Source organism: Odocoileus virginianus, unplaced genomic scaffold, assembly GCF_023699985.2.
Source record: "Odocoileus virginianus isolate 20LAN1187 ecotype Illinois unplaced genomic scaffold, Ovbor_1.2 Unplaced_Scaffold_3, whole genome shotgun sequence".
NCBI classification, from domain to species: Eukaryota; Metazoa; Chordata; class Mammalia; order Artiodactyla; family Cervidae; genus Odocoileus; species Odocoileus virginianus.
This window is the reverse complement of record NW_027224265.1, coordinates 73,703-1,083,252: the sequence shown is the minus strand read 5'-3', so window position 1 is coordinate 1,083,252 and position 1,009,550 is coordinate 73,703. Positions and strand designations below refer to the sequence as shown.

The 1,009,550-nt window shown below is 41.8% G+C and overlaps 5 protein-coding genes, 2 long non-coding RNA genes and 3 other non-coding genes across 20 annotated transcripts; 3 read left to right on the top strand and 7 right to left on the bottom strand.

Annotated features, from left to right (window-relative positions):
• Window positions 1-24,841: 24,841 nt before the first annotated feature.
• On the bottom strand, window positions 24,842-33,788 carry LOC110136286 (uncharacterized). Its single transcript, XR_002313590.2, has 2 exons — window positions 33,489-33,788; window positions 24,842-26,166 (listed from the first exon to the last, which is right to left on the bottom strand). It is a non-coding gene; the product is annotated as an uncharacterized lncRNA (long non-coding RNA).
• Window positions 32,515-32,586, bottom strand: TRNAC-GCA (transfer RNA cysteine (anticodon GCA)). The gene has a single exon. It is a non-coding gene; the product is annotated as a tRNA-Cys (tRNA).
• A 173,339-nt stretch (window positions 33,789-207,127) lies between the features above and the next one.
• APC (APC regulator of WNT signaling pathway) lies at window positions 207,128-327,729 on the top strand. Of its 6 annotated transcripts, none has more exons than XM_020891891.2 (16): window positions 207,128-207,494; window positions 266,574-266,658; window positions 267,830-268,031; window positions 273,175-273,283; window positions 275,645-275,758; window positions 286,901-286,984; window positions 293,435-293,539; window positions 302,398-302,496; window positions 304,749-304,824; window positions 306,526-306,621; window positions 307,926-307,979; window positions 311,435-311,574; window positions 312,277-312,354; window positions 312,888-313,004; window positions 318,520-318,734; window positions 320,293-327,729. In XM_020891891.2, exons 1-16 carry the CDS (start codon window positions 207,330-207,332, stop codon window positions 326,882-326,884), a joined length of 8,331 nt encoding a protein of 2,776 aa, XP_020747550.2. In that variant the 5' UTR covers window positions 207,128-207,329; the 3' UTR covers window positions 326,885-327,729. The 6 variants fall into 6 exon arrangements, with proteins under 6 accessions (XP_020747550.2, XP_020747544.2, XP_070318431.1 ...); XM_020891885.2 differs by having other exon boundaries at window positions 304,446-304,824; XM_070462328.1 differs by lacking the exon at window positions 207,128-207,494 and adding an exon at window positions 238,417-238,522 and having other exon boundaries at window positions 304,446-304,824.
• LOC139033359 (uncharacterized) lies at window positions 286,825-335,344 on the bottom strand. The gene is made up of 2 exons (XR_011485941.1): window positions 334,977-335,344; window positions 286,825-287,033 (listed from the first exon to the last, which is right to left on the bottom strand). It is a non-coding gene; the product is annotated as an uncharacterized lncRNA (long non-coding RNA).
• Window positions 334,651-342,247, top strand: SRP19 (signal recognition particle 19). Of its 2 annotated transcripts, XM_020891884.2 has the most exons (5): window positions 334,651-334,783; window positions 335,457-335,532; window positions 337,471-337,542; window positions 337,630-337,741; window positions 341,749-342,247. In XM_020891884.2, the coding sequence occupies exons 1-5, from the start codon at window positions 334,743-334,745 to the stop codon at window positions 341,880-341,882; spliced, it is 435 nt and encodes a 144-aa protein (XP_020747543.1). In that variant the 5' UTR covers window positions 334,651-334,742; the 3' UTR covers window positions 341,883-342,247. The 2 variants fall into 2 exon arrangements, with proteins under 2 accessions (XP_020747543.1, XP_020747542.1); XM_020891883.2 differs by lacking the exon at window positions 335,457-335,532 and having other exon boundaries at window positions 341,749-341,858.
• An 8,349-nt stretch (window positions 342,248-350,596) lies between these two features.
• REEP5 (receptor accessory protein 5) lies at window positions 350,597-393,843 on the bottom strand. The gene is made up of 5 exons (XM_070462332.1): window positions 393,537-393,843; window positions 392,807-392,900; window positions 370,150-370,288; window positions 355,262-355,430; window positions 350,597-352,913 (listed from the first exon to the last, which is right to left on the bottom strand). The coding sequence occupies exons 1-5, from the start codon at window positions 393,652-393,654 to the stop codon at window positions 352,864-352,866; spliced, it is 570 nt and encodes a 189-aa protein (XP_070318433.1). The 5' UTR covers window positions 393,655-393,843; the 3' UTR covers window positions 350,597-352,863.
• Window positions 393,844-440,158: 46,315 nt separating this feature from the next.
• Window positions 440,159-488,906, top strand: DCP2 (decapping mRNA 2). 3 transcript variants are annotated; one of them, XM_020901086.2, is made up of 11 exons: window positions 440,161-440,379; window positions 453,166-453,317; window positions 459,840-459,967; window positions 460,380-460,478; window positions 476,388-476,540; window positions 476,651-476,763; window positions 476,858-476,965; window positions 479,736-479,874; window positions 482,346-482,456; window positions 486,793-486,844; window positions 488,492-488,906. In XM_020901086.2, exons 1-11 carry the CDS (start codon window positions 440,327-440,329, stop codon window positions 488,653-488,655), a joined length of 1,272 nt encoding a protein of 423 aa, XP_020756745.1. In that variant the 5' UTR covers window positions 440,161-440,326; the 3' UTR covers window positions 488,656-488,906. The 3 variants fall into 3 exon arrangements, with proteins under 3 accessions (XP_070318473.1, XP_020756745.1, XP_020756746.1); XM_070462372.1 differs by lacking the exon at window positions 476,388-476,540 and having other exon boundaries at window positions 440,159-440,379; XM_020901087.2 differs by lacking the exons at window positions 453,166-453,317; window positions 459,840-459,967 and having other exon boundaries at window positions 440,166-440,379.
• A 10,524-nt stretch (window positions 488,907-499,430) lies between these two features.
• On the bottom strand, window positions 499,431-993,460 carry MCC (MCC regulator of WNT signaling pathway). Of its 3 annotated transcripts, XM_070462369.1 has the most exons (19): window positions 993,255-993,460; window positions 890,848-891,095; window positions 857,287-857,501; window positions 618,950-619,063; window positions 604,417-604,559; window positions 591,678-591,820; window positions 574,624-574,787; window positions 572,032-572,238; window positions 556,162-556,308; window positions 555,404-555,493; window positions 553,792-553,940; window positions 548,980-549,120; window positions 546,109-546,212; window positions 540,758-540,941; window positions 526,024-526,258; window positions 522,249-522,455; window positions 518,129-518,229; window positions 503,410-503,532; window positions 499,431-501,714 (listed from the first exon to the last, which is right to left on the bottom strand). In XM_070462369.1, exons 1-19 carry the CDS (start codon window positions 993,383-993,385, stop codon window positions 501,534-501,536), a joined length of 3,027 nt encoding a protein of 1,008 aa, XP_070318470.1. In that variant the 5' UTR covers window positions 993,386-993,460; the 3' UTR covers window positions 499,431-501,533. The 3 variants fall into 3 exon arrangements, with proteins under 3 accessions (XP_070318470.1, XP_070318471.1, XP_070318472.1); XM_070462370.1 differs by lacking the exons at window positions 857,287-857,501; window positions 890,848-891,095; window positions 993,255-993,460 and adding an exon at window positions 797,601-798,352; XM_070462371.1 differs by lacking the exons at window positions 857,287-857,501; window positions 890,848-891,095; window positions 993,255-993,460 and adding an exon at window positions 765,146-765,321.
• On the bottom strand, window positions 612,598-612,668 carry TRNAG-GCC (transfer RNA glycine (anticodon GCC)). The gene has a single exon. It is a non-coding gene; the product is annotated as a tRNA-Gly (tRNA).
• On the bottom strand, window positions 870,061-870,132 carry TRNAW-CCA (transfer RNA tryptophan (anticodon CCA)). Its single transcript has one exon. It is a non-coding gene; the product is annotated as a tRNA-Trp (tRNA).
• Window positions 993,461-1,009,550: the final 16,090 nt, after the last annotated feature.

Sequence of the window (1,009,550 nt, the reverse complement as noted above, 5' to 3'; positions counted from 1 at the left end):
AAAGCCGCCTGTCAAAGGGGTCAAGGGGCAAGAAAAGAAAGGGACGAGAGCTGCGGGCCCTGCTCGGACCGGGAAGCCCCTAGAAGCCCTGCGGCCCCCTCCACCTACGCCCGCCGCAGCGCAGAGGCAACGCACCGGCCTCGCCTCCGCCTCCGGGGTCCCCAGAGGGCGCGCGTTTCCAGCTCCGACCCCTCCCCGCAGCCCCCGGTTCGGCTCGCCGGCCGCGGAGCACTCCGCTGGTCCTTTGTGTTGGGGTGCCCCCACGACGCCCCGGCCCCGCCGCAGGGGCAGTGGCGAGGGTGGTCACTTAGCCCGCTACCGCCGCCTCCCCGGCCCACCGGCATCGAGAAGCCGGAAAAGGGTCCGAAAGGGTTTCGGGCTCCTTACCGCGACCGGCGAGTGGAGGTCAGCTCGTTGCGGGGCGCAGCTCCCGTCTGGGGATCCCAGAGTTCATCACGGGTCTATGCGTGGCCAACTTGAAGCTTTCCCTTCGAGAGCCCCCTGCCCCGGGCGGCGGGGTGCTGCTTCTCCGGGAAATTCAGAGAAGCGGGCGGTCGGGAGACTGGTGGGCGGAGGAGCCGGCGCCCCGGCGGGGAACGCGGCCGGCGGGCGAGCGGGGTGTGCCTCGGGGCGCGCCAGGCCGCGGCGGCTCCCGGGAAAGTTCTCCCGGCTGTGCGACGGGTGGCGCCCCGGGCGGGAGCGGCCCAGGTGCAGCTGGGCCGGGCCTGGGTGTCTGCAAAAGGCCCGGGAGCCAAGCCGGGACCCAGTGGCCGGGAAGGGGGCGCCCCTTCTGGGGCGGGGTCTCGGCTGGGGATGGAGGGCGGAGCAGAGATGGTCAAATGGCGAGGTGCTGGAAGGTCCGCACGGGAACCGCGCAGCGCGTGAGCGCTCCGCCTCGCGGCCCCGGTCCCGGGCTCTCTTCGCTGTATCGGTTTCCCGGGGAGATCTGGAGGCGTGATCTAGGAAGGGGCAGGGCGCGGCTCCACGCGGACCCCGGCGCTCGACGCTCCCAGTCCCACGCCCTCCGCGCCACTGGCTCTGTCCAGGACGGGCGGGCACAGCAGCTCCGAGGCTGCAGCGCCCCCTGGTGGGCACTCCTGTCCGTGCACAAGCAACCAAGGCTGCGCTGGGTGAGACCGGGCTCCCGCGGGCCTTCTGAGCAGGTGCGATCTGGGAACCAGAAGTGAGTCCATGCAAGTGGAAGTTAGAGGAAGCTCGAGGGAGAACTCGGGGCGTGGCTGACGGCAGGCCTGCCGGAAAGCTTCTCTACTTTATCCTGAGTATTAGAAAGAGCAAGAGTTAGGGCGGCAGACCGTTTTGAGTTCTCTCCTCTACAACTTTTAAGGTACGTAGCACAAGTGTGAACAATTTCCTTAAAGCCTAGGACGCTACTAGTTTGAAGGAAAAAAACAACCACCTGGCCCCCGCAGCACAGTAAAATGGAAATACACAATGCAACTTTGGAAGGAATTTCCTCCCATAGTGATTGGCTACAAAGAACCTTCTGTAGAAAGCCTCTCTGTAAACACGAATTAGCACAACCCCCAAAGGGCAATAAATCCACTATATTTGGTGTGAACTTAACCTAAAGCTAAGAATCAAACCCTGTTTTTTTCTTTCAAGCTCACTGTCAAATTGAAGCAGGTTTTAAGTTCTAACCAAATTGTGTGTCCAGCTTTGGATTGCACTGACAAAGTTTTGCCTCCCATGAGCTGACATCTTATTATTCTAGATTTTAGTGTATTTTCTTGTGGAAGCTTTTATGTCATATAATATTCCTCACCCAAATTACCAAATGTGATTGAAAGATTGATTCTTTCCCACAATATCCAATAGAGCCACCTAAGCTTGAAAAAGCTGGCTTAAAACTCAACATTCAGACAACTAAGATCATGGCATCTGGTCCCATCACTTCATGGCAAATAGATGGGGAAACAATGACAGACTTTATTTTCTTGGGCTCCAAAATCACTGCAGATGGTGACTGTAGCCATAAAATTAAAAGATGCTTGCTCCTTGGAAGAAAAGCTATGACCAACCTAGACAGCATATTAAAAAGCAGAGGCATTACTCTGCCGACAAAGGCCCGTCTTTGACAAAGTCAAAGCTATGGTTTTTCCAGTAGTCATATATGGATGTGAAAGTTGGACTGTAAAGAAAGCTGAGCACCGAAGAACTGGTGCACCCTGCCCCTTCCTAGGTAGAGCACACCTCCAGATCTCCCTGGGGAAACTGATACAGCCAGCAGAGCCAGGGCCTGGAACCTCGGGGCTGTCCACTCGCGTGCCCCGCGGTGCCTGTGGGCCTTCCCACACCTGGTCATCGGGCACTGTGGTGTTGGAGAAGACTCTTGAGAGTCCCTTGGACTGCAAGGAGATCCTAGAGGAGAGCAGTCCTGAGTGTTCATTGGAAGGACTGATGCTGAAGCTGAAACTCCAATACTTTGGCCACTGGATGCGAAGAACGGACTTATTAGAAAAGCCCCTGATGCTGGGAAAGATTGAAGGCAGGAGGAGAAGGGGAGGACAGAGGATGAGATGGTTGGATGGCATCACCGACTCAATGGACGTGAGTTTGAGCAAGCTCTGGGAGTTGGTGATGGTCAGGGAGGCCTGGTGTGCTGCAGTCCATGGGGTCGCAGAGTCAGACACGACTGAGCTGACTGAACTGAACTGAAGCTTGAAAAAACAGAAGATAAGTCCCAAGTGTCCTGATCTGTTTGCCAGTTTTGAGTTTACTGCCATCCGTTTTATATTCTTTAGTGTTGGGATTTTGTTTGCTTTACCTCCAGTGGTAATGGAAAAGCTAGCTTTTTGGGGTGGGATGGAGTTCTGTTCTAGGCTCTCACAAGGGAAAGTTCAAAGCTGTGGAGTCCTGTATATATGACAGCCTTTTCTGGATGAGGTGTTTTCTCTTCCATTATTTATCAAAATGGAGAAAAGAAAATCCACTTAACACAGAGTTGCCCGGAGAAAATAGAAGTGTCACAGGTTTTCTTTGTTTAATAGCCTATGGAGCTACTGAAATGAAGTAGGATACTGAGGGGCCTTCCCAGGAACAGTCCCCACCCTCATGTCTCCTGGCCTCTTGTTTATAGAAAGGCTTTAGCCTCCTAGGCCTTCCAAGTTCCAAAGGGAAAATTTAATCAGAGAAGTGAAAAAATGAAGAAACACAGGAAAACAGTCCAGCGAGACAAAAGAATAATAGTTTAGCCTGGAGACCAAGTCAAGGACTTTTAGTTCCTCCTTGAGGGCTATAGACAATGTTCTGAGCCATATCCTTGAGTTGTTTTGAAGATACTAAAACTCCTACAGGGTGGAAGAAGTTAACTGCTGACCACTAGCATTTAGACTCCAGACCAGTTAGAACTAGAAGATTTATCATGTGAATTTTTGAAACGCCACCCTGATACTTCACCACTAACTAATCAGTAGGAGGTCTGCCTTCTCCCTCACCTAATCTTTATCAAAATCCTTCCCTGAAAGCCACGGGGGAGGGTGGGACTTTTGAGTATGAGTCACTGGTTCTCCTAACCTTGGCCTTATGTCAGGTGCCTTGCAATAAAACATCAAACTTTCCTTCACCACAAACCAATCAGGAGATTGGTTTTACTTCGGCCAGGCTAGCAGACTCATGTTTGGTCCAGAAATACTATAACTGGCCCACAGTAAACTGTGTGTATTTGAAGTACACAGTTTGTAAGTTTTGACTTAGGTATAAGTGAAACCATCATCAGGGTCCATCTAGTAACCCTGTCTGTGATGCTCTAGAGTTGGCTTCTGTATCTTTGTAATCTCTCCCACTCCTCACCACACCTCACCTCCCAGACAACCACGGATCTTTCTGTCACAATCAGCTATCGACACTTTCTAGAGTTTTATATAAATGAAATAACAGTGCCAACTCTTTTCTTTTTGGTCTGCCCTAGTCCCCTTACCATAATTTTTGGATATTTATCCATGTTGTTGTGTATATCAATAGTTTGTTCATTTGTATTACTCAGTAGTATTGCTTTGAACATGTGTATACCACAATTTGCTTATCCGTTCATGTGGTTTCTAGTTTTTTCCTATTACAAATAATATAAATGCTACAAATCCTGCTGTGACTGATTTTCCAAAAGTCAGCCCCAGCTGCCAAGACAAAAGGTTATAGACTGGGTGGCTCATAAACAACAGATGCTTATTTCCTCACAGTTCTGAATGATGGAAGAGTAAGATCAGGATGCCTGCATGATTCTTTCCTGATGAAACCTCTTCCCCTGCATTACATCCCACTGCATGCTCACCTGACCTCTTCTTTGTGAGGAGCTACTGGGGAGAGCGTCAGCTCTGTGTGTCTTCTCTCACAAAAACACTAAACTTGTTCTATCAGAGTCGCACCCGTATGACCCTTTTAACCTTAATTACCTCCTTACAGGTTCTATCTCCACATACAGTTATCTTAGGGGTTAGCGCATCAGCATATACATTTGGGCTTCCCTTGTGGATCAGCTGGTAGAGAACCTTCCTGCAATGCAGGAGACCTGGGTTCGATCCCTGGATTGGGAAGATCCCCTGGGAGAAGGGAAAGGCTACCCACTCCAGTATTCTGGCCTGGAGAATTCCATGGACTATATAGTCCATGGGGTCGCAAAGAGTTGGACACAACTTTCACTTTCATATAAATTTGGAGGAGGCAGAATTCAGTCTATAGCAAGGATCCATGTTTTTGTGTGGACATGTGCTTTTATTTCTTTTGAAATAAGAAAGAGTGGAATCACTGGACCAGAAGATAGACAGATGGCAAATAAGCACATGAAAATATGCTCAGTGCTACTTGTCATTAGGAAAATGAAATTCAGATCAGCATAAAATGCCGTTAGAGTCCTGAGAGAATGGCCACTGCACCAGCACAAGCATTGGCGAGGGCGGGGACAGTTTGTGTTTCCATACCCTGCTGGTGTGAATGTGAGATGGCATCACCTTGGGTAACCCTTTGGTAATGTCTCAAAAATTTGAACATATACTATCTACAGGATTTGGGAGGAAAACTTGCGCTGTCTATCCAGAGATACAAATTAACAACATACTACTAAAACATATTTTTCTCCCCAGGAAAATCATATAGATTTTCAACATGTGCATAACATAATATACTCTATTTAAAGCCTCGTGTCAAAACCTTTGATCTCTCTTCAGAGATTTTTAGGAAAATATTTTCTTTGGTCAAGATGACATTCTGTCATAATAAGCCCATGTAGATGAGTCAAATGACAAACCAATTCAGAGTAGATATAATTTTATAGAAATATGTAGACCATCTGTGATGGACTGCAGGAATCTCATCCTGGAAGAAGCAGTCTCACTATACATTAAACAGGCCCCCACCCTTTGCTGAAATGTGCACTCCAAAATGCCAGACACCACATTCTGTTTAAAGCTCCATATTCCCTTCAGGAAGATGTATTTAAACAATCTATGTCTTCTGTCATCTTTTTATAATTTTACATTTTCCAAACTTCAGAAAGTTAACTAATTTGAAAAAAGAAAAAATACCTTTAAAACATTGACATACATAATTTAATTACTTAAACCCCTGAAGGCTATGCAGAAGAACCACCAGGAAGACTTGTTAAAATACAGATTCTGGCCCCACCCCTAGAGTTTTGAACTCAGTAGGTCTGAAATGGGACCTGAGGAATTGCATTTCCCACAGGTTCCCAGGTGATGCTGATGGTGCTGGGTGGGAAATACACTTTGAGAATCATTGTTTAGAATCCACCTCTCAAAAAAATAAAGTTAATTCTAGTTACCTATGAATAATTTTTTAAAAGGAGACAGTTCATTCTTTACCAGCAGCCTCCCTCTTATTCTACCTCATACATCAAAATAATGCCAGTCAGAAAAAGAAAGTAAGTATTGAAGACCCTGCTAAGCAGGTTACATCAGAAAGAGTAGTTTTTAAGGAAGGGAGAGATTCCTGTTTGAGTTTCATCATAGTACCTACCACCTAGTCTATTTGGATACCCTCCTCATTTTATAAGATATTGAATATATAATAACTTGTGCTATACAGTACATCCTCTTGCTTACCTATTTATGTATGGTAGTTTGTTATTTGTTAATTCCATACTGTTGATTTGTCTTTCCCTCCCTGCCTTCTCCCTTTTAGTAACCATAAGTTTGTTTTCTATGTCTCTGAGTTTCTGTTTTGTATATAAATTAATTTGTATTATTTTTTGTATTCTACATACAAGTGATATCACACAGTATTTGTCTTTCTCTGTCTGATTTACTTCTCTAAACAATATTCTCTAGGTCCATCCATGTTGCTACAAAGGGCAGTGCTTCATTTTTTATGACTGAGTATTCCACTGTGTGTGTCTGTGTGTGTGTGTGAGTGAGAGTGTATGTGTGTGTTTGTGTGAGAGAGAGTGTGTGTGAGAGAGTGTGAGAGTGTGTGTGTGTGAGAGTGTGTGTGTGTGTGTGTGTGTGTGTGTGTGTGTGTGTGTGAGTGTGTGTGTGTGTGTGTGTGAGTGTGTGTGTGAGTGTGTGTGTGTGTGTGTGTGTGTGTGTGTGTGTGTGTGTGTGTGTGTGTGTGTGTGTGTGTGTGTGTGTGTGTGTGAGTGTGTGTGTGTGTGTGTGAGAGTATGTGTGTGAGAGTGTGTGTGTGTGTGTGAGTGTGTGAGAGTGAGTGTGTGTCTCTGTGTGTGAGTGTGTGAGTGTGTGTGTGAGAGAATGCGTGTGTGTGAGTGTATTCGCATGTGAGTGTGTGTGACTGAGTGTGTGAGTGTGTGTGAGTGTGTGTGTGTGAGTGTGTGTGTGTGTGTGTGTGTGTGTGTGTGTGTGAGTGTGTGTGTGTGTGTGTGAGTGTGTGTGTGTGTGTGTGTGTGTGTGTGTGTGTGTGTGTGTGTGTGTGTGTGTGTGTGAGAGAGTGTGTGTGTGTGTGTGTGTGTGTGTGTGTGTGTGTGTGTGTGTGTGAGTGTGTGTGTGTGAGTGTGTGTGTGTGTGTGTGTGTGTGTGTGTGTGTGTGTGTGTGAGAGAGTGTGTGTGTGTGTGTGTGTGTGTGTGTGTGTGTGTGTGTGTGTGTGTGTGTGTGTGTGTGTGTGTGTGTGTGTGTGTGTGTGTGTGTGAGTGTGTGTGTGTGTGTGTGTGTGTGTGTGTGTGTGTGTGTGTGTGTGTGTGTGTGTGAGAGTGTGTGAGTGTGTGTGTGTGTGTGAGTGAGTGAGTGTTACATCTTCTTAGGCCATCTATCTGCTGATGGGCACTTGGGCTGTTTCCGAGTCTGGCCTGTTGTAAGTGCTGCTGCATGGACATTGGGGTGGACGTATCTTTTTGAACTAGTTTTCATCCTTCCTGACTGTATGCCCAGGAATGGGACTGTAGGCCCATATGGTAGCTCCACTTTTAGTTTTCCAAGGAACTTCCATACTGTTTTCCCTACTGCTATACCAGTCAGTATCCTCACGAACAGTGTAAAGGGTTTCCTTTTCTCCACACCCTCTTCAGCACTTACTATTTGTAGACCCTTTGATGATACCATTCTGACCAATGTGAGGTGATAGCTTGTTATAGTTTGACTTGCATTTCTCTTTGAATTAGTGATGTTGAACATAGATTTACGTCCAAAAATATTTTGCCTGTTTTCTAGTTTTGTGTTGTCATGTACTATATTTAGGTCTTTAAACCATTCTGAGCTTATTTTTGTATATGGTGTGAGGGAGTGTTCTAATTTCATTGATTTGCATATAGCTGTCCGGCTTCCCAATATCACTTGTTGAAGGAACTGCCTTTTCTCCATTGTGAATTCCTGCCTTCTTTGTCATAGTTGTGTCAATTACACAGCTATTTTGTGTAACTGACTGTAAGTGTGTGGCTTTATTTCTAGGCTCTCTATTCTGTTCCATTCATCTATATGTTTGTCCTTGTGTTAATATCATGGTGTCTTGGTTACTCTAGTTTTGTGGTATAGTCTAAAGTCTGGAAGGTTTATGTGTCCAGCTTTGTTTTTTCTCAGGATTGCTTCAGCAGTTCTGAGCCACTTGTGGTTGCATATAAATCCTAGGATTGTTTTTTCTAGTTCTGTAAAAAATGACATGGTTATTTTGATTGCATTAAATCTATAGATTGCTTTGGGCAGCATGGCCATTTTAACAATATTAATTCTTCCAATCCAAAAGCTTGAGATATCTTTTCATATCCATGAATCAGCTTTAAATTCCTTTATCAATGTTTTGTAGTTTTCAGCATGTAGGTGTTTTACATCTTTTGTTGTTTGTTACTAGGAATTTTTTGTTGACATGATTTTAAGTGGAATTTTTTTAAATTTCTCTTTCTGTTATTTCCTTGTTAATGTAAAGAAATGCAACAGATTTCTGTATATTAACCTTGTATCCTGCTAACTTGCTGAATTTATTCATTACTTCTAATAGTTTTTGTGTAGAGACTTTAGCATTCTCTATATAGTGTATCAAGTAGTCTGCACACTACATGAAGTTTTACCTCTTCCCTTCCAATTTGTATACCTTTTATTTCTTTTTCTTATCTATGGCTATGGCTAGGAGTTCCAGTACTATGTTAAATAGGGCTGATGAGAGTAGGTATCCTTGTTTTGTTCCTAAATTTAGTAGGAAGGCTTTCAGCTTTCACTGTTGAGTATTATGTTGGCTGTGGGTTTGTCATAAATGGCTTTTATTATGTTGAGATATGTTCCCTCTATACTCACTTTGGTGAGAGTTTTTTTTAGGAAGGGATGTTGAAATTTTTCAGCTGCTTTTTTTTTCTGCATTTATGGAGATGATCATATGGGCTTTGTCTTAACTTTTGTTAAAAGATTAAAAAATAGAAAAGTGGCATATTACATTGATTGATTTGCTTAAGTTGAACCATATCCCTAGGGTGAATCCAACTTGATCATGGCATATGATCCTTTTAATGTATTGTTGGATTTGGTTTGCTAGTATTTTGTTGAGTTTTGCATCCTTATTCATAAAGGTATTGACCCGTCATTTTCTTTCTTTCTCTCTCTGTCTCTCTGGTTTTGGTACAGGATGATGGGAGCTTCACAGATAAATTTGGCAGTATTCCCTCCTCTCTTTAGTTTTTTGGAATAGTTTGAGAAGTATAGGTATAAATTTTTCTTTGTATGTTTGGCAGAACTACTCAGTGAAACCCTCTAGTCCTGGACTTCTGTTTGCACAGTTTTGTTTATTATTATTAAAAATTGTATTTCACTAATGATCTGTTCAAGTTATCTGTTTCTTCTTGACTCAGTTTCAGCAGATTTTATGCTTCTAGAAACTTGCCTATTTCTTCTAGGTTTTCCAGTTTGTTGACATGTAAATGTTCATAGTATTCTCTTATGATTTTTTTTATATTTCTGTGGTAATTGTTGTTATTTCTCCTCTTTCATTTCTTATTTTGTTTATTTGAGTCCTCTCTGTTTTCTTCCGGTGAACCTGGCTAGAAGTTTGTCAGTTTTATTTTCAAAAAAAAAAATCAAGAAAAAAAGAAAATTGCTCTTGGTTTTATTGATCTTTTCTATTTTTTAATCTCTATTTTATTTATTTCTTCTCTGATCTTTATTATTTCTTTTCTTCTGCTGCTTTTGGGTTTGTTTTTTCTTCTTTTTCTAATTATTAAACTAGGTTTAGCAATTAAACTAGGTGATAGTTTAAGTTGCTTACTTGAGATTTTTCTCTTTTATTGAAGAAAGCCTATATCACCACGAACTTCCTTCTTAGACCTACGTTTGTCACATCTTATCAACTGTGTGATGCTGTGCTTCCATTTTCATTCATCTCAAGGTGTTTTCTAATTTCTTCTTTGATTTTGTCATTGACCTAGTAGTTTTTCAGTAGCATGTTGTTAGCCTCCACTGTTCATTCTTTTCCCATTTTTTCCTTCTGTGGTTGATTTCTAGTTTCATGCTGTTGTAGTTAGAAAAAAATGCTTGAAATAATTTCTATCGTCTTTAATTTGTTGAGGCTTGTGTTGTGACCTACTGTGTGATTTATCCTAGAGAATGTTCCATTCATGCTTGAAAAAAAATGTGTCTTCTGGGTTTGGAGGATGGGTCGCTGTTTAGGCATCCCGAGGTTTCAGCTGCCAGTGCAGGGCTCTCTGCACTAGTTATTAGCAAGCCAGCACACATGCACTCTTCTTGAGTAGAGGCTCAGTTTCTCTGACAGTTCTCTTATTGGATTTCTCAGCATATCCACCTGTTCAAACCCTTGTTATTTGTTTTGGGGGTTGCTTGCCTTTTGTTAAAGGTGGCCAAATGTAATCCTGTGTGAAACTCACACCCGTGTTTCTAACTGTATGGGATAGCCAGGAACCAAATAATCAACCTACATACCTATTTTTCAAGGACCACTTGCTTATGAGCTCTATGCCATTTCTTGGAAACAAGTTTTATCTATTTTTAAATGAAAATATTTAGCTTCTATGATTTTGTGTATCCTTAAAATGTGCAAATTCCATTTCTTGGAGAATCTATTTCTAAGAGTTCTTAACTGAAAAAGAATGAGGAGAAAAGAAGGCATTTCTTCCCCTGCAGAAGTCACCGCGGCTGCCGGGAGCCCGCCCTCTCGTTGCCCTTTCTGTGGCCACTCTGGATGTGGGAACAGGAAGGGAGACAAACAATGGTGGGTGAGGGGGTGCTCCAGAGTTACTCCTTGTACCTTGGAAATCGTGGCAACTAGCTTTTCAAAACCCCACAGCCCTTTTCTCCAGGCTTCGTTACATGATGAACTTCACTTAGGTTCTAAGCCTGTGACAGAATCAGGGCCAGGATCACCCTCCCTGTGAGGGTGCGGGGAGGGGCTGTGTGCCATTGGGCATCCTGTTGTTTCCTGCGCACTCACGGGTCTGGCCCGTTAGAGTAAAGACGCTCCTGCTTCAGGTACGGATGAAATAACTCAGAGGTGTGCTCCTCCTCAATCCGATTTAACAAAGGCTCCCAGGGGACCATCAGAGATTACGCAATCAATATCCATCTTCCTTTTCTTTTCTGGGTTTCAGATTTCGCTAGTAGCCTTTGGTGAAAGAATGAACGGGGTGGTGGATTAAAGCACCACCAGGAGAGCCTTGCTGACACTTCAGTCTCTTCCCACACTGTGCTTCTGAGTGACTTAGGCCCTGCTTGCTGGCTGGTGGACCCCCTGACTAATCACACCTGCCAGCACACTTCACTTGGCACCCAGCAAACATATGGTGTCAGGGTCAATATTTACCTTCATTTGACGTGTACAGCACTGCATCTGTTTATTTATTCAGCAGGCAATTAGGCTTCACGGAGCAAAATCCCCTTGTTCTCTACTTGGGTCACTGGCAAAGAGCTTTCAGACAAGACCATACAACCCTTAGTGTGCAGTATTTGTACACCATTGCTATTCCTATGAGAGGAAAAAAGAATATATAGACATGTACACCAAGTATATATTGAGAATATGTTATTAGAATACATTATTAGTAATAAGGTACATATTAACATATATTTTATATATTATTTATATCTTTATATTTAATATATACATTTAGATAGATATTTATATATACAATATGAATATATATTATTTGAGCAACATAATGTTCTTTTTAATTTAGGCATATATCATGTCAGTGTGTTATATGTGGTTTTGGTACCTTGAGAGGCTTTTGCAAATAGGAAAGATTATTTAGGAACTTCATTTTTTAATAAGTTATATGTTAATATTAAAAATGGAAAGTCTAAGCCTTTTTTGAGGTTTTAGTTCACTTACAAATATTATCGTTTGGTTTTTACGGCTAACAAATTTTAACATGACTTTTAAGGAAGGCTTGATTAATATATTAAATTAATGTACAAGCTGAGTTAATTAAAAAAAGAAATACCATCAAACATTTTAAGCTGTATTTATACATTTTATTTCCATGTTAAGTATCTCAACTATCTAACAAACAAGCCAAGTATTTTAAGAATGTAAATTACTCTTATACATGGCTATTAAGCATACTTTTTAATGTTTTAAGATTTCTAATCCTATTTTTAAACTTACTAACATATCCTTATATTTTTCCAACTTAAAGTCACAAGTCACAAATTAACATTCAACTACAAATTTATATTGGAAGCAAGGTTACTTATTTACTCTAATAGGCTCAGTTCCCTTAAATATTTATAGCAAGTACTTCAAGTAGCAAATATGCACAAGTCCCTTAAGACAAGAATTATTGATATCCTAACTTTGTCTCTGTATTTAATTCCAAATCTTCCTGAGAGTAAAAGATGCTTTATAACTAAGAAAACAGTGTCACTGCAAATAATTGGGGGGTTACTGTCTCAATATGCTAACATTTCTTCAATATCAAAAATATTACCTGGAACAAGAGGTTAGAGCTTAGAAATATGTGGCCCCATCTTCCTCCCAGCCCCAACAATCATGCTGAGCCCCTTCTCAGAGTCACTTTGTCAACACCAAGTGACTGGGTTTAAGACTCTCCTGACCCTACAGAGTAGTGGGCTTTAAACAATGGATGTGCTCAACTCTGTTCTCTTCTGCGGTCCCCACCCCTGCATTTGAGGCAGTAACTTGGAAGATGTCTCCTCTCTCTACCTCCATTTATAATCTAGCCAATCCGCAGGTTATTCCATTTCTCCTGCAACCTCTGAAATCTCTCTCAAATCTGCCCCCTTTCCCCTTCTCCTTTTGCCTGACCCAGGCTTCATTATTCCTGCCTCTAGTTACTCAGCAGCCCCCCACCAGTCTCACCTGTCCAGGGGCTCTACCACAAGCCTCCTCCTTCGATCATGTTAGTAAATACTATCCACCATCACCGCCATTTACAAATGCCTTCTGCATACCCGGCAAGGAGCTAGGTGTTCTACCTATGTTTTCACATTGGCTTTCATCAGAGCCCTGCATAAGACAAATTATTCGCTTCATTTTAAAATGAGTATATCAATGCTCAAAAAGTTTAAGTAACTTTTTTGAAACTCTAGAGCTAGTGCAGAGATAAATCAGGATTCAAACTCAATGCTTAGCATTTCCCCAAACAAATCTTGTCTCCATTTTCTACCTGTAACACTCCTACTGTTTTCCAAAACTATATTCATTGATCTCTTCCTTTGAAAAGACTGCCCTACTCCTGACACCCATCTAATTTCGGTGTCTCAGCCTCGATTTTCCATAGCACTTACATACATTCCTTTGTCACTAAACACTAAACACACTTTACTATAAATGATTCACTCATATTTCTTTACCTTTCCAGCACCAAGAAGAATGCCTGCCATGCTGGCATGTAAATGTGAGTGGGGATGGGGGTGGGAAGAGGCAACAGACAGCCCCTTGCTGTGACTCAAGCACAGGTTTTATTTAGAGACCGGAAGATTCCATCTTACCAGTCCAGCGACCTTGGACAAATCATGTAGCCTCTCTAATCTTAACTTAATGATCAAACAAGACTAATGATTCCTCTTACTGGGTTGTGGTGAGAATAAAATTAAAACATATAAATATGAGGCATATTGCTTGACCCGTAAATAGCAAATAGCTTGCCGTTACCATATGACCATTATGATCATATGGTTACTGACTATCGAAGAACTCATTTTTTAGTAGATGATGTGAATGAGGTATATAAAAGTGGAGGATGTTGCAGGCCAAATCTTGGCTTCTCTGGGGACCAGCAATATATTTTTTATTTCAGCATCTGCTGTATCTCTAGAGGCAGCTCCTTTTGAACCCAGTCAGAGGAATCTGAAGCTCTCCTCTTTTCCATGGTTTATTCTAATTGAAATCCAAAGACATTTACTGAGCTGCTATCATGCATCAAATACACAGCCTTGTAGAAGACACTCTAGTTAGACACTCTAACTGCCCTTCTGAATGGTCTAGTGGTTTTCCCTATTTTCTTCAATTTAAGTCTGAATTTGGCAATAAGAATTTCATGATCTGAGCCACAGTCAGCTCCCAGTCTTGTTTTTGCTGACTGTATAGAGCTTCTCCATCTTTGGCTGCAAAGAATATAATCAATCTGATTTCGGTGTTGACCATCTGGTGATGTTCATGTGTAGAGTCTTCTCTTGTGTTGCTGGAAGAGGGTGTTTGCTATGACCAGTGTGTTCTCTTGGCAAAACTCTATTAGCCTTTGCCCTGCTTCATTCTGTACTCCAAGGCCAAATTTGCCTGTTACTCCAGGTGTTATCTTGACTTCCTACTTTTGTATTCCAGTCCCCTATAATGAAAAGGACATCATTTTTGGCCGTTAGTTCTAAAAGTTCTTGTAGGTCTTCATAGAACCATTAAACTTCAGTTTCTTCAGCGTTACTGGTTGGGGCATATGCTTGGATTACTGTGATATTGAATGGTTTGCCTTGAAAGGAACAGAGATCATTCTGTCGTTTTTGAGATTGCATCCAAGTACTGCATTTCAGACTCTTTTGTTGACTATGATGGCTACTCCATTTCTTCTAAGGGATTCTTGCCCACAGTAGTAGATAAAATGGTCATCTGAGTTAAATTCACCCATTCCAGTCCATTTTAGTTCACTGATTCCTAGAATGTCAGCATTCACTCTTGCCATGTCCTGTTTGACCACTTCCAATTTGCCTTGATTCATGGACCTAACGTTCCAATTTCCTATGCAATATTGCTCTGTACAGCATCAGACACTGCTTCTATCACCAGTCACATCCACAACTGGGGTATTGTTTTTGCTTTGGCTCCATCCCTTCATTCTTTCTGGAGTTATTTCTCCACTGAGCTCCAGTAGCATATTGGGCACCTACTGACCTGGGGAGTTCCTCTTTCAGTATCCTATCATTTTGCCTTCTCATACTGTTCATGGGGTTCTCAAGGCAAGAATACTGAAGTGGTTTGCCATTCCCTTCTCCAGTGGACCACATTCTGTCAGACCTCTCCACCATGACCCGTCCATCTTGGGTGGCCCCACACGGCATGGTTTAGTTTCATTGAGTTAGACAAGGCTGTGGTCCATGTGATCAGATTGGTTAGTTTTCTGTGATTATGGTTTCAGTCTGTCTGCCCTCTGATGCCCTCTCGCAACACCTACCGTCTTACTTGGTTTCTACCAGACCACCTGACTTCCCTTTTGAGAAACCTATATGCAGATCAGGAAGCAACAGTTAGAACTGAACATGGAACAACAGACTGGTTCCAAATAGGAAAAGGAGTACATCAAGGCTGTATATTGTCACCCTGCTTATTTAACTTATATGCAGAGTACATCATGAGAAATGCTGGGCTGGAAGAAGCACAAGCTGGAATCAAGATTGCCAGGAGAAATATCAATAACCTCAGATATGCAGATGACACCACCCTTATGGCAGAAAATGAAGAAGAACTAAAAAGCCTCTTGATGAAAGTGGAAGAGGAGAGTGAAAAAGTTGGCTTAAAGCTCAACATTCAGAAAACTAAGATCATGGCATCTGGTCCCATTACTTCATGGCAAATAGATGGGGAAACAGTGGAAACAGTGTCAGACTTTATTTTTCTGGGCTCCAAAATCACTGCAGATGGTGATTGCAGCCATGAAATTAAAAGATGCTTACTCTTTGGAAGGAAAGTTATGACCAACCTAGACAGCATATTAAAAAGCAGAGACATTACTTTGCCAACAAAGGTCTGTCTGGTCAAGGCTATGATTGTTCCAGTGGTCATGTATGAATGTGAGAGTTGGACTATGAAGAAAGCTGAGCGCCAAAGAATTGATGCTTTTGAACTGTGGTGTTGGAGAAGACTCTTGAGAGTCCCTTGGACTGCAAGGAGATCCAACCAGTCCATTCTAAAGGAGATCAGTCCTGGGTGTTCATTGGAAGGACTGATGCTGAAGCTGAAACTCCAGTACTTTGGCCACCTCATGCGAAGAGCTGACTCATTGGAAAAGACCCTGATGCTGGGAGGGATTGGGGGCAGGAGGAGAAGGGGACGACAGAGGATGAGATGGCTGGATGGCATCACCAACTCGATGGACATGAGTTTGAGTAAACTCTGGGAGTTGGTGATGGACAGGGAGGCCTGGCATGCTGCGATTCATGGGGTCACAAAGAGTCGGACATGACTGAGAGACTGAACTGAACTGAACTGAACTGGAGAATACAAAGGGGTAAAGAAAGAGGCAGTCAAATGAGTCACTCATCAGCCTGAAGCAGGTATGGATTGTGGAAAGCCCAAAGCAGCTACAATATGAAATACTGAATTTGTAAACCAAGCTAGAGAGTCGTCAATGTAAACTTCCCATGCTTGGGTACCACAGATTGATATACCTAAACCAAAGTCCTGAAATATACCCAGACTCGGCCATTCTGTATGTGACTTTGTGTAGAGCCAGATAGTGTTGTGACAGACTTGAATCTCTGTTCCACTTTACCCTCTTCTAAACATTTTTTGGTAGATTACTTCATTGGATTCTCATAACCAAACGTGGCACTTTCTCCTGCCATTAAAAAAAAAAATCCTAGTTAATACTCGGTTTTTGCCTGTGTTGTGTGATTTAACAGTCTTGGAGGACATCAATTCCAAAAGCTCTCCACCTCCCAGAAATTTTACCACCACTAGTCTATTTCTTTGGGTTAAAGTGGACTCCAGGAAGGTCACATGTTAAGTTGCTATCTTGTATATTTTGGTGATTTAGTCAATTATCTTAGTAAATATATGAGAGCACAAAATAAGCAAATACTCATTGAGCACCTACTATGTGACAGATAAGCTAGAGGGTGGGGCACAGTAAAGAATGGGATGCACTCCCAGCCCTGTAGCAGCTCACAGCTCAGAGACTTTTGAAGCCTGCAGCACTCCTGAGGGTTGCCCTGTGGTCCAGAGTTCTGGGTCATCCAGGATAGCAGGAGGGCTCAGACCAGAAAGGTAAGAGGAAGAGCTTAATGTAAGGTTGAGCTATCTCACAATTTGATCTAGGGCAGGCTTGTTTCCCGAACCTCTTCAGGCTGTTCTATCTCTGCCTCCTGAGACATCTGCATTGTACCAACCCACAGTTGAGTTCAGTCACTGAGTCATGTCCAACTCTTGTGCGACCCCATGGACTGCAGCATACCAGGCTTACCTGTCCATCACCAACTCCCGGAGCTTACTCAAGACTCATGTCCATCGAGTCGATGATGCCATTGAACCATCTCGTCCTCTGTCCTCCCCTTCTCCTCCTGCCTCCAGTCCCTCCCAGCATCAGGGTCTTTTCCAAAGAGTCAGCTCTTCGCATCATGTGGGCCAAGTATTGGAGTTTCAGCTTCAACATCAGTCCTTCCAATGAATTTTAAGGACTGATCTCCTTTAGGATGGACTGGTTGGATCTCCTTGCAGCCCAAGGGACTCTCAAGAGTCTTCTCCAACACTACAGTTCAAAAGCATCAATTCTTCAGCTCTCAGCTTTCTTTATAGTCCAACTCTCACATCCATACATGACCACTGGAAAAACCATAGCTTTGACTAGACGGACCTTTGTTGGCAAAGTAATGTCTCTGCTTTTTAATATGCTGTCTAGGTTGGTCATAGCTTTTCTTCCAAGGAGCAAGCGTCTTTTAATTTCATGGCTGCAGTCACCATCTGCAGTGATTTTGGAGCCCCCAAAAATAAAGTCTCTCACTGTACCACCCTACTTTTGGGTATTTGTGTGGGTGGCCTGTGACTTTGCATCCTGAGTGCTTTGATAGTACCCACTCCTTTCAGATCACTGGGGTCATTTCAGACCCTCATTTTCTTATGTCTGGACTTGTCTTCACAGCCAGTTACTCATCTCCCTGTCTCCAGCCCTGTGACTGTCCATCACTGTCTACACCACAGCCAGAGAGAGCATCCTTCTGAAGCTCTCCATCTGATCTTCATCACTTTCCACTCCCCAGGTAAGATTCTGCCAGGGGTTCCCATGGCATATACAAGCTCCCCAGCACATACCCAATTCTCACCCTGTGTCCTTTTCCCCACAAACACTCACTCACCTGGTTCTAGCCAAAATGAACCATAGCCCAAGGAAGATATGTGTACTTTTATTTCTAATGGGTCCCTCCGGATTTCTTTCCCCGAAGTTGTAGCAGTTATTTCTCCCCATCCTCACTAGCCTTTTAAAATTCTGCCAGCCTGATGTGTGAAACCATTATCTTGTTGTTTAAATCAGTGTTTTCCTCTGACCTCCAGTGTAGCTGGACATATTTTTATGTTTATTGAGGATTTAGGATTTCCTCCTCTTAAATTGTCTTTCCATAATCCTTGCTCAACTTTCTGTATTTTTCCTTTTCTCATTAATTTGTAGAAGCTCCCTGTGATACTAACTTTTTGATTTTGTAGTAAGCATAATGCGTGCTAAGTCATTTCAGTCATGTCTGACTCTTTGTGACCCCACGGACTGTAGCCCGCCAGACTCCTCTGTCCATGAGATTCTCTAGGCAAGAATACTGGAGTGGGTTGCCATGCCCTCCTCCAGGGGATCTTCCCGACCCAGGGATCAAACCTATGTCTCTTGTGTCTCCTGCATTGGCAGGTAGATTCTTTACCACTAGCACCACCTGGGAAGCCAGTAAACATAATATCTAACCATTATTGAATACTTTTATGTACAAGGCACTGTTTCCCTAGTCAATTCTAGGTCTTTGATCTTGTTCATGTTGTATTTGCCTAAATACAACATGAATTAATAATGTTTAACAAATGTTTAACATTAATAAATGTTTAGGAAATAATGGGTAAAGGAATGAGTGAATGAACTGGATGAATGAAATGCATAAGTTTATTTGCCCTCAGAGACTAGCTTTTTGATCGGGGGCTATTTCATCATAGGATTCTTCTTCATTGTCTTGTGCCCCTCTGTCCCCTTTCGAATCACCCCTCTCTGCCTCTCGCTTGACTAGCTAGTAAGTATACCAGAGAGTCTCAATAACTGCTGTCATAATGAAAAGAATGCCTTTCTCTCCCTTAAATGTTGGGCTTTGGAACAAGGCTCTGGAAACACACTCAGGTGAGAGGAAGAAATGCCTCTTGTTTTGTGAATTGTATAGACAGAGCCATTAATAGTTACCAGAAAATGATATGCCTAGCATATAGGAACATAAACGACCTTGGCAATGAGGCTACTAATATTTTAATGTTATTTCTTTTATATACTGTATCCTTCTGGGAGGAGTTTATAAAATCCTTCCTGGCTTGTTTACCACCAACCAGCCTGCAGAACTCTAGAGGGATTTCTTCCTTGTTTCTACAAGGAAGCAAATCCACAGCAACCGAGCAAAACAGAATGGCCCCAAAATCAGAGAGGTTTCACCTCCAAAGCATGGACTGATGATTTTCTTGTAATTTTAGAAGAGCTTTTCCATTGTATTTACACCAGTATACCCCAGTGTAATTCAAGATTAAGTTATTCTTTCAGGATCCTCTCCCCTTCCTTCTGCTGAGACGGTAAAGCAACCTCAGCCTCCCCTTTCTTGTCTGCTCTTCCCTTCCTCCCCCCTCCCCGGTTTTGCTTTAACAGTGCTTTTCCTTAAATGACTCATAAATTAAAGTCCATACATTTGGGACACATTGTGTGTTATTTGCAGATAAAACACTTAAGTGTTTCATTTGGAATCAAACACAGTTTCCTGAGGAAATAACTGAAATCACAGAATTGTTGAATAAGCTGATAAGCAAAATCAGGTCACTAGGCAAGTTATCTTTTTTCGACCAAAGTATCTAAAGCAGCTTTATAAAGATACATAAACAATAAGGCCTTGGTCCAGAAGTCTCCTAGGTCAGACCTTAAATATAGGACTGCAGGCTGTCAGAAAATAAAGGTTTCAGTAAAAATGAAGAGCAGCACCAGGTCCCACAAGCTCGTCGGGTATTACTGCAAAAACTGTCTCCCTGATCTCAGGGGAAGGGGGGGAGAGAAAATAGCATTGATTAAGCTCTCAGAACAAAGAAGATGGACAAGCTCTATACAGTCAGCAAAATAAGACCAGGAGCTGACTGGCTCAGATCATGAACTCCTTATTGCCAAATTCAGACTGAAATTGAAGAAAGTAGGGAAAACCACTAGACCATTCAGGTATGACCTAAATCAAATCCCTTACAATTATACAGTGGAAGTGACAAATAGATTCAAGGGATTAGATCTGATAGACAGAGTGCCTGAAGAACTATGGACGGAGGTTCATGACATTGTACAGGAGACAGGGATCAAGACCATCCCCAAGGAAAAAACAATGCAAAATGGCTGTCTGAGGAGGCCTTACAAATAGCTGAGAAAAGAAGAGAAGTGAAAGGCAAAGGAGAAAAGGAAAGATATACCCATTTGAATGCAGAGTTCCAAAGAATAGCAAGGAGAGATAAGAAAGCCTTCCTCAGTGATCAGTGCAAAGAAATAGAGGAAAACAATAAAATGGGAAAGACTAGAGATCTCTTCAAGAAAATTAGAGATACCAAGGGAACACTTCATGCAAAGATGGGCTCAATAAAGGACAGAAAAGGTATGGACCTAACAGAAGCAGAAGATATTTTAAAAAGGTGGCAAGAATACACAGAAGAACTGTACAAAAAAGATCTTCACAACCCAGATAACCACGATGGTGTGATCACTCACCTAGAGCCAGACATCCTAGAATGAGAAGTCAAGTGGGCCTTAGGAAGCATCACTATGAACAAAGCTAGTGAAGGTGATGGAATTCCAGTTGAGCTATTTCAAATCCTAAAAGATGATGCTGTGAAAGTGCTGCACTCAATATGCCAGCAAATTTGGAAAACTCAGCAGTGGCCACAGGACTGAAAAAGGTCAGTTTTCACTCCAGTCCCAAAAGAAAGACAATGCCAAAGAATGTTCAAACTACCACACAATTGCATTCATCTCACACGCTAGTAAATTAATGCTCAAAATTCTCCAAGACAGGCTTCAACAGTATGTGAACCGTGAACTTCCAGATGTTCAAGCTGGATTTAGAAAAGGCAGAAGAAGAATTAGAGATCAAATTGCCAACATCTGTTGGATCATGAAAAAAGCAAGAGAGTTCCAGAAAAACATCTACTTCTGTTTTATTGACTATGCCAAAGCCTTTGACTGTGTGGATCACAACAAACTATGGAAAATCGTGAAAGAAATAGGAATACCAGGCCACCTGACCTGCCTCCTGAGAAATCTGTATGCAGGTCAAGAAGCAACAGTTAGAACAGGACATGGAACAACAGACTGGTTCCAAATTGGGAAAGGAGTATGTCAAGGCTGTATACTGTCACCCTGCTTATTTAACTTATATGCACAGCACATCGTGTGAAATTCCAGGCTGGATGAAGCACAAGCTGAAATCAAGATTGCTGGGAGAAATATCAATAACCTTAGATATGCAGATGACACCACCCTTATGGCAGAAAGTGAAGAGGAACTAAAAAGCCTGTTGATGAAAGTGAAAGAGGAGAGTGAAAAAGTTGGCTTAAAACTCAACATTCAGAAAACTAAGATCATGGCATCTGGTCCCATCACTTCATGGCAAATAGATGGAGAAACAGTGGAAACAGTGACAGACTTTATTTTCTTGGGCTCCAAAATCACTGCAGACGGTGACTGCAGCCATGAAATTAAAAAGCACTTGCCCCTTGGAAGAAAACCTATGACCAACCTAGGCAGCGTATTAAAAAGCAGATGTTACTTTGCCAACAAAGGTCCATCTAGTCAAAGCTATAGTTTTTCCAGTAGTCATGTATGGATGTGAGAGTTGGACTATAAAGAAAGCTGAGCACCGAAGAATTGATGCTTTTGAACTGTGGTGTTGAAGAAGACTCTTGAGAGTCCCTTGGACTGCAAGGAGATCCAACCAGTCCATCCTAAAGGAGATCAGTCCTGAGTGTTCATTGGAAGGACTGATGCTGAAGCTGAAACTCCAATACTTTGGCCACCTGATGTGAAGAGCTGACTCATTTGAAAAGACCCTGATGCTGGGAAAGATTGAAGGCAGGAGGAAAAGGGGATGACAGAGGATGAGATGGTTGGATGGCATCACTGGTTCGAATGACATGAGTTTGAGTGAGCTCCTGGAGTTGATGAAGAATAGGAAAGCCTGGCGTGCTGCAGTCCATGGGGTCGCAAGAATCAGACACAACTGAGCAACTGAATTGAACTGAAGCTGGATTCATGACATCTGGCTTCAGAGGTTCGCCTCTCTCCTGGCTGGAAGCAGAGGTTCAGGCAGGTTGATCAAAACACTGGACCATAACTTATTCTAGCCTGATGATGGTCACTGATATCAGGCTGTAGTGAACCCTGAGCAGGATCAGTTTATTCATTCATTCATTATTCAATGACTCTTTATCGAGCGCATACTCTCAGCAATAAAATAGGACCTTATTGCAGTGGACACAGTCCCTATATGAAATCTAACAGGGCTAGTCTAGTCTCGTGCCGATAGGAACTGGCAGGTAATATAAATGATGCCGGATGGGAGGAGCTGGGAACTGTGGTGACCAGAATAATAGAGACTCCATCAAAAAGAGGCTGCCTTAATGGTGCCCCAGCAATGCTTTGAGCCACCATCCTGCCCCTACCCGAGAGAGAAAGAAAAAAAGAAAAGAAAAAAAAGAGGCTGCCTTGACCAAGAAAGACAAGGATCATATATTGTTTTTAAGTGGAGTCTAAAAATGATACAAATGAGCTTATTTACAAAACAAAGGCAGACTCACTGACAGAGAAAACAAATTTATGGTTAGCAAAGGGGAAAGAGGATGGGGATAACTTAGAAGTCTGGGACTCACAGACACACAGTACTATGTATAAAACAGATAATGACAGTAAGGACCCATTTTGGCACAGGGAACTGCACTCAGGATCTTGTAATGATCTACAGTGGAGAAGAACATGTGTACGTATATGAATATACGGAGCTTCTCTGGCCGCTCAGACAGTAGAGAGTCTGCCTGCGGTGCAGGAGACCCAGGTTTCTATCCCTGGGTTGCAGAGGTCCCCTGGAGAAGGGAATGGCTGCCCACTCCTGTAGTCTTGCTGGAGAATCCCATGGACAGAGGAGCCTGGTGGGCTATGGGGTAGGTTCATGGGGTTGCAAAGAGGCGAACACAGCTAGGCAGCTAACACTTTCACTTTTCATATGAGTGTATATATGTATGTGTATGAATAGATACATGCATACCTGGTTCACTTTAATGTACAGCTCAAAATAACACAACATTATACATCAACTACACTTCAGTTTTAAAAAAAAGAGACTGCCTTTATTCAGCTCCATTGAGTATTTTCATAAGGGAGCATGAGCTCAGTATTGTCACATTTTCCAGTTTTCAAAGAAGAAAGCCTCAAATCCCAATTTTATTGTAAAATTTCTTCTGTTTAAAGACTGACAGCTAATTGCAATTTTTAAAAAATACTATGTCAGCAAAATATGACTACAAGGCCAAATTTGACTGAGCAGCCAGATAACAACCTCTGCAATTAACTGCCATATAATATTTAAAATATATAGCAGAAAAAACTGCAAGAAAATCAAAAGAAAGGTAAAAATATATATATATGTAGCAGTGAATTTCACAAAGCATTACCATTTCCCTATTCTTGTCTCCTTAACTTTTAGAAATATCCAAATCATGCAACAGCTACTCTTACAATATGGTGACATAAAATAAGCTTTTTTAAATGTTTGAAATATGATTCTGGAAATCTCCTTCCACCCCAACCCCCTAGCACCATTTGGGACGCCTGGGGTTTCCTATGCAGTGACTGAAAATATAGGAACCTTTTTAATTAAGTGTGCTTATCACCTGTATGTCATTGGTCTTCTTGTGGTGGTTTCCCCCTCCGCATGACTGTCTCAAGATCTACAAGATACTCCTTTGCATATTCTAAAACTCATGCCCTCCCGACACTGCCAACCTCACTGATTTTTACAAAAGGGAAGGTCATTTTTTTCTCTTTAGCCCCAACCAGCCTGTCACATCCAAAATATAGCTAATGCAGCTGTTACTGAAACTGTGCGAATTAGGGAAAGAGAACTTTAACTCCGAAGCTCTTCACTAACATTTGTTGGGAGAGTATCAGAACATGCAGATCTCTGACTTCCTGGTGAATGGGCTCCCTTACAGTTGGCAGCACACAATCTCTACACCAATAAGGGGTGGTCCAGTGTTAGTCCCCTCCAGGGACACTTTCTCACCAATCGACCCTCAAACTCCTTTTGGCATCTCATAAACCCATGGCCCTTGGTTTTCAACTTGCTGTCTTCACAGTTAATCAACAGGCAATAATGAGGGACCTAAACACTGTGTTCCCAGCCCTACGTCTAAATCTTGTAGGGACTGATAAGCAGAGTCACCTTTGTTGGGCTGTGTGAGAGGGATGCTTTGAACAGCTTGGAACAGGGTGGGATGTACCATCTTTCTAAGGATTCTTTCCAGGCTCCAGAAAAGAGACTGAAAATTGATAGCCAGAACTGAAAACTAGTTCAGTCTATCTTAAGACACATATTTTTGTTTACTTTTGTTTTGGCATGTACTTTGTTCCCTAAAACTTGGATTTTAATGCTTTTAAGACTTTAACCATTCCTTTTAATTGACTTACATACTATGTGAATTAAGAAATAGATTCTGCTCATGAAGCAAAAGGACCAAAGTAACTTAAATGGGATGATTTGGGTTTTCTCTCATGCAATGTAGTTCTAGCATGAATAGTACAGAACCAGGGTGACAGGCCCATGATGTCTGGGGCCCAGGCCCCTTCCGTGGTGTTGCTCAGCCAGCCTGAAGTATGGTCCTGATCTGAGTGACCTACGATCTCTGACTACCACCAGGAACAGGGTCGCTGCTGATGAGAAAGAGAAAAGGGAGGGGGACGTGTGTGCATTCTCTGTAACTGCGCAACCCAGAAGTCACACCTGTCATCTCTGCTCATACATCATTGGCCAGAACTTTATTACGTGGTTTCTTATCTTCTCAAGCTGCCGTAGCCGAGTACCACAGGCTGTGCAGGATGAATAACAGAATTTTTTATCTCAGAGTTCTGGAGGCTGGGAAGTCCCAGATCAAGGTGCTGGCTGAATCAATTTCTGGTGATAGTTTTCTTCTTGCCTTGTAGACATGGGTCTTCCCCTGTGACCCCACCTGGTGGAGAAAGGTCTCTTCATCTTCTTAGAGGTTACAGTCCTGTTGGATTAGTGGCCCACCCTTAGATCCTCATCTACCTTTAATTACCTCCTACTGGTCCTTTGTCCAGATACAGTCACACAGCGCTGGTGGGGTAGGGTGGGGGCATATTAGGCTTCAAATTGTGAATTTGGGAGACACGATTCAGTCCATAGCACAAGGCTTCACATAGTTGCAAGGGAGCCTGGGAAGTGCAGTGTGTGTTCTGAGCAGGATGCTGTTACTAATCCTGGAGGTCCGTTAGTTGTCTCCTGGACAACCCAACTTTTACCTGCCTGGTTCTTCTAAGCAGTTCCTTTGGCAACACTGTTTGAATGTCTTTGTTATTTTATTTTCAGTTTTCTGAATCCCAGCAACAGTCATATCTATATTCAGAAATAAATGCACTGTAAAGTCCATATAAGATGTTCTTATTACCCACCACAGATCTCCCCATTGCTGTAGCTGAACGCTACATTCAGCTGAATGTTGATTTAGCTTCTCAGAGAACAAAAGTAGCCAGTGAGCAAATGCTACTTGTATAAGGCTACTTTAATATAAGAAAGCTGTGTAAAACAAAGGAAAGCAGTGCCACCTTTTGTTTCCTTCTAATGACTGAGTCGGCATCTGCTCTGGAGCCTGGTACTGTGACAGGAGTGGGCAGTGCTCAGAGACTCCTCGCTTGACTCAGAGAGCCGACCACATCCTGCAAAATCGGGTTTTACAAACATGCAAACTGAGGTCAAACAACCCCACATCGGAGATTTCATGGCTAATCTGTTCAGACAGCTGCTTCTTGGCCATTAAATTACAAGGTGACTGAGTTCATTAAGATTTTCACACACAACTAACTCCTCAAATTGTGTCTCATACTTTTCTGAGGCTTTCATGGACAAAGCTGGTCAGATGAGCTATGGTTATAGCAGAAAGAGCCAGTCTGTCGCCATTTGTTTTCCAATAGACAAAGAGGCATTATTTTCAGGTTGATTAAAACTGGTCACTCAAGCCAAATTCCAGGATGAGGTCATGAAGATCAGTCACTGTGGGGTTTATTGCCAAAGGCAACTGGGGAAAGAGTCCAGTGTTCTTTGCTGAAAGATATAGTGCCAAAAATTCAAGTTAAACTTTAAAATTATGTTACCTTTATCTGCATTATCCTGCACGCACTAAAAATAACAATATTAAGTGCAGGTCCTTAAATATTAGTCTTATGTAAGGACATTGTTCAAAATTTATACATCACTGGGTTAGATCAGGCGTGGTTTATTATTGTTGCTATTCTCTTTCCTCTTCTCGGACAACTGAAACCTTATTTGTTTTATAAATACATTTATAAGCAAAATAATGTGGAACACATTTTATTCTGCTCATATAATTTATTTAATATTATTTTTTTATTAAATATGAGGGAATTTTAATAAGTGATTACTTCATCACTCTGTCTTTCTCATATGTAGCATGAATTACTTCCATAGAATTGTCTAGCTGATGAATTGAAATTACTTTAAATTCTTAAAGCAACTCTGAGTCTTTTATTAATACTATAAGAATGCCGTGATAAAATCTCACAAATTGCCAACAATAAGGAAATGGCTGTTCTACCAAATGAGCATTCTTAACCACAAAATATTTTTAAAGACAATTTACTCTTAATGTAGCACATATAATATGTAAATAAGGAGTAAAATAAGCTAGTGTTTTTTTGGATAATAAACACAAGCCATTTAATACGAAAATAATGTGTTGCTAAAAATCAAAAGTTGAAGACACAAAGAGCAAATTGTTACTTTACAAGCTCTTGATTTGGAAAATTTTTTAAATTGAACAATTTTGGACTAAACTGCCTTTTCTAACCAGAAAGGCCATAAAATTCACAGTACAAAAATTACTTTCAATCATAATTAATAGGAATCAGTTATAGTTTTGTCAAAAATTTGAAGTGAAATAATCATGAGACTTAAGAGTTCCATTGGTTCTTGGAATATAACCAAACAAATTAAGCTTTAAAATATGTGGAAAGTCCTATCCACATGCTTTGTTATGTATTTAAAAAAAAATGGTTAGTAATCAAAATATCTTTTTTTAGGATGTTCCTTTTTTTAGTCATTTAAAATTACACTCAAAGAAAATGAAATAATTTAGAAAATAGTTATGATATACTGTTAAGTATAAAAAACAAGTTCTTAGAATTTTTTTTTCCTCCTCAAGGAATGAATTACTGAAGTGGGAAATAATTTTGGTTGTCATTGGTAGAAACAATGAGAAAGAGCCATATTTAATGCCTCGTGATCTAACTCTGTGGCCTCCCCAGTGGCTCAGCAGTAAAGAATCTACCTGCAATGCAGGAGCTGCAGGAGACACAGGTTCAGTCCCTGGGTCAGGAAGATCCCCTGGAGGAGGGCATGGCAACCCACTCCAGTATTCTTGCCTGGAGAATCCCATGGACAGAAGGAGCTTGGCAGGCTATGGTCCATGGGGTCACAAAGAGTCAGACATGACTGGAAGTGACTTAGCATGCAGCACAATCTAATGCTGTAATTTTAACAGTGAAATACAACATTGCAAACATCAATTCCGCTGATCTCCAGTGTGGCATTTACTTGAAATCTGTGCATGTTAGCTACTTCTTCCAGTTTCTTCCCAGTATTCCAAATGTAAAAGGTTTGTGGAATATTGTGGACTCCAGGAGGTGCAGGCAGGAAGCACCTTTATTTTTCTCCCACTTGGATCTTCAGACATCTCCCATCAGGTTTCCCTGCTCATCCCCTGGATGAGAGCTTAAGCAGACCCCATAGATTTGCAGTCCCTTTCAGAACTAAAAAGGTTTTATTTTCTAGTACAGTGTTAACAAATCCTGTAAGATAAAATGAAAACTTTGGTCTCTCCAGCCTCTCCCTGCCACCATCCACAGACTAACAGTGGGGAGAGGGGCTTGGTCTGCTTCATGTTTTCACAATTCCCCAGCATGGCTCCTCCACTTTTCTCCTACTCTCTATGCACCCTTTGGTTCCTCCAAGGCTGGAGGAGATAGCAGGGAGAGGAGATAGGTAAGGGATAAACACTGACTGGACAAATGCTGTTGTGACATGGTATTAGTGACCCTTGCATGGCAGATGCACTAAAGCTGGCTCCTTCTTTTGGGAGGTTCTTTGGGAACTCTGCCCTCAATGACACAAGCACTGTGTATGCACTGATGTGGGCAGTGCATTCCCCAGATGACTGCTTACCCCCACCTCCCTAGATCCTGTTTCCAGTAGAATATCTCACACTGGTCGCTCTGGCCCAGGGGATCTACTATCCCTCTAGGGAAGGACAGCCTGCATTACCTCCACTGCAGCAGTTCCCCTTGCCTGCTTCAGGGACAGGCCCAGAGAACCTAAAACCTTAGAGGTTTACAGGCAGGAGTCACGCCCCAGAGCCTAGTCTTCTGTGAACACTCTCACCAGGGGCTGCTCCAGGACCACAGCTTTTTATTAGGGCTTACAGAGGAGCCCACTCACTTGGCTGGAGTTGGGAGGGGGTAACTCTGTCTCCCTTCCGCTGGAACGGGAGACCGTGCCACAGAGTTCAGCACCCACCAAACTTCCAAGAAATCCTTGTTCTCAGTCCTTTTCACTAAACCTAGAAGAGGCAGCAGGGCCAGTTTGGAGTCACCTCTTACTAAGTCCTGTAGAGATGGTCCAGCCCCTCTACTAAAAACGTGGGTCTACTTGCCATGAATTTGTGGCCTCAGTTGAAATGAAAAATCCTGTTTGCTGTTATGCAAAATACCCCTTGCTCATTAATAAATAATATTTCTCTACTATTTCTGCTCAATTCCAATAGATTACCCTAAAAATTAAATGGCAAGTCAGTTTCAAGTAATCTTGGTTTTCTGCTCAATCACTCCAAGATCCTAAGGCTTTTTGAAATAGAGTATATGAATATTCAGGTCAGTCTGTTTTCTGCAGTGACTCATAACTGGGATTCAGACAGGACTAGACTTGTCTGCTGATCTGGTATGGCAGGCCTGCCAGAAGGCTTGCTTTGTTTTGTTGGCTGAAAAAGGAAATAAGCAGGCGCCCAAGTCCCAAAGGGAAGGAGCTGTAGGGTAAAGGGTTAGAATTTCAGTGGCGTTCCTTGGGCAGCCCCATGGATGTGGGGCTGAGTTGATGGAGAGAGTGGCTGCTGGTGGAGACCCTGTTTTTATAGGGGCCTCTGTGTGACACCCTGAGACGTGAGGGTGTAGGTAGTGCCACGTTTATGCCCAGGTAAGGGGAAGCTTCTATTCCTCAGTTAGGCATAGGCCCCATGGGCCTTCACAACTCTGAGGACTCGGGAAAGGGTGGCAGAGCCATTCAATTGCAGCTTTGTAGACCAAGAGGCAGCCCCCTTTGGCCAAGACACCAACAGAGGGCTTCCCTTGTGGCTCACTGGTAAAGAATCTGCCCAGCAGTGCAAGAGACGAGGGTTCGATCCCTGTTCCAGGGAGATCCTACATGCCAAGAAGCAGGTGAGCCCATGTGCCACAAAAATTGAGCCTGTTCTCTAGAGCCCAGGAGCCAAAACTACTGAGCTTACGTGCCACAGTCCCTGAAGCCCGCGCTCTGCAACGAGAGGCGCCACCACAGTGAGGAGCCTGTGCACCAACTAGAGAGGGGCCCCCTCTCTGCAAGCCGGAGAGGGGCCTGCACGGCTGTGAGGACCCAGAGCGGTCAGAACAAACAAACGCACAGAGATCCTACAAAGGAGAAGAACAAGGCCCGACTCAGCCAAAATAAATAAGTAAATATTTCTTAAAGAAGACATCAGGAGAGTCTCAGTGAGCCTCTGTGATAGTGGCAGTGGGTGGTAACAAGCCAGATCTTAGCAAACTCCCCAGGGGAAGTTAAACCATGTCCTCTGTGTGCATCCACCAGCTCCACGTCCAGGTTCTCTGGGCGCTGTACCGTCCCCCTTCACATGTAGCTCTCCATGTTTAACCAAGTCAAGAAACTATTTATAAACAATATTTGTGTTTATTAGTTTTTAAAATATTTCTGTACTTATTTGACTGCACCAGGTCTTAATAGTGGCACACAGGATGTGCAGTCTTCATTGCAGCCTGCAGGATCTTTTAGCTGGGGAGCGTGAACTGTCAATTGCAACGTGTGGGATCTACTTCCCTGACCAGGGGTGGAACCCAGGCCCCCTGCCTTGGGAGTGCAGTCTTAGCCACTGGACCACCAGGAAACTCCTTAATATTATTTTTTAAATAATAATACTTTAATAGTAGAGAGGAAACAGAATAACTTCAGTGACAACTCTCATTTGGGAAAAGAGAGAACACAGAAGTCCCTGGACTATAGCATATATTCGCTTCTGCTGGACAGAAGTAGCAAGGAGTAGCTCAGCTGGTAAAGAATCTGCCTGCAAGGCAGGAGACCTTGGTTTGATTCCTGGGTTGGGAAGATCCCCTGGAGAAGGGATAGGCTACCCACTCCAATATTCTTGGGCTTTCCTGGTGGCTCAGATGGTAAAGAATCCGCCTGCAATGCAAGAGACCTGGGTTCGATCCCTGGGTTGGGAAGATCCCCTGGGGGAGGGCATGGCAACCCACTCCAGTATTCTTGCCTGGAGAATTCCGTGGACAGAGGAGCCTGGTGGGCTACAGTCCATGGAGTCACAAAGAGTCAGACACACCTGAGCGACTGAGCACGCTGTGCCCTGGCTGTCCTTGGTCTACGTGCCAGTTGCCCCAGCTTCTGATCTTGGGGAGTCTCCTTTGCTCATAGATTTTCATGATCACCTCTCCAGCTTTCTGAAGATCTCCCTTGTCTAATAACCTAGAACTACAATGGAAGGCCATTCTGGTGGCTACATATCTTTCGGAGACCCATTTCTGCTGGTGTGAATTTTAGAGGTTCAAGAAAGTTGAGTTGTACTTAGGTGTTTCCTGACTGTGTTATTCATTAGAATAATGTAGTAGGCTTCAATTCATGGGCTATTAACCAATGCCTTAAATTCATTCGAGTCATAGACTTTGGGCATAGAACCTAGAATTCAAAATTTTTTATCCAACCAATAGACTGGGGTGCCTGTGCCAGTTTTATGGTACCCCTTTGGCCTCTACCCCAGGACAATTTAAAACAACAGAAGTAAGACAGCAACCATTGACCTACCCCTCCTCTCTCACCACATCCAAGGTGACATCCATCGTGAGAGTGATCGTGCCTGTTGCAGAGGGCAGGAACTGCTTGAAAGGGCTCAGGGAGTCAAGTTCCTCCCAGGTTCCATATATCTCAACCTGTGGCTCTTGCTTCTCTGCTTTCCTCCACACTGACATCAGATTTGAGAGAGAATCTGGTATTTTCACAAATATTACAGGATTTGGATCTTAAGCTAGACGAAGTAAGTTAGATAGAATAAGCTCTCTCAGAAAAGTTCTGTTTTCTTTCCCCTCTGTTAAAAGGTCATTAATTAGAAAAGTTAAAATGTGAAATTATTAGCATGAATTATTGCCATTCATTTTTATATTTGTGTGATGCAAGTTTTAAATGCAAATATAAGGGCATTTAACTTGTATATGGGATTACTGACATTACACCATTTGTATTTTGTAGTTTATACATGTATATGCATTTTGTACATACCTGAACTGTGGAACACTACCCAAAACTAATTCAGCTCTTTTTATTTTACTTCTTGATACTTACATGTTCTATTAACATTCTTTACCTAAGGCTTCAGCTGAAGGAAGGAAAACTGCAAGGAAAAGCAACTATAGGTTGCCCTATACTTCTCTTTCCTTCTGTGTCATAATTTTCAATGTAGGTTGGTTCAGTTCAGTTCAGTTGCTCAGTCGTGCCCAACTCTTTGTGACCCCATGGACTGCAGCATGCCAGGTTTCCCTGTCCATCACCAACTCAAACTCATGTCCATCGAGTAGGTGATGCCATCCAACCATCTCATCCTCTGTTGTCCCCTTCTCCTCCTACCTTCAATCTTTCCCAGCATCAGGGTCTTTTCCAATGAGTCAGTTCAGTTCTGTCACATCAGGTGACCAAAGTATTGGAGTTTCAGCTTCAGCATCAGTCCTTCCAATGAATATTCAGGATTGATTTCCTTTAGGATTGACTGGTTTGATCTCCTTGCAGTCCAAGGGACTCTCAAGAGTCTTCTCCAACACCACAGTTCAAAAGCATCAATTCTTCAGTGCTCAGCTTTCTTTATAGTCCAACTCTCACATCCATACATGGCTACTGGAAAAACCATAGCTTTGACTAGATGGACCTTTGTTGGCAAAGTAATGTCTCTGCTTTTTAATATGCTGTCTAGGTGTGAGTGAGTGAGTGAAAAGTTGCTCAGTCGTGTCCGACTCTTTGCAACCCCATGGACTGTAGCCCACCAGGCTCCTCCATCCATGGAATTTTCTAGGCAAGAGTACTGGAGTGGGTTGCCATTTCCTTCTCCAGGGGATCTTCCCGACCCAGGGATCGAACCTGGGTCTCCTGCATTGCAGGCAGATGCTTTACCGTCTGAGCCACCAGGGAATCCCTAGTATCTAGGTAGCTGTCTAGGTAGGTCATAGCTTTTCTTCCAAGGAGCAAGCATCTTTTAATTTCATGGCTGCAGTCACCATCTGCAGGGATTGTGGATCCCAAGAAAATAAAGTCTGTCACTGTGTCCACTGTTTCCCCATCTAGTTACCATGAAGTGATGGGATCAGATACCATGAATGTTGAGTTTTAAGCCAGCTTTTTCACTCTCCTCTTTCACTTTCATCAAGAGGCCCTTTAGTTCCTCTTTACTTTCTGCCATAGGGTGGTGTCATCTGCATATCTGAGGTTATTGATATTTCTCCCAGCAATCTTGATTCTGGCTTGTGCTTCATCCAACCCAGCATTTCACATGATGTACTCTGCATATAAGTTAAATAAGCAGGGTGACAATATACAGCTTTGACGTACTCCTTTCCCAGTCTGGCTGGTTAATACCAGTAAAGAAGAAAGATATGATAGAAATCCTTGAAACTGAAAGTTGCTCAGTCATGTCTGACTCTTTGCAACCCCATGGACTATACAGTCCATGGAATTCTCTAGGCCAGAATACTGGAGTGGGTAGCCTTTCCCTTCTCCAGGAGATCTTCCCAACCCAGGGATCGAACCCAGGTCTCCCGCATTGCAGGCAGATTCTTTACCAGCTGAGCCACAAGGGAAGTCCCAAGAATACTGGAGTGGGTAGCCTATCCCTTCTCCAGGGGATCTTCCTGACCCAGGAATCAAACTGGGGTCTCCTGCATTGCAGGTAGATTCTTTACCAGTGAGCTATCAGGGAAGCCCATAGAGTTCCTTGGTTGTTCTTCTTAGAATGGCTTTCCCTTCTTTCTGCATAAAGAAGATTCTGGTTCAAACAGAAAGCATGTTCTCCTGACGCTGTCAATGCCATCACTTACTCCGTTGTAGAAGTAGCATGCCTACTTTGTTCTTGCCTTGAGACTTGATCAACTCCCATGCACAATGGGTGGGTCCATAAGAGCTCTGTGCTCGTGGGGTATCACAGGTCCAACATGCAAATGAGGCAGCAGAGAGTGGAGGAGACACCAGTTTACAAGTACCACCTCTGCCTGTGTGTGCCCTACTGTTCCACCAGAGTTTGTTTGCAATACAAGAATTTAAAGATAAAAGTGTTAAGAATTTCAAGGTGGCAGCAACAGAGCATTAAACCCAGCATGGTGCCCTTCTGAGCACAGGGCCCTGTGTGGCCCCACAGGACTTGTGAAGCCAGCCGTTGTGTTATGCAGTAGGCATTGTTGTCAGCATTTTCCTATTGTGATGCGTTTAACCCTCTCAGTGTGGTGCACAATTCACATGTGGGCTACCTTACAGTGTTGCCCTGAATTAGTTCCCACAAACACCCAGGATTATGAGAGCGCAGGGAGAGCTCATGCACGCTGAGAGAAATGTAGAGTGCATATTTATTGAGAACTTATCTGGCATTCAGTAACAGCTCAGCAAAGTGATAGTAAGGCTTTGAAGATAAGGACGTTTGTTCTGCTTACAGAACAACATCTGCTGAGGCTGACGTGTCAGCCAAGGTATCTGTCTTAAGAGTATGAGAAAGAGCATGTAAGGAAAGACAGAATAGTCTCTAGAAAACAGCCTTGAAAAAGTAACTTTTATATTCCCATAGGTCTATATGATATTCTGTGACTTAACATTTTCATGGTTAGTATTTATCAGAGTATGTCTTTGTCTGAAGCTGTAATGTCAAAATGTCACTTCTTACTGTATATCTGCTTAATGCATTTGGAGTGAAAAAGTTATGAAGACAACAAAAACAACGAAAGGAATCTTAATTCAAAAATGGATGACTTTTAAAGAGCTATATGGTAAAAAAAAAAAAAAAAAAGCACCAACTGCATAGTCATTATATGAGGTGAGTCATTAATTACATTGGCCAAAAATTTTGCTAAGCGTAAGAAGAAAACCAAGCTTCACCTATTGTTTTGCTCTATCATCTTTAGCACAGAAAATTCATCCTAATGGTCAAAAGATAACCATTCCATCATGTTTATAGTCTAAGAAAAAGGACAATAACTCAACCGTAGGGATTTCTAGAAGTCTCTACATTTCAGTACCACAATTATGTTTTCTGTAGCTGCAAGGGAGCCTGAAAGGTGTGTATTTTTAGCTTTTTCTCTCTTTAGTAGAGAAAGGCAAGGAAAGGGTGTTTGTGAAAGGCTCTTGGTCGTCCATCCAGTGTGTCCACCTGAGTCCATCCCCTTAGCCGTGCATAATTCATATGTTTCCTCATTTTCATATATTCATTTCATGTGGAATACATTTACTTCTTCCCCCAAGGAGTACAACTCTAGCTGTGTTCAGGTCAAAGTCCAGTATCTCCACGTGCACTCCAGTCCTCTTCAATAGTTCTGGCTGGGGTTCCGTATGACTTGGTAAACTTAAGTTTGGAAGTAATGATATCTGATCCAGATCCACCCAGTATATGATGATGGAGGAAGAAACAGGGTAACTGCAACTTTAAAAAACTCCCATTTGATAAGGTACAGATGAGAAACTCACAGCCCATATTACATCCTGCTGGACAGTAAGAATAAGAATGAGGCCCTGTGCTTAGGCAGTGGAGTTACTTTCCTCTGACCTTGGCTCTGCCTTCTGGGGAAATCCTCTCTCTTTATTTTCCTTTGTCCCATAGCTGTACGTTTGGAGAAGACCTTCCTGGTGACTGTCTCTTAGGGCCACATCTGACCTAAGCACTTAGGAGGATGCTCTTCCTAGAGGCTTCTCAGCCTCTGAAAATCTTTCTCTATGTTTGAGTCCAGTTAGGGACCAGCTGTCAACCAATCTTGAGTTTGTTTTTTTGTTTCATTGTGTTATTTTTGTTGTTGTAATAATAGAATTTCGCCATAAAATAGTCTTCTACATTTATTTCCCTCCAGAACTGTACTCATCTCAGCCCTGCTCTGTGCTCTGGGAAGCTGACCTGTATGCATGGCCTCGATGATTCTCTTGCTGTCAGGCTTTCTGTTGGGCTTGGTCAATGGTAGGGGGATTCTGGTAAAGACCACCAAGAGGGGAAAGGGAGGTCAGGGTATCTTTCCCCTAGATATCTTTCTGCTGGGTTCCGTGGGCCTGTCGATGGTCATGTGCTGTGCTGTGCTTAGTCGCTCAGTCATGTCCGACTCTTTGCAACCCATGGACTGTAGCCTGCCAGGCTCCTCTGTCCATGGGGATTCTCTAGGCAAGAATACTGGAGTGGGTTGCCATGCCCTCCTCCAGAGGATCTTCCCAATCCAGGGATTGAACCTAGATCTCTTGTATTACCTGTGGATTCTTTACTGTCTGAACCACCAGAGAAGCCCGTCAAAGGTCATGACTCCTGTGAAATGGCCTTCTCTGGAATCTGAGAGCTGCTCCCTCTCCTTGCCCTTCAGGTTTAAGAGTGGCCGTGAACTAACATATGTGCATATGTGTGTGAAACAGCTAGCTAGCGGGTAGCTACTGTGTAACACAGGGAGCTGAGCGGGGTGCTCTGTGATCACCTGGGGATGCAATGGGAGAGCAGGAGGGAGCGTCAGGACGGAGGGGACATATGTATACATGTAGCTGATTCCCGTTGTTGTATAGCAGAAGCTAGCACAGCATTGTAAAGCAATCATCCTCCAATTTTAGAAAAATTTTTTGAAAGAGCGGCACTAGCTCCCTGCCATGACTCCACCCCACTATCCTCTGTGATTTTCCTGTACCCTCTCTGCATCTGTGTCAATAGTCCTTTCTATTTATTTATTTATTTTCGGTTATTACTGTTTTGATTTTGGCTGTGCTGGGCCTTCGCTGTGGCACACAGGCTTTCTCCAGCGGCCATGCAAGGGCTTTTCTTTCTGCAGTGTCTGGTTTAGTTGCCCTGTGCTGTGGGATCTTAGTTCTCTGACAAGGGATCAAACCCATGTTCCCTGCATTAGAACATGGATTCTTATCCACTGGACCATCAGGGAAGTTCCCAATAGTCCTTTTTGAAAACTCTCCTCGAATTACCCAAATGCGTTTTACTCTCCATTTCCTGCCAGAATTCTAATTACTACAACTTCCAGTTTATTTGCTTCTGGTCAAATGTGTTTATAGGTATGTGTGTTTTAGAAAATTGCATAGTGTCATGCTAAGTTGCATGAAAATTTTGAGAAATTTGAAATTTCTCTCATATAGTGGATAGAAAATCAAACCAATTGTGGATCACCATTATCATACAGTTGAGTGTATTATTATTATTATACAGCTAAAGGTCATGTAAATGAAAGTAATAGGATAAGAATGCAATGACGTAAATGCTATAGCATTTAAAAGCATGAGTGGTTTCAGAACTCAGCAAGGTATAGTGTATCATTATTACTTCCACTTTACAGTTGGGGATAGTAAAGTCTCAAGATGTTAAGTAACTTGGCCATTAACAAGCAGCTGCTGCTGCTAAATCACTTCAGTCGTGTCCGACTCTGTGCGACCCCATAGACGGCAGCCCACCAGGCTCCCCCGGTCCCTGGGATTCTCCAGGCAAGAACACTGGAGTGGGTTGCCAATTCCTTCTCCAATGCATGAAAGTGAAAAGTGAAAGTGAAGTCGCTCAGTCGTGTCTGACTCTTAGCGACTCCATGGACTGCAGCCCACCAGGCTCCTCCGTCCATGGGATTTTCCAGGCGAGAGTACTGGAGTGGGGTGCCATTGCCTTCTCTATAACAAGCAGCGGAGCTGAGATTTTAATTCAAGGAGTCTGTCTCCAAATGTTTGCTCTTACCTTCATCCACTGATTCTCAGGAAAGTACCTGGAAATAGTTGGACCTCAGGCAGGTTCAGGTGATTTTAGAAATGCCAGATTGTAAATTTTAAAGCCACGTGGTCAAAACTAAAAATAAATAAATAAATAAAGCCACATCGTGTCCTGTAATTTCTCACAGTTAAGCAAAGAGATCATTTTGGAATGGGAAACAAACTCAGATTTTTTTAAAACCACAGGATTCTGTGACTCTTAGAAACTAGCCAGAACATACAGGTTGAGTTAGGTTCTCCTTTCTCTTTGTTTTCATAACACTATGAACACACCATTGTTACAGCTTTTATTACAGTGTTGTAATTGTTTTTATGTGTCTACCTGCCAGTCTGTGAGTTCGTCAAAGGAAAAAAATTATGTCTTAGTCATCTTCATTAGTGTCCTATAATATGGAATATTTAATGAAAGACAAATTAATATCTAATCTATAAATCCCCACCTAATTATATCTTAATTTAACTCTCTATGCAGCTAGCCACAATGTAGGTGCACTTCTACTGATTTGATTGTCACTAGCCATTACATCTTTTAGGATCCAACTAGTATTTCTACTCTCATCAGTATTGAGACAGTTATTAATGTAATATGGACATATATAAAAAATTAAAAACTAAGCAGCAACAACAAACAACATCAAAAGATTCGAAACCTGATTTCCCTAAGTTGAACTTTAGGAACATGGATCAGAAGAAAGACTATTATTAATTATGTCCTAAAAGTGTTTTGGTTTCTATCCAGCTCAGCTAACCCCTTTAAGGGTCTTCACCCAGACTGGGGAAGCACATAGACAGCACAAGAGATGACAAAGACACTTCTGTTCAGTTCTGGGCACCCCTGGTGGCTCAGAGAGTAAAGAATCTGCCTGCATGCAAGAGACCCAGGTTCAATCCCTGGGGCAGGAAGACACCCCTGGAGAAGGGAATGGCTAACCACTCCAGTATTCTTGCCTAGGAAATCCTGTGGACAGAGGAGCCTGGCAGGCTACAGTCCATGGGGTTTGCAAAGAGTCGGATACAACTGAAGTGACTTAGCGTGCACTCACGCCGTGTTGGAACATTGGATTTTTATAAACTTCCTGCTGAGTTATATTATATCACACCTTTCTTCGCAGCTTCTCCAAGCAGGAGAAGGATTATTGAGATATATACTTTAGCTCATCTCTTCCTTCAGCATTTCAGTGGGGTGACAGGTGGGTTGAAGATGGATTATCTAGGCATGGATATTAGGGCTGCTCTGGCTTGCTTTGTTTCCTCTATCTTCGCCTTGGTAATGGCAGGGATGTTGTCAGTGCTAAAAGTATATCTATTACCCAGATTCCCTCCATCTAGCTTGAGAAATGAAGTCTTATGCTTGTAACTACCTGTCCTAGGCACAGCGAAGCATTCATTCAACAATATTCATTCACCCAGCTATCTTAACACCTTCTTTGTGCAAACTCCATGGCAGAGACCACAGTGGTGAGATAGTCCTTATTCTTAGTAGTTTAAAACCTATTAGGAAGCCAAGATGATCTTACTTGGAACCAATAGTAGACAATAAGGAAGATATTAAAATATATAATAGCTTCTTTTAATTAAGCCTTTTATTTTGAAATAATTGTGGACTCACATGCATTTGTTAGAAAAACCCTTTCTTCCCCATGTCAGTATCTTATCAAGCCATAGTACAAAATCACAGCCAGGATACTGACATTGATATGGTCAAGATACAGAACATTTCCACTATCTCCGTGAGCACGAGCATCCCTCAGGTTTTCTTTTGTAGACATACTCCTTCTCCTCCTGATGTCAGCTCCTCCTTAACCCCTAGCAGACACTAATCTGTAATCCACTTCTAAAACTATATCATTTCAATGGAATCATATAATATGTAACAACTTGAGATTGACTTTTTCACTCAGCATAATTCTTTGTAGATTCATCCAGGTTATTGTGAGTACCAATAGTTTTCTTTTTCTTGATTGGAGGATAACTGCTTTACAGTGTTGTATGGTTTCCTGCTGTACAACAATGTGAATCAGCTGTGAGGGTACAAATGTGCCCTCCCTCCAGAACCTCCCTCCCACCCCACCTCCCATCACACCCCTCTAGGTGGTTCCAGACGCCGGGGGGAGCTCCCCGTGTTACCCAGCGACTTCCCTCTAGCTGTCTGTTTCATACATGGTAGTGTATATGTTTCAGTGCTACTCTCTCTGTTTGTCCCAACCTTCTTTTTCTGCTTCACTGGGTTCCCAAGTCCGTCTCTATTCCTGCCCTGCAAATAGGGCTAGGATATGGTACTAGAAAAATAGTCCAGTTTGTTCTTCTTATTGCTAAGTATATTCTTATGAACATACTTTTCATTTCTCTGGGATACCCAGGAATTGGGTTACTTGGTTATATTGTAGCTACACATTTAGTTTAAGAAACTGCCAAATTGCCTTCCAGAGTAAGTGTACTTTACCTTCTTACCAACAATATATGAATAATCCATTTTGTTTGGTGTTTTCTTTTTGAGTTTGAGAATTCTTGTCATAGTGTAGATACTACTGCTTTGTTTGGATATACGGTTTGCAAATATTTTTTCTTGGTCAGTAGCTTTTTTCTCACCCTCTTACCGGGGTCATGTATAGAGGAAATTTTTAAATTTTTTTTTTCTTATGGCCACACTGTGAGGCTTTCGGGATGTTAGTTCCTCAACCAGGGATTGAACCCAGCCCTGGCAGCAAAAGCACCAAGTCCTAACCACTGGAGTACCAGGGAATTCCTTAAAGTTTTTAATTTTGATGGAGCCAAATTTATCCATTTTTTTTGTCTTATATGGGTCATACTTTTGGTGTCAAGCTAAGAACATTTTGCCAAGTCCTAGTACCAAGGATTTTTTTCCTATGCTTTTTTCCTAGGGCTTTATAATTTTACATTTCACATTTAAGTCATTATCCATTTTGAGTTACTTTTTGTATTAAGCATAAGACTTATGTCGAATTTCTTCTGTTCTCATTTGTTTATTTTTGGCCTATGAATGTCCCCTTGCTCCAGCAGTTTGTTTGCTATCTTTTCTCTGCAGAATTGTTTTTGCACCTTTGTCAAGAAACAATTGAGCATATTATGTAGGTCTATTTCTGAGTTCTCTATTTTGTTCCATTGATCTGTGTTTATCTCTCTTCCAATATCATACTGTCTCGGTTATTTTCATTATGTAATGTCTAGAGATTGGATAGACGTTTCCTCCCACTTTATTGTTCCTTTTGAAAATTTTTCAATTACCTGTTCATGTAGAATTTAGAGGGGGTTTCTCTGGTAGATCAGCTGCAATGCAGGAGACTCCAGTTCAATTCCTGAGTTGGGAAGTTCCCCTGGAGAAGGGATAGTCTACCCACTCCAGTATTCTTGGGCTTCCCTGGTAGCTCAGACAGTAAAGAATCCACCTGCAATGTGGGAGACCTGGGTTGGGAAGATCCCCTGGAGGAGGGCATGGCAACCCAGTTCAGTATTCTTGCCTGGAGAATCCCCATGGACAGAGGAGCCTGGCAGGGCTACAGTTCATGGGGTTGCAAAGAGTCAGACACGACTGAGTGACTAAGCACAGCATAGCACAGCATAGCACAGCATTTGGAACAATTTTGTCTTGGTCTACAGAAAGTCTTACTGGGATTTTGAAGGAATTATGTTAAACATGTATGTCAGTAGGAGAAAACTGACATCTTTATCATGTTGAGTCTTCTAATCCATGTTCATGATTTGTCCCAATACATGTTTTGCTAGGTTTACACCTAAGTGTTTCTTTTCTTTTTTTTCTTTTTGAGCATTTACAAATGGTATTGCATTTTTCATTTTTATTTTCACATGTTCACTGCAACAGGAATGGCCTCATTACTGTTGGGTAGTGATGAAAGTCTTAACTCTGTTCCAGGACTCCTCTGAGACCTGTGCAGGGAAAGGGAGATGGGTGGAAGCCCAGGTTCCCTAGCTGACCTTCTCTGACACCAACCCCCGGGAGTGTTGGGTGTCTCATTACAGCCTTACAAGTGTGGAAGCCAAGGCGCCCCATTTGCCCTTTTCTGGCTTTGGTGAGAGTGAGCCCTAGTGTTTCCTGTGGTATTTGCCTGGAGTAGAGCTGTTATTCTCCAGAAGTTTTCTGTCTTGCCAGATATCCCTTTTCTTGGTCCCTTGGATAAAGAGTCCTTTGGATATAGTCTTTTGTTGTTGTTTTTCTCTGCGTCTTTGGCATTTCTAAATTACTTGTTTCTTCATCTCCAAGTTTGGGATATATGGGGCATAAAGAAAATCCAGTAAACTCAACACAGTATTATTCTTTGTGTCCCTAAGTCTTTAGCTGTTGTGCCTTTTTTCCTCTAATTTTCAGAGTCTTCTGATGTGTTGGAGAAACACATCTATTCCTTTTCCCTGAAAGTGAAATTAACATTTTCAGTATAAATAAAATGCTGTCCACAGAGAAGCAATTTGGGTTAATGAGGATTGAGATGATAGAAACAGGTTTGAATCTAGTTTTCAAAAATGGTAAAGAAGGAAAGAAGAGGAAAGGGAAAAAAGAGAAGAAGAAGGAAAAAAAAGAAAGAAGAGGGAAAGGGGGGAAGCATTTCTAGGAGGATGTGAGACTGGGAATGGATCTCAGTTGTGAGCAGATCAACTTGACTAGAATGGGGAGTATTGGAGTAGAGCAGAAACGATATTAAGAGGCTATTTGTTTGGTACTTAGTACCTTCATGTATTCAGCTAAGAACTTGAGAAATATTGTCTTATTTATCTCTCATGATTCTTTGAGGTGACTTGCATTTTTTAGCTCAGAGAAATAACATAATGCATCCAAGATCACGTATTTAGTAAACAATGAAGCCTGGGTTGAGCTCATTTCTTTTCAATGTCGTAGATCATTTTTTAAAATTACTAGATCTTACCACATAATAAGATAGAGTACTCACACTATAAGCTCATGGAAATCCAAACAATGAGTTTAAAGTCAATGCCTTGGAAGAATGAATAAATTGATAAAATTGATGTTAAAGGAGCTTGATCTATTAGTGGAAGGCACTAATCACTCCCTAGCTATAGAAAACTTACTTGTTCATTTTGCATTTAATTAATTCATTCAATAAATGTTTGTTACATGCTATATTATTAATGATTCCACCAAAGCAACAGAGCCAGTAGGATATAGCCAACAGGAGAAAAAGAGAGACAGAGAGGTACACAAATAGGGTCTTTGCAGATGTAATAAAGCTAAGATGAAGTTACACTGAATTAGAGTGAGTCCTAAATCCAGTGTCCTTATAAGAAGAGAGAAATTTGGACACACCCAGAGACCCAGGTGAGAAGGCCATGTGAGAATGAAGGTGGAGGTTTTAGCGATGCGTCTGAGAGGCGAACCAAGGCAGTGACCCCCCGAAATCAGAAGAGGCAAAGAAGGGCCTTACCAGGAGTCCTGGGAGGCTTTGCCAACACCTTGGTTTTGGACTTCTGGCCTTCAGAACCATGGGGCATTCCATTTCTGTTGTTTTAAAGCACACAGTATGTGGTCATTTCTTACAGGAGCCCTTGGAAACTAGTACAGAAACCAGGTTCAGTGAGTAGTGTGAGAGATGGATGGAGACCCAAGTGGAGAAAGAGCTGAAGGCTAAGGGGCTTCCCTGGAGGATGATGTGGCAATCCACTCCAGTGTTCTTGCCTGGAGAATCCCATGGACAGAGGAGCCTGGCAGGCTACGCCATGGGGTCACAAAGTATCGGACACGACTGAGCAACGAACTCACACACACAGGGGGCTTCCCTGGTGCCTCAGTGGTGAAGAATCCTGCCTGTCAGTGAAGGAGACATAGGTTTGATCCCTGGTCCAGGAAGATCCCACATCTTAGTTATGGAGCAACTAAGCCCATGTGCCACAACTCCTGAGCCCACGTGCCCCAACTACTGAAGCCGGCCACCTAGAGCCCGTGCTCTGCAACGAGAGAAGCCACTGAAACGAGAACCCTGAGCGCCACAGCTGCAGAAAAGCAGCAATAAAGACCCAGCACAGTCAAAAACAAGTATAAATAAGTAAGTAAAAATATTTTAAAACCTGAAAGCTAAGAATGAAGTGGAAATGGCTAGTGCAGGTTGAGGAAGATGTGATGAATCTTCTCGGTAAAGAAATATTAGCACTTCCATGTCTGTGCCTTGCATTATTGTCCTGACTGTTGGTGTGACAGAATAGCTTAAGGTCCAAAGGTCAGCGAAATCAAGGGAATAAGCATTTTTTTTGAAGATTTATATTTAATGGCCTTTAGCAGAGAAGTGTTGGTAAGTAAGGACAGAGGGATGACTGATACCTAGTGTTAATTAGACATTCTAGAAGGGAGGGGAACCATCAGAGGAGACAGAGAAGGGATCCTGAATGAGATGGATAGACAGTGATAATAATTTACTAACACAGGAGATGGGGGAAGAAAGGACAGGGCATCTGTTAACTAGACCATAGCTCCCTGAGGGCAAGATCTTTGTACTTTCAGCAGCCATGAGTGCCTGGTCTAGTCTAGGCATCTAATAAATATTTGCTTTTGTTCAGTCGCTCAGTCATGTCCGACTCTTTGTGACCCCGTGGACTGCAGCATGCCAGGCTTCCCTGTCCATCACCATCTCCCTGGAGTTTGCTCAGATTCGTGTCCATTGAGTCAGTGATGCTATCTAACCGTTTTATCCTCCATCCAATGAGTTGGCTCTTCACATCAGGTTTAATAAATGCTTACCAAATTAATAAAGAGTCATTTTCTAATACAGGAGAAATCAATAAAAATGAGAGAAAAAGGGTGATGACTTAAGCAAATACAAGACCCTAACATCCTAATTTAAAAGTAATCTGCTGATCCTTAACATCAGAAAAAACTCAAAACTTTAAGTAGTCTACCTCTTCATTTTACAGATGAAGAAACTGAGGTCCAGAGAGATTGCTTTTGTGACTCTGGGGTTTTTGCACCAAGATGCCTTCTGTAACCAGCAGATGATTTTGTGTGTTGTAGCTGACACTAGCCCCTTTCAATCATCAGGTTTCTGATTAATTCTTTTTCTATCCTTCAGGGAAAGTATCAGTCAGACATAGATTGTTAAAAGCAAAACTGAGAATTTAGGGGCTAAAGAGCTAAAATATGAAAGTTCTGATTAGTGAAAAGAATGATAAAGGGTTAATCTCATGATAGTAATTTGAGGTCACCAATTAGAACCCAGACTCCTTTTGGAGGATGGATAGGGTCACAGGCAGGGTATTTAACATAACCCTCAGGGCTTATGAGATGAGGATAGCTGGTCTAGAGCTACTTGAGTTTCCAGCCAGAGAGTGAAATTTTAACAATTGAAAGGACTGTTGCTGAAGCGGAAGTTCCAATACTTTGGCCACCTGATGCGAAGAGCCGACTCACTGGATAAGATGGGCAAGGCTGACTCATTAGAAAAGACCCTGGTGGGAAAAATCAAGGGCAGGAGGAGAAGCAGGCTACAGAGAATGAGATGATTAGATAGCATCACCGACTCAATGGACACGAACTTGAGCAAACTCTGGGAGAGAGTAGAGGACAGAGGAGCCTGGCGTGCTGCAGTCCATGGGATCGCAAAGAGTCAGACACGACCTGGCAAAAAGATTCATCCCAAGTTAGATGTTTTCATGGCTCCTTTCTGACATCTTGGCTGGGACTTGCCAAAGTCCCTGCTGCCAAGCAGATCAGCTCGCAGGGGACTGTTAGAGAGCAGGACCTGTAGTGAGCAAGAGGGCACAAACCTGAAGTCCACCAGAGAAGACAGCTCTCAGCTGAGAAAACCCTGCTAGCACAGGTCGGCTGCTGGAGCCAAGCACCGCAGCCCGTTTATTAACTTGCTACAAAAGAGTATAAGCCAGCCTTTGAAATATTTATCGTCTCTCAAGGTGTATTTTTGGACTCCTAGGATTGACTCATCCATTCCTCCATCTTTTTTTCTTTGTTTAGTTTTTCACATCCAGGAGATAGGTTAGTCTGCTCTGATACAAAACTGCAGTGAGTGAATGATCTGACTAATCAGACACTAAAATAGATTCTGCTTACAAAGCAGTTCTAGATTAGAGACTATTATCCCAATCTCGTTTCAATCAAGAATTTCAATTGATTTTGTTTTGAACTTCAGTTTCTTTGATTGGAGGTCTTAAAAAAAAAGAAAGAAAGAAAGAAAAAATAAATAGGCTTAAGGAGGTGTGCTTAGGCTTCTATCTTTCTCAGAAGGCTTTCTGCTTCCTGGAGGCTCCAAAAGCATAGGGCTCTGAAGCCTTGAGGAAGAAAAGGAAGATGCCGATTAAGAGTTTTCTAGGACCACTCAGGGTTTCCCTGGTGGCTCAGACGGTAAAGCGTCTGCCTGCAATGTGGGAGACCCGGGTTCGATCCCTGGGTTGGGAAGATCCCCTGGAGAAGGAAATGGCAACCCACTCCAGTACTCTTACCTGGAAAATTCCATGGACTGAGGAGCCTGGTGGGCTACAGTCCATGGGGTCGCAAAGAGTCGGACACAACTGAGCAACTTCACAGGTCAGGACCACTCATTAAATGAGTTGGTTGGAAGAGAGAAATCTCTAAATGTAACAAATAAAGAACTGCCCCATGAGCACCAAAAGTTCAACTAGGTCCACATGCCAAAAAATACATACAATATTCTATTTTCAAACTTTTTTTGCCGTGTAAGTTATGCAAATTCTGATTTAAGAAACTGTACTCTCTCTTACATTTGGGCTGGATGAAGCACAATCTGGAATCAAGATTGCCGGGAGAAATATCAATAACCTCAGATATGCAGATGACACCACCCTTGTGGCAGAAAGTGAAGAACTAAGGAGCCTCTTGATGAAAGTGAAAGAGAAGAGTGAAAAAGTTGGCTTAAAATTTAACATTCAGAAAACTAAGATCATGGCATCTGGTCCCATCACTTCATGGCAAATAGATGGGAAACAGTGGAAACAGTGACAGAATTTATTTTGGGGGGCTCCAAAATCACTGCAAATGGTGACTGCAGCCATGAAATTAAAAGATGCTTGCTCTGTATTATCTATAGTAAAGCAGATCATCAGCCCAGGTGGGATGCATGAGACAAGTGCTTGGGCCTGGTGCACTGGGAAGACCCAGAGGAATCAGGTGGAGAGGGAAGTGGAAGGGGGGATCGGGATGGGGAATACATGTAACTCCATGGCTGATTCATGTCAATGTATGACAAAACCCACTGCAATGTTGTGAAATAATTAGCCTCCAACTAATAAAAATAAATGAAAAAAATAAATGATGCTTACTCCTTGGAAGAAAAGTTATGACCCACCTAGACAGCATATTAAAAAGCAGAGACATTACTTTGCCAACAAAGGTCTGTCTAGTCAAAGCTATGGTTTTTCCAGTGGTCATGTATGGATGTGAGAGTTGGACTATAAAGAAAGCTGAGTGCCAAAAATTGATGCTTTTGAACTGTGGTGTTGAAGAAGACTCTTGAGAGTCCCTTGGACTGCAAGGAGATCCAACCAGTCCATCCTAAAGGAGATCAGTCCTGAATATTCATTGGAAGGACTGATGCTGAAGCTGAAACTCCAATACTTTGGCCACCTTGATGCGAAGAGCTGACTCATTGGAAAAGACCCTGATGCTGGGAAAGATTGAAGGTGGGAGGGGAAGGGGATGACAGAGGATGAGATGGTTGGATGGCATCACCGACTCAATGAACATGAGTTTGAGTAAACTCCGGGAGTTGGTGATGGACAGGGAGGCCTGGCATGCTGCAGTCTGTGGGGTCGCAAAGAGTCAGACATGACTGAGCAACTGAACTGAACTCTCTCTTCTAAAAGGCAGAAAGAGACACATTCAACTAGTCAAACACCTGGCAACACCTGAATCCATCTTACTGACCCAGAAGGCAACTGTCGCAATCATCACCACCAGAATCCTTAGCATAATAAAAAATGACTTGTGGTTACCAGTTAGAAATATCACATGAAATAATGGAATGATAAGCCCATTCAGGAGAAATTAAAATTGACTGGTAGATTTACAATAGCTACCAGGCTTAATTTTCAGTACGTAACCAGGAATGACCCTATGCGTGCTTCACAGGACAGACCTCTCCCCGTGTCCTCTGCCTGCCTCTTGTAGAAAAACTTTAGCCTCCTAGGCCTTCCCTGAGTTCAAAGAATAAATTTTATCAGAGAAATGAGAAAATGCAGAAAGAAAGGAAAATAGTCAAGCAAGACAAAATAATAATAGGTTAGCCATTAAACAAAGTCAAAGACTTTTAGTTCCTCCTCAAGGGCTACAGATAATATTCTGAGCCATATCCTTTGTGCTGTTTTGCAGAGACTAAAACCCCCACCAGGTGAGAAAAGTTAACTCTATGCTGACCACCAGCAGATAGACCCCACAATGGTTGGAACCTGAAGATTGAGGATGTTTACTTCCAATTACCTCACCATCAACCAATCAGAAGGATATCCACAAGCTGATCACGTACCTCACAACCCCTCTCCCTCACCCCGTCTCTAAAAACCTTTCTCTGAAAGCCATTGGGGACTTTGGGCCTTTTGAAAACTAGGAGTGTCTGCACTCCTTTCTTGGCACCCTGCAATAAACACTGCACTTCGCTTCACCGAAACCCAATGGCGATAGATTGGCTTACCGCTCCCAGGCGAGCAGACCCAAGTTTGCTCTCGTAACAAATACTTGGCTGTATGGAGACCATTGCTGTTTGTTGTTTAAATGAAAGACTAAATTATGTTTAATGTGGTTTATTTTCCAGTACATTGCTTGATTTACCCTAACCCACACAATCATAGCATTTGTCATACATTTTACAAAAAGAACCAATTCATTTTTTTTGGTGTGAAAAGATTTAAATGATCAATAGCTTGGAGCTGAAGAGGCTAATCAGTTTTACAAGTCAAAATAATACCTTGTAAAGCTAAATAGCATCTGTTTCCACAGTTGAATTGTATCAGACTCTATAGCATAAGAAACAGTACATTGCTGGCCTGCTAGATACCTCCTCAGAGCTTTAGATAAATCACTTCAGCTAGAATCTATGGTTCATAATAACAAAAAGAAGTCAAGCATATACAAAGAGGAATGCATATTTCAAGAATGTGCTTCTGGCATTTAATCCAGTAAATTATCTCCTAAACTATTTCTTTGCTATTTTAAGTAGGTGCTTTAGGGACACATCAGTATGATTTGTGGATATTTGAAGCACTTCAGGAAATGACAGGAAGTGCCCTGATTACCTCTAGATGGTTTTTTTTTGCCCCTGAAGTGCTAGAGATAACACTCACAAAATAAGGTTTGTCAGATAAATTAGACCCTTCTCCACCCTCTCTACTGTTGTGTTCTGCACGCCCCAGCCATCTCCTGTAGCCCTAATTTTATGCCTCCATGGCTCCAGCTTTGGCACTGGCCTACCTGTGTCGTCTGTCTCTCTAGGTCACCACTCTGCACGTACCAGGGGGTGCCGGCACACGCATCTTCAAGGACCAGTCGTCAGGTAGAATAGGAAATATCCCAGGGTGTCTAAGGCTCTTAGACCAGTCTTCTGGTGCTTCTGTTTCTAGAACATTAGAGCTCCAAACTCTAACCCCAGTTCAAGGCAGCCTTCACTCCAAAAATTAGAGTGGCAAGACTACCAGACTGAATAAAGAATTAAGTTCCAACCTCTGGGTCATCAGCTCCAGGAAACTCATTTTTCTGTAACCACAGCTCCCTGCATGTGACCTTTAGCATGCGCTTACTTTTTTTATCAGTTTTACTGATGCATAATAAATTTCAAATTTAAACTATAGAAATTGATAAGTTTTATCTGATTATACATCTGTGAAACCAGCACCATAGTGAAGATCATATACATATTTATCACCTCATGCCCTCTTAGCCCCACCTTCCTGCACAGGTAACCACTGATACACTTTCTGTCACCATAGATTGGTCTGCATTTTCTAGAATTCTATATAAATGGAGTTATAAAGTGTACCCTTTTTTTTGAGGTCTGGCCTTTTACTCAAAATAATTATTTTGATGTTCATCCACATTGTAGAACACATCAATAGTTGGCTTCATTTCTGAGTAGTATATGCCATAATTTGTTAACACATTTACCTGTTGATAAATGTTGAGGTTGTCTCCAGTTTGGAACTGTATTCTGTGAATAATCATGTACTAGTCTTCTGTATGGATATGTACTTTCATTTCCCTACAAGTGGGGTGATTGGATCTTTTAGCAGTGCATGTTTAACACTTTAAGCCACTGTCAATATTTTCCAAGGTGATTATGCCATTTGATGAGATCAATGTACTAGTTCCTATGACTACTGAAACAAATTCCTGTGAATTTGGTGTCTTAAAACAATAGAAATTTATTCTCTCATAGTTCTAAAGGCCAGAAGTCCACATCAGTATTGCTGGGTTGAAATCAAGATGTTGGTGGGGCCACATTCCCTCTGCAGCTGGGAGAGAGTCTGCTTCGTGCTTCTTCCACCTTCTCGTGGTTGCCTGCATTCTTTGACCTGTGGCTACATCATCCACGTCCACTTCTGTGGTCACATTTCTTCCTCCTCTTCTGTCTGTGAAATCTCCCTGTGCCTTTCTCTCATAAAAACACTTGTGATGACATTTAGGGCCCACCTAGTTAATCTTCTCAAGGTCATCAACTCAATTACATCTCCGAAGACACCCTTGCCCTTTTATGATCAAGGAGGGTAACAGTCTCAGGTTCCCTGAACTAGGAGGTGGATAGCTTTTGTGAGGGGGCGTTTTTCAGCCTACCCATAGCGAGTCCTTTTATTTTAGCCAGTATAACAGGATTTGTGAGCAGGGTGGCGGGGCGAGGCAGTTGTTATTGTGGGGTTTGTTTTTTTGCCACACTACAAGGTTTGTGGCATCTTAATTCCCCAGCTAGGGATTGAATCCAAGTCCTTGCCAGTAAAAGCATGGTCCTAACCACAGGACCACCAAGGAATTCTCTTCATTGAATGCTTATTGTTCTTTTCTTCCATTAGTTACTCATCTTTTTCATAAGGTCACGTTTGAAAAGCAAAGTTTCTCACATTATTAACATAATTTTAGTGTGGTCTATGTTTTATGTGTGTGTGTGTGTGTGTGTGTGTGTGTGTGTGTGTGTGCTCAGTCATGTCCAGTCTTTGCAACCCCATGGACAGTTGCCCGCTATACTTCTCTATCCATGGGATTTCCCAGACAAGAATACTGGAGCAGGTTGCCATTTCCTACTCCAGGGATCTTCCCAACCCAGGGATTGAACCCGTGTCTCTTGCATCTCCTGCATTGGCAGGCAGGTTCTTTATCACTAGGAACACCTGGGAAGCCCATGCAATATGTTGTTGTTGTTCAGTTGCTCAGTTGTGTCTGACTCTTTGCGACCCCATGGACTGCAGCATGCCAGGCTTCCCTGTCCTTCACCATCTCCCAGAGTTTGCTCAAACTCATGTCCATTGAGTCGGTGATGCCATCCAACCATCTCATCCTCTGTCGTCCCCTTCTCCTCCTGCCCTCAATCTTTCCCAGCATCAGGGTCTTTTCCAATGAGTCAGCTCTTCACATCAGGTGGCCAAAGTATTGGAGTTTCAGCATCAGTCCTTCCAATGAATATTCAGGACTGATCTCCTTTAGGATGGACTGGTTGGATCTCCTTGCAGTCCAAGGGACTCTCAAGAGTCTTCTCCAACACCACAGTTTGAAGGCATCAATTCTTCGGTGCTCAGCCTTTTTTATTGTCCAGCTCTCACATCTGTACATGACTACTGGAAAAATCATAGCTTTGACTATGATTTTTGTATGCAAACTGATATCTCTGTTTTTTTAATACACTAAGTTTGTCATTGCTTTCCTCCCAAGGAGCAAGTGTCTTTTAATTTCATGGCTGCAGTCACCATCCACAGTGATTTTGGAGCCCAAGAAAATGAAGTCTGTCACTGTTTTCATTGTTTCCCCATCTATTTGCCATGAAGTGATGGGACTGGATGCTGTGATCTTTGTTTTTTGAATGTTGAACTTATTTTTTATTGAGATATAATTGGTGGTTTAGTCACTAAGTCATGTCCAGCTCTTGTGACCCCATGGACTGTAGCCCTCCAGGCTTCTCTGTCCATGGGATTTCCAGGCAAGAATACTGGAGTGGGTTGCCATTTCCTTCTCCAGGGGATCTTCCCAACCCAGGAATTGAACCTGGGTGGTCTCCTGCATTGCAGGCAGATTCTTTACTGACTGAGCTATTGAGATATAATTGACAAATCATAAAATTCACCCTCTTAAAGTATATAATTCATAAGGTTGGGCAACAATCACCACTGTCTAATTACAGAACATTTTTATCACCACAGAAAGGAACACCATGCCCATCAGAATCACACCCCATTCCCTTTTCTGCCCTCCCCACTCCATGACCCCTGGCAACATTAATTTACTCCCTGTCTGTCTGGTGTTGCCTATTCTGAACATGTCATACAAAGGAAGTCCTAAGTCCCATGGTCACTATCTACAAGCTGGAGACCCAGGAAAGCCAGTGGGGTAGTTCAGTCTGAATCCGAAGACCTGAGAACCAGTGAAGTCAGTGGTGCAATTTTCAGACCCCGGTCAAGAGAAGAGCAGTGTTTCCATTCACCAGTCAGGCAGAAAAGCAAATTCTTCCTCCCTGTGCCTTCCTGTTCTGTTCAGGCCCTCAGTAGACTGGATGCTGTCCACCCACACTGAGAAGGACAGCCTGCTTTACTCTCTACCAATGCAGATGCTCATCTCACCTGGAAACACTCTCACAGACTCGTGAAAATAATGTCTAGCCATATATCTTGGCACCTTGTGATCCTGTCAAGTTGACATATAAAACCATCATAAAGATCATCCATGTTGTATCATATATTAGTACTTCTTTCCTTTTTATGATTATATGATATTCTGTTATATGCATATACCACATTTTATCCATTCATCAGTTGATGAATATATGGGCTGTTTAGCCACTATGCATGATGATGCTATCAACATTCATGTAAAATTTTTGCTTTAGTATATCTTTTTAATTCTTTTGTGTATATACCTAGAAGTGGAATTGTTGCTTTGTACAGTAATGCTATTGAGGACCTTTCAACTGTTTTCCAAAGTAGCTGTACCATTTTACATTACAATCAGGAATTTTTGAGGGGTTCTATTTCCCTACATTCTCTTCAACATTTATTATTACCTTTTTTATCATGGCCATCCTAATGGGTATGATTCTTTAGATTTGTATATCTCTAACGATTAATGATGGAGAAGGCAATGGCACCCCACTCCAGTACTCTTGCCTGGAAAATCCCATGGACTGGAGGAGCCTGGTAGGCTGCAGTCCATGGGGTCACTAAGAGTCGGACACGACTGAGCAACTTCACTTTCACTTTTCACTTTCATGCATTGGAGAAGGAAATGGCAACCCACTCCAGTGTTCTTGCCTGGAGAATCCCAGGGACAGAGGAGCCTGGTGGGCTGCCGTCTCTGGGGTCACACAGAGTCGGACACAACTGAAGTGACTTAACAGCAACAGCAGCAACGACAAATGATGTTGAACGTCTTTTCACACGTTTATTCATTAATGGCTGATTTGAAGTCTCTGGTGATTTTAACATCTGAGCTTCCCCAGGGACAATTCCTATTATTTGCTACCTTCTTTCCTGTTCAAAGGGCCACGTTTTCTTATTTCTTGGCACACTTGTAAATTTTCGGTTAAAAATTGGAGCATCTAAATAATAAATTGTGGCCACTCTGGAAATCAGATTCTCTCCCCTTTCAACGTTTGTTGTTGCTCTTTGTTTGTTTTAGTGACTTTTCTGAAAAACAAGGTCTGTGTTCTTTGTTGTATGGAGTTGTTGCAGTCTCTGCTCAGTTACCTTAGCAGTCAGGTAATTATTGGGCAGAGATTTCCTTCAATACCTGGAACCAAAATAATCTCCCAGTTTTTGCCAACAGGCTGCCTGTGTGTTGGAGCATGCCTTCAATGCTCACTCAGGAAGTTAACAACTCTGCCTTAGCCTTCACTTTCTATTTCTGCGGGCCCTCAAGGTTATCCAGCGCTGAAGCTAATGGCCTTCTTAGGCCTTGCCACAGCATGCATGGAGTTCTGGGCATAAATAGCCCTGTACATGCGTGACTTTCTAGATTCTTAGGAATATGTTAGAGCTTTTCAAAGTCCCTAGGGACATCTTTCTCCCTATGTTTTCCTTTAAAGCTTTTCAGTTAGCCTACTGTTTATCCCAATTTCATCTATCACCCCTGGTAGTCAAAAAGTTAAACAATTGCCACTGTTTGTACGAACACCCCTGTGGAAAATGCTTTTCCCACTAGATGAATTCCACACCAAGTCATGTCAGATATAGATAGCCTTGCAAGTAGGATCTTCTGGGGACCATCAGACAAAAGTTAGACGATGATAATTCTTTGGAAATGAGGCTTTGAAGGAGGTCCAACTCCATTCTACAACTTCCAGTGGCTTCCAGGTGGCTAATTATCAACATGATTGCAGTCTGTTGGTTTTCAAGGCTACCATGAAGCTAGAGAAGGGGGATTGGAAGAAGGCAAGTTAAAATGCCACAAATCTCACTGTTTTTACTGAGACTGAGCCATTTTTCCTGAATAAACACTCCTCAGATTGCTGCAAGCCTTGAGTTTATATATAGAGTTTGGGAAAAGTTGACTGAAAATTTTTATTCCTTTTATAAAGAATTTTTGGAGTTCCTTAGTCTGCCATTTTCTCTGACATTACTCCTCTGTGGCTTATTTAAGAATGGTTATATCCAAATGCCATATTTTTGCATGGCTAACTCCTATACACCCTTAAGACTCAGCTCAAGAGTCCCTTCTTTAAGCAATGGAACACTTTTTCTGCAAATTAAATCAGATGCAGAAGCTGATTAAGTGAATCAGATGCTAACCCAGCTGCTCTTGTTCATTGAGTGAATGAGGAAAACTGGATCTATGCCAGGTTAGCATTCACTTTCCCCAGTTCCCTCCCACCCACTTCCTTTCTATAGTAGCCCTTGAAACACTGCCTCTGAGAGCCTGGGGCTCTGCAGATCATAGCATGAAATTCTAAAGTGGAGGAATGCTTAGTAAGAATTTCAAAAAGCAAATTCAAGCAATAGGCTGTCATTTGGACTGGATAACATCAAGATCCTTTCTAACTAGAAATTACATGTTTTCTTGAATGCAAAAGATGAGCAGTTACTCTGATGATTCACTAACAAGGTCATAGTATTTTTTTTTTTACAAAATTATAGAAATATGTAAATTACTGATATGTGTCCCTCACAAAGAATAGTCACTACCTACCAGAAATACGAATATCTGAAAAAATTTCTTAATTTATTATGGAGATTCTTGTGGAGAAATGTTGGCTAAGACTTTTGAATACCATTGGCCCAGGTATATCACTATTACCACTGCTTTGGATCACATCTAAATTTTTCAAATTAGACAGTGTGAATCAACCTGAACATCTCCTGGAACGTGTGGATCCTATTTTGGAGACCAAAGCATTACATTTTTTAAAGGAGTGTAGTGTGTTTCTAAGTGGATTTAGAGCATTTTAAATGTACAGAATTAAGAAAATCCGGCATTGTTTGGCTTTATGTAATTTATTATATAATATAACATATGTATAGACTGGTATAACATGTGTTGTGGATAGAAAAACCTGGTGGGAAAACTAATATGAATAGTTGTTAATTATGGCATTGCTGATATTTTAAACAGCTCTCTTCATATACTACTTAGACAAAATATCCAAAAGTATTGACTAATGGGATTATTGTGAAGACATTCATTATTTATACCTGAAGTTCTAAAGCAAAGCAAAGAGAAATTGAGACTGCCCTATTAGCCTGCGAAGTTTTTCACTGAAGAACCCCAGCCTCTGTGACTCAGAGAAAATAAAAAGCTCTTCCTCTAATAACAGATATTTTTGCTCGAATAATTCAAACAACTTTGTTAATATTTCAGTTAGCATTATAAATGAAATCATTTAAGAAGGCTTTAAGCTAGAACCTCTAACTAAGGCATTCAAAACAAAAGATACAACATTTTAAAGCAAAATGAAAATTGGTCACATGACCATTTGAAAAATAGCTTTAGGAACTTCCCCAGCAGTTCAGGGTTTCCATCCCTGGTCTAAGGTCCTATATGTCATATCATGCAGTGTGGGGGGGGGGGGGGAACCTCATATTTTGAAATAGTTTAAGAGTCACAAGAAATTGCAAAAATAGTTCAGAGATGCTCATGTAGACTTCACCAAGCTTCATCCAGTGTTAGTATCTTAGGTAGCCACTATATATGTCAAAACTAGAATTGCGTAATTCAAACTCCTTATCCATGTTGAGCATATGAAAGCATCTAGTTGCTGGAGATCAAAATTAAGGATTTTTTTTAATTAAGGATTTTTGAAGAGTGATACTTCTTTAGAAAGAATTCTGGATGTGCTGTGGGTCCCTCCTAGTGCTCCATGCACAAGTAACCACAGATCTGTAGCAAACAGTATTTTCTACTTCCAAGAGGCCCCAACTGCCTGATCTGAAAAACTGCAAGAGAAAAAAGCCTTGAGGTAACTGTATGGGCTTTGGTTTGGCTTTGGTTTTTTCCTTAAAGATTGGCAGCCTTTACTATTCTGTAATTCAAGGAGAATATTCAACAACAACAACAAATTGTCTCCAGGTAACTGAGATACAAGACTTCAAAGGCAAAATTTCTTTTTCTTTAAACCTCTCATGAGCACATCTCTAACTTTATTTCTACTTTTGTAGCTCTCTCTTTTAGTAAAATTGTCGTTGAAATCTACTAGGGAGTGAAGAGGAATGGCCGTCATGCCCAGCACGGTTTTTACTGCCTGAACACAGGCCCAGTGCCTGCAGGTCTGCACCCTGGCAAGTCACGCTTCGTCTCTGAGCAGCCTTGTGCCTCACTTCCCTGCTCAGCACTTTCCTGGTCCACCTCCTACCAAGCCTGCATCACCCATCTTCTCTCTACATAGCTGAACTTCTTTTGCTCCATCTTTCCAGTTTTGGCTTATTCCTGGGATTTTTGCAATCCCTCAAATCTTAGATTTGGTCCACTAAAATAGGGCATGTATATCTAATATCTTCATTTCATTTCTTTGGAAAAAAGTAGTCATTTTCGTTCTTATGTTAATATTATTGATCTTATTTTCAGTTCATCTTTGCATTTCCCACTTTACCTACTAGAGCGCCTTGGACATAGAAGAAAATGAGTGAATGTCTAATAAATGGATGGAATCCTTCCATAAAGAAAGGAGCTGAAAGGGTGACTAATTAAGGCTATTAGCCAGATAATTTAAAGCAAAACATTTTTTTCTAATATTTGGACATTTCAGCAAGATTTTTTGTTAATTGTACAGATAATTACTTTACTATACCATAGCACTCTTTGCATATGTATAGAACCCAATATTTATATACACATACAGTTTTACAAAAAGTAGATAACTTCAGTTGGATTAAACATCACATTCATGGAATATTTCTAAATGAATACAAAAGTTACTGTTACCAATACTATTTCTGGAGAGTGAGGAAAGGGAGTTGGATCAATGAAGTCACCAGACGTACACTTTTTACTGTATACACTTCTGTTTTTTCTGTGGGGTTTTGGCTTTTTTGTTTTGTTTTGTTTTGGGCCGTGCTGCTCGGCTTGTGGGACCTTAGTTCACTTATCAGGGATTGAACTCAGGCTCTTGCCAGTAAAAGTGCAGAGTCCTAACTACTGGACCACCAGGAAATTTCCACTTCCATATGGTTTTAATTTTTTTATGAGCATGTATTACTTTTCAATATTAATTTTTAAGGTTATATTGACTAAGCAGAAAATTAAGTAGAGGTGCTGTGGTCCTGAACTGTTGAGCTTACAGCCTTCATTAACTCATAGTAGGGGATATACAAAATCAAATGCCCACAGGGCACAGGCAAGTAACATAAGTAAGCGATTTGGGTAGCAAATGGATGAGGAAAGGGGACAGTCCTGTGCTGTCCAAAATAGCCAGGTGCTACCCAACGCTAAGTAACTGCTGCTATGCAGGAACATGGGTCCAGTGTTGTCAGATTCCTCAGTTTTCAAAGGAAGTTAGAGGTCTGGAAAATTTTTGGTGAAGTTTCTTGATTTTTAAATGAAAGTAATTGATTTTAAAGTTTTGTAGTTTAAGATACAGACCAAACAAAACATGTCTAAGGCCCAAATCCAACCTGTGGATCATCAGTTTGCAAACTCTGACTTAGGTGGTAGTCTGGAGTAATTTGTTTGCCTTTTAAAAACAGATGAAGATGTTTCAAGAAATTTGCTCATCTCTTGCCTGTTTTCCTCCTATCCAAACATCAGCCAATGTTCCAAAGCACACACAAGGCTCTAGATATTTCCATGATGACTGAACTTTTAGCACCCAGAAACTGCCAAGCCTTCGCAGGCTTACTAACTGATTGCCAATCAGCATACCATTATGGGGCCAGGCATGAAGAATAAGGTCTCAGGTGTGGTAGCAGCATTTCCTGAGAAGACTGTGAAGGCCAAGAACTGAAATGAGGTTAATAGAAAAAAATCAGATTGGAGTGGTCTTCAAGCCTTCATATAGAGTTATGGCCAGTTGGATTATAAACTTTAAAATAGTAATAAAAGCCAGAATTAGGATATGCCTTATGTGATATTTGGGTATGAGCAAGGGTCAGGACAAGCTCAGATGGTAAGGAATCTGCCTGCAATGCAGGAGACCCGGGTTCAATCCCTGGGTCAGGAAGATCCCCTGGAGAAGGGAATAGCTACCCACTCCAGCATTCTTGCCTGGAGAATTCCATGGACAGGGGAGCGGCAGGTCCATGGGGTTGCAAAGAGTTGGACACCATTGAACAATTAACACATTCCACATAAAGACATTGGGAGGTAGATATACAGGTGAAAAGATGAAGTACCTTCCAGCTTCAGGCTTAGTATTCTAAGTATTACAGGCAAGTTGAGCTGTAAGGGAAGAATAATTCAGAATAGCCCAGTGGAGTTTGATTTTCCACTTAAAATTGTCTGTAACACTATTCAATAAAGACCATGAAAATAATGCAGTTACCCTGCAAATGAATTCTGTCAAGCCACTTTCTTAATTAAGATTTCATACCAAGTATTTTCCCCTTACAAATAACAATATCTGCCATGACACTTACCAGCACTATTAAAAACTTAACTGAAAATCAAGAAACAAGTGAACATTAACCGACAAAAGACCTCAAAGCACCCCAGATCACCTTGGCAAGGCCAAGCAGTAAGGTCCACAAGGCCGACTAGAGGGGCACCTGTCTCTCCGTGCAGCACACATTGAAGTCTAGTTGGCACACAGTGCTGGGAAATGGGCTGGTTCTTCCCTTCAAGGACGTTGGAACCGGCAGACACATACAACAAAGCACTTAGTAGGCACTCCATGCATTAACAAGTGACGAATATGAGCACTGGAAACAAAACCCAGCTAAAACTATCAGCCAACTGCCTGATAGTGAGAAACAAGGCAGATATCCTGAAAAGTTGACACGACTTAAAATAACCCCTTGGTCCGAAGATATTAGGGGTAGGAATACAGCTCTAGAAAGCCTCACTCTACTCTGCACAGTATCAAGCTGCTGCCCTTCCCTGGTTGAGAGGGTCTGCTCTGGGGCCTGGCTGCCTGGGTTCCATTGTTACCAGCTGGCTGGGTGAAATGGGACAAGTAGCTTAACCTCTCTTTTTTTAATAGAAAATTTTTAAAATTGAAGTATAACTGATTTACAATGCTGTGTTAGTTTCAGGTACAGCAAAGTGATTCATTTTATATGTGTATGTGTGTATTTTCTTTTGCAGGGTCTTTTTTTTTCAGGGTCTTTTTCCCTTTTTCAGGGTCTTTTCCCTTATAGGTTATTACAAAATATTGAGTATAGTTTCCTGTGCTATACAGTAAGTCCTTGTTGGTTATCTATTTTATATATATATGGATACATGTGTGTGTTTATTAACCTCTCTTAACTTAGATTTCTTCATCTATAGTTGTCTCATAGGGTTATGAGGATTCAAATGAGTTAACATTTGTAAAAAAAAAAAAAAGTCTTCAAAGATCACCACATACATAAAAAGTACTCAATAAAGTTATCTTAGGATGAGGGTACTGTGTCATCCTTGAAAAAGAGTAGATTATGTTCATTTATGACAAACCTAGATCGAGTATTAACAAGCAAAGACATCACTTTGCTGCCAAAGTCCACTTAGGTCAAAGCTATGGTTTTTCCAGTAGTCATGTACAGATATGAGAGCTGGACCATAAAGAAGGCTGAGTGCTGAAGAATTGATGCTTTCGAATTGTGGTGCTGGAGAAGACTCTTGAGAGTCCCTTGGACAGCAAGGAGATCAAACTAATCAATCCTAAAGGAAATCAACCCTGAATATTCACTGGAAGGACTGCTGATGCTAAAGCTGAAGCTCCAGTACTTTGGCCACCTAACGTGAAGAGCCAACTTATTGGGAAAGACCCTGGCATGCTGCAGTCTATGGGGTTGCAGAGTTGGACATGACTTAGTAACTGAACAGCAACCAAGTATTCAGGATAATCTATTAATTAATAGGCAGGAAGTAAGTAACAAATATAAGGCAAATGTTCTCCCAAAATTATTAAAACAAAAAGTTTTGGTTTGTAGAGAGTTCCTTATTTAGCTGTCTGGAAAAGTCAAGTGAAATACTTCATTGATGAGCGTGTCAGCCCGGCTCAGCTCAGGGCTCCATGGAGCATGGGAAGCAGGCTTCCTGACCCGAGTCTCAGCTGTCATCACCAGCCAAACACTGGCAAGTACTTAAACATGCTTCAGTTTTCTCCTCTATCAAATTAAGATAATAGTGGCATTCTTACTAGAACTGTGTTGTGATTTTCATGGGGTCTGCATAATGGATTTGGTGCTCACCTTGCCTTCCTGTTGTGTCCTGATGTCAGGCTAACTCACTCCTTGGACAGTTATCACCTGCCCTCTTACTAGTGCTGACTGCATCATCTGTGGAGCCCAGTGAAGAATGAAAAGGTGAGTCTTCTTGTTTAAAAAGCAGAAGAGGAACTTGCCTGGTGGTTCAGTGGTTAAGACACTGCTCTTCCACTGTAGTAGGTACAGGTTTGATCTCTGGTCAGGGAACTGAGATCCTGCATACTGCAAGGTGCAGCCAGAAAATAGAAGAAAAGAAAAAGCTTTTTCCGTTTTGTTTTTGTGGTACCTCTCTTGACTTGTCATGGTGTTTTTATTTGCTGATTGATGTTGCAAGCACTCCATCGTGCTTGAGGACACCTGAGGCGTGGGTGTGACACAGTCCCACAACTCAGCAGGTGGCCCCTGTGTGGCATGAGCTTGCCTGACACCAGCCCTTCCTGCTTCACACCCAGGCCCCAACCTGTGGTTGCTGGGGAGGCTGGAGAACTAGGGGGAGTTGGCAGCTATGAAGCAGTTAGCCAGAAGTGGTGAAAAGCAAGATCACTTATGAGCTGAGGCCCCAAGTCCCTGATTCATGCTCCATTGTCCCATCCAACTTCACTTATAAAACAAATTCAAAAATTAAGTTACTAAAAAGTTCAAGATGGTGACCACAGAGAGTTAAACTTGAGGCATGGGGTCCTTCTGAGCAGAAGGCCCCATGCATCTGCACTGGTTGCATGCTCTCAAAGCTTGAGCCCCGCCTGCCGCCTTGGAATTCCAAACCCAGTCTCCTCCTGGGCCCCTCAGCCAGTGCCCCGGTCCTCCGAGAGGAAGTCTGATTCAAACGCTGTCCTTCATGGTGCAAACTCAAGGCCAGAACCCAGTCCGCTGATTCGTGTGCCTTTTGCTTTCCTTGTGTGTCTGGCTTCCCTGGATCCATATACCCAACATGAACAAGTACCTCAAGGCAAGAAATGAATGGGCTATATTTGTCCCATGCTAGTCTGTGCTTTCCTTTCTGGAACCATTTCTAAGCACGTGGGCTCCTAAGAGGAGTCTTGGACCAGATCCCAACACACACATGTAACTAAAAGGACACCCTTCATCCAAGACCTTTTTCTTTTTTTCCTTCTTACCTTTCTCGAGCTCCACCTTCTTACTTATATTTCAAGTTAGGTTGTGTTGAGTATAGGAAGTCACTGTTTATTCTTAAAAGAGGCATTCTGATCCAGCCATTACAAGACAGAGGCTCAAACAGAACCCACTGTAACACCTTTAGAGTAATTCTAGTAGGCTGTATGGATTTTATAAGAGCCATGGGATCTGGCTGCCAGCTCCCAGACCGAATTTCTCTGCTACCAGTAAATATTGGAGAGATCTTTTGCCAATTTTCTGGAGAAATAGAAACAAGATATACTGAGATCAGATATACCATATTTATTTCAGATGAATTGATGGTTGCTTTATCTTGAGGATTTAGAAAAATCTGTTAGTCTCAAAATAATTTGAATTTAAATATGAAAGTTATGTTGTCCTTGGCTAATTAAGTACTGCCTTATCCTTTTATCAGGACCATCATATGGGATCATATCATTTGTCATTTCCTGTCATGGTTTTAAAGTGAGAAAGACCTTGAAATCCTCTCATCTACTCATTTCATTTTACAGATGAGGAAACTGAGACCCAGAGAGGTTATGCCCAGAGTCACACACAGTGTGTTAAGTAGTGTTGGAAGCACAGCTGGAACTGGCTTCTGGCTTCCTGCCAGCTCTGCCCTGACTCCATAGTACAAAGAAGTATCAGTTCAGTTCAGTTCAGCCGCTCAGTCATGTCTGACTCTTTGCGACCTCATGGACTGCAGCATGCCAGGCCTCCCTGTCCATCACCAACTCCTGGAGTTTACTCAAACTCATGTCCATGAGTCAGTGATGCCATCCAACCATCTCATCCTCTGTCATCCCCTTCTCCTCCTGCCCCCAGTCTTTCCCAGCATCAGGGTCTTTTCCAGTGAGTCAGCTCTTCCCATCAAGTGGCCAAAGTATTGGAGTTTCAGCTTCAATGTCAGTCCTTCCAATGAATATTCAGGACTGACTGATTTCCTTTAGGATGGACTGGTTGGATCTCCTTGCAGTCCAAGGGACTCTCAAGAGTCTTCTCCAACACCACAGTTCAAAAACATCAATTCTTTGGCACTCAGCTTTCTTTATAGTCCAACTCTCACATCCATACATGACTATTGGAAAAACCATAGCTTTTGGACTAGATGGACCTTTGTTAGTAAAGTAATGTCTCTGCTTTTTAATGTGCTGTCTAGGTAACTTTTCTTCCAAAGAGCAAGAGTCTTTTAATTTCATGGCTGCAGTCACCATCTGCAGTGATTTTGGAGCCCAAGAAAATAAAGTCTGTCACTGTTTCCCCATCTATTTGCCATGAAGTGATGGGACCAGATGCCATGATCTTAGTTTTCTGAATGTTGAGTTTTAAGCCAACTTTTCACTCTCCTCTTTCACTTTCATCAAGAGGCTCTTTAGTTCTTTGCTTTCTGCCATAAGGGTGGTATCATCTGCATATCTGAGGTTATTGATATTTCTCCCGGCAATCTTGATTCCAGCTTGTGCTTCATCCAGTCCAGCATTTCACATGATGTACTCTGCATATAAATTAAATAAGCAGGGTGACAATATACAGCCTTGACGTACTCCTTTCCCAATTTGGAACCAGTTTGTTGTTCCATGTCCAGTTCTAATTATTGCTTCTGCATACAGATTTCTCAGGAGGCAGGTGAGGTGGTCTGGTATTCCCATCTCTTTCAGAATTTTCCACAGTTTATTGTGATCCACACAGTCAAAGGCTTTGGCATAGTCGACACTGGTATTCAAATAAAACAGAAGAAGGAAATTAGGTCATGTAAATACAAGAGTTAGTACATCTGGCAGCTTTAAGAGACTTTATGACACTGGTAGATTTACAACACCAGGTGAATTCTATTTCAAGTCACAGAAGGAACCAGCAAACATGATTTAGGATACTGTAGTCATCTACAAAAAAACTTGGGATCTGCTAGAATAGTGGAAACAGTTAAAATTTCGTCAATCCTGAAGGAAATCAACCCTGAATATTCATTGGAGAGACTGATACTGAAGTTGAAGCTCCAATACTTTGGCCACCTGATGCAAAGAGCCTACTCATTAGAAAGGGCCACGATGCTGGGAAGGATTGAGGGCAGAAGGAGAAGGGGGCAACAGAGGATGAGATGGGGTTGGATGGCATCATTGACTCAATGGACATGAGTTTGAGCAAACTCAGGGAGATAGTGAAGGACAAGAAGCCTGGCGTGTTGCCGTCCATGTGGTCACAAAGAGTTGGACATGACTGAGGGACTGAACAACAAAACGAGCAACAAAATAGTATACAGATATTTAGTCTTCACATTAATCTCCAGAAAAAATCTCGAATGTTCCTGTGTGTACTTTTATCAACACTGCTGGATTCCCAAGAACGAGCACTTGGAACCAACTAAGCTCATTTACATTCACAAAATGCTCTACCGCATGCTTGTGGGTGAAACAGGGAAATGGCGAATGGATAAGGATCACAGTCTTGGTGTGTAAATTGCTGTTTTGAAAGTAAGGGAAAGGTTTGAGGCACTGTTGGTGCTTGGGCTAGACCCAGTCAGTGGGTTTCAAAAGGCAAATCTGAGTTTTCATCATCACTGCCAGGCAGGCTCCTTCTGTGTTCCCAGGATGATGAGTCCAGGATGGAGTAAAACCAACAAGGAAGAAGTCATCTAGGTGATCCTGAGCATCAGATATGGAAGGTCAGGCAGACCTGAGATTATTAATAAAAAATGAGCTAAATCTATCAGGCTTTGCAGTCACATGTTCCTTTCTAAGAGAGGAGCTCCAGGTTCCTCTGTGCATCCCTGTCTCCAAGTGGTTAGGGCTTCTCTGACGGCTCAGTGGTAAAGAATTCTCCTGCAGTGCAAGAGACGTGGGTTCAATCCCTAGGTCTGGGTCAGGAAGATCCCCTGGAGGAGGAAGTGGCAACCCACTCCAATGTTCTTGCCTAAAAAAGTCCCGCAGACAGGGGAGCCTAGTGGGCTACAGTCCATGGGGTCCCAAAGAGTTGGACACAGGAGAGCATCTGAGCATTCCAGGTGGTTGCGATGGTAACCTCTGTGGTCATTTGTTGGTTTCACCACCAGCACCCATTCCTCCTCTTCTGGCCACAGACAAATTCCTTTGTCTTTCTTTGCAGGAATGTACTCTGCTTCATTCTTTGTGAATATCAAGAGCTCCCACTGCCACTCCCAGCACGGAGTGAGCATGGAATCCAAGCCAGACCAATCTGAGTCTCTCTGCTTATAATTTGATCCCTGAGCAGAGACAAAAGACTAAAGCAGTTGTTGCTGAAACAATAGCAGCACCTTGAAAAGACTGTCCATTGCTTTCTGCTGTTTGGATTCCCAAAGCTGCCTCTTTACTATTCTTTCCAGACCTGATTCTTCCACTGCCCCTTCAATTTACTGAGCTGCTCCATTTGTCTCAAATAGATGCATGCTTTGCCAGGGCTTTTGTTCATTAGTTTGCATGCTTGCAGCTGAGAAATCCTCCCTGACTCCACGATTTGTGCTAGTAAGGGAAAATTCTAAAGCTTCTCTACAAACTGTAGAAGACTCTCCTATAGGAAAAAAAAGCATCAGCCTTGTTCTACATTGTTTCCAGTTGCACATACCCACAGCAAAGATATAGTAAAGCAGATTTTAACTTCTGTACATTCAGGGACTGAGTTCATTTTGTTCGCCACTAAATCTGAAATACCCAGCACAATCGTAGGTGCTAAATAAATATCAGTTACGGGAATAAATGGAAATAGAGAAGGGACTTTCTAGCAATTAGTTTAATAATGGAATTGCTACATCACGGAATAGTGAGTTCCTTGTAACTGCAGAGTTGTTTTTTTTTTTTAATTGGAGTGTAGTTGATTTATAGTGTTGTCTTGTTTCTGGTATACAGCAAAGTGACTCAGTAATACATATACTAATTCTTTTTGAGATTCTTTCCTCACATAAGTTATCACAGAATATTAAGTAGAGTTCCCTGTGCTGTACAATAGGTTCTTGTTGACTATCTATCTTATATTGGATTGGCCAAAAAGTTTGTTAGGGTTTTTTTTGTGTAAGCTGGGTAGGGAAAATCCAAATGAACTTTTTGGCCAACCCGATATATGGTAGTGTGTGTTAACCCCAAATTCCTGATTTATCCATATCACCTACATTTCCCCTTTGGAAACCACGAGTTTGTTTTAGATACCTGTAAGTCTGTTTCTATTTTGTAAATAAATTCACTTGTATCATTTTTTTAAATTAGATTCCACATATGAATGATACCATATGTTTGTCTTTCTCTGTCTGATTTCACTTAGTATGATAATCTCTAGGTTCATCCATGTGCTGCAAATGGCATTATTTCATTTGTATCACATCTTCTTTGTCCATTCATCTGTCGATGGACACTTAGATTGCTTCCAGGTCTTGGCTGTTGTAAACTGTGCTGCAGTGAATATTCGGGTGCATGTATCTATAGGCTTTTGATGATGGCCATTTTGATCGTTGTGAGGTGATACCTCACTGTAGTTTTGATTTGCATTTCTCTGATAATTAGTGATGTTGAGTATCTTTTCATGTGCCTCTTGGCCATCTGTATGTCTTCTTGGGAGCAATGTCTATTGAAGTTTTCTGCCCATTTTTTGATGGGGTTGTTTGCTTTCTTAATATTGAGTTGCATAAACTTTTTATATATTTTGGAGATTAATCCCTTGTCAGTTGTTTCATTTGCAAATATTTTTTCCCATTCTGTGGGTTGTCTTTTCACTTTGTTTATGGTTTCCTTTGCTATGCAAAAGCTTTTTAAGTTTAATCAGGTCCCATTTGTTTATTTTCATTTTCATTACTCTAGGAGATGTATCAAAAAAGATATTGCTGTAATTTATGTCAAGGAGTATTCTGCTTATGTTTTCCCCTAAGAATTTTATAGTGTTTAGCCTTACATTTAGTTCTTTGATCCATTTTGAGTTTATTTTTGTGTGTGGTGTTAGGGAATATTCTAATTTCATAGCTGTCCAGTTTTCCCAGCATCACTTATTGTAAGTACTGTCTTTTCTCCAAGGTGTTATATAGTCTTGCCTCCTTTGTCATAGACTAATTGACCGTAGGTGTGTGGGTTTATTTCTGGGCTTCTGTCCTGTTCCATCGGGCTATGTTTATGACTTTGAGCCAAAAGTCATATACTGTTTGATGGCTGTAGCATTGGAGTATAATCTGAAGTCAAGAAGCCTGATTCCTCCAACTCTGTGTTTTTTCCTCAGGATTGCTTTGGCTATTTGAGGTCTTTTGTGCTTCCATACAAATTTTGAAATTTTTTGTTCTAGTTCTGTGAAAAATGCCATTAGTAATTTGATAGAGATTGCATTGAATCTGTAGATTACTTTGGGTAGTATAGTCATTTTGAGTCTTAGTCATTTGAGTCAATATTGTGTCTTGCAATCTGAGAACACAGTATATCTTTCCATCTGTTTGCATCATATTTAATTTCTTTCATCAGCATCTTATGGTTTTCAGATTACATATCTTTTACCTCCTTCAGTATGTTTATTTCTTTTCGTTGCAGTGGTAAGTGGGGCTATTTCCTTAAATTTTCTATCTGATCTTTTGTTATTAGTATATAGGAATGCAAGAGACTTCTGTGTATTAATTTTGTATCCTACAACTTTGCTGAATTCATTGATGAGCTCTAGTAGTTTTCTGGTAGCATCTTTAGAATTTTCTATGTATAGTATCATGTCATCTGCAAACAGTTTTATTTCTTTTTCAGTTTGGATTTCTTTCCTTTTTCCTCTAATTGCCATGGCTAGGATTTCCAAAACTGTGTTGAATACAAGTGGCAATAGTGGACTTTGCCTTGTTTCTGACTTTAGAGGAAATGCTTAAACTTTTCACAATGAGAACGATGTTAGCTGTGGGCTTGTCATGTATGGCCTTTATTATGTTGAGGTAAGTTCCCTCTTTGCCCACTTTCTGAAAAGTTTTTTATCATAAATGGGTGTTGAATTTTTGTCAGAAGCTCTTCCTGCATCTATTAAGATGAATACATGGTTTTTAAGTAAGTGAAGTGTTAGTCGCTCAGTCGTGCCCGACTCTTTGCAACCCCACGGACTGCAGCCCTGCGTGCTCCTCTGTCCCGTCAGGAAGCATTTAACCAGAGGCTTCCCGTGTGCTGCTTGGATCTGTCAGGAACCCTCTGGCCCTTACTGATTCCTGAATATTCAGGAATTAAGAGGAGAGGCACGCCTTTCCCGGAGCTGAGGAATCCAGGCATTTCTCATTACGGTGATAAGTACCCTCTTCCTTTTTATGAGCCAAATGGTAAAAGGTGATTGTTTGCAACTCTCTCTCTTTGATAGGGATCATCTTATGTTTTGTAAGTCTGGAATTTTAATCTTTGTCTTTGCTGAGAATAACCACCTTGTAAGACAGTATATATGCCCACGCCATGTTGATTAAAACACCTTTGCTCCATCAGAGCTTTGGTCCCCGTGTCTTTCTTTCTTTCTATTCCTTCTTTCTGTCTTTCTCTCTCTCTCTCTTTTCTGGCTAATTCCTTGCAGCGCGGAGGCCCGCTGAGCTCACTTTCTCGCCCGGGCTTCTAAGCCCCTCTCAGAAGGCGCGCTGCGCCTTCACCCACTCGAGAGGCGCCCGGTGCCCACGCGCGGCAGCGCGAGCCCTGAGAACAGGGCTCTATTGGCTTTCCGCGTAAACCAGGGGATATCAGCCTCTTTCTCTCTCTTACTCTCCGGACCACCAGGTTCCAGTCCATTAAAGGACCAACAAGCGCTATCAGCCTCTTTCTCTCTCTTACTTTCTTATTGTCGACTCCGGACCACCAGGTTCCGGTCCATTAAAGGACCAGCACTGTCCATGAGATTTTCCAGGCAAGGATACTGGAGTGGGTAGCCATTTCCTTCTCCAGGGGATCTTCCCAACCCAGGGATCGAACCCAGGTCTCCTGAACTGCAGGCAGATTCTTTACCAACTGAGCTACAAGGGAAGCCCCCATAAAAACATCTCCAGTTCGTTGATGTGGTATATCCCATTGGCTGTTTTGCATATATTGAAGAATCCTTACATCTCTGGGATAAATCCCACGTGATTATGGTATGTAATCTTATTAATGTATTGTTGGGTTCTGTTTGCTAGTATTTTGTTGAGGATTTTTGTGTCTATGTTAATCAGTGAGTTTGGCTCATAATTTTCTTTTTCTGGTAGTTTCTTTATCTGGTTATTAAGGTGATGTGGCCTCATAGAATGAGTTTCAGAGTGTTCCTTCCTCTGCGAGTTTTTGGAATAGTTTCAGAAGGATAGGTATTATCACTGTAGAGATTTAAACAGAGCCTAGATCTCTTAGGATGACAAAAAAAAGAAAAGATACCTGCATTTTCCTGTTTGAGTAGATGGTTTCCAAAAGTTATTCTAATTTTGGCTTTGTAATTTCAGAATTATTTATTCTTAGAAAATACACTTTAAAACAAAGAAAGAACAGTATATGCATTAAGATAATATATAGAGCACAGACTGTATGACTAGAACAAAAGATATATGATACGTTTTCAGTGTTAGGAGAGCATTTCTTCACAGGCCCAGAAAAAAGCTAGCGAAATTTGTAGAAGGAGACATAAACTACTGCTGAAGTTTTTTGCAGTGACCTACACTTGATCTATTTTTAGTCTCAAGGAAAGTGAAATTTCAAAAAAAAAACGAATAGTTTGGTTGCCATGGTTATTCCCATCCACCAACTCATCTCACCACCCATTTTCCATCATTTCTAATAACCTAGTTTCCCGGAGTGGTATTTTAGGAGCTTGTAACCAAGTCTCTTTATTAAATGAGTTCCCTTCATGCCACCCTTACCTGGCCACTTTTCACAGCTTCCCTTTGTCTTAGATTCTTCAGCATGGCTGGAAAATGGGAAATACCCAGCTTAAGGCTACCAAGATTTTTCAGCACAGCTAATCTTGTGCTTGGTTGCAACCACTTAAGGGTTCATGAGTTCCTATACCTTGAGGATGCATCCTTCCTTATGTCACCAGGACGAAAAACAGCTGAGATAGTGGATTGCTGTTTTCTTTAATTTCACTTATTCTATAAGCAGCACATCTTGGCAGAGGAGGCAAGTGGAATTTAAGAAAACACTCTAGAGATTATGCTACTTTGTGAAGCTGAGCTTGACAGCTCTCTTGGTTGCTTGGAATTTCTTTAGTAGCTAACAAAGACAGTATCACAGCTTGGCAGAGGCCCATGAGACTGGAACATTCAAGGCCCTTTAAGAGACATGTTGTGGAGAATTGTGCTCCATTGGTAAATTCTGGTCTATGTTACAGCAGGTTGTGGAAGTGCAGCTTTCTATACGTTTCATTCTTGCCAGTGCCACACAACTACACATCTAACACTAGGTGGCAACCTTGCCTTTTGTGTCACAAGTCATAGCCTTGCTATAAATGCCATAGTAATTAAGGAAATAAGTTATACCACCAAATCTCAGCCTTCCTCTCCCATGATTTAATTTAATATTGCCATCCAGAAATTACAAATTGTCAAAGGCCATTGTTAAAGGCAGAACCAATAATGTATATTCAGTTCAGTTCAGTTCAGTTCAGTCACTCAGTCATGTCCGATTCTTTGCGACCCCATGAACCGCAGCACACCAGGCCTCCCTGTCCATCACCAACTCCCAGAGTCCACCCAAACCCATGTCCATTGAGTCGGTGATGCCATCCAACCATCTCATCCTCCATCGTCCCCTTCTCCTCCTGCCCTCAATCTTTCCCAGCATCAGGGTCTTTTCCAATGAGTCAGCTCTTCGCATCAGGTGGCCAAAGTATTGGAGTTTCAGCTTCAGCATCAGTCCTTCCAGTGAACACCCAGGACTGATCTCCTTTAGGATGGACTGGTTGGATCTCCTTGCAGTCCAAGGGACTCTCAAGAGTCTTCTCCAACACCACAGTTCAAAACCATCAATTTTTTGGTGCTCAGCTTTCTTTATAGTCCAACTCTCACATCCATAACATGACTACTGGAAAAACTATAGCCTTGAGTAGACGGACCTTTGTTAGTAAAGTAATGTCTCTGCTTTTTAATATGCTGTCTAGGTTGGTCATAACTTTTCTTCCAAGGAGTAAGCGTCTTTTAATTTCATGGCTGCAATCACCATCAGCAGTGATTTTGGAGCCCAGAAAAATAAAGTCAGCTACTGTTTCCACTGTTTTCTCATCTATTTGCCATGAAATGATGGGAAAAGATGCCATGATCTTAGTTTTCTATTGAGCTTTAAACCAACTTTTTCACTCTCCTCCTTCACTTTCATCAAGAGGCTCTTTAGTTCTTCTTCACTTTCTGCCATAAGGGTGGTGTCATCTGCATATCTGAGGTTATTGATATTTCTTCTGGCAATCTTGATTCCAGCTTGTGCTTCTTCCAGCCCAGCATTTCTCATGATGTACTCTGCATGTAAGTTAAATAAGCAGGGTGACAATATACAGCCTCGATGTACTCCTTTTCCTATTTGGAACCAGTCTGTTGTTCCATGTCCAGTTCTAACTTTTGCTTTCCAACCTGCATACAGGTTTCTCAACAGACAGGTCAGGAGGTCTGGTATGCCCATCTCTCAGAATTTTCCACAGTTTGTTGTGATCCACACAGTCAAAGGGCTTTGGCATAGTCAATAAAACAGAAGTAGATGTTTTTCTGGAACTCTCTTGCTTTTTTTGATGATCCAGCAAATGTTGGCAATTTGATCTCTGGTTCCTCTGCCTTTTCTAAATCCAGCTTGAACATCTGGAAGTTCACGGTTCACGTATTGCTGAAGCCTGGCTTGGAGAATTTTGAGCATTACTTTACTAGCATGTGAGATGAGTGCAATTGTGTGGTAGTTTGAGCATTCTTTGGCATTGCCTTTCTTTAGGATTGGAATGAAAACACCTTCTCCAGTCCTGTGGCCATGGCTGAGTTTTCCAAATTTGCTGGCATACTGAGGGCAGCACTTTAACAGCATCATCTTTCAGGATTTGAAATAGCTCAACTGGAATTCCATCACCTCCACTAGCTTTGTTCATAGTACTGTGTATAGACTTGATTTTTTGGAAGCATCTGCCTTAATAACTGCAGCCTCTTGATTGTTAGAATTCCCTCACCATTCTGGGTACAGACATTCATGGATTAAACACTTGTCCCAGGAATGAGGGATTCTGTGGTGAACAAGAGACAAGGGCCTTGCTTTTTTTGTGAAGCTTGCATTGAAGTGGAAGAGTCAGTAATGAGAAATGAGCAAGTAAATGAAATTAGAGAATTCCTACAATGGATGTGAGAGTTGGACTATAAAGAAAGCTGAGCACCAAAGAATTGATGCTTTTGGACTGTGGTGTTGGAGAAGACTCTTGAGAATCCCTTGGACTGCAAAGAGATCCAATCAGTCCATCCTAAAGGAGATTAGTCCTGAATATTCATTGGAAGGACTGATGTTGAAGCTGAAACTCCAATACTTTGGCTACCTGATGCAAAGAACTGGCTCATTTGAAAAGACCCTGATGCTGGGAAAGATTGGGAGCAGGAAGAAAAGGGGACGACAGAGGATGATTTGGTTGGATGTCTTCACCGACTCAATGGACATGAGTTTGAGTAAACTCCGGGAGTTGGAGATGGACGGGGAATCCTGGAGTCCTGTCATCCATGGGGTCGCAGAGTCAGACACAACTGAGCGACTGAACTGAACTGAACAATGGAAAAATGAGGCTGTAATGTGAAAAGTTGCATGTAAGTGTAAAGGGATGATGGTCAGGAAAGGCATCTGAGGGGGCGAGTCTGCCACCTGAAGCCAGAAGAGGGAATCAGTCAGCCAGGCCAAGAGCTGGTCCAGGGCTGGGTCAAGCTGTGGTGGGTTGAGAATCAGAAAGAGTCTATCTAAGAACTGGAAAGTAGGCCTGGAGCCCAGAAAGGGGAAGAGTGGGACAGTTTGAGGCTGGAAGACGTGCAGGGGTCAGACTGCATAAGGACAGTTAGTTGTCCAAGGGAGAAGATGAAATCGATTCCAGGCTCAGTAGAGAGCACTAGAGACAGAAGGGCAGAGGGAGCAGAGTTCACTATTAGTGTCATCACCAAAGAGGATGGGCCATACTCTTGGCAGCACTCACAGTGACTAATCATTAGTGAGTCTAATAGATCTGGTTCTCACCCTGGGACCTCCCAACCCAGAACAGGCCCTGGAGGCAGAGCACACCCCAGTGAAGCATCGTTCTGAGTGTGGATCCCTGCAAGGAGAAGGCAGAAGCAGAGGGAAAGAATCAGTTTTTAGAAACACTGAACACTGGGACAAGCATCCATTCGCCTCTGAGGAAGTATTTTAATCCACATTCCGCCTTTATGTGAGAAAGTGAAGTGAAAGAGGTAGATTGTTCCCATTGCGATAGGCAAAGATCCCATTTAGGCTCTAGGACAGCTGAGCTCTGCTTGACTGTCTTTGCCTGGCATCCAACAGTGAAGCTCTATGACAAATGATAATGGCAACAAATTGATAGGATATGGTTTATTTGGTCACTAACTGAGGCATTTTAGTCAGAAAGCAAACATTTTAAAATAAATGCAGCCTTGCTCAGCTAGTCCCAAGACCTTTTTTTTTTTTTTTTTTATGTAGCCACACCCAGAGCTGTTTATGGGCAACTGTGCCCACTTAGCCTCACGGCTTGGCACTGAACAACATCTCAGGAGGCTGTGAGCAGAAGGCCAAGGAAGAGGCTTTGTGCCACCCCCACCCCAACCAAACAAAACAAGGATGCATTTTCCTGCCAACAGCATGCATGCATAAACACATCCGCCACCCTTTTATGTCTCCCCCCATCTCCAGGTTGCTCTATATCAGTGTCATCAGCTGAGAAGCTGGCCCGTTCAAGTAAGGTAAATGTAGAGTGCGTGTCTAGTGGGTCTGTCCAAATGGAGAGGACATGTCCCGCTGGGACGGGACAGCCACTCCCCAGCTCTAGCCAAATGTTTCCAGGCAAGAATGTGGTGCCTGATATTGAATCTCTTTCCATTTTTCTAGAAAACACTGGAAGTCTAGATTTTCATTTGAAGTCTCTTGCCCTTTAAAATGCTTGCAACTGATTGAATTTTTAAGAAGTCTTCCCGGGGTCAACAGCAGTCCCTGCCTGTCTGCTGTCAATCCCCACACTCCAGCGCTCAGCCCCATGCACACTTGAGGACACACGCCCCAGGCTGGCACATGGACACTACCATGTGTACCAGACATTGCTAGTGAGAAGCTGGTGTATAACACGGGGAGCTCATGGGTGGCATTTGATGACCTAGAGGGGTGGGATGGTGGGGATGGAAGGGAGGTTCAAGAGTGAGGGGATATATGTATGCATACAGCTGATTCACACTGCTGCAGCAGAAACTAACATTGTAAAGCAAGTATACACCAATTATTTTTAAAAGTCTTATACAACAAACTAGTGAATACAACAAAGAGAGGCAGACTCAGAGATATGTTTTTGTGGTTCAGTTGCTATGAGTCTCTAACTCTTTGCAACCTCATGGACTGCAGCATGACCCGGCTTCCCTTCTTTCACTATCTCCCGGAGTTTGCTCAGGTTCATGTCCCTTCAGTTGGTCATGCTATCTTACCATCTCATCTGCCATCCTCTTCTATTTTTGGCTTAAACCTTTGCCAGCATAAAGATCTTTTCCAATGGGTTGGCTCTTTGCAACATGAGGCCAAAGTATCAGAGCTTCAGCTTCAAAATCAGTCCTTCTGATGAATATTCACAGTTGATTTTCTTTAGGATTGACTGGTTTGATCTCCTTGCAGTCCAAATGACTCTCAAGAGTCTTCTCCAGCACCACAGTTCAAAAGCATCAATTCTTTGGTGCTCAGCTTTCTTTATAGTCCAACTCTCACATCCATACATGACCACTGGAAAAACCATAGCTTTGACTAGACAGACCTTTGTTGGCAAAGTAATGTCTCTGCTTTTTAATATGCTGTCTAGGTTGGTCATAGCTTTTCTTCCAAGGAGTAAGTGTCTTTTAATTTCATGGCTGCACTCACCATCTGCAGTGATTTTGGATCTAGGAAAATAAGTTTTGTCACTGTTTCCACTGTTTCCCCATCTATTTGCCATGAAGTGATGGGACCAGATGCCATGATCTTAGTTTTCTGGAATGTTGGGTTTTAAGCCAACTTTTTCACTCTCCTCTTTCACTTTCATCAAGAGGCTCTTTAGTTCTTCTTTGCTTTCTGCCATAAGAGTGGTGTCATCTGCGTATCTGAAATTATTGATATTTCTCCTGGCAATTTTGATTCCAGCTTGTGCCTCATCCAGCCCCGGGATTTCACATGATATACTCTGCATATAAGTTAAATAAGCAGGGTGATCAGACTTTTTTTTTAATTTTTAAAAATTTTTATACAGGTTTTTTTTTTGTTTTTTTTTTTTTGTTTGTTTGTTTTTTTTGCTTTTCATACTGGCAAAAAAAACATTGCATTAAAATTTTTTTAAAAAATCTTGATGGCCAAATAAATCATGTCTGGACCATACATGGCCTCTGGGCCACCCATTTATAAACTCTACTTTGGTCATTTATTTCCTAATATTTATTAGGAAAATTTCAAATATGTAGAAATCTTGAAATAATTTTACAATGGATACCTCTGTATACCTATTACCTAGATTGCATTATTGCCTATCTATTCAGTGACTTACTGTAATCAAAGTTTAGCTGTGGAAATTTAAAGGGGCAGGGAAGAAGAAAAGAGAGGGTAAATCCTATAGAGGAGACTCTCATCTATTAACTCATTTCTTAGAATTCACCTTCGAGGGTCGAGAGAAATAGGAAATTGCTAATCAACAGGTATTATGTTTCAGCTGTGCAAAATGAGCAAGTCCTAGAGAACAGCCATACAGCCTTGTACCTAGAGATAGCAACTGTATTGTACACTTAAAAATCTAAGAGGCTAGATCTCATGTTAGGCATTCTTCCCACAATAAAACTAGTAATCATAATGAAAATAATAAATTTTTAAAAATTCAGCTTATTAGCCCAGTTTCTATTTGGCCATGATTTTTTTGTTTTTTAAAAATTTTTCTTCTTTATATTAAAAATTTTTATAATTTTTGAAGGTTACTTCCCATTTACAGTTATTGTAAAATATTGGCTATATTCCCCATGTTATACAATACATCCTTGTAGTCTATCTTATACCCAGTAGTTTATGCCTCCCACCCTTCACCGATAACCACTATCTGTGGTTTGTTCTAGCTGTGAGCCTGCTTCTTTTCTGTTATACTCTGGCTGTGGTTTTAAAATGGACCTTAGAACTTGTTGAAGCAGGTCAGCCCCGGGCAGATCCAGCCTGCCTCTGAAAGTGACGTCGCCAGGAGGGAGCCCCGGGTGCTTCACTGGAGAGAGCAAGCGTTCTTCCGACGCCTCGGAAGTGAGGCCTGGAAGGTCCAGGCGGAGCACTGCCCTCCGTCTAGTCGGAAGGGACCCAAAGACCCCTACCAGGGATCCTGAGCGTGCAGTTAAGGGGCTTCAGTTGCTCTGAGTGCCGGTGAGCTGGCCTCTTTGGACATGAGATGCTCGTTTTGGGTAGGGGGTTAGAGTCAGAAGCCTTGGCTGTGAAAACTGATCATTTTAATGAAGTCCCATGAGACTTGATGCGGAACACTTTTCAAAGGTTGAAAACAGCTTTTCTTAGGACTCCCACCTGTGTGCTGGGACCCAGGAAAGGTATTTCCATCCCAACGGCACCTCTCGTGTTGGCTTGTCTAAAGGGCTTGATGAGCAGCCTGCTCTTGTTCTTTGTGGTGACGGAGTAGCACCCAGGGACGGAGAAGGGAGAAAGCTTTTATACCTACTCCTGTTACCTGACGCTTTCCACCACGTTTAAAGAAAATTACATCCCTAGTGCGGTAGCAGCTATATCATTAGCGGATGGTAATCACCATGGTAACCAAGGATCGTCTGCTACAAGCCAAAGGAAAAAGAAAGAAAACACCATGGAGCCAGAGCTTGCTACACTCACAGTAGCTCAACATGCCCAGGCTTTTAAGTAATGTGGAAAAGGAATACATTTCCTAGACTGACAGCTTGATAGGATTTTAAAATCATTAAACTGTAAAATGAAAGGAGCCTTACAGAATGAGCACGGGTTGCAAGAAAATGCCTTCAGGGTGAGCTGGTCAGGTAAATAATCAGGCTGGTGAGGCCAGGGCAGTGTCACCGTGGGGGTCCGGGGGTGGGGCCTGCACACTGGAGCCAGGCTCTGAATGAAGGGACCGCTGCTTCCGCAGCTGCAGCTAACTTTACCAGTGGGAGAGGCCAGCCCTGTTACGTCACACTGAAATTTTCAAAGGTAGCTGAGAATGCAGATTTTTACGGGAGGTATCCCAGTTTTTACTGAGTAAAGATGATTTCAAGCAGGTCACATGAAGCACATCTATGAGCTCCAGTTTATGACATTTGATTCAATACGTGTGACCCACTCCTTTTCTTAAACCCTGGGGCTACTGAGGTCACGCAGTGAGGGACCTTCTGTAGGTCACATAGTCAGTGAGCAAGTCAGGCCTCTGGGGTCTGGACGCTGGGGACAGCGCTCTTTCTCTTCTAAAATGGGATGACGAGACAGCCTGGCTCAAGGAGGCACAGTTTCACTATAACTGGCCGTAGACTCTGCCGAGAGTCAAGTCTTCTCATAGACGAAAAATGTGAAAACCATAAAAACAGTTCTCAGAAAGTATGAGATGTGTGAATGTATTTTTCATTCCTATCCATTCCTTTTTAGATCATTCCCTGAATGGTTTGTGTTTACTGTTATTGTAAATGGAATTTTTAAAATTAAAACTTTACCATCTGAGCCACCAGGGAAGCCCCTAAAATTAAAAGTTTAATAAGTAGCTATTTACATTTAGAAAGCTATTAGTTGTCTCATTGCATTTGTAATACCCACTGTACTGAACTTTCTTATTTTTCTCTAATCAACTCACTGTGGTGGAATTTCTAAATAAAGAATCAAATCTTCCACAAGTAATTCTTGTCTTACAACTTCATTTCTTTGTCTTTTCATTAATTAATAATTATATAGGATAGTATTATCTAAGAACTAAGAATAGTTTGTGGGCATCTATGTCTTAGTCCCAAATTTAGCAAGAGTTATTCTTTTATCTTGCCTTTAAGTGTGATGCTGGCTTTTTATTTAAAAAATTTTTCTTATTGAAATATATCTAATTTACAATGTTGTTTTCTGGTGTACAGCAGTGATTCAGTTATATATACATGTGGATTTTTTTCATATTGTTTTCTAGATGGTTTATTACAAGATGTTGAATATAGTTCCCTGTACAGTGGGACCTTGTTGTCTGTCTGTATTATACACAATAGTTTGCATCTGCCAATCCCAAACTGCCAATTTATCCCTCCTCCACACCCTTTCCCCTTTGATAACTGTTAAGTTTATTTTCTATGTTTGTGAGTCTGTTTCATAAATAAGGTCATTTTAGATTCCCCAAATAAGTGATATCATGTAATATTTGTCTTTTTCTGTCTGACTTACTTCACTTAGTATGATAATCTCTAGGTCCATCTATGCTGCATCAAATGGCCTTATTTTCTTCTTTATGGCTCAGTCGTATTCCATTGTGGGTATATACCACTTCTTCTTTATCTGGTCATCTGTCAATGGACATTTAAATTGTTTCCATATCTTGGCTGCTGTAAATGATACTGCTGTGAACACGGAGTTGCATGCATCTTTTCAAATTATAGTTTTGCTGAGTATATGCTGAGGAGTGCAGGATCTTAGGGGCCTCCCAGGAGGCTCACTGGTAAAGAATTCACCTGCCAAGCAGGAGACACTGGTTTGATCCCTGGGTCAGGAAGATCCCCTGAAGAAGGAAATGGCCACCCACTCCAGTGTTCTTGCTGGAAAATCCCATGGACAGAGGAGCCTGGCAGGTCCATGATGTCACAAAGAGATGGACACAACTTAGCAACTAAACAGCAGCAGAATCATGTGATAACTCTATTTTTAGTTTTTTTAAGGACATGCCATACTTCTTCCCATAATGGCGACACCAATTTACACTGATGCTGACTTTTTATATATATTTTAAACATATTAACAAAGTTTCTATTCCTATTAGGCACAGTTTAAAAAATAATGAAATATGTCACATTTATCTTTTTTTTTTTTTTTTTAGCACCAATGGTGATGACTAAATGATTTTACTCCTTTGAGAAACATGGGAAATTATATTACTGCATTTCCTAGTATAGAATGATCTTTGCCCTCCTGGAATGAAGTCCATTCTTCTAAAGTTCTGCTGGACTCTGGTGACAGACATTTTGTCTGTGTTGCTTATATTCATATATGGTCTATAGTTCCTTCTGTTTTGATAGCTTTGAAAAGTTTTGTCACAAATATTGTTCTATATAAAATACTTTGGAGCCTTTACTTCCCTCATCTACATGCTTGAATGGTTTAAATACATGTGGATTTCCTGGTCTTTAAAGATCTAATTGACTTAAACTGTTAAACTTTGAAGTCCCCGTGGCTCGTCCAAGTCTTGCTCCCACCCTTGTCAAATGACCAGTTCTCTTTCCTGCAGTAGAGTCTCTGTCCTTCCTGTCCTCCACCCCAGAGTGCCTCCTTGTGCAACAACAGCTGCTTCTCTTCTCCTTTAATCCATTTCTTAATCCTGGTGGCTGAAAACTCCATATTTCCGTCAGAGTGTCTCCCAAGTGGCCTAGGAGACTTTGAAGGAACTGGAATCTACAGCCCAGATGGCCAAGGTGTAAATGTAGATTAGTTTCATTTAGCCTGCCCCTTTCTTTCTGCTTGAAAGAGCACCAGACCTGGGGTTCCTGCTATATTTAATTACTGATCTTCAGTATTTGTTAAAGCCCATGTATTAAGTGTGATTGTACCAGGCCAGCATGGAGATGTATCTTCTATTGCTTTGTCCAATTCTTATTCTCTTCACTTCTTCCCTTACTTTCTTTTCTAGCCCTTTCCTCCTGCTAATGGCAGAGGTATGCATAGATTAGATTCCAAGAGCAAGAGACATTCTGCTCTGTCTTAGCTTAGATTACATCCTGGATTCTAGCTTTTCACCAACATTTTTCTTGTAATAAAATGAGTTCTTTGCACAGTATTTCCTAGTCACCCCAAATGAATCATATCAGAAATGAAACTTAGATAATATCATTTTTTCCCACCATCCTTCACATAGATAAACCATGATTGGAATTAAATACATATGAGCAGAAGAGATCTTTTGCAAAAAGTATCCTGCTTCTCTCAAGCTAACATGCAAGCCCAGGAGTTTTCCTGACCCTGTGAATATTTGTGATGGGAAAGGATGAGGGTCAGAGGAAAAAAGCTCAAGGACTTGATCACATGCATGTTAAACAATTAGTCAGTTCAGTCATTCAGTTGTGTCTGACTCTGCAACCCCATGGGCTGCAGCATGCCAGGCTTCCCTGTCCATTACCAACTCCCAGAGCTTACTCAAACTCATGTCCATCGAGTCAGTGATGCCATCCAACCATCTCATCCTCTGTCGTCCCCTTCTCTTCCTGCCTTCAATCTTTCCCAGCATCAGGGTCTTTTCCAGTGAGTCAGCTCTTCGCATCAGGTGGCCAAAGTATTGGAGTTTCAGCTTCAGCATCAGTCCTTCCAATGAATATTCAGGACTGATTTCCCTTAGGATGGACTCGTTGAATCTCCTTGCAATCCAATGGACTCTCAAGAATCTATTCCAACAGTACAGTTCAAAAGCATCAATTCTTCAGTAATCAGCTTTCTTTATGATCCAGCTCTCACATCCATACATGACTACTGGAAAAACCATAGCCTTGAATAGACGAATCTTTGTTGGTAAAGTAATGTCCCTGCTTTTTAATATGCTATCTAGGTTGGTCATAGCTTTTCTTCCAAGGAGCAAGCATCTTTTAATTTCATGGCTGCAGTCACTATCTGCAGTGAGTTTGGAGCCCCCCAAAATAAAGTCTGTTGCCATTGTTTCCCCATCTATTTGCCATGAAGTGATGGGACCAGATGCAATGATCTTAGTTTATTGAAAGTTGAGTTTTAAGCCAACTTTTTCACTCTACTCTTTCACTTTCATCAACAGGCTCTTTAGTTCTTCTCTTTCTGCCATAAGGGTGGTGTCATCTGTGTATCTGAGGTTATTGATATTTCTCCTGGCAATCTTGATTCCAGCTTGTGCTTCATCCAGCCTGGCATTTCTCATGATGTACTCTGCATATAAGTTAAATAAGCAGGGTGACAATATACAGCCTTGACATACTCCTTTCCCAATTTGGAATCAGTCCATTGTTCCATGTCTGGTTCTAACTGTTGCTTCTTGACCTACATATAGATTTCTCAGGAGGCAGGTCAGGTGGTCTGGTATTCCCATCACTTTCAGAATTTTCCACAGTTTGTTGGGATCCACACAGTCAAAGGCTTTGGCATAGTCAATAAAGCAGAAATAGATGTTTTTCTGTAACTCTCTTGCTTCTTCTGTGATCCAATGGATATTGGCAATTTGGCCTCTGGTTCCTGTTCCTTTTCTAAATCCAGCTTGAACCCCAAGACTCATATTAACCAAATTAACAAAGATCAAACACAAATAACAAATAATAAAAGCAGCAAGGGAGAAACAACAAATAACACACAAAGGGATTCCCATAAGGATAACAGCTGATCTATCAATAGAAACTCTTCAGGTCAGAAAGGAATGGCAGGACATACTTAAAGTGATGAAGGAGAATAACCTACAACCCAGATTACTGTACCCAGCAAGGATCTCATTCAGATACGAAGGAGAACTCAAAAGCTTTACAGACAAGCAAAAGCTGAGAGAATTCAGCACCACCAAACCAGCTCTTCAACAAATGCTAAAGGATCTTCTCTAGACAGGAAACACAGAAAGGCTGTATGAATGCGAACCCAAAACAACAAAGCAAATGGCAGTGGGACCATACCTATCAATAATTACCTTAAATGTAAATGGGTGAATGCCCCAACCAAAAAACAAAGACTGGCTGAATGGATACAAAAACAAGACCCCTATATATGCTGTCTACAAGAGACCCACCTCAAAACAAGGGACACATACAGACTGAAAGTGAAGGGCTGGAAAAAAATATTTCACGCAAACGGAGACCAAAAGAAAGCAGGAGTCGCAATACTCATATCAGATAAAATAGACTTTAAAATAAAGGCTGTGAAAAGAGACAAAGAAGGACACTACATAATGATTAAAGGATCAATCCAAGAAGATATAACAATTATAAATATATATGCACCCAACATAGGAGCACCGCAATATGTAAGGCAAATGCTAACGAGTATGAAAGGGGAAATTAAACAATAACACAATAATAGTGGGAGACTTTAATACCCCACTCACACCTATGCCTAGATCAACTAAACAGAAAATTAACAAGGAAACACAAACTTTAAATGACACAATGGACCAGCTAGACCTAATTGATATCTATAGGACATTTCACCCCAAAACAATCAATTTCACCTTTTTCTCAAGTGCACACGGAACCTTCTCCAGAATAGATCACATCCTGGGCCATAAATCTAGCCTTGGTAAATTCAAAAAAATTGAAATCATTCCAGTCATCTTTTCTGACCACAATGCAGTAAGACTAGATCTCAATTGCAGGAAAAAAACTATTAAAAATTCAAACATATGGAGGCTAAATAACACACTTCTGAATAACCAACAAATCATAGAAGAAATCAAAAAAGAAATCAAAATATGCATAGAAATGAATGAAAATGAAAACACAACAACCCAAAACCTATGGGACACTGTAAAAGCAGTGCTATGGGGAAGGTTCATAGCATAACAGGCTTATCTCAAGAAACAAGAAAAAAGTCGAATAAATAACCTAACTCTACACCTAAAGCAACTAGAGAAGGAAGAAATGAATAACCCCAGGGTTAGTAGAAGGAAAGAAATCTTAAAAATTAGGGTGGAAATAAATGCAAAAGAAACAAAAGAGACCATAGCAAAAATCAACAAAGCTAAAAGCTGGTTTTTTTAAAAGATAACAAAATTGACAAACTGTTAGCAAGACTCATTAAGAAACAAAGGGAGAAGAACCAAATCAACAAAATTAGAAATGAAAATGGAGAGATCACAACAGACAACACTGAAATACAAAGGATCATAAGAGACTACTACCAGCAGCTCTATGCCAATAAAATGGACAACTTGGAAGAAATGGAAAAATTCCTAGAAAAGTATAACTTTCCAAAACTGAACCAGGAAGAAATAGAAGATCTTAACAGACCCATCACAAGCATGGAAATTGAAACTGTAATCAGAAATCTTCCAGCAAACAAAAGCCCAGGACCAGATGGCTTCACAGCTGAATTCTACCAAAAATTTAGAGAAGAGCTAACACCTATCTTACTCAAACTCTTCCAGAAAATTGCAGAAGAAGGTAAACTTCCAAACTCATTCTATGAGGCCACCATCACCCTAATTCCAAAATCAGACAAAGATGCCACAAAAAAAGAAAACTACAGGCCAATATCATTGATGAACATAGAAGCAAAAATCCTTAACAAAATATTAGCAAACAGAATCCAACAACATATTAAAAAGATCATACATCATGACCAAATGGGCTTTATCCCAGGAATGCAAGGATTCTTTAATATCCACAGATCAATCAATGTAATACACCACATTAACAAATTGAAAGACAAAAGCCATATGATTACCTCAATAGATGCAGAAAAAGCCTTCGACAAAATTCAACATCCATTTATGATAAAAACTCTCCAGAAAGCTTGCATAGAAGGAACATACCTCAACATAATAAAAGCTATATATGACAAACCCACAGCAAACATTATCCTCAATGGTGAAAAATTGAAAGCATTTCCCCTAAAATCAGGAACAAGACAAGGGTGCCCACTCTCACCACTACTATTCAACATAGTTTTGGAAGTTTTGGCCACAGCAATCAGAGCAGAAAAAGAAATAAAAGGAATCCAGATAGGAAAAGAAGAAGTGAAACTCTCACTGTTTGCAGATGACATGATCCTCTACATAGAAAACCCTAAAGACTCTACCAGAAAATTACTAGAGCTAATCAATGAATATAGTAAAGTTGCAGGATATAAAATTAACACACAGAAATCTCTTGCATTCCTATACACTAACAATGAGAAAACAGAAATAGAAATTAAGGAAACAATCACCATTGCAACAAAAAGAATAAAATACTTAGGAGTATATCTACTTAAAGAAACAAAAGACCTATACATAGAAAACTATAAAACACTGATGAAAGAAATCAAAGAGGACACAAATAGATGGAGAAATATACCGTGTTCATGGATTGGAAGAATCAATATTGTGAAAATGAGTATACTACCCAAAGCAATCTATAGATTCAGTGCAATCCCTATCAAGCTACCAATGGTATTTTTTACAAAACTAGAACAAATAATTTCACAATTTGTTTGGAAATACAAAAAACCTCGAATAGCCAAATCAATCTTGAGAAAGAAGAATGGAACTGGAGGAATCAACCTGCCCGACTTCAGGCTCTACTACAAAGCCACAGTCATCAAGACAGTATGGTACTGGCACAAAGACAGAAATATAGATCAATGGAACAGAATAGAAAGCCCAGAGATAAATCCACATACCTACAGACACCTTGTCTTTGACAAAGGAGGCAAGAATATATAATGGAAGAAAGACAACCACAACCCCTTTAACAAGTGGTGCTGGGAAAACTGGTCAACCACTTGTAAAAGAATGAAACTAGAACACTTTCTAACACCATACACAAAAATAAACTCAAAATGGATTAAAGATCTAAATGTAAAATCACAGCAAGATCCTCTGTGACACACCTCCCATCATATTGGAAATAAAAGCAAAAATAAACAAATGGGACCCAATGAAACTTAAAAGCTTTTGCACAACAAAGGAAACTATAAACAAGGTGAAAAGACAGTCTTCAGAATGGGAGAAAATAATAGCAAATGAAGAAACAGACAAAGGATTAATCTCAAAAATATACAAGCAACTCCTGCAGCTCAATTCCAGAAAAATAAAAGACCCAATCAAAAAACGGGCCAAAGATCTAAACAGACAGTTCTCCAAAGAAGACATACAGATGGCTAACAAACACATGAAAAGATGCTCAACATCACTCATTATCAGAGAAATGCAAGTCAAAACCACAATGAGGTACCATTACACGCCAGTCAGGATGGCTGCTATCCAAAAGTCTACAAGCAATAAATGCTGGAGAGGGTGTGGAGAAAAGGAAACCCTCCTATACTGTTGGTGGGAATGCAAACTAGTACAGCCACTATGGAGAACAGTGTGGAGATTCCTTAAAAAACTGGAAATAGAACTGCCATATGACCCAGCAATCCCACTCCTGGGCATACACACCGAGGAAACCAGATCTGAAAGAGACATGTGTACCCCAGTGTTCATTGCAGCACTGTTTATAATAGCCAGGACATGGAAGCAACCTAGATGCCCATCAGCAGACGAATGGATAAGGAAGCTGTGGTACATATACACCATGGAATATTACTCAGCCATTAAAAAGAATTCATTTGAATCAGTTCTAATGATATGGATGAAACTGGAGCCCATTTTACAGAGTGAAGTAAGCCAGAAAGATAAAGACCAATACAATATACTAACGCATATGTATGGAATTTAAAAAGATGGTAATGATAACCCTATATGCAAAACAGAAAAAGAGACACAGATGTACAGAACAGACTTTTAGACTCTGTGGGAGAAGGCGAGGGTGGGATGTTCTGAGAGAACAGCACTGAAACAAGTATACTATCAAGGGTGAAACAGATCACCAGCCCAGGTTGGATGCATGAGACAAGTGCTCAGGGCTGGTGCACTCAGAAGACCCAGAGGGATGGGATGGAAAGGGAGGCGGAAGGGGGGATTGGGATGGGGAACACATGTAAATCCATGGCTGATTCATGTCAATATATGGCAAAAACCACTACAATATTGTAAAGTAATTAGCCTCCAACTAATAAAAATAAATGGAAAAAAAAGTAAATAAATCCAGCTTGAACATCTGAAGTTCTCGGTTCACATACTGTTGAAGCCTGGCTTGGAGAATTTTGAGCATTACTTTGCTAGCATGTGAAATGAGTGCAAGCACTGCTACACTCAGTGCCCCTGACCCTGCAGCAGGCCACTGCCGACCCATGCCTCCACTGGAGACTCCTGGACACTCACGGGCAAGTCTGGGTCAGTCTCTTGGGTCAGCCTCTCTCTCATGATCATGATGATATGATCATTCACCTAGAGCCAGACATCCTGGAATGGAAAGTCAAGTGGGCCTTAGGAAGCATCACTACGAACAAAGCTAGTGGGGGTGATGGATTTCCAGTTGAACTATTTCAAATCCTAAAAGATGATGCTGTGAAAGTGCTGCACTCAATATGCTAGCACATTTGGAACACTCAGCAGTGGATACAGGACTGGAAAAGGTCAGTTTTCATTCCAATCCCAAAGAAAGGCAATGCCAAAGAATTCTCAAACTACCACACAATTGCACTCATCTCACACACCAGTAAAGTTGTGCTCAAAATTCTCCAAGCCAGGCTTCAACTGTACATGAACTATGAACTTCCAGATGTTCAAGAATGGATTTAGAAAAGGCAGAGGAACCAGAGATCAAATTGGCATCATCCGTTGGATCATCGAAAAACCAAGAGAGTTCCAAAAAAACATCTACTTCTGCTTTATTGACTATGCCAAGGCCTTTGACTGTGTGAATCACAACAAACTGTGGAAAAGTCTTCAAGAGATGGAAATACCAGACCACCTCACTTGCCTCCTGAGAAATCTGTATGCAGGTCAGGAAGCAACAGTTAGAACTGGACATGGAACAACAGACTGGTTCCAAATCAGGAAAGGAGTATGTCAAGGCTGTATATTGTCACCCTGCTTATTTAACTTATATGCAGAGTACATCATGAGAAATGCTGGGCTGGATGAAGCACAAGCTGGAATCAAGATTGCCAGGAGAAATATTAATAACCTCAGATATGCAGATGACACCACCCTTATGGCAGAAAGTGAAGAAGAACTAAAGAGCCTGTTGATGAAAGTTTAAAAGTTGGCTTAAAACTCAACATTCAGAGAACTAAGATCATGGCCTCTGGTCCCATCACTTCATGGCAAATGGTGGGGAGGAAACAGTTACAGCCTTTATTTTGGAGGACTCCAAAATCACTGCAGATGGTTGAGTGCAGCCATGAAGTGAAAAGACGCTTACTCCTTGGAAGGAAAGTTATGACCAACCTAGACAGCATATTAAAAAGCAGAGGTATATTACTTTGCCTACAAAGGTCTATCTAGTCAAAGCTATAGTTTTTCCAGTAGTCATGTATGGATGTGAGAATTGGACTATAACGAAAGTTTAGCACTGAAGAATTTATGCTTTTGAACTGTGGTGTTGGAGAAGACTCTTGAGAGTTCCTTGGACTGCAAGGAGATCCAACCAGTCCATCCTAAAGAAAATCAATCCTGAATATTCATTGGAAGGACTGATGCTGAAGCTGAAACTCCAGTACTTTGGCCACCTGATGCAAAGAACTGACTCACTGGAAAAGACCCTGGTGCTGGGAAAGATTGGGGGCAGGAGGAGAAGGGGACGACAGAGGATGAGATGGTTGGATGGCATCACCGACTCAATGGACATGAGTTTGAGTAAACTCTGGGGGTTGGTGATGGACAGGAAAGCCTGGCGTGCCGCAGTCCATGAGGTCGCAAAGAGTCAGACACAACTGAGTGACTGAACTGAACTGAGATGAGTGCAATTGTGTGGTAGTTTGAACATTCTTTGTGTTTCCTTTCTTTGGGATTGGAATGAGAACTGACCTTTTCCAGTCCTGTGGCCACTGCTGAGTTTTCCAAATTTGCTGGCATATTGAGTGCAGCACTTTCACAGCATCATCTTTTAGGATTTGAAATAGTTCAACTGGGATTCTGTCACCTCCACTAGCTTTGTTCATAGTGACGCTTCCTAAGGCTCACTTGACTTCGAATTCCAGGATGTCTGGCTCTAGGTGAGTGATCACACCATCGTGATTATCTGTGTCATGAAGATCTTTTCTTGTATAGCTCTTCTTTGTATTCTTGCCACTTCTTAATATCTTCTGGTTCCGTTAGGTCCATACCATTTCTGTCCTTTATTGAGCCCATCTTTGCATGAAACATTCCCTTGGTATCTCTAATTTTCTTGAAAACATCTCTAGTCTTTCCCATTCTATTGTTTTCCTCTACTTCTTTGCACTGATTACTGAGGAAGGCTTTCTTATCTTTCCTTGCTATTCTTTGAAACTCTGCATTCAGATGGGTATATCTTTGCTTTTCTCCTTTGCCTTTCACTTCTCTTCTTTTCTCAGCTATTTTACAGCCTCCTCAAACAACCATTTTGCTTTCTTGCATTTCTTTTTCTTGGGGATGGTCTTGATCCCTGCCTCCTGTACAGTGTCAGGAACTTCTGTCCATAGTTCTTCAGGCACTCTGTCTATCAGATCTAGTCCCTTTAATCTATTTGTCACTTCTACTGTATAATCATAAGGGATTTGATTTAGATCATGCCTGAATGGTCTAATGGTTTTCCCTACTTTCTTCAATTTAAGTCTGAATTTGGCAATAAGGAGTTCATGATCTGAGCCACAGTCAGCTCCTGGTCTTGTTTTTGCTGACTGTATAGAGCTTCTCCATCTTTGGCTGCAAAGAATATAATCAATCTGATTTCAGTATTGACCATCTGGTGATGTCCATGTGTAGAGTCTTCTCTTGTGTTGTTGGAAGAGGGTGTTTGCTAATGACCAGTGCATTCTCTTGGCAAAACTCTGTTAGCCTTTGCCCTGCTTCATTCTGTACTCCAAGGCCAAATTTGCCCATTACTCCAGGTGTTTCTTGACTTCCTACTTTTGCATTCCAGTCCCCTATAATGAAAAGGACATCTTTTTTGGGTGTTAGTTCTAGAAGGTCTTGTAGGTCTTCATAGAACCATTCAACTTCAGCTTCTTCAGCATTACTGGTTGGGGCATAGACTTGGATTACTGTGATATTGAATGGTTTGCCTTGGAAACGAACAGAGATCATTCTGTCGTTTTTGAGATTGCATCCAAGTACTGCATTTCGGATTCTTTTGTTGACTGTGTTAAACAATAGGCACATTGAAAATCCAATGCCCCAAAGGTGAGAACCAGAGTTCTCCTTCCTGCAAGGTCTTACAGGGACTTGATCCTTTCCAGATCAGGCAAAACTGAGGCACACATTTCCAGGGATCTTGGTGCTCAGTGCCATGCTTCTGCCGCCCATCATCCTAGATGAGTTGGGGCAGCATTGCAACCAAGGAAAGAAATTTGCTGATGGCAGGAACATGGTTCTCCCAGGAATAAATGTGAATAGGTGGTTGAGCAGCAGGTTCTTAAATACTGTACCACTACAAGAGAGGGAAAAGAGAAGATGCAACATTTGCATTTGCAAAAATATCCTGCCCTTAATAACTTTACATTGTAAATGCAAATGATATGTTAAACTCATTGGGGGAATGGCATGCTATTGCCACCATTATTTAGTAGGACAATTAAACACTGTTAGCAGGAGCCCAACTGGGCACTTGAATGGTACTTAACACTTTCACAGATCCTGACAGGCAGCAATTCACTGTAAGGCTTTTCATGTGCTTTCTCTGGCCTGACAGTGCTTTAGAAGCATGTAAATAACTCTTTTCCACACAGATACCTTAATGCAGTAGCTAGCTTGATTTATATCCTCAAGTGACAGGTTTTAAAGGTGCTATAACCATGTAGGAGGTCAAATTATGAACTAGTTAGCAACTTAATACTTAGCCTGAGAATCTAACCTTAAGTTATGGAGAATAAATAATTATTTATAATTAATTATATGTATAATATAATTAATATCTCTTCCGAGTTTTCCCTTTTCTGTGCCAACATACCCCATTAATAAAACCCCAGAAAACACAAAATCTTTCATCAGATTTTAGAAATGCATGTGCAGCAACCTTGTCAATAATAAGAAAAGCTTCATGAGCCCAAAAACAGTTTTATCTTTGCTCCCTTTTGCATGGAATTTACCATCCATAGTATCAACAAAATATGTGAAAGAATTCTATAAATGATTTACCACACATTTTTATTGGTTCAAGGCACACCTTTCTTTTGAGAATGATATATCAAGCTCTCTTGGATTATTTTTCATAGTTATTCTGGCTTCCCTGGTGGCTCAGATGGTAAAGAATCTGCCTGCGATGCGGACCTGGGTTCAATCTTTGGGTTGAGAAGATCCCACGAAGGAGGAGGGCATGGCAACCCACTCCAGTATCTTGCCTGGAGAATTCAGTGGGCAGAGGAGCCTGGTGGGCTACAGTCCAGGGGGCCACAAAGAGTCGGGCACGACTGAGCCACTGAGCATAGCACAGTGGTGTTCTTTCTCTCGGTTGTGATAAAGATTCTGTTCTTGATCAAACTTTAGTCAGGCTCCTGAACCTTCTCTAGGCCCAGCTGTAAAATCTAGCTGTGGCCAGAACCCTGCTAGGCCAGTTAGACAAGAGCTCCTCATTGTCCATGTCTGATCACCCTCCGCATCTGATCAGGCTCCCCTTCCTCCCTTATCCTCCAGGACATGTCTGTTCATCCTGGCCCGTCTTCAGCAGAGACCCGGTTATAGGTCAGTTTAGCCAGGATGCCCTTAACCCCTCATGTTGCCCCTCATCCAACGATGGCTATCCTGCTTCTTGGCTATAAATTCCCACTTGTCTGTGATGTATTTAGAACTGAGTTCCAAATACAACGTTTTTACCACGTTACCTTCCATGCACTTCTGGTTTCTCTTTGACCATTAAATAACTACAGTCATATATTTATGGTCCACTTTTAGGAATATTGCTCTAATTAAATATAAATACCTGTGGACAAGTTAGGAAAAAAGACTTTCAATTGTTTTATGCTAAAAAACAGCATTAAAAACATAAATGTTTAAATCAGCACAGCGTTAATTCAGCATTACTTTCTATACACAGAGCATGAGCTAGACCTACAGATACATGGTGAACAAAGTATGATTTCTACCTTTAAATATTTCATCTGGGTGGGGTAAAATGTGTAAGTGGAAAAAAGTATAATGGTGTTTAAAATAGAAATGTGCTATAGAAAGAAAGGAGGAAGGGAAGAAAGACAAAAGAAAGGAAGAAAGAAACAAAGTCTGGAAGACACAAAGGAGAAAACAATTCCTACACTTGGGAGTATAGGGTGAACAGAGAAAGCTAGAGTGAGAAGATATTTTAACACAACTGTGATGGTTAGCTAAGCAGTGAGCAGTTAGGTGAGACTGCTGAGGGAAGGTGGGACCATCTGAGCCACCAGGGGACCCCCAGGCAGAGGGCTGCGGCTGCTGCTGCTAAGTCGCTTCAGTCGTGTCTGACTCTGTGCGACCCCATAGACGGCAGCCCACCAGGTTCCTCTGTCCATGGGGTTTTCAAGGCAAGAACACTGGAGTGGGTTGCCATTGCCTTCTCCCCTGACAGAGGCAGGGTGCCACAAAAGTAAAGATGGAGAATTAGGAAGATGCATGTCACTGCCCCCCAGTAGTCCTGGAACCCAAAGATATGAGCACCGTATGAAGTCAGTGCTCAGAAAGTCTTTGCTGAATGCACAAATGAATGCACGATGGAGGGATTCCAGGGAAGAAACGTAAGCCATTGACCTCAAAATTGAGACAGTCCTGAGAAGCTAAAGTATGTTAAAGTATGTCATTAGACGGAAGGCAGTGGGTGAACTAGTGAGTTTGTCAAAGGCAGATGAGAGGTCTTAGAACTCTAACAGCATTTCTCACTGGATGAAGCTTCTCACCTTGGCAGATTTTCAGCAGAAAGACATTGAAACTGAAAGACATTAGATAGCATCTAGTTCTATCCCAAGAGGTTACAATGGTGGACTCAAGCTCCAGATTCTGTGTCCAGTGGTGGTACTCCCAACAGTCAGCTGATCCTTCACAGCAAGTCCTCTGACCACGCTGAAGGAAAGAAGAACATAGGAAAAAGGAAGAGGGGAGTATAGAAGGAAAAGGCTCAGTGGTAAATAATCTGCCTGCAGTGCAGCAGACATGGGTTCTAGCCCTGGGTCAGAAAGATCCCCTGGAGGAGGAAATGCAACCCACTCCAGTATTCTTGCTGGAGAACCCCATGGACAGAGGAGCCTGGCGGGCCACAGTCCACAGGGTCACAAGGAGTCGGACACGACTGAGGCGACAGCACTCATGCCCGCAGGAGGAGAAGCCGGTGAGCAGGCAGGATGGCTGGCCTGTGGACCCCAGCTGGAGATCTGGCCAGCATTTGGCTTATTCTTCACGTCTTGCTGGAAGGGAAACTCCCTTGAGCCCCGTTCCCATCAGAGCAAAGCAATGGCTTTTCACAGCCTGCTAGACAGAAACAGGCTGCCTTCAGTCCCTCTTGGGGAGGACCGGCTTTTGTGGTGCTTCAGCAGTGTTGTTGGTCCATTTTCCTCCACTTCACCAGTTGCAAGTTTCCAGCCCAGCCCTTCAAACTCTTACAGGAAGTTCCTAGAGACTAATTAGTCTGGCTACAAAGTCTTTGGCAGCTCAGCTCTGAAGCCCTCCTTTGAATTCTAAAGGGACCAGCGGGGGCATCTGGGCTTTCCCCAGCCTTGACCCAGAGAACTGGGGGCGACAGGTTTCCCAAGTGGAACAAAATTGACCTTTGATTGCTTTGCTTCAGCTTTTTCCTACACCAGGTGTCCTGAATTAAATATTCTCCATACAGAAGAGGAGTTGTTTTGTTCTTTTTTTAAACCCAGCGGTTCTTAAACAGTAGCATGCCTCAGAATCACCAGGAAGGTTTGCTAAAGTGCAGAATGCTGGTCCTCGGCCCCAGTTTCTGATTCAGTGGCTTCAAGATAGAGCCTGAATATACATTTTCAACAAGTTCCCAGATCATGCTAATGGTTACGTGTCATGGCCCACCCTTTGAGAATCATTAAATCAGGAATCAGGTCTTGTATTTTTTTTTCTCTTACAAACAAATTGTTTTCTGCCCATCTATACTTCAAAATTGCCCTCTGTCCTTCTCCTTGGAAACAAAATCATTTCCATGAGTAATTACTGCTCAATCTACTTATCGTTGCAACAATTTTATTCCTGGTGTCCAGAGAAATTCCTAATTTTATTTCCTGCCCTTCTTATCTAGAGCAGAATCTTATTTATAACCTCCAGGCCCAAATGCATGTATAATAGGAACAGCAAAACAATACACCCCAGAGAACAATGACAGTGTTCTTTCCTAAGAAATAGGAGCTTCATTTAAAAGCTTATGCAAGTTTTAGACAAAAATGGGATTCTGTGCATGTGTGGTGAAGGTAAATTTCCTGTTTGCATTCTGAGAGGCTCTATTGGGGAGGAAATGTTTTCTCTGGAGAAGGTTAGAAATTGGTGCCAGGATTAATTAAGGCATAAAGGTGAGTGAGTCTTCCTGTGTTGAACAGAGTCTATTCCATGTGGCCTTGCTTGCTCTAGTAATGTCAGACAAGGTACAGTGTGAATTTCCCCACCGGTGCCCTGAACCTTCCTGTAACAGATGCTAGCACAAGGCTCTAATGGGGAGAGAGGGCCACAGATTCCTGTTCATAGTTGTTTTTCATGTGTCGGACTACTTCTGAAGAGGGAAGGAAGAAGCTCCATGGGCAGTATTTCTGACCTCATGAGAAGACACAATTAGAAGCCAGTTTGGAGGTGGTCATTTGGGCCCCTTGGATGGATGACCTGGGGGTGGGGATAGAGGGATGTGGTCCTCTCTAGAGGTTGTATGAGAGTGAAAATATTAGGCACTCAGTTGTGTCCGACTCTTTGCAACCCCATGGACTGTAGCCCACCAGGCTCCTCTGTCCACAGGATTCTCCAGGCCAGAATACTGGAGTGGGTTGCCATTCCCTTCTTCAGGGGATCTTCCCGACCCAAGGATCGAACCCAGGTCTCCTTCTTTGGCAGGCGGATTCTTTAACAACTGAGCCACCAGCTGCTCAGCCACTCCAGATATGACCAGATAACAAAAGCTGCAGTTATTTGCAGATAGCATGGAGCTGGGGGTAGGGCAACAGAATGGGAACTACAGCTTTGTGAAGTGTGGTTTGAACACAGCAGAGAATATCTCCAAGAAAAAGAAAGAAAGAGGGTTGTGGAGAGCTGTGATGGGTAGACATGAATTTTGGGAAGAGACTGTTCAACCTACTAGGGCATGGAGTGGAGGATGAGGCAGACGTTGTCAGCGAACAGAGAAAGTGGCTTGTGGACTGGGTGGGTGAGACATGGGTCATGCTGAAGAGACGTGGTAGGTTACCACCTTAGCTCCACCTTTCTGGATGCAACTTATTCTATGGGGATATTTCACCTAAACTTGAGCATTTTTCAAATTCTGTGCTATAATGGACCAGTTAACAGCCCTGCCATTTTGTTACAAAGCATATTACTCCTTCTTTCCATATGCTTGGTGCTGAGCTTATACAAAAAGTGACTAAAATAAAATCACTAGAGAGAACAAGTGAAAAGGATAAGACTTTTCCACTCTGAGATCAGTATTTGGTTAGGCAGTCTCCATCTTTTATGTGTCTTTGGTTCTCTTTGTTGCCTTACACCTAACTCTATTCTGTTTCTTACCACTTCATTATAGAAATCCAGACATCGGCCTAGAAGCCGAACTCTATGAGGGCTGGACATCTGACTGCTTTGTTCTCAACCGTATACCAGTGCCTAGTGCCTGCCTGGCATAAGTATGTGCTCAGTAAATGTTTGTTGAATGACTAAAGAGGAGGCGAGCAGGGCAAACTGGGGGAAAGGTGAAGGAATGTGTCTAAATAGTGAGTCTGGCCTTGTTTTTGTTGTTTAGTTGTTCAGTTGTTTTGTTGTTTAGTTGTGTCCAACGCTTTGTGACCCCATGGACTGCAGCATGCCAGGCTCCTCTGTTCTCCAGGCAAGAACACTGGGATGGGTTGCCACGCCCCTCTTCAGGGGAGTCGGGCCTAGAGTCTCTTTAACGGGTACTTCCATTTTAGATGATAGAACTTAAATTCTCATAACTGCACCTTGCTCATCTGAAAAATAGGGATAACTAGGCCTGTCTTGCAGGCTTGTTTTGGGGATTTGAAGAATGTATGTAAAATACCTGCCTATGCGCCTGAGGTAGAGTAGGAACTCCATAAATGATAACCGTTATTGTTAGTATTGGTTTGTTTATTCCACACATTCAGTAACTCTGTATGATATTCATGATAGCCTAGAACATCCTAGGAAAGTCAAGCCTACGTTAATCCATGTATAACAGTTTGCATTTTGGTGTTTTTAAACTCAACAATATATTCTCAATTGAAAAAAAGCCCAGAAGCAAAAAAAAACTAGCCATATATGGGTTGGACAGCAATTTTCAACCAGTGCACAGATACTCTGCTTATGCATTTAGCATCCAAGTCAATTGCACACTGGATTTTCAAGCAGACTCCAGGCCTTGTGTATCAGGAGGATTATATTTGCTGTCGACTCTCTCTAGCTGTGCTGCAGTGAGGATTATTGGTTGATATGTATTAAGTACTTTGAGCTGCTGGGAGGAAAATGTGTCACAGGAACACAAAGTAATGTTAAATGCCAGACAAATTGCTTTAACTCAATGGCATGTTGGGGGTTTTAATCCCCCCCTGCCACCCCCACCTCCCCACTAAGAAAAGCGTACAGTGAAAGTCACTCAGCTGTGTCCAACTCTTTGTGACCCCGTGGACTACTACAGTCCGTAGAATTCTCTAGACCAGAATACTGGAGTAGGTAGCCTTTCCCTTCTCCAGGGGAGAAGAAAAAGCATAAAGAAATAATGAATCATAATTTACACAGATCCCTTATGGTTCTTCATGCATGTGTGAATTAATATACAAAATAGAGAATAATTCTAAAATGTATGAATTTGCTCCTGGTTAACCTTTAAATATCTCAAAGCTGATTAGTTGTGTGGTTTTCCTAAGTTCTAATGACAACACTTCATACATATGTTGGATCTTCATAGCACAGTCGAAATTCATCAAATGTGACTGTATTTATGATGAAAGCAAAATGCCTTAATTAAATAAGTAATTAGGAGAGAAATGAATACAAAGTCCAATTAGTAAGTCTTTTAACTGTTCCTCCCAGTGACAAACCAATAACCATTCCTATGTAGTCAGTTGTTTTGATCATGAGAATTACATATGATCCTCTGAAATGCACAACAAAAGTAAAAATGCTAAGGAAAAGTAATGAATACAGTAGTAGAATAACGATTAGACTGGGAGCCAGGAAACCTGAGTTTTGGTTCAGGCTGCTGCTCATAAGCTAGCTGTGTGACGTAGGATAAAGTACCCTAACCTTCCTTGGCCTCAGTTTCCTCAATTATTAGTTATGGAAGCTGGACGACATGAATTCTAAAGTCCTTTCCAGTGCTGACATTTTTCAAGCTTGTGTTGAGGAATTCCTCCCTTTCAATTCTTATTTTGGAAGCCACTTGCTTCCCAGCACCATGCCTGTCAAATAGCATCGCTGCCAGCAACTTACAAGGTAGATCTGTCAGTGCAAGAGAGCGGCTTCTGTCTGATCTAGTTTTGTTTACAGTGGCAGCATTTCAGCACATCCTCTGCGCTTTCAGCAGGAAGCAGCCAGGCAGCAAAATTGCTCTAGCATAAAATAAATCCAGCTGCAGGGCATCTTCAAAATGCTCCCTATGTGTTTTTCAATTTAGCCTACTGTTAAAATTTTAAAGCACAGTTTAGAGCTACAGTGTGCAGTCTTCTGTTACAAAATGAATCCAGGTTTCTCATTACTGGATTTGGGGTGGGGGTGGGGTGGGAGGTAAGGTGCATGTTCAGAGAGAGGAAGTATTTTAGAAAGTGTAGGCTGACTGCCTTCAGTCCCTCCTGTCCCAGCACTCATCACTTGTACTTCATTCAAGGGCTTCAGATCACTTCTTTCTACAATTGGCCAGTTCAGAACAGCAGATGAGCTGCAGACAGGGGATTGGAGCGGGGCCAGCCTGACATGCAGGTGCCGTGGGTGGCTGGGTGAGAGGTCTTATTTGAGAAGCTGTGGGTCTGGGCTTCTGGAGGAGTGGAAGCAGTGGACAGACAGGACATCCTGAGCAGAAGGAACAACGCAGCAAGGCACGGAGGGTGAAAGAGAGCGGTGTATTTGAACAATATAACTGTGTTTAAAGAAGAAAAAAAGAAGGGATGAGATGGAAAGATAGGCAGGGACCCACCCTGTAAAGTCCTCTAGGGCTGTGCCATGCTGCTTAGACACCCGCCCTAGCACCCTATGGCTGGCATTCACCCGAGGTCACAGCCCACCCCAAGGGCCACCAGACCTAATAACTGGTCAGTGTTAGGTGATCAGGCATGTGGAAGGCTCCCAAGGACACTTCCTAAAATATTTCCTACATGCTCACCTGCAAGTCCAGTTCTGCTTCTCAGGGAGCCCAGTCCTCAACACCCTGCAGGAGAGTCTGATGGCACCTCCCTTGGCAATAGTGAGACGCTGAAAGGTGGTAAGCTGGGGTTCACCCTGATAAGATATGCAGTATTTAAGGGTTACTCTGTGGTAGTATATGGAGGCTGTGTTGAAGTGGCAAACACAGAGGAATAGTGTCCTGACTTGGATGTAATGTACCCTCCAAATATACACGCAGGGGAACTCTCCCAGCGGAGCTCTCCCACCCCACAGAACACTCACAGTGCCGAGGAAAAGGCTCAAGCCACACACCTCGCGAAGTCGACCTAAGACACCCAGTGAGAAGCCAGAGGAGGGATGTTAAGAGTCAGGTTAGGCAGCAAGCAAGTGAAAGGATCATGCTAATCAGGTTATGTCCGTCAGCCCTCTCCCGTCTCCTCACCGGCATCAGCCTTTCCCCTGATGGTGTGGTCAAGACAAGGACAAGAGCTGAGGTTGGGGCAGGAGCCCCAGGAGGGAAGCTGCCTGAAGCCAAAGACACACTCACTATACTGAAGGGGAACAGAGCGAGTACATAGGCCAGAGCTGCAGCTTTTCAAACTTGAAGCTACAAGCTTTTTACAAGTTACAAACTTGTAGCTACAAGTTTTCTTCTGCACTTCTACACAGGGTTGGTAGGGATTCATAACCATACTGGGTTTCACCACTGGGTGACTGATTAGGAGTGACATATCATGCTCACCCCACTGAAAGCACTTTCTCTCTGTAAGCCACTCTCTTATTTGTTATATCTCCTATTTATTCTTTGTATCCTCTGCATGTCTCATAGGTTAATAACTTACTATATCTATTTTTAACACATCTGATGAATTCCGGCTTCTCTGGTGGCTCAGATGGTAAAGAATCTGCCTGCAATGCAGGAGACCTGGGTTCGATTCCTGGGTTGGGAAGATCTCCTGGAGAAGGGAATGGCAACCCACTCCAGTATTCTTGCCTGGAGAATCCCATGGACAGAGGAGCCTGGCAGGCTACCTAAGTTTCGCATACTACTTGTTTAATCATTCTCTACTCTTAAACATCCTATGAGTTTTGCCTATATTTCAAAAGTTCTTCCTTTACTTACTATCAATATTTCATCCTTTTTTTTAAAAATAGTTTATTTATTTGGCTGCACCAGGTCTTAGCTTAGGTGCACAGGATCTTCTATCTTTTTTGAGACATGCAGGATATTTAGTTGTAGCACGTGGGGTTTAGTTCCCTGCTGCTGCTGCTGCTAAGTCACATCAGTCGTGTCCAACTCTGTGTGACCCCATAGACGGCAGCCCACCAGGCTCCCGTCCAGTTCCCTGACAAGGGATCAAACCCAGGCCCCCTGCATTGGGAGCATGGAGTCTTAGCCACTGGGCCATCAGGGAAGTCCCAATACTCTATCCTTTTAAGAGTTACATGCATCCAGTTTATTTGTTTTGTCTTTTATAGCAATGGAGAAGGCAATGGCACCCCACTCCAGTACTCTTGCCTGGAAAATCCCATGGATGGAGGAACCTGGTGGGCTGCAGTCCATGGGGTCTCGAAGAGTCGGACACAACTGAGCAATTTCACTTTCACTTTTCACTTTCATGCATTGGAGAAGGAAATGGCAACCCACTCCAGTGCTCTTGCCTGGAGAATCCCAGGGACGGGGGAGCCTGGTGGGCTGCCGTCTATAGGGTCGCACAGAGTCGGACACGACTGAAGTGACTTAGCCGCTTATAGCAAAATTGAACATTCTCAAATACTACAGCAAATGCACACTATGAATAAAGACTGTTCAGGTTTGTTTTCTGTTTGTTTTTGCCAAACTGGAGGCTACAGTGTGGTTTTGATTTAGAGATGTGGCTATGGAAATTCAAGAGCAATTTCATCAGGTGAAGTGAGCAGAAATGATGACTAATTAGCTGTGGTAGGTGAATATGATGGTCGGATGCTATCAGCTGGCTGACCCATTCATTCCATCCCTCTTCTCCCTCCTAGTGTAGAAGCTAGAAAACCTCCATGCTCATGAGCAGACTCTCTTGTTCCTGGAGATGGCCAAAATTCACAATTATAACCTATGAAATATGTATATATGGAAGTCTGCTAAGCAATTTTGTGAAAGTAGTTGCTTCTCTTAATATTAGAAAAGATGGAACTAGCTAGAGCCATCCCTCCCATCATCTTCCTGCCTTACACAAAGACATTGGTGCTTGGGGCTGTGACGGCCGTCATGTTACCTACCATGATGTGGGAAACCACTATGCTAAGAATAGCAAAGTGGAAATATAAGAAGAGCCTGGGACTTGACATATTTGAGTTTCTTCTTCAACCCTGGGCTGCCAGCCTTCAGATCTGTTGTTATGGGAGAAAAAAATGAATGCTATTATTAAACAACCATGAGCTGGGTTTTCTGCTACTAGTAGCCAAATATATTTTAAATTCTCAGTGAAAAGGTGAGAGGAGGCAGGATAACTTAATAAAGCGGCCAGACCTTGATGCAAAGACATTGTGAAATACAGCCTTTGCTTTAGATGACCATGAACCCAACTAGAAATTGGAAAATCTCATACTAATATAAGGGGACAACCAGCAGGATTTTCCACAGGAGGATCCAAGTTGCTGGTGCTCAGGAAAGAAAGTCAGATTTCCCCTCCTCCCTGCTCCTCTATTGTTATTGTTTAGTCACTCAGTTGTGTCCGGCTCTTTGTGACCCCATGGCCTGTAGCCTGCCAGACTCCCCTCTCCATGGGATTTCTCATGCAAGAATACTGGAGTGGATTGCCGTTTTCTTCTCTAGACCATCTTCCCAACCCCGGGATTGAAACCATGTCTCCTACCATGCAGGCAGATTCTGTATTGCTGATCCACCAGAGAAGCCCTCCGGGGGGGTCTCCAGCATCCCGGAGCTGCCGAAGCATCTTGGAAGATTCTAATGAGCACCTCTGCTTTTAATGAAGGTGCCTGTTTGGGGTTAAGAATGCAGCCACCACTTCCTCCTTCTAAACTCTGTGTACTGATGAGCTTAGTCATTTGGGTCTCTGAGCAGAAGTGAGAATCACCAGAACGTTAGGAATTTACAAATCCCTCTTTCCTCCTGTAGAGTCATTATAATACTGTGAATCTTGAACACAAACGATGAGCCCAAGCTTCCTAGAGCATCAAAATGAAGTCAATAGAGTGACATATTGCTATTCTACTATATTTTTCTGTCAACTGTTGGAAGTGTCACCAAAACTCTCATTCATACTCATCCACACAGCAAAGAGAAATCATCCCACTTCTCTCCTTCTGTCTGCAGATTTTTCTATGTCTAGAATCCCTTCTAAGACTGAGGCTTTTTTTAGTTTGTTTCTAGAGTGGAAAACATTTCCAGTCATGCTTTTATCAAAGGCCTTTGCTGGTGTCTCAGTTCAGCTTTATCTTTGTAGTGCTTGTAATATTTCTGACCATAAAATTCAGGTATGCAAAGATGTGAAAACCTATATTTCCATAACTGACTCCAATTTGTCTTGAGGCCCCATTCTACTTGATGGCAGAACTGGAAACAAATCGATTCCAGGTAAACTCAATCCACTCAGGGTTTTCCTCCTTCCCTCCCACCTTTGCCCTGGGGACTTGGAGGGAGATTGATAGAACATCTGGACAGGGAGAGGGCTCGTCTGGTCCTTGGTTCTCATCTGTCCAGGCTGGCATCCTCTGCCATGTCCTCGTTGCTTGGAGTTGCCAATTGTCAGCGTCCCTCCCTGCTGGCGTCCACAGAGGCTGCTGAGTTCCCATCTGGTCTTTGATATCGGGACAGCGCTGACATCTGTTCTTGGGCTACTCTTCCCAGTACGAAGAAGCATCTGTTAGTCTGCCAGGCCTCCTTGAGGTCCTCCTGTATCCGTCTCAGACAAGTGTGGATACACTCCAGGCCACTCTGGGCTCCCAGAGACTCAGGACTAGCCTGCTATGCTGAGATTCCTTCCTCCTGACTCGCCCACAAGGGCAAAGCATGAGACCACCTCAGACCTTCATCATTGCCCTGGGATGCCCCTCGAGAAGACAAGACTCTCAGCCCTTGAGCCCCACTCCATTCCCATTAGCTCGGAGAGGAGCTAGCACAGGGCTGACCCATGAAGACACGCGGCAGTGTTTCCCCTTCTCCCCTCATCCCCAGCCCATGGGATTGTCATCTGTCAGCATAAACAGGAGAAATGCTGGCTCACAGTGTGGCGACAGATGTGGGGCAAAAAACGTTAGTCTTTCAACACATATTAATTAATTCAAGGTTTGCTGAGTAAGTTTAATAATATGCTTTCATTAAACATATTAAACTATTTATGTTAATTAATATTATATTACATTAATTATTTTAAAATATTATTCTACCACATCTTGTTGTACACTGGGGAAGTCTGCCTCCAGTTCACTCATCATCAAGAAAAATTGATGCATTAAAAAACTAGAGACAACAAAATAGTATTATTTTCTATTAATGGGAATATCAATGTTCACTTTTTCTCTTATATCCCCTTTTCTACATTTTTCAAATTTCTACTTCGAGCTTTTTTGCTTTATATTTCTATAGTAAACACATCTGGAAAATTATACAACTAAACATCTGCTGAAGAGAGAAGGCATAAAGCAAAAGACTGATAAATCTGATCACATAATAATGTAAGATTTAAATAAGGCCCCAAAAAACTCTGCATAAACAAAATAAAAAGATGAAGGACAGATTGAAGGAAAGGTTCTCAAAAATGGTACTGTGGAAACTATTTGCAGGGCAGGAATAGAGACGCAGGCATTAAGAACAGACTTGTGGACACAGCAGAGGAGGGAGATGGTGGGATGAACTGAGAGACTAGCATTGAAACATGTACCTCACCATGTGTGAAACAGATGGCCAGTGGGAAGTTTCTGCATAACACAGGGAGCTCAAGTCGGTGCTCTGTGACAACCTAGAGGGGTGGGATGGGGCCGGGGGGATGGGAGAGAGGTTCAAGAGGAGGGATATATGTGTATTTATGGCTGATTCTGACTCGATGGGCATGGGTTTGAGCAAGCTCCGGAAGTTGGTGATGGACAGGGAGGCCTGGTGTGCTGCAGTCCCTGGGGTTGCAAAGAGTCAGACGTGACTGAGTGACTGGGCTGAACTGAACTGATGGGTGATTCACGTTGTTGTACTGCAAAAAGCAACACAATATTGTAAAGCAGTTATCCTCCAATTAAAAATAAATTTTAAAAACTTCTCACATGTAACAGAAAAAGGATTCATGAAAAAATTAATACAGTAGGCACGCTGTATAAAACTGTATAACCTATACAATAGGGTATCAGAAAATAAAAACCGATGGCTGAAAACATAAAAAGAACCTCACTCAATTACAGAAATGCAAGACAAAACTGAGATATCATTATTATGTGGATTTGCAAAGTGAAAAATATATATAAAACACAGTAAATGGTTAGGTCAGATAGGCATTACATTTCTTGGAAATATAAATGAGTAACTTTCTGGGGGAGAAATTTGACAAATTGATCAACATTTTAAATGTATTTCTAGGAACCTCTTGCAAAAGTATGTATACCAACTAAATAATGATATGAACAAGGGTATCAACAAACATGATCATCTCAGGAGTGTCTGCAACAGTAAAATTAAAAAGGATAAAATGGAAGCAAAGGACCATGCAAAGGAGATTGGTTAGATAAATTCTTGTGTGTTGATTTAATCGAATGCCATACAACCATTTGAAACAAGCATGAAGTGATGTGTCATATTCTAATATAGAAAATCCTCCAAAATCTATTGTTGTTTAGGTCGCTAAGTCATGTCCAACTCTTGTGACCCCATGGACTGTAACCCACCAGGCTCCTCTGTCCATGGGATTTCCCAGGCAAGAACACTGGAGTGGGTTGCCATTTCCTTCTCCTCCAATATATGTTAATATTATTAACTGAAAAACCAGTAGGACAGGGTGAATAGTATAATAACTGTTTCCTTGTTAATAGACTATATTATGTAAATATCAGTTTTTATATATTCTCAGAAAATATTTGGGGGGAATAAACAGAACTGTTAATAGTTTCTCTACAGCTTGAAGATTCTAACCAAGTTCACCTTTAAAATTTAATGTTTAATGTCATCCACAATTGCCACAATTCTAATTGTGGAATTACAGATAATTCTCTTTTCATGTAGAATTTCAGTTTAAAAAAATAAGCATTTGGTTCATAAAATGAGCATTCAGTTCATTTAAAAAAAAAGCAATAATATACAGGATTTCATGAAGTGCATCCACCCTGTTCGTTGGCTCTCAATGAATGTGATAAACATTACAGCCCTGAGCTGCCCACTGCGGCAGCCACATGTGGCTGGTGAGCACGTGAAGTGTCTCATCCCAGTTGCGATGGGCTTCATGTGTGTGACGCACCAGATTCTAAAGACTTACTATGAGAAAAAGAAAGTAAATGATCTCTGACTAGTATTCTATATTTAGTACATGCTGAAATAATATTAGGGTATATTGGGTAAATAAAAGTAATTTCACCTGCTTGTTTTGTAGAATGTTGTTATATTGAAACAGAGTTGATCTACAATGTTTAGTTTCTGCACTACAGCAAGTATCTCCGTTGCACATGTACACGTGTGTATTCCTTTCCATTATGATTTATTGTAGGATATTGATTACAGGTACCTGTGCTATACAGGGGACCTCACTGTTTATTCATTCTGCATATGATAGTTTGCATCTGCTGCCCCCAGACTCCCAGTCTGACCCTCGCCTGTCTCCCCTCCCCTTTGACAACCACAAGGCTGTTCTCTAGGTCTGTGAGTCTGTTTCTATTGCATTCGTAAGTTTATTTATCTTATATTTTATATTTCCACTTGTTTTTTTCTTTCTTTTTACTTTTTTTTAAAGGAGTTATTGAAAAATCACAAATTTTCTAAAATTTGAAAATTATGAATGTCATTAACATTATACTTGTAATATTTCTACTGATAGCACTACTATGAAATCTCTCACCATGTGCTCAAGGTGTTATTTACAGTTTCAATGTATGTTCACATTCCCAAGTCCATCCATGTACCCTCAGTTAGATACCCCACTTCAAGTCAGACCCTGACTTGATTCAGGGTCACTGTTATCAACATCCCTTTGGAGCTTGTTTTAGCTGATAATGGATATTTTGGTGACTTCTATCACAGAATCTTTATAGAGTTGTGCATCTGCTAATTATTTTGTTACTCTAGTAACCAGTATTTATCGAGCCTTTCTGTATGCCATGGACAGTTTCAAGTTCTTTTGCATCTCTTACCTTCCTTAATCCTCACAACTTGCTGATGTAAGTGCCATGGTTTTCCCCACTGAGAGTTGAGACACTGTGTTATTGCTCCCAGTGACTGAGCCCACAAAAGGCAGCTCTGACCCAAAAGCTCAAGTTCTGAATCTCCGTACTATCTTTTGTGGATGAACTCTGTGACCAAAGACCCATCCAGGTTTTCCTTTTGGTGATGGCTGCGGAAACCTAGAGCATAAGAAGTACGCAGATGTGGCAGTCTTAGGCTCGCCTCTTCCTGCTGTATTGTATGTCTTTACACTCTCTTTTCCATTGACTATATTCAATTACATGGGAGTGTTGTAATTCATATCACTAGTCCCAGTTTATAGACACAGAAGTTATGTCCAGTCTTTCGCTACTATGAACAACTGGAAGTATCATTGCTGGGTCACCCTGTAGGTGACACCTATTTTGATTGCAGTGTCGAATGCCCTCCAGAGACTTGCACCAGCTTACACTTCCTCCAGGAATACCTGAAGATGTGTATTTCCTCATGCTGTTGCCATTACAATATGTATCAAGCTTTTGAATCATTGTCAGTCTGATAAGCCAAAAATTGTTCTTAGTATATGTTTATTTTATTGTAAATAATATTAAGTATATTTTCCAGTTTTGCGATCCATTTTTCTAACATTTTCTGTAATCAATCTGATACATACTTTGTCCATTTTGCCATTGGATTTTTGGATTTATTGATTTGTAGGATATATTTATGTATTAGGAAAATTGCTCTTCAGGAAAAGCATGAAAGAAGTGAGGGAAACAGGTTGGGGAAGGGGAAAGAATGGAACAAAGGAGGCCTTATGTTGCTCATCCACCTCCTTACAGAGCTGTCTGTCCCCTATTACCACAGACTGTCCTGGTGTTGCAGGAACGGGGACCCATTTCAGGGCCTGAGAGTGGGCTTTTGTCTAACTGTTCCCGAAGACACACGTGCTGCCAAAGCAAACGCCTGGGGCACCTGGGCCAAGAGCAGCAAGGTATGGGAAGGCAGGAGCATCGCCCTGCTGCCTGGTTCACTGTTGCAGGTTTTAGGCGATGGAGTCAGTTTCAGGGTGTGTGGCCATTCATCTTGCTTGGCCCATAATTGGTCTGATTCAGGGTCCTTCCTAGTGGCACGTGCATCTCTCAGCCAAGATGGATTCCAGCATGAGAGTTTCTGGGCAGAACAGGTCATCTCCTCCCTCCTCCATTTGGCCCCTCCCAAATTCTTCTGGGTTAGTTTTACAAGACATATTATGGGCTGGCAACTCCTCCCTGCTTTTGGCCCCTCCAAACTTCTCCTGGTTCATTTTCAAAAGCAGTGCCACCTTCTTTATTGGGACCTCCTGTTATGAGACAACTCAATGCAAACGGTTTTCATTGTGCCTGGCCAAGACGATCCATCCATAATTTCGATCCATGGTTCCCTAAATGGTATCAGTGAGTGGTTGATTTTGAGGATACCTTCCAGGATAAGGTGGGTCACTTCCTCTGAAGGCAGTTTTCCAGATGCTGTGGGCCATCAGCACTCCGTGCTCACAGCAGCTGCGAAAGGGCGCTCTGACCTGCTCACGGGGATTGTGTGACCCACAAAGGAACACCTGCCACAGGAGGTGAAAACAAGTGTCTCAACTTGGACATAATAAGTCTGACATATTTGAGGTATTAAGGGCCAAGTAGTCAGTTGGAATGGAGAAGGAAATGGCAACCCACTCCAGCATTCTTACCTGGGAATTCCCATGGACCAGAGGGGCTACAGTCAGTGGGGTCACCAGGAGTCAGTCACGACTGAGCTGCACGTGTGGCATGGCAAGCAATTGGAAAGTCTATAACTCAGAAAAGAGTCTTTACTTTAGTACAGATTTAGTAATGGTCAGCATACAGATAGTATTTATTAAATTATATGGGTATATCTTTACTGATACAGAAAAAGCTCTAGGATAAAGGGAAAGGGAAAAAAACAGCAAACAGGATAGTGTTTAATTCTGCCTTTTGTGTAAGAAAAGGGAGAAATAAAAATACACACATACTCATATGCATACATTTGCACAAAGAAAAGGAAATACTGAAAGAACACACAAGGAAGAATGCAAAAGGGTTTACCTGAAGACTAAATGGGTAAGAGGAGATGGGGACAGAGGCAGGCTTGAAACTCATTTTAATATAATTTCCATTGTTATGTGATTGCCTAAAATAGATGCAACATTTTTTATTTTTAAAGGAAAGAAAACCATGTGGATAGTTGACATGTTCTGTGAAGAAAGGAGAAGCGAAAAGACCCTAGATCCAAAACCTAAAGAAAATCAACGTTTAGGATTTTGACTGTGAAGGAACAACCAGCAAAATGCACGAAGCAGATAAGAGGTTACAGGAGAAAACTCGGAAAAAGTAGTGTCAGGGTCCGTCCATGGAAGCGGGGCTGTGTGAGCCATTGTTAAACCATGGAGGCCTTGATACTGGCCATGGTGGGAGTATTTATTTACACCGTAAAAAGAGGAAAATGCTCCAAATCAGGGTTTTTCCCCCTACTTGGAGCCAGTTTACCAGGATACAACCAGTGCATGGAAGTCAGGAAACTGCTGAGAATAGGAGAGACTTTTCGGCTAACCAGAGGCCAAATGAGACAAAGACAGAAAAGTATCTACCATTTGCAGGCCCATCAACACAGCAGTCACTGATGATTCAATAAGAGCAGTGTCAGTGCAGAGGTGGGACTGCAAGCTGGCCCTGGAGGAAGAGTGAGTGAGAGGTGAAAGTAGAGACTCTAAGTACAGGCAGCGCTGCTTATCAGTTTCGCTGGAAGTTCAGTCAATTCAGTTCAGTTCAGTTCAGTCACTCAATCATGTCCAACTCTTTGCAACCCCATGGACTGCAGCACGTGAGGCTTCCCCATCCATCACCAACTCCCGGAGTTTACCAAACTCATGTCCACTGAGTCGGTGATGCCATCCAACCATCTCATCTTCTGTCGTCCCCTTCTCCTCCTGCCCTCAATTGCTTTCCCAGCATCAGGGTCTTTTCAAATAAGTCAGCTCTTCGCATCAGGTGGTCAAGTACTGGAGTTTCAGCTTCAGCATCAGTCCTTCCAATGAACAGCCATGACTGATCTCCTTTAGGATGGACTGGCTGGATCTCCTTGCAGTCCAAGGGACTCTCAAGAGTTCTCAACAACACAGTTCAAAAGTATAAATTCTTCGGTGCTCAGCTTTCTTTATAGTCCAACTCTCACATCCATGAATGATCACTGGAAAAACCATAGTCTTGATTAGATGGACCTTTGTTAGTAAAGTAATGTCTCTGCTTTTTAATATGCTGTCTAGGTTGGTCATAACTTTGCTTCCAAGTAGTAAGCGTCTTTTAATTTCATGGCTATAGTCACGATCTGCAGTGCCCCCAAAAATAAAGACTGTCACTGTTTCCACTGTTTCCCCATCTGTTTGCCATGAAGTGATGGGACCAGATGCCATGATCTTAGTTTTCTGAATGTTGAGTTTTAAGCCAACTTTTTCACTCTCCTCTTTCACTTTCATCAAGAGACTCTTTAGTTCTTCTTCACTTTCTGCCATAAGGGTGGTGTCATCTGCATATCTGAGGTTATTGATATTTCTCCTGGCAATCTTGATTCCAGCTTGTGCTTCATCCAGCCCAGTGTTTCTCATGATGTACTCTGCATAGAAGTTAAATAAGCAGGGTGACAATATACAGCCTTGATGTACTCCTTTTCCTATTTGGAACCAGTCTGTTGTTCCATGTCCAGTTCTAACTGTTGCTTCCTGACCTGCATACAGATTTCTCAGGAGGCAGGTGAGGTGGTCTGGTATTCCCATCTCTTTAAGAATTTTCCACAGTTTATTGTGATCCACGTCATCAAAGGCTTTGGCATAGTCAGTAAAGCAGAAATAGATATTTTTCTGGAACTTTCTTGCTTTTTTGATGATCCAGCAGATTTTGGCAATTTGATCTCTGGTTCCACTGCCTTTTCTAAAACTAGCTTAAACATCTGGAAGTTCATGGTTAACATATTGTTGAATCCTGCCTTGGAGAATTTTGAGCATTACTTTACTAGTATGTGAGATGAGTGCAATTGTGCGTAGTATGAGCATTCTTTGGCATTGCCTTTCTTAGGGATTGAAATGAAAACTGACCTTCTCCAGTCCTATGGCCACTGCTGTGTTTTCCAAATTTGCTGTCATATTGAGTGCAGCACTTTCACAGCATCATCTTTTAGGATTTGAAATAGTTTAACTGGAATTCCATCACCTCCACTAGCTTTGTTTAGTGATACTTCCTAAGGCCCACTTGACTTATTATTCCAGGATGTCTGGCTCTAAGTGAGTCATCACACCATCATGATTATCTGGGTTGTGAAGATCTTTTTTGTACAGTTCTTCTGTGTATTCTTGCCACCTCTTCTTAATATCTTCTGCTTCTTTAGGTCCCTACCATTTCTGTCCTTTATTGAGCCCATCTTTGCATGAAATGTTCCCTTGGTATCTCTAATTTTCTTGAAGAGATCTCTAGTCTTTCCCATTCTATTGTTTTCCTCCATTTCTTTGCACTGATCATTAAAGAAGACTGTCTTATCTCTCTTTGCTGTTCTTTGGAACTCTGCATTCAAATGGGTATATCCAAATTTGCTGGCATATTGAGTGCAGCACTTTCAATATGGTATATCCTTTGGTATATCCTTTGGTATATCCTTTTCTCCTTTGCTTTTCAGTTCTCTTCTTTTCACAGCTATTTGTAAGGCCTCCTCAGACAGCCATTTTGCTTTTTGCATTTCTTTTTCTTGGGGATGGTCTTGATCCCTGCTCCTGTACAATGTCACGAACCTCCATCCATAGTTCATCAGGCACTCTATTTATCAGATCTAGCCCCTTAAATCTATTTCTCACTTCCAATGTATAGTCGTAAGGGGTTTGATTTAGGTCATACCTGATTGGTCTAGTGGTTTTTCCCTACTTTCTTCAGTTTCAGTCTGAATTTGGCAATAAGGAGTTCATGATCTGAGCCACAGTCAGCTCCTGGTCTTGTTTTCGCTGACTGTATAGCACTTCTCCATCTTTGGCTGCAAAGAATATAATCAATCTGATTTCAGTGTTGACCATCTGGTGATGTCCATGTGTAGAGTCTTCTCTTGTGTTGTTGGAAGAGGGTGTTTGCTATGATCAGTGCATTCTCTTGGCAAAACTCTATCAGCCTTTGTCCTGCTTCATTCTGTACTCCAAGGCCAAATTTGCCCATTACTCCAGGTGTTTCTTGACTTCCTACTTTTGTGTTCCAGTCCCCTATAATGAAAAGGACAGCTTGTTGACATGTTAATTCTAGAAGATCTTGTAGGTCTTCATAGAACCATTCAACTTCAGCTTCTTCAGCATTACTGGTCGGGGCATAGACTTGGATTACTGTGATATTGAATGGTTTGCCTTGGAAACGAACAGAGATCATTCTGTCATTTTTGAGATTGCATCCAAGTACTGCATTTCAGACTCTTTTGTATTGACTATGATGGCTACTCCATTTTCTAAGGGATTCTTGCCCACAGTAGTAGATATAATGAGCAGCAAGTGGTGCAGTGCTAGAGCAGCCAAAGAGATACCCCTCGTCCAAGAAGCAAGATGGTAGGAGGGGTGAATTCACATTTAGAATCAAACCCCATTCCCGCCAGAGATGCTCAGAGGGCTCAAACAAACCTTGTGTGCACCAGGACCCAGGGACCCCACAGAGACTGAGACAGAACTGTGTTTGAGCATCTCCTGTGGAGGTACGGGTCAGCAGTGGACTGCTGCAGGGGCAGGGGCTCTGGGTGCAGCAGACTTGGGTATGGCATAAGCCCTCTTGGAGGAGGTCACCATTAACCCCCCATAGAGCTGCCAGAACTTATATAGGACTGGGAAATAGACTCTGGGAGGGCACAAACAGAACCTTGTGCACACCAGGATCCAGGAGAAAGGAGCAGTGACCCCACAAGAGACTGACCCAGACTTGCCCAGGAGTGTCCAGGAGTCTCCAGCAGAGGCGTGGGTCGGCAGTGGCCTGCTGCAGGGTCAGGGGCACTGAGTGTAGCAGTGCATGCATGGGACCTTTTGAAGGAGGTCGCCATTATCTTCATTACCTCCACCATAGTTTGGCCCCAGGTAAATAACAGGGAGGGAACACAGCCCCACCCATCAACAGAAAATTGGATTAAAGATTTACTGATCCTGTCCCGCCCCTCAGAACCAGTTTCCCCCTCAATCCCCAGCTCCCATCAGGAAGCTACCATAAACCTCTTATCCTTATCCATCAGAGGGCAGACAGAATGAAAACCACAGTCACAGAAAACTAATCAAACTGATCACATGGACCACAGCCTTGTCTAACTCAGTGAAACTATGAGCCATGCCATGTGGGGCCACCCAAGATGGACAGGTCATGGTGGAGAGTTCTGACAAAACGTGGTCCACTGGAGAAGGGAATGGCAAACCACTTCAGTATTCTTGCCTTGAGAATCCCATGAACAGCATGAAAAGACAAAAAGATAGAACACTGAAAGATGAACTCCCCAGGTCGGTAGGTGCCCAATATGCTACTGGAGATCAGTGGAGAAATAACTCCAGAAAGAATGAAGAAAGTGAAAAAGTGAAAGTGAAGTCGCTCAATCGTGTCCACTCTTTGCAACCCCATGGACTGTAGCCCTCCAGGCTCTTCTGTCCATGGGATTTTCCAGGCAAGAATACTGGAGTGGGTTGCCATTTCCTTCTCCAGAGGATCTTCCCGACCCAGGGATCAAACCCGGGTCTCCCACATTATAGGCAGATGCTTTACCATCTGAGCCACCAGGAAAGCCCTAGAATGAAGAGGAGAATGAAGAGATGGAGCCGAAGCAACAACAACACCCAGATGTGGGTGTGACGGGTGATGGAGGCAAGGTCTGATCCTGTAAAGAGCAATATTGCATGGGAACCTGGAGTGTCAGGTCCATGAATCAAGGCAAATTGGAAGTGGTCAAACAGGAGATGGCAAGACTGAACATCAACATTTCACTGGAAGGGGAGGCATGAAATCAGCCAGTGGGTGATTTGGAATCAAGGAAGAGGAATGTGTGTGTTTTCAGATGAGTAATCTTTTTTTTTTTTTTTTGAAGTGCATTTATTTATTTGACTGTGTCAGATAGTTGAGGCACAGGGGAGCTTCCGTTGCTGTGCATGGACTCTCCAGTCACATCACATGGGCTTCAGCACCAGCTCCACAGCACAAAGTCTCAGGAATTACTATGTGTGGGCCTAGTTGCTCCATGGCATGTGGGATCTTTTCCCTAACCAGGGATTGAACCCATGTCCCCTGCATTGCAAGGAGGATTCTTAATTGCTGGAACATCAGGGAAGTCATCCTGTACTCTGATGTGATTATCCCAGGGGAGAGAATGTTGAAGAGAGAGGGAAAAGACTAGTCCATCATCCTTGAGATAGAAACTCCAGCACACACAGAGGGACTCTCATTTGACAGGAAGGACATTGCTTCCATTAGAGGAGAGGTTTCCAAGCAGCATCTGAGGTGGGGCGGTGCCCAGACACACAGGCCCTTCCAACTCCCTGCCTGCAAGAGTTCATTACCAGCAACCTGACATTATTAAGACAGCGTGTGCACATATGTCTCTCTCTGAAACATGTAACCAATTAGTAAATATATTTCTTCTTGCCTTCAATGTCTCAAAGGAAGCACAAGTACGTACCTAAAAACTCAGAATTCCACCCATGGAAAGAAGAAAACTTGTTAAAGAGTGTAAATAGGCTTCCCTGGTGGCTCAATCGTCAGGAATCCGCCTGCCAACACAGGAGACGCAGGTTCAATCCCCAGGTCAGGAAGATCCCCTGGAGAAGGGAATGGCAACCCACTTCAGTATTCTTGCCTGGAAAATCCCATGGACAGAGGAGCCTGGCAGGTTACAGTCCATGGGGTTGCAAGGAGTCAGACACAACTAGTGACTGACCTCACACTTTCAAAGAGTGTACATATCCTAGGCAAATGAGTTCCCCCAAAAAAGGGTAGAGGCAATTACGTGTCAAGATTTCACTGTCTGCCACTTGTAGATTACAGTTGACTTCAAAAAAGTGCTAATGTTTGATTAGTGCTTTCTTGCTTTCAGTAACTCAGCTAAAAGCACAGCTTCTAGTGAACAAGTGGTATGTTAATTGAAATATAAAAGAAAGAAACTAAAGATGCTTGGGATGAGAAGGAGAAGGGCCTTTAGAAGATGGAACTGATGATTACCTTAATTGTTTCAAAAAGGCAAGGACTGATCATTTAGAGGAAGATGCTCCAGCCATCGTAGCAGTTTCCCACTACCTTCTAACTATTTTGCAGCTGTAGAGACAAATGCCTTTGATGAATCACACTTGAATGGGGTTCTCCCAATGCTCACTGGATGTTCATAGTTATGTAGTGAAAATAACAAGGGTTTTGGATAAAACACCTAGTACCCTTCCTGGGGTGAATAAATACCAACTTTTTAATTACTTTTATTATTTATTCACTTATTTCTGAAAATTCTGTTGTTACTGTTATTACCTAAATGTGTGAGCATGACATGTGACTCACATCCTTTTCCAACCCGTTATCAGAGGTGAATTTTCCAATGGTTAGTATCTGTAACTGTTGCATGAATGATAAGTTCCTATTTGCGACTCAGCTGGATTTTAGTATACTTCCATTCAAATTCAAATGAAGACACCTGTCTGTGTACATTGTATCCAGATCTATGTCTGTTGTAACTGCATCTGACCAGTGGCAACTTCTTACACTTCAAGTGGTGTTTTAAGTGCCTCTGAAGAGTTTTGAATACCTTGTTCTCAATAGCAATGTATCATTAAGGAAGCTATCTCTCACTCTGTTTGGAAAGATATTTTAGGACAGGCTCTTTGGGAGCAAGAGATTCTTACCCAAGCAAGATTCTTGGGTGAGCAATTTGTTGACAGAGTGAGAGAGCAATCTTGGGGAAAGTCTGTAAGGGAGCGAGGGAAGCAGATTGGGGAGGGGAGATTGTTAGGGAAAGGTGTGGTTTCAGGAGACGGCTAGCCTCAGTCTTACCTTTCAGGGAACTCTGGAACATGACTTGACCCTCAGCGTGTTCTGCCTGAGGCACGGGGTTGGACTTGTCTACCACTCTGAGAGGCAGTCACGGGTCGCAGACCACCCTCCCCAGTGGGAGGTGGCTCTGACCTTCGGCTTCTGTGGACAAGGGAGTGCCCACTGGCTAAGGGAAGGTACCCGAATACAGAGGCAGCTGTGAGCTGCTTTCAACAGCCAACACCCGCAGTAAATGCAGGGGGTTGGGAGCTTCAGCCTAGAAAAAGAGGATTTGGGTGGGATACCAATAGCATCTGCCTCAGAGGACAAATGGCAGCAGTGATTCCAATCCAGGAGCAGATCCAGCAGTGAATTCGAGTTCCCTGAAGCCATGCCATTTGGATTGCTGTTGGCAGCTCTTGAATGCTCAGTCATGGGACTTCTCGGTAACGAAAACAGAACTGCCAAGTAATACCAATTGATCCAAGAGCTCCAGTTACAGCGATGTTCAGCCCACAAGCTTACTGTTTCTGCGGCACTGTGTAATGGTTGTGAAACATTTTTTTAAGGGAGCTTTAGGTAGCCAACCACACATCAAATGCGCAATTCTTATTCCGTTAATAGAAATACACCATGCACTTCACAAAGTTTGATGCCATTAGGAGCTGTCCATATAAGAAAATAAGGATGACCTCCTGATTTGAACTTAGCGTCTGTTTGAGACGTATCGTCTCAGAGGGCAAAACCCTGTTAGGATGAGTAATACGGGGAGGGGCACAGGACTGTTTGCTGGGCTCACACCGTTGATTGTTAGAAAGATAAGTACAGTGTGGGCTCTGTGTTGCCAGCGGCCGAAGGTCACTTGAGTCACTGTTTCCCGAGGTTAGCGGGTAAACTTCAGATGAGCGAATAACAAATCAATGCTTGCTTCCCTGGCATATTAATCACAGAGTGAGATTCCCTGCAGATTTCCACCTTCTCATTCTATCTGCTACTGAAAATGCTTTCTCAAGCCATGGAGCTCATGACCTGAAAGGTCCATTATGAAATTTCTTGTTCAAAATCCATGTTCCTGGCTGGGTAGGACTAGGACATTGAATGCAGAACCTGAATTTAGCAACTTGGTCACTGCATAGTTGCTGAGTGGTGGGACTTCCAGGGCAGGCAATACACTGAAGAAGAAACCTGGGCTGAGAGTGCCAGGGTGAATTCAGGGTTGAATAGAGAATGTTTTATCTTGCTTCTAAAAAAGTGCTCTCCATGAGGTAGGAATCAAGTGTTCCAAAGAGAACAAATGGGGAGAAAGATGATTGGCTGCCTAAAGAAATGATAGCAGTCATACCATGAAAGCATTTGGAAGACAAGAACTGTGTCACTTATTTTTCTTAAAACTGCCCATCTCTGCACACGGACGAATCATGCCTAATCAAGCTGGGTCTTTGGCATATTTGACTTTTCCATTGTCTTCCAAAGTGCTTGATGTTTTTAGCAAGAGCTTGCTGTTTAATAAGTACATGTTGACTTACTATTAGGTTGTTATTAATGTTCTGCAGGCCAGTTAGTTTTAACTTATTCAGATTGAAACAGGGGATATTAACTGGGTACCTGTGTGAAAAGATAGCTTTGAGAAATACCATGTTTATAAATCACCTCAAGAAGCCTTTAAGTTTCTGAGTTCTCACCCCTTTAATGAAATGATTCAGTGATAAATTTTTGTTTCCTGGTTTCTTTACAGTTCCAAATTTCTCAGAACAGTTTATTTTTTTTTTACTGTAGGCCAATGTAGCAACTCTGTGGGTGCCAACCTACTGCTCTTTCCACGTTGACAAAAATAGCATGATGATAAATGCTGTAACCCAGTAGTAAGCATGAGCATCTCCTGGAGATCTTGGTAAAATCAGATTTTTAAGAACAATATGATCAGTTATTAGGTCTAGGGTGGGGCTCAAAAATCTCATTCATAAGAAACACTCGTCTAGTTGTTTAGTTGTTATTCTCATTGTATTTATTCATTTATTTTTAAACTTTTTATTTTGTGCTGGGCTGTAGCTGGTTAACAATGTTGTGATAGTCTCAGTGAACAGTGAAGGGACTCAGCCATGCATATACATGCACCCGTCCTCCTCCCACCTCCCCTCCCCTCCAGGCTGGCACGTCACGCCCAGCAGAGTTCCCTGTGCTATGCAGGGGTTCCTTGTTGGTTATGCATTTTAAACACAGCTGTGGAGCATTCGTTTGGTCCTGCGGCAGATGTGTTTCTGTAGGCTATTGCCACAATGACATTGCATCACAAACCACTGAAATCTCAGTGGCAGACGACAGCAAACATCTGCTCCCACTCGTGTGCCCACAGGGAAGTTGGAGTCAGATTAACTAGGCTCCAGGCTCTGGGCTGCGTCCAGACCTGCTTCGTGCATCTCTCATCCTTGAGCCAGCATCCACCTGAGGCAGGCTCTTGTGGAAAAAAGCAGGAGATGAGATGGCGTGCCAAGCTGGCCAAAAGAAGTGACTGATATCCCACTGGCCAAAAGAAGTGACTGAAGCAGAAGCCAAAGGAGGGGAAGTATACAGTTTTCGTGGAATCCTGGTGGAAGAAGTAAATATTTGCTGAATGGTAATCAATCACAAGGTCATACATAACAAATGGTGTCTCTTAACAGAGTTTGAAAAGTTAATTCTTTTATGAAACCTATGGGTGCATTTTAACCAGATATCCCATTACTATATTCCTCAAAATTGGCACATTATTATTACTGATTCACAAGATTGCTTTTTTAATATGCCTTTACACCCTTTAGACCGGGAGAGATTAACTTTCTCTCTCCCTTATCCTAATCATATCAGGCCTCATAAAAGATTTCAGTAGACTATGTTACCTCAAGTTATGCTTAAAAGTCCTGCTACTGCTGCTGCTAAGTCACTTCAGTCGTGTCCTACTCTATGCGACCTCCATAGATGTCAGCCCACCAGGCTCCCCTATCCCTGAGATTCTCCAGACAAGAGTACTGAAATAGGGTTCCATTGCCGTCTCCATAATAGTCCTAGCATTTGTCAAAATTTTGTAGCCAAGGCTTTACGTCCTATGTGACAAAAATTCCCTCATGCATATATCATTAATAATATACTATAGCTACAAAAATGAGAAAGGATATTTTTGACACTGAATGGCTATGATATTCTTTAGACTCCAGTGAAAACTGATGAAAATAAAATCTTTATTGAAATTGCAAAACCGGTTCTTCTTGCACGTGCAGTTAGGAAAAGGTTAACTTGTTAAAATATTTTTTTGGAACTCCAGTTCTGCCTGGGAAACAAAAATAGGCCTAAGAAAAAACCTTAAGTTAACTCTTATCATGTCCTTGGGATACACAGCCCACTCTATCTAGGACTCCAGCAATGAGCAAATTGGTGGAGCTCAAAATAAATAAATAAAACAAAAAGATATTTTAAATTTCAAAGGAGAACTATGTCTATGTATCTAAAATTATCTATGTCTCAATGTATGTCTTTGTTTTTGGATAATATAAAGTTAATAAGCTCTATTTAAATTCAACTTCACATGAACTGAAAAATATTCAATATTAAATATAATGTTTATTTAAATATAAATATAATTTAAATATAATTATTTGTTAATCTAATTAAGACATGTCTTAAGTCATCAACATTATATAATACTTTTATTATGCCTTGGTTTAAGGTAAACTAAATTTGTCAACACATACACAAATTCTGTACATTAAAAAGTGCTAGAATCTCTGGGACCATCCAGTAAAGGTGAATGCAAGGTCACTGTTTGCTTGTAGGTGATTCAGCAAACATTTATCAATGATAACCAAATGCCAGCCAGATGGTTACTAGTTTTTGTTTAATATTGATGTTTAATTAATTAATATTTTGTTTAATATTGATAATAATCAGTTACTGTTTGTCTGTAAGGAGTCCAGTCCAGAGAAAGATAAGTACATAGATAACTACAGGCAACGCTTCTCTAATGGCTCAAGCAGTGAAGAAACTGCCTGCCAATCCAGGAGACCCAGGAGATGCAGGTTCGATTCCTGGGTTGGAAGGATCCCCAGGAGGAGGAAATGGCAACCCACTCCAGTATTCTTGCCTGAGAAACCCCACAGACAGAGGAGCCTGGTGGACTACAGTCTATGGGGTCTTAAAGAGTCAGACATGATTGAGCATGCAGGCAGGTGCAGGGGTGCTAGTTACCAAATAAGAGAAGTAATAAGATTTATTTTTTAGAAGTCTAAAACCAACCTGAGAAGCAAAATGCAATGCTCTCTGTGAGTCAGCAATTGTAAAGTATCCTTAAAATATGGGAAACACATAGAATTGGATTATAAGATGAAATCAGGTCCCAGGGTACTCTCTGGAGAAGACTGCTGAAAGTAATCATAGTGGTTCCTGGAATGTTTCAGGCTCACAGGTTGTAGACACAAAGGCAAGAGAAGGCCTGGGGTACCATCCTCTTAGCAAACAACAAAAGTCTTGGGGATGATGCTGATCGGCCAACATAGGGGCACCATTCCTGTGATGCTAATTGGCCCATATGAATCTTAGTCTGGCTTCTAGATGGAGTTCAGTTCAGTTGCTCAGTCGTGTCTGACTCTTTGCGACCCCATGGACTACAGCACGCCAGGCTTCCCTGTCCATCACCAACTCCTGGAGTTTACTCAAACTCATGTCCATTGCATCGGTGATACCATCCAACCATCTCATCCTCTGTCGTCCCTTTCTCCTCCCGCCTTCAATCTTTCCCAGCATCAGGGTCTTTTCCAATGAGTCATCAGGTGGCCAAAGTATTGGAGTTTCAACTTCAGCATCAGTTCTTCCAATGAATATTAAGGACTGATTTCCTTTAGGATGGACTGGTTGGATCTCCTTGCAGTCCAAGGGACTCTCAAATATCTTCTCCAACACCACAGTTCAAAAGCATCAATTCTTCAGTGCTGAACTCTCATATCCATACAGGACTACTGGAAAAAACCATAGCTTTGACTAGACGTACCTTTGTTGGTAAAGTAATGTCTCTGCTTTTTAATATTCTGTCTAGGTTGGTCTAGATGGAGAAGAGAAGCTTATTAGACCCATGGACAAACAGTACAGGAAGTGGTTTCCTAAGAAAATATCATGATACTGTCAAAAGAAATATGTCCTTCATGCTAAAATACTATGTAGCTAAAATAGAGATTTATTTATTCTGATGTGGAATACCTTTCAGACATATTGTTGGATAAAATAAGAAAGTTCCAGGATATTTTACATGTGGTGTTTATGTGAATTAATCATATATTTCTGTGTATAAATTGTACATATGAAAATGCATCAAAATGTTATAGATACACACCAAAGTCCTAAAAATAGCCCTTACATTGTGGAGGAGCCTGGGATTTGAGGATAAAGTGTAATAGAAAGGAACATTAAGTTTTCCTATATTATCTGAGACTGGTTGCCTTTTTCCTCTCACTGGGTATCCCAAGACAATAGAGACTTGACTTTGACTGTCTTGCTCACTACTGTATCTCTGGAGCTTTGAAGCACACTGGTGTATATTTAGTGAATGCTTAGTAAATATTTATGGAATGAATGAATGGAGAGCATGCACATAGGGATGAAGGTGTGAAGTGTCATGGACCAGTTAGGAAACTTCAAGTAGTTTGACATGATCAGAGTGCTTGGTACAAAAGAAATGGCAGAATGTGAGTCTGAAAAGTCGGCCAGAATCCACTGATATTCGATGCCAAGGAATTGGATTACTCACTGTGAAATAAAGGCATTAGACAGGCTTGAGCCATAGAAGAGTTCATGTTTTAGAAAGGTAACATGTGCACCTGTTTGAAGGGTACAGTGAAAGAAAGCAGGTGGAGAACTAAATACCAGTCAAAGAAAGTCTGTTATCAGAGCCCAGGTGAGAAATGACAGATTCTGAAATAAGGGTGGGGCAGGAGGGATATAGTTGGACTCTAAAGAAGGTTGAGCACTGAAGAATTGATGCTTTTGAACTGTGGTGTTGGAGAAGATTCTTGAGAGTCCCTTGGACTGTAAGGAGATCCAACCAGTCCATCTTAAAGGAAATCAGTCCTGAATATTCATTGGAAGGACTGATGCTGAAGCTGAAACTCCAATATTTTGGCCACCTGATGCGAAAAACTGACTCATTGGAAAAGACCCTGATGCTGGGAAAGATTGAAGGCGGGAGGAGAAGGGGATAACAGAGGATGAGATGGTTGGATGGCATCACCAACTCTATGGACATGAGTTTGAGTAAGCTCCAGGAGTTGGTGATGGACAGGGAGGCCTGGCGTGCTGCAGTCCATGGGGCTGCAAAGAGTCAGACACGACTGAGCCACTGAACTGAGGAGGGATAAAGAGCAGGTGATGGTGTTGAGAGATAGGCAGTCCTTACTGACCTGTGGAATGTGAGCAGGGTGGTGTGGGAGGTGTAGGTAGATTCCAGGTGTCTGGATAAACCATGGGGATACTGGTGCCATTCACCAAGAGAGTGAACATGTGAAAAGAAGTTTGTGGGTGAAGGATATGAGCCCATTTTTTGATAAAGATTGGTTTATTCCCAGTTCCTTATTTTTTCTTTTTTCTCTGTATTTAATTTTTTTTTTCATTTTATATTGGAGTATAGTTGATTTACAATGGTGTGTTAGTTTCAGGTATGTAGCAAAGTGATTCGGTTATACATATACACATATCTATCCTTTTTTAAATTCTTGTCCCATTTAGGTTGTTACAGAACACTGAGCAGAGATGCCTGCACTGCACAGTAGGCCCTTGTTGGCCATCTATGATAAATATAGTAGTGTGTATCTGAACGAGTCCATCTCTGGACATGCTGATTTCCAGTGAACAGTGGAGCCTCCAGGTAAAGATGTCGCATAGAAAACCTGGGGTCTGGAATGAAGTCTCATTTTTCTTCTGCCCAAGGAGAGCGTTTCATATTTCATTAAACATTTTTAAAAGGAGCCAATGCTCAGACAACAGAATGTTCAATGCTTACCAAGTTAACAAAAGAGGGGCAGCCCAACAGGGATGGTTTTTTACCAGGGCCTAGGATTTCAGCTCACCCAGCCCTGTCTAATATACCTATATCCTCCTGCTTCATTAGCCAAAATAACAGTGATTATGCAATTAGCATTGGAGAAGGAAATGGCAACCCACTCCAGCGTTCTTGCCTGGAGAATCTCGGGGACGGGGGAGCCTGGTGGGCTGCCGTCTATGGGGTCTCACAGAGTCGGACACGACTGAAGAGACTTAGCAGCAGCAGTTACAAGGAAAGACTGTAATATGTACGCCTGGAGAGTTAGAAATATTAAGGCACACAGAGAGACGTGTGGGGACACAGGCCACCTCCAGTTTAAAGGGCTGATCTGGCCAGGGGTTGCTAGGGGAGAGACAAAGAACGCACAGCCCCTCAACCGAGGCTCTCATCTGGCCAAAACCCCTGCTTTCCCACATACTCTGAAACCCAGAGCATCTGTTTCTTTCACTGGCCTGTGCATCCTTCTCTTTCATTTGTTTCAAGGCTCAGATTTGGCAGTAGTGATAAACAGTAAGACTCAGGATCAATGGCCGTAAACAGAAAATGATGATCTGACTCCCCTGGGAACCCAGTTCTGCACCTGGCACTTCAGCCAGGAAGCTCAGGAGTACAAAAGAGGCTCTCACCCTGTATTCTTTTTCCCCCGCTCTGAAAAGGTGAGGCCTGGGATGAGGAGAACTTTCTTCTCCCACAACAAAAGCTGAAAACTTAAACCCACCTTGTGCCTAACCACCGGCCTTTCTGGAAAACCTTGCCCTCTTTGTCTCTTTGTGTTTCCCGGCCATTGGAACTGGAGTGCTCAAAGAAGTACCTGACCTTGTTTGTCAGAAAAGAAACAGAAAATGCTGACCCTGAATTCTCTGATTTGCTACTGCTGCTAACCTAGCAGCACTGCAGAATCTCAGACACTTCAGCATCCTCGGCTGGCTGGGGCTGCAGAACAATGAGTGCATAAAGCTCCTTGACAAGAGCCTTCTCTTCCCTCTAGAGGGAGGGAGGCCGCTAGCAAGGAGTGAGCACAAAAGAGAGTGAGTACAGGGGTGCCCAGGATAAAGGCCACTTTCAGCCAATACTGTTTGCCCGACTGGAAGCATCTCTACTCAGAATGGCTTATCTGCTTTGTTGTATTCTCTGGGTCCTGCCATTAACTTTGTCAGAGGGAGAAACCGAGCCCGCAGGGGCAGAGGCAGTATCTCATCCATTGCCAGAACCGAAGACAGAACCTAGATTTAGAGAGGCAGAGATTATGGGGAAGACATCTTTTGCAATTTTGAAAGCTTTTACATTCAATTTGCAGAAGAGAAACACAGGTTTGGAGATGTTAAGAGACTGGTTCAAGACACAAAGCTCATCAATAGCAGTGTCTCAATTGGGCACCTTTGCAGATAAGCATCAGAATATAGCTCTGGCATATTTAACCAAAAAAATGTCATTTATTAGAGGGATAAAAAGAGGATGGAAATCTAGAAACCCAAGTCAGGAAGAAACTCCTGTCCTAATAGGAGTTAGGACAGATATAAGGAGAGAAGGGATTTTCAACCCCCTCACATAGGAGTCAGTTTGAACCAACATTTTTTAGCATCTTTGCCTTCACTCTGCTCAAGCTGGTCCATGTCCTAAAAGAAAGTGCTAGACTGACCAAGCTCAATTCCACATGTCCACCAATTGGAGGTGGTGGGCAAGACCCTGTCTCCAAGATTTAGAGACCCTCAAGTCAACATACAGTGGGGAAAGGTTGTTTCCCAAAAAGAAAATGGGATACTGTTAGAAAGAGAGTATGGGTAAGGAGTGGCTACCAAATGCAAATGTCCTCTAGCTCATGAACATCTAAGACCAAAGTCTGTATTCTTTCTTTCCCTATTCCTGCATGGTATAGGCAGAGGTTCTTAATCAGTGGTAATTTTGTCCTCCTACTCCCAGAGACATTCAGCAATGTCTGAGACATTTTTGGTTGCTGGGAAGAAGTGTGATTGGCATCTAGTGGGCAGCAGCCAGAGATGCTGTTGACAATCCTGTCATGCACACGACAGCCATCCAGAGGAAAGGATAATCCAGCCCACAGTGTCAGTAGACCCAAGCTGGAGAAACTCTGGTATGAGCAGACAGAGAATTGAGATAATGCACAATGTGTTTAAGAAAATTCAATAATTTAATTTGGCGAAAGTATGGGATTACATATAGGAAAGTTGGAGGGGGAAAAACTTTTTAAAAATAGTTTCAGATCAGATTTTGTGGGGTCTTGAATCACAGGTTAAGTTGTCTATAGGCTATATTTAATAGGACTGGGTGTTTTGTAGCCCGAGATGAGATCTTAATTGCCTGGGCCTGGCAGATACATTTTTGTCTGGAGTTTGTCTCTAGGAGACTTTTGGAGAACAGGACTGACTGCTGTGGGACTGTCCATGACAATACTCCGTCAGTGTAACCTACCCTGGACAGACTCTCAGGGCCTGTCCTAAGAGTCTTGCCTCTCTGCGCTTCTCACATCGCTTGGGTGTGTGATTTTGGAAAGGTCATTGCTTCTTAGAGTATATATTCCTGCTAAAGAGATTAGCGCTATTATCAACATTCTTTCAAGTAATACAACTGCCAAATGATCTTTATTATTTCAGAACAAGCTGTTTTAAAAATAGACATATTTCATTGGTTCATTTTTTTTTCACACCTCTGAAATGAGGGTGTACTTACAATCAACAGTGTGTCGTACTTTAATCAGTAGCACTTTTTTCTTTCTCAGGGATATATACAATTATGGCACTTAGATGCCATGATCTTTTAAATTCAATGAAATATGATACATTTATTAATGCTTAAATTTTATTCATACTCATTTCAAAGAACTGGGACTGTATATGGGTATTAGGGTTGAACTCTGGCAGAATACTAAGAACTATACAGAATATCATGATGGAACTGGTCATTCTCTGTCATCATTGTTTTATAATTAGAAATACAGCTCTTACATTGAACAGAAGAGGTTTTGTAACCATGCAACCATCTCCCCAGTGGGAGCATCCAGGGCCTGACCCCAGTGAAATGTTTCATCTGTGTTTCAAAGCTTTTCAAGAGTATTTGACAGAAACATTCATTCAGATCAAATTGCGCTGACATATGCTTTGGGGCTCTTCTTATTTTATACAGACTTCCTTGGTCCATCATTAGATAATTGTATTTGTACAAAGGAAATGGAGTAAAATTTCCTTCTGCATCTTTTCTGTGTTTCTCGTCTTTTTCTCTAAGAGGACTTTCGCCCTTCCTTTGTCATCCGCATCTATCAGGAGATGAATACATAATGAAACCCACCCTCCTGCAGTATTATCAGCCCAAGAAACAAAGGCTTGAACTAAGACTAAAGAAGGGGAGCTGGAAATGAAGAGTGGTGAAGCTTAAGCAACTGTGAATTTCCAGGAAATATTTATGAGCTGATTTAAATACTAATAAGCTGTCGTCTGACAGCAGCAGCAAGAAGATGAAGAAACTGGAGCTCAAAGTCGCAGCTGAGCCCTGGGCTCTCTCATGTCTACACAGCTGCATGGCAGAGCGGCCACATTCCAGGCCTCCTGCTAAACAGACGTTCCAAAATGCTGTTAACTGAGAAATTGACATTTTCCCGCTGATTTCGATTATTTATTTCTGCCATAGTACTTACCAATCAATTTGAATCCCATCTTAAAAAAGTATCTAGGGCCTAAATGTAAAAATTGCTTTGCCCAAACCTTTTATCTCAATGACTACTGTATTAGGAAAAACACTTTCAATTTCCTTTTCTGTAAGAACCTGCCAAATACCCTCTCCTTGCAAGTTCCGATGTAGCAGCATGAACGATGTCTCCAGAGTGTAGCAAGAGGTAATTTATCTGAAAATGTCTCCTGTCCCAGCCTGAATGCAGAAAATACTTCAGTTGCCTATGGGTTAGAAAAGAGAAAAACACTTGCTATTGTAAAAAAATAAATTTAACTTCCAAAGAGCATTTTACATATATTGCCTTGGGTCTGACAATCTGCTGACTTGATCCAAAATAAACAACTGGCTTTCGCATTTCTAAATCATAAGTCAAAGTTCCACACACAAAACTGCTGTCAGGGTTTATTCAGCAGAGATTCTTTGTAGAGGTGGGGTGAGTGAGGGGGTGGGTGTAGGGTGCAGGAGGCTTTTTTCCAAACATGTAGATGCTGAGTAAGGCAAGGAGAAAAATAGAAGGAGGGAACCCAGAATGTTTCTGGAAAATGAGTCACCTTTAGAATTGAGGGGCTGTAAATCCCAACAGTTGGACAGCAGAGAGTCAGGCTGCACCATCTAGAAACTTTGCCCATGACGCTCTGCCCTAGAGATAAGGCGACCACAGTGCCTGGGACTGGAAGAAGGTGAGTGAGCTTCTCAGCTCAGGCACAAAAATTAAGGCAGCACCAAACAACTCAATAATCAAGAAAAATACTATTCTTATGCAACATTTTGAAAAAATCAAGATTAATGCAAAAATAAATAATGAACCTAGCACAATTTTAAATAATAACTGGATTCAACAATGCCGGGCCAAGCCATGTTGAAGCCCGAGGCAAAAGGAATAAAATTGTGCACCTCTATATAAACAGTTTAATGTTTAAAAAAAATTTTTTTGAGATATAGATTGTGAATATATTGCTGATATTTTGCTCCATTAAATACAGGAAAGTAAAATTATAAAACATTCAGCTTGGAATATAAGTCAAATGTTTAAACCTAAAACAATGTGGGTTTTTATACGCCTGTTTTTCCAGTTTTCCATATTTTTTCAATTTCATGAATGTTCTGGTCAAAACTCTGTTGTAGTAGCATTGCACTGAGCTTGCCCAGAAGACAGGTCAGAAACATTAACATGCGAGGCTGAGCAACAAACCTGAAGACACAGTTAGGAACTTTTGTCAAGGATGCTTAGTGTTTGTGTGATGTGAATTTCATATTATGTGCAACATTTGTGGGCCACTGCATTAGGATGCTCCAATTAAAAGACAACTCATTGCTCACTACTAAACAATGAAGAAAATTTATTTTCATCTAACAAGAAGTCCAAAGGAAGAGTGGCTGCAAGTGGTTAATTCAATATCTCGATGACAGCAAGCTGGATTCAGATTCTTTTTATCGTCCTGCTCAGCTAAACACAGCAGGCGCCTTCATCTTCGACAGGCTCCTCTCACAGGTAGAAGGTGTCTGTCTCACTGCCTGGCATGCATGCTAAGTCGCTTCAGTCATGTCCAACTCTTTGCAACCCTATGGACTGTAGCCTGCCAGGCTCCTCTGTCCATGGAATTCTCCAGGCAAGAATATTGGAGTGGGTTGCCATGCCCTTCTCCAGGGATTCTCAAGTAAACACAATGGAGGAAGAGGGATTGTTTTTCTCCCTCTTGGTCTCAGTTTAAAATAGAGGAAAATTTTCTTAGAAGCCTTCCAGCAGAACTTCCCCACATCTCATTGACCAGAAAGAGGTCACATGCCACCACTGAAGCCAGTCCTGGAGAAGAAGAACAGCAGGCTTGGGTTAATGACCCTAACACATCATGGCGGGCGAGTTGTCCAAGCGAAGTTAGGGCCTGTGGCAAGGAATGGAGGCAAGAGCTATCAGCTGGGCAGTCTGTTACAGATGTCAATTATGAATAGAGAGACACTGGGTAGAATATACATCCCAACACTTTGTATCGGGCAAATTATTCATGAGTACAGGAAATGGCCATGATGTTGTATAAGACAAACTGCAGAAATCTTCAGTGAAACTGCATTTGTTGTTCAGTCGCTCAGTCGTGTCTGACTCTTTGTGACCCCATGGACTGCAGCACGCCAGGCTTCCCTGTCCTTCACTATCTCCCTGAGTTTGCTCAAACTCATGTCCATTGAGTCAGTGATGCCATCCAACCATCTCATCCTCTGCTGCCCCCTTCTCCTTTTGCCTTCAGTCTTTCCCAGCATCAGGGTCTTTTCCAGTGAGTCAGCTCTTCGCATCAGGTGGCCAAAGTATTGGAGCTTCAGCTTCAGCATCAGTCCTTCCAATGAATATTCAGGGTTGATTTCCTTTAGGATTGACTGGTTTGATCTCCTTGCAGTCCAAGGGGCTCTCAAGACTCTTCTCCAGCACCGCAGTTGGAAAGCATAGTTAGATTCATACCTCCCAGCTGGCAGCAGGAGAAATTCCAAGTAGATCATAAAATTAAATGTGAAAACTTCACTACTATTAAATGAACACATTGGAGAACTCTATTACAATCTTGGAATAGGAGAAGGCTTCCTAATTTTGACTTAAAATCAAGAAGTTGTAAAGGGAAAAAGAATCAGCATGGAATGAAAACACCAAAAGTCAAGTCTAAAGATAATTGGTTAACTGAGGGGCAGAGATTGTAACTCGAATCCTAAACAATAAGTTCATCTCCCTATTGCATCAAAGCTCCTACAAATCAAGAAAAAAATAAAAGATATCAGCCTATAGAATAACTTAGGATGATAGGCAAAGGAGATAAACATTTTTTTCACTAGGAAAGAAACCCCACAAATGTCCCTTACATATATGAAAAGTTGTTCAGTTTCACCTCATTTATATTAAGAAACATGAAAATTAAAACTATCCTGAAATATTATTTTTCAGCTATCTGGCAAAAGTTTGAAAACACTGTTGACAAGGTTGTATAAAAAGAAAGATCCAGTGAGAATATAAATTGGCATAACACCTATGAAGGACAGTTTGGCAGTTAGTCCAGCAGTTCTGTTTCTGAGACTACATCTGTGGATTCTATAGACTCCACAATCTACAGATACATTTGATTCTATGCAAAAAGATTTTTCATGGCTAATATTTAACTGGAACATACACATAAAAGCCAATTGGTTAGTTCATGGCCAGTATCTCTCCTAAAATGTCGACGTCCCTGTTTGCTTAAATTTGAAAATTTTAAAGATTATTCTTTTGAGTATGTAGAACTCTATTGTTAGTAAAAAAAAAAAAAAAAATTTTTTTTTTAGAGACAATCCAGCCAACAAAAGTGAACTAATTAAATAAGCTTTGGTGATCCTTACAATGGAATGTTGTACATCTGTACAAAAAACAGTATACTGAGGCTTCCCTGGTGGCTCCATGGTAAAGAATTCACCTGCCAACGCAGGAGACACAGGTTCTATCCCTGATCAAGGAAGATCCCGCAGGCCACGGAACAATGAAGCCTGTGTGCTGTGACTTTCGAGCCTGGGCTCTAGAGCCCAGAAGCTGCAACGGCTGAGGTCCGTGAGCCGCCACTACCGAAGCCGCTAGCCTCAGAGCCCATGCTGTGCACCAAGAGCAGCCTTGCAGGGAGGAGCCCAGCACCTCACCTGGGAGAAGCCCAGCCCTGCCAAAAATACATGAATGAGTATGTCAAAATGGAGGGTGGCCATTAAAAAAGATGAGGATGCATATCTGTATGCAGGGATACGGAAAGTTCTCCCAAACATAAAGTTGGAAAAAAAGAAAAGCAAGATGCTGATCAGTACTTGTAATACTCCAGTTCTGTATAAAAAGAAGAATAACCATCATTAATATATCAAAAATATTCATAGTGATATTTGATTATAAAAGTATAAAGAAACTCCGAAGGAAATACTAGAAAAATAACAGTGGTTCCCTGTATTGGGGAGATACAAACTGGGAGGATGAAGAGTCTTCATTATATATCATTTATTTTTCTTTCAGTTTTCAGCTATGGTAATGTATTTGCTCAACATTTTTTTAAAAATGTATTAAACATCTACAATTGTTTACCATCACATACAGTTCTAGTTCCAAATCTTTAACTTGGGATTCAAGACAAATCATAATTTAGCTCAAATCAACCTTTTCATAGTGAATTCCTACTAATTTCTCCTCATGTCTTACTCCCACCCCTACTGCTCCCCACCCTCCACAGAAACACACACACACACACACACACACACACACACAGCATTCCCTGGATCTTCTCCCTAAAGATAATCACTTAACAGTTTTCACTTCAGAAAAAAATGTCATATGCATATACCTACTTTTATATTACCTATATAACATTTTTGAAAAAATGTATTCTTGTGATCGTGTTTTTATTTATTACATGTTTTAAACATTTTTATATAGCATGAGTTTTTTTCCACTTATTTATGTATTTTGTAATTTTTCATGGCTTTTTTAATGGTTCGATAACATTGCATCATCACAAGGATGCATCTTAATTTAGCTTATTTCCCTTACACGATTAGATTGTCTCTATTATATTCATAATCATTGGTACAAGCTATGCTGCAATAAACATCTTGTCATATTTTTGCCATAGTATCAAAGTACAGTTGTTAAGGAAATGTTACATGTTTTTGTAGATTTGATTGATGGTGTCAAATTGACTTCACAATGTATATCATGTACACTTTCAATGAGTATATGAAAGTACTCCTTCTTTCCTCATTCTTTCACCAATATTATTTGAAACTTTCAAGACTTGCCTGATAAACAAAAAAGTATTCTCTTTATTTATGAGGTTGAGTATATTTTTATATGTATATAGGAATTTTTTTTTTTTATGAACTGTCTATTCTACTTTCATGGAGTCAGATGGAACCTGTAGTATGACTTTCTAGTATGACTCCAGGATTTAGAGCTGTGTTAGAAAGGCTTCTCTACTTCCACATGCCTCTCTCATACACACACAGAAGTTCTCCTATATATGCTTTTAGTCTCTTATATATCTTTAAATGTTTAAATCTTTAATCCATCCAGATTTGACAAGAGTGGGAGAGAGCTGGTGTATCCTAAAAAGTAGCATTGTAGTTAATTTTTTTCCCCGAATGTCTCAGTTTAACCTCCTGTACAATCTACACCTTCTCCACTGATTTGAATTACAATATTTGTTACATACTGAACTCCCATAGGCCATATGGGAATTTTAAAAATATTTTTTATTTATCTTATTTGTTAGGCTGCATCAGCTCTTTTTTAAAAAATTTACTTATTTTTTATTGAAGGATAATTGCTTTACAGAGTTTTGTTGTTTTCTGTCAAACCTCAACATGAATCAGCCACAGGTATACACATGTCCCCTCCCTCTTTGAACCTCCCCCCCCCCCCCCATCTCCCTCCCACCCCACCCTCTAGGTTGTTAGAGCCCCTGTTTGCGTTTCCTGAGCCATACAGCACATTCCTGTTGGCTGTCTATTTTACATATGGTAATGTAAGTTTCCATGTTACTCTTTCCATACATCTCACCCTCTCCTCCCCTCTCCCCATGTCCATAAGTCTATTCTCTATGTCTGTTTCTCCATTGTTGCCCTGTAAATAAATTCTTCAGTACCATTTTTCTAGATTCCATATATATATGCATTAGAATATGATATTTATCTTTCTCTTTCTGACTTACTTCACTCTGTATAATAGGTTCTAGGTTCATCCACCTCATTAGAACTGACTCAAATGCATTCCTTTTTATGGCTGAGTAATATTCCATTGTGTATATGTACCACAACTTCTTTATCCATTCATCTGTTGATGGACATCTAGGTTGCTTCCATGTTCTAGCTATTGTAAATAGTGCTGCAGTGAACAATGGGATACATGTGTCTTTTTCAGTTTTGGTTTCCTCAGGGTATATGCCTAGGAGTGGGATTGCTGGGTCATATGGTGGTTTTATTCCTAGTTTTTTTAAGGAATCTCCATACCATCTTCCATAGTGGCTGTATCAATTTACATTCCCACCAACAGTGCAAGAGCATTCCCTTTTCTCCACACCCTCTCCAGCATTTATTGTTTGTAGACTTTTTGATGATGGCCATTCTGACTGGTGTGAGGTGATATCTCATTGTAGTTTTGATTTGCATTTCTCTAATAATGAGCAATGTTGAGCATCTTTTCATGTGTTTGTTAGCCATCTGTATGTCTTCTTTGGAAAATGTCTATTTAGGTCTTTTTCCCACTTTTTGATTGGGTTGTTTGTTTTTCTGGTATTGAGTTGTATGAGCTGCTTATATATTTTGGAAATTAATCCTTTGTCAGTTGTTTCATTTGCTATTATTTTCTCCCATTCTGAGGGTTGTCTTTTCACTGTTTATAGTTTATAGTTTCCTTTGTTGTCCAAAAGCTTTTAAGTTTAGTTAGGTCCCACTTGTTTATTTTTGTTTTTATTTCCATTACTCTAGGAGGTGGGTCATAGAGGATCTTGCTGTGATTTATGTCATTGAGTGTTCTGCCTATGTTTTCCTCTAAGAGTTTTATAGTTTCTGGTCTTACATTTAGGTCTTTAATCCATTTTGAGTTTATCTTTGTGTATGGTGTTAGGAAGTGTTCTAATTTCATTCTTTTACATAGCTGTCCAGTTTTCCCAGCACCATTTATTGAAGAGGCTATCTTTGCCCCATTGTATATTCTTGCATCCTTTGTCAAAAATAAGGTACCTATAGGTGCATGGGTTTATGTCTGGGCTTTTATCTTGTTCCATTGTTCTATATTTCTGTTTTTGTGCCAGTACCATACTGTCTTGATGACTGTAGTTTTGTAGTATAACCTGAAGTCAGGAAGGCTGATTCCTCCAGCTCCATTCTTCTCTCTCAAGACTGCTTTGGCTATTTGGGGCCTTTTGTGTTTCCATATGAATTGTGAAATTTTTTGTTCTAGTTCTGTGAAAAATGCCATTGGTAATTTGATAGGGATTGCATTGAATCTGTAGATTGCATTTGGTAGTATAGTCATTTTCACAATATTGATTCTTCCTACCCAGGAACATGGAATATCTCTCCATCTGTTTATGTCATCTTTGATTTCTTTCATTAGTGTCTTATAATTTTCTGTGTACAGTTCTTTCATCTCCTTAGGTAAGTTTATTCCTAGATATTTAATTCTTTTTGTTGCAATGGTGAATGGGATTGATTCCTTAATTGCCTCTTTCTGATTTTTCATTGTTAGTATATAGAAATGCAAGTGATTTCTATTATTGATTTTGTATCCTGCAACTTTTCTAAATTCACTGATTAGCTCTAGTAATTTTCTGATACTATCTTTAGGGTTTTCTATGTACAGTATCATGTCATCTGCAAACAGTGAGAGCTTTACTTCTTCTTTTCCAATCTGGATTCCTTTTATTTCTTTTTCTTCTCTGATTGCTGTAGCTAGGACTTCCAGAACTATGTTGAATAATAGTGGCAAAAGTGGACACCCTTGTCTTGTTCCTGATCTTAGGGGGAATGCTTTCAGTTTTTCACCATTGAGAATAATGTTTGCTGTAGGCTTATCATATATGGCCTTTACTATGTTGAGGTAGGTTCCTTCTATGCCCATTTTGGGTGCTGAATTTTGTCAAAGGCTTTTTCTGCATCTGTTGAGATTATCATATGGTTTTTATCTTTCAATTTGTTAATATGGTGTATCACATTGATTGATTTTGCATATATTGAAGAATCCTTGCATCCCTGGAATAAACCCAACTTGATCATGGTGTATGAGCTTTTTGATGTGTTGCTGAATTCTGTTTGCTAAAATTTTGTTGAGGATTTTTGCATCTATGTTCATCAGTGATATTGGCCTGTAGTTTTCTTTTTTGTGTGTTGTCTTTGTCTGGTTTTGGTATCAGGGTGATGGTGGCCTTGTAGAATGAGTTCAGTTTTTTGAAAGAGCTTTAGAAGGATAGGCATTAGCTCTTCTCTAAATGTTTGATAGAATTCTCCTGTGAAGCCATCTGGTCCTGGGCTTTTGTTTTTTGAGAGATTTTTGATCACAGCTTCAATTTCAGTGCTTGTAATTGGGTTGTTCATAATTTCTATTTCTTCCTGGTTCAGTCTTGGAAGATTCTTTTTCCCCCAATGTCCCAGTTTAACCTCTTATACAATCTATACCTTCTTCACTGGTTTGAATTACATTATTTATTATATACTGAATTCCCATAGGCCATATGGGAATTTTTAAAATATTTATTTACTTTATTTGTTAGGCTGCATCAGCTCTTCTTTTTTTTTTTAATTTGGAGGATAATTGCTTTACAGTGATGTATTCATCTCTGCCATACAACAATGTGAATTAGCCAAAGAGGGAGGAGATATATATAAACTCATGCACCAGGTCTTGACTTGCGGCATTTGGAATCTGATCAAGGATTGAACCCAGGATGCCTGCATTGGGAGCACAGAGTCTTAGTCACTGGACCACCAGAGAAGTCCCTGTCATATCTATTATGTTCTATTCACTTGAAAATCTCTTCTCACCCAGTATCACAACATTTAACTTACTGTAGCTTTGTAGCATGTTTTTCATCTGGTAAGCCTGTCTGGCCCCTACCTCATAAGTCATTTTTTTTTTTTTCCAAAAAATTCTCAGCTATTGCAGTTCATTTAGTCTCTATAAGAAGAATGTATAGGTTAATTTGAGGGAAAATATATTTTTATAATATGGAGTCCTGACTGTAAGTCCGGTGCTCAAAATGTCACATGAAATCACTAGATAACTACTTAGTGAGCCTGAGACCAGATCCTTGAGGATATTTCTGACCAGATTAGCTGTGTGAGTCATCTGAATGTATGGCATTATTGTGCATTTCTCCCCTTTCTCAGGTAGACCCATGGGGACTACATGGGTATCAAGAAAACCAGGCCCGGAGCAAAAAATAAATAAATACATAGTTCCTCCATATCCTTCAGGAATTCTTTAATAGAAAAATTAATCATTCACATCCTGTCCACAGTGAGAGCGGTGCTCCCGTCACAATCAATACCGCTGCTCATGTGTGCTGCGAGCTGCATGCGTCTTGGGTATAGAATTCCTGGCTTGTGGCCACAACCAATACAGGAATAAATGCCATTTAATTCCACCCAGCTGTTCCTGGGGCCTTCCATGGGTGGGTGTGCTGAGGGGTGTTTCATTCGATTCACAGGAAAAAATGTGCCCCTCAATTGCTTGGCGCAGAGCCAGATTTGCTAGGCCTTTGCAAACACACCACTGTGAGGAAGCCGTGAAGGCTATTCACATCACCGACCAACCAGCCCAGGGTGTGCTCGGGGGCTCCGGCAGTCTGTGGCAGTGCTCTCAGCTTGCGCTTCATTTCCCACCGAAAACCCAGCGCTTTGTGTTCAGTTTAAGATCCTCCCAACGCGAGAGGTTAAGAAGACATCTTTACCTATTTAAATCAATGCAGAATTGGACATGATTAAACAGAAATTATGCTTTACGTAGTATTAAAGGTGACATCCATCTATGTAAATTTAGTGTAATGGAAGACTTAGTTTAAGAATGTAATATTCTTAAATCCAAAAATAAAAACCTGCTTTGCTAGACATAGGTTACTGAATTGATGTTTTGTAGTGTGTTTAGGTGCCAAAAAAGCAACTTTGGTTTCTGCAAAGAAAAGTCATTTTCCAATTCACATCATATAATTCCAGTGTTGTAGGTCAAAACAGATCCTTCTTCCCTTGAAAAACAAAGACAACGGACCCTGTATGGTTTGCTCTTGTGTTGTTTTATTCTGTTTGGATACGTCCCAAGATTATGATGGAGAAGGAAATGGCAACCCACTCCAGTATTCTTCCTGGAGAATCCGATGGACAGAGGAGCCTGGTGGGCTACAGTCCATGGGGGCGCAGAGAGTGAGACACACCTGAGCACAGCACGCAAGATTATGATAGTGTGTTAGTCAGGGCTTCTCTGCTGGCTCAGCTGGTACTGAATCTGCCTGCATGCAGGAGATCCGGCTTCGATCCCTGGGTCAGGAAGACCCCCTGGAGAGGGGAATTGCACCCCTCTCCAGTATTCTTGCCTGGAGAATCCCATTCTCCAGGAACAGAGGAATCTGACGGGCTACCGCCTATGGTGTTGCAAAGAGTCAGACATGACTGAGTGACTGAACACCACACGCACCCTTAGGTAGATTATTATACAGGGTTTAGGAACTGTGTACCATGTTCAGAGTTATACCAAAGAGGCTGAAGTGGCCAAAACCATGTGGCGTAGTAGGATTGGTGGTTCTTTGGAGTTGAAATATGGCTAAATGTGTTTGGGGCAGCCCCAAACCAAGGGGTCCCTCCATCTTTGGCTCTGTTAAGCAGAAACTATATGGGATAGAAGGACAGAGAAAGAATCTTTATTGAGAACCCACTTAATACAAGGTGCATATTTGATCATAGTTTAACCCCCACCAGATCCTGATTTGAGAACTAAGTCTCAGTTTAAATTAGCCCTATGCATGTTAACTGATTCATCGGAGTCAGTTCTAATATGAGAAATCTGTCGATTGGCTAATCCCTATTTTAGGAAAGGAAACACATTCACTGAGCACCTACTGTGTTAAGACCTGTTTTAAGATTGTGGTTCACAATTCCTAGCCCACCATATTAGCTTTTCAGTGTTTCAAATTCTGTGGGAGAAGACAAGGGTGGGATGATTTGAGAGGATAGCATTGAAACATGTATATTACCACATGTGAAACAGATCACCAGTCCAGGTTTGATACATGAGGCAGGGTGCTCAGGGCTGGTGCCCTGGGATGACCCTGAGGGATGGGATGGGGAGGGAGGTGGGAGGGGGTTCAGGATGGGGACACGTGTACACCCATGGCTGATTCATGTCAGCGTATGGCAAAAACCACTACAATATTGTAAAATAATTAGCCTCCAGTTAAAATAAATAAATAAATTTTTAAAATTTAAATATTTTTAAATGTTTAGTTAAAAGGTATATTGCATAATCTATAATACTTTGAGAAAAGAAGGTTGGGAATTTCTCCAAAGGAGTTGTTTTAAATACAGAGAATATCTGTGATCTAGATGCTTTTATTAAAAGGGTTTTAGAATGTTTCTCAAGCTCTACAGGGCAGCACATCATAGGAGGGGATCTTCCTTCTAAGGGACATATTTCAAACAGCAAATAACGAGGTGCTGGAGAGAGACTGGCTTGGATATGGTTGACTTGGATATGGCTGATTGAAGGCTGCTCACCATGCATTCAATCTCACTGTCTGTGCTTCCCCACAGCAGAGGCTAGAAAACTGAAATCTACGTTTTCCAGGCTCTGCTGATGCCAGAGTTCTGGATGCCTCATTGGTGCTGGTGACTGCATGCACTTTGATTTAATTCGGAGTACGAAAGTGAACCTGAGACCATCTTCCTGTGACTTTCTACTGACACACAAGGCAAGCTGTCAAGAGGGCAGGTGGTGGCTGAGCTCAGACTTTGAATTTCTAGGCTTCAGCTAAGGGGACTGGAGAGGAAGTTGTGTTCACTCTGCCAGGGCCTCCTGGTCTCCGGAGCCACACTTCCGCTGCGTGTCCTTGATGTCCATCGTTCAGTGGCCGCCACTGTGTTTGTCGCTCGCTCAGCCATGTCTGACTCTGTGCGATGCCATGGACTGTAGCCCACCAGGCTCCTCTGTCCATGGGATTCTCCAGGCAAGAATACTGGAGAGTGGGTTGCCGTGCCCTCCTCCAGGGGATCTTCCTGACCCAGGGATCAAACCCAGGTCTTCTGCATTGCAGGCAGATTCTTTACCATCTGAGCCAGGGCCAGGAAAACAAGGAAACAGGTTCTCCCCTAGAATCTCCAGAACAGATGTAGCCCTGATAACCCATTTTAGATTTCTGACCCCTAGCGCTGTAAGGGAATAAATTCTCTTATTTTAAGCCACTAAGTTTGTGATCCTTTTTTACAGCAGCAGTAGGAAAGTAGTACAAACATTTCCTAAATAACTATTGAGATCCTGTCATGTGGTGCTGGGATAGTTGTAACAAAACTAAGGTCCTGTCCTGATATTCCAGCTTGCATTCTTGCTCAGAGTGAAGCAGAAGCAGGACCCCAAGCCCAGACCTGTCCCTCTTGCGAGCCCATGCTCTTAACACTGTCCTCCTCCACCCCCACCAGACCAGGCCCCAGGCAGGCGCCCAAGCCTGGGTCTCTTCTGTTCTAAAGGGATCTAATGAGTTTTATTCCTGATTGGATTCTCAGAAGTTGACATAAAACATCTTTTCTCATTTGTAGGAACCTGGATGAGTCTCTTCCTTCTGAGGGTCACTGTGGTACTTTCTGTAGAGAACTCCACCCCCCACCACCACCCCAAGTCCATTTCTAGACCTTTGGTTTGTCTCCTGCATATGAGGGGTTTGTTAAAATGTTCAGTTTCTAGAGTTCTAATTCCACACATCTTTATGGGGCCTGAGGATGTACACTTTCACAGCCCAGGTGATTCTGAGGCACACCAGGGACCTCACCTGGGAAATACTCTTTATATAAAATTATAGAAGAGCCTTACCTTCTGAATGCTTAGAGACACAGTTTCTAACATTCCAATTGCCTTAGTTCTTCTAGAGGTCTTTCAAGCAGTTATTCTTTTCCTGATGACACATTTTGCAATGGCATAGAAAATAGCAGAATCCCACATTGACTAATAATATGGGTTGTATTGTTTCATCTTTTATTTGTGGTACAGTAATGCTACTAGAGTTATCTTTCTTTTTAATATTATAATGATATTATTAATATTACAACTACCAGAAAGTCATGTTGAAATAGCCAATGCATTTCAACATTCTCAGACATACTCCTGTAGGATTGGATTTTTTTTTTAATGTTATTTAAATTCAGTTCCAGATTGTTTCACTGAAATTGCTACTTACTGGTCTGTGATTTAAGAATTCCTTCTAAGTGACAGCTCAGAAGCCAACTTTGCTTCACTGGAAACAACAGATTATACTGGCTTCCTTTAGATATTTACAATATTTCTGTGAACCAGAGAATTTTATTGCTCTAAATAGCACCAGTTATCCAACCCAGCCCTGTCATTTTACAAATGAGGAAAATGAGGTTTAAAGGAGGGAAGTTACTTGCCTACAGTTACGCAAGTAGTTACTGTGAGGTTAGCAGCTGATTTCCTGATTCCTGGTCTATTCATAAGCTCAGTGACTATAATTTTATTTCTAAATCCATTTACAGTATTTTGATCACTTCCAGTATAAGTTGATTTTTTATAGCGGATAATCTGAAGTAGATACATTTTAAATATTCATGTATTTGTTTTGCTAGTTTTTTCTTTGAAGAAATAAATTCACAACCTCTTCTATGTTAACCCCAACTTTTTTTTCTGTAAGTATTCATTATTTAAAATAAGATTATTAAGGACTTAGAAAAATTTTTGTGGCTCTCTATTTCATTAGCCTTGTCTTGATAACTCTCCCATTCAAACAGAAACAATGTTGGGGTGGGCTCCAAATGAGACCTAGAACACCAACCTCGCTCTGTTTAATGCACCATTAATGAAGTATGTCATATCCAGCCCTACCCCCAAATCCTCTCTTTCTTAGCAACAATAAAATGGTTTCACACAATTGACTCGAGCGAAGTTCTTTGAACAGTTGTTAGGGTGGGAAACTCAACACCCCAGAACAGTGATCACAGAGGTGGCAGTGGAACAGCTGGGCGGGTTGCACTACCAGCCACAAGCAGACAAGCTGCGGGTCTGACTCTCAAATCACCATTACTCAGATTTGGATCCAGGAGCAAAAAGCCTAGAACGGTGAACACCTGATTCAGTGTGAAATTCAGAGACAGCCATCCCCCAGTTTAATTAGTATAACCAAATGACCCCTGAAGTCTCGCTGTTTGCTAATTCTCCTGGCCTAAATGCCTTTCCCCTGCCAATGGAAAAGGACGGGGCTGGCCGTGCTGACCAGCAGGGCATGAGTTATACATAGCAACTGGGTTTCAAAGGGTGGAGGGGTCCTCCTAAGAAAGAGGAAGGAGAAGGGAGGTGGGGAGGGCACAGTGCAGCTAATACTGTCTGACTCTGACCTCCATCCTGTTGAAGTCGTGTTTCTAAAACAGCCACACAGGACTTCCGGTTTCAACTCCAATATGCGAAACAGCCATACTCAGATTATCTTGACATGAAGCAGAGCAGGAAATTGAAGTGGGGGAGGGAGTTCTCATTGTGTCTCTTGGCAGCAGGGCTGACAACAGTCAGAGGTGGAGGTAGTAATTTTGTGGGAGAGGCTTAAGATAAGTGTTGTGTGTTTTTACATGTCTTTTACAGATTTTCAGTTCAGGCATGAGAAAAATTGGGTTGACACTTAAGTTTATTGTTGTCTTGAATTCCAGCCCATCTGGGACAGAGTCATCTTTTGGTTTCTGTTTGGTTACATCCCACTGGAAATGTCTTTTTCTTCCTCCAGGACACAGATTTTGTAACAGTTCATTAAGTCACTTGTTTATCCTTTCAACAAACAATTATTTCAATGTACAGTACTTGCTTAGTTCTTAGGATATAGGGGTGATTATAGCTGCCTTCATAAATAAAGCTTAAGGTCTTGTGAGGGAAGCATGCAATCAAATCATGACAATAAAGTGTATTAAGTTTTACAGTAAAGGAAGTGAAGGGATGAATAGTTAAAATACCAATCCTGCCTATTTCCCTACCTGAAGAATGGGCATGATAAAAAGAATATCTACCTCTGGGGCAGGCATGTGGACCAGATGAAATGATGTGGTTAAAATCTCTGTTAAGTGAAATGACTCTTAGTTCTACTTTCTAGTCAAATCCTCTGTTGAAATCATTTAAATACTGCCAAGAAAGATTTGTAAGGACACTTCTCTTATTTTAAGTGTCCAGGCTCTGTTTCCATAAGATCCAAGAGGCTGGTCAGGCATCATCCACCACATGTTAAACAAAGACTTACACCAGCCTGTGTGGATGAGTCACTCCCCATGAAGGCCCTGCCCCACTCTGTGTCCATGTTCCAGAGCCAGCTACATGGACAAAAGCAGGGGCCAGCTAAGTACAAGGCACAGAAGAGTGATGTCCGTGGGTCTGAGCTCACCATGGACCTGCCTGACTCACCTCTACTTTCCTGGCCCTCTGCCTTTCACTCAACGTTTCTCACAGTCGTATTCATCTATTTGTGAGATCATTTTGATCAGTCTCTCTTTTCCCTGGTAGAGAGTGTGCTCCAGTACGACAGAGTCCAGAGCTCTTTTGCTTCCACTATAGATGTCCCTGAATTGGAAGCACTGATGCTGAAGCTGAATCTCCAGTACTTTGGCCACCTGATGCAAAGAGCTGACTCACTGGAGAAGACCCTGATGCTGGGAAAGATTGAGGGTAGGAGGAGAAGAGGGTAACAGAGAATGAGATGGTTGGATGGTATCATCAACTCAGTGAACATGAGTTTGAGCAAGCTCCAGGACATAGTGGAGGAAGCCTAGCATGCTACAATCCATGGAGTTGCAAAGAGTTGGACATGACTGAGCAACTGAACAGCCAACAACATAGATGCCTCAGCCCTAGCTCCAGAAAGGTGAATAGTGCTGCCTGATTATGGTGCCTGAATGAGAGACAGAATGCGTGCTACTTACTCTGACTTATACTCTTAGGAAAGTATCACTTTCTATCTGAACAGTGGTTTCCACTTGACATTACTCTATAATGAAATCCCTATAAGACTGTTCCTAGAAGATGCTAAAGCAGGATGAGGCAGTGACCCAAAGTGAAAGCTCGGGCTGAAAGGGGTCAGGACAGTCACCGAGAGTGCCTGTCAAGTGCTTCCATCAGGATATTCTAAAAAGTCTCACAGCCCACCTTCCGCTGGGAAACATTTCCAGAAAGGAGGGAAATATGTCCTTTTGAAAACAAGGTATTTTATGCCCTTTCAGGTTTGGAGAGGTACTGGGCTCAGCACCCTGTAGTGAGGAGGTTTCTTCATGCCAGAGCTCCCAGTATGTTTTGCAAGGAAAGGATGGACATGCAGCCTCAGCTTCTGGTGTCTATTTTTATGCCCTGGTTGTGTGTAGGGGAAAATGGGAATAGTATGTGTGTTCTTTCCCTGGTGTCTGCTGACTCCCATGGAGGCTGTAAATCCCCAAATCCAAACACAAAAAGTCCATATCAGGAGGCAATGACCCACCACTTTGGACTCCATTCAACATCTACCCAAAGAATATCCTTGGCAAAGAGCAGTGACAGCATAATAGTGGCAAATACAGCAATCATTCTCTCAGCTGTCAACTAAATATTACTCCTAATGGCTGAAGTTCTATAACTAATCAATTTTTTTTGTTCTAATAAAATAGTTTGAAAATCAATGTTACCTTGGACACACAAATTGACTATGATATCAGTTCAGTTCAGTTCAGTCGCTCAGTCGTGTCCAACTCTTTGCAACCCCATGAACTGCAGCACGCCAGGCCTCCCTGTCCATCACCAACTCCCAGAGTCCACCCAAACCCATGTCCATTGAGTCAGTGATGCCATCCAGCCATCTCATCCTCTGTCATCCCCTTCTCCTCCTGCCCCCAATCCCTCCCAGCATCAGGGTCTTTTCCAATGAGTCAGCTCTTCGCATCAGGTGGCCAAAGTACTGGAGTTTCAGCTTCAGCATCAGTCCTTCCAATGAACACCCAGGACTGATCTCCTTTAGGATGGACTGGTTGGATCTCCCTGCAGTCCAAGGGACTCTCAAGAGTCTTCTCCAACACCACAGTTCAAAAGCATCAATTCTTCCATGCTCAGCTTTCTTTATAGTCCAACTCTCACATCCATACATGACCACTGGAAAAACCATAGCCTTGACTAGATGGACCTTTGTTGACAAAGTAATGTCTCTGCTTTTTAATATGCTATCTAGGTTGGTCATAACTTTCCTTCCAAGGAGTAAGCGTCTTTTAATTTCATGGCTGCAATCACCATCTGCAGTGATTTTGGAGCCCAAAAAAATAAAGTCAGCCACTGTTTCCACTGTTTTCCCATCTATTTGCCATGAAGTGATGGGACCAGATGCCATGATCTTTGTTTTCTGAATGTTGAGCTTTAAGCCAACTTTTTCATTCTCCTCTTTCACTTTCATCAAGAGGCTCTTTAGTTCTTCTTCACTTTCTGCTATAAGGGTGGTGTCATCTGCATATCTGAGGTTATTGATTTTTCTCCCGGCAATCTTGATTCCAGCTTGTGCTTCCTCCAGCCCAGCATTTCTCATGATATACTCTGCATATAAATTAAATAAGCAGGGTGACAATATACAGCCTTGACATACTCCTTTTCCTGTTTGGAACCAGTCTGTTGTTCCATGTCCAGTTCTAACTGTTGCTTCCTGACCTGCATACAGGTTTCTCAAGAGGCAGGTCAGGTGCTCTGGTATGCCCATCTCTTTCAGAATTTTCCACAGATATTCCAATTGTCGTATAATTAGTTGTTTTACATATTTATGTTAGAATTTCCAGTGTTCCAATATTTCCTACATGGAGTGAAGGGAGAATAGAATAAATAGAATTTACTGTATACTTTTCTTTCTGTAAGAAATTGTATATTCTGTATACAGTGAAAAAGAGAATGCTGAACAGTCTATAGATAATTTTAAAGAGAAAATGAGTTTAATAAGCAATGGAGAGGACTTCCCGGGTGATCTAGTGGCTAAGACTCCATGCCCCCATGCAGGGGACCTGGGTTCGATCCCTTGTCAGGGAACTAGATCCCACATGCTGCAGCTAAGACCTGGCAAGCCAAATCAGTATTAATAAATAAAACAATGGAGAATATTAGAGCCTTGGTTTCAGGTAAGCCTCCTGGGGGTAAACCAAAGGTTGAAGGGAACTTGAGGTTGCTCAGCTGGCTGCCATGTGGTTTTGTGAAGCTAAGGGAGAGTGGCATGGTTGAAAAGGAATGCTTCAGGAGACCGTTGCCCAGTGAGAACTGTTATTGAAGAGAAGGGAAAGTGATCTAGGATGCACAATGCAGGACAAGGGGCACCGAGCCAGGAGAAGTAAAGTTAAAACTAGAGCCGCTTGGGGAGGGTTGAAAGGCAAGAATTCATGCCCATTGTAGTTCCCTTTTCAAGCTCCTCTAATGAAAAACAGATATGACTGTCATGTCTGCAAGGTTTATTCATTCAAGAACATCAGAATCAACTCTACCTTTCCCCTGAAAGGGGCAATGCATTAAAACTTTGCTCTATACAATTCAACCAGGAGATAGACTCGGCTATATACCATTTTCCCCTATTATACCGCTTTGTGCCTCAAGACATTTTCCTTTACAGCACTATATAGGGGTTGTCATGTGAAATTTACATATATGATTGTTTGATAAAGGTCACTCTCCCCCATTAAACTACAAGTTCCCCAATGGCAAAAATTTTGTCTTCTTTTTTCACTAACAACCGGTTCCTAGTGGCTGGCATGTTGCCTAACACATAGGAGACACTCGTTTATTGAATGAATAGATGAAGCCTACTTGACCTTCCCCTTTTGTCTCCTTTCTGTCTTCCTTTCCTGCTCAGTATTTCCTGGCTTTCCTCTATTCATTTTATTTCCAGATCAAAACCAAAATTCATCTCAACTCTTCCATATATTAGGTTCTTTTCATCAACAGCCCAAAAGAACCCAATAAAGCTAGGAGTAGTCTCTTTTGCCTCCAAACTACTCATATGTCTATCTCTTAGAACAAAAATCAGGAACCTTAGATATTCCTATACCAGCAGCAGTCCTGGGAAAGGGGAACAGCATGGTGGTTCCAAGTGTAGAAATGGGGTTTGAGTTATATTCAGTACAATTCACGAAATGTGATCCTACATGAGCTGTTTAATCTTTCCAAGTTTTAGTTTCTGCAACTATAAAATGAGGATGATAATAAAATCATCCGCTTCCAATGGTTATTTTAATGATATGAAGACTGACTTCACAAACGTTAAGTGTCTGATGCTGGAAGGCCCTGTAAAGTATCAGCTATCATAATCTCAGTGACCACAAGGCCTAAACACGGACCTTGTTATATATTTTTGAATCTGGTTCACAATTTGCACCCCAAAAGTGGACAACAGAGCTAAATGTTAGACCTCTGTCCCCTGCTGCCTGTCATGTCTCACTGGCAGTCTCCTTGCTGAGGTATCCAGGCTGCAGAAATGTCTGCTCTGGGATGGGGGGCTGGGGCAGGGGTCATGGGGTCACAGGGTCATGAAGAACCCCATGAAAATCAGAGCCCAATGGCCAGTTGTTTTCCCAGGGCAGAAGTTTCTTTGTTTCCACTCTTGGTCTTTGGGCATCTCTGGTGGTGGATATGTCTTGTCTCTCCGGGGAAGTCGTCTGTGCCTAGACCGACAGCCTCCTTCTAAGAGCTCACCTCTCTCACAGCCCCCTTCCCAACACCAGCAGTTTCCTGTAGCTGAATTCCTGTGTCACTGGAGAAGGAATGCTTTATAACTCTTCTTCAAGTTTTCTCTCCAAATCTGGAGAGAGAAGGTTTCTGTGATGCACAGCTCAGCAGGCAGAAGTGGTTGGGGCTTTGCAGGGAGGGGAGGTGAGAGGCTGCCCAGAGCAGCTAGGGGACCAGAGTCCCTACACCCACCAGCCACTGCTTGCAAGAGAGCTTTTCTGAGAGAAGTGGGAAAGTGTGGATACACTGTCAGCATTTCTGCATTTTGCTTTCCAGACAAGCCTCAGAAATCAGAATGATAGGGAGAGTTCACTGCTGGGGGAAGTTGGCTCTTAGCAGTCAGCTTAGACGGTTGCAGCGGGGAGGAAAATGGAGTCACCTAGGCCCACGTCTCCTTGTCCAGGAGGTGGGAAGGCGTAGGGAAGAAGCAGCCCTCCAGCCTGTCTCCCAGTGGATGCCCCCGAGACTGGAAACTGCTCCAGGTGAGGAGGGAGGTGGGAGGGAGGGATGGTCAGGATGGGGAACACATGTACACCCATGGCTGATTCATGTCAATGTCTGGCAAAAACCACCACAATAATGTAGAGTAATCAACCTCCAATTAAAAAAATTAAAAAAAAAAACTGCTTGGGGGTAAGACCAGCAATGTCCACAAAGCCGCACTGCAGCTTTCTAGTTGAGGGTCGGTGACTGTAGGGATGGAAACTGAGTTATCAGGGACCCTAGGGGGTGCTTAGAAACCACAGACCAGAAGTGCTGGGAGATGGGGAATGTGCTGAGAGAGCCTGCTTGCAGAATTGCACCAGGAAGAGAAAGCCCACAGAGGTTCTGCCTTCTCAGCCATGATGGGAGGACTGCTGCCAAGGGGCCTGTGCCTTGAAAGCAGGCACCCTGAACTGTGTGTCCAGGCTCAAACGCCAGGGCAGAGAAGTCTTGTGGATCGGTTTTGTGTATGAAGTGTGTAATCAAACTTTCACACAATTACAGAATCTCCTTTTTCACAATCGAGTCATAAGGCAGGAACTCTGTGTTTTCTTAAAATTTCCAGTTTGTAGGAAATGAGAGAGAGGGAAGGAAGAGTTTGTCATAATTTTCATCCCCACCTGGTTTCTCTTCTCTGGGCCTGGTTTCAAAACACGTACATATAATCCTCACCTTTGAAATTAACCTTACTTTCCATTTCTTGGGGCTTCCCTAGTAGCTCATTCGGTAAAGAATCCACCTGCAATGTAGGAGACCCAGGTTCGATTCCTGGGTCAGGAAGATCCCCTGGAGAAGGAAATGGCAACCCACTCCAGTATTCTTGCCTGGAGAATCCCATGGACAGAGGAGCCTGGCAGGCTACAGTCCATGGGGTCACAAGAGTTGGACATGACTGAGTGACTAAACCACCACTTTCATTTCTTACTGTTTTTTTTCTAAGTTGCCATTTAGATAAATCTCTTTCACCAATGGGATGTCTAATGAAAGACGTAGGGGATCTAATTTGGGAACATTTTCTTAATGGCTATACCTCCTGGGAGGAAGGTTGAAAATACTTAAAATACTGGCGAATTTAACATTTTTTTTCCAAAGTTGCCAAATAGAACTCCAAAGCAAAAAAAAAAAAAAAAAAATCTTGGGACTTGGAGAGGGACTCTTACCCTTTATTTAAATGAAAAATTTAATGGAAATTAAATTAATTTCCAGAAGAGAAATTTTAATTTTTGTGGAACACCAGTGTTACTAAAATTACTCCGAAAGTGTTAGTTGCTCAGTTGTGTCCAGCTCTTTGGGACCCTATGGACTGTAGCCTCCAGATGCCTCTGTCCATGGGATTCTCCAGGCCAGAGTACTGGAGTGGGTTGCCATTCCCTCCTCCAGGGGATCTTCCCCACCCAGGGATTGAACCAGGATCTCCCACATTGTGGACAGATTCTTCACCATCTGAGCCACCAGGGAACCTAAACAGAGCTACTAATACTCCAATATTCCTTCCTATCTTTAGTCGATACTGTTGTTAACATTACCATTCTTAGGCAAATACTCTAAAGCCACACTGATTTACTTTAGCAACCATGTACATTTCAAACTTCTGGATCATGAAAACTAAACACTCATTCAAAAATTTTTTTTAGTTTATTTACTTCTAATTGAAAGACGATTGCTTTGCAATATTGTGTTGGTCTTTGCCATACAACAACGTGAATCACCCACAGGTATACACATGCCCCCTTCCTCTTGAACCTCCCTCTCACCTCCCGCCCCAAGCCACCCCTCTAGGTTGTCTGAACACTCTTATTTTTAAAATGTAGTTTTATTTTTGATTGTGCTAGGCCTTTGTTGCTGCTCACGGGCTTTACTGAGCTGTGGTGAGCGGGGACCACCTCAGCTGTGGTGCGGGGGCTTCTCACTGTGGTGGCTCCCCTGTTGCAGAGCACGGACTCTGGGTGCAGGGCCTCGGGAGTTACGGCTCACAGGCGTGGGAGCTCCACAGCAGGCAGCCAGGGACCAGGGGTTCGATCCTGGGGCCAGGGATTAAACCAGTGTCCCCTGCACTGGCAGGTAGATTCTTAACCACTGCGCTACCCGGGGAGCCCCAAACACTCTTATTTTAATAAGGCATTACACTGACGGAGCATTTTCCAATTTTCACCATGCACTTAGATACATTATCTCACATCTATTTCTCAAAATGGTCTTCTGAAAGCAAGCAGTATCATTTTTTGTTTTGTTTTTAACTAGCTTATTTCTTGAAAAATACACTCCCACACACAGCAACAAATTCAAGTAGAAGAGCATAAATAGTAAATTAAATCTCTCTTAACCTGTCCCCACCCATCTCCTCCTGAGAGATAACTACTGTTAAGAGTTTCTCTATGACCTTTTAGAAATTCTTTCCAAGCCAGGCTTCAATGGTATGTGAACCATGAACTTCCAGATGTTCAAGCTGGATTTAGAAAAGGCAGAGGAACCAGAAATCAAATTGCCAACATCCATTGGATCATAGAAAAAGCAAGAGAATTCCAGAAAAACATCTACTTCTGCTTTATTGACTATGCCAAAGCTTTTGACTGTGTGGATCACAACAAACTATGGAAAATTCTTAGAGATGGGAATACCAGACCACCTTACCTGCCTCCTGAGAAATCTGTATGCAGGTCAAGAAGCAACAATTAGAATTTGACATGGAAAAACAGACCGATTCCAAATCAGGAAAGGAGTACGTCAAGGCTGTATATTGTCACCCTGCTTATTTAACTTATATGCAGAGTACATCATGAGAAATGCCAGGCCTGGATGAAGCACAAGCTGGAATCAAGATTGCCAGGAGAAATATCAATAACCTCAGATACACAGATGACACCACCCTTATGGCAGAAAGTGAAGAGGAACTAAAAAGCCTCTTGATGAAAGTGAAAGAGGAGAGTGAAAAAGTTGGCTTAAAGCTCAACATTCAGAAAACTAAGATCATGGCATCCAGTCCCATCACTTCATGGCAAATAGATGGGGAAACAGTGGAAACAGTGTCAGACTTTATTTTTTGGGGCTCCAAAATCACTGCAGATGGTGATTGCAGCCATGAAATTAAAAGACGCTTACTCCTTGGAAGGAAAGTTATGACCAACCTAGATAGCATATTAAAAAGCAGAAACATTACTTTACAACAAAGGTCCATCTAATCAAAGCTATGGTTTTTCCAGTAGTCATGTATGGATGTGAGAGTTGGACTATAAAGAAAGCTGAGTGCATGAAGAATTGATGCTTTTGAACTGTGAAATTGGAGAAGATTCTTGAGAGTCCCTTGGACTGCAAGGAGATCCAACCAGTCCATCGTAAAAGAAATCAGTCCTGGGTGTTCACTGGAAGGACTGATGCTGAAGCTGAAACTCCAATACTTTGGCCACTTGATACAGAAGAGCTGATTCACTGGAAAAGACCCTGATGCTGGGAAAGATTGAGGGCAGGAAGAGAAGGGGATGACAGAGGATGAGATGGTTGGATGGCATCACTGACTCAATGGACATGAGTTTGAGCAAGCTCTGGGAGTTGGTGATGGACAAGGAAGCCTGGTGTGCTGCAGTCCATGGGGTCGCAAAGAATCAGACACGACTGAGCGACTGAACTGATACACGTAGCAGCCCAAGTCTGTGTTCTCTTTAAAGATAAACTCACACACATGGCAGCAGGCTCTTCCCTGGTTTGTGCCTTGCTCTTTTAATTAACCAGTGACTTGGAGATCTTCAATAAGAACATACAGAGCTGTCCCTCATTCTTTTTTGATGGTCTATGTAATTGGTTCCCTGCTGTTTGTAACGGAAAATAGAGTTTTCTGTTACAAACAGTGCTACAATGAGCAATATTAGCAAAAACTTACATAGTTCTTAGTTGGTGTTCTTCATGTACAGAAAGTCAGTTAATCCTCATAACGGTCCTATAACAGAAACTATCATTACTTCATTTAAAGATGACAAAATAGGCAGAAAGATAAGTAATTTGCCCAAAGTCACACAGCTAGTAAGTGGCTTTGATTTGCACATATTTGAATCTAGATAGTCTGGCTCTGAGACTCAAGCACAGTGTCTTGCCGCTCATGTTTCTCCTGTGCATTTAGATCTGAGAAGCCAGGCCACACTTCACGGCCGGGAAGACTGAGCTCAGAGGGGCAGTCTGCTCAGCCAGGCAGCAGCAGAGCCTGGACTGGAGACCAGATCTCCCGGCTCCCAGAGCCAGCTCCTTCACTGCCCGTCACGCCCTGCCACTCCTGCAGAATGTCATCTCTGGATTCCCAAGAACTTCTGAGCACTTCAGGCATAAATAGAGCGACTACATTGAGAAGTGGTTTAGGAAAAGTAGTTTTAGAAGAGACTTGGGACTGTGATGAAGGAGTTCAGTTCTCAGGGTCTTTCTACCATTCACCTTCTGTACTAGTAGATACGTAGTTAAAGGAATGTTGCCACAGAGTATCTGTAATGTAAAAATGTACTTTTTGAGTTGCAAGTTTAGAGATAAATTATGTAAAATTTTATTCAATATTATCCCTCATTTTTTTGTTTTTGTTTTTGCAGTTGCCATGAAAAAACAAAAAGCTGTATTAAATCATGAAAGTTTAGACTGAAGAGAGTATGCCCCCATTTAATCCTACACGGCTACTCATTAACCACAGGGAAAACAGCATGGAACCAACACTCTGCCCCAGCTTGGGAAAGGGACAGCTGTACTCTCTCTGAAACCTGCTTCCAAAGTGCTGGGCAGCCCTGAAGAGCTGTAAGCAAAACTATTTTCAGGCACCACTGGAGTTTAAACAGTTCAAGAATTTCCCATAGATCCTCCCAACACCCTGGCCCTGGCCCTACTTGATTCTGAATGCCTTTGATTCACAGACTAGAAGACTCCTTAGAAGCATCTAGTTTCATCTTTCACCATGATGTGGCCTCACATTTGCCTCATGCTTTACTGTTTTCTGATTATTTTGACATTTTCATGTTTCTGTGACCCCCATGACCACACTGTGAGAGCAGGTTCTTTGTCTTCACAAGTTTTGTATCCCCTTCACCCAGCAGGACTTGACCCAGCATGGAGGCTCTACAAGTGTTGGTTGCATCCTTGCCTGTTTCTCTGTTGCCCTTGAATTTCCCCTACTATTATCCAGCTGTTGCCCAGGAAGCCTGAGCTCTTCCAGAAGCGATGCAGGCTTGATGGAGAACCAGGCTCCTTGGCTTTGCTGCTTAAAGAAAGACTTGGGACAGGTTTCTGGGCTACACATTTAGCTTTATCACTTTTCTTCATTCTTTGTCAATTATGTACGTACTGTGGGCCAGGTATACTGCCAGCGACTGGGTGTACAGAGATGAACAACTCTGTCGGAGTTACCGTCTTGTGTGAATGACCGATTCGGCGTGAAACACACAAATACAGAATCACCACTCCTGGCATGGGCACTGAAGGCGCTATGAGAGAGCCTACCAAAGCAAATAGAACTTAGACTGGGAGGTCAGGGAAGGCAACTCTGAAGAAGTGAAATTTAAACTGAGACCAAAGGCTATGGAAGGGATCCAGGACTCACAGAAGAGGGAGGAGAAGAAGGCGAGTGTAGGGAACCGCATGCACAGAGTCACCAGTGCAAGAAAGAGTTTGAAGGAGGAGACTCTTCTGGTGCCCCATGTTACATCTTCTCAGCCCTCCTCTGTTTCAACCACGGCTATGATGAACACTCCCCTGACAGCTCAAACTTGCATCCATCAGACAGCCACCCACCCCAAGCCTCTGAGCATCTGTCTACTTTCTCTGATAATGGCACAAGTGCAGCCTAGAAACGCCAGGATATTACTGCTGCCCCATCGCCGCCCCTCACCAGGCAACCCTCAACAGTGGGGGACACAGCTGGCATACACATGTCCCAGCTTCCCCTCCTTTAACTGAACATCACTGGGAGGCGTTCTGTATTCTCTGCAGAAGAGAAACGTGTTACTGTTACTTACAACAGCAATCTCCAAAAAACGTGCTCTTTGTTTTTGCCTCTTCTTTTCTTTCTCATTCTTCTCATGCCCTCACTCCTTTCAGATCCCTGGCCTGCCCCCCCACTTCCGATTTGCCCCTAAGTCATTTCAAAGAAACTCAGTCTAGGATATACACACATTAGAGGAACTGGAAGAGGGTCTTAAAGGCAGTGGGCAAAGAGGAGAGCAAAGCAGCGTGGGGCTAGACTGGTAGGGTGGAGCAGGCTACTCAGAGCCGAGAGTGTTGCACTCTGTGGCTCCCTGGTTCTGGGGGCAGACTGGGTTGTAGTAGCTGAGCAAAGCAGGAGGCGCGAACAGTAGCCCAGGCGACAGAAGATATCGGCTTGTAGTGTAAGGTTAGACCTCCCAGGTGGTGCTAGTCGTAGAGAAACTGCCTGCCAATGCAGGAGGCATAAGACACAGGTTTGATCCCTGGGTCGGGAAGATCCCCTGGAGGAGGATCCAGGGCAACTCATTCTAGTATTCTTGCCTGGAGAACCCTCATGGACAGAGGGACCTGGTGGGCTACAGTCCACAAGGTCGCAAAGAGTCAGACTCAACTAAAATGATTTAGCACGCATGCATACACGCACTGTAATGTTGGCAGAGGTGATAAAAAAAGATACAGACAGGACTTCCCTGGTGGTCCAGCAAAGAAGAATCCAGCTACCAATGCAGAAAACACAGGTTCAATCCCTAGATCCCATGTACACAGATCGTACATGCCGCAAGGCAACTAAGCCCAAGTGCCTCAACTACTGAGCCCGTGATCTAGAGTCTGGGAGCCACAACTACTGAACCCACAGGCCAGAGAGCCTGTGCTCTGCAAAGAGGGAAGCCCACACACCTCAACTGAAGAGTGGCCCCTGCTCACCACAACTCCAGAAAGCCCTCACACAGCAACAAAGAGCCAGCACAGAAAAAAAAAAAATTACAGACAGGTTGGAATACGGTTTTTTGGGTTTTTTGGTTGCACTGGGTCTTCACTGATGCTCACAGTCTTTCTCTAGTGGCAACAAGTGGGGGGGCTACTCTTCGTTTTGGTGCACGGACTTCTCACTGCAGTGGCTTCTCTTGTTCCAAAGCACAGGCTGGAGGCACACAGACCTCAGTAGCTGCAGTGTGCAGGCTCTAGAGTGTGCAGCCTTCAGTAGTTGTGGCACATGGGCTGAGTTGCCCCATATAGCATGTGGAATATTCCCAGACCAGGGGTCAAACCCCTGTCCCCTGCATTTGCAGGCAGTTTCTTATCCACTGTACCACATCCCAGGGAAGTCCTGGGATGTGTTTTAAAAGTAGAATGATCTGCACTTGCTGATGGGTTGGGTTAGAGAAAGGAAGGGATCAAGGATGCCTTTGCTTGGGTTACTGAGTGGATGGTGGTAATGTGTAACTGAGAATGGAAGGATGGGTGAAGGAACAAGATTGAGCAGGAAAATTGAGTGTAATTTAGTACTCACAAAATCTAAGATGTCTGTGTGACATCCAGGGAGAAAACGTCAATTATGCATTTGTTTATATGAGTCAGGGGCTCAAGGGAGTGACCAGCAATGTAGATTTGGGGTCACTTGTTTATGCACGGTGTTTAAACCAAGGGACTAGATAGGCAGAGAAGACTAGAGGATTCACAGTGGAGCTCTGAGGAACTCCATCATTTAGAACTTGAAAAGACCCTGATGTTGGGAGAGATTGAAGGCAGGAGCTGCAGGGCATGACAGAGGATGAGATGGTTGGATGGCATCACCAACTCAGTGAACATGAGTTTGAGCAAGCTCCAGGAGATAGTGAAGGACAGGGAAGAGCCTGGTGTGCTGCAGTCCATGGGGTGGCAAAGAGTCAGACATGACTGAGTGACTGAGCAACAAGAAAGGGAGCAAAAGGGCAGCAAATGAAATTCAAAAGTAGCCAGCAGAAACAGAAGAGACTATGGTATCGCACAATCCAAGAGGGGAGAGAGTTTCACGAAGGAAGCACTCTTCTGAATGCTGCTCAGAAGTGGGATAATTTGAGGATGTAAAACTATCATCTTCTCTTATATCTTTCATCAGCATTAATCACAAAAGGCTCACACCCTTAGGCCAGGCGTCCCAAGTGCAACCATAAAAATCGGCAGATGACTGGAGGCAAAAACTAAATGCTTTGTCTGGCTTAGGAGACGTCTCACTCAAAGATCCTTAGATCTGTGTGTCTCCGTCTGCCCTGGTCTCTCTCTTCCTTCCTCAGTTTCCAGGCTGCTGAACTTCTAGATCTGATCCAAGTCCTTGAGTTCTTCTAGCCTTGAGAAAATGACTGTATGAGTTTTATAGAGCACTGTATTAATTTTCTAGGACTGGATGACTTGAACAGCAAACATGTAAACCACTCTGGAGGTTAGAAGTACAAGCACAAGGTGTCAGCAGAGCTGGTTTCATTCTGAGGCCTCTCCTTGGCTTGTAGATGGCCATTTTCTTCCTTGCGTTCATGTGGCCTTCCTTCTGCGTGCATCTGCGTCCTAATCTCTTCTTTTAAGGACACTAGTCATACTGGACAAGGGCCCACCTTAATGACCTTGTTTTACCTTGCTGTTGTTGTTCCAAGTCATGCCCAACTCTTTGCAGCCCCATGGACTGCAGCACACCAGGTTTCCCTGTCCTTCACCATCTCCCGGAGTTTGCTCAAACTCATGTCCATTGAGTCAATGATGCCACCCAACCATCTCATCCTCTGTTGTCCCCTTCTCCTCCCATGATAGGGATTGAATTCTGAGGTGCCGGGGATTAGGACATTAACATATGATTGGGGGGACACAATTCAGCCCATAACTGATATATTAGTCTTTCTTCAAGTCTTACCTTTAAGAATTTTACCATGATAGGCCTACCTTTCCTAGGTCTCAGATCCATTCACTTAGTAAGTTTCTAAACAATCCACTTGACTTCATATCTTTCTCTTACTTAGTGCTTTTTTAAATTCTTTTCTTCTAATTTCTATAATTTTAAAGGTTACTTTCCATTTGCAGTTATTATAAAATATTGGCTATGTTCCCCATGTTATACAGTACATCCTTGAGCCTATCTTACACCCAGTATCCCCCTCCTCACCCTTCTGTTGCCCTCCCACCTTCCACTGGTAACCACCAGTTTGTCCTCTATTGCTGGGAGCTGCTGCTTTCTTGGTACATTCATTTGATTGTTGTATTTTTTTTAGGTTCCACATACAAGCAATACCATACAATATTTATTTTCCTTCGTCTTACTTATTTCAATTACCATAATGCCCTTCAATTCCATTCACGTTGCTGCAAATGACAAAATTTAGTTCTTTTTTATGGCTGAGTAGTATTTCATCATACGGGGCTTCCCAGATGGTGCTAGTGGTAAAGAACCTGCCAGCCAATTCAGGAGACATAAAGAGATGTGGGATCAATCCATGGGTCAGGAAGATCTCCTCGAGGAGGGCATGGCAACCCACTCCAGTATTCTTGCCTGGAGAATCCCATGGACAGAGGAGCCTGGTGAGCCACAGTCCACAGGGTCGCAGAGTCTGACATGACTGAGCGAGCAAGCGAGCATTTCATTGTGTGTGTGTGTGTGTGTGTGTGTGTGTGAGCCGTACCTGCTTTACCTATTTGTCTGCTGATGGACACTGAGGTTGTTTTCATGTCTTAACCACTGTAAATAGTGCCGCTGTGAATGTAGGAATGCACGTGTCCTTTCCAGTTATAGTTTTATCTGGATATATGTCCAGAGTGGGTCATATGGCAACTCTATTGTCAGTTTTCTGAGCCACAGTGGCTGCGCCAATTTACGGTCTCACCATCCCATCCTTGCCAACATTTATTATTTGTAGACTTTTTGATGATGGCCATTCTGACAGGTATGAAGTGATACTTCATTGTGGTTCTGTTTTGTATTTCCCTGATGATTAGCAATGTTGAACATATTTTCATGTAACTATTGGCCATCTGCATTTCCTCTTTGGAAAAATTTCTATTCAGTTCTTCTGCCCATTTTTTAATCAGGCTATTCATTTTTTTGGATGTTGAGTTGTATGAGCTGTTTATATATTTTGGATATTAAATCCCTTATCAGTCATATCATTTGCAAATATTTTCTCCCATTCAGTAGGTTGTCTTTTCATTTTGTTGATGGTTTCCTTTGCTGTGCAAAAGCTTTTAAGTTTAATTAGGTCCCATTTGTTTATTTTTGTTTATATCTCCTTTACTTTAGTAGACAGATTCCAAAAAAAAAAAAAAAATCGCTGTCAGATTGCTGCTGTTGCATGTAGCCTTTAGCTTTGTTTGTTTGGCTGTTGAGACTTGCTTTAATCACTTGGGTTTAATGTTGCCACACCAGTGGCCTCTATGCGCAATAATTCATCAGGAATACACAGACTGGTCCCAGAAAAATTCACTGAGATGCATAGGACCTTTCTTCACTGAAATTTAGTGCTCTACAACTTACGAGGTTAGCTTTCCAGAAGTAGTCCTTCTTTTCCAGCAGCTCTTCAGTTCAGATTAGCCAGGGGTGGCTAATACTCTAAGATTGTTATTGGGGGTGGGGAGATTTCTTCACGGCTATCCCCTGAGAATATATGGTCATGTAATTAGAGAATTGAAAGGATTCACATTGCGCAGCCAGATTTTCAGGACAATTAGAGATGCTCTCCATCTCCCAAGTTACCCCAAGTACCTTTAAAAGCCGACCACCCCTAACCCCCTCAAGTTATATCATTAGATCACGCCTGTGTTCAAACGTTTTGGTGTCTCTTTCTTGCTTGTTTCATCAAGCTTTTCTCCCTTCGTAAGCTAGCCCTGCCAGTCTGCCACGCATATGGTAAAATCAGCCCTCCACGGATGCAGCCCTGTCTCCTCGTGGTTATGGGAGCTGACCTTGCCTCTTCCTGCCTGCCCTGGAGTTCTCACTCGGAAAACCACCCTCCATGCAGGCCCCACCCCTTCCTGGAGCCCTGCCTGCCACTATACATCAGGCTTCACATTATTTCTTCCAAATCCCAGAGGTCTTGATATCCATCCATAATTCAGCCTTTTACCTTACCTTTTCCCCCTTTTTTGTTGAATTATAATTGATTTGCAATATTGTGTTAGTTTCAGATATACAGCAAAATGATTCAGTTATATATATATTCTGATTATTGATTCAGATTATTTTTCATTATAGGTTATTGTAATGTAATTACCTATAGGTTATAAATTATGTGTTTATTATAGGTTATTATATTATAAAATATTGAACATAGTTCCCTGTGTTCTATAGTAAATCGTTGTTGCCTATCTATTTTGTATACAGTCGTTTTTATCTCTTAATTCCATACTCCTAATATGAAGTTAATATGGAGTCCCTTTCCCTCTCCTCTTTGGTAGCCATAAGTTTGTTAGAAAACAAACATGTCTATGAGTTTGTTTCTGTTTGACTAATAGATTAATTTGTATCATTTTTTATATTCCACATATAAGTGATATATAATATTTGTCTTTCTCTGTCTTTCCCTGGTAGCTCAGTCAGTAAAGAATCCTCCTGCAATATAGGAGACCCTAGTTTGATTCCTGGGTTGGGAAGATCCCCTGGAGAAGGGATAGGCTATCCACTCCAATATTCTTGGGCTTCCCTTGTGGCTCAGCTGGTAAAGAATTCACCTGCAATGAGGGAGACCTGGGTTCGATCCTGGGTTGGGAAGAAGGGAACAGCTACCCACCCCAGTATTCTGGCCTGGAGAATTCTGCGGATTGTATAATCCATGGGGCTGCAAAGAGTTGGATACGACTGAGTGACTTGCACTTCTCTGTTTGACCTACCTCACAAAGTTTACCTCACCTTGATTTTCCATCTCATTCTGTACGCTAGTCTGAACTCTTCATCGAAATTATAAAGTCCTGTCTAGTCTTACCACCTGGCACTGACATAGTTCAAGCCCTAAAGCCTCTCACCAGAGTGACTTTAATAATACCTGGCTGGTCTGATGAGTCCCTCCTCTACTTAGAAGTCCTCCACAAGCTCTCAGGATGAGTTAGCCCCCGTAGCCAGCACACACAGCCTCTCGTTCCAGCCTCTCTGGCCTCTGGCTTCACCTCCCAGCCTCGTCCTCCGTCACCACCACACACAGCCCCGGCCCCGGCACACGGAGCCCCTGTTCCCTGAAGCTGCTGGGCAGGCCTGTGCCTCTCACGTGCCACTACCTAACTGTGCTTCCCTGGCTCATTCACCTACCAAGCCCTGCTCATGTTTCGGCTTAGCTAGAGTGAAACCTGGGCTTCCCTGGGAGCTCAGCTGGTAAAGAGTCTGCCTGCAGTGCAGGAGACCCCGGTTCGGATTCCTGGGTCAGGAAGATCCCCTGGAGAAGGGATTGGCTACCCACTCCAGTATTCTTGGGCTTCCCTGGTAACTCAGCTGGTAAAGAATCCGCCTGCAATGCAGGAGACCTGGATTTGATCCCTGGGTTGGGAAGAGCCCCTGGAGGAGAGAATGGCTACCCACTCCATATTTCTTGCCCAGAGGATCCCATGGACAGAGGAGCCTGGCAGGCTACAGTCCGTGGGGTCGCAAAGAGCTGGACACGACTGAGCAACTAACACGGCACAGCATGATACCTCCTCCAGGAAGTCTTCCCTCGTTTATTTGGTTAGTTAGTTATTGAGTTTAGAGAATCTTTTTTTTTTTTTTTTGCAGTTTTTAAAAATTGAAGTATAGTTAATTTACAATGTTGTATTAGTTTCAAGTGTTGAAAAGTTTCAACTTTTCAAGTGAGCAAAGTGATTCAGTTACACAAACACATACACACACACACATGGTTTTTTAGATTTTTTTCCATTGTAGGTCACTGCAAGACACTGAGTATAGTTCATTTAGATCCTGTTTGTACCTCTTTTATTTATAGCGGTATGCACCTGTTAATCCCAACCTCCTAGTTTACCTCCCCCCACCCAGCCTTCCTTTATTTAGATACCCCTGTCCACGCTTCCAAAGCACCCTGTTGCTACCACTCTCAGCACTTGGCCTGCTCTGTAAGCACTGGTTCATTTTAGCAGCAGAGGCAGTCTTCTTTGTATTAGTAACCCGAGTGCCCAGCATTCCAACTGGTATACAATAACAATAAAATATCCCACAAATACTTGTTCAGTGATTAGAACTTACTATTGGTTTCCTGCCTGCTGTTTCTTCTCATTGATTCCCTACATATTGGTGCCACAGTTCCTGTTAGAACAGATACTTTGTATCTCCCCTACCCAAATGCCACTGATGGGTGATGGTGGCTAACAAAATCCATCCTATTCAATTTAGAATTCAAGATCCTTGGCAATCTGATCCCTACTCTGCATAGACCACAATTCTACTTGCCATTTTGTAAGAATGCGTCCTTTGCTTTTCAAACCTGGGAATTATCTCAAACCTGAGTGGCCTGCCTGGAGGGATGTCCTTTTGTTTCCCCTCCTATGTCACCTATCAATGCCGACCAATTCATCCAATCCCATCTCCTCTATAAAAACATTCCCAGATTCCCCCTTTGCATGATTATAATTAATTTTTTCCTCTCCTACTTTTGTAACATTTTGATATCTAATTATAGTATTAATTTCTATTTGCTTTATATGAGGGGAGTGTATATGTGTGTGTGTGTGTGTGTGTGTGTGTGTGTGTGTATGTTCCCCACTAGATTGTGGGTTCCTAGATGAAAAGGCCTCCAGGGTACCTAGGAAGTAGATCATGCTCAGTGAATGTACTAAACCTTTTTGTTGGAAGAAGCCCCAAGCTACATTCTGGCTTCTGTTCCAGGCACAGCTGCTTATAACCTTGTGCAGGTCCTCTAAGTTCTTTTGGCGTCCCTTCCTTCATCTCTAAAATAAGATTAATCATATCAAGGATGCTGTGAAAATTAATTATTTATCATTTTGAAAGTGCCTTGATATCTTTAGAGATTGGCATTTCTATTTTTGTGGCATCCTTCTCACCAGAGCTTGCCATTCTTTTAAAATAAACATGCAAAGGACTGTTCAAAGAACAGTTTTTTCAGAAGCTGAAATAATTACATCCTGTATTTCAGACAAGGTCACCTTTTACCCTTAGTAGCAAATGATGGAGTCTTGAAGAAACCTGTTTTTCCTACTAGTGACTTTAAAGTGATTATAGTATTTATGTACAATTTTTAAAAGATGAATAAAGATTCTATCATGCAGAGAACAGAGATTTCCCTGAGGTAAGAAATAAATGAAGTAAACTTTGAAAACATTCTTAATGTAAATGACCTTTATAGACACAAGTCACCTGTTATACGTCCTGGTCAAGACTAGCAATAGAAACACTTACTTAAGTGTTTATTTCAAGGCATATCCAAAGTCAAGGGCAAAGGAAGCAAAGTCACTGATGTAATAATTCATGTTTCATACACATTAACTCAATTCTCACAGTACTCTCATGAGATACCCAGGGCAGATCTTACTAACCCCTTTTTGTAGTTGAGGAAATTGCAAGCCACTGTGGTTATACAACTTATCCAAGGTCACTCCGTAAACAGCAGAGCCAGAATTCACCTCAATCTTTTGACTCAAGTTCAGTCACCTCACTACATCTCAGCCCTAGTGCTCTGAACTCTGAACAGGACACCGAGGCCGTTGTAGAAGTAGATGCGCTTATTTGCTCAGTCATGTCCGACTCTTTGCGAGCCCGTGGACTGTAGCCCACTAGGCTCCTCTGTCCACAGGATTCTCCAGGCAAGAATACTGGAGTGAATAGTCTTTCCCTTCTCTAGAGGATCTTCCCAACCCAGGGATCAAATCCAGGTCTCCTGCATTGCACGCAGATTCTTTACCATCTGAGCTGCCAGTGAAGTCCACCGAGGCCGCTGGTGAAGGGTAAGACATGAGGGCAAGGAGGACTGGGGACTTCAGAGAGCTTTCTCTGCGGGTCCCTCCCCGCAACCAGCCCCCTTAGCTGCTCCTCAGAGCCAGATGCTAGTACTTTCTTAGGGTGCAGTCCCTTAACCTAAGTCGGACCTCTCCTCTCATTTTCTCCTCTGGGTCATTCTTCTTGTAAAGTTTCCTCCACTCTGGATGTTGTAAACTATATTACATAATCCTCACAACAATCATACAATTCATCTTTTGAGTCAGGTACTATTGCTATCTCCATTTTGCAGGTGAGAAAAATGCAGCTCAAAATGGTGAAAATTGTACATAAAGTGACATAAAAGGTGATAAGTAAGGACACAAACCCGGGTCTCATTGACTCCAAGGCCCATGCTGACCACCACCAGGTCAGACAGCCCCTCATGTGGCCTTGCCCAGGGAGCGGCCGCCAAATGGACATCAGTCTCTCCGGAGTAATTCACTTCACCACTTAAGCTGAGACACAAAAATTTAAGTAAGCCAGTACTTAGGTGTTTTATGTTCATTTGCGAGTTTTATGACGATTGTAACTAACGTTCAGTATTTTAAAGAAGCATAGCAAACACAAATTTCTAAAATGACAAACTTAGCTATTTGTTTTTACTAAATTAAAGACATTATTACATTTTTATCATAGGTGGTCAATTTACAAAGTTTTTTTTTTAATAAAAATCTTTAACTTATAAGTTAAGAAGGAAATATATGTAAGTTCAAAAAGGATTTAGATAAAATAGTATATCCATTGCTGCTGCTGTTGCTAAGTCGCTTCAGTCGTGTCCGACTCTATGCGACCCCATAGACAGCAGCCCACCAGGCTCCCCTGTCCCTGGGATTCTCCAGGCAAGAACACTGGAGTGGGTTGCCATTTCCTTCAATGCATGAAAGTGAAAAGTGAAAGTGAAGTCGCTCGGTCATGTCCAACACTTCACAGACCCCATAGACCGCAGCCTACCAGGCTCCTCCGTCCATGGGGTTTTCCAGGCAAAAGTACTGGAGTGGGGTGCCATTGCCTTCTCCAATATCCATAGTGGTTTATAAAAGACACCAAGGATGTTTATAACAAATATCCTCTTTTAGGATTGTAAATAAAAGTGAAGTGAAACTGAAAGTCACTCAGTCCTGTCTGACCTTTGTGACCCCATGGACTACATAGTCCATGGAATTCTCTAGGTCAGAATACTGGAGTGGGTAGCCTTTCCCTTCTCCAGGGGATCTTCCCAACCCAGGGATCGAACCCAGGTCTCCCACATTGCAGACGGATTCTTTACCAGCTGAGCCACAGGGAAGCCCAAGAAGGAGTCCAATTGGAGTGGGTAACATATCCCTTCTTCAGGGCATCTTTCCGACCCAGGAATCAAACTGGGGTCTCCTGCATTGCAGGTGGATTCTTTACCAACTGAGCTATCAGAGAAGCTGTCAATAAAAGTAATAAATGTTTATTACTGAATACTTGGGAAAAAATTCAGAGCACAAAAAAAACCCACCTACCATGGTCATACCATTAAATCCTCATCTACTGAAACTGACATAGGAAAAGCAGCCAGCCTCTTCCACAATAGGTAGCTGCAGAGATGAAGGTTGGCCTGCAGGTAAGGAAAGTCCTATTCCTAGTGAGGAATTTCTTGAGAATTTTTCAGAAGGGTAGAGCATATGCCCACAGACACTGAAGCAGGGAAACATTTGCTCTAAGAAATCAAGTATCTAGTGCTGATGAGATAGGATCATGAAACTTGGAATTAAAATCTGAGAATGAGGAATAACAGAATCGAGATATTGATACTTGTAAGAAAAAAATGGGATAAAAAAGAGGTGGGTTGATACGTTAGATGAGTTCCAGAAATTTTGAGACTGAAACCATGTTTATTTTTCTGTTTTTTTTTAATTTGTATTTTTAATTATTTTCACTTGCATTTTTAAAGACAGAGATTCTGACCTTTGTAGTAAGTCAGGTCACAGCATGAAATGGGATGTAAGAAAATGAGCCTCAGGTTATTTGTTCATTTGTTTAAAGATGAAAGACCTTACTTCTCCCAAAGCCAGGGGCTTTAAAAAAGCCAGAGCTGGGACTGCTCACCAACTGTGCTCGCCCCAAGCTGCTCACAGACCCACCCAGGTCTTCACTCTCTTCACTCTCTCCCACTCATCACAGGGTACCCGGGCTCCTCCGTGGAGTCAATAGCAGACTTGAATTTAGAACCTTGATCTTCCAAGTGTGGTCCCTGGACCAACAGCTGCACCTGGAAGCTTGTTAGGAATGCAGTCTCAGGCCTCACCCCAAACCTACTGAATCAGAACCCACATGTTAGCAAGATCCTCAGCTCTGTCCCTGGCTTCTCTTGATTATGATTCCTGACACATGACCCTGGTAATCTTTGGAAAATATCTAATTCTTATGATCCAGACTTTGCCCTCCCCCCACAACCCTCAACTCTTTTCCTCCCCAGAGTCAGCCATACCCAGAATGAGTCACTGACCAAACCACTTTCTACGATACTTGTGCTGGGAATATGGCAATGAACAAACATTCCCTACCTACTTGGAGCTTACATTCTGGAGGAGGCAGTGTGCACGCTCGGTCACTAAGTAGTGTCCAACTCTTTGCAACCCCACGGCCTGTAGCCTGCCAGGCTCCTCTGTCCATGGGGTTTTCTAGGCAAGAATACTGGAGTGGGTTGCCATTTTCTTCTCCAGGGGACCTTCCTGATACAGGGATCAAAGCCATATCTCCTGCATTGGCAGGTGGGTTCTTTACCTCTGAGCCACCAGGGAATCCTGAAGGAGGGGAATAGACTGATTTTTTTAAAAACAGATAAAAGAGTGAAAAAGATGAAAAACAAAAACAAACCTAGCCTCTGTGAGATCACCTCTGCTCAAGCACTGAGGTCAGGGCTGGGTGCCCTGGATAGAGATCTACTGCTCTGGTCTGACACTCACCTCCACCCCCTCTCTGCTTGCCAAGAGATGACAAAGACCTTGCTGACTCCAGTGCTCAAATCTGGCGTAAAAGATCAGTGCTCAGCAGCTCCCAGGGCAGATGGGAACAGTTTGACCTTGCCCAGCAACTGGCCCTTCTCCAAGCGTCATTCCTTCTGGAGATAGTCACATTTTTAAAGTTAACCACGTGCGCATCTGTAATACAACCTGTGGTGCTTACTACCTTTTTTAATGAATGGTGTGTAACAGATCAGAGTTTTACAGACAGACCTAATAAGCAGGCCCACTTATTTTTCCAGTCATAAGATGGCTCCACAGCCTGCTTTGCTATCTCTCTTAGGTCATTTCCACACTCAGAGTTATAGATGTGGGAGGAGGAGGCAGGCTGTCATTTCTTAAGAGCCAAAGGTGACAGCAGGCTTAGCCCCTGAGATGCCAGCAAGCTGGTTTGATTTTTAAATTGGGACATACATACCAGGTTTCATTTTTTATAGATTTTATTATCACTATTTTTGTTCAGACAAAATAATTAAACGTCAGCTAATTTGGGGATTTTCTATCGAGAGAGAAGAAAAGGAGATTATAGTGAAATGGGGTTAAGCTGAAAAGTGAAGGAAGCAGAGGGAGTTTTTCCCCAGCACAAGTGCAGTCTCAGCCCAGACGCCTTCCTTCAGCCAGAATGAAAGAATAGTCTCATTCTCTCTCTTTCATAACCCCAGCCCAGTTTACTTTTTAAAATTCTGTAGCACATGTTTACAGAAATCCACCCAAGCATATGTAGTTATATTTCTTTCTTCCGGAAAGATTTCGATTTTACGGTTTCAAAAAGTTTACCTGTAATGTCTCAGCCTAAAGGAAATAGCTGTTTACATTCCTTTAGTTCTCCTAATCTTTTTCCACATATACACATACTTTTCACATGATTCGTATCATAGAGTATGTATGATTTTGTGTTTCTAATGGAGATTTTTTTTTTCAAGTCATCAAGGGTGGCTTGAGACCCTATCCTCTAATTCTTACATTTCAAGAGAAGATTTTGATTTTAAAGTGATTTAAGTTACTATAAAAACTGAGTTGCAAGAAATTTTTTAAAAGTTGAGTTGCAAAAAGGAAAAAAAAACCTGAGTTGCAAGAGTTGTTTCAAGTGGAGTAACTGTTTATTTGGTTTCTGAGTGAGAAGCCTCTGCCGTCATTTCATAAAGTCACAATCTCCCTAGTTGTCTGATTCTGCCCTTTGTTCCGTGTCCTTCATGTGCTATTTCTAAGAGTAAAGAGCCACTGTGAACTTTATAGGAGAAAAATATTTCTTAGAGATTTCAAACAGAGAATATGGAGACTATGAGCCTTGTGATCCAGAAGTGCAATCAATTCCCATCAGCTTGAACCAGAGGGAAGACAGTAGCAGTGCTGGTGCCTGAGAGACTGGACAATCCAGAGGATCCAAGAGGCGTTCTAGAAGCAGATAGAAAAAAGTGAAGAGGTTCTTGGAGACGGCATCGATGGCTTCCTTTGTCTGCTGCTGCTAAGTCGCTTCAGTCGTGTCTGACTCTGTGCGACCCCATAGCCAGCAGCCCACCAGGCTCTGCCGTCCCTGGGATTCTCCAGGCAAGAACACTGGAGTGGGTTGCCATTTCCTTCTCCTTTGTCTAGAACTTGTTAAAGTACCTCTTGTCATTTTTAGATCTCCTCTCTGGATCCTGTCTGGAGTCACAACTGAATCGGAAGATTTTAAGTCTTACCACTTACTAGCATGTGTATAGTTAATACCTAAGTCATTAAATCTAAACTTGACCTTCGATTTGACAATAAAAAGAAAAACAAAAAAAGTACCTCTTGTCAACTAAAAATGTTAACCTGCAACCTTGTTCTCCTTATGGATAAAATGAGAACGGAAAAGACAGACTGGATGGCTTCCCTCTTCGCTGTCGTCCAAGAAATAAAATGATGAACGATTCCCCAGGTTCCTTATGACTTATGTGCAATAGAAAGGAGTAAAAAGCAAAGTTTAGCATATTATGCCATGTTCAAGACAAAAGTCTTAACTCCAGAGGTGTATTATGGTGAATTTAAATTGTGTATTTTAAAAAAGGGAGAGCAAAAAGTAGTGTCATAGCCAGCCCCAAGTTTACCCAAAAGAATCTAACTAGGAAATGGAAAATCTAGCCAATTTTATAATTCATCTATTGCTGCTTAACAAATCACCCCCAAATTTAGTGGCTTAAAATGACATTCCCTTTAAGTTTGGGGGGTCAAGAATCTGGAGACAGCTTACCTGGGTGATTCTGGCTCCAGGTTTTCCATGAAAAGACTTGATGGGGTTGGAAGACCCCCTTCAGCCTCACTCATGCGCTATTGTCTGGAGGCTTCAGTTCCTTGCTGGCTGTTCACAGAATCAGACCCACAGGATCTCTCTATCGGATTGCTGAGCTTGCTCACAATAGGGTGGCTAGCTTCCCTTAGAGTAAATGATGAGAGAGAGAAGAAAGTTAGGATGCCTTTCATGACCTAATCACACAGCATCACTTCCACCATATTCTGTTCATTAGAAGACAATTCAGCCCCACACTTCAGGGGAGAGGGATTTACCTCTGCCTTTTAGGGGAAGGACATTAAAGAATTTGTGGATATAGTTTTAAACTAGGTTACAGCAAACTTTTTAAAATGGGGCAGTTGGAGCTGTAAAGGGCTGCAGAGGGGATACCAGCTTCTCAAACAGAGCATAGAAGCTAGATATACGGGAAAACCCAGCTCCTAAGCTCACTACCACTCCCAGAGACTGAAGACAGTCAGTCACATCCTGAGGAGTCTCACCAATACTCCCAAATCTGGAGAGAAATATATATTGAGTCCATATGTATCTGTCTTTCATCTTCTGACTGAGGATGAGTGGAAATGGATATGGGGAGAAATGGATAAAATAGAGCAGGGGGCAATAGAGTTAACTCTCTGGCAAAGATGAGTGATTCGAGCTCCAGGATGAAGTGGAGAAAAATATCCCAAACCACAGTGTAGGCTTCGCCCACCCTCCTCAGCGTTCATAGTCACCATGTTTGCTTTTCGGGTTTCCGGTGGCAAGCACCTGCAAGTCAGAGTGTTTTGTTTGTTTCTGAGCAGCAGAGTGCACATGGCCTCCTGGGGGGCAGGCAGAAGTGCTGGGGAGTAAACGCCTCCTCCCAGCAAAGCTGACTGACCAGCAGGGCCTCCTCCCTGGCGTGAGCATGCTGCCCGGCTTCGTGTCTGTGCCGGCTCCCGGAGCTCCTGTTGGCCGCCCAGTGAGAACTGACTTTTGCTTTCCCCGGCCTGCCCTCCTGCGTTCTTTCTCCCCCACCAGTGCTTCTTGGGGTCACCTCCCAAAAGCAGCCACTTCTACGCATTGCCTCCCCTCACGTTCTGCTTCTGTGGAGACCCAACCTACAAACCCCTGAAAAGAACAGAACACCCTCTCAAATGAAGAGTGGAAACCCTGGCACGGAGCAGCTAACAGAATCCCAGAAGAGAACCCAGGTAATGATAGACAGTGTAACAGCCGTTATGTATAGTATGACTCCGTTTTTGTGAAAGTTTACTCTTGCTCTCCATCCAGCCAACCAGCTCTTTATTCCTTCCTCTCTTAGTCACCTGTCTATAGAGATGCATGCTGCTGCTGCTGCTAAATCGCTTCAGCCGTGTCCGACTCTGTGCGACCCCATAGATGGCAGCCCACCAGGCTCCCCCGTCCCTGGGATTCTCCAGGCAAGAACACTGGAGTGGGTTGCCGTTTCCTTCTCTAACGCATGCAAAGAAAGATGTCTAAAATCATGCTTTTCTAATGTTAACTCTAATCATTGCTATGTGGTGCAACCCAGGGCTTTTTTTACATTTATACATAACTTTTTCCATAGTATGTATGTTCTTTATAACCAACATGTGCCATTTTAATGAAAACGTGATTTTTTTTCCTTTAAACAACAACGAACAGAAACAGATATGCCAAGAGGTAAGTAGGGGTAGTTTATATGAGACAGTGTGACTACAGATGACTGTGATTTTCTCTTGTTAGGTTTTTAAACTTTTAGTGAGAAATTAATTCCTCTTCCTCATCCCTATCAAATCAATAATGAGTTTTTAAACTGAAAATACATACTGTTTGTAAAAGACAGCAAAATAGGTAATTTTATTTATTGAAAGGCAGAGAGGACTCTTCTTTAATATAGTTCACTGGTAAATTGGCTAAACCTTTCAAGAAGGTGAATTAACAATATAAAGCAGAAGTCTTAAAAAGTATCTATCTTAAAAAATATTTTTTGATCCAGTAATCTGCTTCTATGTATTTAGCCCTAGGCAGTGTTTCCCAGATCGCAGTCCTGGCATCAGAATCTCCTGGACTTCCCCAAAGATGGTGGAATAAAAATATTTGAACATATCTGGATCAGCATCTTTGATTCAGACTGAGATGTGGGAATTTCGCATTAACGAAGCCTCCTGATAGATCTTTTTTCCTTTTGGCCTCGCAGGACAACTTGCGGAATCTTCTTTCTCTGACCAAGTATTGAACCCAGGTCACCGCAGTGAAAGCGCTGGGTCCTACCCACTGGACCACCAGGGAATCTCCCTGATAATTCTTTATTCTCTTATATCATTTAAAAAAATGTTTAACTTTTTAATTTGTATTTGGGTATAGCCCATTACCAATGTTGGGATAGTTTCAGATGGACAGTAAGGGACTAAGCCATACATTTACATTTATCCATTCCCCCCAGACTCCCCTCCATCCAAGCTGCCATCTCACACTGAGCAGAGTTCCATGTTCCCCTGATAATTCTTATATACCTTAAAGCTTCAGCACCACCTGCCTGGGCAAGTGAGGGTCAGTCATTAAAGTTTATTGAGCTCACATTCTCTTCACTGAGGACACAGCAGTAAATAACACAGAAAAATTCTTTGTGCTAGTGGAACTAATTTTTCTTACCCCCCAAATTTTACATTAGTGTATCATTATGGATTATTTATGTTTTGATATAATAATATTTTTAAGATGGCATGGAAAACTGTTCACCAGGTGTTGTCAGAGGAAAATAGCTAAGGTTACTTTTATTGATAAAAAGGCTAAAGGAAATATCAGTATACAAAAATATTAATCTTGATTATCTCTGGAAAACATGATTATAGATTATTTTTATTTCTTTTTCATACTTTTTAGTATTTTCTAAATTTCTAGAATAAATGTGATTTACTGACATAACCAAAAGAAATATTTTTAAAGATCGTTTAAACACCGGAGGAAATGAGAATTTTCCAATGCTGTATTTTAAAATAAATTTTGATTTATTAATATTAATACACAATTTCTTTCATTTAAGAACTAAACCTTAGAACTTTTGTCCCCCAGCCCCACTGCCAGTATCTATTTAGGAGCCCTTTTGCCCCATTTTCTGAGCAGGCAGGGAACTCCTGAGAGGTTGGTCTGGCTTGCTTTTCCTGTATCATCAGCAGCACCCAGGATGCTGGGTGGGACCAGGGGTTTGTGAGGTATCTTAGAACATTTGATTCCATTTCTGGAGCTATTCCATCTTCAATTTCAATCTTACTTAAGGAGATGAGCTTTCAAATTCTCGGTGAAAGGAAGGTGTTTGACTAGCTGATGAACCCAGAGTACTTCCCAGCTCTAACGAATGGAGAACTCAAGAAGAATCTAGACTTTTTTTCTTAAATTTTTATCTTTGTTGCTTTTTCTGGATTTCAGATGTCATACATGATTGTCATGGGAAAATATTAGAGAAATACAGAATGTAGAAAGAGAAAATTACCCATAATTTCAGCTCTGCCCCCCACCCCTAAGATAACTACCTTAAAGGATTTGGTTATGTTTTTTCAGATTATTCATAGATGTGTATATATATATATATATATATATATATATATATATATGCACCCATATAAATCATACATATCATATTTTATGTATGGATTATATATATATATACACACACACATATATATATATAATTTTATTTACTTTAATCCTTTACATACTGGGGCTTCCCTGATAGTTCAGTTGGTAAAGAATCTGCCTGCAATGCAGGAGACCCTGGTTTGATTCCTGGGTCGGGAAGATCTGCTGGAGAAGGGATAGGCTACTCACTCCAATATTCTTGGGCTTCCCTTGTGGCTCAGCTACTAAAGGCTCTGCCTGCAATACAAGAGACGTGGGTTCAGTCCCTGGGTTGGGAAGATCCCCTGGAGAAGGGAAAGGTTACCCACTCCAATATTCTGGCCTAGAGAATTCCATGGACCCCCATGGGGTTGCAAAGAGTTGGACACAACTGAATGATTTCACTTTACATGCTATTTGGACCTTGCTATTTCCTCTTATCAAGTATCTTTCAAATCATTTTATAGAGATCCACTTCCACTTCTTTGTAATGGCTGTATATATTATATTGGATGGACATATGCTGATTTATTTTTTAATTCCTCCTATTTAATCTTTTTTACATCATATTTTATAATTGATTACTGTGATATGTAAGAAACTTACTGGTTTGACCTGCTTATAATTATGCCTGGCCTGCTTACTCATATCCCTCTGTAGACCTCATTGTTTTTTCCTTTGATTGCCTTAAATTTTATATCACTGTCAATAAGAGATCATGACACATTTGTCACTTTCTTTTCAGTATTTCTCTTCCAATTTCTTCCTGCTGTCTTATACTTGGCTGAGACCTCCAGAAACATGATAAATATCACTGGGTGGTAACTATCCTTGTAATTTAGGTAAAAGTTGATCTTTGGGTTCTGGGATTATTGAGAGAGCTAAATTATCTGTATGTACCAAGTCTGTCATTCAAGCACTCCCTTGCTGTCTGTTAACTTGTTGATGTACCCAGAGGATATGGAATTCAAGGTGGATGTTTTCAACTGCAGACAGCAGGGGCAGAATGAGAAGGTGATCGGTGCACTTTTGTAGGTGGTACTCACTTGCAGTTTCCAGCCTCAGATTTATTCCTGTTCTATCTGCAATTTCCTATTTCTGCTAATTTCAGTCACCAGAGAAGAAAATAATTAGGAAACCTCATATTCTGCTCTTTTCATATCTGTCCTGTCCCCAGAAAACTTTCCTCCTAGCTGGACAGTGATAACCTGGGAAGGTAGAGTTGCTGCATCAACTAAGTTGTAGAGGACTTATTGGATACTAGTGTCTCTCCAGGTTTTGGTGGGAGGGATAACTGAACCTAAAGACATTGGTAGAATTACTGATATTGTTAAGCCAGTATAGAAAGTTGCTTTAAATTGAGTGAGGGAGATGGTTAATTTTAAAAAAAAAAAAATTTTTTTCAAGCTAGAAAACTGGAATTATTATGGCTTCAGGGGAGAAAAAGCAAAAACTGTTTGAGGTCAGCACAATTCTGTCAATAACCAAGTTAGGAAAGTTGGAAAGTTATGCTGTTTTTACTTAGCCTCATCTTGTTCTCAGTAATTGCTTCCTTTCAACCATAAAGTTGTTTAGTGTAGGAGAGATGTTCCAAAGCTTCTCTTTATATTCACTGCTGCAGGATCCCATTTTAGCATAATTACAGTCTTGGAGTTGCAGAGACAGGCTCACTCTATCTAACTGTGCAGCTGGCTTTCTCAAATGACAATGGGATGCTCACCAGCTTAGCGAAGTCCAAGGCTCTGCACCAGGGGGAGGCCTCATGCTGAAGTTTTGCCCTTACTTTGTCTGTATTTCCTCCATGAAAATGGGGAAATGGTTTAGAATTATAAAAAGAACAGTTTTTATTCTCTTAGGGCTTTTTAAAGAGATACGCTGAGCTTTAAATGCAGATTTCAGAATCCTAAATCAGAGATTATTCATCTTTACATCTCAGACTGATATTTCAGAGAAAACACAACAAAACAGAAAAATGAATTTTATAGTACTTATCTCCCTGTCCTTCCTCTTATATTTCTCTTTCCTTTTTGCAAGAAAACTAAAGAAAGTCTAAATTTGCTTGCCTTCTTTACCCGCAAGGTGCTTTCCTTTTCAGCTTGCTTATTTTCTGTAGAAGTTGATGATTTGATAACCAATAACTATTCACACTCAACACTCAGTTATCTCTTTAGAGACTTCTGCTTATATATATTTTGATTTCCCTGTTTCTCAGCAAGACCAGGGCCCTTCTGGGTGAACACAGCTCACCCAGATGCATTGTCCTCTGCCCCCAAGTTCCGTACAGTCTTCCCTCACACAAATTCTTGCATTCATCCATTTTCTATTTCACTTAGCATAACTTGGTTCAGGTCTTTATATCTCTTTTCTCATTTATTACAGAAGCTTCCTAAATGGTCCATCTACTTCTAGGCTTTCTCTATCCAACTTTTTAAGGTTTCAAATCAAATTTTTGGCAGCACCATTCGAAGAGGAATGAACAAAAAAGACATACACCATCCATTTTGTATCAGGTGCCAAAACCGATGCTTGGAATACAAAGGTGAAAGATACTATCATGAGTGGACTTTGTGTTCTGATCCAACTGATAACTTTTCTAGCTCAGAGACAGGCTCCATACATCAGTGGTTCTCAAATGCAAGTCATTTTCGATTGTCCCAACTGGGGTGGGGAAGAGGATACTGTCATCCAGTATGTGGAGGCCCGGGATGGTGCCAAGCCTACCACGATGGACAGGACAGCTCCCACAAACAGAATCAGTACGGCACAGAGCGTCAGTACTGCCGGTGGTACCAAGATGGAGAAACTGCATGTGTTAACAGCTAATTCATTCACTGTTCCCTCACTTCAATGCCTCCTATCTCCATGGAGCCAAATCCTACTCAGTCTCCAAAGCTTACTTCAGCTCCACCTCTCCCAGTTCCCTCCCTGAATTCCTGCCCTACTTCTGGTCTGGAGCATTTCCTGTGTGTGTATCATTTTCCTTTGGAGACAGCGCTCTATGCCCCTTGCACCTGTCTTGTCAGGGTGTTGCTGCTGCAAGTCGCTGGTCCACATTCTACTTAATTTCTCCATTTTAACCAGAATTAAGTGTGAAGTTCAGTGATATAAACACTCTCATATTGTTGAGCAACCATCACCACCAGAACTCTTTTCCCTTTGTTTCATTTTGTTTTTGCCTCTCCATGCTGCCTGTGGGATCTTAGTTCCCTGGCCAGGAATTAAACCTAGGTCCCCCTCGGCAATGAAAGCTGCAGTCCTAACCCCTGAATCACCAGGGTATTCCCCAGAACTCTTTTCCTCTTGCAAAACTGAAACTCTATAAAAAATAGAAACTCATTTAAAAAAAAAAAAGCTCCCTTTTCTTCTTTCCTCCACTCCCTATCAACCATTTTTCTATTTTCTGTCTCTATAAATTTGACTACTCTATGTACCCCATAAGAGGAATTTTGCAAGATGTGTCCTTTTGTGACTGGCTTATTTCACTTAGCATAATATCTTCAAGCTTCATCCATGTTGTAGCATGTGTCAAAATTTCTTACTTTTTAAAGGCTGAATAATTTTCCATTGTATGGGAGTGAAGTGAAAGTCGCTCAGTCGTGTCCAACTCTTTGCGACCCCATGGACTGTATAGTCCATGGAATTCTCCAGGCCAGAATACTGGAGTGGGTAGCCTTTCCCTTCTCCAGGGGATCTTCCCAACCCAGGGATCAAACCCAGGTCTCCCGCATTGCAGGCAGATTCTTCACTAGCTGAGCCACCAAGGGAAGCCCTTCCATTATATACCACATTTTGTTGATCCTTTCATCCATCAGTGAACACCTGGGTTGCTTCTACCATTGGTGAAGGAACAAGGGCTTCTCTGGTGGCTCATGGTGGCTCAGTGGTAAAGAACCCACCTACCAATGCAGAAGACGCTGGTTCAATCCCTAATCCAGGAAGATCCCCTGGTGAAGGAAATGGCACCCCAATCTAGTATTCTTGCCTGGAGAATTCCATGGAGAGAGGAGCCTGGCAGGCTACAGTCCGTGGGGTCGCAAAGAGTTAGACATAACTGAGTGACTTTCACTTTGGGAATAAAGCTGCTATGAACATAGACACATAAAAATCTGTTCAAGTCTCTGCTTTCATTTCTTTTGGGTATATACTCAGAAATGGAATTGCTAGGTCATGTGGTAATGCTATTTTTCATTTTTTGAGGGATTGCCATACTGTTTTTCACAGCAGCTGCACCATTCGACATTCCCCAAAACAATGCACAAGGGTTCCAGTTTCTCCACATCCTTGTCAACATGTATTCTTTTCTGTTTTGTTTCGTTTTTTAATAACCATCCTAATGAGTGTGACGTATTATCTTATTGGAAAAGACCCTGATGCTGGGAGTGATTGGGGGCAGGAGGAGAAGGGGACGACAGAGGATGAGATGGCTGGATGGCATCACCGACTCAATGGACATGGGTTTGAGTAAACTCCAGGAGTTGGTGATGGGCAGGGAGGCCTGGTGTGCTGCGATTCATGGGGTCACAAAGAGTCGGACATGACTGAGCAACTGAACTGAACTGAACTGAACTGAACTGAATGACTAATGATTTTGAGCATTCTTGCATATGCTTAACTGGCCATTTGTATATTTTCTTGGACAAGTGTCTGTGCAAATCCTTTCCCCAATGTTTAATCAGGTTCTTTATTTTGTTGTTGTTGAATTACAAGAGTTCTTTATATAATTTAGATATCAATCCCTTATCAGATACACAATTTGCAGATATTTTCTGCCATTCTGTGGGTTGCCTTTTCACTCTGTTGATAGAGTCCTTAGATGCACAAATATTTTTAATTTTGAAGAAGTTCAGTTTATTTATATTTTTTCTTTTGTTGCTTGTGTTTTTAGTTTTACATTGTCAAATATTCTATGTCATGAAAAATTTTCCCAGTTTTTTCTCAGAGTTTTATGGTTTTAGCTCTTATGTTTAGGTCTTTGATTCATTTTGAGTGAATTTTTACATATGGTGTAAGATAAGGGCTCAATTTCATTCTTTTGCATATGGATGTCTAGTTTTCCAACACCATTGATTGAAAAATCTGTCCTTTCTGCATTCAGCATCCTTGGTCTTGGCATCCTTGTAGAAAATCGTTTGACTCTATATGAGAGGATTTATTTCTGAGTTCTGTATTCTGTTTCATTGGTTTATATGTCTGTCATGATTCCAATAATCACACTGTTTTGATTACTGGGATTTTGTAGAAATTGTGAAATCAGGAAATGTGAGACCTCCAACTTTCTTCTTCTTTTTTTTTTTTTCAAGATCGTTTAACTATTTGGGGTCTCTTGAAATCCCACGTGAATTTTCAGATGAATTTTTCTATTTATGAAAATAATGTTCTTGGAATCTTGATAGAGACTGTGTTGAATCTGGATACCACTTTGGGTAGTACTGATGTCTTAACAATATTACACCTTCCAATCCATGAATACTGGATGGCTTTCCATTTACTCATGTCTTCCTTAATTTCTTTCAACAACATTTTATAGTTTTCACAATAGAAGTCAACTGATTCTTTGTATAAGAAATTATTTTTTCAAACAATATAACAAGAACAGTAATTTTAAACTAGGAAATTTTAAACTAGAAATTATTCATCCTAAATCTCACTTCCCAAGAAATCATTTGGCTTCATTTTCACCCATCTTCTTATAGTCTTACCTGCACATATATATATATACATGATATCATTGTAATAGCAGTCATTTCAAGAATCCAATTTTGAACCTTGGTTTATTTACTTATTACTCTATCCTATTCATTCTCCATATAGTCATGTAGTCATGTATGGATGTGAAAGTTGGACTATAAAGAAAGCTGAGCACAGAAGAATTGATGCTTTTGAACTGTGGTGTTGGAGAAGACTCTTGAGAGTCCCTTGGACTGCAAGGAGATCCAACCAGTCCATCCTAAAGGAAATCAGTCCTGAATATTCATTGGAAGGACTGATGCTGAAGCTGAAACTCCAGTACTTTGGCCACCTGATGCAAAGAGCTGACTCATTTGAAAAGACCCTGATGCTGGGAAAGATTGAGGGCAGGAGGAGGAGAAGGGGACGACAGAGGATGAGATGGTTGGATGGCATCACTGACTCAATGGACATGAGTTTGAGTAAACTCCAGGAGTTGGTGATGGACAGGGAGGCCTGGCGTGCTGCAGTCCATGGGGTTGCAAAGAGTCGGACACAACTGAACAACTGAACTGAACCAAACTGATTTCTCTTCCATGTTGTCATATAGTCATTTTAGCAGATTCTGATGATGCTGTATCAATAGCAAACTCTATCTAGAAGGGGGAAGAACAGTAGGGGTTTTATAATTTCATTAAGTAGCAAAAACAAATCCTTCCTTAGCAAATTGAAAGCAAGAGATTTAGAGATTCTTCTTGGGAAACTCCTTTACTGCTCAAATGAAAATAGTCAAAATTTAAGAAAATATATTCACTGACTTTACCAGTGCTATATCTGACCAGGAGCTGACTGTGGCTCAGATCATGAACTCCTTATTGCCAAATTCAGACTTGAAGAAAGTAGAGAAAACCACTAGATCCATTCAGGTATGACCTAAATCAAATCCCTAATGATTATACTGTGGAAGTGAGAAATAGATTTAAGGGACTAGATCTGATAGACAGAATGCCTGATGAACTATGGACAAAGGCTTGTAACATTGTACAGGAAACAGGGATCAAGACCATCCCCATGGAAAAGAAATGCAAAAAGGCAAAATGGCTGTCTGAGGAGGCCTTACAAATAGCTGTGAAAGAAGAGAAGCGAAAAGCAAAGGAGAAAAGGAAAGATATTCCCATTTGAATGCAGGGTTCCAAAGAACAGCAAGGAGAGATAAGAAAGCCTTCCTCAGCGATCAGAACAAAAAATAAAGGAAAACAATAGAATGGGAAAGACTAGAGATCTCTTCAAGAAAATTACAGATACGGAGGGAACATTGCATGCAAAGATGGGCTCAATAAAGGACAGAAGTGCTATGGACCTAACAGAAGCAGAAGATATTAAGAAGAGGTGGCAAGAATACACAGTAGAAAAAAAAGAATACACAGAAGAAATATACAGAAAAGATTTTCATGACGCAGGTAACCACGATGGTGTGATCACTCACCTAGAGCCAGACATCCTGGAATGTGAAGTCAAGTGGGCCTTAGGAAGCATCACTACGAACAAAGCTAGTGGAGGTGATGGAATTCCAGTTGAGCTACTTCAAATCCTAAAAGATGATGCTGTGAAAGTGCTGCACTCAGTATGCCAGCAAATTTGGAAAACTCAGCAGTGGCCACAGGACTGGAAAAGGTCAGTTTTCATTCCAATCCCTAAGAAAGGCAATGCCAAAGAATGCTCAAACTACTGCACAGTTGCACTCATCTCACATACTAGTAAAGTAATGCTCAAAATTCTCCAAGCCAGGCTTCAACAACACGTGAACCATGAGCTTCCAGATGTTCAAGCTGTTTATAGAAAAGGCAGAGGAACCAGAGATCAAATTGCTAACATCCGCTGGATCATCAAAAAAGCAAGAGAATCCAGAAAAACATCTATTTCTGCTTTATTGACTATGCCAAAGCCTTTGACTGTGTGGATCACAACAAACTGTGGAAAATTCTTAAAGAGATGGGAATACCAGACCACCTGACCTGCCTCTTGAGAAATCTGTGTGCAGGTCAAGAAGCAACAGTTAGAACTGGACATGGAACAACAGACTGGTTCCAAATAGGAAAAGGAGTACATCAAGGCTGTATATTGTCACCCTGCTTATTTAACTTATATGCAGAGTACATCATGAGAAACGCTGGGCTGGAGGAAGCACAAGCTGGAATCAAGATTGCCAGGAGAAATATCAATAACCTCAGATATGCAGATGACACCACCCTTATGGCAGAAAGTGAAGAAGAACTGAAGAGCCTCTTGATGAAAGTGAAAGAGGAGAGTGAAAAAGTTGGCTTAAAACTCAACATTCAGAAAACTAAGATCATGGCATCTGGTCCCATCATGTATCTGGTCCCATTCATGGCAAATAGATGGAGAAACAGTGGAAACAGTGGCTGACTTTATTTTTCTGGGCTCCAAAAGCACTGCTGATGGTGACTGCCGCCATGAAATGAAAAGATGCTTACTCCTTGGAAGCAAAGTTATGACCAACCTAGACAGCATATTAAAAAGTAGAGACATTACTTTGCCAACAAAGGTCCATCTAGTCAAGGCTATGGTTTTTCCAGTAGTCATGTATGGATGTGAGAGTTGGACTATAAAGAAAGCTAAGCACCAAAGAATTGATGCTTTTGAACTGTGGTGTTGGAGAAGACTCTTGAGAGTCCCTTGGACTACAAGGAGATCCAACCAGTCCATCCTAAAGGAAATCAGTCCTGAATATTCATTGGAAGGACTGATGCTGAAGCTGAAACTCCAATACTTTGGCCACCTGATGCAAAGAGCTGACTCATTTGAAAAGACCCTGATGCTGGGAAAGATTGAAGGTGGGAGGAGAAGGGGATGACAGAGGATGAGATTGTTGGATGGCATCACTGACTCAATGGACATGAGTTTGAGTAAACTCTGGGAGTTGGTGATGGACAGGGAGGCCTGGCGTGCTGCAGTTCATGGGTTGCAAAGAGTCGGACACGACTGAGTGACAGAACTGAACTGAACTGAACCCTCACTTTAAAATGTAGCACTTAAAATTTGGAATTTTTCTTGAAATAAAAGTCCCAAAGCAATAAGAATATTTATTAGCTACACTTATTACAGTGGATAATTGAAATATTTATATCCATCTGTAAGTTTTAGTTACTCTGTTTTCAATAGCTGCTCAAAAATTTTGTGAAACTGGATAAAATTCCAATAGTTTTTTCCTAAATTTGAAGAGCCATTTTAGTCATATTTGACTTTATCATTTTTCTTGGAATGAAAAACTAAGCTGACAGTGTCAAGTGTTGAACTGGGAGGTATGAATTGGTAAAGACAGGTTTGGGAAGACTCGCTGTGCCAAAGTTTATAATCGGAGTAACCAACATGCCCCTACAGTGAAAGCAGCCTGTCTCCTAGAATTACTGTCCTCAAGTAGTTAGAAGGAACCTGTACATACTTGACTACACCAGTGAAACTCCACTGTTTCACCTTTCCTTTTACAGCATTTATGCCATTTCTTGGATGAATTTAGGGACTGATGAAATATAAGCATGGATCTTGGATTCTTCCTGTCTCTGGCTATGTGCCCTTTTTACTTTTCTTTATTTAGGGACCACACGTTTCTAATCAGTTACTAACAATATCATAGACAAAAATTCTCCCAAGTTTTTCTCCTTCTCCTTCTTCTCCACCTCCTCATTCACCACTATCATTATCATAGATTCTTATTCCAGTTTTCAAACTATTTATGTTGTCTTAATTATGTCACATTTTTCTGCTAGCACCACTTTCTCCAGGTTCAGAAATTGAAACCTGGGTAAAGCAATCACAGTGTTCCTTTTAACTGACTTTTTGTGTTTGCTTTCCCACTCAGTTAAAAATTGAATATTTTTTTAAACTGGAATGTATTTTGACAGTCTGGAACAAAAACTTTTTTTTTTTTTTTTTTTTTACTCCTCGTGACCAGCCCTGAAAAATCTGAGATTTCACTTAAGAGGTTAAAATAACAAATATGCCCACTGACTAGCTCCTGGAGAGCTGGTACTTAACTTTCCAGGCTGGCTGCCCACGGTGGTCTGCTTCCATCCGTGGGGCACACACACCTTATGTAGAGTTCAGAATGCACACACTCTAGTCCGTCACTATCGACATGCATGAGGGAAGTAGACAGCTCTATTAGGCAATGTCAAAGAAGATAAATGTGTCCAAATTAGTAGCCAGAAATGCTTAGTAAGCATCAAATAGATGGGTTCTGCTTTCCAAATTATTAAGTGGACTATTCAGAAGTACCGAAACATTCATTTTTCATTGCAGATTGTTGACCGGAAGTCAGGGACAGCTGTCTTCCTGTAATGGCCCACAGTGACACCCACAGAACTTTTCCCTTCAGTGTTCAACCTGCTAAAATGTGTGAAGAGATGTGCAATCTTTTAGCATCCCTGACATCTAGGATTAGATGCAAGGGTTTCATGCAGAGAAGCGCATGGGTCCTGGAAGGTCAGTTGTCTACCTTTAGATGAATTTGCTTCAGTAAAATCAACTTGTCTGGTTTTCTTTGCATAAAAATACTGAAATGATCACAGTATGTATATGCATTGTGTGCATAAATGTATCGTAGGCTGTCTGTAAGCATCTTTCTGGGAAATGGGCCTTGGATCTGAGTTGTGATGAATTTAAAATGTGAGATTTTGCTTTCATTCTACAAAGGGTAGAGTGGGGACCTCAACCATCTCTAAGGAGCTGTTTGGAAAATGAGGTCCTAGGACTGTCTGCAGCAGAATGATCTGACTTTAATAGCTTCATATTTCAGAGTTTCACCCCAAGTAAGATGTGGGCACCTGCTTTTTGGCAGACACCTAGGGCATTCTGATGCACACGACCCCGTAATCTCTTATCTAACAAACACCACCCTGGGGAAACAGCAGAGTATTCCCTTGGGGGAACTGAGCTCTCTCTCTCTCTCTCTCTTTCTCTCTCTTCTTGGTGAAAGGAAGGACCTGAACATTTATGCTACCGAATTATTTTAGGCAGAACTGGTTATAAAAAGGAAATAAGGGCAGTTAATAGCATTACTTGGACAGCTGTCAACTTCGCCATCTTTTCTCATTCTGGTATTTTCTTCAGTTTTTCACCATGATGATATGAGCCTTTGTAGTCTAGTCAAGGCTCCTCAGTTATTCTCATTTATGCTTTTGTAACTCACTAAAGAGCAGAGAGGTATGGACCGTGGCCACTGTGTTTGGGGCTGATTCAGTCATCAAATGATGATCCGTGTATCAGTAACTAGTAACATGACTAGAATCCTAGCTGGATTTTCCCAGCTGCCCACTAGAATATGTTTAATAGAAAGCATACAATAGGAAGTATAGGAGAATATTAGAGGTATAGGAATATAGTCTTTGAATGGTTTGAAACCATTTCTTAAGAAACTTGTATAAAGTAGGTAAAGTAACTACTTAATGTTTTTTTTAACTGTTTTGGAATCCCCCCATCTCCTCATAAGTTCCTTTAATGAGAACACACAGCTGCCCTCTCCCCTGCGTGCCATCACCCGAGTGCTCCTCATCTTCACTGAGGGACCTCCAACTAAAACTTTCCCTTCTTTCTGTACACAAGAATTTGTTCTACTACCAAACCATGCCTATTCACTTATTAAAATCAATGCAGAAATCATAAAGATTATCAAACAGAATCCAGCAGCACATCAAAGGACTAAATCACCAAGGTCAAGTGGGTTTCATTCCAGAGATGCAAGGGTAAGTCCATTTTAGGGACTCCATTAACTGAATTCATTTTAATAGATCTTATAAGAAAAGTCATCTAATATTACCTACATTGATGCTGGAAGAGCTCTTGAAAACAATATACATCTATTCTTCATAAAAACTCTCAGTCCTTAGCATGATTGAGTAGATCTGCCTTAACCTGAAGCCCACATCATACTTAATGGGAAACCACCAGAAATATTTCCATCAAAGTCAGAAGCAAACAAAGGATACTTATTCAATCACACTTGTTGTAAGAGGTACTTTAGTAAATGGTAAAGTGTGTGGACTTTGGTATTCAACTACCACTATCAAGGTTCAAATCCCAACCTTGCTTAATTTACTTGATATTTCTCTGCTGAGTTTCCCTTTCTGTAAATAGGCATAATTATAATACTTAAATCACAAGATTCCTTGCCATGAGGTATTAATAGCTTGATAGGTATAAAGTAATTGATAGGTTCATGGAAGTGTTTGACAAATATTAGTTACCATTGTTATTATTTAACATTATTTTTGAAGTACTAGACCAAACAGAAAGAAGGGATTTAGAGGTGCTAGAAGAAGAGATAAGATTATCCATATTTTAGTTACTATAATTGTAAAACTTGAAAATCCAGAAAGACTACTGAAAAACTACAACAAATAATAAGAAAATTCTCTAAATAGCAGGGTATAAAATTCTTGTACAGAAATCAATAGAGCTCATGTATACAAAGAAAACTTGAATGGAAAGGAGGCATAGCCTGTTCCTTCGTAGGAAGACTCAACATTGTAATCCTCTCTAAATTAAATTATAAGTTTGACACTGTCATTAATAATATAAGGAATTTTTTAAAAACTGGATAAACTGATTCTAAATTTCATAAGCAGAACACTCATATGGAAAGTTCCAGGGAAATTCTGGGAAAGAAGAGTATAAGTGATAATTCATTCTGCCAGATGTTAAACATAGGCAGATTGAGAATAGAATCTGAGCTCAGAAATGAGCCTGAACTCATACAAAAATCCAGTATACAATTGTCACCTAGAATCAGTCAGCAAAAGAGGAACTGTTCCCTACTTCCAAAAAAAAATAGTACTAGGAAAACAGCCATTGGAAAAAAATGGAGGCAATTCCTGTCAAGAACTGTGATGAGCCTGAGGTTTCCTCCTTCTCGTAAGCTAGCAAGTTAGCCTACCAGGGTTTCATAGATGCTATCAGAAGATGTGACACTCCTAGGTCAGAGACAAAAGACTTTCTTTTGTCTTCATGGAACAGCAAGAAGCATGAGGTTCACAGTTGTGTCAGTTTGTCTTGCTCCCTAAGTAATGCAGAGGTTTGGTCCAGATGGAAGCTACATACACAGTGGGTTTGTGTCATGGGTGAGGAACTCTGAGTTTAGGAAAGTCTCTACCTTATAAGAGGACTGCTAGAAAATCTAATCCAAAGGGGAACATTATATTTATCATCTTGGAAAGCAAACAAATCTGGCCTTTGACATGGAGACACTATTTCTGTCTCCTGTGGCTGAACTGATCTGTAGCTCAGATGGTAAAGAATCTGCCTACAATGCAAGAGACCTGGGTTTGATCCCTGGGTTCAGGAAGAAGATCCCCTGGAGAAGGAAATGGCAACCCATTCCAGTATTCTTGCCTGGAGAATTCCATGGACAGAGGAGCCTGGTGAGCTACAGTCCATGAGGTCGCAGAGTCGGACATGACTGAGTGGTTAACACATACATGGCTGATCACGACACAAACACCCTTGAAAAGATAGTTTGGAACAAAAGCTGTCATAAGATGCAAGATGCACAGAAACATGAGCTATCCATGGAGAATCAACTCATATATCTTTCCCTTATACCAAGATAAATTCCAAATGGATCAAAGGATTAAATGTTGACCAAAAAGTAGTCAACATGATAGTGATAAAATGAGAGAAAATACTCAGAATGATAAAAGCCTTTCTAAATTATAACACAAAAACGTTAAATATATTTTTAAAGTACATACCATAATCACTATAAACAAAGAAAAGAAACAAACTTGAAAAAGGAATTTGCAAATCATATTATAAACACACAGCTTACTAACCTAGTATATAACTGTTAAAAATAAAATGCTGAATGGAAAACCAAAGACCAATAGAAAAATGAACAAAGGAGATAAGTGATTCACCAGAAAAGAAAATATAAATGGCTTCTAAACATATGAAAAAATGTTCAATTAAAATACACTGACAATATTTTTCACCTATTAGATTGGTAAAACCATGAAAATTTGACAATACACTGAATTGGTGCTCTGCAATATAAAAAGTTGTAAATGCTGAACAAGCCTATCTTGGATTTGCTACAGTATCACTGTTTAAAATTCCAAACCACAGGAAAATGATTTAGCTGTTTTTAAAAATTAAAGTAAAATGTTAAAAACTGGAAATTCCCAGTGGTTAGGGCTCCAAGTTTCCACTATAGGGGCAGGCACCGGTTTCAATCCCTGTTCAGGGAACTAAGACCCCACATGCTATGTGATGCAACCAAAAAAAATATTTTTAAACTTACCTATTGTAGCTTATCATGGCTTTATTCATAATTACAAAAATCTAAACAACCCAAACTCACCTGTATTCATCTGCTCAGGCTGCTGTAACAAAATTTGACAGACTAGGTGACTTAAACAACAGAAATTTATTTTCTCACAATTCTTGAAGTTGGCAAGTCCAAGATCCAGGTGCCAGCTGATTCAGTTTCTGGTAAAGACTCTCATCTTGACTTGCGAGCAGCTGCCCTCTCTCTTTGTGCTCACATGCCCTGTCCTAAGTGTGTGTGCTGGCAGAGAGAACTCTTGTCTCTTCCTCTTCTTACGAGGGTACCAGCTCTATTAGGTTAGAGCCCTATCCTTATGACCCCACTTAACCTTAATTAAGGTATAATCAATTTAACCTAAAGGCCTTATCTCCAAATACAATGATATTGTGGGTTAGACATTCAACATATTAATTTGGGGGCGGGGGTGGACACAATCAGTTCATAACAGCCCTTTAAGTGGGCAAAAAATACACAGAAACTGGTGCCTTCACACAGTGAACCTTACTTTATACCATACATAAAAATTTCAGCAGTGTCTGATTCTGCGACCCCATGGACTATAGCTCACCAGGCTCCTCTGTCCATGGGATTCTCCAGGCAGGAATACTGGAGTGGGTTGCCATGCCCTTCTGGGGATCTTCCCAACCCAGAGATCAAACCCACCTCTCCTGTGTGTCCTGCATTGGCAGATGGGTTCTTTACTGCTGAGTCTCCTGGGCTTCCCAAATGATAAAGCCATATTTAAAAGGCTATATACTGTATGTACCCATTTACATGACATTCTGGAAAAGACAAATCTATCAGATCAGAAAACAGATCAGTGGTTGTAAGGAATGGAGAAGGGTTTGACACAAGGAATATAGAGGAATTTTTTTTGCTCTGATGGAAGTGTTCGTTATCACCTTGGTTATGGTACGGTTACATGGCTGTGTGTATTTATAAATGCTTATGAAACTGAATATTAAAAGGGCTGACATTTGCTGAATCTAAATTATATTGAGTTTTAAAAATGAAAAAAAAAAAAACAACACCTATTCTGTATCCTGTACCCTATCAACTTGTCATCATATTATAAGGTAATACTGTCTGATACTAATATAATAGTTCTTTCTACCAAGGATTTCTTATTTTTTTGATTTAAATTTAATAAAGCCTTTCAGGGAAACATAGTGACTTAGCTAAAGCAATGAATCTCAGTGAAAGTTTAGGGAAAGAATTTTTTTTTCCTTGTGGGTTAGGATGTCTTTTGTGTAACAGAGGCCAGGCTCCTCTGTCCATGGAATTTTCCAGGCAAGAATACTGGAGTGGGTTGCCATTTTCTACTCCAGGGGATCTTCCCAACCCAGGGATTGAATCTGCATCTCTTGCATCTCCTGCATTGGAGGCAGATTTTTTATCACTGTGCCACCTGGGGAACCCAACCTTAGATCCTTTCATCAATTCCTCAACAGTCAGCTTTACACACTGTGGAAAGACGGGTGTGAGTCTGTTACCCAAACTATTTCCGAGCTGATGAATTCATCTGAAAAGTAGATGAGAGTGGAATTGGGGATATGTAATGGGCAAGATTCCCGGATGAGCTCTGGACCTCTGTTCCGTGGGACCTGAGCCTCCAGCCCTTGCAGTCTGAGGTCTGTGTCCGCGAGGTCAGCCTGTGTGGGAAGAAAGTGCAGCCGCCGGCAGGAACAGCTCCGCCGGCTCGCTGGTGGTCGGGCCGCTGCGCGTGCTCATTGCCGCTCCGTTACTGCGGCTCGGCCGCAGCGCGCCGGGGCTTCTGTCAGGCCTGGGCTGCTCGACACTCCTCCCCGCCCCTCTCAGCCAGTCACTCAGCCCTATTTTTAGGGTTCCTTAGCAACTGAGCAGCCTGTTATTCTGTAACTAATATTTTGCATTCCTGATTCCATTACTACTGTTAGCACCTCCTGCTCCCCCCAAAACGTATGCCGTACAGTCCCTGTGAGTTCCGCACTCCCGGCCCACTCACAAATGTATGTCTTACTGTTCCTGCAGGTTCTCCAAGGGCAGGAGAAGCGCATTCGGCGTCTCTGCCCTGTGACTCACAACTCCTGGATTCAGGGAATTCTTCTTCTGTCAAGCCTTGAGTGCTTCTGACAGAGTTGAGCCCTATTCCCGGCCCTCCATCTTCACCAGAGTGGAGGAGTGGCCTGTCAACATACCCTCTGTAATAAACTTTCATTTTACTTAATCAGAAACAAGAAAAGCATGATATTTTAAAAAATCAATTCTCTGCTTTGGAAAAATTCAGAGGGCAAGAGAGCTGCATCTGTGACCCCACTATGGGAGGAGGTAAGGAGAGAATTTCTAAGTCCCCAGACCTAAGGAATTCTGCCATTTTTGTTGTAAATCAGAGAAGCATTTGTGTTACTATTACAAGATAATATGACACAATGGAATGGGGTGGGGGAGGAATCTCTGCCTTTTTAAACAGGATCATTTATAATCATTCAGTCTTGGCAGGTCTAGTTTTCATCTATCACTCCCTCTTACTAACAGCTTGTTCCTATTCTTAGCTTGGTGGGAATGTTTGACTATGTGATGTACTTTGGGAAAATAAGCTAGAGTCATTGAATGTACAAAAGAAGAAGCTCATTTTATAGATATTTAAATTAAGATAGTACTAATCTTAAAAATCTAGTCTATCTTCACAATAAAATCCAAATTTAAATTATATATATATATAATGCACATTTCTTTCTAATGAAAAAGAGATTCTACTTGTCTTTTACCATGAGAACTTGACAGTGAGCTTTCACAAGATACCAATGTAGTTTCAAGTTGCACAGTGTGGGTTCTAGGCTCACTGGTGGGAACTCCGTGCTTCTGCTTTCCTGTGGCAGCTGGTATGCTCCTGAAGAATTTGTCCTCTGCGGAGACTGAAGCAGGACATTCTTTGGGGCATGCCCTTCATTTTCTTGCCAACTCTTTGAAACTTTGCCCAGTGCAAAGCTCACATCACTGCAGTACGTAGTGGAATGACAAGATGGAACTTGCATTAGCATAAGCTCTGTGAGCCCATGAATTATAAACTCTTGTGACATTGATTAGAATAATATTAATTAGAAAAACCTTGCTTCAACACCAATTTCAGCCTAATAAACTGAAGATAGAAAGTTAAAGAATGGTGTTGTGGGATTCTGGGTATATTAAAGCCGCCACTTGCCTCAAAGAGCCCCATTTGACTCAGAATATTACATACTTCCTAACAACCCACTGGAGGAAGTCACCATTTTTACTATTACCCCTGAGATTAAGGTATGTGTAGATTTCACACTTTATCACTTTTCCATCAGAGTCTGTCTTTTAGACATTGTCTTCTGCTCTTATTAAATGCTGTGGATAATTATATTCTAACAGCTTCAACCATATTAATATATGTTTTTCCAAAAAAGTTTTTTAATTCTCATCTATACCTACCAAATGATGTAAGTAATTTTTATTGTTATCTAAGATAAGCCAAAAAAGATCACTTTTGCATCAGCCAGCTATATGTTTGAACAAGATTATTTAGGTTATTTGCCTTGATTTTCAGAATCACTTTGTCCAGCTCTCACTCTGGTAGTTTTAGTCACCTGCTGCTTGGGATAACCCCACCCATATGGTTCCCTGGGGACCTTAAGGACCCAGAAGTCTTTGGTCCCCTAAATCTAGAAGCTTTTAGTCAAGGGGCTAGTGAGGCGGAAGTGGAGACTAAACCTGTCCATGCTACCGACCTCTCTGCCGTCCTCCCCTCTGCAAGTTTTTCAGTCCAGGATAAGAGTTCATCTGAGATCTGGCCTCTTTTCTTGGCTTTAGCTCCATGCTCTCTAGGACTGCTTTTCCTAAATTCTAGCATCAGGATTTGAAGGTTCTAAGTAATGGAGCCCTCACACCCTCTTCTTGCCTGCAACTTTCTGCCTCCTCCAACAGGAACAAATGGTGAGCATTGTGTTTCTCCAGACTCAGCCAGAAACAAGTTAAATTCTGGTACCCAGAGGGGCTGTTTTGTTCTTTTACTAAAGGCAAGTCCAGCATCTTCTTTGTTTAATACCTGAAAAGCCAGTTTGTGATAGCAATTTACCAGTAACACACATAGAAACAATATATCTGAGTAATTCCTTATGGTGAGATTTTGCCACAATGTTCTACTTCATTTGTATGTAACTCCTGTGAGTTAATTTATGAAATAAGATTTTGGTCCTAAGCACATTTCTTAGAAGTAAATAAGAAATTTAGGTAAAGATTATGCAAGTTGCTTTGAATCTACTACTGTACTCCCTCATCTATCAATTTTAATAACTGCTTTTAAAACACCGTGGTTTGAAGGGAGCTTTGTTTTTCTCAGCTCCATCTCCCATCTGCTACATTTAGTAACAAAGCCATAATCTGGGGTTTATGATATTAGTTGCTGTGGAAATTAATGTAATGCTATGCTCTCAATGTTTTACTGAGACAGCATGGATCAGTAAAAGGGTTTGAAACATAAACTATAGTAAGCATTTGAGAAAAGTGAAACATTCAATGAATGGAATCAATTTTAGAATTAATATGTGCTCACCTTTGTACTCACATACTGTTTGGTTGCAGGTACAATTTAAAGGATTAGGTGAAAGAAAATTCTGTTAAAAAGGAAAAAACCTATTACTTGGGAAATGAAATTGCACACAAAAGAAAAGATGAAGCTATTGTATTTTAAAGTGGCCTCCATTCTATGTCCCAGGATAAAATGGTTTGACAAAGATAATTGATCTCTCTTCTGCCTCCGAATACTAGATTAGTAACACTTGGTTTGTGTGTGTGTGTGTGTGTGTGTGTGTGTGTGTGTGTGTTAGTTTAGTATTCAGCACTAAAAGAAATAAACTACCAAATCATTAAAAGAGGGGAGGGTGAACTAGTGTAGGAGGAAAGACAGAGTCCTGTTATAGAAGACTTTTCCTGCTTTAATAATTTTCTTAAAGCCTTTTATTCCTGCAACTAGAGTGAAAGGAAGCAATGCCTCTCTTTCTTGGCATGTTTCCCTTAGCCTGCCTTCCCATTCCCTCCAGTTCAAGTCGAACAAGACTAGACCTGAGCCTTCCTCCAAGCTTCTTGCCTCACGAATTTACTAAACCCTGGAAAGTAGTGAGTAGTTTACAACATTCATGTCGAATAACAATAACAAAAAAGGAAAGTCTACTCTTCTCTTGTCCTATAAGCAAAAATAGACGGTAGACATAAATGTATTATACAACTTATAAACTATAAAACTTCTAGAAGAATTCATAGGAAAAACATTTTGTGACCTTGAGTGAGGCAAGCTTTTTTATTTTTTTAATTAATTTATATTTATTTCAATTGGAGGCTAATTACTTTACAATATTGTGGTGGTTTTGCCATACATTGACATGAATCAGCCACGGGTGTACATGTGTCCCCATCCTGAACCCCCTCCCACCTCCCTCCCCATCCCACCCCTCAGGGTCATCCCAGTGCACCAGCCCTGAGCACCCTGTCTCATGCATCGAACCTGGACTGGCGATCTGTTTCACACTTGATAATATACATGTTTCAATGCTATTCTCTCAAATCATCCCACCCTCGCCCTCTCTCCCCACAGAGTCCAAAAGACTGTTCTATACATCTGTGTCTCTTTTGCTGTCTCGCATATAAGGTTATCATTACCATCTTTCTAAATTCCATATATATGTGTTAATATACTGTATTGGTGTTTTTCTTTCTAACTTCACTCTGTATAATAGGCTCCAGTTTCATCCACCTCATTAGAGCTGATTCAAATGAATTCTTTTTAATGGCTGAGTAATATTCCATTGTGTATATGTACCACAGCTTTCTTATCCTGTCATCTGCTGATGGACATCTAGGTTGCTTCATGTCCTAGCTATTATAAACAGTGCTTTGATGAACATTGGGGTACACTTGTCTCTTTCAATTCTGGTTTCCTTGGTATGTATGCCCAGGAGTGGGATTGCTGGGTCATATGGCAGTTCTATTTCCAGTTTTTTAAGGAATCTCCACACTGTTCTCCATAGCGGCTGTACTACTTTGCATTCCCACCAACAGTCTAAGAGGGTTCCCTTTTCTCCACACCCTCTCCAGCATTTATTGCTTGTAGACTTTTGGATAGCAGCCATCCTGACTGGCATGTAATGGTACCTCATTGTGGTTTTGATTTGCATTTCTCTGATAATGAGTGATGTTGAGCATCTTTTCATGTGTTTGTTAGCCATCTGTATGTCTTCTTTAGAGAAATGTCTGTTTAGTTCTTTGGTCCATTTTTTTTTTTGGGTCGTTTATTTTTCTGGAATTGAGCTGCAGGAGCTGCTTGTATATTTTTGAGATTAATTCTTTCTGAGTTGCTTCATTTGCTATTATTTTCTCCCATTCTGAAGGCTGTCATTTCACCAGCAAGTTTTTTTTAGATAGAGCACCAAAAACATATTTTATTAAAAAAACCAACATCTGATCATTTAGACTTCAAAATGTTAAACTTCTCTTCAAAAGAGACTGTTAAAATGAAAATACAAGATACAGACTGGGAGAAAATATTTGTAAAATGCACATCAATTAAAAGATATGTATCCAGGATATGTAAAGAATTCTCTAAACTTAAAAACAAAAGATACAATTGCCACCATATAGCTATTAAAAGGACCAAATCTGGAGTACTGAAAACCCCAAATTTTGGCAAGGATGTAGAACAATAGGAACTCTCATTTATTCTTGATGGAAATACAAAATGGTGCAGCCACTTTGGAAGACAGCTTGGCAGTTTCCTACAAAACTTAACATACTCTTACTATACAATCCATCAGTCATATTGGTATTTATTCAGCAGAGTTGAAAACTTACATCCACACAAAAACCTGCACACAGATGTTTATAGCAGCTTTATTCATAGTTGCCAAAACTTGGAAGCAACCAAGAGGTACTTCAGTAAATAAATGAATAAATTAACTGTAATAATTCATATAACGGAATACTATTCAGCACTAAAAGAAATAAACTACCAAATCATTAACAGACATGAAAGAAACATTATGCTTATAACTAAGTAAGAGATGAGATGGTTGGATGGCATCACCAACTCAATGGACATGGGTTTAGGTGGACTCCAGCAGTTGGTGATGGACAGGGAAGCCTGGCGTGCTGCAGTTCCTGGGGTTGCAAAAACTAGGACACAACTGAGAGACTGAACTGAACTGAAGGAAAAGAAGACAATCTGGAAGAGCTTCATACTATATAATTCCAGCTATATGACATTCTAGAAAAGGCAACTCTGTGGAGAAACATCATTGTTTCTTGAGGGGCGGTGAGGGGGGGTGTGTGTTCAAGTCACTCAGTCATGTCCCAGTCTTTTCGACTCCATGGACTGTATAGCCTGTTTGGATCTTCTGTCCATGGAATTCTCCAGGTGTGAATACTGGAGTGGGTAGCCAATTCCTCCTCCTGGGGATCTTCCTAACTCAGGAGTCAAACCCAGGGCTCCCACATTACAGGCAGATTCTTTACCAGCTGAGCCACCAGGACAGCCCCTGGTGGAGATTCAGGCAAAGCACTGAGTTTTAATGTCCATGAAAATCCTCCGTATGATCTTCTAGTTGTGGCTGTATGTCACGATACATTCGTCCAAACCCACAGAATGACCAAGAATGACCCCTAAGATAAATGCCAACTTTGGGTGGCTGTGCTGTGTCACTGGAGATTCAGACTTGGTAACAAACTTATGTAACATTTTCATGAGTGATGCTAATAATGGGCAAGGTGATTCATGTAGGGAGTACTTGAGGTTATATGGGACATCTCTGTACCGTCCTCTTAGTTTTGTTGTGAGCCTAACTCTGCTCTCTAATACACTGAGTTAAGGGAAAGTAGCTAGCCTCAAAAGGCTACATACTGTATGAGTCCGTCTTCGTGTCATTCTGGGAAACAAAACAAGAGGGTGGGAAAGTGGCTAGAGATGGGGAGAGGGGCTGGCCACAAACAGGCTCGAGTGAATTTGGGGAGATGATGGAAATGTTCTGTGTCTTGATTGCAGTGGTAGTTGTGTGACTGTATGCATTTATCAAAACTCATAGAACTGTACTCTATGCTGACTTTTACTGTATATAAATTATACCTTTTTTTTTTTAATGTGAAAAACAGGCAAAGAACCCTGAAATGACCTCTGACCGAGCGTTAGCATGGTCACTGTTGCTGAAGACTGCTGGCTCCTTAGCTCTCTAAAAATAGGGTCACCCCTGAATCTTTGTGACTCCAGGTCACAATAGTTGTGCAATTGTTTGTCTCTTATCTTGTAGAGAGCTGCTGACTGCTGATGAAAGACAAGTCAGGGAGAACTTTCTTTTTCTTTCTCTTCTTTTTCTTCCTCCATTTTCTGCTTTCCACTAGCTCTTTTCCTTCACTTCTTTTCCCTATTTATCAGTCTGTGTGTAGCTGAAAGGGATCTGCTAGAGGCTATGGTGAGTGGGGCAAACGGAAGCATTTGCTCTGATCAATAGTGTATTAGTAAATGATTAACAGCCAGCTTTGTGAAGCACACATATTAACACGCATGCAGATTTATTTTAAACTCTACTGATATAAAGGGTATAGAACACATAGTTTGCAAATCCTAATAAAATTTACATCATTCTTTAGTGTCAATTCCATATAACCAGTTGATTTCCATCAAATGTTTCACTGATTTTTGCTGAACTTTGGTATCTGTAGGTTTCCCTAGTAGCTCACTTGGTAAAGAATCCGCCTGCAATGCAAGAGACCCTGGTTTGATTCCTGGGTTGGGAAGATCTGCTGGAGAAGGGATAGGCTACCCACTCCAGTATTCTGGCCTAGAGAATTCCATGGACTGTATAGTCCATGGGGTTGCAAAGAGTTGGACATGACTGAGCGACTTTCACTTTCTTATCTGTAGCCAACATACCATTGTAAATAAAAAACAAATGCAGTTTTGCAAGAATCTTGGCTGCTATTTTCATTAACATTAATGCTGGAGATGAAAGTGAAACAACAAGAGATATGTGTTGGATCTTGACTTAATCAGGTCATTAATCAGTGACCTGAGTGACTTGGATTAATTTGATGATTGTTTTTGAGTACTGGAGGAATAGTTCCTTGAACTTTGTGCTGGTCACAGTGCAACAGTTATAGACACAACATTTTACGAATTTTATTCTACATTGTTAACATTTTCTGTGTCACTATACAATCAACAAAAATATGTGAGCCCACATCACTCATTATCAGAGAAATGCAAATCAAAACCACAATGAGGTACCATTATACGCCAGTCAGGATGGCTGCTATCCAAAAGTCTACAAGCAATAAATGCTGGAGAGGGTGTGGAGAAAAGGGAACCCTCTTACACTATTGGTGGGAATGCAAATTAGTACAGCCACTATGGAAAACAGTGTGGAGATTTCTTAAAAACTGGAAATAGAACTGCCATATGACCCAGCAATCCCACTTCTGGGCATACACACCAAGGAAACCAGATCTGAAAGAGACACGTGCACCCCAATGTTCATCGCAGCACTGTTTATAATTGCCAGGACATGGAAGCAACCCAGATGCCCATCAGCAGACGAATGGATGAGGAAGCTGTGGTACATATACACCATGGAATATTACTCAGCCATTAAAAAGAATTCATTTGAATCAGTTCTAATGAGATGGATGAAACTGGAGCCCATTATACAGAGCGAAGTAAGCCAGAAAGATAAAGACCATTACAGTATACTAACACATATATATGGACTTTAGAAAGATGGTAACGATAACCCTATATGCAGAACAGAAAAAGAGACTCAGATGTATAGAACAGACTTGTGGACTCTGGGAGAAGGCGAGGGTGGGATGTTTCAAGAGAACAGCATTGAAACATGTATATTATCTAGGGTGAAACAGATCACCAGCCCAGGTTGGGTGCATGAGACAAGTGCTCGGGCCTGGTGCACTGGGAAGACCCAGAGGGATCGGGTGGAGAGGGAGGTGGGAGGGGGGACCGGGATGGGGAATACATGTAAATCCATGGCTAATTCATTTCAATGTATGACAAAAACTACTGTAATGATGTAAAGTAATTAGCCTCCAACTAATAAAAATAAATGGAAAAAAAAAATATGTGAGCCCAAATTTGGAGCTTTCTTCTGTTTCCGTGATTTAAATACTCTCACCCTGAAGGATCCCAGACTACCGAGGTGAAAACACTGGACGAAGAGACATCCTCCAGCACACCATTATACCCCATTTCCGCAATGTAGATGCAGTAGACAGAAACAGCATCAGGAACACAGGCACCAGCAAAATGCAAATGATTAAAAATGATGACTTGTATGTATATATGACCTTAGCTTTGAATAGAATTTATTTAACTGAAAGCGTACATCCTTTAAGTTTTAATAATGACTTTGTTTTAGAGCTAGCTCACAAAACTCCTGAAATTTAACATCAGTTCTCTGGCACTTCTTTGAGTTGGCTCCAGTTCATTAAGGATTCAAGTGCGAGGCCACGAGCCCCCCGCCACCCCCTACCACGCACACACAGATTCCGCAGCAGCGGAGGCAGTGTGCAGGGAGGGCGGATGCAGACACATGTTGCTTCTCTGAGCCCTGCTACCCTCAGTGTGCTGCCAGGGCTGCTCCGGCCTTACGTGATATTTTCCTGAGCTACTCAGACCGACTGTCAGGGCTAAAATATCCATTGTCATAAGCCAGACTTTATATGAAAAATGGATATGAATTTCAGTGGAATAAATGGTTTGACATTCTTCATTAAATTTCATCCATTAAAATATTGTGTCCTTAATGAGAACTTGTTGTTGAGGGAAAATATTGTTATTCTGAAATTCCTTTTATTTTTAAAGCCAAATCTGAAAAGATTTTCATCAAAATGTGAACAGTTATCTTGGATGGTGAGATTTTATTTTTCCTTCTTGTAATTTTCTGTAGTTTGCAAATTTTCTATAATAAATATGTAACACAATGGTAATATGTAAAAAGAACTGAGACAAATCTTTGTTAACGTGATATGTTAAAGTGCATTAATGTTATCCTTTTAAAGACCAAAACAAAAAATCGCATTTTCAGTAAAAAGAATGCCCTGGGAAACAGACATTACTATGTTCAGTTTCATTTGAAAGCCAGATGTCCAGGAATTGGATATGGCTAATTATCAAATTCTACCCAGATGGAGTGTTTTCTTTTCTTTTTTTCTATCATTAGATGGAAAAGCAAGTATCTCTGGCTGCTTACTTTATTACATTTAATCACTTTAGTTGGAAAACTTTAAAGAATAGATGCAGCTTAGAAAAAGGGCAGTTTATTCTATCATGAATGAAAAGTTGAAACGGGTACAAGAAATAGAAGAAAAAGAATTAAAATGTGTAATTAGTTATGTGATAAAGAATTTTAAGCTTGTTCTTTGGCCAATTCCAGCAGTGTTAGAAATGAAATTGATCCCATCTCTTTTGGGGTCGGTCTTCCTGAATTAATCTATTGCTGTGTAACAAATTACTCTAAGACTTAGCAGCTAAAAACAATAGCGATTATTTCACAGTTTCTGTAGGTCAGGAAAGTTATGACCAACCTAGATAGCATATTTAAAAGCAGAGACATTACTTTGCCAACAAAAGTCCGTCTAGTCAAGGCTATGGTTTTTCCAGTGGTCATGTACGGATGTGAGAGTTGGACGGTGAAGAAAGCTGAGTGCTGAAGAATTGATGCTTTTGAACTGTGGTGTTGGAGAAGACTCTTGAGAGTCCCTTGGGCTGCAAGGAGATCCAACCAGTCCATCCTAAAGGAGATCAATCCTGGGTGTTCATTGGAAGGACTGACACTGAAGCTGAAACTCCAGTACTTTGGCCACCTCATGCGAAGAGTTGACTCATTGGAAAAGACCCTGATGCTGGGAGGGATTGAGGGCAGGAGGAGAAGGGGATGACAGAGGATGAGATGGCTGGATGGCATCACCAACTCGATGGACATGGGTTTGGGTAGACTCCGGGAGTTGGTGATGGACAGGGAGGCCTGGCATGCTGCGATTCATGGGGTCGCAAAGAGTCGGACATGACTGAGTGACCACACTGAACTGAACGGAACTGATAGGTTTCGAAGTTGAGCATGGTTTATGAATTAGTTGGCTGCCTGTGACTCAGGGGGCTTCCCTTGTGGCTCAGCTGGTGAAGAATCTGCCTGCAATGCAGGAGACCAGGTTTGATCCCTGGGTTGGGAAAATCCCCTGGAGAAGGAAAAGGCTACCCACTCCAGTATTCTGGCCTGGAGAATTCCATGGACTGTATAGTCTATAGGGTCCCAAATAGTCAGACACGAATGAGCGACTTTCACTTTCACTATTATTCAGGGTCTTTCTGTGAAGACCAGGGCTGTGGTAGCATCTGAAGGCTTGATGGGAGAAGATCCATTTCCAGGCTCACTCACATGATTGCTGGAGGGATTACATTCCTTGTGACCTGTTGCACTAAGAGCCTCAGTACTTTGCTGGCTTTGGGCCAGGAGCCTCCTCTGTTCTTTGCCATACAGACCCCTGCATAGAGCCTCTCGCAGCGTGGCAGCTGGCCTCCTTGGAGCAAACAAGCCAGAGAAACATCTAAGGCACTTGCTTTCTGCCTTTCAGGCTCACTGTTCTCCACCACCAGGTGTCCAGCACCTCAAAACAAGCAAAAGGCCAAAATCATCGCTTCACACACTTCCCCAGCTTGGGGCTGTTTAAAGCTGGAGGGTGTGCCTGCTACATGCTACTTCATCTTATCCAGAAGTGGAAGCATCTGAAAATCTCTGATAATTCTATCATAGTTCTCTGCTAGAAACAAACTTAATGTCTCGTACTTTTATTTTCATAAGCATAAGGTAATGTTTTAAAATTATTCTTATTGATTAAAGAAAAATTACTAGCACAAAAAGTCACATTTGTTAGAAATCAATGTTGTAATGAGACAGACTGGGGACATTAATAGAGCATTAAGAAATGTTAAATTATTCTTTTGCTTGGCATTCAGGGCAATGAATCTCTGAGAAATGCTTGTTCCTCTTTGGTAAAGTGGTGGGAGAGCTATTGTGAAAATAGAGTTAACCAAGAGCCAATATGTATAAGTCAGGATGCCTTCTCAGGTAAATCAGTTTTAGAGAGAAAGTCATGAAATTTGGTGATCTGAGAATCAGTTTCTTAAAACCACCCCTTACATATACTATTATTTCCCACATGTGCCATGACATAAAAATGGTTGGGGGAAAAAAAATGGTTGGGAAACACTAGTGTTGACAGTGCTGCGTCTCCCATTTCTGCTTGTAACTATGACTAGCAAACCTGTATCTTTGCTAGACTTCTCCAGAAAGTACTAGCAACTACCCCTGCCGTGATCCTTCACCGCAGTCTTCCTGTCTTTCTGTTCTGGGCTGGAGTGTTTGCTCCACCTTGCTCTTCTCTCACTTCTTGTCTTACAGGTATCTGTCAACATCTCTCACAAACTGATGGAACACTCTCCCATTCTTAACCTTCATGGATGTACTCCCTTTTATGAACACTTATTGGCCCCAGGCTTTATCTCGTTGCAGTGAGCAGGGGCTCCTCTTCATGGTGGTTTCTCTCTTTGCAGAGCACAGGCACTAGGGGTCACAGGCTTCAGTAGTTCTGGCACACAGGCTTAGTTGCTCCACAGCATGTAGGATCTTCCTGGACCAAGGATTGAACCTGTGTCCCCTGCATTGGCAGGCAGATTCTTAACTACTGGACCACCAGAGAAGTCTTCTCCCTTTCTTTTCCCAGGGAATTACAGTGACAAGTTCAATTTCTTCAATGGTTATAGGACTACTCTATTTCATCTTGTTTGAGCTTTGGTAGTTTGTAGAATTGGTCTATTCTAAGTTTTTGAATTATAAGTTTGTGATATTCCCTTATTAAAGATTGCAGAAATTATAATGATAAGCCATTTCATTACTGATATTGACGATTTATGTCTTTTCACTTTCTATTTTGCAGTCTTGCTAGAAGTCTATTAATTAGTGTTTTGTTGCATTTGTTTGTTTTATTGTGTTTTCCAATGTCATTGATTTCTGCTCTTTTTTCCTAACTTCTTGAGGTTATTGATATGAGACTTTCCTAATGTAATATGTCACATTTTTCTGAGTAATATTTAATGTGTAACTCACCTTCTTAGTACTACTTTAGCAATAACCCAGAAATTTTGATATGTTGTATTTTTGTTTTCATTCAGTTCTGTGGTTTTTTATTTTTTGTTTATTTTTAAAAATTTTCTTTCAGTCTTCTTTGACAAGGTATATGTGTGTGTGTGTGTGTGTGTGTGTGTGTGTGTGTGTGTGTTTCGGTGTGGCTTGTGGGATCTTAATTCCCCAACCAAGGACTGCACCTAGGCCCTTGGCAGTGAAAGTGGAGTCCTAACCCAGAGACTGCCAGGAAATTCAAACAAAGTATGATTTTAAAGTGTGGTGTTTAATTTCCAACTATTTGGAAAATTTCCAGTTGCCTTTCATTGATTTTTAATTCAATTCCATAAGGGTCAGAGAACATACTTATGTCAATTCTTAAATGTGTTAACATTTGTTTTCTGACCTAGCATTTGGTCTATTATTGGTGCTTGAAGAAAAAAAATGTGCATTCTGCTGTTGTGGGTAGAGTGTTCTATAAATGTCCTTTAGATCCTACTGTTTGATTGTACTGCTTAGGTCTTCTATATCTTTGCTCATTTTATGATTTTTAGTTCTATCAGTTGCTGAGAGAGGGATTTTGAAGTCCCCAGTTATAATTTCAGGGGTCCATGCCTTATGGGAGATGAATTTTTCTGTCCCTATTAAGAGAAAAAATATAAAATGTGAATACAAATTTAAGTATGAAAGTTAAGTATTTATTTAGAGTGAGAAAAGAACCACAACAAATTACACATCTTAGAATGCTAACATAAAATCAACAAATATCACAAAACCCAAGAAAGAACATAATAGGTTTATTATTTTACCACCTGATATAATTTCTATAATACTTTTTTTTTACACTTTTTGTCTAGATGCTCTTTTCTTTTCTTTGCATGTGACAGTTATTTTATCATATTTGTATCAACTGAACAGATCATTCAGTTTTTCTTCAACTATGGTTGATCAAAAAAATTTTTATTGCTGATAGTTTTCATTTTTTTCCCCCCAGCTTGACAACTTGTAATTTTTTTTTAAGATTGTAGTCACATTTGGGGATGCTTCTATTAGGTTTCATTTACAGGAATTATAAAATTTGGAATAATTTCCCACAAATAGCTTCTGGCTCTATACATACTTCTGGTACAGATAACATAGGCTGTGTTCGTATTGCCACAGAACCTCTGGCCCTGCACCTTGGTGTTACAATCCTGGGAGACCAGACAGTGGGCTGGAGGCAGATAGCTGGAAGCTATTTTTCTACAGCAATGGTTAACAATAAAATGCTACTCACATAAGTGAATCATATAAATATCCTCCTACTCAATTCTAACAACTTGTATTTCAAACTCAACTTCCCTTTAACTGGAACCTCAAAATTACTCCAACCACTCTAATACTATCAGACCCAAGGAGAACTGTGATAGAGGAGAAAAAATACAAACACATGAACATATTACTAAGGCACCTTCCAGGACCTTGGAAAGGGCGTGTGTAAATGGGGGCCTTTGAAGCTTAACCCTCATTAGTTTCATTGAAAATTAAGCCCTGCTGCTGACATTTTACTGGGATACATAGAGAAGGACGTAAACACTTGTACTTAGTCGGCTATCTTGAAGCAGAAGTTTCTTGGATGTCTTTTTTAACACTTTTTATTATGAAAAATTCCAATTATACACCAAAGCAGTGAGAATGGTATAACAGATATTCATGGTTTACATCAAGTTCTAAAATGATCAGATTTTGCTGATCTTGTTTACTTGGGTGCTTCCAGTTCAAGAAATTTTAGGGGATAGATACAAAGAATGAGTCACAGGCTCTGCCCTCATGTATGTATCTGATGAGGAAGATGTGGCCTGAGTCCAGCAAACCCTGTCACTGCCCACGGGAGACCTCGGGTCTAGGAAGGAGAGAACACCCTCAACCAGGAATGACCAGTAATGGATTTGAGGATTAAATAAGCTACTTAGAAAACAGGTACCTATTTTAACTTGTCCAAGCTGAAACAGAATTGAAATATCTGAAATACATATTCTGGTTTTCACTCTAGAATCTTCCTCTCAGCTTTGGAGAAAAAGTTCAATCTCTTTGCTATTTACCTAAATCTTTAATACTCAAATTTATTCAGATGTAGAACTTCCCTTTCACTTTCATCAAGAGGCTCTTTAGTTCTTCTTTGCTTTCTGCCATAAGGGTGGTGTCATCTGCATATCTGATGTTATTGATATTTCTCCCAGCAATCTTGATTCCAGCTTGTGCTTCATCCAGCCCAGCATTTCTCATGATGTACTCTGCATATAAGTTAAATAAGTGCAGTGACAATGTATAGCCTTGATGTACTCGTTTCCCTATTTGGAATCAGTCTGTTGTTCCATGTCCAGTTCTAACTGTTGCTTCCTGACCTGCATACAGGTTTCTCAACAGGCAGGTCAGGTGATCTGGTATTCCCATCTCTTTCAGATTTTTCCAGTTTGTTGTGATCCACACAGTCAAACGCTTTGTCATAGTCAATAAAGCAGAAGTAGACATTTTTCTGGTATTCTCTTGCTTTTTCAATGATCCACTGTATGTTGGCAATTTGATCTCTGGTTCCTCTGCCGTTTCTAAAACCAGCTTGAACATCTGGAAGTTCATGGTTCACATATTGTTGAAGCCTGGCTTGGAGAATTTTGAGCATTACTTTACTAATGTGTGAGATGAGTGCAATTGTGCAGTAGTTTGAGCATTCTTTGGGATTGCCTTTCTTTGGGATTGGAATGAAAACTGACCTTTTCCAGTCCTGTGGCCACTGCTGAGTTTTCCAAATTTGCTGGCATATTGAGGGCAGCACTTTCACAGCATCATCTCTTAGGATTTGAAATAGCTCAATTGGAATCCCATCACCTCTACTAGCTTTGTTTGTAGTGATGCTTCCTAAGGCCCTCTTGACTATTCACATTCCAGGATGTCTGGCTCTAGGTGAGTGAGCATACCATCGTGATTATCTGGGTGTGAAGATCTTTTTTGTATAGTTCTTCTGTGTATTCTTTTTTTTTTTTTCTTCTGTGTATTCTTGCCACCTCTTCTTAATATTTTCTGCTTCTGTTAGGTCTATACAATTTTCCTTTATTGTGCCCATCTTTGCATGAAATGTTGCCTTGGTATCTCTGATTTTCTTGAACACATTTCTAGTCTTTCCCATTCTTTTGTTTTCCTCTATTCCTTTGCACTGGTCACTGAAGAAGGCTTTCTTATCTCTCCTTGCTATTCTTTTGAACTCTGCATTCAAATGGGTAACCCTTTCCTTTTCTCCTTTGCCTTTAGCTTCTGTTCTATTCACAGGTATTTGTAAGGCCTCCTCGGACAACCATTTTGCCTTTTTGCATTTCTTTTTCTTGGGAATGGTCTTGATCCCTGCCTCCTATACAATGTCATGAACCTCCGTCCATAGTTCTTCAGGCACTCTTGTCTATCAGATCTAATCCTTGAATCTATTTCTCACTTCCACTGTATAATCGTAAGGGATTTGATTTAGGTCACAGGAGCAGCTGCAAGGAGATAGCCCACGTCCAGGGTCAGAAAAACCCCCGTAAGACGGTAGGCGCTGGAGCAGCTGTGAGGAGATACCCCACGTCCAAGGGCAAAGGAGAAGCCCCAGCAAGACGGTAGGAGGGGCAAATTCACATTTAGAATCAAACCCCATTCCTGCCAGAGACACTCAGAGGGCTCAAACAAACCTTGTGCGCACCAGGACCCAGGGACCCCACAGAGACTGAGACAGAACTGTGTTTGAGCGTCTCCTGTGGAGGTCCGGGTCGGCAGTGGTCTGCCGCAGGGACAGGGGCTCTGGGTGTGGGTATGGCATAAGTCCTCTTGGAGGAGGTCAGCATTGACCCCACCACAGAGCTGCCAGAACTCACACAGGACTGGGAACAGACTCTTGGCGGGCACAGCAGAGCCTTGTGCACTAGGACCCGGGAGGAGGGAACAGTGACCCCACAGGAGACTCGCCTGTGGGTGTCCCGGAGTCTCTGACAAAGGTGTGGGTCGGCGGTGGCCTGCTGCAGGGCTGGGGCATGGACTGCAGCAGTGCATGCATGGGATCTTTTGAGGGAGGTCACCATTATCTTCATTACCTCCACCATAGTTTGGCCCCAGGTAAATAGCAGGGAGGGAACACAGCTCCACCCATCAACAGAAAATTGGATTAAAGATTTACTGAGCATGGCCCTGCCCATCAGAACAAGACCCAGTATCCCCCTCAGTCAGTCTATCCCATCAGGAAGCTTTCATAAGCCTCTTATCCTTCTCCATCAGAGGGCAGATAGACTGAAAACCACAATCACAGAAAACTAACCAATCTAATCACATGGACCACAGCCTTGTCTAACTCAATGAAACTATGAGCCATGCAGGACCATTCATGATGGAGAGTTCTGACAAAACGTGGTCCACTGGAGAAAGGAATGGCAAACCATTTCAGTATTCCTGCCTTGAGAACCCCATGAACAGTGTGAAAAGGCACAAAGATAGGACACTGAAAGATGAACTCCCCAAGTTGGTAGGTGCCCAATATGCTCCTGGAGATCAGTGGAGAAATAACTCCAGAAAGAATGAAGAGATGGAGCCAAAGCAAAAACAACACCCAGTTGTGGATGTGACTGGTGATGGAAGCAAGGTTCGATGCTGTAAAGAGCAATATTGCATAGGAACCTGGAATGTTAGGTCCATGAATCAAGGCAAATTGGAAGTGGTCAAACAGGAGATGGCAAGAAGTGAACATCGACATTTTAGGAATCAGCAAACTAAAATGGACTGGAATGGGTGAATTTAACTCAGATGACCATTATATCTACTACTGTGGGCAGGAATCCCTTAGAAGAAATGTCACAGTCAACAAAAGCACCCGAAATGCTTGGGTGCAGTCTCAAAAATGACAGAATGATCTCTGTTCATTTCCAAGGCAAACCATTCAACATCACAGTAATCCAAGTCTATGCCCCAACCAGGAATGCTGAAGAAGCTGAAGTTGAATGGTTCTATGAAGACCTACAAGACCTTCTAGAACTAACACCCAAAAAAGATGTCCTTTTCATTATAGGGGACTGGAATGCAAAAGTAGGAAGTCAAGAAACACCTGGAGTAACAGGCAAATTTGGCCTTGGAGTACAGAATGAAGCAGGGCAAAGGTTAATAGAGTTCTGCCAAGAGAATGCACTGGTCATAGCAAACTGAGAAGACTCTACACATGGACATCACCAGATAGTCAACACCGAAATCAGATTGATTATATTCTTTGCAGCCAAAGATGGAGAAGCTCTACACAGTCAGCAAAAACAAGACTGGGAGCTGACTGTGGCTCAGATCATGAACTCCTTATTGCCAAATTCAGACTTAAGTTGAAGAAAGTAGGGAAAACCATTAGACCATTCAGGTATGACCTAAATCAAATACCCTTATGACTATACAGTGGAAGTGAGAAATAGATTTAAGGAACTAGATCTGACAGACAGAGTGCCTGATGAACTATGGATGGAGGTTCATGACATTGTACAGGAGACAGGGATCAAGACCATCCCCAAGAAAAAGAAATGCAAAAAGGCAAAATAGTTGTCTGAGGAGGCCTTACAAATAGCTGAGAAAAGAAGAGAAGCCAAAAGCAAAGGAGAAAAGGAAAGATATACCAATTTGAATGCAGAGTTCCAAAGAATAGCAAAGAGAGATAAGGCAGTCTTCCTCAATGATCAGTGCACAGAAACAGAGGGAAACAATAGAATGGGAAAGACTAGAGATCTCTTCAAGAAAATCAGAGATACCAAGGGAATATTTCATGCAAAGATGGGCTCAATAAAGGACAGAAATGGTATGGACCTAACAGAAGCAGAAGATGTTAAGAAGAGGTGGCAAGAATACACAGAAGAATTGTACAAAAAAAGATCTTCACAACCCAGATAATCACCTTGGTGTGATCACTCACCTAGAGCCAGACATCCTGGAATGTGAAGTCAAGTGGGCCTTAGGAAGCATCACTATGAACAAAGCTAGTGGAAGTGATGGAATTCCAGCTGAGCTACTTCAAATCCTAAAAGATGATGCTGCCAAAGTGTTGCACTCAGTATGCCAGCAAATTGAGTGGCCACAGGACTGAAGGTCAGTTTTCATTCCAATCCTTAAGAAAGGCAATCCCAAAGAATGCTCAAAGTACTGCACAATTGCACTCATCTCACACACTAGTAAAGTAATGCTCAAAATTCTCCAAGGCAGGATTCAACAATATGTGAACCATGAACTTCCAGACGTTTAAGCTGGTTTTAGAAAAGGCAGAGGAACCAGAGATCAACTTGCCAACATCTGCTGGATCGTCAAAAAAGCAAGAGGGTTCCAGAAAAACATCTATTTCTGCTTTATTGACTAAGCCAAAGCCTTTGACAGTGTGGACCACAACAAACTGGAAAATTCTGAAAGAGACGAGAATACCAGACCACTTGACTTACCTGTTGAAAAACCTGTATGCAGGTCAGGAAGCAACAGTTAGAACTGGACATGGAACAACAGACTGGTTCCAAATAGGAATAGGAGTACATCGAGGCTGTATCTTGTCAACCTGCTTAGTTAACTTATATGCAGAGTACATCATGAGAAACGCTGGGCTGGATGAAGCATAAGCTGGAATCCAGATTTCTGGGAGAAATATCAATAACATCAGAATGCAGATGACACCCTCCTTATGGCAGAAAGTGAAGAAGAACTAAAGAACCTCTTGATGAAAGTGAAAGAGAAGAGTGAAAAAGGTGGCTTAATGCTCAACACTCAGAAAACAAAGTTCATGGCATCCGGTCCCATCATTTCATGGCAAATAGATGGAGAAACAGTGGAAACAGTGGTAGACTTTATTTTTCTGGGCTCCAAAATCACTGCAGATGGTGACTGCAGCCATGAAATTAAAAGATGCTTACTCCTTGGAAGAAAATTATGACCAACCTAGACAGCATATTAAAAAGCAGAGACATTACTTTGCCAACAAAGGTCTGTCTAGTCAAGGCTATGGTTTTTCCAGTGATCATTCATGGATCTGAGAGCTGGACTACAAAGAAAGTTTAGCACCAAAGAATTGATGCTTTGGAACTGTGGTGTTGGAGAAGACTCTTGAGAGTCCCTTGGACTGCAGGGAGATCCAACCAGTCCATCCTAAAGGAAATCAGTCCTGAATATTCATTGGAAGGACTGATGTTGAAGCTGAAACTCCAGTATTTTGGCCACCTGATGTGAAGAGCTGACTCATTTGAAAAGACCCTGATGCTGGCAAAGATTGAAGGCAGGAAGAGAAGGGGATAACAGAGGATGAGATGGTTGGATGGCATCACCGACTCAGTGGACATGAGTTTGAGTAAACTCCAGGACTTGCTGATGGACAAGCGTGCTGCAGTCCATGGGGTAGCAAAGAGTCGGACATGACTGAGCGACTGAATTGAACTGAACTGAGGGCTTCCTTGGTGGCTCAGATGGTAAAGAATTCGCCTGCAATGCAAGAGACCTGGGTTCGATCCCTGGGTTGGGAAGATCCCTTGGAGGAGGGCATGGCAACCCACTCCAGTAATGCATCACTAGCTGCATTTCAGCGCCACAGGTTTAAATGATATTCTGGATGCATGTGTGCCTGCTAAGTCATCACTTAGCAGACATCTCAGACTCTTTGCGACCCCATGGGCTATTGCCCATCAGGCTCCTTTGCCCGTGGGGTTTTTCCAGAAAGAATACGGGAGTGGGCAGCCCATCCCCATCTCTTTCCTCTGCTTCAAGCCCTGACAGTTTCTTTCCTTTACTTCACGTCCTCACACACACACACACACACACACACACACACATATGAAGACAGAGTGGGGTGTATTAGTTTTTAAGGCCACTATAACAAATTGCCATGAACTGGGTAGCTTAAAACAATGGATATTTATTGTCTCACAGTTTTGGAGCCTCTACATCTGATATCAAGTTGTTGACACGACTGTGTTTCCCCTGAAATCTGTAGAGAAATCCTCACTTGCCTCTTTCTCAGTTTTGGTGGCTGGCCAGCAGTCTTTGGTGTTCCCTGGCTTGCAGGTGCACGACACCAATCTTTGCCTTTGCCATCAAACAGCCTTCTCCCCGTGTGTCTCTTTCTCCATTTGGCTGTCTTCTTAGAAGGACACTAGTTATTGGATTAGGGGTCCACCTACTCCAGTATGACCTCATTTGAACTTAATTACATCGGCAATGATCCTATTCCCGAATAAGTTCATATTGTTGAGTACTTGAGGTTAGGAATTCAACATATCTTTTGAGGAGTGGGAGAATATTCAACCAATAACAGATGGTAACCATGAGGAGAATATTCAACCAATACCACAGAAACCAAAGACATTGCCTTGATTCCAGAATTTATTCCAAGAAGGAGTCCTACTACAGTGGGGTCGAAGATCGAAGAATCTTTTTAAGTATGTATTCCCACCTACTATTTGGTTTGCTTATGGACTAACTGGGTTTGATTGACAGCTGTATGCTATCATGAGTTAATGATATTAAAAAAACGGAATGCCTTCATATAAAGGCTGAATGGCCCTGGATACAGGATAGCGGCCCTATCCTTTCTCGTAGTTTTCCCCAGCTATCCTGTTTGGAGGGAAATGATGGTGTATAATTTTGATGAGTAAATGGGATAAGTGATTGTTGTGATGAGGCTGTCACTCTTTGCCAGAGAACTGTCTTTGATGTCTAAAGTATTACTTGGGACCTAGATGAAAGAGTTAGTCATAAAATAACAAGCCTAACCAAGGGGATGCAGCTAGCATTTAGGAAATGCACCCATTTTTCTGTATCTCCTCTTTTCCTTTGATCAAACTTGTACACATTATTAATAAAAAGAAATACAAATTTTAAAAAGACATGAAAAGGGAATGGTAAAATGAACCCTGCCATAGTCCAAAAGAAAAAAAAAATCACAGCAATTTCACATCAGGCCCTTTGTTGAGATCCTATACAAGAACAGCAGTATGATTGGGATTCTTAAATGGCAGTGGCTGAAATGGCTAATAAAAGCCTGCTAATGACACAGAATCAAATCACCAAACAAACCCATCTCAAAATCCAGTTTCTCTAGAAGGGAAGGGCATGAACTTTATGGTTGGCACTGTCTCTTAATGTAGGACCTTAGGCAAGTGACTTAGTCTCTCTCAAGTTTGCTATGTATAAAACTAAGGATAACTACCTAGCAAGGCTGTAGTGGGAATTAAGTATCTAGCCAAACGCAGGACACATATAACAGGTGCTTCACTAAATTGAAGCCTTCCACCTCCCAGTCCTGCAAATATATGCAAAATACAATCTTTGCCCACTACCCCTCACCTACTCTTCATCTCATTCTCTTCCTCTCTCTCTGCCAAAGTTCTTATTTATAATCTAGCAGAGGGTATATAAACAGGAAATGACTTGCATTTATTTTTAAAAACCAGTGTAAAACAATGTAGTATACCACTGACTACTTAAGTGCCGACAAACTCGACATTCCTAAAAACAGCAAACACATATTGAGTGATCACTCATGCCAGGCATGGTGCTAGGCATGGAGTATTCACTAGTAAGTGAAACATCTTCCCTCCCTGGTGGAGTTCAGTTTAGTGAACTGAATGGTGAAGAAGCAATGAATATATAATTGAAAAATATGCTCAGTGCCCTAAAAGAAATGATCAGGTGCAATGATGGAGACTAATGAAAGGGCAGGTGGGATACTTAGTTTAGGAAGGATGGCCTTTCTGAGGTGACATTTAAACTGAAACCTGAAAGATGAGAAGCTAGATGTGTAAAGAACAAGAGCAAGTGTCTTCAAGACAGTGGAATCAGCATGTGCAGCGAGGCAGTCAGGAGCTAGAAGTGTTTGAGGAGTAGTTCTGGCAGCGTCAACAAGATGGAGGGGCTACCATGAAGTAAAAATCCGGTTCTTACCATGGCCTCAATGTACTACCTAAACTGCCCCTGTCCGCCCCCCGCCCCCCCTCATATCCTCCCCAGGTGTCCACATCACCTAGTCTTTCTGTCCTTTATGTGCTGGTCTCACTCCCACCTCAAGAATGAGAGGTCTGCTGCGTTTGCTGTTCTTCTGTCTAGAACGCTTTGCCTGGATGATTCTCAACTTCTGGCCCCAGTGGTCAGTCAGGCCTCAGATCAAGTGTCATCTCTGGAGAGAGATCGCTAACTACCACCCCTCACCCAATATTAACTTTTGGTGGTTTTTTTCTCTTCCCATCCCTCATCACTATCAAACGTTATTTTGTTGATTTTTTGAAGTTTGCTTTTTTTTTTGGTTTTATACTCTCCCCTAAAATGTAAGTCCCATGAGTTTATTTTCCTTGTCGCTATAACCTAGAATCATATCTAGAATATAAATGAAACTCAAATATTATTTGTTGAATTTACAATGAATGAAATAAAGCTTAAAGAGGTAAGGCGAGGTATTAGAAAAGAACTGACCAAATTGTGTGAGAGGAAGGACTTCCTGGAAGAGGTATGTTTTCAGTTATTAAAATCGAAGGGGCAAGAGAGCAAAGGTGGTGTGCAGGTAAAAAACAAGAGTTGTGGAAATCACTCGTTCATCCCCGTCCTTTTTCACTAGATTAGGAACACCTTTAGCGCTGGACGGAGAAGGCAGTGGCACCCCACTCCAGTGCTCTTGCCTGGAAAATCCCATGGACGGAGGAGCCTGGTGGGCTGCAGTCCATGGGGTCGCTAAGAGTTGGACACGACTGAGCGACTTCACTTTCACTTTTCACTTTCATGCATTGGAGAAGGAAATGGCAACCCACTCCAGTGTTCTTGCCTGGAGACTCCCAGGGACGGGGGAGCCTGGTGAGCTGCCGTCTATGGGGTCGCACAGAGTCGGACATGACTGAAGCGACGCAGCAGCGGTAGCAGTTAGCGCTGGAGCCGCGTTTTACTAATCTTTCACCAGCGCCTGTCCCGGGACCTGGCACATAGATAGGGTTTTACACAATGACTGACTGTGAGGTGCGCAGAAGGGTCTATTAACTCGGCTGCGGTACAGTTTGAGACTGGCCACTAAGCCTGGCAGCACCCGTGCGACGGAGCAGACGGCTTTGCCGAAGCCGGCCTCGACGGGTGGGGGTGGGGGTGGGCAGCGGCTTCCGCGCCTGCGCGTTACGGTTCCCCGCGGCGCGGCGCGGGGAGCCGGCCGCCTCGGCGCGCGCCTGCGCAGTGCGGTCTTCCCGCCTCCGACAAGATGGCGGCGGCCGAGTAGCGCGGGGGCGGGGTGTGGCCGCCGGAAGCCCGGCCGCTGCCGGGGGGAGCCGCGGGCGCAGGCCCGGGCGCAGCGGGCCCAGGCGGGATGCTGTTCCCAGGGAGCGCCGTTGGCCACCGGTGAGGAAGGTCAAGCACAGAGCTGCCTTCCCGAGCCCCCGGCGCCCCCTATGTACACCCCGGTCTGCTCCAGTGCGGTCGCCGCTTTGCCTACTTCGGTACCGCCCTGTGCTGTCGGGTCCCGGAGCTCCGGCGGCGGCAGGGGCTGTGTCCGGCAGGAGAGGAAGCGCCCGGGCTGCGTCCGTGCTTCTGTCCGCGGGGCGAGCGTCTGGCAGGTGGGTGAAGCTGCAAGCTTCGGTGTCTCCTCTTTGGGCAAAGCTTTCTCGGCTTTGCCCCGCTGTGGCTGAGACCCTGGTGGTGCTCAGCCGGACTCCGCCGCTCCCTTGTCTCCACGTCCCGCCCCCTCTCCGCGCCCCGCTCCAGGCCTCCAGCTGGCCCCTGACTTTGCGTGCCCTCCATTCCCACCCGGGGGCCGGGGGTCGCAGCGCCGGCCGCCCTCCGCAACCTTTCCTGCCTCCTGCTGAAGCGTCAGCCCTTGCAAGCGGTCCCTCCTTCGCGTTAGGTGGGTGGGTCGTCTGCCTGTTTTAGTCACCTCCCCATCTTCCTGATTTCGACCTTTTGCTTCCTTGAGAAGTCTTTTAACTGTCTGGAAAGCTTTCCCAGGCTTATAGACTTACAAAGAAAAGCTTGCTATCCAGACGCCAGTGGATTTTGTTCATCTTGTAGGGGGAATCCAGCCCCCAGGAGACTTTGATGGTTTTGGGAATTTGACCATCGAACTCCTGCAAAGTTGAGGAATGGTGCCAGTGACGGCAAGTGATTCTTCATCTAAATTAATCTTTTTCTGACTACAGCAAGTCTTTGGTCTCTAAACTTTTGGGGGGGGGAACGGGGGGACGTATGTATACTAGATCCAGGGAAAGAATTGAGAAGTGGTCCCGGTTTTAAAAGAAGGCTTTATGAAGGTAAGGAATGTAATAGCCCAAGAAAGGATAAGCGATTTTAGTGATTCTTTTATTTACTGTTAGCCTAAATCGTCCATTGAAGCTTCACAATCTTGTGTTGTCCCAAGCCCTTTGTTTTATTTGGAAAGGACTGAAATGGAGAAAACGCTTTTTAAACTTGAAACTAATCAAATTTCTTGGGTTCTCAATTGTTATTAGTACTACTTGACAATCCTTCTGGTACTTGATATTTTCTGCAAAATTTAGGTTGTGCCAGTGTCATTTCTTCTTCATTTATTACTAGGGCAAGAGTAGTCAGAATTAACGGTGTAAAAAGTACAAACTGAAGGAGGGATGTGGTAGTGGAGGTTGCCATGTCTGATTTTTCCCATTTTTTCCTGTAATTGGATAATGTGTCAAGAGCAGAAGAATGGTAAAAAATGAAGTTATGAGTATAAATGGTAGCGTGTCCACTGAGATTGCAATGGGTGGACCTTTTAAAATTAAATTGAGTGATATCCTTTTTTTGAAGCCATGCTAGGTGCTCTCCAGAGTTTCTAAAGCACAAACTGTTGTTGCCTTATTGGAATTTTATGCTAAAACTCTTTTAACAGGTGGGTTACAATTGGCCTGACAGATTTAACTTTTCGTTCTACCTCCTGACACACATCTGCCTTAACCTTTATTGTAGACTTTTATCCTCTTGATGAATTTCTTAAATTTGGAGATAGAATTGTTCATTTTAAAAGGAGAGGAGATACTTTAAATGTTTGATTCCTGTGCGGGCAAATTCATTCACTTGTTTGTTGCTGTGCTAGGCTAAGTCGCTTCAGTCATGTCCATCTCTTTGCAATCCTGTGGACAGCCAGACTCCTCTGTCCATGGGAATTCTCCAGGCAAGAATATTGGAGTGGGTTGCCATTTCCTCCTCCACAGGATCTTCCCGACCTAGGGATCAAACCCACATCTCTTATTTCTCCTGCATTGGCAGGTGGGTTCTTTACCACTAAGCCACCTGGTAAGCCTGTTTGTTTCCTGCACCTGAGGACTGCGTGTTTTTACAGGCACTTGTCTCTCAATGCTGTGCTTTTAGCTGACGGGGTAGTGCTCAGCCCTAGGCAATAGCTCATTGCCTGAGGCATTGTGTCAAGACCTGTCTGACCACAAACAAGCACTCTTCCACACCTATGGAACCCGTTTTCTCTCTCTCTTTCTTCCCCTCTTCCTGTCTTTAGGAACCCTCCCGTCTTTGTGTCTCTCTATTCATTCAATTCATTAGCCTACTGCTCTTTTCATTTGCCTCCCCTAGTCACCAGGATCCCATGGTCATCAGTTTTTACCAGCCCGTCATTGATACCTTAGAATACTTAACTTTATGTCAGTTTATCTTTCTAGTGCCCAGTTCTGAACAGGCCTAATCACTATCTTGATCTCTGAAGGATACAAGAGACAGTTGTGTGAGAATTTTGGATTGTTTTCATACCAGTTAGTGTTCTGTTATCTTCCAGATCTATAATGTCGATTGTGGGTTTTTTTGTCTAACTTCATGAAAGTGTTTATAGCAAATAACTTGATCTTTTCCTTTCCTGAGAAAAATCTCAAACATCTCAGGTATAATCTTTTCTATCCTGATATCATTTCTTTATTTACTCTTATCTGAAAAGAAGGAATTGTCCTTCCTTTTCTTCAAGAGCAACCTTCTCCAGATGTGTCCATGATCATCCCTCTTTATCTTTCTTTCTCAGTAATTATCCGTTATCACTCCTTTTTAAGTCTTGCCCTCTCTAGCCTACATACATGCTTAAATATACCTTTGCCAGGGCTGCCAAACACAGTGCTGTGTGCCGTGCAGCTCACAGAAGCCAGTCTGAATTTTGAGCCTGCTGTGCCACTGTATTTTTATTCTTTAATCCTAGGAGCCTGGAGTAGTTGTTGTTCAGTCGCTCAGTTGTGTCCAACTCTTTGCAGCACCATAAACTGCAGCATGGCAGGCTCCTCTGTCCTCCGTTACCTCCTGGGGTTTGCTCAAATTTATGTTCATTGAGTCAGTGACACTATCTAACCATCTCATCCTCTGCCACCCCCTTCTCCTTTTGCCTTCAGTCTTTCCTAGCATCAGGGTCTTTTCCAGTGAGTTGGCTCTTTCGCATCAGGTGGCCAAAAGTATTGGAGCTTCAGCTTCAGCATCAGTCCTTCCAGTGAACATTCAGGGTTGATTTCCTTTAGGATTGGTTGATCTTTTTGCAGTCCCAGGACTCTTAAGAGCCTTCTCCAGCACCACAATTCTCAATTCTTTGACACTCAGTCTTTATGGTCCAACTCTCACATCCATACGTGACTACTGACCATAATCAAAGACCATAGCTTTGACTATATGTACCTTTGTCAGCAAAGTGATGTCTCTCCTTTTTAGTATGCTGTCTAGGTTTGTCATAGCATTTCTTCCAAGGAGCAAGCATCTTTTAATTTCATGGCTGCAGTCACCATCCACAGTGATTTTGGAGCCCCCCAAAATAAAGTCTGACACTGTTTCCACTGTTTCCCCATCTATTTCCCATGAAGTGATGGGACCAGATGCCATGATCTTAGTTTTCTGAATGTTGAGTTTCAAGCCAACTTTGTCATGCTCTTCTTTAACCCTTATCAAGAGGCTCTTAGTTTCCTCTTCACTTTCTGCCCTTAGAGTGATATCATCTCCATATCTGAGGTTATTGATATTTCTCCCAGCAGTCTTGATTCCAGCTTGTGCTTCATCCAACCCAGCGTTTCTCATGATGCATAGAAGTTAAGTAAGCAGGGTGACAAGATACAGCTTTATTATACTCTTTCCCAGTCAGTTGTTCAATGTCTGATTCTAACTTGCTTCTTGACCTGCATACAGGTTTCTCAGGAGGCAGGTACGGTGGTCTGGTACTGCTGTTTCTTTAAGAATTTTCCACAGTTTGTTATGATCCACACATTCAAAGGCTTTAGCGCAGTCAGTGAAGCAGGAGCAGACGTTTTTCTGGAATTCTGTTACTTTCTCTATAATCTAACAAATGTTGGCAGTTTGCTCCCTGGTTCCTCTGCCTTTTCAAAACCTAGCTTGTACATCTGAAAGTTCTTGGTTCACATTCTGTTGAAGCCTAGCTTGAAGGATTTTGAGCATAACCTTGCTAGCATTGTGAAATGAGTGCAGTTGTATGGTAGTTTGAACATTCTTTGACATTGCCTTTCTTTGGGATTGGAATGAAAACTGTGACCTCTTCCAGCCTTGTAGCCACTACTGAGTTTTCCAAGTTTGTTGACATATTGAGTGCAGCACTTTAACAGCATCATCCTTTAGAATTTTAAATAGCTCACCTGGGATTCCGTCGCCTCCACTAGCTTTGTTGGCAGTGATGTTCCCTAAGGCCCGCTTGACTTCACGCTCCAGGATGTCTGGCTCTGGGTGAGTGACCGCAGTAACTGGTGTACTGTTCTCTGTGTATTCGTGCCACCTCTTCTTAATACCTTTCCTTCTATTAGGTGCTTAACATTTCTGTCCTTTATGGTGTCCATCCTTGCATGAAATGTTCCCTTGATGCCTCCAGTTTTCTTGAGGAGATCCTAGTCTTTCCCATTGTGTTGTTTTCTTCTATTTCTTTGCATTGTTCACTTAAGAAGGGTTTCTTATCTCTCCTGTGCTATTCTCTGGAACTCTGCATTCAGTTGAGTATATCTTTCCCTTTCTCCCTTGCCTTTCACTTCTCTTCTTTCCTCAGCTATTTGTAAAGCCTCCTCAGACAATCACTTTGCCTTCTTGCATTTCTTTTTCTTGGGATAGTTTGGTCACTGCCTCCTATACAATGTTATGAACCTCTTTCCAGTGATGAACCTCATATATAAACTCATATAAAACATAGGAATCTTTTTCAATAAACTCATATATGAACCTCTTTCAGTTTCATGAATCTGGTAGACACTTTCTCTACCAGATCTCACCTCTTGAATCCATTTGTCACCTCCACTGTATAATCATAAGGGATTTAATTTAGGTCGTATCTAAATGACCTAGTCGTTTTCCCTACGTTCTGCACTTTAAACCTGAATTTTGCTATTAGGAGCTCACGACCTGAGCCACAGTCAGCTCCAGGTCTTGTTTTTGCTGTCTGTATAGAGCTTTTCCATCTTCAGCTGCAAAGAACACAATCTGATTTTGGTATTGACCATCTGGTGGTGTCCATGTGTATAGTTGTCTCTTGGTTGTTGGAAACGGGTGTTTGCTATGACTAGTGCGTTCTTTTAACAAAACTCCGTTAGCCTTTGCCCTGCTTTTGCCCTCCAAGGCAAAACTTGCCTATTATTCTGGGCGTCTCTTGGCTTCCTATTTTGTATTCCAATCCCCTGTGATGAAAAGGACATCTTTTTTTGGTGTTTGTTCTAGAAGGTGTAGTTCGAGAACTACAGCAGTTCTACTTCATAGAACTGTTCAGCTTCTTTGGCATTAGTGGTTGGGGCATAGACTTAAGATAACACTGATATTGAACAGTTTGCCTTGGAAGTGAACTGAGATTATTATTATTTTTTTTTTTCTGAGGTTGCACCAAGTACTGCACTTAGAACTCTTGTTGACTATTAAGGGCTACTTCCTTTCTCCTAAGGGATTCTAGCCCACAGTAGTAGATATAACAGTCATCTGAATTAAATTCGCCCATTCCCATCCATATTAGTTCAGTGATTCCTAAGATGTTCATTCTTGCCATCTCCTGCTTCACCACATCCGATTTGCCTTGATTCATGGACCTGACATTCCAGGTTCCCATGCAATACTGCTCTTTACAGCGTCGGACTTGACTTTAACCATCAGACACATCCACACAGCTGAGCGTCATATCCGCTTTGGTCCAGCCACTTCATTCTTTCTGGAACTAACGACTGCCCTCCACTCTTGCCCAGGAGCATGTTGGACACCTTTTGGTTGTGGTGCTCATCTTCGGTGTCTTATTTTTCTGCCTCATGCTGTTCGTGGGGTCCTCGCGGCAGGACTGCTGGCGTGGTTTGCCGTTCCCTCCTCCAATGCACCGTGCTTTGTCGGAACTCTTCACCAGGACCCGTCTGTCTTGGCTGGCCCTGCACAGCATGGCCCATGGCTTCACTGAGTTACACAAGGCCCTTCACCACGACGAGTCTGTGATCCATGAAGGGGTATAGCAGGAAGAACATTTACTTTTAAGCTTCAAAGATCTGATTTTGAAGTCTACTGAAACCAGTTACTGTCTGTGTGGCTGTGGGCAACTTAACTACTCAGGCTGTATTCTTTGTCTGTAAAGTAGAATGTTATATGGGGAGGACATGGCAACCCAATGCAGTATTCTTGTTGGAGAGTCAGCATGGACAGAGGAGCTTGGTGGGCTATAGTCCATGGGGTCACAAAGAGTCGGACAAGACTGAGCGACTAAGGACACCACAGAATGTTATATTTACCTCACGGAGTTGTAATCGACGGAGTTTAACACACGTTACATGTCTTTCCAAGGGTTTGGTGCATTATGGAGTTCTTAAAAGTGTAAATTATTCTTTCCTTTGCACTCTGACTTCCCTTACCATTGCAGCACCGAAATTGCTTTTTAAAAAGTCATCTTGATGATCTAATTACCAAAGCTAACGGCCTTATCTCAATCATCCATGGTTTTCTTAGACCGCTTCTGAAATATACTCCATAGGAATGAAATGATCTGGTTTCTTGTTTCTTGGCTTTATAGTTCCTGATTCTCTTATGTCTCTGAAAGTTTCTTTACATTCCCTGCAATGTCTCGATTTTGCTCTTTCCCCTAAACATAGCTGTTTCCTGTATCAGTTAGGATGCAAATAGAATTTAAAAACAGAAGAAGCGTATTAGCTCAGGTAATTGGCAAGGGCATAGGTAGGATTAGTTTAAAGGGCAGTTTGTGCATAAGCTTGGCTTTGCTCAGTCCTCAGTCTGCACAGAGGTTCTGTGTTTCCGTTTCCTCTAAACTGCCCTCCCATTTGGGTTCATGCTCAGACTGGCTTCCCCTCTAGATTGAATCCAAGTGCTTTCCATCTTTATCTGTAGTGTGGCGACCTTTGTGCTCAGGTTTATCCTTTCATAGTTGCATGTTTCTCTTTCTGCTCCAGGCATCACATTCTGACACAACCACCAAAGACGGGAGGAAGTTTGCCCTCTCATCTCTTGATGAAGCAAGTAAACCTTTTACAGAAAGCCTGTATCAGATTTCATTTTGGCCTTATTACTTATGCCCTAGTTGCAAGGGGACTAGAAAAACCAATATCTAGCATTTCAGTCTAGGAAGAAATTAGATGAATGGCTACAGGGAAGATAACCAACATTGTCAGTGACATATATTGATAATATTGTATGGAGAAGTAAGCTTAAATGAATGAGAATTTTCAGATAGTAGTAGCATTCTTAAAGCACTGCTTATCTCAAGAGCAGATATAAGCTGTGCTTAGGACTGAATCAGTCATTTAGATAGTCATGAATGACTAATTAAAATTGATTACTATATAAAATTAGTATATTTGAGTGGTATATCCCAGTTCTTTTAAGGTTGTTGTTAAGAACATTTACGCATGCACTGTGAGAAATGGATTGATCTGTGGTTCTTCTTGAAGATGAGTGTTGTTTGGAAATCTGTGGGTCTGGTAGAGATGAGATATGCCAAGTGTCCTGTGATGTTTGCCCGCAAAACAAGAATTGTCCCTTCCAGAATACCAATAGTGCCCCTGTACACTGAAAAAACAAATGCTTTGGTTTTTCAAAGAATTCGCTGAGATTCATCTGTATACTTATATTGTAAGTGACAGAAAACCAAATTCAGACTGGCTACACAGTAAAGGGCATGATTAGATCTTGTCCTTGAACTTCATCTGGGGCTTCATCCAGTCTGAAATCATCAAGGACTTGGCTTAGTTTCTCTGGTTCTGCTCTGGCATTCCTCTTGTTTTGGTTTCGCTCTCAAGGGAGCTTATCTCATGGTAGCAAATTACTGTAGCACTTTCAGACTTAATACTCTCATTTCATATGTAAAGTAAAATGAAGTATATCTTTTGTTATTTGATTTTGCAAGTATTTGTTGAATGTCATCACTGTTGAAACTGCCCTGAACACCTGCCCCTAAAAGTGGATTACCTCCTCTGTTATGTTACAACTTCACAGAACTCTGTTACATGCCATATTCTATGGTTATTATGTTTATATGTCTCATGCATTAACTTGTCTTAATTGTCTATGTGTTCTTAATGTGTAGAATACTCTCTGACTTAGTGGTACACAGTAACCATCTATGGATGAATGAGAGGAAGGAAGGATATGGGAAGGGGCAGAGAAACATAAGAAGTCCCCATTCCTTCCTGTTACTGAACCCTGAGTTATGAACGTTGTACTCCTACCACCAAAGTATGTGTGTAATGCTCTTGTGATTGAGAATGAATTCATTTGAAAGCTTTACTGAATTCTAGTAGTGTTCCATCATTATTTTCTCAGCAAAACTAAAACCAGTTACCATCTTTTGTTCTTTCAACGAGTATCTTTGAAAGCCTGCTATTGGCAGGTAATGTGACACAAAGGTAAACAAAATAGAGCTGTGCTTTCTGAGCTTAAATATCAGCGAGGGGCATAGACATTATTCATGTGTGCACACTCAGTCGCACACACACGTCAGGTAGCTCACAGGTTTTGAAGCAGAATACAATAGATTCAGGGGATTAAAAAGTAACAGGATACTGTAATACTTCAGGTAGCTTGGTGAGAAAAGGCTTTTTGAGAAGCCCTTTTCTGAGTGAAGTGGATTAAGCCATGGAACTCTCTGGAAGAAAGTGTTCGGGTAGAGCAAGCAGCAGCTTCTAACGTGGAAATGTCCTTGGCATGTTGGAAGAGCAGCATGTGTGAGGCTGTGGCTGAAGCGGGGGTGGGGGGTGTGTGGCAGGGCAGGTCAGAGGGTGGGTGTGGGCAGGGTAGACCAAGGGGAGCTCTGAAGGTCATTTAAAGACTTGATTTTATTAGCTAGAAAGTCTGGAGAAGGCAATGGCACCCCACTCCAGTACTCTTGCCTGGAAAATCCCATGGATGGAGGAGCCTGGTGGGCTGCAGTCCATGGGGTCGTGAAGAGTCAGACACGACTGAGCGACTTCACTTTCACTTTTCACTTTCATGCACTGGAGAAGGAAATGGCAACCCACTCCAGTGTTCTTGCCTGGAGAATCCCAGGGACGGGGAAGCCTGGTGGGCTGCCGTCTATGGGGTTGCACAGAGTTGGACACGACTGAAGCGACTTAGCAGCAGCAGCAGCAGCTCGCAAAGAGCTGGACACAACTGAGTGACTTCACTTTCACTTTTCACTTTTTAGCTAGAAAATTGGAGATGATATATCTTTGGAAATCTAATTATTATTTTTAAGTTATATTATTTTAAGTACTAATTATGATTAGAAGTTCTCTCTGTGCTAAGTAACTAGCATATGATAGACTTAGCACAATTTAAATGTTAAATAATTTATCTGAATAAAATGATACTGAGATAAAAGTTGAAATTTTAAAGTTACCCTTTGAAGGAACTTTTTAAAATATTTAGGATACTTCATTTAGGTTTGTGATTATTTTCTTCAGCTCTTATGTACCCCATTACTAAAGTTTTCTGTAGTCATTAAAGAAAATTCAGGAAATACCGAAGTACAGGTGACATTCATAAGCTCAACATGTGAAGAAAACCAGTTTAGTTTTCGTCTCTCCCAACCCTTCCCTCCTGCTTTCATTACCCTCTGTCCCTCTCTTCTTCCCCCTGTCTTTCACTTTCTTCTTTGTGCCTATGACTTTTTCCCCCTGTTACAGTGTAAACGTGTATATATCTAATTTTTTAAAAATTAGGTTATATTCATTTCTTGGAATATTTGATAAATCTTATTTTTATTGACTGTATAATCCCATTGTAAAAATTATTTTTCTTAATTGTTTCCTGGAGTTGGTTATTTAGTTTAGGTTTTCTATTTTATTATCATGTGGGCAGTGTATGTCTTAACACATGGATTTTTTTCTCTTTGTCTTTTTCCTTAGAATGAAATGATTGGCACTGGAGTTACTAAATAAGGTTTCATCTTACACATTGTTAAGGTTCATGATACATGTTGCCACATTGTACCATGTCTTGTAACCCCAGTAAATGTTAATTGGTTTGAAGGTAATGGTAACTGGGTGGTGGTGGGGAGGTGAGGACCTACGGAGTTGCCAAGCTTGAGTGATAGGCTAGGTTAGCCTTTTATTTCCAAATATTTCTTTCTTTTTTATCTTTAATATATATTTCAAGGTGTATATAAAAATACCATGAAGAACTTTACATGTTACCGCAAACACACATGACGTTATTCCTCAGGTCAAGACGCACAACGCTGCCGTCACCCCAGAGCTTCTGCCCTTCTGGTTCCTGGTCTTCAAGAGAAAGCTTTCAGCGTTTCACTCCAAGTCTGTTTGCCAAAAGTTTGCTTCGTTTTGTTTCTGTGAAAACCTTTATCATATCTAAGGAAGTTCCCTCCTGTACCCAGTTCACTGAGAATTTTGTGTTTTGTTCTGTTTGAATTTAATGCCTTTTGTTGTTGTTGCAGCTTTTCATCACCGTATGACTTTTCTCCTTCACTATGCTAATATACTGAATTATATATTATTTAAAATCTTAAACCTAACCTGATTTCTGAGATAAACCTAATTTGGTTTTACAGTATTACTCTTTTTATGTATTTCTGAGTTCAGTTTGATATTCTGTTAATAGTTTTGTATCAGTGAGGTGGCCTATATTGTCCTTGTCAGGATTTGAAATCAGCGGTTATCTCATACTAGCCTTATAAAATGAGCTGACCCTCATTTTCTATTCTGAAAAAGTTTAAGTAGGACTGAATTGTTCCATTAAATTTCTGTGAGAATCTGGCCAAGAAGCCATCTGGGCTGGTAATTTTCTTTGTAGAAAGATTTTTAATTACTACTTTGGTTTTTAATTTTTAACCTCAGATTTTCTGTTGATTATTTTGGTAGTTTTCCCCCTAAGAAGTTGTCCTTTTCATCTAAACTTTTTAATTTACTAGCATAAAATTATTTATAATAAATATTAGTATCCATTTAATGGTTGCAGTAAAGAATTATCTTCTTATATCTGTTATAGGCTAAAACTACCTTCTGTTTTTCCTCATTCAGTCTCCCTGGGAATTTAGTAGTCATTCAAAGGAACCAAATTTTGAATCTTGCTGATTCCTTTTTTTTATTATATATTTGTTCTCTATTGCATTGATTTCCGCTCTTTATTTCCTTCCTTCTACTTTTTGGGATTTACTTTTTTGTTCTTTTGCTAACTTCTTGTAGATCACTACTTTTCAGCATTTCTTCCTTTTAAATATATGCATTTAAGGCTAAGCATTTCCCTCTAAGTACTGTTTTAGCTAGCAACATTACTCAAATTTTAATATATAGCACTTTTATAATTCACTTTAAAATGGTTTCTAATTTTCACTGGTATCTACTTTAACACTTGGATAAGTTGAATGTATTATATTTCTCAATTTCTGAACACATGGAGATTTTCTAGTTGTTTTTAAATGTTTTTTATTTCTAACAACATAAGATATGTCATCAGAGAACAATCTCAGTGTTTCAAAGGTCTGTGATTTCAGACCTTTAAAATTTGAGATCTGCACTGTGGCCCCAGTATATTATTTTTTCTCTATAGCTATTGAATGTGGTGTTCTAATATATTTACATTGGATCTTGCTTGTTAATCCTGTATTTCAAATCTTCAGGGTCATAAGTGACCTTTTGTTTGCTTGTATCAATTACACAGACAAGAGTGTATTAAAATATCCCGTTTACCGCTGTAGATATTTCCCCTTGTATTCTCTCAGCTTTTGCTTTATTTATTTGAGACATTGCTCGTAGATGAATATATATGTACACTGTGCTTAGTTGCTCAGTCATGTCTGACGCTTTGCAACCCTTTAGACTGTAGCCCTCCAAACTCCTCTGTCCATGGGATTTTTTAGGCAAGAATACTGGAGTGGGTTGCCATTTCCTTCTCCAGGGGATCTTCTCGACCCAGGGATCGAACCCACATCTCCTGTGTCTCATGCGTTGCCAGCAGATTCTTCCCCTGCTGAGCCATCAGGGGAGCCTAGTCGATGGATAGAAATGTGTGATAGTTATATCTGCTTAGTGACTTACTGTTATGAAGTATTCCACTTTTATTCTGAAAGTGCTTTTTGCATGAAGGTCTAGTTTGTCTGGGATTGATATAACAACACCAGGTTTCTTTTTATTGTTTTCTAAGGCTGATCTACATACATGGTTTAAAAAAATCATATTCTGCTTTTATGTTATCAAAGCCAGATTGTTTCTTGTCATATCATCTTGGCTGTTTCTAGCATTGTAACATGTAACTTGCTTCAAATGTAGGCACTAATAAGATACTGAGATAATGTCTTGGTTGAATTTAAAAAGTAATGAGCATGATTTTGAATAAGTACTGAAGTTGTTTTAGGTTTCTCTTATTTTAAACATTAAAAAATGTAGTTTTGTCAGGAAGAGACTTAAAGATTTATATTCTTGAGCAGATATTACCGGCGTTTAGTATACATATCAAAAACTGCAAGAGAAAACGAAATGAAAATAAATATGCTATCCCTGTCTCTTCCCTGGTGGCTTAGACGGAAAAGAACCTGCCTGCAATGCAGGAGACCCTGGTTCAGTCCCTGGGTTGGGAAGACACCCTGGAAAAGGAATGGCAACCCACTCCAGTATTCTTGTCTGGAGAATTTCCTGGACAGAGGAGTCTGGTGGGCTATAGTCCATGGGGTCACAGAATCGGACACAATTGAACGACTCACACTTTGACTTTTCATCCCTGTCTCTGAGTTACACATGTCCCCTCCACAGAAGCAATCACTGTGTGATTACCACAGGTAACAGTGTAATCACTGTGACCAGTTTCTTGTTTAGCTTTTCAAACTGTAGTCCACGGAAACCCAAATTTCGCAAATACAGCTTGTTAGATGGGCAAATATATATACTACTGTGGTAAACTCTAATTTGTGTCTTCATCACAAGGTAGCATTCTAGAACATGCATTTTAAATCATAATGATAACTTTCATTCAAGCTCCAGAACAGTTTTTTTACTTCAAAAGTTACAAAGCAGATACTGGAAGAGGATAAACAGCTTTCTGCTTCAGTCTGATTAGCCAGTCCTTGAGTTTGGAAATCCTACTGGTTTGGGCTTTAACAGAAGTGGTCCCATGGTTAAGATAATTGGGAACAATCTGACAAGGATGGCTCTTTTGCTAGTTATTCAAGGGGGTGGTTAGGAGGAATTTCTGTTATGGCTTACAGTAAGGTGAAAGAATCTGTGTATTTTGCTTATTCTCTGTCTACGTGAGCAACAAGTGCTGAGTAGGGCTAGAGGATCTGCTTCCGGGGTCATTCACTCACTCATCTGGCTGGCAAGTTGGTAGTCATTGTAAGGACACTCAGGTAACCTTATGGAAAGGCCGTCCTGGGACCCAACTGTTGCCCTTTCCATAAGGTGGCCTGAGTGGCCTGAGGGGCCGTATCACCCAGAGGCTGGCTCCGCAGTAAGCAACCCAGGGGACCAGGGTAGAAGCCGCAGTGTCTTGCAGTGATGCAGCCTCAGAGGTCACCCGCGTCTGCAGTGTCTTACTGGTCGCTCTGTGCGCTTAGTCATGTTCAGTTCTATGTGACCCTGTGACCAGTGGCCCAGCAGGCTCCTTTGCTCTTGGGATTCTCCAGGCAAGAACACTGGAGTGGGTTGCCATGTCCTCTTCCGGGGATCTTCTGACCCAGGGATCAAATTCGAGTCTCCTGCGTCTCCTGCGTTTGCAGGTGGATTCTTCACCCCTGAGCCATTGGGCAGCCATTGGTCACTCAGGTCAGCTCTGTTCAGCATAGGAGAACACTGTGCTAAAGCTTGAATATCAGAATTTAAAGATTATTAAGGATAGTCTTTGAAAGTGACTATGGTACCACTCCCCATTTAAATAAGCTTTGGATCAGCAATCTTACAATTGGTGTTTTTGGTAATCTCAAGGTGAATTTATTCAAAAAAGTAATGCTTTTAGGGTGCTACATACTTTTCTATTATGCATTGCTCAGGAAAATGCCTGTTTGATTGCCAACGTTTTCACAGTGATTTATTTTTTGTTGCATTTGATGCCTGATAAGAACAAAATTCACATAATCTGGGAATATCTAAAGAATTAGTATTCTGGCTTCCTCTTAGAAATTGTAGAATACATCCTCGAGCTTTAATATGGTGCTGAGATCTTGCCTGCCTTATCTATTGATGTTACTGCTTTAATCTAGCCATTGGATCCAGGTGTCATTCAGAACCCTTACTGTATATAGGGCGTTTTTATTCTAATGAATTCCGACTATACTCTTCACAAAATAAGGTGGTGCGAGTGGTAAAGAACCCACCTGCCAGTGTAGGATATGTAAGAGACGTAGGTTCAATCCCTGGGTCGGGAAGATCCCCTGGAGGAGGACATGGCAGCCCACTCCAGTATTCTTGCCTGGAGAATCCCATGGACAGAGGAGCCTGGTGGGCTACAGTCCATGGTGTCGGAAAGAGTCGGACACGACTGAAGTGACTTAGCACATACATACTCAGGCTGCTGTAATAGTGTGGAAGAGCAAGGCTGCCCCTGTAAGAGAAGAAAAAAAAAATTGTCCATGTATTCTTTGTGACAGAAATCTTCAGAGGAGTAAGAATTTGAAGATTTAAGTCTCATAGGGAGAGGGCCAGGAAATTTGTGAATCAGGTACCTGTTTATTTTAAATGTATCCAAGTGAAGTATCAAATAGATAGTTGGATATTCACAGAAGAGGGTTAGGATTTAAATTTGAGATTTAACATCATTCAGTTCAGTTCAGTCACTCAGTTGTGTCCGACTCTTTGCTACCCCATGAACTGCAGCACACCAGGCCTCCCTGTCCATCACCAACTCCCGGAGTCCACCCAAACCCATGTCCATCGAGTCGGTGATGCCATCCAACCATCCCATCCTCTGTCGTCCCCTTCTCCTCCTGCCCCCAATCCCTCCCAGCATCAGGGTCTTTTCAAATGAGTCAGCTCTTCGCATCAGGTGGTCAAAGTATTGGAGTTTCAGGTTCAGCATCAGTCCTTCCAGTGAACACCCAGGGCTGATCTCCTTTAGGATGAACTGGTTGGATCTCCTTGCAGTCCAAGGGACTCTGAAGAGTCTTCTCCAACACCACAGTTCAAAAGTATCAATTTTTCGGTGCTCAGCTTTCTTTATAGTCCAACTCTCACATCCATACATGACCACTGGAAAAACCATAGCCTTGACTAGACGGACCTTGTTGACAAAGTAATGTCTCTTCTTTTTAATAGGCTGTCTAGGTTGGTCATAACTTTCCTTCCAAGGAGCAAGCGTCTTTTAATTTCATGGCTGCAGTCACCATCTGCAGTGATTTTGGAGCCCCCAAAAATAAAGTCAGCCACTGTTTCCACTGTTTCCCCATCTATTTGCCATGAAGTGATGGGACCAGATGCCATGATCTTAGTTTTCTGAATGTTGAGCTTTAAGCCAACTTTTTCACTGTAATCAAGAGGGTCTTTAGTTCTTCCTCACTTTCTGCCATAAGGGTGGTGTCATCTGCAGGCCTGAGGTGACGACGGTAAAGCCTTGGGAGTAGGCGAGAAAACGGTGAGGAGGGAGAGCAGCCCCGGGAGGCCTCAGGCAGTCATGTTTCAGAAGACGCCTGGGGAGACAAAGCGGACAGAGGCAACCAGAGGGAGGAGGAGAGCCAGGAGAGTGAGTGGAGGGCGGAGGAGACCTCCGCCTCCGGCAGAAGGGCGCGGCCCGCGGGGCCCGGTGTTCCGAGGAGCTCACTGTGCTGAGATGAGGGCAGTGGAATTAGGCCGCTGGGTGGTCACTAGTGACCTTGCCGATTGAGTTTCAGGAGATTGTTTAGGATCAGGGTGGGTTAACGAGTAATTAAAGGTGAGAAAATAGAGATAGGAAGTGAAGGCCACTAGACGAAGGAGTTTCGCTGTGAGTAGAACAAAGAAATGGTCATATCTAATTGGTGGGGCGGGGGAGGTGAAGGGGAGCTGAGGTCAGGAGAGGAATTTCCTGACCCAGGGACCGAACCCAGGTCTCCTGCATTGCAGTCAGATTCTTTACCATCTGAGCTATAGGGAAGTCCTACTTCCTACATCTTATTAAGATGCGTAATAATAGAGCACATTTGTTCATGATAGTGGTTCAGTAGAAGAGGAGAAACTGACTATACGGGAGAGAGAGAGGTTAGTCAGTGGTTTTCTTGCAAAGACAGGAGTAGTTGGACTCCATGCCCACGTTAGGGTATTGGTCTTTGATAGAAGCAGTGCTGCTTTTTCTATTTTAATAGAAGAGAAGCAGTGTAGAAGCACTACAATTCTACCGATCTTACGGGACTTGGCAAAGAAAGGTTTTTTAAAGATTTATGAAGTAAATATACAGTTTTAGTTTTAAAAACATGTATCTATATTGAAAGAAGGAATTAAATTTGTTAGTTTGCCTTGATTTTCCTTTCTCTCTTTCACTTTTATAGTGTTAAGTGTTCACGTTGAACTCTTACTGTGATTCACTCTCTCAGTCTCTAAAATGAATCTGTGTATTAGATCTGCTCTGAGTAGTCCAAGTGACCCAGAGGTTTCTGATTTGATTGACACAATCCAGTAATGCCAGGTAGATTTGGTTTTGTCATTTTACTTAAGAATAAATTTGGATTGTTTACCCTATAATAGAAAACATTTATCTTCAGATATTCAGAAATGAAATAATGTTATAGTCTATACATTGCCTTACATGCTAAAATTCAGCATAAAGCAGGAGGGAGGGACGACATTAAAAAAGCAGGAAATGGTAGTATAGAATTAGGCAATGCTATCTGCAGTCAGTATATCGGGTATTGAAAAAGTCATTGTTTTCTCATCCAAGATAAAAACTTGAGGATACCGTGTAAGAATAAAAGTCTTGACCCAAGTATTTGGTTTGAGGTTCTAATAAATAAACATCATTGTTAGGCCATAAATTTATTCTTGCATATACAGTAGATTTTGTTTTTAATGTCAGTTTAATAATTGGACTTTTTCTTATCAAATCAAATATATTTCGAGGGCTCATTTGTGTATTATAAATTGATAAATGATTGGCCAAATGATCTAAGTATTTTAAATGTTAAGATGATGGTAGTTTTAATTATGTTTTGGAAAAAAGGCTATTTTTAAAAAACTCATTCTGTGTGCTCCTTTTTCTTGGATTCACAGTGATACCATAAACATTTGGTGCTGTTTTGGTAATTTAAGTCCCTGAACTCTTTAGTGTTGAAATCTCATCTTTATGGAGGAGGGTTTCTAAGTTTATGTTGTAAATTGTACCTTTGGGAGCAGTGTTATAGCTGTTTTAGGTTTTTAATAAAGATCAAAGCTGAAAACATTAAACAAGACATAATTTTAAAAAGACACATGGGCAGACATAAAATTCTGCTTTAAACATTTAGTTTTTAAAAAATTAATCAGAATTTGATTTTTTTCCTCAGACGAAAGGTAGCTTAAAACATTGGATGACCAGAAAGTGGAATTTTATCAGATTAGAGCACATTAAGAATTTAGGGAAAAAGTTTCCTTTACTAACGAGGAGATGTTTGAATATTTGTTAATTGGGTAAAATGATTGTCAAAGGTGATTTTTTGCTTCTTTGTCTTATTAGAAACATAAATTAGTAAGTATGCTGTCAAAATTGTCAAAATAAGACTAATTAAAACAATTAAGTTTATTATAGAGTGTAAAATTTTGTGTTTTTTTCCTGTTTTTGTTTTTCAATTGAAAAAGTCTGGTCATTAGTTTTAACTATAAATTAGTAGTATATGCATATAATGCCTGGTTATTTCTTCTCTAGAGTAAGAAATATCAACTGGTTTTGTTAATTTTTGTAAATCTTGCCGTAATCATGTATCCTTCCTTATTTGAAATGTCTGTATTTTTCATTGCCTATAAGAAGATGTCTAAAGTTTTTAACCTACCAGACAAAATGTAAAACTGCCCTAAAATTCCTAAATATCTTTAAAGGCTAGTTCTCTTGCTGCTTTCTCTCTGAACTCGTTCTTGATTGGCTAGCCAGAAATTATCAAATTTCTCATCCTTTGATACAGATGTTACCTCGTATTAAAACTTTTCTTGTGCACATTTGTAAGTTGATATCTTCCTCCTCTTTGTATCATCTACGTTCATACATTCAGCAGTGTTACTGGATGTCTGCTGTGCCCCAAACACTGTGTGAAGGCAACAGCAGTGCATGAGAATCCAGGTCCCTGTCCTCATGAAATTTATATTCTAGTTTGGGAATGATAATGAGAGAGACAAAAATTAAATAAATAGATAGATGCCTAGAGCCTTTTAGATCTTAAATGTTTTGAGGAGAAAACAGTATATATGATAGAAGGTTTAAGGACAGTGCCAGTGTTGATTTGATGGTGATGGAAGATCTCTTTGAAGATGTGACATTTATGCCAAAGCTGAACGATAACGGTGGAGAGTCATTTGAAGATTTGGGAGCAGAGTTCTCGAACTGAAAGACAAACAGTGCAAAGGCATTAGAGAGAGGAAAGAATGGGGGAGGTGGGGGAAGAAGGTGGGAATGGAAGCAGGAGGTAGGTTATACAGTCTTGTAAGCAGAGGTAAGGGATTTGAAATTTATTCTAATTTAATTTAGAAGCCTGAGAATTGTTGTTTAGTCGCTAAGTTGTGTCTGACTTTGCAACCCCATAGACTGTAGCCCATCAGGCTCCTCTGTCTGGGATTTCCCAGGCAAGAATACTGAAGTGGCTTCCCATTTCCTTCTCCAGGGCATCTTCCCCACACAGGGATCAAACCTGCATCTCCTACATTGGCAGGCGAATTCTTTACTGCTGAGCCACCAGGGAAGCCCCGCATTTACGGGTTCATGTGATTACATTGGGCTCACCCAGGGCCACCCTCCCCCTCCTTTACTGAGAGTGTACTATACAACCAGCACAGGACTAGGCACTGATGTGTATTGCTGAGCAAGCAAAGATTTTAATCTGAAAGCCACATAAAGACAAGACGGAAGTGACCTCCATTCTCAAGGAAAGTCCATGTCAAAAGGTCCAGGACCATAGTGCTCTGGAATTGGCCTATTTGAATCATAGGAGTTTGACTGTGGTTGTAAGAGTTATTCCTTACAAGTTACAAGGTAACTTTCTCATGTCTCTCAGTTCAGTCACTCGGTCGTGTCCGACTCTGTGTGACCCCATGAACTGCAGCACACCAGGCCTCCCTGTCCATCCCCAAATCCGAGTCCATCCAAACCCACGTCCATCGAGTTGGTGATGCCATCCAACCATCTCATTCTCCATCGTCCCCTTCTCCTCCTGCCCCGAGTCTTTCCCAACATCAGGGTCTTTTCAAATGAGTCAGCTCTTCACATCAGGTGGCCAAGTATTGGAGTTTCAGCTTCAACATCAGTCCTTCCAATGAACACCCAGGACTGATCTCCTTTAGGATGGACTGGTTGGATCTCCTTGCAGTCCAAGGGGCTCTCAAGAGTCTTCTCCAACACCACAGTTCAAAAGCATCAATTCTTTGGTGCTCAGCTTTCTTTATAGTCCAACTCTCACATCCGTACATGACCACTGGAAAAACCATAGCCTTGACTAGATGGACCTTTGTTGACAAAGTAATGTCTCTGCTTTTTAATATGCTGTCTAGGTTGGTCATAACTTTCCTCCCAAGGAGTGAGCGTCTTTTAATTTCATGGCTGCAGTCACCATCTGCAGTGATTTTGGAGCCCAGAAAAATAGTCATCCACTGTTTCCCCATCTGTTTGTCATGAAGTGATGGGACTGGATGCCATGATCTTCGTTTTCTGAATGTTAAGCTTTAAGCCAGCTTTTTCACTCTCCTCTTTTCACTTTCATCAAGAGGCTCTTTAGTTCTTTACTTTCTGCCATAAGGGTGGTATCATCTGCATATCTGAGGTTATTGATATTTCTCCCAGCAGTCTTGATTCCAGCTTGTGCTTCATCCAGCCCAGCATTTCTCATGATGTACTCTGCATATAAGTTAAATAAGCAGGGTGACAATATACAGCTTTGACATACTCCTTTTCCTAATTTTGGAACCAATCTGTTGTTCCATGTCTAGTTCTAACTGTTGCTTCCTGACCTGCATACAGGCTTCTCAAGAGGCAGGTCAGGTAGTCTGGTATTCCCGTCTCTTTCAGAATTTTCCTCAGTTTGTTGTGATCCACACAGTCAAAGGCTTTGGCATAGTCAATAAAGCAGAAATAGATGTTTTTCTGGAACTCTCTTGCTTTTTTGATGATCCAGTGGATGTTGGCAATTTGATCTCTGGTTCCTCTGCCTTTTCTAAAACCAGCTTGAACATCTGGAAGTTCACGGTTCATGTATTGCTGAAGCCTGGCTTGGAGAATTTTGAGCATTATTTTACTAGCGTGTGAGATGAGTGCAATTGTGTGGTAGTTTGAGCATTCTTTGGCATTGCCTTTCTTTGGGATTGGAATGAAAAGGGACCTTTTCCAGTCCTGCAGCCACTGCTGAGTTTTCCAAATTTGCTGGCATACTGAGTGCAGCACTTTGACAGCATCATCTCTTAGGATTTGAAATAGCTCAACTGGAATTCCATCACCTCCACTAGCTTTGTTCATAGTGATGCTTCCTCAGGCCCATTTGACTTCGGACTCCAGGATGTCTGGCTCTAGGTGAGTGATCACACCATCGTGATTATGTGGGTCATGAAGATCTTTTTTCTCATGTCACTACATGGTTCTTTATTGCATCCATACTGGTCTTAACTAAAGCAGATATTTTCAATACCATCATTGGATAAATGTCAGCCAAACAGAGCCAAAACAAATTTTGCCATTTTTCTGAGCTTTAGGGCAAGGGTCACAGTGCTCTGGGGCTCATCTTCCCCATATAAGCTCATTCTTTAGATTGTGTTCCTTCTTTAGGGTTGCAGGCTACCCTATGGCATGCAGAGAAAGTGCCAAATGAGTGACAGTGAATCTTGTCTCCTTTTTTTAAAGTCTGCTAACTAATAACTTTAGTTACATCTGCCAAGTCCTTCTTACCATGTAATATAGCGTACTCACTACCGTAACACCAGGGCATACTTAGCCTAATACATGTTTAACGTATTTAATATCATATAAGAGCAGTGAAGCAGAATTAACTCTGACAGGTAATTTTTGAGTCATTCCATTTTTTTAATTTCTTTTACCTTTACTTATATGCCTACCTTCAAGGATTACCTTGATATGACGCCTGATAGATTAGCCATACTCCATAAGACAACCCGAAACTGTTTATCTTTAGTTTTAGTTATTTAACTAAATAAACATAAAAATGTGGAAATGCCTCTTGCATTTAAAGAGATTTTGTTCTAGATATCTTCCAGAGAAAGCTGTGGTTACTCATTGATAAAAAGTTGTGGGTCAAGAGAATTTTTTATGGATTCCAAATTGATATTGTCTAAGCTGTTTGAGATTTTTTGTTTTCACTTATTCTGATTATTTAAAAAGTGTATTCGCTCAATAAATGTTTATTGAGCAGAGCTAGGTGCTAGGATGATAATAACTGAACACGTAACTTTTTTTGGTAATTAATTTATTTTAATTGGAAGCTAATTACTTTACAGTATTGTAGTGGGTTTTGCCATACATTGACATGAATCAGCCATGGGTGGACATGTGTCCCTGTACCATCCTGAACCCCCCTCCCACCTCCCTCCCCATCCCATCCCTCAGGGTCATCCCAGTGCACCAGCCCCGAGCACCCCGCCTCATGCATCGAGCCTGTACTGGTGATCTGTTTCACATATGATAATATACATGTTTCAATGCTATTCTCTCAAATCATCCCACCCTCGCCTTCTCCCCCAGAGTCCAAAAGTCTGTTCTTTACATATGTGTCTCTTTTGCTGTCTCGCATATAGGGTCATCATTACCATCTTTCTAAATTCCATGTATATGCGTTAGTACACTATATTGGTGTTTTTCTATCTTCACTCTGTATAAATAGGCTCCAGTTTCATCCACCTCATTAGAACTGATTCAAATGCATTCTTTTTAATGGCTGAGTAATATTCCATTGTGTATATGTACCACAGCTTTTTTATCCGTTCATCTGCCGATGGGCATCCAGGTTGCTTCCATGTCCTGGCTATTGTAAACAATGCTGCGATGAACATTGGGGTACATGTGTCTCTTTCAGTTCTGGTTTCCTTGGTGTGTGTGCCCAGGAGTGGGGTTGCTGGGGTGTATGGCAGTTCTATTTCCAGTTTTTTAAGGAATCTCCACACTGTTCTCCACGGTGGCTGTACTAGTTTGCATTCCCACCAACAGTGAAAAGACAGCCTTCAGAATGAGAGAAAATAATAGCAAACAAAGCAACTGACAAAGAATTAATCTCAAAAACATACAAGCAACTCCTGCAGCTCAATTCCAGAAAAATAAACGACCCAATCAAAAAATGGGCCAAAGAACTAAACAGACATTTCTCCAAAGAAGACATACAGATGGCTAACAAACACATGAAAAGATGCTCAACATCACTCATTATCAGAGAAATGCAAATCAAAACCACAATGAGGTATCATCTCACGCTGTCAGAATGGCTGCTATCCAAAAGTCTACAAACAATAAGCGCTGGAGAGAGTGTGGAGAAAAGGGAACCCTCTTACACTGTTGGTGGGAATGCAAACTGAACACGTAACTTTTTAGGAATCATGAGACTCTGAAGGAGAAACAAGCTGTTCTGGGAGATAACACAGTCATCGTTTAGTAACTGTGAGTGGTTGGTTCTGAGACCTTGGAGGATATCAAAACCCAGAGATGCTCAAGTCCCTTTTATTAATATAAAACAGTATAGTATTTACATATAATCTACATATATCCCTCCCATTATACTTTAAATCATCTCTAGGTTTGTTATAATACCTTGTAAGTGCTATGTAAGTAGTTGCCAGGCTGCTTGGCCAATGCAAGTTTTGTCTTTTGGAACTTTCCCCAGATCTTTTCTATATATTTTTGATCCGTGGCTGGTTGAATCCACAGTGGTTGAATGTAGAACCCAAGGATATAGAGCACCTACTGTACGTATATCTAGGTAGATGGTCTAACATGACCTCTCATGAGGATGAAATTTTGACCAACACTGGCTTGCCACTTCACTGTGAGTGGACCTGAATTAATCTTGAAATTTGTTTGAGCCTCAGTTTTCTATGTATGTGAATAGTAATCTTTAATTGGAGTTCCTATGCCCTTTTGCAGTAGCACTAGCAATTTTGAATTAATTTGTATTTTCCTTAAGAAAGGCTCCCCCACAATTTATACATGTACCTGAATCTGCTTTTGGCTACCTTAATTTTTTTCTCTTTCAAATGTGATGATTTCAAATTGTGTCCAAACTAGAGGTACTTAACTTTCAGAAATAATGTGTGTTAGTTGGTAGAAATTTTATAAAATTAAGAAAAACTACGATTTTTATAATTTCTACACCCAGGGAAGACCCTTGACATTTTAGTGATCTTTCAGTCTTCTCTGTGCACATACATAGTTCATTAAAAAAAAGACAAGGCTAGTTGGCTAGATAGTATCATATTACAAATACAGTATGTAATTCACTTTAATACATAATTGTTATAATTTATATACTTTAATAAATTATATAATTATTAAATTATATAAATTATATATCATAATTTATATAATTTAATAAAATATTTATAATATATAATATCTAGTTATAAATATTTATGTATTAATAACTTGATAATTCTGCATTTTCACTTAATGCCACATGAATTATATAATACAATTGTATCTAATTATCTTCTATAAGATAATTTAATTTTTTTCTATGAGATTGACTTTTTATTTAGATTCTTCATATAAGTGATCCCATGCAGTATCTGTCTTTTCTGCTTAGCATATTTCACTTAGCATAATGCCTTCAAGGTCCATCCGTGTTGTCCCAAATAAGTAGGGTTTCCTTTGTTCTCATGACTGAATAATATTCCATTGTGTGTGTGTGTCATCATTTTTATTTATTCATCCATTGATAGGCACTTTTTTCCATGTCTTGGTTATTAACAACATGCTGCAGTAAACATGGGAGTGTAGAACTCTCTTCCACAGCCTGGTTTCATTTTTTGGGGATACATGCCCAGAAGTGGGGTTGCAGAATCATATGGTAGTTGAATTTTAATTTCTTGAAGAACCTCTATGCTGTTTTCCATAGTGGCTGCACCAGTTTACATCCCCACTAACAGTCCACTCGGATTTCCTTTCCTCCACATCCTCCTCAGTATTTGTTATTTCAGACTTTTGGTGATAGCCATTTGAACAGATGTGAGGTGATACCATTCTGGTTTTGATTTTCATTCCCCTGATGATGAGTGATGTTGAACATCTTTTTATGTATTTGCTGGCCTTTTGGGTGTCTTCTTTGGGAAAATGTTTATTCAGTTCCTCTGCCCACTTTTTAATCCAGTTGTTTGGTTTTTTGGCTATTTAGTTGTGTTTTTTTAAATGTAATCAATATTTTGGAATATTAATCCATTAGGTACATGAGTTAGAAATGTTTTCTCCAATTTGATAGTTTGCTTTTTCATTTCATTGATGGTTTCTGCTTCTGTGTAGAAGCTTTTTAGTTTGATGGTGTTCTACTTGTTTGTGTCTGCTTTTATTGTCTTTATTTTTTGGTGTCAAATACAGAAAAATCATTGCTGAGACTGATGTCAAGGAGCTTACACTCTATGTTTTAGGAATTTTACAGTTTCAGGTATTAAAAATAAGCTTCTAATCCATTTTTTGTTGATTTTTATGCACATTGTAAAATAGGGGTCCAGTTTATTCTTTTACATGTGGCTCTCTGGTGTTCCCAATACCATTTATTGAAGAGAGTGTCTTGTCACCATTGTATATACTTAGATCCTTTGTTATCAATTAATTTACCATATTTACAGAGGCTTATTTCTGAGTATTATTGTCTTCCTTGATCTGATGTCTGTTTTTATATTAGTGTATTTTTTGGGTTTTTTTTTTTTTTTTTGAGCATAATTGATTTGAAACTAACCATACTGTTTTGATCACTATAGTTTTATAATATAGTTGGAAATCAAGACATGTGATGCCTCCAGCTTTTTTTTCCCCCAAGATTCCTTTGACTATCTTGGGTCTTTTGTGGTTCCATAGACATTTTAGGATTGTTTGTTCTGTTTCTGTAAAAAATGTTGTTGGAGGTTTGAAAGGGATAACATTGAATCTGTAGATCACTTTGGGTAGTATGGACATTTTAACAGTGTTAATTTTTCCAGTCAGTGAGCTTGGAACATCTTTCCCTTTATTCATGTCTTCAGTTTCTCTCATCACTGACTTACAGTTTTCACTGTGCAGACCTCTCACTTCCTTGGTTTAAGTGTATTCCTGTGGATTTTATCCTTTTATGTTTGGCACAATTTTAACCATCTCTAAGTGTGCCAAAAGTGTAATCAACCAAGCTGCTGTTATCAGTCATTAAGTTTGTTTTTGAAATTTCCTTTGTGGAAATGATACTGAGTATCTTTGCATGTTAATATTTGTATCTGATTGTACGTAAGATCGTTTCTTTTAACTGGACTTACTTCAGTATAACCATTTTACTTTTATGTATTCCTTTATGTATTTTTGGCTGTGCTGGGTCTTCAGTGCTGCATGTAGACTTCCTCTAGTTGCAGCCTGTTGGGGCTACTCTTTGTTGTGGTGCGGGGGCTCCTCGTTGTGGCGGCTCTTCTTGGGTTCTAGGCACACAGGCTTCAGCAGCTCTGGCTTGTGGACTCTGGAACGTGGGCTCAGTAGTTGTGGCGAGCAGGTTTCCTGGCTACGCAGCTTGTGCAATCTTCCCAGACCAGGGATCAAGCCATGTCGCCTGCACTGGCACGCAGATTCTTACTCACTCGACCACCAGGAAAGTCCAGTATAAGCATTTTAAGGACTTTCAGAAGCTACTGCTTATTTTTTTTTTAATGTATCCTCATTGCCCCGCAATATTATTTTAAAATATCATTGTCTACTTAATAGGTGAAAATTATATTCTTTTGTTTTTATTTCTTTGAATCCTTACTGTAGTGGAACAGTTTCTGTATATTAGTTCCTATTGTTTTTCTCATGTTAATTGCTAGTACCTGACTAGGAAGCTTTTTGACAGGAAAAAAGAAGCTTGTTTTTTTCCTCTGTAAGCAAATGCATTAGACTATATAGCACTCAGTTTAAAAACATTTCAAAATGATTTCTCTATTGTAGTGCAGTAGGAGCTTTGATAGCAGAAGCTAGGGTGATGCATGGTGCTTCGCAGTTCTGATAGTAAACACCTATGCCTGGACCTCATCCTCAGAGATTCTGACTTAATGATGTTTTTAAAACTTCTCAGGCTCCTAAAGTGATTCTGTTGTGCAGCCACCTAACCTCAGGAACATAACCCCAAGGCTGCATCACAGTTTTTTCACCTAGAGGGCCTAGGGTTTTTATTTAAAGCATTCTGTTTCATATGTAGATGGTTATATTTTACAGTAATATTCATTATTCAGCATTTGCGCTACTATTATTGCTTGCGGGATCTGCATTGTATGCCCTTTGGAGATTAATTTCAAATCATTCCTTATACTAATAGGACTTAATAAACAGCATATTATGGTATACACCATGAGACGTTCAAGGTACAATCGGGTGTGGCTCTCCCCTAGAATTCCTACAGTCAGCACTAGGAAAGGAGATGTACACAGAGGTACCAATATGTTTGTTCCATAAAAGAGGTAGGGATGGAGGGAAGATGAGGGTGGATTGAGTCTAGGTGGAATGGTCAATTATTTCATGGGAATCTATGTTTAAGCTGAACCTTGATTCAGACCAATAGAGCAATTAATAGTCCTTTACTTGTAAAAAGTGTTTCATAGTCTATAAAGTTTGTCCATACTCACTCATTTGATCCTTATAACAGCTCTATGAAATAAGCTAAACAGTTGTTCTCATTTTACAGATGAAAGAGTAGTCAAGTCAAGTAGAATCAAGTAGAATAGTTGTGACATCCAGAGTCCATAGAGCTACGAAATGAAAGATTCAGAACTTTAAACCTGATTCTTCAGTCTTTGTACGCTGGAGCCTTCTACTGTACCACATTATAGTAAAGGCAGAAAGTTCTGTGTTTAAGGTGAGTTTTAGAATTGGCTAAGTGATTAGTTTGGTGGCTCAGATGATAAAGCGTCTGCCCTACAATGCGGGAGACCTGGGTTCAATCCCTGGGTTGGGAAGATCTCCTGGAGAAGGAGATGGCAACCTTGCCTGAAAAATCCCGTGGATGGAGGAACCTGGTAGGTCCATAGGGTTGCAAAGAGTCGGACACTACTGAGTGACTTCACTTTCACTTTCAAGTGATTAGTTTGATTGGACTGGTATTAGGATGCAAATTTTAGAATAGTTGGAGATAAAGCTTTAGTGCAGTTTAGGCAGAATAATGGCTCCCTAAAGATGTCCACTTCCTAATCCCCAGAACCTGTGAATATGTTGGATTATGTTGCAGAAGGGAGTTAAGGTTGAAGATAGAATAAAGTTGCTAAGGAGATACCCTGAGTTGTCAGATTGTGGAGGTGGGCCAATGTAAGAACAATCTTTAAAGTAAGTCCTTGAGAATGGAAGCAGGAAGAGAAGAGCAAGAGTCAGAGAACGAGCTAATGACGGTGGAAGCAACGTGACAGTGCTCCGAGCTGAGAGGAGCGCAGTCCACACTGCTGGTTTTGAAGGTGGAGGAGAGCGCCCTGGACCCGAGACGGGAGTTGGTCTAGAACCAGGAAAGGGCAAGAAAACAGATTCTTTCTAGAGCCTCCTGGAAGAAGTAAAGCCCCACAGACACCTTGATTTTAGCTGTGAGACCAATTTTGGAACTTGCTTTTTGAAGTAACATAGAACACACATATATGAAGACTGTATATGTATCTCCCACTTAGTCTATACATCACTAAAAATCCCATTGCCTTTACAACATTTCAGCTCCTTCTCGAGTCCTATAAAAACTAGAAAAGAGAGGAGAATTGGTCTTCAGAACCAGTTGGTCTATGAAATGTGACTGACTTTATTTTCTTCTTATGCTTTTTTGTCATACCTAACCCAGTACAAATCTAAAGACTGGAAGGTTGTTAAATGAATTTGAGGTTTATTTAATTGCTTAGCCCCTGGAGAAGCTACACTAGCACATGCCTTTTCAATACATAATAATTATTTTTAAAGAAAAAGACTTTCACTGATCTCTTTGTAGGCATTAATCTACTCTATTCTATTTGAGGTCTCCAGTAAAGAAAGAGTTGAGTATTAACAAAGTGCAGGAGTCGAAATAGCTGAATTCAAAGCACTGGTTTTAACTCATTTTATACTAGCTGATATTGTTGCCCATATTCTTGTCAGTTTTTGAAATCACAAGTGTTAAAGTGGGCCTAACATGTTCATGTCAAAATGGAATGCAAAGTTTAAGATACTAAGAATCCTATTATTTCTATTCAGAATAGAATCCTGTTCTTTCTATTCTATTTTTTTTTTAAGTTACATAAAGTTCAGAGGGGTTTTTTTTGTTTTTTTTAATGTGAACTATGTATTCGTATTTATAAAATTTATTTGAAAAGTGAAAGTGTCGGTCACTCAGTTGTATCCAACACTTTGCAACCCCCTGGCAGATTCTTTACTGTCTGAGCCGCCAGGGAAGCCCTCAACATTTACTTATGAATATTTATAAAAACAGACAAGCTAATCCTAATGAGCACAGATCATTTGAAGTCAGCGACATGTTTGTCGGTATAGTCTCGTGATAGCCTTAATATACAACTTATTTCTGTAAAATTTTGATCAGAAAATATTTTTAATGTATACAGATATATGTAGCCTGAATGATGACATTAATATATAAATAGGGAGGGCAGGAGCTTTATTCTGAGATACATATAAACCTAGTAGCACAAATTAATGTTTCAGTGACCTCCATTGTTTCCAAATTTCTGCCAATACATTTTGATTGTATATGTTTTTAATTGTAGTTTTAAAAATAACAAAGTATACGGAAACACATACATTACCATATGTAAAATAGATAGCCAGTAGGAATTTGCTGTATGATGCAGGGAGCTGGAGATGGGATGGGATGGGAGGTGGGAGGGAGAATCAAGAGGGAGTATACCTGTGTACATATAGGTATACAGATGTACACCTATGACTGATTCATGTTGATGTATGGCAGAAACCAACACAATATTGTAAAGCAATTATCCTTCAATTAAAAAAATAAATAAAAATTTAAAATGGCTAAATATATTGTTATACAAAATTTAAATCAAACTTTTGTGGAATTGCTGAGAAAACTGGTTTGAAAATCTTACTGAAACTCAGTTGAAAACATGTAAAGTTTTTAGATTGGCTTGTTTTTTTATTTGAATTATATTGATTGGTGAATGTATAATGGCCATAGCTTTCTGTAAAATTCTGTCATTTGAATCAGTAACTTTTATAACACATGTAATAAAAATTTAGACAAATATTTTGGCCACAAACTGGTGTACTAAATAATAGTTGGAATCATAGTCGGAGTCAGGATTTGTTTCTTAGGGTACTAAGAAGTTATTTTAGAAGCTTTTAAAATGTCTTCTGTGTTTAGAAGGGTACTTTTTCTTTCCAGAAGCTTTAGGCTTTATGAGGAATTATCTGTTCTGAATTTGTCACAAATAGTTGATGACTAAATAAGTCCCAGTTAATGAATCATGCACTTTCAGTAAGAGAGTCTTGAAAGCCTTTTGTAAAACTAAGTCATCTTGACAAAAGAGATATTTAGGACAGAACCAAGTTGATTAATGTTTCTTTTACTTCAAATATCAAGGGAAAGTATTTCTAAATATATTTAAACTTTTCATTTATTATATATATTTTTCCTAATTGCTAATAATATGTGATTCATTTGTTCATTCAACAAATATTTAGGGAGTATTTGCTATATGGGCATTATAATACAGAGACAAAGAAAAGAAAAAATATCCAAAAGCAGAAGGGAATAGCAGAAATTACTCCATAATCCACCTTCCATGAATAACTACTGTGAATATCCACTCTGTGTACATCTGTGGGCATTTTGCTATTTGTCCATTACTTTTCTAATTTATACCATTTTTATTAAAATGAAATTGCTCCAAATACGCTGTTTGATAGCTTGCTCGGTGCTTTTCTTGCTATTAATTTGAAAAATTAAGATTATAATAAATATATTTCATTTAAAAACCTAAAGTTAAGTATCCTTTTAAATTTGAAATAGATCGTGAAAACTGATTCCCCCCACCCCCCACATTTTAAACCAGATTTTAAATCCTTGGCAATTTGGATTTTGTCCTTCTAACTAATAAAAAATAATTCAAGCTTTACTTGGTTAAATTTAAGTGAAATGTGGAATTTGCATTGAAATATTTGAGTCACAGATTAGTAGTGACTCATAGCATTTACTGTGTCAGGATGTGTTCTGAATACTGCTTCATATATATTAACTCCACTATTCAACATTTCTGTTGCCATTTTGTGGGGGAAATTAAGCACTGAGCCTTTAAGTGACTAAAGTCACACAGCTAGTAAATCACAGGAGCAGAAGATTCAATCCAGACTGTGTGACTCCATGATTTTGGTCTCAACTACTCTTCTGTACTGCCATCATAGCTTTTCTGGAAACTTGGGTTTTTTATTCATACTTCCAGTGATTTACCTAGCAAATCGGTGATTTGCAATGTAACATTATTTGTTTTGATACATTTAGTAGAATTCTTTTTCTCTGTGCTGCAAGCTGGTAAATCTTAGCAAGTCACGAATGAGATGTAATTTGTTCCTCGCTCACCCACCTCTAGTGTCTCGTGCTGATATCTTTCTGCCCATGGACCTCCCCCACCCCAGCGTTTCTGCCTGTCAACTTCCGTGGGCTGCAGTGGGTGGCCCGGGGGTAGCGTCGGTGCGCGCTAGGTGCCGGCCTGGGCTCGGAGCCGTGCGGCGGGGCGGGGCCCTTGCGCTGCTCCTCTGAGTGCGGAGCGCGAGTCGGCGAGAGGCGCGTGGAGCCGCTGTGTAATCGCTGGATGCGGACCAGGGCGCTCCCGTTCCCGTCGGGGACCTGCCGATTGGCTGCGCGCGGGCACATGTGACCGACATGTGGCCGTATTGGCGCAGCCCGCCTGGGTGTCACTGGAGACGGGATGGAGGTGCCGCTGGGCTCGGAAATGGGGTAGGTGCTGGAGCTGCGCTGGCCCGGCTTGCTGCCTGGGTTGAGAGCGGGCGGGGGGCGAGGGGGAGACGCTTTTCTCGCGCACTGTCTAAAGCCGATGGCCTTACCTTGGCACAGGGTCCGCAGCCACATGCCAGGCGAAAAGGCAGGGGCGTCTCCCCCCACCTCCCCCTACTGCAGCACCGGAGATGGATTTCCTGTGCTTCTGATCCTGGGCTTTTGACAGAAGAGGGAGAAGGGGGAGGGGTATGCGTGTTAAGGGGAGACTGGTGAGAGAGCTGTTTTTGAAGCTAGAAAGAGGTTTTGTTTTTATAATGCCTGTTGACAGAGTGGAGTGGAATAACTGTATCTAAGGAAACGGGTAGAGGACAACAAAGAATGGAGCATATTCATGGCAGGAGCGAAAGCTCTAGCCCATTGAAAGGCCTCTTTTCCTCCCTGGCCACGGGGACACACGCAGTGGTAGCCAAGAGAGGGGATACGAAGCTGCTGCTGATGGCTGATGGGGACCTTGTGGAGAGGGCAGCTTGGGAGGGGAGGAGGGGGTGGAGGCAGGCACTGCAGAGCTTGAGTGGTGGCTTTGGTTGATGGGTGAAATTTTGGTTACCAGAGAGCCTGCTCTGGCAAACGGTATGAGTGACTGCCTGTGAATAGGGTGGCAAAAAGATGCCAGTGCCTTTGTTACTCTGAAGTCACAACCCTAGTGCCTTTTTGCAGATGACTGCAGCAACGCTTTCTGCCACCCAGGCTGGAATGGTGACTGCAGAGGAGTAAGAACCCTTGCCCCGGTGCTGTTGGTAGAAGTCTTTCTACAAAAAGCCATAGGTTATCATTACAACCTGTATAGAGAAGTTATTTAGATTTTTAAAACCAGGAAGAATATCTGACTATGAATGTCTTGACAGTGGACTATACCAGACACTTTGATTCTACATCACAGAAGAGATGTTCAAATTCTTTGCTTCAAATAAATCCTGTAGGAAATCTTAATAAATTATGTATGAAGCAGTGGATCTTTTCCTTTGTTAGCATAGCTTTCTGCTATTAATTAGGTTATTCAAGAGTAAATCACTTTATAATGTAAATTACTTTGGGAAAAATTATTGTGATAATTTTTTCATAGGCTTAATATTTAAGATCTGTATTAAGTATTTATAGTACTCTTTGGTCACTTTTAGATATCTTTGAATAAAGTCTATAGGAAAATATTTCAAATTAAAGCACCATGATTTTTCTTTTAGAAATATTTCTGCCTAATGAATACTCATAAGATTTACTCTTGATATCGAGTATTTTCATTGCACTGCTTTTTGTTCCTTTCATTAAATGTCTAAAAACATGTTTTCAGATTGAGTATAGTTTTAAATGCTGCCTTATCTTTATGCATATTTATGGTAGCCAGCTTGTCACACCTCCCTACCCTCTGATCAGGATGGCAGTGGCTTTGTAAAGCACTCCAGGGTCAGTGTATCTTAAGTAGTGTTTATGTATTAGAAAGTCTTGAAAGAACCTTTAATTTTTGTTTTAGAAATTTTTTTTCAAGATAAGGAATTGAACTTGAATAAAACTGGCAGCCTGGTTTTCACTGATAAATAAGCAATTTTGTTCTTTATTTTTAAAACTATTTTTGCTCTAAAAATTATTAATCGTGTATATCAGGGTTAATAGTCCTTAGAATCTCTTTTTAAAATCTGATGAAAATCATACCTAGAATTAAAGATGTTATATTAAATTTTTAAATGAAATTTGTTTGTTTTTTGTAGTATATCTAAATTTTCTAGAAGATCCTTTGAGATATTTTTCCAATAAGTTAAAGAAAATTTTAAGTGAAATTTAATAGCTAATGCCAATCATATCTTTGAACTCATAGTTTTTGACAGTTTATGATTCTTATTTTTATATAAATTATCTTGTTTTACTATTTAAACAGCTTGGTGTAGCATTATTTTCATTTTAAATGATAATTATTCCTAATTACGTTAATTACATATATTGTGACTTTATACAAGGTCATGTATTGTATATAAGGACATGAAGAATGTAAGTCTTCTGTTTTGTTCTAACTGCAAAACTATAATGTCGCTTGTTACATAACATACGAAATAGTATATAACAGAAATTATCTGAAAAACAATATAAATCAACAAGTCATTCATTGAATGAAAAAGAAATCTCGGTTTTGAGTTTTTAGCTATGGTCTAAGAATGCTTTGTAAAATACGTGGTAGCTAAGCAAGTGGAGATGCAGCAGTTTTCATAATGACATTCATAACATACTTTTTAAAGATCATTTTATTAATCAAATTAACATTTGTGCTAAACAGAACAGTATTAGATTGAGATTTTAGAGGGATTAAATAGGAGCTAAAGTACGAAAAGTTGATTTTTTTCCCTTTATATTTATTATGAAATACCTAATATAAGACTATACTGTTGGCTTTAGTGGTCTTTGAAATTATTCATTGTTAATTTATCTGGGTGGCTCAGATGGTAAGGAATCTGCCTGCAATGCAGGAGACCTGGGTTTGATCCCTGGGTTGGAAAGATCCCCTGGAGAAGGAAATGGCTACCCACTCTAGTATTCTTGCCTGAAGAATTCCATGGACAGAGGAGCCTGGCAGGCTACAGTCCGTGGGGTTGCAAAGAGTTGGATACAATTGAGTTTCTGACACTTTTACAATTGATGTAGTCAAAATTGAGCTATTGAGGACTTCAGAAGTTAAAGATTCCTAAGTGTGTCTGTGAAGTGAATCAGAGTTGTTAATTGCGGTCTTCCACGCCTTGCTCTTTAGATTTGTGCCATTTTCTCCGTTTTTAAAAGTGATCTCACATACCTGAGCGGCCTTCTCACATTCAGTGCTCCCTTTCATCTTGGCCTCCCCTGCTTTGTCTCTTACTAACCTCCAAGTGGGAGGAGAGTCATGACCGACCTGGACAGCGTATTAAAAAGCAGGGACGTTACTTTACCAACAAAGGTCCATCTGGTCAAGGCTATAGTTTTTCCAGTGGTCATGTATGGATGTGAGAGTTGGACTATAAAGAAAGCTGAGCGCCGAAGAATTGATGCTTTTGAACTGTGCTGTTGGAGAAGACTCTTGAGAGTCCCTTGGACTGCAAGGAGATCCAACCAGTCCATCCTAAAGGAGATCAGTCCTGGGTGTTCATTGGAAGGACTGATGCTGAAGCTGAAACTCCAATACTTTGGCCACCTGATGCGAAGAGTTGACTCATTGGAAAAGACCCTGATGCTGGGAGGGATTAGGGGCAGGAGGAGAAGGGGATGACAGAGGATGAGATGGCTGGATGTCATCACCAACTTGATAGACATATATTTAAGTAAACTCCAGGAGTTTGTGATGGACAGGGAGGCCTGGAGTGCTGTGATTCATGGAGTCGCAAAGACACGACTGAGGGACTGAACTGAACTGAAGTGTAATTTCACCTAGTACACAGGATAGGATAGGGTAATATGATGTAGAGAAGATGACTTGAGGAAATACATTTACTACGTACTTGAGTAGCTACTAAATGCCAGACAATATAAAGGTACAAGAGAATCAAATAAGACATGGAAACTAACTTCCAAGAAACTTACAATAGAACTAAGTGAAATATTGCTGCTGCGTTGAAAACACTGCTTTGGCTCCTCCTGCAATCTTTAGAGATTTATATCATCTCAAATGTCTTCTGACTTCAAGGAATGTAGTAGTTTGCTGTTTGAAACACAGTGCCTTGTAAAATCTGCTTGGAAATAGCAGATAATCGGAAATTAAATTTCTTTTGACGTATTAAGTGCCTTGAATGTAAAAGATGAAGTGATTTCTAGATCTTCTAGCTATAATAGTCAATAATTTGTGGTTTTTGGTTTCTGTAAGGTTAGAAGGAAAGTTACATAGATCGTTTATTGTTTTGGTATAGGTTGTTAAGTGTCACTCACTTGTTAAGTACCAGGTATGTTCTTTAGAATTATTTTTGTTAATCAAATCATGACATCAGTCCCACAAGGCAAGCTTTCACCCCTTTATTCCCACTCCCCTTATAGGCACTCATTTACATGTGTTCTTAAATATACTTTAATTCTTGTGAAATGTTCAGCATTTTCTGTCTTTTTTGTAGTTAATGAGGGTTTTTTTTTAAATTGTGGTAAAGTATACATACATAAAATTTACCAGCTCAGCCATTTTTAGCTGTATATATAGTTCTGTGGCATTAACTATTGTTGTGAATGTATCACACAGTTCATCTCTAGTTCTTTTTCATGTTCCCAAGCTGAACCTCCACTGAGTAAGCGCTGATTCTCCATTCCCCTCTCCCCAGTTCCTGGCCACCGCCATCCCATTCTCTTTCCCTATGAATTTGACTTCCCTCAGAACCTCAAATAAGGTAAGTCTTCAGGGTTCATCCATGTTGTTGCATCTGTCAGAATTTCCACCTTTGAGGCTGAATAATATTACAGTGTGTGTATACCACATTTGTTTATCCATTCATTTTTTGATGGACACTTGGGTTGTTTTCATCTTTTGGTTTTTATGAATAATGCTGTTCTGAACACGGATATGAAAATACCTATTTGGGTTCCTACTTTTGCTTCTTTGGGGTATTGTACCAAATTTATGTTTTTAATTTGTATAACTTTTTAACATGTTTAACTCAATACTATTTTTTATTTTCTTAATACTATTTTAAAAAATGTGGGGAGGGGAGGCTACCGCATGTAACATGGGGCTTCCCCTGGTGGCTCATTGGTAAAGAATCCGCCTGCAATGCAGGAGACGTGGGTTCCATCCCTGAGTTGGGAAGATCCCCTGGAGGAGAGCATGGCAACCCACTCCAGTGTTCTTGCCTGGGAAATCCCATGGACAGAGGAGCCTAGTGGGCTACAGTCCATAGGGTCGCAAAGAGTCGGACACGACTGAAGTGACTTAGCATACACGCACGCAAACAGCATGTGTAATCTTAGTTTCTCTGCCAGGGAGTGAGCATATGCCCCCTGCATTGGAGTCTTAACCACTGGACTGCCAGCGAAGTCCCTCCATACTGTTTTTAAGATCTATTTTACTTTCTGTCCATCTAGTTTGTGGTACTAAGTCTGCTATATAATGTTCTGTAATATCTATCAGATGGGAATGTCCTTAAGGTTTTTTTTCCAAATCTCTTTTACCACAAACTTTGCTATGGTGTGCATCCTTGTATGGGACTTCTTATCGACTATTTTAGTAACGTATCAGTATATAAGCCGAGTCTTAGTGGCTTAAACAAGAAATACTTAATACTTCAGGGTTTCTCTGCGGTAGAAATTCAGGAGTGTCATAATTGGGTATATGGCTCACAGTCTCTCATAAAGTTAGTTAAGATGTTAGTCAGGCCTGCAGTCGTCTGAAGGTTTGACTAGACTGGAGGATTAACTTCCTAGATGGCTCACTTATGCTGTTTCTCCTGACTGTTGGCAGAAGGCCTCACTTCTTTGCCATGAGCTGCTATAGGGCCAGCTTGAGAGTTTCCATGACACTGCAACTGGCTTCCCCCAGTGACCCCAGAGAGAAAGAGCAGGAAGGAAGCCTTTCATGACATAGTCTTGAAAGTCATACTCCATCACTTCTGCCATAGTCTCTTCATTAGCAGTGAGTCACTTAGTCTAAACCACACAAGAAGAGATGGATTAAGCTACAGTTTTTGAAGGTATAAGACCAAAGAAATTGTGGATGTATTTCAAGATCACTTCACGTCTGGTGAGATTTCACTGGAATTTATCCTTGGAAGAGGGATCACTGGATTATAGGATGTTTTTCATATTGTTGTTGTAACAAATTAGCACAAACTTAGTATTTAAAACAGCCCAAATTTATTATCTTACAACCTTGGAGATCAGAAGTCTGAAATGGTTTTCGTTGGATGAAAATCATGATAGCAGCAGTAGTATGCTTTCTCCAGAGACTGTTTGGTGAATCCATTTACCTGCTTTTTTCAGCTTCTAGAGTCCAGCTGCATTCCTTGGTTTGTGGCCTCTTCTCCAGCTCTATGCAAGCAGCACAGGAAATCTGTCTCTGACCCTCTGTTTCTGTCTTCATGTCTCCTCTGACTTGGACTTTTCTGTTTGCTTCTTATAAGAACCCTTGTGGTTACAGCAGGTCTACCCACATAATTCAGGAAATTTTCCCAATATTAAGAAACTTGACTTGTTCACATCCACAAAGTCCCCTTAGCCATGTAAGGTAACACATTCACTGCTTTCCAGGATTCGTATGTGCCTACTGTACTGTAGGCATACACATCCAGTTCTTTTTCTTTTTTTTTTTTTCAGATGTACACATGCAATTCTGAAGTGGTTTTTTTTTTTTTAAGTTTTATTTTTGTGAATGAATGTTACTTTTTTGAGTAAATTCACATTTCATTTACCAAATTTGTTTATAGTATGGTATATAATAATGGCTAAGATGGTAACCAGATATCCATTGAAGAATATCGAAATATGTGTTCCACTAGCTATTTTTAGAGTCTTGGTTTTGTTATCATTTAATTTATGTCGGTATATTAGCTACTTGGGAATAGAAGCTGAGAAGCATTAAAGCAGTGTGGCTGTGCCTTGTGGTCTCGCTAGACCGTTTCTGTGGGTGCTCTGTCCGAACCTCATCTTCCTCACACTGTGATGTTACCTAGCCACATTGTGGTTCCAGTCCACGTTTATGCAGTTACCTCCGATTGTTTCAGCAAGGCGTGGCTCTCATAAACTCTGTCAGTCTCTTGAACCCAAACTTGGCTTTGAATTGTAGGTAATTTGTATCTTGGGACTTCCCAGGTGGCTCAGTGGTAAAGAATCCACCTGCCAAGCAGGAGACACAGGTTCGATCCTTGGGTTGGGAAGATCCCCTGGAGAAGGAAATGGCAACCGACTCTAGTATTCTTGCCTGGGAAACCCCATGGACAGAGGAGCCTGGCAGGCTATAGTTCATGGGATTGCAAAAGAGTTGGACACGACTTAATGACTAAACAACAACAACAACAACAACAATTTGTGTGCCGGAGTCTCCTGTAAGTTGGAATCTTAAGACAAGACTTGTGTGAAATACTTGCTTTGGGAAATGATCCAGGAACAAGAGTAGTGGCTTAGAAAATGTTAAATAGTGAAGAGGAAAGCCAGTACGTGTTCTCAAGTTGATCACCGCTTCAGACAATTTGGAAAGCCGGGACGACGTTCAGAGGAGCGGTGTAAATTGTTTACCTAAGGAAAAGAATTATACATACTAGCTCCCATTCCCCTTTAGTCCCAACCCGTGTGCACTCTCACATAGGCTGCACGTGCCAGCGTGTCGGGACCCACACTGGAGTGGCACAGAGGGGCAGAAAGCGAGGGTGCCTGGCGCAGTCAGGGCGCTGTCCGCCTGCGTCTTGCACGAGCCGTGTGACGCGGCAGTGACTGCAGTCAGAATGAGCCAAGGGAATGGAAGACGGGACAAGAATGTCTGATTCATTTGTATACAGAGCCTGTTTCCCCTTTCTGCTGGCCTATTAGCCACTTGCTAGGTCATAGATATTGAGAATAAGGAACATGTCAGTTACATTTTCAGTGTTACAGAGCTGCTGTGACCAAGTTCCACATACTCGTGGATTAGAACCATAGAAATGTACTCTCTCACAGTACTGGGGCTTCAAGTACAAAATCACAGTGTCGGCCAAGTTGAAACCTTCTAGAGACTCTGAGACTCCGTTCCCTCCCTTCTCCCTGGCTCGTGGTGGTTGCTGGCGTTCTCCGGCGTTCCTTGGGTTGAAGCTGCCTCACTCCAGTCTCTGCCTCCCTTGTCACTTGGCATTTTCCCCGTGTCCCTGGTCATTTCTTCACATGGCCTCCGTTTAAGGATTCCAGTCATTGGGTTCAGGGCCAGTCCTCATCCCATAGGATGAGGACCTATGAGGACCTTATCTTAATTCGATTACATCTGCAAAGATCCTGTTTCCAAGTGAGGCCGTTTTTCACAACCTCCAGGGATTAGCTACTTGTGACTCAGCATATTTTGGGAAACCTGATTCACCCTATAAAACCTCCCTATAATATCTGCATGGTGTCTTGGGAATAATTAGTTTTCAAATGTTTCTTGATTTGAATGGTACAGAAAGAAATCCATCATCTTACTTGTTTAACGGGAGGGTCATCTTGGACATCTCTGAATTTGTGCTCTCATCTTGCTCTTCTTTGCTCTCCGTGGCCGTTAATTCTTACATGTATTCATCTTTTTGTGACTTGCACTGAGTATTTCGGGAATCACGAAACTATTAGATACAAACCTTGTCTTAAAGGTGGGAAACAAAACTTGCCAAAGTAAAATGGAATAATTAGAAAACAGTTAAACCAAGTTGTGTAGTATTTACTGAACAGTTAGCAGGAAGACTCATCATTGGCTTGTGGGAGACGGGTTTTTTTCTTGTTGTTGTTTAAAAAAACATAGCAATTTAAAGTGACATTTAAACATTAGTAGCTGATGTCATAGTCATAGCCAATATGATTCTTTAAGCATACAATAATTCCTGAGTACATTCATTTTTGCCTTTTTTTTTTTTTTTTTTTGCTAGTTTTAAGTAAGATTGTTTTCCCCTATGACTTATGATATAAATTTAGGAAGGTTTTTGTGTGAGGAAACAGAATTGGGCTTTAAAGTATACCAAAGCAGAGGGGGAAAAAGCTGGAACATTCAAAAAGGAGTTGAATTCTGAGCAGAAGTACAAAATAGTTTGTATGGAAGAATGAAGAGGGAATTAATTAAACAGAAGGGTTATTTTGGAACTTAATAGAAAATAAGTTTGGAACGAAGACTGGTATTAAGTACACTAGATCATGAAAGCTACATAGAGGTAGGAGCATGGCCTTAGGAACATGAGCATTGAGAACAAATATGACTTTAAATTCTGGCTCAGCCATTTGATCTGTGTTTTTAGGAAAGTTACTTGCCATTTTTGAAGTCCCATCTTCCTTAACTCTAAAATAGGAAGTGATACCTGCGTCACAATTGGTGAAGATTAACTGCATACACACACACAAATGCACACAGATATGTATATGGCACTTATATGACCTATTGTAAATATGCAATAAATGGTAGACTTTCTACATTTCGTCAAGTAGAAAGATTAGCAGATATACAGAGGATTTAAATAATGTGCTACAGGTATTAGCATATTATATACCTGTTTTAGAATGTTGTATACTTTTTCCTTTTTTTTTAATTTGAGTCAGCTATTTATGAAAATTAGTCATGTTCTTGATTACAAGGCAAACTTTTAAAAATTCAAAATAATAGCATTTATAGGCAACAGTCTCCAGTCAGACTAATAAACAATAAATCAGTGGCAAGAAAAAGATGACTCACAAGTCATTTTATATAGCTAATAATTGAGAAAAATCTTAAGTATCCCTGAGTCAAAGAAGAAGTATTGAGAAAAATCTTAAGTACCCCTGAGTCAAAGAAGAAGTCAATATTGAAATTATAAATTATCAAGAAATAAAGAGGGAAACACTTCATACTAAAACCTGTGAAATATGGCTAAAGCTATACTGAGAAGAAGCTTAGTATTATACCTTATTATTATTAAAGAAGAAACTGACAAATATGGAAATAAAGGCAGTAAATGGATTACTGTTCATTTTAAATAACTAAAGAACAAAGTAAGCCAGTGGAAAATAAGAGGATATAATTAGTAAAGGTAAATTCAGAAATGAATAAAATAGAATACAAAATAGTGGAAAGGATATATAACACTAAAAGTGGATTTGGGGAGGAGTTAAAGATGAGTAAAATAGATGAAACCCTGTAAAGCCGGGTTAAAGGTAAAAAGAGCATGAATGGGAAAGGAGACAAATTTTTAAAGAGACAGTATACAGCGCTTTGCTTATACTTGAAAAGCTAGAGGAAATGGATAATTTGTGGGTGAACCATTAATGAATCAAACTGATATAGGAAGATGAAGAAAGAATGAAAAGGCTTAACAACAGAACAAGATTTAAAATACTCAAAAATCTTTCTTCTAAACAAGCACCTTGTCATCTGAATTCTAGCTGACTTTGAAAGATGAGATAAGTTGTTTTTCAGACTATTTAGACCGTATAAAATTAGCATAAAGTTAATTTAAATCTATAATTTAAAATACTATAAAAATTTCAGTCATATTATGATTTCTTTCATAAAAATTCCACATGAAATACTGAGCAATGAACAACGTAGTAAAATTAATAAAATATGAACAGGGTTTATTGCAGGAGTGGAGGATGGATCAAAATGAGGAAATATGATAAGTGACAGCATCAGCAAATTAAAAGAAAAACTGTATGTATGGTTATGTTTTATCATAAATAGAGGAAAGCAATAGAATGGGAAAAACTAGAGATCTCTTCAAGAAAATCAGAGATATCAAGGGAACATTTCATGCAAAGATGGGCACAATAAAGGACAGAAACAATATGGAACTAACAGTAGCAGAAGATCTTAAGAAAAGATGGCAAGAATACACAGAAGAACTATAGAAAAAAGATCTTCATTATCCAGATAACCACGATGGTGTGATTACTCACCTAGAGCCAGGCATCCTGGAGTCCGAAGTCAAATGGGCCTTAGGAAGCATCACTATGAACAAAGCTAGTGGAGGTGATGGGATTCCAGTTGAGCTATTTCAAATCCTAAAAGATGATGCTGTGAAAGTGCTGCACTCAGTATGCCAGCAAATTTGGAAAACTCAGCAATGGCTGCAGGACTGGAAAAGGTCAGTTTTCATTCCAATCCCAAAGAAAGGCAATGCCAAAGAATGCTCAAACTACCACACAATTGCACTCATCTCACACACTAGCAAAGTAATGCTCAAAATTCTCCAAGCCAGGCTTCAACAGTACATGAACCAAGAACTTCCAGATGTTCAAGCTGATTTAGAAAAGGCAGAGGAACCAGAGATCAAATTGCCAACATCCACTGGATCATTGAAAAAGCAAGAGAGTTCCAGAAAAACATCTGTTTTATTGACTATGCCAAAGCCTTTGACTGTGTGGATCACAACAAACTGGAAAATTCTTCAAGAGATGAGAATACCAGACCACCTTATCAGCCTCTTGAGAAACCTGTATGCAGGTCAAGAAGTAACAGTTAGAACTGGACATGGAACAACGGACTGATTCCAAATAGGAAAAGGAGTACGTCAAGGCTGTATATTGTCACCCTGCTTATTTAACTTATATGCAGAGTACATCATGTGAAATGCCAGGCTGGATGAAGCACAAGCTGGAATCAAGATTGCCAGGAGAAATATCAATAACCTCAGATATGCAGATGACACCACCCTTATGGCAGAAAGTGAAGAAGAACTAAAGAACCTCTTGATGAAAGTGAAAGAGGAGAGTGAAAAGTTGGCTTAAAGCTCAACATTCAGAAAATGAAGATCATGGCATCCGGTCCCATTACTTCATGGCAAATAGATGGGGAAACAATGGAAAGAGTGAGAGACTTTATTTTCTTGGGCTCCAGAATCACTGCAAATGGTGACTGCAGCCATGAAATTAAAAGACACTTGCTCCTTGGAAGAAAAGCTATGACCAACCTAGACAGCATATTAAAAAGCAGAGATGTTACTTTGCCAACAAAGGTCCGTCTAGTCAAAGCTATGGTTTTTCCAGTAGTCATGTATGGATGTGAGAGTTGGACTATAAAGAAAGCTGAGCACCAAAGAATTGATGCTTTTGAACTGTGGTGTTGGAGAAGACTTTGAGAGTCCCTTGGACTGCAAGGAGACCCAAGGATGCAAGGAGACATCCTAAAGGAAATCATTCCTGAATGTTCATTGGAAGGACTGATGCTGAAGCTGAAGCTCCAATACTTTGGCCACGTGATGTGAAAAACTGACTACTTGGAAAAGACCCTGATTCTGGGAAAGATTGAGGGCAGGAGGAGAAGGGGAATGACAGAGGATGAGATGGTTGGATATCATCAGTGGACATGAGTTTGAGTAAGCTCTGGGAGTTGGTAATGGACAGGGAAGCCTGGCATGCTGCAGTCCATGGGGTCACAAAGAGTCAGACACAACTGAGCGACTGAACTGACTGATGTGTTATCAAAACATGCTATAAAATCATTTAGAAGCCACTCCTAAAAATTTTTTTAAATAAAAGGAAAATACCTGAATGTTAAAAATATTTACTGAAATCTAAGAGTAAGATTTTTAAATCGTGAATTATGAAATCATTCCTGTTAAAATCAGGAATAAGATCACTGTTGTTAAAATATTATTTTGAAGTTGATTCAAGCTAACAATAAGATAAAAGAAATGAGGTCTAATTATTAGGAAAGAAAAGACAAAATTATCACACTTATAGATTATATGATTACATACCCGGAAAATCTATAGGAAAAGACTGTTAGAATTCATAGGATAATTGGTTAAGGTGGTTCCATAAGGGGTATGTATTTTGCAATATTTGGTGTTTCACTCATGGCAAATCAAATAACAAAAAAGCTGGAAATCAATTTGATACAAAATGCACAGGGCCTTTTCTTGAAAAAAAAAAATTGAAAATTTGATTGAATTATTCCTGACTGAGGTAAGATTTTTAATCTATTTCAAATTAATATAAATGTAATACAGTTACATTTCTATGTATATATGAGAATTTAGCATAGTTCAGTGAAAAAGAAATGCTTTAATTAATCATTCTGTAATTGGTTATTCATATGAGAGTCAATTCAGTAAACCACTCATAGTATAAAATAAAAATTCTAAATGAATTAAAAATCTTAATGTAAAAACTAATTTCTGATACAAGCTAGTGAGTTAAAAATCACTTGCGTTTATCACCTCTTTCTCTTAAGACCTTATTGTGACATGATACTAACCAAAAACAATTAAAAAGAATATGTGCTGACAGTATCACAGAATGAAAGGGAGCCAGATCAAGATTGTAACAAATTTATGGAAGAGGAAGAAATCATGGAAATTAAAAATTACTGAAATATAAAGTCCTTAAGACTTTCCTAGGTCTCTTTTCAGGTTACTTCTTATTTAAGAAAAGAATATTAAGGAATTTTCTACTAGTCCAGTAATGAGCACTTGGTGCTTTCACTGCCATGGGCCCATGTTCAACCCCTGGTTTGAGAATTAAGATTCTGCAGACTGCATGGTGCAGACAACAAGTAAATAGTAAAGTACTAATTTTGAAATTTCTCAATAGCCTTTGAAATTATGTGGGCTATCTTAAGGGGCTTGCAAACCAGAATTGTGAATTCATGCTCTGGGCCAGGGGTTAGAAAATTGCTGCTGTTTTTGAAAACAATATTATTGGAACACAGTCATGTGCATTTATTCATGTATTGTCTGTGGCTGCTTTTGTGCTGCAGCAACAAAGTCAAGTAGTTGCGACAGAAATCGTAGAGTTTACAAAGACTTATTATCCAGCCCTTGTAGAAACTTTTCCAACCTCTGTCCCAGGTAGTTTTGGTGGCCATCGTGGAAATTGCCCTCACTCGATATGGACTTTGACAGAGTCCAGCCAATGAACGTAGCCCTTCACAGAATGTAAAGGAAAGGGAGGGTGGGGAAAGGATAGAGCAGATAGGAGACTGATTATCGCTGCCTACCTGGCTTTAGTAGAAAAGAGGGAGAGAAGTAGAATGGAGAGCAGGTACCTCCGTTGGGTGTTAAATAAAGAGCAAAGAATTAAAAATAGGTGAGGTGCAGAATTACTTTTTAAAATCTGACTTGTTAAAGTTTTGTATTTCTTGAGATTTTTGTTTTATTTCTTCATTTTCAGTTATTTCCTTTTTAAAAATTTCCTGTCCTAATTAGAACTTCCAGGATTATGATGTAACGATAGAGAATCCTTATCATGCTTTTGATTTTTAAAAAAATGCCTCTAGTATTAAGAGTGACATTTAATGTTTTTGGCAACTTCTCTCTGTTTCCAATTCATTGAGTTTTTATCTTGAGTAGATAATGTCTTTTTCCAAATGTTTGTTCTTTATTGAGATGATCATATGGTTTTTCCTCTTTAATGTTTTAATGAAGTAAATGACACATATAAATCATCCATTGCTAAACCATCTTTGCGTTCTTGGAGTAAACTCAGCTTGATTCTGCTATAGTTTCTTTATACTTTTGTGTTCTATTTCCTGATACTTTGTTTAGGATATTGTGTCAGTATTCATAAGTGATATTAGCCTATGATTATCTTTTCACAGGACCTTTGACTTTTACATCATGACTATATTAGCCTCATAGAATGGGTTGGGGAGTATTTCTTTTATTTTTATTCTTGGAAAAGTTTGCATAAGGTTGGAATGATGCATTTCTCAAATGTTTGGTAGAAGGTGTTAATAAAACCATTTGAATCTGGTATTTTTTTGTGTTGGACAGAGGAAAGGGGAAACATTTAAACTCCTCTAGCTTTCAGTAGTTGTAGAACTATTAAGATTATCTATTTCTTTCTTGAGTCAATTCCCCCCACCTTTAAATTTTGTTCACTTTATACATTTGGGATCTTGTCTGTCTCTAATATTCAGTCTTTTCAAAAAACTAACCTTTTGCTCTGATCTTCAAACTTTACAAAAACGTATACAATGAAAAGGAAGGCATCTTCTCAGCAGAGCTGAGACCTTTCCAGAGGCAGTCAGTGTACTTTTTTTAAATGACATTTTTATCTTTTTACAACCCTTTTAGTTTTTGCTAAAACAGGATGAACAGTATGAGACATAGTGATCTATACTCTCTTGTTTTCTCTCTTCTTTTTGTTTTTTTTTACATCAACCTCATTTTTAATGCCAGTGTAATATTCCACTTCATGGATGTATCTTGTTTAATTAAAAGTAGTTATGCTTTTTTCCCAGTAAAAACCTGTCCCATTTGTTTGATATAACCTAAGAACTTGATTTATTAACCCTATTGTAGTAATAGACATAATCATTTCAGAGGTCCAACAAGCCTTCCATGTGCCTTACCCTTTCACAAATAAGTTGAAATTAAAATGTTCGTTGCCCTATAATAGCCTCCTTGGAAGAGGGTATGTTCCATTTAAGTATTTTTAATTACAAACACAACTCTCTTCTGTAATCTAAATGCCATGTAATGTTGTTAGCACTTGAACCCCTGTTTCTTCTATAACTTACCCTAATGTGCGGTTTGAGAGATAGGGGCCATCTTATGCTTCCTCACGGCTGCCCTGCTGCCCTTGCCGCTTATTTATTTATTTATTCATTTACTTTTATTAGTTGGAGGCTAATTACTTTACAGTATTGTAGTGAGTTTTGTCATACATTGACATGAATCAGCCATGGATTTACATGCATCCCCCATCCCGATCCCCCCTCCCACCTCCCTCTCCACCCAATCCCCCTGGGTCTTCCCAGTGCACCAGCCCCGAGCACTTGTCTCATGCATCCAGCCTGGGCTGGTGATCTGTTTCATCCTAAATAGTATACATGTTTCGATGCTGTTCTCTCGAAACATCCCACCCTTGCCTTCTCCCACAGAGTCCAAAGGTCTGTTCTGTACATCTGTGTCTCTTTTTCTGTTTTGCATATAGGGTTATCATTACCATCTTTCTAAATTCCACATATATGTGTTAGTATACTGTATTATTCTTTATCTTTCTGGCTTACTTCACTCTGTATAATGGGCTCCAGTTTCATCCATCTCATTAGAACTGATTCAAATGAATTCTTTTTAATGGCTGAGTAATATTCCATGGTATATATGTACCACAGCTTCCTTATCCATTCATCTGCTGATGGGCATCTAGGTTGCTTCCATGTCCTGGCTATTATAAACAGTGCTGTGATAAACATTGGGGTGCACGTGTCTCTTTCAGATCTGGTTTCCTCGGTGTGTATGCCCAGAAGTGGTATTGCTGGGTCATATGCTTGCCGCTTATTTAAAGTTCATCTTCTTACATGTCTTTGAGATGCTACCTTTACTATGACTAACTTTTCATATACTTCTGGAATTTAAAAAAATGTGTTCCCTTGGTTGATCTGCCAGTCTCATAGCTTTTTAAAGTCTTTTTATTTTTAAATGACTTTGTACTTATAAAAGAGAAAAATAAGAGAGTTCCTATGTACCCTTCAGTTAGTTTCTCCTAATGTTAACATCTTATATATCCATAGTATAATGATAAGAGCTAAGAAATTAGCTTACTGATACAGTACATTTAACTTCGTACTGTTTTACTTAGAATGGCTTTGCAGCAATAATTTAATATGTCGTAGGAATACTCTTGCTCTTCCCTTCATATTTTCCCTTTTTTTGCTTGTTTTTTTTTTTTTCCAGTTGTCTAGCTGTAGCAAACAAAATTTAAAAAAATTTTATATAGTATTTATTTTGGGACCATGTAAAATTAACTCAGGGAGAAAGGACATCATTATGCTACTGAATCTTTAGTACACAAACAAGATACGTCTTTCCATTTGTTGAAACTACCTTTGTGTCTCTCAGAAGTGTTCCATAGTTTTTCCCATACATGTTTTGAACTCTTTATTCAGTTTATGCCTGTTTTTTTAAATTCTAGGTAAGATCTTTTCTTTCATTTTATCATTTATCTGGTTTCTCTCTGTACATATAAAGGAAAGATTTCTTTATGCTTTGTACTTCACTAAACTACTAGATTATCTTGTTGTAGTAATATTTAGTTGGTTCTTTTGGATATTCTAGTTATTTCATTGTACCCCTACCAGTAGTATTCCTTTCTAATTTCATTCTCTGTGTTGACTGATAAAAATGAGTAACAGTGGTAAAAATGGGGCTTTCCCTGACTTTAGTAATATAGTATATCTAGTATTTCCTCATTGGGTGGTGCTGGCTTATTGTGGGTCTGAAATATGTTTAACAAGTGTGCTTCTATATCCAGTATTTTCAATGAGAATGGGCATTGAATTTTTAAAGTGTCTTTTCATCACCTTCGCCATGATAATATTTTCTTCTGTGTAGCTCTACTAATGTGTGATTTCAGTTTTACAACAGTGACTTCTGTTGTAAATTTTAGATTTTCCATCTCTTGTGGTTAGTTTTTATCAAAATAGTTTGTATCAAAAATACACTTTCTAGTAAATTATCTATTTCATTTAGTTTTCAAGTTTGTTTACATAGACTTGAGCAAAGTAGTCTTCTATGATTCTTTTGGTTTCTTTTTGTATTGATATTTTCTTTCTTTTTTCATTACCATCTGACAGTACTGACAAATACATCTTTTTTAAAATTCATTAAACCAAAAGAATAAAAGCAGTTTAACTAATTTTTTTAAATCCCAAACTTCTTAATTTATAATAAAGAATCTTTTAGATTTAATTCTAATTGTGTATCCCTTACCTACCTAAACTTTTCTGCCTCCTTGCATTCATGTCTTAGGGTCCTTGTAGATTTGTTTCTAGTGACCATTTGGATAAAAGTCTAGATAACAGTCCTTTTATAAAACTCTCTTCTCCCCTACCCTGCTCTTAAGGGGTGAGAATCCCTTTAGTGCACACCCTGTCTCCCTGGTGACTCAGAAAGAATCCACCTGCAGTGCCGGAGACCTGAGTTCTGTCCCTGGATCGGGAACATCCCCTGAAAAAGAGAATGACTCCCTTCTCCAGTATGCTTGCCTAGAGAATTCCGTCGACAGAGGAGCCTGGTGTGCTACAATCCATGGCTCTCAAAGAGTTGGACAGGACTGAGCAGCTAACCCTTTCGCTTACTGAGAAGCATGTTTAGATCTTTGTATGTTCTCAGTGATGTGAAAGATTCAGAGATTTTTCCCATTTCATCAGATAAATTTTGAGGTTTTTTTTTTTTTTAGTGATGCTGGGTGAGTTGCATTTACGATATATTTGGTATGAAATTCTTGTGATAATTTAAAAGGCTTTCTAAAACAAATTTATGATTTTTTAAATGTTGCATTAAGCAATTTTGACTTAGGTATGGCGGCAACATATTAAAAGGACATAAGGCAAAGTATTACCTCGAAACATCTTATTTTTCTCATAAAATTGTATGAGAACATCCTGTTTTCTAAAGCAGAAATGACTTAAATGTTTTGATTCTGGAGAGAGAGAAAAAAAAATAATGGTATGTTTTAATTGTCCACCTAAAGGGTTGAATTCTTTTTTGTTCCAGTAAAGAGCACTTTTAGTAGTCTCTTGCTCATTTTGTCCATCTGGCTCTTTTTGTGATTGTATGTGGTTATAACCTCTGTGTCTAAACATAATTCCAGTAATTTTCTCTTTCCCTGCATTATTACTTTTTCTCTTATTTATACTATCTTAGTGGAAAATTGCCTGTTAGGATTTTATTTGGAGTGAGGAATCTTAGGGCTTACGTTACTGAACACTGCCAGACTCCCACCTTTGTCACATGATTTTTAATGTGCTGCCTCTTTGTAGGTAGAGCTGCTCTTAGTGGTACGGTATAAAATAGATAGGGCTTCCCAGGTGGCTCAGTAGTAGAGAAACCACTTGCCAGTGCAGGAGACTGGGGTTCAATCCCTGGGTCAGGAAGATACCCTGGAGGAGGAAATGACAACCCACTCCAGTATTCTTGCCTGGATCATCCCATGGACAGGGGAGCCTGGTGGGCTGCAGTCCGTGGAGTTGCAAAGAGTCAGACCCAACTGAGCATGCATGCACACAAAACAGATAAGTGATCCCACCTATGAATTTCTCCTTTGTTTCTGATATACCTTCTCAGTCCTTTTTCAAAAGAGTGAATTACTTCTTCACCTCTTGTCGATTGGTCAGAGGACTAAGGCTTATAACAGTAGATTAACTTTAGGTCTTACTGAAGAGTTACATAGTAAGTATATTTTCATGATTTAACTTACACAGGACTTTTATTTTTAGACCATCCTTTTGTTTCTCAATTCTAACAATATCCCTGTAAATTATATTAGAAAAGGTAGTAAATGTCCATTTTACGAATGGTGAAATGAGTTAAAATTCAGGGGCAAAGGTGAAGGCACGACCCAGACTGAAACTGAGACCCGGATCCCCAAATACTAGTCTAGTGCTCACTCTTTTCAGTCATGAAGGTTTTTGAGGATGATCCCCACCACCCAGGACTCTTGCTTCCTTCCAGATTTATTGTCCCTAGCTGTTGGAGAACAGATGGAGACCTGTGTCACTTGATTTCCCTTGTTAGGGTATCCCTTCCAGTTGCTAAACTACAATATTGTCATGACTAGCCAGTGTTGTAATTTGTCTGCCTTATTTCGTATAGTGGATTTTTACTGCAGAAACATTTTTTTATGTCCAGATCTATTAAGTATTGCTTGAGTACAAACTCTGTTATACTTTTTAACTCTTAAGAGATAGGTAGAATTTTATTTATTCCATAGAAATTAAACTACAAAGAGGATCTGGGTCTTTGGAACTTTGCTAGCCTGAACATAATTTCTAGCATTCTCTAATTCTTCAGGCCAAGGACCTCTTATTACCTGACTATCATCTATATCTTTTTCTCCCCTCTTCTTTCATGATAATGTAATTGATAGCAAGGCTCTGCTTCACTTCTCTTTGACAGTCTCTACTCCTAAAATCATCTGTTTTCTTCAAGTGTCTTTCAGCCTCAAAGTGAGCACAGTGGGTCCCGTGATACATATGCCATAGCATGGCCTATTGTATTCATCCTTTTGGATAAATGTAATAGAATTTATATTAGCAGTTTTTATCATCTTTCTTTCCAAAAGAGTTGAAGTCTCAATCCAATCCTCTCCCTTGTGTCTGTTTTGTTTAATGACTGCCTTTTTAATGAGGCCTTCTTGGAACTTCATATTTCCCCATGGATAATGTTTAAGACTAGCCTTTTATCAAATGAAAAGTGGTAGACTGCAATACCTAATCTCATTAATCCATTTGGGCTATAAAATTATGTGACTGTTGGGCAAAATCCAGAAATAAATTAATATGACCAATATAAATATATTTCTTATCAATAACTGCATTTCCCAAATCTTGTCTGTAAGACCATTTAAAATATCTCTGAAACCTCAAAAAAATTCTAACCTGATAGAAATCTTACCCACCTGTGAAAAGGCAGGTGTTTTTCAAACACTACTGATGTTCTCTTCTATTTTAACTCTTATTTGTCTTTAATTAAACCCCGGTATTTCAGCTTCTCAGAAAGGTGCTGCCACTCACACAGTGTTGTTTTGATACTGAAACTGCTACATTAACACAGTTCTTGTTAAATGTCTCTGAGGTTTTATTTCTTTATCCCTTTCTTTGTAACAAGCAGCCACTCTATTTTTTCAGTAGTGAATTTCAAAATCCTTTTTAACCTTATAGGTCCAGGGGTAGCCAAGGATGGCTGCAGCTTCCTATGATCAGTTGTTAAAGCAAGTTGAGGCCCTGAAGATGGAGAACTCAAATCTTCGACAAGAGCTAGAAGATAATTCCAGTCATCTTACAAAACTGGAAACTGAGGCATCTAATATGAAGGTATCAAGACTGTGACTTTAAATTGTAGTTTATCCGTTTTTATTCCGTGTTTCTTCCTGTAAACTTTGGGTTAGACACTTCACTTACTTAGAAGTGTATTTTTTAAGTTAAGCAGTAATCTGTAAACTCTTTCTTGCAAAAGTTAACATTGATATTTTCAGTGCAAATGTTTTTAATTCATCCAGCAAATCATATAAAGAAAATGGTTATAAAACCACGGTGACTAAGTAGTTAGTCCTTAGTTATTTTTAAGCTTAAAAATGAGAGACCAACTTTACCATCACTATAGTGAGGCTGGGCGTTCTATGTAATTCACAGAAACTAGCCTCACAACTGCCAAATTTATCTTAAGGATTAAAACAAAGCATAGTCATCATCCCCAACCCCCTGCAGACCTTGTCATCACTTAAGTGCTGCAGTGATAGATCGTCAAGAAATTTGGGGTGACCTAATGAGAAGAGTCCCGAAGTGAAGATTAGTACCTGATTCTGTTTCTGGTTTTGCCATAAGCTGAGCTCCAGACTGTCGGGTGCCCTTCTGGAATTAAATTGCTTTATTTGCAAAAGTGGTCCCTGCACTAACAGAAGATGTCCACGACACTCAAGCCCTGAAACTGGTTTGCTGTAGAGCATTGCAAAGCTGTGACAACCTCCATGAAAGTTATAAATATTCAGTTGGGAAAATATGTTCTTATTTCAAAATAATTGCAGTCAAAACTTTAACTGTTTTAATTTCCAGTTGGGCAGATTTTCCTCTCACTGAATTTAATAGAACTAGAGGTCATCAACAAAACTGTTACCTCCTTCTCTTTTAAAAAAATCCTTCTTGCTACGTGTTTTTTCTGCGCCTTGGCCATTTTACCATCTGGGTTTCTGACCCTCTTCTTCCTGTCTGCTTACTGCTCTTATTCCTTATTCATTTATTATTCTCTTCTATTTCTTTTTCCATGCATTTTGAGGTCTCTCTTATTCTTCAAGCTTCTGTGTATTACTGAACTATTGAGCTGCTCCTCTTTTACCTTTTTATTCAGTATCATAGCAGTTTAGCCTTTTACTCATTTGAACCTTTCTTTTTCTCTATTTCTCTCTTTCTCTTCTATGCATAAATCTTTTCTACTGTGTTGCCTATTTCTGTGGCAGTAGCAATGACAGATCTCCAAGATACCTATCTCAGATCCTTCATAAAGAAATATTTTTTTCTGTAGACTATAAAGAAATATTTTTTTTTCTCACCGCAAACCATGAAAACAGCTGAATCAGTTACCTACTAGGTTAAAAAAAGAGTAGTTTGGTATTTTAACACTGATCAACATAATGTATCTAAAATTATTGTACATGACATGTGGTTTTAAAAGTTTAAAGATACAAAATTTAAATTCCCCAGTAAGACTAATGGTTTATCTGCTTCAGAAGTATATTTTGTAGAGAATTCTTCTTCGCACACCTATCTGAATGTCTGTTGTGCAGAATTCTGAGTCCCCTTTTCAAGTTTTTTCTTTTTATAAACTACTTGAGCAAATTGAAACTTCATTTTGGTGAAACATTTTAACATACCTTTAGATCTATCTCCATGGATGGAAATGCTGAAGTGTGGAATGTCTCTCAGAGTAACAATGTAAGTCAGATCCTTAAATTTCTGCAATGGAATACCAGGTTGGCCTCTTAGGAATGAGGTCATGAATATACATCATGAATATTAGTATTTAAGATATGTCTGAATTCCACCATGAATTGATTACTTCTCAGTGAGTGTTTTTACAGACATCCTTGCAAAGCCATCCACATATCTCTTCAGGATTTAGTGTATGGTATCATAGCAGTTATGCCCTTATACTGAAGTTATTTATGTATCTCCTTTCAAGAAGCTTTTTGAAAAAAAAGAAGCAGCATCAGCTTTATAGTACTAACAGGAAACCATGCTCTGTTTATTTTGTCTTAAAATACTGATGTGTGAATGAAGACACTTGGAAACATTGGAACTTACTACATTGGATTAAAGTTAATCCGAAACAATGGTTATTTCTCAAAAAAATAACTTTTTAGACTTTGTAATACATCATATGATCTTGTATTATGTTTACTGATCATTCGTATGTAGTGTGTTCACCCTGTGGATGGCAAGGTGTGTCTCTTTCAACTATATTATTTCAGGATTTCTGAAATTTATACAGTAGTACCATCTAGTGGCAAAAGAGAATACTGCTTTGTTATTGATTACATGTCATTGATAGTATAAAAATATTCTCTGTGTGTGTGACAGTCAGGGAAATATGTGTACAGCAGTTAAGGAAATGTGAGCATTGACTGTATTTGAGAATATTAAGAAAATGTTTATTTTGTAGGTCTAATGATGGCATTGTGGTTGTGTTTAGAAAGAATCCCTTTTTAAATATACATGTAGAATTTTTTTAGAGAAGAAACAGTATGATGACTGAGATTTGTTTTTCAAATGAATTTGGGTTGAGGGGGAATGGAGGAAGTGGTTATAAGCATAGATGAAAGAAGCCCATGAGTTGATAATTTTTGAACTAACGTGAGGATACATAGGAGTTCATTACATTATTCTGTACATTTATGGATATACTTGATGCTTCTGTAATTAAAATAAACTACAGATTTTGTGGGATTTAGAATAAGAATGCAGCAATTATAGCTAAACTTAAGGGAAATTATATAGTATACTTCTTACTCCAGGGCAGGAAGTCAATGTGATTTACTTTAAAATGCTGAGCATCGCAGCATGATAAATATGGTGAAAAGTTAAGTTAGTTGCACAGTCGTATCCGACTCTCTGTGACTCCATGGACTGCACCTGTCCCGCTCCTCTGTCCATGGAATTCTTCAGGCAGGAGGACTGGATTGGTTGCCATTTTCTTCTCCAAAATATGGTGAAGTATGAAGCATTTAAATTGAAAGATTGCATGGTGTAGAAAAATATATCTAGGTAAAATATTAACCAACTGTTTATATCTCTTGTATTTTAGCAAAATGAAGTATTTATAAATTGTTTTAACTATAAAACCATGTATACGGAGAGTATCTTGTATTTTCAGAGTGTAAGAAAAAAATGAGAAGTAAAAATTCAAATTGGCACAGTTCATAATTTATTTTGAAGATTTAATTACCAAGTATACTTCTATCTAGTAATAAAAAATATCAGTAACTGTGACATAGTGAGAAAAACAGAAGTGGATCAAGTTGAAAACTCCCTTGAAATGACACAGTCACTCATTCATATTTTCTATTCACTTATATGACCACAGTATATTTGTCTGTAATAATTAATTCTCTCATGTTTCTAAAATCTTAACTTTTTAAAAATAATGTTTGATTATATGATTAATTTTTTAAAACCAAACTTCCAGAATTTATAAATACAAATGAATATTCTCTCCTTTAAAATTAAATATTAATTTTAAAAACTGTCATTTCTCGAAACATTTTTTGAAATATTTTGTTTGGAATTGCTTTGTAGTTGTGCTGCATCTTTTAAAAACCTCTTTGAAATTAAGGACTTCTTTTTAGGCTGTATTCAGTATGCAACCCCAAGCAATTAATCAGCCCTACCGCAGCAACTAGAAAACACTGGTTGAAAACAAAAACCATTCTTTTAAAGACATTGAAGAACTGGGAAATTATCAAGAACTATATTAACTAAAATTCCTACGAGGAAAGAGCCCTTTCTAGATGAGCTGAGATCACCAGTAATTTTCTTCCCCAGGGGTATTTACTGATTCTGTAACACACTGATAATTAATCCTTGGCACAGGCATTGAGACTCCACTGGGGGAAGGAAACCGTTGGGCAAAGACGTGGACATGTGCGAAGCATTGACGTTTAGCAGGGCTCCAAGTGTATGACTAGTGTCTCACATTCTCTCCAAATGCTTGGGGTGTTAGCTGAGTCTTGTTGGGGGGAGGATGCCCGGGAGGACTAGGAAGCGGATTGTTACGAGGCAGTGTCCTGCTAAAGCAGGTCTCAGCCTCAGTGTAAGGAAGGGATACATTCAGAGAACTCAGCAAACCCAATCAGATGTGAAAGTGAAAGTCGCTCAGTCATGTCCAACTCTTTGCAACCCCATGGACTACACAGTCCGTGGAATTCTCCAGGCCAGAATACTGGAGTGGGTAGCCTTTCCCTTCTCCAGGGGATCTTCCCAACCCAGGGATCGAACCCAGGTCTCCCACATTGCAGGCAGATTCTTCACCAACTGAACTATTAGGGAATCTCATATGAATTTCACTTAAACTGCATCTGCAACCCATTTTCAGTTATTGGTTGAAGGAAATCAGACCCCAGTGGTGGAAAGGGCAAACTCTGTACGGGAAACTCTAATCTCAAGTCTTTCCTGTTCTTGTATGTATAATGACTGGCATACGGTTAAAAGTTACAAGAAATACAAAGAAATAGGAAAATGACTGATAACCAACAGAGCAAATAGTTAATAGAAGCAAATCCCAAGATGATCCACATGTTGTAAGTAAGTAACAGTCAAGGATTTTAACATAATTATTTTAAATGTTTTGATAGAAATGATGGATTAAGTGGATAAAGAGTCAGAAAATCTCAACAGAGAATTGGAATCTATAATTAAGAAGACTCAAACTTAAACCTTGCTGGTAGGAGTATAAAATGGCACAAACACTTTGAAAAACCACTCAGCAGTTTCTTTTAATCACTGTGACTCAGCGTTTGAACCTCCAGATATATATTCAAGAGAAGTGAGTACTGTGTCCACCTGGAGATAAGTGCAAGAATGTACATAGTAGCATTCTTCCTAATAGCCTCCAAACTGGCAACAACCCAAATGCCCATCAAAAGGATAAGGGATGTATCAGTGGAGATCTATTCATACAGTGGACAACTACACATATTAAATAACTAATACATACAACAGCATGGATGAGTGTCATAGAGATTTTGGTGAGCAAAAAACACGAGACACAAAAGACTGTATGATTTCATTTATATGCAATTCACAAGCAGGCTAACTAACTGATAACAAAAATCAGAGTACTGATTACTTCTGGAGAATGAATGTTGATTGGTAAGGGGCAAAAGGGAACCTTCTGAGATACTGGGAATGTTTTGTGTCTTCCCTGGGTGGCAATTACATGGATACTTGGATTATATAAGAAATTTAAGATTGGTGTGCTTTTCATATGTATGTTCTATCTCAGTAAAACAGAAAAGAAATGAGCTTAATTTTTATTATTGAATAGACACAAACTGTTCACAAGAAAGTAGTAATGTAGTCATGCTGGGTGGTGTCATCTTGAGACAGTAACTGGATCTATAAATTAACTGCATATTTTTGAGATTCATAACTCAGAGTTTACAAGAATAATTTAAGAGAACACATTGGAATAAGTAGCTTTTCAAGATAGATGCTTTGAAATTTTAATTTTCTAAACTTTATAAATTTCCATAATTTTATTTACTTTATAGTTATTGCTTTTATCAATAGACTTCTAGCCATATGCACAGAAACTTAAAACTTACAAGTTATGTATATTCACTATTTTTAAAATTTAGGAAATACAAACAAGAAGAGACCAAACTCACCCATTTAAAAAAATTTTTTTAATGTTGGTAACCTCTGATAATGTGTATATTTTTCTCTCTGCATTTTATGCAAGCATGCATTCAATGGGATCATATTTTGCAGCATGCTTTTTAATTTAATATAGCTATCATTTCATGTCATTAAGTATTTTATAGTATTTTCACAGATGTATAATATGCCGTTGTTTGGCTAATGCCATAAATTTATTTAATCCTTTATTGTTGAACATGCAGATTTACATCGCCTTTTCATTTCTGTTGTTGGTGTTATTTTAATTTTTCCTTATTTTTAGTATGTTTTTTAAAAACCAATAATGTGCCATTAATTTTCAAAAATTAAGTATATGTCCTGTGACATATGTACTATGACATATAATTTTCAAAAATTAAGTATATGTCCTATGACATATACAGGGATTTCTTTTAATTGTTGCTTTTGAATTCTTAAATGCTTGTACATTTTCTGAAAACAGTATTTGTTTTGATAATATCTGTTGTTTTAAAGTGAGGAAACCAAAAACAAAAATTGCTTGCAATCCCAACTTCTAGAGAATACTCACTGCTAACACCTTGATGATAGGCTGTAGAGAAGGATCATGTGTAAAGAAAGACCTGATCAGAGCTGTGCTTTAAAAGTCTTATTAATCTGTTAGTTCTATGCAAGGTAGGACCATTTAGGAGATTATTTTAGTAGTTTTGGTGGGGTCAACAGTCAGGATGATGACATAAAAATAGAGAAGAGATGGCTAATAAGAGATATTAAGCCTAGAATGCATACCACTGATAGTTCCTTGAGAAAGGTAGCTGTTGAATTGTGAGCCTGTGAATTGTAAGAAATAGGATAAGATTAAAAGATCATTGAATTACAAGCAGCAGTGGATGGAAGGAGACCCAGGATCCTGAAAACTGCAGGTAGCTTTCAGTGGTAATTCTCAAACTTTGTGGAAGAGAATTGTTTGCTGATGTTTATAGTAATCTACATTCATTCAAGAAAGACATCCCTGTGCAAATTTATTTCCTATCCACAGTTGTGATACACTGACACAATTTCTGACTATAAATAACAGTCACCTCCACGTTCCCACATCTACTTATCTAAGCCTTTTAACTTCCAACATGGTCTTTATTTGAAGGTCAGATCATTAAGGTCACAGGCTATTTCTTATTGTTAACATAGGAATTCTTTTCTTAATGCTTCTAATGTCACTATCAAGGTAAACCACTGACATAGTCTTTACTATATTTACTCTTTTTGACAGATTTTCTTTTCAATCTATTTATGGATCCTTTTTCACATAGAGGAACACTGCCCATAGCTATAGGATTGTAACTGTTCAAATACATTGTTTTGCATTTGGAATCCTACTTGGCCAGCAAAGATTTTGCTGTGAACTAGAATGGGATGCCTCAGAATATGTAAAATGTAAAAATATGTATAAATTATTGTTAAGGAATATACAGAAAAACTAGTAGAAAGTGAAAGTTTTTGACCTTCTCTGACAAAAATTTGTTAAGAGAAGGCTTTAGATGGGAAAGGAAGCAATGGACCAAAAGTCAGGAGACAGCATACAGTCACTTAACTGCTGAGTATAAATCAATGTAGTAGTAGAATGTATATAAATTTAGTATATAACTGCTTGGTATTTATTAGGGTGTTAAATGTGCTAATTTGCTGTCTTTCATGGCCATGTTGGTACAAGCTTAGTTTTTCTGTCTTCAGCAAATCTTTTGAGTCTCAGTTGGTCTGTCTGAAAAATGAGAGTAATCCACCTTGTTGTGTTATTTCAGAAGTTACAAATATCTTAACTATTCCGTGTATACTGTACAGAGACTACTTGTAATCACCATCATCACAAAGTATCACTGTTGTTGTTGGGCTGTAATTTATTATTTATAATTAGTAATAGGTAATATATGTAAAGTACTTTGCATTTTATATGTTTTCAGATAGATCTGAAATAACTTTTTTCCCCCAGCAGACCTAAATGCCAAGAAAGTTAAAATCATATCTTCAAAAAGTCATTTAGAATTTCATCATATTGAGATACTGTGTTCTTTTTTACAGGAAGTACTTAAACAACTACAAGGAAGTATTGAAGATGAAGCTATGGCTTCTTCTGGACAGATTGATTTATTAGAGCGTCTTAAAGGTAAATTTTTAAAAAGTGTTTTAAACTAATTTTTTTAAGCTCCAGTTGTCAGCTTTAGGTGTGTATGTGTCCAAATACAGCTTCTCTTGATTAGAATGTTGGTGTTGGATTTTCTTAGCCTCATGCATTAGGATGTAATTTTTAAAGTACAAATACGTAAAAAGTCTATTTGCTTGTCATTTTTTCATTTAAAACATTTAACTGCCTTTAAATAAACTATTTTAGATACCTTTCTTGACAATTTTCAGCTCTTTCTAAAACGCATTGCTCTTCTGCCAGTCATTAAGTAGGCCTTTATTAAGCTTTATGCTATAGACTGGACCCATTGCTTCATTTGAAGGAGTCAGTGCCCTTCTTTGTTCCATTCAGAATAGAAGTGCTTTATCTTTGCACATATATACACACACATATATACACACAACACTGATTTTAAGCCATTTTTAATAGAATTTTAAAAGAATATCTTTCTTGTTTTATCACTTAAAAATTCAAATGTCAAATCAGTAAGTTTTAATTGTAATTGAAGATGGGCAGAGAAATTACTTTTGGATCCCCAAATATATTATTACTTAGTAGGAATCTAAGAAAGCACATTCTGTCTAATTTTTCTTCAATATACTTTTTCCCCACCAGATTGACTCAAGCTATCTTGGAGGGAAAGTTTAGCTATTCTGTTCATAAATAATTGTTCATTCACTCATATACATTTGTGGCTTTCTCTGATAGAAATCTATAGTTGCAGGCCTCTAAACCAAAAGGTGAACACTTTTTTTTTTTTAATGAACTCAGTATTTGTGTATATTGCAAGATGATCACCACCACAAATGTACCCTTTTATAAGTGCTTTGGCCTGGTGTTTTTTTTTTCTTTTTTTTTTTTTTCAGGACGTTTCTGTTTTAGAACCAGTAGTCAGTGAATTTTTCTGGGCATCAGCATATGAGATAAGGATTTCTTCTGTCCCTGTATAGATCTGCTGCTCAATAACTGCAATAATTTTGTACTCCTGCATACTTTATGTGATATATATATAATGTATTTCAATTATAAAATGGTTTAAAATTTGAGGGCTAAATGTGAACCTAAGGTTTCATTATTAAAAGATAATACATTAGCAATATTTTAGATCATTTAAAGCAGTTGTTTTATAAAAACTTGTCTGTATTTTATTTAGAACTTAACTTAGATAGCAGTAATTTCCCTGGAGTGAAACTACGGTCCAAAATGTCCCTCCGTTCTTACGGAAGCCGAGAAGGATCTGTATCTAGTCGCTCAGGAGAGTGCAGTCCTGTTCCTATGGGTTCATTTCCACGAAGAGGGTTTGTAAATGGAAGCAGAGAAAATACCGGTTATTTAGAAGAACTTGAAAAAGAGAGGTAACATTTCTTCATTAAGTAGTAAACTTTTATGCTCCAATTTTTGCTAGATTTTGTCATTTTGTGGCAATACAGAATAGGAGTTATGAAGCGTGTGTTGGGGGATCACAAGCAGCACTTAGAGAACATTTCCCATTCATTGTCTCAGAGTGATGAATTACTGGGCGTCCTTACCTTACACCTGAAAACGTGAAGGAGGCAGCTTCTTGGGACTCCAGGGCTCAGATGGAGCACTTCTGTACAGTGAATAATGTACGAATAGTATGCATAATCACAGTGGCTAAAATATGTAATGCATTTTGATTGACTTTTTGGTTATCTTTTCAAATGAATTAAAGGACTACCAGATTCAGTATAAGGTGACTGGTTTCCATTATTAAAGACCTATTTCAAGGGGTCACAAAAGAAACAATTTATCAGTTTCGGTTTCTTAAAAAAATGTTGCCTGATAGAGAATCAGTTCTCCTTTCTAAGAGCTAGTGTGTTAATTCTTTTCTTCTTGAAGTTAAAATCATCACACTACAAGTATCAGAATATATAGTTACCAAGCACTTGGTCAAGTATTTTTGTACGTCCTATAAGATTATAAATTCCTTTTGCATGATTAATACCATATTATATTTATATTCCTAAAAGTTCTATTAGACTTTCAAGAAATACTCAAATGTATAAATGTTAATTTGCATAAATGTCCAAATGTATAAATTCTCTGGGACTTTGGTCAAGTCTTTAAATTTTTGTGTCATTTCCTTCTGTAAAATAGGAATATGGTTCTACCTTGTGGAGTTATGAACAATGGATATTAATATATGGAAAATACTCAGCATATCTCATTGAGAGGCAAAAGACCTTTTACTACTTTGTCTCTGGTTTTAGATGTGTACATCTCTAAAAATAACAATAATCATGGGCCAGAAATAGTGTTAAGCTTTCTTTAATCTCTTGAGTTTCAGTGAATCTCTGTTGCATATCTTGAACCAGGACTCTTTCTGAGAGTCTAGGAAACAGTGTCCTGAAAAATCAGAAGCTAACTGGAGTGTACATTCTTCCATCGCTTTGTCCCCTTTGAACTCTGTCAAGAGGCATGTGAGCATGCCAGTTTTCCTAAGAACTTACTTTGCTTTATGTGATAAAGGCCTGATTTTATTCACAAAGAGTGTGTGTGTATGTAGTTGTCAGTACCCTGTGTCCTCCTGGCTCCCACCGTTGTTTGAAGGTAGATTTAGCTCTTGTTTATGGGACAGAATCTGTGTTTTGCTCTCGTACTTGAATGAAAGCTTGACTAGGTCTAGGCTCAAACTCATTTTTCCTTCTTTATAATCAGTGTCACTGATGAGAAACTGCATATCAGTCTAATTCACGTTCCTTTGCAGGAAGCCGTTTTTCTGAAGGTTTTAGATAAACTACCTTGATAGGTGTTTCTTGATTCATCATACTGGATACTACTCACTGTGCCCTTTTGATCTGTAAATTTATTTCCTTCAACTTTTGAAAATTCTGTTATTTCTTTGATGATCTTACCCCCTCTGTTTTTCTGTTCTTTCTTTCTAGACATCCCTTAAGTCAGAGAACTATCTCTGTATCTTTTTTTTCTTGTTCTCTGTATTACCTATAGATACAGTAAGTTTAAGTGAGGTAAGTGTTAGAAAACACTCAAGCCAGAACTCAAGCCCAGATGCATACCCTTTTTCTTTTCTTAATTTATTTTTGTTTTTGACTGTGTTGGGTATTCCTTGCTGCACAGTGCTTTCTCTAGTTGCAGAGAATGGGGTCTTGTTCTGCCACACGGGCTGTAGGGAGCACAGGCTTCAGTGGTTGTGACACGTGGGCTTAGTTACCCTCTGGGCATGTGGGATCTTCCAGGACCGGGGGTCAGACCTGAGTCCCTGCTCTGGCAGGAGGATTCTTAACCGCTCTGCCGCCAGGGAAGCTCCATGACCTTTTTGAACCTCAATTTTCCAGTTAAAAGATGTTGTGAGGATGAAATCAGATATTTTTTAAAAACTCCTTAGTACTCTTATGTCTGATAACACCCAAATAGTTATTGTCATATTAGCCAGTAATACTTTTTAACAAAATGCTTGATACATGTACCATGTTCTTCTAGATGATCCTGAGTTAGCTAGAGGACTAAGAAGACATGAAATTTATGTCAGATCAGTTTATTTATCTTCCTTGGTTCTTGTCTCATCACAGCAAAAATTTGGAGCAATGGACCAAAAGGGAGCATCAGGCAAGTTACAGCTCAGTTCAGCTGGAGCAGACAGACCTGTGATTAGTGAGGTGCTCCCAACGGAGCCCTCCTCATCTCTCCTGTGGGTCCCCCTTGGCTCCCCTTTTACATGTCCAGTCTCCTCCTTTCGGATATGCCTGGTGCAGAGTAGGGCTGTACCCGCCACCAGTCAATGAGAGGGATGCAAATGGTCGTACACTCAAGGCCGATTGACAGTTTCAAGTCATGTAACAGCAGGCTGTGTTGTTTATGTCTTCCCATATGTCTTCCCCGAATTCCGTCTTATAATCAGATGTAGAATATTCATGAGCCCTTAATGGTCCCCTAACTGCCTAAAGTTACTTGGAGAAGCCCCTGTGGTGGTTTTCTGTCCACTGTGTGCCCAGGGCCCCTGTGTTGAAAAGTCTCTGTGGTTATTTTGTAGCATATCTGTGAGCTCTCCTGGGTGTGTCTGGGATGGAGTTTAGAGATCAGCTTGCATCCCTTTCAGCCAGGCCTCCCCTTGTTTATGTCTAACTTCCTAGCTAACATTTACATTTTAAAGAAGACAGTCACTAAATAAGCCTTCAATATGCTAAACAACAAAGACCCACCAGCTTCTGAGTCTGTGCCTTGTTTCAGTTTTGAGCCTTAAATACAGTGATTTGAGTTATAAGATCAGCTCCTATCAGTTAACCACTTGTTATCATGTTGGCTCTTGACTTTGGCTTCCCAAGAGTATTTTGCCAGAGTTCAGTCTTAAAACTTGATAACAACAACTTGGCCCTATTCTCCTTAACATTTTTCTCACTCCAATACCATCACTAAAATTAGCTTATTCATTTGAGCACTTTTAGCACCAGATCTTGATTAAATAGGCAATTTATTGAACATTAATCAGAAGAAATAGCATCTCCCTCTCTCCCTTGTTCCCTTGCCTTGGTCCTAGTGGGTCCTGCAGGTATTCACCAGGGATCATTAGAAAATAGGATCAGATCTCATGTTTTTGCTAGTGGTAATACCCAGCCTGTGGAAGGGGTTCAGGATTTCTGCACTGCTTTCTCCTGCTCCTGTTGTCAAAAATGGAAGGGAGAGGGCAGCTTCTCATTGGTCAGCACCTCTGCCCCAGGTTGGCACATCGTAACCAGGAGCTGTCTTCTTCCCATGAATTCCCCCACTACTGAGGTTGCCACAGCAAAAAGTGAAGGCTTATTCTTATTTTTTAAGTTGCTTCTCAGTAAAGAATGGAAAGTTTAGCAAGAGTAGAACCTTCCACATACATGCATTCTTATTCATCAAGAAAATACAATCAAATAGAATTTTAAGGTATTAATAACAGAGTCAGAGTGGGGAATGACTCGGTAAGAGCAAAGCCCAGAAGCTGTAATAAAAAATATCCTCATATTCAAGTGATTCACTGAGAAAATATATTTATAACTGACAGTACTATCATTCTTAATACAGAAGAGGTCCTATAAATAAGAAAAAGTCACAGAAAAGGAAATAAAAGTGGGTTTTAAACTTGGAAAAATGCTTACCCTTACCTATACTAAAAGAAATCAAATTAAAACCATAGTGATAGGGAATTCCCTTTTGGTCCGGTGATTAGGACTCCGCACTTCTAATGCCATGAGCTGGGGTTCCATCCATGGTCTGGAAACTAAGATCCCACAACCTGTGCAGTGTGGCCGAAAACAAGGAAGTCCATAATGATATACCATTTTTTAAACCCTAGAAATGTAAAAGAATCTAAAAAGTTTGATGAAGCATTTATATTGTCAAAGGTGGCAGAAGCATAAATTGGTACAATATCTAGTAAGGACAGTAAGTTAAAAATTTACATATCCTAGGAATTTGTCATCTACACATGCTTGCATATTTGTACAATGAAGTTATATATAAGTATATTCAATGAAGCACTGTTTATAATAGCAAAAGATTAGAAAGACCCTAAATGCCCTCTAACATAGAACCAGTTATTATTTATTCTTTTATGGATTCATAAATATCTTTGCAGCTAGCAAAAAACCACACGGGACCTTTTTATATTCTGATACAAGAATGATCTCCAAGATAGACTTTTAAGTGGTAAAAAGTTATGACAACACAGATAATAATATGCTATTATTTATGTTTTAAAATGTACATGTACATATGCACACATATATTCTTTCATTTTTATAGAATGTCTCTGGAAATAAATATAAGAGAATAATAGCGGTCGTTTAGGGAAGGAGTCACAAAAAAGGACATAGATCATATACTTCTTGTACCTACTGATTTTTTCCTCTTAACCCTTTATTTTGCATTTATGTTTATATTGATCAGATACGGAGTATTGATATAGAATATTGATATAGGCTGTTATTGAGGACATCATCGATTGGGTTGTCAGAAATTATGTAACAAGTTCATCTTCAGATTCCAAGCCTAAGAAAATGTTTCTGTCCCTCAGAACAATCTCCTGTTATCACACAGTGATAATATATTTCTTATTTTGACTATTAAGAAGCTGAAAGCTATGTGCAATAGTTCCCTATACTCTCAATTTATTTTTTGCGTAATTACTGCTTTTCTTTGCTCCTTTATTATACTTTTTATTCTTATATCTGAGTTTTATTAAATCTGTACTTTTTACTGTATACCAACATCAAATTCTTAGACTCTAAATGTGAAGAAAGCATTTGGTTGAAATGTAAATATTCTAGTAAGAATGGTTGCCATCTTATTTAGCTGAGAAAGTTTAAAACTTAATATTCAAATTTTAATGACTGTAATCTAAGTCCCACCTTCAGAAATCTAAAATTAGTAAAATTCTCACTTATTTATTATATTACTTTAAGTAGAAAACATTACAGTTACAGCTTATGAGAGTTGCTGTTATGTGCTCCGTATTAGCATTGTGTAAACTTAACTTTTTTTGAAAAACAGATCATTGCTTCTTGCTGGCCTTGATAAAGAAGAAAAGGAAAAAGACTGGTATTATGCTCAACTTCAGAATCTCACTAAAAGAATAGATAGCCTTCCTTTAACTGAAAATGTAAGTAACTTGACAAAATAACTTATTTTTATATCTGAAAGTGTATCCAAGTTTATAACTATATAGTTATTTGTAAACTGTAATATGTTTTATCCAACTTCAACATAAATATATAGTCAATGAATTTTGTATATAGAGATGATAAAACTAAAAGATTCAGGATTCAACTAGGTGTTTTATTATTTGACGTGTTGAATTACCAAAGGTACTCTGTAGAAATGTTTATTACCATCTGTCTGTTTTTTGAACTATATTACAGGACTTGTGCCAGATGGTTTTTGCAGTGAAAGTATCTGAGATAACCTTAGTCCTATTCTAGTTATTGTAAATGACAGTAGCTGTTGGCACAGATGTTAGAGCTTTAAAACAATATTTTAGAAATAGGCCAATTAAAATTAATCTTCCACTCTTAGCTTTGATTTTTCATTTTCTAATAAAGTTTTGAGAGGACATTATAAAAGAAAAAGTAACAACGAAGGAAAAACCTTTTCCAGAACACGCAGTTAATCACATTCCTGCTTGGGTGGGCATTGTCTGGCAGGAGCTAGAACTAGAAACTTCAGTGCTCAGCCTACTAAGCACAAACTTATCCAGGTTTGTGAGAGGGAAAGAATCTCCCTTCCTGACAACGTCGTTAACATCCTTTTGGGAGCTAAGGAGACACCACAAATGAAAGAACAGTAGAGAGTGTTGACGTATGAGGATTAGGAACTCAGGAGGGTTTGGAGGGATCGTTGCTTTTATTAAAGCACTGTTTTGCTTAACATTCACTTTGGTAATTAAAATGTACAGTATTTAGAGTCTAGCTGTCTGCATGCAGTTGTGTGTGAAACAGTTCAAGAGCAATTGGTTAATACCTGAAACAAATCAGTTGTCAGCTCATTCCCGTATTAATTTACCATATAGTCAGTCACATTTATTTAAGAGGATATGTAAGACATTGTAGACCATTAGGCAACATTAGCAAATGTAAATTGCTTATATTTCATAAATATTTTTAAATTCACAAAATTTTTATTTTATATTGGGAAGGCAGGTTAAGAATGCTTTCATATGGAAATACTTATCAGGTTACTAGGCATTGCTTAAAACATCAGATATAAACCACGTTATTGTAATATAATGTGTCATCTTCAACCTTTTGTGCAAGGGATTTTTGGAAGTGGAGGACAAATAAGTGTAGTTATAACATGACTCACAGCATGGAGACTATTTCAGCTGTGTTGCAACACATAGCGTGGATATGCCTGTAGGAACGCATTCTGCATGTGTCGTCTGTATACTGCAAGGGAAAAGGGTGAAAGCTCCTCTAACTTGCCTGACAACACAGTTTGGGATTCTTAGGCCTACAGAATGCTATTCTGAGTCAGACACATACACATGCAGCTTTTGTCTGTGTGTGTGTGTGTGTGTGTGTGTGTGTGTGTGTAGGATCTTAGTTTCTGATCAGGGATCAGACCTTCACCCTTGACAGTGAGTGCGTGGAGTCCTAACCCCTGGACCTCCAGGGAATTGTCCACATGCAGCTTTTTATTGGACTTACAGAGCATAAAAAATCTACAGCACTTCCTTATTCCCTTCATGGTCTGTTATAACTGTCAGCGATTATTTTGTCCAGCTGTTCTTTTAGCCTTGGAGCATGTCTTTGTAAGTTTCTTTGCCTTCTCCTTTTCTTCATTTTTTATATCTAGCAGTTACCACAGCATCTGGAATTGTAGTTAGAGGGCTAATAAAGTTTTGAATGTACTAACACCCACTCCATGAAGAAGTACTTTTTTTGGTTTGTTTCAACTTTGGTTCATATTTATATTTTTACCAAAAAGTTTGTGTTATCTTGCAATTTATTATTATATTATATAAAAGCTTTTCTTTATTCTATCTTCTTTATTTTACATGTGGGAAAGTTCTCTCCATTTCGTCTACATGTACATAAGAATCCTGAAGTGAGGTATAAACTTAAGGATGATGGACCTAATTCTTGATTTTTCTATTTTGTACACATTAATATTCTAATTTTTAACAATTCAAAGTAGTGCTTCTTCAGGGCAAAAGAATTGTAAGGTAACTGAAAATAGGCTTACCTTAACTGGATAAATATATATATTTTAAAGAGCTAGTACAATTTAATTAAAACTGTGACTATGGGGCAATAAAAGTGTTTCAACTCTTCACTTCACATCAGAAAGCCAGGCTGAGCCTAGCACTGATGATCAAGTTTTAGGACTTCTTAGAGTAAAAAATAATTTTCTTATGATAACTTACATATTTGTTTATTCATTTTCTTTATGGATACTTATATGCTTTTTTATTTTTACTGATAAACACAAGATATTAACATTTCCATTTTATTTGTGGTTTTAGTTTTCCTTACAAACAGATATGACCAGAAGGCAGTTGGAATACGAGGCAAGGCAAATCAGAGTTGCAATGGAAGAACAACTAGGTACTTGCCAGGATATGGAAAAACGAGCACAGGTAACATATTTATTATTAAACTATGAAACAGTAGTAGCTAGATTTCTATGAAGAATCTAATGCATTACAGCTCTGTTAACTTTGGTTAAGTTTTATTCTTAAAGATATTTTAAAGTCTATCTTTACTTTGGCACTAGTTCAAAATAAGAATAGTTTACTATGGCTGCTGTAAGCATAACCAGTATTCACATAATTCTGCCTTCATATTTCAATTCTCTGATACTGTTCTGCTATGCCTTGGAATTATAAGAGGGAAGAAGAATTAAATTCTGGTCATCATATTAGTTGCTAGCTAACTTCAGTTATCCTTTGATATTTTTACTTCTGTGTTTGTGTAATGAAAAAAGGAAAGTCTCATTCAAGGAGAGAAACATATAAAAAGAACCTTGGGAAGAGAAACAAATGGAGAACATTCCCATGTTTCTACCCTCAACTGTGTAAAGAAAGAATATTGGAATAAGAAAGGATTTCTTAAGACATTAGACTAATTATAAAAACTGGTAAAATTCTACTATTTTAAAATTAAGAATTTATCTTTATTAGGTACCTTAAAGAAAATGAAAAGGGGAAAAAGCATGTTTGGGAATTCCCTGTCTGTCCATTGGTTTGGACTCAGTGCTGTTACTGCCAGGCCCTGAGTTCAGTCTGTGGTCAGAGAACTAAGATCCCACAAGCCAAATGGCACGGCCAAAAGAAGAAAAAAAAAAGGTGAAAAGATAAGTTACATATTGGGAGAAGGTATTTATCACCATATTTAAGTGGTATGGAATCAAGAATATGTAATGAATTTCCAAAGATACTTTAAATTATATGATACAATTAATACAGATTTAGTATTTGTAACAGTTGGTGTTTTCATGAAATTATTTTAAAATACCAGGCAGATTTTCTTTGTTTGTTGATAGAAAAACTATGAGAAATTTTACTCTGGTTTATATGAATTTACGTTTTTAGAATGTGAATTTATGGAATACTGTATACATGTTTTTCTATATCTGTTAATGTGTTTGTTTTTAGAGGTTCTTAAGAAATGAGATGTTGATATGAAAATTTCTGTATTAATGTATAAATATGAATAAGTATATTCCAGACAGCTTACTGTAGAACAGATTAACTTGAGTTCTCTCTTCGCCATTTTGTCCAGATATGTGCAGATGTATTCATTTTAATTTTGTTCTGGAATATAGTGTTCTTTTGCTAGTTAATATTCTAAGGAATTTTTAGTCCATATCTTTATAAATACAGCAAACATTCATTTATTCTGGAAATATATTAAGGTTAGGGCTAAAAAAATATTGTACACAAAGCAAAAATGGAAATATTTGTAGTACATATGAGGAGTTACTATCCCTAATATACAGGGAGCACCTACAAATCAATTGAAAACAAGACAACCAAAGAGGAAAATAATCAGAAGGTATGAGTAGTCCCATCACAAAAGTACAAGTGGTTAATAAATCATTGTTAAAATATACTTAAACGTCACTAGTCATCAGGGAAAAGTAACATACAATAATGTTGTTTTTTGTTAGTGGTGGTGGTTTCTTGTTTGGTTGGTTAATTTTCTGCCTATCAGACTGGCAAAAGCTTTAAAGTTTAGTGTCATGAAATACTGGTGAGATTTTGAGAGATTGTAATACTAAGCATCATCGTCTGCCTGTTGTAAGAATAAACTGGTACAATCCTGAAGGACTCTGTAGCACTACCTGTCAAAGTTAAAATATTTGTACCCTCTGACATAGTAATTCTGTAAGACTCTCAGAATATGTCCTCCAGGAATGTCGAGTTAAAGAAGCAAGAATATAAGTATAGATTTTATGCTATTCGTCACAACACTGTAAGACAGAGAGAGAGACGATTTCAGTGTCCACCATTTGGGTAGTTATTAAATTATTAAATTAGTAGTATACAACTGTTATAAACACTAATAATTAAGTAATGGGAATAATGAAAATAATTGTCCATAGTAATTCTCTCCCTCATAACTGTGCTTGAGTGACTCAACATGTAAGAGTAGAATGGTCAGCTAACGAACATGAAAGTGAATTCCAAGAAGGCCTGAGGCCATGAGAAAAAAATGTGGTACCTCCTTTGCAAGGAAAAGATGGATAAAAATTCCAAGTAAAATAAAAATAGAGTAAAAGTTTTTTAAAAACGATTATGTACCGGAAACAGAAGCCAACATTATATTAGATTGAGAAAATAGAGAAATAATTAGATTATTACCGTTGCAGTCATTAACATGGTTTGCCGCTTGCTCTCATCACTATTACTTAACTTTGTTTGGAGGTTCCACTAATTCAGGTAGAAAGAAAACAAATTGTTTAACTACTGCACTATTTTCCAACTAGAAGGGAAGGGAGCAAATAATTGTCACTTGTAAATTACATTGTTGTCTACCTAGAAAAACCATGGTGAAGAGCCAGAAAGCATTTCAGCTGATGAGAGGACTCAGTAGGGTGGCTGGAGGTAAGATGCATAGGGTTTCTGTTAGCAATGGCTGCCCTTTGGAAATGGAAATGGGGTAGAGTGATCTCTTCATAACGACAGGAAACTTTAAAATACCAAATACAGACCGCATGAAGAAAAATATAAAATTGCTGAAGGACACACTGTGGGGCCCTAAGAGTAGAAAAGTCTGTGTGGCTGTCTGCATTGTGTTTGTGTTATCTGGTTGCAGCGACGCCAGGGGTATCGCAGAAGAGGGGCCAACTGAGATTGTCAGGTGCTGCAGAGTGTGGAGGAGTGAAATGAGCAGTCAGACCACGCTTGCTGTCTGTACATCCTGTGAATGCCTGCTTCCCCTGCACCCTGCATACAAGCCTGACCTTCCCACACACTTGCCCCTGGCCCCAGCTATTGTCTGTGCTGATCACTGGGGCGGTGAAGGGCATTCCCCGTCTGCTGCTTTCCCTGGTAACTGATGAGCCAGCCTGACATCACTGTGTAACTGGCACTCTCCCCTTCCACCCAAGAGGGAAGCCTGCTGCGTGTCCTGCCTGCCATCCGTCACACATGGTAGGGTATCACTCCAGGACTTTGTTTCAGGTGTGTAAGATCCCCCTTCCATTAAACCACTGATGTCTCTGTTGCTAAAAATAAATAAGATCCCTGGGTGAGAAGATTTTAATATCCTAATAATGTCTTTCTTTAAAAAGTTGATATAGAAATATAATATGATTCCAGTCATAATCTTAATTTTTTTAGAGCCCGGAAAAATGATTTTTAAGTTTGTCAAGTAAGAATTTCCAAAAGTATTTAAGAAAATTATAATGAGTGAGGATTTACCTTACCATTTGGTAAAATTTACTGTAAAGGTGTTGCAGTAATCACAGTATGATATTAATAGCACAGGAATAGACGTAGGCAAATAGAACAGAATAGAGACTAGAAAAAGATGTAAGAAAATCTGGAATCTTTTAATGATAGAAGTTGCAAGTTTGGGGCGGGGGGAAATGGCAATAAATAACTCAGTGAGAACATAGATGATAACTGGGAACCTTTCTGGTGGTGGTTGTTTTTTAGTCACTAAGTCATGTCCGATTCTTTCATGACTCTGTGAACTGTAGGCCGTCAGGCTCCTCTGTCCATGGGATTTCTCAGGCAAGAATACTGGAGTGGGTTGCCATTTCCTTCTCCAGGGGATCTTCCTGACCCAGGGATTGAACCCACATCTCTCTGCATTGGCAGGCAGATTCTTTACCACTGAGCCACCAGGGAAGCCCTATCTAGTAGTAGAGAAATTAAATTAGATCCCTACCTCACATCTTGTACATGAACAGTTACAGGTGAGTTAAATATCTAAATGTAAAAAATAAAATTAAGAGAATAAAATATAGGACAAGAGAGATCTTAATTAAGAATGGAAACTCAAAAGCAATAGGAGGGGACAGGATTTATTTTGTAAAATTTTAAAGCATTCATCCTGCAGGAAAAAAAAATACGGGAAACTATTTGTGACACATCAAGGGGGAAAGGTTTAATATCCCTGTACTGTAAGAATTCTACAAACTAAGAAGAAAAGACAACTCTGTTTATATGGGCAGAGGATGTAATCATTCAGTTTATTGAAAAGAAAATGCAGATGACCAATAAAACACATGCAAATGACTGTTGAACAGTTTTAGGGAAATTGAAACAAAATCCACTCTTGCCCATGCCTATTTGAATTAGTCTCTGCCTGTCTCCATTAACAGTTTGGTTATTTATTTATTTATTTGTTTCTTTATTTGTTCAACACAAATTTGGGCTCATAGTATGGTGCTCCCTACTCTCCTCTATGTGTGTAAGAAAAGGTTGGATAAATGCACATCAGCTTATTCATAAGAGCTTTTTCTGGGAGTTGGGGATTGGTAGGACGAACGTTACTTATCCTTCTGTGCTGCTGTAATGTTTTATAAATACATGGATGACACAGTTCTGTGTAGCTTTACCTGTTTTCTGCTTGACATATATTTAGGTGATTTATAATTTCTCACTGTTAAAACAACTCTGATAAACATACTTATCCATATCCTATAAACGTGCACAAAAGTTTTTCTAGGTCAAGAGTCTTTTTCTTAGAGGGCTGTATGGTAAGTAGTTTAGACTTTGTCAGCCATGTGGTCTGTTGCAACTACTCAACTCTGCCTTTGTAGCCAGAAAGCAACCATAGACAACAGTATATGAGCAAATGAGCATGACTGTGTTTCAGTAAAACATGATTCATAAACAGATGACTGGCACACGTTAACTTGCTGACCTCTGCTCTGGTACACATACCTGAAAGCATAATTGCTGGTCCTAAGGTACGAGTGTTCTGAATAGTGTTTGCCAGATTGCACTCAAAATGATTTTATCAGTTTGCGTTCCTCCCAGGAGTATATGAGAATTCTGTTTCCTTTGACTGTTGTTTTCTTTTTTTCCTTCAGAAATTGTGAGTCAAACTTTATAATTAACAATCAATGAGCATATGAAACATTATCTTGTCATTTAGTTTATACTTTCATGAGTGCTACTGAAGTTGAATATCTTTTCATATATGTATTAGACTTTTAAGATTTTCTTTTTGCTGTTTTTTCATATTGTTAGATGTCTTATTCATTTATATTTGAGAGATATTTTAATATACTCTTAATACCTATCTGTTATATGTGATGTATTTCATAACTGTTCCCTGCCAAATCTGTTACCTACTTTAGTTTAATGATAACAAAAAAATTAGTTTTTATTGTAATGCTAAATTAATTATATTGTCGTATTTGTGCTTTCTTCGACCTATTTTTACATCTTTTCCTATCTTTAAATATACCCTCATATTTTTTTCTAGTAAGTCTAATGTTTTATTTTTCAATTAGATCGTTAATTCATCTCAGATTTGCTATCATATATGTCTTAGAGGTCAGTAAGTCAGTTCAGTTGCTCAGTGATGTCCGACTCTTTGCGACCCCATGAACCACAGCACGCCAGGCCTCCCTGTCCATCACCAACTCCCGGAGTCCACCCAAACCCATGTCCATTGAGTCGGTGATGCCATCCAGCTATCTCATCCTCTGTCATCCCCTTCTCCTCCCGCCCTCAATCTTTCCCAGCATCAGGGTCATTTCAAATGACTCAGTTCTTCACATCAGGTGGCCAAAGTATTGGAGTTTCAGCTTCAATATCAGTCCTTCCAATGAATACACAGGACTGATCTCCTTTAGGATGGACTGGTTGGATCTCCTTGCAGTCCAAGGGACTCTCAAGAGTCTTCTCCAGGGAGGTGGGAGGGAGGATCGGGATGGGGAATAAAAAAAAAAGAGTCTTCTCCAACACCACAGTTCAAAAGCATCAATTCTTCGGCACTCAACTTTCTTTATAATCCAACAATCCATACATGACCATTGGAAAAACCATAGCCTTGACTAGACGGATGCTTGTTGGCAAAGTAATGTCTCTGCTTTTTAATATGCTGTCTAGGTTGGTCATAACTTTCCTTCTAAGGAGTAAGTGTCTTTTAATTTCATGGCTGCAATCACCATCTGCAGTGATTTTGGAGGCCAAAAAAATAAACTCAGCCACTGATTACCCAACTATTTTCCATGAAGTGATGGGACCAGTTGCCATGATCTTAGTTTTCTGAATGTTGAGCTTTAAGCCAACTTTTTCACTCTCCTCTTTCACTTTCATCAAGAGGCTCTTTAGTTCTTCATTTTCTGCCATAAGGGTGGTGTCATCTGCATATCTGAGTTTATTGATATTTCTTCCGGCAGTCTTGATTCCAGCTTGTGCTTCATCCAGCCCAGTGTTTCTCATGATGTACTCTGCATATAAGTTAAATAAGCAGGGTGACAATATACAGCCTTGATGTACTCCTTTCCCTATTTGGAGCCAGTCTGTTGTTCCATGTCCAGTTCTAACTGTTGCTTCCTGACCTGCATACAGGTTTCTCAAGAGGCAGGTCAGGTGGTCTGGTATTCCCATCTCTTTCAGAATTTTCCACAGTTTGTGGTGATCTACACAGTAAGAGGCTTTGGCATAGTCAATAAAGCAGAAATAAATGTTTTTTCTGGAACTCTGTTGCTTTTTCGATGAGTCAGCAGGTGTTGGCAATTTGATCTCTGGTTCCTCTGCCTTTTCTAAAACCAGCTTGAACATCTGGAAGTTCACAGTTTACGTATTGTTGAAGCCTGGCTTGGAGAATTTTGAGCATTACTTTAGCCAGTGTTGAGATGAGTGCAATTGTGAGGTAGTTTGAGCATTCTTTGGCATTGCCTTTCTTTGAAATTGGGATGAAAACTGACCTTTTCCAGTCCCGTGGCCACTGCTGAGTTTTCCAGATTTGCTGACATATTGAGTGCAGCACTTTCATAGCATCATCTTTTAGTTTTAGAGGTAGGAATCTAATTTTATGTGTATATATATAAACACTCATGCATATGATTTTTAAATGTGTATATATAGTATATGTTATATGCAGTATAATTTCTATTCGATAATTATATAATTAGTGATATATACAGACATACAGATACACACAGATAGATATATATTTATGTTGTTAACTGAATTTTCCATTAACATTTATTGGATGCATCTCTGTTTCCCCATGGATTAGTAATGCTGTTTTTTGCATATGAGAAGTTATATTTGCTGAATATTTGTGAACTCTGTTCCATTCGTCTGTTTTAGCTTCTCTGGATACCACACTTGTTTTATTTGCTATAATTTTATTAATCTTAAGTCTTGTAGTATGAGTCCTATTTATTTACGTTTGTAAAAATGTGTTTATATTCTGTTTCATTACTCTTTTATTTGAAATTTAGTATCAGCTTATTTTATTCAAGGAAAAACCTTATTGACTTTTGATTAGATATACATTGAATTTATAAATTAATTTCAGGAGAATTTCTATCTTTATAGTATGAAGATTGGATCTTGGTTGAAAGGTTGGTCTCTGGATTCTAATTCCCTGTCACTTATCAGCACAGTGATCTTGTTTAAACTCTGCCTCAGTTTTCTCATTGGTGAAATGTAGAAAATGATTCCCTGTAAAAAATGTAAGGATTAAATGAGTTAATATGCATAAAACCCTTGGAGTTTAGCAAATTCCAAGTAAATATTAGATACTGTTACTCGTTTTGTATCTCTCCATTCATTTGGGTCTTATTTTATGCCCTTCAGAAAAGCTTTATAACATTCTTCATAAAACCCTTGTTGTTCAGTTGTTATGTCATGTCCAGCTCTTTGCAGCCTCATGGACTACAGCATACCAGGCTTCCCTGTCCTTCACTATCTCCCACAGTTTGCTCAAATTCATGTCCATTGAGTCAGTGATTCTATCCAAACGTCTCATCCGCTGTTGCCCATATTCTTCATGATCCTCTTACGCATCTTTTTTTTTCATTTATTCCTAAATATCTTAGTTTTTGTTGCTACTGTGAATGGAATTTTCTCTAGTTTACATTACTAAATTTGATGTGTCTAGGAGTCTTCCTGAACTCTTTTGTTAGATTCTCAGTTTAAGATTTTCTTGGATTTTTCATTTAGATGTTAAATTGTCTCCAAGTATTGACAGTTTTGTCTTTTCCAGTCCTTTTTTCCCTCTTTGTATTATATAAGAAATGTAATACATCTTTGAATAAAGCAATGATAATTGGTCTTCTTCATCTTGCCTTGGCTTTAAAGAGAATTCTGAAATTTCACGATTAAGTATGTTGTTTACTTAAGGTTTTTGATACCATTTATCACGTTAAGGAATTTACCTTCTATTCCTAATTTCTTGAGAGCTGTCCTGAATTCATACTGAACTATTCAGTTCACTTCTGTTCAGTCGCTCAGTTATGTCGGGCTCTGCAACCCCATGGACTGCAGCACACCAGGCCTCCCTGTCCATCACCAGCTCCAGGAGTTTACTCAAGCTCATGTCCATTAAGTCAGTGCTGCCATCCAACCATCTCATCCTCTGCTGTCCCCTTCTCCTCCCGCCTTCAGTCTTTCCAGCATCAGGGTCTTTAAATGAGTCAGTTCTTCGCATCAGGTGGCCAAAGTCTTGGAGTTTCAGCTTCAGCATCAGTCCTTCCAATGAATATTCAGGACTGATCTCCTTTAGGATGAACTGGTTGGATCTCCTTGCAGTCCAAGGGACTCTCAAGAGTCTTCTCCAACACCACAGTTCAAAAGCATCAATTCTTCAGTGCTCAGCTTTCTTTCTTGTTCAAACTCTCACATCCATACACGACCACTGGAAAAATCATAACCTTGACTAGACGGACCTTTGTTGGAAAAGTAATGTCTCTGCTTTTTAATATGCTATGTAGGTTGGTCATAACTTTCCTTCCAAGGAGTAAGCGTCTTTTAATTTCATGGTTGCAATCACCATCTGCAGTGATTTTGGAGCCCAGGAAAATAAAGTCAGCCACTGTTTTCACTGTTTCCCCATCTATTTGCCATGAAGTAATGGGACCAGATGCCATGATCTTAGTTTTCTGAATGTTGAGCTTTAAGCCAACTTTTTCATTCTCCTCTTTCACTTTCATCAAGAGGCTCTTTAGTTCTTCACTTTCTGCCGTAAGGGTGGTGTCATCTGTGTGTCTGAGGTTATTGATATTTCTCCTAGCAATCTGGATTCCAGCTTGTGCTTCTTCCAGCCCAGCGTTTCTGATGATGTACTCTTCATATAAGTTAAATAAGCACAGTGACAATATACAGCCTTGATGTACTCCTTTTCCTATTTGGAACCAGTCTGTTGTTCCATGTTCAGTTCTAACTGTTGCTTCCTGACCTGCATATAGGTTTCTCAAGAGGTGGGTCAGGTGGCCTGGTGTGACCATCTGTTTCAGAATTTTCCACAGTTTTTTGTGATTCACACAGTCAGAGGCTTTGGCATAGTCAATAAAGCAGAAATAGGTGTTTTTCTGGAACTCTCTTGCTTTTTCGATGTTCCAGCAGATGTTGGCAGGTTGATCTCTGGTTCCTCTGCCTTTTCTAAAACCAGCTTGAACATCTGGAAGTTCACAGTTCACGTATTACTGAAGCCTGGCTTGGAGAATTTTCAGCATTACTTTACTAGTGTGTGAGATGAGTGCGATTATTTACCTTAAGTTCACTATTTTCAGAATTGTGATAAAGAATTAGCATAGTTGTAGTGGTACAACGGAGGGACTGAGGGAGGAAGTTTTCTTTTTTGGTGAGCACATCTGTTTTGAGCTTTTCCAAAAAACAGCAACAATAATGATTCCTACTATGGCAATAAAATCATAAGGACATTGTATTTAAACAAAACTATATATGATTCAAGGGTAAGTTTTGTATGTAAGTTTTTTAGCTGTATATACTTAAAGCTATTCATTATAATACTTTAATTATCTATTGAAGTATACATGCTCAAAAATCTTTCATTGATGGGTACATAATCATGAAAAGTTTGCAAATCACTCCGTCTATTTTCTGACACTTTTTCCTCATTGAAACAATTACTCTTTCAATACAGTTTGTTATACCAATGTTACAATGTCAACTATGGAATTCTGGCAGATGATGATACAATATTGGCAGTACTTATTTTTAAAACATATATACTTGAAAACATTTCCCACATTTTTCACTTCCACATTGTTTGATCTGTAGTTACTGCTTTGTGTTCACTTGAAGATCTCAGTATGTGGGGGAAGCAATAACTCCTACCATCATTGTGATCTTTAGTGTTTGGAGTAATGTTTAGCTGAAGTATTTGGGAAAGCTAACTATGAAAGGTACTGCTGACCTGTAATAGGAATAACTTTAGGGAAGATTGTTCTTATTGTTTACATACTGGTGCTTCTTAAAAAAAATCATATGCTCTTTCTCTTTACAGGATGCCATACTTTATATAAACCCATTATACTGTACTGATATCTGAATTAATATAAAAGTTTAAATTCAGATATAATTTTCTTTTTGAAAGTTTTTGAGAACAGCTTTTATATACCAGTTTCACACTGTTATGTATCATTTGTTGTTCAGTTGCTCAGTCATGTCCAGCTCTTTGCAACCCTGTGAACTGCAGCATGCCAGGCTTCCCTGTCCTTCACTGTCTCCCTGAGTTTGCTCAAACTCATGTCCATTGAATCCATGATACCATCTAACCATCTTATCCTCTGTTGTCCCCTTCTCCTTCTGCCTTCAACTTTCCCAGCATCAAGATCTTTTCCAGTGAGTTGGCTCTTCGCATCAGGTGGCCACAGTATTGGAGCTTCAGTTTCAGCATTAGTCCTTCCAGTGAATATTCAGGACTGATTTCCTTTAGGATGGACTGGTTGGATCTCCTTGCAGTCCAAGGGACTCTCAAGAATCTTCTCCAACACCACAGTTCAGAAGCATCAGTTCTTCAGCCCTCACCTTTCTTTATGGTCCAAGTATATACATAACTTGCATTTGTACAGTTTTCCTAAATTTAGGGATCTGTTTTATAAAGTTAGATATGTTAAAAAGTTGAACTGATGCACTGATGTCCTCAGTATATGAATATGTATATGTATATGTATCTAATTCTCACATAAGAATGACTTGGCATAGAAAAAAAGAATGATTTGATATAATCCTACTTTTAAATGGTAACCATAGAGTGGTTAATGTTAAATTAATATTAAAAACTAATGTTTTTTAATAAAAGTAGATCTAATTTGGTTACTTATTTTATTTTAGCGAAGAATAACCAGAATTCAACAAATAGAAAAGGACATACTTCGTATACGACAGCTTTTACAGTCCCAAGCAACCGAAGCAGAGGTTAGTGAATTGTCTCTTTTGTTTGCAGTTATAATGATAGGTGGTTGTTCTAAGGAAAGAAAATATGTATAATTAGCATGGCGTCATTGAAATAGATGCTCTAGAGAATTGAGACACTTGATAAGCTTTTTCATTAAATTAAGTATAGATTTCAAAAATCTATACTAGTATGATTTCTTCATAACTTTTATGCAATTAAAGCTTATAGAGCTGTAAATAGATACCTTACTTCACTTATCTGTTTACATATAATTTGACTACTAACAGTTTGTAAATAAGCTATCTCCTTGTGTAATCCATAGTAAAAGTTGATCATATACATTTATCTGTGCTTAGTTTACAAACTTCATTAAAATGACAGTAAAAGGGTAAAATGAAAAAGCACAAATACCAGGGAAGGTGACAACTAATGAAATTTGGAGAACTGCAAAGCAGATAAGCAAATCATTCTTCTAGATTATGGTAGAGAGCTGACCCCAGAGTGAGCAGTAGGAGGTCACAAAGCAACTCATTTTACACTGTGGAGTCCTGAACGTTTCCAGAGTTGGTTACACTAGGTACTTCTGGATATGAGGATTAAAAAGGGGGTTAAAACCATATTTGTCAGCTCTTCAGCTGAAATTTGGTTTTGATCACTACACAGAAGGATGGTATATAAAAAACCATCCCTTCAGCTATCTGTTTATAGCCACTGGATTTGGGCACTTGTCACTTTGTTTATGGGTAAATAAAAAGAAAACCTACATGGAACTTAAATGAACTATTGCTGAATAAGGAAAAATAGCATGTGGGAGGCTCAGAGAAAATAAAGTATTTCTTCTTAAGTCAACTACAGGATGACCAGTCTCTCTGCAATAAGAGCAAAAAGTGTTGAATAAAAGTCCACATTGAACAATACAGAGTTGTTGCTAGGAAAAATTGGCTCAGTATTTGGGGATATATCAATGCAAAGTTTCTAATTTGCAGCCAGATTGAGACTCACATTCCAGATCATACAGGAAAAAAGAAGAGAATGCAAAGAATGAAATATCAACCTAGTGCTTTATTCTAACTATAATTACTAAAAACATGATGAAGTGCTTGTTGATATTTTTAAATGTTTATGAGATACAAAATAGTATGTACACTTTGATCCCATTTTTTAATTTGCACAAACAAACAGTCTATTAGAAATAATGTGAAAAGGCAGGTAACCATTGCTAATACCTCCTTGTTTTTTTAGTTTGGCCAGTTTTGTAATGTTTTTATAGTAACTGTGCAGCTTTTACAGTGAGAGAAAACTTTTGTATGCGACACAAATCTGACGTGTCCTTTCGTCACCAGCGTGCTTCCCAAGTAGCTCGATGGTAAAGAATCACCTGCCAGCCCAGGAGACGCAGGTTCTATCACTGGGTCGGGAAGATTCCCTGGAGAAGGAAATGGCAACCCACCCCAGTACTCTCCCCTAGGAAATCCAGTAGAAAGAGACACCTGGTGGACTACCGTCCATGGGGTTGCAAAAGAGTCGGACATGACTTGGCAAGTAAACCACAGCAACAGCACTTAGCGCCAGCCCTGAGAATCTGATCGGAAAATGAACAGTTCTGTTCGGAGGCAGAAACTTAGTGCAGGCCCGTTTACACGCAGAGAAGACACCTAATTCTAATGTCAAAAAGTATAATTTTGAAAACAGTGTCTTTTAAGACTCTGGTCATGCATGCCTTGCTTTTTTTTTTTAATTTTTAAAATGTTTTATTTTATTTTTTTTTCCATTTATTTTTATTAGTTGGAGGCTAATTACTTTACATCATCGCAGTGGTTTTTGTCATACACTGAAATGAATTAGCCATGAATTTACATGTATTCCCCATCCCGGTCCCCCCTCCCACCTCCCTCTCCACCCGATCCCTCTGGGTCTTCCCAGTGCACCAGGCCCGAGCACTTGTCTCATGCACCCAACCTGGGCTGGTGATCTGTTTCACCCTAGATAATGTACATGTTTCGATGCTGTTCTCCTGAAACATCCCACCCTCGCCTTCTCCCAGAGTCCACAAGTCTGTTCTATACATCTGAGTCTCTTTTTCTGTTTTGCATATAGGGTTATCATTACCATCTTTCTAAATTGCCTTGCTTTTTAAATATCTTAGAAGCTTTGGCTTCAGTACATTTGAATTTGAAATATGTAGAAACATGTACTTGCTAAGTAGTCAAGTTCAGTGTAATAGTCATATTGCTAAAAGTGGTTTAACCTGGATGTTTTAAGTCAGTATGAACCAAATATTTGTAATATACAGACTGTGTCCTTTTTGCAATATTAACTCTTCAGTACTGTTTTTTTTCTTTCCAAAATAAAACAAAATTATCTCTTTATTCCTTTTTCAATGTCATTGGCATTGCTATATGTGGCATTCTGGTTACTATTGCCCCTTTGGGTTTCCAGGGTAGTTTATCTGTGGTGGTTTTTTTTTTTCCCCCTTGATCAAAATTACTATACTCTATTTTTAAAACTGTTTCTAGAGAGGCACCTTTTGTTTTTTATTGAGCAGCACTGCATTTATATTTTCTTTTTATATATATTTTTTCTGCTTTGAGTGTTTGCTGTTGTTTTTCTAGCTTCTTTAGTTATAGTTAGCTTTTATTCACCATCTTTCTTGTATTATGATTTTTACTGTTTGGCTGCATCAACAGGGTTGTTTTTTTTTAATTTCTAGATCAATATTTACATTTATTTTTTCTACTTGATTGACTCTTTTATGTGTGTTAAATAGCCTTCTTTGCTGTTAGTATTACTGCATGGGGCTTCTTTTGGTCATCATTTGCCTGGTATAATATACTCACTGTCAGTACATTTCCAAACTTTACCAACATTCTGGCCTCTAGAAATTCCTAAGAAAAATTGTCATTTGTTAATAATAGTTCTCATTATCAGCACAATTATAAGTTTATTGCAGGTTGGGGGCTTGTTTGTGTTTTTTTATCTGTTCAAGATTTCATTTATATCATTGGATTTGGGACCAACTGTCTACCACCGTAACCTAGTCTATTCTTGTTTCTTTTTGTTATAAAAATGGCCATATTTTTCATAGCCTTAAGTCGTTACATTTATTCAGTGAATATAAACTAAAAGAAGGTATCATGTCTTATTTAAGAAAGAAAGAGAAGTTTTTAATTTTGCTGTTTGCTGTTTCTTTATTACTATCAGAAGGAGAAACTAGAAAATGGAGAAAACTGGGGATCAGATACTCATAAATTAGTTCACATACAGTATTGAGAAGAAAAGATGTCTGCCAAATAATTTCTCTACCATGAAGCATCTTATAACACTATCTTTGCCCTACCTGCTAACAATTCTGGCTTAAGATCTAGATGCAGGATATAACTCAGATGATATAACTATTGCACTTGATTCAAATCTCAGAAGTTCCAAGAGGGTACATGAGGCAACCAGTCCTACCATTTTCTTTTGTATTCTATAGGTTATTTACTGACAAATGTATACATTTGGGGGGGAGGGGCCCCAAAAGATGGGAGCTGTAAGGAAAATTGTGGCATGATTCAATAATCTCTAGAAAATAGCCAATGAGAAATAGTTTTTAAAATCCCATGCAGAGTACTCTTATAACTCATTAATAAAGAGACAACCCAACTTACAAATGGGCTAAAGATTTGAATACACATTTCGCCAGAAAAATACATAGGGATGGCTAATAAGCACATGAAAATAGGCTCAACATCATTGGATGTTAAGGAGGTCAAGTTAAAACCACAATGCTATATCACTCTATACTCACTAGGATGGCTGTAATCATGAGGAAAACAATAAGCATTGGCAAGGATGTGGATAAATAGAAACTGTCATATGTTGCTGATGGGAATGTAAAATGGTTCAGCCACTTGGAAAAGTTTGGCAGTTATCTAAAGTATTAAAGTATCTGTAACTGGGTCTACAGTTACCATATGACCCAGCAATTCCACTTCTAGCTATCTAAGAGAAATGAGCACATATGTCCACACAGAGACTTTAATTTGAATATTCATGGAAGTATTATTCACAGTAGCCCAAAAGTAGAAAAATGCAAAAGTGTATCAACTGGTAAATCAATAAATAAAATGTATACCGTTACAATGTAATACTACTCAGCAATTCAAAGGAACAAATTGTTGACACACACTATAACTGAGGTGAACCTCAAAAGCATTATACTGAGTAAAAGTAGCTAGACATGTAAGTCCGTATATTCCATTTACAATAAATGTACAGAAAAGACGAGTTTACAGAGCAGAGTCATAGTTACTTGGAGCTGTGAGTGGGAATGGGGATTACCTATAAATGAGCGTGAAGGATCTTTTTAGAATGATGAAAATGGTCTAAAACTGAAATATAGTGCTTCTTGGTAAGTTTATTCAATGTCATTGAGTTGTACACTTAAAGTGGGTGAATTGTCTTAAAGGCATTTTAAATCCATCGTAACCAAAGCACAATTAATGATGGTCTCCTCCTAAGTCTTCCTTGTGACCCCCCACATCCTCCAAATCCTCATTTTCCTTCAGTATTATCTGTCTCCATGAATGGTACCACCATTTTTCAGCTGTGTGAGCTAAGAAACAGAAGAGTAGTTTGTGACCCCGGATCTCTTCTTCCGCTCACTGTATCCAGTCTGTCGTGCAGTCCTTCAGATTGACCTCTGTCTCCACGGCTTTTCTCTGCATCAGTGCTTCCCTGGGTGTAAAGGACTGTCATCTCCCACTTACTTTAATATTTAGTCTGCAAGTTGATCTCTTGTGTTTCCCACCTACTTAGACCATTCAAAATTTGAGTTTAAACGATCAGAATACATGCACCTTTTTCCTTTAGAGTATTGGTTATGTGGGGGCATGAGTGCCATCTGAGAATCACCCTAAAATTCAACAAAATCATTAAGTTCCTTTTTTAACCATCTCTCTGTTCTACTCTTCACACTGTAATTCTTTGATATCCTAGAGCAAACCACGTTCCTCCCATCACAGCTCCTTTGCATATGGTCCTCTATTTCCCTAAATTTTTGCATGTGGTCTCTGTTTCCTTCATCCTCTGTCATATCCCGTTTCCTAGAACTCCTGTTTATATTTTAGATCTCAGTCCAAACAACACTTCCTAAGAGAGCACTTCCCCCGACTCCCACAATGTCTGATGTCCCTCTGTTTTATATATATATAATATATATATATATATAAAGAGCAACTTGTGCTCTTTTTTCAGAGTGCTTGTCAAAGTGTTTAACTTTACTGTCGTTTCTTTCATTATTTGATAGCATCCCTGACTAGACTAATCTGGAAGAGTGCGTTGAACAATGTCTGGGTTTGTCAGTACTGTGTTCTCCAGCCCTATTGCAAGTAATTGACATAGCACATACTCAATAATTACTTTTATACTGACATCTTCAGTGATGTCAGTGTCAAATCTTTGTAGATTTAGTGCTCGTTGATTCATTTTTTCTCTTCACTGACTTTGTATTCTCTGCTTTAGATGATTTTGTTGAATTTTATGGTGTCACTTTCCCAAGGTACTGTTTTTTCTTGTTTCTGAATTATTGGGACTACTTCTCTTTTGCCTATGTATAACTTACACTTGTTTATTGATGGAAATAGTATATGTAAATTATTTTTAAGTCACATATTAAATGGTCTAGGAAAGCTTTATGTTTAAATAAATTCCAGTGGAAGCCATTTTGTAACAAAGTTTTCCACTATTATGTCACACTTTTTAATGTGTAATTTTTAATTTGCCTATAATTTTCCTAGAGGAGGCACACTGGTAACTGTTTCTATAAAAGATACTTGATTATTTTCTTTCTTTGATTCTGTGGTGATATTTTTCAAAGTGACTGCTTTGTACTAGATATAATCTGTCTTGAAATTACTGCTTTTACTGGATATAATCTTGCCCTTTCACTTTACCTAACAGATGGTGGTTACATTAGAAAAGGTTTTGGTTTTACTCATATTAGAATCTAAGAGCTTATCTGTTGGTTTCATATTACTTTTATTAGCAGATGTATATAAAAATATATGTGTGTGTAAGTATAAATATACTTACATAGAAGGTATTTATAAGCTTAGGCAGTAACTGCTATATTTGCAGCTCTATTAAATACCAGAACCATGTGACCTTGTGGAAGAGACAGTTACTTGCTCTAGTTGGGTTATGTCCCCGATAGTGATGTGAGCACAGCTGGTGGAGGATGGTGTTTCCGTGGGTCTCAGAAAACCCTTTGTCTTGTGCGGCCCCAGTGCTCGAGGGACACACTTCACTTTGCTGTGACCGAGACAGGCGGCTGACAGCCTGCTGGAGGCTATGGAGTGCAGCGCCGTGCTTTTGTGAACCTGTGTCATTGAGGCCTTCAGAGCTTTAGAGCAGGAAAGAAGGAAAGCTGTGGGCTGAGAAAGCATGCACTGTTTTTGTATGTACTGATGTTAACTCCATATTAACAGAGGTCATCTCAGAGCAAGCATGAAGCTGGCTCACATGAAGCTGAACGGCAGAATGAAGGTCAAGGAGTGGCAGAAATCAACATGGCAACTGTGGGTAGCGGTCAGGTAAATAATTATTTTATTAATTTTTTTTCTAGTTAACTATTTAAATATTTTAAAAGAAATACTGAGTGAGATGATTCTCACATGACCTATAAATCTTAACTGTTTCCTTAGTCCTAAATGGATATCTCCAGAAGAATTCAGTACTAAAATGCTATGTCATTTTTCTTTATTATATTTAACTATGAAGCTTTCAAATTTCCAAGGATATTTTATAGCTCTAAAGTATGTGTCTCTGTTTTAGCCTAACATGATTAATGTGAGTAGAGTTTCTTTGAAAAATAAATACTAAGCTGCATTTTGGTCATATGTGATTTGACCTAGTTATTACTGCTTGCATTGAATAGATTTGCTCTTTCTCTGTGGCATTCTAAGATATTTTTATGTTTTTTTTAAAAAAATCGTAAAGAGTTAATATTTTCATCTTCAGTTGTATTCCAGGATTATAGAAACCTAGCATTTAAATAAACAATTCTAATGCCCATTAAAATAAAAGTAAATAAATACCCTAGTCATATTTACTGTTATCATCTTTAGCAAAATTATGGAAAACAATTTTTTAAAATGTAGAACATTATCTTGTTGTTCTGCCATCAGTTTTCTATTAGAGTTTGATTGGAATGTATCCTAATGAGTATTTTTCTTTGGAGTGTTCTGTATTCTCCACATTTTTTCAAGCAATATTTTATGTTTTAAATGAATGATTTTTTAAAATACAGTTTCAACTAAGTTGATTTTAAGGAAATTTTCTTACTGTTGATATAAAATATTCCTTTAGTGTCTATAGATTACTTTTAATGATACTATTTATTTAGAAAGAACATGGTTCTATTAGTTCATTAAAATTTAAAGCTTAAAATGTCTCATACTTAATTTAAATATTTAAATTTACCACATTTAAACAAAAATATACTTCATTTTAATATTACTGGTCCACATTGTACTGGGTAATACTCTACAGATGGTAAATTAGGGCAAAAGAAATTATATTCCGATAGTACATTCGGGTTCTTTGTCTACTACTTAGGGAGTTCTCTGGGAATATCATGTGTTCCTACACATATGTAGAAAGAAGTTCTGTCTTCTTGACAAAAACCTTTTTTTTTGCTTTAGGATTAAGACCCACTATTAATACTTTGGGGTCATATTTCAATTATTATATCCTTTAAAGCCTCACCTAGCCAATAAGCTCAATATTTATTTTTTAATTGAATTCTTATCTCATTTCTTATATCAGAATTTAACTCTGAATATATTAGATTTAATGTCAAAAATGAACACTTTAAAAAACAGTTTACTTATTTGCCTATGTTGTGTCTTAGTCGTGGCATGTGAGATCTTCTTCCCTGCGGCACGCGGGATCTTCTGTTATGCCGTGCAGGCCCAGAAGTCGTGGCCCTCGGGCTTAGTTGCCTTGCAGTATGTGGGATCTTAGTTCCCAGACCAGGGGTCAAACTCGCATCCCCTGCATTAGAAGGCAGATTCTTAACCACTGAATCACCAGGGAAGTCCCCCAAGTGAAAACTGTTAGAAATATTAAAAGGTAAGGAAATGAGCATAGAGTTTTTATAATCATGAAGTGAGTAGGAAACCATTAAAGAACCATAGGTTTCATCTAAAAATGTAAGACTTTAGTGTGCGATAAAATCATAACAAACTTACCAGACAAAAACCAAGATCACATTAATGACACTACAGCGACTTCCAGATCTTAATGTAGATAAGAGGTGTGTCTGTGAGACTGTGATCCAGTTATGCCAAAATCCCTTTACCTGTCAGACTCTTGGGGTTTGTTCATTTCTTTTGTTATTTGCTCCAGAGACAAAACAGTTGACACTAACAAAACTGAAAATAATCTCTTTGACTTTCTCAGGATCACAGTAATATGATCCATCAAGCTCCTGCCCTAGTGCCCTTATCTCTACCACTGTGAGGAAGGAAGTTCATTGTACCTCACCTGGTTTCCTGCCCACAGCCACTCTGCCAGAATGATCTTTCACGAGTAAATCACCCTCTTGGTAAAATCCTTTGTTGGCATCCATTGGTTCTCAGAAAAAGACAAGCCTTATTACGACCTGTATAATCTGGCTCCTGCCTAAACTTGCCAGCTGTCTGTCACCCTTTGCTCTCAGCATTTCTGCCACCCTGGCCCTTCAGGGCCTTCGCTTGACGGCTTCCTCTTCTGCAGCCTGCACACCATCCGCACCCGTTCCCTCTTGTGCCTTCTCATCCCGCTTCACTCAGTTAACAGCAGTTTGTGTGTGTCTGAACTTTAGCGTGATTTCTCTCAAGAGGCTTGAACTGTTCACATCCCATTACAGGCTGTCCTCGCTTGTTCTTCTCACTTTGAAGACCACATTTGCAGTTTTATATTTATTTATGTGGTTATTTCTGTTCTCCCTGCTAAATTGTAAGCTCCAGAAAGACAAAGATTCTTTCCAGTTTTATTCATTTTTATATCCCCACAGTCCCTGGTAAATAAATAGTAAATAATAGCAATGAATATATGTAGGTTGGAAGGGATAACTAACATCCCTTCTAGAAAGAGGGATTTTTGATCTGTGATTAATCTCCCTTGAACGTTAAATGAAAAGACAAAGCTAGAAATAAATTATATGGGCTAGATCCCTACTTGCTTAGTATATAACTTTGTGTGTAATTCGTTTATGAACCGATCTCAGCTTTTCCATTTAATGTTTAGAACCAGATCTCTAGTGAGACAACCAGTAAGTAGTGATGAAGTTCAAACAAGACTGGGAAAGAGATGAAATGGTAGGAGAACCTTTTCCACTGCCAATAATATGTTTTTAAACCTGTTATTATGGAAAATTTCAAATATATACAGAGGCAAACAGAGTAATAGAGTAATCTGCAGGTACCCTATATACTTTGTCCTCTGATTTTATTTTTGGAAAAGATCCCAGACATCATCATTTTTTGCTTAAATATTAAATACTTCACTGTGTATTTCCAGAATATAACATTTTTTTAATTGAAATGTAGTTGATTCCTAATATTGTTAGTATCAGGTATACAGCAAAGTGATTCAGTTATATTGTATTTTTTCCAATTCTTTTCCATTTTAGGTTATTACAAGGTATTGAATATAATTCCCTAGGGCTTCCCAGGTGGTGCTAGTGGTAAAGAACTTGCCTGCCAGTGCAGGAGACAAAAGAGATGCGGGTTTGATCCCTGGGTTGGGTAGATCTCGAGGGCGTGGCAGCCCACTTCAGTGTTGTTGCCTAGAGAATCCCACGGACAGAGGAGCCTGGCAGGCTATGGTCCATAGGGTCACAAAGAGCTGGACGTGACTGAAGCGACTTAGCATGCACACATGCACATACTATAAAGTAAATCCTTGTTTATTTTATATATGTCAACGTGTGTATATCTGGTAATCCCACACTCCTAATTTATCCCTCCTCCCATTTCCCCTTTGATAACTATAAGTTTGTTTTCTGTGTCTAAGAATACTTTCTTTTAAATTGAAAATACAATTGATTTACATTATTGTGTTTTAGCTCTAGAGCAAAGTGATTCAGTAACATATACATATTTTTTGGATTATTTGTATCTGTTGATCCTATACCTTTAATTTGTCCTTCTCTGTCGTCTGTGGTAACCGTAAGTTTGTTTTCTGTGTCTGTGAGTCTATTTCTGTTTTGTATGTAGATATATTTGTATTGTTTTTTAGACTGTACGTATAAGTGATCTCATATAATGTCTGTCTCTGTCTGACTCCCTCACTCAGTATGGCATTCTCTAGCTCCATCCATGGTGCTGCACGTGGCAGTGTTTCATTCTTTTTGTGACTTCTTAAACCATTGTATCTTCTTAAAACCATCATCTGTTGATGGGTACTTGGGTTCTTTCCATGTCTTGGTTATTATAAATAGTGTTGCTGTGAACATTTGGGTGCATTTATCTTTTCAGATTAGAGTTTTCATCTTTTTTGAATTTATGCCCAGGAGTGAGATTGCTGGATCATGTGGTAACTCTATTTTTAGTTTTTTAAGAAACCTCCATACCATTTTTCATTGTGGCTGTACCAATTTATATTCCCACTAACAGTGTAGGAGGATTTCCTTTTCTCCACATGCTCTCCAGACTTTTTGCTTTGATGGTGGCCATTTTTAATTTGAATTTCTCAGTAATCAGTGATGTTGAGCGTCTTTTCATGATTTGTTGGCTATCTGTATGCCTTTTGAATGAATGTCTGTTTAGGTCTTCTGTCCATCTTTTGATTTTGTTGCTTTTATTTTTTGATACTGAGTTGTATGAGCTGTTTGTACATTTTGGATATTGACTGTCAATCAAATATTTTCTCCTAGTTTGTAGGCTGTGTTTCTGTTTTGTTGATAGTTTTCTTTACTGGAAAAAATCTTTTAAGTTTGATTAGGTCCCATTTGTTTATTTTTGCTTTTATTTCTTTTGCCTTGGGAGACTGATCTAAGAAAATATTGCTATAATTTGAGACTATGAGACTATTTTGCCTATGTTTTCTTCCAGAAGTTTTATGGTATCATGTCTTATACATATGTCTTTAAAACAATTTGAGGGTTTTTTTTGGCTTGTTTGTTTATGGTGTGAGGGTGTGTGCCGACTTCACTGATTTACATGTAGCTGTCCAGCTTTCCTAGTGTCACTGGCTGAAAAGACCGTCTTTTCTCCGTTGTGTGTTCTTACCTCCTTTGTCAAGGATTAATTGACTGTAGGTATGTGGGTTTACTTCTGGGCTCTCTGTTCTGTTCTTTTGGTCTGTGTGTCTATCTATCATGTTTTTGTACAAATGCCATGCTGTTTTGATTACTGTAGCTTAGTAGTATTGTCTGAAGTCCCAAAGCACTCTGCAGATTTAATGCAATTTCTGTCAAGATGCCTATGACATTTTTCACAGAACTAGAACAAATAATACTAAAATTTCTATGGAACCACAAAAGCAGTTCTGCAGCCAGTGGACACCTAGAATACATAACTCTTATGCCATTATTACACTCCCAAAGAAGCTAACAGTAGTTCCTTGGTAGCATCAGATGACTAGTCAGTATTCAAATTTGCAGTTGTTTCATAAATGTCATAATTTTTAAATTTATTTGACACAAAGGCCAGATAAAGTTCATGCACAGAGATTGGTTAATGTGTCTTTGAAGTTTCTTTTAATCTATAGATTTCTTCTTTGTCTCTTAGATTTTTGCTGTATATTTATTGAATAACCAAAGTTATTTGTCTTCTCAAGTTTTCCATAGTCTGAATTTTGCTAGGAACATCTGCATGGTGAAGTTTGACCTATCTCTCTGTCTTCTGTATTCCCTGTAAATTGGTATTGGGTCTAGCAATGTGATCAGATTTGGTCTCAGACCCTCATTCTATGGCTGAGACTTTCATAGGTAGCATAGTGGTCTTCCACCAGGAAGCACATAACACCTCGTGGACTCTCTTTTTGTGATATTAACAGCATTTATACTTAATGCCTAGCTTTATTAATTCACTAAGGGTTGTAGAATTAGCTGTAGTACTTTAATAAAGAATAACTTCTCATCTACTGTTGGACCACTCCCATGTACCATCTGTATGAAAAAAGGCAAGGTGAGGAGGGTGCTTGCTTCTTTTGCTTCTTCTCCCTCTTACACAGTTTCACAGAGAGTTGGAGACTGTTGCTACCTTTATGGTGAACTTTTTAGTGTCACTTTGTTTTGTTTTCTCAGAAAAATACTGTTTTTGAGTCCCTTCCTAAAGTGAGCAAGCAGATAATAGAAGAGGGATTTGTACCCAGCAAGTGTAGTTGAAATTGACTGTGTCCCAGCTGTACTGATTGAACTGCCAGACATAGTCCTTCTTGGGCCCCTTGGCACACATTTGAGTGCCTCTGGTGGCAGTGGATATTGAAAGGTGGATAAAGGAGGACCAGAAAATAGAGAGGTGCTTGATTCTAATGTGTGTTGAAAAGGAGATGCAGGTCAGAAGCAACAGTTAGAACCAGACATGAAACAACAGACTGGTTCAAAATTGGGAAGGAGTACATCAAGGCTGTATATTGTCACCCTGCTTATTTAACTTATATGCAGAGTACATCATGCGAAATGCCAGGCTAGATGACTCACAAGCTGGAATCAAGATTGCTGGGAGAAATATCAGCAACCTCAGATATGCAGATGATACCACTCTAATGGCAGAAAGTGAAGAGGAACTAAAGAACCTCTTGATGAGGGTGAAAGAGGAGAGTGAAAAAGCTGGCTTAAAATTCAACATTCAAAAAATGAAGATCATGGCATCCAGTCTTATCATTTCATGGCAAATAGATGGGGGAAAGTGGAAACAGTGGCAGATTTTATTTTCTTGGGCTCCAAAATCACTGCTAATGGTGACTGCAGCCATGAAATTACAAGACACTTTGCTCCTTGGAAGAAAAGCTATGACAAACCTAGACAGCATATTAAAAAGCAGAGGTGTCACTTTGCCAACAAAGGTTCATATAGTCAAAGCTATGGTTTTTCTAGTAGTCATATATGGATGTGAGAGTTGGACTGTAAAGAAGGCTGAGCAGTGAAGAATTGATGGTTTTGAACTGTGGTGTTGGAAAGGACTCTTAAGAGTCCCATGGACTGCAAGGAGATCAAACCAGACAATAGTAAATGAAATCAACCCTGAATATTCATTGGAAGAACTGATCTGGAAGCTCCAATACTTTGGCCACCTGATGCAAAGAGGCAAGTCATTGAAAAAGACCCTGATGCTGGGAAAGATTGAGGGCAAGAGGAGAAGGGGACGAAGGAGGATGACATGGTTGGATGGCTTCACCAACTCAAAGGACATGAGTTTGAGTAAACTCCAGGAGATAGTGAAGGACAGGGAAGCTTGGCATGTTGCAGTCCATGGGGTCACAAAGAGTCAGACATGGCTTAGCAACTGAACAATAACCATTTCTTACAGGTTACTGCTTCTCTGGTCCCTCTGAAGGATGTTGCTGCAGACTTAATCATAATAAAAAGGCCCAGGAAAGATTCTCAAGACTCAAGTTCTGGCTTATGGGTAGTATGGGTATGGGAATGTTCTCTTGGAATCTCCTTATAATAAATCCATCTAGGTTTCTAGCTAGAGAGTTGGGGAGAGCAGAGTGGAGAGTGTCCCAAAATCAAGAATCTGTATAGAAAGATACCAAGTCTGAAACTTAAAGGTGATTTGATGTCTACACTGAAATGAATGTCAGAACATGTTTCATCATAGACATGGGTTTTTCCTTGCTTTGTAATGTAACCTCTTGTTTCTCTTCTGTTTCAAGCAATATGTTAGTTATCTATTGCTGCCTGACAGATTTAGCAGCTTAAATCAGCAACCATTTATTATCTCTATAGGTCAGGAATCCTGGTGCAGCTTAGCTGAGTGCCTCTGGTTCAGGGTCTCTCATAGGCTGCGGTCACCATGTTGGCTGGGGCCACAGTCATTTCAAGATTTGATGAGGGGAGGATCTGCTTCTAAACTCACCATATGACTGTTAGCAGGCCTGAGATATCCAGGCTGTCGGCCAGTGGTATCATTTCTTGCCACCAAGGCCTCTACAAAGAGCAGTTCATAGTGTAGTATCTGGCAACCCTCAGAGAAGAACAAGAGAGGGTGTCCAGGATGGAAGCCACAGTCTTTGTAAACTTATCTTGAAAGTGACTTCTCGTCATATCTTTAGCAGTCTGTTCGCTGAAAGCCTTACACAAAATCTGGCCTACACTTAACCACAGGAGTAGTTCATAAGGTGGTGAATTCTAGAAGACAAGGCTCCTTACGGGTTGTGTTACATCCTCACTACCAGAAACAGTCAAAGTCTTTAGATATCCTTAAAGACAGTATGCTTGCTTCAGCATAAGGAGTCATTCATTTCCTCCTGTAGATCAAAAGCAGCCCTTTGCCAAAATTTCCTTAAGTCTCCCACCTGCTCTCTGTATCTTGAGTCTTGGTCCCTCAACTCCATCCTCCTTATTGCAATCAGAAGAAGCTCTTAATCTCCAAGTGAGTCAGCTTCTCTGTGTGTGTGTGTGTGTCTCTCTCTCTCTCTCTCAGGCACACACACATACACATTCTTTGTGACCTGTGCTTAGGGCCTCTGCCTCATCTGAGCTGCTGTGTGGCTAACCCTCCTCTTTTTTAATGAGACACCTCTCTGTCGTTCACAGTCAGACAGCCCTTTACTCTGTAATCCCGAACTGAGTGCCCGCCACTCCTGTTTGCACACCTGTGCTCGTCAAGACACGTGTGTTTACATGTTGAGCAACCTGTCTAGGCTCCGTATGCAGCGAGGGGGGGGGGGGTGTCTTACTCACGTTCCTACAGACTAGCATTGCACCAAGAAAGGACAGAAATGGTATGGACGTAACAAGCAGAAGATGCTAAGAAGAGGTGGCAAGAATACACAGAAGTGCACAAAAAAAGACCTTCATGACCCAGATAACCACGATGCTGTGGTCACTCACCTAGAGCCAGACATCCTAGAGTGTGAAGTCAAGTGGACCTTGGGAAGCATTTCATCACTCAATGGGGCTTTCTTCCAGCCAGTGTGTATTTAACTGAATATGGTTTCATGCCTTTTGATTTGGGAAAGAATATTACTCTTAGAATGTCTTTAGTGTTTGGTTTCTTCTACATTGTACTTTGTCTTTTACAACAGTTTTTTTTTTCCTCCTTCAGTCTTTCTCTAAATTCTAGTCAAGTTTATAGATAAAAATACTCATTTTGAGCAGTTATAAACGTTCACCCTTTGATGGTATATTTAGCTATTTACCCTAAAGACAGTTCATTTGGAGTATCTTAGCATGAAGCTAGCTATATTTATCTATAATCTAAACTACACTGCCTATAATTTGCTTAATTTCTAGGGGTCAAGTACACGAATAGATCATGAAACAGCCAGTGTTCTGAGCTCTAGTAGCACACATTCTGCTCCTCGAAGGCTGACCAGTCATCTGGGAACCAAGGTAACGGATTATAGCGTCTTGTCGCTAGAACTCTGAGTGCTCTACTAAAACATTCTTCATGCTTCTTTTAATTTTGGCTTAAGGATTCTGTTGTTTCCATCATCGCAGTCTCTTAAAGAACTGACAGCCAGGTCTCTGCAAGCATCCTGAGGTGCCGCCCGCAGCTGGCTCGCCCCCCCGAGCCCGCCCTCCCCGTGACTTTCTGCCTGGCCGCCCTGGCTGTGGTGGTGCAGCCCTCCACTTCCCACCCCGCTGCACGGCGACCCTCAGGCTCCTCGCCAGCCTGCAGAGCTCTTCTTGGGCTTTCCTTCTTTACAGAGCGCCTTCCGACCCAGGGCCCTCGTGCCTGCCCATGCAGTCTGTGTCTGCCTCCTTTGAAGCACTGCATTTGGAGCACGGGGACTGTCTTTTAAACAGTATATTTTCTGTTACATTTAAATACTTCCTTGTTTTCATAGCATATTCTACATACTCTTTCTTTACTTTAGTAATATCGTGGCTCTGAGGAAAAGCATTACATAACTAATGTCCATATAAGAAATGAATTTTAGAGTAGCAGTGATACTATTAATATAAAGCTTAATCCTTTTAGTAACTCAAAATAGTTACTACTTGGGATCACTAATATGCCAGTAACTGCTAAGAGTTATACGTAAACTATCTCTGATCTTTTCCAAAACCCTTTGAATGTATTATTCTTGCCCCTCTTTTAAGTGAGAATACTGAAGCCAAAAAGATGGTAATTAAATTAGAATTCTACCCAGTCTGTCCAACATAAGTAGTTTTTACTATAAAGAAAACCTTTAATATTTAAGAGTACTATTACTTGAAAACTGGCAACTTGAATACCATTTCCTTTTGGAGTGATTTTTGCACGATAATATTAAGACCTTACTACATTTTTGAATGCCAGTTACTGTCCTGTATACATGTGTGACTTTACTTAATCTTCACAAAGAAAACCCTATTAGGTAAATTACTCCGTTTTGCAGCTGAGACAGCTGGACCTCAGAGAACTCCGGTAACTTGGTTGTGTCACACAGCTCACTTGCAAATAGTAAGACATTGCCAGAAGAGTCTCAAGGTGGCTAAAGTTGCCCCTGGTTTGGAACCACTAATTTATAGATATGATGCATTTATATAATAGCCTCAACTTTCACGCAGTAGCTCTTGCTTTTAAAAAATGCGGTTGATCACAGGACAGTATGACTGGGTGCTATTTCCTGTTTCTGATCTGCTTCTGAGTAAATTCTTGGAATTTACAGTAAGGGAGTAATGATGCTTACCAGCTGTTTAAAAAAAAAAAATAAGAATATTGACTTTGTATCTCTGTATGATCAGGGATCATCCCTATATGATCCCTTTAGGACAAAATAATTTACATGTATAAGGGAGACATCATAATTTTAACAATATTATAATCTGGTGACGGTTAGCAATTGCTTAGAACCAGTACTTAGTAAATAGTAATTGCTAAAAAACATTTTCTCTTCACTGATTATGGTTGTAGATTTTAAAAAGTAAAATTTTTAATTGTGTGAAGAATTTTAGATAAACCACATGTCTTGCTCTGTATGTGTTGGTAGGGGTGTGTGTGTGTGGTGGGTGGGGGAGATGTGAGAAAGAGAAAAATCAGTTGATTGTCTTTCATTATGATAACAGATTATCACCCACTGATCCAAAAATTGTAGTTTAGGTATACAAGAACCTACTGTCTGCTTATGACTATATACTACCACTACTAATATTTACTCATAAAGAAGATGGTGATAATGATTATAGCAATATGGATTTTGAAATAACGCTCATTACTTCATCCTGGAAAGAGATTTTTGTTTTTGTTTCTGTTTTTGTTTGAGTTACAACTAGTATCCCATTCATCACTTCATTGGTGTTGGCTTTTAGCTATTAAAGTCATAATTTTGTTTCTAAACTCATTTGGCCCACAGGTGGAAATGGTGTATTCATTGTTGTCAATGCTTGGTACTCATGATAAGGATGATATGTCGCGAACTTTGCTAGCTATGTCTAGCTCGCAAGACAGCTGTATATCCATGCGACAGTCTGGATGTCTTCCTCTCCTCATCCAGCTTTTACATGACAGTGACAAAGACTCTGTGTTGTTGGGAAATTCCCGGGGCAGTAAAGAGGCTCGGGCCAGGGCCAGTGCAGCACTCCACAACATCATTCACTCACAGCCTGATGACAAGAGAGGCAGGCGTGAAATCCGAGTCCTTCATCTTTTGGAACAGATACGAGCTTACTGTGAAACCTGTTGGGAGTGGCAGGAAGCCCATGAACAAGGCATGGACCAGGACAAAAATCCAAGTATGTTCCATATGGTGCATGTGACAAAGCAAATGTAAAAGTTTCTGAAATGAAAAGTTTTTTAATTAGGACGGTGTCTTTATGAATCAGAGTGGGAAATTCATATTAGCCACCTGCACTGCTCACATAGTTTAAAGCTTAATTTCTCTATTTCCCTAGAAAAAAAGTTAGCAAAGGAAAATGTTGTGTGCACTACAGTGCAACCAGAAAATAACAGAAAATCAAAGTAGACTTAACCAGTCATAGCATAGTTGATCTAGAAAGAACTTGAGCGATTATGTTCTCCTTCTCTTGAGATTAAGCTCAGGAAAGTGACTACGTAAGTTCCTTCAGCTGTGAGTGACCAAGCCGTTCTCTTATATTTGCATATCGCTTTACTCAGTGGATGCAGAGCTGTGTTATATCTGTTATTTGATCCTTACAACAACCTTGTGAAGTAGGAAGGGAAGTCTCTTCATTTTACAGATGAAGAGACCGAGGTTCAGAGAGGCCAAAAGACTTGCCTGTGGCTACACAGGTAGTGGGTGGGGGATCCAGGACCAGGGCCAGACCCCCCGACCCTCAGCCCAGTGTCCTTCCCACTTCACTATCTGTCTTCAGGCCTTGGGGCCCCAGCTGCTGGCGTGATCAGCCACCCAGCTCTTTTCTCAGGGAGAAACCCTCTCCCCCAGGAGCAGGGGTCATGGGAGTTGGGACCCTTGGGGAGATAAGTTACTTCATTCCTCTAGGAAGAGCCAAAAGCAGTAAGCATATAAGGTAAGACCTCCTTTCACCTGATAAGAACCCACACACAGACATACACACAACAAAGGACTATCGAGTCAATATCTTGATTGGGGGAGCAGGAGAAAGACTGATGATGAGAACTTGATCTATAAAGATTTAGTAGATTTCTCTTAGGGTTAGGTATAAAGGTGAATTTATTTAAAATTAAACATTTTTCAACAGTAAGAATATAGCAGAAATGTCCTTTCTGTTTGTCCTAGGGCTAGGGAGAATTAATAAGTTGCTTTACTTGGAGAACATTATCTTTCTGGATTGTTTTCTTTGGCTGTCCACAATTATGTAATGACTTGTATTGTGTGCTCTTAATACCTGTTCTCAGAAAAGTTAAATAGAATAAATACTATTACTTCTGAAAAATAGACTTGGTTTTTCAATTTTTATTTCAAGTAACAGTTTTGAAACTTTATGCATAACACTAAATGTGCAAGTGCATTTTCTTAGACACTTTTCCTTTAAATTTTTATTTACTATCTGGTGTCTATATAATAAACTTTCTCTACTAGAGTTGTACTAGGTTTCTCTGTACATTTCTATACAGCCATGTGCCTTTCAGCTTTGAAAATAGAAATTATAAATAAAGTTTTATACCAAAATGTTTTTATTATTTCAAATAACCAGTATAATTTTTAAGTTATTAGTTGAATTATAGCATAAACCTACATGGGAGTTAGTCCAGCAGACTTGGTGAAAGGCTGGTGAGGGGTAAACATTTTTACAGAAACAAGAAAAGCCCTTTACCTGTATTTTCCTTTCCATGTGTATAGTAGTTATTCATCTCTTCAGCAAATACTTGTTGATTCACTAAGCTACCATGCATGAGAAGTATATCTGCAAACTCAGTATTTTTTAGGTATAATAAACATCACTACTTTGAGGAAACAAAGCATTACGGTTTATGTCAACTTTATTTTTCAGTGCCAGCTCCTGTTGAACATCAGATCTGTCCTGCTGTGTGTGTTCTAATGAAACTTTCGTTTGATGAAGAGCATAGACATGCAATGAATGAACTTGGTAAGATAAAAATGTTTCTTAATGCCATAGAAGAATCCTGAAGATTTTTCGTCATTGTTGAATTAGGATATAAGGCCACTAACTTCTATTACCATCTGTTTCTTCCTTGTAGCAAGTGACTGGTTTCCAGAGAAGACAATGTCCTAAGTGACAGAAACTGCTACCCTTTTATAGCCTAACTTGGGTTTTTAAAATCTTAGCCAGAGATGGGCAAAAATAAATAAATAAATGGGCCACTCTTGCCAATATTGTCAAGGTAGACTCTGGGTGACAGTTGGTGGGAGGGTAATTTGAATCGTTTTGAGATGTGATGATGTGGAGTTTTGTAATTATTCTTGAACTCAGTCACTTCTGATGGACACAGGAAGGAATTATTATTAAGATTCTCATTTATCTTCATGGTTATCTGTACTTTACTGGATTTTCATGATAAGCAGTGTGGTTGATATCTCTGAAATTTGTTAATAATGGAAAAGAATTATTCTCTAATTTATGTTAGAAAACATTCCATTAATTTTGGAAGGATTACTCTTAGTATGTGTTCTCACATACTCTGAACCTTACAGAACCTGCCTCTGTGGCCCCCATTTTTCATGTGATGGTTTCTCTTTGGTTTCTAGGTTCATTTTGCACATGTGGTATTTGTAAGTTGCATCATGCTGAGCCATCTCATGTGAACCTGGATCGCTGTAGTCGTGCCACAAGCAAGAAGCACGCACTGAGTCTCCATCTTGGTGTAGCTGTGCCCTTGCTTTTTGTGCTGTTTACGTTACCTTTCATTCCAGGCCCCGCTTTGCATCCCTGCCACCCTTACCATTTTCATTCATCATTTATCTTAAAGTGACAAAGTTGTGAGTCTCTTAAGACGCAGAGAACCTGAACAGCGGCTGAGAATGAGTGCTGTCCCCTTGAGACCGTCATTTTGGGAGGCTGTGTGTACTTGGTCTCCGCCTGCCCCCAGCTGTACGTTTCTCCCCACAGGCCCTAGCCCGCTTGATTCTCTTCCCTTATTCCCCAGGTTCCTGTGAAATTGAGTATGCACTTGTGAGTTCTCCCCTCCTCAATACAATCCAGCGTTGGTGAAATTTCAAGTTTGGGTGGTTTTTTTGTTTTTTTTTTAACACTCATAATAATGAGAAAAATAATGAACAAACAGGAAAACTAATCCAGTTTTAAGCTCCCACAAATGTTTTCTCTAAATGTCCCTGTGTTCCAATGAACTGTAGACTAGGACTGACCCACATTAATCGTCTGAATTTCCAAGTGAAATCTAGACTCAGTATTTGTTCCTCTTCCTTCTTCAGGTAGGAAGGCTACCCGGGGCATTTCATCCCAGGAGCTAGGGCAGGGGCTTTCAGGTGAGGAGCAGGATGGGGCCTCTGGGGGTGTGACTGTGGGGATGTAGCCACAGGGGACTACCTTCTCACTCCTAGCCTCTGACTTTGCGCTGGAGCCAAAGAAGAAACAAGGTGTGTAGACTGTGGATAGATGCAGTCAGGTAGCACAAGGGATCTGACAGTGAGGGATAGGAGGAAAGTAGTCCCAAGTAGATGAAGAAAAATTCCTAAGCCCAGTCAGCTAGGACTGTCTCTTGTAGATGCAAGAAAATTCTACAACCATTAGGGTCATTTAAGTTTGAAACTATTAGTGTTGCAAGTTTTAGACTATAATACCAGGAATGTACACATTTATTAATTTCCAACTCCGTCCTAGAAACTGTGCTAGGCACTAGATAACAAAAATGAAATCCAGTAAGTGGCCCAGGTGATTCTTATGATCAGGAAAGTTTGTGAAACTACCAATATATAGAATATTGTTGCTGAACCCTACTTATTTTAGAATGAGGTATTTAATGCTAATGGTGACTGTCTAAACCAAGTAAAAGAAAAGTAATATACTTTTTAAAAATTCTGTCATCTTTCTATTATCTTGTTTTGATAAGTTTAAGAATTTTGGTAAATGTCACCTGAAGACATTGATCATCTACTATCTATAAGGTTATGAGATACCATACGAGATAATATTTGGTTCATCTGGAACACTATTCTCTATAACACATACACGAAGAAAATGTGGAAGGATGTGCTCATGACCTTTACATTACCTTGAAACATCCTAGTATTTCTTAGGGCAACCAATTTTTTTTCCTATCTGTCATGAATTCACATATTTTTGTGAATCCATTTTTAAAGTATATAGATTCTTTGCCTTAAAGTTCACTGGAAGTTTTTTTTGGTTAACTCCTGGAAATCATAAAGGGTCTCTCTCTTTTATCTAATACACTAAGTTTTATTGAATGTTCTTTTTTCATTAGCACGTTCTTCATCATTTTATTGGCATTAATCATGTTGTTCCTTAATCATTGTTTTCAGAATCAAGTCCTAATATTTTTGGTTTTTCCGTACAAAAGTAGTCAAGGGCCTTCTTGGGAGGTTCTTGAGATTATTTCACATGTTACTTTCTTAGAACAGTGTCACATATGCTGCTGTGCCAGGCAGGGTTTTATGAAGGTTGAAGCAGTGTGCTGTGTATGGCTTTGATGGTCCGCTTTGTAACTCTCAATATTTGGTGATCTGATCAGTAACAGGGCCACTGTCTTTAGGTCAGCAGTGACTTCCAGGTCTGTTTCCTAGTCAAGACAACAGTTCCTCCTTTACTGAAGGATTAAATAGTGGAATTTTCTGAAGCTCTGTACTAGGCTTTCTTCCACTCTCCCTAGGCTATGTACTCTACTACATGGCTTCCCTGACCATGTTTTTCAAACTCACATCTTAATCCACGTTCTCTCTCCTGAGATTTACACACATTTTCGTACTGCTCCTCCAGGATTTTCACCGAGATGATTTTTCAGACATTTCTGACTAAAGTGACAGAAACTGAGTCTGTCTCCTCCATCCCCAAAACTGTCTCTTGACCAGGGTTCCTTTTCTCAGACGGTAGCCTTTCCGTCAACCCACTTGCTGAAGCCAGAGTCTTAGGCTCTTGGACTCTATTCCTGTTTCTTGGACTCTACTCGTGTCCCCTGTATCTGCTAACTGCTTTAATTCGGCTCTTAAATGCATCCTGCACCACTGCTACTCTTTTTATCCCCAGCACAAGCAAAGCCTCTTTCTTCACTCCTAGTCTCCCATGGTTTGTCTTACTTGGCTCCCCGCCTCCAATCGTAATCATTCTGTAGCCTTAATCTGTTTAGAACATACATCTGATTATTCTTTTCTCCTGCATTAAATCCTTGGTGAGGCACATAAAGTCTTGTATTACCTGGCATTTCTGTAGCCTCTCCTCGTTGCTGTATGTTAATGTTCCAGGTCCAGCAGTCCTTACACATGCTATTTTATCTGCTTGAAATGCTTCCTTACTGTTTCTCCTCTACCCTTTTTGGACAGTCATTCATCCTTTACGTCTCAAGTTAAGCCTTAGCTCCTCAGCCACTGTCCTGACCCTTCCGGTCTACGTCAGGTCTGCCTCTTTATCGTGCCCCGCGCTTCCCCACAGTCATGACATTAAGTTAGCTGTTCGATGGCTGTCTGTACTGATCTGTAAGCTCCATAGAGACATTGGCTGTTTCATTCATGGGCTATTTATCTTTCCCATTATCATGGGTGGATGGGGAAGAATCTTCCTAAATATGGTTCGGATTTTCCTTAACCAAATTAATTTTTATTTACCTACATTCAGACTTATCTGTCACTGGTGCCAGTTATAAAGATTTACACAAATGTTCCAAGACTTAAATCCCTGGCTTGGCATTCTTGACCAAAAATTGAACTTGGTCTGTTTTGCAAACTTGCTGATTGCTCTGCATACTGATCCTTCTAGATCATTTACAAAAATAATGAATGTACAGATCCTCTTTCAGATTAATGACCTGACAGTTTAGACTTATAGTATCCAAGAATTACCTGTTTATATTCATCATATCTCCGGTTTCATAATGATTAATATTGATGATGAATAATATTTTGAATAACCTTCATATGCATTTTTATTTTTCTTTTTATTCACTCTCTCACCATCTTGCTTCACCTTTTGTCCTGCTGTTTTGTGTTGTCTTTCTGCTACCCCTTCCTTTATGTCTTTTCCTTTCCTTTCCCTTCATTTTTCTCCTTGCCTTCCTACTGTTGACCACTGTGGACATTGTTAAGTATACCCAGTGGTGGAAATCAAGGGGAAAGAAAATACTAAATCCTAGTATTGGTATTTGACATTTTGTGTGTATCAAAGAAAAGTAAGAATTTAAAAAGAAAAAAACATAAAAATGGTTCTATACAGTTTAGTAATAAGTTGAAGAGGTAATTCTTTTTCATAGAAAAAATATAAGCTTTGCTTCATGCACTATTTCACTTAGAAATTTTAGTATTCCTAATGATACTAAAAATTATTTTGGAGATAAAAATATATTAAAGTAATTAGGCCACAGTGTGTGACAGTGAAGAATGTTTATAAAGTCCTAGTAATAAAGTTATCTTTTTCTGCTTACATTCAAGAGGACCTAATAGTAGAAAATAGTCTTCTTATTCCTTGACAGGATAGAGTATATTGCAGTAACCAGAGTATAATATTCATCTTATTCAGTAAGACAGGGGGCTGGAGGGTGGAGAAACTGGCAGAAAATGAAATAGTTGTCACTTGTACTTGATAAGTAAATTACACAAGAGTGCTTCATAACATTTTTTGTAGCTTGTAATTCTGAAGACAGAATTAAACCATGTATTCTCATTCTTTGAGATTTTTCTCTAGTAATTTATAAACTTGGTAACCATTTGTGTTATTTTAGATTACTGTCTTTTTCCTCTTGCCCTTTTTAAATTAGGGGGACTACAGGCCATTGCAGAATTATTGCAAGTGGACTGTGAAATGTATGGGCTTACTAATGACCACTACAGTATTACTCTAAGACGATATGCAGGAATGGCTTTGACAAACTTGACTTTCGGAGATGTAGCCAACAAGGTATGTTTTATAAGATCCATTTCTTAAGATAGCTCTTTTATTCCATACAGACTACTTTTCACTTTCTTTTTTGTCACTCTCCTCATTAAACACTGACTAATAAAAACCTGTACTTTATATTCCACTGCAATATCCTTACTCGTTTGATGTCTAATGCCTAAACAGAGGCAAAGATGGAACCGAGAAGTGAATTTATGTAATCGCACTTAAAGCCCTGTTCCTGGGCAGACTTCCCTGGTGGCCCTGCAGTTAAGACTCCGCTCTTCCACCACAGGGAGCACAGGTTCAGTCCCTGATTGGGGAACTAGGATCCCATGTACCACCTAGTGAGGCCAAAAAGTAATTAAAAAAAAAATACTGTTCTTGGGAATGACAGTAAAAATCTGGAAATCTTGATGATTGGTGCAAGTGTCAGACACATATTAGTTCCATCCAAATAAAAGACTTTATGTTCAAACCCTTTTCTTATCGTTTCTTATCATTTATTCACTTTATTTTTCCAGTTTGCCAAGAAAGGAATGAATATTACAAAGGATTAGGAGGGTATTTGTCTTTCATTTATGTAATTTATGGTTCTAGTTCTTTTATGGCATTAGGATTAAAATGAGACAATTGAAACTTGATTTGACATTTTCTGGTCAAAAATAGAGCACAGCTTCAGGTTGCCTTGTTATTAACCCTGTGTAATCCTTGACGTTACAGGCTACCCTCTGCTCTATGAAAGGCTGCATGAGAGCACTCGTGGCTCAACTAAAATCTGAAAGTGAGGACTTACAGCAGGTACTTCTAAGAATTCCACATGTTTTTCTTGGATATTAGTGGCTTAATACCCTGATTTAGATTAATTTAAGCTGTGACTCAGTATTTAGCACCTCATGTTTAAATTGTGGCTACATTAATACCAGAATAGAGGAAAAGAATTTTATTGTAGACTTCCTTTTGGCTCAGTAGTAGCTTTAAGAAGAAATTTATTTATTAATAGATTTCTACTCTTACTTTTGGGCTTCCCAGGTGGTGCTAGTGGTAAAGAACCCACCTGCCAGTGCAGGAGACGTAAGAGACACGGGTTTGATCCCTGGGTCGGGAAGATCCCCTGGAGGAGGGCATGGCAGTCCACTCCAGTATTCTTGCCTGGAGAATCCCATGGACAGAGGAGCTTGGTGGGCTACAGTCCATAGAGTTGCAAAGAATCAGACACAACTGAAACAACTTAGCGTGCATGCACGCACTCTTACTTTTAACATTAAGGGCAAGAAAGCAACCAGTATAAATAATTTTATAAACAAACTATTCTAAAATTGATCCATTTGCAGGTTATTGCAAGTGTTTTGAGGAATCTGTCTTGGAGAGCAGATGTAAATAGTAAAAAGACTTTGCGTGAAGTTGGAAGTGTGAAAGCACTGATGGAATGTGCTTTGGAAGTGAAAAAGGTACCTTTGAGAACATTTGGTATTTGGCATTTCATCTTTGGATACTTTTTCGCTGCCCTCTCCCACCTCTGAAACTCACTAATTTCTGACCCTCTTAAGAGCTTACCAATCCCTAGACTTAGACTGCTCCAAACTTTGCAAGTATTAAGGCAGACAAGACTGTACAAGATGACCTAGTGTAAATCAGGATTTTTCAGACTCAGCTCTGTTGACACCTTGGACAGGTAAGTCTTTGTCTGGGGGTACTGATGTGTGCCTTGTAGGATGCTCAGCAGCATTCCTGGCCTTTGCCCACTAAACGCTGACATGCCCTCCCCTCTGTCATAATCATCAGAAATGTCTCCATTTATTATCAGACGGCTGTGTAAGGGAAACGGGACAGAACCACCCCTAGATGATTCCTTGCTGCCCAAATCCCAATCTCCCGGAGTCCCCAGATTTTGATAGTCACCTTATAGAGGTAATCAGACCCAAAGATGAAAAATCCATCAAATAATAATTTGTTTACAAAAGGAAGTAATATCCAGGTGGGATATCTACTTTAGAAACTAAGCTGATTTTTTTTTTTAAATTGAAATTTGCAAAGAACTAAGCTAAGCTAGTCTTTTTAGCTAATCTGAGCTTCCTTTCACCCAACCAGCCCTCCTTGACCCAGAGCCTACATTTTTCTCTTCAGAATTTCCTTTTCAGTCTGGGGCTTTTTTTAAAATTTATGTATATTTTCCTAAATTACATCGTTTTATACCTGGAAACTCCCAAGAAAATCAACTGGAAAATTATTAGGAGTAAGAAAAATATTCAGTTAAGTAACTGGCTATAAAGATAATGTTCAAAGGTGGTCAGGAGGTACAAACTTCCAGTTATAAGATAAATACATACTAGAATGTAATATACAATATGATTAATGTTATTAATGCTACCATATCATTATATATGAAAATTCTTAAGAGAGTAAGTCCTGAGTGCTCATCACAAGGAAAAAGTTTTCTATTTCTTTCATTTTTGTGTATGTATATATACATATATATATATATATATGAGATAATAAATGTTCACTAAACTTACTGCGATAATCATTTCATGATGTATGTAAGTTAAATCATTATGCTGTATACCTTAAATAGTGTTACATGTCAGTTATGTCTCAAAACTGGGAGAAAACAATACTGTTCAAATATACTCAGGATTTGCATAAAGGTACCTTTAGAACACTACTGAATCAGCAGAACACTTGTACTTACACTCTAGAAAAAAAGATTATGAATGGTGGCCAGTAAGCACTTGAAAATATACTCAACATCGTTAGTCATCAGGGAAATACAAATTACAACTATGAGATACCATTACACATATTATATTGGTTAAATTTTTTAAAATTGACCATGTGTTGTCAAAGATGTTAAACAGCTGAAATTCTTATGCACTGCTGGCAGAAAAGTTAAATGGTATACAAGCATACTTCACTTTATTGCAGTTTGCAGATACTGTATTTTTGGTAAATTGAAAGTCTGTGGCAACCCTGCACTAAGCAAGTCTTTTAGTGCCATTTTCCCAACAGCATTATTTTTCGGTTAAGGTATGTACATCTTTATACATAATGCTGTTGGACAGTTAATACATTACAGTATAATGTAAATGTAACTTTATATGCACTGAGAAACCAAAAAAATGGTATGACTTGCTTTATTGCAATATTTGCTTTATTGCAGTGGTCTGGAACCATGCAATATCTCTGAGGTCTCTCTGTCCGACTTGAGAGAACTTTTGGCAGTGTTTTAAAATTAACATTTACCTGCCATACAGCCTGGCCACCCATGAGGAACAAAAACTTAAATTTACACAAAGACACACAAATATTCACATAAAGATTATTTGTGATGGCCAAAACCTAGGAAAAAAATTCTAATGTAGTAGGTAAATGGATACATAAATTGTGGAATACTATTTGGCTATATAAAAAAAAAGAATGAACTATTGATACCTGCAATAATCTGTTATGTCAGAAATCAGAACAGTAGTTGCCTGGGGTTGGGGGTGGATTATAAGGGGCATGAGGAAATTGGAGGAGGATCAAAGTACAGTTTATTGGTTGCTGCAATACCTTACTAAAATTATACAAAAAATTAGTGCCATGTACACTTTAAGACTCCTTTCTAGTCAACCTTGTGTATTTTCAGAAGGACGTTTCTGTAAACATCATGTGCGTGTGTTACTGGAGCTCGCACTGCAGCTGAACAGTGCACTGTGGTATCACTTATGGGCCTCAGCGGTCCACAGACAAACCGAGAAAGGCAGAGGGACAGACAGCCCACTGAAAGTGCGAAGATTCTAATGATGTCAAGACGTAGCCTGTTTCGTAAACGAAGAGTAGATCATTTCTCTCTCATAGATGAGAGAGAATCATTAAAGATCATTTCTCCCTGAATTCATCTATGAATTTTTAATGTAAGCCCACACCAAGGAAACCAGAACTGAAAGAGACACGTGTACCCCAGTGTTCATCGCAGCACTGTTTACAATAGCCAGGACATGGAAGCAACCTAGATGCCCATCAGCAGACGAATGGATAAGGAAGCTGTGGTACATATACACAGTGGAATATTACTCAGCTATTAAAAAGAATGTGTTTGAATCCGTTCTAATGAGATGGATGAAACTGGAGCCCATTATACAGAGTGAAGTAAGCCAGAAAGATAAAGAACATTACAGTATACTAATGCATATATATGGAATTTAGAAAGATGGTAACGATGACCCTATATGCGAGACAGCAAAAGAGACACATGTGAAGAACAGACTTTTGGACTCTGTGGGAGAAGGCGAGGGTGGGATGATTTGAGAGAATAGCACTGAAACATGTATATTATCATATGTGAAACAGATCGCCAGTCCAGGTTCGATGCATGAGGCAGGGTGCTCAGGGCTGGTGCACTGGGATGACCCTGAGGGGTGGGATGGGGAGGGAGGTGGGAGGGGGTTCAGGATGGGGACACATGTACACCCGTGGCTGATTCATGTCAGCGTATGGCAGAAACCACCACAATAGTGTAAAGTAATCAGCCTCCAATTAAAATAAATTAATTTAAAAAGTAAAATTTGGACTTCCCTGGTGGCTTAGACGGTAAAGTGTCTGCCTGCAATGTGGGAGACCCGGGTTCAATCCCTGGGTCAGGAAAATCCTCTGGAGAAGGAAATGGCAACCCACTCCAGTACTGTTGCCTGGAAAATCCTGTGGATGGAGGAGCCTGAGAGTGTACAATCCATGGGATTGCAAAGAGTCGGACACGACTGAGCAACTAAACAAAACTAATTAAAAAAAAAATTTTTTTTTTAATGGAAGCCCAATGTTGGAAAAACTAGCCCATCAGAAAGTTATAATACCCAGTTCTAATTTGGTCTTGCTCTGGTTAATAGTATTAGATTTTATTTTTTCCATCTTTTTCTACATTCAGTGCAATAGCCAATATGAACATTCTTTCTCTTTTTAACTTGTCATCTTTTCATTCCCAACTTTATTTACCCCTCACAACCACAAGAACCAAAATTACTTCCATATTCCCCATGTACTGCATCCTTTTCACCTCATTCACTGGCCCTTCCTCTTCCACACAACAGTCTTTCCTTCACCTGCACCCTGTGCTCTGGGCATTGCTGTTTACTCAAAACTGTTCGTCCCTTACTCTTGGCCTACATACTTTCTCTACTGGTCGTAGAGAAGGAGGCTTTTTTAATGTTTCACTTATCTGTAAGAAGCCCAGTGTTTTGAAAATAAAAACAAAAATGTTCATTTTCATTGCTTCTTCCAACTTCCTTCAGAGAGTCTCCTGTAACAGCCAAAGCCCTGAACAAGTAGTCTAGCAGTCATTTCCTTCATTTCTTAACCGGCCATATCTTCCTCAGTCCTTTCTAAATTTGCTGCTAACAGAAATCTAGATTTATAGCCTAACTAAGGTATCACTTTTCTACCTGTACCTGTATTTGATACCTTTTGATCACGTACCTTACTGAATCTCCTCCCTTTGTTTTTACCACCTATACTTCCAACATCTAATCGTTTCATCTTGTCTCCTCTAACTATAAAGCTCCTTTGAAACAAAACCCTTGGCCCCTACATGTAGTCCCAAAGAGAGCAACTTCTGTTTTCCTACCTTCAACTCTCTATCTCTAGGTCAGGTGTAAGTTTAGCTCACTCCTCTAAACTGTTCCCGTTTTTTCCGATCTCAAGATACTTTGTCCCAGTTCCTCAATCACATTGTAATTAAAATTGAGCTATTGTCCTTTTCACATCTTCAATGGTGAAAGCATTTCTTCTCTGCCTCATGGTAAATAGTATCTATTTTATTCATTTAATATCCTGAAGAAGAGAATACAATGGCTCTTGATTGGGTTGAGCCCAAAATGTTTGCCATGACATTCAGGGCCATCTTTGCCCTGTCTGACCTTACTTCCTATGCTGTCCCAACGTGGATTTGACTTCTGTGTCTTCTTTCTGTTACTTACTTTTCCCTTGCTTATTCCCACTTCCATGCCTTTACTCATTCTACTTCCCCTGCTTCCTCTGAATGTACATGTCTTTTTATCTGCAGAGCTGCTCTCCCCCAGAATTATTTCATTTATTTGACTTAAGTTTCCATGGCAGTAATCTTTTCCTTAGAGCCCTTGGTTTTAAGTATAGTGTTACTTTTCTCCCCCAGAGTAAACAGTACCTTCAAAGCAAGTGTCAGTTGCTCTGTTTGCATCCTCTAGAGTCCCTGTAACTGTGACAGGCACAGAGTAGGTTTCTAATGAATGTTCGTCTGTTCCCTGATTGATTTTTAGTAAGAAGAGTGATGTCAGGAGCATGGCAAGTTTTAACCAAACATCCTTAATTGTATACTCAAAGTGCCTTCTCTGGCAGTTATAAATTGACAGTTTACTATGATACTGTACATCAGGGAGTTCTCATTTTTATAATGACTTTGTTTCTTTGAGGATTTTAAGAAGTTGGAGTATTTCCAGTATTCTTCCATTTTAATAAATTGTTACTTTTGCATCAACCACACATAAATATGGATGTGTGTTTTTATACAAACAATATTGTACATACTTCTCTGCAGCTTGCTCTTTTCATTTAATGATAGGTCTGGATATCTTTTCAAATCAGCATATAGAGGGTTTTTTCTAGTTTATAGTATCCTGAAAATGTTATCTTTTCAGAATGCACATCAGTTGTTTCATTTTCTAATATAAACTTCCGTGAGATAAGTGTGCACCATCTAAACATTTCACGTTCATTGTTTAGATGAATGTGATGGTCATTGTTTTAATATTGTGTTCTGCTTGTTTCATAGGGATATCACTGTCTTAAGTTCTGTTTGGTATTTTATGAAAGTTTTTTTAAGTGAGGCGTTCTTAATGCTTTACCAGGGGATGTTTAAAAAAAAGAGAGAGCTTTCTCTATAGAAATAAGCATAGAAGTTCTAAGAGTTATAGTTACAGCTCTTAACTAGATGACATATATTCTGTTTCTTGATAGGAATCAACCCTCAAAAGTGTACTGAGTGCCTTATGGAATCTGTCAGCACACTGCACTGAGAATAAAGCTGACATATGTGCTGTAGGTGGTGCGCTTGCATTTTTGGTTGGCACTCTCACTTATCGCAGCCAGACAAATACTTTAGCCATTATTGAAAGTGGAGGTGGGATATTACGGAATGTATCCAGCTTGATAGCTACAAATGAGGACCACAGGTAAATACAGAGTTTTATGTTACTTTTAAATGAATTTGTAAGATTCATCTTCAGAAAGACTTAACTGAGCAGTGTTTTGTGTAATTATGCAAGTTCTGAGCCAAATTACATTTATGACAATGAAACTGTAACTATTAATACCTGATTTATTCATTAACATTTATGCTAATAAAAGTTCATAGTATCACAAAGATGTCTAAAAATAAACCAGTGATACTTGAGAGATATAACCCATGTGTAGAATAGAAAATGAAAGCCATAAATATTACAGAGAACAAAATCCTTTCCTATATGTAGCGTGGATCAAGGAAATATGAGGTTATAAAAAAAACTTGTGGTTATGATCCAGAAAGTACAATGATTCACATTTTTCTTGTGGAGCCATAATATCAGTAATCAAAATGTTTTTCAGCCAGCAGCCATTCATCCAGTTTATTATAACTGTGAAACCTAACAGAGCACCTCACATGCAAGGCATACATTTTCAGAACTTGAGCTTTGCCTTATCTCAGCAAAAATATAGTATCTTTCACAGTGTATTTATTTATTTTATCCTGTATTGTTCTTCTCTTGTTTAAAAGAAAAAGAAAAGACTATGGGGTACTTGTAGTAAAAGGGCTTTGTAAACAGTGTAAACATCTTTTCTGTAAGTTTCTGATGCACAAACTACAAGCCTTTACAGCCCTTTCCTCTTCTCATGGAAGAACTCTTAAACTTAGTAAGCACTCAGGTGTCTGCTGGACTGCAGAGAGAGAGCTGCCATGCTAAAGCTTATTGTACCTTTTTGCCTATCAGTTTTAAAGCCCACTAGAGCTGACTATGCTCTCATTAAACTTCATTCTACCATGCATTAAATAAGCCATAGCTCTTCAGATCCTAACATTCATTATGCTGACTCTCAACTCTTGTTTTTAAATGTTTTGAAAACTTCCACTTTATTTTTAGAAAAACTACACACACCATTTGCCCAAAAGCACTTACAGTATTGGGAATATCAGTATCACAAATTCAAACCAGAGAGAGATGATCTAAAAGTCATTTTGCTGACCTGAGCTCACAGTGTGCTCCCTGACTTTGTAAAGACCTATCAATTAATTCTTCTCTCTACCTCTTCTGAGATGTCTCTGTTGTCAGCATTGTGGAACCCACCCAGATGTTAAATTACCAGAGTCCCTGTTCAGCTAAGATTTCATAATATATTTATACTCAGTAAACTGAGAAACTCTGTCACTATGTAAAGTAAATATATATTTACTTCAAAAAGTTTTAAAGCTGTTAGGTCAGAATAGGAAATGCAGAATTGATGAAACTGAACATTTTTACCTTTTAGTCTTTGACAGATGAGTACTATAAAACAATAAACATTAAATGAACTAAGGTAAAACAAAAGGAGATGGGCAGTGCTTGAAATTTATAACATAATTTGGTGTAGTTTTATTATGCCTGTTGTTACAAGTTTTAGCAGTTATCTTTAGACTTAAATTTGTTCTCTTTCCTTTTATTTGTCACTGCAAACAGATTTTTACCTTACTTTTGTAATATCTTATTTTTATTTCAGGCAAATCCTAAGAGAGAATAATTGCTTACAGACCTTATTACAACACTTGAAATCTCACAGTTTGACAATAGTTAGTAATGCATGCGGAACCTTGTGGAATCTCTCAGCAAGAAACCCTAAAGACCAGGAAGCATTGTGGGACATGGGAGCAGTCAGCATGCTCAAGAACCTCATTCATTCAAAGCACAAGATGATTGCTATGGGAAGTGCTGCAGCTCTAAGGAATCTCATGGCAAATAGACCTGCAAAGTATAAAGATGCCAATATCATGTCTCCTGGTTCAAGTCTGCCTTCTCTTCATGTCAGGAAACAAAAGGCCCTGGAAGCAGAATTAGATGCTCAGCATTTATCAGAAACTTTTGACAATATTGACAATTTAAGTCCCAAGGCATCTCATCGTAGCAAGCAGAGACACAAGCAAAATCTCTATGGTGACTATGTTTTTGACAGCAATCGACATGATGATAACAGGTCAGACAGTTTTAATACTGGAAACATGACTGTCCTGTCACCGTATTTAAATACTACAGTATTGCCCAGCTCTTCTTCATCAAGGGGAAGTTTAGATAGCTCTCGTTCTGAGAAAGATAGAAGTTTGGAGAGAGAACGAGGTATTAGCCTAGGCAACTACCACCCAGCAACAGAAAATCCAGGAACCTCTTCAAAGCGAGGTTTGCAGATTTCTACCACTGCAGCCCAGATTGCCAAAGTCATGGAAGAAGTATCAGCCATTCATACCTCCCAGGAAGACAGAAGTTCTGGGTCTACCACAGAACTACACTGTGGGACAGATGAGAGGAATGCACTAAGAAGAAGCTCTACCGCCCACACACATGCCAACACTTACAACTTTACCAAGTCAGAAAACTCAAACAGAACATGTCCAATACCATATGCCAAAGTAGAATATAAGAGGTCTTCAAATGATAGTTTAAATAGTGTCAGCAGTAGTGATGGTTATGGTAAAAGGGGTCAGATGAAACCTTCAGTTGAATCCTATTCTGAAGATGATGAAAGTAAATTCTGCAGCTATGGTCAGTATCCAGCTGACCTAGCCCATAAAATACATAGTGCAAATCATATGGATGATAATGATGGAGAACTAGATACACCAATAAATTATAGTCTTAAATATTCTGATGAACAGTTGAACTCTGGGAGGCAGAGCCCTTCACAGAATGAAAGATGGGCAAGACCCAAACATATACTAGAAGATGAAATAAAACCGAATGAGCAGAGACAATCAAGGAGTCAAAGCACAGCTTATCCTGTATATCCTGAGAGCACTGATGATAAACATCTCAAGTTCCAACCACACTTTGGGCAGCAAGAATGTGTTTCCCCATACAGGTCAAGAGCAGCCAATGGATCTGAAACAAATCGAGTAGGCTCTAATCATGGAATTAGTCAAAATGTGAACCAGTCTTTGTGTCAAGAAGATGACTATGAAGATGATAAACCAACCAACTACAGTGAACGTTACTCTGAGGAAGGGCAGCATGAGGAAGAAGAGAGACCAACCAATTATAGCATAAAATACAGTGAAGAAAAACATCACGTGGATCAGCCCATTGATTATAGTTTAAAATACACCACAGACATTCCTTCTTCACAGAAACCGGCATTTTCATTCTCAAAGAATTCATCTGGACAGAGCACAAAAACTGAACACATCTCTTCAAGCAGTGAGAATACTTCCACACCTTCATCTAATGCCAAAAGGCAGAATCAGCTACATCCAAGCTCAGCACAAAGCAGAAGTAGTCAGACCCCAAAAGCCACCTCTTCCTCTTGCAAAGTTCCCTCTATCAACCAAGAAACAATACAGACTTACTGTGTAGAAGATACCCCAATATGTTTTTCGAGATGCAGTTCATTATCATCTTTGTCATCTGCTGAAGATGAAATAGGGTGTGACCAGACCACACAGGAAGCAGATCCCGCTAACTCTCTGCAAATAGCCGAAATCAAGGACAACAGCGGACCTAGGCCAAATGAAGATTCTGTGAGTAAAGTTCCAGCAGTGTCACAGCACGTTAGAACCAAATCCAGCAGACTCCAGGCTTCTGGTCTGTCTTCAGAGTCAGCCAGGCACAAAGCTGTTGAATTTTCTTCAGGGGCCAAATCTCCTTCCAAGAGTGGTGCTCAGACACCCAAAAGTCCACCAGAGCACTACGTTCAGGAGACCCCACTCATGTTTAGCAGATGTACTTCAGTCAGTTCACTCGATAGTTTTGAGAGTCGCTCAATTGCCAGCTCCGTTCAGAGTGAACCCTGCAGTGGAATGGTGAGTGGCATTATAAGCCCCAGTGACCTCCCAGATAGCCCTGGACAAACCATGCCACCAAGCAGAAGTAAAACCCCTCCTCCTCCTCCTCCTCCTCCTCCTCAGACAGTTCAAACGAAGCAAGAAGTACCTAAAAATAAAGCACCTAGTGCTGAAAAGAGAGAAAGTGGACCTAAGCAAGCTGCCGTAAATGCTGCAGTACAGAGGGTCCAGGTTCTTCCAGATGCTGATACTTTGTTACATTTTGCCACAGAGAGTACTCCTGATGGATTTTCTTGTTCATCTAGCCTGAGTGCTCTGAGCCTTGATGAGCCATTTATTCAGAAAGATGTGGAACTAAGAATAATGCCTCCAGTTCAGGAAAATGACAACGGGAATGAAACAGAAAGTGAGCAGCCTGAAGAATCAAATGAAAACCAGGAAAAAGAGGCAGAAAAACCCACTGACTCTGAAAAAGATCTTTTAGATGAGTCAGATGATGATGATATTGAAATACTAGAAGAGTGTATAATTTCTGCCATGCCAACAAAATCTTCACGCAAAGCCAAAAAACCAACCCAGACTACTTCGAAATTACCTCCACCTGTGGCAAGGAAACCAAGTCAGCTGCCTGTATACAAACTTCTGCCATCACAAAACAGGTTACAGGCACAAAAGCATGTTAGTTTTACACCAGGAGATGATATGCCACGGGTGTATTGTGTAGAAGGGACACCTATAAACTTTTCCACAGCTACATCTCTGAGTGATCTAACGATAGAATCCCCTCCAAATGAGTTAGCTGCTGGAGAAGGGGTTAGAGCAGGGGCACAATCAAGTGAATTTGAAAAACGAGATACCATTCCTACTGAAGGCAGAAGTACAGATGAGGCTCAAAGAGGGAAAGCCTCATCTGTCACTGTCCCTGAACTAGATGACAATAAAACAGAAGAAGGTGATATTCTTGCAGAATGCATCAATTCTGCTATGCCCAAAGGAAAAAGTCACAAGCCTTTCCGTGTGAAAAAGATTATGGACCAGGTCCAACAAGCATCTATGTCTTCATCTGGAACTAACAAAAATCAATTAGATGGTAAGACAAAGAAACCTACTTCACCAGTAAAACCTATACCACAAAATACTGAATACAGGACACGTGTAAGAAAAAATACAGACTCAAAAAATAATTTAAATGCCGAAAGAAATTTCTCGGAAAACAAAGATTCAAAGAAACAGCACTTGAAAAATAATTCCAAGGACTTCAATGATAAACTGCCAAATAATGAAGTCAGAGGAAGTTTTACTTTTGATTCACCTCATCATTACACACCCATTGAAGGCACTCCATACTGTTTTTCACGAAATGACTCTTTGAGTTCTCTAGATTTTGATGATGATGATGTTGACCTTTCCAGAGAAAAGGCTGAATTAAGAAAGGGGAAGGAAAATAAAGAATCAGAAGCTAAAGTGACCAACCACACTGAACTAACCTCAAACCAACAATCAGCTAATAAGACACCAGCTGTTACAAAGCAGCCAATAAATAGAGGTCAGTCTAAATCCGTGCTGCAGAAGCAGTCCACTTTTCCCCAGTCCTCCAAAGATATACCAGACAGAGGGGCAGCAACAGATGAGAAATTACAGAATTTTGCTATTGAAAACACTCCAGTTTGCTTTTCTCGAAATTCCTCTCTAAGCTCTCTTAGTGACATTGATCAAGAAAACAACAACAACAAGGAAAATGAACCTATCAAAGAGACAGAGCCCCCTGACTCACAGGGAGAAGCAAGTAAACCACAGGCATCAGGTTATGCTCCTAAGTCATTTCACGTTGAAGATACCCCTGTCTGTTTCTCAAGAAACAGTTCTCTCAGTTCTCTTAGTATTGATTCTGAAGATGACCTGCTGCAGGAATGCATAAGTTCTGCAATGCCAAAAAAGAAAAAGCCTTCAAGGCTCAAGGCTGATAATGAAAAGCATAGTCCCAGAAATATGGGTGGCATATTAGCAGAAGATTTGACACTCGATTTGAAAGATATACAGAGACCAGATTCAGAACATGGTTTATCCCCAGATTCAGAAAATTTTGATTGGAAAGCTATTCAGGAAGGTGCAAATTCCATAGTAAGTAGTTTACATCAAGCTGCTGCTGCCGCATGTTTATCTCGACAAGCTTCGTCTGATTCAGATTCCATCCTTTCACTGAAATCGGGCATCTCTCTGGGATCACCATTTCATCTTACACCTGATCAAGAAGAAAAACCCTTTACGAGTAATAAAGGCCCACGAATTCTAAAACCTGGGGAGAAAAGTACATTGGAAACTAAAAAAATAGAATCTGAAAGTAAAGGAATAAAAGGAGGCAAAAAGGTTTATAAAAGTTTGATTACTGGGAAAGTTCGGTCTAATTCAGAAATTTCGAGCCAAATGAAACAACCCCTTCAAACAAACATGCCTGCAATCTCTCGAGGTAGAACAATGATTCATATTCCAGGAGTTCGGAATAGCTCTTCAAGTACAAGCCCAGTTTCTAAAAAAGGCCCACCCCTCAAGACTCCAGCCTCCAAAAGCCCTAGTGAAGGTCAGGCGGCTACCACCTCTCCCAGAGGAACCAAGCCATCAGTGAAGTCAGAATTAAGCCCTGTTACAAGGCAGGCATCCCAGACAGCAGCATCAAACAAAGGACCTTCTAGATCAGGATCTAGAGATTCCACTCCTTCAAGACCTGCCCAGCAACCATTAAGTAGACCAATGCAGTCTCCAGGGCGAAACTCAATCTCTCCTGGTAGAAATGGAATAAGTCCCCCTAACAAATTATCTCAACTACCAAGGACGTCATCCCCTAGTACTGCTTCAACTAAGTCCTCAGGTTCTGGGAAAATGTCTTACACATCTCCTGGCAGACAGATGAGCCAGCAGAACCTCACCAAACAAACGGGTTTATCCAAGAATGGCAGTGGTATCCCAAGAAGTGAATCTGCCTCCAAAGGGCTAAATCAAATGAGTAACAGTAATGGATCCAATAAAAAAGTGGAACTTTCTAGAATGTCTTCAACAAAGTCAAGTGGAAGTGAATCTGATAGGTCAGAGAGACCTGTATTAGTACGCCAATCAACTTTCATCAAAGAAGCTCCAAGCCCAACCCTAAGGAGAAAACTGGAGGAATCTGCTTCATTTGAATCTCTTTCTCCATCTTCTAGACCCGATTCTCCAACACGGTCCCAGGCACATACTCCAGTTTTAAGTCCTTCCCTTCCTGATATGTCTCTATCTGCACATTCGTCTGTTCAGTCTGGTGGATGGCGAAAACTCCCACCTAACCTCAGTCCCACCATAGAGTATAGTGATGGAAGACCAGGAAAGCGCCATGATATAGCACGCTCTCATTCCGAGAGTCCCTCCAGACTCCCCATCAACAGGTCAGGGACCTGGAAACGTGAGCACAGCAAACACTCATCATCACTGCCTCGCGTAAGCACTTGGAGAAGAACTGGGAGTTCATCCTCAATTCTTTCTGCTTCATCAGAATCTAGTGAAAAGGCAAAAAGTGAGGACGAAAAACATGTGAACTCTATTTCAGGAAGCAAACAAACTAAAGAAAACCAGGTACCCACAAAAGGAACATGGAGAAAAATAAAAGAAAGTGAAATTTCTCCCACGAGTAGTACTTCTCAGACCACTTCTTCAGGTGCTACAAATGGTGCTGAATCAAAGACTCTGATTTATCAAATGGCACCTGCTGTTTCTAAAACAGAGGATGTTTGGGTAAGAATTGAGGATTGCCCTATTAACAACCCTAGATCTGGAAGATCTCCAACAGGAAATACTCCCCCTGTGATTGACACTGTTTCAGAAAAGGGAAACCCGAACCCTAAAGATTCAAAAGATAATCAGGGAAAACAAAATGTGAGCAATGGTAGTGCCCCCACACGCACCATGGGTCTGGAAAACCGCCTGAATTCCTTTATTCAGGTGGATCCCCCAGACCAAAAAGGAACTGAGGCAAAGCCGGGACAAAGTAATAACCCTGTCCCTGCATCCGAGACTAATGAAAGTTCTATAGCTGAGCGTACCCCATTTAGTTCTAGCAGCTCAAGCAAGCACAGTTCACCAAGTGGGACTGTCGCCGCCAGGGTGAGTCCTTTTAATTACAACCCAAGCCCGAGGAAAAGCAGCGCAGATGGCACTTCAGCCCGACCGTCTCAGATCCCAACGCCAGTGAGTAACACCACAAAGAAACGCGACTCAAAGCCCGACAGCACGGAGCCCAGCGGGACTCAGAGTCCTAAACGCCACTCCGGGTCTTACCTTGTGACGTCTGTGTGAGAAGAGCTGGAAGGAGGGAAGTAAGAATGTGACATGTGGTGATTACAACTGCTATGTAGAAATTTTGTTTCAAGTGAAACTGTAAAAGACTGAGAAATTTTGTACATAGGTTTGATTCTTGTTAGAGGGTTTTTGTTCTGGAAGCCATATTTGATAGTATACTTTGTCTTCACTGGTCATATTTTGGGAGGCACTCTTGATAGTTAGGAAGAAAACGGTAAAGCCAAGTATATTTGTACAGTATGTTTTTCATGTATTTAAGTAGCGTCCCATCCCAGCATCCTTTAATTATTGCTTGTCTTAAAATAACACTACAGATAGAAGATATGATATATTGCTGTTATCAATCATTTCTAGATAATAAACTGACTAAACTTACATCAGGGAGAAATTGGTATTTATGCAAAAAACCATTCTGTTTTAGTCCTTGAGAGTCCCATCTAACATCATAATTAATCATGTGGCTGTGAAATTCACAGTAATATGGTTCCCGATGAACAAGTTTATCCAGCCTGCTTTGCTTTACTGCATGAATGAAACTGATGGTTCAATTTCAGAAGTAATGATTAACAGTTCTGTGGTCACATGATGTGCATATAGATAGCTATAGTGTAACAACTTACACTATTTTGTGCGCAAAACAAAAAAATCTGTGTAACTGTCAAACATTGAATGAAACTATTTTACCTGAACATCTGAAAGTAGGTAGAATCTTTGCTATGCTGTAACTTGTTGTATATTCTGGTATTTGAGGTGAGATGGCTGCTCTTTTATTATTGAGACATGAATCGTGTCTCAACAGAAACTAAATGAACATTTCAGAATAAATTATTGCTGTATGTAAACTGTTACTGAAATTGGTATTTGTTTGAAGGGTCTTATTTCACATTTGTATTAATAATTGTCAAAAAGGGCCTCTTTTAAAAGCTTATATAAATTTTTTCTTCAAATTCTATGCATTAAGAGTAAAATTCCTCTTACTGTAATAAAAACAATTGAAGCTGATTGTTGGCATTTAACCATTCCATGCATTGGCACTTAACCTTTCCTGAAAGTTTTTTTAATGTGTGATTAGCACTTCCTGTTTAGTATTTTTCTATTCACTTTTTTTTTCTTACTCCACTGGAGTTGATTTTTTAAATTCATATAATAGCAATGTGAACGGCCTTGTATATGGGCATTGAACACAACAGGCCCGCAAAGAACATTTCTTTTTTCTTAATAGAATTCTGTCCTTGAAAAATTAATTATTCTGAGGTAGAAGGAGTCTCTTCCAAGCCCATCTTTGAATGCCTGTCTTGTCCCTCCTGTTGCTCCTGGGTCTGGGAATGAACACCTGTCATCACCTTTTGTGTTACAGCAAAATTTCAGCAGCCAAATATAATCAGCACCTTGCCATGTTCAGAAAATGCTAAGATATTCAAGAGACTCTTAAGAAACCATTGCCTGTTAACGAAAACTTTGTTTTTGATGAGTAGGGTTGTGGGGTATGTGTTCAAATGCCCCCTTCCTCACACAGCAAGGAGAGGATCCTCCTTCATGAAGGAAGATAGACTGATAAGATTTATTTAAAAAGCTAATATATCTTTCCAGAATTTGTTCTAAATGATCAGAGAGTAAGGATGATGATAAATGTTCACGTATTTGTTGAATAAATGAAATTTTATTTTTTAATGATAAATTTATGCACTCTGCATTTGGGGAAGGGAAAAGATATTTAGATATGGCAGGACACTGGGGAAAGGTGGTGAGGAGTAAGCATGTCTACCTGCTGTCTTTGAAATCACATCATAGAGTGAGTTATCTACTGCTTACCTGTGTATATTAGGTAAGGACTTTTTTTTTTAAGTCATTTCCTAAAATGCCAGTAAATAAGTGCTGTGATTTGAAGAAAGGCATGTGACTCCAAAGCCCATACTCTTTCTACTGCTCATCTTTGGAATATACCTACATTTAAACTTTCGTCAAGTTTTATCTGAGTGAAATCATTTGTAAGTCATAGGACTATTCTGTTTTTCTCAAAGGATGCCTTATCCAACAGGGATATATGAATAGAGGTCATATTTCTTTCCTGTTTAGTCCTGATTTTCTTTTTTTTTTTTTTTAGTTACTACTGCATGCCCATTTTTATAAACCACTTCAAATATTTTATAGGAAAAAACATGGGATATAAGTCAACTAGAATAAAATTACCTTTCTCAAGGAAGGAAAAAGGAAAAAACAAAACACCTCAGTGCTGAAAATGAAAAAAGGATGCCCTCCATATCCCAGAATACTCAGGAATTAAGTAAGCAGCACCTACTGGGAGAAGGTACAGTATACATTGCCCATTGAGGAAAAAGTTCTGTATGAGACCCTCTAGTTAGAGACAACGGCTCTGAATTAGTAAAGGACAAAATCTCAGTTCTAATTTTAGAAGTTCAGGGAGTGCTCCCATAACTGATAACCACCCAAATGGTCCCCAGTTTACGCCTGTGTTACAAATGGCACCCCGAGGCAGTGGTTTCCAAACTTGAGTGCATGCAAATCACCAAAAATGTTTGTTAGAACACATCCCCATCCTTCCTGACTCTGAGTCAGGCCTGGGAACCAGCAGGCGATGCCGATGCTGCTGGTCTGGGACCACTCAGAGTTACTGCCGTGCGCAACTGCAGCAAAGCTGCTCGAGGGGTTGCCTTCCGTTCCAGCTGTTCTTCTCAACACTGGACTCAGCATCTGAGAAAGTACACCAAACTGCCCTCCCCTTTAGGCATGAAAAGATAGGAATATTGAGTTACAATCTGATACAGCCCATCTGAACTCCCAGTAGTCCACAAGTTTACCAGACATGAATGAACAGGTAATTCTATATCTGAGGTATTGACTCATGTTCCCTTTGGAACAGTTATCAAAAAGGCAAAATTTCAGCAAATATCTAATTTGGATTTGCAGTAATATCAAAAGAGACACCAAGAACAGGGCAAAGAAGAGAACTTTGAAGAGAGAGCAAATGGACTTCAGATGAAAGAAAAATGTGCCCAGTTAGTATACAGACAACAACCAATTAACTATGGCAAATTCATATTTGAGAATAAACTTGCACTGACAGGAAAGTTAATGAGAAGGAAATAATGAAATAAAAGATAAGCCCCAAAGAATCCAACTGCATTCTAAGAAGAGTCAAAAAACTTTTTTCCCCATAAACCATGGATTGTTCCCACAAGGTTAATGAACTAAAGGGATGAGTCTTGCTGAAGATGGAAGTGAGTTGCACTATATCTGAATTCATGTTTTCACAGAGTTTCCTTGTATCTAAAATAGAAAAAGAACTGAGTGCCAGAAATGCAAAAAGAAAATTGCTAAGAGCTGAAGAATACTTGAGTAGTCAGATCATTCACAGTTAACCAAACAAAAATAATTTTTCAAGAGTCACAAGGGTCGAAATAGAGTATATAAATTATATTTTAGTTTCTAATTCCTTCATATTAATGCTGACTTTCAAATACTACTTCATAGTGTTGAAACCTATGGACTTTGACACCTACAAACTCCAGGTCTTTTTTCTGCTCTTCTCCTCTCTTCTGTGGTCTATAAAACTATATTCTGGTTTTTGTTAGACCATTGATCCTTCTTTCAACCTGTATGTTTTCTGTGTGTATAATATTCTCGGTGCTAAATACACTTCTGATATTCAGGATAACTCTCTACAATTGTGACTATTTGCTTATTTTCTTGACATTATGAGACTGTTCCTTTTAAAATTAAAAATACTTAACATTGTGCTAGTGAAGGTGACCACTGAATATAAAGCAACATTAGTGAATGTTGCAAAAATTAGCTATTGTTAACAGCTATTGTTGCAGACATGACCTGTCCCACCTGCACAGCCTTTTGGAATCCTGACATACAGTCTCACTGTTTATCACTGAAGCTTGTACTCATTGTTCCACCCGACCATGGCTGTGTCCACCAGCGGGGGATACCTGACCCAGAGGAGACTCATCATTAACTGACTAGTTACCAAAGACTTGTATGGCTTGTCTTTAAAAAAAAAAAATTAGGCCAATTTTAAATAAAGAGTCACAAAATTTCTGGTTGGAGATTGAGTGCTAGATTTGAAAGATCTTGTAGAGTTAAGACTGAAGGTACTCTGGCATCAAGAAGCTAAAATAAGAGAAAGTCGGTCGCTAGAGACAGAAGGAACAGATACGAGAGGGAGCCACACAGCAAGTGTGAGACATACAAGAAAGGCTAGCTCCTGGCATTACCACAGTTCTTGCTGATTCTGGGGCTAGTTCGACTTTTCCTTGTGTTTGGAACATTTGTGACCTTTCAAACCCACTTTGTTTCTGAAGTAACTTGAAACAAAACTATTTAAACACAGTTTAGTGAGGTTTTTTTTAATATAAAGAGAGCTTTCTGAAATCATCTGTGGGGAAAGGGGGATAGGCTGCCTACAGAGAAAAAAAAAAAAACAGACTGGCATCAGATTTCTTCTCTGAAATACTGAATGCCAAAAAAAAAAAAAAAAAAAAAATGGGGCCTTTTGGAAGCAAATGGAAATATTACCTAAGAATTCTGAAACCTGCCAAACTAGCACTTAACTTACCTGAAACACACATCATTCGAGATTCTTGTTACAGTTGTTAACAATAAGATTTTCTCTAAAAGAGGAGACACTCATTTAAGAAATCAGGTAGCTCACAGGAGCTATATGAGGGCCAGAAAATCAGGCTTGGAAACCACTACAGAAACAATACCCAAACCATACTGTGAGACTGCTTCAAAAAGACCCAGTTGTTACCTGTCAACTCTGGAGCCCTCTGACACCACCCTCCCTGTAAGTTAAGAATAGTTTCAGCACTTGCCTCGTCACACCGCTCAATCCTGGACTGGAGTCTTGCTGAATGGACACTGTTGGCAGAAGCTGCGTCATATGCCCGTGGAGCCTGGGAAAGCTCGGTGGTTCAGGTTCTCCACTGAGGAAGCGGGACACCTAGGACAGGAATTCTCCAAACCTACAAAGGGCGTCTCAAATGCACCACTGGGAAACTAGAATCCATGACACACCTCCTACCATAGTGCTCCTGCTGCCTGAGCAAGTAAATGAGAAAGTATTAAGGAGACAGTTTGAGCAATAAAACCTTTGAACTGAATAAATGTGTAAGTAATTGTGGTTAATCTGATAATGAATCTCAATGTGAATGTGCATGTAACTCAGAACTGAAAAGATGAAATGCTTAATAATTTTAAATTCCACATTCCACCCCAAACTGGGAAATGAGGGAGAGAAGACATAAAAGCATGCTAAATTTCTACTCTTTTAAACAGGCAGTGTCAAAAGATACTATTTTACTTTTAACTTGGAAAAATGCAAGTTCAATTGTTCTATTTAGTCCTAACACCAATGTTAAAAAGAAAGCTTTCCATCCAAATCATTAGTGAAAATAACTATGAATACAAGAACACTTGAACAGGATATCAAAGAATAGGGAAAAGGGGAGAGGGAGAATTAGCCACAATAAAGCATAAAGTGACAGTAATATCAAATAATGAGTGGATTAAGCACATATGGTAAAGTTGGAGTAAAAAAAAAAAAAAACTTTACCTATATGCCATTAGTAAAAGAGACACCTAAAATGATCCAGCCTGGAGAAAACTAAAAGCACAGCTACACACAGGCAAATGCAAAGAAAGCAGTATAGGTAAATTTATGTCAAAGTATAATTCTGGATGAAAAGCATCAAACAATGAAAAGAAGATGAAAGACGGTTATGACTTTCTTTGAACATCAAATGATAAAGCATCAGGTGTATGAAACAAAATTACAAACACAAAAGAGATTGACAAAAACTGTGGAACCAGTGACAGGGTCAGTGTTTGACAGATGACTTGGTCTACACACAACCAAAGTAGAGTTATTACTTAAAACCACAACTTCCTTCCAGAAAGGGTGACTCTTGTTAAGATAAAATTCTTGAAAAGTCCTTTTCTTTAGCTGAGGGCCTTGATGAGTTTGGGACCTGTAAAGCCAAGCCTGAAGTTTAGTGGGAGGAGGGTTAGAGAAAATCTCACAGGTGTGCTCAAGAGAGGCAAGAACTCAGGGTTTGGGAGTTACCCAGGAATGAGGGGTTGAGGAGCAGAGATGTGAGCACAAAAGGAGAGATATAACAGAAAAAATGGCAAGAAGTCAAGGTCCTATGAAAACCCCTGATGCAACTGGTAATGATTTTAGAAATAGAGACACACACTATTTCAGTTGAAATCTAAGTTCTTTATAAAATCTGTGTTCAGTAATATTAACTTTTTTTTAATTTTCAGAATCTTTTTAACAATTGCAGTTATCTTCACCATCACTTTATATAAATTATTAAGTTATTTGAATTTACTTAGATGTAAGTGTTCACTGTTTCCTCTATATTGCGTAGTGGAAACACTTTCTTTACTATAATTTGGTTTGGCTCGAGTATGTCCTTAAATAGTGTGTGTTTGTTTTCCAGAAAAGCTAGGCTGGGAATATACTTTCTCAATCCTTGTTTAAAATTGTCTTTCTTTTGCCCTCACACAAAGGATAATTTGAGTCACGACTTTAGTCACAATTCTTTTTCTTCAAAACTCTTCTAATGTTTACTGTGGCTAAAAAGTTCAGATATCAGGCTGAGTTCTTTTCCCCTATAGAAAACTTATTTCCTACCTGGTGTTCTTAGGGTTGTTTTTAATCCTTGAAATAAAGCAATTTTAATAGCATAAGCCCAGCTGTGTGTTTTTTTCCACAGCCCCGTCTTTTAATACCGAGTCTTTTCAATCTTGAGTCTTCAGCTCATTCAATGTTGTCACCTTACTCTTTACAAACCAACCGGATCTACCAAACACTGCTCTCCATTAGACACTAGCCACAAGCTTGGTGGTGCCTAAGCGAGAGGCACCATACTGGGTGCCATCCTGTCAGTTTTTGGTGTCCGAAAGCTGCACTCTGTCCCTACAGAAGTGGGAAGAACACCTGTCCTCCACTTTGGGATTTAGTATAACACTTCCCCTCAGAGTACCAAAGCAGTACTGCTTGTGTTCAAATGCCTCAAAGGATTTGTAGTGAGACAGTTTCACTAAAAGAAATTTTATTTAGTCTTAGTCTACCCTCCTACACCAATATGAAGATCTGAAGAATACTGAAGTGGGTTGTTATTTTCTACTCCAGGGGATCATTCTAACCGACGGATCCAACCCATCTCTTGCACTGGCAAGGAGATTCTTTACCAGAGTTTAATTTTAGGGTAGCGATTTTGAAAAGTGTATAGTCGAGTTCCTAACATTTACACGGAACATTGAAACACAGTGCCAGTAATTTTGCTAGTTCCACCACTATAAAAATCGATTTTTGCCAACTTGAAAGCAAGCTGCGGGGCCCAGGAGCGGTTAAAGATTAAACAAACTGGGCATTTCCTTGCCTACTCTAACAACTTGCTCAGAACTCAGATAACCCGCGGTGTTGAGCCGTACTCTGAGGATGAGAGAAGCATGCACCATCCACACTCAAACCGAAAGTAGCTAAAAAATAGGGGGGGGGGGGGGGGGCGTGAAAGTGTAAACAAATTTTAGCGACGGCGCGAGCTTTCCAAAGGCTGGTTTCTGCAAGCTCACACAGAAAGGAAGGAGTTAGTCACGTTCCTGACGTTCCTGTACCCTCTCGCGAGAGGAAGAGATTTCAACGCCACGTCAGGAACCGGAGAGCCGAGACGAGTAGGCGTTCCGGTGGGCGGGACTTCCGCCGGAAACGGGGTGGTTTGGGAACTCTCAGAGAGGAGCTGCGGCCGGCTTTCTTACCTGCTGGCCCCTCCTAGGGTGCTGTCTGGGCGTGGACGCTGTCTGGACCCGGGTGAAGATGGCTTGCGCCGCGGCGCGGTCCCCGGCCGACCAGGACAGGTGAGTCCGGAAAGAGGAAGCGCCTTGGGGCAAGCCCGCCGGCTCTGCGCCTCCTTCCCAAACCCTAAGGAAAGCTCCTCAGAGGGAGCTAGGCCCTGGCCCTGTTCTCGGGCGTCTGTACCTGCCGGAGGCCCGGCTGCACCGGGGTGTTCGCAGGACCCTAGATTCCAACTTTACGTAGCTCGCTGTTTACCTGAACTGAGACGGAGGCTGTGGGGAGGTCCGTCGGTGCCGTAAGTAGTCACCAAGGACAACGCTCTCCTTTCGCTCTTTGGAGGGTGAGAGACCAGGGCCCGCCCTCAGAGGCTTTTGACAGGCTGCTGTATGTAAATGAACAGTTCCGGTATTGGTTTCTTTTCTTTCTTAAAAAAAGCTTTGTCTGGCAAGTGATGTTTTTTTCATCTAAGGTAATAAGTTAAAGTTCGGTTTTTAAATAGAGGGGAGCATCACCAACTCGATGGACATGAGTTTGAGCAAGCTCCGGGAGTTGGTGATGGACAGGGAAGCCTGGCGTGCTGCAGTCCATGGGGTCGCAGAGTCGGACACGACTGAGCGACTGAACTGAACTGAATAGTATAGGTGCACCGGTGATGCACCGGTGATGATGGTGAAAGAATGAATGAATTTGGGGAATATTGCTCTAATGATACCAGCTGGGCTTTTCCTGTGGCAGGTTCATTTGTATTTATCCTGCTTATTTAAATAACAAGAAGACCATCGCGGAGGGGCGGCGGATCCCCGTAAGTAAGGTAAGCATGCTTTGCCGCGAGGACCTGGGCAGGTTATCCTGTTAGGCCACAAAGACTTCTTTTACTCTGCTGCATTGTTTGAGGCCCAAGGAGAACGAGCAGCCAACGACTAGGCTGCTTTTTTAAGTGATTCTTCCTGAACCTTTGTTTGAAAGAGTTTGGGGGTGGGGTGTTGTAGGGTTTGCACATTTTTTTTTTTAACCAATGTTATGACAATCTTCTTCTTAATAAAGGAAACCAAAATTATGGCACTGCACAATATCATGTCCAGAATGTTAATTGAGTTTTTTATTTTAAACAAGGCTTGCAGAAAATTCAGATGTGTTGAGTTTTACAGTTTTAGGCCCCTTATCATCATCGTCATCCTTTTGACTTGGATTAAGTTACTCTAAAATTAACACTTTTTTAAGGTAGGTATTTGTAGTCTTAAATGATTTCTCGCTTGTGCTTTTTCAATAGAAAAACCCAAGTTCTTAGTTGGCCTTGTGGCTTAAGTTTAGAAAGAGCCTAGAGCCAATTGAAGGGATCTTTGTAGCTTTTTATTTTCACAATTAATGTTATATCCTATTTTCTAAGGCTGATTTACATTTTGTAATCTAATGGATTTGAGGAACTCGGCCTGAAAAAACACATTATTTTTGTGTTATTTCATATCTCCCATTTTGCTGCTTAAATATGTAAAGTCTGCTTCGCTGCTGCAGGGTAAAGGAGAAGATGCCAAAGTGCTGATTCAGAAAAATGCCCAACATCAAGCCTCTGACAGGGGCCTTCAGCAGCAGGCTCTCAGATAATTCGGAGAATGATTGAATTACTTTTAACTTTATTGATAGCTTACATACAGAAACATACACAAATCTTAAGTGTTTTTCTTGATTAATTTTCATGAAGTGAGCACACATGGTTAACCAAGTACCCAAATTAATAAAAAACAAAACATTCTAGCATCCCGAAAGATTCCTTTATGTCCCCCACCACCCCCAGTGTCCCCTGCACATATAGTCATAACAAAGGGATGACCACTGTCCTGACTTCCAATACCATAGATTACTATTGCTTGTTTATTTTATTTAAATGGCATCACACACTATGTGCTTTTATGTCAATGAATGTTAAGCTTATGAGGTTTACCTGCACTTTTGAGTATAGTTTGTTAAATCTCATCCCTCCATCGTAGGGTTTCCCAACAGCAGCACTGTTGACATCTTGAGCCAGATAGTTCACGGTTGTGAGTGCGGTCCTGTGCTGTCTGCGTCGTTTAGCAGCTTCCTTGGCATCTACCCACTGGAAGCCAGTGCCCTACCTCACACTAGGTGTGATGATCAAAAATGTGCCTTCAAGCACTGATAAGGGTCAGGGTGCAAGATTACCTTGCTGAAAACTACTGCTCTGTAGTATTGTGTTGTGTGAATGTACCACAGTCCATTTTACTATTGACAGATAGTTGGGCAGTTTCTAGTTTGAGGCTGTTATAAATAGTGCTTCTTGAGATTGTCTATTTTGTATTTTTGGGGGGGTATATACCTTGCAGTGGAATTGCATGGCCATAAAGAATGCATTTATTTTACTTCCCATAGATTCTGCCAAACAATTTTCTAAAGTTGTATCTGTAATAGTTGTTTGACCAATATTCATTGAACCCCTGCTATGTTCCAAGCATTATGCCAGGTGAATATATTGGTGAACAAAGCAGTCCTTAACCTTGTGAAGTTTATGTTCTCATGGAAGGGAAATGGACACAAAAGTCTGAACATGTGAGTCCCAGGAATTTAAAAATTACAGTTGAAACAACTGTACCTAGTTTGTTGTGTTTTTTTTTTAAGGAAACGAAGGGTCTTGGTATGTGTTTTATTCAGTGTTTGAAATGATTTATACAACAGTGTAGCAGTATCCACATGAAGCTGAGCTATTTAGTGTTTTCATCTTTAATTAACTTTTCAGGCTGTTGAAAATCCTACAGCTACAGAGATTCAAGATGTATGTGCAGCAGTTGGACTTAATGTGTTTCTTGAGGTATGATATAGTTCTTCATTCACTACCATACTCATTTCATTGATGTGATAACTTTCTTAAATCTTGTTTTTCTTTCTTTATGTTAAGAAAAATAAAATGTACTCTAGAGAATGGAATCGTGATCTTCAGTACAGGGGCAGAGTCCGGGTCCAGCTCAAACAGGAAGATGGCAGCCTCTGTCTTGTACAGTTCCCATCACGTAAGCTTTTTAATGAATGAATGAAGTTTGGGATAGGTTATTCCTCTACATTGCCAAAAATGTTCTAAAACTGACATTTTGACAAGTCAGAAACATAATTTGCATTCTGTGAATTAATTTAGAAAAAGGACTACTGCTGATGGAGAGAAACAGTGCTTTTAATTTCTTTTATGTTAAGGACATTTGAGAATTTGATGAAACCTAGTAATCATTTCTCCAAAAAAAAAAAAATAATAATTCTTCCGTGAACATTTTAGGAACCTATGGAAGTCCACTGTTGTTCCCAGGTTAAGAATGAGAAATTATTAAATGGTCAGATATTATTGCTATTTCACATCTAGAAATGCTTGAGGTCTGTTACTGATTTCTAGTACTGATAAATCTAAAAAACTGTATTGAGTGAAAAAAAGCAAGAAGTATGCAGTGTGGTGCTACTAAGGTGTAAATTTAAATACAGAATATTACTATTTATTGATAGATGTGGATGCAGTGTTATTTATTGATATTATATATATGTGTGTGTATCAGTTCAATTGCTCAGTCGTGTCTGACTCTTTGTGACCCCATGGACCACAGCACGCCAGGCCTCCCTGTCCATCACCAACTCCCAGAGTCTACCCAAACCCATGTCCATTGAGTCGGTGATGCCATCCAACCATCTCATCCTCTGTTGTCCCCTTCTCCTCCCACCTTCAATCTTTCCCAGCATCAAGGTCTTTTCAAATGAGTCAGCTCTTCGCATCAGGTGGCCAAAGTATTGGAGTTTCAGCTTCAGCATCAGTCCTTCCAATGAATATTCAGGACTGATTTCCTTTAGGATGGACTGGTTGGATCTCCTTGCAGTCCAAGGGACTCTCAAGAGTCTTCTCCAACACCACAGTTCAAAAGCATCAATCTTTGGTGCTCAGCTTTCTTTATACTCCAACTCTCACATCTGTACATGACTACTGGAAAAACCATAGCCTTGACTAGACGGACCTTTCTTGGCAAAGTAACGTCTCAGCTTTTTAATATGCTGTCTAGGTTGGTCATAACTTTTCTCCCAAGGAGTAAACATCTTTTAATTTCATGGCTGTAGTCACCATCTGCAGTGATTTTGGAGCCCCCAAAAATAGTCTGCCACTGTTTCCACTGTTTCTCCATCTATTTGCCATAAAGTGATGGGACTGGATGCCATGGTCTTAGTTTTCTGAATGTTGAGCTTTAAGCCAACTTTTTCACTCTCCTCTTTAACTTTCATCAAGAGGCTTTTTAGTTCTTCTTCGCTTTCTGCCATAAGGTGATATCATCTGCATATCTGGGGTTATTGATACTTCTCCCAGCAATCTTGATTCCAGCTTGTGCTTCATCCAGCCCACTGTTTCTCATAATGTACTCTGCATATAAGTTAAATAAGTAAGGTGTCAATATACAGCCTTGACATACTCCTTTTCCTATTTGAAACCAGTCTGTTGTTCCATGTCCAGTTCTAACTGTTGCTTCCTGACCTGCATATAGATTTCTCAAGAGGCAGGTCAGGTGGTCTGGTATTCCCATCTCTTGAAGAATTTTTCACAGTTTGTTGTGATCCACACAGTCAAAGGCTTTGGCATAGTCAATAAAGCAGAAGTAGATGTTTTTCTGGAACTCTCTTGCTTTTTTGATGATCCAAAGGATGTTGGCAATTTGATCTTTGGTTCCTCTACCTTTTCTAAATTGAGCTTGAACATCTGGAAATTCACGGTTCATGTATTGTTGAAGCCTGGCTTGGAGAATTTTGAGCATTACTTTACTAGCGTGTGAGATGAGTACAGTTGTGCAGTAGTTTGAGCATTCTTTGGCATTGCCTTTCTTAGGGATTGGAATGAAAAGGGACCTTTTCCAGTCCTGCAGCCACTGCTGAGTTTTCCAAATTTGCTGGCATACTGAGTGCAGCACTTTCACAGCATCATCTTTGAGGATTTGAAATAGCTCAACAGGAATTGCATCACCTCCACTAGATTTGTTCGGAGTGATGCTTCCTAAGGCCCACCTGACTTCACATTCTAGGATGTCTGGCTCTAGTTGAGTGAGCACACATCATGATTTTCTGCATTTTGAAGATCTTTTTTGTACAGTTTTTCTGTGTATTCTTGCCACCTCTTCTTAATATCTTCTGCTTCTGTTAGGTCCATACCATTTCTGTCCTTTATTGAGCCCATCTTTGCAAGAAATGTTCCCTTGGTATCTCTGATTTTCTTGAAGAGATCTCTAGTCTTTCCCATTCTATTGTTTTCCTCTGTTTCTTTGCACTGATCACTGAGGAAGGCTTTCTTATCTCTCCTTGCTATTCTTTGGAACTCTGCATTCAAATGGGTATGTCTTTCCTTTTCTCCTTTGCTTTTTGCTTCTCTTCTTTTCACAGCTATTTGTAAAGCCTCCTCAGACAGTCGTTCTGATTTTTTGGATTTCTTTTTCTTGGGGATGGTCTTGACTGCTGTCTCCTGTACAGTGTCACAAACCTCTGTCCATAGTTCATCAGGCACTCGGTCTATCAGATCTAGTCCCTTAAACCTATTTCTCACTTCCACCGTATCACCATTAGGGATTTGATTTAGGTCATACTTGAATGGTCTAGTGATTTTCCCCACTTTCTTCAATTAAGTCTGAATTTGGCAATAAGGAGTTCACGATCTGAGCCACAGTCAACTTCCAGTCTCGTTTTTGCTGACTGTATAGAGCTTCTCCATCTTTGGATGCAAAGAATATAATCAGTCTAATTTCAGTGTTGACCATCTGGTGATGTCCATGTGTAGAGTCTTCTCTCGTGTTACCGCAAGAGGGAGTTTGCTATGATCAGTGCATTCTCTTGGCAAAACTCTATTAGCCTTTGTCCTGCTTCATTCTGTACTCTAAGGCCAAATTTGCCTGTTACTCCAGGTGTTTCTTGACTTCCTACTTTTGCATTCCAGTCCCCTATAATGAAAAGGACATCTTTTTTGGGTGTTAGTTCTAGAAGGTCTTGTAGGTCTTCATAGAACCGTTCAACTTCAGCTTCTTCAGCATTACTGGTCGGAGCATAGACTTGGATTATTGTGATACTGAATGGTTTGCCTTGGAAACGAACCGAGATCATTCTGTCGTTTTTGAGATTGCATCCAGGTACTGCATTTCGGACTCTCTTGTTGACTATGATGACTACTCCATTTCTTCTAAGGGATTCTTACCCACAGTAGTAGATATAATGGTCATCTGAGTTAAATTCACCCATTCCAGTCCATTTTAGTTCACTGATTCCTAAAATGTCAATGTTCACTCTTGCCATCTCCTGTTTGACCACTTCCAATTTGCCTTGATTTATGGACCTAACATTCCAGGTTCCTATGCAATATTGCTCTTTACATATTGCATCGGACCTTGCTTCCATCACCCGTCACATCCACAACTGGGTGTTGTGTTTGCTTTGGCTCCGTGTGTGTGTGTGTGTGTGTGTGTGTGTGTGTGTTGGAAGAAAACAGCAAGTCTTAAGGTAATGGTTACCCTAATGCAAGCAGGCAGTGAGGAGTGGTGCCAGGGGTGTGGTGGTCAGAGAAGACTGTTGCATTATCTCTAGCATTTTATTCCTTTAAAAAATCTTTTACAGCTTAATGACATTGAATTTTTGTTAGAAGACTCAGAAGCCTTGTGCTTCCTAGCTTAAGATACAATAACAGCCTGATTCCGTTGCCAGCTTGTTATGTTTAGATGTTTCCTTTAGTCTTCAAGTCAATTACTAGGATCAAGGTAAAAATTTTTATTTCAAATAAAGTGTTCTAAATTTTTGTTTTGTTCATTTAAATTTAATTTCTGCATTGCTCTTAATAAATTTTCTCCTGGAAAGGTCCCCATTTTCTGCAAATCATTGTCTTCCTAGTTATTAAATTTTTTCTTTTTAAATTCTTATTTTCTTGATGTGGTGATGACTTCATGAACTTTATGATTTTCAAGTATGATGACCTTTTACATCTTGTTTCTCAGTTTATATACTAAGCCTAACTTCTGGTTCCTAGGTAAGTCAGTAATGTTGTATGCTGCAGAAATGATACCTAAACTGAAAACAAGGACACAAAAAACAGCAGGTGGTGACCAAAGTCTTCAGCAAGGAGAGGGAAGTAAGAAAGGGAAAGGAAAGAAGAAAAAGTGACCCGGTATGGGAATCAAGGATGTGATACTACTGTAAGAGACATGAATGGAGGCTTCTCATTTGTATGTGAGAGAAACAGAAGCTTTTTCTTTGCATCATTTAACTGAGCTGTGAACATTTGTGCCTCCCAGCTTCAACATCAGAGTTGATAATGAAATAAGTATACATCAGAAGTTTGCATCCAGCTCTCATGCAGTATAAAAGAATTTTTTTTTTTTTGCCTCTTAATGCAGAGTTTTTGTGAAAGAAACAAGCATATTCTTAAATGGACAGTGGGCTCTACCATAAGTTACTTGAAATCCTATATCTGTTTGTCCTCTATGTAAACATGTTTCAAATAAATGAGTTTAATAAGATTTGAAAAACATGCTGTCTTTTAAATTAGTGAAATAAAATTCAAACTTGACATCTTGTAGCTTTTGCTTATGGACTAATTAATGCCAGTCGAGGCGATAAAGAGAATAAAACGGGGAGTGGAGCTTAGTGTGAACCGAAAGCCGGGAGGCGCTTACATCATTTTGGAGGTCTGTGAACAGGCAGTCTCTGCGTCATATTCTTTCAATCAGTCATGGTAATTGAGTTCTTTCATCAATTACTAGTTTGTTGACATGTGGAAAGTCCTGAAATTTAAGCTTCAGAATTGCTTATTGTATAAATTGGAGTTCTAAAATTATCTATGCTTTAGCACCTTGAGATAAACTTTTTTAAAAGAAACTAAAGTGGATTGATAATTCTGACTTTATTCCAAAGCACTGTTCTACAAGTGGTGACTTTGTGTAGAATTTAAGAGACTCCTTCTCCAGCCTTATGTTTTTGTCTGCTGAGCATCTCCTGGGGGACTGCCTTTTCTGACTCGGTGTGCTTCTGAAAGAGCTGTCAGTCACAGGACTGCACCCTGACCACAGGATGTGACCAAGGCCAGGCCAGTGGAGTGTTTCTCTCGATTTTATGTCTGGAGTAGAAACACAAGTACAGATGGTGATAGGAGGTAAGATTTGATTCATATCTTCCTGAGGCCTAGTGCAGGCCTTCTGTGAATCCTGAGTGAATTCATAGCCTTCTTTAAATCCCAGTTCCTTTTTTATTGCTCGAGAGCACACAATTCCAAGTGATTACAGAGTAAACAAAGCCAGAGTTTCAGAACTTTAAGAGATTACACACCCAGGCTGTATGAGATGATCCATCGGTGTGTAGGGGCCAAGTATCAGAATTGCTACTTAGGTTTTCTCTCTAACATTTTCTGTTGTTACTATGTCTTACAGTGAACATAATTGTATAGGAGTTTATATATCAGACTTACAAATAAATACAGGGGTGCAAAACATGATTCAGAAAAGCCCTCTTTGGGAAAATGTATCACTTAGGAATATGGCTGTATAACAGAAAAGAATGAGGGACTTAAACAGGAATTAAGTTTTCAAATCACATGAAACTCAAAGGTTACTGTAGGTGTTGATTGAGTTGCTCAGTGATGCCCTCATGACTCTGTACTCCACTGCCTGTGGCATGTTTGCCACATCCATACAGTGGTTAACAAACATGTGAAAGGACTGGTGACAGGCCTGACACCACATCAGAGCTCCACATCTGTCCCCCTTGACGTCACCGTGTGACGTTAGAGAGCTTCAGATTGATCAAGGGTTCATCAGACAGCTTAGAATTGTCGTCATTCACATTTTGCTGTGTCAGGTTTCTGTTCCAACATTGCGTATATTATAAACAGACCTTTATTCTGTAAAATTTTCAAGAAAGAAGCATCATAGAACTTTAAGTGACGAATTTTTCAGTGAATTAGGTAGATGTTTTCTCTGGCTGAGTGACATATGTATTAATACTGTGTCTCAGAAGATGATAGTTCTTCAGAATATAGTTCTGATTCAGATGATGTAATATTAGACCAACAAAAAGACAAAAATCCTTAGTGATTGATTCTGAATGGAAAGTGAAAATGAAATGGTGCTGGAGAATGCTCCTTTGCTTCCAAAGAAGAGTATAGTGTTTCACGAAAATGACTTTACAGGTGTGTTAGGTATAATTGTTGAATGTAATAACCCACAAAGTGTTAGTGAAATAAGTTTTTGGCCAGCCACAGTAAAAATTGCCAGCCACAGGTGTTCAGTCACTCTTGTGTCTGACTCTTTGCAACCCCATGGACTGCACCAGGCTTCCCTGTCCATCACCAACTCCCAGAGTTTACTCAAACTCATCTCCATTGAGTTGGTGATGCCTTCCAATCCAATCATCTCATCCTCTGTTGTCCCCCTCTCCCACCTTCAATCTTTCCCAGCATCAGGGTCTTTTCCAGTGAGTCAGTTCTTCGCATCAGATGGCCAAAGTACTGGAGTTTCTGCTTCAGCATCAGTCCTTCCAATGAATATTCAGGACCAATCTCCTTTAGTATGAACCGGTTGGATCTCCTTGCAGTCCAAGGGACTCTCAAGAGTCTTCTCCAACACCACAGTTCAAAAGCATCAATTCTTCAGTGCTTAGCTTTCTTTATAGTCCAGCTCTCACATCCATACGTGACCACTGGAAAAATCATAGCTTTGACTAGATGGACCTTTGTCGGCAAAGTAATGTCTCTGCTTTTTAATATGCCATCTAGGTTGGTCATAGCTTTTCTGCCAAGGAGCAAGTGTCTTAATTTCATGGCTGCAATCACCATCTGCAGTGACTTTGGAGCCCCAAAAAATAAAGTCTGCTACTGTTTTCACTGTTTCCCCATCTATTTGCCATGAAGTGATGGGACTGGATGCCATGATCTAAGTTTTCTGAATGTTGAGTTTTAGTTGTTAAAAATCACAATTTTGGGTCAATCACAATAAAAAACTGCCGGCCACTGGTGTTAGTCTCTGCAAAAATTTCCTGAACAGCGCATTGAAAGGCAGGGATTTCTCAAAACCTGTCCTGGCCAACTTTCACTTGTTTCATTGTCAAGAACACTGGCACAAAGTGAAATACAACCTTCTCCGTCCTGATAGAGTGGCAGCCAAGGAAATGAGTAGTTGAGAGTGAATACTGGGCAGTCAATGTAAAAGATTTGTCACAGAAAGATGCCTAGAATCTTTGTTTTAGAGATAGGGCAATAGGATTGTCAGAAAAGGTTTCACAACAATTGCTGTACATGTTGCTGTTTGTTCATGTTGCAGTCAGTGAATAATTATCTTCTTTGCCAGCCAAGTGAAAAACAGAGTCATTTCAGTGAATTATGTTCACCTTCTTTGCCCATTTTTTAAGGACTTTATTATTATCAGTTTTATACTTGTACATAATTGAAAGAGCTAGCCAGTTTTAATAGTTTCCATTTAGGCATTAACTTCCATCTCTAGAGGAGGAGGATTTCTTTTTCCTTTCTTTACTCCCAAGACATTCATGCATCTTTCCCATCTTCCCTCCTACCACTGTATTTCATCATTGTAATCACATCTTACCTGACTCCTGAAAAACTTGTATGCAGGTCAAGAAGCAACAGTTAGAACCAGACATGGAACAATGGACTGGTTCAAAATTAGGAAAGGAGTACGTCAAGGCTGTATAGTTGTCACCCTGCTTATTTAACTTACATGCAGAGTATACCATGCATAATGGTGGGCTGGATGAATAACAACCTGGATTAAGAGAAATAGCAATAATTTCAGATATGCAGATGACACCACCCTAATGGCAGAGATCAGAATAACTAAAGAGCCTCTTGATGAAGGTGAAAGAGGAAAGTGAAAAAAACTGGCTTAAAACTCAACATTCAAAAAGCGAAGATCATGACATCTAGCCCCATCACCTCATGTCAAATAGATGGGGAAGCAATGGAAATAGTGAGAGACTTTATTTTCTTGGGATCCAAAATCATTGCAAATGGTGACTGCAGCCATGAAATCAAAAGATGCTTGCTCCTTGGAAGAAAATCTATGACAAACCTAGAAAGCAAAGACATCACTTTGCCAACAAAGGTCTGTCTAGTCAAAGCTATGGTTTTTCCAGTAGTCATGTATGGATATGAGAGCTGGACCATAAAGAAAGCTGAGTACTGAAGAATTGATGCTTTTGAACTGTGGTGCTGGAGTCAGTACCACAGTCCTAAAGGAAATCAACCCTGAATATTCACTGGAAGGACTGATGCTGAAGCTGAAGCTCCAATACTTTGGCCATCTGATGTGAAGAACTGACTCACTGGAAAAGACCCTGATGCTGGGAAAGATTGAAGGCAGGAGGAGAAGAGGGTGACAGAGGATGAGATGGTTGGATGGCATCACTGACTCAGTGAGTTTGAGCAAGCTCTGGGAGATAGTGAAGGACAGGGAAGCCTGGAGTGCTGCAGTCCATGGGGTCACAAAGAGTCGGACACAACTTAGCGACTGAACAACAACAATTTAAAGTTTACGTTGTTGTTCTGTATTTCATTCATAGCTGAATCATGCAGTACCTTTGCTGCTCAATAGTGTGATTGGGGTGCAATGGGACTGGACTCCCCAGGGAGCTTGTGAAAATTTCACACTCTCTGGCCCCAGCCTGGAATTCAGATGCGTTTTGAAGATTTAGCTGATCTCCGGAAACACTCTGGAGTTTGCTGGGTTACTTTTGTTTTCCTTGGAGCTAATTTTCTTTTATTTGCTTAGTTGTATGAATATTTGATGAATTATCAGTTGTCAAAATGTCCTTTAAAAAAGCTTGTCTGTCTCAGGCAGGTGTTTTCTCTCAGGTTGATCTGCTTCCCCAGAGAGAAGTCTGACAAGCTCCCAGGAGGATAAAAATCTGGGCGCCTAGTGGGAGACGGCAGGGTGGGCAAATGGGTCTCGGCATTTGGTCACTCAGTCATGCTTTTAATGCAACTTCCCTCCCTTTACTCTGCCCGTGCCCCCTCTCCAAGGATCCCCCACTCTTTCCAGAGGATAAACCTCTGGTCTGCATGGTTGTGAATAAGGTAGTTCTTCATTAAATCCTTTTTTTAGTTCCCTCCCAAAATTAAGATACTCTTTGCAGTTATTTTGATATTGTGGGTAACGATAATGAAATTTCTATACCCAAAGAGAGAGACTAGGTGGGGTAGGCAGAATATGCTGTTCTCCTGATCATCATCCATCCTCGCAAAAAAAAAAAACAGTAAATATGTTGCTTTCATGGCAAAAAGCTTTGCATGTGAGATTAAGAATCTTGAGCTGGAGAGAGTATCCTGGGCTATCCAGGTGGGCCCAGTGTAATCACAAACAAGCTTATAAAAGGGAAGCAGGGGTCAGTGTACTAGTGGGCTGCAAACGGGGGTATAGGCAGTGTGGAAGCTGAAAGCAGCAAGAAAATGGATTCTCCTGTATCTCCAGAAATAATGCAGCCCTGCCCACCTCTTTCAGATGTCTGACCTTCAGAAGCATATAAGCCGCTAATAATGTGTGGTAATATGTTACAGCAATAACAGGAAACTAACACACTAGCTGAACCCATTAGCTAAGACAAACTCTCCAGACCTTAGGATTCTTGACCTTAGCAGTAGTCTCTAATAGTAGCTGTCATCGAAAAATTAGTCAACCTAAGAAAAATTTGAAGATTTTATTCGAGCCAAATTTGAAGATTATAGCCTGGGAAGAGCACCTCAGAAAGCTCAGAGAGTTGTTCTGCCCATTAAAAGTCAAGACAGTTTATATGTTTTTTGAGATAAAGGGCAGTACATTAAATGATGTATTCGTATTTGAGTTTTCATAATCCAGATGTAATCTGGTGGGTCATCTTGGTGGGTCATGTGACTTTTTACAAGCTCAAAAAGGAATGTTGTCTTTTGAAGAGTTGTCTTCATGCTGAGAGAATGTTGCTGGTTATGGTGGAGCAGGTATTCCTGCTGACGGGGGAGGTTTGGGTCAATGCATAACGTGGATATACAGTGCCCAATTGGGGGAGTGCAGGTTGCTCAGTCATGTCCAGCTCTTTGCGACCCCATAGACTATGCTGCTGCTGCTAAGTCACTTCAGTCGTGTCCGACTCTGTGCGACCCCATAGATGGCAGCCCACCAGGCTCCGCCATCCCTGGGGATTCTCCAGGCAAGAACACTGGAGTGGGTTGCCATTTCCTTCTCCAGTGCGTGAAAGTGAAGTCACTCAGTTGTGTGTGGTTGTGTGTGTGTGTGAGAGTGCCTGGGTACGCCCACATCTGTCCTTCTCAGTGGCTGCTGTGGGCCGGTCCTCGGGGACCCTGGGAGCAGGCCGTCCCAGGTCAGGTCGTTGGTGGCTGAGCAGAGCAAGTAAACGGTTCCCCATCTCTTCCCTCCCAGCCCCTACACCCCGGCCTGGCCCGTTTCTCTTACCGATAGCCTCAAGCCCCACTAGGTGTGCAGCTGCCCCTCCCAAAAGTGTGACCCCAAGGAAACCAGAGGCCTCAGCTTCCCTTTCCTTGGGGAAGTCCATGCAGTGGGTCTGAGCTGTGATCTACCTGTTGCCGCTCGTGAAAAACAGGAGGAGGACGCTTCTCCGGGAAGGCCACAGCCCCAGGCTGGCTGCCTCTCTCCATCTCCCACTCCCCGGAGTCCCCTGGGCCCATCAACACATGTCCTGTGCGGCCGTGCAAAGGGTCCACCCTTCCCTGACCAGGGGCCGCTGCTCCCCGGACCTGGGAGGAGGCTGCCCGGCCGAGAGCCTCAGGGCTGATCCTGCCTATGCCAAGGATTTGTGCTGTGACTTTGGGCAAATCATTCCGAGAGTCGCTGGGCACTCACGACCAGAGAACTCAAGGGCAGGCTCAACGCCCTACCCCTGCGACGCAGCCTGTCCTTCTGTGAAGTCCACCCAGATGAGCCTCCCCTTGGCATCCAGGCGATCGGCAGGGGTCCTCTGCCCAGGCTGGACGAGGCTGCCAGTTGTTCCACGCCTGCCCGAAAGGCCTGATCCACACCCCTCCCATGTTCACTGCCCACCCCCAGCACTGAGCCAGCCAGGGGCAAGCAGGCTGCAGCCCCAGAGGTGAGAAAATGCTCACCTGCTTCTCCCGTCTAAGCCCCCAGTCCCTGATGGCAGGGGACCCTGCCATCTCTTCGGGACCCTGTGGACTGCAGCCCACCAGGCTCCTCTGTCCATGGGGTTTTCCAGGCAAGAGTACTGGAGTGGGTTGCCATTACCTTCTCTGCATGGACTATGCAGTCCATGGAATTCTCCAGGCCAGAATACTGGAGTGCCTTTCCATCTTCCCAACCCAGGGATCAAACCCAGGTCTCCCACATTGCAGGCAGATTCTTTACCAGCTGAGCCACAGGGGAAGCCCAAGAATACTGGAGTGGGTAGCCTATCCCTTCTCCAGTGGATCTTTCCAACCCAGGAATCAAACCGGGGTCTCCTGCATTGCTGGTGGATTCTTTACCATCTGAGATATCACGGAAGCTCAAGTTGGAAGGTGAGGGAAGGCCAAAGGGCAAAGAATTTTTTGTTTAAATTTTTCTCGCCAAAACATGAATTTCATTTCACATTCTTAATCCTGATTATACATTGGAAGAGTTTTAAAATACTGGCACCTGGGTATATAGTGGATGATTAAAATTTCTGGTAGTGGAAGCAAACACTAGTATTTTCTGAAAGCTGCTCAGATGATGGTAATGGACAGCCAGGCTTGAAAACCTCTATACTAAGTGTAAAGAAACCATTAACCTAACAGCGATTTCTTGTCAAAGTGTGGTTTCTGTATCATTAGCATCACCTGGGATCTTGTTCCAAATACAAATGTTTCAGCCCCACCCCAGACTTCCTGAATCAGGGATGAGACCAGCAATCTTTTACCAATTCCTGCCCTCCTCAAAGAAATCCTGATGCACACTAACATTTGAGAACCTCTGATTTGACCAAAGAACCTCTTTATTGCTCTTAATTCTCTGAGGCGTGTGTTACATATTTTATAAGCTAATACTGTAGTAAGCATCCCGAAAAACTTAAGGTCATTCTCAGCTATATTTACTTTCTCCTGCTGTATCATACAGAACTAATATTTGGTTAAGGATGTGAATTGTATCTATTACCCTATAAAACACCATGATTCTAGACATACAGACATGTAAAGGCAGATGTAGGCGAGGATGCTGACCAAAGTACACTCTCCAAAGTAGGTATTTTCAATAAAATCCCCAGTTCTTCTTTTCTTAAGTCTAAAAATATAGAGTGATTTTGAGGCATCTGTGTTTACTATATTAAAATATACGAAATAACAGCACCAACTAGTAGCTGTGTGAGACTGTGTGTAATGCATTATGCCAGCATTAGAGCTGACTCCCTCTCAGTCAACTGTTCGGCGGTAAGTTTGCAGCATCCGGGTATTCAATCAACCACAGATTATATAGTACGTGCTTATTGAAAAAAATCTGTAAGTGAGCCCATGCAGTTCAAACCTGTGTTCAAAGCTCCAGAAGAGTTGAGGCTTCCTCTCCATTTACTGCTAATGATTAGTAGAAACTTTTTGACTGTTTTTTTTTTTCCTGGCTTTTAAAAATTTGTGTATTTTTTTAATTGAAGTATGACTGCTTCACAATGTCATTACAGCTCTGCTCTACAGCTGTACGACAACAGGAATAAGCCGTGTGCAAACACACCCCTGCGTGTTCGCAGGGAAAGTCTGTGCTCTGACAGGCAGCTACCACCATGGCCAGGAGAGAGACAGGGTCAGTCAACAGCAGTGTTAAAGGTTTAGTTATCTGTATTAAGGTTTTTCTTACATTTTCTTTTAAGCCCCATAAAAGAAAATGAACTATAAAAGCTCAATGAGATAACAAAATTTTATTTACATCTATTTCCATTTAATATATCACATCTTCAGGATAGGTGGTAACTTATCTAAAGGTTATGCTCATATTCTTCAGGCTGTGGGTAGAAGACTCCGCAGGGTAGCAGTAACTGTCTTGTTGTAGGAATTCTTTGCCTTCACATATCCCCAAAATACCATTCATGTACAAATAAATACTTGTCTTACAGCTGAACACAGGCTCAATTAGTTTTTCAAACACTCTAGCCACAGCAGTATGTTTTTTGGGAAATCTAAACTGAGACAAGAATTGCTCAACTCATAGCTTCTCCTGTCATTAATATGTACATGCTGACTGCCAAAAAAGAGTAACTAAAATTTCTTACAGAATGTACTGCAAGATAAACCTATAGTAATAAAAAAAAAATTTGCATTCAGAAATTTCTGTCTAAACTGATATTAGCCTGTAAGTAGTTATAAGCAATAGTAACTTTCATGCTTCACCATCTTGCCTGATATTTTGTATACTAAAAGTTACATATTCTCTATACTAACAGTCTGATTATATAGTCTGAATGCTAGAAGTTGCTAATTTTCATTCTTTTACCACCAAGAAAAGCATACTTGATTTATAGGGAAAGGGATTTAAATACTCCCAGAGGTACTTCTAAAACTTTTTAATCTAAGGCTTGATTTTCTTCCAATAACAAGTAGCTGTTTGCTTTCTGAAAGTTGTTATGTTTTAACATAAGCTTAATAAGGTGCTTCACCATCATCACATTCCTCTCTCCCCAAAAAGGCCCTGATCCATATTGTTATATTGGGGTGATATTGTTCCTTATTTTTGATACCTTTGACATTGTTTTTTTTTTAACATTGTGACACATCATTATGACTTTACCTAATTGTTATCTAAAAGGGAACTAATCATCTTTATTTGCCTTAAAATATTTTATAGGCCTGGTTGTTAGTTTTGTAATGCTTTTGTTTTAGTCAGTTTAGTCTAAGAAGGATCCTAGCAGTATGTAAGTGCAAAGCTTAGATTCTCTAGTATGGACAAGTTGTCAGGTCCCTATAAGCCACTTGGCTAATCAAACTAGTAACATTAATTTTAACTTTTTATTTTGTACTTAAACTGCATGTAACCTCATAGTTTATCATCAAAACAAAGCACATAGATGAAAGCATGTAGATGGACTACAATCGATTCTGACTTGTAAACTAGGGAAGCCTCTGTTGTTTGACCTTGAAGTCCAGGGCAAGAAGGTAAAGGTGTTTGTCTTAACCGCTACCAACTAGACTGTGCAGTGTATCGTACTTCTCTGAGAATTGCTCTTAGAGCCTGGTGTCACCATTAGCATGTAGTTGCTAATGATATAAACAAGAATGTACATGTAATTAGAGGTGGGCAAGTCTCTAGAGGTTCCTTAAAGTAGAAGTTTTTAAGAAGACTGGAAAAGAAACAAGACTAAACCAACATGTTACTCAGCTATGAAAGTGAAACCAGGGATGCTTTCCATAACAAAGCTTATCAGCCAGTTTTTTTTTTTAAAGCTACAAGACAATATTACTAGTTCTTCAGAATTGGGAACTGTGATGTGTGTGTACATTTCCCCATTTATCACTTAGCTGACTGCTTTACAAAGTTGTTCTGGTATTCAGCTGCTACAATGTTAGGAAACCACCAGGCCAACCTCTCTTCTGCCTCATTTATCACTTAACTGTTCCCTTGAAACACTGCTCATTTGTATTAATTTTCTCAAGTATTATTCAGCAGATCACACCAACACAATGGAACCCTCAACCTTTGGCTGGTGCTCCCCATGAGCAATATGCAGGCTATAGACAGTAACGTTTCCCTACATGTGTGTATGCACAGATAGGTTAAAAACATTTAAACATTTACTCTTAAAGAGTATCCGAAAATGTAAGTACAGAGAAAATGCATGCAGAGAGAGCCCACTGAAGTACAAAGCCTGTGGGGTATATAATTTTAAGTTTATATTTCCTACAGTATGGTAACATAGGTCTTTTCCTACCCAGAGGCATAATATATTTTCTGAAAACTTGGACACTGCCGATTGCATTAAATGTAACTGCTCCCTAAGTATATAAACAGTAAAAGTAAGCAAAAAACCTTACAACACATTCCTCTTTTTAATATATCAAAAATGTTTCCAAGGCAACATTATTAAAATGACTATATACCACAGTTCCTAATGTAATGTCAAGCTCTAATAGGAGGGTACCGAGAGGCCAGAAGGGTTTCATCCAGTCAGTGGCTTAGGTGCTCTTCTTTTCCTCACCCAGTAAATTCACGGCAGCTTTCTTGGCTGTTAGGAGGAAAAGGAAAATATATCACAGCTATTTGTAACCCAGCTATGTGCCTAATGTAGCTGCTATTGTAGCTAACCCCGTGGATGACTCATGCTCAGAGGAGAACCGCGGAGGTCTGTGGGCGGGGCTAGCAGAGTTTCCAGGGAATGGACACGAGAAAACTCTTCCAGCGCAGATCGTGAGCACGTGAGCAGTTACTGAAGACCTAACCCCTGGGAGTGGCCGTATTGCCTGAGCTCTGTCCTCCTTCAAGTATCGCAAGAAGCAGAGGCTCCTGGACTGCATAGTGTCCTCTGTACAGGCAAGAAATTCCAGGCCCTACCTGCTCTTCCTAATCACCACTTGGCTTGGAGCGTGCTCTAAGAACTCTGTGATGGGTCTGATGGGCCGCAGGGAGGGTTCTGGGAGCCTTGAGGCCCCCCGAGAGTCCCAACCGCAGCTGTTCTCGGCGGAGCCCTGGGCGGGTGCCAGGCAAGGCTGCCCTCCCTGGGCACCAGCTGCCCAACAGCTGTTCTCCATTCACTTAAAACTGTGGATTAAAGGTTACAAAGACACTGCAGGCTCTCAACTAGCTCTTGGCAAAAATGTACTTCCTGGAGAATCCAGAAACAGAGTCTAAAATGTGTCAGCCTCAAAATCCCTCTTATTTTCATTCTTACCCCTCAGTTTATGAATGTAACCTATCAAAGTAAAACAGGGTTTTAGAGTACTGAGATCTAAGAGAATCAAAGGCTGGAAAATGTGGGTAAACGAGACAGAAATGACATCACCAGAGGTTGCTGGTTTGGTTAAGAGCAGAGAGGAACAGTTAAGAAATCTCTTCAGAAGGAACTGGCGATCCCAGAGCGGGAGGGTGTGCAGAAACGTCGAGGCGACCTGAAGGAGGCTGGAGCGGTGTCTGGGAGCAGGGCTTGGGGAGGACGTGGTCTGAGAGGGGGTGGGGGGAGAGCACACACTGGCTGGGGCAGCAGGGCTGCAGGGGACCATCTGGGGTCTTCCTCCCCCAGAGGCCAGCTCACCTCTCGTCTCCCACTTCCTCAGGAGTGTAGAACCCTTTTTTTTTTTTTTTAATTCCCTAGTTCTATGCCCATTGTCTACGGTCTAAAACCCTTACTGTGCCCTCTGAACTTCCAACCCATCATCAGGAAGACCTCCATCCTCACCTGTTTCTCCAAATGGCTTCTTCCTGGTGCTCTCACAGAGCCTGCCTGCCCCTAGGACACTGCCTTCTCAAGTGTCCTCTGTGTTTCCCTTCCATGACCCTGGTGCTGCTGGGTCTGGAGGTCCAGGAAGCACTGTCTTTGATGCTCATGGCTGTGTTCGGAATCTCATGGCATCAGACGACCTTTCCAGCCGCCCATCTTTTTTCCAATTCTCTCTGACCCTTGGGCTGTGCTGCCTCATTTCTTTTAAGATTTTAGCTCCAAACTTAAAATCACTCTCGAGCACTGCTGTTACCTGAATTATCAGTGATTTCAGTATTCCTCCAATATCCCAGCCGCTTGGGTCCCCTCCAGTAAGTAGGATGCTCCACTCTAGCTGCCCTGCGCCTGGCCTCCTTCAGCCCCCTCCAGGCCACCCCCTGCCAGTCCTGCATTCCCCGCTCCCGGCTTCTGCACCTGCTAGTTCTCCTACTGCGGCTTTCTTACCCATGGTTCCCTTAACACTTTCAAATGTGACGCAGTGTTGCCTCCTTTGTGAGGATTTCCTATATCACTGTCACCTTCTCTCCAGCCCCTGGGCACTCCCCATCTTTCGATCTGTTTTATTCTTCTCTGCATCATGTGCTATGCATGTGTGACTACACCACGTAACTTGCTTTTTCATTGTATTCTCTCTGTCTCTCTCAACAAGACTGTAAGCTTCATGGCTTCATGCGGTATGGTCTGCTGGTTTGGTTCCCTGGTTCATGCCCAGTGCTATGAACATGCTTGGCACATAATTAGGTCACCTCAATAAATATTTGTTGAATGAATGGATGAGAAAGGCTGAGAGAGAGGGCATTCTTTCGCACCTCTACCAAAAGCCATTTGAACAGCAGCATAACAAGCAGTTTGAATTAGAGACTGGACTTGTATATAAATACAGATGACCGCTAAAATCTCCACCCACCACAGGAAAGTCGCTTTTCCTAATGTGCTGACTGAACGATGTGTTATACGTGGCAATGGCAGAAGATTGTTGGGAACGGTAAAGGCAACAGGCAAAGCCTTGGTGGAGAAATCCCAGAACAGGCTTGGCTCCGGGCTGAGGAAAGCCACAGGAGTGAAGTGAGGAGGCCCGCCCTCTGGGCCAGTGTGACCCCAGCCTCCCGCACACTGAGCCAGGCTGCCCCTGGCCATACCTTCCTTAGAGATGGCGTCTGCAGTCTCTTTGGCTCTGTCCTTCAGGTCACTCACCACACTGTCCACTTGGGACTCGTGCTTCAGGAAGAAGGGCCGGATGACGCGCTTGTAGAGCAGGTCTGCCCCGTTGGCAGGGCTGGGAGCCATGCACCACAGCAGGAAGCCGCACTGCAGGGAGGAGAACCGCAGGGTTACGGGGCGGCGGCGGCAGACCGCATAGACTGCCGCCTCTGCCCGAGACGGGCCGCCGCCGCTGGCTGCCCCACTGGCATCTCCGGAGTTTCTGCAGGACGCGAGGTGCACTTTTGTTGATGGAGAAAACATGACAAATAATGACCTAGTAAGGAAAGGCTGCCAGGGCTTCCCTGGCGGCTCAGCTGGTAAAGAATCTGCCTGCAATGCAGGAGACCCCACTTTGATTCCTGGGTTGGGAGGATCCCCTGGAGAAGGGATAGGCTACCCACTCCAGTATTCTTGGGCTTCCCTGGTGGCTTAGCTGGTAAGGAATCCATCTGCAATGCGGGAGACTTGGGTTCCATCCCTGAGTTGGGAAGATCCCCTGGAGGAGGGCATGGCAACCCACTCCAGTATTCTTGCCTGGAGAACCCCCATGGACAGAGGAGCCTGGTGGGCTAGGGTCCGGGGGTCGCAAAGAGTCAGAGATGACTGAGCGACTAAGCGCAGAAGGAAACACTGAGGCTGCTAAAGGTCCGGCAGCTTAGCTCCTGCTGACGTGGGGCATTTTCAGGGGTGAGTCACGAGAGCCGAGAGACGCACACCGGGGAAGGGGCCGCCACCTACGGCAGACAGCGTGAGTTAACACGCACACAGAGCGCCAACAAGCGCACTTCCGTGACATCAAAATACGAAACAAAATGCAGCTTCTGACAGATTGTAGGGGGCGAGTTTTGAAAAGGCAGGAGTTAACAGGCTGGATTTAAAAAAAAAAAGAAAAACCCAAACTATGGCTAAATAGTTCTTGCAAGAAACACACCTAAGACAAAACCAATCAGGAACACTGAAAATAAGGAGATGAAAAAAAAAGATGCATCTGACAAATTCCAGCTCTCAAATAGCTCATATAATAATATCAATAGTACATAAACACAAATAAGTGGACAAAATGATAAGGAGGGAAAACAGCTTGTTAGGAAGAATAACTGGCCTAAACCCATGTATCTTTGAGCTATGCAAATTATATATACTTCTGTTTTTGGCTTCCCTGGTAGCTCCAACGGTCATCTACCTGCAGTGCAGGAGACCCAGGTTCAATCCCTGGGTCAGGAAGATCCCCTAGAGAAGAAACGGCAACCCACTCCAGTATTCTTGCCATGGACAGAAGAGTCTGACAGGCTACAGTGTATGGGGTTGCAAAAAGTTGGACACGAATGAGCAACTTCACTTTCTTTTGTTTTGATACTTATATAATTTTAATTTTTATAATTATGTAATTTATAATTATATATAGCTTCTAAATACATAATAGTTTTGAAATGTATAAACTTGAAAGTCAGAATTATATAGATCAATGGACAAATTCCACAATCAACTGCTTTTTAATATTTCCATCAGAAACTGATATATTAAAAAACCAGAAATCAGCAAGAATACATTGCAAAATACATAAAATTTAAAATCTTAATCTAAAGATATATACAGATCTCTTCCCCCAACAATCTGAGATCTAAGAGAACTGTATACTACAATACATACAGGTAAAAGAACTGGGCTCAGAGAAACTGGTTCCAGTCTCGGCTCTGCCACTTACTAGCTGGGCAAAGCTTACACAAGTTGCATAATTGCTTAAGTCTGTTCTGACTCTATAAAAAAAGTATAAATAGAAAAAATTTTAAATCTATTTCATACAGGTTTTGTAAGAAAATAAGAAACATCTGGAGCATCTAACTTTGCAGGGGCCCTGTCCCTGTCCCAAGAATATTGTGTCTTCTACCAACATCCATGAGCTAGAAGCAGGCTGCCTATTAGAGTTTTAAGTCAGGTGAAATCAGATCTCAGGACCAACATACACCCTTTTTAAACAAATATTTTGTTCTTACCTCTTCTTTCACTGAAATGAAATTCAAAGTCATGACATGCTTATGCATACAATTATTTTTTTTAAAAAAAGGTTTCTAACTTGCAAGAATACGAAGAAAGAATAAAGTAAAAGTGTTTTATTTTAAAAATGTATTTTGGACTTCCCTGGTAGTGCAGAGAATAGGAATCTTCCTGCCATCGCAGGGGCCACTGGTTTGATCCCTGGTCCAGGAAAATCCCACCTGCCGTGGAGCAGCTAAACCCAAGCACCACAACTGCCGAGCCCACACGATAGGACCCACGAGCTGCAACTACTGAAGCCCATGTGCCTACAGCCTATGCTTTTCTGATACCCAAACATTCATGTTTTCCATCAGGTGCTTATAAAGATAATGCTAAAATATCCACACACATACCTAAAAGTCAACAGAGCAATTCAATCAAAGTGATGTGCAGGAAAAGTTACATTCTTAACAGAACATCAGAATTTTATGTGAACATTGTGAAGAGAATGCAGTGTGGCGGCCAAGGGGATGTGCCATATACTACTGCATACAAAGAAAATTTCCTACCAACTATATTAACTATTTGAAGAGGAGAACTATTTGGATTTAGCTTTTAGCATCTAACATCCAATATACTTGTTATTTATATCTGGGCATTTTGCTGTATTCATTATTTAGGAGAAGAAGGGGCAACAGAGGATGAGATGGTTGGATGGCATCATCAACTCAATGGACATGAGTTTGAGCAAACTCCAGGAGATAGTGAAGGACAGGGAAGCCTGGTGTGCTGCAGTCCACGGGGTTGCAAAGAGTCAGACACAACTGAGTGACTGAACAATTAATACTTAGGAAATTGGCATGAAGTTTTAAACTGGCATGTGATACATTTTAATTTTTACTATTTAAAACTGTAGAAAATAGTCTCCTGGCTGGTATTTCTGTGTAGAATATCTGAATGTCAGGAATATATTATTGATGTAGACATACGTCTGCATAGCCTCAAAGTGAAGTGGAAAGGACTCACTGGGTTAAGAATCAGGAGAGTTGGGGAGAAGGAAATGGCAGCCCACTCCAGTATTCTTGCCTAGAGAATCCCATGGATAGAGGAGCCTGGCAGGCTACAGTCCTTGGGGTCGCAAGAGTCAGACACAACTTAGCAACTAAACCACCACCCCCAAGGCATGTAAAAGAGCTATTCCAAATATTAAAAAAAAAAAAAAGAAAGAATCAGAGAAGAGTTGGTATCTATTTCATGACTGTAAGTAAATCAAACAACCTCTCAAAGAGTCAATTTTCTCTTCAGGATTTTCTAGGAAACTCAGAAATTAAAAAATATACTTGAAGAAAGTACACAAGATACAGCTAATATTACCAAGTCCTACAGTTCTTACTGTTGTTGAAAATCTCTGAAATGTTGTCTGCCTATACAGATAACAGCCATAAGCAACCCACAAAAGTTGACTTGTTCACCTTTTCTGGAAGAATTTAAGCATGGCTACCTGACAGGACCAGAGCCAAGAGTCTGCATTTCTGTGCCTCTCCAATGTGATTAACTTTATATGCTAAACTCCAGAATGTTCATTTAGTTCTTCCCAGTTCCCTCTAGCTATTGTCTTGAGACTGTAAAATCATTATTGCTCTTTACCTACATCCTGAGCATGTTCCAGTTCTCAAATGAAATAACTTTCTTGTATTAAAAATAAAGTTAACTACAGTTCAACTCTCAAGGGTGATATTCAGCTGCCAGCTTTTACAACTCCCTTTTCTTAACCTATTGTACCTACTCAAGAGCCCAGAAATACATAAATCTGACCATCCTTTTAATCGGGCTATCTCCAAAGTGCCAGCTCACGGTGCTCCCAAGAACAAACACAAGCCCACTCTTACCCGCAGTGCAGATAAAGAGTCCGCGCTATTTCAATTTAACTCTCAGCGCTACCAGCAGTGACATACTAAATCCTTCAATGACAGCAGGCCAGAGAGTTGTGTCTGTGATTCTAATGCTGCCACTATTCAATTTCCCCGTAGAAATGCTTCCAAGGTAGGGATATATTTAATATGCACAGTTTGGCACTAGCCTGATGAGACCTGAGAGTTAATGTCTGAAAAAGATGTATTTCAACACTAGCTTCTGGTATGCTGCAATCAGTTGATCAGAAACAAGTCTTGGGAAGCCTTTGCGACACAGCCACAGGAACAGTAATACTCAACATGCACAAATAAAAGCTAAAAGCAAGCATGTGAAGGGGAAGACTTTTCTATCTTCTTTGCCTCCTACAAAGTTAAGGAGAAAAATGTTATGCTCCCTGCCAGTGGGTCAAACAGTACAGGTGACAGTCTAGATCAGGACTTAAACTAGCCAAAGTTTTTTCAATCTTGTTTGAAAAATCTAGAAACTTATTTAAATGAGAATAAAGATGAGGTGCAAAGGTACTCACTGCAGCATTAGTTATAATAGCAAGATAAATGTCCTAAATGTCTATTAACTGAGGAATGAATGAATTCTTATCTATAATGGATTAGACATCTAGGTCAAAAAATATTGAATAACACGAGAAAATACTCATAATATTGTATTAATCAAAAAAAAGTGAGGTATAGAATCATATATGATATATATGGTCTCAACCATATATAGTTGAGTAAAGCAATAACATACACAATTCACTGTGCGTATATACTGTATCAAGAAATTTATCACATTAAAAACTAGGAAGACTACCCTAAGATGATAACAGTGGGAGTCTTAAAATACTATTTTATTTTCTACATAAAACATGCCCCAACACAAAGGCACACATACACACAACCACAGATGCAAACAGTATAACAGCAAGGATTAATTCACCAAAATCCCCCTGACCTAAAACATATTGTGGCACACAGAGGTTCTAAATAAATATCTGCTGAATAAAGAAGATATACTACTTTCACAATCAGAGAAATTATTTTTAAATAAATACATTTATTTTTAAACCTTCCTGCTCCAAGCAGAGCTCAGATCCAAGCTCTAAACAGGCAGAATCCACTTTTTCTAGGTCAATACATGGAACAGTATCTTCTCAACCAACGTTTGATGCCTAATCATTGGTTCCTCTTACATTCCTTCAATCTGACAGGCTACTTTAGAAAAATGGGGGGAACAGGTCAACAATATTAACTCTACAAAAGATAAAATAGTAAACCAGGCCTTAGCTGCAGGTCTTTTCTTCTTCCCAATCGCCTTGTGATTGTAGCAATAGCAGAGATAAGACCCACTAGTCCTTAAAATGGAATACTCTCACATACTCTGTGAGTCAGAGGCCTCTTCTCGGTCAGTCCCCTGAAGCCCTCAGAATACGCTACTAACACAGAAAGAAGCATTTTATTGACAGCATGATCAATTTTTAACCATCAAGTATATGATCTATTTGGAACACATGGGATAAATCCACTTTTTCTGGACACCATGCGTCATACAGCTGGGCACTCGCCACTAATGGACGCACACTCATTCACGATTGGGGGGAAAACGTGCTGCACAGCAGTTTCTGTAATGCACTTCGCATGTAAATGACTTGCTGGGTATCTTTTATTTTGGAGCCTTTCTCTCTCAAGGGGCCTCCCTCCACTGGCAGCGGTGACCACGAGCAGGCTGCCGTCAGATCGCTCACATTGCGGAAGTTTGAGGGCAGGTGCTGGTGCAGTGGTTCTGCTGACGGGAGACTGCCGGTGGCAAGCAGTGGGGCCCGAGGCAAAAACCCAGTTTCCTGCTGTTAGAGACTGCGGTGTGACATCACTGCCATCAGACAGATCTTAAAGGATTCAAACGTATTTGAAGTCTAAAGTATGAACATCCAAATTAAAGACTGTAAAGCTATTTTTACAAATGCTAAATATATTTGGGTAACAAAAACATGAAAAATCCAGCAGCCTATAAAATCTAAATCTTCCTATAGACCAATTTTTTCCCCATTTCTATTGAAAGGAAAATTCTTTAGCTGTGGTACAAGGCATTCTGTGGTAATATCATTCAAACTTAAAAGAATATCCAGGGACTTCCCTGGTGGTGCAGTGGCTAAGACTCCATGCTCCCAATGCAGGGAGCCTGGGTTCAATCCCTGGTTAGGGAACTAGATCCCACACGTCGCACCTAAGACCCACTGCAGTCAAATAAACAAAGAATTGCTTTTTAAAAAGAATATTCATGTTTTCATTTAAATTTTTAACTATCTAGCTTTTTCTTTACCATAAATGGTTTCATACTGTATATAAGCTATAATTTTTATAAATAATGAATTATGCAAAACTTCTATATCTCTATAAATGAATTATTTTTTTTAACAGTATGGATGTACAATACTATTAATTCATTTAATCATTTACCTGTTGATGGACCCTTCAGGGTTTTTTGTAATTACCAGAATGAGAGAGCTTCCGGTATCTAATTTCCTGTATCTACATTTCTTTAGATAAAAAGTCTAAAAAGAACGTAAACAGAAATGTAAACATTTTAAATAACTGCCAATTTAATGAGGAAGCTATACTATTTGACTATTTTAACTCGCACTTCCCAGACTGCTGACTACTCGTATTTTTTCTCTTATGTGAAATGTCTCTATATGACTTGCTTCATTTTTCTCTTTTTCTTCCTTGTAAGTTTTCCTATATATTCTGGATATTAATTCCATATCCGGTAGGAATGTAAATACATCCTCCTAGTCTGTCATTATTTTTCCTTTGTTTATGCTGCCCACTGTTACATAGAAATTTTTGACTAATTTCTATTCCTCCAAGTTAGAAAACATTCTTCTATACCTTTTTAAAGCAGAAGTCTTGGCACGGAAGTCTTGCCTGGGGAGGGACTGAGCAGCCTGCGCAGTTTCTCCTCGAGCCCCCTGCTCCGAGCCCCAGAGCTGTGCCTGAACACCTAGGAGCACCTGCTTAAGTGCTGCTGGGGAGGGTGACGCCTGCACCCGCGGAGCTATCGTGGGGAGGGAAGGGTGGTTAACCGTGGCTCCTCCGTTGCCTGGGGCCCCCGCCCTAGTTTAGGGTGGGCAGGCTCCCACCTGCCCCCATCCTGAGTTTACCAGAACTAGCATGGATTGGGGTGTGGCCACCTCCACTCCAGCACCCAGTGGAATAGCTGACATGCCTGGAGATAAATGAACTTGCAGGCCAAAATAACAAGGTATGTGAAAAGTATAGCCATTTCCAAACAAAGACAGCACAGTCAACTACAGATCTATCAGCAGCAGAAATTTCAGAAGCGACTGACCAAGAATTTTAAATTAACTACACTAAAAGAAATACAGTGACATGAAAGAACAAAAAAACATAGGAAAGAACCAAGCAAAATTACTAGGAATGAAAAATAAAATAGTTGAAATAAACACAATGTATGGCATAAAGAGCAAATGGGACAAAATTGGAACTGGAAAATCAGATTGAGAAAAACTCCCAGGAAGAAGGAAAACACATATAAATATATTTGAAAAATAGGTAAGGCCAGAGGAAAAGAAAAAATATATCCATAATTACAGATCAAGATAATATCAATGTAGTGGTGGTTGCGGGGAGGGAAATCAAAGAATGACAGAGTTTCTGGTATCTAATTTCCTGTATCTATGTTTCTTTAGATTAAAAAGTCTAAAAAGAGAGAGAGAACAAGATGGTGGAGGAGTAGGTGGATGTGGAGTACATCTCTCTCCATGGATACATCAGGAACCCTCCTTCAGACACAGAAGTGCATGCTAAACACCAGCTGGGACCTGACCAGTGGAAAAGAATACATATAGAAATGCAAAACTCAGTAGGATGAAGGAACTAGGGGGGAAAACAGGAGTGTTAGTAGGACTGGACCTGCCCTCAGTGGGTGGGGGAACTGAAGCAGGGGTCCAATCCCCACATGGGGCAACTGTCTGAGTCAGAGGAGAAACATTTAAGGCTGAGAGTGAAACAGCTGATCTGTGGCAGCCTAAATGGAATGAGAATCAGACAGTCCTTGCTGCAGCCATACATATGCTGGGCAGGAACGCAGGTCTCCTGGAAGGGGCAGTGGCTAGGAGCTGGAGTTTAGGGATTGTGGAGCAATCCCAGCGCAAGGGCTGCTGTTGACTGCGGAGAGACGGACGGAGGGGATGTGAGGGAAGAGACTGTGGGGGAAAACGCCTGTGGAAGAAAGCCAGGCAGCCCTGGAAGCAAGTCGGTACTGCTGAAACTTCTCTCTCCACAGCCAGCATTGGAGGCTGAACAACAGAGGCTGGCCCATCAAAGGCCTGAGGCACTGAACTATAGGCCAGGACCCCGCCCAGGGTGGCCCTTTAAGGGCCTGACGCGAAGAACAACAGAGAGGGCCCCCAGGCAAGGGAGCCCTCTAAGAGCCTGAAGGGCAGAGCTACGGAGAAAGGCTGGCCAAAGAGGCCTTCTGAGCACCAGCTCCGAGAGGCCGAAAAAAGACTGATCCGGCCTAACTCCTGCCGCGGAGGCAGTCCGTGTCCCTGCACACTTGGCGCCGCCAGGGTCCCCGCAAGCCAAGCAAAAAAAGTGCGCTCACGCGTGCAGGGTCTCCGCAGTCCTGTCCGATCTGCGCCCCTGTAGACTGTGGCCTGCCAGGCTCCTCTGTCAGAGGGGGGTTCTCCAGGCAGGAGTACTGGAGCGTGTTGGCCAATACTGGCTGCCATGCCCTTCTAGAGCACTCTATTTCCTGCTGCCCTAGCTGCCAACCCCCCTGAGTACCTGGTGCTGCCAGAACCCCTGCGACCCAAGCAGCTGCACCACCTCCACACCTGGCCCTCACAGGGGCAAACCCAAGCCCTCCAGGGCAGCCTCAGGAGCAAACCCCAGTGGACGACCCACATGCAGAGGTGGAGATGAAACCACAACTGAAACCCAGGGGCGGCGGGGCTAAGGAAGACGACCCAAACCCTGCCCACCAGCTGTGCAAGCTGCGGAGTAAATCCACACCATCAGCTAAGCAGACTGTGTCTGTGGAAGATATAAAAGGCCACTGAGAGCTCCCGCAGAAGAAAACGCACTAGCTCTGACAGCTGCGGACATCGGAGGCAAGAACACACAGGAGTAGGACCAGACTAGAACCTGAGCTGCCCCCACAGCAGGTCCAGAGATCAGCGCATCCTGGGAGGTGAGGAGGACGGGGCTTCCCAGCGATGGAAGGGACTCTGACAGCACTGACTCAAGAAAACATTTATTATTTTCAGTTCTTGACTTGTTCTGTAGATTCTCTTGGATTTTTTTCTTTCTTCTTTTTTCCTTTCCCCCCCCCTGTTGTAGTTGTCGATTTTATTGGCACTAAGAAATCCAATTAAGCTTTTGAGATTCTTTTTTTTTCCTCAGTCACATTTTTTATTGTTGTCATAAACCTCTGCCTCTATGCTGGGCTTCTGCAGTTCTGTGGAGTTTTCCTCTTTTTTTTTTCTTTTTTTTTTTAATTTTAATTTTTAAACCTATTATTATTTTTTCTACATTTATTCCTTTGTTTGCTTTTCCTACTGTTCTTTCCCCCTTGCAGTTAATCTTTAATGTATATAAATCTTCTTTATCTACCTCTATTTAACTTTGCATATCTATTCTTTCTTTCTTTTCTTTCTCTCCTTTCCTCTCAACATATTTGTCAGTTTTATTTTCACTGCTTTACTCCCCAATTGGATGACCCACCTCCTAGAGTAATGGAAATAAAAACAAAAGTAAACAAGTGGGACCTGATTAAACTTAAAAGCTTTTGCACAGCAAAGGAAACTATAAGCAAGGTGAAAAGACAACCCTCAGAATGGGAGAAAATAATAGCAAATGAAACAACTGACAAAGGATTAATTTCCAAAATATACAAGCAGCTCATACAACTCAATGCCAGAAAAACAAACAACCCAATCAAAAAGTGGGAAAAAGACCTAAACAGACATTTCTCCAAAGAAGACATACAGATGGCTAACAAACACATGAAAAGATGCTCAACATTGCTCATTATTAGAGAAATGCAAATCAAAACCACAATGAGATATCACTTCACACCAGTCAGAATGGCCATCATCAAAAAGTCTACAAAAAATAAATGCTGGAGCAGGTGTGGAGAAAAGGGAATGCTCTTGCACTGTTGTAAACTGATGGAGCCATTAAGGATGACGGCATGGAGCTCCCTTAAAAAATCAGGAATAAAACCACCATATGACCCAGCAATTCCACTCCTAGACACATACCTTAAGGAAACCAAAACTAAAAAGACACATGTACCCCACTGTTCATTGCAGCACTATTTACAATAGCTAGAACATGGAAGTAACCTAGATATCCATCAACAGATGAATGGATAAAGAAGTTGTGGTATATAAACACAATAGAATATTACTCAGCCGTACAAAGGAACGCAATGGAATCAGTCCTAATGAGGTGGATGAACCTAGAACCTATTATACATAGTGAAGTAAGTCAGAAAGATAAATACCATATTCTAACACATATATTGCATGGGAACCTAGAATGTTAGGTCCATGAATCAAGGCAAATTGGAAGTGGTCAAACAGGAGATGGCAAGAGTGAACATCGACATTCTAGGAATCAGCAAACTAAAATGGACTGAGAATGGGTGAATTTAACTCAGATGACCATTATATCTACTACTGTGGGCAGGAATCCCTTAGAAGAAATGGAGTAGCCATCATAGTCAACAAGAGAGTCCAAAATGCAGTACTTGGATGCAGTCTCAAAAACAACAGAATGATCTCTGTTTGTTTCCAAGGCAAACCATTCAATATCACAGTAATCCAAGTCTATGCCCCAACCAGTAATGCTGAAGAAGCTGAAGTTGAATGGGTCTATGAAGACCTACAAGAACTAACACCCAAAAAAAGATGTCCTTTTCATTATAGGGGACTGGAATGCAAAAGTAGGAAGTCAGAAACACCTGGAGTAACAGGTAAATTTGGCCTTGGAGTACAGAATGAAGCAGGGCAAAGGCTAATAGAGTTTTGCCGAGAGAATGCACTGATCATAGCAAACACCCTCTTCCAACAACACAAGAGAAGACTACACATGGACATCAACAGATGGTCAACACCGAAATCAGATTGATTATATTCTTTGCATCCAAAAATGGAGAAGCTATATACAGTCAGCAAAAATAAGACCAGGAGCTGACTGTGGCTCAGATCATGAACTCCTTATTGCCAAATTCAGACTTAAATTGAAGAAAGTAGGGAAAACCACTAGACCATTCAGGTATGACCTAAATCAAATCCCTTATGATTATACAGTGGAAGTGAGAAATAGATTTAAGGGACTAGATCTGATAGAATGTGCCTGATGAACTATGAACGGAGGTTTGTAACACTGTACAGGAGACAGGGAGCAAGACCATCCCCAAGAAAAAGAAATGCAAAAAAGCAAAATGGCTGTCTGAGGAGGCCTTACAAATAGCTGTGAAAAGCAAAGGAGAAAAGGAAAGATATACCCATTTGAATGCAGAGTTCCAAAGAATAGCAAGGAGAGATAAGAAAGCCTTCCTCAGCGATCAATGCAAAGAAATAGAGGAAAACAACAGAATGGGAAAGACTAGAGATCTCTTCAAGAAAATCAGAGATACTACAAGGGAACATTTCATGCAAAGATGGGTTCAATAAAGGACAGAAATGTATGGACCTAACAGAAGCAGAAGATATTAAGAAGAGGTGGCAAGAATACACAGAAGAACTGCACAAAAAAGATCTTCATGACCCAGATAATCATGATGTGATCACTTACCTAGAGCCAGACATCCTGGAATGTGAAGTCAAGTGAGCCTTAGGAAGCATCACTACAAACAAAGCTAGTGGAGGTGATGGAATTCCAGTTGAGCTAATTCAAATCCTCAAAGATTTGAAAGTGTCAAAGTGCTGTCAAAGTGCTGCACTGAATATGCCAGCAAATTCAGAAAACTCAGCAGGGGCCACAGGACTGGAAAAGGTCCCTTTTCATTCCAATCCCAAAGAAAAACAATGCCAAAGAATGCTCAAACTACTGCATAAATGCACTCATCTCACACTAGTAAAGTAATGCTCAAAATTCGCCATGCCAGGCTTCAGTAATATGTGAACTGTGAAATTCCCAGATGTTCAAGCTGGTTTTAGAAAAGGCAGAAGAACCAGAGATCAAATTGCCAACATCCGCTGGATCATCAAAAAAGCAAGAGAGTTCCAGAAAAACATCTACTTCTGCTTTATTGACTATGCCAAAGCCTTTGACTGTGTGGATCACAATAAACTGGAAAATTCTGAAAGAGATGGGAATACCAGACCACCTGACCTGCCTCTTGAGAAATCTGTATGCAGGTCAGGAAGCAACAGTTAGAATTGGACATGGAACAACAGACTGGTTCCAAATAGGAAAAGGAGTACATCAAGGCTGTATATTGTCACCCTGCTTATTTAACTTATATGCAGAGTACATCATGAGAAACACTGGGCTGGATGAAGCACAAACTGGAATCAAGATTGCTGGGAGAAACATCAATAACCTCAGATATGCAGATGACACCACCCTTACGGCAGAAAGTGAAGAAGAACTAAAGAGCCTCTTGATGAAAGTGAAGGAGGAGAGTGAAAAAAGGTGTTGGCTTAAAGCTCAACATTCAGAAAACTAAGATCAGATCATGGCATCCGGTCCCATCACTTCATGGAAAATAGATGGGGAAACAGTGTCAGATTTTATTTTTTTGGGCTCCAAAATCACTGCAGATGGTGACTACAGTCATGAAATTAAAAGACGCTTACTCCTTGGAAGGAAAGTTATGGCCAACCTAGACAGCATATTAAAAAGCAGAGACATTACTTTGTCAACAAAGGTCCGTCTAGTCAAGGCTATTGTTTTTCCAGTGGTCATGTACGGGTGTAAGAGTTGGACTATAAAGCAAGCTGAGCACCGAAGAATTGATGCTTTTGAACTGTGGTGTTGGAGAAGACTCCTGAGAGTCCCTTGGACTGCAAGGAGATCCAACCAGTCCATCCTAAAGGAGATCAGTCCTGGGTATTCATTGGAAGGACTGATGCTGAAGCTGAAACTCCAATACTTTGGCCACCTGATGTGAAGAGCTGACTCATTTGAAAAGACCCCTGATGCTGGGAAAGATTGAGGGCAGGAGGAGAAGGGATGACAGAGGATGAGATGGTTGGATGGCATCACCAACTCAATAGACATGGGTTTGGGTGGACTCTAAGAGTTGGTGATGGACAGGGAGGTCTGGTGTGCTGCAGTTCATGGGGTCGCAAAAAGTCGGACACAACCAAACGACTGAACTGATCTGAACTGAGCACATATATACAGAATCTAGAAAAATGGTATTGAATAATTTATCTATAGGGCAACAACAGAGAAACAGACACTGAAAACAGACTTATGGACACGGGAGAGGGGAGGAGAGGGTGAGATGTATGGAAAGAGTAACATGGAAACTTACATCACCATATGTAAAATAGACAGCCAACAGGAATTTGCTGTGTGGCTCAGGAAACACAAACAGGGGCTCTGTATCAACCTAGAGGGTGGGGTGGGGAGGGAGATGGGAGGGAGGTTCAAAAGGGAGGGGACATGTGTGTACCTGTGGCTGATTCATGTTGAGGTTTGACAGAAAACAGCAAAATTCTATAAAGCAATTATCCTTCAATAAAAAATTAATTATATATATATATATATATATATATATATATATAAAAGAACAAATTTTAGGAAGAAAAGAAAAGTCTAAAAAGAAAGTAAACAGAAATGTAGATATTTAGGACAAGTTAAAATAACAAGGACACTCAAAACAGGTCTAAATATACAAAGGAAACAATTAGATTCGAGGGAAACTAAAATAACTTTTAAGAGAGGCAATATAGGGGGCAGGAATGCAGAATCTTCAAAATTCTTAGAGAATTACTTGAGTCTTTAAACTATTTCATGTGTAACTCAAACTATTTCTTGTGTAAGTTCATGTGTACTCTTGAGTCTTTAAACTTTTTCACTTGTAACTCCTACTAAAACAAATACTTAAAGAGTATGAAGGGAAAGAAGAGAACTCATAATTCATAAGAGCTGAACTTCCCTCTCAGCTTGGGAAGTCTGGCTCAGTGAACCTGAGGCACTATTTACATCCTCTGAAGTTAATGGGAAGCAGGGCCTCTTCCATAGAAGACATCCCAGGGAGCAACTAAAGAAAGCTTGTCCCATTTAGAGAAAAAGAATCAACCACTCCATTAAAAGGTGTGAACTTCTTCATTGTCATTTGCCTCTGATGCAAGTCCAGAGTTGATACAGGTCCCATTAGGAAAAAGTTCAACTTCCTACTGCTTTTCCTCACATAGTTGTAATTAAAGTGACTCCTCTGCCAAGCACAGGTGTGGCAGGGCTGATGCCAGACTAACGGACCTGTCAGAGTTATTAAAATGACTTCCTCAGCCAATTTCACATCTTCTTTTTCCAAACCTATATAAGAAATGAGTATTTTTTGTCCAGATATAAAGACTCCAGCACACAACTGTGAATAATTGATGGATTGGTGAAATCTGCAATGCTTATGCATCAAACACAGACAATAGGATTTTGGCAAAGAGCAATGCTTGTGCTACCACAGTATTTCCATGTTTCACTATCATCAAACACATATTACAGACCTAATTGCTTTGGCTATTTCCGAGGTAATACACAAAATAGTTAGCTATGTTGAGTTCTTTCTTCCTGTTTACATAATCTGAGGCAGAGCCAGAGATGTCTAACATTCAAGCATCTGTTCCTACTCCTTGTACACAGGTCCTGAGATCGAGTTTATTTTAGTGGTAGGGAGCAAAGCAAAAACACAGATGGAAGAGAACACGGCAGTTCCGGAAAAGGCCACGTACCTTCAGCATGTAGTAGAAGGGGAACCAGGACAGGAAGAGGTCGGAGAAGAATTCAACAAGGCTGAAGACACCATATACCACCCAGTAGGTCAGCCACTGGGTATCATCTTCTTTGTTGGGGCTTTCTATGGCTTTAATTCTGAAAGGCAATGCAAAAGCAAGTGTCTTATGTAGTAAGATCTCAGTGAGACAATTTCGATCATTATACTTGCACGCTGCCCTCCAATACCAACTGAAAAACTCAGGCAATATATGTACCATGACAGTAGATGCTTAAGTGTAACAAGAAAGCAGACAGCAAAGTAGAAATACCAAGACAAGCTATTATAACTACCTGTTACCAGTCTTCTGGTCACCAGAGATGCCAGCACCAGTTGACCCATGGGTCTCCACCTTGCCTGAGCCTCCACCACAGCTCCAGGAAATAGCACTAATGACTGGAAACTAGAGAAGTCCCCATTTTCAAGTGGGGTCCTGCCACTAGGGATATATCAAGAACTCACTCATGTACTTCAGTTCTCATGCACTTTAACTGAAGTACATCATGAGTGAGCAGGCATTTCCATGAACAATATCTTGGGAAACATAGTTCCAGAACGCTTTCCAGAGTTCATAACATACTTCGTAACAAACAGGCAAAAACTAACACGGTGTCCAGTTGGTTCTGACTATCGTCACGTGATGCTCAGGCGGTGAACTTTCCTCCCCATATCAGTTAACACTAGGACTTTCTCAGTATCAACTACTGCTAAAACAAAATTCATTCTGTAAATGAAGAGAACTAAATGTAAAATAACCTTCTTTTACTTCTGAATCACAGGAATTTCCTTCTAGTCCTAAAAATCTCTTCATTCTAAGACCCAATTCCATAATTTTTTATCCTGTCCTGACATGTCTGGATACTTATCATAACTGAACTGATCTGCATCAGTAAACTAGAAGAAATCTGAATCTTGTTTAGCTTATGCAATGAGTTAACTACTGAAAATACACTGGCTACTTGGTAACAGGGGTTCGCCAAAAGAAACAGTCTGATGAATCATGCTGAATCATCCCCTAAGAAAGCCTCTGAATTAATCAGAAGCAGCCATGGGTGTATGTGTGCCTGCCTACATAAGTGTTTTAAGAAAATGACCAAGTGGGGAAAAATTACAGCTGACTGAAATGACTGCTAATGACATGAGGAAAAGGCAAGGAGAGAGTGATGAAGTGAATGCTGTTTTGAACGTCAAGAGTAAATACAGAATCATAAAATAAATTGAAGAGAGCTAATTATAAAATAATGGCTTGTCACATGTAGACTGTGTCTGTGTTTTAGCGTTCCTCGGGTAGAAACTAGATGATACAACAGGAAGTCAAAGGAGAAAGTAGGCAAGCATGTGAACCAAAGAGCTAACAAATGTACATCCGTTACAGGGAAGGTTTTCTTATTCCTGCTATGCTTTATTTGGTATAGAATAAAGTTTATCTGGGGAAGATCCCCTGGAGGAAGGCATGGCACCCCACTCCAGTATTCTTGCCTGGAGGGTCCCATAGACAGAGGACCCTGACAGGCTAGTCCATCGGGTTGCGCAGAGTCAGACAGGACCGGAGCGATGCAGCACAAGCACGCGTGGCTTATCTACCCACATTTAAGTGGACTTTTAATAATCGCTAAGTACGATAAAAACCTGTTTCTTATACATCTCACCCTGGACAAAGGGGCAACAAGCATTTGTGAAACCACTGATATTTTTAGTTCCATTCTATGTCATTATTACTGTTTTTACTGAAGCAGAGTTGATTTACAATGTTGTGTTCCTTTCTGGTGTACAGCAAAGTGACTCAGTTATATATAATGTGTGTGTGTGTGTGTGTGTGTGTGTATTTTTCTATACATTGATGGATATGATAGATATTATATTGAGAGATTGACAGTCGTGTCCAACTCTTTGCAACCCCATGGACTATACAGTCCATGGAATTCTCCAGGCCAGAATACTGGAGTGGGCAGCCTTTCCCTTCTCCAGGGGATCTTCCCAACCCAGGGATCGAACCCAGGTCTCCCACATTGCAGGCAGATTCTTTACCAGCTGAGCCACCAGGGGAGCCCAAGAATACTGGAGTGGGTAGCCTATCCCTTCTCCAGATCTTCTCAACCCAGGAATCGAACCTGGGTCTTCTGCATTGCAGGTGGATTCTTTACCAACTGAGTTACGAGGGAAGCCCCATTATACAGATAGTTTATTGCAAGATATTGAATACAGTCCCCTGTGTGATACAGTAGGACCTTGCTGTTTATCCATAACAGTTTGTATTTGCTAATCCCAAATTCCTAATTCAATCTAATTACCCCTACCCCCTACCCCCTACCCTTGGCAACCACAAGTCTGTTCTCTGTGAGTCTGTTTATAAGTTCATTTGTATTATATTTTAAATTCCACAAAGAGTGTTATCATATGGTATTTATCTTTCTCTGTCTGACTTCACTTAGTATGATCATCTCTAAGTTCATCTATGTTGCTGCAAAGGGCATCATTTCATTCTTTTATTTTATGGCTGAGCTATATTATATTGCATATATGGATCATATCTTCTTTATCCATTCACCTGTTGATGGACATTTAGGTTGCTTCCATGTCTTGGCTACTGTAAATAATGCTGCTATAAATATTGGACACGTATATCTTTTCCAGTTAGAGTTTTATCTAGACAAATGCCTAAAAGTGGGATTTCTGGATCACATGGCAACTCTATTTTTAGTTTTTTAAGGAATCTCCATACTGTTTCTCCACAGTGGCTACACCAATTTCCATTCCCACCAACACTGTAAGACTTTTTCTTTTTATCAGATTTGTATGTTGATGTACTTATTTACTTAGGCTGTGGTGGGTCTTCCTTGCTTTACCTGGGCTCTCTCTAGTTGCAGCTGGCAGGGTCTACTCTTCAGTGTGGTGCACAGGCTTCTCATTGCAGCGGTTTCTCTCGTTGCAGAGCAGGCTCCAGGCTTCAGTAGTCGCAGCGCATGGGCCCAGCAGCTGCAGCGCATGGGCTCCAGAGCACAGGCTCAGCAGTTGTGGCACATGGGCTTAGTTGCTCTGTGGCATGTGGGATCTTCCCGGACCAGGAATCAAACCAGTGTCCCTTGCATTGCAAGCAGATTCTTAACTATTGGACTACCAGGCAAGCCCTGTAGACTTTTTAACGATGGCCATTCTGACCAGTGTGAGGTGGTACCTCATTGTAGTTTTGATTTGCATGTTCTCTAATAATTAGCATGTTGAGCATCTTTTCATGTGCCTATTGGCCATCTGTATGTCTTCTTTGGAGAAATGTCTGTTTAGGTCTTCTGCCCATTTTTTTTTTTTTTTTTGGGGACTCGGGAACCACTGGTTGACAGCCAGTTGGTCAGAAGCAGAGACTAAGAACCGGGGCTTGTTACAGGTGCTTCAAGTGTGAGGAGGTCTTGTTGGACTGAGCCTTTTAGCTTTGTAATTTGATTCTGTCTCTGGGTATACAGTGTCAGAATCGAGTTGAACTCTTGGACTCTCGGGCTTCCCAGGTACAGTGGTAAAGAAACCACCTGCCAATACAGGAGATGCAAGAGATGCAGGTTGGATCCCTGGGTGAGGAAGATTCCCTGGAGTAGGAAATGGCAACCCATTCCAGTACTCTTACCTGGAAAATTTCACGGACAGCGCAGCTTGGCAGGCTACAGTTCATGGGGTCACGAAGAGTCGGACACGACTCAGGACACACACTTGGATTCTCTGCATTATCTGAGAATTGCTTGTTGATATGAAGAAGCCTTTGGAACTGGGCCCTTTGCATCTTTGACCACTCTGCTGCCTTTTATTTACATTTGCTAAACAGTATTTTAACTCATATCAGAATGAAGATATATCAACCTTTCAGGCAACATACAGGATTCAAGAAATCCTAAGATGCAACTCTATCCTTAGGCCATTTGTAGTTTTTGGTCTTTAGCCAAAGAGGCAAAGATAAAGAATGGGAAGGATAGGAACTTAATAATTATTTAATTGAATCTTCAGAACAGCCTATGTAACAGGTAATGTTATTCTCATTTTTGAGAGAAAGAGACTGAGGTTTAGGGAAGGAAAATCACATTGGCAGGGGCCCCAGAGGTGTGCTCCTGCAAAGCCTGAGTCTGCTTCTCTATCCCGAGCTGTTTTCCTAGTTGGGAGAACTACTCACTGCCCGCTTGCACAGCACTTAGCAAAGTGTCTGGTACTAAGTGGGAAGTTAGTAAATGTTTGTTTCGTTCATACAGATACAGAAAAATTCATAATCTGACTTTTGGAAGGGACCAGAGTCCTCTATTGGAGAAAGTCAAGGCTTAGAGAGATCAACTTGGGCACAGAGCAGACTAACAGGGGGAAAGGTCAGAGTCTCAACATCCAGATTCCTGAAAGGCCATTCACCCTGCTTCCTTGAGGTGGAGGACCGTTAGAAGTGAGCGGCATGCTGTTCCGAGTTGCTGCCCTAGTCCACCAGTTCTCAGACCTGGATGACGATCCACGTTCACCTCAGGAACTGTTAAAAATATATACACTCTATTTTATAGTGTATAAATATATAAAATACAGTGTATAAATATATAAAAATATATATACACCGGGTCCTTCAGACCTGGTGGCTCAAGCTCTCCCGCATACACAGGTGTGTGCTTTTAGAAACTTATGCAGGTGATTCTAACACACAGCTAAGTTTCAGAACCACCAGCTCCAAGATCCACTTTCAGTACGACTTGGTCATATCATTTCTAAGACAGAAAAGCAAAATGACTGAATCAGTTTCAAAAAGCTATGGCCAGATGGCAGGTGACCCCTTTCCAGCAACGAGTGAGAAGCCAAGAGAGGAGAAAATCTCGATCCTAGAGGGACTTGGGGACTGTCGCCCCAGCAGCTGGCAGCAGTTCTCCCGTGCTCTCAGGGCCCTGGGCCATGCCACCCTCGAACGGCAGACGCCAGCAGGGCCCGTGGGCTCAGAACTACTCCCCGAGCAGCACAGTCCTGGCCCGCTCTCTGCCCACGGTCACGGCCACCTAAACTCAGAGGTGTGCCTCCTGCTCCAAGGGCACAGTTCAAGGGCATAGCTTCACCTCCCTCACACAGGCAGCAAAAGGAAGCAAGGCCTGGCTGAGCAGGAGACGGGCCTGCGGTGGGGAAGATGGTTGGCAAGCAGTTCTAAAAATTCACTGAGCAGGGTTAGAAATTGTAGGCTGTTGAATGGGAAGATGTCTTCAAGCTCTAGTTGAAGTTCTACATTTTATGGACACAAAATTAAATGAACCTCAGAGAGGAAAGAGTGATATTAAAATGACTTTCAACTCAAAGATTATAGAAGAGATTATAGAAACGTGTGTTTATACATTTTAAGGGCAGGATGGACTGTTTAAATAAATTTGGGTATATTCATACAGTGAAATATTTCTGAAGCCTTTAAAAGGATATTCCTTAACAGAGAGAGATGTTCAAGATATAGGGCTGAGTGTCAAAAAGAGATTACTAATTTTGTATTTAAAAGAAAACTATCTGTATGTGTTTATAGACCAAGAATGGCATTCAGAAATATTTTTTCAAGTTGAATACAGTTAGCCCTGAGTATTGGGATTGTAGAATTTTGTTGTTTTAAAATCTTTCAATGAGCATGTACTATCTTTTTTAAATTGAAGCACGATTGGTGTACAAGTTACAGGTGTACAGTATAATCACAGTTTTTAAAGGTTATATTCCATTTATAGTTATTATAAAATATTGGCTATATTTGGCATTGTACAATATATTCAGGTAGCTTATTTTATACTGAACAGCTGTACCTCTTAATCACCTAGCCCTATAGTGCCCCTACCCCCTCCCCTCTCTTCACTAGTAACAACGAGTTTACTCTTTGTATTTGTGAGCATCTTCTATCATCTACTATTTTTAAAAATTTTTTCTATAACTGACTTACAATGCTGTGTTAGTTTCAGGTGTATAGCAAAGAGCATTAGTTCTACATACACAGCATGTACTGTTTTTCATAAGAAAAGTGAGGACAAATATTTCTATATGGGGGGAAAAACACAGGGTACCAGACTTTATATAACTAGTCTCCTATGAGACTAGGTCTCTTTAGGGCCTTGTTAAAAGAAACACTGACGTGAACAGCAGACACATTCATTTAATTTCTCTCTTGGGAAAACTGCTCATGATTTTCTAACAAACCAACTTCCCTAAAAATGATCAGACACAATCTGTTGTGTTTTAGGGCATTTAAAGTCCTTCAACCCACACAGATGGTTCAGACAGTAAAGAATCTGCCTTCTTGAAGGAGACACAGGCTTGATCCCTGGGTCAGGAATATCCCCTTGGAGAAGGGAATGACTACCCACTCCAGTATTCTTGCCTGGAGAATTCCATGCACAGAGGAGTCTGGCGGGCTACAGTCCGTGGGGTCACAAAAGAGTCGGACACAACTGAGCGAAAAGACACTTTTTCTCACAATACACAGAATGACACAGAGGGAGAAAAGAAAGTTACACCACCCATCATATGAACTGAATCATTCTAATTTCCTCCTCATTCTAATTTCCTAGAAAAAGAAACACAAAATGGCAAAATAGTTGCCTGGGGAGGCCTTACAAATAGCTGTGAAAAGAAGAGAAGCCAAAAACAAAGGAGAAAAGGAAAGATATACCCATTTGAATGCAGAGTTTCAAAGAACAGCAAGGAGAGATAAGAAAGCCTTCCTCAGTGATCAATGCAAAGAAACAGAGGAAAATAATAGAATGGAAAAGACTAGAGATCTCTTCAAGAAAATCAGAGATACCAAGGGAACATTTCATGCAAAGATAGGCTCAACAAAGGACAGAAAGGGTATGGACCTAACAAAAGCAGAAGATATTAAGGAGAGGTGGCAAGAATACACAGAAGAATTATACAAAAAAGATCTTCATGACCCAGATAATCACAATGGTGTGATCACTCACCTACAGCCAGACATCCTGGAATGTGAAGTCAATGAATTACAAAGCAGAGACATTGTCGACAAAGGTCTGTATAGTCAAAGCTATGGTTTTTCCAGTAGTCATGTATGGATGTGAGAGTTGGACCATAAAGAAGGCTGAGCACTGAAGAACTGATGCTTTTGAACTGTGGTGTTGGAGAAGACTCTTGAGAGTCCCTTGGACTGCAAGGAGATCCAACCAGTCCATCCTAAAGGAAATCAGTCCTGAATATTCACTGGAAGGACTGATGTTAAAGCTGAAACTCCAATACTTTGGCCACTGATGCCAGAACTGACTCATTGGAAAATACCCTGATGCTGGGAAAGATTGAAGGCTGGAGGAGAAGGGTGGACAGAGGATGAGATGGTTGGATGGGATCACTAACTCAATGGAGATGAGTTTGAATAAACTCCGGGAGTTGGTGCAGTTGCGGAGAGTCAGACACAACTGAGCAACCAAACTAAACTGAACTGAATTTCCTACTGTACAAAGCAAACTATCAAAAGATGGTTAATTACACTGAATTATGAAACAGCCAGGCTTTCCCCTTCATTTCTTCCCAATGCTCACCTGGCTTTACATTATTTTACTATTCTTGGGTTATAGCTTTGTATCCTGGTCCTACCACTTACTAGGTACATGACCTTGGGCAAGTTTTTCTGGGCCTTAGTATGCTCATCTGTCAAGTAGGGATGATAAACCTCATTGTGTTGCTATGAAGATTAACTTAGTTAATACATGTTAAGCACTTAAACAGGGTAAGCACTCAGAAATATTACTTTACTAGGTAGTAATTATAATATGTGATAATTTTATTATTATCATAGGAGGCAAAGGATTAAAAAGAAAAGAGAGCAATAAGAACACTCCAGTCCTTCTGGCTAAGTAGAGCATAAAGGATTACTAGCATTGTTAATACAGGAAAGAGGAGATTAGAGAATTACTCATGGATTTTAATTGTACTTCACTCTCCAAATCCAAAATGCTACAGAAAGTAAAGGGTTGGGTGAAATCCAAAAGTCCTATTTGCAGGTCACACTTTTCAAGTCTACATGGAGACTGGCCAAAAGTCTTGACACTGGTATTGAACTGGCACTGGCAGAGACGTAACCCCTGGCCACCCTCACCCAGACTACCCAGCCCCGGCGACTGCACTGGCTGCCTCCACGTTGTTGAATCATCTGTTTCTTTGCTGCTGCTTTCTAAAGGCAAGATCATGAACCAAAACCAGCCAAAGTATAGCATTAAACAGATGTAAAAAAAACAAAGTTCGAGTAGATATGGTCTATCAGCATTTTCTCCCTCCAAATTAAGAGTCAACATTCAGAGAATTCCCTGACCCACAGACATAAGTAAACTGTAAATTCCCTAAGTACTTCATTAGAAAGAAATCATGTAAACTAAAGACAGTTGATGTGAAATTGAAAGTCACTCAGTTGTGCCCAACTCTTTGCAACCACATGGACTGTAGCCCACCAGGCTCCTCTGTCCATGGGATTCTCCAGGCAAGAATACCGGAGTGGGTTGCCATGCCCTTCTCCAGGGGATCTTCCTGACCCAGGGGCTGAACCCAGGTCTCCCACACTGCAGGCAGATCCTTCACTGTTTGAGCTATCCAGGAAGCCCCTGAAAGTTAAGCATTTTTTACACTACAATAACTTTTTCAGACTCAAAGTTTAGCCCTGGTTAATGGGTATTTCAATACATTCAAGTCATTAAATTAAAAATGTCCATTTTCTACAATAGTATGGAGTATAAGCTGTGTGTACATTATATTTAGTATTATATACGCATATGTCTACAATGAAGGGGAAGCATAATATAGATGACAAATACAAAAAGCTAGTTAAGCCATTTTGCAATTATTTATTCCTATGTCCTATATTTCAAATGAGCTACTGTAAAGGTAACTTCTAACAAGGAATAAGACTGTCTGGCTTAATCTTCTTAGTTGTAAATTTTCTTAAGATAAAAAGGCAATGAAAAAATACATAAGATTCTTTACCATCAGTACAAACCAAACCAAACCACTTACTTCCCTCCACTCAATTCTTGATGGTAAGATGGCCAGAGAGGCCCTGTCTAGGTAATCCACCATGACTATCAGTGACAGACCTGTTCAAATGCAAGCATATGTGGAGCACTGACCATGCATGACACTGTACTGAAGCTCTGAGGCCAAAACAGTGACGCTCCAGGACAGAAAATCAAAAACAGTCAAATGACCGTTCCGTTCTTAAATAAGCAGCACAGGTGTGCTTGGGAAAGATCCAATGAATGAGTTAGGAGAAACTAGAAATCGCAATGGAAGCAAAACAAAGTAAAAAGTAGATTTAATATTTAAAAACTGTTAGTTAAAATTATGCCCAGGGCTTAGGAACAAGTATACTACTGTACCAAAACAGAAGAAAACCCCTAGCCATAACACATATTTATAATTTGGAAAACAAAACCTTATTTTATCTTATTGTTCCTTAGAACAATGATGTCTTAAGCTGCTGCTATCTAAGAACAGGAAAAAATAAGAAACAAAAAACAATAAGTAGAAAAAATAAGTTAAAATACTACTTGAGAGGTTTTTCCTTAATCATTTAAGTTCAATGACATGAGTAAGAGAACCATGACTATGATTAAGTCAATTTTCACCTGTATGTTAATTAAAAGTAACCACACTTAATTAAGCAGTTCCTAAAATGTTGATTTGGTGATGGACAGCAAGGCCTGGCGTGCTGTGATTCACGGGGTCGCAAAGAGTCGGACACGACTGAGGGAGTGAACTGAACCGAACTGAACTGAAAATGTTGATTTTGTTAGTGTTTAACTTAAATTGTCCCCTCCTTCTACATAGAGAAAATTGAAATGTTATAAAAGCTAATCTATTCCCAAGGGTTAATTCAACTAGTAATTATCAGGTGCATTATATATGCTTCTGATCACTCACACGAAAGAAACTGCAGTATACACAAACTATGCAGACTGTATGTGGTTCACACGTAACTTAGTCACTATAGTTCAAACTAGCCAAATGATGTAAAATTAAGTATTAATATTAAATGTCTTCAGAGCATTGGCCTTACTACTGAAACCAGTTGTACTCATCAATAGGATTTTAATTTTAATAAGTTGATTATATTTCCAGACTGGCAGGACATTAAAAAAAAAAAAAAATTCATGAAAAAGGCCTATAACAATAAAAAGCTTTGAGATGTGCTGTTGGTAAGGAACAGAAAGGAATCTACTTCTGGTCCATTTGCTTTGTTCTATTTCAAATGTGGTAAGTTACATTTAAAAACAAATATTCCAGAGTTTATGGTATATTATCTGGAGCATGAGTAAGAAGAATATGGACCAGAATGTTAATCCTTTCTGACACAGCAGACAGACACTGTGATCACTATGCATAGGGGTGCTTCTGGCACTCCTATGCCAGAGTTTATCAGAGAACGTGAAGGAGGGATTCCTGACAGCTCACAATGTTTTTCCTGTTTCCTATTACCTCTCTTTAGGAGTCTGCCGTTTCATATATTATTTCACACATACAATGCATCAAATTAGAAGGAAAGAAACCCACATTTTAAGACATGAACAGTACTTCTTTTATTTCCATGCCAGTAAAGAAGAGATTTTTCTTCATGGAAATAAAGATCAGAAGCTATGGACACTCAGAAAAGTACTTGTTTTTTGCTGCAGAGTAGGTATACTTTCAAAATAAGAGAGAACACCAACAGAGAATGAGACAAACAAAGGGAAAAAACTAAAAGTAAAGAAGCAAAGTAAAGGAACAATTTACTTCTTTACTGTTTACATCATACCCAATCCTCTTCGTTACCCAAAAGAAGGATACAGTCACTAGCTGCAAATCTGCTTCTTAAACATGTAGAAACTATCTTCTAAGATGACTATACAAGAACAGCGAAAAAATAAACCATGCTCCTTTAGTTTTTAACAGTGTTCCCCTACAGTATAAAATGACCAACTTAATGAAATGCTTAATATAATGTAAGCTAAATTTGCAGGTATATTAAGATGACTCTATAAAGCAACTCTAATGGAAGTTGAAATACAAAAAAGCCAAAAGCAGTCTTTTAGTGGTCAAATATTTTGGTATTTATTTATGGTGATCATATCTGCCAACTGTCCATTACTTTTTAATGCAAAATGGAAATGCCAGTAATGGTTGAATATAAAGCATGAGGAATGCTGGCAGTGGGCAGGCCAGGGGATTCAGATACCCTTATCCCTACACCTGACTTTGCCTCAACAGACTTGTGAACTAAGTCGTAAAACTTGATTTTGTCACCCTGGTTTCCAAATATGTTAAAGGTAGCTACAGTTCCAGCAGCTTGACCTCTAAGACCTCTTCTAGCTAACATTTTATAATTCAAAACAGAAAGTATTAGACTATTCAATAGGCAATATTAAAAGATGAATGCCCGAAGCAATAAAATAGCAGATGCAAACAACCAGGTCCTACTATACGGCACCGGGAATTATATTCGGTATTTTGTAATAAACCATAATGGAAAGAATATATATATGTAAAACTGAATCACCTTCTGTACACCAGAAACTAACACAGCTATGTAAACCAGCTATACTTCAATAAATGAACAGAAAACACCAGCAGATGCAAATTCTACTGGGACAACCCTCTGGTGAGAAAACTGATGGCTCTGTAAACACAATATCTATGTCAGGTATGTATTGGAAAATTTAACTTACCTTCACACACCCTTACAACCTGTGCAGGAACAACCCGAACTGACCTTCACCAGACGAAAGAGGGCCACATCAGGAAGTAGAGAGCAATCTAGAGTTACCTCTGCCATGTAAGTGATCCCTTCACTAGATCACCTGGCCACAACCAACAGAAATTGTAGGATATATATAGTGGCCGTGTGAGAGGGACAGATGTCAGCTCCACTCCCAGTGGAGTGTTAGAATGAAGTCAGCATAGGTTTCTGCAGCCCCTGCTTATATTTCAACTGCTAGAAAAGTAATTTCATTACCAATTTTTGAAACTGTTTTTAAACTTCTGTTGTACTGATTTATTCTCAAAATTGATTACCTGCTAATATTACTGATAGGCATTAAATATCTTAAAGTGTCCCATAAATATTTGTATTTAATTTTTTTAATATTATTTTAATCTATTTGGCTGTCCTGGCTCTTAAGAGTGGCACAGGGGAGCTTCGATCTTTAGTTATAGCATGCAGGATCTTTTAGTCATGGCATGTGGCATCTAGTTCCCTGTCTAGGAAATGTATCTGGGCGCCCCGAATTGGGAGTGTGGAGTCTTAGCCTTTTAGCCTCAGCAAAGTCCCTATAATTGTTTTAAATACTATTCGAGGATATTAAGTTGAAAAATGGAGTCCTCATTCAAAGTCCTAAAAAAAGAAAGCTCTGGGACAGGGGGAAGAGGAAGGGAGCTCAGAAGAACAAATAGATCTTATCTCCAGGGCCTCCATGAAGAGAACAAAAAACAGTTCATTAAAGTTCACAGGGAACACTCCAGAACAGAGTCTGGAATGAGGTCTCCCTTCACAACTGCTTCAGAGCCCAGAAACTACATTATGAATAAATCATTCAAATCATTCATCTTATTTGCTCCTCAAAACTTTCTTTTCTCTATGACACAGGCGAAAGGAAAAAAACAAAAACATAACCAAAATACTGGCTGTAATTATCTACAAAATATTCGCAGGTGGCTATAAGGATAATTTATTGGTGTTACAGTTTTCTCCATAACTCCTTCATCTTAAAATAGTTCAGTATACTAACCGTAATACAAAGTGAAAACAACCAGCAAACAGCTGGCAAACATAAATTTTACGACCTCAGTGGTTCTTAAGGCAACATTTACAGACTGTCAGTTGTATTTTTGGTCCAAGTACCCAGTAGGCCAGAGAAGGAAAGTGTGGGCATGCGCCGCCTGCCCTGCAGCTCTCCTAACAAGGAACACACAGTTGCAGAGAGAAAAGCGGGTGTAATGGGGACATAAGCAGCTGAATGGAAAATATGTCTGCTCCCAAGTGCTCATGAATGTAAAAGAAAAAAGATAATTACAAGTTCTATTAAAAAAAAAAAACAAGAAAATAAACACATCCCTTAATAAGTCTATGAGAAAACCACAAATACACATCCTCCAGCACCATTTAGGGAAGCCTAGCTCTGATTCAGAAGACTTGCTCTCCTGAGACAGAAAGTAATTCAGAACTGTCAGTCACACCAGGGCAAACTTCCTAAACTCCCCTCTGGGTAGTGAACCTCTGTTCAGGAGTCTGCCATTGCAGACTGTAACTAACTAGATTTCAACCCTTTTTAGCCCACCTTTCCTCATGTTATCTGCTGTGCACTGTCTGCTAAAATGCTATAGATTTCACTTGTGATTGATTGTAGTACAACTCTTGTAGTTATTCTGACTGTGTTTCCTTCAAGTATTCCTCTTCACCATCCCCTTTCCCGATCAGACTTCACATATTTCAGTTCACTTTCTTTGCACCCCATGGACTGCAGCTCGCCAGGCCTGCCTGCCATCAACAACTCCCAGATTTACTCAACCTCATGTCCACTGAGTCAGTGATGTTATCCAACCATCTCATCCTCTGTCGTCCCCTTCTACTCCCACTTTCAATCTTTCACAGTATCAGGGTCTTTTCAAATGAGAAAGCTCTTCGCATCAGGTGGCCAAAGGATTGGAATTTCAGCTTCAACATCAGTCCTTCCAATGAATATTCAGGACTGATTTCCTTTAGGATGGACTGGTTGGATCTCCTTGCAGTCCAAGGGACTCTCAAGAGTCTTCTCCAACACCACAGTTCAAAAGCATCAATTCTTCGGTGCTCAGTTTTCTTTATAGTCCAGACTCTCACATCCATACATGACCATTGGAAAAACCATAGCCTTGACTAGATGGACCTTTGTTGGCAAAGTAATGTCTCTGCTTTTTAATATGCTATCTAGGTTGGTCATAACTTTCCTTCCAAGGAGTAAGCAGCTTTTAATTTCATGGCTGCAATCACCATCTGCAGTGATTTTGGAGCCAAAAAAATAAAGACTGACACTGTTTCCACTGTTTCCCCATTTGCCATGAAGTGATGGGACTGGATGCCATGATCTTAGTTTTCCGAATGTTGAGCTTTAAGCCAACTTTTTCACTGTCTTCTTTCACATTCATCAAGAGGCTAAAAGCTCTTCTTCACTTTCTGCCATAAGAGTGGTGTCATCTGCATATCAGAGGTTATTGATATTTCTTCAAGCAATCTTGATTCCAGCTTGCACTTCCTCCAGCCCAGCGTTTTTCATGATGAACTCTGCATATAAGTTAAATAAGCAGGGTGACAATATACAGCCTTGACGTACTCCTTTTCCTGTTTGGAAACAGTCTGTTGTTCTATGTCCAGTTCTGTTGCTTCCAGACCTGCATACAGATTTCTCAAGAGGCAGGTCAGGTGGTCTGGTATTCCCATTTCTTTCAGAATTTTCCACAGTTTATTGTGATCCACACAGTCAAAGGCTTTGGCATAGTTGATAAAGCAGAAGTAGATGTTTTTCTGGAACTCTCTTGCTTTTTCAATGATCCAGTGGATGTTGGCAATTTGATATCTGGTTCCTCTGCCTTTTCTAAATCCAGATTGAACATCTGGAAGTTCATGGTTCATACTGTTGAAGCCTGGCTTGGAGAATTTTGAGCATTACTTTACTAGCATGTCAGATGAGTGCAATTATGCTTTACTTTGAGCATTCTTTGGCATTGCCTTTCTTAGGGACTGAAATGAAAACTGACCTTTTCCAGTACTGTGGCCACTGCTGAATTTTCCAAATGTGCTGGCATACTGAGTGCAACACTTTCACAGCATCATCTTTGAGGATTTGAAATAGCTCAACTGGAATTCCATCAGCTTCACTAGCTTTGTTTGTAGTGATGCTTCCTAAGGCCCACTTGACTTCACATTCCAGGATGTCTGACTCTGGGTGAGTGATCACATCATGATTACCTGGGTCATGAAGATCTTTTCTGTACAGTTCTTCTGTGTATTCTTGCCACCTCTTCTTAATATCTTCTGCTTCTGTTAGGTCCATACCATTTCTGTCCTTTATTGAGCCCATCTTTGAATGAAATGTTCCCTTGGTATCTCTAATTTTCTTGAAGAGATCTCTAGTCTTTCCCATTCTATTGTTTTCCTGTTTCTTTGCATTGATTGCTGAGGAAGGCTTTCTTATCTCTTCTTGCTATTCTTTGAAACTCTGCATTCAAATGGGTGTATCTTTCCTTTTCTCCTTTGCTTTTTGCTTCTCTTCTTTTCACAGCTATTTGTAAGCCTCCTCAGACAGCTATTTTGCTTTTTTGCATTTTTTTTTCCTTTGGGGATAGTCTTGATCGCTATCTCCTGTACAATGTCACAAACCTCTGTCCATAGTTCATCAGGCACTCTGTCTATCAGATCTGTCCCTTAAATCTATTTCTCACTTCCACTGTATCACCATTAGGGATTTGATTTAGGTCATACTTGAATGGTCTAGTGGTTTTCCCCACTTTCTTCAATTTAAGCCTGAATTCAGCAATAAGGAGTTCACAATCTGAGCCACAGTCAGCTCCCGGGCTTGTTTTTGCTGACTGTATAGAGCTTCTCTATCTTTGGCTGCAAAGAATATAATCAATCCAATTTCAGTGTTGACCATCTGGTGATGTCCATGTGTAGAGTCTTCTCTTGTGTTGTTGGAAGAGGGTGTTTGCTATGACCAGTGCATTCTCTTGGCAAAACTCTATTAGCCTTTGCCCTGCTTCATTCTGTACTCCAAGGCCAAATTTGTCTGTTACTCCAGATATTTCTTGACTTCCTACTTTTGCATTCCAGTCCCCTAATAATGAAAAGGACATCTTTTTGGGGTGTTAGTTCTTGTAGGTCTTCTTAGAACCATTCAACTTTAGCTTCTTCAGCATTACTGGTTGGACATAGATTTGGATTACCATGATATTGAATGGTTTGCCTTGCAAACGAACAGAGATCATTCTGCCATTTTTGAGATTGCATCCAAGTACTCCATTTCGGACTCTTTTGTTGACTATGATGGCTACTCCATTTCTTCTAAGGGATTCTTGCCCACAGTAGTAGATATAATAATGGTCATCTGAGTTAAATTCACCCATTCCAGTCCATTTTAGTTCACTGATTCCTAAAATGTCGATGTTCACTCTTGCCATCTCCTGTTTGACCACTTCCAATTTGCCTTGATTCATGGACCTAACATTCCAGGTTCCTATGCAATATTGCTCTTTACAGCATCGGACCTTGCTTCTATCACCAGTCACATCCACAACTGGGTGTTGTTTTTGCTTTGGCTCTATCTCTTCATTCTTTCTGAAGTTATTTCTCCACTGATCTCCAGTAGCATATTGGGCACCTACCGACCTGGGAAGTTCCCCTTTCAGTATCCTATCATTTTGCTTTCTCATACTGTCCATGGGGTTCTCAAGGCAGGAATACTGAAGTGGTTTGCCATTCCCTTCTCCAGTGGACCACATTCTGTCAGACCTCTCCACCATGACCTGTCCATCTTGGGTGGCCCTACAGGGCATGGCTCATAGTTTCATTGAGCTAGACAAGGCTGTGGTCCATGTGATCAGATTGGCTAGTTTTCTGTGAATGTGGTTTTCAGTCTGTCTGCATTCTGATGGAGAGGGATAAGACTTCATGCAGATCATCCCCAAACATCTCCCCTCCCTGAGATGTGCTGCCTCTGATAAAGAACTGAAGGCAAGCCACATGTGCTTAGGAGAACTGATGCAGCATGCCATCTGGGTGTGCAGTTTAAAAAGAGGTCTCTGCAGATAATGACGTATAGTGCTGCCATATCAGCGCTACATCACATTGAACAAGAGAAAGAACTTGGTAGTAATATACTCTAATCCACATTTACAAAGCACTGCAAATTACTGTGTGTGCAGATATGATTTGGAACCGTGGTACCTTGAAAACATACTGCATGAAGTTGATGTATTTGCATTGATAGTGTCGAATGGATAAAGAAAAAGTTATATCAAATCCCTATGGAAAGTTTTGGCATCTGTGGGACACTTAGAGAGCCATATGGGAAGCAATGTAACAGAAGTTTAAAACATGGACTCTGGGGCCAGACTCCCTATCAGTTTCACCATCTACTGTAGTGAGACCACAGTCAAATTACTTTTGTTTCTGTTTCCCCATCTGTAAAATAGGAATAATCGTAATACTTACATCACAGGGCTGTCATGAAGATTAAATGAGCTATATTTGTAAAGCACTTAAATGGAGATATTTAAGTGTTTATTAAATCAAGTGCCACACAGTTATTCAACAGCCCCACAAAGAGATAAAAGCAGTAACACTCCTTATACTGACAGCAAAAGCTTAAAACGGGCTGGTGAGGACACACAGAAAATAAAATGACACATCATCAAAGTGGGTATGAGATTTGAAAAATGTTGCCAAGCATTAGATTAAATATAGACATTAAAATGCTGGACTCAGAGCATCTATCATCTTCTCAAGCACAGTGCTAAAATATGCCTGAGTGTGCTTTCACATTCCTGTGCAGTTAACTGAGGGCTCCAGACCAAACCTAGCCTCTGTGTGACGATGGAAAAACCTTCTAAACTCTCTCTGTCCCTGGATCTTTTGAAAAGCGTTGATGATCAGACTACCCATTTGATCGCTAAGGCCCAACTCTGATAGTCCCAGGAAGGTCCTTAACAAAAAGATGAAATAAAAAAGAGGAAAATAATAGATGTTTTAATAGAATTTCAAACAAAAAGGTTGCTGGGTTGGACAGAAAGCAAGCCCTCCTCCTTTCCCTTATCTTCAGGGCAAAGATAAAAACAGAAAACAAAGCCATTAGGCTTTCCCACCTATTCCACTTGAATAAAAAAGCAGAGTCAAGAACAGCCACCACATTCTAGGACCACTGGGAGGAGGTTATCTTGGGTATCAGCTCAAACTTTGTGATGCTGCAGCATAGTATACACACCTGAGAGGTCTCTCAGAAAGACTTGTTAATAAATGCAGAGCCACGCCATAAACAAACAGCCACATAAGATATAATTCAGTTTGTATGAAATGTCCAGAACAGGCAAATCCATACAGAAAGCAGGAGGTGATTTCTGAGGACTGGAGTGTAGAAGAAATGAGGGATGACTGCTAAGAGGTACAGGGTTTACTTTTGGGGTGATGAACACTTCTAGAAATAGGTAGTGGTGATGGTTGCAAAACTTTATAAATATACTAACTGCTAAATCTGTATACTTTAAAAGGGTTGCATGAGACTTCTATCTCAGCAAAAACTGGAGGGAGGGGCAGGTCCACTGTGGTAATAAAGTTTCCTATGATTATCCAGTACTCTGCTTTCTCTTATCAGTAATAGAAGGAAGTAGGGAGATTAAAGTCTTTCTGTCAACAGCTCCTGATAATGAGAAGGCTGGGATGACATTTCAAACTGCCTATACAGGATGGCCAAAAAGTCTGGAAACATAGAGGAAGAGGATAAAGGTCCTGCTCTCAAAGGGAAATTATCTGCACAGAAAATAAGACTAACCAGTAGGAAGTGGCCTCCTGATAACAAGCTGGTTCCGCTGCCTGGAGGGCTGGCCAGGCCTCCAGCTGTCTGGCCAGGACACCTCAGCCCCACCCACTGATTTCCCAAGGTAGTGCGTCAAGAGAAAAGCTGGGAAGACAGATAAGCTTTCCCAAATCTTATTTCTGCACCCTGCAGCCTCTTGGTCAACCAAGCTTGACCATTGTTGGCCACCCAACAGGGACCATTAAATAGCACAATCTGATGGCCCAAGGAGATGAAGCGGCAGGAGTGAACACAGAAAGGTGAGAAAGAACGGGATTAGCAACAGTTTGGTGGGATCACCAGTTCCTTCCAGAGATCACAGCAGCCAGATGACCTTAAGAATGTAAATCTTCACATGTCACCTCTTATTTCAAACCCATCCAAGGCAGTCAGAAAACATGCAAATTCCTCACAACTACCGGAAATAAAGTGCACGCTGGATGTGTCAGCCAGTAGCGGAGCCTGACGACACCCGCCCCCTCTGGCCCTCCTTCGCCCCCTTCCCTCTCAGAGCTCCCAGCGCACCAGTGCCTCCAGGGCCTGGCACACACTTTCCTCCCCCAGGGTCTGCTCTCGGCTGGCACCTTCCCATCCATCCAATGGTACCTTAACTCCAATAGTAGCTCAGATGAGTATCTCCAGGGGTCTCCCCTGTTAACCTCTCCCACAGCTCCCTGTGGGTGCTCTGTGGAGGACGCACCACTCGGTCACTATTTTACTATTTATTGCAGTGTACTCTGTAGTCTATCCGTGCACAGATGGGGAGTATGTCAGCCTTAGTCTCTGTGTATCTGAGATGCTGCCATGACGCATGGATAGCATTTGTTGTTTGCTTATTATTACTAGATGAACCTGTATTTTTAAAAAGAAAACCACTCTGGCCGGCAAGAATTCCAACAGACAAGAACAATTAGAGAGATGACAGATCACATCTTAATTTAGGTGCTACTAATAGCACCATTTTCAAGGACTTTCTTTCTGACAATTATACCGTCACATTGGTTCAGCAATGAATGGACTTGATTAGGCTAATGTAACAGTGATTGCCTGAAAAGTTTCCTAACTGGGGGGTCTATAGGCTTTATTGTGCATACAATCCCATGTCTCCTTGATCTCTTTCACAAAGCAGAGGCCAGGTGGGCCTCTAGACCCTCCCCAGGGTCTGCAGGCCTGCCTTCCACCCCTTCGATCCCCCTTTTCAAGTATAATAAGCACAAGCTATGCTGCTGCTGTATACCAGGGCTTCTCAGCATGACCTTTAAAAATGAGACCCTTTAAAAATTCCAAAACCCAGGTTGCACCTGAGAGTAATTACATCATAATCTTCGGGGAGAGGGCCCAGGAATCAGTAATTTTTAAGGCTCCTCAGATACTTCCAGTCAGCAGTCAAGGCTGAGAAGCACTGTTTTAGGGAAAATTCTAAGCATCCACAGAGACCAACCTTCACTTAATGATACAGAATCCTGTCTTCATTTTAAATGAGAGTCCCTTGGACAGCAAGGAGATCAAACCAGTCAATCCTAAAGGAAATCAACCCTGAATATTCATTGGAAGGACTGATGCTAAAGCTGAAGCTCCAATACTTTGGCCACCTGATGCAAAGAGCTGACTCATTGGAAAAGACCCTGATGCTGGGAAAGATTGAGGGCAGGAGGAGAAGGGGACGACAGAGGATGAGATAGCTGGAGGGCATCATCGACTCAATGAACATGATTTTGAGCAAATTCTGCAAGATAGTGAAGGACAGGGAGGCCTGACGTGCTGCAGTCCACGGGGTCACAAAGAGTCATACACGATTTAGTGACTGAACAGCAATGTTCATTTTAAAAGTAAGAGTTGGGTCTACCAAAAGGAAACATCCTATGAATAAATACTAACAGACGTAGGTACTCATCAATTATTCCCTGAATTTTTATTTAAGTCATTAAAACCCCTTTATTAGATTTCTAATACTCATCATTCCTGTTAAAATGTACCACGAAAGTCACTTTGCTTCAGAGTACTCACATAGAAAAGGAAATAAAGTGTCTACTTGATGAATAGAGAAATTCTAAAATATATAAAGCCCACTTACCTCAGAAATATGATCATGTCTACCATTTCAAAGAATTCCTAGCAATAAACAGGAACATTTAGCTTCTTCTAAATAAAAACAGCCAGTAATACTCAATGGACTATGTAGAAAATGAATTAAAAAAATGACTTCAAACAAATGATAAACTGAAATTGACTCACTTGAAATTACTTTAAAATATGACTTTAAAAATGGCTCCTGCTAGAATTAATCCAGCAGGTCAAGGAAAAGCTTGTCCAAGCTGTTTACCTTTAGTCACATCCACTTCCACATACACAGATCTACACACCCTACTCAGAAACAGATTTTTACTTTTCTAAGGCCCATACCAGTGATCTAATCGCACCAATAGACAAGGTTATGGTTCTCACAAGATTATGCATCAAATGGCACTGATGTGGAGAAAATATTTTTTAAGCTCTGCGGTATTTTTAAAGAACCATAGTCTCTGCTAGTTTAAAAACTGTTTTTTTAAAACAGCTTTAAAAAACCTCACAAAAGGGTTCCCCAGAGACAAGCATTTGGTCCCTGAGTTGGGAAGATCCCCTGGAGGAAGAAAGGGAAAACCTTTCCAGTATTCTTGCCTGGAAAAATCCCATGGATAGAGGAGGCTGGCAGGCTACAGTCCATGGGGTCACAAAGAGCAGGACTCGACTGAGCATGCACAGGAGATAACTTTTTCATTGATCTGAAAGTCAATCCAGTTTTTCTGGTCAGTCTTCAGAATCATTTGGCATACACAAACAATATGTATGGTACTTTAGCAGATAATGCTGGGGCTGCTGCTGACACTGCTAAGTCGCTTCAGTCATGTCCGACTCTGTGCGACCCCATAGACGGCAGCCCACCAGGCTCCTCTGTCCACAGGATTCTCCAGGCAAGAACACTGGAGTGGGTTGCCATTTCCTTCTCCAATGCTGGGGAGGATCTCCAAATTCAAATCCAAGTAGTAGCCTATCTGTAGCTAGATTTTCTGGAGCCACTAAGTGTCTGTGCCTGACTAATTCAGTAACTACTACATAGATAATTTCGATTTAACTGTTCAAGTCAGAACTAACATTTTCCTAAAACATATTTCCACTTTCTAGTCACATATTAAATTCTAGCCTGGTCTATGATAGACAAAGGTGTAATCATGTATTATTGGTGTCTTAGTCTTCCAGCTGAAATTTTTTTCCTCTATTTTTATCCCTATGGTTGAGGAAAGTTGTAGAGACAACCAACTCAATGAAAGTAAAACCCACCAGACTTCTCAGGAACAGCTGTAGAGTCAAACAAAATTCATTTGAAGGGAAGAATAATTCCTATTTCAATGAATGGGAAAAAATGTAATTGGACAATATTTTTAAGTTAAACATACTGTAGAGTAAATCTGAATTAACGAAGCTCTAATTGATGGGGTTTTACTATGTACATAAATATAAGGTGAAATGCACATTTAAATAATTATTAGGGAGAAGGAATCTACTCTCTGTGGGAGTTTCCCTGGAGGCTCAGTGGTAAAGAATTTGCCTGCCAATGCAGGAGAGGTGGGTTCCATCCCTGGTAGGGGAAGATCCCCTCGAGAAGGAAATGGCAACCCACTCCAGTATTCTTGCCTGGAGAAACCCAAAGACAGAACAGGGTGGCGGGCTACAGTCCATGGGGTTGCAAAGAACCAGACATGACTTAGCAACTAAAACAACAATAATCCACTCTCTGTACCGGAAAGATCTCCCCAAAAGTAAAGGTCCACTTTGTTCTACCTTTCATTTGTGGAGCTGTTAGAAGGCACACACCCCGCCACTATAAGCTGATGAAACATACATTTTGGCTAGCCATCAGGAGATCAGAGGTCAAGTTAAGGCTCTGAAATGTGTAACCTTAAGCGGTGAGTTACTCCTCTCTGGTCCTTTGACTACTCTCCCAGGAAAATGGGGATGTGCGGTAACTAGGACAGCTCTGGATGGGGGAAGGGGAGTGAAGGAGAGGAAGAGACAGTTGCAGGGGGAGTCACTTACGAGACGTAGGCTGGGTAACCAAATCCTATCAGGTTGCAGAGGAGAGAGGCTCCATAGCCGAACACCAGGTACAAAGCCAGCAGCCCGATAACACCTGGAGACAGGAGGACAGAAGCGGGTCGGGTGGCACACTTCAGCCGCAGCCCCCGCCCACAGCGCAAGGCTTGGCTCGTTCTAGGCGACGGAGAAAAACAACCGCAGCGCGGCAGGGCCTGCGCCTTCGCGGGGCTTTGCCCAGGGTCTGAGGACACCCGGCAGGCCCCCTCCTCCCCTCCAGGGCACACCAGCTGGAGGAGCCGTTTCTTTCCTTCCCCGAGGGTCTAGGGAAGTCGGGATTCCCTGGCCGGCCCGCAGCCCCTCCGCTCCCGCGGGAACATCCCTTCCCGGCCCCGAGCCTGGCGGGTACCGGGTGCTCCGCCGCCGGCACCGCGCGCCCTCCCGCAGGGGCCGCGCCGCTCCGCGCCAGCCCTGCGCTCCGCCACTGCGCTTGGCTTTCGGCCGCGGGGCAGACACGTCAGCGCCAGCGGCCCCCGCGCCCCGCGCCCCGGGCGCCCCGTCACCGGCCGGCTCTGGTCTGTCCAGGCAGCCAGTCCCGTCCCTGAAGGTGCCCGCCGCTCGCCCCCATCTGTCACCGACCGCGCGGTCCCCGCGGGCCTGCCCGGCAGCGGATGAGACAGCTGCCCCCGGGCCAGGCGGAGCAGGACCCCGCGGGCACCCGCCCTGCACTCACCGAGCGCGATGAAGCTCCGGTTCACGCCGGTCTTGGCCTCGATCTTGGCCAGGAGGTCAGTCATGCAGTTCTTCTGGTGAAGGAACTGGTCGAACCTCTGCCTCATGGCTGCAGACATGGCGGGGACCGTCGCGCGCCCCGCCCGGTGCTGTTCCTGGAGCCGGTGGCCGCAGAGGGGTGACTGCGCCCGGGCGGCGGGGCCGGCGCGAGGGGCGGGGCGGGCGACTGACGCGTCGGCGGCGGTTCGCGCAGCCCCGCCCCGGCCCTCCCGGGCGCCGAGCCCGGCGCCACACCCTGGGCGGCGGCCTGGCGCCCGCGGCTCCCTGCCCTGCGGCCGCCCCTCCGCCCCCACCTCCGTTAACTGAGTGAGCGCCTTTCAGAAATCGTGGAAAGTGGAGGCAGGCGGCCTTGTCGCTGCCACCTACAAAGTAGGGGGACTGGTTTGATGGACCTGCACTGCTGCGTTACATCTACTAACACATTTTCCACTTAAAAATTGAAATGCACGACCATCGCCCAAGAACCCTTTGACTGCAGACCTGCTTTTTCTTTCATGGCCGGTACTCGGCATAGCTTTTCTTACTTACAGATAACAGTCTTTTTGAAAAGACCCTTGAAGAAACAAGACACCCTACTCTGGGGACACCGTTTCCAAGAAAAGTACTGCACAACTGAAACCATTGCATGGTGGGTTGGGCATTCGCTCGATCTCTGATACCACGGAAACGTTCCTAGCCGCAGAGACAGTAACGTTTGCTTGCCTTGTGCTTGTCTGGTCGCTCAGTCATTGTCCGACTCTTTGCGACCCTATGGACTGTAGCCCGCCAGACTCCTCTGTCCACAGGAATTTCCCATGCAAGAATACCGGACTGAGTTGTGATTTCCTGCTCCAAGCGATCTTCCTGACCCGAGGATTAAACCCGCCTCTCCTGAGCCATCAGGGAAGCCCCATTCTTGCCTAAAAGCAAAATTACTGTGGAGAAAGTAACTCCAAGGCTTAGGGCAGGACTTCACTTTTCTTCCTTCGGAAGGTCCGGCTCTTGCTCTTCATCCACCTAAATGCTCTTTTTATGGCTCGCCCATGTTAATTCAGGAAATTCCCTTTGAAAGTAGTCTTTCTGACTCCTGTGATCTGTACCCTGCTGCAGACTTTTCCTTGTTGCTTAAGCGTCAAAGGTTCCCCACCCCTTACAGACCAGAGATGCAATTCCTTAGGATAGCATTCACAGGCCCCCGACATTCTCTCCTGACCCTCTTTCAAACTGACTTTACAGTACTGCCTTCCACTTCCACGAAAAGCTACCTTGCCCACTCTTAGGATTTTCCTTTTATGCTAATTCTCCTTCCTCTTTTCTTCCCAGATCATAGCTCAGTTCTCTCAGCAGTCCCATCACTACCCAGCCAAATCAGTGACCAAATTAAACAAACAAAAAGTAAATATGTAATAGGATTACTGTGATTACCACCATGCTGAGGTGTCCGTTTTTGTCTTTCTACCTACGGACAATTCTCAGTGTGGCAGCTAACTGGGTCTTTCTAAATTGTGGGTCAAGTTGTGCTGTCTTTTTGCTCTTAACTCTCCAGTAGTTTCCGTCACTGTAAAGAATAGCCTCAAAGTTACAGGTGGAATGTGTGTGGTTCATCCTTCTCCCTTCTCCTCTCATCTCGTCTTGTGTGCTTCCTAGCTGTGCCTCAAACAAGCTGAGCGCCCTCCCGCCCCGGGGCTCTCACTTTCCTTCTACCTCAGTGGTCCTCAGCCAGCAGTGGTTCTGTCCCCCCAGGACATGTGACATGTCTGGAGACATCTTTGCTTGTAAGACAAGTGGTCACAACTAGGGTGGCAGATGCTATTCAATCTCAAATAGCATCTAGGAGGGATGCCACTAAACATCCTGCAATGCACAGGTCAGGCCCCCCAAAAAGAAAAATCCAGCCCCAAATGTTAGTAGTGCTGAAGTGGGGAAGCCCTTCTCTATCTAAAACCTCCAGATAAGCACTTAACTGTCTTCTCCCATTCATCAGGTCCTTGCTCAAATGACGAATCTATAAGGTTCCCTCTGATCCAGAATTGCAACCCTAACACTCTCTAACCTGTATCTTGCTTTTCTTTTTTGGTTCTGTAACACTAACTACTCTCTGAAATTCTATGTTCTACTTTTTGTATTTTTTTTTCTTTCCCCACTAAATTATGAGATCCACAAAAGGGGGTATTTTTGCCTGTTTTGTTTATATCTGTATCTCAGATGCCTAGAATAGTGCCTGATACATAATAGGTGTTCAGTAACAATTTGTTGAATTAATGAATATCTAACATGCATTGTGCTACTAAGTATTCTAAGTGTTTCATGCACGGATTCACATAATTCTCGTGACAGCATGGAGTAGATAGTATTTTATCCTCATTTAAAGGAGGGAAATGAGGCATACGGGGGTCTCAAAATTGGTAAATGTCAGAGCTAGAATTCAGACAGGACTCTTACCCCTCAATGTACTGCTGCCGTGGTAGCTCAGTCCCTAAAGCGTGTCTGACTCTGGGACTCCGTGGACTGCAGCACACCAGGCTTCCCTGTCCTTTGCTAGCTCTCAGACTTTGCTCAAACCCATGTCCGTTGAGTCAGTGATGCCATCTAATCATCTCATCCTTTGCTGCCCCTTTCTCCTTCTGCCTTCAATCTTTCCCAGCATCAGGGTCTTTTCTAATGAGTCAGCTCTTTGCATCAGGTGGCCAAAGTATTGGAGCTTCAGCATCAGTCCTTCCAATGAATATTCAGAATTGATTTCCTTTAGGATTGACTGGTTTGATCTCCTTGCAGTCCAAGGGACTCTCAAGAGTCTTCTCCAGCACCCCAATTCTGGAACACCAATTCTTCAGCCCTCAGCTTTCTTTATGGACCAATTCTCACAACAGTACTGGAAAAACCATAGCTTTGACTGTACAGACCTTCGTCAGCAAAGTGATATCTCTGCTTTTTAAATGCACTGGCTAGGTTTGTCAGTTTCTCTTCCAAGGGACCAGCGCCGTTAATTTCATGGCTGCAGTCACCATCGGAAGTGATTTGGAGCTCAAGAAAATGAGCTCTGTTGCTACTTCCATTTCTTCCCCTTCTATTTGCCATAGAGTGATGGGACCAGATGCCATAATCTTAGTTTTTTGAGTTTTAAGCCAGCTTTATCACTCTCCTCTTTCACCCTCAGTAAGAGACTCTTTAGTTTCTCTTCATTTTCTGCCATTATTAGAGTGGTATCATCTGCATATCTGAGGTTGTTGATATTTCTCCCTTGATTCCAGCTTGTGATTCATCCAATGTACTGCTGATATGGGTCAGATAGTGTCTTCAAAAAAGATAAGCTGGAGTGATAATCTCCTTCTCATTTGGAGGTAGGGTCTTTATAGAAGCAGTAAATTAAGATGAGTTTACCTGGGTGAACACTAATCCAGTATGACTGGTGCACTTATAAAACGAGGAAATTTGGATGAAACAGAGACAGACATGCCAGAGGAGAGACAAGGCGAGAAGCCAGCCTTCTACAAGCCACGAAGAAAGACCTGCCGTCATAGCACTGGAAGGAAACCGGCTCTACCACCACCCGATCTTGGCCATCTGGCTTGCAGAACTGTGAGACAATACACATCTTTTATTGAAGACAGGCCGTTTCTGGGACTTTGTTACAGCAGCCCTAACTAATACAACTGGCTACCAGAATAACTGAATTTTGAAGTTTTTAGCCAGTTGTAAATTTAATTTCCTAAGTGAATACAGTAATTACCCATTTGTCTGGAAGTCAAGGTCATGTTTTTGAGAACTTCAAATGATTCACAATTTGATAGTATTATTATTTTTTAAGCCAAGGAGCAATGTCCTTTAAGTGTTCAAATCAACCTATATTTTTATCTCAACTTTTCATATTGTGTCAACATTTGTAGTATATCAGCTATGCATGAAGTATCTAGAAGCGTACTTAGAAGCATTCACTTAGAATTCTTTTGTATAAGTATTGCTCCCTTCCCAATTGTCTGTGAAGTTAGATTGGAAGTTTTTCTTACCTCCATCATTCTAACACTGGCAAGATGAGGCAGCATAGTAAGGCATAGTATGTGTGTGTTTGTGTGTGTGTGTGTGTGTGTGTGTGTCGCACAGCCTCTGGACGCAGCTGTATGGGTGAAATCCCAGTGTACCATTTAGCTGTGTGACTTTGGGCAAGTTACATAAGCTTTCAGTGCCTCTAGGAGTGACATTAGAACCTATTTCACAGGGTTGTCATGATGATTGAATGAGTTGCTATTTCTAGAGTTTTGGGAAGAGTTCCTGATGCAAAATAAGTGTTTCCTAAATATATATAAATATTTTTTGGCTGCACCACATGGCATGCAGGGTCTTTAGTTCCCTGACCAGGGATCGAACCCATACCCCCTGCAGTGGAAGTATGGAGTCTTGACCACTGGACCACTGGTAGTCCTTCTTAAGTAATTTAAGAAAGAAAGAAGAAAAAACATAACTGGATGCTAAAATTGGGATAAAGGAGTACATAGTTCTGCCTTTAGGAAATTACAGTCAAGTTAGGCAATGTAGGACCCTTAGCTCTTTCAGTCACAAAGCTTAGACTCTTTCAGAGATAAGAAAAGAGATGCAGAAGAACTCAGCCTTAGGTCTCAGACCATTCACCTACCCATATTCATGGAGTGTATCCTGGGCGCCCGATGCTGTCAGACTTGAGAGTCAGACAGAACAGGTCTCTGTCTGGAAGGCCGTGGAGCAGGCTGGCCTGAAGCAGGCTGACTTTGGCAGCTTCTCAGGAGGAAGTCAGGCTGACCTGGGATGATGCAAATAATGTCCCTCCACCCTTTCCAGAGCTGGAGAACAAAATCCTGCCAGAGACCTGTGATAGGGCACTTTAGTTCTCCACAAGCTGTGTTTTTGGGTTAAGATAACTTCTTAACTGCTTGAAGTTATTAAACATATTTTTGTTCTACCTGTCATATATGTTAAGAAATTGTAGTCCATAGTTTGCCACGTAATCTCTTTGTTACCCTCCCTCCACCCCAAATATGGGGGAGGGGGGCCTGCATGTCACTGGATCCTGCCACCCAGGCAGTGGCTAGCCTTCTCAGTCAGGAGACCCTCAGACCCTGCGGACACAGCCCTGTTGGCGCACAACCCCCATCCCTCTGCTGGAGGAGCCTAGTGCTGACATCATCAAAAGAAAAAGAGCAAAGACAAAGGAAACAAAACCCGAGGCACAGACTTTCCAGATGACAGGAAGAGAATGCGGAGGCTTAAGAGAATTTAAGAAAGATTATTGAAAGAAATAAAATGTGAAAAGTATGGAGAAGGAAATGGCAACCCACTCCAGTATTCTTGCCTGGAAAAATCCACGGACAGAGGAGTCTGGCGGGCTGAAGTCCATGGGATTACATGACTGAGCATGTGTGCACGAGGGTGGAGGGAGATGGGTTGGTAGCAATAAACTGGTAGAACTAAAAAAAAAATGTGAAAAGTATTGTGCTTCATTGAATACATTTGAATTACATTTTATTTACTTCATTTGTCTTACTCTTCAACATTTCCTACTGAAAGTATGGACAAAGCATTGTATTATGTGTTCCCATTTATCAAACAAGAAATTTTGAACTGAGAGTCAGTTCAGTCTCTCAGTCATGTCCGACTCTTTGCAACCCCATGGACTGCAGCACGCCAGGCTTCCCTGTCCATTACCAACTCCCGGAGCTTGCTCAAACTCATGTCCATTGAGTCAGTGATGCCATCCAACCATCTCATCCTCTGTTGTCCCCTTCTCCTCCTGCCTTCAATCTTTCCCAGCATCAGGGTCTTTTCCAGTGAGTCGGTTCTTCACGTCAGGTGGCCAAAGTATTGGAGTTTCAGCTTCAGCATCAGTCCTTCCAATGAATATTCAGGACTGGTTTTCTTTAGGATGGACTGGTTGGATCTCCTTGCAATCCAAGGGACTCTCAAGAGTCTTCTCCAACACCACAGTTCAAAAGTATCAATTCTTCAGCGCTCAGCTTTCTTTATAGTCTAACTCTCACATCCATACATGACTACTAGAAAAACCATAGCTTTGACTAGACAGACCTTTGCTGGCAAAGTGATGTCTCTGCTTTTTAATATGCTGTCTAGGTTGGTCATAGCTTTTCTTCCAAGGAGCAAGAATCTTTTAATTTTCATGGCTGCATTCACCATCTGCAGTGATTTTGGAGCCCCAAAAGATAAAATCTCTCACTGTTCCCATTGTTTCTCCATCTATTTGCCATGGAATGATGGGACTGGATATCATCATCTTAGTTTTCTGAATGTTGAGTTTTAAGCCAACTTTTTCACTCTCCTCTTTCACTTTCATCAAGAGCCTCTTTAGTTCCTCTTCACTTTCTGCCATAAGGGTGGTGTCATCTGCGTATCTGAGATTATTGATATTTCTCCTGGCAATCTTGATTCCAGCTTGTGCTTCATCCAGCCTGACATTTTGCATGATGTACTCTGCATATACATTAAATAAGCAGAGTGACAATATACAAAAAGTTGAATTCTAGAAAATAACTTCTTACAAGTGAAAATAAGTCAACCTAGGCATATCCTTTTGTTCATCAAAACATTTTTAGTCTGAAATTGAATATCATGTGTCATTGGTATTCAATTTAAATCTAGAGATTTTCACCAGGTATAAAATGTGCAGTCCATTTCACCCTTCCAGTTCTCTCATAATGCCTGCACAGGAGACAAATAGAAAATAAGTCACTGGTAAGTTGTTTCTCTGTGTTCAAGACCAGTTAGTCCAGTTCTGGACAAACCACGGCATTTGGATTCCATACTGAGATTGTCCACTGACCCTGGGATCTGTTTCCAACCACAGAGAGCAATCGGATTTACCTCATAGCCTACAGGGTGGTGTTCATTTTTTCACCTTTCTTTCCACAAAGAAGAAGGACGAGAAAGAGATACTTTTGTGCACTTCTCTTAAGTGCCTCAAGAAAATGCACTTAACTTGAATGAAGGAAATGAGCAGTCGTATTAATTTCCTTTGGCTGCCGGGACACATTGCCACGAACATGGTGACTTAAAGCAGCACGGCTTTATTGTCTCACAGTTCTGTGCCAGAAATCTGACATCAGCCCCCCTGGGCTAAAATCAACATGTCCTCAGCAAGGCTACTTTCCTTTCTGTAGGTTCAGAGGAAGATTTGGTTTTTGGTTCATTTTGCATTTTTTGCAACGTTTAGAGTCTCATAGCACTGAGGTTGCCATTTCCTTCCTCATCTTCAAAGCCAGCAGCCATCAGTTGAATCCTCTCATACTTCAAATTTCTGTTCCTTTTTCTTCCATCTCATCTCTCAGACACATCTGCCTTCCACTTCATTTTTAGAGACATGTCATTATATTGATCCCAACCATATAATATAGGATAATCTGCCTATTTTAAAGTCCATAAACTTAATCATGCCTGCAACATCCCTTTTGCCATGTAAGGGGACATAATCACAAGTTCTGGATATTAGGACATGAACATTTTGGGGGTGTCATCATTATTCTGCATACCATAACAACATACACAGAGGGTCCAAAACCAGCAACAAAGTCCCTGGAAAGTATATTAAGCTCAGTGAGCTGATGTAGCCCTTTCATTCACATTGAGGGCCAGCCTAGGATATACCAAAGGCTTAATTAAGGCCCTGGAGTAGATGCCCTGGCTTACTAGCTGCATAATCTTAGGAAACTTCTCAAATTCCAAAAAACCCAGTTTCCTCAGTGTATAAAGTGAAGATAATTTAGTATCTACCTGCTATAGGCTGAATGTGTGTGTCCACCTAAAATCCACATGTTGAAACCTAATTCCCAACGTGATGGTATTTGGAGATGGGATCTTTTGGGAGGTAACACGGTCACAAGGGTGGAGCTCTCCTGAGTGGGTCGAGCACCCTTGTAAAAGATTCCCCAGAGAGCTCTCCTGCTCTTTCCATCATATGAGGACACAGAGACGAGATGGTAGTTCATGAATCAGGAAGCCAGTTCTCACCAGATATCAAATCTGGCAGCTCCTTGATCTTGGATTTTCTAGCCTCCAGAACTGTGAGAAAGAAATGTTTGTTGTTTAAGTCACCCAGTCAATTTTTTTATAGCAGCCCAAATGGACTAATACACTACCTCATAGGGTTGTTAAGATAAATTGCACACTCCATCTCAAGCATTTCTTTGAGTGCCTTGCCTCATGAATGCTGATGAAATTTTAGCTAATCTGAGAGATTCATATATACGTGAAGGAGCCATAAGAAGTAATGCCAAAAATTCCTCTCTAGCTCATTCTTTCAATTCCAGTATTTGCTATCTGTGAAAATGAAAATTCTCTAAAAGAAGTAAGAGTATATTTTCACAAGCAATTATGGGAAAGAGGGAGGAAAACAAACATTTTTATTAGTCACCTATTTTGTGTTAGCAATTTGTGTCCATGAAGGATATAAGAGGGTTTTTTTGTATGTTTTTTGTTTGTTTGTTTGTTTTTTTTTGCTGCGCTGGGTCTTCGTTGCTACATGGAGCCTTTCTCTATTTGCGGCCAACAGAGGCTACTCCCTTGTTTTGGAGCGTGGGCTCTAGAGCCTGAGTGCTTCAGGTAGTTTGGTGCATAAACTCAGTCATTGTGGCAAATGGGCTTCTTTACCCTGTGGCCTGTAGAATCTTCAAAGACCAGGTATTGAACCTGTGTTCCCTGTATTGGCAGGAGAATTCTTAACCACTGGGCTACTAGGGAAGTCCCTGAAAAGGTGCTTAAGCGATTAGAAAGCAGGTTTTCAGAGATACACAACAGTGAAATCAAATCGTTAATTTCCTACTACACTTAGGATCCTTTGACTAGTCAATTGTCAAAGGAAATGAACTCTCCAGGCCTGGACAGATGGCAGCAAGGAACTGACCTAACAAGGTATGCCCGGTCAAGTTAAGCTGTCCTCTGAAACGTGGCAGGCAAGCTGCTGTATGTAGCTCCTAATCACTTAGCATTCCCCACATGGTTCCTGTCTCTCCTCTGGCTCTGGCAGCCTTTTCTGGATAAGTTTTGGCCCAAGATCCTCCAGCTCTAGGACATCAGTCATACTGTGACCACACTCAGTGACTCAAGAGCATGCCTCTTTCTTAAAGTACAAAAATAACTTTTGCTTTATTATGCACTTTACCATGAACTTAGGAGAGAGTGACTTAACCATGTAGCCTTTTGCTTACTATCCAGCATGGTCTCTGTAAAACTGACACTGATGTAGATTTATGACTAGCTAGTATTGAGGGATTTGGAATAAGATTCAGGGGTACAGGCTGGATTTTTTTGGTTCCCTTTGTTTCTGATAACTTTTACCTAGCCACCATAGCAAAAACTCTCTGCCGAAAGTGACAGTATATTAGTATAAAAAAATCATGATGTGTGTATGAAATGATTATCATCTTAACCAGCTTTACATAATTTACTGAAAGTCAGTGCTGAGACTTTTGATGATCATTCTTATGCAAACAGTTTGAACTTGAAAACATTAATCATTACAGCTGTAACTTCTAATTTTATACGATTGTCACTAAATTTAGGTTTGACAAAGTATACCAAGTCTACATCACATGTATATTTGGTGTGTTTATAACACAGTGGCAAAAGAGATGGGTTAAAGGAGGAGCTTCCATTTCTGGATTTTGTGGGACTGTGGTTACTTACAGCGTGTGTCTTTAGCATTTAGGAGGAACTTATACTCAGATTGCTTGATGGCAGCTTCACAACTTTAATGTTAAAGGCTGCCACAATTCGTCTTAGACACAAATATCTTAAGCTACAAAAGACTGCAAAATTACCTAGATGATAGACCAGTATCTTGATAAGCTAAAACAAGAAAACCTTGGCTCAGTTTCAGAGTGCTCTTTTATTTATTTATTTACGGCTGTGTTGGGTCTGTGTTGCTGCCCTGGGCTTTTCTTCATCGCAGTGAGTGGGGCCTGCTGTCTACTTGTGGTGCAGGGACTTATTGCAGCAGCTTCTTCTGTGGCAGAGCACGGGCTTTAGGGTGCAGAGGCTTTGGTAGTTGTGGCACATGGACTTAGTTGTCCATGGCATGTGGAGCCTTCCTGGATCAGGGATCGAACATGTGTCCCCTGCACTGGCAGGCTGACTGTTAATCACTGGACCACCAGGGAGATCTCTTTAATAAATTAAAATAAAGTCTCTATTTTAAATCATTTTAAAATAATTTTTATAGTTACCTCAAATAACTTTTTACAATTTTTATTCAAATATTTATTACAATATTTTATTCTATTCAACTTAGCCTGAGGATCTGCATCACTTTATAGAGTATGATTTCATTTTCCTTAGATTACATCCGCACTGACAGAGGAGTGTAGAGAGTTAAGCAATGCTCTTTGGATTTTACCAGTAAGAACTGTATGAATAATAACTTGGTGTAGACAGTCCCACACTATGACCTTTCAACAGAGAACAATTGGACATGGGTAGATTTTTCAGGATGACTTAGTGTGAAACCAAAAAATGGTGAGTGCTGTTTTTGTCAAGTATAAAAAAGATTCTAGAATAAAGTCCTGTGCCCTTAAAGTCACTTTCCATTAGTATTAGACCTATTTAGATTTAATTTGCTAAAGGCTGTAGACTCATTTTCAGAAGGCTACTGAGTCATCCGTACTTAATATCCACTCATTCAACAGTTGTTTACTGAGTCCTTACTGTCTGCTAGGCCCTGAACATACACCAGAAGCCAAGATAGAGGAGGCCCATCCTTTCCAGGTCTCACGATTGTTGCTGTTGCTTTTCAGTCGCCCAGTTGTGTCCAGTTCTTGGAGACCCCATGGACTGCAGCACGCCAGCCTCCTGTCCCTCACCATCTCCCAGTTTGCCCAAGTTCATGTTCATTGCATCAGTGATGCCATCCAGCCATCTCATCTCTTAATCTTTCCCAGCATCAGGGACTTTTCCAATGAGTCATCTGTTCACATCAGATGACCAAAATACTGGAGCTTCAGCTTTAGCATCAGTCCTTCCAGTGAGTATTGAGGGTTGATCTCCCTTAAGATTGATTGGTTTGATCTCCTTGCTGTCCAAAGGACCTTCAAGAGTCTTCAGCACCACAGTTCGAAGGCATCAATTCTCTGGCATTCTGTCTTCTTTATCTGCCTTCTGGTTCTCATAATATTTGAGGTCTATCAGTGAGAATTTGAAACTTTATATCTTAACCCAAAACGTACCTTTTTCATCACTTAAGAGAAAAGCACTGTTTATTTTAAAAACATCTCCACTTGACTATCTTTTGGTTCCGTTGTTCACTCTCCACTAGTCACCACCTACTCTCTTTGTCTCTCCCCTTGCCCCGGGTTCAGAAGGAGTTAGGGGAGCGCTGAATTCATGCTTGCATCAGCGCTGCGTTGCAGGAAGGAGGACCCCTTCAATGGCCCAGAATGGGCTCTTGTCTAACACTTGGAAATAAACTGTCTGAGGAGACACACACGCTGACAAAGCAAGAGGCGTTATTGGAAGGGGCTCCCCGGCTGAGGAACCCAGGAGAGCTGCTCTGCCACATGACTTGCAATCCCCAGTTTTACGGTGATGAGATTAGCCTCTCATAAGGATTGGCCAATCCTTATGACTCAGGGTCCTTCCTGGTGGTGCCTGCATTGCTCAGTCAACCTGGATGCCAGCAAGGACTCTGGGAGGTGGTCAGACACGTGGTGCCTGCTTTTGACCTTTCCTAAATGCTTCTGGTTGGTGGTGGCTTGTTAGTGCTGTGTTCCTTACCGGGACTTCCTGTCATAAAATAACTCTTGCAAATGGTTACTATGGTTCCTGGCCAGGGGGGGCGGTTTCAGTCAGTGTGCTTCCCCTAACAATTGTGCCACGATATGTAATAAATTTATAAGTTCTGACAGTGGAAAAAACTAAACAATGGGAAAGATCCACTGTTTATCCCTCATCTTCCAGCCTCTAAGTACTTCCCAAGTGGGGTCAGTTGTGAAATGATCAGACCTCTCAGGAGGGGGAGGGAGAACCCATCATTGACCTGACCGAGCAACTGATACTAATAATCTCTTTTTATCCCTTAGGAAGATATTTTCAACTGTATAAACAGAGGTATCATTGTTTTACCTTAATGCAAAATGTGTTAGCAATTAGCAATTGTCTGTTATACCAGTGAACCAACATCTGTTAACAATGAGATTCTGGCATCCCATCCCACATGAGTAATTCTGAGGAAAGGAACCCAGAATAGCAGAGTAGCAGTCACCCCAAAATAGCCTGAGACTGCAGCTTTGGGCAGAAGAACCCAAAGTCAAAGCTGAGCTGAGCAGTGTTCTTTATTCATGGACTCATCTGTTTTTTTGTTTTGTTTTTTTTCCATTTATTTTTATTAGTTGGAGGCTAATTACTTTACATCATTGCAGTGGTTTTTGTCATACATTGAAATGAATTAGCCATCGGATTTACATGTATTCCCCATCCCGGTCCCCCCTCCCACCTCCCTCTCCACCCGATCCCTCTGGGTCTTCCCAGTGCACCAGGCCTGAGCACTTGTCTCATGCACCCAACCTGGGCTGGTGATCTGTTTCACCCTAGATAATATACATGTTTCCATGCTGTTCTCTTGAAACATCCCACCCTTGCCTTCTCCCAGAGTCCACAAGTCTGTTCTATACATCTGGGACTCATCTGTTTTTACAAATATCTCTATGGTGGCTGTGATGGTGCTCAGCATTGTGCTTAAAGAGGAACAAGATGCATTTCCTGCCCAAAGAAACTTCTAAATTTTATCTTCCTTCTCCTAAATATTATTTTCCTGTACACCCCCTACATGTCCAATGTCCTAGTACCTCTTCTTCTCATCTATGAAAAGCTCTTCTGAATTAACTACAAGTTGCAAAGAAATTGACCATTAATTCATACTACAATGTAAAAGACTATAATGGCTTAATTCATTGTATTCTGCTATCTTTCTCAGAGGTGCATGTGTGTTCAGAGAAAGGAATCCTTGAACTTGAAGTAGTGGAATTAATGATAAAGCTGTAGACATTAGTGAAGCAATAACAGAGACCTTTTCTCCCAAATATATATAATTTCCTAAGGTCCACCAAGTATGAATAAGGCTACACCTGACTTTGAGTCCTGAATGTTCGGTTCACTTTTCAATGTGAGTCCTAGTAAACCAAGCTGGCTACCATTTTTGGTGTGTTGATACAATCAAACAGGTATCTTTAAGGTATTAGAGTACATTTCTCCTTTGTAATTAAAATTTTCGTGACTTTTAAAAGCAGTTTTCGGTATTATGCACTTTGTCATTTAGTCGTGTCCGACTCTTTGGCAGCCCCATGGACTGTAGCCCACCAGGCTCCTCTGTCCACAGGATTTCCCAGGCAAGAATACTGGAGTGGGTTGCCATTTTCTTCTCCAGGGGATCTTCCTGACCTGGGGATTGAACTCATGATCTCCTGCATTGGTGGGTGGATTCTTTACCACTGAGCCACCTGGAAAGCCATATATATATATGTAAAAAATTTAAGCTTCCTCCACTTACCCACCCCTCCACACTTCCATCCTCTTCCCTGCTGTTAAAAGTTTGGTTTCAACCCTGCCAGATCATCTTCTGTACAAATAAAATCATATATCTGTAAATCTAGTTTATATTTAGATATAAGCATATAAAATTTTAAAATAAAATATGTTCAGACTATGACTCCTGAGAAACCTGTATGCAGGTCAAGAAACAACAGTTAGAACCAGACATGGAACAATGGACTGGTTCCAAATTGGGAAAGGAGTACATCAAGGCTGTATATTGTTACCCTGCTTATTTAACTTATATGCAGAGTACATCATGAGAAATGCCGGGCTGGATGAAGCACAAGATGGAATCAAGATTGCCGGGAGAAATATCAATAACCTCAGATATGCAGATGACACCACCCTTATGGCAGAAAGTGAAGAGGAACTAAAGAGCCTCTTGATGAAAGTGAAAGAGGAGAGTGAAAAAGCTGGTTTAAAACTCAACATTCAAAAAACTAAGATCATGGCATCCGGTCCCATCACTTCATGGCAAATAGATGGGGAAACAGTGAGAGACTTTATTTTCTTGGGCTCCAAAATCACTGCAGATGGTGACTGCAGCCATGAAATTAAGACGCTTGCTCCTTGGAAGAAAAGCTATGACCAACCTAGACAGCATATTAAAAAGCAGAGACATTACTTTGCCCACAAAGGTCCATCTAGTCAAGGCTATGGTTTTTCCAGTAGTCATGTATGGATGTGATAGTTGGACTATAAAGAAAACTGAGTGCCAAAGAATTGATGCTTTTGAACTGTGGTGTTGGAGAAGGCTCTTGAGAGTCCCTTGGACTGCAAGGAGATCAAACCAGTCAATCCTAAAGGAAATCAGTCTTGAATATTCATTAGAAGGACTGATGCTGAAGCTGAAGATCCAATACTTTGGCTGCCTGGTGGGAAGAACTGACTCATTGTAAAAGACCCTGATGCTGGGAAAGATTGAAGGTGGGAGGAGAAGGGGATGACAGAGGATGAGACAGTTGGATGACATCACCGACTCAATGGACATGAGTCGATGGACATGAGCAAGTTCTGGGAGTTGGTGATGGGCAGGCAAGCCTGGCATGCTCTAGTCCATGGCGTTGCAAAGAGTCGGACACGACTGAGCAACTGAACTGATGAACATAAATGCATTGCTCAGTAATGTTTTTTCCTTCTATAACATAGCAAGAATATCTGTGATATACTAAGTTTAAAAATAAGGTTATAAACAGCATATTTAGAATGATCCTGCTTTTCTAAAGTGTGTATGTGCACCTGCTAGTGTGTTTTTAGGCAAAGAGTAGAGTCTGGGCAGATAGACGTCTTGGTGGAGAGACTGAAGTAATTTTTAGATTTTTTTTTGTCTATATGCTTATTCCATTGACTTTTTAAAATAATGAATTTGAAGTACTTTTTAATGTTACTTTTATAGCCAGAATAAAATCTGTTTTCATCACAAAATTTTAAAAAAAGTACACCTGGAAAACATGTGATGTAACATTTCTTTGAGGTCTTATTTTGAAAAGGTGGAGTAGTGCTTTTGTGACCTCCTGTCTTCTCACAATCTGAAAACTAAAATTCATATTCTGTGTCTTAGTAAGTTAAAGTATGATCTATACTCTAGTCTATAATTAGTATGTATATAACATAAATTAAACTGCATATTTGAAGTGAGTTGTGACTGAATGTAGGATTCCTGTCTCAAGGTCAGACAGATCTTAACTTTTGGGGGGATTGTTGACTTGAATAGCTATTTCTAATAAAACTAGCAATCATGGGACAAACTGCAGCTGCCATAAGGGAAAGAAATGAAAAACCACAATCATTTTGTTGCCATTTTTGTTAGAACTGTAGATGGTGAGATTGATTTCCTTTTTGCATCCAGTTAAGTGAGCTATAAATGAACCTTCCAAGGTGAACAGAGGAGAACGTCCCTCCACGTGGCCTTCTGCATTCTCTGGCATCCACTTCATTGCCCTGAATGGGTGCAAGGAGAAGGGCTTGGTATATTCTTGTAAAACTGCCTACATCGAGGGGTTTGCTGAGTCACCTCCACAATCCCTTCATGCCCTTTCTGCCCTGGGGTTTGATACTCATCCACTGTCACCCACATTTTCTTTTTAAAAACTGTTTTCAGAAATTTAGTTTTAAAGTGTCACTTCATGTGTGTGTGCTCAGTTGTTCAGTCGTGACTGACATTCCACGATCCCGTGGACTGCAGCCCACCAGGCTCCTCTGTCCGTAGAGTTTTCCAGGCAAGAATACTGGAGTGGGTTGCCATTTCCAGTCATTTCAGCCTAGAGTATTTGTATCTAGACTGGGAACAACGCTTAAGGCAAAGCAAGAACTAGAATGACCAAGTCTGAGACAGTCTCCAGACCTTGACTTTTCAGCTGAAGGGGAAAATTGCAAAGAATATACTGTCTCCTATTTCTACATAGACTGGTGAATTTGTAGCAGTAGTAAGATTTTCTTCCATTACCTACTGGCCCCATGGATGTGGGTGTTTATGCCTTTTTGGATGTCTCTCTTCTCTATGTATCAGTCTGTGGTTTTTCCATAAGATATTCAGAAACATTGTGTTACTTATTGACTTTATCAGTTAATTACATTTTCTATATATTTTATGTTGGGAGTGAAACTCAGCTGTTGCTTATTTAGAGGTTTGGGATCAATCATCCTTTATACATCTTTATGGCACTTATCACTGTCATTGTATTGCGCATTATTGATATATCTCTACCTGCAGAATACAGTCTCCCTGAGAGCCAGAATTTCATTTTGTTTTCAGCTTTACCCAAATTGGGTCCACATGCCAGGCACCCCAGAGGTGCTTCATGTATCAATCCCGGTCTTTCCCCTTTCACCTAAAAATAACCTAAAAATCTTGACTTGTATGGTCATCTCCTTGCTTTCTTTATAAACTGTCACCCAAGATACATCTCTAATCCCTATAATAAAAAAAAATGTACATCTTTTAAGTCTCTTCCAATTCTCCAAGTACATTCCAATCTTCCTTTGTTCCACCTTTTTCCTTCCAACTTAGTTCTTGAGGATCTGGGTTGTTTGATTGATTTGCAGAATTTCCCACAACTGGATTTTGTTATTAATAACTGCATTTCCTATTACTCTGTCTCTTGTATTTTCTACAAATTTGGAATGAGATTATGAACTTGATCAGATTCAGGTACAAGTTTGTTACAGACTCCATTGTAGGTGGCATGGACTCTTCCATGTAATAGCTAATTGTCTTTCTTTGTGTATTGGCAGCAATTAATTAGTTGATTAGGTTTTGCAAAATGGTGATGTTCAAATTTAATCACTCTGTTTAGTTGGGGAAATACTTCCGTAATGAGAAACTTCTCTATTTCTGTAAATATGTGAAATGCAGAAAATAGACATAGAAAAGGAAGAAAATATACTACCCACATCTACAGGAAGAGACCTAAAAGACGTATTTCAAAAAGAAGAATAATAAACCCACAGAAGACAAAGTAGATGCAAGAAAAAAATAGTGAGCACAGAAATTAATTACTTTCTATTGACACAGTTGATTTACAGTATTATACTAGTTTCAGGTGTAAACATGATTAAAATTACAGCTTATATTCCATTTAAAGGTATTCTGAAATACTGGCTGTGTTCCCTGTGTTGCACAGTTATCCTTGTGGCTTATTTTATACTTTATACTTAGTAGTTTGTACTTCTTCATTCCCTACTTGCATCCCTATCTCGCCACTCCTTGCTGCCCTCTCCCATCTGGTAACCACTAGTTTTTTCTCTGTATCTATGAACCTGTTTCTGTTTTGTTCTATTCACTTATGTTTTAGACTCCACAAATAAATATAACATACAGTGTTTGCCTTTTTTCATCTGAGTTGTTTCACTAAACATAACACCCTCCAGGTAATCAATGAACATTCGGGTGCATTTACGTATTTGAATTTTTGTTTTCTTTGCATATATACCTAGGAGCAAAATTGTTGGATCATATAGTAGTTTTAGATTTTTCAGAAACTGCTATCTTCTTTTCTATGGTGTCTGTACCAGTTTACATTTCCACCAACAGTGTACCAGGGTAGCCTTTTCTCTTTGTGGTTCAGTCACTCAGTCATGTCTGACTTGCTAGGCTTCTTTTCCATGGAATCCCAAACCCGTGTCTGCTACATTGGCAGGTGGATTCTTATCCACTGTATCACCAAGGAAGTCCTCTCACTGTGTTTTTATTTGCATTTCTTTGATAATTAGCAATGATAAGTGTCTTTTAATATACTTGTTGTCCATCTGTGTATCTTCTTTGGAAAAATGTCTGTTCAGTTCTTCTGCCCATTTTTTAATTGGGTTGTTTGTTTTTTTGATACTGAGTTGTATGAGCTGTTTATATATTTTGGATATTAATCCCCTTATTGGTCATATCATTTGCAAATATTTTCTCCCATTCAGTAGGTCATCTTTACATTTTGTTGATGGTTTCTTTCTCAAACTTGAAAGCATCAATACCCAGAAATCTACCTGTAGGCATATACTACAGAGAAAGTCTTCTCTATGTGTGTAAGTGGATATGAACAAGAACATTCTTTGCAGACTTTTTTTGAACCTGGGTAAACCTGGAAGTAGTTTAAATGCACATCAACAAGAAAATGGCTTTACAAAAATAAAATTCTAGATACTTGAATTATTCACAGTTATATTAACATGAGATAAATTACAAATATATATTGTGAAGAGAGAAAGAAGAGGTTGCAGAATAATAAGTAGAATATGGTAACACTTAGAATATACATGATGGTAATAGAATATGTTATTTATGGATACATACTAATATGTAAACATTTGCAAGAATGATATTCATAATTTTGAATGTCTTTTTTGTTTTGTTTGTTTATTTTTTGGCCCTGCCACATAGGCTATGGAATCTTAGTTCTCAACCAGGGATCAGACCCATGCCCCCTTAAGGTGAAGCATGATTAACCATTGGACTGCCTGGGAAGTTTAGAAATTATATTCAATGACATTTATATAAAGATTTTCCAAGAAATGGAGAAAGAAGCTTCCAATACTTAAAATAATGGTGTCACAAAAAGTCGGACATGACTGAGCATGCATGCATATGCATAGAATGATTATTTATAGAGTGAATACCATATTTTATAAATCTTCCTATAAAATGTGTGTAAACTTACTTAAGCCAAGTTTATACAAGTCTAAGAAAATAGTTTGTAGTCACTAGAAGGTGCGTATATAGGCTTTCAAAATTGCTGCAGTTATATCAACAAGGCAGTAATCTTCATTCCTTGGGAATCTTGGCAAATGTGAACCACATGTTGATTTTAGCTGAGTTGTCCTTCCTTAATTTGTGGCTTTAAATATACCCATGTTAAGTCTGGTTTTCATGGCTTAGGTAGAATTAATCAGTCAACAATTATACATTTATTAAGTAGTATATCTATAAGTTTCTGTAGGAAATTTTAAAAATATAAAATATTTTCCCTACACTCAAAGAACTTAAAATCTAATTCTAGAAATAAGACACACTGAGGACAGTATGAAACCAAATTTAGGCTAACTTGTATGTCATATGTCATAAGAATTTAGAAAAGTTTGGAGATCAGATGAGATCTGATAGCAGTAGATGAAGCTTCATGAAGTAAGTGAAATGTGAGTTGGGCTTTTAAAAATGAGAAAAATACACTCTGGTGCAGAGATGGAAAAACAAGACTTTTTTTGGACTATGTTCTTTTTCCAGATCTGAGGAAAATTCATTCCATCAACCATTGGCACTGGATTTAAAAACAGGTCAAATCATAAACACGTGTTCAGTGGGGAAGCTTCTGGTTGGATAACTCAGTGCTCATGTCTTTTCCTGCCCCAACTCTTTACTAGGTTGAAAACTGACAAGAGAATAGGGATTATGCCATGCCTCTTTCTGTCCCCCTTGAAGTCTGGTATAACTTATGGCAAGGAGCAGAAACACATACAAACATGCAAAACTGAAAAAACAGGGGCTTACTGAATGCATACTGAGGATTAGCAGACATGAATGCTTGCATTCAAAGGGCCTGTGAATTGGAAAGTTGGGCTTTGGAATCTGCTCTGTCTCTTCCATCTCTTTCTTTCCTTGATTTTCCCGTTTCTGCCTCCTTCATTGTTGTCTGCCTTCTGTTCACTCAAGTTGCACATAGCTCAAAATAGCAGACTTGATCTGTCAAAACTTCAGCTGGGCGTTCCTTTTGCTTTTGCAAATTCATTTCTTGGAATTTATGCTGTAAATATACTCACACAAGTGCACAAAAATAAATGTATAGAAATCTCTGGGGAAAAAAGCCAGAAGTCATCTAAATGTCCATCAATAAGAGACTATTTAAATAAGATTATGGTATAACCATTCAGTGATATGGCTGGTAGGTGTGCCTAGTGCTCACCGACATTTCTTAGTCTCTTCTCCTGAGTCCATGAAGGGAATACACTTCCCTGCCCCTTTGAAGTTGAGCATGCTGATGTGATTTGACTTGGCCCCTGAGATTAGAGAAACATTTTAAGAGCCCATGGCTGATCCTCCTTGCTCCCTTCTAGTGCGGTATTTGTAGAAACACACACTGGGAGGGAGAATCACGAGACAGAAGCAGCTAGACTGAGCCTTGACAGCCAGGTCAGCAAACCTCAAATGCACAGGGAATCAGCTTTTGTGTTAGGCCACTGAATTCTGTGTTGTTATCATAGCATAACGTAGATTATCCTGACTGATACTGTCTACTAAGCAGCCAGTAAAGTGAATGAGGCAGATAAAAATGAGTTGAAATGGAAAACATCCAAGAGAGACTAAGTGAAAAAGACAAAGGACATAGATTTATACAGAATTAGTCTAACTAAATATTCTAACTATAAAGAAAGCTAAGTGCCGAAGAATTGATGCTTTTGAACTGTGGTGTTGGAGAAGACTCTTGAGAGTCCCTTGGACTGCAAGGAGATCCAACCAGTCCATCCTAAAGGAAATCAGTCTTGAATATTCATTGGAAAGACTGATGCTGAAGCTGAAACTCCAATACTTTGGCCACCTGATGCGAAGAACTGACTCATTGGAAAAGACCCTGATGCTGGGAAAGATTGAAGGCGGGAGGAGAAGGGGATGACAGAAGATGAGATGGTTGGATGGCATCACCAACTCGATGGACATGAGTTTGAGCAAGCTCTGGGAGTTGGTGATGGACAGGGAAGCCTGGTGTGCTGCAGTCCATGAGGTCGCAAAGAGTCAGACACAACTGAGCAACTGAACTGAACTGAATGAACTATGGTTTTATGAAAACATATCTGTAGAAAAAGACAGACTGAGGAACTCTTCCAAATGAAGGGAGATGAAAGAGACATGCCAACTAAATACAGTGTATGACCTAGTATTGGATCCTGGACCACAGAAAAATACCTTTCTTTTTTTTTTTTAATTTGACTTCACCGAGTCTTAGTTGTAGCACTTGGACTCTTAATTGTGGCTTGTGGGATCTAGTTCCTTGACAAGGGATCAAATCCAGGTCTCCTGCATTGGGAGCTTGGCATCTAAACCATAGCATCATCAGTTGGTTTTTCTTTTGCTATAAAAGACATAAGTAAGATAATTAGCTACATTTAAATAAGATCTGTAGCTTCAGTTCAGTTCAGTCACTCAGTCATGCCCAACTCTTTGTGACCCCATGGACAGCATGGGGCTACAGCATGCCAGGTGTTCTGCCCGATGTCCGAATCCCTGAGCGGGAAGAGAGAGCTTCCAAGACAATGCAATTTACAAAAAGGGAAGTTTATTACTGACTCGAGTCGGGGCTTTCTGCTGCAACCAACACAGTGGCGCAAGGTCAGAAAAGCCTTGAGCAGAGGCTGTTATCCAAATTTATAAGGTATGCATAAGCGGTTAGTAGCTGGCTTAAGCGGATTGGTTACATGTTTGCAAAGCAATTTTATTGGTACAAACTTTCGCGGGCTTTTTTCAAACCTGGGCGTTCGCGGGCTTTTCAGCTCTCCCTTTGTTTCTTACTGGGCGCATATTGGCTGGCTCCAGGTTACCTGATGGGGGTAGGGAATCTTATCATTTCGGGGGAAGCCAAAACTTAGGTCCAGGCCGCCTGTCATGGTATTAACCCTGGCAGCCTCACGCCAGGCTTCCCTATCTGTCACCAATTCCTAGAGCTTACTCAAACTCATGTCCATTGAGTCAGTGATACCATCCAACTATCTCATCTTCTGTCTTCCCCTTCTCCTCCCACCTTCAATCTTTCCCAGCATCAGGGTCTTTTCCAGTAAGTCGGCTCTTTGCATCAGTGGCCAAAGTGTTGGGAGCTTCAACTTCAGCATCAGTCCTTCCAATGAATATTCAGGACTGGTTTCATTTAGGATGGACTCGTTGGATCTCCTTGCAGTCCAAGGGACTCTCAAGAGTCTTCTCCATCAATTCTTTGGTGCTCAGCTTTCTTTATAGTCCCAACTCTCACATCCATACACGACCACTGGAAAAACCATAGCTTTGACTAGACGGACCTCTGTTGTAAAGTAATGTCTCTGCTTTTTAATGTGCTGTCTAGGTTTGTCATAGCTTTTCTTCCAAGGCGCACATGTCTTTTAATCTCATAACTGCAATCACCTTCCACAGTGATTTTAGAGCCCAAGAAAATAAGCTCTGTCACTATTTCCATTTTTTCCCCCATCTATTTGCCATAAAAGGACTTCCCTGGTTGCTCAGACGGTAAAGCATCTACCTACAATGTGGGAGACCCGGGTTCGATCCCTGGGTCGGGAAGATCCCCTGGAGAAGTGAGAGGGTAACAGGCAGGAAGGTCAGGGGTCTCCAAATGGAGGAAATAGGCTGCAAGTGTCAGACATTTTTTAATCTCTCTCTTAAGCGGCAGGAAGAAACAAACTAGTGTTATATTTTTTTTCCCCTTTTCTATACAAATTTAAAAAGTGGTTTCTTTTAAAATCTGTGTTGCCATAAAGACACCTGGTTCCACCTGAACTTGTCTCAAACCTTGAGCTAACCAATGCATTTTTCTTATGGAAATGTTTGTCTTAAGCTATGTTAATGTACTATGCATTTACCCCAGACTCTGTCTTCAAGTCAGTTCTGCCTAAAGGCTCAGAACCTACTTGACAAACCAGTATGTTATACTCATACATTGTTCTCCTAATGTATGTTAATGAAGCTATGTATTTGTATGGGAATCTGCCTTTCTTCAAGATTCATGTCAATCATTTTATGGCCTGGGATGACTCACCTGGTGCCAAGATTATCTCAAAATGCATCTTGTGGGTGAGGGGCCTGGTGCCATTCTCTGAGTTTTGAGACATTTCCTTTCTTTAATTAGCAGACTGCTAGTAGCTATATAACATTCAGCTGCAGACTAGCAGGGGGTATTCTGTCTGTCCCCTTCTGATGTCTATGTCAGAAGCTTTCTCCATCTGTTTTATACTTTAATAAAACTTTATTACATAAAAGCTCTGAGCTATCAAGCCTTGTCTCTGGCCCCGGATTGAATACTTCTTTCCCGGAGGCCAAGAATGCTTGAGTCTCTCGTGGTTCAGCAACAACCTTTCAGAAGGAAATGGCAACCCACTCCAATCCTCTTGCCTGGAAAATCGCATGGACAGAGGAGCCTGGTAAGCTACAGTCCATGAGGTTGCAAAAAGTCAGACATGACTGAGCGACTTCACACACTCACTCTCATTTGCCATGAAGTGATGGAACCGAGTGCCATGACGTTATGTTTTTTAACATCAAATTTTATGCCAGCTTTTTCACTCTCCTCTTTTACCTTTATCAAGAGGCTCTTTAGTTCCTCTTCACTTCTTTCTGCCATTAGGGTGGTATCATCTGCATATCTGAGGCTATTGATATTTCTGGCAATCTTGATTCTGTTAGGGGAAGCACACTGACTGAAACCACCCACCCTGGTCAGGCCCTTTAGTAACCATTTGCATGAGTTGTTTTATGACAGGAGATCCTGGTAAGGAATACAGAACTAATAAGCCACCACCAACCGGAAGAGTTCGGGAAAGGTCAAAAGGAGACACTGCGTGTCCGTCCACTTCCCAGAATCCCTCTCACTAGCATCCATCTTGGCTGAGCGATGCGTGCGCCACCAGGAAAGACTCTGAATTAGAACGATTGGCCAAAGACCATCCAGAAACTAATCCCATCACCATAAAACCCAAGACCGCGAGCCATGTGGCAGAGCAGTTCTCCTGGGTTCCCTTACCCTCCTGCTCTCCACCCGGGTGCCCTTCCCAATAAAATCTCTTGCTTTGTCAGCACATGTGTCTCCTCAGACAATTCATTTCTGAGTGTTAGACAAGAGCCCAGTTTCGGGCCCTGGAAGGGGTTCCCCTTCCTGCAACAATTCCAGTTTGTGCTTCATCCAGTTCGGCATTTCACGTGATGTACTCTGCATATAAGTTAAATAAGCAGGGTGACAATATACAGCCTTGACGTACTCCTTTCCCGATTTGAAACAAATGTGTTGCTCCCTGTCTGGTTCTAACTGTTGCTTCTTGATTCTCATACAAGTTTCTCAGGAGGGAGTAAAGTAGTCTGGTATTCCAGTCTCTTTAAGAATTTTCCACAGCTTGTTGCAATCCACACAGTCAAAACCTCTAGCATAGTTAATGAAGCAGGAGTAGATGTTGTTCTGGGATTTCCTTGCTTTTTCTGTGATCCAACGGATGTTGGAAATTTGATCTCTGGTTCCTCTGCCTTTTCTGAATCCAGCTTGTATATCTGGAAGTTCTCGGTTCACATACTGTTGAAGCCTAGCTTGAAGGATTTTGAGCATTACCTTGCTAGCATGTGAAATGAGCACAACTGTGTGGTAGTTTGAACATTCTTTGGCATTGCCCTTCTTTGGGACTGGAATGAAAACTGACCTTTTCCAGTCTGTGGCCACTGCTGAGTTTTCCAAATTTGCTGGCATATTGAGTGTAGCACTTTAACAGCATCATCTTTTAGGATCTGAAATAACTCAACTGAAATTCCATCACCTCCACTAGCTTTGTTTGTAGTGATGCTTCCTAAGGCCCACTTGACTTTGCACTCCAGGATGTCTGGCTCTAGGTGAGTGATCACACCATCATGGTTATCCAGGGTCATTAAGAACTTTTTTGTACAGTTCTTCTGTGTATTCTTGCCACTGCTTCTTAATATCTGCTGCTTCTGTTAGATCCATACTGTTTCTGTTGATGCCCGTTTTTTTAAAAATTGAAATATAGTTGATTTACAATGTTTTGTTAATTTCTGCTGTAGAGCAAAATGATTCAGTTATACATACATATTCATTCTTTTTATATTCTTTTCCATTATGGTTTATCATGGGATATTGAATATAGTTCCCTGTGCTATACAGTAGGACCTTGTAGTTTTTTTATTCTATATGTAACAATTTACGTCTATTAACCCCAAACTCCTAATCAATCCCTCCTCCTTGGTAACCACAAGGCTGTTCTCTATGTCCCTGATTCTGTTTCTGTCCCACAGACAGATTTATTTGTGTCACATTTTAGACTCCACCTGTAAGTGATGTCGGATGTTTGTCTTTCTGTGTCTGATTTACTTCACTTGATTTGATCATCTCTAGGCCCACCCATGTTGCTGCAAATGACGTTATTTCATTCTTTTTTATGGATGAGTAGTGTTTCATTGTGTGTGTGTGTGTGTGTGTGTATTTGTGTGTGTGTGTGTGTGTGTGTGTGTGTAAAACATCTTCTTTATCCATCCATCTATCATGAACATTTAGGTTATTTCCATGTCTTGGCTATAATGCTGTTATGAACACAGGGGTGTATATATCTTTTTGAATTATAGTTTTGGTTGGATATATGGCCAGAAGAGGGATTGCAGAATCATATGGCAACTCTATTTTTAGTTTTTTAAGAAATGTCCATACTGTTTTCCCACTGATGCCCATTTCTTGGTGCTTATAATTATACTATAGAGAAAAATGTCTGTGTTCTCAGGAAATACATACTGATGGATTTAGTGGTAAGGGGGCATCACAAAGGGAAGAAAGATTTCAAAACACAGAAGGAAAAAAGCAGTAGAAATGGTAAAATAAATAAATAAAGACGTGGAAGACAGATACCAGAAATGCAGTGTGTAAATAATATTACCAGGGAGAGAGAAAGGAACACATGGACACGAGGCAATAACTGAACCAATAAAGGAAGAAATTTTATATGAGCGAAAGGACAATTTGAATCTGAAAATGGAAAGGTCTTCCTGAGTTCCAGTCAGATTGATTAAAACACAGTAGTAACAAAAAAACCAAACATATATTTACACACAAGTATGTTCTAGTAAGGAGAAGGCAATGGCATCCCACTCCAGTATTCTTGCCTGGAAAATCCCATGGATGGAGGAAGCCCAGTAGGCTGCAGTCCATGGGGTCGCTAAGAGTCGGACACGACTGAGCGACTTCCCTTTCACTTTTCACTTTCATGCATTGGAGAAGGAAATGGCAACCCACTCCAGTGTTCTTGCCTGGAGAATCCCAGGGACGGGGGAGCCTGGTGGGCTGCTGTCTATGGGGCCACACAGAGTCGGACACGACTGAAGCGACTTAGCAGCATGTTCTAGTAAAATTCCTAAGCTTCAAAAGTCCACAGTACTAATCTTTTTTTAATTAATTAATTTATGTATTTTTGATTGCACTGGGTCTGTTTGCTGCACATGGGCTTTCTCTAGTTGCTGTGTGATTACTACCCACTGTATCACTAAGGAAGTCCAGCGGTACTCATCTTAGTATCTGCTGGGTAGAAAGAAAAAGTTACTCAAAAAAGAAAACTATCAGCCTGGCACCAGTTTCCCCATTAAAAGTCTTAAGCTAGAGAGGGTGAAATAAAATCTACAGAATACTAAAGAAACAAAAACAAATATCCTACCCAAGGGCCTTTACCCATCTTAGATAGCATTCATTTAAGATGCAAGAAAAGTCTGTGTGAATCCACGAGGATTCAGAGAGCACATCACAGAATTTCCCTACTACACAGACAAGGAGATCAGAGCAGAGACAAGGGGACCAGCACCCTGTTTACCACGAGGTATTAAGAAGTCCAGGGTCAGGAGGGGGGATCGGGATGGGGAATACATGTAACTCCATGGCTGATTCATGTCAATGTATGACAAAACCCACTGCAATGTTGTGAAGTAATTAGCCTCCAACTAATAAAAATAAATGAAAAAAGAAAAAGAAATCCAGGGTCTTCTCTGGTGGCTCAGACAGTAAAGAATCTGCCTGCAGTGTGAGGTGCCCAGGTTCGATCCCTGAGTTGGGAAGATCACCCACTCCATTATTCTTTCCTGGAGAATCCCATGGAGAGAGGAGCGTTGTGGGCTACACAGTCTATGGGGACACAGAGAGTCAGACAAGACTGAGTGAGAAATCTGATCCAGAACTGCCGTGTGTGCATTCAAGATAAAATTAACAAAAATAAATAAATACCCAACTGTCACTTTTTTCTATTTTTTCAAAATTGAAGTATAGTTAGTTTGCATTGTTGTGTTAGTTTTAGGTGTACAACAAAGTGATTCAAAGTATTCAAGTAACCTATATATGTGTGTGTGTATATATTTACTTATTTATTCTTTTTCAGATTCTTTTCTATTATAGATTATTACAAGATATGAATATAATTCCCTGTGCTATACAGCAGGTCCTTGCTGTTTATCTATTCCACACATAGATAATGTATATAGAATATAGATATACATTAATCTCCAATTTATTCTTCCCCTCCTTTTCCCCTTTGGTAACCATAAGTTTATTTTCTATGTCTATGAGTCTATTTCTGTTTTGTAAATAAGTTTATTTGTATATCACTTTTTCTTTTTTTCATTCTTCTCTCTTTTTCCTTTTACAAACCTTTGTGTGCTGACTTTCAATAGATCTCAGCAAGAGTGTATAATTTTTTTTAAAGTCTGCCCATAAGTGATATCATGTGATATTTATCTTTGTCTGACCTGCTTCACTTGATATGCTGATCCATTCATGGGTCCATTCATGTTGCTGCAAATGGCATTATTTTATTGTTGTTTTTAAAGAATATTTTTATTTCTTCCTTTCCGGTTTTTATTCCTTTTATTTCATTTTCTTTCCTTACTGCACTGATTATGGGCCTGCAGTATAGTGTTGAGTAGGAGAAGTGAGAGTGAACATCCTCCTTTGTTCCTGATCCTAGTGAGCAAACATTCAGACGTTCACCATTGAGTCTGATCTTTTAGAACATGTGCTTATTTAACACATATCTCAGACCTGCATCAGGCCTCAATCGTAGCCCCCAGGCTCTCTGTGTGTTGCATGGGCTCCGCTGGTGCTACGTGTGGGCTTAGTTGCCTCAACGCATGTGGGATCCTAGTCCCCGGACCAGGGACCAGACTTGCATCTTCTGCATTTGAAGACTGATTCTTAATCACTGAAGCACCATGGAAGTCCCGATTTCATTCTTTTTTATGACTGAGTGATATTCCATTGTATGTATTAATGTATACTACATATTCTTTATCCATTCTTCTGTTGATGAACACTTCAATTGCTTCCAAGTCTTGGCTATTGTAATTAATGTTGCTATGAACATTGAGGTGAATGTATCTTTCAGGATTATAGTTTTCTCCAGATATATGCCCAGGAGTGAGACTGCAGGATCAAATGATAACTCTGTTTTTGTTTTTTGAAGAACTATTGCATACTGTTCTCCATAGTGGCTGCATTAATTTACATTTCCACCAACTGTGTAGGAGGGTTCCCTTTTCTCCAGCATTTATTATTTGTAGACTTTTAAAATAATGGCCCTTCTGGGGACTTCTGTGGTAGTCCAGTGGTTAAGACTCTGCTCTCCCAATGCAGGGGGCCTGACTTTGATCCCTGTTTGGGGAACTAAGATCCTGCATGCCACATGGTGTGGCCAAAAAAAAAAGGCTATTCTGATGGGTATGAAATGATACCCCATTGTGGTTTCGATTAGCATTTATCTAATAATTAACATCCAGATGTTCAGGCTGGTTTTAGAAAAGGCAGAGGAACCAGAGATCAAATTGCCAACATCTGCTGGATCATTGAAAAAGCAAGAGAGTTTCAGAAAAACATCTATTTCTGCTTCACTGACTATGCCAAAGCCTTTGACTGTGTGGATCACAACAAACTGTGGAAAATTCTGAAAGAGATGGGAATACCAGACCAACTGACCTGCCTCTTGAGAAACCTATATGCAGGTCAGGAATTAACAGTTAGAAATGGACATGGAACAACAGACTGGTTCCAAATAGGAAAAGTACGTCAAGGCTGTATATTGTCACCCTGCTTATTTAACTTATATGCAGAGTACATCATGAGAAACGCTGGGCTGGAAGAAGCACAAGCTAGAAATCAAGATTGCCGAGAGAAATATCAATAACCTCAGATATGCAGATGACACCACCCTTACGGCAGAAAGTGAAGAGGAACTAAAAAGCCTCTTGAATAAAGTGAAGGAGGAGAGTGAAAAAGTTGGCTTAAAGCTCAACATTCAGAAAACTAAGACCATGGCATCCAGTCTCATCACTTCATGGCAAATAGATGGGGAAACAGTGGCTGACTTTATTTTCCTGGGCTCCAAAATCACTGCAGATGATGATTGCAGCCATGAAATTAAAAACACTTACTCCTTGGAAGGAAAGTTATGACCAACCTAGACAGCATATTAAAAAGCAGAGACATCACTTTGCCAACAAAGGTCCATCTGGTCAAGGCTATGGTTTTTTCAGTGGTCATGTTTGGATGTGAGAGTTGGACTATAAAGAATGCTGAGTGACAACGAATTGATGCTTTTGAACTGTGGTGTTGGAGAAGACTGTTGAGAGTCCCTTGGACTGCAAGGAGATCCATCCATCCTAAAGGAGATCAGTCCTGTATGTTCATTGGAAGGACTAATGCTGAAGCTGAAACTCCAATACTTTGCCACCTCATGTGAAGAGTTGACTCATTGGAAAAGACCCTGATGCTGGGAGGGATTGGGGGCAGGAGGAGAAGGGGGCGACAGAGGATGAGATGGTTGGATGGCATCACCGACTTGATGGACATGAGTTTGAGTAAACTCCAGGAGTTGGTGATGGACAGGGAGGCCTGGCATGCTGCAATTCATGGGGTCGGAAAGAGTCAGACACGACTGAGTGACTGACTTGAACTGAATAATTAACAATGTTGAGCATCTTTTCATGTACCTGTTGGCCATTGGTATATTTTCATGAAGAAATGCCTATTTAGGTTTTCTGCCCATTTTCTTTTTTTTAACTCCTTTTTAAAGTTTACTTGGCTGTACCAGGTCTCAGTTGCAGCATATGGGCTCTTTTACTTGTGGTATGTGTGATCTAGTTTCCTGACCAGAGTTTGAACCTGGAAGCCTTGCATGAAGACTGCAGAGTCTTAGCACTAGACCACCAGGGAAGCCCTTCTACCAATTTTTCAATCAGGTTGTTTGTTTTTGGATATTCAGCTGTATGAGCTGTTTGTATATTTTGGAAATTAGTCTCATTAGTAGCATTATTTGAAAATATTTTCTCCCAGTCCATAGGTTGTCTTCTCATTTTGTTTATGGTTTGCTTTGCTGTGAAAAAGTATTTTAGTTTAATTAGGTCCCTTTTGCTTATTTTTGTTTTTATTTCCATTACTCTAAGAGATGGATCTAAAGAAACACTGCTGCAAGTTATGTCAAAGAGTGTATTATCTGTGTTTTCCTCTAGGAACGTTATATAGTATTTGGTGTTATTTTTTGATCTTTAATCCATTTAAGATTATATATGTATATGGTGTTAGAGAATAGTCTAATTTCATTCTTTTACATGTAGCTGTCTAGTTTCCCCAGCACCACTTATTGAAGAGACTGTCTTTTCTCCATTGTGTATTCTTGCCTCCTTTGTTGTAGATTAATTGACCATAAGTGTGTGGGTTTATTTCTGGGCTTTCTATTCTGTTCCATTGATCTATATTTCTGTTTTTGTGCCAGTACCATACTATTTTGATTACTGTAGCTTTGTACTATAGTCTGAAGTCAGAGAGCATGCCAACGCCTTTTATCAAGATGCAATAATTGAAAAGAATAGTAGTGCCTGTGACTGGTAGCAATGGAGGTGAGTGCAGGGGAAGGCACACTCATATTACATTTAAAACTGTGAATTCAATACTGTGCATTGGGAAAGCAATCTGGGAATACCTATTAAAATTTAAAGTATGCACACCCTTGACCAAGTTCTCTCACTTCTGCTAGAAATAAAGCCACCTGTACTTAAGGATTTGCCTAAAGGACTTTTATTGCAGAACTTTTTGCAAGGAGAAAAGAGAGAAAACAATGTGTATGATATCAGTAGGGAAACAATTGACTAAACTGTGGTATAGCCCCATCATATAATATTAAGAAAAACAGAATATTATAAATTAAAAGAATGAGTGGATTCTCTATCAATTGACCTGGAGAGATTTCCACATACTTTTACTAAAGAAAGAAAATTTAAAAAATTTTATAACCATCCTTTATTTTGTAAGACAATGTGGAGGAAATCCTCATGTATACATGTTTGTCTAATTAAAAGAGTAGGGTGGAAATTCCCTGGCAGTCCAGTGGTTAGGAATCTGCACCACCACATAGTGTGGCCAAAAGAAAGAAAAAAAAGAGTAGGGAGAAGGCATGCAAGGACATGCAAAGGTTGTTAACTTGCTCAGAGTAGGGAAAATGGATTTTGGGGGGAAGGGGAGAGAGGAGGTAAGCCAGACTAGGGATAAAAGCAGGACAGGGGAAGTGAGCAATAATTCATTCAATAATTCAGGCTACTTGTAGCACCTGTATCAAGTGGGCTGATGGTTTGCAAATAAAACTTTAAATTTGTAAAAACTAACATATGCTTTTGTATAGCTTTTATGGTTGTTTTCTAATTATGGAGTTCTGGCAGAATGGGTGTTTTACCTAAATTAGAGATGCATGCTGTACACGCCAAGTTTAGCAATGCAAATTCTCTTCTGTAGAAAATTAAACAAACAGACTTTAACGTAGTTACTGATGCAAGGGCAAGCCAGTTCTTTGAAACCTGGCAGTCTACCTGCTGGGCATTATTTGCCATTCTTTCCTAAATAAATACTTCTGAAGAAATGGCACTCAAAAGCTGGAGTAGATAAACTTTAGAATATGAAATTCTGGAAACTATAAATTTATGGTTTGCATACTCCACTGTCAAGAAAATAACAATATGTATGGGCAAATGTACAGAAATTAACTGTCTATTTATGTATATTAATAATATCACAGTTTTTACTTTTTCAGCATAAAAATTGCATATATTATTTAATCCCAGAGTGAGTTCCCCATTGATTTGCATGAATTTTTCATATTCTAAGTTAGGAAAATTAACTTTCAGAAAGTTGCTTACTAGTAAAAACAATAAAGCTCTTTTAAGAAGTAAAATGGAAAACACTTAATTTCTGCTTAAAAAAAGAAAATTCTCACTAACAGTGTCTATATGTAATGAAGTTTAATGTATTATTGTTCTCTGTGGATATTTACATTTTTAGAGGGGAAAAAGTGTTAGGACAAAGGTCCAAGTTTCTAAAATGGCATTTCCAACACTAATGAAAATGTGAATCTGGCCCTTCCTGTGGAGGGAGGCCCATGCAAAATTAGGACCAAGTGCTGTGGGCCCGTCCTTCAACCAGCCCCACCCCTCAGAGCCCAAGACAACAAAGGCTATATGCAGACGCCACAGTTTGATTAGAACAATTACCAAAATCTCTTTGTTCATTTCCAATCTAATCTTTTATTACTATGTCTGACTCAGAAACTGTAGCACCCTCACCCTTCCAATTCCATACCCCGTTCCCAAACTCTGGTTCTGTTTAGGACCTGCAGACCTGGCTTTGGGACCTGGCTTCCTGACAGTTTGACATCGCCTTCTCTCAAATGGTTTTAATCTGAACTTGCTCCCTCTCCTTTCCAGGGCCTTGCATTAGCCTTGACAGTGCTGATGGAAGGCTACAAGCGACATAAAATTGTAATCTTAAGTTGCTGGAAGAATGTTGAATTGAAATAGCACCTAAGTTGAGTAGTTTTTTAAGGTTGAAGGTCCCATCACAGCCATTATGTGGAAGTACTGCCAAGCAGATGGTCAAGTTGGCTACTCAGCATGTATCCAGTCTATGGGACTTGGAGAGGCAGTGCCAAATTCTGCGTCTCAGATTTCTTTCAGGCTTTCCTCTCTATGCCTTTTGTTGACTCACTGTTTTTTGGAGATGTGAATAATATTAGCCAACCATCTGATTCAGCTCTTCCCACTTGGACATATGAGACAGTTTTCTGCATATATCATATTTTATTGAGGATATATTGACTTTACTGGTGTAATCAGAGTACTCTCAAGTTCTGCAGGTTTCAGAGCTCATTCTTGTTGAGTGTCAAAGTAGAGGGTTTAAGGTCTCATCTTCATCCCCACAGTTGCCCTCTTGCTTTTGGATTGCTGCTCATTCCTGCCAATCTTCTCTTGCTCTCATAAGCTTCTTTTTACACTGCTTTGCTCCCCTAATAGACGTACACTCCAAATGTAGGCACACACTTCTTTTTTGATCCTCCCAAATACAGGAAGACCAGGCTTGCTGTGTGTATCAGTCAGGACTCAGGGTTGGAAGAGACAGACACTCATCTTGAGAGGGTAACAGGCAGGAAGGCTAGGGGTCTCCAAATGGAGGAAATAGGCTGCAAGTGTCAGACATTTTTTCTCTCTCTCTTAAGCGGCAGGAGGAAACAAACTACAAGTGTCAGGTTGTTTTTTTTCCATCTCTATTCAAATTAAAAAGGAAGTTTGTCTTAAAATTCTGTGCTGCCATGATGACACCTGTCTCTACCTGAACTTGTCTTTTCTCAAACCTTGAGCTAATCAATGTGTTTTTCTTATGGAGGACATCTCCCCTGGTGCCACTGTTATCTCAGAATGCACTCTGTGCTGTGGGTGAGGGGCCTGCTGCCAGTCTCTGAGTTTTGAGACATTTTCTTTCTCCAGTTGGCAGCCTGCTAGTAGCTGTATAACATCTGGCTACAGACTAGCAGGGGGGCACTTCCTTCTGATGTCTATGTCAGAAGCTTTCTCTGTCTCTTTTATACTTTAATAAAACTTAACGACACAAAAGCTCTGAGTGATCAAGCCTCATCACTGGCCCTGGATTGATTTCCTGTCCTCTGGAGGCCAAGGATCCCAGTGGCTTTCGTGGCTCAGCAGCAACCTTTCCATCGCAAACTGGTTTTAAAGAGTAACAGCACCTCCATAAATATAGGAGAACGTATTAGCTAAGGCAATGAAAAATCCAGAGGCTACATGTATTTCAAGGCTCGGTGGGATTCCAGGGTTCAAACAACATGACCAGAAATTTGTTGGTTTTGGTCTCATATCCCTGTTTCCTCTGTTTTGGCTTCATTCTCTGGCAGGCCTTCCTGAGTGATAGCAGAGAAGGCACTGAGTTTCCAGGCTTATGTTCTGAGCTCTTTAGCAAGCAGAGCAGAAAAAAGGCACTCCTTTCCCACAAAGTCCCCCAAATGTCATAGCATTGGGTCTACTGAGCATGACTCGGTTCCTAGCTTAACCCTTGAGTAATCACTGTGACAGATGCTCCTGGATACTGGGGACTAGGATGAAGGGGTTGGGGTAAGGAATCAACCCCTCCTAAAACACAAGGGTGAAGGTGGGGGAGGAGGTGCTCCTGAAGAAAACGTAGCTTCATGTTACCAGATAGAAAATGGATTCCGAAAAGAAAAAAAAAAAAGAAAAGATAAGACAGATGCTCACTACACTTGGATATCAGCAGAGAGAATTCCCTGCAGGGAATAAAAAAAGAAATCTACCCTAAAATTAGTGCATACTGATATCCTGGCTCCCAGATCCATCTCTGCAGGAGGCTGCACCACCGGCTGTCACTGTCCTCAGGCCCCTGGGTGGCGGAAGCATCTTTGAGAGAATAGATGATAGATTTGGGAATCTTGAACTTAAACTTGACCCAGGGTCAGGCCCTCAACTATACACTTTTTCCCCCCCTCTTCTAAAATGAGAAGAAATCTTTCTTTTTTGCTCCTTATTCTTTCCACAAACTTTGTAACCCTCTTTCTGTAGAGCCTTAATTCTGCTCAAAGGAAGAGAAAAGCTCGCATCATTCCAGAGCTGGTTATCTCCCAACTGTTTCAAACTTTTCAGTCTATAGTCATTTCAGGCCTGTAATTTTATATCATCAAAAGTTTATTAAAGTATTTTTTTTTCCAAATCAAAAAAGCAGTCTCCAGACTCAAATGAGAACAACCTTTGCCTCTAGATAAGGAGGAGATTGCTTATGTCAGTTTGGATTACTGTCTGCATGTAAGAGAATAAAGTCCAATATCATGGCTTAACAAGATAAGTTCACCTCTTCTCTCTCTCTCTCCTCGCTGTGTCTCTCAGTAAAGTACTACAGAATCGTACTCCAGGTCTGATTTGGTGGCTTCAATCTATCAGAGTCCATAGTATCTTCTATTTGACTTCTCTGACCACAGGGTAAGTTGTTGGCCACAGGAAGGTGTAAAGAAGAGTTTGCCACTTTTTTTAGAAAATTTATTGAAGTCCTAGACTACCCTATGCATACATCTTCTTGGCCAAATGTAGTTGCTCTATCAAATCATATATAGTTGTGAGAGGAGCGAGGAAATGTCAGTTCTTAAAGGCCTCCTTAATTTTTTTAATTTAATTTTTAAAATCAAAGTATAGTTGATTTACAATGTTGTGTTAATTTCTGCTGTACAGCAAAATGGTTCAATTCGCTACTTCTGTGAGTCCATTTCTGTTTTGTAGATAAGTTCATTTGTGTCATATTTTAGACCCCACATATAAGTGATATCTTGTGATATTTGTCTTCCTCTTCCTTACTTCACTTATTATAATAATCTCAAGGTCCATCCTTGTTGCTGCAAATGGCATTATCTCATTCTTTTTTTTTTTTTTTTTTTTTTTATTGCCTGACTCCTCTTTATTCTTTGAGCCTACTTGCTAAGTCGCTTCAGTCATGTCCAACTCTTTGCGACCCCATGGACTGTAGCCCGCCAGGTTCCTCTGTCCATGGGATTTTCCAGGCAAGAATACTGGAGTGGGTTGCCATTATCTCATTCTTTTTTATGGCTATTCCGTTGTAAATATGTACTACATCTTCCTTATTCTTTCATCTGTCATTGAGCATTTAGGTTGCATCCATGTCTTGTCAATTGTGAATAGGGCCACTACGAACATAGAGGTGGCATGTATCTTTTTGAATTATAGCTTTGTCCAGATACATACCCTGGAGTGGGATTGCTGGATCACACAGCAACTCTATTTTTAGTTTTTGAGGAACCTCCATACTGTTCTCCGCAGTGGCTGCACCAACACACACTCCTGGGTGAGTGCTCTAACTGGAGGGAAAGGGGAGCCCGGCTGCAGGCGGAGGCTGCTGGCAGGAGCAGTGCTTAGCGCTCAGCTGCCGCCTCCTGGCCATGCGGGTGGTGACCCCGGCCTCTCTGCAGCCCCACCGCGCTGCGCTGGTCCTGGAGTCCCGGGGCGCCTCTCCACTGTGCTGTGCGCTGCTCTCAAGCCCTTATTTGAGCTCATATTTTGCTATCTGTTTATGGTTCCTAAAATTTAGCCAGTTCGATTTTAAGGTTATACCAGGCAGCATGTTTAACAGTTCTGAAAAATAGGCTTTGGTAATTTTAAGCAACTGCCAGTTAAGTTCCTAAGCAAAGTTGAGAGGAAGGTGAGTAAAATTGATGAGATGGTCTTCATTTGTAATACACAGTAAACACCTGTCACCTGCATAGAAAATACTGACTGTAAAAGGGCATCATGAAGGATCCTTAAGGTTATGAAAACATGTGCCTTGATTATTGATTCAGTCTCCTGGTTGTGATATCCTGGTATAGTTTTATACGATGTTACCGTTGTCAGAAACTGGGTAAAGGGCATATCAGAGGTCTCTTCTTAAAATTACAAATGTGTCTCCAGTTTTCTCAAAATAAAAGGTTTAATTTTACAAAAGTCCGCTGCATCTCGTAAATAACATCTCAATAAAAATTTTAAGTTAGTTGCGTTTCCAATTAGTGCACCAAAAAGGACATGTTTAGTATGCAGTTTAAAAAAATACTGGTTGCTTGATTGATGTGGCTGTGCCAGTCTCAGTTGCAGCATGAGGGCCTTTGTTATTTGCCGTGTGGACATTTTTTAGTTGCAGCATGTGAACTCTTAGTTGTGGCATGTGAACTCTTAGTTGCGGCATGTGAACTCTTAGTTGCAGCATGCGGGATCTAGTTCCCTGACTAGGGACTGAACTTGGGCCCCCTGCCTTGGCAGTGTGGAGTCTTAGCCCCTGGACCACCGGAGAAGTCTCTAGTATGCAATTTGGGCTATTCTGATCAATTTTTTCCACACAAATATTAAAAAGAAAAATCAGGAGGTCAACTGAATTCAAATGTTCAATTTTTAAATTATGAACATTTGAAAGTATATACAAAAGAAAAGAATATAGAGAAACTCCATGTACTTACCACCCAACTTCAAGAATTATCACCCTTTTGCTTACCATATTTTGCCTGTTTGCCTTGCAACTTTTTCCCCTGGTGGGTTATTTTAAAGCAAATCCCAGACATTATTTTACCCTTAAATAACAACTGTTTTAAAGACAGGTGATCCCATGCACAATGAATCAGTTCAGTTCAGTCACTCAGTCGTGTCCAACTCTTTGTGACTCCGTGGACTGCAGCATGCCAGGCTTCCCTGTCTATCACCAACTCCCAGAGCTTACTCAAATTCATGTCCATTGAGTCAGTGATACCACCCAACCATCTCATCCTCTGTCGTCCCCTTCTCTTCCTGCCTTCAATCTTTCTCAGCATCAGGGTCTTTCCAAATGAGTCAGTTCTTTGCATCCGCTGGTCAAAGTATTGGAGTTTCAGCTTCAGCATCAGTCCTTCCAATGAACACCCAGGACTGATTTCCTCTAGGATGGACTGGTTGGATCTCCTTGCAGTCCAAGGGACTCTCAAGAGTCTTCTCCAACACCACAGCTCAAAAGCATCGATTCTTCAGCGCTCAGCTTTCTTTATGGTTCAACTCTCACATTCATACTTGACTACTGGAAAAACCAAAGAATAAAGGAGCTAAAGCTCCATAATGTCAATTCACTAAAACTAGCAATTTTCAGGCACCATGACATTTGTCAATGGTTCCTAGAAATGGAAGTAAGGGGGTGGGTAGCCACAGAGAAAAGCTATAAAGCAAGGATACCTATAGAGTGTGACAAGCACAATAATGCTCCCAAAGATGTCCATTTTAATCCCTGGAGTCTGTGACTCTGTTGTTAATGGAAAGGGGCAATTAAGATTGCTAATCAGCTGGTTTTAATACAGGGAGAGTGTCCTAGATTATCTGGGTGAGCGCATTGCAATCACTGGGCTCTTTAAAAATGGAGGAGGAAGTAGAAGGAGTGAGTCACTGGGAAATAGGACTGTGAAAGAAGGTCAGAGTAATATGATGTGAGAAGGAATTGACTAAACACTGCTGGCGTGAGAGGGGAGGAAGAGAAGCATGAACCAAAGATAGCAGGTGGTCTCTAGAGGCTGGAAAAGGCAAGGAAACTTATTCTCCTTTAGGACTGCCAGTAGGGAACACAGCCTTGTCAACACCTTGATTTTACACTGGTGGGATCTGTGTTGGGCTTCTAATCTACAGAACTATGAGATAATAATATGGGCTTCACTGATAACTCAGTTGGTAAAGAATCCACCTGCAATGCAGGAGACCTGGGTTTGACTCCTCAGTCAGGAAGATCCTCTGGAGAAGAGATGGGCTACCTACTCCAGTATTCTTGGACTTTCCTTGTGGCTCAGCTGGTAAAGAATCTTCCTGCCATGTGGGAGACCTGGGTTCGATCTCTGGGTTGGGAAGGTCCCAGTATTCTGGCCTGGAGAATTCCATGGACTGTATAGTCCAGAGGGTTGCAAAGTGTCAGACATGACTTAGGGACTTGCACTTCATAAGATAATAAATTTGTATTGTTTAAGCCAAGTCTCGTAATTTGTTAGGGCAGCAAAATAATTCAGATTAGAGATCTGAATCATTTAACCAGATAATAATATAATTATCTGAAGTTGTTAGAATGGAGGTTCAGTTTGCAAGTCCAGCTCTTGTGCTAAAAAGATGAGAAGGCTGTATGATATCAACTTTAGAAATGGGAAAAAGGAATGGACACCCTCTGGTGGTAGAGATAAAACAGACTTCTGGTGTTTTGGATTCTGCTTTCCTTGTGTTTTCTGGGAACTGTTAGGGCCTCCCAGGCTTATCCCAGGTGGGGCCTCTGTCTGGGGAGATTAATGGACCAACTCTGGACCATGAGCTCCATGTTGACCGTGTGGAACAGAGATGGGTCCCAACTGAGCTGATTATTTTGATAATGAGTGATTGGAGGAGTACTTAGGACTTGCATGCTGTTGTTTCAACAAAAATTTCTTTTAAATTCAATGTGAGATGTTCTGAAACTAACAGTTTCCCCAATTAAGATGCTTACAAGGTAAGTTAAAGAAAGAAAAACAAAACAGACTCCAGCCCGCTTACTCAACAACAAAATTTATTCAAAGAATCAACACCATAATTAGGGTCTATTAGTAATTTAGTTTTTGAAATTTTAGTAAAAAAAAAAACAGTCCTTCATCAGTGACAGGGAATTAATAAGAAAATTCTTAAGAACTCTTACAGAGATTACATTTCTGATTTTAAAAAATTAAGAAACCATTTCTAAAACTGGAAAATCCTGGAACAGTTTTCTTTTTCCTGAGCAATCCTCATACAAAGAAAGTTGTTTGCCACCAGAGTAGAGGTTTTTGATTTGAATCTGGTAAGTTTACTTTCTCCTTTTGAACTGCCTCCTACAATTCTGGGCAAACTTATTAGGGCATGGAAGTTAGACATGACAGAGAAGCAGGAAGGGGAGGGTAAAAGTAAAGGGAGATATGTTAGCATTCTAGCATCAAGAGCTGTTTTATATATGTATTTATACGTATATTTATGTTTAACACACAGAGGTATGTATTATATATTATGTTGTATAGTTCATATCTACTACATATATTTATATTATATGTAATATATACATATATATATATAATATGGATATACACATACATAGAGGAAGAGAGAGCAAGTGAACTCTGCTTTGATTAGAACTCTTTGGTACAAGTAACCCTTCTGAGCTAGAATGAGTTCATCTGTTTCAACAGATTTCTAGGCAGAGATGCACTTTTTTAAGGAGATTCACATTTATTCATGTTAAGATTTTGCATCTCATCACTTCTTCAGTAATCTCAACACATATTTGGTGATAACTTACTCATTTGCCATTCTTGACTAGCAAATGTTTATAGAGTGCCTGCCATGTAATGAAAGCCTTCTAAGCACTGGGGATTCAATGAATAACATGGAAAAGATCCCTGCTTTCCTGTAACTTATGATATAGTTGGGGGAGGGGAAAAAACGAGTTGAAAAAATTCAGAGTGAGGAGCATAGTACAAAAGGAAAGAAAAGAAGGTGGCTGATAATAGCAGTAGAACTAGTTACGATGGGCAGGGAAGAGTTTCTGAAGAGGCGACGGTTAAGCTGTACATAAAGGATGAAAAGGAGAGAATTATAGACAGGGTGGGCAACATTCCAGGTAGAGGGAATGGTATGCAGAAAGTTTCGAGTCTTGTTTTTTTTTGACCGCATAGCTTGTGAGATCTTAACTCCTCGACCAGGGATTGAACCTACACCCTCAGCAGTGAGAGCATGACATCCTAACCACTGCACTGCCAGGGAATGCCCAAGAGCTTGGAGTTTTTTATGAATTGGAAGAAGACTAGGGTGACTGGAGTGTAGTGAGATGAAAATGTGACATACGAGGAAGTGAGAGAGATAGGCAGGTGCCCCACCTTATAAAGTCTCTTAGACTATGCCATGAAAATTTGATTTTCCTCTGAGGGTCAAGCAGGAGAGCGATGTGATCAAATTTGTATTTTAAGAGGATCACTCTTGCTGCTACATGGGGGCCGAATTAAAAGACAGCAGGAGAGGAAGACAGGAGAGAAGTTAGGAACCCATCAATGCTGTCCAAGTGAGAGATGAGGTGGCTTGGACTGAGGTGGGGAAAGCTAAGGTTGGAGAGAAGGGGATGGATTTTATTTATTTATAATTTTTATTGAAATATAGTTGCTTTACAATGTTGTGTTAGTGTCAAGTGTGCAGCAAAGTGGTTCAGTTATATCTACATAAAGAGGGTGGGTTTGAGATGGGTTTGGGAGGTAGATTGGACAGGACTCACTGATAGACCGGAAATGGTGAGAAAGACAGCAATCAAGATTCACTCTTGGGTTTTTGGTCTGAGCCTCTGGCTGGCTAGTGGAACGTATCAGTTGAAATGATTTGGGTCCATGTAACAGAAAGTCTTGGCTGAAATAAAAAGAAATGTGTGGGTTCATGTAGGTTCAGAGGTAGCACAGGCTTCAGGGTTCAGGGAATTTCGCAGTTCTTGAGGAGTCTGGCTCACAGTTGAAGACCCACGTGGGATTTTTCAGGCCTATTGCCTGGCCTGGCAGGCCTGGTGGGGATTATCTGCTTTCCCGCCACAGCCGTGGCGCACAGCCCAGTGCCCTGCGCTCTGGGAGAGGGGGCTGCTGTCAAGGCCTCTGGCCTCAGACACCTGAGCTTCTCTCTCTGCATTCCTAGCTCCAAGGCCTTCCTTGCGAGGTCTCTTTAAGACTGGTGTAGACGTCTTTAAGCCACCTCTGCTGACACTTCCTTATTCAGGAAGGGGGGTACTTTTTCACTCCTAACTCTTTCCTCCTAGTCTTCCTTCCCCAGGGTCTGTAGAACAGCTGGAGATTTCTGTTCAGTGAATCCACCTCCCACATAGATGAATCTGAGCTAATCCACCTGACCTTGACCACTGCTCTGTTCCATGGGAAATTGGAAAGGTCTGGTTTTAACCTCTGCTTAACAGTTGTCATTTTTTGCTTGCTGGTTTAATTGGCTACTTTGACACCTGGCAGCTCTCACTCTCTCCTCTTTTTATTGAGTGTCATCAGATCAGGATATGATGTCTGGGACTACCAGGGCCAACTCACGAATGTCCTGAGTTAACAAGTGGAGTGGGGCAGAGCTGGAAGACCTACAGAGCTGTCAGGAGCTCAGCTGACTTGAGAGAGGCCAGTAAGCTTGTTCAGTATTATTTTTAGAATTCCACAAACAAACTTTTTTTGTTGTGAGGATTATTGTACCTGGAAATAATTTTCTATTTTAGTATGCTGTACAGACATCAGTAATTATTATCGTGTCATTCTCCTTGAAGCAGAATTCCTGCTAATTAGTTCTGAACACCTGAATTCTAGCCCTGCCTCCATTACATACTTAATCTTTATAAGTCACTTAATCTTTATAAGCCTCGTTAATTGCTATCTGCCTACCCCATGGTGAGATAAACCATAAAGATTTGATCAAGCCAACTATTTAAACATCATATCAGTATTTTAAAAAAATATTTTATTTATTTATTTGACTGTACCAGGTCTTAGTTGCAATATGTGGGATCTTTGATCTTCTTTGCAGCATGTGAGATCTTTTTTTAGTTGTGGTACTTGGATCTTTTCTTGTGGCATGTGAACTCTTAGTTGCAGCATGTGGGATCTAGTTCCCTGACCAGGGATTGAACCCAGGCCCTCCTGCATTGGAAACGCAGAGTCTTAACAACTGAGACCACCAGGGGAGTTCTCACATCAGTATTATAAGCTAGCATCTTCCTTTCCCTTAGCTGCAAACTCCAGTTTATTTTCCGCTCTTAGGCCACAGATTGCTGTGAACAGTTGGGTTTGAATGAGGCCTTGGGTTCTTTGGAAGTCACAGCTCAGAGGCTGCTGCACTGTGCAGGAGCCCAGCTCCTAGAAGTGTGTGGAGAGGAAGCAGGGGTGAGATGGAGAATGGACAGGAAAGTAACTTGGAAGATGTGTGCCTTCAGACATTGTTGGAATTCTTTGTGGGGAAGGTCGACTTAGCACTGTGACAGTTTGGGGACTTCTTGGCCCCTAAAAGTCAAAAAAGGAATTGTGTAGCTGCCTCTGAGTTGGGAGACTGTAAAGAAATAGGAGAGCAGGAAGAGTTCCTCTAGATTGACTCCTCAGTGGGGTTGGGAACCTGAATGCTTTCCTACCATTGGCCACTTGGGGATAAACACCCCTTTGCCTTCCACCATGGTTTGATGGACGTCATTTGTCATTTAGAGTACTCTATAAGCCAGACTTGAATTGCAAGTGGACAACTAGGAAATATAGCCCCCCCAAGGTGCTCCCAGACAGAGAAAAGAAGTTCAGTTAGTGTTACTGAACTCAGGTTTATCTGCTCGCTACTTGACAGCCAGTAATTGAGACAAGTGTTGGTAGGAAAGGAAAGACAACTTTATTTAGGAGGCCAGAAATCTGGGGAGAAGGCACATATGTGTCTAAAAGCCAATTACTAACTGCTGAGCTTTCAAAGGGGAGTTTTTTGGGGTGTACAGACGGAGAGAGGGGGCCACGTGCAGAACAGCATAGTCAGCTCTGACAGTCACCTTGAACTTGGTCATGCAGTGGTCTGATATGTGTCATCTTGATTGTTTTAAGTACAGCTAATCTTCAGTTCCAGGGTTGATTGTTCCCATCTCTTTGAAGTCATTTCTCAGAATTGTGTAAGATGGAGAAGTTTATGTCATTACTAGTCTGGTCATTGTGTAGTTAGCTTTTTCCATCTGATGAGAGTTTCAGTATCTACAAACAGCTCAAAGGATGAAGCTCATAATATTATCTGTAGCCCTTGAAGAGGAACTAAAAGCCTTTAACTTTGTTCAATGGCTAAATTATTATTTTGTCTGTTTGATTGTTTTCCTTTGCTTTCACATTTTCTTACTTCTCTGATTAAATTTAGTCTTTGGCAAAAGTTTTTCTACAGAAAGAGGCAAGTAGAGGACATGGGGAGTGGCGTCCATCTCAGGAAGGCCTCACGGGGCCCTTCTTGTGACAGTAGGATAGAGAGAATGCACACCCAGAGAGACGGAATGCTGAAGGGGCTCTCCAACGTCCTTATCAATCCATTGCCCAAGCTACTTGCACGTCTCCATAGTCAGGCTGTATAAGATGGCTCTTCTCTTGCTTCCTGTACATCCCATGCTTGTCCAGTTTGTTTCACTCACACGACAGTCCAATCCTCTTAAATATGGACCTTAATTAGTCACTGAGCCCACCTGATGTCAATTCCACCTAAAAATGGTAGCCTCCTTTGCCTCCTGTCATGTCCTGCCTACCATCTGCTGCACATGGTCGGGTCACTTCAGGGTCACGTGTGTAAGATCCTCCTGCTCAATACACCACTGATGCTTCTGTTGCTGTCTCCAGGGTTGTCTTTTGGTCTCGAGGCTGAGCAACTACAAGACTAGCATCTGGTCATCATGTAATTAACTTTTTCCACCTGATGAGGGCTTTTTCTGGTCACCAGAGCCTTCCTTGTTGCCCATGTGGCAAGCTGGGGTGATGACCCCCAGGGCAGTCCTGAACAAATATCTGGTGGAAGTTAGTATCAGTATCATCTTTCTCACCCCTTGAGTAGGATGACTCTTGAAGTGTGCCTGAAGGCCTTCAAGGTTCTCCAGTTGGATTAGCTCCAGTCAACCACAGTACTATGTTGATAAAAATCCTTTCATTGGCTTTCTTCCCTTTCTTGACTCACCTCCCTTCTCTGCCACAAGTCTTTCCCAGGATCATCTTCTGAATAAACTACTTGCACTCAAATCCTTGCCTCAGGGCCTATTTCTTAGTAAACCCAAAATAGACTAGTACTGTGGAGGGAGAACTGAAGAGAACAAACAGAATATTCCAGCCTGTGCTTCCCTACTTGACTCCCAGAATACTTCCAGTTTGACCTGAAAGGATTTTCTCTGTAGGGAATCTGACCAGCTAGAAAGAATGACCTACAGATCCCAATGCCATGTTTTCCCAGACAACAGCCCAGTCAGATCATCCTACTGTGAAGCTCTCAAGTCCCACCCACACCCTGGGAGCTTCCAGTCAGCTCTTTGTTAACTTTTAATTTTGTATTGGGGCATAGCTTCCCAGGTGACCACAGCGGTAAATAGCAGCCTGCCAAAAGAGGAGACATAAGAGACTCGGGTTTGATCCCTGGGTTGGGAAGATCTCCTGGAAAGGAAATGGCTACCCACTCCAGTATTCTTGTCTGGGAAATCCCATGGATGGAGGAATCTGGAGGGCTACAGTCCATGGAGTTGCAAAGAGTTGGACACGACTGAGCAACTTTACACACACACACACACAGATGATTCAATGTTGTGACAGTTCCATGTGAACAGTGAAGGGACTCGGCCATACATATAAATGTATCCATTCTCCCCAGAACTCCCCTCCCCCAAACTCCACTCCAATTAGCTTTTATAGCACTTGACTCCAGTCTTTTAGTTTCATAATCTTAAGTATGAGTGAATAGTTAAGCATCACCAGAAAACTTCTGATACGATAGGTGGTGACCAAATTAATAGAAAAAAGCAACTGAGAGGAATAAAAGACTATTCAGGAAGAAGAAAGTTTTAAATGTATTAATATCCTCATAGGAGTATGAGATTTATGAAGCATGGCTATGACACCATGACTAAGAGACATCTGAACAATGAAAGAAAATTCTAGAAAAGTAAAAACTACAGATGGCTGGAAAACAAACTTGAGGAGTCTTCCAATAAAAAGCAAAAAGATAAAGATGGAAAACAGAGTAAAACAGATGATAAGATGGCTCCTATGTAAAAATTGGGCTTGAACATGCATCAGAAGCTGAAAAGACAGTCATCTGTTCATATCTGGACAAAACAAAACTTGGGCAGTTGTACAGGCTAAGAATGGAGGCAGAGGCTGTACTGGTTAGGCAGCTCTTGGAGTAGTGTGGAGAATTAATGTGAACTTGACATAAAGGCAGTGGGTATTTTATTAAGAGAAAAGATGGGAGATTAAGTGGTAGAAAGAACTAAACTCACGGCTGAGCAGGTGTGTGTGGGCCTGTGAGTCTGATGTAAAAGGAGCAAGTTGAAAAATGGATGGATCCAGAGTTTCTGCAAGGATCCATTAAGACTCCATTAAGCAAGATTGTGGAATGAATGATGACTAGCCAGTTGGAGTGATGTGAGCTTGCAGCAGGTGAAATGAAGATTCCCGAGTTCAGGTTCAATCAATTCGTATTTCACATGGTGTCAAATACAGGGATAAAAACCCCCTGTCTTCACAGTTAGGATCAATTCATATTTCACATGGTGTCAAATACAGGGATAAAACCCCCTGTCTTCACAGTTAGGATCAATTCATATTTCACATGGTGTCAAATACAGGGATAAATCCCTCTGTCTTCACAGTTAGGACTGGGTGCCTACAGAGCAAACGCGGTGGGCCACCACAAAAATGACAACTCTCTGCGGCGGGTTGTAGTGAAAGGATACACAACCTGGAAGTGGCGGGGGTGACGGTGAGAGTGTCTGCGGGGTATCTGGTGACAGAAATCACGCATGCACGCTCGTGCTGAATGCGCCCACGGGCTCAGCACTGCAAAGGTCAGAACGCCTACTCAGTCACCGAGAGGGTGTGAGGAAGACCACCCAGAGGGAAAACCGGTACTCTCCAGACTTCCTAGTAGAGTTAAAGAGGGATGATGCGCATGCGCCTATCCACCCCAAGGCCCAGGACCAGCGGCGGGAAGTTGGTTTACTGAGTAGTAACTGAGCAGCTTGAAGACGGATTGGAGCCGACGGACCAATAAACAAACACCTCATTGGCTTAGCTTGCTCAGTTCTCCGCGTTCCCATTGGCTTAGCTTGCTCAGGGTCCCAGTTCTCCACCTTCCCATTGGGTCTTTCAAGCAGAGCGGGGGCGTGGCTCTCGGGACTCCGCCCCCCGCCTCGGCCCAGCCTCGGGGTCCCGGGCTGAGGGAGCCGGAAGGAAGTGAGCGGTCCCGCCCCTTTTCCCCTCTCGTTTCCGTAGGAGCCACCGCCGCCGCTGCCGCAGCTGCTGCGTGTTCTCCGGCGAGCCGGAGTCTTCCTGCAGTAGCCTCGGTCCCCGGCCGCGCGGAGCCGGGATGCACTGCTCCTGCTGTGGGTCCTCATCATGGAGACCAAACGGGTGGAGATTCCCGGCAGCGTCCTGGACGATCTCTGCAGGTACCGTGGCGCCCCGCGCTGCTTCGGCCCCCTGTCGTCCCCTGCTTTTCTTTTCCCCCCCTCTCACTTTCGGCGACCCCGGAGACCTCCGCGTCTCCTCTCCCGGTCCACATCCTTGTCCCGGCTTTCCCGTCCCGCCTCTGCTCCTTTTCCCGGTCGACTCTTATCTCCGACACCACCCCTCTTTTTCCGCTGTAGCCTCCCAGTTTCTCACGCACCCTCCTCCATTCCTTCTCTCCCTGCGCTGGGATTTCCTCATTTTCTTAGTTGCTCAACTATTTTGCTTTCCCGCAAGCGAAGCAGCTGGGTCTTTGGCGTTTGGGGGGCTGCCCCTCCCCCTCCCGTTGCTTTTTCTGACTCTGACTTCTGTCGACAGTCTTACCCTCTCTTCCCTCTGTCTCATTCCCCAGTTCTGTTGAAAGATCCCAAGGTTGTTAAGTCTTGGAGTCCGAGCTTTTCGGACCTACGTAGAGAACAATTTTCAAATTTACCCTCCGCCCCCCACTCCCCCGGAGTATTCTTATTTGTCCGTGGCGTTCTCTGTAAATTGCTGCGAAAAATTACTCTCTTGTTCATCCCCAAACTTATCCTTGGGAGTGAAGGGAAGAAAAAAAGTCTAGAGTTGCTTTTTTCTTCCATCTCTTAATTATCCTTGAACGGTATTCTCAGCTGCTGGGTTTTAACTGATGCTTTACTTTTACAAGAGAATTTTCTGCATTCTTCTCTCTTGTTGGCTATAATTTTAGATAGGCAAGTGTACTTTCACTTTCAAGCATGTGTAAAATAGACTTAAAATTTTACTTCAGGAAAAGGAAATGTTTCTGGTGTGGTAATAATCTGAGTTGTTGCTAGTGTAAGTGGGATGTGAAATAATTTAGATAGCAAATGAATACAACTCTGATAAGACGACAACTTTTCACTATTTATGTCTAAATTTATATCTTAAAAGTCTGGCTTTTAGTAGTTGTGTTGCATTCACGACTTTAAGGGGAAAGGAAGAACTGATACTAGTGAAGTTACTACTGAGTGCCAACCAGACACTGGATGCTCTCTTCACAGGTATCATTTAATCCTCAAAATAACCCTGTTTGGTAGATGCAGTTTTTTCCATTTTCATCTCTCAGACAGACTCACATTGTAATTTATACAAGGTCATTTTCATCTTAATTTAGAAAATCAATATTTGAAATTAGCCCTTTTTCTTTCTAATGCCAGTACCTTTTTTTCTTAACATTGGTGGATGAAATAGAAAGTCCTCTCTAATGTTATTACTTCACAAAAGTACATGTAGATAAGAGACTAATTTTGCAACCACTAAGAATTAACATCACTGTACTTCTTTAGTGATGATATGGTTATAACTTAAGAAAAAAGAGGTTTGATGTTTGTTAGATAAATGACTGGGAGAACATGTCAAAAGTGGAGTTATGGTTTTTCTGATTCATCTTTCCAAATTTTTTTTAGAGGATGTACATTTTATAGTTAGAAGAATTAAATATGAGTAGTATTAGGAAAGATGAGCAATAGTTATGTATGAATTAATAGCGATACAGGTGGTTTAGAAAAGATAGGTAATTTATAGTTTTAACAGGCATCTAAACTAATTGTCCCATTAGTATTGGGTTTATATTGTATATTACAGAAGACTGCATCATTTAAAGAAGTCATATCAACCGTTATGAAGGTGGTTTAATGTGTGTAATCCTACTTAGAAACCTGTATGCAGGTCAGGAAGCCACAGTTAGAACTGAACGTGGACCAACAGACTAGTTCCAAATAGGAAAAGGAGTACGTCAAGGTTGTATATTGTCACCCTGCTTATTTAACTTATATGCAGAGTACATCATGAGAAACGTTGGGCTGGAAGAAGCACAAACTGGAATCAAGATTGCCGGGAGAAATATCAGTAACCTCAGATATGCAGATGACACCACCCTTATGGCAGAAAGTGAAGAGGAACTAAAAAGCCTCTTGATGAAAGAGGAGAGTGAAAAAGTTGGCTTAAAGCTCAACATTCAGAAAACTAAGATCATGGCATCTGGTCCCATCACTTCATGGCAAATAGATGGGGAAACAGTGTCAGACTTTTTTTTTTTTTAGGCTCCAAAATCACTGCAGATGGTGATTGCAGTCATGAAATTAAAAGACGCTTAACTCCTTGGAAGGAAAGTTATGACCAACCTAGATAGTGTATTAGAAAGCAGAGACATTATTTTGCCAACAAAGGTCCGTCTAGTCAAGGCTATGGTTTTTCCAGTGGTCATGTATGGATGTGAGAGTTGGACTGTGAAGAAAGCTGAGTGCCGAAAAATTGATGCTTTTGAACTGTGGTGTTGGAGAAGATTCTTGAGAGTCCCTTGGACTGCAAGGAGATCCAACCAGTCCATCCTAAAGGAGATCAGTCCTGGGTGTTTGTTGGAAGGACTGATGCTGAAGCTGAAACTCCAGTACTTTGGCCACCTCATGCGAAGAGTTGACTCATTGGAAAAGACCCTGATGCCGGGAGGGATTGGGGGCAGGAGGAGAAGGGGACGACAGAGGATGAGATGGTCGGATGGCATCACCGACTCGATGGACATGAGTTTGAGTAACCTCCGGGAGTTGGTAATAGACAGGGAGGCCTGGAGTGCTGCGATCCATGGGGTCGCAAAGAGTCAGACACGACTGAGTGACTGAACTGAGCTGAACTGAATCCTACTTAAAAATAATGGTGTTTTGTAGACTTCATCTTAAACATCTGTTAAGTGTTAAGTAAAGATTCTTACTTGGTTTTCTAGTTAGTGTATTTAAACTATTTTATGCAGATCTTTTGGAGTAGAGAAAACTTTCATTTTTTCCTTTAAGGAAATATTTTGTAGTTACTGTTTTTTGGACCTGCATGGTTGATGTGTTTAAAAATTAGGGCTAGCTACTTGATAAACTAATAGGAAACGGTTATCCAACCAAAGTTGGGTCTACTTGCCTGACATGCAGCAAAGCCTACAGTGATATAGAATTGTGGTAAAGGGAAGTATGCTGCATTCACTGATGGGCCTTGCAAGGAAGAATTGTTCATGCTTAAAAGACAGACTCCCCAGGGATGGTTCAAAGAAGGGTTTTTAAAGGGAAGATGAGGGACAGGGTCGTGGTGAGTCATCAGCTCATGGACCTCTTCCTGATTAGGTGGTGGTGAGGTAACAGGGTGGCATTTTAGAATTTCAAATTATCAGCCTGGTTTTAGGGGTCTAAGGTCTACTTGTTGGTGGTTAGCATGCAGTTGGGTTCTTCCACCTGGTGAGGGTTTTAGTTTTTACAAAACAACTGAAGGATACGGCTCAGGATACTATCTGCAGGCCTTGCGCAGGAGCTAAAGGTCCTTGACTTTGCTTTATGGTTAAGCCAGTATTATCTTGTTTTGCTTGACTGCTTTCCTTAGTTTTCTGCATTTTGCTTCTCTGAATCAAATTTAGCTTAGGAGGCTAAAACTTTCCTTTAAACAAGAGGTGAGAGAGAGGGTGGGGATGTCTTTGTCTGTGATGACTCCTGCTCCATTTCAGAACCAAATAACCATTTCTTAAAACTTCAGGTTTTAAAAGTAATACCATTTTCAAGTTACTGTTTACAATATCTTTGATTAATATAAAGATTTTTAATATTAATAATTTTGGCTTTTGCTTATGGGCTCTTTCAGAAACTTTCACACTTATTTTCTATGAAAATAAAGCTTAAATTGAAAAAGTTTAGTTTTTCTGTACTCTTGTAACATCTTTTTTTTCTATTGTTTTGTACTTTTTAAGTGCCTCTTGATTTATAAGTTTGGTCTTGACTCTTGTTTTCACTCCCTTTGTATTTTCTCCAGTTTTAGTTCTTCTTTATCTGTATCTTTAAGATTTTTTTCTTTTATTGTTTTGATCTTTGATAAATTACATAGTCCTGCTAGTCATGTATAGTTTAGTTATTGACCATATATTAATATGTTTTGGGGAAATGTAAAATTTGAGAGTGATTTTTATGTGAGAAATTAGAGCAGGAGACTTCAATTTTCAAGATATGACTTTAACCATTAGACAGCTTACCTAAGACATGGAATATTATTTTTCAGGCAGTTGAATATGGGGTATTTCATTTACAGGAATATGATGCAGCCATTAGAAATTCCTAAGGCAATTAGCAAACAGTAAACCGAAGGAGAGTATTTGTGTCTTGAAAATGTACACAATGTACTACTGAGAGTAATAACTAGTCATTTGGTGCTCTGTGTTAAATTTTTAAATGTTTTGTGAATACACGTTTGTGTGCATGCACAGAATTCTGAAAGTATATGTACCAAACTGATAAAACTGGTAACTTGCGGGTGAAGTGGAGTTGGAGGACAGCAAGGAAGACTTGTCTGAAATGCTTTGGTGAACCAAGCCTGCTCTGTAATACAGCATGTTTGCGAATGTCAAAGTCAATCAGCACCATTGTATGGCGGGTGATACTCGTCTTTGGTGTACCATGATTTCTAATGTTAAAAGTTAAAAATATTTTTCGGTACTATTTAAATAATCTTATTAAAGATTTGGAAAGCATGATTTTAAAGTAAAAACTGAAAACTGCAGTTTGGTAAGTTGTTCCTCCTAAAGAAGAGTTTGAAGTTATTTGTAAGTCCCTTTAACAATTAAACACTCCTGTGTTAAAAGGAGAAAGGTATAGTCTGGCAACTAATACTGCTATTTTGGTGATCTCATAGGTTAATGAAATAACCATTTAAGTGTTCATTTCACCTGAAACATTTTTGTGTTAATTTCAGTCCTTGTGGTAATGTTTTTTCTATCTGTGGAAACATTGAAAAGATGACTTTTTTTGTGAGGTGGAGAAATTTTTCCCATAACAAAATATTGTGAAAAGCATTTTACTTTAGCTTTTAAAATATACACATGTATGTATGTACACACACTTTTGAATATATAAAACAGATCACAAACATTCACATAATGAAAGCATTGAAGTTTAATTTTCCTGTGTAAAATTTTTTTTCTTAAAAGTTTCTAAAAAATTTGCCTTTAACTTTTAAAATGTACTCATCTGTAAGGTTTTTTTTTTTTTTAATCAGTACAGATGAATTTGTGAAATGAAAAGCAGCAATCTCTTTCCCTACCCCTTTCATCCTAGTTCTGCTCTGCAGACCTCGCCTGTTTTGTAAAGTCTTCTAATGGATATTTCAATATTTTAAAGTTTACTTGTACCGGTTTCTACCAACTCCAGATATTAGATTGAGGATTTAGTGTATCTTGGTAGATTATTAGGTGGGAGTTTAGTTTACACTTACTGTCGCCCTTGTCCTACTTCCAGTGCAGTTATATGACTACTTTAAATTGTTCCATTGGTTATCTTTGTGACTTTACTATACTTAAAAGTTTTATTTCTGTTTTATGAATGTCAGTGTCTCTCGAGTCTGCATTTGGTAGGGTGAGGCAGTTAGTGCCCCATCATTTCTTCTATTTCTTTTCTTACCTACTCCCTCAGCTTCTATCCAGGTGACTTAAAAATTAAAATTGATAGTATTTATATTACATTTTGTAACATTATGAAATCTTAAACTTTCTGCTACTGGTTGATTGCAGGGGGTGAATAATAATAATGGCATTTGTTGTACATCATGACTGCGTAAATACTTTTCACAGTAGAGGCAAGTCTACAAGATTCTGAACATAGTCAAGATCCTTTTTTAAGAATCTTGAGAGAGAATGTCCAAATACATTCTTCTTTCTTACATTCTACAAGTTGCTATAAACGATACCTTTTAGTTTTTTCTTTTGGATAAAGAAGCATATGCTTTGTTCATTATCCCCTGATTCCTTCTAGCTATTCTTTAATATTTTTCCCCCCTTTTGTTCTAACTTTTTTGCTTCATGTTTTGACTGTGATTCTCTTGTACGTTTACCCTTCTCCCCCCAAATGCCTGTAGTTTCTAGCTGCCTTCCACCATCACACCCTCATCTGCTCCTTCGATATCCTTGGTCTTACTCTGTTATACCGTCTGCTCTTCTACTGAATCCTTTTTTCCTGGAGAATGCTGTCTTAGAGATCTTCACTGTCTAGTCCAGTCTGCACTGTACTCGAATTCCCTTTTCCTGCTCTCCCAGGTTGTGTCTCTTCTCTCTTGAATGCTCTGTTTTATGCTTTCTTTATTTTCATTCTTGTTTTGCTGATGTACATTCTAAAGTTATCTCTTTGAGAGGATCATCAGGGAGCAAGCTTTCTGAGCCTGTGTGGACTGAAGTGTCTGTTTCTCTTCTCACAGTTAATGTTTCCAGGTGGCCCAGGGCCCACACTTGCAGCACCAAGGTTCCAGGAGATATCCTTGACAACACTTTTCTTCAGAGCCAGTTTTTGAAATGAGTTTGATTTTTTCTTTGTCATGAGTTAGGTTTTCCTGAAATGTTGGGTGACTTTTTGGTTGCTGTCCCGTGTTTCAGATGGGGCTGTGGAGGGACTTCCTGTGTGGCTGGCTGCTCTATGAGAGCAGGTGGGAGCTGGCTCTTAAACGCTGGGGAGCCCTGGGATACCAGCGGGCAGGCGTTTTGTTTTGGCGCGCCAGCACTCAAGCCCATTTGCCGAAGTTAGAAGAGAGTCTTGGGTGTTGTTCTTCCCTCCCCTGCCTTTTGCAGGAGAGACTCCTGACTGTCAGAGGGGTGAAAGAAGTGTGGATGTTCTCCTATTAATAGACTTTGCTGTTACGTTCGCCTTTTAAAAAGTTTTCTTATTCAGGACTTTTCTGGATTGGGATGGGAATAGGATTGAATTTCTCTGTCTTAGGTGTTTTTGTACCCCATTTTAGATTGTGGTTAGTATCCTTTAGAAATTTGTCATATGAATTTCTAGTTAAAGATAGTGGATTGTGCACAAGCATCTTAAACAATTTCAAATGTATAGCCCCACAAGAAAGGGAAGAATGGATGAAGAGATGAGCCACAGACTTTGGAAACTATGCAGCAGAAGTGAAGGTGGCATGTGGTTTAGCAGACCTGACAGACTTGTGAGAGAGTGAATATTGTAGTGGTCACTCGGCTTCAGAATTAGAGGATATTGAAAAGTGACACAGATGAGGTGGTGAGTACCGTGTACATGCTGAAAACCATCCCTCTTCCTCTGCTCAGTTCCCAGAAAGTGGAAGCCTGGCCTTTACCTTCTGATGGATTGGAAGGTTTTTGTCTAGGTGCTCTGACTAGCCCATGAGGAAATACCTGAAGATACTGACATTGGAAGTTCCTTGATCGAATGGCTCAGCCTAATCCCCTTTAATGGTCCCTCATGTTTGACAAGCCTCCTAAAAAAGCTTTGTAGTCTTGAAAGTATGAATATCTGAAATAGGCCTCAACACAGAATGTAGAACTTAAAACTAACAATGACAATGAAAAATGAGAAGAAAAAAAACCCCAAAACTACTCCTTAGAGAGAGAGGTTTTTACAGTCATGTAATAGCAAAATAATCTATGAAAGCATAATTTAAGCAATTAAAAATAGCCTTTGGAATTTTAAATATGAGAGTAGAAACAAAAAGCCCAGTAGGTGGCTTGTAAGAGACTGTTTCCCAGAAAGTAAGGGTTTTAGAAGTTAGACGTAGGACATAACAGAGAAAATTGGAGAATCATAGGATCGTTCCATGAGGTCTTTCAATACTGAAGGAGGTGAGTTTCCAAGTGGATGAAGTCCATTGAATAAGTGATGCAGTGTATGGAAAAGAGACAGCTAGGGAATTTTGGAACATGAAGGACAGAAGGAAGAAGCTGGAAGCTTCCAGTGAGAAAAAAGGTTGGACGAAGGAATTGGGGTGGCTTCAGTCTACACATCAAAATTGTAGGCTGGCAGGAAAGAGCACTGTCTTCAGGCTTCTGAAGGAAAATGATTTCCAACCTGGAATTCTTTACCTAGCCAAATTGTCAAGTGTGAGGATAAAGATATTTTCAAATTCACTATGTCTTAATATTTATCTCTCCTGCATTCTTTCTCCAGAAGGCATGGAAGGTGGTACTAAGGAAGGTGAAAATAAGGAAGTACATTAATCAGGAGGAAGACGGGATGTAAGAACATGAGGTCTGGTATAGGGTGGAAACATGGGAACCATAGGATGCTAGTGAAGGGACAGCATAGGATGACAGATGTATATTATATGCAGTGGCAGTCACTCCAGATTGGCACAGATCAGAAGGCTCAGGGATAGTCTTCAAGATGAAACTGGTGTGTCTGAATGAACACCTCGAGAAAAGAACTTAGAAAACTAGTGAAAGATTAAGTTAGTGACAGGTAGGGAGAAAGTAAAGCAGTGACAAGACATTTATTAATTAGTGGGAGAACTTTTGATTGTGCTTAAGACGGAAAACAAGGACGTCCTGGTGGTCTAGCGGCTAAGACTCTGCTGCCAGCACGGGGGGCCCAGGTTCAGGCTCTGGTCAGGGAACAAGAATCCTGCATGCTGCAGCTGAGAGTTCGCATGCTGCAGCTAAAAGATCCCATGTGCCGCAACTGAGACCCCGCACAGCTAAATTAAGTAATTTTTTAAATGTGAAAAAACCGTGGATTATATGGCTTAGCTGTGAATTGTGTTTACAGAATCGTAGTGGGAGGACTTGAATGCTGATCTGACGCTGTGGTTGTAGACTGGGACTGAGTTTTGCTCCTCTCGAGGGACGTTTGGCAGTGACTGGAGACCTTTTTGGTTGTTGCAGCTTGCTGGAGAGTGCTGTTGATACCTGATAAGCAAAGGCTATGGATGCTGCTGAACACCTAGAGCATATAGCACAGCTCCTCTCGACATAGAGTTATGTGCTCCAGATGTCAGTAGTGCTGAAGTTAAAAAAGTAAACTAAGATACCATTTGTTGGGATGATGGAGAGGACAATGGTGTGCCGAATGAGAGGAGGAATAGAGTTAATTCTTGATCTTCTTCCATAATGGAATTCAATAGAAAATGTCCCAAACTGAGAACATTAAGAAATAATAGGCAGGTGGTTTTTCTTTTCTTCCTTTCATTTTTTTTTTTCCTGAGACTTGAAAGTGTTGGTCTCTTAGCTGCATCCAGCTCTTTGTGACCCCATGGATTGTAGTCTGCCAGGCTCCTCTGTCCATAGGATTCTCCAGGCAAGAATACTGGAGTGGGTAGCCATTCCCTTCTCCAGGGGATCTTCCTGACTCAGGGATCAAACCTGAGTCTCCCGCATTGCAGGCAGATTCTTTACCATCTGAGCCACAGAGAAGCCCCTTTTGAGACTTGGTGTGAGTTTATTAAAATCAGATAAAATGAGTCTAGTTTTTGTGTGCATTCTGTCTTGGTGTATCGTGTACTGGCTAGTCTGAGGCTGGAGGAGTGGTCTCTCTCGTAGGTAGTTGAGTTGACTACGTCTGTGGTGTACTGCTGGTGGTCTGAGCGCTGGATCTTTGTTGCTGCGCACAGCTCGCTCTGGCTGTGGCGTGCAGGCTGCTTCCAGACTCTCGTTCTGGAGCACATGCGATACAGCGCATGGGCTTCAGTAGTTGTGGTGCGGGGGCTTAGTCTCCCTGCAGCAGGGGGATCCTAGTTCCAGGACAGGGATTGAACCTGTGTCTCCCTCATTGGAAGGCAGATTCTTAACCCCCAGACCACCAGGGAAGCCCCAGTCTGCCCATGTTTGTGCAGCTTGAGGTTGAGCGTCAGAGTCCTAGATGATTCTGTGGGGCCTCAGCTCCTCCTTCTCTGCTGTCTCCCTGGTACTTCTTGGCTCCCCTTTTTGAAGAATTTGAATATTGAAAAATGGCAGGAACCGAAAGCCACTTTACCACGTGTTTGATGTGACTCTCCTCCTGCCTGGGACCACATGGCTGGAGATGAGGATAAGCTATGGATGTTGGCCCTGCTCTGTTGGGACTGCACAGTTCTTGTGATCGGAGAGGAAGGTTCTTGTCCGACAAGGTTTTAACTTCTGTGGACCCTGTTAACAGTCACTTGCTGCCAACTCTAACCAGTATGGCATTGCTTGGTACTGTGGCATGAGAGAAGGGAGAAGAGAGGGGGAGACCCTCATTGTGGAGAGGTTCCTTTAGATTCCTGTCTTGATCCTTGAGGCAGAACTTGAGGGCTCCTGGCGCTCACTTCTAACCCCCCGTCCACCTTAGGGATACTGGAGGGTGGAAAAATGGTAAATTCAGATATTTGTCATCCTCCTCAATCTTCCTGCTGCTGTTTACTTTTCACCATCCTCAAATAGCTGGTCTGTGTATTTCATTCAGGGTTTATAGCTGCATTTTATGGGAGGGACAGAGTGGAGTGTGCTTACCCCATCTTACATTTCAAAGATAAATTGTAACTGCCAGTATGTGTCAGTTTGCTAGACTATGGGAGTAAAAATATGCAAAGATCAGTTAGTTCGGTCACCCAGTTGTGTCCAGCTCTGCGACTGCATGGATTGCAGCATGCCAGGCCTCCCTGTCCATCACCAACTCCCGGAGTTTACTCAAACTCATGTCTGTCGAGTTGGTGATGCCATCCAACCATCTCATCCTCTGTCGTCCCCTTCTCCTCCCACCTTCAATCTTTCCCAGCATCAGGGTCTTTTCTAGTGAGTCAGCTCTTCACATCAGATGGCCAAAGTATTGGAGTTTTCAGCTTCGGCATCAGTCCTTCCAATTCAGCACTTTATCTCAGTGAACTAACTTGGAACAGTTTATGGACAGTAATGGTGGTAAAGAATTGGCCTGCAATGCAGGAGACGTGGGTTTGATCTCTGGGTCGGAAAGACCCCCTGGAGAAGGAAATGGCAACCCACTCTAGTATTCTTGCCTGAAGAGTCCCACGGACAGAGGAACCTGGTGGACTACAGTCCATGGGGCGCAAGGTCTTGGACATGACTTGGCGATTGAGCATGCACCCAGTAGTAAAAATCAGATAATTGCTTTAATGGAGTAGGAGTTGAAAGAATATATAAATCTGTTTAGAGGAGTCTGATATACCTACCACTGTAGGAGATGCAGTGTTTGTAAGTCATGAGGAATGAATTATAAGAAATGAATGAAGTAGGTAATTCATAAGTCGTTCCTCATGACCTATAAGTAAGTCATGAGGAATAAATTATAAGGAGAGGAGAGAGATAGTATGTGGATGGCGATTTAGCATATTTCTAAGAATCAGGTGTCACTGGGTATAAAGAACTTTACAGAGTGATAGAGGCTGTGCAGGTAAGCAGGCACTGGATCTTAAATGCCATGTGGAAGAGACTTTTATGTCTTGGACAATGCTGTCAGGGTTACATGTTACCTGTCTTGTTCTTAATACAGATTAATCTTAATACAGATTGTTTTTCTAGATTATTGTACATATATTTGTTTTAACTTCTACTTATTCAGTTCCCTATTGGAATGATATATTTTTATAATTTTTACAGCATTGTTTTGAGATTTGATTTGAAACTTGAAAATAGCAAAGAGCATTTATCACCACAACTAGTGAATAGTGTAAGTCAGAGGCCCCAAAGGCTGGGATCTATGCCTGGTGATCTGAGGTGGAGCGGATGTCATAATAATGATAGAAATAAAGGGCACAGTAAATGTAACGTGCTTGAATCATCCCCAAACCATCCCCCTTGTCCCAGTCCATGGAAAAATTGTCTCCCATGAAACTGGTGCCAGAGAGGTTGGGGACTGCTCATGTAAGTGATCAAATTGGGTGATGCTATTTTAAATTTTAAAAAATGGCTCTTGACACCAGTGGATTTCTTTTATGTAATTCCATTCTGTCTCTAAACGTCACTAGAAACGGTCACAGAAAATGCTGAGCCTGGAAGAAGGCTGGTGGTGCTTGCTGAGTGTGTCCTGTAGACCACATGAGTTTGATTGGTTTGTTGCACAAAAGGGTTCATTATCTTAATCATGCACATACATTTGTGTGTGTAATATAGCGTACACTTATACTGTGTATTAACTGTTTCTTCCTCTGAATGTACTTGGAAAAGACAATTCAGATTTTCTTTTTTTTAAAAGTGATTGTATTTGAAAGTTATTTTGAACTCAGGTTCTTCAGATGAGCTCTTTGGGAAGTCTGGTCTATTAATGATTTCTTTTGCATTTCTTTGTAATACTTTAAATATAAAAATTAAACAGCTAACATCTTTTCTGTTCGAGTGTATGAATTTATTTGCATATATTCTTTGAAAATGTTACCAGACATGGGAGGGAATCCTAGTGATTTTTTTTCTTTCTTTCTTTCTTTTTTGTCCACACCACATGGCTTGCGGGATGTGCTAACATCCCCTACCAGGCATGAAATCTGTGCCTGCTTCAGTGGAAGAATGGAGTCTTAACCACTGGACCTCAGGGAAGTCCCACAAGTTTGTTTTCTTACTCACCTTTAATTTATTGTTCGGGAGCTCTTATCTCTGTACTTGTGAACAGAGGATAGATGACCTCTTAAAAAATTGTGTTATGAATGAGATTCATTCATAACTCATCTTTCCTGGGTTCCCTGATGGCTCAGATGGTAAAGAATCTGTCTGCAGTGCAGGAACCTGGGTTTGATCCCTGGGTCGGGAAGATCCCCTGGAGAAGGGAATGGCAACCCACTCCAGTATTCTTGCCTGGAGAATTCCATGGACAGGCTACAGCCCATGGGGTCGCAAAGAGTTGGACAGACTGAGCGACTAACACTTTAACTTTCCTGCCAATTTTGCTTCCTTGATCAGTACTACTTTTGATGTATTTTCGTGTTGGTGGGTCAGGAATGAAGCAATTAAAAAGGTTAAAATAAATTGTTATGGTTTGTAAATGTAATTTTTGTATGTTTTTTGTTTTTGACAGCCGATTTATTTTGCATATTCCCAGCGAGGAAAGAGACAATGCTATCCGAGTGTGTTTTCAGATTGAACTTGCCCATTGGTTTTACTTGGATTTCTACATGCAGAACACACCAGGATTACCTCAGTGTGGGATAAGAGACTTTGCTAAAGCTGATATCCTTTTTATTACTATAATGACTGTCTTTCATTCTTGTTAATAAGATGTTTTAGCACAAATTTTCTTTTGCTTGTCTTTGAGATTTATAATCTTTTAAATAAAACATAATGATTTCTAAAATTGGTCAAATACATAAAGCATATACACATGGTTTGTGCCTGATGGTGGTAGGCACAGTTTGATAGAAGGGTTGCACCTTGGTAGTCATGGGGGTGGTTCCAGGACCACTCCCCTTCCCTCAGGATACCAGAATTCATAGATGTTCCTTGTTTAGTCACTAAGTCATGTCCAATTTTCTGTGACCCCATGGACTATGTAGCCCATCAGACTCCTTTGCTATTGAATTTCCCATGTGAGAATATTGGAGTGGGTTGCCATTTCCTTCTCCAGGAGATCTTCCCGACCCAGGGATCAAACCCACGTCTCCTGCATTGGCAGGAGGGTTCTTTACCACTGAGCCACCAGGGGAGCCAGCTCAAGTTTCTTTGATGGTGTTAAAAGGCATGGTGGAGTCGGCCGCTCTCTGAGGGTCACACATTGTTGCAGGGAGAAGTCAATTCCGACTCCATATTCAAACTGTTTCTTTAACTTGCTTTCCATTGCTTTTGTTATTATAATCATACATAATGGCCTGCTTCAGAAAAGCCTGACTGTTTTTAAAGTGCCTTTGTTTAGACCCCCCCACCCCCCACCTGTAGTTGGCAGGAAGGAAGAAATGAACACACCCCCCTGCCTAAGGCTGGCCATTCTAGGAGATAACTTGCAAGGTTAATAGTCTTTATTTTGTTTCCTCACCTCCCCCCTCTTGTCTGTCTTTAAAAGAACCTGGCATCCAGACCCTGGCAAAATGATTATTTTGAGATGTTAGTTGGCCATCTTGGTTAGTTGGCCCTTTGAATAAAATCATATTCTTTGCCTCAACTTTGTATCTCGGATTCATTGGCCTGTCATGTAGTGAGCAGAGTGAGGTTGGTCTTAGTAACACCTGTGGATACTGGAGGGACAACAGTATTCTTATTTATGTTGCGGACCCCCTAAAATGTGCAGTTATGATTAGAAATAAATTTGATTTTCTTTCAGATATAGCTAGCCTGTTTTTAGAATGATCTGGTTTTTTTTTTTTTGTTTTGTTTTGTTTTTTTTTACATTCCTCTTGCTGTACCACTTAACTGAATGATCTTTATTGAGATTACTACCTTTCTGGGATAGATATTCTTAAGTAATTATTGAATACTTCCTGAGTTCAAAACAGTTTTTGGTTTTATGACAGATTCCTTGCCTTCTGAGAAGCTTTTGTTCTTCCCTATTTACAAATAAGATAGAAACTTGTCATAATTAGATTCACACGAATATTTAAGATTATAAAAGGAAGCTATGTCACAAGGCCAAAAACCTAGTAAATTGCTAATGCTCTTGATACTGTTTCTAGAATTTGGCAGAAGGTGGAAAGTTTTATGCAAGTTTAAGCAAGGCTATGTTTTAAAGGGAATGTAGAATTTTCACTCTATACATTTCCTGTAAGCAGGCTGGAGTGGGAAATACATTACAGATAAAGAAAAGGGATGGAGCAAAATTGGGGAGTTGGAAATGATAAGCAATACCTTGGAAAGTAAACTTTTACTAAGATTCTTACAGGGATCCAAGAGGAGATAGGGATGGAAGTTATGTAGGGGAATTTGTGAGTTTTTAAATCTTGAGCCAAAATGCTTAGGTTTTTATTCTCTTGGTCATTGTTTTTAAACCATGTGTTGACATGGCTCTGTACCCATAAGTTCACTACTACACTAGAGGGAGTAGGAGTAGGTGACTTAAGCCTCATGCTCAGCTCCCTGTGCTTTTTCTTCAAAGGAACCCTTTAGGGTTCTGCAGAAAATGAGTGAAACTGTTTATAGCTATATAAACTGTTAATCTATATAGCTGTTAACCTTTGAAAGTTTCTCAGCAACTGCGTAGAAGTAAATGGAAAAAGGCGGAACGGAAGTGCTGTGGAACACTGCCTCTGTTAGAGTCTTGGTCGCGGATTTTATGAGGAAATCGTAGAGCACTTTGTTTCTAAGGAGCTGTAATCTAACTGGAGAAACATGAGTAAAGTAAGAAAGCTGTCTTCTTTGGTTTCGGTCTGTTTTGCATAGACTTGGGGTCTTATAAGAGCAACTGTACATATTTTGGGGTTCTGGATAAGATTTTGTGCTTATGTGGTGGTTTGCTCACTAAGTTCTGTCCGACTCTTCTGACCCTGTGGACTGCGGCCCACCAGGCTCCTCTGTGCATGGGATTCTCCAGGCAAGAATACTGGAGTGGGTTGGCGTTTCCTTCTCCAGGGGATCTTCCTAACCCAGGGTCTCCTGAATTGCAATTTTTCCTGAAACACAATTGCAGTTGTGTTTATATGAATTTTTAAAACTTTTCTTATTATTTAAAAAAAGCACCCCTGTTTTAGTTAAGTTTCTTCTTCTAATTCACTTACGTGGAAGAAAAAGCTTCCTCTAATGTGGTTCAGTTCAGTTCAGTCACTCAGTCGTGTCCGACTCTTTGCGACTGTATCACAGCACACCAGGCCTCCCTGTCCATCACCAACTCCTGGAGTCTACCCAAACCCATGTCCGTCGAGTCAGTGATGCCATCCAGCCATCTCATCCTCTGTCGTCCCCTTCTCCTGCCCCCAGACTCCATTAAATAACTGAGTGCTTAGTCTGTGCCAGGCGTTGTGTAGTGAACAGGGTGTATTTGGCCGCTGTCTTTAGGATGACCAGCAGGAAAGGACATGATCTCACTGAAGTCTTATAGGTTCTGATAAGGTAGCCTAGTGTTCTTTAGAAATAGTGACACGAGTAATCCCACTCCAATTTGAAATTAGACAAAAATCTTCTTTGGAGGCAGAATCTACTGGGCCGTATTTGTCTGGACTTTACCCATAAGGGTACTAAAAGAATGTAGGAGATTAAAAAAAGACTTCCAGGAAAAAAGTTTGACTTACAGAGAAGTAGAAAGAATATTAAAATCAAGTGCCACCATACTCTTTCTATGTATTTACCCATTGTTAACGTTTTGCCACATTTGCTTTATTTCTCTCTAGGAATGTTTTGAAAAACATTCCTGAAATAGTGCAGGCAGTGAATTGGAGGAATGTCAGATTGGAAACCTAATTAAGATGCTGTTTCATTAATTTATGAGAGAGAAATGGAAACTTCTGATAGAAGTGAATAGAAGATATTAAATTTCAGTGATATTTAGGAGGTAAACTTTGTCTTAACTTGAATGTCTGAGGAGAGGTAGAGGAAGGAGTCAAGGATGGTATCCAGGTTTCTGATTTGAGCGATTGAGTGGATGGTTGTGTCATTCCATTTGTAGAAAAATAAAGGAGAAATTTTGTGGGGGCATGGCAGACACTGATTTGTGGTACCTGTGAGACTGCAGAGTAAAAGTTAATAGTGTGAGTTCTGGAGCCACATTCCTTGCGTTACCATCCCATCTTTGCCATTTACCAGTCGTGCAACCTTGGACAAATAGTAGGGCTTCTCTGTGACTCTGTTTTTTCTTTGTTTGTTGTGCACAATCCTGTGACTTTTCTTTAGGACTACTCAGGTGTAGCACTTAACTGAGTATGTGCCAGTAGTACTTGCCTGAGTGTATACTACATACCCCAGTATGTGCTATAGATTGACTGTCCTGGACTTGCTTCTGGGTTGAGGTTTTGCTGGGGAGCTATATTCATAACTGTGGCAAAAGAGTTTTGAATATTGCTAAGACATTGATTAAAGTGATGGACTGTATTGTGGAGAGAAGAAAATAAAAGCCAGAGGGTGCTAATATGGAGACAGGGGAACAGTCAAAAATAGATGTAGAATAACCATATATTGTGACTACTTAAAAGACTGCTGTAGAAAATTATGGCCAAGATGTTTTATTCTAATCAAAGGACTGTAATAGTTCTGTTGATGGCAAGGTGCAGGTTGTTGCTGCGGGAGTTGGTCCCAGAAGTGGGCGTGGATGTGAGGACACGGAATACAGGGAACTGGGGCCAGACCTTGACCCGAGAGGAAATTGATGTCATCTGTGATAACAGAAGGATTTTGGATGGCAGTTATAGTGAAATAATTGTCTACAGTTAGAGTGTATTTTTCATGTTTTTGCAGAAATGTTAAAAAGAGTCTACTAAAGAAGCACTGAATTGTTAAGAGATGGGACATGTGTAATACAAGTAGACGTATGTGCTTCTTCCATTCTTTATGCAATCAGTGTGATCTTCTGTCTTTCTCTTAGAACTGTTGGTAAGACCCAGTAAGCCAAGATTCAAGATGCAAAATAATTTGGTTTGATGGTTAAGAAAATAAGACCGTAGTCAAATAATAATTTTAGTAAAAATTAGAAAATAATTATCATTACTCAGCATATCATAAGGTTTTTTTGAGTTAAGTACATTGTCTCATTAAATAAAAGTGGTATTTAAAAACTCTCCACTCCAAAAAAACCCAAAAAACTTTCCACTCCATTGTTGGAATGAATTACTATTGAATATGGAGGAGGATTGAAGAGTTGTCTTCAGTGAGGAAATTGATGTCATTTTGGATTGAGTTCTGTTATTTGCTAATTGTGTGGACTTGAGCAAGTGCTTTTCATCATTAATTCCAAATATATCTTGCTCTGCAGTTGATTGGTTCATCAGCTCACTCTTTTTATGGTGATTTTGGGGTAGGAAAAAAAATGGGTAAATGAAGAATATAGATTTTCAAGATGATGTCCATTGATTTTAATTTCTTTTGCTAATGTTTGTTATTCTTTTTGAAGAAGAAGTTTAATAGGTAGAAAGATGAGATAAAACTTCGTTATAGATACACTAATGCACTGTGAAATTATTAGGAACGTTGTAGGGAGAAGGAAGAGAAAGGGAAAAAAACGAGGTAAATGTCTTCCTCTTTGACACTTCCTCTTTAACACTATTGGAAGTTACTTCTATTCCTGGGTTATATTCATATTTTTCCCCCTGTGGTTAAATTTTTAATGGAAAAAAAATCTATCTATTTAAAATATATAATTAGATTTAAAAAAATCTGTGGTGACTCTAAAACACATAAGGAATTTTTACTAAATATCTCAGGCTAGACTTTTAATGGGAAATAGCTTTCAGAATTATAGGAGGCTGGAATCTTCCAAAATCCTTCCATAGAGCTTTATGGAATAGTTAATATTATATCCACATGATTCCCCCACTCCCTAAATGAAAGCAAAAAATATTTTTAACCTAGTACTTGCCTATTTAATACAGTGTTGTTATAGATGGTTGCCTTTTTTGAGCTCTTTGAGAACCTTATTTCTTACTGCAGCTATAATACCATATTTTTAAACAGAAAAATATACAGCTTATAAAATTAGTTTTCATAAAATGAATGTGATGTTTTTGTTTAACTCAGTAGTTAATGTGAATACAATGCTGACTTCTTTGAGGATGTTGACGTGTGTGTACTACAAGTTTTCCCTGCACCTTTCTTTGCCTTATCTGTTACAAACCTTCTTTTCTTACATTAACATAAAAATGAAAAGACAGAATATGTAAGTTTTCACAGAGGACTTGAAAACCCTTGAGAGGGTCCTCTGTTTGAGAAACACTGTCATAAATTATAATTTGCCCTATAGTTTTCATAATTAACAGTGTTGTAATGAGGCATTTGGTAGCATATTAGTATTGGAAGCCTGAGCATATACTTTACAGGTTTAGGTTTTATTTACTTTAGAAAAAAATATTTTACCCTGCCCAAATTTGGAGAGGCATACCCAGTTTCTTTTGAAACAGGCCATACTTTCCTTAATACTCATGTTTACATTTCTCTATAATCCTTAATAAATCTTCATCATTAGAATGTATTATAAAAGCGATACATACGCATGGTAAAGAAAAACATTCAGCTCTGTAGCGTGCATGCTTCATTCATCTCTAGTTCTGCTTCCCAGAGTTAGGGGTAGCTGCTCCCGCTGCCTTCCGGGGCGAGGGCGGCGGGGCGGCTGGGCGGCTGGGCGGCTGAGAGGCTCGCGGGGCCCTAGTTCCTCAGCCGGGGATTGAGTCTGCACCGCCTGCCGTGGAAGCGCGCCCTAACCCCGCACTGCCAGGGACGCCCCGCTTCTGGTCACTCTGACGGCCCCTGCCTCTTACTGTGTGTGCTGTGCTCGTCTTTCTTGCTGTCCGTTTCACTGTCTGTCGACTCTTCATGTGATAAATTCGACACACTTAGTGACTGGAAGTGCTGACGTGGCCCTGAGTTTTTTGGTGTTAACTCAGGGTGCCAGAGCATATGTGTTCAAACTTTACTTGATTTGTGCCTGGGCTAAATGCGAGAAGTTAGAAATGTTTTGTTCAGGCGAAAACAAATGTGAAAAGACAAGAAAGATACACTTACGTGAGGTGAAGATGTGAGTAATTTTGTATAAAATACACAATTCATTTAAAAAGATGTCTTTCTGTGTATATGTGCTTAAACTGTATTAAGGGAGAAAGTAAGTGGCTTCCTTAACACATGGTATACTCTTCAGTCATTGTCCATTTTTGCTGCCTCAAGGTGAAGATGTGGAAAAAATTTTGGATGAATGGAAGGAATATAAAATGGGAGTGCCAACATATGGTGCAATTATTCTTGATGAGACACTTGAAAATGTGAGTGAGAGTAATACAGAATTTTTAAGTGAAATGGTAATCAGCTGTTTTCATCCTAATGTTTTATCTATAATGTTCTGAACTGAGGTTTTAGAAGTATACTTAGATTTTTAGTGATACAAGACCAAAATTTGCATATTCTGTCTGCATTCTGGGTCTTAATAATTTATACCTGTTGCAGTATGGCCTCTTGTAAAGGAACTCGATTGCTGAGGAAATGCTTTAAAATTGGCAGAATGCCTTTCTTCACAGGAAAAGTAATGGTATATCTGGCTTCCTGGAAGCCGGTTAACCAAGTAAAACTGTTGGTGATAACAGTTAACTGAAGTAAGGAGAAAAGCACTTCTGGCTTTTAGAAAGGAATATGGGAAAGGAGAGCAAGTTTTATTTTTACCTCTTGATTGTCTTGCAGGTACTACTGGTTCAGGGGTACCTAGCAAAATCAGGCTGGGGATTTCCAAAAGGAAAAGTAAATAAAGAAGAAGCTCCTCATGATTGTGCTGCTAGAGAGGTGAGTTATTGCAGTTTGAAACAGTAATGTTTGGTGGTTGTGCTTTGAGTGTTGTTTTAGCTTTGGAGACTGGACTTGTTTGGATCGTTTAAATCCTCTTTCCAGAACTTGACTGCTTGCATGAAGTAATGTCTTTTGTTATGTAGCTGTTAATTTGTTTGTCCACCTCTATCATTTATTCTCTCATTTGTTTCATTTTCTTTCATTGTACATTTTTTATTCTATTATTTAACTTTTTTTGTAACATCTTTTCCACTTTTCCTTTTATAATTGGATTAAATGTTTAATTGGATTAAATAGAGTGGTTAAATATTTTGGCTCTTATAACCTTTGTTTTATGTTTATAGTCTGGGCTTTCAGACAAACGCACAATTTCTGAGACATTTACATTTATTGGTAAAAACCCACTCTAGCTTCCCTCTGCCTGTAGAATGAAGTTTAATTCTTTAAGAGTTGAAACTCCCTCTCCTACCCCCAACACAAAACTTAGCCATTCCTAAATTTGTCTTTCTTTATTCTTAGTCAAAAGAATTTATTCTTTGTCCTCTGAATTTGATTGATTTGTTTCATCCACTAAGCTTTTGCTTATATGATTTTCCTACCTGGAAAGGCCTCTCTTCTGCCCATTCAAATCTTAACTGGTTATCTTTCTAGAGGGAGATCACTTTTTCCCCAAAAGACTGCCACAGACTAGCTGTATGTACCGGGCCATAGTTTCTTATTTGTAAAAGGAAGATGTTCACTATTATTTAAATTGTTTATTTTTAAATGTAACCACTTGGCTGTAGCCCACAGTAATACATTGTGATACATTGTGTACATATTCTTATTTATCAGTTTACAAAAGTATACCTTGTCCTTGACATTTGAGAAGTTGAGCTATGAGGAAATAACGATGAAATGGAAAGAGAACTGGACTAGGAGTTGCAAGGTTTTTGTTCCAGTATAGTTTTAGTGTATGTTGCTCAGTAGCCTAGAGACTGGGCAAATCTCTGTAAAATATAAAATCATTAGGAGTCAACTCAAGGACTCCCATTTCTAGAAGCAAGGTATTTATAACTAGAAGTGACATCTTTATAGAGTCTAAGCTGGTAGTGATTGAATTTTGAGATTTTTTTCGAGCTGACAGTATGGATTTTGTAGCATATTTTATTTGAATCTCTCTTTTTTTTTTTTTTTTTTGCTCAGTGTTTTTCTGGAGCAGTGTTCACTGCCTGGTTCGAGTATATTTATTAGTGAGGGATAATAGTTAAAATTCTTAAAAACCACTAGTGGTTATTTACTGTAGAAAAAAATATCAATGCTTATTTACTTTGGAGAGATTTTAAAAATGACTGAAAATGCTGCATTTTAAATTGAGTATGAAACAGCTTATCTGAGCAATTGTTTTGCAACAGCTTATAGCAAAGGAGTTTTACACCCACCCTTTAAAATTGAAAACTATTTAGGGAGCAGGTGAGGAAATGCCACTTCCTCTAAGAGCTTTTCCTTTCTTTTCTGTAGATGGCAGGAGATGAAATGGAGTACTTAAAAAGTCTTCTCTTTTTTATGTCTTCAGTTTTTGTAGTCGTCTTGCTTATAATGAAGGACAAAGTGGGAGCCATACTGTCCCACTTAGTGGAATTAATCAATACGTCTTATACATGGAATAGACTTGTCCTACAGAAGTGAGATAGTTGTCCAGGTCCAGAAAGAAATATTAACTGCAATAACAGAAATTTAGGCTAAATTGGATGGTATGGGCTATCTTTATAATTGGATCTTTTTCGAGGAATCAAATACCAAATCTTGGAAAACTGAAGAAGGACCCTAGACCCAAGGGGTCTGCCTGCATCTACTGCTGGAACGCTCCATCTCATGAGTTTTATACATGATATTATAGAGAGTAGGGGTGATGCAGAAATCGGGTGTTTGGGATAAAAAGAGAAAGTTAACCTGTGAACCAGGACAGTTTTCACCTTGGTTTTTCTTCTTTGTTCTCTGCTCTGGGATACTGAGATAAAAAGTCCTGTCTGTGTGGTGCTGATTCCAGTGGATCACCATAATTTGTAAGAAAGTAAATAAAATTTATTCTTGGGGCTGGGGGAGTGGGAGAATGGAGAATCCTGTAGGGGAAGATGCAGCCTTTATGGGAAGTTATCTCTCTTTTTACAGGTGAGTAACTGAAACAGAGCCACTTAGTAAGCACAAAACAGAGAGAGACAGAAACCCTGGTATTTGGGATCTGGAATTCATGTTCTTGGCTGCTATTTAATATACAGGCAGTCAGGAATGTTTGTAAGTTGGTGAGAATTTCTAAACACATATACGACATAAACAGAAGAAATTTGATTTTAAGTACATATATCTATTTCCTGATAACACTTACCTCTCTTATTTGGACCAATATGAATCTCCCCCCGCCTCCCCTGTTTTAAAGATTTTGTCTTGCTCTGAGGAAGGCACAGGTGTACTTAGGAACCACAGTTAATTAATTTCGGGGAAAAAATGTTCCCTTTGATAATAAGAATTAATCCTAACTTCTAACTTTTCTGATCTAAATAATAGCTTCTTTTAGCTGATAAAGGAACTTTTTAGAAAAGACTTTATTTAGTTTCTGTCATTTTAAGGGCTAGAATTTTTAAAGGCAAATCTTTTGACTTTTGTTCCTTTTAAGTGAATGCTTTTCTCATGAAGAACAGAGTTAGGAATTAAGGTGTAGCATTGCTGTATTAATCCACTCAGGCTGCCATAACAAAATACTTCTGGCTGGGCGGCATGAGCAGTGGACGTTTGTTTCCTCTCTGGAGGCTGGGCAGTAAGAGCAAGGTGCCTGTTGGTGGACTTCTGGCGCAGGCTCTCACTCTGGCCTGCGGTCGGCGGCCTTTCCTCTGTGCTGTCGTGGCCTCCCTGGGTGACTGCGTGCCCAGAGCGTGTTCCCCCTCTGCTTGGAGGGCATTAGTCCTGTTGGATTAGAGACCCACCCGCATGACCTCCTGTAGCCTGCACCACCTCCTCACAGGCCCTAGCTCCAAATACAGTCGTGTTGGGAGTTAGGCCTTCCTAAGAATTTTGGAAGGTTCAGTCCATGGTAGTTGCTGTTTTGAGAGTTGAAAGTATTCAGCCAGCAGTCCTAGGGTTGCAGTGTATCCTTCTGCCACTTGGTGGTACTGCAGCGTAATAGAAGCAACATCGAGGAAGGGGGAGAACCGTCAGTGTCTCAGTTGAAAACCAGATTGTTATTCCATTTATAGGAGTTTATGTTAATATTACACTTTTCATTTTCACTTGTCTTAATATATATGGAGAAGTTTTATCTTAATTTTTAGCTATCATTAGGCTTAGGCTGATGTGTTAAGCACTTTTTCTCTTGTTTTTACCATGTTTTTTCCCCCGCTGGTTTCTACCATGGGTTTTATTTTATGTTACTTAATAACTTCTAATTTTGTTTATTGTAATTAATGTTATTTCATCATGTATGAGTGTGTAGAAGTGTTTATTTTGCTGCAGCAGAATCTGACACCTCCTGTAAGGGCTGTGTTTGTGGACTGGGCTGAAGAAGCAGTGGCAAGCAGGCCGCTCAGGGAGAAGCTGTGAATAATCGTCAGTAGAAAGCTAATGGCCATCCTAATTAGTAGTTTCCAATCTTCTCTTTGATCACTTGGTTCACCTTTGTTAATTGGGTTATTTCTGAACACTTATTCAATACTGAAGTAGATGTAGGATAGAGATGTGAAAAACGTTCTCGAGGTTTTATTGAAAAGCTGTATTAAGATAATCTTAGTATATTTTTGTTATCAATTGTGGTGAAACAACACCTGTTTGTGAGAACATGGAATACTTGGTAGTTTACATGTGACTTGGAGATTTCATGTTGCTGCTTATTATTTGGCAGAACAGCGTTGTATTATAATGACACTTACTGTAATGCGCCCTTATGTGATTTAATCTTGATAGAATTTGTACGGAGGAATTACTGGTTTATTCTACCACTTGTAGGCTTATAAGATAAGACATAGATTTTAGGCAGAGGGTTTCATTGTCTATGCTGGTGTTCTTTGGGTAGCACATTTTTTTACTCTTAGGTAGAGACTTTTATCTGCTATCATTTGAGACATTAATCCTGTTCCATGTGCCAGGAACGTTAACTCTGAATTACCATACTGGAATGGATTTGATTCACAGAAGGTTTAGTATTAAAAATTGGTTTTAAATTTTATTTTTTTAATTGGTGGAAAATTGCATTACAATTTTGAATTGGTTTCTGCTGTATAGTAATGCAAATCAGTTATGTGTGTGTGTATTTGTGTATGTGTGTGTATATATACATATATACATATACATATGTACATATACACATACATATACATATATATACACATACACACATGTACATATGTACATACATATACATATATACACATATACACATGTACATATGTACATACATATACATACATATACGTGTGTGTGTGTATATATAGAGGGTGACAAAGAGTCAGACATGACTGAGCGACTGCTGCTGCTAGAGTCACTTCAGTCGTGTCCGACTCTGTGCGACCCCATAGACGGCAGCCCACCAGGCTCCCCCGTCCCTGGGATTCTCCAGGCAGGAACACTGGAGTGGGTTGCCATTTCTTTCTCCAATGCATGAAAGGGAAAAGTGAAAGTGAAGTCGCTCAGTCGTGTCTGACTCTTCATGACCCCATGGACCGCAGCCCACCAGGCTCCTCCATCCATGGGATTTTCCAGGCAAGAATACTGGAGTTGGGTGCCATTGCCTTCTCCGGACTGAGCGACTAACACTACACTATTTGTATATAATTTGTCCCACCCTCACCTTTCCCCACTGTGTCCACAGTCCCTTCTTTCCTAATGTTTAGTACCATTTTTCTAGATTCCATATATATGCGTTGACATGCATACTTGTTTTTCTCTTTCTGACCTGCTTGACTCTCTAACAGGGTCTAGGTTCATCCACCTCACTGCAGTTGGCTCAAGTTCATTCCTTTATGGTTGAGCAGTACTCAGTTGTAGAAGTGTACCGCAGCTTCTTTATCCATTCATGTGTTGATAGACATCTAGGTTGCTTCCATGTCCTGGCTGTTGTCAGTAGTGCATGTGTATTCTAGCATTGTGGTCTTCTCAGGGTGGGAGTAGTGGCCCACTAGTGGGATTGCTGGGTCATATGGTGATTTTATTCCTGGTGTTTTAAGCGAACTCCATACTGTTTTCCACAGTGACTGTATCAGTTTACATTCCCAACAGTGCAAGAGGGTTCCCTTTTCTCTACACCTTCTCCAACATTTACTGTTGGTAGCTTTTTTTTCTGACTGGTGTGAGGTGGTAATCCCATAGTTTTGGTATGCATTTCTCTAATAATGTGCAGTATTGAGCCTCTCCATGTGTTCACTGGCCATCTGTATGTCTTTGGAGAAATGTCTGTTTGGGTTATTTTTTGACTGTTCTTTTTTTTTTTTTTTTCTGATATTGAACTGTATGAGCTGTTTATATATTTTGGATATTAACCCTTTGTTGGTTTTACTTTTGTTATCTGTACATATAAGTGAGCTATTAAAATTTTTTCCTGGTAAATGCTTGTTGAGCATGAGTACCTAATTTTAGAGGTGAACCAATTTTTATCACTTTCAGAATTAAGAAGTCTTGCATTGTATTATGTTCATTCTAAGCGTGGTTGTACAGGGGTTCAAAGCTGCCTTTGTTAAATTACACTAATGTCCTCATGTTATACCATTTCTTCTCATTATAATTCTTCAGCTCTAGCCATTTTCAGCTATCTGGAGTATCTTTTTCTTCTTGTCGGTCTTATAAACTACTCATCTTTCAAGTCCTAGCCCAGATGTATCCACAGGATAGGACCCTGCCTATGACAACCTTCCAGGGGATCACCCCACCTCACACCTCACACCTCACCTTTGCCCAGGGCTGAGTTGTTGTTCAGTCGCTCACTCGTGTCCCAGCTTTTTGTGACCCCGTGGACTGAAGCCCACTCGGCTCCTCTGTCCTTAGGATATTTCCAGGGAAGAATACTGGAGTGGGTTGCCATTTCCTTCTGCAGGGAATCTTCCTGGACTGGGGATCAAACTGGCGTCTCCTGCATGGGCAGTTGGGACGCCCCTCAGGGCTGAGGTGGGCATTGTGATTCCGTACTCCCATGGCACCCACCTACTTTCTGGCATGTATATCATACTGCAGTTATCATTTCAAGATGGAGCTCTTGACAGAGCAGTACTTGCTTTATTCATTTCTGAAATCAATGCCTAGGGTAGGATAGTCCCTGTCACTTACTAAGCACACAGGATATATTTGAATGAATACACTAAAAACCTTACCATTAATTACATGTTACAAAACCTTACCATTAATTACATGTTACTCTTTAAAATTGTGTTAATGTTATAGTAAGAATAATATAAAGAATAGATCCATCTGTTAATATTTTGCCATGTTTGCTTTATTACTTTTGACACATATAGGTGTATTGCTGGGGTCCAGCCTCGGCAGGATCCAGGGGTACCCTCAGGATGAACGGCGTCGGCGAGAGAGAGAGAGAGAGACAGACAGACAGACCAGACTGGGGGTGTGCAGCAGAGTCTGGCAAATCTTTATTTTTTTTTTACCGTAGCTTTTATATTCTAAGTTAGTACATTTTTAAGGGGAAGATAGTTTAATATTACATCAGCTTATCCTTCATGAAACCAGGGTGTTTTCTGCATACTTCTTTGTGAGAGTCTTGTACATTATCTTCTGGCCTTGGGGCCTATTGACATTTTATGACCTAGGTGAATGCAAAGCTGTTTTCCGTAATCTATTCTTTAATGAACACAAAGGTCAGTCCTTTTGCAGAAGTTATCAGTTAAATTTATCTAAAAGGTTTACCACACAAAGACTCTGCAGCTCCGGTGAGGCAGCCCCTGTTTAGCATTCCTGGTTAAAATGAACAATTCTAAACTCTTATTTTTCTAAATCTTTAACCACTTTTAGAATAATATTTTTGTGTTCTCTAATAGGGCTTCCTCACCCCCCGAAGGGCTCTGTGCCTATTAGGGCCTTTAGTGAGATCAGGTTCTTTATGCTGTTCATGATTAAGGTGTTGTGAGCAGTCATGTGCATTAGTACGCATTTGCCAAGCAGGCTAGAATGCCAGCAAAGGGGTCTAAATTGAAACACTCCTTTCATCCTGGATAATCTTAGGGCATACCGCCGTCCGGGGGACATAATGATTAAAGTTCTAAGTTGATTCTGTTTGGAGAGAGATGGGGAAGGCCGTCTACCTGTGTCACAGAAATTAGGGAGTAGTCTAATATAGCAAGCATCAGAAAGACAGAGATCATCTTTAAGGTGAGCGCCGGGGCAGCTTTTCGAAATCCCCGAAGTCCTGATCTGCCTTGCTCCTCAGGCCTTCTCCTCACGACCTTGTCCTGGGTGGGATCTCGTGTGCTGGCTCCTGGCGGTGTGTGGTTTTACTGTTACTGGTGAATAATTCAGGAGTAAACTGCAGACATACTGTCACTTAACCACTGTTACTGTGTGTATCAATACGTTTAAAGAACTGGGAAGTTTTCTTACATAATCACAGCGTAATTCTCAAATTCAGGAATGGGTTTGATAGGTTCTTTTATCTAACGGATAATTCAATATTCAGATTTACTAGTTAATCCATTTTGGTCCTTTTCTGCAGTTTCCACCCCTTCTTCCATACAGGATCCTTTCCAGGCTCATGCACTGTGTTTGCATTTAATTGTTGTCTTTCAGTCTTTAATCTGAAACAGGCTCTTAGTCCTTCAGTGTTTTTTTGTTAAGCATGTATTCAGTTAGATTCTGTTTGTAACAAATAGGGTCTGCTTACAAAGAACTTAGATTATAAAACTTACTTTTAATTATTATGCAGACTGGTAGGTATTCTAATTTCTGATTATAAGATATTCGAAAAAGAGAGTTAACGAGAATAACTATAAAAATAGAATTAAGAACCATGTAAAAATTACTTTTTAAGCTTTTTCTGTTGGCGGATAAGAGCATAAAATAAACTTAGCAGGTCATTCATTTTTACATATGTACATGCCTGTGAAACCACCGTCCAGGTCAAAGAGTATTTTCAGCACCTCAGAAGATTCTTTGCTGCCCCTTCTGTTTTTTAACTTTGGCTGCGCTGGGTCTTGGCTGTGGCGTGGGCTCCCTGTTGCTATGCGCGGGCGTCCTCTGGTTAGGCGAAGCGCAGCCTCTGGGCTCTCGGGCCTCGGTGGCTGCAGCTCCTGGGCTCTGCAGTGCCAGCTCGGTGGTTGTGGTGCGTGGGCCCAGCTGCCGCGTGTCGTGTGGAACCTTCCCTGACCAGGGGTCCAGCCTGCATTTCCTGCATTCGGAGGCAGATTCCCCACCACTGGACCACCAGGGGAGTCCTGCTGCCCCTTCTAATCAGTGCCTACTTTTCCCACGTTTCCTGGGAGGAACCTCTATTTTGACTTCTATTACCATCGATTATTTTTGCCTGTTCTAAGCTTCATATAATTAGGATTTTGCAATAGCGGTTCTTTGTGTTTTATATCTCTGTCTCAGTGTAATGCTTGTGAGATTCATCTGTGTTATTGTGTATATTAGCAGCTGGTTCTTTTTAATTGCTCTTTGTAATATTGCAGTGTACGAATACACCACAGTTGTTTATCCATTCTCTTATATATTGGATTATATCCAGCTTTTGGCTATTAAGGATAAAACTGGTATAAATATGCTGGTATGTGTCCTTTGAGGAAAGCCTTCATTTCTCTAGGAATGGAATTACTGAGTCGTAGGGAAGTTGCCAGTGGTTTTCCAGGTGGTTGAACCCATTTGCATTCCTACCACCTGCATATGAGAGTTCTTGTTGTCCTTGCCTGCACGTAGAATTACCGACTTTAAAATCTTTATCCCATGTTCATGGATTATGGGAATTAAAATGGTTAGAATGTCATTACTGCCAAAAACCATCTCTAGATTCAGTGTGATCCCCATTAAGATTTAAGTGGCCTTATTTTTACAGAATTAGAAAAAAAAACTAAACTATGTATAGAACCACACAAGACTCTGAATAACCAAAGCAATCCTGAGAAAGAAGAACAAAGTGAAAGGTATCACACTTCCTGCTTTCATGCTACACTATAAAGCTGCAGTCATTAAATGGTATGGCAGTGGTACAAAAACAGATCAGTGAAACAGATCAAAGAATTGAGATCCCAGAAACAAACCCACACGTATATGGTCAACTAATATTTGAAGAGGGAGCCAAGAAAACTCAATGGAAAAAAGAGAGTCTCTTCATTTAATGGTGCTGAGGAAATTGAATATTCCCATGTAAAAGAATGAAACTAGACCCCTATCTTACACCACTCACAGAAGTTAGCTTGAAGGGGGTACATGACTTTAATGTAAGACTTGAAACCATGAAACTTCTAGAAGAAAACAGAATAAAAACTCCTTAATGTGGCTCTTGGCAATGATTTTTTGAATATGACACCAAAAGCACAAGCACCAAAATAAGCGAGACCATGTTGATCCAAAAACAAGAAAAAGAACCAATAAAGTAGAAAGCCTGTAGAAGGGGAGAAAGTACTCGCAGACCATATAGTTGTAAGGAGTTAATGTCTAAACATGTGTAATAAGAGCTTATACAACTTAGTAGCAAATAATTCAATTAAAAAATTGGCAAAAGACCTGAATATACATTTTTCCAAAGAAGATAGAGAAATAGCTAATAAGTATGTGAAAAGATGCTCCTCATCACTAGATTATTAAGCAAATACAAATGAAAACCGTAGTGAGATATCCCTCATGCCTGTTAGAATAGCTGCCTTCAAAAAGACAGATGAATGTGGAGAAAAGGGGTCCCTTGTTCACTGTTGGTAGGATTGTAAACTGATAGAGCCACTATGGAAAATTCTATGGAGGGGCCTCAAAAAATTAAAATAGAACAACCATATGATTCCCCAGTTCCACTTCTGAGAATATATCCAGAGGAAATGAAAATGCTAACTTGAAAAGATACACAGTCTTATGTTCATAATAGCATTGTTTTTAACAGCCAAGGCATGGAAACCACCTAAGGGTTCATTGACAGATGAGTTGCTAGAGAAGATGTGGTCTGCATCTACACAGTGGGGAACATTTCAGTTGTTAGAAAAAGAATCCTGCCATGTGCACTGTGGATGGGCATTGAGGGCATTATGCAGAGTGAAATAAGTCAGATAAAGATGGATTCTGTAGTCTCCCTTTTATGTGGAATCTGAAAAGCAAAACTCAGAAGGAGAGATCAGATTTGTGGTTCTCAGAGGTTTTGTGTGTGTGTGTATATGTGTAAAAGAATTACAGGAACATGGTCAAGAGTTAGAAGATAAATAAGCACTAGGGATGTAATGTACAGCATGATGACTAGTTAGCACTACTGTGTGATGCATATGAAGAGTGCAGAGACTTAAGGGTTCTCATTACAAGAAAAAAATGTATTTTTTTCTTATTCTTTTTATTGTACTTAGATGATCCATATCAGCTGAACTTAAGAGTAACCATTTCACAATATGTATAAGTCAAACCATTATGCTGTATACGTCAAACTTTTGCAGTGATATATGTCAATTATATCTCAGTAAAACTGGGGGAAAAATTTATGGTCATTTCTCAATATATGCAGAACATTATTATGTTGTGTACCTGAAGCTAATATAATGTAATATATTATATCTCATTTAAAAAAATTTTTAGCCATTATTAGGGGGATGTAATGGTCTATCATTGTGTTTTTTCATATTTCCCTGAAGTTTAATGATGTTGGCCACGTTGTCATATTCTTATTGGCCATTTGAATGTCCTCTATTATACAGTACCAACTTACATGTTACTTTTTTTTTTAGGTTGGTTTACTTGTCTTGTGGATATATAGGACTTCTTAATGTAGTCTGGATTTGAGTATATTGTGAATGTCTTCTGGTTTATGACTTCTCTTTTGACTTTCCTAATGGAGACTTTGATGAAGAAAAACAATTTTATGTCACTGATATGTAAACTTTTAGGTAAACCAGTTCTAATTTCTAAAGTTATAACTCTAATACCCAACCAGATTGATTTATAATAAAAACCATTTTTAAGTTATGTCTCAAGCAGTAGAGTAGGGTAGACCTTACTTTCACAGAAAAGGAAAACCAAAGTATTAATATCTGGACTTTAATGGGAACATTCAGGTAACATACGTGAGTTGTGAAATAAATCCACGATTGTTAGTTTAATTATATCGTATTATGTATACAAATGGACTTCCCTGGTGGCTCAGACGGTAAAGAATTTGTTTGCAATGAGGGAGACGTGGGTTTGATCCCTGGGTTGGGAACATCCCCTGGAGGAGGGCAGGGCAACCCACTCCAGCCTGGAGAATCCCCACAGCCAGAGGAGCCTGAAGGGCTAAAGTCCATGGGGTTATAAAAGAGTCGGACAACACTGAGTGACTGAGCACACAGCACATGTATGTAAATGTTAAATTAAGATCTGGGGAAGTGTGAAACTACAAAGTATCTTATCACTGAGCCTTCTGGATTTTATTCTGGAAAAGATGTATAGTTTTGGTTTAGGACAAGAACGCTCTTTTTTGGTAATACATAGGTATGTCTGTTCCCACTCTTGTCATTTCTGGAAGTAGGAAATACAAATAATGTCTCTTTGTTCTGAATACCATAGAGCAGTTTCAAGTGAGTATATTCACCTAGTACTTAAAATTAGAAAAAAGTTTAGCATAATTGGCAGTATACAGAAATGAGTTAGGTGTTGTGGAAGAGCTTAAATTGTGACTTACAGCTACACATATCTGAGAGAAATATAGATGTGCCCTTATCGAAGGAGGTAGAAAGATGTACCTAAACCAACAAGAGAAGGAGGGAAGAGACAAAAAGAATGGACACAAATAACTGCTCCACACCGTTACCTTGTAAGATGTTCAGGCCTGTGCATGTTTTATGGTCTTCTGTGCCACTGATTGGGTAGGTGCTGAAACTAGAGGGAAGAGGAGGAACTCCAGCGTAAAAAGTGCACACTGGTTTCTAGTCAGTAAGGAACCATAGCCTTTTTCATTTGAGGGTGAATTGGGAAAGGACCTTGCCAGAGAACATAAGTGTTATCTGAAGGAGAACATGTAAGGCTAGAAGAGACTAATGCTTTTACTTTTTATTGGGGTATAACTGATCTACAGCGTTGTGCCTTTCCGGTATACAGCAAAGTGAATCTGCTACATAAACACGTCTAGCCGCTCTTCTTCAGGTTCTTTTCCCGTATGCGCCATCAGAGAGTACTGAGTGGAGTTCACTGTGCTCTGTGGTAGGTCCTGGTTACCTGTTCCATGTTTAGCAGTGTGTCTTGTCAATCCAATCTTGCAGTGAATCACCCCCCCCCCCCCCAGTGGTTTTTTAAGGCCCAGGATTTTAATCAGATTAAGCATGGCTTCTCTGGTTGAAGGAGAAGATGAGGGTTAGCTGTAACACTTTATTCCAAGGAACTGAGGTTCCTTGTCTTGGCAATCCTTGAGGCACTATGAGGAAGGGCAGTTTTAGATCCACTAAACAGTTCAGAATGATCTCTGTTTCCAAAGCAAACTATTCAGTCTCAACAGAAATCCAAGTCTGTGCCCCAAACTGTAATGCTGAGAAGCTGAAGTTGAACGGTTCTGTGAAGACCTACAAGACTTTCTAGAACTAACACCCAAAAAAGATGTCCTTTTCATTATAGGGGACTGGAATGCAAAAGTAGGAAGTCAAGAAATACCTGGAGTAACAGGCAAATTTGGCCTTGGAGTACAAAATGAAGCAGGGCAAAGGCTAATAGAGTTTTGCCAAGAGAATGCACTGATCATAGCAAACACCCTCTTCCAACAACACAAGAGAAGACTCTACACATGGACATCACCAGATGGTCAACACTGAAATCAGATTGATTATATTCTTTGCAGCCAAAGATGGAGAAGCTCTATACAGTCAGCAAAAACAAGACCAGCGAGCTGACTGTGGCTCAGATCATGAACTCCTTATTGCCAAATTCAGACTTAAATTGAAGAAAGTAGGGAAAACCACTAGACCATTCAGGTATGACCTAAATCAAATCTCTTATGATTATACAGTGAAAGTGAGAAATAGATTTAAGGGACTAGATCTGATAGAGTGCCTGATGAACTATGGATGGAGGTTTGTGACATTGTACAGGAGACAGGGATCAAGACCATCCCCAAGAAAAAGAAATGCAAAAAAGCAAAATGGCTGTCTGAGGAGGTCTTACAAATAGCTGTGAAAAGAAGAGAAGCAAAAGGCAAAGGAGAAAAAGAAAGATATACCCATTTGAACACAGAGTTCCAAAGAATAGCAAGGAGAGATAAGAAAGCCTTCCTCAGTGATCAGTGCAAAGAAATGGAGGAAAATAATAGAATGGGAAAGATTAGAGATCTCTTCAAGAAAACTAGAGATACCAAGGGAACATTTCATGCAAAGATGGACTCAATAAAAGGACAGAAATGGTATGGACCTAACAGAAGCAGAAGATATTAAGAAGAGGTGGCAAGAATACACAGAAGAACTGTACAAAAAAGATCTTCATGACCCAGATAATCACGATGGTGTGATCACTCACACTCACCTAGAGCCAGACATCCTGGAATGTGAAGTCAAGTGGGCCTTAGGAAGCATCACTACAAACAAAGCTAGTGGAGGTGATGGAATTCCAGTTGAGCTATTTCAAATCCTGAAAGATGATGCTGTGAAAGTGCTGCACTCAGTATGCCAGCAAATTTGGAAAACTCAGCAGTGGCCACAGGACTGAAAAAGTCAGTTTTCATTCCAGTCCTTAAGAAAGGCAATACCAAAGAATGCTCAAACTACTGCACAGTTGCACTCATCTCACATGCTAGTAAAGTAATGCTCAAAATTCTCCAAGCCAGGCTTCAGCAGTATGTGAACCGTGAACTTCCAGATGTTCAAGCTGGTTTAGAAAAGGCAGAGGAACCAGAGATCAAATTGCCAACATCTGCTGGATCATAGAAAAAGCAAGAGAGTTCCAGAAAACATCTATTTCTGCTTTATTGACTACGCCAAAGCCTTTGACTATGTGGATCACAACAAACTGTGGAAAATTCTGAAAGAGATGGGAATACCAGACCACCTGACCTGCCTCTTGAGAAACCTGTGTGCAGATCAGGAAGCAACAGTTAGAACTGGACATGAACAACAGACTGGTTCCAAATAGGAAAAAGAGTATGTAAAGGCTGTATATTGTCACTGTGCTTATTTAACTTATATGCAGAGTACCTCATGAAAAACGCTGGGCTGGATGAAGCACAAGCTGGAATCAAGATTGCCGGGAGAAATATCAATAACCTCAGATATGCAGATGACACCACCCTTAAGGCAGAAAGTGAAGAAGAACTAAAGAGCCTCTTGATGAAAGTGAAAGAGGAGAGTGAAAAAGTTGGCTTAAAGCTCAATATTCAGAAAACAAAGATCATGGCATCTGTCCCATCACTTCATGGCAAATAGATGGAGAAACAGTGGAAACAGTGGCAGACTTTATTTTTTTGGGCTCCAAAATCACTGCAGATGGTGACTGCAGCTAACTACACCCTGGGCACAAAGGTGGTTGTAGCTATTTTCTTGGAATCTGTCCATTGAAATATTAGTATTAATCCCAGTTAAACATTCATGTTTGAAGAATGGTTTTCTTTGTATAAGACATTTTTCATTCTGTAGCTTGGTTATACACGTACTTTTGTGGTTACTGTGAATTAAATCCATATGAGGTTCATATTATTCCCACGGAGTGGGAACGACTGATGTATTCTAACATCTTAAGGGTTTTGCACCCAATTATAGAGTGTGTCTGTGTGTGCGTGCGTGCATGTGCGTACACACTTGCGCGTGCGTGTACACACTTGCGCAGGGGATTGTTTTCCCCACACCAGTGAACAGGTTTTGGATATCAACTGCATGACTTACATTTCAGCTCAGTTCTGACACCTTCTGCCTGGAGGTAGCGTCACATTCCAGAGGTGAAGGACTCTGTCCCATAAGACCATTCTTGGCTTCAGATACCAGTTGCGAGGTCCAGGTTGTCACTTCTGCTTTTGAGCCCCCTCTTTGCATTTGATTAGTTTTTGCTAAAGTGATTCATAGGATTCAGAAACGTTTTTCTTATTAAGTTTTCCAGTTTATTACAGAAAAGGGATATAACTCAGGAATAACTAGATGGAAGACATAAATACTTAGGGTGCAAGGTACAGAAAAAGTGAGGAACTTTCTTGCTGTCTTCTCTGGCACCACTATCCCCAAATCTACATGTGTTTTTCAAACCAGAAACACCCCTTTTTGCTTTTTATGGGGTTGACTGAGTTTATTTCCTGGAGGTGGGGGGGAGGGGCCCATTGAGTTTCAGCGCTCTTGATCACCTGGCAACCAAGTTAATTCCCGAAGTGGACTCCAGAAGTCACATAATTAACAGGATGTAAAGATACTTTTGGGCTGCTCTTGTGGCTCAACTGGTAAAGAATCTGCCCACAATGAGGGAGACCTAGATAAAAAGCAGAGATACTTTTGCTTTTATCATTTAAGACATTCCAGCCGTTTCAGGAGCTCTTATACCAGAAGAGGGGACAGTTACCAAATATATATTATTGTAAATCACATGTTTCCCTTTATTGAACAGCTGAAAAGACTTAGGCTTAGATGTGTGAGGAGGTTTTTCCATAGAGACACAGCAAGAGCTAGACCCTGAAATACTGTGATTTTTTTTACCTAGTGTTTTTATGTCTTTAATTGCCTGGATATTTCTGAATTTTTGACTTTGAAATAAGCAAATATTAATGGACTGAAGGTCTAACAGCCAAACTTGAAAATCATCATCCAGATTTATTATTTCCAGGTCTTTGAAGAAACTGGTTTTGATATTAAAGATTATATTTGTAAGGATGATTACATTGAACTTCGGATCAATGATCAGCTTGCTCGTTTGTACATCATTCCAGGAATTCCGAAAGATACAAAATTTAACCCAAAAACCAGAAGAGAAATCCGGGTATGTAATTAAGAAGAATTTTCAGGTTGCTTGATGGTGTCTAATTAAAAATGATGCTAGAAATTGCTTTTAGAAATTCCTTGATAATAACTAATTTTCTTGTGTTTCAGAATATTGAGTGGTTCTCCATTGAGAAATTGCCTTGCCATAGAAATGATATGACCCCAAAATCCAAACTTGGTTTGGCACCAAACAAATTTTTTATGGCCATTCCTTTTATCAGGTATGTTTGTATTTTTTAAAATATGAAACTTCACAATTCTGATAGTTTCTTTACATAGCCAAGTTTTAAAAGTGAATTCTTAATGTCTCCATAGACCATTAAGGGACTGGCTTTCTCGAAGATTTGGAGATTCCTCAGATAGTGACAATGGATTTTCCTCAGCTGGTAGCACACCAGCTAAACCCACTGTGGAAAAATTGAGGTAAAGAAACAGATGTGTTGGGTTCTGATTTTTTGGTCTTTTTTAATACATTAGTAGCATTTTGCTTACAAAGTCTGCAGAGGTGTTGGCTTCCTTTTATAGGTACTATTTTGTTACTAGTCTCACAGATAATAGACATTTTAAAGGGGTAGTTTTTGGATGAGAGGTTAATTGAAGTTACAAAGGAGCTTCAGGCATATTTTAAAATAGTATACACAAGAGAGTGTCAGCTTTTTAGATGTATAGTTAGAGTATGAGGAAAAGAAAATAGTTTTTTCTCTCTCTGTATGTATTCATAGTGCTTGTTCTGTGTTCTCATATCTTTACTTTAGAAATAACTGTGTTTCTGTATGTGGTTGAATGTCTGTTTCTGTGAGGAGGAGATGAGGGTGCTGATGTATAGTTTGTTCAGAGAGGCAGCGCTGTGAAGACTTGGGCTCGCACCTTTTCTTTCCCTAGCCTAGACTGTCTGTTATAAGGAGTGAGTATTACATGGATAAGAACTGCAAAGAGCATTTTCTTGTTTGGGACTTAATTGTATCCAAGTCACAATTATAGAGTAGGTCAGTAATTTTCTGAAGTTCAGTTCAGTCACGCAGTCCTATCTGACTCTTTGCGACCCCCATGGACTGCAGCATTCCAGGCTTCCCTGTCCATCACCAACTCCCGGAGTTTACTCAAACTCATGTCCATTGAGTCAGTGATGCCATCCAACCATCTCATCCTCTGTCATCCCCTTCTCCTCCCGCCTTCAATCTTTCCCAGCATCAGGGTCTTTTCAAATAAGTCAGCTCTTTGCATCAGGTGGCCAAAGTATTGGAGTTCCACCGTCACCGTCAGTCCTTTCAATATAATTTTCTGAAATAAGTATATGTATTTGCCTTGTTAGGTTCAGAGAGAGTTGCTTTCTAAATTTTCCCTAATTTAGATGCTTTGTTTTAATCCTGGAGCTTTAAAAGTAAACAATAGGAGTAAAGCATACCTACAGTCAATATTTTTTAGATACATAGGTAATATTCCATTTTAGTTGGATTTTATGAGGACAGGAGATTGGATTAAATGCCTTGAAAGTCATTTGTGCCTTTCAGAATCTGTGACTATAATCACCAAAGTATTTACTACTAGATATAACTGAAGCAGAAAAAAGAAAAAACAGGAATGTAGTCATGATTTTAAAAACCCAATCATTATTATAAAGTTATGAAATAGTGATAGTGTTTGAAAAGAAAATGTGTCACTGTTTAAGAATCTGTCACCCATACTGATATGATACGATTCCCACATCTTTCAGTCGGTATTAGGGTTTGTGATCCTAGAGAATGGAATAAGGAAATAATGAAACAACTTCTCAAACAAATTTCAGGTTTCTCAGGCAGGATGATGTCTCTTTTTAGCATATAGACTAACTCTAATGGTGTGTTGGAGGAATTACTTGAATTTTGTCTAAAGAAAGAGAGCCTGCAATTTAATTACAATTTTTAAATGGAAAAGGGGACAGATTCTGAAATATTTAGAAACAATCTTACTATAATATGGACCTTGGGATCAGCGACTCTGGACCATATTAATATATGTAAGTGGTACTATAGAATACAATTTATCTTTACTACAAATTATTACAGTTGATTTCTTTGGTATAAGTATTTGAGATTGCATCTTTATTTAATATGCTTATCTATCATTTTGAACTCCTTAATTTCCTTGGAAGAAAAGCTGTGACAAATCTAGACAGAGTATTAAAAAGCAGAGGCATCACTTTGCTGACAAAGGTCTGTATAGTCAAAGCTATGGTTTTTCCAGTAGTCATGTATAGATATGAGAGTTGGACCATAAAGAAGGCTGAGTGCCGAAGAATTGATGCTTTTGAACTGTGGTGTTGGAGAAGACTCTTGAGAGTCCCTTGGACTACAAGGAGATCCAACCAGTCTTAAAGGAAATCAACCAGGAATATTCGTTGGATGGACTGATGCTGAAGCTCCAGTACTTTGGCCACCTGATGTGTGGAGCTGACTCATTGGAAAAGACCCTGCTGCTGGGAAAGATGGAGAGCAAGAGGAGAAGGGGTTGACAGAGGATGAGATGGTTAGATGGCATCATTGAGTTGGACATGACTTAGCGACTGAACAACAACAACACAGCTCAGTTTCTCAGATCTTCCATCATGGAGGGTCCATACTGACCTGTGCAGGGTCAAATTCTACCTAAGCATCCTAGTAAGGAATTGAATTGTCTGCCCTGTTACAAAAATCCACTGACACATGTCTATGTAGAATAGCTTTACTTATTGGCTTCATTACTAAATTTACTAAATTTGTGAAAGAGTTGTTTCCTTCAGGTTCTTTTCCGTTGTTGTTCGGCCAGGCTGCGAGGCTCGCAGGATCTTAGTTCTTCTTCCATGGCTTGAACCTGAGTCCCCTGCAGCGGAAATGCAGGGTTCTAACCACTGGGCTGCCAGCAGATTTGCCAGGTTTTTAAAAGTACAGTCATTTATAGGAGGAGGTGGTATCAACAATTTAGAAAAGTTTGGGACTAAAAATAACAGATTATCACCCCATTCAAGAAATGTGGAGTGGTAGGCATTCTGGGTTCTGGCAGTAAAGCAGTAGACAAAGTCGATAAGAATCCTCTGCCCTTGTGGAATTTAAACTCCAGTGAGGGGAGACAGTGAATAAAGTAACATTTATAGTCTGTTAGATAAACTCTCAAGGTTTGGGAAGAAGTATCAGTAAAAATTTTCTGATATTATTTTTATTTTTAAATCTTGTTATAGTCGAACCAAATTCCGCCACAGTCAGCAGTTATTTCCTGAAGGTTCTCCTGGTGACCAGTGGGTAAAGCACCGGCAGCCCCTGCAGCATAAACCATATAATAATCACCACGCTGAAATGTCTGATCTTTTAAAGGCAAAGGTGAGTGGTAATGCAGTTAAAGATTTTCATTAACTTAAGATCATTTGACTTTGAAATGCATCTGAGTTGAGGCATTGCATATTAACAGTTGTAGAGCTCTGAGTTGTTCATCCAAGGCACCTGTGTTTCTGAGTTGTTACTTGAAGCTGGGATGAGACTCCTAACTTTTATAGCTTTGGTATTAATCCAGTGTAGTAAGGAATATGAATTACCAGTAACATCTGATTTTGGTAAATACACTACCAGTGAAAGGTTCATTCTGTGTCATTCTTCAGTGTTTGATTATATCATAGTTTATTTATCCATTCTAATTAGTGAACATGTTGTTTCACTTGGGGCTTCTACAAATCATACTGCTAGGAATATTTCTGTACATGTATTTTGATGAACATACACAGTTCTTCTGAGTAGATAGAATTGTTGGAGCAGTGCATATGCCTATGTTCTTAAGTATATACTGCAAACAATGTTCTAAAGTACTTTGTATCCTCTGCAAAATATTTGAGAGTTCCATTTGTTCCATATCCTTACTGATCTTTGGTATTACCTGTCTGTTACTTTAACCATCTATTTGGGTACCACTCTTTACTTCTCTTCTTTTACACATACACTGGGTTCATCAGAATTTAAAACTTCTGTGCTTGAATAGTCACTGTCACAAGAGAAAAAACACCCATGGAATGGGAGAGTTTGTAAATCACATATCTAAGGGGTTTATATCCAGGATATATGGAGACTTCCTATAGCTCAACAACAGCAAAGAAGAAACAATTAAAAAATGAGTACACAACAACTTGAATAGACTTTTATTGAAAGAAGACATTTACATGGTCAGTAAGCACATGAAAAAAATGCCCAGTTTTGAAGTAATAAAAATGTAGTAAAAAATGGAAAATACTGAGTTGACAAGAATGTAAAACAGTTGGAAGCCTTGTGTATTGCAGGTGGGAATGTAGAATGGTGCAGCTGCCATTGGTAGCTTGGTGGCTCCTCAAAAGGTCACATAGAATTACCATGCGACCCAGCGGCTCTACCCCTCGGTTCATGCTCAGAAGAATGGAGAGCAGGGACTCGGAGAGAGCTTACATACCAGTGTTCACAGTAGTGCTGTTCATGGTAGCCAGAAGGTGGAAGCGACCTACATGTGTGTCAAAAGATTAATCGATAAACAAAGTCAACATACAGTGAATATTATTTGGCCTTTAAAAGGAGTGAAATTACACATATGTGCTACAACATGGATGAACCTCACACACAAAAGGACAAATACTATATGATTCCACTAATTAATTTGAGATTACCAGAGCTGAGAGACAGGAAAAAATGGAAATATTTAATAGACAAAGTTCTGCTTCAGTGATGGAAAAGTTCTGGAGATGGATACTGGTGGTGGTTGCACAACTTTTTGACTGTACTTAACTGTCACTGAACTGTCCATTTAAAAGTGGTTCAGGTGGTAAGTTTTATGTATATGGTACACAGTAGAAAAGTAAATATCAAAAAGAATGGAATGAAATGGAGTTAAAGGTATCTGCTAACATGAGCCTCTGAAAGCTATTTCCCTTCCTTTCTTTAAGTTATTGTTTTCAAGCTATTTTAGGAACTACTTAATTTTTTCTGTAGGTAGATAGGATGTACATAATGTATTTATTGTAAAATAATAAAATTATTCTTTTCACTGTTTTAGCTAGTTCTCTTAAATAACTGTTTTTAAGATCTTTAAGGCCAAATTAATGTTTAAAAACTGTTTTAAGTTAAAGTTAGAATTATTTGCAAGAAAATTAAATTAACTCATGTTTAAGCAATATAATAAGAAGATGTCAACTACTGCATGTTTAGATTTTAGGTCTAAATTTAGGGATTAAAAGTGAAAGTGAAATTCTCTCAGTTGTGTCCAGCTGTTTGTGACTGCTTGGACTGTCCATGGGGATTCTCCAGGCCAGAATCCCAGAGTGGGTAGCTGTTCCCTTCTCCAGGGAATCTTTCCAACCCAGGGATTGAACCTAGGTCTCCCACATTGCAGGCAGATTCTTTACCATCTGAGCCAAACCAGTCTTATTTATTATTTTATATAAAAAGATTATTAATTTAAAAAATTCCTATTAATTAATAGTTTACAGCAGGTTTTAGGGTAACAGTGATCACATCTGGTGTTTGTTTCCTGCTCTAAGGACTGAAGTCAGCGTGCCTCAGTGTTCCTTCACAGAGAGATTTTCTTTGATAGTCATAAGGTTTTCAAAGTTGTTCCTAGGGAACATTGTATTTGCTATTTCGTATCTTTTGAGGATTCTTGTTCTGTGAAGCTCTCTATAATGAAAGATGTTGATAGTGGTTCTTCGATGTTTTAGGAAGATTTTGGGGGGCTTTGCTGAACTCTGATTGAACCAGCTCAATATATTCATAGGGGTATATTGTTTTATTCTGTTACATTGTGCTGTACGTTTACATTTTATGTCTTATTGGAAAAACAGAATCAAAGTATAAGGGGAAATGGCAGAAAACAGTATCAAGATTCACCTAATCAAAAGAAGAGAACGAACGGGACACACGGCCAGCCAGCCAAGCAGCAGAGTCCCCTGGCGGTAAGAGTCAACAGTGCTCGTGCTAAGGCAGTTCTTGCTGTTTAGGATGGGGCAGGGGCGTTGTCACGGCATTTTGAATTGCTTTATTGACAGGATTTTTATGAATCTGTGTGTGTGCTGTTCACCCACTGAGAAATCTCTGCCTACTCTCGATTATAGATTTGTCGTATTGATTCAGTTGTGCATCTGATCTTTACTTTTTTATGTGGGTATTTGTTTATCTGTTTGTTTATGATTTTTAGCATTAATTTTTATTGGTGTATAGTTGATTTACAAAGTTGTGTTAGTTTCAGGTGAAAAAGTAGATCAGTTAAACATATATCCACTCTAGATTCTCTTTTTGTATAGGTCAAAAAACAGCACTGAGGAGAGTTCTCTGTGCTGTTCTGTAGATTCTTATTAATTATCAATATGTGGGTATTTAGACTTATTTTAATACGTTGGGAACAGTGTTAGTCAACTGTGCTTTCTAGAGAAGTCCTAGGTATTCTCTCTATTTTTTCTAAATAGTGTCTGTATTATTTTAATGAAGTTAAAAGTTTGGAATAGCTTCACAGTGTATTTTATTTTTCTTCAAATTGATAGAATTCAGAAAATGAAAACCAAAACACTCACAGCCAATGCCATAGTCATTAGACTAGGCTGATGGACAGAAACCTGTAAGACATTTATTTCCATTCTTTTAGTCTGTGTTTCAGAAAGTAATTCATAACTGATAAGCTTCCTTGCTTAACTTTTCCATAAGTCCTGGTATTTCTATGTTGAATTTTTTAATATTGTAGGTTTACCTGTTTTTCCTTCTTTAACAGTGGGTAATAATAGTAATTTCAGATACTTAGCAAGAGTATTTTCCCTGAATTCCTGGGTGCTGTTGACTTAAGCCGGAGTGTTTTGATTCCACAAGCAAGCACAAGTTAAATGTTTAATGCTGGACTACTTGCTGTCTGTTACTGCACGCCACTCCAGTAGAAATAGTGACAAGTACAAAGAAGACAGTCTTAATAGATGGTCAGAAAGCTTTTAATCTAATTCAGCATCTGTCTCTAACAAAAGCTGAACAGATTAAAATGATAGCATTGTACCTCAATATAATAAAAGCTATATATGACAAACCTACAGCAAACATTATCCTCAGTGGTGAAAAATTGAAAGCATTTCCCCTAAAATCAGGAACAAGACAAGGGTGCCCACTCTCACCACTACTATTCAACATAGTTTTGGAAGTGTTGGCCACAGCAATCAGAGCAGAAAAAGAAAAGGAATCCAGATAGGAAAAGAAGAAGTGAAACTCTCACTGTTTGCAGATGACATGATCCTCTACATAGAAAACTGTAAAGACTCTACCAGAAAATTACTAGAGCTAATCAATGAATATAGTAAAGTTGCAGGATATAAAATTCACACACAGAAATCCCTTGCATTCCTATACAATAACAATGAGAAAACAGAAAGAAATTAAGGAAACAATACTATTCACCATTGCAACAAAAAGAATAAAATACTTAGGCGTATATCTACCTAAAGAAACAAAAGACCTATACATAGAAAACTATAAAACACTGATGAAAGAAATCGAAGAGGACACAGATAGATGGAGAAATATACCGTGTTCATGGATTGGAAGATCAGTATTGTGAAAATGAGTATACTACCCAAAGCAATCTATAGATTCAGTGCAATTCCTATCAAGCTACCAACAGTATTCTTCATGGAACTAGAACAAATTCGCAATTTGTATGGAAATACAAAAAAACTTTGAATAGCCAAAGTAATCTTGAGAAAGAAGAATGGAACTGGAGGAATCAACCTGCCTGACTTCAGGCTCTACTACAAAGCCACAGTCATCAAGGCAGTATGGTACTGGCACAAAGACAGAAATATAGATCAATGGAACAAAATAGAAAGCCCAGAGATAAATCCACGTACCTATGGACACCTTATCTTCAACAAAGGAGGCAAGAATATATAATGGAGAGAAGACAACCTCTGTAACAAGTGGTGCTGGGAAAACTGGTCAACCACTTGTAAAAGAATGAAACTAGAACACCATACACAAAAATAAACTCAAAATGGATTAAAGATCTAAATGTAAGACCAGAAACTATAAAACTCCTAGAGGAAAATATAGGCAAAACACTCTCCGACATAAATCACAGCAAGATCCTCTATGACCCACCTCCCAGAATATTGGAAATAAAAGCAAAAATAAACAAATGGGACCTAATGAAACTTAAAAGCTTTTGCACAACAAAGGAAACTATAAGCAAGGTGAAAAGACAGCCTTCAGAATGGGAGAAAATAATAGCAAATGAAGAAACAGACAAAGGATTAATCTCAAAAATATACAAGCAACTCCTGCAGCTCAATTCCAGAAAAATAAATGACCCAATCAAAAAATGGGCCAAAGATCTAAACAGACATTTCTCCAAAGAAGACATACAAATGGCTAACAAACACATGAAAAGATGCTCAATATCACTCATTATCAGAGAAATGCAAATCAAAACCTCAGTGAGGTACCATTACACACCAAGTCAGAATGGCTGCTATCCAAAAGTCTACAAGCAATAAATGCTGGAGAGGGTGTGGAGAAAAGGAAACCCTCTTACATTGTTGGTGGGAATGCAAATTAATACAGCCACTATGGAGAACAGTGTGGAGATTTCTTAAAAAACTGGAAATAGAACTGCCATATGACCCAGCAATCCCACTCCTGGGCATACACACTGAGGAAACCAGATCTGAAAGAGACACGTGCACCCCAATGTTCATCGCAGCACTGTTTATAATAGCCAGGACATGGAAGCAACCTAGATGCCCATCAGCAGATGAATGGATAAGGAAGCTGTGGTACATATACACCATGGAATATTACTCATCCATTAAAAAGAATACACTTGAATCAATTCTGAGATGGATGAAACTGGAGCCCATTATACAAAGTGAAGTAAGCCGGAAAGATAAAGACCAATACAGTATACTAATGCATAGGTATGGAATTTAAAAAGATGGTAATGATAACCCTATATGCAAAACAGAAAAAGAGACACAGATGTACAGAACAGGCTTTTAGACTTCTGGGAGAAGGCGAGGATGGGATGTTCTGAGAGAACAGCATTGAAACAAGTATACTATCAAGGGTGAAACAGATCACCAGCCCAGGTTAGATGCATGAGACAAGTGCTCAGGGCTGGTGCACTGGGAAGACCCAGAGGGATGGGATGGAGAGGGAGGGGGGATCGGGATGGGGAACACATGTAAATCCATGGCTGATTCATGTCAAGGTATGGCAAAAACCACTACAATATTGTAAAGTAATTAGCCTCCAACTAATAAAAATAAATGAAAAAAAAAATGATAGTATTGTGTAAATGTTAATTCTCCTCAGATTAATATATAGATTTAATTCAGTACCAGTCAAAATCCTTTTTGGTTTTTTGGGGGCAACTTCACAAATGACTAGTGTTTGTCTGGGAGAACTTGAATAAGTTTTTAAAAAGTTCTTAAAGTTAATGATGAGGACAAGTATATGAAGAACTTAAAAGGAAAAGCTAAAAGTGATTGATTAACATATAAATATGTAGTTCAAGAAAGTAAATTAAAATGGGATGCCACTTTTCCCCATTAGATTGGCAAAGATGAAAAGATACCCAGTTATGTATTGCTGAATATATTGAGAATACTCAGAAGTTAATAATTGGTACAACCTTGTAGAGAGTAGTTTGGCTGTATTGAAAGTGATTTCCTTACCATGTTTCCCTAGAACATAGAGTGTTCATCCTGTTGCTCTTAAATTATCAAAACATGGAAACAGTCTAAAAATCTAAGAAGATATTAACTGTAATATCGTAGATAAATGCCATAGACTACCATGTAGTCATTAAAAGTGTTGGTGTAGATTTGTATTAATTTTTTGATTTGTGTTTATTGAAAAAGGGATATATTCATAGTGTATTACATTTAAAAAGTCAGTTGTAGAATAGCATATACTATGGATAATTCTGTTACATAATTATATGAAAGTATATTCACACATATCTTCATGGAAAAAAAGTGGAAAGATGTACTGTAATGTTAATTATCTCCAAGTTGAAAAATTTAATAAATAATTTTCTTTTTTCCCCCTGGTGTTTCTATATTGTACATATAATCAAGAACTGAAAGCAGTTTTAGGCTTAAAAAAATTACTTAAAATTGCCAATGCTGAGTGGGGATGGTGATTATATTCCTGGTTTAATTTTCTTCCTGAGAAATTTGATAATGTATCTCCTTATTTATATCAATAATAAGTGAAATAACTGGATATGGTATGTTGTATGTTTGTGTTTTTTAATAGAAATGTGAAAAAAAACTTCATCCACGAAAACTTCAGGATACTTTTGAAACAGGCAAGTCATTTTTTTTTTTTTTTTTTTAATTTCTTCCAGTTGGGATTCAGCTTGGTTTTGAAGTAAACTTGATTTAAGTAGTGTGTGATGAACTGTGATAGATAAGCTGAGTTGCATACGATCTGTAGAAAGTTCACTTATGCGGTCAAGTTCTCTAAACAGGAAACTGGCTAAAAATAAAAATAAATTTATTTAAATGATCAAGATGAAATGATTTGTCCTTTCAGTATCCTGTTACTTTAGTGAATGTCAGACGTTGATGCTCTGTGTGAATATTGTAAACGAATAAATAGTTGCTTAATGGTTAGACGGTGAGTAGACCCAATTAATAGTGGGGAGAGAGCTCACTTCAGAAGGGAACTGTTCCCCCTCGTTGGAGCTAATGACCCACGTGTTAAGGTGGCACCAAGGATATCTTCCCTAAGATGATGGTTGGCTCTTCTCCATGCTCAGTTATGAAAAGGAGGTGTGTGATTTGATTCGGAAAGTAATGGTGAGGAATGTAGAAAGCGCTTTGTAAATCTGATTTCATAGGTGTCATTCGGAAGTACAGTAGGCTGTTTTTTTCTTAGGTGCTAATTTGTATGGTATGAAATTCCCCATGCATTAGATAAGCATTTATTTACCATCTAGATTTAAGGCTTTCATCTAGAATGCTCCTTAATAATTGAGAAGCATTATAATCATACTTTCTTCCTTGCATTACTGTTTATGATTTAAGCAAGATGGAAGCTATTTTAAAAAGAGATGCTTTAACCCTGTTTTGGGCAATTAAGGTTGTCCTCTTAGTAGGACTTCTCTGGCCACCGTAGGTGGTGTGGACATGATAGGCTGATAGTTGAATTAATATAACTTCAGAAACCACTTATTTCACAAAATCTTTAAAAAGCCATATGTTTAGGAGCATTAAAGAAGGCACACTATAATAATGTATACCCAATTCAGTTGGGCATGATACAAAAATTTTGAGTTGTCTTGAGAAAGAAGTATGAAAGGAGTTATTGCTTTGGGAAACCTCACATCAGACTTTATTTCTACCTCAGCCTCTTGATGTCTACTCCAAACCCTGCTTTCCTCATCAGGGTCCTGTTCTACTTAGGCGGGGGTGGGGGCAAGCCCTGATAAGTTGGAGTTTTGTTGCACAGTGAGTTTGAAAATCTGGATTTTTCTTTAGGTTGATTTTTTTCTCTGAAGATGTGGTGACCATCAGCTTTATGTTTCTAGAATTGGAATCTGTACACATCTTATATTGTAATTATAATCTTTATAATGTTTACATTTTGATCTCTGTCAAGAAGCTCCCATGTTGACAAAATATAAATACAGATGGTGAATAAAGGTATGCCCACTTTTTTTTACCAGCTGAGCCACAAAGGAAGCACAAGATATGCCCATTTTTGAAAGCAGGTGAATATTAAGGATCTTAAAGACAGATTAAGATCTTGAATATTTATTGGAATAAGAATAGATTGGAAATTCACTTTGAATATCAGTTTAGGGAAAGGAAAATATTTTGGTGGTTCTACATAGGTTAGATTTAGAGTGTGGGGAGGTGAATATATGCTGCATGTGAATTCCTTCAAAACAAAAGGTGAAGGGCAGGATTTGATTTCTTAACTGAGCTTATTTGTTTTGCTTTCTAAGCAGATGCTGTGTATGACTCACCTTATTCCGGTGAAGACCAGTTGCTGGAACATGCCGAGGGCCAGTCTGTGGCGTGTAATGGACACTGCAAGTTCCCCTTTTCATCCCGAGCTTTTTTGAGTTTCAAGTTTGACCATAATGCTATAATGAAAATCTTGGACCTTTGATAGCAGCAAATATGGAAGTCTCCAAATCAGAGACTTGTTGCATTTGAGTGGGTGTCTCTTTGAGCCTTACCTTTCTCAGGTGTTTTAAAGAAATGCAGGGAGACGATGTTTCTGAAGAGATGTTCTCTGTGCAGAAGAGAGAAGATTAGAAAGAAACATGAATTTGCACTGTAAATGTGGTTATGACTTTTTATACACATGTACCTTTTCAGTGTTTGGCTAATGAATTTAAGTTGCTTTTTATGAGGGCATTTTTTTCTGTGATTGTGGTTTTTATCTTGTATTCTGGTCACAAAAATAGCATTTGAGTCATCATTAAGTAGCCGGGTTAATGGGAATGCTCCATCTTCCCACTGCAGTGATTGTGATACTAGTTTCCTATACTGAAAACTTTAAAAGAAACTTAAAATACACAATTATTACATGAATACAAGACCCGAAATGTCACAGAAGTCAAGATTGCAGGTCATCTGCTTTGGTGGCATTTTGCACATTTCTATGCTTCTAATAGCTTAGGTTCGCTAACCTTCCTTGCTAGGAGTTTTGTTGAAAGGTTTCACTTAGAGTCAGAATCTGCTATATAACATGTTCAAGATGAACTCATGGCACTTGGTTAAAGCACAGAGTCCTCAGCCTGGGGAGGGGCTTGAGCTGGTGCTGGAGAGCTGCGGCTCTGGTTCTGAGTCGTGCCGTGTGCTCACGCTGGGCTCGGAGGCTGTGGGGAGAGGACGGCTGGGGGAGAGCGCGGGGCCGGGGCCCCGAGACTGTGCTGTCACAGCTGCAGCGTCCCACCCAGCCCCTCGGGTCGTGTGGTTTTGTTCTCGTGCGACTCGACTCTGTTACAGCTGTGTAAATACGTATGGAGTACCGACATTACTAGGTTCCACATTGCATCTCAGTGTTGTTGATCTCTTGAAACGGATGCTGTTTTAGGTTCCCACTTGCAGTAGTAGCAGAGACTGACATACTTGGTAGCGTACTGAAGCCTCTGGACGATGGAGTGAAAAGGGAAGGGTGTGCAGTTTACCCAAATACTGATAAAGCATCGCACTAGGGGAGGAGCAGAACAGGGCAGCAACATGTGTGATTCACTCCTAGGAATGTATTGTGCTCCTTTAGGATTCTTAAATCCAAATAAGGATGGCAGTGCCCATTTAGAGAAGGAGTTTAGCTATGTAAAGCTATGGACAATCACCAGGGCTTTAAGGGGGCTTTAGTGTTTGGGCTGCTTCTGACCTCATTGAAGGTGTTTCTTCGGGGGTGGGGGGAGAGTGTTAGCATATGCGTGCATACGCGTCTGTCATATGGGTTTTAAAAATCTATTTTACATGTGGTATCCACAAAATATATCTCTGCTTGTAAATTTTATTGTGGAAATCTTGATTCTGTATAGATAGTCTATTTAATAGGGTTTCTATTTAACCCTGTGGGACTTTCAAAATAAGTGCTGTTGTAAGGAGTTCACTTGCTTTTTCTTTGCTTTAGATTTTCAATGGCTTGATTTTAAAGGAGAAAGTCTATTTATGAATAAAAGTGTCACCATCTTGGTGCTAAGCAGGATAATTCAGTTTTAGCAGTGTGTTAGAACTAGGTTATCCACTGTCCTGCATCTTTTAATGTGACAAATTGGTGAATCCTTCTGTGACCTTTTAAAAATGCATTTTAAGATTGCTTTGGAAGCTCTTAACTGTTCTAAGAATACAGCAGCTTTGCTTTGGTCTCCTTGAGCCATATTTATAGTTGGTCCCAGCATTCCAGGTTTCTGTTCTTAATGGAGTGAAACTTAGTTTGTCTGGCAGGTGAGTCGTTTTCACTCATTTACTGCCGTCTGGAAACCATTTAATTTTTTGTGATTTTGAATGTGTTTTTTTCTGTTTAAGTGAGTGCTTTGGTCAGTCTTTTCTGGTGCCTTGAGTTGGAATTTTCAGCTCTTGACACTAAAGCAGAAGAGATTAGTTACCAGAAATATGGCCTCTAATGGTGTTGAGCCTTTTCAAGAACCAACAGATTATTTCTTTTCGATTATGTTAGTTTGGTTAAATATTGCTATTGGGCTGCTTCATTTAATGCACTGTGGGTGGGACAAAATAAGGGTGTTGTTGGGATGGTAATTTTGGTATTGAGGCTTTTAGCTCTCTTTACAGTTTGAGATTTAAAAAATGTTAAAAGATGAGTTAAAATTTATTTGTGTGATGTGACTTAACTATGCAGAAAAATGTATAAGTTGGATGTACCTATTTTATGTACATCTGCTATACTTCTTCCCTCGAACCTGTATATTAGATTCTCAGTGTTCAGCTTACCTTGAAAAGGGCCATGCTTAGCACAGAACTAGATTTCTTGATTGAGAAATTTTAGCATGGTTTGAAGAAATCAAGTGATAGATAAGGGAGTGTGCTGAATATGCAATACCTTACTTCTGTGTGCTGCATTTTAAGAAGCTAGATGAGAATAGCAGTTGTGTTGGCTTCAATTACAGATTATGTCTTTGAGAGAAATATGTCTGTTGAACCCACTTTTTCAGTATTCTTAGTTCCAAGGTTCAGTGTACTGTGAATCTTTTTATTTTTTTAAATTTCCTAGGTGCTTTTATGTATAATGATTTGTAAGATGTTCAATGAATTGTTTTTGTACTTAACCATTATAATCTAGAAGATAGAATTATGGTTTATATGCTTTCACAAGTTTTTGTTCAGAACTAGCAAATGAATGGTTTTAAGATTTCAAAGTGGTGTTCTGAGACATGAGCATTTGGAGACATCTGAGATCCTACTAGAGCTTTTGTAGCATGGGTGAAATTTGGTTGAAGATGTTTGAAAGTGAAGTTGGATTTTCATGGTTATGAAAAGGTGAGTTTCCTATGCTGTAAAGGAATGGTGGTCACTGCTTGCTGCTTTGAACTTGGATTATTTTTCCATTAAGTATCAATTAGTAAGTACAAATGAAGATGTATAGCAATATTAATTTTACGCTATGAGATTGGGTTGGTATTGTCTTTTAAGTCTTTAGTGATTTGTGTGTTAATATAAAAATACTCCTCAAGTCTAAGTGAATGGCATCCTTCCATAAGGAGGATTAAATTCTTCTATAAAACTTAATACATTGTGGTAGTCTTAGAAAATTTCAGGTCTGAGTGCATGTATGCATTAAAAAAAATTAAAAACATTTCATTACCTTTTCCCTTGCTTTTTTTTTTGTTTGTTTCCAACAGTTAACTTGAACAGTAAGGAGCAAAATCAGTTAAAAAATTAGACTTTTTAACAGTTATTTTTCTTACTATGATAATATCTCTTGGCTTTTTATCTTTATCTTTGTACCAGTGGCCCTCTGAGCTACGTGCTCAGAGATTTTTGTCTTGATTGACGTCCATTGTGTCTTTGTATTCTCTGAGGCAGTACAGTATTTTCTTTGCATATTAATCATAGTTAAAAGGTCAGAGTCATTAACATTTTCTGATTGAAGAAAAATTAGGTGTTACCTAGCAATTTTGAATTAGGTATTTTCTAGCCTGGGGAAGGGACTCGCATGTATTCCTGTAATGTTAAAGATAAACAAGACAAACTCGCTCTGTCTGAAGTTATCAATCTACTTTATGTTTTAAGTACCTGTCTCTAGGTAAATGGGTGTTAGTTAAATAAGTTTTGTTAAACTTTATCCTAGGTAGTTTGGTGAAGCCTTGAGTTCCTCATTATGTACTAGACTTTAAAATCAGTTTGTACAGTTGCCAAAAATTGTAAAAATGAGATTATGATGGACTTTCTCAGCATCTTTTTGTTCTTAGAATTGAGTTGTTTTTGAAGTTTCTCCACCTCTGTCATGAAGAAGGCAGATTACAGATGGACAGTATAGGCTCTGTCTCGTGCTTTTGGAGCAAATTCTGGATATCAGTTTCAGAAAATATGAAAGGTTTATTGTTATAGGGTAAAAAGTGCCCGGAAGGAGGAAGATAGCTATAGTTACTGGGCAAGGAAAACAGAAGGCAGAGATTTTAGAAGATAAAATCAGTTCTCAAGTGCTGTATGATGCATGAGGCCAGAAATGTGAGCATTGCCTCGCCCAAGCAGAGTCTCGTGTGTGACCATTACCAAGCGTTTTCTGGCTCCAGGTTTAATTTCTTTCTCAGTATGGTTGCCAAGGGGTCCAGCAAATCTGAAGTGATTTTCTCCCTTTAATAGTCAGTGTTCGAGACTCCAGCCACACTGAAGTGCTGACACGCGGCTTTCTCCCCCAGCCCGGAGCACAGCCAGCCACCCGTGGGCACATGTCACGGTCGCTGCTCACAGTGACCCGCGGGACAGAACGCACACTTGTCCCAGACGGGCGTCCTGGCTTCCCATGACAGTGTTCATCACCGAAATGGTGGCCTTAGCCAGGGAGCAGAGTACAGCTACCCCCGCTGCCTGGGAGTGGGCGTGAAGGGCTGGCTTCCATCAGTTTTGTTCTCAGACTTTTACCATAAAAGTACAGAGAAGTGTAAAAAAAAACCATGATGAAGTATTCAAGTTTTAATGTTCATAACTGACTCTTTAATCTGGGTTCCTTAGGAAATCACCGGCAAAGAAGTCTCGTTTGTCTTGGGTCCCTCTGGTTAGCAGCGGGGGTGGTCTAGTTACGGTGGCAGCTTGGCAGCGCAGCCTGAGAGGGATTGGCCTTGTTAACGAGGTGCTCGTGTTGGCTCTGTAGTTGCTGGTCAGTGTCTTCTGGGGAAGGACATGGGATGCAGAGGGCAGTTGCCTGTGTGTTTTGTTTCCTGTGGACCCTGTTGTTAGTAGCCTTTAATCCGTTCATCCAGTGGAAGAAGGCGGCTCTGAACACTCACTTGCTGCTTATTTGGTGTTTGGGTGTCCTTGTGGTGACTGACCTCTATTTGGTGAGTATTCTTTGAAGACCTGTTGTTCCTGAATCCTTTTCTGGGGGTGACTGGTCAGAAAGAGGCCATTGAGTCTGTCCCTTTGTGTCATTTTTTTCTTTCTGTAACAATTTTTTTTCTTTGTGATGCATCTCTCTCGTCAGTCTGCCACTGTGGGAATTTACAGGTAATAATTGCATCTTAACTTTCACCCTTGGGCCGTGAGCAGTCAGGAAGGGCTGTGGCCACCTGGGCTTGTTGATTTTAGTTTCATAGCTGTTCCACTGGTTTGGGAACAGGGGAAACTTCTGTGTTGTTCTAGGGCACTGAGCAGTGTTCTGGTTTCTGAGAGGTCTTCAAAAAAACCCAAAAAACAAAACAGTCTTCAGTTGTGGACTTTTTGACGTAAGATGTAACATTTTCATTCAATGTGCTTACAATTCATTGAATCTGATGTTCTAAAATAGTCTATAGCTATGGTATGGAACATTTGGGGCACAAATCTTCATTGTATCATTTCTTACACTTGACGGGATTAGCTGGATCTTTGTAAAATGATTGCTTAGTTTGTTTTTTTGTGATGTTCAGGAATAGACTGGATGACAGGAAATGAAAGCACAATTGGTTGTGATTGAAATTGAGAAAGGTAGTAACTGCTCCTCAGCAGTTTGGTCAGTTCTATGTTTTTAATACCTTTGCAACAAATGATTAGCAGTGGACTTGTACTCTTCGTGTCTTACACATACGATATGCACTGATACAAAAGCACAAAAACATATCTGCAGTTTCTTTATGCATTTTGCTACTGTCCTAGGGCGCTGCTGTCTCTACTGGTCATTTTAGGTTTGTGTTTGGATCTTACCTTTTAATTTCAAATGAAAGATCCCAAAGAACTGATTAGTTTTACTTTTTTTTTCATTTTATTTCAAATTTAGGACAGGAGACTGCTAACCTGACTCCCGTTTTATAAACATTGTTGTTCAGTCACTCAGTCGTGTCTGACTCTTTGCTACCCCATGGACTGCAGCACACCAGGCTTCCCTGTCCTTCACCATCTCCCAGAGTTTGCTGCTGTTGTCTGAGTCAGTGATATTTTTTCTTCAGTAAGAGGGAAGGAGAATGAACTATTTTGCATATACATATATTTGTGTGTATATATATACACACAATATACATATTTTTTCTAATTGTTTTTAAAGTTTGCTTATTAGCTTATACTTAAAAATTTGTCTTTTCTGAGTATTGATTCATACAACTTGGTGTTTTAATTTTACCTGTTGTCATTGAAAATTTAAGAGTCTTCTTTGAGAATAAAATGATGAATCAAATGAAATTGTGGTTCATGTATTAACTAACTTAAGTGATCATCAGCATTAGCTTGGATGGGAAAGGGAATAAGAATTGATTTCTTCGTGTTCCTTGTCTAGTTCCAAAGCAAGGTTTGAAGTGTCTTTGGTGCTGTGGAGACTAGGTAATGTTCATGGAAGATGTGGAGGCTTCAAACAGTTCCCTTAGGAGTCGGTTTTAGTCTGAAAAAGGTGAAGGTATTTATGCTAAGTTATGTTAAATTGGAAGCTACAAAATTTGGTAGGAAAAAATTGACGAAACACATAATTTTTACCTTAATTAAAACTGTGTTTTATTACGTTAGCTGCTAGGGCATTGTACTGTTTAGGTAGGCTGTGTAGGTAAACCAGTGGAGTAATTCTGTTGGTAGTAATGAAGTTCCTGGTGCTTGGTTTGATTAATTGTGGAACATTTAGGAAAAGCAGAAAAGGAACCCCAAAACACTGTTGGTACACCTTGTAGTTTTACTTTCTGACTGAAGAGTAGTTTTCCTTTTTCCCCCTCAGTTTCAATGAAAGGATAAGGACTGATTTTCATTCACCTTGAGTGTATCTATCATAAGTAAAGGATTTCCAGTGACTCATGTTTATGATTCAGAAGTTTAAATGTTTGCAGGATTACTGCACTTTCAGAATCGACTAGAAATGCCAGCTGTACCCTCCACTGAGAAAATGAACTAAGTTCTCTGTCTTTACACTTGTGCTCTTTTGAAAGCTTTTGATGTAAATAACACCAGTTGAGAAGTGAGAAACCTTTTATCTTAAAAAATGCAGTTTGAATGATGGAAGGTTTCCTTTGTATGTATTTTAAAACATTTTTACAGTTGATTGTTCAAATATTGGCTTTCTGTAAAAACATGTTAAATTTAGAGCCTTTGTAGTGCAATATCAATAAATTTTGCCTACTTGGGCAGTTTTAATTACTACCTTAACCTGGCTTTTGCTACTGATACTTGTAGGTTGCAAGTTGCTAATATTTTGGCTGCATCTCTTTGGACCAATAGAAAATGACAAATGTGAGATAAAGGTATGTTTATATGATAGGAAGAAATATTAAAAGGTAGAATGTCTCTGCAAAAAATGAAAGTAACTGGTATGTATTCTCCATCTCAATTTGCAGTTTGGTTGTTGACTTTCAAATCAAGGTTGTATTGTGAGTTAAATACATAAATCCAGCATTTCTTAAATTTGTATTAGAGTCGGGTTTTCTGAATGTAATGCTTTCCAGTCCTTAGATCTCAGGGGTCAAAGAAACACCATTCTTCTTTGCTAAAGACCTCAGATATATGATAGCAGTTTTAAAAAAAAATTTTAAGAAAGGACTTCCCTGTTGTGCAGGGGGTGCAGATTCTATCCCCGGTCAGGGACGTTCTGCATGCTGCAGCCAAAAAAATAAAAAGGGAAGGTGTGTCATACTCTTATTGTCAAAGGTACTTTGAGGATGAAAACTGACATCTGACAGACACCATGCAGAGCTGCTCACCATCCTTCTTTATAGTCATGGATGACCTTCCAGCTCACAGTTACATTTCTTCTTTCAGTCATTTTTTTAAAAAGGAAAAAAGATCTAGATCCTTCAATAGATAACTAACTCCCCATTCAATCCAAATTTGGAAAGGTAGCCCATGGAGATCGGTGACAGATGGTGATGATTTCTTTGGCTCGTGGCCATCTTGACCAATAGTCTGTCTAGTTTCCCGCTTTGATAAGGGCTCGTGATATAACTACCGAACCTGTTATGTTTGACATTAAATGTTGGTATTTGCAGAAGGAGAGTCATATCCTTCAATGAATACAGGTAAAAGCACATTATGGAATTAGAAATATTTATTCAGAATATAAGAATGTTTGTAAAATATTATGTCTCTGTATAAATAAATGGAGTTTTTATTTAAAAAACAATTCTATATCAAATAACACAAAGCTATTTTACAGCAGCTAAACCTAAAGGCATCTGGAAACATTTAAAGCATACAAGTGAAGAATCTAAAAAATTACAAGGTATGGTACAGTGTTAAGTGTCAACCTTAAAGTGAGATTTTAATACAGTAGAACAATACTGACAAATGCAGACTTAGCCACATGTGCTTCAATAACTGACAGTACATTCAAGCGGCTTAAAAGCACATTTTCAAATAATAGGAAACTAAAATCACATGCAAAGTCAGTCAGTCTTGACAATGTCTAAAAACTGATTAGAAGTAGAAAAGTGAACATGTCTCATCCTCTTTGCCTTGGGTTCAAACAGAAGCAGATGGATAATATTGGGGCTCCCATTCATCTGACCGTCCGTGGGCACTGTGAGTGAGGACCACAAAGAGAACATGTTCTCCGTGGACTTGATTTGCCCAACAGTGCGGAAGTGAGCAGTAGAGCCAGAATGAATCAGCAGGTCATGAATATGAGGGATTTTGTCTCTAACTTGCTCTGTACTGCTGAGCTGATGTTTCAGATAATTAGCGGACGAGTGATTTTTGTACCAACCTTGACTGGAAAAAAATCAGTGCTACTGGGCCAAGGGTGTGATTATTCCAGTAGCAGTTGCTGTTACTGGGATGGAGGGATTTCTTGGTCATATGCAAAATCTCACTCAAATGCAGTGTGAGAGTTTATGCAGTGTAACCCTTCACCAAAAATAGTTGTCTGTATGCAAATGTATCTTTCTCTACCTAAGAATTAGGAAAACAAGAATGTGTGAACAGCTGCTATTCAACTTGTATCCTTTTCCACTTCCTTAATATTTTAACAGCCACTGAGTGCTCCTTGATGCTGTGGTAGCTACAGCCAGCATTACATTAATTGATAATTTTGGTGCCAGTTGTGGAAAATTACCGTATGGCAGCCTAAGGCATTCATTCACTAGTGAATACAAACTCAGAAAGTTAACTTCAGGTATGAGAAACAGGAACTTAGAAGGTGACAGTAAGCGCTAACTACAGTCTGGCCTGTGTGAACATGGGATCTGAGTTAACTAGGATGGGATTTGGGTGACTTAAGAAGACACAGTTTGTGTTTTGTAACAAGTGATGCCTCTACAGAATGGTGCCCAGCAAGCCTCAGTGAAAGGTTATAATAGTGTCTTTGCTGCCAAGTAGGCCATTCCATTGGAGAAATAGAAAAATAAATTGTTAACGTGATTTTTTTCTGAATTTTTTATAGTGTTACCAAGCGGCTCCTTGGTGCAGAAAAAATAATGTTTCTCATGCTTCTTTCCCTCCAACAAAATCTTTGGCAGCCCACAAAATCTTTGGCAGCTCTATGGGATGCATCCTAATTAAATTCAGTTCAGAAATTTCAGTCATCAGAATTCTTTCCCCCTTTGACCTCTAAAAACTGTCTAATTAAAAGCTGTTTGCTGTACTTAGAAATAGGTGTGACTGTAAACTTAGGAAACATGATCTTTTTACTTCATACTTTCATGGATGAGACACATTTCCAGCTATACATTTGCAAATAATTTATGGAAAAAGCTTATGGCTTTAAATTAGAAGTCATTAATAACACAAGTGGGTAACTTCTATAGTCTTTACTTCACTCAAAACACAAGCACCCCCAACTCATGAGAGCTTTAAGATATTTAATAGAATTTAAAAATAATTGCAGGATAATTTCTGTGGGCCATAGGAAACAATTCATGCCATGGGTAACTATGAGGTATTTTTTTTTTTTTCGCTTAAAATAGTAATCTTTATGCAGGTGGGAACTAAGCCACTTACCGGTGGTTTCAAGATTTTCTTAGAACAGTAGGCTCTTTGCTGTCCTCATCCTAAAAAGAAAGTCTCCTCGGCTCTTAACGCGCACTGGCTCCCAGAATAGGAGAGCGTCCAGTTCTCCCGGGTCCCCGTAAAGCTTGGCTGCAGAGACTCGGGAAAGTTTGCAAGTTGCACATCACCTCACAGGAGAATTAGCCAACCATGTTTTAACTGGCACTTGTTTTTTTTATTCTAACATTCCAATTTCTGGCAGCATGGGTATTAACCTCAGAAACCTGGCATGCCAGCAGATGGGAGTGAATACACAACAGTTAATTACCTGCATGGGCCATGATAAAGTATGTATGAGGTAGGGCGAGCATGAGAAATCCCACCCGTCTGATCGCTTAAGATACAATCATAAGTCACTTTGGGTATCATCTCAAAAGGGGGTCTTACTGCCTACCAGCCCATGGCAGTTTAGGTAGCTGGTACACCAGGGGTTTGACAGAACATCACGTCCGTTTGGTTGGCACACATGTGGATGGCACTACAGCTCCAGACAGAGGTCTCTCTCACTTGAGATTCCGCCTCAGTGTAGTAGTGGGAAATTATACTCCAGCGGAACTGGGAAATGAGTTTTTTCTTCTGACGCCCATTTCTCTTAAGAGCCAGAGATCAAACTGAACAGCGAGGGTGACTGCCTATAAAAGGGTAACCACTGAGGAAACTGATTCAAACAACTAAAAATGAAAGTCTGAACATTTTTAACCTTGTTCAAGTTAGATAATGGGGATCATTGTTTACCTGTGATGGAGATGTTAATATAAACCTGTTCCTATTTAGAAAGAAGAATTCAGGTTGTAAAAAAAAAAGAAAACAATCCAGGCACCTGCAATCATTTATTTCATCAGTGCGATTTTAGTAAGCCTTGAATTAGCATAATAACCAAGTGCCCGTCAGTTCACCTTCAACAAGAGTCTCGGGGAGCATGTGAAGAATACAAGGAAAGGTAACCAACTATTTAAAAGCTTTTATTCTGCACATTTATAAAAGTAACAGTTTTGCCAGGCCAAGTGTTCACCCAGCCAGTGTTATGTGGAAATATAAATTCAGAATGAGCCAAGTAGGATCAGTAAGGCCAGGGGCTCATCACGTGGGAACTGGGACTGCCCAGGTCAGGGATGAGCTCCGTGTGTCTGGAAGGCAGGCTCTGTGCTCCCTTGCAGTGGCGGTGGGGGTGAAAGCCTCCACCTGTGTGACGTGACGCCCGGTCCCTGCCCTGCACAGCCTGCTTGGCTTCGGGAAGGTGTTTCCCCTGGGCGAGTGGGAAAAATAGTTTCATCTGCTACACTTTCTTTTTTTTCTAAGAACACACTTTTGGGTCATTACATTTTCCTATCCAAAGAGTAAAAACTGACTTATTGTCACAAGGACGAAGTTTACCTTATATAACAGAAACAGAAGCCGGTGGGGGCCTTTGCAGTGACCAGAGCACCCTAGAGCTGGGCCTGAGACCAGCTGCCGATGACTGTTTGAAGATGGGGCGGCCTCGCTGCTGGCCTGAGACGGGACGGAGCATCCTTGGGGGATGGGCGTGCTCCGCCTTGGCAGACGGTGGCTGGGGTGTCCTTCCCTGTCAGACTGGAGGCTGTGGAATCCGCGTCCTGCCTCTGAGAGCAGCTCACTGACACCACGACATGAACGCAGCGATCTGGTCATAAGCAGATCTTTGAACTGTAGCATTGGGCATCTTTCTTCTAAGTGACTTTGGGTGGGTCTTCAGAAAAAATGGCAAGTGGTCCTTTAAAATGTTACGTCAGCCTAGGGTGGTGACAACTGAAAAACTGCAACAGGGAACATCACAGTAGAAAAGGGGTGAAGAGTTGATTTTCAAATGGAAGACCTTCCTGAAAGAATTCAGGTTCTTTGGTCCTGCCCGGTCCTGTCACCGTTTTGCTAGAACTGACTCCCGTGGAATCACCATCTGCCACCCACTGCCATGTTTCTGGGGGCTCAGCGGAGGCCGCCTCGGCTTTCCCTCGCCCTCTGCCCTTTGGAACAGCAGGGCGCACTCCTGAGCTGGTGCCACAGCAGCAGTCTCACACAGGCGGATCAGCTGCAGAGCATCTCCCTCGAGGGAGAGGCAGGTCCGGAGCCATCGGCATGTTCAGCAATTCTGCGGTGCCCGAGTCTGGGAAAGCACCAATGTCCCTCTCCTCCTGACAGTTCAGGTCCCTGACACGGATCAACAGGACTCTCCCAGCTGTTAGTAAGGCGGCACTGGGACAGGGAGATTCCTGTCTAAAGAGTGTTCCCTACCCGTGCCCACCTCTGCTGTGAGGTCAAGGAGGTCTTCCTTCTCCCATTCAGAGCTGTTCAGACCGAGTTGCTCTACCTGTAGCCTCAACATACCTGGGACTGGAAGGAAACCTGTGTATTGTCCGCCTGTGATCAACCTCCTGGAACACCTCTGAGTGACAGCCGCCTCCTAAAGAGTTGACACCTGGTACTTGAAAACCAAAGCCTGGTTGCAGGAAACGAAGCAGCAGTTCTAGATGCTGAGCACCGTCTCCCCTCTGCACCCCCACCCCCCATCAGTTTTCCCCAGAAGGAGAAAGGAGAAATGTGAGATGCCCGAGGTCAGGCTGCAAAAACTGGAAAATCAAACAGATGATGCCTGGATTATACCGTGGATACAGAAAATGTGGGTGAGGGACAGAGCCCATGCTAAAAGCAGCAGGAAGCCCTGTGGAGCCAGTGCATGGGGCAGGAGTCCCCACGCCGCCCGCAGCCCAGGAGGGGAGGGCGGGACCCTCGGGGGACAGTCTATACTGCCTCACCGGGGCCACCTGCCCCGAGGCTGAGTCCAGGGCGCCTTCCTGCCAACCTTCCCTGTCGTCCTCCCGACAGGTCCTGTCCTCTGAGGCCCCCTCCTCGGTGACTGCTAGACTCGCTTCCACGGACAGAACCGTGGAGCTCAAGTGCCCACTACAGGGACGTTTCGTTGGTGTGAGGTCTGGAGTTCTCCTCCTCCAGCAGAGCTATCCTTTGCTTGAGCATCCTCACTTGGGTCTCATGTCTCTCCACCATGGCCATCATCTGAGACTCCAACTTCTTCAGTTTGTTCTGATGCTTCTTCTTTGCTTTCTCATAGGCAGCCACCAGGTTGCTATGTGGGCACAGAGGGAAATGAGAATGAAGGCTTATCTTAAGTAGCACTGAGACACACACACTGGGTGACCTGGTCTGGTAAGTACCACTTGGAAAGAACAGAGGCCACTGGGCCTCCTAAATAAGAGCTTGAAATCAGGTGCTTAGTACTTCAACACTTGAGCTCTCCTGGTGGCTCCGTGGCAAAGAATCCACCTGCCAGTGCAGGAGATGCAAGTTCAATCCCTGGGTTGGGAAGATCCCCTGGAGAAGGAAATGGCAACCCACCCCAGTTTTCTTGCTTTGGAAATCCTATGGGATTTCCACAGAGGAGCCTGGTGGGCTGCAGTCTATGAGGTCGAAAAAGTCTGACACTACTTAGCAACTAAACAAGGGTTGCAGCACTCATGGTCGCTCACGTATTGGCTTAACCACAGTTAACCTGTCATGGAAATACAAGTAGTAGGTCTGTTGCTGTTCCAAGGCTGCCTACAGTCCGTTGCAACACTGCGATCTTAAGTCACCTCCAGAGCATGCGGACAGACAGGCCCCAGCAGCTGTCCTTGATGCTGTGGCTGATGGACTCAGAGCTCACAGGCCGTGAACTAATGCTGCCAGCCAAACCCAGGTCTCTGGGGGATGAGGGCGGGGGCCGAGCCCAGAGCTAGGTAAGTCTCCATACCCCGTGCTGTGCTTAGCCGTGTCTGACTCTGCCACCCCAGGGACCCACCCTCCTCTGTCCTTGTGGGGATTCTCCACGCAAGAACGCTGGAAGGGGTAGCAGTTCCCTTCTTCAGGGGATCTTCCCGACCCCAGGAATTCAACCTGGATCTCCTGCATTGCAGGCGGAGTCTTGACCAGCTGAGATATCAGAGAAGCCCCCCACCCTCACACCACACCCTCTCTGGTCCAAAACAACACTCCCACCTCCCTTCTATATAGTGTCAGGTTCTCAAAGCCCAGGACTCCCAAAGCCTTCTGAAGGGAAATGTGAGGTCCTTTATTTCTGTGTGAAGCTGGGTTTTCTTAGAATGTTTCAAAACAACACACTGCCTGTGGAAGCAGATGGGAGAATCCAGCTGTCTTCTATTAAAGCAGACATTAAAAACATTTGCAAAATTGTGAAAACAGTGCCCCTCTTCTAATTACTTTTTGGAAAACTGTAATTTTTAAAATAAAGGTCATTTGTGTTACATGTCATGAGTTGGGTTTTTTTTTCTTTTTTTTTTTTTGGTAAATGAATAAAACCTTAAAAATCTCATTTGAGAAACTAATGGACAAGTTTTATTGATAATTTGAAAGAACAAAACTTTGAGGTCCTCTTTTTTTTTTTTTAGTGTGAAGGTGTCATGTCCCATCTTAGAGCGTTGCTTCCTGAAGTACCCAACCTGATTCTTGAATGCTGCTCAAATAAAACGTGTAGCCAGTTTTGTTTGGAAAATGCTGGATTAAAACTAGGCTGACTTTTGTTTTTAATTGTATGACTTCTCAGAACCTCTCCTATTTGAAGTGCTAAGAGGGGACCATGGTTGGCTACATCTGCCCTCTTTAAAGAGCATTCCTCAGGTTTCTGTGGAACATGGGGAAATGAAGCCCTAGGGAGGAGTGCGCTCCAAGGAGGCGGTTGAGGACATACCATTGTCCACAGTCAGTTCCTGGCAATTATGGTGTGTAAATCCAAGAACCACTTGGATTATATACAGTGAGGTTGTACCTGTTGGCTCGCTTTAGGTCATTAACAAACTCTGCCGATTGCTGGTGTCGGATTTCACTGCTCTTTGTGAGTCTTTCCAAGGCACTCACCAACTCTTGAACTCTGGCCTTTAACTTCTTCTCTCTGTATCAAGGAGAGATGAAGCACACGCCATTTAGTAACAGAGACGATGGATCGGCTGCTGCCCTGAGGGGGGGCAGAGTGGAGCACGACTTAGGCGGCCAAGTCCAGAGGCCGGAGTCCTGACTGAGCAAAGGGGAGAGGGCCCGGAGCCCAGCACCTGGCTGCCGTGTTCCTGAAGGCCCGCTGGGTCGCCTCTTTTTAACGGTAGAGACCTTGAGAGATCTGTGTGTCGCCGAGGAACAGTACAGGAAGCTGTTTCTCCTCTTCCAGGCCAGGGAGACGAGCTCCTGGAGGAGTTCCTCCAGGCAGACCCAGGCCAGCGGGCCAGCGGAGCGCAGCCTGCCCGCAGAACCCGGGCCTGAGCTCAGGCCCTTTCCCACGCTGCTCAGCATCTCCGGAACCACTGGGGGCCCGAGAGCACACACCAGGTCTGGGCACTACCTGGGCCAGGTCCCCTGCTCAGTGAAACCAAGACGAGTCTACCTTGCAAAATAGAAAAGTGGTTCTCTGTGAAAGTCCTTGATCACATTTCCCACACTTAAAAAGGATGGAGGTTATACTTGCACTTTCGTTCGACCCCCCTACTCCGTGGCTTCAAGTCTGGTGGGTCTTTACTACTGCAGTGACCCGAGCTGACTGACTTGGGAGGTTTGGGGTGTCCCGTCCGCTTACTGCCTATGAGAGGAGGACACGGGCGGGGGACGGGGCTGGCCACCGTCCTCCCGAGGCCCCCGCCTGGCACAGTGTCACTCTGTGCAGCACGCCTGGCACAGGCCAGCACCGCCTGCGTGATTGGTTCAGCAAGCTCCCCACTGGCACATAGGCCCCAGGCTGGCAAGGACCTTATTTGGCTTGTTGCGCAGTGTATCCCCAGCGCCATGCCCGAGAGACAGTTTCACAGCGGCAGCAGTGAAAAGAAATCACTGAAGGTATGTGGTACCTTGGAGCATATCAGGTAACCAGGGTTTATGGAAGACATTCCTGTAAGAAAAACTCACGGGTGTGTGAGGAATGTAGATGAGCACAATGAGTCTGGAAGGCAGTCGGGCAGCATCTAGCAAAATAAGAAATGAAATATCCCTTGACTAAGCAACTTCTAGGGATCTTAGAGAAACATGAGGTTACAGTGGGATTCACTGCAGCACTGCTTAGAACAGCTAAGAATGGGAAACAACCAGAGAGCTGGTTAAGTTACGATCTGCTTTCAGTTCTGTTGAAATGCTCTGCAGTTAATAAAAAATGCAGGCTGACGTGCCCTGGAATGGAAAGGTATCTGATAACACTGTCAAGTGAAAAGGGTGAGTTCTATTGGATGCCACAAGTTTGCAGAAACGTGAATATCTTGATACACTGTGATGGGCGAATAAAAGGCTAAATGCTCAACAGTGCTAACTCCTGCAAAGAGGGCACGGGACGCTTTCATTTTCTACTCATTTCAAGTTGTTTGAAATGTTCCCAATTCTGGATGCTTTTGTGAAGTGTAGGACGGGTGTGTGTGGGTCACCTCGAGGGGGTGGACTGTCGGGGGCTCTGGGGTTCAGCCATGATTCACCCTTCTTGGCTTTTCAAATATCTGATCTTTGAATGTCTGCCCCCAGCTACTGTAAGTGCAGCTTCCCAAATTCATTAATGAAGAAAGGTATTGCCACACAAAAATGCAGGCCGACTTTCATGAGGCTGGTGGAAGAAAGATACCTGAAAAAGTGAGCGTCACACCCAGTGACTTCCTCCCACCCTAAAGAGAGCAGGAGCCTCCTGCAGAGCCTCCCGGTTAGTGCCTCCTGTTTGCTGAGGCTTCTGGGTCCTGGCAGCCACCAGGAATTCCTCAGATCTGGCTGCAGTTCCCACTGGGATCCTAGAGTGGCACCGTCTCCCACCAGGATGAGACTGGCATCTGGGGAGGGCGGCTCCTGCCTCCCTGCCCAAACCACCGCCTCAGACTTGCAGGGCCCTCTGTCAGCCCAGGGAAAGTTAGGAGAGCATGGAAGATCTGTCCCCTCGGCCCTCTGACTATAAAGAGAGAAGAATTATTTTTACATTTTGTTACTGTTTTGATTCTTTTATTCTAGAGTTGATTGATAGTGCAAAAGGGAAGAAAATTATGAAGAGAATTTAACATTTAACCATGAATTCAAATTGCTAACATAAAACTGCCTGGAGCAGTACCGCTCCCACCACGGGTTACATGGCGCATCTGCCCAGCTCCGGAAAAGTGAGATCTCCCAGCCCCCACACTGCAAAGGGCTTCCTGCCCCGGGGCCTGAGGCCAGCGCCCATGAGGACAGGACCCAGGGAAGCAACAGAAGCCTTCACAGACCCTCCCCAACCCTGAGGAGTGGGGGAGACGGTCAAGGCTGGGGGTAGGAAGCCACATCTGGAAGCTGAGAGCTGTTCCCTGAACCCCTCAGGCCTCAGGAAGGCAGACAGGAGTGAACTGCTGTTCAAACTCTAGAACTGTGATGCTGATTTACTTAAAGCCACAAAGACAGGCTGAAACTCAAACCTAAAACACTAATTACTTTCTCCTTGTTCTGTTTGAATGAGGCAGCCGCCTCCAGTGACAGGACTGCTCTAAGTGTGCGTCTGTACTGACAGTGCTGGGGGTGGCCCTGGATTCTGGTCAGTAGATTTGGGTTGAGACCCAGGAATTAGTTTTAAGAAGTGCTCCATGTGATCAAAACAGCATGGTATTGGCATAAAAATAGACATGTAGATCAATGGAATAGAATAGAGAGCTCAGAAATAAACCCATGCATATATGGTCAATTTATGACAAAGGAACCAAAAATACCCAACAGGGAAAGGACAGTTTCTTAGATAAATGGTCACAGGAGAACTAGATACCTACATGCAAGAGAAAGAACCTGGATCACTGTCTTACACCGTAGAAAAGAAAGTAACTCAAGTGTTAGGTTAATGGGTGAGGCCGGAAGCCATCAGACTCCTAGAAGAGAACATAAGCACCTTGACACCAATCCTGGTGATGGTTTTTTGAATCTGACACCAAAAGCAAAGGCAACAAAAGCAAAAATAGAGAAGTGGGGCTATATTAGATTCTGTACATCAAAGGAGACCAACAAAATGAAAGAACCTACTGAATGGGAGAAAATGGTTACAAATCATGTCTTATCTAATAAGGGGATAGTACCCATAATACTGGAGAAGGGAATGGCAACCCACCCCAGTATTCTTGCCTGGAGAATCCCATGGACAGAGGAGCCTGGCAGGCTGCAGTCCACGGGGTCGCAGAGTCGGACACGGCTGAGGGACAGCACGAACACGAGCACCCGTAATGCTCCCCTGGTGCTCAGACGGTGAAGCGTCTGCCTGCAGCGCAGGAGACCCGGGCTCAATCCCTGAGTTGGCAAAGTCTCCTGGAGGAGGAAATGGCAACCCACTCCAGTGCTCTTGCCTGGAAAATCCCATGGTGAAGCCTGGTAGGCTACAGTCCATGGGGTCGCAAAGAGTCAGACACCACTTCACTTTCACTTTCACCCATAATACACAAAGAACACATACAACTCAACAGCAAAAATAAAAAAAACACACCACCACCAGATTAAAAAGTGAGCAGAACCTGGGGTTTGAATGGAAGAGAAAATATAAGAAATAAGCATAAGGTCTGAATGGGCATTTTCTCAAAGACATACAGATGGCCAACAGGCATGTGAAAAGATGCTCAACATCACTAATCATCAGGGAAATGCAAATCAAAACCACAATGAGATACCACCTCACACCGGTCAGAATGGTTATTATTAAAAAAATAGAAGGACAAGAAATAACAAGTTTCGGTAAGGATACAGAGAAGAGGGAAGCCCTGTGTACTGCTGGTGGGAACGCAAACTGGTGCGGCCACTAAAGAACAGATTGGAGATTTCTCAGAAGTTAAAACTAGAATGATCCCGCGATTCCACCTCTGGGTATGTACTCAGAGAAAACGGAATCGCCATCTTGGAAAGAGACCTGCACCCTCATGTCACCGCAGCATTATTTACAATAGCCAAGATACGAGTACAACCTACGTGCCCATCAGTGGATAAGCAGATAAGGATGTGGTATGCATCGAAAATGCAGTATTACTTGGCCACAAAAAAGTGAAACTTTGCCATCTGCAGCAACATGGATGGACCTTGAGGGTATTATGCTACGTAGAAATAAGAGAAAGACTAATACTGTATGATCTCATGTGTATGTGGAATCTAAAAAACCAAAAACAAAAACCACAAGCTCACAGATTCGGAGAACAGACTGATGGTTGCCAGAAGTGAGAGTTGGAGGTGGGCGAAATGGGTGAAGGGGATTAAAGGGCACACACTGCCAGTTGTAAAATAAGTCCTGAAAGTGTAGTGTATAATACGGTGATTAAACTTATTATTACTGTATTGTGTATTTGAAAGTGGCTAAGAAAGATCTTAAAAGTTATCATCATAAGAAATTTTTTGGTAACTATGGTGACAGATGTTAACCAGACTTATTACGGTGATCATTTTGCAATATGTGCAAATATTGAATCATCACATTGTACACCAGAAACTAATATAATGTTATAAGTCCTCATACCTCAGTAAAAAATGAATGCCTCAGGTGATTTCTTCTTCTTGTGCAAATTTTGAAAACTGGTAAGGCAGCAGGGCTTTTTACCTGGGTCTACAGATGAAATTCATGTTGTCTTGAACTCTGAATTTTTATGCAAAGTTACATGCACAGTTCTACTGAAGACTATACAGCTTTACTCAGATTTTCCAAGGATGACTTAAAAAATGCTATAAGCCGTACACCTCAACCATTCATATCCTGTTCCTTATAGTTTCTAATTCAAATCTGCTTGGCTTTCAGTTAAGAAAGAATTTATATGGTTTGTCTAGGTAATAAGTGTAAAAGAAGCACTTTCATAGACTCCACGTAGATGAGAAAGTACAACGTAAACACTACATGTTCCATTTGCCCCTTGAGTTGCAGTGCGTTCACACAGAATTTTCTGGAATGCCCAGAACTGTGCCATCCTTGCCTTGTTTTCTGGCCCGCAGTATCAGTCAGTTCAGTTCAGTTGCTCAGTCGTGTCCGACTCTTTGCGACCCTGTGAATCGCAGCACTCCAGGCCTCCCTGTCCATCACCAACTCCCGGAGTTTACTCAAACTCATGCCCATCGAGTTGGTGATGCCATCCAGCCATCTCATCCTCTGTCGTCCCCTTCTCCTCCTGCCCCCAATCCCTCCCAGCATCAGGGTCTTTTCCAGTGAGTCAACTCTTCACATGAGATGGCCAAAGTACTGGAGTTTCAGCTTCAGCATCAGTCCTTCCAATGAACACCCAGGACTGATCTCCTTTAGGATGAACTGGTTGGATCTCCTTGCAGTCCAAGGGACTCTCAAGAGTCTTCTCCAACACCACAGTTCAAAAGCATTAATTTTTCGGTGCTCAGCTTTCTTCACAGTCCAGCTCTCACATCCATACATGACCACTGGAAAAACCATAGCCTTGACCAGATGGACCTTTGTTGGCAAAGTAATGTCTCTGCTTTTTAACATGCTATCTAGGTTGGTCATAACTTTCCTTCCAAGGAGTTAAGCGTCTTTTAATTTCATGGCTGCAGTCACCATCTGCAGTGATTTTGGAGCCCCCAAAAATAAAAGTCTGACACTGTTTCCACTGTCTCCCCATCTATTTCCCATGAGGTAATGGGACCAGATGCCATGGTCTTAGTTTTCTGAATGTTGAGGTTTAAGCCAACTTTTTCACTCTCCTCTTTCACTTTCATCAAGAGGCTTTTTAGTTCCTCTTCACTTTCTGCCATAAGGGTGGTGTCATCTGTGTATCTGAGGTTATTGATATTTCTCCTGGCAATCTTGATTCCAGTTTGTGCTTCATCCAGCCCAGCATTTCTCATGATGTACTCTGCATATAAGTTAAATAAGCAGGGTGACAATATACAGCCTTGACGTACTCCTTTGTCCTATTTGGAACCAGTCTGTTGTTCCATGTTCAGTTCTAACTGTTGCTTCCTGACCTGCATACAGGTTTCTCAAGAAGCAGGTCAAGTGGTCTGGTATTCCCATCTCTTTCAGAATTTTCCACAGTTTATTGTGATCCACATAGTTGAAGGCTTTGGCATAGTCAGTAAAGCAGAAATAGATGTTTTTCTGGAACTCTCTTGCTTTTTCGATGACCCAGCGGATATTGGCAATTTGATCTCTGGTTCCTCTGCCTTTTTTAAAACCAACTTGCACATCTGGAAGTAAGCCCTCACAATTATGAACCTTTATTGCTGGCTCCCGCTAGTACCACCAAAACCCACGTGTCCCAGCACACTACAGGTTTCACTCACAGGTCTTCCCACCCTCTCACCCCTAAAAGGTTATTTTTGGTCATGAAAGGTCTTCTGAATCTTACTCTAGCCACAGGTGCTTTTTATCTGTTTTAAGGGAAGCACAGAGTTGTTGGCAGAGGCATATCAGGGGATTTGAGGGGCGGACTCGTGGTGGAAGTTTGCAGGTGATAAGCAAAGCCAGGCGGGCAGCCTGGCAGGAGACGGCCTTGCAGGTCGTGCAGTGAGGCTGTCTGTAGCCGGGGATCTGGAAGCAGGGCTGCTTTCCCCTCAGGTCACAACCAGCAGCGGTGCTGCCACCACAGCCGGGGGACGGGCGGGGACGGCACTAGCCAGGACGCCTTCCAGAGGAGCACCATCAGACCCAGCCTCAGGGAGTCGTGCCCACCAGGCCTGGAGTTCCTTGGTAATTGGGAGAATTGTCTCCTTCTGGGGTTCCTCTGCCTCACCTTCCATGTACTGGTTAACCCCCAGCCAGGCTTCTGTCTCCACTGGTAACTGTCCCGAGGTCACCGGGGCTCTGGGTGCCGCGACCTGTCCTGCTCTGACCTGAAGCACCTTCTCCACCTCCCCTCAAGCCTGGCTTCCATCCCACTTCACCGGCTGTGCCTGGCATCTGCCCTGGCTTCCTGACCTCTGCACCTCTGCCTGCTGACAGTATCTGGGACTTGGGCCTGGACTCTGTTTCATAGCCCGCCCTTTCTTGCTTCTCTCCATTCCCATTTATTTTCCTAAAAACTACCTACATGCTAAAAGCTCCTGACTCTCACGTGCGTCTTCAGCTCAGCAAGTGCGAAGGAGGACTGGGCAGTCTGCCCCGTCCACGCCTCTGCCCCGCGAGGTGTGCAGCAGCACCTGTTGCCCAGTGGCCGACACCAGTCTCGAGTCGGCCCTGACCGCCCTTCCCTTCATCTTGCGTGTCCGCTCAGCAGCAGACCCCCCAGGTGGGGGCCGTGCCTGCCACCCCCACCACATCCAAGCTGCCGCTGTTTCGCATCTCAGCCACCACCGGAGCCTCCTACTTGGTTTATCTGCTTCACCTTTGTACCCCACAGTCAAGTTTCCACAGAGCGGCCAGAGGAATTTTCTAATATGACAAATCAGATCATATCATTGCACTGCATTTAGAATCAAGTCCACGGTCTTACTTTGACTAAAGCCCAGGCTTTGGTATCACCTTCCCCCTTGGACCCTGGAATCCTATCCATTCTCAGCCCACACCAAGCTTTTTTTCCCAGAACAGAACCCTGTGCAGTCAGTCCCCTCTCCTTGGGATGAACTTCCTCCACTACACTATGTTTCCTCCTTGTCTCAGCTTAAATGTCAACTCCTCAGAGAAGCCCACCCTGACCACCATCTAAACAAACATCCCAGAGTTACAACAGCCCCAGCATCTTGTCATTTCCCCCATTACTTATTGCAATCTATATATATATATTTGAAAGAAAATCTCTGTAGTGACTATGATCCTATATATTTCCTTCATGGTAGATTGCCAGGAGGAATATCAATAACCTCAGATATGCAGATGACACCACCCTAATGGTAGAAAGTGAAGAGGAACTAAAGAGCCTCTTGATGAAGGTGAAAGAGGAGAGTGAAAAAGCTGGCTTAAAACTCAACATTCAAAAAACGAAGATCATGGCATCCAGTTCCATCACTTCATGGCAAATAGATGGGGAAACAATGGAAACAGTGAGAGACTTTATTTTCTTGGGCTCCAAAATCACTATGGATGGTGACTGCAGCCATGAAATTAAAAGATGCTTGCTCCTTGGAAGAAAAGCTGTGACCAACCTAGACAGCTTATTGAAAAGCAAAGACATTACTTTGTTGACAAATAACCATCTAGTCCAAGCTATGGTTTTTCCAGTAGTTGTGTACGGATGTGAGAGTTAGATCATAGGGAAAGCTGAGCACTGAAGAATTGATGCTTTTGAACTATGATGTCGGAGAAGACTCTTGAGAGTCCCTTGGACTGAGATCAAACCAGTCCATCCTAAAGGAGATCAGTCCTGGGTGTTCACTGGAAGGACTGATGTTGAAGCTGAAACTCCAATACTTTGGCCACCTGATGTGAAGAACTGACTCACTGGAAAAGACCCTGATGCTGGGAAAGACTGAAGGTGGGAGGAGAAGGGGGCGACAGAGGATGAGATGGTTGGATGGCATCACTGACTCAATGGACATGAGTTTGAGCAAACTCTGGGAGATGATGAAGGACAGGGAAGCCTGGCATGCTGCAGTCCATGGGGTCACAAAGAGTCAGACACCACTTAGTGACTGAACAACAACAAAATGTCTATAGAGTCTAAACTACTCATCTTTTTAAAGAGAATCCAGCCAGCAGTAGTAGTTATCCTAACTCCTTTACAAGCATAAAGTTATTGAATTCTCACCACAAACCTTGGGAGGTCAGTGCTGTTATTACTCTAGTTTTCTAGATGAGGCACTTGAAGTGCAGTCGAAGAGATTTGCCAGTGACGCCGATGGAGCTGGGATGCACTTGGGCCCTGTCTGTGAGTCAGCACTGACGGTGATGAGTGGTCTGTACCATCAGGGGCACAGAGAAGAGGTGCCTGAGGAACCTTCAGGAAGACGAGTGTCCAACTGGAGGGATAAGAAGGAAGGGTTCACAGCTTGAGAGAGATGGGGTGGGGTGGGGGCATAAAGCAAAGGGCATGCTCATGGAAAGATGAACCATCTGGATGAATCTGGACCACAGATAATGTGTAGGGAAACATTTGAAATACAGGCTAAGAACTTAAGTTAGGGACCTACACATGATGATGAAGGTCATACCACGGAAGATTTATCTGCAGAGTCACCTGATCAGAAGTATGATTTAAGGTGTTTTTTGGCGGGGGAATACAGGATGGGACTAATGGCAGAATGACCCATTGAGATGCTACTCTGAGTTTGGAGGGGTTGGGGGCTAAATTCAGGAGAAGGCAACACAAACTGCATGGGACAGATGGGGTTTTAAGGGGTAAAAAAATACTATCTGCTAACAAGAGGCAGACTTCTAAGTTTTTACATATAAATAGGAATTCTGAAAAAGAGGCCAATTTCAAAGGGCAGGTGGAAACAAGATGATAATTTCTGTTTTGGACATGCTGTGTTTTAAGGCTGGAGTCTCTTCAGGGGAGATGTCCAGTGGGCAGAGAGAAATGAGGCTGGGACAGTTTAGGGATCACTTAGAAGGGACAGAGTCACCAGTCATACAGCTGGGTGAGTCAGCCATGCTTCCTGCACCCCTTGCCCTGCCGCCCCCCCGCCCCACCTCCCCTGCCGTTGACTCTCCTGCAGGGATTGGAGGAGGGAAGGAGAAAGTGAAAGTGTCAGTCCCTCAGTCAGGTCTGAATCTTTATGACCCTATGGACTCTAGCCCACCAGGCAAGAATATTGGAGTGGATTGCTGTGCCTTCCTCCAGGGAATCTTCCTGACCGAGGGGTTGAACACGGGTCTCCTGCATTGCTGGTGGGTTCTGTACTGTCTGAGCTACCAGGGAATTGAGGGAAGGAGAGGCAGGCTTATAAGAAACAGAGCAATGATGTATTCAAAGAATCCGCCTGCAATGCAGGAGACCCCAGTTCGATTCTTGGGTTGGGAAGATCTGCTGGAGAAGGGATAGGCTACCCACTCCAGTATTCTTGGGCTTCCCTTGTGGCTCAGCTGGTAAAGAATCCGCCTGCAATGAGGGAGACCTGGGTTGGGAAGATCCCCTGGAGAAGGGAAAGGCTCAGTTCAGTTCAGTTCAGTTGCTCAGTCGTGTCTCTTTGTGACCCCATGGACTGCAGCATGCCAGGCTTCCCTGTTCTTCACCAACTCCCGGAGTTTACCCAAAATCATGTCCATTGAGTTGGTGATGACATTCAGTCATCTCATCCTCTGTCGTCCCCTTCTCCTCCCGCCTTCAATCTTTCCCAGCATCAGGGTCTTTTCCAATGAGTCAGTTCTTCGCATCAGGTGGCCAAAGTACTGGAGTTTCAGCTTCAGCATCAGTCCTTCCAATGAACACCCAGGACTGATCTCCTCTAGGATGGACCAGTTGGATCTCCTTGCAGTCCAAGGGACTCTCAAGAGTCTTCTCCAACACCACAGTTCAAAAGCATCAATTTTTCAGTGCTCAAGCTTTCTTCACAGTCCAGCTCTCACATCCATACATGACCACTGGAAAAACCATAGCCTTGACCAGATGGACCTTTGTTGGCAAAGTAATGTCTCTGCTTTTTAATATGCTATCTAGGTTGGTCATCACTTTCCTTCCAAGGAGTAAGCGTCTTTTAATTTCATGGCTGCAGTCACCATCTGCAGTGATTTTGGAGCCCCCCAAAATAAAGTCTGACACTGTTTCCACTGTCTCCCCATCTATTTCCCATGAGGTGATGGGACTGGATGCCATGATCTTAGTTTTAAGCCAACTTTTTCACTCTCCTCTTTCACTTTCATCAAGAGGCTCTTTAGTTCTTTGCTTTCTGCCATAAGGGTGGTGTCATCTGCATATCTGAGGTTATTGATATTTCTCAGTATTCTGGCCTGAAGAATTCCATGGACTGTATAGTCCATGGGGTCACAAAGAGTCAGACATGACTGAGCGGCTTTCACTTTCAGGGCACACAAGAATCAAGAAATAAATTTTATAGACAGGGAAGAAGCCCACGAGCAGGCTCGGCTCACACTCAATGGGTAAGCAGCCCCCTGCCAGCACATGGAGTCCAGCGGAGAAAGCAGTGGCGTGTGATTTCCTCGCGGCCTGGCTGTGCGACCTTGCGTGACCACTCAGCCTTGCTGTCCAGTCTCCCCTCCCCTGCCTCCTCCACCTCATACGGGGGACACCACCTCCTCCTTGCTGCTTCCTAAGCATGATGGAGAAACAGTCTGCTCTTCTCAGCTGTGCCCGGGTCCTCAAGGTAGGCTACACAAATACCACAGAAGTACAAGAGGACTCCTTTCTGAAAATTCCCTCTCCTGAGCTGCATTGTCATAGCTTACTTCTCTGGTGGGAAGGCTGTTCAGTTAGATTTTACTAGGAATGTGAGCAAGAGAGGGATCTGGGGTAGAGAAGGGCTTTGCAGCACACAGCCTGTGCAGACAACAGTGAAGACAAGGTGGCCCGATAAGAAAACTCCTCATGTGCAAGACAGGAAACCTGGTTATCCAGATGGGGTTTTATGGCAAGCCCGGAGCCATGATCCCACCATAAGTATTCACGGAAGTGGAGGGAATGAAATCAGCACAGATGGAAGTTAGGCGGTAAATGTGTGATTGCATGGAGGCCTGGTTTTGTTCCAGACAGAAGAGGGTTGGGTGCAGGGCCGCAGCCGCTGGGGCAGGACAGGAGCCAGGCAGTGGCTGGAGCGTTGCAAGGCCCTTCCTGGGGCTCCCGCCAGAAAAGCCCGCGTCTAGCCTCCGCCACAGGTGCGCCAGTGGTAAAGAACCCACCTGCTAACACAGGAGATGCAAGAGATGCAGGTTCGATCCCTGGGTCAGGAAGGTCCCCTGGAGGAGGGCATGGTAAGCCCTGCAGTCTTCTTGCCTGGAGAGTCACAGACGGAGAAGCCTGGCGGGCTTCAGTCCATGGGGTCACAAGAGTTGGACCCGAGCTGTAACTCAGCACACACAGCCTCTGCCGCCCCTCTGCCCACCCGCTCTCTTCAGTCCTGTTCCTGGGGCCCACGACTTCGGTGTTTGGAAGCATCCTTTTCCAAAGAAGGAATAGGTCTGAAAATTCTGGGAGGAAACCCTCGACTGACTCAGCCACTAGCTTGGCGGTGATTTAACACCTTCAAGGAAGGTGGTAGTTTCCACTTGACTTTTTTTTTTTTTTTTTCCACTTGACTTTTAAAAAGAAAAACACCCCAAACCTCAGTGCTTGGGCATCTGTATTATACGCCCTCATGAAATAACGATTCCCATTTCTAAGCTATGTATACAGTATAATTATGTTATTTTCCTTTTTCCTGTAGCCCTGTGGGTTCTTTCTTGGCTCCATATATCTGGGGCTTGATTAGAAATCCATGCTAACCAACTCAAGGCTGGCTATTGGAAATCCATTGTGACTGACAGAACAAATGAAATCTCTTTATGTTTAGTCAGCAGAATCTGCAACCTGCATGTGCCAGCGAGGGCCTCTGAGGTTCGGGATCTTTGAAAAAGGCAGGGGTTTAGCTTACAGACACAATATCCAAATGGCTCCCAGTTGGAAGCAGGGGGTGGTTTGCGTCCCTGGTTTCTGGTGCAATCACGTCATCAGGATTAGGTGAGGGCATTTTCCCCACAGCTTCTCTCTTCCCTCCTCAAGCGAAGTGATTACCAATTAACCACACGGCCAGAAGCGCTGGCAGTATAAAAACTGAGCTATTACAACTTGGAAGGAAAGACCAAAAGTGGCAGCGAGTCAGTCAGGAGAGTGGTGAGGTTCCCTGCAAGGCGGCGTTCGGTTCACCCTCAGCCGGAGGCCACACAATATCAAGAGCCCCGGCTGGACCCCGACAGCAGCCTGAGCGTGCACCGTAGCCTTCCCTTCCATTCCAAATCCTCCCAAGTGATGGCACATGTATTTTTTTTACAAAATTCTAAAGAATGATAGAAATTAAGGAGCATTCTCTGTCAGAAACCGTGAGCAATCGTAAAAAAGGAAAGGCAGGTTTTATTCTTGAAAAAGGAAACCACAGCTCAAAATGCACACAGAAGCAAGCTGCTACAAAGGGAAGAAGGGGACTCAGGGGTGCTCCAGCCATCAGAACGGGAGGGGACCAGACACCTGGATCAGACACGCGGCCTGGAGCCCTGCCGTCAGCAGGGGGGGACAGAAAGCACGCAAGGTGAGCTTACGAGCCGGAGCCAAGTCACCAAACTCACTGTAAAGCTCACCTGTGAGGAAAGAGTCAGTACAGTAGACAAGATATTAAGTATAAGTGTCCTCAGAGAGACGCAAGAAGATGTCACATCACTACAAGAGAGATGACAGATTTAATCAGCCAAATAAACTCAACGCATCGGTCAAACACCATGGTGGCTCCAGCTAAGGATTACATTTGTTGTTCAGTCGCTCAGTCGCGTCTGACTCTTGCAACCCCGGGACTGTAGCCCACCAGGCTCCTCTGTCCATGGGGATTCTTCAGGCAAGAACACTGGAGTGGGCTGGAAAGTGGACCTTAACAACCTCCTCAGAACCACACTATTTCATAGGGCAGCCACAGCCACGTGAGCTACTGACTGCTGGACACGTTGGCTCGTTGGAATCTGATGTGCAACAAGTATAAACGTACTAAATTCACAGTAGATTTTGAAAATTTAATAGAAAAAAAAATTTAGAAGAAAATTTAATAAAAAAGAATTAGAAAAATTAGAAGAAATAATATCTTTTAGAGACATGGATTTACATTTTGAAATATTTTGGATGCACTGAGTGAAATAAAATACATTATTAAAGTGGATTATATGTGTTTCTTTTTTTTAAAACATGGATCCTAGCACATTTAACATTACAGTGTGATTTGCATTACTTTTCTGCTGGATATCCTTGCTCTAGAACTGAGTGCAGAAGGGTGGGCAGAGGATGAAAAGTCAGGATATGGAAGACAGATCTAGAGAGAAAGGACAGCGAGAAACAGCCACAATAGAGGAAAACGTCCGGAGGTAAATAAACAGAGGCCGTCTGAGTGCAAAGACAGAGATGGTGAGGCAGGCATTCTCATTGAAGCTGCAAACAAGGTAAGGATGCCTGTTTGTTTTTTTTTTCTCTTTAATCAACTTCATTATCTTTATATTTGAGGAATATGCTATATGTATAAAGCAGCCAAAGAAACTGTTAAAAATTCCTGAAAGAGCCAACAGAATTTACCTGCAATATTCCATCCCAGTGATACCAAAGACGTCTGTTTGGACTGTCAGCTTTTAACACAGTCCTGAGGTTCTAGCCAATGCCACACCGCAACAGAAAGGCGAAGGAGCAGACCTTTTTCTCTCTGCAGGTGGGATGACTATATATACTTTCCTCTTGCACTCACCTTTCTGGCCTGCAGGCCTGCACAAGAAGGCAGTACAGGGCCTCCTCTCTCCCAGGCACCTGTGATACTCCTGGTGAGTGGCGTCAGCAGCTGGGAGAACTAACCCCAGCCATCACCCCTGGCCTACACCATCACCCCTGGACTACCCTGTCACCCCTGCATACACCGTCACCTGGCCTACCCTGTCACCCCTGCATACAACGTCACCCCTGGAAGAAACCACCCTTCTGGGTGGCGGGCTGGGCACTTACCGACGGATGGCATTCGTGAACTCCGCAGCCAGCTCGCTGTCGCCGCACGCCGTCCGCAGTTCGGCCAGAGACAGGGCGGGGGAGGCGGCATCCGGACACTCCTGAGGATGCAAAGCACCGGGTGAGGCCTGCAGCTGAGCTGCGGGCGCCAGTGGCAGAGCGGGAGGTGAGCAGAGTGCCAGGCGGCCCTGGCCAGGTGCCCGCAGCACACCCAGGCTGCCCCACGTCCAGAGCACTCACGGGGCACCCAGGTCACACACACGAGTTCCCTCGTCTGACCACTGTGACGGCCCTCTGCAGTGGACACTGTCAGGATCCCCTCCTGGCCAAGGAGAAACCAAGGCACAGGGAAGTGATGCTGTCCTGAGTCACTGCAAGGACTTGGCAGAACCAGGATGCCCACTCAGGTCAGCGCTCCTGTCACTCAGGAAAGACACGTGGGAAACACACATGCTTATGTGGTCCCTCCCCCCCATCCCACACCCTCCGGGAAGAAAACCAATCTTCTCTGGATTCAGGGGCTTTACTGGGTTCAGGTAATCTAGAAAACCCAGGAAAAGGGGAGGAAAATGGAAGTACATCTTGGCATCAGACAGGAACTTTGACGTCACCTAAACCAACGCCTCCCGTTTTACAGATGAGGACACATAAGAGCCTTCAGAAAAGGCCTAAATCTGGCATGGAGCACAGTCCATTCATAACACCACAGCTGTACCCACTTGCCCGCTGTCTGCAGACAGACGGAGGGCAGCTGCTCTGCTGTGGAATAAGCAGAGGCGGACAGCGCTCATCTGATAATCTGCTCAGCAGACATTCCCTGAGGATTTACTACAACCCAGGCTCCAGAAGAAAAAGCTTGTGTCCTGTTACTCGAGACCGAATGTAGACAGAAGGCTGCATCTCAATGGGTGAGCGCTGCAAGGAGTCAAGGGGTCAGGGGCAGAGTCCAGATGACGGGAGGCACTGGGGCGCCTCTGCCGCCCGCACAGACGTGCCACACCACCCGGCGCTCTGGAGGAGGGGAGCGCCGCGTCTGAGCCCTCCTCCCGCGCCCAGCTCTGCTCGCTTCCCTCCGCTCCACCTGGTGTCCTGCAGCCCTGAGCCGCCACTGACCAGCTCTGCAATCTCTCCAGAGTCCAACACCCTCTGTGAGGACATCGACTCCCCTGCGGGGTTGACGTGTCTCCTTAAAGACAGGGCCAGCTTTGTTTCACCCAGTGCCGCTCACTGAGAACGTCTGGTAATCTCTGCAGCATACAGACAAGAACTGAAAAAACCTAATGTGATTTGGTCAAGATGTGGGACCCAGCCTGCTGGCTGAAGGGAAGTTTTAAACCAAGCATGATACCCAACCACCTCCCTACCTCGAAGCAAGAATAGATGTTCTAGACTCCAGTCTGACTGGCCACCTGTTTTTATAAATGCCCACAGAGTAAGAATTGTGTTTCTATTTTTAAAATCAAGGGAAAGAAATCAAAGGACTATTTTATGATATGTAGGAATCATATGAAATTTAAATTTCAATGTCTATAAATGAAGCATTGTTAACCTAGCCATGTGCCTCTGTGTCTGTGTTGTCACTTCCTTCACAGTAAGGAAGAGACAATTTTGCAATGACAGAGTTACATAGGTGCAGCAGAGTCTGTATGACCCCAAAATCCTAAAATATTGACTATCTGGCACCAGCGTCTGCTCCAGACTGCTTGCCTCATCTACCAACAGATAAGACCAAATGAATAGCCCAGAAGGGAGATATTATTCATAGAGTAAATGGATCTAATTTTTGAAAGACAAAATAATCAGCTTATTCTAATTTCATTACCTGAACAACACAGGGTACTTTTATAAAAGCTCTGTTCTCTAATGTAAAAAAATAAAAATAAATCATCTGGTCTTCTCCGTCAAAGAGATTTCTGTTTTTTTTTGGAGCCATTCCACAAAATACAGTGCTTCCCCCAGTCAAAATAAATACTGAGAACTAGGGGGAAAAGCTCAGCTCATGGGCCTCCTAAGAGCTTGGTAAGTCCACTTCCAGCCCACCCTAAGAGCACCCAGGCAAACACAGGAGCTCTGTCCCACAGCGACGGCTCACAAGCTCAAAGGCTGAGCACAGGTTCTGAAGCCGCTGCCACAGGACAGACAAGCCACGTCTGGGAGCCCGGAGCCACAGGACAGACAAGCCACGTCTGGGAGCCCGGATCCCCTCGGGCGAAGAAGCAGTGCTGCCCGGCCCGTGGTCAGACCCCCAGGCACCGGCATGCGCACCCACATGGTGACCTTCCAAAGCTCAGACTGTGTCACGTCACTCCCTGCAAAAGCCCCGCTGCAATCCTTCCCTGTGCCCAGGACAGGTAGCTGGTGGGGCTCTCCAGCCAACACTGACCCCTCCTCCCCCTGGGCTTGGCCTGCGCTGCTCCATCAGCCCAGGGCACACTTCCGCGTCCTTCCTGGCCTCTTCATCGGGCTTGCACCCACTCTCCACTGGGTCTGCGTTCAGGAAACCTGCGCCTAACCTCCAAATCTGGATCGTGGGTCTGGCCTGTGGCGTCCCCTTGCACCGGACATCCATCTTTGCACTCTGGATGTTGTGTCCTGTGTTGTGATCATCTATTTGCCCATCAGTGTCCCCCACTGGAAGCTAAACTCCTGGAACTGCCTCCAGCATCTTGCCTGGACCAGATCACACCCATCACAGGAATGGATGACTGAGGAGCAGCAGGGCCTTGGGAGAGCAGCCTCGCTGGGTGCTGGGGCCCCAGCTCCCTGGGCAGCCTTGTAGGTGAGAGTGGGCAGAGGGCGGCTCTGGCCTCTGGAGCAGGCAGCACAGATCTTAGCTGTTTAGGGGACCCATTCCCTGCCACAGAGCATCAGCAAGGGGCTTTCTTCTCAGGGACACTCCTCTGGTGAAGACGCCTCTGCACCTGGGCCATGAGGGGCCACTCACTAGACCAGCAAGCATGCCCACAGTCCTGGGCCACAGATAAACGGGTCAGGAGAAGCTGGCATTCATCAGCAACAGAAAATCGCACGCACAGAATTAGAGCACCCTGCGACGAGGGATATTTTTCTTTAGGGTCTAGACTATTTTTTTTCTCCAACGCAGTATTTGGAATTATTCTGCAATAGAGGATGACGGAATGAGCTTGAATTCTAGAAAAAAAGTCTTGAGGGTTAATGAAAGTGTGAGTCTGCAAGATGATGCCACCGGCAGTCCACACTCTGAGCTCCTTGGGGTAACTCAGGGCTCACCCTCCTCCTCCTCTGCCTCAGGCCACCTCCTGCCTTCCACCTTAAGGAAGTTGAGGAGGAAACACAGGAGAGGAGGGGGACCAGAGTCAGCCAGACTGGGGTTAAACCCTGATTCTGCCATTTACCAACTGTGAGACACCCCCCCCCCCATTCTTTTAAACCTCTTTTTTCTGATGTAAATGGGGATAACTCTTAGGGGAGATGACCTGTGTGGTGATCAGTACCACGTGATCAACACCGATGATCACATGGGCCAGGGGGAGGAGGTGGGGTGAGTACCCGCGTCCTGGTCCACTGCACAGGCCACTCCCTGGATGAGACCATGATCTATGGGATGCTTTACCTGCTACAAAAAGTGAGGTTTGAAAAAGTGTGGACTTGGTTTCTTTGCACTCAAAATGACACTGTCCTTCAGATCTCCAGAATGGCTGCAGTTGCTCTGCAAATAAGGAAGCTGAGGGCAGTGAGAGTGAGGCTCTGTGGAGGGGAGGCTGAGCTGGCCCGCCCCTACCTGGCCGGCCTCAGGCTGTGCGGGAGGGGAGCCTGAGCTGGCCCGCCCCTACCTTGCCGGCCTCAGGCTGTGCGGGAGGGGAGGCTGAGCTGGCCCGCCCCTACCTTGCCGGCCTCAGGCTCCGCGGAGGGGAGGCTGAGCTGGCCCGCCCCTACCTGGCTGGCCTCAGGCTCCGCGGAGGGGAGGCTGAGCTGGCCCGCCCCTACCTGGCCGGCCTCAGGCTCGGTGGAGGGGAGACTGAGCTGGCCCGCCCCTACCTTGCGGGCCTCAGGCTCTGCAGGAGGGGAGGCTGAGCTGGCCCGCCCCTGCCTTGCCGGCCTCAGGCTCTGTGGAGGGGAGCCTGAGCTGGCCCGCCCCTACCTTGCCGGCTGCGTCCTTGCCGCCGCTGCTGGTGGAGCTCAGGGACCGTGTGCGCTGCTCCTTCTGCTCCTCCACCTCCGACTTCAGGTGCTCGATGTGGACCAGGTAGGCCTGTTCCTGGGCTTCTCGCGTGCTCAGCTTCAGCTCCAGGGCCTTCTTCTCCTTCTCCAGGAGGTAGAGCTGGGCCTTCAGCTCGGCCATCTCCTCCTGCGGGGCGCAGAGTGTACGAGGGGCTGGTGGGGCGGCAGCAGGGCCCCCGGCTGCCCCGCGAGGCCCTGCGGAGGTGTCACTTGGCAGCTGCTGGGGGGGCACCAGACGGCTGTCTCCACACGTCCGCAGTACTGACTGTGGCACCACACCATGGGCTTGCCACTGTGCCCCGGAACCGAGATCAATGGGTAGAAGGGACAGGCCTACAGGCTTCGGCACAATAAGGAACATCTTCCTAACAACCAGGATATTCCACCTCCACTTCCCCAGTGGTCATACTCGCCTTGCTGGAGACCAGTTTTCTGGCAGGCAGAGGCTAACCCGCGTCAAAGAGGTTGAAGCATCTGACTAGGTCCCTTCTAAATTCCATTTCCCTTCCCATTTTCATGACATTAATCCATGGATATCATCGCCCTCATGGCAGTTGGGTCCTGCAGCCATGCTGGGCAGCTCAGAAGCACCCACGGCAGTGACACTGGCCCCAGGTCCTATCAACTTCAGGACCCAAATAAAATCCATCGAAACAGAGCCCTTATCAAGTGGCTATTCATCAGGTCACTTCTTAAAGTATCTTGGAGAAGTCTAAGGAGAGTTTGCTGTGAAGAGTAAGAAGTGACCCTAAAATAGGACAGTGCTCCCTTGGACCAGGTAACAGTGAGAAGCACTAGCATTTACTGAGCAGGTAACACTGCTTTAAATGGTTATACTAAGCAGCTCATTAAGTCCTCTCACCCTGAGGTAGGTACTATGAATATCTCCATTCATGGATGGGACACTGAGGTGAGCAGAGCCCACGGCTTCTTCAGCCCACATGCTGAATAAATTATGGAGCCTGAGTTTGAACCCACGACCTCCAGCTCAGAGGCCAGGTAAGCACCAAGCTACAGTCCCCCTTTCGAGGTGAGCCCATACATGACCCTGGGCTTTGCCTCTGCTGGGGGGCGAGTCCACCACCCCATGACCCCATGGGGTCAGTCTCCCCAGCTCTTTCTGTGATCCTACTTAAAAGGATTCCTCATATGCTCAGTCACTTCATACACTGAACCCCTCGAGAGGGATTCACCAAGTCACTGACTGCCGACACCCCCAAAGTGACCCTCCTCTGAGGCAGCAAGCCACAGGCCTGCTGTGGTCTCCTGGGTAAGCCAGACCCGGGAGGGGATGTTCTCAGCTCCAATGTGGGGAACACCGGAAGGGCACCCACCCTGGCTAGTTACACTCTGGGACGTGGGCATTAGCCACAGAGAAGGCACTGTGCCGAGCAACTGCTCAGAAGAAGACGCAAACCTTTCCTGACGATGACATAAAACCAGGATGAAAGGTGTTTCCACACACTGAACTGTCTCATCTCTTGCCACCAGAAACAGGATTCTTAAGGTGCTGGCAACACTGTGTCCTGAACTAATGTGGACAGTCACACCCAGAACAACACACAGATGCAAGCTTGAGAGAAGGAGAGATGAATGCATAGGTGCCAGAGATGAAGCGGGTGTTCTGCCCAAGAGGAAAGATGAGGCAGTCACAGTGCCGGCCCCTGTGGCCTCGGGTGGGCAGGGGGCCCAGGTGCTGGGCTTTCAGCACCTGCACAAGGGCAGGGCGGACAGCCAGGCCGGAGAGCGTGGCGGGAGCACTACCTCGTAGAGGAGACTAGAAGACCGCCTACCGGGAGACGTGGCCAGGACAGAGGTGTCCTCACTCAGGTTTCGGGGGAAAAGAGAAGAAAAGCCTCCTCTGAGAAATCAGATGACAAACCTGAGGGATTATGAACGGACAACAGGAGCTCTCAGCTGAGAGTATAACAAAGACCAGCCCTAAACCTCTGAAACCGACAGGTCCGAACAGGTCAAGGCTGCAAGCATTTACAGGGATATCTCCACCTAGGATGGCCCAGGACCACCGAGAAGACAAGACTTCCACCGAGGGTGAACTGGCACCCGGGGTGTGATGGGGATGATGAGTGTTGGTGCCCAAAGGGACCAGGGGGTCAGGAAACCAGGGCTCCTGTCCAAATGCTGCCCTGGCCTGGCCCTGTTCTCCCCAGCTCACCTGAACATCAGCGTCAACCTGGGAAGCACCTGCAAGCACTCTGGAGACAGAACAGAGGCTGTTCACACACACACACACACACACACACACACACACGCACGCACACATAGAGAAAATGGAAGTGAGTCAGGGTGAGGCATTTAAAGGACCAGAATCTGCATTTAAAGAACCAGAATTAACAAGGGAAAACATAGAAAATAAATATTTAAAACAGTTGGAGAGAAAAAGGAAGAGGAGTGATGATGAGAGGATGGGCTGTTTAGCAGAAGAGCAGATCTGAGGAGCCACGTCCATCTAGAGATCAATAATGTTTACTGAACACCAAGCACAAGTGAAAACAACCAGAAAACTTGAGTTTTTCAGCAGCTGCAGCTTAGAACAAAAGGGTGACTCTGCGGCCTCTGGATTCGATGGGCGATCACACACCCCTGAGCACACTGGAGGGACACACAGGGAGGGCAGCCCTCGGGAGGGGACCCAGTGGCTGTCCCTGAGTTATGATCTGATGGGTTAATTCTCTCCCAGCTTTTTATAATTTCTATTTTTTAAAAATAAAATTTGTACAGTGTGTACATACTTTATTCACAAGCATCAAAGGGAATATTAGACTTTTTATTTCACCAGAAAGCTATTTCCTGGCCAAAACAGCACTGAATTTATCACACAACACACTGGCCTGAATATAAGAAGGAAATCTGTAGTCTTCAGCCAAAGGAAATGTGACATTGGCAAGAAATCATAGAAGGGCAGCTTCAGAGCTGATTCTGCAGGGTTCCGAGCCCCACAGAGAGGGGGAAGTCCCCGCAGCGAAGGACACGCCTCCCAGCTCATGGGCAGTGAGAGGGGAAGTCAGCCAATATCGCATGAGGATTCCCGAGGGGGAGTGAGGCCAGGTCTGAGCAGGAGGACCAGTATCTGCTGTCACGGCCCCCAGGCTTCCCCTGACTCCGGCTTGAGTGGCCACGGAAGGGACGGCTGTGCTGAGCCAGTCACCGGGGTGTGATGGGGATGATGGTTGTTGATGCTCCACGTGGCACCAAAGGGACCAGGGGGTCAGGAAACCAGGGCTCCTGTCCAAATGCTGCCCTGGCCTGGCCCTGTTCTCCCCAGCTCACCTGAACATCAGCGTCAACCTGGGAAGCACCTGCAAGCACTCTGGAGACCGAACAGAGGCTGCTTCAGCCTACAGAGGCCGCTTCAGCTTACAGAGGCCTCCTCAGCCTACAGAGGCCTCCTCTGGCTTCTCCTGGAGACGGGGTGCTCCATTCTGGCCTGGGACCCCCAAAACTTTGCCAGTGCTCGGTGCACCTCTCTAGGAGCACGTCCAGCCCAAGGGACCCTGAGACATACTGAAACCACTCCTGTCTACACACGAGGTTCTGGCCGTCCTCCTGTGGAGAGGCAACTGAACATGGATGGCTGACCAGCTTTCGAGAGGCCTTTTTATGTTTCCTCCTGGTGACGCGGAGTGCAGGGGATGAGGGTGTGAGAAGAGCACCCCCGCCCCCAACACGGGTACCTTCATGGCCATGAGCTCCTGCATCAGCACTGCGTTTTCCAGGTCTAGCCGCTGGCTGTCCCCCCGCGGCTTGACGTCGTAGCTGAGCGGGTCGATGTGGACGCTCTCCAGCTCCAGCATGGTCAGCTTGACCGCCGCCCTGTCGTTCCTGAGCTGCTGGATGTAGTCTTTGAGCCGTTGCTCGTCTTCTTTAGTGAACTCCGTGTCACAGCTGCTGGCTGTGGAGCTGGTCGTGCTGGGAAGACAAAACAAGCCAACTCACTGCATCTCCAGCCGCTGCTAACAGCTCTTTCCCTCCTCATTCTCCTCCATGCCCTCCTCCCCCAACAGTACCCAGCTGGTAACGCCAAAGCATCAACAACAAAAAAGCATTCTTCCTAGCACTGTACACTCACATCACCTTTTGGGAAAGAAATACGTGAAGAATATTGGAAATGTTTATACCCTTTAAGACAACATGTGGACTCTAGAACTAAGGAAATAATTCCACAGAAGTAAAAAGGTACACAAAGATGTTTTGTGGAATATAAGGTTTAGTGAATTATAGTATACATCAAAACAAAATTACGTAGACATTATGGAAATAATTATGACAATGGTGGAGAGAGTTTGAGGAAATAGGATGAAAAATGTCATAAAAATAGTTGTACACACTGCTATATTTAAAATGGATAACCAACAAGGACCTACTGTATAGCACAGGGAACTCTGCTCAGTGTTATGTGGCAGCCTGGATGGGAGGGGAGTTTGGGGGAGAATGGATACATGTATATGTATGGCTGAGTCCCTTCACTGTCCACCTGAAACTATCACAACATTGTTAATCAGCTATACCCCAATACAAAATAAAAAGTTTAAATTAAAAAACGAAACAAAACAGGTGTGCTGATGGACAAGACTTAACAAAAGGGATGCGTTAAAGGAACAGAGCAGGTGAAGAACAAAGTATCTACAGTGTGACCTACAGACTCTGTGTGCGCGCACACACACGCACTGTGCATGCACGCCCCAGACCGCTGACAGCCGCCCCAGGGGGTGGGAGCTGGAAAGAAGGGCAGTGGGGGGCACCTTCTGTAGTATTGCCACATTAGAAAGCAGGGTGCCCCCAGGCCTCCACGGCTGTTCCTCTCCCATCTTGGATGAACATAAATCCTTCACAGGGACACAGGCTGATCCGAGGGGCCCTTGGCCACCCACGCTGTGGGAATGCTAAGCCGGGGCTGGCAGTTCCAAGGAGCACCTGGCCCGAACCCCGGGAATGTGACAGGCCATGAATGTCTCTGTGGGTTCTAGAGTCCCACGGCAGGGTGAGCACGACAGGAAAACTGCAGCCTGGATCTCAAGACCTACAGCAGTTTCTCTGGACACCCCTGCACTTGACACAGCCCGCATGGAACTGGCTTTGGAAAGATGGCAGATAAACAAGCAAGGGGCCTATTTAGCTCTCATCAAACAGGCCAGTCTGGCACCATCATCTCTGCTGTTACCAACCTGGAAGTGGAGGTTGTGAGACATTTCGTGGCTGGAATCCGGTGTAGCTGGGCCTAGGCTGACGTCGCCTCATTCCACAGCCCTGTCTCCCCAAGATTTCCATTGTGAGGTGCTGAGCAAGGAGCAGGAACTGGTATCCACCGGCTGTTTCACTGCCCTGAGCCCAGACCTGCCCTCCTCACCTCACAGCAACAGGGGTAACAGGCCCCCAGCCAGCAGGTGCAATCTCCTCACAATCTCGATGTGACAAGAACGTCCCATTCTTGTCTGTGACACATTATCAAGAAGTTGAGGCTTCCAGGGAGGGAAGGGTGGAAGGGATGGTAGTCCACACACATGAGGAAGAGGACTCCCCAGGGCTCTGGTGGTCTTCAAGTCAGAGAACTCTGGCCAGCATAAAAGATCCCGATCACCACAGACTCTCTGAGGCCCCCCACCACCCCTGAGTCCATCAGGACGGAGCTAGATCAGTCTGACCAACACACAACACCTCTTCAGAGGTGGTGACGGTTACTTACACGTGTCCACCGGGGGTGAAGGGGGAGAGCTGGTCAGAGAGTGTGGGGCAGAATGCCAGGTCTCATAGGGCCTCATAGATTGTTTTCTCTCTAGAATTAGATTTAGAAGCCCCTGGAAGGTCTATACTAGAGGAGTGACAGGATTCACCTTACATTTTAACAGGCTCCCTCTGTCTGCTGTACTGAGGGATGCAGGGAGGCAAGGTCAGAGAAAGGAACCATTTTGGGGGCTATTGTGACAAGCTCTGGAGAGAAGGTGGAAGCTGAGAAGACAGGAAGGAGGTTAAAAATTATTCATCGATCAGTGCTATGTATTCTCAAGCTGTATTTTAAAAAGGATGAGACGGGACAAGCAGCAACGCCCTCCAGTTGGAACGCTGCAGGTGCGACGTCATAAACAAAGCAGCGCAAGGGAAGCATGAAAGAGCAACCGGCATCGTCGGCAGAGGGCGCGGGGAGCCGGCGGGGCATCTGCGGATGACGGCTGTCCAAGAGTGACTCGTCCCGAAGAGAGAGAGGGTCCCTCCCTCAGCACCTCAGCCTTCTTCCGTAGAGCTCAGTGACAGGCATGCCTCACATAAAACCACCCAGGAAGACTCAGAGCTCGCCTGCACGGACTGTCAACACAGTGTGGAGGATAGATGCCTACGGCCTAAGCTTCCACACGCTGAGCAAAATTAGAGTGAACTGAAGTGGTGGCAGTGCTCACAGCGCTTTCCACGTGACTGAGTGAAGAGATGCCCTCCCAGACATGGCATGTTTAGACAGCACGGTGCTGGGAAATAGCAACATTTTTTTCCCAGTGAGTGGGGAGAAGGCTTCAGGCAGGAAAATCCTCTCCCATGAATATGAGACTCACCATCAGAGGTTCACTTTACAACTCTTTTCATTAAAAGTCACTGGAAATTTTTAAACATACAGAAAACACAGAGATAAACTAATACCTGGGTGGCCTTTTTTCATGTTTTCTTTGAAATACTTCTTCAGAAATGTAACACACTTGGGCTTCCCTGGTGGTACAATAGATGGGAGTCATCCTGCCAAAGCAGGGGACACAGGTTCAACTCCTGGTCTGGAAGGATGGCACATGCCACAGAGCAGCTAAGCCCACGTGCCGCAACTCCTGGGCCCACATGCTGCCGCTGCTGAAGCCCGTAAACCCAGAGCCTGTGCTCCGTAACAAGAGACGCCGCCACGAGGAGCAGCCCGTGTACTGCAACTGAGCAGCCCCCCTTCTCCACAACTAGAGAATGCCCACCAAGTATAATAGATACATAATTTTTTAAAAAGAAATAGGAGGTACTTGAGGTACCCGTTTGATTCCTGTCACTTATTTCCTACAAACTGAAGGTACCTTACACCAGTCAGCATGGCCATCATCAAAAAGTCTACAAATAGTAAATGCTGGAGAGTGTGTGGAGAAAAGGGAACTCTCCTACATAAATGGTGGGAATGCAAGTTGGTGCAGCCACAGTGGAAAACAGTATGGGGATTCCTCAGAAACCTAAAAGTAGAATTACCATATGATTCAGCAATCATATTGGGCATATATCTGGGCAAAACTACAATTCACAAAGATACATGCACCCCGATGTTCATAGCAGTACTGTTTACAATAGCCAAGAGATGGAAGGAACAGATGAATGGATAAAGATGATATGTGTGTGTGTGTGTGTGTGTGTGTGTGTGTGTAAAATGGAATATTAGCCATAAAAAAGAACAAAATAATGCCATTTACAGCAACATGGATGCAACTAGAGATTATCATACTAAGTGAAGCAAATCAGAAAGACAAATACCATATCACTTATATGTGGAATCTAAAATAGGATACCAATGAACCTATCTATGAAAACAGGTGTCCATGGGGTCACAAAGAGTCAGACGCAACTGAGTGACTGAACTGAACCGAGGAAGCAGAAACAGGGACACGGAGAATGGATGGATGGCCGCCGAGTGGGGGGAGGGAAGCACCGAGGGCTTGGCATGGACAGGACGGATAAGCTGATGTATAGACGCGATTTATACATACCATACAGATGTATAAAACTGGTACATATAGGATGGATAAACAACGAGGTGCTACTGTATGGCAGAGGGAACTATATTCACCATCCCGTGATAACAACAGTGGAAAAGAACGTATACATGTGTATGACTGAGGCACTCTGCTGTGCAGCAGTAATTAACACGTTATAAATCAAATAGGCCTCAGTAAACATTTAAACAATTATTTCAAAACTCAAAGGATAGTACAACCTAGAGTTAGTTCTCCAAATATTCTGCAGGCCCTGACAGGTTAATATGTTGGTGTATTTTCTGTTGAGCAGGACTGGTGCTCCCCAGTGGTTGTCAAAGAGTAGTGGTTGGGGACGGCAGTATAACCTGGGAACTTGTTAGGAATGCATGTTCCCAGACCCCACGACCCAGACTCCCCGAGTCGGGAATGCTGGGGCACAGGGCAGCCTTCTGTTTTTTTTTAAATTTTATTTATTTATTTATTTTTTCAGCCTTCTGTTTTTTTTTTTTCTTCAGCCTTCTGTTTTATTTATTTATTTTTTTTTTTTATGCCTTCTGTTTTAAAATGTACCATCCAGCTGATTCTGAGGCTCAGGCAGGTTTGAGAACAACTGGTCAACCCCACAGGGTAAGTGGGCATTTGCAAAGTAGCCTGAAAGGTAATGGGACCCAGTCCCAAATTCTCTCGGGAGTGGCCACTACGTTCTTGGGCTGATCTGGTGGGTACCAGTGAGCACAAGCAGGTCTCTGACATCAGGCAGGCCCGAGTAAACGATCTTCCTCTACCCATGCCCAGCTTTATGGCGCAGAGTAAGTTACCCAAGCTTTCCAGCTGTGATAAAGTGGGGACAGTAACAGTTCCCACCTCACCAGGTTATGGGCAGGAGACAATGGGTCCTGAAGCTGGCAGGCCACACACCGCGCTTGCTTTGGGGGAGGCAGAGCGGGAGGGAAAAGCTGGGCCAGTGGCCTCTCCACACCCAACACCAGATCCAGGACCTCCCTCTTGAGATGGCAGCCACCTAGCAGGTCCTGCAGAAAGCCGCCTGTCTGAGGGTCAGCAAAACAGCCAGTGCTGACTGGACCTGAATACCCCCAAGAACTGCCTGGGAGACACTGACCTGGGTGGGCAGAGGCTGCCTGGCTTTGGGTTGTCCTGGAACCCTCTGGGACCTGGGCCTGATCCCGACTCTGGCAGGGAAGGCTTTTGTCTCACCTCTCTACTGTGGTAGAGTTTTAAGGGAGAAAGAAACAGAAAAGAAGGACAAAAGCTCTCCCCGCCAGAGTCTCTGCCCCTGTGGAAAGCTCAGGGTTGTAATGCTTTTCCAGGGGAAAGTTTAATTTCCAGATAAGCACCCAGCCTGGCAGCCCCTCCAGGCGGCTTCCCTCTCTCCCTCCCAGGACACCACAGCGGGCAACGGATCAGGCGAGGCTCATTACAGTTCTGCTTTGGGCTCTGACTGTCCTACCCGGAATATGGCTATGACAGCTGTGAGCAGAGGGGAGGCCATGGCCCTTTCTCCGCCTCCCCTAGACAAAGGCGCTGTCTCCAGAGGGCCGCTGCCGCTGCTGGGCGGGGTCAAGTCAGCCATTAACCCTCGGCCGGGGATGCAGGGGGAACGCGGGAGCGCAGTGAGCGCAGTTGTCAAGGGGGGATACGTCACTGTCCGAGGGGGCTGGGCTCCTCCTCCTCTCCGGAGTGAGAGGGATGGTGGGCAGAGGGGCAGAGGAAGGAAAGCCCGGCCTGGCCTGGGATGGTGGGGCCGCACGTTTTTGGGCTTTGCTCTGGTTTCTCCAGGAGCCAGGCCAGGTCACGCAGGTCTTCTCTCCCTGATGCTCTGCTTGAGCTCCCCTCGCTGGCCCGGCTCAGAGTGCATTAGTGGCCTGCGGGATGTCCACTCACTGCACACATGGGGGCCTCCAGTGAGGGGAGCGCTTGCTGGCCGGCCTGGGGCCCCCACCCCCTGTCTGCATGGTCACCGTGGGATTGGATGCAACAGATGAGCTCAGATGGCCTCTCTTCTGTCCCTCTCCATGTGTCTCACCCTTGTTCTCAAGACAACTTCCCCTCTTGCTTTATAGGGAAAAAAATCCCATCTATTTTTTCAGCTTCCTCATCTTGTCTTGGCAGAAAAGAACATTTCTTTTGCCTTGAAAACCAGAGATGGATTCTTCCTGAAGTTTTTCTCAATGTCTTACATGGCTCCCAGTTACAATCTCACTTACAACAAGTGCCACTGGGGGGCCCTCTAGTTGCTGAGCATTTAAAACTTATTTGAAGGGTGGTGGGGGGTCAGGCCAGGTGACATTTGGCCCCACTTCTCTGAGCAGAAACTTGAGCTGTCAACTGCCTGGACCTTTCAGTGTTGTGCTGGGTATCCACTCATGCCCCATCCCCTTTCTGACAATTCTTTGTCACAAAGGAGTAAAAATACTCAACACAGTCCAAACCTCCTAGGTCTGGATGCTCTCACATGATTATAAGAATGCTCTAGGAGAGGTGGTTCAGGCAGGAAAAATTATTCAAAAAAAAAAAAAATACAGCTGACATTTAAACACCAAGTTTAACCTGCGCAGATCACTTATACCTGGATCTTTTAAAAATAAATCTTGTTCTATGGGACTTTCCTGGCACAGTGGATAAGAATCTGCCTACCAATGTAGGAGTCACAGGTTTGATCCCTGGTCTGGTAAAATCTCACATGCCATGAAGCAACTACTTCTGCATGCCCCAAGTACAGAGCCTATGCTCCAGAGCTTGTGAGATGCAACTACTGAAGCCCACACACATACAGCCTGTGTTCTGCAATAAGGGAAGCCACTGCAATGGGAAGCACACACACGGCAATGAAAAGGAGCTCCCGATCACTGCAACTAGAGGAAGCCCGAGCAAAGCAACAAAGACTCAGCACAGCCGGGAATTAAAAAAATATATGTGTGTGTGTGTGTGTGTGTGTGTGTGTATACACATATATATATATATATTACATTTATGATGGAGGTTGGAGGAATCTGTGTGAGTCCTGGAACGGATCCTCTGAGATTATGCAGGTAGGTAAACTCTGCCACCAGATAACTACAGTCCTCAAGCATTTTCTGCTTTCAGAAACTTAGCTGACAGTGGAAGGCAAAACGAGAGACACAGTTAGGAGACAGATGATATTTCTGCAGCTATTTATAAGGTGCTGTTATGATGGTGTTGGAAACCAGGCATCTCTAAAACAAATATTAACCTGCTTCTGATTTGGTTGCTGATAACGTACCAAGATAAACACCATATAGATCTGATACTTATATTGCTGCTAATAATTTCTCTGACATTAAAAAAACTTAAACACTTTACAGTCAGCACTCCCTACTTATGAATTCTGCATATGCAGATTTAGCCAACTTCAGGTGGAAAAATTTTGAGATTAAAAAAAAAAAAATCCAGGAAGTTCCAAAGAGCAAAACTTCAATTTGCCATGTGCTGGCAACTATTTACATAGCATTTACATTTTATTTACAACTATTTACATAGCATTTACATTATATTTGGTATTATATAAGTAGCTTAGACATGATTTAAAATATATGAGAGGATGTGTGTAGGTTCTAATGCAAATACTACAATGTTTTACACAAGGGACTTGAGCATCCTTGAACTCTGGTATCCATAGAAGTCCAGAACCAATCCCTCGAGGGTACCGAGGGATGACTGTAAATGATTTCCAACATCACTAATAATTAAGAGGTACAAAGTAAAACATTAAGGGTATTTTTTTTCTTTTTGCTTAGAGATTGACCAAATTTAAAAAAATGTATATCATCCAGTTTCAGCAAAGGTGTGGAGACAGAGGTGCTAACACATTTGCTTCATCATGGACGGGGTGGGGGGGGGCACTACTTGACATTTGAAATAACAGTCATTTTTGAGCCAGCACCTTCTACTTCTCAGACTTGATCCCACAGAAACTGCATCGGGGCACAGATGCAAGGACCAGGGTGGAGACCGCAACAGTATTATAATAGTGAGAACATTCAACAAGGAGTCATCCAGTAGTGTCTGTCTCTTGCAACCCCATTCTGCAGCCTGCCAGGCTCCTCTGACCATAGAATTCTCCAGGCAGGAACACTGGAGTGGGTAGCCATATCTTCTCCAGGAGATCTTCCCAACCCAGGGATCAAACCCAGGTCTCCTGCATTGCAGGTGGATTCTTTACCATCTGAGCCACCAGGGAAGCCCAAGAATACTGGAGTGGGTAGCCTATCCCTTCTCCAGGGGATCTTCCCAACCCAGGAATTGAACTGGGGTCTCCTGCATTGCAGGCGGATTCTTTACCAGCTGAGCTACCAGGGGAGCTACTACTGAGAAGAATGACACAGAGAGAGATGTCTAAACAAACAGCAACACTAAGGGGGAAGGGAAGGTAAAGGCAAGATTCAAGAGAGTCCGATTAACAGGATCCTTTTTGGGTTAAAATGAGGTGGAGTTACATTTTTAAAGGTGCCACGTGTCGGTCTGTTGACGACACAGCCCTGCCCCTTCTCCTGGGACCCTCCCCTTCTCTCTGCCCCAGAGGCTCCTGCGGAAACCACCATGACCACAGATAACTGAGGGCGGTACTTGAGCCCAGCAGGGGCAAGGTGTTCCTTCCCAGGATTTTCTTACCTGACACCAGTGAAACCAGTCAGCCCAGTGTACTGATGGAGGTGGCGTGGGGGTTTTGTGTCGTCTGGGGAGCGGCCTGCAGCAGGGAGGTGTGGGGGCCACGGGGGCCAGGTGCGGTTTGGTTCTCCTGCTCACCAGAGCCCTCTGCCTTCAGCCTGGGTCCAAGGCTTCTGTATGGGAGACCCGATATCCACCCCCAGATCTGAGTATGTGTCTGTCACTGGCAACTGAGGGGCTAGCAGGTAATTAAAAAAATGGGCAGCTGAATCTGTGAAGACACTCTCCAAACTGTGTGCCATATTGTTTTTAGTGACGGTCCTTGCATGGGGAATTTTATGTAATGCTTGGATTTCAATTGTTAAGCTTACTTTTAACACAACGAGCATAACATTTTTGGGGAATCAGCAAGTTTTAAGAAAAGTGAAAGCGTTTTCAGCTATCTAGTTCCCATAGAAGCTAAATGATAAGTGACAGAACATTTTTGCAGGAGGCCTGTACACCAGGCTATCATGTAGAGGACCATGTCTGAGCTGGACTTTAGAACTGATGAGCACTCCTAAGCCTAAGTTCCAAGGACTCCGCATAGATTCTCCTGCTACTTGGGTGGGGAAAGCACCTTATTTTCAGAGGGAAGTAGACGTGCCTACTCTGACAGTCAGATTGAGTCAGGCTCTCATTCCTTGAAGGTTGCTGATTTGCAGGGGGCGCACAGGCTTACCCTAACTGGATGGGGCTTCAGGTGCATTCACCCTCTCAGTGGACACAGTTCCACTGTGCTCAGCCTTTCTTTCTGTTCCAGGGAAACTTCATCTTAGATCCTGGAAGGTGAGGGCTGGGCACCTCTGCTGTTCCACCACTCTGCATTTGAACTGAGGGCGCAGGCCCCAGTGTGAGTGGTCAGCCAGGTGGAACCCCAGTTCCCTGGTTGCTTCCCGAGCTAAATTCAAGGCTGCAATCACAGCCTGACAGAATTGGCACCTGTTGGCAGGACAGAAGGGACCCCAGCCTCCAAAAGGGCAGACTTGCTGTCGCTGATGCTGTCTTGGCCCCTTGTCCTATTGTACATTTAGATCAATGATCTGAAATTGTAATGCTTGACAAGAAGAGCGGGTCTGACTAAGAATTCCCATTCTCACTTCTCATTAGTTTAGTCCACTTGCCTCACTCACTGCTGTGATACACTGATAAAGCTATCCAGGCAACCCACATTACCTAGTTACTCTGTCTGTTAAGACAATTATATTAGCTGATGAGGCTGCAGCTGTAGTTTTGTAAGAAAAAAAAAAAGTGTTTCAAAACTGTGAGAGCAGCATCTCTGGGCTCCTGACGACAGTCAGCTGTTGGGCTGGTTACCATGTTCATTTTCCTCCCTGGGAACTGCCCCTCCGCTGCTCCATTCCAAAACCACGACCTTTCAGTTATCAGGAGCTGCCCTGTACTACCAGTCTGGAGCCTGGCACCCAGCATCCTTTCCCGAGACCTAGGGGAGCAACTGGCTGGCACTCTGAATAGAAGTCTCTCTGCCAGCTGGCTACGGCGGGAGGGGAGGGGAGGGGACTGGTGGAGCCACATACAGCTCCACCTCGGAAAGCCTTCCATATTGTCTTTCAGCCATAATCTTGACAAGCTGGGAAGGCTGAGTGGAACGGCAAGAATTACAAACAAAATCACTTATAATTATGAAAGCGTCTGGTGGTTTGCGACTTTTTTTCTGAGCCACACTGAACATGATCAGCAGCCTGGTTGTGTCAGGTCTTAAGAATGTGTGTCACCACACGAATGCCGGGTGTGTGGTTCCTTTGTTCCCTCTGAGCAGCTCTGATTTGGGTGGGAATGTGAAAGGGAATTTTTAAGGAGAATTGAGTGGAATCTGACCACTGTAAGCCCTCTGTACTTTGATGGGAAGATCTGTTTAAGACAGAATTTAGTTCATAGGGCCAATCTTTAATGAGGTCATCCTTGCAAACAGAAACTATGTACTGAGTATATCTCAATCTACAGAAATACATTACCTAAAATTAAGCTTCTCTAAGACGACTGTCTCAAAATCAAGGCTCATCCATACATTAAAATATTTCTAACCAATATTCACCATTACAGTCTCCACTGAAGGGCTGGAGAGAAAATGTTCCCACTCCTCCCTGGCTCCACATTTGAATCTGACTTAGATTCAGTCAGTTCAGTTCAGTCGCTCAGTCGTGTCCGACTCTTTGCGACCCCATGAATCGCAGCATGCCAGGCCTCCCTGTCCATCACAAACTCCCAGAGTTTACTCAAACTCATGCCCATTGAGTCGGTGATGCCATCCAACCATCTCATCCTCTGTCATCCCCTTCTCCTCCTGCCCCCAATCCCTCCCAGCATCAGGGTCTTTTCCAATGAGTCAACTCTTCGCATGAGGTGGCCAAAGTATTGGCATTTCAGCTTCAGCATCAGTCCTTCCAATGAACACCCAGGACTGATCTCCTCTAGGATGGACTGGTTGGATCTCCTTGCAGTCCAAGGGACTCTCAAGAGTCTTCTCCAACACCACAGTTCAAAAGCATCAATTTTTCAGCGCTCAGCTTTCTTCACAGTCCAGCTCTCACATCCATACATGACCACTGGAAAAACCATAGCCTTGACTAGACGGAACTTTGTTGGCAAAGTAATGTCTCTGCTTTTTAATATGCTATCTAGGTTGGTCATCACTTTCCTTCCAAGGAGTAAGCATCTTTTAATTTCATGGCTGCAGTCACCATCTGCAGTGATTTTGGAGCCAAAAAAAATAAAGTCTGACACTGTTTCCACTGTCTCCCCATCTATTTCCCATGGGGTGATGGGACCAGATGCCATGATCTTAGTTTTCTGAATGTTGAGGTTTAAGCCAACTTTTTCACTCTCCTCTTTCACTTTCATCAAGAGGCTTTTTAGTTCCTCTTCACTTTTTGCCATAAGGGTGGTGTCATCTGCATATATGAGGTTATTGATATTTCTCCTGGCAGTCTTAATTTTAGCTTGTGCTTCTTCCAGCCCACGTTTCTCATGATGTACTCTGCATATAAGTTAAATAAGCATGGTGACAATATACAGCCTTGATGTACTCCTTTTCCTATTTGGAACCAGTCTGTTGTTCCATGTCCAGTTCTAACTGTTGCTTCCTGACCTGCATACAGGCTTCTCCAGAGGCAGGTCAGGTGGTCTGGTATTCCCATCTCCAGAATTTTTCACAGTTTATTGTGATCCACACAGTCGAAGGCTTTGGTGTAGTCAATAAAGCAGAAATAGATGTTTTTCTGGAACTCTCTTGCTTTTTCGATGATCCAGCAGATGTTGGCAATTTGATCTCTGGTTCCTCTGCCTTTTCTAAAACCAGCTTGAACATCTGGAAGTTCTCAGTTCACGTATTGCTGAAGCCTGGCTTGGAGAATTTTGAGCATTAACCTACTAGCGTGAGAGATGAGTGAAATTGTGTGGTAGTTTGAGCATTCTTTGGGATTGCCTTTCTTAGGGATTGGAATGAAAACGGACCTTTTCTAGCCCTGTGGCCACTGCTGAGTTTTCCAAATTTGTTGGCATATTGAGTGCAGCACTTTCACAGAATCATCTTTCAGGATTTGAAATAGCTCAACTGGAATTCCATCACATCCACTAGCTTTGTTCGTAGTGATGCTTTCTAAGGCCCACTTGACTTCACATTCCAGAATGTCTGGCTCTAGGTGAGTGATCACACCATTGTGATTATCTGGGTCATGAAGATCTTTTTGTACAGTTTCTTCTGTGTATTCTTGCCACCTCTTCTTAGTATCTTCTGCTTCTGTTAGGTCCATACCATTTCTGTCCTTTATTGAGCCCATTTTTGCATGAAATGTTCCCTTAGATTAAAGCAACATAATTATTTTGCAGGTGGGGAGGTGTGAGCTAAAACCGCTTATAAGCTACTGAAATAGCACACAATTCCTGTCAACCCAACTCTTATGCTCACTAATTCAACAGGACAGGATTTACTGACAATGTGAGAACTGCATTTCTATTCTAAATGAATGTGGAAATTACAGATTATACACCTGGAAAAGTCATTAAGAAGAGCATCTGCTTTGTGAGTTTAAACAAAATAACCTGGTTTTAAGAAAATAAATAAATGATCATCTGTGCTTTGCTTCCCTGAATAAGACAGCTTTTGCTGGAGTCAAAAGGAAATAAGTCCCTCATGTCTGTGGGCACCTGGCCAAGTGTGTTACTGGGAATGTCGCCTTTCCTGAGGCACCAGGTCCAGAACAGGTAAGTCTGCACTTGGGCAGATGGCTGGGTCCTACCAGCAGGAAAGACAGCTGGGATCATTATGTTCCTTTCAGGTACTGAACAAAACATCAGTATTTCTCCTTTTGCCCTTGAGGCTGAATACACCCTTACATGGTTTTGATTGCCTGCTGCTGCTACTGCTAAGTCATTTCAGTCATGTCCAACTCTGCGGCCCCGCAGACGGCAGCCCACCAGGCTCCCCTGTCCCTGGGATTCTCCAGGCAAGAGCACTGGAGTGGGTTGCCATTTCCTTCTCCAATGCATGAAAGTGAAAAGTGAAAGTGAAGTTGCTCAGTCGTGTCCGACCCTTCGTGACCCCATGGACTGCAGCCCACCAGGATCCTCCGTCCATGAGATTTTCCAGGCAAGAGTCTGGAGTGGCCTGCCGTTGCCCTCTCCGTTGGTTGCTTGACCTGAGCAAACAGCATTTTTTAAGTCACAAGCTCCAACCTGGCCTAGTGAAAAGAATAACACACTTGGTGCTGCAGTCTGGGCTTAGGTCTGAACACCCCTCTCAGCAGTCAGTTATGTGACTTCATGTGGGCAGGTCACTCACACATCTCTGAGCCAAGGCTTTCTCCCTTGTAAAAATGGGGTCATTACTCTTCCTATCTTTTGTGATTTGGTTATTACATGAGAATCTCTAACATTAAAGTACTTTCTAGACAGAACTGGAACATAAAGGGAAGGCATTCTATTTCCAGCAAGATGGATGGACCTAGAGATGATCACACTAAGTGAAGTAAGACAGAGAAAGAGAAAACCATATGATGTCACTTAAGTGCAGAATCTAAAACACGATACCAATGAACTTATTTATGGAACAGAAATAAACTCACAGACACAGAAAGCAAACTTATGCCTACCAAAGGGGGGGAGGAGTGGGAGAGATAAATTAGGAGTTTGGGGATAGCAGATACAAACCACTATATATCAAATAAACAAACAACAAGGTCCTACTATATAGCACAGAGAACTATATTCAATATTATGTATTAAACTAAAATGGAAAAGAATATGAGGAAATATATATATATACACATATATATGAATCATTAGCTGTATACCAGAAACTAACACAATATTGTAAATCAATTTCAATTTAAAAAAATGAAAGAAAAAAGGAAGGCATTCATGTCTTTAGGGATTTTGGTGACGAGATGAGAAGAGTATTAGAAAATGTTTCACTATGACTCTCCACCCACACCCAGTGGAATCCAATGGCTTCAGCAAATTATGCTTAGCCAGGTGGTCACTGTTTCCCTCCCCATCTTGTTTAAGCACCCACTTCAGTTTTCTAGATTCACAGACACGGAACTTGAACCCCAGTTCATGACTGAGCATCTGCTAAACACATGCTATGGGTATGGCCTCATTCTACAGGGCAAAGAGGTGGGAGAAGGGAAGCCTGCTGCCGCAGAAGGGCTTGTGAAGGACATGGGCACAGGAGGAAGGGAGAGAACGCAGCCTGGAACCAGGAGGCGGTCTGGCGCTTGAGTGCTTCGGGACCATTTGCAGCACCCCAAATGCTTCTTGAAAATCAAGGACTGTTAGGAAATGGAGGGCAGAACAAAGCGGGACAGAAAGGAATAGTCAGGTTCCACCCCTTCCCTCTGGGCAGCAACATGAGAAGGCGCTTTCCAGCTCTCCCGCTCTGATCCCGACCCTGGGCCAGGGGCTCGGGGCCCAGGCTGCCACCCCCAAGCCTCGTGGTCCTTGGAGCTTGGCGAGTGGACCCCGTGGATGCCCGCCCGTGTGGCAGAGCGCGAGCTACCTGGTGTGGCTGTTGGAGGACAGGCTCTCCCAGGGCTGCCCGCTGCACCCGGCCACTGCGAAGGCGCCCCCGCAGCTGCCATCCAACTTCATGAGCAGGGCCTTGGCGGCGTTCTCCGCTGTCTTCCGGCAGTCGTGGGCTCGCTTGAGCATCTGAGTAATGTTTTCATCCCCTGACTGGTCTCCTGCAAGAAGCCGAGGGGTTAATCAGCACTGGTTTAGATCAGTGAGGCTGGGTGGTGGGGGCAGGTGAAGACAGGGGCGGAGCCCATGACAGAGCAGGCGACCCGGGGGCCAGGCCCTTCACCCAGAAGCTGCATCGAGGAAAGCTTTCTCTTCCCCAACAAACGAAGGGCTGGCCCGTGGGAGAGCCAAGCTCTGTGTCCAGCGGCAACCTGCTCTGATCTCCTAACTCCCGAGGCTCCTGGCAGCTCCCGGCACGCAACCCCAATCTCCTGTGTGGCCGTCTCCCTCACGCTGCGCAGCGCTTCCTTGGGAGCGAGGCCAAGGGAAATTGGGGCTGAACTTCGCTGTGTTTCCACATGTCCGCAGCTTCACTTAGAACTTCATGTAGGCATGAGACACAGAACTAATGGTTAAAACGAAATCTTGGGATTGGCTCTGATGTCCTGCATGGAGGATCTCCCTGACCAATCTCCCCGAGCGCGGACACGTCCAGGTGCAAGCTCCATGCCTCTCACAGCCAGCTAGCCTGCAGCAAGACTCAGGGTGCGGGCCACCAGCATGCAGTGGCAGTGGACTGGGAGTCCCCTGCCCAAGACGGCCATGTTCTAGCTGCGCTTTCAAAAACTCTGCAGGCCAAATAAGTCAGCCCAGTCACAGCCCAGTCCCTCAGTCTTCCAAATACTTATAAATGAAATCTTACACCAAAGTCTAAGATACAAAAATGGTAACTATGAAACTGGCTTAAGTGGGCAGGGGGTATGGGGAGGGGGATACACTCAGCTTTCCCACCCTCCAAGCCCAACACTGAGGTCCAAAGAAACTCCTCCAGATTCCCAGGCACCGTCTAAATCAGCCAGGATGAATGTCTGTGCAGTCAAGAAGAAACGACGGAGAAATGCCCATAACTGACACTGTGGGTGAACGTTACAACTTGTTCTTGCTGTGAGACTCCCGGCACGTTAGGGCAGGACAGCACATCACTGCCACTGTTGGCAGAATGGAAGAGTCAGGTTTAACAGGGAGCTGCTAAAAAGTAATTTTAAAAGGCTGCTAAATAACATACTTTACAGATGTCTCACAACTGACTGCTCTCTGAATTCTGAAGAGGCATAGTAACTGACTGCTCCATTTTACAAACAGACCCATGAGCCAACCAGGATTATGTGAATACAAGACATTTTATTATTGATTTTAAATACTTAAAATGCAGATTTAAGTCCTTTTAGCTCCTATCCAAGTCACTGTGCTGAATAGGGACAAGCTTCATATGAGGTGCCTTTTGTGGCTAGAATGGTCTAAGACAGTCCTCTGATAAAAAGTAGAAATAAGATGATTGATTTTTTGCCTTTAATTGATTATTTTCCTTAATACTTATATTAAAGAAAAAAACTTGACAGTAAGCCAAGATCATTTTAGGATTCTGTTTAATAGGAGGAATAAAGTTTTATGGTTTGGTTAAAAGACCCTGAAAAATGAGCTTCCTAATGGAAATGCTGGCAGACTTTCTACTGCTGGACTTGGAGGGTAATGCTATTTAAAAAACAAAACAAAAAACAAAAAACCCAACAATACCCAGAAAACCCAGAGACAGAGGTGGAGGATGGTCACACATACAAATGGAGGCCTACTTCCTCGCTGGGTGACTTGGATATGAAGCATGAAATTAATACCCAGGATACTTCCTTTCTTTCAGATTCCTGGCCATGTCAAAACTGAGGAAAGGAAGGAAGGAGGAAAAACAGGTAAGGGTTTGTTCAGTGCAAAAGCTAGAGCCCGGGGCTTCCTTGTGGCTCAGAATGGTCAAGAATCCACTGGCCAACGGAGGAGACACTGTTTCAATCCCTGGTCTGGGAAGATTCCCACATGCCACGTGGTAACCAAACCCATGCACCACACTACTGAGCCTGCACTCTAGACCCCAGGAGCTGCAGCTGCTGAAGCCCGCACGCCTAGAGCGTGTGCTCCGCAACAACAGAAGCCACCACAGAGAAGCCTACTCGCTGAAACGAAGAGTAGCCTCTGTTCTCCACAGCTAGGGAGAGCCCAAGTGCAGCAAAAAAGACCCAGCACAGCCAATAAACAGATAAAACTATTAAAAAAAAAAGACCCTTGAAATTCAGTTCAGTCGCTCAGTTGTGTTCAACTCTTTGCGACCCCATGGACTGCAGCACGCCAGGCCTCCCTGTCCATCACCAACTCCCGGAGTTTACCCAAACTCATGTCCATTGAGTCAGTGATACCATCCAACCATCTCATCCTCTGTCATCCCCTTCTCCTCCTGCCCTCAGTCTTTCCCAGCATCAGGGTCTTTTCAAATGAGTCAGCTCTTTGCATCAGGTGGCCAAAGTATTGGAGTTTCAGCTTCAGCATCAGTCCTTCCAATGAACACCCAGGACTGATCTCTTTTAGGATGGACTGGTTGGATCTCCTTGCAGTCCAAGGGACTCTCAAGAGTCTTCTCCAACACCACAGTTAAAAACTTTCAATTCTTCGGCACTCAGCTTCTTTATAGTCCAACTCTCACATCCATACGTGACCACTGGAAAAACCATAGCCTTGACTAGACGGACCTTTGTTGGCAAAGTGATGTCTCTGCTTTTTAATATGCTGTCTAGGTTGGCCATAACTTTCCTTCCAAGGAGTAAGTGTCTTTTAATTTCATGGCTGCAATCACCATCTGCAGTGATTTTGGAGCCCAAGAAAATAAAGTCAGCCACTGTTTCCCCATCTATTTCCCATGAAGTGATGGGACTGGATTCTATGATCTTAGTTTTCTGAATATTGAGCTTTAAGCCAACTTTTTCACTCTCCTCTTTCACTTTCATTAAGAGGCTCTTTAGCTCTTGTTCACTTTCTGCCATAGGGTGGTGTCATCTGCATATCTGAGGTTATTGATCTTTCTCCCAGCAATCTTCCTCTCCACCCGATCCCTCTGGGTCTTCCCAGTGCACCAGGCCCGAGCACTTGTCTCATGCACCCAACCTGGGCTGGTGATCTGTTTCACCCTAGATAATATACATGTTTCAATGCTATTCTCTTGAAACATCCCACCCTCGCCTTCTCCCAGAGTCCACAAGTCTGTTCCATACATCTGAGTCTCTTTTTCTGTTTTGCATATAGGGTTATCGTTACCATCTTTCTAAAGTCCATGTATATGTGTTAGTATACTGTAATGGTCTTTATCTTTCTGGCTTACTTCGCTCTGTATAATGGGCTCCAGTTTCATCCATCCCATTAGAACTGATTCAAATGAATTCTTTTTAATGGCTGAGTAATATTCCATGGTGTATATGTACCACAGCTTCCTCATCCATTCGTCTGCTGATGGGCATCTGGGTTGCTTCCATGTCCTGGCTATGATAAACAGTGCTGCGATGAACATTGGGGTGCACATGTCTCTTTCAGATCTGGTTTCCTCGGTGTGTATGCCCAGAAGTGTCTCCCAGCAATCTTGATTCCAGCTTGTGCTTCATCCAGCCCAGTGTTTCTCATGATGTACTCTGCATATAAGTTTAAATAAGCAGGGTGGCAATATACAGCCTTGACATACTCCTTTTCCTATTTGAAACCAGTCTGTTGTTCCATGTCCAGTTCTAACTGTTGCTTCCTGACCTGCATACAGGTTTCTCAAGAGGCAGGTCTCTTTCAGAATTTTCCACAGTTTATTGTGATCCACACAGTCAAAGGCTTTAGCGTAATCAGTAAAGCAGAAATAGATGTTTTTCTGGCTCTCTCTTGCTTTTTCAATGATTCAGCAGATGTTGGCAATTTGATCTCTGGTTCCTCTGCCTTTCCTAAAACCAGCTTGAACATCTGGAAATTCACGGTTCATGTACTGCTGAAGCCTGGCTTGGAGAATTTTGAGCATTACTTTACTAGCATGTGAGACGAGTACATGTTAGTTTGAGCATTCTTTGGCATTTCCTTTCTTTGGAATTGGAATGAAAACTGACCTTTTCCAATCCTGTGGCCACTGCTGAGTTTTCCAAATTTGCTGACATATTGAGTGCAGCACTTTCACAGCATCATCTCTTAGGATTTGAAATAGCTCAACTGGAATTCCATCAGGTCGTATTTTTAAAAAAAAAGGAAAGCTAAAGACTGGGCAGGGAGGGAAGAGCTGGCAAGGAGGGCGGGAGATGCACTCAGGAGGTACCCTGATGGGACCTTCTTTGCAAGGTGTGTCCTGGAAGGACCAGCCTTACTATGGGCTCACAGCCTAGGAGGAAAAGCGAGTCATGATGGGTGGCCTGCTTGCCAGCCTGTGCAGAGTGCCCACCTTTGACTCTTAAGTTTTTTGTTCACTTGCCATGGTTTCTCAGGAGAAGCTACTGTGGTCAAGTGTAGGCTGAGGGAGCCAGGAAGCCCCAGCACCAGGGGCCTCTGTCGCTGAATCTCTGTTTCCTTCCAAACACTGTTTCTACTGTCAGCATCCCCATGTTATCTCAAGGCCCACAGTCATCGTCAAGGGTGAAGTTTTGGCAAGTGATGGTGACTAGGATGCCTTGCTTGTGTCTTTTTCAGTTCATAGCCCTTCTAGTTACTCAGCCCTGGAGCACAGTGGTGGGGGCGCGGTGTGGGTCTGGAGGGACAAATGATGCCAACCCTGGGGGATGCATGATCCCCGGAGAGGGGGAGGGGAGGTGGGCAGCAGGCCCCCGGGGTTGGCAGTTGGTGAGGCTGAAGATAACAAGGTGTGAAACGTTCCTCTGCATTCCTGTGTCATCTGGATAGCAGGTAGGAAGAACCCATGTTTGTCTGAATTCAAAGGAACAAACCTGGAGAAAATGCACTGCCAGATGAGGCAAAGGCCTTGTGGGCAGCACAGGGACCCTCAGGCACCAGCATCACAGGGAGGCCGTGGGAGAGCTGGTCCTTTTCAGGGCGAACCTGGGCCTCTCCTAGAGTTGGCCTGGGGGAGTATGTTTCCTGAGACGGCCTGTTTGTTTTAACTTGTCTGTAATGCTGTTTCCACTTCAGTTCCTGCTGCATTCAACATAAACAATTTACTCACTCGGTCATGAGGAAGAAATGAAAAACACACTTGACAAGTGAATTTCATGTTGTTGGGAGGCGTGCCAGTGCCAACAGCCGAGATGGGGGGCAGGAGACCAAAAGAGGCTGGGGGACGGCGAGCAGGGGCTAGAGGGACCCGGCCACACTTACCAGGTGACGACCCCACACCGGCCGCCCGGAACTGCCCCAGGATGAGGCTCTGCTCGCTCTCGGCCAGAGCCAGGAGGAGTTCATAGGCTTCGATGCACTGCTCGCTGAAACAGAAGCACATGGCGCTGTCAGCTCGGGGTGGGGGTGGGAGGGTGGCGGGGGGGGGGGGGGGGGGGAGGAGAAGCGAGTCCCTGGTGCAGGGCTGAGCTCAGCCTCCTGCCCGGGTCGGCAAGGACACACCCACAGGTACTCATGGGCAGTCAGGGGCTTGCTCTGCCTTGTGGCCCCCTCCCTGCCCTGCTTTGAAAAAACAAAACAAAACTTTAGACTATGATCTAGAAAAATACAAGGGAAGCAATGAAGATGAGAGGGGCAAGTCTGCTGCTCCTTTGATGATCGGCTCAAAGGGAAAGGTGATACAGCGACCAGCCCTCTGGGTGCTCCCCGCCCACCTGGATTGCCACACCTTGTGTAATCCCCTTCCACAAGGTTGCAGGGTTGGTTTGTGTGACTAAGAGAATAAGGCAAAAGTGATGGGTTACCACATCCGAGGTTGGTTATTAAAGAACGAGATGATTTCCATCTTGGTCTTTCTCTCTCTTTCCTCCCTAACCTTTCCTCTTGGATCATCTTTCTCAGAGGAGGCCAGCTGCCATGTCTTGAAGACCCTTGAGCAGCCCTATGGAGCAGCCCGTGTGGTTAGGAACTAAGGCGCCAGACAATCGCCAGTGAAGGACCGAAGATTCTACTCGAAGCCTTTCGAAGCAGATCTGCTAGCCCCAATTAAGCTGATGCAGCTCTGGCTGAGAGCTTGACCAAAAACTCAAGAGACCTAGAGCCAGAACCACCTAGACAAATCACTCCCAGATTCCTGACCCCAGAAGCTTTGACACACTAAACAGTTATACAATAACAGGTAATCCATATAGCAGCCCAGAAAGGGGACTGTTTTAACTGAGACCTGCCTATTCAATAGAGTGACCACTGGCCACATGTGAATATTTAAATGAAAAAGAACTTAAGGTAAATAAAATGAACATTCAGTTTCTCTGCGGCAATAGTCATATTTCATGCGTTTAACAGCCATGTGTGGCTAGCAGTTGCCGTACTGGATAACACAGAGAACAGCTCCATCATCACAGAAAGTTCTGCCAGAGGCTTGTAAAGCTGTGTCATGCAACACTCACACAATCTCTGACAAGAGCTGACTGTGGTGCTCTCTCTTCGGGCACACAGACAGAGGATCAAACAGCGACCTCTGGAAAGCCACTGCTGCCCGTGGCCCCACAGGGACCCACGTCTGCACTGGATGGAGTGTGTGTATAATGCTTGAGTCATCCTGGCCAAATGCCTGCAGTAGTGAAAATCACCCCAAGGAAGGAATTGATGAGCTTCTCCAAGCTGGGCAGGGGAAATGTGGCTTTACTCAACACTTAGTCAACCGATTTTTTAAAAATTGTCTTTACTTTCAAGTTCCTTTACTAAGAGACAGGAAAGAGTCCATGACTGCCTCTGGGTGCAGGCAGCTCCCCTTCTCAAGGGCAGCTGGTCTGTCAAGTTAGAGATGCTGGGACGTTGCTTCTTCTGTGCAGATGAAAGGGAGACTGAGGGTGCAGAGAGCCTGTTTCAAGAGCGGCCACAGAGGATTATCAGTTTGCTCTGGTGTGTCTGTAAACTACCAGGATTGCTCTCCAGCTTTGGTCTCCTATATTTTGGTTTGATATATATATATATTTTTTGAAGAAGCAATGTTTCTTAAAACAATGCTGAATTCTTTGAGAGGATGCCAAGAATAAGATGCAGTCATTACTCTGGAACTTTGGTAAATATGCCTAAGTGGTGACACTAATATAATAAGTCTATGAAAACAATAATAAAGCTGAGTTTCGTAGCTATTAAATAAGTAGTAATTTAAAAATAGATAAATTCCAAAGCTGATGAAGCTGAAAAAAAAAAAAAAGTGGTACATTCATATACCACTTGCTCATCAATGAATGAATCACATTCATTTAAATTGGTCTTTTTTAATGGGATAAAAACTGGCAGCATGCCTGAAAGACATGAAAATATTCATATCCTTTGATCTATAATTCCTGCTCCAGGGATTTTATCGCAAGGAAAATACAAGAATGACAAGTTTTGTATTAAATTATTCAGCATAGAATTATTTTCAATATCAAGAGTCTGCAAGAGTCTAAATGTCTTTTAGAGAAATAAGTAATAATGCCATATAAACTTGATGGAAGGGATACAGTCAGTCTAAATAAATGGAGACTTTTAAGCAATAATATAACAGTTTAACAAACTGAATGAAGGAGGAGAATGCATTAGATTTACCACAATGCAGAATAAAATATGAACATAAGAAAAGTCTGGGAAAAAAAGACTGGAAGAACAAGAAGTGAACATGTAACACAAAAATTGATGTTTTGAGTGACGCTGTTGTTTAGTCACTAAGTCGTGTCTGATTCTGTAGCCCAACAGGCTTCTCTGTGCATGGGATTTCCCAGGAAGAATACTGCAGTGTGTTGCCATTTCCTCCTCCAAGGGATCTTCCAACCCAGGGATCGAACCCCCATCTCCTGCACTGGCAGGCGGATTCTTTGCCACTGCCAAAGGGAAGCCTGTGAGTGATATTACTTAAATGAAATAATATTTCAGTTGAACATTGCTAACAGAAACATACCTGTTTTACTAATACCACACTCATCATCCTTATTTTCAGGGTGCTAACTGATTTTTAATATTTATCACACTAGCATTTGCTGGTCCAGTCCTCTAGTGACATTTTCTAAAACCCTGTTTTCCGCCTTTGTGCAGAAGCTTGCTGTGGACACCCTCCTGAACGGAAGTGGCCTGCCGCCCGCCCACCTGTACTGCAGCGCCAGCCGCAGCGCCGTGGCGTTGGATTCGTACTTCCCCACCAGCATGCTCAGCCTCTCGGCGTTGCTCTTGCATTCTTCCAGCGTTATGGTCAGAAGGTCATTCTGGGATTTGAGGTGCTCGATACGGCTACAAAGGAAGGAAAATCACATTCACAATTTTACACTAGGATTACAATGCGTTTGCCAAGATTTTAGTCATCCACTCTAGATTCTGGCCAAAATGCATGTTAGGATATGAGCTCATCAGATGTTTTAGCAAATGCAACTGAGAGAAGTAATAAAGGAAGCAACTCAAAGCTGAAGAATCATTAAATTCTGTGTGAATTAGAAATAAAAATTTCCCCCTGGTTATTTCAGAACCAGTCATGGATGAGCCATTTGCCAGGCTTGGGAGATACACCATGGTAAGGAGCACTAACCTTCATGAGAGTTAAGACTCAGATGCTCCAATAAACCACCCTCCACCCTCCACCCTCCACAAGGACAAATGAAAAGCAACCCTCACAGAGCTACTATTTGTTAAGCCCTTGCTCAGTAACCCTCCCAACAGCCCTTTGAATTAAGTATTAGTAGCTTCATTTCTCAGAGGAGGCACAGAAATATTTATCCTTGAGCTCTGAACCAGTGTGACCCCAGTTTGACCCCAGATCCTTGACTCAGAATGCTCACGACAGGGCAGGAGCAAAGGATGAATCAATGCGTGAAGAAGAAACTGCACTTAAGGGGTGCCTGAGCGGCAACTGTGGAGTGTATCCAAAGCTCTGTCCAGCTCGGACAGTCCCCTAACTGCTAACTACCGGCAGCATAGTCAGCGGATAAGGATAAGTTTTATAAAAATCAGAACTGTAAATTCAAGGCCAAAGAGTTTATGGCAAAGTTAGAAAGCAGATTAGGAAAGCCTTCAGCCTTTGTTTTCTGTCCCAGAACACTGATGCTTTGGATGCAATGATGCATCTCCCCACAGGACATGCCCATCTTCAGTATTCTGATCACCAAGTCTTAAAGAGACATAAGGTTTCACACACACAAAATGTTAAGAGCTTGGAAGCCATCTGCCTTGAGGATCAATTTTAGGACCACGCATCTTAGCACATGTAACCAAGACCGTTGCGTGGCTTTGGCAACAACAAGGTCAATTCAACGTAAGGTGTTACAGGATGCAGTTTTCTGTCTTTGTTCACATGATGGCCTCTTCAGAGACTTCCCACCCTCTCATTCACTTCTTGACTTGCTCCAGTTACATTCAGTCCCTGCTAATCAGATGAAACCATTTACCCAGCTCCCAGACCTCCATGTGGTCTTTCTCAAACAGCACCCCTGTATCGACGGCTCCTACCTTTTTAAAACATTCTCCTTCATTTGGGTCACGACAGGTGTTTACTGGTTTTCTCCCTGCCGAAAGGCTATTATTTCTCCTGTCTCCTCTGCTGGCTCCCTCTTCTCTACATAATCTGTGACGGTTGACATCCCCTTAGGACTCAGTCCCAGGTCCACTCTGCTATCAGCACTCTCCCCTGAGGGCGCTTTTATCCCGTCCCAGGACTTTCACAGGCATTTATGTTCCCACGGGTCCCAGAGTCTCAGTTCACACCTCTCGTTAGTGCCAGGCTCACGTATCTAGGGTTTCACAGACACCTCAACATGGGATTCTTGACTTTCCTCTAACCATAACTTCCTCCATCTTCCCCATCTCAGTAAATGCCACCACCATTCACCCAGCAACAGAGGTAAGACATCTGCGAATCTTCTTTGAGACTGTCCCTTATTTTATACATCTGTGGATTTTTATCACCACACATACAATGACCCCTTCAAACTGCCTACTTGGCCGTGCTCGTTCACTGCAGAACTGGCTCAGCTTCCACCCCTGCCCACCCCTTTCCATTCTGCACATCTGAGTGAACTTTTAAAATTTAAATCAAGTCTGTTCTTCTCCTACATAAAACGCCTTAACGACTTCCAGCGGCACTTTGTCTGTGACCTCAAATCCCACAGCACACCTAGCCCTGACTACTTCACCACTTGTGATGGGGTTCATCCTTTCACTCATTCTGTTTCAGTTGGGATTGGGGCAATTCAGACTTCATGCCAGCACTTCCCAGCCTTGAAGTTGATAAGTTGGCCCTTAAGACTCTTCCTGGTTTGTCACATGGCTGTTCCTTTTCCTGCCTAAAAAATCTCAATTGCTATTTCCCCCCTTCAGAGATGCCTTCCCTGTCTTTGTACCTAAAATCAAGGCTACCTTTTATTTCGTCACAGTGTCACATTTACTTGGAGCTTTCTCATGTTCTTATTGGTCTGTTTTTGCTTAACTTCCTTAACAGGATATAAGCTCCATGAAATCTTGTCTGTTTTACTTTCTTTGGCATCCAAAGAGCCCAGCATACGGTAGGTGCTTATATCTGCATGCTGTGTGCTAAGCTGCTTCAGTCGTGTCCGACTCTTTGCAACTCTGTGGACTGTAGCCCGCCAGGCTCCTCTGTCCATGGGATTTTCCAGGCAACAATACTGGAGTGGGTTGCCATTTCCTCCTCCAGGGGATCTTCCCGACCTGCGTATCTTAAGTCTCCTGCACTGGCAGCCAGGTTCTTTACCACTAGCGCCACCTGGGAAGCCCAAAAATCAACAATACTTTTGAGTGGGCATGACCCACTCACATACAAACACAAGTTAAAGGCTGTCATACTTTTAGAGTGTAATAGGACTCTGACTTTGAGATAGGTAGTTAAATAAAAGATATCAGAACATACTGGTAGATAATTTACAAGCACTCCCAATTTCTAGCAGTAGCTGTGATAATACAGAAAACAATGGAGAAGAGGTGGACAGGCAGGGGTTGACCAGCTGGGCTATTTAATAGCTCTGGACTTGAGGCAAGTCATTCAGTGTGAAAACGTTTGCTTTCTAATTTGCAAAATGGGGCTATTCTGCCCTCCCAACTTGAGGATTTAGGGTTGTCTGTGAGAGTCTTTGGAAAGCTGTTAAACTCCATGACAGTGTGAGCTACAAGCACCAAATAGTTCCCCCTTCTTTGGTCTCTTTTCGGTGCATATCATTGAAGAGAAAGGACTCCCCTCAATTCAACCACAAAGCAGGCTTGTTAAATCCCAGAATCTGCTGAGAGGAGATCCTCCTACGCAGAGGGCCCCTGAACGTATCTGACTTCACTCAATTGCAAAAGGCCTATCTGATTCCGTTTTTAGCACTCCCCTGCCTGCGATACTGAGAGCACTGGTTCTTTACTGCTACAAGGTAATCACCAGGATTGTCACTCTTAAGTTACTGCTACAAGGTAACCACCGGGATTGTCACTCTTAAGCTACTGCTACAAGGTAACCACCAGGATTGTCACTCTTAAGTTACTGCTACAAGGTAACCACCAGGATTGTCACTCTTAAGTATTTTGGATTTAATAAGGAAACCATTTAATTTCAAGATTTAAATGACCTAGACTGCCACATTTCCTTGGTCCTCATGTACTATATTAAACAGCTTCAAATCAGGGAGGGCTAACAGGATAATGCAATTTATTCAGGTTTGCCATACACAAGGGGAATGGCATGAAGCGATGGTGGGTGGGGACCGGCATCCATGCTTCTTACGGGTTGGCTCACAAGCCTCTCCAGTCCTTACTAGGCAGCCCCCTGAAGACGGCTGGGTGAGGGCAGGCGCCGCAGGCTCGGCTGCCATTCAACCACTGTGGGGCCAGTTCTGAGTCAGAGCAGCCACCACGGCTTGGCCCTGCTCCTTCTCTTTTGTTTTCTTAACAACCTCTTTCATTGCTGGGGTGATATACAAGCCAGTCTTTGCCAAAGAGGCAGGACAAACTCAAACCACCTCTGTCATAAGATCTGGGAAGAACCCATAAAACAGGGCACACAGTTAAATTATTCTAAGCAGTTAGACCTACTTAGAAAATCTGAACTAAGTAGGATAGGATGTAGGGATGGGAGGCTGTACACATTTGCAAAAAGCATAAACAAAATGAGGCAACCCTTGACTGGAGCAGGGAGGGTCAGACCAGCGTGCCCGGTCCACCCCAGGAATGTCTTGATCCGATCCCTTCTGCTGACTCCACAGCCCAGAGCTGCTGTCTCCGGTTCTCGGTAGCTCCAGCCTGCACGCTAGGGAGCCACTTGCCATCCCGACCTACTTGTCATTCCACACGGACTGCTCCTTAGTTTGTTAGGGCCAGCGCACCAGGAAAAGGGGGCGGGGGGTTTCCTGGGGTACAGGGGGTAAGAATGCGACCACCAATGCAGGGGACATGGGTTCGATCCTTGGTCTGGGAAGATTCCAGATGCCGCAGGGCAGTGGAGTCTGCGTGTCACAACTCCTGAGCCCATACACTGTGACTACTGGAGCCGAAAGGCCACGTAATGAGAGCACTGAAACCAGGGGTTGCAACTAGAGAAAGTCCGAGGGCAGCAATGAAGAGCCAGCATAGCCAAAGATAAGTAGATAAACAAATACAGCAGCGTGTTAAAAAAGAAAGAAGACAGGGCCCCTGGTTCATAAGTTATTAAGAATTTAAAACAGCACAACTAACGCTTAAGACAGTGACAGCAGGGCAGCGAAGCAAGGGTGGCCTCCCTCTAGGCACCAGGCCCGTGCAGCTGACGAGGTCACAGGAGGCCACAGAGCCGGCCTCCTGTGCGGGGCAGGGCGGTGCAAATCCCGCCTGCCTGCTCGCCAGCGTCACACCCAGCCCTGATTCATGAGCCAGCCTCAGCGGGGCTTTGGGAAGGGACTGGTTTCCCCTCAACACCACCACCAAACATACAGGATTCCTCCTTACCTGTTCAGCCTCTCCGTTTCCACCTCAAACTCTCTAATCTTGCTTTCCGAGATGGCAGATCCATGGGAATAGAGAGTCTGGAAGATTTCCTGGATGTTGGAGCAGTCCTGAAGAGAGTGGGCCAGGTGCTCCGCCACACTGCTGGACACCTGGACAGGTGAGCATTAATTCCCCTCTGGACAAAGCCACTTCCGGGATGCTGGGCCCCAGGCCCTTGCTTCCCAATTTAGACCGTTAAGTTTTAAACAGTTTAAAGCCAATGTTCCTTGAGAACTGGGCACCAGGAGATAGCTACCCAGATACTTTTCAGTTTCTATAATATGATCCAAGTATAAAAAGTTAACTACTGTGAATGCAGTACATAAACAGGGTCAGAATGCAACTGCATCACCTAAGCTCAGGATCCTCTGAGCAGCAGGATGAAAGATCCTGAGTCTTGGGACCTAAAATTTTGCATATTAAATAGTCTGGACACCCTTTCTCCTTCCTAAACCCATTGCCACCCTCAAATCTTGTCTCATGGTTGTTGTAGCTAAGGTGAACATCCCATTCCTTCACTTTCATAATTCGGCTTTGGCATGGAAGCTGGGTGCCTGCAATTTCTGCCCAGTGAAAAATTCTAAAATAGGGCCTTAAAAGGGCTGTTTGTGTTTTCCCCATCCCTATGGGTCAAACCAGTCAATCTTAAGGGAAATCAACCCTGAAGGACTGATGCTAAAGCTCCAATATTTTGGTCATGTGAGGCTAAAAGTCAACTCATTGGAAAAGTCCCTGATATTGGGAAAGATTGAGGGCAGGAGGAGAAGAGGGCATCAGAGGATGAGATGGCTGGACGGCATCACCGATGCAATGGACATGAACTTGGGCAAACTTTGGGAGATGGTGAGGGACAGGGAGGCCTGGCGTGCTGAAGTCCATGGGGTTGCAACAGTCGGACACGACTGGGCAATTGAGCAACATTAACGAGGATCAAACAACTGGATTTTCCAGCCTCACCCCCGAATCCTCAAAGATATCCCCAGGGAACTGAAATTATTCTCTTTTCACTATACATCAGTTCACAGCCCCAGGGTATTCGCACTTGATCTTAGCCAAAAGGCCGAGAAGCGATAGCCCCAGGGTATTTGGCACTCTACAAATGAGAACTCCAGAACTGAGCTAGAAGGTTCCTGTCTGTCCCAGCATCAGCCACACTTCAAAGGCAGCGATCCTTCCCACTGGACAGCACCTTCCCTTTCAAGAGGGACGTGAGGATAGTCAAGTTCTCTTAGAGCTTCCTGACTCACTTGGTCTCTGGGGAAGCAGGGTGATATAAAGCAAGTATTTCAAGACTTTCATCTGTATCGCCAGTAACAAGACCTCAATCATTTCTTTCTGAATGGTTTCAACTAGAGAAATAAGAAGCTCCCTTTAAAGCTGAAGGGGTAATTCACCACTGGCAAACCACTAAGCATTTTAATCTGATCCTTTGGAAGGAAATCAGGTATGATTTCTTATTACAATCACCTGGTTGACTGGAGGGACCCTGGGCAGTGCTTCTATCATGGATAAGCCACTGTGTGGTTCTATTATGTGACATGTCAGTTTGCTTCTCATGAACACTCACACTCACCCCAATGCTGCTGATTTCTGAGCCTAGGACTGGCCGATCAGATGACGAAGATTCAGACCTGGTCTTGGAGAGCTTCACCCTCTCGGCGATCTTAACAAAAAAAAACAAAACAAATGATCAAAAAACAACACACGCTACTCCCCATATAAACTACTGAGACTGTGTTTATACAGGGCTACTCTTGAACCATGGCAACTAAACCATCAGTTCTTAAAAACGATTCACATGTCTGATTTTTCTGCCACCTGCTTACTAACTCATGGTTTTTCAGAGTTAGTACCACTGACATTTTGAGTTGGATATTCTTTGCAGTGGGGGACTGTTCTGTGCACTATGAGATGTTCACCAGCACCCTTGGCTTCTAGCCACAGTACTCCAGGTGTGACCATCGAAAAGGTGTCCAGACATGGCCAAATAGCCCTTGGGACAAAAATCAGTTCTGGCTGAGGAGCACTGGTGAGACTTCATAAACTTGATGGTTGACAACTAACCTTGTTGCAGAGACTGGCAGGGCTACTGGGAAAAGGACATGTAATCACGTGAACAGTCTCTCTGGGGTGGACTCAACATAGGAAGGGGGTCGGGGGCTGTGGCTGAGAATGGAGGGGCTACTTCTCACAGCTGCTGGGGCCTGCCCATCATTGTCATCTATTTTCCTGCTGGCAGGGCTGTCAGTTCCGGGAGTGGGCAGATCATTGGCGCATTACTCAGCCCCGCGGAGGCTGGGCTGCCGCGCTCAGCGGCGTCCCCGGGCGCACCTTGGCGATGGGGATGTCGTTGCTGCTGCTGCTCGTGCTCAGCTCTCCGGTGCTGGGGTTAACGGGGCGGTTGGCGGAAGCGAGGCGGCCAGGGCTGGAGGGGCCCGTGGCCTGCACGCTCTGCAGTCGGGTCTGAAGCTCTCGAACCTGAAATGACAACACCTTCAGACACGGCGGTAGGCTCCCCCGCCCAAAGAGCAGAAGTGGGGAGGGCAAAGCTTTCATCTACATGAAGAAACCAGCTTCCCTAAAATCCGAAGTCAGCTGAGTCCACACGAAGGGCACTGCTGTTCTTAACTAGACCTGCCATGGGCTGGCCAGCATCTGCCCTTCACAGGTTGGAGGGGGACGTGTGTTCTACGGTGCTGGAAGCTTCTGGCACAAGGAGAAGGGCCATCTTTAAGGGATGTTCACTTACTCAGTCTTCTGTGTCTGGCACAAGAAATGGAACCCAGGATGAAATTTGTACTTGTGTGGAGTTCAGAGGACAGAGATTATTTCAACACAAACACATGCCCATGCTATAAATATCAATCCAGGGTGGGGGCGTAGGAAGCAGGAAAGAGGAAGAACATGACTCCATCTGAAGTCGCTGGGGAGCTGTCTTTGATCACAGCCTCCCAGGTGGACAGGGCTGCAGTGGACGAGATGAGTGAGGCACTGAGTGGGGAGACCAACTTGGATGACACACGTGTCTGAAGAACTGCAAGTTATTCAATAGGCACGGGGTAGGAGAAAGACCTGCTCTGGGAAGGAGGAGAGGCTATGGTGATGAGAGGGAGTTGGTACCCACGGCTTCTTCCCAAGGGACTTTGAGATGGGATTATCCTGGGGACAGTAGGAAGGAATACCTAATTAGCCCTTCAGTGTGGAGAGACCCAGAGCCCCCTCAATTACATTTAGAACACACATTTAGCTGCACAGAATTTAAATGTCCCAACTCTGCTTCTCTATGGTTACGGCTCACTGACATCCAAAGGGAGAAATGTCCCAAGCAAGTGAAGATGATTATTAGAAACTGGTCTTTCCGATGACCCTGGTCACAGTGTGATCACTGTATACAATGTCAGCCTTAAAGGGCACACTGACCGCAGCACCCAAGGGCCCTTACAAATGGGCACCAGACCATCACGGGAAGAATCAGCACCAGGACATCTAAGCCTGGGTTTCCCCAACCTATTAGTGCACCAGAATGTCCCAGAGGGTTGGTTAAAAAACGGAGCCCAGGGCCCCGTCCGCAGAGCTCCTGCTCAGCAGGTGGAGACCACACCTAGGAGTCTGCATGTCCAAAAAGCGCCCAGGTGATGCTGACGCACCCGGCTGGCAGCAGTGACCTGCGGGCGGCCCAGGCCACACGGCGCTCGCTGTCTCAGAGACCAAGGAGCAGAGCTGCCCGTCTGCCGGCCCCAAGGCCACACCCTTCCAGGCAAACCGCTGTCTAAAAGCGACTGGAGGGCTTTCATTTTTAATATCTTGGATGTCTCCACCCTGTTAAATCAGGAACCAAAAGTAATTGAAATTTCAATAATTCATCAGCATACGAGAAGCCAAGATAGGAAAACTCCCTCGGAGCAAATTGCATTCAATGGTGAAACAGCTCAAAAGTGCCCAATAGCTGGCTCTGCGGTGGCGTCCAGTAACTGTGGGTTAACAGAAATGTGCTCGTCCCCATAAACAACACAGGGCGGCCCTCAAAGCCGTTTAAACACCAGAAAAACATATGCTGTCAAAGTCAAATGGGACTGCTGGTGAGAGATTACAGGGCTTGTCCTAGAGTGGTCCTGATGAACTGTGCCTCTCTGTGCCCCACGGCCGAGGGACAGGATGCGGCTTTCCATCAGGCCAGCTTCTTGGCACCGGGAAAACCACTGTGGTGGAGACCGCGGGTTTCAGATTCTGCTGCTGTCAAAGTCTGACGAGGTCCTGAATAAGGAACAGTGTTACGACCGCTGCCGAATCTAAAGAGTGTCTGAAGTGAAGTGAAAGTTGCTCAGTTGTGTCCAGCTCTTTGTGACCCCATGGACTGTATAGTCCATGGAATTCTCCAAGCCAGAATACTGGAGTGGGTAGCCTTTCCCTTCTCCAGGGGATCTTCCCAATCCAGGGATCAAACCCAGGTCTCCTGCATTGCAGGCGGATTCTTTACCAGCTGAGCCACGAGGGAAGCCCAAGAATACTGGAGTGGGCAGCCTGTCCCTTCTCCAGGGGATCTTCCTGACCCAGGAATCGAACCCAGGTCTCCTGCATTGCAGGCATATTCTTTACCAACTGAGCTATCAGGGAAGCCCTAAGAGTGTCTGAATCCCTCCCCAAACAATCAGTAGTCTGGGGCTCCAGAATCCCAACTGGTCCACTCATCTCTCTTCTTAAAAAGTAAAACATGGCCCTGGACATTTAATAAAACATCATTAAAACTACTCATGTTTTAAAAAATGTTTCTTCTTCTAGTCAGTAAAGTCAACATGTCTATTGTGGAAAATTTAAATGATACCGGAAAATGAAGACAAAAAAAGTGCCTATGTTCTTTCTTACTCTACAGAGACGATAGCTTCTAGTCATTTTCCATGGTGAGTCTGTGAGTGGGCATGCATGCCTCAAATGAATTCTGAGTCTAAATACTCATTTTCATATTAAAAGCTTTGAACTAGGAGAATGTCTTTGAAAACTAAAGGATGATAAACATGTTTATTTTGGTCTATGCTTTATTACTTAATGATAATTGTTAGGAGTGAAAAATATCCAGCTGAAGGGAGTGGAGTGAGCCTTCATGGAATGAGAAACAGCTAGTTGAGTTAAAAAGACCTTTCTCCTCTCTTGCTTGGGAAGTGGGATCTTAATTTAGATGAATACTTGCACAGAAATGAAGGTTAAAACCAATCTGCTGACTGTAAGCTTAGGTAAGGCTTGGGAGAGGGGAGAGAGACAGCTATTAGCATCCTTGCTTTTGTTCTTACCCACTGCAGTAAGTTGAATTGTGTATCTTGCCCAAAAGACACATCCAAGTTCTAAACCCACAGTCTATGAATTGGACCTTATTTTGAAATATGGTCTCTGTAGATGTAATTACATCAAGGATCTCAAGATGAGACCCTCCTGGAATTGGGGCAGGCCCTAAATCTACTTATAAGAAAAAAGAGAGGGAGATTTGAGACACAGACACACAGAGAAAGCCGTGTACAGATGGAAGCAGACAGTGGTCACAAATCAGAGGACACCGGGGGAGCGACTAGAAGCCGGAAGAGGTGAGACAGGATTCTCCTCCAGAGCCCATGGAGGAAGCGCGGCCTCGCCAACACCGTGATTTTGCAGACTCCAGAATGGCGAGAGAATGCGTTGTTGCTGTTTTATGTCACCAAATTTGAGGTCATTACCTAATATATTCATCTTTCACTGAAGATATTTCATTAAGGAAAATATATTTCTCTCAACAAAATACATGCTTTTCAGTTGGGGATTGCCAGAAATCAAAGCATGTCTAAGCTAGGAACTTATACATGTGCCGATACCCTTATAGCCTTTCCCACTGGAGTTCTTCATCATCAGAACATGGAACATGATTTCAGTGGCCATTTCCTTACTTCTTCTAAAGTAAATATGTAGCCAGGTTGCTTTTAAAGGCCTGGAAGAGGAGTGTGTCTGTCACGTCTCCTGGAATCATGACGGAGTGTGAAGGGGACAGTCTTGTGTCTCAGGGGCTCAGAGTCTAGCCAGACTTCTCGTGACGTGGGACGAGAAGGGACCCCGACAAGAAGTGTCACCACATGAAAGAAGCATTACTCTGCCTCCCGGAGTGGGCAACGCTGGCCTTCAATCTTGAAGGTTGAGGCGTTGTTTAACAAGCTAATAAAGAAGAAAACAGCTCTGACAGGCTCAAGGAAGGAAATGACAATAAAACGCCAGCCCTCCGCTTCTCTTACTTATAGCTCAACGACTTTCCAAAGAGCGAAAAGGGCTTCATAAGATCATCTGATGAGAGAAGAGAATGGAGTGGAATGAGGACGAGAAAGGAAGTGAGTCAAAGCTGCATGTGAGAAATAATGAGGGCTCAAACACTGTCAGTGAAGTGGGAGCAAAAAAGGCTACCACTCCTCAGATCACCATCCAACAGAACTTCCTTTCCTGTAACAACAGGTATGTTCTCTAGCCTCACTACGGTAGCCATAAGCCACACGAAATGTGCCTAGTGTTCCCAAGGAACTTTATTTTTAATTGTATTCTAATTAAACTCCAACATAGATAGTCATGCGTGGCGAGCAGTTACTGTATTGGTCAATGCAGTTCTAGAACAATTTAAGAAAGGAGAAAGACAAACTTGTAGTTGGAATTGACTCCACGTATCACGGTACTTAGCAAATTGGAGAGAACATACGAAGAAGCTGAGTTTTCACAGATAAACAAAGATGCCAACTTTGGACATGCTGCATTTGAGGAAACCAGGTGTGTGAAGAAGGATTTCAGTCAATGGTAGAAATGTAATCTGAGAGAAAGGGATCAGAACTGGGCTTCTGCGTGTGGATAAGGTATAAGTGTGGAGGTGGGAGGAGAGAGTCCACACAGCTGGTTGGATTGAAGGCTCAACTGAGGATAGGAAGAAAGCGGAGCTTCACTTCCAGGAGAGAAAGAAGAGGCGAGGATAGGTACGAAGAAAGACATGTTTGCGAACTGGAGAATGTGGGTGGGAAAAGAGGTGCTTCTATCTGATGGTTTTTGTCTGTCTTAGAGACAAGAGTTAAGGTGCTCTGATAGGAGAGAGGGAGGGGATAGGAGCTGTCAGAAAAGAGAAAGGAAGGTGATTTATAAACCAAAGAGCGAGAAAGAGAGGGAGAGGAGAAAAGCTTACATAGCACACTGTAAACTCAGCTGAGCTCTTTGGTTTCAGACAGTAGACTGAGTCAATGATGCATTGTTTTCTTCAAACCCTGGAGACTTCATCAAAGTGTCAGCAAGGAATAAAAACTGTAACAGTGAAAAGAATGTGCTTGGGGCATTAGCAGAAAGAAGACTTGGGTGCATTCCTTAAAGGCAGAGTGGAAGGAAGAGTAGTGATGAAAGACACAGAATGGAAAAAGCCCAATTCCGTAATCTACACAAGGAGAGTTGTACACAGGTGCACTCAGAAGAAGGTTGGTAGGGTTTAGATGTGGTCTTGGCAGGTACTAAAAGGACAAGAATGAGAAGCAGGGCTGCAAACGGGGGACGGGGGGTGTGACTGTCTGTATACAGAACAAATGAACATTTCCAGGGTATGATAACTGTGCCTAAAGCAAACAGGCAGTCTTCCTATTAAGAGTGTATAGAAATGCTGCATAAAAGGAACAGTGAGAAAGAAATTCACTGCCAAAGTTCAAAGAAAGACAGTAAAATCTCCAGGTGCCAGAAATGAAGTGAAAAATAAGGTTAGAGCGCTAGGAGGGAGCTGGTGCTTCAGGCAGCCGAGGGGGGGCGAGCAGGGTGTGGAGTGAATGTGCCAGGATCCGGGGAGAGGACCCAGGACCACGGCAGGCCAGGCTGCTGGAGCAGACGCTCCTGCATCCAGCTGGGAGGCTCCGTGCCTGGTCCCTCTGTGAGGAGCGGGCCGAGGGTGCTGCCCAGGAAGCCGGAAGGCAGCCTGGGCCGTGCGGGAGTCAAACCAGAGAAACCAGCACCTCGGACTCATGACGCAAGAGTGTGGAGCCCAGGTTTATTCTACCTCCACATGTGTGCACCCCCTCCCCTGCCCCGAAATCGGGAAACCGTCCCCTGGTGGCTCAGCGGTAAAGATCCCATCAGTAACTGAGGAGACGAAGCTTCCATCCCTGGGTCGGGGGAAGACCCCCTGAAGAAGGAAATGGCAACCCACTCCGGTATCCTTGCCTGGAGAATCCCATGGACAGAGGAGCTGGGGGGCTACAGTCCATAGGGTCACAAAAGAGTTGGACATGACTCAGTGACTAAACAACAACAAATCTTAACAGTGAAAGCTGGTCTGGATTTTGCCGGACCATTCACTTCCCCAGAAATCTAACTGGTAAATTCCCCAACATCATCAGGGAACTGGAAGAGACTTAAGCCTCTCACGAGGTGCCCAGGACCGTGGAGCTGACTGACACGGAAGAACGGCGGCAGGGAGAGGAGGATGAGACGGGGCAGGCTAAATCAGGAGACGGACCCAACAGAGACGAGATCAGAATGAAGCAGCCTGTAAACCACATACAAGAAACACGTTTAGGGCCCGTAAAGAGATAAAAGGAGTGATTTTTGTACAGAAAGGAAATTGTGAAACAAAAATAGGCAGATGTCAAGCAAGAATAGGCAGATGAAAAAGAAAAGTCTATGGAAAATATAGTCAATGAAGTGAAATCAATATACAGGTTAAGCTCTAGACTGGAAAGAGTGAAAAAGAGTGTTTTTCAATAAAATTGGAAAGAGAAGTAGTGAACAGGAACACAGTACAAAGAATTCAGAACATAGCATGGGCAGCTAAATAGACACAAAAATGCAGGTGTCATTGAGAGGCTCCAACCCACTTCCAAACAAATTCCAGAGGACCGGAACACGGGAAATGACAGAGAAACAATTTTCAAAAAGAAAATAAGTAAGTTTTCCAGATATAGTCCTGAGACTTTATCACGTCTGGTGCTAGATAGTTGTGGCAGTTTTTAGGTATGTCTGCAAATGCTTTGATAGTCTCTCCATCAAAAAGTGGATTCCAGGATTTCCCTGGTGGTACAGTGGATAAGAATCTGCCTGCCAATGCAGGGGACATGGGTTTGATCCCTGGTCTGGGAAGATTCCACATGCCGTGGAGCAACTAAGCCCATGTGCCACAACTACTGAAGCCCACTGCCTAGAGCCCATGCTCTGGAAAGAACAGTAGCTCCCACTCGCCACAGTTAGACAAAGCCCAAGTGCAGCAACAAAGACCCAGTGCAACCAAAAATAAATAGATTTTAAAAAGGTGAACTCCAATTCCCTTCTCCTTGCACACGCCTGGCCTGCGACTGCAACTGATGAGCAGAAAGTTGTGAAAGTGATGTCACATAACTTCCAAAGTAGGTTAGAAAAGGCAATACAATTCTGCCTACCTCTCTCTCGGGGTGCTGGCCCTTACTAGCCAAACATGCTGCTGTGAGGAAGCCCAGGGCACACAGAGAGGATGCTTGTGGGTGTTCTGACCAACAATCCCTGCTGAGGTCCAGACAATGGTCAGCCTTACCCACCAGACAAACGAGGAAGCATGACTTCAAGACGACTGGCCATGGCCACCCTCTGACTGCAAGCACATTGAGCCCAAGAGAGAACTGTCCACTGGAGGCCAGTCATCCCCAGAAACACACAGATAGTCATAAATGATTGTTCTCTGGGGGCTCCGTATTTGGGGTGGTTTGTTATGCAGCTGGTGCTAACCAGAAGAAGAGGATGAAAAAACTGCATATCTAGAAACACTGCACTGCAAATGTAGGTGGAAGGGAAAGGATAAAGAGAATCTTGAAGCTGCCCGGTGGGAGAGAGACACCTTAAGCTCTGAGGGGTGGGGATGTTGGTCTGTTTCCCTCACTATTGTATTCAACACGTGGAACAGTGTCTGACACAGTGTCAGCCTCAATACAATCTTGAATATCGCCAAATAAAACTGTCACCGGAAAACCCAAGACGTAGCTAGCTACTATAGCAGCCTGAGTGGCCCCCAAAGATGTCCACACCCAAATCCTGGAAATCTGCGAATAAATTACCTTACATGGCAGAAGGGAATTTGCAGGAATCATAAAAAAGGCAAGGAAACAGAACCAGAAGGAACACAGCCCTGATGCCTCACTGATTTTAGTGAGTGAGACACATTTCAGACATTTGACCTCCAAAACTGGGAGATAATAAATCCGTGTTATCTCAGGTCACTGACTGTGGTCATTTGTCTCATCAACAATAGGAAACTATACACCTATCATCAAGAGTGTGGGCAAAAAGAAAGACAGTCTCAAAGATTAAGAATTAAGCACCTACAGACCTTTGCTGAAAGAACTTCCCAAGGACACACAAGCTTTTCAGGAACACGAAAACTACATTGAGAAAAACAGTGGGATAAAGGGAAAAATGATAAGCACAAAAACTGTCAGGGATGTAAGGGCTTCCCCGGTGGTGCAGTGGTAAAGAACCCGCCTGCCAAAGCAGGAGACACGAGACAGGGGTTTGATCCTTGGGTCAGGAAGACCCCCTGGAGTAGGAAATGGCAATCCACTCCAGTATTCTTGCCTGGAGAATCCCATGGAGAGAGAAGCCTGGCGGGCTACAGCCCATGGGGTCACAAAGAGTGGGACATGGCTGAGTCACTAACACTTTCACTTTCAAGCACATGCGCATGCCATGAAGTGCATATGAGGACTCTGCGACCTCACCCTGGGACATGTATTCCAGAGAAATCCCCACACAGGACCAAAGAGGACGCATGCATGGACTATGCCCCGGGGCACTGTTTGTGGTAGTGGGAGGGCTGGAGGGCGGGCATGGTAAATGTGGTGGGGACATCACAGAATTTCAGGAGGCCATTAGACCTCATGCATACACGGCACCATGGGCAGACTTTAAAGTCAGAGTGCTCGGGGAAAACAAAGAAAGAGATCTGCAGCACCACACAATGGATGTAAATGAAAAGTACCTCAAAAAAACACTGTGTATAAGGACACACGTAAAATGAGGGAAAGAGTGGGAGAGAAAAGCAATAAATAAAAGCAGGCCTTTTCACGATCAATGTGTCTGCTTTAACAGAGGGATGTAATTAGCTTATCTCTGGGCCCTGCAGGCCAGATGAAAACAAACAAATGAAAGGAAGTAAATATAAAGATAGGCGCTCAGGGGCATAAGAGATTGTAGCAGCCAGATGCTGGTGAGGGTGGAGAGTCAGGCTAGAGCTGTTGAGGCATCAGCGGTGGGTTTCCCGAAAGGGTCACGGAGAGGGAGGTGAGGGCGGCTGCAAGCAGGGCCAGCTGGGCCTGCGCTCCCCCAGGACGACTGCAGGGGCTCAGAGAGATGCCCGAGCCCCCTGACGGAGTCAGCTGAGAACGTGGGGCACAGATGAGTGGCAGGCAGGAAGAAGAGGTGGTACTGGCATCCTGAGTAGGAGGAGAAGCATTGCTACCAGCCATAAAGGGACAAGTCTGTGTTCCGCAGACAATTAGGAGCAGGCAATTAGGTTGTAATTCATAATTTCGCTGTGTAATGGAGCTGGTGGAGACAGATGATTTGTACACTGAAGACGGCTGAGAAGGTGGTGAGCCCTGTGCAGGCCTCAGAAAGCAGCCTCCTTCGAGGCCGGGCTTGGGACTGTGTTTGTCAGAGAACCACTGTCTCCCACTGAAGATTTTATAAGACTTTTCTTTCTTGGAGCCCTCAAGCAAATGAGAAAGCAGAATTTACTTATAGCAAATACACACTTATTCCTACAAATGTGATTTGTTTCAGCAAAATAATATTTTATTGTTCATGGCAATTTTGAGTCAGCTGAATCCGAAGAGGAAGAGGAACATAAGGAGGAAAGCAAACTCAGCTGCATTTCTGTTCTCCAAAGAGCTGATGGGTAATCTGTGTTCTTTTGTCGGAAAGCCCACGAAGGAACCTGGACCGGATTATCTACGTGGCTGCATCGGGGAAAAAAGTCAGTGCTTTGGCTGTCTTCCTAATTTCTGACCAGCTTTCAAACAAATGTTGTCAGCTACTTGCTTTATAGCCAAGAGCTTGCCTTTACACAGCTGGACTTCCTCACTGGAATAGAGGCTGGAGGAGGGAGACAGGGATGGATAAGCCAACACTGGTACCCACAGCTAAAAAAACAGTTTCACAATTTCCATGGCACAGGTGTGCACAGAGCCCATTTAGAAACTGTTTTCAAAGAAGACATGAGAAAATCAGAGTCTTGTGGGTTCTCTGCTAAGGATCGCTCTTAAAACTTCCTTCAACTACGGAAAAGAGGGGACGATAGGTTTTGCCAAAAATGTTCTGTCGGGCTCACATCAAGATAAATATGTGCACAGACAGCTTCTTCTCTATGAAACAAACTTATTTTGTCTTCACTTGGTGTTGTTTTGGAATACCAGGGACACTGATGTGTCGCACCCTAAGGAGCCTGCCACCCACATTATGTAAGAGAGGATGCTTTACTTCCGGTCTGGGTAGAAGCAGGAGATGATGATGGGGAAAAGCAGGGAGAACATAGGAAAGGAGCCCAAACAATAGAAAAGTGAATGCTGCATCCCATAGCAAGGCTACCAGAGCCTAAGTTTCGGTGCTAAGAGTTAATGTCAGCACAGACCAGGATCATGAAACTTCCGTGGGCCTCTCATGTCTAAGAAGAGTATAACAGTACCTCTCCTAGAATTATGGTGCAGGTTAAATGAGATGTGCATACGTCATCACTCATCACTAGTAAATGCTCAAAACATATTCAGCATTATAATTCAGGCTCTACCATCCTGCTTTGCTCCAGAGGTATCTATTTTTAGTGCAAGAGGGGTATGTTTAGTCTAAAAGCGGTCAAAGATTGTTAGTACCATCAATATTATTAACAGGTCCTTAAAAATAAATAATCAAAACTGCACTGAAAAAAATGCACTGGTAGGTGGCACCTTGTAAAACTATTTCCCTTCAACAGATGAGCACGGGAAGTTCTCCCACCCCGGGCAATGCCTCCTTGACTCTGCATTCCCAGGGATCCTGTGTCCCTGTAGGATCTGGAACATGCACACCCCTCTCTGTACCCCCTCTTTCACTCATGTGACCTTGAGGGTGGGCACCATTTCTGTCTCAGATGCAGGGCTCGTCACTACCACACTGTGGCCCTTGGAGAAGCGGGTGAGGCACGAATAGAAAGTGCCAGAAAGGCTGTGGGGGGTTCTCTCTCTTTTCACTCCACCTGTGGGGGAGCAGGTAAAGATGTCTGGAGAGGCTTTTGGAACACACACAGCGGGTGACTGAAGGATACTGCCTTCCGTTTACTGTCTGGGTTCTGCTGGGATCACAATGGGGAAGTGTGTGAGGGTCCTACAGCCCGTTCATTGATTCATAGCTCACGGAAGGGCCTGAGCATCTATCCTTTGGAAGAGTTTCCCAATGATGTCGTCACACATGTTCCAAGCCATCCCAGGATGGATGCGTGAAACTGCCTGATTCTCTGGCACCTGCATTCCCGTCCAAGTCTACCTGGTATCACACTCAGAGCAAATCAATCACCTGGAACATTTACTGCTCAACACACTGCTCCTTCCTATTTCTCAGCCCCTCTCCAGTGAGATGGAGCATCTGTCTAGCTCTGGTCCATGGGCTGTGAACAGAGCATTCAGGTGAGGAGGAGTCTGTTCAAGTGATGTTTTAGGGAACAGGCTATCATCACCCTGGGTTCCCGAGGGAACACACGGAGCAGAGCTGCGTGCTCAGCCTCAGACCTGCACTGGATATGCAGTGCAGTCAGGAGACAAGCTTCTCATTTGGAAGGCTAGTTTGTTAGCACTGTGTATCCTAGACTCTCCAGTCACACGGAAGAAGAGCCAGCTAGGACCCCCAAACTGAGGCAGAAGGAGAAGACTGGACCAGATTGCCCTCCTCTCAGCTCAGGGTTGCTGTTTTGTTTTTTTCTTTAATAAATATTTTATGAATTTGAACTTAGCGAATATCGGCATCTTCTTCCTCATATAAAGAAACTCCTAAGAGGAAATAGAAAAGGTAAGATATGAACAAATTTCCATCAAGGACAAAAGAGAATAACTGCTTCTGTGTGGATATCAAGTTATTAAGGCTGGGAGATGTTGATCACATTCCATAATTCATATTTTACTTTCTGTTTCTTCAATTTGAAAATTAATGAAAAGTAGAAAGAAAATATATGACTCTCTTCACGGCCTAGACTTGGCCACTTAATATATTAGTGTATTAGCTCCCCTTCTACTTCTATGTATCTACTTCTATATATTAAACACTTAACTGTAAGAATACATGTTAGAAAAATAAACTACAGCACTGTAAAAGTGTTCAAGTACCCTTTGATCTAGGTAGGTCCTCACCCCCTGCCCCCATAACTATTATGAAATTGATCTACATTCACTGTAATATAAATAAAATTCACAGTAAACATGAAGTAGTACTCTTTTGCAGTCCTGCGTGTCCGACTCTTTGCGACCCCATGGACTGTAGCCTGCCAGGCTCCTCTGTCCATGGGGATTCTCCAGGCAAGAATACTGGAGTGGGTTGCCATGCCCTCTGCCAGGGGATCTTCCCAACCCAGGGATCGAACCCAGGTCTCCTGCATTGCAGGCGAATTCTTTACCGAGCTGAGCCACCAGGGAAGCCCCTGGTAGCCTACAATGGGAGGTAAATCAGATGCAGTGAATGGCTGTTTCAGAGGCAGACCAGGCCCTGGACACCTCAGCCTGACACTCTGCATCTTATCTCCCAGTAGGGGTGGGCAGCCTAATAACAAATATATATTATACATGAATTAATTAGTAGAAAGAAGGATATAATAAAACACATGGTCAACCTTTAAGGTCATTAATCTTTCTAGGGAGGCTTTTTCATTTAATTTAGACTCCTCTCTCTCTAGCCCCTTTAAGCATGAACACTGATTGCCAAGTGCCCTTGGAGGTAGCTTGGGTGAATACTGAAGGCGGATTCATTGGGTGTTCGGAAGCAGTGCGGTAGTCAGAAACAGGCACCAGTGGATCCAGAACTAATGGCTCTAGGAGTGGATCTGGGGCTCACACAGAGGATGTTGAGTACATCACCACAGGAGGCAAGCTCACGGGGCGAGGGCCACACCTGTGTGTGCACAGGGGCCCAAGGAGGACTGGGCTGGACGCTCACATCCGTAAGACTCCTTCCGCATGAGTGTCTCCTTCTGTATCCCGTTCATCAGCGTATTCCCTCTGCCCGGCACAGAGCAGACGACCAGTCATGTTTACAAAATGCATAAATGAAAGAAGAGCCAAGTGCTTCCCTTTGTAGAGTAATTAATTTTACTTTGCCTAAATTAAACTCACTTCTTTATGCATGAGGAAATGAGTGGTTCTATTACAGAGCATGCAGAAATAAATGATTATCTCATTTAATAATGAGCTAGGACCAATAATAAAAATTGTCCGCCTGTTGTTCCTTAGTTACTGCTCTGCCAAGTAGCCCAATCTGCTGACATTAGAGGTCTAATTTAATTAAATCATGTACAAGGCTCAGAAAACCTACTGAGAGCACTTTGTTTAATTACAGGCAAGGGGGTAAGCATCAATCCTATTGATCTAATCAGTTCAAATTCTATACAAAGAATGTGGGCGATAAAAAAAAAAAAAACCTGTTTTCCAGGCAAATTTGATGATCTCTGGATTCTGAGTGGCTAGAAAGACAGCAAAGGCAAACCAGCCATGTTATCAGGTGGAACGACAAGGATGGAACTGAAACCAAACCTTAGTCATTCCTCAGAGCTCTACATCATGAAGAGAACACAACCAACCACAAAAGGCAGATTTCTCCTCAGGGAAATAAAATACACTGGGTCATGGTAGGTAGAAGTCACCCAGCATTTAAAATCTAGCAAACTGGCATTTAAAGGCATTGAGCAAATTCTGACACCCACAACTGTCTTGGAATAAAGAAAAATAAATCAAATTCATGGGTATATACAAACTGGGAATTTACAGTTGAGGAAAAGATATAAGTTCCCTAATATATTTTTATTTGGAGGTAATTAAAATATAAACATATACATTTATATAAAACTATATTAACTACAGAACCTACAAGATAATAAATGTGATCAGAATAAAAGTTTTGAGTACAATGTACATGTATCTGTGTGTATGTACAGTTATTCAATGTCCATCTAAGAATTCAAATCTATACGGATTCTTAGGGAAAAAGGTGGTATGGTGTTAATCTTTCCAGACGACTAAACAGGTAACTCTGGACTTCACCCCAAACAATTACTGGTAGATTTTGAGCAGTTGCTATGTGCCATGCATCAGTCAAGTGCTTAGATGATTCATGAGGATTACGTAGTATTCCCGCACTGGGTACTATTGTTATCCCCATTTCATAGAAGAATAAACTGAGGCACAGAGAGCATAGGTTAACTTCCCAGAAACTCACAGTGGCTTTGGGGTTCAAGCTGTGACCCCAAGCAGTCACTGAGCCCTGGTACAGAGTATGATACCATTACACTATGCTGTCCTTAAGACTGACCTCCAGAGTTGGAGAAAATACTCAATGAAGGGAAACTGTTTTTTTCTCCTTTGCTAGTCATAATCAAGTGCTGACTTGTGCTTTAGTGTCTCAAGTTCAAGGAGGAAACTTATTCTAAACCACAATATGTAATTAGGCCTAAGACCAACATTTCCTTCACAAAGTAAGCACCAACAGAATGTGCGTGCTAAAAGCAAGCACACCTAATTAGGGCATTAGTCATAATGATCAGGGAGTGCAACCCAGGAAATTACATGTGCTGTGGGCCTTAGCACTAAGTAAATGTCCTCAGCTTGCCCAGATAAAGTCTTCGCTGACTGCAATGATTTACACCTGCCGTTGCCAGGATTAGCATCCGATACAGCTGGGTTCTGAAAATAAGCTTATGCATGTGAGTTTAGACAAAATAACATTCAGATATGAGCATTAGGAAATGCTGGCAATAGCCACAAATGAGGAAAAGAGTTGATAACATTCAAAACTAGGGCTTTCTTTCATATTCATACACAATGGCAAGTATGAAAACTGTGTGGGGATTAAAAACAAGAATGATGTACACACACTGATCTTAGTGAAGCAAGTTAAAGAGCGATGGTAAGACCAAGATGTATTTTTTTCCTCCTCTGTGTGCAAAGTCACCAGTCATTGCACAAGAGGAAGCAAGCTTCTAATTCTGCCACAATGGAGAAAGGGTAGAGCAGGCCTAGTAACTCAAAGTTCAAAGGGAACTGTTTCTGACGGAAGAATTCATTGCTTCATCTCCAGTCCAATGGCAGATCAAATTAATAGTCAAACAAAGAATACTTGTGGGTTCCAAAGAAAAAACTTTATCTTTGGAAAAGTGAGTGCTTAACAACTCTGCCAAACATTTTTATCCTGAAACATCAACTCCTTTAGTAATGGTTGTATTTCCAACCAATCACCAAACAAAGTGGTTCTCAAACCTGTTTGGGTCATAGGGCCATTTAGCAGGCAGAGGTGACTACCAGGAATTCCACATACACATTCAGAACATACACATACACAGATGTATATATAGGATTATTAGCTTTAATGGGCTTCCCTGATAGCTTAGTTGGTAAAGAATCTGCCTGCAAGGCAGAAGACTCTAGTTCATTCTTGGGTCAGGAAGATCCCCTGGAGAAGGTAAAGGCTACCCACTCCAGTATTCTGCCCTGGAGAATTCAATGTACTGTATAGTCCATGGGGTCGCAAACAGCCAGACACGACTGAGTGACTTTTTCACGTTAACTTTAATGAGTCTAAAGGACATTTCATATTAGATTCAGTATGGATATATGAGAGCAGGTACTATAAATCTAAAGAAACATGATCAGAAGAAACTGCAAAGTGGAAATTCTTTATATTTTTGCAAATTATAAATTATTTGCCTGCCTTAAAGTTAGAACCTTTTATCTGAGCTTGGGGAAGACGTGAGTACCCAGAGAATGGCTGAGAATCACTGTGCCAGGATCAATTTTAGCATCCACGAAGATCTGCTGATTGTAGAGATTAAAAACAAATCCTACCTGCACGCCTCAGCACTTTCAGACGACTCTCAAGAATGACTGACTGCATACCCAGAAAGGTACGGCGATTCACAGACGAGGAACCCTCAGGGCGCCCTCGGCGGAGCAGCCGCCTGCGAGGCCCCTCCCCCGGGCCCGGCGCGCTCACCCTCCGCCGCAGCCGGTCGCGCTCCTCCCGGACGGCGTTCGTGGCGGCCTTGGTCCTGTGCAGCTCCTCCTCCTTGCTGCACAGCATGGCCGTCAGGCTCTCGTTCTCCTCCCGCAGCCCCGCCAGCTCCTTCTCCCACCGGCACCGCTCCTCTGCCAGGCTGGGGTACAGGTCCCGGCCGAGGACCCCCTCGATCTCCTCCACTGTCTGGAAAACAGGGCCACGGAGACGAGGCAAGTCAGTTCCCTGGGAAAGGGGGCAGAGGGGAACACAGGCTAGCCGCGGGCGAGTGTCCGCGGAGGGGGGCTTCCACGGTCACTTCACTGCGGGCGATCCCCCAGTCACCCTATCCCCATTTTCAGAAGAGGCTCTGTCACAGCCTGGGTCATGGTCTGTGTTCCCCGGCAGTCTCCCCTCATGAGAAAAACACAGTCTCTTCCTGGTATTTAAGTCTGTCTGTAGTGCAAACAGCCACACAGACATTAATCTCCTTCACCCACGTTCCAGAGTCAGTGAATACACATAACCAGATGGCAAGCCAGTTAGTGATCCTGTAAAGCAAAGGCGAAGTTGCAGACTACAGACAAGATCTAACTTGAAATTTCCTAAATCACAGGTTTCCCATGTTCCAGCTCAGCGATACAATGGGTCACATCACCATTTCCAGGTTTTAGGGTCATATCAGAACCAGAAGGTGTGAATGAGGTTCAGTCCCAAGATACGAAAGATGAAAATAAACCTCAGTGACACAGAAAAGAGGGAACTCATTGTGGAGGTTTCTAAGACAGCAGGGATTTAATTAACATGACAGCTATGAGCTTAAAAAGAATAGGATCTTGATAGTACTTGGACAGTTTTTTTAAAAATTCACTGAAAACATATAAATTTGAAGAAAAGGAAGCACTCATTCTGCTTGCCTTCAGAAACTATTCATTCGTGATTATTGTCTTTTGGAAAAGGAAGCACATGCCAAATGATTTGGAAAGCTGTGGAATTACCATGTCGGGGTAGAAGGCAATGAAGAGATGTGACGTGAAATAGGTGTCAAAAATGAGTGGCCTAAGGGTGCAGGGCATTCCAGGCGGCTCTAGCGGTAAAGCACCCGCCTGCCAATGCAAGAGATGTAAGAGACTGGGGTTCAATCTCTGGGTCAGGATGTTCCCTGGAAAACTGAACGGCTACCCACTCCAGGATTCTTGCCTGGAGAATCCCATGGATAGAGGAGACTGGCGGGCTATAGTCCATGGGGTCGCAAAGAGTCGGACACGACTGAGCAACTTAGCAAGCAGAGGGTGTCATGCTGAGGACAGGTACCCACTTTCCACATGCAGTGCTTTGTCCTCCCTCTCAAGTCAGTGACTTCTGCCCTACTCACTCCTGCTCCAGGGCCTGCTCTGTCCCTTGCTGGTTGGCAGAAACCCATGGCTTCCTCTTCCCCTTGATGCTAAGGCTGGGGCTGGTACCCAAGCTGACATTACAATCACATACAGGGCCTGGAGATTCCAGAAAGAAAAACACTAGGGGCTGCTTCCCCAAACCACATCAGCTATATATTTATAAGTGTGATGAATGAAGATGGGAAGCCAGACGTAATATTAATGTGAATCATGGTTTACCTCAAGACACCACAGCTCTTCTGTGAAATCCAGGATTCCTGCTGACAGAGTGCTGGGCCTTTCGTCCTCAGACATTTTACGGGTAACATCACATTTCCCCTTGACACAGGCTCCTTTCAGACTTCTCAGTGTGAAATGAGATGCCTGGGTCACGAAGCTCTGGGGAAGTAATATAAAGGTACCAGAGGCCCTGCATCCAGAGGACTTGATGTTCCCACGGTTCAAGGTGAGTTTGTGCAGATACAGCAAATTCTCACCTGGTGCTCCCTAAGAACTAAGGTGAGTCAGCGAGTCAAAGCCGCTCGGTCGTGTCCGACTCCTTGTGACCCCAGGGGCTGTAGTCTGTCAGGCTCCTCTGTCCGTGCAATTCTCCAGCACGAATACTGGAGTGGGTTGCTATTCCTTTCTCCAGAGGTCTTCCCTACCCAGGGATTGAACCCGGGTCTCCCTCCTTGTATCACTGCAGGCAGATTCTTTACCATCTGAGCCCAAGGTGATATGCACAGCAAAGGTGGGACTGAGGCCCAACCTAATATGTTCAGGATAGATGACTCATTCAGGCCCTTTGTTAGCACCATGAATTGATAACTCTAGAAATAACATTCTAGAAGCCTGAAAGCTGTAATAAAATTTCCAAGTTAATCTTACAACTTCAGAGCGCTGTATGAGGAACCACACTAAAATGACGTGGTTCAATACTATTAAGTCTCATAGCTTCCAGGGAAGTAGTCATTTTTGCAGCAAAGACAGTGATGTTAACTATTGATCAAATGCCTTTCTTGGATATGATTCAACCCAGCAAAAATGTACAGGGCTCCGGCTTCTCCCTGGTGGCCCAATCTTTAGAAAGGCCTTTTTAGAAATACCCACCCCCTAATAGATATTCGAGAAAAACAGCACTTCAGACGAAAGGAATCTGATCATTTCCCTCAGATGATCTGAGAGTCGCACAGAGGGGTGGGGAGGGGGGTCCTACCTTGATGGCCAAGTCACAGTGCTCACTGGCCGTGGTCAGCTGCTCGATGTGTCTGTCCACCTCCGCCACCGAGAGGCTGCAGCTGCTCTTTTTCCTGCAGCAGACCACGTTCTCCAGCCCCGTCAGCACCCTCTGCAGCTCTGAGTTCAGGTCACTGCAGTTATCTGCAAGCGGATGTGGACATGAGTTAAGCAGGAAGACGGGCATGAGTGCTCTCTGTTTTGATTATGGAGAAGAACCCGTTTAGGCACAATGGACGGCAGTGCAGCTGGACGCCAAAGTTTAACACTACGCAGCCTAACCTCCCAGGCTCCTGACCTTTTGAGGCCAATGCAAACGCTTTATTAAGGAGTTTCAGACCATGGCCATTTTCTAGACAGCCATGCCATGCTGCATTCTCTCATTTTTCACTCAAAGGCAGCTACATCTCAAATTTCTCTAGTAAGAATGAAGAAATGGCCCAGGGGCTGTGGGACTTCTGGTCAACCTTCCTGCTCAGTCATTCAGAGAAGGACTGATTTCAGAAAGAGTTTTAGCTAAAAATATCTGAAAACTACTAAATAATACAACAAACCTGAGAGCAGAGACACTAGGTATTTTGTTGGTGTTGTTTTTTTTTTAAGAACAGAAACTGTATAAGAAACAGCTTGTGCCCTCAGTCAGCTTATAATCAGGATTTTTTCTTCTGACTGATGTAACCAGTCAACAGGCTTTACCATTGCAATTTATACCACTTTCTTCCATCAGAGGAAAAACAAACTGTTTTAACAAACTCCATATTGTCCTCCATGTGAATGCCTTGTAAGCAATTCTAATAATTTGATTCTGACTTTAAAATCTGGGTTATTTTTAATTGTGAGATACTGAAGGCCTGGTTAGGAAAAGAAAATTAATTATAATCTTAATGTGAACTAGACATATTTTAAAAGATATTTTTTGTTGGGGGGAAAATCCCCTTAAAGTCAAATGTAATACAAATATTAATATCTCAGCCTATTTTGGATTCTGTGTACCACTACACCATTCAATTCTTATAGCAAGACAGCTGTTAACTATAGTAATTTACCAAAGGATACTTTTCCCTTACATCCATGAAAGAAGCCTCAAGTCTTCACACTTCCCTCCTCTTCCCTTCTCGTCACTGGTTCCATGCAATAAAACAGCCAGTTGCCTTTGATGCTTACCCGTAGAAGGCTTCAAGAAACTCTCAGCAGTACAATAAGAGGATTTCTCAGAATATTTTGTTCAACTTTATTTGACAGCTTATATCTGTTGTTTAGCTAAGTTGCATTCAACTTTTTGTGATCCCATGGACTGTAGCCTGTCAGGCTCTTCCGTTCATGGGATTTCCCAGGCAAGGATACTGGAGTGAGTTGCCATTTCCTCCTCCAGGGGATCTTCCTGACCCAGGGATCAAACCCGTGTCTCCTGCATTTGCAGGCAGATTCTTTACCACTGAGCCACCAGGGAAGCCCAGATATCTACAGGGAAGCCCTATATCTGCTGCTGCTGCTAAGTCACTTCAGTCGTGTCCGACTCTGTGTGATCCCATAGACTGCAGCCCACCAGGCTCCCCCGTCCCTGGGATTCTCCAGGCAAGAGCCCTGGAGTGGGTTGCCATTGCCTTCTCCGGCCCTATATCTACAAGTACCTAAATCCAGACAGAAGAGAAGTCTGATCCTTTCACTGCAACCAATGAACACAACAATTCCCCCTCTTCTCCAAACTGTATCTCTATCTCTCCCAGCTCTGTGAGTAGCAATATCATCCACCCAGTTATTCTGGTTAACTCTCATGACACCTTAATTTTCTTGTGCTTTACACCCCAAACCCAATCCATCTTGTGGCTGCAACCTCTAAAACACACCCCCAAACTGACCTCTTCAGACCATTTTCACTGACACCACTCTTGGTCCAAGCCACCATCATTTCTCCATTGAACCATCTGAACAACCTCCCACCTCTAGTCCCTACACCGTAGCCAAAGTGAGTCTCTTAAGGACATAAACCAGACCATGGCCCAAACCATTATATGGCTTCCCTTTCATTCAGCTGAAGTCTAAACTCCTTACCAGAGTCTGTAAGACTGCATGATCAACGCTGTTGATGTTTCAACCCAGGCTGTACCATGGAACTCGTGGGGGAGCCTTCATTAAACACTAGTGTCCAGGCCCCACCCAGGCCAGTTAGATCACAATCTTCAGGGGAGGAGTTTCGGCACTGGAAAAGTTTTTTAGGCTCATCAGATAACTGCAGCGTGCGTTCGGGGTTGGAACCACTGGTCTCACTGGTCTCTTTCTCCTCTGCCGACCTTCCGCCTCATCACTACGCTAGATTCACACTCCTGCTTCCTCTCCATCCCTGAAAGGTGCCAATCTCCCATCTGCCCTAACGCTCCCTTTTCCTTTGTTGTTTCCTCTGCTGAGGGTGATTTCCACCCAAATCTCCTCTTACATTCGTCTCTCAGCTCAAATGCCACCTCCTCACCAAGCTCCTCTCTGTCTGAGGCATGGGGCTCCACCTCTTGCCCTTTAGTCCCTGTCCTGTGATCCTCTCTTCTTCACGGCAAGTATCACTATCTGCTCTGATGTAGGTGTGGGTCATCTCCTCTACTCAAGTGTCAGCTTCAAGAAAGAAGGGACTTTGATCTTTCTCCTCACTTTATCTCCAACACAGGATAGGCCGTCACAAGCTATTTTTAAAGTGAGCAAATTTAAACACATCATTACATATTTAAGAGCCAACAAGACTAGAAACACAGACTGTCAACAGCAGATGTTTTACACGCACCTTATGTTTTCTGTCCTCAATATGGGTCGCACGCTGAGCTGCAGACAACAGGAGGACAATCTCTGCTGCGCAAGTGCTCTGGAGACGGAGGGTAGGTGCCCACCACTAACTCAGGACAAAGAGGTCCAGAGTCAGGAGTGGTGCTCCCGAGTGCCCATGCATGCTGTGGAAATGTGTGTTAATTCCAGGGTAACAACTGGAGAAGTTTCTCCAAATGATCATTTAGCTTGAGGTGCCGGGTTTCCTGGTACCCTGAGCTGGAGCTAACACACACTCCTGAATTACTGGCATGAGTAAGTGCTCCTGAGTGGGGTGAGGAAGGAAGATGCCTCTGTTTAGCCATTCATAAGGATCTCCCTAGCACAGCCACACCTGATGCAATGATCACCCTGGACATGACTGCTGAGGGGCCTTCACAGCAGGCCTGGAGAAGGTGCCACCAGGCTGGGTCCTGAGTATGCTGGGCTACAGGGAACAGGAGGAAAGTGTAGGGATCCGATCAGTCTTTCTCATTCTTGAACCAGCTGCTGAGTCCTGGCCTCGGGCTAGAAGCAGGGTACAGAGATGAACACCTGACTCTCAACTCTGGGAGCTCCCAGGTGTATATGGCAAAAGCCATGGCCCTCTCTCCCAGCTGTCCACCACCACCCTGGGGAAAGTAACCACAGACACCACGATGCAAGTACAGGACAGAGCACCAGGAAGACGGAGGGAGGCATTTAAGTTAACATGCAGACTGCAGCTCAGGGCCATCTTCTGTTCACACTCAGGACGACAGATATTTTCCTTGGTCTTAGGAAGCCCGGTGCATATCACACAGGCTGATGATGAGCCCCACACACTCCTGCCTGCTACCCACAGGTTTCACACAAGCCCCACTAGTGATCAGTGACACCTGGCTGTCTTTTGTCAGTGTTCCTGGTTCAGGGCCTCACAGGATGACGGTGGCCAACAGGAACAGATCCTCTGGGTGCCCTGTCAATGCTGCCGCTTTATACCACACACTCATCACCACTCACCCCACATGAGTGGCCTTATCCCTCAGTCTGTGGCATATTCTAAATGCAGACTGAGAACACATCTTCAATTCCTTCCCTTGGCCTCCAATGCCCCGCACAGTCAGCTCCCTACTAGGCACTGGAGCTTCCACAGTGAAGGCCAAGGAAGTCGGAGTCTTTGTAAAAGATCAAAGGTGTCAGTTAAGGGACCAGAGGTGCAAGACAAGCTCAGACAGGGAACAAGTATTCCAGAACAAACAACAGGTGCCTCATTTATAAATCAAAGCCACAGTGAAATATCACCTTAGGCCCAAGAGGATGGCTACTATCAACAACACAAAATAACAGGCGTTGGTGAGCAAGTGGAGAAACCTGGGTCCTGGTGCACTGCTGGTGGGACAGTAAAATGGTGCAACTGCTTTGGAAAACAGCATGGCAGCTCCTCAGAAAGTAAATAGAACTCCCATGTGATCTAACAGTTCCACTGCTGGGCACAAATCCAAAAGAACTGAAAGCAGGACCTCAAACAGATCCTTGTATATCACGTCCATAACAGCATTGCTCGTAATAGCCAAAAGACGGAAATAACCCAAGTGTCAATTGGCAGATGAGTGGATAAACAAAGTGTGGTACATACATACAACTAAGTATTATCCAGCTTTAAAAAGGAAGGAAAACTTGACACCTGCTACAACATGGATGAACCTTAAGGACATTAAGCTAAGTGAGACAGGCAGTACAAAAAGACAGATACTTTACGATTCCACTTATATAAGATGTCTAAGGCGGTCAAGTTCACAGAGACAGTAAGATGGTGGTTACCAGGGGCTGGAGGGTGAGGGGTGGGAGCAGGCACTGTTTGACGGGCACAGTATCAGTTCTCTAAGGCAAAAACAAAAGTCCTGGAGCTCTGCTGCCTGACAATGCGAATACAACTAACAACACGAACCGGTACACTTAAAAACGGTTAAGCCAATTTCATAGCGGCATGGTTCATAGGACTCAAAGCATGGAATAACCCAAGTTATCTGTTGATAGATGAACAGATAAGCCAAATGTGACATAAACACACAATCTAGTATGACTCAGCCTTAAAAGGGAACAGAATTTCGATACTGCTACAACACGGATGACCCTTGAAAGTACTAGGCTATGTGAAATAAGTCAGTCACAGAGGGACAAGTGTACGATCCCATTTATGTGAGGTACCTGGAGCAGGCAAATTCACAGAGACAGAAAGTGGGGTTGGGCGGAAGGGGCCATACTGTTTAAGGAACGGAGCTTCCGTCTGGGAGGATGAGGAGGTTCTGGGAATGGGTAGTGGTGGTGGCTGCGCCACTCTGAGTGCTCTCAGGGTCACTGAACTGCACGCTGGCCACGGAGCTCGGAGTGAAGGGTCTCCAGGGGCAGACCCACCGCAGCAGCTCAGGCTGCGCTGTGTCCTGGAGGAGAGGCAGCGGCTCGGCTCCACATCCGTGGGGCAGAGAGGATGCCCTTTGTATCAAACTCGAGTGCCTCTCCCAGAGGTCATTTATATCTTCCCAAAAGAGACTTTCAGATCGCACACGCCAAGCAACCACAAAGAGGAAAACACGACATGAGAGGCACCGAGGGAGCACACGGGGCCAGCAAAGCAGCCGCGGGCAACTCTGCTACTTCGTCCCGAGCTTCCCGGGGACCACGGCGAAAGCGAGGGCTCTCCTGTCAGAGTGGGGGCAGCACAAGGGAGACGGCGTGCTCTTAGCAACAGATGCTCCGAGAATGTAGGTGCACGGGGCGGCACACGGCTGCGAAGCGATGTGACCGCCAGTTTCCTCAGCCACAGCTCACACATGCAGATTTCACCTGGTTTCTTCTGATGCTAATTTTCAATTAAGCTGTAGACCATTCAGGTACAATGTAAAGAGGATTCTGGGATGGACTAAGCTCACACAGTCTTGGCACTCTGCCTTCCAGTTGCCTAATTAGCTGTAAAGACGAAACCGGGACACAGAAGGATAAATGGAATGATATCTCCCTTCAACCAAAGAACCAGAGGATGCAAACTAACCTCCAGTAGCCAAAAAGGTGTTTCGATTGCTTGTTAGGGTTTGATATCTGGCCCAACCTTCTTTCTTTAAAAAAACAAAAACAAACGGTTCTTGAGTTAATTGCCAACATTTAAACATTATTAGAATGTAAAGCTATTTCTGTAAAATTAGAGGTGGGGCAATCATGGGCCCAGCTCCTCCCATGACAGCAACGTGTGGAGTGGCCGGCAGCGGCCCCTTTGGACTCGGCAGGCTGAGCTCTCCACTGCTCTGCCCCCTTCCCTCACCGCGGCAGCTGCTGCTGTCTTTTCCAAAAAAACAGCACCCTCCCCCGGACGCCAGTAAGACTTCTGACTGGAAGAGACAGCTCAGGTTGTTTTTCTAATGAGAACCCAGAGCTTAGGTTTTTATGTTGTTGCTTGAGGGAGACCAAAATACCTGGGAAAGCTGGGAAGGAGGTCAGAGGATGCTCTTGGCTATGGGGATGAAGCCTCATCAGCAGTGTTGCTTGGTTAAGCACACACTGGTGGGCAAAACTAGTTTTCCTCTTTCTCCCTCAGGATCAACCAGGCCTACCTCCAGTGTTGTATACAATAAACTATAGGATTCATTTTGAATCCAGTGTTAAAAGCTACTTCTACTGTTTCTGAACCCCCGGCAAAAATCCTAACCCAAATAAAAATACAGCTGAAGAGACTATATAGCAGAAATATTCCTCTGTTCCTCTGATTTCAAGCAGCAAGCATTTACCAGAAGATATCTGCTCCAAAATATCGTCCCCACTTCAAACATAACTACTCCGAGGGCTCGGCACTCTCTTCAGAGCGACGTACCTGCTGAGTGTGGAAGCCGCTCGTTCTCTTCTTCACAATGGTGTTTTTTTTTTTTTTTTTTTTTTAAAGATACTGGACTTTCAAAACGTTTTTATTTATTTATTTCTGGCTGTGCTGGGTCTTCACTGCCGCACAGGCTTTTCTCTGGCTGTGGTGAGTGGGGGCTGCTCTCTAGTTTCAGTGACCGGGTTTCTCACTGTAGGGGCCTCTCTTGGTCGCAGAACCCAGGCTCTGGAGCAAGCAGGCGCCAGTAGTTGAGGCCCCCAGGCTCTAGAGCACAGGCTCAACAGTTATGGCTCCCGAGCATAGTTGCTCCACAGCTTGTGGGATCTTCTCAGACCAGGGATTGAACTCATATCCCCTGCAGTGGCAGGCAGATTCTTCACCACTGACCCACAAGCGAAGCCCATAATGGCTCTTTTTAAAGCTTTGCCTTAAAGTCTCCTCTTCCAGGAAGCCTTCCCTGATTGCCTATAGTCCCCTGTTTCTTTCTTTGAGGCATCACATTCCCTGTAATTACCTGGGATCTGAAACATGCACCCTACAAAGCCTGGATCTGGGGAATGGGGATTCTCTTCATGCATCCTCGTGTTCGGAGATGCTCACACCACCGGGCGTGGAGGAGTGCTTGATAAAGCCCGCATGAGTTAAACGCGTGAAAGAAATGAAAGACTTGTTCTAAGCCAACTTTTAAAAGCATCAAGTTTTTGTGAGGCTGCTTACTGATCAAATATCTTCAAATTGAAGACCTATTATGTGAGAGACCACATCCTGCTAAAGTGGAGGAGGGCCTTCAGGTAATAAGAGGGATCCCCAAGGAGGATGCTTCCATGGAAGGCAGGGATATTAGCCACAGTGAATTTCAGCTGGTCTGAGAAACAGAAGCAGCTGCAGGCCTGCTGGGAAACGTCTGAAAGCCCTCCAGTGTGAGTGTGGCACGTCAGGCTGTAACTAGAACCCATGTGGCCTTCCAAGGGCTGACCCACAGCCCCCCACCGCTGTTCTGACCAGGCACACGTCATGCCTTGTAAAGCCACTGAAGTGCAAGAAAGAGCTATAGGTTCTTGCAGCATCAAGACAGATGTTTTGCTAAGAGGCAAGAGGTGACATCCTAGAAAGGGAGCAGCTTGGGTCCTGCCGGGCACTACCGCTGAAATGAGCTGAACCCAGAAGCATTTAGGCCTCCTTCTTAGCTTCCACTCTCCACTCTGCATGCAGCATGGCCCTCCCTACCAGCAAGGAACCAACAAAGCGAGGACAAAACAACATAGAAAATGACAGAATAGTCAACTTCTGGGTCTAAGTGTCAAGGAGAAGACAGAGGCATCTGAGAGGAAAAGAATGAGAGTATTCACAGAGGTTACATCCTGCATCACGTACACAGCGCCTGTGTCTACTGAAGAGGATTCATGAGGACGATACTATAGTCTAAAAGCATCCTAACATCACCAGTAGTGGACAAACGGACATTCTGTACCTCTAGCTGGAACTCAGTAGTGAGGACACATCATCACCTATGCATATCCTTGCAAAAAAATGTTAATATCAAATAAGAAAACAATCAGACCATGAAGACCGAGGGGTTTTTTATGACACCACTAACCTGGCTTGCTCAACATGTCTGTGTCATGAGAGACAAAAAAGTGGGTACCTGTTCTAGATAAAGGAGAGAAGAAAGATGTGGTAACTAAACAGAGTGTGTGAGCCCTGACTCAGGGCAGGAATGGGGCATGTGGGGAGTTTATTGTGGACCACAGGTAGTTAATGTTCCACCAATGGTCAGATTCTCAGGTGGGTAAAGGTGCTGTGGTTGGGACCGAGAAGGTCCCTGTTCTTAAGAGGTTGGTGCTCATATATTTAGGGTCAAGCAGCATGGTGTCTGCCTCTCACTGTCAAACTGCTCAGAAAACACCATTCTCCAAGTGCAAGAGGGAAAAATACCAAATGTAAAATGTTACCCATTGGTGAGTCTAGGCAAAGGGTTTGGGGGGGGGTTCATTGTGTCTTTTATGTAAATTTAAAGTTTTTCAAAATAAAAAGTTGAGGTGAAAACAAATACCCTCAAGGCAAAGAGGTCTGACAGCTTGGAAATGTTGATGGCTATATTAACTCGGGGGCCAGTATGATGACTGATCTCTCAACCAGCTACAAGAACAGGAACACCACCCAGATCGCCCCCAAGAACACAGACGCTGCTCAGGGGAGCGTGCCAGGAGCCAGCCGCTCCCCTTGCCGGGTCCTGGCTTCCCCGGGAGGGCAGAGCGTCCTCAGTGCTTCTTCCCCAAAGACTTCTGCCACAGCACCTCTCACCAGTCTGGGGTGTGTTCCATCTTTGCTGCTGTCACTGTGCAACCTTGACGCACTTTGTTTTTCTACAGCAGTGCACACAGCCTTCGACGGCGTGAAGGCCCCACTCCTGCCCCCTCAGGACCCTCCTCTCAGCTGCCACAGTCCACACACGGTCCCATCACCCACTCCACCCCGGCCTCGGAGGCAGAAGAGTTCTGACAGGGGTCTCCAGAGAAGTTCAAGTGCACATGTGATCATCTGCTTCTGTGAAGACTAACCACTTGAATTGGCAGCAGCTTTAAGAGTAAGAAAATACCCAGTATTGCAAAGGTGAGGAGCCTTAGGGGCAGAAAGGGGATGCGATTTGGCATTCTCCACGAACAGCCTTCAAGATGGCTCTGCACCTGTGCCTCTGAGAGGTTACCTTGAAGGCACAGTTAGAAGTGCATTCAGAGGACAAGCCCCAGCCCCTCACTGCACCTCAAAGCACCCCAGTTTCCTGCCCAGCTCGCAGACCCCACCTCTGAGCATTTCCCCCAAAGCTCACTACCCTCCAGGCCAAGTGGGCCTTTCCCCCAGGCGAGACCGTCCATCTCAGCTCAAGAGGCAGGCTGGCTCCAGCCCCGGGAGTGAACGGGGCCGGCACACAGGGGGTCGGCCCGGGCCCCGCAGCTCTGCCTGTGGCGGGGCACTTCCAAAGCAGCAGGAGAAAGCAGAAGATGTGCACAGAACCTCTCCTTCCAAAAACAACGTCCACAGCAAGGGCTGGGGCTGCATCAACACTAGTGAGCGCATGTACTTTATTTCCCTTACAGAGAAAATAGGCTTTCTGAGGCTGGTCTGGGAAGCTAACACTCCTGTGTGACTTTTTTTTTTTTTTTAAATTTATTTTATCTGGAAAATAACTGCTTTATAATGTTGTGTCAGTTTCTGTCATATAACAATGTGAATCAGATGGAAGTATGTATCTCCCCTCTCCCAACCCCAGAATCCCACCCTTCTAGGCCATCAGAGAGTACTTGGCTGAGCTCCCGGAGTTCTATAGCCGGTTTCCACCAGCTATCTATTTTACACATGGCAAGGTATATGTTTCAATGCTACTCTCTCAATTCATCCCATCCTCTCCTTTGCCTCTGTGTCCACAAGCCCATTCTTTACGTCTGTGACGTTGGGGAGTTTTTGGTGTTTTTTTCCCCTCTAGATAAGAACTAGATTTATCGTGAGAGATACACATTCCACAGATGGAGAGCAGTCCATCTCAAAAGGTGAGAAGTCTAGGTTGCTGGTTTTAAAGGAAAATATGTTATGAGTTCCAACTGAAAGGAGATACAGTCTGTTTAGAAAATAAAGGCTGCTTATCTTAGAAGGGGGTTCCATTGTGGCTCAGCTGGTGAAGAATCTGCCTGCAATGTGGGAGACCTGGGTTCGATCCCTGGGTTGGGAAGATCCCCTGGAGAAGGGAAAGGCTACCCACTCTAGTATTCTGGCCTGAAGAATTCCATGGACTATATAGTCCATGGGGTCCCAAAGAGTCGGACACAATGAGTGACTTGCGACTTCATTATCTCAGAAGAGGAGTTCATGAGCCTAACAGTCAAGGGAGCTCATTCTGAACAAACGTGATCAATGGCTTTCCATATCTGTCTTATATCTCAAGTCTCCTTTGTGGGCTGAAAACCATAGTCCAAAGTAACACAAGATGAGGTGGGGCAATAATCTTGTCTGCTCTCAAGCTTGGTTCCTCTCTAAGGAAAGTTCTGGAATGATTTTAGATGGCCTCCTTAGCCACATGGCCATGCTAACGTTCACAGACAGGCCTCGTCTGACCTGGCTCAGGTCCTCGCAAGGAAGGACATTGTCACCTTAGCCCTCTATGAGTCACTGCTCAACACCTCTAAGCCCTGTCCTGGGCTTGGTTTTCAGGGATGGCCAACATCATGAAACTCTTGGGAAAGATTAAGTTGCCCAATTAAAGGAGAAAAAAAAAAGTTACACAGGGCTGGGCCTGTTTCATTGCCAAGTCAGGGTGCTAGTTTCTGTCGTAACCTTGCCAACCTATGGACTGGTTTCTCAAAGTTTCAGAATCAGGCTCCCAAGAGTCTGATTCTCCTTCACACATGCTCTGCTTGCTTAGCGCCTCATTCCCAACAGAAGCCGAGTTCTCTCTGGACAGGCTGCCCTGCCTTTGTGAACACTTCTACTCTGCAGAAAGCATTTTTGGAGAAGGCAGGACTGTCTTTCCCTGCCCCAAGCCCCCTTTCTCCCTACTGGGAGGGGCTTCTCAACACTTTGGAACATTTCTCCTGAAGCCATTAAGCCTCGTGGTCCATTAAGCCAGGAAAATCTGGCTTTAACATTAGTATTTCATAGTCACAACTGTGCCAAATAGCCAGGTTTCATGTGTAAATTCTTCCTTGGTTGTCTTCCAAAAACTACGCGTAGGAGAAAATCTCTATCTAAATGATCACACCAGCAAGCACAGGGGGCATATGCTTCCTTCCCTCCCCAAGGGACGAGAGTTCAGCACTGCTAAACCCCACAAAAATAAGACTTTCTCACCAAAAACCAGAAGAAATTTCAAAATACAGGAGCAGAACCTATCACAGCCTGTGCAAAGCTCCATGGGGTCAGGGATTTTGTTTTACAGACAGTTGCTCCAGACCAGCTTTGCTGTTCCATGAACAGAGCTGGGAAGACAGCCCTGCACCGCCCCCGCCCCCACGCAAGCTAGCCTGACCAAGAGCCACCTCACACATCTCCGCTCCGCTCTCCTGCAGCACCCAGCATGGGTTGGCCTAAGGGTGTGGGAGCTAAGCTGGAGATCTGCAGCAGCTCAACGAACAGCAGACACTTTGCTAGTAGGCCAGGCGCTCTGATCAGACAGTGGCTCCCTAAATTCTGCCGCCGGCCCTAGAGACCTCACAGGATGGCAGTAAGCAGAGCACAACAGCTGGAGGTATGTTTTCCTGAGAAAGCAAACCCACCTGTGGATACACAGGCGTCAGGAACGGAAACCAGTGCTGAGCTGTGCAGCCTGGACAAGTGACGTGCCCCCTCTGAACTCCTGCCATCTGTTTCACAGGCGAGGAGCTCCACAGCGCCACCTTCGGGGCTGAGGACCGCACGTGAGGACACCTGTTAATGCTCAACACAGAGGAAGTGAACAAAGCCCATCAGCCATGGTCTCTTTGCCAAGTTGAGGAAACAGAAATCCCAAGCCCCAACTCCTACTTTATCTTTGTCTACTTAATTATCTTTATTTTACAAATGATTTTGTGACTAGGTTTGAACAGAGGTAATGCAATTTACTTGAAGATGCAACGTGACACCACTGGGCCCTTTCTCCTGTCTAGGACTGCTTAGGTAGGTCAAAGCACTCTCTCCATTGCAGTTTTAATGTCCAGGCTCTGAGGACCATGCCCCGGAGCCAGCTTATTGAAGTGGCAGCCCGGCTCTGATGAGTGGGGTTTGAACACAAAAACAAGTGATTTCTGATGAAGGCAATACTCCTATTATCTTAAATGGAAATCGGCAAATATATTGCAGCCAACTCTGTACATAAAATCCAGCTCAAAATTAAGCCAAGCTGGGTGGCTAATGGAGGTTTGCAAATACAGCAGTCATAATGACATGGATGTGTTTTAATGATTTCCTATAAAGGTGTTTATAAATGGAAGCTTTTTTCCCTGCTGAAGCAGTTTAATTGGAAAATGGTACGGAGTAAGAAGAGGCAGCCGCCCAGTTCCAACGGACGTGCAGGGGCCGCGCTCTGCTGTCCCCAGGCCTGCCCTCCGTGGGAACCTGGCGGGAGCGGCCGTGCCCAGGGCACTCGCCTCCCGCCCCCCTCTGTGCCTGCTTGTTCTCACTCACCCCTCAGCGGTCAGCCCAGATGCAACTTCTGGCATGCTCTGATGCTCCCACCAGAGGCTGCTGCTGTGGCCCCCATCCACCTTCTGGTGTGGTCCACGGGCAGGCTCTCCATGTTCCCTTTGCATCCTCCAAGTAACCACAAGCTCCAAGATGCTCCCCGTCACCCGCCTCTGGAAGCCTCCTGTGAGTGGGCACTGCTATGTTGAAGAGTCAAAGTCCCTGCCCAGGTGGAGCTGGCATTCTAGCACAAGGACGGACCAAGACTGGTGAGGTACACATAAGGAAGTAAAGACACACTGGAGGTATCCTCACGGAGGGCTAAGTGTGATGAAGGAGGATGAAGAAGGGAGGAGGGAGAAGCACGCTTGGGGAGTGGAGGCCAAGCAGTGTACATGGGGGAGAGCTCCGGGACCCCACGAGGGGCCTGGGGAGGCTGTGAGGAGGGGAGAGCGACTGACTGCGAGAGAAAGGACGAGTGGGCATCAGTGGGTGCAGGGATCCTGAGGTCAGAGGCGCTGGTCAGGTCTGAGGGATAGCAGGGAAGGCCGGCATGGCCAGAGCGGGAAGGAAGCAGGAAGAGGCGGGAAGGACAGGGTTTGAGGTGGGGGCTCTCCAGGTTCCGTGGGCCTGCAGGTCAGAGTGAGCAGTGGGGATGTCACCCTGGGGATGGCGGTGTGAGCCTGCGAGCGCAGCGGTGTGAGGGCAGGCTCTGGTCTCGCATGCACATCCCTAGCACGGCATTCAGTGAGCGGCTACATGAATGACTGACGGCTCCTACTGCGGGCAGAGAACACACACAGCCCTCCGGCACACAAGGGTCCCTTCCCTGCAGGAGCCCAGGCTTGTCGGGAGTGAAACTACCACCAGTTGTAACGAACATGCATTTTTACTGAGGGAAAGGGCGAAAAGACATGATTTGGGAAAACAAAGCCTGCTCCCGGTGCAGACGGGCAGACACTGGCTCCCGTGGGGGCACCCGGGTATAGGGGATTCCCCACCACGGGAGCCCTGGGATGCCCGCAGTGAAGATGCACCCCACTACCCACCCCATCCACTGGAGGGAGTTTGCCCTCCAGCTCCCCAAGTTTCTTTGATTAAGAAATTGTGTTGGAGTGTGGGTCACTTGTTTAATTTCATGAAAAATAGTTTCAGAGAACTGAACAGAGGGGTGGGTGTAGGAATGTGTCTGGGCAGTGACAGAAACTTCTCGGCTACTGCACATGTCTGACTGCTTGAGGCTGGAAGCCTGAGTCCAGAAGTTCGAGGCCACCGGGGTTCAAGATTATGATGCTGGTATAATGGAGCCCAGAGGACTTGGGCTGGTCACCAGGGGGTTTGGGTGTGCTGTGATCGCAGGCCCGGGGTCTGGGTTCAGCTTAGTGTGAGGGAAGCAGCTTCAGCCTGAAGCTAGGGCCCCAGGCCTGCAAGGTAAGCCCTCTCCTCAGCTGCTTCTGTCTGGCTCAAGCTGGTATCAGTGCCCAGCACTCAGGGACGTCCGTCTCATGTGGCCTTAGCAACCATCCACACTGGGGACCCTCCTTCCTCATGAGAGCCTTCCCCCCACTGCCTGATGGGCACTCCTTACAGCGTTGGCTGACCGCCTGGTTGAGGTACTGGTTGACCGCACCACCCCTTCATTCAACCACGTATCTCTGAACCCACACTGCACTCTGTGCCAGGCCCTGTGGTGGGCTCCGGAGAGCCACGAGTAGAGAAAACAAACAAGCTTTTGCTCAGTGCGGTTTAGTGGGAGCGTCAGTCAGGCACAGAAGTACAGACACATCCTTTAAACTTTCAGTGTGATGTAAGAAGGAGACCAGTGAGGCGGCGCGGGGATGTGCAGACGGGTGCTCGCGAGGTGCTCTGGGGGAAGCGCGTTTAAGCCGAGAGGTTCATCCCTGCCACGAGGTGCGCCTGCGTCTCCTCCGAGGCCGGGGACCCCCTACGCCTCGCCTCTAACTCTCTACACTCCGTGCTCTTCACATCGACTCCCACTGCTTCCGAAACTATCTGCAAACAGCCTGACGTCTCCCGACTGCTTTCTTCAGCCAGACCTGTTGTGGTTTGTGTTTACCTACTGCCTTCCCAACATCTCCATCCAGATAGCTCCAGACACCTGAAACTTCTGCCCAAACAAAACACACACCCTCCTCTCCACCCCACCCATGCCCCTCCCCAACAAAACTAAATTCAGAGCAAAACCACCGAGTCCTTTTTCCTTTGCTCCCATATTGCTGATTGGCCCTGCCACCCACCCACTGGGCTAACCAGACACTTATGAGACACCCACGCATGCCTCCCTCCTTCTTAACCCTGTGATGAATTCCTCAGATCTTGCCAATTTTCTGTACTTATCTGCTTTTCCACGACTCAACGGCCACCACCTTTAATCCTGGCAACAATTTTGCCCACTTTGACTTCGGCAATGGTTTCCTGGCTGGCCTCCCCCATTCACTCTTGATCCACTGATTCTTTCTCTTCACTACAGAGTGATTGATTCAAAATGCCATCTGATCATCTCATTTCTCCCATCTACAGCGGTTAAAATCATTCAACGGTTTCTCGTGGGTCTCTGAATAATGGTCAGACTCTAACGTGGTCTATGAGATCTTGCACAGTCTGGCTCCGGCCTGCCTCTCCCAACCTCTGTCTCACACCTCTGCACCCTTCATACAGGATGATCTTATTCACCGCCTTGAATACATCATGCCCTCTCCCCTGCATGCCACTTCCTCTCTCATGTACTCAATTCCTACTTATCATCCACATCTCAGCTCAAATGTCACTTCTGAGAGGAAGCTTTCCTGGAAATCTGCCACGGTACTCTGTTTCTTGATGTTATAGCATGCATACACGTTTACGTAGGTTGTTGTGAAAGTCACTCAGTTGTGTCTGACTCCTTGCAACCCTATGGACTGTAGTCCATGGAATTCTCCAGGCCAGAATACTGGAGTGGGTAGCCTTTCCCTTCTCCAGGGGAGCTTCCCAACTCAGGGACTGAACCCAGGTCTCCCACATTGCAGGTGGATTCTGTAGCAGCTGAGCCACCGGAGAAGCCCCAGAATACTGGAGTGGGTAGCCTATCCCTTCTCCAGAGGATCTTCCTGACCCAGGAATTGAACCAGGGTCTCTTGCATTGCAGGCGGATTCTTTACCAGCTGAGCTACCAGGGAAGCCCTGGTTATTATATAGGTTTATAATTAAACATAAGTGTTTAATATTTGATTAAAGTCACTCTCTCCCCAATGGAAACTTAACTTCTAATGCAAACTCTACTATACTTACTCTTCCTTCTCCTTGTCCCTTTCCCATCACTCCCTTATATGTGAACATTTCCTAAGATATGGTGCCTCTCCCCATTTGGACTTCACATCCTTTCAACCATAGGGAGCTCTTTACCTTGTAACTTCAAAGCCTTTATCCTCAACCCCAATCTCTCCAGAGATCTATCTGAGCATCTCCAATTAGGCTAGAGGTTTTACATTTCAATTGCCATCCATGGTTGAAACATTTCCCTTGGCAACTTACAACATATACATATCCAACAAATATGTGTCATGAAACAATAATACTATCATTTTTTTTCTATTTGATTTCATTTTAATAACATTTTGATTTTTCATGTAATTTCAAGATTAGAAGGGTCATAACCTGTAGCTTAAAACACACCATACCAACGTGCTGTTACCAGGTATTTCCACACAGACATTTCTTCACAACCTCAAACATGATACTTCCCAAACACTTATTTCCCAAATCATTTCTCAACCAAACTTCCTTAGTAAGGAATACAATCATTCTGAGTCACTCTGGATGAACGTGTTGAAGAGTCGTTTTGGAGCCCTGCTCACCCCAGAGCTGCTGAACCTGTCGTCTCCTCCCCTGCAGTGAGTTGCTCCTCGGCCCATTTCTGCCATTCTTGCCATCACAGCTCAGTGTTACTGGACTTGGAACAGTGCAATCACCTTTTTACCTGGCTCCCCACTTCCTGACTTTTCACATAGAAGGTGACATGTTTGAATCACAAACATCAAGGCAGAAAGGGAATTCAGCTCTTCGGTTCCACTGTGACCAACAAAGGAATATGTAGAGAACTGAAATGAATGAGGCTTCCACCTGCCTCCATCTACTCAACAAGCTGCTTGACTCACTAAATCTCAATCCAGGCTGTCTCATGTTTCTAAAGTTTTGATTACAATCCAGAAGCCGAGCCCTGGCGTTGTGGCAGTGGCAGGCAGACTTACCCATGTCTGCAGTGACCATGGTGGACTGGTTTTCAGGGACAGACACAGAGGTCTGGTCCTGATCCACGCTGCGAGAGTCCTCGTTGGCCTCGTGTTGACTCTGGCTAAGCTCTGATCGCAGTTCCGAGTACTCATCTTCCTCCCTGAGAACAAAAGGGAAGTCAGACTCCACTGACAGACACACAAGACACATCCCCAGAGAATATGTCTTTTAATAACAAGATAAAGACACTCAGAATGAAAACAGACAGCTCTCCTCTCCAGGCCACATGGACCAGGATTCCTTTCAGGCTAACTAGATGAGCAGTGTTTGACACTGAAAGTTTGCACACCCATACCCATATACCTGACAAGATTCATCTATCAGCCTACCGGAAAAGTACCCCCTTCAAACATTTCCTAAAGAAAGTAGACTTCTTCACCCCCTCAAATTCCAAGGTGAAGAAGAACTGAGATTCCGAGCACTGAGGCTGCAGTGAGCAGGCCCATCAAGGGCCTAGTGAATAGGAGAGACTCAGAGTATCACCACCAGAGTCCCACACTGGGCTTCCTTCTGGGAAGAGAATAGAAGGACCGCTGAGGTTACAGAGACTGGAAAACCAGCATCCTGCCTGTGCAGATCAAAACCAGTGCTCTGAGAGGTGCAGGGGTCAGCATGTCTGAGAAAGACCACACTGAGTCTCTCTGCAGGAAGTAAGTGGAGTTAGGGGACAGGAAAGGAGAACGGGGTGAGGGGGAAAATCAGTGAGTGAGTGAGAACCGTTCAGTGGTCTGTTTCCTTCAATCTGCCTTTGCTAGTAGGAAGATAACTGAACTTCATCCGTGTTTCATCTGCACAAACACACCCACTCCCTTCTCAGCCCCTCATGGATCCCTCATAACCTTTGGGCTCTGAATTAGTTATGGGCAAGCTAAGAAAACTTACAACTGCATTATGTATTTCAAAGTACACACAGACCTCCTTCCCACACCACCACCATCACTACACACACACTGGATACAGACATTGAGAGAGCAAAAATTACTCTTTGATGCATTTATTTTACAAGTAAGCCAGAAAAGAAAACTGTCAGGGTGTTTAATTATGAATTTGGAAAGTCCAAAGGTGTCTGCTCAGCCCCGGGGGAGGGTGTCTGTGAAGAAACATAGGAAGAAATTCTCTTAACCTGGCATTCACATTAAGTTGTTGACAACCGGAGGGGAAGGGCAGAGTCCACAGTTTTGGGTGGACCAAAATGGTGAGTGGTAATCAGTGAGACTTGGGGAAGAGGCAAATGCCATCTGAAGCTCAGGAGACACATTTATACTAGAGAAATGGGAAGAACTCTCCAGAGTTCTTGGTTCTCTCAAGAAATGAACATCCATCTTCTCAGGGAAAGAATTCAGTTAAGCCTTTGCTTTACCAAGTATTTCTGATAAAAGCCACACAGAAATCTAGGAAGACTTCAAACAGATATAAAATCACCAGACATGCAGAATGTGAATTAGAATGGGAGTGGTGATGGGAAAAAAATATAGGTTAATGTTATATGAATAAGTTAATTATTAGATATCTGCACGGCCAACAGTAATTAGGTTTAGGAAAGAAAAACAATTAGAAAGTACTCTTAAGAGTCACCACCTTTTTGGTCTAGAGGGTAACTGTGCTTTGACCCATCAGCTTCCTTTCAATCAGCAGTTGAAATCCTGATTTTAGTTAATGGGAGATTTTGTGTATAATGAATAAATTACCTTTGTTGTATGGCCAATGTAATCAGCTTCAGCTTGGCTGAGACTGTTTTTCAGCCAAAAACACCAGATAAATGCTGCTGCTGCACCTCTGGTACAAATGGTATTTGCAAAATCTTTTATAGCCACCTTCAACTCTTTTGGCTTGGCAGATCCCAAACATCTAGTGCCTGCCAAATCTCCTGCTTTGTAAAAAATTAGTTCATTGGGATGGATTTTATAAAGAAGTGAAAAGGGAAGTGGTGGGAGAAGGAAGCATTCAGTAAGGAAGGGAATATGCCTTACTGAGGTGAGAACACAGACTGAAGAATGATACCACACGAGAAATTTCACCTGAAGGCAGAAGACTTTCAGTGTCATGACATGCAAGCCAAGAATGCTCTTTCAAGGTATTTGAGCATGAAGACAAGGATAGGAAAGCAAAAACCAAGTGGATGCTGCTCTTTTGGGAGTCAAATATGTTCGCAGCTGGGCTTCCCCTGTGGCTCTGGTGGTAAGAAGCTGCCTGCCAACGCAGGAGACGTAAGAGACGCAGGTCTGATCCCTGGATCAGGGAGAGACAGCACAGAGAACGGCAGAGCCACCCACTCCAGTGTTCTTGCCTGGAGAATCCCATGGGCAGAGGAGCCTGGCGGTGAAAGCGACGTGGCACGCGTGCACGTGTTCACAACTAATTCTGCCCTGTGAAGGATGCTCTGGGTGGACTGCAGCTCTGGGGCTGCAGGTGGGCAGTGACCAGGGGAGACTTCCAGGCTGGAGCAGCGCTACAGAAGACTCTGAAGGGGAGCGATAGATAGGTCATGAGAGTGCATGGGCACATGCAGAGCCTCGGGGGAGCCCGTGGACGTGAACGTGGGCGTGTGCAGCTCGGGACAGAGGGGCAGACAGCTGAAACCAAGTCAGGGTGCACATGGAACCATGAGGCTGGAGGAACACTCGGGCCACTTGCTGCGTGGGCAATGTTGGCCAGAAGCAAAACTTACTGTATTGAAGAAGGAAACAATCGGGGTCAAATGGTGGAAATAAATGTAAAATAATGTGTGGAGTCAAGGAATTCAGGGGAAGGAGTAAGTGTTGTGAGATCTTTTATGGAAACAGATACAACAGGCAGCGGGGAAGTACAGATGGTGTGTTCTCGACCCCACAGGCAGGGGCTGAGGTGAGCACACACCACCCCTGGTTAAGGACCCCCCTGAGGGGATCATAAGGAAGGTTACAGTACAACACTACATGAGCAAACAGAGGAAACAGTGGAGGTAGAAAGCAACCTTGTAAGGAGATTACATGCAGTCTTGTGCCCCCAAAATGAGGCACTGAAAGGTTAAACTGAACCTAAATATGAGAAAGTTAGTATAGCCCTGTTTCTCTTGCTGACTTTGGTAAAAAAACAACAACAACAACAAACAAACCATGGAGTTGTATATCTTTGCCCTCTCAACATCCTTACTGGCAGGAACTGGGAAATGACAAAAACCAGTGCACTCCAAGCCCTCTGTAAGCTGCCGGACAATTTGGGACTTCAGCATATGGAGGAGAAGGATGCTGGGGGCTCTCGCTATTGTTTTAGTCAGAAGCATTGGTCCATCCAGAGCAATGGGAACAAAAACAACCAACCAACCAACAACAAAAAAACCCCTGCAGGTCCATGGCAGTTTTACAAAGACAAGAATTTGAGGAGCTTTTTCGAGGTTCCTCTGGGCAGCAGGCCATCACCTAACTGGTCAAGGTGTGAATGACAGACAGCATCAGCATCTCAAAGTGACTTCAATGTTTGCTTCCTTCCATGGTGTATACACTAACTCTTGGTAAGTGATTTATCTTATTTCTTTGGGGGAAAAGATGCCTGATCTGAAGAACACTAACTGCTAAAGCTGAAGATGAAAAGGAAGAAAGTATGAAAATGTCCAAGAAGTAGTCAAATTAAGTTAAAAAAAAAAAAGGGGGCTTTGATAAACTGATAAATGTTGCTAATTGTATGCTATTGTGGTAGTTTCTTAACTGTTGTTGTTCAGTCACTTGGTGGTGTCTGACTCTTTGCAACCCCATGGACTGCAGCATGCCAGGCTTCCCTGTCCTTCACTATCTCCCGGAGTTTGCTCAAACTCATGTCCATTGAGTCGGTGATGCCATCCAACCATCTCATCCTCTGTTGCCCCCTTCTCCTCCTGCCCTCAATTTTCCCAGCATCAGGGTCTTTTCCAATGAGTTGGCTCTTTGCATCAGGTGACCAAAGTATTGGAGCTTCAGCATCAGTTCTTCTGATAAATATTCAGGGTTGATTTCCTTTAGAATTGACTGGCTTGGTCTCCTTGTTGTCCAAGTGACTCTCCAAAGTTTTCTCCAACACCACAAATTGAAAGCATCAATTCTTTGGCACTCAGCTTTCTTTATGGCCCAACTCTCACATCCACACATGACTACTGGAAAAACCATTGCTTGGACTATATGAATCTTAGTCGGCAAAGTGATGTCTCTACTTTTTCATAATTATGGAATTAGAAAGTTACCAGGTGTTTTTCTTTGGCACATAGAGGGTCATCTCAGGATTCTAATGGTACATTATTTCATTCACTTAGAAGCATTTGTGAAGTGATACCAAGTCACTCAGTTTAGAGTTGCAGTGATTGAAGTTTGCTACTAGCTCAATAGCAGCAGCAGCAGCAACAATAAAAGACTCCTGAGGAGGCTGGCATTAGACTGTACACACACCTGCTTCACTAGCAGAGGCAGAAAAGTCACAGAGCAGCAGACTGGCAGGGATCCTGGTGATCACCTGAGCTAGGATCAATACCTTTGTTTTACAGATAAGACCACTGACACTCCTAGAGGTGAAGCGACTTGCCTAAGATTATCCAACCAGTTAGCAAGACAGCCTAATGCCTAAATTTACTACAAACAGAACAATAATATGATGACCTAAGGAAAAGATTTTTTAAATTAATTAACCAATTTATTTATTTGTTTTTTGGAGGATAATTACTTTAAACTATTGTATTGGTTTTGCCATACATTGACATGAATCCACCACAGGTGTACATGTGTTCCCCATCCTGAATCCCGTGGAAAAGATTTTTTTTAAAGATTCTTTTTCATTGTTAGCTAGGGGTGAAATGATCTAATTGGAAAAAGTCAATGAAAGTTTAACTCTCACCATGCTTTCCGGACCTCAAGCTGAAGTCCTGTGGAGTCCTCAGCATTTGATAAAAATGTTACTTCAGAAGTGATCCCTATACCTATCTTATTTTGGGGTGCACACTCATGTCTTGTCACTGGACTGGAGTGACTGGTGAACAAAACCCAGAAGGACATGCCACATGTCAGTCAACTGTGGCCAGCCCACTCAGCCTGCCTGACACTTTGTGGTTTTTCTTTTGGAACATACTTGGTCTCTGCATTTAAAGGCAGAATTGCCCTGAAACAGCTATCATTTCTTTAAAGAACAAAGATGTTTTAGATACAAGGTATTCTTTTCAGTTCTCTTAAAGGATCTACAGCAGTGAATAAATGATGAGTAAATACTTCTTATTTTCCCATACAGCACAGAGGAAGTTCAGACTCAGCTAGGAAACTTATGGTGAATAACTGAACAAATGTGACTCTGAAATGCTCTCTTATGTATATGATAATTCATCCTTGTCACCCATGAGTACCAGTTTTAAACAAGATCTGATAAAGGATCCGTATCCAAAAACTTCAAATAGTGAACAAGGGTAGAATGTATACCATATAAGAAAATAGGGAGAGAGAAAAACCTACCTTATCTTTCTAGGTTTTATTTTTATTTCATCATATTTTATTCTTTAGGCCACAAGCTAATCAAAACAACAAGTTTTGCCGGGAGATGAAGAGGTTTTGGTTACACTGAGTTTGAGATGCAGCCCCATGAAGAGGGACACAGGCCGAAGCGCGGGCCTGCAGACCAGGAGCAAGGCCAGGCACACAGGGCGGGCATGAGGTCTCGGAGACCGGACAGTGTGAGAGCAGAGAGGCCCTGGGTGCCTGCTCGGTCACCAGTGAGGGGCTCTGTGCAGAGGAAGCAGCAGAAGGGTGAAACGTCAATGTGGCAGTGATGCAAAGCGGAGGGGCCAGCGCTCTAGGGGTGCAGCCACTGGCGGAGAGTATGGGGGAGAACCCGGGGTAAGGGCCACAGCTGAGGGTGGTGTTGGGGGAGGAGGAGGAGGTCCAGGACCTGCAGGGCCAGGGAGGTTTGAGAAGGGAAGGTGCACCAGCAGGGAAGCAGGATTTACGGCTAAACGCTGTAGAAGAGGGCCAGTAACAAGAAAAAGGTCACCGAATTGTTAAGAAATCACTGGTGATTTTCAAAAAAGTCTCTTAGCTTATGCTGCTGTAACAAAGTACCATAGACAAGCTTAAATGACAGAAATTTATTTTTTCATAGGTTTAGACTTCGGTTGGTAGTCCAAAATCGAGGTGCCAGCATGGCTGGTTCCCAGTGAGGGCTCTGGCTGCCTTCCCCCTGCACCCTCACATGGCAGGCCAAGAGCAGGAGAGCAAGCGCGCTCTCTGGGCTCACTAATCCTATCATGTGACCCCCGACTTCGTGACCTTCACTCAACTAAATCCCACCTCCAAACACTATCACATCGAGGGTTTCACCACACGAACTGGGGGTGGGGGTGGGGCGTGGCGCAATTCAGTTCATAGCAAAAGGAATTTTGGCAAACCACTGGGGTCAGAAGCCAGACAGCTGTGGGCTAACAAGCAAATGGGAAATGAAGCAGAAATCATGGACTACTCAGAGTTGGCAGTGAAAGGTTGATGTTATGAGAGCAGCTTTTGGGAAAAGAAAATAATCTCCTTGGGAAGCAATCTGCTTAGACATCTTTTTTTCCCCCCTCCCCCAGATGCAAAGTGAGCTACTGACATATTTTTCTATTTTACCCATCTCATTATATAATCCCCCCAACTCAGATGAGCATTAAAACAAAGCCACTCAGAACATACAGTTAAGTGAAAAAGCACCTATTACAAAACAGTGTGTGCTATATGATCCAATTTGTTTAAGATATTCATGAGTAAAGATTTTTAGAAGGCCATAAATACCAACTGTTTATTCCAAGCAGATGAGATTTAGGATGCATTAGGCAGGGTTCAGTTAGGAAAACATACACTTTTGGATGTTTCAAGCAGGATTTAATCTAGGTAGTTTTGTGCTTACAAAACTATTGGAAGGACCAGAGAAGAGAAGGGAGGGTGGAGGGCACCTGGCGCTGTCAGCCTTGCCATCAGAGCCGCGATGGAGAGACCGCTGCCGCCCCACTCCTGCCCACCGCTCAGGCTCAGGCTGGTCAGCACAGAACCTCCATGCTCACCAAAGCCTGTATGTCAGCTGCCACCACGATGGCCCCACCTTGTCTCTGCCTGCCACAGTTAAGGGAGTTTGGGCGGCAGTCCCCAGGGTCAGTCATCTTTGATTTTGGGGGGACTAGAGAGGAGGCGTGGGAACGAAACCAGGCACCGGGCAACATGCACTGTAACCCACTGCCTTGGGCTCCTTGACAACCAAACGCATCCTCTTACACATACACATTTCCAAATGGCTGTAACAATACCATCAAGCTTCTGTAACTATCCCTAGTTCGATCCTGTTAATAAATGCACTCCCCTTCTTATCAAAATGGGAGACCCAAAGTCCCATTTATAGCCATTGCTGGGTGAACTTTCCTCTTCTAGTTTAACAGCAAATTCACCTAGGAATCATGTAGCCTAACTATTAAATGCTATGTTTTACCAATACCAACTCACCTTATATAATGGGAGAAAACAAGAAAGTAAAAAGGAAACTGCATCTATACATAAACAAGCAAGAAATTAGGCAGTCAAGTCATCCTTTTTGCAACTATTTATGAAACTATAATTAATAACTTTTGTCTTCCATTAGGAAATTCCTATTCCCTTGGTGTTTGAACAGCATCTTAGGTGGTTAGAGCTCTTAACCTACTGCAGTAATTAGAAATGTTTATTCCTGAGGCATCTGGCCCTAGGTGGACTGACCTGTACTAACTTGTATCACTGGACAACATCCAGGAGGGATGCCAGGGAATCCCATGAGTTCCAGACACAGTTCTGCCGCCTCATGGTACAGCTACAGTCCAGTTTCCCCTGGAGAGCTGGGATCCCGCTAGTACAGTAACTGCCTTCACTGCCTGTTGGTTCAGTGACATGAGATGTCCCAAGGGCTAAGTGGCAGCAATGGAATCACTGCTGTGTTTGCCACTACACTGCTCCCTTGGAATGAAACTTCTAAAACTAGCAGAGCTCAAAGTCACCAAGAGGGGAAGCAACAATTTTTAAACTGGGCTTTTAGGTGTAAGAATGAGAGGAGCCACTTGTATTTCCACTTCTTGGTTCCTGAAGCCAGAAAAACAGGACCATGTATTGTTGCTAGTTGGGAGCATTTACCACACGTACAGGGATTTTAAAAATGTTACCACGCGGATGGGGTACAATGGTAGACTAGGTCCACTATGAGATTTATTCATGATGCCACTTGTCACCTGATCCACTGTGGACTGAATTATGTGTTATTGTCCGTTGTTACTACCACCCCAGTTCTATGTTGCAGCGCTAACCTTCAAAGTGATGGTATCTGGAGATGGGACCTTTGAGATATAATTAGATCTGATGAGATCCCTCATGATGGGATTTGTACCCTTACGAAATAACAGAGCTTGCCTTTTCCCTCTCTCCCTGCCATGTGAGGACACAGTGAGAAGGAAGCCTTCAGGAGGACAGGAAGACAGCGCTCAGTGAAGAAATGAATTGGTTGGCACTTTGACTTTGGACTTTCCAGATTCCAGAACTGTGGCAAGTAAATTTCTATTGTTTAAGCCACCGATCTTCAGTATTTCGTTACAGCAGGCTCCACTGACTAATGTATCTTCATCAATCTTCATCCAGACTGGGAGACTACAGGTATTTTTGGATCCCAGGGGCTAACATCTGCTCAGAGCCAATAACTAGCCCAGAATGTGGGTATCTCTTTTTCCTACAGTCTCCCCTGTAAAATGGGTAGAAAGAAGACTGACTGTACCCACTTGTGACAGGATTGTGAACATCTTCATTTAAAGAGTCCTGGGTCTGTGAAGGAGGCCTGGTAAGGGGACTGGATAAGAGGTCATATATTACAGTGGGAGGTCAAGTCCTTGTTCACCAGACAGATCAGAGATTTTTTTATTACAAAGATCAAGTAAAACTTTAGTATGCTGCCCATTTATATCAAAGCTAAAGACTCCATGATCAATTCTACATTATCAAAAATCTCTATGGGTCAAATAATTTTGATTACTACTGTAGCCCTGTTGACAAGTACAGGAGCCATGCCCACACTGACTCCAGTAGTGAAATGGCATCAAAAACCCCATTTTAATGACGTTATTCCCGATTCCCATGGCCTCGGACTATGTTACACTAGGAAGTTCTGGCATTTCAACATTATCTAATGTAATCCTCCAATGAATCTAGTTTTATTTAATCAAACTGCTAAAGCTAACATACTAAATCCAGAATCTCTAATAGGAACAGTGATATCAATAACTCATCATCAATCCAACACTATATTCTTCTTTCCCTGGTCTAGGACACTTAGGTCCTAATATTACACATATTCTTCTCAAGTTCCTGTGACTATAAATGAACACAATCTTACTTGTATCTTCCAAGGTTGGATTTTCTGCTTATCCCCCTGGGGCATGATTGAATTTGGCTACTTTTGGGCCTAAAGATAAAGAAGGATGGAGTAGCAGTGAGGTATGACTATATCTGGTACCCTCTACCTGGATTCAGCCTGCTATAGAGGCTCCAAGCAAAGAAAGACTGACTTGATCAGACAGGGAAGGAGACTGCTTCTGCAGGAGGGGAAACTAAGTGAAGTTTGCAGGCTCTAGGTATCTTGATTTATTTGAATCTATCCAATGTCTCCATTCAAATTCTCACCATTCCTTCTTTTTCTATCAGTGCTTAATCTTTAACCTAAGAGATCTGATGTGGCTCTGAATTCAACTTACATGGGAATTCAATGACCTGCAGTGTCTGATTCTTAACTACATTAGCTCTGAGGCTATACAAGGTGGGAAAGTCTCCCAGGGCAGTCACAGAAGGTCCCTAGTTCTCTGATTGTGACTGGAGATAAATATTGTAAACTATGAAACTGTTACATCTTTTCTCTTACGCAATTCAGTATGGCTTCCACATGGATACATCATAAACCATTCCCTAATTAATGATTTTTCAGCTCTTCCAATAAATTCCTAACTCAGGCCTAGACTGAAGTGACAAGAAAGTCTCAAAGGCACCAGGATTGTACCAGATTAGCATGACAATTCTCCACACCCCGGATACACCAGAGAGTCCAAGGCGTTGGGCACCTCTGCAGTGGGTCTACTATAGCATCTTTGGAGCTGAGTGGTGGCGGTTAGGGAGGTGCCTTAGCCACTAGAGCTCAGAGGACAACGAGAGCCTTGTCTTACTGGCCCACGTGTCTGCTCATCTTCCAGCCGTGCAGGGAGTCCCCTCCTCAAGGAGGAGCTAGCTCATTTACATAATGAAAACTGGCAGAATTTAATGCGACATCTGTACAGATGCAATCTTCCTTTAAATAAAAGGGTATTTTAATACGAAACAGTTTGGCCATTAAATTCAATCTAAACATCGTGAAATTGAGTTTTCCAGGTGACATGTGATGCATTTGTTTTCACAACTCACTAAGCTCATTTGCCTTCATCTTCTCAAGATTTTAGAAGAGCAACATGTTTTTAATGGAAATTATGAATTTGCCAATGTACTCTGTCAGCCTCCTTTAAGTCTGCTATAATCATTTCTTTGGGCTGAAATTCTCTGTTCTTCTAACCTACAATCACTGAAGACCAGGATACAATTTAAAGGCCTTGAGGTTCTAAACTGGAATACGAGATGTACTGTGTGGCTCCAATTAACAGCAAATTTTTCCACAACTTTGCCCTGAAACAGAGGCCCCCCAGTACCCTCCTCAAGCAGCTCCATCATTACTGTGACTCTCAGAGCTGGGACAAAACACTTCCAAAGTGTCTTCTGACCCAGGACTTAGAGGCAGAGTTTAAAGAAGCTGCCTTTAAAACGGCCTTCATCGTGGCCTGTAAAAACAGAGAACAAAGCACTCCTCTCCATAAAAGCAGATGCCAACCATCTGTTTCCCTCAGGTTATTCTCTGAGCATGGGCAGGAAGATGCAAGTCCTTATCCTTGGCTCAGTAAGTCACCTGAAGCAAACCCTTCTCAAAAACGGGCAGACACAGCAACTAAGTGCTTTGTGCAGGAGACTTTGGGGCCAACTGATTGATGAGCAAGTAAGGCAGAAACCCCAACCATCACTTTTATGAAAGAAAACTGAATAAAGGCAGAGATGTCTACCTCTCCCCTTTGCTAAGCATAACTTAGAAGTAGTTGCTTAATATTTTTCAGCCCCAGCGTTTTCACCAATCAAGTGATGGATCGAATCTTGCCCCGTCCCTCAGGAGTTTGTATGACACCATGCCAACGTCGGCAAGTCAACTGAGCTCAGAAAAATTTTAGATTATCTAGAAGCATATGTTATTTTCTTGGGCTTCAGAATCACTGCACTGCGGATGATGACAGCAGCCATGAAATTAAAAGATTTGCTCCTTGGAAAAAGATTTGCTCCTAGGACAAACCTAGACAGTGTATTAAAAACAGAGATATCACTTTGCTGACAAAGGTCCATATTGTCAAAGCGATGGTGTTTCTAGTAGTCACGTACAGATGTTGAGAGTTAGACCACAAAGAAGGCTGAGCGCCAAAGAATTGATACTTTCAAACTGTGGTGCTGGAGAAGACTCTTGAGAGTCCTTTGGACAGCCGGAGATCAAACCAGTGAATCCTAAAAGAAATTAATCCTGAATTAATTCAGCATCAACTGAAGCTGATGCTTAAGTTGAAGCTCTAATACTTCGGCCACCTGATGTGAAGAGCCAACTTACTGAAGAAGACTGCTAATGGGGAAGACTGAGGGCAGGAAGAGAAGGGGGCGACAGAGGACGAGATGGTTCGAAGGTATCACTGAATCACAGAGTTAGAACAAGATCCAGGAGAAAGTGAAGGACAGGGAAGCCTGGGGTGCTGCAGTCCGTGGGGTCACAAAGAGTTGGATATGACCCACTCCAGTACTCTTGCCTGGAAAATCCCATGGATGGAGGAGCCTGGTGGGCTGCAGTCCATGGGGTTGCTAAGAGTCGGACACAACTGAGCGACTTCACTTTCACTTTTCACTTTCATGCATTGGAGAAGGAAATGGCAACCCACTCCAGTGTTCTTGCCTGGAGAATCCCAGGGACGGGGGAGCCTGGTGGGCTGCTGTCTATGGGGTCGCACAGTCGGACACGACTGAAGTGACTTAGCGGCAGCAGCAGTGACTGAACAACAACAAAGAAGCATATGTAATAGTTAGTTAAAATCAACATTCATAAATCTCTCAAAATCCCCAAGGGAGATAGAGGGGGTTGCATTTAGAACCTGTTAATAAAGCATCTCGCTCAACTTCTTCTTATCAGTCAACTGAACATTACAACTCCTACCTGTCTACCTTTCAGGATTACCATGAGGATCAACATCAAAATGGAATAATGGAGGAGAAAGCACACAGTTGACAGAGTAGAGACAAAATACTTATCAACTGTAAAAATATTAGTTATAAATAAAACACTGTTGTAACTCATAGAAAGTGTGAAAGTCGCTCAGTCATGTCCAACTCTTTGTGACCCCATGGACTATACAGTCCATGGAATTCTCCAGGCCAGAATACTGGAGTGGGTAGCCTTTCCCTTCTCCAGGGGATCTTCCCAACCCAGGAATTGAACCCAGGTCTCCCTCATTGCAGGCAGATTCTTTACCAGCTGAGCCACAAGGGAAGCCCATAATTCATAGGGGTGACTTCAAGTGTAAAACACAGGTTACCACCCAGAGGGGCAGAGAGAGAGCCGTGACTTGGAGCCAACTACCTGATGGTGGTGCCTTGCAAACGATCTATCTTCTTATTGAGCTCAGCGATGATACTGTGCAGTTCTGTGATGCGTTCCTCATACCGAAGCGTGGTTCGCTCCTGGACGTCCTCATGCTCTCTCATGAGATGGGACTGCTCACACTGGGATCAAGAGAACAAGACAGAAGTGCCAATGAATTGACATACCTAATAGCAAGAGAGTCTAAGTCTGGCGGCCTCAAACCATCACAACCTTGACATAGAGTATGCCCCAAACAAACATATACCTACTTGTTGGCCCAGAAGACACATAGCTGAACTTCACAAAGTCCCTGATGGCCACTCAAGTCTACTTTTCTAGCTCTACATTTCCAAGTGGCTCTAGTGGTAAAGAACCCATTTGCCAATGCAGGAGAGAAGAGATGTAGGTTCAAGTCCTGCATTAGGGAGATCCCCTGGGAGAGGAAATGGCAACCCACGCCAGTATTCTTGCTTGGAAAACCCCAAGGACAGAGGAGCCTCGTGAGCTACAGTCCAGGGGGCTGCAGGGAGTTGGACACGACCAAGTGAGCACAGCACACAGCTCTCATTCGCTCTTTGGGTAAAGGTCCCTCTGCCACTGTCCACAGTCTCTGTGGCACCATTCACGTCTTCTGCTTCTCTCCAGCTGCAAGGCAGGCAGAAGCTGCACTCAATATGCCAGCAAATTTGGAAAACTCAGCAGTGGCCACAGGACTGGAAAAGGTCAGTTTTTATTCCAATCCCAAAGAAGGGCAATGCCAAAGAATGTTCAGACTACTGCACAATTGCACTCATCTCACATGCTAGCAAAGTAATGCTCAAAATTCTCCAAGTCAGGCTTCAACAGTATGTGAATCATGAACTTCCAGATGTTCAAGCTGGATTTAGAAAAGGCAGAGGAACCAGAGATCAAATTGCTAATGTCCGTTCAATCATAGAAAAAGCAAGAGAATTCCAGAAAAAACATCTACTTCTGCTTTATTGACTACACCAAAGCCTCTGATTGTGTAGATCACAAGAAACTGTGGAAAATTCTTCAAGAGGTGGAATTCCCAGACCACCTTACCTGCCTCCTGAGAAATCTGTATGCAGGTCAAGAAGCAACAGTTAGAACTGGACATGGAACAACAGACTGGTTCCAAATTGGGAAAGGAGTATGTCAAGGCTGTATATTGTCACCCTGCTTATTTAACTTATATGCAGAGTACATCATGAGAAACACTGGGCTGGATGAAGCACAAGCTGGAATCAAGATTGCTGGGAGAAATATCAATAACCTCAGATATGCAGATAACACCACCCTTATGGCAGAAAGTGAAGAGGAACTAAAGAGCCTCTTGATGAAAGTGAAAGAGGAGAGTGAAAAAGCTGGCTTAAAACTCAATATTAAAAAAACTAAGATCATGGCATCCTGTCCCATCACTTCATGGCAAATAGATGGGGAAACAATGGAAACAGTGACAGACTTTATTTTTGTGGGCTCCAAAATCACTGCAGATGGTGACTGCAGCCATGAAATTAAAAGATGCTTTGCTCCTTGGAAGAAAAGTTATGACCAACCTAGACAGCATATTAAAAAACAGAGACATTACTTTGCCAACAAAGTTCCATCTAGTCAAAGCTATGGTTTTTCCAGTAGTCATGTATGGATGTGAGAGTTGGACTATAAAGAAAGCTGAGCACTGAAGAATTGATGTTTTTGAACTACGGTGTTGGAGAAGACTCTTGAGAGTCCCTTGGACAGCAAGGAGATCAAACCAGTCCATCCTAAAGGAAATCAGTCCTGAATATTCATTGGAAGGACTGATGCTGAAGCTGAAACTCCAATACTTTGGCCACCTGATGTGAAGAACTGACTCACTGGAAAAGACCCTGATGCTGGGAAAGATTGAAGGCAGGAGGAGAAGGGGACGACAGAGGATGAGATGGTTGGATGGCATCACCAACTTGATGGACATGAGTTTGAGCAAGCTCTGGGAGCTGGTGATGGACAGGAAAGTCTGGTGTGCTGCAGTCCGTGAGGTTGCAAAGAAACAGACACAACTGAGCAACTGAACTGAACCTTCTTTTCGGAATCTGAACCTTGAGTGAACGGATTGAAGGTCGCATGTGGTCAATTCACTTGACTGAGGGTCCTGGGGAGACTGTGCGTCCGTCCCCGCTCCCTCTATTCCAGAGCGTTCTTGCCACGTTCTGTACTGCTGCTCAGTTTTTCTTTTACCAATTCACTCCTTTTTGCTGTAGTTTGGTAGGATACGCTTCAGCCACTTTCAGTCCTAGATTCTATGACGCCATTTCTTATCTGGCTGGCTATCTGCAGACAGTGCCTTCCAGTATCCTTTCTTACCAGACTATAAACTCCGGGAAGGCAGGGGCTGGGTGTTGTCATGACTTAGCCCTCGCACCTGGCACACAGCCTGGCTCACTGTGGGTGACCTAGGAGGGCGATGGGATGAATAAATCACTGTGTATCAGGAAGCCAAGGAGCTTCCCTTGCTCAGCAGTTGATGGATTAAGCAGCAGCAGATGCTATAAAAACGTTTTTGCATCTCAAGTTTAAATCCTAAAGAACCTGTTCATCTCTTTCACTCGTCTCCTTCCTCCTCAACCCCCATTCAGTCACTGTGCATTTAATCTCATTTACATGACAATAAAACACTAGCCAGTGACAGAACAAGGAGTCCCACTTCTGAACAAGGAGCCCCTGTCTACTGCATTCAGCCCTGATTAATTTCCTGCCCAGCACAGGAATTTTAATTTCATTTTTTGGCAAGGTTTTCGTAATGCCAAGAGCCACATGTACTTGCCAGTTTTGCACTTTCAGGGCTGGTGGCAGGAGGGCAAGGGTAAGACTTCTTACCTTCTACCTCCAATGTCCTCTGCCCTCCACAAATCTGCCAGGCTCCCAAAGGGTGTAACCCAGAAGCTACTGGGCAGGAACACAAAGCCTTTAGAAACAGACAGGATGCTACAAAAGCCCAAGTCAATATTGAAGCAGAAGTACTCAGCAAAGTATGACAAACACGTTGGCAGAAACCATGGCAGGGGCCACACCTATGAACAACAGCGCGATCACAATCACACTATGCAGTAACTTCCTGGGTGCCACTCAGTGCTCCAGAAATAAGGTTGGAGGCAACAAGGTTGAGGAACCTGCACTGCGGGCGTTAGGGAGAAGGTGACTTCCAGAGAAATGGCGATGTGAACTTCTGTTCTTAATGACAACCCGAAACGTCTGATAACGTCTGCTCAAGGTCCAACACACAGGAAGTAAGTGGACTCCAGAGGCCAGGAGGAAGGACGAGTGAAAATCCCATTTCTATGGACGTTTTCCTAAACACAGCTGAGCCCTGAGAGTCGTAAGAATACTCTCTCCATGAAGTTATGCCTTTCCACCCGTCATCCACGACCCATCACACTTTAAGAGGGACGACGGAGGTCCAAAGACATGACAGTGTCTCACAGACCGTAACTGTCTGTGAATGAAAAAGGTTCTCCTTTCTCTGGAACATACTAAAAGCAGAACACCATGCCTCTCCATTCCTGAAGAATATCTATGAGATTGTGACTGGTCTTTATTCCCATCTTCAAATTGTGTCTGTGAGTGTGTGTGCACACATGTACGTGCCTGCATTGGCATGTGTGTAGTATGTATATATGGGTACGTATCTGCCGCTCTCATGAAGGTCACTAGTTCCCCATCTGACAATAAATATGACATAATGACCTGTCTGACCTAGACTCATTGATGCCATGACTCATACTTTGCCATCTTGCCCTGCTCTGGGGTTTTCCACATTCAGTTCTCTAGGGCTGTAAGGTACTGTGAAATGCTTCCCCCTACAAACTCCACAAGCTCTCAACTCTCTGTTCAATTCCCCACTTATTCCTCCTCTTTCAGTCTCTACAGGTCAACAGGCCACCACCACTACCACCAAAATGGACATGAAACTGCAAAATCCACTTAAAACTGAAGATGTGCAAGAAAAAGGCAGAGGATCAACTGATAACTGCTAAACCCACTGTGGGTATCCCTGTTGACGGCCAGGAGCTACCTGAGAGGTGAGCTCCCAGACCGGGGCTGCCCAGTCTGTGGGGAGACCAGAGGGCTGGTGCCCAGACAACAAGAGCAGCTGGGGTCACACCATCTCCGCCCCCTACCCCGCGTCTGACCGCAAAGTCCGCCCCGAGGGCATGAGCACAAACAAGACAGGGCAGGAAGCCCAGTGATTCGGTCAGACCAGGATGTGCAGCTTAAAGAAGAGAAAAGATTCCTAACGCCTATTTGCAACTCAGAGGTTTGTTTGGGAGCAGAAACAAGAACATCATGGAGGAAAAAATTTCTCAGCTGAAGGCAAAGATATCTGGGTTACACTCCTATATTTTTCCATAAGTATGTTTTTTTTCAAAATGGTGGAAAGCCTCTATAATTTAATACTTCCTCAAAAATAACAGATATGTCTTGATTTTCTAAACTAAGACATGCTGGGTGCCATAGGGAGCATCACCGTGATGTCTGCCTTGAAGTAGAGTGTGGTCACAGCTTCTGAGCAGATTTCTCTGCAGGTGAATAAGAAAGGGAAATAAGGGGGAAGGTGTGAGGAAGAAGCGATGGCAGGATGGTAGCCTACAGATTATTTTCCCAGTGAAACGAGAATCTGGGAAATCATCATCAAAGCTCCTAGACTCTAGATGAATGAATGACTGAGAAGACAGAGCTCATAGTTGATGTTACAGAGCAACATCCCCTTGAGGCATCTGGTCAACCCACTTCACCCATTTTGTGCATACTCGTTATGCCCAGTCCAAGGTATGTGGAGGTGCTGCTTTCCAAGCTTAGTGAAAAACAAACCCTTGAGCATTTCTAAGCTGCAGTGTGGGGAAGAGTGGAGCAACTCCAACCAGGGCAACGGCACAGGGCAAAAGAAGCTGTCACCCGCAGGAGCCAAAAGAGCTCAACGAAACGTCCTTGTCAAACAGCTCCCATTAAGCTGCACAAGGCCAAGTCCAGGAATGGGGCGCTCTCGTGCAGGAGAAGTGGAAGATGGGCGGGTGGCGTCCAGGACTGACAGAGGCATTCTGTGAGCGATTAGGGCCTTCCTGCCCTGGCGACCTCCCACACAAGCAGGACTGGCCTGCTATAGCGAGGCCCGGTTCAAAATCCACACTCCATATTGTTACTGAGCCATGCCTCTCACTACCCTGAGTTTTCAAGAGTCTTTTTTAAACCCAGGAGGTGATTTCGGCTTTTCTGTTGCTCAGGGACACAGGGTAGGTCAAACTATTCTGCAACTCCATGTAAGAGTCACGTATGGGGAGGTAGCCCAGTAAAGCCTCATTTAAGAAGGTAATATAACCATGACAACCAAATAGAAAAAAGGGAATGACTCCTATTACCACTTAATGGTGATACACATTCTTAGATTTTAAGTTACAAATTTAAGTACATTACAGAAACTTGCCCACTTTTTTATAATCCATGAACACAATCCTTTTTCAAATAATGTTCATTTCCCCCAGTATTTTCTCATGTACGTGGGGCACCACCAGGACCATGCAGGATGTGCGTCACAGAAGCATCAGTACCGCTGTGGCAGCCGGCAGGGACATCCACAAAGACTCTGGTTCACCTCTATCCATGCATGTGATAGAATTATACTTCTTCTCCCCCTTGAAGCTAGATAAGGCCACGTGACTTGTTTTGTCCAATGAGATATGAGTAAATATACACCTTTTTTGCCTAGAAGCCTTTTGGTACTCCTGCAGGCTTTCCCATATTCCCTTCCCCTGGCCGTGGCTGCTGACAACGCTCCAGACAGTAGGGGCTATCAGCTCGGGAGGCTGGGTGAGGACCAAACTGCAGTTTCCTGCCAGTCCCAGCAAGCTCCCAAAAAGAAGCCAAAAAATAAACCTTGGCTATTTTAAGCCACTGACAATTTGGTGTTATGTTATCTTTGCATATCCTGATGATACAATCATTTTATAGATGAAAATGGAAAAAATGCACAGGGACTGATTTATTTATTAAAACCCAGATAACAAACAATGCTCTGCAAAATCTTTTGATTCCTGAGCGTGCCATCAAGGAGCCCTTGAGAGGCTGCTGCAGCCAGTCTTCTCCCCTCCACCCCCTCCCAGCTCCTCGACCTGTGGGCACATCTCCTCCTACCATTTACCTAAACGCGGCAGCAGAGACACCCCCCTTGGTCTCCCACCCTGAATCACCTCTGCTGGACTCCAGGAAACCTGATTATTATGCCTTACAACACCAGAGGGGAGCTAGGAAACCCACACAGCTTTCTCCTCAACCCCTGGGGACCACCAAAATAGAAAAGTAGAGACAAGGGGGTATAAAGCAGGGAATTGTAAATCCCTCCAGCTCCCACCAAGCCAGCTTTTGTTGCCAAAGTCAATTACTCAGCAACAACTCTCTGAACAGAATGCAAGGGCGGCAGCTTCTAGCAAAACTTGCAAATGAGGGATTCCTTTCTCCTCCTTACTGTGCAGAAATATCTCACACAACTTGAGCTGACCAAAATAAAAAAATGGTTTCAAACAACACAACAGAGAGGGACATTTGGGGGTTTCCAACTATTTTTGACTGATCCAACAGTGCTGCAGAGCAAGAAAGCCTAGGCTTGAAGAATCTTGTTTGCCATGCATTTCTGGAGGTCAGTATCATAAAGAACCTGGGTTTTTCCTGCAACTACAGACTTTCAGTTTGAAAGGCAAAGAAAAAAAAAAAGATTGGAATTAGAGAGGATGGAATGTTGCTTTTCCTGAATTTCATCTGGTGCTTACTACATCCCCTGAGATTTTTCTCTAGATTTCCGCTCTTCTATCATGATGATGAAGCAAATTTAAAACCTATATAAATACTTGCCTCTAGCCACATAAATTCATGAAACTGTCTATATGCAAAAATGCTTAATACAGGCAAGCAATATTATCACAATCATCAAGAATAAAACCCTTTAGGCTCATTTTTGCAATCGGTACAACCCAGGGATAAAGCTGTGAGTCAGCCTTGAGATAGACTGGCCTGAGAACTTGAGCCCTTGTTGGAAAAATCCTGTGCCATGCAGTGATGCTAAGAAGCTTTATGGTTTTCTTAATGTTCTTTACTGGGTTTTATCTTACTCTGCAGAGGCCACTGATCTTTAATCATCATATTAGTTTCAGTCGTCAATCCTAAGGGTATTATAAACTCCATTCTTGAAAAATGCAAAGTTATCATTCATTTGTTAACCCTCTCTACCATCCTAGGAAGGGGGTTCACATCACACTGGATTGATGGCAAGCAATACCACTCAGGATATTTCTATCCTCATTCAAAGTCCTTGCCCAGGTTCTCCTGAGGGGTGGGGTGGGGAACCAGGCCAACTAAACAAAGACACTCAGGACCAATGGCAATATCACTGAGAAAACACAACAGCCAGAGAAGAGGACTGAATAGTATAAACCAGTAGGGAAGGGATGGGGAGACAGAGATCCTGGCAAGGAGAAGGCATCCAACTGACCTCTGTGAGGATCTTATATGGAGAAAAAGATGGAAGAGAACACTCTCTCCGTTACATTTAATGAAAACTACGTATGTTTTCTTCCTAAAAGCAGGCAGGAGAAAATTCAGAACACTTGCTTTCTAAAGATAGAGAGCTCAGAAATACAAGGTGGACTCTATTACTACTGACCAATTTTGAAGGGGCTCAGAAGCTTGCTTTATTATCTCCTTCTTAGTGCCTTTTAAAAAAGGAGTTACTAAAAATAATTTTTGGCATACTAAATGCATAGAAAATATGCTGAAAGCATCAAACCAGTACTATATATGATCTTTGGGAGTTTCCTACGGGGCTGTCCCCAAGATACTGTTTAATGTTGATACACATGTATGAACATCTCTGAGCACCTGTTGGATTCGGGAGGGTAGATATATTTAAGTAAATATGTGCCTTATTCCCTACTCTGCCCTATTCCCTACTCTTCTTAAGATCCACAGGGCAGCCTGGGCATCTTAAAAAACAATACAGGATTAATGTGGCTATGTTGTTGTTGTTTAGTTGCTCAGTCGTGTCTGACTCTTTGTGACCCCACGGACTGTAGCCTGCCAGGCTCCTCTGTCCATGGGGACTCTCCAGGCAAGAACACTGAAGTGGGTTGCCATTTCCTTCTCCAGAGGATTTTCCCAACCCAGGGATCGAACCTGGGTCTCCTGCTTGGCAGGCAGATTCTTTACCACTGAGCCACCCAGGAAGCTGTGTAGTCCAGTTATGGATTCCCACAAAACCTAGAGAAAATCCTGACTTTTGGTGCTTTCTAGCTACATAATCTCAGGCAAGATACTCAAATTCCCTAAACCTCAATTTCTTCATTTGTAGATGGAAATGTTAAGGTATCTATATCTGAGATCATTTTGAGAACTCAATGAGATAAAGCATATGGAATGCTTGCTATACCGCCTGGCATGGAACAGAGCTAAAGTGGGGAGATGATCACCATTGCTATAGGCTAATAGTGAGCAGCATTGTTAATCAGATCCCTCAGGAGGCTGTGATGGACAGACTAAGGTGCCCATGTGATCCCTGCATTTCCTTTGTGTGATACCATCTCACAGAGTCTGGGTGGGATGCGTGCCTGCCTTCAACTGAAACAATGCGGCAAAAGTGATGGGATGTCTCTTTCACGATTGCATTACTTTGTATAAGACTGTCTCACCAGAAGATTTAGTCTAGGCTCCTTCTCTCTATTGCTGATATTGAGGGAGCAAGCTGCCATGAATCCTATACCAACAAAGAAATTCTGCCAGTGACATGAGTGAGCTTGGAGGTGAACTCTGCCCTAGTTGAGCATTCAGAGAGTTCAGAGCATTCAGTTCTGACAACACCTTAACTGCAAAACTTTCACAAGACCCATTTAAGCCATGCCTGGGATCCTGATGCATAGGAGAGAATAAATGTATGTTGTTTTAAGCCAGTAAGTTTAGGGCAATTTGTTAGACAGCAATAAAAAGCTAATACAGACACACTTTGCCTTCCCTATCATACTGGTATTAGGTTCCTTTTATTAGCTCTTCCCTTTCCATCAATATATTTAAAACTTCACCACATTATGACCATGTATAATGAGCCTTCTTTTATTCAACTAGTTCTAGTATCACCATTAGTAATTACTCAACGGATGAGGCTTTGATTATGTCTGGAGAACACAAGCACCATTTATATTTTACATTTTAATCATAGCTCTATAATATTTAGAGCTGGTAAAACTTATGAAAGCCACAGAAGAGACATTTACACACAGACTTACTCTCCCACCATCTGGTAAAAAGCCTCAAGCATGAATCACCTGCCAAGGTGTGTAACGCAGAGAGCACAGCACAGACATTTCCTTGTTCTTAATTTTTCTTGCATAAATCTCATCTTTATAAAAGGTATGAGCCTGGCAAGTTTGCTCTTTTTTCCCCGTGTTCTTTCCTGGATCTAGTATCTGAACAGGGAAGACATTGCCAGCGAAGGGAACACAGAGTAACTTTTAAATATATTTATTGTAAGAATGCAAGTGAGAGAGGCAACTAATGGGGTTTTGATGTAACTGTCAGGGATAAAACAAGCCATCAAAACTATTACATAGGATTGTCTTGATCATACGTAAGCCAAAAGGAAGCTGAATCAATCTCTGACATAGAAGACAAAAAGCGTCCCATGCTTCTCTTATCACCCTCTGCACAAGCTGCTCTGTTGTTGAGACTTAAATTTTAATAAAAACCTTCCTGGTCATCTTTTAAAATTCAAGACTGGGGTACAGTCCAGCTTTCAGTTAAAAGCACTCACAATTTCTTTTTTCTAAAAAAAAGTTCTCACCAATAAAGACTATTAATAATGCTTGGTGTTACATCATCCTACTTTTTTCTTTAATGCAACAAACAAACAACGACAACAACAAAACACCACTTGCTCAAAAGAAGAAACCTTAAGAAACAATAACAAAAAAAGGATTTTAAAGTTTTAATTCACCATAATTCACTATTAAAAATTATAATACTGTCTTTCTGGTTTTTTCTATCACATATTTCTTACTTTTATAATCAGAAGGAAAATATTTCAAGTAAAGTTTTCACCAAAGTAAAAACTGAAAATTTCTATCCCTGCACCATCTTCTGTGAGAAAAGAATACTGGTGGCCTTGTCTTGGTTCTGCTCATCTGACCTTGGGTGAGCAAGTTAACCTCTCTGGGTAGTCTATCAGATGTGGAAGTAGATTATCTCAAGTACAAAGGGTCTTTCCTCTTTACTCGGACAGTCTAAGATTATGAGACATGAGTTTTCAAAACTTGCCATAGGCCATTCTAGACTGATGACTGCCTGATTTTTAATCTGTCTGAATTCCCACACAAAAATAGAGAACCTATACATTGAAGATAAACCTCTGAACAATGACACAGAAGCAGGTAGGGACAAACCAATAGCATCCACAAGACCTGAATGGTGTCTGTGTGGGCAGAAGCAGAGAAGAAACAACACTCCTGGACTTGAGAACTGGAAACCCCCCAAATAACCAGTAATTATGAGGGTGAAAGAGGACAGTAAAAAAGGTGGCTTGAAACTCAGCATTAGAAAAACTAAGATTAGGGAATATGGTCCCATCACTTCATGGCAAACAGATGGGGAAAAAGTGGAAGCAGTGACAAGTTTTATTTTCTTGGGCTCCAAAATCACTGTGGACAGTGACTGCAGCCATGAAATTAAAAGACACTTGCTCCTTGGAAGAAAAGCTGTGACAAACCTAGACAGTGTATTAAAAAGCAGAGACATCACTTTGCTGACAAAGGTCCATATAGTCAAAGCTATGGTTTTTCCAGTAGTCATGTATGGATGTGAGAGTTGGACCATAAAGAAAGCTGAGCACTGAAGAATTGATGCTTCTGAATTGTGGTGCTGGAGAAGACTCTTGAGAGTCCCTTGGACTGCAAGGAGATCAAATTAGTCAATCCTAAAGTAAATCAACCCTGAATATTCATTAAGGACTGATGCTGAAGCTCCAATACTTGGGCCATCTGATGAGAAGAGCCGACTCATTGGAAAACACCCTGATGCTGGGAAAGATTGAAGGCAAAAGAGAAGGGGCAACAGAACGAGACGGTTGGATGGCATCGCTGACTCAATGGACATGAATCTGAACCAACTCCAGGAGACAGTGGAGGACGCAAGGTGTGCTGCGGTCCATTGCAAAGAGTTAGCCATGACTTAGCAACTGGACAGCAACAGATGTACCAGCAGGTGGGGGGGCCAGATGGGAGGGGTTTTTCCTGAGCCAAGAGGGAGCGGGCAAGGGGCCCACAGGAGGATCCGAAGGGCCGAAAGCACTGCTCCCCATGAACTTTCCAGACCGGCCCCAGGACTCCCTACCAGGAGGAGAAACGGGTGGGAGTAGGATCCAAATGGAACAGGATGGCATGATAGAGAAAAAGGAAAGAACAGAACTAGAAAGAAGCAGGAGAGGGGACAGAATTAGGCAGAGTGACCTGTGAAGATGAGGAAACAGAGGACTGAGCTCCACAAACTTAAAAAGGCCATTTTCAACTCTGCCTCTTAAAAGTTAATAAAAAGCTATTTTTCACATGAAAATGAAAAACAGAACAGTACTGAGAGCAAATTCCACATCAAGTTATTAGAAAGAAAAAGAAGGGGAAAAAAAAAAAGAGCAGAATAACATCTCTATAAACCATGAAAGCAAGCCGCAAAATAGAGAACCTCTCCCATCACAAAAAGTCTCAAACAACAGACTATTATTATCTCAAAATTAGCCAAAAGACTTCAAAAAGATGAAATGACATAAAACATGGAAGAATGTATTTCAAAGTTAGAAAAACTCAGAAAGAAGGTAATAAAGTACACACAAGAAATAAAATAAAAATGCATGAAAAAAAAGCCAGGAGGGAATAAATACAACATACAAGGCCTAAGAAAAACAGAAGATGGAGATACAGATACAGAGAATTTGAGACAGTGCCAGATATTGAACACAGGCACAGAAGATCTAAGATATAAATAGTAAACATTGTTGAAGAAAAAAAAAGGCAAGAGAACAAAGTATTCAATATTATAATAGAAAAAAGTCTCTGAAATTAAAAAAAGATTACAAAATATAAGCAAAAGAAAACACAGAAAATGTGATAATACCAAACCAGAATGACTAAAAATAAGAGTTACTCTAGTAAAATTAATAGAAGGGAGGGAGGAAGGAAGGAAGGGAGGGAAGAAGGGAAACGAAAAGAAAAAGAGAGAAAGAAAGAGAAAGAAATGCTATGAAAGTCTACGGTAAGTAAGTGTCTTGTGAGGGAAACAGGTGAATTACTGGGAAACTTTGAGAGCAACGCTCTATGTCAAAATAGAGCAAAGAAACATACTCAGGAAAAAAAAAAAAAAGAAACATACTCGGGTAAAGAAAAGATGAGTCCAGGGTTTTATATCCAGGAGGAATGCCTTTCAACTATAAAGGGCAGAGATAAATCATCATTAAAAAGCAAGAAGCTGGTGAAGATTATTCCTGTGAGTCCTCCTGAGGAACTCTACTAGAAAGCAAGCTTCAGGCATTAAACAAACAGAAGGATGTTGACATTAAGACCATCATAAACATTAAATATATAATTTACTTTTAGAAGACTAAATGAGGACTAAGAGGAGAAAACGTGAAAGATGTGACCAGCATATGGTCAGAAGGTGTAGATATAGTACAACTGCAAAAAACTGCAGGAGTGAAGAAAGCATAATGCAAAAAACTTTTCAGTAACTCTATTTGTTATGGTAATATGATTATTATTATTTTGAGACTGATTGTATATAATACAGAATAAAGTAAACCAGTAATTATGGAATATTCTTATCCAATCATCCTCTGTAAACATAAGAACTAGGATTATTTTTTGTTTATCTATTTTTTGGCTGCACCACAGTGGACGGGATCTTAGATCCCCAACCACCATGCCCCCTATAGTGGGAGCGCAGAGTCTTAACCACTGGACCATTAAGGGAGTCTCTCAAACTAACATTTTGAGTGTGAAAGAAAGGAGATACAGATAAAGTATGGAATCCAAGTAGAAGAACCCTGTAGTTTGAATTTAAATTGGAGAGATTAATATGAGCACCTAAGGTATTTTATCTTAAAATTTACTTACATATATAGATAAATAAATAATTCCCTGACTATGTTTATAAAAGAAGCCTAAAAACAATGACCAGCCTGGAAGCAGTAAGCACCCTTAGCACCCAGACTGCAGTCTTGAAATACCATTTTCCACAAAGAAAAACCAGGTCTATTTGCAGAATGCTTAATTCCAGGTCTGGGGGGAGAAATGTAATCCTAGTAATTCCCAGGTTTTTTAGAAATTACTAGAATTACTAGAAATTACAGAATTACTAGAAATGTAATTCCTAGTAATCCTGGAATCATTACTAGGCTAGTGTCAAAAGATTCAGGAGCCATGTGAAGAGGTTCTTACTGGCCAAGGAGTAAACTTTGAGTTTCTACAAGGAAAATAATTACAAAGGACTGACCCAAATATGCTTAAACCCATAAGTTCATATTTTTTTTAAAATAATTGGGCACTTTCAGAAGATCATAGGTCATCAATTCATTATCTTGAAAAATGTTAAATGAAAAGAATGAAGCATTGATTTTACTTTTCCTTTATGAACTACACCATTGTTTGAATAAATCATAGATGATGGGAAATGTCTCTATAAAAGTATTCCAATTAATAACTGATAAAGAAATGGCAGAAATAAAATACTATGATATTTTGTAAAGTCCTGATGCACCAGTGGACTTTGGCACTGAGTGTCAATATAGCTGCTAACATCTCTAAAGGCAAAATAACCAGATATTGGGTTGGCCAGAAAGTTTGTTTGGGGTTTTGAAAAACCCGAACAGACTTTTTGGCCAACCTACTACGATGTGCTTCCCAGCGGAAAAACAAATGTCTTTTATAGTCTTGCCGAAAGGACCGACCATGAATCTGACTGAGTCTCTGGGATCCAAGGCCATTTTGCAGGAAATAAAGAGGGCAGAGGAACACAGCGAACTGTGCCATGGGTGAGCAATCAGTAACATCTGGACTGTGGGAAACTCCGTAGGTCAGACACTTTTAACAGATTAAGTGTAAAGCCAATAAAGAATGAAGGGAAAACCTGTGGACTGAGAAATTCAAAGTAAACATGTAGTTTTCAAATGGGCAAGACAAAACTGGACTGTCTAGGGACATACAAACTCCTGCGACAGCTGTCAAGAAGCAGCAAACACGACTGTGAACGTCATGGTAGTGGTCGCCTTGGGGGCAGGGAAAGCGAACTGGGATGAGGCAGAAGGACGGACTCCTGGGAAGACCGCAGGTTTTAATTTTTTACCTGGACAGTGGTTACGAGGATGTTCGATCATTAAGCCATATTTGTATTGTGGGGATTTCTGTATCTGTTTTATCTTAAACAATAAAAAAAATAAAAAGCAAAAAACTAAAAAGACCCTTTCCAGACTCCTCACCTGTGCCTTGGCCAGCTTCTTTTCCAGAAGGTCCCGTTCCCGCTCTGTTTGCTGCAGACGTTTGTTGAGCTCCACTATATCTCCCTTGAGCGACGCCAGGGCTGCCAAGTGGAGCTGCAGTGACAGGAGGAAAGGAGAACAAGGTTAGACCCTTCAGCAGAAACTCACTTCCGCCCCTTCATTCCTTGTGATTATTGTGATCACAGAGAAAAGGGGTCATCTGCAGCCAGACACCTTGGGTGACATTAATCTCAGGGGACAATGGACAGAAATCAGGAGTCCTACCGCCAAGCTGGGTTATCTGGTCATCCTGAATGTACCAGGGAGAACCCTGTTAAGTGTGGGCAGCAGGACCTAATTTGGGATGGTCTAATTAAACAGAGAGCAAAGCTGCTCATCCTATGGGCTTTCCCAGAATTACTCAGCAAGGACCAGATTAAGCGCGGGTGTGGACTGCCTGATTCTCAAGACGCAAGGCAAAGGCAGGATCAAATTAACTTTTACCTTTGGGAAAATACGCAAGTTGAATGGAGCAATTCAATTTTTTTTCAAATTCAACCACAGATATTGCCACGTATCCAGACAGCCCAAGGGGCTGAGTAGTAAGAAAAAAATTCGAGAGCTCATTGTTTTCGACGCTTTCCTTCTCAGGTTGACCCATTGACTTTCTGACCAGCTCCTCCTTCCTCATTGCCCCCCAGACAGTTGAGAAGACTAGATGATGCTTCTGGCCTCTCAGAGCACAACCAGAGCTCTGATAAATCATGTTACGGCAAGAGAACCTGAGAATCCCTTGCTGTGCCTTTTTCTCCCAGACGACCCTCTCAGAATAAGCAGAGTGAGAAAGAATGTTCCTCAGCAGACGAGCGAGTGCACCATGCACTTCCAGGATCTCAACCTGCTCAGCATTCAGGCTCTGCCCACTGAGCGTGGGATGCACACACGCTCACCACACACGTGCCCGCTGCACTGTGCAGGCGGACGGCTGGGCTCGTCCTTAACATCTGTTCAACCACGCTCCCGAGCAACACCTTCCCACCGCCCCTGCCCGGAGTCACTACTTCTCTGCCTTCACTGTCGCTCCTGCGAGGAGCTCAATCGATGTAACACTTGGGGAAGTGAGGACAATCAGAGCAAACACTCCCTCTTTATAGGAGTTGTGTGGCTTCTGCCAGGAGGCTCTAAAGTACGGAGTGATCTTACAAGATGGACAGTGCAGTGGTATACAACTCCACTTCAAAGATCTTAACTTCAGGTTTAGAAAGAGGCTTTTTTCTGCAGCCTGTCTCTCTGCACTATGTGGTGGCTTGGGAGGCTTGGGGGAGAGTGCATAGCTGAGAAGGAGATGTAGGGCAGAGCTAGGTTTTCATAGCAGTTGTTTGTGAGACGACCACAACAGTGAGTGCGACTTCACTTAATTGCATGGGGGCTGCAAACCAACAGATCAATAACAGAGCTGAAATCAAGAATCCTTGAAATTTAAAAAAGGAAATGTCAGGCCATCTGGCGGTTATTTGTCTTCTCATGCGGGGCTAAGGCTGCTCAGAAAAGGTCACTTTAGCTTTCAGATACAGGGTTTGTGTGATGAATTCTCAGCACAGATACTACAGTGTTCCCACTGTACAATTTTTGGGAGGCAGTTTGGCTCCCAGTGTGGGGAGAGGGAGGCAAATTCACTCCCTTGCCTAGCTGGGTTCCCCCTTCTGCCTTTGAACTGTCAATCTGAGAATGCTCCTTCTGCGACAGACACTGTGGTCTGTTACGCAATTAAGTCCTGTCTTGGGAGAAGACTCACCTCCTCACCCTTGACAAGAAGGATGAAATACATGAAGAGCTCATGTGTTCCTTAAGAGATAAGGGAGATAAGGGAGTGGAAACAAGAATCCCAACTATGTGAGCCTAGACAGACCTCCTCTCTTGTCCATCTCCCCTCTTACTTCTGGGCCAAAGGGCTGCCCACAGGAATTGTGGGGGAGATTCAGGGGGAAAAGCTGACAGAGGAGACTGTATAGGCCACAGAGACCTTATGAACTGGGCCCAGATGGGGAGACCAACAAGGGGCAGAGCAGGCTCAGTGGGACGCGGCCGAGGAGGAGTCACGGACTTAGAGACGGTGATACCAGCTCCCCAATGGCCTGAGGATCCATCAGATGTGCTTGTGGGGACAGTCTCTTCACATCCCTGGTTGGAAAATGCCTATCCATGAAACGAGACTAGATCAGTGATTCTTAACCTGAAGACTCCTTAAGAATCTCATGAATGGGATAGGCCTTTCTTCTAATGAAGTGAAGTGAAGTCGCTCAGTTGTGTCTGACTCTTTGTGACCCCGTGGACTGTAGCCCACCAGGCTCTTCCGTCCATGGGATTCTCCAGGCAAGAGTACTGGAGTGAGTTGCTATCTTCTTCTAGAGAGGAGTATAAACTTGGTGTTTAGGCAGTGTTCCCCTCATTAACATGATGATGCACTCTGAAGTCTATCGATGAACTCCAGACTAAGAACCAACTGGACTAGATGCTAGATCTGTGATCCCACCTGTTCTGCAGACAGTGTCATGTGGAATGACCACAGACGTCTGAGTGGGGCAGGCCCTTGGCACACGACGTCTCCCACATCTGTAGGATCTGAAACCCAGAGACTGACTTGCTGACCTCAAGTCTCACGCAGAGCTTAACACGAGAACCGAGGCCACGGGTAACCTTTCCTCACTTCGCAGTGTTGTACATGACGTCAATGTTCAGTTTAATTTGAATTAATACTTTACTTAAAATATTTCTCCTCAATGTCACGTGGCAGCCTGAACGGGCGGGGAGTGTGCAGGGGAATAGACAGTGGTCTATGTGTGGCTGAGTCCCTTTGCCGTTCACCTGAAACTGCTGCTGCTGCTGCTGCTAAGTCGCTTCAGTCGTGTCCATCTCTGTGCGACCCCACGGACAGCAGCGCACCAGGCTCCTCTGTCCCCGGGAGTCTCCAGGCAACAACACTGGAGTGGGTTGCCGTTTCCTTCTCTAATGCATGCATGCATGCATGCTAAGTCGCTTCAGTCGTGTCCATCTCTGTGCGACCCCACGGACAGCAGCGCACCAGGCTCCTCTGTCCCCGGGAGTCTCCAGGCAACAACACTGGAGTGGGTTGCCGTTTCCTTCTCTAATGCATGCATGCATGCATGCTAAGTCGCTTCAGTCGTGTCCATCTCTGTGCGACCCCACGGACAGCAGCGCACCAGGCTCCTCTGTCCCCGGGAGTCTCCAGGCAACAACACTGGAGTGGGTTGCCGTTTCCTTCTCTAATGCATGCATGCATGCATGCTAAGTCGCTTCAGTCGTGTCCATCTCTGTGCGACCCCACGGACAGCAGCGCACCAGGCTCCTCTGTCCCCGGGAGTCTCCAGGCAACAACACTGGAGTGGGTTGCCGTTTCCTTCTCTAATGCATGCATGCATGCATGCTAAGTCGCTTCAGTCGTGTCCATCTCTGTGCGACCCCACGGACAGCAGCGCACCAGGCTCCTCTGTCCCCGGGAGTCTCCAGGCAACAACACTGGAGTGGGTTGCCGTTTCCTTCTCTAATGCATGCATGCATGCATGCTAAGTCGCTTCAGTCGTGTCCATCTCTGTGCGACCCCACGGACAGCAGCGCACCAGGCTCCTCTGTCCACGGGAGTCTCCAGGCAACAACACTGGAGTGGGTTGCCGTTTCCTTCTCTAATGCATGCATGCATGCATGCTAAGTCGCTTCAGTCATGTCCATCTCTGTGCGACCCCATGGACAGCAGCGCACCAGGCTCCTCTGTCCACGGGAGTCTCCAGGCAACAACACTGGAGTGGGTTGCCGTTTCCTTCTCTGAAACTATCACACTATTGTTAATTGGCTATACCCCAATACAAAATAAAATGCTTTAAAAAAAAAATATTTTGAGAAAAAAACTCAGATGAATATATAACAGAAAAATAAACTAGAAAGATGGCATTCTAACTTTTTGGTGGAGGCCTCTTGGTGGTTTCAAACCCTTTTGGGATAGTTTTTAATACATTTTTGTTTTTCTTTTTTAGGAGAAAGAGGCTTCTGTGTTACGGAAACAAGAGTTGTGACAGCGTCCTCTGCAGGTGAAGATTGTAGCATAAAAACCATACAGGTTTTCTATTTTCCTTCCCTGCTGCATTTTCTCTCCCTGTCCACAAGCAATTCTGATAGAAGAAAAAACTTAAACCAGGTAGAATAGACACACATTGCTTACTGTCACTGAGACATGTGTTTAGCAGAAGCTAACTACAAAGGCTAGGAGGTGCAGTTGGGAAAAAAGTTTGCCCACAAGTTGAGTTAGCAAGATGAATTGCTAAGGATCAGGCTGACCAACCCCTCTCTCATCCTCATGACTGAGTATGGGCTAAGTTCCGGCCCCAGCCTAAGAGAGCAAGAAAATATATGATGTTTGGAGTCTGTGCCAGTCTCTTCCCCAACACACCTTTCTCTTAATGTTCAGGAAGAAGATCCCGCTTTTTGACTGGTCACACTCCTGACCAGTTAAAACATCCCAGTTCTCGGGCCCCTTTCTAGTTGGAGCCAGGTGTAGCTGTGGGACATAGTGCTGGCTGAGGAGACAGAAGCCGGGGTACACGGGAGTGCTCAGAAAATCCTTCTGAGCAAGGTCATGTTTATCTCTTCCTCCAGCGTTGCTGCTTGGTATATTAACATGATGGATGGAGCCCCAGCAGCCATCTTGTTTCAGAAAGATGAGGTCCATACTCTAGGCAGTGGAAGGCGCCTGAATTCCTAACAACTGTGCAGACCCTACCAGTTCTGAACTGCCTAACTCCAGACTTCATAACACAATAGTAAGAATAGAACTTCTGCTGTATAGAGCACTATTATGTGGAGATATTCTTGCAAATGAAGTGGGTTAATTTACAAAGAATCAGATAAACTTGGGTTCACATCTCATTTGTTACTTGTTGAATTGTCTTTGAACAGCTGATTTCATCAGTTTGTGATGGGGCTGTCAAACAGGCAGAGAAGGTGCCATCCATAAAATGACCTGCACAGCATGTGAAGCCCAGTGACCAGCAGTGTCTGGAACCAAGTAAGCACGCAACGAACATGCACTTCCTCTTTCCCTGCCACCTTCTAAGTCGCCAAGTTTCAAGTCAACAACCTTCTCAGACTAAGCTTCACTGTAGGTAGTGAGAGGTACATTCAGACAAGGAAGTAACACAGTCCTATCTTGGAGGCACACTTCCCCATGATTAACAGCACAGGAACGAGAGGCCGCAGCTGGTCTGTGGATTATGCTGAAATCCCAAGGCCTAAAGAGCTGACTCTCAAACCTCTTAATTCTCTGTGAAATTTTAACCCAAGGCCTTTCAGCAGTATTGCAATGGGATCATGACACTGCCTTATACAATTTTGGGTCTAGCACGTGAAGGATATAAATCCACACATACTTCATATTTCTGGAGATAAAAGATTCTGATTCCCTAAGCTGTTTTGAGCCCAGTTTCACATTCATTTTACAGTGTGTATCCAAATGAAAGTAAACCACCTGGAAATCTGGCTTCAAGACAACTGTCAAAATGGTTGCTATTTTTGGATGAAAGAGTATTTGATTAACACTTCACAGTTCAGCTGGAGGTAAAGAAAAGCTTGCATAGCCTCTGACAGATAAGGTGTCCAGCAGCCGGGGGCTGAGCGGGGAGCCCGCAGCACCTTGGTGACAGCCTCTCCGAGTGCTGCTCCTGGGCTCTGTGGATAGAGGTGCTTCCTGCTAGCCATTAGCCAGGAGACCAAGGGCTTTCCACTTCTTAAGACGCCCTTTCAAGCCAGCAACACAACGACTCTAATGAGCCCCCAGGAGCCTCGCTGTGTATTTATGGTTATACGGTGTTTCTTCATCTTGCTACTACTGGCAATAAAAACAACGGAACACATGCTGGCTCTTTCCTGATCACTTGGCACCCTCCTATGCATTACCCCACTGAGTCTCCATCACACCCCACCTCTGGCCTACAAGGAGGCTCTGATTCCCCGTGTGCTAGGAACAAGTATTTTTCCCAAGGACCACAGAGGGTGAAAGGGTCCCAGAATGGGGATTGAGGCTGTCAAACTCCAGGTCAACATTTTACCTATCTTTCTGGGACCTGGGTCTGCTCTTTTACGACACTGCTGTCAAAGGGCCCAAAGGCTTCCACAGTTTCAGCTGAAGCAGAGGAATGAGTTCATCCCTTAGTTGCCATCCAAAGGCCTGAGAGCACTAGCGGTGAGATGGTTGGGCTGGCCTTCCCGCACTGTGTGGGCAGGCCAGCTCACTCCAAGCAGACCGTGCCTGTTCATTCTCTTTCTCCTGTACCTGGCCTGCCGACATGACACCCTCCTGTAAGCCATTCACTGCCGGGGAATCTACTTCCTTCCCATCAGCGATGATGGGAACAACTGCCCTGGCCTTCTAACTGGGCCAGATGCCCTCCAGCACAAGGTATTTACAATTTTTGATCACATGCGACTGAATACAGTGGGTAGTGCCAACCTCTTTCTGAACTGTTCTCTTCCTTAAAGGGGAAGAAGTAAGGGCAACTGACCTTTACTGAACACATATTCCTTTCTAAAAAAAACAGACTTAAAAGAATTTATTTAAAACTAACAATAGCTAACTCAGTGTATGCTGAACACATATTTCTGACAGGTTCTACACTAAATCACTAAGTGATTTTTGCATTTTACCTAATTTAATCAGCTGCAGGGTCCTGCAAAAAAAAAAAAGTCATTGTCACAACCCCAATGCCAAGCTCTGGGAATATTTTAAGAATCCCAGGCAATGTGATAGTAGTAAGTCATAACATTAATAGTTATCACCTGCTGAATGTTTATTGGGTACCAGGCACTTGGGCTAAGCACAATTCATGTGATATCCCATTTAACCCTCACTGCAGTGCTGTGAGATAGGGATTATTACCTCCTTCTGACAAATGAGGAACCAAGGCACACAGCAGACATAGGAAATCAGCCCAAGGGCAAGAAACAGAAACAGTAGAAGAGACAATAGCAGAGACACTCCACGCTCAGTCTCTGCTGTGTGCCTTGCTGGCACTTCCAACTCAACACACCACTGCTCTCCTGGTCTGCAGGACACACATGTGTGTACGTGTGTGGGTTGGAGGGCAGGTGTGCACATTGGCAGGGTGGGGTCATGCGGAGAAGCAGGGCAGGCAGAGGTGGCAGGGCAAGCGCTCTAGTAATAGTGATGAAGCTCGGGGCTGGCAGTCAGCCCAACTCAGTGTGAATTTGGGGTCTCTAACTTCAGGTGCTTTTTCATCCTTTGGTCTGTATCAGAGGGCCCTGCCCTGAGTTCTGTGCTTGGGGCTTTGCACATTTTATTTGCCCATCCCAGAATGGATTTGCTAAAGCAACTGCCCAAGGAAGCTTCATTATATACAGAACCAATCAGTAACAATCTTTTCCCCAGAAGTTGAAAGAGCGCTCAGAATCACACACAACCTTATGGCTGGCAAGGGAATTCAAGATGTCTAGTTCAATTCCTTCATTGTAAAGACACTAAACAGAGTCAGAGAAACAAGTTTCACCAAATTGAGATTTCCTCATTCCCTCTCTGGAGGCTTCCTGCTCTCTCATATGGCAATCCAGGAGTTTGTGGGTAAATGTCTACATCCTAGCCCTGTCCTTGAAAATAGCAGGAGACATCTGTATATGAGAAAGCAGCCTCATTCAGCCTCCTCTGCGAGACTCCCCACACCCTGCACATTCTAATTCAGATAGAGAAAGAACAAAATCCCTCGCAAAAGGGGAGCGTTCCCTGACAGATGGACACAACCGGACCTGTTCAGTGGCTTCCAGGACTGGAGGATTCCTATTTACTGCCAGAATTCCAGCTAGGGGCACCTGCTGTGTAATATTTCAAGAAAGAATGCTCATAGCCGTTAAGCCTAGAACTCATTAAACGCCATCTACAAGAGTGCCCTGCTGCATGTTCACGACTTTTCTGCTGACCTAGACCAACTCAGAGAGCACCAACGTTTTGTTTTTCATTTTACCTGATTTCATTGGTCAGTGATCCCTGAGTTACTTTATAATCCACACTGAAATTTGGTTGTCGAAAACAGCACTCTGTCCCCTTCAACATGGTAGCAGTAAAATACCATCTGGTAGGAAAACTGATCACCTTCAAGAGCACCTGATGTAGGTGATGACGCCAAATCACAAAGCAGGAACCAAGTACTAACTGGGAATACAGCCACATCATCATTCTGGGATTCACCTAAGGCAATTCTTCCCTTGCTTCAAATCAACGGCTGGGATAAGAAGGCTGTCAAGGAGAGGAGGTATCCAAGACTGACCCTTCTCAACTTTGAAGATAACTCTCAATCCCACTCCATCTGCAAAAATATGCTCCTCTAAAAATAAGTCACATTGAATTTGCAGATTGCCCTGGGTAGTATACTCATTTTACCAGTATTAATTCTTCCAATCCATGAATACAGTGTATTTCTTCATCTGCTTAGTCTTCAATTTCTTTCTTCAGTGTCTTACAGTTTTCTGAATACAGGTCTTTTACCTCCTTAGGTATGTTTATTCCCAGGTATTTTACTTTTTTTTGATGTGATGGTAAATGGGATTCTCTCTTTAATTTCTCTTTCTTATAGTTTGTTGTTAGTACACAGAAAAACAGATTTTTGTATATTAATTTTGTATCCTGCAATTTCACTGAATTCATTGATGAGCTCAAGTGGTTTTCCAGGGGCATCTTTAGCATTGGCTATGTATAGGATCATGTTATCTACAGTGACAGTTTTACTTCTTCCCTTCCAGTTTGGATTTCTTTTCTTTCTTCTTCTCTGATTGCTATTGTTAGGATGTCCAAAACTATGCTGAATAAAAGTCAAGAGTGGGTATCCTTGCCTTGTACCTGATCTTACAGAAAATGCTTTCAGCTTATCACCATTGAGTAGAATGTTAGCTGTGGGTTTGTCACATATGGTCTTCATTATGTTGAATTATACTCCCTCTAATCTCACTTTCTGGAGAGTTTTTATCATAAATGATATTGAATTTTGTCCAAAGCTTTTTCTGCATCTCATTGAGATTAATATGGTTTTTATTCTTTAATTTGTTAATGTGATGTATCACATTGATTGATTTGTAGATATTTAAAAAATCCTTGCATACCAACTAGAGAAAACATTTTTAAAATTTGTATGGAAACACAGTGGACCCTGAATAGCCAAAACAATCTTGAGAAAGATGAAGAGAACTAAAGGAAGCACGCTCCTTAACTTCAGGCTACACTACAGTGCTACAGTCATCAAAACAGCATAGTACGGGCACAAAAAGAGACACACACCAATGGAGCACAAGAGAGAGCCCAGAAATAAATGCACACACTTATGATCAATCAATCTATGACAAGGAGGCAAGAATATACAATGGAGAAAAGACAGTCCCTTCAACAAGCAGTGCTAGGAAAACTGAGTAGCTACCTGTAAAAGAATGAAACTAGAAATTTCTTTAACACTATATACAACAAACTAAAATGGATTAAAGAACTAAATGTATGACTGGAAATCATTAAAACTCCTAGAGTAAAACATAAGCAGAACACTCTTTGACATACATTTTAGCAATATATTTGTTTTATCCCTCTCCTAAAACAAAGGAAATAAAAGCAAAAATAAACAAGTGGGACCAAATTAAACTTAAAAACTTTTGCACAGCAAAGGAAACCACTGACAAAACAAAAAGACAACCTATGGAATGGGAGAAAACATTTGCAAATGATATGCCCAATAAAGGGTTAATATTCAACAAATATAAATGGCTCATGCAACTCAACATCAAAAAAACAAACAACTGAATTAAAAAATGGCCAGAAGAATTGAACAGACTTTTTTCCAAAGAACAATGAAGATGGCCAACAGGCACATGAAAAGATATTCAACATCACTAAGCATCAGGGAAATGCAAACCCAGACCGCAACGAGATATCATCTCACACCTTTCAGAAAGGCTATCATCAAAAAGAACACTAACGTTGGCAAGGACGTGGAGAAAAGGGAACCCTCGAACACTCTGTGTGGTAATGTAAAATTAGTGCAGCCATTGTGGAAAATAATACGAAAGTTTCTCAAAAAACTAAAAATAGAACTACCAAAGGACATAGCACTTCCATTCCTGGGCAAACATCTGGGAAAAAAAAAAAACAAGCAAAAACTACTTTAAAAAGATATATGTAATTCAATGTTTATAGTAGTATTATTTACAATTGCCCAGATATGGAAGCAATCTAACTGTCCATCAACAGATGACTGGATAAAGAAGAAGATACGTATATATACCATATCTTCTTTATCTATTTTATACACACACACACACACTGGAACACTACTTAGTCACGAAAAAGAACAAAGTTTTGCCATTTGCCAACGATGTGGATGGACTTGGAGGGTATTATGCTAAACCAAGTAAGTCAGATAGAGAAAGACAAATATATATGACATATACAGAATCTAAAAAATAAAACAAACTAGTGAATATAACAAAAAGAAGCTGACTCATAGACTCAAAAATATGGAGGACATCTGTGATTACCACTGGGAGAGGAAAAGGGATAAGGGCAATGTAGTAGTAGAGGATTAAGAGGTACAAACTATTAGGTGTAAAATAAGCTATAAGGATATATTGTACAATACAGGGAATATAGCCAATATTTTATAATAACTATAAATGGAGTACAACCTTTAAAAACTGTGAATCACTACACTGTATACCTTATATAACATTATGTATCAACGATACTTCAATACTATGTGGGTGCTCAATAAAAAAAAATCACAATTTTTACTGAAAATAACATTAGCTATTATGTGGACGTGTTCTATTGCTATTGCTATATTTAAACCATGTGACATGCACTTTCTCAGGTATTCTTCATATAGCCTTTGGAATAAGTACTGTTAACCCCAATTTAAAGAGTTAGGAATTGAGGTTTAGAAGTTCAGTAACTTGTCAAACGAGTAAGTGGCAGAGCTAGAATGAAAACCAGGTCTGTCTAACCTCAGACTCTGTTCACGATCACCACGCCTCATGCTCTGTGACAGAACATCCTAGCACTCCTAAGATCCTTCCAGATCCTTTCATGAAACTGCCGGGAAGACAGGGTCTCAGAAAGGTCTTTTTATCAGAGGGGAGAAAGCAAATCTGCAAAATTAGAATGATGGAAAGGTATGCAAAGTTTCTTTAAATCATCCAACATTTTGAGAAACAAAAGGCCATTAGCTGATATCAGACCCAGGAAAGAATCAGACAAAAGTTAATCTCTAGCCATTTCCATACTGTGAGGAAAAATTGAAGAGGGAAATATTGCAGTGTAGGTGAAAAAATGCTCTTAATTATGCTAACTAAATAGTATGTGGGAGGAAAAGTTACTTTAACTGAAAGATCTTAAAAAAATCTAAACAGAAAATGTTACATATATATATGTATATACTTTAAAATTTATTATATAGTAGTTGCTAGTAAAAATAAGTCACAGCATTTTCCACTAATAAATTCTTACTTTTTTGTGGTGTTACTTTATTTTCAAGGGAAACCAAAATTATATGTAATACAAATTTGGAAAGAAGTACAAACAAAATAAAGACACTGCAATAAATTGACAGCACCCACTTAAATTTCAAGGTGGGCTGCATCCTAATGGCATGTTGTGAAGGAGATCGAGATGCAACAATTAAATTCTGCTAATCAGAGGACGTGAATATTTTAATATGTCCTAAATACTTCTGTGGCAGAAGCTCCCACAGAGAATTATATGAACATTGTGTAAAGGACTTCCCTGACAAGGTCTGCATTGTTCATAAATTTTTGTATTGATCCAATTTAGTAGGTATTGAATTCCCCATTCTAAAGAAACCAAGTACCTTTAAATGGTGAAACACTCGATAAACTCAGCATATCAGGAAAAACCAAGGTATTTTTATAGCAATAGTTGAACGCTTTGGAAGTATCCTATTTTAACTGCATTGAGGACAATGTTTTTTCTTTGGGAAAACAACTTAAGATTTAGAGGTGCGTGCGCACACACGTGTGTGGGTGTGTACACAGACACACACTTATACACACATACACGCACACACATACACATATATGCACACATACATGTACATACACACATGCATGCACACATACATGTGTATACATATATACATATATACATGTATACACACATATGCATTTACATACACATGTACACACATATATGTGTGTACACACATATATATGTATATACACACACACATATATACACATGGACTTTCTATGTATACAAAACCCAAGGCGCATGCTCCCAGTCTTTTCATTCGAGTACAGAAGACAGCCAAGATGTCAACTATTGAGATAGTTCAGTACAATCATCTTCAAATGTGTTCCCAAAATTTGAGAGATATTTCCACAGGCACTATTTCCTTTAAAGAAAATTCCTTTAAAACGCTTGATGTCATAACAAGCTCCCATTGCAAGGAAAGCTCAACGGGGCCCTGGCTCCGCCCTCCTCACCACGGGCTGCTGACCGCTGGGCCGTGTCACCACAGATTGCTGTATCGAATTCAAAGCACCAGGAAAAGGGAGAAGACACACTTCAAATCAGCTCAGTGTTCTCTCCCATCAGGGGCCCTGCTGACTGCTCAGAGAGCAGTATGTTTAGACAGGAGAAAAGGTCTGAATCTCCCCTCCCTTCCAGATTACCTAACCCTGTCAGTACTAGTCCCAACTAGGACGTGCTCCCTGAAAAGGAAGACAGTGAGAGAGGGAGAAGAGAGGGAGAAAACGATGGGAAAATCAGTTCAGTGGTTAAGGACACAGGCCTTGTAACAAAACAGAAACTCCAGACCTGAGTACTAGTTTAAGCTTATTAACATTTCCCAAGACTTCGTTTACTGGTAAAATGGCAATGATATCCAATGACACAAGAGTTGTAAAGATTAGATGAACGTTACTACAGGCAACTCACCTAACACAATGCTGCCTGGCAGAAGGTTAGCTACAATAACTACTGTCCTTTTGATTATCATCATGATCACAACATGCTTTGTGATTGGTAAAAATAAAAAGTATCAGGGCAACTTTGGGCCTTGAAAGCATTGATGAGTTGCTCTCCTATCTGTTTACACAAACACTGGTTAAGCAATCAGAATGGCTCATCATCACCTTGAGACCCAGGTCACAGCAGTCAGAGTAACCTACACTTTGCCTGCCTTCCAACATGTGTGACTGGGTCAGCTGCTCCCTGCATCCTGGCGGGGCCTATAGGTAAGCAGGCAAACACACTTACCCTCAACAGTCCAGAAAGCAGAGGCGCCTCACGCCTGGTCTCTACCCCCGACCTCCGGGGTCCTTACAGCACAAGGTAAGAGTGGGTCCAGACCCAAGTGGGATGTAGACAGTGACCCCAAATGAGCTTCATTAAAACCATCTGAAGACAGAGGAGCTTACTGTAAGCAAGGATATGCACAAAGGTCTGTTCATGATGGGGAAAAAAACGGAAAAATAGTAGTTGCATAAATTGTATGATATGCCTAATACACTGAATTCTTAACAAAATAGAGAAACACATGATTAGCATGGTAATCTTAATTTCCCATATGGATGCTGAGTCAATTCATTTCACTTATTTTCCACTTGTCCCCACCAACCACCCAGAGCCCGTTTCCCTTCTCCACTACTGCTCCTCTAGCCTTTCACTCCTCTTTATTTTTTATAATACTTACTACTACCTGACAATGTATCATATGAGTTTTTTATTAATTCATTCCCCCATGAGGATATGAGTTCCAAGAAGGCCGGCATGTCACACAATTTGGGCAATAGCCAACGGACAAGATGAGCTGTGCCTGGCCCACAGAGAACTTCATGCAGATTTGTTGAATGGATACATTTAGAAAATTAGAAAATACAGATAAAAAACCTTACATGATCTTTACCCCTACCACCTAAACATATGTCAGATATTTTTCTGTGTGTAAATAGAAATGGCTTATAAACACAACTGAGGGGAAACAATGTTTAACATAGCACTCTCTTCTATCCCACATTGCTGGCAGATTCTCTACCAGCTGAGCCACTTCTATACTTAAAACTCTCCAAATAATTCACTAAGTGGAAGGAACCGCAAGTGGGGCGGCACCGTCTGTGAGCCTCCAGCACACAGCTGACCTATGCTAGTCACCTTTATTGCCCTGCATTTTCCACGGGTATCCAGGGTCAAATGTTTTCGATCACATGGTCTGAGTCCGAGGCGCCAAGGCTGCAGACTTGGATGGCGCCCAGCACCAGATGGTTTATAGCCGGGCTGCACAAACTGGAAACAGCGCTGGCAGCAGTGGGGAGCCGCAGCGAGATCCCTGCACACGCTCTGTCAGTGCCCAGCGCGGGGGGCAAGCAGGCAAGTGCAGGAAAAAGGCGGGGAGAACTCTGGGGCCACACCCCCCGAAAGACCCCGCTCCTCCAAGTGAGCCATTAACCCCCCCAAGCGGGCGTGCCCCCAGCCTCTGTCAGCGCCTGCCCAGCCAGCACCTGCGGAGTGTTTCACAACCCCTTGTCAAATCAGGAGGATGAAAGATGTAATGCCAGCAAGTGCGCCCAGGCAAGAACAAAGCGCTGTGGTTTCTGAGTCCAGCCTGATGGGATTCCGGCCCCTTTCCTGTAAGGGGCTCCGTGTCCCTCAGAGGCACCCCACCTTCCCACTTGGCCTCAGGAAAGCACAACACAATTCAAATTCAAAAGGTACCTCACAGCTCAGCATTATTTCAATAAACAAAGCCTCCCTTTCTTCCCCCTACCTACAAAGAACATGTTTTATCACATACGCTTTGACAATTTTCTCTTGTACAAATTGATTTATTCCCCTCCCCTGCCCCCTCCATCTTGCAGGCAAACTAAAATGATTAAGTACAGCGGGGGGTGGGACAGAACTCATCAGCAGCAGCCAGCAAAGCTGAGGACACTGTGTGGTCTCCCGCAACACGCAGGGCCTGCTGAGCCACCCTCAGGAGAGAAGCAGCAGGAACGATAACCCCGTATGTGAAACAGCAAGAGAGACACAGATGTGCTGAACAGTCTTTTGGACTCTGTGGGAGCGGGCGAGGGGGGGATGATATGGGAGAATGACACTGAAACATGTAAATTATCACATGTGAAACGAATCGCCAGTCCAGGTTCAATGCATGATACAGGATGCTCGGGGCTGGTGCACTGGGATGACCCAGAGGGATGGGATGGGGAGGGAGTTGGGAGGGGGGTTCAGGATGGGGAACACATGTACACCCATGGCAGATTCAAGTCAATGTATGGCAAAACCAATACAATGTTGTAAAGTAAAATAAATAAATAATTTAAAGGGAAAAAAAAAAAAAAGGAAGGATGAAGAGGAGCCCACGCTAGATGGCTGATCAAACAAATTCCTTTGGATGCAGATCTCATCCGTTGCTTCTGACTTTTGCTGAGTGGAAGGAACTACAAGTGGGGAGGCACCATCTTTGAGACTCCAGCACACAGCTCCCAGCACACCCAGCACAGTGTGGACGCAGGCAGGGAGAGACAAGCTGGATGCCCAGGGAGGTGGGGAGTCTCGGGGTGACCAAACAGCACACACCTCTTAGAAGGACGGTGTTCTTTCAGCACACGTTTGATGTGGCATTGCTTTCTTCCCATCATTTAGGTTCATTTGCAAACTGAACTCCTCCTCTGCTTGTAAGGGAGGAACCACAGAATTTTCCCAAGCTGGTGAAGTCCAACCTTAACCAGTAGCTCCAACACACCAAAGAAAAAGAGGTGACACCTAATCCTTAGTTTCTTGCACTGTCCACCCTCTCCCCAACACTCCCTTCCTCTTACCACCCCTATTCGCTTCAGTCACGTCTGACTCTTTGCCACCCTATGAACCTTAGTGCCTCTGTCCATGGGATTCTCCAGGCAAGAATACTGGAGTGGGTTGCCATGCCCTCCTCCAGGGAATCTTCCTGACCCAGGGATCAAACCCAAGTCTCTTATGTCTCCTGCATTGCCAGGTGGGTTCTTTACCACTAGTACCACCTGGGAAACCCATATACACATAGTACTAGAATGCAAGCCAAAAATTCCCTAAAGCAGCCTAATTTTGTTTCCTGCAAGTGGTAAGACAGTGTGTAGGGAAAGTATCAAATATTCTTAAAGGCTGCTTAAGAATGAAACATTTCTAACCTTCATAAAAACACCAAAGCAAAGCTTAAATCTGGCAGTGACTAGAAATACTGCAGTTTCAACAACATAAAACCCACATTGACTCAAACTGTTAAAGATAAGCCTCAGCCAAAGCAGTTCACACTGTCAATCACTAGGCACATGGAAACAACGGTGAGCAAGCTTTTGCCTGATGCACAGAGGCCATCTCCTCAGAGTCCCGAGTAACTCTTGTGAAAATTCTGAATGCGAGTGTGTGCGTTAATATAATTTAAGCACAAACACCATTCTGAGATGAACAGACAGAATGACAAAACCCAAAGACTCTGTGAGACAGTCTTCCTATTGGTCTTAATCTAGGCCATCATTCCCAAAAAACAAAAACTGAGCTTGGCTTTGAGCTCCCAGAAAAATATCACAAATGTGAAGCAGGATTACTTAGCTCTAAGGCAAGACGGGTGAAGGCAGATTAGCAGCAGCCAACAGGCAAAGACGAGGCGTTACCCTGAGGGCAGTCACCATGACCCTGGGTTTACCAGCTGGAGGGCTCGGCCTTGCCTGCAACACCTCTGCTGAGACTGGACTTTGTTGTCTTCAAAGCTGTACTGATGGCTGTGGAATCTCTCTCATGGAGAACCTTTCAAGTCAGGGGCCAGCCTCCTCTCTTTGGGGTAATGTGGGTACAGTCCTGCCTGGGAGTTTAGTCTACAGCCTCTTGAAATTCATTCCAATCTGATGATTCCCTCATTTTATACCAATAGATGTGTCGGGCGAAAAAGGTGAGTCAACACAGAGTGGTTATAGAGGATGTTTCTTTTCATGGGGCAGAGAAGAGAACAGAAGTTATTGCAAAGGAGGCCAGGATTCCTCAGAGTAGGACGTTTTGATTTGGTTCCTCAGCTTTTTAAAGTCCTGGCAATCATGCTTAAGGCAACAGCGACATTCACGGAAGTGCGGGAGGGGGCCCTGACAGCTGTGGCATCCACACACCTGCAGGGCTGGGGCTGCCCAGAAAAGGACTGCAGTGGACCGAATGTTTATTTACAGCGACTAATCCACAAAGGAACAGCTCCGCCCCCCCTCAGACACCAGGCCAGAGCGAAAAAGGGAAAGATAGCTACCACCTTATACCTGCAGATCTTGACTCCCTTTCTTTGCTGGGGCAGAGAAACCTAATCCACAGCTACCAAATTACCCTTTCATTTGCCATCTTGAAAGAAAGGAAGATTATTCAAAACTTGCCTACTGTCTCAAGATATTAAAAATTAAAAATTTAGGGACTTCCCCAGTGGTCCAGTGGTGAAGACTCCATGCTCCCAAATGCAGGGGCCCCAGGTTCAATTCCTGGGCAGGGAACTAGATCCCACAGGCCGCAACCAAGAGTTCATGAGCCTCAATTAAAGACCCCTCCCTCCTGCATGCTGCACAGAAGACTGAAGATCCCACGTGCTGCAAGTAAGATCTGGTGCAGACAAATAAATAAATTAAATAAATATTAAAAAAAACATACCGCATCTCATTCCAGATATTAGGTTCTTTTGGACAATAGATTTATGTTCACCAAGGAAGAGTGGGAATCTATCATATCATTTCCTGGGGAAGCTCAGAGCGTGAGAGCATCCTTATAAAGCAAGGTTAAGCTGGGCTTTCTTCATCGCCCCGCATACCGAGTGCAGTATTAGACCACGCACACGCCACGGCAAGCCCACCCGGAGCTCCTGCGCTGTACACGCTCGCATCAACGTGGCAACCCGACAGCCTTAAGGAACTGATAACTCAAACGAGGAGTGTCAGAATTTAGCTGAAAACATACGCTGTTTTTCCCTAATAAATTCCAGATGTTAAGACTAGCTTCATATCCATTTAGAGACCAGCGCTTTACATAATCTGTTCTTTAAAACCTCCTGAAAAAAAGAATGTAACTGCATTTTTTCTCCCACTGCATTTTATGGACAAAAATGCACTTATTCATGTACTTAAACTGAAAGAAATTAGTTATTCCCCATAAGTTTAATGATTTCCAAAGAAATACATTAATGGAGTATATGGAATGATAAATCTGTGCTATGAAAGATAATAGAAAGCAGACCTCGCCTATGATTGAGTTCAAATTCCAGAATACATCATATGCATAAAACTCTTGCAGTTTATGGAATTCTGAGTCTCCAAGTTTGAATAGTGGGTGCAGGTCACAGCTTTCCTGATGTGTCTACTTTTTTTAAATTAAGCTTTCCTGGTGAGTGGTGGTAGAGGAGAACAGAGCAGATTGGAGGTGGGAGGGGTGAGCAGGGCAGGAACAAAGATTTGGCAAAGGCTAATACTATGCACTGCCTTTTGCCCCTTTAAGTCAGTACAGCAAAGATCTCCAGAATTTGGGCTAGACCAGTAGCCACAGCTTAGGCAGGTTCAGCTTCCGTAATATCCGCAGCTCCTGCAGGCAGCCAATAGCAGCGGCCATTGAAAGCCCGTGTTGCCTAAGAAAACAGAGCTTTAAGACAAACTCCCTGTGCCCCCTCCCTCCCCAGTCTGCTGCCCTAGAGCATCCTGTATAGAAATTCTGCAGTTGCCACGGCCCACACTCCTCTGCCCTGGGAAAGGGGAACAGGAGACACTGTTCACAGCGCTCTTGCTGTTTTGTGAGTAAGAAGGAAAACGGAGAGGATAAGAGGGAAGGGATTCAATCTAAAGGGCAGGGGCAAAAGGTACATAGAATGGGTATGCCATACACATCGAGGCAGCCACTCAACGTAAAGGAAGAAACCCAGAAGGAGAAAGGAAAATAAGGGGAAAATAATGACACACAGGAATTAGCAGGATAGGTTTTTAAAAAAATGGACCCTTTGGGGGAAAAAAACAAGCTCATAGATACAGAGAACAGACTGGTGGTTGTCAGAGGTTGGGGGGGGGTGGGTAAAATGGGTGAAGGGGATCAAAAAGTACAAACTTCCACTTATAAAATAAATACGTCCTGGGGAGGTAATGTATAGCATGGTGCTTACAGTTAATAACACTGTATTGCATATTTGAATGAGGCTAAGAGAAGAGGTCTTAAAAGTCATCATCACAAGAAACAAATTCTGTGGTGATGGATACTAACTATACTTACTGCAGTGATCATTTATTAATATATACAAATATCAAATCATCGCATCGTACACTTGAAACTAATCTGCCACCATATGTCCATCATACCTCAATTTTTTTTTTTAAGGCCATTTGACTTCTTTTTGCAGGACATTCCTGCACCTAAACGTTACAGTGTCTTCTTTCATATCATCACCTACAGTGCCATCCCCACAGCCTCCCAGCCAGTCTCCCAAGGAGGAGCATGCATGCTGAGATAACTGGGTAGAGATGAGCTGTGAACCAAGAAACAGCTTGAGGTTATTCTCAAAAAAGAACTCTCTCATTCAAGACCTGCTCAATGTGCTCAGGTACAGAGCCAAGGGGTTAACGTTTAAATTCAGAAACTCTGTGCAGGTCATATTCTGGCCCTGGGGAGACACAAGGGCGGGTTTCTTAAAATGCAAAGACTTGCCCTCCACCCTGTGACAGGTCACCTTTTGAACTGCTAGGGGATGAACTGGGAGAAAAATAGAAAGCTTTTCAGCCAGGCACTCCTGTGTGAATGTAGAGAACAATCAGAGGGCTGTCTAGAAAACAAAATGTCTCCTTTCTTTAATAGAAGCTATTCAGGCAGCAAGAGGCAATTCAGAAATGGTCAGCAAAGCACAATGATTGGGAGCCAGGCATAAATGATATGTTTCTATTCTGCACCAGCATTTATGCATTGCCCAATTTCACTTTGGTTAAATAAAGTACTTTCTTCTGGGGATGGAAAGTATGTGATACTATGGCCATAGCTACTATAATAGATGGATCTACCCCACACACCTCAACTCCAGTGTAAAATTGTTAAGATTTTTAATAAGATGCACAGATTTTTTTTTTTTTCTTTTTTGAAAGGACAAGATCATTAACAGATGTGGTTTTCATGGAAAGAAGTAATTAATGGTGTCTGGTAAAGAACCCGCCTGCCAATTCAGGAGACATAAGAGATGCAGGTTTGATCCCTGGGTCGGGAAGTTCCCCTGGAGGAGGGCACAGAAACCCACTCCAGTATTCTTGCTTGGAGAATCCCATGGACAGAGGAGCCTGGTGGGCTATAGTGCATAGGGTTGCAAAGAGTTGGACACGACTGAAGCGACTGAGCATGCACTCATAATGGTCTAAACTAAATTACTTTTCTCTTTACAGCAACTACTTTTAACCAAGGATGTATGGAGTCATGGGATTATTTCTTTCATCTTTTTTCCTTTTCTTCAATGGACTTTATTTCTATGCCATGGCAGACACATCCTTCTCTTGCACACCTGAGCAGTATACCATTTCCCCACCTCTCAGACAGGAAGTCACATTTCTGAAAACTTCTGATAAACCACAACTGCATGAATGTTGCCATGTCTGTATGTGGGTATGCAGACATGCTTGTAATTAAAGTATCTCAGAGCCCAACCTCTATGTACCCCCACCCACTCCTGTTTTTCTTATCTGTTCTTTGGAAGCTAGTATCTACCTTACCCACTCCCCAGGGATACTGGGAAAAGGGGAAATGTTTATGTGTCATATGGTGTAAGCACTATAAAAACGTTAATTATAATACATGACTCAGCTCAAAATAAGATTTACTGACCTTTATATGTAACTCCTCTTACCTGGGTCCTTAAGATTAATCTTTAACACACTTTATAAAGTTTGCCTAGAAGTCACGTCATGGCCTATAGGCTCTCTGCTAATGGACTCAGTAGTGACAGCATAAGCAAGCACCCTGGCACGATCCATTCCCAAAAAGGAGCCTTAAGGGGCCCTGATATTTAAGGAAAAGACTTGAAGTTTGAGGGTCAGGCTCCATATACTGCCAAATCACTTTCAATATCATTACATTAACAGGAATCTCCTAAAGTAAAAGATGGGTATATGGCTCCCACACTGGGATATTTTTCATCCTGAACTGAGGCTTCATTGAAGTCCTGGTGACCCCATGGTCTGTAGCCTGCCAGGCTCCTCTGTCCATGAGGATTCTCCAGACAGGAATACTAGAGTGGGTTGCCACGCCCTCCTCCAGGGGATCTTTGCTACCCAGGGATTGAACCCAGGTCTCCCACATTGCAGGTGAATTCTTTACCAACTGAGCTACCAGGGAAACCCCAAAATCCAGATTGTTCTATACAGTCCATGGAATTCTCCAGGCCAGAATACTGGAGTGCATAGCCTTTCCCTTCTCCAGGGCAATCTTCCCAACCCAGGGATTGAACCCATGTCTCCCACATAGCAGGCAGAATCTTTACCAGCAGAGTTACAAGGGAAGCCTAAGAATACTGGAGTGGGTAGCTATCCCTTCTCTAGCAGATCTTCCAGACCCAGGAATTCGAACCGGGGTCTCCTGCTTTGCAACCTTACCTTATCAACTGAGCTGTCAGGGAAGCCCGGGTATGAACGTCCCTAAAGCTTTGGCTCCAGATACGACTGGTGTTTTTGAGAACCGTTTCTGTCTTGTAGGGGTGTTTGGCCATGACTTTATCAAATCACAGAAGGTCAGTTCCAGAAAATTCACTCAAATGTCTCCCTTCAGCACAAAAAAACATCTGATCGCAAACCCATAAAATCACAAGGGAGTTCAGAGACTAATTATGCAGAGAACAACTGCAGCATGGTACAAGATCATTTCCCAGAAGAAGGGAGCCATTTTTCTGACGGTAAAGACTAACAGAGGAAGAACAGACAACAAAGCTGCTTCATTACTCTGTAAAGATCAGCCTGCATTTCTGCTCCAAAACGTATTAAGCTCCTGTCTGGCAATTAGCGGACAAGGGCAAAAATGCACAGACAAGCGGAAGGTGGAAACCCCTTTAACCCAGAAAACCCAGTTGGTGGCTCTGTGTCCCATATCATTTCACATTGGTCACTGGGCAGCCTCCAAGAAAAGCAGCAGCTAAGGCAAAGGAATTCTCCAGAAACTGTGAAGTTTCAAGGCACTGAAAGTTTCAGAGATGTCTGCTCCAACCAGGAAGTCCGAGAACTCATCAGTAATTGATACCGTTGCAGCAAGCCCTCTCAAAGAAAGGCTTGCCCTTATCTGCCCCCATGATCCATCTATTAAAAGTCAAACTTTCTGACCTAGAAAAAGTGAAATGGAAAGCCATCCAGTTGTGGTTGCCTAACTTCAGACACTGTGGGAGCCCTGGGGAAGGAAAGGACTATTACTTAAGGAAGGGATTCTATGCGAGAACACAGAGGCACTTTTCTCCATCGGAGTGGAAGACAACAGACACACATACCAAGGAGAGTACAGACCAAATGAATATAATTCAACTCAAACAATCCAGATATCTGACTTCATGCTAATGACTAAACCCCACTTAAAAATAAGACTGGCACAGCTGCTGTCCATGTGACCTTGGAACAACACAAGGAAGCACCTTTAGGTGTCAAATCACCTCTTGGCAGTTATTTAAAAGGTGAGTTAAGACTTCAGAAGTTATTACAGCTACTTAGCTTCTTCAGCAATTCATTTTGATACAAAATATGCTTCATTTCTGTTTTGTACTATATGTGGTTACCTTTTTTTTTTTTTTTTTACAGCTTTATAGCTGAGAGATGCTTCCTTTGCAGGTGTATCTCTTCCCCTTCGTACATAACCTTGTTCGAATAAAAAGGAATCAGTCAGTTCAGTTCAGTCGCTCAGTCGCGTCTGACTCTTTGCGACCCCATGAATTGCAGCATGCCATGCCTCCCTGTCCATCACCAACTCCCAGAGTTTACTCAAACTCATGTCCAAGTTGGTCCATCCAGCCATCTCATCCTCTGTCGTCCCCTTCTCCTCCTGCCCCCAGTCCCTCCCAGCATCAGGGTCTTTGCCAATGAGTCAACCCTTCACATGAGGTGGCCAAAGTACTGGAGTTTCAGCTTCAGCATCAGTCCTTCCAATGAACACCCAGGACTGATCTCCTTTAGGATGGACTGGTTGGATCTCCTTGCAGTCCAAGGGACTCTCAAGAATCTTCTCCAACACCACAGTTCAAAAGCATCAATTTTTCGGCACTCAGCTTTCTTCACAGTCCAACTCACATCCATACATGACCACTGGAAAAACCACAGCCTTGACTAGACGGACCTTTGTTAGCAAAGTAATGTCTCTGCTTTTTAATATGCTATCTAGGTATCTAGGTTGGTCATAACTTTTCTTCCAAGGAGTAAGTGTCTTTTAATTTCATGGCTGCAATCACCATCTACAGTGATTTTGGAGCCCAAAAAATAAAGTCTGACACTGTTTCCCCATCTATTTGCCATGAAGTGATGGGACCAGATGCCATGATCTTAGTTTTCTGAATGTTGAGTTTTAAGCCAGCTTTTTCACTCTCCTCTTTCACTTTCATCAAGAGGCTTTTTAGTTCCTCTTTGCTTTCTGCCATAAGGGTGGTGTCATCTGCATATCTGAGGTTATTGATATTTCTCCTGGCAATCTTGATTCCAGCTTGTGCTTCTTCCAGCCCAGCGTTTCTCATGATGTACTCTGCATATAAGTTAAATAAGCAGGGTGACAATATACAGCCTTGATGTACTCCTTTTCCAAAGGAATAGGGGTCACAAATAAAGATTTTGCTGTTTATCATACCTTCAAACTAGGCTTCAACAGTATGTGAACAGAGAACTCCCAGATGTACAAGCTGGATTTAGAAAAGGCAGAGGAACCAAATTGCCAGCATCCATTGGATCATAGAAAAGCAAGAGAATTCCAGAGAAACATCTACTTCTGCTTCACTGACTAAAGCCTTTGACTGTGTGGGTTACAACAAACTGGAAAATTCCCTGAGAAACCTGTGTGCAGATCAAGAAGCAACAGAACTGGACATGAACAACGGACTGGTTCAAAATCGGGGAAGGAGTACGTACATCAAGGCTGTATATTGTTAACCTGCTTATTTAAGTTATATGCAGAGTACATCATACAAAATGTTGGGCTGGCTGAAGCACAAGCTGGAACCAAGATTCCGGGAGAAATATCAATAATCTCAGATATGCAGATGACACCACCCTAATGGCAGAAAGTGAAGAGAAACTAAAGGGCCTCTCGATGAGAATCAAAAAAGTGGCTTAAAAGTCAACATTCAAAAAATGAAGATCATGGCATCCAGTCCCATCACGTCAGAGCAAATAGATGGGGGTAAAAATGGAAACAATGACAGACTTAATTTTCTTGGGCTCCAAAATCACTGCAGATGGTGACTGCGAGCCATGAAATTAAAAGATGCTCCTTGGAAGAAAAGCTATGACAAACCTAGACAGTGTATTAAAAAGCAGAGACATCACTTTGCCAACAAAGGTCCATATAGTCAAAGCTATGGTTTTTCCAGTAGTCATGTATGATGTGAGAGTTGGACCATAAAGAAGGTTGAGCACTGAAGAACTGAGAGTCCCTTGGACTGCAAGGAAATCAAACCAGTCAATCCTAAAGGAAACCAGCCCTGAATATTTACTGGATGGACTGATGCTGAAATGGAAGCTCCAATACTTTGGCCACCTGATCTGCAGAGCTGCCTCTTTGGAAAAGACCCTGATGCTGGGAAAGATTGAGGGCAGGAGAAGGTATCGACAGAGGATAAGATGGGTGGATGGCATCATTGACTCAATGGACATGAGTTTGAGTAAACTCTGGAAGATGGTGAAGGAAAGGGAAGACTGGTATGCAGCAGTCCATAGGGTTATGAAGAGTTGGATGCAACTGAACAATAGTACATTTCGAATACTAACATAACCCAGAACAAACCAGCCCAGAAGACAGAAGACCCCAAATATGGCAATCTGTCCATCGTAACATAATATCTAGGGACTGGAGGTACCATAATTTAACCATCAACCACTGGATGTGTAACCAATTTTCTTCAGTGAATAATGCTGCAGTAAAGAACATTAGGACAAATTCTTAGAAATGAGATCAGTATTTGGCCAAGGCTTCTGAGTGTGAAATTGCTTCCCCCACAAAAACTATTGCAATATATACTTCTGTCAGCTATATTTTGCTTTACTCCCAACAAATCTACATAGATCATTGAAATAAATATTTTTTACCAATATGGTTCCAAGATGACTTTTAGACTTCATTTCCTCACTTATTCAAGGTTAAACTTTTCCCATATATCTATAGGACAAGTGGCTTTGTTTTTTAATTGCCTGTTCACATTCTTTGCTCATTTTGGCAAGATGTTGACTTCTCAGAATTTGATATGTATTATAAATATTAACCTTTAACCATATGTATTGAAAATATTCTTTCCCAGTTGGCTATTCACCTTTTAATTTATACAGCATTTTTGGACATCTGTATATTTTATATTTTTATGTTACCTCCATAAATCTTTTTCCTTTACAGATTTTCCCTTCTGCTTTTTGTTTAGAAAGCCCTTCTTCACTCTGTTCAGACAGTTAAAGACATTTTCTTCATTGTGATGTTTAAAAATGTGGTCATTTTTTATAAAACTTTCATTCCATATGGAATTTCATTGTGTATATAAATCGCAAATCTAACTCTTGTTGTTTAGATATTTGTAGGTATTCTAGCATTGCTGAATACAATTTCTCTTATTGGAGCCATTATAATATAGCTATCCTTTTTATATTATTTTAAATTATGGTATTACAAATTTTAATGTTTCATTAATATAAAATATCTCCTTTATTTTTCAAAAATATTTTAGCTATTTGTTTATTTTCCAGGTGAAGTTACTACGAAGATTTAAAAACCTCTCAAGGACTTTGGATCAGAACATTAAATTTCCACTCTCTTCTCAGTTGGTGCAGTCATGTATCAGACTCAAGTCATCTAACAACATGGATATTTCATCCATCAACTGTAATTTTCAGTGTTGTGTCTCTCCGTAACTGAGACACAAATTCCTTGAAGACCAACACAATATCTGCTTTACTCCTCAGTGTATTCCATTCCTAGCACTTAGTACAATGTAAGCACAGACACAATTACTGAATGAAATCAAAGTGACCTACAACTGTTTTCATCCTAAATATCTCATTTAGTGTCTCTAACTCAAAATAGCTACACTAGCAAGGCAACCGTGAACACAGCTGGTGTGTGAAAGCTGAACGAAGGTGTGCAAGGGACTTATAGGCTACTGTTCCCAATGCTGGCCAATGGCCAAACAAGTCCAAAGACGGCATCCTCCCTAAGCTATCACAACGTGCAGAAGAAAGAGGAGCGCAACACTGCGGTAAAGGTGAGCTAAAACCAACAGATTAGGAATCAGCCTTTAGAATTACAGAAACTTGACTAGACTGAGGTTCTTTTAGTATCACTGCCATGGAGAAGCAGAGGGCAGCTAAATGCTTTTTAAAAGTCCAAGACCCAGTAATGAGAGAGATTTTGGACATTTAAAGAGCGATGTCCCAGGACAGAGTTAGGTAGAGAGTGAAGAATCCTAGCTCAAAAAGATGGCCTGAACAAGCGCTCCTGGCCTGTCTTCTTCCCAATGCCTTGGCGTAGAGACTCAACTAATAAAAATCAACCAGCTGGGGTAGAGACTGGAAGGAATGATGGTGAATCACACCGAGATTGCTGGTAAGGATCTCCTGTAATATTTATGACATCTATGGAGTGCCTCTTAACAATTTACTAGTTTTAAGATATGTTTACAAAGATTATAGCTCTGTAATAATGACAAAAACTAGAAAATTGAATAAATGCTCATCAGTAGGAAAGTAAATGCATAAACTGTCCGTATCCACATCCTGTGGCTATGAAAAATAAAAATCTATGATATGCTGTTAAGGTTTTTTTTTTTGTTTTTTTTTTTAAAAAAAAACTACAATGTATATATGGCTTCTCTGGTGGCTCATTGCAGAATCTGCCTGCAATGCGGGAGACCTGGGTTCGATCCCTGGGTTGGGAAGATCCCCTGGAGAAAGGGAACAGCTACCCACTCCAGTATTCTGGCCTGGAGAATTCTATGGACAGAGGAGCCTGGCAGGCTACAGTCCATGGGGTAGCAGAGTCAGACACAACTGAATGACTTTCACTTTCAGGATGTATATATAGTGTGATCTATTTTTATAAAAGTGGTCACATATATACACATTTGTATATGTCAGCACAGATGAGTACTGAAGAATAAACACCAAGCTGGTAACATGGGTTAAGGAGGGAGATGGAATATACGGTGGAAAGGGGGCCGAGCTGGCTTTTGCATGGTACAGCCAGCCCTCTGCATCTGGGGATAAAGAGCTGGTGGGTGCAGAGGGGGCACTGTACTGTGCCATTTTACACAAGGGACTTGAGCATTCACAGACTTTGGTATCTGCAAGCATCCTCGAACCGAGGGACAACTGTATACTTCTGTGTCATTTGACCTGTTACAACGACCACTCATTTCTTTTGTGCCTTGAATGGAAAAGCTAATATATTATTATTCTCAAAAATAAATAGGCATGTCAACAAATTTTCAAAAATGAATGTCAACAATGCAAATATAAAATTATCTCAAAATTATCAAATGCAGAACAAACAAAATAATGAACCTCATTAGAAGACACTTGAGATAGTGGAGCTTTGATGACGCAAATCTGGAACTAGGTACAACAGTTAGGTTTCCTTTGAATTCAGGGACTTATTTATTCTGTTTATCTCAAGACAGAGCTAATAAGCCAAATGGTTTTGAAAGGTCCTAAATGGTTCTCAATATTTGGGGCATATTCCAGGAAGATTAAGTTAATTCAGCTATTTATACAGTGGCATATTTGACAGGGAAAATGCAAATCAGATATTTGAAGTTAATATTCAATTAGCCACTCAAATGGAAGGGGAAGCAGTGACAGGTAAGTAGAGACGATGATACAGCTGCTGTGATTTATTTGACTTTGGAAACCCTTGCTTGGCAAAGTGTTTAGGAGGCTGAAGGAGATTTGCGTGAGATGGCAAATTTGCTGTTGGGACCTCAGGGGATAAATTAAAGGTCAACCACGTGATATCCCTTAGAATACATTTTAAAATATAGTCAACTCTAAGGAAGAGATAAAACAGTCCTCAGCCAACCATCCCTAGAGTACTTTTCATGCATGTTTTCAGCCTTTTGGTCATGACCCACAAATGAATCTAGAAATAAATTTAGTGTACTGTAATCAGCGTGGGTCTAGATGAGGAGGAAAAACTTTAGAAACCTTAAACTTTAAACTGCCTTAAATAATGCTCTTTGGCTTTTGTCCTGCCCTCATCCCTACACCTCCTACTTTCAACCAGCAGGAACAAATCACTTTCTCGCCAGTCTGTAAGGCCACATCCTGTGCTGATTTTCAAGGAGCTGATTTTTCCATTTAGAAAAAAAAGGAAGTCAAGTTCAAGTATCCATTAGAAAAGGCAAGAGATAATTCCATTTTCTCTACCTCTCCACAAAATGTTAATAGTGGGTAAGAGGCTTTGCCTTTGGACTTCTCTCTGAGAAATAATTCATAAATTCCCTTCTCTTGTATATTAAAATGTCATATAAAAATAGGGAGATTACATCAAATAAAGTTGGAATGCTGGAATCTAGTGAGGTTCCTAAGGATTGTAGTCACAGTCCAGCACCAGAAGCTGCAGAACAAGGGGAACTTGCAATAACAAGTCACTGTTACTGTAACAATAACTGCAACAGCAGTAAACCCTCAAATCTGAAATGCTGCCTCTTCAGCTGCGTTGTGGGCACTCAGCTTCCAAAGACTACTGTTGCCAGCAGAATCCTCAGCTTTACTTTTGAAACTCCAGCATGTGCCTCACACTCAGAAATAAAGCACTGATCACCTTGTACCCCAGACCTGCACATCCGGCTGCCTCCCAGACCTCTGTACCAAAAGGGATGCAACTTAACATACTCCTAACTCAATCTGTCCTCTTCCCTTCAAGCCACCCCAACCCGCATATCCACTCAGCCCTGTGTGCGGCTTCAGCTAAATGAATGCGCTGCAGGAGCCAGGCTCCACACGCCCATTCGCCTAAGGCAGAGACATCCTTTCTCTCAGTTTCTGTGGAGCTGCCTCCTAAATCTTTCTGGAAACTTCACTCCTCCCCGTGCCTCCCACCATCAGTCTAGCTCAGGGCACCGCTGCTCACCTGGATTATGGCAACAGTGCTGTCACTGGTTTTCCTGCTTTCTCTCCAAACGGTTTTCCAAATCCATAAACAAAATGCAACACTCAGTATATCACTTTTACTAAAAGATAAATATAAATCACCACAACCTGTCAATGGCTGCACTTCGCCGTCAGGTAGGGTTCAAATTCCTCAACATGGCCTAATAACCCCTCCCCCAAGCTATCTCCTCTTGTCCTACAGAAGAAACTGCAGAACTGCAGACAAGTTCAACGCCCTCCTGCCCTGACTGCTGCCAATCAACGTCACATCACACTCAGGTGCCCTCTGCAAAGACTTCTTAGACCCTGGAGGGCCCAGCACCCCGTGGCTCCTCGTTGTGATCACAGCGCCTATCACACTGCTCAGTGGACCCCTTGCTTGCATCTCCTCCACTCTATAAATTCCTTGATGAGTGGGATTGTGTCTGACTGGCTACAAGACCCAGCATGGTGCTTGGCCCAAAGCAAATGCTGAATACATCTTAAAGATGAGTCAGCTCTTCTGCCCAGGGCAATGGGAACCATGAAAAAGCCAAACCAAGCACTGGAGGTCATCGCCGATTAGCACAACCCAGTGTGGACGGACTTCCAGTGGGGAGGAAGCCACAACCTCTGAGCTGCAGAAGGATGGGAAACCCACAGCCGCAAAGTCATCCAATGATCCTCTGCTACACAATCCAAAAACAAAGGGGACGTTGAGGTCAGTTATGTAAGTCTGCTCATGATCATAAACAATGTCCCCATTAAGTGTCTTCTACCTTTAAAACCTGGCTTTTACTTTATACAAAGAAAAGGTATCAGGGTAGGATGTGGTGGGAGGTGGGAGGGAGGGGACATATGTATACCTGTGGCTTATTCATGTTGATCGGCAGAAACCAACACAATATTGTAAAGCAATTATCCTCCAATTTTAAAAAAGTGAAGATGGTAACAATAAATACATAAATAAAAGGAAGCAGCTTGTAAAAAAAAAAAGAAGGAAACTATACCCCCAAAGTCACAACTGTAACAGCTATTAGATTTCTCCCTGGCCTTTCCATTTTTTATATAAAAAATATTTTTTTATTTGTGCTTCTCATTAAATAGCTATAATCATAGCATACATATCTCACTAATTTAGTTTTATCTTTACAGTTTTTCACAAGTGGGTATACAGTCATCATATTCATAATTTTAATGACGGAATAAATGCTATCAAGTAAACACATTATAATTTTCTCAATCATATTTGGGTAGTTTCTAATCTTTACTAATGTAAATCATGCTATAAAGATATATAAAAAATACATAAACATGTTCTAAATTGGTACAGATTTTTTTCCCCTCATTTTAAAGGATTACTACACCACTGGAAGGAACTTGAAAAAAATGCATGCTTGGGACACCATCTACGTGCACAACATTCTAAATAGTGGCTACTGTAATTATGGAAGAAAGGGCTTGCAGATCAAAACACATGCCTGGTAGAGGAAGGAGCAAGAAAGGAAGCTGTGAGAGGTGATGGAGAAGACAGGAGAAGCTAAGACATGTTGCTGAAGTAGAACAGAAGAAGCAGGAATTCAAGCAGGCAAGGTCCAAGTGGAATGTGTTCCTGAAAGACCAGAGAGAAGCAATGCTAGAGGCACTCTCAGCTCTCAGACAGAGTCTACCCTGCCTCGGTCCCCACTCAGCAGCAGGACGCCCCGGAGGCAGGTGGGCCGTCTTGGCATCTCGGAGCACAGCAGCTTTCCCAGCACACACTGGGCATCACTAGAAAAGCCCCCAATGCTGGGGGGGACTGAGGGCAGGAGGAGAAGGGGACGACAGAGGGTGAGATGGTTGGATGGCATCACTGACTCAGTGGAAATGAGTTTGAGCAAACTCCGGGAGATGGTGAAGGGACAGGGAAGTCTGGCGTGCTGCAGTCCATGAGGTCACAAAGAGTCGGACACAACTGAGTGACTGAACAACACCTGGGTATCCCATTTAAACAAGAAAGCCATGACTGACAGCTGAGGAGTCTGACCTTTTCCTCACACCTAGGGGGCTAGACGGAGAAGGCAATGGTACCCCACTCCAGTGCTCTTGCCTGGAAAATCCCATGGATGGAGGAGCCTGGTAGGCTGTAGATCATGGGGTCGCTAACGGAAATGACTGAGCGACTTCACTTTCCCTTTTCACTTTCATGCATTGGAGAAGGAAATGGCAACCCACTCCAGTGTTCTTGCCTGGAGGATCCCAGGGACAGGGGAGCCTGGTGGGCTGCCGTCTATGGGGTTGCACAGAGTCGGACACGACTAAAGTGACTTAGCAGCAGCAGCAGCAGAAGCAGGGGACTAGAAGGCAAGAAGGGGAAGAGCAAACAAGAGGAAGTGGTTACCAGGGCAAAAACTTTATCTATGAGGGACATTTGGGGGAGCATGTCTGAAGGAACAGCACAATCTCAACCGGCTCTGCCACGACCAGTGGTCACCAATAATGCCACCTCCGTGCACCCAAGTCGAGCCCTTACAGGGACAGCTCAGCTTCTACAAACAGCCCAGTTCTTCCCTCAGCAGGCTTCCTATAATGAGAATTTGATTCAGCACTCATGTAAATATTATTTCTCACACAACTCTCATCTTCTATTGTTCTTATGCTAATAAGCTCAACAGTTTCCCCAATCCAGTTCCACTGTCAAAGAATACTAAAATCCTCCTTGGTAGAGAATTCTTAATTAATATGCTGTTTTCTCTTCCTCCCATCCTAGAAGCAGAAATTGAGCTCTCACAAAAGGCAAAGGGGATCTGTAGTCTTCCTGCAAACACAGAGCTGTGATCTCCAGTCATTGGAGTTCTGTTTCTACCTATACCATTGACTTGATCAAAAAATCTTAACATTCATATAACATTCATACATCCTCTAAGAAGCCAGGGTGCTAAGAAGCCTAGACTTTAGCAGAACTTAAAAAGCAGAGGGGAAAAAACTGTCCACAAGTCATACTTTACTGTCAGGAAGGCTGTATGTCTCATGCACCATCCCCACCCCCATGCCTCCTCTGTGCCTCCTTCAATACCCTACAGAGACCCTTTAAAAACACAGTCTGTGCTTTCAGCAATAAATGACATCCCTGTAAATCCATGTAATGTTCAGGAAATAAATCCAGGGCTCTCTGCTGCCCATACGGCAACATTAATCTTATGAACAGGTCTACGAAACACCCACCCCTCCCCTCCCTCCATCTGCTTTAAGTAGGGCAAGTATTTTACTCCTGTTAATTGTTCTGACAGATGAGGATCAACATCGTGCTAATCCATTTGCAGCCTAGCACTGGCTGCATTTATCTTCTCAAACGCTGCTAGAGGCAAGCACACTGGCCGGGAGGAACACAAGAGCTACCTCGGCAATGCGCAGTGCTCTTAAGTGACTGCCTGCCGACGGAGTGAGCAGGCTCTGGGAGCTGGTGATGGACAGGGAGGCCTGGCGTGCTGCGATCCATGGGGTCGCAAAGAGTCAGACATGACTGAGCGATTGGACTGAACTGGACTGAGGGGGAGTGGGTCCCCAAACCAGTTCAAGGTCTCTTGGTTGCCGCTGTGCTTGTGTTTTGATCCTTTAGAAACAGTAGACGGTAGGATTTTTATTCAATGAAGACAAATTATATCAATCTCTATTGATTTCTTTTCCATTGCTAGTATGTCTTCTTGTGGACTAATTAATCATATGCAAGTTCTCTAGAATTTAGACAAAAGGATGAGGCTGAATTTCATCGGATTCTTCTATGAAATTCTCTAATCCAACTAGGAACCGTGTGCATTCTGCAAGGGGTGTGCCACCTGTTTTACAGGACAAGCTGGGCAGCATCAGAGCCCGGGCCTGCCCGTGTGGGCAAGGATGTGCGCCTTAAACACAGGCAAACCTGGCATCAGACCCCACGTCCACCCCCAGTCCTGTGGGTACAGTATCACAGGATTCAGCACATTTCACACCCAGCCGGACACCGTTCCTAGACAAGGGCTTTGGCTTTGTCCCCTTAAGCCACTGTACCTACATCCCAGTTTTTAATTACCTAAAAAAGCAGCTTAACACACTGTGCTAAATATTTCTTAGCTATTTCTACCCTCTAGATGGGGAAACAGTGGAAACAGTGGCTGACTTTATTTTTATTTTTCTGGGCTTCAAAATCACTGCAGATGGTGACTGCAGCCATGAAATTAAAAGACGCTTACTCCTTGGAAGGAAAGCTATGACCAACCTAGACAGCATATTAAAAAGCAGAGACATTACTTTGCCAACAAAGGTCCATCTAGTCAAGGCTATGGTTTTTCCAGTGGTCATGTATGGATGTAAGAGTTGGACTATAAAGAAAGCTGAGCACAGAAGAATTGACGCTTTTGAACTGTGGTGTTGGAGAAGACTCTTGAGAGTCCCTTGGACTGCAAGGAGATCCAACCAGTCCATCCTAAAGGAGATCAGTCCTGGGTATTCATTGGAAGGACTGATGTGGAAGCTGAAACTCCAATACTTTGGCCACCTGATGCGAACAGCTGACTCATTGGAAAAGACCCTGATGCTGGGAAAGATTGAGGGCAGGAGGAGAAGGAGATGACAGAGGATGAGATGGTTGGATGGCATCACCGACTCAATGGACATGGGTTTGGGTGGGCTCTGGGAGTTGGTGATGGACAGGGAGGCCTGGCGTGCTGTGGTTCATGGGGTCGCAAAGAGTTGGACACGACTGGGCGACTGAACTGAACTGAACTAAACCCTCACCCCAGAAGTCCATCAAGGAGGACCTGTTCAGAGAGTGAATATAGTGGTCTGACACCCTCCTCCCCCAGTTTTAGGACAGATGGAGCTGGTCACCCTGTCCTCCACGGCCCAGCGTCCCTGCTTATCCCCCATGTGGTTTGGAATCTGCCATTTTCCCCTTTCTAAAGCCTCTATCGCTCTTATTTCTATTTCCTCTTCAATTTCATCCTGTCTCCCATGTTATCAAGTTGACAACCTTATATACTTCAAGTTTTCAGTATGGTGCTTTCAGATCAGAAATCCAAAGAAAAACAGATATGGTAGGAGTCAGATGTGTGGGACAGAGAGCAGAGAGAACCCACCCGCAAAATGCAAGTCTTATCCCTCACATGCAGGACTCCTGATTTCCTTCTTCTGTCCCTCACCCTCTGCTTTTCAACCTGCTCAGCCTGCAATGGTGAGAGGGGATTGAACAGACAAAAGAATATTCTTCTAGATTTGGGCTTTTTGTCCAACTTCCAGGTAAGCCGTGGCCCATGATCAGCTGCTTAACAAAAAATCCTTTTATAGACATGAGACATTCTTATGTTATAACATGATTTTTTAAAAAAACAATTTCTATAGTTAATTTGCAATGCTGTAAAAAAAAAATTTGCAATGTTGTTTTGGTTTCAAGTGTACAGCATAGTGATTGGGATATACATATATGTGTGTGTGTGTGTATCTATTCTTTTTCAGATTTTTTCCATTCTATATTAAAGATACTTTTTAATTTATTAATTGGAGGCTAATTACTTTACAGTATTGTGGTGGTTTTGCCATACATCGACATGAATCGGCCACGGGTGCACATGTGTCCCTCATCCTGACCCCCCTCCCATCTCCCTCACCGCCCCATCCCTCTGGGCTGTCCCAGAGCCAGCTTTGAGTGCCCTGCTTCATGCATTGAACTTGCACTGGTCATCTATTTCACATATGGTAATATACATGTTTCAGTGCTATTCTCTCAAATCATCCCACCCTCGCCTTCTCCCACATAGTCCAAAAGTCTGTTCTTTATATCTGTCTCTTTTGCTGTCTTGTATATAGGGTCATTGTTACCATATTTCTAAATTCCACATAAATGCATTAATATACTGTATTGGTGTTTTTCTTTCTGACTTACTTCACTCTGTATAACAGGCTCCAGTTTCATCCATCTCATTAAAACTGACTCAAACGCATTCTTTTTTTATAGCTGAGTAATAGTGTATTGTGTATATGTACCACAGCTTTCTTATCCATTCGTCTGCTGATGGGCATCTAGGTTGCTTCCATGTCCTGGCTATTGTAAACAGTGCTGTGATGAACACTGGGATACACGTGTCTCTTTCAATTCTGGTTTCCTCGGTGTGTGTGCCCAGCAGTGGGACAGCTGGGTCATATGGCAGTTCTATTTCCAGTTTTTTAAGGAATCTCCACATTATTCTCCATAGTGGCTGTACAAGTTTGCATTTCCACCAACAGTGTAAGAGGGTTCCCTTTTCTCCACACCCTCTCCAGAATTTATTGCTTGTAGACTTTTGGATAGCAGCCATTCTGACTGGTGTGTAATGATACCTCACTGTGGTTTTGATTTCCATCTCTCTGATAATGTCACTTTATTATTGTTTAAAGATATTGAATACAGTTCCCTGTGCTATACAGTAGGTCCTTGTTGCTTATCTGTTTTACATATAGTAGTGTGTACATGTTTTCTGAATGTTGAGTTTTAAGCCATCTTTTTCAAGTAGTCATGTATGGATGTAAGAGTTGGACTATAATGAAAGCTGAGCACCGAAGAACTTATGCTTTTGAACTGTGGTATTGGAAAAGACTCTTGAGAGTTCCTCGGACTGCAAGGAGATCAAACCAGTCCATCCTAAAGGAAATCAGTCCTGAACATTCATTGGAAGGACTGATGCTGAAGCTGAAACGCCAATACTTTGGCCACCTCATGTGAAGAACTGACTCATCGGAAAAGACCCTGATGCTGGGAAAGATTGAAGGTGGGAGGAGAAGGGGATGACAGAGGATGAGATGGTTGGATGGCATCACCGACTTGATGGACATGAGTTTGAGTAAGCTCTGGGAGTTGGTGATGGACAGGGAAGCCTGGCATGCTGCAGTCCATGGGGTCACAAAGAGTCGGACAGGACTGAGCGACTGAACTGACTGAGTGTGTATATTTTAATTCCAAACTTCTAATTTATCTCCCTCGGTCCCGTCCCTGCTCAACATCCCCTTTGGTAACCATAAGTTTGTTTTCTATGGCTATGAGTAATGTGTTGCCTTCTTACCCAAATAAATACATTTATATATTTATATGCACACTAGGATCTCAACAGCATAAAACAAAATCAATTCTTTTCTCTATATAAAATAAAATATTAATATATAAATGGTAAATAGATCTGGATGGGGGATCTTAGGTAATTTTGTTTCAGTATATTCTGACTTCCTATACTTTACATGATAGTAAAAGTAAAAGTAGAATTGCTTTTCTAATCGGAAAATATTCTATTTATGTGAAGTCAGTTATGGCCTGCCCATCCCCACTCAGACCCTATTTTGCATGCCCTCATTAACCCTGCTTCAACTTAATCTAAAATGATCCTGAGTTGCCACTTCCAATTTTGCAGAGCAAAAGTTCTGACTTGCCAAATTGATTAAACTATATTAATGCAGTAGCACCCTAAAAACCTACATGTATTCTTCTGAGCTCCAAGTATAATACTGAGACCAAGAAATGCCAATATAAACTGATGACACCCATTAAGAACAATTTAGTTTAAATCACCAGAAACAGACAATGTAGATAGTTGCCAAATTCAGACAATCCCCAAAGATGGATTTTGATGGGAAGCTTTGATTCCTATGAAGCAGTTTTCCTGGTTCTGCTGCTAACAAAACAGGGCTGATGTTCACAGGCTTCTTTAAGATCCTATCAGGCAAACTTAGACCAGCATTAGTTGTCAGAATAGCACGACCAGCCTTGATATGCCCTGATGAGGATTTAGAAATGGATTCTAGTGACTTACACTTTTATTGACATGCAAAGAATTTCCCCTGGCTATTCTGTTGTTTGTAATGGCTGAAGTCAACATTTAAGAAAAGAGAAGAGAACTCGTGCACTGTAAGACTAGACTGACGGCACGCAGTGGAGATGCCTCGCATCTCTATGAGTAGAAGGTAAATGAGAGGGTGCACAGTGGCCTTGGTACATTCTGACCAGGCACTGCTAGGGAAGAGTGGTGTCAAATCTGATTTTACTCTCAGGGCCTCAATTTTCTCAGCTACAGAGAGGGATAACCAGGCCCCTGGAGGTGATGTGATGAGACGATGCCCATGAAAGAATGGAAATAACAACAGAGTCTCAAGTGTAAGGTGTTGGGCTTATAGTGGTCTTTAATAAAGGGCAGGCCTCAAACCAACATGAAGATCATCTGCCTGGATAGTTCCTTCTACCTATATAAAAGTCATAGTTCCAAAAACAGGGACTTCCCAGGAGGTGCAGTGGTAAAGAATCTGCCTGCCAATGCAAGAGACATGTGTTTGATCCCTGGGTCAGGAAGATCCCCTGGAGAAGGAAATGGCAACCCACTCTAATATTCTTGCCTGGAAAATCACATGGACAGAGGAGCCCGATGGGCTATAGCCCATGGTGTCGCAAAGAGTTGGACACAACTTAGCAACTAACCAAAAACAAAATTGCATTAAAAAAACAAAACAAAACAAAAAACCAAGAAGGGAGCTACCACCTTTCAGAACGGCTGTCTTAGAAGAGAACACAAACAGGAAATGTTGGCTAGGATGTGGAGAAAAGTGTAGTATACTGGTTGGTGAAAATATGAATTAGTGCAACAACTATGGGAAATAACATGAAGATTTCTTAAAAAAAAAAAAAAAGAAAAGGAAAGGAAAACAAAAACTAAAAGCAGAACAACCAGTTACCCAGCAATTCCACTCCTGAGTATATATGAGGTATATAGAACACTAGTTCAAAAAGATGCATGCATTCCAATGTTCATAGCAGCATTGCTGACAATAGCCAAGATATGTATCGATATCTTGACAACAGCCAAGCAAGTATCCATTAACAGATGAATGTGATAAAGAAGACATGGTGTATAAACAATACCACTCAGCCATAAAAAAAAAGAAATTTTGCCCTTTGTAACAACACAGATGGACTTGGAGGTTACTGCACTAAGTGCAAGAAGTCAGACAAGAGAAAGACAGATACCATATGACATCACTTTTATGCAGAATTAAAAAATATAACAAACTAGTGAATATAGAAAAAGAAACAGACTCACAGAGAATAAACAGTGGTTATCAGTGGGGAGAGGGAGAGGGGAGGGGCAGTATAGAGGGGAATAAGAGATACAGACTATTATGCATAAAATAAACTGCGAGGGTCTATTGTACAACACAACAGAAGACAGTCAACATTTTATAATAACTATAAGTAGAGTGAAAGTGAAAGTTGTTTAGTGTGTGTCCGACTCTTTGCGGCCCCATGAACTATACAGTCCATGGGATTCTCCAGGCCAGCATACTGGAGTGGGCAGCCTTTCCCTTCTCCAGGGGATCTTCCTCACCCAGGGATCGAACCCAGGTCTCCCGCATTGCAGATGAATTCTTTATCAGCTGAACCACAAGAGTAGCCCATAATTGGAGCATAACCTTTAAAAATTGTGTGCCACTATATCATACACCTGAGTATTATTGTACATCAATTTTACCTCAATTAAAAAAACAACAACCAAAAAAGAAGACAAGGAAACTGAAACTGGCGCTGTGCTCACGGGGGAGAGGACGCGCGTGTCTGTTCCCAGAGAGGCAGCCCGTCGCAGTCCTGCCCCTGCAGGCCCTCCCCGGCAGCGGCGGCTCACCCTGTTCTCCCGAACAGCCCGGCCAGTGGCCCGGCAGCTCCAGGCCAGGGCCACCCTGCACTCCACGCCAGCTCAGGCCTCCTCACGGGTTCAGCCGGGCACAGCCACAGCGCTCCTCCTCACTGGGGTGGCTCCTTACCCATCAGCTTAGTTTCTACAGAGAGGAGCTGAAATGCTTTAAGGAGGTCTTCACAGGAAAGGATGAAACTGCTCAACACACGAGCCAGAATTTCGTCGTTTCCTTAGCATGTACCGACACTTCCTGTGAGGGGGTTCCAGCCTTGCACAGCTTCCACCAGGGCACTCAAGCCAGACCCACTGCCCTCGTCTGGTGAACTGACACATGACCTTGCTGCTGACCAGATGTTAAGTGCTTCATTCAATACGTTAGGCATTCTATTAGAAGTCAAAGATAGATGAGATGCTCTTCAACTTCAAAGGTCAGGCCTCTGAAAGCTACAAGGAGACATGCACATGGAAATAGGAAAGCCCCTGACATCACCTTTTACTGGACAACACGCGTCATAGTGAAGTTTGTATGTATGTGCCGGTCTCCAGATGTGACAGGGAGCTCCTAGACTTACCTGTTTCGGCTCCCAGCACAATGCCTGGCACACGGTCAGAGCTTTTGGCACGTGTAGCCCGTGAAGAGTTCACAATACGGATAATAGAGAGGCGCATACTGAATAACCATGCTGTCACACGAAGCTTGTGTTCAGGAACAGAGTGGAAGCCCCGCTAGTTTATTTACCACAAGACAGAATGAGACAGTCTGTGCACTTCCCACTGGAGATGATTTAGAAAGAGCTTACTGGAGAGCGGGCTTTTGGTCTAAGCCTGGAAGTAGGAGTTCAACAGAGGGTGTCCAGGCGGGCAGAACGGCTTCTGTGAAAGCACCGTGTGGTTGATGCTGGGCACACAGCTACGAGGAGACAGGCCTTGTGCAGCGGGCCCTGGGCCTCTCAGGGGTCCCATCTGCTCCTGACAGTTACTGATTTACACGGCGAGAAGCTGCTCCGTTAGCCAAGATGCGGGTTCCTTACACTCCTGAGAGAAAGGCTCTGATTCCAACTAGAGAGATTTGAAAAGTCTAAGCTGTGTGTGTGTGTGAGGGAGGGGTGGGGGAGAGAGAGAGGCAGAGAGGGAGACATTTTCCTTTACAGCATACCAAGCTTCTCTAAGTTTCAACATTTTCAATATATAACTCTTCAGATCTATCAAATATCTTTTGCTCCTTCCTTTAGGTGCCAGTTGGAGAAAACCTGTAAAATTACTCTTATAAACATTCTTTTCTTCCTTACCTCAGTAGAAAGAGGAGTGTACCCCTGATTAAAACAACGTTTTACACTCAGCCACCTCCCTCCGCCCAGATACCTCTCTCCTCAGGAGCGGCCTGCCTTCACTTCCAAGGAAGTCTGGAGGGGACACTGCATTAACATCCCCCAACAACAGCTCCACCTCGCTGAACCGATAGGATGCTGTTTGCAGTATGCCAAGGGGCGGGAATCTAACCACACCCCCGGCCAGTCAGGCACCTAGTGGGATGTGCTGACACAAAAGCCCATCCTCAGAGCACCACAGGGAGGCCGAACCATCCAGAGGGACAGGAACTCTCTGGAAGCCATGGCTAGTGTGGAATGACTGTCAGAATGCCCTGAGGTTCTATCTGAAGAATGACTTTGGGAAGCAGGGGTAGGGGGTAAGGAACTATCATTTTCTTTGCTCCTTCCACATGCCTCACCTACTCCCTCCTGTGTTAACCTCTCCTGCACCCCATCTCACAGTTCCCAATTCTGTTTTTCAGCTGGGCAAACTGAAGCCCATGGAGACTAGAATAACCATCCAAAGTCACAAAGCTGGTAGGCAGAATGAGTATTTCACACCACATCACTCCCCAAAGCTCATGAGAGGAGACAGTTGACATTTAATAATTTTTAGTGATAGTCCAAAGAACTGTCATCTCTTAACACTAGATTCTGCTCTTGTAGGAGTGGTTTCCCACTTATTAGCACCATGGATTGTTGAGATGAATTTGGATAACATAAATACTTTGGCAGAACATAACAGGATAGTTCAGGTACTTAAACCAAAGCTCTGTTTCTATTTAAGATAGTCTGAAAAAGCTACAATATCAGCTTCTAATTCTCTGCCACTCACTCTCCCACTAGCTCAATAAATTTCCCTTAATCATTAGGTATAACTTAACTTTTTGTTTCGGCTGGTTAGAAAGATGTTAAAAGGAAAATCAGAGCAGTTTGCAAAATTTAATTTTGCTATTTGTGGAATAGCACATGAGTTTCCTCTATGGTAGTTTAGTATCTATAATTCTCTATGAATAGGGGTCAACCAGCCTGCTTTTATTAAAAATACCAAAAGAAGAAACAAACAGGTGTAAGTCAAACAACTAAGTCTGCAACTGCAGAACACATAACCTGTGTAAAATCGTTACGGTCCACAGACAGTGTTATATTAGATAGGTAAGAGCTTCAACTTCACAGCTGCAAGTCTAGAATTACGCTCTGAAACAGACAGACAATCTTAGCTTTATATACAAAACCCCATAACATCCAATGTAGTGAGAGAAAGAAAGAAAAAGTTACTCTGAGAACCTCTGTCTTCAAACCCACATTACATCTCCTCCACCTTTGAACTGAAAAGGACAAGAGAGAAGGATGGAAAGGCACCCAGGGGAGCCCACGGGGGTCTAATGATAGCGTACAACAGCATCTACTCCATTAAAATGGGTCTAAAAACACAGGATGAGTGGCTGGTAACTATCCCATGTGTGAAGAGCCTCTTTTTGAGGAGATGGTGGGCTTGAGGGGCTGCATCCCCCCCAGTCTGCATCCTCAGTGTCTAAGCTGTCTCCAAGGTGAGGGCTCGGTTCTCATGCCATCAGGGGAGGGGAGAGGCGGGAAGAGCCGCCGCACACGTGGAGTGGCGTCACCCTATGCCAGCAAGTCTCACTTAACAAGCTAGATACTGGAGGGAAAAAGCAACGGCTCTAAGACACGGAAGTGCCCTAAATATCCATCAACAGAGGAATAGATAAAAAACATACATATATAGTGGAACATTACTCAGCCATAAGAGAATGAAATCATACCATCTGCAGCAACGTGATCATATTAAGGAAGCCAGACACAGAAAAACAAGTATTGTACAATATCACTTATATGTGGAAAACAACAACAACACAGATGAACTTAGAAAGAGATCCACCAACACAGAAAACAAACTTATGGTTACCTAAGGGGAAAGGTGGGAGGGGGGATAAATGAGGAGTTTGGGATTAACACATATACACTACTATATACATAAACTAGACAGTCAACAAGGATCTACTGTATAGCACAGGGAACTATTCTCAATACTATGTAAATAACCTAGATGGGAAAAGACTCTAAAAAAAGAGTGAAGATACGTATAACTGAATCACTTTGCTTTACACTTGAAACTAACACAAAACTGTATATCAACTACACTCTAATATAAAACTAAAATAAATCAAAAAATAAATGGCTCAAACAGCGAAGGAGATGTCAAGTGCAACCTTGGCCCATAAGAAGGGTCCACCACACAGACCATCCACCTTGTCCTAAAAGCTCTGGTTACATGATTCTGACCTCCTGGACATGTGATTTCCCAACTCATGGGAGATGAGAAGCAGCAAATCCAAAGGCCAGAGACAGCTACACAGATAAGAGCAAGAACTGACAGCTGACCAAAAAGGCAAGGAAGACAATTAGTATTTTATTTATTTATTTATTTATTTTTTTAAGACAATTATTTTAAGAAGGCAATCCATCTAAAAACTCTGCCACAGGCCGGGGCCACTGAGAGGGACAAACGGCTGACAAACTCCAGCTGCTCTTGAGTCATTACCGTTTCCGAGCACGCTAAAGTAATTTATTACAGATGTAGGGGAGAAATACGGTTTGGTAGCAGAACGTATAAAAGAGATTTAGGAATTCTAGTTCACACTAAGTTCATGGTGAGTTAAGCGTGCCCGGGGCACCTGCAGTCTGAGAACACGGGAACAGAGGCTGGGGTGGCTGTGAGGGTGGGGCGGTAACCCCTCTGAACCCCCTGGTCAGAGGCAACCATTTCTGGATTCGTTTTGAGAACAAAAAATAAGTGTGCATTCAGATGAGAGGCACTAGAACCCTGAGATTTGAAAAGGAAATAAAAAACACTTATTTAAAAAAAAACCCATTTTCGGATTTTCTTGGTGGTTGTTGTTTTTGGTAGAGGGATGGTGTGGGGATGGGGGAAGTGGGGTATGTAAACTTAGCCTGGCATGCAGGATTGAAAGGGAGCCGCTGAAGCAGGGCAGGAGGTATCCTGGGATTCCTGGGGTGTGATACACATCTGTATCCTACAAATGATCCTCACGAGGGTTTTATACATCTGACCACATCCCTAAGTATCACAGGCTCAGAAGCCCTGCTTCTCAAACTAGGGGAGCCCAGAGAGTGGGTGACAGTGGGCACTTGAAGCAACAAGGTACATGGCTCTGGTGGGGGTCGGGTGGGGAGAGTTTACAAACTGATCATACAAACACCTGGTCTGTGGTTTGCACAATCTCCCTCCTCTGAGTCGTTTTTAAATAAGAACGGATTTAACAGGCAAAAATATTTCCAGATTTCTTTAAACCACTTACAGCTGGGCTTTCAGCAGGCACGGTGACAGTGGCCTAGAAGTGAAGGCAGCTTCTCCCCTACACTTCCCTGGGCCACTAGCTTCCATAATTCACACACCTCCTAGCCCACTTCATTGATATAACCTCCCTCCCTCAGCATTTGCAGTTTGCAATGCCTGCCCTAAAGTAACACTTTCACTCGATTTAAACATAATAAGATACGTTCGTATTTAAGACAGGGACATATCAGGGAGCAGAGTAAAACGCATGTGCACTTTTAAGAGAAAAACCTCTGCGAGCCCTGAGGTGTGGAAGGACTTCTAACGTAGGCACTCTTCCAGGGGTCACCAAAGGCTCTGCGACCTGAGGGGAAGCATCTTGCCTGTTTTAGAGCAGTGGTTCTCACCCATGGGCAATTGTGTTCCCAGGCAATGTTTTTGGTTGCCACAATTGGAAGGGGGGTCAAGGGGTGCTATTAGTAACTAGCGGGCGGAGGCCAGGGACCCCGCTGAGCACCCACACTACACAGGACAGCCCCCAAGACCAAGAGTCAGCCCAGCGGAAAGTGCAGAGGCTGAGAAACCCTGCCTTGGGGGACTGTTTGAGAAAGCCTGGTCCGTAGCATTTACGGTGTTTGGAGGCTCCTCAGCCATCCTGAAGGCATCTAAACTTCCTGCCTTGTGGGCCTCCTCTGCTCCCCACCTGTCTGGGCATTACCAGCCTTTCTTCTATCCTCAACGCACCCAGCGTGGCTCCATCCTGAATGCATTAACACCACGCCCTTCCAACCCTTCTTGTCTTTCAAGGTTACCCTCAATGTTACCTTCTCCTAGAAGCTGACCCCAAAATCCCCTTGCCAACATGAGATTCCTTCCTTCTGTTTCTAAAATTAAATTAAAAAATTCATTTTAAAAGTGAAAACAATAAGAAAACAAAACACCACCTTGAGAATATCACAAATATTACAAGCTCTGTTTCACATCGTCCAGTCTGTCTGTGTTTATACACATCCTTTAGGTCTCACAGCACTGCTGTTTGAAAGGCAGTGAGAGCATATGTTCCTGACATGGTTAAACACCTGGGCTGAAAACTTCCTTAACATGGGAAAGGAAACAGTCAGCCAAGCCCAGGAAGCACAGACAGTCCCAGGCAGGATAAACCCAAGGAAGAACACATGGAGACACACAGCAATCAAACTGACAAAAATTAAAGACAAAGATAAAATATTAAAAGCAACAAGGGAAAAATGACAAATAACATACAAGGGAACTCCCATCAGGCTATCAGCTGATTTCTCAACAGAAACTCAACAAGCCAGAAGGGAATGCGCCATGACATATTTAAGTGATGAAAGGGAAGAACCTACAACCAAGAATACTCTACCCAGCAAGACTCTCCTTCAGATTTGATAGAGAAATCAAAAGCTTTCCAGACAAGCAAAAGTTAAAAGAATTCAGCACCACCAAACCAGCTTTACAGCAAATGCTAAAGGAACTTCTCTAGGTAGGAAACACAAGAGAAGGAAAAGACCTACAGAAAATAAACCCAAAACAATTAAGAAAATGGTAACAGGATCATACATAAACATAAATGGATTAAATGCACCAACCAAAAGACAGACTGGCTGGCAGATGAAAACATGTGCATGTATGCACTTCCACTTACCACATCACTCTGCTTGACCCCCCAAATTGTATGTAATTATTTTATATTGTTAGGTTAATCATGTTCCCATTATGGCTTGCAATTGTAATTATCTTTTATTTTTTGTCTGGCTATTGATTGTGAAAACTGATAAACATCTTTTACTATTGTGATTATGTAACTATTACTCAATAATACCACTGTATCATGATTGGTCAACAGAAAAATAAAAGAATGATATATCACCAAAACTATAATTTAATAGAAAAATCTGTAATCATTTTTTAAAATCCAGATGCATATCAAATTATCTTGAAATTTCTTGAAAAAATACAAATGCCCAGGCATTGTTTTTTTTCTCTCCAGAGCTCTAGATGATTCTAATAACAGTCATGTTTAAAGACAAATGGACTATAAGATCATCTCTCATGTTTATCTAGTTTGTTTCACTTTTTCTATTCATATTCAGTGCTCCGGTTTCATTTAGTTGATGTCTTCCAATTTCTCATCTCTTTGTTTGATGTTCTTTCTTGAACCTTTATTAAGCACAGTATAAAACCTTTTGTATACATAAATACAAATAACATGTATAGTATATAAATTTTAGAAAACTTATGAATTTTTGTCTAACTAAAAGTTATGACATTTTGATTCTACTTGTTTGACAGTATGAACAGAATGCTAGGTTTCTACTTAAAAAAATAAAAAACATATGCAACAAGCAACAAAGGTTTGTTGTATAGCACAGGGAACTATAGTCAATAACTTACAGTAACCTTTAATGGAAATTAATTTTGAAAATAATATGTGTGTATACGTATAACTGAATCACCTTGCTGTTTCACCATGTGAAACATGGTAAGTCAACTATACTACAATAAAATATATATTAAAAAAAAAAAGAGGTTATCACAAACGTGAGCCCCATCAGGCTACATAGAACCCACGTGACAGTCCAGGCTCCTTACAGCCATATGCATACGCAGACCAACTGAGGGACAAAGACGTAACAACAGGGGTATAAGCAGATCTGGTGTGTGACCCCATTATCATCCTAGAGATGAGAAAGGAGGAGCAAGCAACCCAAGCCATAAATGAGCCTCTTTCACCCCGAGTTTTGCAAAGGGCACGTGAAAGTGGCCATGCATTATTTTGAGTTACGGAGGCGGGGATCTCAGATGGAAACGGAAATAACAGATACAGTTTATATCAGAGCCAGCTTGTCCGGATCACACACAAGCCTTTGGTTGTTCCTGGATGTTCCATTTTCCTTTATAAATTCATTGCAGCCAAGATGGGATGCTGTCAAGCTTCACGAAAAGACAAAACCTAGCTGACAAATTCATCTCATGATTTACCAAAAGGAGGTAAAAAAGATCCTAAATATTCTGTGCACTTAGTTGCTCAGTCGTCACCGACTCTTTGCTAGAATTATTCTAGTAAAATAGAATTATTCTAGCACCGTCATGAAACAGGTAAACAAGAAACAGACATTCACTTGCTCTACCACAGAATGCCTTACAGTCTGAATTTAGTTTCAAAGGACAGTCACAGTGACCGCAGGGGTACGGCTGCTGCTTACTTAGTAAGTAAATGTGATTAAGAGGCTGAAGGCTTTGTTTTCATAATCATAAAGATGTATTACGTAAAACACAACAGCAACAGATAAAATGGAAATCGAGACTGAGGGTGCAGGACCTGCCTGCTGGTCCAGTGGCTAAGCCTGTGCTCCCAAAGCAGGGGGCCCAGGTTTGATTCCTGATCAGGGAACTAGATCCCACATGCCACAACTAAGAGTTTGCATACTGCAACTTTAAAAAACAAAACACCCACATTCTGCAACTAAGACCCAGCATAGCCAAAGCAATTAATTAAACAGTTAAGTTTTTTTAAAAAAGACTAAGGATGAATGCACTTTTAAGAAGGTATGCAATGAAGATGTCAACGCACATTTAACCTGGAAGTCAAAGGCAAGGTCCTGTACCTTCCTCACCTCATTTAATCATCACAACTGCCCTTGATGGGCTCATGTGAGCGTGAGATAATTGTGTATCAGCGGCTGAACAATGTGTCCAAGGCCACACGCCTAGTCAGGCAGAGGCAAGAACTGAAATGTCTACCGGACTCCAAAGCCCTGCCTTTTACTTGGTAAATGCGGAGCTCCATGAATGATAAAAGCCAGCTTTAGATAGTCTAAATGAAAACAGGATATGAAACAAGGAAAAGTAAAAGTGAGAAGAGAAACACTTGTTTCTCTGTGGGAAAAAACTGAACTTTTCACAACAGATTTGCTGCATGCAGAGCCCAGAGCCAGCTTCTCCTCGGGAAAGCCTGGTGGCCACTGAGCCCCAAGTGGAGCAGTGCAGAGCAATCATGGTGCAGAGTATCTAGGGGCCCAAAGAAGAGCAGACTCTCCATCAACCGAGGCAGCCCCTTGCTTCCAAAGGCGCCCACCAGCACTCACGGAGCAACAGTCTGTGCCATCCAAGGGGCCCCACCTGCGCTGACATCCTCTCTGGAAGAGGCTGCCGTCCCAGATGATGACTGTCAACTGTTCCCCGGAGTGTGAGACTCCCAGCTGTGGGACCCATCGTAGACCATCTCCTGATTTCACAGGACAGGAAAAAGAAACTGATGTGTTAGCCTAATTGTACATGTACCTCCTTGCAGTGCTTGCAGGACCAGATGACCGCAACAGAGATGAACCACGCAGGTCTCTGACAAGACACTCACGAGGTTATGCGACAGGTCCGCAGCAAGGGTGACCTGCGAGCAAAGGCGGACCCAACTTACACACGCACGTGGACGCACTCTGGCCTCCTGCCAGCTCAGCTCGGGCACACAGGCAGTGTCTTCCACGATGCTACTGTCTCTCCACAGCGCCTTGTCTCTCTCTGACTGCCATGCCAAATTCCACTTAAAAACCAGCATTCTCCTGATTTATTACCCACCTCACTCAGATTCAATGCAACTGTCTTTTATTTTTTAAAAAATCTAATTTGCTCCCAAAGGATGAAGATGTGTGGCTACTGAGAAAAGGTCACAAGAATGCGCAGCGATCTTTGCCAGGAATTCCAAACGGAGAGCTCCCCAAAGGTCATCCCTGTAGTTTCTGTCGCTTTTATCAGAAAAGATTTAGAACACATAGATCAGTAGAGAATGGTACTTTGTACTGCCTACCTCGATTTAATAAATGCAACCTTTGCTTGTAGTTGTTTCCAGATATTCTGAAAGGAAATCTCAGGTTACAGCTATACTTGACGCTCCCGTTTGTATCCATCCTTGCCCCATTCTCTTCATCAAAGACAATCACAGCACTGAAGATGCTGTGAACCTGCCCTGCCAGGTTACCATACAACCTAAACTTCCATACATGTAGAAAGTGTTTCTTTCTTAAATTCTATATTATTCTCTCTGCATTACCTCTGATATGTTGCGTTTCCCTCATTCACCACTGTAAGGTTATCTATACTCATACAGCCATATTATCGAAGTATTCATTTTAACGGCTTCTTTCATGAGCTACAATCTTTAAGAAGTGTTCCTTTTAACGGCTGTGTAGTATTCCATCATATGAGGATTCCAACAATTCAGTTACTGGTCAAAAGTCTCAACTGTGCTTCATTTATTCACCGCCATAAACAATGCTGCGCTGCTGAATCCTCCACTTGTCTCCTCGTGCGTGTGGAGGGGCATCTCCAGGACGCACTGAGAGGTGGGGCTGAGAGACCACCTTCAGTTTTCCGGGAAGCTGACTACACACTTTTCTAAATGGTGGCACCAATTTACACACCCAATGGCATCATATGAGAGTGGCAACTGCTTCTCATCCTCGTATAAATCACACAATTGGAGTCTAACTGTTGATAAATGGAAGGGTATGAGTATTTTTCTTTAACATTTATTCCCACTCACATTTAAATGTGATGAGGAATTTGCACTTTTGAGTCAGAATCTTGGCTCTGAAATCTGTAGCTCATGTAACACTGGTCAAGTTCCTTGGCCTCACCAAACTTTGCTTTTTGTGTATATAAAAATGTGGGCATGAGAGCATCTTCCTAGAGGCATTATTATGATTAAATAATGTGCTTAAAGTGCCTAATTCAATATGTCTGGTACACAGCTGCTGCTGCTAAGTCGCTTCAGTCGTGTCCGACTCTGTGCAACCCCATAGATGGCAGCCCACCAGGCTCCTCTGGTCCCTGGGATTCTCCAGGCAAGAACACTGGAGTGGGTTGCCATTTCCTTCTCCAATGCATGCATGCATGCTAAGTCGCTTCAGTCGTGTCTGACTCTGTGCGACCCCATGGACAGCAGCCCACCAGGCTCCTCTGTCCACGGGATTCTCCAGGCAAGAACACTGGAGTGGGTTGCCATTTCCTTCTCCAATGCATGCATGCATGCTAAGTCGCTTCAGTCGTGTCTGACTCTGTGCGACCCCATGGACGGCAGCCCACCAGGCTCCTCTGTCCACGGGATTCTCTAGGCAAGAACACTGGAGTGGGCTACCAGTTCCTTCTCCACTGGCACACAGGAAGTGTTCATAAATGTTAATTTCTATCATTATCCTCTTTCCCATCAAAAAGCAGTCAATGTAAAAGCCTGCCCTTTGGGTGTAAATCCATTTTACAGATGGTGAAACTGAGAAGTTAACTGGATGGATCTCCAGGGTCACTCTGACTTGCTAAAGTAGAGCCAGGACTCAGGGACTCCAAGGCCCAGTCTGCCTATCAGTACGGTGCGCTGCCTCTCACATCCCTCTGCAATCGTGCTGCGCAACAGTCAGAGAATAAATCAGAGTGAACACAAGTCCGCTAAGCAACCACGAGGTCCAACCAGAGCTTGGTGAAATCACTGTCTAAGCTTGGAAAGCGATGTCCTTTATGTTCAAGTACGCGGGTGGCTACTACTACATTTAATTTAAAAGACTGCTCACTCACTTTTTAATAGCCACAATCTTAATGAAACAGTCACCCATAAAGAGGCAGCCTGTAACCACCACCGACCCAGCTGTGTGATGTCCCTGTAGGAGGAGTTCCAGGCTTCCTTCCTAGCAACGGGCTACTACAGCCACACACGCCTCCCAGCCCCGGCCTGAGCGGCCAGTCCAGGGCCCACGACAGCGCGGACCCAGCCAAGCCACCTGCAGCCCTGCCTCCACTGGGCTCTTCCATTAGCATCCAGCCAGGACTTAAAGCACCCACGAGGTCCTCATAGTTCCTGCCTGGGCAGCTGCTGTGACACTCTTGCTCAAACTGTTATCAAGTTAGCTAGTTGCTAAGCTTACAGGTCAGGTGACCAGATGCGAGAGAACTAGTTAGTAGTGTTTTGCTTGTATTTGCAAGGGTGCCCCACGTCACAAAGGCTTTGACAGGGCATGTGGTCTCCATTATCACGTGGATCTAAGTGGGGAAGGGCTCCTCTAAGAACTTAGAAGTCTCCAATGTCAGCAAACTTTAAACAACACGCTCTACAGGAGAAGGAGGGGCTTGGAGCGCAGAAAGCACACGGCCCTGTATCAAAACCAAGCGAAGCCCACCCTTAGGAGGAAACTTGTTCCCGAGCCACAGCTGAGGGGTAAGTCGGGGTCATGCCCCCTTCTGCCGGGAAAACTAGACACAGACACAACAGCAGCAAAAGTTAGGGGGGACCAAGTGAAAGGCGGAGGCTGCTGCGAGAATACCCACTAGGAGCTGGCTCAGCGGAACAGAAATAACTTAACAGTTCAAGCATCCAGAGATGCACAGAGGCCCTACAGGGGAAGCCTGGACAGGGAGGAGTGAGAAGAGGGCATGAAGATACTTGCCACGCTGATTTCTTTCCCCGGGGCCTGCCTCAGGCTGAGAGGCAAAGAAGAACAATAGATGCCCTAAAAACAAGCCCACTACCACACTGGCAACTGTCTGCAGGGCCAAATGAAGGCACCCTGAAGCGGAAGAGGGGGATGAAGTGGAAGCCACTGCTCGGTGCCAGCTCACAACAGGCATGGGCAGGACAGTTGCCCCCTCTGGCAAATGTGAATAGCTTTAAAGGGGCAGAAATCATCAAATGCAAACATTCCAACACCTCCTTTTGGCATTACCCCCCTTCACCACAGCATCCATCCACCCGATCCTGAACATGTGCTCACCCCTGAGAATAACCAAGGACAATACCTGGAGATGCTGTGATAAGGCCAACCATTAGATTAAGGCACACTTTGACAACCACCTTTGAGAGTGTTTTCTAGAGGGCTTCTCATTCAGAAAAGAACATTCTCTGGGAGACTTTGTTGTCAATGACGATAACCATGAGAAGCAAGGTACCAGTCTTTCATTAAGAACTTTTTCCCCTTCTTCTGAACCTAAGATTATATACTCTCTATAGAAAGTACATAAGTTAAAATAAAAACATAAGCAGGTATATCATTTATAACCCCAACCACTATTTACAAGTTAGCATACATCCTTTGCATGTACTCATAAGTAACACATAAAGATATATATATATATGGGTTTTGGAGTCACAGGGGCAGATAGAATCCTAGTTCTGACAGTAATGGTGTGATATACAATTTAACAATTTAAACCTTATAATTTACTTATTTGCAAAAACGAGGGTTACAGCACTTTCCCCATAGATCAGTGAGGGTTACAAGAGATTATACTGGCAAAGCACACAATTCAGTCCTGACACGGAAGACTTGCTAAGTGACAGGAGACGGCATCACTAGGAAAGTTTCTCATTCACCTGCGCTCTGTGTTCGTTTCCTATTCCTGCTGAAACAAACTATCACAAACTTAATGACTTGAAACAACACACGTTTATTATCTTAGGGCTCTGCAGGTCAGAGGCTAAAATGTTTCAATTAGGCCAAAGTGAAGACCCCCAAAGGCTCTGGGGAAGAATTCATCTCCTCTCCTCCTCCAGCCTCTGATGGCTTCTGGCACTCCCTTGCTGAAGGCCGCTGCTTCCACCTTCAAGCCACAGCCTTGCTCTTCAAATCTCTCTCAGACTCTGACCCTCTGTTTCCGCCCTCACATCTCTTTCTGCCTTCCTCTTATAAAGACCTTTTGATTACACTGGAGCCACTTGGTAATCCAGGATAACATTTCCATCTCAAAAGTAACTTAATCACACAGGCAAAGTCCCTTTTATCATGTAAAGTAACATATTAATAAAGCCTGGGGATTACGACGTGGACATCTTTGGGAGGAAGGTGCGTTATTTGACCAGCCAGATGCTCTTATGAGACTAAGCCTTTGAAGATGGTAACATGAATACAGTGGAATCATTTTTCTCCAGTTTGCCTAAATTCTTTCCATAAAAGTAACATGTTTGTTGTCAAATCCTATCGACCTATTCTTTTGTCATTTTGGCCACTTCATTTTAAGCCTAGGAATCCCTCCCATATCCACTCAGGTTAGTGCATGTGGTCATGTAGACAGACCTGTATTTGAATCATTGTTACAGTTTCAAAAAATACAGAAATACATAAAGTTAGATTAAATTCTGTATAATTGTAAGGGATTTGATTTAGGTCATACCTGAATGGTCTAACAGTTTCCCCTACTTTCTTCAATTTAAGTCTAAATTTGGCAATAAGAAGTTCATGGTCTGAACCACACTCAGCTCCCGGTCTTCGTTTTGCTGACTGTATAGAGCTTCTACACATTTGGCTGCAAAGAATATAATCAATCTGATTTCGGTGTTGGCCATCTGGTGATGTCCATGTGTAGAGTCTTCTCTTGTGTTGTTGGAAGAGGGTGTTTGCTATGACCAATGTGTTCTCTTGGCAGAACTCTATTAGCCTTTGCCCTGCTTCATTCCGTACTCCAAGGCCAAATTTGCCTGTTACTCCAGGTATCTCTTGACTTCCTACTTTTGCATTCCAGTCCCCTATAATGAAGAGGACATCTCTTTTGGGTGTTAGTTCTAGAAGGTCTTGTAGGTCTTCACAGAACCATTCAACTTCAGCTTCTTCAGCATTATTGGTCAGGGCACAGACTTGGATTACTGTGATACTGAATGGCTTGCCTTGTAAACAAACAGAGATCATTCTATCATTTTTGAGATTGCATCTAAGTACTGCATTTTGGACTCTTTTGCTGATTATGAGGGCTACTCCATTTCTTCTAAGGAATTCTTAGCCACAGTAGTAGATATAATCGCCATCTGAGTTAAATTCACCCATTCCAGTCCATTTTAGTTCGCTGATTCCTAGAATGTCAACATTCACTCTTGCCATCTCCTGTTTGACCACTTCCAATTTGCCTTGATTCATGGACCTAACATTCCAGTTTCCTATGCAATATTGCTCTTTACAGCATTGAACCTTGCTTCTATCATCAGTCACATCCACAACTGGGTGGTGATTTTTTTTGCTTTGGCTCCATCTTTTCATTCTTTCTGGAGTTATTTCTCCACTGATCTCCAATAGCATATTGGGCACCTACCAACTGGGAGAGTTCATCTTTCACTGTCCTATCTTTTTTTTGTCTTTTCATACTGCTCATAGGGTTCTCAAGGCAAGAATACTGAAGTGGTTTGCCATTCCCTTCTCCAGAGGACTATGTTTCGTCAGAACTCTCCACCATGACCCGTCTGGACGGTCTTGGGTGGCCCTACATGGCATGGCTCATAGTTTCACTGAGTTAGACAAGGCTGTGATCCATGTGATCAGTTTGATTAGTTTTCTGTGACTGTGGTTTTTCATTCTGTCTGCCCTCTGATGGATAAGGATAAGAGGCTTATGGAAGCTTCCTGATGGGAGAGACTGAGTGGGAAACTGGGTCTTGTTCTATGGGCGGGACCATGCTCGGTAAATCTTTAATCTAATTTTCTGTTGATGGACAGGCTCCTTATTGCAAAATTCAGACTTAAATTGAAGAAAGTAGGGAAAACCACTAAATCATTCAGGTATGACCTAAATCAATCCCTTATTATTACACAGTGGAGGTGAGAAATAGATTCAAGGGCTTAGATCTGATAGACAGAGTGCCTGAAGAACTATGGATGGATAGTCATGACATCGTACAGGAGGTAGTGATCAAGACCATCCCCAAAAAAGAAATGTAAAAAGGCAAAATGGTTTTCTGAGGAGGCCTTACAAATAGTTGAGAAAAGAAAAGAAGCTAAAGGCAAAGGAGAAAAGGAAAGATATACCCATTTGAATGCAGAGTTCCAAAGAATAGCAAGGAGAGATAAGAAAGCCTTCCTCAGTGATCAATGCAAAGAAACAGGAAAACAATAGAATGAGAAAGACTAGAGATCTCTTCAAGAAAATTAGAGATACCAAGGGAACATTTCATGCAAAGATGGGCTCAACAAAGGACAGAAATGGTATGGACCTAACAGAAGCAGAAGATATTAAGAAGAGGTAGCAAAAACACAGAAGAACTATACAAAAAATATCTTCACGACCCAGATAACCACAATGGTGTGATCACTCACCTAGAGCCAGACATCCTGGAATGGGAAGTCAAGTGGGCCTTAGGAAGCATCACTATGAACAAAGCTAGTGGAGGTGATGGAATTCCAGTTGAGCTATTTCAAATCCTAAAAGATGATGCTGTGAAAGTGCTGCACTCAGTATGTCAGCAAATTTGGAAAATTCAGCAGTGGCCACAGGACTGGAAAAGGTCAGTTTTCATTCCAATCCCAAAGAAAGAAAGGCAATGCCAAAAAATGTTCAAAGTACCACACAACTGCACTCATATCACACACTAGCAAAGAAAGGCTCAAAATTCTGCAACCCAGGCTTCAACAATACGTGAACTGTGAACTTCTGGATGTTGAAGCTAGATTTAGAAAAGGCAGAGGAACCAGAGATCAAATTGCCAACATCCGTTGGATCACAGAAAAAGCAAGAGAGTTCCAGAAAACATCTATTTCTGCTTTATTGACTACGCCAAAGCCTTTGACTGTGTGAATCACAACAAACTGTGGAAAACTCTGAAAGAGATGGGAATACCAGACCTCCTGACCTGCCTCCTGAGAAATCCATATGCAGGTCTGTAAGCAACAGTTAGAACTGGACATAGAACAACAGACTGGTTCCAAATAGGGAAAGAAGTACATCAAGACTGTATATTGTCACTGTGCTTATTTAACTTACATGCAGAGTACATCATGAGAAACGCTGGGCTGGATGAAGCACAAGCTGGAATCAAGACTGCTGGGAGGAATATCAATAACACCAGATATGTGGATGACACCACACTTACGGCAGAAAGTGCAGAAGAACTAAAGAGCCTCTTGATGAAAGTGAAAGAGGAGAGTGAAAAAGCTGGATTAAAACTCGATGTTCAGAAAATGAAGATCATGGCATCTGGTCCCATCACTTCAAGGCAAATAGGTGGTGAAACAGTGGAAACAGTAAAAGCCTTTATTTGGGGGGGCTCCAAAATCACTGCAGATGGTGCTGGCAGCCATGAAATTAAAAGATGCTTGCTCCTTGGAAGAAAAGCTATGACCAACCTAGACAGCATATTAAAAAGCAGAGACATTACTTTACCAACAAAGGTCTGTCTAGTCAAAGCTATGGTTTTTCCAGTGGTCATGTATGGATGTGAGAGTTGGACCATAAAGAAAACTGAGAGCCAAAGAATTGATGCTTTTGAACTGTGGTGTTGGAGAAGACTCTTGAGAGTCCCTTGGACTGCAAGGAGATCCAACCAGTCTGTCCTAAAGGAAATCAGTCATGAATATTCATTGAAAGGACTGATGCTGAAGCTGAAACTCCAATACTTTGGCCACCTGATGTGAAGAACTGACTCATTGGAAAAGATCCTGATGCTGGGAAAGACTGAAGGCGGGAGAAGGGGAAAGACAAAAGATGAGATGGTTGAATGGCATCACCAACTCGATGCACCTGAGTTTGAGTAAGCTCTGGGAGTTGGTGATGTACAGGGAAGTCTGGTGTGCTGCAGTACATGGGGTCGCAAAGAGTCGGACATGACTGAGAGACTGGACTGAACTGATTAAATTCTGTTGTGCACAGGAAACCACCTCATAGCTAGCAGTGCACTCTCCCAGAGCTGACGCTCTGCACTCACACACGTGTGTGTTTCCATTTATTTATGGGGCCAATGTGCACACTTATGTCTCTAGTCCAGCTGGGATTTCCTTCAGTGAATGCTACACACCTCGGAACTCCTCCTTTCACCTGTTTCTTTTCTAAATAATGATTAACCAAAGCACCACCTAGGCAACAGGTGTTACTTTTCTAAAGCCTGTTTTGTGGGCTATTCCTTTTTTTTTTCTTCCAGTTCTGCACACCTGGGGATCAGTCCCTTGCCTCTTCCACCTCATTTCTGGAGGTACCATGGTTCACCTGCTAACTGTTGCATAAAACCACATACTAACACTCAGGTAAAATTAACTCACGTCCAGAAGATACATTCTTTAAACTCAAGTCCATTAAGTGACATCACATTTCTCGCTTTATGAGTGGGGAGAAAGGAAAATGGTTCTATTTGATAAGTGAGTGATTCCCCTCAAATCTGTCATAAAGAAGCCCAGGAATCCAGCATGCATGCACGACAGTCACTTACTGTCACTCACTTCTCCAGAGCTTTAAAGGGTACTTAGGGCACATAAAACAGGACCGAGAAACTTTTGGAGAGTGAGAGGGAAGGAGTGCAATCCTGCCCTGCAGAAAATGCCACGCGGTTGTCTGAAAGGCCCCCTGATGCCACACTTAGCTGCTGTGTGATGACCACTCCACTCTATTCAAGGCTTCTGCAATCCTGAATCCCTCTATAACCAGTCATTTTTTGAGGACTCATTGTGAAAACGTATCTACATGCACTGCAGAAAGCAAATGAAATAAACCAGACCTGAAATACTCACAGAATGAACACGGAACTAAGCCTCCCTGAGTTCTGCCGGCGGCGCTCACATCTCTGCTCTCTGGGGCCACATCCCAGCCAGGCTGGCGGTTCCATGGCAGGGAGTAGGATGTTTTAACCGGGAATGACACCAGGTCATCCCAGCTAAGAAGCATCCGTACCCATTTCTGATGGTGATTATGCCACAGGTTTTCTGAAGGCATAGTGCAGACTAGACAGGTCAGGGCGCCTACTGAAGGGAGAAGCTAAGGAAGCCAGCTCTGAGATGGCATGTCAGTCACCTCTGGTGTGAGGACAGAGGCCGACTTTGGAAAGGTGAGGAGGGGTAATTACTCGGCAGTAGCAGCAGCAGGGCAGAAGGCACTGGCACCCCACTCCGGTACTCTTGCCTGGAAAATCCCATGGACGGAGGAGCCTGGTAGGCTGTAGATCATGGGGTTGCTAACGGAAATGACTGAGCGACTTCACTTTCACTTTCATGCATTGGAGAAGGAAATGGCAACCCACTCCAGTGTTCTTGCCTGGAGAATCCCAGGGACGGGGGAGCCTGGTGGGCTGCCGTCTATGGGGTCACACAGAGTCGGACACGACTGAAGGGACTTAGCAGCAGCAGCAGAAGGCCCTGACACTGGGTAAGACTGAGGGCGGGAGGAGAAGGGGGCGACAGAGGACGAGATAGTTGGATGGCATTACAGACTCAATGGACATGCAGTTGAACAAGCTCTGGGAGATGGTGAAGGACAGCGAAGCCTGGCGTGCTGCAGTCCACGGGGTCGCAAATAGTCAGATACAATTGAGAGACTGAACTAGAACAGTAGCAGTATTCTCAGTAGAATGTGCTCCCAAGGGGACAGCAGTGTTTCTCACCATGACCCAGACCTCGGCACCAAACACCAGGAAGGCAGCGTCTCTGCCGCCGCTCGCTGGCAGGCAGCAAATGACAACCAGCAGACCCCAGCGAGTCTCACTTAGATAATCAGACGCACAGGCTGGTTGGAGCCAGACACAAACTGTCCGATTCCGTCTGAAATAATTAAGAGTGGCCAAGACACAGTTTCTATCTCTGGATCCGACAGGCGAGTTAAACGCCTTTCGAAGTGCCACCACACCCCTGTAACGCACTTCAAATTGCATGTGAAATTTATCACCTGTCTGTGGGCTCTGGGCCTCTGCTAGCCCGACAGCTGTAGACCTCAGGAGGAAAGGGGACCTTCCTGATGCCATCCAAGCAGGCTCGAAGAGACAGCCCCAAGGAAAGGATGGAGGAGCAAACGTGTCCACAGCCGTTTCTGCCTTTGCGGTGTTTGCTGACAGTTGAAAACATTTTCATTTCTCACTTTTTTGATTTCAGTATTCTCAGAGTCTCTGGCAGCTCCCCACAGCCTGGTGCCAAATGCCACTGTCTGGTCTTAATGGTTCTGTCTGTCTCCCCACCCCCTACCATGTATGGGTCAGACAGGTCAAGTCACAGCTGCCTTTTACTGCATATGTCACTCCCCCCAGGGAGAAGGATGTTTTCTCCCCCAGATACTGAAATCCTATCATCCTTAAAGAGCCCCGTCTCATTCAGGAGACCCCCGTGAGCAGCTCAGGCAGAAGCAGATGCCCCTTCTTTAGATCCTTTATTTGCAGCAAACTCATTTGGCATGTGTGGTCGCTTGCCACAGCCATCCCTGTGCCCACACACTTGAGCTGGCCACAGGGCCCATTCCAGCACCTAGAGCCAGGCCACAGAGGAAGCACTACCTGGGTGAACAGCTCCTTGCTGGATTGGGGCTCTCATACCATAATGGGGATTGGGTCCCCAACTCCAGTGCAGTCTGTGAAATAAGACGTTTAATACACAGTGCCCTGTGTGGACTCCAGGAGATGAGACAGGCGAGCTGTGAGGGGACAGTGCGGGGCAGGCAGTGGGGACTGTGGTTAGGTTGGAGAGTGCAAGCCCCATTTACCATCAGGTATCTGCTTCTCAACTCCACTTTTGTTACAAGGTGGGAAGGTGGGCTCCAAGATGCTAGATAATTCTGCAAGGGAAAAAAAAAATCCAAATATCTGATTTTTTAAAGTGAAATATTTTGCTGTGACTTTGCTGTGCAAAGGGCTACTTGCTAATTTTTCAAAAATACCGTGGAGGTATATATAAGCATGTCTGTGGGTTCCAGCTGTGAGTCTGGGGCCTGTGATCTAGGAACCTCCACTGATGTTCTCTGCAGCTCTTCATGATGGGTGCTGTCCTGCATGTAACAGTGAGAATCAAAGACAGTCTCTGCCCTCAGAGTCTGAACTCTAGGTCTGGACATGCGACAGACCCGTGGTCATATGAGCAAGTGGTGGCACATGCTGATAGTGTAGACATAGGACTTTCAACCTTTTGAAGTGAGAAGGGTTGTCATGGGCTCAGGCTTCTCTGAGATAGCCTTCTTTCTTATTAACAGAAGTTCTCAATATACACCCTTGTATGAAGGAAGTCTCATGCCTAAGATTGCAAGGGACAGGGCTAAAATTCTTTAACTTCACCGCTGGCTATTTTCCCAGACCACAGCAAGCCAAAATGACAACTAGTGATGGTGTCAGATATTGAGGACCCACTCCTTACAAAGTACTACACATTCAGTATTTCATTTCATTGGTTTCAGAGATAAATAAAGCACACTCTTTTATGTAATCCTCTTGAGTAACTTTATGAGGCTGCACTCCTTTCCCCATTTTACAACTGAGGAAAGAAGAGGGAGGGTGCTAAGTAACCCATTCAAGGCCATAAAAAGTTGTGAGGCTGGGCCTCCAACCCAAGGCCGCAAACTGCAGAGAACCGGCAGTGACAGAAGAGTCCTGCATGGGCCAGAGATGAGCATGATATGAATCGAAGACTGCGACTAATCCAATTCTGGGCACCTGGGTTCCAAAAGTAAACAATAAGTGCAATCACACAAGATGCAGACAGACAACCCATAGTACAGACTGCAGTAAGAGAAACTGCCAGGTTTCAAAGCGACCTGTGTATGATTTATGCCAGGGGTCATCAGCCTGGATTCGTACTCCTCGATGAGGACCCGCGGAATCCCCTGAGAGCAGACACAAACTTGAGGGTGTGTCTATCTTCTCTGGAAGGAAGCATCGAGTTTTCAGATTCTGGGAAGGGTTCCTTACCCAAGAAGGGCTCAGTCTAGGGTGAGAAGGGCGGGAAGGGAAGCGACAGCTCTGCACAAGGACCTGATGTCCTGGGCGGCAAAACCGAGTCCCAAGATGCGCCAGGAGCTGGGGAGGGTGGGAAACATGTGGGGCCCCGCGTGGATGAGGTCATCACTCCCCAAGGGCTGCAGACTTCCTGAAGAAAACGATCAACAGGACGAAGAAGGATGCGACAGTTCGCCAAGGCTGAGCCCACCCTCTCCTCTCCCACCTGCTAACTCACACAGGAACCAGGGACTGCATGAACACATCCTGGACTTGCTGAGGACCGTCCTAGAACCCGAGGGAGATATTTTCCTGGCTTCTTTCAGGTGAAGGTCATTGATTTTTCAAGATAAAGGTGGACAAGCAACATACATGCTGATGAAAAACAGGAATTGTATTTATTATTGTCATTTTCTTAGGTACATGTATAAGACACTAGAATGACGACTTCTAATGAGAGAAAGGACTCTCTTGAGCATGGGTGAAAAGATATTCTGCCGACAAGAAACTGACATGGTGAACAAGTTTTAATGTGAAATTTGGAACATGGAGAAAGAAGCTTAAGTAAAACTTAAAACCCAGCTACAGTGGAGGGCCATAAATATGCTAGGTTAGCACAGAAGGGATTTCAAATCAAATAGGGAAAAATTAAAGGGAATTGGAATATCATCATAAATGCATAGACTTTGGACCTAAACTTCTGGAGAAAAGATGATCTTATACAAATATGGCCTTGGTGGAAGTGACAGAGCAAGAGGAAGCTGTGTCTCATCCAATGGAAGCCATCCAGAGCAGGGTAGAAGAGAACAGTCATGTGTTGAGATAACAGTCTTAGAGTAGAACCACATGTGGCCCAGATGACAGCTGTAGAGTGGAACCCCGTGTGGCCATAAGACCACATCACTGGCTGTCTGCATGCACAGACCTCCTTTCCATGAGAGACGACGATACAAAGGAGGGCAGCGGCCGGGTTCCCTCCAAGACTCACTGGTTCAACTGGAAGAAACATTCCCCTGTAATGTTCCATTTAATTAGGCTAATCTGTATAGCAGACTGAACTGACACAAGATATCTCATACTCATTTCAAATACATAGAAATATTGGACACAATTTAATGAATTAAAAAAAAATCTACCTAACCTCAGAAGCAAAAATATCAATAGCTGAAAAAAAGGAAAAATTTCCAAATTAGAGCAATCAGTGGGTTTGAAGCTAGACGGCACCCACACAGCTATCAAAGTGAGACCAGGAAAAAAGTCAGAAAACTCTTAGCTGGTAAGGAACTGCCACACACAAGAGGAGGAAGGACATCTATTGGGCTAAATCTTTAAATGTATTTGCATTTCCTGAACACAAGTTAACTTGACTGTGCAGGAAAAAGCTAACATTCTACACTGGGTACTATGCAGGTTAGTGGGAACATGCCATCTTATTCAATAGTAAACATTCAGATTCTTACGTTGAACCATTACAAATGGGCAAAAAGCTCCCAATCTACTCCTCTAAAATTGACGTGCCACCATGCATGCTTGTATCTGGGCTTCCCTGGTGGCTCAGAATCCACCTGCAGGAGACTCGGGCTGGATCCCTGGGTCGGGAAGATGACCTGGAGAAGGGAATGGTTACCCACTCCAGTATTCTTGCCTGGAAAAATCCATGGACAGAAGAGCATGGCGGGCTACAGACCATAGGATCACAAAGAATTGGACACAACAGAGCGACTTTCATTTTCACATGCTTGTTTCTGGGGCTAGAGATGACCTGCCCACCATAATCTAGCCTTCCCACCCCTCTATAAATCTCAGGCCCCAGGTTAGACAAAACCCTCACCCATGGCTCCTTGCTGGTAACTTACAAAACCCAAGAACCAACCAGCTTTTGTTTTTCTCCCCTGTAATCAGTGTTGCTAAACAGACTTCTCACATTTCAGTGTTGACTCTCTTGACATTCTCATTTTTTGAACTTTTCTTAAAATTTGAAAGAAATATTTAAACCACATTCTGGGTCATATTCCAACTCTTCACTTTTAGGTTTTCTTTTACTTCAAAGTCAGGAATTTAATTATTTAGGAAGGTTAGTTTAGCAACAGTTCATTAATGCCCAAGACACACATTCCTTTCTTTTTAAAGGGGAAACTCATTCTGCCAGAGGGACAGGTTAAATCAAGCAGGTTTTCACACTTGCGCTGAGACAGGGGAGCAGGAATGAAGTGGTTCCTGACCGGCCTTCCAGGCAACAGCTATCCACCAGGCTCCACTCCCACTCCCGCCAGCCAGATGTCCCTCCCCATCCCCCTCTCCTCATCCTTCCTCTCTCCCGCCAGGCTTCACTGGCTGCCAACACAACCAATCACACGGCAAACACTTCTTGCACCAAGCAGGCTTCCCTTCTTCCAGGATTCTACACAACCTCTGCCCGCCACCACTGATCCGCCTGCTTCCTGGAGCCACCAGACATCCACTGTCTGCCCTCCTTGCCTTAGACCTCTGAACAAAGTGAGACTCACACAATTCAGTGTTCGGTTTGACAAAAGGGGAAAAAAGGGGAGGGATGGGGGAAGAAGTTAAAAAATAAAGCAACCCCTACGTCCTGCCTGGCTGGGTGCACAGAGAACATCAAGGGGACATGAGTACTTAGTAGTTCCTTTAAAAAAAAACCAAAAAACTCCTCTAGTTCAAGCTGTCACTTTTTAGTCTAGATTTGCCAAAATCACTTCTCCTGGATGAATAACCTACACTGGAGGAGCTCCGTCAGTTAAGAGTTTACTTTGAAAGGTTCTCCCCTTTATCTGCTACCAATTACCAATCTTTTCTGACCACATACATGCACACACAATTCATCTATAGACCATCTCTGTAGTCCTGTTTTTGACACGTTCACGTATTAACTGTCATTGAGCTGTGTCTCCTGTGTGTGTGTGGTGGGGACAGAAGAACACACACTGTCTCCACCCAGCATGCAGCGCACACTCACGCACACACAAGGAGGACTGGGTGTCTAAGGCAAAGACCACACAACTACTCCCTTTTCTTAGCGAGGTGAGACAGTTACTGGACTTTATGACTTCTGCCCCAATTGTCCCCACCCCAAATACCTTCTACTTTCCTCCCCTGCATCCATTTCTGTACTTTTCCTAGTAACACAAAAGCTCAGATGGACTGCGTGGCACCTAAGAAAGGACAGAGACTTCAATTCTCAAGCCTGTTGTCCACCCACATCAACGATGTTTGCTCACTGCCGAGTTTAAACATGACTTGAAATGATGCCGAAACGAGAAAAGTTGACAGTGTTTGACTGGTGGCCACAAGCAGGACACAGACGCTTTCCTTTTTCCCTTCCAGAACTTCTGAGCCACCAGGTGAGGCGCTCTCTGGCTGACAAGCCCCCTTCCCATCGGTATGAAAAGCCAACACGCAGGACCAAAGGCCGGAGCCCGTGTTTGCACGGGGCCTCTCTCCTCCGCCGGGAGCGTGCTCAGCTGCCTTCTGCCAGAGCGGCTTCGCGATCCCTACCTTGCCAAGTGCTGCTGTCCTCCGTGCCCAGTATGGAGTGGAGTCTCGATCACCCAGAGGTGTGGGGAGGCGCCACACAGTCAGAGGTGGTCTGTCGGCCGGTCGGCCACCCTGCAGTAGCCTTTGAATGAACTCAGTGACTCAGCGGCATCCCCTCCCCACCCAGGCCTCCCCTCTCAGTCCTCTGGGTCGCAGTGATGCCCATGTGACAGCACGCTGTCTCCACCGAGACTAATCCCATATCAATAAGAGCTTTCAGCCTGACCCAGGCCAGATTACTCTGTCTCACAAACACTCTGCTGACCTTCCCCGCGGGGCCAGAGATGCTCCCCTGGCGAGTACTAGTTACAGAAGAGTTGACAGAGGCCGATCCCTCGGTGTGATGATTTCACATCCAAACCGAGCAGCTTTAACAAAGCCATTTGGTTTGGTGTCCAATATTCAATCCCTCGACCAGGCGCTGAGGATTTTACACAGACGCAGTGATAAAAACCACTCTTGGGTTCTCTGAAACACACCCACCATGGCAGAATTATCATTCCTATATGCATCACCACTGCCACCAAGTCAAAACATGACAAATAAAGGCTGTGCATTAAAGACAGGTTAAGACGAGTTCACAAATACCAGATGCATAGGTTCTGCTATTAGATCCCCCCCCCCCCATCCCGACACACACGGAGGCAAGGCAAGGCAACGTGGTTTTGATTCTCAGATGAATTTGGACTAAATGCGGTAGGTTTCTAAAGAATGCCGAAACAACTATGACTGATTCTTAACCAAAACAGTCTAAACTGATTCTGAACAGAATTCAATGAAGCAAAACTTGAAAGTGTCAAGAAACTAGACAGAATGGACCAATTCCCTCCCCTTTCCATCTTTTCCAGCAATTTTTATCCCTATTCCTGGTCTCTCTCTACAGCCTTTCTAAGCAGACTTGATAAATAAAAGGAATGGGTACAGAGCCTGAAAACTGTCAGGGAGATAACTGGATGCTCCCCAAGAACCTGACATACGGGCCTGGAGAGACGGTCTTGAGGGTTTGCAGGAACAGTTTCATCAGCATTATGTGCAAGAATAAGAATGCTAGGCCATATATAAAATCATCACAGAGGATTTTTCCAGCACTGAATGCTACATTATGAAGCCATCTCAACAGAGGATGCCCTCTGCACACACAGCTCTCTTCTCAGAAAAGCTCTACATAGTGATCTTGAAAAGACAGGTTTTTAGTTCTAAAACTGAAACGATAGCTACTGAAAAATTCAACCTCTTTTCCTTAGAAATGTATTAAAATAAAAAAAAAATGCACCAACTGAAAATGTACTTTTCATATTAAAATACTTGAAGCTTATTCAAGTCTCTGTTCAAACCAGGTGGGCAGATTGGGGGAGCTGGGAATTGTATCACAGAGAAGAGACCAGCTGTGGGCTACCCTGGGGAGGAGCCTCCAAGTGGAAAAACATGAGGGGAAGGCATGGATGTCAAGGACGCAGGAGAAACTCAGTAAGGGAAGGGGGAGATTCCTTCCCAAGTTGTTTTTTCCTTTCTGTCCCAGAATTCTAATTATTACCAGGGAGAATGGTAATGCCAAGTACTTTCTGATCCTGATAGCTTTTATTATTTGTCAGACATTAGACCTCGAATTCAAGGCAGATTAATTTGGAAAATTAAACTGCATCCATTTTTAAAATTCAAAGTCTTAGTTTTATACACAATAATTAATAACTGCAAATAGACAACACAGATAAACTAGGCAAATACTTAGAATTAAAAGGGGAACTGTCTGTGCTCAATCGCTTCAGTAGTGTCTGACTCTTTGTGACCCCATGGACTGTAGCCCACCAGGCTCCTCTGTCCATGGGTTTCTCCAGGCAAGAATACTAGAGTGGATTGCCATTCCCTTCTCTAGGGGATCTTCCTGACCCAGGGATCGAACCTACATCTCCTGCATCTCTTGCATTGCAGGTGGATTCTTTAGAACTGAGTCTCTGGGGAAGAATTAAAAAGGGAACTGTCTGTAACTCTCCCCTAAACCCATGACAGGGCTGAAGCAGGGAGCCTGCGGCTGGTTTATGGTTTACAAACAAAGCAGCAGAGAATTTCATCACTGAGGGTTGCTTCCCGCTCTGGGTTATGGAAGCAGGCAGTCCAAACGGTGGTCTTTGTCTTCCCTCTCTCCCCTGTCTCCTGATCCAGCCTGACTAGCATGTTCTCCAATGAGTTCCAGAAACAAGATGTATTTTCTGTTGATGAGATGAAGGCTCTGCCTGAAGCATTCACAGATGGCGTGGAAATGAAAATCCACCCAGATGTCGTCATCAACTCAATGCTCATGAGTTTGCGCAAACTCTGGGAGAGGGTGAAGGACAGGGAAGTCTGGCATGCTGCAGTCCATGGTGCAAAGAGTCAGACATGAGTGAGCAACTAACAACAGCACAGGCCATCAGGGCAGGCCTAGGAGCAGAGGCGGCGGGGTAGCGATCTGACCGCCCGGGCCCATGGGCAGGAGGTGGATGGCTGCGGCTCGGTCTGTGGGGCTGGCGTAAGTGCTGTCACCACCCCCTCCAGCCCTGCTCGTGTCCTCGCCAGGACTGACCTGGTGCCTGCACGGCCCCGGAGATGCGCATGGCCCTGCACTGTTGAGAAGGTGGACTAAATTTGATGGTGGAAAAACCTGAGCCCACGCTGCCATGCCCCTGTGGGCTCTCCTTCCCCTCTCAGGGTCGTTTCTGAAAAGGTGGATATTCACTTCTGCCCTGTTTACCTGCCAGTGTCAATAAGACGCTTAAACAATGCACTTGAAAACAAACATTACAAAACACAGGATGTTATCAGAAGACACATTCTCATCAGTCTCAAAGGGCTTTCTATCCAAAGACCAGGTATGGAAAGCATAAATAGTTCCAAGGTTGAAAGAAAGTCGTAGAGAACGTTCTTTTATTGTACAGTAGGAAAATATCTTATTTGCTTTAAACAAGGGAAATCTAATCTAATAGTTTGAAAACAACAGATTAGAGGTGAAATGGTAAAAAAATAGACAAACAAACAAAAAAACGATGCGGGAAACAGAACATTCTCCAATAAGACTGACTGCAGTTGGCACTAAAGGCGTGACTGAGGAGTTGACGTGCACGCACCCCAGCTCTGGAGTCCAGCTTCCACAGGACACCTGAAGGCGCCACACAGGCTGGCTCCTTCGCGGCTTCAGCTTAGGAGGGCCTGCCGCCCTCTCCCGCCCAGGACAGGCCCCAAACTGGCAGTCACCCCTGTGCTGGCATCTGGAAGGAACACTGACAACTCTGCACCTCAGGACTGCTCCAAACACGCAGGCTTGGGGCGGCAGGCCACTGGAGACACGTGGGCCGAACATCTCGTTTACAGTCAGGGAGATCGGAGGCCTGGCAGCAGGCTGCAGGCACTTCCCCAAGAAAGGCAGCACCCAAGCCTTGCTACACACACTGGGCCCTGAACTGCGCACCCAGCGTGCATTCCACTACCTTGGAGTGCCTTTCTTTTTCTTTGCATCTAACTGGAATTCCTATTTTTTTGCCCATCTGTCATGTATATGAACACCATGAGCCTTTAAATTTATCTTGGAGCATTTTCTCCTCCTGGCTTGATAAAAATCCGTGTTCCCTATTTTGCCTTAGGTCAAATTATTCTCCAAAAACTTAAACATTTCAGGTGCTCTGAGGAACCCTGGCCTTGAACCATTTTGAATGTACAAAATGGGTACATCAGGTAATTGGTTTATGAATCCTTCTTAACATTCACACAGCTCCTTATGGTTTCCATTACCTCTTTCGCATGTGATCCGCATAAGAGCTCTATAATAAAGGCAGGCAAGGATTACTTCGCACTATATGTAATGCTCTGGGAGGTTCAGTGATTCACCTGCTGCCAGCACTAGGATGAAGCACCAGGTCTTCCTTCTTCATTCATTCCAATTAACATTATACAGCAGGCATGGGGGTTGAAACCCAGGAGGAGAAGCTGTATAAAACAGAACTCAGTGGGAGTTCCCTGGTGTCCTAATGGTTAGGATTCTGGGCTTTCACTGCCGTGATTCAGGTTCAATCCCTGGTCAAGGAACTGAGATCCTACAAGCTGCGTGGTACAACAAACAAACAAAAAAACAGGACTCGAATTTTCAGGGAGCTAGCATGTAGTGGGGAGACACACACACATTACAGACATGAATTCAGGAGTTAGAAGCTTTGGAATCAGACAGACTCAGGCTTGAGACTAGACTGCACTGTTTACTAGTCACCCGAGCAAGGCAAGCCATGGGCAAGCATCTGTAAGCTGCACTCTCCTTGGCTCACAGGATGGCCTCGAGAATTAAATGAGATAATATGTGAAAGGTGTCTGGTACAGGTCATGGTTCATTGTAAGCACTCCCTAAGCATGGTCCGTTTTAATGAGCATTGTGAAGTTGTGAAGTTGCTCAGTTGTGTCCGACTCTTGGTGATCCTGCTGACTGGAGCCTACCACGCCCCTCTATCCATGGAATTTTCCAGGCAAGAGTACTGGAGTGGGTTGCCATTTCCTTCTCCAGGGGATCTTCCTGACCCAGGGGTCAAACCCAGATCTCCCACATTGCAGGCAGATGCTTTACCATCTAAGCCACCAGGGAAGCCCTGGTGAGCATTAACACAATGCAATAAGGTGAGACAGGAAGACCATTATGGAGCAGTCCTGCGACCCCCAGGCTTTGGGAGACAGTGTTTTTGGAGGAACTGAATCTTAGAGAACGGCTTTAATAAAAGGGCTGTTCATATAAAAAAGATCCTTCTTTTCATCTATCCATCCACGTAGCCATCCAGTGCCTACTGTGAGCCCAGCACTTTACAAAACGATTCCCAGCAGGACTCCCGTGAATAAGGGGTTTTCCTAGAACGCTTAAAATATGAGTTCATTTACGAGAGCTATACTCACAAGACTTTTCAGCGTCATTTCACTGGTGAAATGGGGCAAACCTGTGGTCCATTCTGACCCTTGCCAGTGGTAATAAATAGCTTAAGGAAAATACATCTACAAACAGAATCTGAACAAAATGACCTTTTGTTAACAATATAAAAAGTCATTCCCCCAAAGGCTACAGAGAGGGGTGAGCTGAATGAGGGCCCCACTTTATCAATAGCAGGTGTGGAGCCGAGAGATTAGAGACTTGTGATGTTTGACTTCTGTTTGGAGGAGAGAATGTATAGGGCCAAATGCTTGCTCACAGGCAGTATCTGCTGACTCACCAAAGGTGGCACAGCTAACCACCCCACCGTTTCCACGTGGTACTGAGATTTCTACTTCCTCTCCCTTCAAACCCTTCAACTCCCCTGTTTCTGGTAGTCAAAGGACCAAATGTAGATGAAACAGAGGACGAGCCGGTGAGCTTTACTTTGACAGAAGAAAATAGTTCTGCTACTAAAGATATAAGAAAAAAAGTCATCAGATACGATCATTCATAAGCTGGATAATTAGTCTGAATCAATCCTTTGCGTGGCAAACTTCATGAGAAGGAAGTTGGTACCCACCTGTGCTTTACCCTATGATGAACAAGACTAATTCCTTTCTATAGTTTCTTAATCTTACACGGAAGGAAACCTACCATCCTTCATACCATCCTTCAGCAACACCCCGCAGCTACTGATATAAGTATTGATAGATAGACAGACAGATAGATAGATAGATAGATAGATAGATAGATTAATATAGCTGATCTCTGGGGCATCTCTCGCCTGTCTCAGGCTGCTGCCCTGTATTAAGGAAAAAAATGATTACAACTTTCTTTAACTGGATTCTTTCAAACAGGATAAGATTTTCGTTTCACTTTAAATGTCAGGTGAAACAAAACTGAAAAAGAGCAAACCTTCCAAGCATAAGAGACAGTACAAATGCAGTGCTATAAGAAGGTAACACTATCCTCTTAACTTTTCTGCAAACTGAGATATAGAGGAAGTCACTGAAACTTTAACTAACAAGAATACCATGTAAAAAGTCAAAATACATCCAATTTCTGCAAAGGTTCAGTTCTGTCAAGAGACATCTCTCATCTCAAGAATTAGAAGAGGCTCCTGAGACATTACCCAAAAGCAATGTCACCAAGAACATGGCCACAAAAATCCACACATGGATTTCTTAACACTTGTATATTACAACTCACTACAAAATTCAGAGACCTAACACCGAGGTGAGATCCTAAGACATTCTGCGAAGGTGAGGGATGCAGGACACGTCAATATCCTATCATGGTCTAATTTCCTAGAGTGGTCTAATTTCATCCAAGGACAGATCCTAAAATACTTCAAGAAGTGGATTGATAGAGGCTGCTTCTTAAATTGCCGTACCCAAATATCATCTCTTATAACCAAGGTCTTTATAGAAGCTGTATATTCGAGAGGGCAAGATTCTATTCTGTATCTTGAGTCTAGGGATCCTGACAGGCTTTTACACTCTAAGATTGACGTTCTGAGCAATTCATTACTCTGCACATACAGAACTCATTCAGATTTTACGGATTTCTTGACATGTTTACCTTAAGTCATAAGGAACAGACTTATTAAAATGCTTCAGCGGTAGAGAAAGTAAGGCTTCAAAAATTATTTTCATTCCCCAAATGTTATTGCTCCCAATTGCCATATATCAACAGTGCCCAATCAGTCATGCTCTGCCTAAGCAAAGCATAAAACATCAGCTTGTGCCTACGGCAATTCCACGGGGATTCTCCAAACACAGCCCATAAAGACTACAAAGGAAACAGAATGATGACAGAACGCGGACGCTCTATTGGAGACTGGCTACATGACTACCTTTATGTCTGCAATAATTTTACTGTAAAGGCCTGGTACAGAAATTTCTTCTGGGAAAGAGTCTTATATTAAGTTGTCAAGGAAAAAGCAAGTTATGTTTTTCCCCTTCAAGGACCCACTGCACTTGTAACAGGAAAGGAACTGCTTTCAGACACAGACTGCAGCTCCTGGTGTCCGCTGACCCACGGACACTCTCCTTCTGCAGCCATTCTTACAGGGACCACCTACTGCCCGAGTCATCACACTTCGCTCAGGCCCCACATTTAGCTTACCTGCTTTTCACAAAAAAGAAATGCCAAGTTTGGCCCCCTCCCCCCAAAAATAAGTGGCGGTGGGGAGGAGTGGATAGTGTTTTTATTAAATTTATAAATGGCTTTTCCAGAGTGTTCTTTCATTTTTACTTATAAAAACTGCGTTTGTGCTTATAGCCATTTATGTCAGCAGTGATAACATCTGAAAGATACAGTCTCCACCCAACTTAATGGACTATGGTTGAGTGTCATGTTTTCCTTTTAAGGAGTCCCCACAATTTGACCTATCCTGTTGCATTCATTAGGCTCTTGCAGCACACATTCTAGCATTAACAAAGGGAGAGAATAGGACAGAAACAGTGGTGACAAGGCCATGGCAAACAAGAGCGAAACTTTAAGACCTGCACAGTATAACATGACTTTTTTTCCCCCAGACAGGTAATTCATCAGGAATTAGAAGGCATCTAAACAGACCTTCCCATAATTTGCCCATATTTTCTCTTTTTAAATATTCCCAATTCTCCCTCTTATGCATTCACTCAGTGTTTAATATGAGTTTTCTGCTCTGCTAAGCCTCAGAGAGTGGGGATAGTTTAGAAAATGCATACAACATCCTTATCCGACACACACACACACACACTTTGTTGTTGTTATATAATTTATCTACTTTGGGCTGTGCTGGATCTTTGTTGCTGCTTGAGTTTTGTTTTTTTTCCCTCTGGTTGCAACGAATGTGGGCTACCCTCCAGTTGCACTACACAGACTTCTCACCGCAGGCGACTTCTCTTATTGCAGAGCATCGGCTCTAGGGCGAGTAGGCGTCCATAGTTGTGGTGTGTGGGCTCAGTAGCTGTGGCTCCCAGGCTCGAGAACACAGGCTCAGTAGTAGTTGCGTACAGGCTTACTTAGCTCAAGGCATGTGGGATCTTCCTGGACCAGGGACCGAACCTGTGTCTCCTGCATCAGCAGGCAGATTCTTTGCCACTGACCACCAGGGAAGCCCAAGGTCCTTACCTTAAATCCTGTATTTTACTCTGGAATAGATGACTACCATCCCACCTCCCTCACTCAACACACGCGTAAAACCAATACTGAGCATCAGTCAGGCAGTGTGTCTAAGAATACGTGTCCCCAGACTCAATATGGTTGGGATACAGAAAGGAGCTGGGCAGTAGGAAGTACAGCACAGTGAGAAATTTGAAGATGAAATTTGCAGGAGTGAAAGAGTACGTCAGGGGGAATGTAAGCATACGTCAGGTCAGGTCAGTTCAGTTCAGTCACTCAGTTGTGTCTTACTCTTTGCAACCCCAAGGACTGCAGAATGTCAGGCCATCACCATCTCCCAGAGTTTACTCAAGTTCATGTCCATTGAGTCGGTGATGCCATCCAACCATCTCATCCTCTGTCGTCCCCTTCTCCTCTGCCTTCAATCTTTCCCAGCATCAGGGTCTTTTCAAATGAGTTAGCTCTTCGCATCAGGTGGCCAAAGGATTGGAGTTTCAGCTTCAACATCAGTCCTTCCAATGAACACCCAGGACTGATCTCCTTTAGGATGGACTGGTTGGATCTTCTTGCAGTCCAAGGGACTCTCAAGAGTCTTCTCCAACACCACAGGTTCAAAAGCATCAATTCTTCAGTGCTCAGCTTTCTTTATAGTCCAACTCTCACATCCATACATGACCACTGGAAAAACCATAGCCTTGACTAGACAGACCTTTGTTGGTAAAGTAATGTCTCTGCTTTTTAATATGCTGTCTAGGTTGGTCATAACTTTTCTTCCAAGGAGTAAGCGTCTTTTTATTTTATGGCTGCAGTCACCATCTGCAGTGATTTTGGAGCCCCCAAAAATTAAGTCTGCCACTGTTTCCCCTTCTATTTGCCATGAAGTGATGGGACCAGATGCCATGATCTTTCTTTTCTGAATGTTGAGCTTTAAGCCAACTTTTCCCACTCTCCTCTTTCACTTTCATCAAGAGGTCCTTTACCTCTTCTTCACTTTCTTCCATAAGTGTGGTGTCATCCACATATCTGGTGTTACTGATGTTTCTCCCAGCAATCTTGATTCCAACTTGTGCTTCATCCAGCCTGGCATTTCACATGATGTACTCTGCATGTGTAAGTTAAATAAGCAGGGTGACAATATACAGCCTTGATGTACTTCTTTCCCAATTTGGAACCAGTCTGTTGTTCCATGTCCAGTTCTAACTGTTGCTTCTTGACTTGCATATGGATTTCTCAGGAGGCAGGTAAGGTGGTCTGATATTCCCATATCTTTCAGAATTTTCCACAGTTTGTGGTGATCTGCACAGTCAAAGGCTTTGGCATTGTTAACAAAGCAGAAGTAAATATTTTTCTGGATGTTTTTCTCTTACTCTTTCAATGATCCAACGGATGTTGGCAATTTGATCTCTGATTCCTCTGCCTTTTCTAAAACCAGCTTGAACATCTGGAAGTTCACGGTTCATGTACTTTACTAGCATGTGAGATGAGTGCAATTGTACAGTAGTTTGAGCATTCTTTGGCATTGCCTTTCTTTGGGATTGGAATGAAAACTGACCTTTTCCAGTCCTATGGCCACTGCTGAGTTTTCCAAATTTGCTGGCATATTGAGTGCAGCACTTCTCACAGCATCATCTTTTAGGATTTGAAATAGCTCAACTGGAATTCCATCACCTTCACTAGCTTTATTTGTAGTGATGCTTCCTAAGGCCCACTTGACTTCACATTTCAAGATGTCTGGCTCTAGGTGAGTGATCACACTATCGTGATTATCTGGGTCATGAAGATCTTTTTGTACAGTTCTTCTGTGTATTCTTGCCACCTCTTCTTAATATCTTCTGCTTTTGTTAGGTCCATACTGTTTCTGTCCTTTATCGTGCCCATCTTTGCATGAAATGTTCCCTTGGTATCTCTAATTTTCTTGATGAGATCTCTAGTCTTCTCCATTCTATTGTTTTACTCTATTTCTTTGCACTGATCACTGAGGAAGGCTTTCTTATCTCTTCTTGCTATTCTTTGGAATTCTGCATTCAAATGGTTATATCTTTGCTTTTCTGCTTTGCCTTTACCTTCTCTTCTTTTCTCAGCTATTTGTAAAGCCTCCTCAGACACTCATTTTGCTCTTTTTGCATTTCTTTGTCTTGGGGATGGTTTTGCACCCTGTCTCCTGTACAATGTCATGAACCTCTGTCCATAGTTCATCAGGCACTCTGTCTATCAGATCTAGGCCCTTAAATCTATTTCTCGCTTCCAAGGTATAATTGTAAGGGATCTGATTTAGGTCATACCTGAATGGTCTAGTGGTTTTCCCTACTTTCTTCAATTTAAGTCTGAATTTGGCAATAAGGAGTTCATGATCTGAGCCACAGTCAGCTCCCAGTCTTGTTTTGCTGACTGTATAGAGCTTCTCCATCTTTGGCTGCAAAAAATATAATCAATCTGATTTTGGTGTTGACCATCTGGTTTTGTCCATGTGTAGAGTCTTTTCTTGTGTTGTTAGAAGAGGGTATTTGCTACACCCAGTGCATTCTCTTGGCAGAACTCTTATTAGTCTTTGCCCTGCTTCATTCTGTACTCCAAGGCCAAATTTGCCTGTTACTCCAGGTGTTTCTTGACTTCCTACGTTTTGCATTCCAGTCCCCTATAATGAAAAGGACATCTCTTTTGGGAGATCAGTGGAAAAATAACTCCAGAAAGAATGAAGAGATGGAGCCAAAGCAAAAACAACACCCAGTTGTGGATGTGACTGGTGATGGAAGCAAGGTCCGATGCTGTAAAGAGCAATACTGCATAGGAACCTGGAATGTTAGGTCCATGAATCAAAGCAAATTGGAATGGTCAAACAGGAGATGGCAAGAGTGAATGTTGACATTTTAGGAATCAGCAAACTAAAATGGACTGAAATGGATGAATTTAATTCAGATGACCATTATATCTACTACTGTGGGCAAGAATCTCTTAGAAGAAATGGAGTAGCCATCATAGTCAACAAAAGAGTCTGAAATGCAGTACTTGGATGCAATCTCAAAAATGACAGAATGATCTCTGTTCATTTCCAAGGCAAACCATTCAATATCACAGTAATCCAAGTCTATGCCCTGACCAGTAATGCTGAAGAAGCTGAAGTTGAATGAAGACCTACAAGACCTTCTAGAATTAACACCCAGAAAAGATGTGAGCACACATATTTGGGCAAAAAGAGGAGCCTGATATAAGTGACCATAGGAAGGAGGAGAAACCAGGGTACCAGTGAATCTCCTGAAGTGAGGAAATTACTTCTCTGTAAGACTCATATGAACACTAATTTCCTTTAAAATAGTCTTGTGCAAACAAGACGGCAGATACGTGTTTTGTTTTTATGTACCCTCCAGGGGCTGTGATCCGCACTAGGCAGGCACACATAGTCTGAACTGTTTGGCTAGCATCTGAAAGATGCTCATTGAAAGGCATCTTTCAAGAGGTAGCTACTTCAGGCTCTCCACTTTCCTCTTTTCAACATGAAAGCCTTTGTAAACGAGCTCAATGGAGGTGGACCAAGATTTCTCACTGATAAAATTCATGATGTGTAAGACCTGTGGATGCTTTTGAACTGTGGTGTTCGAGAAGACTCTTCAGAGTCCCTTGGACTGCAAGGAGATCCAACCAGTTCATCCTAAAGGAGATCAGTCCTGGGTGTTCATCGGAAGGACTGATGTTGAAGCTGAAACTCCAATACTTTGGCCACCTCATGTGAAGAGTTGACTCATTGGAAAAGACCCTGATGCTGGGAGGGATTGGGGGCAGGAGGAGAAGGGGACAACAGAGGATGAGATGGCTGGATGGCATCACCGACTCGATGGACATGGGTTTGGGTGGACTCCAGGAGTTGGTGATGGACAGGGAGGCCTGGTGTGCTGCGATTCATGGGGTCACAAAGAGTTGGACACGACTGAGTGACTGAACTGAACTGAACTGAAGACCTGTGGATTGGCCAGAGACATGGAATAGGCACTCCACCCAAGGATGAGATGGAGCTCCATCCAAGTGGAGAGAATCCAAGGAGATTCTGAGGAGCTCAGTCTCACCTTGTGCCGTGGAACCCACAGACTCTGTAGTGACCCTGTGTGCAGCACCCCAGTCTGGAGACTTCTGGTCACCTGGTGCTGACTAGGTTAGCAGAATCCCACTGCAGACATGCTGCATGTGCATGAAAGCAATTTTTCACATAAGGTGTTGTCAGAGCATCTGCAATGCTCTTCAGAGAACAGGCCCAGTGATTTGTTTCCTGCCTACTTACACAATGAAGTGTTTACCTACATAGCTGGGTTTGTAGGAGTCTGCTCTCATATCTGAGAACATGGTTGAGGGAGAAGACCTGGCCCTCTTAATTGATGGTGGGTGCTGATACCCACCCCCAAACCCCACTAAACTAAACAACCAAATAGGTTTAGAGGTCAGTTTGTAGCACACCTGAATGAGATGCTTTATTTGAAACAAACATAGCGCAAAACCCCGTAAAAAACAACATTTTCAGAAGCATGGAAAATATGAGGAGTGATATGTGACACACGCCTAAACCATGGCTTTTCTGTGAGAACGTCCCCAACATGCTATAAGATCACAAATGATTACAGAAAAAGTACCTATTTGCAGCTTAATAAAGTACCTTTTAATAAGGTCTTCCATTTAAAAACCGATGGGTGTTTGATAATTAGTATCCCATTTGATCTTTCAGTAAGGACACACCAGTACAGAAAACTATGTTGGTATAAAAATTATACATATAACCAATCTTTATCAATTCATATACAGACAATACACATCTATGCAGTGCCAAAAGGCAAGAAAGTGTCAATTCCCCTTTCTCTGCCAAGCAGCCTGCTACACATTTCTTCCTCATGAATGTTCAATCCCTAGATATTCTGAACATGGTCATTTGTTACTGACAGCCTCTGTCAGACAAAGCTCTATGACCCAACTCAACTCCAGGAGTCACAGAAAAGCTTCATACCATTTTTAGAAAGCATTCAACATGTAGCCTTATCTTTGCAAACCAAAAAAAATCCCACACTGCAGGCAGTGTCACTATAACGTCAGCATTCTCAGTTGTTACACACATGCGTGTAAGCACAACAAAAATGTAAGCCTCTAAATATAACCACGTGTATTTTGCAATGCCAGTATTCAACCCCCAAATCTCTATCTTTCCAGCAACAGTGATCACCGCCTATAATTTCATTCTCTCAACTCCCAGCCCCTTACTCCAAAGACTGCTCCTCCTACCATTCATGGACCAACACTGACTTTATGCCAAGACATTTTGCCAGGCATGGAACACAACAACAAAACCAGTTCTGGCCTGCAGCGACCTCAGGGGTAGACATTCTTGCCCTTTGTAGATGGCAGGGTTTCTAAGGTGCCAGTCCCCCTCTAACTGCTGCTTTTTAAAGAAAGGGCAAAAGCAAAACCACTTTGTTCCATCGCTTTCATCTACCTTCCCTTCAACTAGTGCTTCCATCTCCCATCCAATTCTAAGGTCTCTTCACCTCTGATTTACTTTAATCATTTTACTCTCTAACTCCTCCCAAACACCACCTCTCAGTTTGTGGTGTTCCTTTTTCTTTCTGGAAGGAAGTATTTGTTGTTCTTGCATTTTAAAATTCAACATGCTGGGCTTCCCTGGTGGCTCAAGGGTAAAGAATCTGCCTGCCAACGCAGGAGACATGTGACCCCGGAAGATCCCACACGCCGAGGAGTAACTAAGCCTGTGTGACACCACTACTGAGCTTGCACTCCAGAGTCCTGGAGCTGCAACCACTGAGCCCACCCACCATGACTGCTGAAGCCCATGCTCCCTAGAATCTGCCGTCTGCAACAAGAGAAGACACCGCAATGAGAAGCCCTTGCACTGCAACTAGAGTAGCCCCCACTTGCCTCAACTAGGGGAAAAAAGCCTGGAAGAGCCAGCACAGCCAAAATTAAAGAAAGAAATAAAATTATAAAATTCGATGTGCTTTCTTTCCAGTGAAAAAGTTTCTTGACCTGTATTTTAGGATAATCTAATCAAGCCTGTTTCTACAAGATTATGATAACCGAAACTGCTCTTGTCATATGGTGGAGCACCGCTGTTACAGTTGGCCACTTGTTCTAGGGTCTCTGTAACTTACTGCCAACCTCATGCCTCCCTAACTCAGGGAATTAGGAATACACATGAAAATAATCAGAGTCCTCGAGGAGCTAAGTTAGTTGGCTAATAAGACATTCTATGAGGTATTAAAATATGAAATAGCAATGCGGGCACTGCCCTGAGAGTTACACAGAGCCGAGGAGGCTTGGGAGGGAGAGATAACAGAATCTGATTTGTAGAAGCTGTGTGAAATGTAAAGCCTTCTGGTCTCCCGATATTCATGCTTTCAGTAAGTGCTCATAACCATCACGACCCTTCAGGCAGTTCAGAACAAGCCATGTCCTAATAAAAATATATAGTTATAAACGGAGAACAGTAATACAGACTGAAGACTGCGTGGAGCCTAATGAAGGCAGGCAGGCAGGCTTGCACCCAACAAGCTGCCCAAGGACTTGACAGCCTCGCATCAAACAGAGGGAAGGCAGGTTGAGGTCCTTTTCAGGACAGGGTGAGGGTGGGACGGGGAACTGTGTGCTGAAGTTGCCTGGCTCAACTGTATGGTTGATTTTTAATTCCTGACGTGCATGCTCTTTCATACACACTCACAGAGCCAGCAACTTCCCTTTGTTTTTGTCACTCACGGTTCTGTAAGAGCTACTCTGTCTGGAAGAGGACTCACCGGCTAATCCTCAAGGCCTTTGGAATGCTAAAGCATTTCCCTGCAGGGTGCATCATTTATTCCCACCCACCCCCCTTCCTAAGCCGGCCTCCTTTCTGAGGCAAAAAACACAGCACAAGGGAACCAGGCAGCCCAAAGGGAACTGGTCAGATGGATGGTTTTCTGATGGAGCTATTGTCTCTCCTGTGTCCCGCCTCCCACCCCGTCTCCATGCTCCAGACTTTCAATACAAGGCCATGCACAGAAGTGTGAATACACAAAAGCCCAAAGCCACACAGCAGGAAGCTCCTGCTTCAGTCCTGAAAAGCTCCTGGGCTTCAGCCAAGGTCCAGCTTCCCCCCACACCCCCATCCACTCCCTTGGGCCTGCTTTCAAAGCCTGCAAAGGACAGCAGAGCCTGGGGCGGGAAGCGCGACCACAAGCTCACTCCTCTGCTTGTGGGCCACATTCACACCTCAAAACTTGATTTCCCATGCACGTTCCTGCTGCACTCCGATACAGGGTGCTGTCTATACAAGGGTGAATCGTTGAGTAGCTCAAACAAGAATCTAAGAAGTGAACACTTAAAATGCAACAGGACATGTGCTGTTAGAACAAAGGTAGGCATGAGATCTTATGCACGCTAGGTCTTTTCCTTGACTCCTTTAGCTTCTCTGTCCAACTACCAGTATTATGAATTCTAGAAACTTACCTCTGAATCTCTACTTTTCTCCTGCCCCACCACTCACTCAGTTCCAGTCATCAGCCTCTCCCTCCTGGATTACTTCTATCTGCGGATCCTTCTCATCACTTCTAATCACATCTCCTCCTAAGTCACGTTCCACAAGGCAGCCAGACATATCTTTCAAAACTCACACTTAATGTGATCCCCCCACCTCCGACATACAAAAATATTAGCCAATGGATCCTCACTACCATCAGGATAAAGATCCATAAACACCATTTGGAACTCCTCTGTCCCCTCATGTTTCACTGGCACCTGACTCAGCCATACTGAAAAGCTTGTGAGAGTGTGTGTTCGTCACTCTGTCGTGTCTGACTCTTAGCAACACCGTGGACTGTTGTCTGCCAGGCTCCTCTGTCCATAGAATTCTCCAGGCAAGAATACTGGAGTGGGTAGCCATTCTCTTCTCCAGAGGATCTTTCCAACCCAGGGATTGAACCCAGGTCTCCTGCATTTCAGGCAGGTTCTTTAGAGAGTCACGAGGGAAGCCCTTCAAATCACCATGCCGGGTGTGGCCGGGAACTCTGCGCACAAAGCATTCCCATCTGCTCAGAACGCGACTCTTATTTCCTCCAACCCCCTCGTCCTTTACTCGTCTTGTGCACAGTCTTTTAAGTTTGTGGGGTAGATATCATTTCCTCCAGAAGCCTGTGCTGACTACCTTAGGCAAGGTTAGATGACTCTCCTTTAAAGTCTCCCCGTAAAACTTATCACCTTGTATTATAGTTGCTTGATAGCTTATCTCTTTCCTCTACACATCAAACCACTTGAGGGCCTAGCATCTAAACTCACACAGAATAGTCTCTTGATATCTGCTGAAAATAAGGGATCAAAAGGACAGGAACTATGACTTTATATCTTTGTCCTTAGCATAGTGCCTGACATAAGCAGACAATTGCTTATTGAATGCAAGGTCTAACTCTGGCTGGAGACTTTGGTGGAAGGCTTCTTATAGGAATGGATCATCTGAGTCTTTAAAGAAAAAAAATGGTTCATCTCAGGTTTGGTACAGCCAGGCTGTGAGTATGCTGTCAGTGGCTGTCACTTTAGACAGATCCTCAAATTAAAACGTCAAGTCTATATCTGGACAAAAGTGTAATTAAAAAAGATACATACACCCCTGTATTCACAGCAGAACTGTTTACAATAGCCGAAACATAGAAGCAAACCAAATGTCCATCGACAGGTGAATGGACAAAAAAGATGCAACACATATATACAATGGAATACTACTCAGCGATAAAAAAGAATGAAATAATGCCATTTGCAGCAACACAGATGTAACTAGAGATTATCATACTAAGTGAAGTCAGAAAGAGAAAGACAAATGCCGTATCATATCACTATGTGGAATCTAAAATCTGGCACAAATGATTCTATCTACAAAATGGAAATGGACTCACAGATATACAGAACAGACTTGTGGCTGCCAAAAGGAAAAGGAGACATGGGGGTGAACTGGGAGTTTGGGATTAGTACATACAAACTACTATAAATAAAATAGATAACAAGGTCCTACTATATAGCATAGGGAACTATATTCAATATCCTGTAATCAACTGTAATGTAAAAGAATACGTGTGTGTGTGTGTATGTATAACTGAATCATTTTGCTATTATATTTATACACCAGAAAAACTAAAACAACATTACAAGTCAGTTACACTTCAAAAAAAAACAACCGGTGTGTTATGCTATTATAGATATTCGGAAGTAAGAATAGTGTGAAATGAAGCATTAAGATGTTATTAAAATCACCTAATGACAGGAACACGTAAAAATGGATACCTTGAAGTTTAAGTCTTACCAAAACTCTGGTTATATTCAGAAACATTCTGTCTGTGCCCAGGCGATAATACATAACCTCAGTCTTTCAAAAAGAGATCAAAGTTTTCTCAGTGTCAATGACTTCAACGTCATTGGACACCAAGTACCAACCCTTCTCCTCATCCCCTTACTGACCTTCTCTGCAGAAAACATGAAAACCGAACCAAAAATAATAGTATGTCTGTTGGCCCCAAAACAGGTGGCCATTATTATGACTCCAGTTCAGTTCAGTCGCTCAGTCATGTCCGACTCCTTGCAACTCCATGAACTGCAGAACGCCAGGCTTCCCTGTCCATCACCAACTCCCAGGGCTTGCTCAAACTCAACTCTATTGAGTCAGTGAGTCCATCCAACTATCTCATCCTGTCGCCCCCTTCTCCTGCCTTCAATCTTTCCCAGAATCAGGGTCTTTTCCAGTGAATCTGTTCTTCCCATCTTTGGTGGCCAAAGTATTGCAGCTTCAGTTTCAGCATCGGTCTTTCCAATGAATATTCAGGACTGATTTCCTTTAGGATGGACCGGTTGGATCTCCTTGCAGTCCAAGGGACTCTCAAGAGTCTTCTCCAGCACCACAATTCAAAAGCATCAATTCTTCAGTGCTCAGCCTTCTTTATGGTCCAACTCTCACATCCATACATGACTACTGGAAAAATCATAGCTTTGACTGTACGGACCTTTGTCGGCAAAGTGATGTCTCTGCTTTTTAATATGCTGTCTAGGTTTGTCATAGCTTTCTTCCAAGGAGCAAGTGTCTTTTAATTGCATGGCTAGAGTCACTATCGGCAGTGATTTCGGGGCCCAAGAAAATAAAAGTCAGTCATTGTTTCCCCATCTATATGCCATGAAGTGATGGGACCAGATGCCTTGATTTTAGTTTTTTGAATATTGAGTTTTAAACCAGGTTTTTCACTCTCCTTTTCCACTTTCATCAAGAGGCTCTTTTTTTTTCCCCATTATATATTCTTTTTTTTTTTTCCATTTATTTTTATTAGTTGGAGGCTAGTTACTTTACATCATTACAGTAGTTTTTGTCATACATTGAAATGAATTAGCCATGGATTTACATGTATTCCCCATCCCGGTCCCCCCTCCCACCTCCCTCTCCACCCGATCCCTCTGGGTCTTCCCAGTGCACCAGGCCCGAGCACTTGTCTCATGCACCCAACCTGGGCTGGTGATCTGTTTCACCCTAGATAATATACATGTTTCGATGCTGTTCTCTTGAAACATCCCACCCTCGCCTTCTCCCAGAGTCCACAAGTCTGTTCTATACATCTGAGTCTCTTTTTCTGTTTTGCATATAGGGTTATCGTTACCATCTTTCTAAATTCCATATATATGTGTTAGTATACTGTAATGGTCTTTATCTTTCTGGCTTACTTCGCTCTGTATAATGGGCTCCAGTTTCATCCATCTCATTAGAACTGATTCAAGTGAATTCTTTTTAATGGCTGAGTAATATTCCATGGTGTATATGTACCACAGCTTCCTCATCCATTCGTCTGCTGATGGGCATCTAGGTTGCTTCCATGTCCTGGCTATTATAAACAGTGCTGCGATGAACATTGGGGTGCACGTGTCTCTTTCAGATCTGGTTTCCTTGGTGTGTATGCCCAGAAGTGGGATTGCTGGGTCATATGGCAGTTCTATTTCCAGCTTTTTAAGAAATCTCCACACTGTTTTCCATAGTGGCTGTACTAGTTTGCATTCCCACCAACAGTGTAAGAGGGTTCCCTTTTCTCCACACCCTCTCCAGCATTTATTGCTTGTAGACTTTTGGATAGCAGCCATCCTGACTGGCGTGTAATGGTACCTCATTGTGGTTTTGATTTGCATTTCTCTGATAATGAGTGATGCTGAGCATCTTTTCCTGTGTTTGTTAGCCATCTGTATGTCTTCCTTGGAGAAATGTCTGTTGAGTTCTTTGGCCCATTTTTTGATTGGGTCATTTATTTTTCTGGAGTTGAGCTGGAGGAGTTGCTTGTATATTTTTCAGATTAATCCTTTGTCTGTTGCTTCGTTTGCTATTATTTTCTCCCAATCTGAGGGCTGTCTTTTCACCTTGCTTATAGTTTCCTTTGTTGTGCAAAAGCTTTTAAGTTTCATTATGTCCCATTTGTTTATTTTTGCTTTTATTTCTAAAATTCTGGGATGTGGGTCATAGAGGATCCTGCTGTGATTTATGTCGGAGAGTGTTTTGCCTATGTTCTCCTCTAGGAGTTTTATAGTTTCTGGTCTTACATTTAGAGCTTTAATCCATTTTGAGTTTATTTTTGTGTATGTAGTGTTAGAAAGTGTTCTAGTTTCATTCTTTTACAGGTGGTTGTCCAGTTTTTCCAGCACCACTTGTTAAAGAGGTTCTCTTTTTTCCATTGTATATCCTTGAAGAGGCTCTTTTTTAGTGCCTCTTCGCTTTCTGCCATAAGGCTGGTGTCATCTGCATATCTGAGGTTATTGATATTTTTCCCGGCAATCTTGATTCCAGCTTGTGCTTCATCCAGCCCAGCATTCCTCATGGTATACTCTGCATATAAGTTAAATAAGCAAGGTAACAATAAACAGCCTTGACATATTCCTTTTCCTATTTAGAACCAGTCCGTTATTCCATGTCCGGTTCTAACTATTGCTTCTTGACCTGCATACAGATTTCTTAGGAGGCAGGTCAGGTGGTCTGGTATTCTCATCTCTTGAAGAATTTTCCACAGTTTGTTGTGATCCACATAGTCAAAGGCTTTAGTTAGTCAATGAAGCAGAAGTAGATGTTTTTCTGAAATTCTTTTGCTTTTTCTATGATCCAATGCATGTTGGCAGTTTGATTTCTGGTTCCTCTGCCTTTTCTAAATCCAGCTTGAACATCTGGAAGTTCTCGGTTCACATACTGTTGAAGCCTAGCCTGGAGAATTTTGAGCATTACTTTGCTAGTGTGTGAGATGAGTATAATTGTGTGGTAGTTTGAACATTCTTTGGCATTGCCTTTGAGATTGGAATGAAAACTGACCTTTTCCAGTCGTGTGGCCACTGCTGAGCTTTCCAAATTTACTGGCATATTTGCTGAGTGCAGCACTTTCACAGCATCATCTTTTAGGATTTGAAAAAATTCAGTTGAAATTCCATCACTTCCACTAGTTTTGTTCATAGTGATGCTTCCTAAGGCCCACTTGACTTTGCACTCCAGGATGTCTGGCTCTAGGTGAGTGATCACACTATCATGGTTATCTGGGTCATGAAGATCTTTTTTGTACAGTTCTTCTGTGTATTCTTGCCACCTCTTCTTAATATCTTCTGCTTCTGTTAGGTCTATATAATTTCTGTCCTTTATTGTGCCCATCTTTGCATGAAATGTTCCCTTGGTATCTCTAATTTTCTTGAAAAGATCTCTAGTCTTTCCCATTCTATTGTTTTCCTCTATTTGCATTGATCATGGAGGAAGGCTTTCTTATCTCTCCTTGCTATTCTTGGGAATTCTGCATTCAGATAGATCTATCTTTCCTTTTTTCCTTTGCCTTCCAATTCTCTTCCTTCCTCTGCTATATTTTAGGCCTCCTCAGACAACCATTTTGCCTTTTTGCATTTCTTCTTCTTGGGGATGCTTGGATTATGACTCCATTTAAAAGTAAAAATAAGCTTTCAAACAACATGACATTTTCTTTTTCTTTATAATAAAACAATTAACTTATACACAATCCAATTTGATTCATTTTAAATTTGAATCAAATCCCCATCCTACTTACCTCTCCCTTCACTACAAAATTGCCTCAGTTACTATCTTCAGCCCAAATAGAAACCATCACTTAGTCATTTGACAAATACTTACACATAATGCCTAATCTGGGACTTCCCTTGTGGCTCAGACGGTAAAGCGTCTGCCTACAATGTGGGAGACCCGGGTTTGATCCCTGGATCGGGAAGATCCCCTAGAGAAGGAAATGGCAACCCACTCCAGTATTCTTGCCTGGAAAATTCCATGGACAGAGGAGCCTGGTGGGCTACAGCCCATAGGATTGCAAAGAGTGGGACAGGACTAAGTGACTTCACTTACTTAATGCCTAATCCTAAAATATGCTAAGTAGGGGGCTTGAATGATCATACTAATCTCTCAAAGAGCCATGGACTGCTTGGGTGTTCAGTCAAAACCGTTTCCAGTCACATCTCGTTTGATAACAAACCCCTCCCCTTCTCCTGTTTCGGGGATCTGGAAACCACAGCCCATGAGCCAAACCTGGCCTGACGCTTGTGTTTATAAGTAAAGCTTCAGTGGAACACAGCCGTGCCCATTCATTGACATGGTGACTGACTGCTTTTCCTGTGACGAAGGCAGCTCAGTAGTTGCAATAGAGACCAATCAGCCTGCAAAATTTATGGCAACTTCTATTTGGCCTGTCATAGAAGAGGTCTGCTGAGCCTTCCTCTATCTGTAGTCACTTTATCCTGTGGGTTTCCTTCTCACCTCCGTGACTGTACCTTCACAAGCTTTCGTCTTCTATGGCCCAGTGGAGGTGGAGGCTGGTGCCCCCTAGAATCCTGTCCATCGTCTTCTCACTGACACACTCTCCCTCTATCTATTGTGGTTCCGGTACCTGAACATCCCCCATCACAATCTGTAGGGAAATTATCTGTAAGCGGCTCTGTCTTCCCCAACATACCGGGCTCTTTGAGGACATGGCCCATGTGTTTCAGCTACAACTCAGCATAGCTCAAGGTGCATGGTAGCCACTCAAAAAATATCAACTAGGTGGATAAGTGTTTATAAGGCATTTCAAAAAATCATTTTAAAAGTTCAGCCATGATCTCTTTTGGAATTGATGCATGAAGTTTCTATTCTTCTGTGTTATCAGTTTCGACCTGTTTATAGGTGGCATGGGTGACAAAGCAGAATCCCTGAATAGATTTCTCATCTAATTAAGAGTTGAAAGTCTGAACTTGCCATTTACTAGCTGTATGACCTTGGCTAAGATGCCTGTTCTCAGAGTCTCAGCTGCCTCATCTGTAAAATGGACGTAACAGGCGGTTGTGAAACCAAAAATATGTGTAAAATGTCTGCCACCTTGTTGAGCAATGTAAGTGCTCAATGAACAGAAGTATTATTTTTATGGACAAGTTCTTCTGCTTTAAGGCTATAAGTAGACTGGCGAGAATGTCATTGTAACTGTCAACTCCGAGTTAGAGCCTCATACTGATTTTTCATGCCAAGAGCCCAGGTTCACATTTTACATTATAGAGACAAGTGGCTGAGTCATAAATGAGTAATTATCCTCCAAAATAAAAGATCAAACTCTAAGGGAGGAGCTTCCCCTCTCTCCCATAAAGCTTCAGTTAAAAACCATTAGTGCTATTTACAATAGCTAGGACATGGAAGCAATCTAGATGTCCATCGACAGATGAATGAATAAAGAAGCTTTGGTACATGTACACAATGGAATACTACTCAGCCATAAAAAGGAATAAATGAGTCAGTTCAGCTTATTATACAGAATGAAGCAAGGCAGAAAGAGAAATATATATAAATAAATAAATAAATAAATAAATATGCATATATATGGAATCTAGAAAGATGGTATTGATCAACCTATCTGCAGGGCAGCAATTGAGACCCAGACACAGAGAACAGACTTACAGACAAGGGTGGGGAGAGGAAGGAGAGGGTGAGATGGAGGGGGAGCACGGAAGCACGTACACGAACATATGTAGAATAGATTCCCGTGGGAATTTTCTGTATGACTCAGGGAAATCAAACCAGGGCTCTGTAACAACCTAAAAGGGTGAGAAAAGGTGGGAGGTGGAAGGGAGGGGACATATATACACCTATGGCTAATTCATGTTGATGTATGGCAGAAATCAAACCAATACTGTAAAGCAATCAGTCAATTAAAAATATAAATAAAAAATAAGAAACCATTAGTGCTGATATTAAATTGATGCATCAACAAACTATCCTATAACTTGCTTTTTCCTGATAGACTTGACCATGACTTGCTCTTCTAGCTCTGACATACCTTCACACTCCAGCTGCAAATTTTTTAAAAAAAATTTTACTATTGCTATTTGGCTTTACCAGGTCTTAGTCGGAGCATGTGGGATCTAGTTCCCCAGCCAGGGACTGAACCCAGGCCCTTTGTATTGAGAGCACAGAGTCCTAGCCACCAGGGAAGTCCCAGCTACAAATTTTAAAAGTAAGTATTTTGATAATCAGAAGACAATATTGTGTAAATCAAACTTTTAAGGTCTCATTATTGCAAAGATAGTTTTTCAAAATTAATGAATATATATATACATATATATACAAAGATATCAAACGTTTTCTTTCTTTAAAGGTAAAGCTTATCTGTTTTAGGAGGCTAAAACAGAGACACTTAAATTCTGCACATGCCAAAATGAAAAGAGAGACTAACAGCAATAAGTTCACTGAAAGGAAACACACAGATATCCTACTAGTATATTAAAATATTTGGAAAGGCTGGGAATTAAGTGGGGTGGGGGGGGTGGAGTTTTAAGCTGATTAGGAGAAAAGCCACGTCTATCCTTTAATTGACGCTTTGGTGGCATCATGTGAGTATGATGGATGGCCAAAGCCCTGTCGTTTATCTTTTGGAGTGAAACCAGAGAATCCAGGCAGCGCCCTGGGAGCACTCCTCATCGCGATGCTAGCCTGTCTGCTCCCAGAAGAGAACTGTCGGGAGGTCAGAAAGGACACACGCACTGTGCGTGTGTTTGTGTGCATCACACCCACATGCTCTTCTTGCAACTCAGCACATTTCGGGGGCTGAGGAAGTAGACACGTACAACAGAACTCTTTGAACAGTATTTTCTGCAGCCTGATCTGCTGCTTGTTGACCAGGCTGTGCACACAGTTTGGCTTAGAAAGGAGCCACAACTTCTAATCTAGCGTCCGGCTCCTAAGCAGAGGCCCAGGAGGAGGGCGGGGACGGGGGTGGTGCCGCCCTCCACCCAGCTTCTCTTCCTCACCGGCCTGATACTGACTTAGAAACGACTTTTGAAATGTATGCTGGGTAGGTGGATCCTTACCCTGGCTTTTATTAATTTTATTTTTTTCTATCTCTAACATTTGCATCTTCTTAAGATTGGCTAGTCGTTTTGTCCCAGAGTTGAAAGGCTGGGGGTGGGGTGGAACAGCGTTTCAGGAGCAGAGTGAGCAGCAGACAAGGGCGAAGGGCAGAGCATGACCTGCGGGTTTGCTCTGCTTTCTCCCTATTACTGACATTACCATCCCCTCAACCAGGAGGGCAGAAGGTCAGGCAGAATCATCAGCTAAGTGCATTAGGGTTCCTCTCTTCTTTCCTACAAATCCCACATGGGCTACTAATAAGAAAATGCCTAAGGGCAGAAATGAACTTCATAACACCAAAGTGTAGGTGCATTTTGATTTATACAAGTTCAAAAAGCTAAAAAAAAAAAAAAGAAACCCTCAATAAGTGAAGCCATTTTTTTAACATCATGAAAGAACTCACTATAGAATTTACATAGAACATGAATGTTCTCTCAGGCACTTAAAATGATTAAACCTTCGGTTTCCACACAAGTCGTTCCATGTATCTTTTGTGCAAATCAAAATACACTCAGACACAAAGAAAGCTCAATGTAGTTACATAAACTTTTTAAATTAATAACTATCCATCAATAGAAAGGGCAACATTATAGGAGCACCTTTGGAAATAATCTAAAACTAAGATTATCCACAGAAATTCTCAACATATTACAGAGAATACACAACAACTTGTGGGTTTTTCTCTTCTTTTTTTGATGGAAATCAGTTCAGTTCAGTCACTCAGTCGTGTCCGACTCTTTACGACCCCATGGACTACAGCACACCAGGCCTCCCTGTCCATCACCAACTCCCCGAGTTTATTCAAACTCATGTATGTCCATTTAGTCGGTGATGCCATCCAACCATCTCATCTTCCGTCATCCCCTTCTCGCCTTCAATCTTTCCCAGCATCAGGGTCTTTTCAAATGAGTCAGTTCTTCGCATCAGGTGGCCAAAGTATTGGAGCTTCAGCTTCAGCATCAGTCCTTCCAATGAATATTCAGGGCTGATTTCCTTTAGGATGGACTGGTTGGATCTCCTTGCAGTCCAAGGGACTCTCAAGAGTCTTCTCCAACACCACAGTTCAAAAGCATCAATTCTTTGGTGCTCAGCTTTCTTTATAGTCCAGCTCTCACGTGATATGAGAGCTGATGGAAGTAGGGGGAGTCTTTAAAAAAAAAAAAATCACCATATAAGAGAAATGCAGTAAACCAGAAGTTTAGATTGTCCTCTGCCTCTTGAAAATGTTTTTAAGTTTCTGTAAACAAAGAGATACTTGCCATCAAACCCAGAATAAAATGTCGGTAACCTGTTCATTGCTTTCATCTTTGAGGTTGTTTTAAATGCTGGGATGCTGAAGGTTTCATTTGAACAAAGAGTTCTGTGCCAAAGAGACCTGGAAACTATTGTTTGGAAGGTGCCGTGCAGTCTGTGCACAGGAAAGTTTGAGGCAACAGTCCTTGGCAACAAACTCACTCCTGAGGCCTTTCCCCCAGGGCCCGTGCCTCCTGCCACGACTCACAGTGCTAAGTTACCAGCATTAACAATCAGCGATTAAAACATCACCAGTGATCACTTGTATTTATCTACAAACTTACCTAGAAATAGTTTTAACATGTTTTTAGTTTCAAAAAAGCTTATTTGAAGGGACGTGAAGTTAAAATCTTACTATCTTATAGAATACACCATTTCTCAGTGTGTTAATAGTAGCATATTATTGATAGCCATACAATCTTTACTTAAAAAGTTTTAATGAGTCCCAGCCAGGGAACAGTATAGTGAATCCTGCTATACCTATCCTCTCAATTTTGTATATGGCTGAAATTTTCCACAGTAAAGACTTGTTTTAAGTCTTTCAAAGCAGTTAAAGGCCAAACTTCTTCTCTTTTAAACATAGTCCAGAAGGTTTGGATCTGCTGTGATGACTAGTGGTGCTGTGATGATTAGACAAGCTGGCTTGCAGACTAGTTCTTCCTGGTCTTTTCTTACACCCCTTTCTGCTCTAAACCACAGGGTGTTCGTGGTACAGTGTTCTCTATACCACCCGACCAGCCAGCTATAAGAAGCGCAGTGCATCACATACTGCTGGTTGGTGATTGAGATAAACCCAGCCCACCTGATCATGAGCCCTTCTGTCCATTTTGCTTTGGAGGCTCCAAAAATAGCAATATGCAAATCCCAAAACAAAGTGAGTAAGGTCATTTCCATGGAGAAGGAAATGGCAACCCACTCCAGTATTCCTGCCCGGAGAATCCCACGGACAGAGGAGCCTGGCGGTCTACCGAGTCGTACATGACTGAGCACACACACGCACACCAGGTCATTTCCAACAAAAATACAGAGGTGTACTATTGAGTAAACTCAGACTCTACAAACGATTTGTATTCGGCAATTAGTCAGGTTTCCTTAAAGTAAGAATAATCTTCCTCTTCTCTCTGAATCAGGCAGGAAAACAACCTAGAGTGGCAATGTGACTTGGAGAAATCATCGGCCATGCAGGATTAATGAACAGGAAACCTAGTAAATATGAAATCATTTCACATGAAGACCAACACTATAGTATCAGTTTGGCTTCTAGAATTCTTCAGGTCTGGTTTACTCACCTATAAAAAGTGAGGTTTTGCCTTCCTATTATTTAAGGCCCTTCTGGGCACAAAAGTGTGTAAGCCTAAGGCTCTAACTATGAGCTAAAAATTAGCTCTATTTTTAGCCTTTTCTTCTGAAAGCAAGTCTATTGAAGACAAGAAAATAAACAATGGTGTCGTTTAAAAGGAAAGGTGGTCCCAGCCGGCCTTCATCTGAACAAATAAAGCTGAGACTATAGTACTTGCAGTGGTTTTTCACACATTCTCCTAATCCACTCACCTCCACACCCAATTTGACTTTTAAAAGAAATTTGTTTTGGGAAATAATTAAGAAGCACCTATGAAAAGCAATGATGTATTCTAGACAATGGACAAGACTGAAGAAATAGAGACTCTGTCTCTTACTTTTCAGTTTTGAGGCATAATAGTTGATACAAAAAACCGCACACATTTAAAACAGATGACTAGGAAAGTTGACATATTTACACTTGTGAAACAATGACCATAACCAAGAGTGAAGGCACCCAATGACCCTCAAAAAGGTCCCCTGCCTGTTCCTGCATCCCCCAGGCAATCACTGATCTGCTTTCTGTCACTACAGATCAGTCTGCTTTCCTATAGCTTTACATAAATGGAATCACACACTCTGTACTCTTTTTCTGGTCTAGCTTGTTTCACTCAGCATAAATATTTTGAGATTCACCCACGTGGCTGCATGTATCAACACTTCACACTACTGAATACATTTTATTGTGTGGCTCTTACACTGTCTGTTTATCCATTCACTTGTTGACGGACATATGGGTCACTTACGGGTTTTGGCTGTTGCAAATAAAGCTGCTATGAACATTTGTGTCCAGTTTTTTGGAATGACCAGATGATATAGGAGGTGCATGTTTAACTTTTTAGCTGCCAATCTGTTTCCTACAGTCGTGAACAGTATTATTATCACACCAGCAGTGTATCAGAGTTCCACGGTTTGCTCCATGTTCACACCAATCTTTGTTCTATTTGGTCTTTTTGTTGTAGTCACTCTCGTGGGTGTGTAGCGGTTCTGGGTTGGTGAACATGTGACGATTCAAGGACAGAGGTGTGCTCAGAGAGCATGGGCGCCCCACGCCCCTTCCCACATATCCTGCCCTAGTTATCTCTTTATCCAGCTGTTGATTCGTATTCTTTGCTACCCTTTGTAATAAACCAGTAATTAGTGACTAAACTGGTTTCCTGAGTCGTGGGAGCCAAAATTAGGAAATTAATCAAACCCAAGGAGGGTATCATGGGAGCCTTTAATTGACAGCCTGTCCATCAGAAGCGCAGGCAACAACCTGGGCCTGCAACTGGGATCTGGAGCAGAGGGCTGTCTTATGGGACAGAGCACTTAACCTGTGGAGTCTGAGGCTGTCTCCAGGTAGACAGTGTCAGAAGTGAGCTGAATTGCACGACACTCAGCTGGTATCTGAGAACTGGCTGGTGGTGCGGAAACACCCGTGTGCATCATATCTGGGGGCAGAATCCTACGAGGGTGGGTTGTAGGAGGAATCTTCAGGGGACACCTGCTGAGGGTACAACCCCTAAGCCAGTGACGGAAATCAAAGGCTCTGCAGGGCCATCTCTCTCATCACTGAAGCACAGCGCCTGGGGCTCAGATATTTTTCGCAAATCCGAGGATGCGAGGGGGGCAAAACTCGCATTCCAGGCAGCCAGGACTTCACTAGCCCAGGGATAACAATGGGCTGCAGAAGTGACTTCACGTGCGAGATAGGCAATGCAAGAAGTCGGGGCTGGTCGCAAGGAGGAGACTTCTCGTGGAAGGTCTCCTGTGCCCATAATCACATCCTGTTTGTGAAAGATTCATTAACAAAACTGAAAACTCTGGGGATTCACATGCAAATCTGGGTTTGGGGCTTCTCTTAAGACGATGTGGCCATGCACAGTCTATGATTCCCTGACTTGAGAAGCATCTATCTCCTCAGAGCCACCCTAGTCACCAAGGTCCTTCCCCAAGCTGGATCCTGAGAAGGAATTTGATAATGAAACTCAGTATTAGAGAAAACCAGTCTGGTTGCAACACCAAGCCCTCAACAGAACAACTGGTAGCAGGGACAGAGAAGAAGAGGCAGCAAGTGTCTACCAGGGCAGTGGAAGCAGAACTGCAGACAGAGAAGGGTTGAGAGGTTTTTCTTTTTTTAAAACAAGGATTTTATGATCATTCAATAGAGGAAGGAGGAGGAAATGGCAACCCACTCCAGTATTCATGCCTGGAAAAATTCCATGGACAGAGGATCCTGGTGGGCCACAGTCCTGAGGTTACAAAGAGTTAAGATATGACTGAGTGCGCAAGGCTTTTAGCCTAGATAATGGAAAGGCCAAGTCATCAATGTGGGTAGCTTGCTTTCTATTACCTGGCTACAGATTTGACATTTCACCAAATAAGTAGTCCATTCCTAACACATCTTGCTTGAAAACTGCTGCTCATGCCAAGCCCTCCAATAGTGGCATTAGGACAGTCCTAGGCCAAGGACTTCTGAGGCCTTCTCGGTGTCAATCCCCATCTCCTTGCTCTGCTTCCTCTGTTACCAACACTTCCTGAAAGCTTATCAGGTACCAGGCAATATTTAAGTCTTCTTACAAACAATAACTGAATTCATACTCAACAATTCTTGGAGTAGGTATTGTTAATATCTCTATTTTACAGATAAGGGAATAGGTTAAGCAACTTGCCCAAAGACACACAGCTAACAAGTGACAGAGAGAGGATCTGAACCTGGCAGTCTGATTCTAGACAGACCACATGTTCTAAACTACTTTTCACACTGTACTCAAAGAATTGGTAACTGAAAGACTCAGAAAACTCAAGAGAGTAAAGCAACTTGATAAGTTAATGTGCTCATCAACTCTATGCCACCCCTCCCCCTTCCTTGATATCATCTAGCCTGTGATCTCCAAGCCTGGCTCATATCACTGTCCTAAAGAACTGTTTACAAGTACAGATCTCAGCTCCCTCCCTAAAGACTAAGTTGGAGGACTAATGCTCATTTTTGTATTAAACGCCATTCCCCTGGCCAAGCTTCAACGCTCAGGCTGGGAATACGGGGTCTGCCTTCGTGGCCCACTCTCTCTACACAGCACACTGCACTCACATACTCTGAGTGACAACCTCTATAGAGCCTGAAAATTGGATCAATCATCCCATGACACACCCCCCTCCCCTGTAACTAATGCCCTTCTCATGTGAACAGCTTTCAAAAACTTCAAGCTCTATGGATAGTTTGTCAGTTGCTCAGTCATGTCTGATGCTATGCAACCCTGTGGACTGTAGCCCACCAGGCTCCTCTGTGCATGTGATTTCCTAGGCAAGAATATTGGAGTGGGTTGCCGTTTTCTTCTCCATGGGATCTTCCCAACCCAGGGACTGAACCCGGGTCTCCCGCAGTGCAGGAAGACTCTTAACAGTCTGAGCCACCAGGTAAGCCTCTATGGACAGAGTCCCATCCAAACTACTACATGCAAGTCAAACGCTTTTTTCTCTCCAACACTGTTATCAGACATGTTTAATCTCTACTTTTGATTGATTTTCAGTTAATATTCACTTCTAACATTTAGGCTTTAAGCTTCACTGCCACCAGCCTAATATTTTAAATAATTTAATGATCTAGCAAAGATCTGGTAATATTTATGGAAATCTTTTTATAGATTACTCAATTCCCTTCTACCTCTATGATCTCTTCAAGTTCAAAACTTTTAAAATAGGATATCCTTTAACTGGGGCATACCTGTCCAGTATTTCTTCTTTGATTCTCTATTTCTTCCTCTCCACACTCTTTTAAAAAGCCTGGTTTGATATAGTGAATGCATGCAAACTCTTCTTCCTTATTCCAAGTCTGAACTGGAGGGGATTAAAACTGAAAATACCTGTTTTCCTTGGAGGAAATATCATTCTTTTAGAGAATTTTCTAATGTGGCATAACATTTAATTCTTTAAATATCACTGTGGGAAGAACAGAAGCTTTTTAAAGTCTCTCAGACTCAGTAAACAGTGTGTTTTCTTCTGTGTAAATTCCAAAAGTCCACCACTAATCCAAACAGCGCTCTTCAAATGAGAGTAAATAGAGGAAAAAACTTCAATTGAAAGGTCATCAAAAGAACCTTCCTAAAGTACAAACAATAGCCGTATGCAGTTGCTACTGACTTCAAGTCTCTTAGAGATGCAGTGAAGTCTGGGTACACACTCCTGTTCACAGAGACAACTGCAGTCAGGGAATATCAAGTCACTCCTTAGAAAAATTTTTGTCAGAGATCAGTTGCATAGGATAGACTGAAAACTGCACAGAAGTTGGTAGAATGCAAGATATGTACAAGTGGTGGCCCTGCTGTTTCTATAAACCATTTACACTCAGTTTATAGACATAAAAGAGGCTGAAGAATGAGATCACACCCACAAGGGCCAAACAACAGCTGCTATATCTGCACAGTACTCTGAATGATTTTCCTAAAATCTTTATAAGCATTGCCTAATTTGGTGATAACCTCTGAGATTAATATTTATAGATTCATACACAGAATCAAAGATGCCAATATCACAAAGCTGGTCACTATGTGCAGTTCTGACCTGAACTCAAGTATGACACTAAATTTTATATGCCCTCTCCTATACTCCACATTATCAATGAGTTTCCTTCTAAAACTCTCGCCATTGAAGTTTTCAGATTGCCACCAATCTAAAGATCTCAGTTCTACCCTACCCTAAGCAATTACTATTCACTCCTTGGACCATTTAGAATTGCTGTACCTCTGACAATTCAATACTAAGATTCCCTTCTTCAACCAAACTGCAACTACCCTTCCACTTGTTCCTCCTTACTCCGAGTGAACTTGCTTTGGGTCTCCACAGTCACCTCCAGGCATTCATGGAACACTCATGGGATTTCACTAAATATCCCCAGTTACCTCCTCTGAACACTCACACCTCTATCCACCCCCACGTCCAACGGGCACTCGTGACTACCTCCCACAGTCTTTCACCTCCTTGATCTCCTAACACTGTTACAATGGGAAGGTGGGTATCACAACCCAGGGAATCTTTACCAGACACCTCCTCTGCTCCTTGTTCACTGATGTGTGCTGGACACAGATACATGCTCACTGGTGTCTCAAGAAGCAGTGAAAATAACAGAACATCAGAGTTTAAAGAGGATATTGAGCTATTGTGCATAATGCCTTAACTTTGAGATGAAGAAACTAAGGTTAAAAAAAGAAAAAGAAACTAAGGTTACGGAGAGAAGGCTAGATGGCAGTAAAATCTATGCTAATACAAGGAACCTTCCTGGTGGGAAAAAAAGGTTTACTGAAATACTTAAGAAGGGCCAAGACAGGACCAAAGGCAATGACTTTGAGTCCCTCACTAAGACTAATATGACTGGAATAGCAAGAGCCATGATGGAGAAAAATGGGATGTGCTCAAATTTTAGTTTGCAGGCAACAGAAAATCCACGAACAGTTAATTATACACAGGGATGTAGCAAGATGGAACGGTCTGGAGAGGACAGTTTCAGCACCCATGCACAGAATGAAATCAGGCTTTCAAACGATAGCTTCCATTTTCAAATTAAGTTACATGTATCTAAGTGCTACAACATATGCAGGTAACTGACAATTTAATATGAGGGTCAAGAATTATTACATTTCAGAAAAGATGTTACATTTAACTAATTTTGATATACTTTTACAAGGTTTAGGTTAAGCTAAATGAACACTTCCTCAAACCAATAATAAGCAACACTCCCTAAAATGTTAAGTGTTTATCTCTGTGATACGAAATTATGGGTAATTTTAAAAATTCTAACTTGGCAATGTTTTCTTTGAGGCAAGTACTGTTTGTTGTCAAGGAGAAAGCCTTATGAAAAAGTCTTGGCCTCAAATAGACCTGAGTTCAAAGTCTGTTTCTGCCAATTAACCAGATAAGTGACTGACTTCAACTTGATTACTTTATCTTAATGATGATTTTTGCACCTGAAAATGGGGATAACTGCATCTGAAAATAGGGATAATTGTACCTATATATTGTTGTGAAAATTAAGACTGTATATTGTTACTTGAGGCGGAGGACAAAGGGGGGCGACAGAGGATGAGATGGTTAGATGGCATCACTGACTCAATGGACATGAATCTGAGCAAACTCCAGGAGACAGTGAAGGACAGGGAAGCCTGGCGTGCTGCAGTCCACGGGGTCACAAAGAGTTGGACATGACTTAGCAACTGAACAGCAAAGGATAAAGCAATGCAATTATGTCAGATATATTTAATAGGAGTAGCAAAACCAAATCTCGGTCTTCATTTTACTCTTCAACCAAAATGTTAAAAGACAACCTATTTCTAAAAGGGGCTAATTAATTAGGTTTGTTTACATAAGAGCATTATAAAACTTTAGACTGTTAATAAAAATTGCCCTTAAAGCTCTAATGCACATTTTAAACTTCTGGCAACTGTCTCTGCCTATCACCTTATGTCCAGAGTATCTATGGCATCTCTGTACCATCTTCGAAGAATAAATTTCATCCTTTTTCCAGTGGACTGAAAAATATAAGTATGCTCAACTTTGCCAAAACATCAGAGTAATCAGGATACTAAAACATTACAGTAATCAAGATATGAAACCTCACCAGAAGAGACCATATATTGTGTAGTATATAAGCATATCTTAGATAATTCAGACATCTATTTTTCACATATTTCACTCCTCAACTCAGCCATACCTTATGGAAACTTATCTGTGTGACACTTTCAGGCCAGGGGACATGGTTCCCAAATCTGACTCCACTCCTTTCCTGTAACTGTGGTGCTTAGTTTACTCACAAGACCAATCTTTGTGCTTTAAGTAAAATGGTTTATGGATCACCACCCCCAACTCCATTAAAAAAAATTTAAACCAAGGTCAAATTACATATATTGGTAGACCATAGAACTTAAATTCTAGAGGAAACAATATTGGGATACCTTATAAATTTTTCATGGGCATATACTTCTTCTGTACAACTGAAATGGCCATAATGTAGGAGGTGGATGTCAAATACATCCTGCTCCTATTATAAAACTGAAGTAAAAGGCAGTCTTTTCCCCACTATAAGGTTTATTACTTTCTATTAATACCCCATTTTTAGTACTCCCTTATAATAAAAACACTGTGGTAAAGAGTAGGAAGACGTTTCATCAGTCATATGTCTGATCTTTTACTCCTAGGCCAACACATCTTTCTGGTAAAATGCTAGTCTAGTCTAACCAAAACCAGGTAAAGATATTAAATCTATAGAGCCAATGCCAGGTTTCTTGCTATTAATCCACAGGTTATATTGTTTAGCCCCAGTTAGTCTGGGCACAACCAAAGCCAAGAAGCCAAAGTATCTGACTACTCAAAGTCCGTGTTAAAACACCACTCGTTTCCAAATCTAAGGTATCAAGAGTATCTGGAGAAAGCTTTCGGCCATTCGGAGTAGATAAGAGCCTCATCTGAAGAAGCAGATTCTATAGGTTTGGAAGCTCTCCTTAGCAACAACAAAAAAGGCTAAATGAAAATAAGCCAAAGCATCTCTCTTGGTAAGGGGCTACATTTGGGGACCACTTTGCAGTGACAGATCCTAAACTCCCCAGACTCAGTCAAACTGCCCCACTCAGACTAGAAGAGATTCTAAGACGGAAGGATGCCAGCTGCAGACCTGCTTCAGTCAGAACGGCGTTTACAGAGTGGTTGGCAGGAAGCCAGCGGAACACGGGTGTTCACTCTGGGATACCCGAGGCCTTTTTACTTTCCCACGGAGGTTCCACTATACTTTTTTCTCTCCTCCTGCTCCTGGTCAGTTGCTTCAGGCCTATCCAACTCTTTGCGATCTTATGGACTGGAGCCTGCCAGGCTCCTCTCTCCACACGGCAAATTCCCAGCAAGAATACTAGAGTGGGTTGCCATGTCTTCCTCCAGAAAATCTTCCCAACCCAGGGATTGAACCCATGTCTCCTGCATTATAGGCTGATTCTTTACCACTGAGCCACTGGGGAAGCCTATTAAGTGTTATATAATTATTAGTGAATTCCTTTATCTCTTCAAATACCTGACCATATTCAAGAAAAGATGCCTCAATTATTTTCCCCATCTAAACTGGCCAAATAACAATTTGGGTATCAAAATGAGTAACAGTACTGGATTAGAATACAATGGATACCAAAGAATTCATGAATTTATACTGATGCTGAAAAAGAATTTAAAACGAGAGACAGATGAGAATACTTTTTATAGACGAGTATCAACTAGTGAATACAAAAGGAAAGAAAAGAACTGTCATTTTTATTTATACCATAGGAAATTGTTTCAGGTAAGAATTATTAACAGACAGTGAAACCATTGGGTCAAAGGTTGTTGGAGGGCAGGATTATCACACAGTCTCAAATGAAACACTGAACACAAAAGAAGACACCTTTACCATGGGGAAACGCGGTGGACACTGTCTTCGCCTAATGATCCTAACCGGGTTACCAGTGGTGAGACAACGTGACACCGGCCGTGTGCTGATGACAGTCTGAGAAGCATACCATCATCTGTGCTCGGTTCCTGTCAAATCATTTTCTCTTGATTGACTCAGATTACATAACCGGGCAAATCCAAATGGAAGGACATCCTGCCAGACATCTGGCCTAGATTCTTTAAAAATGTGACAGACCAATAAATATCCAGGGGTTGATATTCTAGATTAAAGTAGATGAAAGAGGCAAGACAATTAATACAATTGATGAAACTTGATTATTCTATGGATTTTGAGAAACAGTTACAATGGATATTATGGAGATAACTGGGAAAATCTGAGGATGGGTTATATTGGGCAGAAGCAATATATCAATGTTGAATTTTTGGAAAATGAGACTTGTTTCATGGCTATGCAGGAAAACATCCTTGTTCTCAGATGATACAAATTCTGAAGCATATTAGGCATGAAGAATGATGGTATCTACAACTTAGATACCTAATTCAAATGGTTTTTTAAAAAAATTACACAAACCCTGGCACAAACAGAAATTTTTAAAAAGTGGCAAAATGTTGGAACCAGTGAAGGATATACAGGTGTTCATCATATTACACCTACAAGTTTTCCAAAGGTTTCCCCATATATGTACATGTTAGGTAGTTAGAATAGGAAACAGGAGTCCAGAATGGTGGTGGCTAAAAGACAAGGAAGGGAAAAGCCTGCAAAAATAGAACAAAGGAAGGTCTGAGGACCAGAGTGAGGACCTCAGGTAGAACAAACAACACTCCTGGCTAGCCCAATTTACATAGGGCAGGCCCAGGGGGAGGAAAAAACATATAAAAAGAGGAGCCAAAGGGCTGGGGGTCTCTCTCTCTCCCTCCCTGCGCTGGGGCACTCTTCTCTTCACGTCTTTGGGTCGACATGCCCTCACGCCTCGAGGATGGATTTTCCTGCTATTTTCTAAATAAAATAGAGCTGTAACATGGAGCTGTAACACTGATTTGTCTAAGAGCTATAACACGGTCTGTCCAAGACCCGAGAGCTGTGACACGCCGAGGGCTTTAATGTCCGTCACTCCAAATCTTTGTTGTGACGAGACAGAACTGAGGAGAATAACCTCACCTGACATACAGCTAAGGCCTTTTAAAAATTTTTAAGTGAAAAGCCTGGATTAAAACTTAACATTCAAAAAAACTAAGATAATGGCATCTGGTTCCATCACTTCATGGCAAATAGATGGAGAAAAAGTGGAAGCAGTGACAGATTTTATTTTCTTGGGCTCCAAAATCACTGCAGACAGTGACTGCAGCCACAAAATTAAAAGACGCTTGCTCCTTGGAAGAAAAGCTATGACAAACCTAGACAGCATATTAAAAAGCAGAGATATCACTTTGCTGACAAAGGTCCATATAGTCAAAGCTATGGTTTTTCCAGTAGTCATGTACAGATGTGAGAGTTGGACCATAAAGAAGGCTGAGCACCAAAGAATTGATGTTTTCAAACTGCAGTGCTGGAGAAGACTCTTGAGAGTCCCTGGACAGCAAGGAGATCCAGCCAGTCAATCCTACGGGAAATCAACCCTGAATACTCATTGGAAAACTGATGCTGAAGCTCCAATACTTTGGCCACTTGATGTGAAGAGTCAACTCATTGGAAAAGACCCTGATGCTGGGGAAGACTGAGGGCAGGAGGAGAAGGGGGCAACAGAGAATGAGATGGCTGGACAATATCACTGAAGCAATGGATATGAGCTTGAGCAATCTCCAAGAGATTGGGAAGGACAGGGAAAGCCTGGCATGCTGCAGTCCATGGAGTCGCAAATATTTGGACACAACTGAGCGACTGAACAACAGGCTTTTTAATGGAGAAAAAGTAAAAGGAAATAATCCAGGAGGATAAATAAAATAACTATCAAAAGTAATATAATGCATGCTTACAACTTTTTCAGGAGAAAAAAAAGGATCCAAAGTCCATTTATTCTGTTAAATATCGACTGAGAAGCTACTATGTTGTTGCTAAGTCATGTCTGACTCTTTGCAACCCCATGGACTGTAGCCTGTCAGGCTCCTCTGTCCGTGGGATTTCCCAGGCAAGAATACTGGAGTGGGTTGCCATTCCCTTCTTCAGGGGATCTTCCTCCTAGACCCAGGGATCAAACTCATGTCTCCTGTATTAGCAGGCAGATTCTTTACCACTGAGCCAGCAGGGAAACCCGACTGCTATGTACCCAGCACTATACTGGCTGCTCAGAACACAGCAGTATGCAAATCAAGTTCCTGCCCTCATGACACTGACACTTTAGTCAGGAGACAATGAAGAAACACACACATATATTTAATTTTGTATTTTAAGTATTAGCATTTTTATATCATACCTAAATTCAGATGGGGTTGGGAATGTAGAAATACAGGGTGTTACCATATTTCTAGGATGGTTCAAAAGACTCATTAACAAGGTGGCATTTGAGCAGAGACTTGCAAGAAGTGAGGGAAAAATATCATGGGCTATCTGGGGAAAGTGAGCCCCCAAGAAAGAAGTGGTAGGCATGTTTCGAGGTGCAGCAAGGCAACCAAGGTGTCTGGGGCCAGGAGAATGAGAGGGAAACTGCAGGTGGTGGTGGGAGAGGAGCATACACTATAAAGAGGAAACACCAGACCAACTTTTACGACTTGGCAGCTTTGACACTGAGTGAGACAGAAAGTGGGTTTTGAGCAGAAAAATAACATATACTGAGTTAATTTTAAGAAGATCACCCAGATGGTTGGTGAGGACAGACAGTAAAAAGGCAAGGATGGATACAGAGACCAGTTGCAGAAACAACGAACACAAAACAAAGAAAAATGGATGACCCCGGTGACAATGACTTGGCTGTAGCTATGGTGATGAGCAATCAGATTCAAGGTGGTTATTGATGGTAGAGATTGTTTGGTTTTGTGCCAGATTGAGCATGGGGTATGAGAAAGAAGTTCCAGGAAACTCCATGACATGGGCCTTAGAGAGCGGAGTTGATATTTACATACGTAGGCAAGACTATGAAAAGTTCATGGAGTCAGCTTTAGCATGTTTAGTCTGAGATACCTGTTACATGTTCAAGTAAGGATGATGAAGAGGAGGTTGAATATGGATTTGGAATTAGAAGAGAGGTTTGGACTGGTGACATGGATTTAGCAGTCAGCGTTTGGCTGGTTGTTTCAGCCACAAGACTGGATAAGACCCTCATAGGAGAGGTGGGGAAGGATAAGGGGACCTGCAAAGGAGACCATGAGGGGACACCAGTGTGGTGGAGGAGAGCCAGGGACAGCAGTGGCCTTGTCACAACATCACAACCGAATTAAAAGCCTGAAGTTTCAGAAACTGGAAAAAAAATCAGTTTGTTCCTGTAGGGAGTATACAGTTGAATAAGTTGTAAGTATAAACATAATGGTGACAAACAGCAACCAGAAATATAACTACATCTTTCTAAACACCTAATATTATAAAATATCAGTGATTTCAACTAACACACAAATGGAAAAGTTGACTTTAAAAACCATGAAAAATTCTCAAGTCAGCAAAACTGAGCCTTTTGAAGATTACAGACCCAATGCACACGTTTTCTGATATTTTCTATGTGGGTTTGGACACACACTCCAGGTGGCTCTACACAATTACTACAGAACTATTTGGCAATTACTATATTTGCTCCATTTCTGTTGCACCAGAATTCTTCTCTCTGGCTAGTGTGGAGGCAAAGGATAAGAGCAAACTGAAGTCTGCACACAACTTCAGTGATTCTCAGTCCCCAGTCGAGCAAACGTTGAAAAGTGGATTCTAAAATGGCCACTGGGTAGTGGCCATCTAATCCTTTTTCCAGTTAAATGAGGGCAGCAATAGGATTTTTAGAAACTGTTAATGCATTTTAAAACTTGCTTTCATCATTTCAACATACTTTCATTAAAAATGTGATTTGAAGACTCTCTTAAGAGTTAACACATCAGCTTCCTTGAGATATGCTCTCAGGAGGTGCCATTCTAGATGACACAGTGGGAGATCTCACCTCTTCCACATAAGGAACACAGAAACCTGCATTTTCAGAAACGGATCAATCTGCCATCATAATTGTTAATGTGCTGTGCTGTGCTGATTCCCTCACTTGTGTCTGACTCTTTGCGACCCCATGGACCACAGCCTGCCAGGCTCCTCTGTCCCTGGGGATTCTCCAGGCAAGAATACTGGAGTAGGTTATCATGCCCTCCTCCAGGGGATCTTCCCAACCCAGGGATCGAATCTGGGTCTCCTGCATTGCAGGAGGATTCTTTACTGTCTGAGCCAAGATGGAAGCCCATAAATGTTAATAAGAGGGTTCTAATCAAATTCTGATACACCACAGTGCCCATCTTATCATTCTTTGTAGAACAGTGAACTAAGAGCAACAGTAAAATTTGACATTCCCTCATTTACAGCGAGAATAATTCACATTGATTTTCCCCAGTTTAACAAAGCCATGTCTCTAATCCAATAAGAATGAAAGATTTAGTCCAACCAATGCAGAAAAAACATGTTAATGTAACCTAACCTGGAAAAAGATTTACTCTTCCTCTTCTTTGGAGGCTTCAATTGAGTGAGCTAATTTGCAAATACAAATATGAATATTTAGTCCAATTAGGAAAGTGCCCTGGTGTCTATTTCCATGTCGGTTATATGAACTTGGCCTTGGGACTGCAACTCCACAGTGTGATAACCCTAAAATGAAACATACGATTGCACTGACTTTCCATCCCTGGGTCGGGAAGAGCCCCTGGAGAAGGAAATGGCAACCCACTCCAGTATTCTTGCCTGGAGAGTCCCATGGATGGAGGAGCCTGGTAGGCCATAGTCCATGGGGTCACAAAGAGTTGGGCACGACTGAGCGACTTCACTTTCCTTTTCCTTTCCCTTCAATCGGTTGAGTCATTTGACTACAGAGAACTGCAGAACAGTCCATTCTCCCTCATTTTTTTTTTTTTTTTTTTTTTAAAGAAGTATAGGGCTTCCCTGATAGCTCACTTAGTACAGAATCTGCCTGCAATACTGGCAGATTTGTGTTTGACTGCTGGGTCAGGAAGATCCACTGGAGAAGGGATAGGCTACCCACTCTAGTATCCTTGGGCTTCCCTTGTGGCTCAGCTGGTAAAGAATTAGCCTGCAATGTGGGAGACCTGGGTTCAATCCCTGGGTTGGGAAGATCCCCTGAAGAAGGGAAAGGCTACCCACTCCAGTATTTCTGCCCTGGACAATTCCATGGGCTGTATAGTCCATGGGGTCACAGAGAGTCAGACACAACTGAGGGACTTTCACTTTCACTTTTTTTTTGGGCGGGTGGTGGTCCAGAGGTTAAGAATCTGCCTGCCAGTGCAGGGGACACAGGTTCGGTCCCTTAGTCTGGAAAGATCCCAAATGCCATGGGGCAACTAAGCCCATGCTCCACAACAAGAGAAGCCACTACAATGAAAAGCCCATGCACTGCAATGAAGACTCAGCACAGCCATAAACTAGTAACATTTTAAAAAACTGAAGCTAGAGCTGATTTTCAACATTTCACGCGTATAGCAGTGATTCAGTTATACATATTTTTTCAGATTCTTTTCTATCATTGGTTATTGCAAAGTATTGAATATAGTTCCCTGTGCCATACAGCAGGTCCTTGTTATCTGTTTTATAAACAGGAATATGTATCTCTTTCCACTCCTTCTCATTTATTAGCATGCTCCTACATACTTCCTATACCTTAAAAGGAATTTTCTGATCCTAAAGCGACGAGCCCAACACACACTTTCCCCAGCTACAGAAATTCCTTGGATTGCAGAATTTACATACTGCAGTCAAAATTCTGAAGTCTTCATCTTGAAGAGTAAATCCTATTCTCTAAAATTTCTAATTCCAGAAATGTTTTCTCAGGGTAAAAAGAAATTCAAAAGCTTAACTTGCAATCATTGGTGAAAAGTACAGAAATTACATCCTTTAAAAAAAAAAATAACTGGAGCATTGGGACTTCCTGGTGGAGCAGTTAGGACTCCATGCTTCTACTGCAGGGGGTATGGATTCGACCCAGTGTCAAGGAACTAGGATTCAGAAAGCCTAGTGGTACAGTCAAAAGGAAAAAAGGAAAAAAGGAAAGGAAAAAGAACTGGAGTGTAAGGTACCACAACATTTCCCTATTTCTGTGCTTCTCACTCACTGCAAGTTTCTTCCCTTCCTTGAAAAAGCTTCCCAGTTTTAGAGATCCCCTAATGTCACACTTCCAACTCTAATTTAGGAGCTCAGTCTGTACTGCATTCTCACACATCACCAGTAAATATGCTCCCACCTAAAAACTATCTTAGAATATAAATCCTTAAAAAGAAGAAACAGACTGCTTCAGTTTTGTAAAGCAGATGTTCCTAACATGTTTCCTTAAAATAAAGGAGGCCTGCTATTTGGCCAGATCACAACTCAGAATATCCACATGACCACAGGACGGGGGTGACGTTTCACCCATTAGTCATGGCTGTCTCCCACGTCTGCTTTGTTCCGACAGCCAAGTATGTTAATAAGCTTCCTCATTAATCCTTTCCTCTCATATCATCTCCAAACTGGAATTTTCTGCTAGAAAGAAAATGCTCACAAATTTTCTTGACAGCTATGAACACTGTAAGTAATGCCTCTGAGACAATCATGATTACCAATTTGCCGATATATGTGAGAGAAATCAGGAAAATATATATATTAAAGTTTCCCCTTCATGGATCATAGCCTTATTCTGGAGAAGGGATTTGTGTAACTCAATGAAGCTATGAGTCATGCCATGCAAGGCCACCCAAGATGATGGAAGAGTTCTGACAAAACATGGTCCACTGGAGGAGGGAATGGCAAACCACTCCAGTATTCTTGCCTGGAGAATTCCATAAACAGTATGAAAAGGCAAAAAGAGATGACACTGGAAGATGAACGCCCAGGCCAGAAGGTGCCCAATATTCTACTGGGAAAGAGCAGAGGGCAATTACTAACAGCTCCAGAAAGAATGAAGCAGCGAAAGCGGAAATGATGCTTAGCTGGGATATGTCTGATGGTGAAAGTAAAGGTGACCAAAGTACTGTAGTTTCAGCTTCAGCATCAGTCCTTCCAATGAACACCCAGGACTGATCTCCTTCAGGATGGACTGGTTGGATCTCCTTGCAGTCCAAGGGACTCTCAAGAATCTTCTCCAACACCACAGTTCAAAAGCATCAATTCTTCGGTGCTCAGCTTTCTTCACAGTCCAACTCTCACATCCATACATGACCAATGGAAAAACCATAGCCTTGACTAGACAGACCTTTGTTGGCAAAGTAGTGTCTCTGCTTTTTAATACGCTATCTAGCTTGGTCATAACTTTGCTTCCAAGGAGTAAGTGTCTTTTAATTTCATGGCTGCAATCACCATCTGCAGTGATTTTGGAGCCCCCAAAAATAAAGTCTGACAGTTTCCCCATCTATTTCCCATGAAGTGATGGGACCAGATGCCATGATCTTAGTTTTCTGAATGTTGAGCTTTAAGCCAACTTTTTCACTCTCCTCTTTCACTTTCATTAAGAGGCTTTTTAGCTCCTCTTCACTTTCTGCCATAAGGGTGGTATCATCTGCATATCTGAGGTTACTGATACTTCTCCCAGCAATCTTGATTCCAGCTTGTGCTTCTTCCAGCCCAGCGTTTCTCATGATGTACTCTGCATATAAGTTAAATAAGCAGGGTGACAATACACAGCCTTGACGTACTCCTTTTCCTATTTGGAACCAGTCTGTTGTTTCATGTCCAGTTCTAACTGTTGATTCCAGACCTGCATATAGGTTTCTCCAGAGGCAGGTCAGGTGGTCTGGTATTTCCATCTCTTTTAGAATTTTCCACAGTTTATTGTGATCCACTCAGTCAAAGGCTTTGGGATAGTCAATAAAGCAGAAATAGATGTTTTTCTGGAACTCTCTTGCTTTTTGATGATCCAGCAGATGTTGGCAGCTTGGTATCTGGTTCCCCTGCCTTTTCTAAAACCAGCTTGAACATCTGGAAGTTCATGGTTCACATATTGCTGAAGCCTGGCTTGAAGAATTTTGAGCATTACTTTACTAGCGTGTGAGATGAGTGCAATTGTGTGGTAGTTTGAGCATTCTCTTGGCATTGCCTTTCTTTGGGACTGGGATGAAAACTGACCTTTTCCAGTCCTGTGGCCACTGCTGAGTTTTCCAAATTTGCTGGCATATTGAGTGCAGCACTTTCACAGCATCATCTTTCAAGATTTGAAATAGCTCAACTGGAATTCCATTACCTCCACTAGCTTTGTTTGTAGTGATGCTTCCTAAGGCCCACTTGACTTCACATTCCAGGATGTCTGGCTCTAGGTGAGCCATTGTGATTATCTGGGTCATGAAGATCTTTTTTGTACAGTTCTTCTGTGTATTCTTTCCACCTCTTCTTAATATTTTCTGCTTCTGTTAGGTCCACACCATTTCTGTCCTTTATCGAGCCCATCTTTGCATGAAATGTTCCCTTGGTATCTCTAATTTTCTTGAAGAGATCTCTAGTCTTTCCCATTCTGTTGTTTTCCTCTGTTTCTTTGCATTGATCGCTGAGGAAGGCTTTTTTATCTCTCCTTGCTATTCTTTGGAACTCTGCATTCAAATGGGAATGTCTTTCCTTTTCTCCTTTGCTTTTCGCTTCTATTCTTTTCACAGCTATTTATAAGCCTCCTCAGACAGCTACTTTGCTTTTTTGCATTTCTTTTCCATGGGGATGGTCTTGATCCCTGTCTCCTGTACAATGTCATGAACCTCCGTCCATAGTTCATCAGGCACTCTAACAAACCTAGTCCCTTAAATCTATTTCTCACTTCCATGGGCGCAGGAAGGCTGAGAGGAGCTACTCCACATTCAAGGTCAGAAGGGGTGGCCGTGAGGAGATACCCCTTTTCCAAGGTAAGGAGCAGTGGCTGTGCTTTGCTGGAGCAGCCGTGAAGAGATACCCCACGTCCAAGGTAAGAGAAACCCAAGTAAGACGGTAGGTGTTGCAAGAGGGCATCAGAGGGCAGACACACTAAAACCATGACCACAGAAAACTAGCCAATCTGATCACAGGACCACAGTCTGGTCTAACTCAATGAAACTAAGCCATGCCATGTGGGGTCATCCAAGACGGCCGGGTCATAGTGGAGAGGTCTGATAGAATGTGGTCCACTGGAGAAGGGAATGGCAAATCACTTCATTATTCTTGCCTTGAGAACCCCATGAGCAGTATGAAAAGAGAAAAAGATAGGACAGTGAAAGAGGAACTCCTTAGGTCGGTAGGTGCCCAATATGCTACTGGAGATCAGTGGAGAAATAACTCCAGAAAGAATGAAGGGATGGAGCCAAAGCAAAAACAATACCCAGTTGTGGATGGGACTGGTGACAGAAGCAAGGTCTGATGCTGTAAAGAGCAATATTGCATAGGAACCTGGAATGTTAGGTCCATGAATCAAGGCAAATTGGAAGTGGTCAAACAGGAGATGACAAGAGTGAACATCAACATTCTAGGAATCAGCGAACTAAAATGGACTGGAATGGGTGAATTTAACTCAGATGACCAATTATATCTACTACTGTGGGCAGGAATCCCTTAGAAGAAATGGAGTAGCCATCATGGTCAACAAGAGAGTCCAAAATGCAGTACTTGGATGCAATCTCAAAAAACGAAAGAACTATCTCTGTTCGTTTCCAAGGCAAACCATTCAATATCATGGTAATCCAAGCCTATGCCCCAACCAGTAACGCTGAAGAAGCTGAAGTTGAATGGTTCTATGAAGACCTACAAGACCTTTTAGAACTAACACCCAAAAAAGATGTCCTTTTCATTATAGGGGACTAGAATGCAAAAGTAGGAAATCAAGAAACACCTGGAGTAACAGGCAAATTTGGCCTTGGAGTATGGAATGAAACAGGGCAAAGGCTAATAGAGTTTTGCCAAGAGAACACACTGGTCATAGCAAACACCCTCTTCCGACAACACAAGAGAAGACTCTACACATGGACATCACCAGATGGTCAACACCGAAATCAGATTGATTATATTCTTTGCAGCCAAAGATGGAGAAGCTCTATACAGTCAACAAAAACAAGACCAGAGCTGACTGTGGCTCAAGATCATGAACTTCTTATTGCCAAATTCAGACTTAAATTGAAGAAAGTAGGGAAAACCACTAGACCATTCAGGTATGACCTAAACCATGTGCTAGTACACTTCAATTCTATCTCTATGAAGTCCTGGTTTGTATATGCCAACAATTACCTGACACAAGTTCTACAGGACCTATATAACATTTAACTTAACACACTGGGTTTATATTCATTGTATGGTGGATTCATCAGCTGTGAAGACCAATTACCTAGTTTATCACCACTTCAAACACAAAGATTGTAAATTATTAACTAGCTTTTACCTTAATGGAAACTAAAAAAAAATCACAAGCAAAACTAAGGTTTATCACTTCTAACATTGGATTCTCCAAACTCCAGAGAAAAAAGAACCAATGAACATGAAAGTCACATTCATGGATGCTAAGGTAGGGAAACAGCGTAACAGAAACTTCTCCAGATTTGCATTTCAGTCATTTCTGCTTAGTCCAAACAAGATGACTATCCCATCAGTCAGTGTGGGAATACCAGGCCTCAGTGGGTGGATGAGGGGTTTAATTTACTGACTTTGGAGTCGGTTAGATACCTAGATGCTAGCACACAACAGCAGCAGGCTATCTGAGCCTTCATGTCTACAGCCCTAACCTGGTTTGCCGGCTTTTAGGTTGCCCCAAATGCTCCTTTCGCCTCCCTTGGCCATCTTTACTTGCCTGAAAAGCTCCAGAACAGGTGAGACTGGAGAATCTGTTCATTTATTCAGTATGTTTTTCACATAAGCATAAAACTGATTAATGCATAAATTCTATACATGTATATTCAATGTACCAACACTTCAGAAAACTTCTAATAAAAGGTACTTTGAAAATGGATTAAAGGAAGAAAAGAACCTGTTTGAACATTAAGAATAATACAGGATTGCATATTAAGTATAATTAATCTAACATTTCTATGAGGCAGAACGTTTGCACAGATCTTTAGAAAAACCCAGCTCCTGCCTATGCGTAGAGTGCCTCAAGGGCTTGGAGCCAGACAGCCTGGGCCTCAAGCAGGTCTCTACCATTTACTGAGTGATCTGGGCAGGTTTCTTACCTTGTCTTCTCACCTATAATATGGAGCTCTTTAAAAGTATCTACCCAGGGGCAGAACCAGGTTTTAGGAGCTACAGCTTAGAAAGTGGGAAGTTATTTGCAAAGACAAGCAATTGTGCGCATCCATAGCTAGGCCTTCAGGAGCTGGAGGTAGACAGACAAGTGGAGAAGAGCTACATGGTAAATCTACCTCTATACCTAGCACAGAAACTTTTTACAGGGATTAAATGAGTTAATACAAGTAAAGCATAAAGTCAAGCATCCAGCATGCAATGAGTGCTGTTATGAACTTGACTATCACGAATATTAATAGTGAAACAAAATTATACAGAAGAGCAAATGGCATAAACCCATTCACTTTATCTCAAACTATCAGAGCAAAGTACTAGGCTCCTTTGGGCTTTGAAACAAATTTTTGATGGGCGGGGAGATGAATATTTATTTACACAGCAAGTTGCTATAATGAGTTGAAAAGCCCAAAAATACCCACATTTAGGGGAGCAAATGCTATCAGAAGGGTTTTGTTGATTTCCTGTAAATATCTTAGAAAAGATATTATCTTAGAAAACTAAACATAGATCCAAAACCCTCTCAATAGCCCAGATTAGCAAGTACCTCATGTCATGAATTTAAGAAAAGGTGACCAAAGAAATCACATTACTGGCTCCAGACACAAACATGAATGCAATGAAGTTTCCTTAACTTGCCAGATTCTCTGAAATCCTAGGTGTTAAAAGTCCTGTGTTATTCCAGAGGACTATCTCATGACAGAAACAGAAATGAAACTGCCATTTCCTTGTGATTTGGTGTTCTGGGGTAATGCTAATTTGTGTGGTGTGTGTGTGTCTGGGTTAACGCTAACTTGTGTGGTGTGTGTATATGTGTGGGTCTTAGGTAATGCAAACTTGTGTGTACATGTGCGTGCATGCACACATGTGAGTGTACACGTTTCCTCCCCTGCCGTTTTGTTGTGATTTGTTGTTCTGGGGTGATGCCAACTTGTGTGTGTGTGTGTGTGCATGCACATAAGTGTGCGCTTTTTCTCCCGAGTCTCTCCTCACTCCCACTTCAGCCAGATGTTAACAGCACATCTGCCCCTTTAAGAAAGAAAGGCTGAAGCATTTACATTAAATCAGTATTTCTCTGGGGATTAGATCAAAATCCATCCCAAGTTGCCTAAAATATATTTGGCTGCCCCAAATCCCCAGATTACAAACAATATTCCAACCCAACTACTATGAAATCTGTTAAACTTAACAGATGGCCTAGGAGGACCCTGACTGTCAGGATCAATTCTGCTCATCCCATCACCCCTGCTCCCAAACAGAATTCACAGGACAGGGAGGCCCCGGGAGACGGGAATAGAGAGACAGAGCGCATGTGCCGAAGAGAAAGTTCTTCCATTCTGTCAGGAGGAGTGAGAGGGAAGATTCTGAACCTCCCACTATTAACAAAGTTTTAAACTGAAAGACCCATTAAACTGAAAGAAAAACAGGCAGTCAATATTTGTTGACTAATTCAGTTGAGTGGTGCTGACTTTCAGGAACACTGTGAGAGCCCATGAAAATGAAACTGCCTCATCATTATTCTGATGACTGAAGACACTGTAATACCTAAAGAAACCTCCTACACAAATACTGCCATACTAATGAAAATGACTTTTAAATAAAGTTGCTAGCCATGATCCACAGTCACTTTCCACACTTAGCATACATCAGATGAATGGCTGACATCCACTCAAAGTTATCTGAAATCTCACATTAATAAACATACATTTGAACAAAATCAAGTGTTAGGATCCTGCGAAGAAGAGGCCTCTGACAGCCATACTTCAATCATAAAATGCAATCAGCTTACCTACTTTCTCCTTGCGAAGTGTGTCTGGAAGCATCAGGTCAGGGCAGAGGAGTTACTACGGGACAGTGTGATACTTGCGGGTGCCTGGGCAGGCCCCCTTGACAGGCTTTCTACAAACCCACAACCCCTGAAGAAAAAGGACTGACCCCGAGCTTTCAATTTTCCTTCAGAAAGACAGAAAAATAGAAAGCTCCACTGAGGACAGATATTATATATAGAAAACAACTGGAGTTAAAATTGGACTCTTCTTCCTGCCCATTTCCTCAAGGAAATGCATAGCCCCACCCAGCCTTGTACATAATACTACACTTCTTCATGGGTCCTGGATATGCAGACTCCAAATAAAACACAAGCTGCTAAAAGCAGCCGCAGGTTCCTCCCCAATGAGGAAAGCTTGGATGCCAGCAATTAGCACAAAGGAGACATGAATGCCATATTAAAGGAGAAAAGACCAATGGCCTGACCCTCACTCAGGATGTTGAGCCCACTCCACAGACCCGGGGCTAACGTCCAACCGCGTGTTATTACTAACGATACTCCGCAAAGGCCGCCTCTCAGCTCTGCTTCTCCTAGGCTGGGCCAGACCGATTTTCTATAATTATTTAGGGGTGAGATGACTTGGCTCTTGGAGCTACACAAAATGAAAAGTGCCATGTAAACTTTCAATTGTTTCACAATAAAAATGGGGTCTATTTTTTTTGTTTTTGTTTTTAAATCAATTCCAGGAACAACACAAAACTCTTCATTCTTCCTTTCACTTTCCATTTTGGGTTCTTCAAAAGTATGATTTTAGTACACATGAGAAATGAATCAAACAGGAATTTTCCTCTAAATAAAAACAACAGCTTCCTTTTTAACTTAGATTCCAGTAACCAAACACATACACACCTTGGTACTTACCAAAAGGAATTCCTAAATAAACTTATATATGACTCAGCTTGCCAATGGATTAGTTTCTTCAACACATTTACTCTAAGAAAAGTAAATGACCTTCAGAGAAAAAGTGTATTTAAATAGAATTCAGCACTTCAGAATTAAAAAGATCCAATAATACTTAGAGGAACTGGGTGAACGGGGTACAATAAAATGGTGAGCACGGATTTGAGGGTCTTGGCATTTGAGAGCAGGCTGTCTGGGAAACTCTCCCGGCCCACGTCCTCTCCCTAACAGGAATACACTAGGAGATGCAGGGCTCGGATAAGCACATCTTCAATTACGGTGCAAAGACATGTCTCTGCCTGGGCATGGAATCTGCTGCAGAAAACCATTTTGATAAAAAGAAGTTCAGACTTCCACTCCCCCAGGAAACAAAACAGTTCTGTGGGGCCACCCTTTTACTGCAGAAGCAGAAAGAACTGGAATCTGAACACTCTGCTCACTTTACTTAATTTTCGCAACCTTAAGACTCTGGCAGGGTCTGCCAGACTGTTTGGGAGCCCAGGAGATGAAGGCAGCATGAGCGGGGCTCCAGCAACCATGTATACTTGGCACCCTGACCTGAGCAGGCTGGACCTCCCCGTGTTCATGGGGAGTTCTGCAATAGGGCAAGATGCCGGCGGCAGTACCCCCTTCCCAGGCTCCTCTGATCTACCCGAGAGGGTGTGAGATGGCAGCCTGTAGGGGCAGGATACTTGACCTTGGGCTTGAGATGACACTGCTGCAGTTACTGCATAAACCAAGGACACTAATAATCTAGAATGCAAACGTCAACCAATCCCAGAGCTGCTGGCAGCGGACAGGAACACCCCACGGAGGCCGCGCGGTTCAGGGGCGCGGGCCCTGGAACAGACTCCTGGCTCCAGCCTCACCGGTTTCACTAACCAGCCATGCGACTTTGGACAGGTCCCTTAACTTTCCTGTCTCTACCTCATCATCTGAAAAATGGGGCCAATTACGTTTAAGGCTGCTGAGAAGTGAAGGGTTCATCATGCTAATGAATTAGTGCTGAGGGATGAGGCTAGGCGTACAGTTGAAAGCTGTATATTGTTTGTCTTCATCATAAGTGTTACCGACTATCGATATGACAATTGCCCAAGTGACGCACTCTCCGTGCCAGCAATAACACTCCGAGCTCGAGCCCAAGTTCAGGAGAGAACAGAAGAACCAAACACTCGGGGGGGAGAGGCCAGCTCCCCCCAGAGCTGCTCCAGTGCCTTCAGAGGGACCCTGGGGGGCCGGGTCCAGGAGTGCGATCCCAAGGGGTCCATTCCCAGAAGACTGCATTTATAACGAAGCTTAAAAAATAAGAAGCCAGAATGTGTACACTAAAATAAAAGAAATGAGAGCCTGAAATCAAGCTGTATTCACGGACACATTTTTTTAAAAATTGGGAAGAAAAGTAGTAAAAGGGGCTCCGAGAGAGCCCATGGGGGCTTATTAAACACTTGTTAGTTGACTGAATTTGCCGATTCAAAGAGAACTACAATTCATTAAGTATCTGACTTCTTAATAGGAATCACAGAATACAGTTTATATGTAAGTTAAATATTTAATTGGCATAAATACACTACTCAACTCACTGAGGCAAAACTGTGAACATTTTACTTCTTTTTAATGAGTACAGTTTTGGCCATCAGATTTAAAGATAACACCATAGAAATGTTTGAGCAGCATATCCAAAGATATTTTAATAAAATTTAGGTATTTCCACTGACATCATGTACCACATGATGGGGATATAAATAGGCACAATCCATGAAGAGCTCCTGTTTACTTATCTTAACATCCTTAACATACTTTAAATGGAGAAACCCAATTAAAAAATTGCAAACTAGGAAAACTGGTGCCTCCAGATTTAGGAGGTCATAAAACTACCTAATATTATTTCTGCCCAGGAAAATGCAAGTTAAAGTTCAAATCCACAGAAGAGTCATTCACATTAAATGATAGCTGTTCACCAAGGAAGAGGGGAGAAGCGGGTGGGAAACACAGAAGCTTCTGGCTAGTTCTAGAGAGGGCACAGGAACACAGGCGGGCTACTAGAAGGTGTCCAAGAAATAAAACGGGGCTTCCTCATGGCTAAGTCTCAGGTCTGTGTAACTTCTGACTGAATCACAAACTTCCAAGTCTCTCAACGCCAAGGCAGGCAGGAGTTTTGATGTGTGTTGGCTGGATGCAAAATATTGCTGGTGATTTAATTTCTTCTAAGGCAAGAGCAGCGAAAAACAATCGGTCTTCTCATGCTTGAGGTGTCAGAACTACACTGAGTAAGATGGAAAGGGGGGTGGGCATAAACTAAAGGAGGCCTTCAGAGGTGAAGGAAGGAAGTACGCGTTGTGGATTTTCCTTCCTTTAACAGTAATAGAAAGTTCAAATATTTCTGGCTGTTAGACCGGCATCAGACAGACATCAAGAATGCAGCTATATCTGGCTTCCCATATAGCATCAGCAGCAGCCACAGTAACATACACTCAACCTCACAGTTATTTACGTTCAGAAAGTAGGCAATGCAAGAATCACAGAGCTTTGGGGTAGGGACAGCTGGGTAGTTTAGACTATAAAATGCAGTGAAATATCCATTTACGTTTCAATGCCTATCACTGCCTAGCAATGTAGACATTCTTAAATCAGGCTGATGCGCTTTGGGCACTTTCAGAAATGGCAGTACATTTGGTGGGGGGTGGGGTGGGGATTTTTGTTTTGTAAACAAAACAATTACATGTCATACAACTGAACACCGGGAAATAAAGAGAAAAAAGCCACCCACACAATCACTTCCCACAAATGATTATTACCATTTTGTATATTTCATTTCAGTCTTTTTCTTTTTTCTATGAAGGCAGTTAAATGTAACACATGAAAAACTCAGTTTGGCAGTTCATTCTCTCTTTTTCAACTCCTTGCTAAAGCTGTTAAAACCTGGTCACTTAAGTAAAACCAGATTTTGCTCACAGATTTCTCCCAACCTTAAGGTTCTGTGGTGGTGGTTGTTTGTTTTTAATTCAAAACCAAAGGCTGTTAATGCTGAGTTCAAAAGTATAGACAAAGCCAGGAGATTAGAAAACACCTGTCAACACATTTCTGGAACTGGGGGTTGCCCAGGGTTTGCCCTCCCGTGGGGTGTGGGGAGGACGCCACCCAGTTCTTACCAGGCTTTGCCTCTGTCTCAAGGTGATGGCATGTGGCAGCAGGAAACGACTCAGGGTCTCAAATTTATAACAAAATTGCAGTTCCAATTTTTGTTAACCAGCCATTTAGAACTTAAAACACATGTTCTGGGGAAACAGTACAAGAAAGAGGTTTGGGAATAGTTCTGCAAAACCTACTTAAATCCATGTAGCTTAAAACAAAGGTCGAATGGATGAACCTATTTGCAGGGCAGGCAACAGAGACACAGAGAAAACAGACTTGTGGACACAGCAGGGGAAGGAGAGGGTGGGATGAACTGAGAAAGCAGCACTGAGACACACACATCACAGCATGTAAAACAGAGGGTCAGTGGGAATGTGCTGGGTGATGCAGGGAGCTCAGCCCGGCGTTCTGTGACAACCTACAGGCGCAGGATGACCTGGGGGGTGGGAGGGAAGCTCAAGAGGGAGGGGACACAGAATACGCGTGGCTGATTCATGTTGACATGGCAGAAACCAACACAACGCTGTAAAGCAACTGTCCTCCAACTGAAACTAAAAATGTAAAAGATGAATAAATAAAGCAACGGTCTCAAAGATGAGGGGATTGTGACTGTCACTGAGGTGTGGAGAGAACACTGATCAGTCTGTCCATTTCTCACCGCGTCCCATAATGCCTAGTTCGTGCTTTACAAGGTGCACAAAATTAACACAGGAGGGAAACAACTGCTGAATATGTAGAGACTGGCAACACAAGCTGCAAAATCTCAAGCTACTTACTTGTGAAACAGAGATGTTTGGAGACTATTAGTTTATATAGTAACATCAGCATTGCTCTTGCTTGCTACCATATCAATAACAAGAATTCTTTATGTCCTCTGTTTCAAGATTTCTGTATGTCCTCTGTTTCAACTAGGACAACCCCTGGAATAAATCTGTCACTGGAACATCTCATGATACTGTGAGTCTCTTTCAGAATTAAACTGAGTAATGGGAGCTTGGGACCCCAGAGGGGTGACTCTGAGAGAAAGCAGGACTACTTTCATGAAGCAGTGGTTCTTAATCTCCTTCAGTTCAGCTCCCTCCTAATCCGGTAAGTGGAATGGACCTTCCCCTCATACATTTTCAGAGGTTTGATTGATGTACCTGCTGAAACCACTCATAGATTCCAGGGACCAGGACCCCAGGTAGCAGAATGGGGCCTCAGCCACAACTAGACAGGACCTTAGCGGTCAAGTCCAAATGGGGTGGGGATGAAAGTCCAGCACACCCAAAATACAGCATATTTGTGGCAGATCCTCCACCGGGAATTGGCCCATGTGGACGGAGCCTCAATTTGGGAGGCTCATCTTCATCAACCACGGCGTACATACTCATTTGTCTCACATACACACACACACACACACACACACACACACACACACATCTGTCAGCTTTCCCACAGTGAGCTGCCAACTCCTCTCTGGGTGAAATCCAAACACTGAAGACAGATTCCTGGTTCCATGCCAGGTTCTACCAGTTTCTGATCATTACCTGGTCTCCTATTTTCAACTCAGTTTAGGTGATGGATTCTTCACATGGAGCCCAGGTTGAGCCTCAAGACACAAACCCGTTCAGGTCATTCATTATACTGTTTGTATCCTCCAATGGCTCCTCTCTGCCTGCTAAGAAGGCCAAATCCCACTTTCTGGCTTCTTGTTGTGCAAATTTAATCTTCACAAGGTGACTACACTTTCCACGTATGAAGCAGAGAATGGTGGGGAGTTGTTGTCACTGCCCGCCCCGTTCTTCTCCTTTCAGTGTGGTTGCCAAAGGGTGGCTGCCTGGGGAAGCACAGGATTTCCCCTCCCCAGGCAGGGGCTGGTCTGGGGTCGGAACCTGACCCAAGTGAACCTTCCCTGAGCTCCATGCGCACGAGCACAATGAACGAACAGAAGGGCAGAGAGTCGGGCCCACATAGAACACGTGGGCCTCAGGGTTTAGCCAAGGGCTAGACATACAAGTTATACGAGCTCATTTTGTTGTTGTTTCAGTCTAATTTGGCATAGGTCCTAACTTTTAATCGAAATAAACCTAGAATTTAAACCATATTGAACTGACCTGCCTGTGACAGATGCGCCATCTGTTTATAAGGCTATAGGAGAAAATATGTCCAGATCGTCCAACAAAAGAGGACGAAAGGATGTCACACGAGCCCTATACTCCATACAGCCTCACCGAGCCGCCTTCCTCCCGTACAGCTGATTTTATAGCTCAGCGGGACTTTTTACCGTGAGGACAGTCACAGTGGAAACTGCCTGGCTATCACATTTCCCTTCCTCAGAAAGCTGAATGCTGACTGAAACAGTTTCCAGCCCCGAGCTTACACTCCACTCGGAGCGAGCTGGGGGACTTCACTCACACAGTTAGCGCACCAGCCGCCGCAGGGGAACTCACGGCTGTGCGCGCTCTGGGAGCCCCAGCCGCAGCCGCAGGAGAGCTGAGACCCGGAGCAGGCCCTCACGCACCCCTGCAGACAAGCACGAGGCTTCACAGGCTCTCCACCTCCCCTCTGCCCCGCGGTCTCCAACTACTGATAAAGACCCTTGAGTGAGCGGTGTGTGGCTTTCACGTAAGCCATCCTCCCCTCAGCCAGCTGCACTCGCAACTGGGAGTCACAGAACGTGGACCCAAAAGGCACTTCAGGGAACAGACCCTCATCCACAAACGAGGAACTGGGTCCCAGGGTGGGGAAGAATTCAACTTAGAGAACCATGCAGTCAGGTGGGTGGAGAACTCCGTCCCTACCCCACAACACTGCTCGCAGGGACGTCTCGTCGCCTCTAGAACGCAAGCACCAGCGCCCTGCCAGAGGCTTCGCCTGCCCTGTAAACTGGCTGAATCAGACTGAGTAACATCAGTAGGTCATTTAGAAAGCCAGGAGAAATACCTTGAACTTCATACTAACAATAGGGTCTGAGTTACACGACATACTGCATATACATACTGCATAGAAACTTGACTAACTTCTCTACTTTTCCTTGGAGTATGATAACACAGGCCTCTGGTTAAATGAGGCAGAATGAGCATTTACCACTCACCCTACTCACCTCTTCTTTCCAAAGCCATCCAAAACCGTCCAGATGATGCAAAGTCCACTCTGCCTCCTACTGCCCACAAATGAGCACAGAGAAAGGTGAGGCCACGAGAGCAGGAGACGAGACGGTAGAGAAGCCCTCTCAGCACCTGGGGAGACAGAGCGGGGGCCTGGCTGCCTGCTCTGTGGTGGCCTCTGAAGAACCGACAGAGGGGACTCGGAGAATAGACGGCCCTCACGAAATCCAGAGGCTCAGGCTGGCAGGCACTGTGTCCCGCTGAGGACGGGACATGAGCCTGGAAAGGAGAAGACTGCTTGAAAGTTTCTTTAGAGAGAGGCTGGGCCCTCAGATCTTCACCTTGACCCTTCACAGCTCAGGGCTGTAACTTCTCACCTAGACCTCTCCCCTCCACAGCGAGAACCCTGGCACAGTGGGCAGTGAGGACTGCAGGCCTCAGGCACTGGTGGCACAGTGAGGCCTGGACAGAGAGGGACAGAAGGTGTTTAAAAACTACGCCGTCTGATCCCTGGGACTCAACTGCTCCTCTCCTTTTCTGAAGTTCTGTTAGTCCATGGAATTCTCCAGGCCAGAACGCTGGAGTGGGTAGCCATCCCTTCTCCAGGGTATCTTCCCAACCCAGGGATCGAACCGGGGTCTCCTGCATTGCAGGTGGATTCTTTACCAACTGAGCTACCAGGGAAGCCCCATCAAGTGGCCTACTATATTCTGAAAATAACCAACATACCTTCTGTAACCGTTATCAGGCAGCCAATACATTCCAGAAGCCCAGGCCTAAAATTGGCTGTCTCTAACCATGTTTTTCTTTTTCATTTTTTTAATGGGATGGGATCAAGTACTGGCAAGATCTAGAATTGATCATGATTTAGAATTTTACTGAATTTAACAGCCCATTTCTAGTAATGAATTGTCAGCCCATATAAAAGGTAAAGAAAAGGCTATTTTACTAAAAGAAATAATGATTAACTTACCTGGCCACAAACCTTCAACAGACACAGAATAACCAAGAGAACCAAACATTGGTTTCTGGAAAATCATTCCAAAGTGCCAGCCACACTACTGTTTTTATTCTTCTTCTTTATTTTTAAAGACTACTGATGCCTCCCTCTGACTCCTGAACAGAACTAGGGTACCAACCTCTCGTCTGGCACCCAGGGCCCTGCAGTGGGGCTCCCGGGACCCCAGTCTCAGTGCTGTCCTGCCTTCCCCTCAGACGGCAGTCAAGTGACCCTACTTGCTGCATCTCTCCATCTTGCTTCAGGCTCTGCCACCACCTTCCTCTGCTTCTCCACCTCATTTGACACCCAGCTTGACCCACACTTGAGTTCTCTGCATGACTCTATGCACTGGATTAACATACTAAATACCAGCAACAGTAGGCATGTGCCTGCCAGGACCCCACCCCACTGTACAAGCCAAGTAAACATACAAAATCTGATCAACATGTTTCTTTGGATAGGATATATGGAAATACTGAAATTATCTAAATCTAAATAGTTGATTCAGACAGATCTGGTTACCTAATAAACAAATTTCCAAATGGGAAAATGTCCCCATCACTCCCAAAATGTGTATATAACATGAATGATGATCTCAGTTATGGATATACTTTTAACATGTGGAATGGTTGTCCACGTTTCCATGAACTATAGATATATATAAAATACCCACAGCTAAGTAACCTGCAAGTAGACTTAAATTAAAATCTACAGGAGGAAAAAAGCCTGGGGCTGCCAGAGAGGCAAGAGATCATTGTCACAGGGACCTTTTAATTCCATGTGCTCCCAGACTGCTGTCTACAAGAAACCCACTTCAGGTCAAGGGACACATACAGACTGAAAGTGAGGGGCTGGAAAAAGATATTCCACGCAAATGGAAATTGAAAGAAAGTTGGAGTAGCAACATTCACATCGTATAAAATAGACATTAAAATAAAGACTATTTCAAGTTTCAAGAGACAAAGAAGGACACTACATAATGATCAATACATAATGATAAACCCAGAAAGATTTAACAATTATAAATATATATATGCACCCAACACAGGAGCACCTCAATACATAAGGCAAATGCTAACAACTATAAAAGGGGAAATCAACAGTAACACAATAATAGTGGGAGACTTTAAGAGCCCACTAAAACCCACAGAGAGACCATCCAGACAGATATCAAGCCTTGGTAAATTTAAGAAAACTGAAATTGTATCAATTTTTTTTTTTCCTGAACACAACGCTGTTAAGATTAGGTATCAATTACAGGAAACAAACTGTAAAAAACACAAACACATAGAGGCTAATAGTATGCTTCTAAGCAACCAAGAAGTCACTGAAGAAGTAAAAAAAACCTAGAAACAAATGACAATGAAAATATGACAACTATGGGATGCAGTAAAAGCAGTGCTAAGACAGAAGTTTATAGCAAAACAAGCCTACCTCAAGAAATGAGAAAAACATCAAATAAACAACCTAACCTTACACCTAATGCAACCAGAGAAAGAAGAAAACCTACAGGAAGAAACTAAATGTATTTTGATATTCTAATAGAGTAAATGGAAGAAACACTCCAAATTATATAATACTTGACATAATCTCTGGAATTGGAGAGAGAATGAACTAAACATCTGCTCTGAAGTTGAGTCTATACATTTCAAAACTTCAGATGTCTCCGCTTTAAAAAAGAAAAAAGCCTTAAATAACATTTTCTAAATACATTTGGCTACTAAGAATATCTCTCATGACTGAGAATTTACTTAGTCGAAAAGATAAAATGTCAGACTCCAAAAGGAAGGAAACAAAATTACTGCAAATTCAGATCCACTCTCCCACTGGAGAAATGATTTCACTAAGTGAATTTACTGAGTTCTACTCCTGCAGGTTAGTAGTAAAGACAGTTAAACAATGGGAAGAGATGCCTCCCTGAAGTAATTAGGAATATCATGCTTCACTTTACAGCTATCCCCAAACACCACACCTATATATTTATCAGTACAACATTCCCTAAATATAGATAGATATTAATTTAGATAGATACAAGTCTACTGTGACAATAAACGTGTCAGATAAAAATCTGAGTTTTTCAACAATGGAGCTGTTCAACCAGCAATGCTGCCTACAAGCATACGAAAATTACTAGTAATTAGTAAACATGGGTTTAAAAAAAATTATACAAACTTGCTAGATTAAATCATCGGAGTAGCTCTTGCTTCTGGAAAGCATATAAAAATATTTTTTTCCATGGAGGTTAAACCCAAAGACCCTTGAGGAGCAAGGCAAAGAAATATCTCATGTCCTCTTTTTTGTGTTGTCCAAGTTATCTGGTTTCTTTTTTTTCATTTTCACCCAATTGAACAATTTAAGTTGATTAAATTAAACGTGCTGAAGCCATCAGCAATCTAGCTTGTCAGAGAAAGGTCAGCAGAGTGGAATACAGTCTTTGCCACAGTATCTTTGGAGCAATCAGGGACATAAAACCTCTAAGAAGTATACTGCCAGGGTAATAGTTGGTTTGGAATTCATTGTGAGAAACAAGACTCCCAGTGATTAATCCTGAAGCTGTGTTATTACCGTGCGACCTTCCTAGGGGATGTGTAGCCTCTCAGTTTCAGTAACACATGTCTGACAAACCTCATAGTTTTATTTTAATCCCCTCCCCCTAAAAGATGGAAAATCCAAAGAGATCCAAGCCATAAAGAACTCCTACTGAGACAATTTAAAACCCATTCAATCACAGCAACTGCCACTTTGAAAGGGGGAAAAAAAGTCACCAGGAATAAGGGCCAACAATGTAATCAACATCTAATGGGATCAGAAAACGTCTGGATGTCTGGGGCCAAGGAGAGCAGTGTTACTTCAGAGGCTTTAGGGGAAAAAAAGATCTTGTTAAAAAGGCTTTGAGATAAGGTCTGAACCAAAAATATTTCCCAAGGGGAAGATAGAGAACAAAAAAAGATGAAGTTTCAGTAGAAAAGAGAGACATTTGGATTCAGTTATAGAAGATGGGTTTTCTAGAAGAGAATCTGATAAACAATGGCAGAGGAAAAAGTGTGTAGCCAGAATTTTAAGACTCTTATGTAGCAACTCAGAATCTAGAAGTTTTAGAGTTTCAGAGACAGTTATGTTTCTGCTGCTTGCTTGAATCAGAGATTTAGTACAGTGAGATCCCTACCCATTGAAATTATATTCTCTTAAAATTGGTAAGTGGGGAGTCAATTCATTCTTCCAAAAGCAGTTTCTTGTGAAAAGTAGCCTCATCTTGATTCAGAGGAAGGGGAATAGAAAGGGGGAAAGCTTATCTTTGCAGAAAGAAGGGCTGAAAGGAGCTCAGATTATGTCTTTCAGATTGAGGAGTGGCGAGGGGAGGAAGAGGGGCATGTCACTTTTAGGACAACAATAAAGCCAAGTGACAACTTTGCCAAGTGCCTGCTATTTGCCAATTCAACTGGGAATTTGGAGGAATGGAAAGAAGCAATTAATTCCATTCAGGACACCAGCAGAGGCTAAGAGCCACGCAGATGAGCCCTAAGAGGAGACGCTGTCTTCTGTCTCCAGTTGTGAGCTCGTCCTTTCTTCTGAAAGTGACATCACTTTCTGTGACTGTGTTTAAGGAAAAAAAAAAAAAATCCATCCTCCTTATTTGTAAACTCACTACACTGTCTTCATCGAGTTACATGTTGCTTCTGTGAACCACTCTACTCTCCCACTGAATCACAACAGGGAAGGGGGGATTGCAGTGGAGATATCACATCCAATCCCTGGAGTCATTCACTTAACACCCGGCTCAGAACCTGAGAAATGGCTGCAGTTCCCTTCAGAGTTCAGTATGCACAAACGGAGGCCCAGACTGCTCAGGAGACAAGGTCGGGGTCTCTGTGACTTGCAGAGGCAGAAGGGAGGCTCCTAACCAGCTTTCTCCATCTGGGCCACTCTTCAGTCCATGATGGAGTCCATTCTCTCTATCTTTGTTCTTAAACGGTCTGATGAAGAGGAAGGTACTGGAAATCAGAAATGGACCCTTGCCCTGGAGCAGCTTACAGCTGGGCTGACACATGAAAGCACGGTTGATGATATGGTCACTGGGAAAACCCAAGAGGAATTCAGAGAGGGAAGCTTTGCAACAAGCAGGAGCAGCAGAGGAAGGCTGTGGTGGAGAAAGAGTAAAGAACAGGTGAGGACCAGGCAAGCAGGGAAGGGCAATGGGGGCGCAGTCCCACCCCAGCACACAAAGATACACGCTGGAATGACTCGGATACAACAGAGACCAATGTGAACCAGGATGAGAAGGAGGAATAAAGACTACAGAGAGCCTTCAGTGCCAAGCTATGAAATTTGGACTTTATTTACCAGACAGCCAGTAAAGATGTCTGTTGGTACAGATAGAAATTTTAGTAAAAATACAAATGATGTATACAAGGCAGCCTTTTAAGAGAATAACTCTGGAAACACAGTTAGTAGGCAGACTGAAGAAAGACTGGAGTCAGGGAATCGGAGGAGAGGAGGGGCAGTCCAGATATGAGAGGATGGGGACAGTAAGCAAAGGAAGGAAGGACCTTTCTTTCTCAAAGGTCAACGGGATTTAGCCATCAACTGGACTCGGGCAGGAAAGGAAATGGAGGAGTCGAATTAGGCTCGAGATACTCACAGATACAAGAGGATGGTGTCTCCCCGACCAGAGGGAGTGATGTCAAATGCGGAACTAAATCTCTGCAAGGACACCGCATGGAAGGACCAGACCCTGAGGGTGACTGAGTCATGTGAAGGCCCCAGAGACCAGCCAGGGGTGCAGGCCACTGCTGGGCAGCAGGAAGCAGCAGGAGTCGGGAAAGGAACACAGAAGGCAAAGTGTCAGAAGGAGGCAGAGGACGAAGGCAGCACATGAAGAGACGCACTTCGTGATAGAACTAAATGCCCAAGGAATCAAAGTCAATGAATGAAGAGACAACACACTTGGTGAGGTGATTAGAAGATCATGGATATTAACAGAAAAAGGAGGAAAGCTGATGGCAAGGAATAAAAGAAAAAGAGACGGGAATATGAATAATCTACACTGATTATTTGTGAGTGAGAAGTAAAATCAGCAAAATCTGAAAGGCAGTGAGATGTAACAGAAGGCTCTGTGCACTGTGATTCAAAGAAACTGGAGATTTAACAGTGATGCCAACTCCACGGTGCCGAGCAGGAAACACGGTTCCTGCACTGTGCTCCGCATTTGACCTGGGCTAATGAACTCAGTTCCGGCAACAGGCTGTGAAGGGAGTCCTATCAGTCTCATTTTTTGAATGTAGCAACTGAGGCACTGAGAGGTGCAGGAACTTGTCCAAGGACACAAGCTAATGAGGGGCAGACCCACGTGCTCCAGGCTGCCGGAAGCCTCATCTGGGAACTTCCCTGCTGGTCCAGTGGTTAAGAATCCGCCTGCCAATGCAGGGGACATGGGTTCGACCCCCGGTCCAGGAAGAGTCCATGTGCCAAGGGGCAACTAAGCCCAGGCGCCCCCACTACTGAAGCCCACAGGCCTGGAGCCTGGGCTCCACAGCAAGAAGAGACACTGCGGTGAGAAGCCCGAGCTCCACAAGGAAAAGGAGCCCCCGCTCACTGCAACTAGAGAGAGCCCATGCAAAGCAACAAAGACCCAGCACAGCAAAAATAATAATGAGTTTTTTTAATAAAAATAATTTTTTTTTAAAAAGAGGGCTCCGCTATACCTACGCTCTTCTCCATGAGGTACTATGAGGCTGTGCCCATGAACAGGCCCTCTGAGACTGTTTTCTCACCTGGAAAATATGATGAGGCATCACTGATACCTGACATTTCCAGACTTAACATTCTACGATGGTGGGGCTCGGTGTTAGAGGATGTTTTTGAAAAGTCTTTAATGAGAGACAGTAGCTTCTCTTTTTCAGATTCTTCCCATCTCAGCGAGCGGCTTCACTTTATTTACAGTGAAGCCAGGAACGCAATAGAGGGTGCTAACCCTCAACTTGTCTTCTTGCCTTCAACAAGCAGTTTGAGGTTAGAGTGAGGACCTCCTGCAGAATGTGCATCAGAGCAAGTGCAGCACCAGCTTTTATCATCTGTCACCACTGCCTCATTGCTTCAGTAAACATAACATACATTTTACTTCTCAGTGAAGCTGGTATGAGGACAGTATAAGAAATCATCTGGCTGCTTCTGCAGTTTCCTTAGTAGGGAAACACTGTGATCTACTAAACATTGAAAGGGATGATAGGTCACATCTTCTTGCTCTGATACACTTACTACAGTAAAGGTATTGTCACCATCCTATCTCATGGTAATAGCATAGTTCTGATTTTTTACAAAAATTTCTCTGCACCAGGAGCAAGACAGAACACTGTGGTCTGGTTCTCGCTCGCTCTCTCGTGGAAAAGCCTGACTGAACCCCACACTGTCCGCTGGTTCAGGAAGGAAGTGCTGAGCTGAGGGAGGGCACTGCCCTACAGCAGTTATTCCCCTTCCAATGCCCATCCCGACAACAAGAAAACCCGCTCAGAACCAGAGAGAGCACAGAAAGATGCGGCGGTTGGGGAGGGACGAGCACAGGAAGACCTGCCAACCCGGCCGAGGACAAGTCAGAAGAGAAGCAATTCCTCCTGGTCCCACCTCCCGGGGTCCAGGGCAAACACTCATTCTTTTCCTTCAAGCTTTCGGTCATGACAAAATTTCCTCTCACATCTGGCCAGCTCTTACGATCTACTTACATTCCAGGCCTGTTCTTTCCGGCCTCAGCCCTGCTGTCGCTCCATTAGTTGTTTCCTCTCCGTGTATCTTCTCCCTCCTTGAATCTCAGGGCACAGAGCCCCGTACCCTTCTTTTGCTGTTCCCTGTATCTTCTCCCTGCCTCCCGGGTCACCTTTCGATGGGCTCAGGTAGATCTGGATGCCTCTGCACTTTCTGTGTGCTTGGGGCAGGCACAACACACCGGCCTCTGGGGGTTTCACGGGCAGACAGCAGAGCTATGCAGGGCAGCACGCTTCCTCTGTTTTTCAGACCTGCTCACCCAGAACCAGGCTGGACACATCTGTCAGATGGATGCAGATGGCCTTCAGGTCCTCTTCCCCACTGTACCTTACTCTGGAGTTACTGTCTATCTGTAATTCGTTGGTTTTGCCATTTGTTAAACCAAGCCTCAGGAATCTTGCTAGCCTCCTCACACTCCAGAATAGTTTTTAAGGAGGAAAACAAAAAGGGAAAATGAAAAAAAGAAATATTGTAGAATTTCAAGAGTCACTCTGAAAAAATACGAGAAACCAGACTTCCCTGGTGGTCCCCTACATTCCAAAGCAGGGGATTTGAGTTCAGTCCCTAGTCCGGGAAGTAAGATCCCACAGGCCACAGTGCAACTAGGCAACTGCTGAAGCCTGAGCACTCCAGAGCCTGCAGACTGCAACTAGAGAGAAGCCCACGCACGGCACGAAGATCCCGAACACTGCAAGACCCAGCGCAGCCAGACATAAATACATGCTTTGAAAAAAGAGAGAGATAGAAAGAGAAACCTCTGGAAGGAACAGAACTTCCCTGGCACTCTGAAACCCAAACAGAAAAGACTGTCTCCCCATAAAATCAGTCCTGCGTCCCATAGTGTCTCCAGACGAATGGCACACGGAAGAGGGGGAGATGGTCTGTGAACACTCACTAGTGTCCTCAGTTACACGAGCCTTTCTGTCACTTTATCAGGGAGAGGAATCTAACTGGTATCACTGGTCAGCCAGCCAGGAAGGCGCATTCTCCCCAGGGGCCTCAGTTTCTCAAGCAAAGATGATGCGAGTCAATGACTGCTCAAGTGTCAGAGATAGAATACTGCCTTGAAAATCACCAGTTCAACCGCTTTAGTTGATGCCAAAGGAAAAGAGAATGTAGAGAATATCTGCTCAAAGGTCACACAGCAGCACAGAGGCAGTGCTGGGATTAGAATCCACACTCCTTGCGTCACCATCCCAATTCACCCTATTACCAGCACACTGCCTCCCGACATCCGTTCTACATGCTGAGCCATGGACCTTTATAAACTGACACAAGTTTCTTAGTTTCTTAGATGACCAGACCTTTCTGCGATCGTGTGCTCTTGCTATTGGAATCCAAACACTAATCATCAAGTTATGTCACACACTTCCTGAGGAGTGCATGTGACTGTTTATGGAAGCAGTGTGGGGAATTCAGATCAAATAGTCAGTGAGTGACTCAAAACTGGAGACAAAGACAGCCAACACGGGAAAACGCATGTGCCTTTTCCTAATGGGCTAGAATCCAAGCATGTGAAACACTACGCCCTCCACGTCCCACATTCTGGAGACTGGAAACCTTGGGGTTAGTCCAAGGTCAACCTACACGCACGAAGGGGACTCCCTAGCACGGCCTTAGCAGAGCATGCCCTCCCCCAAAGGGGCAAATTCAGGGCGCATCGTTCCAACAAACAGTCGTAACTGCTGATCTTCTTTCCAACTGTTACATCACACAGGGATTTATACTTTTTCCTTACTGATTTAAGGGGCAGGGATTTTATCCAGAAGGATTTCTTAGAGTGCTCCTTCAACAATACAATTGAAGCTGTTTTATTTGGCTTTCCCTTACTGCATGTTAACGAATCACTATTGGCCAGAGGAAAATTAAGTTATCCAGTCTCTGAGCTTATGAACCTCAGAAAGAGACTTCCAGTTGTCACTTTGCTGCCTTTGTGAATGGCGGCTCTGCAGACCACATCACCGGGAATATTTACACAAGTCTGGTCAAGCCAAAAGGTATTCTTTCGCATAACTTTAAATCAGTACTGCCTGCATTTTTCTTTTCAAACAAAAAAATCTGGTTTGCTTAGGTTAGACTTCAATTTTTAGAATTAAAATTTCCATAATATCCCACTGTTCACGCATAGAAAAAAAGTCTCACTGGGGAGTGTACTAAGAAAAACCTCGAGACAGAGACAGCGGGTCTGACGGTTCAGAATCTTCTGCAGGAGGCTCTCTGAGAGCCTGGATGACTAACGGAGGACTGCAGGGTTTTGGTAACCGAGTGAGTCACAGGAGCTGTGCCAAGTGGAGAAGGTACGGCCCATCTACAGGGGCGCAGCATTCAGACTTGACCACTCACTACAGTGAGGAAGACTGCAAACCACACAAGGTTTTTTTTTTTGGGGGGGGTGGTCTCAATATTTTAAAATTCTACCTCAAGTAGAAAACAAAACACAGTTTGTGCCTGACCAGCTATGCCCATGGGCTAGCCTTTCGGCTGCCGAGTTTCCTGTTTGCAGCCTCTCCCCTACAGGAAGAGGGAAGAACGCATAGTCAATGCTACCGTTAAATTATTTTAGATCGTTCATCTCAGAAACACTCCGGCAGCCTGAGGGGATGTGTAAGGGGAACAGGAACATGACCAGAAACAGCCAATTATTAAGGTTTTATGGACACTGGGGACAAAGCAAGCAGTCAGCTTCTTTGTAAAGTCACTGGGTTAATGGAAATAAAATCCCAGCCTCCATCTACTACAAAATCACTCTGGAGCCTACTTTCTTTTCCCGGTAACCCAATTCTCCCATTTACTTCAGCCTCCCCTGACACGTAAGCAGTGGCCGGGTCCTTTATCTCCTTCTGGAATTCCCAGTGTCTCACCCCTCACTCCCAACCACGACCTGAATGCAGCCCCTCGGCTACGGCCTGAACCACAGACGTCACCATGGCACCCCCACCCTTCCATGTCTCTCTCCTCCCTCCCACCCCAGCCCCTTCCACACACAGCTCGGAAGCTAGCTCTCCTCCACGGGCACTTTGTCAGGAAGAACGCGGGGCACCGCTGACAGGGGCTGCCTCTGGGTGGGAGGGGTGGGGGCAGGCTTGAGGATCAGGAGCCTGGGTCTAAGAAAGATTTGTTTTCCCCGGAATCTCCTGTATTTTGTTTGTTTTTTCTCTCCTGTATTTTTTGAAGGATTTTTCTTACCATGTGAGTACTGTTTTCTCAGAAATATAGTAAATCTTACTATGTAAACTGTTAATATATCATTCTGATGTTTTATTCTTTGTCTTGAAAATGTGTATGGCTGTGCCTTCCACTTCTACTTCTAGCAGGGGGAAGAGTTTTCAGAGATTTCTGAGAGTCTGTCTCCTGGGTTAGACTCCTCATTTTGGCTCAAATAAAATTCCCTTTTATCTTCCTTAAAAATATTTAATATGTTTTAAAAACTGTACTACCTCAGGGATTCTAGATTGGGAAGCAAGACATCTCTTCATCCCAACCCGCTGAGGCATGTCGTGGACTAAAGATTTTTTTATCAGTGAGATGAGAGAAGATTGGGAAGTTAACCACAATGGAGCCTGCGACACAGCCGGGTGAAGGCAAGAATGGAGGTGGAGGCTGTAGGAAGGTGCGGGCAGAAGTGTAGAAGTGGGAGGAGCGGCATTCTAGAACGGCAGCGCAGCCCCAGCTCCCCTTCCGCAGCCTGTGAGGGAAGCAGAGTCCTCCCCAGCCTCAGGCAGATGTCTACTGTCCAAAGCGAGCAGGTGACCTGCCAGGAGGGCTGAGCATCCCTCTGCATGGACTTCCCCTCTGGAAGGGGCCTCAGCCTGTCCTGCTGGCCACGCGTGGACACAGCCTCAAGGGAAACCTGCCCTTTCACATCCTGCTCCCCCAGCTTCAGAACACAGCCCTCCTGATGAAGGGGAAGGTCAGCTGGGGCAGCAGTTGTTTGTAAGAGGAGGGAAATTAAAGTCAGCTTTCTAGAACAATCAACCTAGGTCTTCGCTGTGAATCTGGATAGGTAATCAAGGATCATCAGATTTGAGGAAAGTTGAACAAGAAGGGGCTTACCAGGTGGCTCAGTGGTAAAGAATCTGCCTGCCAATGCAGATTGGCAGCAGACTCGGCTTTTAACCCTGCATCGGGAAGATCCCCTGGAGGAGGAAACGGCAACCCGCTCCAGTATTATTGCCTGAAAAATCCCATAGACAGAGGAGCCTGGCGGGCCACAGTCCAAAGGGTTACCAAAGGTCAGATGTGACTGAGCGACTCAACAACAACAAAGGCACAGAGAAAGACTAGGATGAAACAAGTAGAACCGATCCCAGAGAAAACAGCAATTCATGAAGCAGAGAGAACTTAAGGGGGGGAAGCCTGAGTATAGTCAAAGATATTAGAAAACATATATACATGAAACAAAAACCTTATTATGATAAGGAAATGCACATATTGAAATTAAAATTGGATTTTTAAAGTTAAAAATTCAATAGAAGGGCTGAGATAAAAGAGTAGATAAAATTCCCAGAAAACTGGGAAGGTGTGAGGGAAAAGAGAAAAGTTTGATAAGAGTTAATCCAAGATGTCTAATATCAATCTATTGAACTTCCTAAAAAAAGAAAGGCAAGAGAAGATAGCAAAGAAAACAAGTCTTCAGATTAGAAGGCCCACAGGCAATGAGCAGAACAGAGGAGAAAAGATAGAGTCTCATAAAAGGTCACAATATCAAGGAGAAAGAAAACACATCTAAACTTCGAAAGAAAGGGTCTACATGAAGGCGCGGACTCAGTAACTTTGACTGTTAGAAAGAAATTCCTTTCAAATGCTGAGGGAAAGATATGTTGCATGTAGATTTTCATACTCAGCCAAATTGCCAGTTAAAGCTGAAGAGGGCAGATCAGCATGGGTTCAAAGTATACCTGCCATGCAGTCTTTCTGAAAATTTTCAAAATATACTCCAGAAAAATTAAAAATATATCTAAGAGGAAGATAAAGCCTCTAAGAAGAATTAATAATCCAAGATTAAAAAAAAAAATCAAGATTACAACTGGGTAGGCAAGTTTAGAAAACAGTTAGTTCATCATAAAGCATTCAAAAACTTGTACAACTAGAAAATTATAGTGTTGAGAGAAAGAGAACACACACAACTCAGCTAATGAGAAAACAAGCAATTAGAAAGTCCCGGAAGAACAAGGCCATACAAGAACATGTGGGCCATGCATATGTGAAGCAAACAAAAGTGTGCCAAGATCCTAAGCAAATTACCACACATAAAGTGACAATTTTACTCAGATGTTCAGAACATCTTCCTTCAAGTAACCTACACTTAGTTAACAACATAGGATTACAATTTGATGATCCATTCATATTTTTGAAGACCACTTAAAGAGAGGTATCTGAGCCTCAATCCAACCAAGAAAACAAGCAAATCACGTCCTCAAATTTTCCCAATGTAAGAATGTGGCAGTCACTGTTAGCTGAGTAAATCTCCATTTCCCACCCTTGATTTCCCAACTCTTTTTTGCAACCTGACCACAGTCAGAGCCAAGGAAACGTGAGCCACCAAAGTTCTTCAGATGGTTGCCTGTAAGATAAAAAGGCAAGACTTGCAAAATAGGAAATCTTGCACTTTTCCATTCCCTGTTGTTTTTTTTTCCCCTGTCATTTCGTAACTGACGACGAAAACCACATATCCCTGTCATTTTGTAACTGACTATGAAAACTCACATATAAGAATGGTGAGGCAGGAAGGTGGATTTGACATTATTTCCTTGAGTGACTCCACCAGCCTTGGATGGACTTCCTTCAGGCTTCTTACTACAAGAGAAAACTAAGCTGCTGTCTATTTAAGATAATAGCTGCATATTTACTGTTGTTGTTGGGGAACACATTCTTAACTGGAACAAGAAATCAATTTCCTATTTTGAATGAAACCCAGATTGAGTTGGGTTTCCCTTTCTTGCAGGCAAGAAAGATCTGACTAATACATATCCTCTTTCTTTGTACTTTGCTCCAGAGGAAAAAAGAGCCGCAGTCAAAGATGAAATCTTTAACCTTTGGTCTCAGGAGGAACAGGATGTTGTGTAGGGACCCACAGCTTTCATTTAACCACTTACTTGGCCGCAACCACAGACTAATTTCTGTGCTGAACACGGGACACATAACAAGACTAATAAGACACCATTTGCCCTTGTGGGCCCCAGTAAAATGGGGCATAGTTTACAAACACGTAGAATATTGTCAGAGTATGGGACTGTGTTATACAAACATAGTAAAGGAAGTAATTTAGGACAATCTAGTAATATTTCAAAACATAATAAACTCTAAAATGCAAGAGTGCTTGTTTGGTCTAATTCAGCTATATCAACATTTTACTCACCAGTAAACTCTTAATATTCACTGGATAATAGCGCAGATAAGCCAAAATAATATTTGCCTTGAATGCATTTTTATTTTAGACTGGGTGTGCCTGCTGTTCTGGGAATCCACCACACCCCAAGGAAATTGAATCCAAATGGAAGGTTCTAATTCAAAAGAAACCAGCATGTTATTTAGCTGTGCCAACGCCTCTCTATTTAATGGAATTATTCCAGGTGGCAGAGTGGTAAAGAATCTGCCTGCCAATGCAAGAGACACAAGAGACACAGGTTCAATCCCTGGATCAGGAAGATCCCCTGGAAGAGGAAATGGCAACCTACTCCAATATTCTTGCCTGGAAAATTCCACGGACAGAGGAGCCTGGCAGCCACAGCCCATGGGATCAAAGACAGTCGGACACGACTGAGTGAGCACACACCTCCCCAGTTTCCATGCAAGAGGCAGCTAAACGAGCACCTACTAGGTCAGAGGCTATGCCAGATATTGTGGATACTCCAGAAAATAAGAGTACCTGCCCTCAAATGGCTTCCGTCTAGTGAGGCCAGGGGGGTGAAGTCAGGGTTCAGACAAGGAAGAGTCACTACGCTATTACAACATGTTGCACCAACTCAGAGAGGGGAAATTAGAGAGTGCGATGCAGATAAGCAACAGGGACTTGGAGGGTGGTAGTCAAGGACTGAGCCCTAAAAAGAATAAGCTATTGTTGGGATGGGTTCTCCTGATGCAGGGAACAGCACATGCTAAAGTCTTAGAGGCATGGAAGTTCACTGGTGGTCGAGCAGTTAACACTACATGCTTCCACTGCAGGGGACCCGTTCAGTCTTTGGTTGGGGAAGTTCTGCATGCTTCCCTGTGTGGCCAAATAAATAAATAATGTTTTAAAAGTCTAGAGGCAAGACACAAAATGGCATAGTCAAGGAACTTGGAGTTCAGGTTCAGGAAAGCTGTCTCCCTGCGAATTTCAGTTCAGTTCAGTTCAGTCACTCAGTCAAGTCTGACTCTTTGCGACCCCATGGACTGCAGCACGCCAGGCCTCCCTGTCCATCACCAACTCCTGGAGTTCACTCATGTCCATTGAGTAGGTGATGCCATCCAACCATCTCATCCTCTGTCGTCCCCTTCTCCTCCTGCCCTCAATCTTTCCCAGCATCAGGGTCTTTTCCAACGAGTCAGCTCTTCCCCTCAGGTGGCCAAAGTATCGGAGTTTTAGCTTCAACATCATTCCTTCCAATGAAGTCCTTCCAATCCCTGCGCATTAGGCAGACTGAAATTAAGAACTTAGGGGAGCACAGGTTTGAGATATTCAAACAGGATTCCAGAGGGCAGTCACATAGTTCGAGTCCTGCGATTCCTACAAACACTGCCACTCACTCTTTCAACCAGACACAGACACTTAATGCAGCCTCAAGTCTGAGAAAAGTCACTGTGGCCTTTAAACCTGGGATAATGACAGTGTTTGCTTTATTTCTACACCATACCAGCTTCTTGCTTATTTTGCTGAAAGTGCTAGCAAAGCAGAAACAAATCATTCTGAAAGCCAAATGACAACCTCTCTTGACTTTACCGAGGTGACTAGTTTCAATTCACATCTTCGCAGCAGGAAGTGTGACTGAGCAGGAGGGTCAGCACGCGCCGTTACCCCTCTTCCCGTGTTCGATGGCACCAGTGTCTGTCACAGACTCTTCACCTCATCCCTTCTACCTTGCTCGTGGACGTTACCAGGAGTTTGTGGTATCAAGATACATTAGCATCTGGGGACTTATGGGGCTGATCACTTTCAATTTTAAGGTTCATGCGCATGTGTCATGCACCGTAGGCACGACTGCCAGTCACACTGACCCAGCATGGTCTCTGGGCCACAGTTCAAAGAGTGGCATCTAGAGCAGGGGTGGAGAAAAGAAACCTCTTCCATGAAGGGAGGGAGCACAGAGATGAGCGGATGGTACCAGTGCAGAAACTCGCAGGCTGGTGACAAGCCAGGGAAGTCACAGCTCAGTGGCTCTCTCACTGCAAAGCAGGAGGCCAGGGCGTCTGCTAACATTGTGAGAAGGGGTCAGACGTGAGAGCAGGAAAGACGGCAGAAAAGAGAGCAGAAAAGACCAGGGAGAGTGGCAGACGGAGTTGCCCAACTCGATATTTTTCAGTGAGCTGATGGCAAAAGGTTCTGAAATCGATGTTTTAAAAAAACCAGAGTACCATGCGTACAGTGAAGACAATCACTGTAAATAATAAGTTAATATAACACGCCTATGTGTATACTGAATTGTGATGTAAAATGTTCTTTCCGTGGGTACCATTCAAGATATTTGAAAGCCAACAGACTAGGACAATAGAGGGAATTACTTAAGAGCACTGAGAACTCAGGTGAGGCTGGGAACAATTCGGCTTGCAGTGGCACTTATCCACTTATCTATGTTGTTATGATTCCTGCCTCACACTTGGCCAACAGTAGAGGAGGTAATTAAAATTGAAAGGCTCCTATTAAATGCAGTGACTCACGGAGAGAAATACATATGAAAAACATAAAGTAGTATATCTTATCACTTAAACTCTACTTAATTATGCTAATTAAAACTTTTAAAGTAATTGGACAGCAAATTAAGAGACTGTACTACTCTGCTTGACCACATAATTATGTTTTTTTGCCTTCCATTAAAAGTCTTATACCAGAAGATCTTTAAGGGATCTATTTAACTTGTAGGATACATCATGTGCTTGGATAAAAAGGTTAAAAGGTGTTTTATTTTAAAACCACCCACATTTTTATGATTTACAATTGAAAAAAGCAAGACCCAAAACTCCACAAAACCCCATTCTTATTAAATCCTCTAATAACGGAAGTCAAATAAATTTTCTTAGAGAAAGGTCCCACCCCCAAAGGATCCATGTAAGTGACTCCATAATAGAAAAAGTCATTTATTTTCCATTCTTAGTCATTTGTGAGATGCCCCATTGTTACAGATAAATCCCAATTGAAAAATGAACATTGCCATCTTTTTCATTTATCCAAATACTATTCAGAGACCAAGACGGTCCTTCAAAATCATTCAACCCTGACAACTCATTCTATAAGTCTACTGAACAGATTAGAAGACAGTCTTTGAAAAGACAGAAAGTTGCTGGGTAATGGACTCCACTCTCACCTCCAAGCCACTTAGTAGACTTATCATCATTCACTAAAGGAAAACAATTAACTGGAAAGCAGGGTGCTCTTAATATGCTTCAGAAGTCATTTGCAAAGACAGCTCTGAAGCCACTTATTTCTTTACCTGTAGGAACCAGCTTAAACTTGGGGAAAGGAGGAAGCATATTTCTCTTATTTTTCCCTTTATTGCAACTCCTAGAACACATTCATCATCACAATAAAAGTGAAGCTATTTTATACGTGTGACGTACTAAGGGGCCATAGGTCTAGGAAAAGTCAAACCTCAACTCAACCAAAATGTATAATAAGCTCTAACCACAAAACACTAGAAAAGGTAGGAAAAGATGAATAATTTAGTTAATTAATAAACATTATCTTTCAAGGTGGCCTGAATTCATTATAAATACAAAAGTAGTAGAAGGAATCAATAACCCCCAACTCGGGAAAAAACAAAAACTCAAAAACTTTAAACAAGAAAATTCATCTAACCCAGTGGTTAGATGGTATTCAAACTTTTTGGTGTCAGGACCCTTGCACACTAAATTATTGAGGACCTCAAAGAGCTCTTGTTACATGAGGCATGTCTATCACTACTCACCATATTCAAAATTAAGAAATTTTTAAAGGATTTATTTATTTAAAAATAATTTTTAGATCACACATTAAATACTTTTAATGAAAACTATATTTTCCAAAAGGAAAAAATTCAATGAAAAAATAAGGCAAAGTTTTGCATTTGTGCAAATCTCTTAAATGTCTGGCTTAATAGAAAACAGTAAAGTCTCATTCCTGCTCCTGCACACAATGGGTTGAGATATGTTGGTCAGGCTGAAGTACATGAAGAAAATCTGGCCTCATAAAGCTATGCAGTTGGAAACATGGAAGGGTATTTTAATGGCCATTTCAGATGACTGTGGATGCTTCTTCAGTGCTTCCCTAAAATGAAAGACACAGTTTCTCCCTCTCTTTTTAAATAAGTTGATTAAGACAGAACTGGCATACAAAAAGCTGGACATATTTAAGGCATACAGCCTGATGAGTATATATTACAATATGATGAGGGTAATTTCTTTAAAAAAAATCTATGTATTTTGTTTTTACTTTATTTATTTATTTTGGCCAGGCCAAGGGATCTTACTTCCGTGACCAGGGATTGAACCAAGGCCCACGGCAGAAAAAGTGCCAAGGTCTAGCCACAGAACCACGATGGAATTCCCAGGGTGAGTTAAATGCAATGTGGAATCTGAAAGAAATTCTCTGTATTATATTAAAATCCAAAAGTCCATCCTGTACTTTGAAAGGATCTTTTACCCAGGTATGATTTAGGAAAATCTTGGTTTGATGCAGATATTCTAATAGTGACACATTTCTTTACAAAGTATTACAAAAATCACATTCATTAATACTATTGTCCGCTTTAGCAAAAATGTCTTTAGGTATCGAAAAGCTGTCAACCACAATTTATAAGTTTTCCAAAATTCCAATTTTCACATTTTATTTGACAGCTCAAATTTTATCACTAGTAAAATATATTCTTGAAGTGATAGCCTCATTTAATTCTGGGAAACTATCAAATGGCTTAAGTACTTTAAAAGAGATTAGTTAAATTAGGATATATCTTTATGAGGAATTATGTGGTCATTATGCTGTTTACAAATAATTTAACAGTATGAGAAAACACTCATTGTAGGTGGGGAAAAAAGGAGCAAAAATACCAATATATTACTGTATCAGCTCTGCTTTTAAAAGTTTGTGTATCTCTACTTGAGGTTTTGTTTTCTGACAAAAACAAGCCACAAAACCAAGTCCAAAGCTTTTTCTTAAGCAGAAGGCAGAAAATAATTTACAAATAGTCATTAATACCAAATATTAACATTTGTGGGGTAGCCTGACAAACATTATAACAAACATAATTTATCTTTGTTTGATTAAAAAAAGCCCAACAACCTGAGTTCAACATCAATGACAAGCATGAATGAAACAGAAATCCTAATCTATGCCCCCAACACGGAAGGATTTCAGCTTTATCTTTTGGCATAGAAGGTAAGCCTGCATCTTTATGCATTCTTTCCCAAAGACTGTCCTTTTACGATTTTGATAGAACACACTGGTTTTATCTAAAATCTAAAACATTTCTGCTAATCATTTTCTTTAATTATAGAATCTGCACAATGCTGTATAACTCCTGAAATCTACTTTCAGAGTATGAAATTTGTATATTGAGTAACATTAGGGCTTCCCTGGTGGCGCAGACAGTGTAAAGCATCTGCTGCAATGCAGGAGACTTGAGTTTGATCCCTGGGTTGGGAAGATCCCCTGGAGAAGGGAATGGCAACCCACTCCAGTATTCTTGCCTGGAGAACTCCATGGACAGAGGAGCCTGGTGGGCTACAGTCCATGGGGTCACAAAGAGTCAGACACAACTGAGAGACTTTCACTTTCACTTCATTTCACTCCAGTAACATTAAATGATACACATACACACTCAATAAACAAAGCTATCTGGCTATTAAAAAAATTCAACAGTCCATGTGTTCATCTACTCACCTGCTAATAAAGAATTGAAAAATATACCTCAATAAAACTCATCCTAAGGGGAGAATTGAAAAGATTGATTAATCTCTTACACCAACTCAAAAGCATTAACTTTTCATGTAAGTCTCAACAGCTTTTTTAAAGTACCAGGTCTACTAAGTGGAAGACAGGATACTATAAAACTCCCTAGAGGAAAATATAGGCAGAACACTCTTTGACATAAATCATGGCAGTATCTTTTTAAACCCACCTCCTACAGTAATGAACATTAAAACAAAAATAAATAAAGGAGACCCAATTAAACTGAAAAGGTTTTGCACAGCAAAGGAAACCATAAACAAAAGAAAAGGATAATCCTCAGAATGGGAGAAAATATTGCAAACAAAGCAACCCACAAGGGATTAATTGCCAAAATATACAAACAGTTCATGTAGCTCAACACCAAAGAAACAAACAATCCAGCCAAAAAAATGGATGGAAGAGCTATTGAGATCTTCCAAGTATCTCCAAAGAAGACATATTGATGACCAAAAAGCATCTGAAAACATGCTCAACATTGCTAATTCTTAGAGAAATACAATGAGGTATCACACAGAGTGGCCATCATCAAGGAGTCTACAAACATGTCAGGAATTCAGGGGAGAGGAAAAGAATTAAAAAGAGTCTACAAACAATAAATGCAGGAGATGGGGTAGAGAAAAGGGAACTCTCCCACACCGTTGGTAGGAATGTAAATTGCTACAACAACGATGGAGAACAGTATGGAAGATCTTTACATACTAAAAACAAAACTACCATGTGATCCATCAACCCCACTCCTGGGCATATGTCCAGAGAAAACCATAATTTGAAAAGATACATGCATTCCAATGTTCACTGCAGCACTGCTTACAACAGTCAGGACATGGAAGCAACCTCAATGTCCATCAGCAGAGGAATGGATAAAGATGTGGTACATACATATACAATGGAATACTAGAACAGGAAATATAAGCCACAAAAAGGAATGAAACAATGCCATTTGCAGCAACGTGGATGAACCTAGAGACTGTCATACTAAGTTAAAAAAGTTAGACCGAAAAAGACAAATATCATATTACTTATATGTGGAATATACAAAAAATTATACCAATGAACTTATTTATGAAACAGAGTCAAAATGGAAAGGTGGGAGGAGAGAAAAATTGGGAATTTGTGATTAGCAAATACATACTACTACATGCAAAACAGATAATCAACAAGAACCTACTGTATAGCACAGGGAACTTCTGTCAATATTCTGTAATAACCTATATGGGAGAAGAATCTGAAAATAAATAGATGTATATGTATAGCAGAATCACTTTGTTGTACCCCTGAAACTAAGACAATCAACTATACTCAGATAAAATAAAAATTAAGTTAAAAAATAAAGTACAATCCCTAGAAAACCAAAGGTGTATTCTCCTAACGTTCTGTCAAACAAAGACACTCTCTAGGATGTACTCTAGGCCCTGTACTTTCAAGCCTCTTAAATCTCTTTGGCAAATGATTATGAATACAGATTCCCAGTAAAAGCTATGTCAATTCCATGAATCTAGGCACATTGCCACTTGTACTTTCTCCAACTATTACATTTGCCATCAGAAAGGGGAAAAGACAAAGAAACTACTCTTGGCTTGGGTTGACAAGGATTATTACCATTTTCGGATGTCAGATAATTATTCATATGTAGGTCACCTTTACTCACTGCAGACTCTTCAGGGCTAAGCCCATCTTTCATGCTTTATTTATTTCCTCACTATCTATCGCCATACATTTTAAAAGATGATACCAAAAAAATAGAAAATAAATAAAAGATGATACCAAATATGAGCAGTTATTGTTTGCTAAGTACTTATGTGCAAATATGTATACTCATCATCTTAGTCCCCACAATGACTCTGAAAGGGAAAGATGGTTGTCTCTGTTTTATAAAAATAAAGAAACCGAAGGAAAAGTAATTAGTCCTCAGTTAGCTAGGACTAGTTTGGTGCTAAAGAAGTGGTTCTCAAATTGGATCTGAATCAGAATCGCTTGGAGAGGGCTCTCGTGGTGACTCAGTGGTAAAGAAACCACCTGTCAATGCAGGAGACATGGGCTCGATCCCTGGTCCAGGAAGATCCCACATGCCATGGAACAGCCAAGTCTGGACACCGTGACTACTGAGACTGCTCCAGAGCCCGAGAGCTGCAGCTGCTGAGGCCCAAGCACCCTAGAGCCCGTGCTTCTCTTTTCTTTTTTTTTTTTTTTTTCTTTTTTACAGAGCCCGTGCTTCTCAACAGGAGCAGCCGCCACAAGGAGTCTGCGCACCGCACCTAGAGAGCAGCCCCCACCCGCCACCACAAGAGAAAGGCCTGCACAGCAGGGAAGACCCCGCACAGGCAAAAGTAAAGTTAATAAAAAATTATCACCTGGAGAGCCTGTTTAAAAAAAATTCCTAGGCCAACCTCCTGATTTTCAGGTCAGCAGGTCTGGAATGGAGACACAGCACCTTGCATTTCTAACAAGTGCCCCCATGATGGTCACACTGTTGGCCCAGGGACCACCCCTTAAGACCCCAAGACCTTGCAGAAGGTTCCATGTGTATGCAGGAAGTGACTGCAGGCTAACACAGCCTCCATTTACATGGAGGAAAAAGGCTGGAATTTTGACATATTTTTCAAAATTTAATTTGAGAAATGCTTTTTCTCACTGGGGTATTTTTATACTCTCCATCCATTCCCTTCAAAAAAACCATCAGTGCACGTGTAGAACAACCACCACTATCCCCTCAATCCTGGCAGAAAAGAGCTGGTAAGACCCTAAGTCTCCAGAGTTCTTCACCTGGTAGGGGGTGGGGTATTCTCATGTTAGGAAAGAGCAAGCAAAGAGACTGGCCCTAACAACTAGAGTGCTAGTGTCTCTTTTAAACCAACCAACAGTTTAGCAGCATCTGCTGGAGTCAGAGCAGACAGCTCTCCAACTTGACTAGTTAGGACAGATTGCAGCTAAACCTAAATGATGGTGATGGGAGAACAGTTCAAGGGACTGGAAGCTGAAGGCAAAAGAGCAGGAAATGGAATGTACCAAAGAAGACATCATCTCAGCACATTAACTCTGGATCAGATACTGGCTGCCATGCCCAAGAATCATAGCTGGGTCACTATTGATTAATCAATAGTGGCCCTGACTCCCTCAGATAGCTGAAGAGCTATGGGTTTGATGTAACAAACCTCTACCTAGTAAGCTGCAAAAGTGGCATTGTTAAGACACGGCACTTTCAAATTGTTTAAAACTCTCACTGAGAAGCACACATGTCCAGCACCATTTCATTTCTCACAGTAACATAACTCGAGGACAGGGTGAAAAGACAGCAATAATTTGACCGCAGGGAAGCCATTCTGAAAAGTAAATGCTGTAATACAACTATCACCTAAGGAGTGATCTCCAGGAGCATCTTAATTTTCCGGAGACATTTATGGTGCTGCAGAAAACAGCTTGACTCTTTCATACCAGTTCCACACAGAGGCAAAACTCACACCTCAAAGTGGCAAATGCAAAATAACTGAAGGAAGTGAAAAATGAAAGGAAGGTAGGCCAGTGGACTTATATTTGAAGGAGGGAAAAAGAAAAAACTTTTTTTTTTTTAAGAAAAAAACTTCTAATAACAACTAGAAGCCAAACTGTGTGACTCTGCCTAAGCCATGGATCTGATTTGGTCTTCTTACCTCTCCTTTTACAGGGACATTGTGGGAAAGACAAGCAGATTTCATTTCTCTTTGGAAACAAAAATGAAAGGATCCTCAGGGATGATGCAATTTTCTGTATTTAATAGGGTTTATACTGTGTCTTATTTTTAATTTTTTTTAATATTATAGTGGTTTTTGTCATACATTGACATGAATCAGCCATGGATTTACATGTGTTCCCCCATCCCGATCCCCCCTCCCACCTCCCTCTCTACCCGATCCCTCTGGGTTTTCCCAGTCCACCAGGCCTGAGCACTTGTCTCATGCATCTTAACATAAATGTCCACTACAAATGCTGTCTTAGGCCAGCACACATAATTGGCGAGCCTGTGGAAGAATGAGAATCTACCTACACTGCTGGTAGGACTGTAAAATGGTACAATCTCTTTGGAAAACAGTTTTGAAGTTTCTTAAAATGCTGAATACGTACTTTCCATGTGACCAGCTATTAGGTTCTTTTAGGTCTTTACCCAAGAGAAATGATATCGCATGTGTCCTATATCCCATGCTATATGCAAACATTAACAGCAAATTGATGTGTAAGGTCCTCAAAATGGAAACAGTTCAGATGTTCTTCAACAGATGAATGAACAAACTGTGATCCATTCATACAATGGAATGTACTCAGCAACAAGAAGGAATGAATTACTGATATATGCAACATGGATAAGTCTAAAAATTATGCGTGAAAGAAGCCAGACCAAAAAGAAACAGGACATATTGTAAGGTTCCCTTTGCATGAAATTCAATAAAATGCAAATTAAATTAACGTAGAGTGACAGCAGATTAGCAATTGTCTAGGAAAGAAAAGGGGAATGGAGAGAGGCGAGAGGTGAGAGAAAAAGTCTTGGGGATGATGGATATGTTCTTGATTGCAGTAATGGTTTCTTGGATAGATATGTGTAAACATACACATACATTTCTAAAACTGTGCACCTTAACTATGTGCAGTTCATTGTCAACTACATCTCAATAAATTTTTTTTTTTTTTTTTAAACAGCATACATATTTAGATCTTTCAAGTACTGAGCAGGGGAAGGTGTAGATTTCAGTGGCTAAACTATATAGAAAAATTAAACTTTGTAATTCTAATCTAGACTTCACACAAACCATTATGCAATATTTCAGGAGCCCTGACCTCGCTATATGTACTTAAATGTGGAAAGAGCAGCTCCTCCTTGGAAATGCGCCGACGGCCTCAGTCATGAGTCAAGCACCTAAAAGCTCTGGAAATTATTACCTCCCAGTTCTAAAACCAGCTCAATGAACTTAAAACCATTCCTCCATCTCAAGACTTAGCTATTATACTAGCCATCTATCCCACAGAGGTCTGGTGAGGTTAATGGAAAGGTTAAAATATTCAGAACTCACATTCTATGAGAGCTGTTCTCATCCACCTTAGCTATTACAAAAACACATACGTCCCCCTGCTTTCATGCCATGCTTTAAGTGTCTGCCAACCACTAATCCATGGGCTAAATCCATGTCAGAGGGTGTTTTTGTACAGCCTGTAAGCTAATAAGAGTTTTTACATTTTAAATGGTTGGGGAAAAAAACCCAAAAGATTATCTCAAGACATGCAAAAATTATATAAATTTCAAATTTCAGCATTGGTATATATAAGTGTGTATCAGAACACAGCTACACCCACTTGTTTGTATGTTGTCTATGGCTGTGTATACCCTACAATGACACAGTAGTTGTGACAGAGACCACAAGACCCAAAGTTAAACTATGTACTATATGGCCTTTTCCAGAAAACGTGTGCCTTCCCCTGCCCTAGACCCAAGTCCTACATGCATCTGAGCATTTTGTGACTGTAACTGAATGAATCCCAAAATGAATTCCAGAGACAGGCAGTTGTCCTGAAAATTGCCAGAGTGGTACCCAACTGGTACCTGTGAAATGAAAATATCTCCTGTCATATTAATAAACAAGAAATGTCACAGCCATCAGTGATTTCTGGCCTCCAAATGTGAATGAGAGCTCCCAAAACTGGATCCAGGGATGCTGCCACCCCCCACGGTGATTGCTGAGGAGCTGGGGGAATGCAAGAAGCAAGGTGAACAAGGAAACAGGATTGGCCCCAGATAGCTGAGGTGCATATGAAAGGAATGAATTCAGTGAGCCCAGAGGCTTGCATCTTCCCATACACAGAATGCTAAATTCCTTAACTTGATACCTGATCTTTGATGTTCAGACTGCCTGCTCCCTTTGTTGCAAACTTGTATATAGCCTGACTTCCCCTCCTGCCTCCTTGGAGCAGTTTTCTCAGAGCTACTGAGATGCTGTCTCCTGGGCTCAGAGTCCTAAACATTCCCACCAAATAAAATAACTCTACTTTCAGGTTGTGACTATATTTTTTTAGTCGACATATCCCTGGGTTGGGAAGATCCCCTGGAGAAGGGAAAGGCTACCCACTCCAGTATTCTGGCCTAGAGAATTTCATGGACTATATAGTCCATGGGCTTGCAAAGAGTCAGACACAACTGAGCGACTTTCACTTTCTGTTACAGATGCTTCTCCTCTGGCTCAGGCAGGGACAGAGCAGTGCCATCTATGGGGCTATGCTTTCAGTAACACAGGCCCCCAAACATACATCTCCTACTTTACTTTATAATAGGTTCTCAGAGCAGCTGTAAAGAGATCAGGCTGCTTCCAACTACTAAATGAGTTGGGGCTCCTTGGGTTGAAGTTCCCCAATCTGAGATAGTTTAAGCAAAAAAGCTGATGACTTAAAAAATATTCACAAACTAAAAGTTGAGGAGTTACCTGGTTTATATATAAGTTTTGAAACAAAGGGCAGGTAGTCTGAACATCAAAAGATTACTGTTAATTAAAGGAAAACCAGATATTTCAAGTTAAGGAATTTAGCACTTTTCTGTGTATGGGAAGATGCAAGAGTCTGGGCTCACTGAAATCATTCCTTTGATATGCACCTTAGCTATCTGGGGCCAGTATCCTGTGTTTTCACATCCTGAGTTTCCTCAGGGCTCAGCACGGGAACCGGCTGCAGTCTGCCGAAGGCTAGATGCAGGTACACTCTCCTTGAGTTTCCTCAGGACTCACCTGGAGGGCTACAGTCATGGTGGGCTTCCCTACAGGCTCAGATGGTAAAGAATCCTCCTGTGATGTCGGAGACTTGGGTTCGATCTCCGGGTTGGGAAGATCCCCTAGAGGCAGTCATGGCAGCCCACTCCAGTCTTCTTGCCTGGAGAATCCCCATGGGCAGAGGAGCCTGGTGGGCTACAGTCCACCGGGTCACAAAGAGTCGGACACGACTGAGTCACTAAGCGTAATCATTGTCGACTGTGACATCCTTTGTTGACAGATATGGCAGGAAATATTTCGTTTCTAAAAGTCAACCAACTCACTTTCCATCCTTTTTAAGTACACAGGTCCTTCTGGAGCTTGAGGATCCTGAGCAGGCAACAGTGCTCATTTCCTGACTGTATCCTTCCCTCCACTTCTCCTGCTTCCCTCCCTCGTTGGAGACCAGTCCCTCCTGGGTTCATAGGCCTCCAGAGTTAACAGTTCCCACGATTCAGAGACAAACCAGGAGTAGAACATATTCCATTTCCAAATGCCCAGGAGATGGGCCCAATTAAGCAGCATAAATGGAGTGAGGGGTGGTGCCTAGAAAACGGAGACAGGGAGACCTAGGTAATATTTTAAGCATTCACTTGGCCTGCTGTAATACAGGCAGGGAGAACACGCTATATAAATTTAGTAGGGACAACAGTTAAGCCTCCTTCCAAGGACAAGTCTAATAAGACTCTCACACTATGGGCTATCTTGGGGATTTAATTTCAACTTTTATTAAAACCCTAGGTCCTAACCCTACACCAAACTCCAGGGAAAACTGAGTTTCTTTTTTATATCTCCTCTTCGCTTCATTCCTTTTCCTGGAAATCTGAAAAATACCTATCTACTTGTGGGTTCTGGTTTAGGTGCCTACCATATCCACCTTCCATTCACATTTCTTCTTGCTTCTTTCCCCTTTCCCACTCTACCTTTTCAAAACACACACACACTGCCCCCCACTCCCACCCCACACCAGTACCGCTAGTGCCACATAAGTATCGCCTCTCCTGGGAAAAAAAACCTATGCAGGTGGAGTCAGTCTACATGTTCATTCTCCTAAAGTGGGATCTTGTTTACCCAGCAACAATCAATTACACTATTTACAGAGGCGTTACCCAACCCAGCAGAGCTCCTTACAGAGGCAGCCAGAGGTGGTCCTTGGAAATTCCCATCATCTTCCATCAGGTTTGATTCGTACTTATTTGGGAGAGGGGTGGGCAATCGCACCGCACCGTTACTTTCAAGGACATCTTAGCACTCACAAAGCCTTTGTGAACACCCTGTGGCCTTGGAGGTGGTCTTCACACTCCCAGCACGGGATCAGGTAGAAACAAGGACACCTTAAGAGACCAGCAAGGAGCTCAAGCCACTCCACCAGGTAGTAGAATCTTGGCCTGGGAAGCAGGTCACATTGCAAAGCCAGGGCACGTCACTGTTCTCTTTCACTTTGTTTTTTAAATAAGGGCCTTAAGTCACTGGCCAGCTGGCAAAGGGGCTTGGGCCAAGAATAAACTGGGTCAGAGAAGCCTGCACAGACTTGACTTGGCCAGTAGTTAGCTAATTAAGAGAACTTAGCAATGACTGCATTATTACAGATTCCAGCAGGACCGGTTGAGCGCTCGTCTCCATGGCTCTTTTCCTCCTATCCGCCCACAACAGACCTTCTTCACATCTCCGTCCTTGGCTCTCCCCTCTTTAACCTCTGCCCTGGACAATACCATCAACCCTTGTGGACGCCAACAGCATGACTCCCCAAGAGGCTCAACCCAAACATAGTGACAGCTCAATTTCATCCCCACACCTCTAAAACTTGTCTCGTCTTCAGCAAAATGTGCCCCTCCCAAAACTAAGTTTGTATGAAATAGATAGATAAATAGATGTTCATATATAAGATCTGAGCCCCAGAATAACTGTGGGAAGTAAAGAGGGCGGTGCTGTCACCCCCATTCAGCAGACAGGGCCCAGCCCCCTGCCCCGGGGCTTCTTCCTGACCATCCGCTCAGCGGTCACACCAAAATCCAGGTGTGTACTGAGACAGGCTACAACATGGATGGCCTTGAAAACATCCCACTAAGTGGAAAGGGAATCACAATAGACCACACAGTATACGATTTCTAGAACAGGCAAATCCACACCGACAGGAGTGGATTCGGAGTCAGCAAGGAGGGTGGAAGGCAGGGAGTGGCTGCTCATGGGGCTTCTTTCAGGAATGATGAAGATATTCTAACATTAGATTACGGTGATGGTTACACATTCCTGTAAATGTACAAAAACTGCAGAATTGCGCACTTTGGGTAAATTTTATCATGTATAACTACCTTAATAAAGCTATTAAAACTTCTGTACTTATATGTAACAACTAAAACAGTAGAGGTCTGCTGAAACAATTAATTTTAAAGTAGAATGAAAGGAGTGTATGATTAAAAACAACCCAAAACTCAGCTACATCTTCAACTCTACTCTGCTCCTTTCCTTCGTGATCGCTTACTTACCCAATCCTGTCACATTTGTAACCAACGTTTTCCCCATCTTCATCCACACCCAATTTCTACAAACCTGGGTAACCAAAACACTGCCTTAACTTCTTTCTGAGCACCACATCTCCCTATCCAAACACTCCTATACAAACATGTTCAAAATTCCTCTTCCCCAAAGCACCACTTTCCTGTGCCACATTCCTGCTAAAACTCTCCAATGGTTTGTCCTGGAGCAGCCAAGGATACTAGTTCCCAGCTCAGCATGGAACACACACAGGTCCTCTAGAGGCAAGCTGAACCCTACCCACCTCATCCAGGTTTCGCATCATGCTAGGAGCAACCAATGGACGGTATAATCCACGGGGTCGCAAAGAGTCGGACACGACTGAGCGACTTCCACTAGGACTTGGAGCTCACGCTGGTTTGCTCAGCTCCCCCTCCCGATCCCCCACACGCATCAGCACCACAGAAGCCCCTTCCTCCTGCTCATGCAAAGGCCCTCAGGAAGGACCACCCTCACCAATCTCCCTGGGCCGCTCCAGATCCTGATGCTGTTTCCCTCAACACCTAGCATTCACAAGTCTGTATGATTTACCTGATACTTAGATAAGAAAATCTTGTGTTCTGTCCCCCAGTGAGGGTCAAACAACAGCTCCAGCAGGCAGATGACGTTACCTCTTCTCTGTCCTTCCACCCAGTGGCAACAGAATACTGTTATACACAAAGTATCACTCAACTGTTGGAGATGGCCCTGAGTGCCTTAGAAATAACAGTTCGCTGGTTGACTGTCTAAAACACTTTTAGTTTGGGAAGTGGATTTTTCTTAAATCACCCATTAATCTTTGGTTATCTGCAAACAATTATAACTGGCTTCTAGAAAGGTTCCAAATACTCAGTTTAAAGGGAAAGAAACATCAGTTAAGACAGGCCAGTTTGGAGAGGCCAACAATTATATCTATAAATAAGGCTGAGTGCCGAAGAACTTATGCTTTTGAATTGTGGTGCTGGAAAAGACCCCCGAGAGTTCCTTGGACTGCAAGGAGATCAAACAAGTCAATTCTAAAGGAAATCAACCTTGGATATTCATTGGAAGGACTAATGCTGAAGCTGAAACTCCAATACTCTGGCCATCTGATGCAAAGACCTGATTCACTGTTAAAGACCCTGATGTTGGGAAAGAAGGGGAGGAGAAAAGGCGGGTAACAAAGGATGAGATGGTTGGATGGCATCACCGACTCAATGGACATGAGTTTGAGCAAACTCTGGAAGATAGTGAAGGACACAGGGAAGCCTGGTGTGCTGCAGTCCATGGGGTCGCAGAGAGTCAGACACGACTTGGTGTGAACAACAACAACCCTAGTTCGTTAGTACAGAACATAAGGACAGGAGTATGAACATTGACTGGTGTTACCCGTAAGGGCCGGACTTTCTTCTCGAAGATGAGAAGGCAAGGAAGAAGACAATCAGACAATCTCTGATTGATGGACAATCAGAGAATGGCAGCAAAAATTAGAAACAGTGAAGGCAGCCAAGGAAATAGCAGGACTGGGGTGGGTGAGGACTTGACAGAAACAACAGGGATGAAGAAACAAAAGTCAGACCAGCTTCACATGCTGGAGGGAGACAGAATACTGATTCTCTGTTTACAAAGACACTGCATCACCAGCAGGTAAGTTCCTTTCTGGAGTCAGAGCGCTTCATTCTCTCCAGGTGGGGACTGGGTCCTTTGATGCCAACAGGCTCAACCTCAGGGAACCAGAGGCCACTGAATTCTGCTATAAGCTTTTTCAAAGAAAACCTGAAGTTTAAAGAATTCTTATGTGGCTCAACTTCTATCTCTCAAACTTCACTCCTGAGCTGCTAACACATCAAAAAGCACCTCCTTCATATCTTTGGCGCGTTTTTAATGTGATTTTTCCACACTGACAGACAAATTATGAAATGGTGGTAGTGCTCTAAATCTGATTAATGTTATTCAGGGATTCCCACAAACTGTTTGCCATTTATTACACTTGTTAATTAGGAGCTAGAAGGTCTTTAATCTGCCCCAACCTAGAGTCACATGCCCAGGATGGCGCATTACTAAAAGCAGGACTCCTAGCTAATACTGTTAATGAGGTTAGCACTGCCAAAATGTCAGTGGTCTTTTATTTGGTCAGAAAGGGCATAATTTATCTAGATCAGCTGCCCTTGGTAATTTTCATGGAAATGTCAGAGCAGCAATCAGGAGAAACGAATGGCAATAAAGATGATTACTAGAAGGGTAGCAAGAGCACCCCACTGACAGATTGCTTTTATTTTTCTTTCATCACTGCAAGATTTAGTTCAGAGATAAGGCAGAGTACACAGAGCTCAGTATCAAAACATGTCCATGTATTTTGTCTAGAGTACAATTATGCTTTGAAGTTCTGAAACATGTAAGATATAGAAGATGCATGATAGAACAAAGACAGTGTAGGAAAATGTTTCATGGGGAGATTGAGAAGAGCAAGGATGTTTAACAGAAGTTGCTTCCATTAGTGAAAAATCTTAGGATGCTAAATATGGGCATCTGAAAGAGCTAGATCTAGATTGCTTTCATCACTTTTGCATGAAAAAATTTTGCTTATGACTTACTCAACACAAAATAAAAATAGCTTCCTTCTTTAGCAATTTCAATTTACCATTCTTATATAAGCAAACGCGTGTGTGTATATGTGTATGTGTGGCCACTCGCTCAGTCATGTCTGACTCTCTGCAACCCCACGGACTGTAGTCTGCTAGGCGCCTCAGTCCGTGGAATCTTTCAGGCAAAAATACTGGTTTGTCTTTTCCTACTCCAGGGTATCTTCCTAAGCTAGGTTTCCTGCATTGTAGGCAGATTCTTTACCATCTGAGCACTAGGAAGCCCACAATAGTGGTACCTTTGTTGCAACTGATGAACCTACATTGATACATCATAATTACTCAAACTCCATATTAACATTCTGGTTCACTCAACACTGAATATCCTATGAGTTTGGACCATTGCATATCGACATGTATACACTGTTACAGTATCAGACAGAATGTTTTCACTGCCCTAAAAATCCTACTTACTCAACCTATTCATCTCTCCTCCCCAGTCCCTGACACCACTGATATTTTTCTTTCCCGGTGGTTTTGTCTTTTCCAGAATGTCATATAGCTGAGGTCATATAATAGGTACTCTTTTCAGATTTTAGTAATATACATTTAAACTTCCTCCATGTCTTTTCATGGCTTGACACCTCACTGCTTTTTAGCACTGATTAACATTCCATTGTCTGTATGTACCACAGTTATCCATTTACCTACTGAAGGACAGCTTGGTTGCTTCCAACTTTTGGCAATTATGAATAAACTTTCTATGAACACATGTGTGCAGACTTCTGTGTAGACGCAGGTTTTCAAGTCCTTTGGGTGAACACCAAGGAGAGTGATTGCTGGACTGTATGGTATGAGTACACATGTTTACTCTTGTACCAGGGGGTCTTCTCGACCCAGGGATCAAATCTGCTTCTCTTGCATTGGCAGGCAGATTCTTTTACCACTGTGCCACCTGGGAAGTCCCTTATATAAGCTTAGGTAGTAACAAATGTAATCAGAGTCAGTAATGGATAACAAGGTTGTTCAGCTTCAGGGCATGTCAGAACATGGGAAGCACCCATATACACTCATTGCAACAGAACTGAGGGACAAAGCCCATCTATGGGTGTGTTGGTCAGTGTTGACCCAGTTTTTCACTGACAGAATTTCAGAATTCACCCTGGAGACACATCATATTCATTCTAATTATGGTGGAAAAGTGAAAGTGAAAGACGCTCAGTCATGTCCAACTCTTTGTGACCCCAAGGACTATACACACTCCATGGAAATCTCAGGCCAGAACACTGGAGTGGGTAGCCTTTTCCTTCTCCAGGGGATCTTCCCAACCCAGGGATAGAACCCAGGTCTCCCGCATTGCAGGTGGATTCTTTACCAGCTGAGCCACAAGCGAAGGCCAATTATGGTGGGAAAGGATAGGTAAAATGAGGGATAAAGAAAATAAAGGACTTAGTCTAGTTCCCGACAGCTGACCTCATAAGGATCAACGTTCCAGGCTCCTAAGATAACTATCATCATCTATACTAAGTTATGATGACCTATCATAACTAAGGTCATCCTTTGGACACCCACCCCAGCCTCTCCCAACACTCTTTACCCCACCTAATAGGCTACAAAAATGTTTCTGAAGTGAGGCCAATTTTAACTTTTCAACTTACTAGAAGAGGAGGCAGAGAAAAGGAAAGATACACCCATCTGAATGCAGAGTTCCAAAGAATAGCAAGGAGAGATAAGAAAGCCTTCCTCAGTGATCAATGCAAAGAAATAGAAGAAAACAATAGAATGGGAAAGACTAGAGATCTCTTCAAGAAAATTAGAGATACCAAGGGAATATTTCATGCAAAGATGGGCACAATAAAGGACAGAAATAGTATGGACCTAACAAAAGCAGAAGATATTAAGAAGAGGTGGCAAGAACACACAGAAGAACTGTACAAAAAAGATCTTCATGACCCAGATAATCACAATGGTGTGATCTGAGCCAGACATCCTGGAATGAGAAGCCAAGTGGGCCTTAGGAAGCATCACTACAAACAAAGCTAGTGGAAGTGATGGAATTCCAGTTGAGCTATTTCACGTCCTAAAAGATAATGCTGTGAAAGTGCTGCACTCAATGTGCCAGCAAATCTGGAAAACTCAGCAGTGGCCACAGAACTGGAAAAAGTCCGTTTTCATTCCAATCCCAAAGCAAGGCAATGCCAAAGAATGCTCAAACTACCACACAATTGCACTCATCTCACATGCTAGCAAAGTAATGCTCAAAATTCTCCAAGCCAGGCTTCAACAGTATGTGAACTGTGAACTTCCAGATGTTCAAGCTGGTTTTAGAAAAGGCAGAGGAACCAGAGATCAAATTGCCAACATCTGTTGGATCATTGAAAAAGCAAGAGTTCCAGAAAAACATCTATTTCTGCTTTATTGACTATGCCAAAGCCTTTGACTGTGTGGATCACAACAAACTGTGGAAAACTCTTAAAGAGATGGGAATACCAGACCACCTGACCTGCCTCTTGAAAATCTGTATGGAGGTCAGTCAAGAAGCAAAAGTCAGAACTGGACATCAAACAATAGACTGGTTCCAAATTGGGAAAGGAATACGTCAAGGCTGTATCTTATCACCCTGCTTATTTAACTTATATGCACAGTACATCTTGGAGAAGGCAATGGCAACCCACTCCAGTACTCTCGCTTGGAAAATCCCACAGATGGAGAGCCTGGTAGGCTGCAGTCCATGGGGTTGCGAAGAGTCGGACACGACTGAGTGACTTCACTTTCACTTTTCACTTTCACGCACTGGAGAAGGAAATGGCAATCCACTCCAGTGTTCTTGCCTGGAGAATCCCAGGGATGGCAGAACCTGGTGGGCTGCCATCTATGGGGTCGCACACAGGTGGACACGACTGAAGCGACTTAGCAGCAGCAAAGTACATCATGAGAAATGCTGGACTGGATGAAGCATAAGCTGGAATCAAGATTGCCAGGAGAAGTATCAATAACCCAGATATGCAGATGACAGCACCCTTATGGCAGAAAGCAAAGAAGAACTAAAGAGCCTCTTGATGAAAGTGAAAGAAGAGAAAGGAAAAAGTTGGCTTAAAACTCAACACTCAGAAAACTAAGATCATGGCATCTGGTCCCATCACCTCATGGCAAATAGATGGGGAAACCATGGAAACAGTAACAGACTTTATTTTGGGGGGCTCTAAAATCACTGCAGTGAAATTAAAAGATGTTTGCTCCCTGGAAGAAAAGCTATGACCAACCTAGACAGCATATTAAAAAGCAGAGACATTACTTTGCCAACAAAGGTTCGTCTAGTCAAAGCTATGGTTTTTCCAGTGGTCATGTATGGATGTGAGAGTTGGACTATAAAGAAAGCTGAGCATGGAAGAATTAATGCTTTTGAACTGTGGTGTTGAAGAAGACTCTTGAGAGTCCCTTGGACTGCAAGGAGATCCAACCAGTCCATCCTAAAGGAAATCAGTCCTGAATGTTCATTGGAAGGACTGATGCTGAAACTGAAACTCCAATACTTTGGCCACCTGATGTGAAGAACTGACTCATTGGAAAAGATCCTGATGCTGGGAAAGGTTGAAGGCAGAAGGAGAGATGGGACGACAGAGGGTGAGATGGTTAGATGGCATCATTGACTCTTTGGACATGAATTTCAAGCAAGCTCTGGGAGTTGGTGATGGACAGGGAAGTCTGGCGCGCTGCAGTCCATGGGGTCGCAAAGAGTCGGAAACAACTGAGCGGCTGAACTGAACTGAGAAGAAACAGAGAATATGGTAATAAGGCCCCTGCTTAGAAAGCTGAGAAATGGAAATACCAATACCAAATTCCATGCAACCTGAGTTACATCCCTAACTTCCATCCATGCTAACTTCCAAGTCAGTTCAGTTCAGTCTCTCAGTCGTGTCTGACTCTTTGCGACCCCATGAATTGCAGCACGCCAGGCCTCCCTGTCCATCACCAACTCCTGGAGTTTACTCAAACTCATGTCCATCAAGTCGGTGATGTTATCCAGCCATCTCATCCTCTGTCGCCCCCTTCTCCTCCTGCCCCCAATCCCTCCCAGCATCAGGGTCTTTTCCAGTGAGTCAACTCTTCGCATGAGGTGGCCAAAGTATTGAAGTTTCAGCTTCAGCATCAGTCCTTCCAATGAACACCCAGGACTGACCTCCTTTAGGATGGACTGGTTGGATCTCCTTGCAGTCCAAGGGACTCTCAAGAGTCTTCTCCAACACCACAGTTCAAAAGCATCAATTTTTCGGCGCTCAGCTTTCTTCACAGTCCAACTCTCACATCCATACATAACCAAGTAGCTGTGTACAAAAGGAAGTTTTGGGTCGGACTCTTTGAGACCTCATGGACTGGGGCCCACCAGGCTCCTCTGTCCATGGGATTTCCCAGCAAGAATACTGCAGTGGGTTGCCATTTCCTTCCCCAGGGGATCTTTCTGACCCAAGGATGAAGCCCAGGTCTCCTGAATCGCAGGCAGATTCCTTACCACCAGGGAAGCCCTAGCTGTGTGCATCTCTACTTTTCCAATGAAAGGGCCCCAATGCTACAAAAATAGATGTTTAAGAAAAACCTTTGATAGAATGGTAACGTTTTCACTTTACCTCTCAAATTTCCCTGCCAAATATATATATGTATATATATATATACACACACACAAATAAAAAATTGATATATATGAGTTTAATTTAATCTCCCCTTGGGGAAAATCACCAGTTTGCTGAGCATAACAATATCTGCTTCATTAAATGTTCTATCAATTAGTCTAGCCTAACTAAGCAATTTAACAAAGTCTTTGATTGTAGCAGGACTACATAAATGATCAAGTATGTTTACTATAAGATATGGAAATATTTTTACCCAAGAGGCGTTTGTTTAGATTTCCAAGCTGAGACTCAGGGAGGGAGCACTGTGGATTCAGATGTTGTAGACTCCCATGGCCATAAGAAATGTTGTGCTTTTCCTTCACTCAGTTTCCCCATCACTAACAATGACACAGTTGTCATTTCTTCTACCAGGTACCCAGAACATTATGTTCACAAGTTAAGTGTTAAGCATTGTGACCACAGCGATGGTTTCCAGACTCAAATCTTAAGTGGAAGACGGGTAACAACACAGGCAAGAGACTCAGCTTATCAAGAAAAAACTAAAAGGTAGTTTAATGATCAGTCAGCTTTGCTTTAGTAAAAAATTTCCTACTGCAAATTAAAAACAAAACTTGGCATCAATATCAGAAGTAAGGTGACCAACCATCCCAGTTTGCTCAGGACTAAGAAGGTGTCTGCAGTGAAATTCCTGAGTAATCAGAGAGACAATTATCTCAACAGAAACTCAAATGAGTAAGAATATTTGCATAATCAGAGATGACCGAGCAACTTCAAACTCAATTCTCTGCATTAAAAACTGGAGCTTAACCACCTTTGGCTCACATATATTTTATCTTCCTCTTGTTTTTCTTATTTAATCTTCAGTTTCACCAAAGAAAACTAAGTCAAGATTTAGATAGCTGAGGCTCTGCCACTTACTCTGTGATCTCGGGTTAGTTTTTTAACCTCTCTATATCAAGAGGTTCCTCATCATGGCAGGCACACAGTGAGCACCCAAAGATGAGCCAATAATATCATTTCTATTTAATACTGTAAGCCCAGGGCTATGACCATATTTTTTCTACTTGTGATTTTTAAATTTCACACCCATCATCTCTATAGTGTTTTCTCTTTTCTTCCCTTTGTAAAATCTTGGAAGAGCCTACAAATACAATCAGGTTGATATGTTCTCCTTAATTCTTCTCCCTTTTTTCTGGCAGACCAACATAAAAAATAAAGAAGCAATTTCTTTCTTCATTTTAAAATCAGGCTCTAGCATGCTCAGTCAGAAAACTTTTAGTAACAAAATATCATTATTCCTTTTTCAGTAATTTCTAATTACCAGGGTACTCTTGTCCATGTTAAGATGTATTTCCTTTTCCGACTGCTAAGCTAGCAAGAGGAAAAAACTTATTAGGATTCAAGCAACATCAGTAACAAAATATAATTAGCTTCTTGGAATTTATGAGCCTATTCTTTCAACAAAATACAGCAACTATTATTTTTTAAAAATGAATATGATAATGCATGGATTGCAAAGAAACACTTCAATGAATGAAGTAAGGGACATTATTCTCCTATCATATCTGACTAGGTTTCTTTTATTCTGTTGTCCTTTATTCATTTGAGTTTTCAATCTCAAACTGATAAAACCATAGACTATCATGTGGGTAGGCGATACAGAAATCACTAAAATGTAGTAATACGGACAAGGTGGCAGGTGAGTCTTGGGGCTCCCAGCAACAGGAACTGGAGAAATGGCGCAAGGAATGGTTTATACAAATTACTATTTCAAGGATGTGAAAACATTAATGAACTAAGGAGAGAGACTTACCAACCCAATGAGAACAGAAAGGAAAATGAAAGAAACTCTTAATCTACCACACTTAGCAGAACAGTACCTGAGGAGCTGAGAGTGACACTGGACAAATTTTTGGAGTATAAAGAGAAACACACAATTCCTTCCAAAATCAGGATATTAATTACCACCGAATCAATGTCTAGTTTCTAGCAAACAGTAGGAGTGCCAGAATGAACGTCCCTTTCCTCTTCTGGCAAAGTTCCATCATCAGCTACAGCACATGATATGAGGGGATCAGAGATTCCGACTCGCTCGGGGTTTTCTAAAAGCTGCCCCTGTGGGAAAGGTCTGTAGATGAGCAAGGAGATCTTAGGAAGTTTACACAAAGCTGAGAGCTGGGGATCTGCGCTCTATTCTGAGTCATGCCTTCAACATGCAGGGTCTTTGTCAGTTGGCTCTTCTTTGATTTTCTCATTTGAAGCAGGTATCATAGGGGCCCAGCAGAAGAGCACACGCAGTACCAGCCACTCCTAGGACTCAGAAGCTCATGGGGAGGAGAAAGTTAAGCTTGAGAAACAGGATGAAGCCACATTTTAAAGCACTTAACATGTGCTTGTAGAAACTAAACGCAACAGGATTTTTAGAAAAGAGGGGTAGAGAGTAGGCATGAGGCAGTGCCAAGCAGAGTCAGCTGGACCAAATAAGGGCATTTTCATGATTAAACTGGATTAAGTAAAGAACTGCAAATAACACTATGCAAATGGCCATGGCAATAAAGATCAGGAATCGCCTCCTCCATGATAATCAACTGGATGATGAAACAGTCATATGTAGGGTGGACAGGCTAATAAATCCTTCCTCCATGAAATACGCTCTGTTCCGTTTCTTTTCTTCAGACTCCCAGTTCGGGATCACACAATGTTCCTAAATTCCACTCCTAATGGGCTGCCCCCTGGGTTCATCGGTACCACTGACATAGAGAGGAGAGACACAGGGTTTGCGTCTGTGCAGAGAAATGCCAGCATGCCCAGCACACACCAACTGCTGAATACGGTACATCCACTGGCCATATAAGCAGTGTGGTCCAGAAGGTCGCTGAAGAATAGTACATCATACGGACTTAGTTCAATCACACTACTAGACAACACCCACTTCTGACCGCTGCCTCCAAGCTTGTCCTAACAGGCAGTAGTGCTCACAGTGGAGCATAAATCAGAATCCCAGTATTAGAAACTGGTCAGTTCCTTCCTCCACTTTGCTAAGAATGGTGTAATTCTTGGCAAACCAACTTCTTCCGAGGAAAGGGGGAAAGCAGAAGAGAAGCATCTGTGCTAAGCTGGGATCCTTTAATTTTTTTTTTTTAATTTTCTGTTGGGATATAGGTGATAACAATGTTGTGATAGTTTCAGCTGGACAGCAAAGGGACTAAGCCATACATATACATGTATCCATTCTCCCCAAACCCCACTCCCATTCAGCGGCCACATAACACTGAGCAGAGCTCCCTGTGCTGTTCAGTAGGTCCTTGCTGGTTACGGGACCACTTAATTTGGACTAAAGACACTTTGGAGCTAATGAAACCAAGGTCAGAGGAGCACACTGACAGCTGTTTCCAATCATTAGTCAAGTTTCCACCTCAATCCTTTGACGGGCCGAATACTGGACTACTGAAATCACCATGTATGAAGGTTTTAGTCATGCAACTTTCCACTATCAACTCTATTTTCAAAAACACTCATAATATACCTTAGATTCAGAAAATATGTCCGCAATCAATGACATCTCTGGGCAAGAAACTGGGCTCTGACACCTCCCTGCCCCTGCCTGGATTCCCAGCTTGGGTTTCAGCCTTCCAGAGAAGGGGGACAAGGGCTATAAATTTTCAGTATTCATATTATTTTACAAAGATCACCCTAGGATCACACAGCTTGGGGGCCACCCTTCACTATCTGAAAGCAGTAAAGACCTAAGGCCATCCCAGCAACCAAAGCCTCCAGGGTGGGCCACTGGATTCAGGAACTCCTTAAAAGAAAAATTAAACAAAAAAAAAAAGACAGACACCCCAAAGCTACAAGTGGACCCTCCTCCATTCTGCCAAAACAGTTACTCCAATTATAAGAGTGAAACTGATTACATAGCAGGGTCCACCAAGACAGTAGGTTAAATGTTGCTCTAGATTAGTATTTTGGTCACATCTACTTTAAACAAAAATTAAATAAAGGCTTTAACTGTAGACTTGCAATGTAGCTCAATTTAAGGATTTCCAAGTAATCATTTTGTTGTTATTTATAGGAAGTCACCATCAACACAGAGAAAACCCTAGCAATTCATAATGGTCACACTCAGCCAGAAAATGAAATTCAGCAGCTCCTATGATTAAAAAGGACTCCACTCGGCCTCAGGGACTGAGCTTCCTACCATTAGACTGGTTCATGGAAGACTTTGTGACAATAGGTTAATGTGAGATCATGCAGAGAAAGATAACATCAACATACATACAAAAAAGGAAACCTTAGATGTTCAGGTGAAATATCCTTTTTAAAAACAACATTCTAAAATTTATTTCATTTGGTGGTTTAAAAAAAAGGCAGGATACCGCGTCCTTTCCCATCCCCCACACCTCGAAGAATCAGAAGGTCGAGGCCACAGTGGCCAGTTGGGCTGGCCCCAGGGGGCAACCAGCAGGGATCTGTGCAGCAGCTACGCCGTCCCTCTGCACTCCTGCCCTGGCGCCTCTGACGCCCGCAGCCCTCCTCCACCACTGTCAAGGCATTCTTAAGTAAGCAGTGGGCAGAAGACTATCTGAACAGGCCAAGGTAGAACAACAAATGGTCCCCATTTATTTTAGCCCGTGTATTTGGTTTTTAATTGGCCTTTTCAGTCTTTATATTATTTTACAAAGATCAACCTAGGATCTCAAGAGACCCTTGTTTTTTCTTCTTTAACACCAAATACCAACTCTGCATAAAACACTGCGCATTTCCTTCATTCACTCACATTTCTTTCTTTCTCTCTTTCCCGTCCCTATCTACCTTAAATGTGTTAAGAAAACAGTTATATAGGTGCATTATTTATATGAGTAGAGAATTGAAAACCTAAATATTTCTTCAATAGCTATTATGGCATACAATATGGACTACTAGAGTTATTAAAATTCAAGTGTTTTTTTTTTTAAAGAAATTTAAGAGAAACTTGAGGAAAGAAAGATATAATACTGTGAAACTCAAGTATAATCCCTTAAAAAAATATTACTAACCAAGAGAACATACCAAAACATTACCTGATAATATAATTACAAGATTTTTTTTTTTACTGATTTCTTTTCCAAATTTTGTATGTACATGTACTACATTTGTGATCATACCCACACAGCCCTTACCCTGCCCTTTCTTAAGGAGGAATCAAAGGTAGACATGCTTACGTCATATCATGAACTAATCAGATTTTTCGTAAATATTTTTTGTTAAAAACTGTGACTTTAAAACACAACCAGTTTCAGTTATAATCGCAGATTTTGAACCACAAATGTGTGTGCACAGAAAATGTAGAAGGCAAAGATTGTGGTACGTTGATTCGCACTGGAGTAGGCATGGTCCCATTTGGTTGCTTCACACGACTCCTTGTTTATGTGGTACATAAGTGGAGGGATCTGTTGTGAAGGCTGGAATGGACAATGACTGCAGCATCAGTTGTCAACTCATCTGCATCGTAAGTAAACAGCCATGAAGACCAAAGATTGCGAAAATGACCTCTTTCTGAGCTTTATTGGCCCATAGTCTGCTAGCAGCACATTTCCACTTAGATGACCAACAGGCAACTCAAATTCAGCATGCCTAAATCCAGATTCATCACAAATTGGATTTTACATGAAATTTCCAATCTCTCCTGTTAGCATAGTATTAGTCACTCAGTCGTGTCTGACTCTTTGTGACCCCATGGACTGTAGCCCATCAGGTTCCTCTGTCCATGGAATTCTCTAGGCAAGAATACTGGAGTGGGTTGCCATTTCCTTCTCCAGGGGATCTTCCTGATCCAGGGATTGAACCTAGGTCTCCCACATTGTGGGAGAGGTCTCTCCACAGACTCTTTACAGGCTGAGCCACCAGGAAGCATAATCCTCTCAGAAACCTGGACATTGCCCCAGTGCCGCTCCTTCCCAGCAATCTACCAGTCCACCCAGCAACTCAGGTCTAGAGACCATGACTAGGCACCATGCAAACAGCAGGAACTTCTGGAATCAAGACCCGGGTTTAAACTTGGCCTTGCACCTACTAGATGGATAACCTTGGGCAAGACTCTTAATCCTTCTGAGCTTCCAAACACCCCTAAAGATAGGACCTTTGTCACAGGAATTGCAGTTTAAGTAAGATCATGCTCTCAGAAGGGAATGTCGAGGGCTGGATGCTAAACAAGTGCGAGTGATCAACACTGGACAGCAGGCACTCTGGTAGGAATGATAAGTCTGTAGCCCTGAACGGTGTAGTAAGTGCTATAACGCAGAAACACCCAATGCTATGGGGGCATCGTAGAGGATGGAATCTAGTCCACAGTGGAAATGGCAGGGAAGACTTTGAAGGGAACTAACACAAACTAAGTCCTATGAGAAGAGCAGGAAGTACATAAGCAAAGGTGGAGGCTATGGATAGTGTACCGGAAGAGGACAAACGAATGTGAAGTTCTGGAGTCAAGAGAGAACCAGGCACCTTGAAGGTACTTCAAGTAGTTGAGTTGGCTAGAGGTCAGAATGTGAGGGTGACAAGTAGCCAGATATAGCTGGGGAGGCCAACAGGGGCTAAGGAGCTGGGTTCCCTAAAATGCAGGATCATAAGCAGGGAAATGACATTTTAAAAATGTACCCAGGGATTTCCCTGGCAGTCCAGTGGTTAACACTCCATGCTTCCACTGCAGGGGGCGTGGGTTCAATCCCTGGTCAAGGAACTAAGATCCCACATGCTCTGTGGCATGGCCAAAATGATAGTAAAAAATAAATAAAATGCATGCAAAGTTCTTAGCACTTCTGAGTGCTATTTCTGAATACTCTATGTAACTGCCTTCATTTTCACTACTATATAATCTGGTTTATGCTGTCCAGAAATTTACAGTGTTATGTGTTTTTTCTTAAGTGAGCCTCTTCCTACTAATTATTATGTTAGAGTATTTTTTTTTTAAGCAATTTAAAAATTTTCCTCAATCTACGTGGGGGAAAAAGGCAGAAATGTAAAGGGGAAATCCCAACAGTCTTTACCCTGGCTCTTTGGCAGTCAGAAGAACAATGAAAAGGTTAATTTCTTACCTGTCATAAACTTCAGAGCTCTCCATGTAACTGATCATACTAACTTCTCAATTCCAACTGCTGTGCTCAGCAGTATTTACAAGACACTGCAGCAGCCTCACCATTTCACAGCATAATATGCTCCAGTCTTCCCGTCTAGCCCACAAAAGCACCAGTGGTTCCGGGCACTCAGTCACCCAAAGCACCATGGGCTGATTTGATGAAAATGTAATTCTGCCACCAAGGACTACTGCAGTCACACTTTGAATGAAATCTACCCAGTAACCCGGACCTCACTGGAATCCCTTATTAGCTCTATACCACAACCGATGAACACTGGTAATTTTTAAAAACCTAAATTAGTGGAATGAATTGAAATCTTTATCATTCCCACCAGACTAAGAATCATTCATCTAAGAAAAGCAATTAACATATTTCTGTCACTTGCAAATGAATGCTGAAGATTAACTGCAGGGACTTTCCTACTTTTCCAAGGATGTCTTTCTGCATGTAGGGCACAATTACATATAGAATTATTCTCCATGCCTTCACCCTTAAATACTACATATTCATTTCTATTTTGGAAAGGAACTTTGCTAAGGCTAAAGGCATTAAGTTTAATGCCTTAAGTTAATCATTCTCATGATTTCTAACAATTTTATGTTAATCAGAGCAACAATGAACAATACTCTCTAAAAAAAAAGTCACATTTCTAGCAGAATGCTTTTGAATATCAAAACAATTACCGTGTTCAGTTTTGTTGTACTGAAGGCAACGAGTTTTTAAAAGTATAGATTAGGCCTTTGATACGCATGGAGTGAAGTGAAGTGTTAGTTGCTCAGTCATGTCCAACTCTTTGTGACCCCATGGACTGTAGCCCACCAGGCTCCTCTGTCCATGGGATTCTCCAGGCAAGAATACTGGAGTGGGTTGCCATTTCCTTCTCCAGGGGATCTTCCTGACCTGGGGATGGAACCCAGGTCTCTTGCATTGCAGGCAGATTTTTTAGTGTCTGCGTCACCAGGAAAGCCCATTATAACCCCACTCAATCTGGAGGCCAAGCTTCACCTCTGCCCTTCACATAAATTTTCCATTTCCATTGAAGGAAATTCTGCAAATGATACGCATAAACGGAGGGAATATTTGCAAGACAAAACAGAAGTAATTTTGTACCATATTGCTTCACTTGAAGTATTCCAACAAAATATCTGCATTGCCATCCTTCACATTGACCATTTCTAATACAATAGCATGATCTAATTCTAGCTCCTGGAGCTACTCCCACCATCCCACAGGACTAGGACCTGATTCCAAACAGCTTCCACTCTGATCTCGTTTCTTCTTAAGAGAGAATACTCAGAGCCAGCCCAGATACCCCCATGAGCCTCAGCTGCAAATAAAGCTCTCCAACCCCAGTAATACTGGGTGGGTCCCTAAAGGCCCAGTGTTTGCTTTCAGAAGGAGGTGGAGGGAGGTGTAACCCAGATCCAGCTTCAGCAAGTGGGGACCTGGTGGTGGATGATGATGTAATTGGTACAAAAGTAGTTGTCTTTGTGTACTTTTTCTTTCTTTAGTCTTTTCCTTTTACTCTTTTCATCATTTGTAACACTCATGTGTCCTGCCAACCACAATGCAAGAATGGGCTAGAATAATGCATTTCTTCAGTCACTGGCCACTCCTGCACCAGGTAAGCGCCTGAGACAGAGAAACAGGTGACAAGATCAGATGACAGAGTGCTAAGAGTTTAGTAGCGTTGCCAGACAGCACGGGATACCCGACAGCCCACTGACTGGGAGCTGACAGAGGCCTTCTGGAGACTGGCGTGACTGTGTGTGTGCGAGGGCAGTGGGGAGGAGGCGGAAGAACACTGACAAGAAGTTTTTGTATTATGCAAGACCTGCACATCTCCTTTTACCTGTCAGGTATTCAAATTGATCTGGGTGGAATGTTACAGACTTGTGAGGCCACAGCTTCGAGGTGGTGGCTCAAGTCATGGGAATTAATACTATCCCTTGGAAGAGCATTCTCAGAGATGAGCCAGAGATGCAAGTTCAAGGAATCCAAAACTTTACAATCAGAAAGTGAGATGTGAGAACCCAGGGTTAAGGTCGCTGACTTGTGTTAGGTTCCTTCCCGTTGCCCTCAAGTATATCCCTCTTCAGCCAGCGATCAAACTGTTTCACAACTTCAGAACCCAAAAGAATATGTCACCATTTCCTCCTTTCTGACCATGAGACAAAACCTCAATCAAGAATTTTAGAAAATTCTTTCAAATTGAAAAAGTTAGCTGTACACAGCAATAGAGATAGACTTTGCTGCTGGGGGCACATCTCAAGTCCTCTCAAACCCGCTTACCCAAGGCCCCCTCCTTTAGAGGAGCCTACCCCATCTGTTAGTGCTTCGAGGCAAAGCTCCCACCCACATGGCAGCAACCTTCTTACAGTAAACAGATCACAACTTAAAAGGGACTCCACAAAGCGTGCATTGCTGATAAAACCGTGTCTCCATGAAAGAAGTAGTTATGCAACAGCAATACCTGCACATCATCTGTTTCTCTGTACTAAATCCTTATCCCGGGTATGGGCAGTGGCTGGCTGGCCTTCCCTCTCCTGTGTTCTATTACCAACTAGGATGGTCATCTTAAGGTCAGTCCTGGGCACAAAGAGGACTTGATGGCACTATAGCTGGGACAAAATTAGAACAAATGAAATAAAAGTGATAAACACTTTAAAAAGTAATTAGTAGGGACTTCCCTGGCAGTCCAGTGGTTAAGACTCCATGCTTCCAATGCAGTGGGCCTGGGTTTGATCCCAGGTTGGGGAACCAAGATCCCACAGGCTGTGTGTGGGCACAGCCAAAAAAACAAATGTACTGTTAAATGTTTAGTACTGCCACTTGCTAGCTCATTAACATTCTGACTCTATAAATCCAAAAAAGGAAATACCTTTCTTTTGCCGATACTTGGAAAAACATTTTCCCAGATAATGAGCTGTTGGCATTGAAGTCCAGCAAACATCAGTAGGCTGTGAAACTCTTTTCTTGGATATTGTTTTCATGACAAGTCTGCCTCCACTTAATGTTTTTTAAAAAATTTTTTCTAAAAATTTTATTGGTCACTTACAACCACAGCTACTAATATTCTGTCTGTAGCAGCAAAGTAATAAAAATAATACTACGAGAGCTAACTACTAGTGTTTATCAGGCACTTTGATAAGCACTACATAGTTTATGTCACTGGTCTTCACCACGGTGAATTTTCACTATTTTATAATTGAGAATGTGCAGCCCAGAAAAGCAACTGATTCCAGATCGCCTAGCTAGGAAGTGGCAGAGTTGTGATTTCAGAGCACACAGCTTCACCACACAGTTTTGCAGATGAACAAACTATGGTGATAAATCAAGTGACTTGGCCCAGAGAAGAAGTTAGTAAAGAAGCTGACCAAAAAAGAGACTTTCCTCTTGGTCATTCAACATATTACCCTTATCCTAAGATGTCCACATTGCTGGTTGGGGCACTCCAATGCCAAATAGGAAGGGCGCCCTGTCTCCAACACTGGGGGAATTAAAGGGCTTAAAGGCAATTTCATCACATCACTTTCTTTGGCCTTAATTATAAAACATGTATGTCCAGACAGCATTTTCATCAGCATTTCAGAAGCCCCAAAGGAGAAACAGTCTGAAGAGTCACTCTATTAATCACACCAGAAGGCAGACCTCTGAGTACATCAAAGCATCCTGAAAAAAGAGGATCCCAACTTTAGTTTAAATCTACCCACTGGATGTCAAAACTCCTGTCCTGGGGTCCAACTCACCTACTTTCCCCTCCTCACTACTAACCCCTGATTAATAATCAGCCCAGGCAGAGCAGCCCTGGACTATCTCCTTCCCACAGTGCTCCGAGTCCATGCTCACTCTCATCCAAATACTTAATCAAAAATGCTCCCAATCAAGCATGAAAATAAATTAGATTTTGGTTTAACCAGGATTAGATTCACAGCACCAAGAAATAAAGTAACAGTTATCTAATCTAACAGACCAGCCTCAGACTTCCTGGCTACTCTCCACAGGCCCCTCTTGCTAAAGCCCTCTCCTAAAAAATCCTTCTTAAATACTGTGAAATCACTGCATGTCAGTGGAGCAGCATAACTCTTCAAGCGCTCTGAACATAACTGCTAACGCTGGTGCCTAACACTGCTTGAGATAACCTAGTCTGTATGTATACAGCAGCAGGGGGAGTGCTGCTGGGTGTTGGCCAAAGAAAGGAGTGCTGGCCTCACGATGCATTGGAGAGTTACTTATTCCTGGACATTGTAGAGGAAGGAGTCTCCTGGGCTTGAGTGAGCCCATCTGTTTTCCATGCAGAAGCAGTGTACGGTTCATGCCTCATTTTACACTCACAGTAACTCCATCTGGAAACATCAAGGAGCCAGAGGCTGTGCAAAGCTCCAACCACAGAGAAAAAGCAGACGTGGACAAAGGAGAAGAGGAATAGGGAACCAATGTCCAAATACATGAAGCACTCCTATTGTGCAACAACAACAAATTTCTTGTATAATTTGATCAAACAAATGGATGCAGACTTGAACAGAGATTTCCCTGACAAAGACAGGGCCAATAAGCACGTGAAAAAAAGACAGGGCCAATAAGCACGTGAAAAGATGCTCAAAATCAGTAATCATTAGGGAAATAAAAAGAGGAACCACAAGTAAATAACACTTCATATCCATGGCTATTATTTAAAAAGCAAAATAAAACAGAAAAGAAGTGTTGGCAAGGATGTGAAGAAGTTGGAATCTCTGCATTGCTGGTGGGAATGATGTAAAGTGGAGCAGCTTCTAAAATGGTATGGCCATTACCTGCAAAGTGAAACACGGAATTCATACATCCTCGAGCAATCCTACTTCTGGGAATGTACCCAAATAAAGTGAAAACAAGGAGTCCAACAGATATTTGCATACCCACAGGCATCACAGAATTTTTCACAATAGCCATGAAGTAGAGGCAACCCAAGTGTCTATTGACAGATGAAAGGATAAACCAAACATAACATGGCAAATAGATGGGAAACAGTGACAGACTTTATTTTTCTGGGCTCCAAAATCACTGCAGATGGTGACTGCAGCCATGAAATTAAAAGACACTTGCTCCTTGGAAGAAAATCTATGACCAACCTAGACAGCATATTAAAAAGCAGAGACATTACTTTGCCAACAAAGGTCCATCTAGTCAAAGCTATGGTTTTTCCAGTAGTCATGTATGGATGTAAGAGTTGGACTATAAAGAAAGCTAAGTGCCAAAGAATTGATGCTTTTGAACTGTGGTGTTGGAGAAGACTCTTGAGAGTCTCTTGGACTGCAAGGAGATCCAACCAGTCAATCCTAAAGGAAATTAGTCCTGAATATTCATTGGAAGGACTGATGTTGAAGCTGAAACTCCAATCCTTTGGCCACCTGATGTGAAGAGCTGACTCATTTGAAAAGATCCCTGATGCTGGGAAAGGTTGAAGGCAGGAGGAGAAGGGGACGACAGAGGATGAGATGGTTGGATGGCATCACTGACTCTATGGACATGAATTTCAATGAACTCTGGAGTTTGTGATGGACAGGGAGGCCTGGCGTGCTGCAGTCCATGGGGCCGCAGAGTCAGACAGGACTGAGCGACTGAACTGAACAGAAGATTATCATTCAGTCATAAAAAGGACGTTCTCACACGTGCTACAGCATCAATGAACCTAGAAGACATTATGCTAAGGGAAACAAACCAATCACGAAGGAATAAATATTTTATGAAACTTGAGGTATCAAGACGAGTCAAATTCAGAGGGGCAGAAAGCAAAATGGTAGTTACCAGGGAGAGGAAGGAAATGGGGAGTGTTTGATGGCCATAGAGTTTCAGTTGGAGAAGGTGAAGAAGTGCTGGAGATGGATGATTATGAAGGTTGCACAATAATGTGAATGTACTTAATGCCACAGAACAGTACCCTTAAAATGGTTAAGACAGTTAATTTTATGTGACTTATATTTTACTATAAATAAAAAGAAAAAAAGGCTAGAATGATTGACTAAGTCCTGCACTATCAACAGACAGCAACTGGCAAACCAGCCAGATAGCAAGATCATCTAGCTACTCCCCCAGACAGAACATACTGCTCTTCTGGATTTTTCACCTGGTAGACCCCAACGATCTTGACCAATAAAGCCCACGGAGTGCAGACTACTACAATATATGCCAAAATCATACTTAGAGCTAAAAATAAATTTTTCCAATTATTTCAGTAGTGTGATTTAGTAGTAATGTCATATGTAGATGAGAATACAGAAGAATTAAGACTTTCACCTCTTAAAATAATTGCAGACGATTATCATAAAACACACTTTAAAACAAATCCTGTGATACAGAAACTGAGGAAGTTGAAGCAGAAAAGGAAAAATTATCCCTGGGAGTTAAGGGGAAAAAATCTGGTTTTACACTTCTCTGCCACTAACCAGGCTTCATGCCTCAGCTTCCTCATCAGTCATGCAAATGGCTTGGATATAACAAAATGCAAATCAAAGAAGTTCTTAATGGCACCACCCAACAGAAACATCTCCTTTGTCTAATTCCAGGCTTACCTGGCAACTTTCTGGTCATGATCTGACTGCTAAATAGCTATGCTTTTCAAAAGGAAAAAAGTGTCAACATTCCAGGCTCCTTGGAGCTATACTGGTTATAAGTCAGTAAACGAATATGAAAGTTCATAAAACTTCAAGTAAGTGACAGCGGAAAACAGAGGTCAGTTTTTCCTAACTCAGAACCCACCTATACTCTCTATATCAGCATCCATCAACACTGAACCATCCATCAAAGGAGGGAAAGCAGTTTTCAAATCATTCTTGGCCAGTGTCCACATCACTTAGTCCTTTAAACCATTCCTCTCCAGGTAAAAGCATACTCACATACTCTGAGGATGTTCGAAAATAATTATAGTTTATTTTAGCGCATACAACAATTTCTGCTTGGAGAAAATGACACCATTTGAAAGTCTGGGCATATGCAAAGGCTTTAAGTGAGTGAAGGAAACAAAAGGGGAAGCATGACAGATCGCTCTACCTTTTCTGAGAACAGTTTCTTTTAATTGACTTTTGCGACACAACCTTCCCGGCCTTTTCTTTGCTAGCTCCTCCTGTTCCTGAGGACATCTTCCTGCCCCAGCCCCTCAAAAGAACACACACACACATACACACACACAATAGGATTTTTAAAAAATCAATTCAGGCATATTTTCAAAACACTCCAGAGAAATCTAGATTCTTCTCCAAAGTCTACAGAGACAGGTGATCTCCCCAGAACTATCTTCCCTGACCTCACCTCCTTCCACTCTCCCCTTGCTCACTGCACTCCAAGGCACATCTCCTTGCAGACACACACCTTGCACACTCTGCCCTCTGACCTTGACCTTTATTTGTCCCACTGCCTGAAACGGTCCTCATCATCTGTGCATGACTCCATCCTCCTTGCCTTCAGATCTCGGTTCAGATTCCCGCAGACAGGTCTTCCCTGACCACTGAAATAGCAGCCCTCCCTGCTTCACTCTTCCTTCCTCCTGTGCATCACCACTGGCTGTATCTGTCATGCGTGTTGTCTGTTTGCCGCTGGAATGTCATATTCATTAAAACAGGGACTGCGTCAGTTTTGTCTCTGTAACCCCACACCGAAGAACAGCACCTGGCAGATAGAAGGCACACAATGTGTGTTGAATGGAAAAATGAGCTGGGAATAGAGAATGTTACAGTAATAATGATCAAACTAAAGTTTTTCACATGTGTCCTTTAACCAAAATACGTAAGTGGTCAATCCAACACATCTGTCACACTATGAGGTAACTTCTGTCTGGTCCAACAAGTAAATATGAAGCCTGTGGATGCCCTGAGTCACATATTGACGAGGTGCCGGCAATACTGTGATGGGTTTCACTCTGTGCCTGCTTTCAAAGATTGCATGCTCTCCCAGGGACGTTGTGGATAAAGTAAATATTCTGAACACAGATGAGGAAAGAATGACTAACCTGGGAGGCTGAGAAGGACCCCGGCAGGAGCAAGAAGTCCCTGCAAGTGAGCCATGTATTCTATGAACAAGTCAACACGACCCACAGGAAACAGGGACAAGCCACTACCCCACTCTCACCGTGCAACCAACCAGAGGATCGACTGCTTTTCTAATCGCTGGGCAATCTTTTTCCACCTTGGCATTCTTCCTTTGACAATTGCTTCAGTATTCTCACAAATCCAGCTGGAGTCATTCGCTGATGTGCCTGCACACACTGAGGCTTCGTGAAGCTTTCTGTTCTCAGGTGACGGAACACCACAGCCTTTGGCTTAAGAGTGCATTTCCATCTCGGGTCCCACATGTCCTGGCACAGCACGCGTTCCAAGCGCCAAGCACACCTCCTGACAAGTACTCTGCCTCACAATGTCCCACCCATCAAAGCATGGAGTAGCTTCACCACACAACTCTTCCAGCCTAACAGATTTTGATTGCTCTTTACAAAGTTAACAACGCCTAATGCACAGCTTTCTGTATGGCACGTAGAATCAACAGCTGTTAATGCCCGAGATTTTTTTTTTTTTTGCCTAAATTGTCTCAAAGTTTAATTTCCTGTGCTGCTTCAAAGCTATACTGAAAGATTTACATAAAAAGTGCTTTATAACCTCAGTCATTCCTTATGATAATGCAAACTCTCTAAAAGGTGTCCTCTTTCCCTTTTGTATTAATGTTAGCTGCTTCTGTTCAGCAAGAGAAAAGGGGCATTTGATCGAGAGGACAGCTTTGTGATCCCAGTAAATATTTACTCTATAAATTGAACTTCTCTTTATCTGTATAATCCAGGTCACTCTCTTCCTGTTTCTTTCAAGAATAACAGTTGTCCACTGCTAGGAATTCAGGTGCACTTAGGGGAGGTGAGAACACAATTGCCAAAAACTTCTCTCTGCCATGCCATGCCCTGATGATATAAAAGCCCACATCCTGACCACTATCAAGCGTCTGTGCCTTTTTTTAGCTTGTCTAATTCTATAATCTCGCTAACATGAACCTCTTCCCCAGAATCCAGAGATTACTCAAAATGTAACCTTGGTTTCCTGAAGTTTGACTCCTTGGATCAAAACCTAAATTTCAAATCTTTTTTCATCACCAACTTTTTAATCTTTCTGTAAATGCAGCTTTTATTTTCTAGTTACAGCCTGGCTGTCGGGGGACGCCTTACACATAACGTGTGCCAGGTAAATTCGCCTTGAGCAGCTATTAAAACAGCACCTTGAGTTTACTTGGCGAGTGTCTCCATCATACTCCCTGCTCTGGATGTGTGCCCCTCCCAAAGTCCTGGCACCTCAAACCTCCTGACCACAGTCCTCTAAAGAAGGCATTAAGGTGAAAAGTCTTGGGACTGATTTTCAAACTTCCTGCCTGGACAAAGCCCTTCCTCAGAATCAAGGTTCTCACTCTGCATTCAAGTCGGGGGCCATCTCAGGTTCCAGTCGCCTGCCTGGTCTCTGACTGACCTCCCCCAGAGTTTCTTGGCTTCTTGGCTGCCACCCGGGTCAGCCCCGCCTCGCGACTCATGCCTCCTGCTGGGCTCCGCTCACTGTCTCTCCGGCCCCATCAGCACGCGCCACCCCAGGACCCAGCAGCAGCTGCCCCGCCACAGCCGGGCTGTCCCCCTCACCAGATTTTTCTTTTTAATCAACCTCAGAGCTCAGCAGGCCCCCAGTGATTTAGCCAACTGTAGTAGAAGTCTAGAGCCCCATCTGCAGGGGTGAGAGAACCCTAACCTTTGTCACAGAGGACACCTTATTCTCATTCGGTCGCCTCACAAACTGCAGCACGAATTCCTCCAATGCCTCAGGGCACACAGGCCGCGGGGCGGAGGTCACGCGGCCTCACCTTCCTTCAGTTTAAGTGGGGACAGAAGGAAGGCCTTCTTGGCTGAAGACTGCCCTACTCCTTATCAATAAATCTCCTTTTAGGGCTCTTGAAAATCAGTGTCTAGAATTCTTCAACCACTTGAAAGTGAAGGCAATGAGCATACTCATTTCATTCTTGTCAAAAAAAATTTACCTGGGTATTGCACAGAGATTACAATACAAATCAAGTTAAACAGGCTTATTAAATAGAATACTTCCTCCTAGGAAAATAGGATGAAAAGCTGAGAGTAATACTAGAAACTAACAAAAAGCACCACTAGAGGAATGGTAGATTCTGGAGAAAGACCAACTGGCCTCAAAGTCTGACACCACCATTCATGGTCTGTATAATCTTCATAAGGGTTTTCATCTCCTATGCCTTAATTTCTCTACCTGTAACATGGACATCATAGAATGTATGTCATAGGATTTTTGTTAATTGAGTGAATACCTAGAAAATGCTTAGAAAGTGTTATCTATACATACCACCAAATTAATGGCTAAAAACACAAAATAAAACAGCAAAAGTTATTGCCAGCCAATGGGAAGTAGCAGATCAGGATTTCAGGCATGGCTCTTGTTTTGTGACTTCTGTGCTAGATTAAAAATGGTTGCAAATGCTTTATCAAACCCCCTTGAAGAGGTGGGATCTCTTTCTTCACCCCTCTGAATCTGGGCTAAGCATACAGCTGTTCTAACAGCAGAATACAGATATGACTCTTGCCAATTTCAGTCCTACATTTTAAAAGAACTGGCAGCTTCCACTCCCTCCTGGGAACTTAGCTGCCATGCTGAGAGGAAACCCAAGCAGCACAGAGGCAGGCCGGGTAGGAGAGAAGTGAGGTGACCTCCCAGCCCACAGCCAGCACATGCTGGCCAGCCACATTATTAAGCCGTTTTGGAGGTGGATCATGTAGCTGCAGTCATAGACACAAGTCCAACCACCTCCAGCTCTGTCCCAAACTGCAAAAATCACAAGTAAGATTGGTATTTTAAGCCTTTAAATTTGGGGGGCAGTTTGTTACACAGCCATGGACAGCCAAAAAAATCCTCAGACCAAGCACTCAAATCGGTTGTTCAAATTCTATGTTTATGAAAAGGGAAGAGACAGAGAAGAGGCAGGGCGTTCATTCAAACATTTGTTCAGCACCTACTATGTGCACAGCCTCTGTGACATTGCTATTCTGAGGCTACTGGTTTGTGTCTAAGACTGACAGTAAACAACTCATTACAATGAAGCGTGATTCCAAAAGGACTTCTTTCCTGTAAGAAAGAAGTAGAAAAAGGTGTGGGCATATCAGGAGATCTTCCAACCCTGATATTTTGTAAACGTGATGATGTAGAGTAAGTACATCTGTGAGATAGCCACTTGGATTATCTTGTATGATTATCTCATCTAGAGAACAATTTTCTCCTGTACAAATCCACTTCTTAATTAGAGTACCAATAAAAATATGGGTTTCAGTAGCTACGCAACAAGTGAATGGTGAAAGTACGAGTCGTCTCCTCTATAACCTACATTCAGGAGTGGAATAATCTCATGAGAGAGGCTTTGAATAAAGAAAGAAGGACAGGGTTAAGGGACATATGATTTCTTCTGGGGCAACTAAGGTTTCAAAGTAAATAGTGATGGGAGAATTTTACCTATTCATTGCTTGATGTTTAAAAAGCAAAGAATATACACTGATTGCTTTGGACAGGAGGTTTTAATCACTGCCAAGAAAGAACAAACCCTTAAAGACAAAATTTTAGTTTGCTACATAAATAGGCAGCTGTCTATCAGGCAAGCAGATCCAGTCCACAGCTATCCTGTGAAGATAAATTCATGTCATTACCCTCATAACGCTGTACCTTAAGACATCTTTCCAAGGTCTGAATAATTCTAAGAACAAAAAAATGTGATTATGACAGTGAAATAAGGTTCAACTACATACTGGTCCCACAAGTTTTAACCAAGACAAAGAGAACTAACTGCTGACAGAAAAAGCAGGGCAATGAGGAAGAAGATTTAGTGGCCTTTCCTTGACAAGGTTTGGGAGAATTTAATCTAATGCCGCTGAAAGTGTGTCCATTCAGTTTCTTGATCAAGGGGGAGAGGACCTGAAAGTCAAACATTTAATTTTCTAAGTACTTTTAAATTTGTCTGGTGTTGAAGTCCTTCCTTAACTTCGTGCTAGGAAAAGAAAAAGAGTCTTTGATAAGGACAGCCGATAGACAAGAAAAAAGAATAGCCAACTCACGCTTCTCAAATTTTCCTTTCGTTGTGTTGTTGTCAATGGTAAGGATTAGTTCACTTTGATTAAAATGTTTAGACCTGATAAAATCATTTGTGGTCATCAACATGACCACAGGTAGAGACAATTTTACTGTCTCTTCTTATTATCTCACAGAATCTTAAATAGCTATTGTTTAAAATAAAGACACAAAAGGACACATTCATGAACTTCCTGTTTTTCCATTTTTAAAGTCCTCATGCCCAATACCCAGCGGGTCTCCTGATCACGGATCCTTCACATCCACACGCCTCCTGCCTCTCCTGCACCCAAGCATTCCTGGGGCTCTGCAGGTAAAGGCCGGCGGGGACCGAGCTAGCTGCTGTCACCAACAGGACCAGCAAATGATAACAAGAAACTGCTTTCAGTCATTCCCCTTGCTCAGGATGCTACAGCGTCAGTGTCAACAATATCGCTTAAGACGCAGTGACTCTGGTGGCGAGAGAACACTTGTAGAGGGCTAAGCTCTTAAGTCAACACCAATGAGACAGCGTCTTGTTCATGATACCCAGGATAAGGCAAGGCAATATCACTACTCTTCCTGCCCCTAAAATGCCTGGTGAGCATCAGGCTCAATCTGACCCCAAGGTGCCCTCCACACAGCTTTGAGGCTCCTGGGCAGTAAGAGCTACATCACCAAAAGGTAGGTCTTAATAAAAGAGGACTGGCAACTCTGCCCGCCAAGACATTAAAGCAAAACCAGTGTTTAAGAGAAAAATTACAGTGAAAAGAGGAAACTCTCCTTTACATCACGGACCTTAATGAGAAATACAAATGAATTGTATTCAGGTCTATGGATCCACATGATACTGCTCCATGGATACTACAGAGAAGGCAATTGCTACACATACTGCCCATGACAAAGTGAACTGAGATTTAGGGTCCACAAGGTATGACTCACACAACCCTCCTTTGCTTACAATTCTCTTTACATATACCATGATTTAAAATATGGGGGAATTCTCTGGTGGTCCAGGACTCCGCGCTTCCATTGCAGGGGGCACAGGTTCGATTCCTGGTCAGGGAACTAAAATACCGCAAGATGTGCTGCACAGCCAAAAAAAAAAGTATTTAAATATACGTGTGTGTGTGTGTGTGTGTGTATCAAACTATTCTTAAAGTCCATTCCAACTACTTAATCTGCAGGGAAACTCAAGAATGGGGGGACAGAGTGGCAAGTAAGTCACTAGACCTAGAAATGGAATCCAGCAAGAAACAAATGAGCAGACACGGAAGCAAAGGAGAGGAAACCTGGTGAAGGACACAGCTGGGAGAGAAACTTATTTACTGTCTTAGGAACAAAACGATGTTCTATAATGCTCCATTACTACCACTCCAACTAATGCAGGGGCCATGAAGCACCCTCAGCGCTTTCACCTGGCCACAGGGTTTTCCAAGAGTGGATACAGCCAGGCAAATAATGGAGCGTTATGCCTCCCACTTGAGTTTCATAGGTACTCTCAGCTCATCTAATGCACTCACTGACTGCGCCAATACTATTCAAGTCAATCCAAGCCTCCTCTCTCTCTCGTCAGCATTCTAGTCACCTTCACCCTAAACCAGTGATTCATTTTTTAAACAAAGGTACCTGAATACATACTTCTTGGGTGACAGAGACTTAAAGTTGCCACACATAAACAATATGAAGGGCCTGGCAAAGACTCTGCAAGATACATGCCTTTGATTTCTTAATTTTTTTTTTAAACTTTTATTTTGTATTGGGGTACAGCCAATTAACAATGTTGTGACTAATTTCGGGTGAACAGCGAAAGGGACTCAGCCATACATATCCATGTATCCATTCTCCCCCAAACCCCCCTCCCATCCAGGCTGCACATGACACTGGGCAGAGTTCCCTGTGTTCTATAGCAGGTCCTTGTTGGTTATCCATTTTAATTACAGCAGTGTGTACATGTCCATCCCAAACTCTAACTATCCCCTCCCCTCAGCAACCATAAGTTCGCTCTCTGAGTCAGTGAGTCTCTTGGTTTCTTATCTTAAATGACTTTAGAAGACACGTCAAAGGCTTCTCCTTAAACAGTGATATTATTGGAGCGGGGTTGTGGGTTCTATTTTAGATGTGAAACCTCTCCCCACATGTAAAATTGGCAAAAATCACTTGGGTCTTTGAGCCTCTTCCCCTACCTCCCGTTTTTAAGTGAAGCCCTCACTCTTAGCATCTACATCACAGGGAAAACCACAGGGATTAAGAAAGGCCTTTACCTCATTTGGCCAACATCTCACAATGCTGTTTCAAATGGGAGCTGGGACAACTCAGCACCAAAACACTCAGAGCACCAGGCTGGGGCCAACTGTCCTCACTGCTGGATATCGGCCTCAGACCTCCTCAGATTTCCCCCGCCTACACCCGGGTGCTTCCCCAGCACCAGCCCTCAGCCCCTAGAGAGGGCTCCATCCTTTCATTTTCCCTTCACAGATGGTAATCTGACATCACCTCTGTCTGCCTTCCGGCTGTTTTTTACATGGCTCCTTTTCTTCCCCTTTGCTCTCTCCAGCCATACTCAAGAAGCACAGACTGTTTTGCCCCAAAAAGGCTCAGGGATGATGTTAAGAGGAAAATCCACAGCCACCAAGCCTCCTGCTGTAGACACGGATCACACAGACTTCCTCCTCTCTTCTGAGCATCCAGTTCTGTAGGTTTCCCATCACCACTTTCCAGGTATTCAAAGCCTGAGAGATGGGGGGTGGGGGTTGGCATGTGCCAGACGCATCCCTAAAGTCATCATAAAAGGTGGCCTCCAGCATCTGACCACTCATATATTTGCATACCGTTTCATGAAGCTTTAATTTCAAAGCTGGTCTCCAACACTCAAGTGGATTTGTTACTGCAGGAGCCGGGAACTGCAAATGTGCTTGCCTTAAAGACTCGGGAGTCCAGTCCCGGGCAGGAAATAAAGTTCTAAGTCGCTTTGATGTGTTTCCTCTCCACTCCCCTCCCCAGCGCGGGTCATTAGTCTCCTCCGAGGAAAGACCACCTTGCCTGAATTGCAGTACACGTGGGAGCCAGTGGCAGGCTCAGGGCTCCAATAAGCCCCCGGGCCTCACCAAATTACTTAGCGTCAGACTGAGCTCAGCTGGGACCCCCGTGTATTTTGCCGACTAGGAAAGGGAATGTGGTACACGCCACTGGAGGAAGGGACAGGGGACCCAGACCACGGGGAGTAAAACGCTTTAGCGATTGGAGTAAAACGCTTTGGTGCGAGCTTGTTCCTTTTTTAAAGACACCCCTTTCAGACCGAAACATCAAGCCAGTTCAGGTCATTTCCTGAGTAGCACAACAAGTTAAAACAAGATCCAGAACATCTATTAATCTTTAATTGCGCTGCATCCAGACTGGGAGCGCGAGGCGGTGGCGTGTAGGGAAGTGAGAGATGGGGAGCGGGGGGAGGTGGTGTAGCAAAGCAAATGCCTAAGAAACCAGAGCTCCTGACCTCAGCTGTTTCTTACCTCACTCAGCTCGGCCGAGGAGTCGTTTCCATATTTCATGGCAACTCCAGAATTCATGACTGCACTTTTCAGAGGCGAGAGCTCCTCCTCTTCCAGGTCTCGGAGCTTACGAGTTGCTTAGCAGGCTGGGTATCCACTGCTTGGTCCCTTCTGGCACATTTTAGTCTAGACAGCCATTTTCACCCAGGACAGCGGTGAAGCCCAAACGAAGGATGCAGGCACTCCCAGAAGGCACGGAGCCGGCTCGCGTTGCACTGACGAGCCGTTGCTGCAGGAGGCTGGGCGGCGTGGCGCGATCGCAGCTACCGCAGCGGCGGGGCCGGCGCGGGGATCCGGGGCACTGCCGCCCTCGGCGCCGCCTCGCCTCTCTTACGAGGTCTGGGCGCCCCCCATGACCGGGCGCGAGGGTACCTCCGGCACGATCCGGCCCCCTGCAGGGCTTCGGCGAGTTCCCGAAGAGACCAGGGCGGCGGGCCGAGGAGGATCCGAGCCTCGGGTTCCGGGGAAGGAAAGAAAGCTGGAGAGAGCCGGAGCGCCGCTGCACTTCGCGGCGAAGTTTCCCCGTTTGAATCGTCTGGAGTTGTAAGTGTTTTCTGATTGAATACAGCTGTCTAGCTGCTGCCTACGGGGTAAGCGGAGGAGGCGGGGCCAGAAAGAGAAAAAAAGGGAGGAGACCGAGCAGAGGAGATCTTGCCTAGAGAGCAAACATCCTTCCAGCCAGCTCTCTGCGATAGTAATTACAGGACCCAGGTCCAGCAGGAGAGAAGAAACAGGAAAAGACACCTGAGTAACTGTGCAGAAAAATGCAATAATATGAAACTTCCCTCCTAGTAGCCACTTTCCATAATTTAAGAAGTTCAAGACAAGGCAGCGCTGTAGGGTGATCATTTTCCCTGATCAGTCTAAAGTGGATACAGAAGGTGTAAATTCACTCTCAGACTCTCTCTCCCTCTTTCTTTGGTAGATAGACCTCCATCACATAAAGGATGAAAGACAGACTCAAATTTCCCATCCTCTCCAACCCTCAAGACAGTCCTTAAAAATATTACATTTCCCATCCACTTCAACCCCCAGACCCTCGTTAAAAATCTTACAGATCACCTGAGCGGCGCTGGATTCATATTTTAGCGTTTGTAGTACAAATCCGAAAAGATTCAAGAAGCTGTTATACTCCGAGGACTCCTGGAGTCAGAGCTCCCCTGTGCCTTTCTCAGAGGTGAAAATATCCCGCTGTGTGTCGGGGGAGGGGGCTCGGAGTTTTCTCTGTGTACTGGTTAAAGCCCACTGAACTTGAGATGCACCGAAAAATGTTCTGCTTCTTTAACAGTGGGTCTGCAGGATGGCTTAAGAGGCCTGCCTCATCAGTCACTTTCTACACAATGGGAACAAAATGTCGCCATCCCCAGTGACAGACCTTGGCATTTCCTGAAGTTATGAAAAAGACATTGTATTGTTAATTTCTAAGGCCTAATTTTTTTTTTTTCAAACCAAATAGGATGTTTATTTTGCTCTTTAGGAAGAAGCAAAGAACTTGACTATTTGCATAGATCTTCTCACCCACAGGCCTTCCTCCTGAGTTCATTCATTGCCTGATGAAGGCACTACTGGGATGAGGAAGAGTTGGCAGCTTTTTTGGGGGCACTGGTCCCAAGTTCTAGGGCACTGCCAGACTAGAGCACGTTAGAAGCTCTTCTGCATGGGGACCGGTTGGGAAGCCACATTATTTTACTTATTTATTCATTAAAACCTGTTGAAAACTGTGTGCCTGAAGATGGAGATGGTGCTAAAAGAATATAAAAATATACATTAGACCCAAGCACTAACCCTGCCCATAATGTGTTTGCAGTCTCATAAAACATAAGCAGAAATGACTATTCTAAATGGATACTTGCCATAAAAGCAGGACAAATGAAGACCTACTGATCTGTGAAGAATGGCTGAGCCCCTCAGAGATGCAGAGTGAAAAGAAAGTATCCCAGGATGTGGGCCCAGGAAGAGAGAAAGGGTGGGTGGAGACTGGAATGTGCATGGCATGTGTGGGGAATGGCAGGTGTTCCATTCTGGAATGGAACCTGGATTAGATGAGTGAGTTAAAGCCAGATCATGGACAGTTTTGAGGGCCAGGCTAAAGAAATGGGCCTTCTGATTGGCAATGGGGGAAAAATGCCTCTACGGGTTTTTGAGCACAGAAATAATAGGATTAGACTTGTGCTTTTTTAGACATTCCAGTGGATTTGTATCACACTCATGAGTAACTAACATGAATTCAAGTAGACTAATGTTGAGTATGACTTTGGTATTTAAAGAAACATATTTTTCATACTAGATGGCCCCTAAAGCCAATCAGATGACTTCATCTGGTGTGCAACCAAAAGAAAAGTGATCTGCTCTAAGAGTGGAGGAAAAATTGGCAGTGTTGAACTTATTAAGAAGCAATATGTCTGCAGATTCTACTTTATGGACAATATAAGACATTTTTAAGAGCTGTGTTGATTACATGGGATTTTCTTGTTAAACATGATTGTAATACTTAATCCCCACATTAGCTGAAACTCCACTACAATCTGGCATCAGTAAATGTGGCAAACTGGAGGTACGAAACGGACGTGCCAGAGGGACTATCCCGACAATCCAGCAAGAGGCTAAAAAGGCCTGAACTGAGTTGGGTCAGTGGAAATGAACCAGAGTGGGCAGATGTAAGAGGTTCTTGGAAAAATGGTAAGATAGCAAACAACGAAAGTAAGTACTGGAAAGATAGTAAACAGAAACTGTAGTGGAAAGAAGAAAGCTTAAAAATGACTTGTAGATCTAGCACATTACTGACTGGGATTTTCGACAATGTTTTCAACAAAAATAAGTATTCCAGAGAAGAAATATGTTAAGGAAGAAATTACATTTGGAATATCGTAAGTTTGAGGTGGCATATTCAAGTGAAAATGTTTAGAAGGAAGCTTGAAATGGAGCTAGAGAGATAGTCAAGGTTGTGATGGAGATGGAGGTTTTGAGGTTACTCTTTTAGAATAATAAATAAAACCATGGAAACAGGTTAGGTTGTCAAGCAAGACAGGACAGAGAAAAGAGAAGTGCCCTGAGAACATTATCTTAAAGAAGGTCTTTTTCGTGAAGGGGGAAGAATAAAAGAAGAAATGGTAGAGAAGGCCAGTTAGAGAAATAGGAAGATAACCAGGAGGACCCTGAGTCTGGGAGCCTAAGGGAAATGTCAAGATAGAAGGGACAGCATCAATATTGCATGCTATAGACTGGGGGGGGGGGGGGGGGGGGGCAGGGCGGGGAAGCCTGAAGATGATAAAAGAGCACTTCAAAGACATTAAATGTCCTTCAAAGATAAATCTCTACCAAGCCCAGGAGACAGAATGCAGATTATCATAAGGAATGGAGAGAAACTAGGAGCAGTAAACATGTGCTACTCTTTCCATAAATCTGATGGTGACAGGAAATCAAGAGATGGGATAGTTTCTTCAGGAAGGTAAGCAATGTTGAGTAGAAGGTAGAATAAATATATCTGTAGCCTGGGGCTAAGGGAAACCCTGGAGATACAGAAAGAAAGGAAGATGAAGCAAAGTTCCTGAAAAAAGAGGGAAGGAAAAGGCCAAGGACAAAAATCATGAGCTTAGTTTTAAAGTAGGCTTGGCGAGGAGGAGATTTCAATTGCTCCTTCCAAGGAGCCCAGAAACAGTTGGAAGAGCTGGAGAATTTATAGACTTGTAAAGAGAAGACTTCAGTTACATGGTAACTAATAGCATTTGTTTGAAGAGCAATCCAGCTTCCTCTGTATGATTGTGGAGCAGTAATGAAAACCAATGAGAACTTAGCAGTTTTACTTTAAGAACAGGAAGACCAGACCTCCCTGCTGGTCCAGTGGTTAAGAATCCACCTGCCAATGCAGGGGACACAGGTTCCATCCCTGGTCCTGGAAGATTCCACATGCCTCGAAGCAACTGAAGCCCGAGCATCACTCGAGTCTGTGCTCTGCAACAAGAGAAGCCCGTGCACTGCCACTGGAAAGGAGCCCTGCTGGCTGCAACTAGAGAGAGTCCTCTTGCAGCAACGAAGACCCAGCGCGGCCAAAAACGTAAATAAATGAATAAAATTTAAAAAGAAAAGAAAAGGGACAGGAAGAAGAGAGAACTGCCTGTAAGCTGTCAGGGCACAGAGAACACTGGAGTTGAGATACTCTCCCCTGAGCTTGTTCAGCGCAGGCTCGACGCTGGTGGACCACACTGAAAGCCAGTGGCATGTAGAATAGAGCTTCATGCAGTCAGGGAGAATCCAAATCAGGTTTCTTCCAATCTATGATTCCATGAAATGAAGTTTTGTTTTGCATAGTTTAAGTGTTTTGTGGGTTTTTTGTTTGTTTTCCTCTTAGTTAGGAATCAGGCTGGGAATTTCTACTATCAAGATATTGCTGTAGACAAGAATGAAACTGGATCAGTGTCCTCAGATTTTAGGAAGAAAGCATCCCATTAAAGCTAATTCAACAAAAAGATAGAAAATAAAAAAAATAAAGCTAATTCATAAGAGGATGAAAAATATTCATAATCATCTCAAGAAAGCCCAAAGTATTTGCATTGTAAAGAGGATGCTTTGAAATAGGACAAAACTGGTGGGATTTCCTGAAGAAGACAGTGACTTTCCAGGGGAAAAAGGGACTTCAGAACCCTGTGGAGATGCAGGGAGTCCCACTCCTCTCGGTCCCTGAGAGTCCATAAAGTCAGGGAACCCTCAAAGCATACACTCAAAAGAATTTCCTGCCCTAAGTCTATAAGCCCACTCACATGAGTTCAAAAATGCTTTCCCTAACCCAATTCCTCTAGTGCTCTGCTCAGTCATCAAGCCAGGGCCAGAGTCAGGACTGACTCCCAGGCTGAGGCCTCCAGCCAGGCTCAGTGGCCTGCCCCATCAGACATCATTTGCTGCAGGCGGCACGTACAAAGCGTTCAGGAAGCACTGCGCTAGATGATGTTTGTCTTGGTCCCTGTGTCCTCGGAGAGCAACGTTAAAACCTGGAAAAAATCACCTTCCACTTATGTAGGTGAGCATATGCAGCAGGTTTGTGGTGTTGATTCTAAAAGAGAAGAGCAGCCACTGTGTGCCAGGCATCATGTTGTGCTTCAGAATTCAGTGCTGTATAGGACAGAAAAATTCTTGCTTTTACGCAGCCGGCATTCTTGGTAGAAAATGATCCGTAAATAAAGAAGACAGTTATAGCTTGTGGTGGATGCTATAAAGGTGTTAAACAGGAGCTATGATGAGGGACAGCAGGCCTCTTAAACAAAGGAGCCAGAGAAGGCCTTGATGAGGTGAGTTCATTTCAGCATGAAGGTCAAGAAGGAGCCCACGAGGCAGAAAGTGGGGAAGGTGGCCAGGCAGAAGGATGAGCGAGTACAAAAATCCTGAGGCAGAGAAGGTCTGACCTTTCCAGTAACCTTCAAGTTTTGATTTAAACTTCAACAAAATGGTAGACACTACGATGGAATCTGATGAAAGAACAATGGAGGAGCCAGCCCATACAGTGTGTGTGTGTGTGTGTGTTGGCCATAGAGATGTCACATGAAGACTTTAAGCAGGGCAAAGATATGATCCAATTTATGTTTTTCAAAGGTAAATCTAGTCCTATACAAACCTTTAAAAGTAGACAAAGGAAGTTCCTCCTTTATATGAGTATTCCTACAAATAAATGAAAAATTTATAGAATATCCATCCCTACTTTGCAGCATCTACTAAATTAATCATTTAGGCATAAAGCACAATGCTACTAACATCACAAGACATGCAAACACATGACTTCTGATGGAAGAATAAAATACCACCTGTGAAGCTATTTTAGTGGTACCTTAGCAGAAGGAATATGTTACATTAGCCACAGAGATACAATCAGCAAATTCAGACCATAACTCTATAGGACAATCGGGTTTCTTAAACAAGTAAATTGTAATGGGGGAGAAAAAAGCTAGTGAATGAGATATTAATGGAAGGAGAACCCTATAGACATATCAACCAGTTGCAATATGTGCTCCTTATTGGAATCTTGATTCAAATACCCTGACTGTATACTTATATGATACTTATGAGATATTCAGGAATACACTTTTTGAATATTTGATGCAATTTTAAATTATTACTGCTTAAAAATTTTTAATAATCTTGTGTTTACTTAGAGTTTTTATCTTATACATATACATATATATATATATGAAATATTTAGGGGTAAAATGATACAATAGTTGGGATTTGTGTCAAAATCCTAAGGAGGCAAGGAAATCAATGAGGTTTTCAATGAAACAGACTGGCATGAATTGATAATTCTTAAAGCTGGGTGTTCACTGGAAGGACTGATGTTGAAGCTGAAACTCTAATACTTTGGCCACCTGATGTGAAGAGCTGACTCATTGGAAAAGACCTTGATGCTGGGAAAGATTGAGGGCAGGAGGAGAAGGGGATGACAGAGGATGAGATGGTTGGATGGCATCACTGACTCAATGGACATGGGTTTGGGTGGACTCCTGGAGTTGGTGATGGACAGGGAGGCCTGGAGTGCTGTGGTTCATGGGGTCGCAAAGAGTCAGACACGACTGAGCAACTGAACTGAACTGAACTGAAAGCTGGGTGACAGTGTATGGGAGCTGATGCTACTCTCTATCCACTTGCATATGTTTAAAAATCTTCTTAATAAAAAAGCCAAAAAAGGACAATCTTGCCTTTATGTAAGAACGGGTTGTGGCATCATAAAAGCAGTAGAGCAAAGAAACTTGTTAAAAGCTATTTTGGTTGTCAAAGGATGCCTGTGGCTTGAAACTCAGTAAAATCAATGAAGATGGTGAAAAATGAATGAACTTGAGATATATTATTTAGGTAAAACTGACTTAAACTCAGTGCATGACTGGATGGAGGTAATGAAACAAAGAGAGGAATTAGATGATCAGTGTGGGGACTGAACAATTGGGTGTGGAGAAGGACTAGGTTTAGGGGAATCAAGGGTTCTATTTTTCATTATTTACTTACTTATTTCTGGTTGCACTGGGTCTGCGTTGCTGCGCTTGGACTTTCTGTAGTCCAAGGCTCTCCAGCAGCAAGCTGGGGCTGCTCTCCCTTTCAGTGTACTGGCTTCTCACTGCAGTGGCTTCTCTTGTGGAGCATAGGCTCTAGGCCCACGGGCTTTAGTCCTGGTGGCTTGCAGGCTTGGCTGCTCTGCAAAATGCGGAATCTTCCCGGACCAGGGGTCTAACCCGTGTCTCTTGCCTTCTCAGGCTGATTCTTACCCACTGTACCACCAGGGAAATCCAAGGGTTCTATTTTTAGACACATTAAATTGGAGATTCCTATTTGACATCCATGAGGATGCCAATAGCAGCTGGATAAATGACTTTGGGGCTCAGGGGAGAGTCAAGTTAGACAAATGGATTTGGAAGTCAGCAGCATATAGATTAGAGTTGATGTTGAAAGTCATGAGAACAGAGAGGATCACCGAGGGACAGAGTGAGTACAGAGAAGCCCCAGGACTTACCGTTGAGATGCTCCAGTATTTCCAGAGGATAGAGGGAGAGAATCTAGCAAGGAGGATCAAGAAAAAGGGAAGACGTGACATCATCGATGCCAGGAGGCCAGCATGTCAAGGAAAGTTGTGACCTATGTGAAATGCTGCTGAGAGTTCGAGGAAGTGACAACAAAGAAGTGTCCTTTGCTACTGGAAATTACTGGGGACCTCAAGAGAAGCAATTTCTGTAAGTGGTGGAGATAGACAGTAGCTAGATTAGTGTGGATTGAATAGTGACTAGGAAGTAAAAATATGAATGGAGAACTATGGATGGAGGTTCATGACATTGTACACAAGGCAGGGATCAAGACCATCCCCAAGAAAAAGAGTGGCAAAAAGGCAAAATGGTTGTCTGGGGAGGCCTTACTAATAGCTGAGAAAAGAAGAGAAGCTAATGGCAAAGAAGAAAAGGAAAGATAATCCCATTTGAATGCAGAGTTCCAAAGAATAGCAAGAACAGATAAGAAAACCTTCCTTAGTGATCAGTGCAAAGAAATAGAAGAAAACAATAGAATGGGAAAGACTAGAAATCTCTTCAAGAAAATTAGAGATACCAAGGGAACATTTCATGCAAAGATGGGCACAATAAAGGACAGAAATGGTATGGACCTAACAGAAGCAGAAGATATTAAGAAGAGGTGGCAAGAATACACAGAACAACTATACAGAAAAGATCTTCATGACTCAGATAATCACAATGGTGTGATCACTCACCTAGAGCCAGGCATTCTGGAATGCGAAGTCAAGTGGGCCGTAGGAAGCATCACTAGGAACAAAGCTAGTGGAAGTGATGGAATTCCAGTTGAGCTATTTCACATCCTAAAAGATAATGCTGTGAAAGTGCTGCACTCAGTATGCCAGCAAATTTGGAAAACTCAGCAGTGGCCACAGGACTGGAAAAGGTCAATTTTCATTCCAATCCCAAAGAAAGGCAATGCCAAAGGAATGCTCAAACTACCGCACAATTACACTCATCTCACACGCTAGCAAAAATAATGCTCAAATTCTCCAAGCCAGACTTCAACAATATGTAAACTATGAACTTCCAGATGTTCAAGCTGGATTTAGAAAAGGCAGAGGAACCAGAGATCAAATTACCAACATCTGTTTGATCATCAAAAAAGCAAGAGAATTCCAGAAAAACATCTACTTCTGCTTTATTGACTACACCAAAGCCTTTGACTTTGATCACAACAAACTGTGGAAAATTCTTAAAGAGATGGGAATACCAGACCACCTGACCTGCCTCCTGAGAAATCGGTATGCAGGTCAGCAAGTAACAGAACTGAACATGGAACAACAGACTGGTTCCAAATAGGAAAAGGAGTACGTCAAGGCTGTATATTGTCACCCTGCTTATTTAACTTATATGCAGAGTACATCATGAGAAACGCTGGGCTGGATGAAGCACAAGCTGGAATCAAGATTGCCAGGAGAAATATCAATAACCTCAGATAAGCAGATGACACCACCCTTATGGCAGAAAGTAAAGAAGAACTAAAGAACCTCTTGACGAAGGTGAAAGAGGACAGTGGGAAAAGTTGGCTTAAAACTCAACACTCAGAAAACTAAGATTATGGCATCTGGTCCCATCACTTCATGGCAAAAAGATGGGGAAACAGTGGGAGACTTTTTGGGGGGTGGGCTCCAAAATCACTGCAGATGGTGACTGCAGCCATGAAATTAAAAGATGCTTACTCCTTGGAAGAAAAGTTATGACCAACCTAGACAGCATATATTAAAAAGCAGAGACATTACTTTGCCAACAAAAGTCCGTCTAGTCAAAGCTATGGTTTTTCCAGTAGTCATGTATGGATGTGAGAGTTGGACTATAAAGAAAGCTGAGCACCGAAGAATTGATGCTTTTGAATTGTGGTGTTGGAGAAGACTCTTGAGAGTCCCTTGGACTGCAAGGAGATCCAACCAGTCAATCCTAAAGGAGATCAGTCCTGGATGTTCGTTGGAAGGACTGATGCTGAAGCTGAAACTCCAATACTTTGGCCACCTGATGGGAAGAACTGACTCACTGGAAAAGACCCTGATGCTGAGAAAGATTGAAGGTGGGAGGAGAAGGGGATGACAGAGGATGAGATGGTTGGATGGCATCACTGACTCAATGGACATGAGTTTGAGTAAACTCTGGGAGTTGGTGATGGACAGGGAGGCCTGGCGTGCTGCAGTCCATGGGGTCACAAAGAGTCGGACATGACTGAGCAAATGAACTGAACTGAACTGAGGAGGTAAAAAAGTTGAAAGAGCACATGGAGATAACTTTTGAGAAGCATTTTGCCCAAAGCCTCACTACGCCTGAACCATCTGATGAGATCTTGAATCCATCCTAATTTCTACTTCTGAGTTTTTCTCCCTTTATTATGCCCCTTCAGTCAACTTATCTTGGAATCCCTTAGCTAAGATTACAGATTCTATGTTGTTAGCACTGTGAACCCCTCCCTAAATGGATAACTGTTCCATCGTTCTGGGTCTTCACCTTATTGTTTATGAAATCGGCTATACTGCTTTTAGACTCACTGACTTACTGCTGTGAAATAGATGGACTGCAGCAGATAATTTGGTTCATCTGTGTTTAAAATTTGCTAAGAAAATTCCACACACCTATGGTCAATTAAACTTCAAGAAAGGAGCCCAAAACATATATTGAATAAAAGATAGTTTCTTTAGCAAGTAATGTTGGGGAAGTTGGACAGTTGGACGGTTGCAACGTCCAATCAATGAGGTCACTCTCACACCATACACAAAAATAAACTCAAAATGGCTTAAAGACTTAAACATAAGACATGACACCATAAAACTCCTAGAAGAGAACATAGGCAAAACATTCTCTGACATAAATCATACCAATGTTTTCTTAGGTCAGTCTCCCAAGGCAATAGAAATAAAAACAAAAATAAACAAATAGGACCTAATCAAACTTACAAGCTTTTGTACAATAAAGGAAACTAGAAACACAATGAAGGACAACCTACAGACTGAAAAAAAATATTTGCAAATGATGGGACTGACTAGGGCTTAATTTCCAAAAAACGTGAAGAGTTCATACAACTCAACAACAACAACAAAAAAACCCAATTGAAAAATGGGCAGAAAATCTAAACAGATATTTTTCCAAAGAAGACATACAGATGACCAATGGGCACATGCACATGAAAAGATTCTGAACATTGCAAATTATTAGAGAAATGCAAATCAAAATTACAATGATGTACCATCTCACACCAATCAGAATGGCCATCAAAAGTCTACAAATAACAGACCATGTGTGGAGAAAAGATAACCCTCCTATTGGAAATGTAAATTTGTGCAGCCACTGAAAAACAGTATGGAGGTTCCTCTAGAAACTAAAAATAGAATTTCCTACTGCTGTATCTAGAAAAAAACATGTAGTTCAAAAAAATACATGCACCCCAATATTCATAGCAGCACTATTCACAATAGCCAAGACACAGAAACAACCTAAATGTCCATTGACAGATGAATGGATAAAGAAGATATGGTACATATATACAATGGAATACTACTCAGCCATAAAAAAGAATGAAATAATGCCATTTGCAGCAATATAGATAGACCTAGAGATTATCATACTAAGTGAAGTCAGAAAGAGAAAGACAAATACCATATGCTATCACTTATACGTTAGATCTAAAATATGGCACAGAGGAACCTTTCTATGAAACAGAAATATGTTCACAGAAAACAGACTTGTGGTTGCCTCAGGGGAGGCGTGGGTTGGGAGTTTGGGGTTAGCAGATGCAAGCTATTATATACAGGACGGATAAACAACAAGATTCTGCTGTACAACAGGGGGAAGTATATTCAAAACCCTGTGATGAATCATAAAGGGAAAGAATATGAAAAAGAATGTATATATATGTATAATGAGTCACTTTGCTGTACAGCAGAAATTAACACAACACTGTAAATCAACTATACTTAAACAAAAAAAAAAAAAATCTCTAAGAAAGGAAATACTTGAAAACTATTTCCAGATTAAACCTCACACACAGAACAAAAACCCAGCCTTTTCAATACAAATATAACTCAAACACAGGAAGTACCCCCTGTGGTGTTTTTCATCTTGTTAATTACATTCAGGGACTGCCTCACACCCAGCTTAGGCATTCTACTAGCCTAGAATCACTTGGCATCAACATCCCTGACATTATCAGTGGGGAATTCCTAGTTCAGATTCACAGGGGCTCACATGCTGGGAAAGACTGAGGCCAAGAGGAGAAGGGGGCCACAGAGGAGGAGATGGTTGGATGGCATCACTAAGTCAATGAATATGAGTATGAGCAAACTCTAGGAGATGGTGAAGGACAGGGAAGGGTTCATGGGGTCGCAAAGAGTTGGGCACAACTTAGCGACTGGACAACAACAACAAACTCTCTATGAAAGGAAAAATAATTAGGGGAGATTAGGGATTTGGAAATCCAAAGAAGTGAAAAAAAAAGGCTTAAATCCTCCCAGGAGTACTTGAATATGGCAATCTCCTGGAAAGGAAAAAGAAAAATGTATATTAAATAGATGCATGAAAATAGATGTAGTAAATTTTTGAGAACTTGCTTAGATTAATGAATTCCAAATGCCTGCCACTGGAGCTCTTTGGGAGGTTAAACCAGCATCATTCCTTTTCTCTTTTAGCCAGAATATGGCTCTTTTAGCAGCAGCCACCCAACAGGGGTAAAGAAGGAATTAATATAATATAATGTCTCACAGACCTATGACCAAGAAGGCAGTTTTCCTGTCATTGTCCCAAGCTGACAGATGAAGATGGAAGATCTGAGAGACAGACTGGGAAAAGCCATCACCCTGGACTTCGAGTCCAGCAAGTGGTACTGGCTGGGCACTTTGGTAAAAATTTCCTAGAGAGGCTCTCTGAGCCACAAGGAACAGGCTCTGCCTGTCTTGATAAGTCACCTTCCCTCTCCCAAGACCAAGACCAAGTGAAGTCGCTCAGTTGTATCCGACTCTTTGCGACCCCATGGGCTGTAGCCTACCATGCTCCTCCATCCATGGGATTTTCCAGGCAAGAGTACTGGAGTGGGCTGCCATTTCCTTCTCCAGAAGATCTTCCTGACCCAGGGATTGAACCCGGGTCTCCCGCACTGTAGGCAGACGCTTTACCATCCTCCATTGCTCTGCAAGACTGCCACATTGAGAAAAAAAAAAAAAAGGATTGCCACGTGAGCTCAAACTTTCCCTTCTGAGAAAGTGCTCTTTAATTGGCATGTCCAGCCACAACCTTTATTTATACACCAGTTAATGTTTTTTCACGTGACTATCAGAGACTTTTAAGTCATGTCATCACCACAAAGCACATCTAAAACTAAACTTATTATGGCCCACCAAAACCCAGGTTAAATTCAGCTTGTACATTTCTGTAAATGGAATCACAGTTTCCAGTCAAATAACTCTGGAGCCATTTTCAGCTCCCTTCTCCTTCATCTCCTCTTCTAGGTCTTTAGCCCTTTCTTCATCCCAGCCACTAATCTACTTTGTGTCTCTATGGATTTGCCCATTGTATGGACACTTCATACAAATGAAATAAAACAAATACATGGCACCTGATATCTGCCTTTGTTCACTTAGCATAATATTTTCAAGATTCATCCATATTGTAGCATGTATCAGTATTTCATTCCTTTTTATTGCCAAATAATATTACATTGCATGGTCATATCACATTGTGTTTTTCCATTCATCAGTTGATGAATATTTGTTTCCATTTGGAGGGCAATTATGAATAATGTTGTCATGAACATCTGTGAGCATGTTTTTGTGTATATATGTTTTCAGTTCTCTTAGGTACATGCCTAGGGATGGAGCTGCTTGGTAATTTAAAAACTCTATGTTTAACATTTTGAGGAAGTACCAAGTGAAAGTCAAAGTCGCTCAGTCATGTCCAAGTCTTTGCGACCCACGGATAGTCCATGGAATTCTCCAGGCCAGAATACTGGAGTGGGTGGCTGTTCCTTCTCTAGGGGATCTTCCCAACCCAGGGATGGAACCCAGGTCTCCTGCACCCTGCAGGCGGTTGTTTTACCAGCTGAGTCACCATGGAAATAGCAAACTGTTTCCCAAATAGCCACACCATTGCACATCCCCACCAACAATGTATGCCTATGCTTGCCTGTGCTTATTGTCTGGGTCTTGATCTTCCTCTTCTCTGAGATCCTTCCCATTTCTGGCCTTGCTGGCTCCAAAAAAGGCTTAGGGGTATAATGGTGAACTCAAGTAAAGGGAAGACCAGGAGTCATATGGCTGTGTCAGTATTAGAAAACAGAAACAATTCTGTTCAGGCTGGTAAAGAACCACCGCCCCAAACCAGAGAGTGCCCACTCCCTGAACAGCTGTGCCTAGGCTGCCCCATTCCTACCTCTAGAAACCCCCAGACCTCTCCACCGTTTAGCAGCCACAGGACTAACACTTGGACAATCAAGGGCTCTTGAATATCCCTCCACTGCTATGGCTGGTCCCCACTGTCAGGTATTTTGAATGTTACCCCTGGAGAAAAGAGGTCGTATTTATTAAATGAAGACAGAATCAAATAACGAAGTCATCATAGATACCAAATTACATGGTTCCATGAAACAGTGACTGTACTCAAAGGGTTTCCTAACAGCATTTGAATCCGCATCCCCTTTACACTCTCTGAATATGAAACCCACTGAATGTTCCACACTCTTGACAACGCCAGTCACCCTCTCCAGCACAGTTCCTTCCTGCTTGTGCTTCTTTCTCATATTGATCCTTTTAAGACTTCATGTTCCAGAACTAACCAAAACATCTGACTTATTTTCCCGGTTATTAGGAATACAACTCTGAAAGCGCTGGCAGCCTCTTCTTGGCCCAGCAGAGTCTGTTTAATAAAAGTCTATGGTCCTGGACTTCCCTGGTGGCTCAGAGGGTAAAGCGTCTGCCTACAGTGCTGGAGACCCGGGTTCGAACCTTGTATCGGGAAGATCTCCTGGAGAAGGAAATGACAACCCACTCTGTATTCTTGCCTGGGAAATCTCATGGACAGAAGAGCCTGATGGGCTACAGTCCATGGGGTCGCAGAGAGCCGGACAGGACTGAGCTACTTCACTATCTATCACTAAGGTACATGAGGAGACATGAAAAGACCACTGTCCACACTAAGCAAAAAATACCCTATTATCCCCTCACATCCAAAATATTAAGTTGTTTATTTTTTCTTTTTTGGCCGCAACACATGGCATGTGGGATCCTAATTCCCTGACCAGGCATCAAACCCACATCCCCTACATTGGGGGTGTGGAGTCTCAACCACTGGACTGCCAGGAAAATCCCCCCAATACTAAGTTTTTACCCCTTTCTGCACACAACTGATGCTTGACTCTTTTAATTTTGAATTATTTTTCACCCCACCCCCCCCATTATCTGGCACCAATGACAGAGAGGGAAATGAATGTCCTGGGACCTAAACACTAACTGTCTAAAAACAGACAGCTGCTATTTGGAGGAATTTGGGAACTTGAAGAGCAAGAAATGGACACAATTTTATTTATTTATTTATTTATGTTTAAAGAGAACTTTATTATGACAGTGAGTTTTGACTTGAAAATCATTCCGTGAAGTGGAAGTGAAAGTGGCTCAGACGTGTCTGATTCTTTAAGACCCCTTGGACTGTAGCCTTCCAGGCTCCTCTGCCCATGGGATTCTCCAGGCAAGAATAATGGAGTGGATTGCCATTTCCTTATCCATGGACACAATTTTAAAAATAATTTCTTTTATTCATCTTAAGGCAGGAACCTCCTTTAAAAGTGAACATTTCTCTAGAATCTTGAGGCAATGACATCAAATTAATGCCTTTTCATATTCAAGAAATATTTAATCATCAACTACAATATTCACGCATCTTGTTAGGTATTAGCAATATAAAGGTGACTAAAGAGATGCCATCAGTTCAGTTCAGTCAGTCGTGTCCGACTCTTTGTGACCCCATGGACTGTAGCACGCCAGGCCTCCCTGTCCATCACCAACTCCCGGAGTTTACTCAAACTCATGTCCATCGAGTCGGTGATGCCATCCAACCATCTCATCCTCTGTCATCCCCTTCTCCTCCCGCCTTCAATCTTTCCCAGCATCAGGGTCTTTTCCAATGAGTCGGCTCTTCGCATCAGGTGGCCAAAGGATTGGAGTTTCAGCTTCAGCATCAGTCCTTCCAATGAGCACCCAGGACTGATCTCCTTTAGGATGGACTGGTTGGATCTCCTTGCAGTCCAAGGGACTCTCAAGAGTCTTCTCCAACACCACAGTTCAAAAGCATCAATTCTTCAGTGCTCAGCTTTCTTTATAGTCCAACTCTCACATCCACACATGACTACTGGAAAAAGATGGCTTAAAACTCAACATTCAGAAAACATATACACACTATTATATGTAAAATAGGTAAGAAGGAGGACCTACTGTACAGCACAGGGAACCGAGAAGTTCCAGATGTTCAAGCTGGATTTAGAAAAGGCAGAGGAACCAAAGGTCAAATTGCCAACATCTGTTTGATCATTGAAAAAGCAAGAGAGTTCCAGAAAATACTTCTGCTTCATTGACTAAAGTCTTTGACTGTGTGGATCACAACAAACTGTGGAAAATTCTTAAAAAGATGGAAATACCAGACCACCTGACTTGCCTCCTGAGAAGTCTGTATGCAGGTCAAGAAGCAATAGTTAGAATCGGACATGGAACAACAGACTGGTTCCAAATTGGAAAAAGGCTGTATATTGTTACCTTGCTTATTTAACTTACATACAGAGTACATCATGAGAAATGCTAGGCTGGATGAAGCACAAGCTGGAATCAAGAGATGCCATGGCTGCCCTCAATTGATCCCAGAGTCACATTGTGATAGAAGACAAAGATGGACCGCCATCTTCACAACTCCTTGGAAACATGTCTTTGTCTGTAACATTGCAGTGAACCCCCCACCCCGTCACCCCCCCATTCTGGATTTGTCCATGTGACTCAATTTGGGCCCACTAGAATAAGCCACAAGTAACAGAGTGCCTGTGCCACCTCAAGAGGCCTTCCTGTTTCCTCTTGTGCATCTTCCACTGACGGGAGATGCCTGAGGCTGCCTTCTGGAGGATGACAGACATGTGAGCACTTGTCCCAGTCACCCAAACGGAGGCTCAGAACATCAGTCAGCCGGCTGATCCCCAGATATACGAGCAAGTCTAGCCTCTAGAGCCAAGAACAACAGTTGCCCTGCCAACCTGCAGCCGATCCCAAGTACATAAGCAATAAACACATTGTTGAGTGCCAGTGAGATTTTGTGGTGTTTCATGACACAGCATTATGTGGCAACAGATAAGTGACATACCACTTAATCATAAAAATGAACATAAACTCACAAGCTGCAGTGTGTGTTCTGAAGGACATGAATACAGAAATGAAAGCACGTGAAAACTAGATCCAGCCTAGACTGGGTAGGGAGGGGAGGTCAAAGAACACTTCTTTAAGGAAGAGATGTGTAAGCAAAGATCTAAAGGATGCGCAGAAGTTAACTAGGTGCAGAGTGGGTGAGAGTTGTTCAGGTCACTGGAGTGGCCTGTGCAAAGACTTGCAGGGAAGGAGCTCAGACTCTGAGTCACTGTGAGACCAGTGTGGTTGGAACATGGCGAGAAAGAGGAGGGTGCAAAGCAATGTGGCCAGAGTGACAGGCAGTGACTGCAGCAAGCAGACAGCCTTGTAGAACACTCAAAGGGTTTGAGATTTGGTCCAAGCAACCATGTGAACTACTGAGTGGCTGTAAGATGGCAAAAATAGTGGTTTCCCTCCTGTGCCTACCTAGCTCTGGAGTGGGTATGAAGTTTCTCACACAAACCCGTTGTAATTTGCCCATGGATTTTTCAAGCTAGTTCTAAAACATGGATATCATTCATCCAGCCATTTATTCAATGAACCTTTTATTAAGAGGCTCCAATTTAGAATGAATATATGATTCTGAGATAAAATGAATGAATGAGGCTGAGCCAAGCAATCTAATAGGTCCTGGAGAGACACAAACAGAGGTCTCTTTTCCTTGATCTGCTCACCGTCTAGTAGGGGAGGTAGACATGAAAAAGAGACACGCTTGCTGGCCCAGAGATACATGGACAATGAGTTTTAGATGTGTAGAGCAAGAATATCTATTTCTCCAGGGACAAAATTACACACACTGGAAGTAAGATGGGCTTGAGGAAATTACAGTTTCTATTCTGACCTGAAAGCTTCTGTCATATCTGACACTGATGGCTGAGTACATACCTGGGTTGGAGACACGCCAGAAATGGGAGGTGAACAAGGGGGAGAGATCCAGGGTACCTTCCTGTGTGGAAGCCCATCCCCAAATCCAGACTTTACAGGTCAATTCAGAAGTCAGATATTTTCTTGGATTCCTATTGTTTGGGATGTTTTTGTGCATCCTCTAATAGAAACCATAGTATGCAAGAAGATATGTGTATTTCAAAATAGGTATTTTAGATTCTCTCAAAGCTTGAGAAGAGGGTCATGTAAGAATCTTCCCTCTTCCAGGAAAAAAGATGGAATAAAATCAAAGGATCATGCGCCTTCATTATGCCTTTTTGTTGTTCAGTCGCTCAGTCGTGTCCAATTCTTTGCGACCCCATGGACTGCAGCATACCAGGCTTCTGTGTCCTTCACCATCTCCCAGAGCTTGCTCACACTCATGTCCATGGAGTCAGTGATGCCATCCAACCATCTCATTTTCTGTCACCTTTCTGTCACTCTTCTCCTCTTGCCTTCAATCTTTCCCAGCATCAGTGTCTTTTCTAATGAGTCGGCTCTTCGCATCAGGTATCCAAAGGATTGGAGTTTCAGCTTCAGCATCAGTCCTTCCAATGAATATTCAGGACTGATTTCCTTTAGGATGGACTGGTTGGATCTCCTTGCAGTTTGCCTTTTAAACGATACAATAGGCAAACAAAAGGCCATTTTCCTGATTACAACATGGATGGACTTGAGAATGAAGGTGTCCTAGAGATTTTTATGGGGACACCGTTCTCCTGAAAGTCCTGATTTATTCATAATAGAAAGAGGGCACCTGAGGGCTGTGGGTGCCAGCAGTACCATCTGAGAGAACTGTTTTGCTCTGCCTCACATAGCATGCACCAGAACGTTCTGAGCAGTGCTGAGTGCTCATATGACGCAGACCAGGAAAGTGCCTCACCAGGACTCTGAACGCTCTATGTTTGGTCCCACTGAGCCATTATGTTCACTTCGAGTCAGTATGAAGGTTCTGTAGGATCTTCTTAGTTCTCTTCCAAGGGTTTGGCTCATTTTGGCCTTGATGATAGTCTCTGATTCTCACTTTCCTTCTGTTTGCAGATATAGTCTGCCAATGAGCTTTGTTCTCCACCACGCAATAAAAAACTTTTTAAAAGAAATACATTTTAAGCTCTATTCAGTATTCATGTTCTTTGCAAATAAAATTGGTGATTCTTATTATTGGAAGAGACTCTATTAAGGTGAGAATTAGAAGATGTTAAATTATAAAACCCCAAACTCGGCTCTGGTGCATTCATTCCTATGTCCTCATCCCTGCTAGGAAATCCCCAAATTCCTAACAATATCCGTGTCAGCAAACTTTCCTACAATAGAAATTCCCAAAGGTACTGTGCCTTTTATTGTTAGTCAGCGAATATTCTTCCTATGCTGAATACAATTATTTATCTAGTGAGTGCTCAATGACTTATAGGTATTTGGTTAAACTTTATTAAATTAGTAAATAACATCAGTTTTAAATAGTTCAACTTATTAGTAAATTCTGTGGCACAAAGCTAGTTTAGAAGGTCAAAGCTGACATATGTAATAAGTTTGATATCATCCAGAGAGGTCAAACGCTCTTCATTTGACCTTTAGAAAGAAATGACAGAAGACTGATCAGGATGACTGGATTCTTTCTCCTGTGACGTTTTAATACCTAGCTGCTGCTAGGAACAAAGCGCAGTCTCAAATCTGCTACTGGGAACAAAGTGAAGTCTCAAAGATGCTCCTTCTCCCCAGGAGGAGGATCTACTTAATATCAGTCACGTTTACAACTGAAAGCTTACAGAGGTAACTGGAGAATATTACTTAAAGTCCTTTGCATTGTTAGCTGAATTAAAACAACAATAACAAAAAACAAGAACAAGAGAAAAGATAAATTTTCAGGCCTCATCTGCAAGCAGAGGCATCTACCTACTCTCGACGGAAATGAATTTTCGTAAAGGTTGAATACTGCTCTAAGAGCTCATTTATATTTCTGTCATGATTCAGTAAGTTCCAAGAGTGAGTGAAACTACATTTCACATAGTGCACATGAGCCCTGGCACATCTAATCTACAATCTCCACTTTTTAATTTACATCTGAAAAATGAATGAATGAGCAACTACAGGGATATGAAAGGCAGGGTCCCATAAACACATGGCATAATTCTATTACACCTGATGCCCAGCTCTGAACAAATAAACTCATTACATGTGCTGGCTTTGTATCAAAGAGGGTACACCAAACTGCTTTCTCATTCCACGGCAAATATGCGAAAACTGTTGAATAACAATTCAACCCAATCGCCTTGATCCTATATATATACACACACACACACACACACACACTTCTAAAATCAAGTTTTCATTTTAATAGCATTCCTTTTTAACATAAGAAGAGCAAAATGGAAATAAGACTGGAACAGATGCAAGAGTATGGTGAAAATGTCTTCTTGGACAAAGCTATTTTAATGAAAGCAACACTCCATGCGGTCTCCCTGATTCCTCCTCAGTATTCAACCACCCAAATTAGATTCACTTCACTGGCTGTCTTCATCAGATTTCAGGAAACTGGGGACTATCCAAAAGAAATAAAAGGTAGGCTTTTCCTTAAAGCAGGATGCTAGGTTTTGAACACAAACATGTAGATTAAGTGAAGGAACTTGATTAAACTCACAATTTAAGCTAATGATGAACCAAGTGCTGGCACTCAGCTGCCTGACACACTTTAGCATATGAATTAAATTTTTCGTCAGCTAACCCACTTAAAAAAAAAAAAACAACTGTATTCAAACATCTCCCTTCAGGGAATTGGCCATATGTGGAATTAACAGACTTTTGGGTCGACTTGCAATTTGAGTTTGCTGGAAAAATGAGTTTACTGTGTTATATTAAAATGGACACTGGGAGATTTATTTCAGCATATGTCATTATAATGGGCACATCTATTTAATCAAATGAGATATCACTCAAACACACACAGGTGTACCAGCAGTTGTCTTCATGAACAAGAATACCAAAAAGGGATGTGCATGGCAGATGCTAAAGAAGGCACTTCAAATAATGTGGCAACTATAGGGAAAGAACTTTCATGATGTATGACATGAATCTTCCTAAGCACTTCACAACTCTATAGCAAAATATTTTCCATGAAACCTTCATTCCACAAATAGAGTTAAAAAATGAGATGGTAGCATATTGCCATGTAAATTTTAACGCAATCCACATGTCTTCAACAATGCCAGTGTGGATGGGCTAACGATGATGCAAATGAGGAAAGGTATATTAAGTTGGCTATCTCACGACACCCAGAGGACCCAGAAACTCCATAGCCACTTTGTGAATATCCAAAGGAAAAATATGATCAGAATCTAATTTCAGCCTTCTTATTCACAGTCTATGGGCATAAGATTTTACACAGCTTAAATATCACAAGATGCAAAGGCAGACCTAAGTGCTGTATAAATCACACAAGGGCAAAAGGGAAGCAAACCAATTATAAGGAAGTGGAGACCAGATCATTTCCAACTATTGATACTGCACCATTGGGAGATGGATTGAGATAGATTTGTAAAGGAAATCAGATATAAGTGATGAAGTCTTAAAGAGTTTAGTTAGCTGGGGAGTAGCTATATTTTTAGTATATTCATTTTTTAAGGCACTGTGCTACATACTTTACACATATACATGGTATCAGTGCATTGGGGCTTCCCTGGAGGCTCAGCAGTAAAGAATTTGCCTGCTAATATGGGAGACACAGATTCAGTTGCTGGGTCAGGAGGATCCCCTGGAGAAGGGAATCCCACTCCAGTATTCTTGCCTGGGAAACCCTATGGACAAAGAATTGCAAAATTCAGACTCAGACTGAAGAAAGTAGGGAAAACCACTAAACCATTCACGTGTGACCTAAATCAAATCCCTTATGACTATACAGTGGAGGTGACGAATAGACTCAAGGGCTTAGATCTGGTAGACAGAGTGCCTGATGAACTATGGTGGAGGTTTGTGACACTGCACAGGAGGTGGGACCAAAACCATCCCAAAGAAAAGAAACACAGGTCTGAGGAGACCTTATGGATAGCTAAGAAAAGAAGAAAAGAAAAGAAGAGAAGTGAAAGGCAAAGGAGAAAGGGAAAGATACACCCAACTGAATGCAGAGTTTCAGAGAATAGCAAGGAGAGAGAAGAAGCCTTCTTAAATGAACAATGCAAAGAAATAGAGGAAAACAATAGAATGGGAAAGACTAAAGATCTCTTCAAGAAAACTGGAGATACCAAGGGAACATTTTGGAGAAGGGCATGGCAACCCACTCCAATATTCCTGCGTGGAGAATCCAGTGGATGGATGAGCCTGGCGGGCTGCAGTCCATGGGGTTGCACAGAATGGACACGACTGAAGTGACTTAACACAGCAAGGGAAAATTTCATGGAAAGATGGGCTCAATAAAGGACAGAAATGGCAAAGATCTAACTGAAGCAGAGGCGATTAAGAAGAGGTAGCAAGAATACACAGAAGAACTGTACAAAAAAGGTCTTAATGACCAGGATAACCATGATGGTGTGATCACTCACCTAGAGCCAGACATCCTGGAGTGTGAAGTCAAGTGGGCCTTAGGAAGCATCACTGTGAACAAAGCTAGTGGAGATGATGGAATTCCAGCTGAGCTATTTCAAGTCCTAAAAGATGATGTTGTGAAAGTGCTGCACTCAATATGCCAGCAAATTTGGAAAACTCAGCAGTGGCCACAGGACTGGAAAAGGTCAGTTTTCATTCCAATCCCAAAGAAAGGCAATGCCAAAGAATGTTCAAACTACCACATAATTGCACTCATTTCACATGCTAGCAAGGTCATGCTCAAAATCCTCCAAGCTAGGCTTTAACAGTACTTGAACTGAGAACTTCCAGATGTACAAGCTGGATTTAGAAAAGGCAGAGGAACAGAGATCAAATTGCCAACCATCCATTGGATCATAGAAAAAGCAAGAGAATTCCAAAAAAACATCTACTTCTGCTTCATTGACTATGCTAAAGCCTTTGATTGTGTGGATCACAAAAAACTGTGAAAGATTCTTAAGGAAATGTGAATACCAGATCACCTGACCTGTCTCCTGAGAAAGCTGTATGTAGGAAAAAAGCAACCATTAGAACCAGATATGGAACAATGGACTGGTTCAAAATTGGGAAAGGAGTGTGTCAAGGCTGTATATTGTCACCTTGCTTATTTAACTTATATGTAGAGTACATCATGTGAAATGCTGGGCTGAATGACTCATAAGCTGGAATCAAGATTGTCAGGAGAAATATCAACAACCTCAGATATACAGATGATACCACTTTAATGACAGAGAGCGAAAAGGAACTAAAGAGCCTGCCGATGAAGGTGAAGGAAGAGAGCGGAAAGCTGGCTTACAGCTCAACATTCAAAAAATGATCATGGCATCCAGTCCTATTACTTCATGGGACAGATAGGGAAAAAGTGGAAACAGTGACAGACTTTATTTTCTTGGGCTCCAAAATCACTGTGGACAGTGACTGTAGCCATGAAATTAAAAGACACTTGCTCCTTGGAAGAAAAGCTATGACAAACCTAGACAGCATATTAAAAAGCAGAGACATCACTTTGCTGACAAAGGTCCGTATAGTCAAAGCTATGGTTTTTCCAGTAGTCATGTACAGATGTGAGAGTTGAACCATAAAGAAGGCTGAACACCTAAGGATTCATGCCTTCCAACTGTAGTGCAGGAGAAGACTCTTGAGAGTCCCTTGGACTGCAAGAAGATCCAACCAGTCCATCCTAAAGGAAATCAGTCCTAAATATTCACTGGTAGGACTGATGCTGAAGCTGAAGTTCCAATATACTGTGGTCACCTAATGTGAAGACCCGACTCATTGGAAAAGACTGATTCTGGGAAAGACTGAGGGCAAGAGGAGAAGGGGGTGACAGGAATGAGATGGTTGGATGGCATCACTGACTCAATAGACACGAGCTTGAGCAAACTCGGGGAGATACTGAAGGAAAGGGAAGCTTGGCGTGCTGTAGTTTATGGGGTCGCAAAGAGTCAGACACAACTTAGTGACTGAACGATACATTAATGGGAAATATCACTTACTACAAGGAGAAGGCAACTGAAAAATTAATTACATTCTAGTGAAACATGGTTACTTACCCTAAGTACTGAACCTGGGGCCTGCCTTTACCTTGTAAGAAAGGCTCAGACATTAAAGAATTAAAGCACCATAATGCGGCTTTTCTCTTGTTGTAAACAGGACTGAAAGAGCACTAAAACGGAAATTCTATTCCTGGCCTGTGATGAGTCTTACTGAATGAGTGTGGCCCATGTGGCTGTACCACCTGGAATGAGTCTGCCAACCACCTGAGGCCCTCTGGCCATGCCTGGGGAAGGATGCACTGCTGGCTGAGCACTTTTGGTAAGCAGAGATAGAAGGAAATTGATTGGATCTGATCTTTTTTTCAAGTCAAAATTCAACTCAAAAGAAACTAGATATGCTCCCCAGGAGCACCAGCCCACCAGCATTTGTTTATCCCCTCAGCTTCAGGTTGCAGAAGCTCTATTCCAGGACAAAAATAGCTGTGAGGCTGAGGGCTATCTTCCATAACTCTCAACTCAGAAGCTCTATCCCCAGCTGAGAACTGGGGCCAAACCCCATTGGCCCCAGCTCACTTGTGGGCAGAGACTTCACGCCAGAAGAAGCAGGCTGAAAAGACTACAAACTACTCCCCCACTCAGAACTCTGTCAAGCAAGGGTGTCATTCTGACAGAAGTAGACCAATGTCCCTGCCCCAAGCTCTGAAGCAATGGCACAGATATTCTGCCAAGGGGGTGAGACAATCCATGAGAACAGAGAGCTTTGAATTTCCCAAAGGAACTAATTTTATATGGAATAAGATGTGGGGACGTTTAAGCCGAAGGGCATTGTTGAAAACCATGGAGATTCTGGTGATAAGGAATTAAGAGGAGGATGGAAACTTTCTAAGAGTGATATGCTAAGTTGTAGACCAGTGGAGGCATAACGGGGCTTCCCAGGTGGCGCTAGTGGTAAAGAACCCACCTGCCAAGGCAGGAGACATAAAGAGACTTGGGTTCGATCCCTGGGTTGGGAAGATCCCCTGGAGAAGGAAATGACAACCCACTCCAGTATTCTTGCCTGGAGAATCCCACGGACAGAGGAGCCTGGCAGGCTACAGTCCATGGGGTCCCAGAGAGTTGGACAGGACTGAAGTGACTTAGCATGCATGGAGGCTTAACAGGGAGAACCAGGGGGAAAGACAGCTCAGAACAGCCCTCCTGTAGTCAAAACAAAGCTCAAAGACTGGCCTCAAAGACACTCCTGCGAAAGGACCCAAAGTTAATTAGATAAGACGGTTGAGCAATTTATATCCCAGCATAGTGTTAAAAGCAATACAGCAAGCAGCTAGAAATTAGTAGAGCCTAAAAGCTGGGTGTGATCCCACCAGAGGTGCGCAACCTGATAGAGCAGTCAGGGGAAAAGACAGTAACAGCAGATTCTGCTCAGGGCACTGTCATCCCAGGGGAGTGCGGGCATGTCCAAGGCGGCACCTCTGAGGTCTATCACACAGTCTTTACCTGGAGGCAGGGCAGGTGGTACTTCCAGCCACGTCACTGAACAAGTTCAAAGAAGATGACACGGGAAAGTAATTTGAATGCACAGGGGCAAAAAAAATGGGGGGAGCAAAAAGAGTAAATAAGGAAGGTTAATATAACAAACGCTGCAAGTACAGGTAAAGGGTTGAAAGTCCTTCTCTATGCAAACTGGCTCTTCAGTTAACATTTCAGCTCTGTCTTCTGGAGACCTGATCAAGGTGAAAGGAGTCTGACTCCACAGGGAAAATATAACACTGGGAAGCTGGCACCTCTTATTTCTCACATTTATTACTATCACAGTAAGTAAATAAAGGCAGAATTGTTATTCTCAAACAAGCAAAAATACATCTCTGTTTCCATGCTTGAGTCAATTAAATTTCATATGTCACAAATCTCAGACCAAACTAAAACTTAAACACAGGGCCAAATTCTCAGAGGAACCCAGTGTCACCCAGCCTGACCTAGAGCAGTCTGACTGCTGGGGCTCCTAAGTAGCCTTTGCCATGCTTCCTAGTTAAACTACCGCAGGGCACCCTCCTCCTGATGAAATGTCTGAGGGAAGACAGGCTAGAAGTTCTTAGGACCACGCCTATTCCTAAGCAAGACTGACTCAAAAAGAGGTCACTCGAGGTCCAGAGTCATTTCTCAGCATAATTCTGTCCTAATGTCCTGGTCTTCTCACTTCTCTAAAAAGTACAGAATGACATAATAGAGTGCAATTAGAGTGCCAGGAACATCACCATAAAATACTAAAAAACCAACTCCATGTGTGCAACAGAATAACCAAAATATGTTTCTACATTCCTATTTCAAAAGTACTTTGTTTCCTAATCTTTCATAATTTGACTCCTGAGCATGTTTAACAAGCATATAATCTTGTGCAAAAGAAAAAACAATATTTTGAATTTCTGTATTTTTATATGCATGTACTGTGTTTTCCCAGGTGGTGCTAGTGGTTAAAGGATCCGCCTGCCAATACAGGAGACAAGAGACGTGAGTTTGATCCCTGGGTCAGGAAGATCCCCTGGGGGAGAGCATGGCAACCCATGCCAGCATTCTTGTTTGGAGAATCCCATGGACAGAGAAGCCTGGTGGGCTACAGTCCATGGGGTCGAAAAGAGTCAGACACAACTGAAGCAACTTAGCATGCATGCACTGTATTTTCTCAAGAAAACTCACATTCATATGTACACATTCAAACCTACTATGTAGTAACACACACACACACACACAAGCTGTTTGTCTCAAAAAAACTGAATTTCAGTAGCAGAGATGGCAATGGATCTGAAGTGAGAAATACACTGAAAATGTAAGAAATACAAATTCAGGTCACGTCAGGAAAACAGGATTTTCCAACGGTGATAAAATTATGCAGGATGCTATTTAGGAAAATGCACAAGAGTCAGTGCAAAAAAAATTTAAATGTCGCCCTGGGAGGAACAGTATTAACTGGCAAAGAAGCCCGCTAACCTACAATCCCTCGGCTTTTCCTCAATATTTATATTTGGAGAAATACATGCTTCTTTTAGAACTAGGAGAGCATATTGCTTACATTTTAAAAATTTCAGGAGCCATCAAGTCATTTAATTATTAACAGAGTTCTCTGACCAGACTATTGCTTCAAAAAAAGTGGTTCCCACACATATTAAACCCTCCTCTTTGCAGTATAAGGCTGGGCCCAGCACATGGACATTATCAAATGAAAGCCATTGTACCTAAGTTAGTATATAGGTGACGTATTGTTCTTAAATATAATTTGGCCAGATTTTGGAAATACAAAGAAAGATTTGACTTGAATGCCAATCCATTCACCTCCCTCTAATAAAGTGTCAATATAGCACTAATGATGCTTTTTCAAATACCATTCTTTTTTTCAAATACTTTTAATATACTATCCACAAACTTCCTTAGTTAACAAATTATATTAATACCTTTACAAAATTCAAATATTCAAATTTAATAAAGCTAAATTTTTATTTAAAAGTAAAAGCAGGGTCATATGATATTTCACCCTACACTCATAATTAATCATTTTGCTCTATTTTAGTGAAATATTCTCAAAACAACTGGAACTGAAGCCTAAAATGTTAATGTGGAACAGAAACAAATTTACTTTTTGTATGGGTAGGATTTTTTAAAAATATAAACAATTCTTAACTATGTAGATAACATTCATGTAGGAAAATAATCATTTATTATGCAGATAATGTACCCTGCAGAAAAATTTAAAAATGCAAATGTGCAAAAGAAACTAAAAATTACCAGTAACCTGACTATGTCAAGATAAACACCATTTTCATGTTGGTAAGTATCCTTCTAGTATCCCTACGACTATATGTAATATTAATATATAGTGGTTACAACTAAGATTTGCTTTCTCAAATTAAAAAAATCAATTTATTTAAAGAAACCCAAAACACTTCACTCATTTTTCCCCATCCCCTACCCACAGGCCCTGGCAACTACCATTCTCTGTTATCTGTAAGCTTAGTCTTAGTGTGTGTGTGTGTATGTGTGTATGCAGATTCCACATATAAGAGAGATCATATGGTATTTGTCTTTCTCTAACTTTTTCACTTGGCATAATGCCCTCAAGGTCCATCCATATCATTTCAAATGGCAAGATTTAATCCTTTTTTATGAATGAATATCATTTCTATATATCCACTGCAATTTCCTTATCAATTTATCCATTGATGGACATTAGATTGTTTCCATATCTTGGCTATTGTAAATAATTTCACTATGAACACAGGTGTGCAGATATCTTGTTAATTTAGTGTTTTTGTTTTCTCTGGATAAATGCCCAGAATTGAAATTGCTAGATCATATGGTAATTCTATTTTCAATACTGTTTTCCATAGTGGCTACACAAACTTACATTCTCAAAGCTGTTCATGAGGGTTCCCTTTTCTCCACATCTTCACCAACACTTGTTATTTCTAGTCTTTTTACTAATAGCCATTCTAACAGGTATGAGGTGAAAGCTCATTGCATTTTTGATTTGCTGATAATTAATGATGTAGAGTATGTTTTCATGTACTTGTATGTCTTCTTTAGAGAAATGTCTGTTCAGATCTTCTGCCCATTTAAAAACTGAATTATTTCAATTTTAAGTTACAACTTTAAAAAGTTTCAATTTGTAAGTTACATGAATTCTTTATTTATTTTGGATATCAGCCTCTTACCAGACATACGACTTGTAAATACTTTCCCATTCTGTGGACTGCTTTTTCATTTTGTTGATGGTTTCCTTTGCTATGCAGAAGTCTTTAGCTTGATACACTCATTTATTTTTGCTTTTGTTGCTTTTGTTTTTGGTGTCAAATTTTAAAAAATCATTACCAAGACCTATGTCAAGGAGGTTACTGCCAATGTTTTCTTCTAGGAGTTTTATGGGTTCAGGTCTTACATTCATGCCTTCAATTCATTCTGAGTTAAATTTTGTGTACGGTGTAAGATAGTGGTCCGGTTTATTTTTTTGCATGTAGCCAGCCAATTTTACCAACACCATTTATTGAAAAGATTGTCTTCCTGTGGTATATACTTGGCTCCTTTGTTGTAAATTAATTGACCATAAGTGTGTGATTTTATTTCTGGGCTCTCTGTATTCTGTTCCTTTGAACTATGTATTTGTTTTTATGCTAATACGATGCTGTTGTAATTACCATAGCTTTGTTATAGATTTTGAAATCAGGGAGCTTGATGAGTTTAGCTTTGTTCTTTTTTCTAAAGATTGCTTTAGCTATTTGGGGTCTTTATGGTTCCCTACAAATTTTAGGATTTTTTTTTGTTCCATTTCTGTGAAAAATGCCATTGGAATTTTGATAGGGATTGCACTGAATCTGTAGATTTCTTTGTAGCATGGTAATTTTAACAACATTAATTCTTCCAATCTTGAGCATGAAATATTTTTTCAGTTATTCGTGGCATCTTCAATTTTTTTCATTAGTGTCTTGTAGTTTTCAATATATAGATTTTCATCTCCTTGGTTAAATTTAACCCAGATAGTCTATTCTTTTTGATGCAATTGTAAATAGAATTATTTTCTTAAATTCTCTTTCTGATAGTTCACTCTTAGTGTGTAGATTGCAATAGATTTTTGTGTATTGATTTTGTATCTTTCAACTTTACTGAATTCATTTATTAGTTACAACAGCTTTTTGATGGAGTTTTTAGGATTTTCTATATATAATGTCATTCAACTTAAAATAGTGATAGTTTTACTTCTTCCTTTCAAATTTGGATTCCTTTTAATTTCTTTTTCTTGTCTAATTGCTCTGTAAGGAAGGCAGAGTGCCAAAAGAATTGATGCCATCCAACTGGGGAACTGGAGAAGACTCCTGAAAGTCCCTTGGACAGCTAGGAGATCAAACCAGTCAGCCTTAAGGGAAATCAACCTGAATACTGATGGAAGGACTGATGCTGAAGCTGAAGTCCAGTATTTTGGTCATCTGATGCAAACAGCTGACTCATTGGAAAAGTCCCTGATGCTGGGAAAGATTGAGGGCAGAAGGAGAAGAGGGCATCAGAGGATGAGATGGCTGGATGGCATCACTGATGCAATGGACATGAACTTGGGCAAACTTTGGGAGATGGTGAGGGACAGGGAGGCCTGGCGTGCTGCAGTCCATGGGGTCACAAAGAGTCGGACACGACTGGACAGCTGAACAACAATAACAAGGGCTTCCAATCCTTTGTTGAGTAAAAGTGGTAAGAATGGGCATCCTTGTCTATGCAAAAAGCTTCTCCATAGTGGAAAAGCTTTCAGCTTTTCACCATTAAGCATGATGTTAGCTGTGGGTTTGTCATACATGACTTTTGTTACATTGAAGTAAGTTCCCTCTATACTCACTCTGTTATACCCATCCTTGCATCCCTAGAATAAATCCCTCTTGACTGCAGTGTATTATCCTTTTACTGTATTGCTAAATTCAGTTGCTAATATTTTGTTGATAATTTCCACATCTGTTCATTAGAGATATTGGCCTGTAATTTTCTTTTCTTGAGGTATCCTTGTCTAGTTTTCGTTTCAGGGTAATTCTGGCCTCAATGAGTTTGGAAGAGTTCTAATTCAAGATAGTGATGTAAGAAGATCCTGAACTCAACTCCTTCCATGGACACACTTGAGTCTACAGCTAAATGTGGAGCAGTTTCTTCTTAGAAAAAACTAAAACCTGGCTAATTGACAACTACATATTGGGCAAATGAGAAGAAAACCACATTGAGGTGGGTGGAAGAGGCTGGGATACAATATCACCATGAACCTCACAGGGAATTCAAAAACCAGAGCTTCTTCCTGAGAAGCAAGGGGCAGAATCCCACACTGGGCAGCCCATCTTTTGTGATACACACTTGAGAGACAAGGGCCCAATATATCTCGCTTTGAAAACCAACAAGGCTTGTGTCCTGAGACCCACAAGACTCTCGCCATCTGAGAACTTGTTTTGAAAAGGCTCATATACTTGGACTCACCCATCCCTGGGCCCACTTCAGAGGCAGTTGATGACTCCCAAACCTAAAGTGAAGGAGGATCACCTGCTTATATTAAAGCATTGGTCTGAGGATTGTTGTTGTTCAGTCACCAAGTCATGTCCCATTCTTTGCGACCCCACGGACTGCAGCACTCCAGGCCTCCCTGTCCTTCACCATCTCTTAGGGTTTGCTCAAGTTCATATCCATTGAGTCAGTGATGCCATCCATCCAACCATCTCATCCTCTGTCGCCCTCTTCTCCTTCTGCCTTCAATCTTTCCCAGCATCAGGGTCTTTTCTAATGAGTTGGCTTCTTCACATCAGGTGGCCAAAGTACTGGAGCTTCAGCTTCAGCATCAGTTCTTCCATTGAGTGTTCAGGGTTGAGTGTTCAGGGTTGATTTCCTTTAGGATTGACTGGTTTGATTCCTTGCTGTCCAAGGGACTCTCAAGAGTCTTCTCCAGCACCACAATTCAAAAGCATCAGTTCTTCAGTGCTCAGCCTTCTTTATGGTCCAACTCTCACATCCATACATGACTACTGGAAAGACCATAGCCTTGACTATATGGACCTTTGTCGGCAAAGTGATGTCTCTGCTTTTTAATACACTGTCTAGGTTTGTCATAGCTTTCCTTCCAAGAAGCAATCATCTTCTAATTTCATGGCTGCAGTCACCATCCACAGTGATTTTAGAGCCCAAGAAGAGGAAATCTGTCACTGCTTCCACCTTTTCCCCTTCTATTTGCCATGAAGTGATGGAGCCAAATGCCATGATCTTAGTTTTTTTTAATATTGAGTTTTAAGCCAAATTTTTCACTCTCTGTCTGAGGGACAGGCATCTAATTTAACACCCGCATCAAGGAGTCTCCTGGAACAATCTCCAGGATGGAAACTGGTGGACACTGTATTTGCACTCTCCCTTTGTTAGGCTCCTGAGCACCAGAGTCTCCTGGAGGGAAGTCTTTGCACACATCTGGTGCCCCAATTTTTATGGCTGCCACACAGGGGATGCCTCCTGATTGCCTGGCTCTGGGAGCCAGGAGAGCTTATGTTCCTGGTCCCATGGGAGTATAATAATTGATGTCACCCAGAAAGGAGCTAGTACACCTGTATGTTGCCCCAATTTTTGTGACTGCTTCCAGGGGACAATTCTATATTGCCAGGCACTGGCGTCCAGTGGGGCATACACTCATGGGTTCCACAGGACTGTGTCCAAGGGAAAGCGGGTTCTTAAACACCTACCACATCCAGGCACAGCAAGAGGTAACAGGCTCAGGAACCTGGTTTTTAAGGAGGCTTATTAGCTGATGATCATGACTGTGGCATTAGGACACGCTTCTGACTAAGTATACATCTTGGGGCCAACTTTATCCTTCCCAAAGACCTTAGAGGGTAGACACTATCTTTGCACTCACCCTCTGCTATAATCCAGAGTATCAGAGTCTCCTGGAGGGGAGCTTTACATGCACCGGGTGCCCTGGTTTTTGTGAATGCTGCCCAGGGAATAGTCAGTGATCACTTAACTCTGGTGCACAGTGAGGCTTACGCTTGTAGTCTCATAGGACAGTATATATTTGAATACTTTTAAAAGCTGATGCCTGAGAGGTGGGGATCTGGGGGAGAATGTATATGTGTATGTATATGTATAGGTATAGGTATAGGTATAGGTATGGCTGAGTCCCTTCACTATTTACCTGAAACTATCACAACATTGTTTGTTAATGAGCTATATCCCAATACAAATTAAAAAGTTAAAAAAAAAAAGAAACTTAAAAGCTGATGCCTGAGTATCTGATTTCCAGTATGCCTGAATGTAGGTGCTGAATGTCTCCCCCTTGGGACACTGAAAGGTGTTGGCACATCCTCAACTACTTGGAACTATTAAAAATATAAAAGGCTGTCTGGACAAGCATAGAGGTTTCAGAAACAACCATGAGCTGAGACAGGGTTGAATGAGAATATTCATCTCCTCCACAAGGCCACTCCTGCAAGATGGGAAGAGGTTCTTGTTTCATCTTCTGTTTAGAAACTGCCACAGAGAGTCAAGCAAAATGAAGAAAGCGAGGAATATGCACCAAATGAAAGAACAAGGTAAGTGTTAAGTTACTCAGTTGTGTCAGACTCTTTGCGACCCCATGGACTGTAGCCTGCTAGGCCCCTCTGTCCATGGGATTCTCCAGGCAAGAACACTGGAGTGGGTAGCCATTCCCTTCTCCAGGGGATCTTCCTGACCCAGGGATCGAACCCAGGTCTCCTGTATCACAGGCAGATTCTTTACCAGCTGAGCCACCAGGGAAGCCCCAACAAGATAAGACCATACTGAAATGTAGATAATAATTCACCTGACAAAGAGTTCAAAGTATTGGTCCAAAAGATACTCACTGAATTGGGGAGAAGAATGGAAGAACACAGAGAATTTCAACAAAAAGACCCCGAAAATGTAAGAAAGTAACAAATGGAAGTCACAGAACTGAAGAATATAATAACTAAACTGAAAAATACACTAGAAGAGTTTAAATAAGCAGATTAGATGAAGTAGAAGAAAGGATCAGCCAACTCAAAGAAGGCAGGGAAACTCACCCAATCAGAGCAGCAAAAAGAAAAAGGAATGAAAAAAATAGAAAATACCTTAAGAGACTTATAGAATAACAAATGAAGGAAGGAAATAAAGACTAGAACAGAAAATAAAGAAACAGAGGCTTAAAAGACAACAGAAAAGCTCAATGTAACTAAAAGCTGATTTTCTGAAAATATAACCAAAACTGACAAACATTTAGCTAGCGTTTCAGAGAAAAAAAGAGCACGAATGAATAAAATCAGAAATGAAGGAGGAACTATTAAATTCACATCAAAGAGATAAAAGGGATCATAAAAGACTACTATGAACAATTATACAGTAACAAATTGGACACCCTGGGAAAAATGGGTATTTGTTAGAAATATATAACCTACTGACTGAGTCAAAATGAATAGAAAATCTGAACAGACCAATTACTTGTAAGGAGATAAAATAAATCATCTAAAACAAAAGTCCAGGACAAGATGGCATCACTGGTAAATTTTACCAAACGTCCAAAGAATAATTAATGCCAGTCCTTCTCAAACTCTTCTAAAATAAAGACTAAAAATTTAGAAGTTTTTCTTCTCCATTATAAAAACCATAAATGTTGGTTTAAGGGAGATTTGAAGATATGGAAAATACAAAGAAAAAAATGATACCAATAATACAACCTCTATCTCGTTCTGAGAATCCTAAGTCAGCTGGAAAGTCATTCAAATTCGAGGCTGTCACTTTGAGCTATTTTACAAATACTCATCTTAACTTCACCCTGACCCCTTAGCACACTAGAAAAGGAAAATAAAAGTTGAAGACTGTTCCCTACTTTGTTTTGTTTTCTTTATTGAAGTATGGTTGATTTACAATATTTCAGGTATATAGCAAACTGATTCCAATATATATAAATATAAACATAATATAGACTTCCCACGTTGCTCAGTGGTAAAGAATCTGCCTGCTAATACAGGAGAAAACAACAACAATATATATATATGTGTGTGTGTGTATATATATATAAATATGGTGGTGCTTTACATACTAAATTGTGACCAACTCTTTGCAACCCCATGGACTGTAGCATGCCAGGGATTTCCAAGGCAAGAATACTGGAGTGGGTTGCCACTTCCTTCTCCAGAGGATTTCCCAATCCAGGGATTGAAACCTTGTTTCCTGCATATCCTGCTTGGCAGGTGGATTCTTTACCACTGAGCCACCTCAGGACTTCATATACCCAGTTTCTTTTCCATTACAGGTTATTACAAGATATTGAATATAATTCCCTGTGCTATACAGTAGGTCCTTGTTGTTATCTATTTTATATATAGTAGTGTGTATCTGTTAATCCCAAATTCCCAATTTATCCCTTTTCCCCCTTTCCCCTTTGGTAACCATAAGTTTGTTTTCTATGTCTGTGAGTCTATTTCTGTTTTGTAAATAAGTTCATTCGCATCATGTTTTTAAATGACTTGCCTGCGCGGAGTCTCAGTTGCAGCATGTGGGGCCCAGTTCCCTGACCAGTGATGGTACCGGGCTCCGTGCACTGGTAGTGCAGAATCTTAGCCACTCGACCACCAGGGAGGTCCCGTTTGTATCATTTTTTCAGACACCACAAATAAGTGATATATCACATTTATTTTTCTCTAGAGGACTGTACATTTTGTAGAAGGTTTTGGTACCATTTTTATACCTCACATTGAGATAAATAAAGTATCAATTCAAAGTGTCAGTCGCTCAGTCATGTCTGACTCTTTGTGACCCCATGGACTGTAGCCCACCAGATAATCCATGGGATTTCCTAGGTAAGAATGCTGTCGTGGGTAGCCATTCCCCCTCTCCAGGGGATCTTCCCAACCCTGGGATCAAGCCCAGTTCTCCCGCATTGCAGGCGGATTCTTTACCGCCTGAGTCACCTGGGAAACCAAATAAGGTATAGAGTGTCAGAAAAAGAGGCTCCTTCTAACCACAAGTCTGAGTCAACTCCCCTCTATGTTATAGGGGCACTGCTTGAAGAGATGGATAAACTTTTAGCAATTCATACAATAAGTATGCTCAAACCAAATTTCAACCTCAAAACAAAACCTGTCTAGACACGTGTATTAAATTCTGGTTGTCCTGGTTGCCTTTCTGTCAATATATTTCTGTTGACCCAAATCCAAGTTTGAAGTAAATATTCTTCCCCTCCTGGACATTAGCCATCCTTACCCTTAGTTATTTCTTGGACTACCCTGCAAACTCTTTTGTTGTTATCTTAGGCAATCACCCAGAAACATAAGTGCTATAGGCCCAGGAAAACTTAAATCTCAGTGATGATCTTCAATATTTTATTGAACAACTAAAAGCCATTTACTTAATGGGAAGTATTATAATGCACAATGCCATTCCAATCAAGATTTAACTCATTTGAAGGCAGACTTTCAACTTTTAAGAGCATAAACCTGTATCTGGCTTATGAAAGAAGCCACTATAGTTAAATTTCACAGGAATGTTTAAACATCCATCTATAGCCAACCCTGATATACTTTTACCACTCTGATACTACAGTTACCTGTTTGGATTCATTAGGAATATTTTTAACCAACACGGTCTAACAGAGACAAGATCTTAATGTATCTGAACTCTGGAAAGCTGCAGGGAAACTGAGAATTTGGCAATCTGAGATGCCTCTGGGTGTGTGTGGGGGCAGGGGAGGCAATAAGCAAATACATGAAATAGGGTTTCATTTATGCCGTTGGTTGCAAATTAGATGTTTTGCCTTGATTAAATCCATTAGTGGGCACAAGTGGAAAAAAATGTGTTGTGAATATGATATGGTTTGAATTTCTCATATCTGAGTCAATACTAGGGACAAGAGTAATGTGAGCATACAGAAGAACCCAGACAGAACCAAGACTGTCTGTATAAAGGTTATATCTGGTTTTACAGTAGAGGGGAAGTTATGGTTATTATGGAAATCATCACACATTATTTATTTATAGTTTGGTCCTATTGCTCTTCAGTCGCTCAGTCGTGTCCAACTCTCTGCAATGCCATGGACTGCAGCACACTAGGCTTCCCTGTCCTTCACCATCTCCCGGAGCTTGCTCAAACTCATGTCCATTGAGTCGGTGATACCATCCAACCATCTTGTCCTCTGTCGTCCCCTTTTCCTCCTGCCTTCTATATTTCCCAGCATCAAGGTCCTTTCCAAAGGACCTTGCATCAGGTGGCCAAAGTATTGGAGCTTCAACTTCAGCCTCAGCCCTTCCAATGAATATTGGAGTTGATTTCCTTTAGGATTGACTGGTTTGATCTCCTTAGCAGTCCAAGGGACTCTCAAGAGTCTTCTCCAACACCACAGTTCAAAAGCATCAATTCTTTGGTGCTCAGCCTTCTTTATGGTCCAGCTCTCACATCCATACATGACTACTGGAAAAACCATAGCTTTGACTAGACGGACCTTTGTCAGCAAAGTAATGTCTCTGCTTTTTAATATGCTGTCTAGGTTGGTCATAGCTTTTCTTCCAAGGAGCAAGCATCTTTTAATTTCATGGCTGCAGTCACTATCCACAGTGATTTTGGAGCCCAAGAATATAAAGTCTGTCACTATTTCCACTGTTTCCCCATCAATATGCTATGAAGTGATAGGACCAGATGCCATGATCTTAGTTTTCTGAACATTGAGTTTTAAGCCAGCTTTTTCACTCTCTTCTTTCACCTTCATCAAGAGGCTTTTTAGTTCCTCTTTGCTTTCTGCCATAAGGGTGGTGTCATCTGCATATCTGAGGTTATTGATATTTCTCCCAGCAATCTTGATTCCCAGCTTGTGCTTCATCCAGCCCAGTGTTTCTCATGATATACTCTGCATATAAGTTAAATAAACAGGGTGACAATATACAGTTTTGATGCACTTCTTTCCTGATTTTGAACCAGTCTGTTGTTCCATGTTCGATTCTAACTGTTGCTTCTTGACCTGCATACAGGTTTCTCAGGAGGCAGGTAAGGTGGTCTGGTATTCCCATCTCTTTAAGAATTTTCCACAGTTTGTTGTGATCCACAGTCAAAGGCTTTAGCGTAGTCAATGAAGCAGAAGTAGATATTTTTCAGGAACTTGCTTGCTTTTTTATGATCCAATGGACATTGGCAATATGATCTCCAGGTCCTCTGCCTTTTCTAAATCCAGCATGAACATCTGGAAGTTCTCGGTTCACATACTGTTGAAGCCTAGCTTGAAGGATTTTGAGCATGACCTTGTTAGCATGTGAAATGAGTACAATTGTGTGGTAGTTTGAATATTCTTTAGCATTGCCCTTCTTTGGAACTGGAATGAAAACTGACCTTTTCCAGTCCTGTGGACCACTACTGAGTTTTCCAAATTTGCTGGCATATTGAGTACAGGCCTTTCACAGTATCATCTTTTAGGGTTTGAAATAGCTCAGCTGGAATTCCATCATCTCCACTAGCTTTGTTCATAGTGATGCTTCCTAAGGCCCATTTGACTTCACACTCCAGTATGTCTGGCTCTAGGTGAGTGATCACACCATCATGGCATCCGGGTCATTAAGATCTTTTTTCTAAAGTTCTTCTGTGTATTTTTTCCCACCTCTTCTTAATATTTTCTGCTTTTGTAAGGTCCATACCATTTCTGTTTTTTATTGTGCTCATCTTTGCATGAAATGTTCCCTTGGTATCTTTAATTTTCTTGAAGAAAGTGCGAGTCTTTCCCATTCTATTGTTTTCCTCTATTTTTTTTTTTTTTTGCATTGATCACTTAGGGAGCCTTTCTTATCTCTCCTTGCTACTCTTTGGAACTCTGTATTCAGGTTCTGGATATTCACTGGAAGGACTGATGCTGAAGCTGAAGCTCTAATACTTTGGCCACCTGATGCAAAGAGTTGACTCATTGGAAAAGACCCTGATGCTGGGAAAGATTGAGGGCAGGAGGAGAAGAGGATGACAGAGGATGAGATGGTTGGATGGCATCACCAACTTGATGGACATGAGTTTGAGCAAGCTCTAGGAGTTGGTGATGGACAGGGAAGCCTGGAGTGCTGAAGTCTGTGGGGTCACAAAGTCGGACATGACTCAGCAACTGAACTGAACTGAATTGATTCAGGTGGGTATATTTTTCATTTTCTCCTTGCCTTTCACTTCTCTTCTTTCTCAGCTTTTTGTAAGGCCTCCTCAGATAACCATTTTGCTTTTTTTTGCATTTCTTCTTCTTGGGGATGGTTTTTGTCACTGCCTTCTGTACAATGCTAAGAATGTCCATAGTTCTTCAGGTACTCTGTCAGATCTAATCCCTTGAATCTATTTGTCATTTCCACTGTATAATCATAAGGGATTTGATTTAGGTCATACCTGAATGATCTAGTGGTTTTCCCTACTTTCTTCAATTTAAGTCTGAATTTTGCAATAAGGAGTTCATGATCTGAGCCACAGTCAGCTCCCAGTCTTGTTTTTACTGACTGTATAGAGGTTTTCCATCTTTGGCTACAAAGAATATAGTCAGTCTGATTTTGGTGTTGACCACTGGGGATGTCCATGTGTAGAGTCATCTCTTATGTTGCTGGAAGAAGGTGTTTGCTATGACCAGTGTGTTTTCTTGGCAAAACTCTGTCAGCCTTTGCCCTGCTTCATTCTGTACTCCAAGGTCAAAGGTGCTTGTTACTCTAGGTATCTCTTTACTCCCTACTGTTGCACTCCAGTCCCCTATGATGAAAAGGACATCTTTTTTGGGTGTGAGTTCTACAAGATCTTGTAGGTCTTCACAGAACCATTCTACTTCAGCTTCTTCAGCATTACTGGTTGGGGCATATACTTAGGATTACTGTAATACTGAATGGTTTGCCTTGGAAACAAACCAAGATCCTTCTGTTGTTTTTGATGCTGTATTAAATTTACAAAGATTGTCTATGGTTCTCATGACAGAGTAAGGATTCAATCATTCTAAATCTGTTTTTGTTATCTTCATAAATTCCCATGCCAATGAACCCCGGTAAGTGCTGTTAATGTAAGATATGGGCTTCCTTGGTGGCTCAGCTGGTAAAGAATCTGCCTGCAATGTGGGAGACCTGGGTTCGATCCCTGGGTTGGGAAGATCCTCTGGAGAAGGGAATGGCTACCCACTCCAGTATTCTGGCCTAGAGAATTCCATGGACTGTAGTCCATGGGGTCACAAAGAGTCAGACAAGACTGAGCGACTTTCACTTTCAATGTAAGATATATGAAGTGGGATGGATTATATCAGACTATTTATTAACAGAACTTAGATTCTATAAATGGTCCCTCATTTCAGAATTCTCTCTTAATACTGGCTATTTCTATGATAAAACCAAAGTTAAATCTCCTGGAATTCCTTGTAAGGAAAGTTTTTTTTGGAAGGAATACTTCAAAACCACAAATGGTGTAAGTAGAAGATGCTAAGGACATGTTTATTAACAAAAACTGGTTTATAAACTACTCTATATTAGGAGAACAATTTGCATCCCTCGTAAGAAAGAGAAGGGCACAGAGAAGCTTGAGCAGAGCACTGCTGGGGAGAAGCATGTAGAACACAGAGGGTCTCTAGAGGACACAGGTGTTTCATACAGACAAGCTCATTTCTTAACAAGAAGGGTATGTGTGTGATATAGATCTCTACATCCTCCTCCCTTACTAAAATCAATATTGCTCACCAATTCTCTTGTGACCATAGAGTCTTCTCTCTGAGTGCCAAATCTGGATTGCAACGGGGCAAAATCAGAGATGGCACAGACAGATACTGAAGCCAAAGGACAAAGAGGCAGCTGACATCTGCCTTATTTACTATTATTTTAGTATGAAACATATTGACATCTGTAAACATGAAATAAAATCTAGCAACTGACAAAGTATTCTTTTCAGGAGAAGTGTAACTGATACCACAATTCACAGATCTGCAGACCCCTTTGTGGATCTGTCACTGGCCCTGCTTACTTCTTGAGCTTATGTGAATGCCAATGTTACAGGTAAGCGGTGCTTTCCCTCTCCTCTGAGAGAAACAAACAGCGCAGTTAGTGATGGTTGGGGGAGGGGTTGGGCTTGAAAGAGGGCTGGCCATCTAAAGAATAGATGAGATGATACAGGCAAGGCCCTCTCATCAATATCTAACATACAACAAACACTTAACAAATGTGACTAATTATTATTAGTAGTAATAGTAAGACACATAGGTCCTTCTGCCAGCTTCTGTTTCTACGAGGTTTTGCCTTCATCTGTGGCACAAGGACTATTACATCAGATACCAAGGGAGACAGGACTGGGCAAGGGATGACTCCTCTGCCCCTGAAGAATCTGCTGTCCAGGTAAGGTGGGGTCTGCCTCTGTTTCCACTAACTACTTTTCCTCTCCACCTTTAAGTCTAGCTGAAGAAAGCCTACAGCATTCTTGCCAATAAGGTTGAGGTCTCTGGGTTTCAAATGCATCTTTGATAGATGCTTCTGACTGCATCGAAGTGTCAGGTGCATTCCTCTCCACATTTAATGCTAATCTCCCCTGTCATCTTGGTATAAATAACTACATAACCATGCCAGGAGGCCCCAACATAAATCCATCAGGAGTTTTAATTATGCTCCAGTGACACTGTCTTCTATAAAATCAGAGGAATGAAAACCTAACCAGTGACTCTGCATATGTGTGCATGGTGGCAGAGGCTATCCCCCAACAGCCAGGGCACCTACAAAGGAATAAGACAGCCCACACCCAATCCAGGATGTGTGAGGCAGCACTGCGCTCTGAGACTGGTTGGGGGACGATTTCATGGTGGAAATGCTGGCAGTATCGCCCTGTCCCGTAGGGGCACATAAATGATGCTTATAAGGTCAGAGGAAGACAAACCTGCTGTCAAACCTCAGCCTGCTGCATCCTCACTGCTTCATCCCAGGCAATCTCTCCAATCCTCCAGGTCCTCATCTGTAAACAGGGATCATAACCATGTACATGGCAACAGGCTGTTGTGAGAATTAAGCAAGAAAATGTATGCAAGGCACTTAACATGATATGTATATCGTAAATGCTCAATAAATGTTAGCAACACCAAGAGAAATGCAGAGGAAGTGCCGGGTATGTTTGAGAGCACAGGCTGCTCCAAGAGTCTAGGTGCCCTTCCCCCACCCGTGACCTGGTGAGGATTCAAAGAAGAGTGTCTTATCTCCCTCCTGTATTTAACAGTAAACCTAGTGAACACTTAAAACTAAATGTAAAGGAACACAATTGCTTCAGATTTCACAAATCCAAGCACAACCCCCAGCAAATTCATTCAATACATAAAATGTATACATTTTAGTGTGCTTTGCTTTATTGCCCTTCAAAGAAACTGAAGGTTTTTTACAAACTGAAGGTTTGTGGCAATGAGTCTGTAGGTGTCACTTTTGCAAAAGGATTTGCTGCCTTCATTTCTATGTGTCACATTTTGGTAATTCTTGCAATATTTTAAACTTTTCATTATCATTATATGACTTATGGTGATCTGTGATCAGTGATCTTTGATGTTACTCCTTAGACCTCCTGACGGCTCAGGTGGTGGTTAGCATTTTTCAGCAATGAAGTTTTTTTTTTTTTTTTTTTTTTTCAGGATGGGGAATACATGTAACTCCATGGCTGATTCATATCAATGTATGACAAAACCCACTACAATATTGTAAAGTAATTAGCCTCCAACTAATAAAAATAAATGAAAAAAAAAGCAATGAAGTATTTTTTAATTAAGGTATGTACATTGGTTTTTTATTCATAATGCTATTGTACACTTACCAGACTATTGTAGAGAGTAAAGATAATTTTTATATGCACTGGGAAAACAAAGCATTCATGCCATTCCCTTTATTTTGACATTTGCTTTATTGCAGCAGTCTGGAATTGCAATGTCTGAGATTATGCCGATAAATTAAGGGACTCACATAATCCAGTGTTAGAGGCTTATTTTTTTTCCAAAGAAACAGTCCAACAACCAAAAATAATTAAAAATAAATCTAATCCTTTATTTAGGTTCCTCAGATTCTATCAAAGGCAGATTCATAAATAACCCACTGACACTTCTGTGTCTCCCCCTGAACTTCACTACACTCTCCAGCCACACTGGATTTTCCCTCTCTGCTGCCGCAAGGCCGAGCGGCTCCACTGACTCGCAGCCTCTCACCTAGCCCTGCTCTTGCCTGCGCGGGTCAGCGTCGCCTCTCCCTACTGAGAAGTAGGCAGGACAGGTAAAGCCTGGCTGGAATACGACTCTCCTCAGCGGGCAGCTCTGCGGCTCATGTTAATGGTTGTTCCCTCCGCGTACACAAAATACAAGATGACCTCACTCCACCTTTCTTTTCCTCATTCTTTTTTCTCTAAATTTATTATTTTATTTTGGCTACCCTGGGTCTTTGTTGCAGTGTGTGGTCTTTCTCGCGCTGCAGTGCATAGGTTCTCTAGTTGCAGTGCTCAGACTTAGCTGCCCTGCAGCATGTGGGACCGTGTTCCCCAACCAGGAATCAAACCTGCATCCCCTGCTTTGGAAGGCAGATGCTTAACTCCTGGATCATGCATGAAGTCCCTTATTCTTCCTCACTCTTAATTCAAGACTTTATTTGAAAAGATGCAAAGATAGAAAACCTTACTACTCCAAATGAGAAATGTATGTTTCCTATCTCTCCTTCTCCCTGTGTTTAGAAAAGAAAAGGTTCATGAGACGGTCATTAATATAACTCTGCTATTAAAACTCCACTGAGATAAATCACTGGGAGAAGGATGGAAAAGAAACTACAAGGAATGATAGACAGGGTGCTGCCAAGCAGCTGATCTATTTTCATAAAGCACTTCAGACATAAATGGCGTTTATATGATGTGGAGGCGCCTTCCCTCCCCTCCCCTCACGCAGGAAGGGCAAGGAGATGCAGACAGTGGTAAAGTCAGGTGTCTAGATGTGGGGCCACTGCCCTCTAGTGTGTACTTTAAAATCTGTCAAATACTTTGATCCTAGGAAATTGGAGATCTTTACCCCAATGGCAGTAGGAAAACAGAAGAAAGCGTGAACTCTTGTTGAACTACCCAGCAGAATCATTTTAAAATAACGTAAGTTATTAATAGTGAGACTTGATGGCTTCCAACCACCTCACTCTCTCTTCTCACACTCTTATCGGGCCCTAAAAATGGATTTATTGTTTTCAGTCCAATAGATGGCCTAGAGGCAGAAGAGATATTAAAAATTTGACAAATGGTGTGGCACAGACCCTGGCATCCAGAATAGATGCCTGTGTGATGCTGGCTGGCAGTGGTGCTGGGCCCCCAGGGCCGGCATCCACCCATTAGAGGCTGAATCACTGGGATGCAGGGGCCTCCTGAGAGGGGGCCAGGTAGCCAGGAGAGGCGTGGTCTGTCACAAAAGGATGCTGAGGTCTGAACAAGTGGCTGTCTAGACCAGAGTGTTCTGGCTGAACAGCAGCTCACAAGACAGATTAGAGGACATGAAAGCACAGGACCACCTAGCAGGGCAGAAGAGTGACCCGGAGTCCAACGGCAAAGATGCTAAGGAGAGGTGCAGGGACCCCTGTCTCCTACAGCAGCTGTTTCTCTGCCAGTGAGGGGACCATGGCCCCGGAGCAGGGCAGGGGCGTGGTGGGGCCAGAGCAGGGCCAGCAGCTTCCCGTCTCCTCCTCTCTGTGCAACAGGAAGTAGGGAGTTTGATCTGGGCTTCCACCTCTCTTGAAGTGAGAGATTAGACTGGGTTTTTTTTTTTTTTTTTCCTAAGAGCCCTTTTATCTTTAGGTAGGAATTATTATCCTTTTTCATGATCCAGTTTTTTCCAAAAGAATCCTACACCCAAGCTTATTTACTATAGTTTCTAATGATATCTTTGAGACAGCTCCTAGCTCATAAAGCTGCTCAGTAAATGTCTCAAAATTTTCTTGAAAGATCTGATTTGTTCACAATTTTTACATTTCTGTTTCTAATTTGTACCCCAAATTAATCTACTTGTAAGTAATTCTCAAAGATTTGTTTCTGATAATGGCTGAGGGTAACAGCCATAACCGAGCATCTATTAATATCTACCTGAGACAGTGCATTAAACACTTTATATGCATTACCCATTTAATTCCCATGACAACCATATGAGGAAGGGATTGTTATTACTATTTTCCTTAATGCAGAGGCTAAAACAGGTTAAATGACTTGTCCAAAGTCATACTTAAGAGCACAATGGCTGTTGTTAAAGTTCACATCCTCAAATTCCTCTGAGAACAGAGAACCACTCCAGGAAAAAAAAAATCCAGAACATAAACCAGCAATCCTGTATTTGCAGATTTTATACTATTAATAGCAATAATATTAACAGCAACAATCCTTAAAAAGCATCTTCATTTTCATAAATACCTTTGTCAAATTTAAAGTTCTTCCCCAAAAGAATACTAACATTTCAATATGATATCAGAACTTAATCTCAAATTTATGATTGCACCCTATTTTAGAGATTTGTGTATTTGTGAAGAATTAGAATACACCACAATAAATCATCTCTGTACAATTGTGGAAATCCCCCCAAAGGCAAATAAATATCCAAAGAAATCTTCCTTTCTCATCCTTCTTTTTGAAGAGGTTTGGGGGCCAGTTCCATATGCTTTCATGCCACATACTTCACAAAGTGAAAGTGTTAGTTGCTCAGTTACGTCTGACTCTTTGTGACTCCATGGACTGTAGCCTGCCAGGCTCCTCTGTCCATGGAATTCTCCAGGCAAGAATACTGGAGAATTGGAGAGCAGAGTCATTCCCTACTCAAGTGGATCTTCCCAACCCAAGGATCAAACCCAGGTGTCCTGCACTGTATGCAGATTTGTTACCATCTAAGCCACAAGGGAAGCTAAAATACAGAACTTTCCTGGTGGCTCCGTGGTCAAGAATCTGCCTGGAAAATGCAGGAAATGGCTACTCACTCCAGTAAATCCCATGGACAGAGGAGTCTGGTGAGCTAAAGTCCATGGGGCCACAAGAACTGGACATGACTTAGCAACTAAACCACCACCACCACAAATTGATGCTTGCCATTTACCTCTGTAAGAATCAAACTAGGAGCTTCTGCAGCTACTGACCTTCAACATCCCTTGAAAGGAGTTCAGGGTGGAGATCAGAAATGAGGCACTTTGTGCTCTGGGAAAAACTGGCAGAACAGGTGTTCAGATAGATATTTTCAGGAGATGATTTTATGAGCCCAATTCTCGCATCTCCTCATATCTAGAAAAGCACTAAAAATCCTTCATGGTGATGGATGCTCCTCATGACTGGCAGTAACCTTCACTAGACTACCAGAAACCTTCTGCAAAAAACATGTGCTTTATTGCATGTACCTTCACCAAAATCACATATATACTGACTCCCCACTACCTCTTTGGGGCAGTTTCTCAGCGCTATCTGAAATGCTGTCTCCCAGACTATAGTCCTCATTTTGCCCCTAAAGGTGGCACTAGTGGTAAAGAACTCGCCTGCCAACGCAGGAGACATAAAGAGACCTGGGTTCGATCCCTGAGTTGGGAAGATCCCCTGGAGGAGGGCATGGAAACCCACTCCAGTATTCTTGCCTGGAGAATCCCCTGGACAGAAGAGCCTGGAGGGCTATAGCCCATGGGGTTGCAAAGAGTTGGACACAACTGAAGCGACTTAACACACACACTCAACTTAATTACATCTCTCACACTGTGCATTTTTTTTCAGTTGACAGTAGCTTTGTATATATACCCAGACTCTCCTCTATACTGATGGATTGAACCAACACGACTTGTTTATAAAACCTGACAGAGCTTGATGCTATTAGTTCCAAGTATCCCTGGGGATGTAATGAATTTCTTTGGAAATAAAGAATTCATAGGACATTTCCTTCTATTCCTTTACAGAAATTACCAGCTTCAGGACCTAAGATATGGGGGTAGGGCCATGTTGTGGGTTCTTTTTCTCTTAGATGGGAAGTGAGGTTGGTGGGGGTAGAGGTAAGATGGAAGGCAAAGAAGAATGGAAGAATTTGAAGTCCTATCACAGAAGTGAGAAAGGGAGAGTCAGTGAGAGACTGACCAGGCCTCGTCTAATCTAAACGTAACCACTGGGGCTAGTTTACACAGAAACTACCCCTGTAAAAGTGCTTCATTTGTCAACTCCTATCTACACAATTTTCACTAGCAGTAAACAAAAAATGATGGAGTGTTGAACTATAATTTTCAAAAAAGGAAAAACATGACTTTCATATAAGTATAGGACAAACATTTTTCTTAAGATGTATTTAATTCATTGAGGAACCCAGAAGAATAAATCTGATTCATGAAAGAAGAACTCTAGAATAAGATCACAGTTAGTTAGAAAACTGGTTAATGTCTCACAAGGGTAAATAAAATGTAACGTTTGAGGTTATCTGATTCATGGAAGGAGAATGCTAGAATAAGGTCACAGTTAGTTACAAAGCTCATTAATGTCTCACAAGGGTAAATAAAATGTAACATTTGAGGTTATCTTTTCTGCTGAATAAAAATAATTTGCATCTCTACCAGGTAAAAAGCACTGATAATTCATAATTCATCAACCTTCTGCAAATTAACATCACATTTAAAGAGTCTGGATCCTAATTAACAGTTGAGGGAAGGCAATATAATTTTCCCTCTGCCTTCTGAATTCTTAGCTGAGGCACTATGATATAGGACAAATTAATGAGAAAAATAAAGAAGTTTATTAACATGTACAAAAAACAAGTTTATTAACTCATATGTACTTGAGACATATCCAGGGGAAAAAGAATACCTTCCAAGGTGGCTTAGAATTCAATATTAAATGCTATCTCAACAGGGAAAGGGTTGGGGAATGTAGGACTCTGAGAGGAGAATAAGTGGTTTTCAGGAAAGATGAAAAGGCCTTTAGAAGAATAGGTGGGAGGTATGATTGCTTGTGACAAAGTCTGTGAGGGTGTGGTGCTGACTTCTATTCTCCTCTCCACTGATAGGAATCAATCTTCCCTGGTTGATGATAGAAATAGGAAGAGGATCTCTGACAACTGAGTTCTTTTTGGAAGACCAGTTTTTAGGCAGATAAGGGAAGTTCATGAACTCCTTATTGCCAAATTCAGACTTAAATTGAAGAAAGTAGGGAAAACCACTGGACCATTCAGGTATGACCTAAATCAAATCCCTTACGATTATACAGTGGAAGTGAGAAATAGATTTAAGGGACTAGATCTGATAGACAGAGTGCCTGATGAACTACGGACAGGGATCAAGACCATCCCCAAGAAAGAGAAATGCAAAAAAGCAAAATGGTTGTTTGAGGAGGCCTTACAAATAGCTGTGAAAAGAAGAGAAGCAAAAAGCAAAGAAGAAAAGGAAAGATATTCCCATTTGAATGCAGAGTTCCAAAGAACAGCAAAGAGAGATAAGAAAGCCTTCCTCAGTTTTCAGTGCAAAGAAATAGAGGAAAACAACAGAATGGGAAAGACTAGAGATCTCTTCAAGAAAATTAGAGATACCAAGGACATTTCATGCAAAGATGGGCTCAATAAAGGACAGAAATGGTATGGACCTAACAGAAGCAGAAGATATTAAGAAGAGGTGGCAAGAATACATAGAAGAACTGTACAAAAAAGATTTTCATGACCCAGATAATCACAATGGTGTGATCACTCACCTAGAGCCAGACATCCTGGAATGTGAAGTCAAGTGGGCCTTACGAAGCATCACTACGAACAAAGCTAGTTCACTTCAGTTTGGTTCAGTAGCTCTCTCGTGTCCGACTCTTTGCGACCCATAAACCGCAGCACACCAGGCCTCCCTGTCCATCACCAACTCCTGGAGTTTACCCAAACTCATGTCCATTGAGTCGGTGATGCCATCTAACCATCTCATCCTCTGTTGTCCCCTTCTCCTCCTGCCTTCAATCTTTCCCAGCATCAGGGTCTTTTCAAATGAGTCAGCTCTTTGCATCAGGTGGCCAAAGTATTGGAGTTTCAGCTTCAACATCAGTCCTTCCAATGAACACCCAGGACTGATTTCCTTTAGGATGGACTGGTTGGATCTCCTTGCAGTCCAAGACTCTCAAGAGTCTTCTCCAACACCACAGTTCAAAAGCATCAATTCTTCTGTGCTCAGCTTCTAGTGGAGGTGATGGAATTCCAGTTGAGCTATTTCAAATCCTAAAAGATGATGCTGTGAAAGTGTTGCACTCAATAGGCCAGCAAATTTGGAAAACTCAGCAGTGGCCACAGGACTGGAAAAGGTCAATTTTCATTCCAACACCAAAGAAAGGCAATGCCAAAGAATGCTCAAACTATTGCACAATTGCACTCATCTCACACGCTAGTAAAGTAATGCTCAAAATTCTCCAAACCAGCCTTCAACAATACGTGAACTGTGAAATTGCAGATGTTCAAGCTGGTTTTAGAAAAGGCAGATGATCCAGAGATCAAACTGCCAATATCTGTTTGATCATCGAAAATGCAAGAGAGTTCCAGAAAAACATCTATTCCTGCTTTATTGACTATGCCAAAGCCTTTGACTGTGTGGTTCACCACAAACTGAAAAATTCTTTCAGAGATGGAAATACCAGACCACCTGATCTGCCTCTTGAGAAACCTGTATGCAGGTCAGGAAGCAACAGTTAGAACTGGACATGGAACAACAGACTGGTTCCAAGCAGGAAAAGGAGTTTGTCAAGGCTGTATATTGTCACCCTGCTTATTTAACTTATATGCCGAGTACATCATGAGAACGCTGGACTGGATGAAGCATAAGCTGGAATCAAGACTGCCAAGAGAAATATCAATAACCTCAGATATGCAGATGACACCACCCTTACGGCAGAAAGCGAAGAAGAACTAAAGAGCCTCTTGATGAAAGTGAAAGAGAAGAGTGAAAAAGTTGGCTTAAAGCTCAATGTTCAGAAAACTAAGATCATGGCATCTGGTCCCATCACTTCATGGCAAATAGATGGGGAAACAGTGGAAACAATGACAGACTTTATTTTTGGGGGCTCCAAAATCACTGCAGATGGTGGTGACTGCAGCCATGAAATTAAAAGACTCTTACTCCTTGGAAGAAAACTTATGACCAACCTAGACAGCATATTAAAAAGCAGACACATTACTTTGCCAACAAAGGTACGTCTAGTCAAGGCTTTCCAGTGGTCTTTCCAGTGGTCATGTATGGATGTGAGAGTTGGACTATAAAGAAAAGTGAGAGCCGAAGAATTGACATTTTTGAACTGTGGTGTTGGAGAAGACTCTTGAGAGTCCCTTGGATTGCAAGGAAATCCAACCAGTCCATCCTAAAGGAAATCAGTCCTGAATATTCATTGGAACAGGACTGATGCTAAAGCTGAAACTCCAATACTTTGGCCACCTGATGCAAAGAACTGACTCACTGGAAAAGACCCTGATACTGGGAAAGATTGAGGGCAGGAGGAGAAGGGGACGACAGAGGATGAGATGGTTGGATGGCATCACCAACTCGATGGACATGAGTTTGAGTAAATTCCGGGAGTTGGTGATGGACAGGGAGGCCTGGCATGCTGCAGTCCATGGAGTCACAAAGAGTCGGCCATGACTGAACGACTGAACTGAACTGAATGGGGATTCAGAAAAAGCGTCTTCCTTGAATTTGCTGTTTTTCAAGTGCCTGCAGCTCCGAATAGTTAAAATACCCAAAGGGCATTTTATAGGGTGGCATGACCTGAACTCCTACAGTCATGTTTGAGGTGGTATATTCTGCTGCTTTTCACTCATAAACAGGAAGCCAAACAAGGGTACATCTACTATAGCATCAGCTGATTTGCAGGGAGCCCTAGTGTGACTTGTAAGTGTAATCAGCAATGTTTGTTTTCCAAATTTTTGATAAGTTTTTAAGAATTTTCAGACTCTTTGATGAATGATTTTGAAATCCAGGTTCAGTGAGTTGGAAATGACAATTCAAGATTCTGAAAAAAAATTTTTTTTATCAAGTCCTACATTTCCAGACCCTTCCATAGCAACTCTTAAATATCCAATATTTCATTTGCACTGCCCTAAATTTCTGAAAATCTGAACATTGATAAACATACCATAAGATTAAGAATTTCTTGTTCTTTGATTCTGAACAATGTCCAGAAGAGGGTGCTGGCAGAACAACCAGCCTTACTCCAACCTGAAAGCCAGGACACATCCTCTTGACCAAAGGTTTCACTATGGTAATCCCAAATTTGTCAAGTATTGTAATGATCATAGCATGATATTAGGATCATCAGCATCACACTAAATAATAATACAAAAGGAGAAGTGGAAAGTTCTTAAAGTAAAAGCAACTCAGGGATACACAAAAAAATTGGTGAAAATCTTTTTATATGAAGGAAGACGTAGGAGACAAAGAATGATTTTAACTTTTCATCATCTTTCTATATTGGTTCAAATACTTTATGTCTTGTGCATGACTTATAGTATAATCAGTCATAATATTAATCATTAGCAATTAATATCTCTCTTTATAAAAATCAATACACCTGATAATGAATACTTAAAAAAAAAACCAAACCACGCAGCATGGCTGAAAGAATCTGTGGAGGAACTGATATTTTGTTCAGGAATTTATCAGTGTTGTAAGTAGAAAACAAAACTTCGGTTGTGTTTTATGCCTTATAATACTTAAACATGTCACTACTCAGAATGAACATTATAATTTATACTTGCACTCGAACACTACTCAGAATCTGTAACATTATAATTTATACTTGCCCTCTTATGAAATAGAAATCTTTGGAGAGAAAAATTCCTCAGAGAACAGGTAGTACATCTTTCCCATTGTATCTCTTCTTTGCTAAACTGAAGTGTCTCATTTTGTTTTGCTGATAGTTTTAGGAGCAGGGTGCAGATTGCCCTGGCAGTTTCTCTGCTGCTCTGAGATGTAAGTCATCTTAGCTAAGCAGGAACTGTGTTTCCCAAAGTTCTCTTTCTTATATGGTTCTGATGGCATTAAGAGACGCTCTGTACAGACCAGAAGGTAGAAATGAAGTCATACGCTTGGTATGGGGAGTACATGTAAATCCATGGCTAATTCATATCAATGTATAACAAAAACTACTGTAATGATGTAAAGTAATTAGCCTCCAACTAATAAAAATTAAAAAAAAAAGATAATATTCATGAATCTCAGAAGCAGAAGTAACAAAAAAAAAAAAAGAAGTCATACGCTTTATGCCCTGAAAGTTGTTGCTAGTCTGCTGCCTGCTTTACTTGGTGTATCAGACTTGTAGCAAATTCAGTTTCTCCAGGCCTCCTCCTTAAGCATCTCTGAGTGCTGGGCCAGATGTGTGTGTGGTTCCTTGATAGTGAGCGTCAGCTCTCCTGCAGGTCACCCACAGCACTGAGGTTAGAATGGTTCAGAGACACAACTGGGTCCCAGTTTGTCCTCAGGGGTCTCAATCTGTGCTCGTGCACGCCCATCTGTTCTCTATATCCAGCTTTCCTTCCTATCTGCTCATGTGCCAGGCCTATAGTTACTTCAGGCTCAACAGAGATGAAGAATCAACAGTCTGCAGAGACTGTCCTACCTTTATTCTTTTTTGAAGTGTTCTTGATTTACAATGTTGTGTTAATTTCTACTTTACAGTAAAGTGATTCAGTTTTATGCATACATATATATGCATTCTTTTTTATATTCTTTTCCATTATGGTTTATCTCAGGATATTGAATATAGTGGGGCTTCCCTGGTGGCTCAGATGGTAAAGAATTTGCCTGCAATGCAGGAGACCTGGGTTCAATCCCTGAGTTGGGAAGATCCCCTGGAGAAGGAAATGGCAACCCACTCCAGGATTCTTGCCTGGAGAATTCCATCGGACAGAGGAGCCTGGCGAACTACAGTCCATAGGGCTGCAAAGAGTCAGACATGACTGAGTGACTAAAATTTGACTTTCATTGAATATAGTTCCCTGTGCTATACAGTAGGGCTTTGTTGTTTATCCATTCTATACATAGTAGTTTGTATCTGTTAATCCCAAACTTCCACTCCATTCTTCTCTCATCCCCTTTCTCTTAGCAACCACAAGTCTGTTCTCCATGTCTGTGAGTCATTTTCTGTAGATCCTTTATTCTATATCACAGGTAGTCATTCTGCTTCTCAGATAAAACTCTAATTGCTACAAGTTTCCATGTACAACATCACCTCGTTGGCTTTCCATTTTGAACAACGTGTTAAACCTCAAACTTATAATATCCACTGTGTTTGGCAGAAGGAGAAGAAGACAGGTATTTGGTAGCAGAAGAAAAGAATGGATGCCTAGAAAGGTAACTGTTGTGCAGGATGTTCCCAGAAGTGTCTCAGTGTTAGAAATGCCTGTGTGAGTCTATCACCTCTTATCTCCAAATCCACCTTCCCTGGCCATTTCTCCTCTGTCAGTAGGGACACTAGAGTACTCCTGGGGGAAGAAGAGGATGCCGATCCTGTTGTACTCTCTCCTGCTTCCTCTTGGGGTGGGTGGGGGTCAGTAGGACGTCCAGGGGCGCTTGTCTCCAGTGAGTTTCAGGGGCGCCACCTGAGAGACTTCTCAGTGGGTTTTGCCACTACTCTGGTGGGCAGTTTCCCAGAGGATTCCTCTGTGGGCACTTTCTTGGTGATGCCCCAGTGGGTGGCATCCCACAGCTGGGCTGACTGTCTGGAGGGCTGGCTTCCTGCTGCATCTCAGGGAATTTCTCTGTCATGCAGTGGGTACTAGCTACTCCATTTCAATGAAGTCTGAACCTCAGCACTGGGTAAAGAGAGGGCCTTCTTCCAAATGTGTTTCTTCCTTGGGTATTCTGACTCAGTTTTAGAGGCAGTGACTTCTCTTCACATGTGCTATTCTTGGATTTATTGGATTTTCTTGATTCCTCAGTAGGTAATCACCTGCTTCTAGTTAATAATTTTTTACATTAAACTTTCCCTGTGTGAAATATGATGCATTTCCTATCTCTTAACTGGGCACTGACAAAATACCTTTTGATTTTTTTTTTTTTGGCCACACCATGTGGCTTGTGGGCTCTTAGTTCCCTGACCAGGGATTGAACCTGTGCCCTCTGCAATGGAAGCATGGAGTCTAACCATTGGATCACCAGGGAATTCCCAAAATATCTTTTGCTCTTCATCGTTGTCATGCTCAGTTGTTCAGTGGTGTCCGACTCTTGAGACCCCATGGACTAGCCGGCTCCTCTGTCTATGGAATTTTCCAGGCAAGAATACTGGAGTGGGTTGCCATTTCCTTCTCCAGGGGATCTTCCCAACCCAGGGATTGAACCCATGTCTCTTGCATCTCCTGCACTGGCAGGCGGGTTCTTTACCACTAACACCACCTGGGAAGCCCTTTTGCTCTTAGTAGCTACTTAAAAAAAAAAAACCCAAACCCCAGAATTTTATTAGTTCAAGATTTGTTTTAGAAAGAACACAAATTACTCTTATGTGGTTACAAAAGTGAAGGGATTGCCCAAGTGTGCAATTTAGAGAGGCAATTTGCTTTCTTTGGCCACTTTTAAGAGGTATTTCTTGAACTGGGCTCCATGGACACACGTAAGCAGACCTTAAGTCAATTATTTCTATGAAACAAACCACCCTAAACACAATGGTTAAAATAATAATCTTTTGGGGGCTCTAGGGGGTAAAAAAACCCCAATAATCTTTTACAACTTCTCATATATTTGACAGGAAGACACCAAAGTCACATGACAAATGGTGAATATACAGGAAAGGATGAAGAACCGGGAGTCACAAAGAGTCAGACACGACTGAGCAAGGTCACTTTCACCACAAGGTCCAAGGCCATTATTAAAGACTCATGAGTTTAAAATGTATTTTTAAATTTTGTATTTTCCACTAACAGTGGAATATCAGAAAGGGAATGTGAACAAACTACCCCTTTTAAAATCACATAAAAAATAGGAATAAACCTGACTAAGGAGATGAAAGATTTATATGCTGAGAACTACAAAACATTAATAGAGGAAATTTAAGATTATTCAAAGAAATGGAAAGATATCCCATGCTCTTGGATTGGAAGAATTAATATTGTTAAAATGGCCATACTATCCAAAGCAATCTACAGATTTAATGCAATCCCTATCAAATTACCCATGATATTTTTCACAGAACTAGAACAAATAATCCTAAAATTTATATGGAACCATAAAAGACCCAGAATTGCCAAAGCAATCCTGAGGAAAAAGAACAAAGGTAGAAGCATAACACTCTCAGACTTCAGACAACACTACAAAGCTACAGTAATCAAAACAGTGTGGTACTGGCACAAAAAGAGATATTGGTCAATGGAACAGAACAGAGCCCAGAAATAAACCCACACACCTACTGGAACAATTAATCTTCAACAAACAAGGCAAGAATATACTATGGAGAAAAGACAGTCTCTTCAGCAAGTAGTGTTGGGAAAGTTGGACAGCTGCATGTAAATCATGAAGTTAGAACATTCCCTCACACCATACACAAAAATAAACTCAAAATGGCTTAAAGACTTAAACATAAGACATGACACCATAAAACTCCTAGAAGAGAACATAGGCAAAACATTCTCTGACATAAATTGTACCAATGTTTTCTTAGGTCAGTCTCCCAAGGCAACAGAAATAAAAACAAAAATAAACAGAACCAAAGCAAACTTACCAGGTTTTGAGTAGCACAGGAAACCACAAAATGAAAATGAAAAGACAACCTACAGACTGGGAGAAAGTATTTGCAAATAATGTGACTTAATTAATTAATTAAGCAAGGCCTTAATTTCCAAAATATACAAACAGTTCATACAACTCAATAATAAAGAAACAAAAATCCCAATAGAAAAATGAGTGGAAGACCTAAACATTTCTCCAAAGAAGACATACAGAGATGATCAAAAGGCATATCAAAAGATGCTCCAAGCTGTTCATTATCAGAGAAACGCAAATCAAAACTACAATGAAGTACCACTTTATATTAATCAGCATACTCAACATTAAAAAGTCTACAAATAACAAATTCTGGAGAGGATGTGGAGAAAAGGGAATCCTCCTACATTGTTGGTGGAAATGGAAGTTTGTACACCCACTATGGAAAACAGTATGGAGGTTCCTTAAGAAACTAAAAATACCATAAAAAGGAATGCATTTGAGTCAGTTCTAATGAGGTGGATGAACCTAGAGCCTATTATACAGAGTGAAGTAAGTCAGAAAGAGAAAAACAAATATTGTATATTAACACATATATGGAATCTAGAAAGATGGTACTGATGAACCTATCTGCAGGGCAGCAATGGAGATGCAGACATAGAGAACAGACTTATGGACATGGGGGAGGGGGAGGAAGGAGAGGGTGGGATGAATGGAGAGAGTAACATGGAAACATATACACTACCCTGTGTAAAAGGGATAGTCAATGGGAATTTGCTCTAAGGCTCAGGAACTCAAACCAACGCTCTGTTACAACCTAGAGGGGTTGGATGGGGCGGGAGATGGGAGGGAGGGTAATGAGGGAGGGGACATATGTGTACCTATGGCTGATCCATGCTGATGTATGGCAGAAACCAACACAGTATTATAATTATCCTTCAATTAAAATTAAAAAAAAACTTAAACATAGAGTTGCCATGTGATCCAGTAATGTCACTCTTATGCATATATCCAGAAAAGATGAAAACTTACTTCTCAAAGATTCATGCACCCCAGTATTCATGCACTATTTATAATAGCCAAGACAAGGAAGCAACCTAAATGTCCATTGGCAGATGAATGAATACAGATGTAGCATACATACACAGTGGAATATTACTCAGCCATAAAAAGGAATAAATTGATGCCACTTGCAGCCATATGGATGCAACTAGAGATTATGATACTAAGTGAAGTAAGTCAGAAAGAGAAAGACAAATACCATATGATATCACTTATATATGGAATCTAAAATACAACACAAATGAACATATTTGTGAAGCAGATATAGAGTCACAGACATACAGAACACACTTATAGTTGCCAAGGAGGAAAGGGGTGGGGAAGGGATGGAGTGGAAGTTTGGGGTTAGCAGATACAGCATATACAGGACAGATAAACAAGAGAGCACAGGAAAGTATATTCAATATCCCATGATAAACTAAAATACGAAAGAGTATTAAAAAGAATATATGTTTATGTATGTATAACTGAATCACTTTGCTACACAGCAGAAACTAACACAACATTTTAAATCAACTATACTTCAATAAAACATATGTTTTAAGTTATGTGTTTTCTTTTTTCTGGCTGCACCAAACATCTTGTGTGATCTTAGTTCGCTGACCAGGGATTGAACCCTTGCCCCTTGCAGTGGAAGTATGGAGTCCCAACCACTTGACCACCAGGGAATTCTTAAAAACTGTGCTTGTTCAAATCAGTGAGAAGATAAAGAACATAATTACTGTTACAGAGTTCAAGTGCCTACATTTTCGTTTTGGTCTGATTCTCACCAAGGATCACCTTAAGTAAGCGCGTACAATTTTACTTGTTCGTTTGTGGAATAACAACTTTTTTTAAAAAGAAATGTATTCAATGCGTTCCAATGAATACCACTGAATACATCACCATCACTGATTCTGTGTTCATTTTAAGCTTTTATAGACATACAACATCAGTAAAAGAAATTTTCACATATTGAGGTATGGGGAAGTCATTCTGGCTTATACATGAGTAAACCTGAATTTTACGGCAACTAAAACAGACTGTGTTCTATCAAACATGCATTGTACATCTGCTTTAATTAATAAGGAAAAGGGCCCATTGGCCAGAAGTAAAAAATTTCTGTCCTGGGACACCAGTGCCAGTGCTCCCCCAGGTGCCAAGGCCATGACTGTTGTGTACATCTGATCTCTTTTTTTGAAACCTCGAAGGAATGAATCCACAACTTGCTTAATGTTCTTTGTTCTGACAAGATATAAAACAGCTGAAAAGCCTGCTTCTCTGGACCAGTTCTTCAGAAGCTATCTGAGAGGCTGTTTTCTGGGCTATCGTCCTCAGCTGACTCAAATAAAACTCTTCTATTCCTATTATCGATTGTTTGTTGGTTATTTGTGTCAACAACATATATACAGAAAAGTGTGCAAACTGTAAATGTATAGGTCATGACTTTTGTTTTAACCACATCATGTGGCTTGTGGGCTTTTAGTTCCCCAAGCAGGTACTAAATTTGGGCCCTCAGCAGTGAAAGTGTGGCATCCTAATCACTAGACCACCAGGGACTTCCAAGGTCATGACTTTTAACAAAACAAACACTCCTGCATGAGCTGGTGCTCAACATTTAAGGGAGTGCTTCTCAAACTAGCCTCTGGAGGGGCCCTTGCAGGCAGAGCTCCGGCAATTCCAAAGCTTCACCAGTAATTCACAAAGAGAACCTGGCTGACGGGAACCTGGGAGCTGAGCTGGCCTCTGACAGGACTGTAAAGAGAACAGAACAGAATGCAAGCAGTTACTGCAAAGGTTAAGATCAAGGTGCTGGGACTGCCCTGATGGCCTAGTGGTTAAGGCTCTGTGCTTCTACAGCAGGGTTGCGGGTTCAATCCCTGGAAGGCATATCCTTGGGGGGGCGGTTTGTCTGGGGGTGGCTGGGGAAAGAATCATGGAGATGAGCACATTTCCTGCTGCTTAGCTAGTCTCCTGGGCACACAGGAAGGCAAATTAGGATAGTCAATAAAGTAAAGTGAAGTTGCTCAGTCGTGTCCAACTCTTTGCACTGTGGTGGACTGTAGCCCACCACGCTCCTCCATCCAAGGGATTTTCCAGGCAAGAGTACTAGAGTGGGTTGCCATTTCCTTCTCCAGGGGATATTCCTGACCCAGGGATTGAACCCGGGTCTCCCGCGTTGTAAGCAGACGCTTTACCGTCTGAGCCAGCAGGGCAGTCCCAGGATAGTCAATGGTTCTACTCAAATGGAACAAGAATGTCCTTAAAGGGACAATACAATGACTATGGGTTCTTTTACAGATTTTACGAAACACAGTACACCCTAGTAGTGACTGTGTGTGAGACTGTGTAGTTTTAATATATTTTAAATTGTTGTGAAAAGTTGCAAAGATGGGACAGAGAGTTGTCACACACTTCTCATTCAGTTTCCCCTGTTATGAACATCTTACATCATTATGATATAGTGGCACAATTCATGAATCAATACTGGTACACTGTTATTAACTAAAATCCATAATTCACCCAGATTTTCTTAGTTTGTACCTGATGTCCCAGCCAGGGTACCACATTATATTTAGTTGTCAGATCTTCTTAGGCTTCTCTTAGCTGTGACAGTTTCTCTTTCTCAAACTTTCGATATCCTTGACAATCTCAAGGGGTCAAATATTTTATAGAATGTCTCTTAATTAGGATTTGTCTGATGATTGTACTTTAACTACTGCTGCATATTTAGGATTATTAGTGGCTTCAAACACGTCACCAAAAACGTCAGAATTAGAAAATATGCCTCAAACTTAAAAAGTCTGAAAACCACTGGTTGAACCTCAAAACAGATTGTAAATATACATAAATGAAGTTGTCACGACGTTTATACCACCTTCAGTTTCAAACTTCAGTTTCAAAAAACCCAGGTCCGTTTATGGACCTTTCACACCATGGCTGGATAGCAACCTTAATTTATAAACTGTGTGCATGTCACCCTCAATAGAGCCCAGGCCATCAGCCACCCAGCCTCATTTCCCAGCTCTACTTAAAAAGGAAGGCAACAGCTTTTCATTCAAGGGTCATCATGGTAATAATTCATCCTGAGGTAAAAAGGAAGTTCAAATTAAGCCTAATGAAATTCCAGTTTTCAACAGAGTATGTTTTTAAAGTACAAGCAGAAAGACTGATCAAACTTTCAAAGAAGTATTTTCTTTTTCAAACGAGTAAAGTCCAAATTAGGAAGCACAGAGGATTACACCCTATTAATCTGTAATGTCTGATACCAGAAAAGTGTTCTCATTAAGGTGAAGCCATTGTAGATATACTAGAAATTAAACCCGTACAAGGTACAGACTTAAAACACTTTTTAACCAATCACTCTGCTCTTAATAGTATGAGGGAAGTCACCAGTCATAAGCATTTGGAGCACTTAACATCATTGGCAATGCTGGAGATGGTACAATGTTTAGCTCAATAAAAAGAGACAATACCTCTGGGGCTCAGAATTCAAATATGCAGACTGGCATCCACCCAGGCCTAAAGATGTGTTCTCTGAACCACAAAGGACTCACCGTGTTGGCCAGTTCTAGATAGCTTCCTCCTACAGAGTTGCCAAAGCGTGGGGACTGCGCGAGCAGCTTGTGGAGCGCAGCAGCCTGCTGGTGCAACGAGCTTCCCCCATACTCCAAAAGCTTCTGCAGGGCTGGCTGACTCTGCAAGTCCGGGCCCTGGAGGTCCCTGGCTCCCGAGGCGTACTCCCAGCTCTCCCTGGCCGCTGATAAGGCACCTAGGTCCAGAAGAGACAGCAGGGTGGGTGGGGGTGGGGGGGGAGATGTTTCCTGCGTTAGCCTGTGGGTGGCCAAGAGGCAACGATTTGGAAATCCACGCATCAGAACACATGTGGCGCCCGGCTGCACACTAAGCATTTTCCCTTTCAAAGTGACACATGGGGTGCCTGGAGATAAAAGCCGTTTCAGGCGAAGCATTTAGAAATAACTACCCAATGAATACGCGCCTTCCCCCGGTCCAACAGAAATGTTTAGCGAAAAGCACCCATGAGCCGAAAAAAGGGAAGCCTGATCACAGCTACAGCTGTCTGTGATTTAGTGTTCTGTCATCCTTTTCCCCACTTGAGCAGGAAGGAAGCAAGGCGGAAGACAGTTCGATACGGCACTTTATCGTCATTTTCTGGTGTCAACATACACTCTTACCTGGAAGAAACTCCAGGCAGAAATAGACTGCACTGCATGTGGTCGTGCTCTCAGCAACAGAATGTGAGCACAAGTGACAAGCACAGCTTCAGAGCCTGGCTCATAAAACCCCGAGTGGGATTCTTCCTGCCCTCTGCCTCTGGCCGGGTTCCGATGGGCATGGCACCCTTGGAAGCTGAGTGGTACAGATGGCAAAGCCGCATGACAGAACACGCCTGGATCGGCGAACTACCTCCTGCGGCAGGGCTGTCTGCAGAGCCCAGGTACCATTTTGCCTTTAAATGATCAGGAAAAGGAAACTTCTTTTGTGTTGGATTCACCATATATTTTTGGTTTGTGAGAGGAATTAGGATTACATGAACCATCACAGCAGATTAGAACCTAATAAAAGATGCTAACCATTAGAACAGCACAGGAAAGTACAGTGAAAAGTAAACCTAGAGAAGGTCTAACCCAACAGCCCTCATGAGGGATGGGGGAGGCTCGGGAAAAGCTTACTGGAGGAGAAAGGCTGATGCTTCAGTTGCTACATTTGCTAGAAAAAATTAGACTTGGGGTGATGCTTGCTTCTTTGTGTTTACTTCGGATTCAAAGTCCCTTGTGGGTGCAGCTGGTTGGTGGATCGTTGGTCACATGCATCTGTTTCAGCTGCAAGGAAAATGTGTTTTCCAGATGCTGGGAAATGTGTTTTCCGGTTTCCTCTTTGGGGAGATAGGATTTGTAAGATGAGACCTTTTCCCAAGAGAAGGAGGAGTATGCAAAAGACCTGGGCGGTCAGAAAACTTTACAAAGAAAGGGCTACTTACAGGCAGCATGCTAGGTGCTGGGGATAGAGCAGTGGCCAGGAGGAACTGCAGTCCCTGCCTATGTAGTTTTCATTTCAGTGGGTCTTGATATGTGACTTTTAATTGCAAAAAAAGGGATTCATTAAAATGATTCAATTTGTACTACGAAAGGAGAACATATGCAGATTCCTCTACAATTTACTTGAGTATAATTACATATAGAAAACTACAAATTATGTACAGCAGGTTCTGATGTGAATTTCCAATCTCCTCTTATTGGGAATTGGTGAATTTCACCAAGGTAATTAGGAAAACTGTCTTGTCTGGAACCACTTCAGATACTTTTCATCTACTGTTCATATTCAGCTGATCTTCTTTAGTCAATCGGATCCAACATTCTTTTCATACAATGATATATAGCAGGGTGACATGTCTTTACCAAAGCAGACAATTCTGTTACTATGTTTGCAACTACCCAAACTTTATTTTAATATTAAAGTCTATTCACTGAATTGCAAGGGTGGCTTTGCTTTCCATTTCAACACAGACTTCAAAATGCTTGCCCTGCTTCTGTACACTCCTCTGAACGCTCTCTGTCTGCCTGGCCTCCTCACATTCTCTGGCCTGGCTCCAGTAATGTGTGACCAGAAGACTGAGCTCAGAAATGGGTTGAATCATTGATAAGCCTGGTAGGTCATACATAAGGCAAGTAGCATAGGGTTGGGCACTTGTCTTTTATGTTTGACTATGGTATCCCCAGCACCTTGCACATAGCCTGTGACATATCTGGTGTTTATTACACATTTATTGAATGGGTTGCTGAATCACTGGCAGTTGTAGTACCCCAGGGTTTCACTTCTTAATCAGGAAAAGCAACATGAAGATTAATTTAAAAAATCAAATGATACACTTAAACTTCTTTCTTTATGCAAAGTTGTTTATGAGAACTTTGTTTCAAAAAATAACACACAGCAGCTCTTGGACTAGACAGCCCAAGGAAGCTTCATTTGAATTTATTATGCTGTATTAACAGACCCAAACCCAGTTTCGGGCAGAATCATATAATCAGGTTAACTAAGGTCCATGTTAATCAGAAAGATGAAAAGGCCCTCACACTATTACCTTAACAATCTTTGCTGAAGTGATGCTGAGAACTCAGATCCTCTGCCAAGGAGCCAAGGCAATGACACTAGCATCTACATAAATGGACCACAAACAACAAAGTGCATTTTAAAACAATGCAGTAGATGTGTAGCTGCGACACTCTGCTGTACAGCAGGAGTTAATACAACATTCTAAGTCAACTACATTTCAACTAAAAGAGACAGTAGACTATTCCCATCACTCTCTTCAATCTGTTGTCACATTAGACGTTTCTATACAAAACCCAACAATCCTGAGGCAAAACCAGTCATTTAACTTGGAAGAACTCATGGAAAAATCTGAAATATGTATTTCATATTGCTCTATGAAATATGATAGTGCTTGATGTTTTCAGGCTCACCTTCAGCCTCATGCCAGCCTCTTTTCACTCTCTTGCTAACCTCAAAAGAAGCCTCTTTCCCTGAACATGGACACATTGTCGTCCACAGGGCCCCATGCTCACCGGCCTCTCTGGTGCCCGTCCTCAGGAGGACACTCACCCCATCAGGAGGCCGCCGCCTCCGTGACCTCACTGAACTCCGTTCTCCCCTCCACCGTCCCCACGGCTCCATCTCTGACAACTGGCATGCTGGCGCTAAGGCTTTGGGGGGTGGGCAGGGAATACTCAAGAGCGTGGCGAGCACTGAGCTGTCACAGTGACTGCGCAGCACCCTCTAAACACCAGAGGCCAAAGCACTCCCTGGGCCTAGAGATCTCTGCACATGGAGAACCAAGGAGGTCTAACGTCTGCCTCCATAATCCTCTCGGGTGCTCTGAAGGAAGAGGTAAGATGTGTTTCTTAAAAGCTGAATATTTAGTGTTTAAAGGTGGCAGGGCACAGATTCCAAATGTTTCTCTTATCAGAAAAGCATAAGAAACAAGTGGCAATTTGATATGTTTATAAAATACATCACTGGGAAACCCTGCTTTCAGAAAGCATGCTAGAACAGAAAATCTGCCAAACACTGAGATCCTTGCTCTGCTGGGTACTTGGCAGCTACAAGCTAGGGCTTTAATCCCATTTTCAAAGTGACACCCAGGTTTGGTTCTAAAGCCTGCAATTAGCATGCTTATGCAGCAAAGGCACCATGCTACCTTCCATGAACCAAATCCCCTGTGAGGATAAGGCAAACCAACATGTAATACACCTGATATTTATGTTAATGACACAATAATCATGAAAGATAAAATTTATTCAAAGCCACTAAGGACCAGGTGTTGTCCTAAGAATCTTACATACATTATCTTACATAGATCTATGTACAGCCTATGAACAATGAATTCATTTTTTTCCATTTTAAGAAAAAGATATTTTCTTTCATTTTAGAGACTTTGCTCATTTACACAGAACAGTGGTTAAGAGCTGGGGTTTTGCGGTCAGATTCATTGAAGTCAAGTCAAGAGTCACCATGACCAACTATGTGCCTTCAAGCAAATTATGTAACCTAAGCTTCGTTTTCCCATCTTCATAATCAGCATGTCTAGTGCTAATTCGCTTCAGTCATGTCCAACCCTTTGCGACTCCATGGACTGTAGCCCGCCAGGATCCTCTGTCCATGGGATTTTCCAAACAAGAATACTGGAGTGGGTTGCCATGCCCTCCTCCAGGGGATCTTCCCGACCCAGGGATCAAACCTGCATCTCTTTACATCTCCTGCACTGGCAGGCAGACTCTTTACCACTAGCTCAATAGTATGTATTTCACAGACGTGTTGTGAGAGCTAAGATTCAAATATGTAGAACATTTCAGACAATTCCCGGTATACGACAAACTGACCAAGAAATGTGAGCAATTATCTGGTCACAGCTCGTGATTTTAGTTGTTTGTAATCCATTTTGGACAATTTAATAGGGAAAAAACACATGAGGGAAATTGTATACCACCAAGGTTCTGAAAGGTAAAATGACCAGTTCTTAAAAAAATGCATCTTTGGCACCTAACCTGTGACTAAAACGTCACCAATAGCTTTGTAGTATACTTAATATCAGCATTAAAGACAATGAAAATAACCAATTAGGTCAGGGCCAAAGTTATGTTTCTCTGAGAATGGAATATTCCATTAATATGTCAAAGTCTCCGGTTATCAGGTTTGATTGACTTTGTTTCCTCTATTCTACTTGGCCAACTCATATCCAGAGGACACCTGGCCTCCCCAAAACCTGTGGCCAGGACCATGAGGAGATCTGTCCAGCCCAGCAGTGGTGGCAGCAGGGCAGAGTAGGCATTTGTTCATCAGACTTGTGCTCTGGCTGTCCTAGCCACTCCTGTTTGCTGCCTCTGTTCTTTCTTTTCCATCCTTCATTTGAACGCCAGAGGCTTCTCATCACATCACAGGCAGGTGATAACACAGCGTTTAGGGGATCCTGAGACATGTACTAACAGTGTTTTGTGATACTGTTTGTATTTAGTGCTCATTAATCTTGCATTTATATGGATTGTTTAGAGAGAACTCCGTAATTTATTACCCTCAGTGGCAAAAGAGAAAATACTCCTTTTAACTGGAAGCAGCTACCTGTCTGAACTTAGACCTAACACACCAACAGAAAGAAGCACAGGGAATTTGAAGAAACTGACAGCCAGGTGTCAGCCGTCCTCGTCATAGCACGTTTACAATTTCTAACACTGACATCAGCAAAAGCAGTAGTAAATCATTCAGTCCAAAGCAGAATCACCATATGAGTCTTTGGTCATTTATTAATGTCAACTCTTGGTACAAAATTCAGGAGCTTAATTCCCACGAGGGCCTCTAGCTTTCTCTAGCACAAATTACATTGCAAACACAGGCTGACTATCTTAAAATCTGTGTCTGTGGTTTCAAGGAGAATTGGGGAGAAAAGGATAGCTAAAAGAACCTGTGTCCTTCTGGGAAAAAACAAAGTAATTTGAAGCACATATCTTACTAAGGGGAGGTAAATAATATTACCTCCCTGGTGATAAAAGTCAGTTTTTTGACACTCTCCGACATAAATCACAGCAGGATCCTCTATGACCCACATCCCATAATATTGGAAATAAAAGCAAAAATAAACAAATGGGACCTAATGAAACCTTAAAAGCTTTTGCACAACAAAGGAAACTATAAGCAAGGTGAAAAGACAGCCCTCAGATTGGGAGAAAATAATAGCAAATGAAGCAACAGACAAAGGATTAATCTCAAAAATATACAAGCAACTCCTCCAGCTCAATTCCAGAAAAATAAATGACCCAATCAAAAAATGGGCCAAAGAACTAAACAGACACCTCTCCAAAGAAGACATACAGATGGCTAACAAACACATGAAAAGATGCTCAACATCACTCATCATCAGAGAAATGCAATTCAAAACCACAATGAGGTACCATTACACGCCAGTCAGGATGGCTGCTATCCAGAAGTCTACAAGCAATAAATGCTGGAGAGGGTGTGGAGAAAAGGGAACCCTCTTACACAGTTGGTGGGAATGCAAACTAGTACAGCTGCTATGGAGAACAGTGTGGCGATTTCTTAAAAAACTGGAAATAGAACTGCCATATGACCCAGCAATACCACTTCTGGGCATACACACCAAGGAAACTAGATCTGAAAGAGACATGTGCACCCCAGTGTTCATCGCAGCACTGTTTATAATAGCCAGGACATGGAAGCAACCTAGATGCCCATCAGCAGACGAATGGATGAGGAAGCTGTGGTACAGATACACCATGGAATATTACTCAGCCATTAAAAAGAATTCATTTGAATCAGTTCTAATGAGATGGATGAAACTGGAGCCCATTATACAGAGTGAAGTAAGCCAGAAAGATAAAGACCAATGCAGTATACTAACACATATATATGGAATTTAGAAAGATGGTAATGATAACCCTATATGCAAAACAGAGAAAGAGACACAGATTTACAGAACAGACTTTTGGACTCTGCGGGAGAAGGCGAGGGTGGGATGTTTCGAGAGAACAGCATCGAAACATGTATATTATCTATGGTGAAACATATCACCAGCCCAGGCTGGATGCATGAGACAAGTGCTCGGGCCTGGTGCACTGGGAAGACCCAGAGGGAGCGGGTAGAGAGGGAGGTGGGAGAGGGGATCGGGATGGGGAACACATGTAAATCCATGGCTGATTCATGTCAATGTATGACAAAACCCACTACAATATTGTAAAGTAATTAGCCTCCAACTAATAAAAATAAAAAAAAAAAAAAAGAAAGAAAGAAATGAAGAAATGCATTTTTTTTTATTGAAGTATGCTTATCAACATCATCATCATTAGTGGATACTTCTTAATGTTCCACTCTGTACAAGCAAGTTCAACAGTGCCTGATATGTTTAAGTAAAGGCTTGAGAACACTAAATGGGAGAGAGTTTAGAAACAGTCAAAGGGATAGCTAGAACAGCTTTTAAAATTCTTCACCTTGAGAGTCTACTATTCTGTTGTTCATCAAATTTAATATAAAAAGCAAAGTGTTTTCCCTTCAGCAATGAATAAAGATGCTGAGATAATCATCTTTAACCTTTTAAAAAATTAAAAATAATATTTGGCATCTTATCTTGATTTGTCTAAACTGGACAAGTGAAGGCAATAAGCAAGTGGGTGGGTAATTCAGGGCTAAAGAATTCTAAAGAGATTTTAGGGAAAGTGTGTTAAAATGAGGACCACTGGAGTAAAGAAGAGTAATTAAGCTTCACTTGACGCTAAGTCTGGCTTGGAATTGGGGGGCTAATACCTACTCTCTACAAGAGTTTAAGATTTTTTTAAAAGATTTTGTCTCTCTTGGTTAGAAGGCAGAGATTGTATTCTGGATCAATTTATCCTTCTCTTACAAGACGTATTAATGGACCATGTATTCAGTAGGCCCTTGGTAGTCACTGATTTTTAAATATCATAAGACAAAATGGGGATAATGCTAATCTGGACCTGTTCTCTGTGGTGAGAAGAATCATACACGTGTCTTATCAGCATGCCCCACAGGGGTCCTCATATTTCTGGCTGTAAAATTAGTCTGATCGAAAAGGGAAAATGCCAGGGTGGGGAACACACAAATAGGAGTACAAAAAGTAAATGGTGATTCTAGCTTCTCAGTGAAAAAAATAGAATTCTTTTATTCTTTATTACTGAAAGAATAAAGAATTTATTTATTTATTTATTTATTTATTATTACTGGTTTTTATTTAAGCTTTTCTAAAAAAATATGACAGATTATATTAATTTTCTAATGTTAAAGCAAGTTTGCATTCAAGAGACAAATACAACATAGTCAAAATATGTGCTATCTTGTTTACGTATTATTGATTTTGATTTGCTAGCATTTTATTTACAATTTTTACATCTCTGTACAAAAGTAAAACTGGCCTATAATTTTCCTTCACTGTACTGGTCATGCTTTGGTATCAGGGTTATATGTAAGCTTATGTGAGACTACAGTTAATTGCTCTTTCAGCGTTAGATGTGCTTCCCTGCTAGCTCAGCTGGTAAAGAATCCACCTGCAATGCACGAGACCCCGGTTCGATTCCTGGGTGGGCAAGATCCCTGGAGAAGGGACAAGCTACCACTCCAATATTCTTGGGCTTCCCTCGTGGATCAGCTGGTAAAGAATCCACCTGCGATGCGGGGGATCTGGGTTCAATCCCTGGGTTGGGAGGATCCGCTGGAGAAGGGAAAGGCTATACACTCCAGTATTCTGGCCTGGAGAATTCCATGGAGACTGTACAGTCCATGGGGTCACAAAGAGTTGGACACGACTGAGCGACTTTCACTTCACTTCACTTCAGTGTTAGGTAGACTTTGCCGGTGAAGTTGACTGGGCCTCAAGTGTTCTCTGTGGGAAGATTTTTTAAAAAATTACTGTTTTAGTTTCATTACTAGTTATAAAACTATTCATGTTTTATATCCCTTAATGAATCAGTTTTAGTAAACTCTACTTTCTGGAAATTTCCTTATGTCTTCTAAACTTTTAAGTATATCAGCAGAAAGCTATTTATAATATTTTCTTTTTCTGTCTGCAGCATCTGTAACAGTGTCTCCTTTTCACTCCTGATATTGGTTATGAAAAGTGAAAGTGAAAGAGTCAGTCGCTCAGTCATGCTTGACTCCTTGCAACTCTATGGACTGTAGCCCGCCAGGCTCTGCTGTCCATGGAATTCTCCAGGCAAGAAGATGGAGTGGGTTGCCATTCCTTTCTCTAGGAGATCTTCCTGACCCAGGGATTGAACCAGGTCTCCTGCATTGCAGGCAAATTTTTACCTGATATCTTTACCATCTGAGCCAGCAGGAAGCCCTGATATTGGGTATAATAAGCCTTTATTCGAAAACAGCGTGCTAACAAGGGAGACTTAGTTGGGTGACATATCTTGACTCAGGTGCTACATGTGCAAATCAGAGGCCCCTGGATGCCCTATAAACATGCCACATGACCTTCAGCCAGCCGAGTGCACACCTGACTGACAAACCCAGATATTGCCAATAGACAGCACCCAGGTACTTTGCATTCCTAATACTGTACCAGGAGAGTTCATGGTCTTTTACTCCAGCCTCAACCTAAAAAGCCTTGGAATCCATGATTGACCGGGTTGCCTACTTGGCAAGAAACTTTCCCACTCGGTATTCAATCCCTGCTCTCCTTACTTTTATTTTTCATTTTCTAAAATCTTTTTCATTTTTACCTTAACTATTTGCCTTGTCTTTTTTCACTTTACCATTCCCCCCCTACCTAGGAAGTTATCAATTTCATATGTCTTTTTAGAAAAACCATCTTCAGTCTATTCTGTGCCTCCAAATTGTGTATTTGTTTTCAATTTCATTAATTTTGGTTCTTGCCTTTATTATATCCTTTCTTCTCTTCTACCTGTGTTTATTTTGCTGTTCTCTTTCTAAATTCTTGGCATGAATGCTCATCAGCCCTTTTCCTTTTATCTTCCAATATATGCATTAAAAGCTATAAAATTTCCTCTAAGTGCTGCATTTCAATTGATATTTTCATAATCTTTCAATTCAAATTATTTTGAAATGTTCATAATTTCATCTTAGATCCATGAACTATTTTGTAGTATGTTCCTTAATTTCCTATCATATGGTGTTTCCATAGTGCTTTGATTTATAGATCCTCTGTATTATACTCAGAACACATGATCTATGTTATGTCAATCCTTTTAATTTGTTGAAACTCACTTTATGGCCTAGACATGATCAAATTTTACAAATGTTCCATGTAAGCTTGGAAAAAAAAGGTATATCTTACAGTTGTTGCGTGGAGTGGGCATTTGTTGTTCTTTAGTCGCTAAGTCATGTCCAATTCTTCTGTAGGCCTCCAGGCTCTTCTGTCCATGGGATATTTCCCAGAAAAGAGTACTGGAGTGGGTTGCCATTTCCTTCTTTTAGGGGATCTTACTAACACAGGGATGGAACTCCTGTATTTGCAGGCAGATTCTTTACCACTCAGCCAGCAGGGAAGCTGCTGCATTACCACGAGCGAGTGACTGAGAGTCACTGAGCCGTGTCCAACCCTCTGTGACCCCATGGACTGCAGCCCGCCAGGCCCATGGAATTCTCCAGGCCAGAACACTGGAGTGGGTAGCCATTCCCTTCTCCAGGGGATCTTCCCAACCCAGGATTGAACCCAGGTCTCCTGCATTGCAGGCAGATTCTTTACCATCTGACCCACCAGGGAAGCTCCTTGTATTACCATTAAGTCAAGCTTATTAACTGAGTTGTTGAAATCTTTGTCAATTGCGTTGACATACAAAGGCAAAGTGAAAATGTTCATGTTTACTCCGTTAGATTCTAGACCTAGTTACTGTTATCCAAATGAGATACACTAAGTGAAAAATCCCTTGAACAATAACATAAGCTAAGCTAAAAGAAAGGCAAAGTGTGTTAAAAAATAAAAGCATTCTGACTGTGATGGTTTTGACATTAAAGCAACTGAAATAGGTTAGATTAGTAACTAAATTTACTCTTTAGGAGTTAAGGGGGTTCAGAGCTCTAAATCTCTACCTACAAGTCACTAACAGAAAAGCAAACAATCCTAGAGGTTTGAATTCTAAGTTTTTGTTAATACAGAAAGAGAAAAAAAGGAAAGAATGCAGCAGTGTGAATTAGCAGGAAAATGATCTAGGAGCCAGGAGAGGTTCAGGCTAGTCCCAGCCATGCCACCAACTAACTGTGACCTGACAATTATCATTCAACCCTTCAGTTCTCCACTTCCTCATCTACACTAAACAGATGGTGATCAGATTGGGAGAAAATAATAGCAAATGAAGCAACAGACAAAGGATTAATCTCAAAAATATACAAGCAACTCCTCCAGCTCAACTCCAGAAAAATAAATGACCCAATCAAAAAATGGGCCAAAGAACTCAACAGACATTTCTCCAAGGAAGACATACAGATGGCTAACAAACACATGAAAAGATGCTCAACATCACTCATTATCAGAGAAATGCAAATCAAAACCACAATGAGGTACCATTATACGCCAGTCAGGATGGCTGCTATCCAAAAGTCTACAAGCAATAAATGCTGGAGAGGGTGTGGAGAAAAGGGAACCCTCTTACACTGTTGGTGGGAATGCAAATTAGTACAGCCACTATGGAAAACAGTGTGGAGATTTCTTAAAAAGCTGGAAATAGAACTGCCATATGACCCAGCAATCCCACTTCTGGGCATACACACCAAGGAAACCAGATCTGAAAGAGCCACATGCACCCCAATGTTCATCGCAGCACTGTTTATAATAGCCAGGACATGGAAGCAACCCAGATGCCCATCAGCAGACGAATGGATGAGGAAGCTGTGGTACATATACACCATGGAATATTACTCAGCCATTAAAAAGAATTCATTTGAATCACTTCTAATGAGATGGATGAAACTGGAGCCCATTATACAGAGCGAAGTAAGCCAGAAAGATAAAGACCATTACAGTATACTAACACATATATATGGACTTTAGAAAGATGGTAACGATAACCCTATATGCAAAACAGAAAAAGAGACTCAGATGTATGGAACAGACTTGTGGACTCTGGGAGAAGGCAAGGGTGGGATGTTTCAGGAGAACAGCATTGAAACATGTGTATTATCTAGGCTGAAACGGATAACCAGCTCAGGTTGGGTACATGAGACAAGTGCTCGGGCCTGGTGCACTGGGAAGACCCAGAGGGATCGGGTGGAGAGGGAGGTGGGAGGGGGGACTGGGATGGGGAATACATGTAAATCCATGGCTAATTCATATCAATGTATAACAAAAACTACTGTAATGATGTAAAGTAATTAGCCTCCAACTAATAAAAATTTAAAAAAAAAAAAAAAAATAAACAGATGGTGAAACTCGGTGGCATTTAACAGATTCTCTGTGCTGTAATTTTATATTAATAATTCAAGAGCAAAATGTTATCAAGTACTTCTTAAATCAGATAAACCAAAGAAAAGACTATAAATACAAAGAGAGAAGTTTGACATGTTATTTGTTTTGCATTAAAATTTATATAGAACTGACTGATAAGCATTTGTAAATGAGAGCTAAATAAATATACAAGATATTGGATTAAATTCTCCTTCAACTAGATTTTCTTGTAGATAACAAACTTAAATGGATCAACTGGAAACCATACAAAATTCTTCTGAAACAACCATAAAAATTTAACTGATTTAAACAGTCATTTATTAATACCCGTTCATTTATGTTCTCCTGTGAACTTGCAGTAGTTTTATAAAAGATAAAACAGGAAGCAAAGTAAGCCTTCCTGAGCTTTTTGTTGTTAAAATGTTGAGTGACAGGTTTTCTAGAAAGAACAATGGACAATGAAATAGACTAGTCAAACTAAACACTTCCTGTGAGCACACTGAGCCTTCATCTCAGCCAACTCATCATCTTTATTTCATGAAAAGTGTCTAAAATCATGCCAAGTTGTATCACTGCCACTGAAATTGGAATGGCTTCAACATCCCGTAAAAACAGTGACACTTAATGAACTGCTGCAGTTAATTCATGCTGGAGAGAAAACAGATGAACAGTTTTATTGCATTCTATGCGGTTCAAAAGATACAATCAACACAGGTAATCAGTGACACCCTTCATGTTACGATTAGTGAAGTGAAGTGAAGTCGCTCAGTTGTGTCCGACTCTTTGCGACCCCGTGGACTGTAGCCTACCAGGCTCCTCCGTCCATGGGATTCTCCAGGCAAGAATACTGGAGTGGGTTATCCATTTCCTTCTCCAGGGGATCTTCCCAACCCAGGGATCGAACCCGGGTCTCCTGCATTGGAGGCAGACGCTTTAACCTCTGAGCCACCTGAGATAAACACACCTGGATTTCCATGAACTCTGCTTTAAGCTAACTAAAATGAACTGATTAACGCCAGTGGGAAGGAGGCTACAACAATATATTCAAAAAGAGTAGCATCAAATGGCTTGAAATGCTGATAAAAAACAAAATCAGGACACAAAACAGAACGAGCACTACTTCAGACATCATCTCACAAGAATTTAGACCACCACAAAACAGCATATTTTATTACATGAGGTAGTAATCTGCAAAAGAAATCTAAAATATTTAACATCTCAAGAAATACACAAGAATCCAGTGATCTTATGCAGGCTTGCTTAGAAGTCTGAAAAAGACATATACCACATTTTCTTTCTTCTGCTGCAGTGACTGCAGAATGGAGATGAAAACCAGCGTGTCATAAATAGAACTTGATATCCTTAATGTCAGATTTTAAAGTCTACATGCACACACACATATACACACAACTGAGGTTCAAATATACTTGCTACAGAAAATTTTCATTCTGAGAGAAAAATAACATACAAATTACTTGTTCATTCTGTCTCAGATGATGCCCAAACCATTTGCTATCTTTGTTTTTGTCAGCTGTTTTGTACTTATATTTTAATGTGTCTTCAATCTTCTGAGAACACATAACACCTTAAACAACCAATGAAGATATAACTTGGTGATGCTGGGGACGGGAGGAGAAACGATTTAAATATCCTATCACGCTATCTTATTGAGAAGATCTCTTATAGTCTCTTCATGGTAAATGACATGACTTCTCAGACTAAACCCAAACAGATTTTCTATTTTAGTGTTTCATACTTTTCCAGGTTTGGGGAAATGAATATGTTTTGCTTTAATGGATGCTGTTGATCTTCAGGTTTCTAAATCTGTGAGATGCACGAAGGACATTACTATGCTATATCCTTAATTATGGTCATAATTTGAAAGCAAGATTTGCCAAATACAGCTTTGTCTAGTCACCCAGTCATATCTAACTCTTTGTGACCCCATGGATTGCAGCCCGCCAGACCTCCCTGTCCTTCACTATCTCCCCAAGTTTGCTCAAAACTCATGTCCACTGAGTCAGTGATGCCACCCGACCATCTGTCACCCCCTTCTTCTACCCTCAATCTTTCCCAGCATCAAGGTCTTTTCCACTGAGTCAGCTCTTTGCATCAGGTGACCAAAGTATTGGAGCTTCAGCTTTAGCACAGGTCTTTCCAATGAATATTTAGGGTTGATTTCCTTTAGGATTGACTAGTTTGATTTCCTTTCCATCTAAGAGACTCTGGAGAGTCTTCTCCAGCATCACAGTTTGAAACCATCAATTCTTCAGCACTCAGCCTTCTTTACGGTCCAACTCTCACAACCACACATGACTACTAGAAAAGCCATAGCTTTGACTATATGGACCTTTGTTGGCAAAGTGATGTCTCTGCTGCTGGATAATCAAGATATTCCAGGAGGATTGCTTCCCTGTACATGCTGAGTTGGAACTTCTATCTTTTTTTTTTTTTTTTTTTTAATGCCAAAGCCAATGCAACAGCCACTTCAGAAAATGCCTTTACTAGTGATCTTAACAGTGTTTGGGCAGCCTTAGGTCCTCTTGACTCCTTGACTCTGATGGGCTCTGTAGGTTACTGTCTGGTACCATGGCATTTGTCACTCAAATGTCAAGAGCCTTTAAACAGCCCAAGAAAACGAACTAGAAAAGAAGGAAGTTTCAAGGTTCATACACTTTTAAAGGGATCCTTTAAAACAGTGTTTCTGTCTTTTCTAGCAAAGTACCCAAAGGCAGAGGAGAGTGTACATATACATATATATAAACTGATTTCTGTGTCTAGGATTTCTCATACTATGTTAAACAGAAGCAGTGACAGGAGGCATCCTTGTCTTGTTCTTGAGTTTATCAGGGAGGCTTTCAGCTTTTCACCATTGAGCATTATGTTGGTTGTACATCTGTTATGAAAGTGAAAGTCACTCAGTCGTGTCTGACTCTTTGCAACCCCATGGACTATACAGTCCATGAAATTCTCCAGGCCAGAATACTGGAGTGGGTAGCCTTTCCCTTCTCCAGGGGATCTTCCCAACCCAGGGGTTGAATCCAGGTCTCCCACACTGCAGGTGGATTCTTTACCAGCTGAGCCACAGGGAAGCCCAAGAATACTGGAGTGGTAGCCTATCCCTTCTCCAGTGGATCTTCCCAACCCAGGAATTGAACCGGGGTCTCCTGCATTGCAGGCAGATTCTTTACCAACTGAGCTATCAGGGAAGCCCCAGGAAGCCTTGTCTATTATAAATGGACCTTATTATGTTGCAACATATTCCCTCTATACCCATGTTGACTGCAGCCATGAAATTAAAAGATGCTTACTCCTTGGAAGGAAAGTTATGACCAACCTAGACAGCATATTAAAAAGCAGAGACATTAAAAAAAAAAAAAAAAATAAAAAGCAGAGACATTACTTTGCCAACAAAAGTCCATCTAGTCAAAGCTATGGTTTTTCCAGTAGTCATGTATGGATGTGAGAGTAGGACTATAAAGAAAGTTGAGCACCAAAAAATTGATGCTTTTGAACTGTGGTGTTGAAGACTCTTGAGAGTCCCTTGGACTGCAAGGAGATCCAACCAGTCCATCTTAAAGGAGATCAGTCCTGGGTGTTCATTGGAAGGACTGATGTTGAAGCTGAAACTCCAATACTTTGGCCACCTGATGCAAAGAGCTGACTCATTTGAAAAGACCCTGATGCTGGAAAAGATTGAGGGCAGAAGGAGAAGGGGATGACAGAAGATGAGATGGTTGGATGGCATCATCTACTCAATGGACATGAGTTTGAGTGAACTCCAGGAGTTGGTGATGGACAGGGAGGCCTGGCATGCTGCAGTCCATGGGGTCACAAAGAGTCGGACACGACTAAGTGACTGAACTGAACTGAACTGATACCCATGTTGATGAGGGTTTTTGTCATGCAGGATGTTGAATTTTGTCAAATGCTTTTTCTGCATCTATTGAGATGATCATGCAGTGTCTGTCTTCCCTTTTGCTCATGTGGTGTACCACAATGATTCATTTGCATACGTTGAACAATTCTTGCAGCCCTGGAATCACTACAACTTGATCATGGTGTATGAACCTACTTTGTATTGTTGGATTCAGCTTGCTACTATCTTGTTGAAGATTTTTTGCATCGGTATTCATCAAAGATGAATGGCCTGTGTGTGTGTGTGCTAAGTCCCTTCAGTAGTGTCCAATTCTGTATGACTCTATGGACTGTAGCCCACCAGGCTCCTTTGTTCACGGGATTCTCCAGGCAAGAACACTGGAGTGGCTTCCATGCTCTCCTCCAGGGGATCTTTCTGACCAAGGATTGAACACACGTATCTTACATCTCCTGAACTGGCAAGTAGGTTCTTTACATCTAGCGCCACCTCTTTTATTGTAGTCTTTGTCTGTTTTTCATATCAGGGTAATGGTGGCCTCATAGAATGAATTTGGGAATGTTACCTCCTCTTCAGTTTTCTGGAGTAGTTTGAGAAGGATAGGCATAAGTTCTTTTTTATGTTTGGTAGTCTTTCCAAACTTAAGTTTGGTAGTGAAGCCATCCAGTTCTGGACTTTTATTTGCAGGAAGTTTGTTTGTTTGTTTTTAATTACAGATTCTATTTCCCTTCTAATGATCTTTTCAAATTATAATTTTTCTTGACTCAGTCTTGGCAGGCTGTATATTTCCAGATATTTGTCCATTTCTTCTAGGTTGTCCAATTTGTTGGTATGTAACTATTTATGGTAGTATCTCAGCTTTTTAAAAAAATCTCTGTGATATCTGTTGTTTTTTCCTCTTTCATTTCTGTTTTTTGGGTCCTTTGCTTTTTATTCCTGCTGAGTCTGGTTAGAGGTTTATCAGTTTTGTTTATCTTTTCTAAAACCCAGCTATTGGCTTCATTGACAATTTCTATTATTTTTAATTTTTTTAATTTATTTTTATTAGTTGGAGGCTAATTACAATATTGTAGTGGTTTCTGCCATACATTGACATGAATCAGCCATGGATTTACATGTGTTCCCCATGCTGAACCCCTCTCCCACCTTCCCATCCCATCCCTCTGGGTCTTCCCAGTGCACCAGCCCCAAGCATTTTTCTCATGCATCTAACCTGGACTGGCGATCTGTTTCACACTTGATAATATACACGTTTCGATGCTGTTCTTTCAAAACATCCCACCCTCGCCTTCTCCCATAGAGTCCAAAAGTCTGTTCTATACATCTGTGTCTCTTTTTCTGTCTTGCATATAGGGTTATCATTACCATCTTTCTAAATTCCATATATATGTGTTAGTATACTGTATTGGTGTTTATCTTTCTGGCTTACTTCACTCTGTATAATGGGCTCCAGTTTTATCCATCTCATTAGAACTGATTCAAATGTATTCTTTTTAATGGCTGAAGAATATTCCATTCTGTATATGTACCATAGCTTTCTTCTCTGATCTTTATTTCCTTCCTTTTGCTGACTGTGGGCTTTCTTTGTTCTTCTTTTTATAATTCTTCTAGGTGGCTGTTCTTCTAAGTTAGGTTGTTTGTTGGAAATTTTCCTTCTTTCTTGAGGAAGGCTGTATCTTGGTCTTATTTCATTTAGCATAATGCCATCATGATCCATCCATGCTGCTGCAAATGGGAGGATTTTCTTCTTTCTCATGGTTGAATACTATTCCACTGTACACATATACCACATCTTATTCACATATCAATGGACACTTAGACTGTTTCCATACCTTGACTGTTGTGAATAACACTGCAATGAACATGGAAGTGCAGATATCTTTTCAAATTACTGTTTTTATTTTCTTCAGATATATATCCAGAAGTGTGATTTCTGGATCATAAGTTAATTCTATTTTTAATTTTTGGAGGAAACTCTATCCTATTTTTGACAGTGGCTGTACTAATTACATTTCTACCAACAGTGTATAAGTTTCCTTTTTCTCCACATCCTTGTGGATATCTATCCTTGTCTTTGACAATAATCATTCTAACTACCATGATAGGTGATACCTCTTTGTAGTTTCAATTGCACATTTCTGATGATTAGTGATGTTGAGCATTTTTTCATGTGTCTGTTGGTCATCTGTATGTCTTCTATGGAAAAACGTCTATTCAAGCCATCTGCTCATTTTTAAGCAGATTTTTTTTGCTATTAAGTTGTATGAATTGCTTATGGATGTTGAATATTAGCTGCTTATTAGCTAATGGTTTGCAAATACTTCACTCTACAGGGTGCCTTCTCATTTTGCTGATCATTTCCTGGCTGTACAGAAGTTTTAAGTTTGATGTACTCCTACTTCTTTACTTTTTGTTTTTGTTACTGTGTTTTTAATGTCATATTCAAAAAATCACTGCCAAGAAAACATCAAGTTATTAAAAAATGTTTTTCTCTAGTAGTTTAACAGTTTCAAGTATTACATTTAAGTTTCTAATGTATTTCAAGTTAATTTTTATGAGTGGTCTAAATTAGGGGTCTAATTTTACTCTTGCATGTGAATATCCAGTTTTCCCAACACCGTTTATCAAAGAGACTGTCACTTCCTCATTGGCTCCCTTGTCAAATATTAGTTGACCATATAGGCATGGGTTTATTTCTGAGCTCTTGATTCTGTTCTGTGGGCCTATCAGTTCAGTTCAGTTTCTCAGTCCTTTCCAATTCTTTGTGACCCCACGGACTGCAGCACGCCAGGCTTCCCTGTCCATCACCAACTCCCGGAGTTTACTCAAACTCATGTCCATTGAGTCGGTGATGCCATCCAACCACCTCATCCTCTGTCATCCCCTTCTCCTCCCCATCTTCAATCTTTCCCAGCATCAGGGTCTTTTCAAATGAGTCAGTTCTTTGCATCAGGTGGCCAAAGTATTGCAGTTTCAGCTTCAGCATCAGTCCTTCCAATGAACACTCAGGACTGATCTCCTTTAGGATGGACTGGTTGGATCTCCTTGCAGTCCAAGGGACTCTCAAGAGTCTTCTCCAACACCATAGTTCAAAAGCATCAATTCTTTGGCACTCAGCTTTCTTTATAGTCCAACTCTCACATCCATACATGACTACTGGAAAAACCATAGCTTTGACTAGACGAACCTTTGTTGGCAAAGTAATGTCTCTGCTTTTTAATATGCTGTCTAGGTTGGTCATAGCTTTTCTTCCAAGGAGCAAGCATCTTTTAATTTCATGGCTGCAGTCACCATCTGCAGTGATTTTGGAGCCCCCCCAAAATAAAGTCTCTCACTGTTTCCATTGTTTCCCCATCTATTTGCCATGAAGTGATGGGACCAGATGCCATGATCTTAGTTTTGAATGTTGAGTTTTAAGTCAACTTTTTCACTCTCCTCTTTCACTTTCATCAAGAGGCTTTTTAGTTCCTCTTCATTTTCTGCCATAAGGGTGGTGTCATCTGCATATCTGAGGCTATTGCTGTTTCTCCTGGCAATCTTGATTCAGCTTGCACTTCATCCAGTCCAGCATTTCTCATGATGTACTTGGCATATAAGTTAAATAAGCAGGGTGACAATATACAGCCTTGACAATATACAAACCTTTCTTGATTTGGAACCAGTCTGCTGTTCCATGTCCAGTTCTAACTGTTGCTTCTTGACCTGCATACAGATTTCTCAGGAGGCAGGTCAGGTGGTCTGGTATTCCCATCTCTTTCAGAATTTTCCACAGTTTGTGGTGATCCACACAGTCAAAGGCTTTGGCATAGTCAATAAAGCAGAAGTAGATGTTTTTCTGGAATTCTCTTGCTTTTTCTTGTTGGTCTATATGTCTGGTTTTAATGCCACTATCATACTGCTTTGATTACCTTTATAACATAGTTTGAAATAAGAAAGTATGATGAGTTTGCAGTTCTCTCTCAGGATTGCTTTGGCTATTTGGGGGTCTTCTGTGGTTCCATACGAATTTAAAGGTATTTCTATTTCTGTTAAAAATGTCATTGGGGTTTTGATAGGGGTTGCAGTGAATTTATAGATGGCTTTAGGTATTTTGTCTTGCCTTATATTCATAATACTTTCACAAACATCTTAAGTGTAATTCCTTATGTATATCACATATCTACTACTATATAACAAGTTGTCACAAAACAGTGGCTTCAAATGGTACAGCTTATTGTTTCTTTTGATTCTGGGGTCAATAATTTGGGCTGGGCTCACCTCAGCAGTTTTGTGTCTTATCTTAGAATTAGGATCATTAGCATGACTTGCAGTCATCTGGTAGCTTGACTGGGGTTGGAGAAACTAAGATGTGCAGACTCATGTGTCTGGGGCCTCAGTACTGGTTACTGGTTGGGCCTCTCCATGTGGTCTCTCATCATTTGCTAGTCTAGCCCAGATTTCCCTTCATGGTTGCAGGAATATTCCAAAGAGGTGAAGCAGGAAGCTGAAAGGCATTTTGAAATCTAGGCTCCAGAACTTGCACAGTTTCACTCTTACCACATTCTGCTGGTTAAAATAAACCACAAAGCCACCCCATATTCAAGCGGTAGGAGAAAAGAGCTGCAAAATATTGTGGCCATACTTTTCATTGAAGCACAGTAAACCTTCTTCTTTTGTCAATTTAGGAGCAAGTGTCATAATGAAGACATCTACTAGTCACTAGCTAAAATGAACTCAATGTTCTGGTTACTTTCATTAGATCCAGCTTGAGACTGTAACCCCAGAATAAGAATAATTTGAAGGAAAAAATTAATCTTGATGAAACTGATATATCACTCATTACCTGTACTAATTTTTTTTTAAAAAAATTGCCCAGGTCCAAACATATATATCTTATTTCAAAGGAATAGCTATACCTTAAAGAAAAAGACCCAGGCTTTAAAGGATGATAATAAATCAACAAATAGTTACTAAGATTAGGTACTATGAGTACCAGTTTTGCTCACTGATACATTAATTTATTGATCAAACATTCATCTGTTGTCTGGCACGTGTGAGACACTGGGCTATTTGCCCAGGATACATAATCTAGTAGAGGAGACCGACATATAAATGTACGATTATAATACAGGATGATTCACAATTACAATGATAGACAGACATAGGATATAACAGAAGGGGGCTTCCCAGGTGGCTTAGTGGTAAAGAATCCACCTGCAGTGTAGGAGACGAGGAGACATGGGTTTGATCCCTGGGTGGAGAGATCCCCTGGAGAAGGAAATGGCAACCCATACCAGTAATCTTGCCCAGAAAATCCCATTTGACAGAGGAGCCTGCCAGGCTACAGTCCATGGGGTTACAAAAGAGTTGGACAGGACTGAGCAACTAAACAAAAATGTAACAGAAGCACATTTAAAAAACAGAATTTGGGAATTCCCTGGTGGTCCAGTGGCTAAGACTCTGTGCTCCTGATACAGGGGGGCTGGGTTCGATCCCTGGTCATCCCTGGGAATTAGATCCCACATGCCACAACTAAGACTCTATGCAGCCAAATAAATAAAAATAAATGTTTTTTTTTTTTTAAAAAAACAACAACAGAATTCATTAAAAAGATTTTACAATTTGGTTGTGTGAGAAGTCACACATGAATCTCCTAGTTGTAAAATATGTATGTGTACATGTCAGCTTTATGTAGCATTATTAAAGCCTTTTGAGGATTGCAAGAGTGCATACTCAAAGAGAAGAAAAATGGCAAGGGGTACATATAGGATCATGTGGGGGGCAACTGCTCTTTTTGCCTGCCCAGCATCCACTTACTGTGCTTGTGGTGACAGCACCTTGATTTCCTCACTCCTTTCTTCAACTCTCAGTCCATATGATATCGATAGAAATAACTCCACTCCAAACTTAGAGGCTGAGTGTGTGGGCCAGGCCTGGCCAATCAGACCACTGCATTCTTCTGGCCATAGGGAACTAAGAAGACCTAGTGAGATCAATTTCCGGGATTTCTGTGGAGCTGCTGCAGAGGAAAAAACCACTCTTTTCTCTAGTAGTTACTCAACAGAATGGGAGTAATCCTGGGGCTGCTGTATGCTGGGGCTCTGTAGGCCCCAACAAGGAGCCCGAGAATAAAGCCATTTCTGAGGGAAAAGGGCTGAGATGTGGAGAGAGGCAGACTGATGACAGCTGAGTCTCTGGATCCACTCATGCTAGATTCAACTGCCTAGACTTCTCCTATATCATCACAGTTTCACCATCTCCCTTCCTTCCTCCCTTTCCCCTTCCTTCCTTTCTTCCTCCTGCTCTGTCTCCCCTTCCCCTTTGCCTTCAAACTACTAGTGTTGAGGGTTTGCCACTTGTACTAAAAAACTCTAATACAGAACAGAGGGAACAAAACTGAAAAAGTAGGCTTGAGGAGAATGTATCAATAAGAAGGTTAGTACTATTGAAGCTAAGAGTCCATGTGAAGAGGTAATGGGGAACAAGATGGATTTAGGATGAAGTCCCTGGATGGTAAGGAGTCTTGACATCGTAAAGAGTTCAGAGTCTCTTAGGTGGACAAAAGAGAATCAATGCACTTTTACCATAACCACATATTTAAAGTATTTGGAAGTCACAGTAGCATCAACTGGAATCAGGCAAAAAGAACTGTCTGGAGGAAACTGCCAGTAATTCAGAGGATGGAAAGAGGACCCAGATCTGGAACATGGCAGTCCGAACCTGAGAAGTATGAACAGACGAATCAGTTGGAATTGGGAACTACTAAAGACCAGGAAGGACAATGATTAATGAAAATGGATACAACTGGACTAAGTAAATCAGGAACTGAATCTACCCAAACAGTCTACAAACAGTCACTCTACAGTCAGTTGACCACAGTTTGCCTAGTATGCAATGGAAGAACGGAACGTAGTATCTATCACTTAAAGACCTTAGAGGCCTTGAGGAGTAGAATAAACTAAATAAACATATAGTTTGCCCTATCACATAGGTCTCAGAGTACGTAAAAAGCCACCAGTACCCCCAACAAAAACAATAAACTTCCTGCAACCATCAACTGGGCTAAAAACAGCTGTGACTTTAGTCTGCTTTTATGCTAGCTGGGCAGGATTTTTAAAATGAATCACTCTCAGAAGTGTTAAGTCACTCTGTGGTAATTACTAATTTCTCATTCAGAATGCATAGAGGGTTAAAGTCAAGTTTTCTTAATTTACCAACAGAACACTGCATACTAGTGTCAGTTCAACTGAATTGGAAAATGTACTCTTTTCTCTCTTAACTTAACCTGTTTAGAAAAATATTTATATACACAGACAAAACCCCAACAATATTTAAGAGTAACATTCATTCTGAAAAAATTAGGCTGTTTCAAGACTAAGACAGGTTTTGTGCATAAAAGAAAGAAACTCAACCAGAATTCAGGGGGTTACTTGTCTCTTTAAATGTGCCAAGGAATCAAGGTATATCCTTACATTTCCTACCTCAGATCTGTGGGGTTTGGAGTCCCCTCTGTCTGAACTATATATTCTTTGATCTAACTTTTTACTTTGACTCCCCATTAAGGAAAATTCTTGCTATCAGTTCCTCTGAGAAACTTCAGTACTTTATATGTTCCTCTGGAACCACAGGGGCACTATCAAAGCAGTAATGAAGCTGACACGTCAGGTGGGAATATATTTAAAGGAAAGGCCAATAAAATGTCTTTGAGGATACAGGTTATTGGAAACTGTGCCCAGGGTTCTAATCTTAGCATAAATTAAATTTACTTGCATTAACTAGCAGGTTTTAATGTCTGCTGTCTTTTAATGTTTTAAATCCATTGAGATTTAATTCAAATAAGTTCCTGGGCTCTCTGAGACCTGACCAAAGGAAGAAAAACAAGTGCCCCTAAAGATCTGAAGAGCACAGACTTGCAACAACCTCATTAGGCAAGCTTGCAGGCTTATACCAGCTCTCCTCAGGCAATTCAGCAGTTTTGTTTTTTTTAGTGGTCATCACCCTGAAGTAGTACCTCTTTCACATAATTCACACATTTGACAGGAGTATGTGGAAATCATGTTTAAAGTTCACAGCTTAGTTGAAGTAAAAAGCTGTTTGTTTATTTAAAAGGGCATGTTTGAATTAAGGCTCTGCTGGAATTGCTAACACACAAAAATACCTAATGCTGGGAATTTTTAAAAACTCCAGAGTCTTCCCTCATCACACAGAAAATTTTAAATCAGAATTTCTATATGTGCTTTAAATTTGTTAAATTTTAAGATGAAAAAATTTTAATCACAAAATTTTTAAATTAAAATTACAAATAATTATAATGAATCTAGATTATTCATTTTCCAGTGGGAAATTAGGCAGCATATACACAGCCTTGTAACTATTTGGCATAAGGAATGCTGTCCCTTTGCTGCCAGAGAGATGGGTTTCTCTAACAGGCCTTTCCCATAGATCTTTCCTCAAGACCCTGGGGACCATGTGTCTGCAATTGCGGGGAATGGCCTCTAGACGGCAGTGTTCTTTTCACTTAGCATCTTGGCTGTGAAGACCAAGTTTTTAAGTGAAAGTTGCAGGAGACTCAAAGGATTATCTCTTTCAGTAAGTAATGTCTTAGTGTCCCCAACTCCTTAGTACCTCTCTTGTTGTTCAGTTGCTCAGCTGTGTCCCACTCTTTGCCACCCCATGAACCGCAGCACGCCAGGCTTTCCTGACCTTCACCATCTCCCAGAGCTGGCTCAAACTCATGCCCACTGAGTCGGGGATGCCATCCAACCTTCTCGTCCTCTGCCGTCCCTTCTCCTGCCTTCAGTCTTTCCCAGCAGCTGGGTCTTTTCCAGTGAGTTGGCTCTTCGCATCAGGTGGCCAAAGTATTGGAGCTTCAGCATCAGGCGTTCCGATGAATATTCAGGACTGATTTCCCTTAGGATCGACTGGTTGGATCTCCTTGCAGTCCAAGGGACTCTCAACAGTCTTCTCTAACACCACAGTTCAAAAGCATCAATTCTTTGGCACTCAGCCATCTTTATGGTCCAGTACCTCTGTGGCTTAGAGCCAATCACTTAATTTCTCTGAACGTTAGTGTCCTCCTCTATATAAGGAGGACTGTATTCTAAACTAGGAATGTAGCCACATGGATTAGAGATGATAATGATAACTAAAGTAATGCTATTATTTATTGAGAAGCTAACATGAATAGCCACTATGTAGAACTTTACGAGTGATGTTTCACTAAGTTCTTCCGAACAGTGCAGGTATTACTACTGTATATTTAGAGATAAGAAAAGTGATGCTCAGAATAATCAGGAATGTGGTCTAAATCCCACAACAACTCAGTGGTGAACTGGATTTATCATTCTAGCATACAATAAACATTCCTAGAAAACTGCCTTGTGCATAGTAAATTCTGGTAATTTTAAATAATTTTTATTATTCTTGTTGCAATAACTATTAAATTTTACATAACTGGTTTCAAGTAATTTTTAACCATTTTTATTATTCTTGTTGCAATAACTATTAAATTTTACATAACTGGTGGTTTCAAGACATAAAAGTTTGAAATACTATTTTAAGGTGACTTAAAATAGATAAAAAAACCTATTATCCTAGTTGATCAGATATCATTTTTCCCCAAAGTATATTTGAGAAAGGCTAAAAGGAAGAGTTGTAAATAAAAGTTTAACATCAATTAAATGTGAAGAATGCTGTGTATTTTATTCTTCTCCTGGAGATTCACAAGAAACATTAACACATTAAAGACTCTGAGATGTCTCTTGTGAAGAACACTGCTCATCTAATTTAGCCCAAACTTTTCAAATGTATTTGCTGAAGACATTCTTTCTTCACATAAAATTTATGAGCATCTCTTGTAATTAGTGTTCTGAGGAAAACATGGGAAAAAAATGAATCTATCAAAATTCCTCTTCCAAGTCAAGCATATAAAGTTTTGACAGGTTTTCTTTTCTTGCTAACTTGATTCCCTGCTTTGGATGTGCTGTGGAATGTCAGGGCTGCCAATAAAATCTTTCTGATGCTCACCTGTAAATCTAAGTTCCTCTCGGGCTCTTCTCACAACAGCACTCCCATCGTTTCTACTTCTCTTCACAGTGTGCTCACAGGTAAAATCTCAACACTGTGCTGAGACTTTTGCTCATGGTCTTTCTTGGACCCCCTTAAGGAGCTTGTCTTCTGAGCCATTCAAGGATCTCTCAAGTTTCACTGACTAATTTAAACTTCATTGCTACTTAATTCATTATTTGCTTATCACTCCACAATTAAATTGTAAGTTGCACAGTGTCTGGACCTATGCACTGCACTTCTGTGAAGCCCTGAAACAGCATGAACACAGTGCATTGCTCATTCATTCACTCAACAAGTATGCAATGAGCATGTCCCATGAGCCAGGTACTGACTAAGTGTTAGTTGCTTAGTCATGTCTGACTCTTTGCAACCTTATGGACTATAGCCTGCCAGGCTCCTCTGTCCACGGAATTCTCCAGGCAAGAATACTGGAGTGGGTTGCCATTCCCTTCTCCAGGGGATCTTCCTGACCCAGAGATCAAACCCGGGTCTCCCACATTGCAGGCATATTGCTTACCATTTAAGCAGGGGTTTAGCAGGACCCCAGCAAGGCCGTAACTATTCTAGTGGAGCTTTTATTGCACTGGAGGAGACAGATAAACAGTGTTCAAACAAGCACATAAAATGATGTCAGAGAAGAATCAGTGGTATGATGCATAAGGGCATGTGGAAGAGTATATGAGAAGTCACATTAGCTTGGAAGGGGCTCTCTAAAGAGGGGATATTTAAGCTGAAATCTGAATAACAGGAAAGAGCCAGCTATCCAAAGAGAAGGTCAAAACGAAGAATGTTCTAGATGAGAAGAAAAAGCGAGGGCGAAGGCGGGAGGTTGGCTAAATCTGCTAAGTTGGTGGAATAGCAGGAAGGCCAGTGTGGGCAGAGCCTGCATAAGAAGTCAGAGTAATCACTGTAAGATTGAGTTAAGAGTGGTGGGTACAGGCTAGAATGTGGTAAGGAATTTGGACTTTAAGTCATATGGAAGCCATGGAGCATTGAAGACACAGGAATGACCTTAGCATATTTTTATAATGTTAAAAAACCATTCTGAGAGAAGAACTATCCAAAAATGGTCTTCATAACCTGGATAGCCACAATGGTGTGATCACTCACCCAGAGCCAGACATTCTGGAGTGTGAAGCCAAGTGGGCCTTAGGAAGCATTACTATGAACAAAGCTAGTGGAGGTGATGGAATTCCAGCTGAGCTATTTCAAATCCTAAAAGATGATGCTGTGAAAGTGCTGCACTCAATATGCCAGCAAATCTGGAAAACTCAGCAGTGGCCACAGGACTGGAAAGGGTCAGTTTTCATCCCAATTCCAAAAAGGCAATGCCAAAGAATGTTCAAACTACCACACAATTGTGCTCATTTCACATGCTAGCAAAGTAATGCTCAAAATCCTTCAAGCTAGGCTTCAACAGTATGTGAACCGAGAACTTCCAGACAGTACAAAGCTGGATTTAGAAAAGGCAGAGGAACCAGAGATCAAATTGCCAACATCCACTGGATCACAGAAAAAGCAAGGGAATTCCAGAAAAACATCCACTTCTGCTTCACTGACTACACCAAAGCCTTTGACTGTGTAGACCACAACACACTGTGGAAAATCTTAAAGAGATGGTAATACCAGACCACCTTATTTGCCTTCTGAGAAACTTGTATGCAGATTAAGAAACAACAGTTATAATCAGAAATGGAACAATGGACTGGTTCAAAATTGGGAAAGGAGTACTTCAAGGCTGTATATTGTCACCCTGCTTATTTAACTTCTATGCAGAGTACATCACGTGAAATGCCAGGCTGGATGAAGCACAAGCTGGAATCAAGATTGCCAGAACAAATATTAACAACCTCAGATATGCAGATTTTACAACTCTAATAGCAGAAGGCGAAAAGGAACTAAAGAGCTTCTTGATGAGGGTGAAAGAGGAGGGTTCAAAAGTTGGCTTGAAAACTCAACATTCAAAAAACCAAGATCAAGGCATCCAATCCTATCACTTCATGGCAGATAGATGGGGAAAAAGTGGAAACAGTGACAGATTTCATTTTCTTGGGCTCCAAAATCACTGTGGACTGTGACTGCAGCCATGAAATTAAAAGATGCTTGCTCCTTGGAAGAAAAGCTATGACAAACCTAGACAGTATATTAAAAAGCAGAGACATCACTTTGCTGACAAAGGTTCATATAGTCAAAGTTATGGTTTTTCCAGTAGTCATGTACAGATGTGAGAGTTGGACCATAAAGAAGGCTGAGTGCCAAAGAATTGATGCTTTTGAACTGTGGTGTTGGAGAAGACTCCTGAGAGTCCCTTGGACTGCAAGGAGATCCAACCAGTCCATCCTAAAGGAAATCAACCCTGGATATTCACTGGAAGGACTGATGCTGAAGCTGAAGCTCCAATACTCTGGCCACCTAATGTGAAGAGCTGACTCATTGGAAAAGATCCTGATGCTGGGAAAGATTGAAGGCAGGAGGAGAAGGGGACAACAGAGGATGAGATGGTTGGATGGCATCACCGACTCAATGGACATGAGTTTGAGCAAACTCCAGGAGATAGTGAAGGACAGGGAAGCCTGGCATGCTGCAGTCCATGGGGTCACAAAGAGTCAGACATGACTGAGCAACTGAACAACAACAACAAGGGAGGTATAAGAGAGGCCAGTTATAGGCTCCTTTATTTACTTTTTAAAAAATATTTTTTAATTTATTTGCCTGCATCGAGCCTTAGTTGTAGCACACAGGCTTCTCCCTTGTTGCGGCATGCAGGTTCAGCTGCCCTGCAGCATGTGGAACCTTAGTTCCGTGACCAGGGACCAAACCTGCATCCCCCGTATTGGAAGGTGGACTCGTAACCATTAGACCACAAGTGAAGTCCCAAGAGGCTCTTTTAGCAACCAAGGCAAGACATGATGGTGACTTAGAAAAGGGTGGTCGCAGGAGAGACGAGGAAGTGGACAGACTAGGGAAGTACTAGAGAAAAGGAGTCTTGCTGACTTGAGCAAAGTAATGGATGGTGATATTTCCTGCCTGGGGCTATGTGGGAGACAAATGACTCAAGGGTAAGGAAAGGAAGGGAATCACAAATCGTTTTTGACCATGTTAAGGTTGAGTGGTCTATAAGATATCCAGGAATATGTCAATTTTACCTGATTCTGAAGCTCAAGAAAAAGGGCATACATTTGAGAGTCACTGGCACAAAAACAGTATTTAAAATTATGAGACCATAATGAGGTCACCTAGGGAGAAAATGTAACCCCAAGGCACCTCAAAATTTGGAAGTGGTCCAGGAGAAGAGGCGTTAAAAAAAGAACCAAAGGAAGACAGAGAGAGAGAGAGAGAAAAGGAAGCCAAAATGGCAGGCAGAAACCCAGAAGAATGTTGTGTAAAGAAGTCCAAGAAAATAAAGTGCAACTGAATGAAGAATTAGCTGAGCCAATCCCAAAAATGAGGATGGAGGAGAACCACTGGGTCAGTCACCATGGAGGCAGTAAGAGCAGGGTCAGTGGAGTGCAGATGACTCCAGCTGGGAAGAGGGGGCTGAAGGAAGGAGAGGCGAGGACTGGCAAGCATTCAAACAGACAAACACTTCAAAAACTTAAGCTGTGAAGAGGAGCACAGAAGTTGGGCAGCAGTTTAGAAGGGACATGCAGTCAAGAGAGGGCTTCTCCCTGACCCTGAGACGGGAGATACTAGAGTTTATCTATATAGAATCAGAAGGAAGGATTGATAATATAGAAAAGAGAGAGACTAACTAAACACATATATCTTTATTTAATTATTATAGATTTTTAAATATATTTGATTCATGTTAGACTGAATAGGAAGTTGTTTTCCAACATGAGCATAATCCCGGAAATCTCCAGGAAATAAAATTGAGTGGCAATAATAACAATATTAACGTAACTTGCATTGAGGGCCTGTAGCTTATCTTGCTGGGCCAGGCATCATTTCACATGCTATCCATATACATCGGCTTCTTTATTCCTACAAATAACAATGATTGTTCTCATGTTACACTTAATGAGGAAGCTGAGATATGCAGCGATTAAGTGACTTGTTTAGAGTTGTGTAAGCATTAAAGGATAGAACCAGGTGGTGGTGGTGCCAGAGGTTCAGTGGTTAATTTGTGTCCGACTCTTGCGACCCCATGGACTCCAGATTCCTCTGTCCATGGGATTCTCCAGGCAAGAATACTGGAGTGGGTTGCCATTTCCTTCTCCAGACAGAACCAGGATTCCCACTCAAATAATCTACCTATGAAGCCTTACCAGGATGAACTGGTAAATGCTGTGCTGGTGTTTCCTTTGTTCATGATGCATTTTATGGTTCACCTCCTTTCAGTTACCTCTTCTTTCTCTCAAGGTATGTGGTTATAAAAAAGGGTTAAAAGGAATTGTTTTTCAATTCTTTCTTTCTTTGAGGCAATCTTATGTGATAGTCAAACCAATTAGATGTGGGCAGCAATTTCATCTAAACTATTCCTTTCAAGGTATTTTATAAACACTTGCCACACATTAAAATACAATTTTCAACAGTGAGTAAATATTTTTCCATTCAAGTATTTCTTCTATAAACACATTTGATACCCATTTATATACTACTTTAATGGCCAAATGGTATTCAATTGTTGAGACATACCACCATTTACTTAACCTTTCAAATATACATATGTCTATGCTTATGTTCTTATAGAAGTTCAAGTTCTTGGCAGAAAAAATAGAAAATACAGCTTAGCAAAAAGAATTCCACCCATCCTTTCATTTAATAAATATTACTGAGTGTCCATTTTATACCATGCAGCCATTATAAATCATGCTTTCTAATGCTGTTTAAAAGCATGAGGAAAATGAAGAGGGAAAACTGCAGGATACAAAACTGTACGGAAAGCATGTGAAAAAATAAGTAAAAAACAAATAAATCACACATCCACATACCACATGAGAGAGAGAGAAATGTAAGCAGTAGTTATTATTTCTGGGTGGTGAGATATTAAGGATAATTTTTATTTTCTTCTGCTTGCCTTTCCCCCTTATTTTCTATAATGAACATACATTACTTTAACACTCAGAAAAAAATGTTAGTTCAAAAATTAAATATTTCTACATATTGCACTGAGAGCACATGCATTATCAGAGATTTAACTTGCAGCCAAAATGGAATCCATTAAGAGAGCAAGGCGTAGAGGATAGGAGGACATTTTTATTATTTCAGTTACTTAATAATAATGCTCCCAATCATTCCACTGCCTGGAACACCATTCAGAGTGTGCATATTTCTGTGTGTGTGCACGTGCACACACATACATGCGTGTGTGTTTTGTGTGGCAGTACAGAATCATCCAAGATAATTAGTATATACAACTCGATGAACTTGAGTTTGAGTAAACTCCAGGAGTTGGTGATGGACAGGGAGGCCTGGCATGCTGCGATTCATGGGGTCGCAAAGAGTCGGACACCACTGAGCAACTGAACTGACTGACTGATTTAACAAATGATAGACAGCTAACATGGAGCTTCACTTCTTGCCACTAGGTCTACTGGGCAGAGAAAGAAACAGAGAAGAAGATGCAGGAGACATTTCCAAGGGAAAAAAGTCCCCTAAACTATAGGTAAAAATTTATTTCCATATCCCTTGGTTCAGGCTATCCCTTTAAGATGCACTTTTTTCTTTCTTTCCTTTTAAAAAATATTTACTTCTTTGGCTGTGCTGAGTCCTAGTTTCTGCATGCAGGATCTTTTCTGGCCACCTGTGAACTCTTAGTTGCAGCATATGGGATCTAATTCCCTGACCAGGGATTGAACATGGGCCTCTTGCACTGGGAATGTGGAATCTTAGCCACTGGACCAACAGGGAAGTCCCTAAAATGCATTTTTTTTTCTTTTAAACTTCTTATTCTGAAAATTTGCAAATACACTAAAATATGTACATCTGAGTTCTCAAAAATAGGTACAATAAGCCCCATGTTTCCATCACTCATCTTCAGTAATTATCAACATTTTTCAGAATTTTCTTTCTACTTGCTTATCTTATGTCCACTTAAAAAAGATGTACAACTTGAGAGTTGTGAGTTAAGTTTTATTTGGGGCAAAATGAGGACTGCAGCCTGGGAGGCAGCATCTCAGATAGCTCTGAGAGACTGCTCCAAAGCAGCAGTGGGGGAAGGTCAATATATAAGGTTTTGGTGAAGGGGGAGTTCAATACCATGAAGCACTCATTTTACAAAAGGTTTTTTGTTAGTCATGAGGATCTGATGTCACCATGAAGGGATTTAGTGCTTCTCTAGATATGAGGAGATGCAAGGATTGAGATCATAAAATCTGTTCCTAAAAACATCCAACTATCTAAAGACCTGTCCCACCAGATTCCCTGGAGCACAGAGTGCCTCACTCCACCCTGAACTCCCTCAGGGGTTGTTGAAGGTCAACAGCTATAGCAGCATGGGGTTCAATCTCTGTAGAGGCAGATGGCAAATGCCTTTGTTGTTCAGTCATTGGCAATGCTCTTGGTAAGTGCCAATTTGTAGTTGACACTTACATTAGTAGAAAACAATAACACTTATGAACAGGAAAACTAAGCTTGTAGAAATATTTTTAAACACAAATCAAAAAAGAAATAGTTAAAAACCTCACTGTGCAGACTTGAAAAGCTTTCCAATGCCTGCTGATGCAATTACTACCTTTCCCATCCACTTTGCCCTTCCTCCCCGATAATTATGTGAGTGTATTATCACACGTGGGAAATGGAAGAACTAAAAATAAAGCAAGCAGTAAATCAGTAACTGGGAAGCCACAGGACGTAACTGGGCTTCCCCAGTGGCTCAGTGGTTAAGAACCCACCAGCGAATGCAGGAGACTCAGGTTCTATCCCTGGATCAGGAAGATCCCTTGGGGGAGGAAATGGCAACCCACTCCAGTATGCCTTCCTGGGAAATCTCATGGACAGAATAGCCTGGCAGGCAAGAGTCAACACGACTTGGCAACTAAACAACAGCAACAACAACAACAACAAGAGGACAGAACTGTAACAGGAGGGCAAGGCGCAGGGCACAACTTTTGAAAGACGGACACAGCCCAAGGACATCAAATGGGACCAAGATGGCAGACAAGACTAGACCTTGATCCTCAATCAGCAAGTGAAATGACACACCCAGAGGTGCCATGACAGTTCCAAGGCACTGTCAAAAGACCAAGGAGTGGGCGGTGGCCCAATCCTGGAAATCTCCACCCCTTCTCCAAAACAGACAGAATAATCCTCCCACTCATTAGCATATGAAATTACCCAGCCTATAAAAACTAACCATGCCACATTTCAGGCGCCTGCACTCACCCTCTGTGATGGCCCACACTCTGTCTGTGGAGTGTGCTTCTCTCTGAATCTGAATAAATCCACTTCTTACCTATCACTTTGTCTCTCACTGAATTCTTTCTGCGATGAGACATCAAGAACCTGAGCTTCATTAGGTCCTGAAACCAGGTACTGTGGGTTTTGGCTGGGTTCAAGTCCCAGCCACGTGGGTTCAAGTCCCAAACAGGTTTTGGCTGGGTTCGAGTCCCAGCACATGGGTTCAAGTCCCAAGCTGAGATAAATGGTTTCAGAACTGGAGGATTAGCAAGTTCTCACCCGGGGCAACTGTGGCCAAGGAGATGGCCTGCGGACAAGCCATCAACAGGCTGGGCAGCCCTGTCTCCCGAAGGCCACACACAGGGCTAACGGTGCACTATCAAACTGTCACTGGGTTGTACCTACCCAGACTGTTGTCACTGCTTGTGGGCCAGGAGGCAATTCTGTCCCTCAGTTTCTTCTTTTTCCAGGAGTTGTCTGACTTCTCAGAAAGGCCTATTTCCTCTTTTCTGATTTCTCTGATGAGCTGCATACGGCACCGTGTAAAATCCTGAAAGCAAATCTTCCCATTTTCATCAGCACCCAGTTGGTTCATGATCTCTGCCACAGACTCTTCCATATTCAATTGGCGACAGACCATCAACAAGTCATTTCTACAGAAAGGAGTTGAACAGAACAGCTTGTTAGGAGAGACATTTGAGCTAGAGAAAATAGTTAATGACAAAAAAAAAAGAGTATTTCTTGAACATATCCACACGTAGGAAACCTATGTCCACCTTTCTCATTGCTTCTGGGAAAGTATGCAAAAAGATCTGTTTCACTTGGGTTATTCTAAACTAGAACTCTATTATTATTTGGAAGAGAGAGGTAACTTTAAATCTCTGTTCTCTTCTTTCTTCCCAGTGTCCATATCCTTTCCTCCTTGTCTTTCTTTTGAAATTGACAAAGCACCTTAGGTAGCACTAATCTCACCATAATATAAAGTTTCAGAACACAGGAAAGATACTGTTGCCACTCTTGTCAGAGTTGAAAATCTAGACAACTTGTAAAAGAAACACCAAAGACTTTAATGAGCTTGATTTTCAGTTTTCCGGACCAATCAGCTAATTTTAGTACTTTAAAATGTTATTTAATCTCGACTTTCATGACTCAGTTCAGTTCAGTTGCTTAGTCATGTCTGACTCTTTGCGACTCCATGAACTGCAGCACGCCAGGCCTCCCTGTCTGTCACCAACTCCTGGAGTTTACTCAACTCATGTCCATTGAGTCGGTGATGCCATCCAACCATCTCATCCTCTGTCGTCCCCTTCTCTTCCTGCCCAATCTTTTGGGGCAAGATTGGGGCAAGATTCATCCCCAGTCTTTTCCAGCATCAGGGTCTTTTCCAGTGAGTCAGTTCTTCACATCAGGTGGCCAAAGTATTGGAGTTTCAGCTTCAGCATCAGTCCTTCCAATGAACACCCAGGACTGATCTCCTTTAGGATGGACTGGTTGGATCTCCTTGCAGTCCAAGGGACTCTAATGACTCAGTGCTCCCCATCTTTGTCTTTTTCTGATTTTCCTTGGGTATTTTCTACCTTCCCTTCAGCAATTAGCAAACCTTAAGCCTTAAAGCAGGAAGCAAACTCCGAAATGTCTTCCAAGTCTGGGACATAATATAAATGGGTAAAGTGGGGGTGAAGGACAGGGAAGCCTGGTGTTCTGCAGTCCATGGGGTTGCAAAGAGTCAGATATGACTGAGCAACTGAACAACAAAAGTGGGGGGATCTAAGACAAGAGGAATCTGTGTCTGGACTAGGGAAGTACATCCAGCATATAGGTTTTCAAGTTGAAGAAAAAGAAAAGAAAGGAAAAGAATACAAAAGGAATAAGAATAGAACTATGTTGGCCAATAACATTTATTTGGAGGAAATCATTTGACTCTGGACATAAAAGTCTTGCTCTTTTCTTTCCTTCTAAACTTTTTAGGAAAATAACTTTGTTCAGAGTGCTCCAACCCTACCTAAGATTCAATAAAAGTCAAAGGATTATGAATTTAAGAGCTGGAAGAGATATTACGAACTAAGCTATGGTCACAAGCAAAGCTAATTAGTGCTCCTGTTTCAAAATACCACCAAATTCAGTCATCTGGAGACCTGGAAACCATGACCAATTTGATATTTATCAACGTAGGAGATGAAAGAGATGCAGCTTCCATCCTTGGGTCGGAAAGATCCCCCGAAGAAGGAAATGGCAACCCACTCCAGTATTCTTGAAGAATCCGGAAGAATCCCAGGGAGAGAGGAGCCTGGCAGGCTACAGTCGGGGGCATCGCCCAGAGTCAGACACGACTGAAGTGAATAAGCACAAAACGTAACCATGAAAAGACAAACTCTTCTCTTCATAAGTTCCTTCTGGTCAATGCTAGTATGATTCCCCAAGTTCCTAGGTGTACAGAACTGTAGAAATTTTTAATATCTTCTCGATTCCTCCATTTTAACCCTAATTCTCCTTGTACTTGGAGAAGGCCATGGCACCCCACTCCAGTTCTCTTGCCTGGAAAATCCCATGGATGGGGGAACCTGGTGGGCTGCAGTCCCTGGGGTCGCTAAGAGTCAGACATGACTGAGCAACTTCACTTTCACTTTTCACTTTCATGTACTGGAGAAGGAAATGGGAACCCACTCCAGTGTTCTTGCCTGGAGAATCCCAGGGACGGGGGAGCCTGGTGGGCTGCCGTCTATGGGGTCGCACAGAGTCGGACACGACTGAAGTGACTTAGCAGCAGCAGCAGCTCCTCATACTGGTTCTGTGTGTCTAACTTATCATTAAATTTGTTCTGTCCCTGAAATGCTTTTATCTGTACTCTCTAGTATGCTTTCTGACACATATAACACTCTCCAAGACCTTCTCAGTTTATACCAGGACTATTAATCAGCTTCTTTAGCTGATCACATTGCTCCTATATGCTATCCCATTTTCATGTTTCATAAGGAAATTTGACACACAACTACAAGTTTTATTTTGTTTGTGTGTCTGAGTATACACACACACACACACACACTCACATACACATTTGGAAGGAAGGACAGCAGATTAAATTATTAGTCCTAAATTTTCATTTTCTGGTATAACTATTACACATCCATACCCTTGCCGTGGTCTTGGGGTTAGGGACACTCATGGTTGATGTGTTCCTCCCCATCCTTTTAATTTCAGACTTGACATCCAACCGAGCCTCTGAGATGCATGTGTTTATCCAGTTAATCCCCAGTTGGGCTTGTCCTCTTTTACTTCTGCCATCATTAAGACAAGAACAAACCATAGCAGGCATTAACCCTCTAGCCTGGGCCCCAAAATAAGCCACCTCAGCTGATCTGCAGGCCCATAGCATCAGAATCATTTTCAGCTGACCCAAAGATATGTGATCAAGAATAAATTTTATTGTTTATGCCAGTGAGACTTTGTGACTGTTCCCCAGCAAGAGCTAACTGAATACACTGGAGTAAGTTTTTAATATATTCATATGTTTACTATTTTTTGCCCTGCCCTGAATACAACATGTCTGCTACTCGGCTGGATTCATCCAAGACAGGAATAATTGTGATTGGTAAAGCAGGAATGCAAACAAAAAGAAAGGGTCAATGTTCAGGTTCTACATTCTAAAATAAGAATTTCTTTATTATGCTTTTAGAGGAAAATCTTAAAGATTAGGCTTGGTAGGAGATAAAGAAGTTTTCTAAATTTCAGAGGTTAACATAAAAAGATGTTAATACTGTTTTCTGAACAGTAGGAATACGGTGTTTTCATTTTCTCCTATCTGTATTTGTAACTTTCCAGAATTTACTATGTAGCTTTTTCTGGGAGTTCAGATAGTAAAGAATCTGCCTGCAATGCAGGAGACCCAGGTTCAATTCTGGGTTGGGAAGATCCTCTGGAGTAGGAAATGGCACCCCACTCCAGTATTCTTGCCTGGAGAATCCCATGGACAGAGGAGCCTGGTGGGCTAAGTCCATGGGGTCACAGAGTCGGGCACGGCTGAGTGACTGAGCACACATGGAACATACTACACTACGCTCATAAATTGCTATGTCATTTTTTAGGATTTAAAAATGAGGATAATAATAGCATCTAGCTCTCAGGATTGTTTTGAGGATAAACGAGATAATGCATGTAAAACAGTTAACTCCTGGCACAATAAATACTAGACACCACTATGATCATTTTATAATTATTGATCATAAATCTTTATCAATGCCCCAGTTTCACAATTAAGTCTCTAGTAATTAAGCACAAACTGTTCAGGGGAAAAACAATAGTTATTGAACTGAAGTGACTCCCTCACTAAGTGGTGTGATCTGTCTGCAGAGGCTCGCTTCCTCCCTGCCTGTGGCCCACTTACACTTGGCACCCTGGTGAGAAACCCAAGTCTGGCCAAGCTTGAGAAGCCCCATTCCACCAAAAGTAGCTCCAAAAGGGATCTGTGCTCTAGAAATGTCAACTCAGAGAAGAATGTGTAATACTGCATTTTAATTTAAAAAGGGTACAGTTAGAACTGGACATGGAAGAACAGACTGGTTCCAAATAGGAAAAGGAGTATGTCAAAGCTGTATATTGTCACCCTGCTTATTTAACTTATATGCAGAGTACATCATGAGAAACGCTGGGCTGGAAGAAGCACAAGCTAGAATCAAGATTGCCGGGAGAAATATCAATAACCTCAGATATGCAGATGACACCACCCTTATGGCAGAAAGTGAAGAGGAACTAAAAAGCCTCTTGATGAAAGTGAAAGAGAAGAGTGAAAAAGTTGGCTTAAAGCTCAACATTCAGAAAACTAAGATCATGGCATCTGGTCCCATCACCTCATAGGAAATAGATGGGGAGACAGTGGAAACAGTGACAGACTTTATTTTTTTTTTGGCTCCAAAATCACTGCAGATGGTGACTGCAGCCATGAAATTAAAAGACACTTACTCCTTGGAAGGAAAGTTATGACCAACCTAGATAGCATATTAAAAAGCAGAGACATTACTTTGCCAACAAAGGTCCGTCTGGTCAAGGCTATGGTTTTTCCGGTGGTCATGTATGGATGTGAGAGTTGGACTGTGAAGAAAGCTGAGTGCCAAAAAATTGATGCTTTTGAACTGTGGTGTTGGAGAAGACTCTTGAGAGTCCCTTGGACTGCAAGGAGATCCAACCAGTCCATCCTGAAGGAGATCAGTCCTGGGTGTTCATTGGAAGGACTGCTAACAAATCTATAGGGGGAAATGCTATTGCTTTCATTTTACAGGTGATATGAAGGGGGAGAATCCTGGAGCTAAAGTGTGGCAGAGCCAGGAACCCAAATCAAACCAAAGCTCTTGCCCTTTTAATTCTATCAAACATTGCCCTGGATGCCAGTGATACTTAAACTTTAGTCTTTGAACACAAACAAGGACAGCAATGATACAAGCAGCTCAATAATCAAAAGTTGTTAATTAATAGTACTTTTGTCTTAAACCAGAAAGACTACATTACATCCATGTATGCACTACCTGTCTATGTTAAATATTGATGAGAATAATGTTATACTTTGTTATCAACATGAGAAAACAGTTACAAGAGGAAAAAAACAGTAAAGAGTGTTCCCTGGTCGCTCAGTGGTTGGGACTTGGCACTTTCACGAGGGAACTAAGGTCCTGCAGGCCACATGATACGGCCAGGAAAAAAAACTCCAAATGCTCTCCTTTACAAATAAGAAAGAGCTCAGAGAACCTACTATCAACTTACTCTCAGCCATTGTGCAGAGGCTCTCTCAAGCAGCTGGAAATGAATGACACGGCCCTGTTATCATGCCCCTTTGCACTAAAGCCTTTGTCATTCCTCCCATCAACCAGCAGTAGCTATTTCCCTGACCTTGAATCTGTGCTGGCCTTGTGACTTTCTTTTACTAGTGGAGCGTGGCAGAAATAACTAACATTCTGGGATTCATGAACACAGGCCTTATGATGCCTTATAGTTTCCACTTCAAGGTTCAAATCCTTTCAACTTCATGCTGTCCTTGTCGCCCACTCAACAACACAAGTAGTCTCTTCCTTCTGCTAGCGTTTAGTACCTGTGTCATTTAACCAGTGTATATATATAGCCATGGGACAACTTTTAGGTTATTGTACTATACTTTCATTTCCCTTACTCTTTTTAAAACATTATCTTCACACACTTAAGTCTTACTTCCCCAAACTGACAGGCTCCTGGAAGCCAGTGGTCATGCATCAATCTCCCTTAAGATCCATGCACCTAGCTCATTGCCTTGTATACAGCAGAATTTCAACATATGTGTTTTGATAGATGGATATGTGAACTCTCAGAAGTTAAACATGATCATTCTTTTGGAGGGGGCTCCTCACTTCACCTGGTATCTTCCCACAATACATTTGTATCTTCTCACAGAAGACAGTGACACATGGGATGCTTGGTGAATATGAATGACCAATGGGCACAATGAAAACCAACAAAAACTTTGTAGCCTTAGTGACAGCAGTATGACAGTTTTTCTGCCCCAGGCCTGGAACATTTCGCAGAGGAAGACATACTAAGCAGCGGCTGTCCAAAACTAACACAGTCCAATGGAGAACTATTTCAGTAGTAATAACGTCATCATACAAAGCATCTGCCTTTAAAATAAAAACCAACAAACTTTTGTATATTATTTCAGAAAATGCACTCACTCATTGTAGAACATGTAGAAGAGCAAAAAGAAGAAAACAGACATTACATGTTATCCTTTGACCCAGTAATAACTACAGTGAACAACATTTTTTCCTCTAAGTTTTCTCTAAATAAATAAATTTCCTCCAAATAAAATTTTCCTTTCATCATTGCTACAACTGCTTTAAAAGGTGTTTCATACTTATTCATATATGCATATCTTATCTTCAGAGGATAAGATAACCCAACCTTGGAAGTGAGGCAAAAAAGGAATAGACTCCGGTTTAGCAGAGGAACTGGTCAAGTCAGGTAATATTTAGCTCTGCAGTGAACAGTGATCACCAGGCAGAAATGAAGATCTATGCTTCAAAATCACGTGGTTTTACAAAGCATAGCTATTACTTCCTGTATATAAAAGTTTTTCTGTCTCTTGATTATTTTTTCTTTCTTTTAACATATAAAGAAATAGAGTAAGAAGTGAAAATTCAATGAAGCTATTCATCACTCAGCGAAATTCACAGCTTAACATCAGGGATAAACAATGGGAAAGATGGGCTTAGGTCTTTCAAGCTTAGATGCAGAGAAAAACACTATTGAATGTATTTTTCACATTCAATGACTTCCCTGGTGGCTCAGATGGTAAAGCGTCTGCCTACAATGTGGGAGACCCGGGTTCAATCCCTGGGTCGGGAAGATCTCCTGGAGAAGGAAATGGCAACCCACTCCAGTATTCTTGCCTGGAAAATCCCATGGACGGAGGAACCTGGTAGGCTACAGTCCATTGGGTCACAAAGAATCAGACACAACTGAGCAACTTCACTTTTCCCACAATGATACTAAAGCACAAACCCAGCTGGAATGAGGGCTATGCAAAAGTAATTGTTACTTTGAGGAAGAGGTAAGATGATTCTGTTCACAGTTCTCAACAGTCACCTTTGGAACTAGCAGGTATGCCATAAATAGCTGCTTAGGGAAGAACTCAAAAAAAGTCAAAGTTCATTTTGCCCCTAACCATTCAATTTGAGCCACACAAAACTAATTTAGGAGACTCTAATTCCAGTTCCATAAATACTCAGAGTGTGAAAAATCATAAATAGTTCATTAAAAAACAGGCTTCTGGGCTATAGCTGGTAATCTCTGAGTGTTGCTGTTGGAGGGAGCAAAGGCACGTGCTCTTCATTGTCGTGCCCTTCACTGTCGTTTCTGAGTTTATTTATTTAAAGCGAAGAACAAAACAAACAACTAAATATGCAAACAAACCCATTGTTGAGATAAAAGCAGAGCAGATGATCAATCTAAGGTATTTCAACAAATTTCAGAAAGAGAGTAAAGAGATGGGAGATGACAGCCAGTATGCTGCATGATGAGAATGAGAACTGGGGCTGCAAACAGTGGGGCTACCTTACAGTTCACAGCAGGGATCAAACAGATTTTTTTCAAAAGTGATTAATCAGGAGACTTACACAGTGGTATAAGCACACTATGGGAAAAAAAATCATCAAGAGAACTAAAAGCACAAATGGTAAAAACTGCCCCAGGGGAGTGGGCTTGGGGCAAGAGATGTGTTTTGTCATATGTTCTTCTGTACCACTTTACTTTTTAGCTTTTTTTTTTTTTTTACCATATGCATGAATTATTCTGATAAAAGTAATGTTTTCAAATTAAAAAATTCAAATGTCATTCATTTAATTTGAGCTATAACAGACAAAAGCTTAGAATTTAAATATACAACAAATTCCTACAATGTAATAAGAAAAAGATGATAAGCCAGTTGAAAAATGGGCAAATGATGAGAACAGAAAATTAACAAAAACTGATTAATAAAGATATGGAAATAGTCTCAACTTCAACAAACACAAGGAAAACGCAAATTAAACAAACAATGGGATACTATTTTAACATATGTCTCTTGTGTTTCCTGTATTGACAGGCAGATTCTTCGTCACTGAGCAGTCCTGAGTGTTCACTGGAAGGACTGATGTTGAAGCTGAAACTCCAATACTTTGGCCACCTGATGTGAAGAACTGACTCACTGGAAAAGACCCTGATGCTGGGAAAGATTGAAGGCAGGAGGAGAAGGGGATGACAGAAGATGAGATGGTTGGATGGCATCACCGACTCAATGGACATGAGTTTGGGTAAACTCCAGGAGTTGGTGATGGACAGGGAGGCCTGGAGTGCTGTGGTCCATGGGGTTGCAAAGAGTCAGACACGACTGAGTGACTGAACTGAACTGAACTGAACTGAACTGAACTGAACTGAACTGAGGCAGAAAAGAAGCCCTTAACATGTACAGGATTGGAAAAAATGTTACTCTGACAATACCAAATGTTGACAAAGAAGCAGAAATTTTCATGCAGTTTTGGTAGGGAAGAAAAATTGGTACCCCTTCTTTAGAAAGAATTTTGGCAACAGCTAAAAATTGCCCACCTTTCAACCAGAAATCTAACTTTTAGTTATATATATTAGAGACTTATGCAAGGACAGAAGGGGACATGAACATTATTTGTAACAGCAAAGATTTGGAAAAGGCTTAGTATCAGGTTGGTACAAAAGCAATTGCAGTTTTGGGCCATAAATTTTAAATCATTATAACTAGGTTCAAACACATTTTTATTAATCAAAATAGGAACCACTTACAATCAACATATTTTTGCCAATGAAAAATAAATTGGTTTATGTCTGTCACAGAAAAATACATGTTTCGGGATTTGACAAACTCTTGGAAAAGCATTTTCTGTCTCCTGTTGGTTGTGGAAGTGTTTTCCCTGCAAAAAGTTGTTGAAATGCTTGAAGAAGTGATAGTTGGTTGGCAAGAGGTCAGGTGAATATGGCAGACGAGGCAAAACTTCACAGCTCAATTCGTCCAACTTTTGAAGCATCGGTTGTGTGATGTCTGGTCGGGCACTGGAGTGGAGAAGACTTAGGCCCGTTCTGTTGACCAATGCTGGGCTGCAGGCATTGCAGTTTTCAGTGCATCTCATCAATTTGCTGAGCATACTTCTCAGATGTAATGGTTTTGCCAGGATTCAGAAAGCTGTAGTGGATCAGATGGGCAGCAGACCACCAAACAGTGATCATGACCTTTTTTGGTGCAAGTTTGGCTTTGAGAAGTGCTTTGGTGCTTCTTCTCAGTACAACCACTGAGCTAGTCATTGTTGGTTATCATATAAAATTCACTTGTCACATGTCACAGTCCGATCAAGAAATGGATCGCTGTTGCTAGAATAAGAGAAGATGACACTTCAAAATGACAATTTATTTTATTTTATTTTTTTTGATTTCTGGTCAGCTCATGAGGCACCCCTGGAGGAGAGCATGGCAACTCACTCCAGTATTCTTGCCTGGAGAATCCCATGGACAGAAGAGCCTGGAGGGCTACAGTCCATGGGGTCGCAAAGAGTCGGATATGACTGAAGCAACTTAGCATGCACACACAAATGAAGCATGTACTTAGCAAGCTTTTTCACCTTTCCGATTTGCTTCAAACGCCCAATGATGGCAGAATGGTCAACACTGAGTTCTCCAGCAACTTCTTGTGTAGCTGTACGAGGACCAGCTTCAGCGACAGCTCTCAGTTGGCCATTGTCAACTTCTGATGGCTGGCCACTGTGCTCCTTGTCTTCAAACCTCTTGTCTCCTTTGCAAAACTCCCTGAACCATCACTGCAACGTTAGCAGTTCCTGGGCCAAATGCATTGTTGATGTTGTGAGTTGTCTCTGCTGCTTTATGACCCATTTTGAACTTGAATAAGAAAATCACTTGAATTTGCTTTTTGTCTAACATCATCACCATAGTCTAAAATAAATATAAAATAAGCAGCAAGTAATAAGTCATTAGCAAAAAAAAGAAAAAGAGAGAGAGAGAGAGAGAGAGAGAGAAATGTCCATTAAATGACATATAACCTCATTTATTTAAGAATGCATTCCAATATCAAATGGCAAAGTTCAACAATGCAAAACTACAATTACTTTTGCACCAACCTAATAAAATACTGTGTGCCAGGGCCTGAGCTAGAGGATAAGTAAATTGAGGAATCATCAGCTAATGATATATTATAAAACAGAGTTTTCAGAAATACATTTATAATATATCATAATTAACAAATCTCATAAACAGCAGTGAGTAAAAAATTCTCAAGTTGATGAGTAACATGAATGACATACAGTACTTAACTAAAGTTTAAAAATATACCAAAAATACTATCAATTATATATGAACTTACACATAGGCAAATAATAATAAAAAAAGTCAGGAAGCAAAAATATCAACCATAAAGTGGTGAGGGAGAAAGGAGGATAGGATTGGGAAAGGTACAAAGGGGTTTTAACATGCATTTATAATGTCATATTAAAAATCATAGGCAAATATGACATAATGTTTACATCTTTCCAATCTGGGTAATGGATGTATGCTTATTGTACACTTTGTAATTTTCAATATTTAAAATCTGTCTTAATAGAAAAAAATCTAACACATGAAAAGCGAACTTAAAACAAATTTGGTCTGAGGCCATAGTTGGATAAAAGGTTAAAATGAACAGTGTCACTCAAATCAGTAAGCACTTGTAGGACACGCCTCTTGGAGTTAATCAAATTAGATGATCCAAAATGACACTGTTCATCCTTATAGGCTACAGAACATCTGATTATTATCCTGGCATGATTTTCTAAAAGCGGAATTACTCATCTGTCAACATAGTTTTTCAAATATCCTTTGAAAAACATTTACCAATTTTTAGCCCTAGCAGCAGTGGGGGCTACTGCCCATACTTCAGCTACTTTTCCAGAGAAAAGAATCCAATTCTCTATCACTGTGGTTTCACTTTGTTTTCTGCAAAAGCATACATACCACCCAATCCCAGAGATACATTTCTTTCCTGCTCCTCACAGTTCAACACTGACAGCTACCTTTTCTTGAAACACCTTTCATTAGCCTGTGTAACAGCCCTGTCTTCTAGTTTCCTCACCTCCACATGACTACACCTTCAAAGTTCTTGACCTTAAATAGCCATGTTACCTAGGTCTTGTCCTTTTCCTCTGTTTTTTTTTTCCACTTTATAGACTCTCGATAGGTGATCTAACCTAAATTTATGGCCTTATCTATCACTAGGATCAGTGACTTCCAAATCTCTCTTTCCAGTTAAGTAGCAATTCATTTCAACTGTACAGCTGTATTTCTGTGTCATATGTTTATCTTGCACTCAAAGTTCAAAACTGAATTCATCACCCTATATCCCTTTACAAGTTGATTCTTCCTACCTACATAAATTATACCACTGGTTACCCACAGCAGAAGTCTAGAAATGTTCTAAGTTATTTCCTTCTTGTTTATCCCCTACCAGTCACCAAAACTGATTCTGTTGTTCCAAAGAGTTTTCATTCCATCCCATCCTGTTCATACCAATCACCATCATCATCTTTCATTTGAATGACTACAATGGTCACCCTCTTTACAACTGGTAGTCCACACATCAATTTTCCTTGCTTAAAATCCTTTATTTGTTTCCCTCGAAACTGTCAGCTTCATATGCATGTTTCTCATTTCAAAGTCAAGGCCTTATCTCTCTAGCTTCACTCTCCTGCTAAATTTGGCATCCTGCATTCTAGCCCACTGAATTTCTTTGGGGTTCCATAAAAAGCATTGTTTTACATACCTCTACATGTCCCTCTGCCTGGACAATCCTCCCTTTACGCTTCTCCAAATGCCAGCCCATGCTTCGTAATTCATTTGAATAGCATCTCCTTCAGAAATCTTCCTTAAATATCTCAGGTAACCCCCAGTTTAATTTGATGCCCCTTCTCTATATCACAAAGGCACGCATGCTTGATATGATCACTTATCCCACTGTACAGTAATTACTGATTTATTTTGTCTCTCTTCTACTAGATCAGTAGAAGACTCTTCTGGAGAAAACTCCTTTGGACAGCAAGGAGATCAAACCAGTCAATCCTAAAGGAAATCAACCCTGAATACTCATTGGAAGGACTGATGCTGAAGCTGAAGCTCCAGTACTTTGGCCACCTGATGCAAAGAGCCAACTCACTAGAAAAGACCCTGATGCTGGGAAAGATTGAGGGCAGGAGGAGAAGGGGGTGGCAGAGGATGAGATGGTTGGATGGCATCACTGATTCAATGGACAAGGGTTTGAGCAAACTCTGGGAGACAGCGAAGGACAGGGAAGCCTGGTGTGCTGCAGGCCATGGGGTCACAAAGAGTCAGACACTACTGAGAGACTGAACAACAACTAGACCAGAGGTGTGTAACTAAAGTTCAGTTCAGTTCAGTCGCTCAGTCGTGTCCGACTCTTGCGACCCCATGAATCGCAGCACGCCAGGCCTCCCTGTCCATCACAAACTCCCAGAGTTTACTCAAACTCATGCCCATCGAGTCGGTGATGCCATCCAGCCATCTCATCCTTCCTGTCATCCCCTTCTCTTCCTGCCCCCAATCCCTCCCAGCATCAGGGTCTTTTCCAATGAGTCAACTCTTCGCATGAGGTGGCCAAAGTACTGGAGTTTCAGCTTCAGCATCAGTCCTTCCAATGAACACCCAGGACTGATCTCCTTCAGGATGGACTGGTTGGATCTCCTTGCAGTCCAAGAGACTCTCAAGAGTCTTCTCCAACACCACAGTTCAAAAGCATCAATTTTTTGGTGCTCAGCTTTCTTCACAGTCCAACTCTCACATCCATACATGACCACTGGAAAAACCATAGCCTTGACCAGACGGACCTTTGTTGGCAAATTAATGTCTCTGCTTTTTAATATGCTATCTAGGTTGGTCATAACTTTCCTCCAAAGAAGTAAGTGTCTTTTAATTTTATGGCTGCAGTCACCATCTGCAGTGATTTTGGAGCCAAAAAAAATAAAGTCTGTCACTGTTTCCATTGTTTCCCCATCTATTTGTCATGAAGTGATGCGGACCAGATGCCATGATCTTAGTTTTCTGAATGTTGAGTTTTAAGTCAACTTTTTCACTCTCCTCTTTCACTTTCATCAAGAGGCTTTTTAGTTCCTCTTCACTTTCTGCTGTAAGAGTGGTGTCATCTGCATATCTGAGGTTATTGATATTTCTCCCGGCAATCTTGATTCCAGCTTGTGCTTCTTCCAGCCCAGCGTTTCCTCATGATGTACTCTGCATATAAGTTAAATAAGCAGGGTGACAATATACAGCCTTGACATACTCCTTTTCCTATTTGGAACCAGTCTGTTGTTCCATGTCTGGTTCTAACTGTTGCTTCCTGACCTGCATACAGGTTTCTCAAGAGGCAGGTCAGGTGGTCTGGTATTCCCATCTCCTTCAGAATTTTCCACAGTTTATTGTATTCCACCACACAGTCGAAGGCTTTGGCGTAGTCAATAAAGCAGAAATAGATGTTTTTCTGGAACTCTCTTGCTTTTTCAATGATCCAGTGGATATTTGCAATTTGATCTCTGGTTCCTCTGCCTTTTCTAAAATCAAAGATATTCCCATTTGAATGCAGAGTTCCAAAGAATAGCCAGGAGAGATAAGAAAGCCTTCCTCAGCGATCAATGTGAAGAAATAGAGGAAAACAACAGAATGGGAAAGACTAGAGATCTCTTCAAGAAAATTAGAGATACCAAGGGAACATTTCATGCAAAAATGGGCTTAATAAAGGACAGAAATGGTATGGACCTAATAGAAGCAGAAAATATTAAGAAGAGGTGGCAAGAATACACAGAAGAACTGTACAAAAAAGATCTTCATGACCCAAATAATCACAATGGTGTGGTCACTTACCTAGAGCCAGACATCCTGGAGTGTGAAGTCAAATGGGCCTTAGAAAGCATCACTACGAACAAAGCTAGTGGATGTGATGGAATTCCAGTTGAGCTATTTCAAATCCTGAAAGATGATGCTGTGAAAGTGCTGCACTCAATATGCCAGCAAATTTGGAACAAACTCAGCAGTGGCCACAGGACTGGAAAAGGTCCATTTTCATTCCAATCCCTAAGAAAGGCAATCCCAAAGAATGCTCAAACTACTGCACAATTGCACTCATCTCACACATGTAACTAAAACGTACAGCCAAATCCAGACCCTTGCCTCCTTTGGTAAATCAAGTTTATAGGAACCAGGCATAGCCACATGCCTGTGTATTGTCTATAGTTACCTTTTTACTACAACAGCTGAATTGAATACTTGTGACAGATACTACTTGGCCCATTAACCACAAAATCTTCATTATATGACCTTTTATTTAAAAGAAAGTTGCAAGACTGTAAATTCTTAGAGGACAGGGTTCATTCTTTGTTCATCTTTGAATCCCTAACACCTGACATACAACAGCTGTTAAATAAATGACTAAGTGGGTAAATGTTAGATTTGAGATAAAAGAGGAGGGGAGAGATGTTAATGAGAACCTTCAATCTCATTTCCTCTCTGCCTTTTGCATTTCCCAATTTACAATCACAAATGAAAACAGAACAAATTAATATCATTAGGTTTTAAAATATCTCCTGATATATATAAGAGTCTCTTGATGAAAGTAAAAGAGGAGAGTGAAAAAGTTGGCTTAAAGCTCAACATTCAGAAAACTAAGATCATGGTATCTGGTCCCATCACTTCATGGCAAATAGATGGGGAAACAATGGAAACAGTGAGAGACTTTATTTTTTTGGCTCCAAAATCACTGCAGATGGTGACTGCAGCCATGAAATTAAAAGATGTTTGCTCCTTGGAAGAAAAGCTATGACAAACCTAGACAGTGTATTAAAAAGCAGAGACATTACTTTGCCAACAAAGGTCCGTCTAGTCAAAGCTATGGTTTTTCCAGTAGTCATGTATGGATGTGAGAGTTGGACTATAAAGAAAGCTGAGTGCCAAAGAATTGATGCTTTTGAACTGTGGTGTTGGAGAAGACTCTTGAGAGTCCCCTGGACTGCAAGGAGATCCAACCAGTCCATCCTAAAGGAAATCAGTCCTGAATATTCATTGGAAGGACTGATGCTGAGGCTGAAACTCCAATATGCTGGCTACCTGATGTGAAGAACTGACTCTTTTGAAAAGACCCTGATGCTGGGAAGGATTGAAGGCAGGAGGAGAAGGGGACAACAGAGGATGAGACGGTTGGATGGCATCACCGACTCGATGGACATGAGTTTGAGCAAGCTCCAGGAGCTGGTGATGGACAGGGAAGCCTGGCATGCTGCAGTCCATGGGGTCTCAAAGAGTTGGACATGACTGAGCAACTGAACAGACTGATAAATGAGAGAATCTGTACCCTTCAAGCCAGTAATCTAATCTTTCTAGGCTAGTGGTACTCAACTCCGGTAACATATGATGATTGTCTGGGGGTGATTAAAACATACTGATGTTCTTGCTCCACAAATGACAAACTAAATCAGGATGGGGAGGAGAGGGCAGCATCAGTATTTGTTAAAAGGCTTCCTAAGTGATTTAGAGTAGAACTTCTATATCAACAGGGGCTTCCCTGATAGCTCAGTTGGTAAAGAATCTACCTGCAATGTAGGAGACCCTGGTTTGATTCCTGTGTTGGGAAGATCCGCTGGAGAAGGGATAGGCTACCCACTCCAGTATTCTTGGGCTTCCCTTGTGGCTTAGCTGGTAAAGAATCTGCCTGCAATGCAGGAGGCCTGGGTTCAATCCCTGGGTTGGGAAGATCCCCTGGAGAAGGGAAAGGCTACCCACTCCAGTGTTCTGGCCTGGAGAAGTCCACGGACTATAGGTCATAAAGAATCAGACACACTGAGCCACTTTCACTTTCACTTTTTCTATACCAACAGTCTGAAAGGATGAGAACTTTGAGGCAATTGAAACATCTTAAATAAAACCAACCAACCAAAGAAACACACTAGATTTTGATAAGCTTTCTATTTGCAAGAAGAAAATGAAGAGATGCTTTAGAAAAATTATCTACAGAAGTGAAAACAAAATGATTCCTCTAGTATTTAAATTCCAGGAGGGTGAAGAATTTTATTTTGTTCACTCTTATATTCCTAACACCAAGAACAGTACCTGGCACAAAACAGGTGATAAATAAATGACTGATGAATGTATAAGTTTTTCATTTGCTTTCAGTCAACCAGAAGCCCTTGATTTGGAATATTCCAGTTAACTGAAATTTTATACAGAAAGAAGGGAAGTTGGCAAGTATACTCTTCAGTTAATCAACAGACAACATTCTTTAGGGGGAAAAAGATCACATTCTACAATTTAATTTAATTTAATTTAATTTTTTATTTTAGAAAGGGAAGGCAAAGAGATATTACTATGGGTAAACACAGCCTAGTCCTTTTAAAAATTCAATCTTTACTTTTAAAAAGGTTAGCTGTCATCTGTAAATTCATGGGATGAGAGCATGAAAAGTCAAGAAGGAAAAAAAAAAGTAATTGGTGACTTTACCTAAACAAAATACCATGACATGCATCCTAAGGAATTAACAGAAATCATCTTGGACTTCCCACTATGGTCTTGAAGCACTCAGTACGTCAGCCCAAGGAAAAACATCTGAGACTGGCTCAAACTTGAGCCTATGCATTGATTTTATTTCTATGTTTTTTCTCTCTCTTTCTCATAAACATACTCCTAGAAATGATAAAGCTGTTAGCCTAATTTTTATATCTAAAAAAATGCTTTTGGTTGAGGTTACCAACTTGAAAAAAATACAGAAAAACAGGAAAAACAAAACAAAAGTAAAGACTGAGAGAAGAAAAACTTTGTCATCCAATTTCTATTACAAAGATTTTCTTTTTGAAAGTTCACACCTCAAAACAAAACAGAAAAAAAGAAAGTTCACACCTAAAGGAATATTTGAGATATCTCAAAATGCACTTTGAAAAGCACATTATCAACTTTTTCAAAATTGTCTACGTGGAAACTTATTTTAACTCTTGTGAATTAATATTTATAGACTTGAGTTGCATTGTTCAAAATGGTAGTCAATACACACAGGTGGATACTTACGTTTGCACAGTAATTAATTCAAATTAAATAAGATTAAAATTCTCAGTTGTGCTACTACCTCAACAGCCACATGTGGCGAGTGGATACCACACCGCACAAAACAGACACAGGACATTTCCATCATCACAAAAAGGCCTCTTGGAGAGCATTGGGAAAATAAAATACAGCATACTATCCTCGGAAAGCTTCAAGCAATAGTATTAGTCAAACCAGGAAATTGTTACAAATGTCAGTTATTATTTCTAGGTAAGGAAGGAAATGACAATACTGGATATAAAAAAGTCTGAATACAGAAAATCCAATATGTTATAAATCTTGTTAGCTTTCTTTGCAGCTAATTTTCAAGTTTGGGGCTCACTCTTATTCACGGAACACACATATAAATCCCACTTTTTGATTAAGGAAATCTGACCAGATTCAAATTCATGTCCAATACTCTACCCACTGATGAAAACACTTCAGTTGAAAGATTTATCATAAGACTTTAGGGAGCAGGTGAAGGGATCCATATATTCCCTAGAGGAAGCACTAGCTTTGTCTTTTTGGGTTTGAGTTACTGTAACATTAATTCTTTCTGATGTCTAGCCTGAACTTTCTGAGAGTTCACTGAAATAATGAATAGCCAAGATCAGTCAATGACATGATGGTTTCCCCTTCTCCAGGTGAAACATCAAGATGACTAAAAGCCAGTACTCAAAGAGAAAGCATCTGCAAGCAAGTAAAATACTACTTTTATATATTTTTAAAAGCTCTTTTATTCTATAATTCTTTTACATGTGACTCACAATACTTTTACTCTTCATTCTTTTGGCAATCTCTCACTTTGGCTTTTTCTATCGATAGTCCAGTGGGAGAAAATAGTTTAACTTGTTTGGTCCTTGGATTATTTTTTTAATCAGTAAATTAACATTATTAAGCAAGATTCAGCCTATCTTCACAGCGATTTGTAAAAGCTTCTTAAAAGAAGTCACTGACATTTCTGGGGGAAAATACTCATTCCAGGCACTGATGGTTCAGGGACTTGCCAGGTGCTTTAGAAACAGGATTTCATTTAAGCCTCATGATAACTTTAAGAGATATTACCACCATTTTACAGGGTCTATCAGTATTGTGTAAAAGGGATTTTGTCTGAAGTTCCTGGCACCATACTTGGTCCATCACAGGTACTTCGAGTTGGTGGATGCATGAGTGAACAGAAGGAACCTCTCTATAATCTCAGTGACAGACACAGCACTCAAAAAATCCTGAGGGTCAGTCACTCAGTCGTGTCCAACTCTTTGGAACCCCATGAACTGTAGCCCGCCAGGCTTCTCTGTCCACGGGATTCTCTAGGCAAGAATACTGGAGTGGGTTGCCATCCCCTTCTCCAGAGGATCTTCCTGACCCAGGGATTGAACCCGGGTCTCCTGCACTGCAGGCAGATTCTTTACCATTTGAGCTACAGGGAAGTCCTTACTAATTGAAAAAATCCTTACTAATTGAATATACTAACAGTAATAGTATGACAAGTGGTTAAGTGATTATTTTTTAAAAAATTAATTTATTATTTTTGGTTGGGCCATGTCTCAGTTGGGGCATGCGGGCTTCTCACTAGTTGTGAACACATTTAGTAGTTGCGGCACAGTGCCTTAGTTTGCCCCATGGCATGTGGGATCTTAATTCCCTGACCAGGGATCGAACCCACATCCCCTGCATTGGAAGGCAGATTCTTAATCACTGGACTGCCAGTGAAGTCCCCTTAATTCTTAATATGTAGATTCTTAATATGTAGGTGTTCCCAGAAAACCCCAATAAGGCCAAGCCATCAAACCTAGATCCAAAAACTATATAAGGTAGTCATGTCTGAAAGATATAGACAGAGAAGATACACAGAGAAGGCTGATAGATATAAGCTTGGGGGCCATAAAAGAATTTGGGAAGTGTGCCACTTTTATAAAAATGTATTTCTAAGTGTATGTTAACAACATCCTGAGAACAGTTATCCTTTCAGATCATTTTAGATCACACTTTCTTTCTGTCATCTAACACCCCTCAGTTCTTCCTGTTTCACATGTCATGGGGACCCGTACATCTGACCTCCTGACTCCCATCGACTCTGCTCACAACCAGGGAAGGCTTGTCACATCCATACTCAGAATAGATGTTTTCAGTGTTTCTTCTGGCTCCTTGAGTCTTATTTTGGCCCAGATAGAAACCCAAACCTCTTTCTAAGGCTGACAATACAGGGCTTGCAAATTTTCCCTAATTTTACTTTGTATATACTCTCTTGTGTGTGTGCACTCAGTCACTCAGACTTGTCTGACTTTCTGAGACACCACAAACTGTAGCCTGCCAGGCTCCTCTGTCCATGGAATTTTACAGGCAAGAACACTGCAGTGGATCGCCATTTCCTCCTTCAGGGGATCTTCCTGACCCAGGGATTGAACCTGAGTCTCCTGCATTGGTAGGCAGATTCTTTACTGCTGAGCCATTAGCATATACTCCCCTGCAGCACTTAAAAACATTCAGCATGCAGAGATCTTTCTTCCTCAGTGCAAAGCCATTGTGTTAAAATTCTCCTAAATATCCTCAGAGGTTTTCCAGGTGGCTCAGATGGTAAAGAATCTGGCTGCAATGCAGGAGACCCTGGTTCGATCCCTGGGTTGGGAAGACCCCTGGAGAAGGGAACGGCAACCACTCCAGTGTTCCTGCCTGGAGAATTTCATGGACAGAGGAGTCTGGTGGGCTATAGTCCATGGGGCTGCAAAGAGTCAGACACAACTGAGTTACTAACACACTAAGTATCTTCCAAAGTACTTTAGTTTTAGAAAATGGTAGTAAATGAAAAATAATATTGGAGGAAATGTTATTTACATTTTTCTTTGAAGGATAACAAAAAAATTGCAAGATTCTTTCCACAAGTAACTTTCTTACTCCACTCACTCAGATTCTAACTAAAATATCGTAATGTGAAAAGCCGACAAGGCCTTATAGTCTGATCACAGAAATGAGAAGGGAAAGATTTAATTCCAGTATGTGCAGCAGCCTGAGGCAAGAAATGTTGTCACTGTGCCTCCTTCCCATTCATGTCTCATATGGGGATGTCACAGCTGTCCCACTACGAAAACAAGCCAGGGCTGTGATGCCCAGAGCACTGCATCTACCTTACAAGCTAGAGAGTCACCAACATTTGAAGAATTCTCTAGATTATTTTAGAAAATCTAAACTGTGATAGGTTAATATTTTGTAGAATAAAAGAAAATGAGTTTTCAAAAAAAAATCTGTCATGTCGTTATAAAAGTTTCTGAACACATATTTCCAATTCCTATGCTCACAGTGTTGCAGTCAGGTAAGAAAAGCACCACTCTGTGGGCCACTCTTGGAGCAGTCTGTTCTGGATACCACGACGTGACTAAAGCAATCCCTGACTCCATAAACGAGAGACCAACATGGGATGAGTGCTGCCAAACAGTAGCAAGGCCGCTATCCTTGACAGCTCACCATCTTTGCTTACCTGGACTTACCATTCTAAGGAACCCAAGTACCCACTGTGATAACACTTAAGTCTATGTTCAGTCTCGGTGAACACTGTACTGAGAAATCACCTACAGAAATGGCATCATAGCTTTATAGTTTATCAGTTCAGTTCAGTTGTTCAGTTGTGTCCGAATCTTTGCGACCCCATGGACTGCAGCACGCCAGGCCTCCCTGTCCATCACCAACTCCTGGAGCTTACTCAAACTCATGTCCATTGAGTCGGTGATGCCATCCAGCCATCTCATCCTTTGTCGTCCCCTTCTCCTCCACCTTCAATCCTTCCCAGCATCAGGGTCTTTTCAAAAGAGTCAGTTCTTCGCATCAGGTGGCCAAAGTATTGGAGCTTCAGCTTCAACATCAGTCCTTCCAATGAATATTCAGGATTGATTTCCTTTAGGATGGACTGGTTGGATCTCCTTGCAGTCCAAGGGACCCTCAAGAGTCTTCTCCAACACCACAGTTCAAAAGCATCAATTCTTCAGGTGCTCAGCTTTCTTTATAGTCCAACTCTCACATCCATACATGACTACTGGAAAAACTATAGCCTTGACTAGATGGACCTTTGTTGGCAAAGTAATGTCTCTGCTTTTTAATATGCTCTCTAGGTTGGTCATAGATTTTCTTCCAAGGAGCAAGCATCTTTTAATTTCATGGCTGCAGTCACCATCTGCAGTGATTTTGGAACCCCAAAAAATAAAGTCTTTCACTGTTTCCACTGTTTCCCCATCTCTTTGTCATGAAGTGATGCCATGATTTTAGTTCTCTGAATGTTGAGTTTTAAGCCAACTTTTTCACTCTTCTCTTTCACTTTCATCAAGAGGCTCTTTAGTTCTTCTTTGCTTTCTGTCATAAGGGTGGTGTCATCTGCTTATCTGAGGTTATTGATATTTCTCCCGGCAATCTTGATTCCAGCTTGTGCTTCATCCAGCCCAGCGTTTCTCATGATGTACTCTGCATATAAGTTAAATAAGCAGGGTGACAATATACAGCCTTGATGTACTCCTTTCTGATTTGGAACCAGTCTGTTGTTCCATGTCCAGTTCTAACTGTTGCTTCCTGACCTGCATACAGATTTCTCAGGAGGCAGGTCAGGTGGTCTGGTATCCCATCTCTTTCAGAATTTTCCAGTTTGTGGTGGTCCACACAGTCAAAGGCTTTGGTATAGTCAATAAAGCAGAAGTAGATATTTTTCTGGAACTCTCTTGCTTTTTCGATGATCCATTGGATGTTGGCAGTTTGATCTCTGGTTCTTCTGCCTTTTCTTTTCTTTTTTTTATTAGTTGGAGGCTAATTACTTTACAATATTGTAGTGGGTTTTGTCATACATTGACATGAATCAGCCATGGATTTACATGTGTTCCCCATCCCGATCCCCCCTCCCACCTCCCTCTCCGCCTGATCCCTCTGGGTCTTCCCAGTGCACCAGGTCCGAGCACTTGTCTCATGCATCCAACCTGGGCTGGTGATCTGTTTCACCCTAGATAATATACATGTTTCGATGCTGTTCTCTTGAAACATCCCACCCTCGCCTTCTCCCACAGGGTCCAAAAGTCTAAATCCAGCTTGAACATCTGGAAGTTCTCGGTTCATGTACTGTTGAAGCCTAGCTTGAAGAATTTTGAGCATTACTTACTAGCATGTGAAATGAGTGCAATTGTACGGTAGTTTGAACATTCTTTGGCATTGCCTTTCTTTGGGACTGGAATGAAAACTGACCTTTTCCAGTCCTGTGGCCACTGCTGAGTTTTCCAAATTTGCTGGCATATTGAGTGCAGCACTTTCACAGCATCACCTTTCAGGATTTGAAATAGCCCAACTGGAATTCTATCACCTCCACTAGTTTCTGTTCATAGTGATGCTTCCTAAGGCCCTCTTGACTTCACATTCCAGGATGTCTGGCTCTAGGTGAGTGATCACACCATCGTGATTATCTGGATTGTGAAGATCTTTTTTGTATAGTTCTTCTGTGTATTCTTGCCACCTCTTCTTAATATTTTCTGCTTCTGTTAGGTCCATACCATTTCTGTCCTTTATTGAGCCCATCTTTGCATGAAATGTTCCCTTGGTATCTCTAATTTTCTTGAAGAGATCTCTAGACTTTCCCATTCTATTGCTTTCCTCTATTTCTTTGCACTGATCACTGAGGAAGGCTTTCTTATCACTCCTTGCTATTCTAAATATATTTAAGTTAATTTTTTAAAATGCAATATTAAAATGCATTTATAAAGCAAGCCTTTTGATTTATAAATATAAATGTATTTAAATCAAAATAAATTTAAAGCTAAGTTCTTGAAAAAGTATCTTTCAACTAACCACAGTATTATGGCCTCCCTGGTGGCTCAGATGGTAAAGAATCTGCCTGCAATGCGGAAGACCTGGGTTCGATCCCTGGGTTGGGAAGATCCCCTGGAGGAGGGCATGGCAACCCACTCCAGTGTTCTTGCCTGGAGAATCCCATGGACAGAGGAGCCTGGCGGGCTGCAGTCCACGGGGTTGCAGAGAGCTGGACACAACTGAGCGACTAAGCGCAGCGCAACCACAGTATTATTCACTCAAGAGATCAGCTGCGAGCCAGGCATTTTATGTAATCAAACAGAAAAGTCCTTCATATTTCAGAAGTTTGGAATACAAACTATAGCTCAGATTACAAAATACTAAGCACGGGGAGAAAGATCTACAGATGAAAAAATCAAAGGGAGCTCACTGGTTTGTGCTTGAAGCCATCAGTGTTACGATGGTGGCTGAAGGGGAGGTGGTAAACTTCCAACAGGAGTCATAAAAAGTTGTCTGGATAAGAACAGGAAATGAAGGAGAGCAACCACAATAGGGCAGGAAGCTGCAGAGGGAGTCGCAGCCCTCGCTGTAGGGCGCCCCAGGAGAGCTGGCAGGGAGCCAGACCCAGGAGTGAGAGCTATATGGGGCTGGCAGAGAGGTCTCAGGGTTGCAAGTGATAAACTGCAAGACAACACCAATGCTCCAGCTTTAAAGGTCAAAACTTCAGTTTGTTTCCCTATGTGATGGAGGGAAGATTCCTTCCCATGTTGATTTTCAAAACAAGGAAGAGAAACTAACCCCTCTAATGCCTCCGCACTGCCTAAACTCTGTAAGGCTCTGAAACATCAGAAGCTCCCTTAATCCCCTCATCTATGGGGACACTCATACAAAAATAAGACTATTTCCTATTGAGGCTTAACTGATGACCTCAAACAGCTGGGAAAAAAATATACAGCACCCAGGAGTGTTGAAAAATGAGTTCATGTCACAGACAGAAAGCCACCAACATAACACACGTGAACCGGAGGTTTGAGACTGTGATTAGATAAAAGCACCCCTCAGTGACAAAGGATTTAAAAGTACGAACCACTCTTACACCCTGCTGAGGGGAGCAGAACTTGTCTGACATCTCCTGTGCTTGCATGGTATTTGTCAGAATAAAAAAATGCACAGACTGCTTGATCCAGCAATTCCATTTCTAGGAATGTGTCCCACCAATATGGTAATGTATGCAAAACGATGAGGATACAGTTATTCGATGCAGTTCTGTCTGCAGTTTTAGTAAAAGGGCAGAGATCATCTAAGTATCTGCCAGTGTGTGCTCAGTCTCAGTCGTATCCGACTCCTTGTGACCCACGGACCTGCCAGGCTCCTTTGTTCATGGGATTTTCTAGGCAAGAACACTGGAGCGGGTTGCCATTTCCTACTCCAGGGGATCTTCCCAACCCAGGGATAGAATCCAGGTCTTCTGTGTCTACTGCACTAGCAGGTGGGTTCTTCACCACTGAGCACCTGGGAAGCCCATCTGACAGTAGGGGTCTGGCAAATAAACTGTGGTCAATCTATACAATGCAATGACTAGTAAACCACTTTTGAAGAGAATAAGGCAGCTATGTATCATGACGGCACAATTTCCAATATAGGTTAAGTTAAAAAAGGAAGGTGAAGGGCAGTGTATATTCTCTGATTATACATATAAAAGCAGAAGTATGCACTTGATACATACAGCTTCTCTCTAGAAAGATACCCGAGGAAATGTCACCAGGGATCTGCCTCCAGAAAGGACACAGCGTCTGGAGGACAGAGATGGGACAGGAACTTACCCCACATTCTGTCTTTTGGGCACATTGCAAATTTTGATTCATGTGATTCACATGTAAGGAATCCTGGTATCTACAGAGCAGTAGTAGAGAAAAGTGAACCAGGATCTTAGCTTTGTCACCCAATGTCCCACCAAGAGGAAAATCAGATGCCAGATGCCATGTATCAGCTTACAGGCTACCAGTTACTACACTGTCAAGATTTTTTAGTAGCTTGTAGTTTACACTTGCCCTTAATAACTCACTTCTATTGTCCAAAACTCGTTAGAAAGTCTTTGGTAGGTGACTTTTGTAATAAAGATATCACTATATAAGATATCAAAACAGGATTTAATTATCTGGCAGTTGGAGAGAACTGAAATTCTTTTCACTTTCCAAACTTTGTAAAGATGTTTGAGAAAAGTGTCATTCCATGACATGATGTTTCCTCAAAGTGTAAAGCACTTTGAAAAAAGTGCTCAAAATCTACCAGGCAAAGTGATTTGGGGAAAAGAGTCTTAGGATTTATACTGCAATTTTTAAACAAAAAAGTTAACAATATTATTTCAAGTATCCAGCTTATGCTTGCATGACTATATCTTCTTTTTGAGCATTAGCATATGATTTTCAGTGAAGGGGGTCATTTTTCTACTGAAGATTTAGAATATCAAGATGCTCTTCATGGTCCATTCTTTCCTAAAGAGTTATGCTTTAAAAGCTAGTCAATTCAAGGGCTAACTACTCCAAACCAACGTATAAAATTAAAAGTTCACAAGTTCGTCTTGTAAACTACGACCAGGAAAAAAAAAAATCACACTTGTTAAAAGCCTTACTTCTTGCCTGCCCCATCTAATGTGCTATTTGTTCATCCTGAAAAACCATGGTGACATTAAACACAAGCAGTACTTTCTATGTTAATTACAGATACATCATCTTCTCTGCAATTTACATCTTAGAATCCAGCTCTATGCTGTTTGATTTCCTTCCAGATGAAAGAAAGGAGTTGCCCACTAAAACTGTCTTGCATGTGGATATTTACTCTTAGCCAAAAAAATCAAGTCAGTCACAAACTCACTTATACCATGGAATAACAATTCTAATCCCATTGGAGAATCTCCTAAAATTATCCAAATTAGACACATTCTGTTGGGACATAATTAACTCTTGCCTATGTAAATTAATGCAGAGTCTTCTCAAGCTGAAACTGTTGTGTTCCTCTGCCCTCTCCTCTGAACCAGCAATAAAAATAATTCACTATAATCCTGTTTGTATTCTATGTCTGTACCTACTAGTGAAAGCATAATTAAACCGTATCTTGTTCAAATCAGTCCAAATATAGCTGACTATTTATTCAGAATAATGTTTTAAGATAATTTTCACTCCTAGAAAAGCAAATAAGAAACAAATTAAAAAGTAAAGATTATTTTTAAGTTTAAGGCCAGGCATCTTCCCTGGTAGCTCAGTTGGTAAAGAATCTGCCTGCTATGCAGGAGACCCCAGTTCAATTCCTGGGCCAGGAAGATCCGCTGGAGAAGGGACAGGCTGCCCACTCCAATATTCTTGGGCTTCCCTTGTGGCTCAGCTGGTAAAGAATCCACCTGCAATGTGGGAGACCTGGGTTCGATCCCTGGGTTGGGAAGATCCCCTGGAGAAGGGAAAGGCTACCCATTCCAGTATTCTGGCCTGGAGAATTCCATGGACTGTGTAGTCCATGGGGTCGCAAAGAGTTGGACAGGACTGAGCGACTTTCACTTTCACTTTCCATAGAGACTTGGGTATCGCTGCAGGCACAGAACCTCCATGAGGTCTGTGTGGAGCCACAAGAAGAGCTTCCCGAGATGGGAACGAGGGCCATCACCAGGTCTGACTTAAAGGTCCCACATCTTGAGCCTTGCCCATGTCTTGAAATGATGTGCTTGGCAATGTGTTAGAAGTTTTACAGCGGTTGCTTGTTTTATTTAATTATCAGAACAATGCTGCAATGTATTACCTAAAATTTTTTTTACATAGTCTAACTCATTTATTTTTCCAAATGAAAATGTGGATTAATACTAACGGTATTGAAATGACTTGTCCACTGTGACACAAATAATACCTGTAGCAGAGCTTCTCACACAGCTAGTTAGATGTGTAAGAAAATATGGTTTCTCTTCTTGCATAAATGATCCAATCATCTTTAAGAACCCTCCTCTCTCTCCCCCAAATTAAATTTTATTTTGGGGAAAAAATGTAAAATTCACTTGTATGGTTTAAAATTTAGTTTGAGCAATTAGGTCTCTTCTAGTACCCTGGCGGCTCAGTTGGTAAAGAATCCGCCTGCAATGCAGGAGACCTGGATTCAACCCCTGGGTTGGGAGGATCCCCTGGAGAAGGGAATGGCTACCCACTCCAGTGTTCTGGCCTGGAGAATTCCATAGACTGTATAGTCTATGGGGTCACAAAGAGTTGGACACAACTGAGCGACTTTCACCTTAAGTATCCGTAAGAATTGCTTAGACTTCCAGGTCTCTTCAGTTTTCTTTCTCATACCCGTGTGGTACCCTGGGTGAGCCTGTCCTTGTGCCTGTGGATGGAGTCATTCTGGAATCCATACAGGGCCCTATCACTCCCTTTGGTCTTTACTCAATGCCCTTGCCCTCGTGATCACCCCCAATGTGCCAGTAGATGGCTTAACTTGGAGTAGGGTTTAATTCCCAAGGTCTCTCCCGACTTCGTCAGGGGCTAGTGGTTGATCAATGGCTGTTAGCATCCTGACTCTCTCTTCCTTTCTGTGTAGCCTTATGTTCTAAGGAGGGACTTAAGCAGCGGCAAAGTGGAGAGTGGGTCTATCTGGACTACATAAACCAGGGGCTCCATTTCCCGAGGGGGGCAGGGGTGGGCTGTTCCAGAGATGCAGAGAGGTCTGCAGTGAAAGGAGGAGTCATGATGAGGTCAAGTCAGCCACTGACCACAACATAAGTATTATTACTGCCAGAAAATTCAAGCAACCAATCCAAAACCAAACAGCAGTAGAATTAGAAGGTTTAACTCAGATAATGTCTGGCTTTTCAAATCTATGTGCATTCCACTGTAGGAAAATAAGCAATACCACCTAATAGCAGTCTTAACAGAAAAGATGAGTAAACACTATTTATAGACTTAGTGAAAACAGATGTAGCCCCTGCATATAAATACTGACATCCTGGGCAACATAAGAAATGCTGATAACAATAAATAATCCAAGAGAAAACAGCAAAGTACAAACTATGTCTACAATGATTATAATTCCAGAATAAGTTAATATAATTATTTATTGAGTACTTACTTTGTGTTCAGCACTTGACATAATCCTCACACTAAACATGCAAAGAGGGTATTATTATCCTCTTTTTGAAGTTAAGGATATAACTAAGGATCATGCAAGTTGAGTAACTTGTTAGCTATAAAGCATCCAAGCTTAGTCCAAAAACCACCTGATCACAAAGGACCTACAGGAAATGTTTAAAAAAAAAAAAAAAATGAAGCAGTTTAAGGAGAAGCTGGCTGGTAAGTATATTATGGCAGTGGGCAGAGTGGAAAGCATTCTTCAGACTCAGATATAGGCTGAAATTCTACCTTTGTTATTTTCCAGGTATGTGACTAGGTTACTGAACCTATCTCAGTCCCCACAATTTTGCAAACACTGGCACCATTTTCCATTTAGGATAATGTCTGAGAAAGTGGTGAGCCCAGTGCCTTCCCTACAGCAGGGCCTACACATTCAATACACTGCATTATTCTGTCATCCACTTGGCCAGCAGAGACTTCAGGCTGAAGAATGTGAGAGGCGCAGTCTCTGGATTCATGCATCTGGTTAGAGGTCCTCACTTCACAGATTAGGAAGCTGAGGCCCGGAGACTAAATTAGCTATGAGTTAGTGGTAGAGCTGGGACTAGAGTTTAGAGCTCTTGATTCCCAGCCCCAGTGTGCTTTCCAGCTCAGCCAAAGGCCTGGTTAGGAGAGGGAGCAGGGAGAGCAAATGGAGATACACTAATACAAATGCCTAATATTATTCTAGTAAACAACTTCAAGCCCATCTGAATGATTTATGCACCAGACAGAGAAAGTTTCCTATCTAACACTCATGTCCAATACTTCAATTATAAAGGGATTCACTGGTTTCTTAAAGAAAAGGGCTGTACTTAGGAGAGTAGTCTAAGCCAAAGGAAGGCCAACTTCTGGGGCAAGAAAAATAAACTTAATACACAGGGTATATCATTTTACCCTGTGTTCCAATTTTTCTGAATTCTGTTTTTGGTATATACATTATACTATTTTCTGTGCTCATTTTATTTTCAGAAGAAAAGAAAAAAGGACAGGAATAGTGTTCCAGTCAACTACTAGATCCTTCTCTTAGAGATACAAAATGCATCATTTAATGCTATAAACTTTTGAAAGTGCTGTGTTGTGCTAAGTCACTTTAGTCCTGTCTGACTCTTTGCGACCCCATGGACCACAGCCCACCAGGCTCCTCTGTCCATGGGATTCTCCAGACAAGAAGACTGGAGTGGGTTGCCGTGCCCTTCTCCAGGGAACTTCCCGACCCAGGAACTGAACTCGTGCCTCTTACATCTCCTGCACTGGCAGGGAGGCTTTTTACCACTAGTGCCACCCAGAAAGCACAAACTTCAGAACAGCCCTGTTCAATTCTTCTTAACCCAGCATTTTCCAATCTTAACCTGACAATGGAATAGCCCAGTGAGCGTGAAGCAAATATCCTGGAGGATATCCACGGGCCTGAGGTTCTCAAGATGTGGTCCCTGGGACAGCAGCATCTGCACCACCTGGAGACTGGTTAGAAATGTGCATTATCAGGCACAAACACAGACCTACCAAGTTGTTAGAACCTGCTGGGGTGTATCAAGTTCTTCAGGATATTCTGATAAGAAAGTTTAATAACTGCTAATCGAGGCAAACTGTGAAGGTTGTTGATCACGAATATTGGTTGTTTTAGGGGTTCTCTTAGGGGCAGTGGATTTCAAACTGCTCCTCAGAACTGAAGGGAGCCAGGATGCAGGAGACAGAAGACAGTAAATCAGGTCAGGGCCATTGCCACCCCATCCCCACCCTGCATAGCCATTTTATATAAAGATTAAGGCCCTAGGGTGAAACAGGGGTTGGGATTCCACTGCAAAACCCTGTATTTATCCTTGTCTTCTGCACTTGGGAATTAAAAACATGTATTTGTAGTTTTCTGGAAGGTGGCCCACTGGAAAAGGCATTGCGTGATGTATGCTCTCACCTTCATTTCCAAACCTTATTAAAATAAACTGGCCTTGCATACAGATGTATAGAACAGACTTTTAGATTCTATGGGAGAAGGTGAGGGTGGGATGATCTGAGAGAACAGCATCAAAACATGTATATTATCAAGTGTGAAACAGATCACCAGTCCAGGTTCGATGCATGAGACAGGGTGCTCAGGGCTGGTGCACTGGGATGACCCAGAGGGATGGGATGGGGAGGGAGGTGGGAGGGGGGTTCAGGATGGGGACACATGTACACCCATGGCTGATTCATGTCAATGTATGGCAAAAACCACTACAATACTTGTAAAGTAATTAGCCTCCAACTAATAAAAATAAATGAAAATAAAAAAGAAAGAAATTATAAAAATAAATAAATAAATAAATAAATAAACTGGTCTTGCATAAAAGCCGCCTTCTTGGGGACAATGAAAATGCAACTTGCAGATTCTGTTAGTAACACTGTTCAATATTTGAGCAAAAATCATCATAATAATTTTTATCAACTGAAATATGGTAATGTTAAAGAAAAATAGGAATCATGTGCTCCTCATTCACTCCCAGCCCACTCCAAAACTCAGGACAACTTATATGATCATGAGATAGGGCTGTTTAAGTGGTCTGTGTCTCTTCTCCAACATGTAGACCAGAGGTCCATACATGGCAGACATTTAATAACTGTCACCTATAGTGATTTTTCAATACATTCAACAGGTTTTCTGTTTTAAGATAAAATATTTAATACATGCACCTTGATTCTCATATTTATAGAGAATTCTTATATGTAAAAAATAATAACTCAGTATGAAAATGAGCAAAAGATGAACTGGCATAGAAAGCAGATGTTATCCAAATGGACAACAGGTATATGAATAGAATTTCAATCCCATAAGTAATCAGCAAAATTCAAATTGTCAAGAGATTACCAAGACAATGTCTCATATCAAAAATAACCACAACCCCAAGTACAGGAAGGATGTGGAACAAGTAGAATTCTTCATACACTGCAAGCAGTTAAAATGTCGAAAAACTATGCACCGGCATCTACTAAAGCTAACAAATGTGTAGACTGTGACCTAGAAATTCCACCCTAATTACAAAGCTATCTGAAACACATGATGTGTCCTTCAGAAAACAAGTCAAGTATGTTCTTGCACATACCAACAACTTTACTACTCTCTATTTTCTGTCAACAAGACAGTGGATACAGATTTTGTGCTATGGGGACTTCCCTGGTGGTCCAGTAGTTAAGATTGTGCTGCCAGTGCGGGGGACATAGGTTCCATTCCTGGTCAGGAAGCTAAGATCTCACATGCTGTGTGGTGTGGTGGCCAAAAGATTAAAATAATAATAATAAAATAAAGAAATTGTGCTACACTCACATAGTGGACTTAGGTCATGAAAATGAAAGAACTACAACTATATGTACAAACAGATTATTTGGTACTATGGATTTCACACGTAATTTTCTTTCCATTGTATTATTTTGTGACATTAACAATAAGTAAAGCATATGCTAATGATAAAAATGTTTTAATATAGGAAATAAAAACAAGAAAAATTATCTATATTTTTTGTAGTATACAATGATAGTATGTCCCATTCCAAACATGTATATTATGCAGACATTGCTTCAGGTATATCTAAGCATGGACAGACAGCTAGATCAACATTTGCTTCTGTCTATGTTATGGTATTTATTTCTCAAATTAAATATCTCTGTGTCTATCTCTTCATATCTTCCCCCTAAATGGCATCATGCTGTATGAACTGTCTTGTAACGTGGGTATTCAAGTAGCCAAAAAATAATAAACATCTTTCCATGACAGTAAGTCAGGCTACCTTGTGGGGCTTCCTAGGTGGCACTAGTGGTAAAGAATCCAATGTACGAGATGCAGGAGATGGGAGTTCGATTCCTGGGTCGGGAAGATCCCCTGGAGGAGGGCATGGCAACTCACTCCAGTATTCTTACCTGGAGAATCCCACAGACAGAGGAAGCCTGGAGGGCCACACTCCATGGGACTGCAAAGAGTTGGACATGACTGAACAACTGAGCACACACACTGTGTATGTTTTAATACTAACAAGGCCTCCATTGTATAGCCATAGCATAATATGTTTAAAAACTCTATTTATTTAGCTGTTTCCATCATTTTTCTCTTATAAGCACTTGTCTGATTACTTTTTTAGGTTAAAAGGTGGGATTGCTGGGTCATTAAAAGCATGGTTAGAAAGACTTTTCCACATGTTAAACACTTGTATGGTTGGTGGTTTAGTTGCTAAGTTGTGTCCGACTCTTGCAACCCTGTGGACTATAGCCTGCCAGGCTCCTCTGTCCATGGGATTCTCTAGGCAAGAATATTGGAGTGGGTTGCCATTTCCTTCTCCAGGGGATCTTCCCGACCCAGGAATTGAACCCGGGTCTCCTGCATTGCAGGCAGATTCTTTACCCACTGAGCTATGAGGGAAGTCTAAACAGTTCTATAGAAAGGCTGAATCAATCTTACTTTTACCAAAATGTATGAATCCTCCTTTTTTTGGGGTCACACCTACACCAACACTGGGCATGATCTTACCTAAAAACATTTTCCTGGAACTTTTATGATGGTCCACTGGTAAAGAATCCACCTGTCAATGCAGGGGACAGGGGTTTGATCCCTGGCCTGAGAATATCCCATGTAGTACATGGCAACTAAGCCCATGAGCTGTAACTACTGAGCCCGTGCACCCTAGAGCCCATGTTTCACAATAGGTGAGCCACCACAATGAGAAGCTCACCCACCACAACTAGCGAAAGCTGGTGCATAGCAATGAAGACCTAGCGCAGTCAAGAGTAAGTACACAAATAAATAGGAAAATACTTTTTAAAATAAAATTATTTTCCAAAACAAAAGGAAAAAAATAGCATTTTGGTTTTTATTCATTAAAATTGACAAAGATCAAATTTTTGATAACACTTCAGGTGAGAGTGTGGGATAACAGCCACTCTCATATACTCTTAGTATAAGCATACACTCTCCATGGAGAAAGTCTGGCAACATCTATAAAACTAAAAATATATATACTCCTGACCCAGTAATTCCACTCTTAGGGAATTAACATATTGATATTCTCATATATGTCAAATGACCTATGTATAAAGATTTTACTACAGTATTATTTTATAAGGCAAGTGATGGGAGATAATTGAAATATGTCAATAGAAGACTGGTAACATGAATTGTGGTACATTTATATAATAATGAAGTACTATACAACTGTTAAAAAGAATAAAGTCCCAACTTTTCTGTATGGTTGAAAAGTTTTATTAAAAAAATGTTAGGAAGACAAAGAATGAGGTAGATATATATGCATCCATGTGGAAAAAATTTGCAATAGCTGTTTTGTGAAAAAGCATGGCGAAGAAGACTGTACGTAATATTATGAATGTATATATTTTCCATATATACATGTATACACATATATGTATACATACACCCATGTTCATGGACAATCATTAAAGAAGCCCATAAAAAACTGTTAACAGTAGTTACCTTTGAGAAAGAGAAAGGAAAGGCTGGAGGAGAGCCTACAATTTTGTGTTCTAAAATTTTACACCATGGGCACATATTACCTGTTCAATAATAAATAGATAAATTTTACATCTAGTTTTAGTTTATATTTTTGACAACTAGAGTTGAACAGATTTTTTATCTACCTATTGGATTCTTTATCTACCTTTTAAATTTATCCACCTTTTCATTTTTTAACATTTTATTTTATCTACCTTTTTTTTATTATCTTTTTATTTACCTATTGGCTATTTATTTCTATCTACTTTGAATTCCAAAGTAGACTTTGAAATTAAAAGATGCTTTTGAAATTAAAGATGCTTACTTCTTGGAAGGAAAGTTATGACCAACCTAGACAGCATATTAAAAAGCAGAGACATTACTCTGTCAACAAATGTCCATCTAGTCAAGGCTATGGTTTTTTCCAGTAGTCACTTATGGATGTGAGAGTTGGACTATAAAGAAAGCTGAGCACTGAAGAATTGATTCTTTTGAACTGTGGTGTTGGAGAAGACTCTTGAGAGTCCCTTGGACTGCAAGGAGATCCAACCAGTCCATCCTAAGGGAAATCAGTCCTGGGTGTTCATTGGAAGGACTGATGTTGAAGCTGAAACTCCAATATTTTGGCCACCTGATGCAAAGAGCTGACTCATTTGAAAAGATCCTGATGCTGGGAAAGATTGAGGGCAGGAGGAGAAGGGGATGACAGAGGATGAGATGGTTAGATGGCATCACCAACTCAATGGACATGAGTTTGGGTAAACTCTGGGAGTTGGTGATGGACAGGGAGGCCTGGCGTGCTGTGGTTCATGGGGTTGCAAAGAGTCGGACACAACTGAGCGACTGAACTGAACTGAACTGAACTCTGAATCCAGGTCTATGGATCCCCTTTCCTCCTCTTTTTTTTTTTCTGTTTTAAGATCCTGTCTCTCTCTCACCCTCATTCACTCATCATTCTTTAATTACTCTTAGATTTTTTCCTGCTAGTGGTGTCAGGCCCTGTTATGAGGAGGGTCAAGGATGGTCACAAAACAGGGCCTCAGGGTAGACTCTGGGAAGGAAAGCGCTCCCTGGTATTCTGGACTCAGAGATCCCATGATATATTAAAGCTTTTAGAGGTGGTGTTTCTTGATGAAGGTGAAAGAGGAGAGTGAAAAAGCTGGTTTAAAACTCAACATTCAAAAAATGAAGATCATGGCATCTGGTCCCATCACTTCATGGCAAATAGATGGGGAAACAATGGAAACAGTGACAGACTTTATTTTCTTGGGCTCCAAAATCACTGCAGATGGTGACTATAGCCACCAAATTAAAAGAAGCCTGGTATGCTGCAGTCCATGGGGTTGCAGAGTCAGACATGACTAAATGACTGAACAACAACAACACTGTCTATTAGAAAATTCTTAAAACCAGGAATACCAGGCCACTTTACCTGCTTCCTGAGAAACCTGCATGCAGGTCAAGAAGCAACAGTTAAAACCAGACATGGTTCCAAACTGGGAAAGGAGTATGTCAAGGCTGTACACTGTCATCCTGCTTATTTAACTTATATGCAGAGTACATCATTCGAAATGCTGGGCTGGATGAATCACAAGCTGGAATCAAGATTGCCAGGAGAAATATCAACAACCTCAGATATGCAGATGATACCACTTTAATGGCAGAAAATGAAGAGGAACTAAAGAGCCTCTTGATGAGGGTGAAAGAGGAGAGTAAAAAAAGCTGCCTTTAAATTTAACATTCAAATAATTAATATCATGGCATCCAGTGCCATAACTTCATGGAAAACAGGAGGGGAAAAGTGGAAACAGTGACAGATTTTATTTTCTTGGGGCTCCAAAACCACTGCAGATGGTAACTGCAGTGATATTAAAAGACACTTGCTCCTTGGAAGAAAAGCTATGACAAACCTAGACAGAGTATTAAAAAGCAGAGACATCACTTTGCTGACAAAAGTCCAGATAGTCAGAGCTGTGGCTTTTCCAGTAGTCATGTACGGATGTGAAAGTTGGACCATAAAGAAGGTTGAGTGCCAAACAATTGATGCTTTCAAACTGTGGGTCTGGAGAAGACTCTTCGGTGTCCCCTGGACAGCAAGGAGATCAAACCATTCAATCCTAAAGGAAATCAGTCCTGAATATTCATTGAAGGACTGATGCTGAAGCTCCAATATTTTGGCCACCTGATGCGAAAAGCCGACTCATTGGAAAAGACCCTGATGCTGGGAAAGACTGAGGGCAGGAGGAGAAGGGGGTGACAGAGGATGAGATGGCTGGATGGCATCACCGACTCAATGGACATGAGTTTGAGCAAGCTCTGGGAGATGGTGAAGGACAGGGAAGCCTGGTGTGCTGCAGTCCATGGGGTTGCAAAGAGCTGGACACAGCTTAGCAACTGAACAACAGAATTGGCTACTTGTACTTTTTCTCGTCCAAATTGCCTTTTCATGCTCTTGCCTATGATGTGTCTTTCTAAAAACTCCTGTAATGGGTTTAAAATTCATAGGCATCTTAGGCAAATCTATTCACAATGTAGAACTGCTTGTTACTATGCTACCAGCGGCCGAGCCTCCATTTAGGGAAAAGCTGCTACAGCTTATACCCTTGTCACCTAAGCAGTCAAGACTTCCCCTTGGCTCTGGGCAGCAAGGGAGGGCCACTGAGACACAAAACAGCTCCTGCATTTGAAAAGCCACAATGAAGATGAACCTTGGAGAGAATGAATTTTCATCTTGGAGATCTAAAATTCAATAACCATTTGTGTACATTTTTCTAGGTTCATGCTATGTGTAATGGACAGCACTACAATGCCATATTAAAGTGAAAATAAGAAACAATCTTCCTAGTGATAAGGGACAGTAGACTTAAATATTACAGAGTTGAGAAGGCAACTGCACGCTGCTTTTGTGGTCATTTTCTCCCCAGTGTATTTTTTTAGGTATAGAATTTGAAACTGCTTGGTAGTTCTGTCTAAGGCCACCTTTTTTCCTTTATGTTAGATATATTCAGGTATGATCTCAGTTTTTAAATACAGTAGGACACAACTAGAGTGAACAGTCACAGGTTAGCTTTTCCAAGGAGTTGGAGGGCCCAGCCTCAAAGCACCTTCCTAATGTTCAGTCAACTTCCATCCATGTGCAGTGTGTTCACTGATTTAAAACTTGGCCTGGCCAAGTGAGAAGGGAATTTAAAATATCCATCTCAGAAGCATATTGTGGGGATGAAATAAAATAATGTATGTAAAGCTCTGAGTGCATGCCTCACAGAAGGAGAGCAGCTAACAAGTTGTGATTTGACCATCATCATCAAGTAGATGAACACAGAGTGTAGCCAGTCATCAACATGAAGGCAGTGTGGACCAGGAACCACAAACGCATCTACATACAGCAGTTCTGGGAATCTGAAGGTCTTTACATGAATATTTCCTGACAAGCTGCAGAGAAGCAAAACAAAACAAAAATCAGCAACTCGCATGCTGTGTCAAGTGGCACTTTATCCCAGAGGTGGGATGGACTGCTTCCTCACAGAACAGCATAACTGGCACAACCAGCTAGGGAGGGAAATTCGGAGGGAACCAAACAATGAAGGATGTAAGGGCAAAAGATCAGCAGAGATGAATTCACTGGAAAATACTTGGGTGGTTCCTCAAACAGTTCAAGACAGAATTGCCATGACCCAGCAATTCCACTCTACATATATAATCCAAGGGAACTGAAAAGTAAACCGCTAATGGAAATGGTGTTTCTTCCGGGGGTGATGGAAATGTTCTGACATTAAACAGTGGTGGTGGTTGCACAACAGAGCAGGTATATTACAAACCACTGGTTAGTCTGTTTTAAAATGGCAAACTGTATCTTATGTAAATTATATCTCAATTGAAAAGCAATCACTGACTGTGCCAAAGATTATGCATATTTAAGATTAACACGGAAATTTAGAAAAATGATTTTATGGTGCCCATGGGAAAAAAAAAAACAGACGCACCACCACCAACACTAAAAGCAAGTGAGACATGAAGTGGGAACAGTTCAAATAAAGAAAAGGATAAAAGATCCTGGTAGGAATATTCACAAAGCGTCTGTAATGAGGAAATTATACCAAACTACCCAGGAAAAGCATTTTTGCCTTATCCCTTGAGCAACTTTATGAAGTCTTTCAATTTACTTCAAGGGCTAAACACTTCAAGCAAAGATTATTTTTGTGAAGCACATTTTAATATATAAACCTGAGTTTTCTTCTTCCCTCAGAGACATTACACTAAAGGGCTGCCAAACCAGAATTGGGGACAAAAATTAACAATGAGTATGTCAGTAGGCCCAGGGGTATGCTTTCCCCTACACACCAAATGCTCGTGACTGTGGAAAGAAATCATTCTATTTTTAAAATAGAAGCAGTTTTTTTTTTTTTTCATGACAATAGCTATGAAGGACAGCAGCATTACTGTTTTTTATTTTTACCTTCTACACTTATTTTCCCCACCTTAATTTTCTTGCTGACAGAGGATGAGATGAGATGGTTGGATGGCATCACTGACTCAATGGACATGAGTTTGAGCAAGCTGAACTGGGAGTTGGTGATGGACAGGGAAGCCTGGCGTGCTGCAGTCCATGGGGTCACAAAGAGTCAGACATGACTGAGCAACTGAACTGAACTGAACTGTTAGTGATAAAAGTTTAACTTTTCCAAGCTCACACATACAAGACCCGCAAGCTCAGTTGGGTCCAATTCTGTAATATAATAAATACACTGTGACTCTGTCTACCAGTCTTCATTTCATTTTCTTCTTTCTTTTTTAAAAAGAATATCCACTTTTCTTCTATTCTTTTTAAAAATAATTATGTATTTTTGGCTGTGCTGGGTCTTCGTTGCTGCATGGGCTTTTCTCTAGCTGTGTCTTCTCTTGTTGCTGAGCCTGGGCTCCAGGGCATACGGGCTCAGGAGCTGTGGCACATGAACTTAGCTGCTCTGAGGCATGTGGGATCTTTCTGGATCAGGGATTGAACCCATGTCTCCCACATTGGCAGGCGGACTTTTTACCACTGAGTTGCTAAGGAAGCCCTTCTTTATTTCTGTTTAAGAAACATCCAAGTAGCTAATGTATATGTTTGGCTCTAGCAACTGACCCCTTCCCCAATGCCTTTGCCAGTTAATTTCTAATCTTGTTCAACTCCACACAATTTTTCAGGCTATAAGGGTGAGTGGTGAATGTTTAACAATGGACTGGCTCCCTTGAGGGAAAAAGCCCAGATGTGGAGTGCTTGCTGATTTCCATGATATAAATACTTTTGCCACTGCTGATTTGAAACTATCACTATCATTTCACTGAACGTGAATTTGGGAGAATTGTGCAGTACCACACCACAATAAAGTTTTTTTTTTTTTTTTTTTTTTAACCAGAGAGATACAAGAGACATAAAAAACCCCAAGAACCTAGATAAAAGGGACATCCCTGGTGGCCCAGTGGTTAGGACTCTGTGCTTCCACTTCAGGGAGCCCAGGTTCAATCTCTGCTTAGAGAGCTAAGATCCTGAAAGCTATGTGGGACAGCCAAAAAGAAAAAACAATATACACAATAGTAAATAATTAGGAAGTCACAAACTTTGAATGTTAATTATCTTGGTGTTAATACAATTCAATTGTAAGCTTATATGACTTGATTTTTAACAATTTTTAACAATTTGATTTTAACAAAAGTTAACAATGTAACAGTGACCACACAAAATTCCTCAAAAATTAGCGACAGGCTTTTGTTAGCCAGTATGAGCCAGGTCTAACACACCACTGACACGGGCATCTATGAAAACCCATCTGTTGCCATCAGTACTCTGTGACCACGTTGTCACAGAGGACCTGGACCCCCTGAGTCCTGTTACGCACACCTGGATGAGCCCAGTGGGGGAGCATAAGGATGGAAGAGGCAGCCTAAGCTGGGGTGTCTGACGCGCCACTCTAGACAAGCTGTGTCGGTCGGTCCCACACAAACCGACCAGGACGGACGACAGACACCTAGTTAAACGTGGTACATTTAATATGCTCACTTGTCTTGTTTCCCTTCGATTGTTCCTGAAGCCACTGTCAAAAGATAAAGGAATAAAAAAAGAGCATAAAACTCTGGCCAGTCCTCCTTATCTGCAGATTTTCTGTTTTGTAAACTTATTTCTAAACCCAACATCAATACACATGGTGCTCGCACTGTCATTTCTGGACATGCTCAAGGTGGTAAAAGTCTGAAGTCTCCTGATGCTCATGTTTTCAACTGAGGCTGGACAAGGAGACCCTCTGCCTTCTTGCTTCAGCTCTCACAGTGTAAACAAGAATCATTTTAATCATCTATTTAGTGACACTTTCTTTAGGTTGGTGATTTTGCTGTTTAAAATGGCCCCTAAGTACCACTGAAGGGTTGTCTAGGTTCCTAAGCATGAGAAGGCTGTGAGGCACCATGTGGAACATGTGTGATGGATAAACTTCACTGAACGTAAGTTCATTGTTAATGAATCAATTCTATATATAAATAAGATGTCTTCAAACAGAAATGCATAAAATGCAAGGCTGTGTATCAATTAGTTGATAAGATTTGCAGGTACCTAAACCTGTATTTCTCCTTGGAGCAATGGTTCAGTTCAGTTTCTCAGTCATGTCCGACACTTTGCGACCCCATGAACCACAGCATGCCAGGCCTCCCTGTCCATCACCAACTCCCAGAATCCACCCAAACCCATGTCCATTGAGTTGGTGATGCCATCTAACCATCTCATCCTCTGTTGCCCCTTCTCCTCCTGACCTCAATCTTTCCCAGCATCAGGGTCTTTTCCAATGAGTCAGCTGTTCGCATCAGGTGGCCAAAGTATTGGAGTGTCAGCTTCAACATCAGTCCTACCAATGAACACCCAGGACTGATCTCCTTTAGGATGGACTGGTTGGATCTCCTTGCAGTCCAAGGGACTCTCAAGAGTCTTCTCCAACACCACAGTTCAAAAGCATCAATTCTTTGGTGCTCAGCTTTCTTTATAGTCCAATTCTCACATCCATACATGACTACTGGAAAAACCATAGCCTTGACTAGATGGATCTTTGTCGGCAAAGTAATGTCTCTGCTTTTTAATATGCTGTCTAGATTGGTCATAACTTTCCTTCCAAGGAGTAAGCATCTTTTGAATTTCATGGCTGCAATCACCATCTGCAGTGATTTTGGAGCCCCCAAAAATAAAGTCAGCCACTGTTTCCACTGTTTCCCCATCTATTTGCCATGAAGTAATGGGACCAGAAGCACTGATCTTAGTTTTCTGAATGTTGAGATTTAAGCCAACTTTTTCACTCTCCTCCTTCACTTTCTTTTTTTTTTTTTACTTTATTTTTATTAGTTGGAGGCTAATTACTTTACAGTATTGTAGTGGGTTTTGTCATACATTGACATGAATTAGCCACGGATTTACATGTATTCCCCATCCTGATCCCCCCTCCCACCTCCCTCTCTACCTGATCCCTCTGGGTCTTCCTAGTGTACCAGGTCCGAGCACTTGTCTCATGCATCCAACCTGGGCTGGTGATCTGTTTCACCCTAGATAATATACATGTTTCGATGCTGTTCTCTTGAACATCCCACCCTCGCCTTCCCTACAGAGTCCAAAAGTCTGTTCTGTACATCTGTGTCTCTATTTTCTGTTTTGCATATAGGGTTATCATTAGCATCTTTCTAAATTCCATATATATGTGTTAGTATACTGTAATGGTCTTTATCTTTCTGGCTTACTTCACTCTGTATAATGGGCTTCAGTTTCATCCATCTCTTTAGAACTGATTCGAATGAATTCTTTTTAATGGCTGAGTAATATTCCATGGTGTATATGTACCACAGCTTCCTTATCCATTCGTCTGCTGATGGGCATCTAGGTTGCTTCCATGTCCTGGCTATTATAAACAGTGCTGCGATGAACATTGGGGTGCACGTGTCTCTTTCAGATCTGGTTTCCTTGGTGTGTATGCCCAGAAGTGGGATTGCTGGGTCATATGGCAGTTCTATTTCCAGTTTTTTAAGAAATCTCCACACTGTTTTCCATAGTGGCTGTACTAGTTTGCATTCCCACCAACAGCGTAAGAGGGCTCCCTTTTCTCCACACCCTCTCCAGCATTTATTGCTTGTAGACTTTTGGATAGCAGCCATCCTGACTGGGGTGTAATGGTACGTCATTGTGGTTTTGACTTGCATTTCTCTGATAATGAGTGATGTTGAGCATCTTTTCATGTGTTTGTTAGCCATCTGTATGTCTTCTTTGGAGAAATGTCTGTTTAGTTCTTTGGCCCATTTTTTGATTGGGTCATTTATTTTTCTGGAGTTGAGCTGGAGGAGTTGCTTGTATATTTTTGAGATTAATCCTTTGTCTGTTGCTTCGTTTGCTATTATTTTCCTCCCAATCTGACGGCTGTCTTTTCACCTTGCTTATAGTTTCCTTTGTTGTGCAAAAGCTTTTAAGTTTCATTAGGTCCCATTTGTTTATTTTTGCTTTTGTTTCTAATATTCTGGGATGTGGGTCATAGAGGATCCTGCTGTGATTTATGTCGGAGAGTGTTTTGCCTATGTTCTCCTCTAGAAGTTTTATAGTTTCTGGTCTTACGTTTAGATCTTTAATCCATTTTGAGTTTATTTTTGTGTGTGGTGTTAGAAAGTGTTCTAGTTTCATTCTTTTACAAGTGGTTGACCAGTTTTCCCAGCACCACTTGTTAAAGAGGTTGTCCTTTTTCCATTGTATATCCTTGCCTCCTTTGTCGAAGATAAGGTGACCATAGGTTCGTGGACTTATCTCTGGGCTTTCTATTCTGTTCCATTGATCTATATTTCTGTCTTTGTGCCAGTACCATACTGTCCTGATGACTGTAGCTTTGTAGTATAGTCTGAAGTCAGGCAGGTTGATTCCTCCAGTTCCATTCTTCTTTCTCAAGATTGCTTTGGCTATTCGAGGTTTTTTGTGTTTCCATACAAATTGTGAACTTATTTGTTCTAGTTCTGTGAAAAATACCATTGGTAACTTCATAGGGATTGCATTGAATCTATAGATTGCTTTGGGTAGAATAGACATTTTGACAATATTGATTGTTCCAATCCATGAACATGGTATGTTTCTCCATCTGTTTGTGTCTCTTTGATTTCTTTCATCAGTGTCTTATAGTTTTCTATGTATAAGTCTTTTGTTTCTTTAGGTAGATATACTCCTAAGTATTTTATTCTTTTTGTTGCAATGGTGAATGGTATTGTTTCCTTAATTTCTCTTTCTGTTTTCTCATTGTTAGTGTATAGGAATGCAAGGGATTTCTGTGTGTTAATTTTATATCCTGCAACTTTACTATATTCATTGAGGGTAATGCTTGCTGTGGGTTTGTCATATATAGCTTTTATTATGTTGAGGTATGTTCCTTCTATTCCTGCTTTCTGGAGAGTTTTAATCATAAATGAGTGTTGAATTTTGTCAAAGGCTTTCTCTGCATCTATTGAGATAATCATATGGTTTTTATCTTTCAATTTGTTAATGTGGTGTATTACATTGATTGATTTGCAGATATTAAAGAATCCTTGCATTCCTGGGATAAAGCCCACTTGGTCATGGTGTATGATTTTTTTTTAATATGTTGTTGGATTCTGTTTGCTAGAATTTTGTTAAGGATTTTTGCATCTATGTTCATCAGTGATATGGCCTGTAGTTTTCTTTTTTTGTGGCATCTTTGTCTGGTTTTGGAATTAGGGTGATGGTGGCCTCATAGAATGAGTTTGGAAGTTTACCTTCTCCTGCAATTTTCTGGAAGAGTTTGAGTAAGATAGGTGTTAGCTCTTCTCTAAATTTTTGGTAGAATTCAGCTGTGAAGCCATCTGGTCCTGGGCTTTTGTTTGCTGGAAGATTTCTGATTACAGTTTCGATTTCCTTGCTTGTGATTGTTTTGTTAAGATCTTCTATTTCTTCCTGGTTCAGTTTTGGAAAGTTATACTTCTCTAAGAACTTGTCCATTTCTTCCAAGTTGTCCATTTTATTGGCATAGAGCTGCTGGTAGTAGTCTCTTATGATCCTTTGTATTTCAGTGTTGTCTGTTGTGATCTCTCCATTTTCATTTCTAATTTTGTTAATTTGGTTCTTCTCCCTTTGTTTCTTAATGAGTCTTGCTAATGGTTTGTCAATTTTGTTAATTTTTTCAAAAAACCAGCTTTTAGCTTTGTTAATTTTTGCTATGGTCTCTTTAGTTTCTTTTGCATTTATTTCTGCCCTAATTTTTAAGATTTCTTTCCTTCTACTAACCCTGGGGTTCTTCATTTCTTCTTCCTCTAGTTGCTTTAGGTGTAGAGTTAGGTTATTTATTTGACTTTTTTCTTGTTTCTTGAGGTAGGCCTGTAATGCTATGAATCTTCCCCTTAGCACTGCTTTTACAGTGTCCCATAGGTTTTGGGTTGTTGTGTTTTCATTTTCATTCATTTCTATGCATATTTTGATTTCTTTTTTGATTTCTTCTATGATTTGTTGGTTATTCAGAAGCGTGTTATTTAGCCTCCATATGTTTGAATTTTTAATATTTTTTTTCCTGTAATTGAGATCTAATCTTACTGCACTGTGGTCAGAAAAGATGATTGGAATGATTTCAATTTTTTTGAATTTACCAAGACTAGATTTATGGCCCAGGATGTGATCTATTCTGGAGAAGGTTCCGTGTGCACTTGAGAAAAAGGTGAAGTTGATTGTTTTGGGGTGAAACGTCCTATAGATGTCAATTAGGTCTAGCTGGTCCATTGTGTCATTTAAAGTTTGTGTTTCCTTGTTCATTTTCTGTTTAGTTGATCTATCCATAGTTGTGAGTGGGGTATTAAAGTCTCCCACTATTATTGTGTTACTATTAATTTCCTCTTTCATACTCATTAGTGTTTGCCTTACATATTGCAGTGCTCCTATGTTGGGTGCATATATATTTAAAATTGTTATATCTTCTTCTTGGATTGATCCTTTCCTCCTTCACTTTCATCAAGAGGCTCTTTAGTTCTTCTTTACTTTTTGCCATAAGGGTGGTTCCATCTGCATATCTGAGGTTATTGATATTTCTCCCGGCAATCTTGATTCCAGCTTGTGCTTCCTCCAGCTCAGCGTTTCACATGATGTACTCTGCATATACGTTAAATAAGCAGGGTGACAATATACAGTCTTGATGTAATTCTTTTCCTGTTTGGAACCAGTCTGTTGTTCCATGTCCAGTTCTAACTGTTGCTTCCTGACCTGTATGCAGGTTTCTCAAGAGGAGGTTTACACAACTCTTTCAGAATTTTCCACAGTTTATTGTGATCCACACAGTCAAAGGCTTTGGCATAGTCAATAAAGCAGAAATAAATGCTTTTCTGGAACTCTCTTGCTTTTTCGAGTTTGGAGTGACTTTATAGAATATAATTTCTGCAAACAATGAGAACTGATTGTATAATGTCAAGGATAGATTAGAACTCAATTTCAAAAGTTACTAGGCAGATGGATGAGTGGATTCAGCTCACCAGAAAAGCCAGAGTGAAATGATACCTTGGGCAGACTCAGAAACAAGAGAGCCAAAGAGTAAAGGTAAAGCTCCAAGCAGGTAGATTAGTTGAAAATGATGGTAAGAAGCTGTGAGATCCCCAGTTTCCTTCCCAAGGCAGCAGTCGAGTTCCCTCATCCCAGGAAGAAAACTAGAAGTTTATTTTCTAAAGAAGTTGATCCCAAATTGATTCCAGATTCAGTTTCACCACTCAGAGGATAAGGGTTCTGTCCTGAAAATAGGACATTAAGTCTATTGTTGAATGATAGTACATTGGGCTCCTGTTACCCCGCTCAGCTCTGAGAACCCTTGCTGTCAGTATTATACCATCCAAGCGGGAGATGGAAGAATGTCTCTCTGGAGATATTACCTGGGCCAAAAGAAAATACCTTCAAGGACTTTCCTGGCGGTCCAGTGGTTAAGACTCTGTCCTTCCAATGCAGGGGGCGTGAGTTCAATCCTTGGTCAGGAACTTAAGATCCCACATGCCATATATCATGGCCCCAAAAAAGAAGAGAACACTTGCATATTGCAGGCAGCTATGGTGAAGCCCACTAACTCATCATAAGTCCTCCCTTCCTAAATATACACACACACACACACACACACACACACACAATTTCTAAGTAGCTCTGCTGTGCCTTACACTTCAGTATGAGGAGATAGGCAGCAACAACTGGATATTTGAAGAGAGCATCTAACATAAAGACAAAATGAATGCAAAAAGAAAAACTGCTCAGAGGAAACTGAGAAATCATGCTGGAACATAAGAACACATCCTCAGAACTATCATGGGGCTCTGTATAGAGTTAAACAATGATATGATATTCATGGAAGCAGAAAAGGGAGGTTTCAAAAAGATACCTGAGAATAACAACATAAAAAAAACATTAGAAATTAAAAGAAGAAACTACAATTTTAATAGAAGAAATGAAAGTGAACTTTGGGAAAATCCAGGAAATAGGACAGCAACACTAGAAACAAAAAACAAAGAACTAGAAAATATAAGAGACAAAGTAAAATTATTAGATTGTTTTAGAATATTTAATATAAAAATTACAGGGTTTCCAGAAAGAATCACAGAGAAGATGAGAGAGGAGGAAAACTAACATAATATGTTTTACAAATTTCCCAGAGCTGAAGGATATCGGTTTCCATAAGAGAGGGTCCTTCTTGGGACAGGATAATGGACTTAAAAAGAAGTCTTGACATCCACTGCTGCTGCTGCCAAGTCACTTCAGTCGTGTCCGACTCTGTGTGACCCCAGAGACAGCAGCCCACCAGGTGCCCCTGTCCCTGGGATTCTCCAGGCAGGAACACTGAAGTGCGTTGCCATTTCCTTCTCCAATGCAGGAAAGTGAAAAGTGAAAGTGAAGTCGCTCAGTCGTGTCCAACTCTTAGCGACCCCATGGACTGCAGCCCACCAGGCTCTTCTGTCCATGGGATTTTCCAGGCAAGCGTACTGGAGTGGGGTGCCATTGCCTTCTCCGCTTGACACCCACAGAAGACACATAAACATGAAATTTTCGAACACTGGGTAAAGAGGATTCTAAAAGCTTCCAGAAGAGTAAAAGAAATAACAAGAGATCTCATACAAAGGATTAGATATCATAACAGAACTTACTTTTTGGATTGCAATTCTGGGTGCTGGAAGACCCTGAAATGATCACTTCAAAATTCCTAGAGAGAATAATTTCCAACTTCAATTTCTATGCCTGGTCTATCAATCAAATGAAGTGGCAGAATTATGATATTTCTCAAAACATTTATCTGTCATGGATGCTTTCTCAGGAATCTACTAGAGAAGGAGTCCACAAAAAAGTTTTTACAAGGAGGACAGCAACATGGTATACCAGTTGCATAGAACTGGTAAAAGTAGAGTTAGCAAGAAAGTTGTTTTTTCTTCTCACATAACAAGCAATCTGAATATCAACCTAACAAAAAATTGTAATTAGGAGAATGGGTAAAGGGGAGTTAGTGCATGTTTGGGGAGGGACACTAAATTCACGTATTCCTTTGTAGAAAATCAACATATAGTGTCTATGATAAAGTAAAATGGAAGAAACAGCAATACAAGCAAATTATTATGGAGGCAAATGAAAATAAATCTGTAACGGTATTATAAGTGTTGTACAAAAAAGAACAGGAAGTAAAGAGGGGTAGACAGAACAGTGATGTTTTTCATTATCAATTTTGAATATCTATCTGATATTTGTTGTTCATGTATCTTTGATGAAGCGCCTACATGTGTGTGTGTGTGTGTGGTCACGGTGGACTGAAAGGCAGAGGCCAAGTCAAGGATTTGCTGTCATGGGAGCTGGCAACGCTCTGAAGCTCTCAGCATCATTAAGTCTGTCAGAAGAGTGTAGAACCCCAGAAATTAGGCAGAAGCTCGAACCTAGAATTTCCCTCCCTAGAGGGGAGAAAATAAGAACTAGGCAGGCCAAGTTCTCCATGGACTGAGGGATGGTAGGTGTCCAAGGCAGGGAGTCAGGCCTAGGAAACAATGCAATACAGACACTTGGGGACCAGAACTGGGACACCAGGCTGGAGCTGGTATGACAGCAACGTGAGCAGATGCTGAGGCCCACAATGCTTGGGGCTCACTCTCTACCTTCGTCTTATCTGAGTTAAGCACTGGCCAAGCCTGGAACAACAAGGGAAGTAAAACTAGAAACTTGGGTGGCCTAATAAAACACTAAGTTAACACCACCCTCTAGATCTGAGAGCTGTAGATCATTCTTTTCCTTTACAATGTCTGTTAGTTGCTACCTGGATACCATGTGTAGCCCAATGAAATTTACCCCGAGGACTAGTTAAACTCTCCTACATCCATACAATGAAGTAATATGCAGCCATTGAAACAAACACTGAAGGTTCTGGGAAAGCCTCCTTTCTAGATATAGATGCCACAATTTCCTATTTCTTTTTTGCATCTTCCTCATGCCTGGAATATGGTACCTGCACATGTAGCAACATCTGCATGGTAGAGCATCTTACAACCCAGTGGCAGCAAGTATTCTAAGACTGCTGCTGCTGCTAAGTCACATCAGTTGTGTCCGACTCTGTGCGACCCCATAGATGGCAGCCTACAGGACTCCACCGTCCCTGGGATTCTCCAGGCAAGTGAACACTAGAGTGGGTTGCCATTTCCTTCTCCAGTGCATGAAAGTGAAGAGTGAAAGTGAAGTTGCTCAGTCATGTCTGACTCAGCTAGTAGAGCCTAAAAATAAAAAAAATAAATAAAAGAAAATAAAGAAAAGAAAATGGTTCATTGAAGGCATCCCTGAGCCACCTATACCAGAATTCATGATGCCTGAAACAAAGTAACTAAACACATTATTTACACATGAGCCCTCCCAATATTACGGGAATGAATTTGATTGGAAACTATAACTTCTAGGCTTTTAAAAATGTTTCAGAATCTCAAAATTTACTCCTCTATAACCACAAGGGAGTGGAAAATGTGTTCAACATTCTCCCCCAGGATTCCTGTTTGGAGTAATTATCTCTCCACAAACAAAATCTACAAAACTCATCCTCGAATAAAATTGCCTTTGAAGACCTTGGAGAACTCAAAGTGTGCATACTTAATCACGCACTGCCTTATCACAACCTAATTGGCTTTTTTTCTATCCCTATTGTGTAGATCGGAAAACCGAGGGATACACCTTACCCACGTCCAAATAATTCATTAGGATAATAAATGACAAAACGAATTTATCAGTCCTGAGAAGTTTGCTAAAAATAACTTTGACCATATCACATAAAGGGTGTTTATATTTGGCTTATAAGTGCTTAGCCAATTTAAACGAATCGCTTACTTTGGAAAAGCTATAGTAAGAAGTTTGTGTCATTTCACTAAAATGCAACTGGAGCAATTAAAGACATTTCCCAAATGCTGATGTGGACCACTGCTGATGCCAGCTGCTGCTGTTCAGGAGCTGACTGTAGGGTTCCCACTGATTTCTCTGATGTAAGACATGCAAGAAACATTCTGCTGACATCTCATAAGAAAACCAAGTTATCCAATTTAACGGATCAGTACAGAAAACAAAACCCTGATTGCCAAGCAGAATATTTGCTATGTTTGTGTTTCCTCTGATCTAAATTTGCTAGCTTTGAATGTTGCTTTTAAACTAACACCCACAAATGGCATTTTATATGGCCTGCTTTATTCATTAAAACAAACTGAAGATCATTATGGAGTCACTTTGAAAGGTAATTTGGGCTTTTTATTTGAAAGGTAGTTTGGGCTTTTTAATTTAATTAATCCATTACACTTAACCTTCCAGTATTTTCTTCTCTGAAAGTCCTACAACCATTATTAGCACTCTACAAATATGTTTTGCATAATTAAATTTAAGAATTTAGTGCCCAATAAAATTCTCAGCACAAATATTGTTACTAGATGAGTTCATTAAACTTAACCACACTAATTAAGAGTCAAATATTAAGACACACTTATAAAGCAGTAGACTGTCTTCCACATTCATAACACCTCTGCTAATTCTAGTAAAAGAACGTAAACAGTCTCAGAGGAAAAACACGCCCAGGAAAGTCACAGAAACCACATGTACTTCTGTGAAAATTAGCTCCTTCAAAATAAATGTTTAGGCTTGTCTGAAATTGGCTCCTCATCACATCATCTATCAGTCATTTTCAACTAAGTGTACAATGGGTTCTAGCTCCTCCCTCCCTCAGGCTTGTAAGGACATGACTGGAAATAGTATGCATTTTAGTTTTATAATAAATTACGTCTCAGCCGCAACCCAGCGTTTTCAGAGGGATTTTACATACATATAAAATCTTTAGCCTCTAGCACAAGGATGATCTTTTAGTCCCAAGAATAAAGTGTAGAAGAAAGTCCTTGGTCCTAGTTCACATTCCAGGCAGTGGCTGCAGTGATACAGCACCAGAGCTCTGCCTTTACGGGTCAAGGCTGCGAGGAGTGTCACCTGCTGAAGGCTCATAACTTTCTGGGAATTTCCCTCCATGTAATGGAACCAACTTGACAAAAGTTACGTCCCTTCCCCAGAGGCAGTCAGCATCTAATGACTGGTTGACAAAGATCTGGCCCCCTTTCCTCAACTCTTGTGTCGGCTAAGGTCCACCTTACTTTCAGAGCTTCCCATAAGATCAGCTGAGACACCTCTTGAAAAAGGATCACAGTTCCACCTCTCCATCTGCCTGCTCCTGCTCCTTTCAACTCTCTCACAAGTATGAATCCCAAAGGTGCTCCCCAACAAACCTTCTGCATGCAAATCTCTGAGTCAGTTGCCTAGGGAACCTGGCCTAAGACATCCCCATTTGAAGAGACCAAATTCAAGGAAGGTTTTAAGGGGAACCCCATCTACATAGTTTGGCTTTTTGTAGGGAAGTAAATTAACTGTAACCAAACACAGTTGAATTTTCTAGATTATGGGTTCAAGTCTTCACAGTCCATGAGACATCAAATGACATTTAAACCTTCTATTAGAATAACTGTCTTTGAGGCCCCTAGGTTCACTTATCTTAAAATAACAAGATCGTATGAGCTTGAATTGCTTCCCAGTTCAGCTGCTAACCTAGACCTATTAGATAGGTACAGTGGGTCAGAATTTACTGTATCTCTATTCACACTCTAAGTATCCTGCTATCCAGCAGTTCTCTTTCACTTACTCAAAGGGGAAAAACTTGACATCTACTTTTTTTTGCGAGGGAGGTGCTATGGACTGAATTTTGTCCCTCCCTCAAATATTGAACCCCTAACCCCCTGTGTAACTGTATCTGGAAATGGGGACTTTAGAAGGTAATTATGGTTAAAGGAGGTCATGGGGCGGGGGCCCTAATCCTATAGGACTGTGACCTCTAAGAAGAGGAAGCGAGTGACCCTTCTTTCTCTGCCACGTGAGGGTCCAATGAGAAGGTGGCCAGATGTAAAGAAGAGAGCTCCTGCCAGAAACCAGACTGGCTGGCACCTGGATCTTAGCCTTCTTAGCCTTTAGAATGGTGAGACGGTAAATTCCTGTTTCGGAGAAGGAAATGGCAACCCACTCCAGTCCTCTTGCCTGGAAAATCCCATGGACGGAGGAGCCTGGTGGGCTGCAGTCCATGGGGTTGTGAAGAGTCAGACACGACTGAGCGACTTCACTTTCACTTTTCACTTTCATGCACTGGAGAAGGAAATGGCAACCCACTCCAGTGTTCTTGCCTGGAGAATCCCAGGGACGGCAGAGCCTATGGGCTGCCATCTATGACAGAGTCGGACACGACTGAAGTGACTTAGCAGCAGCAGCAGCGGCAAATTTCTGTTTAAGTACACAGTCTATGGCATTTTGTTATGATGAATATTATTATTAGTCAGGCCAAGCTGACTATTATGGGGGGAGTGGTGTGAAACACAAGTAAACGATACCACTGTATTATTCCTCACAAATGTATCATTTGTTTTCCTTTTTAGCTCTGCTTCTCTCCTCTGCTCAACTTCTCTTAAGCTCCTTTTTTTTTCCCCCTCATTCAATGTCAGTGCCTCAAGCGTATACAGAATATACATGTAACTCAAAGGGTATAACTCAAGGGTATACAGAATATACATATAAACAAGAGAATGGACAAAGAAATCAACACTTGAATGAGGTTAGCAACCTACAGAAGTAGTAAGGTCCAGACTATGCTACTTTGTGGTTAAGACTTTGCCTTCTAATGCAGGGTGTGCAGGTTCAATCCCTGGTAGGGGAGCTAAGATCCTACATGTCTTGAGGCCAAAAAACCAAAACATTAAAATAACAGAAGCAATACTGTAACAAATCAATGAAGACGTTAAAAATGGTCCACATACAACTTGGATGAAATGGACAAATTCTTAGAAAAGTATAACTTTCCAAAACTGAACCAGGAAGAAATAGAAGATCTTAACACAGCCATCACAAGCAAGGAAATCGAAACTGTAATCAGAAATCTTCCAGCAAACAAAAGCCCAGGACTAGATGGCTTCACAGCTGAATTCTACCAAAAATTTAGAGAAGACCTAACACCTATCTTACTCAAACTCTTCCAGAAAATTGCAGAAGAAGGTAAACTTCCAAACTCATTCTATGAGGCCACCATCACCCTAATTCCAAAACCAGACAAAGATGCCACAAGAAAAAAGAAAACTACAGGCCAATATCACTGATGTACATAGATGCAAAAATCCTTAACAAAATTCTAGCAAACAGAATCCAACAACATATTAAAAAAATCATACACCATGACCAAGTGGGCTTTATCCCAGGAGTGCAAGGATTCTTTAATATCCGCAAATCAATCAATGTAATACACCACATTAACAAATTGAAAGATAAAAACCATATGATTATCTCAATAGATGCAGAGAAAGCCTTTGACAAAATTCAACACTCATTTATGATTAAAACTCTCCAGAAAGCAGGAATAGAAGGAACATACCTCAACATAATAAAAGCTATATATGACAAACCCACAGCAAGCATCACCCTCAATGGTGAAAAATTGAAAGCATTTCCCCTGAAATCAGGAACAAGACAAGGGTGCCCACTCTCACCACTACTATTCAACATAGTGTTGGACGTTTTGGCCACAGCAATCAGAGCAGAAAAAGAAGTAAAAGGAATCCAGATAGGAATAGAAGAAGTGAAACTCTCGCTGTTTGCAGATGACATGATCCTCTACATAGAAAACCCTGAAGACTCTTCCAGAAAATTACTAGAGCTGATCAATGAATATAGTAAAGTTGCAGGATATAAAATTAACACACAGAAATCCCTTGCATTCCTATACACTAACAATGAAGAAACAGAAAGAGAAATTAAGGAAACGATACCATTCACCATTGCAACAAAAAGAATAAAATACTTAGGAGTATATCTACCTAAAGAAACAAAAGACCTATACATAGAAAACTATAAAACACTGATGAAAGAAATCAAAGAGGACACAAACAGATGGAGAAACATACCATGTTCATGGATTGGAAGAATCAATATTGTCAAAATGGCTATTCTACCCAAAGCAATCTATAGATTCAATGCAATCCCTATCAAACTACCAATGGTATTTTTCACAGAACTAGAACAAATAATTTCACAATTTGTATGGAAATACAAAAAACCTCGAATAGCCAAAGTAACCTTGAGAAAGAAGAATGGAACTGGAGGAATCAACCTGCCTGACTTCAGACTATACTACAAAGCCACAGTCATCAAGACAGTATGGTACTGGCACAAAGACAGAAATATAGATCAATGGAACAGAATAGAAAGCCCAGAGATAAATCCACGAACCTATGGACACCTTATCTTCGACAAAGGAGGCAAGGATATACAATGGAAAAAAAGACAACCTCTTTAACAAGTGGTGCTGGGAAAACTGGTCAACCACCTGTAAAAGAATGAAACTAGAACACTTTCTAACACCACACACAAAAATAAACTCAAAATGGATTAAAGATCTAAATGTAAGACCAGAAACTATAAAACTCCTAGAGGAAAACATAGGCAAAACACTCTCCGACATAAATCACAGCAGGATCCTCTATGACCCACCTCCCAGAATATTGGAAATAAAAGCAAAAATAAACAAATGGGACCTAATGAAACTTAAAAGCTTTTGCACAACAAAGGAAACTATAAGTAAGGTGAAAAGACAGCCATCAGATTGGGAGAAAATAATAGCAAATGAAGCAACAGACAAAGGATTAATCTCAAAAATATACAAGCAACTCCTCTAGCTCAACTCCAGAAAAATAAATGACCCAATCAAAAAATGGGCCAAAGAACTAAACAGACATTTCTCCAAAGAAGACATACAGATGGCTAACAAACACATGAAGGATGCTCAGCATCACTCATTATCAGAGAAATGCAAGTCAAAACCACAATGAGGTACCATTACACACCAGTCAGGATGGCTGCTATCCAAAAGTCTACAAGCAATAAAAGCTGGAGAGGGTGTGGAGAAAAGGGAGCCCTCTTACACTGTTGGTGGGAATGCAAACTAGTACAGCTGCTATGGAAAGCAGTGTGGAGATTTCTTAAAAAACTGGAAATAGAACTGCCATATGACCCAGCAATCCCACTTCTGGGCATACACACCGAGGAAACCAGATCTGAAAGAGATACATGCACCCCAATGTCCATCGCAGCACTGTTTATAATATCCAGGACATGGAAGCACTGTTTATAATAGCCAGGACATGGAAGCAACCTAGATGCCCATCAGCAGACGAATGGATAAGGAAGCTGTGGTACATATACACCATGGAATATTACTCAGCCATTAAAAAGAATTCATTTGAATCAGTTCTAATGAGATGGATGAAACTGGAGCCCATTATACATAGCGAAGTAAGCCAGAAAGATAAAGACCATTATAGTATACTAACACATATATATGGAATTTAGAAAGATGGTAATGATAACCCTATATGCAAAACAGAAAAAGAGACACAGATGTACAGAACAGACTTTTGGACTCTGCAGGAGAAGGCGAGGGTGGGATGTTTTGAAAGAACAGCATGTATATTATCTATAGTGAAACAGATCACCAGCCCAGGTGGGATGCATGAGACAAGTGCTCGGGCCTGGTGCACTGGGAAGACCCAGAGGAATCGGGTGGAGAGGGAGGTTGGGAGGGGGGATTGGGATGGGGAATACATGTAACTCCATGGCTGATTCATGTCAATGTATGACAAAACCCAGTGAAATGTTGTGAAGTAATTAGCCTCCAACTAATACAAATACATAAAAAAAAAAAAAAAAATGGTCCACATTAAAAAAAAAACAAAAAAAAAAGAAAGAAAGAATACATCCTATAAGAGTATCCTATGGTTATGGAAACACTAAAACTCAATCGTATACTCAGGCAATACAGTTAAAACAAGTTTTATGTCTTTCATGAATTTTGTTAATGTGGATTAGCTCAGTTGAGCCAGGTCATCTTTAAAGAAATGATAAAATCTAGTTTCAGACTGTGAAGATTCCATTAAGGGATGAAGCCGAGTAAAGCTCTTTCTGTGTTGACAGTTGGTCTCCCTTTATTATCTGAGGGGACAATACTGAGGTGAGCCAGAGCTGGATTAAAGAACAGCCTCGAATGCTACATTGAGATGGGGCTTTATTCTGTTGCTTTATTCTGGTTGCTTTATTTATGCAACCAGGACCCAGCCTGGCTAGGGTAGTGACATGAGTGTAATTCTATGTTGAGAGAATAACTCTGGCAGCCTACACAAACCAGGAAGACAGTAAGCTACTCCAGTTGTTGCAGATGAGGGTCTGAAATGGCTGAGGGAAATTAGAAAGTGTGTATGTGAGAGGTACTGCACAATCAACATGTCTTGTGACTGTTTGCAGAAGGACTCGGAAAAGAAAGCTTAGAGATCTGACTGTGGAAAAAGAGAGAAGCAGCTGGTACAGAGGTTAGATGACTGCTTGCTGTAGAGTGTAGGGGGATCAGAGAACTGGCAGCTGGAACTGATTGTGAAGTGGTTGCAAATGGGGACTGGGGCTCTAAGAGACGCTGGGCTGCAGGAATAGCCTTAGATTTCCTGAGTCAGCGAGAGAAGTCGCTCAGTCGTGTCCAACTCTTTGAGAGCCTGTGGACTGTAGCCTGCCAGGCTCCTCCATCCATGGGATTTTCCAAGCAAGAGGACTGGAGTGGGGTGCCACTGCCTTCTCCAGGAGATCTTTCTGACCCAGGGATTGGACCCAGGTCTCCCTCATTACAGGCAGACTGTTTGCCTTCTGAGCCAGCAGGGAAGCCTAGAGCTCCTGGTGCAGCGTTAATACCTGAAATTATGGAAATGAATATGAACACTAAGAGAAGCATGTGGCAAGAGGAAACACAGAGTGGGGCCAGCCTGTGGAAAGCAGAAATGTGAATGACGGCAAGAGAAGAGGTCTGGGGGAGAACAGCCAGTGGTAACAGGGGAGGATGAGGCCCGGTGAGTGGTCTCACGGAGGTGGCGAGGCCTGAGGGGAGGAGATAATCTGCTGAAGGAAGAGGGACGGGGAGGAGCTGAGACGGTGAGAGAACGGGGAAAGCCGGGGCGTGGGAGGCAGGCACACTGGGCAGAGCTGAGGGCCTAACAGGTGGGTGCGCACGGTGGGTGTTTGTGAGGGCCTCAGGAACGTGTACCACGCACTGAGCGGCCCAACGACCAGCAATGTATTACTGTCTCAGGGGAGGCAGCAGGTCCAAAGTCAAGATGCTGGCAGGACCGTGCTTCTTCTGAGGGCAGTAGGGAAGGATTTGTTGGAGGCCATTACTAGCTACTAGAAGTTAACTGTGGCAGGGAACTGCCATCTGTACATTACGGTGTTCCTGTGCGCATGTCTATCTCCAAATTTCCCCATTTTATAATGACACCATCATATCAGATTTGGTGCTCAACCAACTCCAGTATGACTTCATCTTAAATAATTAAATCTACAATGATCCTGTTTCCAAACAAGGTCACATTCTGAGGTCCTGGAGGTTAGTATTTCAACATACAATCTGACTGGATGAAGGGCCTCCTGAGGTACTGGGGACAAAGGGAGGCAGAAGGGCTGTGCAAGGAGCCCTGGCCACTGACTCTGAGTCCTTCCCGCCCTCTCCTGCACGAGGCCGCAGGACGGGGCCTTAAAGAGGCGCACCCTGAAGCAATGGCTTCGGAGTTGAGAGTACCGGTTCTGAAGCGAGAGTGACTGAGTTTTAAGCTCAGTTCGGTCACTTATTCATCACATCATCAAATTATTAAAACTGACTTTTCCTCAATTTCTTATTTATAAAATGGCAATAACAGTAAGATCTAGCCCATGGAATTATGAGAACTAAACATATTAGTAAAGAGCACACCTAATGAGGCCAGTACAATTATTTTTCTCCTTTTACGGATGAAGAAACTGACATTCATACAGGTTAACTACCTTGCCCAAGATCGTGCATCTAGTAAAAGAGTGTATGGAAATAAAAAATTTACGCTAATAATGATTATGTTTTATTGCTTCTGTGATTAGCTGATGCATTTGCCCACTAATGGTATATTAGCATTTAAATAAAAGTAAATGAATAGAAAAGAAAAAGAAAAGCTTTTCCCTAATCTATCAAGTTTTCTTTCAGGGAGGGTGATAGCTACAATGTCAATTACAAAGAGAAGGCTTCATAATACAGAATAATTAGAAGTGGAAATAAAATGTCCAGCTCCTCATTTTCAAATACAGAACATCTACCAATACAAAATTTGAACAAGAGAAAGAGAATAATGAAATAAGAAAATAAAAATTAAATAAACTTGAGGTTAAGTCAGCTTCTATTTCTTCTTGTCTTTCCTTACATTTTCTCCAGTTTCTATGTTACTCTGGGGAATCTCAGATAATACTGAAAGAAGCACATATGGTGTAAAAGATTTTCAGAATTTCCATCAACTTAATGCTTTAAAAATATTTTTCAAGTGTTCTTAAAAGTTTATCTTTATTGTTGTCTTCGATGATAAACATTCAGTGTTATGTTTACCCTTAGGAATAAAGTAGCTAGAACAATTTTATTTTGTTCCCAGTGCTGTTATCTTACAGAGGAAACAGAGAAAGACAAACAAAGGCAAACACAAGAGAGAGGCAAGGAAGACAACTTCTTGCAAACTGGGATTTCCCGACTCTGTGTCCCTGGCTGCCCTCTGCACAGCCTCACACACAGTCACACGCTAAACAAACACTGGCTGACATGACTGACTGGCTTGGAAGGGGAGAGGGGAAACCCACTTTCCTTTATAACTCCTTTACTCTATTTGTGTTCTGTGTCGTCCAAGGGTAAAGACAATGAGGTATGAGGTATTCACTCAGAATGACAAATAATTACCTTGGGATTATGGAGGAACAATACATCTAAAATTCTAAATGAATGGGGTCACTGAATATTTGCATTTCACAAAAATCTGGGTGACAGATGATACACACACACTCATACATGGATACACATACAAAACACTTGGAGATAAAAGCAGAAATCCTGCAGCACTCATAATGCTACCTGTTTTTGCTCAGAATTCCCTGCACATACTTCTGAAATCAATTCTCCAGTCTCCCCACCCCTTTGGTCCCCTTTTGATTCTTTAGATGCTTATAGTACAAAGTGCTCCTTATCTACACTTCAGGTAATACAGCTATTCCAGAACTCTGACTAAAGCATTTTATTATTGATCAGATTGCTCTTGGGTACAGAATGAGTGGATAAATGCATTCTGTGAATTTTGGAGGGGGGGTAAGAGGCAGAAAACCCCTCAACTTTTGCAGCTAGTGCTGCTTCATGCCACATGTCTGTCCCTTCAGTGCCTCATGAGACTCTCTTTGAAAATCACTGAAGGTGTCCTAAAATCAGCAAAGTTGTTAGCATCACCCTTCTACAAGACCTAGTAACAGGGCAAGCAGAACTCTGAGGATCTGGGGAGGAAGATACTTGTCATGTATGGAATGCCTAAAAGGAAGCCCAGTTCTGGTCCTAGGGCTCTGATAACTCATTGTGACTTTAAGCAAATGATTTGTGTCTCCCAACCTTAGTTTTCTTATTTGCACAAGAAAAGCATTTTCACTGGAAATTCTTTAGGTACTTTCCACGTCTAGCACTTTGTGATTCTATACTGAAGAGATGCATCCTCTTCATGCATATGATGAAGCACAAAAGCCAAGCCAGGTTAAGAACATCAGACATGGAGCAGCTAAATCTTTTTTAAAGTCCCAATGGCTCCATCTTATCAGCAATGTGACTTTCACAAAGTAAGCTGTGTTCTCTGATTATCAACTGTGAAATGAGAATGTACTTCACATAGTTAGTGTAAAGATTAAATGTGGTAATTTCTGGAATATTAGCTTTTATTATCCTAAGATTGCATTATGTCATAATGGTCTATAGCAGAGCCATTCTATTATATTGGGCCCGAGTTATATTCTAAATTACATTCAGAATAATGTAGATATCTTGGAATCTTCTAGAAAGAATCCTATCAACAAATAAGCTTCACGTATCTGTTGAACACTTTTCTTAATACCATTAGGCACTGTGGGAAAGCTAAAAAATTACAATATGGCCTCATCTTTTTAGAAATTTTTATATTTTTTGGAGAAATCACTAGCATATAGGTTTAATGTTATAATGTTAACATTACATATAGTATATATAACATTAAAGTATTAACCTAATATAGTGGCTGGGAAGTGACCCATGGCAAGGTGTTGGGGCATTATCTTCTAAGACTACAGTTCTTGAAAGCAAAGAGCAGATACAAGGAACATAATGTCCAGTGGCCAAGGCCCACTCTGGGTGGACATTCCACAATGTAGGCCCAAGGTCTGAGTGAACAAGACCATCAACAAACCAAGCTGAGAAACCCAAGGAGTCACATGGAAAAGTGGGAAAGTGGGAACCAAAGATCAGTATGTAAAAGTCGAAAGAGCCCAGGTGATGTTCAGTTAGCTAGTTCAAAGCTACAGGGTCTGGGAGTGAGACCAGCGGCGGGTAACTGCCCCAGAGTGGGCTGCACTCAAGCCTGAGAACGACGGTGAAGGCATGCTGAGGGCATGTCAGGTGGCTAACAAGGGACAGACAGAGGGTTACATGGAGGTGGTGAGACATCTGGGGCTCTGAAATAAGGGTAGAAGTCATATAGGTAGACGTAGCTAGGAGAGACAGGAAAGGGAAACATCTGAATAAAACAGAACTGAATGACTAAACAGTAGGACAAACCTCTATTATATGAAATGCCACAGAGGAGGCAGGGATGAATAAAACACAGCAGGCGCTCTCAGAAGTCCTCTCAATGCCCTGGGCTATCTCACAATCAACAGTACTAGGAAGCAAAATCCAGTGATCAGTCACAGATTTTCCAGTAGTGCCTCTGATGTTGTTGTTGTTGTTGTTGCTGAATTGCTAAGTCATGTCCAACTCTTTGTGACTCCATGGGTTGCAGCACACCAGACCTCCCTGTCCTTCACTATCTCCTGGAGTTTACTCAAATTCATGTCCATTGAATTGGTGATGCCATCCAACTATCTCATCCTCTAATGAGAGAGGCAGAAGCAAAATCCTAGACTGGGGTCACAGTAAATCAACTGATTCCATCTCTTTGAGCTTCTGTATCCATATTTGGAAAATAAGGACAATAGTTCTATCTCATAGGATTATTGCAAGGAACCAATGAGATAATGCTGGATGGTGCTGAGCAAAGGCAAGCACACAGTAGGCGCTTAACTAGCATTAGCTGTTATTATTAACGGTCACTTTAACACATCTGAGCCATCATTCCTGTTGCTGCCTTCATGTATAACCTCACCTTTTCTCACCCATTTGCTGTGACAGCCTCCAATTGGTCTCTCTCTTTACAGTCTAGCATTTTTCCTCAATGTAGCCTCAGTGTTCTTTATTAAAGACAAATCAGATATTTTATTACTCTACTTCAAATTCCTAAATAGATCTCCACTGCCTTTAGGAAAAAGTTACAGATTCTTTCAGAATTTCAGGTCCTTTGGCATCTGGTTCCTGCTATTCTATCCTGACTCCCTTCAATATTAGACTTTCACCATGTTCTCCATGTCTTTCATCTCTGGGCCATTGTGTGTGTTGCCAATCTTGTCTAGATTGTCCTGTCCCCTTTTCTTTTGTCTGGTTCTATCTTAGTTTCAACCTTCCCTGACTTTTCCTCTTCACTGCATCCCCAGTCAGGCCACAATACCTTGATCTCATTTTTATCATAGGTGCATAACACTCTACAGTGTAGCTGTCCATTTATGGATCTGTTACCCCAGCGAGTGTTTCCATGACAAATTCAAATCTTATTTGTCCCTGGATTCTCAGTGTACAATGCTCCGTATATTCTCAATAGATACTTGTTCAAAGAAACAAGAAAGAAAGAAATGACTATCATATGACCCAGCAATCCCACTCCTGGGCACACACTGGAGAAAACCATAATTCAAAAAGATACATGCGCCTCCAAGTTCACTGCAGCACCATTTACAATAGCCAAGACATGGAAGCAACACAAATGTCCATTAACAGAGGAATGGAAAAAGAAGATATGGTACATACATACAATAGAGAATCAGTCATCAAAAAGAATGAAATAGTGCCATTTGCAGCAACACGGATGGACTTAAGAGATAGTCATGCTGAGTGAGGTCAGAGAGAAAGACAAATATCATATCTCTTTTATGTGGGTTCTAAAAAATGGCACAAAGAACTTATTTATAGAACAGGAATAGAATCACAGATGTAGAAGATAAACCTATAGTTACAGAGGGAAAGGAGGGATAAATTGGGAGATTGGGACTGACATATACAAACTACTATATATAAAACAGATAACTAATAAAGACCTACTGTATAGCACAGGGAACTCTACCTAATACTCTGATAATGACCTATTTGGGAATAGAATCTAAAAAAGAGTGGATTCACTTTACACTTGAAACTAACACAACATTGTAAATCAGATATACTCCAATACAAATTTAAAAAAGAAAAAAAGAGAAAGAAATGGAAGGAAGGGAAAGAGAAGGGAAATAGCCAGAAAGAGAATGAGAAGAGAAGAGGAAAGGAGAGGAGGCAAGGAGAAAAGAAAAGATGCCTATGTCCTTTAAGGGAACAAGTAAGAACCTATTTTCAGTAAATTTGTTGGTAAATGAAGAAAGAGGAACAAAAGAGAATAGGAAACAGAGAAAGAAAAAGAGGATTTTATCATAAGTTTAACATAACAATTACTATGGTTGATAATGAAAGATTATCATTTCTTTTTTCCTATTTCTGCTGGAGTCATGGTGTGACAGGGACAAAAACTGTCAATGCCTAAGAGCTTACAGATTCTTCTCTTCACCCCTATCTCCACTGTGTATTTGCTGATTAGGTTAATACGGCAGGTGAATAATCAAAGAAGACAGATGGGGAATTAGGAGCAAACAAGATCTCTGTGTCGCAGAGGAAAGGAAGTGGTGTACAGCAGGTGTTGGTAAACATTTGTTATAAAGAGCCAGGTAATAAACATTCTACACTTCGAGGGACACATGTGCTCTCTGTCAGGAATTATTTTTCCTTTTTTGTACAACACTTAAAAAAATATAAAAGCCATTCTTATCTTGAGGACTGTACGAAAGAGATTACAGATCAAATTTGGCTGGAAGGCCATAGTTCTCACAGCTCTGAAAGGAGAAAGAAAGAACAAAGAGCCTAAAGTCCAGGAAAGAGTTTTAGTTGAAAGTGGGGGATGGAAGAGAGATATTGGGTAGTTATAATATTAATGCAAGGTAAAAGATATTGAGACATTGGAATTATTAAACCTGTAGCTGTAGGTTATGAACTGGATCTCTTTTGATGTCCTTCAAAGGTTACTGGATAAAGTTTCTTTGAAGGAAGAAAGAAGGAAGCAAGACTGGGTCATGTGGACCCCAGATTTATCTGGGTAACAGTTTTATGGTCCACATCTAGACCATACAACCTGAGGATGATTAAAGGAAGGAAGGGATGGATGGTCATCGGTATGGTGTTTGGCTTTCAAACCAATGCCTGCTTTCACTACAGGTGCTCAAAGCCCATCTATCTCTTCCTTATTGTTGCTACTGATTCCCAGTTCTTTAATTTATGTTAAAGGAAAAGCTTCTTTTGTTCATCAGTCATTATAGCTCTTCTAAGTTAATGGCTCATTTAGTATTATAACTGTCCATATTGAAGGCCTTGAATTGGTTTCTAGGCCAATGACCCAGTGGCAATAATAACAACAATAATAATGAAAAAGTGGGCTTTAGACTATACGTCACTTATCCCCATAATAATCCTATAAAGGGAATACAGCTGTAGATGAGGAAACTGAGGTTCATTTGAGTAACTTATCCAAGGTCAAGGCAAGTCAAGGGTGGAGTTGTATATTTAACAATGACATGATGTGATACATAATCTTAAATCATTCACTCTCCGTGAATGACCATAAGTATTTCAGGTACAGCCCAGGCACACTTCAACTCTCTCCATCTTGTAGTATGGTCCGTTTTCATCCCCACTTTCCAGGAAGGTTAATGCTGTCTTCTTTGTCTTTCTGGGTCCCAAATCAGGTCCAGTGAGTCTTGGGAACATGATATGCAGTAACTGGTCCAGTCCTGCCTTCACCCCCCATTCCTCAGCTTTGATTAAACCTCTCTCCTTGAGGGTTTGCAGGTACCTGTGTCCATTATGTTCCCACTTAAGAATTTTCTATGGCTGAATTCAGAGCTCAAAGAGGTCTCAGAAATATCTAGCCCTCACCACCTCCTCTGACAGATGAGGAAGACCACATGTTCGATATGAATACATTCTAACATTCTCTTCAGTTCAGTTCAGTCGCTCAGTCGTGTCCAACTCTTTGCGACCCCATGAATCACAGCACACCAGGCCTCCCTGTCCATCACCAACTCCTGGAGTTTACTCAAACTCATGTCCATCGAGTCAGTGATGCCATCCAGCCATTTCACCCTCTGTCGTCCCCTTCTCCTCCTGCCCTCAATCCCTCCCAGCATCAGGGTCTTTTCCAGTGAATCAACTCTTTGCATGAGGTGGCCAAAGTACTGGAGTTTCAGCTTCAGTATCAGTCCTAGACTTGGCTAACTCCCCAAGGATTTTTTTTTTTAAGATTTATCTTAAAAAAAAAAAAAAACCAAAAACTTGAAATACTATTAAACTGACTAGAATTCAAATAAACACAACCTCCCCACATTCTCTCTTCGATCTGCTGAGAGATGGCAGATGCTCCCCTGAGACCGTGCGACACATGGGCTCTGAGCTCGCACCAAGCGTCCCGTGGTGACTGCCCTGGCAGGGGCGGCCCACCGGGCGAGCACCGGAGGAGCACCAGCTGCCTCACCCGGGCAGCCCCTGGGGCCGCGCCAGCAAGCACTTCGGCTTTGCTGGCCTCCTCCAGGAGTCCTGTGGGGCTGGAATCTGGCCATTATTTGGGGAAAGGTGGAAAGGGGCTGGAAAAAGGGAAGAGGAGGGGGGAGGAAGGCAAATGAAAACTTCCCTGAAACTAGCAGAACCGAAGTGTGGATTTCCCCATCACTGTAAATAAAACGAGGAACACACATGACATCTCCCAACAGGATGCTTCCGTCATGTGCCTAGTCTCAGCTTCCAAAAGGTTTTAATTATGCTGAGGCTTAGAGTCCTTTTCTGAGGGACCCACACTGTTAGTGGGGTGGTCGGTCTGCTTGTCTTTTCTTCTGCTTTCTGGTGCATAACCTCTGAAGGAAGAACATATGGAGAAGAGCTGTGAGTCTGGTAAGGACACATAACTTGTGAAAATATCATGGTTCCAGATGCAACTGGCTTCACATCAGAAAAATCTTTCCAGGGTAAACATTTTGTTTAAATATTAAACTTAAGTAAAGCCAGACACAAGAATATGGTCTAAGTAACAAAGAAAGGCAGTGATGACCTCAAGTGAAAGGGAATTCATAAACGCTTCCCCAGACTGTCAGACCCTGACAGAGATGACAGCTGGAGGTTCAGTGACCTCCCCCCACGAAGTGTTTTACTTTTCAGATTTGATACACTGCCTTTAGCTGTGTATCCAGACTCCAGATTCTTTAAAAATTAGTCTTTATATTGATACTAGGAATAGATACTTTATTTTGGATTTCTTCTTTAATGTTTCTTTTTCCTGACATTACAAAATTGTCCACCTTAAAGAATCCTTACTGTAAAACCCTTAGATCTTGATGCTAACAACAAAGGAGAGAGAAAAAAAAAAGAGATGATCTTTTAATCTCCAAAGCAGCTACACAAATGAAGTCACAGCATTTGATCCTGACCTTGTCAATCTTGTTTTGATTTATGACTCTGTAGTGAAGAAGGCTTGCAATATAAATTCAACTTTTAATTACTCCATTTTGTGTCACATACACTGCACATAAAAGTCAAGAGTTAACACTGTCTGGTGCTCTGATTAACTGTTCAGTTAATCAGTTAACTGTTCAGTAACTCCTCAGCGCCTGCTCAACCTCTCATGGTCACCAGGAAAATCCTATGGGGGTTGGCTCACCTGTTTACTGGGAATAAAACAGCACAAACAACTCACGAACAAATCACTGTACAATGACTCTCAGGGTGGGCAGATCTTCACTGGAAGCCACCTGGATATTCATCAGCACCAGGGATTTAAGTAAGAGAAAAACAAACTGTAAAAGCTAGAGAATAGCACCTATGCGGAAAGCTAAAAGAAACAAATTTCTTAACCTGGAGAAGACAAAGCTGAAGAATGTTCTGATAAAGATCTTCCTGTATATACAAAAAGTGGAAAAGCTGATTGAGGCAAGGAAGCAAGAACAAGAATAAAATGAGGCTGATGCACTGATGTCAGGGATCCAACAATGTAAGTGGGAACTGAGAAAAAAGGTCTTCCCCTTCTTTCCTTCCTTTCTTCATTCCTTCCTTACGTCCACAGTAAAACCTAGGTTTCTACCCCCAGCAAGACACTGGCTGAGTGCTGCCTCAGCACAGGGCAGTCACCCACTCTTCTGTGATGATTTCTGTGCAGATTTATCTAAAAACAAAGCAATAAATTGAGATTTCACTTAAGATTCTCCTCTTCCTTTCTAAGGGAAGCAGAGCAGGGTAAAGTGAAATAGAAAAAAAGCAATATTCAAACTCAGATCAGTCACTGAGCAGGTTCTGAGAGGAGGCTGCCTGAGAGTGACGGCTGCTAAGCCCCAAGACAGTCTACATGACAAACACGAGGCATGAACTTGTCTTTTTGGTCACATCTGTCTAATCTGATCCTAGCAGTGTCTTCAAATCACAACAAATAAATAATGATTTTAAAAGTACATGATCTTCGTGTGTGCATGCTCTGTCACTAAGTCGTGTCTGACTCTTTGTGACCCCATGGACTGTAACCCACCAGGCTTCTCTCTTCCTGGAATTCTCCAGCAAGAATACTAGAGTGGGTTGCCATTTCCTCCTCTAGGGGATCTTCCCAATCCAGGGATCAAACCCGTGTCTCCTGCGACTCCTGCACTGCCAGGTGTATTCTTTACCATCGCGCCACCTGGGAAGCCCTACATGATCTTCAAATCACAACAAATAAAAGATGACTTTAAAAGTACAGATGAGAGATATCATTTATAGTTCTGAGTGGGACAAAGAAAAGAACATCTATGAAAAAAAAAAAAAAGAACATCTATGGATGAGGAGGCCTGGGTGGTCCCACACATTGTTGAAGTATTTAACTGCATCTGGAGTCTAACTTCTTCAATTTTAAAAAGTTTACATTTTTCCTTTATAAAAGGGGATATAACTCATGATGTACAAATTAAGAACATACTGCCGGGACTTTAGTGGATATTTTAAAGATATGATTTTATGGATATTGGAAGGGTCTGTCCCTGTATACTCCTAAGTGAAAGTGAAGTCGCTCAGTCATGTCCGACTCTTTGCAACCCCATGGACTGTAGCCTACCAGGCTCCTCTGTCCATGGGATTTTCCAGGCAAGAGTACTGGAGTGGATTGCCATTTCCTTCTCCAGGGGATCTTCCTGACCCAGGGGTCGAACCCGGGTCTCCCGCACTGCAGGCAGACGCTTTACCCTCTGAGCCACCAGGGAAGCCCCTGTATACGCTAAGGCCCTAAGAAAGAAAGTTCTTCATAACTCTTCCCTTGAGTCAGCGCAGACGTTCACAGCTAAAATGTAATACTGGGTTGAGGAGAAATAACATCATGTGTTATATTGTTCTTAATAGTTTCCTTTGAGTTTGTCTATTAATTTGAGCCTAGAGAATGGCCTCGCAGCAGCTGGGAGAGCAGGGCGCTCGGGCTGCAGAAGGGCCTGGGCAGAGGTGCAGGTGAGCTCCAGCAGGTCTGGGCCCGGGGACCTGGCAGCTTGAGAGTCCCTTTGGCAAATATAACTGTCTGTGACTGACATGATGCCCCCCCGCCACAAACTTGACAGCATCATGCACAGAAATGTGTGTGAACCCTGGGAGAGAAAGCATTTTGGCTGAGACCAATTTGCTTACCGTGACCCTTAGGGGACAAGCACCACTTTGAAGCCATTTAACAGATGTTACCACTACGTTAAGAAATGCTTGGAAGGTAGTACAGAATTTCCACAACCCTCTCAAAAGTTGATTTTGAATTTCCTTTCATATGTATTTTCTAACATGTTCCCTTAAAAGGCCTCTTCCGTTGTACACATGTACATACAAGACCAAGAAACAAATGGTCTCGAGATGGAGGTCTTCTGCAATGCACCACGAGCAACTCTGGGAAAGGCTGCTGATGCAAGTTCCTAAGACACAGTCACAAAGACTCACCCTGCTATTCTGAAAGAGGCTGGTTAGTCTCCACTGTATTAACAGAAGGGCCTCGTAGGTTGCAATGCACTCTTTCTGAAGACAGCCACTACCTTCCATTTCTTGGCTTCTTTCTCCTCGATTTTCTCTTTGATGCAGTCTTTCTGCTTCATTTACTCTCATGCATCATTCCTTTTCCACAACTGTACATTTTCCTTTCCTATCTGTGACATAGGCCAGCACATGCCACCACATAGTTTCGTCCCCTTAAGTGGAACTCAGAAAGTAAAATAAGACTTCCTACCTGGTGGCATACTCTTAACCACACCCGATTAGATGTTCTTCCCATTCATCTCTTCCTCAGACCCCTGAGATGAACCCAAATATCTGTGGAGGGCAAAGAGTGGGTGGTAGGGGTAGTGGAGACATTATAGAAAGGTGATACGGCTTTATTATAATAGCAATAGCTAACACCTACTAAGCTCTTACTATGGTTCTGAATACTGTTCTATATGCTCTACATTTATATCAAGTTCTACACTTCAATAATACGTTTTCAGCTTCATACTGAAAAGCAGAAAGGAGAATACATTCCATGTCTGAACCCTTTCATTTATATAACCTACATGAAATAATTTAGAGGATCTCTTCTCAACCAAATATTGCAATGTCTCTATATTTGCAAATAAATACACACATACTCATATACATATCAAATTGTCAAAAGGCAAAGGGCTAAAGGTATAGAAAAAAGAACACTGAGAAAGAACCTTTGAAATACCTTGACTGAGGTGCATGTATTCCCTCCTGAGGGGCCTGCCTTCCCTCTGTACTATTACAAAAGTGAAAGTCGCTCAGTCGTGTCTGACTCTTTGCAACCCCATAGACTATACAGTCCATGGAATTCTCCAGGCCAGAATACTGGAGTGGGTAGCCTTTCCCTTCTCCAGGGGATCTTCCTAACCCAGGGACTGAACCCAGGTCTCCTGCACTGCAGGCAGATTCTTTACCAGCTAAGCCTCAAGGGAAGCCACACTATAACAAAAGGCCCTAAGGTAAAAACAAGTGCATCTTCAAAAGGAGGTGAAGAAGGAATAACAATTCAACAACTAGCATTCTAAATTCAATTTACAGGCTATTCAGAACAGTTACCTACCTTACTGGTCACCATGATAAGCCCATGAGGCAAGTATCATTTATATAATCCCTGTTCCACAGATTAAGAAAACTGAGGTTTGGAATAGTCATATCATTTGCCCAAGTCACACATCAAAGTGTTTCAGTTTTCTACTGTGGTATAGCAAACTATCTCCAAATTTATGTTCAGAAACATTAACTCATGATTCTCTGGTTGGCTGGGCAGTTCTTCTGCTTCACAGAGTATGGCTATTAGTGGGGGCACTGTGGCTCTCCTCCGCCTGGCCTCTCATCGCCCAGGACCTCTCTTCTAGTGGTCCTTCTCCTAGGACAGTACAGACTTCTTTCAGTTCAGTTCAGTTCAGTCGCTCAGTCGTGTCCGACTCTTTGTGACCCCATGAACTGCAGCACGCCAGGCCTCCCTGTCCATCACCAACTCCCGGAGTCTACCCAAACCCATGTCCATTGAGTCGGTGATGCCATCCAACCACCTCATCCTCTGTCATCCCCTTCTCCTCCCGCCCTCAATCTTTCTCAGCATCAGGGTCTTTTCAAATGAGTCAGCTCTTCGCATCAGGTAGCCAAAGTATTGGAGTTTCAGCTTCAACATCAGTCCCTCCAATGAACACCCAGGACTGATCTCCTTTAGGATGGACTGGTTGGATCTCCTTGCAGTCCAAGGGACTCTCAAGAGTCTTCTCCAACACCACAGTTCAAAAGCATCAATTCTTCAGCGCTCAGCTTTCTTTATAGTCCAACTCTCACATTCATACATGACCACTGGAAAAACCATAGCCTTGACTAGACGGACCTTTGTTGGCAAAGTAATGTCTCTGCTAGACTTCTTTACATGGCAGGATTTCCAAAAGGAAAAAGTGGAAACTGCCAAATCTCTTAAAGCCTAGGCTTAGAAGTCTCACAGCATCACTTCCACTGCATTCTACTGGTCAAAGCAAGCCATGACCAACCAGATTCAAGGGGAAGGAAATAGATTCAATCTGTTGAGATTGGAGCCATATGCACATGCAGGAATAGCAAGAATTGTGGGCAGCTGTATTTACAGACTGAATTTTTGCATTCCAGTCCCCTATAATGAAAAGGACATCTTTTTTGGTGAGAAATATCAATAACCTCAGATACGCAGATGACACCACCCTTATGGCAGAAAGTGAAGAGGAAATAAAAAGCCTCTTGATGAAAGTGGTAAAGAGGAGAGTGAAAAAGTTGGCTTAAAGCTCAACATTCAGAAAACTAAGATCATGGCATCTGGTCCCATCACTTCATGGGAAATAGATGGGGAAACAGTGTCAGACTTTATTTTGGGGGGCTCCAAAATCACTGCAGATGGTGACTGCAGCCATGAAATTAAATCCTTGGAAGAAAAGTTATGACCAAACTAGGTAGCATATTAAAAAGCAGAGACATTACTTAGCCAACAAAGGTCCATGTGGTCAAGGCTATGGTTTTTCCAGTGGTCATGTATGGATGTGAGAGTTGGACTGTAAAGAAAGCTGAGCACCAAAAAATTGATGGCTTTGAACTGTGGTGTTGGAGAAGACTCTTGAGAGTCCCTTGGACTGCAAGGAGATCCAACCAGTTCATCCTAAAGGAGATCAGTCCTGGATGTTCATTGGAAGGACTGATGCTGAAGCTCCAATACTTTGGCCACCTCATGCGAAGAGTTGACTTATTGGAAAAGACCCTGGATGCTGGGAGGGATTGGGGGCAGGAGGAGAAGGGGATGACAGAGGATGAGATGGCTGGATGGCATCACCGACTCGATGGACATGAGTTTGAGTAAACTCCAGGAATTGGTGATGGACAGGGAGGCCTGGCGTGCTGTGATTCATGGGGTTGCAAAGAGTCGGACACGACTGAGCAACTGAACTGAACTGAACTGAACTGATATTTACAGATTATCTACCACATCAAGCAGAGTATAGTCGGAACTTAGGAAAATCAGTGAGAATACCACTACTCTACTAATTCTTTAACGTTCAAGTGTAGGGTTAGCTTTCATGACAGACACACAGGAAAGGAATTCCCTACACGCTCTGAGGCTGATGCTGGCCTCATTATGTCCTGCTTTCCTGTGTCATTTATTTGGAAGGCAGAGATTAACCTAGGTCCAAGACACTTACTCCTTGGAAGGAAAGTTATGACCAACCTAGACAGCTTATTAAAAAGCAAAGACATTACTTAGCCAACAAAGGTCCAACAAAGGTCTGAAAAACAATGGTTTTTCCAGCAGTCATGTATGGATGTGAGAGTTGGACTATAAAGAAAGCTGAGTGCCAAAGAATTGAGGCTTTTGAACTGTGGTGTTGGAGAAGACTCTTGAGAGTCCCTTGGACTGCAAGGAGATCCAACCAGTCCATCCTAAAGGAGATCAGTCCTGGGTGTTCATTGGAAGGACTGATGATGAAGCTGAAACTCCAATACTTTGGCCACCTGATGGGAAGAGTTGACTCATTGGAAAAGACTCTGATGCTGGGAAAGACTGAGGGCAGGAGGAGAAGGGGACAACAGAGGATGAGATGGTTGGATGGCATCATCAACTCGATGGACATGGGTTTGGGTGGACTCTGGGAGTTGGTGATGGACAGGGAGGCCTGGGGTGCTGTGGTTCATGGGGTCGCAAAGAGTCGGACACGACTGAGTGACTGAACTGAACTGAATATATAATTATTTGTTAACTTAACTTAATAAGCTGCCAAATGCCAACATTCTCAATAAGGATTTTAAGAGCAAGGTATGAGGTGACAAATGATTGACTGCGCAATGGGACTTGCTGATGAATGTTAATGGCAAAGAGCTACTTGGCAGCAGAAATCATGGGAAGAAGGCTTTTTTATGTGACTGACTCACACTTACTGAATTTTCCAGCTTGAAGTCACATTTAATGGTCATCCAATTAAACCCTCTCCTTAGACAGTTACATGGTTACAGCTGAGATTCTTTAAGGCATATAATTTCTCCATGCCTAACTAACCCGACACACCCACCGTCTGGGTCCTCAGCTCCTATGCATGTGTGTGCACACACACACACACACACACACACACACACATGTCCTACCACTATAAAATGTTGTAGAACAGTTACTTTGAATAAGTGAAAATTAAAGTTGACACTTTTTTTTCAGATTTTCACAAATCTCCTGAAGTAACCGGAGACCCCATGGAACGTCACAGTCTAAGCTGCCATCACTTCACAAGTGGGCAGCAGTGGCCATGACGCTTCCACAAGGGCAGTTGAGATGATTCCCTCTCTGGTACTGAGGGCTTCCCTGCTAGCTCAGCTGGCAAAGAATCCACCTGCAAAGCAGGAGACCCCGGTTCAATTCCTAGGTTGGGAAGATCCACTGGAGAAGGGATAGCCTACCCACTCCAGTATTCTTGGGCTTCCCTTGTGGCTCAGCTGGTAAAGAATCCACCTGCAATGCAGGAGACCTAGTTCAATCCCTGGGTTGGGAAGATCCCCTGGAGAATGGAAAGGCTACCCGCTTCTGTAATCTGGCCTGGAGAATCCCATGGACTCTATAGTCCATGGGGTCGCAAACAGTCAGATGTGACTGAGCAACTTTCACTTCACTGGTGCTGAACCATCAGGAGAGGTGCTGCCCTCATGTGAGAGCAGGCCGGGTTTATAAGGGACTTCACAGCTGTCTTCCAGTTGTCTTCTGTGTCATCAAAGTTAAACCAGATGAAATAACAAGAAGAGAGTCACAAAAGAGAAGATACCTGGGGTAAGGGTACAGGGACTAATTAAAAAATTATTAAAGTAATAAATATATAATAAAGAGTATTTGAAAAAGAATCCCCCAAAATTGTTCATATTTCTATTAAAAATGGACTGCTTTGTTTGTTTTTCAGGAGTCTGTAACAACTAACATAATTTATACAATAAGCATTTGTACTAGTTCACTCACATTTAACCCTCACAGCAGTCCTCTGAAGTGGCAAGCACAGGTCCAAAACCCCTCTTCCAAATCTCTTGGGGTTAGATATGATGCAAATTTCAGAAACTTTTGCATTTTAGAAAGGTGGTATGTTATACAAAAAAAGTATATAATATCCCCAGAGCGATCTGGGCATCACTGATAATCATACACATATAATTACATACAATCAGCTACACATATGAATAATCACATGAAGTGATAAAAAGAATAAAAGTAATAAAAGAATAAAAAGATAAAAAGAATAAAAATCAAATATGAGTAAACTCCAGTCAGGTCAAGTTTTGCCTCCTACTGAGTTTGCAGCAACCTTATGAAAAGAGCTGTCAGTTTTGGAGCTTTTTGGATTTCAGAAATGAAAATAAATGAGTATGGAACTGTACAAGTATTCCTATATATTATAGAAATGAAGAAATGGGGCATGGAAAAGTTATGTAACTTGCCCCAAACCATACAGCAAATAAATTAAAACTCAATGCCTGACTCCAGCACTCAAAATTTTAAAAAGCTTAAATGAGACAGCATTTGATACAGACAAAATGACATATGCAACATTTATGAAAACCAACACATAACAATTAACATAATAAACATTAACCTGCCACCCAACTTACAGAGACGAATGCTGACCCCAACCCCCGGACACAGCACCCCAAGGCAGGCTAAGGCTAAGCTCCTACTGCTGTGTTACAGCAGGCCCCTGTGGGGGTGCGACACAGGGTGGGTTTTAAGGGCTTCAACACCAGCTTCCTGGGTGGGGCCCAGGAGATCATGCTGGGGAAATTAAGTTCTTCTATAACATCAAGGGACTTATGAAGAGGAGGGGTAAAGTCACATTGCTTCCAAGTTGTAAACATGATGCAATCTGAGGTGTAGACAAACGAAGACTCCCACACAAAGCACCACACAGGTGAAAACACAGCGCTGTGCGAGGTCAGAACAGACTGGGGCGTGCTGCTCCTGCAGCCAGTGTAACAGGTGTGCAGGCTGGGCTGGCCTGGCTGTGGGCCAAGAAGGCAGGAGGAGAAAGGCAGGCTGGAGTGGTTACACACAGGAGAGCCCTGACCAGCAGGGCCCGGTGTGGCCGTCCGCAGATAAAGGCCAAGCTCAAAGGGGCCTGGCTTCTGTACTCAGATCTCAGTTTTAGCACTTCAGTTGACCACAGGGATCTTCAACTCACCTGGAGGATGAGCTCTTTTCATGGGTTGCTGCGAACTCAGTAGGAGGCAAAACTTGACCTGACTGACCGGAGTTACTCACATTCGATTTTTATTCCACTTCCTGTGATTATTCATGCGTGTGGCTGAGAGGATGAAAGGCTTTTCACTTCCGCAAAGTGGAACTGGCTTTGAGGGAGAGTTTTCCTGAGAACAAATATCCCAGTGGTGCCAGACACCAGCCTCTCTCAGATGGCGTGTTCAAGAAGATTGGTCAAGCTGAGAGGGCCAGGTGATACCAGGGCCAAGGGTGTATGTGTGTGTGTAAAATGGGACGATCTTGGAAACAGAGAGCTTTTGGAAAAATCAGAGTTCTTTGTTCACAGAATCTTATGTGCACTGTTTTGTTGTTCAGTCACTGAGTCGTGTCTGACTTTGTGACCCCAGGGACTGTAGCACACCAGGCTCCTCTGTCCTCTATTGTCTCCTGAAGTTTGCTCAGACTCAGTCCACTGAGTCAGTGATGCCATCTAACTGTCTCAACCTCTGCCTCCGTCTCCTCCTTTTGCCCTCAATCTTTTCCAGCATATCTAAACTACAAACAGCGTTATTCTCTGGCTGGCGGGAGAGGAGGAGTAATCCTGATTTAAGGCACCTTTTGCAGCAGAACTAGCCAGTTAATCATGGAATCTGTGTTCCTACCGAACCAGTGCACCTTTAGATCAATGATATGAAAGGGCAGATAAATGCTTCAAAGGAAACCAGATGACTCAAACACTCACTTCAAAAAATCAGTCAATCCCAGATTTACTCTGGAAACACGCAAGCACACATGTGGCACACACATACCTCAGTTGCATTCTGTGGCTGCAGACATTTAAAGAAAGGGAAACCAGATATCCTAGGGCAGGGAATTGAGTTGTAAACTTTTACTTCATTCACATGATATTCATGGAGAGCTGAGAGAAAAGGAAAGCCAGAAACAATAGAAAGTAGGTTGTCTAAGAGAGTCCTCTGCATGAAAACAGATGCAGTGTTTATGTCTAAACTATAAAAGAGAAAAAAAAAACTGTAAGGAAAAAAAGAATGACCACCCAAGTGTTTGCAGTTGAAATTAATTCTACCCTTTGATTCTTGCCACAGTTGGATTTGGGTAAGATCTTATTTATATAAAGGGAACTCTCTTTCCACTGGAAATCTTGACCATCTGGGGAGCCAGAAAGAGGGTCAAGTCCGAGGCATATGACACCTCCTCAAAGGCACACTGTCAATGAGGAACCCCCATGGAAGACTCAAGGTAACCTTTATTTGAATGGAGCCCTTTGTTATTATGTTCAAATAATATGTGGCTGGATATCTCTTTCCCTGTGAATTTTCTTAGCAGTCCTCCTTCTTTCTCTTTCCCCCCAAACACACCCTGCATACACTGTGAGCCTCTCAGAAATGCAGATTCTCAGGTCCCACACAACTGTGGAGTCAGAATCTGCAATTTAATCCTATTCTCAAATAATTTCTATGCACATCAAAATTTGAGAAATATTGGTTTATGGAACTTTATCACATTTGTTCTATTTAGGAAACATTCATAGTATTACTACAAGCCAAGCACTTGGAAAAAAAGATATTTTTTTCCAATAGCAACTCATTTACTCCTCAGAACAACCTCATTCATAATAGTATAGAAGATACTACTATGCCCCCATTTTACAGATGAGGAAGCCAAGGCATGAAAGTATTAAGTACATGCCAAAGGTCACACAGCTAGTATGTGACAGAGTCAGGACTAGAATTCCAGAACCCATTCTGTATGTCACAACTCTATTCTGCTTGCCTCTTGGAGACATATAATACATAATTATACAAGATATTAAAGGATGGACAATTTGCACCATTAAAAAATATACACAGATATGTTGAAAACAATAACAGTTCTGGAAGCTACAGATTACACTAGACTGTCTGGAGGGATTTGTTCCAAAAGGACTGTTAATTCAGGAAGAGCTACAAGAACTAAGGGGTTTCCCTGGAGGCTCAAGATAGTAAAGAATCTGCCTGCAATACAGGAGACCAGGGTTTGATCCCTGGGTCACAGGAAGATCCCCTGGAAAAGGAAATGGCAACCCATTCCAGTATTCTTGCTTGGAGAATTCCATGGACAGAGGAGCCTGGCGGGCTACAGTCCATGGGGTCGCAAAGAGTCAACACAACTAACCAACTAACACTTTACAAGTAAAAGCTTCTTCCCATGAGATGATCAAAAATCCAAGACAAGTAGGAGCGACAACTTATTTAGTAAATACATAAACAAAAATTACTATACTTTAGTGATACATTTTAAAATGTTTTTAGAAGTGAAGGTCAGTTTGAATGGTAAAGTAAAAAGGTTTAACCCACATGTTTGGGAACCTTACCCAGTCAATACCCATACAATGCATTAGAAACTGAGGGAAATGAGTAAGATTTGAATACTGGTGGTTCTTTTGCTTGACTTGTTAAAAATCATGTCAAAATTCTTCAAAACTAGTTGCAGACCACCCTCAGAGCTGGGTCTCTGGCCTTCTGGAACTGTCTATGTGGTGATGTGACTTTAGCAGACCCAGCCATTCACCTACTTCTTACTTTCTTTGCAGAGCCTTGCACTATTTCGAAACACCTTGCAGCTATGATCTCAAATCTGCCCACAGACTTGAGTTTCCTGGCTGCCTATTTCATAGTCCCCTAGGCAGTGTCCAACAGAAACACCAGGAAATAGCACCTCGGGCTGCAATATTTTCCTGAAGCCTCCAAAAAGTGGATTTCACCCTAGTCAGAACACTTTTAACATATTTGGAAAAGTCATTAACAGTGTTGGATAGCGATCATCTCAGAATCTGTATATTTACTCAATCCTGAGTCCAGGGGGCATGCATAAAGAACAGAGGAGTTATATCAGATCTTAATATGGTTAAGAAAAATCCCAACAGCAATTTCTTCTTTAGCAGCTCCAGAAAAACTCAGAAACCTCTCAAAGAGGGTGATTTTATGTTTATAGAAATAACCTATGCAAATAAAAATAAGTGTACTAGTGTGCCAGTAATACAAAAATGCAACTTTTGGTTCAAGCCTAAGAAGCAAAAAGGACTTCACTGATTCTTTCCACAAATATTTACTGAGTGCCCACAAGGTGCCAGGTTCCTGTGCTAGGCCTGAGGATTTAACGGTGAACAAAAACAGACAGTCCCTGTTCTCAAGAACTCATAGTTGAGTGAGCCACAAGCACATTAGTCAGCCAGTTCCTACAAGTGAACATGTTGTTACAAACTGAAATGAGACTTTGGAAGGCAAGAAAGATGGGAAGGAGGGCCAAGGAAAGGCTGGAAAAGCAATGCAGGAGCTGAGTTCATGAGCTTGAGAACAGCTGGATATAGTCAGTTACTATGAGAACTGGATGGGAACTGGCAGCAGAATAAAATGGAGAAGCTGAAATTCAAGGACTTAAGTGGTTGGTGGACAGAGCCAGAAGGAGAGAGAACTAGATGAGGCAGGAGAAGAAGGAGGGGGTGGAACCACACAGGGTCTGTGTTGGCCAAGTAAAGAACATGAGTTATCCAAAGGGCTTTCAGCAGGGGTGACACGCACAGATGGACCCTTCAGAAAGAGCTCCCCCGGCTACGGTGCGGAAGACTGGAGGGGAGGAGGGCCTCAGGAGACACAAGGTCAGTTAGGATTATCTGCAGAACTCCAAGTGGGAGAAACAGGCTGGTAGGAGAAGACAAAGAAAGAAGTGGACAGATTTTGAGAGATTTAGGAGGTGAACGAATAGGACTTGGCTACTGTATAGCACAGGAGACTCTACTCAATATTCCATAATAACCATATGGGAAAAGAATCTAAAAAAGAATGGATATATGTATATGTATAACTGAATCACTTTGCTGTACATCTGAAACTAACACAACATTGTTAATCAACTATATTCTAATATAAAATAAAAATTTAGTTAAAAAATAGGACTTTGGTGCTAAAATCAGTATAGGAGTTGATGGAAAAGGAGGTGTCAAGGATGATACCAAGACTTCTTCTGGTTTGTGTAAGTGGGTAGACATGTGGACACATTTGCTGACAGCAAGACTAGTAGGGATATCGTGAATCCAACAGTGGACTTGTGCAATTCAATATGTTTTAGAAAAATCTGGGGGGGACATGATTTATAGGCGATTAGGTTTATTCACTTCCCTGGTGGCTCAGACGGTGAAGCATCTGCTTACAATGCTCCCTAACTCTTCAGGTTTTTGCTCAAAAATTATTTTCTCAGTGAGGTCTCCCCTAACTATCCTATTTAATATTAAAATTAACTTCTTTGCCTATGCTTCCTGTTCTCTTCCCTGCTTCATTGGGTACTTCTTACCATCTGACAGATCATATTTTTGTGTTTACTCTTTACATCCTCCCCTCTCCTAAGAATACATAAGAACGCAAGTTTCTTGAGGGCTGAGAATTTTGTTTATTTTGATCACTGCTGTGGTCTCAGTGATTAAACCAGCATCCATTACTTAGTAAGCAATCAGTATCAGTAAATATATGTTGAAAAAAGAAAATATTTGAATAAATAAAATCAATAGCTTTAATATATCCCATCAATTATCAACTAGAAAAACAAAGAGGTTTAAAAAAGTTCCATTCATGATCGCAACAAAATTTGGAGGAAAAGATAGAGAAAAAAAATAAATAATGTGCAAATATGAGGAAAACCACTAAGTGACATAAAAAAAGACTTGAGTAAATGTAGAGATCTCTCTTATGAAGAAATTGACTTGAAGAGATATCAATTCTTACTATATTAATGTAGACATGTATCACAAGTTCAATTAAAAGTCAATGGTATTTCTACATCAAACTAAAAAGCTTTTGCACAGTGAAGGAAACTATCAACAAAATAAAAGGCCACCTACTGAATGGGAAGATATTTGCAAACAATATATCTGATAAGGGGTTAATATCCAAAATATACAAAGAACTCATACAACTCAACATCAAAAAATAAACAATTCAATTTAAAAACGGGGAGAGGGCCTGGGCTTCCTTGGTGGCTCAGACAGTAAAGCGTCTGCCTGCAATGCGGGAGACCTGGGTTCGATCCCTGGGTCGGGAAGATCTCCTGGAGGAGGAAATGGCAACCCACTCCAGTACTCTTGCCTGGAAAATCCCATGGACAGAGGAGCCTGGTAGGCTACAGTCCATAGGGTCACAAAGAGTCAGATAGGACTGAGTGACTTTACTCACTCACTCAGAGGACCTGAACAGACACGTTTCCAAAGAAGATATACAGATGACCAACAGGCACATGAACACATAGTCAACACCACTAATTATCAGGAAAATGCAATTCAAAACCACAATAAGATATCACCTCATACCTGTCAGAATGGCTGTTTATCCAAAAGACAATAAATAACAAGTATGGATGAGAATGGGGAAGAGGGAACCCTTGGCACTGTCAGGGTGAGTCTAAATTGGTACAGTCACTGCAGACAACAGTATGAAGGTCCCTTAGAAAGTCAGAATGATCCAGCAATTCCATGCCTGGGCATTTATCTGAAGAAAAGGAAAACACTGATTTAAAAAGGTATCTGCACCCATATGTTCATCATAGCATTTACAATAGTCAAGATATGAAAGCAACCTAGGTGCCCATCGATAAATAAGTGGCTAAAACACACACACACACATCTATGTAAAGGAATATTACTCAGCCATAAAAGTGAAATATTGTCATTTGACAACATGGATGAACCCATAAAGCATTATGTCAAGTGAAAAACGTCAGACAGAGAAAGACAAACACCATAGGATTTCACTCACATGTGGAAGATAAAAACAAAACAAATGAACAAACATAATGAGACAGAAACAGAGTCACAGATACAGAGAATAAACAGATGGTTGCCAGAGGGGAGGGGGTTGGGAGAGGAGGAAAATCAGTGAGGGAGATTAAGAGGTACAAGCCTTCAGTTACAAAACAAAGGAGTCACTAGATGAAAGAAACGGCATGCGGAAAACAGTCGAAAATAATGTAACACCTTTGTATGGGGACCAATGGTAACCAGACTTGTCACGGTCATCATGTTGTATTGTATAGAAATATCGAATCATGATGTTGTACACCAGGAACTAATATAATTTTATAGGTCAATTATACTTCAAAAGCAAACAAACTCATAGAAAAAGAGATCAGATTTGTGGTTACTGGAGGTGGGGGGTAGAGGAAAGGGAAATTGGGTGAAGGTGAACAAAAGATACAAAATTCTATTAATAGTTATAAAATAAATATTAGGAATGTAATGTACAACATGATAAGTATAACTGACACTGCTATATGTTATACATAAAAGTAGTTAAGAGTAAATCCTTAGAGTTCTCATCACAAGGAAAAATGCTTTTTTCCTTTTTCTTTTATTTTCTATCTATATGAGATGATAGACGTACACATGTGGTAATTATTTCATGATGTATGCAATTCAAATCTTTATGATCTATACCTTAAACATATACAGTGCTGTATGTTAATTATATCTCAATAAAACTAGAAAAAAATTCAGTGGAATTTCTAAAGTTCTTCAGAAGAGAAAAATGCCTAGAAATAGTCAAGATATTTTTAGGGTGTGAGGAGAGATGAGGGAAGCCAATCCATATGGAATATTTAACCATATCATGAAGTAACAGTATGAATATAAGAACAGATAGATCAATAAAAGAAAATGCAGGATCTATATTCAGGTGCAAATATATATACTTGTAAAGTTATATCAAGTACATAAGTATACTTTCAGATCATTAGGGAAAGAATGGATTTATTAAATGGAATTAGAACAAGTGACTAATCATTGGGGAAAATGATGTTTCCTGTCTTGTAAATCATATACACATAAATTCAAGAAGAATTAGATATTTATAAGATGAACTCATAAGATAGCTATAAGGAAATAATGTCAATATTTATCTACTGAGCTCAATAGTTAGAGAATTCATATGTGCAGAAGTAAAAGAAGAAAGTGATAGATTTGGCTACATAAAAATTTAAAACTTATGTTCTGCAAAATATATCACAAATTTTAAAGCAAAAATTCAGGGAAAACATTTGCAACCTGATGAAAAATTAATATCCCTAATATACAAGGACTCCTTATAAACCATAAAGAAAAATACAAATTCTCTAACATAAAAATGAGCATTGAGAAAAAAATACACAATTTAGAAACAGGTAGTCAATAAATAAATGGAAAAAGATGTCCAAATTTATTAGAATTCAAATAAGTGTAAAATCAAATAATACGATACCAGATGTCAGATTGACGAAGGCTGAAAAAGGTAATAATGTGTAATGTTACTGAATACATGAGGAAGTGGGCACTTGTATAGATTGCTGATAGCAATGTACATTCTGGAAGGCAATTAGTAATATATTAACCCAGATATTCATAGAGGAGTTTGTTAGTTTTCTAGTGTTGCCATAACAAAGTACCACAGACTAGGTGGCTTAAACAACAGAAATTTACTTTCTCTCTATTCTGCAGGTTAGAGGTCCAGATCAAGGTTTTGGACGCACTGATTTCATTCTGAAGCCTCTCTCTCCTTGGCTTACAGATAACTGTCTTCTCCCTTTGTCTTCACATGGTCTTCACTCTGCATGTCTGTGTCCTAATCTCCTCTTATAAGAGGACATTACTGCATGTTGGTTTAGGGCCCACCTCCACAAGGCTCATTTAACCCTAATTATCTCTTTAGTTACATTCTGAGGTATTGGGGATTAGAACTACAACATATGAATTTGGGGTACACAACTGAGCCCACATCAGAAGTGATTTTGAAAGATGCGTATATAAGAATATTCACCACAGCACTGCTTGTAAAAGTCAGAAAGTGAGGTAGATCGCCTTTTAAAACTGATTCCAGACTCCCAGCAGTGGCACCCTTGTGTAATCCCCTCCCCTGGAGTGCCAGCTGGACCTTGGGACTTGCTTCTCAAGGACAGGAGACAGCTAACATGATGGATGTCACTAATGAGATCATGGTACAAAAGACCGTGGCTTCTGTCTTGCTGGCTCTTCTTGTCTGATTGCTCTGGGGGAGAGGAGCATCAAGGAAGGAGCAGAGGTGACTTCACATCAAAAGTGAGGAAGGAACTGAAGCCTTCTATCCACAGGCTCTCCAGGAGCTGGACCTGTCAACTATCACTGAGGAAGCTGGGATCTGCCCAGCTGAACCTTGAGATGCTTCTTTCTCCAGTCAATACTGTGACTGCAGCCTCTTAAGAGACTTCAAATAGAGGATCCAGCTAAGCCATGCTTGGATTCAAGACCTATGAAACAGTGAGATGATAAATATGTGTTGTTTTAGCCACAGAGTTTTGGGCTAATCAACAAATAAAAGTACAAAGTAAAATAAAATTTCTGTAGAGAGTTAAGTAGTACAATTTATCAAGTAATCCCTTGGAGAAGGAAACCCACTCCAGTATTCTTGCCTGGGAAATCACATGGACAGAGGAACCTGGCGGGCTATAGTCCATTCAGTCACAAAGAGTTGGGCATGACTGAATGACTAAACAACAACAACAAAATTAAGTTACACACACACACACACACACACACACCATGGACTACTTAATTTTAAATGGTTATATGAGATCCATATTTATATGGTAAATTTATACGACATCGTACGCAAAAAAAAAAAAAAAAAAAGATTACAAAATAGCCTGCCTAGTAAAATCCCATTTATATAAATACAATAGTATGCTTTAGGGCATAAGTAAAGAAGATAAAACTCAAGAGGTCTTAAATAATAAAGAAATGTATTATATAGCACGAAGGCTAGAGGCAGGGTGGTTCAATCAATATCATCAAGGCTCTAGCTTTTTCCATGATGCTCCTTTCCCTTATAAGGGTAGTCTTTCTAACATTAATCCCCCTTAGGATCCAAAATCAACAGTCTGTGCATCCTCTTCCTGTCATCTCCCATTTGGGAGGGAAAGGGAGAAGGAGCTGCTTTCAGAAACTCTACCAGAAGAATGTGGAAACCTTTTCTAGCAATCTCCAGCGTACTTCTTCTAGATACTCATTAGTGCAAATCTCATCTCATGGCCTTTCCTAACTCAAATGCTTCCGAGAGGCTGGGTTTACCATTGGATCTGCCAGGCTTCCCCTTACACTTGGAGGTGGGACTCTGCCACACATTCTTGCAGGTTTCTTGTAGGAAGAGTGGCTGCTTGCGCTTTTGTTAAGGATCTTTGGGGAGGAAGGGAAGTAAGGATAGAGGTGGGCAACAAATAATGAGCACTACATCATATTTGTGCTCGTGTGTCTGTTACTATCTCTGAGTAGATGACATTAAGAGTGATCTCTTTTTCTCTGCATTTTTCCATATGCTTTTTTTTGGCAATGATGTTCAGGGCCTACGAAGTCTAATCTATTTAAACACTGATATCCTTTTTGTGAGCTGCTTATATGGGTTCTGTTTTGAGCTTACATGCCTATACTTTATTGGGGCTGCAACCTCAGGGAAGAGAGTGCAGGGAAAAGATGAATGAGGAAACAAAGCGGGTACAGTAAGGTGAGGAGTGTGTACCCAAGCTGCCCCCAGATCTGCAGCATGCAGAGGCCAGAGGGAGCTCCTGCTCCACAGCCGCTCCTGGGGGAGGGAGGAGGAGCCACTGGCAGCTGGCTCCTCCAGTTTCCCGTCTCTCACAGCTGCTGCCCCACGGGGTGTGACGCCCACAGATCTGCAGCACGCAGAGGCCAGGGGGAGCTCCTGCTCCACAGCCGCTCCTGGCGGAGGGAGGAGGAGCCACTGGCAGCTGGCTGCTCACAGCTGCTGTCCCACGGGGTGTGGCCGCCACAGCACCTCGGGGTTGAGAGTCAGTTCCTAGCCAGGTTGATAAGAAGTCCTGGTCTGAGGAAGAGGAGAAGCAGGAGGAGGAAGAAGGGGAGGGGGGAGAGGAGGAGGAGGAGGGGGAGGAGAAGGGGTCTGGGGCTCTCGAAGTGGAGACAGGGGTCTGGAATTCTCAAGGAGGAGGAAAGGACAAACTTTTTTTTTCTCTACATTCCTTAGTCACATAAAATGTTTTTTTTCTTTAAGCCTGGAACTGATGATTACACAACAAACAACTCAGTTTAAACTCTGTACTAAGGATTATATGACAATGTATCCTGTTTGAGGACAGTTTCTCCTTCCTGAAAAACCTTCTGGCTAATCCTGTTATCTTAAAATGTAAATTATGGGAGAGGGTCTAGTAAGATCTTTACAACCTTGAGACATTCTTTTGATAATAACCAATTAAAAAAGTATCTAACTCCCTTGCTAACACTAGCAAGGGGGGCACTCTCCGCCCCCTTCTGATGTCCATGTCAGAAGCTTTCTCTGTCCTTTTTTTACTTTAATAAAACTCTGCTACACAAAAGCTCTTGAGTGATCAAGCCTGGTCCCTGGTCCCGAAGCTAAATCTTCTTCTTTGGAGATGACGGTCGTTCACCGTCAGCTATCAGGGTGAGGCATCCGCAATGCCAGGCAGTCACTGAGGAGGCAAGAGTCTCCGGAGGGCCGGGCGGTCTCTCTCTGTCATCAGGGCCGCCCTTGGCCCCTCTGTCTGTGGGAAAGGGCAGGGCAGCACGGAAGCCACTGACAGAGCTACTCTGGCTGAAGACAGAGCCACAATCGAGGAGGGCAGGTGAAGCTAAGTGACAATTCTGGGCCAGCAACATATTCCTTGCAATACACTTAGTAGAAAAATACGCTTCTATAAAGCCAGCTGTTTTCTTCCCGTCACTGAACCTTCTCAGGTGCTTCGCACTTTTCCTTGCCATGTGTGCACTTACTGCATAAGACCAAACACTCCTTAAGAGAAGAGGTTCTAACACATCCATCTTTGAATTCTTCTGTGCACACTGTGGGCATTCAATAAACATTTTAAAATAAAAATTGATATTCTTAAATTTGCTCTGGTATGACAATCATCAGATGCTATAGGTACTGGGAACTGAGAAGGAATACAGAAAGTAAAAAACCACTATGGATAGCAAATTATTCCTTTAAGGGAATGTGTATTTTATATTACCAAAATTGGGACTTCAATAAACTAACTTACATGGCAATAGTCTTTATATTTTCCTCATTTCATGTTATTTTACTGATAGTAATTCTGGAAGCATGTAAGTATGAAGTTAGAGGCAAGTTAACATTGGCACAGAAATTTTTCTCTATTTTAGGAATGATAAAAATAAAAATCCTATCTTGCAAGTGTAGAATCAGCAACATAATTTTATCTTAAGGTAGTATTAATACATCACTTCATTCATTCAACACTGATTTAACATCTACGTACACAGCATTTATGTACAAGGAATAGTATCTCGTGGTGTGAGAACTACAAAGGCATGGTTGTTATAAAGTTTACAATCTGGTAGGTGAAACAAGTTGAAGAGAAGTTACCATAACACAAATAAATTTTCTTATTTTTATTCTACTATTAGGTGAAAATGTTTGTTCACTGTGAAACCTAGTAACCATAGAGGAAGCGCCTAAGAAAAGTGGACTATAAATATTAACTTGAAAACATTTTTATAACATTTATATAGCTTGAAAGGGTCAGGATAGAACCATATGGGCAACTGCCAAACAGTTGGGTTTTTTTTTTTTATATAACAATCAGAATACACAATTACAAGTAGTTTTTTTGTTTTTTTTTTTCAATTTACTTCATCTCATAACCTTTACTCAGGAACCAACAGAAAACCTAACCGATGGTTCAATGCTTTTGAAAATACTATTAACTAGATGGTATTGAAGCCGACTGGATGATAACAACTCCCAATATAGGGAAACTATGGATTTATCATTACGGAGAAGGCAATGGCAACCCACTCCAGTGTTCGTGCCTGGAGAATCCCAGGGACGGTGGAGCCTGGTGGGCTGCCATCTGTGGGGTCTCACAGAGTCGGACACGACTGACACAGATGGATATGACTTAGCAGCAGCAGCAGCAGAATGGATTTATCAGGGTCAGTTCACAAGCAAACACCAACAGTTGCCCAATGGGACGAATTTAAATGGATGCTTTTCCAAAAGAACATGCTACCAACAAAATCCTAAACTAGTACCAATAGTCCATAAAATAAAAATATTTCAGTCATTACCAAAAAAAGAGAGATTTGTTAAAATCACTTTACAAAAGAAGACTGCTTGAAGAGGTTTGTGTGACTTGCCTAAAGTCATATGACTAGTTAGTTAAAGGGGCACACAACCCCCATCAAACTAGTATTCTAGATTGTGTAAAATGCACACAATATGTATGTTCAAATATAAATTCCTAAGGTTGCTTTACACGATTTACAATGTTGTGTTAAAATGGTATATAACAGTTATTCAGCTATATATATATTCTTTTTCATATTTTTTCCATTATGGTTTATTATAGGATATTGAATATAGTTCCCTGTGCTATAAAGTAGGACCTTGCTATTTAACTTACATGTAGTGTACATCATCTGACATGCTGGGCTGGATGACTTACAAGCTGGAATCAAGATTGCCAGAAGTATCAACAACCTCAGATATATGCAAATGATATCACTCTAATGGCAGAAGACAGAAAGTAAAGAGGGACTAAAGAGCCTCTTGATGAGGGTGAAAGAGAAGAGTGAAAAAATTGACTTAAAACTCAACATTCAAAAACTAAGATTATGTTACCCTTTCCCATCACTTCATGGCAAATAGATGGGGGAAAGTAGAAGCGATGACAGATTTTATTTTCTTAGGCTCCAAAATCACTGCAGATGGTGATTGCAGCCATAAAATTAGAAGACACTTGCTCCTTGGAAGAAAAGTTGTGGCAAATCTAAACAGTGTATTAAAAAGCAGAGACATTTCTTGGCCAACAAAGGTCCGTATATTCAAAGACATGGTTTTTCCAGAAGTCATGTATGAATGTGAGAGTTGGACCATAAAGAAGGCTGAGAACTGAAGAATTGATGCCTTTGAATTGTGGTGCTGGAGAAGACTCTTGAGAGTCCCTTGGACTGCAAGGAGATCCAGCCAGTCAATTCTAAAGGAAATCAGTCTTGAATATTCATTGGAAGGACTGATGCTGAAGTTGAAGCTCCAATACTTTAGCCAACTCATTGGAAAAGACCTTGATGTTGGGAAAGATAGAAGACAAAAGGAGAAGAGGGCATCAGTGGATGCGATGGTTAGGTAGCATCATTGACTCAATGGACATGAACCTGAGCAAACTTTGGGAGACAGTGGACAAGGAAGCCTGGCGTGCTGCAGTCCATGGGGTTGCAAAGAATCAGACACAATTTAGCAACTCAATAATAACAACAAATACAGTATTAATAGTTTGTATCTGCAAAATCCCAAACTCCTAATTTATTCCTCCATGACCCCCTTTCCCCTTGGTAATCATATATCTGTTTTCTTCATGAGTCTGTTTCTGTTTTATAAATAAGTTCATTTGTATCATATTTTAGATTCCACATATAAATGATATCATATGGTATTTGTCTTTCTTTCTGACTTACTTCACTTAGTATGATAATCTCTAGGTTTATCCATGCTTGCTGCAAATGGCATTATTTCCTTCTTTTTTATGGCTAAATAATATTCCACTGTATACATATACCACATCTGCTTTATCCAGACATCTGGTAAAGGAAACTTAGGTTCTCAGCTTCTTCTAAGTTGGACAAAACCTAATAATATTTTTCTACATATTCTAAAGTGTTTGAAATTACCATTACACATGTACAATTTTATTTGATCAATATTTAATAAATTTCTATTACATGCTAGGCACTGAGTCTATAAAGAAAAAAGACAAGAAACATATATAGGCTCTGCTTTGAGTGTGGGGAGGAAAGAATCGGAAACAGTGAGAATACCAAATGTGAGCAGTGCTGGCCTAGGAGTGTGTGTAAGGCCCTGAGACATGAGAGAAAGTCTCCAGAGAGCAAGAGCTGCATGAAAACTAAGTCTAGAAAAAGTGAGAAGGTGCTCATCACACAGACAAGGACGGGGAGAAGAGCACTTACCGAAGGAGCTGCAAATGCAAAGCTCTGACGTTGGGACAGCTGGGTGTGCTGGAGAAGGCAGTGTGAACAGTAATGCCAAAGGCGGTACAGTGACGACGCCAGAAGGCCCAGGGGCTTCACCTCAAATGGCCCAAGGAAGAGTCTCTACTTATCTGCACGGAACAGGCAACCATTGAAGGGCTTTATGAAGAGCTGCCTGCTTGGTTTTATGTTATATTGATAGATGACTTTAATGTCCATGTAAAGTGGCCTGGAGGAGCCAAACCTGCAGGTTAGGACACTAGGAGAATAATTCTGGTGAGAGATGAAGGAACTTCGGAAACCAAGAAGGGGGAGGGAGATGAGCAGCACTGATTTCTCCCTTTGCTTATGATAAATATAAAAACTGCTTACATGTTTTCAGAGGAATAAATACTTCCCCAACAATATTATCATTAAAAAGAGTGATTTCCACTCATTTTAACATGAAGTACACCCAGGTTAGGGCGTCCCCTGTGGCTCAGCAGTAAAGAATCCACAAGCAATGCGGGAGATGCAGGAGACATGGGTTCGATCTCCGGGTTGGAAGATCCCCTGGAGGTGGGCATGGCAACCCATCCAGTATTCTTGCCTAGAGAATCCCATGAACAGAGGAGCCTGGAGGGATGCAGTCCATATGGTCATAAAGAGTTGGACATGACTGAAGCAAGTGGGCATGCACACACACTCAAGTTAAGACTCTACAGTATATAAAACAGTCTAAGTAAAAATCTTGCCTTAAAGCATTAACCTCTAATGTAAAATATTCTGTTAAGCTTATTAGTTTCAGAAAAAAGTTCTGATTTTTTGTAAATAAGTGAAAACTTCTGACATTTAAAGGAAATGTAGTCACACTTTTATAAAAATGCCCTCCATAGGCTATCTACATTTTTACCTCCTTCATCTGTATCACAAATATGTGTATGATGAACTTTTAAATGATAGACAACAGGTGTCTTAATCTGTGACACTTGCCATACTGCTTCATAAATGCCCAATTAACACCAACATCAAATCTGAGATGCATTTTCAAGTATCTTCTACGTTGGGATGTGAATATTTAAAAAATTAAACAAAGAGCTCATCTGCCTAGAATTTTCCAAGCAAACGTTTCACAACTAAATATTCAACTGAATGTGATATAAATTTTGGACATTTAAGAATCCAATATTCAGTTCCCATTTCTATTCAGGAGTGTGGTGATTACTCTCCCACTTTTAACTCTCTGTTTTCTACCTCAGAACACCTCTATTTCCTCCTTTCCCCTTCTCTTCCCAATCCAATTCTGTGATCTTTGTGGGTGTCTGGGCAACAGAGAACACTTTGGGAACAGATAACTACGTAGATCTGTCTCTCTCCTCTTGAGTCCCCTTTTTCTCCTCCTGCTCACCTCTATCTCCTTCCTCCCTCTCCTATTCTTCATGTAACTCTGTGAATCTCTCTGGTTGTCTCTCACAGTGGAGAATCTTTTCACCATTAACTTAGAAGTTATTTATTATCAGTGCTGTATAGTTGGAGAAGTCCTGAGACTATTGGAAGAATAAAACTGAAACCCAGAGGCAGGAGACTTAAGCCCAAAACCTGAGAAAACCAGATAACTCCTGACTACATGGAACATTAAGGGATAAGAAACCATCCAAAAGCCTCCATACCTACAACCAACCACAACCCAAGAGCCAATAAGCTCTAGTACAAGACATACCACGCAAATTCTTTAGTAACGCAGGAACATAGACCTGAGTGTCAACACACAGGCTGTCCAAAGTCACACCTAACACAAAGACCCATCGCAAAACTCATTACTGGACAATCCACTGCACTCCAGAGAGAAGAAATCCAATTCCACACACCAGAACGCTGACACAAGCTTCCCTAACCAGGAAACCCTGACAAACCAATCATCCAACCCCACCCACTGGGTGAAACCTCCACAATAAAAAGGAACAACAGACCACAAGAATATAGAAAGCCCACTCCAGACACAGCAATCTAAACAAGATGAAAAGGCAGAGAAATACCCAACAGGTAAAGGAACATGGAAAAAGCCCACCAAGTCAAACAAAAGAGGAAGAAATAGGGAATCTACCTGAAAAAGAATTTAGAATAATGATAATAAAAATGATCCAAAATCTTGAAAACAAAATGGAGTTACAAATAAATAGCCTGGAGACAAAGATTGAGAAGATGCAAGAAAGGTTTAACAAGGACCTAGAAGAAATAAAAAAAAGTCAATTAAAAATTAACAATGAAATAAATGAGATCAAAAACACTCTGGAGGGAACCATGAGTAGAATAACAGAGACAGAAGATAGGATAAGTGAGTTAGAAGATAAAATGGTGGAAATAAATGAAGCAGAGAGGAAAAAAGAAAAAAGAATAAAAAGAAATGAGGACAACCTCAGGGACCTCTGGGACAATGTGAAACGCCCCAACATTCGAATCATAGGAGTCCCAGAAGAAGAAGACAAAAAGAAAGGCCATGAGAAGATACTCGAGGAGATAATAGCTGAAAACTTCCCTAAAATGGGGAAGGAAATAGCCAACCAAGTCCAAGAAACCCAGAGAGTCCCAAACAGGATAAACCCAAGGCGAAACACCCCAAGACACATATTAATCAAATTAACAAAGATCAACCACAAAGAACAAATATTAAAAGCAGCAAGGGAGAAACAACAACTAACACACAAAGGGATTCTCATAAGGATAACAGCTGATCTATCAATAGAAACCCTTCAGGCCAGAAGGGAATGGCAGGACATACTTAAAGTAATGAAAGAGAATAACCTACAACCTAGATTACTCTACCCAGCAAGGATCTCATTCAGATATGAAGGAGAACTCAAAAGCTTTACAGACAAGCAAAAGCTGAGAGAATTCAGCACCACCAAACCAGCTCTTCAACAAATACTAAAGGATCTTCTCTAGACAGGAAACACAGAAAGGTGGTGTAAACGTGAACCCCAAACAACAAAATAAATGGCAACGGGACCATACCTATCAATAATTACCTTAAATGTAAATGGGTTGAATGCCCCAACCAAAAGACAAAGGCTGGCTGAATGGATACAAAAGCAAGACCCCTATATATGCTGTCTACAAGAGACCCACCTCAAAGCAAGGGACACATACAGATTAAAAGTGAAGGGCTGGAAAAAAATATTCCACGCAAACGGAGACCAAAAGAAAGCAGGAGTCGCAATACTCATATCAGATAAAATAGACTTTCAAATTAAGTCTGTGAAAAGAGACAAAGATGGACACTACATAATGATCAAAGGATCCATCCAAGAAGAAGATATAACAATTATAAATATATATGCACCCAACATAGGAGCACCGCAATATGTAAGGCAAACACTAACGAGTATGAAAGAGGAAATTAATAGTAACACATTAATAGTAGGAGACTTTAATACCCCACTCACAACTATGGATAGATCAACTAAACAGAAAATAAACAAGGAAACACAAACTTTAAAGGACACAATGGACCAGCTAGACCTTATTGACATCTATAGGACGTTTCACCCCAAAACAATCAACTTCACCTTTTTCTCAAGTGCACACGGAACCTTCTCCAGAATAGATCACATCCTGGGCCATAAATCTAGTCTTGGTAAATTCAAAAAAATTGAAATCATTCGTCATCTTTTCTGACCACAGTGCAGTAAGACTGGATCTCAATTACAGGAAAAAAATTATTAAAAATTCAAACATATGGAGGCTAAACAACACGCTTCTGAATAACCAACAAATCATAGAAGAAATCAAAAAAGAAATCAAAACATGCATAGAAATGAATGAAAATGAAAACACAACAACCCAAAACCTATGGGACACTGTAAAAGCAGTGCTAAGGGGAAGATTCATAGCATTACAGGCCTACCTCAAGAAACAAGAAAAAAGTCAAATAAATAACCTAACTCTACACCTAAAGCAACTAGAGAAGGAAGAAATGAAGAACCCCAGGGTAAGTAGAAGGAAAGAAATCTTAAAAATTAGGGCAGAAAATAAATGCAAAAGAAACTAAAGAGACCATAGCAAAAATCAACAAAGCTAAAAGCTGGTTTTTTGAAAAAATAAACAAAATTGACAAACCATTAGCAAGACTCATTAAGAAACAAAGGGAGAAGAACCAAATTAACAAAATTAGAAACGAAAATGGAGAGATCACAACAGACAACACTGAAATACAAAGGATCATAAGAGACTACTACCAGCAGCTCTATGCCAATAAAATGGACAACTTGGAAAAAATGGACAAGTTCTTAGAGAAGTATAACTTTCCAAAACTGAACCAGGAAGAAATAGAAGATCTTAACAAACCCATCACAAGCAAGGAAATTGAAATTGTAATCAGAAATCTTCCAGCAAACAAAAGCCCAGGACCAGATGGCTTCACAGTTGAATTCTACCAAAAATTTAGAGAAGAGCTAACACCTATCTTACTCAAACTCTTCCAGAAAATTGCAGAAGAAGGTAAACTCCCAAACTCATTCTATGAGGCCATCCATCACCCTAATTCCAAAACCAGACAAAGATGCCACAAAAAAAGAGAACTACAGGCCAATATCACTGATGAACATAGACGCAAAAATCCTTAACAAAATTCTAGCAAACAGAATCCAACAACATATTAAAAAAATCATACACCATGACCAAGTGGGCTTTATCCCAGGAATGCAAGGATTCTTTAATATCCGCAAATCAATCAATGTAATACACCACATTAACAAATTGAAAGATAAAAACCATATGATTATCTCAATAGATGCAGAAAAAGCCTTTGACAAAATTCAACATCCATTTATGATTAAAACTCTCCAGAAAGCAGGAATAGAAGGAACATACCTCAACATAATAAAAGCTATATATGACAAACCCACAGCAAGCATCACCCTCAATGGTGAAAAATTGAAAGCATTTCCCCTGAAATCAGGAACAAGACAAGGGTGCCCACTCTCACCACTACTATTCAACATAGTTTTGGAAGTGTTGGCCACAGCAATCAGGGCAGAAAAAGAAGTAAAAGGAATCCAGATAGGAAAAGAAGAAGTGAAACTCTCTCTGTTTGCAGATGACATGATCTTCTACATAGAAAACCCTAAAGACTCTACCAGAAAATTACTAGAGCTAATCAATGAATACAGTAAAGTTGCAGGATATAAAATTAACACACAGAAATCTCTTGCATTCCTATACACTAACAATGAGAAAACAGAAAGAGAAATTAAGGAAACGATACCATTCACCATTGCAACAAAAAGAATAAAATACTTAGGAGTATATCTACCTAAAGAAACAAAAGACCTATACATCGAAAACTATAAAACACTGATGAAAGAAATCAAAGAGGACACAAACAGATGGAGAAATATACCGTGTTCATGGATTGGAAGAATCAATATTGTCAAAATGGCTATACTACCCAAAGCAATCTATAGATTCAATGCAATCCCTATCAAGCTACCAACGGTATTTTTCACAGAACTAGAACAAATAATCTCACAATTTGTATGGAAATACAAGAAACCTCGAATAGCCAAAGTAACCTTGAGAAAGAAGAATGGAACTGGAGGAATCAATCTGCCTGACTTCAGACTATACTACAAAGCCACAGTCATCAAGACAGTATGGTACTGGCACAAAGACAGAACTATAGATCAATGGAACAGAATAGAAAGCCCAGAGATAAATCCACAAACCTATGGTCACCTTATCTTCGACAAAGGAGGCAAGGATATACAATGGAAAAAAGACAACCTCTTTAACAAGTGGTGCTGGGAAAACTGGTCAACCACTTGTAAAAGAATGAAACTAGAACACTTTCTAACACCATACACAAAAATAAACTCAAAATGGATTAAAGATCTAAATGTAAGACCAGAAACTATAAAACTCCTAGAGGAGAACATAGGCAAATCACTCTCCGACATAAATCACAGCAGGATCCTCTATGACCCACATCCCAGAATTTTAGAAACAAAAGCAAAATTAAACAAATGGGACCTAATGAAACTTAAAAGCTTTTGTACAACAAAGGAAACTATAAGCAAGGTGAAAAGACAGCCCTCAGATTGGGAGAAAATAATAGCAAATGAAGCAACAGACAAAGGATTAATCTCAAAAATATACAAGCAACTCCTCCAGCTCAACTCCAGAAAAATAAATGACCCAATCAAAAAATGGGCCAAAGAACTAAACAGACATTTCTCCAAGGAAGACATACGGATGGCTAAAAAACACATGAAAAGATGCTCAACATCACTCATTATCAGAGAAATGCAAATCAAAACCACAATGAGGTACCATTACACGCCAGTCAGGATGGCTGCTATCCAAAAGTCTACAAGCAATAAATGCTGGAGGGGGTGTGGAGAAAAGGGAACCCTCTTACACTGTTGGTGGGAATGCAAACTAGTTCAGCCGCTATGGAAAACAGTGTGGAGATTTCTTAAAAAACTGGAAATAGAACTGCCATATGACCCAGCAATACCACTTCTAGGCATATTACACCAAGGAAACCAGATCTGAAAGAGACACGTGCACCCCAATGTTCATCGCAGCACTGTTTATAATTGCCAGGACATGGAAGCAACCTAGATGCCCATCAGCAGATGAATGGATGAGGAAGCTGTGGTACATATACACCATGGAATATTACTCAGCCGTTAAAAAGAATTCATTTGAATCAGTTCTAATGAGATGGGTGAAACTGGAGCCCATTATACAGAGCAAAGTAAGCCAGAAAGATAAAGACCATTACAGTATACTAACACATATATATGGACTTTAGAAAGATGGTAACGATAACCCTATATGCAAAAAAAGAAAAAGAGACTCAGATGTATAGAACAGACTTGTGGACTCTATGGGAGAACCCGGGGGTGGGATGTTTGAAGAGAACAGCATCGAAACATGTATATCTAGGGTGAAACAGATCACCAGCCCAGGTTGGATGCATGAGCCAAGTGCTCAGGCCTGGTGCACTGGGAGGACCCAGAGGGACCGGGTGGAGAGGGAGGTGGGAGGGGGGACCGGGATGGGGAACACATGTAAATCCATGGCTAATTCAATGTATGACAAAAACCACTGCAATGCTGTAAAGTAATTAGCCTCCAACTAATAAAAATAAATGGAAAAAAAATAAAAAAAATTAAAAAAAAAAAATATTCAACTGAAGGCTACACTTAAACTCAGCTAACAACTGTCACATCAGACAAACATTTAACACTTACTGGTCAACCTAGCAATTGGTTCCATTTACATTTTCACTCTGTTAAGAAAACAGGGATCCAAATATTTGAACAATGAATAGGTCCAGAGAGTCCTTCTGCCCACCAACACTTTTTTTCCCATCAGTTACAGTCATCAATAATCAATTGCATGACTTCAGTAATTACTAATTTACATATTTAAACTGACATTTTGAAATGACAATGAGAAGCTAACAATTAACTGTTCTCTAAGGAAATGCCCTTTCTCTCCATATGGTTTCTATTCTGGGACTGACACTTCAGAGAGATTTTCAATTTACCAAACAAGGGAGTCTCCCCAGCTGAGACCCCCATGGAAATTTATTTAGAATGCAAATACCTCGACTTCTGTACCAAGAATTTAAATGCCATTCCCACTGAGGCTAAGAAGCCAGTTTTAAAATGAAAATTCATCTGCACCACATACCTTGGATAAATTAAACAGGAAATAACTGTAAGGCTTTGGGGGTTTTAATAGGTTTTCTTTGATAGCTGTGCAGCATTTATGGGGGGGGATGCCCTTAAGGAAGGCCACAGGTGCTTTCTTTTTCCTCAGAGGCTCTGTTATTTTGGCTCTCTGTCTTAAAATAGAGATGGTAAACTCCTGTTGCAAGAATCAAATGAGATAAGGTTTAGAACAATTGACTGTAAACTTTAAAAGCTTCCATAAACATTTGCTATTCTTACTTTAGATGGTCACTAACCTGCCTACTCCAAATTAAAAAACTATAAAACAAAGGGCTGGTGGAAAAAAAACAAAACTATCCTGAAAAATATATTTACTAAAAATGCATGTGAACAAACTGACCTATATATTCAATGCAATCCCAATGTAACATCTCAGCTGCCTGTGTTGAAGAAATTTACAAGCTGATCCTAAAATGTATAAGAGAACTTAGAGGACTAAGAACAGCCAACCTTAAAAACAGAAGAACAAAACTGGAGGATTCACACTTCTCAATTTCGAAACTTAAAACAAAGCAACAGTAATCAGAATAGTGTGGTGCTGGTATATGGATAGGCACACCTACAGACAGAAAAGAACTGAGAGTCGAGAAATAAATGTTTATGTTTATGGTCAACTGGTTGGTGATAAGACAGTCAAGAAAATAGGAAAAAATAGTCTTTTCAACAAATGGTGCTTGAACAACTTGATAGCCACGTGCAAAAAAATGAACTTGGATCCTTCTTCACATCATACACAAAAATAAACTCAAAATGGATCACAAACCTAATATAAGAATGAAACCTATAAAACTCTTAGAAGAAAACAGGAATATATCTTTGTGACTGTGGATTAGGCAAAACTTTCTTAGATATGACACTGAAACACAAGCAACTAAAGGTTACATAGTGTATGATTCCATTTACATGAAGTATGCATAATAGGCAAATCTATAGAAGTAACTTAGCAGGGGCAGAGCATAGAGACACAAAGTAGACTAATGATTGCCTAGAACTGGGGACGTTGGGGGGAGTGAAACAGGGGAGTACCGCCATCAAAACAAGATGAAATCTTCCTAACCAAGAACACAAGATGCTCTTCCTTTTCTCCAATCATTTTAAATTTTACAAGAGGAATGTTATGATGTAGATATGTCATCAGGAAAATAGGAGTGATACTCCTTAGTTATGGGATGTATGTGCTCAGTCACTTCAGTCATGTCTGACTCTTTGTGACCCCACTGACTGTAGCCCGCTATGCTCCTCTGCCCACGGGATTTTCCAGCCAAGAATACTGGAGTTAGTTGCCATGCCCCTCTTCAGGGTATCTTCCTGGCCCAGGGATTGAATCCACATCTCCTGCATTGCAGGCAGATTCCTTACCCGCTGAGCCACCTGGGAAGCCCAGTTAGGGGGTACTGGATGATTTTGATTTGATTTTTTATATATTTTCCAAATTTTCAACAATAAAAATATCTTTTATATAACTAGGAAGAAGTTATTTTAAAGGAAAATATATAATAAAATATACTTACATTTAAAGTATCTCATAAACAAGGAAAATGCCTGAAAGATTTTTCAGTATACATGACATACCACTGTTTATTCTTGGTTATTTATTCATCAGAATTTACTGATTGAAATGGCTATATGGCAAATACTGTGCTAGATCCTGAGTGTACAGTTAATAAAACATGATTCTGTCCCTCATGAAGGCTATATTTAGTGGGAGAATAACAATAAATTGGCAAACAAAGCAATAAACAGATGCAATTACAGGTTGAAAAGGGTTCTTTGGAAGAAAGCCATTGGTATTATGATGGAGAATAATGCCAGGGTAGAGATAACTCACTTCATTTCTTATTTTCATATTTTGGTCACACCACTCAACTGGTAGGATTTTAATTCCCTGACCGGAATTGAACCCAAGCCCTCAGCAGTGAAAGCACAGAGTTCTAACCACTGGACCCCAGGGAAATCCCTAATTCACTTTGATATAGCGGTCATGAAAGCTCTCTCGAAGGCAATAAAGTCTGAGCTGAAGTTTGAAGACTAAGTCTAAATGAAAGTGATGGTTTATGATATTTGTCAAAAATGTGCAACATAAACAGTTTCTTAAGCTGAAGGATAAAGACAAAAGCTTTAGAATTCCAAAGGGAAATTAATGTCAGCCAATAGAGTAAAACCACCATCTCTAATTACACGATATCTAGAGCCTGCAAAACTCAATACCAGAAAGTGTGGCATGAAGTCACCGTGAGGTTAATGAAGGCGCCAGAAGAGTCTGCAGCAGTCAGTGTGCAGCCCGAATTCCTCCCTCTTCAAGCTGTGGCCTGGCTCCACCTCTTGGCAGTTAAGTATCCATGGGAATGAGTCTGGATTCCCCTGGCAGCCTGGGAGTTCCTGGGCAGCAGCAACAATTCCAGCAATCTCCAGTTAGCTAATACCTTTTTTGTCAGTTTGATGGGGAAGGCTGGGTCTAGAGGATATTTAAGACACAAAGCCCTAACTTTTTATTTCCCTTCTTCCTGAAATAGTTCACCTTGACATGACCCCAGGGCCTCAGGCTCTCTTCTCCTTATCCTTCCTCTGAACACAACACCTCCAGTTCACTCCTCTTTGAGGATATGAGGGCCAGGGTAAAGGACTGGAGCCAATACAGTTGAATTTGGGTTAATATGGGGAGTTTTATTACATGTATTGGTTGCTACTTGCCTACCCAATATCCATTTCTCACTCTTTTTTTTTTTTCATCTATTTTTATTAGTTGGAGGCTAAGTACTTTACAATATTGTAGTGGTTTTTGTCAATACATTCATGTCAATGTATGACAAAAACCATTTCTCACTCTTAATAACGGAACTCAGCTTCTGTATAGGAGGCAATGTACCCAAATGGATGACATGCTTCCTTAAACTCTTCTGCATGTAGAGTTTGACCAACATTACGTCAATTAAGGGATCTGGGAAAGCTGTGCTTTGATGATACAGGCATCATCTACTTTAGCTTCCTCTTACATCTTCCTCCCCAGAACTTGGAGATGAAGTTGGACACAGAGTCATCATTTTAGGACTGTGAGATAACCATGAAGATGAATTCTCCATGTGAAGAACGGTGATACAGAAAGAAAGAAGCTGTGCGTTGATCCCATCATGGAGCTGCTGTCTCAGCCTGGCTGGCCCACCTCCAGACTTCTAGGTGTTACAATCAACCCTTATTTGACTTATGGATTCTATTATGTACAGCCAAAATGAAATCCTAACGGATACAGCCATTGATGTTAGCACAAACTTGACATCTTTTAAAGAATTCAAGGTTTTATGTTAGAAAACCCAACTCTCAAATTTAATATAAGAGAAAATTCACAGCATTCCACACCTTACCACACACTGTAGAGAGGTCAGTAAAGGCATTAAATAGTGGCAGCATGAAGGAGTGACACTGGAAATGGAGTCATTTTCATTAACCTCACTCCTCCGGCATACCAAATAAACATGTGCTCCAGGAAAACTGTGCTTGCTGTGGAAAGACACTTCTGGACAAGGTCTATGCTTCCTCCTCTCAATGAAATTGCTATCTTGAACTCCTCTTATATGGAAATTTTGTCACAGCCTAAATATAACTTCCACAGCAACTCAGCCCACAGCTAAAGCTTTGGCTCTGCAATACGTGAACCGTGAACTTCCAGATGTTCAACCTGCTTTTAGAAAAGACAGAGGAACCAGAGATCAAATTGCCAACATCTGCTGGATCATCAAGAAAGTAAGAGAGTTCCAGAAAAATATCTATTTCTGCTTTAATGACTATGCCAAAGCCTTTGACTGGGTGGGTCATAATAAACTGGAAAATTCTGAAAGAGATGGGAATACCAGACCACCTGACCTGCCTTTTGAGAAACCTGTATGCAGGTCAGGAAGCAACAGTTAGAACTGGACATGGAACAACAGATTGGTTCCAAAAAGGAAAAGGAGTACGTCAGGCTGTATATTGTCACCCTGCTTATTTAACTTACACGCAGAGTACATCATGAGAAATGCTGGGCTGGATGAAGCACAAGCTGGAATCAAGATTGCCAGGAGAAATATCAATAACCTCAGATATGCAGGTGACACCATCCTTATGGCAGAGATTGAAGAAGAACTAAAGAGCCTCTTGATGAAAGTGAAAGAGGAGAGTGAAAAAATTGGCTAAAGCTCAACATTCAGAAAACTAAGATCATGGCATCTGGTCCCATCATTTCATGGCAAATAGATGGGGAAATAGTGACAGACTTTATTTTTTGGGGCTCCAAAATCACTGCAGATGGTGATTGCAGCCATGAAATTAAAAGATGCTTACTCCTTGGAAGGAAAGTTATGACCAACCTAGACAGCATATTAAAAAGCAGAGACATTACTTTGCCAACAAAGATCTGTCTAGTCAAGGCTATGGTTTTTCCAGTAGTCATGTATGGATATGAGAGTTGGACTATAAAGAAGTGTATGGATATGAGAGTTGGACTATAAAGAAAGTTGAGTGCCAAAGAATTGATGCTTTTGAACTGTGGTGTTGGAGAAGACTCTTGAGAGTCCCTTGGACTGCAAGGAGATCCAACCAGTCCATCCTAAAGGAGATCAGTCCTGGGTGTTCATTGGAAGGACTGATGTTGAAGCTGAAACTCCAATACTTTGGCCACCTGATGCGAAAAGCTGACTCATTGGAAAAGACCCTGATGCTGGGAAAGATTGGGGGCAGGAGGAGAAGGGGGCGACAGAGGATGAGATGGTTGGATGGCATCATCTACTCAATGAACATGACTTTCGGTAAACTCCAGGAGTTGGTGATAGACAGGGAGGCCTGGCGTGCTGCGGTTCACGGGGTCACAGAGTCGGACACAACTGAGTGACTGAACTGAACTACTACCGAACATACCTTCCAACTTTCAAGCAGATATATTAAAGTGATGTGGCTCAAAGGATAAAGTTTTTTTTCCAACTTTTACTCCAGTGAATTTCTATCTCCCTCTAAAATTCCTTCTTTAATATCATGCCCTTATAATGCTTCACCTTCCAAAACAAAGTTTTCAAGCAAAATTCGTTATTCTTCAGGGTCCACACAGTCCCCATTCAAAATAATATGAATATTTATATAGAAAGTGTAGTTAAGATAAAGCAACAATATTAATAGGATTAAAGGAAAGGAAGGAGAGAAGAAGAAGTGAAGTCACTCAGTTGAGTCTGACTCTTTGCGACCCTGTGAACTGTAGCCCACCAGGCTCCTCTGTCCATGGGGATTCTCCAGGCAAGAATACTGGAGTGGATTGCCATTTCCTTCTGCCAGGGGATCTTCCCAAACCCAGGGATTGAACCCTGGTCTCCCGCATTGCAGGCAGACAGTTTACCCTCTGAGCTACCAGGGAAGCCCTCGATTGAGAGAATTTTGGTCATTTTCTATGTGCACTCATGCCCATATGAAATTAATGTCTTTTTGCACTCTAACATGAAGAATGCAGATAGATTTTATTATTGCAAATGAGTTTTTCCTACCCTACTTTCAGGTAGGGAAATAACAACAAAAAAATACTAAACTATATGATGAAATTTTTTTATTCTGGAACCAAAAAAGGGAAAGACTTCCAGATGAAAATGTATACAAGGTCATCTGGAGTTACATATTTCTTCATTTCAGGACATAATTACTTCATAAAGTGTTCAGATATCTTTCTAATGTTTTCCAATGAAACTTCAAAAAAGTAATAAAATTCAGCTAGGAATTATCATAATTAAGTCAAGTCTTAAAGAATTTTTTTAACTGTCTTTTTTTTTAAATTTCACATGTCTAATCCCCTATTTCAGAGTTTTTTGTTTTTGTGTTTTTTTAATTTGGGGGTGGGGAGGGATTCCCTACTCTTTTTCTCTGTGTAAGTAAGTACAATCAGTAGGAGGCACCCTGGGATTTTCAGAGTATCTTCACCATCACTAAGACAAAGGCTAAAGAAACATGTAACACACAATTTAGGCTGCCTACCCCTTTGAAGGCAATTCAAATTTGGGCGCGTACAGGCGTCAGCGCTCAGTGCCGACCTTTCATATGAGCAATCTGGAAGACGTTACGATTGCCTTCCTCACCATCAGTGTCTGATACGTGATAAACATTTGGGCAGAGTAATTATTTTGCCAAGCCTTGCCGCTTGACGTTGCAAACCGCCCCTGCAGGGGAGCTGGAAGCCAGCACAGCGACGGTGTGAAGTGATCCCGCAAAGGCGCCCCGAGGCCCCTCCGGAGGCTCACCTGGTTAGAGCCCTGAGCCGGGGTAGGGAGTAGGGTCTATATTACAGCCTCACCTCTCAGCGCCCACTTGGCGCCTGCACGCTTCGCTCCCCTCAGGCTAAGAGGTTTAGATCAGTACTGAGCGGCAAACTACTAATATGCCCACTTTGGGGGCTCCGAAGTTTGGAACGCAGGGTCTCTGTGGCACACGGAAGTTTTTCACAGGTTGTTTTCCTGCTCAGCTCTGCCGCTGACCGCGCATCCCTCTCCCGGTGCGGTCCCGGGTCTGTCCGCCGAGCAAACGGACAAGACCGCTGCCCGGGGGCCACAGCGTCTTGACAGCCTGAGGCTGCAAAGCAGCCTCTTCTACCTGGGCAAGCGGCCCGCACTGGCCTCCCCAGAGGCAGGAGCGCTGCCAGGCCCGGGGGACGACCCGCATGCGAAAGAGAAGTCTCCTTGTGCCCAGACAAAGGCAGCGCTGGGGAAGTTGCACCAGCCGGCACCTCCAGAAGACGAGCTGAGCAGCTCCTCGGCCTCAGTGGCCGAGCCGGCGACGCGCTCTCAGAGTCGCGGGCAACTATTCCCGTGAGCTTCGGAGCAACTTGGCGGAAGTTGGGGGCGAGGGGGCGGAGGAGGGGTCTCGGGCAGCGCGGAGACGCGGGTCGCGCCCCTGCCCGTCCCGCGGACCTCCCCGAGTACCTGCTGATGTAGCCGTCGCCGTCGCCGTCGCAGGTCTGGAAGAGGCGCCGCATCCTCTCCTCCTCGCCGGTGCTCGACGTGTCGCTGCTGCTGCTCCCGCCACTGGCGCTGGCCGCCGCCGCCGCCGCCATCACGCGCCCGCCGCCGGCTCGGGAGGCGGAGGACGCGCGGGCGCGGGAGGAACCCGCCGGCGCGCACGGCGCTCGCCGCTCCCGGCCCAGAGCCTGACTGACGACGGAGCATGCCCAGTGGCCGCCGGGGCGCGCCGGGAGCGGGATTCCACTGCTCCGGGTTTTGTTCCGGCTGGGAAGATGGGCGCTCTGAAGTCGCCGGAGCAGGCCCCTCAGGGGAGAGGGAGGAGGGGGAGGTGGCTCGTGGAGTTAGGGAGCTGGGGGTGGTGACGGGAGGGTCCCGGGCAGGGGGCTGAAAGTCTTGGGCTGATGCCGTCTGCCCAGAGTGGGGTGGGATTTTAAGTACAGTTTTGTTTTCCCCGAAGTCAGGTGGTCCAGCCTGGGCCTTTGAGGCCGTTATCTCCTCTTTCCAGGGCCGAGCACCCCTTCATTCCCAGCTCAGGTGCTACACCTGAGTGTGGGGGAGGGAACCCTCGGAGTGTGCTAGCCAGCCCTGGTCTCTGCAACTACAAGGGAGACCCTGAGAGATAACTGTCTAACTGAGCCTAGCCGACCACAAGTTTTGAGGTGGTTTGTTATGCCACAGTAGTGAAAGTGATAATCGCTCATTCGTATCCAACTCATTGACACCCCATGGACTATACGGTCCATGGATTCTCCAGGCCAGAATACAGCAGTGGGTAGCCTTTCCCTTCTCCAGGGGATCTTCCCAACCCAGGGATCGAACCCAGGTCTCCCTCATTGCGGGCAGATTCTTTACCAGCTGAGCCACAAGGAAAGCCCAAGAATTCTGGAGTGGGTAGCCTATCCCTTCTCCAGGGGATCTTCCTGATCCAGGAATCGAACTGGGGTCTCCTGCATTGCAAGTGGATTCTTTACCAACTGAGCTATCAGGGAAGCCATGCCACAGTAGATAACTGGAACACATGCATTGGCCCGGAGTCTGTCTGCCAGGTCAGAAGATGTCTCTATCCTCTTCTCTCCTGCCTCTATGCCATTCACCACCTATTCCTACTTTAGTTCTTTTTAATTTTGTACATTCCCAGTATTTCAGAGCACTTATAATCTTATGATGAATATTATGCCATCTGAGAAGTCTTGTTAATATATCCAATAATGTTTTCTTAAAAGATGCTGTTAGCAATACAGATATTCCTGTCTACCATTGAACAAAGACTAATGCCCAAGTTTCAATCAATCAATATTTTAAATCCTTATTTTTCCAATTTTTCATAGAATAAAACTTTTATTATTGCCTGACAAGAAACAGTCAGACACGAGCTGTTAACTTCAAGTTCTCCTAGAAACTTGATAATGGGGGAGGGGGGGGGCGGTGGAAAGGATAAAGCATTCTTATAAATATGCATGAAGGTTCTGGAAACCCAAAGAGGTTTCCAGGATCTGAGCAGATCTCTTCCTAACCACACCCCATTGATACAGAAAGTGGAGTTTAAACCTCAACCAGTTATATCTCAAAGCAAAGAATGTTTTTCTCCTGAGAGAACACATGCATGACAGCTCTGGGAGGTTTAAATCATCTTGAATTAACTCTGAATGCTTAAAAAGTGGATCTTGACAAATTTCCTAAACAACCTTCCTTCATGCTTGAGTGACTCAGAAGTGGCTGAACAGATAGGTTCAACTTTCCAGAAAAGACATTGCTTCTGAGCTAATATGAAGCATATGAAATTTCAGCTGGAAAGGTTACTAGAAGAGGGAGAAATTTGTAAGACATTGAAAATGGAGATGCAGTATGAATATAAAGATGATTAAATGTAAAGTAGGAGCTTGGAATGAGAGCAATACCCATAACCATAAATCTAGCAGTACTGGTTATGTCATAATTTCAAAGGTTTTATGTATTTTCTGCGATGAGTGCATAGCTCAACATTGCTGTTTTTATCCAGTTTTTTTTTCCTTCTCAGTTCCCTTTTGGTTATAATAATATTTCATATTTATGTAGAACATATCAAAAGATGCTGTTTATATTATAAGATATACTGTCTTCCATGTCTAACATTGCCAGTTAAAACAACTAAAAGTGCAGCACTGAGCAAACTTGATTATTGAGTACTTGCTCTTCCAAATTCTGTTTGCTTGAACTAGAACTACACACTAGAGGTGGATTGAGGACCCCTATGGCACCTTCTCCTGACCTTTCTTTCACATGTTTTTTTGAGCCCAGCTAAGTTCCATGTCCCCTCAAGAAGGCTTCCATCGCCTCCCAGGTCACACTGATCTCACAGAGCTCTCCTAGCATGAGGCACACATTTTGACAGCAGACTTGTGTAGCTTAATGGTGACTCGCCTTCTCAACTAGAACAGTGAGGTAGAGTTGAGGAAGTTTGATTCTCTTTCATCGAGCCCTTATCACAGATCAGTAATCGTATTTGAATACCTTAATGCTACCTAGTTCAATTCAGTTCAGTCTCGGTTGTGTCCGACTCTTTGTGACCCCATGAATTGCAGCATGCCAGTCCTCCCTGTCCATCAGCAATTCCCAGAGTCCACCCAAACCCATGTCCATCGAGTCAGTGATGCCATCCAACCATCTCATCCTCTGTCATCCCCTTCTCCTCCTGCCCCCAATCTTTCCCAGCATTAGGGTCTTTTCCAATGAGTCAGCTCTTCGCATGAGGTGGCCAAAGTATCAGAGTTTCAGCTTCAACATCAGTCCTTCCAATGAACACCCAGGACTGATCTCCTTTAGGATGGACTGGTTGGATCTCCTTGCAGTCTCAAGGGACTCTCAAGAGTCTTCTCCAACACCACAGTTCAAAAGCATCAATTCTTTGGCGCTCAGCTTTCTTCACCATCCAACTCTCACATCCATACATGACCACTGGAAAAACCATAGCCTTGACTAGATGGACCTTTGTTGGCAAAGTAATGTCTCTGCTTTTAAATATGCTGTCTAGGTTGGTCATAACTTTCCTTCCAAGGAGTAAGTGTCTTTTAATTTCATGGCTGCAATCACTATCTGCAGTGATTTTGGAGCTCCCCAAAATAAAGTCTGACACTGTTTCCACTGTTTCCCCATCTATTTCCCATGAAGTGATGAGACCAGATGCCATGATCTTAGTTTTCTGAATGTTGAGCTTTAAGCCAACTTATTTTTCATTCCTATTTAGGGAGAAGGGAATGGTAATTGGGGGCAGTTAAAGCCAAAAAGTTTATGTAATGTGACCAAGTAAAGGTGCTAGAATTGAACTCATATCTTCCTGTCAAGCTCATGTTCTTCATACTTACTTCACATTGCCTTACTATCAGGGCCAGGGCAATTCGTGTTAGGCACTATGCTTTTTGAGTAACACTGACAGTGATAAAATTTACCTTTATATATTTGTTTTTCATATATTTGCAATCATATGGGACGTTAACATGAGCTGTTGCCATCTGTCTCAGGTTGGTTTTCCGGGGAGAAGGCTCCAAGACAGAGTTCCACGTGCAGAATGCTTACTTGGAAAAGCCCTTGGCGCCCCAACATATGTGGACAGGAGACGAAGGGAGCAGTGTAGAAAGAGGGAGGAGTCCCGCTGTGCTGCAGCCCCAGAGCAGCCCGTCTGAGCTCACAGAAAGCTCGGGCACTAAGACAGCCTGTGCTGCTTCCCTATTGTGCTTGTCTTAGTCTCTCAGTTGTGTCCGACTCTTTGTGACCCCATGGACTGCAGCCTGCCAGGCAACTCTGCCCATTGGATTCTCCAGGCAAGAATACTGGAGTGAAAAAAAAAAAAAAAAGAATACTGGAATGGGTTGCCATGACTCCTCCAGGGGATCTTCCCAACCCAGGGATCAAACTCAGGTCTCCCACATCGCAGCCGGATTCTTTACCATCTGAACCACTAGGGAAGCTCAAGATTACTGGAATGTGTAGCCTGTCCTTTCTCCAGGGTATCTTCCCAACCCAGAAATTGAACAGGGGTCTCCTACATTGCAGGCGAATTCTTACCAGCTGAGCTACCCTGCCTCCCTATTACTGTTGTAACAAATTATCATAAACTTATTTCTTAAGCAGCACTAATTTACCATCTTACAGTTCTGAAGGTCAGAAATTTGAAATGAGTCTCACTGAGCTAAAATCAAAGCATCAGCAGGGCCATGTTGCTTCTGCAGGCTCTAGTAGAGTCCATCTGCTTACCTTTTCTAGCTTATTCTCTTTCTCCATAGCCAAGAGCTCCTCTTATCATGTCAATCATTCATTCTGTCTTCCAAGTCAGAAACCCCAAGTCCTTGCCTCCCTCTGCCCCTCACTTCCCACCACATCCTGCTGAATCTGCCTCCTTAATACCTCCTCTAATTAATCTTTTCCCCCCATCCCTGTTACCACAGCTTTTATAGAGACTCGTTTATGTCTTTTAAATTATCTGGCTTTCATCCATGGCTAATTCATTTCAATGTATGACAAAAACTACTGTAATGATGTAAAGTAATTAGCCTCCAACTAATAAAAATAAATGGAAAAAAAAATTATCTGGCTTTCCAACCCAAACTCCCAAGCCCTCTTTATAAAATGAAAATATGATCAGGTCCATCCTGGCTTAAATTCTATCTAATTGGATCATTCTTGTCCTTAGGATAAAATCCACTGTCCCAGCAGAACCTTCTAGGCCTTCCATGATCTGGTCCCTTTTCTCTCCTCTTGCTTCTTCCCTTGACCCCGTGCTCTAGTGAAAGTCATATAACTTTTCTTTCCCCTGCATAAGCTATCCTCACTTGTGTTTATATACCAGTGGAAGAGTCTCATACTTTCAGACTAGAAATGAATGAAGGAGAGTGGGGAGCTCATACCCAGACTCTAGCAGATTGGAAGGAACAAGATAGCCAGGGACAACATGGGTAGTGGCAGTTACTAAGAGGAGAAGAAAGGAGGCCAAGCCCTAGAGATCCTTGATTAATAAGAAAATAAGAGTGGGGTTTAGAAGTGGGAGTACTTCTCTTCTAGCTTAGTTGGTAAAAAATCCTCCTGCAATGCAGGAGACTGGGTTTGATCCTGGGTCTGGAAGATCCCCTGGAGAAGGAAATGGCAATCCACTCCAATATTCTTGCCTGGAGAATCCCACAGACAGAGGAGCCTGATGGGCTATAGTCCATGGGGTCGCAGGAGTTGGACACGACTGAGGGACTAAACCACCACCACCACTTGAAGAAGAGGAAAAGCAAGGGAAATGTTTGGAGGAGAAAGAGGAAATGTCCCAACTGACAGAGCTAAGGAAACCATGAACCCCCACAGCTCTCCAGTAGGCACTGGGCAATGACATTTTTTCTATCTTATCAGGCCCTTTCCTCTCTAGTTAGTAATGGAATTAATAATGGCTAGTATTTACTGAGAACTTAATATGCACCAATCATTTTTCTTAAGTGCTTTAAATACTATTTAATTCTCACATCAATGTTAAGAAGCATGTTGTTTTATTCTCATTTTACAGATGATGGCACTGATATCTATATGTCAAATGGTATAGTTGCACAGCTAGGAAAAGGAATGATTTACTCATATGTATGCCTAGAATCATGTTTAGAGAAAACTGACATATCTTAACATGCCTATCTCTTTTATCTGTGGGTAAGGACTTTGTTTACAGGGTAGATTTTTTTTGTTGGAGACAATTATTTTATGATTGATACCAAATGTATGAAATTTTATCTCCTTTATTTAATGATTGCCATGTGGTTGCAATGAACTTTCTCCTTGAGAAAAATTGGAGTGTGATGATTATCTTTGTTAGATTATTCTTTTCTCCTTTACAATAAAAACATGGAATCAGAAACGGTTAATAATGGTAATTTGAGGTTTCTTAACTGAGCTGAATTTAATGCAAGGTTAATTCAATCAATTGATTCACTGGCCTTGTAGAGACATGACCTTTTTCATGAGAGAACTAGAGATACAATTTATTAATGACATCATTCCAAATCTCTAGGTATATAAACAAAAATTTTAAACATGAAGAATTCTCAAAGCTATGAGAAACCATGAATCAGACTTAATAGAGTGTATTAGTGCCAACGTTTTACTGGTACCAGAGCCCAATGTCACATCAAATAAATAAGATGCCAATTGCCTAAAAAAACAGAGGAGGTTTTTAGCATCTAAATGTGTCTCCTTCTTTCTTCCCTAATACTAAAGATATTTAGAAGGAAATATTTTAAAAACAAATATAAATGACAGCCTCTAACAAACATGACACCAACCAGAGTCTCAGAATTAAAAGTGCTGAGAAAACATCTTACATATTCTTCCCTGGAGAGCCCATCTTTGCATATGTATTTCTCATACAACTGTTTTTCAATCTAGTGTATATCTTGCATCAATCTTCATGTGAACAAATCAGATAATTATATTAAAAAATGCACTCTAATTGAGAGAAATGAGGCAGTGGGAGAGTGGAGGGATGTAAGGAAGAGATATTTGAAAACAGTGGTCCATATTTTAAGAAATATGGTTTGTTTTGAAAGATCTCATTCTGTCTGTACTTAGGAAAAGTCCTTATATTCTACCCAGGGCAAAATTAATTTGGATGCACTTTGTCATCAGACTTGTATGTGATGTTTTTCCTTGTCATCTGGTGGTCTGGACATTGACTTTCTGGGACTTGGCAACTGATAATATTTAGAAACATGTTAATTCTTTCATGTGAATGGGAACTGTATACTAAGCTGCTGGTGCTGTGTATGAAAAACCACTCTTGTGTCCAACAGGAACTGCTGGTCAACAACTACCTAAATCAAGTGTCAGGAGTAGAAAATGTACTTGCCTTACGTAAAAACAGCAACCATATAATACTTCATATTTTTTTTGTGTGTGAGCCTATTGAAATCCAAGGTAATAGGCTGTGTCTGGTGGACAACATAGTAAGAAAAAGCATGTTGGCATGGCATCTTCAGGTATCTGGGTGACTCAATGGGGTTACTGCTCAGAGCTGATGAGAAACTGTTTGGTGGATTTCATCAAAATAGACACTAGTTCTGGGTAATTCAAACCAAAGTAATGATGTTTCTTCTTACTGGAGAATCTTGAAGAGGGAATTTGAGATCAATGTGAACCATGTCTTCAGTGCTTCCCTGTACTGGGTGAAGGAAAAGTCTTGCATAGGGTCACTCATGGGACCGTGTGAGGGGCAGTGTTTTAAAGGGCAACTGGGAACCATTTGGACACTTAAATCCCTTTTCTAAAAGTAACCATCACAGCACCCATGAAGGGTCTTTTTGGTGTTACCATTCATGAGCGTCACTAACAGAGAAAGTGGAGAATCTACTGCCAAACCTGCAAATTTGGCAAAAAATCATCCAATCTTTGAACTGGGCCCAAACTGAGTGGTAGAGTGTCTTATTAGAATTCTGGTCACTCAACCTAAGAACACAAGGAAACTATTCAGATTAACCAAAACAAAACAAAAACAAGTCATACGTGGTGAGTAGGTGAGGGAAAAGTAAATGCATTTATTGATGCAATTAGCCACTTTGATGGAAAGGTCAATCAGTGAAAAAAGTTGGAATAGCCTGTTGGGGTCCTTTAATGGACCGGAACCTGGTGGTACAGAGTCGATGATAAGAAAGTAAAAGAGAGAAAGAGGCTGATATTCCCTGGTTTATGCAGAGGACCAATAAAGCCCTTGACACAGGACTTGCATCACTCATGAAGGCACCAGGCTCCCCCTCGAGGGGGTGAAGGCACAAAGTGCCTTCTCGAGAGGGTCTTAGAAGCCCGGGCAGAAAAGTGAGCACGACGGGTCTCCACGCTCCAGAGAGTCAGCCAGAGAAAGAGAGAGAGAGAGAGAGAAAGAGAGAGAGAGAGAGAAAAAGACCCGGGGACCTAAGCTCTGATGGAGCAAAGGTGCTTTAATGATTTTTCTATGAGTATATATAGGCTGTGGTACAAGAAACTTCTTTCGGGAATGATAGAGATCAGAAAACCAAACGTACAGCAACCGTTACCAAGGGAACAAGGGGTAATGTTAGTCACAAGGTCAGGAGACAATCCATATCTCAAGAAAGGGGAGCGAGACTAAGCAGTTTTGTCCTAAAGAGAATGTTTACTAAAGGAGACCCAAGCCTGCCTCACACAATGACCTCAGTCCCTGGGAGCAGCGTGCTGGTCCGCTTGAAGATGGACAAAGGATTCATGAGTGACAGCATGTAGGAATCCTCCCATCAAACATTCCCTGACAATTCCCCCTTATTTATTTATAATATTTGTAAGAGAGTTCTGACCATCAGAGTTTGTTTAGTTTTGACAATCTTTGCATGAAGGCAATGGTAGATAACAAATATAATTGTTAAGACAATCACCAAAATTATAGTTCCAGACCCAATGCTATGAGTAAGGCTTTGAAACCATCCACATGGGTCTAGCCCAGATAATTGATCAGCTAATTGTTTAGCTAAAGTTTCCATATTAGTGGAAGAGGGCAGATTATTAGAAAAGGTTTCAAATATTTCTTTTTGTAATAATTGTACATTCAGAGAGGCATTATCATGTATGTTTTGTAAATGAAATTTGATTTGTTCCCAGTTGTAGGCACTATTATTGAATTGAACAGGAGTAACACAAAATTGAGTAGAATTCCAATCACATTTTAGCATCACCTGTTTTTGTACATCTGTTAATTGATCTCCAACCCATTTGATGGCTGTTCTCAGTTCCTGTATTTCATCTTGAATATCCTCATCTATCTGAGCCTGAGTGGCCCACATAGTATGAGCATCTTTAGTCCAATTTTGGATAAAATTATGTGTTTGAATTGAGGTTTGTAAAGTAACGCCAGTGATGGCAGCAGTGGTGCAAATAGCTATTAATCCCCAAATGCCAAAAATCAGCCATCCAATGAATCATTTAGATCGCTGGAGCAATTTAGTAAGTAACCGGGAAGCAAGTCCAGCCATGGGACCTTCTTCCCAGGGCCGCTGGAGATTTATTGGTAACCACAGATTATGTCGAGATCGAAGAATCAAAAGGGAGTCATTTTTTAAGGAAATAGAGGAGTTAAGACAAGTATATAATTTACAATTTATGCAAGTTACAGAACGTAAAGTCTTATTGAATTGTAAATTTCCTATAGCTACAACAAAAGGAAGTGGAACATAGGCTTGTATAAAATATGATTGATTATAGTGAAAGAAATAATTGCTATAGCTATGATTGGTCCCTGTGAAATGTCTGGTCCAAGTCCCAAGTTCTTCGGTGTTTGCAGCAAGTTTTCAGATGTCCCATTGTTTAGGCCCAATCTGTTTATCAAGGATGATTCGAGGATGAGAGCATGTGGCATTCCATCATCAAACTATCCAAGAAGTCTTCTGTCATGGTAATGTTTCATTGTAATATTAGTAACTTCCATGCTTCTTGAGTAACATAATCACACATAGTACTGTTAATATCATCTGAGCAGTTAGATAACCACATACCATGGGGTCCCCAATCAACAATTGTATGATTAGCCATAAACATTAATTTTCCTGATTTGGCCTGACATTTGTCCCAATGAACAGGAATATATTTAAAGTTCTTATTAGTAAACCCTTTGCATAGTGTTCTTTGTTCTTTCCCTAATTCTTTCCCTAAAGTTTCAGTAGTATAAACATGGTTCACGGACAAAGAAAGGGCAGTAAATAATCCAAGCAGTGTCTGAAAGTCCTCTTTTGGAGGCAGGGCAAAAGCCCAAGTTTGTCGGCTAACGTTTATGCATAATTCTGCTGGGCCCATACATAAAGGAAGGACTTCATAACCTAGAAAGATATTAATTAGTTTTTCTTTTTCTTCAGGATGAGAGGGCCCCTCCAAGTTCCAAGGAGGGGGCATATGTGTTGAGTCATTAGTGGATATGATTGGTCCTATATCTGTCCATTTTATAACCTACAATAAAAAAGGGGGGTTAGGTATATAAGCCCAATAAGTGTGATCAATCAAGTCAGCCTGAGCGGGGGAAGCAAAAGCAAGCAAAGCAAGCATAGCGAAGAAAAATATTTTCAGGATTCTGAGGCATTCCCTGTTGAGAAATCAGATTTTCAGTTTGATTAGTAAGGGTTTTTATCTGTCCCCAAGTAGGGAGATCATAAGGTCGATGACGTCGAGTGTGGCGTTTTTTGGAAATTTTTAAAGTCGCCATGGCTTGTATTGGAATTCTTTCCTCCTGGGGTTTTTGCTGTTTCATCTCTAGTCTGAATGCTGGGGGCCCCCTTAGGTTGAATCTTCTGAAGAGGAAGTCATGTGAGTTCGTTGGATCCATCTGGAGAAATAGAAGCATACCCCTTTCCCTGTAAGATTAGTTTCTTAGATTTCCATTGATTAGTTAACCCGTCTTGATATCAAATGGGCAAAGGAAGGGAGGTGTCCTTTAATGTTTCAAAATGTTTTTCTGCTTTTGTCAAAACATCTCCTTGCAGTAAGTTTAAAAAGTTTAAAACAAATAAGGCTATATTAACAATAGTTATAAAAAGAAAGGAAAGCGATAATGATGAAAACATTCTTAGGAAATATTTCAGTCCAAAAGAAAAAAATCATTCAGAAATCTGTTTGGGACTGGTATTTGGCTGTGGTTTTGAATTAATGGGTTGATTTTCTCTTCATTCAGTACATACATTTTTCCTGATATAAAAAGAAATGGGATCTGACTGTGTTTTAAGTGGTTTGTGTTATTTGGGGCAAAGGATTAGGAGCAAACATTCAAACATTTTTTCCTAAGTGAAATTATTGAAAAGCTGATGCAGAACAACTTGACAAATGAAATGTTGCTCACATCCAAATATATTTGACCTTGTCCTTGGAAAAGAAATGCAGCCTGGCAGCTGTTGAATCTCTCTGTTCAGTGTGTTAAAGAAGATGATTATACTTTCAAGACAGACCTGAAAAGAAGGTGAATATTTTGCATTTTTGATATTCTTAGGAACAAATAATTTATTCGGGAAATGGTGTCTTTTTTATGTTGTTTTTGTTTTGTATTGTGAAACAGGCATTGAAGTTGATGTTGTTTTGTTTTAAGAATCTTACAGACTGGAAACAGAAATAAAGTCATATTAATAATAGTTATAGGCTTAAAGAATATATTACATTAGAATCTAGTAAAGTTTGTTCTGGATAAGGAAGATAAAAGTGTTCCTGTGTATTTCCTCTTATTTAATTTTTTATTTGCAGTTACAGTGTGTAATGTGTTTGTTTAATTATGTCTTGTGTTTGTGGATTATAAGGAATGTCTGTAATCTGTTTAATAGAGAATGAATGTAAAAATTGTTTGAACTGCTTAGAAATATAGGCAGAGCCATTGTCTGTTTTTATAGAATTAGGTGTTCTCATTATCGTGAAGTAAGTTGATAGGTGGGTTATAACATGTTGTGTAGTTTTACCTTAGAGAGGTGTTGCCCCTAGAAAAGAAGAATTTGTATTGATCGAGACATGTAAGAAGGAAGAGGAAGAAAGTTCAGGACAATGAGTTACATTTATTTGCCATAAAATTTTCTTTCATTTGTCATAAACCTTTTTAATATTTTTGTATTCATCATTTTATTTGCCATTTCTTATATCTTTCTATTAAAAGCATATATTTTACTTTTCTTTAGCAACTATGAAGTGTCTTGTATGTTAGTATTTTATAGATTGGTGAATATATTTATTATATCATATTATATATATAATATATATTTTTATTTTTATATAAATATATATTTATATTTATTAATAGCTTAAAATCTCTTTAGTTTTTCTGTAAGAAAAACTTTTTGTAAGAGGAAGTTAATGTTCAGTAATTAATGTTTTAAAATCTTACTTCATTTGGAAATGACCTAGTTATTTAATAAATTTTATTATTTAGTTTTCCAACCATGTGATCATTACTGTACTAATTGATGGAATAAGATATTGTCCCTGCCTCAAATATCTCAGATGGATAAATCAATACTTGTAGTTCAGTATTCTGGTGATGGGTGCATGGACAAGAATCAGAATGTCCATAGACTTTGAAGTAAAAAATTAGAGATAGGGGAAGAAAGAGAATCAGGAGATGTGTCATATTTTCAGTGATTAAAAAAGTGGAACTTAAAAATAAATCACCAGAAATTCCCTGGTGGTTCAGTGGTTAGGATTCTGTACTTTTACTACCGAAGGCCCAGGTTTTTCAATTCCTGGTCAAGGAACTAAGATCCTACAAGCCATGTGGTGTGGACAAAAACTAAAAATAAAAAAATTTTTTTAATTAAAAAAAAAAATGACCAAGATGGCCTTAAGGTTCCCCTGAGTTTGACTGAACTTTACAAAGACTTGCTTCTGATTCTAGGCACTGTTCTCCCTTTCCTTAGCACAATTACTTTAGAACACTTGTAGTTGTCCATTTTTCCTGCCCCTTGAAATATAAACCTTCATAAAAGCCCCTTGCCAGTTTTACAACCCAAGACTGTTTCTCAAGGGCCCTGGATCCATTCCTTTGAGTTGTAATCATCAAGGAATGTGGTACCCCCATGCCCAATCTCTGTGGGAGGGGCACTGGCACACCAATTGACAAATACATGGCCTAGTCATAGAGAAAACTCGACAAACTCAGGAATAGCTCAATGCGCTGGACATAACCCATTGATCAACCTCCTTCTAAAGCCCCCCAGCACTCTTCCACTTGTTCGTCTTGCTCTTAAAAACACTTCTGTCCTTTGTTTAGTTGAGTTCAGACTTGGTTCTGGATCCTCTCCTCTGTTGCAGTAGCTTTGAATTACATCTGCTATGCCTGTTTAAGTTTGGTGCAACTTTGCTCTGACAATAGATCACCAAGGAGACAAGAAAGGAGGATCTCTGCAAGCACAAAGCAAAGCATTGATCAAGGCATGGAAGCATCATATTCTGCTATGTACTAGGGGAAATCTACCCATATTTGCTACATATGTGATGCTACAGTTCTCTCTGCCCACACTCTGCCTTTTGTGCACTTACATGTGAGAATTTTCCACCTTCACCCTGGTGGCTCAGATGGTAAAGAATCTGCCTGCAATGTGGGAGAACTGGGTTCGATCCCTGGGTCAGGAAGATCCCTGGAGAAGGGAATGGCTGCCCACTCCAGTATTTTTGCCTGGAGAATTCCATGGACAAAGGAGCCAGGTGGGCTACAGTCCATAGGGTTTCAAAAAGTTGGACACAACTGAGAGACTAACACACACACACCATCAATAGTGCTGGGACACATGTGCACTTGTGAGAATCCCACCCATTATCTTCGACTCTCTCCCTCCCAGCCCGGAGGAATCTTGTCCAAGACTTACCTCTTCAGTCCTCTCTCATTACTGTTTCTCTCTGCTCCCTTCCTCCAAATACACTCCTAGGTTAGTAGTTTTAAATACAAACCACTCTGCCTTCTTCCTATCCTGGGGCAAGAAAGTAGTCTGTCTAACTATCTGAGTTAGATTGGCACCCAGAACTCCTAACTATCTGTTTAGGGCTTGCCCCTTCTACTGCACCCTGAGCTGCTGAGTTCCTGTAGACAACTTGCTAGATCATTCTAGGTTTCAGATTCCTTATCTGAAAAATAGGGTAAAATTTAGCTGAGTAACTACTTTGTTGTTGTTGTTTAGTCCATAAGTTGTGTCCGACTCTTTTGCAATCCCATCCACCGTAACCCACGAGGCCCTTCTATCCCTGGGATTTATCAGGCAAGAACACTGGAGTGGGTTGCCATTCCCTTCTCCAGGGGACCTTCCCGACCCAGGGATTGAACCTGGGTCTTCTGCATTGGCAGGCAGATTCTTCACCACTGAGGCAACTACTTTACAGGGCTATTATGAAAAGAAATGAAATGCATAAGCACTTTGGTGCAGCTCTGACAGTTTGTGTTCTATAAACACTAGGTCTCTAGCCGGTTCTCTTTTCTTCTTTCTCTATTTTTGCATTTATCACACTGCACTGATATCATTTATCTACCTCAGTTCATTGTAAGATCCTATGCTGCAAGTTCCTTCAGGTATTTATTTCATTTCACCAGCGTAGTTGTCCAATAAATGTTTGTTAAATAAATGAAATAACAAAGTGTTTTAAACAAGGTGTAAAAACAACTACAGGTTTTGTGGGAATCAAAACTGTTTAATGTAGCCCCTGAGGGAGGAGGTAACAGAAAGTTTTTGTTCAGTGTGCACATATTTCTATTTGGGAAAATGAAAAACTTCTGGAAATGGCAGCAGTGATAGCTGCACAATTTGTGAATTTACTTAATGCCACACAACTGTGTACTAAAAATGGTAAATTTTATGTTTTATATGACCACCAGTAGTTTCAAGTCTCTCCCTTGATAGAAATCCTTGTTGTTGTTAAGTTGTGTCCAACTCTTTTTGACCCTTTTGGACTGTAGACTGCCAGTTTCCTTTATCCATGGAATTTCCCAGGCAAGAACACTGGAGTGCCTTGCCATTTCTTCCTCCAGGGAATCTTCCTGACCCAGGGATCAAACCTTCATTTCCTGCATTGCAGGTGGCTTTTTTGTTGCTGGGCCATCAGGGAAGCCCTTTATATGTTTTTATCTAGTGCGTGCAAGCGAAATCACTTCAGTCCTGTCCAACTCTTTGTGACTCTATGGACTATAGCCAGCCAGGCTCCTCTGTCCATGGGATTCTCCAGGCAAGAATACTGGAGTGGGTTTCCATGTCCTCCCCCAGGGGATCTTCTCAGGGATCAAGCCCTCATCTCATGTCTCCTGAGTTGGCAGGTCGGTTCTTTACCACTAGTGCCATCACGGTAATAGTAATTAATTCATCCATAGAGAATATTTGTAGTATTGTAGGAGAATGGAATCCATATTTAGACCAATTGGAGACTTGACTTAGATCTGAAAGTTCAGTTCAGTTCAGTCGCTCAGTCCTGTCCGACTCTTTGCGACCCCATGAATTGCACACGCCAGACCTTCCTGTCCATCACCAATTCCTGGAGTCTAACCAAACCCATGCCCATCGAGCTGGTGATGCCATCCAGCCATCTCATCCTCTGTCGTCCCCTTCTCCTCCTGCCCCCAATCCCTCCCAGCATCAGGGTCTTTTCCAATAGGTCAACTCTTCGCGTGAGGTGGCCAAAGTACTGGAGTTTCAGCTTCAGCATCAGTCCTTCCAATGAACACCCAGGACTGATCTCCTTTAGGATGGACTGGTTGGATCTCCTTGCAGTCCAAGGGACTCTCAAGTCCCCCAACAAAAGGAAGATGGAATGTGACTCTCTGAGCTCCACATGTGTGGCAGGCAGGGGCAGAAGCCAGAGCCACAGATACTGTTTCCATTAGTGCAGAGAGGAGCTACAGCTTGGCGAGAAATAACTGGTGGGGAATTCCCTGGTGGTTCAATGGTTAGGACTTGGTGCTTTCGCTGCTGTGGGCCTGGGTTGGATCCCTGGTTGGGGAACAAAGATCCTGCAAGCTGAGTGGCATGGCAAAGAAAAGACTGGTTGGAACTTCCCTGGCTTCCAATGCAGGGGGCACAGTTTCAATGCCTGGTTGGGGAATTAAGATCCTACATGATGCCTACTGAGACCAAAAAACAAAACTGAAAAAGACTGATGACTGGTGGCAGCCACATTGGGAAGAATATACTCAAGAACTTTAAATACACTGAACAGCCCCATAGTTTAAACCTGAATGTGAGGACTTGCAGATACAGAGACTAAGAGAATTTTGTATTTACAATATTATTAGAGCACTGACCCCTGGTACTTAGGCCTTCCCTTGAACTTGGATAGTCTGCTCATGAGTCACTGACAACCTCCCCAAGGTCAAACCTCATTTCTGTCTCCTTCCTGCTGAAGGCCTGTGGCCTAGAATGTCAGACCACAGCATTTTCTGTTGTTCAGTGGCTCAGTCATGTCCAACACTTTGTGACCCCTGGACTACAGCAGGCCAGGCTTTCCTGTTCATCACAAACTCCCAGACCTTGTTGAAACTCCTGTCCATCGAGCTGGTGATGCCATCCAACCATCTCATCCTCTGTCGTCTCCTTCTCTACCTGCCCTCAATCTTTCCCAGTGCAGGGTCTTTTCCGATGAGTCAGCTCTTCCCATCAGGTGGCCCAAGTATTGGAGCTTCAGCTTCGGCATCAGTCCTTTGAATGAATATTCAGGGTTGATTTACTTTAGGATTGACTGATTTGATCTCCTTACAGTCCAAGTGATTCTCAAAAGTCTTCTCCAACATCACAGTTCAAAAGCATCAATTCTTTGGCGCTT

Bases quoted from the DNA above. Each gene is read 5' to 3' on its own strand.
- APC (XM_020891885.2), top strand. From the start codon at position 207,330: ATGTACACCCCGGTCTGCTCCAGTGCGGTCGCCGCTTTGCCTACTTCG. The intron at 293,540-302,397 runs GTAAATAATTAT...CTTAATTTCTAG, and splicing joins CAACTGTGGGTAGCGGTCAG to GGGTCAAGTACACGAATAGA. The intron at 306,622-307,925 runs GTAAGATAAAAA...TTCCTTCTTCAG, and splicing joins ACATGCAATGAATGAACTTG to GTAGGAAGGCTACCCGGGGC.
- SRP19 (XM_020891884.2), top strand. From the start codon at position 334,743: ATGGCTTGCGCCGCGGCGCGGTCCCCGGCCGACCAGGACAG. The intron at 337,543-337,629 runs GTATGATATAGT...CTTTATGTTAAG, and splicing joins GACTTAATGTGTTTCTTGAG to AAAAATAAAATGTACTCTAG. The intron at 337,742-341,748 runs GTAAGCTTTTTA...TCTGGTTCCTAG, and splicing joins TCTTGTACAGTTCCCATCAC to GTAAGTCAGTAATGTTGTAT.
- REEP5 (XM_070462332.1), bottom strand. From the start codon at position 393,654: ATGTCTGCAGCCATGAGGCAGAGGTTCGACCAGTTCCTTCACCAGAAG. The intron at 392,901-393,536 runs GTGAGTGCAGGG...TCCTGTCTCCAG, and splicing joins CCGGAGCTTCATCGCGCTCG to GTGTTATCGGGCTGCTGGCT. The intron at 352,914-355,261 runs GTATGGCCAGGG...TCCTCCTAACAG, and splicing joins AGACGCCATCTCTAAGGAAG to CCAAGAAAGCTGCCGTGAAT.
- DCP2 (XM_020901086.2), top strand. From the start codon at position 440,327: ATGGAGACCAAACGGGTGGAGATTCCCGGCAGCGTCCTGGACGATCTC. The intron at 440,380-453,165 runs GTACCGTGGCGC...TGTTTTTGACAG, and splicing joins GTCCTGGACGATCTCTGCAG to CCGATTTATTTTGCATATTC. The intron at 486,845-488,491 runs GCAAGTCATTTT...CTTTCTAAGCAG, and splicing joins TCAGGATACTTTTGAAACAG to ATGCTGTGTATGACTCACCT.
- MCC (XM_070462369.1), bottom strand. From the start codon at position 993,385: ATGGCGGCGGCGGCGGCGGCCAGCGCCAGTGGCGGGAGCAGCAGCAGC. The intron at 540,942-546,108 runs GTAAGTGTGGCC...GGCTTCTTGCAG, and splicing joins CGGTGTGGGGTCGTCACCTG to GAGACCAGTCAGGGGATGAA. The intron at 503,533-518,128 runs GTAAGTGCCCAG...TCCTTGATACAG, and splicing joins TTCACGAATGCCATCCGTCG to AGAGAAGAAGTTAAAGGCCA.